Source organism: Dermacentor albipictus, chromosome 5 (genome assembly GCF_038994185.2).
Source record: "Dermacentor albipictus isolate Rhodes 1998 colony chromosome 5, USDA_Dalb.pri_finalv2, whole genome shotgun sequence".
In the NCBI taxonomy this organism is placed as follows: Eukaryota; Metazoa; Arthropoda; class Arachnida; order Ixodida; family Ixodidae; genus Dermacentor; species Dermacentor albipictus.
The window spans coordinates 12,835,237-13,947,058 of record NC_091825.1 but is presented as its reverse complement, the minus strand read 5'-3'; the positions used below and the strand labels follow the sequence as shown (position 1 = coordinate 13,947,058).

The 1,111,822-nt window shown below is 46.7% G+C and overlaps 9 protein-coding genes, 7 long non-coding RNA genes, 1 other non-coding gene and 4 pseudogenes across 23 annotated transcripts; 9 read left to right on the top strand and 12 right to left on the bottom strand.

The window, feature by feature from the left end:
• Positions 1-13,119: 13,119 nt before the first annotated feature.
• On the top strand, positions 13,120-15,581 carry LOC139060396 (uncharacterized). Its single transcript, XR_011514777.1, has 3 exons — positions 13,120-13,380; positions 14,347-14,484; positions 14,988-15,581. It is a non-coding gene; the product is annotated as an uncharacterized lncRNA (long non-coding RNA).
• An 8,213-nt stretch (positions 15,582-23,794) lies between these two features.
• LOC139060394 (uncharacterized) lies at positions 23,795-27,223 on the bottom strand. Its single transcript, XR_011514776.1, has 3 exons — positions 26,964-27,223; positions 25,582-25,710; positions 23,795-24,729 (listed from the first exon to the last, which is right to left on the bottom strand). It is a non-coding gene; the product is annotated as an uncharacterized lncRNA (long non-coding RNA).
• A 682-nt stretch (positions 27,224-27,905) lies between these two features.
• On the bottom strand, positions 27,906-29,928 carry LOC139060256 (uncharacterized; annotated as a pseudogene).
• Positions 29,929-37,061: 7,133 nt separating this feature from the next.
• Positions 37,062-185,759, bottom strand: LOC139059844 (formylglycine-generating enzyme). 2 transcript variants are annotated; one of them, XM_070538280.1, is made up of 9 exons: positions 185,647-185,759; positions 158,669-158,877; positions 147,566-147,640; positions 107,157-107,239; positions 89,322-89,444; positions 69,860-69,974; positions 56,089-56,202; positions 38,970-39,029; positions 37,062-37,821 (listed from the first exon to the last, which is right to left on the bottom strand). In XM_070538280.1, the coding sequence occupies exons 2-9, from the start codon at positions 158,840-158,842 to the stop codon at positions 37,690-37,692; spliced, it is 876 nt and encodes a 291-aa protein (XP_070394381.1). In that variant the 5' UTR covers positions 158,843-158,877; positions 185,647-185,759; the 3' UTR covers positions 37,062-37,689. The 2 variants fall into 2 exon arrangements, with proteins under 2 accessions (XP_070394381.1, XP_070394380.1); XM_070538279.1 differs by having other exon boundaries at positions 185,187-185,744.
• LOC139059979 (uncharacterized) lies at positions 82,268-84,342 on the bottom strand. The gene is made up of 2 exons (XM_070538642.1): positions 83,453-84,342; positions 82,268-82,323 (listed from the first exon to the last, which is right to left on the bottom strand). The coding sequence occupies exons 1-2, from the start codon at positions 84,093-84,095 to the stop codon at positions 82,268-82,270; spliced, it is 699 nt and encodes a 232-aa protein (XP_070394743.1). The 5' UTR covers positions 84,096-84,342.
• On the top strand, positions 131,186-135,441 carry LOC139059978 (uncharacterized; annotated as a pseudogene).
• Positions 185,760-214,479: 28,720 nt separating the features above from the next.
• Positions 214,480-217,540, bottom strand: LOC139060393 (uncharacterized). The gene is made up of 2 exons (XR_011514775.1): positions 217,392-217,540; positions 214,480-214,598 (listed from the first exon to the last, which is right to left on the bottom strand). It is a non-coding gene; the product is annotated as an uncharacterized lncRNA (long non-coding RNA).
• Positions 217,541-346,334: 128,794 nt separating this feature from the next.
• On the top strand, positions 346,335-349,449 carry LOC135918037 (uncharacterized). The gene is made up of 6 exons (XM_065451706.1): positions 346,335-347,006; positions 347,065-347,138; positions 347,363-347,595; positions 347,722-348,071; positions 348,208-349,017; positions 349,183-349,449. The coding sequence occupies exons 1-6, from the start codon at positions 346,335-346,337 to the stop codon at positions 349,447-349,449; spliced, it is 2,406 nt and encodes an 801-aa protein (XP_065307778.1).
• A 549-nt stretch (positions 349,450-349,998) lies between these two features.
• On the top strand, positions 349,999-350,574 carry LOC139060255 (mucin-7-like). Its single transcript, XM_070539350.1, has one exon. It carries the CDS (start codon positions 349,999-350,001, stop codon positions 350,572-350,574), a length of 576 nt encoding a protein of 191 aa, XP_070395451.1.
• Positions 350,575-357,201: 6,627 nt separating this feature from the next.
• LOC135918040 (U8 snoRNA-decapping enzyme-like) lies at positions 357,202-395,363 on the bottom strand. Its single transcript, XM_065451708.1, has 2 exons — positions 395,010-395,363; positions 357,202-357,843 (listed from the first exon to the last, which is right to left on the bottom strand). Exons 1-2 carry the CDS (start codon positions 395,205-395,207, stop codon positions 357,379-357,381), a joined length of 663 nt encoding a protein of 220 aa, XP_065307780.1. The 5' UTR covers positions 395,208-395,363; the 3' UTR covers positions 357,202-357,378.
• Positions 359,612-359,685, top strand: TRNAS-GGA (transfer RNA serine (anticodon GGA)). The gene has a single exon. It is a non-coding gene; the product is annotated as a tRNA-Ser (tRNA).
• Positions 365,279-366,391, bottom strand: LOC135918033 (uncharacterized). Its single transcript, XM_065451701.2, has one exon. The coding sequence runs from the start codon at positions 366,284-366,286 to the stop codon at positions 365,279-365,281; it is 1,008 nt and encodes a 335-aa protein (XP_065307773.1). The 5' UTR covers positions 366,287-366,391.
• Positions 395,364-403,660: 8,297 nt separating the features above from the next.
• Positions 403,661-408,438, bottom strand: LOC135918036 (uncharacterized). The gene is made up of 6 exons (XM_070539495.1): positions 408,029-408,438; positions 407,861-407,957; positions 407,140-407,265; positions 406,613-406,763; positions 405,498-405,611; positions 403,661-403,887 (listed from the first exon to the last, which is right to left on the bottom strand). The coding sequence occupies exons 2-6, from the start codon at positions 407,907-407,909 to the stop codon at positions 403,857-403,859; spliced, it is 471 nt and encodes a 156-aa protein (XP_070395596.1). The 5' UTR covers positions 407,910-407,957; positions 408,029-408,438; the 3' UTR covers positions 403,661-403,856.
• A 13,611-nt stretch (positions 408,439-422,049) lies between these two features.
• LOC135918035 (solute carrier family 41 member 1-like) lies at positions 422,050-1,062,065 on the top strand. 5 transcript variants are annotated; one of them, XM_070538277.1, is made up of 11 exons: positions 422,079-422,142; positions 481,293-481,669; positions 484,217-484,318; positions 612,024-612,817; positions 718,858-719,002; positions 848,460-848,606; positions 941,934-942,078; positions 944,097-944,170; positions 946,485-946,619; positions 998,547-998,695; positions 1,059,693-1,062,065. In XM_070538277.1, the coding sequence occupies exons 4-11, from the start codon at positions 612,068-612,070 to the stop codon at positions 1,059,927-1,059,929; spliced, it is 1,782 nt and encodes a 593-aa protein (XP_070394378.1). In that variant the 5' UTR covers positions 422,079-422,142; positions 481,293-481,669; positions 484,217-484,318; positions 612,024-612,067; the 3' UTR covers positions 1,059,930-1,062,065. The 5 variants fall into 5 exon arrangements, with proteins under 5 accessions (XP_065307776.2, XP_070394378.1, XP_070394376.1 ...); XM_070538275.1 differs by lacking the exons at positions 481,293-481,669; positions 484,217-484,318 and adding exons at positions 589,667-589,718; positions 590,327-590,433 and having other exon boundaries at positions 422,080-422,142; XM_065451704.2 differs by lacking the exons at positions 481,293-481,669; positions 484,217-484,318 and having other exon boundaries at positions 422,050-422,142.
• LOC135918028 (uncharacterized) lies at positions 633,932-636,416 on the bottom strand. Its single transcript, XR_010569512.2, has 3 exons — positions 636,361-636,416; positions 635,098-635,151; positions 633,932-634,036 (listed from the first exon to the last, which is right to left on the bottom strand). It is a non-coding gene; the product is annotated as an uncharacterized lncRNA (long non-coding RNA).
• Positions 742,417-749,423, top strand: LOC135918039 (uncharacterized). The gene is made up of 4 exons (XR_010569518.2): positions 742,417-742,673; positions 745,005-745,087; positions 745,699-745,918; positions 749,330-749,423. It is a non-coding gene; the product is annotated as an uncharacterized lncRNA (long non-coding RNA).
• LOC135918029 (uncharacterized) lies at positions 749,831-802,428 on the bottom strand. 2 transcript variants are annotated; one of them, XR_010569513.2, is made up of 6 exons: positions 802,081-802,428; positions 782,708-783,004; positions 773,835-774,077; positions 753,538-753,673; positions 752,110-752,299; positions 749,831-751,859 (listed from the first exon to the last, which is right to left on the bottom strand). It is a non-coding gene; the product is annotated as an uncharacterized lncRNA (long non-coding RNA). The 2 variants fall into 2 exon arrangements; XR_010569514.2 differs by lacking the exon at positions 782,708-783,004 and having other exon boundaries at positions 802,081-802,419.
• On the bottom strand, positions 812,434-820,049 carry LOC135918045 (uncharacterized). The gene is made up of 3 exons (XR_010569522.1): positions 819,627-820,049; positions 814,149-814,258; positions 812,434-813,716 (listed from the first exon to the last, which is right to left on the bottom strand). It is a non-coding gene; the product is annotated as an uncharacterized lncRNA (long non-coding RNA).
• LOC135918031 (uncharacterized) lies at positions 1,004,306-1,005,181 on the top strand (annotated as a pseudogene).
• On the top strand, positions 1,022,973-1,039,429 carry LOC135918030 (uncharacterized; annotated as a pseudogene).
• A 29,172-nt stretch (positions 1,062,066-1,091,237) lies between the features above and the next one.
• Positions 1,091,238-1,095,712, bottom strand: LOC135918049 (uncharacterized). Its single transcript, XM_065451715.1, has 3 exons — positions 1,095,592-1,095,712; positions 1,094,600-1,094,742; positions 1,091,238-1,092,077 (listed from the first exon to the last, which is right to left on the bottom strand). Exons 1-3 carry the CDS (start codon positions 1,095,602-1,095,604, stop codon positions 1,091,760-1,091,762), a joined length of 474 nt encoding a protein of 157 aa, XP_065307787.1. The 5' UTR covers positions 1,095,605-1,095,712; the 3' UTR covers positions 1,091,238-1,091,759.
• Between the last annotated feature and the right edge of the window lie 16,110 nt (positions 1,095,713-1,111,822).

The window sequence follows — 1,111,822 nt, the reverse complement described above, 5'->3', positions numbered from 1 at the left end:
GCCAGCGGACGTTCAAAATGGGATGTCCCATGGACATCCCGGTGGGATGTCCTTCGAACATCCAAACAGGATATGGACTTTTCATGTACGTCCCACGGACGTCCGTGTTGGATATCCGGATGGATGGACGTTGGGACTTATGGTGGACGTCCCACGGATATCCGTGGTTACTTGGGAAAGTATTCTAGTAAGTCCTCCACCCGATATGTGCAATAGTCTGATCGATTCTGTTTCAAGGGAAGGTGAGCATATCTTGTTTTTAATATCGTTGGATGTCTAGCTCAGTAGAAAGCTTGCAAAAAATTAAGCGATCCCAGTGCTTTAAGACGTGCTGCAGTGCAAGCTAGCTTTTCCGCGTAGTACGCGGCAGCATAACGGTGGTGCTGAAGATACGTACGCAGTGCAGCTGTGTGCGTAATTCACTTTTTGAACTCGTGACGCATTCACGGACAACTTTCTGTCGTTCTGTCGTCGAACATTACGGTGGCTTCAAGTTTCTAAAGAGCGCAGACGCGAATTTTACAACGTGTACAATGAAACTGTTGGGTACGTTGCGAACTCTATACACAATGCGATTTATAATAATCTCCTTGAAAAAGGCAGTTGGAGCGGCTATTTGACGCTATTTTAGAGAGCAGCGGACTACACGCTCCGACATTTTTTAGGTTCGGGGAGTCAACTTTTGGAGCCAAGTGACCGATCAAAGCCTTGTGACATGTCTGTCACTGTGTTAGCAAAAATCGTCAACTAGAGAAGCAGTTCGTCGCAACACAACAGCTGCCGTACTACTTACAACGCCGCACAACCGCCCACCGCGTAGCAGACGAACAGGTTATAAAAGCGCCACCTACGGCAGTCGGTTGAACGAAAGTGGGCGCAAGCTGCTCCCATAGAAGCCGGATATCTGTGCAGGTCTGGAGTTCCAGTAGGTCGTGGCCTCGTCTATGCATGGGAATGCCGGTATCATAGAGTTTCTCACTACATTACCTAGAGGGCAATCTGGCGCTGCTGCGCTGTGGTATGCATGGGAATGCCGGTATATTGTGGATTCGGATTGGCATTGTTCTCGTAGAGACAGGACACCTTGAAGACGCGCTTGGCAAGTACCATTCCGTCTGTCACAATGATTCATTTTCTACTAGAATAGCATGTGAAAAGCTGTTTTAGCTTTATTATTACGCGAAAGCATGTTTTGTTTAACTATGAGAACTTATTGTTGTGTGTACGACTACATGTTACGCAAAAAGTATCAGCGGGCCGCTAAAGTTGGAGAACAGACGACAAGGTTCGCGCTCGCTTTGAAACAGGTGGTCGTCTGTTCTTGCTTTTCTTCGCTTGGTCATGCATCGCGGGTGAGTAAAGATGTAATATGCGTGAATGGAAACCTTTTATGAAGATTTTACTTTGAAAACGCGTTATTTGCGTAGCCATATCCACGTTTTAGACGAAGCCTCTTACAACACCAGCCAACACGAGCCTCGCAGACACATATACCGTCATTCCCATGACGGCACGGTGCCCCCTTAAGAAACTCGCATAGGCGGTGGCGCCAGATTACCCTCTAGGTGTTATAGTGAGAAACTCTATGGCCGGTATATTGTGGATTCGGATTGGCATCGTTCTCGTAAAGACAGGACACCATGAAGACGCGCTTGGCAAGTACCGTTCCGTCTGTCACAATGATTCATTTTCTACTAGAATAGCACGTGAAAAGCTGTTTTAGCTTTATTATTACGCGAAAGCATGTTTTTGTTTAACTATGAGAACTTATTATTGTGTGTACGACTACATTACGCAACAAGTATCAGCGGGCCGCTAAAGTTGGCGAACAGACGACAAGGTTCGCGCTCGCTTTGAAACAGGTGGTCGTCTGTTCTTGCTTTTCTTCGCTTGGTCATGCATCGCGGGTGAGTAAAGATGTAATATGCGTGAATGGAAATATTTTGTGAAGATTTTACTTTGAAAACGCGTTATTTGCGTAGCCATATCCACGTTTTAGACGAAGCCTCTTACAACACCAGCCAACACGAGCCTCGCAGACACATATACCGTCATTCCCATGACGGCACGGTGCCCCCTTAAGAAACTCACATAGACGGTGGCGCCAGCTAGATTACCCTCTAGGTGTTATAGTGAGAAACTCTATGTTAAAGTACCGGGCCCCGTCACTGTAGTCGCTGCCTTTCGAAAATGTTTTACCGCCGTAGTATTCGAACGCCAACGGCCAGGAAACACATCGATACCAATAGGCTGTCGGCTGTCGGTGGTTAATCAAGTACAAAAACATTGACGCTATGACTAAAAAGCAGCTTCAACAATCAGATTAAAAAAAAATCAACTGCCTATTTGCCTGAGGTAAAAAAAAACATCCTTAGCCACCTCGATTGTTTATGTCAATGGTTTGTGTAAAGTAAAAATGGATGGAATGGATGGATGTTATGAGCGTCCCCTTTGGAACGGGACGGTGGGTTACGCCACCAAGCTCTTGCTACTATACTGCCTAATATTCTACCTAGGTTAAACAATGAAAAAAGACACAAAAAACACTATGAACTACCACGCTCAAATTTTCTGATCCCCTATTGCGAACTGTGCTTTTGTACGTCTTCGTCTTTTGTCGTTTCCCTACTTTTCTTCCACCAATCTTCCAGTCGCCTCTTACTAAAAAATTCAGCATGTTTAGCGCCCCTAACAGAGAAAGCACAAATTAAAGTATGTGGCCAAATTATAGTAGCCCTACTTACGCGCTTACGCTGAAACGCGCCTCGATTGATTTTTTGCCCTCTGTGGCCATTTGTTGAACTTGAGAGTGTGTGGGGCCTGGTGCGACCACATGGTGCGACTGTTTTCACAACAAATCTGTGCAGGGGCGGAGCCTCGCCTCGATGACGTATCACCATTTTCTTTTTTTTCCCTCTGTTTGGCGGCGCGGTTGGTGTGCGGCGCTTCAGTGGAGTGAAATGTCGGCCCGCGTACCATATTCGCGGCGCGCGTTTTAACGCGACAGCGTTAAGGAGCTCGTGTCGCAGAAAAGCCGGTGTCGTCGGCGTCGGTGTCGGCGGCGTTGGCCGTGAGCGATAAATCCCAGCAGGCCCTTCATGAATAAAAAACAACTTGCAAGATGGGCTGGGTGTACAGTGCACTAGAAAATATTGGGTAGTGGAAGAAGCGGCGGCCCGCGCGTGAGGAATGTTGCGTAGAAGCTCACCAGATGGCGCGCGCGCTCACATCCCGAGCACCGGCTGAGGGAGTATGCGGCAGAGAGCAGCAAGCGAGTGCGGCGGCACAGCGTTTCAGAATGCCGCGTTCATTTTTCCTCAAGCCAAACATGTAAATATGGTTTTATGTAAGCAACCATAGGATCTGTAGCATGGGATGGTAGGGCATGGCACCTACCTGCAATGCCTGTTATCGCGATTACGCACTTCGTCCCCCCCCCTCCCTGCAGCGGCAGAGTGCACTTCTAGCATTAAAATTTAACTTGCATTTTTTTTTACCCAGCTGCAGCAGTAACAAGTCTCGTTCGTAACATAGAAAATCTATTTGAGCTGAATGCATGCATACTGCTGCATTCTATCATGATGATTTAAGAAAGCGATGAACATGTGCATTTCAGAAGCATGAGCCTCCTGAAGAGTTTATTTCAGTCACTGTATCAGTGGATAGGGGGAGGCATTTTCAAGAAACATACTGCAACAGAAGAGTTCCACGGTAGGGAGCACACAATACCATTTCACATACTTATGTACAGCGGCTCAACTTCAGATATCTTGAGGTCTCCCGACTCTTACCTTTGGAACGGTTTAAAGACTTCACAAAAAAGTGCAGCCGTGTGGTAACATAAAAAGCTACAACCTTCACCGTCAATGATTCTGCATGGCTGGCGCACCCTATCCGGTCTTGGCGGTTTCTCTTAACAAGAGCAATAACATCCATAACACTTTCATGATGCAGCTCCTGTGTGCTGAATGTGGCTGTGAAAAGATTTTCTAATCTTCGAATAAACCTGAAAAGCCATCCGGTTGGGTACAGTAGGCCACCACTGTCTCGCAGCCTGGTGTACTGAGCGGCAGCAAGACGATGAACATCCTCCTTCTTTGTGAGAAGCAATTCGTGGCATTCATCACACTCCAATTTCAACAGAAACTTCCTGGCAACATAACCACAAATGTAAAAAATGAGCCGATCATCACTTTTTGCTTGAACGCATGAGAGATGGTCTGGTACAGGGCCCTGCTTTTGATGTTCTGCAGTGGGAATGTTATCATCATCAAGAAGGCTTTGGATTAGGTCCCTTTTGCCAGGTTTTGAGCCTTCCATCATGTCTGGCTCAAGTAGCGCTGTAAGAACACCAGGCTCAGCATTCCCATTAGCAACAGATCTGGCAAGCCCATAAAAACTTAGGCAAGATACAGTAATGAGAAACTGTTGGGGTGTTGGATGGGTATTGCAACCGCTTGACTGTCGTGCTATACCGAAGAGATTTTCAACTGGGTCCTGACTCAGTTTTGAGGTCATTAAGTATTTGTAGCTAACATTCTTTGTCAGGTAGGTCAGCAATGACAGAACACTTGCAACTGTCACTCTCAGGCCAACAGCAGTAGATGCGGACAGGAATCCACCTTGACCACCTGCATGCAGCTCCCATTCGGTTAGGTACGTCAAAAACGAAAGAAGCTTGTCCACAGAAGCAGATTCTGGCCGCAGAGCTTCGCTTGGAAATCTGGATGTCATTATTTCAATGAGGTCTCGGATCATTCTGCAACAGAAAATGCACCAATAATTTATTTTCTAATATCCAGTTTATGGGCAAATATGTAGTGCTGTGATTTTTTACAGTATTATATATTTGCATCTTAGAACTAGTGTTTTGCATAAACTTACCCAAAGAAGATGAGCACTGGTTGAATCTTTCCACAGTTGCTTTCGAGCTCTGTCTCATACAGCCGAAGGCCGTTCAGCACCTTGTCACTGAACAGTTGGAACGCGTAAGACACCCTCATTTTTTCAAAGTTGTTTGGGTTGGTGTGACGACTTGTTATTCCTGTCATGGCTTGAAGAGTTACATTCGAGCCGTCAAGCTCCAGTGCTTTACGCAGCGGACGCAGAGAGACCTGCGAAATACACACCCACAAAAAAAGACAAGCCGGTTCCACTTTACACTAATATACAATACTAGACACATAAACAAGACCTGCTTGCAACAGGTGAAAGGCAGTGAAAACAAATTGAGGTATGTTGTTACCTCGCCTGCTGGTGTGTTGAAGCTGCTCTTTAGGAGTCCATTCCTGAGGCACTTAATTAAGTGCGGAAAGTCAGACACAAAGTGAAGTGAACGGCTTGCGTCAACTGGGTGCTGCACTTTGCACTTTGTGAGTGAGGAAGTCGCTCCAATTTCCATCAGTGACCACATCTTCCTGTTCCACGTTGCACCGTCACTAGTAATGAAGTCCACAAATAATCCTGCATTTTCTGCCAGGATAACTGCCTCCGTCATAATTTTCGTTAGCAGGCTTCCTTTTACGTTTCCATGAGTGGCGAAAACGGCCAGTATCTGCGTCCACTTTCCGACAAACGGTACGAAACAAATCACCATCCCATGGTCACACACGGTTTGTTTGTCAGACTTCGGTGTGAAGGAGCCCAGATCAACGAATCCTTCAATAAATGCACCGGAAGTAACAGCAAGGTTTTCTGAAAGCTTCATCTCATCGACAAGCAGTCCGCCATGTCTTTTGAAATGATCCATCGTGCTTGTTTTTTCCTTAAGGACTCTAAAAATTTTGGCATTAAAGCCAAATCCAGTCCTATAAGACTTAAGGTAATTGCTCAGCGTTGATTTTGCTGGGAGTGCAAGAATATTTTGCTTGCGCATGTGCTCATAGAGTTTAGGTCCTTTCATTTTCATAATTATACACTCGAGGATCCAGCTCTTTGTGTACGTCATTCCCCGCATACCTTTACGTTTAGCTGCCGCAAACATATGAATAGCAGCCTCTTTTTGTTTCGGTGACAACGTTTCAAGTTTGCTCTTGAGGGCTTCTTCAGTGATTTTTGAATTTGCATTTTTCATTTCGCAAACCATCTGCTGAAGTGTTCTGGCACGTGTGGCCAGGCGCTTTGTCCTTTGCCGAGCCAGTTTCAAGTGCTTGGGAATGTTGGTCTTCAGAGGCTTTCTTGTCTTGAGCCGGGACTTCCTTGACTGTAGGCTCTTCCTTATATAGCGGCACGCTACACAGGTGGCCCCTAAAGCACACACACAAAAAAAAGAGTTGGGCTGGTTATTCTCATTTTCGGAGAAATGTTTATTCAACACATGTTGCAATATATAAAAATAAAAGGACACACAAGCCAAATTTTTATATGTTGCTTGTGGCTTGTGGCATTATTCTAGCAGCCAAAACACCCATTTCAGTTGTGTTTTTCTGTTCTGCGCTACTGTCACCTTTATTAATTTGTAATAATATGTTACATAGGGTGAATCCAAATGGATAGTTCCCTGCAGGTGCTGTAAACCGTTTGTGACGTCCTTTTTCAGTTAAGCGTTTAGTTTGCACTTGGATTGGAACGATGGTTTTACGATATCGTATTCTTCGGAATTGCTGAAACTTAGGAGCCTTGACAATGTCTCAAGTTTGTAGCTAGATGATATCACGTGCAAGCCAGTGTACAAGCAAAGTTGATTTTGCTTTTTTTTTTCATGTCTCAAAGGATGTTTTATCCCACATGAAAAAAAAATCTAATAGTACAGTGTTGCAGAAGAAGTGAGTGCTTACCTTCTTTGCTTACTATTCCCGAGCAAGATCTGCTGACAATAGTGCCTTGCACAATGTCAATATAGTGCTTGAGGTGGCATGTGATGTCCTGGCTGTAGTTGTTCTCAAACTCGGCTTGATCCATGGCACCCTTGCAAAGAATAGCACTATCCGAGTCTTCAAAAATCTCTTCCGCCTCCTTTATCGATCTTAATATAACTTGCTTGCTCTCTTTTCCGCGAAAGTATAGGCGGGCGGTAACTGTGTTTGCGCAGTCAGTGGTAAACATCAGTACTCTTTCATGAAAAAGAGCAAATGGATTTTTTCTCACACTTGTCGTGGCAAACAGGAATCCATCGAAGTCTACCGCATCAAGTCGTGTCCACCTCTTCGGTACGGTAACACTGTTTACGATCGTTTGAAGATCATGCCGAGGCACTGTCACATCCAGGCTGTCGTTGCCATCCGCACTGTCATCTTGGGGTGATGAATCATGAACGTCGCAACGAGACAAACGCACCTTCTTCGTACGTGCAGCTGGGCACACTGCAACGCGTTTTCTCTCTGGTCTTCTCTGACGCATTTCCTTTGAGAGGTAGGATGGCAAATCGGGCAGGAGCGTGGGCACCGCGTCATCGGTCAGCGCCGGTTTACCTCTAGGAATCTTTACTTCCTCACCGTTGATGAAATGAACATAGTCACGCAAAATAAAATGTGCTTCAAAGTGCCTCTCACACACACTTGAAGTCTCGGAGAGTGGCTTATCTTTGCGGTGAAGATTCCTCTCCCATTGTTTCCGTCGGACATTGTCTTTAGGCACTCCAAAAAGAGACAACGTGCGCCCATTTACTTTCCGAAAACCAGGATACCCGCTCTTGCATCCGGGCGCATAACAATGCGTATCGCTCTTTTTCTTCTTCTCTTCCATTATCCAAAAGGCAACAGGGCAGCATCGAACAGAGCAACGGTCACGCTCGGCACTCGCAGTAGCTTCGCTAGCAAAAATGCGAAAAGCACGCTGGCTTGTAGCACTTTTAGAATGACGCGGTAAAGCGCACGCGGGCAACGCGAGCTCCAACCGGCATGGTCTCCTCGGGAAGAGCACACCAGCGCCCCTAGCGGGAGTCTTCGCTCTTGGCTTCACGCTGCCTGTGCGCCCAGCCCTGCGCTCTTTCCACTACCCAATACTTCTAGTTCACTGTAGCTGGGTGGGAATCGAACCAGGGTCTCCGGAGTGTGAGACGGAGGCGCTACCACTGAGCCACGAGTTTTTTTTTTTTCTTTATTGCCGGTCTTCGACGTACACATACGGCATAAACAGATACACTTCATAATGGTAAAAGCAATGACCGTCTTGGGCCCTTGCGAATAGTTAAAAACACTTGATTACCGCTAGTTCATCCAATATATGCATCCATTCGGGTGGTTCTGTTCTCGTTCTATAGGCTTCACGCAGATATAGCACACTTTCAATGAAATGCTCTCTCGCAGGATGAATAGCAAGCCTCTCATGGCGCTCATCCATTCTTGTTTTCCACAGGCTATGTAAACATATTGCCATAAACATGTCACATGGCATATCTGCGTTCTCAGTTGGCAAGAAGCGGATGCCGTACGGTGTTATCGGTAATTCCTTTTTCAACGTTCTTTGTAGGATGTCCCACAAGAACATTGCATCTGAACAATCAAGAAAGATATGCTCAATCGTCTCTGGTTGCCTGCATCTTGAGCAGTTTACAGACCATGGCACAAAGATTCCCCTTTCTCTTAGCCATGGCTTCACTGGGAGCGTTCCACTGTGTAATTGGAAGAAAAAGGTTTTTGCGGATGACCGTATCGGCATCCGCTTCACTCGCTTGAGCACATTTCTTCCACTGGATTCAACGCGGTACATAGAACGATAGACAGGCACAGGCAATGATACATCAAGTAAATCTTTGTACAGTCTTTTCCGTTTAACAGATGCAAGGTAATTCAATGAAAAGCGCGTATGTAGGAAGTCAAAGGCTAATACGACTTCTCGCAGGAAGCCTCTGAGCCTAGGTCCTGTGGTGCAATCGGAGGACACAACGAATTGAGGCAACGCGTTGCTCAAACGTCTTTGAAGGACTGTGCACAAGAATGTATCTTTTTGATCACGTAGGAACAAAAATCTCGACACGACTTGTCTTAAAAAGAGATGAACCAACCCTAGGCCTCCACTTTTCACTGTTCTGAACAAATTAGTGCGACTAGAGCGCTCCCATACGGAACCCCAAATGAAGATGGCAAACTGCCGGTGTATTCTTTGTATGCTGACTCTTGATGCGCACAATGCTTGTAAAACATACCAAATTTTGGCCACCAAAAACACATTACACACTGTTGCTCTTGTGAATATTGATAGTTCTCTCCCACCCAGCCTTGCCGTTTTCGCCTTAATTTCTGCGACCTCTCCTTGCCAATAATCTTTGGTGTCCTGGTGGTGTTGCAGAGGTACCCCAAGATACTTGGTAGGCTTATTCGTCCACTGCATTTTTTCAAAAAGTGAAGGCGTGTCTTCCCATTGTCCATACCATATCCCTATCGACTTACCCCAATTAATCGCACTCCCCGTCATTTTACAATACTTTGTCACAACATTAACGGTATTGCTTACACTTTGCTTGTCATCACAAAATACAGCGACGTCATCCGCGTATGCTAACAGTTTTACCTCACTGTAACCGACCCTAAAACCCCGGACATGGCTCTCTTTTATTATCTTTAGACACAGTGGCTCGAGATATAGGGCAAACAGTAGAGGCGATAATCCACATCCCTGTCTTACGGAAGACCTGACGGCAATGCTGGGAGAGAGTGTTCCATTAACGATTACCTTTGTGGAAACGCCTGCATAGCACATTCTGATCCCTTCTGTTAAGATTGTTCCCACATTCACGTGCTCCAAAACATTGAAAAGAATTGTGTGTGTCACTCTATCGAACGCTTTCTCTAGGTCCAATTGTAACATGGCCACCCTACCAGAAAAGTCATCACAGTGCTCAAGTACTGTTCTTGCTACGTGTACGTTTGTAGTTATTGACCTCCCCTTAATGCCACATGTTTGATGTGGCCCTATCAATTGTGTTATTATACTCTGTAGCCTTCTGCCCAAAACTTTAGTGTATATCTTATAGTCTGAGTTTGTTAAGCTGATTGGTCGATAGGCTCGCACGGATAGGAGCGATGAGGGATCGGTAGTTTTGGGTATCAGGACAATATGACTCTCGCGAAATGACGGTGGCAGTACCCGCTTTTCATAGGCTTCTGTGATAACGTAATAAAGAGCTGCAGCTATATCTGTTTTGAAAGCTTTATAGAATGATCCACTCAGTCCATCAGGTCCTGGCGTTTTCCCAGGGCTCAGGTCATCTATAGCCTGCTCTATTTCCCTGATGCTTATTGGCATTTCTAATCTATTTCGTTGTTCATCATCTAGACTTGGCAAAAGGTGTAAGAAATCATTTTCGGACCCCTGTTCGCATTGCGTTTCATGTCCTAAGAGTTCGCTGTAATAATCTACAAAGGCAAGTTGGATGGTTTTCTTATCACGTACTATTTCATTACGGTATGTTATCGCATTTATCTCCTTTCGTGAGGCATAACTTTTTTCATCCGAAAACGAGCGCTTTGTAGGTTGTTCTCCGCACCATAGATGTTCTGCGCGTGCGCGAATGATTGCGCCCCGATATTTTTCCTTATCGACAAGTTCCAACTGTGCTTTCGTTCGCTGTATTTCTTTAGCGAAACAACCAGGACGGATGCTTTCCATGTTTAAATAAAAGTTGAGCTCACTTCGTAATTCTATTTCATTTCTTTTTTCTTGGTGGTGTAAAACGCTGGACCTTTCTATGGCTATTAACTTTGTTTCTTGCTTAAAACACTCCCACCTTTCCATGCAGTCACTGTGAACACCCGATAACAGCTCTTGAATGCTATCTTGAATTTTTTTAATAAATATTTCGTCCTGCAGCAATTTTTCATTGAATTTCCAAAGACCCCAGTTGAAGCTTGACGGCTTCTTTGGACCAAGCGAAAAACGGACCAAACTGTGGTCGCTAAAAAAAAACATGTTTGACTTCATAATCACTGCACAATGGCAACGCTTCCCCAGAAACATAGACACGATCCAGTCTGGCATGGCTGTCCCCTTGAAAATGAGTGAACCGAGGTGTATCATTATTGGCTAAAACGTCGCCTATGTCCTCTAAATTATGTTCTTCAACGAGTGCTGCCAAGAGGAGCGCACTGCCTTCGAGACGAGACAGATTACGGGCTCTGTCTTCCACTTTGCAGACACAGTTGAAATCTCCCATCATGACCATGGTTCTCTCACACCTCAAGTGACATTCCACGCTTTCAAAAAAAGCCTTGCGCTCGGCTATTCTATTCGGCGCGTAAACACAGATAGCGCGGAACTTGATATTGCAAAACATAAAATCGCACATTATAATACGCCCGGAACCATCACTAAATACATTTTCCACATTTATACCAATATTATTGCGTAGAAAGAGCACACAGCCCCCTGCTCTACCAACAGCATGAGAAACGCATACATAATATCTAGACATGAACGTTTGGACTAGGCGTTCGGTCCCTTCCTCAGTTTCTATTTTTGTCTCTTGTACAGCAATAATGTCCAGATTATTTTCGATGAACAGGCGATTAAGCTGGTACTGCTTCTTCTTTGCCGTAAGTCCCCGCACGTTAATCGTGCCTACGCGTAAGGGTGTTTCAATGCGTATCGCCATTTCTACGGTGAAGAGATCAAGCCCGATAGATACCAATAAATTTGCAGTCTCGTCAGTGACGAAGGATCACTCACATTACCGTGGCGAGTCTGCGTTCAGCCTGCACTGTTGACTGGTCTTCCATTGGCAGATCAGAAGTAGCAGCATTTTCCACCACCCCCGACCCTCCCCCCCCCCCCCCCCTCCCGGCACGGGCAAAAACACGCGAACGCACGACCAGTTAAGTCCGCTGCGTCGCCACCGCCTTTCTGTCCGGCGGTATGGTTGGCGTTGGTCTAAAGGTTGGCCTCCGACCAGTTGCTGTCTTCACAGGTGGTTCGCCCACACTTTGAGTGCTCGCGTTCTGCTCTTCGCCGGTACTTTCTTCGTGCGTTCTTTTGGCCGCTGCCGCTGCTTTGCTGGTTTCCGTAGTGTCCATTACGCTTGAATCGTCCTCACTCGTTGCTACGGAGGGTTGCTTGCTTGTACTTGCGTCATTACTTGTTTCAGCGTCCTTAGCTGATGTTGTCTTTCCAGATGTCGGTATGGCTTCACTCGCAACCTGATCTACATCTCGTTTCGTAGAATTTATGGCTGGGTCTTTCTTTGAAAGTGGCGCCAGAGATGGTCTCGACGCACTAGCACTTTCCTCTGCGTCGACTTCGTCCATGAGGTGCTCGTTGACGACTTCCTCACTTCTCGATGGTCCCGCAACGTTTGCATACGTGCGCACGCACTGACTTTCTTCGTGGCCGAAGCGTTGACACACAGAGCAACGTGGCACGCGGCACTCGCGCCTGATGTGCCCCGTACGGTTGCACCGAAGACACAGTGGAGCACGACCTGGCACGACCACTAGCGCCATTATGCCTGCTACTCGTAGCTGATGCGGTAGATCATCACGTGTCACACCTGGCTTCAGCTTGAGGGTCACTGTACGCATAGACGACCCTTTGTCCGTGATGCCTGGTACACGCCATTGCTCTTTCTGGACGTCGTTGACTTTCCCGTATGGAGCAAACGCCGCGTGTACGTCTTCGTCGTGCACATTGTGCAGCAACCAGTGGAGTTTAACCCGGACATCTCGGTTGTGTGGATCCACAACCAAACATCGTCGTTCCTTGACTTGAACTTCCGTATACTTCAGCATTTTCTTTGTCGCCTCTGCACTCTCGAACGTCACCGCCCAGACGTGGTTCATCTGGAAAGCCCCCAAGGCGACCACCTCGGGGAGCAATTTCAGATGAGCCAGCGTGTCGCGAAAATCTTCGACACGGAATGGTCTCGCTTTCACATCGCCGTAAAGAAAAACTGTGTTTAAAACACGCGAACCTGTAGGCAGTGGTGGCAAAACAACATGGTATTCCTGTTCAACGGACGCAGGCATCCTGTTTCCGCGGCTTGGCATAGCCGCAAACACCGCCCCTACGGAGCGCGACATTCGACGTCCGTACCGAACGGTAGCCGGAAGTAGAATCCACTGAGCCACGAGTTCCATGCTTCAAAGCGGTACAAACGCGCCTCTAGTGAATGCGGTGTTGCCTTAGAAACGAGCTCTTCTAAGGCTCAGGCGTGCGACGCTTGCCCAGGCGCACATTTCGTTGCCGCGCCGAACGCTGCGTTGCTCGACGCTCACCGCGTCCGATGCGGGGCGCGTAGTCGCTGCGCCGAAGCCCATTGTCTCACATCCCTTGGCGGGTCGACGGGAACGCTGTCGCGTTCCACTCTTGAAGGCGAAGCTTAAGCGTCCTCCAGTTTTTTGTTTCGCTGGTGAATGCGCGGAATGCAACGATGAGCGAGCCTCTCTCCCATGGCTACCTGAAGTCAGACGATAAGCTTTTTGAGAAGTCCTTGGCTGCCGTCAACGAGAGGTATGCTGTGCGGACATCAGGAGACCTGAACAGTATCGACTGCTTCTTAATGTTTCGCTCTGCGTGTAGATTTAACATTGTAAAACGCAGTAGTAATTTTAACCAGGGACTCAACCTGGCAGAACGACTTGTTTTCAGTTGCGGTTAGTGCGCAACACTAGACAATTGATTCATCTTGATTCGCCTTTTTGAAGATGGGGTTATATATTGTTCTGGTTACCCGTTCAGAGTTCCCCTAAGCACCTATTTAATTCTGTTGGAGTGGAGTATTGTTCTGGTTACCGCGACATGACCTGATCTTCAGAAATTCCAATAAATGTAAAATTAACAACTGTTATTTTTCGATTTTCAGTCATGATTACAACCGCGCACGCAAGGTAACCACAAATACAAAAAATGAGAGGTCTGCTCCTGTGCGCTTTACATATTTGATTTGAATTCAAGACAGAGCTGCGCTTGGGCGTTTCTTTTGTATGCATCTGCGCTTTTTTTTAATACTGAGAAAGCAATCGTGCGCAACACGGCACACGAATTTCGGTGGGGCTGTACTATGTGGCTAGAACGGCCACCATAGCTGTACTCCATGTCGTGACACGGCCGTCTGTGCCATCCGTGGTCCTAGCATAGGCCTGATATTGAACTCCGTATACGAGAAGCTGAAACGTCAGCGTCGAGCTTTTTTGTCGTGTTATATTAAAATCCTAAGGCCCAACCGAACTGCAATATGTTGGTTTTTTGGCGCTGCTTGCAAGTTGTTACTTAAGACCACACAAAAAAGTCTGGGTAATTAATAATATTAATCATTATTATTATGACTGAGGAGAGCCTGAATTTCTAGCCAGAGGCATGCAGAGCTTAAGGTTTATTTGCTGCCCATAAACAAAAACTAAAGCCAGATTCGATATTGCCTCTGCCATGCATAAAACTAGGCGCCGTCATTAAATCGTCTTTATTGTTTATTTTCAGCCAATGTCGTCTTCTCCACAATCCACTGGGGATGTCAAATCCCTCTGGGGAATGTGCCATTTCGAGTTGTGAAGGAAACAGTCAGTCTGCGAGTTCAGAATGGAATACTACAACAAGACTCAGGGAGAAAAAGGCCAGGTATGTTACATGGATGCGCTTGCAAACACTTCACTCTCGTGCAGATATCCAGCAGCCTTCCAACTCAAAGACTGTGTGCAAGCTGTGTAAAGAGGATACTTCGCGACAGCTCTTTTTAACTTATTTTCCCTTATACAATGCCCCTTTCAGGGCCCTCAGGTTGTTCCTAGCAAATGAATAGATTTAGGAAAAGACCATTATGGCTGTGTGCCAGGCACATAGCCAGTGGTTGGAGTGGCCCAGTCCCCCAAGAAATCTTCAGTTTTGCTGGGACGTCCTTTACCAGCTCTCCCACCTGTGGCGTTTTTCCCTCACCCCCACCCCCCCTCATTCAGTAGTTGCGAGCCAAACAAAATCCTGGCTACATGCCTGGTGTGAACTATGGAAGCATGTCACTGTTGTTGTTTGTACTTACCAAAGCCGCATGATGTTACAGTTGACCTGTGTGTCTTTAACATGCATGTAAAAACACCAGAAATAAATATACTTTATTTAATTTACAGGATTCAAGCACCACTGACCAGTGACTGGCCGAAGGAGGTCTACGAGAAAAAGTGGATGAACCTCCAAGGCGCAAAAAAGAGGGTTCATGAGACTTTTCCTCTTCCCGTAGAACGGCTATGTAGTACGCACCATACTAAAGACTGATGCGCCATACATCAGGTCGCATGTTTTCGTGACATGATGGGCAAAAACTAGACAGCTCAACATTGACTGTTTCGAGTTCCACGATACTAAAGTACATGTTGAGACTAATTGAAAAATACTAGCTGATAAATGCTAAGTTTAGACGATTGCCTATTTTCTTGTGCATTCCTGTTCCTTATGCAACCCCTTTTTATATCCCCATTCCCATAGAGTGCCATTAAAAAATGTTTTAAGTCTGGATAATGAAACAGCTCCCTCAAGTCACTAGTATCAGTATGTATACCTAAAACATTTCGCTGAAAGGGTAGTTCTCATAATTGCCCTCAAAAATGGCCAGTTTGCCCAGCCTCTAATTCCAGTCATAACTGTTGAAGTACTCTTGGCGAAATTGCTCTACTGTGTTGGTAACCATGCTTCACATTTTCAAAATAAACTCTTGGTGCACATTAGGCATTCTCTCAAATGTGCTTTATTCACAGTCGATGCATATTACAAGCACACTACTGAACTTTTCTTGAAGTAACCACCAGACAAAAATGTAATAACATGTTTTCATATACAATAGCTGCTATATTAAAATGTTAAAAGAAAAGTATAAAAGCAAGCACTTTCATGGAAGTACAGAAGGGATGCAACTTTACAAACAGTTTTATACACATACATTGAAAGCACAAGCCTAAAAACATAGTTTTATAGAATCAATGAATTGAGTCACCGACACGAAAAATTAAGGCAGTATTTCTACACATACACAGCCGTTGCCAATGCTACAATTACATGACTATAATGGAGTCTAGTATAAAACATAGCATATTAATCTTAAAAGCTCCAAACATTCTAAAGCATATTTACACATATTTAAAACACTCTGCTTAAGCTCAAGTTATGCATGGTAAAAATTGAGTTTTGTAAAGTTCGCAAATCCTTTAAAAAATGAAAAAAAAAACACTGAGTGGCAATCTCAAACGTTTTCCCCTGACCATTTCCTAGCAGCCCGAGCCAAAGCTCCTGTGAAGAATCAACGAATCAATGGCAGAGTGACAGCACACTATAGGCGCCTTCTCTTTGGAAGAGGCTTCAGAGATGAGCATCCCTTTGTCGGTGAGCCCCGAATGTGAAGGCTCTGTGGCACAGATTCAGCCAACTTACGGAAGGTGACTTGCAATAAGCCCCTAGCCTCCAACAGTGTTTGAACGTCGTGGCAGCAGTAAAGGAGGGAACTGCACTTTTCAAGTTCCTCGGTTATACATTTGCGCAACTCCGAGACTGAGGGGACTGCTGTCCCAGGAACCATAGCAACCACAGGCTGTAAAGGCACTTGACAAACGCTTGGGTCATTGGCAAAGGGAATGTCCGGCTCTGATACTGCTGTACCAAGAGCCTGTGAAGACACTTCAGAATGGCTAGGCTCATTGACAAGGGGAATCTCAGAACCTGTTTCTGATTCTAGACAGCTTCCAAATGTAATTTGCGGTCGACTGAGGTAACTCTGCAGAAGAGAGGAAAAGCGCCACCTGTCGCTGTACTTAAAAACAACACAAAAGTGTTTGCATGGGTACATGTGCGTTCTAAAGTCGGGGCAGGTACGCGATGGCTTGGTGAAGTCGACTGTGTACACATCATCATCACTTCTTTCAGAATGAACCGAGAACATGCCTTCAGTGGGCAGCTCTTTCATGTCTGTGTGGCTGTATTCCTCTGCGTTAACGAGCCGTCTCAGCATATGTTTAACAAACCCGTGAGGCCGGTTGTGCAGGTATGCAGGAATATTTTCGCTGTACTGTCTGTACACTGATGACTGCCTCCTTGCTGCCTCATGGAATTTCACTTCTTTGTCGGGAAGGTAGCCATGGACGACAGCTGTGATTAGGGATGTTAACGACCGTTTCCCACGTTTAACGACCGTTGACCACGTTTGTGGTTAAGGCAACATCTAACTCCAGCCTGTAAGACATGACCCACAGCTCCTTTACAGACAGCCACACTGCTTCAAAGTAACTGCGGAATTTTTCGTTTTTCCAATACTCTGAGGCAACAAGGACTTCAAATGCCTTGTCAAACTCATCCTGATTTTAAGCACTGGCTAAGCATTTCATGAGTCTCAGGGCATCATCCGGGTCGGATATACTGTTTTCCTTTCTGGGCAGCCACCTTTGCCATGCTTGTAGTCTATGGAAGTCACAGATGGAGATTTGACTCTCTTGGAACACTTGCTTGATGGCACTTATTTCTGCCTTGCTGTAATCTTCCATCCAGTACTGTGGGGACCAGTTATCACACCACTGCTTGAAAACGTCTAAAGCATCAGCGATACAGTGGGTCGTCTCAAACTGTACGATAAACACACCAGCTGGTATGTATCCCAACGGTGTTTTCACAACACGCAAGAAAAGTGGTAAGGCATAATCACTAGTCTTGTGTGTTGCGTCCAGGCAAACTACTGAGCCTCCACACTTCTTAAGCATGTTTCTCATGAACTTTGTCTGGAAGCAGAATAGCAACGTGTCTTCGCACTCGCTGGCAATGATCTCTTCCACGTTGTTCGAGTCGTTGCTACCCACGCAGCTGTGTGCTGCATATGGCCGATAGAAAATGGAGGATTCGGGTTGCTCACCCCTGATCTTTTCAATAAGGATGCTAGCATTTTCTTGATCGACTGTACTGAAGCGGTCTTTCTTAAGAACAGCTTGGATCTGGTTGCTGATATCACGATGTGTTGGGAAAAAGGCCCTGCAACTGCTATCAGGCTTTTCTTTGTTTGCAAAAAGTATGTCGTGCACATTGTTGTGCCATTACCACAAGCCCGAATTCCGAATCTACAAGATGCAGAATTTATTCTGCGAACGCCCTTTGGACAAACCCGGGGCTGCGCCGAAAGGCACAGCGCCCTAATTCTCCCTTGACAAGTCAAGATGTTGAGCTGTCAGGCAGCGGTGTCCTCAGGAGAAGCATCGGCGAGCGACATGTCCAAACGTGCAACCAAGTGCCAGACAGCCCGGCGCCGTACCTCCTTTTGCCTGGAGGTCACCGCGCGCGCCAGCTTTGAACCGGGTGGCCAGCGCGGTCGCTGGTTGGACCTCTCGGACGACCGTCGAGTGCTGGCTTTGTATTGGGCCGTTTGAGTGACAAGGGTTTCTCGGGGCATTATAAGGCCCGACGTCGCCGCCTGGAAAACCGGATCCGCCGACCCACTGGGAGCCTAGTGCCGCTCTCGTGTGGAGTGAGATGTTTGACATAAAACTGTTTACAGCGCAAACACATGCAACCACAAAGTAAGGGACAGGACACAAGCGCTGACTGTCAACTAACATTTATTAACGGAAGACGGGTGCCTTATATAAGGGGAAAGGCAGAAGCGAAAGGGGAAGGGAATGATACAATCGGGGAAAATGATGATGCGCATCGATAAACGAACATGCCAGCAGTCAACGCATTCAGGCGCGAAGAAACAAGAAAACGATGAAACTAGACAAACACTAACAAAAGACGAGGGATACTAAGATACAGTGAAATCAGAAAGCAGCCGCTTCCGAAAATTGAAGCTCTGCCGCAAAAAGCGATACAGAAGGGGTGCTTACGCACTTGCTGCCATATTTGTGTATGTAGAACGTTTCCAAACTGACGCGCGCCGTCTCGTCGGCACTCTTCCCGAGAATCTTCGTCTCTCCCAAACGAGCCTCGCAACCTGTGCATCCAATTACATGCGCGACCAAATGTGCGTACTTGTCCTTTAAGTTGCTTAAATTTCGGGCATGTTCCCCCAAGCGTTCATTAATGCAGCGGCCGGTTTGGCCGACATAAGCCTTTCCACACTTCAAGGGAATGGCGTAGACCACTCCTTTGGAACACTTGATGAACGGCTTCTCATGTTTTAGCTGGCAACCTCTTTTTTTAGAGTTGCAGATGCGTGGGCATAACTGCGCCAGCTTGTTGGGTGCCGAAAAAACAACGGAAACACCATGCCTGTTGGCTACCTTCTTAAGACTGTGCGAAGTCTTGTGCAGGTACGGCACAACCAAAGGCTTGTCGGTCTTCCGACGGTCATCTTTTACTCGTGTTCCCAGTTTTACTGGGAACACGAGTAACTGAAACGAGTAAACACGAGTAACACTGGAAACTGACGGCGCGCGTCAGTTTGGAAACGTTCTACATACACAAATATGGCAGCAAGTGCGTAAGCACCCCTTCTGTATCGCTTTTTGCGGCAGAGCTTCAATTTTTGGAAGCGGCTGCTTTCTGATTTCACTGTATCTTAGTATCCCTCGTATTTTGTTAGTGTTTGTCTAGTTTCATCGTTTTCTTGTTTCTTCGCGCCTGAATGCGTTGACTGCTGGCATGTTCGTTTATCGATGCGCATCATCATTTTCCCCGATTGTATCATTCCCTTCCCCTTTCGCTTCTGCCTTTCCCCTTATATAAGGCACCCGTCTTCCGTTAATAAATGTTAGTTGACAGTCAGCGCTTGTGTCCTGTCCCTTACTTTGTGGTTGCATGTGTTTGCGCTCTAAACAGTTTTATGTCAAATATGCACCAACTCGCCCAGAAAGAAGTTTTAATGGAGTGAGATGTGTCACGCGTTGCAGTCTCGCCGGACGTCGCCGTGCGGGAACAGTCGCGTTTGCTGTGAGCTCTCGGCCCCAGTGCCGATCCGATCATGTCCTGTATAATGACCTGTATATAGTGTATAAAGTCCCTTTTGTTATTCTCACCGACGCCTGACTCGGAGTCTTCGCTACCAACGCTCCGTCACGAAACGGGTGACGAGCGCTACGGGACCACCTCAAAGTCGTAACAGTGGTGTCAGTGGTGCAAAGTCGTAACAGTGGTGGCAGCGGTGGGATAGTCGTAATAGTGGATGGCAGCTACGGGATTGACTGGCACCGGCTACCTCGGCGCGGTGAGTGCCTGAAGTTTACCTCAAACACCAGACTTTCTCTGCCACATGTTATAGTAGCTTAGGGAAGGATTTGGTGCTGCATTGTGTTAACCTTGTGTGTTTCAAGCCTAGTGAGAGTGTTTTGAAAACCAGGGGATGCTGAGGGGGTAAACAGGGCAGTGTGTGAAATACTTGCGGATGTCTTACTAGTAGCGTTATAGTAGCGTACGGCAGGTATATTCAAAAAGGGTAAACAGCAGGACGACAGTGTGAACGATGGATAAGTACAAGGTCAAGGAACTTCTCCAAATTCGTGAGGAGTTGGGCATTGAGTTGGGCTCAACCAAAAGAAAGAATGCGATCCTTGAGGTCATGAGGACTGTGGACGTAACGGCTGAGGAAGCCGAAGAGGTCTGGGCGGATATCAATGAACGTCGGGAGCGGCAGGCAGAAAAGGAACGTCGCGAGGAGGAAAAGGAGGAAAGGAGAGAGAGTCGTGAGCACGAGCTTAAAATGAAAGAGTTGGAGACCCGAAATAGCGCGCCGGCGCCTAGTCTCACTTCTAACGTTCCAAGTATACGCGATCAACTTCCACCCTTTGTCGTCGGAGAGGATATGGCCAAATACCTCGTGAAATTTGAGCACGTGTGCGAACGGAATAGCATTGAGCGATCCCTCTGGGCACAGAATCTGTTAGCCTTGCTTCCTGGGGAGGCATCAGACGTAATAACTTGCTTATCGAAAGAGGCGTTTGAGAGCTACAGTGCTGTGAAGGAAGCGCTACTGCGGAAGTACAAATTGTCGCCCGAAGCTTTCCGGCAGAGGTCTCGGTATGCAAAAAAGGGCAGGGAGTCGAATGTTGACTTCGCGTTTCGTCTAAAAGCCGACCTGGTGGAATGGCTGAAGGGCGAAGAGGTTTACGACGACCGCGACAAAATCTACGGTGGTTGCTTGGGCTAGTTGGTAGTTCATGATCAAAAATACCGTACAGCGCAAAGGACAACGACAGCGATAGACGACATGTCGTCTATCGCTGTCCTTGTCCCTTGCGCTGTACGTTATTTTTGAGCGACAAAATCGTCGAATGCATCGCGTTGGAGCAGTTCTACCGTTGCATTGATGAGGATGTCAGGCTCTGGCTGCAAGATAGGCTAAAGGAGGTTAAGCTAAACAAGGCAGCAGAGTTAGCGGAAGAGTATTACACCCGCCGCAGCTTGCACAGCAAGGCAGTGCGCGTAGAAAAAGCTGATAGGAGAGATGGGTTTTCCGGGAAGCCCGACGAACGGAAGCAAATCATGCGTCGCGAGTTTCGGAAAGACGAGTCCCTTACCGAAGAAACTGTAAAGGAAGGACAGAATGCATCTCAGAGTGCTAACGATGGTCCCAAGCAGCGAAACGATACGACGCGTTCTTTTGAAAAACGGAAGCCGTTAACTGGCTACAATTGCAAGAAGCAAGGGCACATCGCTGCGAGCTGCCCAGAGAATATAGCTTTTGCAACAATACAGGAAACTAACAAAAACATACGACTATTGGAGCCATATATGCGGGAAATTAAGGTAAATGGCAAGAAGTGCCGAGCACTTCGGGACTCTGCAGCAACTATGGACGTTGTCCACCCGTCTTTCGTCTCCTCGAATGATTTTATGGGAGAGTGCGCTTGGATACGGCAAGTGGCCAAGGAGGAGAGTGTCTGTTTACCGATCGCAACGGTTATCATTGAAGGAGAGTTTGGGAAACTTAACACAGAAGCCGCTGTGTCTGCCGCCCTCCCGGAGCACTTTCCCTACCTCTTCTCAAATAGCTCGGAGCAGCTGCTGAAGGATCAGGGCAAATCATTCTTTGCCGACGTGGCGTACATGGCCCTCACGCGATCCAAAGCGCGCCCGCTGTCGAGGGAACTTGACTTTGCGTCGGTGAGCGAACAGCGGTGCGGCACACGGACCGATCAAGGTAACTTAAGTGGCGAGCAGGCACGGGAGAGGCAGAGCTCGGAGGCTGGCCTGGGCGAGCGTGTCCTGGAAGTGAGTGGGAGTGACACGTGCAGTGCTAGCCGCGATATGGACGCGACGCCGCAGTTAGGCGACGCGGGCTCCACACTCGCTCCGGTTTCCGCCAGCTGGCAGGAGCAGGCTGCAGTTGAAAGGGAAACTCTGATTCGCGAGCAACAGGAAGACTGTTCACTAGCCGATCTGAGGAAGAGCGTCAAACGGGGAGTGAAAAAAAAGAGGGTTTCATTTTACGAGGAATCTGGCTTATTGTACCGCCGCTACACGGATAAGCAGGGTCGCAAATATAAGCAGCTTCTGATTCGTCGAAAATATCATCGGAAAAAAAATGAATGACCTCATTTGCTTCCTCAGTAGTATGTTTTCGTTCCAAGTGATTTCAGGGGGACCATTCTATTTGTCATTATTATTGCTGATTATTAATTGTTCCTGATATTTTGGTGTGTTGTTAATTTGAAAACTGGTTGTTTGAGCCTTGTGTACCAGATCGTACACCTGCCTCTTGTTGCAGCGGGAGCAAAAAGAGGGATAGCAATTTAGTTAGGTTGATTTGGATTATGGCCTTGTCTGGTGTTTGACGGGAGACCGAGGGCACTTGTTCGTGTTGGGTGTTGCCTTTTGCCGGTCGGTTTTGCAAGCTGCAGAACGACCAACCGGGACCAGTGGCGAGAAGCAAGGGCCTATAGGAACGACCCGAGCGGAGCTGGTCGAGGTGCCTTGGCGACAACGCGGTGAGCAGAGCTCCTATCCTGGCGAGTGGGACCTGGCCACGTGAAGTTACCTGGCGTCCAGACACTGGACGGGAACTTGGACGAGCCTGACGAACGTGCGCGCCTGGCATCCGAGACACGTGGAGGCACCTCGTCTTCCCGGCGCCTTATCTGATGGCGGGGATGCTGTTGTGCCATTACCACAAGCCCGGATTCCGAATCTACAAGATGCAGAATTTATCCTGCGAACGCCCTTTGGACAAACCCGGGGCTGCGCCGAAAGGCACAGCGCCCTAATTATCCCTTGACAAGTCAAGATGCTGAGCTGTCAGGCAGCGATGTCCTCAGGAGAAGCATCGGCGAGCGACATGTCCAAACGTGCAACCAAGTGCCAGACAGCCCGGCGCCGTACCTCCTTTTGCCTGGAGGTCACCGCGCGCGCCAACTTTGAACCGGGTGGCCAGCGCGGTCGCTGGTTGGACCTCTCGGACGACCGTCGAGTGCTGGCTTTGTATTGGGCCGTTTGAGTGACAAGGGTTTCTCGGGGCATTATAAGGCCCGACGCCGCCGCCTGGAAAACCGGATCCGCCGACCCACTGGGAGCCCAGTGCCGCTCTCGTGTGGAGTGAGGTGTGTCACGCGTTGCAGTCTCGCCGGACGTCGCCGTGCGGGAACAGTCGCGTTTGCTGTGAGCTCTCGGCCCCAGTGCCGATCCGATCATGTCCTGTATAATGACCTGTATATAGTGTATAAAGTCCCTTTTGTTATTCTCACCGACGCCTGACTCGGAGTCTTCGCTACCAACGCTCCATCACGAAACGGGTGACGAGCGCTACGGCACCACCTCAAAGTCGTAACAATGGTGGCAGCGGTGGGATAGTCGTAACAACTGTGGGCTCACAGTACGTCTCCGCGCACGGCGTCGCCAAGTGGCCCCCGAGAAGTGGAGCCTCACGACGCGGCACGACGGCGCACGGCGATAGACCCACCGCAGGTTCGAGCACCGAGCCGAAAGACCTGGACGGCTCTGGCCGTACGCATGGGCGCTCTCCCAGGAACACACGGCGTCCAGGACAGTTAAGGCGTTTATTGATCACCAATGGCCAACATGTACCAGACTGCACACAAACACACGGAGTACACTCGGCGCCCGCGGTTCCCGATGGCGAGGAAGGCGGGTTACACGCCGCGTCGAACAATGGTTTACACGCGCGGGCCGAAATGCATTCGCAAACGCTACCTAGCGCTTCCCGTCACCGACAATGGTCTGCGACGGTTCGGACACGCAAAATGTGACGCACTGAGCGCCTGCGACTACCGCAAGGGCGGAACGCAAAGCCACTCAGCAAGTCACACTTACGCAAGCTGACAAAGCACGTGAACGTCCCCAGGCCGGGGCGTTGGGGACACAAATAGCTGGTCGTTCACGTACCTTGCAGCTTGCCTCTCGTGACCGGCGCTCGTCCCTCTCGCAGCACGACTCCCCCGCGCACCGCGATCGTCCCCAGTCGGGGCTTCTTCCCTACGTCACGCCCCACGACCCAATCGCAGGGCCGCGTAGCATGACGTCGCGGGACGCGGCCGCGGCGCCCGGGGAAAACGGCGCGCGGGTCGAGGGGCAGGCATTTGGGAGAGGTTTTCCTCGCAATGGCGAATAAGTCCGGAGCCTTAGGCACAGCAACGACTGCGCCCCGGTAGACCGAAGGAACTCCCACACAACGTAATAGTGCAGACACTTTTTCACATCCGATACTGATGCAATTCCTTCCCTTGCCAACATTTGAATTCGCTCAGCAATGTTCCTGTCCATGTTTTGGCTAAAAGCTTCCCTGTCCTCGAAACCATGGTTACGATGGGAACCGCAGTTGGCAATTTTAATGTATATCCGCATCTCTTTGGCCACAGTCTGCTGCTCTGCGTCAAGCACCTACTGCAGCTGCTTGGCCTTGTCTGCTTTCAGCCGACCTTCTTTTGTCTGGCCGCATGGCTGGGGAAGGTCCACCTAGAAAGTAGGCATTGTTACGTATATTGAGCATACTTTATGGTTTAAAACAGCGCGACAAGATGAGAAGAAAGTGAAGACGAGACAGAAGACAGCGCTGAACTACCAGCTGGAAATTTATATCCACTTGCCCATTATATATACACGTGAGAAATACCAAAATAAGCAGAGTGCGAAAGATAAAAGGAGTACAACACATACAGCTTCGGTTTGGATGCCGAGACTGTATGTGTTGTACTCTTTATCTTTCGCACTGTTTTTTTTTTTGCTATTTCCCACTTGTACTCGTATAATACTGGAAATAGTGGAAATAAACTTTCTGTTGTTAGTTCAGTGCTGTATTCTGTCTCGTCTTCAATTTGTCCTCATATTGGCACACTGTTTTTAACTATAATGATCATTGCTGCTTGAGCTAGTTAACCAACTAGCTCAAACAAACCTTTCATTGAGCATACGTCAACCAAGTCTAACGTGCCCCATCTTATGCCACGACGAATTTGCCTGCACTGCGCACCAAGAGCAACAGGAAAAGCCGATATTAGGGAGTTTTACCAGACCGTTCTTTAGCCCAGATAACGATACCATAACGATGCACAACGCGTGTTCAGGGCTGTCAGAGGGGAGAGAAGGCATCCTTATCGGATCCCTCTACTAAAACTCCCTACTATCACCAGAAGTAGAAGCAATGATAGTGGACGTCAGCTACAAATTTCTCACGAGCCACTGCAAGGACAATATAGTAATGTTTTAAAACTGCTTGTTTCGTGTCTGCTTGCAGACATAAATGCCATGATAAAGGTGCCCAGAAAATAACCTGCAAACAGTTTTTACTTGTGGTTGCACATTACGTACCTGGAAATCCGGGTACAATTCAATCCACTTCAAATTCATTGTTGCTGCACATCCTTTCTTCTTTGTGCCTTGGAGGCTCATTCGCTTCTTCTCGTACACTTCCTTCGGCTAGTCAGTGGTGCTTGAACCCTGTAAATGAGATCAAGAATATTTATTTCTGGTGTAAACCTAAAGTAACCTAACCTAAAGTAACATAAAGTAAATCCTCTTTACACTGCCTGTACACAATCTTTAAATTTGGAACGCTGCTGGATATCTGCACGAGACTGAAACGTTCGCAAGTGCATCATCATGTCTCTCGAGTCTTTTTGTAGTATTCCGTTCCAAATATGCAGACTTTGACGGTTTCTTTGACAACCACAAACGGTACATGGTCTAGAGAGATTCTGCACCCGGAGTGGATCGTGGAGAAGACGACATTGGCTGAAAATAAACAATAAAAACGATTTAATGAAGGTGTCTAGATTTATGCATGGCACAGGGCAATATCAAATCTAGTTTCAGTTTGTGTAATGTAATGGCAGCAAAGAGACTAAGATGCACTGCCTCTAGCAAGAAAATCTGGCTCTCCTCAACGAGAATAATTATCACTATTATTATTAATTACCCATACTTTTTGTATGGTTTTAAAAAGTGAGAACTTAAAAGCAGCACGAACATGCTACAGTCTGGTTGGGCCTTGGGATTTTAATATAATACGACAAAAAGCTCGACGCTGCAGCTTCAGCTCATATACAGAGTTCAACATCAGGCCTATGCCTTGCTCTAGACGTCCAATTAACACTTCCAACAGGACCACGGATGGCACACACGGCCGTGTCACGACATGGAGTACAGCCCCACCGCAAATAGTGTCTCGTGTTGCGCACGATTGCTTTTTCAGTGTTCAAAAAAAAAAGTGCAGATGCATACAAAACAAACGCCCAAGCGCAGCTCTGTCTTGAATTCAAATCAAATATGTAAAGAGCACAGGGGCAGACCTTTGATTTTTTGTATTCGTGGTTACCTTGCGCGCGCGGTTGTAATCATGACTGAAAACCGAAAAACAACAGTTGTTAATTTTATGTTTATCGGAATTTCTGAAAATCGGGTCATGTCGCGGTAACCAGAACAATACTCCACTCAAACCGAATTAAATAGGTGCTAGGGGAACTCTGAACCGGTAACCAGAACAATATATAACCCCATCTTCAAAAAGGCGAATCAAGATGAATTAATTGTCTAGTGTTGCGCACTAACCGCAACTGAAAACAAGTCGTTCTGCCAGGTTGAGTCCCTGGTTAAAATTACTACTGCGTTTTACAATGTTAAATCTACACGCAGAGCGAAACATTAAGAAGCAGTCGATACTGTTCAGGTCTCCTGATGTCCGCACAGCATACCTCTCGTTGACGGCAGCCAAGGACTTCTCAAAAAGCTTATCGTCTGACTTCAGGTAGCCATGGGAGAGAGGCTCGCTCATCGTTGCATTCCGCGCATTCACCAGCGAAACAAAACGCGCGCCGCGAATATGGTACGCGGGCCGACATTTCACTCCACTGAAGCGCCGCACACCAACCGCGCCGCCAAACAGAGGGAAAAAAAAAAGAAAATGGTGATACGTCATCGAGGCGAGGCTCCGCCCCTGCACAGATTTGTTGTGAAAACAGTCGCACCATGTGGTCGCACCAGGCCCCACACACTCTCAAGTTCAACAAATGGCCACAGAGGGCAAAAAATCAATCGAGGCGCAAATATGATAGGCGTAAATATGAGAGGCGCAAATCCGCAAATTTGATAGGCGCGCCAACTTCTCGCTCACGTGGAGTGAGTTGATGATGATGATGATGATGATGATGATATTGTGGCCATCCCTTTGTATCGGGTGGACGTGGCAACCACGCCCAAGCCAGAATGACGCTCTATTGCCTACCTATCGAGCAAAGCAGGCACAGGTAGGAAATGGAATGAACACCAAAAGAAAGAAGAGAAAAGGAGAGACAGCGCTGCACTGATAAGCAGTCATTGGGGTCCATCCGCAAGTGCCGCTCGCCAGCATTCAAGGCGCCTCTTTGTCTCTGCGACTACGGATATGGCCTCGAGCTCCACCACTGAAAAAGCTGGCGCCACCGTCGGCGTGACGTGCTAGGAGGGATCACGTGGACGTCACGGCCGCGTCGGCTGCTTCGTGCGCGCCGAAGCGAGCTGAAAACGAGTTTAAATTCCATCGAACGCTGCGCTCCTCATTCCTTTACAACGCTTAAAAGCACTACAATAGGTAGTGGCTGCCTTTGAAGGCGCGCAACATGGTAAGCTACTGCTCGGTGCCGCAACGCCGGACGTACTCAACGGACCCCGGTGTGAGCCTTACTCCCACGTAGCTGCAGGACAAGCTGCGGGAAGCTTGGCTCGCGAAACATAAAACCTGCAAACAGTCATCGGCTACAACTCGGGTATGCAGCAAGCAGAGACGCGAGGAAGATTTCTGCTACGCTGCGATCTTCGGAAAACGCGCACTGAGACGCTCGCCCGAGTCCGCTGCCCGACTAATGTCATGACGGTTTGGTCGATGAACTTGTCGATGCTATAGATACTGGCAAGTTCAGTGGAGTGGAAAGGCAGCGGTAAGAAGCACATTTAAAAAAAAGCATGGCATTTGGTCATGTTTGTGTTATGAATTAATGCACTGGATTACAAAAAAGGAGCAGAGGGAAATTGCACGCTGAGAGCACCGATAAACATGCAGTGCGACGCAACTCAAGAAATAGTATTTAAAGGTCAAAGAATTTAGAAGAAAAAAAGATTGAATCGTCGCGACGGCACATCACAGTCCCCGTAGGCGTCGAAGTCTCTACAATGAAATTATTTTTGAACAGCTCTGATAGCGCCCACGTAACAATGGTTGCTTGTATACTGCCAAATGTTCATATTCTGCGGCCTAAAGCTCATGGCACGGTGCGAAAACGCGCGCGCGGAGAAAGCGAAACAGTGCGCGGACAAGCATGCAGACGCGCAGTCGGTCGCTGCGAATCTGCGCGATCGCTGCATTGAGGCTTCGTTCTATTACACTCCATTTAGTTATACAAACACTATAAGAACATATTTCGCATAGTTTGCTCTCAGCGTTTACCTACCTTTCAGCAAGAAGCCGGTTCGGGAGGCTCGATCGCGGCGACCGCGCGCAGTGGCGTTCACTGTACGTATTCGGTAAAGAGATAGCGTCTGTAAACGATTGTGTGCTTTCAGTTTGCTCAAGATTTTTATTTAGACAATAAGAAACTTCTCTCGTTTCGAAAGTACTTACAGAAATGTCCGGGAGAGCTCGCGCGTGGTGTTTTCAGTGAGCGCTGACAGCAAAACCTATGAGGAGCGCGTCAAGTGATCCCTCATACTACGCCAGCGAGGCGCTTCCGATAGATGGCGACTCCGTAACTCCTCGCCGCCACCACATGCACCATCCGCTCTACTAGTCTGTTCGAAACCAAGGGCAGCCGCCAGAGATAAACCCTGCGCGGCAGATGGCCCGATGCCCTCACACCGTAGCACCACATGTTCAATATTTTCGTCCGCTTGCCCGCACGCCCGACACCCCGCATCACTCACATCACTGTTTATGCTTCGAAGGCGCACACGTGTACGGAGCGCACCAGCTCTTGCTTCAAAGAGCAACCTACTCCCGAGTGAATTGTAATACAGGTGCACCATGCCAATAGAGTTCTTATGACATCGGTACACTGCCAACGTCGACTTTGCTGCCATATTTCGTATCCAACGTGTTTCTTCTTCATCTTGTACTCGTTGCCGCGCCTGTTTTATCCAATCCGCCGGTGAGTTTGCACTGATAGGGGAGCGAAACAGGCCATACTTACTTTTAATGCGGTATAAGCGCCTCACCCACGGCGTGCGCATACATATCGCCGACAGGTAATCGAATACACGCCGCGCCCACCGCTCTCGAGGCATGTCGAGCAGGCGGCCAGGGTATGCGATCTTGCTGACCGCCTCCCGAGCCTCAAAGCTCGACCAGCCACCGCACCATGGCAGCCGAGAGCTATCCGGCCAACCTCTCGCTGGCGTCGCTCCAGCCACTCTCGCGTGGGCGCCGAGAGGCAAAGCACAGCATTCGCAAAGGTTAGCGCCGGTACATGGATGATTTTCCATAGGTCACGGACCATCACAAACCGGTTGCAGCCCCACAGACATCGGCGACGAAGGATGCACTGCGCCCGAAGTGCTTTCTGGCGGAGGATGTCCTCTTGGTGGCCCCAGAGCTCCAGTTCACTTGATATTAGGACTCCCAAGTATCTGTATTTCGAGCACACCATCAGCACCTCGTCTCCCAGCCTAATTTAGCCCTCATCCATGCCTGGGCCCGCGACGGGGACTAGTGCAGATTTATTGCAGTTAAAGCAGAGCCCAAGGCGATTTATCTCTGCCTGACAGATGTTAATGAGCGCCTGTAGGTCCTGCGGGCACTGTGCCATCAATACAAGATCGTCAGCAAAAGCGAGACCAGGTAGTCTACACCTCTCATCCATGCCCATTGTATTAAGTTTTAGCTGGAAACCGAGACCACTACTGAGAAGTTTGCGTTCTAGGTTGGCCACATACAGGATATATAGCAGTGGAGATAGAGGACATCCCTGGCGTAGTCCCTTCGTCACCTTGACAGGTGCAGATAGTGCATCCCCAAAGCGAGCAATGGCAATGTTGTTTCTCTACAGGCGCTGCACTATAGCTAGTAATGTAGCCGGGATTTCCATAGCAGACAGACAGTCAAAAAGTGCACCGTGTGGTACACTGTCATATGCCTTTTCTACATCTGGAAAGCAGCACAGGAGGGAGTGCTGCTCTTTCTTGGCAATCGCCACACACTCACTAAGCACAAACAAATTGTCCTCTAGTCGTCGACCTGGACGAAAACAATTCTGCATCTCCGTAAGCAAATGCCTTGCCTCTGCCCACCTGCTTATCCACTCTTTTAAGATTCCTGCAAATAGCCTGTAGAGCACGCTAGTAACTGTCAGTGAGCGGTAATCTTCAATAAGATCAACTTGACCTCCTTTCTTCGGTATAAACACTACACGGCCAAGCTGCCAGTCCCTTGGGATTGGCGCACCTTCAATGATCTCGGTGAACAGTCCAGCAACCTGTTCCTTCGTCTCCTTACCGAAACCTTTTAGCACTCCTGCTGGCAGGCCATCCAGTCCAGCTGCTGTACTGGCACTGACATGTTTCAATGCACGATCAACTTCACCTTCGCTGACTTGCCACCGCACACCCAAACCCTCGTCTGGCAACTCCCTTGCAAAAGTCTCGTGTTCAGGCACATGGGATGATTCTCCTCCAGCTGCGGCCACGCTTCCCTCTTCTTGGCCATAAAAGCAGCGCAAGTGGGAGGTGAGATGTTTTCCAAGCTCTGTAATTGGTTCTCCAGTGACCGAATTTCGAAACTGAACAGGGGGTCTATCAGTCCAATCCAAGGACTGGACATATTGCCAGAACTTCTGCCCTGCAGATTTACTTTCCGCTTTTAGAGAAGAAAATAGGTGAACATTATATTTGGCGATCTTTGACTGTATCAGCGTTTGCAGCTTGTGTTTGAGTTCAAGGTAGTGAGCCCAGGCAACCAAGCATGCCTCTTTGTCTCCCTTCTTGACAAGGGATCGATGTTGGCGGCTGACCTCGCGGCGAGCTTTCCACGCAGCTTTCACTTCTGCATCCCACCAAGGTTTGCGCACTACACTGTACCGTGCTTTTCCCACACCATATACCTTTGCATGACTGAGTGCAAGGCTGCCACAAAATCATCGTAAGTCTCAGCCCTAGTTCTCAGTGCACTCACCTCAAACTCATCCACGACATCTGGAGCAGCTCGGCTGGGCAAGTACTTGTCCCGTTTCTTTGGACACTGGGCACGAGGCACCAAGTTACTCGAGCAGCTGAACTCGAGTAGCAGTCTATTGTGGTCGCTGCCCAGACTGTATAAACCCTCCTCGTCAATGTCCGTCTGCCTAAGAAGGTTGTTAAGGCTTGTTGACACCAGTGCATAATCAATGGATGTGGAGCTGCCGCGGGCACACCAGGTTACCTGGCCACGACAGTGTGGTACGTCCCAGATCCGAACTGAAGCGCCGCACACCGACCGCGCTGCCAAACAGAGGGAAAAAAAAAAGAAAATGGTGATACGTCATCGATGCGAGGCTCCGCTCCTGCACGGATTGGTTGTGAAAACAGTCGCACCCAATTGTACACAATCGAGGTCGCCATTTTGACCTGTGTCATGGAAGGAGGCGTTGATCGCGTCGGCCGTATCGGTGTGCGGCATGATGTCATCGCGATGGCACCAAGCAGGAGATGCCACTACAGAGCCGCTTTCAAGCGAAAACTTGTGATAGCCGCAAAGGCATCGTCGAATCTTCAAGCCGGGCGGGACTTCGGCGTCGACGAGAAAAACGTCCGTCGTTGGAGGGGACAACGACAGCAGCTTTTTGCGTGCGCCGCAACGAGGATGGCATTTAGCGGACCAAAGAAAGGCTGTCACCACGAAGTGGAGACAGTTTTCGGCGAGAGCAGCTGCCCTTGCAGTGACAACAGAAGTGCTCCAAGCGAAAGCTAGGGAACATTAGAGGGAGCGCGGCCTAACGCCAAAGGATTTCAACGGGGGCTGGCTTCAGAAATTCATGAAGCGCTTCGGCTTCAGCCTTCGACGTCGCACTTCATTCAGAAGCTGCCAAGCGATTTCGAAGAAAAGCTGATAGCTTTTCAGCGCTACGTGCTGCGAAAGAGAGAAGAGGCAGGCTACAACCTTGGGCAAATCGGCAACGCCGACCGACGGCTGTGTATTTTGATATGCCAGTGGCGTACACCGTGAATGAAAAGGGTGCCAAGGAGGTGAAGGTGCGTTCTGCGGGCTACGAGAAGCAGCGCGCTACTGTGATGCTGTGCTGCACAGCAGCTGATGGACATAAACTCCCTCCTAATATGATATTTAAAAGGAAGACACTGCCTGCCCGAGAAACTTTCTCAAGAAATGTCATTGTGCGGGCAAATGAGAACGGGTGGATGACGGGTGCGATGGTGGAACTCTTTCCTTGTCGTCGACTCTTACCGTGGGCACTTGACTGACAACGTGAAGGCTGCGCTCGCCCAAGCGAACACGGACCTCGCTGTCATACCGGGCGGCATGATGGGCCAGTTGCAGCCACTTGACGTCTGCATTAACAAACCTTTCAAGGTTCGTCTGCGGAAATATTACGCTGACTGGTTGACTGACGAAGACCACATGCTAACGGCAACGGGCCGCATCAAACGTGCATCGCTATCGCAGCTGGCAGGCTGGGTAGCTGCAGCGTGTGACGACATCCCAGGTACTGTGATCGTGCGCGCCTTTAAATAGTGCAGCATATATAATGCGCTTGACGGTACTGAAGATAGTGTACTGTTTGAAGGTGACAGTGACAAGGAACACAGCGACGACGTTGAATGAGCTCTGCACATTCAGATTCAATAAATGCCGTTTGCATTTTGTGAACGCTGTCCTCGCTTTTTTTTGTTCGGCCTACATTCGAGTGCAGCTACTACTACTAATCAGTGCAGCATATCTAATGCGCTTGATGGTACCGAAGATAGTTTGAAGGTCACAGTGACAAGGAACACAGTGACGACGTTGAATGAGCTGTGCACATTCAAATTCAATAAATACTGTTTGCATTTTGTGAATGCTGTCCTCGCTTTTTTTGTTTGGCCTACATTCGAGGTAATATATCTTTTTTTTTTTGCTTTGGACTTTAGGGGGTCGGCTTAGAATCGGGGTCGGCCTAGATTCGAGTAAATACGGCATTTACAAGCATGGGCTTTCTCAGCAGTTGCACTTGTAGTAGACAGTGTGACCTTTGAGTGAATATTCTGTTCTTTTATGGGTGCTGGCAAACATGCTTAAAAGGTTAATGGAATAAATAAAAAGTGAGTTTTGCAAAAGGAAAATGGCCCATCTCAAACTTGCATAGTAGTGTGTTTATTGCAGCAATATGTGAACATACTTCAAAGCATTTCCGGCGAACTGTTTGTTTACCCATATTTTCCTCTGAGACCTTATTGGGTGAGACACGAAGTTCACTTTGTTGCTGCTAGGTTTTAGTGCATTAAGCTCTAATAAATGAGAGTCGAGAAATCAAAAGCATTTTGTGTACAGTTTTGTTAAATCGAGGTTTAGCTGTATTAAAAACAATGCGTCACTTGAGTGATGTATTCAGTGACGTATTCATAGTATTGCTTTTACATTCTATGAATATTGATACTCTGTTGCTCTCCACATGCGTGATAAAGGACACCAACTGGAAACGGTGCTTAAATGTGCGGCCGCAAATATTGGAAGCAGTTCAGGTAATATAACGCCACAATAACAAGCAAAACATTTTGCGTGATTTATCAAAAGGCATAAGAGAAGGCGGTCGGCCACGTGATAGCAGAGGAAGTGCGACGGTCGGGTCTTCCGCACCCCTCAGTAAAACAGCGGCGAGCACGTGACAGAGTTGAACAAGCGGCAGCCCATTGACGTTTAGTTGACGAGCAGCGTAACCTCGCCAGGGAAAGCCACACGACATGCTGGCACACATGGTGGGACACGCATGTGCACCGCCGCCACCAGAAGGCTACCTGCGGTAGCACATACAGTAACTCTAGTCTGGCACGTGCTTGCATAGTTTGTATACTTTTGCTCACGGATGTGCATTATGAAACAGTACTTAATGTCTCTATGAACGCATGAGAAAAATGAGCTAGTAATAGCCAATGATAACAACATATTGCCCAAATGTAATGAAAAAAAAAAACGGGGTATTCGCACAATAGTATTACATATGTGTGAATACCATACATGTAAGCTCTGATTCTGGCTTTTATCAAATGCTGGTTTGAATGTTGTCATGCTGAAGATGTGGTGCAGCATGTCTTTCTGATGTAAAATATTTGTTCTGTGTATTTATATCTTATTTGGTAATGATGCAATACAAAGTTGCAGTGTGCAGATTCAAAAAGCTATGCAGGATCCTTGAGTGATAGCTCTCATGACAGCCTCTGGATAAGCACAGCCAGAGCACAAAGTATTCTGTAATTTTACTTTTGATGAATGCCTTGAAACAAAAGTTGCAATAGGTGGGTGCCCTTTCGTCAGTCTCTGCCCCCTCAACAGAGTGTTGTTCTACGCAAACAAAATTATCTCTTCCACATGACAGAAATGGCTACCTTAAAATTAACACTGCAGTTGCAGTTCATATCTGTGAGCTAATTATAATGTCGCATTGGTAAGCACTCTGGTACTGGCACTGGTACTGGTACTGGCACTGGTAAGCACTTCAAGCAGTGATGCTACTGGCCCATGCAATTTTGGAGTAGCTTTTGGAGCAGACAAAAATGCATTTTGGAGCAGTCAAATATAGAATTGGAGCAAGTTTAGGAAAGCAATTGTGAACTATGTATATGGAGCTTTTCCTGTAGGCAAGCCATATGAAAGCAAACAATGGCCGCTGGTTCATAACCTCAGTTGAAATGGTCCGCATAATCGGGCGGTACAAATTCATAAACTTTCAGCAGTAAAATTAATTTCCTCGCTTTTTCCAACGCCAGAGGCATTTACCTCATTTTGCCATTTGGTGTACTTTATAACATACCTACACTCTAAGAACAGTTTACACCCTTTGGCTTGCCCCTTCTGCCACACAAAAATAATCGTCATCTGCCTTGATGCGTTTCCTTTCTTTATCGCTGCGAGCCCGGAACTTTCCAGTAACGAACGGCACGCGCGTTATCAGCATATAACAGTTTACACCCTTTGGAGTGCCTCTTCTGATAACGCGCGTGCCGTTCGTCACTAGAAAGTTCCGGGCTTGCAGCGATAAAGAAAGGAAACGCATCAAGGCAGATGACGATTATTTTTGGGTGGCAGAAGGGGCAAGCCAAAGGGTGTAAACTGTTCTTAGAGTGTATACCATCTACTTAAATAAACCGCGATGTTCAACACCAAGGGGCCATTTAAATAATTAAATTGAGGGGTTTTTACATGAAACCACGACATTGATAATGAGGCACCCCACAGGCGGGGATGGGGGGAGCTCTGCATTTTGCTCCTATCGAAATGTGGGCACCGTGGCCGGGATTTGATACCGCAACCTTGAGTTTAGCAGCGCAACGCCGTAGCCACTAAGCAACAATGGAGGGAGAGGGGCATTTCGCTCGTGCAGCTCACTGTGCGTCACACGCCATCTTTGCGATGGCCGTGCACGGCCTTTGACTGTGCAAACGCTGCCAGATTAGTCTGTGATGCGCAAATTCTGTTTGGAGCTTTATGACTGTACACGAGCTTTTGCCCTTACGTCCAGTAAGCACAAAAAACAAACTTCGTGAAAGCGTTCATGGTAATTGCCAGCATGTCCCAATCTTTTAGCCCGTGATCTCACACCAAATGACTGAGGCGGTTTCCACTGATGGCCACCCTTTGGCAACTGCCCATCAGCATGCTAGCTGGCAGCGAATTTTTGTCACAGTCGTACGATGCAGGTAGGACTAACCAGCGCCGCTTCCTCAGTATCCAGTGGTGAAAGTCGCTGTTTGGTGCATAGTCGACCAAAAGTAGCTGCTGTGCAACATTTTTAAAGCTGTGAAATTGCCTCGACAACGAAAGTCACCTGCCGTGGTGGCTTAGCGGCTATAGTGTTGGGCTGCTAGGCGTGAGATCATGGGATCGAATCCCAGCCCCGGCAGCTGCATTTCGATGAGGGCAAAATGCAAAAACGCCTGTGTCTTGTGCATTGTGAGCGTTAAAGATCCCTTGGTTGTAAAAATTAATCCGGAGTCCCCCACTATGGCATGCCTTATAATCAAATCATGGTTTTGGCAGACAAAATCCCAGAATTCATTTATTCATTGACAATGAAAGTGTAGGATGGGGGACAACTTTGTTCACGGCCCCACGTATACAACTTCGTGCGCATTATGTTCGAAAAATTGAGCAAGACACAGTACAGCAACCAAAACTTCGATCGCCATTTTACACTGGCCATTCAGGAGGGGAGTCCAGGTTCTGGCTGACATTCGCTGCCACATGAAAAGCGATGGAGTCCAATTGCCTACACAAAGAGGCAGCAGTGGCGCGAAAGGTATTGAAAGTAGTCAACAGCCCACGGAAGAAACAGCAGCATGACCCATACTTAATTGGAGAGGTTTGGCTAGGTGTGAACGCAGCCGCTAGTCCGCACCATGCCGCTTTCGATGGTGCGGACAAACGGTGTTTTGCAGACTTATTTCTGTCTTCAAAAGCCTGAGTAACCCTTTCGGTACAGTTTGGGCACAGATTTCTCATATTTTGCTGAAATGTAGCAGGATGTAGCAGAGGTTGGTCTTCTCAGCGCAGTTCGGCGCAATTGGCGCAGCGGTAGCATCACTGCCAAGGCTGTCGACCTTCGTCAGGCTACTCCGAAACAAAAGTGAGTCAACAAAACCTGAACGCTGTGCATGGTGCATTTATTCTTGTAGATCTATAAAACATGCTTATCATTAACATTTTAAGAAATGCAAGAGTAGTGCAGCATATTTTACACTTGAAAGCCAAGCCATGCTTAGTCAAGAACAAACTCATTGATGAAATAAGCACACAACCTTAGAAACTGCCTTAACCTTGCACAAGAAGTGGCTCATTACAGACCAGTTAGACAGCACATCCCACAAATGCAACAGAATGGCTTAGGAGTAGTACTTGACTTTTTCAGCACTCTCTAAGAGCAGCAGCAACTTTCGTGCAGCACACCACTCCAGGCGGTCTCTGATCTACTATTTTTCTGCTAATCCAGAAGTCGTCCTATTTAATAAAATGCATAAGATACATGACGAGAACCAACAGGGAGATGCTGTGGGGGCTGCTTTTTTTGGTGAAAATTTAGAACTTGCCACTTTTACCAAATGTTCAAACCAAGATCAACCAAAGCTCCATGTTTAACACTACCAATGATCAGCAAAGCAAGGACTCAAAGATTTCTTCCACACGAGTGGCTCCAAAGATGCGTGCAAATACTCCGCCCCATGAATGTATTAAGGATGCACACAATGGTGGTGGACTGCTTTGCCTCCGAAGCATCACAGCTCTTCCCTGTGAAGCACAGCGTCACTGGGCAACTTGTCGGCTCCACAGCGAATCCCCACATTGTAGGCACTTGTGTCGGGAGTGTTCTGGCTCCTTGCAGCGCAGCGGTAACGGTAGCAGTACGTCTGCACACACACGAGTTGAGACAATACAGCTATCAGGTACGTCATACTTGGGTGCCCCCCCCCCCCCCCCCCTTGAATTACGTGGCATAGGCATACCCTCCCCCATCTTCCACGCCATCACTCCTCACACACTTTCCTAAAGTGCCGCCAAATCAATCTTGAGACTTGACAGCTATTTGGCGGTTAACATTTTGCTGCCGTTTTCCCTCCTTTTGGATGACGGCAGTTATCGGCATCTCCTGGGATGTGAAGGCCAATTTTGTCATCGATTCGGTGCCCGCGCGATTAACTCGAGAACCGTTCAGTTGTCACCATCTATTGGAATGGTCATGTGCATCGCTATTGCTTCGTTAGTTTAATCTTCTTTGTTTAAACTGATTCAGGGACTAGGAAAGGGACTCGATATGTAGTGAGCTGGTGTTGTATGCTTGTGGAAAGAGTTGTCGCTGAAGAAAATGCCAGTTGCGTTTAACTTTTCCTTTTGCTTCCTTATTTCCTCAAGTGACAGCTTGCCGTGACGCTGGCAGGTCATCGGAATCATGTACCTATGATATGGGTTAGATATGCTGGAAAATAAAATCATGCCAAGTAGGGTCCATCATCAGACCCTGCAATAACTGTTAAACCCATAAACAATATGAATGTTACCCGTTACAACATCTGGTTTTTCCCTAATTGTACGGCACTTTTCATGCAAAATTGGCAACTGGAAACAAGAGTCGCAAGGAGTTGAGAAATTAAGTGATCTACTAAGGGAGAGAGCGGAGGCAGCAGCCAAACAGGAAGGAAAAGCAAAAATTAACAAATGAACCATTGTTTGTGAAAATTTTTATGGATCAACATGTTTTTCTTTAATAAGGAAGTAGAGGAAACGCCGCCGGAAATGGAGAATGATTCTGTGGTTTTAATGATGCTTCTACAGTTGTCAGTCAAGCCACCTGACGTAGCCACTTCTCTGCTGTGCTTTTGTGGGCGTTTTTCTAACCTTCCACGGAGGGCACAGCAAGTCTACAACCGCAGCGTCCTGTGCTCTACGTGGTTGTACGGGACTGGCACCCATGTATCGTTACGCAACTTCCCAAATAATACGAGTCAGTTTTACACTTGGTAGAGCATAAACGAGGGATCGAAATTGTCATCTAACTTGCCTTGTGGCACATGAAGGAGCCACCTTTCTTGACCTTGTCAGCACCACCTAGTGGCCCTTTCTGCAAGAAACGATGAGAAACATAATTTCAGTCTGAACTGCAAGGCCACAGACTTGAAGCACTGGGTGTACTATGTACACTACAGTTCAGTTAAACTCACTTTGGTTTAAATTATTTTCTTTTTGCCTGCAAACAATAAGGGAGGAGGAGGGGGACATTAAAAAAACTTATTTCTGTGGTTTTTGTGGGCCAAAACCATGATATGATTGTAAGGAATGCCATGGGGGTGGGGACTAATTTTAACCACATGTGCGAGGCTACAGCCACCACATCCAGTTGGGGAAGGGGCATCATTTCACGTAAGAAGGTGACATGAAGAACGGAACATGACTAGTACAGTTCTTGCGAAGAACAAAGTGTAAATAATAAAATAGTGCAAGATAATCTCAGGAGTGTAAATTAGAATGCGACAAGAAGAAGACAATGCTGTGGTGGGTTTAGGGGAAGAGCCTGTTTCGGAAGTTCAGGTAAGATAGTCAACTTTTTCTGGAATTATTTATGATTGGGCCATGAAACTGCTTTCATTTTCTGGAATGCTATTCCAGTGGGTTACTCCAGCCAGGAAGAATTAAATGCTCAATGCAGAGGTCCAGATGGTCCTAAGGAACAGCTGTGTTTTGAGCAGGAAGATGTTCACGAGTATGGTTTTGAGGGTAGAAAAACTAAAATGCCATGGTTGAATGCGGTTAGACCAAGTCTGTTGAGCGATAGCATAGTTTTGCTTGCTCTGGAAAAGGACACAAATGCCGCTTGGTACCGCCAGCAACTACCGCATCTACAAGTGCACCACAAGACAACACAGATGATGCTTGGCACAGCAGCAGCAGTGAGCGAATTGACCTTCGTGCTGTGTCTCGCTTCAACGCAAATCAAGTGTTGAAAGCACAGCATAGATGAAGCTACCAGCACTCAGCACACTTTGTGCACATCGCAGATTGCTTTGAAGATATAGGCGCCCATGCGGCAGATGGAGCAACTGCTGGTAGTGGCAGGCTAAGTTTCAGTTTGAACTTGGCCGAGCTTGAAGGTCAGATTTACAGAACCACACATTTACTGGGTTTGTACCTAGAATAGTACAGCTATTGCTATAAAAAGAAAGGAGTGGAGCAGGCAAAAACTATAAATGATGTGGCAGGAGGAAAAGCATGAGAAATTCAAGTGTACATGCCACTGGTATATGTCAGAAGCAAGTGACGAGCTGGTCATCATGGAATGTTACGGCTTGTAAGCTGATCATCATGGAATGGCACGTAGTGTAATGCGGTAACAAGGACACAAGGAGAAACAGAACACAGACACAAGCACTAACTTTGAAAAACGAAATTTTAGTTTTGGAATTGCTGTACTCATATGTAAACATTACCAGTGCACAGTAATAAAAGTGCCCTTCTCCTACACTACAAGTAAGCATGAAAAAGATTCTCAAAAACAAGATCAAAAGCAGAAAACCAGTGCAGTGCATTGCAGATGTAATCACCTCTCAAGGCATGTGCAAGCACTCAAATTCTCTGGCGGACAATGGCAATGAAAGTTGACTGACACATTGGTCAGCAGCAGAAAGGGTCTGCGCTCTATTTCTATGATTACAGTTTCACATTTACTTCTGCCTACAATAGCGGTGTCTTCGGAAACATTTTGCAGTGAAACAATAGCATCGGCAGCGAAGCTTGCACTCTCTTTTCACCCGGCAGCAGCTCGCTGGTCGAGCCAGATGCTGGGCCGTGCTTGTTCCTGCTTAGCTTTCTCCATTCTTTACCTCTATCATCGCACGCTATTGCTCGGCTGCCACTTCATTGTGACCTCACGTAGCAAGCAGCGGGGAGTCCGCCTCTTTCCCCCCCCTCTCATTTACAACGCTGTCAGGGCCGCATCAATTTGGTCACAGTAGTAATAGCGAGCTTGAACAATGTGATCGGCGCCTATAAGCAGGTGTGATCAGCCTGCATCCAAAAGAAGCCAGCATGCTCACTTCATGCTCGCCACAGAGGCGGCATCATTCTGGGCGATTGGTTTTTTAAGTAAAATTGTCCAGAATTCATTACGATACAGAAAGTAGCAGCGTCAGCTTTTTGGATGTCTGGAACCAGTTGTATGCTCAAATGACTGGTGATGAATATAAATTCACGTTGTAGTGACGGTCAAGAACAAAGTAGCAAAACTGTGAATGATGAAGCTAATTCTATATTGGGCAAACTTGTGCCCCTAAAGCAAATGACATTCAAATCACGATGATAGCAGGGAAGCTGAGGGAACACAAGCAGTACTCGTCGAAAATCTAATCTGTGGGTCAAGCACGTCAGCTTTTATGCATGACTCAACGAAGCTTCCAGCATAATGGCTAGTGCCCGCGTGCCTTCAAGAAAGTACTACACAATTCACATCGCACGTACAATCAGAATACAGAAGTGTTTAATGACAACAGACAGCGGATAGAACCATCGATAACATTAGAGAAACTTCTGATAAATTCAGGCATGTCCTGCACTGAGTGATAACATCTAACATTTGTTAGCGGGTGAAAGGCGGCCACTAAAGAAAGATAAACAAGTACACATGTCAATACCCCCCTCATAAAAAGCATCGTCCTGATGTTGAAAACACACACAAAATCAAAAAACGAAAGCACTCGTAGTAAAGAAAAGAAACAAAGTCTCAAAGTTTGTCAGCGGGCATAGAAAGGCTTAAGATGCACCACGTGAACCACTCAAGGTTGCGCGCACCACCGCCTGTGATTGCAAAATGCTGTCTGGCACGACCAATAGGTCCTCGTCGGCATATCAGGGTCCAAACCCAAACAAGGTCACCAGGTAGGTATTCCACGTAGCGTCGTCGAAGATTGTAGTGTCAGTTGTTTGTCCTTTGTTGGCTGTTGATACGCAGGCAGGCAAGTTGTGCTTCATCGGCATGCTGCAGGTAGGTGGTGACATTGAGATTTTCTTCATCAGTAGTGTGTGGCAGTATATCATCGAGAGTCATCGCCAGGTTCCTGCTGTAAACCAGCTTGAACGGCATGATCTGCATTGTTTCTTGCACCGCTGCGTAAGTGAAGGTTACATAGGGGAGGACCACATCCCAGGCCTTGTGTTCAACGTTGACATACATGGATAACATGTTTGTGAGAGTCTTATTCATGTGCTCTCTAAGGCCACTCATCTGCAGGTGTGTGGTAGTCAGTTGTCCTGCGGTGACATGTCTAGCTGTATTGCAGGATGGCTAGAGTAAGTTCCGCTGTAGAAAGCAGTTCCTCTGTCAGTGATCAAGACTTCTGAGAAACCGTGTCATAACAGGAAGTTCTCAATTAATTTTGAAATTTCGGCTGCGGTACCTTTGGGTGGTGCTTTCGTTTCGGCATGGGTAACATAGTCGGTGGCCATGACGATCCACTTATTCCCGGATGTTGACATCGGAAATGGCCCCAACAAGTCCAGATCTGCTGGAATGGCCGACAAGGTGGCTCAACAGACTGCAGAAATCCCGCTGGCCAATGGTTTGTGGTGTCTTTCATCGCTGGCAGTCTCGGGATGTCTTGACACAGAGGGCAACATTGGTGGTTAGGTGCAGCCAGTAATACATCTCTTGTATCCTCGATAGTGTACAGGAGTATCTGAGGTGCCCAGCGGTCAGATCATCATGTATTGGCATGTAGAACCTCTGGACACAATGCTGAGGGCACAACAAGAAGGTTGTTGTTGTTGGTGCGGACTGGTGAGAAGTTCTTCTTTATGAGGACGTCGTTTCGCAGGGAAGACCACGACAATCCTCACCTAATTGCCCTAGGGACAATGTCAGTGTTGTCTTCCAAGTATTCGGTGATACTTTTATGCTCCAGATTGGCACGTTGCTGTTCAGTGGTGCTTACTGTTCCCAGGAAGCCGTTGTCATCCTCGTCGTTTTGTGGCGGTGGGTCAATGGGGTGGTGTGATACAGTCGGCATCAGAATTCTTCCGTTCGGACTTGTAGATGACGGTAATGTCAAATTTTTGGAGTCTCAGACTCCATCTTGAGAGGGACCCTAAAGGGTTAATCTTTCAGTTTGCCAGCCAACACAAGGCATGGTGGTCGCTTACAACTTTGAAGAGCCTGCCATATAGGTAGTGGCAGAATTTCATGGTAGCCCAAATGATGACAAGGCATTCTTTTTCTGTCATAAAATAACTGGCATCCACTTTTAACAGTAATGAGCTAGCATACAAATAAAGACACTTTCAAATATGCGTTTCGTTTGGACTAGGACAGGGCCGTGGCTTAGGCTGCTTGCGTCAGTGTGGATTTCGGTGTTTGCGTGTTCATCGAAGTGGGTGAGTATTGGTAGTGACTACAGGCGTCGTTTAAGCTCTTTGAATGCTTTTATTTATGGCGTTTCCCACTTGAACTCAATGTTGGATTTTGTCACTGTCTCAGCGATGCGTGAAAAGTCTGACAAAGTGCCTTTAATAGGCGCACAGGCCAAGAAATCTTCACACCCCCTTCTTGTCGGCAGGCTGTGGAAAGTCAGCAATGGCAGATGTCTTCAGCGGATCAGGATGGATTCCAGATCTGCTGATGACGTGGTCCAGGAACAGAAGCTCATTGTAAGCGAAGCGACACTTTTCCAGCTTCAGGGTGAATCCTGATGACTTGATGGCCTCTAGTACTGTCCCAAGCCGCCTAAGGTGATCGTCGAAACTCCCAGAGAATTACAACATCGTCCAAGTGACGAGACAAGTCTGCCATTTTAACCCTGCTAACACTGTGTCCATCACGTGCTTAAACGTTGCAGGTTGTGAGCACAGTGCCAATGGCATGCCCTTGAACTCATAAAGGTCGCCGGGCATGATGAATGTGGTCTTGCGATCCCCATCATTGACCTTTATTTGCCACTAGCCAGTCTTGAGATCAATGAGAAATACTTAGCGTTGCAGAGCCAGTCCAATGCGTAAGTCTAGCCATGGGAGTGGGTATATGTCCTTCATAGTTCAGCGGATGATGATCCACGCAGAAACACAGGGTTCCGTCTTTTCAAAGCACTGTCCTTAGGTGCCCGTTCCTACGGCAAGCGTCGATGTAACCGAGTGAACAAGCACAGCAAAGGATGAAAGAGCGAATGCGGAGCACAGTGTGGGATGAAAGACGTGTGGAGAAATGTGGAGGAGGAGGGCATGGCAAAAGCGTGAGAAATGTAGTGCGGCGACGATGCTATGAGATGATGCCAGAGTAGCAGCGTGCATCGTCTGACATCTTGGAGGTCTGTCTGCGGTGGCTGCTGTGAATTGCGCTCATGCATCATTCACGTGCTGCCCCTTGCGATCTCCAGATTAGCGAGGCAGTCATGCCACACTTCGCTCCGTTTGCAATGTGCAGCACGAAAGAGATTGTCCACGCCAGGCACCATATCGTGAAATGAAAATGCGTAAAGAGCTGCGCTCAAATTTCGCATTAGGTAGTATCGTAATCGTCTGCGACTTTTTTCTTCACAAAGACTACAGGCTCTTTGAAGGCTAAATGATTTTGTTGTGTAGCATTTCATCGACTTGATGCTTGATAGCTTCTTGTTCCTGCATCAAAACTCAGTACGGGCTCTAGCAAAGGGGCAGAGCGCATGCTTCGGTTATTATGCGATGCTTAGCAACTGATCTTTGTTGAATCCTCGATGACATCGAAAAGCAGTCTTCATTTCATCGGAGAAGACTTTTAAGCTGTTTCTGCTTACTCATGGGGAGACTCAGATTCATGTGGAAGGCTGGTTCAGGAACTATGGCTGTTAATGTAGAAGCAGCAGAACCAGAGGAAAACACATTGCTGCTTTCTACAATTTCCTTGATGTATGCGATCGTCATGCCCTTGATTAGGTGTTTGTACTCCTGGTTGAACTTTGTTAGCGTTACTTTTGCTTTTCCTCCATGCAGTAGGGTGATTCCTCCAACGACGCAAATCACAGTCCAGCAGCAGATGTTGGTCGCCCTCAATGATGCCTTCTATGTCTCCCGGTGTATTGGTGCCGATGAAAATTATGATACTGGAGCGAGGCGGGACGCCAACTTGATCGTCAAGCCCACTCAAGGCATGGTGACTGCGAGAGCTCTCTGGCTACATCACATGGTCTTTGGATAGCATTTTCAACTTGGACTTAGGTCGATGATTGCGCCGTGCTGGCTTAGTAAGCATAGGCGTATCAACTGAGGGGGACTCTCAGAAATGGGGGCAGAATAGGCCATTTGGCTCCCCACCTTTGAAAGTTCGAAATACGCCACCTGGAGTTTTGACCAAGATCACTCAAGTCTACAGATAGTCACTTGAGGTCCTAATAATGGTGGTCTGGCCTTTCCACCGCCTGCATGCAGAGTATTGGTCACATTGGTTCTTCAGGGCATTTATCACTGGTATGTATATAGCACACAGGGTCTACTCGGTTCCAGCTGGTAAATCGCTCCACCCATACACGTCCGCAGTAATCTTTCAAGACTTGATCTAGGCTCAAAGTGTTCGCTTCTCACTGCCGGCGCCCTTCATCAAGCCAGCGTTGTGACAGTGAGTGCTCGTGGTCATTGAGTGAGATTGTTTATTTGCATGTGCGTGCGTGACACCATGCTTGCGTACCTGCGGGTGGGGAAAGCATATCCCTCCCCACACAGTCAGGAGTGAAAGAGCAAAGTAGGCCATCTGCGTCCCCCCTGCGCACGCACACACACACACACACACACACACACACACACACACACACACACACATGCATGCACTTGTGAAAGCGGGCACTGTTGGCTGCACACTGTCAAATCCAACAAAACAATTGGTGACAAGTTTTCTCTAACAGTTATGCCCACATAGGTATGATTTCTTTATTATGTATCCCTTGCTTGGGCAGCTAGGGTTTTATTTCAAGCCTCGCCACCATGTGCATTAGCAGATGACATTCCGCCAGCCACACTAAACAGTTTAGAGTAACCATACTTTACAGTGCAAGCTGCCTGCGGGACTGTGCCTTGCAAGCCTGCACTGCTGAGAAAGCTGTCACTGGGTAGTGCAATACAAGTTTAATTGATCATCCCTTGCATCATCCCGTGTTTGTGAGGCTATCTAACCTAATGGTCTTTGAAAACAATCAGATTTGCTTTTTATAATTTTAGCAATTTTGTTGATGGATTTAGTGACTTTTTTGTCTGTTTATGACAAAATTTTCTATTTAGCAATCAGTGACTTTTTCTAGTAACGTTAATGAACAAGTGGCAATGTTTTAATGAATTAGGAGTTTCAAAGGCTGCTTCAAAAATGGCCTTCTAGAAAGCATTTTAACATTCAAAGGCTACATGTAAGCGGCAGAAACTCTCTTCTCTGTATGACACATAGGTTCTGTGACCATGACGAACCAATGGTTGCCTTCACATACTGATTGTGCTTCACAGCACAGTGGTTAACACAGCCTTCACATTGCGCTCACTAAACTGATGTTTCTTTATTATCTGCAAAACCTATTTGAGTACGTTTAACCGCTGCGGGTTCAGCCATGTCACTAAATCCATTCGATTGAGGGACGTGTGTGCAAGCATGTCAGAGAGTTAATTTACGAAAACGAAATGGAAGAAATTTTGTGTTCAGATTTAGAACAGAGTCACAGCTGGTGATTAAGACATATTGGCTGCGTAAAAAGGCGTAAATATTGAAGCGGCTGGGCTCGTTCACGCATGTCTGATAAAATTGCTTGTTTCTCGAAACTTTTCGACCAACCAGTACTCCATGGCAGCTTTCAGGTAGATCAAGGACTAAAATGTGGTATTTGAGCTGTACAATGCTGGGGTAATTGTCCTCACCATGGCAATGTGCGGCCACGCGTGTTCCACAGAATCTTGTTTCTGCTACCATGAATGTCGAGAAGGACAAAATATTTAGGGATAATATGTACACTAAGTGGTTTTCTATGCTAGGAAAAATATGTTGCTTGTGTTCTTTTGAGTCATGCTGTATTTGTAACCTTCCAATCTGAAGATAATGAAAAACTTAGGCTGTCATAATCTGTTATGTCACTATTACAGGCAGGCGAATATTGACTTTTTCAAATACGAATAGTAAGTATCAAATATTGAATAGACAAATGCAGATGCGCATATTTACAGCAGCAATATTTATTTCGGTAAAATTAGGAGCACTCTTGTACTGAATAGACAGTCAACTATCACGGACAATTAGGATAATCTTAAACACAATATCACTACAACTATCATGAGAAGAATTGCACGAATAGCCGCTTGACACCTTCAGAGTCTAGTGGCAAACAAGCTTTACATGAACTACAGGCTGCTGTATGAACAGCTTTTCAAAAACGCTAAACAAATAGTTGTTGGAGAAATATCAGAAGCTATGGAAAAGGAAAACAACAAGCTAATAAAATATTTTTTGCCCTAGATACAGTAAAGGCCCTCTTACAAGGAAAATATCACTGCTGTAATGTAGAATATAAAGCTGCTACATGACTAGACTGCAAAAGACTAATTGGCAGGCCGGAAGCAAAAATAACTGGTTGTCATGCAATGGATGAAAGGAAGGTGAACCAAGGGACACAATTTTGCAAGGCCACCATTTTTGTAAGTATGCTTGCACATTTTTTAGTCACAATGATATGAAACCAACAGAGAATGTAGAAAAGGAAAGCATAGGCAAAATTATTATTAGTTTTTGACTGAAGTGTAAAAATGAGAAGCTAAAGGGAATGGCAGGAAAAAACAACTTGCTGATGGTGGGAGCCAAACCCACAGCCTCCGCATTATGTACACATCGCACTATGTATTGTGCTACTGTGACGGCAATTTCCACATCCATGCTTCCCTTGGTATGTATGTATGCTGTTGAGATCTAACCCAAGGAGTATTAACCAGCGCCACACATCCACCAAAAAACTGAAAACAAAAGTTTCCATTACCAGTTTTGTTTCCGCATAGCTTCAAAAGTTTTTTCGCTGTTTTGCTTCTGATAATTATAATTTTTGATACTTTGTTCAGCAGGTGGAGAACAGTAACCCATTTCAACAGTTAGTTCTTGCGAAATATTCGGGTGGTATCGATATTCGGAAATATTGAATACTAGATGTTCATTTTCAAATACAAATAAAATATTACACACCAACCAGTATTCATATTTGAAACTTTAAATATTTGCCCACCCTATAGGAAATACATTAGTAAAGTTAAAGCCCTCTTCTATGCCCTGCTGGTAAATCCACTGTTTTCTTTCAGTTGCATGGACATTAGACCAACTTGAAACGTCTAGGTAAATGATTTACTTTGCATTAGCTTATATTAGAGTCTCCCAAAACACACATGTTCTTCAAATCCATTTTGCAGTTCTAGTGAAAATTTTAGTGACTTTTTTGTCTCACTTCAGCAATACGCTTCAGAAAATAGACAATACTAGACATGGTTCATAATGTGTAATTGAATACCAGATCTGTCAATGACAAAGATAACCTTTGCTGAAGCATTTCTCAGCCTTTTTTATTGCAATGGTATAATCGGGTAATCAGCAAGTGAAGCAATCTTTATAGTACGTGCAACCTGGGCCTGCTCTGAGTATGCTCCGACCAGTCATAAACATGAACTTCTGCATAACCCCAATGAATATTTTACAATAAATCAATGTAAATCTACTTAACACCCTCCCACCCATGCTGCACGCCAGCTTGCTCCGCTGCCCTTGGCCCTCCATGTCAGGCTTTGGGGCAAAGCACACGAAAAACGAATGTGTACTGCAGGAGTGAAAGCGGAAATTATATACAGGTTTACAGCAACGGAGTTTCCGTTGTTGGTGCGGTGTCAGTGCCAACAGGGTAGCGGTGGCAGAGTGATTCCGGGCGACATGTACTGCAACGATCACTTTCGATCCGCAACCCTTGCAAACCTTCCCTCTTTTATATATATATATATATATATATATATATATATATATATATAAGAAAATATATGTATTTACAATATATACAGGTGCAGCTCGGTGACCAGAGTAACACCATCAACCGATCTTCGAGACACTTCAATCTCCTCTTCACCTGCCAACGTCAATTTGTCCACAGCCTCCTTAACCAAGGCAAGCATCTCAGAAGCGGTTTTGCCCAGGTGAAAGCAAAATTTAATTGCATACCGCTGCTCCAGCAAACGTTCAATTTTTGACGTTTGCTGCCGTGTAAAAAACTTGAAAATAGCTTTTGTGCCATTTCAGATCCTGGCTGCATCAGAGCTCGGACGCGATGGCTGCTTGGTGCGTTATTTAACTTAGAACCCCCACCACAAATCCCGCCTCTGGGTAGCGGGCGACTGGCGACTGCAGCGCCACGCGGCAGGCAGTCTCATTACTTTACAGACAAACTCTGTAGGTATGTGCGACTGGGAATGTGCCAGTCTACAATTACGAAAAGATCCCTTAAATTTCTCTGTTGCTATATGGAACCAAACTCATGTCACATGGGACAGCAACGCAGCCCGTTTAGCAGGCTGTGGCACAAATGCACTGGGTATGTGCTGCCCTTTAATGAACCTCTCCCTAACTTGGGTCACTGAGCATGTGCCACTGAGTGTGCGGAAAGCCACAGAACAATTCACAGCATCTGAAGCCACCAGCACGCCATGCTTCTTGTCTCGGAGGCCATGCGCATACTTCTCATCAGTGCCACCAGATGGTGCTGTGTCTCCAGAAAGAAGCGCGAGAGAGGAGCCTGGTTGCCGCATGATGCATTTCTCCGTGCTTCGAGGCACCAGTGTACCACGCTACTCATCTCGGAGGCTTTGCAGTGGTGCTGCCAGGTGACGCCAAGAGTTCTTAAAGAAGTGCAAAAGAGGAGCCTTGCTGCAGTACATGCCTCATACATAACTTGCTTTGAATGCAGCAATACGTTGGGTCACTATATCAATTCAATGCTGAAGCACTGCTGTTGGCAGTGATTGCAAGATGGTTCTGTTGCAATTAAAAAAAAGATCAGCTTTGCCATACACTGGATGCAAATGAAAAACATTTAAATTATGGGTGTCATTATGACAGTCATAAACGAGCTCTGAAAATCAGGCATACTACAATAAAGTCATAAAAGTTGCATCATTGTGAAATCCTTTAATTAACTGTTATCGTTGCAACTGCAGTGTTCACACAGGCAGAGGCAGTTTAATAGCAGTCTGTAATGGCATTCTCCCTGTGTTCCATTGCATGTTGAGTTTGTGTATGTCTTTATTTTGTGGATCAATCCTCAGAAACAGTGCAAGTCTAATGGAAAAATAAAGCTCTGCACTTGTCTGGCTGTATTAGCAACAATTTGGATTAAATCATGCGTGATTTATGGTTTCACATTACCTTTAATTGGAATGACGTGTTCAAAATAGCTATGATAAATAAACTTAAACACTTCCTGAACCACTCCTTGGACTTGGTGAAAGAACATTCTCCACATTCACTGCTTTGAACACTTCAGCTAAATTTTGCAGTCATGTGCAATGCGAAGTCACCTTTTTTTCAAACTCTTTTCTCTTTTTCCTTTCAACAGATCTCTTTTCAACAGAAGCCTTCTCCTCAAAATATTGGGCTGCTTTATTTCGTCATATCGCAGATTCCCATATGCGGCGACTATTGGCCAATGCAATAGCTGATATCAACCAAGGGTTTTGGATCAGTGCTGTTCTTTTTACTGTTACTGTATATATTTATTGATGCAGTTTATTAAACAGGTTCAAGTAAGCAAAAATATGCTTTTGAATTTTTTGTGATTACGTACTTCTGGAAGAAGTCGACTATTGTCTAGTCATGCTTGTTGGGGCTGCCCACCTAGGAATTAAAGTTTGACCACTCTGCTTATCGGTGTTGTAGTCACCAGGTCTCGCTAATTTCGACTAGTTTGAACACTCAACCACTGCGAATGCCACCATTACGCCTGGATCCCGTCTGGCACCACAGGTCAACCAAGCTGTTTGGACAGCAGTTTTAGATCAACTTGCTCAACTAACGTTGCTCATTCAGAATTGCCTGCATCATGGCTAATTCTCTGCAGTAGCTGTCACAGGATGGAATTCTACAGTGGAATTGTCGGGGCCTAAACTCCAAGTTAGGAGAAATTAAAACCAAGCTTCAGTACAATAAGCTACATGTATGGGCACTGCTTATTCAAGAGCATAATAAGCTATGCTCCCTGTCCAATTTTAATGGGTATCATAACCCATCTATTAGAGATAGACGTGCTACTACAATGGCTTCAGCTCCAGGAAAAGCTGCAGTTTATATATCATCGCATATTGCTCACACAGTGATTGATCTGGAGCCATGGTGTAGTGGTAATCAAGAAGTTGTCGGGGTCCTGACACGACCAGTGAAGACTCCTGTCATTCTAGTGTCATTCTACGCCAGACCGCAGCGCACACATTTGAACTTGGGGTGGATAGCCCATCTCCGGTCTGCGTACCCGGGAATTCCTATTCTTGTGGGTGGAGACTTCAATGCCCCACATACAGAATGGGGGTACAAGTACAACTCCCGAAGAGGATATCAAGTTAAAAACATCATGAGCGATGCCACTTTTACACTGCTGAACCATCACACTGTGGCTACCTGTGCTGTACCCACAGTATCTAGAACAAACGCTCCAGACCTCACGTGGTGGTTAGGTCCTGGAATGCCGCAGTGGCGGGTGGAACCAGATACATGCGGCAGTGATCATATGCCAATAATGATTGGTTTGCACAGAACGTGCATAAAGAAAATTCGATGACGAGTAACACTCACGCATTGGGATAAGTTTCGGGTATCATCGATTGATAAAGTACCCTCAGAGCCCTCAGAAATTCTTCCCGCTTTGCAAGAACTGCTACGGAGGAACACCACTGTAACCACAGTTGACGAGGAACAACCTTAACCGGACCTCACACTTTTGCAACTTTGGGCAAAGCGACGTCAGGCAGAATTGTATGCGTCGAGGAATCCCGATGCACCAGGTAGCCGTGCACGTGCTAGCCATATAGCGGCGAAGGCGCGTCAGCACGAAAAGCAACTTTCCCGACGACGATGGTATGAGTGGTGCGAGAATCTTGGATCGGGCATTGGAAACAGAGCACTTTGGCGTACATTCCGGTCAATGGAATGCGGTCATAAGCAACCTGACCCTGCAGCGAGCATTAGGTTAGTGATGCACAGTTCGCCACATCAATTTGCAGAACACGCTGCTAGAGTGTTCTTCCCGAAATACGATCAAGCGTCACCTATAAATTGCCCCAAAATTGATGAGTCTGACACAACTTCCAAATCCGAAATATCCAGCCCTTTCAGCATGGCCGAACTGATAGCGGCGATTGAAACTTCGAAGCAACGAATAACACCTGGTCCCGATGGTATTCCTTATGAGGTTTTCAAGAACATGGAAGGAGTAGCTCTCGACGCACTTCTTCAGGCTATTAATAAACTATGGGAGACTGGAAACGTTCCACCTGACTGGAAGCATTCAATTGTTGTCGCGATTCCGAAACCAGGAAAGTCTCCAAATAGCCTGCAGTCTTTACTCCCAATTTCACTAACCTCAGCTGTCTGCAAGCTCGCTGAAAAGATGCTGGCCACACGCGTTTCCTGGTGGCTTGAACACCACGATAAATATCATCCTGCTCAAATTGGATTCCGTTCTTACTTGGGAACTGAAGACGGACTTTCTATCTTATCAGACGATGTTTTACAGGTGTCACCACACAGTCGCGCTGTGCGCACGGTAGTAGCAACAGACATAATGAAAGCTTATGACAATATAGACCATGAAATCATTATAGCCAACCTCATCGACCTGGGACTTCCACCGCGGGTGATAAGATTCATCTACTTATTCCTTCAGAATCGCACATTTGCGATTAGAGTAGATGGAAGGCAAAAAGGATACTTCATATCGAACAGAGGAGTCCCACAAGGTTCGGTTTTGGCTCCTCTTCTCTTCAACGTTGCTCTAATGCCTCTAGCCTGGCAACTACATCGTATTCCAGATGTGAGGTTCTTAATCTATGCAGATGACGTCACTTTGTGGTCTGTGCATAAAGATATATCTAGACAAACTCAACAGCTTCAAGAAGCCCTTGATGTGCTGAACAACTACGCTCGGAAAGCAGGGTTGGACATTTCCGCCCAAAAATCAAGTTATGTTGTGGTGGCCAACAAGAAAGGACGCACAAGAATCACGCAGCACCCCTTTACATTTAGACTCGGCGCAGGGACAATCCCTGACGCTTCTGAGGTCCGCATACTGGGTCTCGATATTCACCACTCCGGCAGTGGTGCATACTGGCTCCGTAAAACCAGACAGAGTTCGACAAAAACACTTCACCTTATTCGTCGCATTGCAGCAAAAGCAGCTGGAGCTCGTACTGATGTAGCTCGACGGTTGGTGCATGCAGTCTCGCAGCCACGAATTTTATATCAAGCACAATTTCAACGGCTGACTTTAGCACAGCTGGCACAGTTGGAGACGATTAATCGCGATGCTATGAGCACAATCACAGCACTGCCCCGCATCACTCCGATACCAACCTTACAGGAACATGCCCAGCTCAACATAATTGCAGAGCTAATTTTGCAACGTGAAAAGCACGTGAAATAAAAAAGCAACTTATTCCGGCTGTCGCTGCGTTGCATGCTCATTTTCACCGCGGCTCTCGGATTGACAATCAGCCCTATCCAATGCCTCCCTGGGAATTCACCAGCATCACAACTAATAAGCCAACGAAGTTACGACGCAGCGATACAACAGGTATTATTGACGAACACAATATCGTCGATGCATCATGCGTTAACATCTGCAAAGTCTATACGGATGCTGCCATTCTCCCAGACGGCGGAAGGACATCATTCCTGAGTACTACGCATAATTTCATCAGCGGCCACCAGCGCTATTTATCTACGGGAGCCAGCGCTCTAGTAATGGAACTTCAAGCCATCCACGACGCTGTGCAAGATGCGACATCTAAGCTGCCTACCATCAAGCAACTAGATATCCTCACTGATTCTTTAGCGGCTATTCAGGAACTCAAGAAGGTTGATAAGGCAATGGAAATCTGTGAGACAATACACACTATGAATAGTAAGACAGCTACTTGCATCAAGGTACACTGGACTCAAGGCCATTCAGCAAACCCTCACAACATTGCTGCTGACCAGCAGGCACACTGCCCTCCTAATCCTGATCTTCCGCCTATTCCCCTCCCACCTGAACCCTTAACTCGCTCCGAGCCCGTAAAAACTTTCTCCGGCAGGACACACGCACTCTTATCCCACCGTGTGTCTGCTCCCTCCCCCTTCACCTTACTAGGGTGGAGGAAGTTGTGCTTAGGAAGCTTTGGGCCAGGGTGGCCCTTAAACCGGCTGTTATCTCGAGGTGGAACTGGTTGCATTTACCACTGGGTGCTACGTGTCCATACTGCTCCGTTCCTGTGATAGAAGCAGATGCATACCACCTAATATGGACATGTACTGGTTTAAAATCAGAATGCTCGCGTCTCCTACTGCAAGCCGGCCTTCGCTACAGTGTAACAACCAGCTATGACCACTGGATACATGACAACAGATTCCACAAAACACTGCTTCAATTCATACACAACACAGGCCTCACAGCACACATATAATACACATATACGCACCAAGAATTATGCCTTAAGAGCAAGTCTTTATCGCAATAAAAAAAAAAGAACACTCAACTAGTCTCGAACTATGCGACTCCTGGCTAGACACCTTGGCAGACTTCACTTCATATTGAGCTATTGATCGCACTTCAAAATGCACGAGTTGGATGTGGCTACTATCCGTCGGTCAAGCTGGTAGAGGACAAAGCCAGTCTGCACCATGTAGCATGGTCACGCTGGAGCATAGGAAACGGGAGCGCGAGCATGCACTCCAGCCCTGTTGTGCACAAAACAAACACTTGCATGTAGCTGTGGCCTGCCGTATTGCGTAGATACCATGGCCACCGTGGGGTGCCACAACGAGTCCGCTCACCAAGTGCACTGCGGCTCGACAACCGCATTTGCTATGCTGCAGGTGCCAAAATCGGAAACAGTGGTGTCTAAATCAACATACAAATTCAAATTTGAACTGCATGCCACGGTGATGATCTGTAGGCAGAGCATTGTGGGCACGCCTCACTCCACCGTAGCGTTCGCATTACAAGGCATTGAAGAAGGAGTGGGAGCACTGCAAGGGTGATCATAGGCGACCTTTGATTGCCAATCACTCCGTTTATGCTGAACATAGTGAAGTACTTTGTGCTGCAAGGTATTTCTGAAATGGTCTATTTTAACTGCAAATGCATATCCTGACTATAATAAAAATGGTTCGGGGTCCCTCTAAGTTTACCCAGTGCTTCTGAATTCTCAAAAAATGATTCATCATTTGAAAAGCTTAACTACTTTTCACACCTGATTAACCAAAGGTTCAGATTTGCCGTTGTACAAATTAAAAGAAAAATTTCATGGTCAGATAGGCAATCCTCCGCAGTAGCCACAGTGTTCAAAATTGGTTTTCTGTGGAGTGCACAATTCTGGCTGAAGATGAAGCTCCCAGTGCTTGTGTAAAGATTTATTTACGCTGAAATAGCTTTAAAATTATTTACTCATACAGTAAATAATTTATCGCCAGAAACACGATCACAGAAAAGGAAGAACAAAAAGACAGGATGAATGCTTTCCTATCTTCATGTGCTTCCTTTTCTGTGATCATGCTTTTGGCATTAAAATCTTCATTGTTCGACATGCACCAATTCGCCCAACAGCAAGCGCTGCTGTAGATCACACTCAATATTAATTTCAGAAGTTACACACTCCGATGTGTTAAACTGAACTCAACTTTAGCACCAAGCTGTAACATGGAGCCAGATAAATGCTTTGGTTAAATGAGAAAAATAAGCGCAAGGACAGCAATGCAGGGATAACAGCAGCTACTATAGTGTCATATTTTGCTGTAGCATCTTTGTAACTGAAAGCAAGCTTATATATGCACAAGGGATTTTGGACAGACTTGCACAACACAGCCATAAATGAAAGCAGGATGGAGCTGCAATGTGGCCCAAGGCCCGAAGGCTACAGAGAAGCCATCTTACCGGGTTATCCTGGGGCTCACTGGTATGGCGAGTGGTCCACCAGTCAGCAGTCCACTCCCACACATTGCCAATGATGTTCTTTAGACCAAACTTGGTTGCTGGAAAAGCGGTCACCTGGAGGAGGAACCAGTGTTGCCTTACTCTTGCACAGGTGCACTCAAAGACAAGGGTTACCCACAATGCAAAACACTGCTTTATGTTGCTCTAGTTCATGGCAAAACAAGATGGAAAAAGTAGAAAGCAGTGAAAACGAGGTGAAGATCAGATAAAAACACACAACAAGTACAGACGCCGACTACAATTTGCTTGTTCAGATTTGACGTCAGCATACACGCATGCATGCAGCCGATATGCAGACAAAACAATGCAACGTTTCTTGTGCATGAAGAGTTCTACACAAATGAAAATTGCTGGATGTTTTAAGTGTGGTGGTGGTGGTTGCATGCTCTATATGCCCCATATGTACAGGGACGTGCATTTTTCTCATGAAATCATAGATAAATGATTTTGTGCTTGCTTCCTCTGCGCTGTTACAGTGTACTAGAATATCTTACAGTGGCTCGAGCGGAGGCGCGTCCTATTGGGCGTCGCATACCTGCTTCGGAAGACAGTAGCGGTGGCGCTGTCGTCCTTCGCACCTGAAGCGAGTGTGCGCCGCTTCTGCTTCTGCACGTGGTTTGTCGTTGTCGTCGCGGAGCGTTGCTTTTTTCTTGCTTTTTCTGGCGTCAGTATGTACGATGCCGCCCAAGCGGCGGTTAAACCACTGTTACGTGCCAGGCTGCGCAACTGGCTATGCATATCACTGACTTCAGCAGAAGCTGCAGTCAGTGATATGCCTGAACAAGTACATAGCTACGATCTCCAAGGACGTGACTCAAGACTGGCATATTATGCGGTTTGTTACGTGGCAAGGAAGTGTGTTTTAAAGTCTAAGTGCCTTGTCTGCACAAATGAGCTATTACTTCCTGTCTCGGAAGGGAAGATGTTGAATGCAGCAGTGTTCACAAGAGCCTGTCACTTCGGTGGCTTGCTCTATCCCTCGGTGACACTGTTGAAGTTCATTAGTAGCCTCGAGGGCATATTTACAGGTTGTTTCAGCTCCAACAAGCTGCACCAAGACAGCATCATAGATTTGCTGGCTGTCATACATAGCAAAGACATCGCAGCTATTGGATGTAAGGAACACAGAAAAGCTCTGACAGCTAACATGATCGCATTTTGTATAGTAACCAGGATGCACTTTTATATTAAAGGGTTACACAAGTCTCGTGATGCAGCGCACAGAAAGTCGCACTATCACTTGAAACTGACGCATGTGAGGGTAATGAAACCAAGCCGTTCGACAGTAGTTAACTGAAAAGCGATCATATTGTGTCATTAAATGTGTGCTGGTGTGCTACACAACAACTTGGTTGTTGATTCTTTGTAACTCTGCCAGCCATCTGTGCATAACAAGATAGCAGTGTCAAATTCATTGCGATTTCTTTGGGATGCAAAAATCTAAAAACGAAGGTAATGAACGGTAATAAAAAATAATGAAATGTCACCAAGAAACCTAAAACATCCATACATTACAATGCAGTATATTCCAGCATGCTACGTTCCAAATCCAGCGCAAAAAGAAAACATTAGAACATTGGCATCACTCAGTGTAAATGCCGCAGCGATTTCTGAAGTTTGATACAGTGTCAGGAGCTAATATGAGTCACCAAGAACAAGCTTCAAACATCTCGACAAAGCATATTAAGAAAACAATTAACGTTAATCGTGATTGCATTTTATCTGCGGCAAACTTCCTTCTTTATGCATTCCTATCTCGGGGTAGGCGATTTCATGTTGAGCATAGACAGAAAATCATTTTTATGTTGTCATTAAAGGATCTTGAAAGCGACGAGACATGGCACGTAATTTGTGGGAAGTGCACCATCAGTGGGAAGAGATGTATCATACGAAGTGTATATATTGCAGCCCGCTATCCAACTCAGCTGCTCGCGAAAATCACGGTAAGCGTTTGCAAATACTCCTTTTACATTTTGCATCTTCAGGGAAAAAAACAGTGCAGTAGTAAGCCACAATGAACTGCAACGAATACAATCACGAGATGTGAAGTATTGCGGCTATGTCTCCGGCCAGACAATTCCACAACTACAGCGTGCGCAAGCAACACCATTTGAATTTTTCCACATTCATAACGATGCTGCAAAGAACAGAAACCGGAAGCGAAATATTTTGTCCCTTGTTAGCCTTGCATTACTTCATGCTGACAAACTTAAGCCGCCCAAAACGATGGACAAAGCGGTTGTCCTAGCTGCGTGACGGCCAGCCGATAGCCCAAAAGCTGACGCGCTTTCAAATGCGGTCGACTACAGCGCCGCCGCAACTTTCCTCCGCTTCAGGCCCTCTCCAGGGGAGGTGGTCGGGCCACTAGAAAGTATTCTAGTTTACTATAGCGCTGTTCTTACTGAACATTTGCAGAAAGATTGCATTCTACTGCCTGGATTCTTCAATGTAACACTTTGAACAGTTACCTGCCCGGTTTTTGAAGAAATGTAAGTTGCCTTTATATGTGGGGAAGCTAGCTGTTAAAAAGGCGGTGCTAGCATGAACTTGTGTTGCCACCTGTTGGCATCTGTTGAAAGCAGCCATCCCTGCAGGGTTGCCAGGGTATCTGCATGTTGCCTGAACAACCCTTCCAAAAAGGCTGCCTTCAACAGCTGGCCATATCGCCCCACATTGACAGTGGCTCCCCTCATCGATGGAGACAATCCAGCTGTTGTTCATGAGCCATTCGACCTCTGATAGGGTCTGGTGCCATCCAAGACTTGCCAGGCTGAGTCAGGTCAGACAATTGCAACTGTTTGCACTGGACGTTCTTGTACCACTTGTAGACCTATCGAATTGACATACAGTCTGTGCACTATTTTAGTTTAGTCTGATGAATATTCAATTAATTTACTTCTTCCAGGGCCAAAAGCCAAATTATTGCCTTGGATAATTCTCATGCCATTGTAATTTGGCACGTTGGTATTACACAAGAACTAAAGAAGCACCTGAGTGTGTTTGTGGGTGCCTTTTTTTTTAATCTCCGTGTCCAGTTCGTGCTCCTTTAGTCATCCTTATGCTGCATGAATGTTTGCCAGTGACTCACACATCATTCTAGGCACAGGATTACCAAAAAAAAAAGAAAGCTTTTCAGCAACACATGTCACAACGTGGCGCCACTTCAAGGTGCAATATGCATGCAACATTACATAGCTAAATTAACAAAATTTTAGGCTTTCAGATGCTGTATTCAGATGCTTTTATCCAGCCCAAATGAAATGCACCTTTCCAGCATGACTGAACAAAAAACAAGCAAGGCATATTGCACTATATACAAGTCGAACCTCAATATATCGAACAGTGCGGTGATCGCGAAATAGTTCGATATAGCCAGAATTCGATATATAAAGTTACATAAAAATGCATCAGAAACTTGTACAAATCAATTAATTTGGGCGCGATCGGGGATTCTTGTTTAGAGCGCACGTTCGGCTGGGCTGCGCGCCATTGGCCTAGGCCTGGGCACCATATGCGATTATTTTATTCTTAGCAAGCGCACTCCAACAATTGTAGTATCTGAATAATACTGGCGATAATTGAATACAGGGCGTCTACTGACCGGGAAAACCAGGAATTCTCAAGGATTTTAAGTAGTCTGGGAAAACTCTGGGAAAACTCAGGGAATTTGTGCCTCTATCAGGAAAAATTAGCTGTAAATTTATTGAAAGGGTCGAAAGTTGCGGTAATGCTGGCTCGAGTAACAGACAGGAATTGTTATGAATCGTCTTTGATGCCCTGTCATGGCTGGAGGAGTTGCCAGTCTACAGTCAACGACCGACTTTCCGGATGCCCGATAATTTGGACAGCTTCGCCGCACCACCATGTTTCCCATTGAGTCAATGTATCAGAACATCTGAAATTTCGGACGCAAGAACCCTTCTGTCCGATTTTCTGGACATTTTGCCATAACCGCAGGTCCAAAATGGCATTAATCAAAGCCATGACCGCTGCCATTTTGATTACCTCGCCGCCTCAAACCGGCGCTCTCGCACGCAGATCCGCTGGCAGCCATAGTCACCACTGCAGCAATGCTAGACCTAGCTGCTTCGACGTTCGCTATTAAGCTTCTTGCCATGGGGTACTGCGTTTATCATTGAAAGAATTTGCTGTTGTCAGCAATGGCATCGACTCTGCCTTTGTGGTCGTCGCGATTGGCTTAGAAGCTTGGAAAGCATGGTACGCTGCATAATTCCAGTTCCCGAAAGACAGCTTCGCCTCTGTACAGAAATGTCACTTGGTGAAGCATATGTAAACATACTGCAGTGAAGCATGACAAGCGTGGGAAGTGGCTATTGCCACAGGACACAGTATGTATTCTTTAATTTTACACGCATGCACCCGGTATTTCCTGTCAGAGTACGACCACCAATATGCCTAATACGTGTACCAACAGGCCTTCAGAGTGTTTTCGAATGTGCCTGTGGCGGTTTGAGCTCTTAAGGGCAGTAAATGACACACAGTTACTTTTTCCAACTGGCTGATTTTTCGGACATTTTTGCAGCCCCTAGGGAGTTCGAAAAATCGGATGTGGATTGTGCAACTAAACAAGAAGATGCTTCAAATGGTCCGTGGGACGAACGAGTGGCGGAAGGAGGACAAGACAAGTTGATAGAGGACAAGTTGATAGAGGACAAGTTGATAGAAATAGCTCATATTCGAAAATAATTGCTTCTGTATGCATCTCCTTTTTATTCGTATTTTAGAATGTCCAACTCGATTTGCAATTTTTTTCGAAGACATTTTAATTGCTGTGCATTTTACTAATCCCTCCCTTCTATTCTCTTTTTGAATAACATAAACACTACTCCTTAGTATTCAAATTGGATTAAGTCATTTTTTAAAAATGTTTTTCATATGCTTACTAGAGAGTGACAGCATAGGGAGATATGGTTTCAGCCAGTCTTGGCATAAAACATAGTTCTACATCACTCAGGGAATTTTGCAAAGGCACTCAGGGAAAACCTGGAAAACTCTGGAAATTTAGAAATGTCAACTTGGTAGAAACCCTGTAAATATTCTGAAAAAAATTGTATGTGAAATTTTTAGAAAGAAATAATACTTCAAATGAAGATTAATTTATTTTTCCACACGGTATTACAGTCAAACCTCACTATACCGAACATGGATATACCAAATTATTGTGTATATCGAACACTTTCTATATCACCTGAAAAAACACATGCATTCTAAATTTTTTAATTCAAATGGGGTCAGACGTAAAATGGCTATATCGAACTCCCCCACCCCAGACCACGTGCACTCTCTTGACAAGCGGCGAGCTTTCCTCTAATGCCCTCAAAGATAACGATGGCCATTTGAACGTAGTGGCGTACGCATGCTAGTTAGACAACTTCAACGATGCATTGCATTTGATGCACTGACTCCTCCTCGGTGCCGCGCTTTGTGCCTACCATGCCTCGCGAGGAATGGTGATTTACATCCACAAAGACTGGCGATGGTGCGTGCTCCCTGGGCTCACTCATAGACACCTTAGCAGACACCGCTTCATGCTTGGTGTATCATATCTCATGAAAGCGCATGTGCTATCTACATGCACGAATGCCACATGCCCCTCACTGTTACTAACCCTTTCCACCTTCAACTATAAGTAACGATGCAGAATAAAGGCGTGGGTGATTTCGCTTTTTGTCAACCCAGCTGTCCAGTCTGTTCATTGCACATGAGAACGAAACATGGTGTCAGAAGTGGGATGCAAGGCTACCAGCTCAAGCGAATGGTACCTGGGATAGGTGAACGTGAGAAGCAACGACATGGAGCACCTGAGGCAACCTGAACCGCTATGCCTGACAGTGGATGGCGGAAGAAACTGGAAGCGCTTTCGTCAGCAGTTCGAGTTTTTTCTGCAAACGACAGTATGCAAAGCCAATCCAAGGTCGGAAACGGCGAAGATGGCCCTGCTCCTCAGCGTGGCGGGAAAGGAAGCTTTGGACGTTTTCAACAATTTTGTGTTCAGCGGAGAAGAGAACAAGGAAGACTACAACACTGTGATTGCCAAGTTCGAAAAATACTGCACGGAGCAACAGAATGAAATCCACGAGCGATACGTTTTCCATTCTTATAGTCAAGGTGAGGCGGAGCCTTTTTAGCAGTTTCTACGCGAGTTGAAAAAACAAGCGCAGCACTGCAACTTTGGGACCAAGGCAGACAATATGGTACGAGACCAAATTGTCTTCGGAACAAACTCGCCAAGGCTTTGAGAAAAGATGCTCAGGGACAAAAACCTGACCTTGGAAAAGGTTGTCATCCTATGCAAGGTGGCTGAAACATCAACACACCAAAACGAATTCTGGCAGAAAACAAAGGAAGAACTCGATATGAACGTTGTCACAGCCAGCAAAAGCACTCCTAGAGGGTCCAGGCACGACCTAAAATGCAACCGCTGCAACCAAAGGCATGCCATGAGACGCTGCCCAGCTTACAGCAAAGTCTGTTACTCGTGTAATGGGCGAAATCACTTCGCATGTTGTTGCAGCGAGAAAGAGCGCGTTTTACAAAGTGCAGCATCAGAATGACGACTTTGAAGTACTGAATGTCGTCAGCAGCAGCGCAAGCAGAGAACGAGACTGGCATGTGAACGCATGCATTGATGGCAAGTACGTCTCCTTTAAGGTGGACACAGGATCGCAGGCAAACGTGATGCCACTTTCAATATTTCGCAAGTTCAAGATGAGCAATCTGATGCCCAGTTGCGCCGTTCTGAGATCCTATGGAGGCAAGATGATCAATCATGTCGGGAAGTTTTCAGCACCAGTCAAGATTGGTGACCGTGAGGTGTGCGCAAGTTTTTTTTGTGGTAAAGAAGGACCACAGCGCTATCTAAGGCATAGAAACCAGTGAGAAGCTAGGAATCATACAGTGCGCTGTTGACTGTGTGACGAGCAACACCAAAACAATTGTGAAGGAGTTCCCACGCCTTTTCCATGGAACAGGGCGTGCGCCACGAGAATACAAGATTGCGCTGCACAAGGATGCCAAGCCAGTCGTCCAGCCAGCAAGAAGAGTGCCCCTGTCCCTGCGAGAGCCTCTCCGTACTGAACTAGGCAGAATAGAAAGGGTTAGTAACAGTGAGCGGCGGGTATATGCACGTGGCAATCGTGCATGTAGATAGCACATGCGCTTTCATCAGATATGATACATCCTCTTTCCAAACAGTAATTACATGACGAAATTAATACCGCTGGCTCGTCTGCTAGAACTACTGGTCATAATCCAGATGCTCTGGCTGCCGTGTCTGTAGTCGGCTGCGTCGCAATGGTTGAGGTGACGGCTGTTGAGCTACCACGGGCGAGGCTGCAGTAGCAGTTGATGCCACACCTTGAAATGGTGTCTGGTTGTCGGTCATATCTTGGTCGTCTGATGAGCCAACCTCATGATTCCTTCATCGCCAGAAGATGCCGACGGTTGCGTCTCAGCACAATAGTGTGCTGAGACGCAACTGATGCTGTTATCAATAGGCTGAGTGAAATATTTTCAAGGTACGGCATCCCAGTCGAGGTTTGTACAGACAACGGCCCACAGTTTAGCTGCCAAGAGTTTATTATTTTTGCAAAGCGTTACGACTTCAAACATGTGACATCAAGCCCACAGTATTCTCAGTCAAACGGGCTTGCAGAGAAGGCCGTACAGGTGGTGAAATGTATTCTAAAGAAGCCACAAGCTGCAGAAGAGTGTTTTTGGCTGGGCTTGTTAAATTACAGGGCGAGTCCTGTTGAAGATGGCCTGTCCCCTCGGGAACTGCTGCAAGGAAGGCGGCTGCGCACACCATTGCCACACTTCAATCCAATGTCAGCGACTCTCGTCAAGAAACACCGGCAGAGAAGCCGTCATAGGCGCACCTTACGAGGCCTCGGCAACAATGACGCGGTACGCTTGAATGGAACATCATGGGCCAGGAAAGCCAAGGTGGTCGGATCGGCTGGCCCACGATCCTTCTATGTGCGCACAGAGAACAATACTGTGCTGAGATGCAACCGTTCGCATCTTCTGGCGACGAAGGAATCATATGAGGTTGGCTCATCAGACGACGAAGATATGACCGACAACCATACCCCATTTCAAGATGTGGCGTCACTACTACTGCAGCCTTGCCCGTGGTAGCTCAACAGCCGACGCCTCAACCATTGCGACGAAGCCAACGACAGACGTGGCAGCCAGAGCGTCTGGGTTATGACCAGCAGTTCCAGCAGACGAGCCAGCGGTATTCATTTTGTCATGTAATTACTGTTTGGAAAGAAGATGTATCATATCTGATGAAAGTGCATGTGCTATCTACATGCACTACTGCCACGTGCATATACCTGCCCCTCTCTGTTACTAACTCTTTCCACCTTCGACTATAAATAACGATGCAGAATAAAGGCGTGGGTGATATTGCTTCTTGACAACCCAGCTGTCCAGTCTGTTCGTTGCACACGAGAACGAAACACTTGGTAATGACAGTGTTTCAAAATGCTTCGATTGAAGGACATGGAGATAGCAGCGGAAGTAGCGGCCAAACTTGAAGACGCTGCAGAGGTTGATCCTTCAAGCATTGATGATGTCTCGTTTCCAACTTCAACTAAGGCTGTAGCTGCTTTGGCCCTTCTTCACTGCTACTGCGGCATAATAGAATGCACTTGCCTAGCGTTTGTGGATCGTTTAGACTATGTTGAGGACTTGTTGTTTAAGCACGCGGCTGCCAATAAGGAGGAGGCTACACCGCTGCACTACTTTCAGCCAAATAAATAAATACTTTATGTGAAGCTTCAAATGAGTATTTACTACGCCACAATTGGGGCGTGATCGGGGATCGCTATTTGGAGAGTGCGGTCGGTTGCACCACACGCCATTGGCCTAGGCCGCACCGACTTCGCGCAGCTGCAGGAAGACCGATGCCGCACCGACTTCGCACCCCTACAAGCTGCAGGAAGCACATTGCTACTTCCCATAAACTTGTGCAGCAACCTATCCAAGGGTACTTCTCATACCTTTGGCTGACGGCACTCCTGGCATTTTCAGTGCACTCTCACGATGCCAAACGATTGTGGTGGCACAGGTTCGGCTGGGGCGAGCACGAACACGAGTGCGCACTACTGTGCCACTGCAGAGCAATTGATGGTGGAGCACAGTGCAACCCTGTCATGCAGCATGTGCTAGCAGATGACCAAGCGAGCTGGCTATTCAGTTCAGCCATTCTGTAGCAGGCCGTTATGACAGAAGCCACGTTGTCACGATCCACCCGGGTTGGTGAAAAAGGGAGGGCTCGAGGCACCCTCCGATAGACGGACGCTCCACAGTGTGGTGGTGCTGAACGATGACTGACCGCCAGGCAGCCATGCTCGTCGGTGTTTATTGTGGTGCGGCAGTGACCAATGTAGCCTGCCGAGCTTGGCAGGCCACCGAGCCTGGCGGCAAACGAACATTATGCCTGAGGGGGCATCACATGCTTGCTACACCCCATTACCCCCAGTTTGTTTGTTAAATAAAAAACAAACATCCATGTTCAAAATACGAGGCTCTGCCTTCACCCTAGCTGGGTCGACAGTGCCTGCTATCCAGGCGAGTATGTCTGGTGGCATCCGTCATCGAGTACTCCGCCTGGGCACCGGTGTTGATGGGTTGGGTGTGGCAACGCCGGGTGCTGCCTGAGCCAGCCTCGTTCCATCCGGAGGGTCCATAGTGGTCGGCCTTGTGAGCGGTGCCGGGCTCGATACTGGTCCAACGGGTGCCGCACCACTGGCAACGGTTGCTGCCTCCGAGGTGGGTGGTGCTCCGCTGGAAGCAACTGGTGCTGCTGCTAGTCCTCCTGCGGGCTGAAACTCGGAAGCGGCAGTCGAGGGTGCTGACCAGGTCCCAAGGCGAGGCCTGACATGGTCAGCGTGTCTGTGCCACATGGCCCCATCTGGCACGCGGACGAGCAGCGATGAGGCGCTGGGGCCAGGACGGAAGTTCCCGGCAAAAACTGGAGCTCCCGACTCAGGCAAAAGCCCGGGACAGCACCCTTGGTCAGCAGCCAGCTTCTGCTTCAGCTGCTTCAAGAGCACTGTGGATCGGAGGTCAGGATGCAAGACATCCAAGGGTGTCTTGACCATCTGACTCAGCAGGAGCTCACAGGGGGCATGCCCAGTGACATCATGGGGCGTGGTCCGGTACTGAAATAGTATCCGGGCAATCTGCGTCTGGAAATCCCGTCTGGCTCTTCTTGAGCTTGTCTTTGACGGTTTGCACCACCCGCTCCGCTGCACCATTTATAGCAGGGTGGTAAGGCGGAACCATCATCCGACGGATTCCGTTCTTTGTCAGCCAGGTCAGGTACTTTGTGCTGGCGAAAACAGGACCATTGTCGGACACGATGACATCCGGCAACCCCTGGACGGCGAAGACCTGTCGTAGCACTGCAATGGTCGCGCCTGCTGATGGAGTGGTGACAGGTAGAACCTCCACCCACTTCGAAAAGGCGTCCACCACCACCAGGAAGTAATGGCCCTTAAAGGGTCCCCCAAAATCCACATGTAGGCGGGACCAGGGTCTCTGTGGGAAAGGCCAGGGGGTGCTTTCCACATGATGCGAGGCTCGCTGATGCTCCTGGCAGATTTGGCAGCTCTGCACTGCATGCAGGCTGGCTTCCGGGTCTGGCAGACGAATGCCCAGTGCATGAATCCAGTTTTGGCCCAGCAGTGTCGGCAACGACCCCTTCGTTATGTAAAGGGGAAGGGTTGCCTCCCTGTCCCCAAAATGAACGCTGACCTGTGCCTGACCCTGGACCTGGGACCTGTGCCTGACCCTGGACCTGGGAGAGTTGCCCGGAGGAGCTGCGTAGCATCACACCTGAAGCCTCGACGGACACGCCGGGGAAAGTACGCTTGAAGAGTTTCCCGGCCATTACTGACATGCTGGCCCCTGTGTCCAGCTCCATGGAAATAGGGTGCCCGCAGATTTTGATGGTCAGCATGTACGGCGACACAGACGATGGTACAAGGCCTGTGTGCCACGTTGTCGAAAATCGGCTGGTTCTCGGCCACAACGTGGAGCCTGGCTGCAGAAGAACTTGAGCTTGCTGTCGCACGCCTCCGCTGTGTACCCTTGCGACGGCTACCCTGGCCGCGGGCTTGGATCAGGCTGCTGTTGCTGTTTGCTGTTCATCCTCCCCCTTCGGCATACACGTGCGAGGTGCCCAGTTTTCCCGCACGTAAAGCATTGTGCTCGAGAAAACTGGCACTGTGAGGGGGAGTGGGCACCACCACAGCGACCGCAGGTACTGCCCTTTGTCGCCAATTCGTTGACCGTGGCTTTCGCTGACGGTGCGCCAGTCACATGGGAAATCTCGCCGGCCTCCTTGGCAGCAGCTTCCATTGCCAATGCTGCCTTTACGGCGTCGTCCAGCGAGGGGTCGGGAAGCTCCAGGAGTCGCGTCTGCATGGCGGGGTTGTTTATTCCGCAGACGAAATGGTCCCGGAGCAGTGAGTCCAGTTGGTCCCCGAAAACGCAGGCACTCGCTCACCCTCGTAGTGCAGCAACGAGCTGCCCGAGGGTCTCTCCTTCCCGATGGCTCCGGCTGTTGAAGCGGAAACGCTCCATTAGTGTGGACGGTGCTGGGTTGAAATGTGAACGCAATATGGCGAGCAGCTCACCCAGCGTCTTAACGTGCGGTGTGGCTGGCTCGAGAAGGTCGAGCAGGGGGCTGAAGACCCGCTGTTTGTCCCGGTGTTTGGCCTCGGGTGTGTCGTTTGCCCGGAAGAACACGTGGACTTGCTCCTCGTAAATTTGTCAGGCGGACCCATCTCCCTCCAACGGCTCAAGCCTTCCGTACAGCGGCAGCAACGGGGGGCGGTGTTTCGCTGCTCGCGTCGGCGTGGGACGATCCATGGGTACTCGTCGCCATCCTCGTCGCCAGTGTCACGATCCACCCGGGTTTGTGAACAAGGGAGGGCTCGAGGCACCCTCCGATAGACGGACGCTTCGCAACGTGGTGGTGCTGAACGATGACTGCCCGCCGAGCAGCCGTGCTCGTCGGTGTTTATTGCGGTGCGATGACCAATGTTGCCTGCCGAGTTTGGCAGGCCACCGAGACTGGCGGCAAATGAAGATTATGCCTGAGCGGGTATCACATGCTTGCTGCACACATCTCACACAAAGCTACTTTTTCTGCTAGAATCCAACAGCTCCTCATATAGTGAAGATGACGCATTTGATCATCGCTGCTATCCAGGAGCACCTACAAGAGCATCCATCGAAGGTGGACATTTTATCACCGATGTTGTGGCACCTCACGACGATGAGAAGGTATGAAGCTGCAGCATCAGGTTCTGTGTCTGATACTGCAACTTTTGTTCCTGTTGTTCCTTTTCCATTTCAAAGGCACTTCAAACTACGTTCAGGCACTTTGGGTTATGTATTCACAGTATATGCAAGGTGCTCACAGTGCAGCTCTCAGCCTCGTCCCTGTACCTCAAGAATCATTCAATAGTTTCCGTTCCAAACATTGACCATCAATAAAAAGTGTGACATCCATGCTGCTGTGAATTGTGGTGAGTGCAAATGACAACTACCCATAGTAAATTCTCATCTGCTAAACTTGGAATTTCAAGCGTCTCTTGCAGAAGGTGCTACACTTGCAGGCTGCATGCTTGGCGGCTCATGTTTGGCAGGTAGCTAATCTGAAACTCTGGCAGTGTGTTATGCAATGTACGCTGCACTGCCAGGAGAGCTCAGCCAAGTGTTGTTGCCTGTACTGACGAAACAACTTGTTCACTAAATGAATAGCAATAACACAGTATGTATTGTGTTCTAGTTATACAGTATTGCTCTTTCAAATAATATAAACTGCCACTTCGGTGTAACATTAATATTGTCACGCGGTAGTGACGGCGAAGAAAGAAGCAGTACGGTGGAATACAAAACTAGCTTTTATTGGGCGAACCTGTGCCCACAAAACAGGCTACACTTATAGCACAACGAAAGCGGCGAACACACTCGGCGATCGTCGAAAATCTGATCTGCGGGTCAAGCGCGTCGGCTTTTATACAGCAGTAGTCGAATGTTCCAGTCTAATCGTTCGGACCCCGCGTGCCTTCCACAAAGTTCTACACCATTCGCGTCACGCGATGAAATCAGATAATACAAGGTTCGGCGACAACAGACAGCGGATAGACGCATCGATAACTTTCCAGAAACTTCGGATACATGCAAGCGCGTCCCGCGCTGTGCGATAAGATTTGTTAGGCGGTGAAACCTGGTCGCCCGATAAATATAAATACACGTGTCAATATGTTACTTGACTAACATACTCTGCATACATGTGTCATCATTTTTTTTCCATTACTACTGTCACTGCCTTGATGTGCAACCAGGTTTGAGACCGGGCTAGTTGGTGTGCCATGTTACTGTGACATTACATGAGGACAGTGCTTGTGCATTGTAACTCCCAGTAACTGCCTTCATCCATGCAACCCTGGTGATATTTCACTTTTCTCATTTCTGTTGAACGGGCTAGAAAAGGTGTTGCATCTGTTGAAAGACATCCAATCAATTTCGTTGTCGGTTCTCCTCTCTCCACATGTCTTTAAAACATATTTAGATTTACCACAAAAATAAATTCTGTATTTACAAGAAAGGCACTGACAAACTAATGCACTACAAACTAATGTAGTACCAAGGAAAATGTGCTCACAGGTGCTGTGCCAGGATAGCCATCCTCGGCTGTGTTTGTGACTGGAAACTTGCCCTCCCAGATGTTGGCACGAGTTTCACCTTTGGGAGCCCAGTTGTTGCCCCATGGGAACAGCCTACAAGAAAAAAAAAAGACAGGTTGGGACTCCCACAAAAGCTACGTCGTTTTGTATTTTGAATCTATACCAACATCAAAACGCTGAAAAGATCAAAAATAATTCATGGAAAGTAAGCCAACCAGGAAAAGCAACAGCATGATGTTCTCATATGTGTACTTGCCATCAGAAATCTTGCATGTGTAACATGTCTTGCTAGATGCTCATTTATGTGTCGCTGCACTCCTTCCCACAATGTGATTTTTAAATACAGCAGTTTTGAAAACATAATTAGAATGTGGCCTCCATCTCCAGATCATCGACTGTCTCAAATATACATACTCAGGCTTAGCTAGTGCTCCTCAATCAGCTACAGTGTCCTTGAGTGGCATTATTTTCTCTGTTCATTTCTTTGAAACAGCACCACAGAAAAACGCAAACATGGAATGACACTACAAACACACAATTTACTTCCATGTCAGCAACATCAACTGATGGCCACTGATGTGCAATTCCCATAACTGAAGTCCTTTGTACAGCAGTACTGACTCTTTAAACCACACTTTCGAAACCCAGCCCAACTAGCTGTAAGTATCTGAACACACTGCACGTCCACCACAGATCATGCAAAAGGGGATACGCAATACTCTTTTTTATACAAGGACATTTTGTTAAACGTCATCAGCCTAAATGTAATGATACATTCATTTTTGCATGCATATTCTTTTGGCTGCAGGAATAACTCCTAATCAAGTATGGGGAATTCTTGCTTAGAACTTTTGACCAACGAAAACAAGTCAATGCCACTATTTCTTTTTTACTTTAAATTTGTGACAAGATCTTCGCAAGATGTATGCTAACTTCAGTTTGCCTCCTCTTCTTAAAAATCCAAAATCAAGAAGGGGGCCGACAGATGGAGAACCACACTGTGGTATGAGAAGTTACATATACAAGGATAAAGTGCCTTGGAAAGGCTGGCTTACGTTTCAATAGGTTAACCTATCCTTGTCTTCTGCGACGGATGGTCTTGATCGTGCCCATGAGACAACTGCCTAAGCCAGCATGTGGTGGAAAGTTCCTGCCGCTAATCCCACGCATTTCACTATGCAGGCGCCGAGGCAGTGCTTTCAGCGGTCACCATTCCAAGCCGTCGGTATCGTCCCTTGAGGACGACAGATCGACACGTGCATCTGCTTGCAGTGACAAGTGGAAGTGGGCCCTGACGTGGCGCTGCCATCGACGCTGCCATTGACACTACTTAAGCGGGACCGCACTCATCACTCTGCACTTCAGTTGGCAGCAGCGGCAACAAGTTTCTGCCGCTAATCCCACGCATTTCACTACGCATGTTAGTTTTCATTCAATTGAATCTTTCCACCCAATTCATATTGCCACACCTGCTGCTGCCAACCTTGTGTATCTTTGTGAACAATGGTTACGAATGCAGAATTATCTCGCGAGGTTGACATACTTCGACGAGAAGTGGCTGAAATGTGCCAAAGCCTAGAGATGTTTAACTCCCTGCACGAAAAAATGAAACAAGATTAGGAAGCACTAGCATTGGACAACAAAGCTTTAAAGCAAGAAAACGAGCACTTAGCCAAAAGGCTTGCTGATTTGGAGCAGTACTCTCGAATCAACAACGTCGAGATTAAGGGTATATCGTGCACGCAAGGAGAGGACTGCAATGCTATTTTGCAAAAAATCAGAGACAAGATTGGGTGTCCAGTGACTTCTGCAGATATTGACGTCATTCACCGGGTAACCGCCAAGAAAGACAAGAACACAATAGCCCGATTTTGCCTGAGAACAAAGAAGGCTGATTTTATCAGCAAAGCTAGAAAGGCTAGATTAACTATGACAGACCTTGATCTGTCTCAGACCCCAGCCACTCCAGTCTGTATCAATGAACACTTGACAGCCGACAATAAGCGTCTATTTCTCCAGGCATTGGCTCTGAAGAGAGAAAAAGAATGGACGTTTCTTTGGACCGATGGTTGCCGCATCAAGGCGAGGGAAACGGAAATTAGTTGGGTGTGTGTCATTGGAAGCACAAGGGACCTGTCTAAAATTTGCTAATTGGAACTAACCATGCTTCACTTGGCTTAATAATGGGCTATGTTCCATCCGAAATAAAACCATTAGTGTCAGTTAAAAAGCCGGAACTGACGTTTTTTCATCAAAATGTTTGATCACTTCCAAATCAAATAGACGACTTGACCTTGCTAATCGACACTTTCGGAGTACCGTTTACAGCAATAATGTTAGCTGAAATTTGGTTGACGCCCACATCGCACATGTTTCAGCCTCCTGGCTATCAATCACTTTTCCGAAGTCGTCAGGTTAAGCATGGGGGCGGTGTCACGCTTTTGCTCAGGGACGATATTGTGGCTAAGCCCGTAGATGAATTCACTGATATAACTTCCGACTACGAGGTGTTAACAATGCAGAGTCATAGTAATATGTTTTCTGTTGTGTACAGACCCCCATCAGGCGACGCAACCCGATTTCTTGTGTTTCTTGAAAAAATTTTCAGTTATACATTAGAAGAGAAGATCAATCTGATCTTAGGTGGTGATGTTAATATAAACATGCTTTCGTCTTCCCCGCTACAAAAAGATTTTCAATCTCTTATTACTACCTATGGTTTTTCAAACACAATATCTAGTGCAACGCGCATGGCTATTGAAGGTGCATCTCTATTAGATGTATTCATTTCAAACATTAATATTGATTCATTAGAGGCCGAAGTTGTGTACATTGATATCAGTGATCATCTGGGTATTATATTAATAGTAAATTGAACTCACTGCATTGCTAGTAAAACTAAAAAACCAATCTTTAATCAATACATTACTTCATCAAATCTTGAAGCATTTCGCCAGGCTATTACTCAAGTAGCTTGGAATAGCGTTTATCGAGCAGAAGATGGTGACACGGTTTATACTGCTTTTATGAGCACTTTCAAAACTGTTTACCATGAACATTTCCCCATGAAAAAAATGACACGGCCATCCAAAGTACGAAAACCTTGGCCAACACCCAAGCTTCTTGGTATAGTTAAACACAAACAGGACATGTACGCTCGATTTGTGAAACCTAGAGGTCCTGCCCTGCTCAGAGAGCTAAGAAATACAGAAGTAATCTCACAAATCAGCTTAGGGCTGCTAGGGATACTTATTACGGGGGAATTTTTAGTGACCCAGCCAATCAAAAAAGTGATGTTCTCTGGCGCAAATTGAATTCTTTGCTGAAGCCCAATTCAATTTCAGCTATTCCAGATGTTTTGTGCCATAACGGGCAGAAACTTTCCGGAAATGCTATACCAAACGCGTTTAACGAAATCTTCACATTAAAACCACAGTTAAATGACGTTGATGGTCTCAACAACTATACTCAGTTCCCACCCGTAAATGCGTTTAGTAACACTATTTCTTGCACCAACTTGCCCCTCAGAAGTCTTTTCTTGCATCAGTGATATACGTAACAGCCGGTCCCTGGACGCCAATGGCATCCAGATTCGCCCCATAAAGTATGTGCTTGATATTATATGCCCTGTTCTTACCCATATTTATCACTTAATATTAACTACAGGCATATTTCCAAAACAAATGCAGACTTCACGCGTTGTTCCAGTCTTCAAGCATGGTGATAAAGGGCACTAAACAACTATCGACCCATATTGATAATTCCAGTGCTTTCTAAAAGTATTGAGAAATTAATGCATATCAGATTGCTATCATTCTTTAATCACCACAATTTGTTGAAAGACTTTCAACATGAGTTTAGGAAGCATCGCTCTACCGAAACAGCCCTCTTGATTCAAAAAGAAATAATTATAGATGCATTCAGTCGCAATCAAATGGCATTAGGCATAAACGTCGATTTTTCCAAGGCATATGACTTAATTGATCATACCATCCTTCTTAGTAAATTAGAAAACTACGATGTGCGTGGAACAGCGCATGCCCTTTTAGAATCCTATCTTTCAAACAGGACACAATTCGCAGATACAAACAATGTAACATCTGCAAGGAAGCCAGTCGTTGTTGGTGTGCCACAGGGAAGCATTCTAGGGCCACTCCTATTTTTGATTTACATAAATGATATTGTACACTGCCCAGACAACGCAACATCCGTCTCATATGCTAGTGACATGACAGTTTTTATTACAGGGAACTTCGAAACAGAGATAGAAACGATGGCTAACAAAACACTGTCTAGCCTAGATGCCTGGGCCATGGTGAATTCTTTAAAAATAAACCCTTCAAAAACACAAGTTATTTTGTACACGCCTAAAGGAAAAACGCTGACAAAGAAGTTGAATTTATTTTTGGGCTCTCAGCAGTTAGAGTTGGTGGATTCTGTTAATACCCTTGGAATACATTTTTCAAAGCACCTTGCATGGAATGTGCATGTCGAAAACCTCCATTCAAAGATGTCGTCTGCCATTGGTGTCCTTGCACGTACACGATGTATTCTTCCTACAAAGGTGAAGATTATCATCTACAATGTGTTGGTGTCTTCTATGTTGCAGTACTGCAGCATAGTGTGGTGTACTACTGGCGTAACAAATTTGAGCAAGCTGTATTTGCTGCAGAAAAGAGCCATACAACATATTGCTGCTGTACATTATGCTTCTTCTACAAAACTTCTTTTTACAAAGTATGAAATTCTTCCAGTGTTCTGTTTATATAATTGTAGGCTGATGCTGTGCTATAAAGCTTTTGTTAGGTATGGTACCAATACCATAATTAATCTTGCTAAGTTAAAAGCAAACACAAGTGTTCGTTCTACCAGGCCCAAAGAAATGTGGACTGTACCCACCCCTAGAGCTTCTTATGATGAACAATCTTTGTCTTATAAGCTACCTTCCCTTCTGAACCTATTAAACCAAGGAGATTTTGATCCTTCGTGTAATCAAAATTCTCTCATTAAGCATTTCACCCAGTTCATTTATTTTCAGGAATAGTACATCAGGGTGTCTACCAAGTTGACATTTCCAAATTCTTTGAGTTTTTCAGGTTTTCCCTGAGTGCCCTTGCGAAATTCCCTTAGTGATGCAGAACTATGTTTTATGTCAAGACGGGCTGGAACTATATCGCCCGATGTTGTCACTCTTTAGTAAGCATATGAAACAAATTTTTTTAAAAGAATCTACTTAATCAAAAAAGAATAGAAGGGAGAGGTTAGTAAGATGCACAACAAATAAAATGTCTTCGAAAGAAATTGCAAATTGAGTCAGACATTCTCAAACACAAATAAAAAGGAGATGCATACAGAAGCAAATATTTTAGAATATGAGCTATTTATACCAACTGATCGCAAGCTCAGTGGTATGAGGCCTGAATTTTGTCACAATTGAGAGTCTCTCTCAACATCTTGTAAGTCAACCTCAACTGTCCTGACATACTCTCAGCACGCGCACGACCCCTCAGTGTTGTGTTTCACTGCTTTAAAGAGTTTATTTTGGTTTGTATGAGGGACACTTGCATCTCGGCGTCAGCCAAGAGTGTTTCTTGAGCTCAGGCTCCTTCAAAGAAGCGCTCGCACACTTCATTCACCGTTCATTCCTCAATGCGTCGGTCCTTTCTGTTCGCGTGCTCGTTTTGTCGCGCGTTCGCACTATGGACCATTTGAAGCATACTCTTGGTCAGTTTACAGTCAACGTCCAATTTTTTGGACCCCCTAGGGGCCGCGAAAACTTCCGAAAGATCAGGCAGTCCGAAAAAATAAATGCACGTCTTTTACTGCTCTTAAGGGCTCAGATCAACACAGGCACGTCTGTAAAAGCTCTGGATGCCTGTCAGTACACTTATCAGGCATAGCGGTGCTCCTACTGTGACAGGAGAGGGCGGGTGCACGCGTGTAAAATGAAGGAATACATACTGTGACCCGTGACAATTGCCCCTTCCTATGCTTGTTAAGCTTCACCGCGTCACACAACTGTACTGAGCCGAAACAAACTTTTAGAAACCAGCATTATGGAATGCGCCATGCTTTCCGAGCTTCGAAGCCAAAATTATTGCTGACAGTGGAGAAATGAAGAAACATGGCACCGAACGGCAAGAAGCTTAACAGCAAACGTCGAAGCAGCTAGGCGTAGCGTTGCCGCAGTGGTCGCTACGGCTGCTAGCGGATCTGCGTGCGATAGCGCCGGTTCGAGGCGGCGAGGTAATCAAAATGGCAGCGGTGGTGGCTTTGATTAATGCCGTTTCGGACCTGTGGTCATGCAGAACGTCTGGAAAATCTGACGGTAAAGAGTTCTTGCGTCCGAAATTTCAGACGTTCTGATACGTTGACTCTATGGGGAGTCAATGTATCAGTGCCGCAAAGCCGTCCAAATTATTGAGAATCCGGAAAGTCGGTCGTTGACTCTACACTGGCAACTCCTCCAGCCAACGACAGAGCGTCAAAGACGATTCGTTACGATGCATGTCTGTTACTCGAGCCAGCATTACCGCGACTTTCGACCCTTTCAATAAAATGACAGCTAAATTTCCCTGATAGAGGCACAAATTCCCTGAATTTTCCCTGAGCTTTTCCAGACTACTAAAAATCCCTGAGAATTTCCGGTATTCCCGGTTTTCCCGGTTGGTAGACAGACTATACATCCTTTCGAATTCTTTTCCCTCTACCTGTCGATCGCTGTTTTTTATGTTCATGCCATTTCAAGTCTATGCAATTGGGTTGCATTGTTCTTGCACTTTGTTACAAAACTTTTTTTGTTGCTCGATGTTATGTAATATTAATTGATTTATTTGAACTCTTTGTGCATGACTGACCGTCATCCTGCAGTTTTGCCAACTCGTTTTGACCTCGTCAAGCTGCTCAAGCTTTTAGTCCCGAACTCCTCCTATTCCAAGGAAATAAAGCTGACTGTTTCATTGATTGATTGAAATCAAGCAAATAGGCAGTCTACCAATAGCCTTTGACACCAACTTCGAAGACGTTTATCTACCCAACATTTTGCACTGGCAGCCACCAACAGTCATATCATCATAGGAATAAATTAGAAACTCACTGACAGTCAGGGAGGCACCCTGTTGCTTGTGACCATCATCAAATCTTGCAATGTTTTTTTTTGTCAAATTGATTGTTACCTAACTCAGCAACTTGTGAATACTCATCTTAAAGCATGTGCTCGCCCGGACAACAGGCTCCTTTTATCTTACCTACGCTGCTGTTGTGCACAAGCTTTTGCCAATCATGTCACATTAGCACAGTTGCACCACACTTGCCCGCTCCATGTTTTAGCTGGGTTAGTTGGTCTTGCATTCTAACTGAGGCATATATGCTACAATATGTTGGACAAAAGGGACGAGTATTAACTGTTCAATAATACAAGACATTTACTACTCAAAGTGAATGCACCCCATCACATTTTCACATCACTGTGCAATAACCATGACATAAGAACTGCACAAAGGTGGCACTCCTGAATTCAAACTCGGAAATGTCCAGGCTTGTTGTGAATGCCTCACTGATACAGATAGAGATGCTCTTCCTGATGAAAATCCCGAAGCTAACCCAGCTGTTGTTCCTCTTTTATTTATTTATTTATCAGATACCTGCATCGCCTATGCGGGCATTACAGCAGGGGGGATTACATTTTAAAGGAAGAAACGGCTAAAGTGCCTTGCCTATAATCCTGAAGTCATGCCTGAGGTCAACATGCAGTAAAATGCATGACCAAATTTTCAGGAGCAAGCTCCCTAATGCAGACATTTAAGCTGCATTTTTCTTTCCTACTTATATTAATTAGTAATTAGATATATTAGTATTATTAGTAAACTAAGCAGCCATGTGCGGTCTGATTCTTGCTTCTAATGGTGACTAATGAAAGTGCGTAACATAAGTGTGTGCCTTTGTATTCGAGGCAAATATATGTCTTTCAGCAAATATGAACTAGGCTTAAAAAGCATACTGCAAATAAGGGGTAAGGCATGAAGACACGGACACAAGAGAAGTGGACAACACGAACGCCGACTGTTAAGTGAAGGAAGCACTGAGGCGAAAAAAGAAGGAAGACACAGTGCTTCCTTCAGTTGATAGTCAGCGTTGATAGTCAGCGTGTTGTCCACTTCTCTTGTGTCCGTGTCTGAACACCTTACCCCCTCTTTGCATTAAGATTCCTTACCAACTAGCTCAGCTTTCTCTCGTTCTAAGCCAAAAAGCAGTTCTCTTGAAATTATTGTGCAGCATGTGGAGATAGCATGAAAATCATAGTTTCTATCTTTTGTTAGCACAAATTTGTTAACACAAACCAAGGGCCCCAAAGACCGAAATAGGTGCAGGAGAAAGGTAAAAGCGATGAGCTTGGTGGCATCTGATGGCAAAATTGGTGAGCATCGGTGGTCGCCACCTCATTTCAAAGGGGAAAATCATAATATCCATCCATGCATCAATCCTCAAAATTCAGGATGGTAGCCAAAAAAATGTCAAAAAGAAAAGGCAGTAACAAAATCAGCGCAGTATAATCGAGCTTTATTTAACGCTGTGCCTCCTAAATCACACCACAACCTATCAACAGAACAAGGTGTGCGGCCTGTACTCAGTGGCGTAGCTAGGTCGCCGGCACCCGGGGCCCATAGGTCATCTGTCTCCTCCACCCCCCCCGCCCCCCCCCCCCCCTCCGCGTGTAGTCGAGGAAGGCGAGGATATCTCGACGATTTCCCGGTTTCAGCACCAGTACAGCCGCGCTGGATACCGCGCACCTCCCCCGGTCCCCTTCTCCTTCGCTTTCTTTCCCAGAGATCGCGAATGCAGCAGGTATACACGCTGTTTTTCTGCGCCAAATAACACAGGGTGCTGAGCTGATAACTTGTGATAAGCGCATGTGCACATCTTCTGTCAGACTGTAAGGCTTGGCAGCGAATACAAATGCGGCATCATGGAAAATATGGCTCATGTCACAAGTAACAAAAAATATCTTTATAACGTTTTAATTACCAACTTTAGCGGCAATATTGCATTTGAAAAATTGAAGCCCGACATTCATATGTTGCCCAACAACAACTTCACAAAAATCGTCGTAGGTACTATGGCGCACAGTATTTTGGCTGTGGACAGCCCTGAACGAAAATGAAAATTAAATTGTGTGTCAGTGACGCTGATCTCCCCATCCTATTAGAAAACGCCACCTGCCTCCCTGCGCCAATGCTACGACAATTATGAGTTCTCTTCATTCTGATCAATAAAGCCTTGTTTTTATTTGCTGCTATACGGACAAACGTGATTATCCGAGCTGCAGTACCACCACGAGATTGGGAACAGAATAGAGCATGCTTCGCGTCGATTCTTGGCGTGAGCGCCAGGCGCGCTCGTTGAACGCCCTCTTACTGCTGTCTTTGTTCGTCTTCGCTGCACGTTCTGAATGGAAGAGGGACCCAAGATCCTCAACGCCTTACAACGCCTGACTGTATGTTTAGCAACGCCTGCTCCCAGCATGAATGCACGGCACGAGCGCACCCCACATAAAATGTTCCGCTAAGGCGAGTAGTTTAGCGACCATTTTGCGAATGAAATTTTTTAGCCCGAACATTCGTGCAATTATTTCGTGGGGCGTTGATACAGCTGCAGCCGACAATTCGGCGGTGCAACGCATCGGGTACATGAGCTCAGGCTAATACCGGAGCATTCTTTGGCGTTTGCGCCCAGAAAAGCCGGCGGAAAGAGGGGTGTCTTGAGGCCTATATGACACTCCCCCCCTACTGGCCCCTTGCACCCGGGGCCCACAGCCCCCTGGCCCCCGCTGTTGCTACGCCACTGCCTGTACTACTACGATATTAAGGTGCCAACAAGCACTGGCCTCATTACATGTCCTGCCCATGTCCATGCCCAAGAAATGGGCATGGGCAGGACATGTAATGAGGAGGGAAGATAACCGATGGTCATTAAGGGTTACGGACTGGATACCAAGGGAAGGGAAGCGTAGCAGGGGGTGGCAGAAAGTTAGGTGGGCTGAAGAGATTAGGAAGTTTGCAGGGACAACATGGCCACAATTAGCACATGACCGGGGTAGGTGGAAAAGTATGGGAGAGGCCTTTGCCCTGCAGTGGGCGTAGCCAGGCTGCTGATCATGAAGTGCTGGCCGTGGAGCCTGACATACTCGGGAAGCATCAAGCATGTTGGAGGTTCCACAACCTTTAAGTGAGCCTGTGGCATCTCCCTTGTCGGTGGCCACAGAGTCTGATGGTGCCATGCGACTGCCAAGCATGGCACCATCGTGTGAAACCAATTTGGTTATAGGATGGATCAGGATGGTCGTTCGGTAGTTATAAAGAATTGGAAATGCTCAGGTCATAGTTTCTAAACCAATACCCCAGAGGGAAATTTGGTGCTAGTGTCTACGCGCGTTCTCCTGAGTGTTGCCTCAACCTACATGGGAATGATGGGAAGTATCGGCTTCGAATTGACTTCGATTTTTAGACTAGCGGCGTTTGCTTGCGGCGCAGTAAACAAAGCTATACTCAAATATTATCGCTTTTACGGTAATATTTCATTTCAATTTTATTTCTGCAGTGTCTTATTTAATGCGCAACACGTTACATAAACTTTGTATGACTTTGAGATTGAAGCACGGTTTACTATGGTTTACACCAGGACACACCAGGGTACGCATTCTTGTGCAATTCTGTTCCCGATTTAACGCCAGAGAATATTTATTTATTTATTTTTACAACAACAATAACATCCATGTATGTACTAATATTGTTATGGAAGGATGAAAGAAGAGAGAGGAAGAAGAAGATCGGAGACACTGGCTGCTGCGTGCTGCGTGTTTGAACCTTGGGTTGTGCAACCCAAGGATCCTGGAACTTTCTGCGGGACCGATGGTGCCAACGTTGAAGAATGGGTGGCCATGTACGAATGCGTGAGTGGAATAAACAGACGAGACCCTACACTTATGCTAGCTAACCTGTTGTTCTACCTAAGAGGCATGGCGAAGGTGTGGTACGAAAACCACGATGAGGAGCTAACCAGCTGGGACCAACGCAAAGAGAAGGTGCCAGAGTTGTTTGGCAAACCAGCCGGCCGTAAAATTGGCGCAAAGCAGGAACTGGCCTCCTGTGCGTAATCCCCCACGGAGTCCTATGTCTCGTATATTCAGGATGTGCTGGTACTTTGTCGTAAAGCCGATCACGACATGACCGGAGCTGAAAAGGTTGGGCACATGCTTAAGGGCATTGCTGACGATGCCTTTAATCTGCTCATGTGCAAAAGCTGCTCTACAGTTGCTGGTATCATTAAAGAATGCCGACAATTAAAGCAGGCCAAAACCCTTGCACCCATTTGCCAGACTTCCCAATACTGCCGCAACGTCGACGTGTGAAGATCAACCTGCACAGCAGCATGCATCGCCATCAGAGGACGTGGTGCGAATCGTTCGATGTGAACTGGATGCGATGGCGCCTGCAGCTTTCTGTTCATGTAGCCCTGATGCTACTACTTTTTCCCTTCCTCTTGTACAAGCCATCGTTCGCCAGGAACCTGAAAACATTGGTATACATTCGATGTGCTATCGCCCATCACAGAGCTAACGAACGCCCTTCTACTATTTTCGCTCCATCCCGATGCTTCTCTTCACGTTATTGCAATCCGAATGAGTGGAGAACTCTGCATGACCAGCCGATCTGTTTCATCTGCCACTGCATTGGTCATGTCGCCCGGTACTGTCGCAACTCGTGGGCCTCAACACCTCGCACGCCGACCAACCTGAGCCGTTTTGATGCAAATGCGCAATGTATTGCCCACCGCCGAGTCTCACAGTGCCGAGAACTCTGCTAGGAACACATGGTACAGTCGCTCACCATTGCTGCGTGGGCACCAGTCTCATTCACCACAAACACGTCGTCCATCTACCCATTCGCCGCAGCCATGTCGCCTTTCGTTTTTATAGCGACTGAAACATGCGTCACACTGGCTCGACCATTTCCATGTGCTGCCCTTGCGCAACAGTTGGTGGAGAGGTTCTAGCACATTTGCTAGGTCAGGCAAAAATTTAGCGTAGTAGTTTACTAGGCCCAAAAATGCCTTTAGCTGAGTCACATTACTTGGTTTTGACGCTTCTCGAATCGCCTTTACTTTTTCCGCTGCTGGGTGTACGCCATGCTTGTCTAGCTCGTGCCCCAAGTAACAAAAATTTTCTTGGAAAAATTTGCATTTCCCTCCGTTTACATGAATGCCGTGCTTACTAAGTGCTTGTAGCACTTGCTGGGAACGGTGATAGCACTCTGTCAGGTTTTTACCTGCTATTAACACATCGTCCAGGTAACAGGCTGTCCCAGGTATGTTTTGTAAAACCTGGTCCATCACGGCCTGAAACATTGCGGGTGCGCTTGCCACTCCATACGGCAATCGCCGGAACCTGAAAAGTCCCATGTGCGTATTCACCGTGAGCAGTTGCTGTGCCTGCTCATCCAGCTCGAGCTGTAGGTAAGCCTTCGACAAATCTAGTAAGGTGAATACGGTCCCTCCAACCAGTGACGCGAATATGTCTTCTGGCAGAGGCAGTGGGTAGTGGTCAAGTTCAATATCCCGATTGACCGTGACTCTGTAATCCCCACATATCCTAATTTCTTTTCCTGTTTTCTTTGGCACGATAACTAACGGTGTAGCCCAATCACTGTGCCCGACTCTGTACACCACACCAGCTTTCTCAAGGTCACGCAATTCATTCTCCACTTGTTCGCGCAAGGCATATGGTACTGGTCTCGCCTTACAAAAAGTTGGATGCACATCGGTTTTCATTCGTATACTACCAGTGAATCCTTTGATAGAACCATAGCCTGGCTCAAACATATCACCGTACAACTGTTTCAACTTCTTTTCAGCTTCCGCTGCTACCATCTGCCTGCCCTCCTGTAGGTTATCCACGTCACGTTGCAACTGCTGAACAGCATTTTGCAGGTCAACTTTTAGTGTAGTCATCCAATCTTGACCTAAAAGCGTCGGCATGCGGGCTTCATTTTCTTGCTTTGCGACTATCAGAGGCAGATCGTAGCTTCGGTTCTGATAAGACACATTGACCTTTGCTACGCCTTTCACTTCGAGTGCAGTGCCATTATACACTCCTAGACGCACGTCGTCTTTGGAACATGGGTAATTTGGAAAATTTTCATCAAAGTCTCTTTCAGACATTATGGTCACAGCTGCTCCCGTGTCTAGTTCCATCGGAATCTCCTTGCCGTTTACTTTTACTTTAAGCACAATAGGCGGAGAGCTATGAACTTGGTTAGTCGTACTAACAGTCAGCAAGTCTGTTGATGGCAAGGTCTCCTCAACTTTGTGCACGACCTTAGTTTTGCACATTTTTGCAACATGCCCTGGCTTCGAGCATTTGAAGCAGGTACTTTTGAGAAAAGGACAACTCACTGGCGCGTGCAGTCCGCCGCATCTATGACAGGCGCGAACAATGACTTTCCCACGTAGCTTCCTTGGACCGTTTTGGGGGGCACGCTGCTCGCTGCTAGCGGTCTTCGTCGTGTGTCGCCTGCCTTGCGTGGTGGGCTCCCGATGCCAGTAAACGTCGGCAGGACTGGCGGTTGATCCCTCCGGTAGCATTTCTCGGGTGTCTTTCTGGGCCGTTTCCAAGGCGGTGGCAATTTTGCATACTCGCTCCCAGGTGACTTCGTCGTCTGACAAGGCAAGAAGACGGCATCGAATCGAATCCGTCCTGAGTCCAGCAATCAGTCGATCCCGGAGCGCTTCTTCCAAAAAGCTTCCAAACGAGCACGTTGCAGCCAGTCTTTTCAGCTCGACGATGAACTGTTTTAGGCTTTGGTCCGGCTCTTGCTTTCGCTGGTAGAAGCGATACCGTTCGGTAACCCCTGACCGTTTTGGAGCATAGTGGTTTCGGAGAGCTTCTGTAGCTTCTTCGTACTTGACTTCCGTTGGTTTCTTCGGCAGCAGCAGGCTACGCAGAGTCATGTAAGCCTTTTCACCCAGGATTGTTAAGAAGACTTGCAACTTCTTACTTGAGTCTATTCCATTGGCGATTGCATACAGGTCGAACCTTTCCAGGTAGACTTCGATATTGCCAGAGTCTGGGCAGAACTCGGCCAAAGATCCCAGGGTGTTCGTCATCACTGATGTCCTCGCTTGCCGTGGCGTCGTTGCCGTTTCCTCAGGCTTGGTCATTGCCTCTGCCCGAACGATCCCATCCTCGTCGCCATGTAGACCAGACGCCGTGAAGTCAAGTATTTATTCGGACAGCAACATGAACATAACAGACAGCAACGATTCAGTGGCTTCGCCTTATAAAGGGAGCATGGGTGCAGCCGAGGCATGCGATTGGCTAGCGATACAATAGCACATGTGAACAATGACCGCGTGCATCAGATACGCGGCGCACAGTAACAAGAGAATACGCTTGATAAACGTTGCACAGATACAACAGTCCCCTGTGCATTTGGCCCTACCCTCTTGGTAAACTAAGAAATGCAGCCTTTGGAGGTGGTGCTGCATTGCCTACTACCACAGCATATCCTTTGTCTGTGCCCACAAGGAGAAGTCCAAAAACAAGAAAGGGGCTGGCAGATGGAATGGCACACTGTGGTATAAACTTTTTTAAACAGGGTTGAAGTACCTCAGACAGGCTGGCCAACGTTTCGATAGGTGGACCTATCTTTGACGAAGATAGGTCCACCTATCGAAACGTTGGCCAGCCTGTCTGAGGTACTTCAACCCTGTTTAAAAAAGTTTATACCACACAAGGAGAAGAGTAATAGACGTTAAAATAGACGGCGTACCTGTCCAAGCACTCGTCGACACTGGAGCCCACGTATCTGTGATGAGTGCTAGCCTACATAGACGTTTAAAAAAGGTCCTCACCCTAGCAGCTGCCCAAGTGCTTCGTGTGGCCGGTGGCGGCGTGCTGGTTGTTCTTGGAATGTGTACTGCGCATTTAATTATAGCCGGCCACCCTACTTCTGTTCTCTTTGCTGTGATCGACAACTGCGCTCACGACGTTATCCTTGGATTGGAGCTTTTATCCACTCATTCTGCTCTCATCGAAAGCGCGACTGGCGTTCTTCAGTTGGAAGTGCAGCAACTCACCAATGCTCCGAGCACCACCCCACCGCACTTGTGCTCGCTTCAGGATGTGTATCTGTCACCCGAGGCAGTCATTTATGTCATTTTGACCGCCCAGCCACAGGTTCCTGATGGTGAATATGTGCTTCGCCTCATCATCAATGTGCTTTTGAACTGGAATGTTGCTGTTCCGCATACGTTGGTCACGGTTACTAATAATGACGTCGTTTCACCGCTTCCGAATTTCAGCCTGTGCCCTCAAGTGATTCCAGCCGGCATGTTCTTGGTTAGCGTTTCTAGTGGTTCCGAATTTGACGTTGAGAGTCTGAATGCCGAGAGTGGCTTATTAGCGCCAATTGCAGTTCACAGCTCTGGTTCCTTAACAGATGACTTCGCGAAAATGATTGCACCTGACTTCACCTATGCACAGGCCACAGACATACGTCTCCTGCTTCAATCGTACAGTGACATCTTTGATTTCGGCGACAGACCTTTAGGCCAAACATCTATTCACCACCGTGTAAACACTGGAGACACGAATCCTATTCGTCGGCGTCCCTATCGGGTATCGCATGCTGAACGTCGAGTCATCCAACCAGAAGTGGATGAAATGCTCTGCAAAGGGGTCATCGAACCATCAGCCAGCCCTTGGGCTTCGCCTGTCATCCTTGTGAAAAAGAAAGATGGTACCTGGCATTTGTGCATCGATTATTGCCACTTAGACAAGATCATGCGAAAAGATGTCTACCCACTACCACGCATCGGACTGCTTACACGGAGCTAAATACTTCTCGTCCATCGATCTCCAATCCGGCTACTGGCTGATTTCAGTTGATGAATGGACCGCAAGAAGATGCCCTTCATCATGCCGGATGGCTTATATCAGTTCAAAGTCATGCCCTTTGGCCTATGCAATGCTCCTGCGACATTTGAATGTATGATGGACTTATCTGCGAAGCTACAAATGAACCACCTGTCTTTGTTATCTTGACATTATTGTTTTTTCTCCCACGTTTGGCAGCCACCTTACCCGACTCGCTGCAATTCTTGCGGTTTTCCGTAGAACCGGCCTTCAAATGAACTCCACGATGTGTCAGTTCGGGTGCCGTCAGATTACCGTGTTGGGACACCTCGTAGATGCATCCGGTGTCCAACCAGACCCAGAAAAAGTTTGCAGTTTTCCTGTACGCAGTTTCCCTGTGCCACGTTCTGCTTCTGATGTGCGCTGCTTTGTTGGCCTAGGTTCTTACTTTCGCCGTTACATCAAAAACTTTCCCAACATTGCTTGGCCTTTGACAGATCCTCTAAAGAAGAACACGCCATTCTCATGGGGCCCGGACCAGGCTCACGCATTCGCCGCTCTCATCAAATTTCTGACCACCTCTCCCATACTTGCCCACTTTGATCCATCTGCACCGACCGAAGTCCACACTGACACAAGCGGTCATGGCATCGGTGCTGTTCTTGCCCAACAACAGAATGGTACCGAGTGCGTGATAGCTTATGCCAGCAGCCTGCTGTCACCTGCCAAGAGAAATTACTCCATCACTAAGCGGGAGTGCTTGGCTTTAGTTTGGGCTGTGGCCAAGTTCCGGTTGTACGGTCGTGCGTTTTCGGTCATCACAGACCATCACGCACTCTGCTGGCTGTCTTCCCTTCGGGACCCGACTGGATGGCTTGGTCGCTGGGCTTTGCAGCTCCAGGAATTTTCAGTTGGTGTCCATTACAAGACTGGACGCCTCCACAAGTACGCTGGCTGCCTTTCGCGCCACCCTGTGGATCCTCCCGATCCTGTTGCGCATGATCCGGTGACCTGCGTGATGGCTTTGACTGACATGAACGACATGCGCGCTAAACAACAACGGGACGCATCCTTACAGTCCAGCCGCACCAACGGCGCGTGCCGCATGTTTGTGCTTCATGACGGCATCCTCTACTGCCGCAATATCAACCCTGACGGCCGAGTTGCTCTTTGTTCTTCCTTGTCATCTGTGGTCCATCGTTCTCGAACAAATTCATAATGCACCGACGGCGGGACACCTTGGAGTTTTGCGTACATACGAACGCGTATGACGCCGGTTCTTCTGGTCGGGTCTCTACCGCACTGTGCATCGTTATGTCACAACTTGCGAATTGTGTCAGCGCCGGAAGAAAGCTCCCCTGGCACCTGTCGGACGACTCCATCCTATTGAAGTACCCTCTGAACCATTGTTTCGCGTAGGCCTTGACCTGCTTGGCCTTTTTTCGACGACTAGAGGGAATAAGTGTGTCGCTGTTGCTACTGATTGCATGACACGCTACGCGATAACACAGGCGTTGCCGACTAGTTGTGCAAGAGACGTCACCAATTTTCTTCTCCACGACGTCATTCTTCATCACGGTGCACCTCGACAGCTACTTACAGACCGTGGCTGCTCGTTCTCATCTCGAGTTGTCGACGACCTCCTGTGCCACTGAGCACAAGCTGTTCACCGCCTATCACCACAAACAAACAGTCTTACGGAACGTCTCAACCGAACAATCACAGAGATGCTGTTGATGTAAGTCTCCAATGACCACAGCGACAGAGTGTCACAACCGCTGCCATCGCAGTGCTAAGTTCGTGCCAGGTGCTTGGGTGCTCCTCTGGTCACCATGTCGTCGGGTTGGCGTCTCCCAGAAGATTCTCTCTGGCTACACAGGGCCTTATGAAGTCCTACGCCAAGTTAGCAACGTAAATTACCAGATTTCGCCACTACACTTTGATGCGTCGGACACCTCTTGACGTCGTGCACGTTTCGTGGCTGAAGCCATACTTCGCTTGCAATTCTTCGCCTACCATGCGTCGAGACGGTGCTTCGCCACCCGGGGGTCCTTTTACGGAAGGATGAAAGAAGAGAGAGGAAGATCGGAGGCGCTAGCTGCTGCATGTTGTTGGTGGGCAGCCATCTTAACTACTCTGACTCATCCTGTATGTATGCATGTATGTATATATATATATACATAGATTGTAAATATAGTCTTTCTATACTCGCAACATCCCCGTAACGATATAAAAATACTCATCAAGTATTTACGGAAATAAGAATTTGGTATTGTGAGAAAGTGTGGCGCCCTTGAGAGGAATGCTACAAGTGTCGTCTGCTACGACGCCTGTTCGCTGCGAATGCGAGACTTTTCTCGCAGACGACAGGCACTTGCAAACTCTTTCGCTCTTTCGAAAGGCTGCGTTGGCTGTCACGGTTGCTGAACATCTTCAAGTACTTTTAAGCACATCTGCTGCACTGCTAGCAGGGATGCTTGAGGCCTCCTACGAGTATGCTTCATTTTATTTTATGTTGACGTACTGCTTCCGAAGCATTACAGCATGGCTTTGCACTTACCCACTTTGCGACACTAGGCTACAGCCAGGAAGCAGCAACCTTTCCTACCACAAGTAAGTTTGTGTTCTCAAAGTCCTAAAACACGCGTTTCAATGAGCACATAAAGGAGCAATGCATAATGAAGCCCTAAAAAAAGTTTTAATGTCAAGCCACTAGAAGTACAACTGTCTATGTCTTGTATCAGTAGCACCTTCTTTTTCCTATTCTGAAGTTTCATAAAGCATGCAACACTACAGCGCCAACCGAACACACTTAACAAACCAAGGTCCATACGGTCAAAACATGTTCTTTTGACGTTTACGATGCCGTCACTTTCTCGTCAGGGCTTCGACACCACACCGCAACACAAACATCTTCCCAGCCGCTGGCCCAGCGTGCTATCGCCACTTCGAGCAACAGAACAAAGGCAGCGCGTTGCACTGTCCCACTGCAGGTGCACTGCAATTGTGCTTTGAGCGAAACCAAAACTGCCAAAAAATACTTCTAGACTAGTTTGCCAGTCAACAGAATGCCAATTCCTAGCTTGTACTTCCCATCATTCTCATGATGATTGAATGATCGCAGCGCCAGATTTTCCTCTAGTTATACTAATATGAAACTCTATGGATCAGGTAATGGGAGGAGGTGCTTGCATGGCTGGGGGTGCTTGGTCAATATGTTACAGTAATGGTGGGTTATTAAACAGCTGATAGCAGCACTTGTCCATGTCTGTTTTGCTTTTGTGTCTGTCCAACATTTTGAGCTGACATACCCTAGTTCAAAGGCCTGCTTCACGAATGATCATATTACCACACAAGATGTCTCCTTTCCAGTAGCAGCGTGTGTATCATGTTGGCAGAACATGTATTGTGCCTGGCAACCAGGCACGGGTATATGGGAGGTGGGCAGAATAAGTGCCTCCTTTTCTTTCATATCAATCCTGTGCAGTGTATGTCTCGATACAGCATGTACAAAAGAGGTGAGTCTGTACCTGTTTTTGAGACCTGTCCGGCAGGCATATTCCCACTCTGCTTCAGTGAGGAGACGCTTTCCAGACCACTTGCAGAAGGCGACAGCATCATTCCATGAGACATGCACCACGGGATGATCCATGCTGTAGGAAGAATGTAAGACAATACAATAAAACGACACCATTCCACAAGGAGCAATGAACGATGAATGCAAAGGATTGGCTTATTGATATGTACGTGTGTGAGAAGCTGGATCTGAAACACCAAAATACAGTTAAACCTCGTTAAACTGTACCTGTTTAAAGAGCAGTTCCGTTTTAAAAGTACCGTAAAAACCGGAATATAGGTCGAACTGTTTTTCAAAAAACCATCGCGAAAAGTCGACCCTCGGCTTATATACCGGACGTAGGCGGAAAAACTACGGAAGTCTTGCAACAATGGGCGGATGAAGTAAACAGCCGCCATCGCCATCAACGTTCTTAGACATACTTCAGTTTCGCAGCTCTGCTTGGGAGATGGCCGAAGTGGTGGTCACGCGAACTAGCGGCGCTGCGATCGCGTCTTTCGTCACTTTTTGTTTCGTTTTTGATAGAAGTTGCTCCATTTCTGGTAGATTTCCGGTTTCAATATTGAGAAGTAGTTATTTCACAGTTCTTAATTTTGAACCTCGTTGTGAAAATTTGTCATATCTGAGCTAGGTATTGTAAATGCGTTTCTGGTAATGAACTTGAAACATGACTTCTGCTTTCACTTCTGGTTTCATGTTGGTTGCGCTGCATCGTCTGTCGTTATCCTTCTCCGTTTTGTAGGTGTTGTGTGATGCGTCGTGATTTGTTCTCTTGAAAAGCTTCTTGAAGAAGCGTTTCGGCCTCTCATGACAGCAAGAAGTTCCCTATGCCGTGCTGTTTTGCCCCCGGCTGCACCAGCAGCCTAAGACACGATGCCGCTGGTCACCATGTTTTCGACCCACCGCAAGACGCTGGAGAGTTTAAAAGTTGGGAACGCATGCTACAGCGAAAAGACAAACGCCTCACAAACAAATCAAAAGTGTGTGAACTCCACTTTGATGACGATGACATTTTGAAATACTACAAGCATGTTATGGGTAACAAAGAAATAGTGATTCCTCGCGGGAAATGGATGCTTGTTCCCGGCCCACTTCTTCGGCTCTTTCCTGGGCTGCCTGAGCACATCTCAAAGCCAAAAAATGTGAAGCGAAAGCGACGTCCACCAAAAGAACGAGCACAAGTGCTGGCAAGTACATTGGGCGAAGCTTGTAGTGATAGCGCTTCAACTTAATCCAAACCTGCTGTTGGGCTTGGAAGAAGGAAGTTGAGAAATGTGTGCTACACACTTGGTGCTCAACGAGCTCACGAACATGACACTGCCTTCTACGCTCTGGAAGTTCGAAATTGTTGAGGACGACGCAACACAGAAGCGATGCGGAATATTTTATATGAGGCAACTGGTAGCCCGGCATCTGTGAGTAATGAAAACTGTTGTACTTGAAGAGGATGGTACTTGCTGCATAAACGGCTACAGCAAAATTTACAAGAGGCTATTTCGAGCTGCGACTAGCATTGCAAATGTGGAAAGAATCCTGAGAGAAGCAGAGAGCTTGAACATGTGTGCGGGCGTGAAAGCAGGCAGCGTGACACGGTGACATCAGATAATATGTACCACAAGCAGTGCAATGTACTTACTAAGCAACTAGTCTGCGCGCGTTGTCTCCATCTACAGAGGAAACTTCGACTGAGCATTGAGGCTCCGAGCGCAATGCTCAAGCAATATCAGAAACTACGCAATGTGAAGAAGAGGCTGCTTAGGGCGGCTGCTGCGCATCAAAAGCAAAATAATGAAATTTTGCCTCTGAAGAAGGCTTTCTGAAATGCCCGATAACAGAATCGAGGAAGCGTTGGCCGAACTTCCTTGCATTTATGACATCGTTTAAACTGTTGAAAGCAAAGTCTCCGTGTGGCGCTCGGTACAATGCGGACTGGCTTCTAAGCCCTCGAGCATGAATATGCTGCCCTTGCCCTCCGTGAGCCGTCTCATACAAATTCTGAAAGGAATACCATGCAAGTATGGTTTCAATCCTCTCTGCATGGAAGCTGTTGGAAAACAGCTGGGCAACAGAGCAGATGGGAAGAAATTCAGCACACTGATTTTGGATGAAATTAAGTCACGCCAGGTGTACAATTTCAACAAGTCAACCTTCAAACTTAATGGTTTTGTGGACTATGGTGGCATTTCAAATGAAGGAACTGACCAACTTGCAGATCATGCGCTCGTGCTGATGTTCGTACCACTTCTGGAGAGCTGGGTGCAACCGATTGCCACCTAGCTTTGCCACGAAAGGTGCTGCGCCTGGCAGTATTTTAGCAGAGCTGGTGTTGCAAGATGTAATGCAATTGCATAAACATGGTGCTATATATGGTGATCGCCGTAGTCAGTGACGGAGCTGGGAACAATTGCTCGGTGTGGCAGCAGATGGGAATCAGCGGCAGCGTAACCTCACCTTCTCACAAGATTCCACATACATGCCTGCCTGAGCGCGTGTACCTTTATTTCCTGTGTGATGTGCCACATGCCCTGAAGTGTGTACGCAACCATTTGCTCAAGCACAAATATGGACAGGTGAGCTAGCGTAGGTTATTTCATATATAACCTGTGCTGATTGGCGTCGATAACTCGCTGACAGAGCAGGTGCAAGCAGCCAGAAAGAGGGCAAAATTGCTTTGAGCAAAAGTAGCTCAAAATTACTTTTTTGTGCACAAAGTAAATAAAAAGTGTCACTGTGTTTGTTGTTTGTTTTGTTCATCAAAAAGAAAATGAATTAAGCTTTGACATAAATATGTTCATAGTATTTATAACTTCGTCTTTTTCACTGCTCACAGATCACTTCCAACTCATTTACACGTCCCATAATATCCGCGGACAACTATAAAAAATACATGTGTCAATTAAATTTATTAGGCGAAGAAGCGTTGACGGGGGTGGATCAATTCACCACAGCGTTGTCTCAAGCGACTGCTCGGCGTGATGCGTTAATGTCCCTACGTCTGCACAGGCGCTCGCCGTCTTTAATGAATACACATCTTAAGAATAAGCAGCAAAAAACAAAGCCCCCGCTGAAGGGAGCACCGTGGCGCTTTTATAGGGAAAAAGTTGGTTGAAAAGTGGAATCGCAGTGCACGACCTCTCATTTGCGGTGTAGTTGCAGCTTCTAAAGACTAGCTAGACATGTCATTCAAAGGTCCTTGGCATAAAATATTGTTCAGGCAGCCAAAACACAGTCGTCAAAGAGCAAACGGCACAGGCCAGTTGGGGAAAATGACCCACCACAGAGATGACATTGCAGGAGTAGACGATGCGCGCTGCGTGAGAGATATGTCACTGCAGCGCCGATAGTGCACAGACACCGTGAAGGCCCCGTTACTTACGCGCGGCAGGTTTGTCACAAAACTCAGACTGTGTATCTAAACTACATTTACCGACGGATAAGTGTTTACAGGCCTGTTGGTGCAAACGACGCGTCGCAGCAGGAGCAGACGACGCGCGGCGCATGACGAAAGACGCGACTGCAGCGCCGGTAGTTTCAGTGACACCCGTTTCGGCCACGTCGGCCAATGGGCTCGCATAGGGAGCTGCGAAACTGAAGTATGTCTAAGAACTTTGATCGCCATCAGCAGCAGCGCGGCGTCTATGGCGGCGTGGCGACGTTATGGCACCGGCATTTTGCGTTTCTATTGTCGCAAAATTACATTAATTAAAGTCTGCATTTTCATTTTGTTTCAAAATGAGCGGAAGCCGACGTCAATTCACCGTCGCCTTCAAGAAAAAGGCGATTGAGTACGTGGAAGCCCATGGCAACCTGGCGGCACAGCGCGAACTTGAAGCATCGGAAAAGAGCATTCGGTACTGGCGGAGGCAAAAGCAACGTATTACAACTTGCAGCAACCAAAAGAAAACGTCATTTCGTGCTGGATCGCAGCGGACTGAAGAACTGGAAGGCAAGGTTGCGGAGTCCGTCCGAGAGCTGTGTGTAAGATCGCTGCCTGTGACTGCCGAATGCATCCGTTTGAAAGCGGTAGAGATCGCACGCGCCTATGGACTGGGTAGTGAGAAGCACTCGTCATCCGACTCTCATCAAAGGCGTTGCTCTGATTCGGAGTAGCGCTTGCGCACTTCGTGCCCTTCTGTGTACTGTACACCCGACGAATTTTTAACAGTATCGTGCGACCATCGACCCGCGTGTTTGTCACCACCTTGTCATCACGGCACAGAGCGGCGAAATAGCGAAAGTAAGGGCATGTGTACACATGCGCGTATCTCGTTTGTTTCGCTGCTCAGCGCCGTTAATAAGGTGCTGACAAGCACGCGGGTCGATGGTCGCGCGATACTGCTAAAAACTTGGCCAGGTGCACATGCGAGCAGCATTTAAATAAATACTGTCACCATTGTGCAACCCCCTGAGTCGTATTTGTTTCACGGTAAGGGTGTCATGTCTTTCGGTACTTTTGCCATTGAAAAATATATATTTTTTTTCATTTTGAGAATTCGTTAGTTGGGGGATCGACCTATATTCCGATCCGACCTATAGTCCGGTTTTTACGGTAGTAAAGTGATATCCCTGAATCAGCAGCCATTGAACATAATGCGTTTTGTATCCGCATAAACTGTACCAGCTTCTTACGTGCGTATCGGTTAATGCGTAGTGTTTCCACTTTTCGTCACGCAATCACGGCGGTGCGTCGTCCCCATCAGGTGGCCCCATCAGAACAAGACTCAGAGATCAGAACAACAGGCTCCAAGCGCCCTGTGCGTTCGCGTGTGAAGCCACATCAATATCATTCTGGTGTTGTGCAAGCAAGGACTCACATCATGCCGAAGCTCGGGGAAAAAAAAAAAGCACCAGGTGCTCTAAGAAGAAAAATTAGACATTGTTCGTGCTATCGAATGTGGCACGAAGAAGTCTGCGCTGGCACACAACAGGCATCTACTCTTGACTATGGTGTGTGGCATTTGGAATGCGAAGAAGTTGCTTGGCAGCGCTGCTGCAACAGCAACAAGATGTCGGCCACGAGGTCCAGCTTTTTGCCATCGTTACCTCTGTTGTTGCCAGTGTCACCTAAGGACAGTGATGGGGATGACATGGAAAGTGACAGCATGAGCGATTCAGGCCCGGCACTAGCAGAAGCTGCACGTTACGTAAGCGTCATGAATGCAATTGTCCCGACAAGAACAGTACCTTGCAATGAAAAAACATGCAACTTCTGCAGCGCTGTTGCGCCTGCACACAGAGAATATGCAATGCCAATGAGGAATCTGCAATGTGAGTGTTTGCCGAGGAGCGGGGGCTGGCTGAAAAGGTGAATAGCAGCTTCAGCAAGTTTGACGCCGCTGTCGTTGCTGCAAGGCCGCCACGGCATCAAACGAAAAGGAAAATAGCAGAGTTTTGTTGCACGAAGTGAATAAATACTGTATGTTTTTGCCTTTTCATTGCACTCTCTCCGACTTCCGTTTTTGACAGGTAAGTGGGCGATCTCATGCTATTTCGGTTAAGCAGTACTACCGTTTAGTACCTACTTTTTGCAAGCTCTGGCCAACTATGGTTTAATGAGGTTTCACTGTAGTTTGGTCAAGATGGAGGGGAGTTAACCCGTGATTGCTTGCTTGGGAAGGTAAAACACACAGCAATTGCAATGCAATGAAATCACATATATCCTTGAGAAAGACGAAGAGTGCATCATGGTGGGGAGGGGGTCTACCGGGTAGGTTGCTTATAGGAGTGTGAAAATATTCAATATTTTCCAACATTGGATCAAATATTATGCTATTCAATATTCACTTCGGTTCGAATTTCAGTATTCTAAGTATTCAGAACGAATATACATATTTTCTTGCATATAAGCTACACCCCCTAATTATAACATACCAAAAAGAAAGAAAGAGAAAAGTCCACACATATTACTTGTAGATCTAACAGCACACAGTGCCTGAATCTTTGCAAAAGTCTTCACTGACGGATGCACAAATTGTTCCCATCATATCTTCAGTCAACTGATCTGTTTCCCACCTCCTTGGCAATGCTGATATCAGAAAACTCAAAGCATCAAAATGTCAAGTCATCTCATTCAGCTGCAAACATAACAATTCTAGTTATACATACCATATTCAATATGACTTACTGTCTCATGTCTCCCATTACATATATCTCGGTGTTAACCTTTCATCAGATCTTTCATGGTCATTTCATATCACATCCATATGCGCCATCGCCTCTAAGTCTTTAGGGTACTACGCCGTAACCTCAGAAGTCCCCCTGCTAATATTCGAAAACTAGCCTACCTTACTTTTGTTCACCCACAACTTGAGTTTGCTTCCTCCATTTCGTCTCCTTATCATAACAACATGGTCACCACTTTAGACTCCATCCAAAGCAGTGCCGCACGATTCATCTCAAGGAACTATAACTACCATTCAAGCGTCACTCAGATTAAAGCTGATCTTTTTCTTCAATCTTTAGGCACAGGCCGTGACATTGCTCTACTAACAGCATTTCACAAGTATGTACACTCCAATAGATCGTGTTCCTTTCACCTCGATGTCCCATCCAGCACGTCCAAAAGGTTGCACAATCATTTGAGTCTTACACAACATAAATCTATAGTGACATTTTAGCTTTTAATTCATCAGCACTTCCACGAGCCATCAGATTATGGAATAATCTACAAGACAGCATCGCATCTCTGTCTAATCCTGATACATTCCATCACCAACTTACACATTTCACTGAAGCTGACGTTTAGCATGTTACATATTCATGTTTCAACTCGTGTTTATTCACGTTTCATATTCATGTTTCAGTTCGTATTTTGAAGTTAAGCATTTCGTCCCCCCCCCCCTCATTTTTTACATTTGCGATAACACGCTTGATAAATTGCAGACTTATTCATGCGCCACACGCTTTTTATGTTATTGTTTGCTTTAAACTATGTACCATATTTCCGCTCGTTGTTTCTGCATTGCTTAGCCTCCTCTTCGTTACTGCTATTATGTGCACAAATTTCATTTACCATGTATTGTACTTCTTTCTTTTTCATCTGGTAGTGTATGCACTGTTGGGATTTTTCACCCCCCTTACACAATGCCCTACGGGCCTGTAAAGTACTTGAAATAAATAAATAAACTTTGCCCTAAAGATAGTTTCATGGATACTGCGAAACCACACCTCGAAATGAAAGTTGCACTGCCATGAAGCCGCACCTAAAATCATAATTAGTGCATAACACGCACCCCCACTTTACTGTCAAATTCTAAACATTATTTTTTGTCAGTGCAGTTGCACAACAGAATGTGCTAAGCTTGCGTTTAGATGGAAAGCATCAAGCTGAATTTGGGCAATACTACATAAACTGCCGGTGTTGCGAAGTCAAGGCTGCCCTTCACAGCACTGCAACTATGTACAACAGGCAAACGCAGAACACTCCTGCAGCCTCAACCAGAGCAAAATTTTTAGACTGAAGCGTAACAGTGAGCAAGAGCCTGTAAACAAATTTTCTGTGCAGCTGCAGCTGCAAGAAATTTCAAACTTGCATTTTTGCATGAGAATATCTGAAACCGGCACTTTGAATATAAGCTGACTCCTGAGACCAACCTATTTCTTGTTTTGCAAGCAAATGACCAACTTAGATTTGTCAACATATGGCTCCTATGTCAAGGCCTTACGCAAATCCCACAACTGTTTGAACCATTCATTTTGAAATTATTCGACACTAATTAATATTCACTTGGACTTTGCTTCCACCCAAAAAAATTTATATCCACTCAAGCCTAGTTATTTGCGTCCTTTTTCCTTGGCAAACTTTTTCAGTATATGCATATATACTGCAAATATGCATGTACGCATAGTGTGAAGATGGGTTAATGCAAGGCTCACCCTATAAGCAATGGTAACAAGAGTGAGCGAGGAAAAAGAGCCTGTCTATTGCGGCAAGGAAGGCTCAGTGGTTCAGGGTTCTCCGAGGTGGTGATCACAGACAGGCCTATGGGAACTATGGGAAGCATAGTTTGCGGGGGAACGTGGTCCGGCATATAATCCATGTTGTCACCAGGGCAGCAGTTCGCGGAATTCGAGTTGGCAAACAGCCGCCATCAAGCTGGGGATGAGATGTGGGAAGGCACCTTGATACTCACTATGTCCCTTCACTTACCTATTTTCTTGATCATCAACGGAGAAACAAAAATAGAAAGAAGGAAGTGCTACAAAAGGTCCATTACCCATTGCCAGGCTGTGCAAGTTCAATTGAAGGCTTTATAGCAGCATGAAAGCTTTTCTTTGTGTGTATGCCCCGTAATCATGCAGGCCAAGTTGTTGAGAGTGGGCACAAGCCACCGCCAGCTAGCTGAATGGATGATGAATATTGACACTCACTTTGTATAAGCTGCTGCCCGTAAGGCATGAGAGCACAAATCTTGGTGGCTTAATCGCGACAAAGTGACAATTGGTCTCACACATCTACAATGAAACGTTCGAACTTTTTGACATAATTGCTATTGCAGAAGGTGTTTTGTTATGTCTCGTATAGCAGACGATAGAACACTGGACTTTTGTTGACGGGGGTTAATTGGGTTTATTAAACATGGGGTGCGCCGGAATGGGTGTGGTTACATGGAGGCGTAGAGTCATTAGAGACGAGGCGGCTGACAAGCAAGAGAAGTGCAGGAGAGCCGAATGCAACTTGATACGAGTTCATAGAGGAGGAGGGCTGCCACGACAGAGGGAGTGGAGGTTTCAGAAGGGGCGTGTGGCGAGTGTGTAACGCTGCACGTACAGGATGGTGGCGCCATCTCTTGAGCCTTCTTATAACATTCTTCCTTTTTTAGGAGATAACCCTTCAACCGATGACAAAATCCTCAAGCCTCTCAGGAAGTTTGGTGCTTCTTGAAGGTCTGAAAGGAGTGCTGTTTGTCTGATTTGTCGTGCCAGTATCCTCTTCTTGTTTTATTGTTGTGTTAGGCTGTTTGTGTCAGCTTTTAGTGGCAGTCACAGAAGGTGTTGATCTTATAAATACCCGGTTCCTTCATGGCACGCTATCACATAGTTCAACTTCATATGATCTTTTGTCAATTCTTCTTGTTACTGTCCCTCTGACCCATGTCCCGCCTTTCAATGGTTGAACTGTGACGCTATGACCTTTGCTTAGGTTCAGCAAATGCTTGGCTTGTCTGTTGTAATAAAACATTGCTTTCTGCCTTTACTTTTTTTACTCCTGTCGACTGTTTTGGGCTTCAATAGCTCTGATGCTGTTGGCAGAGTCGTTCTAGTGTGGCAACCCATAAGCAAATGTGCTGGTATAGTGTTCAGTTCTTGCAGCTGAGTGTTTCCGTAGCCAAGAAACGCCATTTGTGGGTCTGAGTGGCTGTCTTCTGCTTTGGTGAGCACCATTTTTGCTGTCTTTACGGCTGGTTCAGCCATTCCATCAGAACACGGATATCCTGGGCTAGGCATTTTATTTTCGACGTTACAGCTTTTTGAAATGTTGAGTTCTTTGCTGCTGAATTGTGGTCTATTGTTGGTTATCAGAATTCTTGGTATTCCATGTCCTGCAAAGTGAGACTTTAGTTTTAAGTATTACTTGAGTGGAGGTCACTGAATTCAGTTGGTCCACGCCCCAAATGTTGCTGTAGTAGTCCACTGTGATGATCAAGAAGTTCTTGCCTTTGAATTCAAAAATTTCGCATTCAACACGCTCCCATAGATAGCTTGGTTCTGCATGAGGAGGGAGAGTTTCTCATTGCTGAGAGTGCATGCTTTTTACAAGCTTCGCACCCTGCAATGAAGTCTTTTAATTCAGCATTCATTCCTGGCCAAAAGACACATTCACGAGCTCGTTGTAGACAGCTCTCAATACCAAGATGTGATGAGTGGAAAGTTGCTTTGATCTCACCTTGCATAGACATTAGGACGATTAGGTGTAAGCCTTTAGGATGAGGTTGTCTTCAACTGTAAGCTCGTCTCTGTATGTGAAGCATACACATCTTGGGGTAGTTGATACTTATTTTGTGGCCAACTTGACAAGATGATTGCTTTTAACCTTTGAAGTGATTCATCACTCTTAGTCACAGACTGAATCTTCTCCAGGGTTTCTTTTCTCAGAGGAAGGTAGTGTAAGACAAGTTCTCGTTCACTGCTTTCGTTGGGAAGGAATGCACAAAATATTGTATCAGCCAAAAGTAATTCTTTGCCTGGTCTGTGCTCAATGACAATGTTGTATTTTTGCGTCTGAAGAATCATGCCTTGTAGTGGGGTCTTTGAACTTGGTCTTGCACGGCAGCTTTCTTGTGCCGTGGGATGGATCGCTCTTGGAACGATTCCTCATGGCTTTCTGAGGTGGCAAGTGAGCCCCAAACACCGGAGACCAATGAGAGCGGCCCCTTCAGTGATGTGTGTGCGGGAAACTGATTTCATGCAGACCTGCCCCACTCAATTCATAGCCATATGTGGTACCAGCCGGCGTGCTCATTTTGTACTATCGTCTGCTTGAGTCAGCTCTCGCTCGTGCTTGTTTTGGTCTCATTCACACTTGTTTTGATTGTCATGGTTTGCGATTGTTTTTTACAATGATGAGTCTAAACCGACACGTCCTGATGGAAAGGTTTATCGGAGACAGTGCTCCATATCCGATTCTGTAGGAGAAAGACCTCGAATACACCCCATACCTTATTCTCCTTTTCTTTCGAACGCGGCGATGCTGCAACAGAAGGGACTGCACCAACATGATCATGATTAGTGACAATGACGTTGTCATCTTCATAAGACATAACTCATGCCAAGGACGAAGAACGTAAACAGAGCGTCGTTCTGTCAGCAGAAGAAGGAAAGAGCATGTAACGTCTCGCACCTAGAAGCAGAGTGAAAAAGAGAAAGTGAGATTTTCATGCTGTCACATGACTGCCTCGCTGCCAGTTGGTGTGGCCACTATGCTGCAGCTGCGTTTTGCTGGAAGCGGCATGCTGCGCATGTTTTTCCGCTAGTGTTTATGTGCCTTTACGGTTTTATTTATACCTTTTTTTTTCCAGGCTCACCAATGTTTGTTCTAATTGCAGTTTAATGCTGACAGGCACTCTGCAATTTGTTATTGCTTTTGGAAGAGTATCTGGCTTAGTCACAAAGTGTACTTTTCCCGAGAGTGTTCCCAGAGTGTCTCTAAAAAACCTGCATATTTTTTCACAATGTGATGAGTGAAACTTTCTTCTGGAATTGCATCGATTCCAGCCAAAAGGTTGTAGTCTATCGTTACCAGACCCATTTTCTCGGCTGTCGTTCTCCCAATCAGTGAAGTGAGGTCATATTTAACCACTAAAAATTCTACAGAATGTCTGTCTACTTGTGGTTGTAACTTTTGTTGCGCCTTGCCTGAATAGTGAACCTTGCTTCCATTCCACGTTCATAGTGTTGTTGTGCATGGCTGTATTGCCGTAGCTTGACCTGTCCAGCTGGGATGACATTAATAGCTGGATTGCTGTCCATCTGAAATTTTACTTGTGTTCTGTTCACTCTTAGAAACATGTGGACTGAGCTTAGTTTGTGACTTTGAACTGCCAATATGGTTTCATCCCCACTATATACTTCCAGGCCAGCAACTACCTTGCTGCTTTTACAAACTGCTGCAAAGTGATTTTGTTTTTTTACACTTGCTGCACGTCTGTTTCCAAGCTGGGCATGCTTCTCTTCTGCGCACGTGGCTAACACCGCAATACCTGCATTTTAGTACATTAGAATGTTGTATCTTTCCTACTGCGCTTTTCGAGTTGGCATTGGTGCTATGGACGAATTTCTTTACTGCGTGCACAGTCCCGCTGCTTGATGGAGTACCCTCTTTAAATGCTTTCATTTGAATTTTCCTTGCCTTGTGTGCTTGACACACTTTTTCAATTTTCTCTAGGGTTGGACCTTCTAGCTTGAGAATGTCTGCATGGGAATTATCATCATAGATGCCACAGACGATCTGGTCATGGATCATTTCTTCTCTTTCGTTTTCAAATACAGAATCGCGTGTTTTGAGCTCGAAACCTGTTACAAAGCTGTCGAACTACTCTTCCTTCCATTGCATGCGAGTTTGGAAGAGGTATCACGAGCACAGCTCATTGTGCTTCAGTAAGAAATGTGCATAGAGGAGGCTGATGAGATAACAATAGTTTTTTTTTTTAATGCGAGGATAAATGCCTCAGGGCATACAAGGGTATGGGATGGGGGTGAATAAGGATGATTAAATGAATGAAAAAAGATTTGCTGACTTAATGAAGTCCAAGAGGGATCGATAATGCGGTCCCTGCGTCCAAGCAGTGCAGTGGCTCAGATTATGCGGCGAGAGTCCCGCTGCTGCGAGGTGCCGGAGCCTCGTCGGTTTTAGTGCAGGGCAAACCCACAGCAGGTGGTGGATGTCGGCTTCAACATTTCGCGACTTGCAGAGTGGACACTCAGGACGAGGATAAAGCGGGCGGAAGTGCGGCCACTTCCTAGTCACGGCAGGAGTGAGGGCTACCCCGACCCGGATCCTCCGCAGCGCAACCTCCTCGGCACGGGTAAGACCGCGGGGGAGGTTTACCGCACACGGAGGTATGAGAGCACGTGTGCGGCGCCGGAGGTGCTCCTTTCTTGTTAAAAGGAGGGTGGCATCATCTAGGTGAAAGAGTTGAGGCAGTGACGATGGAGAGGTCGCTAGCAGGTCGCAGAATCCGCACGGCTTTGGAAGCCTAGAAGGTCGCGTGGGATCCACTCGACAGATATTGGCTGCGGTATGCGTGCCGCCAGAAGATGGATCTGTTGGCATATGTCAGGGCTGCGACTGACGCGTCGCAGAAGCCGCGTCGCCTGGAGGGCATCAGTGCGGATGACGATGCGGGCCGTGGGGACCATGGGAAAGGTGGCCACAGAGCACAACGCTTTTCGGACAGCAAGGAGCTCAGCACAAAAGGAGGAAGGAGGTTCTTGGACTTGAAACCGGGTCGTCTTATTAAGGGCAGGTGCGCATGGGCAATAAATTGCAGTGGTTGTTTCACAGCCCTTAATGCTTGCATCAACGTAAAGGACGATGGAGCCAAGCGGCAGGTGGGCATCTTGAGCTACAATTCGGTCACGAAGTGACGCCGCCGCGTGAGTTGATGTCGGGCGATGTATATCAGTTGGCTTGTTATCACTCAGCTGTACAAAACTCCAGGGAGGAAGAACTGGCGATGGTGGTGGTAGAAGCGAGTTCGAGAAAGTGTAAGCCCTGAGAGCACACGGTGCGTGTGAAAGGCTGGTCTTAAGCTTGCGAGCATCACGTCGCTGCTGCACCAGCTCATCTAGTGTGTTGAGCTGTGCATTTTCTTGGAGAGCCACGATCGGGGTGATGCGGGGAAGGCAAGTGATGACCCTCATTGCCTCGCGATTAACAGCCTCAAGGCGATCCCATTGTGCCCTCGTCAAATGCTGGAATTGGGCTTGATAAATAAAGCGTGGTTGCACTACCGCCTTCACTAATTGTCGCACAACATATGAGCAGGCGCCGCCCATTTTAGGAGCAATGCGCCTAATCAGACCCAACGTTTGAATTGCCTGCTTTTTAGCGCTGGAGGGCCAAGCAGTTCCGGTTCCCGACTCGTGTACCATCAGACCCAGAATTTTTATAGTTGAACATTGTTGAAGAGGGGTTCCGGATAGATGAAGACGAATGGGTGTTGCAGAGAGTTTACGCCGGCCCCAGCGATTGGCGACTGACATGTAAGCAGATTTGCTGACGGAAAGCCTAAGGCCTACCGAAGAGGCGTAAGTCGCCGTGATATCTAAAGCTGATTGCGGGGCAGCGGCTTGAGTCTGCAGGTCGTAATGAGTGCTCCATACTGTGATGTCATCAGCGTACAACAAGAACTTTATGTCGGGTACATCGTGCAAGCGCCATGCAAGCGGGATGAAAGCAATATTGAATAATGTGGGTGATAATACAGATCCCTGGGGTACGCCACGAAGAGGGACAAATGAGCCGACGGCGTCACCACTGAGGCGAATTGCAAAATGTCGGTCTTCAAGGAAAGATTTGACAAAATTCTGTACTCTAGGAGGCAAATGCAGCATGTCAATTGAAGCCAAGATGGCAGCATGACTGATGTTATCATACGCCTTTTCGACGTCCATAGCGAGGACAGTACGGACACTGTGGCTACGAGTTGACAATAAGACTGAGGATGCCAAGACAGCCAGCCCATCTTCAGTACCTATGGATGGACGGAAGCCGATTTGAGCAGGGTGGTAGAAACCGTGGTACTCTAGCCACCACGACATTCGTGTGGCTAGCATTGTCTCAGCAAGCTTGCACAACGTTGACGTTAGGGAAATGGGTCGGAAGTTGCCAAGGTCAGTCGGCGGCTTGCTTGGTTTCGGAATCGGGATCACAATAGCTGACTTCCAGCCTGAAGGGACAACGCCATCTAGCCATACCTTGTTAATGGTGTCGAGGAGTTGAGGCAGCACAGCGGAACTCAGGTTCTTGTAGGCCTCATAAGTAATAGAGTCTGGACCTGGTGCTGTCTTGCGACTGGTACCATCTATCGCTGCAAGCAACTCAGGCATGGTGAAAGAGCTTGCAATCCCCTCGGAGTCTGCTGTAGATGGTAACCTGTCGACATGTGTCGGAATGCCTGCCAAGGGAGCACCATTGGCTGTTGGAGGCAACACGTCCTACTGCGGGAAAAACTTCCGGGCTGCTTCTCTGGCAAAATGATCTGGCGACAAGCCAGCAGCGAAGCAGGCTGTGGCTGCCGCGTCTGGACGGCGGCCACCGTGTTCTATGGCACGAAAGGTCCGCCAGAGAGAAGCATTCGATGTCTTGGATGAAAACCGCTCACACCACGTATGCCAGTGTCTCCGCGAGAGGTCGCGTTCATATCTGCGGGCCTTAGCAGTAAGGAAATTCAGTCTTGTACGTGCTTGTGCAGAAGTGCGGTCTCGGGATGCTGCCAGTTCAGCTTGTCTGCAAGCAGCCCACAAGTTGAGCAGGCCGATATCCGGTGCCGGTCGATCGACGTCTACCCAGCTGATGGTTGTAGCTTCATTGAGCGCGCTTTGTATGCGGTCAACAAGTAGTGGTGACGAGTCCACAGAGGTATCTTGGAGAACGGTGCGAAATTTGTCCCAGTTGACCACAGAACACTTGCGGTGCAATCGGCGGGCCTGCGACGGATGAAGGCCGATGATGATAGGGTTAAATTCTGGTTTGGTCTTTCCTTATTTGGTTCCCCGAAGTCCAAAGTGTTGGGGAGATATCAAGCAGTGAAGAACCACCGATGGTCAAAAGAAGTGCTACTTGCCAGTCAGATGGTGTTTTCGCTGTGTTAGTTGCTTGGAGGTACAGCGTAAAGCTCTGCTTGAAAGCGTGCCATTGTTCTGCAGTGTTTCCTCTGGAGTCGAATTTCACAGGTGCAGGAATCTTCTTCATTGCTGGTGTGCTGATGTTAGAAGTAGTTCACTGCTAACACCACATTTCGTTATCTCTTGTATAGTGGACGATAGAACACTGGACTTCTGCTAATGGGGGTTAGCTGGGTTTATTAAAGGAGTATTGACACAAAGTTTTGAAGTTGAATTAACTTGTGAGATCAATTTATGTGAACACACACACATCGTCTACAAAATATCAATGGCAAACATAGCTTAGAACATATTTAAAATCCATTCTAAACTATGTGCGTGCAGCAAACTGCAAAGCGCAGCACTTCACAACATTGACATCAAGCGCATAGGTTTACAAACAACCAAGAAAATGCTACGTCACAAGTTAGCCCTGCCGTCGGGGCAGGTCCGGTGAGCAAGTTGCTCCAATCGCCCTGGTGCTCTTTTCTTTACAGCGAAGCTGAGGGGTACTTGGCCCACTATTGTGTCTGCGCATAGAAAAAAAGTACCATTATCAGCATTGCCTCCAGCGTCATTTTTTTCCGCAGCTGGCTCGTTTGTGCCCCTTGGCACTACTGCGCAAATGCGCTTGTGCCACCACTGCTTCTGTGTTTGCCGTCATCATTAATTAATTAAGAAACACAAGGATGTAATCAATAATTGAAAAATACTTTGATGAACCATCGGGATTCACCCAGTAATAAACGCTGGGGCTGCATGTTTCAGCTTCGCTGGTTATAAGCATCTGTACGGAGTGCTTGCGTTGGCAGTTTTTTTTTCTCCCTGGTTGCGACGTTGACTTCTTCCACCGCTGAAGGCGGCATAAAAATGGGCTAAAATTTGTTTCTGACACGAAATAACTCATAGAGTAAAGTGACCTCGGAAGTGTACATGTTATAGAACGATGTGCGAAACAGCACATCGTTGGCGCGATCTCCTCTTAGGCGATGTCAGCAGTGGATGCTACGCAGGATCCAAGGAAGAAAAACAAGTACTACATTCTGCCAGACTAAGCACGTGAAGAAGCATGTGGAATGCGCTAGTTCAGTGGTTTACCAAATCCCACTGGATTGTGGGAAAGTGTACAGTGGGCAAATCGCGCGCTTGTGTCTCGTCCTTGATACTTTGTGGTTGCATGTGTTTACGCTGTTGCAATTTTTATGTCAAATCGGGCGCTGTCTAAACAACAAATTATGGGAGCACAAATACATGTGCCAGCTCCTGACAGTGCCTAGCAACTTGACTGCGCACTGCAAAACAGTGCAAATGCCCTCCACCACTAGAAAGCGCCATAGGCATTGGCACATCAAAAGCAAAAACTTAGCGAGAAATATGGGAAGCACTTGCATTAGCAAAAGAAAAAGTGAAGTACGTAAGCACTCCATCCGTCATGCTAATCAAAACTGAGATCGAGTTTTCCAGGGCAAACGGGTGCAAGTGAACAATGTTTTTCTGGCTCACCAAATCATCACATGTTGTCACATTGTCATATCTTTCTATATCTCCCCCCCTCCCCCCCCACATCACCTTGTATAAAAGCTTGTTCTTTAACAGTATTACACAAGTTGGTAGTCTGCACCATGTACGTGCACATTTTGTTTCTTGTTTGTCCATTAGTTCCGTCAGTGTAACACTAAGTGCAATACAATCATGACAGTCATTCCAACTTTGTCATCAGACCCTTGTCATGCCATCATCATCACACAGTCATCATGCATTCATTGTCACACCAATGCCTTGATGCCGTCGTAGTCATTCCATTGTCTCCTCTCCAGTTTTGTCATCCGACTCTCATCATGCTATCGTCATCATACCATCACGTCGTCATTGTCACGCTGTCATTTTCCCATCGTCATGACTTCAGTAAAATCATGTCGTCATAATCATACCGCCTTTGTCGTTTCATCAACTTTAGTCCTTCTTTGTCATTCTATCATAATCATGCTGTCGTCATTCAATTGTGATTATGCCACCATTGCCACACTGTCATTATCAGAAAGTCAGTATCATGCATCCGTTGTCAGAATATTTGTCATCGACGCGAGAAACCCATTGACCGACTGCCTAACCGTCCCACACCAAACACTGGGGAGACAGTTGCTTTAAAATAATTATAGCATTCATAGTCTGAAATGTTAGCTTTGTGTGATGTTTTATGAAATCAAGAGTCTGGCAAAATCTCGGCTGCTCAGGAAGAATCACGGTGAAAAACAAAACAGATGTCGACCCAGGTGAAAATTGATATTCTGGCCCCTACACGGGAGTCTTGTTCACAACAAAGCTGGATTACATGCACATAGCTTTATTGTGAACAAGGATACTATGTTGGGGCCAAAATGCCAAGCCTTATCAATCATTTTTCACCTTGGTTGGCACCTGTTTTCTTTTTCTACTTGCATGGTGTCTGTGCTATACACACCGATCATGAATGTGGCTGTCTGGCCCTTCAGGGTGTCTCCAGTCAGCTCCTTTGACAGGCAGCCACCATGGAGCAGCAGCCACCTGGAATAAGGCAGTGCAAAGGTCTCAGCACAATAAGAGCACCACTGCTAAGGCCGTCAGTTTATAGTGGCTTCTCTGCCCATCATGTTCTCAATAAGCCATATCTAGAGACACTGCACTGACAAAGAAAAAGTATTTGGGTGGTCTTGAGATCCCATGTCTAAGATCTAATGCCCGCTGACAGTGCTATGGCATCTTTAGGCACAAATTAATTTTGTCTCTCAAAGATTTCGTTTTGCCATATTTATTGCACTTGCAGTATCATTTTAAAGTCCTATTTGCCATCAGAAGCAATTATTTCAGTGAGTTTTGTTGTATCCGCAAATGTGAATATCACAAATGATTCAGTCGCTATTAAGGTCGCTACAATAAATTAATCTGTAGAACACTCAGCTGTGTGAGAAATTTGTCTGACACACATATATCATCATCATCAGCAGCATATGTTTATGCACGCTGCAGGGTGAAGACCTTTCCCAGTGATCTCCAATTACCCCTGTTTAGCATCAGCTGACCACATCCTGTGACGGCTAATTTCCTAATTTCATCACACCACCTAATTCCTTGTTATCCTCAACTGCGCTTCCATTTATTTTGCACTAATTCTGTAATGCCAGAATCACACTGGGCACTTTCTGTTGTGGGTGTGTCACAAATATAGACCCAAGGGCGGATGCTCGGCACCTTCGATCCTCAACAAACAAGTGTCGTCCCTTTATTCAATGGTAACTATATACAGGGAATCCAGCACTCAGTGGGAGCCATGGACTGGTGACAAATAACTAAACAGTGGCGATTTCAAGACATAGGTCTTGAAATGAAAAAAAAAAGATCACAAAAGAGTATATTTTTGGAAAAGTGCATTATTGCTATGTTTATACATTCAAGAATTTCTCCACAAAAGCTAGAAGATAAATTGAATAGGAAAATAATAAAAAATCATGCTCATATAGGCCAGGGTAGCTGCGAAATTAACTAAAATTGGCCAAAAATGTTCTAACTTTGTACCATTGCCATTTGCAAACATGGTGGCCTGTGACCGCCATTTTAGGCTTGTTTGGAAGTAGTTTTCTTTGTGCACATTTTATGCCAGTTCAGAATGGTGTTTGTGAGGGTAAACCATGGAGAAAGGAAAAATAGGAGGGAGCGTACCACAACACGATTGAAGCCAAACCATACGGACCAACATGTGATCGCACGTCAAAGTGGGCAGTTAGTTTTAGTGTTCCTGCTCTACAGGCAGAGCCACGGCAGGGCAGCTGAACAAGTGCACAGAGAATAGAAACTACTGGCATAGCTATTGGCATGGAGGCACGAAAAGTAAGGACGGAGCATTACATCATGCAGCCAGCCTTGGCAAGTGAATGCTCCGTGAAGCCACAGTGTGGCCCAACACGTGACCTCATGTGTCGACATCACAGAGCAAGAATTGAGACTTACTAAGACGCTTGGTTTCTGTAGCGATGCCAGTAGATTTTATTCAGTGTGCACTTGTTCAGCAGCCCTGCCGTGGCTCTGCCTGCAGAGCAGGAACACCAACTGCACACTTTAACATGTGATCATCACCAGGCCTCCCTGGTGAAATCACGTTGTGGTATGCTCCCTCCTATACTTTCCCTTCCTCCATGGGGAAACCTACACTATCGTGTCATTTCTGAAGCATGTGCCCATGCTGCTGGTTGGCGTGCATACCCCCGCACACCTTGCTCCTATTGGTCTGGCACTGTTTGGCATGTGCTGGCCTGCCCTTGCTTTTCGGTGCATTTGCTTCTCTATCACTGTGGTTTTATTGCACTGCCGTTTACATTTGTTCAGCCATTTGCTTCTTGACGTTTGATAAGGTGCTCGAATGGCTGGAGAAGATAGTCGTCTCAAGGTTACTACGCGTCAAGCGTTTGGCAAGCTGTGAAAGCAGCCATGGAATGCGCGATGGAAGGCAGCTAGGCCTTTCATGCCCCCGGAGTTACGGTCTGCCTGGAGATTCTGCTGGATAGGGCTCCGAGCTGCAATGCGGAAAACATAGTGTCAACACTTTGTCCCCCCCACACCTCGTGTGTTGGCACAGATTGTGCAGACATTGTTTTCTTCACGACTGAAGGAAGTAGCGAGCGTACAGTGACCCCCGGTAACATGAAAATGTGCCTGGCGTTGCTGTCTGCAATGGAGTGAAAGTTCGAGCTGCTGGGCTCCGGCACGAAAGAGATATCAACAACAGCGGAACTGAGTTTGCAATCATAGATTTATCTGTGAAACAAGAGTTTCTTGGACTCATGCTGTCTCCCAGATGCAGCAAGAAAGTGATGATGCTTTCAAAGGATCCTGCGAAGGAATATGGGCTCTGAGCAAGGTTCTGACTGGCATAGTAGAAGTTGCAGGGTACTTTCTACATCGCGAAGTGCTTTTTACGTTTTAAAGTTAGACAGGATTTTTTTTTACAACTACTGCTCTAGGAGGGCACATGTAACCGACAAATGGAGGCCTCAGGTGAGCACCTGAGATTGTAATAACGCTGCAACTAAATGTACGTCAAATGAGTAGTGCTGGGTTTAGTGTCACAGGATGGGGGCGCCACACTGCCCCACTTTTTCTCCTGGATTGGATTGGCATGGTTTGCTACGTGCTTGCACTCGTGTTTCCGAGCACAGATTGCACTGTGCTTTCGACTAGAGTGTACTAGAATACCCTTGACTGGGACGTGCGGTCAGAGTAGTGCGTGCTTTGCAGTGAGGCACACTACGATGAAACATTCTGTGGCAATGCTGTGATCAAAATGGATTGGGCCGCATCAAGGTCGTGCCGTTGGAAATTGCTGGTAATTTTGCTCTGCAAGGCCGTTTGTACTGCTTCATGCACTGCTGTTTATGATCAGATTGCTCAAATGGCGTTTCTAATTGCATAAGACATGTATTCATGTCTTAAGAATAAATTCCTTTCTGTGTTTTTACGTTGCGTAATGACTGCGCCTGCATTGCAGCCACAGTGTTGGCTTTCATTCTGCTATGTTATGGTAGTTTTTTGTTTGTTTTTTTGCTCTTTGTTTGCCATGCGACATAACGTCACAATGCAGGCACGTTTGGTGGAGATACTGCAACAGTGACTTGTAAAATGTGTCGTCCATAGTCCATCATTCATAGTTTTCAGCTGGATTGCTGTTCAATTTTACACTCTTCAGCACACTTTCACGCATTGTCTTTGTCGCAGGGCATGTCCAAAGTAGGTGGCGGGCATCCACTGCAGATGCAGGAGCAGAGAGCACTTAGGACACTGGACAATGCGCTCGTGTGGTTGACCCCAAGCCCAAGTGATGGCTGATGTAAGGACCACCCTGGCCTGAAGTCTCTGGAGAGAGACTTCCTCCACCGGAGAAAGTTTGTGGGGAAGGGAGCAGACATGCGTGGGGGGGATAAGGGCACGCGTGTCATGCTGGAGGATAGATTTTTCGGCAATGAAAACAGAGCGGGGGTCAGAGGGATGCTAAAAGATGCTAAAAGAAGCTAAATTTAGAAGAAATTATAATTCAAGAAATTTTCATTTAGGACACAATATTTCATTGATGTGCTTTTATTAGTACTATTAATTTGACCGAAATTAGGCACTATACAGAATTATGGTTCAACTTGTGCTGAAAAGCTGCAATGCCGCAGTTTTGGCTGAGACAATTGGAAGCCTGAATTCAAAATCACAACACATACTTTGCCAATAAAGCAAAGAGAAACGCTGTACGAGACTTGTGAATTCTGCTATCTTTCCCTGCTGGTAGCGTCGATAAGGTCCACATAATTTTCAAACTGTACCATAGTCTAAGGATGCATAACTCAAACATTAGCAGCTATGATCATTTGTTATGGTAATACACTATAATCACAGTGATGAACTGCGAATAAAGGAAGAAATTTATACGTACTATTTTCGCACTTACCTACAAAATTTTCACCTAGCGCCAACTGCATGACTTCAACAAAAGTTATGAATTGGAAAGTTTATCTGAATGTGGCGGGCCATAACATTTTACCTCGGGAACAAACGTGTTAGACTATTTTGCCGAGGGATACCTAGGTGTTTCATAATGCATCTCAATCATCCCGAACCACTCCCCGAGGCATGGTCGAGACTGCGAGACATGCTGTTGTTCCCTACTTTTGCTGGGCTAGTATGTGCATAGCATCGATGGCGAAAGCATGTGTCAGCCAAGCATGAGAAGAGCCGCCTGCGCGGCTGAAGAGGAGAGGAGGCCTTGGTCGTGGGGCACTAAAATTCCTCCGTGAAGCTTCTACTCAGTCGACCTTGCAGGTGGCATGATTACAGTAGCACAATAGAGGAATTTTTCCCTTTCCCTTTTTCCTCGAGTGATGCAATGTACTGAAATGGAGTTGTATTACTGAAACGTTTATAGTGATGGAGATGACTCGACAGATAATTTGCATTGTAAGTCGCGCTAGAGGATCGCTGAGCGTACTCGACAATCAAATAAACATTCACCCTTATGTGTTTGTCCCTCTTATATCAGCTTCCCTTTGCCCTGTCTTTGTATGCCGAATTTCTGTCACAGCCACAGATAATTGACGATCAGGCATTGATGAACACATTCCAGTACCTCTGTTCGTACTCCACAGAGGGTAAGTAAAGCTGTAACATTTACTGGGTTCCATGGAAATAATGAGATAATGAATGTGCTGCCATGATGAGGAAAGGCGCATGCAGCAGCACTCAACGTAAGATGAGAGGCTAGAGAACAAAATTCACCCATTCAAGTCACATAGCATCAACAATTTGCCTAGTAGTTTTTATTTGTTGAGCATGCGTAGTGATTAACCATGGGAGAACCTAGTGTAGGCAGCCTTGCATATTGCCGCCAGCATTGCGAGAAGAAACAGACGATCGACATATCTTAACTGCGTTTCAAAGAGCCGCCACACCGCGAGCGACAAGCAAAGCACCACAAGGCAACGCTGGGCCGGTGCTGACAGACCGGCGGCTCGTGCGCGAGGATCGGATGATTGGCACGCGACAGGAGGCGACGAAGAGGAGAACGACGTTCGAAGAAGAAGAGCTCAAGGGACGTTTTTTGTTGTTGTTGTGTATTCAGTCAGTTTTTGTTGACGGGCACAGGTTCGCACAGAATAAATTAGTTTTCGTAGAAACGGTTGTCGCAACCGTTGGTTACATATCTGGTGGAGGTGCTGGGTATGATTCCAAGCCCCACACGCGTCAGGGAAGGTAGCCCAGATCCCCTAAGTTTGGAGCCAACGGAATTGACACCTGTGCACCAACACACGAGCCGCCGCATACGAGGTGAGGCCCCCGAGTTTGGTCCTCTCGCCGATTCACCAAGGGCAGCGGCGGCAGTCAGCCTAGGTACCAGTGCGATGGCTACTCAACTAACTCCTCCTCACGTCGTCGTTGACTCACCCCGGATGCCAGAATCCTTTCAAGGAGACACATTCGAGGATGCCGAGGACTGGCTCGAAAACTTCCAGCGTGTCACCAGGTGTAATGGCTGGGACGAGACAAAGAAACTCCAATATGTGTACTTCGCGCTGGAGGAATTTGCACGCACGTGGTTTCAAAACCACAAAGCGTTATTAACATCGTGGAATGACTTCCGACGAGAGCTGCTTGCTACGTACCCGAGCACGGACCGCAGAGAGTGGGCAGAAGCCGCTCTTCAGGCGAGGAACCAGCGAAACAACGAAAATGTGACTATGTACATTGAAGACATGACCCACCTCTTCCGCCGAGCCGACCCAAACATGGCTGAGGACAAGAAATTGCGGCACCTAATGCGTGGTGTGAAACAGAAACTCTTTGCCGGCCTGGTTCGTAATCCGCACCGCACTGTAGCCGAATTTCGATCAGAGGCAACGACGATAGAGAAGACGCTGCAGCAGCGTGCGAGGCAGTACAACAGAGATGTAAGCCTCGCATCATTTGACGTTGGGTCAGGAGCCCTCCCCAACAACATGGACATCCTACACGAAATGGTGAGGTCCGTCGTAAGGGAAGAGCTGCAGAAACTGCAGCTGGCCCAAAGCCCTCCTACGGTGTCCTCACTTGCTGATGTCATATGTGAAGAAGTCCGGCAAGTAATTTGTGATCCAGAGCCTCAGGTACGGCCCCGCGCACAGCCAGGGCGTCAGCCACGAATATCGTACGCCCAAGCTTTACGTCAGGACCTAGGACGCACTGACTTTGGACAAATGGCCGCATTACCCCAGGTACTTCCTCGCAATTGGCCGCCCATGCCAGAAGGAAGTCCACGTAAAAGCGATGTATGGCGCACTGCAGACCGGTGTCCCCTCTGCTACCACTGTGGAGAGGCTGGTCACCTATACCGGGAATGCCAGCATCGCCGAGTAGGACTGCGTGGCTTCTCTGTGAATGCGCCTTGCCCTCGAAACGGTGAGCGGCCCTATGAAATTGAAGCTTTTTTATCTACGTGCCAAACTATTCGGAATCCCCAGCAACATGAACCTCGATCGGCAGCGCCTATGCGTCATAGGTCGCCCAGTCCGCGACCCTCTTCCATTTCACCGAGGCGTCGCTCACAAAGTCCGCAACGGGAAAACTAGAGCCAGCGACCTGTGGAGGCAAGGCCGCTGACGCCCGGAACACCGAAGGCCCTTTATCGCCAATCCGACAAGACGATGGCAGTGACGAAACGACAAACAAGTGCAGCGATGACACCGTTACTTCCGAGTTGTGCGTCATCATCGATGACTTTGAAGTGACTGCGTTGATAGACACTGGTGCGGACTATTCAGTTATTAGCAGTGTACTCGCCAGAAAATTGAAAAAGGTATTGACCCATTGGACCGTATCTCCAATACGCAAAGTGGGGGGACACTTAGTCGACCCTGTAGGAATGTGCCCCGCAAGAATCGGAATTAGAGGCTTTACATATGTCAGCAGCTTTATTGTTTTCCCTGAGTGTTTCCGTGATCTGATACTGGGCATGGACTTTTTGCAAACGAATGGCGCAATTATCGACTTGCAAGAATCAAGCGTGTTGTTTTCCACAGAAAATGCTGTTACCATTTTTGATACAGAAGAGCCACATATTCCCTCTCTCCGTATTGTGGATGAACACATGACGGTGCCGGCACGGTGCAGTGTGACTGTCGTTGTAAGGAGTGACTATGAGGGACTTGCAGACGGAAATATCGGGCTGCTACTGGAAAAGCAAATATGCGTGGCAAGAGCCCTAATTCACCTGCGTAATGGTTGTGCAGACGTCCTATTGACTAACTTTGGCAATGAGGCACAACACGTGGTGAAGGGAACAGCCTTAGCATCTCTTCATGACTATGCACAACTTGCGGATGTGTCAACCCTCGATGCAGCATCAACAGCTTCTGTCACTTTAGACAGTATCCTTACCTCTATCGACATTGACCGAAAGCTGTCATCACTACAAAGAGATAAGATTGTGAACTTGGTAAAAGAGTTTGCAGATTGCTTTTCGACTTCATTGAAAATCCGTCGTACTCCCGTCGCAAAACACAGCATTGCGGTCGAAGAACCTGCAAGACCAGTACGCCAACACCCATACCGAGTGGCTCCCAAAGAAAGAGAAGCGATAAGAAGTCAAGTACAGGAAATGCTCAAGGACGATGTAATATAGCCATCCAATAGCCCGTGGGCATCTCCGGTAGTCCTGGTCAAAAAGAAGGATAACACTCTACGATTTTGTGTTCATTACAGGAAACCCAACCTCGTCACGAAGCGGGATGTTTATCCACTCCCACGCATTGACGACACCTTGGACAAACTACACAATGCTTACTTCTTCTCCTCTTCGGATCTCAAAAGCGGATACTGGCAGATAGAAGTGGACGAGCAAGATCGCGAAAAAATGGCATTTGTGACACCGGATAGTCTATACGAGTTCAAGGTGCTTCCATTTGGTTTGTGTTCTGCACCCGCCACATTCCAGCAGATGATGGACACTGTTCTCTCCGGAGTGAAATGGCAGTCGTGCCTCGTCTACCTTGGTGATGTGGTGGTCTTCTCCACTACATTCGAGCAGCACGTGCAGCGGCTGAGAGTAGTTCTGGATGCTATTCTTTCGGCGGGATTGACCATGAAACCAGAAAAATGCCACTTCGGCTTTCGCAAGCTCCGCTTTCTCGGACACATTATCAGTGCTGAAGGCCTGCGCCACGATCCTGAGAAGACCACTGAAGTAGAAATGTTCCCGAAGCCACGAGACAAAAAAGCCATTAGACGTTTCCTGGACTGTGTGCCTACTGTAGGCGTTTCGTAGAAAACTTTTCTAAAATTGCCGAACCACTCACGCGACTGAGAAATGTACCATTTGTGTGGGAGAAAGAACAAGAAGACGCCTTCTCTGAGCTACGATGGCCTATACTTGCCCATTTTCATGAAAATGCTGAAACGGACATCCACACCGACGCGAGTAACGTTGGTCTCGGTGCCATACATATTCATTGGCAGAATGGAGAAGAAAAAGTTATTGCATACGCAAGCCGTGCCTTATCAAAAGCTGAGACAAATTACTCAGCTACAAAAAAGGAATGCCTGGTGGTTATATGGGCCATCAGTAAGTTCCGTGCATCATAGTTCGAGACCGTTTCGAGCCATCAGCGACAATCATTCATAGTGCTGGCTGGCGAGCCTCCAGGACCCTTCTGGAAGACTCGCTAGATGGAGTTTGCGTCTACAGGAGTGTGACATCATGGTCGTTTACAAGTCCGGTCTCAAGCACAATGATGCTGATTGCTTATCACGCGCACCAATCGAAGCTACGTCGCCTGAATACGAACAAGATTTCCCATTTTTTGGGGCTGTGAATACGACGGAAATGGCTCATCATCAGCGTACTGATGCGGAATTACTCCTGCTCATCGAGTACCTGGAGGGTCGACAAGTGAAAGTGCCTCAAGTTTTCGCCCGCGGATCGTGTTCATATGTCCTCCGGAACAACGTCCTCTACAAACGCAACTTCGAGCACAGTGTTGAGACGTTTCTACTTCTCGTACCATCATCTTTGCAAGCTGAGATCTTAGAAGCTTGCTATGATGACCCTGCAGCTGGCCACTTAGGCATTAGTAGGACTCTGGCGAGAATCCGCCAGAAATATTACTGGCCGAAGTTGATGAATTGAGTGCAGCACTATGTCAAATTGTGCCGACATTGTCAAAGACGCAAAGCACCGCCACTCAAACCAGCAGGTTTTCTGCAACCGATACAGCCACCAGCAACGCCATTTGAACAAATAGGAATGGATTTACTTGGACCATTTCCCGTTCCAACCTCAGGAAAGCGCTGGATTGTGGTAGCAACCGATTATCTGACCCGGTATGCTGAGACCTCTTCTCTTACAAAAGGAACCGCCATTGAAGTGGCTAAGTTTTTTGTCACACACATAGTGTTACGACATGGCACACCTAAGGTACTCATAACAGACAAAGGAACAGCTTTTGTGACCCGTTTGATGCAGTCTGTTATGAAACTAACACATACTGCTCATAGAAAAACCACAGTGTACCATCCGCAAACAAGCGGCCTGACTGAACGGCTCAATAGAACGCTCGCTGACATGATCTCAAGGTACGTGGACGTCGAGCATTGGACATGGGGCAGTATTGTACCATATGCCACCTTTGCGTATAATACTGCAGTACAAAAGGCAACACATTTCAGGCCATTTGAACTTGTCTGCGGTCGGACAGTAACAACATTACTAGATGTGATGTTACCTGTAAACAACAGCACCGACGACGACCATAACGTTAGTGAGTACATAGAAAGGGCAGAAGCACAGCAGTTAGCAAGGCACCATATCGTACAACAGCAATACGTCGACGCGAACCAGTACAACCTAGGGCGACGCGAGGTACAGTACAACCCTGGAGACAAAGTGTGGGTATGGACGCCTATCCGTACGCCCGGTCTTTCGGAGAAATTACTGCGCCGTTACCTTGGCCCCTACAGAGTACTTCGCCGGTTAAGTCCCTTAAATTACGAGGTAACTCCTGAAGGTCAAGTCTGCTCCACACGAAGCAGGACTCGCCCAGAGGTCGTACACGTAGTACGACTGAAACCATACCATGAAAGGCATTAACAGAAGTTGCACAAACGATCAAGCCTAGCACCGGCCATCATCTGACCGCTCTCCTTTCAAAGTAGTTGGCCTCTCTAGGCATTTTCTCCACATCGGGGCGATGCTTCTTCGGAGGGGGCTAATGCCGCCAGCATTGCGAGAAGAAACAGACGATCGACACATCCTAACTGCGTTTCAAAGAGCCGCCACACCGCGAGTGTCAAACAAAGCACCACAAGGCAACGCTGGGCCGGTGCTGACAGACCGGCGGCTCGTGCGCGAGGATCAGATGATTGGCACGCGACAGGAGGCGACGAAGAGGAGAACGACATTCAAAGAAGAAGAGCTCGAGGGACGTTTTTTGTTGTTGTGCATTCAGTCGGTTTTTGTTGACGGGCACAGGTTCGCCAAGAATAAGTTAGTTTTCATAGAAATGGTTGTCGTAACTGTTGGTTACAATATATTGTGCCGAGTTTGTTCAAGCCACGGGAAACCGCAAGGAAAGTGCTTCACGAAAAAGGAAGAGAGCCATCGCCGTAACTCGCCGAACGCAGGCTGCAACTGCGTTTTCACACCACTCAAGATAAGACCCTTTTTATTACTGAGGTTTGTAAATACCATAGTAGCAGACAGTCGATGAGTCAAAGGAAAGCAGAAAGAAAAAAAAAAAAGAAAGCTTGCTCTGTCTGTGTTGGAGTTGTTGGTCTGCTTTTTAGTATTTCTAAACTCTTGCCTGTTTGGTTAAAGGTGTCAATGCATAATTAACTGTTTTTCCTCAAAACTGTCATATTGTAATCTTGTATGGGGTACACCCGCCGTGGTTGCTCAGTGGCTATGGTGTTGGGCTGCTGAGCACGAGGTCGCGGGATCGAATCCCGGCCACGGCGGCCGCATTTCGATCGGGGCGAAATGCGAAAACACCCGTGTGCTTAGATTTAGGTGCACGTTAAAGAACCCCAGGTGGTCAAAATTTCCGGAGTCCTCCACTACGGCGTGCCTCATAATCAGAAAGTGGTTTTGGCACGTAAAACCCCAAATATTATTATTATGTATGGGGTACGACTATGTCTTCAATCTTCAAGTTACCATAAACTACTACTGCTACAAAAAAGAGCCTTGCGTGCTATTGAGGGCTATTACGGTGCACCACAGAAATTATACACACAACCCTTGTTTGTTGAACATCGCATACTACAAGCTGACCAAGTGTATCATCTATGGCTGTTGCAATACATTTATCGAAACCGTTTGTACTCTGTTACTGACAGTACTATAAATTACAACCTTCGTGAGGTAAAACTACGAGTTCTGTGAACGCACACGAATTATGGTAGACAAAAGCTCAATTTTCACATACCCAACGCCCTCAACAAATTTCCCTTTACTGATTATTTCTTTTTATCTGAAGATGTGTTCACGAAAAACACAAAACAATGTTTGATTGAAGGCGAAATTCAAACGTATAACAATGTAATCCACCGTTTGTTTATACATATGTTTCTCTCTATCTATCTTTGTTGCGGACAAGTACTGTAGCCGCATTTTCCGTGTCTTAATTCACCAGTTATGTATGCATTGTATTTGTACGTGTATGACATTGAGTGCTTGCACATGTTTGTCTTTTTCCCTAATTTAAGTTTCACTGTGCGTATTGTAGCGTTGTTTTGACATATTTGTCGCACCTTCTATGTATATTCTTTTTGGCCTTTATATTATTACTGCCAACTCTATGGGTACCGGAGCCTCATCAGGCCTTACCGCCATTTGTCTAAGTCCCCTCTTTTCCTTGAAAAGAAGAATAAACTTCACTTCACTCTTTGGTTTACATGTCTTGCAAGTAACACGAGAAAGATGATGACTGATTCAAGAGATTGGTGTGCAAATTTTTTGCCTTGCATATGACTACTTGTTTGTATGTGTTATTTTGTGCCGTCAGATTTATTGACAATGTCGTATATATTTAGACAAGAAATGCATGCATATGAAGTTATTTATTTGAAAAGGTTCCCCCACCTGCTGCCTGACCAGCCAACAAGCACAATATGCTTAGGCAGGTCAGAATTTATGTATATATATATGCTGTACAGACAAATAAACTTTGAAACGTAATCGTGATGAAGGAAGGTAAAAAAATTACATAAAATAAGCCTGTAATTCTGTCTATGACCAGCTCATCCATGCAAGCAGGTTTTTAGCATGCATGGTAAGGTAATGTGTTTTGATGGGCTATGAGGTACCCCTTATTTTCTCGTTATTTTGGGCTTTGTATCAATGCGTAGGCAGTTTGCATCAGCCAACAGATGTACATCGGCTATGGCAGCGCTGTTGAAACCACATATGTGAGTTTTGTGCTAGCGCATAGACTGCACATGGCAGCAGGGGGAATAAATGAATTTTGTCAATTGTTGGTTGAATTATCCAAATGCATGATGAAGTAAAACGAATACCGTTTAAATTTTTCAGGAAGGAAGGATTGCAGGAGAGCAGTAGTGAGCAACAGCAAAGTACAGCCTGCGTTCTGTCTTTGGAAGATGGATGTACTACCACAGAGGACGGTACAACGGTAGAATACTGGGATGGTTTTGGCATTGATGAAGAGCCTCTGCTGAACGAGAGTCTTCTATCAAGATACGCGTCAACTCAGCTAGAGGAGCCGAGCATCTCCAGGAGAATTGTGTCACTGTGTCATTTTGTAGATGCTGTTTGTAGTCTCGATAACCACACGCACCCCAATTTGACCGGTCGCTTTGTATTTGTGAAGGAACGCAAAGTGGGGCTGTGGTCAGAGCTTAGGTTTGCCTGCAATGAATGCGGGAAAATCAAGAAGTTGATGAATGACCCCGTCGCAGAAGCAACGTCCCTCACCGGCAAAGCAATATTAGGGATCAACAATGCTGCCATGTGGGCTTTCAGGAGCACTGGATCTGGTCACTCACAGTTCGAGGAAGTGATGTCAATCATGGAAGTTCCTGCTATGAGCAAAGGTGCTTTTCTGTGTCGAGAGGAGTTTCTCGGAAAAGTAAAGTTGTTCACAAACACACTTTTCCGTTTTTATGCAACAGTGGAGGACTAAGGGTGTATTCTTTAAAATAGAATTAAGGCGAGGTTGCAGCTGTGCTAAGCAAGTCATCTTGAAGAGAAATATGACACAGTGCATATCCCCTATTCCATTTATCATTCAGTCTAAATGTTTCCAATGTAATATCAGAATTGCCACTATGGCAGCAAACCTGCAGTTTATATATGCTCATCTACAGCATGCAGGGGTTGTGTCACAAAGTTTAACACTTGCAATGTGAAATGTTTTGAATTTGTAGTCTGATGCAATCTTTATTTTGTTGCAGTGCTGGAAAGCCAACCTTCTGGGCCAGATAATAAAAGCTGCAAAAGGAAGAGAAAAAGTTTGCAGAAACAGCGTGGTTTTTTTTAGAAGGTGGCATAACCCCCCCATCACTGCGATTATCGATGGCGATTTGTCACACTGCAGTCACAGACACTGGTATTCTGCCAATTCTGGTGTCGCTGTTGTTATACGAAAGGAGAGAGAGCAATAAATGAAATGCGAAAGGCAGGGACGGTAACCAGAAGATATACATCCAGTTTACTACCCTGCACTGGGGGAAAGACGTAAGGTGAGACAGAAAGATAAAGAAGAAAGGCACACACATAGAAAGACAGGGAGATAACGAAAACAAACACCAACTATCATGAGCCAAGAAAGAAAGAAAGCCAAGAAGAAGAAAAAGCGGAAGCTTTTGTTCCCGAAGGACTAGTCAGTAAGACGAGCAACTATTTACAGGTTATGCTTACAACAGCAGTTGCAGTGCTGACTGGTTAGATTCACAGCGTGAGCCCAGTTTGTTCTTCCTGTTCTTTTCTTGAGTGATGGCGCCCACGCGCCTCGTTTAAACAAGCAAATATCACACGCGTGTAGCATAATCTCCTGGCAGCAGAAGCGGCGTCCCGGAGCATCTAAATGTCATCACTGGGAGGGTGATACTGCTTCAGTCGTGTAATGTGCACAATATCACTGGACTGGGAAGCAGATGGGGCATCAGGGGCGGTCTCGTAGGTAACGAGAGTCACGGCACAAAGCACTTGGTATGGGCCTGTGTAACGAGACAGCAGTTTTTCTGAAAGTTCGACCTGACATGATGGAGACCATAGAAGCACCAAAGAACCAGGCGGGAAGTGCATGTCTCGGTGTTGCTGGTCGTAAAAACGCATTTGACTGTCTTGGGATTTCAGAAGGCGGTCACGGGCAATTTCCCTTGCATGGGCACAGCGGGCGATGGCATCAAGTGCATATTCATTGGTCGGTGCCGCGTGAACAGGGAGGGTTGTGTCGAGGAGCAGCGCTGGTTCTCGGCCGAACAGAAGGAAAAATGGGGAATAACTGGCTGTGTCGTGGCGCGAGGAATTATAAGCAAATGTCACAAACTGTAGAGTGAGGTCCCAGTTAGTGTGGTCTAAAGAGACATTTCGCGAGCATGTCTGTGAGAGTGTGATTGAGAGGCTCCATGAGGCCATTTGTTTGCGGATGGTATGACGTGGATAGCTTGTGCCTCATGGCACAGGACTGCAGGATGTCCGCGAACGTCCGGTCACGGTCAGTGAGAAGTTGTCGCGGAGCTCCATGTAATAAAATCACGTCACATAGAACAAAATCGGCGACATCTGTGGCGCAGCTTGTAGGAAGCACTTGAGTGATGGCGCAGTGCGTGGCCTAAACCGTGGCCACAGCGATCCACCTGTTCCCTGAGGTAGAAAAAGGAAAAGGGTCAAGTAAGTCCAAACCAAACTGAAAGAATGGTTCCGCAGAAATGTAGAGTGGTTGAAGGTACCCAGCAGGGAGCGTCGATGGTGTCTTGCATGGCTGGCACTTCTCACACGCAGCTACGTAACTTCGAACGGAGCGAGCAAGCCCTGACCAAAAGAAGCGTCGGCGGCTCCGTTCGTAGGTACGTGACACACCTAGGTGGTCGGCAGTGGGGAGGTTGTGAAGTTCGTGGCGAACAGCCGAGTGAAGGTGTTTAGGGATCACAAGGAGTAATGCGGGCCGTCAGGGTGAACATTCTGGCGGTAGAGTACGCCATCTTCAAGTGTGAATAAGCGAAGGGAACTGTCGGCGAGTGACGATTGCAGGCGGTCAATGATGACACGTGAGGACGGGTATCGGCGCTGCTCGTCGGCGACATGGAGCAGTGGAGAAACAGAGAGAACACAGGCGTCGGTGTCAGTATCAGACGTAGAGGTCGCGTCTTCGACTGGGTAGCGAGAGGCAATCTGCATCCTGGTGTTGGCGTCCGGACTTGTAAGTCACTGTGTAGGGATATTCTTGTAGTCGGAGAGCCCAACGACCGAGCCGGCCAGTAGGATCCTTGAGCGACGAAAGCCAACAGAGTGCATGATGGTCTGTGATTACTGAGAAGGGCTTTAAATATAAATATGGGCGCAACTTTGAAACAGCCCAGACGAGAGAAAGACATTCGCGCTCGGTAATGGAACAGTTGCGCTCTGCAGTTGTCAGGAGCCGGCTAGCATAGGCTATAACGCAGTTGTGTCCATGTTGGCATGGCGATAAGACGGCGCTGATCTCATAACCACTGGCATCGGTTCGGACCTCTGTAGGTGCGGATGGGTCAAAGTGGGCCAAGACCGGTTAATTGGTGAGAATCGTGATAAGGCGTGAAAATGCGGCAGCCTGAGGGGAACCCCATGTAAAATGCACGTCTTTCTTCAGAAGTTCAGTGAGTGGTCGAGTGACTGCTGAGAAATCTTTCACGAACCATCGTAAATAAGAACAGAGCCCCACAATACTCCGGATGCCTTTGACAGACTGAGGTACAGGAAAAGCCGTTACCACTCGAACCTTCTCCGGGTCGGTTTGTATTCCGGAAGCATCGATGAGATGGCCTAGCACTGTAATCTGTTGGCGCCCTAATGGGCACTTTGATGAGTTTAATTGGAGCCCAGCCTTGTGAAAGACGTCAACGATAGCTGCGACACGCTGAAGGTGCGTCTCAAATGTAGGAAAGAATACAAGGACGTTGTCGAGGTAACAAAGACAAGTTGACCATTTGAAACCTTGAAGCAGAGAGTCAATCATCCGTTCGAACATGGCGGCAGCATTGCATAAACCGAGCAACATAACCTTGAATTGGTAGAGGCCATCTGGAGTGACGAAAGCAGTCTTTTCTTGGTCTTGCTCATCGACGAAAATCTGCCAATAACCAGATGGAAGGTCGAGGGACGAAAAGTATTTGGCACCGTGAAGACAATCAAGAGTGTCGTTGATTCGTGGTAAAGGGTAAACGTCCTTTTTAGTAATTCGGTTTAGGTGGCGGTAATCAATGCAGAAACGCCACGTGCCATCTTTCTTTTTGACGAGCACGACCGGCGACGCCCAAGGACTCAACAAGGGTTCAACGATGCCTCTGGCGAGCATCTTGTTGAATTCCTGCTGAATAACTTGCCGCTTTGCCGTGGACATGCGATACAATCAGCGGTGAATGCGAACAGCACCACCAGTGTTTATCCAATGCTCAACAAGGGACATCTGACCAAGTGGTCGATTGTCAGTGTGAAATATGTTGTGGTAAGAAAGCAAAAGGCGATATAGGGTGGCTGCTTGGTCAGGTGCGAGGTCCGGAGCGACCATGGGACGTAATGGGCCGTCGAGGTTCAAGGCATCCTGCGGGTAATCAGGAGGATCTGGAGATGCACTGGCTACAAAAGCAGTGACGTGGTCGTCTGTCACTGACTGGAGCGTGGCCACTGCTATGCCTTCAGGTAACACTTGCTTTGTCAGGCCAAAATTAATAACGGGGAAACACATCCGATTAGCGGCAAGGGTTACGATGGAGTGTGGAACAGAGATGTTGTGCGCCAGGAGGACATCACGAATAGGTGCAACGACATAGTCGCCATCAGGCACGGTTGCTGTTGAGGCCAATTCGATGAAGGTTAGGGCTTTTGGAGGTAAGCGAACAAACGCTGTAGTGCAGAGGGTGTTCGGTTGTTCGGGGCGAATGTCTGAAAGAAGAGGAAGCTCTAGGCGCAGCGTACCGGTGGCACAGTCGATGAGGGCAGAATGCGTCATCAGAAAGTCGAGCCCGAAGATTAGGCCATGAGGGCAACTGGTCAGCACGGTGAAGAGGGCTGGAACTTGGTGGTCAGCAATTCCTATGCGAGCAGTGCACATACCCCTGACGGCAACAGTGGCACCATTGGCGACGCGTACGGCTCGTGTGATGGCAGGTGTAAGAACTTTTTTTGAGGCGATGACATAGGTTGGTGCTCATTATGGACACTTGGGCGCCAGTATCAATTAATGCCATCAACGGAAAACTATCTATGTCTACTTCAATTAGGTTCGTGTTGGTGAGGAGCATCAATGGAGGATTTGGACAGGACGAACGTGATGTAGCACTACCTCCAAGAGCCGTGTGGCCTAGTTTTCCATCCGTCGGTTTGGCGAGGAAAAGCGGCAAGGCTGGGGTGACCGGGAGCGACTAGGGAGCGACTAGTGACGGGAGAAACTAGTATCCTTACGGCCTCAGCCGTAAGGATACGTTTCCGGATGCCGTACGTCAGATTCCGAGAAATATGGACCGACGGCTGCATAGGACACCCCGTCGTGTGTTTTCGATGCGTCCGTGTAGAACTCCGTAAAGGAGTGTTTGTACTGGAGTTCCCGGAAATGCATTTGGATTTCAATCTCTGGAGCGTGTTTTGTAACTTGCATGAAAGATATATCACATTGTATCAGCTGCCACTCCCAAGGAGGTAGCAGCTTGGCTGGATGCATTAGGCGAAGCTCGAGAAGTGGGACATGCATTTCATGACTAAGCTCCCTCACACGCAGCGAGAAAAGCTGTCTTATGGAGGGACGATTACGAAACAGTGTAGCATATCTCATATCGTTCATGGTATTAAAACACGGATGTTGAGGATTAGGGTGGACTTTCAGAAAATATGTTTGACTGATGTATGTTCTCTGCAGATGAAGTGACCACTCATTTGATTCTACATATAAACTTTGTATGGGACTTGTTCTGAAAGCGCCAGTAGCCAGTCGGATTCCTAGATGGTGGACTGGGTGGTGGACATCTATAGCGCGCTCGGGGAGGAAGAGTGATAAATTACGGCACCATAGTCTAATCGTGATCGAATGAGGCTTTTATAGAGATTCATTAAACACTTCCTGTCACTACCCCATGTAGTCTGGGATAGACTTCTTTCTTTAAGATGTTTAATGTGGGGAACGAAAGTGGAGTCTGTAGTCAAGTATAACACCTAAGAATTCGTGCTCTTTGTTTATAAGTATCTGTTGTCCACACAGTTCTAAGCAGAGATCTGGGATCAGTCCTCTCTTTCTTGTAAAACGAACACAAGAGCTTTTGTTAGGATTGATCTTAAATCCATTCTTGTCTGCTCACATTGAGACTTTGTTCAGGCCATGCTGTACCTGTCTCGCACACTGTGAGGTTACAGGATTTGAAAGCTATTTGTATGTCGTTCACGGAGACAGAATAAAAGATGGCTGGTGGTAATGAAGCGGGAAGCGTGTTCATCTTCACGATTAAGAGCGTGCAGCTGAGCACGCCTCCTTGGGGAACACCCGTTTCTAGCGTAAAAGGACGTGAAAGTACATTGCCGACTTTTACCTGGAAGGTACGATTGGACAGATAGCTTTCTATTAGGTTTAGCATATTCCCATGGATGCCCATTTCTGACAAGTCTCTTAAGAATCCGTAACGCCATGTTGTATCGTACATCTTCTCCATATCGAGGAATACGGATAAGAAAAACTATTTGCGGAAAAATGCGTCCCGGATATTTGCTTCTACACGTACAGGATGGTCAGTTTTGGAGCGCCCTTCTCTGAAACCGCACTGATAAGGATCAAGCATTTTGCTCAGTTCAAGGAAATGAATGAGTCGCCGATTATACATTTTTTCAAATACTTTACAAAGGCAACTTGTCAGGGCTATCAGGCGGTAACTTGCCACTGAGGAAGGATCTTTGCCTTGTTTCAAAACAGGGATCACAATGGCTTCTTTCCATGCGGTTGGAAGGTATCCTGCAGCCCAAATGGTGTTGAAAATTGTAAGTAGTGTAACTTGGGTGTATTTGTGTAAGTTTTTGATCATTTCATACATGATTCTGTCAGATCCCGGTGCAGAGCTCTTGCATGCGCTCAAGGCAGCTCTCAACTCGGCAATACTAAAAGGACAGTTGTATGGTTCATTCTGTCGACATTTTCTTATGAGTGGCTTACATTGTTCTATTTGTTTATATTTCAGAAAGGATTGCGAGTAATAGTTGGGACTTGACACGCTCTCAAAATGCTCCCCAAGTGAGTCTGCCTGATCTTGCAGTGTTCCGCCCTGTGTATTTACCAGAGGGAGTGAATATGTTTGTCGCCCTCTAATTCTATTTACCCTGTTCCAGACTTTTGCCTCATCTGTAAATGAGTTAATACTCGTTAAAAACTTCTGCCAACTTTCTCTTCTGGCCTGTCGGCGGGTTCTCCTGCCTTGGGACTTTACTTTTTTAAAGTTGACAAGATTATCTGCAGTGGGCGAAGCGCGTAGCAACCCCCACGCTTTGTTCTGATTCCTATGTGCGATTCTACATTCACCGTTCCACCACGGGACATGCCGTTTGCATGCCGAGCCACTTACTTCACGTATGCATTTACATGCGGCATCTATTATGAAGGCTGTAAAATACTCCACAGCAGCATCAATTTCTAAGGAGGACATGTCATCCCATGATATACTAGTTAAGGTTCGGAATTTCTCCCAGTCTGCTGCGTCAATCTTCCACCTAGGAGCCTGTGGTGGATATTCGTTTTCTTTAAGTGTTCTTAATAGTATGGGGAAGTGGTCGCTTCTGTAAGGATTGTTCGTAACTTCCTATTCGAGTTCAGGCAGTATGGACAGGGAAACTATGCTCACATCGATTGAAGAAAAGGTATTGTTTGCAAGACAGTAATATGTGGGTTTCTTCTTATTCAGAAGGCACGCACCAGAAGAAAAACGGAACTGTTCAACAAGACGACCTCGCGCATCTATACGAGAGTCGCCCCACAGGGAGCTGTGCGCATTGAAATCGCCAAGAACAACATAAGGTTCTGGCAATTGATCTATAAAGGATTGGAATTCATGTTTTGTTAATTTGTGATGTGGGGGTATGTAAAGAGAGCTAATGGTGAAGAGTTTGTTTAGGAGAACAGCTCGAACCGCCACTGCTTCAAGAGGCGTTTGCAGCTGTAAAAGCTGACACGCAATGCTCTTATGGTTAACAATGGCGACACCGCCTGATGATGCTGTCGCATCATCGTGATCTTTGCGAAAAGTTATATACTGTCGGAGAAAATTTGTGTGTTTGTATTTTAAGTGTGTTTCCTGGAAACACAGCACTTTTGGATTGTGTTTTTGGATGAGTTCCTGCACATCATCAAGGTTTCTAAGAAGACCTCTGACATTCCATTGAATTACTTGTGTATCCATATTGGAAGTCAATAGGTGCTGTGTGTACGGAAACGGAAGTTATGCCTTAGATTACAGAGCTCTTTCGAGGCCCTGTAATCAAGGTTTTGCCCTTTCTGGAGCATTCGAGGGAGCCTCGCCGCTCCTTAGGCGCTTGGTGCGCCGTGAGGACAGGTGTAGTGTCCATTGCCTCTTGTGAGGCGTCGGACACATGCTCTTGCGAGCGAGAATTTACCAGTGACGGTCCCGCCTTGGAGGCCAAGACCCCTGCGCCCACCAGCCCGGAGGTCGATGGGGCTCCCTGAGGGATTTGGCTGCGCCGGCTGTTGCCAGCGCTGGAAGGGGCCGGGGAGGTTGGGGCAGCCTCGGCTGCGCCCACCTTTGAGGTCGGTGGCCCTGTCTGCTGGGTTGACGGAGCAGCGCTAGCTGCAACCGCCGCAGGGGCAGATGGCGTAACTGCCGACTCGCTGGTTGTGGGTTGGACAGCTGCCGGTTGCCGTTGTGTCACTGCCCCCTGACGCGTCACATCGGCAAAACGTTTCTTGGGCAGGTATGAAACCCACCTGCGTGCCTCCTTGACCGATATATTTTCTTTCACTTTGATCGTGACAATTTCCTTTTTTTTTTCCAAGACGGGCACGACCGCGAGTACGCGGCGTGCTCTCCATCACAGTTTACACAATGCAAAGAGTTCTCGCAAGCTTCAGACGTGTTCATGGGCACTGCATTTCATACATGTTTGGCGGCCTCGGCAGTTCTGCGAGCTGTGGCCAAAACGTTGGCATTTGAAACATCTCAGGGGATTTGGCACATAAGGCCTTACACAGAGCTTGATGTACCCGGCCTCGATTGACTAGGGCAGGACAATTGAAGGTGTTTTAGGCGTTTGGCCGCAATTTCTTTACCATCTCGCCTCACCTCGATTCTTTTGACATTTATAACATTCTGTTCACTGAAGCCCTCCAAGACCTCAGCCTCAGTGAGCTCCAGCAAATCATCGTCCGAGACAACACCGCGAGAGGTATTCAGCGTGCGGTGGGGGGTTACTACTACTTGGGTCTCCTTAAATGATACTAGTTTAGGCAGTTTCTCAAATTGCTTCTGATCGCGGCGCTCCAAGAAGAGGTCACCGCTAGCCATCCTCTTGTCGCCTTATATCCTGGACCAAAAACTTCGGTAAGAGACTTCGATACAAGGAACGGTGAGATTGTTCGCACTGGTTTAGCTGGTTTTTCTGAGTGGATCACGTGAAAACGAGGAAAACTGTGGACTTGGCGTCCAAAAACTGAAAGACCTCTCCGGTGCACCCTCGTTTCTGAGGGCGATCAGGGAGTTTAGGAAAAGCGTTTTCCATAAGTACAGTTGGGTTTTCGGCCGCGATGCCGACCACTCACCATGGAGCCCAACAGGGGGACGTGGCAGAAGTTCCTGCTAGAGAAACCCTGCCAACGCCAGCCGTACATCGCTGCTATAACCAAATACAGCATAACCAAGGCTGGCTAGCCACACAAGGTTAACCCTTGCCGCCAGAAAACTAGGAAGTGAGGAGAAGTGATGAGAAGACAGGAAAGATGAAAAAGGCGAGAGAGAAAGATGAAGATTGGAGAGGAGGACAGGAAAAGGCGACTGCCGATTTCCCCCGGGTGGGTCAGTCCGGGGGTGCCATCTACGTGAAGCAGAGGCCAAAGAGGTGCGTTGACTCCGCCGGGGGGCCTTAAAGGTCCGAACACCCGGCATCGGTTCAACCCCCAGGATCCCCCTTTCCCCGGACACGGCTAAGCCACGCACGGCTACACGCGGGCGGGTCGAACCCTCGTGTGCTCGGGTACGTGGTGTCGCAACACACCAAACGCCTGCTGACACAGACGCCCCTGTGGGGGGCCGCTTTGGAGCTCCGTGGCGAGAACGGGGCACGTTCCACCTCCACCACAATGTTACGCGAAGGCCGAGTCAGTAAGATGAGCAAATATTTACAGGTTATATTTACAACAGTGGTTGCAGCGCTGACCGGTTAGATTCACAGTGCGAGCCAGAGGACAACAAAGCATGAGGAGGCTGTGGAAGAATTAAAGAAGAAAGAAGTGAGAAAATAAGAAGGTGTCCAAATAAAAAAAATTGAATACATGAAAGATGAAGAAGCGCAAAAATGTATGTAGAGATACGTGGCCAATGGGGCAAAAGGACACATAGCAGAGGAGAGCAGCTCAGCTATGCTCTGGGACGACGGACAGGAGAAGGAGATGGAGGCCAAACGAAGTGAAGGGATCATGGAGACAGTGGAAACCCAGTGGAAGTTGTGCTTCAGCTGCCATGGCTGCGACCCATAAGTTGAGCAGGTGCCCCACCGGAGACTGCAGCTACAGGCTGATGGTGCTGTTTCCAAGACTCCCTGTGGCTATGATTCGTAGGCTAGTGGAGTTGGCCGGGTGATCCAGGTGCCTAGGTCGCCCCACTGTCCTGACCACTGGATAAGGGCAACTGTGGATGTTCAGTCCACAGTTGCCCCTACCCACAAAAACAACTTGCCACAGTTGGGGAACGATCTCACGACCTTTGCATTGTTCGTTGTTTTTTCATCCACTTTCATTTCTATTAATTTATAATTTTTTTATTTCATTTATTAGGCACAAGTAATTTCCCATATGGTGTCCTTGGTGTCAGTGTTTGTTGGCTTCTTCTAATATGACTAATAAATATTGGGCCCCTCGCTTAACCCCCTTTCTTCCCGCTTATTACATAACGAGGGTCTTGAAACCGGCAACACTGATGCCTTCAGGTAGCATGTGTGGGTTTATTGACCGGTAGCCTTCACCCAAAAAAGATCACATTCTCGTGACGCCTGCAGCAGAAAGAATGTTCTACATCCGCCGCCAAGGTCTGTGGGTGGTGGCACTGGCTAACACTTCCAGGGTTCTACTAGGAAACATGAATATCCAAGAAAGTGGATGGGGAATCGGCGCCGTGGTAGCTCAATTGGTAGAGAATCGCACGCGAAATGCGAAGGTCGTGGGATCATTCCCAACCTGTGGCAAGTTGTTTTTTCATCCACTTTCATTTCCATTAATTTATCGTTTCTTTATTTCATTTATTAAGCACAAGTAATTTCCCCTGTGTTGTCCTTGGTGTCAGTGTTTGTTGGCTTCTTGTGATCTGTATGCTACATCGTAATGATGTCACGCCAGCTTATGGCAACAGTTATCGCCACTGTTCCTCCTCCTCACACTCCTTCTCTAACCGTCTCGCAGAACCCCCATATTAACAAGCATCAAAGCAATAAACGTTGTCTTGGCCCAGCCACTGCCGTGTATGGTGCGGATTCTTCAGTGGCGACGAGGATAGGGTGACAACGGGCCGCCCTCTTAGTATGCCGCAACCTTTGCCACCATGGGAGGATGTGACAGCCCACCGCAGTTTGACGAGATGAGCGACAAGTGGCCAGCTTACCAAGTTCAACAGGAGGCTTTCTTTGAAGGCAATGGTGCCACAGACGACAAGAAGAAGTGGGCCCTGTTGTTTGCAGCACTGACGACCCCCACCCATGGATTTACTTAGTGGTCGATGCGCGCCAGACAAGGTCAAGGAACGAGCTTTGTTGCAGCAGCACTTTTTGCCACAACTAAACGAAATAGCACAGCCTTACAAGTTCTTTACACGCAACCAGCTCACAAGCGAACCGGTCAAAGATTTCATAGTTGCCATTTGTCAAATAGAGGATGCGTGCAATTTTGGCGCAACGTTGGAACGAATGCTGCGAGATAGCATCGTTTGTGGGCTGCAACGCACAGGAGTGCATCAGCAGTTGCTTGCGAAGCCGCAGCTGACGAGGAGTGAAGCAGAGGAAATCGTGCGCTCAGCCGAAATGGCAGAAGCGAGCGTGCAGCAGATAAGGAGCCACGCCGCTAAAGGAAGCGTACATGCGATGCGAGGACAGTCTTATCACCCAAGAAACCGGCCACAGATTATTTTGTGCAACCGCTGCGGAGCGAGAGGTCACGAACCAAAGGATTGCCGGTTCCGTTCGGCAACACGCTTCAAGTGCCAACAGCGGGGTCATATCGCCCGAGCCTGTTTCTGTCGAGAGAGAGAGTTCATTGAAGGGCCACCAGGGCTGTCGAATCAGGTAAACACCCTATTATCTCAGGAGGAGAGCACCTCTGTGGGCACGGACGGTATATTTGCGTTGCGAGCAGCAGACAGTCATATCAGCCACATTGGCATTACGCAACCCATTGTACGGGGGCGTTCCAGTGGACATACAGGTCGATACAGGGTCACCAGTGTCGGTCATCGCATGGCCCACCTATGAGCAAAACAACGCAGTGTGGTCCAAGATGAGTGATTTGCCACTGAAACTGACTTGCTTCCTGGGAAGGCTTCTCATTCTGGGACAACTCAAGCTCAAGGTTTCGTGCGAAAACTGGTCGACGGATGGTTCCCCGACAGCCCTCAGGTGCTCCGGCCCCAACCTGTGCAGACGCGAACTGATCCAGATGTTCAACATGATGGAGGCACCAGTAATGAACGTGAACATGACAGGTGAGCGCATGCCTTGCGTCGAGACAGATGATGTTAATGTGCACCGTTTGGTAACAGAATTCGCTTACGTGTTCGCACCAGGCCTAGGTCCCATCAGGGATCTGCCGGTACACTTTGAGATGTGAGACAATGTGGTACCGAAATTCTGGAAAGCCTGCAAAGCATCGTGCGCCTTTCGTCCAAGGGTAGACGCTGAACTTGAGCGCCTTTTGGTCACAGGCATTACTGTCCCTGTGCCTCATTCTAATGTTGAATTCCAGTGGCGGAGTCGGAGCAGCCGACAGACTCCGCGAGCAAGCACTCGACTCTGGCGCAGAGCAACGCCTCCAGATCCGTGAATGGAACACAACCTGTGCCGCCGGAACAAGGCGGAAGCGGAAGTTCTATCATCTAGTCACCCAGGATGCCTTGCGTGTTGTCATTTCCTTCCGCTGTTTGCTCCCAGCACCGCCGCACCGGTCACTTGTCTCTTCAGCGCTGTTCACCTGCTTTTTTTTAAAAGTGCGGAATGGATATCTCGCCAAGCGTGCAGCAGCTTTTGCTTCCTCGCGAGTTGTGACCAGTGGCGCCTCCCAGCAGACAAACGTGGTAAAGGAAATACGTCACGTAGAGTTCCGGTCCACTCCGCCGATTTTGGTGGAGTATCTTTTTCTGCTCCACGGAGTGACTCCTGCTCTGAATCCCCTCCCGACTCTCTCATTGGAACATCTTACTCCCGCTCTCACTCTGCCATTGGAACAAACTTGCTCCGAAACTAGGAGAAAAACTTGCTCTGACTCCGCCATTGAAATTCAACATAAGTGGGCCGCACCGGTGGTGCCGGTAGTAAAGCGTAACGGCCCCATCCGCCTCTGCGGTGATTTCAAACTCACGGTAAACAAAGCTTGTCACCCTGAGCAGTATCCCTGAGTAGAAGATATCCTGACAACATTGAACGGTGGTCAGGTTTTCACCACGATTAACTAGCGGGAGGCTTACAATCAGCTACTGTTGGACGAGGAAGCCATGCTACTTATGACCATAAACACACATAAGGGAGTGTTTAGCTTCACTCGCCTGCCATTTAGAGTGGCTTCTGCACTGGCAGTGTTCCAACTCCGTATGGAGACCATCTTGCAAGGTCTTCCTGAGGGTCAGGTCTACTTAGACGACGTCATCAGCACAGAGAAACACAATGACTGCACCACACTGCACTAAGTATAGCAGCGGTTTCGGGAAAATGGCGTTCGCTTAAATGCAGACAAGTGCAAGTTCCATCGAGCACAGGTGAATTTTCTGGGACATCAAATTAATGCTCCGGGACAGCAACCAAAGTGGGAAAACATGGAGGCCATTCTTCAGATGCAGGTGCCGTAGAACCTCACAGAATAAAGGTCGTATCTAGGCATGGTAACATACTACCACAAGTTTCTTCCCAATGTATCTACGGCTATGGCGCCACTGTATCAACTGCTCCACAAGGAAGCTAAGTGGGAGTGGGGTCCCAGTCAAAAACACGCATTCAGTAAGGTGAAGGACCTCCTCAAGTGCGCTGATTTCCTGGCACATTTTGACCCATGCAAGCCTCTCGTCCTGGAATGCGATGCCTCCCCAGATAGGATCAGTGCAGTGCTTTCTTGCGATGTCGGGGACTGGGTGTGTCGGCCCATAGGCTTTCGTTCTCGGGTACTGACTGAAGCCAAGTGAAATTATTCACAGCTGGAGCGTGAAGCTCTGGCTCTAGTTTCTGGGGTCTCGAAATTCCGACAGTACGTACTCGGTAAGCCATTCACACTGTTGACTGACCATAAGCCGCTTGTGGGACTTTTTCATCCAGATCGGGCTGTACCAGTGATGGCCGTCGCCCGAATCCAGCGATGGGCCCCGCTGCTGAGTGCATACGACTACGTCATCATCACACACCAACCGGGAAAGGACAACGTTCCAGCAGATGCCCTCAGCCGACTCCCGATGTCCGCAACGTCTCAGCCAGAGACCCTGGAAGAAACCGGGAATGGCGAGTATGTGTTGCTTACGGAAAACCTCAATGACGGTGTTATGTCCGTGAAACAACTGGTCGCTCACACCTCGCACGATGACGACTTAGCAAATGTGCAAAAATGGGTGCGGGAAGGATGGCCAAGAAACTTGAGGCCCAAGGACCTGCATTTGTGACCGTGCTTCAACCGGAAGGCTGAGATAACATGGAGTCATGGGCTTCTATACTGGGGCCATCACATAATCGTGTCTAACAGCACAAGAGCAGGAATGTTATGCCAACTGCATCATACCCATCAAGGTATTTGCTAAATGAAGTGGCTAGGCTGTTCCCTGCTTTGGTATCCTGGGACTGATAACGAGATTGAGAACATGGTTGTGTCCCAGATGTGTACAAGCAGCGCCTATGCCCCCCAAGAAAACCCCGGTAGCATGGCCAGAAATGGGCGAGCATTCATCCAGGCTGCATATTGACTTTGCGGGGCCGATCGATGGGCACATGCTACTGATCGTTATGGATTCACGTAGTAAATGGATCGAAGCAGTACCCCTGAAAAGCACCATAGCTCACGCCACCACAGAAGCCCTGCGCACCTTGTTTGACATGTTCGGATTGCCTTGGACGCTGGTTTCTGATAATGGCCTGCAATTTACAAGTGCTGAATTTCGGGAGTTTATGAAGCTGAACAACATGACACATCTCCAGACAGCACCGTATCATCCGCAGTCCGACGGGCTCGCGGAATGCGCCGTGTGAACTTTTGAAGAGTTTTGAAGAAGAATGTCCATGGATCTTTGAAAACACGCTTGGCAAGGATTCTGCACAGGTACCGAAGGATGCCATAGGCGGGGGCAGTACCCCAGCGAAACTCCTTATGGGCTACGAGCTCTGTTCCAGACTGAACAACGCACTAGCACCACCTGGGCCTCTTGCCCCACTGTCTCCAGTTGACCGCCATGTTCCTGGTGTGTTGCAGCCGGGAGAACCTGTCTGGGTAAAGAACTTTGGGCAAGGCGGGCCATGGATCCTAGCCCGAATCACGTCGTCAGACGGCACTCGCATGGTGAAAGCCGATGGTTCAGAGGGGGAGAACATTCATCGACACAGCGACCAGATCCAGCCATGAGTGAGGGAGCATGACCTGGATGATGGAGCCTGAGCCCCTGAGGGCCAACAAGGAACTGCCAGTCCCCCAAGTAGTTGGGACACCAGGGCAGGGGCCAGGAATACACGAGGCTGCCCCGAGCACCCCGGTGCCAGCGCTGCGCCGGTCGGGCTGGACACGAAAACCCCCAGACCGCTATGTACCGTAGGGTGAACGAGATGCTACATCGTAATGATGTCACGCCAGCTTACGGCAACAGTTATCGCCGCTGTTCTTCCTCCTCACACTCCTTCTCTAACTGTCTCGCACAATGCCTATATTAAAACGTATTGACACGTGTATTTATATTTATCGGGCGACCAGGTTTCACCGCCTAACAAATCTTATCGCACAGCGCGGGACGCGCTTGCATGTATCCGAAGTTTCTGGAAAGTTATCGATGCTTCTATCCGCAGTCTGTTGTTGCCGAACCTTGTGTTATCTGATTTATTCGCCTGACGCGAAAGATGTAGAACTTTATGGAAGGCACGCGGGTCCCAACGATTAGTCTGGAACATTCGACGATTGTGTATAAAAGCCGACGCGCTTGAACCGCTGATCAGATTTTTCGACGATCGCCGACCGTGTTCGCCGCTATCGTTGTGCTATAAGTGTAGCCTGTTTTGTGGGCACAGGTTCGCCCAATAAAAGTTAGTTTTGTCTTTCACAGTATTGCTACTGTGTTCTTCACGTCACCACCATGTGACATCTGGTGGAGGTGCTTTTCGTTCATGTACCGGACGCCCCCGACAAGCCGTGATCCAAGCCCGGAACGCAAAGACAACACCAACGCAGTCCCGGACCATCGAGCAAGCCGCCGTCTTCAACAACTGCCCCCGGAGCACAGACTTTTGCCCGAGACGACCAGAAAGATTGCCACCAAGTCCACCCCAATGGCAGCCCCAGCATCTCCCGTCGTGCTGCAGCAGCCCAGGGAGCCCCCCACGTTCCGCGGTTCAACATTCGAGGACCCGGAAACCTGGCTCGAGACGTACGAGAGGGTCGCTGCATTTAACAGCTGGAACAGCGACGACAAACTGCGACATGTCTTCTTCGCATTCGAAGACGCTGCCACGACGTGGTTCGAGAACAGAGAAGCCACGTTAACGACCTGGGACCTTTTCCGAAGCGGCTTCCTGAAGACATTCACAAGCGTCGTACGACGAGAACGAGCCCAAGCACTACTGGAAACCCGAGTGCAGCTGCCCAACGAGACCACCACGATTTTTACAGAAGAAATGCGCCGCCTATTCCGCCACGCCGACCCGGAAATGTCCGAGGAAAAGAAAGTCCGGCTACTAATGCGTGGTGTTAAGGAGGAACTTTTCGCCGGTATGGTACGAAACCCACCGAAGACTGTCGACGAGTTTCTTCACGAGGCCACTAGCATCGAGAAGACACTCGAGATGCGAAACCGGCAATTCGACCGCCGCACCAACGCTACAAACTATGCCGGAGTTCAATCACTGGCCTCCGAAGACCTGCGCGAGGCTATCAGGGCAGTCGTATGAGAGGAGCTTCAGAAGATCTTCCCTTCGTCGCAGCCTCAAGTGGCCTCGATCGCTGACATCGTCAAAGATGAGGTTCAGCGGTCGCTTGGAGTTCCGGAGGTGCAACCTCAATTACCGCAACCCCAACCCGAAGCGATGACCTACGCCGCCGTCGTACGCCGTCAAGGCCCTCCTCAGCGACCGCGCCAGGGCCCTGTAACGCCGCAATTCCGTCGACCACCGCCGCCGCCGCCGACAGCACGCCCACTCGTCGCCCAGCGGGTGACGGGTGGGCGCGCTGTCGGCGCACTATACTTTCGAGATTGCTGATATTACCCTGCTTATCTTTCAGTGCATACATGCATCCATCTTGGTTTATCGTATGCTAAGTTTCCTTCTCACTCATTTCAGGCTATATCCACTTTTTACGGCTTCCTCAGTCTTTCTCACATTATAATTTCGAATAACCCTTATTTTCACCTTGTTGATTAGTTTTGATAGTTCCACCAATTCTATCTTATCTCTTCAGTTGGACACTTTCATTTTTTGTCGCTTATTTATTAGGTCCTTTGTTACTTGGGAGAGCTTGCCTACTGGTTGCCTTGGTGCCTTGCCTCTCACTTCAATAGCTGCCTCTGAAGCTAGCCTAGTTACGGTTTCATTCATTACCTCTATGTCATCTTCATCTCTTTGTTCTAAGGCTGCATATTTGTTTGCAAATACCAGCCTAAATTTGTCTATGTGTGCCCTTACTACATCTAGTTTTGGCCTGTCTCTTCTTGACCACTTTTAGCCTTTCTCTATTCAAATTGAGCTGAATTCTAGCCCTCACTAAGCTATGATCACAGCACTTTACCCTACTTAACACTTCTACATCCTGAACTATGCTGGGATGGCAGAAAGTATGAAATCAATTTAATTTCTTATTTCATCATTAGGGCTTTTCCAGGTCCACTTCTTGTTGCTACGCTTCTTGAAAAAGGTGTTCATTATCTGCGGCTTATTCCCTCTTAGCGAATTCTGCCAGCATCTCTCCTCTAGCATTCCTAGAATCGACGATGTGGTTGCCAATTGCTTGTTCACTAGCCTGCTTTTTCCCCACTTCTGCATTGAAGTCGCCCATCACTACAATATACAGAGTTTGCACTTTTCTCATCACTAATTCAACACCTCCATAAAACTGATCTACTTCATCATCATGGTGAGTGGATGTTGGAGCGTAAGCTTGTACTACCTTGAATCTATACCTCTTATTAAGTTTGATTACGACTGTAGCTACCCTCTCATTATTGCTGTAGAATTCGTCAATGTTGCCCGCTATGTCCTTATGGATTAGGAATCCTACCCCGTATTGCTTCTTATCTAGGAGACCTCTATAGCAGAGGACATGTCTCTTATTCAGCAATGTTTAAGCCTCTCCAGTTCTTCTAATCTCACTAAGGCCGATGATATACCAAACGTCTTATAGTTCCTCAAAGAGTCTTGCTAATCTAACCTCACTGACAGAGTTTGGGTGTTAGAGGTCGACAGGGTCAGTTTCCATTGGCGGCCTGTCAGGACTCAGAGGTTCTTAGCACCCTGTGCTGTGTTACAGGTCTGACCGCTGCCTTGGTCAGGTGCTCCACAGCTGTTGTGGACTGAGGGCCATGGGTTAATTGTAGGAATCATGAGGGAGGTAGTATCCGAATACTGAACCAGGGAAGCCAATTCCTGTTCTGGTGAGGGGATGTCTTTGTTGAAGCTTAGAGGGCCTTCCTAATTTGGTTGCACCTGCATTAGTATAGCCCCACTTGCTCTCAGCATATTTTGCCGGTGTCAAGCGCCACTCCAAGCCTGGAAATGTAGTGCAATGGAGGAAGTGAAAGTCGAGCTTATCATCCTCAAAAAAAAAAAAAAAAATCGTACGAGGATTTGAACTTCTGACTATGGCAACCAAGCATACGACATAGGTCAGTCAGATAATACCATGGGCGGCGAGGCTACCTTATCGCGGAGAAGTCCAGTCCAGAGGGCCTTTCATGCCTAAGAGAGCCCTTGATTTATCTGCCATAGGCAGGTTTAGGTTTAGATCCATAGGTTGCATAATATAGCGTCAATTCTCAGTGGTCCAAACATCGAGGTTCCGGAATCTCAAGCACGCATGCAGCCATGAACGCACCTAGGTACGTTATATATTTTCTGCCAATTTAAACAGCACTTAAGACGTGGGTGAAAAAAAGGAAGAAAAATGAAAAGGCTTCAGCGCTTACCAAAAAGCCCCGAGCCACATATACGCGGAGATGCACCCGTCCGCTTACTGTCATGTCTGCCTGCTGCTGGCCGTCGTTTGCATATAGAGTCAAACCCACTTATAACGATACCAGTTTTAACAATATATCGGTCATAACAATGAGAAGCTGCTGCACCGTCAACTTTTGTATGTTTTGCATGGTGAAATAACCCGCGTACTACAATGCCCCGATGCCGCATTATCGGTCATAACAATGAAGTCTGGCTGCTCAGTGTCCGAGCCGAAAGGTAGTGAAATGCTTGAAAAGAAAAAAAGAAAACGAGAAATTTGAGCCGCTGCAAAGTGGCCCGCTGCTCGAACGACCACCGCATGCTCATTTTCCAGCCTTCTCTACGTGCCTCTCTCCTGTAGCCCTTCTACCTCTCCGTACACGAATGGACCGAGCCACCTGCGCTGCTCGCATCTTGCTCGCTGGCTTTTCATTCAACGCAGTTCTGCAAACAGCGTAGTCACCCGTGTTTGCCTTTGTTGGTTGCGTCGAAATCGTTCCTGGCCACGTGGTTTCTCAGCTTCTTTTGACTCACCGCTCAAACGGAAGATGACTGACTTGCCCGCTGATAAATGGCAATGCACGACTTTACCGGTAAAAAAAAAAAAAACGCACGGCTATAGATTTGGAAACTAAGTGCTTCTAACCGATGAGGCGATCGTCGTGAACATGCTTGCATCGGATAGTGACAGCTAGGACGGCAGTGATGACGTGGTAGGGCAGGCTGCCTCAACGGTGTCCTCACAGGAGGCCCCAGCAGATGGTTTAGTCCCCTCCGGGACTTCGTTTTCGTGAAGAACCTTCCACTGCACAACGTGGAGCACCTGGATACTTTGGAGAAGGATGTTGGCAGGGCTGACAGACATAGGGTTTTCTCGTGCAATGCAGTGCAACATATGTGGCGGGACGCTTGTGGCGATCTCACCTCAGCATTTCTTCTGGATTTCTCAAGCTGACAGACTGCTGCGGCAAGCTCCTCGGATATATTAAAAGGCCCCTTTTGCGACCACCAAAGCGCTGCCTCGCCGGTGCTCGTATATCGCTTGCCACCCGTGACCCCTCTTTGCAGTTATAGCAGTGCCATTCTTTAATGCCGACAGCCGTGGCCTGTTACACGTGATTGGAGCGCCCAGGAAGCAGTTAAACGAGTGAGCACAATCAGCAGCCGGATGGAGGAAGGTGGTGGGGGAGGGGAACTAGCCTCCCCACCATTGTAGTTTGCTAAGATCAGCTCTGCCATCTATTTTGATTTTTTCGTGCAACCCGGTTTTTACAATTATCGGTTATAACAACGGAATTTTCGTGGCATTTGAATATTGTTATAAGTGGGCTCAACTGTATGCTGACACTTTTGCTCCTGAGTAAATACTAAGAGTGGCAGAACAATATGGTTCTGAGCCGCGCCTAAAGCAGACGACCTTGACAGCACCTAGGTGTCTTCGACCTTTCTACACGTTTGGACATTGCTTATACCAGAGCTAACGAGAAGAAATGGGGGAACCGACCCCTTAGCTTACTGGAGCATTTCAGACCCATACACTAGGAAGCCAGGAATACTATGCCTCATTTAAGCTACCCCAATGTCGTCTGCGATGAGTCAGACGTAGTATGTACACTTTGCACAAGGATGCAATTGACAATCCTGTTTCCTCCGCACTTGCAATACAATTCCTGGGAACACAAACAGAAATACGCAAGAGCAAGTAAGTGCAAATGTAGACGAAAGGAATGGATGCAAATACGACCATTCTAACGTGATGACAATCTGTGTGTTAACTTTACAAGTGGTGTCACTACGTGCTTTCACCTTGTTCTTTGCGTGAATACTGCAAGGCCTTCTCGTCACTTTTCTCTGTTCCACTGTGCAAAAATTTTGCATCATCAAAAAAAGCCAGTTTCTGCAGCGCGCCTTGTAAGTTGCCACAGATAAATTATTGTGTTTGTAGTGTTAGGAGTATACAGTACTAACATCTACTTGCACATTTGATTCTGCAAATACATTTGCAAGATCTGTATAAGCAAATTTCGATGTATGTAAACTTACAAAGAGAAAATCTCATCCATTTTTTTTTACATCACCGTGACATGTACAGATGTTAGGAATTTGTATGCGTTATATTTTCTAGTGTCGCCACTAGAAATTATGCATAAGGTATGTCAGTAGTGTATGTCTAAGCCCTTTTCGTTAATCTTCCGCCGTCGACAGGTTTTGCTGATCACCATAGGTTGCATAATATAGCGTCAATTCTCAATGGTCCTAATGTCGAGGTTCCGGAATCTCACACACGCATGCGGCCATGAACGCTCCTAGGTACACTATATATTTTCTGCAAATTTGAAACAGCCCTTAAAACGTGTGTGAAAAGAAAAAAGGAAGAAATCGGCAATTACATGCTGTTTATCATTGAAGACTTTGCTTGATTCGTCGTCATAATGTAATAAATCCCGTAAGCGCCACACTTCCTTTTTAACAATTTTTACGAAGTGCGGCCCTTACACGGGACCAAACTCTTGGTCAGAATGGTGCCAGTGCAACCGGCAACTTGTGCACACCCAGTGTGTACCTGCAGTGCACACGAGAGAGGGAGACAATTGTTCCAGTGCTGGAGCTCAATCTCAACTGATCTTTTTTTATATATATTTTTGGTCCCCAGCGCCAGCTAAGCTCCCACGCCACTCCCACATCACTTGACCTCGTCTTCTTTCCAAGAGCGATCACGTCCACGCCGCTGGCGCTACACAGCTCCCCCTCTAGAGAGCAGCATGCTCTGCAAACGATATCAGCAGCTCCATGAAACTCGGCAGACTGAAGTAGCATAAGCACTGACCAGAAACGAGATATTCGGGGCTGAATTGAGGGATGCGACTGTGGGAGTCGCCTCGCAGTAGGCTGGCTTCAGCCAGTCAAGTGCGATGGTGTCAGTTTAGCCACGAATGTCCACGATGTATGTGGACTCTCGCCTCTTCAGTATGGAAAAGGGTTCGAGGTAATGTGGGTGGAGAGCAGGTCAAAGACGTGGATTGCATTGGCAAGGCCAGTTGAAATGGAAGGCGTACGTGCTGGAACAGGACGCATCAGTGTCGCTGGGACTACATATTGTTGCATTCAAGGTCGATACGCAGCTCTCGCCACATAGTAGTGGCATGCGGAAGTGTATGCAGCGCATGGAAATTCGCCGATGTGCGGGCACGGCAGTGTGGCACCGAACACAATTGCTTCTCCCCTGAAATGCTTTTGTTTTTCCATGTTTTGTGCTAAGTTGGGGGTGCGGCCCTTATACGAGTCTATATGGTACGCCTTTACAAGTCCCTGCACTAACAGAACATAACGGCCGCAAAAACAAAGATAATTTATCATTCTGTTAAATATACTCTACCCCGACGAAGTCATGCTAAGTGCTTTCGAACTGTGCAACAAACAAAAGAGCAGGAGTTTATTTTATTTATTATTTATTTTATTTATTTATATATACTACAATCCCTGGTCGGGATTTTAGTAGGGTGGCAAATGAACGATACATGATCTGATGAAATAATATTCGCGGACAAGAGAGACAGAGAAAAAGAAAAAAAAAAAGAAAAAAATGTATACAATGCAATCTATATACTCATAGATATACACACATATACACAATATATCCGATACGACATATCCATAAACACGTACTACGCACACACATACATACAGTATACACGCCCTCGGTTCACCTAGAGCAATACATTTACAATGCAGGTTAGCGAAGCACAAAAGCAAAATATATATAAAGAACGAGATTTATATGCACAAGCTTGAGAGAAACTAAGCCAAGGAGGGCTGTAACACTTAGTCATTTCTCAATAAATTCTAATCACGAACCGTTCTTGAGAAAAATGAATATTCAAAACAATTATTATGTGTTTGGTATGGTGTTATTGTTCGATCATGCCGTTGTCTGGTTATAACCAGACAACCAGGTGTTATACCCTGAGAAAAATCGAATAACTGTAGATGCATCAGCCATAACATGTCCCGCTAGTATTTGATATAGAAATTTTAAACCTGGATGATGGTTTCTCATGGCTAGAGGTTTTAAATTAGCTCTGGTTAACAAGTCTGTTACAGATGTGCAGTCATAACGATTGTATATAAAGCGAACTGCTCTTTTCTGAATCATTTCCAGCTTTTCAATATTTATTTTTGTGAATGGATCCCAGATAACAAAGGTGCAATCTAACCTAGGCAGAATGAACAAGAAGAAAGGGGGTTAACCAAGGGGCCCAATTTTTATTAGTCATATCATGAGAAGCTAACAAACACTGACACCAAAGACAACATAGGGGAAATTACTTTGTGCTTAATAAATGAAATAAAGAAATGATAAATTAATGGAAATTAAAGTTGACGAAAAAACAACTTACCGCAGGTGGGAACCGTACCCACAACCTTCGCATTTTGCGTGCGATTCTCTACCAATTGAGCTACCACGGCACTGCGATGCACGAAATGCAAAGGTTGTGGGTTCGGTTCCCATCTGCGGCAAGTTGTTTTTTCATCCACTTTAATTTCCATTAGTTTATCATTTCTTTATTTCATTTATTAGGCACAAAGTAATTTCCCTTATGTTGTCTTTGGTGTCAGTGTGTGTTGGCTTCTCATGATATGACTAATAAAAATTGAGCCCCTCGGTTAACCCTCTTTCTTCTCGTTTATTACATAACGAGGGTCTCAAATCCGGCAACATTGATGCCTTCAGGTAGCATATGTGGGTTTATTGACCAGGTGCCTTCACCCAAAAAGATCACGTTCTTGTGACGCCTGCGGCAAGAAGGACGTTCCACGTCCGCCACCAAGGTCTGTGAGTGGTGGCACTGGCTAACACTGCCAAGGTTAGTTCTAGTAGTAACACAAGAAACTGGATGAGGAAACCCCGCCGCGGTAGCTCAATTGGTAGAGCATCGCACGCGAAATGTGAAGGTTGTGGGTTCGGTTCCCATCTGCGGCAAGTTGTTTTTTCATCCACTTTAATTTCCATTAGTTTATCATTTCTTTATTTCATTTATTAAGCACAAAGTAATTTCCCGTATGTTGTCTTTGGTGTCAGTGTTTGTTGGCTTCTCATGACTAGGCAGAATGAAATATTTGTACGCAAGAAGACGGACTTTTGGAGTGGACAGTTTCAGAGCCCTGCAAAGGAAAAGTTGTTTGTGTTGTGTGTTTGCTGTGACTTGATCGATGTGTATAATTCATCTAAGACCACTTGTTATGAGGAGACCTAAGTACTTGTACTCTGTAACTTCGGTAAGAAAATTGTTGTTGATGCCGTATTGATAAGTGAGGGGTAGTTTTGTGTGAGTAATTGTCATTGCTACTGTTTTTTCAAGATTGAGGGACATTTGTCAATTTTCACACCATGACACAACCTTTTGAAACGCTTGATTTAGGAGTAGCTGGTCATATGTTCTTTTAATCTCAGAGTACAAAACACAGTCATCTGCATATAGTTTAATTTTAACTGGGATGTTGTCAACAATGCCGTTTATAAAGATGACAAAAAAGAGGGGTCCCAGCACCGAGCCCTGAGGGACACCAGATGACACTGAAACTTTACCTGAGCAATGCTGGTTAAAACATACAAATTGTTGGCGGTCAGTAATGTAAGATGAAATCCAGGATATTAGCTTAGAGTTTTGTAGTACCAAGTTTAATTTATAAAGCAGTTTATTGTGAGAAACAGTATCAAACGCTTTATGAAAGTCTAAAAAAATTGTGTCAGTTTGATTTCCATTATTTATAGAAACCGCGAAATCATGTAGAGTTTCTATTAATTGAGTTTGTGTAGAAAAGCCCCTGCGAAACACATGTTGTTCTTTCGTGAAGAAGTTTTCCTCCTTTCGAAATACTGAAATGTGCTTATGTGTTATGTGCTCCATCAATTTGCAAGTGGTTGAGATTAATGATATGGGATGGGAATATTTTACACAGCAGCTACTTAATATTTGCTTTTCTAACACATTCAATGTTAAGATCACACCACAAAAATTTAAGTAATGCATATGCCTTGTTCAATTGCTTGGATGCAGTGAAATGTCATTACCGTGTAGAAAGCCTTTAAAATTGCTTGCATGGTACATTGTGCCATTATTTAATCAATTCATGAAATGAATGAACTTCTTGGGTTTAACTTACCAGACTTCGATCCGTTTGGCACACTGCAGCAGGGGTAACCAGATTAATTGTGACCCCCTGGGGATTCTTTAACATGCACCCGATGCACGGTACACGGGTGTTTTTGCATTACAACCCCATCAGAATGCGGCCACTGCAATTGAGCCCGATAACTCGAGCTCAGCAGTGCAAGGTCACAGCCGCTAGATTACTGCTGCAGCGAGTCAGCACCAATGTTTCTGAGCGAGACAAGCATAAAGGTAAAAATGATTATTTCCATGTATATGCATCTATAAAAAGAAAAAAAGAAAGCCGCTCAGCTTGACAGGAAGGTTATTAATGTGCTTCATAATGAAATGAAACAAACAGCACTTGTTTTTGTTTCATACGTTTTAAAGTAGGGTAGCTTCTGTTGCATTCAATTAGTGCATGCCTTAACTCGATGTTGCGGAAAATCTTGTTGCTGATGAGTGAAACACACTTCATATGGACCTTATGTCCACATTTTGATCAATGCTGTAAATGAGAGGCACAGCGGACGCTCGCCTTTCTTGATGTTCTTGCTGTGATAATGGTATTCTGCCTTGGAAAGTTTTGGCAAAATGGCACTGGCGTCTGCACACTGCTGCATCTGAAGCAATTCACGTGCCACTGCTCAAAATACACTGCAAGCGGGATGAGCAACAAGACTGAGACCACGTAAAAAAATGGTGACAAAGTGCCACTGCAACCGCTGAGGTGAACTATTCCACCAAGGGGGTGCTTTTAGCAACGTGCAGCAGCACCTTGTTGTGGTCCTTAGCATCTCCCCAAGTTCACTTGTTAAAGAGCCCCTCACTAGGTCACATAGTAAATTTTGGTTATATGCTGGAAGTTGTTACGTGCCCTCTAAGGAGCGTTCTACTGCAAGAATTTTTCAAATTGGTTCATTAATAGCTGAGATAGAAATATTTTAGTGCTGCGAACTCATGATTTCAGGAGGGGAGTGTCACCGCAAACATAACGCTCTCTCTACTTGCACCCGTCTAGCCTCCGCCAGCGAAATTCCTTCCCTGCATTCTCCCATACCCGAGCTGGAGGATCGCATGATGCATATGTCACGAGCCCCACCTCCATTTTTTTTTTCCTCGCTTTTTTTGCTCTGTGGTGCACTTCCGCTGGCAGTCTCTTGTGTGAGCTATTGTGTTTGTTTTGTTTTGTGCAGCGCACAATTTTGTGCACTGTGCATGAGAACACCTGACTACCAGTATAAGCCAGTGTTACACAAAGACTGATGCACATAGATGCAAGCGGATCAGAGCATAATCTCAAGCTGGGACATGGTAGAGAACGACATAGTTTTACTCTCTGCGTGCGCTACTGCACGAGATGGGAACAAGCAGACCAAACGGAAGTACATCTTTCTTGCAACGGCACAAAGTAAAACAAAGACATGCAGACATGCAGTTTGTATGTCTTATTATTTCTCTAAACATTAATTCGTCTATCTTAAGCAATAGATCAAACAAATAACTGCTGTTGCCTCGAATAATTCCCAAAATCACGTGCCACTATTAGCGACATTATAGCACTGCCATGCATGTAGGCACACCTGTGCGATATACGTCGACTCACCAGCTGGGAGCATGGAAATCATGAAAAAATGGCACTTGGTTTGAAATTTAAGCTCTTTCTGCGGTGCACAGGGATGAAGTACTATGCAGACTAGCGTGCAGTGCATGCACTGTGCTTATCGGCTCAAAATGGTCAGACCTGGTGAGGGGCCTTTTAACCTCCGAATTTCTATGGCCACATGTTCATCTTCCAAGTCTTTTCTCCAACACATTTTGCTCATTTACTAATTAGCTTTATAGTCTACGTCTAATCATAGGTGTCTCAAAATGTGTGAGGCATTATTTAAACATTAATATGTTTATTAGTAATTCCAATCATAAACATCATCTTGGTGTACACAGTTTCCCACACAGTGCTTGAAAGAGATATGCACTTATGCCAGTGCAACATTCCCCTATTTGAGACAGTAAAAGCAACCTATTGGCATACTTGTGGAAAATAAAGAACACACCATTATGCATCATTATGCAACAACAGTTCATTAAAATTACAAACCACTGTAATGGGCATGTATCACTAAACTTTGACAAAATAAATAACTGCTAAGAGTGCATGTAATTGTTCACAAGGATGCTTACTGCCTGAGTGATTCCTTTCTTGGTTTCCTCGCTGATGGCACTGTCAAGCACAAAAGAATCTCCAAAGGTTTCTGCCTGAAAAAAAAAAAAAACTTTCCTCAAATAAGATGTCAGTAAACAACATAAAGATACATTCATGGTGGATTGGAAGTGCAAATGCACAGAATGAAGAAGAATGAGACACAACGAGCGTAGACTGGAACTAAATTTTATTCACACATGGAATAAATGAGAAAAACATGGATGAACAAAAAAAAGGGGGAAATTACACTGATCCCCGTTTCTTTTTTGTTTCCTCCTCTCCATGTTTTCCGCATGTATTTATTCTGTGTATGAATAAAATTTAGTTCCAGTCTGCGCTCGTTGTGTCTCATTCTTCTTCGTTGTGTGTGCTGCTTCCAATCAATTATGAATCTTGAAAGGGAAAACTGCTATAGCTATAGCTGCCCAGGCATGGCAGATTGCCCCCCGTCGCCTTTCTGAGTAGCAGGCAAGACATAAGTCTCTTTATGACAACCGTCATTGTGATGTCCAGTTCTTTGCCGGTGACCTTGTCCTCCTTTGGACTCCTTCACGGCGTGTGGGCCTATAGAAAATACTGCTCTCCCAATACTCTGGCCCTTACCGCATTGTCTGAAAGCTCAGTGATGTGATTTATGAAGTAGCCCCAGCCAATGCTTCCCTGTCGTCCACGTCAACTGATATCATCCGCGTGGGTCGTCTCAAGCCATATCATGCGGTTGCCATCTAGAAAGCGCTGGGCTGGCGCTTTCGCCACCGGGGGTTATGTCATAGTGCCACGAGAGGGACAGTGACGACGATCACCAACAAGACGAAAGAGACGACGTAGTGGGGCTAACCTAACGTTCAGCCATACTGGTTGTACCGGCCTATCATCTGCGGAGTAAACACGGTCCCATTTAACCTTATATCTCTGCCCGTTTCCATATCTCTTATACCACTCAACAAGATGCTGCATTCTTCAGGTATGAACCATTACAACGCGCCACTTAAGGCTTTTGCCTTAAGTGGGAGGCAGTGTGTAGGGGTAGCTGCCGCACCCACAATTTAGGCCGGCCAGCCATGTTACAAGCAACAGAACACGGTACACAGCCATGGTCCACAAATAGAACATGCCCTAGCATGTTCTGTTCTCGCACTACATGCTCGTGAGCCGTCTTCTTCACCGGCTCTGGAGGCAATAGTCACGCTGTTACAGGTCCCCCCTCCTAGTGCAAAGCATGACTGAAATATAGGCAAAAGGTGCGCATTGTTTTATACTTTGCAACTCGGCAAGCTGAGTTGAGGCATATTGGCCTGTTTTTGGCACGTGCGAGAGTTCAGGCAGTTGAGGGGAACAACGGAGAAGATGGTGTCGTCAAACGGCTTGCAGCGGTGGCAGTGGCGTTGGTAGTGGCAGTCATGGTAGTGTTGAGTTCCACAATCCGAGAGATATGTACCAGGCAGCACTGCCAGTGTAGGTTGTGAGCAAGTGATGCTGTAGTGCGAAAGCACGACCTGCTGTTGGTTGTCGTGGAAGCCCGGGCCTGTAGAAGTCGGAGCTCTGAAAGAAGACTACCTGGCAGCTCCCGACTTGCATGGAGATAGTGAAAGTGTTGGTCACTTGCATTGTTGACGTAGAAGTGGTTCTCAAGCTGAAGAAACTAGATGGCACAGCTGCTACTGTAAAACAGTGGTAGGCTATGCGTCCACGGAAGGTGTGAGCACAGAACATCGGAAGGCTTGCCTGCAGCTGCTTGCGGTGAAATCTCAAATGCCGATAGCATCAGGGATGCAGTGGTCACTGAAGGAATCACAAAGGTTGTGCTTGTGGCATCGCCCTGCCTGCGAGAGTGAAATTTGTGCCTAGTGAAGCTGATGGGAGAGCCTCTGTATCAGTGTTCAGTGAGGTGCCCCCGAATGAAAAGCGCACAGCCTGTAAAAACGTCCAAGGAATGAGAGCAACGAGCTGTGCAGTAGCCGAGAGCGCTCGCATTTGGCTGAGCGAATTCCTTGGAAAGAGCTGTCACACAGCTGCCTTTGAGCTGGGGAGTAGGCTTGCAGATCAAGTAGAGGCTTGATGCTAAGACCGGTGCAGCCGATGTGTAACGACAAGATGCAGAATAATGTGATGGTTCAGGTGGCGAGAGCTGTTGTGACCGAGTGCTCGAGGTGACGTAGTGAGCAAGGACGGCTGTCTGCAAGTCCCCGTAGAAGGCGGGGCCAGGGGGCGGCAGCCGAAGCCTGGAATTCAGCCGGAGCCTGGAACCTTGTTGAGACGGAAGTGGCTGCCCAGCTGGATGAACCAGATGTCCGGCATGTCGATGTAGAAATCCCGGACACCCTAGAACCACGGGGCATCTGCCAGATTGTGTGAGGCTGCGTCACTCACACCTTGGTAGAGTCGGTGCATTAATGCTGTCATGGTTGGGTTCACTCATTCGGGTCAACAATTTGTGGGAGGTGGCACAAGGACATAGTCGCCGTGGCCACGGTTTATTCAGGCCGGCCAGCGATGGTGTCACAGGATCTCGGGAGTGGCCGATACCGCGGCTGCTCAGGTAGAGTGCGCTAGCACGTTCTATTCTCGCACTACATGCTAGTGAGCCATTTTTTTCTTCACCGGCTCTGGAACCGATAGTTGTGCGGCTACATATATACAGTAGAACCTCGTTCATACATTTTGAAAAAAACCAGAAGAAAAAACGTACTTGGTGGGAAAACATACAATCCGAAGTAACCAAAAAATTTGATAGACTCAATTATTGTTGACATCTACGTACTGCAGAGCGTCACGGGTATTGTTACATCACGAGACTTCGATGCGCGTTGAGCTGGTGGTGCTCTGGCAGCAAGAGATGCATTTTGTTGTTTTCCTATTGCGCGGTGTTTTAAGAGGGCGACGGGAAACCGAAACGAAATCAAGCTATTGGGCGATGCTGGATGCCACCTTGCCCCGACTACCGCGGTGCGCGGTGCGCGTTCGGTTGGCTCTGGAAGAGAAATGTGATACCCACATTGCGCCGCCTGCAGCAGGGGATGGCGGCACATTTGGATAATCACCTACTAAAAGCGTGCAGTATGCTACCAATCACACTACGTGCCACGTACTGTGAAACAGATAGGTGAAGGTGCTTATCACAATAGGTTTGGCAGCGATAGTGTGAATTCGGTGTTTTATGGCCCAGGCAGAGATTTGCTGGTATTGGAATGAGAAACTGCATGCACTGTCATTTTCACGTGAGACAGGCAGCTATATACTGTTCTTGATCGTGCACGCCTCATGCCTTTCCTTGTTCACATGGGATCTAGTGGGCAGAAAACGTACAAGATCACAGTCTGCAGCAGGGAAGGGCGGCACATTTCGGTTATCGCCTATTAAAAGCATGTGCTATGCTTCCTATGGCACCAGGCGCTGTGAAACAGATAGGCGAAGATGTTTATCGCAATAGGATTGGTGGTGATAGCTGTGAATGCCATGTGCAATGACCCTGAAGATTTGCTGGTACCGAAATGAGAAACTGACTGTGCACCAGCGTTTTCACATGAGACAGGCGGGCAAGTATTGTGGTGAAGCTGCAGCAGTGGGCAGCTACATACAGTCGAACCCACTTATAACAATATTCAAGTGCCACGAAAATTTCATTGTTAGAACCAATAATTGTTATAACCGGGTTGCATGAAAAAAAAATATCACAATAGGGGATGGCGTAGCTGTTCTGAGAAAGCTATAATGGTGGGGAGGTCAGTTCTCCTCCCCACCACCTTCTGATTGTGTTGAGTCATTTAACTGTTTAACTCTGCTTCCTGCATGCTCTGATTGCATGATGTTAACAAGCCGTGGCTGTCGGTGTTCAAGAATGGCACTGCTAAACAACTGCAAAGAAGGGTCTTGTTGCAACTGGGTCGCAAGCCCCAAGGGTAGCGTTGGCCTGGCGGCCTGGGGCACAACTGGAAGCATCCAAAGGTCCTGGCAAAGCATGAGTCGACTGCTAACAGAACAACTTGTTTATTCTGGCATCACAAAAGAGTGACCGGTCAGGTCGACCGAAGTGGAGAGACGGGAGAGCACGCTACTCGACGGAAGAATTCGGAGCCTCTCTCTTGGCGTCCGGGGGCAGCTGCTTTTATACTCTCGGAGGTGAGGGCAAGAAGGAACGTCTCGGGATGAGGCCATGTGACGGCGGGGCACGGACATGCTGAGAGACAGGTTGAGACAAGAAGGTGACGCATCCGCCAGGCCGGCGCCGGTCAGACCTCCTCGCTTCACACTTGGAGAGCTCCTCTCCCCGGCTGCCGCGCTTTGACAAGCGTGGGCACCAACATGCACACACACACACACACGCACACTTGAAGACACGTGACATTGAAACATGCCTGGACGCGCTTGGTGGGGAGGCGTTGCGGCGGCGCTGAACGGGCCAAAATGTCCGCCGCTTTGAACGAAGCTCGGCGTCCATTGCATCCGCGCCGGCTATACCGCGCGTCGTAGGCGAAACGTAACAGTCTCGGGTGGCAAGTGACATACGAGCTCTGCCAAGGCATCGCTTTGGTGGCCTCAAGAGATGCCTTTTAAAAAATGCGGGAACGTTGCCGCGGCAGCATCTCAGCTTGAGAAATCCAGAAGAAATGCTGGAGCGAGATAACCACAAGCATCTCACCAAGCACTTCCCACTGGCTTGCACGAGAAAACCGCATGTTCGTCAGCCTTGCTTGCTTTACGCAAAGCTTGCAGACATCCTTCTCCCAGGTGTCCAGGTGCTCCACGTAGTGAAGCAGAATGTCCCTTGCGAAAACAAGCCCATGAGGGACTGAATCATCTACAGGACCTCCCTTGGGGACAATGCTGAGGCAGCCTGCCCCACCACATCAGCGCTGCTATCGTGGCCATCACAGTCACTATCCGATGCAAGCAAGTTTGCAACGATTGCCTCATCAGTTAGAAGCACTTAGTTTCCAAATCTATAGCAGTGTGCTTTTTTTTCACTGGCAACGTCGTGCACTGCTGATGATCAGCAGGCGGATCACCCATCTTCTGTTTTGGCGGCAAGTCAAATGAGGCTGAGAAACAACGTGGCCAGGAATGACTTCGATGCAACGAACAAAGTCAAGCATGAGTGATCTAAGCCATTAGCAAAATTGTGCAGAATGAGGGCCAGAGAATAAAGGACCAACTGTGAGGGCCGAGCGAGCAGTCTGGGAGCACTGCCGGCAGCGCTGTCAGCGCAGTTGGTGCAGTCAGTTTGTGCTTCGGAAGGTGGCGAGGCGCAGAGCTATGGGCACAGCGCATCTGTGTTCAGAGGGATGGAAGGGTGACAGGAGGGATGCGCATGAGGCTGGCGTGCATTTCGCATGCAGAGAAGTGTGCGGCAGCAGTTGGGGCGGTGGACGGTCATGCAGAGGCTCGCATTCCACTTTTCTTTTCTCTTTTCAAAGATTTCGCATTCCATTACCTTTCGGCAGACACCCAGCAGCCAAACTTCATCGTTACAACTGATAATGTGCCATGGGGACATTGCAGTAAGCGGGTTATTTCCCCATGATAAACATACAGAAGTTGACGGTGCAGCAGGTTTTCATTGTTATCACCGATGTATTGTTAAGGCTGATGTCGTTGTAAGTGGGTTTGACTGCATTGCTCTCGATCGCGTGCACCTTGTGCATTTTCTTGTTTACAGGTGGTCTAGTGGCCAGAAAACGTATTATACGATCACAGTTTGGCGATGTACTGACTGTTGGTGCCAAAAAATCGTGTCTTCCGGGAACATCTGAACCGGCAAAAATGAGCGTAACTCTATCGGGCAATTTTTTGTGTTCTTGGTGGCGAATGCTGGCACCAAGAAAACGCACGTAATGGGAACATATCAATGAGGCTCTATTGTATACAAATAGTAATGACTTCTTTGTAGTCTTCGGCACTGACTTAGTTTTTTCTTTGGTAGCCCCCTGTGACAACATATATATATATATATATATATATATATATATACACAGTCGAACACGGATATATCGAACTCGAAGGGGATCGCGAATTAATTCGATATATCCAAAATTCGATATAAAAAATACAGGCCCAGAGACTTTACCTGTGGCGGACGATGACCTACCGATCGGCGCATCCAAGAATGACAACTATTTCCGCACACACGACGCAACGTAATGCTTTATTTCGGTGAAAAAAAATCGCTTATGTTGGTCTGCTTCTTCGCCTTGCAAATGAAATTAAAGACGCCAACCTCGATCTTATCGAGGCTGTTCAGGTGTGAAAGCCCGGTTCCTTCCATGTCGCCGCAACAACGGCGAATCGAGCTGAACGCTGCCGCCACTTCAGCGGCGGAGTACGAGCGTGTAGCCGCGTCCTCGTCCGGACGATCTTTGTCGCCACTCGAGCTGTCAGCCTGGGTCCCTCCGACTGCAGCTACAATATCCTCGTCGGCGAGGCTCGCAACAGCCTGAACATTGCTGTCAACGTTCACATAATCGTCAGCAGACACTTCGGCTGGAACGGCAGCCGGGAAAAGGGATGACAACTCGCGAAACGCGTCGTCCATGCACTCGTTGTCGCCGTCTTCGCAGGTTTCAGGAAGTTTGGCTGTCACGAGGCCTGCCTTCCGGAAGCAGTTGGCCACAGTATCCTGCTTCACGTCTCTCCAGGCGCCCGTCATCATTTGAATGGCCCCCAGCAGGTCAACCTTAGGCTCGGTGCCCATGCGGAGGTTCACCAAAAGCCTATCAATGAGTTGCCTCCTGTAGCCGACTTTGAACGACTTAATGATGCCCTGGTCGAGCGGCTGCAACTTTGCTGTCGTGTTCGCCGGCAGAAACTTGAGCGCGATGTTTCCGAGCTTGCAAGTGGTGTGATGGGCCGAGCAGTTATCGACGAGGAGGCAAGCGTGACGCCCCGATTTGCCCAGTTCGGCGTCCCACGCTTGCAGCCATTCTGTGAACAGCTGACGCGTCATCCACGCCTTCTTATTGAAGGCGTAGCGAACGGGCAGCTGCTTACAGTTTTTGAAGCAGCGCGGTGCCCTTGCTTTGCCAATCACAAAGGGCTGGAGCTTTTGAGAGCCATCCATGTTAGCAGCGAGCAGAACGCTTACGCGGACTTTGCTCATCTTGCCCCCGTGACACGTGCTGCCCCGGACGTCGAGCGTCTTGCTGGGCAGCATCTGCCGAAACAACCCGGTCTCGTCGGCGTTGAAGATTTCCGCGGATGAAAACTTCGCGCAAATTTCCGGCCATTCCTTCGAAATCCACTGCTGGATGTCCTGGCTGATGACGGCTCCGCTTTCCCCAGAAATGGTTTTGCCAACTATCTTATGGCGGTTCTTAAACCTCTGCAGCCACCCTGTGTTGTCGGCGAAGTTGTCATCACCGAGTGCAGCGGCAAACCATTTGGCTTTAGCCATTAGCATTGGACCATCCACAGGAATGTTCTTAGCCCGCACCTCTAAAAACCACGCGTAGAGGGCCTTTTCAACTTTCTCGTGGGCAGGAGCACGCACACGACAAGCTCCCGACGTTCGTAACTCCGCCGCTTTCGACTTTATGTCCGCCTTGTTTTTTAACAAGGTGCTTAGAGTGCTCCGAGGAATCCCGAAGTCGTCTGCCACCGTCGCACTTTTCTCGCCCGCCTCAACACGCTGAATGGCTTTCAGCTTTGTCGCAAAGTCCAGGTTCTTGCGCTTCTTGATGCTGCTTGTGATTGCTGCGGCCATAGCTTCCGCGTCAGCTCACCACGCTCCGGTCACACGTGTCGCGAGACGCACGCAAAACAATAATGAACACAAAACACAAGAACGCGCACAAAACACGAATTCACGTGCGCAGCCACCGCCAACAAAGCGCTCGTGATGGCCACCTCCGAGGGCGACAGCGACGTACGAAAGGCACGAGGTGTGGTCGTGTGGTTGGCTAAGCAAAACTCATGAAAAAGCAACAAGAAAAAAAAAAGGCAAAAGGAGGAGGCCACCGCCGCCTTCGTTCCTGGCTACCTTTTCCGAGCCGATCACTATGGTTACGCAGGGGAAGGATGAGAGACATTGGGAGAGAGAAAAAGAAAAGCAGTTCCGCAAGCAGGGCGTTGCCGCAAGTCGGAGAGCGTGCGCAGCGGGAGTACCGTCCGAGCCTCCCTCCCTCTCGCTCTCACATTTCCCGAGCCTTTCGGGGGAGGCGCGGAGCACGCGGGTGCAGCGAGTGCCGAGATCGCGCGGCGTTCTATATATCCAATGGCGGGTAAAATTATCGTTCGATATAAACGTACGAATTTCTATACTTTTACACAGAATTTTTAAGGGGATAATTTACGAGTTCGATACAGACAATAATTCGATATATGTGGGTTCGATATATCCGTGTTCGACTGTATATATATATATATATATATATATATATATATATATATATATATATATATATATATATATATATATACACTGTAAGATAATTGGAAATGGACAGTGCAAGACTGTCAGTAACCCTTCAATGTGTGTTTACGCAGCATTATGAAGGGTGATGAAAAGGCCTTGTTGAACAAAAGGCCAATATTTCGATGAAGATTCAGTTCAATGCCAGTGCCATATGTACATGTGTGCCTCGCTTTGTCCCCTTTTCATGCACTGCAGGTTATTGGTGAGAAGCAAGCCAGTGATTACGATTACACAATGTTGTCTCTGCACTTTTTATTGTAAACTAAACTCCCTCTTTACAAAAGAAGGAAAGTCAATCTTTAGTAGTTTTATAATTTATATTTAAAGTATGTCTATTGATGAAACATATTTATACTCTGATATACTGCAGTTTGAATGCATTTATCTCTCACGCATGGACACCCGAATGGCTGCAGATGCTAGAGCTCTGCGGAGGCGCAGTCAAGTTGGTGGTTAGGCACCAGCTTATGGGGGCACCAGTATCCATACACATCAGACATTTTTACTACACTCCTAAAATATAGTGGCATACGATTTTTGAGGCCAAATCGAATGCGAATCAAATACGAATTGAATAGTGCCACAAGCGAATAAAACAAAATTGAATATTGAATAGTTTTTGAATAATGAACAGCCATTATCGAAGTTAATATAAAACAATGTTCGTGTCCTAGTATTTTTAAGGTTAACAAGTCTCAGTCGTTACATAGTACATTATCAGGCGTTGTATATTAAAAAGTCGCAATTTTGCCTGAAACGCGAAGCGCCGATTGTGATAGCAAATTAGCAGTTCGCTATACTAAGTAAGGATAGTAATTTTATCCATCGTATAAACTTGTAAACATTAACTTACTAACTGAATTTACAGAGAAGGTGTCACACCTGCACAGGTAAACAGGAACCAATCTCGCTTGAAGACCGCGGAAACTCACTGTCGAAATTCTGGAGTGAGGAATCGCAGCAGTAGCAGCGAGCTAATTGACCTTCGTGCATATCTTGCTTTAACGTGAACGAAACGTCGAGAGCTTAGTGCATACGAAGCTGCCGGCACTATGCGCTCTCTGCACACATTGCGGATCGCTTTCAAGATACAGCAGCCACCGGTCAAGAATGCACCCTCCCCCCCCTGACTCGCCTCCGTGCCTTGCACGCGACACGAGAGGGCACACTTGCGGCCTGAATGTGGCTCAATCACGAGATTGAGCCACATTCACTGGCTCACCCTCACACACTGAATACGGCATGCTGCGACAGTTTTATTGCCCTTGAACTTTATACGGAACGACACAGCGGTGGCAGAAATGCCCTTGGAGTGTCCATATAATTGCTATCATAATAAAAGCACAAATGGAGCATTAGGAGCAAACAAGTAGTTTTTTCACATACACAGGAATGTTCAGGGAGAGCATGAATGATTGTTGTATGGCCTGTAAAGTATGGCTACCTAAGAGACATAGCCTGCTCCACTATGCAATTTATTAAAGTGAAGCTTTCTTTGCCTCTTCCTTCGACTTTCCCACTGCTGCTGTCGCGCACACTGCCTTGGGGGCGTGTTCAGAGCGTGTTATGACAGGCGCGAGTCAGACAGGAAAGGCGACAGGGGAAACTCGTTTTCATTCCACCGCATCAAATGTGCTCAATGCCCTCTGAAGCTCCCTGGGGGTCGCCACTTTAGTTGCTTGACAGCTGTAATTATCCCTGACCCCCCCCAGAAGCATTGTAGAAACTGCAGCACTTCCCTTTCTACTAATGTGCGAGGCCAGAGGGAACACAGAAAGAACTGTAGAGAGGAGGAGAAGGAGAGGGAGGAGAAGAGGCCGTTCCCATACAAGAGAGGGGGGGGAGGTGACATGAGTAGGCAGGCAAACCCCACTACTATACGACAGCGGTTGCAGGGAAACGGCTGCCCCGGAGAGCTGCCCCGGAAAGGCGGTGGTCCCGGGTTCGAGTCCCGGACCAGGACGAATTTTTCTTCAACTATGAGGCTTTTCTTTCGAGGAACCCGTATGGGTTTCCTTTGTAGCAATTGCTACGAATGGGTGGATGTCTGATTTTCCCTTTATTCATTACTTCTCTTCACCTTGCGGGTTTCCGCAGAACTACTACGTCAAGCTCTATATGTGTTTTCATTTCATGACATATTGAGGCAAATAATTTGAGAGAGACATGTAGCAGAGTCAGAAATCATTGAACCTCTGATCTGCAGGTCAAGCACATCGGTTTTTATATGATTCGTCAAAGGCTCCAGTGTAACCGCTGGTGCTGCTTGGTTTCCAGTAAATAGTACTATACAATTAGCACCGCGCATACAATTAGATTACAAAACAATCGCAAACCATGACAATCAAAACAAGTGCGAACGACAGGTGATGCGAACAGACGAAATGAGCTCCAGCTAAAACCAGATATAAGTATGCATTCAGTGGGTCCACATGAAACCAGTTTCCCTTATGCACGTCACTGAAGGGGCTGTTTTGAATGGTCTCCGCCGTTAGTGGCTCGTGTCTTTCATTTGCCACTCCGTGTTCGCTCATTTATCTTTTGCTGTTGTGCTCGTTCGCTCCGTTACTCTGCCGCCACTCGCTGGTCATTAAGGGTTGCGCTGCGCTCTAAAAGGAACTGTTTGCCCCTATCATTGGACTATCCATATCTCCAAAATTTGCCTAGGACTTACCTCAGTTCTGTGACCGGTGGCCTTAACGAAACGCTCGAACTCAGCATTGCTGACCTCATGCACGTCGATGTAGAAGTCATCAACACGAACTGGCCTTGCAGGATTTTCACCATCAGCTACAAAGATGGGCTTGTCTGTCCCCATCACGAACTCACCGCCCCGCACAAACACCATCTGGTTGGTTCTCGGGTGCTCTGTGCTGCTCCAACCTGGACAGAAGTCCCAACATGGAAGTCGCTTTCAAAAGTGCCTCTTGTGCAAGTTTTATCACTGATAACACATTTGCAGCAATTCTCTGGGTATACAAAAGAGCACATCTAAACATTTTGCTAACCCACACCAGCTCCTGTTACAAGTCAGACAGCTACTATAAAAAGCCTCACAGCCTTTATTTATATATTCAATGAGTACTATGTCAAACATATGTGATTTTCAATAGGACTGGTATGACTACACTTCAGTCAAGGTAAGTCTTGTTTTGGAGGAAGAAACATAACAGACAAGAACACTGCAGAGCTATGCCTGGAGGCAAAAAACACTACACACATATATGTACTTCTTCTCTATACATATACACACACACATATATAATGTAACATATATGGAAACTGACCCTTGCAACGTACCCGAAACCTCTCGAGTGAGGCTAGCTTAGCAGGACTCTGAAGAACTATCAGACATTGTTTGGGATATGATCGGCTTTAGTGAGATTACAGCTGATGAGGCTTATAGATTGGTGAATAACGGACATGTCCTCTGCTACAGAGGTTTCCTAGATAAGAAGCAATACGGGGTAGGATTCCTAATCCATAACGACATAGCGGGCAACATTGACAAATTCTACAGCATTAATGAGAGGTTAGCTGTAGTTGTAATCAAACTTAACAAGAGGTATAGATTAAAGGTAGTACAAGCCTATGCTCCAACATCAAGTCACGATGATGGGGAAGTAGATCAGCTTTATGGAGATGTTGAATATGCGATGAGAAAAGAGCAAACACAGTACACTGCAGTAATGGGCGACTTCAATGCAAAAGTGGGGAAAAGCAGGCTGGTGAACGAGCAATTGGCAACTACGGCGTCGATTCTAGGAGCACTAGAGGAGAGATGCTGGTATAATTCGCAGAGAGGAATAAGCTTTGAATAATGAATACCTTTTTCAGGAAGCGTAGCAACAGAAAGTGGACCTGGAAAAGCCCTAATGGTGAACAAGAAATGAAATTGACTTCATACTTTCTGCTGATCCCAGCATAGTGCAGGATGTAGACGTGTTAGGCAGGGTAAAGTGCAGTGATCATAGGTTAAAGAGGGCTAAGATTCACCTGAATTTGAAGGGAGAAAGAGCCAAATTAGTCAAGAAGAAAGAGGTCAACCTAGAGGTAGTAAGGGTAAAAGCAGACAAATTCAGGCTGGTACTTGCAAACAAATATGCAGCCTTAGAACAGAGAGATGATGATGACATAGAGCTAATGAATGAAACCGTAACTACGCTAGCTTCAGAGGCCGCAAGTGAAGTGGGAGGCAAGACACCAAAGCAACCAGTAGGCAAGCTCTCCCAAGTAACAAAGGACCTAATAAAGAAATGACAAAGAATGAAAGTGTCCTTCTCAAGAGATAAGATAGAATAAGATAAGATAGGCCTCTCTATATAGCTTTCATAGATTACGAAGAGGCATTTGATTCAGTAGAGATACCAGCATTTGTAAAGGCATTGTGTAATCAAGGAGTACAGACTGCTTACGTAAATACCCTGGAAAATATCTACAGAGATTCCACAGCCACCTTGATTCTTCACAAGAAAAGTAGGAAGATACCTATAAAGAAAGGGGTGAGACAAAGAGACACAATCTCTCCAATGCTATTCGCTGCGTGCTTGGAAGAAGTATTCAAGCTATTGAACTGGGGAGGCTTAGGAGTAAGGATCGACGGCAAATATCTCGGCAACGTTCGGTTTGCCAATGACATTGTTCTACTCAGCAACAATGCAGATGAGTTACAAATGATTGAGGACCTTAACAGAGGGAGTGTGAGGGTGGGGTTGAAGATTAATATGCAGAAGAAAAAGATAATGATGAATTGGGCAATGGAACAAGAGCTCAGAATCGCCAGTCAGCCTCTAGAGTCTGTGAAGGAGTACATTTACCTGGGTCAATTAATCACAGGGAACTCTGATCATGAGAAGAAAATTCATAGAAGAATAAAAATGGGTTGGATAGCATATGTCAGACATTGTCAGCTCCTGACTGGAAGCTTAACATTATCATTGAAAAGGAAGGTGTACAATCAGTGCATTTTACCAGTGCTGACTTTTGGGGCAGAGACTTGGAGACTGACAAAGAAGCTTGAGAACAAGTTACAGAAACAGAGCACCTTGGATAGGAGAGCAAATAGGTATAGATGATATTCTAATTGACATGAAGAGGAAAAAACTGGAGCTGGGCAGGTCATGTAATACGCCGGTTAGATAACTGTTGGACCATTAGGGTAAGAGAATAGGCACCAAGAGAAGAGAAACGCAGTCGAGAACAGCAGAAGACTAGGTGGAGCGATGAAATTAAGAAATTCACGAGGCTAGTTGAAATCGGTTGGCGCAGGACAGGGGTAATTGGAGATTGCAGGGAGGGGCATTCGTCCTGCAGTGGACATAAAACAGGCGGATGATGATGATATATGTACACATAGATGTGCTCCTTCTGAACAAATGTTTCGTATTAACAGTGCTATAAACCTCAAGTCAATGATAGAACCTTGTTCTTTTCAAAGCTGAACATGTAGCCTCTACACTTCGTGTGACATACAGTGGTAAACTGTTGGTCTCCAGTGCACACTTACTCAAAATGCTGGCCTTATAAGATAGTCACTGTTAAGGAGCGTAGCCGAAATTTTTTCGCGCTGTCATGCACTACAGACCAAAACAACCTCCGGCACTGCAAATAATTCTGGATTTTGTCTAGAATGTCATTTTCACACTCAAAAAGACATAATTCAGCGCGAACATTGCGAACTCGGGCTTGATTACGTGACAGCGCCGATGCACTTAGAGTCACATAAGACAAGGAACGCTACCCAAGCACGAAGTTTCAAGGGCGTTTTGATGGCGAGCAGGCTTGTTGCGGCATCTCGCGGAGGCCGCGGAATCTACGGAGTGCGTGGATTTCAATTCTGAAACTTAATGGGTATAAAATTCCCCAACTTTTGGTTTAAAAGGTGCATTGACATCCACAAGGCCGTGCTTTAGATTTTAAATTCCATAACATTGGGGGTTTCAAGTTATAAACGTTTCATGCGAAATGTGCATCGAGTTTTCTAAAGTTGTCCATAATACCATGCGAAAGAAGCGAAATCAACGCACTATCACACAGGTTGACAGTGAACGCAGTGAGGTCCGATTAGACGAAGTGTTGTGGTGGTTTATTTGTGTCGTCATGTCACAGAAAAGAATATCAAAATTTTTTTCACGTGCACCAAAGCATCCCTGTCAAGACACTAAGCCAGCAGAGGTAACTACGTAGTTATTTTTTTTTAGTTTGACTTTTATTCGTGAGGACCCATTGAGCTTTAATTTTCTTGTTCTTGCTACCCGCGGGCTGCCAGAGCCAGCCAGAGCGCATACATTCTTTTCATGTTGCCCCGACTACCATGCGGGCACTTTGGTGTGCGTTCATTTTTGTCTGGCCGAGTAGATTTTCACCTGGCAGAGTTTTAGATGCTTTCCTCCAAGCAGATGAGAAAAAGAAACAATGGTCGCTCGCTGCCATCACTGTGGGGACTCGACAGATTGCAACGTACTCACTTGAGCGCAACCTCTCCAGAAAGCCTTGTCTCAGCAGTGTAGGATACCGAGCAGTATGCATATGATTCTCTGTGGACCAAACGTCTCTCATTTTCTTCGGCATTCCCTCGGTAATCACATTAGGTGCCCAAAGTAGTCATTTGATTGTGACCAACCTGCTTGCCTTCGGGTTTTTCATTTCGGTGCCCCTGCCCCACTAAAGAAAAAGAAAGACATTGTTGTGCGCAGCGAATTTTCGAGTGGTGAAAGTTCAATTTTGTTACTTTTTTTGCGGAAGGAGACGATCCGCGGGACGCTTCAGTTGCCGGATACTCTTAATATACTATTGCAATAGCAATTATATGGACACTTAAGCGAAGTTCCCGCTGTCGCCACCACCCTAATGTTCCATATGAGGTCCAGGGGCGATAACATCAAGATTGCACGCTGCATGCTGCATGAGCGAGTGAAAGCGTAGGTGGTGGCATAGGTGAGCCGACAATGGTGCATTAGTCATCCATGCAGAATGTAGAAAAGCGGGGAGGAAGTGCGCCGCCTTCCATTGTGCACGATACATCGGGGTGAGGGGCCTTAGGATTCTGTGAATCTGTGAACGCGCAACATGTTTATTCACCTTGTTTGACGCATTATATACTGTGACTTTTTCTTATCTATGTAAATTTATTGGAAACTTATATGCATATTTATATATCTTATTGCGAGGTTTTGTGCATACGTGCAGTGAACTTTGTTTCCAGTGACACTTATTTGCCCTAAATCAAGCTGCATCTTCGCATTTGTATTTTCCATTGTATCTTCACCTTTCTAATGTACGAGGGCGAGCCAAATGAAGGTGAGCCTACTCTTCCCATGCAATAATGGTTGGGTTCATTATCTGCGAGGCATGCGCGCAGCACACAGGCATCTCTCATTTACAAAAGTGACAGGCAGGTGTGAGGATAAACGTTCTTTATTGCTCCCATACACTGTGTTGAACAGGGCTGTGTGACATAATAGACGCTCCAAAAGTTGAACAGTGTGGTGTCATGAGGTTTTTGACAGCTGAAGGTGTTTCCCAAAATGAAATCAGTTGCCGTATGCCTGCCGTGTATGTTGAACATTGTATTTCATTGGCCACTGTGAAGCATTGGAGCAAACGGTTCAAAGAAGGATGTGAAAGTTGCAAATACGATCCAAGACCGTCCCAAAACCACCATGCAATCACCCCCAACACATTGCAAAGGTTACTGAGCTGATTAGACAAGAACGGAGGACAAGCATCGATGAACTGGCAGAGCATGCGAACATCAGCCACAGTTGGGTTCACACCATAATTCATGAAAATCTTGGTTATCGCCTTTGTGTGTGCAATGTATGCCCAAGATTTTGAACCACTGCTAGAAGACGGAGAGGTTCGACGCTGCCTTGGCTCATGTGATCCGGTATCACAATGAGGGCGACGACTTCTTGTCTGCAATTGTGACCGAGGACGAATCATGTTGCCACTACTACGAACCTGAAACATGACGGAAAAGGTTACAGTGGAAACCACTCCAAAGAATGCAACGGCCGTAATTTCTGCCGGAAAGGTGTTGTTGACTTTTTTTTCTATCATAACATAACAAACGACATGGAAATTTGACGAATGGGGTCATCTTGCTCTACAACAATGCCCGTCCCTACGTCGCTGATATAGCTAACAGAAAACTGGCAAAGTTGAACTGGGAAACGCTGCAACATCCACCGTACAGCCCAAACCTGTAGCCTTGCGACTTCCACATTTTGGGGCAATTGGAAAAAAAAAAAAGCAGCTCAAGGGAACCAGGTTCGTGTCGGACAATGACGTGAAAAAGTCAGTTACAGACTTTTTGAAGCAGCAACCCAAGGAGTTCTATAAGACATGAATCACACGACTCGTTAGTCAGTGGGACAAATGTCTAAATGGTCATGGAGACTACTTTTAAATAAAGTACACCGTTTGTCATACATTCGCATCGGCTCGCTTTTATTTGACTCGCTCTCGTACATTTTGCAGAACTCCTGCTTTTTATATGTGCTCTCTGTTCCGACTATAATTTCGGCGCAATTACTCAAAATACACGACCGGTGACAGCTGCTCCTGCGCAATACATTGGAACAAAGAACAGCGTCATTGAGATTTTCCTCTGGCCATTGCATTTGTACAAAAATGTAAACAAGGTTCTTGAATGACAAAGTTTCATTTAAAAAATTTGTCCTCAACTTGTTTATTTCATGACCTTTACATTTTTCATATAAGCGGCATGCACTGCTTTGCTGGTTTCGAACTGATATAATTCTAAAGTTCATGTGCTGTTTCCTTTAGTTATTAAACAGGCAAGAAACATCGAACCAATATCAGTTATTTTGGGTACAACTTTTGGGACATACGAGTATATTCTTTCATGAAAAAATACACATTTTACTTGTCTTCACAGTATGTAGCATTGAAATTCGTTTGCAGCATATTTGGCAATGGCAATGCGGTTATTATTCATGTATTTGATCCTTCAACAAATTCCATAACAGAGAAGCTGAGCTGCAACGTCAGCCCCCCAAACGAATTTCTGGTTATGCCACTGTCACTGTTCACTCGCTTATTTTTCACTAATTACCATGGAATACATCTAAGAAGCCCAGTAAAAGGAAAATGACGAGTTGATGTTAAAAAATGTTCGAAGTCTCACTCGTGTTTAGAAGAGAGCCTTTTTAAGCAATAAGATTATGTAAATTTGCACAGAACAAGAAAAGGGCACTCTGCTGCGAATGCCAGCCCGATATAGTGTGTTGTACCCTTTACAAGAGGTGAGTAGTCATTTACTGATAATACAGAGATAATTATGTTGCACTTCATCATCAGACAGTAGCTTGGCTAATTTAGCTGATTTTCCTTTCTTCTTTTTTTGCACAAGAACACATTGGCAAACTATTGGTGGTATGCCATAGAAGTATTACACAGAACTATTACATCAAAACTTTGCCTCTGCTTAGAGTTGCTGATAAATTCGACTTCACCCTGCCATCTGCTAGCCGCCTGGTTAGCTCAGATGGTAGAGTGGCTGCCCGGAAAGGCAGTGGTCCCCGGGCTCGAGTCCCGGACCAGGAAAAATTTTTCTTCAACTGCAAGGCTGCTCTTTTGAGGAACCCATATGGGTTTCCTTTGTAGCACTTAGCTCCGTTTGTGTGGATGTCTCATTTTTCCTTTATTAATTATGCCATAGTGTTGTGCCTGCTCTGCATGGGCTCAAGGCAGGTGGTAGTGCCTATAATCTGCAATATCATTTATTTTTGCATAAAGAGCCCCAGCAGCGGAATATGCATATAAGCCAGTTATGTTCAGGGATGTCTAGTAATTTATTCCACTCTTCCACTGCAGTAAATAAACATGATTGATTAAAAGCATTAGTCGAACCATGTAGGCACTAGACAGCACAAGAGTTGAAAAGGGGGCGTAATGTGCAGGCTGGAGGAGCCAGTATTTTTCTACGTAGGTGTGAGGAATTACTGCATAATCTATGAAACAAACAATCAAGTGATCGTGCAATGATTTAATACTGCTATTGCTGTGATGGAAAGCCATGTTACTCTGCGATGTGACGAAATGGACTAGATGATTTGTAACGGCTTCTGCTGCCACTAAACTAGGCTTGGTCAGGCAGTGCAACATTTCTGCGCTCAAGGAAGCAAAGTGTGTCACAATACACTGTCAGTGATTTCCAGCTCTCTCTTGGTTTGTCCCTTGGCTATCCCCATTTCACTATTTTCTATTAAAACATAGCACCACTGATGGTGAAAAGGTGGTAGATGGTGCACAAACATCTCATGACATATGCCCACTCATTTTTCACCAACAATTATATAGCACAAGAGTGTGCTACCTCCAGTAATCGCTTCCTTTGCAACTAAGACAACTTGTACAAAACAAAAAAAAGTGTGATTTTCGGTACGGCAATTCAACACTGTTGACTGATGCAGTGCTTGCTTCCAGCACCCCTTTAAGCAGCCAGAATCTGTACGTGAAAGCAGCCATTTTTAAAAAGCTGACAGTCCACAATCCTTGAGCAGCCGTGTGGCCAATTAGGCTTGTTGGTACACATCTTAACCTGATAGTGACAGCACTGAGACGAGAGGTGTTTGTCTCCTCTCATCACTCACCTGTCCCTAGAGCCGTTACCATCAAGTCCAGAATTCTTTATAGCTGAACTACAATATATCAAACATATAAACATATAAGAATATAATGAATTCTCAGATATAACAAACTATATCTAATATATCTCTTGCCAATATTAGCATGTAACAGAATATGCTTATTATGAATATCTGGTATAACAGACATACTTAAGAGCCCACTATAACTGGGTTTGGATGTAGTTTTAAAAACTCCTCCACTAGAAAAATTTTGTTTTTCTTAAGTAAAAATGTATGCAAGACACTCACTGCAAACATAACTAGACGATTGCAGATTTGTACCATGATGCAATAATTCTCGCATGCAAAGACTGTGCACAATAGCCAAGCCATACTGCAACATGAGATAAGCAGGTGATGCTTGGGTAGCAAGAAAAATACAAATTTTTGCTGCACTATAAACGTGACAGAAATGCAGGCAGTTAGCTCCGACCCAATACTGAGTAGCAGTTGTGGCCACATGCTCAAGCGAGATGAAATTTGTGTAGCCACCATGTATAGATGCACTTTCCCTCTTCTGAAATTTTGGAACGACCAAAAGCTGAGCTAGTTGGTAAGGATTCATTATGCAAAAAGAGGTGAGGCATGCAGACAGGACACAAGAAAAGAGAAGTGGACAACACGAACGCCAAACTGAAGGGAGCACTGAGGCGAAAAAAGGAAAGAAGACACAAAACTCATTTGTGCAAAATGGTATCACCACGTGTCAGTTGGGTACATGTGCTTGTCTACATGCGAGATAACTGTTAAGGCACTTAATCTCTTGCTTATGTAAAGTAATCGACGGCTGACTCACGCACGCACTTCCACCATTATAGATATGCCATGCCTCTACCATAAGATGTGTATTTTCATTCTTATACCTGTACAATATTGCACATTCATCCAACTCTGGTGTGCAGTTACAATCTTGGCAATGCAGCAAAGATTCTCTTTTATAGTGTCTTGTCTGCACGCCTCACCTCTTTTTGCATAATGAAATTTTGATTTCATTCATTCACAAAACTTTATTAGTGTCCTGAACCCCGGTCTTTTCATACCGAGGCGGGCCGCGTCCACGTCGGCACCACCAGGCCGAGCCTTATGGCGTCATCGTGGACCCTGTGGACAGCCCGTAGTTCATCTTGATAAGAAGAGCTTGATATCATCTTGTGCCAGTAAAGCCATTTTTCTTCGGGGTCGGCGAGTCGCGGGACAGCCCACCAGCATGTGTCTGATGTCAATGATGCCATCGCACATGTTACATTCTTTCCTAATTTCTCTTTCGGGGTGAATTTTATTTATTAAATACGGAGTGGGGTACATCCCGGTTTGCAGTAAACGTAGCATGACTGCCTGAGCCCTGTTCAATCTTACGTGTGGCAGTGGGAATTGCCTACGCCCCAAGTAGTAATATTTAGTGATGTCGTTGTAAGTTAGTGATCTTTATGCTCCCTGGAATGGTAGTGGGCGTTGGTTCAGTTCTGACCAGCATGGCAAGCAAGTCCTCGTGCCAGGTCGTTTGTAAACTCGTTGAGGTTGGGCCGAGTGTCGTCCACTTGTCCCATATGTGCAGGAAACCATCGGATTTCAGTTTTGATAGCTTCGACCTTGTAGATAATTTTAGCCGCAGTCCCAGCTACATAGCCTATGTCAAAGCTCTTAATTGCTGCTTTGGAATCGCTATAGATAAAAGACCATTTACGGTTCCTGATGGCTAGAGCGATTGCGGCTTGCTCCGCCACCGTGGAATCCTTAGTGAAGATGGTGACGGCGTCCCGTACCTCGCCCCGGCTGTTGACCACCACAGCGGTGTAGGCCTCTTTGCCTTTGACCCAGGCAGCGTCTACAAGGGCCGCCTGTTGTTCTAGCTGTTCAATTTCTTTCAACAAAGCTTTCGCTCTCGCTTTTCTCCTGCTAACATTGTGTTCCGGGTGCATATTTCCCGGGAGGGGGGTGGTTCTGATCGCGTCTCTAAGGTTCACGCTCAATTCTACCTCGGATTCCTTCGGGTTCATCGATCTATTGGGGTCTGTACCTATCGCTTTGAGTATAAGCCTGCCCGCTCGCGTTTTCGTCAGTCTTTCCTGCTGCGCTATCTGTTGCGCTTCAGCCATCTCTTCTATCGTATTGTGCATGCCTAGGTTCATGAGCTTCATGTTCGAGGTGCTGATGGGTATACCTAGGGTAGCCTTCACTAACTTTCTGATCATAGTGTTTAGCTTGTTCAGCTCGGCCTGCGACCATTTAAATAGACCTGCCTCGTAGGTGAAGTGACAGACAGCGAAGGCGTGCACTAGCCTAGAGCGCTGTCCTCACCCAGGCCTCTGTGTCTGTTGCTGATTCTCCTTAGTAACTTGATGACTTGGTCCGTCTTGTTTGAAATGTGTTGAATGGCATTGAGGTAGGTACCTTCCGCTGCTATGTGGAAGCCTAAAACTCTAATCTTTTCCACCTGCTTTGCTTCGACATTTATTAAAAAAACTTGGCTCTGTGACTTGCTTTTTGCTGAGAGGAAAACAGAAAGGATGCATTCATTTGAAACGTGCCTCTTGTTAACAAATATAGAAAACAATGCAACACTTGCAGTCGGAAAACACATCAAAATCATGAGTACAACACAACCTAATGATAAACTGGGTAGGAACAGGACACATGCATCTGTCTGTGCACAGCCGTGCAATCAAATATGCCAGCGCCTTGCATTGTCAATACAGCTGCTTGTCCTTATGCAGTGAGCCACAAAGTAGTTGAACAGTAAAAGGAAAGAATGGGAACCACTTCATCTCAATTTAGGGCATCACCCAGAAGTACGCTACGAAATCTTGGCAGGTCACCCAAAGCTGTACACTCAATGTGCAGGTGCGTGTGCACTGTGCAAGAGAACAATGGTCAAACAGAGGCCGTCTCTGGAGTCCTTACTTGGAAGAGCCAGCCCCCTCGCTATCACAACTGCCATACTTTCCAGGCTATAAGTTGTGATTACCCCCCAAAAAATTTTCGGTGGTGCATCTTATAGTTACATAAAATCATGCACACTGGTATGACCAATATGAGCGTTTCTTTTTTTTTTTCGTGAGTGCACCCCTTTGCAGAAGCAATGCCAGCAACGTGCCTACACTGCCTCATAAATGTTACTTAGAGGCCGACAATGGTGATTCAGCGATGCTGCCGACCCAAGCAGCTGAACTTTTTGACAGCATTGGAGAACAAGGGCTTTGAGAGAAGTGAAAAAAGAAAAAAACATTCATTTTCTGGGCTAAAATAAAGTTAAAATGTTCTTTCTATATACCAATTTTTTTCTTTGAAAAGTGCGGGGTGCAACTTACACAAAGGTGCAATTTATAGTCCAGAAAATACAGTAACATATTTCTACTTTGCTCTATGCACTCCTTTATTCTCAACTCCGATTGGGGGAGACTTGTATAAATGCTGTCAAGGAAAGCAATTGTTGCCCTGGTGATCACAAGTGCCCTTGGTGGAAATAACGGCTCCAGAGATGTTGCTTCTTCACCCACTGTTGATGCCTTCTACTCTCCATCTTTTAATGTCTTCATTGGGTGCAAGCAAAATTAAGGTAGATTAGTTAAAAGTACAAATGCATGCACCATGCTTTTGGGACACACAGCATTCCCTGTTTTGAGAAGTAGAAGTGCAAACACAGCTTTCATATGGCACCGACCCAAAAAAAGACTGAACCCATGCTCACCCCATGGTGATGAGCTCAACATGGCATGCTCATTTAGTGGACTGTATGTGAAATACTGCAGTAGGCTCAATTTAGATATCGTTTAATACAACAGAGGAAAGACACTCATCAATTATGCAAATATGCACTCTCACCCACAACACTGCCCATCAGTTCACAGTCTCACATGCACACATCTGCATGCATAAAAAGCAAGTCTCTGAAAGCCACAATTGAATAACGGGTGTGTATTTTATATGTCCATGAAAGTACATTTACAGGCGTAAGGGGTGGGCATGGTGGAAATAAAACTATGTGACAGCAGCTTGACTGGCCCCATTTCACCTTGGAATCAGGTAACAACATGGCAACATACGTTAAACACAAAATGTGGTATCACAGAATATAATCATAAACTCTAACTTCGAAAATTCACAAAAGAAGTCAAACAAAGGAAAAAAAAAACAGTGCACTTACAAGAACATAAGCAAAGCATTTTTTTATACATGGCATAAATCTCGATGTGTTATTTACATTCATTAAGTAATTGAAATACAGTAAGCCAATGTTTCAAATCCATATTTGGAATGCAGGTATTGAATAAACCAGTATTCAGGGTGTTTGTTGACACGAGATGTGGTATCATCACGTAAATTAGCAAGATTTTGTTGAAAAGTATACTTTATAAGTACTTTGTTTTTAAAAGAGATTAGGAGTTGGTACTCATTCATGCTATTGACTCGTAAAGCCTTGTACTTGGCAAACCAATACAATGTATGCGCAGTTATATAAGATTGACCTGAAATTGAACGAAGGGCATCTTTCTGTAAAACATAAATTACTTAACAATGTTTTGAGCAAAACGAGAACAAAGTGAAAGCAGGAGCCAACATTTCAACAAGTGGACTTGTCTTCTTTAAGGCGACCTATGCTTTCCTCGCCACAGTACATATAGGTGGGGTTCCTCTAAAGGGGAGAGGGTGTAAGGCGGGTGGGTGCGGCAACAAGGGAAGGTGTGTTAGCGTGTCGCAATGAGAATAAAGGAATGCCGTGCACAAGGCCAAGGCCCCCCCCCCCCCTGCCACCGTCATTTAGGTGGTGGACATAATCGTGGTTTTCGCTGCAGATTCTGCAGCGAAGACCACGATTATATCCACCACCTAAATGACCTTAAAACAACACTAGAAGAAAGGAACTATCCCCAAGTTGCTCTTGATTTTTGTCGGACAAGCGAAACGAATAAGAAGAATCTGCAGCGAAGATGACGATTACATCCACCACATAAATGACCTTAAAACAACGCTAGAAGAAAAAAAACTATCCCCAAGTTGCTCTCGATAGAGCTTACGATGCCGCGTCAAGATTCGAGAGACAGTCAGAATTGGCGAAGAAACAGCCCACACTAGAATCTGACAGACCGCCGGCCTTTATAACAAAATATTCTAATGCACTCCCAAACATAAACAACATCCTACGAATATACCACTGAATATTATCAAGTAACGAGCATCTGGGAAAAGCGTTCCTGGATGTACCTAGGGTTACCTATCGCCGAAACAGGAACTTCAAAGACATGTTAGTGCACGCAAAAGTCAGACAACAGCATTCCCCTGCAATAAAAGCATGTTGTCGCCCCAGGTGCAAAACCTGCAGGCACCTTCAAAGTTACATTAAAATTAAAAGCACCGCAAACAGTTATACATATGAAGTCAAATCTAGCTTCACTTGCACAAGTTCGGATGTGATTTATATGCCTGAATGCTCCTTTTGTAGGAAACAATATTGACACGTGTACTTGTCTTCATCGGGCAACACGTTTCACCACCTAACAAATGTTATCGCATAGCACAGGACGCGCTTGCATGTGTGGGAAGCTTCTGGAATGTTATCGATGGATCCATCCAGTGTCTGTGACCGAACCTTGTGTAATCTGATTTCATGTGTGTGCGACATGAATAATGTAGAACTTTGTGGAAGGCACGCGGGTCCCAGCAATGAGTCTGGAACATTCGAAGACTGATGTATAAAAGCAGATGCGCTTGACCCGTTGATCAGATTTTTGCCGATCACCGACTGTGTTTGCCGCTGTCGCCATCCTTTGAGTGTAGCCTGTTTTTGAGGGCACGAGTTCGTCCAATAAAAAGCTAGTTTCGCTTTTTCAGTTTGGCAGCTTTCTTCACAGTCACTACCACGTGACATCTGGTGGAGGTGCTTGTGCGTTCATGTACCGAATGCCCCCGCAAAGCCGCGATCTAAGCCTGAAGCCCGAGGTGCCCAAGACCAGTGTGCTAGCCGCAGACTGCAAGGACTGCCCCCAGAGCACGGACTTCTACCTGAGATGACAAAGAAGATTGTGGCCAAGACAACCCCAATGGCTGCTCCAGCGTCCCCCGTTATCCTGCAACAACTTCGAGACCCACCGACCTTCCATGGAGCAGCTACTGAAGACCCAGAATCCTGGCTGGAGACCCACGAACGAATCATGACTTTCAACAACTGGGACTCCGACGACAAGCTGCGGCATGTATACTGCTTTAGAAGACGCCGCCAGATTGTGGTTTGAGAACCGGGAGTCGACCATGACAACATGAGACCTGTTCCGTAGCGGCTTCCTGCACACCTTTATGAGCGTCGTGCTCAAGGAAAGGGCCAAAGCCATGCTGGACGCCTGAGTGCAGCTACCTAACGGGAATGTTGCCATATTCACGGAAGAAATGAACCGTCTGTTCCGCCACGCCGACCCGGATATGCCAGAGGAGAAGAAAGTCCGCCTTCTCATGCGTGGTGTGAAGGAAGAACTTTTCGGTGCAATGATAAGAAGCCCACTGAAGACCGTAGAAGAGTTTCTTCGCAAGGCCACCAGCATCGAGAAGACACTCGAAATGCGGAACCGGCAATTCAACCGCCACACGAACTCTACCAACTACATAGGAATTCAATCTCTGGCCACCGACGATCAGCGCGAAACTATCAGAGCAGTCGTACGGGAACAGCTGCAGAAGTTGTGCCCTAGGTTGCAGCCTCAAGTAGCCTCAATCGCCGAATTCGTGAAAAATGAGCTTGAGCGATCCCTTGGAGTTCCTGAGGTGCAACCAGAATCACCGCAGCCCCAGCCGGAGGCGGTGACATATGCTGCCGTTGCCCGCCGCCAAAGCCCCCCTGCACGACCACGCCAGGGACCTCTAACACCACAATTCCGTCGCCCACCGCCGCCGCCGCCAGCACGCCCGTCCGTCGCCCAGCGCAGCTGCACGAGGAAGATGGACATTTGGCGTGCTCCTGACCACCGCCCGCTCTGCTACCACTGCGGAGAAGCGAGTCACGTCTACCGCCAATGCCCATACCGGGAATTGGGACTGCGAGAGTTCGTCATTAATGCGCCACGACCACAGCGTGGCGAACGACTTCGCGATATCGCCGATTACCTCGCCGCCACTCAGTGGAGCGCTCGACGACCGTCTCGTTCGCCGTCACCAGGCTGCTACCTGTCGCCCAGCGCCGACCATACACTGGCGCAGCCCGGGGCCGGTCTGCGAGCCTATATCCGGAAAACTAAAAGCAGCAACCGATGGAGGTGTGGTTGCTGTTCGTCAAACTGACGAAGATCCTCCACCGCCGACGAAGATGGCGAAGAAACCATCTCGACGACATAATAACGACATGCCGCTGTCCCGACGAAGTCCGGAAGCCAAGACTACACCGACAAAAGACGACTTGACGAAGCGACGTACCAGCTTCAGTTCAACACGACGCAGCCGTGATCAAATGCCAAGACCTAACTGCAACGCCAGACAAAGAACCACCGACCTCGACGTGCTTCTCGACGGCCATGCAGTTAACGCCTTAGTGGACACAAGAGCTGATTACTCCGTAATGAGTGGACACATCGCCGCCCAGTTGAAGAAAGTTAAAACTGCATGGGAAGGCCCTCAAATTCGGACTGCTGGAGGACACGCCATCACGCCGACTGGAATCTGCACGGCAAGAATTACCGTTCATGGCCGGACTTACCCTGCCACCTTTGTTATCCTCCAACAGTGTTCACGAGACGTCATTCTCGGCATGGACTTCCTGAACCAACACGGCGCAATCATCGACCTGAAGTCGAAGTTGATAACGCTGTCGGGAGATCGAGCGATACCACCGGAGAGCTCTCGTAGTCACCATGCCTTAAGCTTGCTTGAAAGTCAAGTCAGCATCCCGCCTTGCTCCAGCATTGTCATTTCCGTTGGCACCAAAACACCTGCCGACGTAGAAGGCGTCATTGGGGGTGACCAACGTCTACAGCTAGACCGTGAAATTTGCGTCACAAGAGGGATCGCTTGACTGCATGGAGGGAAAACTGAAGTGTTGCCGACAAACTTCAGCCAGGAGTTCAAGCACATCAACAAGGGCACGACGATTGCGTACATCGAGGAAATTCTGGAAACCAGTAATGCGTTTGTTCTCTCGGATTCCGCTGCATCTACACCAACAACCATGGTTCCAAGTCTCGCCGTGATTAAGCAACAGCACCTCAGAAATCTGCTCCGACGATAAAAAGGCTGCTTTTCGACGTCATCAAGAATTTGACAAACACGAGTCGCCAAGCATCGCATAGTCACCGAGGAGTGCGCTCGAACACTCCGCCAGAGCCCTTACCGAGTTTTGCCGCGAGAACGTGAAGCTATAAGAGAACAAGTCGACGAAATGCTGCACGACGACATCATCCAGCAGTCAAAAGCCCGTGGGCATCCCCTGTTGTCGTGGCGAAGAAAAAGAATGGAACCTTACATTTCTGCGTCGATTATCATCGACTGAACAAGATCACAAAGAAGGATGTATACCCCCAACCACGGATAGACGACGCATTAGATCGGCTCTGCAATGCAAAACACTTCTCGTCGATGGATCTCAAGTCTGGCTACTGGCAAATAGAAGTCGACGAGAGAGATCGTGGAAAGACCGCCTTCATCACGCCAGACAGCCTCTACAAGTTCAAGGACATGCCATTCGGACTGTGCTTGGCGCCTGCAACATTCCAGCACGTCATGGACACGATGTTAGCAGGATTGAAGTGGCAGACCCGTCTTGTTTACTTGGAGTAAACAAGACAGGTCTGAAATGTGACTGGAGGCCATCAAGTCATCAGGGCTCACTCTGAAGCCAGAAAAGTGCCGCTTTGCTTACAATGAGCTTCTGTTCCTAGGCCATGTCATCAGCGAGTCTGGAGTCCGCCCCGACCCGCAGAAGACAGCTGCCATCGCAAAGTTCCCGCAGCCCATCGACAAGAAAGCAGTGCGTAGATTGGCATGTGTGCCTACTACAGGCGATTTGTCAAGGACTTTTCCCGCATCGCTGAGCCGCTGACACAGCTAACTAAACGTGACGTCGAGTTCAAGTGGGAAAGGCCGAAGGCCGACGCATTTCAAGAACTCAACGACGCATGCAGTCGCCGCCCGTACTTGCACACTTCGACGAGCACGCCGATACCGAAATCCACACTGACGCCAGCAGCCTAGGCCTCGGTGCCGTCCTAGTCCAGAGAAAAGATGGCCATGAACACGTGATAGCTTACGCTAGCCGGTCGTTGTCAAAAGCGGAAGGAAATTATTCTACAACCGAAAAGGAATGCCTCGCCATCGTTTGGGCTACAGCGAAATTTCGCCCTTACCTATATGGCAGGCCATTCAAAGTCATCAGCGACCATCACGCCTTGTGTTGGCTAGCGAACGTAAAGGATCCTTCAGGATGGCTGGTGCGGTGGAGCCTAAGACTGCAAGAATATGATATCACTGTAACCTATAAGTCCGGACGAAAACACTCTGATGCCGATTGCCTATCACACGCCCGCATTGACTCGCTGCCGCAAGATGACGAAGATGACGACGCCTTCCTTGGCATTTTAAGCGCGGAAGACTTGGCTGAACAGCTGCGAGCAGACCCGGAGTGGAAAAACCTCGTCAAGTATTTGGAAGGGCATACCGACGTTGTCCCTAGGGCATTTAAGCGAGGATTGTCTTCGTTCTCAGTTCAAAACCACATACTCGTAAAGAAGAACTTCTCACCAGGGCGCGCCAACTACCTTCTTGTTGTCCCGTCAGGAGTGCGACCAGAAGTATTGCACGCTCTACATGACGATCGGACCGTTGGACAGCTTGGATTTCCCCAGACACTATTGAGGATACAGGAAAAGTATTATTGCCCGCACCTGACCGTCGATGTCGCCCGTTATGTCAGAACATACCGAGACTGTCAGCGACGCAACGCACCACCGACAAGGCCAGCAGGATTACTACAGCCAATCGAGCCTCCTTGCTGACCATTCCAGCAGATTGGAATGGACTTGTTGGGACCCCTTCCGACGTCAACAACCGGAAAAAAATGGATCGTTGTGGCGACGGACTACCTCACCTGCTGCGCTGAAACTAAAGCACTGCCAAAAGGTAGCGCAGCCGAAGTGGCGATATTCTTTGTCGAAAAGATCCTGCTGCGACATGACACCTTACGATACAACAAAGTCCTCGTCACCGACAGAGGAACAGCCTTTACAGCGGAGCTCACCCAAGCCATTCTGCAATACAGTCAGACAATTAAGGCACAGGAGGACAACGGCCTACTACCCACAGACGAATGGTCTTACGGAGCGGCTGAATAAGACCCTTGCCGACATGCTAGCAATGTACATCGACGTGGTACACAAGACCTGGGATGCCGTCCTGCGGTACGTAACATTCGTTTACAACACGGCGGTGCAAGAAACAACACAGATCACGCCGTTCAAGCTGGTTTACGGCAGGAACCAGACGACGACGCTCGATGCCATGCTGCCGCACGTCACTGACGAGGAGAATCTTGACGTCGCTACCTATCTCCAGCGCGCCGAAGAAGCCCGACAGCTCGCCCTGCGAATCAAGAGCCAGCAGAGGACCGACAGCCGACACTACAACCTCCGGCGATGCTTCATCGAGTACCAGCCCGGCGACCGTGTTTAGGTATGGACCCCGATACGCCGACGAGGACTCAGTGAGAAACTACTGCGATGCTATTTCAGACCCTACAAGGTCATCTGATGTATTGGCGCACTGAGGCATGACGTCGTGCCAGACGGCATTTCGCATTCACAGCGGCGCCACGCACGATCTGAAGTGGTCCACATGGTGCGTCTTAAACCCTTTTACGGACGCTGACGAACTTCCTACTTCCTTATTTTGTTGTTTTCGTTGCTATGAGTCCTTTTCTTTATTACTTTCCTTTGCTGCATCGGGTCGATGCTTTTTTAAGAGGGGGGTATTGACATGTGTACTTGTCTTTATCAGGCAACATGTTTAACCGCCTAACAAATGTTATCGCACAGCGCAGCACGCGCTTGCATGTGTGGGAAGTTTCTGGAATGTTATCGACGGTTCTATCCGGTGTCTGTGACCGAACCTCGTGTAATCTGATTTCATGTACGTGCGACGCGAATAATGTAGAACTTTGTGGAAGGCTCGTGGGTCCCAGTGATTAGTCTGGAACACGCGACGATTGATGTATAAAAGCCGACACGCTTGACCCGTTGATGAGATTTTCGCCGATCGCCGACTGCGTTCACCGCTGTCGCCGTTCTTTGAGTGTAGCCTGTTTTTTAGGGCACAAGTTCGCCCAATAAAACGCTAATTTCGTCTTTCTCAGTTTGGTTGCTTTCTTCACAGTCACTACCACGTGACAATATAGCGGTGAAACGGGACAATCAATGAACGTCAGATTAAACGGACATCGTGTGGACACAGCTAAAAAGATTCCCAAAGCTGTCGCCAAGCATTTCAACCAACCAGGTCATAACTTTGATGAACTTAAACTCTACAACTTACAGTCAAATTTCCTTTCTGAATGAGAAAGAAAATACAGAGAATCATACCTTATCCATAAGTTCAAGACATTGGAACCAATAGGCATAAATGTTTTAAAGGGAGCTTTAGAACCTATTTGCTATGCAAAATTTCAAGCTATAGGCAACAACACTTAGTTTGGTTTCTTGGCTTATCCTTTCTTTCCCTTTCCTTTCCTCTCTTTTCTTTTTTCAGCCGGCGTGTCAGACGCCGTTGACACGCCTGGTAACACCCGTGCGTTGACAAGCGGTTGACAGACGGGCCGTGTGGGGGGGGGGGGGGTATCCCACTTTGTGCCCGACTGCATTTTTTATATTGATAAATGTTCTTACTGTGCACACGATTAGCTCCTGTGTTTTTATCATGCCCTACCGTTGTGCATCTTTGAAACACTGCCAACTGTTCCTGTGCCTAGAATCCGCATATCTCTGGTTTAGTTTCTTTTCTTTTTACTGCTGTCATTGTGATTTGTATACCTTATAGTTCTTGTGTGCAGTGTTGCCATATGTATAATGCCAACCAAAATTTTTTTTTCATGTTAACCTTTTTCCGGCCCAACCTTATATTCGGTCGTCATACCACATTATCATCGATTCTTCTCCATTTCCTTGTGTTAAATTGCAAATTTGAGCCGTATGTTTGCATACTGACGAGTTACATTACACTTTTATTACGCCCTTACTCAATTCCCTGTCAAGGGGCCTGTAAGGTATCTTCAATAAATAAATAAATAAATAAAATACACCACACAAGATTGAGTAGCACAGAGGGGAAGCAAAGAGTGCATTCAACATACAATAGTTTTCACGGCATAGGCAATAACTTCTGACATTTCCTTAACATACCTTTACATAGTTAAATTTGTAAGTAGACTGTATGGTGGTCCCAAAGCATAAATTTGCGGAACACAACTTCTAGAGTGTTTGTGTTAGAAGAAAGCTTAACTTCGTTTTTATTTATGCTGAAAGAATAATTCATATTTCATGGTGCAGATTTTGCACAGAAAAGAACAGCCTGCATTTCAGAACAGAGCTTTAAAGAACTCTTTAGCGACGAGCAAAATGTTTTGCATATTATCTCATTAGCTGATTTCATAAGTGTGTTATGGTATTTATCTGTAAAAGATATACTTGTATCTTCTGCACATACATCATATGTACATTAATCAATGCCAACAATGTTGGTAATATATCTAATAAACAGCAGGAGTCTTAATATACTTCCTTTTAGAACACCATGTCTTCAACATTTTAAGAAAAGGATAAAGTTCCACTTGCTGATACACACTGCTATCAGTCTTATAAATAGCTCTTCATTACATCTAGCACAACGCCTCATATTTCCTATTACAGCATTTTTGTAACACTGTTTCGTGATGTATTCTGTCAAATGATTTGAAGAAGTATAGTCCAGTGCAAGTTTCCTTGCCTTTACGTAACCTCAAATTAATTCTTTTTTTTTTTTTAAGAGGAGGACTTTGTCTAGAAACTTGGCCTGTATCCATACTGTGATAACGTAAGAAGAGAATGTTTATCAAAGAATGGGGACATTAGAATACCAGTGTCACATGGGCACTTCGATGCTCTTTCGACTGATCGTCTTTTGACTGACTGGTGAATTGGGTGCTGCTACTTGGGAAGTTTGGACGGCCACCAAGTCAAAAGTCAGTAGAGTCTACAAAGTCTCATGGAAGGACCTAGAAAGTCATAAAAGCCCTCTAGTGGTAGTTGCGTGCCTTCTCTTAGCAGCGTTTTTGAACCAACACAAAAAAAGAAATGTCTGCCGCAAAAAACCTCCTCCAAAAAAATATTACCAAACACCATCAGCATGGACTTAAATATAATTTAAATATGCATGGATAATGCTACAAATTATCAATTTAAGAATAATTAAATATGCACAAATAGTGCTACAAATAATCAGTTCTTTTCTTGTTTTTTGTGTGACTGTTATGCCAACCATTGTGCATCTTCTTCAAAGTGTGAAACAAGTGAAACTCTTCCTGGCCATTGAGAACTGCCCTGTGGCAGCAACACGACTCGTTCGAATTGGACAGTCTCAAAAGCCCTCGACTCAAGGGCTTTTGAAATGTGCCCAGATCACTCAGGTATAAAAATTTTGTTCTAATGCTTTCAAAAACAAATTGCATGCCTCGCAACCCAAGCGGATGACACACACCACGGAGTGTACTGCTTCCCCAAATTCTCATGCAAAGTACTAAAATTTTAGCTAGTTCACAAGAAACGTCACAAAACAAAACATGACAAAGAAAATCTGTGGATCCCACGCAGTGTGAGAATCAATGTAAACAAAGCTCTCCATGCTGTTTGCTTTGATTGCCGATAATTAGTGGTGATGTTGATAGCAAACGTTCAATTTCTTCAACATTTAGTGCAACACGAGAGTGCTCAGTTGATGTTAGATGTTACCTTGCATGCATCACTGCTGTTTGCCTGTGTAGTACACAGAACACACAAGGGGAAGTGCTTGCTTCAGGCATTGTGCATCATTGTTCATTATCGCTGAAAGGGTTGAGCCTATACTTTGCCCCACATGGCATCGTGGCAGAAGTGTTAAACTTGAATTGTGGGACTGTACATGCCAAAGCAGAATCAGATTTTGAAGCTTGCCATAGAGGCGGACTCTGGATTAATTTTGACAATAAGTTGTTTAACGCTTCTCTAAATATAAGTGCATAAGCATTTTTCCTTTCAGCCCCATCACAATGTGGCTGCAGCGGCCAGGATCAAACCTGCGACCTTGAGCAATACCATGGCTGCAAAGGTACTGCACACAAGTGTTGATTTTATGTGCAACCACTTCCTTAGTGTTGCCTAGACCCTTCGGTGCACTTTAATATGGCTCTGCTTCTGCACGCCCGAAGCAAGTTGTTTGTTTCACAAATTTGCATGGTGTTTACTTTTCATAAATGGCAGAAACGCATCATACTTTGAACTTATATTTATTCTGTTTGCCCCCAACCGCTGCCACCTTTCCCCCATCCCCCTCTTCCCCTTGTATGGCAGCTGCGAGTGAAGAGTAGCAAGGTTCACAAGAAACGTCACAAAACAAAACATGACAAAGAAAATCTGTGGATCCCACCCAGTGTGAGAATCAATGTAAACAAAGCTCTCCGTGCTGTTTGCTTTGATTGCCGATAACTAGTGGTGATGTTGATCGCAAACGTTCAATTTCTTCAACCCTTGTAACCATGAAAGAAACTTGTAACCATAAAGACAATGCGAACATCAGACCTAGAATCAGGAACATTTTAGACAACAGGAGTATAGACAAAGCTATTCAGAACACAAACTGGAATGCTATATTACCTCTGGATCACATGAGGCTATATACTATATTTCTCTATAAGTTCCACCTCATATACGAGACGTCCTTCAAAGCTATAAAAATGAAGCAAAGAAAACCGGACAACAATAGGATAATGCAGGATATCATGGAATTGTGTTACTTAAAGGATAAAGCTTGGCAGAACTGTAGAAAGGACCCCGAAAATGTAGCACTTAGGCAGGAATTTCGCAGATTGCGAAATCTTGTAACAGCCAAAACGCGACAGGCAAAAAGAAGATACCTATCCCAGCAGTTTGCGCTAAACAGGAATGATGGAAGAAAAACATGGAAATTGGCAAACAGTTTAATGGGCCGCGTCAAACAGGCAACGATTGAGGAGGTCATCGACAAAAACTTTCCAAAAGAAGCAACACAGTCATTGTGCGAACTGTTTAACGAGACTTTCATTCACGCGACAGACAAGCTGCGCATTGCTCATGGTACGAATCATCTCGAATATCAGCCAATACTTTCATGCACACAGACAGCGTACCTTCCTGAGATAACAGAAACTGAGCTATGGAATATAATAGGTAAAATGAAGATGTTCAAACCACCAGGTTTTGATAAGATCTGCGTAAGAGATCTGTACTACAACTTTAACAAACTAAAAGATGTGATTCTCAAAATATTAAACGAAATATTAGAAACCGGAATCATGCCCAAAGAATTGAAAATTTCGATAGTGAGGCCTGTGTACAAAAGTGGAAAGAAAAGTGACTGCGCAAAATATAGACCAATTTCTATTATACCTGCCCTGGCTCATATTTTGGAAAAGCACGTGGCTTCCGTTATGCAGTCTTTCTGCGATAAATATTCATTAAACAACCCGGCACAATATGGGTTCACAAAGGACCGGAACACAACCACGCTCTTAGAAGAATTCTCGGATTACATTAACACTGCGATAGAAAACAATCGTCTTATGCTAGCATTATTTTTAGACCTATCAAAGGCATTTGATACTATTGATCACGCCTTATTGTTGCAAAAGTTGGACAACCTAGGTTTCAGGGGCCGATTTCATCAATTCCTTGAGGGATATTTCACAGACAGATCACAGTGTGTAAGAATTGAAAACAAATACAATGAATTTAAATCAATAAAATTCGGTGTACCGCAAGGAAGTACTCTGGCCCCATTACTATTTATTATCTACATCTCTGAACTCGGTTTTTTGAATTTGAGATCAAGAATCTTCCAATATGCAGATGACACAGCATTAGCACTAGAACTCCCTGATCTAGATATTGGGTGCAAAGTGTTTCAACAGGATGTGTGGAGGGTAACAGACTGGCTGACGTAAAATTCAATATATTTAAATTGGCAAAAAACAAAGGTTATCTGTTTTAGAAACCCACACAAACGAATGCTCCTAAGGGAGTCTCTCTTTTTACATAACTCTCATTGCACAACGTGCACATGTAATGCTATACCATTTGAACATGCAATAAGGTATCTCGGAATAATATTTGATGAGCATATAACATGGAATGATCATGTGCAGTATATATGTAACAGGCTTAGAGCTGTGTCTGCGATGATGTACAACCTAAGAGGTAAAACTTCAATGCACTTGAGGCGCACCATATACATGGCGCCGGATGAATCTATTATAACCTACGGTATTACACTGTATGGAACTTGTTCTGATCACAAAATGGAAGCCATAAACCGCATAATTAAAAGAATAGTAAACAGTGTAACCTACGGAACTATGCTGCAACAGGCTGACAAGGAGGAACAATAGAATAGGCTTGGCATACTGGAAATGCGTGAACTATTTTATTACACTGTGCTCACACGTCATTACTATGCAAAGGATTTCAAAGTACCTGTCAAGAAAAACGTTGCCCTAAGAAAGACAGAAACATACATTAAGCCACGATGCTTTACACATTACGGGAAAAAAGTAAGGGGATATTACGTGCCACAGATATTTAATGAACTTGGAGAAGTGCTTGGAAATTTAAAAACTAAACGAAAAATGACTAAATCAATAAGGAAATGGTGCTCATCATTGCAGATAAATCACTGATGGCTTCTTGCATGTGGAAGGTTGCTTTCCTAGATTTGCTCCTTAGATATTCTGTGAGTTGTCGTATGGCTTTGTCAAGCTATTATGATGTCCTTTATTTATTTATTTACTTAGTTTTAATTTTGCTTGAGTTGCAGTCATTATGTCTCCATAATTTTGTATAATATGGTTAGTATGTACTAGTATGCCCTACTTCATTGTTTTGTGGTACACGTTTGATGATTCACTGTGCTGCCTGAACAACCAACAAGCACGCTGTGCTTAGGTTGGACAGGAAATGAAAACTTATGTACCAAATGAAGATGAATAAAATTTTGATTTTATTTTATTTGAAGGTTGTTTTTCACTCATTTCGCAACTGCATTGGTTCTACCCATTCTCTGCCTCCTCTTCCTCCTCCTATCTACCATTCTATCTAGCTTCCCCCTGGACATGCACGTTAGTAGAAAGGTAAGCACTGCAATTTCTGCAATGCTTTTGCGGGGAGTCCCGGATAATTACAGCCGTCATGAGGCTGATGTGACAGCCAGGGATCTCAAGAGAGCATTGTGCATATTCGATGCAATACAAACGCCCAAACGAGTTTTTCGCGCCGCATTTCTCACTGCCGAGTTCCTGTGATGTACAGGGTCCTGAATATCTTGCTGCACGTGTTCAAAAAAAGATTTGCGCTGACCACTGCACTGTTCTTGCTCAAATTTTGCAGAACAATCGCATTTTACTGTCACCTTCGTTTAGCATAACACTTGGCACCATTAGTAGCTTGCTCTTTAATACAAAAAATTGGCAGTGGCTTAGCTTGGCTATGCCAGGATATATGTAGTGAAAGCTAAGGCATAGCATGGTTACCCTTGTTAATCTTGATAGCAAGTCCAGGTTAGTCTGGTTGACTAGCTATCTTGTGGCGTTTAGCCAGTCGTTCGGCGCGCTGTTCGCGTTTCCTGGGCGATTCGTTTCCTCTTCATCTCGTTCCGATGTCGATTCCAGCTCTCCTCCTGCTTATCAGAATTGTCGCCGTCGATACTGCCGCCTAACTGTGGTTGCGGCGCACGCGAGCTCTCCTTTTCAATCCTCCGGCAAGTTATCAGGCATGCGACGCAGCTGGCGAAGCGAGCGGAGGCGAACGCAACGACGAGGAACGCGGTGTGACGTCATGTGCCTCCTCGGAGAACGGCCACGGCGAAATCGCAAGTTCGCGGCCAGTAAAGATTTCGCTTTAAAATGTGAGACTGTTTTCGGCTATGGGAAAGATGGCGTTTGAAAAACCAGCCCTGGCACACACTTGTGCTAGGGCCGGCTTTTCAGACGCCATTTTTCCCATAGGCATAAACTGTTTCTCATTTTTGTGTTAAAGAAACAGGCGACTAATTGTGCCAAGTGTTATGCTAAACGAAGTCAACAAAATGCGATCGTTCTGCAAAATTTGAGCAAGAACAGTGCAGCGGTGAGCGCAAAATCTTTCTTTGAACACGCGCAGCCAAATATTCAGGTCCCTGTATACACGCGCTATGAACCCCCCTCCTCCCAATGCGGTGCAGCAGCAGCAGAAGCAGTGGGAAAGTCGAAGAAAGAGAAGCAGTAAGGATGACCGAACTCGCGCATCCGGCCGGTGCCTATGCAAGGAAGTGACCCACCATTGCTTTCAAATGTAGCATGGCTTGGCTCCGAGCTTTCAGAATCCACTTCGGCCCTCGACTCTTCGTCGTCATCGCTGCTTTCGCCAACAGACTTGCTCGGATTGTCACGACTCAGGGCGCTACAACCACAAGACACCGAACCACCGCCGTACGTACTCTGGCCGGTGTTGCCGTCATCGGGCTCATTAACGGCGCTCTCCGAAAATTTGTCCACGACCTTCGACGAGGAGCCGGAACACTGCGATAGATCTGAAGGAGAATTCGAAGACTCGTCATCTCCAAGCACTGCAGTAGCCAGCGACGATAACGCCAATACAACGACAACAGCCCGCAGCAAAGCCATCCTGGTCACTGATCCGCCGCGAGCCCCAGCCTACGCGTCCGGCCCCACAGGGCTACAGGTGCTGTCACACACGCGCTTTCAAACACAAAAAACAAGCGCAGGAAAGTGTCATACTTAAAGCCGCTTTCCAGCAGCTGGCACGGGCCGGTGTAATCACCCATCGCTTCGGTAACGGCCGACGCTTGCGTAAACGAACAAGAGCTCTCTAAAGAGCCCAGCGGCCGAATTGACTGTAGCGCACCAAGCGGATGGGATTAACTTTTTCCGGTTTCGGTTTTGGGCGCGCGTGTTTTGAACTCTAGCTGGCACGCGCTACGCCGACTGCGCTACTCGGTCTTTTTTTTTTTTTTGCTTCTAGTGCTTCATTGCGCGCAGACTTAGTGCGGAATCGTTTATTTAATGAAATTGATTGCGAACGATCTTTACAAGCCTTCATTGAACCTGTGTGCCGTGCAGTTTCATAAAGTAGACGCAAAACGCCTTGAAAATGAAGAAATTTGTACGCTTGTTCCGGGATTTTTGTGCGTTCATCCGACGTTGTGGCACCAGGTAAGAAGCAGCAGTTCCCTTACGGAGCTCCACCGGACGGCATCAGCTGCAAAAGAAAGTATATTACAAGCATATTTAGACTTTATAGGAGTACTAGCTGCGTGTAGAAGGAAAGTGTGCGAAAGTGCTGAATGGACGACAATACAATACATGCATACATGGCGTCGGAAATACCAGACTCATTCCAAGCCGTACTATAAATTATGAAGAAAACATCCGATATCCAGGCATTGCCCCCTTCCCGGGCATTATTTCCTACACTTTAAGAGCACAAATGCCCAAGCGACTGCGCGTTTCAAAAAACAAAAACAAAAGAAAACATAGCCTTAGGTGACGCGACGGACGTCAGACTCTGGAGTTTTGCACGGCCGGCGCTGGGTGCACGCACGTGGCAGCAGACGACCCCAAGTGGAGTCCGCTGCTGCCACGCATGATGACGTCACAAAAAGAAAACTTAGAAAAAAATACATGAAATGCTAACGTTATCGTTTTGTTGTTAAATACACTACGCCTAAATAAATAAAGCATTTATTTTGTGCAGCGTTTTAAAATCGAAAATGACTGTCGGCGCCTACACGCGTGCACGCAGTGGGAGGACCGTTGCGATTCCTTGTGGCTGTGTGGTGTGTACAAATCACTGTGTAATATCGGCGAGTACGAATAACGTTGCCGTTACGAAGCTACAGAAGCTTCGAACGAACTGTGCTGCATCCACGAAACAGCACGACATGTCGCATCATTTGGACTGTTGGTTTCGAAGAGTCGTGGTAGCACAGCGCCGACTGCATATTGGGTCACTGTGTAATATCGGCGAGTACGAATAACGCTGCCGTTACGAAGCTACAGAAGCTTCGAACGAACTGTGCTGCATCCACGAAACAGCACGACATGTCGCCTCATTTGGACTGTCGGTTTCGAAGAGTCGTGGTAGCACAGCGCCGACTGCATATGGTGCCGACACGGATCATGCATATTGCAGGGTGTGTCGTATGTAGCGATTCTTTAACTTGTGTGTACGCCTTCTGGCAAAGTCGGATGCCTATTTGGCCTTGGACACCACGTCGACACACTGCTCTCGAGCTCGAAAACGCAGAAGTGGTGCGCGTCGGCATTGACGTCGATGTAGGGTGCATACACATTTCCAAATCGCTGTGCAAAGTAAGGGCGCCTTTTGTCGATGAGCAAAGTGCGTTCAAACATTTCGCGTTGCCTTACGCACGCAGAAGCCTAGTAACGAAAGCCTGGACGTGAAACGTGAATCTAACAGAAAGGCCTGTTCCCGCCTGAAGGCAATGTCAGCAAGTGTCCGTGACGAGTGTCAAGTGACTCACACGAGGCTGGGCGTTGAAAAGTGTCTCTCGAGTGCCGCTGCTTCAGTCTGGCCAGGGCCCAACCCGCGTTCATGAACCATTTGAAATGCCCAGTGTATTAGTTGCTATAGATTGTGGTGCAGCGAGACAGCCATTCCATAGCAGCCATGAAAATTACCTGTGGAAGTAATAGTAATGCGATAGGCTTTCGTGGTGATTGTCATTATGTATCACATGCATCGGAGTGCGATCATTTACACCCTGTGCTTGTGTTTAGATGAATGCTTTATCTTCTGAAGATACGGTACAGCACCTGGATCTTGAGTGGATCTTTCACTGTGCAGGCTATACCAAAACCTCTCTACCTTTGTGTGCTTCATTTTTGCCAACTGTCTTTGCTCCACAAAGAAGGCAAAGTTTCTTTCACTGAGTTTCACTCACTAAGGGAACAGGCTTGTGCGACTTGCAATCAACAGGGGTCTTTAGTTGTACAATATTCAATTGGGTGCCATTGTACATGCACCCCTAGGAAATCATTTGCTATGGCAAATACTAACGTAGTGGCATTTCTTTTTAAAATTTGTATGCCTTAATAATATTGTTAAAATATAGAAGTATGTCTGCAAATTTAATAAATTTGGAGATCCTGACGTAATTCCTAATGCATGTTGGTACATTATATTATTCCCAATGGACTCCTCAGTATCGCTGTTATTTCTCAGCATTCTCCCACAACAGGTATTCTTTCATCTCTGAAACAAACGAAAGTCCTCCCGCTTTTCAAATCTGGTGACTAAGGCATTTGTAGCTATATATAGATTGATCTTCTTAGCACCTTATTCAAGTAAAATGTTAGAATACATAGGTTATAAGCATACTGTTGAATTCATTGAATCGCATAATGCCCATGTAAGTTCTAACATGGTTTTTTGCATGGATTTAGTATGATGTCGCAGTTAACTCACGACGTCACTCATGCTTGTGTTTTCTAGCAATGTCAATCATGATTAATAGTTTGCACTTCATTTGCTTGCTTTTTTTCACATTGCATGGTGTGTGCATATTATTCTTGTATGTATACCTGAATAAAAAATTCAGTTGCAAGTCAGTGCTCCTGTTGCGTTTTCACTGTCCTTCATACTTTGTGCACTGTTTCTACTCTTTCAAAAACGCACTAACTCGTCCAGCTCTCAGTATGGAAGCTTAAAGTCAGCTGTTAAAATGAGAATCCAATAAACATGGAAACTGTCTGTAGGACAATAGCAATGATTTTGCTGTTTGCAACATGCAGTTTGTACATGTTGGTACAAGAAGATTTCAGAGAGATATACAGAGTGTTACAGTGCGTAAGCTTGAATGGTCCCGTCCCTGCCATGAATACTGCAATATCATCATAAGTGTGCACAGGTCTTGCACTGCAAGCCAGAGACTTGCTCCAGGGCTTTCTTATTTTATTAAGTGTCAGCTGCTTGCATTGATAATGTGGTTGGTAAATTTCTTACCTATTTCCCACCTAAGTTCTCTGCATTTCATTCTGCTGTATTTATCGAATTGTTTTCAGCACTGTTCTTTCAATGACATCAAGGGTTACATTCATTTTGTGTCAAGGTGTTTTCTAATGCACCAAGATTAAAGATTCTGACAAGTTTTCAAAGCTGACACAATGGCAAAAATATTCTCAGCCATAAAGTGTGCTCATTGAGACACCAGGCACCCTGTCCCACAAAACATCAATCAATTCTATTTTTAGATAAAAGCACATCAGTTTCTTATTTGTCAAGCTACATCTCTAGGCACCACATGGTCTTTCCAAAAAGAAGGTTGCACAAGTATTTAAATGCACTGTTTAAAAGTTTACTGTTAAGACTTGTGTTTCCTTCATTTCAGTTGCAGTATGTGAAGTAGGTAGCAAGAGTGTTCAGCTTTAGTGCATCTGCTGTTGACAGAGCTAAGCTTACATGAAGGTGAAAGGGCATCCCTGCATATATCAACCCAATGTAAAGGTATGGCTTGATAAAGACATGTTGTGCTGGAAAGGTTAATTAAAGGTCAGCAGGATTCTCTGGTAATGTGGCATGCACAATACAGCTGGGATACAATATGCAGATCACTTTGCAATTACTCATTCGCTTCCTGCTTTCTTTCTGCAGCATAAGTCTGCATGCTATGGTGTTATTTATCTTCATAACATCATAAAAAAAATTGCAATTCATTGCTCCACCAAAGGCACCATCAGCCAGCTAAGCAATTCTTGACATAAAGCTTCTCAGCCTGGTCTCTACATATGTTAGCTTTGAGAATGTCTTTTCACACAAACTTATCACAGGAACTCTGGAAAGGAGGTCAAGAACGTAACATAAATCTTTGGAAACTGATTTGTCCAGCCCAGTATCATTTTACAGTCCTGGCTTTCTTGATGCCAGTTTCGAACTTAAGAAGCTGCAGCTTAGCATGCAAGGTGTCGAATTATATATATTTCAGAGGAGCTAGATTTGAAAAGCCATTTTATTATCCCCCACATAAAGGTCCAAAAGGCTCTACATGAAAACTATGAGATAAACTTGCGTAAATCCCACGCAATGTGAAAATTGATGTTATGTGAAGTATTTTACAGGTAGTTGGCTATGCCAAGGTGAGGTATTGCTATCGGTGATTCGAAATGAACACTCGTGTGAAACTTCCTTTTGAATTTCAAATGGAGGTGACCAACAACGGGTGGGTGTGCTGCTGCTGAGACACCTGAATCTTTTCATGTGAGCCATCTGGTTCCAACGCAGGTAGCGTGAGAGTCGCATGGCAAAGCTGGAATGACGACAACGCAGCGAACACGATGGCATCACAAACATAACACATCCACACATCTAGTGGCACAAGCTATTATACAACTTGGGCTACTGGGTTGGCATAAAAACATGTAAGAGTAACAACCCCATTATTGAAATCTTTCAATACAAACTATAACAAAAAATTTTGTGCTTTGTTGCACCTATAAAACTACATCAAAAAAACGTATACTAACATAAGCAAATACACAATAAACAGTCCATTACAGCAAAAGCAATATTGTATTACTTATGCGTATTACTTTATTGATGAGGCCATGAAAGTAGAAATGCCAGGTGATAACACTTGCCAAAGCTCAAGCAAATGTCTCGTTTAGTCCACTTCCTGTTTGGCGGACTTTAATTTGCTGGTCATTGATGCTTGTACACGTTGACATAGCTCCTGCCAGTCATGGCAAAAGCTGATATTATTGTGATTATGGCATGCAGTTTTTAAACTCCAAGCCCAGCTGCTGCTCTTTTTTTTAAGCATAGCTTCCTTCAGCTGCAGCAATAATATAAAATTAATATGTGCTGGGCCAATGTACAGATATTTCTGTACTCTTGCATGTCATCCTATCTTTTTACTTCTCCCATTTCTGCCCAGAATGATGCAGTTGATTCGATTTCCAAGGTTGCTTTTGCATTGCTTGTAATTAAGCTTGGAAGGCAGCATTCTCCACTCTTTTTCTGTCCTTGCTGGATTAAGCAACAAGCGAGAATACTGCTTCATGTGGCCCAGTGGTTGCTTTATTTTGTCCTCCAGTGTAATAGCAGTTGCTACGAACTTAGCAAGAACCTGGTCCAGATGCCAGCAATCCTTTCTGCACCTTCGTCAGAGATGTCTGACAATGCAAATTATTGGCAGAAAATTTGCAGATCATGCACTTCAACTTGCTCACCAGCTTCAATGCATGTTGCTATGCAACGCTTGCAGCAGTTTGTGCAGTTAACATATTCCACTGCCAAAAAAACTTGTGTGTCTGTATCAGCATCACTCTTTTCTCTGGTGTTTGGTCGGATGAAGTTCTGCAAGAGAAGAATCTGCCAGTCATCGCACGAATTCTTGGGTATACATTAACCAAAATATTAATTGAATTGGTTTAAGCAATGTAGGTAGTTGGGCGAGTTGGTTCAGCATTGCAGGCTTGTAAATGTATATAAGATACAAGAACAATTAAAAGAAAGCACAAGAATCAGTAGTGCATGTGCTACATGTGTGTTGTCCTTTCTTTTGTACTTGTATTTTAGGTGCATTTACATGTCTGAAATTGTTTAAGCATGTCACATCTTAGTTTCAATAGGTATGGCTGACTAGATATTGTGTGGTTTTTGGTTTTTCTGCATGGGGTTTACATCTGAGAGAGAAAGAAAGGAACAAGGAAGGCCGGGTAAGTTAACCAGACGTACATCCAGTTGGCTACCCTGCATGGGGGTGAGGGTATGAGGGTTTAAAAGAAAAAAAGGAGGCAAGTCGAGACAGTTCACTCGCACAAAAGACAGATGGTGTCTATAAGTATCTTTTCAGATTCGTTTATTTTAGAAAGTCATAAGAGCATGTATGCATAGCTTTCTTCATTAATATGGCCAAGCACCCAGGATCCTAGCCTCTGTGAAAGGTCGACTATCCAGTTGTGTGGGTAAACTCTAAAAGGGCTGACATTGGATATCAAAGACTGACAGGGGAGGTGTTCAATGGTCTTTTTGCAGTTACAGTGGTCACATTTAATAACGAAGGACAGTGAATTTGTAAAGGCACTTGATCAAGTATGCCTCTAATTACCAGGGGTTACAAAGAAGGCCCAGATGTCATAAACAGTTCTAATAGAGCTTTCTCTCACCCCGAAGGAGAAATGGTGATGTTGCAGCACGTGCAAACATCTTTGAAAGTGGAGGCTAGTGAGTAACAATGGTTCTTGAAAATGTAGCCTGAGAGCTCACCACTTTCAAGCAAACGAGATGGTACTCAAGCAAGATGGTGGAATGTTGAATATGTGCTCTGAGCCCTTTAGTATGTATAGCTATATAGGCCGAGATTAGGCCTCTCTGCTGATTGCAATTGTAACGATTCAACTGTCAACAATCGTGAGTGTGTTTTACACGCAGTAGAATCAAGAAAATGCTACCTCGAGACGCACCATGGCTGTATCACCAATTTAACCACTTCAGAGCTAAACTTGCATTTCAAAATGCTAAAGGTCTCGTTAACGGCCATGTGCTCAAGAGGGATTTATTTAGAATTATTTGTCTAGCATATGCCATACATGTACCCCTCTGTTGTGTTAACTAGGACAGGGACCATTGATTTATATTTGCAGAGGCTTTGTAACAGTGAGGGCTGTCTTTAGGAATTCAGTAGCCACACAATACACGATTTGTGGTGCAACCAAAAATATATGTGAGCTGTGCTCCACAAAGGCAATGAGAAAATCACTTTTGCGATAGTGCATTTCGCACGGATGTAAGTGTAAGTCAGTGTGCTTTTTTTCTTTTTTTGCTCACTTCCTTTCTTTAGTCCCTTGCCGTCTAACATGGAGAATAGTTTTCCAAGCCTGGGGCTTCTCTAGATGCAATTAAATTTTATCTTGAAAGAGAGAGAAGAGCTAGACGTTGAAGATTTCACAGCCACTGACAGTCCACAGTACACTCTAAAAAAGTTTACATCCTTTAGGGCTTGTCTTGTCCTACAGCGATAATCGTCATATCTGCCTTACTTGCATATTTCCTTTCTTGAAAACTCAGTGCTCGATACTTTACTGTTGAGACTGCTGTGTCAAGCTGATTACGCACAAGCCGTTCGTGACTAGGAAGTACCGGCTTCGCAGCATTAAAGAAAGGAAGTGTGGGCAACATAAATGACGATTATTGTTTGGGGACAAAATACAACCCACAGGGGCAAACTTGACCGCAACATAGACATCTTGTGGGCTAAATTGTACAAAATGCAGTGCAGAGGAGCATATGTGCTAATATATATATATATATATATATATATATATATACACACACACACACACACACACACACACACACACACACACACACACACACACCTACACGTGGGCAAAGGTCTTGTATGTGTTTCTTAATGGTTGTTTTTTTGCTTTATCTTCACCACAATACAGACAAGTTATGTGGTGAGTTATACAAACTAACTGCATTGCTGTGAAGCATACTGAGATTGAAAGGGGGCTCAGTTCAACTCTCACGGGGACTATAATAAGAGTCCCTAATTACACACGTGCGTACACGTCGTCTCCGGTCACAGTATGAGCACAGAACCATCTTATATGTGTACCGACATGCATTCAGAGGTGTTTCTGGTGTGGTGTTTTAAACCGTTTTTTTGCCCTCAGGATTCCTCTCTGTTTGCGCCCTCTTTACACAACCGCTCGCGAACAACAATAAAGCCAACTAATAAACCCAGCTATTCGCTGCAATGCATAATTGTTGTCTGCAAATGGGCTTTGCAGCAGCATTAAGTATTATGCAGTGAAGCGCTATCGTAAAAATTTTTAACTCCGGTAAACACATTGCGCTTCATCATGTTTTCGCAATGTTCAGTGTCTCGCAGGTAGCCAGTCTCGCAGGCAGCCAGTGTATATATATATATATATATATATATATATATATATATATATATATATATAGTTCATCGCAGCCACTGCAACTGCTGAGAACATATCGTAAAAACTTGATTTGCACACACACACACACACACACACACACACACACACACACACACACACACACATACATACATACATACATATATATATATATATATATATATATATATATATATATATATATATATATATATATATATATATATATATAAGTGTGTGTGTGTGTGTGTGCAAATCAAGTTTTTACGATATGTTCTCAGCAGTTGCAGTGGCTGCGACGAACTAGCTTTTACACCAAAATCTATCGGCTTCATCGCATAAAATTTTTGCTGCAGTAAAAATGTATTCGACGTGTACCATACATATCCGACTGCACTGGTACAATAAACCATCCACAAAATTAAGCCAATAGCTGTTTAGCTTGAATTTCGTTTAATGTCTTCGTGCGAGTGAGATGTTTCCAACTTTCTAGTTTTTTGTCAGTGAGGTTCATTATTACGTTGTACTGCAAAGAAGCTGCATGTCAGAAGCACATATTCTTTACTCGTTGCACAGTGACTAACAAATTAGTGGTTCTTGCCATGAACTGCTGTCCATATTCACAATGGTCACAGTGATCTCACAGTTCCTGCAAATCAGTACTCATTCAGCTCATACTACGTGTCTTTTGGTGCGCGCTACCAATCAGTGATTCATTCTGTCTGCTGTTTGCAGTCGTCCATTAAAGCTGTATGTGTTAGTACTTAGAAACTGGGACAATATGCAATGATTTACTCATTTTTATGTGTTGTATTTACATTTTTTAATTTTTTCCTTTCTTATTTCCATTGCAATACAAGGCATTGTGCAGGCTAACGATGTGGTACTTGTAAATTTATTAAGATAGCTCTGTTTTTTGAACACTCTAAACATGCATGGTTTTGAATTTGTCTTCGGTTATATGTGTAAACGGCAGGAACTCCTTTCTGGTATAATGTTCTTGGTTGCAGTGAAGCATGTATAAATATAGCTGATTTCGTAATAGCTTCACGATTTTTTTGCGCCGCAGTTCTTTGATAGCGCACTACCAATACATACAGAATACACTATAAAAATGTCTTTCCACACTACACATTAGAATTTTTGGCGAGGTGTTTGCACCTGTGAAATTCAGGAGCCGTTGTGTTGTGGCTGCCCAATTTACGTGTCCGACATTTGTGGCACGTTCGCTAGTATAGGAAACAAAGGTGGCAGTCAGGAACTGCTCTGCTTCCTTTTTGCCCAATCATGTTGGTGTTCTGATGGTCTATCTTTTAGGTAGTCAGGGTTGTCAGTTGATAGTTCTGTATCTACTGTCATCGAAAGCTTCATAGTTAGCCTTTGCAAAACATGAAATAGATTATCATATCTTGGAGGTGAAGCAGTGCACTGACAAGGACAAGGCGAAGACACCTAAGAATTTATGACACTAGCTGCAAGGTATGATGATTAATCAGCAACTAGCCCAGCTTTCCACATTAATGAAATATATCATTTACTTGTAGCGTGAAAGAATGACGCAATAGAAATGTCAGCTTTTCATATGAAAGTATGCATGCACGTGATTCATGCATGTGTGCATTTTTGATCCAGCGATTCCACAAAGGCAGCCCTGTCAGAATAATTTATTCTTATGTGAGAATAAACCAAAGTTATTGTTGAAATGTTCTTTCCCATACTCACTTGAATGACTGAGATGCCCTTGTACTTAACTAGGGATAGCTAGTTGGTCAGCACACTTGGTCAGGCAATGGCCTGGCCAACTAAGGTACCACTTTGCCAGAAATTAATGGTGGTTTTAAATTACACCTTATTGTGCAAGGTTTTGTGTAGAGAAAGTAGATCACCACACAATAAGTTAAATTACTGACAGTCACTGAACAAAAGAATCTTCTGCCTGGAGTCAATGTTTGGACAAAGGGACTTGCCTTATTAAAAACTGATTTCCACATAGCTCATCGCTCGCAAGGGTCGAGGAGGATATCAGGTGCGTAAGAGTAAAATGAAGGCTGTGGAAAGGGGAAGTGGAAGGCTTTGAAGGCAAGGATTAGTTTGCAATAGTAAAAGGGGTGTGCTAAGTGTTCTTCCAAGTGGAGTGACGAAAACAACCCACAAAACTTCAAATGAACCATTACATACAAGTAGGCGTCAACCTACTGTGGCAGCCTTTTAGGGAAGGTAGTGACTACAGTGACGGGGCCCGGTACTTTAACATCCACACTACGGTGACGGGGCCCGTCGCTTTAACAACAACACTACACCGACGGGGCCGTCACTATAAAGATGTCGGTATTGGGGGCGAGGACCATAGAGTTTCCTACAAAATTCTTGTAGCAAAATGGCGAGGACGACTTACGGAGTCGCCATCTGTCGGAAGCGCCTCACATGCATCGGCGTTAAATAAAGGCTAAATAAACATACTACGCGGCAGCCCTCCTGAACAATGTAGCAAGTACTCTCAAAATGGCAGTATTTTACCTTTAAAATAATCATGTTGGACAAACAGAAAGCACAGAATTGTTTACAAACGCTATCTCTTTGCCTACTACGTACAGTAAGCTGGGACACTGCAAGCGGTCGCCGCAATCGATTCCACCGAACCGGTTTGCGTGAAGCGTAAGCAATCGCTGAGAAAACTATGTGAAATATGTTCTTATAGTGGGATGGCTGTCTGTGCAACTAAATATAGCATAACAGAATGAAGCTGCAATGCAGCGATCGCACGGGTTCGCGGTGACCGACTTCGCGTCTGCATGCATGTCGATTGCTTTCGCTCCGAGCACGTTTTCGCACCGTACCGTGAGCTTTATGCCGCAGCATATGAACATTTGACAGTACGCAAGCAACCATTGTTGCATGGACACTGTCGGAGCTGTTCAAAAATAATTTCGTTATAGCTAGGGTCTTCGACTCCTACAGCGACTTGAGATATGTTCCGTCGCGATGATTCAATCTTAATTTTCTTTTTCTTTTCTTCTAAAGTCTTGGAAGCTTCAATATCATTATTTCTCAAATTTCATCGAACTGCATGTTTATCGGTCTTCTAAGCGAGCAATTACCCGCTGCTTCTTTTTCTTAATTCAGTAGAATATTCATTGTCTGGTGCTACACAAGCAGAAACATGTGCCGTGCCTTTTTTAATGTGTTTTTACCGTTCCCCTTCCATTAGAGTGAACTTTCTTTCTTTATTATAATCATCATAGGTGTTACAGTGCATACGCAAAAGATTGCACATTCATGGACAAGTACCCATTGCGGTCGTTCGATCCGTATGTGTGCAATCTATGTATTCCATTACTGCACGGAAGTTGCTGACATCGTGAAATTCACGTGGTGTTGTGGACAGTACTGGAATAAAATACCACGGTCCGTGAAGTGCTTGGCATCCCCATAGGCGCCAGCACCGAGAAGCTCATGCAGCTGGGGGTCCACAACACCTTCGATGAGCTTGGGTCACAGAAGTTAGTCCAGGTTGTCAGGCTCGCTTCCTCGCCTGCGGGGAGGCGGATCCTGGAGGCGCTGGACTTTAACCCGTCAGGGAAAGAGGTGCGTGCTCGACGCGTGGTCGCGGGAGGCCGTCACGGTCTCGCCGTTCCCGCGCAACGTGCACGCGCAACGCAATGTAGGCACACGCCGGGCCCGAGCGGCCGCACTCCTCGGATCCGTCGCCGACGATCTACGATCGGTCGCGTTCGTCGACGTCGCCCGGTTCGTCCGACCGGTTTGCGGCGGCCGTGGTGGATCACAGGGGCAACCTAACGCCGCGTCCGTGCGGGGCAGGTGTCCGGATTGCGGAGATCCATTCTGCACTTTAGAACACATGCTCTGGCGGTGTCCCTCGTTAAGGGACCACGGTCATCTCACCACGGAAGAAGAGTGGGAGGAGGCGGTCAGGCACGGCCTGCCCGTCCCAACGTCGGAACGGCTCGCGGCCCCCTACCTCTTAAGGGGGTTTCGGAGTCGCTCCTTAGGACCTTAATAAAGTTCACTGCCTGCCGTGAAGTGCTCGAAGTTGTTTGCATAGAATGTTTGAAAGAAGTGCGGCCATTGGTGCCGGTCCTGTCTGTGGTTAAGGAGACGGGCCCCGTCACTGCAGGGCTGAGGCATATGGCTGAGGTTAAAGCGCCGGGCCCCGTCACTGTAGTGAATATGTTAAAGTGCCGGGCCCCGTCACTGTAGTGCATATGTTAAAGTACCGGGCCCCGTCACTGTAGTACAGATGTTAAAGTGCCGGGCCCCGTCACTGTAGTCACTACCTTTTTGGCAATCACTCTGTTGTGGCAATCTAAATGTACTGACAACCATCATCTTGCACTCATTTCTCTCCTTCCAAGTTGAAAAAGAAACACAAAAGAAAGAACCATGGTCACTAAGAAAAATGTTTTGCCTTTAATGTACTTATCTGACTAAACCTGTATTCCATACATACTAATACAACTAGGAAGACGTTACAGCATGGAGCCCCTCTGGTTGCTTGAAAGTTCGGAGATTCATGCAGCTCTAATTAATATCAATATAAGTGACCTTTCCTCTGCATATGTTCCAAGTAGTACTTAATGAACAGGATTGTGGAAGTATATGCCTAATGCTGATGCTATTAAGCCAATTTGTCAAAAGACATTGCTACCTGATTTGTGTGAAGCCTGTCTGCAGCTCCTTTTTATAAGTTTAGGTGTATAAAAAAGGGTAATATTATAAACCTGATGATAAAGCAGTCATTGTAGAGAGAATCTGGTTCATATTTTAATGTCTGGAACAGGAGCCAGAAATATCACCTATCTCATATCTGCCATTGTTAATGATGTGTGGGCATGTCCTACACACATCATTCTTAATCTGCTTCTGAGCCCCCCACCCGGGCCGGGCCCCTTGCTTTAAATCATTGTCCAAACAAAAAGAGCATGTAGGTGGCTGTGCTAAGACTTGTTCTTCATTATTGCCTTTCACTGAAAGCCATATGACCCCAAGCTCTTAACAGTATTCCTTTGTCTAAGCAATGCAAATTTGTGTCATCAAGCTTATTAAAAAGAACTGGTCTGCCAAAGGCATTTTCATAGTAGCCTAATAATTTACCCGCAGTTTCTTTGCAAAAGCTACCCAACATCTTTCACCGCATGCCTTGCATTCTTAGACTTTTGTCCTTGCTGTCTAGTTTTGGAATTGCTGACGTGCATCATTTCAGGCGTGCTTTCTAGCAAGATTGGGAGACTTAGCTTTCCGTCAATTGTACAAGCAATACTTGCCAGGTGTGCAGCTTGTGTTCCCCTACTTGATTCTGAAATGAAATACTTGTACACATAGTGGTATGTTTAACATTTTCCGTGCCTTCGACGAGCTAGGCTCGTCCGTGGCTTTTTGCTAAAAACGGCCAAAAACAAGCTCAGCTCATAAACAGTATTTCGCATTCTCTAGCATTGCCATGGACAAGCCAAGATGTGTCTCAATGCTTAGTCAGGCTTTTGATCGAAGGCAATGCATAATCCATGGGACAGCACAAGAAGCAAATTTATTCTTTCTGAGCAGGTAAAACACGTTGTCAACTGAGGTTTTAAAAATACATTAGCCACTTCTCATCAGAATGAAATGAATTATGGGGTTTTACATGCCAAAACCATGATATGATTATGAGGCACAACGTAGTGGGGGATTCCGCATTAATTATGACCATCTGGGTTTCCTTAATATGCGCCAAATGCACAATACATGGGTGCCTTTTCATTTCGCCTCCATCGGGGTAACAGTGCGACATGGAAGGGGATAAAAAAGCGCTTGGTAGTACATACTGCACGAGTGTGCTTAACTGAGCTGGTTAGTGCACGTTTATAATTGAATTTACCAGTGCTGAAGAGTGGCGGAGAGAAGACGACAGACAGCGTTTGAGGGGTGAAGCCTCAAAACACCGTAAATAATTCAATATAGTAGCTTCTTTACAGCCACTTTTGTTTTCCAGGAGGATACTATGCCTTGATGTCAGGACACAGTATATGGTCATGTGGGAGCAAGACATTACGATGTTATGACACTCGCTCTAGCTCATTCAGTCGTCCACTGTGCTGCTACATTGACCTTCAAAATTTGCAGTGCACAAGTCGACTGAGCTAGCCGGAGGCCTCAAGAGAGTGTCAAAACATTGCAATGTCCTTTTCTCACATGACCACATACTGTGTTGTGATGTCACTACATAGTATCCTCCCAGAAAACAAAACTGAAACCGGCTCCAGGAAAGCTATTATACTAAATCACGCCACTCCAAGGCTTGTTATTATATTTTTGGAGCTCTGAAGCCTTAATTTAATGAGAGAAAAAAAGGAATAATTGAAGATATCATGTCAGTACCTCTTCAAATGGAACTTTGCAGACAATGTTCGGCCTAAAGTGTATTGGGTGCTTTGAATAAGCATTTATGGTCTTAGGATGTGTTGTAAATGCCAAAGAAAAGTCGAAGGGGGACAGCCCCCGGGCATAGTTTTGTTGGTAAAGTACTTTATTTAAAAAACCTGAAGGAGCTAAGTAACATCTTTTTGGTGCAAATATTGGCTTGCATAGCTGTAACTGACACAATTGTTGAAGCTTGAAGCAGCATCGACTGTGTCACGGGCACTCAAGCAGTGGGCATTCCTTCTCTGGACAAAGACCTAGAGTGAGGGGGCAGGGTAGAATGGAAAAATATTGCCGTCCATTATGAATGCAAGGACATACTTTATGTTATGCACAACATACGGTATCTGTCAACAATAAACTTGCGCACAGTCATAAAATACAGATATGCCTTCTCGTGGATAGACATACATGGCTGCCTTATACATGACATTTAGCATGACAGCTATTTGGCTTTGCCAAAGTATGCAGTAGTCTAACAGCCATGCAAGACTGTATGGCAAAATCTATGCAAATTAAAGGGCAGGCTATTGCTTCATGTCAAGATAACTTGATTCAGTACAATACCAGTGCAATTTATATCTCGGTATATCTGCCCAAAATAGACCCTATTTACACATTGCACTTCTGCCCACGTTAACTCTCACACTACTGCACACAAATGTTAATGTTCTTTTCTTTCCCATTGCCGAACTCCTATTTTGTTCACCACTATAGAAGTTTGACTAATTAATAACCTTTCTGCTAAGCAAAAACTGCACACATTCAGCTTATGCAAGCCACAATCCCGATTTGCTCACAAGGAACAAATTCTATTCCATCTATTTCAGGCTGAGTTTGCACAGTTATGCAATTTTGAAGCTGTGTATAATGTTTGATGTATCGTACAGTGGGGCAGTGTTATATTAATATTGTGTTCAAAAGGAAATCCTTTTTCTTTAACATAACATATTATTTTCACTCTTTTCTTGCATTCGGGTGCTTGAGTTGTTTCCCGCAATTTTTCTGCATTTAATTGCGTGACTGTCTTTCCAAGCTGCCAAGTGCCTTTGCTTCATCCTTGTGCTCCTCTTGACGCCTTCAGTATGATGCCTGTCCGTTTGATCACACACGAAAGTGCAAAAACTCTCCTTTGACTTATCGTTCTGGTTCTGATCATGACTGCCACACCTTATCTCAAAGAATCCTTGTCTCGTTTTTCTGCAAGCTTCACCCCCCCCCTCCCTCTTGCTTTGTTTTGCGTTATTGTCTTTAGGATAAATGTTTAACATTACTTTAGCAGTGGGGCTAGATGGGCTATCAGTCCCAGTTAAAGGTAAGCTGTCGCCGTCTTCGGGGCAGACACAGCACCCATTGACCGACACAGCATAGCAGACCTGCTGACAGAGAACAGAATGGCTTTTGTGGCACAAATTCAGAATCGCCTCCGAGTTTCTGTGCTTCTGGAGCTATGACTGTAGCTTCCGCAACGCATTTATTTGCTGTGAGAATATCGCTACTCAAGTAGTGTTAAATTCTTGCAGCATTCTTTAGACCGAGTTACTTAGCTTTATCAATGGGCATCCTCTAGTCATGTGAACAAACCCAGCTCTATGGCCTGCTTATTAAAATCCCTGTTGGCTTGGCGGATGTGTAACGCGCTTTTTTGTCTAATTTGGTCAATCGGACCTCGAGCTTCACTTTACTGCAGCAGATGTCCAATTCAAAGTATTCACAAGCCTCTACGTCACTCTCGTTGAAAGCAAACTAAGTTGAACTTAACAACTATTTGTGACATAGATGTAAGTATTCTATTACTTTTCTTTGATGTCAGTGTGCAAGAATATTCCCATAATTCTCAGCCACTCAATGTCCCATATTTCAGTCTTTTAGGTCCCTAGGGCACTTGTGAGTGCACAGACAAGGATGCTACATAATTGTTAGTAAACACTAGTGATCCTTGCAGTTCCTCCCATCTTTAATACTGCCATGGTGGTACTGGATGCTTGAAGGGCAAAGCTTCCAAATTTCAGATGGGATGACCTCAGCATTCCAGCCTTGCAGACCTTGGAGAGCCCATCACGATGAAGGCACAGATTATTGGCAGACACACAGCTGGTGGTTTCAAGGGCTAGGCCTGCACGATCAGCCTTCCGATGAGACTTGCTATCCCAGCCTTGTGAGCTATGGAGCAGTCATCGTTATGGTGGCAAGATAAGTCTGCACTCTATGCGCCATTCACTTCAAGGACTAGGCCGTCAAGATGGATGTCACTGAAGAAATTTATCGTCCCAGCCTTGTAAGCTTTGCAGTTGTCATTGCAGTTGTCCTTCGCATCGATAGGCAGGTCAGTGGCTGCTCCACGGGCTGGGCTGACAGGTTGTGTCATTCACCTCCGGGGGCATCCTGGCTTTGTGAACTTTAGACTGTTGTGCTGAAGGGCAAGGTCAGACAGGAGCTGAAGCAAGCAGAAGGTGCTCCCACCTCCCAAACTTACAGATGACGCCTGCAGCCACAGTACGAGTCCTGGGTATTATGGCACAAAATGTAAAGAATCGAGACAGATGCCATGGATACCCTGATCTTGCTTCTTTAATGGAACTCTAATGTGAACGATCATGATAGAAGAGTGGTGCTATCTTCCTTTTCTGTTTGCAATAGGTATGAGGGCATTCAAGGCAAGAAAACAGGAAAATTAAAGGACCTATTTGTACATATTAAGTAAGGGACTAATCACTGCGGACCATGAAGCCCCGGGTGACAAAAATGAAGGGAATAGCTGGAACATGGATGAAAGCCACATAGGAAGGTTGCCCCATGGATTGTGCTGAAGACATGCAGTCAAGACTTCACTGGACCAGGGCAACCAGTCAAAACCTGGCCAACACATCGCTACAAGAGTACGGTTTGTAACTTCACCAGGCTACAGAATTCTAACACAAGGCCTGTGAGCTCCCGCTTCTGTGGCCAGAACACAAGCTTCTCGATATGGTTCCCGCTTCTTTGGCCAAGTGTGGACATTATGTTCGAGATGTCTTGGACCCTTCGGTCAAGCCTGTAGTTGCTGGGGTGAGTGCAGGGCTGCTTCCCTCTTCTCACCTTGCAGCAACAGTGAAATGTTTTTATTGGCTGAACAATACTTTTTTCATTCGCTTTGTTTTGTGCCACTGCTTTATTTGTTGTAGTCTGCTGTTCACGTCGAAATACCATCTTACTCTCAGCTTCTAACTTAAAAATCTTTACGATTTACTTCCCCTTCCATGGGTGCATTAAACTTTTATTGCATGTATGCGATGGATTTTTTTTTTGAGGGGAGGGGGGGGGGGGTACTACGAGGTTTTTGGAAAGTCACCAATTCCAAATATAAATAACCGACATGATATCTACTGATTATTGGTAGCCATGTGGAAACCGGCAAACGCAATGAATATGTAATGGCTAAAAAATCACTCCACATAGTTAGATGGTCTGTTGAGATTTTTAGGCCTGCCAAAGTTATAAGAACACGACAGTGCAAGCCATAAAGTACTTAAATTTAGAATATACAAAATAGTATTCGGTTATTCACTATGTTGACTGTTTATTAAATAAAGACTGGCAGATTTTATTCCGTAATGATGCTGCGAACAGCCATGCAGCTCAGTATAGTTTCAGCCGCAATGGGTCTGTGCTGCGCAGAAATGTAAATGAAGTTTATTAATTAAATATTCACATAACATCTGACGAGAACTTAGTTGCCATATACATGCAGCCGTGCAGGTAGGTCTCCATGATCAATGAGCGCAAAAACAATTAGGCCATAAAAATAGCTGGGTGGCTTGTTTTATTCGAAATTGATTTTGCCCAAACTACACACAAATGAAAAATCATCACATAATATCTATCTCAATAAGACAAACATAAATGAGGGGGGAAATGGTACGACGAGGAGGACAACAAAGCCAGAAAAATTGGGCTTGGTTCGAAACCTGACAGCAGCTTCAAAGCATGGCCAGAAGGTTGGCCCAGGATGCTAGAAAATATATGTATGTTGGGAAGAGTTCGAGGGCATTGTGGTCAGCTTCATGCTTGATCCATAGTACTATCTGCAATGCGTGTCAATAATTGGCCTCCTGAAAGTTGTTTCCTATGTAAGCATGGCTGTATGTTTCAGCTCAAGAACAGGACCTGCTTCTGTGCCTGAATTGACAGGTGAGCACGCTTAATAAACCAGAGCGTGTCAATAGTGTACTGAGCAGGCGTATGTTAGCAGGCTAGGATTTTATTTGTCTTTAGTTATATTTCTCATCATTTTACCTGTTGCACAATGCAGACCAATGAAGGCCCAAGCACAAGAGGGAAGATGAAAAAGTGAATGCATACATGACTTTCTTTAATGACAAAATGAATGTTTTCTGCATCAATGTCATAATAAATACCTGCCAACTTTTTCAATTTCATCACAACAAGTCAGATTTTTAGAGGTTGCTTATAATTCTTCTATTGACACAAATAATTATAATGTGGGCATTTCTTAGGCACTTCATCATCTGCACATGACCATCATCACATCGTGTTCTTCATCTCTTGTGGGGACCCAGCTTAAGATTGAACTGCGCCTTCAGTGTGATCGGTCCACCATGTCTTCGGGACGTATTAAAGGTCATGCTAAATGCTACATCACAGTAACATTTTTTCATTTGCATCTTAGTAAAGGCAAAAACTGATCTTAACGGAATGCAAATATTATCAATGGGCAATTTTCAGAGCCAGACTACTCAGACCCACTCAGGTATTCAGGCTTACTGGCAGCAGTGCCACAATAAAACGGCAGGTAATATTTTGGCTGACGTTACATGAATATTTTGCGAATAAACATCACAAACATTTCTTTTTCTATGACGCAGATTATGTTTGCTGCGAATATAGAGCAGCGTGCCTTTTCCTAGAGCCTCTACAGAATGAAGCCATGTAAGGTTCCCAGAAATGTTGCATAATTCAGTTTCCTAAAATCAGCTTTGCCACAATACGGTCTTGTTATGCAGTGAAGCATATGCAATGTACGACGGCGAAGCATATTATAAAAGTGGAAAGGGGCCACTGTCAGGGACATATAATGTGTTCCTTAAAGTGACAATAAAGAGAAAAATTATTTCTTCTGCATTAGTAAATTACCTTTCTACAACACCAAAAACACCACTCTTACCAGTATAAGATGCTTGGTAGACCAGAAAAAGTGCAAAAACAAAAGACGGGTGGCGACGCCTCCTTGAAGTTCCCAGACCTGGTCGCTGTGACGTCATGGATTTGGATGGTATCTTCTAGGGCCTACTTAAGTACCTAGCGGTACAGACTGTCTACATTGTGTTCTAAAGGAACCAAATATGAAGTTTCTGGAATTTTTACTCAGCCAACGCTGCCCAAATGCAAAAATATACTTTGAAATCCCTGACGTCACACTGACGCAGCTGTGTCGAGGTTTTGGCGTGAATTTCAAATACTGATACTTCGAACTTCATTTTCACATCTAATAACCAAACTATTGTTTTAAAATCACTGCCTGAAGGGTTCTAAAACAATGCTTTATTAGTCTAAACTGATTTATTGTTTTGCTTTAGTGTCCCCTTAATGATACGTCTGTGCACCCTCCGTCTCCTGTCAGTAAAAGCACCAATACACCTATTTATTGTACTAGCAGGCCATCAGAGCTACTTTGGACATGGCTGGGGCAATGTGAGCTGTTATTTCAACTACCTTGCAAGGATGTAGCTATTATTCTAGAAATATTAAACACTTAAAAAACATGAACACTATAAACTTTGGCTTGATAAACAAAACGTTACTTTCTTACAGCTAGGGCCGCACTTTTCACCCCAGAACATGGGCCTTAAATCTCCACACAAACAGCTTTGAATGGCTGCCAGTAGTTATTACATGTGTCGGTATTTGTAGTATGACAGGAGACAGCAGGTGCGTGCATGTGTAATTAAGGAACACGCATGTCCTGTGACAACAGCCTCTTTTCATTTTTGACATGCTTCACCGCGTAACACAGCTGTATTACGGAAAATCTGACTTTAGGAAACCGACTTCCACAACATTTTTGGACCCTTGCCCAAAGTCAACCGAATTTCTTATGCAGAAAACAATTCCCAGAATTTTTTACCATATTTTAGTATTTTATGTCTGCAATGGTAGTACTTTTTGGATTTAAAGTTGAAGAGTCTGTAATACAAATGGTTTGTTTGTGTGTAAAATGTCTATCGGGGTATCTTAAGCACATGTGTAAGCACATGTGGTGCGCACGTCTGTAATTAAGGAACACACATGTCCTGTGACTACAGCTGTATTACGGAAAATCTGACTTTAGGAAACCGACTTACACAACATTTTTGGACCCTTGCCCAAAGTCAACCGAATTTCTTGTGCAGAAAACAATTCCCAGAATTTTTTACCATATTTTAGTATTTTATGTCTGCAATGGTAGTACTTTTTGGATTTAAAGTTGAAGAGTCTGTAATACAAATGGTTTGTTTGTGCGTAAATTGTCTATTAAGCACCAAGTAGAACACAAAAGCGAGATGACATACAACACAGAAAAGCTTAAATTTGGCCTGACAGCACAAGATAGCACGAATTTTAGTTCTTGTGTAAATGTCTTTTGACCATAAGTTGAAAAACCCTGTTCACTTAATGTTGAAGATAAAAGCTATAAGGAAAAGTACACAAATTCTTAAGGAATGAAAATGCACAAGGTAGGCTCATCAGAAAGTATAAGCTTTGCCTTTTAGTGAGAGTTTCTTGCAAATTTAAATGTGGTTTGTAATGAGAGCTAATTTTGAATGCTGATAATTGTAAAAATTCTATCACATTGAAGTCGTTTAATAAGGATCTAGCTTCGCTTTTTCCTCCAAGTTTGGCGTCGGCATCTAACCAAGTAGACGTAGCAGGATACAGCTGTACAATGGACAGGGAAAACGTGAATATTTACAGGACAAAAGACTCCTGCCAGATAGACTTAGCGGAAGGGCTCTGCACTTGTGTGATGGGTGTATTTAATAGCTCATGCAATTCAGAGATGCTCAAACAGTAAACATGTTTAGTACCTCGTAGCGGCATGACTGTCACCTCTAACGCAGGCGAAAAAGATGAGCTCACATGCAGGTAGTGCGAGAATAGATCACGCTAGCGCACTTGACCAAAGCGGCCGCGGTGTCAGCCTGCCCCCAGATCCCGTGGCACCATGGCTGGCTTAAACAAACAGTGGCTACGGCAGCTACTTCTTCGCTCTGCCTCCCTCAAAGTGATGACACAGCTGACCGAGCCCAGCCTTCCCACAACTTGGTGACCAGGACGACTGAGCCCTGCCATGCCAGCATCAGCGCACCGACTTTACCAAGGCAAATAGTGATGTGACCTCGCACGGTTTGGCAGAAGTCTTGCGATTGTAGGGGGCATGGGAATTCTACATTGACATGCTGGACATCTGGTTCATCCCGCTAAACAACCATTTCCTTCTTAACAAGGTTCCAGGCTCCGGCTCTCAGCCCCTGCTCTGACTTGTACAAGGACTTGTGGGCAGCCGTCCTTGCTCACTATGTCACCTCGAGCACTCACTCTCCTCCAGCTGGTGCTCCATCACAACAGCTCTCGCCATCTATCGTGTCATTCTGAATATGGTCGTCCCACATCACCTGCTTCCACCCGTGCCGGTCGTCGGCATGCGCCGACCCCAGCATCAAACCTCTACGTGGTCCATGAGCTTCCTCCCCCAGCTCAAAGGCAGCTGCTCGACGATTCTTTCCAAGAAATACACTGGGCTAAACGCAAGCGCCTTCGGCTACTTTACAGCTCGTCGCTGTTCTTCCTTAGACGTCCCCACAAGCTGCCCGCTTTCCACTCGGGGCAACTCACTCATCGCCAATTCAGAGGCTCAGCCACCGACTCAACAAGGTGCAAATTTCACTCTCGCTGGCTTGGCATTGCCACAAGCACAACCTTCGTGATGCATTGAGTGACCACTGCAACCCTGATGCTATCGGCATTCGAGATTCCACTGAAAGCAGCAGCAGGCAAGCTTTCCGATGTTGTGCTCACATCTTCCGCAGATGCATGGCCTACCGAAATTTTGCAGGAGCAACTTTGCCATCTGGTTTCTTCAGCTCGAGAATCACTTCTAAGTCAACAACATGAGTGACCAACAATTGCGCTATCTCTACGCAAGTCCCAAGCTGCCAGATGGTCTACTTTTGGAGCTCCGACTTCTACAGGCCCATGCATCTACGAGTGCCTGTGCCAGGTTGCGATTTCTCACTTTGGTATCATATGTGGCTGCGCTTCACTCACAACCTATGCTGCCGGTGCTGCCTGGTGTATATCTCTCAGATTGCGAGAACCCGACACTACCAATGACGACACCGTCTGCACACTTTACCTGGGAGCTTTACCATTGGACTTTATTTCAATTGCACTTCGCACTAGGAGATGGGCTCTGTAGCCGCACGGCTATCACTTCCAACATAGGCAAAGAAGATGGGCTCACGCACAGGCAGAGCAAGAATAGAACATGCTAGTGCACGCGACCTGAACGGCTGCTCCCAAGATCCCGTGACACCATGGCTGGCTGGCTTGAATAAGCCTAGTTACCTCTTCATGCTGCCTCCCATAAATTGGTGACCAGGACGACCAAACCTAGCCTTCGCACAACTTCTTTGTACATACACCTCTGCTCACAGTGCTTCCGTCGCAAGTCTGAAAACACTGCCTTAGCCTGCAAGTCATTATTGCATTCATGTAATTAACAATGAGGACTTGTTAATTTGAATTCCAGCAAAAGGGTTAAACAACTACACAAGTCGGAAATCAAAATGGAGCGACTCCCATGCATTATGGGAACCAATGTTATGGTAACATTTTGCTGGTAACCCAACATTGTTATGATTAACGTGAAGTGTTGCTAGGCGGACCAACATGTTTGTGTAAAATGAACTATGTGTGTAACAAAAGCAAAAAGACGTCAGTGACTATGATTGTGTGGCACTGACAGCATGATTTCTACTCCGGCCATTTGAAGTCAGCTTACAACATGCAGACTGTTGCGTTCTACATGTGTACTGGTCGAGCATATGAAAGAGAAGCATGGATTGTCAAGTTATCAGTGATTATGTGTTATACAATCGTACGTACCTATGGCTATGTCATGTGATGTATGTTAAAACAATGATGGCTTCATAGGTTTCTCAGCCCAAAGCAGTTTTTTAAAAACCATAAGGGATTTCTTCGAAAAAAAAAAGCTTCATAGCTGAAAAAAAATTTTCTCCAGGTCCTGGGATGGAACCCAGGACATTGTGCTAAAGTCAGGTTGATGAGAATTTTCCTTTTCGTGAACCCTCCTTGATTTTGCGGGCTTCCACAGAACTGATTTGCCACTAATCGGTCTTAGGAGCAGGCAAATGGTCGACGGCCCTAACTTTGACCGCCTATATGCCTTGGGGTAGCATACAACAGTTTATTGGCTACTAGCCTGCTTCTAAGGTCACATGCAATTAAAATGAATTATATTAACTAACACATGCAGGATTGTTTTAATAACATATGCCTCCATGAACTTATGCACTGCCCAAGATCATAACACGCAAAAGGCACAGTTCACATTAGTAGGCCTTCCAAAGCGTGCCAAGATGCACACCATGAAATTTATTTGAATTGTTTGAGTGCTTCCTATTATGGCCATTTAATGGGACACTAAAGGCAAATACTAAGTAGATGTTGCCTATTAAAGTAGCATTCCATAAACCTCACAGTGCTTCTTCCATGCCAAGAAGAGATAGTTTACGAGAAAATTGCATCTGAAGGGTTCGCATACCTAGAGAGCAATTCAATTCGCCTGCTCCTGAGGACAGAGTGGCGACGTTGTGCTATCACTGCCCTTCACTTCCATTGGTGAGTAAAACAGTACCCTACAGACGGTGCTACAGTTTTCTGTGCAAAATGCGTAAGCCCGGCCATGTAGCAACCGAGCCAAGACAGAACGTTGGACTCGCCGCTGCAACTGCTCTTGATCAAGTAGCACGGACTGTTTGGGAATCCCGCAACATCACATAAACATCGAATTCTCTGTAACTTGCAGTTTGTGCGAGTTTCGCGAGCCAGAAAATCCAGCTCAGCACTATGTGATAACGAAACTACTAAAACATGTAAGCGTGGGCGATGCTTTCAAGGGTAACCTCAATGGGTTCTTTTTTCTAAATATCAAATAGAACTAGACGAATAGCATTTTCTTTCATCTTATAATGCAATGCAGCAACCTTTTTATTACTAGTAGATAAGTCCTAGCGACAGAACTTTAATGAGGAGTGCCTTCATCATCGGGCTGGTACTTTAATGTGCTGGGGCAGCCTCTAATTGTGTATTGCAGTTACTTCCGTTCATCAATTACTGAAGCTCTGTTCGCAATAACAGTGATGCCTTCGACATTCTCGAGCACTAATCTATTACTTTAGCTTGACTTAATAATTGCCTTTAGTGTCCCTTTAGACACTAGTCCCTCTGACCTGCATAGGACTTGCCACAGCAGAGAGGTATTGCGCTGATAACCCCCACAGCACAACACACAAAGTGCTTGGCATGGTTCTTTGTACATCCTTGTCTCTCAGTACTCGTGTTACAAAGACACAATTGGGCTAATCACTTCGGTGCGGGAGAAACCATTGGGGCACCATATCTACTAGTCAAGTTTTTCAATTTGTGGCTAATTCTGAGCACATATGGCACGAAGTCATATCTAGTGATATCTGTTCTTATGTCCGATGGTGTGTCCTAGTGAGGAACGCTTCACCTTTCAAAGAACAGATTTGGTAACGGCATGTACAACCAATTGAGTAAGTAGGATTTCAAATGCCTGTTCATTTGATCAAATCACATCAACAGGCCACTTGCCCCAATTGGGCAAATGGCCAATAAACCATCATACCCTGTCTTAGGGCATCAAGGGGCAGCCGAAGTCAGAGCCCTTGAACAGTTGCCTGCTGATGTATTTTATGATGCCTGCAGTTAAGACGTCTGCTGCTGTGGCTGTGAGTGGTAGTGGCTTATGCCAAGGGGATGGGAGGGTGAGTGCCACAGTAGCTGAATTGGTAAGGCACTACATGCCTAATGAAGGTGGTGTGGATTCAGCTCCTACCTACAGCAAACTACCTTTTCGTCCACTTTCATTTCCCTTATCCATACTATTTATAAATTCCAAAAATGCATATTTAATTTACCCTATGCTTTCTCCGAGTTCATTACCTATTTTCATCATCTGGTCAAATAATTATGGCTCAGCTCGATAAAGGCTAATTCAGCTTGGAAGATAAGAACATCCGAGGAGGCCAAAGGAAGTGACTTGGTCGGCAATTGTGGATACTGTTCAGAATCAGCTTTAAAAACATAGAAGGTTTTCAGCTAAGCGCATAGCAAAGACAGTCAACTTGTCATAAAGGTGCTTAGACACTAAACACAAAGGTGCACTAAACATGAAAGTTTTAGCTAAGTGTGCCCAAATTGCTGACAAGAAATGCGGAAATAAGGTTACTTGTCAATCAAGTATATGCTCCTGACAAAGCACCTTGGTGGCGAGCGTCGCAACACCCGTCACAGCAGAAGCGCAACTAGCGAACAGGTGGGGGAATTAGGTCATGCGTGCCATGGCCGAATTCATTTCCCAAAAGCTGAAGAGCAGCTCGACAAGGACTTGCTAATCAAATGTAAGCGGAACAGACGCCACTAGGCCTGAGGTGTACAAATTGTACACCTCATGTACAAATATGCGCACAAATTTACCCACAGCTTCAAGAACATGCCTGCTAGATACAATGTCCCATTTGTTCCTTTATACGCCTGTCAAATTAGCCCAATTGTGTTCTCGTACCTAAAGACAAGGGTGTATGAAAAATCACGCCAACCATATTGAGCATTGTGCTGTGGTTTGGTCATAAGATATCTCTCAGCTGTGGCAAGTTCTACGTGGACCAAACGGCCCAATGCCTGAATGACTATCTGAGGGAGCATTCAAACAATTTAAATAAACCGGATGGTGCAGCACACATTGCAAGGCCTGCTCATATGAGCCGTGCTTTCGCACATTATGATCCTGTGCAGGAGTAGCAACAAAACATCGCATGAGCTCACGAAGGTATATTTTATCAGAGAGTGCACATGTTAGTAGCACTTCAATTGCCTTAATTCCCCAGAGGTGCACTTGCTTAATGGCTATTTGTAGCATTAAAAGACAAACTAGCACTGTCACAACATTCACCTCTTGCCTGTGCACAAAATTTGTACACTATGTTTCATCCTTTGAATCATTAAATCAGTTAGTAGTTCGCACTTTCATGTGTCCTTCCTCTGTAAATAGATTTTCTCACACAAAAACAATGTGCAGCAGACTTCACCAATTTGCCCAAGACGAAGTCCTAGTCAGACTCAAAAATCTCCTTCAGAGATTTTCTTACTGTGATGAGAATTTCTGTCACTGCATGGCACTCTGTTCGAACAAGGCCTTCACTGATAAGATGGGAGAAAAAAAAGGTTACAGAGGCAAAAATTGTCACATTGGCACTCAGATATATTCCCTAATGCAATGCCTAAAAGATTTTTTTTTGTTGGACAAGAGGATCAGGGTAAGGCTCATGACTAATGAGCATTCTATTGCACAGATGAAGGGATTAACCAAACAAGCCCTGCGAAGTCAAGGAAGATTCATACAATGGAAACTTGGCATTTGCTTGAGAGTGGCATGCAGGGACCCGCAAACCCACACCGGTCATATTAGCGTGCATCTCACATCTATAACCTAATGCAGGTTCCTGCAATGAACCTACATCATGTTTGTAAACAAGTTGCGAGGAACATTTGCGCAAACCTGGTACCTCGCATAGCGCCATCACAAGAAGCAATACTAAATAGCAGCTTAGCAAACTAGCTGGAAGAAATTTAAGAAAATTTCTTGGTCTTCAAGACAGCCAAGCTTTAGAACAAAATTGAGCCAAAGTAGAACTATGAGCGGCTGGGCCACGTTCTGCAATATTTGTCTTCATAGTTTACATTGGGGTTGCTCAACATGTTCCTTTAGAACTGTGGCGAGCAGGTGCTTAAGCAAGTCGCGATTCGCTAGCCGCCAAAATCCGATAAACAAGGGAACAGTATGAACATGCAAGACAAGAAACAGTACAGGTAAATGCGACATCGAGTGCCATATAAAAATTGCAACAGCTCACTTACTTAGGCAATATCTGCAACAGCAATCCTACGAAGGATGAAACTTTTTTTTTTTTTTCGCGATCGATGCACAACACTAAGCGGCAACTGCAGCAACAAGCATTTGGAACGAGTTTAAACGTTTTTTACCATAAGAGCAAAAAGTTCTGCCAAACTGAGAGCCCACATATGCTCCATTCACATCAGTAAATTCAACAAACAAGAGCAACAGCACTGAAAAACGTAACAGGAGCTGCACAAGACCACACTACCAACCATAAACGCACTCCAAGGCATAAAGAAACGAGCTGCTCCAGCGTTGCGCCCAAGTGTGGCTCGAGATCGCAAGCTCGAACACCCTCCGGTTCTTCCAGCGCAACTAACTAGAACAACATTCTATCACACAACACAGTAAGAAACCGTAAAATTCTGTTTTAGCTAAGCTGAAAAGCTGAAGCAGCTCCAGCAGCGCGCGCAAAACTATAAACCGGAACACGCCATACTTGTTTAAACAACGTCATCATAACTGTGACGTCACTTCCGTGCGTGGCAGCAGCGTTTTAGTATGGCATTTCGCTCCTACCACGTGCGTGTCAGCAGTTTACGCCTTTTGCATGGAACGTTTTGCAAGACGCGTAGCGCCACCTGCCGGTGCGAAGAGGCAGTATTTGAGTAGTGCGAAGCCCGACTTCCTTGCCGAATTGCCTATGCAGCTAGCGACTGCGAAACAACGATTTAACTAGATTTTGGTCCATATTGCGAGTGTTTTGCGCATTTAACACCGAAACAGAGAGCTATGAATTTCTACGCTAGTCGGACGCGCCGCCTAACTGCCATTAAGCGCTTGCTCAAATTTCTACAAGAGCGGACACTCCCATAGAGCCCAGCACACCAAGTGGATGTTGTTGACTCTTTCCGGTTTCGGTTTTGGGCGGTTTTCATCGGGAGCAGTTAGCTCCGAGCCTCCTTCACTGCGTCGGCGCTCGCGGGCGTTCGCTGGCCGGGGGCCCCCACTTGCCTGCCGCTGCCGACACAACAGTCTGCTGAAATGATGAAATGTTTATTTTGCTCTAAATAAATGCTCGTTCCGGGATTCTGCATTCATCCGAAGCACCAGATAAGCAGCAGTCGTTGCAGTACGATGCTCCACCGGATGTCATTAGCTGAAAGAAAGTAAATTACAAGCATGTATCATTTCGGTATATTGACCTAACAGGAGTATTGCGTGTAGAGGCGAAACGTGCGTAAGTGGTGAATGAGCGGGATTACAGATAAATTCACTTTTACGTACATTTCGCAGCAAAGACTCCTCCCAAACAATGCCATAAAATCTGAAAATCCGATTTTCAAGCACCCCTCCTTTCCCGGGCATCATTTCCTGCACTTTAAGTGCACAAATACACGGGTAACTGCGCGTTTCCAAAACAACTTGGCCTCAGTCGACTCGATGGTACGCCAAGTACACAAAGGTGGCTACAACACAGGCTCAGCCAGACCATGTTACACGCTCGCAGAATGCCTTCTAGTCGCACTCAGGACAGATTCGTGGGTGCAAAGACTGTTTTCAGTCGCTCAGACTACATAAATGTCATGTTCTTGAGCTCCTCCGTGTCATCTTTTACGCGTCTTGCCAGCGCATGCAACACTCCCGTGTTATCACTCTCGGCAATCGCTCGTCGCGTTTTCGACAAGCGTGAGTACCGAAATAAGGCATATGTTGTTGCAGGGCTATAAAATGCGTCACAAACTTGTCCCACTAAAATACAGTACACGCAAAACTAACTCGCTATGGCCGGCTGGCTTTTTGGCTAACAGCTTCACAACCCCAGGCGCAGCGAGCAAGCCTCAAGATATCCCAAAAAGTTACTAAATAAATTGCAATACTTTTTCGAGTCAGAGAATGCGTCAGGAACATCTACCAGCAAGATTCAGTACGCGCGAAACTAACTGCGGAACACAGCCGAGCTGCTTTTCGCTAACTGCGTCAATAAGCCGGGCGCGGCAACCGTGCTTCTAAACTACCCCAAATATAACGACGTTAGTTACAATAATGTTGGGGACACAGAATGCGCGAAAACTTGTCTGTCTTAGGCGCTACGACGTAGTACACGCATGTACTATCGGCCAAAAAAGTAAACGGACCACGGCACAGGTGGCCGGAGCGGCTGCGGGGCCACACCGGGGCGCTGCTATCTCGCTCCGCGCGCTGACGGCGAGAGTGCCCCGAGTGACGCTAGACTTCGCCCTCACTCTCGCGCGGGGCCTTGTCACGCTTGATAAATTTCTAGTGCGCCGTTCGGTTGCTCTGCTGCTGACGGTCGCGACAAAGGGGACTGCGCATCGCCGGTAGTTTAGCACATGGCGCTGTCGAACTGTAGTGGACGGCCGCGGGGCATCAAACCGCGCCACTGAGAAGGAACGAAGACTCATTCTTAAGGTTGTTTTGCTTATATTCACCATACATCTCATATTAGTGCATTTCGCTGGCGTCCACCGCTGCTCGATTTTAGGCAACACAACGCAAGGAGCCGCAACGGCGGCTACGGTGACGCGCGTTTGCAGGTGCCAAGCTTTACTGCCGGCGCGGGTGCTCTGTCGAGATTACTTTACCGGCATTGTCTCCAGCAGTGGGTTTATTAACTATAGCAGTGCGCCTCCCCACACTGCTTTAATTCGCTACCACAATACACAGTCCGTTATAAAACGTTCTTTACAAAAGTACCGTCAGAAAGAGATGATTGGAAAGACTAATCGGAAAAACAAGTCGCTCGTGAAAGTTTATTCACGGAAGAAGATAAAAAATGGGGTTCCATGTGTTGAAGAGGTCTTCAATGGGATGGAAATTCGCCGTCGACCGCGATGACTCGGCCTACTCGTCTTGGCATCGAGTCATAGAGCGCGGCCACTAGCTACGGACGTCCGCGTAGAGCTTCCCACTCATCCTTCACGGCATGCCAAAGCTGATCTGCTTTTATCTGCTTCCGTGAATAAGCTTTCACGCGCGACTAGTTTTTTCCGATTCGCTTTTCCAATCGTCTCTTTCTGACGGTATTTTTGTAACGAAAGTTTCATAACGGGCTGCGTATTGTAGTATCGAAATAAAGCAGTTTTGAGAGGCGTCGTTGCCATAGCTATTACACCTACTGCTGGAGACAATGCCGGAAAAGTAATATCGACAGAAAACCCGCACCGGCAGCAAAGCTTGGCGCCTGTAAGTTATCGCGCCGGCGTGAAAGAGCGCGCATGGAGCGGCATTCGCCGTAGCCGCCGTTGCGGCTCCTTGCGTTGTGTTGCCTAAAATCGAGCAGTGGTGGACGCCAGCGAAATGCACTAATATGAGATGTATGGTGAATATAAGCAAAACAACGTTAAGAACGAGTCTTCGTTCCTTCTCAGTGGCGCGGTTTGATGCCCCGCGGCCGTCCACTACAGTTCGACAGCGCCATGTGCTAAACTACCGGCGATGCGCAGTCCCCTTTGTCGCGACCGTCAGCAGCAGAGCAACCGAACGGCGCACTAGAAATTTATCAAGCGTGACAAGGCCCCGCGCGAGAGTGAGGGCGAAGTCTAGCGTCACTCGGGGCACTCTCGCCGTCAGCGCGCGGAGCGAGATAGCAGCGCCCCGGTGTGGCCCCGCAGCCGCTCCGGCCACCTGTGCCGTGGTCCGTTTACTTTTTTGGCCGATAGTACTACACGCGTAAATGCGTCACACGGCCGAGCCGGTTTTCGCTTACTGCGTCAATAAGCCGGGCGCGGCAAGCGTGCCCAAAAACTACCGAAATAAGTTACAGTAACGTTGGGGCTCATAGAAAGCGTCGCAAACATCTCCCAGGACGAGGCATTAACTCAAATTAACTGCGCCAGGACGGCGGAGCTGTTTTTCGCTAACTGCGCCACTCGAACTAAGCCTAAATGTGCTTAAAATGCGCCGCACACTGTCGAACACAATTTCTCACCTTGCCGTAGTCCAGTAGTGCAGTGGTGCCGTGTGGAAATGCAGACGACACGCAAGAGAAGCATAGAGAAGGCCGGGAGCCCCCAAAAATGGGCTATATCCAAAACAGACGGGTCGCTGAGCACGCGAGTTTCGCACGTACGACCTGCCTCGCTCATTCCTGCGGCTTGTCTGGCGCATGACGTATGCACGCGTGTCTGGCGTGCCGCTAGCTTGTTGCTAGGCAACGCAACAAAAAGTTGCAAAGTATAAGTTCATTTACACGCAAAACGTTTTCGCTTATAGTGTGAAGGAATATAAAAAATAAAACATTGTCTCGAAGTTTATTTCACATTCTTTTTTTCTGATGCTCGCGTCAACTAACGGATGGTGTTGAAACTAGGCGTGACGTGTTTCCTGTTGCCAGTTTTTGAAGTGTGTCCCCTCTTGTTGAATTTCTTTCTGTATGGCTAGCTGGCTCGCTCTTCAGTCTGATGGCGGAAACGACGGCAACCGCGATAGCTCTGCGCGCTACGAAGAAACGCCACAATCGATGCTACTGTTGTGTTGTAAAGTGCCATGAACGTGAAGGACGGAATAATAACGTTCAGCTTTGCCGATTTCTATCGCAATCGTATGTAGGGGAAAGGCGAAAGCGCTGCATACGGGCCGTTCAACCTGTTGCGTAATCGGATTACTTACATTCCCCACAACACAGCGGCTCGCATGAGAAAGTGCGACAGTTTTGTTCTTCTGTAATTGTGTTGCGTAGCCCTGATGGAGGACCGTGGTGACCAAGCGAAAACTCAAGAATCTGCAGCCGCCACTTCGTTGGTAACAGAAAAAACGTTGCAAACCATCCTGCCTAAGTGCCATCGATATCTCCACCTTTTAACAGACGTCCGCCTCCGCTTGACTCAACAAGTGGAACGGAGAGATTTGGCAGGTCAGCTTAACCAAACATTTTGGTTCGTTTACCAATTCAAAATCCTGTTCTAGAGCATCGTTGTATCACGAGCTCATTTCTACTTTCGGTATTTTGTATGTCCTGTGCCGATACAACAAGCACGCTTCGCAATGTGCTGAGCCTGCTCGAGTGCGTTTTTCAAATGTGAGCAATAAAGTTGCTGTAGGAGCACTGGATGAGTAATTGCGAAGTAACGCACGTGTGCAAAGAAAACAAATGTCGTGTTTATTTACATTTATTCGTGCGCGCTTGTTGCTCGAAGCGTATGCGAAAAGTTCACATTCAGGTACTGAGCGATGCTGTAGCTCCTGCGAGAAAGATGCAGCGCGTAGACATTGTAGGAAGCTTGCTTTCGTTATGATCGCACGCTGTTTGCTGCCTTGGAAAAGGTTTTCTGTTTGCTGCCCTGAAAAGCTAGGCTATGAAAGGATTTACTCTCTGTAAATAATGCGAGACAAAACATTACGATAGAATACATAAACATATAGGAGATACTTAAATCTTGTGTTCAGGACATATTCAATGTGAACCAATTTGAAATGCTTAGATTTTTATGCTGATATGCCTAGACAATCCTGATGCTCTCTGTACTTGCGAGTTACAGCACGCCGAAATGACACTTGAGGCTTTATTTTATATTGCACACGTACTTCGCTCTGCTGAGCTTCCTTTCCGAAGCGTGAATGGGCGGAAGAAGCTTTCCAGGTCCTTGATTTTTAGGAAACCGTGCCTCAACACAACCGAAAGAGAAGGGTCCATTCTGGCCTATGGACCTCCGCTTGCGGACAGCTCTCCTTGCACTACTCAGCTCGCGCCAAGGCTCCGACGGGGGCGCTGGTGACTGGTTTTTCCAGGTTTATTCTCTCATACAAACAGGCGGGTACAGTAATAGAGGAGCAACTCCCAGGTTTATTTTATGCGGACGACATTGTGTTGCTAGCTCACAAGCAAAGTGATTTGCAACGTCTGGCTAATATCTGTGGACAGGAAGGCAACGATTTAGGTTTGAAGTTTAGTGTTAGAAAATCAGGTGTTATGGTATTCAATGAAAACGGTGAACAGACAGTGGAGATACAGGGCCAAGAAATACCTCGGGTAACAGAATATAAATACCTTGGTATATGGATAAACGAAGGCAATGGATATATGGAAACACAGGAAAAAACCATAACAGTAAAGGGGAAGAGAAATGCAGCCACAATGAAGCACAGAGCGCTATGGGGATACAATAGGTACGAGGTCCTCCGAGGTATGTGGAAAGGTGTAATGGTTCCAGGACTTACTTTTGGAAATGCGGTTGTTTGCTATAAATCAGGGGTACAATCAGGACTCGACGGGAACCAAAGGTCAGTGGGTCGCCTCGCATTGGGCGCTCACGGGAAGACTACATATGAAGCTGTGCAGGGTGATATGGGCTGGACAAGTTTTGAAGTGAGGGAAGCTCGCAGTAAAATTGAGTGTGAAGAACGGCTGAGGAATATGGAAGAAAGTAAATGGGCTGGGAGAGTGTTCAGGTATCTGTACAGGAAAAACATTGATTCACAGTGGAGGAAAAGAACTAGGAAGCTTACCAGCAAGTATGCGGCCTGTAGGGTGGACAACACAACAAAAAAGGTCAAGCGGAAAGTCAGAGAAGCTGAATTAATCTCATGGGTGGCGGCAATGGAAGAGAAACCTGCCATGAGTAACTACTTAAGAGGAAAAAACGAAATCAGGAAAGAAACCATTTGTGATAACTCAAAGGGAAGCTCATTACTTTTCGAAGCGAGATCAGGATGCCTTAGAACACGCACCTATAAAGCGAGATATAAAAAGGAAGAAGAGGCATGTGCTTGCTGTGGTAAAGCTAGGGAAACTACTGAGCATGTTTTATAAGAATGTGAAGACGTCTACCCAGCGGTCGATTTAGGCACCACTGGCCTCCTTGAAGCCTTGGGTTCAGAGGGAGCAGTGGTAAAGCAAACACGTCCGCAAAAGACATTAGTAAGAGTCGACTGGAGGATTGGTGGAAGAAAAGTAGGGAAACGACAAAAGACGGAGACGTACAAAAGCATAGTTCGCAATAGGGGATCAGAAAATTTGGGCGTGGTAGTTCACAGTGTTTTTTATGTGTCTTTTTTCATCGTTTAACCTAGGTAGAATATCAGGCAGTATAGTAGCAAGAGCTTGGTGGCGCAACCCACCGCCCCGTTCCAAAGGGGACGCTCATAACATCCATCCATCCATCCGCAGCGCCGCATGGGCAGTGTCTGAGCTACATACGCAGAGGTGGCCACAACAGAGGCCTTATGCCAGACCATGATAGACGCTCGCAGAATGCCTTCTACTCGTATTCAAGAGAAATGCGTGGGTGCAAAGCCTGTTTTCAGTTGTTCAGAAGAAATAATTTTCGAATTCTGGGTTTTTGAGCTCCCCGCAGGGTTACTTTTAGCGCGCTCTGCCGGCGCAAGCAACACACTCTAGTGTGATAAACGAGAAGAGAGGGAGTTAACCGAAAGTCCGCCGCAAAGGTCTCTGAGTGGTGGCGCTGGCTAACACTCCCAGGGTTCTACACTCTAAGAACAGTTTACACCCTTTGGCTTGCCCCTTCTGCCACACAAAAATAATCGTCATCTGCCTTGATGCGTTTCCTTTCTTTATCGCTGCGAGCCCGGAACTTTCCAGTAACGAACGGCACGCGCGTTATCAGCGTAGAACAGCTTACACCCTTTGGAGTGCCTCTTCTGATAACGCGCGTGCCGTTCGTCACTGGAAAGTTCCGGGCTCGCAGCGATAAAGAAAGGAAACGCATCAAGGCAGATGACGATTATTTTTATGTGGCAGAAGGGGCAAGCCAAAGGGTGTAAACTGTTCTTAGAGTGTACTATACACTCTAAGAACAGTTTACACCCTTGGCTTGCCCATTCTGCCACACAAAAATAATCGTCATCTGCCTTGATGCGTTTCCTTTCTTTATCGCTGCGAGCCCGGAACTTTCCAGTAACAAACGGCACGCGCGTTATCAGAAGAGGCACTCCAAAGGGTGTAAACTGTTCTATGCTGGTAACGCGCGTGCCGTTCGTTACTGGAAAGTTCCGGGCTCGCAGCGATAAAGAAAGGAAACGCATCAAGGCAGATGACGATTATTTTTGTGTGGCAGAAGGGGCAAGCCAAAGGGTGTAAACTGTTCTTAGAGTGTATGTTGTTCTTGGTGTCAGTGCTTGTTGGCTTCTTATGACACTCTAGTGTTATCGCTCTTAGCAATCGCTCGTCGCGTCTTCGACAAACGCGAAAAGCACGTGAACGACCTGGAGGGGCGCTGCGAGCAGCGCTCACGTGACGTCAGGGCACGGACTCGCGCCTGTCGTCTGCTGCAGTTCGGGTGCTGCCTGGGCGCCTTCTGCAGTGTTTCCGTTTGTTAGCTCTCGTTCTCTATGCTTGTATACTTATGACGGACCTCTCAAATATATCTTTACAAAGTCTTCATTCGCGAAAATATAATGAAGAAGCTTATTTCCTAGACAACAACATAATTCTCAAAGGCAACGCTATTAGCGGCGAGAATTAGGAGTGGCGCCCTCTCGCGAGCGACGTCACGGCTAGGACGCCGCTCGCTCCGCCTCGCACGACTGCCGCGCGTGCTCGTTCCCTTCGTGTATGCTTGGGGTATGGGTGGCTCGAGCCTTACGTATTGAAGGATACGTCGGCTTTTTCCAGCTGCCATGGCTTAACCACAGTTTCTTCTTCAAAAGCGCGTGAGTCGAGAAAATTTGCGGCTTGGATATCACAAGCTATATGTTAAAGGGGTCTACTAGATTTGCAATGCGCATATGCGCCGTGTCTATCCGTAAATTTTGCGTAAAAATAATGTCTGCAAATTCAACACGCGAAATTTTGTATGATGCCTCGCTAAACATTTAACATTCCCTTAGTATTTAGTTATGAGACACATTGCATTTTACATGGAAGAAAAATCCTGGTAATTGGCGTCAGCATGTTATCCGACGTTAGATCACTGCCCAGCGAAGCTGTCATCATGATTCTTATTACTCTGGTGTGTTGTTCAATTCAAATATCATCATCAGCAGCAGCAGCCTGGTTACGCCCACTGCAGGGCAAAGGCCTCTCCCATACTTTTCCAACTGCCCCGGTCATGTACTAATTGTGACCATGTTGTCCCTGCAAACTTCTTAATCTCATGCGCCCACCTAACTTTCTGCCGCCCTATGCTACGCTTCCCTTCCCTTGGAATCCAGTCCGTTACCCTTAACGACCATCGGTTATCTTCCCTCCTCATTACATGTCCTGCCCATGCCCATTTCTTTTTCTTGATTTCAACTAAGATATCATTAACTCGCGTTTGTTCCCTCACCCAATCTGCTCTTTTCTTATCCCTCAACGTCACACCTATCATTCTTCTTTTCATAGCTCGTTGCGTCGTTCTCAATTTCAGTTGAACCCATTTCGTAGGCCTCCAGGTTTCTGCCCCGTACGTGAGTACTGGTAAGACACAGCGGTTATATACTTTTCTCTTGAGGCATAATGGCAACCTGCTGTTCATGGTCTGAGAATGCCTGCCAAACGCACCCCAGCCCATTCTTATTCTTCTGATTATTTCAGTCTCATGATCCGGATCCGTGGTCACTACCTGCCCTAAGTAGATGTATTCCCTTACAACTTTCAGTGCCTCGCTACCTATCATAAACTGCTGTCTCTTCCAAGACTGTTAAACATTACTTTAGTTTTCTGCAGATGAATTTTTAGACCCACCCTTCTGCTTTGCCTCTCCAGGTCAGTGAGCATGCATTGCAGTTGGTCCCCTGAGTTACTAAGCAAGGCATTATTATCAGCGAATCGCAAGTTACTAAGGTATTCTCCATTAACTTTTATCTCCAATTCTTCCCAATCCAGGTTTCTGAATCCTGTAAACACGCTGTGAATAGCATTGGAGAAATCGTATCTCCCTGCCTGACGCCTTTCTTTATTGGGATTTTGTTGCTTTCTTTATGGAGGACTACGGCGGCTGTGGAGCCGATATAGATATCTTTCAGTGTTTTTACATACGGCTCGTGTACACCTGGTTCCACAATGGCTCCATGACTGCTGAGGTTTCGACAGAATCAAACGGTTTCTCGTAATCAATGAAAGCTATATATAAGGGTTGGTTATATACCGCACATTTCTCTATCACATGAGTGATAGTGTGAATATGGTCTATTGTTGAGTAGCCTTTACGGAATCCTGCCTGGTCCTTTGGTTGACGGAAGTCTAAGGTGTTCCTGATTCTATTTGCAATTACCTTAGTAAATATTTTGTACGCAACGGACAGTAAGCTGATCCCTCTATAATTTTTCAAGTCTTTGGCGTCCCCTTATTTATGGATTAGGATTATGTTAGCGTTCTTTCAAGATTCCGGTACGCTCGAGGTCATGAGGCATTACGTATACAGGGTGGCCAGTTTCTCTAGAACAATTTGCTCACCATCCTTCAACAAATCTGCTGTTACCTGATCCTCCCCAGCTGCCTTCCCCCTTTGCATATCTCCCAAGGCTTTCTTTACTGCTTCCGGCGTTACCTGTGGGATTTCGAATTCCTCTAGACTATTTTCTCTTCCATTATCGTCGTTGGTGCCACTAGTACTGTATAAATATCTATAGGACTCCTCAGCCACTTGAACTATCTCATCCATATTAGTAATGATATTGCCGGCTTTGTCTCTTAACGCATACATCTGATTCTTGCTAATTCCTAGTTTCTTCTTCACTGTTTTTAGGCTTCCTCCGTTCCTGAGAGCATGTTCAATTCTATCCATATTATACTTCTCTATGTCAGCTGTCTTACGCTTGTTGATTAACTTCGAAAGTCCTGCCAGTTATATTCTAGCTGTAGGGTTAGAGGCTTTCATACATTGGCGTTTCTTGATCAGATCTTTCGTCTCCCGCGATAGCTTGCTGGTATTCTGCCTAACGGAGTTACCACCGACTTCTATTGCAGACTCCTTAATGGTGCCCATAAGATTTTCGTTCATTGCTTCAATACTAAGGAGCTCTTGCTGTGTTAAAGCCGAATATCTGTTCTGTAGCTTGATCCGGAATTCCTCTATTTTCCCTCTTACCGCTACTATTCATATATGGCCATTCATTAATGAGTAAAAAAAATAGGCGTGCATTCCTTATGAAAAAGTTTGCAGCTACGTTCATCTTCCTGTGAAACAGGCCTCCAAAAAACGAATTGCCCATGGCTGCTAACACGACGGCGCGTCATGTAGAGTATTTACATAGTTAATTCACAAACACCATAGTAGCAATCAACTAAGAGAAAAGTGTCGTTGTTAAGATCGAGAGCGAATCAATTGAAGGTGATGAGAGAGAGAGAGAGACAAAAGGGAAGGAAAGACAGGGAGGTTAGCCAGTGTAAATACCGGCTGGCTACCCTGTGCTGGGGAGAGGGGTAAGGGGAATAAAAGGAGAAGGAAGAGAGAAAAAAATAAAGAAAAAAGAGAAAAAATGCACACAGTAACGCGATGTTACGCGCAACAATAGTCAAAAGCGTTCGCACAATTCACATCTCCTTAAGAACTTGAGCAAAGCCCTTAAGGCCTTGAGTGCCGAAACCCGTATGGACCAGTGTCCTAGAACTTTCTCTTCTGTAGCAATCGTCTGTCGGTATGGCGAGGCACGCTATGTTCGCGAAACCCATCAGTTCACTACAACTTCGAATTGAAACCATAAAGAATTTTTTTTTACAGCGCCAACTGGAATGGCTAAAGTATTCTGGAGGTACTACAGCGCAGCAGAGATTTCCTAGAAAAGGAAAATTCAAGCACCTTCTGTCTCACCATGTCTCGATCAGGCGTTATTTAATTATAAAAACGGATAACTATTCGCTTCGTCGGTACGTAAAAAAGAACCTTGCCCAACTGCAGGCTAAATAAAGTTTGCTCCAATGCAATCGCAAACATTCATAAAGAAAGCACCACAAGCCTTGCATATACTTTCACTTGATTTCTGACGCTCCACCGGGGAATTTCGATATCTTCAATATGTCCAATACTACTAATGATTGACGCTTCGACTTCTTTCTGGCTGCAGCCATGCGGCCCAACAGGCATACTTCACTAAAAAAATTGGGCCGAGCAGCCTGTGTCAGTTCGTCAAACAGATTCGTCATGTATATTCCTCAAGCAACAAGCACCAGTAAATTTCTCAAGTGAGTTTAACGTGTATCACGGAAAAGGAAATATATATTGGTACATTCCTATTTGTATTCTGTAAATAGCTGTAAGCCTTCATTAACTTTACTTCAAATTTCCGGCGCTTAAAATAAACACGGGAAGAACCGCCTAATCTTGACAAGCAGTTAAAGAAGCAAGTGGTGCTTGTAGAATCTAAACTCCAGTATTAGTTAAGTCCCCCTGTTACTGCCGAGCGTTTCTGTGAAGAAATAAAAAAATTCGATGTTATACCATGAACTATCGTGATGAGCAAACCTGTTTTAGCAGATTAAAATCAACGTAACTGTTGTTGAAGTCATATATAGCCAGCGTTTGTGACATACTTGTTGCACCGCGGCAGGTATGGTATCATAACTGGATTCCTGTATGCTGTGTTTTTGCGATTGTCCATCCGCATATGAAAAACCCGGAATGGGCTCTTTTGCGCTTCTCCGGCTGGCACTGTAGCGTTGCCTTTGAGTGCTGCATTGTTGTATAAGAAATTAGCTCTTTGAATAAATGTTCGCAAAGGAAGACGTCGTAAAAGTATATTTGAGACGACCACCATAAGTATACAAGCGGAGAGAACGAGGGCGAACAAACGAAAACACCGCAGAAAGCGCCCGGACAACGTCCGAACTGTAGCAGACGACAGGCGCGAGTCCTTGCCCTGACGTCAAGGAAGCGGCGCTCGCAGCGCCCCTGTAGTTCGCTCTCGGGGCTAATAGTGCCATTCACCCGCCGTGGTTGCTCAGTGGTTATGGTGTTGGGCTGCTGGGCACGAGGTCAAGGGATCGAATCCCGGCCACGGCAGCTGCATTTCGATGGAGGCGAGAACACCCATGTACTTAGATTTAGGTACACGCTAAGGAACCCCAGGTGGGCAAAATTTCCGGAGTCTTCCACTACGGTGTGCCTCATCATCAGAAAGTGGTTTTGGCACGTAAAACCCCATAGAGAGAGAGAGAAAATAATGCAGAGAAAGGCAGGGAGGTTAACCAGAGGTAGTTCCGGTTGGCTACCCTGCGCAGGGGGAAGGGTTAAGAGGGATAAAAAGAGAAACAGAGTAGAAGGGGGAAATAGAAAGAAAGAGAGACAAGCACGAACAGAGCGCGTACACTACAGAGCGGTAGGGGGCGGCATTCTTAGAGTCTGTCGTGAAGACCCGTGGACCGCAAGAACCTTACTAGCGCGAGTAAGGCCTTCAACGCGGATGTTCTTTCGGAGCATTGGTCTAAAGCTTTTAGTTCTGAAAGTGGACGATTGTCCAACTGGTCCAGTACTCTGCACATTACTTGTCTCTCAGCACTGTATCGCGGGCAGACACAGATGATGTGGGCGAGCGTCTCGTCGATGTTACATGTGTCGCACGTGGGGCTGTTGGCCATTCCTATGAGGAAAGCATAGGCGTTTGTAAAGGCAACGCCTAGCCACAGACGGTAGAGCATGGTTTGTTCACGTCGGGGTAATCCAGGCGGGAGGTGCATCCGTATGTCCGGAGACAACGAACGCAACCGACACATTGTGGAAACATTCTAGTCCCACGGGGGCAGAGTACACTCACGGGACATCAATCGCAGCTCAGCCGCAGCGTCTGTTCGCGAAAGCGGAATGAAGACTCGTTGACCACTTTCATGTGCAGATCGGGCGGCTTCGTCGGCGTGGTCATTCCCGCTGATGTTACAATGTCCTGGAAGCCACTGAAAGATTATGTTGTGTCCCTTGTCATAGCTTTGATGATATATGTGCCGAATTTCTGAGGCCAGTTGTTCATTGGGTCCGTGGCGCATTGGGCTTCGTATGCACTGAAGGGCTGCCTTGGAGTCACTAAAGACTGTCCATTGTTGCGGTGGCTTCTGCTTAATGAAATCAAGTGCAGCACGGAGCGCCGCGAGTTCTGCACCCGTTGATGTGGTCACACATGAAGTTCTTAATTTGATTTCCTCAGATTGTGCCGGGAATATGACTGCAGCAGCAGAGCTGTTGAGTTTTACTGAACCATCTGTGTACACATGGTGGCGGAATCTGTGCACGTTGTGAATGTGCTCCAAAGTTGCTTGTTTCAAAGCTTGCAATGGCGCTCCAGCTTTCTTTCTGATTCCTGGAATTGTCAGTTCAACTTGCGGCCGGTGCAGACACCACAATGGATCTGACAATCGTGTAGCGGGCGTAAATTCTGATGGCAAGTACGACTGATGTCTTACAATAGTTTTAGCAAAAGTTGAAAGTGGCCTCTGTGCTGGCAAGCAAGCAAGATGGTGTGAGGGAATCCGAGTCAGGTGTCGGATGTGCGCTCGCAGGACATCTGTATCAATGTATACTGTCAAAGGAGCGTCTTTGGCTATGGCCACTGTTGCAATCGATGACGTAGTTTTGGGAAGACCGAGACAAGTCCTGAGTGCTTGGGCTTGCACGCTCTGGAGCTTGCGAATATTCGTGGTGCAAGTATTTCCTATTACAGGTAAGCTGTACCGCAGGAAGCCCAAAAACAGTGCTTTATATAGTTGCAACATTGATGGTACTGTTGCGCCCCAGGACTTGCCGCCGAGAAACGCAAGAAGGTCCACAATCGCGGCCAAACGCTTTGTCATGTACGAGATGTGAGGGCTCCAAGACAAGTCTCTATCAATGATGACGCCAAGAAATCAGTGCGTTCATCTATATGGTATAATTTGGTCATTAATCCGCAAAGCATACGGGGCCATCGATTTGCGAGCAAAAGCAACGAGTGCACATTTCTCAGCGGAAAGCTCCAGGCCTTGTCTTCTTAGGTATCTTGACACAACCGTTGAGGCTTTCTGAAGTCGTGCGCGAACTTGTACTCGTGTCACGCCTGAAGCACATATGCAAATGTCGTCTGCATATACGGAGAGTTGTACGGTTTGCGGTAACGAATTAGCGAGACTAACGAGCACCAGGTTGAAAAGGGTAGGGCTGAGTACTCCGCCTTGCGGTACACCACGACTGGTATAGCTAGATGGCGTTGGTCCATCTTCAGTCAAAATAAAGATCTTCCATTCAGATAGTTGCATATCCAGCAAAAGGTGCGTCCACCAATCCCTACAGCTTCTAAGGCGTCCAGTATTGCATGATGATCTACATTGTCGTACGCACCTTTAACATCAAGGAATAGGGCCGCAGTGATTCGTTTCAGATGTTTCTGGTGTTCTACGTATGTTACCAGGTCGATAACGCTATCTATTGACGAGCGGCCACGTCGAAAACCAGCCATTACCTCTGGATAGACGTTGTAAAATTCCAGGTACCATTCTAACCGTGTAAGGATCATTCTCTCCATTACCTTGCCGACACAGCTGGCCAGTGCTATTGGACGGTAAGATGACAATTCCAACGGGGATTTGCCAGCCTTGAGGAGAGGAACAAGCCGACTGGATTTCCACGTTGTAGGGACCAGGCCATCACGCCATGATGCGTTGTATAGGCGAAGAAGGGCATCTCTGGCCTCCTGACCAAGGTTTGCAAGCGCAGAGTATGTGATGCCATCGCGTCCTGGTGACGAAGATCGCCTGCACCCAGCAAGTGCGGCCTCCAGTTCTTCGATGGAGAAAGCAGCGTCCATACGAGGATCTCGGGAGCAAGGGGGCACAATGGGAATAGGTGCGCAAGGTGAATGCGTGAGTGCCGGACCCGCGATCCTTGCGCAGTAATCTTCGGCTACCTCGACTTCTCGGCATCCTTGATGTAGGGCTAGAGACTTAAATGGACGACGCTGTTGAGGAGCTGATCGAAGTCCACGGATTGTTCTCCAGACAACCGACAGAGGTTTACGCGGGTCGAGAGACTCACAAAACGATTTCCAGCGTTGATTTTGCAGTGCAGCAAGGCGACGCTGAATTTTCTTTTGAATGCGTCTGGCCTCTCTAAGGTTGTATAATGATTTAGTCCGTCTGTACCGTCGTTCCGCTCGCCGGCCGATTGCACGGAGGCTCTGTATTTCCGAATCAAAATCTGTGTATTTCTCTAATGGCCGATATGAGCGCATAGCATCCTGCATAGCCTTGGCAATCTCAAATTCTAGTGTGGACGAAATGCCTTCGTGGCATGCGTCTTCCATAAGTGATTTAAACACGGGCCAATCTATTGTTTGTTTAAAGTTTGATGGAACGGATTTGGTGAGGCCTTTTATCTTCAGGTAGGTAGGAATGTGGTCGCTTCCGTGGGTTTCTATATCTGCGAACCAATGGACGCAGTGAGTGAGGCACCGCGAAACAAATGCTAAGTCTAAACAACTACTGTATGTCCGTCCGCGCAGAAACGTGGGACTGCCATCATTTAGACAACAAAGTTCATGGTCGCAAGCAAAGGACACGAGGCTTCTTCCTTTGGAATTGATCTTGCTGCTTCCCCAAAGTGAATGATGCGCGTTGAAGTCCCCAACAACAATCCATGGACCAGGTGTCGCATCTATAATGTCACTCAGTCTCTGCCTATCGAAACGACTTGATGGAGAAAGGTAAGCGCCCACTAAAGTAAACGCAAGTTTTTGTTTTTTCACGATCAAACACACATACTGATTAGTGTCATGTGGCCGCACTGGATGAACAACATAAGTCAGTTCACACCGTATGTAGATGGTCACTTTGCTAATGTCAGTACAAGTCGATGACACATGAGGTTCGTAGCCTGAGATCCGGACGGGTTTCTGTAGCTTCGGTTCACAGATGACAACAATGGGGAATCGATTGGTGAAAACGTAATGGCGAAAATCACTGCGGGATTTCAGGCCGCGGGCATTCCATTGCATAATAGATGCTTTCTTAACTTGTCTGAAGAACGGCTGACGCGGTAGAGCCATTGTGCTTGCTACTCGAGGCTCGCAAGAACCGGATCCAGGCCGTCCAGCACTTGTAGTGCACCTCGAGCAGATGGCGTCTGTATGTCGTTTATCAACACGCGAATGACTTTCATTAGAGATTTTATTAAGGCGATTACTTGTTTGTCTTGACCTCGCACGGGATCTGTGCCCTCATTGGTTCGTCGGTAGTCCACCGTTGACCTTTGTTGGGCTGGAGGACTTAATCTCGGAAGTGCAGGCCAGTCGTTTGCAGTAGAGGTATTCACTGCGTCATCAGACAGCGTGTTGTTAGTGTGGGTGAGCGCCTTGGGAGCACCAGCCTCAGGAAGTATCGTCTGTCTTGCGGCGGTATCAGTATTTCTATACGAGGATCATCTACGGTGACGGCGGACACTACGCCGTCGTACTTTGGCGGCGGCCTCTCTGTGAGTTGAGTTGTCTCTCACCATTTGTTTTAGGACTTTCCGCTCTGTCTTGTGTCTCGGGCAGTCTTTCGACGATGCTTCATGGGGACCGGAGCAATTGGCACATTTGAAGTGAGTCGCACGGCAAGCATCTGCGCTGTGCTGCTCAGAGCATCTTGCGCACACGGTCTAATTTTTGCATATGCCGCTGACATGCCCGATCTTCAAACAATTGCGACATTGAAGTGGCCTTGGAACAAACGGTCGCACTGGATGACGAAAAAATCCAACTTTCACGTGGGACGGCAAGCTACCTCCCTTGAAAGTTATCCTCACACAGCGTGAATCTCCTAGGCGATGGATTTCAATAATAGGTACATACATTTGCTGTGGCGGGCTTGACCAAAATAGGCAGATCGTTGTCGTCGATTGACTCATCGACATCATAAATCACACCTGATATAGTATTGCTGTCCTGTGGTATTATATGGTGCGAACATTTATCTTGCCCAGCATTTTCACTGTACTCAAGATATCCAATGCTGCTCTGTTCTTTACGTCAACCGCGAGAATGTTCTTACGGGTGTTAATTCTCATATCCGTGATCTCATTTGGAACAAGAGCCTCTAGTGTTACAGATACGGCTTGCCTGTTTAGCCGATTCAGGTTGTCGGTCGGCGTCTCGGGTAAGAAGAGGATGGTATGAGCCGCGTCATGGGCCTTTGCTGCCGCCGTCGTCCTTGTTGAAGACGAGGAGGCAGTGACGATTCTCCTCTTTCCTTTCTGCCTCACAACTGTCAAGTAGTCGCCGTCATCCGACAGATCCTCTTCTGAAGCAGAGTAGTACAGCAAGGTGTCCTCGCTGCCTGTGTCGCTCATCAGGTGATTGCGCTTCCTCGGAGCGCTCGACGCTGTGACGTCGGTCTCCTCCGGACGTCTAGCTGACTCCGCTTCCATCGCCGAAGGTCTCGGGAGCGGCGCCTCCCGAAAACACGCAAAAATACTTGCAAAATGAGAGCAGTAGAAAACGGGGTTCCACACAAGAGCCACTTCTTCGTCCTAAAGCCCCATAATTTTTATAGTGCCACTGAGGGAGCTCCGACCAGTCCATTACGAATTTTTCATGCGCGGATCTACACTTTGCATCGGTAGCTCACGTGAATAATAAAAGCATAGAAGCAAAAGCACAGCACATAAGTATCTAGTTAGGATTCCATACCCACCATAGTGCAACATGCTTGTCACAACCAAACGCTAGCTATATATGACTTGTACAACATTTATCTTGATTTTAACCCACTAAATAATGTTTGCTGACGACGAGTAGTTCATGGTATAGTATCGAATTGCTCTATTTCTTCACAGAAACGCTCGGCAATAACACGAGGACTTAACTAATACTGAAGTTTAGATTCTGCCAGCGCCACTTGCGTTTTTAACTGCTTCTCAAAAGGCTGTTCTGCACCGGTTAAACTTAAGCGGGGGTAATATGAAGCAAAGCTGATTGAGGCTCTCTGCAGCACACGGAAAGGAATGTACCAATATTTATTCCCTTTCCATGGTGCACGTTCAGCTCACTTGAGCAATTTACTGGTGCTTATTGCTTGAGAAACAGACAACCTCTTTGGAGAACTGAAACCAGTTGCTCGGGCCAAATATTTAAGTGAAATATTTGTTTTGTACCGTTTCGCTGCAGCCATTAAGAAGCCGAAGCCTAATTCATTAGTTGTGTGGCACATATATCATTGTTCCCCAGTGGAGGTCAAAAGTCAAGTGAATTCGAGTGAGTATGAGGCGTGTATGCGAGGTTTTCTTTTACGTACTGACGCAGCGAGTAGTTTTCAGTTTGTGCAATCAAACAACGCAGGATCGAGACATGGTGAGGCAGAATGTGTGAATTTTCCATTTCAAGGGAGCCTAGCTGCGCTGTAGTGCCTCGAGTATGCTACAGGCATTGTAATTGGCTCTGTAAAGAGCTACTTCATGGTTGCAATTGAAAGTTGTAGTGAATGGCTCGGTTTCGCGAACAGTGCTTGCCTCGCCATAACGACAGTCGGTTGCTTCCGTTGCGGGAGGGGTGTGCCATGTCGTCGATAAACGCTAGCGAGGGCCACTATGACACAATTCATCGCTTCCAGTTGATTGGTTCTCGATCTTAACCACGAAATGTTCTTTCAGGTGATTGCTGTTATGATAGTCGTTAAGTATATATATATACATATATATATATATATATATATATACATATATATATATATATATATATATATATATATATATATATATATATATATATATATATATATATATACTTAATCACTGACGACTTCACAACTACCGAACGACTGGAAAATTGCAAAGGTAATACCTATCCATAAATCAGGCGACACAGCAGAAATTTCAAATTTTAGACCCATTTCATTAACTAGTACATCCTGTAAGCTTCTAGAGCACATAATCTTAAAGCACATAACGGTTTTTCTGGAGAGCATTGGCTTCTTGTCTCCCTACCAACATGGTTTTCGCAGTGGTTTATCAACAGTAACCCAACTAACAGAACTAGTCCACGATCTTGCATATACTATAATCACCGCGGCCAGACTGACATGATTTTACTTGATCTATCTAAGGCATTTGATTGTGTGTGCCATAACAAATTAATCGCTAAAGTTGAAAGTGTTGTTGGGAAAGGGCTCCTTTCAGCCTGGATAAAAGAATTTCTAGCCAATCGTTCACAATTTGTAACCTACGGAAAAATGCTATCTAACACTGTCACCGTTACTTCCGGAGTTCCCCAAGGCTCAGTCCTTGGGCCATTACTCTTCCTAATTTATATTAATGACATCACAGCTAACATTGGTTGTAATATAAAACTGTTCGCCGATGACTGCGTCATCTATAGGGAAATCACTAATTATAACGATAACATCGCACTTAATACATCCCTCAACACTCTAGCTATTTGGTGCTCTAATTGGAAGATGTCAATTAACGTAAAAAAGTCTGTCGTCATGACCGTAACAAGGAAAACAAGACCATCTAACTTTACATATGAGATTAACGGCATACCACTAACTAAAGTTGAACAACATAAATACCTGGGAGTTACATTAACCTCAGACCTCAGGTGGGATAAACACATTTCGAATGTCACGGCAGGAGCATTACGCAAATTATTCTTCCTCAAAAGAAGCCTTGCGCTCTCTACAACATCAACGAAGCTACTGGCCTACACAACGTTCGTTAGGCCGGTTCTCGAATATGCAAACACAGTCTGGTTTCCTCATACAACAACTAACATAACAAAATTAGAGGCAGTACAAAGAAAGGCTATAAGGTTCATTCACAATAAATATAAACGCACTGACTCACCGACTAATCTTCTAACGCAGTCTGGATTGCAAATGCTATCTACCAGGGCAAAACACGCTCGCCTGAAGTTCTTGTTTCAGCTTCTAAAAAATAACTATAAGATAGATGCGTCCAGGTACATTTCATTTTCTGAGGCTCGAAAAACACGTAACAAACATGCGCACACTTTAACAGAATACACATGCAACACTGACACGTTTAAGTATTCATTCTTCCCCCTTACAATTGCTGAATGGAACCGCCTTGATCCTACTATAACCGCCATCGAATCGTTGTCCGAATTTACTTCACAAGTGGAAGCTGCAGTGCGTAAATAAAACAGTTTATCATCGCACGGGTCCTCGTCACAAATTTTGCATTGTGTTGCTTTTGACTTCCCACTTTTCTTTTTCCATTTTGGTTTAATTGTCGTTATGTGGACATATGGTACACTGTGTTCCCAAAATAAATTGTCATTACTGTACCTACTGCTAGTCCTAAGATAATTGTTGTAACTGCCATTACCTGCTGATTGCTTGCCTAGATTGTTCTTTTTTTCCATTTCATGTCTTCTCGCTCTCGAAGTGTATGTTTTAAGCGCATCCCCTCACACAATTTAAATATTCTTCACGCGTTAAGTGTTATCTTTCAGTTCGCTCCTATTTTTTGTATAACTAATTACTTACGTGTTCTTAACTGCCAGTATCATGTTAATTAACTGTCATGTGCAAACTTGCATTTTTGTTTCCAAACTCAGCTTCTTTCTTATATTACCATACTTGGGCAATTGCTTTTCTTTTTTCTTCCTTTTTTTCAATTATTGTTCTGCCTTAATGCGTATTCATATACATGCCTACTGTATCGCCCTACTGCCACGCTCTCAAATGAGAGTAGCAGTATTGTAAATAAAATATATATATATATATATATATATATATATATATATATATATATATATATATATATATATACATATATATATATATATGTATATATATATATGTCATCATCATCAGCCTGGTTACGCCCACTGCAGGGCAAAGGCCTCTCCCATACTTCTCCAACTACCCCGGTCATGTACTACTTGTGGCCATGTTGTCCCTGCAGACTTCTTAATCTCATCCGCCCACCTAACTTTCTGCCGCCCTCTGCGACACTTCCCTTCCCTTGGAATCCAGTCCGTAACCCTTAATGACCATCGGTTATCTTCCCTCCTCATCGCATGTCCTGCCCATGTCCATTTCTTTTTCTTGATTTCAACTAAGATGTCATTAACTCGCATTTGTTCCCTCACCCAATCTGCTCTTTTCTTATCCCTCAACGTCACACCTATCATTCTTCTTTCCATAGCTCGTTGCCTCGTCCTCAATTTAAGTAGAACCATTTTCGTAAGCCTCCAGGTTTCTGCCCCGTACGTGAGTACTGGTAAGACACAGCTGTTATATACTTTTCTCTTGAGGGATAATGGCAACCTGCTGTTCATGGTCTGAGAATGCCTGCCAAACGCACCCCAGCCCATTCTTATTCTTCTGATTATTTCAGTCTCATGATCCGGATCGGTGGTCACTACCTGCCCTAAGTAGATGTATTCCCTTACAACTTCCAGTGCCTCGCTACCTATCGTAAACTGCTGTCTCTTCCAAGACTGTTAAACATTACTTTAGTTTTCTGCAGATGAATTTTTAGACCCACCCTTCTGCTTTGCCTCTCCAGGTCAGTGAGCATGCATTGCAGTTGGTCCCCTGAGTTACTAAGCAAGGCATTATTATCAGCGAATCGCAAGTTACTAAGGTATTCTCCATTAACTCTTATCCCCAATTCTTCCCAAACCAGGTTTCTGAATACCTCCTGTAAACACGCTGTGAATAGCATTGGAGAAATCGTATCTCCCTGCCTGACGCCTTTCTTTATTGGGATTTTGTTGCTTTCCTTATGGACGACTACGGTGGCTGTGGAGCCGCTATAGATATCTTTCAGTATTTTTACATACGGCTCGCCTACACCGATTCCGCAATGCCTCCATGACTGCTGAGGTTTCGACGGAATCAAACGCTTTCTCGTAATCAATCAAAGCTATGTATAAGGGTTGGTTATATTCCGCACATTTCTCTATCACCTGATTGATAGTGTGAATATGGTCTATTGTTGAGTAGCCTTTACGGAATCCTGCCTGGTCCTTCGGTTGACGGAAGTCTAAGGTGTCCCTGATTCTATTTGCAATTACCTTGGTAAATATTTTGTAGGCAACGGACCAGGTCTATAATCGGTCTATAATTTTTCAAGTCTTTGGCGCCCCCTTTCTTATGGATTAGGATTATGTTAGCGTTTTTCCAAGATTCCGGTACGCTCGAGGTTATGAGGCACTGCGTATACAGGGTGGACAGTTTTTCTAGAACAATCTGCCCACCATCCCTCAACAAATCTGCTGTTTTGTGGTCCTCCCCAGCTGCCTTCCCCCTTTGCATAACTCGGAAGGCTTTCTTTACTTCTTCCGGCGTTACTTGTTGGATTTCAAATTCCTCAAGACTATTCTCTCTTCCATTGTCGTCGTGGGCGTCACGGGTACTGTATAAATCTCTATAGAACTCCTCAGCCACTTGAACGATCTCATCCATATTAGTAATGATATTGCCGGCTTTGTCTCTTAACGCATACATCTGATTCTTGCCTATTCCTAGTTTCTTCTTCACTGCTTTTAGGCTTCCTCCGTTCCTGAGAGCATGTTCAATTCTATCCATATTATACTTCCTTATGTCAGCTGTCTTACGCTTGTTCATTTCCTTCGAAAGTTCTGCCAGTTCTATTCTAGCTGTAAGGTTAGAGGCTTTCATACATTGGCGTTGCTTGATCAGATCTTTCGTCTCCTGCGATAGCTTACTGGTATCCTGTCTAACGGAGTTGCCACCGACTTCTATTGCAGACTCCTTAATGATGCCCATAAGATTGTCGTTCATTGCTTCAACACGGAAGTTCCTCTTCCTGAGTTAGAGCCGAATACCTGTTCTGTAGCTTGATCTGGAATTCCTCTATTTTCTCTCTTACCGCTAACTCATTGATCGGCTTCTTATGTGCCAGTTTCTTCCGTTACCTTCTCACGTCTAGGCTAATTCGAGTTCTTACCATCCTATGGTCACTGCATCGCACCTTGCTGAGCACGTACACATCTTGTATGATGCCAGGGTTCGCGCAGAGTATGAAGTCGATTTCATTTCTAGTCTCGGCATTAGGGCTTCTCTACGTCCACTTTCGTTTATCCCGCTTGCGGAAGAAGGTATTCATTGTCCGCAAATTATTCCGTTCTGCAAACTCTACTAATAACTCTCCCCTACTATTCCTAGAACCTTCGCCATATTCCCCCACTGACTTTTCTCCAGCCTGCTTCTTGCCTTCCCTGGCATTGAAGTCGGCCATCAGTGTAGTGTATTTTGTTTTGACTTTACCTATCGCCAATTCCACGTCTTCATAGAAGCTTTCGACTTTCTGGTAATCATGACTGGATGTAGGGGGCGTAGACCTGTACAACCTTCATTTTGTATCTCTTAAGTTTCACAACAAGACCAGCCACCCTCTCGTTAATGCTATAGAATTCCTCTATGTTACCAGCTATATTCTTATTAATCAGGAATCCGACTCCTAGTTCTCGTCTCTCCGCTAAGCCCCGGTAGCACAGTACGTGCCCGCTTTTTAGCACTGTATATGCTTCTTTTGTCCTCCTAACCTCACTGAGCCCTATTATATCCCATTTACTACCCTCTAATTCCTCCAATAACACTGCTAGATTCGCCTCACTAGATAACGTTCTAACGTTAAACGTTGCCAGGTTCAGATTCCAATGGCGGCCTGTCCGGAGCCAGGTATTCTTAGCACCCTCTGCAGCGTCACAGATCTGACCGCCGCCGTGGTCAGTTGCTTCGCGGCTGCTGGGGACTCAGGGACGGGGTTTGATTGTTGTGTTGATATAAGAGGTTGTGGCAAAGTACTGCACCAGGGTGGCCAATCCTGCTCTGGTGAGGGAGTGCGTTACCGGTTCTGGTCACCGGGGTCAGGCCACACTCCAGGCCTGTTTATGCAATGTTATCAACACGCGGTAACTCAGGGGACCAACTGCAATGCATGCTCACTGACCTGGAGAGGCAAAGCAGAAGGGTGTGTTTAAAAATTAATCTGCAGAAAACTAAAGTAATGTTTAACAGTCTCGGAAGAGAACAGCAATTTACAATAGGTAGCGAGGCACGGGAAGTGATGAGGGAATACATCTACTTAGGGCAGGTAGTGACTACGGATCCGGATCATGAGACTGAAATAATCAGAAGAATAAGAATGGGCTGGGGTGCGTTTGGCAGGCATTCTCAGATCATGAACAGCAGGTTGCCATTATCCCTCAAGAGAAAAGTGTATAATAGCCTCTTCAATCTGCGTCTTTCCACACGTAACATTCTGGTGGAGGTCGGCGATCCCCGTCCTCACCACGGAACTCCGAAGTGGTCGGTACATCGAGCTTGTCACCATGCCTCCCGGTGACGAGACCGCCTCTGCAACGGCTTCGGCTTGTCCGACTGCTCCAATTATCACGGTTGCCTATCACGGTTGCCCAACATCGCGACCCTGGTGTTTTCTCTGGCCTGGAGAGAGAGGACGTTGACGAATGGATCAAGCTCTATGAACACGCCAGTGCTAATAACAGGTGGCACCCAACGATCATGCTCGCCAATGTCATCTTTTATCTCGGCGGCTGATGCTCCTGCCCCGAACCTTCGCTACAGCCGCTCGCCCTCACCTCGACGCCATCAGTCTCGTTCGCCCCAACCCCGTCGCTTCTCTCCGTCGCTTATTGCCTCCCGGATCCAGCCGGAAGACTAGGCACTGCAGCTTATGGAGGTGAAGCTGCGTTGTCCACCCTGCCCTCAAATCCTCTGCTCACATTACACACGAACCAAAACCTCCTTGACGTTGACGTTGATGGCTATCCTGTCACGGCACTCATCGGTACAGGTGCGCATCTTTCTATTATGAGTGCTGCCTTCCGACGACGACTGAACAGGCTCTTCACCCCAGCGTCGGCACGTGTTGTCCGCGTTGCGGATGGCGGTACTGTGCCTATCATCGGAATGTGTACGGCACGTGTCAGTATCGCCGGCCGCCACACTCCTGTGCTCTTCACCGTGATTGCTCATTGCCCCCACGACCTCATTCTCGGCCTCGATTTTCTCTCCGCGCATTCTGCTCTTATTGACTGCTCTGCCAGTACCCTTCGCCTTGAGTTGCCGATTCTCACAGAACCTTCTGACACACCCCAGTGCCGCCTACGCCCCACCGGCTTTATTCGCCTGCCGCCAAAATTAATAGCCTATATTGAACTCTTGTCTTCCCCACCAGTCCCTGATGGCGGGTACCTCGTCACTCCTCTGCCCGACATTCCACTACAGTATGACGTTACCGTGCCTCACAGCATACTTACTATTACTGCGAACCGCACTTTCATGCCTATCTTTAACTTTGGATTGGCAAAGCAAATTCTACTGCAAGTTATTTGCCTTGCCAACGTTGATTGTTTCGGCGACCATCACGTGGCAACTTTATCGATCGATGCTTCTTGCGAGCTTAGCAGGCCCATGGTGCGAGCCTCGGCCGCCGACCCCAAGATACAGAAAATGGTTGCGATGGACCTGTCTTCTGCGCAGGCTGAAGAGCTTTGTCAGGTATTATCGTCCTACCGAGATATGTTCGACATCGACGATCGCCCTTTAGACCAGACGCCCGCGGTCAAGCATCGGATTCTTACTGGCGATGCTACCCCTATTCACCGACGACCATATCGAGTTTCTGCGTCGGAACGCCGAGTAATTCAAAGTGAAGTCAACAAAATGCTAGACAAAAGCATCATTGAACCATCTTCGAGTCCCTGGGTTTCACCTGTAGTGTTGGTTAAGAAAAATGATGGCACGTGCCACTTCTGTGTAGACTACCGCCATCTGAACATTACTAAGAAGGAACGCTACCCGCTCCCACGTATAGACGACGCTCTTGACTGCCTCCGCGGTTCCAGCTATTTCTCTTCCGTTGATCTTCGTTCTGGATACTGGTAGATTGCTGTTGACGATATGGACAGAAAAAAAACCGCATTCATCACACCTGATGGCCTATACCAATTTAAAGTAATGCCGTTTGGATTATGCAACGCCCCTGCCACCTTCGAGCGTATGATGGACTCCTTGCTCCGTGGTTTCAAATGGTCCACCTGTCTCTGCTACTTCGACGACGCCATCGTCTTCTTGACCACGTTCGACACTCACCTTGAACGTCTCACAACTATACTTGATGTATTTCGAAAGGAGAAGCTGCAACTTAACTCATCCAAATGTCGTTTCGGCCGCCGCCAAATTACTGTTCTGGGCCACCTCGTTGACGCTTCCGGAGTACAGCCTGATCCCGAGAAAACTCGCGCTGTCCGAGACTTTCAGGTTCCGAAGACAGCCGCAGACGTTCGAAGTTTTGTCGGGCTATGCTCGTACTTTCGTCGTTTTGTTCAAGATTCTGCGGCAATTGCTAGACCCCTCACTAATCTTTTGAAGGCGTACAATTCTCGTGGGGTACTTCAGAAGCCGCCGCCTTCACTCGTCTCGTAACTCTTCTAACCTTACCACCCATTCTCGCCCACTTCGACCCTGATGCCCCTACAGAATTGCGTACAGATGTCCGCGGTCATGGCGTAGGTGCCGTCTTAGCCCAGCGTCAGCGTGGCCAGGATCGCGTTATTGCTTATGCGAGCCGCCTCCTCGCACCATTGGAGCGCAACTGTTCCATTACGGAACGAGAATTCCTTGCTGTAGTCTGGGCGGTTGCGAAGTTCCGTCCTTACCTTTACGGTCGCCCTTTTTCCGTAGTCACTGACCATCATGCTCTCTGCTGGCTCTCATCGCTAAAGGATCCTACAGGCCGGCTTGGTCGATGGGCTTTGAGGCAACAAGAATTTTCATATTCCGTGGTCTGCAGTCTGGCAGCCTGCACCAAGACGCTGACAGCTTGTCGCGTTACCCTGTTGACGACCCTGACTCCTCCAATACTACCAGTGCTGCTTGCGTATTCTCTGTATCCCAGCTGCTTCATTTCGCCGACGAGCAATGCCGTGACGCCTACATCAGAGCACTCATCGACCGTTTTAAACACTCTCCGGCCGATGCTACTCTACGCCTCTTCGTCCTCCGCGACGGTACTCTGTACCGTCGTAACCTTCATCCAGACGGCTCTGAGTTTCTGCTTGTAGTACCTAAACACCTCCGCTCCACCGTTCTAGAAGAGCTTCACGACGCACCAACGGCAGGACACCTCGGCGTATCTCGAACCTATGACCGCGTACGTCGCTGTTTTTTCTGGCCGGGCCTTGCCCGTTCCGTACGACGTTACGTTGCCGTTTGTGCACTTTGCCAACGACGCAAGAAGCCTTCCCGGCCCCCGCTGGTTACCTGCAGCCGCTCGACATCCCTGCCGAGCCCTTCCATCGTGTCGGCTTAGACCTTCTCGGCCCATTTCCGGAATCTACATCAGGAAACAAGTGGGTTGCAGTCGCGGCGGACTACGCGACCCGCTACGCCGTAGCCCGCGCTCCTCCGACCAGTTGCGCAACTGATGTTGCGGACTTCCTCCTGTATGATATCATCTTGATTCATGGTGCTCCGCGTCAATTGCTAACAGACCGTGGCCGTACGTTCTTAGCCAAAGTCATTGACGACATCATGCGAGCCTGCTCAATACAGCATAAATTTACCACCTCCTACCACTATCAAATGAACGGCCTCACTGAGCGTTTGAACCGCACCCTTACAGACATGCTATCTAAATACGTTTCAGGCGACCACCGTGACTGGGACCAGGCTCTACCTTACATTACATTTGCGTATAACTCCTCCCGTCTCGAAACTGCTGGCTTTTCGCCTTTTTACCTCTTGTATGGCCGTGAACCGACGCTACCACTGGACACTGTGCTTCCGTCCACCACAGCTTCAACTAGCACTTATGCCCGTGATGCTATCGCCCATGCTGACCATGCTCGCCAACTTGCGCGCACTCATCTACCAGTCTCTCAAGGCAAACAAAAGCAACGCTACGACCTCCGTCACCGTGATGTCCATTTTGTGCCCGGCACCCTCGTGTTGCTTTGGTCACCATCGCGTAAAGTTGGCCTTTGTGAAAAACTGCTTTCCTGCTACACAGGCCCATATCACGTGCTTCGCCAAGTAACCGATGTCACCTACGAAATCGCTCTAGCCACGCCCACTACGTCCTCCGCTGTGACAACCAGTGACATTGTCCACGTCACCCTACTGAAACCCTACAACTCTTCACGTGCCTTGGATATTTAACAGCACCGTGACGGCGCTTTTGCCGCCGGGGGGTAGTATTACGATATCATCGAGTGATGCTCAAGGGACGAGCCGCCGCGAGAACGACGACAAAGTGCGTCTGTGCCCTTGGCGCGAGCGAGTGTCAGCCTGGTGGTCTGGCTCCAGTGTAAATAGCCTGTATAAAGCCTCTTCAATCTGCATCTTTCCACACGTAACAATATATAGCGGTACAGATTGACTACATTGTGTTCTAAAGGAAACAAATATTAAACATGGCAAGTTCCTGGAACCTTTACACAGCCAACGTGGCCCAAATGCGATAACATACTTTGGAATCCCTGACGTCACGCTGACGTACCGGCGCTGGGGTTTCGGCGCGAAATTATAAAGTGGTCGCTGCCTAGATTTTGTCGTGTGACCACTTTATAATTTCGCGCAGAAATACCAGCGCCGGTACGTCAGCGTGACGTCAGGGATTCCAAAGTATGTTTTCGCATTAGGGCCACGCTGGCTGTGTAAAGGTTCCAGAAACTTGCCATGTTTAATATTTGGTTCCTTTAGAACACCATGTAGTCAATCTGTACCACTTTATTATTTCGCTCACGCTAGGAAAAGGCGTCAAAACACGGCTCATCAAACAACCGAAATTAACGGAGTGGGATAAATTCAGAGAGATAAGAAAGGAGGCCTCACTGCCGGACGATATCTACAATATCGACGAGTGGACACACCTCCTTAAAACGCGTATAGGGGAAGCGACTACAACTATAGAGGATGAGAACGCACCCCCAGCACTAGACAGCAAACTGCTGAACATGTGAGCAGAAAGAGTAACCTGGAGAAAAGAGTCAAGGCACAAAGATGGAACAGGAATATCCGGCGCGAACTAGCCAGACTCAACAATGAAATAGAAACATATGCGATTAAGCTCAACGAGCAGAATTGGTACAGTAAGTGCTATGAGATGGAAGCCAATATGAGTCTCTCCAAAACATGGAGCCTTCTCAGACATCAAAAATGCAAGCTAGTACAAACCAGGTGAGAGCGAGGCATGGCTTTGTTGGCACAGATGACGAGCTCGTTAGCGAGCTCCAAGAGACATATCTTGGAAAAGCAGAGAGCGAGGTGTTTAGGGACTACGAGGGACCTCCCAATCCTGATCTCGATGCTCCCATCACCACGACAGAGGTTAGAGCAGAGATTAATAACCTCAGAAAGAGATCGGCCCCCGGTCCGGACGGGATAACAAACACAGCTCTTAGGAATCTAGACGATGAGTCCATCATTGCATTATCCAAATTCATGAACCAGGTGTGGGAGAAAGGAGAACTCCCAAAAACATGGAAACAGGCGGACGTAGTCGTTATTCCCAAGCCAGGCAAAGTACCCGGCTTGAACAACATGCGACCAATCTCCCTCACCTCGTGTGTAGGGAAATTGCTGGAGCATGTTGTTCAAACGAGACTGACCAGGTAAATGGAGGAGAATGATCTCTGGCCGCATGAAATGGTTGGATTCAGGCCAGGGCTCAGTACACAAGATGTCATGCTCAGACTTAAGCATGATATCCTAGACCGATACAACTCAACTGACACCAGGGCGATCCTAGGTCTCGACCTCACCAAGGCATTTGACAACGTTAGCCATAAGGCTATCTTGGTAGGCCTCGAAGGGGTAGGTGTGGGACACAGGGTATATGCATACGTCAAAGACTTTCTGCCACAGAGGGAGGCGAACATAAAACTTCTGGATGTAAAATCCCCTCCCATCACACTTGGGAGCAAGGGAACCCCGCAAAAGCCGGTGCTCTCACCCTTCCTATTCAACATAGCGATGAGGGGTCTCCCGGCGGAACTCAATAAGATTAAATCGATAAAATTTAGCATGTATGCGGATGATATCAACATATGGGTTAACAGTGGGAGTGACACAGCCACCGAACTTAAACTACAGATAGCGGCGAATATGGTGGAAGGGTATGCGGCCTGCAAGGCTTGGCGTGCTCGCCACAGAAGTCGGAGCTGTTAATCATTGAGCCAAAACCTGAAAGGAGACACGCTGGAAGCAGCAGACCCATCCCTGTTTTCGTAAACGGAAATGAGTATCCCAAGGTGGAGGAAATCAGAATTCTGGGCATGTATATCCAGAAAAAATGGATGCAACCTCACGACAATCAAAAAGCTAGAAGGATACGTGGCGCAGGTCACGGGGATCTTTAGGAGAATTTCACTCAAAGGCAGGGGCCTCAAAGAGAACAGCCTCCTCAGACTCATGCAAGCCTTCATTACCAGCCGTATAGCGTATGCCACACCGTATCTTGTGTTTAAACGAGAAGAAAAGGATAAAATAGATGCGATCATTAGAAAGAGCGTTAAGAGAGCCCTAGGGCTCCCAGACTCGACCTCGACAGACCTCCTCCTCAAAATGGAGGTTCACAACACGCTAGTTGAACTCACTGAGGCAGTACGAGTGTCTCAGTTGGAAAGATTAGGCCAGTCTAAAACAGGGAGAAAAATAATGGAATGGGTGGGAATTCAATGCGACAGGGGTGTCCCGACTGACAAAAAAGACATTCCGTTGGACGTGCGTAAACGCTTCCGAATCGCCCCCCTACCTAGAAATATGCATCCTATCTACAACAAAGAGAGGAGAGCTCACAGGGCTAAGGCTCTAGTAAATAAACTTAAAAACACGCCGGCGCATAACGTAGCGTACGTGGACGCCGCTTGCGGCAGAGACGGGGCTGCGGTATCGACGGTGGTTGATGGCGACGGGTGCGTTAAGATAGCGTGCTCCAAGTGCACGAGGGGCGCCTGTACAGTCGAGGAGGTTGCAGTAGCGCTAGCTTGTGCGGGTACAAAAGCGGGAGTAATATTATGCGATAACAAATTAGCTATACGAAATTTTAACAAAGGGAGAATCTCGGAAGAAGCCCTCCACATTCTACTCAAAAACCCTCCCAGGGTGGACATAACTTTTATTTGGGTACCGGCCCATGAAGAAGTCGCAGGCAACGAAGCCGCTCACGAGCTCGCCCGAGTACTCTACCACCGGGCAACTCTAGAGAAGCCAGTTCCAGGGATAAAAGATGGCATGATCACGTACAGGGAAATTGTCGATCACTACAAAGCCGAAAGAAGAATCTTTCCGCCTCCCCATCGGTCTCACTCTCTGGAGGACGCTCGCATTTGGCGACGCCTCCAGGGAAACAATTATGCCTCACCACATTGGATCTACTTAACACAGACGAGGGACTATAACGACGCCCTCTGCAAAATTTGTAAGCAAAAAGGTACGCTAGACCATATAATATGGGAGTGTGGTGGCTCCCCAGGGGCCAAGGAAAACACTGACAGTAGAGAAGCCCGGGAGGCCTTGCTCCAGAGCGAGGCTGAAGACGACCAGCGTCGAGCAATCCGCCTGGCCGTTGAGGCCGTGAACACTCACCGTCCTCAACGCGCGGGGACTGCTTCGTCCTCCCCCCCCCCCCCCCTACCTACGTGTAGGTTAAGAGGCGGGCACGCCAGCTCGGTGGAACAATAAAGTTTTCAATCAATCAATCAATCAGCGCGAAATTGACATACTGATACTTGGACCTTCATTTTCTCATCTAATAATCAAACTATTTTTTTGAAATGACTACCTGCAGGGTTCTCAAACAATGCTTCATTAGTCTAAACTGATTTATGGCAGTCGGCGGCAAGTGCTCGGCACACGCGTACGCGTGTCTTTGGTGCAACCGTTGCTGGGAGCATCTGTCCGAGTTGTGGGCGGCGTGGAACGTGCTTCAACCATCCTGGAGGCCCTAGCCTAGCTTCTGTCGTCGGGAGCGAATCACTGGCTGCAAGATGGCGCACTAGTCGGGACGCCTGCGCCTGCGCATCTGCATCGTCCAGGAGGATAAAGTCTCGTCCGCGCGGCAGCTTCTTCGCAGTCGGCGGCAAGCGCTCGGCACACGCTTACGCCTGTCTTTGGTGCAGGTGAGGCGCAGTATTCATTTTTTGTTTTTCACAATAGTTTCATGCTTGCCGCCGACTACTGCCTTTCTGATTTGTGTGATGACAATGGAACCGAACTGTGGTTTATGTAGGAAACTGCTGCCGGCTGAGGGCAAATTTCTAACCTGCGTAGAATGCCAACAGGGTTTTCACTTTGGAAAAAAATGTGCTGGCGTCACTGAGAGTGTCATGTCGGGCAAGGGAGCAGATAAGCGAGACAGTTGGCGATGCCGTGCTTGTCTAGCGGACAACCAGGCATCGACGGAAGATGAATTAGTGCCTGTTTCGGCATCAGTATCTGAATTAGCAGCAAAGATAGAAGCCTTACTTCCGCTGAAGACGCCATCAGCTCCCTTGTCCTAAAGGTAGACGAGCTTCTCGCTCTGAGAACTACGGTGGATGCACTTCACAAATCGGTGCAGAACGTCGAATCTTCCATTGCTTTCCTGTCGGAAGGGTATGAAGGGGTGCGCGCCTCGGACGCAAAGCGCCAGGTCACCATTGAAAAATTGGAGACAGAAGTAGCAACACTGCGCTCTGTTGCCTCTAAACAGTCAGAGGAAATTGTACAACTGCGAAAGGAGGCGAATGAGGTAGAGCAGTACAGCAGGTTGCCGAATTTGGAAATTCATGGTTTACCGCAGAAACCCAGGGAAGTACTTTTTTCCCTAATTGGTGACTTGGCACAAAAGCTGGAAATGCCTTTTGATGATTCTGATGTGGAAGCCATCCATCGAATGCCAGCAAAGCGTGAACGGGCACCTGTCGTGCTAGTTAGGTTTGTAAGTAGAATTTTAAAAGAGAAATGGATGAGTTCACGTGCGAAATTACGGTCCCTAGTTGAAAGCAAAGATATCCCTCCCTTGTTTTTCTGCGACAATCTAACGGGCTTTAACAAACAGTTGTTTTGGGCTGCGCGACAAAAGGGAAAAGAAATGGAGTACAAATTTGTGGGGTCAAGAAATGGAAAAATTTTTGTCAGAAGATCAGAAGGCACACCTCTAATACGTATCAATGGTTTTGCCGACCTTGATAGGCTTGTTCGGCAATGAACACTGTCTTTCACGAGTGCAATGATTTAGCTTCCTTCTGCAGCCTATCGCTTCAAGGGGACAGAGCTTTTTCGGTTGTACACATGAACATTCGTAGCATTCGTCGTCACTGGAACGAGTTTCTTGCTCTTTTCCATAACACTGACCACATACTAGATGTAATCGTCCTAACGGAAATCAACATCCATGCCGATTTGGTTCCCCTATTTCCGCTTAAGCAATATTCCAGCTATTCTTTCACACGACAGATAGGGAGAGGAGGTGGCATCATGGTGTTTGTGCATGAAAAGTTAAGTTTTATCGTTCGCCACAAAATTCATCTCCGCCCAGTGTGTTGCGCTAAAGATTGTAGTGCCTGATGCTGATATCAGCCTAGTTTCTATTTACAGGCCTCCTTCAGAAAATGCAAATTTGTTTTTAACAGAATTAAATGATCTTCTTCACTCGTTATCACCAAATAGTCTACTTTGTCTGATTGGGGACATCAATATTGACACTCTATCGCCATCAAGGCCAGTGGTTTGCGAGTACCTTAACATTCTGTCAAAATGGGGAGTCAGTCCAACCATTAGTGCCTACACGCGAGAGGAATACATTGGAAGCAAAATGGTGTCATCTTGCCTTGACCATGTGAATGTAAGAGCCCCATTGGCTAGCACTGTTTCAGCGGTAGTAAAGTGTAAACTGGCCGATCATTATATTGTAGGCTGTCATCTTGCGTTTCAAGTTCCCTTTAGATCCCGCCCTAACCTTCAACGCCTAAACATCCTTGATATCGCTAAATTTGACAGTCTTGTGGCCAATTATGACTGGACCAAATTTTTACGTAATGTCACGACGTCCACCGCTTATACGCATTTTGTTGATGTAATCCGTTCTTTAAAAATTACCGCCCAGAAAACAATCACCGTGAAACAACGCAACCCCAAACTTCCATGGCTAACGTGCGATATACTGACGGCTATTAAAGAAAAAGATGCCCTTTGGTCACGTTGTAAGCGTTGCCCGAACAATACCCACCTTAGAGATCTGTACAGATCGCTCCGGAACAGGGTAAACGCCATGATTCGGTCGGCAAGGCGTCAGTATTACACCAAGATCTTTTATGAAAGCAAACACTCCCCCCAAAAGACATGGTCAGCTATTAATGAAGTATTCGGACGAAACACCAATCAACCTTTAGAAGAAGTATTCGCAAAGCATTTCAGCAACCTTACGTCAGCCGTTCAAGAATTTAATTACTCTTTTTCTGTAGTGTCTTCACATCTTCAGCCTTTTGCTCCAGATGCGTCTAGCGCTGTTCCTAATACTGTACGATCGGCATTCTTGCCACCGGTTACTGCAGCAGACTTGCACAGCATCTTATTTAGCTTTAGACCTAAGAAACCACCTGGTATAGACGGTATCTCCATTCATGATATTCAACGTAATTTTTCTGTGCTTGAATCCGTCCTTCTCTTCATTATTAATGGGTATATAGATCATTGCGTTATTCCCGACGATTTAAAAGTGGCTGTGGTTAAGCCGCTCTATAAGAGTGGTTCTCATAGCAAAGTAGAGAACTACAGACCGATTTCCATTCTTCCTGCAATCAGTCAAATAATTGAAAAACACCTGCTCGTAACGATGACCAATTTCCTAAATAAAAATAATGTTCTGTCACAAGCACAGTTTAGTTTCATCCAGGGAAAAAGCACTATTTCACTACTAGAAGAATTTACGGACGCTATCTACTCAGCTTTTGATAATAATGAATTCGTATGCGCTCTTTTTTTAGATGCAAGTAAGGCTTTCGATTCCGTTATTCACACATTACTTCTTGATAAGCTAGAAAGAATTGGCTTCAGGGGCCCATTTATAAAGTTATTGTCTAGTTATTTTAGCAATCGCTCTCAGGTGGTGCGCATAGGTGACTATTCCAGTACAAAAATAATGTTAAAATCGGGTGTTCCCCAGGGGTCTGTTTTGTCTTCACTTTTATTTAACCTATACGTCAATGATTTGCCTCAAATTGTATCAAAATGCTGCATATTCCAGTACGCCGACGACACTGTCCTTCTATCAACTCATGCATCATTTAATACATGCGTTTATAACCTTCAAGCAGATACCATGTCTGTAATGGATTGGTGTACAAGTAACGGGATTGGAATTAATAGACAAAAGACTAAACTAGTTTGCTTTCATAATCCCCATAAAAAAATTGATCGTCCTGTGCCATTTTTTGTTCACAACTCTAATTGTATAAACTGCAAATGCATACCATTAGAGTTCGCAACTAATGTAAAATATTTAGGCATCATGTTTGATTCTCATATGACATGGAACACTCATTTTACAGGTATTAGCAAAAAGTTACGTTCAGTATCCTGTCTTCTGTATAACTCTAGATACCTGTTCCCGTTTTCTGTCCGGAAAGTCATTGTTCACGCACTTGTGTACAGCTATCTTAGATACGGAATTACCATATTTTATCACTGTTCATTTACATGGCGCGCAAAATTGAATTCTATTCTGAAATCTGTTCTTCGCAACGTTGCATACAATGAGACCATTCCTCCTAATACTAACCTACTTTCCTTTTTGCAGTTACCCTCATTTGAAGCATTATTTTTCCAAACTGTAGTGATAAAACATTTTTGGAACAGTGATTTTCTTTTTCCGTTGATTCCTGCCAGACCACTAAGGCACCATAATACGTTCACTACCCCGCGGTGTTATACCCGTTTTGGTCGTTTTACCAGAAAATATTATGTTCCTAACGTTTTTAATTCTTTACCCACTGAACTGTACTCTATCTCATCAAAACGGACACTCAAGCTGTACCTCAAAACTAATTATTCTTCTGTTTAGTTGTCATTCACTAGAGCCTGTCCTATAGTTTCGATTAGTCTCGTTTGGTCTAGATTAGTGTGTATCCTTGACTGTTTCACTTTGTATCTTTTCTAGCTTGCGTTTGCTCGTAGCTAACGTTTTGTTTGTGGTACTTTGCTTTTGTGTTGTAGCCTCCTTTTTTGTTGTAGTTTGCTTTTTGTAAATTTCTTCAGTTTATGGCTTGCTAACCATGCTTTATTTCGTTTCTTTTAGTACTTGTCGCTGACTGCCGAGTACAGCCCGACAAGCCTCCATGGCTTGGGCTGACCGGTTTTTTGAATGTGTACTATTTTCATGAAATAAAGGATATTATTATTATATTATTATTATTATTATTGTTTCGCTTTAGTGTCCCTTTAACGAACCACATTATTTTATTTTCTAACTTCGTCATTGTATCAAACGTGCATCGCAGCTCGGACGCTGCCGCATCGCTGTTATCGCTAGCATCACCGCTCACTGCTGCGCATAAAAGAGAATACAAAATGAAAGTGAGCGTAGCAAATGGGCAGCAGCTGTTCATGGCTGAGAGGCTGCCGTCACTCGTTCATGCGGCTAACAGTGACATAACTAAATGCGAAGAGAATAAGCCGTTAACAACGCGCAAAAGAACTTTCTGTGGCCTTACCATGAAACGGCGACGAAGTAGACGCTGGCAGATGAATCCAACAACGACGCTCAGGTGCATTTTACAGATAGAGCCCGGCGGAGTGGTCGGAGAAGGCTTCGCATACGTTGGGTCGTGCCCAGTGGTCGTGCAGCCTGTCAAGCTGCTAGCCGCAGCCACAGCCGCATTTTTCTTGATAGGCACTGCCTTCTAGCGGAATCGGCGAAGCTCCATAGCTCGGCCAAGGTCGATCCAAATAGGTCGCGAAGCTTCGGGTAGCATAGTAAACGACAAGAGCGGACACTTGAGCCGTTTCGCGGCCGAGCCAAGGTAAATATACCTGGTAGCGAAGCTGCCGCAGGAGCCCATACGTTCAAAACATGGCGGTCCATCGCCGGTTCATGGGGCTTAGCGCCATCTGTATGTGGTGGGAACACTTCCGGCGGAAGAAAAAATAACGTGACGCCATGTCCGTTAAAAGCAGAAGTGACGTCATTTTGTTTTCGAAGGCGCGAAATTTGTTTTGTTGTTCTTTCTTTGGAGCTATATATTCAAATGCCCCGCCATTCGACTTGATGGGCGTTTCGAGCTTTCAGCGTGGAAAGCGATGCAGGAAAAGGCCAGCCGTACAGTTGTCGAAATCGCATCCTTGCACAGAACATACTTTCTTTGGAGGCCGACAAAAGCTTTAGGTGTAGAGTGCTGATCCCATTGTCGGATGCCAAGCCCATCGGCAAGCGCAGTCGCACGAAAACAACTACACAATTATCTGGCTGTCGTAACTCACTACTTTTGACTGAACAGATTAAGAAGCAATGAAGCTACCCGCGTCACCAAACTCAGACAAACTTCGACAAGCAAGAAAGCACAAATTGTGAGGGGGGCGTATTTCAACAGGTGATACGAGTGCGCCTTTCTGTTCATTTCAAGACGTGCATTGCACTGCGAGCGATAGTGGCATCAACGCCCCCTGTAGCGATGGGCGCTGAAAAGAAATGCATTTATTAATAATGATAAAATTAAACGTATTTTCTTAACTCATCGCGAATATATAAAATTGACTAGGAATTTTATTTTCGTTGAATGAATCTAACTGTGTCTCGTTTGAATTAAAAGACGCGTTTTTCTTTCCCAATGTTTGTTCCCTCCAAACATAGTCGCGCTTCAATCGCTGCTCCCATAACCCCCCATGCTGATGTCGGTGACAATCTGTACTGAACCGCTTTTCGCCCGAAGCTTCGCGACCTATTTGGATCGACCTTGGCCGAGCTATGGAGCTTCGCCGATTCCGCTAGAAGGCAGTGCCTATCAAGAAAAATGCGGCTGTGGCTGCGGCTAGCAGCTTGACAGGCTGCACGACCACTGGGCACGACCCAACGTATGCGAAGCCTTGTCCGACCACTCCGCCGGGCTCTATCTGTAAAATGCACCTGAGCGTCGTTGTTGGATTCATCTGCCAGCGTCTACTTCGTCGCCGTTTCATGGTAAGGCCACAGAAAGTTCTTTTGCGCGTTGTTAACGGCTTATTCTCTTCGCATTTAGTTATGTCACTGTTAGCCGCATGAACGAGTGACGGCAGCCTCTCAGCCATGAACAGCTGCTGCCCATTTGCTACGCTCACTTTCATTTTGTATTCTCTTTTATGCGCAGCAGTGAGCGGTGATGCTAGCGATAACAGCGATGCGGCAGCGTCCGAGCTGCGATGCACGTTTGATACAATGACGAAGTTAGAAAATAAAATAATGTGGTTCGTTAAAGGGACACTAAAGCGAAACAATAAATCAGTTTAGACTAATGAAGCATTGTCTGAGAACCCTGCAGGTAGTCATTTCAAAAAGATAGTTTGATTATTAGATGAGAAAATGAAGGTCCAAGTATCAGTATGTCAATTTCGCGCCGATTGATTGATTGATTGAAAACTTTATTGTTCCACCGAGCTGCCGTGCCCGCCTCTTAACCTACACGTAGGTAGGGGGGGGGGGGGGGGGGGAGGACGAAGCAGTCCCCGCGCGTTGAGGACGGTGAGTGTTCACGGCCTCAACGGCCAGGCGGATTGCTCGACGCTGGTCGTCTTCAGCCTCGCTCTGGAGCAAGGCCTCCCGGGCTTCTCTACTGTCAGTGTTTTCCTTGGCCCCTGGGGAGCCAGCACACTCCCATATTATATGGTCTAGCGTACCTTTTTGCTTACAAATTTTGCAGAGGGCGTCGTTATAGTCCCTCGTCTGTGTTAAGTAGATCCAATGTGGTGAGGCATAATTGTTTCCCTGGAGGCGTCGCCAAATGCGAGCGTCCTCCAGAGAGAGAGACCGATGGGGAGGCGGAAAGATTCTTCTTTCGGCTTTGTAGTGATCGACAATTTCCCTGTACGTGATCATGCCATCTTTTATCCCTGGAACTGGCTTCTCTAGAGTTGCCCGGTGGTAGAGTACTCGGGCGAGCTCGTGAGCGGCTTCGTTGCCTGCGACTTCTTCATGGGCCGGTACCCAAATAAAAGTTATGTCCACCCTGGGAGGGTTTTTGAGTAGAATGTGGAGGGCTTCTTCCGAGATTCTCCCTTTGTTAAAATTTCGTATAGCTAATTTGTTATCGCATAATATTACTCCCGCTTTTGTACCCGCACAAGCGAGCGCTACTGCAACCTCCTCGGCTGTACAGGCGTCCCTCGTGCACTTGGAGCACGCTATCTTAACGCACCCGTCGCCATCAACCACCGTCGATACCGCAGCCCCGTCTCTGCCGCAAGCGGCGTCCACGTACGCTACGTTATGCGCCGGCGTGTTTTTAAGTTTATTTACTAGAGCCTTAGCCCTGTGAGCTCTCCTCTCTTTGTTGTAGATAGGATGCATATTTCTAGGTAGGGGGGCGATTCGGAAGCGTTTACGCACGTCCAACGGAATGTCTTTTTTGTCAGTCGGGACACCCCTGTCGCATTGAATTCCTACCCATTCCATTATTTTTCTCCCTGTTTTAGACTGGCCTAATCTTTCCAACTGAGACACTCGTACTGCCTCAGTGAGTTCAACTAGCGTGTTGTGAACCCCCATTTTGAGGAGGAGGTCTGTCGAGGTCGAGTCTGGGAGCCCTAGGGCTCTCTTAACGCTCTTTCTAATGATCGCATCTATTTTATCCTTTTCTTCTCGTTTAAACACAAGATAGGGTGTGGCATACGCTATACGGCTGGTAATGAAGGCTTGCATGAGTCTGAGGAGGCTGTTCTCTTTGAGGCCCCTGCCTTTGAGTGAAATTCTCCTAAAGATCCCCGTGACCTGCGCCACGTATCCTTCTAGCTTTTTGATTGTCGTGAGGTTGCATCCATTTTTTCTGGATATACATGCCCAGAATTCTGATTTCCTCCACCTTGGGATACTCATTTCCGTTTACGAAAACAGGGATGGGTCTGCTGCTTCCAGCGTGTCTCCTTTCAGGTTTTGGCTCAATGATTAACAGCTCCGACTTCTGTGGCGAGCACGCCAAGCCTTGCAGGCCGCATACCCTTCCACCATATTCGCCGCTATCTGTAGTTTAAGTTCGATGGCTGTGTCACTCCCACTGTTAACCCATATGTTGATATCATCCGCATACATGCTAAATTTTATCGATTTAATCTTATTGAGTTCCGCCGGGAGACCCCTCATCGCTATGTTGAATAGGAAGAGTGAGAGCACCGGCTTTTGCGGGGTTCCCTTGCCCCAAGTGTGATGGGAGGGGATTTTACATCCAGAAGTTTTATGTTCGCCTCCCTCTGTGGCAGAAAGTCTTTGACGTATGCATATACCCTGTGTCCCACACCTACCCCTTCGAGGCCTACCAAGATAGCCTTATGGCTAACGTTGTCAAATGCCTTGGTGAGGTCGAGACCTAGGATCGCCCTGGTGTCAGTTGAGTTGGATCGGTCTAGGATATCATGCTTAAGTCTGAGCATGACATCTTGTGTACTGAGCCCTGGCCTGAATCCAACCATTTCATGCGGCCAGAGATCATTCTCCTCCATTTACCTGGTCAGTCTCGTTTGAACAACATGCTCCAGCAATTTCCCTACACACGACGAGGTGAGGGAGATCGGTCGCATGTTGTTCAAGCCGGGTACTTTGCCTGGCTTGGGAATAACGACTACGTCCGCCTGTTTCCATGTTTTTGGGAGTTCTCCTTTCTCCCACACCTGGTTCATGAATTTGGATAATGCAATGATGGACTCATCGTCTAGATTCCTAAGAGCTGTGTTTGTTATCCCGTCCGGACCGGGGGCCGATCTCTTTCTGAGGTTATTAATCTCTGCTCTAACCTCTGTCGTGGTGATGGGAGCATCGAGATCAGGATTGGGAGGTCCCTCGTAGTCCCTAAACACCTCGCTCTCTGCTTTTCCAAGATATGTCTCTTGGAGCTTGCTAACGAGCTCGTCATCTGTGCCAACAAAGCCATGCCTCGCTCTCGCCTGGTTTGTACTAGCTTGCATTTTTGATGTCTGAGAAGGCTCCATGTTTTGGAGACTCATATTGGCTTCCATCTCATCGCACTTACTGTACCAATTCTGCTCGTTGAGCTTAATCGCATATGTTTCTATTTCATTGTTGAGTCTGGCTAGTTCGCGCCGGATATTCCTGTTCCATCTTTGTGCCTTGACTCTTTTCTCCAGGTTACTCTTTCTGCTCACATGTTCAGCAGTTTGCTGTCTAGTGCTGGGGGTGCGTTCTCATCCTCTATAGTTGTAGTCGCTTCCCCTATACGCGTTTTAAGGAGGTGTGTCCACTCGTCGATATTGTAGATATCGTCCGGCAGTGAGGCCTCCTTTCTTATCTCTCTGAATTTATCCCACTCCGTTAATTTCGGTTGTTTGATGAGCCGTGTTTTGACGCCTTTTCCTAGCGTGAGCGAAATAATAAAGTGGTACAGATTGACTACATGGTGTTCTAAAGGAACCAAATATTAAACATGGCAAGTTTCTGGAACCTTTACACAGCCAGCGTGGCCCTAATGCGAAAACATACTTTGGAATCCCTGACGTCACGCTGACGTACCGGCGCTGGTATTTCTGCGCGAAATTATAAAGTGGTCACACGACAAAATCTAGGCAGCGACCACTTTATAATTTCGCGCCGAAACCCCAGCGCCGGTACGTCAGCGTGACGTCAGGGATTCCAAAGTATGTTATCGCATTTGGGCCACGTTGGCTGTGTAAAGGTTCCAGAAACTTGCCATGTTTAATATTTGGTTCCTTTAGAACACAATGTAGTCAATCTGTACCGCTATATATTGTTACGTGTGGAAAGATGCAGATTGAAGAGGCTTTATACAGGCTATTTACACTGGAGCCAGACCACCAGGCTAACACTCGCTCGCGCCAAGGGCACAGACGCACTTTGTCGTCGTTCTCGCGGCGGCTCGTCCCTTGAGCATCACTCGATGATATCGTAATACTAGCCCCCGGCGGCAAAAGCGCCGTCACGGTGCTGTTAAATATCCAAGGCACGTGAAGAGTTGTAGGGTTTCAGTAGGGTGACGTGGACAATGTCAGTGGTTGTCACAGCGGAGGACGTAGTGGGCGTGGCTAGAGCGATTTCGTAGGTGACATCGGTTACTTGGCGAAGCACGTGATATGGGCCTGTGTAGCAGGAAAGCAGTTTTTCACAAAGGCCAACTTTACGCGATGGTGACCAAAGCAACACGAGGGTGCCGGGCACAAAATGGACATCACGGTGACGGAGGTCGTAGCGTTGCTTTTGTTTGCCTTGAGAGACTGGTAGATGAGTGCGCGCAAGTTGGCGAGCATGGTCAGCATGGGCGATAGCATCACGGGCATAAGTGCTAGTTGAAGCTGTGGTGGACGGAAGCACAGTGTCCAGTGGTAGCGTCGGTTCACGGCCATACAAGAGGTAAAAAGGCGAAAAGCCAGCAGTTTCGAGACGGGAGGAGTTATACGCAAATGTAATGTAAGGTAGAGCCTGGTCCCAGTCACGGTGGTCGCCTGAAACGTATTTAGATAGCATGTCTGTAAGGGTGCGGTCCAAACGCTCAGTGAGGCCGTTCATTTGAGAGTGGTAGGAGGTGGTAAATTTATGCTGTATTGAGCAGGCTCGCATGATGTCGTCAATGACTTTGGCTAAGAACGTACGGCCACGGTCTGTTAGCAATTGACGCGGAGCACCATGAATCAAGATTATATCATACAGGAGGAAGTCCGCAACATCAGTTGCGCAACTGGTCGGAAGAGCGCGGGCTACGGCGTAGCGGGTCGCGTAGTCCGCCGCGACTGCAACCCACTTGTTTCCTGATGTAGATTCCGGAAATGGGCCGAGAAGGTCTAAGCCGACACGATGGAAGGGCTCGGCAGGGATGTCGAGCGGCTGCAGGTAACCAGCGGGGGCCGGGAAGGCTTCTTGCGTCGTTGGCAAAGTTCACAAACGGCAACGTAACGTCGTACGGAACGGGCAAGGCCCGGCCAGAAAAAACAGCGACGTACGCGGTCATAGGTTCGAGATACGCCGAGGTGTCCTGCCGTTGGTGCGTCGTGAAGCTCTTCTAGAACGGTGGAGCGGAGGTGTTTAGGTACTACAAGCAGAAACTCAGAGCCGTCTGGATGAAGGTTACGACGGTACAGAGTACCGTCGCGGAGGACGAAGAGGCGTAGAGTAGCATCGGCCGGAGAGTGTTTAAAACGGTCGATGAGTGCTCTGATGTAGGCGTCACGGCATTGCTCGTCGGCGAAATGAAGCAGCTGGGATACAGAGAATACGCAAGCAGCACTGGTAGTATTGGAGGAGTCAGGGTCGTCAACAGGGTAACGCGACAAGCTGTCAGCGTCTTGGTGCAGGCTGCCAGACTGTAGACCACGGAATATGAAAATTCTTGTTGCCTCAAAGCCCATCGACCAAGCCGGCCTGTAGGATCTTTTAGCGATGAGAGCCAGCAGAGAGCATGATGGTCAGTGACTACGGAAAAGGGCGACCGTAAAGGTAAGGACGGAACTTCGCAACCGCCCAGACTACAGCAAGGAATTCTCGTTCCGTAATGGAACAGTTGCGCTCCAATGGTGCGAGGAGGCGGCTCGCATAAGCAATAACGCGATCCTGGCCACGCTGACGCTGGGCTAAGACGGCACCTACGCCATGACCGCGGACATCTGTACGCAATTCTGTAGGGGCATCGGGGTCGAAGTGGGCGAGAATGGGTGGTAAGGTTAGAAGAGTTACGAGACGAGTGAAGGCGGCGGCTTCTGAAGTACCCCACGAGAATTGTACGCCTTCAAAAGATTAGTGAGGGGTCTAGCAATTGCCGCAGAATCTTGAACAAAACGACGAAAGTACGAGCATAGCCCGACAAAACTTCGAACGTCTGCGGCTGTCTTCGGAACCTGAAAGTCTCGGACAGCGCGAGTTTTCTCGGGATCAGGCTGTACTCCGGAAGCGTCAACGAGGTGGCCCAGAACAGTAATTTGGCGGCGGCCGAAACGACATTTGGATGAGTTAAGTTGCAGCTTCTCCTTTCGAAATACATCAAGTATAGTTGTGAGACGTTCAAGGTGAGTGTCGAACGTGGTCAAGAAGACGATGGCGTCGTCGAAGTAGCAGAGACAGGTGGACCATTTGAAACCACGGAGCAAGGAGTCCATCATACGCTCGAAGGTGGCAGGGGCGTTGCATAATCCAAACGGCATTACTTTAAATTGGTATAGGCCATCAGGTGTGATGAATGCGGTTTTTTTTCTGTCCATATCGTCAACAGCAATCTACCAGTATCCAGAACGAAGATCAACGGAAGAGAAATAGCTGGAACCGCGGAGGCAGTCAAGAGCGTCGTCTATACGTGGGAGCGGGTAGCGTTCCTTCTTAGTAATGTTCAGATGGCGGTAGTCTACACAGAAGTGGCACGTGCCATCATTTTTCTTAACCAACACTACAGGTGAAACCCAGGGACTCGAAGATGGTTCAATGATGCTTTTGTCTAGCATTTTGTTGACTTCACTTTGAATTACTCGGCGTTCCGACGCAGAAACTCGATATGGTCGTCGGTGAATAGGGGTAGCATCGCCAGTAAGAATCCGATGCTTGACCGCGGGCGTCTGGTCTAAAGGGCGATCGTCGATGTCGAACATATCTCGGTAGGACGATAATACCTGACAAAGCTCTTCAGCCTGCGCAGAAGACAGGTCCATCGCAACCATTTTCTGTATCTTGGGGTCGGCGGCCGAGGCTCGCACCATGGGCCTGCTAAGCTCGCAAGAAGCATCGATCGATAAAGTTGCCACGTGATGGTCGCCGAAACAATCAACGTTGGCAAGGCAAATACCTTGCAGTAGAATTTGCTTTGCCAATCCAAAGTTAAAGATAGGCATGAAAGTGCGGTTCGCAGTAATAGTAAGTATGCTGTGAGGCACGGTAACGTCATACTGACGACTGCGACATTCAATGCAGCCCAGCGTACCACTCGAGGCGACGCCTGTACAAGAACTGCCTTGTGAAGCCCCACCAGCCCCAACAGCGGCTTGTGGTCCGGGACTGCCTCGAACTTCCGGCCCCATAGATACCGATGGAAGCGTTCGACACCGAACATGAGAGCCAAACCTTCCTTGTCCACCTGGCTGGAACGTTGCTCTGCAGCATGAAGCCGTCGAGAAGCAAACGACACAGGATGTTCCTGGCCACCTTTGTCTCGGTGTGCCAGGATGGCTCCCACATGGAACGGTGGCGCATCTACGGTAAGGACAACAGGCTTAGCAGGATCGAAGTGCACCAGCACTGGAGCCTTGGTGATTAGCTCCTTGCTGTGCTGGAACGCCCGGTCCTGCTCCTTCTTCCAGACCCATTGTTGACCATATCGAAGAAGATGGAGCGGCTGTAGACGCTGCGACAGGTTCGGCAGAAAACTCATGTAGAAGTTGATTAGGCCCAGGTAGCTCTGAAGCTCCTTCTTGTTCTGGAGCTTAGGTGCCTTGAGCACAGCATCAACTTTGCGGGGAGCCGGGGCTAGGCCTTCCTGGGAAATGACATGTCCCAAGTACTCAACGCTGGCGGCTAGGAAAACGCAATTTTCCAGCTTGAGCTTGAGGCCGGCGTCCTGCAGTCGTGCCAGGACGTTGTGCAGCTTCTGCAGGTGCTCCCCGTCGTCGCTGCCAGTAACCAGGATGTCATCCAAGTATACCGCCACGTGCCTCATGCCCCTGAAGAAGTTGTCCATCTCCCTCTGGAATATGGCTGGTGCCGAGGCCACACCAAACGGTAAGCGCGTGTACTGAAAGAGCCCCAAAGTTGTCGACATTGTGACATACTTCCGGGAGGCATCCTGGAGCACCAGCTGCTGGTAAGCATCTCTGAGGTCGAGCTTGGTAAACTTCTGTCCACCGGACAATGCTGACCAGAGATCTTTAATCAGGTCAGCGAGTACTTGTCGACGGTAGCGACGGGAGCAGCCAATTCAGATGTCTTGACAGGTACCAGGACGCCCTCACACTGTAACCGTTGCAGCTCCTGGGTGACCCCGTCCTTCAGGGCGAACGGCAGTGGGCGAGGCTTGAAAAAACGTGGCCGGGCTGCCTCAGGTGCATAGATGCCAGCCGTCGTGCCGGCAAATGTGCCCACCCCTGGCTGGAAGAGAGACTTGAACTCTGTCAGGAGTCTGGGGACGTCTTGCACCACATTTAGGCTGGCTTCCTGGTACTCTGGCAGACGAACGCCCAGTGCATGAATCCAGTTTCGGCCCAGCAGCGTCGGCGATGACCCCTTCGTTAAGTAAAGTGGAAGGGTTGCCTCCCTGTCGCCAAAACAAACGCTGACCTGTGCCTGACCCTGGACCTGGGGGAGTTTCCCGGAGTAGCTGCGCAGCATCGCGCCCGATGCCTCGACGGACACGCCGGGCAAAGTACGCTTGAAAAGTTTCCCGGCCATTACTGTCACACTGGCACCTGTGTCCAGCTCCATGGAAATGGGGTACCCGCATATTTCGACGGTCAACATGTATGGTGGCACAGACGACGGTACAAGGCCTGTGTGCCACATGTAGAAAATCGGCGGGTTCTCGGCCACGACATGGAGCCTGGCCGCGGAAGGACTTGAGCCTGCTGCCGCACGCCCCCGCCGCATACCCTTGCGATGGCTACCCTGGCCGCGGGCTTGTGTGGGACCTGGGCTTGAATCAGGCTGCTGCCGCTGTTGGCTGGTCGTCCTCCCCCTTCGGCATACAAGTGCCAGGTGCCCAGTTTCCCCGTACGTAAAGCATTGTGCTTGAGAGAACTGGCACTGTGAGGGAGAGTGGGCACCACCACAGCGACCACAAGTACTGCCCTTTGTCGCCAACTCGTTGACCGCCGCTTCCGCCGACGGTGAGCCAGTCGCACGGGCAATCTCGCCGGCGTTTTTGACGGCAGCTTTCATTGCCAGCGCTGCCTTCACGGCGTCGTCCAGCGAGGGGTCGGGAAGCTCCAGGAGTCGCGTCAGCATGGCGGGGTTGTTGATTCCGCAGAAGACACGGTCCCGTAGCAGCGAGTCCAGTTGGTCCCCGAAGGAGCAGGCACTCGCTAACTCTTACAGCGCAATGGGTGTAAACAGTTCTTAGAGTGCAGTGTATATTGTTTACTGTTGTTGATATTGTAGTAATGTGGAGTTTTCCTCTTTATAAGGGCACAAAAAGAAAAAAAATGTTACACATAGTAGCTAAGCGCAAAGTTAGCGCCGGGCTTGGAAGCGTTCTCGTTTGTAGTTGCCTGAACAGCACGGCCTGCAACCTGCTCAGCCATTTGCAGTGCGGCGGGAGAACTCTGCGCGCCAGCCGAAAGCCTTGGTGAGTTCGTTATAGCTGGTCATCCGCTGTTTGGCGCTTAACCACAGTGGGCAGCCATTGCCTTGGGCGCGGTCGGTTAGTCCTCGCGCTCGGGCGTGTGCCGTTTCGTTGCGATTGGCATGCTTCTCCGACGGTTGTCCTGCGTGTGCCTGGAACCACTTGATTCGAGTCCTCTTGTCGCAGTCTGCCTGTCGGATCAGGACGCGTGCCACCGTTGCGGCAATTCTTCCTTTGGCGTTGTTCCTCACCGCCTGTCTGGAGTTGCTGAGGACCATGTGGCATTCTCGGTCTACGATGGCCAGGGCGATGGCTATTTCTTCTGCTTCCTCCACTTGCTTGCTCGATGGGCTGGCGGTCGCCCGCACGTTGCCTCCGGAGTCGACCACCGCGATGGCGCATCCGTTGCGGCCCGCATATTCGGCTGCATCCACGTATATGGCGCCGGTGTCTTCCGCATGCAGGTCCGTCAGTTTCTTGGCTCTAGCGAGTCTTCTGCCTGCGTTGAATTCTGGGTGCATGTTCCTCGGCAAGGGGTCAACCCGCACGTTCTGCCGTACGTGGTCGGGGATGAGGCATTTTGGTCCCTGCTGTTCGTGATAACCGATGCCTAGACTGCACAGGATCTTTCTGCCGGCCTTTGTTGATGACAGTCTTTCCAACTGAGCGGCTCTTGGTGCTTCGGCGATCTCGTTGAGCGTGTTGTGTATGCCGAGCTGGAGGAGACGTTTCGTGTTGGTAGTTTCGGGTTTGATTGTTGTGTGCATATAGGAGGTTGTGGCCAAGTACTGCACCAGGGTGGCCAATCCTGCTCTGGTGAGGGAGTGCGTCACCGGTTCTGGTCACCGGGATAAGGCCACACTCCAGGCCTGCTTATGCAATTTTATCAACACGCGGATTTCTTTTCTTTTCATTAATTCGGCGGAAAATTGCGCGGCACCGGGATTCGTTCCACGGACCTCTTCCACGCGATGCGGGTGTTCTACCTCTACGCCACCACTGCATCCGTGTAGATCGAGGAGTGTATTGTAAGCCCTCCACATTAGGATGTCTAGCTTGTTCTTTTTGTTTTTCATCCGCTTGGGGAACGCTGCCGCGTACACTATGTGGCAGAGTACGAATGAGTGTATAAGTCTGATGAAGTTTTCCTCCTTCATGACTCCCTTCTTGGTGGTAACGTGCTTGAGCAGACTGGTGGCGTTGGCTGCCTTACCCGTTATGCGGGTGACGGTGTCTCCGTTCCTGCCGAGCGCTTCGATCGTCATGCCCAGGACTCGGATCTTGCTGACCGTCGGTACTGTGTTACCATCCCTGGTGCGGATCTTGGTCTTTTCGTGTTTCCTTTGCTCCTTGATTCTGTGCGTTTTGATCGGTTGGTAAAGCAGGAGCTCCGACTTACTTGGGGAGGAACGCAGTCCCGTACATTCCAGGCTTTCTTCGATCGTGTTGACGGCCGTCTGTAGTGTGGATTTTATGCGGGCATCACTGCCCCATCCACCCACAGCGTAATGTCGTCCGCGTAAATCGTGTGCTTCAGTCCTTCAAGCTGGCATAGTCTTTTGGCAACTTGAATCATGACAAGGTTAAATAGCATGGGTGAGATAACGGAGCTTTGGGGAGTGCCCTGGATCTCTAATGTCTTCTCGTCCGTCTTCAAGTCGCCGGCTCTGAGCTCTGCCGTTCTGCCGGTGAGGAAGCCTGTCAATATTCGTACGACCTCTCGCCTAGGTTTAGATGAGAATAAAAGAGAAAAAACGCCTCAGTCGTCAATGTCATCGCCTCAAATTTTGTCAAGATGGCACCGCCACCATCGGCACGGCTCCTTGCGCAGCTACCAAGCTGTTCACTTGTCTCGCTTTGTTTCTTTCCGAACTTTGGGAGCTGCCGCTCCCGTGTTGTGGCAATGGACGAAGAAGCCCTCGAAGACCTTCCTGGAGCCAAGCCATCACGTGCGGTCGCGTCCAGGAAACGTGGAAATGCGTCAAGTGACACGGACAGCGAGGCAACCGAGTTGTACTCGGACAGCGTCGACTCGTCGGACGACGATTTCACGCTTGTCATGAGCCGAACCACAAAAAGAAGACTGCTACGGAGGTCATCGTCGCCAAGTGTCTCCACCGTGAAGACAACACCTCAGCGCTGGCCGCACACCATGCTCTTCATGCCTGTGGACCCAGTGTCCAATCTTCGACTTCTAAACAGGCAAGTCCTTTCTGCGTTTCTTGAGGGAATCGCGCCAAACGAGGTAAAGAACGTGAGATTAAATGCACGGAAGAATGTCCTTGCAGTCGATGTTCTACACCGTAGTGCACTGCAAAGCCTGCGGCACGTAACGGAGATCGACAAAGTACAGGTGCGATCCATGATACCTACTGGCTGCAATGGGACTATCGGCGTCATTTATGATGTCGATATTTCTATACCAACCGACGACTTCCCAATATTAATAAAGCCAACTACAGAAGGCACTCTTATCACGCACATCACAAGACTTGGCAACACCCGTTGCCTGAAGCTGTGGTTTGATGGAGACAGCCTTCCCTCACATGTCAAAGTTGGCCACGTCCGCCATCCAGTCCGCCCATACATACCGAAGCCCCGGCAATGCTACAAATGCTGCAAGATGGGACACGTAAAAGGTGTCTGTAGGAATAACCTCGTGTGCCCACGGTGCGCCGAATCTCATTCCGCAGACGCCTGCCGCGCAACTGTGTTAAAGTGCCCTAACTGCCATGGTACTCATGAGGCCTCATCCAATGATTGCCCGCGGGTGAGGAACGAGCGAGCAGTACTCAAACGTATGGTACGGGACCATTCGACACACAAAGAGGCTGCCGCTACTCTCAGGCGACGACGACATCGGCCCCGAAGAGCAGCACGAAGAGTTACGTCTACTGAAAGATATACACCATCTTCCGGCAAAGCGGTTACCGTATCAACGCCGACTTCCACAAAAACAGATACTGCGAAAACGAAGACTGCGGCAACACGCTCACCTCCTGAAGAGTGGCCTACACTTCCAAGAGCACAACCTGCTTCGGGGTCACACCAAAGTGCGCCGCCCAGAATGACTTCACGAACCGCGGATGGGACGACGACTGAGGATCGCCAAGTCATAGTGATGCTGAAGTCACTTATGGACGCCATTCGCATTCTACTGAGCAGCATGAAAACCCCGTCGGCACAGAGCGCACTGCAGGTGCTGGACACCTTGAGTCCGGTGCTTGCGGCTCTAGGGTAAAACCATGGCCCGAGCGATGCCGTCGTTTCAAGAGGAAGTCAAGCATGCATCTGTCTTGCAGTGGAACGCCAGAGGGCTTAAGTCACGCATGTCCGACTTTAGACAGTTTGTTTTTACGCGCCAGTTTCCCATTATCGTGATTTGCGAGCCCCACCTGTCAGCTCCCATCCGACTGTCCGGGTATGAGTGCTTTATGTCCTCTACCCACGGAGAATGCAGCAAGGTTGTTGTGTTTATACGCCGTGACTTGACTTATGTACATCACCCAGTGCCTCCTGACCAAGCAAATCAATACGTTTGCTTAACAGTGAAGAAGAAAAAGCTCACGTTTACAATTCTTGGAGCCTATTTATCTCCAGCAAGCCGTCTAGATTGTGAGCGCCTACGGGGAATTTTAACATCTACTCCAGAGCCGTGGGTGCTCACTGGTGACTTTAACGCCCACCATTACCTATGGGGAAGCTCCAAAGTTAACTCTAGAGGCAGAACGTTGGTGTCCTTTGCCTCTGAACGGGAATTGTGCTTATCAAATGATGGTAGCCCTACTTATCTGCGTGGATCAGCGTATGGCAGCTGCTTAGACCTAACCCTCGTGTCACGGTCGCTTTCGAGAAGAGTCCACTGGTTTTCCGATTTAGAAACACGGGGTAGCGACCACATCCCAACCTATTTGAAGATCGAAGGTTTGGCTAGTTCCAAGTCTTCCAAAACCATCCAGTGCACCGATTGGCCTAAATACAAAATAATAATGGAAGACTGTTGTCGTGACGGCACCTCTTATAACCTACAGGGCGCGATAAAGGATGCCATACAAACAACCACGCATCCGCTTTCGAGGAGTTCTTCCCGCACCGATTTCGACATTGAACTAGCAAAACTTCGAGCCATTCGCCGTCGTGCGGAGCGAAGATATAGACGCACGAAGTCAAATCATGATTTGAGATTGGCTAGACGAACACAAAAGAAAATACAGCGTCACATGAACAAGCTGGCTTCGCGACAATGGGCATCCTTTTGCGAGTCCCTGGATCCGCGAAAACCTTTGTCGCTTATATGGAGGACTGTTCGTGGCCTTCGCACAACCTCTAGTCAGCGCCACCCGTTTAAATCATTGGCACTTTATCTACAATGTAGAGAAATTGACGTCGCTGAATCTTTCTGCAGAAAGATTGCTGGCGAGGCAAATTCCGATGGAACGGGTACGGGAACCCTCGACCACCCACCGTTCTCACGCGATCCCCGCATGGAATGCCCTTTTTCTATGGAAGAACTAGAAGCTGCGCTGGCTTTGTGCAGGCGTTCTTCAGCGCCAGGACCTGACGGCATTACATACCGTGCCCTGTGTAACCTAGGAGACCAAGCTCGGAAGGCACTCTTGCTGCTGTACAACGACTCCTGGCAGACGGGTACGGTTTCGCAAGAGTGGAAGTCAACTCGCCTCATTCCACTTCTCAAAGCTGGCAAGTCGCCTTTGGACATTTCCTCATACCGTCCGATCGCACTTGCCAGCTGTGTCGGAAAAACAATGGAACGAATGGTTTTAACCCGTCTGGAATGGTACTCAGAGTACTATGAAATCTATCCACAAGCTATGGCCGGATTCAGATGGGGCCGTTCGTCAACAGATAGCGTTGTTGACTTGATAACCTTTGTGCAACACCAAAAGGCCTGTAAGCGTCTATCTGCTGCTCTGTTTCTAGGCGTTAAAGGAGCATATGATAATGTCACCCATGACGTCATCCTTAGCACGTTAGAAGCCGTCGGACTTGGTGGTAAGATGTATATGTGGGTGTGCAACTACTTACAGAGGAGATCATTCTACATGCACACAGAAAATGGCCCGACGTCCGAGCATTACGGTAGCCGAGGAATCCCTCAAGGAGGAGTGCTTAGCCCGACTCTTTTCAATCTCACCCTCAGTGGATTAGTTTACAACCTGCCGAGCACCGTACGACTTTCCATCTATGCGGACGACATCTGCATTTGGGCATCAGGTGTGACACGACTTCAGCTTCGTGCTCGGCTTCAGAAGGCAGCCACAAAGGCATCTTGCTACCTTCGTCAACAAGGACTTGAACTTTCATGCGGAAAGTGCGCAATGGTGGCATTCACGAGGAAGCCAATGTCTGGTTACGGCGTATCTATTGACGGACAACTTATACCATACAGCAGAAGTCACAGGTTCTTGGGAGTCGTAATTGACAGAGACCTGTCTTGGACTCCGCACGTTAATTACGTGAAAAAGCGGCTGACTGCTATCCGTCACCTGTTCAGGTTCCTTGCAGGAAAAAGTTGGGGAGCATCTATACATGCTGTGTTACAGTTGTACATGGCGTTGTTCGTTGGATTCCTGCGATACAGCCTGCCTGCAATATCCAACACCTGCAAGACTAACCTGCGTACGATTCAGAGTATTCAAGCCCAAGCCCTTAAGATATGTCTTGGCTTACCACGCAGTGCATCAACGGCTGAAACCATTGCCCTAGCGCAGGATTACCCGATCACGACGCACATTGCCGTTGAGACAATGCGTATGCATCTCAGGCATTATGCTAGGACGCCTTCCCACCACTTGGCGAGCCTCACTGCTGCAAGGCCCTGCTCGACATTTAGCGGTATTGTCAGTACACATCGTGCGTCGTTTACCTCAGGGTACGCACCTGCGGCCAAGCCAGCGTTTCCTCCGTGGTGTTTGACCCGTCCACAAGTTGAGATAATGATTCCTGGACTACAGAAGAAGACAGATCTACCGGCCCCTGCTCTAAAACAGCTGAGCTTACTTCTTCTGCATGAAAGGTACAGCAACCACGTGCACATCTATACCGACGGATCGACTGCGTCGTGCAGTTCTGGTGGTGCCGTGGTTATACCAACGCGAGGAATGACACTGCGGTTCAAGACATCGCATGTCACGACCTCGACGGCGGCAGAACTAACGGCCCTGCGTCGAGCACTGGAATTCATTGATTCGGAAAGACCCAGAAAATGCGCTGTGTTCTGTGATTCAAAACCGGCTTTACAGTGCACGCAGTCAGTTCTCCGACACGGGTGTCATGACCAATTGACCTACGAAGTCGTGAAACTTCACCATGACGTCCAACAAAAAGGCCACGAAGTCGTTTTTCAGTGGGTACCTGGCCACTGTGGAATCAGTGGCAATGATTCCGCCGATAACGCTGCTCGCACAGCTCATCAAGAAGAGCACAGCGTTCCGATTCCGCTTTCGAGGACTGACGCTGCAAGGCAGCTTCGACACCTGGCACGTAACCTCACAGTGACCGAGTGGAACTCGCAAAACTTACGACTGACACGACTACATCGACTAAACCCCTCCCTGCAGCTCCGACCTCCACCCGGACTTCCTCGACGTGAAGCTACGCTTCTCTGTCACCTTTGGTTAGGCATGGCCTTCACAAAGGCATACTCTACATTAATTGGAGTGACTGACAGTGCAGCATGCGAGGTCTGTGGCACCGAAGAAAACATCGACCACCTGCTGTGCCACTGTCCAAGATATGCCCTAGAGAGACAAGCACTTGCCAAAGCTTTCCAAAAACTGGACAATCGGCCGCTTTCTGTGCAGGTGCTGCTGGAACACCGCCCCCATCGCCCGTCGGCCCATAAAGCGGTGAAGGCACTTTTGTGTTTCTTAAGGACGACGGGTTTGTGCGACCACCTGTGACTATTAAGGCAATTTCTGTAAAACCACACGCGTCAGCGAACTTGCCGCAATTTCCTTCTTTCCTTCCCTCCTCTCTCTCCCTGTGATCTTTGCTTTCCCCTTTCCCATTCCCCCGGTGTAGGGTAGCCAACCGGACGTTATTCTGGTTAACCTCCCTGCCTTCTTCTTTTCTCTTTCCTCCTCCTTCCTTCCCTCGGCGGCAGCACATTGTCTTGATGCCAGCGACGCGCTAAATGTGCACCATCATTCCGTCATGCATCGCTTCTGCGACCAAGCAAACTTTCGGCGGCACACGTTCACTCCCGTATTGACACTAAAACTTCAAAATGCTTTCCTTCAAGAAAGCAGCATGAATAAAAATGGAACGCGACTATGTGGCCATGGGGAACACGTTTATGGGGCCATACTATTGACGACAGGATCACAAAAGGCTAGATGTGGTCAGGTTGACTTTACAGGTTTGGAAGGAATGACTGACAGGCTAGTTGTTTCATTATCACATTAAGAACAGCGCTTAAAGTTAGCGCAGTTTGTGTGTGGTTCCTCCTTTGTGTCCCGTCGTGAAGTGCTATTCTTTCTGTGACTTTTCAGATGTTCTTTTACTAGCATCAGTTACGTCTTCCAAGAGTGTTTACTTGGAAAATTTTGGTTCGCATGGCTCTTACAGAACCATGTTTAGTCGAATTTTTTTTCGCTTGGCTGCATAATCTCGAGGACGGGCTCCAAACTGCTCATTTTCTTTAGCTACGTAAGAACCATTACTGAAAACTTAATTAACGTAGCTTTGCTAATTACGCAAACCACTTCTCAACTTACTCCGCATTTAGAGGTTACCAATCTGAACAATCGAATTATAAAATGATGTTAACATTGTTTGTGTCGTTTCAATAGTTTTGTTTCGTGCAGTTAAAAGCAACCGGCATATTGGTGGTGCTGTAGACTTCTTATAAAGTAAGTGTGAAAGCTTGGACAGGTTATCTTGGCAGAAATCTACTTCATGAGCTTAACGACACGGCCCAACCTTGCACGTCTGTCTTTACAACCGATTCTCATATATTATACAAGAAGCACCTCGGCGCTACGGTACATCCCACAAGGTGTGCGAGAACATTGTGCGCGCTCCCGATTAGGTTTCTGAGCGTTGGTGGCATCAGGCTCGGTTTCCTGGCATCATAAGGAATAAAAACAGCTTCCTGGAGGAAAGCATTGGGTACATTTTCAGTACTTTGTAACATATGGATCAGCACGGATATTTACGTTAGAACGAAACTAAGGTGAGGGTTTCGCTGGATGTATTTTAGCTGTCTAATGATAAGATCTAAAGAAAAAAATACTGTGATTTTGTGACATTAATGCTGACATGAAATATGAGCTCCGACACAGCACCCGTGGTGGAACTGGCCCCTGGACTACAGGGCTACATTGAACCACGATATGCGGGTTTGATAAATACCAGTAATTGGAAAGTGGTTCGCTCTTGAATTTCCTTTATGTCGGCGCCGCTGTGCAGTGCTGGGCGCCCTTTTTAAACCACAAGCACTATGTTGCAACTAATATTGAAAGCAGCTGTATTTTTTTTGGGGGGGGGGGGGGGGGCTTCTTTAGCCTCTAACCACAGTTGCGAAGTTATCAGTTAGCTCACGGTGTACCTGCATGTGTTTCTAATATCCAGTATGTTGTCACGGATTCAATAGTGGAAGAGCGTTATCTTATCAGATTGCGCGCGTGAAGCGAATACTGGCGTACATTCTCCATCACATTAGACGACCTTAGATTGCGCTGCAATGTACAAGCATTCCAATCTGATGAACCGACGCCTTGATCCGTAGATCGGAATCAGAGGAAGCACTTTGCGCGCAGCCATCGTTATGTTTGAGTGTTATATTCTTTTCCAGCGCAAGCTCATCTTATAATGAGTAACATTCGTGACTGACTCTTTTGGAAGTGTTTTGTTCTTGACATTACTACAACGTGAGAGTATAGATGTGCTCCATCTTCATTGAGTGAATACTGGGAAACGGACTAGGCCTTTTCTTGCGCCTGCGTTTACACATTTACCACACCAATTTATTTTTCATAACTTACTTTTATGCGAAGCACACTAGCCGCACAACCACGCTCTTCCTTGCTGCGCCGCGCGCGGCCGCGTAGCTACCATATGACGTCATAACAGCTGCAAAGCGAACGCTTAAGCTTCGCCTTCAAGAGTGGAACGCGGCAGCGTTCCCTACGACCCGCCAAGGGGTGTAAGACAATGGGCTACGGCGCAGCGACTACGCGCCCCGCATCGGACGCGGTGAGCGTCGAGCACCGTAGCGTTCGGCGCGACAACGAAATGTGCGCCTGAGCAAGCGACGCACGCCTGAGCCTTAGAAACAGCTCGTTTCTAAGGCAACACCGCGTTCACTAGAGGCGCTTTTGTACCGCTTTGAAGCATCGAGTCTCCGTCTCACACTCCGGAGACCCTGGTTCGATTCCCACCCAGCCCATCTTGCAAGTTGTTTTTTATTCATGAAGTGCCTGCTGGGATTTATCGCTCACGGCCAACGCCGCAAACGCCGACGACACCGGCTTTTCTGTGACACGAGCTCCTTAACGCTGTCGCGTTAACATAATGGCTAGTATGCTTCGCATCCTGGGCTTAACCTTAGCTAAGCCACAGCCATTTTTTTTTAATTTAGGGGGCTGTAAAGCACACCAACCTTTTATTAAAAGGATGTTTTAATAACACAAAATATAAATGCTTATTAGTCGGATTTCACCTCATGGTAAGGAATTTCAAAAAAGATATGCTTATGCTAATTAAAAGCCTATCCGTTTGACAACGTTTCATCTGAGTACCCTTTGCAAGGTGATACAGACATGCAGGTGGTTCGTATCGGGTACCCTCGACATATGTCCAACTGCCGAACAGAGGGTTATTCCGAATGTTTCATTTCAGGAAGGCGTCTTACCCTCCTGTCTTTCATTCCCGTTCGCAAGCACGCATAAGACGAAAGTGCTGTGTGAAGAGTCCAAACCAACGAGCTACCGTAACTCACCTCGGCTATATCGCTGTCATTTAGGCTTAGATAAGAAATATATATATTTGATATCGACGCATCACGAATCCAAAAAAAGCTGCCCGCGACCAGCCCAGCCAGGTTTCTTTCATTTCGTACTTCGTCGTAGCGGCTAATAGTAGCTCACGAAGCAGAGTACTGAGTGTGGATATGGCAGAGAAGGTGTTCTATATACTGTCTCGTCACCCACCGAAAATTGCCCGCCATGCTACTGGCCATTCCCAGAAAATTGTATATGTGACGCCCAGCCATTTCCAGCACAGCAACTTTGTTTTGCGATGGGAGAGTCCAGGTGAGAGACAGGGTGGTTATGGAGATAAAGACACGCTATTTTCTGCAGTAACTTAGGAATGAAACAATGAATGCCTTCATTTATTGAGAAAAAGGAGCAGCAAGCATCAGTGAAAGCACGTCTCGGCACATTGGGAAAGAAGTGAGGCAAAAAAAGAGGAAAAACTGGAGCCCGAGTGGCAGGCGAAGTCGCAGCTTAGGGGCGAGAGAATGCAAGCAAGAGTTGGCGAAACCGGTTGAATTCCAGAATAGATGTGTGATGTGCCGAGTAAATGATTGGAGTCACCGTCCAGCATTCGTCCTTTGCGGCAGTATAAGCTCCCGCCGTTCTTGGTAACAAACCTTTACTGAAAAGCAATCTTCGCAATTACTCATTCATCAGCCAAGCCTAGCCACGTATTCCTTAGTGGTAGGGTCTGTGAATTACAACTACGCTGTCCCGACAAGTTACGACCATAACGTGACGCTTGCCGTCACAGATGCCATACTCGTGATTCTTACTATACTACTACTATACTGCGCGAATACTATAAACATTGGTTTACTGCCCAAGTTAGTGAACAGACATTTTAGAACCGAGTTTTTCGCCTTACATACGCTCAACGCAAGCACCATTGCTGCATATTACGGTGCGCGTCGCTTCAAGACAGAGACGCGAACGCAAGCATAAGAACGCGTTAGAAGACAGGGTCTTGGGCCTCGTGCCAAACATATCCAAGCCAACAATATGTTATCATGCCGTCGTTTCTATGCAAAGAGGTTATGTATTTAAACATCTGGAGTGACAGTCCAATCCGCCACCTACGGGAGCGCGTGAAGCCGCCAGAGGCCACATTGTCAGAAGAGGGGCGCGGCCACAGTACGTGACCGCGGTATACGCGCGACGCAACCTGTGCTTGCGGTTCTGCGATGAAAAAATAAAATGAAACCCCTTTGGGAAGTATATCAGTCCGGCACTGTGTGTCGCTGTTGTCAAAAATAAAATGTCATGGTGGTGGGTGCCTTGTGTTCTGTGTACAATATGTTGCGAGAACTGAAAAACCGTCGTTTCCTGTTTTCTTCATTCAGTAACCTTCCGCGTGCATCGGCACTGTGATGCCCTTTCGTCGATACGTGGTGTCGGCCCGTATTGACACAACGACAGGACTTCGAAATATAGTATCCTTACGCCATTTCTTTAAAAAATCACTATTTGTGTATATGAGCGTTTTTGGTTTAGACCTAGAAAACAAGAAAAAAATATTTAACGGTAGGTCTCATTTTTGCCCGGTGTTTCAGTTCTAGCTGAAAAGAGTCGGTGAAAGCAAATTTACAATAAAGCTAAGGCGACCCACAATCTGCACGCAGCCGCAAGCCCACATGCGCTCCAATGAAAATAACCTGCCAAAGTTAAGGTCATGTTTCAGCTGGCGGCTCAAGCAATCTTTACTTTTTTTTCGTTTATGCATCCGTTCTGCCTGCGTCTGCGGCAAAAACGTGAAGTGGGAAGGCAGATTAACAGAAATTGGTGGAGGCAGGTGGTAGCGTAACGGTTAGCGTGCCCATCTCCCAAATGCAAGATGGTGCATTTGGGAGATGGGCTCGAATCCCGGTGGTTTGTTTGTGAAGACAGCTTTCTGTGCTCTCTGGTGACTGCAAAGCTCAGAATGAGGCGCCAGCCTGACAACAGTCGCCGTCAACGTAACAAAATAAGCGGGCGTGCGAGGTCACACCTAAAGCCGAAAGCACATTCAGAGGAAATACACTATGCTCTTGTCGACAAAAAAAACGTGATGAGTAACGAGCAGTGTTGTTGAGCGAGGCTGTAGACGGATAATGTCACCATAGACAGGACCTCGCTCCAATCCCGGCGCTCTGCGGAAATATACATCGACAGCATGTCAACTAGCTTGTAATTGATACTTCATTAATGTCGTTGCGTGTTTGTGTTGTGTCTAGTAGGAGCGAGTAGTGTAAGAGATGACACTAGAGAGAAGGTGGTGAGCAAAGTCTGCGAAAAGTAATTGAGGATAGCTATATTGATCGTCGACGCCATGTTGAGCAAAGCCTGCGACATAAGTTGCACAGCCGCCAGAAAGGTTTGAGTGGTAGCATACCGCTGGGCGTATTTGGTAACCACAGCGATAAACACACACTTTGTGGAAGTAAACAGAGGAAAGGGACGTAGTTAGTTGGCCGCCCTTTCCGATCTCTGGCATAGTTTGAAAAATGAATGTGGCGAAGTATGACGCACAAAATTGTTTATGTCAACCCACATGAATCAGCGTGGTCATACTTGCGCGACACGCCATGGTGGCCTGCCACCAGGACATCATGAAGTTGCAGCGATCAGAGTTTTCATCGGGTACTAATCGGGTAATAAAAACGAGCACACCATAGACGTCCGAGGGACATTTCTAGGGTAGAAGAGCACATCGCCCCCCCCCCCCCCCCAAAGAATATCACGAATATAAGATTACGAATAGGGACATCATAAGATTGAACTCTACGGCGCTTGTTGATCTTGTTTAGGATGACGTCAGCATTTCATTCAGCGTTTATTTCTGAGAAAATGAGTTGAAGTTCCGTTTATTTGCATCACAATGGCAGGCGTAATCAGGCAAACAATGACAGCATTTCATTAGAGAGTGCCTGTCTACTCTGTGGAGATTACGTATGACAATCGCAACAAACACATATTCGCACATACATGGGATCCGCATAATTTTTGACTGTCAATTCAAATGCTTAAGAATGGCGCTCATTAACGCAATATTTCCATTCACAGTCAGCAAAAGCGGCTGTCGTATCCATAGTAGAACTGATTTAAATGGCTTTAATCCCATGGACATCATATCATTGCCAACTTCCGTGGGATTGGAGTCGTCAAAATGGGATACAGTTGACAGGGAAATCAGGAGGTTGATGAACGGCAAAAAGGCAGAAGCTTGCACAAGACCTCAGTGATATAAAATGACTTTTTGAGCAGCTTGGTCAGGGGGCCACGCAATGGTTTCCACGTCTATTAAAAATCCTCCAATATGTGAACAGAGGCCGACAAAAATGCGGGCATTTTGGGTAAGGTGAAACCGCTGGAAATTTCAGGGCAGCATTAGCCTAAATATAAAAAATGACTTAAAAAATATGAAACCATAACGTTGACAGGGTGGCCAGATTTTCGCACAAACAAATTGGCTGTTGAAGCAGTTCAGCTGAAACGCAATGGTGCGAAATGAGGCGAGAATGTCGGAAAGTGTTGAACGAAGGTCAAGTAGGTCCTGTGGCCGACGCCAGTGCTTGGCAGCTGTCAAGCGACTGCACGTATTAGCCAGATGCCTGGTCGTCAGTAGTTACAGTATGATTCGGGTCTGAAATATTGGACGCGGACTCCATCACATTGAATACGGTGCATTCTACGGCGTCATTCTTCGACAGATGGTGCCGATTCTCGCGCAATGAGGTTGGGAACAAATTGTCTCACGTGCCGGCTGTCGCCTTCCTCCTACTGCCAACATTCCTTCCCCTCCGTAGTTGCTTAGCTTTTATTGGGTTCGGCTGCTAATAGGTCTCGCGATCGAATCCCAACCACGGCAGCCGTATTTCAATGCGTGTGAAATGCGAAAAACCGCGTACTTAGGGTTAGGCGCAGGGTAAAAAATCCCAAGTAGTCTAAATTATTCCCGAATCCTCCACTACGGCGTGCCTGCTAATGAAGTCGTAGTTTTGGCAAGTAAAACCTCATAATGTGTTATGTAACATTCGTTAAAGTCGCACAACTCTTGAATACAATTAAGTGTCAGGAGTTGTTCGCGAGGTCTTTGAGTATGTGGATAGCGTTTATGGCGTTCGATAGCTGCTAGTCTACATTACAGCTATATAATAAAGGCGGAACGGCAACATGGTAGAGAATGTGGAGAACATACAAATCCCGCATGTATTAATGCACAATAATTTTAAATAGCGTTCTTGCTTCACGCACGTGGATGACCGCCATAGGAGACTACTTTGCAAACTAACTGCAAGTACTGTATATGTGGTACCCAAGAGTGCACCTCGCCTGGTGGCCAGTAAATGTGACGTAATATTGCGAGCAGCTTCGGCCATAGCATGCTAATGGACGACGACACAGACTGAAGTGACTAGCGCAAAAGTGGACAGGGGACACTAAAGAGGCTACAAGGACAAGCGCTTGCAGTTGGAAGTTTGCGCTTATCCTGTCGCCTCTTTAGTGCCCCATGTCCACTCTTGCGCTAGTCACTTTAGCATGGAACACCAACTAGCCCGGTCTCACACCCTGCGACGACACAGGGACAGTTTGCTCAACTCTTGTGTCGTGACTTTTGTGTCAAGGTGAAAAACCAATATATCCATGTATATGTCTTAATACTTAAGCACATCTAGATTTGCAGCTGCGGCGGTAGCCCATAAGTGTGCATTGCAAAGTCGCTAGTGAAATAATTGTGTGCACCTTAAAGGGACCCTGAAACGATTTTGGCGATTTTCTACAAACGTACTCAGTCGTTAGAGTAGGTCCTTCTGATCATTAATTGACACATCTAAGTGCTCTGCGTAAAGCGTGTAATTTATTATAAGGTTTTAAAAATGCACATCGCTGTCGATCGCAGCACATTGCTCGGCGGAATTTTAAGCCGCCCCTACCCATATGATGCAAATAACCCATATGACGTCACATGGGCGAGCTATCTGATTGGCTGACCAGGGCGCGTGGTCGATAATTTTTCCAACTTTATGGTGAACAAATGATGCTCGTAATAGTTGGAATGTTAGTTACTTTGTATTTGTAAAAAGAAAATAACTTAAAGAGAATACACAAGAATAGTTTTTTAGTACACTTGAGCACATCCGGCACACAGCAAGTGTCGTCTGCTTGTGTTACAACGTGCGCAGTCTTTGACGAGAGCTCCGCCGTCAGTGTCGATCAGTCTTTTCGTGAGCACGATGAATCACCCTTGTTGCTTTGTGGGCTGCAGACGTAGCGACTGGAAAGATGTGAAGTTGCGAAATCGTGTCCCTCTGCAAGGCAGCATACGAGCGAACTGGCTGCTGCGCATCGGACTGCGGCTATCCGATAGGCGCCAGGATTTGCGCGTTTGTGGCCGTCACTTTACAGCGGCAGATTACTAACGCAATAGCGTTTCGCAAGTCCGGTATTAGGGCAAACACAGGCGCAAGGGGACAGGGTCTGGCCGCTTGACTGTGCCGGGATGAGCCATGAGATGAGCAGAAAAGTAAATGTGAATGGTCTGCACGGTGCAGCCACCTGGTGGCACAGAGCTCAACCATACACAGTAGCAGCAACGAAGTGCATTCTTCTTTGCTGCTGGTGTGTATTTTTCGCAGGAGTGTAATCATCAACACGTTGTTCTTATAAATGTTTAAAATGTTTTACACTTGGTTAGAGCAATATTAGCGCTTCGTTTGACTGGTTAAGCGCTGCGCCAACAAGTGTCTGGACCGTGCAGACCGATCAGGCTGCTCACGTACGTCTACTCTGAAGTTCCTTCATCAGCTTGAGTTTATGCCTCCAGTCATCTGCCGAAATGACCAGCTTGCCTGTGGTTACCGGAATACCGGCCACCTTCGGCGCTACGACAGAATGCTCGCAACGCACGCTGCTTCGATGGCTCTCGGTCGACGGCCAAGCGGCCAGCGGAGAGGTCTTGCGCGGGAGGAGGCGTGCTCCAACAACCGGAAGTGGACGATGTGACGTCGCATCGTGACGCGGGACCAGTGAAGGCGGAGCGTAGCGCCGCTTGCTCGGCGAGCGAGTTGAGGAGGAAAGGCATGGCTGGGGAGGAGGGTAACTTCTAATCGCTTGTAACTCCATTAATACGTAACGCTTCACTTAAATTGTTGTGCGAATGTTCTACTTAAGCTGTACCCTATGCGCCTACAAAATTTGTCCGAACCGTTTCAGGGGCGCTTTAACGAATTCCGATAGGGGAAAATCAAAATCAGTCCACGACGGCGTCTCTAGAAGACGCTGTGCGATGATCGCACATTAACAATGCGTGCCGACTGAAGAAAGGCTGCCCCAAAGTGCTTCTGATGGTTAGGCTAGCTTCTTTGCTCCGTAGAATGAAAAAAAGAAAAACAAAAGGAAAAGAAAAAAAACAGCAAAAAAATACAACCGCATCAAAAGCCCAGAATCAACCATTGCTCGTCGCGACTAAACGGTCTTAGGATGACGACTAATTCCCAGGCGACGAGCGAATACGCTTGATCAAGAACACTGATAACGCCGGCGGGACAAGTATTATGGCGAAGTTCAATGCGCAGGGATAGCTTTTATTTTATTTTATTTTTTATTGACATCATCACGCGTCACCGCGGGAAGTTTGAAAAGTTGAAGGTCAGTACGCCACGTGGTGGTACTCACGCGAACTAAACCCTTGTGTCCAGAAGAGCTGGATACGAAATACTGTTCCGTAGCAATATTCATGTTACACACTCTTAGCCAAAGTTACACCTTTTGGCTTGCCCCTTCTGCTACACAACAATAATCGTTGTCTGCCTTGATGCGTTTCCTTTCTTTAACGCTGCGAGCCCGGAACTTTCTAGTAACGAACGGCACGGGCGTTATCAGAAGGGGCACTCCAAAGGGTGTAAACTCTTCTACGCTGATAACGCGCGTGCCGTTCGTTAATGGAAAGTACCGGGCTCGCAGCGTTAAAGAAAGGAAACGCATCAAGGCAGATAACGATTATTGTTGTGTGGCAGAAGGGGCAAGCCAAAGGGTGTAACTTTGCCTAAGAGTGCAGTTCATATTTTGAAGTTAAGCATTTCGTTCCCCCTCTTCTTGCTTTCTTTTTCTGTTTTACATTTGCTATAAAACGCTTGATGGCGCAATTATTCATGCGACATGCGCGTTTTATTTTATCGTGCGCTTTCAAACTGTGTACCATATTTCTTCTCGTTATTACCGCATTGCTTAATCCAGGGCGACCACACGTTAGACATGCTACGTGATCAACTGTTGGTGTCGCTTAGCAAAACGGCAGCAGATACTTAGGCTGATTTCACTTGTGCATTTGGCGAGCTTTTTATGTATAAGGCAACATTGTTCGGTGTCTCAAGTATCCCAAAAATCGGAAGCATATACGTCAATCGGCGACCACCGAAGCTTTCTTTTGTGTTTGCCGAAACGTCCTCACTTTTCCTCCTTCCTCGCTTTTACGAAGTCCTTCATTGTTCGCTCTACGCGCATTCATTTTCCCTTCACAACTTCCTCCTCGATCGACTGCTTCTCGGTCATTTGTGTGACTCGGTCATTTGTGTGCTGCCGGCTTCGCCACATTGGGAAGGGTCTGAGGGAGATTTCTCGCCTTCTCCAAAGAACAGATAGTCTCAGGGCTAGGAAGAGTGGAGAGGCTTTGCTAAGAAGACATTGATTACAGGGAAAAGTTGAATATGAAAGTGAGTCAGGCGCCAGTGGCTGTACCAAGAGGTGGTTGTCACGAAGGCGATCCGTCCCTCCAAGCACATACACGAAATGTCGCATCAAGAATGAATGGGAGAAGCTTGCGTCCGCTTGTGGAAAAACACTATTTTTGGTGGTTCATGTAACATAGAGGAAAATTCTACTGGCTGCGCAGCCGAGATGGGCCAGCAAAGGAGGAGGGGGGGGGGTGCAGTAAGGAGGGAATACATTAAGAAAAAAACACAGTGGGGTGAAAACAAGTGAAGAGGGACTATCTCTAATAAAATTATAGATATCGTTCCATTCTCTAATTCTAATAATTCTAATAATAATTCTAATAATAATTCTAATAATAATAATAATAATAATAATAATAATAATAATAATAATAATAATAATAATAATAATAATAATAATAATAATAATAATAATTCTAATTCTAATAATTCTCATTCTAATAAATAATTTTGCGTACTATTCTTTTCAATAAAGTTTACTTTGTTCTTCTATCGTAGGGCCGCTTTTTTAGGCAACGGAGCACCATCATAAACCCAGGCGGTTCTCGGAATGGCCAAGAGCGAGCACTGAGGTGATGATGATCGTCCTACTTAATGGCCCGTACCCACCAATGAGGAAGGATCTGACGGAGTGCGACGGTTGCTCTATGAGCCACCTTAGCCCGCTCTGCGGCATCCACCCCAGCTGTCCCCCCACCTTCCGCATTTCGTGCAGGGTCATTCCGCTGCCCTTGACGGGGACCCTCCGTGTCAGGCATTCTGGTGAAGAAAATTGACTCGATGAGGATAGCAGTAGGGGCTTGTTGGTACGGCATATCTTATTTTGTTATAGCGCAAGCTTGACAAGGACAAAAGAAGGCACATCTGACACACACAGCGCACAGCGCTGTGTGTGTCAGATGTGCCTTTTTTTGTCCTTGTCAAGCTTGCGCTATAACAAAATAAAATTGACTCGCCCTCCCGGCCCTGTGAAAATATATGTCCAGCGAAGCTGCTGAAAACCTACACCTGCTGAGGGGGTATGCGTTGCTTTATTGCTTTACAGTAGTGGTAGTAATTGGAATTTAGAGTAATAGGAGTAGTGGTAACTTTCACAGCACACCGCCGCTGGTCGTATTGCCGTTTCTTTTTCCCTTTGCGCCTCCTCGTATTCACGCTGCTCCTCGGGAGTCCTAACTAGGCGTTGCACGCCCATAGCGGTGCTGCAACAGCACTGAAATCAGTTGCTAGGCTGGTTCTTTTATATACAAAAGGCTATTAACGTCGCAAGCTGCCGTCGCTGCGGCATTTTGCGCAATAATAATCTTTACTGGGAAGCGTATGTGGAGAGCGCTACGTGCTTCGCATTATCAAGAGCGCCCTATTATCATCAGTTATGCGGACATTGAGACAACTGCTTTCCTGTATGTTGTATGCGTTTTTCACTTCACTTTGCCGAGTGCTTGAACCCTCCGCCGCGGATCGGGCCCGTATTACACTACCTCCCGGATCGGCCCACATTTTTTCCATGAATATGGACACGAAAATGCCCATCCACGAGAGTCTAACGGCTTCGCTGTAATATACGAAAAAATTCAAGATGGCGAAGGCTTAGGAGTGAGGATCGACGGCGAACATGTCAGCGACTTTCGGTTTCCAGATGACATTATCCTGTTCACCAACACTGGAGACGAATTGGAACAAATGATTGCGGACTTTAACCGAGAAGCTGCAAGAACGGGGCTGGAAAATAACATGCAGAAGAGAAAGATAATTTCCAACAGCCTAGCGAGGAAACAAGAGTTCATGATCGCCAGGAAGCCTTAAGTGTCTGTGCACGAGTACATTTATGTAGGTCTATTGCTCACAGGGCACTCGGACAATGAGAAGAAAATATAGAAGAACAAAAATGAGTTGGAGTGCATACGGCAGACATTACCAAATCCTGGCTGGGAGCTTACCACTGCCGTTGAAAAGAAACGTGTATCATGATTCCATTCTAGTGGTGGTAACATATGGGGCAGAAGCTTGGAGGTTATCAAAGAAGCTCTATCCACGTTAAAGAGCGCGCAAAGAGCGATCGAACGAAAAATGTTAGTGGTCATGTTAAGAGACACGAAGGGAGCAGTGTGGATCAGAGAGCAAACGGGGATAGCCGATGTTCTAGTTGACATTAAGAGAAAAAACGGAGCTGTGCATGTCATGCAATGCGTACGGTAGCTAACAAGGAACGATGAGAGTTGCAGAAGGAGTGCCAAGGAAAGGGAAGTGCAGTCGAGGATGGCAGAAAATTAGGTAAGCTGAAGAAATTAGGAAATTTGTAGGCGCAAGTTGGAAACGGCGTGCGCAAAACGGTAATTGGAGATCGCAGGGAAAGGCCTTCGCCCTGCTGGGGATACGGTGTGCATGTGCGCGCGGAGAGGGAACGGGCAGGTTGGTGAAGGAGATAGATCTTGTATTTATCTCGGGCAGAGTGGTAACGACCGGCAAAGAACACCCCCCTCCCCTCCGTCCCTGAAATAGATATTTAGCTACGTCACTGTAAGACGTACAACAGGAGTATATTTGAGTGCTCTCATGCAAAAAAAAAAGCGACTCAGTGCATTCCATTGCAACGACCGCAAACAGTGACCGTGTACTCAATTCTGTGAAGATGTGGAAAGAGTCATTTTGCCCAGGGCGGCCATCTTGAAGGAGTGTTATCCCTCTTGCCTCATCCGCGGCGTGGCCCCATAAGAGGGCGCCACCGTACGTCCTCGCTCAGTTATCGCGCAGAAGTGAAGCACAAGTGCAAATAAACACAAAATATTTTAGCTTCGAACTATAATTAGAAAACATACATATTAAATTGGAATGCCAGCTCTAGTGCAGTTGTATTTCAAGTTAAAAATCTCACTTCTGCGATTTCGACTTTGTTAGAATCCCTTCAAGCTTCATCACAGCGGGATCACACACATCTATAGTCGTTAGAACTTAACAGCGTTGCACAAAGAAGACTAATGGAAAAGATGTAATACTTGCAACACCCCACAAAATACTGCCGTAATACTCAAGTGGTTGAGTTGTCCACAAGTATTCTTACTTCCAAACAATGGTGCATGCAAACTACGGGGTACTTGCCAAGAAGCAGGCGCTTTTACAAATGTTTTTTTATTGAGATTGTAGCCAAAATAACATATGAGATCGTGGGTGAAAGAAAAAATGAATGTAGAACCGTGAAGAAAGCTATGAAAATTGTGAGATAAAATTCCTCACATATCTCAAGTGTGGATGTGATACAGTTACTGCATATTACAGCGAAGCTGTTATCCTCTCGTTGGTCGGCATTTTTTGTGCCCGTGTCCGTGGGCAAAAATGTGGGCCGATGCCGGAGGCAGTGCAATACCAGGCCAACTCGTGACGGAGGTGAATCAGGCTTCAAACACTCGGCAAAGTGAAGCGAAAAGTGCGCACATTCTTTATCACGTATACGACATGCAGAACAGCATTCTTTTCAATAACCACGTAATTGATGATAATAAGGCGCACCTGGTAACAATGCGAAGCACGCACCGCGCCCTGCATAGGTCTTTCAATAAAGATTACTGTTGCGCAAGCTCCCTCAGCGACGGTAGCCTGCGACGTGGGAAGCGACATCACCAGGCTTTCGTATATGAAAGAACCGGCCTAGCAACGCATTTCATTGTTGTTGCAGCGCCGCTATGGGTAGACAACGCATATTTAGGACTCCCGAGGAGCAGCATGAATACCAGGAAGTGAAGAAAAAACGGCAATATGACCAACGGCGGCGTGCTGTCAAAATTTCCAATGCTCTCATCACTAACATTACTCTAAATTATCATTACTGCCAATACGCTAAAGCAATAAAGCATTGCATACTGTTCTCGGGAGTTGTAGTCATGGTTTTCAGCAGCATCGCTCAACATTTAATTTTGCAGGACCGGGATGGCGAGTAATTTTTTTTTCCTTTCTATATACCCACTTCCTCCTCCTTCAGGGGTGTCACTTGCAGCCTGAAATGCCTTCACGTTGGCTCGATGGATATAGCCATACGAATTCGGTCTGCTAACTTTATTGTGCAGTTGACAAGAATTCACAGAAACTTTTCGGGGATGACATGTGTGCGGCAGTTTGACGTAAGTTGTCGACACCCATGGGACAGTGCACGGTAGGTGAAGCGTAAATGTGTGGCTCGACGATTAACTGCGCAAAGATGCACAGAGTTTTGTTCGTGTGGGATCGTTGCATTTTGAGAAAACGTCGCAATTGTTTCCAGCAACATCATAAACTACAATTTGGATGATGAAGTTGAAGTATATTTTACTCATGCAGAATTTTATTGCCCAGAGGACTGCTTGTCTTGCTCGTCGTCGCCGCGAGCACGGCACAAACGTAACACCCAGGACGGCAAGGACCTAGCAATAATAGCTAAACCTACATACACCGAGCCTGCACAAGCAGCACAGGCTAGTGTAATATCATAATAATCTCGCAGAGATTTTAGTTATTGGCCTAGATATCGAGGAACAGATGCGGCCGCTTCTTCGGTGTTTTTGCCTTGCACATTTGTGTGTTTTGACAGCACTGCGTTTTTCTTTACAATATTATGCAGCGCTTTGTTTTAACGCGAAGCATTCATTGCGAACTTCGGGTGCTTTGAGTGAATCTATCTAGCCGCCTACGTCGGGCTCGCTTCGCAATCGTTTCTTCCACTAGACATGAATCAAAATAAGCATGAGGGGTGGGGGGCGGGATATGCATGCATACATAACATGGATGACGTGCCATGACATCAATGTCATTACAGAAATGATAATAATTACATGACACCGTCGTGGTCGTTTCTTAACCTCGATATACGTAATTTATCCCACATAACGTGTCCCAATACACGCAAAATCGCCACTCGACTGGTCGGTGGAGGCATTTTGCCTGTATTAGCGGGCTTCTTTCACGCTCAGAAAAACACTTTTACGTAGCACGTGTTGATCAACAGAAAGCTGTATCGGGAGTTTTTCATGTTGCTATACAGTTTTCTCATTGACACATGGGCAGGACACGTAATGAAAAGGGAACATAACCGATGGCCATTAAGGGTTACGGACTGGATTCTAAGGGAAGGGAAGCGTAGCAGGGGGCGGCAGAAAGTTAGGTGGCCGGATGAGATTAAGTTTGCAGGTACAACATGGCCACAATTAGTACATGACCGGGGTAGTTGGAGAAGTATGGGAGATGCCTTTGCCCGTCAGTGGGCGTAACCAGGCTGATTATTATTATTATTATTATTATTATTATTATTATTATTATTATTATTATTATTATTATTATTATTCGGAAGTCAGCAGCGATACATTGGCTTGTTAAACTGACCGCCTGTACTTCCACAGATCCCCTGGCCTGCTGAAGGTTTTCCCGCTCGATTGGCAGAGGTGCACCCATCGACGCCTACCGACACTGCTCGGCTGATTTCATCGCCTGGATCCTGCTCTTCTGGCAACGCTGACCCTGCGTTTCAGCATAAAACGCCCACTCAACCCAGACCGCTTCGCAGTCGGCAGCGATACATTGGCCTGTTAAACTGATCGCCTGTACTTCCACAGGTATAATTTCCTTTGTAATCTTTTGCTTCTCATTGTATGTGAAGTGCTGCCGACTGCCAAGCGTTGCTCTTATAACGTGTCGCGATGTCCGAAGACAGACTTTGTATTGCCTGTCAAAAAAGTCTGCCTAGTGATGGGCGTATTATGGCGTGTTGTGAATGCAAATATTCATATCATCTTGGACAGACTTGCTCGGGAACTGCCCCTAATACCTTTAACACTATGGGACAGGCGAAACGGGAGGGTTGGGTATGCAAGACCTGCAGAGCGAACAAAAAGCAATCTTCTTCATCCCAGTCGGATTCAGCGCAGGCGGCAGGCAATAACGACGCTATTTTAGCTCTTGTTGCGGAAATAAAGGACGTAAAAAAAAGCTTAGAAGTGCTACCGGCACTGCATTCTAAGGTTGACTCGCTGTTGCTTCTGAAAGCCGAATTCTTAACGCTGTCGAAGACCAGCTCTGACCTTGAAGACGCCGTCACTTTTTTGTCAAAGCAGTACGAGACTACACGTGAACAGCTCAAGCTGTCTGAAGATGCAGCAAGGACCAGAGACAGAGAAATTCAGAAGTTAAATGAGACTGTCCGTGTTCAGGCTGAGATTTTCCAACGATTGCAGCATGATCAAAATGAATCTGAACAGCACAGCAGAAAGACAAATTTGGAAATCGGTGGTTTGCCGGTTGCCAATAAGGAAGATTTGAAAAAAAAAATACTGCATGATCTGGCTGACAAAATTGATTTACCCGAATTTTCTGTTGATGCTGACGTCGTTGCAGTCCACTGACTTTCTGGCAAAACAGACACTGTCCCTACAGTCTTGGTTCGTTTCTCAACGGCAAACATGAAAGAAAACTGGATGAGGGCTCGTGGAAAGCTTCGACAGCTCTGTGAATCCAAAGTACTTCCGAAGCTCTACTTTAATGACAATCTAACCAAGGCAAATCGGCATCTGTTCGGCCTAGCCCGGGCCGCAGGCAAGCAACACAAGTACAAGTTCGTGTGGATGAGAGCAGGCAAAATCTTCGCTAAGAAGGACGAAGTCTCTCCACTCATTCGCATTACCAATGAAATGGATGTTGAAAAAATCCAATAAATATGTATCCGTCTGTTTTGCTTGATTTTCCGAGCTTTCGAGCTTTTAAGGACAGCTTCGGTCCGAATTCTGAATCAGACTTTACTTTGGTCAATATAAGTATTCGCAGTCTACGTAAATACTGGGATGACTTTAAACATATTGCAGAAGATGCCAGAAATTTTGTAGATGTATTTGTGCTAACCGAAATAAATATTCCCGAATCAAGCACACAGTTTTTTGCCATCTAAGGTTACGGTGCAAAATTTATCACTCGTTTACACCGCCGAGGGGGTGGAATTGCAGTTTTTGTGAATGAAAAGTACACAGTATCATGCATTGATGTATATCTGGCTCATGCTGAATGCCTGTGTTTAAATGTAAGCTTTCTTCAGACCGCTCTTACTTTGTTAGCGATCTATCGGCCTCCTGAAAACAGCGTTAGTCGTTTTATAATAGAATTAGAGACTGTTTTGAAGCGTTTCAGTTATGAGAAGGTGTTTTGCCTCACCGGTGATTTAAATATTGACGTATTATGCCCAGGCAAAGCTCAAGTGTCAGACTATTTATCTGCCCTTTCTGCTTTGGGCCTCGAAAGCATGGTCACCACCTTCACACGTGAAGAAATTGTGAATGGCCGAATAACGAATTCTTGTTTAGACCACATCGCCGCACGGGTGCCTAATCATGATCTGCATTCATGCGTGATTACGCAACGCTTAGCAGACCACTATTTCACTGTCTGTCGTTTTAGCTTGAGGCGCCTTTTTAACACACCTCAACGTTGGAAAGTACATAGCTCAGATAGGCGGACGCGCGTTGTCTTTGTTGGTCAACGCAAATTGGATGACATGATTGGCAGGTTCGAGTGGTCTTCACTGATTGTTTCCGGAGTGCCAGTGTTTATTTATGAGCAATTTTGTTCGAAAATACGCAGCTTTCAAGAAGCCTGCACTTGAATTGTTCTAACTAAACAGAGAAGAAATCATAACTGGCTTATCGTGGATATAATGAATGCAATCGCCTACCGAGACTTGCTGTGGAAACGGCTTAAACAAACTCCTAACAATGCTGAGCTTCGCGCTAGCTACAGAATCGCAAGGAATAAAGCGTCGTCCTTATACGATGCGCAAAATGACGCTACTTTCAACGTCAGTTTCAATTATCTGTTCGAAATCCGGCGAAGACGTGGTCACTGATAAACCACCTACGCGGGAAAGACACTAATAATTCAAAGCTAGATGACGCTTTCCCATGTGATTTTGCACAGACAGCCGCAATCTTCAATCAACATTTCGCGCGCGTTTCGGGAGCAACTTCAATGGTACCAGCTGGCCGCTCTGGAAAAGAAAAACTCATATCGGCTTCCGCGTTCTTACCGACGATAACATTCGACACACTCGCAAGAATAGTTGCTGGGCTTAGGCGACATCAGCCAGCTGGTATAGACGGTATATCGGTATCTTTGCTCCAACGAAACTTCAACGCACTATCGCGTATTCTTCTTGTCATACTTAAAGGATTCCTAGAGATGGCTTCAATGCCGGCGGAATTAAAAAAGGCTATTGTATCTCCATTATTTAAAGGAGGAAAGAAAGGTATTGTGGACAGTTAGCGACCTATTTTGATCTTGCCTATCATGTCACAAATAATAGAAAAATTTCTCTTAGAAACTATGACGTCATTTCTAGATAAGTTTTCAGTTATATCGAGTCGTCAGTTCGGCTTTGTCGCGGGACGGGGCACCATTGCTCTGCTCGAGGAATTTTCAGGCGAATTAAACACAGCTTTAGAACAAAACATGTTTGCATGCGCATTGTTTCTCGATACTTCTAAAGCCTTCGATACTGTGAACCACGAACTATGCCTGCTCAGTTTCAGGGGGCCATTTTACCAGTTCCTAAAAAACTATTTGTCCGGCCGCTCGCAGGTGATATCTTTAGACAACGAGTTATTCATCAATAACAAGCTACATTTGAAAGCTGGAGTGCCTCAGGGCTCTATATTGTCTCCTCTTCTTTTTAACATATTTATAAATTACTTTTCTTCAGCTGTATCGAAGTGTATGATATTTCAGTATGCAGATGACACTGTCCTTTTAACTAAACATATCTGTTACCCAAAAGCAATTGCGTTACTTCAAGAGAGTGTGTACGATGCAGTGACCTGGTTTGCTAACAACTGTTTGTCAATAAACAAAGAAAAAACAAAAATGTTCTGTTTTAGAAATCCACCTAAAGCAACGGTTACAAATTTACCCTTGTTTTTACACTGTCGTGCTTGCCAGTCGTGTCAGTGTGCCCCTGTAGAATATGTTAACTCCATTAAATACCTTGGCGTTTTCTTTGACACTGACCTCTCATGGAATGATCACATGACATATCTTTGCGGCAGGCTCAGAAGTGTTTCCTCGCTGCTTTTTAACTATAAATCCATTGTTCCGATGCCTGTAAAAATCGCTATCATGCACGCCTTAGCATACAGTGTGTTACGTTATGGCATTACAATGTTCCGGTTTTGCTCATCTCGATGGCTCTGTCGAATTGACAGAATTCTAAAAGATATGTTGAAGTCCATTGTTTATAACTATTCCTCGGCCAACAATGTGAACCTATTTATACATCTGGGTCTTCCGTCATTTAAAGCTTTGTTCACTCAAACGGTTGTGGTAAGACATTTTTGGAACCCTGATTTCAAACAAGAATATGTTGCTCCCCGTGCACTGCGGAAAACATTGCGTTTTGTAGTACCGCACTGCAACACAAGATTTGGTAAGGCTAGTAGGTATGCTTATGTCCCAGGAATATTCAATGACCTTCCTGATCATATATTTACCGCAACTTCGAAACGAAACTTGCAAAAAATGTTGAAGGCACTGTATGATATTGACACGTGTATTTATATTTATCGGGCGACCAGGTTTCACCGCCTAACAAATCTTATCGCACAGCGCGGGACGCGCTTGCATGTATCCGAAGTTTCTGGAAAGTTATCGATGCGTCTATCCGCTGTCTGTTGTCGCCGAACCTTGTATTATCTGATTTCATCGCGTGACGCGAATGGTGTAGAACTTTGTGGAAGGCACGCGGGGTCCGAACGATTAGACTGGAACATTCGACTACTGCTGTATAAAAGCCGACGCGCTTGACCCGCAGATCAGATTTTCGACGATCGCCGACTGTGTTCGCCGCTTTCGTTGTGCTATAAGTGTAGCCTGTTTTGTGGGCACAGGTTCGCCCAATAAAAGCTAGTTTTGTATTCCACCGTACTGCTTCTTTCTTCGCCGTCACTACCACGTGACATCTGGTGGAGGTGCTTTTCGTTCATGTACCGGACGCCCCCGACAAGCCGTGATCCAAGCCCGGAGCACAAAGAGAACGCCAACGTAGTCTCGGAGCATCGAGCAAGCCGCCGTCTTCAACAGCTGCCCCCGGAGCACGGACTTCTACCTGAGAAGACCAAGAAGATTGTGGACAAGGCAACCCCAATGGCAGCCCCAGCATCCCCCATCGTGCTGCAGCAGCCCAGGGAACCTCCGACGTTCCGCGGATCAACATTCGAGGACCCGGAAACCTGGCTCGAAACGTATGAGAGGGTCGCTAAGTTTAACAGTTGGGACAGCGACGACAAGCTGCGGCATGTCTATTTCGCACTGGAAGACGCCGCCAGGACCTGGTTCGAAAATCGAGAAGCCACTTTAACGACATGGGACCTGTTCCGAAGCGGCTTCTTACAAACGTTTACAAGCGTCGTAAGAAAAGAGCGAGCCCAAGCACTACTGGAAACCAGAGTGCAGCTGCCAAACGAGACGATAGCGATCTTCACGGAGGAGATGGCCCGTCTTTTCCGGCACGCCGACCCGGAAATGTCAGAGGAGAAAAAAGTCCGCTTCCTGATGCGGGGCGTCAAGCAAGACCTTTTCGCCGGACTTATTCGTAACCCACCGAAGACTGTGGCTGAGTTTTCTGCAGAGGCATCGACGATCGAGAAAACTCTGGAGATGCGCACCCGGCAATATAACCGCCAGGGGCTCACGCCGCAGTACGCCATCCAAGGACTGGATTCCGACAACCTTCAGGAGACCATCAGGGCCAGTGTGCGCGAAGAACTGCGCAAGGTCCTGCCTTCGTCGCAACCTCAAGTGGCCTCTATCGCCGACATCGTGAAGGAAGAGGTGCACCGATCCCCTGGAGTTCCTGAGGTGCAACCAGAACCACCGCAGCCGGAAGCAATGACCTACGCCGCCGCCGTCGCCCGCCGTCAAGGCCCCCCTGCGCGACCGCGCCAAGGTCCTGCAACACCGCAATTCCGTCGTCCACCGCCGCCGCCGCCAGCGCGCCCACCCGTCGCCCAGCGCACCTATACGAGGAAGACGGACATTTGGCGAGCCCCCGACCACCGCCCGCTCTGCTATCACTGCGGAGAAGACGGCCATGTGTACCGCCGATGCCCATACCGCGACATGGGACTGAGAGGGTTCGCCGTCAACGCGCCGCGTCCACAGCTTGGGGAGCGCCCACGTGACATTGCCGATTACCTAGCCGCCACTCAGTGGAACTCTCGACGACCGTCCCGTTCGCCGTCACCAGGCCGCTACCTGTCGCCGCAGCGCCGTCCATACACCGGCCCAGCCCGGGGCCGCTCTGCGAGCCCATACCCCGAAAACTAAAAGCAGCAACCGATGGAGGTGCGGTTGCTGTTCGTCGAACTGACGAAGATCCTCCGCCGCCGACGAAGACGACGAAGAGACCATCTCGACGACATAAAGACACGCCGCCGTCCCGACGAAGTCTGGAAGCCAAAACTACACCGACGAAAGACGACTTGACGACGCGACGTTCGGACCTCAGTTAAACACGACGAAGCCGTGATCCAACGCCAAGACCGAACTGCAATGCCAGACAAAGAACAACCGACCTCGACGTGCTTCTCGACGGCAACGCATTCACTGCCTTAGTCGACACAGGGGCCGATTACTCCGTAATGAGTGGACACATCGCCGCCCAGTTGAAGAAAGTTAAGACCGCATGGGAAGGCCCTCAGATTCGCACCGCTGGAGGACACCTCATCACGCCGACTGGGATCTGCACGGCAAGAATAACCATTCATGACCGGACTTACCCTGCCACCTTCGTTATCCTCCAACAGTGTTCACGAGACGTCATTCTCGGTATGGACTTCCTGGACCAGCACGGCGCAATCATCAACCTGAAGTCGAAGTCAGTAACACTGTCGGAAGATAAAGCAATGCCGCCGGAGAGCCCTCGTAGTCACCACGCCTTCAGTGTGCTCGAAGATCAAGTGAGCGTCCCACCTCGCTGCAGCATCGTTATTTCGGTCAGCACCGAAACACCCACTGACGTAGAAGGCGTCATTGAAGGCGACCAACGTCTACTGCTAGACCATGAAATTTGCGTCGCAAGGGGGATCGCTCGACTGCATAGAGGGAAAACTGAAATGTTGCTGACAAACTTCAGCCAGGAGTTCAAGCACATCAACAAGGGCACGACGATCGCGTACATCGAGGAAATTCTGGAAACAAGTAATGCGTTTGTCCTCTCGGATTCCGCCGCATCTACCCCGACGACCATGGTTCCCGAACCAGACTACGACATTAATCCAAATCTCCCTATGATTAAGCAACAGCAGCTCAGAAGTCTGCTCCAACGATACAAAGGCTGCTTTTCGACGTCATCGAGGATTCGACAAACACCAGTCGCCAAGCATCGCATAATCACCGAGGAATGCGCTCGCCCGCTCCGTCAGAGCCCTTACCGAGTTTCGGCGCGAGAACGTGAAGCTATAAGAGAACAAGTCGAAGAAATGCTGCGCGACGACATCATCCAGCCGTCGAAAAGCCCGTGGGCATCCCCTGTTGTTCTGGTAAAGAAAAAGGACGGAACCCTACGTTTCTGCGTCGATTATCGTCGTCTGAACAAGATCACGAAGAAGGACGTATACCCCCTCCCACGGATAGACGACGCATTGGATCGGCTCTGCAACGCTAAATACTTCTCGTCCATGGACCTAAAGTCTGGCTATTGGCAAATAGAAGTCGACGAAAGAGATCCCGAAAAGACCGCCTTCATCACCCCAGACGGCCTCTACGAGTTCAAGGTTATGCCATTCGGACTGTGCTCGGCGCCTGCAACGTTCCAGCGCGTGATGGACACGGTTTTAGCAGGATTGAAGTGGCAGACCTGTCTCGTATACTTGGATGACGTCGTCGTCTTCGCCGGAAATTTCGACGTTCACCTTAGGCGGCTGGCAACAGTACTAGAGGCCATCAGGTCATCAGGACTTACTCTGAAGCCGGAAAAGTGCCGCTTCGCTTACGAGGAGCTTCTATTTTTAGGCCACGTCATCAGCAAATCTGGAGTCCGCCCCGACCCGCAGAAGACAGCTGCCATAGCAAAGTTCCCACAGCCCATCGACAAGAAGGCAGTGCGTAGATTTCTTGGCATGTGTGCCTACTACAGACGATTTGTCAAGAACTTTTCACGCATCGCTGAGCCGCTGACGCAGCTAACTAAATGTGACGTCGAGTTCAAGTGGGAAACGCCGCAGGCCGAGGCATTTCAAGAACTCAAACGACGCATGCAGTCGCCGCCCGTACTTGCGCACTTCGACGATCACGCCGATACCGAAATCCACACTGACGCCAGTAGCCTAGGCCTCGGCGCCGTCCTGGTCCAGAGAAAAGATGGACATGAACACGTGATAGCTTACGCTAGCCGGTCGTTGTCAAAAGCGGAAGGCAATTATTCTACAACCGAAAAGGAATGCCTCGCCATCGTTTGGGCTACAGCGAAATTTCGCCCTTACCTATATGGCAGGCCATTCAAAGTCGTCAGCGACCATCACGCCTTGTGTTGGCTAGCGAATTTAAAGGATCCCTCAGGACGGCTGGCACGGTGGAGCCTCAGACTACAAGAATCGTCATATCATACAGTGCCTTCAACATTTTTTGCAAGTTTCGTTTCGAAGTTGCGGTAAATATATGATCAGGAAGGTCATTGAATATTCTTGGGACATAAGCATACCTACTAGCCTTACCAAATCTTGTGTTGCAGTGCGGTACTACAAAACGCAATGTTTTCCGCAGTGCACGGGGAGCAACATATTCTTGTTTGAAATCAGGGTTCCAAAAATGTCTTACCACAACCGTTTGAGTGAACAAAGCTTTAAATGACGGAAGACCCAGATGTATAAATAGGTTCACATTGTTGGCCGAGGAATAGTTATAAACAATGGACTTCAACATATCTTTTAGAATTCTGTCAATTCGACAGAGCCATCGAGATGAGCAAAACCGGAACAATGTAATGCCATAACGTAACACACTGTATGCTAAGGCGTGCATGATAGCGATTTTTACAGGCATCGGAACAATGGATTTATAGTTAAAAAGCAGCGAGGAAACACTTCTGAGCCTGCCGCAAAGATATGTCATGTGATCATTCCATGAGAGGTCAGTGTCAAAGAAAACGCCAAGGTATTTAATGGAGTTAACATATTCTACAGGGGCACACTGACACGACTGGCAAGCACGACAGTGTAAAAACAAGGGTAAATTTGTAACCGTTGCTTTAAGTGGATTTCTAAAACAGAACATTTTTGTTTTTTCTTTGTTTATTGACAAACAGTTGTTAGCAAACCAGGTCACTGCATCGTACACACTCTCTTGAAGTAACGCAATTGCTTTTGGGTAACAGATATGTTTAGTTAAAAGGACAGTGTCATCTGCATACTGAAATATCATACACTTCGATACAGCTGAAGAAAAGTAATTTATAAATATGTTAAAAAGAAGAGGAGACAATATAGAGCCCTGAGGCACTCCAGCTTTCAAATGTAGCTTGTTATTGATGAATAACTCGTTGTCTAAAGATATCACCTGCGAGCGGCCGGACAAATAGTTTTTTAGGAACTGGTAAAATGGCCCCCTGAAACTGAGCAGGCATAGTTCGTGGTTCACAGTATCGAAGGCTTTAGAAGTATCGAGAAACAATGCGCATGCAAACATGTTTTGTTCTAAAGCTGTGTTTAATTCGCCTGAAAATTCCTCGAGCAGAGCAATGGTGCCCCGTCCCGCGACAAAGCCGAACTGACGACTCGATATAACTGAAAACTTATCTAGAAATGACGTCATAGTTTCTAAGAGAAATTTTTCTATTATTTGTGACATGATAGGCAAGATCAAAATAGGTCGCTAACTGTCCACAATACCTTTCTTTCCTCCTTTAAATAATGGAGATACAATAGCCTTTTTTAATTCCGCCGGCATTGAAGCCATCTCTAGGAATCCTTTAAGTATGACAAGAAGAATACGCGATAGTGCGTTGAAGTTTCGTTGGAGCAAAGATACCGATATACCGTCTATACCAGCTGGCTGATGTCGCCTAAGCCCAGCAACTATTCTTGCGAGTGTGTCGAATGTTATCGTCGGTAAGAACGCGGAAGCCGATATGAGTTTTTCTTTTCCAGAGCGGCCAGCTGGTACCATTGAAGTTGCTCCCGAAACGCGCGCGAAATGTTGATTGAAGATTGCGGCTGTCTGTGCAAAATCACATGGGAAAGCGTCATCTAGCTTTGAATTATTAGTGTCTTTCCCGCGTAGGTGGTTTATCAGTGACCACGTCTTCGCCGGATTTCGAACAGATAATTGAAACTGACGTTGAAAGTAGCGTCATTTTGCGCATCGTATAAGGACGACGCTTTATTCCTTGCGATTCTGTAGCTAGCGCGAAGCTCAGCATTGTTAGGAGTTTGTTTAAGCCGTTTCCACAGCAAGTCTCGGTAGGCGATTGCATTCATTATATCCACGATAAGCCAGTTATGATTTCTTCTCTGTTTAGTTAGAACAATTCAAGTGCAGGCTTCTTGAAAGCTGCGTATTTTCGAACAAAATTGCTCATAAATAAACACTGGCACTCCGGAAACAATCAGTGAAGACCACTCGAACCTGCCAATCATGTCATCCAATTTGCGTTGACCAACAAAGACAACGCGCGTCCGCCTATCTGAGCTATGTACTTTCCAACGTTGAGGTGTGTTAAAAAGGCGCCTCAAGCTAAAACGACAGACAGTGAAATAGTGGTCTGCTAAGCGTTGCGTAATCACGCATGAATGCAGATCATGATTAGGCACCCGTGCGGCGATGTGGTCTAAACAAGAATTCGTTATTCGGCCATTCACAATTTCTTCACGTGTGAAGGTGGTGACCATGCTTTCGAGGCCCAAAGCAGAAAGGGCAGATAAATAGTCTGACACTTGAGCTTTGCCTGGGCATAATACGTCAATATTTAAATCACCGGTGAGGCAAAACACCTCCTCATAACTGAAACGCTTCAAAACAGTCTCTAATTCTATTATAAAACGACTAACGCTGTTTTCAGGAGGCCGATAGATCGCTAACAAAGTAAGAGCGGTCTGAAGAAAGCTTACATTTAAACACAGGCATTCAGCATGAGCCAGATATACATCAATGCATGATACTGTGTACTTTTCATTCACAAAAACTGCAATTCCACCCCCTCGGCGGTGTAAACGAGTGATAAATTTTGCACCGTAACCTTAGATGGCAAAAAACTGTGTGCTTGATTCGGGAATATTTATTTCGGTTAGCACAAATACATCTACAAAATTTCTGGCATCTTCTGCAATATGTTTAAAGTCATCCCAGTATTTACGTAGACTGCGAATACTTATATTGACCAAAGTAAAGTCTGATTCAGAATTCGGACCGAAGCTGTCCTTAAAAGCTCGAAAGCTCGGAAAATCAAGCAAAACAGACGGATACATATTTATTGGATTTTTTCAACATCCATTTCATTGGTAATGCGAATGAGTGGAGAGACTTCGTCCTTCTTAGCGAAGATTTTGCCTGCTCTCATCCACACGAACTTGTACTTGTGTTGCTTGCCTGCGGCCCGGGCTAGGCCGAACAGATGCCGATTTGCCTTGGTTAGATTGTCATTAAAGTAGAGCTTCGGAAGTACTTTGGATTCACAGAGCTGTCGAAGCTTTCCACGAGCCCTCATCCAGTTTTCTTTCATGTTTGCCGTTGAGAAACGAACCAAGACTGTAGGGACAGTGTCTGTTTTGCCAGAAAGTCAGTGGACTGCAACGACGTCAGCATCAACAGAAAATTCGGGTAAATCAATTTTGTCAGCCAGATCATGCAGTATTTTTTTTTTCAAATCTTCCTTATTGGCAACCGGCAAACCACCGATTTCCAAATTTGTCTTTCTGCTGTGCTGTTTAGATTCATTTTGATCATGCTGCAATCGTTGGAAAATCTCAGCCTGAACACGGACAGTCTCATTTAACTTCTGAATTTCTCTGTCTCTGGTCCTTGCTGCATCTTCAGACAGCTTGAGCTGTTCACGTGTAGTCTCGTACTGCTTTGACAAAAAAGTGACGGCGTCTTCAAGGTCAGAGCTGGTCTTCGACAGCGTTAAGAATTCGGCTTTCAGAAGCAACAGCGAGTCAACCTTAGAATGCAGTGCCGGTAGCACTTCTAAGCTTTTTTTTACGTCCTTTATTTCCGCAACAAGAGCTAAAATAGCGTCGTTATTGCCTGCCGCCTGCGCTGAATCCGACTGGGATGAAGAAGATTGCTTTTTGTTCGCTCTGCAGGTCTTGCATACCCAACCCTCCCGTTTCGCCTGTCCCATAGTGTTAAAGGTATTAGGGGCAGTTCCCGAGCAAGTCTGTCCAAGATGATATGAATATTTGCATTCACAACACGCCATAATACGCCCATCACTAGGCAGACTTTTTTGACAGGCAATACAAAGTCTGTCTTCGGACATCGCGACACGTTATAAGAGCAACGCTTGGCAGTCGGCAGCACTTCACATACAATGAGAAGCAAAAGATTACAAAGGAAATTATACCTGTGGAAGTACAGGCGATCAGTTTAACAGGCCAATGTATCGCTGCCGACTGCGAAGCGGTCTGGGTTGAGTGGGCGTTTTATGCTGAAACGCAGGGTCAGCGTTGCCAGAAGAGCAGGATCCAGGCGATGAAATCAGCCGAGCAGTGTCGGTAGGCGTCGATGGGTGCACCTCTGCCAATCGAGCGGGAAAACCTTCAGCAGGCCAGGGGATCTGTGGAAGTACAGGCGGTCAGTTTAACAAGCCAATGTATCGCTGCTGACTTCCGAATAATAATAATAATAATAATAATAATAATAATAATAATAATAATAATAATAATAATAATAATAATAATAATAATAATAATAATAATAATAATAATAATCAGCCTGGTTACGCCCACTGACGGGCAAAGGCATCTCCCATACTTCTCCAACTACCCCGGTCATGTACTAATTGTGGCCATGTTGTACCTGCAAACTTAATCTCATCCGGCCACCTAACTTTCTGCCGCCCCCTGCTACGCTTCCCTTCCCTTAGAATCCAGTCCGTAACCCTTAATGGCCATCGGTTATGTTCCCTTTTCATTACGTGTCCTGCCCATGTGTCAATGAGAAAACTGTATAGCAACATGAAAAACTCCCGATACAGCTTTCTGTTGATCAACACGTGCTACGTAAAAGTGTTTTTCTGAGCGTGAAAGAAGCCCGCTAATACAGGCAAAATGCCTCCACCGACCAGTCGAGTGGCGATTTTGCGTGTATTGGGACACGTTATGTGGGATAAATTACGTATATCGAGGTTAAGAAACGACCACGACGGTGTCATGTAATTATTATCATTTCTGTAATGACATTGATGTCATGGCACGTCATCCATGTTATGTATGCATGCATATCCCGCCCCCCACCCCTCATGCTTATTTTGATTCATGTCTAGTGGAAGAAACGATTGCGAAGCGAGCCCGACGTAGGCGGCTAGATAGATTCACTCAAAGCACCCGAAGTTCGCAATGAATGCTTCGCGTTAAAACAAAGCGCTGCATAATATTGTAAAGAAAAACGCAGTGCTGTCAAAACACACAAATGTGCAAGGCAAAAACACCGAAGAAGCGGCCGCATCTGTTCCTCGATATCTAGGCCAATAACTAAAATCTCTGCGAGATTATTATGATATTACACTAGCCTGTGCTGCTTGTGCAGGCTCGGTGTATGTAGGTTTAGCTATTATTGCTAGGTCCTTGCCGTCCTGGGTGTTACGTTTGTGCCGTGCTCGCGGCGACGACGAGCAAGACAAGCAGTCCTCTGGGCAATAAAATTCTGCATGAGTAAAATATACTTCAACTTCATCATCCAAATTGTAGTTTATGATGTTGCTGGAAACAATTGCGACGTTTTCTCAAAATGCAACGATCCCACACGAACAAAACTCTGTGCATCTTTGCGCAGTTAATCGTCGAGCCACACATTTACGCTTCACCTACCGTGCACTGTCCCATGGGTGTCGACAACTTACGTCAAACTGCCGCACACATGTCATCCCCGAAAAGTTTCTGTGAATTCTTGTCAACTGCACAATAAAGTTAGCAGACCGAATTCGTATGGCTATATCCATCGAGCCAACGTGAAGGCATTTCAGGCTGCAAGTGACACCCCTGAAGGAGGAGGAAGTGGGTATATAGAAAGGAAAAAAAAATTACTCGCCATCCCGGTCCTGCAAAATTAAATGTTGAGCGATGCTGCTGAAAACCATGACTACAACTCCCGAGAACAGTATGCAATGCTTTATTGCTTTAGCGTATTGGCAGTAATGATAATTTAGAGTAATGTTAGTGATGAGAGCATTGGAAATTTTGACAGCACGCCGCCGTTGGTCATATTGCCGTTTTTTCTTCACTTCCTGGTATTCATGCTGCTCCTCGGGAGTCCTAAATATGCGTTGTCTACCCATAGCGGCGCTGCAACAACAATGAAATGCGTTGCTAGGCCGGTTCTTTCATATACGAAAGCCTGGTGATGTCGCTTCCCACGTCGCAGGCTACCGTCGCTGAGGGAGCTTGCGCAACAGTAATCTTTATTGAAAGACCTATGCAGGGCGCGGTGCGTGCTTCGCATTGTTACCAGGTGCGCCTTATTATCATCAATTACGTGGTTATTGAAAAGAATGCTGTTCTGCATGTCGTATACGTGATAAAGAATGTGCGCACTTTTCGCTTCACTTTGCCGAGTGTTTGAAGCCTGATTCACCTCCGTCACGAGTTGGCCTGGTATTGCACTGCCTCCGGCATCGGCCCACATTTTTGCCCACGGACACGGGCACAAAAAATGCCGACCAACGAGAGGATAACAGCTTCGCTGTAATATGCAGTAACTGTATCACATCCACACTTGAGATATGTGAGGAATTTTATCTCACAATTTTCATAGCTTTCTTCACGGTTCTACATTCATTTTTTCTTTCACCCACGATCTCATATGTTATTTTGGCTACAATCTCAATAAAAAAACATTTGTAAAAGCGCCTGCTTCTTGGCAAGTACCCCGTAGTTTGCATGCACCATTGTTTGGAAGTAAGAATACTTGTGGACAACTCAACCACTTGAGTATTACGGCAGTATTTTGTGGGGTGTTGCAAGTATTACATCTTTTCCATTAGTCTTCTTTGTGCAACGCTGTTAAGTTCTAACGACTATAGATGTGTGTGATCCCGCTGTGATGAAGCTTGAAGGGATTCTAACAAAGTCGAAATCGCAGAAGTGAGATTTTTAACTTGAAATACAACTGCACTAGAGCTGGCATTCCAATTTAATATGTATGTTTTCTAATTATAGTTCGAAGCTAAAATATTTTGTGTTTATTTGCACTTGTGCTTCACTTCTGCGCGATAACTGAGCGAGGACGTACGGTGGCGCCCTCTTATGGGGCCACGCCGCGGATGAGGCAAGAGGGATAACACTCCTTCAAGATGGCCGCCCTGGGCAAAATGACTCTTTCCACATCTTCACAGAATTGAGTACACGGTCACTGTTTGCGGTCGTTGCAATGGAATGCACTGAGTCGCTTTTTTTTTTGCATGAGAGCACTCAAATATACTCCTGTTGTACGTCTTACAGTGACGTAGCTAAATATCTATTTCAGGGACGGAGGGGAGGGGGGTGTTCTTTGCCGGTCGTTACCACTCTGCCCGAGATAAATACAAGATCTATCTCCTTCACCAACCTGCCCGTTCCCTCTCCGCGCGCACATGCACACCGTATCCCCAGCAGGGCGAAGGCCTTTCCCTGCGATCTCCAATTACCGTTTTGCGCACGCCGTTTCCAACTTGCGCCTACAAATTTCCTAATTTCTTCAGCTTACCTAATTTTCTGCCATCCTCGACTGCACTTCCCTTTCCTTGGCACTCCTTCTGCAACTCTCATCGTTCCTTGTTAGCTACCGTACGCATTGCATGACATGCACAGCTCCGTTTTTTCTCTTAATGTCAACTAGAACATCGGCTATCCCCGTTTGCTCTCTGATCCACACTGCTCCCTTCGTGTCTCTTAACATGACCACTAACATTTTTCGTTCGATCGCTCTTTGCGCGCTCTTTAACGTGGATAGAGCTTCTTTGATAACCTCCAAGCTTCTGCCCCATATGTTACCACCACTAGAATGGAATCATGATACACGTTTCTTTTCAACGGCAGTGGTAAGCTCCCAGCCAGGATTTGGTAATGTCTGCCGTATGCACTCCAACTCATTTTTGTTCTTCTATATTTTCTTCTCATTGTCCGAGTGCCCTGTGAGCAATAGACCTACATAAATGTACTCGTGCACAGACACTTAAGGCTTCCTGGCGATCATGAACTCTTGTTTCCTCGCTAGGCTGTTGGAAATTATCTTTCTCTTCTGCATGTTATTTTCCAGCCCCGTTCTTGCAGCTTCTCGGTTAAAGTCCGCAATCATTTGTTCCAATTCGTCTCCAGTGTTGGTGAACAGGATAATGTCATCTGGAAACCGAAAGTCGCTGACATGTTCGCCGTCGATCCTCACTCCTAAGCCTTCGCCATCTTGAATTTCTTCGTATATTACAGCGAAGCCGTTAGACTCTCGTGGATGGGCATTTTCGTGTCCATATTCATGGAAAAAATGTGGGCCGATCCGGGAGGTAGTGTAATACGGGCCCGATCCGCGGCGGAGGGTTCAAGCACTCGGCAAAGTGAAGTGAAAAACGCATACAACATACAGGAAAGCAGTTGTCTCAATGTCCGCATAACTGATGATAATAGGGCGCTCTTGATAATGCGAAGCACGTAGCGCTCTCCACATACGCTTCCCAGTAAAGATTATTATTGCGCAAAATGCCGCAGCGACGGCAGCTTGCGACGTTAATAGCCTTTTGTATATAAAAGAACCAGCCTAGCAACTGATTTCAGTGCTGTTGCAGCACCGCTATGGGCGTGCAACGCCTAGTTAGGACTCCCGAGGAGCAGCGTGAATACGAGGAGGCGCAAAGGGAAAAAGAAACGGCAATACGACCAGCGGCGGCGTGCTGTGAAAGTTACCACTACTCCTATTACTCTAAATTCCAATTACTACCACTACTGTAAAGCAATAAAGCAACGCATACCCCCTCAGCAGGTGTAGGTTTTCAGCAGCTTCGCTGGACATATATTTTCACAGGGCCGGGAGGGCGAGTCAATTTTATTTTGTTATAGCGCAAGCTTGACAAGGACAAAAAAAGGCACATCTGACACACACAGCGCTGTGCGCTGTGTGTGTCAGATGTGCCTTCTTTTGTCCTTGTCAAGCTTGCGCTATAACAAAATAAGATATGCCGTACCAACAAGCCCCTACTGCTATCCTCATCGAGTCAATTTTCTTCACCAGAATGCCTGACACGGAGGGTCCCCGTCAAGGGCAGCGGAATGACCCTGCACGAAATGCGGAAGGTGGGGGGACAGCTGGGGTGGATGCCGCAGAGCGGGCTAAGGTGGCTCATAGAGCAACCGTCGCACTCCGTCAGATCCTTCCTCATTGGTGGGTACGGGCCATTAAGTAGGACGATCATCATCACCTCAGTGCTCGCTCTTGGCCATTCCGAGAACCGCCTGGGTTTATGATGGTGCTCCGTTGCCTAAAAAAGCGGCCCTACGATAGAAGAACAAAGTAAACTTTATTGAAAAGAATAGTACGCAAAATTATTTATTAAAGAGAATGGAACGATATCTATAATTTTATTAGAGATAGTCCCTCTTCACTTGTTTTCACCCCACTGTGTTTTTTTCTTAATGTATTCCCTCCTTACTGCACCCCCCCCCCCTCCTCCTTTGCTGGCCCATCTCGGCTGCGCAGCCAGTAGAATTTTCCTCTATGTTACATGAACCACCAAAAATAGTGTTTTTCCACAAGCGGACGCAAGCTTCTCCCATTCATTCTTGATGCGACATTTCGTGTATGTGCTTGGAGGGACGGATCGCCTTCGTGACAACCACCTCTTGGTACAGCCACTGGCGCCTGACTCACTTTCATATTCAACTTTTCCCTGTAATCAATGTCTTCTTAGCAAAGCCTCTCCACTCTTCCTAGCCCTGAGACTATCTGTTCTTTGGAGAAGGCGAGAAATCTCCCTCAGACCCTTCCCAATGTGGCGAAGCCGGCAGCACACAAATGACCGAGAAGCAGTCGATCGAGGAGGAAGTTGTGAAGGGAAAATGAATGCGCGTAGAGCGAACAATGAAGGACTTCGTAAAAGCGAGGAAGGAGGAAAAGTGAGGACGTTTCGGCAAACACAAAAGAAAGCTTCGGTGGTCGCCGATTGACGTATATGCTTCCGATTTTTGGGATACTTGAGACACCGAACAATGTTGCCTTATACATAAAAAGCTCGCCAAATGCACAAGTGAAATCAGCCTAAGTATCTGCTGCCGTTTTGCTAAGCGACACCAACAGTTGATCACGTAGCATGTCTAACGTGTGGTCGCCCTGGATTAAGCAATGCGGTAATAACGAGAAGAAATATGGTACACAGTTTGAAAGCGCACGATAAAATAAAACGCGCATGTCGCATGAATAATTGCGCCATCAAGCGTTTTATAGCAAATGTAAAACAGAAAAAGAAAGCAAGAAGAGGGGGAACGAAATGCTTAACTTCAAAATATGAACTGCACTCTTAAGCAAAGTTACACCCTTTGGCTTGCCCCTTCTGCCACACAACAATAATCGTTATCTGCCTTGATGCGTTTCCTTTCTTTAACGCTGCGAGCCCGGTACTTTCCATTAACGAACGGCACGCGCGTTATCAGCGTAGAAGAGTTTACACCCTTTGGAGTGCCCCTTCTGATAACGCCCGTGCCGTTCGTTACTAGAAAGTTCCGGGCTCGCAGCGTTAAAGAAAGGAAACGCATCAAGGCAGACAACGATTATTGTTGTGTAGCAGAAGGGGCAAGCCAAAAGGTGTAACTTTGGCTAAGAGTGTGTAACATGAATATTGCTACGGAACAGTATTTCGTATCCAGCTCTTCTGGACACAAGGGTTTAGTTCGCGTGAGTACCACCACGTGGCGTACTGACCTTCAACTTTTCAAACTTCCCGCGGTGACGCGTGATGATGTCAATAAAAAATAAAATAAAATAAAAGCTATCCCTGCGCATTGAACTTCGCCATAATACTTGTCCCGCCGGCGTTATCAGTGTTCTTGATCAAGCGTATTCGCTCGTCGCCTGGGAATTAGTCGTCATCCTAAGACCGTTTAGTCGCGACGAGCAATGGTTGATTCTGGGCTTTTGATGCGGTTGTATTTTTTGCTGTTTTTTTTCTTTTCCTTTTGTTTTTCTTTTTTTCATTCTACGGAGCAAAGAAGCTAGCCTAACCATCAGAAGCACTTTGGGGCAGCCTTTCTTCAGTCGGCACGCATTGTTAATGTGCGATCATCGCACAGCGTCTTCTAGAGACGCCGTCGTGGACTGATTTTGATTTTCCCCTATCGGAATTCGTTAAAGCGCCCCTGAAACGGTTCGGACAAATTTTGTAGGCGCATAGGGTACAGCTTAAGTAGAACATTCGCACAACAATTTAAGTGAAGCGTTACGTATTAATGGAGTTACAAGCGATTAGAAGTTACCCTCCTCCCTAGCCATGCCTTTCCTCCTCAACTCGCTCGCCGAGCAAGCGGCGCTAAGCTCCGCCTTCACTGGTCCCGCGTCACGATGCGACGTCACATCGTCCACTTCCGGTTGTTGGAGCACGCCTCCTCCCGCGCAAGACCTCTCCGCTGGCCGCTTGGCCGTCGACCGAGAGCCATCGAAGCAGCGTGCGTTGCGAGCATTCTGTCGTAGCGCCGAAGGTGGCCGGTTTTCCGGTAACCACAGGCAAGCTGGTCATTTCGGCAGATGACTGGAGGCATAAACTCAAGCTGATGAAGGAACTTCAGAGTAGACGTACGTGAGCAGCCTGATCGGTCTGCACGGTCCAGACACTTGTTGGCGCAGCGCTTAACCAGTCAAACGAAGCGCTAATATTGCTCTAACCAAGTGTAAAACATTTTAAACATTTATAAGAACAACGTGTTGATGATTACACTCCTGCGAAAAATACACACCAGCAGCAAAGAAGAATGCACTTCGTTGCTGCTACTGTGTATGGTTGAGCTCTGTGCCACCAGGTGGCTGCACCGTGCAGACCATTCACATTTACTTTTCTGCTCATCTCATGGCTCATCCCGGCACAGTCAAGCGGCCAGACCCTGTCCCCTTGCGCCTGTGTTTGCCCTAATACCGGACTTGCGAAACGCTATTGCGTTAGTAATCTGCCGCTGTAAAGTGACGGCCACAAACGCGCAAATCCTGGCGCCTATCGGATAGCCGCAGTCCGATGCGCAGCAGCCAGTTCGCTCGTATGCTGCCTTGCAGAGGGACACGATTTCGCAACTTCACATCTTTCCAGTCGCTACGTCTGCAGCCCACAAAGCAACAAGGGTGATTCATCGTGCTCACGAAAAGACTGATCGACACTGACGGCGGAGCTCTCGTCAAAGACTGCGCACGTTGTAACACAAGCACACGACACTTGCTGTGTGCCGGATGTGCTCAAGTGTACTAAAAAACTATTCTTGTGTATTCTCTTTAAGTTATTTTCTTTTTACAAATACAAAGTAACTAACATTCCAACTATTACGAGCATCATTTGTTCACCATAAAGTTGGAAAAATTATCGACCACGCGCCCTGGTCAGCCAATCAGATAGCTCGCCCATGTGACGTCATATGGGTTATTTGCATCATATGGGTAGGGGCGGCTTAAAATTCCGCCGAGCAGTGTGCTGCGATCGACAGCGATGTGCATTTTTAAAACCTTATAATAAATTACACGCTTTACGCAGAGCACTTAGATGTGTCAATTAATGATCAGAAGGACCTACTCTAACGACTGAGTACGTTTGTAGAAAATCGCCAAAATCGTTTCAGGGTCCCTTTAAGGTGCACACAATTATTTCACTAGCGACTTTGCAATGCACACTTATGGGCTACCGCCGCAGCTGCAAATCTAGATGTGCTTAAGTATTAAGACATATACATGGATATATTGGTTTTTCACCTTGACACAAAAGTCACGGCACAAGAGTTGAGCAAACTGTCCCTGTGTCGTCGCAGGGTGTGAGAGCGGGCTAGTTGGTGTTCCATGCTAAAGTGACTAGCGCAAGAGTGGACATGGGGCACTAAAGAGGCGACAGGATAAGCGCAAACTTCCAACTGCAAGCGCTTGTCCTTGTAGCCTCTTTAGTGTCCCCTGTCCACTTTTGCGCTAGTCACTTCAGTCTGTGTTGTCGTCCATTAGCATGCTATGGCCGAAGCTGCTCGCAATATTACGTCACATTTACTGGCCACCAGGCGAGGTGCACTCTTGGGTACGACATATACAGTACTTGCAGTTAGTTTGCAAAGTAGTCTCCTATGGCGGTCATCCACGTGCGTGAAGCAAGAACGCTATTTAAAATTATTGTGCATTAATACATGCGGGATTTGTATGTTCTCCACATTCTCTACCATGTTGCCGTTCCGCCTTTATTATATAGCTGTAATGTAGACTAGCAGCTATCGAACGCCATAAACGCTATCCACATACTCAAAGACCTCGCGAACAACTCCTGACACTTAATTGTATTCAAGAGTTGTGCGACTTTAACGAATGTTACATAACACATTATGAGGTTTTACTTGCCAAAACTACGACTTCATTAGCAGGCACGCCGTAGTGGAGGATTCGGGAATAATTTAGACTACTTGGGATTTTTTACCCTGCGCCTAACCCTAAGTACGCGGTTTTTCGCATTTCACACGCATTGAAATACGGCTGCCGTGGTTGGGATTCGATCGCGAGACCTATTAGCAGCCGAACCCAATAAAAGCTAAGCAACTACGGAGGGGAAGGAATGTTGGCAGTAGGAGGAAGGCGACAGCCGGCACGTGAGACAATTTGTTCCCAACCTCATTGCGCGAGAATCGGCACCATCTGTCGAAGAATGACGCCGTAGAATGCACCGTATTCAATGTGATGGAGTCCGCGTCCAATATTTCAGACCCGAATCATACTGTAACTACTGACGACCAGGCATCTGGCTAATACGTGCAGTCGCTTGACAGCTGCCAAGCACTGGCGTCGGCCACAGGACCTACTTGACCTTCGTTCAACACTTTCCGACATTCTCGCCTCATTTCGCACCATTGCGTTTCAGCTGAACTGCTTCAACAGCCAATTTGTTTGTGCCAAAATCTGGCCACCCTGTCAACGTTATGGTTTCATATTTTTTAAGTCATTTTTTATATTTAGGCTAATGCTGCCCTGAAATTTCCAGCGGTTTCACCTTACCCAAAATGCCCGCATTTTTGTCGGCCTCTGTTCACATATTGGAGGATTTTTAATAGACGTGGAAACCATTGCGTGGCCCCCTGACCAAGCTGCTCAAAAAGTCATTTTATATCACTGAGGTCTTGTGCAAGCTTCTGCCTTTTTGCCGTTCATCAACCTCCTGATTTCCCTGTCAACTGTATCCCATTTTGACGACTCCAATCCCACGGAAGTTGGCAATGATATGATGTCCATGGGATTAAAGCCATTTAAATCAGTTCTACTATGGATACGACAGCCGCTTTTGCTGACTGTGAATGGAAATATTGCGTTAATGAGCGCCATTCTTAAGCATTTGAATTGACAGTCAAAAATTATGCGGATCCCATGTATGTGCGAATCTGTGTTTGTTGCGATTGTCATACGTAATCTCCACAGAGTAGACAGGCACTCTCTAATGAAATGCTGTCATTGTTTGCCTGATTACGCCTGCCATTGTGATGCAAATAAACGGAACTTCAACTCATTTTCTCAGAAATAAACGCTGAATGAAATGCTGACGTCATCCTAAACAAGATCAACAAGCGCCGTAGAGTTCAATCTTATGATGTCCCTATTCGTAATCTTATATTCGTGATATTCTTTGGGGGGGGGGGGGCGATGTGCTCTTCTACCCTAGAAATGTCCCTCGGACGTCTATGGTGTGCTCGTTTTTATTACCCGATTAGTACCCGATGAAAACTCTGATCGCTGCAACTTCATGATGTCCTGGTGGCAGGCCACCATGGCGTGTCGCGCAAGTATGACCACGCTGATTCATGTGGGTTGACATAAACAATTTTGTGCGTCATACTTCGCCACATTCATTTTTCAAACTATGCCAGAGATCGGAAAGGGCGGCCAACTAACTACGTCCCTTTCCTCTGTTTACTTCCACAAAGTGTGTGTTTATCGCTGTGGTTACCAAATACGCCCAGCGGTATGCTACCACTCAAACCTTTCTGGCGGCTGTGCAACTTATGTCGCAGGCTTTGCTCAACATGGCGTCGACGATCAATATAGCTATCCTCAATTACTTTTCGCAGACTTTGCTCACCACCTTCTCTCTAGTGTCATCTCTTACACTACTCGCTCCTACTAGACACAACACAAACACGCAACGACCTTAATGAAGTATCAATTACAAGCTAGTTGACATGCTGTCGATGTATATTTCCGCAGAGCGCCGGGATTGGAGCGAGGTCCTGTCTATGGTGACATTATCCGTCTACAGCCTCGCTCAACAACACTGCTCGTTACTCATCACGTTTTTTTGTCGACAAGAGCATAGTGTATTTCCTCTGAATGTGCTTTCGGCTTTAGGTGTGACCTCGCACGCCCGCTTATTTTGTTACGTTGACGGCGACTGTTGTCAGGCTGGCGCCTCATTCTGAGCTTTGCAGTCACCAGAGAGCACAGAAAGCTGTCTTCACAAACAAACCACCGGGATTCGAGCTCATCTCCCAAATGCACCATCTTGCATTTGGGAGATGGGCACGCTAACCGTTACGCTACCACCTGCCTCCACCAATTTCTGTTAATCTGCCTTCCCACTTCACGTTTTTGCCGCAGACGCAGGCAGAACGGATGCATAAACGAAAAAAAAGTAAAGATTGCTTGAGCCGCCAGCTGAAACATGACCTTAACTTTGGCAGGTTATTTTCATTGGAGCGCATGTGGGCTTGCGGCTGCGTGCAGATTGTGGGTCGCCTTAGCTTTATTGTAAATTTGCTTTCACCGACTCTTTTCAGCTAGAACTGAAACACCGGGCAAAAATGAGACCTACCGTTAAATATTTTTTTCTTGTTTTCTAGGTCTAAACCAAAAACGCTCATATACACAAATAGTGATTTTTTAAAGAAATGGCGTAAGGATACTATATTTCGAAGTCCTGTCGTTGTGTCAATACGGGCCGACACCACGTATCGACGAAAGGGCATCACAGTGCCGATGCACGCGGAAGGTTACTGAATGAAGAAAACAGGAAACGACGGTTTTTCAGTTCTCGCAACATATTGTACACAGAACACAAGGCACCCACCACCATGACATTTTATTTTTGACAACAGCGACACACAGTGCCGGACTGATATACTTCCCAAAGGGGTTTCATTTTATTTTTTCATCGCAGAACCGCAAGCACAGGTTGCGTCGCGCGTATACCGCAGTCACGTACTGTGGCCGCGCCCCTCTTCTGACAATGTGGCCTCTGGCGGCTTCACGCGCTCCCGTAGGTGGCGGATTGGACTGTCACTCCAGATGTTTAAATACATAACCTCTTTGCATAGAAACGACGGCATGATAACATATTGTTGGCTTGGATATGTTTGGCACGAGGCCCAAGACCCTGTCTTCTAACGCGTTCTTATGCTTGCGTTCGCGTCTCTGTCTTGAAGCGACGCGCACCGTAATATGCAGCAATGGTGCTTGCGTTGAGCGTATGTAAGGCGAAAAACTCGGTTCTAAAATGTCTGTTCACTAACTTGGGCAGTAAACCAATGTTTATAGTATTCGCGCAGTATAGTAGTAGTATAGTAAGAATCACGAGTATGGCATCTGTGACGGCAAGCGTCACGTTATGGTCGTAACTTGTCGGGACAGCGTAGTTGTAATTCACAGACCCTACCACTAAGGAATACGTGGCTAGGCTTGGCTGATGAATGAGTAATTGCGAAGATTGCTTTTCAGTAAAGGTTTGTTACCAAGAACGGCGGGAGCTTATACTGCCGCAAAGGACGAATGCTGGACGGTGACTCCAATCATTTACTCGGCACATCACACATCTATTCTGGAATTCAACCGGTTTCGCCAACTCTTGCTTGCATTCTCTCGCCCCTAAGCTGCGACTTCGCCTGCCACTCGGGCTCCAGTTTTTCCTCTTTTTTTGCCTCACTTCTTTCCCAATGTGCCGAGACGTGCTTTCACTGATGCTTGCTGCTCCTTTTTCTCAATAAATGAAGGCATTCATTGTTTCATTCCTAAGTTACTGCAGAAAATAGCGTGTCTTTATCTCCATAACCACCCTGTCTCTCACCTGGACTCTCCCATCGCAAAACAAAGTTGCTGTGCTGGAAATGGCTGGGCGTCACATATACAATTTTCTGGGAATGGCCAGTAGCATGGCGGGCAATTTTCGGTGGGTGACGAGACAGTATATAGAACACCTTCTCTGCCATATCCACACTCAGTACTCTGCTTCGTGAGCTACTATTAGCCGCTACGACGAAGTACGAAATGAAAGAAACCTGGCTGGGCTGGTCGCGGGCAGCTTTTTTTGGATTCGTGATGCGTCGATATCAAATATATATATTTCTTATCTAAGCCTAAATGACAGCGATATAGCCGAGGTGAGTTACGGTAGCTCGTTGGTTTGGACTCTTCACACAGCACTTTCGTCTTATGCGTGCTTGCGAACGGGAATGAAAGACAGGAGGGTAAGACGCCTTCCTGAAATGAAACATTCGGAATAACCCTCTGTTCGGCAGTTGGACATATGTCGAGGGTACCCGATACGAACCACCTGCATGTCTGTATCACCTTGCAAAGGGTACTCAGATGAAACGTTGTCAAACGGATAGGCTTTTAATTAGCATAAGCATATCTTTTTTGAAATTCCTTACCATGAGGTGAAATCCGACTAATAAGCATTTATATTTTGTGTTAAAACATCCTTTTAATAAAAGGTTGGTGTGCTTTACAGCCCCCTAAATTAAAAAAAATGGCTGTGGCTTAGCTAAGGTTAAGCCCAGGATGCGAAGCATACTAGCCATTATGTTAACGCGACAGCGTTAAGGAGCTCGTGTCACAGAAAAGCCGGTGTCGTCGGCGTTTGCGGCGTTGGCCGTGAGCGATAAATCCCAGCAGGCACTTCATGAATAAAAAACAACTTGCAAGATGGGCTGGGTGGGAATCGAACCAGGGTCTCCGGAGTGTGAGACGGAGACTCGATGCTTCAAAGCGGTACAAAAGCGCCTCTAGTGAACGCGGTGTTGCCTTTGAAACGAGCTGTTTCTAAGGCTCAGGCGTGCGTCGCTTGCTCAGGCGCACATTTCGTTGTCGCGCCGAACGCTACGGTGCTCGACGCTCACCGCGTCCGATGCGGGGCGCGTAGTCGCTGCGCCGTAGCCCATTGTCTTACACCCCTTGGCGGGTCGTAGGGAACGCTGCCGCGTTCCACTCTTGAAGGCGAAGCTTAAGCGTTCGCTTTGCAGCTGTTATGACGTCATATGGTAGCTACGCGGCCGCGCGCGGCGCAGCAAGGAAGAGCGTGGTTGTGCGGCTAGTGTGCTTCGCATAAAAGTAAGTTATGAAAAATAAATTGGTGTGGTAAATGTGTAAACGCAGGCGCAAGAAAAGGCCTAGTCCGTTTCCCAGTATTCACTCAATGAAGATGGAGCACATCTATACTCTCACGTTGTAGTAATGTCAAGAACAAAACACTTCCAAAAGAGTCAGTCACGAATGTTACTCATTATAAGATGAGCTTGCGCTGGAAAAGAATATAACACTCAAACATAACGATGGCTGCGCGCAAAGTGCTTCCTCTGATTCCGATCTACGGATCAAGGCGTCGGTTCATCAGATTGGAATGCTTGTACATTGCAGCGCAATCTAAGGTCGTCTAATGTGATGGAGAATGTACGCCAGTATTCGCTTCACGCGCGCAATCTGATAAGATAACGCTCTTCCACTATTGAATCCGTGACAACATACTGGATATTAGAAACACATGCAGGTACACCGTGAGCTAACTGATAACTTCGCAACTGTGGTTAGAGGCTAAAGAAGCCCCCCCCCCCCCCCCCCAAAAAAAATACAGCTGCTTTCAATATTAGTTGCAACATAGTGCTTGTGGTTTAAAAAGGGCGCCCAGCACTGCACAGCGGCGCCGACATAAAGGAAATTCAAGAGCGAACCACTTTCCAATTACTGGTATTTATCAAACCCGCATATCGTGGTTCAATGTAGCCCTGTAGTCCAGGGGCCAGTTCCACCACGGGTGCTGTGTCGGAGCTCATATTTCATGTCAGCATTAATGTCACAAAATCACAGTATTTTTTTCTTTAGATCTTATCATTAGACAGCTAAAATACATCCAGCGAAACCCTCACCTTAGTTTCGTTCTAACGTAAATATCCGTGCTGATCCATATGTTACAAAGTACTGAAAATGTACCCAATGCTTTCCTCCAGGAAGCTGTTTTTATTCCTTATGATGCCAGGAAACCGAGCCTGATGCCACCAACGCTCAGAAACCTAATCGGGAGCGCGCACAATGTTCTCGCACACCTTGTGGGATGTACCGTAGCGCCGAGGTGCTTCTTGTATAATATATGAGAATCGGTTGTAAAGACAGACGTGCAAGGTTGGGCCGTGTGGTTAAGCTCATGAAGTAGATTTCTGCCAAGATAACCTGTCCAAGCTTTCACACTTACTTTATAAGAAGTCTACAGCACCACCAATATGCCGGTTGCTTTTAACTGCACGAAACAAAACTATTGAAACGACACAAACAATGTTAACATCATTTTATAATTCGATTGTTCAGATTGGTAACCTCTAAATGCGGAGTAAGTTGAGAAGTGGTTTGCGTAATTAGCAAAGCTACGTTAATTAAGTTTTCAGTAATGGTTCTTACGTAGCTAAAGAAAATGAGCAGTTTGGAGCCCGTCCTCGAGATTATGCAGCCAAGCGAAAAAAAATTCGACTAAACATGGTTCTGTAAGAGCCATGCGAACCAAAATTTTCCAAGTAAACACTCTTGGAAGACGTAACTGATGCTAGTAAAAGAACATCTGAAAAGTCACAGAAAGAATAGCACTTCACGACGGGACACAAAGGAGGAACCACACACAAACTGCGCTAACTTTAAGCGCTGTTCTTAATGTGATAATGAAACAACTAGCCTGTCAGTCATTCCTTCCAAACCTGTAAAGTCAACCTGACCACATCTAGCATTTTGTGATCCTGTCGTCAATAGTATGGCCCCATAAACGTGTTCCCCATGGCCACATAGTCGCGTTCCATTTTTATTCATGCTGCTTTCTTGAAGGAAAGCATTTTGAAGTTTTAGTGTCAATACGGGAGTGAACGTGTGCCGCCGAAAGTTTGCTTGGTCGCAGAAGCGATGCATGACGGAATGATGGTGCACATTTAGCGCGTCGCTGGCATCAAGACAATGTGCTGCCGCCGAGGGAAGGAAGGAGGAGGAAAGAGAAAAGAAGAAGGCAGGGAGGTTAACCAGAATAACGTCCGGTTGGCTACCCTACACCGGGGGAATGGGAAAGGGGAAAGCTAAGATCACAGGGAGAGAGAGGAGGGAAGGAAAGAAGGAAATTGCGGCAAGTTCGCTGACGCGTGTGGTTTTACAGAAATTGCCTTAATAGTCACAGGTGGTCGCACAAACCCGTCGTCCTTAAGAAACACAAAAGTGCCTTCACCGCTTTATGGGCCGACGGGCGATGGGGGCGGTGTTCCAGCAGCACCTGCACAGAAAGCGGCCGATTGTCCAGTTTTTGGAAAGCTTTGGCAAGTGCTTGTCTCTCTAGGGCATATCTTGGACAGTGGCACAGCAGGTGGTCGATGTTTTCTTCGGTGCCACAGACCTCGCATGCTGCACTGTCAGTCACTCCAATTAATGTAGAGTATGCCTTTGTGAAGGCCATGCCTAACCAAAGGTGACAGAGAAGCGTAGCTTCACGTCGAGGAAGTCCGGGTGGAGGTCGGAGCTGCAGGGAGGGGTTTAGTCGATGTAGTCGTGTCAGTCGTAAGTTTTGCGAGTTCCACTCGGTCACTGTGAGGTTACGTGCCAGGTGTCGAAGCTGCCTTGCAGCGTCAGTCCTCGAAAGCGGAATCGGAACGCTGTGCTCTTCTTGATGAGCTGTGCGAGCAGCGTTATCGGCGGAATCATTGCCACTGATTCCACAGTGGCCAGGTACCCACTGAAAAACGACTTCGTGGCCTTTTTGTTGGACGTCATGGTGAAGTTTCACGACTTCGTATGTCAATTGGTCATGACACCCGTGTCGGAGAACTGACTGCATGCACTGTAAAGCCGGTTTTGAATCACAGAACACAGCGCATTTTCTGGGTCTTTCCGAATCAATGAATTCCAGTGCTCGACGCAGGGCCGTTAGTTCTGCCGCCGTCGAGGTCGTGACATGCGATGTCTTGAACCGCAGTGTCATTCCTCGCGTTGGTATAACCACGGCACCACCAGAACTGCACGACGCAGTCGATCCGTCGGTATAGATGTGCACGTGGTTGCTGTACCTTTCATGCAGAAGAAGTAAGCTCAGCTGTTTTAGAGCAGGGGCCGGTAGATCTGTCTTCTTCTGTAGTCCAGGAATCATTATCTCAACTTGTGGACGGGTCAAACACCACGGAGGAAACGCTGGCTTGGCCGCAGGTGCGTACCCTGAGGTAAACGACGCACGATGTGTACTGACAATACCGCTAAATGTCGAGCAGGGCCTTGCAGCAGTGAGGCTCGCCAAGTGGTGGGAAGGCGTCCTAGCATAATGCCTGAGATGCATACGCATTGTCTCAGCGGCAATGTGCGTCGTGATCGGGTAATCCTGCGCTAGGGCAATGGTTTCAGCCGTTGATGCACTGCGTGGTAAGCCAAGACATAGCTTAAGGGCTTGGGCTTGAATACTCTGAATCGTACGCAGGTTAGTCTTGCAGGTGTTGGATATTGCAGGCAGGCTGTATCGCAGGAATCCAACGAACAACGCCATGTACAACTGTAACACAGCATGTATAGATGCTCCCCAACTTTTTCCTGCAAGGAACCTGAACAGGTGACAGATAGCAGTCAGCCGCTTTTTCACGTAATTGACGTGCGGAGTCCAAGACAGGTCTCTGTCAATTACGACTCCCAAGAACCTGTGACTTCTGCTGTATGGTATAAGTTGTCCGTCAATAGATACGCCGTAACCAGACATTGGCTTCCTCGTGAATGCCACCATTGCGCACTTTCCGCATGAAAGTTCAAGTCCTTGTTGACGAAGGTAGCAAGATGCCTTTGTGGCTGCCTTCTGAAGCCGAGCACGAAGCTGAAGTCGTGTCACACCTGATGCCCAAATGCAGATGTCGTCCGCATAGATGGAAAGTCGTACGGTGCTCGGCAGGTTGTAAACTAATCCACTGAGGGTGAGATTGAAAAGAGTCGGGCTAAGCACTCCTCCTTGAGGGATTCCTCGGCTACCGTAATGCTCGGACGTCGGGCCATTTTCTGTGTGCATGTAGAATGATCTCCTCTGTAAGTAGTTGCACACCCACATATACATCTTACCACCAAGTCCGACGGCTTCTAACGTGCTAAGGATGACGTCATGGGTGACATTATCATATGCTCCTTTAACGTCTAGAAACAGAGCAGCAGATAGACGCTTACAGGCCTTTTGGTGTTGCACAAAGGTTATCAAGTCAACAACGCTATCTGTTGACGAACGGCCCCATCTGAATCCGGCCATAGCTTGTGGATAGATTTCATAGTACTCTGAGTACCATTCCAGACGGGTTAAAACCATTCGTTCCATTGTTTTTCCGACACAGCTGGCAAGTGCGATCGGACGGTATGAGGAAATGTCCAAAGGCGACTTGCCAGCTTTGAGAAGTGGAATGAGGCGAGTTGACTTCCACTCTTGCGAAACCGTACCCGTCTGCCAGGAGTCGTTGTACAGCAGCAAGAGTGCCTTCCGAGCTTGGTCTCCTAGGTTACACAGGGCACGGTATGTAATGCCGTCAGGTCCTGGCGCTGAAGAACGCCTGCACAAAGCCAGCGCAGCTTCTAGTTCTTCCATAGAAAAAGGGCATTCCATGCGGGGATCGCGTGAGAACGGTGGGTGGTCGAGGGTTCCCGTACCCGTTCCATCGGAATTTGCCTCGCCAGCAATCTTTCTGCAGAAAGATTCAGCGACGTCAATTTCTCTACATTGTAGATAAAGTGCCAATGATTTAAACGGGTGGCGCTGACTAGAGGTTGTGCGAAGGCCACGAACAGTCCTCCATATAAGCGACAAAGGTTTTCGCGGATCCAGGGACTCGCAAAAGGATGCCCATTGTCGCGAAGCCAGCTTGTTCATGTGACGCTGTATTTTCTTTTGTGTTCGTCTAGCCAATCTCAAATCATGATTTGACTTCGTGCGTCTATATCTTCGCTCCGCACGACGGCGAATGGCTCGAAGTTTTGCTAGTTCAATGTCGAAATCGGTGCGGGAAGAACTCCTCGAAAGCGGATGCGTGGTTGTTTGTATGGCATCCTTTATCGCGCCCTGTAGGTTATAAGAGGTGCCGTCACGACAACAGTCTTCCATTATTATTTTGTATTTAGGCCAATCGGTGCACTGGATGGTTTTGGAAGACTTGGAACTAGCCAAACCTTCGATCTTCAAATAGGTTGGGATGTGGTCGCTACCCCGTGTTTCTAAATCGGAAAACCAGTGGACTCTTCTCGAAAGCGACCGTGACACGAGGGTTAGGTCTAAGCAGCTGCCATACGCTGATCCACGCAGATAAGTAGGGCTACCATCATTTGATAAGCACAATTCCCGTTCAGAGGCAAAGGACACCAACGTTCTGCCTCTAGAGTTAACTTTGGAGCTTCCCCATAGGTAATGGTGGGCGTTAAAGTCACCAGTGAGCACCCACGGCTCTGGAGTAGATGTTAAAATTCCCCGTAGGCGCTCACAATCTAGACGGCTTGCTGGAGATAAATAGGCTCCAAGAATTGTAAACGTGAGCTTTTTCTTCTTCACTGTTAAGCAAACGTATTGATTTGCTTGGTCAGGAGGCACTGGGTGATGTACATAAGTCAAGTCACGGCGTGTAAACACAACAACCTTGCTGCATTCTCCGTGGGTAGAGGACATAAAGCACTCATACCCGGACAGTCGGATGGGAGCTGACAGGTGGGGCTCGCAAATCACGATAATGGGAAACTGGCGCGTAAAAACAAACTGTCTAAAGTCGGACATGCGTGACTAAAGCCCTCTGGCGTTCCACTGCAAGACAGATGCATGCTTGACTTCCTCTTGAAACGACGGCATCGCTCGGGCCATGGTTTTACCCTAGAGCCGCAAGCACCGGACTCAAGGTGTCCAGCACCTGCAGTGCGCTCTGTGCCGACGGGGTTTTCATGCTGCTCAGTAGAATGCGAATGGCGTCCATAAGTGACTTCAGCATCACTATGACTTGGCGATCCTCAGTCGTCGTCCCATCCGCGGTTCGTGAAGTCATTGTGGGCGGCGCACTTTGGTGTGACCCCGAATCAGGTTGTGCTCTTGGAAGTGTAGGCCACTCTTCAGGAGGTGAGCGTGTTGCCGCAGTCTTCGTTTTCGCAGTATCTGTTTTTGTGGAAGTCGGCGTTGATACGGTAACCGCTTTGCCGGAAGATGGTCTATATCTTTCAGTAGACGTAACTCTTCGTGCTGCTCTTCGGGGCCGATGTCGTCATCGCCTGAGAGTAGCGGCAGCCTCTTTGTGTGTCGAATGGTCCCGTACCATACGTTTGAGTACTGCTCGCTCGTTCCTCACCCGCGGGCAATCATTGGATGAGGCCTCATGAGTACCATGGCAGTTAGGGCACTTTAACACAGTTGCGCGGCAGGCGTCTGCGGAATGAGATTCGGCGCACCGTGGGCACACGAGGTTATTCCTACAGACACCTTTTACGTGTCCCATCTTGCAGCATTTGTAGCATTGCCGGGGCTTCGGTATGTATGGGCGGACTGGATGGCGGACGTGGCCAACTTTGACATGTGAGGGAAGGCTGTCTCCATCAAACCACAGCTTCAGGCAACGGGTGTTGCCAAGTCTTGTGATGTGCGTGATAAGAGTGCCTTCTGTAGTTGGCTTTATTAATATTGGGAAGTCGTCGGTTGGTATAGAAATATCGACATCATAAATGACGCCGATAGTCCCATTGCAGCCAGTAGGTATCATGGATCGCACCTGTACTTTGTCGATCTCCGTTACGTGCCGCAGGCTTTGCAGTGCACTACGGTGTAGAACATCGACTGCAAGGACATTCTTCCGTGCATTTAATCTCACGTTCTTTACCTCGTTTGGCGCGATTCCCTCAAGAAACGCAGAAAGGACTTGCCTGTTTAGAAGTCGAAGATTGGACACTGGGTCCACAGGCATGAAGAGCATGGTGTGCGGCCAGCGCTGAGGTGTTGTCTTCACGGTGGAGACACTTGGCGACGATGACCTCCGTAGCAGTCTTCTTTTTGTGGTTCGGCTCATGACAAGCGTGAAATCGTCGTCCGACGAGTCGACGCTGTCCGAGTACAACTCGGTTGCCTCGCTGTCCGTGTCACTTGACGCATTTCCACGTTTCCTGGACGCGACCGCACGTGATGGCTTGGCTCCAGGAAGGTCTTCGAGGGCTTCTTCGTCCATTGCCACAACACGGGAGCGGCAGCTCCCAAAGTTCGGAAAGAAACAAAGCGAGACAAGTGAACAGCTTGGTAGCTGCGCAAGGAGCCGTGCCGATGGTGGCGGTGCCATCTTGACAAAATTTGAGGCGATGACATTGACGACTGAGGCGTTTTTTCTCTTTTATTCTCATCTAAACCTAGGCGAGAGGTCGTACGAATATTGAAAGGCTTCCTCACCGGCAGAACGGCAGAGCTCAGAGCCGGCGACTTGAAGACGGACGAGAAGACATTAGAGATCCAGGGCACTCCCCAAAGCTCCGTTATCTCACCCATGCTATTTAACCTTGTTATGATTCAAGTTGCCAAAAGACTATGCCAGCTTGAAGGACTGAAGCACACGATTTACGCGGACGACATTACGCTGTGGGTGGATGGGGCAGTGATGCCCGCATAAAATCCACACTACAGACGGCCGTCAACACGATCGAAGAAAGCCTGGAATGTACGGGACTGCGTTCCTCCCCAAGTAAGTCGGAGCTCCTGCTTTACCAACCGATCAAAACGCACAGAATCAAGGAGCAAAGGAAACACGAAAAGACCAAGATCCGCACCAGGGATGGTAACACAATACCGACGGTCAGCAAGATCCGAGTCCTGGGCATGACGATCGAAGCGCTCGGCAGGAACGGAGACACCGTCACCCGCATAACGGGTAAGGCAGCCAACGCCACCAGTCTGCTCAAGCACGTTACCACCAAGAAGGGAGTCATGAAGGAGGAAAACTTCATCAGACTTATACACTCATTCGTACTCTGCCACATAGTGTGCGCGGCAGCGTTCCCCAAGCGGATGAAAAACAAAAAGAACAAGCTAGACATCCTAATGTGGAGGGCTTACAATACACTCCTCGATCTACACGGATGCAGTGGTGGCGTAGAGGTAGAACACCCGCATCGCGTGGAAGAGGTCCGTGGAACGAATCCCGGTGCCGCGCAATTTTCCGCCGAATTAATGAAAAGAAAAGAAATCCGCGTGTTGATAAAATTGCATAAACAGGCCTGGAGTGTGGCCTTATCCCGGTGACCAGAACCGGTGACGCACTCCCTCACCAGAGCAGGATTGGCCACCCTGGTGCAGTACTTGGCCACAACCTCCTATATGCACACAACAATCAAACCCGAAACTACCAACACGAAACGTCTCCTCCAGCTCGGCATACACAACACGCTCAACGAGATCGCCGAAGCACCAAGAGCCGCTCAGTTGGAAAGACTGTCATCAACAAAGGCCGGCAGAAAGATCCTGTGCAGTCTAGGCATCGGTTATCACGAACAGCAGGGACCAAAATGCCTCATCCCCGACCACGTACGGCAGAACGTGCGGGTTGACCCCTTGCCGAGGAACATGCACCCAGAATTCAACGCAGGCAGAAGACTCGCTAGAGCCAAGAAACTGACGGACCTGCATGCGGAAGACACCGGCGCCATATACGTGGATGCAGCCGAATATGCGGGCCGCAACGGATGCGCCATCGCGGTGGTGGACTCCGGAGGCAACGTGCGGGCGACCGCCAGCCCATCGAGCAAGCAAGTGGAGGAAGCAGAAGAAATAGCCATCGCCCTGGCCATCGTAGACCGAGAATGCCACATGGTCCTCAGCAACTCCAGACAGGCGGTGAGGAACAACGCCAAAGGAAGAATTGCCGCAACGGTGGCACGCGTCCTGATCCGACAGGCAGACTGCGACAAGAGGACTCGAATCAAGTGGTTCCAGGCACACGCAGGACAACCGTCGGAGAAGCATGCCAATCGCAACGAAACGGCACACGCCCGAGCGCGAGGACTAACCGACCGCGCCCAAGGCAATGGCTGCCCACTGTGGTTGAGCGCCAAACAGCGGATGACCAGCTATAACGAACTCACCAAGGCTTTCGGCTGGCGCGCAGAGTTCTCCCGCCGCACTGCAAATGGCTGAGCAGGTTGCAGGCCGTGCTGTTCAGGCAACTACAAACGAGAACGCTTCCAAGCCCGGCGCTAACTTTGCGCTTAGCTACTATGTGTAATATTTTTTTCTTTTTGTGCCCTTATAAAGAGGAAAACTCCACATTACTACAATATCAACAACAGTAAACAATATACACTGCACTCTAAGAACTGTTTACACCCATTGCGCTGTAAGAGTTAGCGAGTGCCTGCTCCTTCGGGGACCAACTGGACTCGCTGCTACGGGACCGTGTCTTCTGCGGAATCAACAACCCCGCCATGCTGACGCGACTCCTGGAGCTTCCCGACCCCTCGCTGGACGACGCCGTGAAGGCAGCGCTGCCAATGAAAGCTGCCGTCAAAAACGCCGGCGAGATTGCCCGTGCGACTAGCTCACCGTCGGCGGAAGCGGCGGTCAACGAGTTGGCGACAAAGGGCAGTACTTGTGGTCGCTGTGGTGGTGCCCACTCTCCCTCACAGTGCCAGTTCTCTCAAGCACAATGCTTTACGTACGGGGAAACTGGGCACCTGGCACTTGTATGCCGAAGGGGGAGGACGACCAGCCAACAGCGGCAGCAGCCTGATTCAAGCCCAGGTCCCACACAAGCCCGCGGCCAGGGTAGCCATCGCAAGGGTATGCGGCGGGGGCGTGCGGCAGCAGGCTCAAGTCCTTCCGCGGCCAGGCTCCATGTCGTGGCCGAGAACCCGCCGATTTTCTACATGTGGCACACAGGCCTTGTACCGTCGTCTGTGCCACCATACATGTTGACCGTCGAAATATGGGGGTACCCCATTTCCATGGAGCTGGACACAGGTGCCAGTTTGACAGTAATGGCCGGGAAACTTTTCAAGCGTACTTTCCCCGGCGTGTCCGTCGAGGCATCGGGCGCGATGCTGCGCAGCTACTCCGGGAAACTCCCCCAGGTCCAGGGTCAGGCACAGGTCAGCGTTTGTTTTGGCGACAGGGAGGCAACCCTTCCACTTTACTTAACGAAGGGGTCATCGCCGACGCTGCTGGGCCGAAACTGGATTCATGCACTGGGCGTTCGTCTGCCAGAGTACCAGGAAGCCAGCCTAAATGTGGTGCAAGACGTCCCCAGACTCCTGACAGAGTTCAAGTCTCTCTTCCAGCCAGGGGTGGGCACATTTGCCGGCACGACGGCTGGCATCTATGCACCTGAGGCAGCCCGGCCACGTTTTTTCAAGCCTCGCCCACTGCCGTTCGCCCTGAAGGACGGGGTCACCCAGGAGCTGCAACGGTTACAGTGTGAGGGCGTCCTGGTACCTGTCAAGACATCTGAATGGGCTGCTCCCGTCGCTACCGTCGACAAGTACTTGCTGACCTGATTAAAGATCTCTGGTCAGCATTGTCCGGTGGACAGAAGTTTACCAAGCTCGACCTCAGAGATGCTTACCAGCAGCTGGTGCTCCAGGATGCCTCCCGGAAGTATGTCACAATGTCGACAACTTTGGGGCTCTTTCAGTATACGCGCTTACCGTTTGGTGTGGCCTCGGCACCAGCCATATTCCAGAGGGAGATGGACAACTTCTTCAGGGGCATGAGGCACGTGGCGGTATACTTGGATGACATCCTGGTTACTGGCAGCGACGACGGGGAGCACCTGCAGAAGCTGCACAACGTCCTGGCACGACTGCAGGACGCCGGCCTCAAGCTCAAGCTGGAAAATTGCGTTTTCCTAGCCGCCAGCGTTGAGTACTTGGGACATGTCATTTCCCAGGAAGGCCTAGCCCCGGCTCCCCGCAAAGTTGATGCTGTGCTCAAGGCACCTAAGCTCCAGAACAAGAAGGAGCTTCAGAGCTACCTGGGCCTAATCAACTTCTACATGAGTTTTCTGCCGAACCTGTCGCAGCGTCTACAGCCGCTCCATCTTCTTCGATATGGTCAACAACGGGTCTGGAAGAAGGAGCAGGACCGGGCGTTCTAGCACAGCAAGGAGCTAATCACCAAGGCTCTAGTGCTGGTGCACTTCGATCCTGCTAAGCCTGTTGTCCTTACCGTAGATGCGCCACCGTTCGATGTGGGAGCCATCCTGGCACACCGAGACAAAGGTGGCCAGGAACATCCTGTGTCGTTTGCTTCTCGACGGCTTCATGCTGCAGAGCAACGTTCCAGCCAGGTGGACAAGGAAGGTTTGGCTCTCATGTTCGGTGTCGAACGCTTCCATCAGTATCTATGGGGCCGGAAGTTCGAGGCAGTCCCGGACCACAAGCCGCTGTTGGGGCTGGTGGGGCTTGACAAGGCAGTTCTTGTACAGGCGTCGCCTCGAGTGGTACGCTGGGCTGCATTGAATGTCGCAGTCGTCACGATGAGAGCACTCCTGTGACAATATAAGCTCAGTGGGCTGGGAACGATCGAGTGGTAGCTCATCTTGAGGGGTATTAGGTAACAATTATTGATATACGTATTTGGCGACGATGAAAAATATGCAGAAAAACCACTGGTGTTGTCTAACTATTCGTAAACAGGCCCCAAATTTCAATTGGCCCACCCCAAACATTAAGTAGGCCCGCCCCCAAATTTCAAGTTGGTACACCCTCAACTTTAAATGGGCCCACCCCCAAATTTAAAGTCGGCCATGCCCGATTTTTTTTTCGCCCAGCCTTAAACTTCAAGTTGGCCCAATCCCCCATTTCAATTGGGCCACCCCTAATTTTCAAGTTGGTCCACGCACGAATTTCCATAAATCGTCCTCCAAACTTCGATTCGACACACCCCAAAATTTAGGTTGGCCCACCCCCATATCGCCCCCAAATTCAGATTGGCCGTCCCCGAGATTGCTCCCACATTTAGGTAGGACCAACCCGATACCAGCCTCAAATACAGATTGGCCCGCCTCCACAACACTACCAAATTTAGGTTGGCCCACTCCAATACCACCTACAAATCGAGGTTAGCCCATTCCCATATCCGTCCCAAACTAACGGTGGGCTACCCCTCGATCCCCTCAAATTTAGGATGGCCCACCGCAAATCACCCACCAATTAAGGTTTGTCCACCCATATATCGCCTCCCAATTCAGCTTGGCCCTGCCGCAAATCACCCCACCTTAGTTAGGTTAGCCCGTCCTTATGTCACCCCCAAATTTAGGTTGGCCCACCCCATATCAGCCCCAAACTTAGCCTGGCCCACCCCTCTATCACCTCAAATTTAGGATGACCCACCGCAAATCACTTCCACATTTAGGTTAGCCCATCCCCTATCACCCCCATTCAGTTTCGCCCAGCCCCATATCACCCTCATGGTTAGGGTGGCCCATCCCCCATATCTCCCCCAAATTTGGATTCTCCCACTCCCGTATCATCCCCAAATCCAGGCTGGCTAAGCCCCCATATTTCCGAAAACTTAGGCTTACCCACTCCTGTATCACCTCAAATTTTGGTTGGGCCACCCCCATACCAGTCTCAAATTCAGCTTGGCTCATTACCATTTCACCCCAAATTTAGGTTGGGCCACTACCATGTCACTACCAAATTCAACTTGGCCCATCCCTGTATCACGCCCAAATTTATGCTGATGCCACTTCCAATCTCAAGTTGGCCACCACAACCCTTTTTATAAAGACCTATGTATTCATATGGGAAATGCGTCAAGTTTTTTTGCGTTACAGACACGATTTTACACGATTTTGCTACCAAATTGCTGGGGTACTCGCGAAAGAATGCTGCACATTAAAAGCAACTGCACCGAACGAGCGACGCCATAAGTTGATCCTAAATACCGACGACTAGCCACGCTAGCTTCTCTGTAGAGCGACCGGGGCAGACACAGCACGGTACATTTATTCAACTGGTTTTTTTTTATGGCCACACCTGCGGATTTATACCACTTGGCTGTAGAGAACACATTAGCAGTAGCTATTAATCCACACGCTGCACATCTCCTAGTTGGCGCATTTCTTATTTGGATGAATCTTTAAAAATAATTAACGTTCGGGCAGCGATTCAGCTTAGCAGACCCTTTGTTCCGCACGAATGTTGCATAGGAATGGCACTGGCCACCGGTTGCATTGTGGCCCAGGTGGACCTGATTAGCTCGGAGTATGTGCCATTAAGGACAGGCGAAAGTCGAAGAAAACGGACCTTCCAGAAGACGCAATAAGAATAGCCATTTCGTTCTCCCTGGTTCCACGCTACAAAGCACGATAGTTTTTTTTTTGCATAACACAGAGCTATGCGCAAGCTTCTAGTTATGATGTCCATTGAATAAAATCTTCATAAATGCGATGACTTAACAAATGAACACGACACTACTATGTTTTAGGGAGGAAAAATAGAAAACAACATTTCAAGAGAACCACTGGAAAACCAGAACCGAAAGCAAATCATGAGTTTTGTGTTCCTGCCATCTGGTGGGAGACTACAAAACTATGTCTTATGCGGCTTTAAAAAAAAGTGCGAAGCGGGAATCGAACCGCGGCCACCGCGACGCGGGACTAGGTGCGCGCGATTCTACCACTCGGCCACGGCTTTCGAGGGTTCGCCCAGTGGTACGCTCATGTTTTTTTGGATACCACGTGAATTTTCACGACAGCGTTACAAAAAAGGCTTTTCTGACCAGTGTTACGACATGTGTGGAGAGTCGAGATAGGCATCAATCGAAAGCTGAGCCTCCGGACTACATACGCTGCACTGGGTATTACGATAGACGCCGTAGTTTATTCACAGGCACCGTTCTCGCCTAGAAAATCGAGTACAAGTTTTCGTCGTTTCCATAGGCTTCCATTGATAATTCTTTAACCGCTGTGGGAACAAAATTCTTACGTCCCATAGAGTGATCACTGCATTTGGCTCGTGTGGATTGTCTTCCAGAACACGTCTATCACCTGCCTTTTTCGATAATCGACCTGCAGCTTTTGTTATTCGCGAAAAACCCGCTCGTTCCATTGAAAACGCGCTGGCTTCGTGCCGGGGCCGCTTGGGGCGCTAGTTGGTACGTGTCTACTAAAGCTGGATATGTGCGATAACGAAGAAGCGAGCAGTGTGAAGACGATGACGATTGGAGGCTAGCGCGGGCTGGTGCCTCTTGGCCAAATGCGGCGTATTTCCTTCTAAATATACTTGTATAGAGCTTTTCGTCAGCGTCTTCTTACGTAACATATCTGGTTAAGGTGGATGTTCCTTGTACCTCTTCACGGGGCTTCGCGGTGGACGGTACGTCGAGCTTTCCTTCATGGATCCCGGCGACGACAACTCCGCTCCGCCGGCTCCGACACCTGCTGCCATTTAGACGACCTATATCGCTCTCCCGGCTCCCCGTGATCCTGGCGTATTCTCGGGCAAAGATGAAGAAGACGTCGAGGACTGGATCAGCCTGTACGAACACGTCAGGCGCAATAACCAGCAGGACCCTACTATCATGGTCGCCAACGTAGTCCTTTACTTCGGTGGCACACCTCGAGTTTGTTTTCGGACGCACGAAGATGAGCTCACCAGTTGGGATTCGCTTAAGCAAAAGCTCCGAGACTTGTTCGGCAACCCCTACGGTAACCAACTTGCCGCGCAGAAGGCGTTATACGGCCATGTGCAGAAGTCAGCAGTGCCCTACGTCACGCACATTCAGGACGTCTTGGCTCTGTGCCGCAAAGTTGACGCACACATGCCTTAGTCAGACAAGGTTTCCCACATCCTTATATGCATTGACGATGACGCCTTCAATTTGCTCGTTTTCAACAACGTGGCGACGGTGGATGCAGTTATAAAAAAGTGCCGCAGCCTGGAACTCGCTAAAAGACGACGTATCGACCAGCAGTTTGCCCGTCTGCCACCCAACACCCCAGCGACATCTTCCTGTGCCGACGCTCCTCGTCCCAACAACACTGGCGATGTTACCAGGATTGTCCGGCGTGAGCTCAAGGCCGCTTATCCGGCTGCCTTCGACTCCAGATCCTCCAACGCATCTGCAATTATGGTTTCCCTGATCCAGGCAGCTGTCCGCCAGGAGTTCGCAAACATGGGTCTTCACACCATCTGCTCAACCCATCGCCCTGATACCCACCCGGCTTCTTCGAATCCGCCCCGTTCAGCATCTTCTCACCCACCACGTTTCCGCAAACCATGTGAATGGCGCACTGCTGACGACAAGCCCATGTTTTTACTGGCATCGAACCAGGCACATTTCTCGGCACTGTCACAGTCGCTGGAGTTCCCCGACCCGGTCTACTTATACTGCTTACTCTCGCCCCCAGGTGGCCCTTCTCGTCCCTATGCCGCAGGCTCAGATAATGCCACCACTGATTCTCCTGCGCCGAGCCACCCCTATTCTCGTTCGCCTTCGCCGCAGCGACAACAATCTCGCTCTCCCCAGCCCCGTCGCTCCTATTCGCCGGCTCCCTTCGGACGTCCCTCCCAGCCGGAAAACTAGACGATGCAGCGTCTCGAGGTGACGCTGCATTGCTTCCTACACCGCCAAATCCTCTACTGACATTGCCCACTCATCTGAACCTTCTTGACATACAAGTCGACGGTGTGTGTCTGCTCTTATAGACACTGGGGCGCATTTGTCGGTAATGGGCGCTGACCTTCGTAACCGGCTGGAGAAAATAATCACGCCCGCCACGACGCCTGTTCTCCGTGCCGTCAATGGCGGAACAGCCCCCGTAATTGGTATGTGTGCCGCCCCCGTCTCCTTCGCCGATCGCTCCACTATCGTGCTATTCACAGTCATCGCCCACTTTCCCCACGACATCATCCTAGCTTATACTTCCTCTCCACACATTCTGCTCTCATCGATTGTTCCGCCAGTACTCTCCGCCTTCACCTGCCTGTTCTGCATCCCGCTGAACCACACCCTAGTCGCCTCAGTTCCGTCGATTTCGTTCGCTTGCCACCTTCGGCACTGACTTACGTTGACTTCGTGTCATCGCCACTAGTCCCCGACGGTCACTACATCGCGGTTCCTATGCAAGACGTCCTCCTTACGCACGGGATCACAGTACCTCATACAGTTTTATCTATTACGGCGAATTGCTTCTGCCTGTCATTGGTCAATTTTGGCTTGGCGACACAAGTGCTGCCACGCGGGATGTCTCTGGCCCAGCTTTGCTCATTCGTAGATAATTCAGTAGCATCTATTGCAGTAGACGACAATTCAGCCGATCCTCCTCTACAATCGCAGTCGGCAACTTGTACCATCACCGACTTACAGAAAATGATTGCGCCCGACATGCCGTCCGAGCACGCTCGTGAGCTCTACCGCGTTCTGTTTTCCTACCACGATATTTTTGACTTTAACGATCATCTTTTGGCGCAAAATACAGCTGCTAAACATCGCATTAATACCGGCGATACCCCTCCTATTCATCGCCGCCCGTATCGTCACCAGCTGAGCGTCCAGTTATTGATGCAGAAGTTCGCAAAATGCTTGCCGAGAACATTATTGAACCGTCATGTAGACCATGGGCGTCACCTGTTGTACTGGTAAAAAAAAGAAGGATGGCTCATAGCGCTTTTGCGTGGATTATCGGCACCTACTTAGGGCAGGTAGTGACGGCGGATCCGGATCATGAGACGGAAATAATCAGAAGAATAAGAATGGGCTGGGGTGCGTTTGGCAGGCATTCTCAGATCATGAACAGCAGGTTGCCATTATCCCTCAAGAGAAAAGTATATAATAGCTGTGTCTTACCAGTACTCACCTACGGGGCAGAAACCTGGAGGCTTACGAAAAGGGTTCTACTCAAATTGAGGACGACGCAACGAGCTATGGAAAGAAGAATGATAGGTGTAACGTTAAGGGATAAGAAAAGAGCAGATTGGGTGAGGGAACAAACGCGAGTTAATGACATCTTAGTTGAAATCAAGAAAAAGAAATGGGCATGGGCAGGACATGTAATGAGGAGGGAAGATAACCGATGGTCATTAAGGGTTACGGAATGGATTCCAAGGGAAGGGAAGCGTAACAGAGGGCGGCAGAAAGTTAGGTGGGCGGATGAGATGAAGAAGTTTGCAGGCACGGCATGGCAACAATTAGTACATGACCGGGGTTGTTGGAGAAGTATGGGAGAGGCCTTTGCCCTGCAGTGGGCGTAACCAGGCTGATGATGATGATGATGATGATCGGCACCTTAACAGTGTTACCAAAAAGGACGTGTGAGGAATTTATGGGAGGGTTTGAGGTGAAAAAAAAAACAACTAAACTTTATTTCGATAGTGATGCCCATTGCCGAGCGAGTTCGGAGGAGCACAGGGTTGCCCGTTGACGAAAAGAATGAGGATAAAGTGGAGTTTCTTCATACTCCCCCCGGAATGAGCTTCTGGTCATTTGTGCATGTATTCCATGGGGTACAACAGTTGAATCAGTCTTCTCAATGTGGTTCCATTAGGCATGCGCACCATGCGAGCTCTGAGTCTTCCATCTCGTCCGAGAAGCACTTCTGCCACTTGTCCAGTTTTTCACAGTTGCCTCGGTAGATAGTGTTGATGGACTAAAACGAGAGTTCCTTTCGTCAGTGCGCTTGACGAATTTGGAACAGCGAAATGTGCTGATCGGAGACTCGTCAGGTACTCCTTTTGCCAGCAACGCCAAAACTGGTCGACCATCGTTTGTTGGTAGTTCCAGCGACGAGTGAGTTGACCAGGGGGCTGAGCCACCTCTGTAGTGGAACCACTGTCAGGAAAAGTGGTCAGTCGCTTTCCCCCTAGAAAGTGCGATGGTGCCAGAGGTTCGGGTTCGCTTGCCTCCGTGTAGACGTAAGTGTAGGGTCTAGAGCTGACGACAGCTTCGATTTTAGTTAGGATTGTCGTGAGCTCCGCAATGTTGGAGTAGCTGTTAACCAAGACCTTCTTGAACGATGTTTTCACGGACCGAACCATCCTTTCCCAGAATCCTCCCGAACAAGCAGCTTTCTTAGCTATAAATTTTCTGCGGATCTGGTGGCTTATGAAGAAGTTATGAATTTCTTCTCCTGTTATTGTTGTCCATAGTCGCCTTAGATCCCTACAAGCGCGCTGGAATGTCCTGGCGTTGTCAGAGCAGATCATTCGACAAACTCCTCCTCTCGAGATAAATCTTCGGAATGGCATCAGGAAGTTTGAGGTGAACATGTCGGCCACCAATTCAAGGTGTATTGCCCGAGTCACTGCACACGTGAAAATAACGATGTAAGACTTCCGGTTATTTCCTTGATCCTTTGTGTTCAGTGGGACAGCAAAATCTACACCGGTAACATCAAAGGGTGGAGCTTGTCACCGTCTCACGAGGCAGAGGAGCGACTGGCGCAGTAGCAGCTCGGCTGTTGAAACATTGCAAGTCACACATTTCTTAAGCACCCTTTTCACCATTTGTCTTCCCCGCACGATCCAGTACATTTCCCTCAGTTCGGTAAGAGTCTCCAGTGCGCCGGCATGCAGGAGCCGGCGGTGCGCTGCGCTGATCGTTAGCTCTGTGAAGGGATGCCTCGACGGTAGGATGACAGGATGCTTCACGTTGTAGGACAACTCGGCTGCACTGAGCCTTCCTCCCTCTCTCAGCACTCCATCGTCGGCGTAGATGACGCTGAGATAACGTATCGGAGAATCGCTTGGCATGCGTGTCGAGCGGCGAAGACACTGGAGTTCCTCTTAGAAGGCCTCGAATTTTACTTGAAGAATGAAACAAGTATGTGCCTTTTGAACTTCCTCTGTCGTAATAGGTCCCTCGTATTTTTGGCCGGGGTGCTTGGCGTTGTGGAAAAATCGTAAAACATAAGCTGTCACTCGAACCAGTCTAGAGAGGGATCTATATTTCCAGAGAGGCAAGACAGATTCCTTTACAGTCACGTTGTGAACGCGAAGGGTTCTTCTTTCCACCTCTGCGAGGATCATGTCAGCGGTGCCTTCATGCCTTGGCCGGCAAGTAGATGACTGCGGAAGCCAAGCAGGTCCATTCCATCAAAGTGAGCTCGACTTGAGTGCCTGAGGTGTGACTCCCCTTGTGAAAAGGTCGGCGACATTTTCGATCCCAGAACAGTGATTCGAGATGTCTGGATCCGATCGCGTCTGAATTTGCAGAACTCTGTTGGCGACAAAGAGTTTCCATTGTAGTGCGGGACCTCGCACCCAATGCAGCGCAATAGGTGAATCAGTCCACAGTCCACAATCGCCAAATAGTCCATTTGTCTATTGGAAGGCTCCGTGACCACTGCAAGTATTCCCCCAGTCGAGCACCTATCACCATGCCCATCAATTCCAGTCTTGGAAGAGAAATTCTCTTAATTGGTGCTACTCGGGACTTTGAGAGGACCAGAGTAACCTTTGCTTCCTTGACCCCGGAGATGCGCAAATATGCAACTGCGCCGTAAGCTTTTGGGCTGGCATCTGTGAAGACATGTACTTCATTCTAGCTATCGTTGGGTAAGTTACCATATGGCCTTGGCACTGTTACGTCCGTTAAATGGTGCAGCTGGGTGTGCCACTGCGTCCAAGCTGCTTTGAATTCGTCAGGGAGAGGGGCGTCCCACTCAATACCCAATTCGCACTGTTTGAAACATCGACTTGCTTGTAACTGTGACCGGAGAAATGAGACCAAGTGCATGATATATACGAGCGGATGCCTGAAGAATGAATCCTTTGGTGTTGCTCTTTCGGTCTAGGAAATCTAAAATGGCCTCCATGGAAAATGCTAGGTGATCTCTGTCCTTATGCCATACAAGTCCGACGAGCAGTGAGACACTTGTTGGACATTGCACGTAGCCAAGGGCGCATCCGGTTCCTTCTTCGTTGAACAACAGTTGCAGCTTCTTGGAATTTGAGTTCCACTTACCTAGTGTCATGCTTGCTCGATTCATTACATCTAGTGCCCCTCGGTAGACATCTGTAATCCCCTCCGCTGTGTTCGTTCCTGTTATGAGGTCGTCCACGTAAAGGTTCTCGCTGATGGTTTTTCTTATTTCTGGATAACCTGCTGTCGTGGACAGATGATGGCGCACGGCAGCTGTGAGGAGGAATGGAATACTTGTCAGGCCAAAAGGGCACGAGTCATTCTCCAGACCTCAATAGGAGGCAGTGGGTTTTCCTTCGTTGGAAGATGTGCATACCAGAGAAATCGGAGGGCATCGCGATCCACCAGTTGCACCGAAATTTGCAGAAACTCTTTTTCAATGTCTGCACCTAATCCAATACGGTGAATTCTGAAGTTCAGCAACACCTTAAACGAATCTGGATTCAAGCTTGGTCCTGGTTCTAAGGTTTCGTTCAAAGATATAAAGATATACATCCTGCATCGTGAGAAGATGCGTCAAATACGACTCTAATCTTGTTCGAAAGGCTGTCAGGTCTGAAAACTGCACGATGAGGCATGCAGTACAACCTGCTTACATCGCTGTTGGTTTCTTGCGATGGAAGTCGTTCTGCGAGCTCTTGTTCCAGGTACTGACGGATAGCCTCGTCATACTTGATCAGTGTCGTCTTATCTTTCGATAACTTCTTCGTGAGATTAGTCAAGCACTTTTTTGCAACAGCTTTGTTGTCGGTGAGTTGCATGTTCAGGGGTTTCCAGGGCAGTGCTACCTCATTGCGCTTGTCTATTTTTTCTACCAATGCCGAAAATGTACTCATGACTTCTCTGCGTTTTTCGTTCGTTTGGGCACAAGAGTCAATCATTCCAATGCTCTCAAGTTCCCAAAACGATTTAAGCTCTTTGGACAAGCTGGTTCTGTCGGCGAACACTCCGGCACGAAGCAATGCCATGGTTGAGCATAGGCAGCTGAGCTACTGCTGGCTGGGCTCTACAAGGAGCGGTAGAGTCCAGCCAAATTCGGTTTTTACCGCAACTAGTGGGCCTTGCACCTTCTTGACTTCACCACACACCAAAGTCCAGTAATAGTCAGCACCGATAAGAATGCCAATCCCGCTTCCCAGCGAATTGGCTGGTGCAACAGTCACATCTGCCAGTTCATCCATGTCCGCTTGGACCTCTTTCGATATGTCCTCAGGAACGTGAAGCCGATCAGAGCAGATCTCCGGTATTTCCAGAGCTTCGATAGAGTGCTCTTTACGGTTTATTGACTTCTTAGCCAAATTTTTACTCTTCTGCGCTTTTCTTTTATAATGTTTTCTGCTCCTCCGAATGTGTAGATTGTAATGTCCTCTTCACCTGCGACCTCCAGTTGCAGATCACGCGAAAGGTTTTTAATGACAAAGCTTCGTTGGCTACCTCCGTCAAAGAGCAGATGAGTGAGCGCTCGTCTTCGTCCCTCTGCCCATACTTGAGCGGTTTGGAGCAGCACAGTTGGTACCTTTTCAGATTTCTTTTCTGTCCAAGAGTGCAACTCAGCGGCTTTGTTCTCTGGTGGCTTCCATGTCGGGTCACACATCTCAGTCAGATGTCTTCTGCCACATTCCTTGCATTTTATTCGTTTGTTGCGGCATTCTCTTGAAGTGTGCTCTTATAGGCAGCATTGCAAGCACCGGCCACCTGCAGTGAGCCTTCTCTTCGTTTCATCCAATGAGATATTCTCCTGACAGTCGTGAGTCGTATGATCTTTTGCAGCGCTGAATGCACACGGATTGGACTGCTTCGAAGCACCCGCAAAAAAAAAGAAGAGAAGCTGCTGACCCTTTTTGAGGTTTGCTCTTTGTCTCGATGTGTTGATTCTCTGGCCGCGAGATCACCAGGTTGCAGTGCCTTTTCCCGGCTCTCTACTTCTATTTTAAGAAAAGCTTGCAAACTCTTGATACGAATCCCGTCATCCTTGCTTGCAGCGGAAAGTCCTTTGTGATATCCGACAACAAGATCGGTTGGCAGCATTTGCAGGAGTACGGAGGAGAGCAGGGCGCCGTAACTGTATGTTTTGACTCCGAGCGCCGTGAGACCCGCGATATTGCTTGCAGGTGGTCATAGAGGCGAAGTAGGTCGATCTGCTCCTTTTCGTTCTGTACCGGTGGCAAATCGAGTAACTGAGTCACGTGTTCTTGAATCAGCACGTCTCGTCGACCGAAGCGCTCTTTCAGAAGTTCGATGACAGTGGTGTAATTTGCCCCAGTCACTTGAATGCCGGCAATGGCCGCTGCGGCTTTTCCCGAAAGCACCGATCGCAAGTATAGAAACTTCCCTGCGTTGGAGAGGCCGTCGTTTCCGTGCACCGCTTGCTCGAACTGCTCCCAGAAGGACTACCACTCCGTGGCGGCGCCGCTAAATCGTTGTAACTCAAGCTTCGGCAGTTTCACTTTGCACTTTGTCCCCGCCTGAGGGCTGTCGGTCTGCGCCCGCGTCGCCGCCATTTCTGCTTTTGTTCGCAGGTCTTTTTCTGCTTCTTGGCGGAGCTTTGCCATATGTGCGACGATACGGTCGTTGTATTCTATGATGCACGCATAATTTTGCTCTGCGTCTTGGTCTTGCACTAAAAGCTCGATGGCTGCGTCCTCCTAGTTTAGCTGTATTTGGAGGGCGCTAAGCCTCGCAGACAATGTACTAAAAGCTCCTTTCTGCATGACTCTCCAAGAATAAGTACGCTTCAGATGTAAGTTTAGTCACTAGAGTTCTCAATGCACTTCTTTCCAGTGTGAGCCGTTCACAGTTCGCTTACCGCGATGGGGCTTCAGTCATGGTGTCTGTTTCGGTTGGGTGTGGCGTCCGTAGGCCTTGTTGTTGTAGGCGCGGCTCGTCGACCGTTTTCTGCCCGAGGATCGTTACTGGTTTTCTCCGAGCTCGTTGTGCTGTCGACGTCTGTTGACCTCGTTGCCTCAATGGTAAGTTCGATCGTTTCTCCCGGGTTTCGGCACCAAATATTGAGGAAATTATGGTAGGTCAAAAAAGAACCGACTGCTTCGTTTGAGAAGAACAAAACAACTAAACTTTATTTCGATAGTGATACCCGTTGCCGAGCGAGTTCGGAGGAGTACAGGGTTGCCCGTTGACGAAAAGAATGAGGCTAAAGTTGGTAGTTTCTTCAACGTGTATCCCCTACCTCGGATTGATGACGCCCTTCACTGCCTCCACGGTGCTCGCTATTTCTCCTCCATTGACCTTCGCTCCGGCTACTGGCAGATTGCCGTGGACTATCTCGACCGCGAGAAGGCTGTAGCACCCGACGGTCTTTATCAATTCAAAGTGATGCCATTGGGTCCATGTAACGCTCCTGCCACTTTTGAACGCATGATGGACTCCCTTTTTCACCGTTTGAAATGGTTCACGTGCCTGTGCTACTTGGACGTTATAGTATTCTCCCCAACGTTCGCTACGCAACTCGAGCGCCTCTCAGCAGTCCTGGACGTTTTTCGTCGAGCCGGTCTGCAACTCAACGCATCGAAGTGTCAATTCGGCCATCGCCAGATTACCGTCCTTGGACATCTCGTTGACGCGAACGGAGTGCAATCGGATCCAGGCAAGATCCATGCTGTTGCGCGCTTCCCTGTTTCGAAGTGTGTCAAGGATGTGCGCAGCTTCATCGGCCTTTGTTCGTACTTCCGCCGTTTCGTGAGAAATTTCGCCGCCATAGCATGACCACTAACCGAGCTTTTGAAAAAAGACGCCCCTTTCCAGTGAGGCGCTAACGAGGCCTCTGCATTCTCACATCTAATCGACAATCTCACAACGCCTCTCGTTCTGGCCCATTTCGATCCTTCTGTGCCTACCGAAGTCCGTACTGATGCCAGCGGTCACGAAATTGGCGCAGTACTGGCACAACGCCAGCGAGGCCACGACCGTGTTATCGCTTACGCAAACTGGCTCCTCTCACCCGCGGAGCGCAACTATTCCATCAATGAGCGTGAGTGTCTGGCCCTAGTTTGGGAGGTTGCGAAATTCCGCCCATACTTATATGGCCGACCCTTTTCCGTTGTCACAGACCATCACGCGCTTTGGTGGTTATGCTCACTGAAACATCCTACAGAAAGACTTGGTCGCTGGGCCTTACGCCTCCAAGAATGTTCGTATACTGTCACCTATAAATCTGGCCGACTACACAAGGACGCTGACTGCCTGTCTCGCTACCCGGTCGACGAGGCTGACGATCGACGCCGACAGTAGTAGCGCCATTGGCATTTTCGCTGTGTCTGCCTTCGCTAACATCGTACAGAGATCTATCGCTGCGAGCACTTATCGAGCGTCTGCGCTCTACACCTACCGACGCATCCGTTCGCCGATATGTCTGTCCTCCAGGGCGGCATTCTGTATCAAAGGAATTTCCTCCCTGACGGCTCTGATCTTCTTGTCGTGCCAAAACAGCTACGACAGACTGTGCTCTTTGAGATGCATGACGCACCCACTGCAGGACATCTTGGGGTAACCCGCACGTACGGCCGCGTCCGCCGCCGCTTCTATTGGCGTGGTCTCGCTCGCTCCGTACGACGGTATGTTGGTGCCTGTGATCCCTGCCAGCGTCGGAAAACACCTCAGATGGTACCTGCCGGTCATCTCCAGCCTTTCGCCGTCCCTGTGGAACCGTTCTTTCGTGTTGGATTAGACCTCCTCGGTCTCTTTCCCACGTCATCCTCTGGGAACAAATGGGTAGCCGTCGCAAGTGATTACGCCACCCGATACGCTATCAGGCAGGCTCTCCCTACTAGTTGCGCCACTGACGTCGTGGACTTTCTCTTGCGTGACATTATCTTGCTTCATGGCGCCCCGCGACAGCTGCTTACTGACCGTGGTCATAACTTCCTCTCGAAAGTTATCGCCGACATTGTGCATTCCTCCTCCATTCAACGCAAGCTGACTACCTCATACCATCCTCAAACCAATGGCCTGACAGAGCGGTTAAACCGTACTCTTAACGATATGCTGTCCAAGTACGTTTCCAAGGACCACCACGACTGGGACATTGCCCTTCCTTACGTCACATTAGCGCATAATTCTTCCCGGCACGAGACCGCCGAATTTTCTCGATTTTATCTACTGTACGGTCACGAACCGACCTTGCCCCTTGACACAGCACTTCCTCTTACTGCAATCTCCACAAGCGAGTATGTGCGCGACGCCATCGCCCTCGCCGACCATGCACGCCAGCTTGCCCGTACTCGACTGTCGGCCTCGAAAACCACTCAGCAGCGTCAGTACAACGCCCGCCACCATGACACACACTTTTCGCCTGGTGCGCTCGTGCTCCTATGGTCGCCCTCTCGTCACGTCGGACTTTCAGAGAAGCTCTTTTCGCGATACACAGGGTCCTACCGCGTGCTGCGCCAGGTGACGCCTGTGACGTACGAAACTGCTCCTGTGATTTTAACCTCGTCCTCTACTCTAGCATCTAGTGATGTCGTGCACGTCTGTAGGCTCAAGGCCTACTACACTGCTTCGAGTACGGCCTTTAGTCGCTTCGGGACGGTGCTTTTGCCACCGGGGGTAGTGCTACGGAAAAGTATTTACGATGACGAAGAGGCGAGCAGTGTGAAGACGACGACGACGATTGGAAGCTAGCACGGGCTGCTGCCTCTTGGCCAAGTACATCGTACTTCTTTGTGTATAAGCTTGTACACAGCTTTTCGTCTGCGTCTTCCTACGTAACAATATGAAACATGCTAAACGACGGCTTCAGTGAAATGTGTAATTAGTTAGCAATGGTATGTACCAAGATTAGACAGAGATGCGATGCTGTAGGGTAGAATATTCCATAATCTAATGGATCGTGGCAGTGCTGATGAATTATAAGCTAAAGTGTAACCATAGATCCGTATAAGACTAAAATAATTATGCAATCTTTCCGACGTGCGGGATGGGACATCCAGTTGAAAGGAACATTATCTATTGGAGTGTAAATACTTGCGAAATGCTGTTAGTAGAGCGATGTTACGGCGTGTGCCTAAAGATTGGAGAAAAAGATCAGCTTTAATCTGAGTGACGCTTGAATGGTAGTTATAGTTTCTTGAGATTAATCGTGAGGCCCTATATTGGATAGATTCTAAAGTGGTGACCTTGTTGTTATGATAAGGAGACGAAATTGAGGAAGCAAACTCAAGTTGTGGGCGAACAATAGTAAGGCAGCCTAGTTTACGAATATTGGTAGCGGAACTTCTGAGGTTATGGCATAGGTACCCTAAAGACTTAGATGCGACGGCGCATATGGATGTGATATGAAATGACTATGAAAGCTCTGGTTAAAAGTTAAAACCGAGATATTTGTAATGGGAGACGTGAGAGAGTAAGTCATTTCGAATCTGATATGTATAACTAGAATTATGTTGATGGATGAATGATATGACTTTACATTTAGATACGTTAAGGGTCATTAACCATGTTTTGCACCACTCTTTCATAAGATGAAGTTTGGATTGGAGTGTCAGGTCGCCACTAGCAGATTTCATGGGGCAGTAGATGATACAATCACCCGCGATAATTCGCATACAGCAAAAAAATGTTATTAGGTAAATCATTTATATAAATAACAAATAACACTGAATGAGCACGAATCACCGAAAACACCGAACAGCGAAAAGCACCGAGTGAGCACGGATACTGATCAATTTTTTTTTGATCGCATAGCTCGTGCTGTCGAAAACCGGATTCGTAAACGCAGGGTGTGAGCATGGGCTGCGTCAGGCCTATCTGCTGATACCTCCGGCTGTCTGGCCTGCTGGTTTCATCGGACGAAATACGTGGGAAGAATGTATACCACGTGCACTGCAATAGGACCACCTGACCAGCATGGTGACCTCGACGGATACATCATGGCACTCGGATAAAAGCAGCAGCCTTTTCGACATACCCTTCAGTGGACTTGGAAGCACCGAATGAGCACGGATGCCGATCGAATTTTTTTCTGATCGCACAGATCGTGCTGTCGTGGACCAAATTGGTCAACGCAGGGTCTCAGCATGCGCTGCATTAGTACTATCAGCTGCTACCTCCGGCTGTCTGCCCCGCTGGCTTCATCGGACGAAACACGTCGCAAGAATCTATACCACGTGCACTGCACTGGGACCATCTGACCAGCACAGTGACGTCGACGGAGACATCATGACACTCGTATAAAAGCAGGAGCCTTTTCGACATACCCTTCAGTGTACTTGGAAGCACCGAACGAGCACGGACACTAACAATTTTTTATGATGGCACAGGTTAGTGACAAGCATTTAGTCTCTTCAGTTAGAAACAACGACATAACATTGAGGGTGCTCCCAAGTCCACAATGCTGCATTGCTATTTTGCGGCATTGTTTTAATGCTGTCCGCGTAATGTTACTAACATCCCGAGACGTGGAACAAAATCCAGGCCCTGACTCTGATTCGGATTAATGCTCGCAGCGGGAACTAATGAAGCGCATTCTAAGAGAACAAAGGGAAACGAACAAAACACTGAAACAACTGTCTTCGAATATCAAGCACGCGGAGACAATAGTTGCACATTTGCAAGAAAGAATGACAGTTATTGAGAAAGAAAAGGGATTATGGAAATTATGCGAAGACAAGGTTGTACACTGCGAGCAATCGTGTAAATCTACCATGACAAAAATAGAATTTCTGGCATCGAAGGTCGAGGATTTAGAAAATAGAAGTAGGCAGAATAACCTAGTAATTTATGGATTAAGTGAGAGCTCTGATGAAGATGTTAAAACACTTGAAGAAGTGCGAGACGGTATATTTAAGAAGATTCTAGGAATAGAAATTAACTCAATAAAACGAGTTCACAGAATCGGTACGAAGCAAAGTCAAAGGACACGCAACGTTATTATCAGGCTATTCAACTTCGCTGAGAAAAACAAAATATTATCAAGCTGCTTCAAGCTGAAAAACACCCAGATTTCAATCTCCGAAGATTTCTCGCAGAAAGTACGCGACACATGTGCTAAATTATGGCGTTCAGCAGTAAGTGACAAGGCGAAAGGGGCAAAGGTATGGCTGGCATTTGATAAACTAAATATAGATCAGAAAACCTTTACATGGAATGAGTATGAGGACCCATAAATTGAACTATCTAAATCGATAACTTCTGCACACGCTGGCCCAGCAGCTCGTGATGGCACGTGACAACAACGTACGAAATGTATCGGAGTGTTATCGCTGAATGCGCGCAGCGTAGTCAATAAGTTCAGCCTACTTGAAAGCACAGCTGCAGCCCATCAACCGCACATCATAGTAATCACGGAACATCATAGTAAACCTGCCTCACGAAGGCGTCCAGGATTCCAAAGTGTTTCCACCTTCTTATCGGCTCATACGCAAAGTCAAAGAACCGTGGGGAGCGGTGTAACTGTCGCCCAATTACATCTAACATAAAATTAGTTTTAAACAGCATACCTAACCATGAAAGCGTATGGGGTAAACTTATATTTAACGGAAAAAGCTTATTTATGGGTGGCGTGTACCGACCTCCGAATGCGCCCCCTGAATATCGAGACGCTATGCATGATTACATTGCACAACACACTAACTCCCGTTCCAGTATTTCATCACAGGCGATTTCAATTTACCAAGAGTCAATTGGACTAATCTTTCGCACAACAGCTCTGACGCGAAAAGTGCTGAATCACTATTGTTTATTTCATTAAAATTTTCTCTAGACCAGCTAGTTTCTGAACCTACTAAAATAGCTGGTCCGTCATGTTCTGTGCTTGATCTGATGTTCGTAAGCAGCCTATTTCAAAATAGCACATTAAACGTTGAAAATGGCATTTCTTAAAATGATTGTATTCTCCTGCCAAATTTTAGGAAACCGTGAACGCGTTAAGCCATCGGTTGCTGTTATCAGGGATTACTCAAGAGCGGATGAGAATGCTATCTCAGAATATTTGAACGTCTGTTTTCTACAGTTTTTATTACTTCTTGACGTAAATGAATTATGGTTACGCTTTAAGAATATTGTACATTTTAGTGAAGAAAACTACATTCCCTCCAGAAAGAAACGAGTGGACAGAGAACATCCTCGGGTATCGCGCGATATAATACATGTAAAACGAAACAATTAAAAGGAAGCGCGGAAAGAAAACCATACGTGATCTTCAAGATCTCGTACACTTGCTACAAGATAAGATCTAAACGGCCAAGGAGCGTTTTGCCACTGTTACTCTGCCTTCTTACATGAATGAATAAACCACAAAATTTCTGGCGCTACCTATCGAGGGAGCGGCACACCGTAGTGCATATTATAGTATCGTTTCAAACGAGACTGTTGTTCAGCCTAACGTCATAGCAAGCAAATTTAATTAATTTTTTCAATCGGTATTTAACAGAACTGCCTTTAACGGCCCCTCTCCACGGTATCAGTTCGACGATCCAATGCCTGAAATAGATATCGACCAAGAAGGAATTTTTCCTCTTGCAAAAACTGGATGTAAAAAAGAACCCTGTGCCCGTGATCGTATATGAAACGCATTTTTGCAAGAACATGCAATTTCGATGTCAAAATACTTGTACGTAATTTACAGGCCATCCTTGGGAACTTCAGTGATACCTGACGACTGGCGAATGGCCAAAGTAGTGCATGTGCACAAATCTGGCTCTAAACTCGACGTAAGTAACTATAGGCCTGTTTCATTAAAATGTACATGCAGTAGATTGTTCGATCATATTATTTATAAGGCAATAATATTGCACTCAGAGAATAATAACCTACTATACAGCCGGCAACATAGATTCCGTTCAGGTATAAGTACTATTACTCAGTTAGCTGAGATAACCCTTGATATAGCTACCTAAATAAATAACAGAAGCGAAATAGATGCAATTTTCTTAGATTTTTCAAAGGCCTTTGATGTTGTTCCTCATCCATATCTTATTACTAAACTAACTGCCATTTGTATACACGAGAAAACAGTATCATGGATCGAGAACTATCTCGAAAAGAAAAAGCAATGCGTAGCTGTGAATGATATTGTGTCTGATTACATCAACGTTTTTTCTGGTGTACCACAAGGCGCGGTTTTTGCGCGCCTCCTATTTCTGGTCTACATCAATGATATTAGTTCATGCGTTCAGCCGCCTATTCAAATGCGCCTATTCGCCGAAGATTGCGTAGTGTACATAACAGTGAATACCAGAGAGGATCAGATAAAACTAAACGATTCGTTAGCTGTAATACAAAGTTGGTACAACAAATGGGGCATGAAACTGAATGCAACAAAAACTACCAGTATCTCCTTCACACACAAGAAAAACGCGCTTCAGTTTACAAACACAATAAACAATATACGACTAAGAACATTCAATGAAGTCACACAGCTTGGAGTCACTCTTACAGCGAAATTAAATTAGGAAGCTCATATAATTAACAAATATGACAAGGCGCTAGGTAAACAAATTTTTTTTTAGAAGAAAACTTAGAAACAGACCTCCTAGCGTAAAACTGAATGCATACAGAACCCTCATTAGACACGCTTTAGAGTATGCTGACATTCTTTGTGCCCCGCACCAGAGGTATTTAACCGACAAACTAGAACGCCTACAGAACTTAGCATTGAGATTTATATATTCATAATATTCGCGTCAAACAAGCATTACGAACCTGCGCGTCAAGGGTAACGTTCAACCACGGGCTCAACATTAAAATTTCTATACTTGCTTTGTCACAGCTCCTATCGAATACCACAAGTAACATACATTCAAGCGCCATTCAGACTTTCTGCCCGAACGAATAATATTAAATCAATACGGCACCATCCCAGCCATAATAAGACTCTCAAGTACTCTTTATTCACACACGCCATTTCCCATTGGAACATGCTACCCTCTAGAGCCGTAAACTGCCCATCTGCCGACGCATTTATTGACAGTATTGAGAATCTGGAATTTGAATGGTGATAAGTAACTGCAGTGACCTGTGCCTCAGATGCAGCGTCTTGTCGAGGCATACTTATGGTAAACGTTGTTTTTCCTGCTTCACGAACCGCTCATTTAAACAGGGTGTATGTATTTGAGTATGTTCATTTTTGTGCGTGCTAATGCTTTTTGTTTTGGATACTGTAGTTTCACTTTTTCTTTTCTTTGTACTGTATTCCATATTGTAACCACTCCTGCATGCGCCCGACGAGGGCCTGCAATATTGTGAAAAAAGATAAATAAATATAAATAAATAAACAAACAAATAAATAAATAAATAAATAATGGACCGACTACGCTGCCCTGCAGCACACCGGAGGTAACTGGGGAATGATTTGAGGACAGATTATTGGCAAGTATGAACTGCTGGCGATGCGAAAGCACGTTAAGAAGCCATGATAAAGTTAACGAGTCTAACGGAGTGATGATAATTTTGAAATCACGGGGCAGTGAGCAACCGCGGTCGAAGGCTTTGGCGAAGTCAGAAATATACAATCAGTTTGTAGGTTGTCATTCATATTGTAATGGGGTGTACTGAACAGTTCAGATGGTAGCGCCTGTTCGTAACCGAGAAGGCAGGTGACGCAGAGCAGGAACAGCTTGTTGCCCGAACGGCTCACACTCGTGCTAAGCACTGGTGATCCGACTGGCCCACAGGTTGCACCGCAGGCATGGAACAAACGATCTGGCTGGCCTTGTTCTTGTGCTCTTCTTCTTCATTACAATTACCCCCGGTGCAAAAGCGGAGCCATCCTGGTGACTTACGACGTGGAGACGAGCGGGTCATAGAATTGCTTCAGGCGGTGAACGTGAACAACATCCTGTGCACGGCGGCGCTTGTCGAATGTCGGCGTAAGCGGCTCTATGACATAGTTGACCGGAGAGGTGCGTTCAACGATGCGGTATGGTCCATAATACTGCGAGAGAAGTTTTGTCGAAATTCCAGGCGCGGTAGAAGGCACGGACAGCAACACAAGTGTGCCGGGAGCGAAGTTACGATTCGTAGCGTCGCCATCACGATTGCCTTTTTGTCGTTGTTGGTCGGCGGAGGTGGACTTTCGGGCTAATTGACGGCACTCCTCGGCATATCGGGCGACGGCTGAAAAGGGAGCACACTCTGACGTGTCTGGTGCATAAGGAAAACGTATCGATGGCATGGGAAGGATCGCGACCGTAGAAAAGAAAGTACGGAGAAAATCCTGTAGTACTTTGTGTAGCCGTATTATATGCGTACGTGACAAATGGGTGGATGATGTCCCGTTTGTATGCTCCGACGAAACGTACATGACGAGCATATCACCGAGAGTGAGATTGAAACACTCCGTAAGTCCGTTAGTTTGAGGATCGTACGCCGTGGTGGTCCGGTGCACTATGCGGCATTGAGCAAGCAGAGCTTCAATCACCTGCGACAGAAACACACGGCCTCTATCACTCAGCAGCTCCCGAGGTTGGCCTTGAGGAAGAATGAAACGATGGAGCAGAAAGGAGGCAACGTCACTGGCGGTCGCTGCAGGTAGAGCAGCGGTTTCAGCATAGCATGTACGGTGATCAAATGCGACAATAATCCATCGTTTTCCAGCGTGTGTTAGCGGTAGCGGCCCGTACAGGTCAATTCCCACACGGTCGAAGGCACGACCAGGGCATGGAAGCGGCTGTAATAAACCGTGGGCCGGATGAGGCGGAGATTTGCGGCGTTGGCATTGAGGGCACGAGCGGACAAACTTTTGGACAAAAGTAAACATTCCTCGCCAGTAGTAACGTTGCCGCAGGCGCTCATACGTCTTCAAAACGCCTCCGTGTGCACATTGTCGGTCAGTACGGAAAGACGCACACACGTCGGAACGCAAAGCCCTAGGGTTGACCTGGAGCCACTTGCGACCACCGGGCTGGTAGTTGCGTCGATACACGAGGTTATCCTGGGCAGCAAAATGGACAGCCTGGCGACGCAGGGAGCGGGAGATGGGAGATGCAGGCGAGCCAGAAAGGAGATCCAAAAGAGAGGGCACCCAAGTGTCCTTGCGCTGTTCTGATGCGAGGTGTCGATGTCGACCGAGGATAGCGCCCTAATGATGGAGAGGAAGGCCGTGTCGGCTGGTAGCGGAGAGCGGGACAGAGCGTCAGCGTCAGTGTCCTTGCGACTTGAGCGGTATATGACGTACTTCGTACTCTTGAATGCGCAGAGCCCAGCGGGCAAGGCGTCCAGACGGGTCTTTTAAAGAGCATAACCAACAAAGGGCGTGATGGTCAGTAACCACATTGAAAGGCCTGCCGCATAAACAAGGGCGAAACTTCCCTAGTGCCCAAAGGATGGCCAGCCATTCCTTATCTGTGACGCTGTAATCGCCTTCCGCTTTGGTTAGCGCACGAGTGGCGTAAGCAACGACGTACTCGGAGTAGCCATGCTTGCGCTGCGCAAGGACAGCGCCAAGGCCAATACCACTGGCATCGGTATGCCCTTCAGTTGGGGCGGTGGGGTCGTAGTGTCGCAGTATAGGCGGAGACGTCAGTAGACGGCGTAAGGTCCCGAATGTGGTGTCGCATGCAGGAGACCAGGAGGATCGGTCGTTGGCGCCACTTAAGAGTTGTGTCAGAGGTGATATAAACGAGGCAAAATTGCGAACAAAGCGTCTGAAGTAAGAACAAAGGCCGACGAAGGCGCGGAGTTGAGTGTCTTAGGTTTCGGAAACTCGGCCACAGCGCGAAGTTTTGATGGGTCGGGGCAAATGCCGTCTTGTGATACGACGTGACCTAGAATCATGAGCTTGCGCGCGGCGAAGTGGCACTTTTTCAGGTTAAGTTGCAGGCTTGCGTTGGCCAAGGACGTCGACACCTGCCTAATGCGAAGAGGATGCGTGCTGAAATCAGAGGCGAACACAACGATGTCGTCGAGGTAGCACAAGCACGTGCTCCATTTTAGGCCGCGCAAGATATTGTCGATCATTCGTTCAAACCTAGCAGGCGCATTGCATAGGCCAAATGGCATCACATTAAATTCGTATAAACCATCTGGAGTAATGAATGCAGTTTTAGGGCGATCAACTGCTGACATCGGGACCTGCTTGTAGCCCGAGCGTAAATCCAACGAAGAGAAAAATTCAGCGTTTTGCAAGCTGTCCAGAGCGGCGTCAATGCGCGGTAGAGAGTAGACGTCTTTTCGCCATATCTTATTAAGAAGGCGATAATCGACGCAGAACCGAATGGAACCATCTTTTTGTGACGAGAACCACCGGTGATGCCCACGGGCTATTGGAAGGTCGAATGACGCCGCGCTGAAGCATGTCGTCCACGTGCTCACCGATCACCTGACGCTCCATGTCGGATACGCGGTACAGGCGCTGCCGCAAAGGCACGTTGCAGCCAGTGTCGATGTGGTCGCTGACGGTTGACGTGCGACCCAGAGTAGGCTGAGCGACATCAAAAGAAGAGCGGAACTGGGCAAGCAAGTGAAGAAGCTGGGAGCGCCGCTTGGAAGTAAGGTTATCGGCAATGAAAGGTGTGAACAAGTCGGGTGATGGCGGAGCAGAAGTGGAAAGTGCACAGAAGTCAGTGAGCTCTGCATACGAAGTAGCCGGTACGTCGGTTATAAACATGTCATCAAGAGGCTGAACATGGCCAAGTGCTTGGCCGCAAAGAGCCGTCAGGGCTGTAGGAAGCGGATTGCAGACAATGATGGCACTGAAACGGGCTGAAATGTCAAGCGTGGAGAGAGGGAGGGGAACGCCTTTGCGGGTTATGAAGAGTTCCGAAGGAGTCAAGAGGACAGCGCCTTCAGAGACAGCGCCACAGAAGACAGGAACAACGGCAAAGAAATTCGGCGGTATGGCGATGTCTTCTTGAAGAACTAGCTTAGCGGGAAGAGAAGTGACGCTGACGAGGGGTACGTTATACAAATGCGATAATTCCACTTCAGCACGTGCACAATTGATGACGGCGTTATTTCGCGAAAGAAAGTCCCATCCAAGTATCACGTCGTGAGAACAGGACTGCAGGACCACAAATTCCACAATATAGAGAACGCCCTGAATAACAACTCTAGGTGTGCATGCTGCTGAAGGCTGAACTGGCTGGGCGCTTGCTGTGCGAAGAGAAAACCTAGATAGTGGCTGTAGCAAGCATGTGACGCCCCCTCAGGCATAATGTTCGTTCGTCGCCAGGCTCGGTGGCCTGCTAAAGCTCGGCAGGCTACATTGGTCACCGCACCGCAATAAACGCCGACGAGCACGGCTGCTCGGCGGTCAGTCATCGTTCAGCACCACCACGCTGCGGAGCGTCCAACGGAGGGTGGCCCGAGCCCTCCCTTGTTCACGAGTCCGGGTGGATCGTGACACTGGCGACAAGGATGGGATCCTCGTGACACTGGCGACGAGTACCCACGGATCTTCCCACGCCACCGAAAGAGAAGAAACACCGCCCTCCGTTGCTGTCGCCATGCCGCTGTACGGAAGGCTCCAGCCATTCGAGGGAGATGGATCCGCCTGGCAAATTTACGAGGAGCAAGTCCACGTGTTCTTCCGGGCAAACAGCACACCCGAGCCCAAACAGCGGCACATTTTCCTGACCAGCTGCGGGACCCGCGTCTTCAGACCCGCGTCTGCTCGACCTTCTCAAGCCAGCCAACCGCACGTTAAGACGCTGGGTGAGCTGCTCGCCACACTTCGCTCGCATTTCAGGCCTGCACCGTCCGCACTATTGGAGCGTTTCCGCTTCTACAACCGGAACCGCCGGGAAGGGAAGACCCTCAGGCAAGGCGTTGCTGCGCGGCGAGAGTTAGCGAGTGCCTGCGCCTTCGGGGACCAACTGGACTCGCTGCTACGGGACCGTGTCTTCTGCGGAATCAACAACCCCGCCATGCAGACGCGACTCCTGGAGCTTCCCGACCCCTCGCTGGACGACGCCGTGAAGGCAGCGCTGGTAATGAAAGCCTCCGCTAAGGACGCCGGCGAGATTGCCCGTGCGACTGGCTCACCGTCGGCGGAAGCGGCGGTCAACGAGTTGGCGACAAAGGGCAGTACCTGTGGTCGCTGTGGTGTTGCCCTCACAGTGCCACAGTGCCACTCACAGTGCCAGTTCTCACAGTGCCCCTCACAGTGCCCCCTCACAGTGCCAGTTCTCTCAAGCACTATGCTTGGCACCTGGCACTTGTTTGCCGAAGGGGTAGGGTGAGCAGCAGCAGCAGCAGCAGCAGCAGCAGCAGCAGCAGCAGCAGCAGCAGCAGCAGCAGCAGCAGCAGCAGCAGCAGCAGCAGCAGCAGCAGCAGCAGCAGCAGCAGCAGCAGCAGCAGCAGCAGCAGCGGCAGCGGCAGCAGCAGCGGCAGCGGCAGCGGCGGCGGCAGCGGCGGCGGCGGCGGCGGCGGCGGCGCCGCCGCCGGCCGCCGCCTGATTCAAGCCCAGGTCCCACACAAGCCCGCGGCCAGGGTAGCCATCGCAAGGGTATGCAGTGGGGGCGTGCGGGAGCAGGTTCTATGTCGTGGCCGACAACCCGCCGATTTTCTACATGTGGCACACAGGCCTTGTACCGTCGTCTGTGCCACCGTACATGCTGACCGTCGAAATATGCGGGTACCCCATTTCCATGGAGCTGGACACAGATAATGGCCGGGAAACTTTTCAAGCGTACTTTCCACGGCGTGTCCGTCGAGGCTTCGGCGTGATGCTGCGCAGCTACTCCGGGAAATTCTCCCAGGTCCAGGGTCAGGCACAGGTCAGCGTTCTTTTTGGCGGCAGGGAGGCAACCCTTCCACTTTACTTAACGAAGGGGTCGTCGCCGACGCTGCTGGGCCGAAACTGGATTGATGCACTGGGCGTTCGTCTGCCAGAGTACCAGGAAGCCAGCCTAAATGTGGTGCAAGACGTCCGCAGCTTCCTGACAGAGTTCAAATCTCTATTCCAGCCAGGGGTGGGCACATTTGCCGGCACGACGGCTGGCATCTATGTATCTGACGCAGCCCGGCCACGTTTTTTCAAGACTCACCCACTGCCGTTCGCCCTGAAGGACGGGGTCACCCAGGAGCTGCTACGGCTACAGCGTGAGGGCGTCCTGGTGCCTGTCAAGACATCTGAATGGGCCACTGCCATCGTACCTGTCATCAAGCGAGACAGCAGTGTCAGGATCTGCGGGGATATTAAGGTTACCATCAACCCCGTTGCTACCGTCGAGAAGTACCTGGTCAGTTCTCTGGTCAGCATTGTCCGGTGGACAGAAGTTTACCAAGCTCGACCTCAGAGATGCTTGCCCGCAGCTGGTACTCCAGGATGTCTCCCGGAAATATGTCACAATATTGGCAACGGTGGGGCTCTTTCAGTACACGCGCTTACCGTTTGGCATGGCCTCGGCCACAGCCAAATTCCAGAGGGAGATGGACAACCTCTTCAGGGGCATGAGGCACGTGGCGGTATACTTGGATGACATCCTGGTTGCTGGCAGCGACGACGGGGACCACCTACAGAAGCTGCGCAACATCCTGGCACGACTGCATGACGCCAGCCTCAAGCTCAAGGTGGAAAAGTGCGTTTTCCTAGCCCCCAGCGTTGAGTACTTGGGACATATCATTTCCAAGGCAGGCATAGCCCCGCCTCGCCGCAAAGTTGATGCTGTGCTCAAGGCACCTAAGCCCCAGAACAGGAAGGAGCTTCAGAGTTACCTGGGCCTAATCAATTTCTACAGGAGTTTTCTGCCGAACCTGTCGCAGCATTTACAGCCGCTCCATCTGCTGCTTCGAGATGGTCAACAACGGGTATGGAAGCAGGAGCAGAACCAGGCCTTCCAGCACAGCAAGGACGTAATCGCCAAGGCTCCAGTGCTGGTGCACTTCGATCCTGCTAAGCCTGTTGTCCTTACCGTAGATGCGTCGCCGTATGGTGTGGGAGCCGTTCTGGCACTCCGAGACAAAGATGGCCAGGAACATCCTGTGTCGTTTGCTTCTCGACGGCTTCATGCTGCAGAGCAACGTTACAGCCAGCTGGAGAAGGAAGGTTTGGCCCTCATGTTCGGTGTCGAATGCTTCCATCAGTATCTGTGGGGCCCGAAGTTAGAGGCAGTCACGGACCACAAGCCGCTGTTGGGGCTGCTGGGGCCTGACAAGGCAGTTCCTGTACAGGCGTCGCCTCGAGTGGTACGCAGGGCCTTGAGGCTGGCAGCTCATAGTTAGCAGCTAGTTTACCGTCCGGGAAAGGACCTGGGACCTGCTGATGCCCTGAGCCACCTGCCTCTGCCAGAGGTGCCTGACGCTGTGCCAGAACCTGCTGAAGTGTTCATGCTATAACACGCGTGCCCGGAGGTGCTCTCCAGATCTGCGGTATCTCAAGCGACCAGCCGGGACCCAGTCCTGTCTCAAGTGGTCAAGGCGGTGTCCCGTGGAGAGGAATTGGCACAGCAGGCCTATAACCACAAGGCCGCTGAGCTGAGCTTGCAGCAGGGCTGCCTGCTGTGGGGTTCTAGGCTGGTTATCCCACAAAGTCTCCGGTCCAGGGTCCTGCAGTTGCTGCACGCGGGTCATCCTGGCATAGAAAAGACCAAGATGGTGGCCCGGTCCCATGTTTGGTAGCCTGGCCTGGACCAGGACATCGCTCACTTGGTGCAGGGCTGCCAAATCTGCGTGGAGCATCAGCGAGCCTCGGGTCGTGTGGAAATCACCCCCTGGTTGTTCCCACAGAGACCCTGGTCCCACCTATATGTGAATTTTGGGGGACCCTTCAAAGGCCATTACTTCCTGGTGGTGGTGGACGCCTTTTCGAAGTGGGTGGAGGTTCTACCTGTCACCACTCCATCAGCAGGCGCGACCATTGCAGCGGTACGACAGGTCTTCGCCGCCCAAGGGTTGCCGGATGTGATTGTGTCCGACAATGGTCCTGCTTTCGCCAGCACAGAATACCTGGATTGGCTGACGAAGAACGGAATCCGCTGGATGATGGTTCCGCCGTACCACCCTGCTTCAAATGATGGAGCCGAGCGGGTGGTGCAAACCATCAAAGATAAGCTCAAGAAGAGCCAGACTGGGGATTTCCGGACGCAGATTGCCCGGATACTATTTCAGTACCGGACCACGCCCCATGATGTCACTGGCCGTGCCCCCTGTGAGCTCCTGCTGAGTCGGATGGTCAAGACACCCTTGGACGTCTTGCATCCGCACCTCCGATCCACGGTGATCTTCAAGCAGCTGAAGCAGAAGCTGGCTGCTGACCAAGGCTGCCGTCCCGGGCCTTTGCCAGAATCGCGAGCTCCAGTTTTCGCGAGGAACTTCCATCCCGGCCCACCCTGGTCTGCCGGACAGGTGGTGTCTCCTGCCAGCGCCTCATCGCTGCTCGTGCACATGCCAGACGGGGCCATGTGGCACAGACACGCCGACCCTGTAAAGCCTCGCCTCGGTACCTTGCCAGCACCATCGACTACCACTTCTGAGTTCCAGCGCGCAGGAGGACTAGCGGCAGCACCAGTCAATTCCAGCGGAGCACCGCCCACTTCGTATGCGGCAACCGTAGCCAGTGGTGTGGCACCCGTTGGACCGGTGTTGAGCCCGGCACCACTCACAAGGCCGACCACTACGGACCCTCCGGATGGAGCGAGGCTGGCTCAGGCAGCACCCGGCGTTGCCACACCCAACCCATCAACACCGGTGCCCAAGCAGAGAACTCGACGGCGGAGGCCACCGGACCGTTACTCGCCTGGATAGCAGGCACCGTCGAACCAGCTAGGGTGGAGGCAGAGCCTCGCATTTTGTATGCGGACGTTTGTTTTTTATTTAACAAACAAACTGGGGGTAAGGGCGTGTAGCAAGCATGTGCCAGAATGTCCAGCATGTGCGAGCATGTCCCTCAGGCATAACGTTCGTTTGCCGCCAGGCTCGGTGGCCTGCTAAAGCTCGGCAGGCAACATTGGTCACCGTACCGCAATAAAAGCCGACGAACACGGCTGCTCGGCGGTCAGTCATCGTTCATCACCACCACGCAGTGGAGCGTCCGACTAACGGAGGGTGCCTCGAGCCGTCCCTTGTTCCCGAACCCGGGTGGATCGTGACAGTGGCGTCGTAACTTTTCGTAAAGCGCGAGAGAGGCGTTCGTTTAGGACAAACACGGCTGCTCCAGTATCAACTAGCGCAACGGTAGGGGCGCCGTCAACAGTAAGGTCGACAACGTTCGAAGGCGACAATGGAGGACTTGTACAGATCGATTGCGACGGAGGTCCTGCCTCCTGAACTGCGGCGCTTAGTTTTCCTCTTGCGTGGGTGAAGGGCGCCGACGCATGGGGGACAACGAGTGGCGGCGCGGGGAAGGTGAACGACGTGCAGGACCGGGCGCTCGCTTGGTGGCCTGTTCGACTGCCGACTAAAATAAGTGTCGTGGAAAGGCTGCACGTCGGCGTAGGGAGGCGACTGCACAAACCCATCAGGGTGCAGCATGCGGCGGCGGCGGCGGCGGCAGAGTCATGCAACATGGCCGGCAATACCGCAGGCATAATATATCTTGCGTGCGCCAAGGATTAGTAAAGGCAGAAGCAGGTCCATGAACGGGATGATGAACGGGTGACAGCGGGCGAGGATGTAGCGCAAAGAGTGGTTGACGAGGAGGCTGCGCGACGACGGATGCGTAAGTAAGTGGCGCGGCCACAGGGTACTACTGATGCTGCATTGGTGGAGCCTCAGCAACATGGTCGTCAATAACCCGCCGGAGCCTAGGGGCGAGCTGTGTAGGAGGCTGTTGCGGCCGCGGCTGCTGTTGGGCTAGCTCAGCGAAGGGTAGTAGAGAAAGCTGACGTGCAACTTCCTCCCGCACGAAAGCTTGGATTTGTATGAGCAAGGGGAAGCGATCAGAGAAGGCTGTCATGGAAGAGATAGCCTCGTCAGCCACTGAGGGGCGCCTGGTCAACTCGCGCTGCCTCCTCAACTCGTCGTAGCTTTGGCACAAGTTTATGAGCTCTGCTACGGTGCGCGAACTCTTGGCCATCAACATTTGGAAAATGTTATCGGCGATGCCCTTCACAATATGCTTCAATTCGTCATTATTGGGTATAGAAGCATCCACACGTTTGCATAGGTCGAGAACCTCTTCGATAGAGCAGGTGAATGCTTCACGGCGTTGCGCTCGCTCTCGTAACCGCTACTCGGCGCGCAACTTGTGGACGGCGGGGCGACCGAAAACTGCAGCGAAACTGGTCTTGAACGCGGACCAGGACTGAAAGTCGGCTTCGTGACTTTCAAACCAAAGGTGAGCCACTCCCCCAAAGTATCATATGACCGCATTTAACTTGGCAGTATCATTCCATCGATTGTGCAAGCTCACCCGTTCGTAGGTAGACAACTATAGTCATTGACGTCCTGTTCATCCGTACCGCTGAAAACCGCTGGATGGCGTCGCAGGACAGCGCCAGAGCAGGCGACGGGGCGAGGTGGCGACGTCGGCTGGGGAGAGTCAGGCATGACGGGAGGCAGAGTCCGAGACCGGAGTTCGAGGGTGCAGATGTTCTTGAATACCCCGCACCTTCCGCCAATTGTAATAGGGTGTACTGAACAGTTCAGATGGTAGCGTCTGTTCGTAATCGAGAAGGCAGGTGACGCAGAGCCGGAACAGCTGGTTTCTCAGCCGCATCACCTACATCACCCCGTACCTCTGCCTCAAAGCGGCTGAGAGAGAGAAAATAGAGGGGATTATCCGGAGAGCCTATAAACAGGCTCTTGGGCTACCTATAAGAACGGCCAACGCTAAATTGCTAGCCCTAGGTGTGCACAACACCCTCGATGAACTAGTAGAAGCGCACCTTATATCTCAATACGAAAGGCTAGCTCAGAGTGCCGCCGGGCGAAACATCCTCCAGAATCTCGGCATCAACTACGAGTCGATGCAAAGCATTAAAGTAGACATTTCTCACGATCAGAGGCGCCATCTCAAAATTAATCCACTCCCTAAAAACATGCACCCCGAATTCCACAAGGAAAGGAGGGCCGAGCGGTCCAAAGCCCTACATCAGAAATTCCACGCCTTCAAAGACGTAGTCTATGTCGACGCAGCAGAATACATAGAACGCAACTGTATGTCCCTTGCAGTGGTGGACTCCTCAGGTCAAATACGCGCTGGTGGTTCAATTCGCACCAGAAGCTCCGAAACAGCGGAAGAGGCGGCTATCGCTCTGGCAATAGCCTCCACACATTGTCATTACATTATTAGCGATTCCAGAGCAGCAGTACGCAATTTTGCGAAAGGTCGGGTCTCGGCTCCCGTAAAACACATAATAGACACAAACCAACACCCACGACCAATCCACATCATTTGGGCACCAGCACACTCCTCCCTACCCGGCAACGATGCCGCCCACACCACCGCTCGAGGACTCGCCAACCGAGCACCCGGACGGCTCACGCTAGGATCAGGGAGTGATCGCATGGTCAGTTACCAGGAAATAACTCAGCACTACAGGTTAGCCAGGACAGTGTACCCGTCAGCACACAAATCGCTTAACAAGCGACAAGAAGTAGCTTGGAGACGACTTCAGACGAACACCTACCCCAACCCCGTAGCCTTTCACTATTACTACCCGGACCAATACCCTAATACATGTAAGCATTGTCAGCAAAAAGCGGATCTATTCCATATTATGTGGTCGTGCCCAGCCGAAAATCATACAAATCACGAAATAAGTAATACTGAGCAGTGGGAGGCCGTGTTGCTCAGCTCCGACCCTGACCTGCAGGCCAAGATCATCGAGAGAGCTGAAGAAGCCGCCCGGGCCCAGGGGCTCGTGGCTGCCTAACAACAAGGTCATCCGTCAATACCTTGTTTTCAAATAAAGTCTTTACTCACTCACTCAGCTGGTTGCCCGAACGGCTCACACTCATGCTAAGCACTGGCGATCCGGCTGGCCCACTGGTTGCACAACAGGCATGGAACAGACGAACTGGCTGGCCTTGTTCTTGTGCTCATCTTCATTACAATATTAAAATGCAAATCAGTCGTTAGTTCGAATAATTGTATCGCAGCAATGATTCTTTCTAAACCCATGTTGATTAGCGTAAAAAAGTTATTGTGGTCAATATGACTGAAAACATTAGATGCGCTTATACGTCCTAGCGGTCTGCAGCAAATGCATGTAAGAGATATAGGACGGTAATTTTCAGCTGAGGTTGTTTCCAGTTTTAAATATGGGTATTACTTTAGCTATCTTCCAGTCAGAGGGTAGTGTTCCAGTAGGTAAAGATTGCTCAAAAATGTGAAATATAAATTTACTAGACACTCAAATAGTATTTATAAATATTTTGGAACTTATTCCATCAATACTGGCTGAAGTAGACACCTTACGGTTATTTATGAGGCACTTGATGCCTTCTTCAGTTATTTCAATGCGTGTCATGCGGTAATCAAGATCGCGAACTTCAGGAAGATCAGAGTGAACTTCTGAACTGAACACAGATGAGAAGATGTTGAATATTTCGGAGCACTCACTGTCTGAGATGGAAGTGTTGTTACTTTGTAGGGGAATGAAACTAGTGTCACGATCAGGGCATATTTGCTTCCAAAACTTTTTAGGGTTAGTTTTAATAATAAAAGATCATGTGCAAAGTATTTTTCTTTCGCAGCGGATAAGGCAGAGCAATAGAATTTTAGACAGACATTGTATCTATCCCAAGCTGAACGGGTACCCGCACGCTCGGGAGTCTGGTATAACCGCTTTTTTTATTCCTTAGTGACTTAAGCTTACTTGTGAACCAACGGTTAGATTTATCTTTAGTTATTGTGATTAGAGAGATGTACTGGCTGACCAAAGATGAAACCCTATCTCTAAAGAGTGTCTAGTTTTCATCAATGCCTCGGCTGTTAAATGAAGGTAGAAATTCATGGTAAAAGAAGCTTTCAAGTTCTGTGTTTATATCTGTGAAATCAGCTTTATTGTAATCGTAAATTATTTTAGTCACATAGCCCATAAATGGAACTGGAATGTCTAAATTTAGCTGAAGTAAATTATGATCGCTGAATCCACCCAAGTGTGTTATATTTTTATCGTTTGGGGTGCTGTTGTATTAGACGTACCTAAAAGGAAAGTTGAGTTAATATGGACACCGGCAAACTCTGGGCTGGAGGGCAACGAACTTGCCCACCAGTTCGCCAGAGAGATGGAACACCTGTTTGAGGAAGGTGAGGTTTGAGAAGGTCCATACTTAGTTACAGAGACATTACGAACTATTATAAGACGGAGAGGCGCCGTTACCCCGATCCTCACAAATCGCTTAGCAGAGAACAGCAAGCGATCTACAGGCAAATACAGGCAGGATCCTTCCCGCACCCTTACCTTCAAAACAAGATGTACTCGGAAAGGTTCGAGGAGGATTGTAACTTCTGCAAAACTCAGTTAGGCATGCTCCAACACGTCATTGGAGTATGCGATTTCATCAAGGCGATCCCCCCACCTCTTAACTGCCCCGCTACCCTACCCCATCCCTCATCCACCCTTACCGAGCGATGGGAGACCTTGCTAACCAGCACCGCCCTGGAAGACCAGCTCGTCCTGATCTCCAGGGGCCAGGCGGCTAAGGAAGCATATGGGTCCCGTGAAGAGGGAACCACTTCCATCGACGGCGTCTAAGAAGATGTCGAGCTCGGCTCCATAAAGTTGTTTCTCTCTCTCTCTGTATTAGACTTAATATATTGGTCTCACGGGTGGGTTGGTTAATGACTTGGGTCAGGTTGTAATCAAGTGTCAAATTATAAAATTTCGTTGAAATGTGACAAGATGATGATAGTTGAGCCCAGTTGATTAGGGGTTAATTAAAATCTCCCATGAGATAGATGATATCGTTAGGAGATAGCTCAGTAGCCTTAGTAATACTGATGCGCAGCTCATTAACCAACGAATGAGGAGAATCTGGCGGACGGTAACAAGCGCCTATCACAAGCAATTCTCTGCGTTATCGCCCTTGGATGTTGTTAATGAAAGCTGTTGCGAAACCGAACAAAGAGGATGTTCGGGTGAGCCGACAGAAGATATTAAACAGGATACCCAGACAATTTCGAGATTTGGATCGGTGTTAACTGAGTATGCCGTCATAGCCCTGTTTCTTCCTAGAACGCCACCGCCTCTTTTATCAATACGATCACGCCTGTATATGTTGTATGAATGTGCATCGGGAAGAATTTCATCGTCTGTAATGTTGGGGTTCAGCCATGTTTCTGGAAGAATGACGATGTTCGATTCACTAACGTATAGGACCGAAGGTAGTATATCGCGTTTTCGCACGAGACTGCGGGTGTTTGCATATGATAGTGAATAATGACCTGCACTCGACTCGTTGGAATAATTTGCACATTTACTCTGGCCTAGCTATCTGCTTGTCGGCACAACACTATCTGCTATGTGAAGTTTATCAAAGGCAACCTGAAACGCTTGTTTTGCGCCTTCGCAAACGATTAAAGTTTCTTTATTATTCTTCGCATTTCGAGCGCGAGATCTTCCCTGATGGAAAAGGAAGTACGCTTCAGGTTACGTGCACATGAAATAATATGCACTTTGTCCTTGAAACACGTTAATTTCGCTATAATTGGTCTACGTTTCTTATCATCATACTTCACTAGTCTGTAAACTCACACAAACTGTAGGCTTGTTGTAGTTACGCAGAGCTTCTCTCAACAAAATTGGACGATTTTTTGCTCAGATGCTGCCCAGTCTTCGTTACGATCGTCCACCATTCCAAAGAAAAGAAGAATGCATCATCACAAGCAATTCTCTGCGTTATCTCCCCTGGATATTATTAATGAAAGCTGTCGCGAAACCGAACAAAGAGGATGTTCGGGTGCGCCGACATCGCCAGAAGGTTCATTGGCGATATCATGTATATATAACATAAAATGCATAAGCACCCACCGTGGTGGCGTAGTGACTTTGGTGTTGCGCTGGTAAGCCCCAAGTTGGGGGATCGAATCCCGGCCGCTGCAGCCGCATTTCGATGGATATGAACGAACACACGTGTACTGTGCATTGCGTGCTCGTTAAGGAAACCGAGGTGGTCCAAATTAACCCGGGGTCTCCCACTACGGCGTGCGTCATAACCATATCGTGGTTTCGGCACGCAACACCCCAGAATTTATTACATAAGTAAGCATTCTTCACGCACACCATTCAAACGTAAAAGCTTGCGCAACGCTAAAAGGTACTACATAGAACAAGCATTCAATTTGTATGGATTTGACTGATCGACCCGTTTTCATCATGGCTTACAAACCGCACAAATAGGCCAATATACGGCCCACGTTGGGCATCAGCGTGGGAAGATTAGTTCCCGCCCGTGGTCCTCTAGAAAGACAGACACACACACGTGTATATATTAACAAGCGTGCGTAATATTCGTTCGTTCGCGCGCCAGCTACAAAGAAGGCAGGCCCGCACGGCAATCAAGCCAGACAGGCTAAACTTGATCATCGCTGTCCATAACTGCACCGGCACCCGAATCGCTGCACAGTGGAAATCCGGCGGAGCCCATTCGTTTCCGCGAGTGCTACCTGCTCTTGGCCAACGCGGTCTCGCTCTGGCCGAGGGCGGTGCGCGCCGCGGCCTCGTCCAGCAAGCCGAGCCTGACGGCCGCGTAGAGCAGCTGCTCGCGCGCGGTTCCGGCGAAGCGCTGCGCGAGGAACACCGGCAGGCCCCGCACTCCGTCGGCCATGGTGTAGAGGGGCACCCGCAAGATGCCCAGCGTCTCGTGTCCGTGCTCCCGGCTGCCGATGGCGGCGCGCTCGGTGGCCAGCAGCTCGTCGGCCGACACGCGCAGTGCGTAGAAGTGGCACGCGAAGCGGCGCTCCTGCTGCCGGAAGCTGATCACGTGGTCGCCCTCGGTGGCCCAGAACCTAGAGGTGTCCGCGTTCAGCTCTTCGCGCAGCTCCCGGTTCACGGCTTGCGCTGGGCTCTCGCCCGGGTCCACCAGGCCTCCAGGGAAGCCAAGGTAACCGTCGAAGCGCACCACCGCCTGCGCAACACTTAAGCACCTCGCATATATGCCTCACAAATGAGCTTCCCAGTTAAATACAACCCCTAGGAATATTCGCTAAATTTATCAGGCAGTTGTTAACCGATAAAAAGGGCAAGGAGTAGGCGTCACCAGTTTTTCGTCTCGCACAAGTACAGCAGCAGTTTGTATAGTTAAGATGCGGAGGAACTAAAAAGGACAAGAAAACAATGCACATAATCAGGCAGTGCGAAAAAAGAAATTTAAATGAAAAAGGAAATATTCGAACACCACTATCAGCCCGGAAGGTTTGGATAATATCTCATTGATCCCTTTTTGCGAAGAGCAACCATGCATGCATGCGTGACGTGGGCGACTCGCAGTGCAGTTCAAGGTTAGGCAGTGCAGCGTTGTACGCCGCGAGACCTCTGTGTGCAGTGTCCATCATACGATGCAAAAGTGCAGCATCAATGCACCATACTGTGAATGGTGGTGAATGGCAGAGAAAGGCCACTTTGAACGACGCGGATACATGCAATCATAGGGTCAATGATTGCTTGTTCATAAAAGTTTCGTTGAAGCAACTGAACCTGACGGACACAGCCTAGGCAGATCCCACTGTTCACTCGCGCAAAACCCGCCATGCGTGCATAGCCTCACCAAGCCACCACACCCTCCTGGCAGAATGCGCTGACCTTGGCAACTGCGTCCAAGTTGGCTACTAGTTAGCTTGGCACATCTGGAGCAGGCTACAAGCACCTAGCGCTGTGTCAAGCTATTGTTTACATGTTTTCAAAATGCTATCACTTGGTGTGTTTAAGCTACACGAAATAGCAATTGTGAAGATGTTTAGTTCGAAAAAATATGTAAAATATAGAGTGAAGGGGGGAGGAGTCGAGTCGATAAATTTTGTAAGCGCGCTAGTCAACGGCATGTTTCTGAAAATGTTTGGGGATACCTGCATTGAGCCCATTAGCCTACTCCCAGTATTATATAAAATATCAAGATAATCCCCAATAGAATAAGGGCAACACTGGACTTTAGTCAACCAAGGGAACAGGCTGGCTTCAGGAAGGGATATTCTACAATGGATCACATCCATATCAATAATCAGGTTATCGAGAAATCCGCAGAGTACAATAAGCCTCTATATATGGCTTTCATAGAATACAAAAAAGCATTTCATTCAGTAGAGATCCACGCAGTCATAGAGGCACTGCGTAATCAAGGAGTACAGACCGCTTACGTAAATACCGTGGAAAATATGTACAGAGATTCCACAGCCACCTTAATTGTACACAAGAAAAGTAGGACGATACCTATGAAGAAAGGGGTCAGACAAGGAGACACAATCTCTCCAATGCTATTCACTGCGTGCGTGGAAGAAGTTTTAAAGGTATTAAACTGGGAAGGTTTACGAGCAAGGATCTGTGAATACTTCAGTAACCTTCGGTTTGCCGATGGCATTGTTCTATTCAGCAACAATGCAGACGAGTTGCAACAAATGATTGAGGACCTTAGAAGGGAGAGTGAAAGAGTAGGGTTCCGGGACCTTTCCCGGACCACCGCCCAGAAAGGCGGTGGTCTCGGGTTCGAGTCCCGGACCAGGACGAATTTTTCTTCAACTGCGAAGTTTTGTAGCATTTGCTACGACTGGGTGGATGTCTCATTTTCCCTTTATTAATTACTTCCCTCCGCCTTGCGGGCTTCCGCGGAACTATTACGTCAAACCCTTGCCTTTGCTTCAGAGTTGTTGATGAGTTCGACTTCGCCCTGCCATCTGCTAGCCGCCTGGTTAGCTCAGATGGTAGAGCGGCTGCCCCGGAAAGGCGGTGGTCCCGGGTTCGAGTCCCGGACCAGGCCGAATTTTTCTTCAACTGCGAAGCTTTTCTTTCGAGCAAATCATATGGGTTTCCTTTGTAGCGTTTGCTACGATTGGGTGGATAATATGCAGAAGAACAAAGATAATGATGAATAGCCGGCCAAGGCAACAAGAGTTCAAGATCGCAAGTCAGCCTCTAGAGTCTGTGAAGGAGTACGTTTACCTAGGTCAACTAATCACAGGGAAACCTAACCACGAGAAGGAAATTCATAGAAAAATAAAAAAGGGTTGGATCGCATACGGCAGACATCGTGAGCTCCTGACTGAGAGCTCACCGTTATCATTGAAAATGAAAATATACAATGTGTGCACTTTACCGGTGCTGAAATAAGGGGCAGAGACTTGGAGACTGACAAAGAAGCTTGAGAACAAGTTAAGGACCGCGAAAAGAGCGATGGAATGAAGAATGCTAGGCATAACTTTAAGAGGAAGAAAGAGAGCGGTTTGGATCAGAGAGCAAGCGGGTAGAGACGATATTCTATTAGACATTAAGAGAAATAAATGGCGCTGGGCAGGTCATGTAATGCGCAGATTCGATAACCGTTGGACCATTAGGGCGACAGAATGGGTACCAAGAGAATGGAAGCGCAGTAGAGGATGGCAGAAGACTAGGTGATGCGAGGAAATTAGGAAATTTGCGGGTGCTGGTTGTAATCGGTTGGCGCAGGACAGAGGTAATTGGAGATCGCAGGGAGAGGCCTTCGTCCTGCAGCGGACTTAAAATGGGCTGCTGCTGCCACCGCCGCCGCCGCCGCCGCCGCGTTGAAACGCGTAGCATAATCAGCACGTGTTCCCGCGATGGAGCGCGCCGAAAAGCATTCTTCGTAGGCAATTTCGAAGCGCGCACCTCCACCGTTTCGAATGGTGTGCCCCATTGTTGCCAGGTGCGACATCGACTTGCAGTCCGCGAAAGGTAAGAGCAATTTAAAATGTGCAATGAGTAAGAAAAATAAAATATTTGTTCTGCATTAAAGTTGACTATATGTAAGCATGATAAAATGTCACGTTGCCTTTTCAAGCCACAGTGCCGGCTGCCCAGGTGGAGCCACATGCAACGGTTTCTCCTGGCATGTTATTTTCTTGGCGATACTGAACCTTTGGCCAGCAGTAGCGGTGGTTTGTTGGTGCTGTTACTTGCATAAAGTGATACGAGTTTTCGAGTGGAGAACTTATGATCATGTTTGCAAGAACGGCAGCAACTACACCGCTTTGTTCGGTTCTGTTAGTGATTTTATGACATCATTGAAGGTTTCCAACTGAAAATCATGTTGCACTATTTGAACGGCGCGAACGTCAGTTAACGTAGCCTGTTTCAGATAGCAAGTGTTTTTAGGTTTGTTAGCAGCCTTCTTTTTCCTTTTGGCTCTTTGCAACTTGAATAAGGCGCTAGCTTTGAGACTACGATGGGAGCTGTGTAATTTTGTTGCCGACTCAATATGCGGTTGCGATATTACATTCATCATCATGCATGCACTGTATTAAAACATGATCGCGTAAATAACACTCGCAGGTTGCGACTACAGACGAAAAATAAGCGAAACCACAAAAATATCGCATGAAATGTGCCTCAACACTGTTCGCTGACCTCCGAAATTGAGGAAAAGATGACCCCACATTGGAAGTGTGTCGAACACACTCTTAGGCGTGGAGGCAATGAAAATAATACCAATGGCACATCAAGTGCGGTCGCCGAAGGTAGCGGCCGCCCGCTCTCTTGTACAATGACGACAGTAAAGAACCGGAGATTGCGATTCCGTCAAAAGAGAAGCAACAATGGAGTAAACATCATAAGCAGCTGATGAGCTTAAATACAAAACATGGCAGGAATATTGAACGTTTATTGTGGTTTAAAAATCTGACGGCCACTGCATGCTATTTCGAGCGCAAGAAAAATATCACCTTTACACACAGCTAAATGAAACTTGCAATTTCAAATTTAAGAAATTTAGTGCTGTGAAGCTCGTTTTCAGTATTCGTTTGTGAAATGTAAAAACCCACGCGCAAATCATGGTGAACTTTCAATATCTTTTACGTGTATTGTTTTGGATCAGTACGTTTAATTTATTTAAAAAATATGTTTAAGTGCGATACCTTAACGATAATTTGGCCCTTATTCTGTGTTTTACTGAAATATTTCAGCACAGAACTATCCTATGTGACTGTTAAGACAGTTGTGTCGCTTGCAGTGTTCTCACAGAGTAGTGTGCAGTCAAGTTAGTCTGCATCTTTTTCCATTTTTGTTGTTCCGAGCATATGAATTTTTTTTTGCGGAACCCCTGTCTTTACTCGGAGGTATCATTTGAATTTCTTTGCAAGCTATCGCTGTTCATACCACAATTCTGCCTTTCTCCCTGCAAGAGGAAAACCTAGGATGAAGCGATTCATAGCTGTCATTGAATGTGACGTTGAAGTAGTGCAGTTAATTTGGCCGCTGAGAGAAAGCAACGACAATAAATTTGTGACAGGAAAGAAGGCTAATATAAAGTGCATTTTCTTTGCTGAAAAGTCAGCGATCACATTTAAACTGTTTCCCTTACATAAACTAGTGCAGCTTAAGGCTGTTAAAGGGAAGCTGAAGAGTCTGTCGAATTCAAAAAGACGCTCATATACGGATGCGCGAACCTTATAAACCTTGAAGGTAAAATTTTTTTGGGGGGGGATTTTCAACTTAGGAGTGACGCAATAGTCGGTTAAAATTGCGCTGTAGCTCCGCCCCCGTCGAGCGCCGCGCGCTGCTGCTAACGCTGACGATGCGAGTGTAGACAGGAAACCGCGGCTTAGTGACGTCAACACTGGTGTTCCGCTCCTTAACAGTCTCCGCGACCGTGCCTGACCGGGCTTATTTCTGCGTGCGTGCCGTTCTAATCTGCTTCGCTCGACCCTACATTCCTTTATTTGTGTGTATATAGGAGTGGTTGTTGACGTGCGCAGCATCAATTGAACTTGTAGGCCGATCATGCCGGCGTTCTGTGCAGCCTACGCTTGCACGAAAACCCGCGGCCGCGACGATGTTCCGATGTTCCATTAGTTCCTGCAAGACAAGAAGCTTTTAGCTAAGTGGGAGGCTGCTCTGAAGCGAAACAACTTCAAGCGCTCAAGAACAAGTGTTGTGCTCTAACCTCTTCTGTGACGATTACTACCGGAGTTTATCAATAATGTGTGCTTTGGGTTCTCCTAAAAAAAATATTTAGCACGCTGAACGGAAGGTGCATGTTTATCGCCCACCCTTGACGCAGGTTTTATCGCCAAGCGCCGCGAATTTTCTATTCGCTCGTGTGTTGTGAAACAGCCTGCACGCAGCTACCATAACGCAGTGCAAACGTAAAATTTGCATGTGTTGGAAAGCCTGCTCACACCAAGACGCTGCGCTCCCCCTTCTCTCGCACACATAAGAAACCGACCATCTCACGTAGCCGACGGAATTCGCCGGTTACGAGTAGCGTGCGGATGGCGCGCTGATGAAGGTTCTTTACTACACGTGCTACAACAGCCGGTAAACTTTTCCCGCGTTTAAACCGTCTGTGTAGATTGCCGACAGCTTTGGGGCAGCGGACAAATGCTGAAGATCGTATCACCGCTTACGTTCTACGAGGAGGCATGCAGGAACATAACACTACAGTTGTTTGCCCGGAAACGTACTCACTGGAACGCTGAATGCAGCTTAGCAAAAAACATACTCGCCAAAGAACATTTCCAACACAAGGAGATGCTAACACTTCGACTTCGTTCGCGTGGAAAGCAGTGCTTGCACCAGCATTTTTTGCTTCTTGAGAGGCCGGCTCGTCGCAATCGGCTCGTACACGTAGTATGTACAAGTATGTACGTACGTGTAGTATGTAGAAGTATGAACCCCTTACAAGTGATCTTGCATGCGACAGCGACAGCGCTAAGCGAGGCGATGGCTGTCGCGTTCACTCGTCGTCTGCAAGCCGAACTCCACGCGAGCGACGGCTTTGAGCGACGACTTCCCGGTATGAGGGCAGCAATATACGCGCCGAAACTAGCGTGACGCATGCTTTATCAATTTGAGTTGATGTGTTTTACTGATGAAGGAGCATAACATATTTCTGAAGGTCTTGCACTAGGTTCTTAGTCTTGCACGTGTAAAATTCAATAGTTGGCTCGTTCCATGCGACAAACAGCAGTATTTGAGTTATGTACATCCAGTTTCGGCTTCGAACAATTGGCTAGTCGCTCATAGCATTTCCGGGCGACGAGCGACGAGTTCCAGATTTCTAGAAACACGCGACCGAGCGACAACGCCGAGCGATTTGTTCAAGCGACGGCCCGTTTTGTCGCTCGAAGCCGTCGCCCGTCACCGTCGCGCGCAAAATCGCTCTCGTAGAGTTTGGACGTAGCGCCGAACTCCTAGAGAAACGCAAGCTCTCGAAAATTTCCATGACCGTCTCAGCAAAATACCACCAAACTACTTTGCACCGTGCTTCGTGTGTAGCGGCAGCAGTCGGTCCGGACGAACACCATTGTTGACGTCACGATGCGCCCGACCAATCACAGGCGGAAACGAGGCGCGCGAGCTGGGCGTGCCTGCTGCTGCAGCACTTTTCGTCGAAATAAAATATGTTTGCGCTTTCTTTCGCTCAATTTTGATGCGATATTTGAATTCAGAGGGTTGAATACCACGGCGTACTGCTCTTCACTCATTTTTTCTGGAAAAGCTTTCAGCTTCCCTTTAATAGCCAATGTTAATTTAAGTAGTCGTTTGTGGTGCATGCATAAGCTGATAAAGGGTTGCTGAATTTCGGAGGCAACTAGGAACGACTCAACGTCAGGTAATATGTTGTCACACTATAATTAAAACAGTGGCACACCTGGCGAAATAAACTACTGCTTCAGCGTCACCTGGGACTCAAACGTAAATGTGATGCATTTTATAACTTTAATTATAAAAAATTATTCCTGTTTTCGGCCATATGTGAAAGTGAGCTATGCTTGCATTTAATGGTAGGGACCTTCCAGGTTTTTCTTTTAGCCAGAAGTATAAGTCTGAACTCCAGCTCCCCAAATTGCAATGTTTAAACGCTGTCAGCATCAGGAAAGGGAACCTTATGTTGTGATATTTCTCAGTAAGGAAACTGGCCTTTGCCCTTTGAAATTTAGCATATTGCCACGTGCATTTATTTCGGCTTTACCGCTCACGCGTATCATCACTTTTCTTTGTAGGCGCAGTGACGTTCGCGGCGTTGCTGGACGCGTCTCGCAATATTGCGGGACGCAAGGTGGGGACGACCGCTGGCCGAGTCCGACGAACGCGCTGTTTTTAACGCGACAGCGTTAAGGAGCTCGTGTCGCAGAAAAGCCGGTGTCGTCGGCGTCGGCGGCGTTGGCCGTGAGCGATAAATCCCAGCAGGCACTTCATGAATAAAAAACAACTTGCAAGATAGGCTGGGTGGGAATCGAACCAGGGTCTCCGGAGTGTGAGACGGAGACTCTACCACTCAGCCACGAGTTTTTTTTTCTTTATTACCGACATGACAACAAGGCTACAAAACAAGACATTTTAACAATAGACAACGGTCACGACAACATCTCTGCCATTGGTTGGCAGTCACAGGGCTAAAAACGCTTGAAATTCGCTAGCTCAGTCATCACACTGAGCCACGTTGGTTTTTCTTTTTGCAAATTATATATTTCCTTAATACGACATATGCTTTCAATGAAGTATTCTCTAACAGGCCGGGCATTTACTTCGGCATGTCGCACGGCCATTGTAGTTTTCCATAAACTATGTAAGGACACCAGCATGAACATGTCATAGGGTACATTGTCTTCATTTAGAGTAGGCAAGAAACGAATCCCATATGGTGTAATCGGCAAGTCCTTCTTTAGTGTTCTCTGTAAGATGTCCCAATGGAACACAGCATCCCAACAGTCAAGAAAAATGTGTTCTATTGTTTCGGGTTTCCGGCATAGTAAACAGTTGACGCTCCAAGGCACGGAAAGACCTTTTTCATCTAGCCACGGTTTGACAGGTAAAGTATTGGTGTGGAGCTGGGAAAAGAAGGACTTTACCGACGGGCGAACTGGCATTCGTTTTACTCTTTTTAGTACGTCCTTTTCAGGTCCAATGCAGAACATCGAGCGATACAATGGCACCGGCAGCATTGTGTCTACCAGGTCCTTATATAAGCGCTTTCGTGGTACCCTACTTAGGTATTCCATGGAGAACCGAACCTTTAACAGCTGAAAAGCCAAGACTACCTCTTTTAGGAAACCACGCGCTCTGCCTCGACTGCACCGATGTGACGATACAATAAACTCGGGTATAGCTTCGCTCAGCCTTGTTTGAAACATAGTTAATAAAAATGGGTCATTTTGGTCCCGTAAGAAAACAAACCTCGACACAATCTGCCTAATGAACAAATGTGCCAGACCTAATCCTCCATTTTTAACCGAGCGAAAGAGATTAGTGCGACTGGTGCGCTCCCAGCTTGAACCCCATACAAACACTGCGAGTACTCTGTGTAAACGTTGTATGTTAGCCCTTGACATGCACAACGCTTGGAGCACGTAAAAAATTTTGGCAACGGCAAACAGGTTGCACACTGTCGCACGAGCAAACATAGAGAAATTGTGGCCTCCCCATTTAAGTGTACGTTCACGAACCCTTTCAGTTTCGGCATTCCAGTAATCAACGGCGTCACGGTAGTGCTCAAGCGGCACCCCCAGGTACTTTGCCGGCGTGACTGTCCAGCGGATATTTGCAAACGTACTCGGGTGTCTTCCCAGTTGCCGATCCATAACCCTAGGGATTTATCAAAGTTGATAGCACTGCCTGTCATTCTGCAGTATGATAAAGCCTCTGCGACCGCGATTTCGATGCTTTCTTTATCCCGGCAAAACAACGCGATGTCATCCGCGTATGCCAGCACTTTCACTTCCGCGGACTGCACTCTGAAACTCGATATTCTATTGTCATTCTTGATTTTCCTACAAAGCGGCTCTAGGTAAATTGCGAATAAAAGAGGCGACAAACCACACCCTTGGCGCACAGATGACCGGACACTAAAGGTTTTGGTAACCTCCTTGTTTATAATGAGGCTGGCAGTACAGTCTTGATAGCACATCTTTACCCCATCTAAGATCAAATCCCCTACCTTTATGTGTTCTAGAATACTGAAAAGAATTTTATGGGCCACACGGTCGAAAGCATTCTGCATATCTAACTGTAACATGGCACAGTGTTCACCTAGGTCATTACAGTATTCTAAAATGCTTCTGGCAATATGAACACTCAGCCACGAGTTCGATGCTTCAAAGCATTACAAAAGCGCCTCTAGTGAACGCGGTGTTGCCTTAGAAACGAGTTGTTTCTAAGGCTCAGGCGTGCGTCGCTTGCTCAGGCGCACATTTCGTTGCCGCGCCGAACGCTGCGTTGCTCGACGCTCACCGCGTCCGATGCGGGGCGCGTAGTCGCTGCGCCGTAGCCCATTGCCTCACACCCCTTGGCGGGTCGACGGGAACGCTGTCGCGTTCCACTCTTGAAGGCGAAGCTTAAGCGTCCTCCAATTTTTGCCGTCGTTCGCTTGCTTTCGGGTTCGTCCGACAAGCTCTCCTTACAGTTCACTGCAGAGGTCGTGCCTCTGTCTGTCTGCGTGTCAGCCAGCTCGCCGTCACCTATATGACATTATTCAGTGCGAATTGGACCTAAAGGCAATGATTATCGAGTTGCTTGTTGAGTATGGAGAGAGGGTACTTAGTTATTCTAGGACTATGCCACAAAACGTTTGTCTCGTTTTATCATTAATTTAATTAATTAAGCCAATTAAGCCATTAATTAAGCCAATTTGGCGCAAAGTAGCCAAATCTGGCAACCCTCCCGCCAGTTTGGTTGAACCAAACTGGCGGGAGCACGATCGAGGCGCAGCAGCCAGAAACCCAGTAAAGCCACAGAACACCTGGTAAAGCGGCAATACTGTTTCCGGATGGATGGATGGATGTTATGAGCGTCCCCTTTGGAACGGGGCGGTGGGTTGCGCCACCAAGCTCTTGCTACTATACTGCCTAATATACTACCTAGGTTAAACAATGAAAAAAGACACAAAAAAAACACCATGAACTACCACGCCCAAATTTTCTGATCCCCTATTGCGAACTGTGCTTTTGTACGTCTCCGTCTTTTGTCGTTTCCCTACTTTTCTTCCACCAATCCTCCAGTCGCCTCTTACTAATGTCTATTGCGGACATGTTTGCTTTACCACTGCTCTCGCTGAATCCAAGGGCTTCAAGTAGGACAGCAGCGCCTCAATCGACCACTGGGTGGACGTCTTCCCATTCTAATAAAATACGCTCCGTCGTTTCCCTAGCTTTGTCGCAGCAAGCACATGCTTCTTCTTCCTTCTTATATCTCGCTTTATAGGTGCGTGTTCTAAGGCATGCCGATCTCGCTTCTAGAAGTGATGAGCTTCCCTTTGAGTTATCATAAATGGTTTCTTTGCTGATTTTGTTTTTTCCTCTTAAGTAGTTACTCAGGGCAGGTTTCTTTTCCATTGCCGCCACCAATGAGATTATTTCAGCCTTTCTGACTTTCCGCTATACCTTGATTGTTGCTGTGTTGCCCACCATACAGGCCGCATACTTGCTGGTACGTTTCCTAGTTCTTTTCCTCCACTGTGAATCAATGTTTTTCCTGTGAGATACCTGAACACTCTGCCAGCCCATTTACTTTCTTCCATATTCCTCAGCTGTTTTTCATACTCAATCTTACTGCGAGCTTCCCTCACTTCAAAACTAGTCCAGCCCATATCACCCTGCACAGCTTCATTTGTAGTGTTCCCGTGAGCGCCCAATGCGAGGCGACCCACTGACATTTGGTTCCCGTCGAGTACTGATTGTACCCCTGATTTAAAGCAAACAACTGCATTTCCAAAAGTAAGTCTTGGAACCATTACACCTTTCCAGATTCCTCGGAGGGCCTCGTACCTATTGTATCCCCATAGCGCTCTGTGCTTCATTATGGCACAGAGCGCTGTGGGGATACAATAGGTACGAGATCCTCCGAACACGGCTGTCACGAGCGGCCTCTGCATGGTTAGATACGAGAAGCAGACGAACAAACAACGCAGCCCTATAGCGCGGATTGAGACGCCGGTTTGTGGTGGTTTTGATTGTGTTATTTTCTTAAAAAGGCCGGCTAGTCGTGTTGGTTTTGTGCACAAATTGCTTCACTAGCAAATGGAGCACGAGTTTTATTTCGTTTTCCGTCCGAGAAGAGCTATCTGGCGAAGAAAGCAGCATGGATAAGCGACGGCCGGAGATGCCGTCACAGCACACAACTTTCTCGCTCCTCGGAGAGCCGGTTCTCATCGCGCTACTTGCGGACACTGAATGGTCATATGCCAGCGGCACGAGGTTATTTCGGCCTGCAAGCTTCGAGACGCCCTTAAACGCAGCCGCACTTCACCTGAACGTGGAAAGCTCAAGAAGGACGAAGAGGGACAGCGCTTGCGCAGTGGTGTCACTAAGTTGTCGGTGACATGTAATTATAATAAATATTACGAAGTGTTGTCAGAAGTGCGCCTTATATACCAATCAGCGCCAGGTACTACGCCACTGAAGTGATCGAACAACACCATCCGAGGCCAGTTGGTGTCGCCGACAGGCACGCGCAGCGACTACCGAGCGACGGAGTTCTTTCCTCCGACGGTGTACAGATATCCAAATGTATTTTTCATTTAGCCTCTTAATATTAATGCATGCGTTAAAGAGTTCGGAACAAACTGCGTTCCATTGCTAGCAGAAACTTCTTCGTAACCGGTAATACCCACGGCAAGCGCGCAAGGCCTACCGTCTTCATCGCGGGCAGTTACAGTCCAGAGAACGGTGCGCCCGTTTGAGACTTTCCCGTATTTGCCGTACGCGAAAAAGCACCGTCCTAGTAAGACAAACAGCTCTGTGAAACTTTGCTTTGTTGCAGATGGGCCGTATTAGTGCAGTAAACTTTCCCAAGCGGAGCATCACGCTCGGCGCACTGACCTTGCGGCAGCCGCCGATCGCTCGAGCCGGTAGGCTACAGCTCCCGGTTGTCGAAGCAGCAGCCGATGGCACTTGCAATGAACGCCGCGAGTCATAAAACGTTTATTTTCGTGAGCATTTTAGCGTCTGGACAATTGTGTCACGGTTACATGAACGTAGAGTTCGCACTCTCTATTCTCGGTCGGCAGCAAATAGCAAGTAAGCGAGCCGCCTTGCACGCGGCCAGTCTGCGACACCAAGTGTGGACACTCGGCGACACATCGTCAGTGTATTCGACGACGTACACTCCGTTCTTTGTTAAAGGAGTGCACGTCGCTCACATAAGCCCAGTGCTGCCATACCAGCAGCCTCCGAATATACGATATTAAGGCGAAGCTTTCTTTGCTTCTTCGACTTTCCCACTATTGCTGCTGCCGCGCACACCGCGTCGGCGGGTGGTTCAGAGCGTGTACATATATGACAGGCGCGAGTAAAAGCCCAACCACTGGCACGCGTCGGCAAGTTTCGGCACGCGCCGATAAGCGAACGCTTTGCTTCGCGATGGTCGCGGGAAGAGGGCAGGCAAGTATGGGACACAAGCTCTGACGCGGCGCCGAAGCTCGCTCCTCGGCTGCGGCGCACTGTTGCTGGACTATTCCGTCTTCATCCATGACAATCCGGCGTGAACCAGCCTGCTGTAAACTAAGCTAGAAACAATAAGTTGGTGATTTGTATAGACCTTACGATATAAAGAAAACACGTTTGATTAATGAATGTAGGCCTGTCGCAACAGTTTCCTTTTATCTTTGAAGTAACAGTGCACAAAATATCGACATCAGCGCTTGCGCTCGCGCGTCCCCCCCCATCTGTCTACAAGATCGCTTTGCAAACACCTGCACGACGATTCCATATCATATCAAAAGCTGTTGTACAGCTCATTGCACAGCTAACGATGTAAGAATTGGGCGTGCAAAGCCTAATTGAAAATATATGTGCTCGAAATATTGTCGCGTAGTACTGACGGTGAAAAATTATGCAGACTCAATCGCAGCAATAGCGGCGAGCAATGTCGGCGATCGTAGAAAATCTCGTCTGCGGGTCAAGCGCGACGGTTTTCATGCATCGGTCGTCGAAAGTTCTAGTGTATTCGATGATGCCCGGGCGCCTTCCAGAAGCTACTACACAATTCGTGTCGCGTATGCAATCAGATTATACAAGGTTCGTCGACAACATACAACCGATAGAACAATCAATAACATTTGCGAAACTTTCCACACGTGCAGGCGTATCCTGCGCTGACCGATAATGTTTAACATCTTTTAGCCGGTGAAATACGGTCACCGGATACTGACAAAGTATCCGTGTCAATGTAATTATGCTTGTTGGTGCATGAAATAAACGTGAAAAAGTGGGTTATGAGAAAATCAGCAATAAGCTTTTAAACACCTGCCGCACTCACACTCACACACACAAAAAAAAACATCCAGAAAAACAAAAAAATTACGTAATTCGTAGCTTGTCTCCTCCCGATTCTTGATTCTGTCAAATATTGCCCATGGAGCACCTCATTTATTATTCTAAGTTGTCTTGATGAATCAACACCGCATCGGGAGGCTTTCATGTTGAATGTATTGCTTGAAAAATTTTCACAGTGTAAAGGTCATGTTCTATTGTAACTGGTTTCAACATGTCAAGTTTGTCTTTCTGAACGTTAATGAAATGACATACCGTCAGATAATACAAGCTTCAGAATCCGAGGGTTTTAATTGGTATACTTCGTTGCCCTTTGCCTAGTCGTACTATTGAAGCGCTCATTCGAATGTATAGGGGCAGCTCATTTGCATAATATAAGAAATATATTGTCACGTGGTAGGGACGGTCAGGGACACAGCAGCAAAACTGTGAATGGCGAAACTAACTTTATTCGGCGAACCTGTGCCCACAAAAACAGGCTACACTCATAGCTCAACGAAAGCAGCAGACACAGTCGGCGATCTGCGGATCAAGCGCGTCGGCATTGATACACCGGTCGGCGAATGTTCCAGAGTTATGGCTGGAGCCCGCGCTTCTTCCAGAAAGTTCTGCATCATTCGCCTCGCGCGTATATGAAATCAGATTACTCAAGGTTCGGTGACACCAAGCAGTAAATAGAACCATCGATAGCATTCGAGAAACTTCCGATACATGCAGGCGCGTCCTACGCTGTGGGATAACATTTGCTAGACGGTGAAAGGCGGTCACCCAGAAAAAACAAACAAGTGCATGTGTCAATTCCCTTTCTCAAAGAGCATCGCCCCGTTGCTGTAAACCAAACAGGAGAGCTGAAAACAATAAGGACACTTATTAAACTAAACCAACAAAACAAGAAAGAAGAAAAGGCCACAGTAACAAAGTCCAAAAAACAAAAGGTATAAAGTTCAGCTACGTAAAGTGTCAAAGTTCATTAGCGCTGGTAGAACGGCTTAAGCCGCACACATGGACTATTTTAGGTCGTGAGCGGCGTCGCTCTGATAGCGAAATGCCGTCTGGCACGACCTCATAGTCGAGTGAGCTCACGCACCGGATGATCTTGTAGGGTCCGAAATAGCGGCGTAATAGTTCCTCACGGAGTCCTCGTCGGCGTATTGGGGTCCAAACCCAAACACGGTCTCCGGGTTGCTACTCCTCGACATAGCGTCGTCGAAGCTTGTAGTGTCGGTTGTCGGTCCTCCGCTGGTTCTTGATGCGCAGGCGGGCGAGCTGTCGGGCTTCTTCGGCGCGCTCTAGATATGTGGCGACATTGATTCTCTTCGTCGGTGACTTACGGCAGCATGGCGTCAAGAGTCGTCGTCAGATTCGTGCCGTAGACCAGCTTGAACGGCGTGATCTGTGTTTCTTGCATCGCGTGTTGTAAGCAAAGGTTACGTAGAGCAGGACCGCGTCCCATGTCTTGTGCTCGACGTCGACGTACGTCACTAGCATGTCGGCGAAGGTCTTGTTCCGGCAATCCGTGAGACCATTCGTCTGCGGGTGGCAGGAAGTTGTCCTACTGTGGCTTGTCTGGCTGTATTTCCGTTAAGTCTTGGCGTCGGATCACGGCTACAACGTGTTGAACTGAAGCTGGAACGTCGCGTCGTCAGGTCGTCTTTCATCGGCGCATTCTTGACTTTCAGGCTTCGTCGGCATGGCGTCGTCTCATTCATACTTCGTCGAAAAAGTCTTTTCGGTGTCTTCGTTGGTGGTGGAGGATCTTCGTCAGTTCGACGAACAGCAACCGGACCTCCATTGGTTGCTGCCTATAGATTTCCGGATATGGGCTGATGGTCCGGCCTCGGGCTGGGCCAGCTTATGGACGGCGCTGCGGCAACAGGTAGCGGCCTGGTGACGGGACGGACGTCGAGGGCTCCACTGTGTGGCAGTGAAATAGTTGGCAATGTCACGTGGGCGTTTACCTTGCTGTGGGCGCGGTGCGTTGATCGCGAACCCTCGCAGGCCTATCACGCGGTAAGGGCATCGACGGTAGGTGTGCTTGGCTTGTCCCCAGTGATAGCAAAGTGGACGGTGGTCGGGGGCGCGCCAAACGTCAGTCTTCCTTGGAATGCTGCGTAGGGCGATGGGTTGGCGTGCTGGCGGTGGTGGTGGACGACGGAACGGTGGCGTCACTGGGCCCTGCCATGGGCGCGAAGGGGGAACGTGACGGCGGGCTACAGCGGCGTACGTCATCGTTTCCGGCTGGGGCTGTGGCGACGAGGGTTTCACTTCAGTAACCCCAAGTGATCGCTGAACCTCCTCTTTGACGATGTCAGCGATTGAGGCAGCTTGAGGCTGCGACCTAGGGAGGGACTTTTGCAGTTCCTCGCGAACGACCGCTCTTGTGGTCTCTCGCATGTCTTCACTGCCGAGTGATTGAACATCGGTGTAGTATCGGTAATTATACTGCCTTGTCCGCATATCGAGCGTCTTCTCAATGGTTGTTACTTCGGAAACGAATTCAATAAGAGTCCTGGGCGGGCTGCCTATCTAGCCGGCGAAGAGCTCCTGTTTTAGCCCACGCATGAGGAACCGAATTTTCGTCTCCTCAGGCATATCCGGGTCGGCGTGGCGGGACAGGAACGCCATCTCCTCAGTGAAGATCGCTATGGTCTCGTTGGGTAATTGTAGTCGGGCTTCTAGCGTAGCGTCGGCCCTTGCGCACCATACTCGTAAAATTCTGCAGGAATAAGCCACTACAGAATAGATCCCATGTTGTCAGGATCGACTCGCCGTTCTCAAACCACATTCTGGCGGCGTCTTCTAAGGCGAAGTATACGTCCTGCCGCTTGTCTTCGGAGTCCCAGTAAAAGACACGATTAGCTCGTAGGTCTCTAGTCTTGATTCTGGGTCTTCAGTCGATGATCTATGAATGAATGAATGACGCACGTTGTTCTGCCGAGATTCCACTCCACAGCCGGAATCAAAGTGACACCGTGTCGAACAGCCTATGAAAGGATGGTGTGTCCCAAGGTTGTTGCAGCAGAATGAGGTACGCTGGGGCAGCCATTGGTGTTGTCTTGGCCACGCTCTTCTTGGTTTTCTCAGGTAGAAGTCCGTGCTCTGAGGGCAGCAGTTGCAGTCGGCGGCTTACTCAATATTCTGGGACGATGTTGGTGCTGTCTTTGCGGTCCGGGCTTGCATCACGGCTTGTCGGGGGCGTCGGGTACATGAACAAATCAGCACCCCTACCAGATGTCACGTGGTAGTGACGGTCGAGGACACATGAACCAAACTGTGAATGGCAAAACTAACTTCATTGGGCGAACCTGTGCCACAAAAACAGGCCACACTTCAAAGCTCAACGAAAGCTGCAAACACAGTCGGCGATCGGCGAAAATTTGATGTGCTGATCAAGCGCGTCGGCTTTTATACATCAGTGGGCGAAGATTACAGAATAATCGCTGATGCTCACGCGTCTTCCAGAAAGTTCTGCACCATTCGCGTCGCGCATACATGAAATGAGATTGCACAAGATTCGGTGGCACCAAACAGCAAAAAGAACCATCGATAACATTCGAGACACTTCCGATACGTGCAGGCGCGTCCTGCGCTGTGCGATAACATTTGTTAGACGGTGAAGAGCGGTCACTCAGAAAAGACTAGTACACGTGTCAGTGTATATATAAACAGGTTATTTTGACAATTTATACGCTTCGTCACCACATACACAGAAAATAGTTTATTGTTTTCAGCCTGCTATGATGTTTTGACTGAGAAAGACATTTTACTTGTTCTGTGAGGTAGGCAATATTTGCTGTGGCATAATATTTTATTGCAAAATACTGAATACAGTAGCCAATCATTATTCAAACTCAGAAAAAATAAATAGCATAATGCACATATCAGGCACGCAGAATTTTATTGCATTTCTTAATTCATGCCTTTTTTTAATTGCACAAAAGCTACTGCACTGACATAATATACTAGTACACACTCAAAAAGCGCGATTTTATGCTAGAATCATAATCAAACAATCCAATGTTTATTACAATGCCCAGGAACAGCTAGATAGCCTTCTTATTGGTGCACTTAAAGAGCAATACGTGAGACAAAATGTGCAGAAAACACGACTGTGGTAAACAAAAAAATGCGAGATAGAGAAGCGAATAGGGAAAAAGGAAAACGAGGAAGAGTAAAAGGGAGTTAACCACACATGATTATCTACAAATACAAAGAAGACACAGGAAATGAACTTTGATGTGCGTCAATACAGGCACAGTTCTTATGTGTTTTGGTGTCGAGTCATATATAGCAAAGTCTTGCAACAAGGCCAGGCAAAGAATATGGAATGCTGCCTGGTATACTGTTGCAGCACGAACAAATGCATAAGATCAAGAAGCTTTGGCGAATGTATAATGTCATGGACTACTTTACAGAGGAGCAAAAGGTCTGATTGATTATGTCTTGAATCTAGAGGTGCGAGTTGAGGTGTATTTTAGAAGACTCAACTGTCGCCACAAGAATGGCAAAAGTAGTGCTTGAAGACAGATAGCAATTCATTACGGACCCGTTCAATGTGGTCAGAATTAGATTTTGCCCGTTGCACACCCTCCTGCAGAGGCATACTCTAGTAGTGGAAGGCTCACAACAGAATACAATTTCTGAAACAACACAGGTGAGTGAAAATCATGCACTATACGGCATGCAATTCCAAGACGGTGAGGCGCATGTTGCATGATTACCTGTGTGAAGAGAAGCTCTGCATTTTGTCGAAGTACACACCAAGATCTTTCATTTCATTGACCTTGGGCAGTGGAACATCCCGTGGGGTGTAAGAAAATTGCACACGGTGTTTTTTCCGCACATAACTTAATGCCATAGTATTGGAAGCACTTAAGAGTACCTTATTGTTTCTGCATCAGTTTGAGAGTGAAAAAAAATGCCTTTTTGGAGGTCGATGCAGTGGTGAACACTGTCGACAGTCTCAAATAGCTTGAAGACGTCGACACACAAAGTCATGCTGTTCATTTATTAAATTGCTATAAGCACTAACAGAAAGCAAAGAATGCAATAGCGATTCAAATACTTTTGACGCACTGTAGAGGATAGATATAGGCTGGCAGTTAGTAACTGCACATCTAGCACTCAATTTGTGCACAGGCAATGCCCATTATACCTTTCGAGTGCTAGAAAATGTACTAGACTTTAGGGAACTATTGACGGTACTTGTAAGAACAGGGAACAAGTATGCTTCCATACGTCTTAACCATTTCAGACACCACTTTATCCCGTTGATTAAAAACTTGCTTTCACCACATCTCTTGCATCTTCAGAATCATAGAAAGTGTACTGCTCAGAAAAGATTACGAATTTTCACTTGCTTAGCGAGTTTTGTCAAGCCTACAAAATTTCGACTCCATGCAAAAACTCGCCACAGGAACATCGAATATGAGAACGTATACTACTTTGTGTTTTGAAGAGCTTGAAAAGCACTTATCCAGCCACTTGAAAATCATGCCTGGTGCATGACATTGTTAAAAACGGTGACAGAAGTGAACCCGCTACATAGAACATTCTGACACAAAGTAAGGACACCCGGCCGTCTATCTACCATTCATTTCGCTAAAACATTGTGGACGTTATTCAATATTGCAGCTCAGTTCCAATAGTAAGTGTTTGAAGATGTATGACACAAATTTTAAATATCATTCCTTTCATCAGTGCTTTTGCTATTGATGCACTATACTGTTGTGCACAATTGTATAGACAGCGTCTCAAAGGGTTAAGCACTGCGGAATAAATACCATCAGCACCACAAAAAAGGGAAGGTTTGAGGCGCTTCATATACTTGAAAACAAGGTTTTCATTGACCGACAGCACACAGACCGAGCCAGACTGAGAAGGAAGGTTATTTGAAGCATATTTCACACCATGTAGCCAACTAAAATGTTCTGCAAAGGCATCAACAGTGTTCTAGACATCACCATTTTCATCAAGAAGACATACATCCTTAGCACTCTTTCTCGAAGGGTGAGAGCGCACGAAGTTCCAGAAATAGATTTTTTTCATGCGTCACGCTAGCTTCAACGCAACCAATGTGGTCATAGTGATTACAACAACAACAACAACAACAACAACAACAACAACAACAACAACAACAACAGTGGTAACATGGCACTCTAGAGTAAATAAAAGGCTAATGCCTTCACGCTAGAGCGTCTGATAGCCAGCCATCTAGACAGGAATTTGCAGTATACACAAGATACCCCCTCCTCTCCACGCGTGCACGCACACACACACTTGCTCAATCACACGGCATACTCACACGCACTCAGTTCAATGGATGCATAACACATAGGTGTGCCAATTCAGTCCGGTTGCAAGGAAGGGCAATCCAAATTGCCAGGAGGGTGGAGAGAAAGCCCTGTATGCCACATATAATCATGGAGTTCTGGTGTCGGGCCATACAGACGTGGTGAGGCTTAGGCGGTACTGACCACTTGTTCAGACGAGCTGAAGAAGAAAAATGAGTGCTGTCCAGAGAGCCCTGAAGCAACCTGCAGAATAGACGGACTAGTGCAATGTTGCGCTGGTATTTCAGCGTGTGCTACTTCACGGCTTTGAGAGAATCCTCGTAGGCTGGCATGGGCTTGCCACAACCAAAAAGACGGAAACAGAGGGTGCGTGTTGTCCGGCGCTGAACAAGCTCAAGTTTGTTAGCGACGCGAGTTTGGTACGCGGACTATACTGATGAGCAATACTAAAATCGTGGCAGAATCATGTAAGTGCAGAGTGCTCGGAAAACCTCAGGTCATCAGGGAAGGGACACGCTGGACACAAACCCAAAAATGGCCCGATCCTTAGATGCAGTGCTGGTGACATGCGCAAAACTTGAGAGATGAGCTGAATGTTACACCCAGAATGGGAAGGGCCCCAACAGTCTTTATAGGTGTGCCTCCAAGGAAGTAGGTTGGAGACACAGCAGTTTTGTTGTGGCTGATACATATGGTAGCACTTTTTGCAGTGCTACTAGAAAGTTTGTTATTGTGGGCCCAGTCGTTCACCTTTACAGAATGTATTTATTTCAAGAACATATGCTGTACATCTGCAGAATGTTGCAGTGGAGGTGTTGACTTGGTAATAAAACACATTCTGCGAAGATGCATTAGGAACATGGTTTCGTGTTGATCATTTTCCGGACTACAGTTTATAGTAACACAGCAAGAAACATTCTATTAGAAGCTGAAGAGATTTGGGCAGTTTAAGCATACCGACTTCACAAAGCACTGATGATACATTTTCACCTTCCCAAGAATGCACTCACACCATCTGCACTTTCCATAAACAAAAACTGAGAGAAAAAATGAATTACAGCTTCATTGACTCAGTGATTGCTGCTTCTGAAGCAGTCATCGAAGATATCCTGGTATACGGTGCTACATGCATAGGTCTTGTATGATGCAGTTTTGCTATGCACTGCACAAGTTGCAAATAGATTTCTTTTTGCAGTGCTCAAGTATAAAGACACACTGACTCAAACATGACCGCGCTGCATCACATATCCTTCAGTGCGTCAGCGTTCTTGAGTGCGGCACGAGCGATTTATCACTAACTAGCCCAAAAGACGCATGTACTTGAAAGAAGTGAGTGAAGGAGTACAGTGAACTTGTACTGAACTGCATTCACATGCCGAATAGAACAGCGCACTGTCAGCTGAAACGGACGGCATGGCTGTTGATGTACACGTACTTCCCATTGTTCGGCTACTAGTGTCTTTCGCTTTCGAACGTTATCTTTGCCACTGGAAACAGCACAGAGATCGCCCGTCAAACTTGAGTCACCTGAAACCACACGAAAAACGCCACGGCTCAGACAGTTCATTCTCGACATCACTCACCACACGAAGCCAAAAGGCTGCAGCGCCAAACGGAACTGAGAATTCATTTACTTTGACAAAATTTCTCAGCTGGGCTCGTTCAGATTCTCCACCTACGAACTCGATGGACGCGCTAGGCATAGGCGTAACGTAAACAACATGGGCGAAAGGTGAGTGACGATTATCCAGACTTCTGAGTTTGGAAGCATGTTTCCATTAGCTTCGGGCACAACAAAATACACAGATACCAAGCACAGACGTTGCGGCAATCATGATTTGGTTGGATGTTTTAACAGACGATCACACTGAGACCGGCGGAATTCAGTGAGCAGCAGGTTGGATTTTTCGGCGTCATATCCAGGTCGGTTCGTATTCAGGTCGCACTGCCACAACCCACTGTCGTCGGTCGTGTCGTCTGCCCGCTAATACAACACTCTCATTTTGTAACACTGTCACGCGCGTCTTGCGTACAAAGATCGCAGACGATCATTGGTGGATTTCATCCCAATCGCGGCCGCATTTCGACGAGGACGAAATAGGAAACGCATGTGCCCTTCGATTTTGGGACATGTTAAAGAACATTATGGTGTCAAAGTTAATCCCGAGTCCGCCACTACGGCTTGCCTCATAATCCGATTATGGTTTTGACGCCTACATCCCCACAATCCAATTCAAGTTTAATAATTCTGCCACAGTGTGATGTGCCATGTGAGCCAATGACTATGCTCAACCCTCTCAGAGGTTATGAAATATGGCGCACATCAACACCTCAAGTAAACACCTCTCCCTGTTGTTACGAACGGCCTGTTAGGGTATCGACCTACAAAATTTTCCCAGCCAGCCGCAGCAGCGAGGGTGGCGAGCTTCACAGAAGCGATCATAGAAGCCTTCCCCATCTGCTGCGGCGACTCGTTTTGCAGGGACGACAGTGGGCCTCATCAACACCCCCTCGGCGCCCCTATGGCTAAACGCGGTCGGCGGACCAAGTATTGTTCGTGGATTCGCCGTGGCCGCCACGGCTTCTTAGAAGCGGTGGAACTCCTGGGAGAAGTCTGGCGGCCGTCTCACGGGGCATAGGAATCATGGACAGACGCGGTGGCCATTTTCTGCGGAGTCAACACTGGGATGCGAGAACCCACTCACCTCGGCGTCGTCAGTGAAACCTGTGCGGAAGTGTGCGTAAACTCTCCCCCTCAATGGCGGGTCAGCTACGATGACTTTGAACGCTTCGAATTGATAGCAGGTTGAACGGCCGTTTTCCCTCACCTAGGGATCCAGGGAGGACTATGTGTATTTACGGAGCCGTTGGCGGCTCCTCAGTGCACATTACTCTTTCAGTCATGTTAGACTGATGAACTGTAACGTTCTCATGTAGATACTAGAAATAAATCCCATATTCCTCGCTCTCGATGAGAAGCAGTCTTTCGCTTCAACCACCTCCTCAGCGTGCATAAGTTAGACGACGGCATGGGCCAGCTACCATCTATTTCATGCCCTACTCCAACCATCACAACTGGTAGCAGCGGTGGGATGGACTTTGCGACGTGGTGCTGCGTCTGCGGTGAGTGCTTGGTTCTTGCTTTGACTCTAGGCTTCATTTTGTGGTTGTTCTGTTTAGACCAGTAGGGAAGCTAGATTTTGATTGTTAGCTAGGTTGTGTTTTCCTGGGTAGCTTTAACGAGCAGGACCAAGGCAGTAAAGCCGCAATCGTGGAGTTAAGGACACTGCTGAGAGATGAATTGTTGATTGTTGGTGAGAACCTGGGGCTAGAGGTACGCCAGGAAATGCTAAAATCGGAATTATTCCAGCTAATTTCCGAACAGGCCAGTGAGGAAGACATTGAATTGGGGTTGGAACTTCTTAAAAAAGAGAGAAACGGGCAAAGAGAGAGAAGAACGGGACAGAGAGAGAGAGGAAGGCGAGAAAGATTGTGAGTTAAGGAAAATGCAACTAGTGCTTGAAAGCAAACGTTTAGAGTTGTCTCAAGGAAGTGAAGGGGTTCGGGGACGATCAAGTGAGGCAGAATCATACCGCATGGACAGGCTGTTAAAGCCATATGTGGTCGGGAACGACATAGGCTTGTTCCTAGGGAATTTTGAAAGGACTTCCGAGAAGATGAACTTCGGTACGAGCACATGGCCACAACGGTTACTGTCTATGTTGCCGTGTGAAGCTGCGGAAGTAATCGCCGGACTCAAAGCACAGGATGCATATGATTATGCGAAAGTTAAGGCTAGTCTTCTGAAGAAATACCGCCTTTCAGCCGATGCTTTTCGGCAAAGGTTTAGAAGCACAGGCAAGAAGGATAGCGAGGGGTATCCGGAGTTTGCATACGGCTCAAAGGCCAACCTAGTCGAGTGGCTGAAAAGCGCGGAAGCGTACGAGAGCAGAGGCAGGATCATTGAATGCATGTGTCTAGAGCAGTTTAACAAAAGTATCCCACCATCTGTGAAACTGTGGGTGCAAGAGAGAAGAAATGTAAACACTGTGGAAAGGGTGGCTGAATTAGCCGAAGAGTACGCAACGCGTAGGAAAGCTGAACGCCGAGGACGGAAATTGGGACGGTGGAAATGGACCACAGAAACCATTTCTGTTCAAAAAGGGTTCGCAGACTAGACGACCGGAACCTATAGACGTGGTGGAAAAGCCCTCAGAAAAGAGCGAGGAGAAGTCTAACGCGGAAATCATACAAAAAGAGCAGAAAAGAAAATTCGAATCTTTTAGACCAATTCGCTGCTATAGGTGCCACAAAGTGGGACATATCGCTGTAAACTGTGGGAAGCCTAGCGCAGTTTTCTCCTACGTGGATGAAAAAGACATGAATATCGAACTTTTAAGCCCATATCTTCACGACCTGCAAGTTAATGGTAAACCATGCCGGGTGCTTCGAGACAGTGACGCCCCGATGGACATTGTCCATCCGTCTTACGTGACGGTAGATGACTTCACTGGAGAAATAGCATGGATTAAACAGGTTGTAGAAGAACACAGCGTGTGTCTGCCCACAGCCAAAGTCAAAATCAGTGGACTGTTCGAGGAGCTAGTGACCGAGGCTCCTGTTTACAAATTTTTGTTGCTGAAGTACCCTTACTTTTTTCGAATCGTTCGGATCAGTTACAACGTGACAAAGGGCTTAAACTGGGAGTGGGTGTAGTACAGGCGTCGACGCGAGGGCAAGCTCGTAAAATTGCGTCGCTTTCGGCTGAAAATGCAAAAGCTTCTCCAGCGGAAGTAGCAAAAGAGGTAACTTCAGAAACCGAATCCGAGCTATGTTTGAGGGAAGGAAAAATGGTTGAGGAAATCCTGCCAGCTGACCAGCTCAATGAGAGCGGATTACTACGGTGTCAAAGTTCAAGGCAGCCGGAGGAGTCATCTGACGCACCTGCAAGCGAGATAGGGTCGTTACGGTCACAAGCCTCAAAGAACTTTGAACAGCTCTAACGTGCGAACAGAGAGTCACTGGCAGCCGAGCAAAAGAAGGACGACAGCTTAGCTAAATTGCATCACACAGTTAAAGAAGCCATTGCTAGGCGCAACGTGACAATACAAGAGATAGGATTGTTGTATCGGCACTGCAGAGACCGAAAGGGTAGGATTCTAGATCATTTAGTCGTACCTACTAGTACAGGGAGGACTTCTGAGTCTCCGTCATGAAAATGGGCGGTCTGGCCACCCAGGCATAAACAAATCAAAGGAAAGATTGGTTATGGAATACTACTGGCCTGGCTGTTTCAAAGACGTAGAAATATTTGTAAGATCACGCGACGCCGGCCAGCACTCTGGTAAACCAGGGCAAACATGGAAAGCTCCACTAAAGGTAGTGCCCTTAATATCAAAACCTTTCAGAGGACTTGTGATAGACACGGTAGGGCCCCTACCAAAGACAATGTCGGGTTACAGGTACTTGTTTACCATACTGTGTCCGGCTACAAATTTTCCAGAAGCAATCCATTTGAAAGAGCTCAGCTCCACGAAGTAGTAGATACGCTTTTGACACTATTCGCACGAGTTTCGTTCCCAGCCGAAATTCAGGCGGATCAAGGGTCAGTATTCACCAGCGAACTGACTTCCACGTTCTTGCAAAAGTGCGGGGTAAAGTTGACACACAGTTCTGTCTATCACCCTCAGTCAAATAGTGTAGAGAGGTGGCATTCAGTGCTTAAGCGAGTTTTGCGGGCGCTCTGCCACGAACACAAGGAGGACTGGGAGAATTGTCTTCCGGCCACTTTGTTTGGATTGCGAACGGTTCCTCATGAGGGTACAGGGCTCTCGCCAGCAGAAGTAGTGTATGGGCGGACACTCCGTTCTCCACTGAGAATGTTATGAGAGATGTGGGAGGAAACAGGAGAGAGTCCAACAGTGGTTGAATACGTGCTACATTTACTGGAACGGCTAAGCCAACCCAAGAACTAGTCGGAAAGAACATGGCAATAGCTCAAAAGAACGCCAAATTCTATTACGACAAGAATGCGAGGCTTCGTACGTTTAACGCCGGAGACCAGGTAATGATCCTCAAACCTTCAATGAAGAACAAGCTTGAAGTTCACTGGGACGGGCCATTAAAGTGCTGCGCAAACCTTCAGATACTAACTATGCTCTGAAAATGCCCGGTCGCAGGAAGGAGGGGAGGATATACCACTGAAATAGGATGAATCCGTACGTAGAGCGGAGCGGAGCCAAATGTACCGTCAAGGAGCAGGATGACAGTTTAACGAGTATAAGGGGACCTCCTGCTCTGAAATTAGCCTTGAAGAAGTAGTAAAACATTCGGTAAGCTCGCACACTCTTAGACCCGAGAAGCTAGATGAGCCAAAAGGGATGTTAGGAGAATATCTCGATAGATTCAGCAATCCGCCAGGTAGAACAGAACTAATAACGCATGAAATAGAGCTGACATCAACCGAACCCGTAAGATAAAAGCCTTACACGGTGTCTCACGAAAGGACAAAAATTATGGAGGCAGAGATACAGCGCATGCTATAGTTGCGAGTTATTGAGCCCGCTGAGAGGGACTACGCGTCGCCACTAATACTTGTAGAAACCCTTAATAAGAACCCTCGTCCGTGTGCTGACTACAGAAAGTTAAATGCCATCACTAGGGATCAGTTGCACCCGATACCCAACATTGAGGAACAAATTGAAAGAGGTAGCGCTGCTAGATACATTTCAACTATAGATCTCGTGTGGGGATACTGGCAAGTTCAGCTTTCAGGAAGTACCAGCGGCTATGCCGCATTTATCTCACCTGTAGACACTTTTCGCCCTCTCGCACTCAGCTTCGGGCTGAAGAACGCGCCGTTTAGCTTCTCTAAGTTAATGAATATTGGCCTAAAAGACGTGCAGGAGTTCGCCTTGCCATATCTTCATGATGTAGCAATTTTTTCGGACAGCTGGATACAGCACGTATCGCACCTCAAACAGGTGTTCTCACGGTTGAGGGAAGCAGGCTTAACGATGAAGACAGAAAAGTGTAGGTTTGGCTGCTCGCAGGTTACTTATGTGGGCCATGTTGTCGGTCACGGCACGAGCATCAACTCACCACTCTCGTGTCGGCTTAAACGTTGAAGATATTAGGCTTTAGCCATCAAAATCACCATAAATTATCGTCAATCAAAACATCAAGCACGGAAAGCTTCGCTTACATCGATTCCCACAGTGCGTGGGGTCTGCATACATTTTGTCTAAGTACCCCATAATGAATTTCTCCTTGCTGCATCGATTGATTTTAAAGGGAAGTAAAAATTTTGCCGGACAATTTTATTTAAATTGTTCATGTCTTGTTTTCACTGGTGAAGGATACCCGAAACCATCGAGCCCGCCAATGCCTGTGTAATCTGCTGCCTCTTTCCCTGAAGTGGCACGATGAAGGAAGTTCCGTAGCTGTGATTTGATCAACCGACTTTCTTCATGGAAGTCCCAGTTGTCAGCAGAAAATTGCAACAAAATATTCCACGGTGGAAATCAAGCATTCTGGGTAAGCACAAATGGTCGGCCTCCTAATCACAACATGGCTCTAGGGCCTTGAACGAAGTCTTTGTGGTAGGCCAGCCACAGTTCAGTTGTATTCCACTTGGTAACTTTTGAAACTATAACAAATCAGTGCGTGTGTTGTGTGACAATGTGTCAAAGATTGTTGTCAAAGTGCTCACACTCTCCGATCCGGAGGGGATGGGGCGATAATAAAAGCACCCCACGTTCGTTTACGGATGGTTCGATTGCTGACCGGCCATAAGGTCTACGCCTGATCGACCGTGGACCAGAGGCGCGAGACGGGAGGCGACATGAAAACACACGCTTAATTTAATGAAATAAAAAAATAATCAAACTCTAAACAGATGATCCCAAGCTTCGCGGAAGGCGTGCGGGTGACACACAACACTTACCCTAACGCGACGCGCGACACAAAGCCCATCACATGGGAACTACTAATCATCATCATCAGCCTAGTTACGCCCACTCCAGGGCAAAGGCCTCTCCCATACTTCTCCAACTACCCCAGTCATGTACTAATCGTGGCCATGTTGTTCCTGCAAACGTCTTAATGTCATCCGCCCACCTAACTTTCTGCCGCCCCCTGCTATGCTTCCCTTCCCTTGGAATCCAGTCCGTAACCCTTAGCGACCATCTGTTATCTTCCCTCCTCATTACATGTCCAGCCCATGTCCATTTCTTTTTCTTGATTTCAACTAAGATGTCGTTTACCCGCGTTTGTTGCCTCACCCAATCTGCTCTTTTCTTATCCCTTAACGTTACACCCATCATTCTTCTTTCCATAGCTCGTTGCGTCGTCCTCAATTTCAGCAGAACCCTCTTCGTAAGCCTCCAGGTTTCTGCCCCATATGTGAGTACTGGTAACACACAGCTGTTATACACTTTCCTTTTGAGGGATAGTGGCAACCTGCTGTTCATGATTCGAGAATGCCTGCCAAACGCACCCCAGCCCATTCTTATTCTTCTGGTTATTTCAGTCTCATGATCCGGATCCGTGGTCACTACCTGCCCTAAGTAGATGTATTCCCTTACCACTTCCACTGCTTCGCTACCTATCGTAAACTGCTGTTCTCTTCCGAGACTGTTAAACAATACTATAGTTTTCTGCAGATTAATTTTCAGACCCACCCTTCTGCTTTGCCTCTCCAGGTCAGTGAGCATGCATTGCAATTGGTCTCCTGAGTTATTAAGCAAGGCAATATCATCAGCGAATCGCAAGTTGCTAAGGTATTCTCCATCAACTTTTATCCCCAATTCTCCCCACTCCAGGCCTCTGAATACCTCCTGTAAACATGCTGTGAATAGCATTGGAGAGATCGTATCTCCCTGTCTGACGCCTTTCTTTATAGGGACTTTGTTTCTTTCTTTGTGGAGGACTACGGTGGCTGTGGAGCCGCTATAGATATCTTCCAGTATTTTTACATATGGCTCATCTACACCCTGATTCCGTAATGTCTCCATGACTGCTGAGGTTTCGACTGAATCAAACGCTTTCTCGTAATCAATGAGAGCTATATATAAGGGTTGGTTATATTCTGCACATTTCTCTATCACTTAATTGATAGTGTGAATATGGTCTATTGTTGAGTAGCCATTACGGAATCCTGCCTGGTCCTTTGGTTGACAGAAGTCTAAGGTGTTCCTGATTCTATTTGCGATTACCTTAGTAAATACTTTGTAGGCAACGGACAGTAAGTTGATCGGTCTATAATTTTTCAAGTCTTTGGCGTCCCCTTTCTTATGGATTAGGATTATGTTAGCGTTCTTCCAAGATTCCGGTACGCTCGAGGTTATGAGGCATTGCGTATACAGGGTGGCCAGTTTCTCTAGAACAATCTGACCACCATCCTTCAACAAATCTGCTGTTACCTGATCCTCCCCAGCTGCCTTCCCCTTTTTTCATGGCTCCCAAGGCTTTCTTTACTTCTTCCGGCGTTACTTGTGGGATTTAGAATTCCTCTACACCACTCTCTCTTTCATTATCGTCGTGGGTGCCACTGGTACTGTATAAATCTCTATAGAACTCCTCAGACACTTGAACTATCTCATCCATATTAGTAATGATATTGCCGGCTTTGTCTATTAACGCATACATCTGTTTCTTGCCAATTCTTATTTTCTTTTTCACTACTTTCAGGCTTCCTCCGTTTCTGAGAGCCTGTTCAATTCTATCCATATTATAGTTCCTGATGTCCGCTGTCTTACGCTTGTTGATTAACTTAGAAAGTTCTGCCAGTTCTATTCTAGCTGTAGGGTTAGAGGCTTTCATACATTGGCGTTTCTTGATCAGATCTTTCGTCTCCTGCGATAGCTTACTGGTTTCCTGTCTAAAGGCTTTACCACCGACTTCTACTGCGCACTCCTTAATGATGCCCATGAGATTGTCGTTCATTGCTTCAACACTAAGATCCTCTTCCTGAGTTAAAGCCGAATACCTGTTCTGTAGCTTGATCCGGAATTCCTCTAGTTTCCCTCTTACCGCTAACTCATTGATTGGCTTCTTGTGTACCAGTTTCTTCCGTTCCCTCCTCAAGTCTAGGCTAATTCGAGTTCTTACCATCCTATGGTCACTGCAGCGTACCTTGCCGAGCAAGTCTACATCTTGTATGATGCCAGGGTTCGCGCAGAGTATGAAGTCGATTTCATTTCTAGTCTCACCATTCGGGCTCCTCCACGTCCACTTTCGACTAACCCGCTTGCGGAAAAAGGTATTCATTATCCGCATATTATTCTGTTCTGGAAACTCTACTAATAACTCTCCTCTGCTATTCCTAGAGCCTATGCCATATTCCCCCACTGACTTGTCTCCAGCCTGCTTCTTGCCTACCCTGGCATCGAAGTCGCCCATCAGTATAGTGTATTTTGTTTTGATTTTACCCATCGCCGATTCCACGTCTTCATAAAAACTTTCGACTTCCTGGTCATCATGATGTTGGGCTGCTGAGCACGAGGTCGCGGGATCGAATCCCGGCCACGGCGGCCGCATTTCGATGGGGGCGAAATGCGAAAACACCCGTGTGCTTAGATTTAGGTGCACGTTAAAGAACCCCAGGTGGTCAAAATTTCCGGAGTCCTCCACTACGGCGTGCCTCATAATCAGAAAGTGGTTTTGGCACGTAAAACCCCAAATATTATTATTACTGGTCATCATGACTGCATGCAGGGGCATAGACTTGTACCACCTTGAATTTGTACCTCTTATTAAGTTTCACAACAAGACCTGCCACCCTCTCGTTAATGCTATAGAATTCCTGTATGTTACCAGCTATTTCTTTATTAATCAGGAATCCGACTCCTAGTTCTCGTCTCTCCGCTAAGCCCCGGTAGCACAGTACGTGCCCGCTTTTTAGCACTGTATATGCTTCTTTTGTCCTCCTAACCTCCCTGAGCCCTATTATATCCCATTTACTACCCTCTAATTCCTCCAATAACACTGCTAGACTCGCCTAACTAGATAACGTTCTAACGTTAAACGTTGCCAAGTTCAGATTCCAATGGCGGCCTGTCCGGAGCCAGGTATTCTTAGCACCCTCTGCAGCGTCACAGATCTTACCGCCGCCGTGGTCAGTTGCTTCGAAGCTGCTGGGGACTGAGGGCCGGGGTTTGATTGTTGTATTCATATAGGAGGTTGTGGCTAAGTACTGCACCAGGGTGGCCAATCCTGCTCTGGTGAGAGATTGCGTTACCGGTTCTGTCACCGGGATCAGGCCGCACTCCAGGCCTGTCTGTGCAATTTTCTCAACACACGGTTTTTTTATTTTCCGGTGGAGAATTGCGCGGCACCGGGGTTTGAACCACGGTCCTCTTGCACGGGAGACGGGTCCTCTACCGTCCCCGCAGGAGTTAAATAAAAAGAAATTATCGGGTTTTACGTGACAAAACCACTTTCTGATTATGAGGCACACCGTAGTGGAGGACTCCGGGAATTTCGACCACCTGGGGTTCTTTAACGTGCACCTAATTCTAAGTACACGGGTGTTTTCGCATAGCCACTGAGCAACCACGGCGGGTCCCTCAGGAGTTGTACGCCTCATTTAACCTACAGTGGTGCCCTATTTGATCAGTCAAGGTTGACCAATCTGAGCTCGGTTATACCGCACGGATGGCACTCGGCTAGAGAACCTGGTATTTATGACCTGCACATGTGTCGCCATACCTAATTGAGGATGTATATATTTTTTAGGAGGGTTCCCGTACTGTGATAAAATAAAGGAAAAGACATTAAAAAAAGAAAAAAAGAAAAGAAGGGAGAAACACAAAGTAACATGATAGGTGATTTGAACTCGTGACCATTGGATGTTGCCCGGAAAGATAGCTCAGTCGGTTGGTTCGTCAGGCCCCAGGTTACTTTCAAGCGCCATAGCTCCTGCTCCGAGCCTCATACTTATGTTGAAAGGGACTAATGTTGTCCGCGATAGTAAAAAAAAATGGAAAAATGGCCGCCCGAGGAGAAGAGGGAACTCGAGCGGCTTTAGATACTAGGAAAACTGCCTTAAAATATTTAGACTTGAGGGGAAAGCTTCGTTAACAAACTATAACACGGCAATCAGCACTCGAATCCGACGAGAGAAATTATTGAGACATGGAAAATTCCCTTGAAATAAATATGGTTTGCGAGACAAATGCTTGTAAGTATTGAACCTCTTAAAAGATGAGGGGGGAATTATGCACTCACCGAGAGGGCATCGTCCGCACGAGACCACCACCAGGCACCTTACTGAGACGTGGAAAGCTCTGCGGCCGGAACAAAGCCTCCCTTCTCCGCCGGCCAAGAGGGGAAAACGCGCTTTCCGATCGCTCAAGGTTGCGCGGACATAGTATAACTCTAGCGTCTAGGAAAGGCCTAAACAGGTGCGAGGGCGGCACGCATAGCGTGGGAAGCTAGCCGCCAGAATAACTATCTCAAGGACTGCTGCTGACGAGGGCGAAATACCTTCGTGTACCTATAATTATAATTATTAGGTTTGAGGATAAATGCTTTTTTAATGCTCTCAAACACTAAGTCGAACATGGTTGCGTTACGTAGCGGACGCTCTGAAAGTTGAACAGCGTGGTGTCGTGAGGTTTTTGACAACTGAATGTGTTTCCAAAAGGAAATTAGTAGCCATATGGCTGCCTTGACGTGAAAGTTGCAAAGATGATCGAAGACCGGACGAAAGCAACCGTGCAATCACCCCCAACAATTGCAAAGGTTGATGAGCTGATTAGACAAGAACAGCTGATAAGCATCGATGAACTTGCAGAGCGTGTGAACATCAGTAACGGTTCCGTTCACACCATTATTCATGAACGTCTCGGTTATCGGCTCTTGTGTTGTTGCACAAAATGTTGCACGACATTTTGAACCACCGCAAGAAGATGGAGAGGCTCGGCGCTGCCTTGACTCATCTGATCCGATAACACAATGATGGTGACGACTTCTTGTCTGAAGTTGTGACCGGGGACGAATCACTGCGCCGCTACTGCGAGCCTGAAGCACGGTGGCAAGGCTTACAATAGAGACATTCGAATTCACCACCCTCAAAGAAAGCAAAGTACATCATTTCACCAGAAAGGTATTGTTGACTTCTTTTTCGATCGTTAGGGGCCATTACTAATCGAATATGCTAAACGTGGAGAGACTATCAATCGTTTCCGGTACTGTGAAACGCCGGATAGGCTGCCTGTCGCAATCGAGAACAAACAACGTGGAAAACTGACGAATGGGTTCATCTTGCTTCAAGAAAATGCCCTGCCCCACGTCGCGGATGCGGTTAACAGAAAACTGGCAAAGTTCAAGTGGGAAACGCTGCAACATCCGCCGTGCAGCCCAGACCTGTCGCCTTGGGACTTCCACATTTTGGGCCGATTGAAGAAAAACAGCTCAAGGGAAGCTGATTCGTCTCGGATAATGACGTGAGAGAGTCACTTAGACCTTTAAAGCTGCAATCCAAGGATTTTTATGAGACGGGAATCATGCGACTCGTTAGTCAGTGGGACAAATGTCTAAATGCTCATGGAGGATACTTTATTTTTAAATAATGTACCCGTTTGTTATATATTCGCATTGGCTCACTTTCATTTACCTCGCCCTCGTATATTTCGCAGAACTTCGGCTTTCTATATTTGTTCTCTGTTAAGACTACTTTCGCTGCAATTATTCACAATACACGACCAGTGGCAGCTGCTCCTGCGCAATACACGGGAACAAAGGACAGCGTCAATGAGATTTTTCCTTGACCATTGCATAAGTACACAAATGCAAACAAAGTTCTTGAATGACAAAGATGCATTAAAATATGTTTCCTCAACTTGTTCATTTCATGACCTTTATATTTTTCATATCAGCAGCATGCTCTGCTTTGCTGGTTTTGAACTGATATATTTCATCTGTATACAAAAATAGCAAAGCATTGAAGCATTGATACCAGTTATTTCGAGCACACTTTATGGGAAATATGAGAATATCCTTTTATAAAAAATAGATATTTTACTTGTGTTCACAGTGAGCAGCGTTCAAGAATTCGTCTGCAGCATTTCTGGCAATGGAAATATAGTTATTCATGTAAGTGATCCCTCGACAAATTCTATAAGCAGGAGGCCGAGCTGCATAGGCATTCAGACCGCTTGAGTGGTGTTCATAATTGCATATGACATGCATTTGTGCCTTAAGAATGATGTCTTTCTTTCTTTTTATTTCGTTGTATTATTGTTTTTTTTCGTGCCGTTCAGTGACTGCGCGTGGATTGCGGGAGCAGCGTCGACTTTCATTCTGCTATGGTATTGTACTGTTACGGTTGGAGAACAAATATTTTTCTTGTTCTTCAAGCAGCAGGGATCTCTAGTGCACATTTCTGCGCATATAATTTTTCGTGAGCAGTTCTTGGGAAACGCTGACGGAAAAACATACGTAAGCTTCCTACCTCCCTCCTCTAGCCACTTTAAATAAATAAAACACATCTGGCCCACCCGGTGCCCTGTACTCAAATTTACGCGATCTATTCTTATAGGAAAAGAAAAAGAAAACTGCAGCGCCAAATTACATTCATGTTTCCATCTTCCTCGCGTAACAGAATACGGAGTTATTGGTACGGGTTCTCTTATTGCGGTCGGATATCTGGCGCCACAAACAGTTTTAGGTAGCCATTATATATGCTAACATTTAGTCCCTAAGCCATGTTAAACTATTCGTCCAGTCCATGCCTGAAAAAAATTTGGAGCATGCTTAAGCATTGTCTTTAAGACTGGAACGCGATAGCATTCAACGATCCCTGACAGCTTCACGGGCTTCCCGGCAACTGCAGAATGTAACCGCAATGTTTGCCGGGAAGCGCTGGCGGCGAACGCAATGCACGAAGGCGAGCTTTCTGGCCGAGAAGCGGTCTCTTTCGTGGGCCATCGGGGTGTCGCAAGGAGCCGAGCTGGAACGCCGGAAGGAGGGTTTATGTTTCAGTTTGCACGTAACAAAATCGTGTTTTCTCGTATATTTCAATTGCAGTCGGACACTATCATGTTTGTAGGTTGTGTGTAGGTCGTACTGTACAATTATCTCTTTTTTTGCGCATTTTACTTTCAGAAATCGAATCAATTTAGTAACGTCTTGGCGTTAGACGGAAGGCCTGTGTGGCTGGGTATGCATGGTACGCAATAATTTTTTTCAGCCAAGGACGGTTGACGCTGGACGCAGAACACCGATGCCGGATTTCCGACAAGGGGCCCTTAATGCTCTCGCGTAAAATAAATAAATAAATAAATAAATAAATAAATAAATAAATAAATAAATAAATAAATAAATAAATAAATAAGAAACAGCAACAACAAGCGGCGCGGCGCGGTAGCTTAATTAGTGGCTATATAGCGCATATGGCGTTCCGCTGCTAAACTCGAGCTCATGTGCTCAGACCGGGTCGCGGGATTCGATAGGAACGAAACGGAATTGCACTCGTGTACACTTCTGCTTAGGTGCACGAGAAAGAAGCCCAGGTGGTGAGAACTGAACAGCGTGCCTCATAACCACTTCGGCAGATGCCGAACGTCATATTTTGTTTCATAAAAAAATAGAAGGTAGCTGCGTCCTTGGGCTTTTTGCTTGGGGTATGAACGCAAGAAATAATTTTCGAGTCCGATTTCTGAGAAAAATTATTTACGCTCATCTTATATATTTATAACTCAATGTAACGCCGTTCCCAACTGAAGGTACGCTCAACAAAGCAGCTTCTGTATTACAAACGGTTGCTTTTCGTTATCCGGACCGGTGCACTATCATAAGGACAATAATGAAGCAATTAAAGCAACGGCATGCATTAAATACACGTAGAAATATTTGTAGATCTGCTGTATTCGTTGAAGAAGATAAATGTGGTAACCCATTGGGCACCCACTTTTGATGTGGTGGTGAGGCTGTCAAAAAAATATTTCCCTTTTCTTAACCCAGTTAGCAGATTTACAGGCTGCCCCAAAACGGGAGCTTTATAGTGAATGACAGCTAGGAACTTATTAAGCAGAACCAATTAGAACCTGTCCTTTAATTCTCCGGATCTGGTGCGCCTCTGCGCGACAACCAGTACTCTTCAGCGGCACAATCATTCGGAATAAGAGTCCTCACTTGCATCGGCCCCTCAACTTCGAGACTTCGAAATTGCTGTTATGCGTCACATTCAAACGCAAAAGGCTATTTGGTAATTTTTGATAGTGAATTCTGAAGTCGAATACCATCTGAATAGCAAATACCATTCGATTAGACTATATACTTAATACTTCAATCCGCCTGCTGGCACGGTGAAGGAGATCGCCAGACAAGCCACGGAGATTACATTGGTAAAAACTTCCAGGTCTCCCCAATTCAGTCTCTGTACAAAGCAAAATCTTTACGCTGACACTGTTGTGCATATTGACGTCTAATATTTTACCTTGATTCATTATCTGGGAAAGTCGATTGCTTCACCTATGGCTGGTGCAGCCTTTAAAAGAAACACGTTTATCCATTTCGGGAGTTTTCACTTTTTCAATCAGTACATTTACAATATTTGATTATTTTTCTCTTACATAGAAGTCGTTCATATATATGTCTATGTACCCTTAGACTTACCTAGAAGTGCATTGATCATCTGCATCTCTTCGCGCGACGCAGTTAATAAACCTGGTATATTTCACTGTAATACTGCTTTCCTTGATCATTGTCCCTGATCAATATTCTACCAACAAGAACGCGGGTAAAATGACACGGTATCCATAGTATTTTCTTGCATAGCTTCGTGTTGCCGATAGGCGGCTTCTGTGGCAAACATTACGTGGTACTCTTAGAAAACGGTCTTAAAAAGAGCAGTTCATCTGCTTAAAACTACAATTGGTACCGGCCAATAATAACCGCGAGCACAGTAAAGCAAGGTAAACCATAGAAAATTGTATTGCACAGACTTTCTGCGAAAGAAACTGGGCGTCCGCCAGCTTCTGAGCAACGAACGCGCGCTCGCTAGCAGACGACACATTAGACGACGACGGCAAAATGGAAGACGTCATGTTGTATAACTCATGTCTAAAATATGTACATGTGCGAAAAGGTGTCAAAATTTTGCTGTTGAAACAAAGCACCATTATAAGAGCGTGCGCGGACTCGGTTTCAGCGCCCGCCAGGAAATTACGTTGAATATGCGGCGAAGCGCGTCTCCACCCCAATGCAGTTCGCTCACAGCGCCCTCTCGCAATTTTTCCACACGCGGCGCGTCCGCAGCAGAGCGCCGTCCGGCCATGCCACCAATTGTGCAGTACACTTAAATTGGAACTCTGAAACTGAAGCATGTGCAGAACTTTGGGCGATAGGGCGTGGAATAGGACGCCACCATGTAAGCGCAGGCTAGCATTTTTTCTGGGCTAATGTGCTCTTCGTTTAGGGGTGTTCGGGTTGAGTTGAATCATGATATAAAATCGAGTAAATCAGCACGCAGGCGCACACAGCCGATGACATTCTTGTCTTCAGGGAATTTAAATGCGACGCGCTGCCACAGAAACCGAAAGTGGCCAGATCATGGCACTCACCAGGATTGTTGCTTTCTGCTGGTAGCGCTGCATAACGAGCACGTCGGCAGGAGCCCAAAGCATGGCGTGCGCTGCGTTCCGGTATCCCGTGGCCAGGGCCTCAGACAGGCCGCACGCCTCGAAACCGTTCTGGTTCAGGTTCAGGTTCCGTACGATGCTCAGATCCAGCGGGTGCTTCTCCGGCTCAGCTTTGTCCATGGCTTCGCACTGCGTCGTCGCCGTCGGTGGGATTCCCCGTATAGCTGCAGCGTTCGCAAATTGGAGAGGATCCAGCGCAGCGATATTGTTTCAGCCGGCCGGTGGAGCCTATGTGTCACTAGAGTGTACCAGACAACGGTTGAATGGGTACACGGTGGTCTCCCGGTGAGGCGAGCCGTGTGGAAAATCTGTGCGAGGGCGCTGCGAGCGAACCGGATTGTTGCGTAGACGCGCTTCGCCGCTTTTCTAACGTAATTTCGCTGCGGGCGCTGAGACCGATTGCGTGCGTACGCTGTTATAATGGTGCTTTATTTCAACGGCAAAGTTATATTGAAACCTTTCTGCTACATGTAGATGTTTCAGGCACGGGTGATGTCTGCAATTTTGGTGTCGCCAAGTGCGTCGTCTGCTAGCGAGCGCGCGTTCGTTGCGTGGTAGCTGGGGTACGCCCAGTCTTTTTCGCAGAAAGCATGTGCAGTACAATTTTCTATGGTTGTATTTGCTTTGGTGCGCCCACGATTCTTATCGGCCAGTACCAAATGTAGTTTTAGCCAGGTGAACTGCTCTCTTTAACACCGTTTTCTAAAAGTAACACGTAATTTTGCCACAGAAGCCACGTAGCAACATGAAGCTACGTAAGTAAATTTTATTATTACCGTGTCATTTTACGCACGTTTCTTGTTGGTGGAATATTGGTATATGATCAAAGACACCAATATTATAGTGAAATAAACCAGGTTTATTAACTGCGCCGCGGGAAGAGAGGCAGATGCCCAATACACTTCAATGTAAATCTACGGGTACATAGACATATGAAAGCGAAACATTATCACATATTCTAAATGCAATGATTGAAAAAGTGAAAACTGCCGCCCGCCCGCAATGAGCGTGTTTCTTTTAATAGCTGAACCAGCCGCAGGTGAACCAATAAACTTTCCGAGAAAAGAAATCAAGGCGAGAGAGAAAGGGAGAGAGAGAGCCCTCTTTATTAGAAAAACAGAGAATTTTGCCGGCGCGTATATAACCGCTGGCATGCTACTCTGTATAGGGATGGGGAATGGGATTAAAAGATTCCAGAAAAGAGTGGGAGAAAAAAAGGATGAAAATAAATATGAAATGTCCGAGTTGACCTGATACTAATTTCTACACGTAACATGGCGGGTAAATTTAGGCTTTTGTATAGGAAGGATGTAATCTTTAAAGCTTTCCTATTTGACCAATTTCTGTCAGGTATTTGAACAATAAATCCAAAACCCGTCGTTGTTTTGAAGGGCCGGGCATTGGACCTAAGATGCTCGGTAACGTTAACGGTTCGTGGCAAATCATGTCCCTTTGATGCTCAAAAAATTCTCTCGTCGCGGTACGCGGGGCATTCTAGTAATATATGCTCAATTGTCTCTAAGTTGCGACAGTTATCACAGTATGGGTTAGTGGTAAGTCCTATGCGGTACAGATAATTGTTCGTGTATGCCACGTTCAGTCGAAGACAATGGTGCAATGTCTCTAAGTGTCGAGAAAGTGGTCGTGCAACTTCCGGTCTCATTTCTGGGTCAATGTAACGTAGGAAGTTATCTTGGTGAAGCGGCACATTCAAGATGTGGTCTTTTTCTTGATAGGCATATTTTTTTGCCATGGTTGAAGCGTCGGCTTTTGTAAAATATGTTCTTCTGAACTTGCGGTATTGGAGTCCATTTCTGGCAGCTTCGTCCGCTCTTTCATTTCCCGAAATGCCGGCATGGCCAGGTATCCACTGGAATTTTAGGCAATGTCCAGCAATCTTAGCCCTGTGGTGAAGAAAAGCAATGTCAAATGCTGCTGGTTGATTATTGCAACGCTTGTGCCTGTTCCACATACTTTGTAGGGCTGCTTTTGAGTCTGTGAAAATCACCCATGTCTTTGGCGGCTGCTGTCGAAGTACATACACACGGGCCTCCTTAATGCCATACAGCTCCGCTGATGTAGATGATGTCGCTCGCTCAAGACGAAACGAGAATCGTTGCCCTGTAGAGGGAACAAAAAGTCCGCATGATGAACGATGTGGAGTTGTAGAGCCATCTGTGAAAATGCGCGTTGCGGCTGCGTATTCTTTGTGCATATATTCTAAAGCTATCTGTTAAGTCGCTGCTTGAGGCATTTTCTTTTTCGCACTGATTCCAGCTATGTATGGCAAGATTTCCAGTGGGGACAGTGTACATGGTGAAATGTGTCGCGGCATAATTTGTGACGCCTAAGCAGGAATCGAAATCGACATGCTTCCGACGGCCTGCCCAAAGCTAGATGTAGCACGGGTTCTGAAAATATCCTTTAAAAAGTGAGTCTTCGTATGAATGACGTGGCGGAGGTGTATCCGAAGTGTCTCCTGCGAACATAGCACTTCCAGAGGCAGGCATCCAGCTTCTACTACAGTCCCTGAGCGGGACGAACCCTTCGGAAGGCCAAGACATACGCGAAGGCAGTTGTTTCGTGCTGCCTCGAGTTTTCTCTTGCTTGCGGGAGATATTTTGTGCAGGATCGGGAGGTAATATCGTAGTGTTCCGTCCACGTAGGACTTATGGAGGAGCACCATTGATCGACAGGTGCTGCCTCACTGTGATCCGGCTAAAAATCGGAATGCCGTGCGACGCCGAGGAAATCTTCTCACTCAATTTTTTCACTTGGGGCGACCATGTGAGGTTCCTATCGATTGTCACTCCAAGAAACCTCTGCGTCTTGACGTATGGAAGGGCGCGACCACCCAACACTAGTGGGTATTTTCCCATACACCTCCGCGTGAAAGCTATGGCAACGCTTTTGTCGGTGGACAATTTCATAACCCTCGGATTTAGGTAGGCCGATATATTTGCTAGCGCTCTCTGGAGGCGTTGTTGGGTGGTATTGCGGGAACGCGCCCCACTCCAAATGCAGATGTCGTCCGCATACAGTGTGATTTTGACGCCAGGGGGCAGGTTTCTGTTCAGATGGATGAGGACTAAATTAAATAATACCGGGCTCAACACAGCTCCTTGTGGCACTCCCTTCTCGACGGCATAAAGCGCCGTGGGGCCATCCGGGGTACACATGAAAAGCTAGCGTCCTTGAAGATAGTCTGCAATCCACGCGTAGAGCCGTCCTCCAAGACCAAGGGTTTCCAAAGCGTCAAGTATTGCTTTATGAAAGACCGATTCATATGCTGCCTTAATGTCTAAAAATGATGCAGTAGGTATGTTTCCAGAGACCAATCCCTCTTCAATTGATGAGACCAAGGCAATGACATTATCAATTGCGGATCTATTTTGCCGGAAGCCATTCATTTCCTCCGGGTAAACTTTTGCAGTTTCCAGGAACCAATTTATTCGTTTGTAGATAATTTTTTCGTATAGCTTCTCTACGCAGCTAAGCAGAGATATGGGTCTGAAGGAGGCGTTATTTGTTGGCTGCTTCGATGGTTTCAATATAGGAATGACTTTCGCAAGCTTCCATTCCGTAGGAACCTCCCCAGTTATCCATGAGGCGTTGTAGTGCTCCAGAAGGCGTAGGCGAGATGTGTGACATAGATTTGCGAGCGTTTCATAGCTCACGCCGTCATGGCCAGGTGATGATCGCTTGTTTACGTCGCTGATTGCTGCCGTGAGCTCTTCGATGGTGAATGGTAATTCTAAGTCAGGAAGGGTAGCTCGAGGTGGACTAGGCTGACGAGTTGCAATTTGCCGCAAAGGTTGTGCCCCGTTGGATGCGCGCTCAAGTAAGGGATGCGCGCTCATGTAATGAGAGGGCGATAAAACGATGAAGCTGTTGCGGCTCTTCGCGAATGCCTCTGACGACTCGCCAGATTTTGCTCAGCGGTTGTCGTATGTCCAGTGCCCCACAAAATTCCCTCCACCTTTTTCGGTCCAGTTTGGTGAGGTAACGTCGTATACGTCTTTGTGCCCGTCGACAAGTTCTGAGGTCTTCGATATTCTTAGTACGTAGAGCCTTCCTTTCGGCACGCCTTCGAATGGCACATAACCTTTCAAATTCCTCGTCGTTTGTTGGTACATTACAATGCTTAGTGGCAGAGCGGGTACTTTGTTTGAGGCAATGAGCTATTGTCGGTATTATTTCTGTATTCGTAGTCGAGGCTGTGATTGCTTTGTCTACGGCTGCTGTGTAAGCTTCCCAGTCTACCGACTTCAGTTTCACTTCTCTGGGCGACGTCCGAAAATGAAGGGCAGATATTAGGATCGGGTAGTGATCACTACCTCGAGTCTCAAAATCTGTACACCATCCGAACATAGGGGCCACTTGACTTGATACGAATGTGACGTCAATGCAGCGAACAGTCGTCGGATTTTTCAGGTATGTTATGCTGCCATCGTTCAAGTATTTTGCAAAAAGCTTCGCCAGCTTGGCACCCCGAGCACATGTATGTGAACTGCCCCAGATCTCGTTATGTGCGTTGAAATCGCCACAAATAATATGTGGAGACTGAGTGTTTGTCAACAAGTTTTCCAATCTGGTCACGTCGAAAGGTGATCCTGGTTCCAAGTAGACGCCGATCAGGGTAAACACTTTGGATGCAATCACTGGGGTTGCGCAAATATATTCGTTCTTGTCATGTGGTGTTACGTCAAGCGCAGAGGCAGGTATGTCGTTGCGAAATCCAACGAGCCGTCGTCTAATTCCATTTTGTCACCTTGAATGATGAAAATAATACCCCTTTATCCTAAAGTGCTCGTCGACGCGAGACTCAGAAATGACTAAAAAAGGGAATCGGTACACTCGCGTAAGATGCTTAAAGTCTGCTAACTTCGAGCGCAATCCGCGAGCGTTCCACTGGAATATAGTACATGTGCGGAAGTGTTTGTTGGTGGACACCGCTTGTGAGACGATTGTTGGCGAAGCCATCGTTGCTACTGCGAAGAATCACGGCTTTGCGCCGTGAAAGAAGACGGCACTAGCGGTTCCAAAGGCAGGACGGCCTCTACTTCAGGGATGCTCTTAAACGATGGGCTGGCACGCAGAATAGCCTTGATTGCGGCGAACATCATGGGAATCAGAGTACTTGATATCTCATTTGCAGTGCTACCATCTAACAACCTTTCTTGGTACTTCCTGTTCTTCTGCTGCGACCTTGAGGACACTTGTTGCTGTCGTGGGGTTGAGGTTAAATCACTTGAGGGCTTTGGTGGATTCGTTGTAGTTGAAGGCCTTTGCTGGTTTTCTTTCACGACTGAGGCGCAGGACTTTTTCAAAGCCGTGTCGCTGCGCTGCACCGTGTCGTGTTGATTTTGGTTTGTAGATGTATACATCACATCCGGATTCGGTGGTGGTTCTCGTCGTTTCCGTACTTTTCCTTGGATTTGCTCCATCGTCAGTGGCTGATTTCTTTTTATGACACCCTCCGTATGATGCAGCATGCTCAGCTCCACAGTTTGCACACCGAGGCTGGGAACGTGACGTACACTCCTTATGCGTATGTGGACCAGCGCATATCTTGCAGCGGATGGGGCCTTTACAATATTTCGCTATATGTCCGTGTCTTTGACATCTGAAACATTAAGTAGCGGACCCCATGTATTCCGTCACGGGATAACTGCAGAATCCAAGCGACACTCGGTTTGGTAAAGGGGCATCCTTAGAGAATTCCAGGATGACCGAGCGTCTTCGGGTTTCCGTTACTACGCCATCTTCGTTAGGGACGCAGAAAACTTGCCTTTTAGCAGATATAACTCCTTGTTCGCTCAAATACTCCTTGAGGTCGTCATCTGAGTACTCGACAGGAACGTCCTGTATCCTCCCGTACGTGGCAGAGTAGGTGTATGGAACTCGAGCTTCTACAGGAATGCCCGATAGATCTGTCACTGTGAGGAGACGATTGGCTGCGGGAAGTGTAGACACTGCCACCATGAAGCTTCCATTCTTGCTGATACGGTGGCTGAGTATCTTTTCTTGGGCTGTTGTCACGACCGCAGAAGCCAGAAGATTTGGGTTTACTTTCCATAAGCTGCTGTCAGGCTGAGTTGGCTTGAATATAACAGGAACACCTGCGGCTCTTTTCTTTTTGTAAGAGCCAACAGTGAAGGCTGTCTGACCCATCTCTTCGTTGTCTCCTGCAGATTCTCTTGTGTCGATGTCATCTTCACGCAGCCTTTTCCTTGCTTGCTCTTCTTCTCTGTGGTCTACAGAAGCAACGTGCTGACCTGGTTGCTGATTGCTTGCGACGGATGCCATCAGAGCATCACGAAGGGCGGCCGACGGCGTTGACGAGGACGGTGACCCCCAGACCGGCGTTCGGTGAAAGAGAGGCACAAAGAGTAAAAATGAGCTCTACACTTGCTAAAAAAGACTTAAAATTACAGACGGGCGTTCGGAAGTGAGCCTATCGCTCGTCGTCTTCGTCTTCTTCCCCAGAAATCAAGGCAACTATTAGACGTTAATATGAGCAACAGTGTTACGGAAAATATTTTGACTATGTACAAAGACTGAATCAGGGAGGCCTGGAAGTCTTCACCATTGTAATCTCCGTGGCTGGTCTGGCGATCAACTTCAGCGTGCCAGCAGGCGGATTGAAGTATTAAGTATATAGTCTAATCGAATGGTATTTGCTATTCAGATGGTATTCGACTTCAGAATTCACTATCAAAAATTACCAAATAGCCTTTTGCGTTTGAATGTGACGCATAACAGCAATTTCGAAGTCTCGAAGTTGAGGGGCCGATGCAAGTGAGGACTCTTATTCCGAATGATTGTGCCGCTGAAGAGTACTGGTTGTCGCGCAGAGGCGCACCAGATCCGGAGAATTAAAGGACAGGTTCTAATTGGTTCTGCTTAATAAGTTCCTAGCTGTCATTTACTATAAACCTCCCGTTTTGGGGCAGCCTGTAAATCTGCTAACTGGGTTAAGGAAAGGGAAATATTTTTTTGACAGCCTCACCATCACATTAAAACTGGGTGCCCAATGGGTTACCACATTTATCTTCTTCAACGAATACAGCAGATCTACAAATATTTCTACGTGTATTTAATGCATGCCGTTGCTTTAATTGCTTCATTATTGTCCTTATGATAGTGCACCAGATAACGAAAAGCAACCGTTTGTAATGCAGAAGCTGCTTTGTTGAGCGTACGTTCAGTTGGGAACGGCATTACATTGAGTCATGAAATATATAAGATGAGCGTAAATTCTTTTTCTCAGAAATCAGACCGGAGAATAATTTTGTTCGTTTACACCCCTAGAAAAATGCCGAAGGACGCAGCTACCGACTTCTCTTGAATTAAACAAATTCTGTCGTTTTCGCTCTGAAAATGTGGTTATGAGGTACGCTGTACAGTTCTCACCACCTGGGCTTCATTATCGTGGACCTAAACAGAAGTATACACGAGTCTAATTCCGTTTCGTTTCTATCGAATCCCGCAACCTGATTTGAACCCGGGAGCTTGAGCGTAGCAGCGTAACACCCTATCCGCTATATAGCTCCTAATTAGGCTACCACGCCGTTTTTTCTTTCTTATTCTTGTTGTTACTAGGCCATGATTTGAGCAAAAATTTTGCACAGCTTAAAGGCTAAAGATTAGCATATATAAAGGCTACCTAAAACTGTTTTCTGCATCCGAGGTCCGACCGCAATAAAAGAGCCCGTACCGATTACTCCCTATTGTGCTATGCGAAAAAGACGGAACCATGAATGTAATGTTGCAATGCAGTTATTTTTTTCTTTTTCGATAAGAATGCTTCCCGTAAATCTGACTAAAAAGCACCGGATGGGGCTGATATGTTTTATATTTTTGGAGCGGCAAGCAGGAAGTTTACATCTGCTTTTCCGCCTGCATTCCCCAACACCTACTGAGGGAATACTATATCAGCAAAAATATGCACGAGATAAACATGCTGCTTGAGCAAAAGGAAAAATAATGGTACTCCAAATGGAACCGTGCAATAACACAGTAGAATGAAAGCCGGCACTGCTGTCGCAATGCAGGCGCAATCACCGAGCGGTACTAAAAAAATAAAATGAAATTAGGAAGAGAAAGAAAGACATCTATCCCTAAGGCATAAATACATGACCTATCCAATTGTGAACGCCTCTGAACTGATATACCAGCGCGCGAAGTATTACGAATGACCCTTCCGAGTAGTATCGCCAGCAGTATATCCACCGGCGCAGCCTTGATGCGGCCACTCAGATCGCAGCGCTGCCACGGTGCCGCCCCAGCCGCTCGTCTCGCTCGCCCGTTTTCGAGGCGTGTGGCGCCAACTTGTGACACCAAGCTTACCCGCGGGGCTGCAAAGTCATCTCCAGATCTGGTGTCCGCCTGTGGAAACCAGTACAGTTTGCGCGAGCGATGTGCCAACACTACGTGGTAGGATTCGCAGTCATACTGAGGCACGTGCGCGCTTGTATGTAATTAGGGAACGCGGGTCCCTGATTTTCGTTGCGATCTTGCATGCAAGATCACAACGAAAAGACCTCAGATTACCACAGCTACGTCCGAAATACCACTGAAAGCCTGTCAGCGCATTTATTAACCGCGTGTTTGCCGTGTGACAGGAGACGTGGTGGCGAGCGCTGCAGTTATCACCGGTGGCAGTAGCCCCTTTACACTCTTCGGATGCTTCACCGCAGCACATTGCGTACGCTGCATCGCATACCATTGATGCACTGCGACGAAGCTGACAATAGGGAACCGGCATCATGCAGCTCTTGAGCCTTCTTCTCCGTGACTGCGCATAGAAAACATATACACGTTCAGGAACTTTTCGTCGATCTTTGCACCCCTTTAAGAAGTGAACGGGTACGCCAAGTGCCGCAACGTTATCCACTTACTGAACGTAAATAACAAAGCAATCCTTGTTTGGAAATGAAAATGTTCATCAATGTGCCTTTTTTTTCTTCTTTTTTTCCCAAAGAAGGGAAGATGTACTGGAGCGCAATATCGTGCCTGGATGTCAACCAGTGCGCATGTCCAACACGCCCCCCTACTCCACACGACACAACCGTTTGCATGAGCCGCCTCTTTTCATCCTGCCAGACCTGGAATATGCATAAAATGCATTTATTGACACGTATTCCTTTGAATATGAAAGGCAGGCCATGTATACCACGTTATGAAATGTACATCTCAGTTAGTGTGCAGTTTGTATGATATTGACCATTTTTTTCAGCATGCAACACCCAAGCACCAACAGATTGTGGTCATCTCAATTTGTGTAATACAGAAATTCCATTCCCTCGTTCACTGCTGGAACCAATAACTTGCTTTGCAAGCGATGGTACGATCTCTCGCTGAAGCAGGCTACGCCTGTATTCTTCAGAAAACGCAAGGGCTGCGCTACGCTGCAGCCGGTGCAAAAAATCGCAGCAGCCAGTGTAATGTCGCCCACGGCACGCTTCCCTTTCTTCTGCTGACTGTGCCAGATGTTGACATGCTTTTCCTGGCATATCACAGAAACAGTGAAAAGAGAACCTTTCACCTGCAAGTAGGATAATACAGCGCATAGTGTATTTGGAGAACCCTACACTGCATTATTGAAAAGCATGTCATCTGTTGTCACATGAGTGAACATTGGGAACAGGCATACATGCAGGGGGGCTGCAAACTAGCTCCAATTAAACGCACATGGGTCGAAGAAACAAGTAATTCAGGACAGTGTCATTCCTAGGGAGTCTCTCACCAAGTACTGATCGAGACAAATGCTACTGAGCTTATGCTATCTCACGACAGCCAGTGCATTCGTGCAACCTTACATAGTGGCAAACTAGCTCTGCACAGTCACTTTATTTTAGTTACGAGGAAACCTTTTATGTGTTCATATATATAGTTTCTGCCGAAGGCACCGGGTACATTTTTCTGATCGAATGATTAACACCTCTGTCTAATACGTTTGCTGCCATTGTATTGGTAGTGACAGTGGATTTACAACAGTAGAATGGATGCAGGAAAGTCTGCAACAAGACGGTGTGCTGAAAATTTGCATTCCTAGTTCCATCCCCCCCTCCCTTTTTAACGTAGGCAACACCATAATTTTCGCTATGACGGACATGCCACTAGAATAGGGGACAACACTCGAAGCTGGAGCTTCCCTGTAGGTACTCTAAATGACACTATTAGTCCTGTTCGAAGAGGAAAAAAGGCAGAGATTACATGCCACTACTTAGGTAATCTTGAGACTTTTGGAACCTGCACACACCTATCTAAACAAACTTGCTGGGTCCGTCATTGTATGCGTCTGCATTTTTTTTTAGCTATTAGCATTGTGTCATGAAGACACACCACAGTATCTGCAATGCTGTTAATAATTACACCATTTATTTGTGAGAGAAAGAGACGCACACCTGTAGTGAAGGTTCAGCAGGGAAGCCACAAGTCTTGCAAGTTTGGAATACCTGCAGCAGGCATTCCTCGTACACAATGATCTTCCTAGCTGCAAGAGGTTCACCTGAGGATCTGTTAAGAAGAATATTGATTGGAGCATATGTAAACACTGTTCTTTAATGAACTGGCACAATTGTGGATATACTTATATTGCTGCTAGAAGTAGCTTTCATTATGATGCAACCGCCATGCACTGCAACGACAGCCCACAACGAGGAATTGGTGAGGCTATAATTGCACAAATTGTGAAGTACATGAAATTTCACTGCATGAACATGACGCACACACATACACACAGATGAAAAAGAAAGGCATGAGGAAATGAGAGATTCGATGCTATAGGTACAGCGATAAACTGCTCGCCAAAAACAACATGGCAATATAGAAGCTAACCTTTAGGGCATTACAAGCCCATTTGCCCTGCACACTTACCTGAACACATAATGAGGAAGTGCACAACTGGTACCTTATAATTACAGTTTTCACATTACTATAGAGAGGAGCATGTCCATGATTAAATGAAAAGTAAATTGTTTGGTTTTACAAATGCCAGAACCACAATATGATTATGCGGCACGACGTAATGGGGTACTCCTAATTAATTTCAACTACCTGGGTTTCTTTGACGCGCACCCAATGCACAGTTCACAGGCATTTTTGCAATTTGCCCCCATCAAAATGCGACCGCTGTGGCTTCATCGCACAACTTCATGCTTAGCAGCACAAAGCCATAGCCCCTAAGTCACCACGGCACTTGCATGCCTACGATGCTGGAAGTTGCAAACAGGATGATGGTCACCGTCCCTGGACTTCATGTGACTGCCACAACCAGTACATGGTCAAGCAAGTACAGCGGCAGGCAGAGACCATTCCCCTGAACCTTTTCTCCCTCGTGCACATTTAATGCCCCTTGATTGAAGCTCAGACAGTGCAGCTACTGAACTCCTTGGATTGTTGTGGCATAGAGCAAACATGAAGTTATGTTGAACGATATACTTCAAGGCCACTGACATTCGTGCGTTTTCTACTGCAGGCTCAAAAAAAAAACAAAACCAAAATGTCATGTCACTTACGCCACTGAGCTGTTCAATGTAGGCTCACATGTCTTGTCATAAGTGTTGTCTTCATGGGTCATGGATGGCTCTGAACATAAAGGTGTAGAACACCGCTGACGCATTTCCTCCATCAACAGGATGTCCGGCAATTCCAAATCAGTCTGGCATGCTGGAAGTGCAATGAGGCATGAATTTGCTACCCATTGGGATCAGCACATAAAGGGTTCCATAATAGCTTCAAGTTTATTAAATTAAATTATGGGGTCTAACGTGCCAAAACCACTTTCTGATTATGAGGCACGCCGTAGTGGAGGACTCCGGAAATTTCGACCACCTGGGGTTCTTTAACGTGCACCTAAATTTAAGTACACGAGTGTTTTCGCATTTCGCTCCCATCGAAATGCGGCAGCCGTGGCCGGGATTCGATCCCGCGACCTTGTGCTCAGCAGCCCAACACCATAGCCACTGAGCAACCACGGCGGGTAGCTTCAAGTTTCAAGGCCACCAATACAAGTACATACTACAATGGCGTGACAGGCACTCACCCACTTCCTTGACAGTTCGGCTTGCTTGCACCTTTGCAGATTTTGTTGTAGCCTTCAGAGCCACATGAGTGGCCTTGGAACAAACTTCAACGAAGCACTGGGATGGTGCAGCCAGCTTTACTTCACCTGTGAAGAAAAGTAGTCAGCTGTCTGCCTCAAATCAAATTTTTATTTATGTTATTTTGCCATTATATCTTGACTTTTAAAAATACATAGTAGCTGCTGTTTGCTGTATGTGCTTCACGATTTTTATATATCTTGCCTCCGGTAGTCTCCAGGGCGTTTTCTTGCTTTTAAACTGCCAAATGTATTGGACAGAAATGTATTCGGCAGTTCTACACTTATTGCACTTCATCAAAGATAAAAGCACATGTGCAGCGTTACAGAAATACGGAGCCGTATAAAGAGTGGGCGCAGTAGAATGTCTACTGAAATGGCAAGAACTTTCATATTTTTCTTGTATTTCTGTGTCCTAACCTTGGTGTAATATCACCTATTTCTATCGCGATGCTCGTTTACGCGATCGAGGGGCGCGGCCTAGCCTTTCACTGAGGAAAAGTCAAACATATCTCAATTTTTGTAAACGTGACTTGATTTGCCGTTCGCACGGTCATTGGTCAGTAAGTACATCGCGCACAGCACCAAGAAGCAACGTTTAGCAACCGCCAAAACGGTAATCTACGCTTATGACGAGTCATTGCACGGTGAACTAAACACACACCTGATGCATTTGCGGCCTCGTTTATCTCGTAGTCAGCGTTGAGGTCCATCGACCCGGGATGGGGGGCAGCTGGCTCACGCTCCGTGTACGAGCACGACTGCGCAATATCAGGCATCATCAGATATGACGCTATCCTCATGCGTACGCACCGCTGCAAGTAGTACAAACCTGTCGTTGAGGACACTTGGGCAATGGAGCAGGACACAAGGCGGCGTAAATAGTCGGCACAGCACCAGGCCTGAGGGCACATCGTCTTGGTGGAAAATCGGACTGCGTAAAGTCCAGCGGGTTTTCTTTATAGCATGCACGCTCGAAATGAAGGGAGCAGATAAGGCTGCTTTTCAGCGGGGTCAACTCCAAGCGTCCAGAGGCGCGCACGAACTCGGTCCACTTCTGCCAGTGAAGGGTATCGCGGGGAAAACCCTGAATATGTTCCGCAGAAGTCAACGCAGCAGTATGTAGGCGGAATGGGGCTGTACTCGCAATTCGTGCGTGGTCAGTGCAGTGGAGTCAAGCTGATAGTGTGGGAAATATCCCGACGGACACGACAAAAACTGCAGTTGCACCGACACGGCGAGCGTCCCACTACAACAGCTAGAACAAGCAACAACAGAGGAGAAGAGCACGTGTAAAGCCGCATGGCAGCCAACGAAAATTCGTGACGTAGCCACATGACGTAGCGTTTTTTTGGCTACTTACAATACCGGGTGATGTCAATGTCGTGAGGTGCTCTGTTTTGTGGTTGGCTGCGCGCACGTACTTTAAAATTGATTTTAAATATGTTCTGAGCGATATTCGCCGCTGATATCTTATAGACGATGTGTGTGTGACCCACTAAATCGATCTCACAAGTTATCTCAACTTCAAAGTTTTGTGTGAGTACTCCTTTAATAAAAGCATATAGTCAGATTACATTGATGTCACCATGGCTGCCATGTTGAGGTCTTGGCACATTCATATTTTGCATAATGAAATTCGACAGCATGACAGACAACCTCATGCAATGTTTATTTACTACATCACTTGCTAGCTTCATTACAATGTACGCATCAAAACACGTGGATGCATAGTGGGAGACGTCCATGCAGCAATCTCACAAAAGGTGAGGCTCCATGCATGCCGAGGAAGAAAGGCGATGACGGGCACAGTGCAGTATTACCCATATGCAAGAGTGCTGCACCTCGTGTGTCACAGTCGAGTGTAGTCATTCTAAAGGATTGGTAAGGAATAAGCACATACCGATGGCCTCAAAATCATACAAAATCTGACCAAAACATATTTTGTTTTTTCATCTTTTGGAGGGCTATTGTAGCGCTATTTCATTTATTCGCTTGTAGTGCTGTTGTATGTGTGTACTGATAGAGCTTTAATGTGATTAGCATTCAAACAATGTAGTGACATGTGGTTTCACCAGCATCATGTCGCTTTCCTGGATAGGGGCCGTCGAGCTCACAAATGAGGCCATTTGCACACATCACGGCTTGATACACGAGGGCATGCAAACGCTTGTGTCCAGAAAAATATTGTCGTTGGTGCTCAGATAGTCTGCAGATAGGCCGTGCAGTCCCATCAGTAGATGCCCAACAGTTTGGAAAAGCAGCTCCTTTGCTGTACACTGTCTGACACCAAAAAAAACTCAATAATTATAGTAAATGTAACAGTTCGTAAAAGCCTGAAATGTCATGAGAAGTTATTCTGCTTTCCATCAACCACAGAGTTTTCTCATCCATATGCTTCTATGCCGCATCTATTTATATGTGTAGGAGCTTCTCGGTGAGCTCAAATGAGGTGTATTAAATAGACCTCTCGGGTATTCATACACTCGTGGTGTCACCAGGAGTCGTCTAGACTATGGCACTCGGCAAAGAAAATTTTTGACAGATGGCGTCACTTATGCTGGTGACTGTAATCACTGATATAGCAGTGCACCCGAATGATAGTCACGTGAAATATAGATAAAGAAAAAGCATGCACATGTATTTTGCTATATTTTTTATATATTATGTCCTGCGTTACCAAGTCGTAATAACCACGTTCGTGCAGCCTTTCAACAATTATACTTGCACAATCTCGAGTGACATCTGTACCGTAATACCATCACCGTCGCAAGACGTGTGCGCAAGTATTTCCATTTTCGTAACACAAGAGTCACCTCGTACTTCGCTGTATGCATCAGGCTGTTGGAAGCTCCTTGCAGCTAGCCATTCGCCACAGCGCCGATAAAAAGGCATGCCGGCGTTAAACTTATCTTTTTCATTATTTCTTCGCGAGGATACAAAACATTTCTCCGGTTTCAGTTGGTTTACCTGAGAAAGCTTGTTCAAGTGGTTAAGTGAGAGCCACTCGTGCTTGGTGAGGTCATCTAAAAGCTGGCCGAACGTAGTGCCTATGTGATCAAACACTTTGTTGGTTATACTGGAAAACCAGCTGTAATGACAGCCGAAGAAAGGCCGCAGGCAAAAAAGTCGGTTTGGGCACGCCAGCCGCTTCAAACAAATACACAACGCTTCCAAACCACGAACGTGAACACCTTGAGCGCTCGTTACTACCTCGGAAATTTTCAGCGCCAACTGAAAAACACAGAAGTCTGCTTTATCAAGGCGAAAGTGTCATCTAAAAACGTCGTGTGTCATTTTCTCAACGTTCAATAAGCCATGCTGCGAGACGTAAATCCTGGGGATGCGCCTCTGATGTTCTTGTCATAAGCGCTTCGGTATCAACCCATACAAGCGCTGCAAGATATTACCTGTCCCACAACAGAGACGATGACATCGTTCATCACAGAATGTACTCACAGGACAAATACTTCAGGACAAATAAGTCAAAGTCAACGCCACAATATAAAGAACCAGCTCTGAACGCCACGCGCGGTTACGCCATAGAGAAGGGAATACAACAAGAGCGGACACTCTCACCGAGCCCTGCGGCCCAATTGACTGCAGCGCACCAAGCCGTGGATGTTAAAACCTGAAGCACACTTCCGCTTTCGGTTTTGAGCGCGCGCGTTTTGAATTCTATAGCTGGTACGCGTCACGCCGGCTCCGTTTTAACGCGACAGCGTTAAGGAGCTCGTGTCGCAGAAAAGCCGGTGTCGTCGGCGTCGGTGTCGGCATCGTTGGCGTTGGCCGTGAGCGATAAATCCCAGCAGGCACTTCATGAATAAAAAACAACTTGCAAGATGGGCTGGGTGGGAATCGAACCAGGGTCTCCGGAGTGTGAGACGGAGGCGCTACCACTCAGCCACGAGTTTTTTTTCTTTCTTTATTGCCTGCTATGCATACAACAGAAGCAGATACAGTGCATTGTCACTTGTAAGAGTGCTGTCACATCACCTTCAGCACGTAAGGGGTTAAAAACGCAGTTGTTTCATCATAGAGAGTTCCCCTAAAAGGGGGTACCACTCAGGCTTTTCAGTTTGAACTGTGTACACTTCTCTCAAGTATTCTACACTCTCAATGAAATACTCTCGTGCCGGTCGCGAATTCAAGTCCTCGTTGCGCACGGCCATCCGCGTCCTCCACACGCTGTGGAGTACTAGTGCCATGAACATGTCGTAGGGCACACCCCCTACGTTCTTGACAGGCAGAAAACGGATGCCGTACGGGGTAAACTCAGCCACGAGTTCGATGCTTCAAAGCGGTACAAAAGCGTCTCTAGTGAATGCGGTGTTGCCTTAGAAACGAGCTGTTTCTAAGGCTCAGGCGTGCGTCGCTTGCTCAGACGCACATTTCGTTGCCGCGCCGAACGCGGCACTGCTCGACGCTCACCGCGTCCGATGCGGGGCGCGTAGTCGCTGCGCCGTAGCCCACTGTCTTACACCCCTTGGCGGGTCGACGGGAACGCTGTCGCGTTCCACTCTTGAAGGCGAAGCTTAAGCGTCCTCCAATTTTCTTTTTTTGCTTTTACAGCTCGATCGTGCGCGGTCTTCACGTGAAATCATTTTATTATTAAGAAAAATTGATTGTGAACGATCTTCACAAGCCTCCACCGATAATGTGTCACGTGTAATTTCATAAAGACGCAAGACACCTTGCGAAATTAGGAAATGTTTATCTTATTCTTCATAAATGCTCGTCGCGGGTTTTTTGTGGATTCGTCGAACGTAGTGGCACCAGGTAAGCAGCAGTAGTTACCGCAGGAAGCTCCACCAGACGACGTGAGCTGAAAAAATTGCAAGCAAGTGTTATTTTGGTATTAACATGTAAGAATAATGCGTGTAGAGGCGAAGCGTGCGAATGCGGTTAATGGGCGGCATTACAAACAAAAGCAGTTCGTATTTACACAAATGGCGTAGAAAATACCCGACTCATCCGAAACAATGCCGTGCATACCACAAAGACATCCTAATTCCAAGCAAATCCCCCTTTCCAGGGACTTATTTCCTGCACTTTATTAGCACGAATGCGCGGGCTACGGTGCGTTTCGCGAACTTGGCTACAACCGACGCGATAGTACGCTACGAATACACAGAGGTGGCCACAACACAGGCTCTCAACCAGACCATGCTGGACGCTCGCACAATTCCGTCTACTCGCACTCAAGACAAATGCGTGGGTGTCGTTCAGAAGACAGAATTTTCGAGTTACTAGTTCCTGGCGTTCGAGCTCCTTGGCTTATCTCTTGCGCGTTCTGCCGGTGCAAGCAACGCACGCCCGTGTTATCACTCTCGACGATTGCACGTTGCGGTTTCGACAAGCGTGGGTATCGAAAGAAGGCTTAAATTGTTGCGGAGATATAAAAATTGCCACAAACTTGTCGCAGTAATATTCAGTACGCGCCAAACTAACTTCGTCACCACGGCCAAGCTGCTTTTCACTGCGTCACGACAGGCGCGGCGAGCGGGCCTCACAGGTGACATAAAAGTACGAGGACGCTTAAGCTTCGCCTTCAAGAGTGGAACGCGACAGCGTTCCCGTCGTCCCGCCAAGGGGTGTAAGACAATGGGCTACGATGCAGCGACTACGCACCCCGCATTGGACGCGGTGTCGAGCAACGCAGCGTTCGGCGCGGCAACGAAATGTGCGCCTGAGCAAGCGACGCACGCCTGAGCCTTAGAAACAGCTCGTTTCTAAGGCAACACTGCATTCACTAGAGACGCTTTTGTAGCGCTTTGAAGCATCGAACTTGTGGCTGAGTGGTAGCGCCTCCGTCTCACACTCCGGAGACCCTGGTTCAATTCCCACCCAGCCCACCTTGCAAGTTGTTTTTTATTCATGAAGTGCCTGCTGGGATTTATCGCTCACGGCCAAAGCCACTGACGCCGACACCGACGACACCGGCTTTTGTGCGACACGAGCTCCTTAACGCTGTCGCGTTAAAAGTACCGAAAATAGTTTTCAACAATGTTGGGCGTCAGAGAAAGCGCCATGAAGTTGTCAGTGCATTAAAGAGCGAAACCGCGCACCACGGCCGAGCTGGTTTTCGCCAACCGCGTCGCAGCGCCAGGTGCGCCCACTGCGCTCGAAAGGTACCCCAAAAAGTAATGAAATTAGATTGAAAAATGTTGGCAGTCAGAGAAAGCGCCAAAACTTGTCACATAAAAATTCAGTACACGCGAAACTGTGTCACAGCAGCCTGTGCGACTAGCGTGCCCAAAAACTACCGAAATTAGTTAAAATAATATTGGGGCTCACAGAAAGCGTCGCAAACATCTCCCAGTACGATTCATTAATTCAAATTAACTGCTCTACGACGGCCACGCTGTTTTTCGTTAACTGCGTCACAAGTCTAGCCTAGTTGCCGGGCAGTAAGCCTAATTGCTTGAAGTGCGTCGCAGACTGTCGAACAAAGTTTCTCACCTTGCCGTAGTCCAATAGTGCAGTGGTGCCATGTCGAAGTTCCGAAGGAACGCGAGAACTCGCCTGAAGGCCACTAAACCTGGCTAAATCTCAAAATAGAAAAACAGGCAGACGGGTGCCCGAACAGTCGAACGCTCAGATGCGCGGCCGGTCTCTCTCGCTTCGGCGGTGTGTCTGACGAACGACGCAAGCATCTGGCTCGTCATTCGCCGGTTCACCTGTCGCTAGGCGACGGAAGTAAGCCGCAAAGTTTAATTTAATTTATACGCACATATTTTTACTACTGCCGGAAAGAATAAAAAATACAAAATAATTTCTGTTAATCTCATTTCAGATATTTTTTTTTCATGCTCGCGGCCCCAAATGGTTGGCGTTAAAACTATAGCGTGACGTGTTTCTTGTTTCCAATTTGCGCCGAGTGTCCGCTCTTGTTATATTCCTTTCTCTATGGTTACGCAGGTTCTTCCCGAGGCTCGGTTGTTGATTTAAACGGCTAGTTTTGCTGTCGCACCGCTGCTTGCTGCTTTGACTACTGTTAACTTGATGGCGAGCCAATGAGCTTTGGAGGTTTCACGACTCGCACCTAGATGGCGCGGTGAAGTTTCGTGCTTTGCGGCGCATTACGTTTTTTACGCTATAATAAAGATCTAGCGAATAGCGTGCCCCAAAGCTTTAGCGTGCTTCGCATGCTAACGCTAACGCAAGCATTTTACTATGCACTAAAGCTCTCTATTGAGACGGCGATAGCCAACCCAGAACCAAATGGAACCATCTTTTTTGTGACGAGAGCCACCGGTGATGCCCAAGGACCAATCGAAGGTCGAACGACGCCGCACTGAAGCATGTCGTCTACGTGCTCACAGATGACAGGTCCCGAACACTCTCAAGTTCAATGCATGGCCAGAGAGGGCGAGAAAATCGACGGCGGGCGCTGCTAAAAAATAGGCATAGTGCAACAATTAAAAAGGTTCCCCCGTGAGCGCATTATCTCCCGCTAGAGGCAACGTAGTAAGCGCAATTTTAGCCTATAAACGTTCTTCAACAATAAACGAAGCGTCTTTATTACATGACAAAGAGTACAAAATTATCATTCCTGATTTTATGTTGTACTTTTGATTACCAACTTTGTTGTTTTTTGCCATTTTTAACCCAAAATAGCGTTCAGCAATATGGACCTCCCAAGTAACCTAGATTTAAGATTTTTACCGGTATGTTCGCGTGCACAGCAGGTAAGGATTCTTTGATTTCATACATCGGTTGGTACATTTAGTGCTAAAACCAGTTTATTGCGCCTCGATATCTCGCGTTATTTAACTTGGGTTGTCAACCCTAAAGCTAGATTTCAGTCGTGAGCCATGTCGAACACGTCTGCATCGAAATTGAAGCCGTATCCTGCTGCGACTGGGTTTAACATCGCTGCTTCAATCGCTATTTAAAGGGCCCCTGAAACGGTTCGGACAAATTTTGTAGGCGCGTAGGGTACAGCTTAAGTAGAACATTCGCACCACAATTTAAGTGAAATGTTACGTATTAATGGAGCTGCAAGCGATTAGAAGTTACCCTCCTCCCTAGCTATGCTTTTCCTCCTCAACTCGCTCGCCGAGCGAGCGGCTCTAAGCTCCGCCTTCACTGGTTCAGCGTCACGATGCGACGTCACATCGCTCACTTCCGGTTGTTTAGGAGCACGCCCCCTCCCGCGCGAGACCTCTCCGCTAGCCGCTTGGCCGTCGACCGAGAGCTATCGAAGCAGCGTGCGTTGCGAGCATTCTGTCGTAGCGCCGAACGTGTCCGGTACTCCGCTAAAAATAGGCAAGCTGGTCATTTCGGCAAATGACTGGAGGCACAAACTCAAGCTGATGAAGGAACTTTAGCGTAGACGTACGTGAGCAGCCTGATCGGTCTGCACGGTCCAGACACTTGCTGGCGCAGCGCTTAACCAGTCAAACAAAGCGCTAATATTGCTCTAACCAAGTGTAAAGCATTTTAAACATTTATAAATCAACGTGTTGATGATTACACTCCTGCGAAAAATACACACCAGCAGCAATGAAGAATACACTTCGTTGCTGCTACTATGTATGGTTGAGCTCTGTGCCACCAGGTGGCTGCACCGTGCAGACCATTCGTATTTGCCCTTCTGCTCATCTCGTGACTCATCCCGGCACAGTCAAGCGGCCAGACCCTGTCCCCTTGCGCTTGCGTTTGCCCTAATACTGGACTCGCGAAACGGTATTGCGTTAGGAATCTTCCGGTGCAAAGTGACGGCCGCAAACGCGTGGCGCCGATCGGATACCGGCGGTCCCATGCGCAGCAGCCAGTTCGCTTGTATACTGCCTTGCAGAGGGACACGATGTCGCAGCTTGACATATTGCCAGTCGCTAGGTTTGCAGTCCACAAGGCAACAAAGTCGAATCATAGTGCTCGCGAAAAGACTGAGACCGACTCTGACCGCGGAGCTCTCGTCAAAATGGAGTACGTTGTAACACAAGCAGACGACACTTGCTGTGTGCCGGAAGTGCTGAAGTGTACTGAAAAATTGTTCTTGTGCATTCTCTTTATGTTCCTTTCTTTTTATAAAAACAAATGAACTAACATTCCAACTATTACGAAGATTATTTGTTTACCATACAGTTGGAAAAATTATCGACCACGCGCCCTGGTCAGCCAATCAGATAGCTCGCCCACGTGACGTCATATGGGTTATTTGCATCATATGGGTAGGGGCGGCTTAAAACTCCGCCGAGCAGTGCGCTACGATCGGCAGCGATGTGTATTTTTAAAACCTTATAATAAATTACCCGCTTTACGCAGAGCACTTACATGCATCAATTAATGATCAGAAGGACCTACTCTAATGACTCAGTACGTTTGTAGAAAATCGCCAAAATCGTTTCAGGGTCCCTTTAATATATTCATCTCGTTAACATATAGGCGGAGGCAAGTTAACGAACTAGATGCTGCATTACATATGGGCAATCAGGACCCTCCGTTGCTGCTCCCGAAATAAAGTTTCACTTGCGAGGCCCTAATTATACACACATTCACGAAAGAGAAAGCGATATCGGAACGCGCGTCACATTTCTCATCTCGTAGCCATAGCCATGGGTGACTGAGTAGCCTTATCAATATATATATCTTTCTTTTTCGAGTCCGCCGGCAGCTTCGTCCACAGAACCGGACAACCCTTTGATAAACTGAAGCTAAATACTGAATCTAATGTATTAAACAGCTTCAGGCATGCGATTTCACCCATATTTCGCACCTGTTGGTTCCAAATGTTCTTTCTGTTCAGTTTGGTTTACCTCAGGACATTTACTTTTGCAATAGTGAAGCGGCGCACAACGTTCATGCAGAAAAAGAATGCATTATTCCTAATAGCTTCATTCTTTGATCTATTTGCTTGTGAAACCAGCAGTGTGATCGCTTCTAGTGTGTAAACGAGCGCACAAATGTTCTCATTTGTGATCTTAATAATACTTAAGCTCTTTACATGCATTGTAGTTAGGCAGACATCAATTTTACGGAGAGTAACAATACTGATTTACCATGCTGCTTAAGCACTTTAGAACAAACAGTGTACATTTGCATGGTTCTGTAGTCACAAACCATTACAATGTATATGTCACACCTTTTCGCATCGTATATTGCAAAATTGTGCTTATTCAATTTCTGATGCAGTCTGAGTCTGTTCCAAACATGCAGTAATGAGGACGGCACCAGTATAAAGGAACACACTTCATGTATTAAAAAGAAGCTGCTGCCTGCTACAAGGTCATTGTGTGGACTTTGGCTGCTACTACAAGGTAAACAGCACCTGGTCCAGAAATAAATATGCTTGATATATGCTGTATTGGCTTGGTAGTCTTGAGATACAAGTCATTTGCTTGTAGCAGATGATATGAATGTGAGTTCATGTTTACAGTTCAGCATAATTGGTTCGAACATAAAAGAAAACACTACATGTGTTTGAATAATCTCTGCTGTATCTCATGTGTCACTGTTCTACCCCAACAGAGTGTGTGCCAAGTACATCTTGGTCATCACGGGAGCCCCCATCTACTTCAACAGGGAGGGGCTGGAGCCGAATTCGCAAGGCTTTACACCACGAACAAAGACGCCATTCCAGAATTCTTTGAATGAGATATGAAGTCTACGGACGACTGTGTCAAGAATGAAAAGAGCCTTCGCCGTCATTCCACCAGCACGGGTATTGGCCGACTCATCCAGGTACCTCAACAGCAAAAATTCTGTGTCTTCAGATGAACCTGCAACCTCTGAACAAGCACAGACGACACTGGCCAAAAGAGCTCCATCAGCTTGCCCTTCCTTAGTGAGCTTCCTGGCCTTGCCAAATTCCATTTGTGCCAAGTATATTTTTTTTTCAATGAACGCAATCTTTTACATCCCACATTCTTGTTAGAGATCATTCCTCTTCCTCATCCAAACATTAAAGGTCGACCGATTCTTTGCTCTTACTGAATACCAGTCACTGTTTAGAAGCATAGCATTTATGTAGCAGTATTTTCTTGTGTACGTTGCCATGTGTAATTCCTCTCTTGAAATAGCTGATGCGGCATTGTTGGATGTGTCTTGCATTAGCCTTTACACTGTCTGCTATGTATCATTTAACTTTTCTTAATATTTTTGGCTTTCAGTGCTTGCAAGATGGAGTGGCTTCGTTCTTGAATGCAAGCTTTCTCATTCCCATATTCAATTCCTAGTCTCATTCAGGATTGCTATTCTTGCTCGACAGCCTGTGTTTTTGCGCAAGCTACATTGAAGTGATTGATTGCAGAATCTGGTTTCACTGCTGTCCGAATCGGTACTTGTCACCATGTTACGTTTCTCGTATGTCGGAGCCTGGTCAGTTTCACTGGGAAACAGTCTCTCGAGGCAAGCACCTGCTCCAATATTCCGCACATTGACATAGACAGCGAATTGACGCACACCATGGTTGGTGCTCCCCGTTCCGTTCTTTCCTGCTGCGGCCGTGTGCAAAATTTGCGTGTGGCCTTCCTCGGCCCTGATTTGGCGTCAACGGGGGCTATCATACGTGATTACATGGTCCGAAGTGTATGAGGTTGATATCCACATGGGTGGAAAGGCCTGCAAAATGGCGATTCCCACAAAACAGACCATGTCCATATTGAGAGCAGGTGGGGCCTCAAGTGTGAGCGACAAATTAGCGGCCACGGAAAGAACGAAAAGAAACATGCAGGTATGAAAGGAGGTAAAGCTAAAATGCCGGGTAGTTGATGTCGCTGCGTTAGCTATGGCAGCAGGTGCCTGCGTCACCCGATTGATTCGCAATGCAAGTTACAGTGAGTGTCAATGCAAACAGGTGGGGCACTGTCCAATCTTCTTGCGCTGCTGCTTGTCACTCGTTACTAGACCGCCATGCGCGACGTAGGCCAGCAATGTGCCTGAGGTCAGATAGCTGAATGTGCTGTAAGCTTCCTGTAGTGTGTGAATGCCCACTGTTGTCATGTGGGTCTTAGCCAATGTACAGTGTATTTCTGAACGTTATGCGGTGATTGAATGCCGACTCTCATTTGATAATGGCCGCCGTGTTATGTTTCTTGGATGTGGCGACCTGGTCAGCTGCGTGGGCAACAGTCTCTCGAGGTAATCATCGGACCCTGCAGTCTACACACCGACAAAGACTCCCAATTTATGTGCACCGTGATTGGCGCTCTCCCCGTTCGACTTTTCCAGCTGCAGCCGCGGGCAAATTATACTTGTGGGCCTTCATTGGCCGTGATGTGATGTGAATGGAGACCAGCACGCGTAATTACATGGTCCGAAGTGTATGAAGTTAATAGGCACTTGGTCGGAAAGGCCTGCAAAAGTCGCTGCAAAATGGTGATGCCCATGTTGAGAATGTGGGGCTCCAAGTATGAGTTACACATTAGCGGCCCCGAAAGAACAAAAAAAAACGTGCAGGTTAGAAAGGAGGTAACGCTAAAATGCTGGGTAATCCATGTCGCTGTATCGGCCGCGGCAGCACAGATGCCCGAGTCGCTCGATTGTTTCGTAATACAAGTTGCTAATGTTCAGCGGCGACTGCTGGTGTAAACAGGTGGGACACTGTCCAATGTGTTTGCGCTACTGGTTGTCGCACATTACCAGGCCGTTATGCGCAACGCCGAAAGGGAGCAGTTTGTGAGTTCGCATTAATGGTTTCAGTGTATATCAAAATGCAAATTTTGTTTCTGCTCTTGTACGAGAAGGTGCACTGCTTTTCTTCTGCCAATAAAGTCACACGTCCCGTTCACTCACTTCTGGCTTGTTTGTATGGGCGTCAGTAGAAGCTGTTTAGTCTCCTGGCCACTAAAACGTAACCGCTGAGGCATGCCGCAAAGCCAGCAAGACGAACATGGCGCGTATCAAGCGTACGCCACCGGTAAAAAGTGCCCATGTTGAATATTGCAGTAAAAAAAACGCATTTCCACTTCTTGTTTAAGTAGCGCCGTCTGTCGGGCCCCCCGCCAAGTTCCATGCGCTGCCGCTTCTTATTGTCGAACCGCTGTGGAAGGTACAGCTTCCCTTGTCTAAAGTTGGTTCTTTATTCGATGCACATGACCTAACGCTATTTGGCTGAGACACGGTACAGACGCTGCCACAATGGCGCGTTGGAGCCAGTGTCGATGTGATGGCTGGTGGTCGATGTGCAGCCCAGAGTAGGCTGAGCTACGTCAAAAAGAAGTACGAAACTGGGCAAGCAGGTGAAGAATCTGGGAGCGTTGCTAACAGGTAAGGTCATTGGCAATGAAAGGAGCGAACCCATCAGGTGATTGCAGAGCACGGAGGGAAAATGGACAAAAGTCAGTGAGCGCTGCATCCGAAGCATCCGGCGCGTCGATAATAATCGTGCCGTCAAGGGGCTGAACACGGCCAAGTGCTTCGCCACAGAGAGCTGTCAGGGTGTAAGAAGCGGATTGCAGACAACTATGGAGCTGAGGCCAACTGAAACGTGAAGCGCGGCGAAAGGGAGGGGAATATCTTTGCACTTTAGGAAGAGGTCCGAAGGAGTGAAGAAGACAGAGCCTTCAGAGAGAGCGGCGCAGAAAACGCGAACAACGGCAGACGAGTATACGGTGGTATTGCGATGTCTTCCCGAAGGACCAACCTAGCGGGAAGTGGCGCCGACACATCACCGAGAGGCAGTATAGTTCGACTTCAGCACAGTGAATCACGTCATTACTTCGCGAGAGAAAGTCCCAACCAAGTATAACATCGTGAGAGCAAGACGGCAGCACCACAAACTCGACAATGTAGAGAACGCCCTGAATAAAAACGCTTCCTGTGCATGCTGCTGAAGGCTGAACTGGTTGGGCGCTTGCTGTGTGGAGAGGAAATCCAGAAAGTGCCGTCGTCACGCTTCGAAGAGTGCGAAAGAGGCGTTCATTTAGTAGAGACACGGATATTCCAGTATCAATTGGCGCAACGGTTGGTACGCCGTCAACAGTAAGGACAACAACGTTCGAAGGCCACAACGGAGGACTTGGACAGATGAATGGCGATGCACTTCCTACCTCCTGAACTGTGGTACCTTGTTTTCCTCTTGAGTGGGTGAAGGACGCCGACGCATGGAAGACAACAAGCGGCGATGCATGGTAGGTGAGCGACTTGCAAGTAACAGGGGCTCGGCATGTGGCCTGCTGCATCTGTATGTATGTATGTATGTATGTATGTATGTATGTATGTATGTATGTATGTATGTATGTATGTATGTATGTATGTATGTATGTATGTATGTATGTATGTATGTATGTATGTATGTATGTATGTATGTATGTATGTATGTATGTATGTATGTATGTGTGTGTGTGTGTATGTGTGTGTGTGTATGTATGTATGTATGTATGTATGTATGTATGTATGTATGTATGTATGTATGTATGTATGTATGTATGTATGTATGTATGTATGTATGTATGTATGTATGTATGTATGTATGTATGTATGTATGTATGTATGTATGTTCCCTGCATTGCGTGATTCTTTAATGCATCCTTTCTCTATATGCATTTGTGTATGTTTCTTTTTCATTTATTTGTAACTATCATTATTGCATTACTTACGAATTGTGTAGTTATTCCACGTGCTGGTGCCTACCCACCCTGCCATGGCCATAAGGATAATAGTATAAGCAAATAAAAGAAAGGAGACACTCAAATTGCTGGAAGTTTTCAAAGAAGGCTTCGCGTCAATATAGCGCTCCACGCCTGCCTCTGGACCCTGGAGGCACCGCGGAAACATCGCGCCCGTTGCTCACTGCCCGAATTCAGTGGCCATTTCGAAAAGTGGCGCGCCCACAGCCGGCTGTGCCACGGAAGGATATCCGCTTTCCATGCGGCGCTGGCTGCAGGCAAAACGATCGCGCCGCCCTCGAGCTTATCTCCGTTATCCGCGCACTGGCGACGGGGCACTCGAAGCTGCCCGTCCACGGCCGTCCGGGCTGCAACAACACGGCGTCTCCAGGTGAGCCCGAATTCTGTGCTACGACGCCCAACTGGCGCCGCGCAAGGGGTACTTTCCGTGAGGCGCTACCCATTATTCATTGACAAAAGCCATAAGTATGTTGTTGGCGGCGACCGTGTTCATAGTTCACAGTAAATGAAGACACAAATAGAGACTCAACTGTTGGGCCTTACGGGCAGAAATAGCGCGACTGAACGTTGAACACTCTCAAGTACTATAGCGGGTGTTTCAGTGAACATTAAAAAAAATTGCCTGTGGCAGATATCAAATTCTGATCCATCAGCTGGTCTGCTCGAAGCGGTGGACATTACAAAAAACGAAATGCATAATCGACTGATTAATAAAAAAAAAATATTTCATGTCGTTTTTAACTGAATAACTTATGGCACATATCGCAATTTATAAACTCTAGCCGGGAATTTAGCTAGGTGGATCCACTTAGAAGAAATTCTCAGGATGACGCCAGTTTTGAGATATTACTTCCCGAACTTTCCGGAGAATGCATTGGCGTTCCAGTTACATTTGTGCTTCAGTGCATAAAGGATGTTTTGTCGAAAAGCATGTATAACGGGAGTGCATTTTTACCGCAAGTTTGACAGGGCATATCTCGTAAATGGTCTCATCGGTACCTTTCTTTTTCAGTGGCGATTGCCTTGCAGTCTCAACCACTAGAATTTGTAAATTGCAATATGCGCTATAAGGTAATAACTTAAAAACTTCATTACTGATTTTTTAATTAGCTGATTATTAATTTCAATGCGTTGTTCAAGTAATGTCCGGCTCTTCGAGTACAACAGCTTATGGGCTGGAATTGTACTATCTGCCGCTCGCGATTTCAAAAAAAAAAATTTGTAAGTGTTCGCTGAAGCACCCTGTATATATTCTGCTCCAAAATGTCACGGAAGCATTGACGTCAACATGGTCTCCCTCTCTGTGTGCCTCGCTTAAGCTTTAAGGTAAACGTAAAACTTCAACCTGAAACTATTCCAAACTTTCGTATTCCACTTTTGCAATCAGCTCTCCACGACTGGTCGAAAACTTTTTGTGCCACCTCCACTTCACCTGTCTGTCACGCGACGTCACCAAAACCGCGATACCTCCCCATCTGATGTGGCGTGTGCACACTGATTTTGCATGATTGGGCCGAACAAAGACAAACAGTTATTTATGATTCGACGCCTTTTCGCCTTTAGCCTTCTGCTATTGGTAAAACATTTACGGGCTGCGCCCACTTCACCTGCCTGTCACGCCACTTCACAAAACCGCGAGAACTCACGCGTCAAAGCGACGTGTATGCGTTAAAGATGCATTAATATGCCGAACAAAACTTAAATTTCTTCTCAATGGCCACAAGCTGCCCCGTTTCAGAAGGAATAAAACATGGCTCCTGTCGATCGCTCAGGCACTGGTTATTCGCACCCACTGGAGAGCTTGGGTTTATTTGCGTGTAATAAAACATCTTGCATGGCCGTGTAGCGTTTTAGATCACTTTCGGCACGTTTACGACCTCGCTATGCCAACTTCTTTGCTAGGGATCCGCTTTAGCGGCATTCTTAACCTCCTGTTGCATGGCACCGCGATTTTCCACCAGCCGCCGCAAGCTAAGTAAGGCAAGGCGGACAAATCATAGACGCCGACACTGCCCTCTTCAACCGGTTATCTATGTTCACTGCACTGGCTCGGCCCCATCGAACCCTCTCCACTTGAGGATGCTCCTCGCCTCCTGGCCGCCAAATACAAACGATAAACCGCTGAATCTATCCAATATTATTCATTTTGAAAGTAAAGTGACCTCCTATAAACGAGGAGAGTGTTTGATTAGGCTGTTCAGGCAACGCTACTGCCACCGCCCGATGCTTACGCCGGTGGTTACACAAATTTGATCTCAGGAGGTTGGAGTAAATACATATTGGAATAGTTTTACGTTCTAGGGCCCCAAATGTGCATTTCAGTAATCTAGGAAAATAACCAGTTCTTAACAAGTTGAAATCACTGGGCTCGAGACAACTTTCCGAATAGGAAAACCGTCGAGCAATCGACCGTGACTTGGCGCTGGCGAGTTAGCTCATCTGAAGACGCTCTCACTCATAACATAGCGCCTTCGAATCGCGGCTTCTGTCGACGGTACTGGAACTGTCTATAGACGAATTTTACATGCTAAGCGATAATATATGCGGCTGTCAACGTCTAAGGCTTGCGCAAGCAGTATTTACAGACTAATTTCGTGTGGAATGTACAAGTGAACGTGCCGGTACTATGCTTGTCTGCAAAGAAATATAACTGGTAATCTGCCGTGTTTGTTGGCTCAACGATATACACAGCGGTTTACCGCAATGGACGAGCTGTTTGCGGATGAACCAATGGGCCAATCGCTCGTTTCGATACGAGAATAAGGACGGGCATTAAGTCAATCCCGCACGACAATAATTCTATTGAAGAGCTCTTAAGTTGTATTCCGAGCGTTTCTCATAACACGTTTAGTCACATTACCATGATTTAGCTACGATATTCTAACAGGTTCTACTACTACGTTTGGCAAAAACTTTGACGTGCGGCTTTGTATCACTGCTATTCGTGTTCTTTTTTCTTATTTCTTAATTATAAAACGCATCACTTATAATGTCAATACTCAACTGTAATCACAATATCTGGCTTATTGGGGCTCAACTATATCAATAATATCAATATCAATAATTGCAGTATTTTCTAAGGGTATTGAGAAAATAATGCATGCGCGATTACTCTCATTCTTTAACCGTCACCATTTGATTGCAGACTTTCAACATGGTTTTAGAAAGCACCGCTCTACGGAAACAGCCCTCCTGAGCCAAAAAGAAATAATTTTAGATGCATTCAGCCGGAAGCATATGGCACTAGGCATATACATAGATTTCTCTAAGGCTTTTGATTTAATTAATCATTCCATCCTTCTTAACAAATTAGAAATGTATGGTGTACGTGGAACCGCCCACTCGCTTATGACATCTTATCTGTCCCACAGATCACAGTTCGTAGATGCTAGTAACACAATATCTTCAAGGAAGCCAGTTATCACTGGTGTGCCGCAAGGCAGCATTTTGGGCCCACTTTTATTTTTGATTTATATAAACGACATAGTACGCTGTACAGATAACGCTACATTCGTTTCGTATGCCGACGACACAACCGTTTTTATTACAGGCAACGTGGAAACAGATATAGAAATAAAGGCTAATAAGACGCTGTCTGACTTAGAGCGGTGGTCCGTGATAAACTGCTTAAAAATCAACCCTAAGAAAACAAAAGTTATCTTGTACGAGCCTAGAGGAAAGTTGTTGACAACTAATATGAATTTGTGTCTGGGCAGTGAGCAGTTAGAGATAGTGGATTGCGTTAATATCCTTGGGGTGCGTTTTACAAAGCACCTAACCTGGAATGAGCATGTTGATCATCTGCAATCTAAATTGTCATCTGCCATTGGTGTTATTGCTCGTCTGCGTCGCTTACTCCCGACCAAGGTAAAAATTATGCTGTACAATGCTCTGGTGGTATCTGTCATGCAGTACTGCGTCATGGTGTGGGGTACAACTGGTGTGACAAACTTGCACAAACTACATTTGCTACAAAAAAGAGTTGTGCGTTACATAGCTGATGTCCATTATACGCACTCCACAAAATCACTTTTTTCTAAATATGAAATTCTTCCTGTATTTTGTTTTTACAATTATAGGTTGATGTTGTGCTACAAAGATTTCGTAAAATTTGGCATTGATGATACAATTCATCTGGCAAAACTTCGGGAAAATACAAATATTCTACAGACCCGACATAAAGAAATGTGGTTCGTACCTACCCCAAGAACCTCTTATGATGAGCAATCTTTATCCTATACATTACCTTCGCTTTTAAACCTATTAGACCGACAAAATTTTGATCCCTCCAGAAACCGAAACTCTCGCATTAAACGTTTTTGTCAACTTATTTATTTGCAAGACTAGACATTGCCTTCTCCTAATTTTGTTTTCCACTGTTATTTATGAGTGTTGATTATTTCTTGCCGTCTTGTTTCACTCTGTATTACCCGTTACATTGTGATGTTTTTTTTTTTCATTTCTTGTGTATGACTGGCTGTCATCTTGCTGTTATGCCAACTTACAAGGGGTCGGGACCTCGTCAAGCTGTACAAGCTTTTAGTCCTGTACTCCTCCTTCTTTAAGGAAATAAAATGATTGATTGATTGATTGATAACTATTTTTGCGGTAATATTTCGACGTGTTTATAGAAAAATTTATTAATGCGGAGGACTTGACAGCACCTATTCGTAATTCATGACTGAAGAAGCCCGAGCTTAGGCAATGAGAAAACGAGAACAAGGCGAAAGCGGGAGCCAGCGTTTCGACAAGTGGACTTGTCTTTTTCAAGGCGACATATGCTTTCCTCGGCACAGTCTATATAGACCTTTGCACCGGAAGCCTCGAACCAGGTAGTCGGAAACGGATATGAGGCCCCCGGAAGCAAGAATACCTAGCGTCTCATAGTTGCCCTCTCCTGCTGGACTGTAACGCGCGCAGTTGCCGCATTGACTGCAGGCTGTTTTCGCGATCTTTAGCTTATCCGCACAGGCTATGCGAACGTCAGGGCCGCTATTTTGTAGCGATGCCTTATGCCTTATTCTATGGTATTCTTATCATCCATCACACACGGCCGCCTGATCCCGTTGATAACGTGGGCAGACCTTCGCTCTGACCACTGGCCAAGCGCGAAAAGCCAGGAAAAGCATAGAATCGGAAAAGATATCGCTACAAAATACCGGCCCCGGGCGGCACTGCGCTGTATAAGGTTGTTCGAACAACCAGAAGGAGCGCAGTGCAGCAAGTGCAGTGCAGCACGCACAATGTTCTGCAAGAGGACTGCGGCTTAAACATGGGCATGTTGTATCGGTTTCCTGCTGACGCGGTGCTAAAACATCGCCGGATTAGCGCTGTAAATCGTAAGGGGTCGTAAGGGGTTCGTCCCTACGGAGTCGTCGCGCGTCTGATCGATTCATCTTATCGACGGGAAGCGGACATGTGAGAATCCAGAGCCGATGCTTCAGCTCCGATACGCGAGGAAGGTAAGATGCGCTGTTTCGCAGCCACGGGCGCTCAAAACAGGAAAGTATTCGCCTTAATGCGTAAAGAGACACCGCTCAACACTGGTGATACTTGCACTAAAGGTCCAAAACGACGCTGAGGAGAATTAAGCCACGGAGAATCATCGGTGAAAGCAGCTGCAGCGCTGAGCTGACGCTTGCCGGCGCCATTCGGCAGTCGCGCGCAGTCGTACGGCCGCTGCCAGCAGGAAAGTTTCCGTCTCGATGCGTAGCCGATGCGCCTGGACACCGTGAGAATAGCACGAAAGTGGCAAGACGACTCTGTGAAGGCCGAAGATACGGAGAAACACAGATGTAGATAGCAACCAACGTTTTTAGATCTGTTTGTTGATAGCAACAGCAGCGCTGAGCCGGCTGAGACTGAGCAACGACAGTCCAGCATGGCATCGCCGCCAAGCAAGCGCTAGTCCAAATATGGTGGCGCCCGCTCAGTGCAAAGGTCTTAGAGGGGAGAGGAGGTGGGTGCGGCAACGAGCGAAGGTGCGTTAGCGGCGAGGGTGTCGAATTGAGAGCAAAGGAGTGCTGTGCAGATGGCCGGTGACGTGGTCGTGTGTAAGTCGGCGTGTAAATGGCGTGCACAACACCCCTCTATTACCTGATTCGCTGGCGGTCGCGGCCTATCGTGTCTCTGAATCAGATAATAGAAGTTCCGGCAGAAACCGGTGCTCGTGAAAAAGAATCTGAAAGGAAATACTGAAATGGAATAAATAAATAAAAGAAAAAATACGCAAAGAAATAAAAAAAATGAAAAAAACTCTAAGCAACCAAACTATGTGTTGTTGCCTATAGCTTTAAATGCAGCTAGCGAATGGATTCTAAAGCTTTATTTGAAACGTTTATGTCTATTGGTTGCAACGAACTTATCGATAAGATAAGGTACGATTCTTTGTTTGTTCTTTCTCGTTCAGAACGGAAGTTTCACTGTAAGATGTAGAGTTTAAGTTCATCAAAGTTATGACCTGGTTGGTTGAATTGCTCGGCGACGGCTTTGGGAAGCTTTTTAGCTGTGTCCGCGCGATGTACGTTTAATCTGACGTTCATTGATTGTCCTGTTTCACCGATGTATTGTTTCTCACAGAAGGAACATTCAAGCATATAAATCACATCCGAACTTCTAGAAGTGAAGCTAGATTTGACTTCGTGTGTATAACTATTGGCGGTGCTTTTAATTTTAATGCCAGTTTGAAGGTGCCTGCAGGTTTTGCACCTGGGGCGAAACCATGCTTTTATTACGGGGAATGATGTTGGTTGACTTTTGCGCGCACTAACATGTCTTTAAGGTTTCTTTTGCAGCAATAGGTAGCCCTTGGTACATCGTGGAACGTTTTTCTCGTACGCTCGGTACTTGATAATATGGGGTGGTATTTTCATAGGATGTTGGAGGGCGTTCGAATATTTTGTTATAGAGGCTGGCGGCCTGACAGGTTCGGGTGTAGGCTGTTCCTTAGCTAATTATGACTGTCTCTCCAACCTTGACGCTACATCATAAACGCTATCGAGAACAACTTTTGGATAGTTTCTTTCTGCTAGCGTTTCTTTTAAGGTCATTTAGGTGGTGGATGTAATCGTTGTCTCCGCTGCAGATTCTTTTTATTCGTTTCACTTGTCCGACAAAAATTCCCCACTTGAAGTGTCGCGGGTGATGAATGTTGTGGTGTAATTATTGCTGGCTATCCGTTGGCTTCCGGTAAAGTGTCGTTTTCATTTTTCTATGTAGACCGTCGTGTCAAGGAAGTGTATTTGACTAGGAGAGTGGAGAGCACTAAATTAATTGCTCGGTTGAAAGCGATTGAAGTGGAAAATTAAGGCGTTAGCGCGCTTGTGCCGTGTTCCCATATTATAGCTACGTCGTCGATATAACGAAGATAGGCGTGGGCTTTTAGAGGGTAGGATTTCAGAAGGTCTGCTTGAAGCTGTCCCATGAAAATGTTCGCATATGTGGGAGCGAATGGTGTTCTCATGCTAGTGTCCAAACGTTTGCAGGCTGTGAATAGAATCAAATTCGAAATAGTTGCGCGTGAGAACTAACCTAAAGAGTGACACGTAAACTTCAGGAGCGTGCGCTTGGAGATTGATTGCGAGGGATTTCGATACGGCTTCAATTCCTTCACTCACGGGAATGTTGGTGTAGAGGGCAAAAGCATCCAAAGTGACGAGAATAGCGCGCTCGGAAAGGATTTGGTTGGCGTTGGTGCGATCGATAATTCGCAGGAACAGCGGCGTGTCTTGAACAAAAGACAGGAGGGCGGTGGGGATGTTTGAGAGGTGGTGATTTAAGAATTTAGACCATGACTCAGCAGGTGTGTTGTTATTAGACACAATAAGCTGACCTGGCATAACTGCTGTAAATATTGCTTCGACCGGAAGAAGATAAAAGCGGCCTGGGTCTTTGTTATTGGGCATCATGAAGCGATATTCAGATTGCGTAATTAGTTGCCTGGACAGGAGCTCTGCTATCGAGCTTTGCACAGTATTGCTGTAGTCTGAAGTTGGGTTAGAGTCGAGTTTTCTGTAATGGGTGTGGTTGTTAAAATGTTTGGAGGCCTCATTCTTGTACTTTTCTATGGGACAGATTACGATACTGCCGCTTTTGTTTGCTGGTTTTATCACAATATCACTTCTTTCCGCGAGTTCTTTAAGGATTTGGTGCTAAGCGGAGACAAATTTTTGCATTTACGGCAATGCCACGTTGACTGTGGAATTTCTTTTGAGATTAACTTTATGTAGAAATCCAGGCCTGGGCACTTCGGCTTCCGGTGCCCACGTGCTAGGTGGTCTAAGCGAGTCTCTGTGCCGTTTTCCTAGGTCTGGCCTATCAAAAAAGAACTCCTTGTTGTTATACCTTTATGTAGTTCCTATTCGTTTACTGCGTTGTTCTTCGGATAAAACTTTATAGTACGTTTCAAATCAACTTCATCGGGGTTTAAGACTCCGGTATATGTCTCCTACGTAGCTGCAGTGCTCTGGATGCTCGATTGTAGCAGTATCGGTTGAGTTATGTGCAGTATGTGTTACATTAGTTTTCTTAGGTGAATCTGCAGCTTTAATACTTTTGTGCTGGTATTTATCTAGTAATTTTTGCTCCCTACATTGGACGAATTGTTTTCTTTTTTACGGTTCGGATAAATTCATGCTGTCAATTTGATCAGCAGTTATCTTAACTTGTTCCTTTCAGTGTTCTTCTAGAATATCAATTAAGAAGAGTGATGCATTTTCTAAAACAGCATTCCGCTTCAATATTAGCCTGGAGAGCAAAGAACCGATGGCACATCTGACCTTAATTCTGAGACCTTTTGGCCTTTTCCTCTGTTTAATGCATGTAGTGAAGATTTTAGATGAAACATCTAATTTGTCTGTTTGGCGGCGAATTTGCGGTATTGGGGGAAATGGCGAGATTTGTTATTTCGTGTGCTCTACGTAGTGCGTCTGAGTCATTTCTGTTTCGTTCGGCAGACCTCCGGGACGAAACATGTACAGCTGGTTTCTTTTTACACTTTATTTTCTTGTCGAGACCTGCATCGATGTCTCTCTATCTGTCTGCTTATTAGTCTATGTAGCTGTTTGCGTGAAGGCTTCGCGGGTAGTTGTGGGCTTCTGTATGAGCGGGTGTTGTTCAGGTGGTGTTGGTTCCGCGTCAGCCTTCTGTGCAGATGCTTCGTGGGTTCTAGCTCTATTGGAACGCGCGTGCGAGCTGGTGTTGAAAATTTCAGGCCTGTGTTCCTGTGTTGAAGCTAACTGGGAGGCAGGATTTACTGGTGTTGGTTGCGTCAATTTAAAAGAGTTTCTGAGCTTATATTTGATGTTGGTCATTAGCTTGACGCCATAATACTTGTGGTGTAGTCCGTCCCGGGTGAGCAGAATATCGGAGTCCTGGTGTATTTCAGCGTGGTGGATGATATGGACGCTTTTGTGTTGGTTTCCAATGTCCAGAAGAAAATCATTGAGCTTCTGAATCCCCAGTGCTTGAGCTGGGTGTATCTCTGGTTGTTGAGTAAGTGGCCTGTGTTTGTTAGCGAACTTGGGAATACTGTTGTCAGGGTGCTTTCTGCGCTTGGTCTGTTGGTGTGCAAATCGTCTATGAGCGTTTTCATGTCCTTAAAGGGACACTAAAGTGAAAAGTGATTTCTTCTGCACCAGTAAATCACCGTTCTACAACACCGAAAACACCATTCTTACAACGATAAGACGTTTGGTAAGCCAGAAAAAGCGCAAGAGCGAAATGCGGGTGGCGACGCTTACTTGAGTTCCCGCACCTGGGGGCTGTGACGTCTTGGATTTCAATGGCATCTTCTAGGGCCTACTAATTGTATATAGCGGTACAGATTGACTACATTGTGTTCTAAAGGAACCAAATATTAAACATGCCAAGTTTCGGGAACCTTTATTCAGCCAACGCGGCCCAAATGCGAAAACAAACTTTGGAATCCCTGACGTCAGGCTGACGTACCGGCGCTGGCGTTTCGGCGCGAAATTCAAATACTGATACTTGGACCTTCATTTTCTCATCTAATACTCAAACTATTTTCTTGAAATGACTGCCTGCAGGTTTCTCAAACAATGCTTTATTAGTCTAAACTGATTTATTGTTTCCCTTTAGTGTCCCTTTAACTATGTCGTGGTTATGGTCATCAGTCCCGCAGTGAATGACGAAATGTGTCATGTGACGTAGTGCTGCGGCAACGAGGTCTCGGATGGTGTGTTTTGTGGTGCCACTCTTAATGCTAGTGTGTTATGAGTGTTGGCCTGGCGGGAAGTGTTCGTGAATGTACTTGAAGTGACTGTGTCCAATTAGTGCTACTTGTGACAAAGAAAGCAGAGGGCTCAGAGCTTGTTCCTTCTTTTTCCGTCGGTAAAAATCCAGGGAAAACGGAGGGCGGGGATGGAAATTCAAGACGATGAGCAAAACGCCAACAAGGTGAAAGCGGGAACCAGCGTTTCAACAAGTTCTTTTTCAGGGCGACGTACCCGTACAAAAAAAAAATTCTTGAGAAGGCATTGAAATATTGTTGGTCAATGTTGAGTTTTTTATTGAGGAATTATTGAGAGTATGTTGGAGAATTGTTGGGTTGAGTGTTGAGCACTCTTGAATATTGGTCACTGGAATCGAATTGAAACACCATTGGGGACCTCAATGTTGAATAATTGTTAAGTTACCCTTGAAAGTCCATTGTGCTTAGACGGCCCGTTGTGTTCGTTTTGTTGAATGGTTGTTGAGTTACCATTGATACTGCGTTGAACTAACGTTGTGGTAGTTCTGTTGACCTGTTGTTGCGTTATTATTGCCACAGCATTGAAAAGCATATCGTGCCACAGTTGAGATGCCATTGAGATTTCAGAAGTCGCCATTGAAATATGATTGACGTTTCGTTGGGCTAGTGTATTTTTATTCATATATTGAAATTGCTTCGCTGTTCACACTTGCATGTCCCGGTGCCTGCTCATAACTTTCCCAAACACAAACAAAATCAAAGGAGAGAGTGATCAACTTGAAGTACCTTTATTTACACTAAATATGTGTGCACGTGAAACATTATTACAGTACATAAGGCACCACTACATCGAACCTGGAGACACAGGCAGTACCTACAGCACTCTAGCAGTGTAAATACATCTGAAAAAACCTATACATATGAATCCAATCAAAACGATCATTGTGCTCTTCACTTTCGACTTAAGTTTATGACTAGAAGGCAAAGCGACTCAAAAGGTAGGGCTTAAGCATACCCTTGCAACAACTAACTTTGAACACATGAACACTTGGAGCTGCTTGCATGTGAATACACAAAAGACATCTGAATATGTTACATTAAAATGTTGCGCACACTAACACATCACAGGAAGAGCTACGGCTGACTGTGAGAAGGCAAAATAACCAACTTGAAACGAATGACTTCACGTAAATATATACAACCTTTAGCACACGTCTTTCACCGTGATTAAAATTTAATGAAGTACCAAAGTAGACTTGCCTGAGCTTTGTCTTCGAGATATATATATTTTCATGTTGCCCAATTATTTTATAAAATAACATCACTCAACTTAGCTATTATTTGACGAGACATCATTTAGAAAGTTGTCGGGCATGATGAACACCTGAATCGTGTTTCTGACAAGCCAGGATTGCTTTCTTCAGAAATAAACTTGTAAAGCTTTTGTGTAATGAAAGCAGCTTATCTCCCTGGTACAAGTCAAGAACAAACAGTACGCCATTTGATTATGTTAATTTGGGGTACAGAGGAGTTCGTTAGTGGCATTTCCTCAATTTAGTGAGCTCATTTTCAGGTAATATTTCTGGACTTGCACAAAGCTAATTAAAGCACCTTTCTGGGGCCTTTTTTCCTATACCCAGCAACTAAGTGCTATCTCAGTCAATAAAGAGATAAGGAAAGGCTAATACCTTGAACGATAAGAGAAAAAATAACTATTTAGCACAGAAAATTGGTAGTAACACATGGCTAACACAATTCCAAACAGCCAAATAAATGGTCACCTGCACTTTCAGTATCAAGCACCCCAGAAATAGTCTTACAGTATGAGAAAAGGTTCCAATGACTCGACAGCCCGATTGCTGAGACAGTGAAAAACGCAAATAAACCATATACGAAACACCAATTACCTCAATTTCACAGATAAAATGTTATTAAAATAGCACCAGAATTTTGCTGCATAGAATATATGAAGGTTGCATAAAAATTGGGACAAAGCAGTAACTGAAAGACAGAGGGAGCTACAGCGCACCCATGTTGAAAAAGATTACAAGGAAAATGATATATATGCATATTTAAGTTTACAATTTTCGCTCCAACACATAGAAAAAGATCGCATGCACTTAGAGCATAAAAATGTTCATGTGCCTGGAGAATGCAGCGCAGTACAAAGAAGCGTCATGAGAGCCGAAAAACAGATCTTACTACGAATGCTTGCAACCTACAATCAGGCATGTGCCATGTCATGCCTTGAATGGATGAAATTCATAAATCTTACACACAAAGGAAGTTACCATCACTCTTATTGGCTTTCTGAGGGGACTCCTTGAAATTGAACTAGAAAAATGTACTCAGTGTCAAAAACAAAGAGAAGATAAGACCCTATAGCGTTCTTCCTGAAATGAACAGCGCAAATAACTTCATGTATCAATTCTATGGACACTTCGCCAATTCGGTGTAGATTTATATTTCACAACCACCCAAACAGAGACGAGAAGGATGAATTAAGGTAGGAACACACATGAACGCTGACTCAAGTAGAAGTTTATTCGTGAAGACGAAGATTTTAAACACGCTGGCCAACTTCACAAAAAAAAAAGCCATGGATGCGCAGCATACACAGCCCGGCACAACAAAAAAGGACCGAAATACGTCCTGTAGAATAAACATGTGCGCCAAAAACTAACAAAAACATGAAAACTGAAAGGTTTCTCCTGTAAGCGATAGTAACGAGAAGTACTGTATAGCAACTCTTTCCCACTAAGGGTCACAGAAATCTTGTTTATGAATATTTCTTCGTGATTAATAAATAATGCTTCCGTAAATCCTTTCGTATTCTGGTCTCTGTGATGAAAGAATCGTTCTTTCTGCTCTATACCGCAACACCAGAGGAGTTCCAGAAGCAATATTTATTGATCACAAACGAAACAATTGCGTAACCAAGTTATCTGTTGCCCTTAGTGGGAAAAAGTTGTTCTCAAATCAGTATTTCCCGTTGGGTAGTATCACTTATCGGACAAATCTTTCGCTTTTTCAATAGATTTAACCGATAGTTCTCGTTTTTCACGCACGTTTATTCTACATGACATGGCTTTTTCATATTTTTTTCTTGTCGCACGTGGCTGTTTCTGCCACGCACGCACGGATTTTTACCTTTGCCAAGTTGACCAGTGTGTTTAATACCTTTGTCATCAAAAGCAAACATTTAGTAGAGCTTGCGCTCGTGTGTGCTCCTACCTATTTCGTCGTCCGCCTCTGTTCGTGCTGCTGTTTACAGTACCCACGTATCACTTGGTTAGGCTGGTAAAATTCTCACAAACAAAAGTAAATGCCTCCCCTCAAAAGGTAGCCCATCCTTTACTACTAAACGCCAGAGCAAATCGAAAGTAAGCCTTCACAGCGTCCATGCAGCAGCTGGTACACCACAGAGTAACACAAAAAATAGTTGAAAATCCCACCTGATGCGAGCTTGCTAGTGAATCAGCCACATATAAACGGGTGTCTCTTGCACGACGCCAAGGTGCTTTTGGCGTAGAACACTTTAGCATCTGGGAATATACTGCATACGTAACCTGTGAGAAGGGAATGTGGACAGAAAATGAGATTGCGCGGATTAAGAATCTGCCACGCACTGCACATAACTACGCACGAAATAGAAGTACACACTATACTGACAAGTAAAAATTTGGGACTCTTTACGAGTGCCATCGAGAAAAGGAAGGAATGGGTTGCTACGGTAAATGTTAGCTAAAACACGCACAGCGATGTTTCACAGTGGGGAAAATATTCCCGGCTCTCTCGCAGGGCCAAAGACCACGCGACAGTGCATAACCCATACCAAACAGATATCGAATCTTTTGGTAGAAGTCCAGTAGAAGGAATGACCTAAACATACGCCGAGAACGATGCGAGCGTGAGCGTGCCTGTACGAGTGAGAACATGTACCGCTTCTTTGAAGCTAGCCGCGCTCCGGCGGGGCTCCGATCATCCCGCGCGATTTGTGTGCAGAACCTCGCGTACACGCCCTTGCGTTGCGCGGCAGCGTCCGCGCAGTGAGCTAGCTTCATGCACGCGTCATTCTTCACCGCGCAAACGGTGCTCGAGTGCGACGCTTAGCTCGAGGCGACAACGCGCCGATTGGCGCTCCTTTCGCTTCTGGAAACAACCCATATTCGGATCGGTCCAACTCAAAGAGGCAGCAGAGAACGGTGGCATGTTTCGGTTATCGCTTATTAAAATTGTACAGTACGTCTGCAACGGCAAACCGCCGCGCTAGATAAAGATGCTTACTGCGGTAGTTTTGGCGGTGATAGACGATAAGGTGAGCCCGTCGGCGGCTGTGTTCTTTGACCACGTCACCACACCTCTGTTCATTTGCGCTGTGTATCCATGTACAGTCACCGCGCGGAAGCTGTGACTAATCAGTTGGCCGTTCTCCGAAAATCCCAGAGAGGCGAAATATATTTCGCGGTGCGCCGCATCATTAGACGCAACCTAAATCGAGGCGCGCTTAACCGCTACGGCACAAAAGGTGATCACACTAACCGTATGGTATACGATGAGCCAGTGCGGAAAAAAAATTCTGATGTTCTACGTGCCAAACCAACGATCTGATTATGAGGCACGTCGTAGTTGGGGGCTCCGTATTAATTTTGACTTCCTGGAAATTTTTACGTGCATACAATGCACAATGCACGAGCGTTTTTGCATTCCGCTCCTTTGGAATGCGGCCGCTGCAGGGATCGTATCCACGACCTCGATCCCTAAATTGCCACGGAGGCCGCCATAGTTACGAAATGCGTAGGCGTGAAGCGCAACACTGCCTTCCGGTACGAGTGTGGTACAAGCGTAGCACAGCTGCACACCTGCTGCACGATTATTTGTCGCGGTTCTCCTAAACTCGTAGTGCCTGCCTAAATACCTTGAAAGGCAGCGCGCCTCTCACGTATCGGAACGCGATAACAAGCGCTTAGACGGCATACGTGAGCCCCCATGAAAAATGACGTGGCCACAGTACAAAATTATCACTGCGCAGAGAATCCGATCCTTATGTTCCAATTGTGTTCTCTCATACAAATGAAGGAAACCTTATTAGACAGGAACAAATGAAGCAATGCAATTTTACGCACATGGGGCGCCGCTGCCTCTTCGCCTACCATTGTTTCTGTTTCAAACGAAATGACGGCGGCAGCGAGAGTTAGTATCGCGCGCATTTGCTCCGGGGCATGCGGTTTGCTTCAAGAAAGTGAACGGTGTGCTTATCATGTCACGCTCGTCAATGTCAAAATAGAAAAGAAGGCTACGTGACCAAGAAAACGAGATTACTTACCTATCTTCAGAAGTGCGGCTGCGGCTGTTTCGGTGTGCCTTCTCTCCAACAGGCATCATGGCCTCTGCCGCGCAACTCATCAAAACCGTCAGGCTCGCACATCAGTAGAAGACTAGTTGTTGGGTGAGCCAACCACTTCACCGGATAAACGTCCCACTTATCGTCGTTAAAGCATTCCACTAAAATGTGCGTTATGATGTCCGAAAAGAAAATACTTTCGTCAAGAAGCACGAGGCGTAAACCACCGCACAACTGCAACCGAATAACTTAGTCCGAAAGCCGTTCACAGCTTCACATGGTTTCACTATCGTATTCAGTTATAAAAACCTTTCAAACACAAAATAACGGCACTTAAGAACCACTAATTAATTATCAATAATTTTTTATCAACTAACCTTCATAAATTATTAAGAACTACCTAATTTATAGCGTAAACAATAAATACTACGACCAAAAAATGCGACTACGAAACTAGCGGTAACCATGTGTACTGTTGCAAAAGTGTGCGCAAAACGAAGCTCGGTTGCGCCCGTTTGCGCGCACACATACACACCCAAACGCTACCTTAACGTTTGTCGCGCCACCTAGAAATAAAAATTACTACTAGTTTTGCTACTTTTACAAAAATAAAGCTTTTAAAATAGTTTGTAGCGTTTTTGCAGATGATGAGGTAACAAGTAAGGTACAATAAGAGTCCGTTACCTGTATTTCTTTCATTTCCCTTTGGTTTTCTTAACTGAACATACGAACCCTGCAGGCTTGGGAGAGGACGACCGTTCGGCGAGGCTCAAATAAATTGCGTGCTGCTTGCAAGGCGAGAAACGGGAGCAGCCGCAGATACAGCGATTAGCTGTGATACTGTTGCAGCTGCTGCTGAATCTGAAGCTCTTTGAAGTCAATGGTTATAGCGGCTGCGCGCTGCGATCTCAAAGCGCGTTCATTCTTTGATCTCTAGTACCACGGACATTGGACAAAAACTATATTTGCTTTACGGACAGAGGGTACGTCGCAGGAAATTCGAAGACCTCACCCGTGTATGTTTGTAGCGTGTGCGCGCTTGCATCCTACGGTTCCCACAGTGCGTCCGATGCTCGAAGGTAGCGTCGTCGCCTGTCGGCACCTGTCTTATCGCCGGCCGCGCTGCCGCCGTGTCTACTTTTGGGGAACTCCACATGCGCGTAGTCACCGTGTTGGCAAGTGAGTTTCGCATTCTTCTGCTCCCCAAAACGTGCTCATTTCGGATCGTACCAATGGTTATGTCATCTAGTGTATGTTAAAACGACGATGACATTTGTACACCGGCGAAGAAATAAATCGTTATGAACTTGGGCGGTCATGAATCTAGTCTAACGTTGCAGTTTTTACGTAGCGAAAATGGCTACGTAAGTGGGGCGGTCCCGGGGATAGGCGCTTCAAAGCGCCAGCTGTAGCGACAGCACCAGGAAGTGGCACGCGGCGCACACGCCAAGCATTTCAGAGCTCACTGGCTTTCGAATGAGAGGAGTATGCGCGCGCTCGTGGCCTATTGGTTAGAGTACCGGGCTCGACGGCCGACGTTCGGTTCCACCCCATCGGTCACACATAATTTTCTATTAATGAAAGCGAGGCGAAAGAAGAACGTACCTGCCGCAAAGTGACAGGAATGAGGTTGGAACGCATCGCAAAACATGTTTGGAATGTCTTCATATGCGAGTCCTAATTATTGTATACTGGACTCAACTGCTACACAGCAAAAGAACAACTAAAAAAATCAACACAAATTACCCAATAAATTGTTTGTTGAGAACACTCAACGGTAATATTGTTGTGCAAGGATTGAGTGAACTCAATTGCTCTTGAAAATTTGTTGAAGTCAGTTGTTTCAACAATTCCCCAACAATATATCAATGGTTAATCAACACTCATTTTTGTACGGGCGAAAGTGGTTCTAGGGCGCACTATCTGCCGGATCAGCCTACGAAAGAGGTCATTGACTTAACTATCTCCGGGATCGGCCCACTAATAAGATTTTAGGCTGCACTATCTCCGGAATCGGCCCTGGAAAGAGGTTCTAGGCTGCAGAATCTCTGGGATCGGCCACGAAAGATGTTTTAGTGTATACTATCTCCGGGATTGGAATACAAAGGGGCTCTTGGGCTGCACAATCTCGGGGATGGGCGGGGATAGCATAGTAACAAGACATAGGCATATGCGATACGGAAAAGTTGTGTTAAGGCGCTAAGAAAGAGTTTGTATTTAATAAATAAACATAAATTTAATTCTCCGATTGCAGGATTCGAACAGAGGACGCCTAGCACAACTGCTCGATGCTCTAACCGTGAGGCCACGGGCGCATGCTACTAAAGGGAATAGAACAGCCTTAATAATTTCCTGCTTGCAAGGAAGTGCGTTCAGAGTCCAGACGCATGGCGCGTTGTGAACACTCCATGCGATGTTTTGCCCTCAATGATAATTGCACATATAAATACTGATTCGTTTGGTTTAATATGTCTTCTGAAGAACAAAACTCCCATCAAGCGTACGGTTTTCCTTTTCGTCAGAGCTTGAATGCCAGATGACGAGAGATGTCTAGGTGTGTTCGCATTCCATACGCAGAGACTGATGCACAAAAGTTGTATTGTAAGACCTCAAGTTCGACAACTTTGCTTGCTGGAACGAATTGTGAAGCAGCCTGCGCAGACGAGACACACCATGAGGACCCTGTCGGCTTGTGCCATCGTTTTCCCACACGTAGTAGCCATGGTACGGGAACAGTACTTGCACGTCCGTGGTTTCAGAACCGAAGCAGCGTATCATCGCGCAGTCATGGCCCTCGTGTTGTCAGCCTAGCAGCTTCAGCTGAACGCTAACGGCAGCGAAGCAAGGACGTCCCGCGTGCGCGCAAAACCTCCGTTCAGGCGCAAAACTAGAAAGCTTGAGATTAGGGCACGCAAGCGGCTTGCGTACGCAGGAACTAGGGGCCACGGCACAGCGCATCGCAGACCCCTACGTGCCGGTCTGCGCATGCGCAGTGCCGTCATCCCTAGTTCTTGCGTACGCAAGCCGCTTGCGTGCCCTAATCTCAAGCTCGCTAATTTGCTACTGCATGTGGGGCACGCTGCAGATCAACGCTGGAGTCACGGCTACGACGGCGGGTATACTCGCGAGGTAAACGAGCATTACGTCACGAGCACCCATTTTATCCTGGTATTTGGTAGGCCAAACTTCCGCAAGAAAAAGCAAAAAAGAAAGTGAAGCATGCTGCCACAGCAACAGTTTTGTTGATGCGCGAAGGGGAAGCGTCCTGCTCGCCGCCTGCTATGCGCTCGACGAGCACAACGTCTTTTTCTGCTGGCGCCAACGGAAACCAGCACCGCTACAGTTTCTTTTCCCCATTGTTTTCGTCTTTCAGATCTTGTTTTCGCCACGCTTCGGATTCTATTTTTTCTTTTCATACTCAGAGCATGTGTACAATGCATTCTGTTCAACATGCGCGAGCCAGTACGCCATGGCGCGCGGCTAGTTTGTTTCGGCAAAACATTAGTAGGCAGAAAATTTTGGTTTATTCACTGCTTTTAATACCAACATATGGCATTCAAACAGAGCACAATGTAAAGCTGAGTATCTCATTATTCATAACAAATGAGCGTACGATTATAATTACAAAGACAGATTCCTACAATTTCTTATATATAGAAAATTTCTACAGAGGCCATGTTTGTTTGCTGAGCGCAACACAACTCTACCGAAGTAATTTTTGTCGCTACAGTTCTTGGTGAATAATGAATAGATTATCAAGAGAAGCAGATCCACATCTTTCGCATACGAGTAAAAACAACTTCCTGCCTATTCCATTCAACGGGTATACATGCTAGTCCAAAACAAAGCTATACTAGTACATTTTCTGCATAGTTCTGCTTATGCTAATGCGCCGCTAAATATTTAGCCCATTATACGGAATATGCATATACCGTTTTCATATTTGTTTTTGTTTCGCGCTACAACATGCAAGACCAGCAGAGCTTGATTCAGAGCTGTAAAATTGCTAACACGGTACCATTACGAATTTCTTCACGAGCATGTTGCTGATCTGTCTTACTATTTGTAATGCACTTTGTTTTATCATCTAGAAACGAATGGCACATTTGAGACAAATAACAAATAGCTCCAAGTTTCTTTTTCGATAAAGAGTAAATGCAGAAGTATGCGTCAATCGGCAGCTGGAGCGTGAGTTGAGGTTGGGGAAAGGACAGAGTAATGCACAAAGGGCGCGTAGCGTCAGGACATCAAGAAATATTTTTTAACAGTAACTCAAAGTGGCAGCATTCAATTAATCACGGCAACCTGCCCAGTACAATTGCCTTTTGAATGGTTCTCAAGACTTTCCTCTAAAACGCTGAACGTACATTATGCACTTTCTTTCACAGAGCCCTTATGCTCAGTTTCGTGCGACATGTTTCAAGCATAGGGCAGGTTTCGGAGCTCTATCAGTTTAGTCACTGGCCGGAGGTCATCCGTCATGAGAATTTGGATGTCGACAAAATACGGAGGCCAAATCATTTCAACTTTTCTAGAACACTCGTTTCTGGCACAGCATGCTTTCTTTGCTTATTAGGATTATTCGTGGCATTGCTGAAAGGAGCTCCCCCCTCCCCCACTCTTGACCGAAAGTAAGCAGCCTTGAGCCACATTAGTCCTTGCACACCTTTACCGAAGTACGTTCCAGAAGGTTCTAGCATCCCAAGATCCGTGTATGGAAGCTGTGCAATAATTTTGAAAGAGGAAGGTACAAGTGCGGGACCAGTCATGGCTTGCACAAAACCAACACGCTGCGCGATGCTTATGCAAATATCGAAAGGCGCCGAAATATATTATAAAGATACGGTAATCCACAGATCATCTTAAGAGCTGTCAGAATTACAAGAAATTGGCCTACGATTACGCTTCTTGGTAATGCGACCTTTGAGCGCTGCGGTCGCCTCATTTCAACAAAACACAACCACATACAGAACACGCAGTGCCGAACTCTGCGTTTAGGGTTCGGCAGCACACACCGCGATCCGCCGCTATCGAGCCCGCGCTCGGGCGACGTGCCATCGCGCCATCTCATAGCAGGTCACCGCCGCGGAGAGGATTAGCAATTATTGTTTAATGTTTCTTCAAAGGTGGGATAGAGGACAGGTGGAGAATAGGGGTATTGGGTAGAGGTCACACACTCATTCACTCACACACAGGCCTCAGTGTGGCCGCACAAGGTTGCGGTGGGAAGTAGAAGTAAGATGACGAAACGCTATAACCGTCTTTCGATTCGCCGCAATGGCACTGCGCCAGGTAAGGGGAGGTATAGGGCGATAGCGGAGGCGGGAGAAGGACAGCCAGGCGTAAGCGCTGCCAGAAGCGACCATGACCATGACAAATGCCACTGATAGGCGCCCCGCAAACGGGGAAGCGAAAGACACGGCTGAGAGCCGTACAGCCACGCGACGCGGAGACGGAGGAGCGCAGAGCCGTGGATCACGCGCGAGGGGGCAAGGAGTGCCCGCCGCCGGCACCGAGGCAGTGCCGCGACAGCGGGAGAAGCAACGGCGAGGTGGACGGTAGCGGCGAGAGTCACTACAGCGCTGCTGCGCGGAGGATGGAGTTGAGGGGATAGGCTAGAACACGTGGCCCGGGTTTGGAGGAGGAGCAAAGAGAGCAAGGCTCGCGCCATGCGCGCGAGAGAGAGAGAAAGAGAGAAAACATTTATTCGGACCATCGAGGGGGTTGCTTTTGAGGTCGAGTGGGTGATGTCCTCATTCCAAGACTCCACTGGCCATGGCTGCTCGACGTATTTGCTGGACGAGAGCTTCTTGTCCCGCCAGGGTATCGCCGGTCTGCTGTACCTGCTAAGAAGTGCTAGCTGAATGCGCTATTGTTCATCGTAAATGCACTGCCCCACAGACTAACGGTACCACAAAACGCTTTAATCGAACTCTTCGTGACATGCTCGCCATGTATATCTCACCTGATCACTCTAACTGGGACCTCCTAGTTCTTCCGTTTGTCACCTACGCGTACAACACCGCGACTCAGGCCACTACCGGATTCTCACCCTTTTACCTTCCTTACGGCCGTCATCCTTCGCATACAAGCGACATTATTCTGTCCTTTGTCAGCTTCCTCGTCCATCCTGTCACCGTTCACCATCACTGACATGCTGACAGAGCAGCGCAAGGACCCAACCCTTGCAATGTTACTTGATTACGTTGCTGCTCCGTCTGGTGTCCCTTCGACACGAGCACTGCGTCGCCAAGCAGCCCGCTTTTCTGTGAGGGACAACATTCTATATCGCCGCAACTACATGCCCTACGGACGCAAATGGCTCCTCGCTATACCTCGTCATATGCGCTCTGACGCCTGCGCGTCTTTTCACGCTGATCCCCTAAGCGATCATGCCGGCGTCCTCAAAACTTACACAAGGTTGCGTCAGCGCGATTATTCGAGAGGCATGTACAACTTTGTGCAAACGTCTTGCACTACGTGCCAACAAGGCAAGACACCTACCCAGGGTTTCACAGTACCGTTGCAGCCGCTACCATGCCCGTCTCGTCCGTTCGATCGTGTCGGCATTGACCTCTACGGCCCGTTTCTATGCAGCGGACGCGGAAATCGGTGGAATATTGTCGGCGTAGATCACGCTACTCGCTACGCTGAGACTGCAGCTCTGCCAGCAGCGACCACCCGTGACGCTGGTTTTTTCATCCTTCACAATTTTGTTCATCGCCACGGTGCTCCCCGAGAATTACTGAGTGATAAGAGCCGTGTCTTGCTGTCAGGCATCAAACAAAACAAAACAGATTTATTTGTAGTTTGCGATTGAGTTTACTTCAAAGTTAATTAGTTGAAGGAAACGTCGAAAGACTGTAGTGGGGCGGTCCGTTTCCCTCCTGTAGAGGCCCGTGTCTTTATAACAGACGAGAATGCCACAATATTTTCGACTTCACTGTGAACTACGTAATCATGAAAAGCAAGTGAAACTCAGCGCAATCTTAGACTCGTCTTAGTGGCTAATTTTCATATAACTTTTTATGTAATTTTCATTAAGCAAGAGTTACGGCCGTTCTCTTTAACCGTTCTCCCTCCGAGATGTCCATGTATTGACAGTAGACGGGAATTCTGTAACGTTCACAACTTCACTGTGAACTAACTCATTACCACAAGTAAATGAAACTCGGCGTAATGACAGAGTGGTCCTAGCGGCCAATTTCAGTATGATTTTTTCATGATACCTGCATTAGGTGAGAGCTACGGAGCATTCGCGAGAAAGTTGGCTTTGCCGCAAGGCGCTTTTTGTTCGCTGCCACGATTTTCCAGGGGAGTAACCATAAACAGCTTTGCTGTAAAACTTTCATCCACCAAGAAAAAAAGCTAAAACATTGATACCTAGTATTCTCCGCTAGATATTTAGAAACCAGCAATCTTTAACATTTCGCATGAATATATAACAGCACTAAAAGTAAGAACTTTGCTTATTAAATATTCGAGGCATATGTTTAGTTGAGATCCTACAAATAAATATGATCAGAACTGGCTTGCATGGATTGAAATAGCTATTTTGTTAGCATTGCGTGATTTTTGCTACTCCGAGACATTCAGTGCACATGCATGGAGTGCTTTTCTTTTGTGGGCGAAGTGGAATGAATAAAAACAAGAAGAGTCAAAAGATTAAATTCGCTTATTTAAAGATGGAGAAAAAGTTGCGAATATAGTGGTTCAATGTAGAAAGAAGCACTAACCAGCCTTTGTTTCAAGAAAGATGAGCATTTTTAATACTTCATCAGCAGTTTACATATGTGGGTCTGCCTTCGACTCCCGTAACCTGCCCATTTACTGCAAAAAAAAAAAGAAGTTTTACACCGCTTGTCTGTATGCATGTTGGTACTGTTGGATGCCCTGTGAGCAAATATGAATACTTGGCACTCCGCATTCTGCCTTTTTGGAGTATCCATACAAGAGACCAGTTCGCCGTGCTTCTACGTTGCTTGGACCATCTGGCCCTGCTGCAGACGCCGGTGTGGACGTGCGTTTGGCGTCTTCGGAAGCATTCGGCCAGCAAAGACAACGTAAGTACACCAGTTCTGATGATGGTTTTTCATGGATCTCTTAATCCTGTTAGCTATATTTTCTCTTTAGCATAAAACAGAGGCTTCTCTCTCCTGTTTCATAAATAATATTAGGCTATTATTTGCAGGCAAACTCGTCCTGCGACGTCGCATGTCCTATATGGAATAGCTACATATATGGGTGATATATATGTGTGTTTGTTTTCGTCGGTATCGTCGTCGTCGTCGACGCCGTCGTCGGGGTGTCGCAGCGGAGGATCCTTCGAAGTGCGTTGCACAGCGGCCACACCCCCGGAGGTTGCTGTTCTTAGTTTCCCCGACTTGGGCTCGTGGGCCGGTTGCCCACGGAAGCGGAGAACGTAGTGTAGCGGCTAGGTGACGCCGATCGTTAAGGATGTGGTGATCGTGACTGGCGCCTCTGCGGAGACGGAGATCGGGTCGCTGCCAGGGATTGTTCAACCGGTGGGCACTGCACGTACGGCGACGTAGGTTGACTGGCCAGATATTGCTGGATTTCTCTCGGGCGCTCTCCCTCACGTGGGCGACGAGCGCCGGGGTCATAGCCCTGGAGTCCTATTCTTCGGTAGTAGCAGCCACGGTACAAGTGGACCGCTTCGCCACAGTGGAAGCCGAGTGGCTGATGGTCAGGTGTGCGCCACAAGTCTGACTTTCGAGTATTGATTCGGGGGCTCGTGGACCCGTACATATTTGTGCGTGAAGCTTGGCCCTGGAAGTGGCACAGCGGTTCTTCAGAAGAAGGTGGGTTGCGGTGCTTCCCGGGTTGCGCAGGTAGCCTCATTGCTTGCGCATAAGTCAGTACAGGCGCGAGAGATGGCGCCAGGAGCGCGTGCAGCTAGAGCAGCGCGCTGGCCCCGCCTACGGAGCTGGTTGCGGCGAGGCGCAACGGTGGGGCCGACGGCGACGCAAAACGCAGGAACGGCCGTCAAAGAGCTGCGCTCTAAATAGACTAAAATATCAGTATTGAAGTGTTTCATAATTTCCAAGGTACTGGAGCTTTCTTTTTGTAGCGGACTTTCTCTCACGCTGTTTTTTTTAGATCCAGATCGACGTCATTTCTTTGTAGCATGAGCCATGCATCGCAGAACTGCTGAAACAGGTCTATGAGACGCTTATTGGAGCAAAATATTTCTTATAGAAGACGGACGGTAACTTAAATTTCAGTGCAGTTGTCGGACCGCACAAGTGCGCGACCACGCCAACGTGCTTCACGAAACATTTCTCCGTGTCCTTCCTCTAGCGATATAGCAGTGCCACCTGCCTCCCCAAGAGTTGGTGGAACTCTAGGCTCACGTGATACAACTTCGCTATTATTTCCCCCGTGGTACTCTTTCTGCAGCACTTTAACTTTTCGGACTTGGGATAACTTCCTGTATCATTGCTCAGTCGTTTGATGACGCCTGCGCTCTCTGGCGTGTATATTTGCCGCTTTTGGCGTAGCTGCGGCCATATAGGACCTGTAATGACAAATAGACCTTTAGAACATCTTGATGAGCAAGTTGGCAAATTTTCGCCATATTATAGGCTGTGTAAACGAAAACTGCACACATGTGCAAAGGACAAGTGCAGCCTCCTGTCTATTATTGAGTTGCATGTTCCACTGTAAAGCGAATTCCACTGGCGACAAAAGCGTGTCATATGACGTCGCGTCACATTAACGGAAACGCGACATGAAAAGCCTTTTCATTATCAAATTCCTGGTCCACATGACAAAAAACGCTCTTAATATGCTGTCCAGGCGCCTCTTAGACCTTTATGCTTAGCTAGATGTGGGTAACGGTTACATTACCAAAGTCAGTATGGATATAGAGAGAACTTCATGCTATGGCCCCTCTTTATCAGAAGTAGCATGAGAAGTTCACTGTTTGCCGATGGAATATTTTCACTCATTGTTCGCACGTTACGTCACCCACATGTGTAGCTATTCCACGTGGTACATGCGACGTCGTAGGATGAGTTTGTCTGCAAACAATAGCCTAATATTATTTATAAAACAGGAGAAAGAAGCCTCTGTTTTATGCTACAAGAAAATATAGCTAACAGGATTAAGAGATCCATGAAAAACCATCTTCAGAACTGGTGTACTTACGTGGTCTTTGCTGGCCGAATGCTTCCGAAGACGCCAAACCCATATCCACACCGGCGTCTGCAGCAAGGCCAGAGGGTACGACCAACGTAGAAGCACGGCGAACTGGATTCGGTCTGGATACTCCAAGAAGGCAGAATGCGGAGTGCCAAGTATTCATATTTGCTCACAGGGCATCCAACAGTACCAACATGCATTCAGACAAGCGGTGTAAAACTTCTTTTTTTTTTTTGCAGTAAATGGGCAGGTTACGGGAGTCGAAGGCAGACCCAGTTATGTAAACTGCTGAAGTATTAAAACTTTTCCTCTTTCTTGAAACAAAGGCTGGTTAGAGCTTCTTTCTGCGCTGAACCACTATATTCGCAACCTTTTCTCCGTCAATAAATAAGCGAATGTAATCTTTTGACTCTTCTTGTTTTTATTCATTCCACTTCGCCCACAAAAAAAAAGCACTCCATGCATGTTCACTGAATGTATCTGAGTAGCAAAAATCACGCAATGCTAACAAAATAGCACTTTAAATCCATGCAGGCCAGTTCTGATTATATTTACTTGTAGGCTCTGAACTAAAAATATGCCTCAAAAATTTAATAAGCAATGTTCCTACTTTTAGTGTTGTTACATATTCATGCAAAATGATAAAAATTGCTGGTTTCTAAATATCTGGCGGAGAATACTAGGTATCAGATTTTTAGCTAGTTTTCTTGGTCGATGAAAGTTTTACAGCAAAGCTGTTTATGGTTACTCCCCGGGAAAATCGTGGCAGCGAACAGAAAACGCCTTGCGGCACAGCCAGCTTTCTCGCGAATGCTCCGTAGCTCTCACTTAATGTAGGTATCATGAAGAAATCATACTGAAATTGGCCGCTAAGAGCACTCTGTCATTACGCCGAGTCTCATTTACTTGTGGTAATGAGTTAGTTCACAGTGAAGTTGTGAACGTTACAGAATTCCCGTCTACTGTCAATACATGGACATCTCGGAGGGAGTACGCTTACAGAGAACGGCCGTAACTCTTGTTTTAGGAAAAGTATCTAAAAAAGTTATATGAAAATTAGCCACTAAGACGAGTCTAAGATTGCGCTGAGTTTCACTTGCTTTTCATGATTACGTAGTTCACAGTGAAGTCGTAAATATTGTGGCATTCTCGTCTGTTATAAAGACACGTACGGGCCTCTACAGGAGGGAAACGGACAGCCCCACTATAGTCTTTCGACGTTTCCTTCAACTAATTAACTAAGAAGTAGACTCAATCGCAAAGTAAAAATAAACATGTTTTGTTTCTGCACTCCTTTGGACTGCGCCCCGGTCAGCGCATATCGTCGCTCGCATGGAGGCTCGGTTTAACGGCCACCTGAGCCTAAACAGCGCTGCGACGCAGCTGCGCCAAAACTTTCGTCTTTAGAACGGTGTCATAAAAGCCCTTAGGCCTCAGCTCTGTGTATGTTTGACGTAGTGCTCGACGTAGCGCGCCAAATATTTCTATTTCGCATAAATGACATATACATAATTATATCTATAGTTACGTAACAACAAAACTCTATACATATATGATTTATGCTACATAGCAGCTTCGCTGGTCAACCACCTTTAAGGGGCGGAACAGATCCTCATGTTTTTATTCATATTACTAAAGATTAGGTAATTGAGTGTTTTATGTATGTTGGCTTTATTTTACTCTAAAAAGGCATATCAGAGGAAAACTGACTTCGAATGGTTTAAACCTGCTGGGAAACTAAGCATTGCAATTCCTGCTGCAAAGCGGTAACCATAGCAGAACACGGCGGCAGCACGGCAACTAATTTCACCGTATCGCATGCTGGAGCGCCAAACGTGGCGCGACTTTTTACGAAGGTCAACTCGCTCCTTGTCAGCGAAAACTACTGGTTTTGAGTGTAGCACATAATCGGGAAGATGGGGCACCGCAGCTGAGCACGCGTTTGCCCCGCGTTTTCTTGGCGCACGCGGGGCAGAGTTCTCACGTCACATGTGACCCGGCACCGCTGCAGCCGACGTGGAAAAGACAGTGCTCGCCATGCTTAAGCAGTTGCGCCATGCCCTGTCAGTTGGTTTTTGAACGAAAATAATGAACTATAGAAGCACAGATTCGAAAATACTATTAGCTTGTTTTCCTTGCCTTCATTGACCAGGGACTGCTCTTCCACTCCAACAGTCGGCGCAACCGACCCCAACAATCTCGTTTTAGCCGGCCCGGCGTAGACTGTTCTTGTCAAGTGGTCCGAGTAGAGGCGGTGGCCGTTGCACATCTGCTCCCATGTCGAGCCTGCCAGGATTCCCCATTTGGTGCTATTGCGCCATGTGTCACAACTGAAATATGGGCGAAATGGTACGTGGTCATGGGCAAAGAACACCTAAATGGGAAACTAAAGTTGAGAGTACCAAGAAGGTAGCAACAAATTTGTCCTTTTAGACACAGGTCTCCAGGATAACCAATTTTTGCAGCTAGCTATAATATACCTTCGATAAATATAAATTGCAATTTTTCTGCTCATGGATAAATTGAAGAGCAACCGTTAACATATACCCAAGCGAAATTTCCGTCTGCGCGTCAGCTAGCATCTATCCGCTCATGAGCAACTGTCAACAAGTAGCTTCAGTTTCTTACAACACCACAGAAAACTGCGCCTCGCAAAAAAATTGTCTGAAAGCACCTGTGAAGACCTTTTGTTTCGTGATATAGCTGTTTTGATAAAGATAGCACTTGTTTCTTCATACCGACTTCAGAAAAAAAATTCAGTGTCATTATACTCTGTGAAGGTGGAATACCAGCTAAGCCGTGTATGCGGGCCCCTTAATGGTACCACTGTCCGTTGCTGTGCGTCAAACGGCGTATGCACATGAATGTAAGGCGAGGTGCGACTAGTGGCTCCTCCACGATGTTGAGCCTCGGAAGACGATGAGGCGGCAGAGCGTATAGATACGCGTGTATTTTTGCAAAACGCGGTACGACACCTCTTACTGGTGGAACGAGCTGGTGGCGTTCTTGCATGGATAAACAGTGTCTTGAAAGCTGAATGTTTGCACTTCATAATTGTATAACTTCAAATTGTATTGTATTACTTGTATTAATTGTATCGCAATTGTAATTGTATTAATTGTATAACTTCAAATTGTATAACATAATTTGTATAACGATGTCTGAATATGGGATGAGTTTTATCTTTTTGTATGTATGGATTTCAGTGAGTGCTGATTGTAACTCACATATATTTTTTATGATTTGCTGACTGCTACGTGAAGTTGCCAGTGCGGGGGCCTGCGGCCTTGTCAAGCTGCAATGCGACAGCTTTTTCTGCAGGCCTCCGGCATCGTATATTTCGGATGCAAATAAAGTTATTATTATTATTAATATTATTATTATTATTATTATTATTATTATTATAACTAACGAATCGCGGCACGAAGGACAAACACGCACGTCACTGCACTCCGAGAGCACGCGCTGTTTTGCCTTAAGCCAAGGTGATCGTGCGTTGCTCGACGTCCCGCAGTGATGTGATGGCTGGCAGTTTGCCCCTAGATGTGTGGAGTTTACTCGAAAACCGCAAGCGATCACACGCAACACAAGCCACGCAAAATTGATTCCCTGCAAACTCCTTCTGAAACCTGGCAGTTGCTCCGGTGAAAGGTTTCAAGTTTGCGGGATCGGGGCCACATGGACGGTTCGCATTTCTTTCGGCCTCGCGATCCTGGCGGGCAGCACGACTTAGGGGAACGCCACCACGGGAGGGAGCGAGGAAGGAAAGAAGACACGCAAGTGCTTCGAACGCCCACAAAGAGAAGGCGGCGCAAACGTAGACATGGCCGCGTGGGTTGAAATCTAGTATCTGTTCATATCGGCTTGATATCTGAAAGAAATATGCATTGAACCTATTTTTTCAATTTGGCGGAATGCGTAAAGCCTACTTCCGCCGCGGGTTGGCCTGGTATTGCACGTATTGGGAAACATTCTCGATCTACACGGCTCGCTAGGCGCGCATGCAATTTATTCTAGAACCTAATCATGTGGGACTGTGCCAGGTTCCCGACAGTAGCTACCTCCAGGACTTACCCGCACGAACTTCAAGGTGCACTGCAGTCTGCAGACAAGGACTCACAACTATGGGCCGTCCAGCAGGCCCGGGGTGCGCTCGAAAAGCACAAGCCTCATTACCCACAACAAATGGGCCCAACTGGGCTAGTGCAGAGTAGTGTATAACCCCGGGTCGACGCTTGGCCAGCGTCACGACGCGTTAAACTGTCGTTTGCCGGCACTTTATTAAAGTTATCGCTATCCCGTCCTAGCCATAAACAGCTTCACTGCAAAAGTCTCCTTACCTCTCGTCCACTGGGAAAAGGAAAAATTTACCCGCCGTGGTTTCTAAGTGGCTATGGTGTTGGGCTGCTGAGCACAAGGTCGCGGGATCGAATTCCGGCCACGGGGCCCGCATTTCGATGGAGGCGAAATGCGGAAACGCCGGTGTACTTAGATTTAGGTGCACGTTGAAGAACCCCAGGTGGTCAAATTTCCGGAGTCTCCCACTACGGAGTGCCACATAATCAGAAAGTGGTCTTGGCACGTAAAACCCCATAATTTATAGTTTAATTTAATTTTAAAAGGAAAAATTTCGCCCTTGTGTTCCTCACTGAGTTGGTACACCGCAGAGACGCCTTTTGCCCTTCTCTTGGTTTTTCGAACATAGCCGCAACGTTCGCAAGCAGGGATATTTCCAACTGCAGAGCATAGGAAAAAACGTGCACAGAAAGCGGCACGCGCACACGAACCGAATGGCAGCCGAAGCGACAAAAGCGAAAAAGCGTTGGTGCAGCAAATGAAGCGACTAAATAAAGATATACGACGTTGAGAAAGAGAACAGCCGGAAACACATTTTATTTATACGCATAATTGCATCCCTTTATTACTATGTAGGTTGAAAAGAAAGAAAAACCCACATAGTTACTGAACTTTCAATTGGCTACCAGTGACATGACGAGGCTTTATTGCCAATACAAAGGTTAGCCTCACCTACTGCCAGAGTGGCCTGACGTGACGCTGCAGGAGCAGAAGGCCGAGGCTTAGCGACTACGTCGACAAAGCCCTGCAGTTCGAAAGCGCCAAGCCGGCGCACACACCGCGGACGCGTACGCCAGCAGACGGCCCTTTAGTTCTAACCGGTGCGGCCTGCGGTCATTGAGTGCACTCTTTTCATGCGTCTACACGTGCCACACCGCGCGTGTTTGCTTGGTAAGCCTAACTTTCCTGCATTTCATACTGGCACTAAAGCCACGAGCCTTGCAATTAGTGCAACATTCTAACATGTTGCTATCGCATTCCTTAATTCGGTCTTACGGCAAAAGTGCGATTTCTTTTCCTTTGTCAATGCCTACCGCTTTTTATTGCATGGATTTAAGCATTCCAGCTACTTTTTTGGGTGCAGATAACGCTGTGTCAGGCTCGCATCTTGCAGCCACATTCTTTTGCCGCGAGGCATGCGTTGTGTCGGGCTTTCCTTTTTCTGTTACCCAATGGAGCTTCTTTGGCAACGGAAAGGTTGCCCTGTCACCCGCTGAAGTAAAGTGTGACTCGGCTACAATTTTGTATGGTTGCCGTAGCCTGCAGATATCAACCAAACTTGAACTTGCTTTGCAAAATTTTCGTAAAGAGCGTAGGCGCATGATCATGAAATGACTCACCGGAGGTAAGACGTCACGATGTCATTCTTTGCAATTTTAGAGCTGCTGGAAACAGAATTCAGGAGTGGTTTCGCCAATCAAGAAGAATAAATTCAGCACCCATGTTCATTGAGTCACCTTAACGTTCCGTCTAAAAAGTGAAATTCATTATTCTCCTGTACGTCTGGTGTATGAGGCAAAGTGAAGCCACTTTCTGCAGCCAGTTTTAAAACATCAGTCGTTCGATGGCAGAGATCTTCCCTTTCCACATTTAGTAAAAATATCAGCATGCCTAAAGATTTTATATTTCTAAGTCATTTACGTTTAGAAGTATACATCTGTCTACTCTGGAGAGAAAAATGCTGTGCATTCTTGCGCCTACAATTTCCCTCGTTCGAATGCGTTAAAATACAACAAATAACTTTTTTTTCTTACGGTATCCGTTTGTCGTATGAAAGCTATAAATTTCATATGACAAACGGAGGTCGAGCGAGTTATGCACAGACATTTTTATGTACATGCACATTTTCCGGAGTGCCCGACAGTGAGATCAAAGATTACACTCTAAGAAACCTTTACACCCTTTGAGACGTATTTTGCCACACAACGCTAAACGTCATCTGTCTTGTCCGCATTTCCTTCCTTTAATGCTCTGAGCACGGTGTTGGATACGGACCCTTTTCCTGGCATCACCCCGACCACATCCAATCGCCGTCGCATGGCATGCCGTCTACCCCGTTACGGGACCCGTCAGACAGGTTGGTGACCTCATGCGCCGCACGTCGAGCCCACTGCTTGACTCTTCCCGAAAGTGCACAACGGGAGGCTGGCACGCTTTCAGGTAGTTGATCTTGGTCCCAAGCAGAGCTGTTTTGCGGCTCTGTAAGGTCGCTCGAGAATAACCCCTATCCTCCAGCTGAGCGCTTCTAGGCGAGGAGGCTACGCCAGAGGCAAGTCAACCCTCGGACAATCGAACCCTGGGAGCATCCCTATTGGCCGAATCTGACGTCACTTGCACGGGCGCCTACAATTGGAGGAAAATGACTACACCGGAGCTGGCTCGATGATTGGCCGAAAATGAAGTGACCCCGAGAGACCGAAGGGGTTAAAAGCGAGAGACAGGTAGAACAGTTTTTTCGTCCTTCTTGCCACGGGCCGCAGCGTCCAATTTGCTGCCGGCCGTCGATGACTTTATAACTGTTCATTACTTTGTGTTATTACTATAAATAATGTAAATAAACCTTGAGTTCTCAAAATCCTCCTCAACGTCGGCCAACTCCCGCCCTCAACGGCAAGATCTAAAGCTGGTGGCAGCGGTAAGGAAGAACCTTCGTCCAAAAAACTCCTGAGAAACTGGGAACAGCGAAAAAGAAAGAGCCTTCGACCGAGGGAGTCCTGTGGAACCGGGAACAGCGGACCGATGAACCAGATGGCGTGGTGATTCATCCGTGAGTGAGCGCTTGGTTTTTTTCCTTTTTATTCGACAGACTTCAGATTTTGGGTGTTTATTTTGATGGTTCTAGAAATCTGGAATTTGTTGCATATTTTGTGTTTGCACAAATTATTTAAGGAAAACAGTTTTAACCACCAGTCGAGTCAGCTGCCAGGAATCTAAGATGGTTGACGAGGTCAGACTTGTGCGATTGTGCGACTAGTTGGCAGTTGAGGCGGACGAAAAGATGAAAAAGCCAGATATTCAAAAGGCGATTCAAAATAGCGGCAATGATTTAAAGAAATTATTAAATTATGGGACTTTACGTGCCAAAACCACTTTCTGATTATGAGGCACGCAGTTGTGGAGGTCTCCGGAAATTTTGACCACCTGGGATTCTATAACGTGCATCTAAATCTAAGCGCACGGGTGTTTTCGCATTTCGCTTCCATCGAAATGCGGCCGCCGCGGCCGGGATTTGGTCCCGCGACCTCGTGCTCAGCAGCCCAACACGATAGCCACTGAGCAACCACGGCGGGTTAGCGGCAATGATGACGAAAGCATGAAGACTGCTTGGGAGGTGATACAAGAAATACGGGAGCGTGAGCGTCAAGAGCGTGACAGTCAGCGTGAGTGTAAGCAAGAACGGGAACAGCACGAGAAAGAGATGGCTGACCTACAGGTTGAACTTCAGAAATCGCGTACAGTGGCGGACAGTAAAGGGGACAACCGTAGCAGATGAAGCAAGGCCGAGTTATGTCGGATAGACCAGTGGATGAAACCTTACAAGGTTGGAAAGGACATTGCCTTATTCTTTGTTGATTTCGAGAGAACTTGTGAAAGGTGTAATTTCGCTCAGGGCAACTGGTCACAGCGGTTGGAGAATTTGTTGCCTTGGGAGACAGCGAACGTAGTCGCAAGATTAACGGCGAATGACGCGGAAGACTACGGGATAGTAAAGGCAGCGCTGTTTAGTAGGTACCGCATTTCCCCGGAAGCATTTAGGCAGCGATTCAGAGAAGCGAGCAAAAAGAGTGACGATGGCTACTTAGAGTTTGCGTACGGTTTGAAAGCAAACCTTGTTGAGTGGCTTAAGGGTGTCGAAGTCTACGAAAGTCGAAATAAAATCATAGGGTGCATTTGTCTCGAACAATTTTACCGCAGCATTCCACAGTCAGTGAGGCTTCGGGTGCAGGATAGAGATGCCGTAGACACGGTAGATCAGGCGGCTAGGCTAGCTGATCAGTACGTGATGCGACAAAAACTCACTACCGACGACGAGCCTTCAAGTGGAAGGGATAATCTGACAAGGTATATTTACCACAGTAAAGAGACAGAGGTAGAAGCTACCGAGAGGGACGAGTCGGTGAAAAAAACTCGAAAAGGGAACAACGATAAAGAAGCTAGCAGCCCTCTGCAGGAGGGGACAAAGAAGGTTGATACGCGAGAGTTCGAGAAGAGGCGACCGCTCCGATGTTATCAGTGCGAGGGCCTAGGTCACTATGCCTCGGATTACAAAAGAAAGCCAATAGTGCTTTCCTGCGTGAGCGGAAGCGACGAAAGCTTGGAGCTTCTCCGTCCATACCTCAAGGGGCTACAAATTAGCGGAAAAACTGGTAAGGTATCAAGGAACAATGGAGCAACAATGGACCTAATTCACCCTTCTTTTGTAAACGCCAAGGACTGTACATGGAAGGTAACTTGGACCAAGTAAGTACTAGAGGAACACAGCGTGTGTGTGCCAATAGCACGAATGACAATTTCAGATCCTTTCGGAGAACTAGAGACAGAGGCAGGTGTTTCGAAGGCGCTGCCAACGGACTACCCGTATTTCTCTTCTAACTATTCGGAGCGTTTGTTACGGCAACGCGGCGTGGAGTTCGAAGAAGGAAGGGTGCAGGCATTAACCCGCTCGCGAGCCCGCCAAATCGCCGCTCAGCTGACCGAGCGCCCCAGCGCAGCGGTGGCTGAACGCAATTCTCTAGTATAACCTGATACAACGGACGAGAAAGAAGAAAACAGTGTGACAGCAGAGGTGCCAATTAAAATGATCCCCGTAGAAAACTCGCGTAGCGAAGAAAGGTCGTCAGTGGAAATAACAAAAAAGGAGAGCAGCTCTGTACTTTCACCTGCCTCTGGGGGCTTTGGCAGGCTTCTCCAGGTGGACAGAGTCGCTCAGCGCGGAGCAACTGAGGGATCAGACTGACACATTTACACTACAAGGCGAAAGAGGGCATAGATAGGTGCAACCTTACCATCAACGAAAAGAGAGGACTTCTGTATAGACACTACCGAGATCATACGGGCCGTATCCTCGATCAGTTAGTTAATCGTTCCGGAGAGGTATCGGGCGGATATCCTGACTTTGTGTCACGGAAATGGCTGGTCAGGCAATATAGGAATCAACAAAACGAATGAGAGGCTCTTGATAGAATATTACTGGCCAGGACGCTTTAAGGATGTGGAAAATTATGTAAGGTCCTGTGACACGTGTCAGCGAAGTGGGAAGCCGGGAGATAAACGCAAGGCACCATTAAAGTTGGTTCTCTTAATCACGGAGCCATTCCGTCGGCTGGTGATCGACACAGTCGGGCCTTTGGCGCAGAGTCGATCAGGGTGCAAGTATCTTTTGAACATACTCTATCCCGCGACAAAGCTTCCTGAAGCGATTCCTTTGAAGAAACTGAGCTCCACCGAAATAGTCGACGCTTTGTTGTTCGCATTGGCGCGAATCGGTTTTCCTGCAGAGATTCAGGCCGACCAAGGGACGGTATTTACAAGTGCTTTAACCACGACGTTCCTAGCAAGGTGTGGTGTGCTGCTGATACACAGCTCCGTGTGCCATCCAAAGTAAAACAGCGTTGAGAAGATGCATTCGGTGCTTAAGAGAGTGTTACGTGCATGGTGCCATGAACACAAAGCAGACTGGGAGGACTGTTTAACCGCAACCCTGTTCGCGTTGAGAACGGTCCCACAGAAGGCAACGGGGTTCTCTCCTTCCGAGCTAGTGTACGGTTGGACGATCCACCTCCCCCCCCCCCCCCCCCACAATGTTAAGAGAAATGTGGGAAGGAAGAGGTGAAAGCCAGATGGTGGTGAGTTACGTTTTCCAACTGCTGGATCGCTTAAGTGTCTCGCGAGAACTGGTAGAAGAAAAACCTAAAAGAGGCCCAGGAGTACGCGAAGGCGTATTATGACAGAAATGCGTGTAGGCGAACATTTAAGGTAGGCGACAGGGTCATGATCCTAAGGCCTCCACGAAAAGACAAACTTGAGGTACTGTGGGACTGACCCGTAAAGGTTACACAGAAGATATCGGGGACTAACCACACCCTAGAAGTTCCCGGAAAAAGGAATAAAGTATCATTTATCACTGCAATTTAATGAAACCTTATTGTGGAAGGGAATATGCAGTGAACATGGGGGTAAACGCGTCGGAAGAAGTAGCGGTCGAACTTCCAGTTTTATCGACAGAGACAGATGCGGAACGCTCCATGGAGGACAACCTGAATCTGTCTGTAAACCGACTGGTTCTCGAGGCCGATCAAGTAAGCGACCTCCGGAAACCCTTTGAGGAATTTCGCCAGTGCTTCAGTAGCCGGCCGGGAAGAACGACGCTTATTACTCGTGAGATGGAGTTGACATCAGACGAGCCCGTCCAATCCAAACCATACCGTGTCTAACTTCGTCAGCGAGAAATAATGAAAGTAGAGATCAAACGAATGCTTGAGTTGGGAATCATTGAGCCAGCAGACAATGATTACACTTCCCCGATGATTCTCGTAGAGGCGAGCGGGAAAGAGCCGCGTTCAAGTGTGGACTATAGGAAATTCAATACGATTACATGTGACCAACTTTACCCTATACCTAACGTAGAAGAACGAGATGAACGGGTGGACGGAGCCCAGTACATTTCAACAATCGACTTAGTTAGGGGGTACTGGCAGGTGCCCATGCCAGAAAGCTCAAGTAACTACGCAGCATTCACTTCCCCGCTTGGCACATTTGGACCACTAATGTTAGGTGTAGGGCTTAAGAACGCCACGTTTAACTTTTCCAAGCTGATGGATATTGTTTTGAAAGACGTACAAGTTTACGCGGTCCCCTACTTAGATTAAGTGGCCATCTTTTCTAACAGCTGGAATGATCACATGGAGCCCTTAAGGAAGGTGCTGGCACGTGTACAAGACGCAGATCTCACAGTAAAGGCTGAAAAGTGCAACTTCGGGTGTTCGGAAGTTACCTACCTAGGGCATGTCGTGGGACAAGGAACGCGGCGGCCCTCCGAACTAAAGGTAGGGCCTATCAATAACTTTCCTGAACTGCGAACTAAGACGGATATCAGAACTTTTCTGGGGCTCGTGGGATACTATCAGCGGTACATACCAAATTTCACACAGCTGGCAAGCACCCTGACAGACACCGTCCGAAAGGGAGAGTCCGAAAAAGTTCGATGGAACAAGGCCGAAGAAATCGCATTTCAGCACATGAAAGAGGTTTTGAGCTCAGGACCAGTGCTTCGAACCCCTCATTATTCTGAGGAATTTATTCTGCAGTGTGACGCTAGTGACAGAGTGTTGAAAGTCGTCCTCAGTCAGGTGGGCGAAGACGCGGAGGAGCATCAGGTACTCTATGCAACCCGAAAATTAACGTGCAGAGAGGAGAGGAGGCGTACAGGACTTCTAAAAAAGAATGCGCCTGCTTAGTTTGGGCCGTCCAGAAATTATCTTGTTATCTGTACGGAGCGAAATTCACTTTCAATACCGACCACTGTCATCTGACCTGGCTCAGACACATGTCCCCTAAGAACGGACGCTTGCTCAAATGGAGTCTAATTCTCGAGGAATATAACTTCACCGTCCGTTACAAAAGGGGCCAGTTAAATGGGCACGCGGATGGTTTGAGCTGGTTGCTTCGCTAAACCGACTTATTACCTTCATTACTTTGATTAACGAGGTAGGAAGTGTTATTGTGTTAAAGTTATTAGTGACTACTGTCCTCTGACCTGGCTCAGACACATGTCCCCTAAGAACGGACGCTTGCTCAAATGGAGTCTAATTCTCCAGGAATATAACTTCACCGTCCGTTACAAAAGGGGCAAGTTAAATGGGAACGCGGATGGTTTGAGACGGTTGTTTCGGTAAACCGACTTATTACCTTCCCTCCTTTGACTAACGAGGTAGGAAGTGTTATTATGGGCTGGAAGTCATACTTGTAGTTTCAAAACTTTGCTTTTGCATAGTTAGAAAAGCTGTTTTCATTAATTGTTTAATTTTCTCCCGTTTCTTTCGCAACAACAGTGTCACTCTGGCCTTCTCGGCACTCGGGGAGATATGGAAAGCTGTTTAAAAAGGTAGTTGAAACTGCTTTATGAAAACTGGTAAACAGAAAAAAAAACAGGGTTGATTTGGACATAGTAATAGCCTGGCGAGTCAGGGGTGAAGAGCCTGCGCTTGAACGTGGTGCAGCGCTATGTCGTTTCGTTTGTTTTACGTAGATTCTCCAGGGTCTAGGATCCAGAAATTCGTCACACGAGGCTCGTCACCAGCACACTACGTGTTCCATCAGCGTTCCTAATGACCAGCGAATTGAGTTCACCGGCCATTCCGAACGTCTGGGGGAGGAGGAGCTGTTGGATACGGTCCCTATTCCTGGCATCACTCAAGTACCCCGACCACATCTAATCACTACCGCACTACAATTATGGTATGCCGGGGGGCGTCTACCCCGTTACCGCAGCCGTTAGACAGGTTGGCGACCCCCACCTCATGCGCGGCACCACGAGCTATTGTCTCCCCCGCCCTCCTTGGCTCTTCCCGAAAGTGCAACGGGAGGCTGGCATGGTTCCAGATAGTTGGTGTTGGTCCCCAGCAAAGCTGTTTTGCGGCTATGAAAGGCCGTTCGACAACAACCCGTCTCATCCAGCTGAGCGCTTGCAGCAGAGGAGGCCACGCCGGAGGCAAGTCAACCCTCGGGCAATGGAGCCCTTGTAGCGTCCCCATTGGCCGAATGTGACGGTACTTACACGGGCACCTACCATTGAAGGAAAACGACGACATCGAGCTGGCTCGACGATTAGCCGAAAATGACGTAACCCCGAGAGACCGAAGGGGTTAAAAGCGATAGACAGGAAGATGAGTTTTTTCGTTCTTCTTGCTACGGGCCGTAGCGAACGTCCGATTTGCTGCCCGCCGTCGATGACTTTATGAGTGTTCATTACTTTATGCTATTACTGTAAATAAAGTAAATAAACCTTCAGTGCTCAATGTCCTCCTCACCGTCGGACAACTCCCACACTCATCGGGAAGACCTAATAGCGGTGCTTCCCAGTAACGAACGGCATGCGCATTATCAGCATGACATGGCATTGCCGACAGGAAAGTAGCGGGCGCGGCGTGCGGCGTTTTCAAGGCAGGATACGCAGGCAAGGCAGATGAAGATTATTGTTGTGTGGCAGATATATACCCTAAACTGGTGTAAATGCTTTTCAGAGTGTACAAGCGGATGCATTCTAGAGGGTCGCGCGCACGAGGGAGTTCATACGGTGAGCAGTCGCCAGGGCCGCTGCAGTGCTGTTCTCGATAAAGTCAGTCATGCCAATACTTTTACCATTCTCTGTCTTTTAGGGGCATGGTAACGCAGCGCTGCGGCATGGCTGTTCAACGCAGGCGCTTCACTGAGGCTATTAAGGCCGCCGCTGTACCCACTAAAAGGACACTCTATCAGCATAGAGAAATTCAAAAAGAGGGTACACTCGCGCGAGAACTGGCAACAGGAAACACGTCACGCCTAGTGTTAATCCCATCCGTTAGTTTACGAGAGAATCTGCAAAAAAAAGAATGTAAAATGAACTTACAGACAACGTTTTATTTCTTTTGTTTTTCCAGCTAAAACTAAAACGTTTTGAGTATAACTGAACATATATTTCGCGACCCATTTTTCTTGCGTCACCTAGCTACAAGCTATCGGCACGACAGACGCGCCATATGATGTGTCATGCCCCGGATGTGCCACCGATGCTAGCGAGGTCGGCTGCGCATGTGAAGCTCGTCTGTTCGGCGACCTTTTGAATGTAGCCCTTTTGTTTGGCTCCCGGCGTTTTCTTGCATTCTTCGCACCACTGCACTATTGGACTACGGCCAGGTGAGAAATTTCGTTTGACAGTCTGCGACGCATTTCAAGCAAATTTCGGCTTATGGCATGCACAAAACCGAGACTAGTGATGCAGTTAGGGAAAAACAGCACGGCCGTTCTGGCGCAGTCAATTTCAGTTAGTTACTCGTACTGAGAAATGTTTGCGACGCTTTCTATGAGCCCCAACGTTATTGTAAGTTATTTCGGTAGTTTTTTGGACACGATTGCCGCAACTGGCCATGTGACGCAGTTAGGGAAATGCAGCTTAACCGTGGTGACGGTTTCGCGTGTACTGAATCTTACTGGAACAGGTTAGTGACGCTTTCCCTGACCTCCAACGTTCTTGTATTTTGTGACTTTTTGGGATACTTCTGGGGTACGTGCGCCGATCCTGGCGTTCCGCCACAGTTAGCGCAAAGCCGCAGTGTCGCGTGTGCTGAATGTTGCGGGGACAAGATTGTGACGGGTTCTCTGACCCCCAAATTTATTGTATATAATTTCGTAAATTGTTGGGATACTTTTGAGGCATGCTCGCTGCACTTGGGGTTGTGAAGCAGTTAGGCAACAAACAAGCAAGCCGGCCATGGTGACAGTTTGGCGCGTACTGAATTTTAATGGGAGAAGTTTGTGACGCTTTTTATGGCTCTGCAACAACGTATACCTTCTTTCGGTACTCATGCTTGTCGAAAACGCGACGAGGGATTGGCAAGAGTGATGACACGGGAGTGTGTGGTTTGCGCCTGCGGGACGCGTAAAAGATAACGCTGAGGAGCTCAAGAACTTCACAATTCTGTCTTCTGCAGAGCATTCACGAATTGGTCTGGAGTGCGACTAGATGGCATTCTGCGAGCGTGTAACATGGTCTGGCTGAGACTCTGTGTTTTGGCCACCTTTGTCTGCTTGGCGTACCATTGCATCGGCTTAGGCCAAGTTGTTTAGAAACGCGCGGTCCACGTGTATTTGTGCTGTTAAAGTGCTCGAAATAATTCTCGGGAAGGGAGGGATGCTTGAAAATAAGATGTTTTCTTCATATTTTATGGCATTGTTTGGGAGGAATCTATTTGCTGTAATACGTATGTAAAAGTGATTTTAACTTTATTGCCGCCCATTCGCCACTACGCACGTTTCGCCTTTACACGCAGTATTCTTCTTAATTCAATATGCCAAAATGATACATGCTGGTAAATAACTTTTTTTTCCAGCTAATGGTGTCCGGTGGAGCTTCTTACGGTTACGACTGTTGCTTACCAGGTGCCACAACTTTGGATGAATGCACAAAAAGCACGGAATGATCATTCATATAGAGCAAAATAAACATTTCATCATTTGAGAAAGCGTCTTGCATTTACTGTATGAAATTGCACGTGGCAAAGATTCAGTGGAGGCTTGTAAAAATCGTTTGCAACCATTTTTACGAAGTAATAAAGCGATTCCGAGCCAAGGCCGCGCGTGGTTCAGCAGTAGAAGAGCAAACAACAACAACAACAAAAAAAAAAGATACCGTGCCGATGAGCGTAGCGGTGTGGCTTGTGCCAGCTGACGTTCAAAACGCGCGCGCCCGAAACCGAAACCGGAAGGTGTTAATCCCATCCGCTTGGTGCGCTACAGTCAATTCGGCCGCTAGGCTCTGTGGGAGTGTTCGCTCTTGAATTTTTTCTTTCTGCTATCAATGTAGACGGGAGCCATGGCTGTCTCATAGGTGTCCTGTGCTGACGCTGCAAAACGGTGCTACAGTACAAGCACATTCTAACGGTACGTGTTCGAGGGCCCGTAGTGACGCACTACATTGAAAATGTACCAGCATATCTGTGTGCGCGAAACCTCAGCGATGCACTGCCAACAATAGCATGCTGTGCAGCGACACCATTCATCGCTTGTCAACGCTTGCCCAGTGAAGGTGCCTTTGTGTGTATGCACGTATGCAGTTTTTGAGTTTGCTGTGCACAACAAGGTGCTTGCGGATACCCTCCGCTAGAGCTAACAGCGATCGCAGATGGATATGGTAACGACACCGCAGCAATCGCATTTTTCCAGGTGAGGGCTCTTGTGCGCAGTTATGAAATTAGACTTCGAACGGAGGAAGGTGTTGCGATTGTTTAGTGTGCAGTACTTGTGAGGAAGAAATGCAATCGCACTGGATCTAGAAAAGCGATGGATTCTCGACGCTGACCGTGTTTGCGACACTGCGACTCCGATACATCACCGACGATAGAGCATCCACTTCATATGACAGCTGCGATATGTTCATTGCAGAACATTACGCACTCCTCAGCACCGTCCTCCAACTCGACGCGTCGACGCCTTGCAAGCAGCTACAGTGACCTGCCGATAATCATTATCTGCGCGTCGCCACAATGCAGGCAACGAAACCCATGAGACCGCGTTGTGGGGCCACGGCACCCCAACAGGACATTTGTATAAGCCAGCGACAGTCGACACTTTCTTTTTGATAGTGGTAATCAGTACATCACCGATGACAGTGCGTTGTGCGTGTTTTATTTCGGCAGTCAAGTTTGTTTATGTCTCTCAGTCCAGCCGTGCGTCGCTGTTGCTGAAAAATAAGTTGGGCATCGCCCAACCGTGGTCAGAGCGCGCACAAGAGTTACATGCCTCGGGCCGGGAGTGACCTGTGGTTTTGATTGACAGGCGAGCTCGTGCCAAACTCGTACTATCGCGAAAGCTGAACTCGTTGAGTTGAACTCGGGAATACGGCAGCGACAGCACGAACCTGTGTCGTCGCATCCAAAGGCAGCAAGCGTCAATACGACTGTCTGGACCCGTTTACCTACATGACCGACGCAGTTTCAGCGTCATTTTCGCCTTTATAAGACGGCTGTGTGACGAGTTAGGCAAGCCTCTCGCCTGCAGAGACTGCGTGACGGGTAAATCACGCTTTCCGAGCACAGATTGGTGCCACTGAGCTGTGGAGGAAGAGTTCGTGCGATCGCTTCGGCACGCTCCGGCTTTATGCGCTGTTCGTCCACAGCGCCCCAGAGCCAGGTCCGGCAGCGTGAGTGGAGTACTGGGGCACCTGTAAGGAACTGGGGTTCCGGACCAACCAACCTGCGAAGGCGATGAGGTCACATTATAAAGGAAGACTCAGAATGGACACCGGGCTGCTTTCCTGCGCCACAGGTGCCGAACGCAGTTGTCGCAGTTACACGGTACCGCTACACTGCGCGGGCAAGTAGTCGAAGTAAGTTGCTTCGCGGACCGCTTCGGCTGTCCGAACGCCTCCTCTCCAGGCGGCAAGTGATTTGGCTCATCTACTGCGTGATCAACAGAGGAAACTGACGGAGATGACCGGCGACTCGTTTCCTCTGTTCGAGCACGGCATCACTGATTGGAGGAATTGCGCCCGTGTGGTCGTTAAGAATAAGCTGCTGGTGCGACCTTTGTTATACAATACAAAACAATGCCTTTATTTCCATAAACATACTATTTATGGGGATTTAAGGGAAAGGTTGCTCGCAGCAACTTGACGGGCCTTAAACCCGGTCTGAGGGCAGCAGGATCAGGCACAGGCACTGGTTCCTGACCGACAAAAACAATACATAAGCAAAAAAAAATGACAGGTTGGCTTATACATTACGCCAGCAAACAGAAATGCAATCCAGATTACGTAATCCACAGAGTACACTAGAGCAACAAAAGCAGTGACTGAACTATTAAGCAAGTAAACATTGTGAGGAGAGAATAAGACATGATTCAGCCGTTCACAAAGGCTAATATCAAACGGAGATGTGTAACGACGGTCTACCTCCGAAACAGTAACAAAGTACAAATTAAGTCGCGTTCTAAAATCACTGAAATACTCATATAAACGCGACCTAGGACAAGAGGTGACATCTATGTTATTGCCTTTAGGCATGTTTAATATGCCTGGTAAGCGAAGGTGTAAAATCTGAAGAGCATAGTTAGTGCGAGGATGCGGCACGTACCCGTGTTCAGGTGACCGTGTACTGTATTCCTTTGTGTTTCTAATTAATTGCGCTAACGACGTGATGTATGACTGGCTTTGTTTTACTTCTTTACGATACGCTAGTAACAGCTTGAACTCTAGCAAATTGAGTGTGAGTAATTTAAATTGTTTGAATAGAGGTGCAGTGTGAGCGTCTGCTGGAGCATTACAGACGCTACGTATTACCTTTTTTTTAAGCAAGAATAACCGGTTTATGTTTGTAGGAGACGTCGTACTTTACACGAGACAGCAGTAGTGTATGTGACTCAAGAAGACAGCGTCGTACAGAATAAGTTTGACCTTACGTGGCGGCGGTCTTAAACTGAAGAGCACCCCAGCGACTTGCGCAAGTTTACCTCCAAGGAAGTCGATGTGAGAAGTCCATACCATGTGGCTATCAAAACACTCACCTAGCGTCTTCGCAGACCGAACAAGCTCAATTCTTGCAGAACCTATTATAATGTCGGCCTCTCACTTCACACCTTTGCTTTTTGGTTGAAATAATATAGCTTTTGTTTTATCAGTGTTAATTTTTAAACCATTATCCTGTGACCATCTCTGTATTTTTGCAAGAACATAGTTTGCGCTTTCGATTGAGATGGCTGTCCGTTGCGTGGCGCCTCCCTGTGAAGGCGGAAAAAATAAAGAACACGGGTTCAGTTGCAATTGCGATCCCGAGTGGAAAGTCGTGCTGCAGTGCATGTCGTCGGTTTGGGCTCTTCGGGAGTGACCGCTGACGCCAGCCGCAGAGTCGATCCGCCTCTCGGAACTTCTCGGCCACTCGTGACAAGTGCGGACGAAGGAAATGGTACTGATGTTTCTCAGTCAGGTTCCTTCAAGTGCGTCGCCCTTCCACGCGCGCCTCTATGCACATAATTTCGTCGTTCGTCCAGTGAATTCGACGCAACAGAATTTCGTCGCGGCGGTGTTTGGCAACCTCGAAACATTCGACGGAGGAGACGGAGATGCGTGGCCCTGCTACGGTGAACGCCTTGAAGCTTTCTTCATCGTCAATGACATCGCAGCAGAATAGAAGTCAGTCTTCTTTAGTTGCTGTGGGCAGAAGGCGTATGCACTCTTGCGGGATCTCGTTAAACCCGCCGAGCCGCAAGAAAGAACCTTGCTAGGAGTTCTTTCCGTTTTGGGTGTCCATTACTGCCCCAAACCATCTGCTGTTGTTCAGCGGTTTATGTTCAATGCGTCTGTTCGCGCGGAGGGCGAGTGCATCAGTAAATTCGTGGTCTCACTCAAAAGTCTCTCGGAATATTGCAAATTTCGAATTGAGCTTGGCTATATAGCGAGGGAGCGTATCGCCTGCGGCATCAAGTACACAGCCGGTCAGAAGAGGCTGCTCGACAAAGATGACATTACGTACAAATGCGCAGTGAAAACTGCACTTACCCAGGAAGCTGCGGAGAAAGATGCCGGGAGATAGCCAGTCCCAGCGAAAGTTCACTTCCTGCGCATAAGGTTGTGGCATCAAAAGGGCGTGTACCATGCTACCACTGCGCGGACCTCGTTACCCCGTCCAAGAACATCAGCACTACGTGTCGCTACGGGTGAAAACAAGGACACTTTGCTCGACTGTGCAGCTCATAGAGAAAGCACGCTTCATCTCGGAAGGGAAGTCTACAAAGTTGAAGTTCGACAAGTGTCACTGTTTCGTACCAGAGGTGGAGTACCTCATCATCATCATCATCATAATTATCATGGTTACGCGCAGTGCAGGGTAAAGGCCTCTCCCATAGTTCTCCAGCAACACCGGTTATGTACTAATTGGGGCCATGTCGTCCCTGCAAACTTCTCAATCTTATCCACCCACCTAACTTTCTCCGCCCCTGCTACGCTTCCCTTCCCTTGGAATCCAACCCGTAACCCTTAATGACAATCGGTTGTCTTCCCTCCTCGTTACGTGTCTTGCCCATGCCCATTTCTTTTTCTTGATTTCAACTAAGATGTCATTAACTCGTGTTTGTGCCCTCACCCAATCTGCTCTTTTCTTATCCCTTAACGTTACACCCATAATTCTTCTTTCCATAGCTCGTTGCATCGTCTTCAATTTAAGTAGAACCCTTTGCGTAAGCCTCCAGGTTTCTGCCTCGTTGGTGAGTACTGGTAAGACACAGCTATTATACACTTTTCTTTTGAGGGATAATGGCAACCTGCTGTTCATGATCTGAGAATGCCTGCCAAACGCACCCCAGCCCATTCTTATTCTTCTGATTATTTCCGTCCCATGATCCGGATCCGCCGTCACTGCCTGCCCAAAGTAGATGTATTCCCTTAGCACTTATAGTGTCTCGCTACCTATTTCAAATTGCTGTTCTCTTCCGAGACAGTTAAACATTACTTTAGTTTTCTGCAGATTAATTTTTACACGCACTCTTCTGCTTTGTCTCTTCAGGTCAGTGAGCATTCATTGCAATTGGTCTTCTGGTCAGTGAACAAGGCAATATTATCAGCGAATCGCAAGTTACTAAGGTATTCTCCATTACCTCTTATCCCCAATTCTCCCCAGTCCAGGTCTCTGAATACCTCCTGTAAACACGCTGTGGATAGCATTGGAGAGATCGTATCTCCCTACCTGACGCCTTTCTTCATTGGGATTTTGTTGCTTTTTTATGCAGGACTACGGTGGCTGTGGAGCCGCTATAGATATCTTTCAGAATTTTTACGTACGGCTTGTCTACACCCTGATTCTGCAATGCCTCCATGACTGCTGAGGTTTCGACAGAATCAAACGCTTTCTCGTAATCAATGAAAGGTATATATAAGGGTTGGTTATATTCCGCACATTTATCTGTCACCTGATTGACAGTGTGAATATGGTCTATTGTTTAGTAGCCTTTACGGAATCCTGCCTGGTCTTTTGCTTGACAGAAGTCTAAGGTGTTCCTAATTCTATTTGCGATTACCTTAGTAAATATCTTGTAGGCAAGTGACAGTAAGGCGATCGCTCTATAATTTATCAAGTCTTTGGTGTCCCCTTTCTTGTGGATTAGGATTATGTTAGCATTCGTCCAAGATTCCGGCATGCTCGAGGTTATGAGGCATTGCGTATACAGGGTGGCCAGTTTGTCTAGAACAATCTGCCCACCATCCTTCTACAAATCTGCTGTTACCTGATCCTCCCCAGCTGCCTTCCCCTTTTTTCATGGCTCCCAAGGCTTTCTTTACTTCTTCCGGCGTTACTTGTGGGATTTAGAATTCCTCTACACCACTCTCTCTTTCATTATCGTCGTGGGTGCCACTGGTACTGTATAAATATCTATAGAACTCCTCAGACACTTGAACTATCTCATCCATATTAGTAATGATATTGCCGGCTTTGTCTATTAACGCATACATCTGTTTCTTGCCAATTCTTATTTTCTTTTTCACTACTTTCAGGCTTCCTCCGTTCCTGAGAGCATGTTAAATTCTATCCATATTATACTTCCTTTTGTGAGGCGTCTTACGCTTGTTGATTAACTTCAAAAGTTCTGCCAGTTATATTCTAGCTGTAGGGTTAGAGCCTTTCATACATTGCGTTTCTCGATCAGATCTTTCGTCTCCTGCGATAGCTTACTGGTATCCTGTCTAACGGAGTTACCACCGACTTCTACTGCGCACTCCTTAATGATGCCCACAATATTGTCGTTCATTGCTTCAACACTATGGTCCTCTTCCTGAGTTAAAGCCGAATACCTGTTCTGTAGCCTGATCTGAAATTCCTCTATTTTTCCTCTTACCTCTAACTCATTGATCGGCTTCTTATGTACCAGTTTTTTCCGTTCCCTCCTCAGGTCTAGGCTAATTCGGGTTCTTATCATCCAATGGTCACTGCAGCGCACCTTGCCGAGCACGTCCACATCTTGTATGATGCCAGGGTTAGCGCAGAGCAGGAAGTCTATTTCATTTTTAGTCTCACCGTTTGGGCTCCTCCACGTCCACTTTAGGCTATCCCGCTTGCGGAAGAAGGTATTCATTATCCGCATATTATTCTGTTCCGCAAACTCTACTAGGTGGAGTACCTAGGGCACATCATAAACAAGGAAGGGCTATCTCCAAGCTGCAACAATGTATCCGCAATCTTTCATTCACTTGTAACCCGTGATGTCAAGGCACTCCAAAGCATTTTAGGGCTTGTCAAATTTTACAGGCAGTTTTTTCCAAACATTTCTGAACGCGTCCGCCCTCCGCATTCGCGTCTCATGAACTAGAAAAAACATGGGTGCCTGGAAAAAGAGCAAGAAGATGTATTCACTACAGTGAAGCAGTTGGTAACATCAGCTCCTGTCCTAGTACATTTCGATCCAGAGAAACCACCGTCTCTCAGTTCTCATGCATCTCTGTATGGGATTCGCGCATTTTTGGCACATCTAGAAGCTGATGGTCGAGAACTGCCCATTGCCTTTGCGTCCAGACGATTGTCCCGGGCAGAGCAAAACTACAGTCAAATTGACAAAGAAGCACTAGCCTTCGTATTCGGCATTTAAAAGTTCGACCAGTACCTGTGGGGCATTCTTTTCACTGCTTACACGGATCAACTGCTCGGATTGTTGAATACTGATAGGCCCGTTCCTGGCAAGCTTCACCACTACTAGTCGGATAGGGGCTGAAACTTTCTGCTTTCAAGTACAAGCTCGTCTACAAGCCTGGATTAACATAGGCCATGCTGATGGCCTGAGTAGGTTACCGCTGCCAACAAAGAGCGTTGGTCTGCCTGTACCTTCTGAAATCTTCATGCTATCAACAACCAGGGACTGTTGTCACCAGCTATCGTAGCACAGGCTATAAGAAATGATGCACGCCTGAGTCACGTAAATCTTGCTTTCTTGCGAGGAGAAGTGCTTCCAATCGGACCAGAGGGCAATTCAGTCACGGCAAGGAGCAGTGAACTCACCCTCCATAAACACTGCTTGCTGTGCGGTTCCAGAGTTGTTATCCCACGATCTCTGCAAAGGAAAATCCCAATTTTTCTTCATGCTGGGCATTCTGGCACTGAGAAAAGTAAGTCCATTGCCAGAAACCATGTCTGGTGGCCGGAAATTGATCGTGACATCGCTAACAGCGTAAGGGGTCGTGCTACATGCCAAGCTTACCAAGCGTACACCTTAACACATTCAGCACAAACCATGGCCATCTCGACGGAGGCTTTGGTCAACGCTTCACGTTGGATAATCGGGGACCCGTTCTTTGGTCATACACTTCTTGTCGTTGTTGACGCCTATTCAAAATGGGTCAGTCAGTCCAATGGCATCAACACCAGCCTATGCTGTCATCACAGCATTGCGGAAAGCATTTGTGCAGCATATAGTGCCGGATGTCACCGTGTCCGATAATGGACCCGCCTTTGAAAGTTAGGAATATTTGGAATTCCTGACGCGGAATGGGATACGTGGCATGCTTGCAGCACCCTACCATCTAGCTTCAAACGGTGTGGCAGAGCGTGTTATACAAACTGTCACGAAGAAGATCAAGAAGAGGGGTTGGGAATCATTCCAAACGCAAATTTCAATGTACTTGTTATATTATACAACCAGACCACATGAGAAAAGACGCGGAATGCGGGAGATGGCAATTCAAGACGATGAGCAAAATGTGAACAAGGTGAATGCAGGAGCCAACGTTTTGACAAGTGGACTTGTCTTCTTCAAGGCATGAGGTCACTGAGGTCACTGGCAGAGCACCATGTGGAATGCTCATGAGAAGGATGTTCAAGATAATTTTGGATGTTCCTTGTCCAAGTTTAAGCTGCATGCTGACACAGGGTGCGTTCTTCTCCATTGCCGAATGTGGGCGACAACGTACTTGCAAAGAACTTCCGTCAAGGCCCACCGTGGGTACCTGCACGTGTCGTGAGGTCAGTTAGCAGCTACTGTCTGTGTCTGTGATGGCACTGCCTGGCAGGGCTCGGCGACCGCCTACGTCCTCAACGCGAAGAAGTCTCCACGACAACTGCAGGACCATTGGAGCCTGAACCCCGTACAATACCAGGCATCAATAACAGTCAAACTGTGTGCGGTACTCATCCGACTGTTTTTATAAACTCGGAGCCAGCCATGAACATGCCTGGTGGCACAGAAGAGACTGCTGTGAACTTTCCCAACTCAGTATGCAGCCCGCTTCAGTTGTGAAAAAAGACCAGAAGCCGCAAGCGAGTACAGCGATACTCCCCATAATGCTTTTATTGAATGATTTAAGAGCGAAGGACTGTTACGCTTTCGTTTGAGATGGCTGTCCGTTGCGTGGCGCCACTTGCGCCACCCTGTAGAGGTGAAGAAAATAACACGGGGGCAATTGCAAGCGCGATCCCGAGTGTATGGTCGTTCTGCAGTACAAGTCGTCGGTTTCTGTTCATTGGGCGCAACCACTGACGGCGACCGCCTCTCGGAACTGCTCGGTCATACTCGTAACAGCCTCCACTCGGTGGCCCCGGGAAGATAGCGCAAATTTACGAAACCCCTGAGCAGTGCTCAGCGTATGCCCATAAGACCAGCGCTCGGCTGTCCGGCTGGCGGAGGACGCCGCTAGCTACGGTTGTGTCTGACAGAAAAGGCCAGTGTACGGGACTAGCCTCCCGACCCCTCCGTTCCCCTTTCGAACCCAGCCATGAACTTTCAAATAAATATGTTTTATCTCTCTCTCCCTTTCTCTTGACGAGTGGCTTTTCCGGTAAGCAAAAGTACAATCGAAGCCACCTGCTGATAGGCGACAAAGTTCCACCGAGTCGCCAAAACCAGCGATGTCGCAGATTGTGCTCCATGAATATTCAGCAAGGTCTGCGCGACTATAGGGCACATGCGACGTTTCAATCTCGACCAACTAGATGGGGTGACGCAAGGCCCCATAGCTGCAGCCAAAGTTCAACCGGGAATCATTATTCACAGTGACCGCATTAACTGTATTCCAGATTTTCTGGATGCTAGCGGGGCGAGCCTCAAGCTGCATAGGGAGACAGGCAACCACAGCGTGAACTTTGTGAACCCCGACATGAACGCTCACATGGAAAAAGTAGAAGTTATTGCCAAAAATGAAGCGCCACCTAGTCAGCGGCGGGTACAGGCGGGCAACGGCGCCGCTACTGGAGTTCCACCTGCCATGGATGTGGTGGCAGTGAACTAACGGCCACGTGCGCTGCAAGGACCCTTGCGTTTGTTCGAAGCCATCGATCGGCTACCCAGCTAGTATGAAGACTCTTTCCTACAGTTAGAAGCCATTGCTAGGCGCTACCGCGCATGAAGGTGCATCGCAATGTAAACGAAAAAAATCCATGGGCACTTTGCTGAGCTAAACTGCGACAGGCGAAAGCCTATCTATCACTGCCTCTGTTTCTGTTGTCTTAACTGTTCTGCGAACGGATGCCGCCGTGGCCGCGAGCATGGGATGCAATCACAGCCATATGGCTGCAAGGTTGGTTACCCGATGTGCGCGCATTCCCACGCCATTTTCCGCACTCTTCCACGCGCCCACTCGCAGGGCGCTACTGTCATGTCGCCTCCTCTCTTAGCTCCCCTTGCCGGTGACGCCGCCTCTTCTTCCTCCCCTCGCCGGTGACCAGCGCTTTTCTGCGTCCACCACCGACTTCGCCCGGACACTCATTAACCAGTAAAGGCTTAAAGGGCCGTTTATAGTCCGACGTAACGCGCACGCTCACGCAGGCTACGTTACGTGGTCGAAAACAACTCCTTCTATAGTCCGACGCACTGCAGTGCCGGCGTAACCGGCGGCTGCCAGCGCGCCCCGACGGGCCCGGCGCAGGTTTGGCTCCTGCTCGATTCGCACGCCGGCGCCGCCGACTGCGTCGACCCACAATGCATTGCGCGTGAAGAGAAAGGCGCCAACACAACTCCGCAGACGGCTTTTGCGGACGGCGCGCGACTTGGCGAAAGTTCTGCGCATGCTCCGAAGATAGCAGGTTGCGTTAACGCTGCGTTGCTCGACGCTCACCGCGTCCGATGCGGGGGGCGACACAGCGAGCGACGGCGCGAGTTGGAGCCCCGTTTCTCCTCTGTCGTGACGTCACGGTGTCACGTGGTATTGAAGGCGACACCGCCGCGCCTGAGGAGCTGGGTTGAGCTCTCGAGCGACGGCGTGAGTTGGAGCCCCGTTTCTCCTCTGTCATGACGTCACGGTGTCACGTGGTATTGAAGGCGACACCGCCGCGCCTGAGGAGCTGGGTTGAGCTGTAGTAATATGCTTCGCATAAAAACACAAACACAATGAAAACAATAAAATCGGCAAAACCCATCCCACGATGAGCGTCAAGGGTATTGCGTTCAGCATTAAATCAGCAAAGCGAAAAAACATATTGCTACCGTCGAAAGGAGTTATTCATGAGGCGTGTACTTCACGCGTTTCGCTAAGAACATTCGGCGCCATCAAGCGGAGCGTGCGTAATGCGCGGCACATCGGCGAGTGCCGAGTCCGGCGACAACCGGGATCCTCTCTCGCGCTTCTTTCCGGACACGCTGCGCCATGCAGTGGCGTAGCTGAGAAGTCCGCGCATGACCTCCAAGACAAGAAGCCTGGCGTGCCTGCGAACGCTGAGAATGGTTCCCTAGCTTGCCACCCACGCAGTGGCATACTCAGCAATTCAAGTTGACAAGATGTTCACTGAAGAGCGGCATATAACCAGTCCATTAAAGCGATGAAAAGCATTTGTGGCGCAGCCTGCGAAAGAGTCGTGTGACTGCGCTTGAGGAATCCTTATGAAGTGGGTTCAGTTCCGCTGAGCAATAGTGAAACTAAAAGGATCGTCATTATAGTGCGGCGCATTTCGAGTGGCACATACCTAGCTACCCAAGTGGGCGTCGAAGAACTTCATCGAAGGCTAGCAGTGGCACACACGCGCAGTGCTCCAAATCGGCTCGAAATAGTTCCTTGGAATAGCGGCACCTACCGATTGGCTTGAGGTGCACCACAAGCGAGCACGCATGCAAGACGACAGAAGGAAACGAAGAAAGAGCACTAATAACAACTGATTGTTTATTGCGCAAGGAAAGAGGATAACAAAGCCACACGTATACACTATCATATATATGTATTGAGTATGCGCAATAAACAATCGGTTGTTATGTGTCTTCGTTTCTTTCTGTCGTCCTACGTGTGCTTTATCTTGCAAAGTAAAGCAGCAACTAGCCCAGCAATACATTCTTTTGAGCTCCCGCCTCTGAAGTGACGCACGTCAGGGTGAAAGAGGTTGGTTCAAGAGCGACGCCTACGTGCACATTGCCACATACTCAGTGACCCAAGTTGGTCCAATGGCTGGTTTCAACTCTTCCCTCGACACATGCCCGATGCGTTTACCCCTTTAACCATTTTACCCAGTGACCCAGGAAGGTGGGAAGACGGTTAGATACGAACATAGATACATAGAAACATGCATAGACAGATAATCCCATCAAAGCGCGTCAAGTACCCTATCAATGGTGACGCCCGAAAAATAGCGATAGCCGAGTACAAAATGGGCATGGTAAAAATTTATTGAAGGAAATTTATCGATTTGCATATAATCTCGCGCACCTTTAAAATATTCGTGCTGTAGTTGCAATTGATTTATTAGTAATACATATGTACAAACAACCCAACAACAGGTCACATACAAAGGAAAGCACATGAAAGCGCTCTCACCAAAACGAGCAGAAATTTACAGGTACAGTGTACAGTGGTCCTGAAGGAACTCTGTCAAAATAAATGTGGCCGCGGGTAGTGTTACGTGGGAAACCCTTCAACAGCTGTTGACAAATGTAAGTTCGAAAACGTGGAATCAATGGCAGCCCGTTACGTACTGAGTGCATCAGGCAGGGACACTCAATTTAGTGCGATAATGTCGGAAGCGAGGCTTGGGTGGCAGTCGCTAGAGCAACAAAGAATTGGACTTCGTTTAATGTTGTTACATCGAGCATAACATTCACATGCCCGTAATCCGCCTCACGCATTTCAACCATGCATTCAATATAGGACAAAACAAATGCAGAGCTACAGTTTCCAGTGGTACTTTCTTTCCTAATTATGTCCGCCAATGCAATTGCAATCGATTGCTTTTCCACCATAGCAGACATTCATACGTTGTATTATTGTTTGAAAATAGCAGGAACCTCTTACGTCTAAAAACGCACGCAATTTACAAGGTCCCTTTCTCGCATTACTGACGCCGTACATTTTTTAAGCACCCCGTGTGGCAAAAAATCCGACGTCGGCGTCGGACTTCGCTTGAAGAAAAATCATTGCGAACCGCTGGCCCTCCGCATGGCGCAGAGGCATTACGGAATGAATTGAATTCCTCAAGTTGAAATTCTTTAAAAATACGTCCAAAAATAGTAAAGTACGACATAAACGCCCCAGACATGATAGCATCTGAGTATAATTTGAATATACCAGAAAACATAATTCTGCTACGCGGAAACTCGAACACACGCCCCTTGCAAGGCGATCGCGTTCGGCTCCGCGAATCTGCAAGAAAGCTGCTGCTGCCAGGAAGCGTGACACGCAGTCAGGCATCTTTGAAGTTTAACGCGTTTCACTGTAAAAGGCGAAGCTTAAGGGTCCTCCAAATTCGTAAGAATCTATTTTACCATGCATAAATCATGCGTAGATGACTATTGCTAAGATATCTTCCCATATTTCTTCATGGACGGGCTTACCAGCTATTTATCCTACCTAATTTACTTTTTACGTGGTTTCAGTTACTGGTTGTATCCTCGGGCACCTACTGAATAGTTCAACTGCTTATATATTGAAACGGGCAGGGATATAAGGTTGAATGGGACCGTGTTTACTCTGCAGAAGATATGGCTGGTACAACCAGTACGACCGAGGTTAAGGTTAGCCCCACTATGTCGCTTTTTTCGTCTTGTTAGTGATCGTTGTCTTTGTCGCTCTCGTCGCACCGTGACATAATCTCCGGCGGCGAAAGCGCCGACTCGGCGCCTTCTAGATGGCGGCCGCATGATATGTCTTGAGATGACTCACGGGGACGATATCACTTTAAGTGGACGACGGGAAAGCATTGGCTGGAGTTACTTCATAAGTCACCTCACTGAGCTGTAGGAGGATGCGGTAAGAGCCAGAGTTCCGGGAGAGCATGCTTTCCGATAGGCCCACATGCCGTGAAGGAGTCCAAAGGAGGACGATATAGCCGGCAGAGAACTGGACGTCACGGTGACGGTTGTCATAAAGAAACTTTAACCTTGCCTTGATGATATTGCTTTGCTTAGTAACTCAGGGGACCAACTGCAATTGAAGCTCACTGACCTGGAGAGGTAAAGCCGGAGGGTGGGTCTAAAAATTAATCTGCAGAAAACTAAAGTAATGTTTAACAGTCTCGGAAGAGAACAGCAGTTTACGATAGGTAGTGAGGCACTGGAAGTGGTAAGGGAAGACATCTACTTAGAACAGGTAGTGACTGCGGATACGGCTCATGAAACTGAAATAATCAGAAGAATAATACCCCTGTTACATGGGCACTTTAACGGCCGTTAAGGAAAACGGCAGTTGGCCTTAACGGCCGTTAGGCGGAGTTACACGGCAGCGCGAGCGCCGTTGGAAATCCAACGGCGATTGAAATCAACGGAGCTCGCCGGTCTCCGTTGCGCCGCCGCATCCGTCCGTTTCGTCGTGCAGTAGACAAGATGGCAGCCCCTAGCAGCAACGTGTCCGCGCTGCAGGTGAGCGCGCCGGCGCAAAAGCGCTTTGCTCGTAGTGCGCAACCAGGAGAAGCAAATCGGGTGGACAATCACGGTCGCAATCATAAGGTGGCCGGCTAACCGCCATTCCGCGGCTGTTTTGGGGTGCGCGTCGCAAAGTCGTACCACGTTCAACACTGCACCTGCTGAATCGCGCAGACGGTCACTCGCGGTACGAAAGAACAAAGGATATGCACAGTGAAGCTGCGGTTAGTACAAGCGATGAAACGTGAAATGGGGCTCTATTCTGGACACGCATGGCGGCTGCACGGCCGCCATTATCCGCCATGTTTACTCTCTGATTGGCTGTCGAGAGGTCACGTGTTTTGAAATTTGTGCCGGGAAGCGGAAGTTTTGCGAAATGTCATTTTGCGTTTTCATCAAGATGACGAAACGTGACGTGGAGCTGCAAATTTTATGGACTAATACATTTTTTTGCTCCTTGGCAGATATATGGTGATGTTAGCGCTTCAAAAAGAATGTGAGCGGTAGCGTGCAAAAGCCAGTGCAATGCATCTGCAATTGCGCGAATATGTGGTGGCGATTCAAGATATGCGCCATGCCAGCTTGCTGATTGGCTGAAGGAATATCTCGTAGGGAGCGTCACAGGAAGGGCTGTTTCGTAAACGTCATTTTGACGATGCGTGACGTTGCGCAGGGCCGCCATTGCTGAGATTTTCCGCCATAATTTTTGCTGCGGCGAGCCGCGCGAATTATGCTAATGGGCAGCCATATGCAATAGCAGCCAAGAGGAATGCGTATCGCCACATTTTCCCCGTCGTTTGGCACCACGAAAATCTTTTGTTCATAACGCGTGCTCATTGTATTTGCATCGCTCTCGGGTGGTGCTGGCATTTGTGTTTTGGGCCATCGTTTTTTAAAAGAACGCGTTTATACGAAATAATATTGGTTGAATATAGCAAACTTTCAGCAATGTTGTCCACTTTTCACTGCTGCATTTGTATTGTAATCGAGATTAATGCCTTTTCGCACAATCAAAAGTTATGACAACGGCCTCTTTCTAATTTATAAAAAGAAATGTACGCAAGGTGGCGTCTTGAAGTTTCCTCCTGCGGTGCGAGTAACCAGCGAAATGAACAAGAGATGGCAGCGCCGGCGCTTGCGTCGCTCTAGTGGATATCTCTGGCGCGCGCAACGCTATCGGTGATATTAGGCCGTTTCTCATCCAGCCGAGTCGGGCTGAGTCACTTGCGTTTCACGAAATAGCGATAACGTGGCCTAGAACGTGCGCGCATCACCACTGGTAGGTCGCGTATGTTGTCTCAAGAAAGAAAACAAGCGCGTTGGCTCCAACATGCGATGACTCATTCCATTTTCCAGGGACACGCATCCGAGCTACTGAAGCAGACGACGGCTTGTACGCAGCAGACGACGGAAGCGAGAGCCGTTTTCGACAGAATAATCATACGCTTTGAGATAGCTGCTTTATTTTTACTGCGGAGGAAAACTGTTTTGCTTTACCGATAACGCTATATTCAGTGCCTTCATTTCAGTTTCTTAGGCAAAACGTCAAGTTGGCGTCACGTTACGTAAGCAAAACTGGGCCACCAGCGCCATTTTGTTTGCGTCGCGCCTACGTCACGCACCGAAGAAAATGGCGGAATGTCCAGAATAGCGCCCATGGGACGCTTCACCACGTTGAAACCATAACAAACGCAGCCATTTTGCAACGCCATGGATCGGATTGGATCGGCTAATTGAGCTTCTTCGCTAGTTTTGCAAACAATTTTTGCAAATAGTTAAACAAACACATTGTACAGCATGTAGCACAGAAAATAATTGGAGAAACAAAATTTTTTTAGAGTTGGCGAGGTAAAAAGTTCAAGAGTCACGTGATCAATCGTCGAAACGGAAGTGAACCGACTGAGCATGGAAAGTGCCGTGTGAGCGCTGCCACCACCGTTCCGTTCCCACTGCCGTTACGGCGTTCAACTGCCGTTTGCGTTAACGGCCGTTGCAAGTGCCCGTGTAACAGGGGTATAACAATGGGCTGAGGGGCGTTTGGCAGCCATTCTCAAATCATGAACAGCAGGTTGCCACTATCCCTCAAGAGAAAAGTGTATAACAGCTGTGTCTTACCAGAATCACGTATGGGGCAGAAACCTGGAGGCTTACGAAAAGGGTTTTGCTGAAATTAAGGACGACGCAACGAGCTATGGAAAGAAGAATGATGGGTGTAACTTTAAGGGATAAGAAAAGAGCAGATTGGGTGAGGGACCAAACGCGGGTAAATGACATCTTAGTTGAAATCAAGAAAAACAAATGGGCATGGGCCGGGCATGTAACGAGGAGGGAAGATAACCGATGGTCATTAAGACTTACGAACTGGCTTATAAGGGAAGGGAAGCGTAGCAGGGGGCGGCAGAAAGTTAGGTGGGCGGATGAGATTAAGAAGTTTGCAGGGACAACATGGCCACAATTAGTAGATGACCGGGGTAGTTGGAGAAATATAGGAGAGGCCTTTGCCCTGCAGTGGGCGTAACCAGGCTGATGATGATGTCAATCATGATGATGATGATGATGATGATGATGACCTTGCCTGCAACTCGGAAAGGTGACGGTGGGCAACCTGACGTGCCTGGGTGGATGTAGCTATAGCGTCGCGAGCGTACTCAGACGGGGACTCGAGAGCAGTAGGCAGGAGAGTGTCGAAAGGCAATGTGGGGTCACGACCAAAGAGCAAATAGAAGGGGGAGTAGAGAACGGTGCCGAGACGTGACGAGTTGTACGCGAGCGTCACAAATAGAAGCGCGGCGTACCAGTGACATTGGTCTGAGGAGACATACATCGAGAGCATATCTATAAGTGTTTGATTCTGGTGTTCAGTGAGGCCGTTCGTTTGGGGGTGGTATGCTGTCATGAACATGTGTTTCGTGGCACAAGAACGAAGTATATTTTCAATAATCCGAGATAAAACGTAGCGGACCCTGTCTGTGAGAGGGTGGCGAGAAGCTCCGTGGTGTAAGATAACGTCTTGGAGCAGGAACTCTGCGACGTCAGTAGCACAACTGGTCTGGATGGTTTATGTGACGTCATAGCGGGTTGAATATTCTGTTGCAACGGCGACGTAGCTATTTCCGACTCTGGAAGTAGGGAAAAGGCCCAGCAGGTCGAGGCCAACACGATAAAGCGGTTCGGTGGGTATATCAATTGGCTCGAGGGTTCGAGCCCGAAGCAAAGCAGGCTTCTTACGACGTTGGCATGGTTGGCAAGCAGCGACATAACGTCGCACGAAATGGTAGAGTCCAGGCTAGAAAGCCGTCGCCGGACACGGTCGTAGGTCCTGAAAACACCCAGGTGGCCAGCGGCGGGGACATCATGGGGTTGCGCGAGTACAGTAGCCCGGAGATGAGAACGAACGACTATCAGGAGTTCATGTCCTTCTGTGCGCGTATTTCGGCGGTATAAGATGTCGTCCAAAACGAGGAACAAGCCAAGCGAGTGGTCTAACGGATCAGAACGGATGCGGCTGGTGAGGTCGCGCAAGGTTGTATCACGTGCTTGCTTCTCGCCGGTGTAGTGGAAGGCGGAGAGCGTCAATATTCCGGCAGTTGCATCACTGAAGTCAGCAGCATCGACGGGGTACTTAGACAGACAGTCGGCATTCTGATGTATCCTACCGGATTTGTACACCACTGTGTAGGTGAATTTTCGAAGATGTAGTGCCCAGCGACCTAGACGACCCAATGGATCCTGAAGTGTATAGTTTATACAGTCAACAATACTATAATGTACAAGTTTTCTTTATTACATAAAATAATTATGCGGCGTGTGCCACGAAGCCTGGCCACACGCAAACCTGGGCGTTGCTCCAGTCGAATTTTTCGAATCAAAATCATGTGAAATGGGTCCTCTAAAAATTGCATTGCCACGTGTGTGACTGGATTGACTTTTGTTGTTCCCGCCGCAGCATGTGAAACAGTCGTAAGTCGGAGGCAGCCGAGCTGGGAGAGGGAAGCAAGCACCGGAGGAGGAGGAGTGCGCCTGGAGGTGGAGAAGTGGAGCGCGCGCCGGGGAAAGCGTGGGAGAGTGCCACTTGGAGGGGGTCGGGAAGAAGGAAGCGGAGCGCTGCGGAGTAGGCCGAGTCGCGCTGGGTTCACCTTCTCTGGCAGTCGCTACGGGCTCTATGTGCGCTATGGATGTACCGGGTTCGTCTGGCGATGGAGAGGCCGAGCACGAGTCATCGGAAAGCGCCCGGCAGGAGCTCAACAAGACCATCAAAAGGCATGGGCTAGGCGTGTGCAGGGTGCTCCCGAAGAACGTGCTGGGCGGATTACGACGATGCTGGTGTGTCACGTAAAGCGGCATAGTTTAGAAACTCCGCAACAGCATTCCTACGTTTACGCATGACCCGCGTTCATGAAGTGAAACGTCCCTACAATTTTTCGTTTCGCCAATGTTTGTGTAGTGTATAGCTCTATAACGTAGGCATCGTGCTAAGATTCGACGCCTTGTAGGCGTTGGTTTCCTGCGAAAGCAGAGCTTACACATTGACCTTGCTAAGTGTCATCTGTTCTTACAACTTGCCTACCTTGGACTTGAGTCCTCTACAGTTGCACTGAAGGACAGCTGCGTTCGAACACACCGGGCAAGCCGACGTTTTGGAGTAGCAACTTGAGGAATTTAACCTCTAGGTAGGAGGAGAAGTACTTCCACATTTAGTAACACCGAAGAACCATGAGAAGCACTCCGGCAGAAAAGCTCACAAGGAAAGCACAAATTGAACAAACGACTCACTATACCATAAAAAGCGCCCGTCTACATGCTCGGGCGTTTCTAACTCGGGGAGCGTTTGTCAGTTCCAATCATAGTGACAGATGTGGGACACGCAGTTGACCGACGGCGCCATGTATTATATCTTCATGAGCAGGCAGCTAACCAAACATCGTGTGTCACCAGAAGGCATCAAATCTGCCGGATTGGAGACCCTCGCTATGAAATGAAGGAGAAGGTCCAGATTTCCTTTAGTCATAACCATGTGAAGCGGCGTCATGTGCTGGAAGTGGGTTAGGATTAAGCTGGCGGCAGGTAGTTCTTTCGTCCACATTCAGTTGCCTTTACGCTAAATGTTCTGCATTTTCAAATAGAACAAATCACCTACCATATGCTTTCATCTCTTCAATATATGCTACGGCTTCATATGATTCTCAAGAGCAAAAACACAGCCCTTCGGTTCACCGTCTTGTCGACAGTCATCTACAAGTTCAAAAACAGGCTTGAACCATTGGTGTGGACAAATGATTGAAAAAGTTGCCAAGCAGGTATAGAAAGGGCGTGTACAAAAAACTAACCAAAATACACTCGAAGTACTCTCGCCCACGGAACACAACTGTAACAGAACAGAAAAAGGTGATATTCCCGACTAACTTCACATGTCTTGAGCCCTGATCAGTGTTACAGCATTATTTGCACACCGTTTCAAATACTGCCCTAGAGTAATTATTGACCAATAATAGTGAGTTCATGAGTGATTCTCAAACTAACGCTGATGCCAAGCGGCCCTACAAAGACATTGCAATAAGAACATACAGGTTGCTCTGTCTCTAAAAAATGGCTCATGTTTCTTAAACCATATTGCATATTAAATTATATCAGTACAAGATATAAACATGTACAGTTTTGCATGCCTTAATTTTCTACTTGAGTCTAGCCAGCGACATCTCGGCAAAGTTACAAACCTAAAGGCGGGTTGTGATGCCAGCAGGGCATCTGTGCATTAGAGGTACAAACAGTTAACCCTTAGAGTGGACGTACCTCAGCCGCCAGACAATGCTCGTCTTCTGTACGGTCACGTGGACGGAGTGAGCGACTGTCCGCGGCGCCCATGCCTGACGGGTGCGTCCTAAACCGCGCGTGGGCGACTTAGAACGACCACGGGAAATAAAAGGACTTCTATCTGTTTTTAAGGCCTTCGATCGACGTTTCTATTTTCGGTGCTTGCAGAAGCCATGGTGGGCAGCAGAGGTCGGAGTGCCAAAAAAGTGATCATGGGAGTCGTTATGTATGCTCTTGAAACAAGGCGTGTACTTGTGCGCCCGGATGGTTCTCTATCAGAGAGAGAAGGGGGTGTGCAGAATGCTGAGTAGAAATTCTGAAGAAATGTTGGCATGTTTGCAGGCTCCGAATCACCGTGAAATGCGGTTCCCGCGCTTCTGCAATAGTGAGGTGACTGAACGTAGCTTGTGCGACTGCTAGGCACACTCGTAAACTCCGAGCCTATAATAGCTGCAGCCGATGGAGGGATGTCGCAGATAATTTGTGCAATATAGGGGCGGAGTGAGCAATTCTCTGACGCACAAGTGCTGAGTGGACGTGAAGCAGGGATGCAGTTGTTCCACCCCACTTTGTGCCTGCGATTCTGCGGAGAACATTTATAACACAACTAATTTGGTGCTCCAGGGTGGTCAAATGATGAGTCCATCGAAGCTGGTGGTCTAAAATCACGCCGAGAAAACGATGTTTCCGAACCAGCTCGATCACATGGCCACCTGTTGAAAGACCAAAATTTCTAACCGTTTTTCTTGTGAAAGGCAGAACCGCTGATTTGGCATAAGATATATTCATGCCCCGTTCTCTCAAATAATCGCGTATTGCGTTCAAAGCTTCCTGCAACCGATGCTTGACAACTTCTAGAGACGTGTTCGATGGCCATATGCAAATGTAATCAGCATACATAGATATGTTTATGTCAGCTGGAAGTACTGCTGGTAAACCTGCTATTGCTGCATTGAAGAGAAGTGGACTTAATACACTTCCTTGCGGAACTCCTTTATTTATGGTGTATTCGTCGCTTTGGCCGTCATTTGTATTTATATATATCTTTGTGTCTTTCAGGATGTTAGCGATCCATTTGAGGACTCTACCATGCACTCCGAGAGTTGCGAGTCCAAGCAGAACGTGAAGGTGGCTAACCGAGTCCAAGGCCTTCTTAATATTGTAAGCACTATTAACGTACTTCGTCGTTTTCATTTGTACATAGCCATCATCATCATCCCTGCTCTTCGACTTCTTCGCGCGTGAGCTGGGGGCGTTGCCTTTTGTGGAATAAACAGCGCTGGACAACTTGATCGGTCTCGGTATTATAAAGTGGTGGAGGTACGTCAAGATCCCGACGTCCTCTCGCGTTCCCGTCCTCCCTGGAGCTCCGTTCCGGTCGCCGCCTGCACCCAGCTACCCCTACAACAATGGACCTTTCCAACCCCGGCCCTTCCGGCGCCTCAAACACTACCACACAGACGACCCCACCTGCGGCGCCCTCTTGGACTGTGACGAGCCCTCAGCGCGATCCCCCTGTCTTTGCGGGACTCCGCGGTGATGACGTAGACGATTGGATCGACCACTACGACCGCGTGAGTTCTTGCAACAAGTGGAATGACACCCAGATATTGAGGCACGTCGCCTTCTACTTGACCGGTGTTGCAAAGACGTGGTATTTCAACCACGAATCCGACATCGCGGATTGGTCCACGTTTACCTCGAAGCTGCGGCAAATCTTCGCTTCCTCGTCTGGCCGTGCAGAAGTCGCCAAACAGAAGCTGGGAACGCGCCGCCAACTTCCCCAAGAGTCTTACACGTCATACATAGAGGATGTCTTGGTTCTGTGCCGCCGTGCGAATCCTAGCATGACGGAAGCCGAACGCGTTCGCCACATCTTAAAAGGCATTGGGCCTGTCGCGTTCAACGCCTTAATCGTGCAAAATCCGGCTTCTGTCCAAGACATCACTTCAACGTGTCAACGCCTCGACGAGCTGCAGTCTATTCGTCTTCCACATGACAGCAGCGATCCTCAGGTTCCTTATTCTCCAGATCCACGTGCTCTTATCCGCACTATCATCCGCGAGGAGCTTCAACTACAGGACCTACAGCGTCCCCCTGCTGCCTGCGCACCCACCCCCACCTTCGACTTGCGCGAGGTCGTAAAGCAGGAGTTGACAGCGATGACTACACCCACGACGCATCTTGCTCCGGTACCGCGCTCCACACCTACCTACGCAGATGTTGTTTCGCTACCCACCCCTACCGTGACTTCCGTGCCTACTGGCGTTTCCTATGACCATTTGGCTTCGATGGGAAGCAGAGCACTTGCTGCGCCATCGTACCCTCAGTGGCGTCCACCTCGTCCGGTTTGTTTTTACTGTGGTATACGCAGCCATATATCTCGCTTCTGCCGCCGGCGCCAGCAGGGTGAAAGTCGAGGCTATGCTGAGCGCGTAAGAGACCGCACTCGCCGATCAGACGACTACTATCCCGGACCGCACTCGTTCGCTCAACAGCGTTCGCCGTCTCCACCAGCTGCTCCCAATCTGCCTCATAGTTCCCGTTCGGCCAGACGTCGTTCTCCATCCCCTTACCGGCGCTCTACATCACCGCTTCGTCCCACTTCCCATTTTGTCGACCAGCACTCGGAAAACTAACTGTTGCAGTTTTTGGAGGGGAAACTGCTCCTTATCGGTCTTCAAAAATTCCTCCTGTTCGCCCGGCCAACATGCTTTCTGTGACTGTCGAAGGTGTTCCCGCGTCAGCTCTCATCGATACCAGTGCCGCCGTTTCTGTTCTTCGGAGTGATCTGTGTTCCCGGCTCCGTAAAGTAAAAACGCCTTATCTTGGACCTATTTTGCGTGGTGCTAATAATGCATTCATTCACCCTGACGGACAGTGTACTGCTCGTGTTCTCATCGACGGCATACGCCACCACATCGAGTTTATCATCCTTCCAACGTGTATCTATGAACTTATACTTGGTTGGGACTTCCTACATTCTGCTTCAGCCGTCATTTCATGTAGAGAGGAAGTTGTCCACATCACGGATACAGAGCTTGAACCTGTTGCGGACTCTTCACTTTTATGCGTGAACTTGGCCATCGCTGCAGACTACGTCCTGCGTCCTGGTCACGAAGACGTTGTAGCCGTAACATCCAGTGAGATCGCCGTCGGAGACGCCCTAGTCGCCCCTTCTTCCCGCTGTACTTCTCGCGGAATTCTCATTGCCACCTGTCTCGTCCGGTTTTCACGCGGTCGCGCCCTTCTGTCTGCTTGCAACACGACCCCGGATCCTGTGATGCTGCCCAAAGGGATGACTGTGGCAACCCTCGCCGACACTCAACCTATCTCTCTTGTCACGCTTTGCCCTTCTTCATCGCCAGCACCAACCTCTGGTTTGGATGATTCTTTCCCTCCTCCAGCCGTTCTTGGTTCTGACCTAACAGCCGCGCAGTCCGAAGCCTTAATGGTGGTGTTGGCAAAACACAAAGCCTGTTTCGATAGCTGTTCCCCTGTGTTGAGCCAAACTCCTGCGGCTACACACCGCATCGAAACCGATGTTTCCGTTATAATACGACGACGCCCCTATCGTGTATCGCCGTCCGAACGAAAGGTCATTGAACAACAGGTCGCTGACATTCTTGCGCGGAAGATAATACGACCTTCATCCAGCCCATGGGCGTCTCCCGTGGTCCTGGTAAAGAAAAAAGGTGTCTCAGTTCGCTTTTGCGTGGATTATCGAGCGCTCAATAAGATCACACGCAAGGACGTATATCCAATACCTCGAATTGACGACGCTTTGGACACACTACAAAAGGCGGAGTATTTCTCCAGCCTTGATCTTCGATCAGGATATTGGCAAATTCCAATGAACGAGACTGACAAAGAAAAGACCGCATTCGCTACACCGGATGGCCTTTATGAATTTAACGTGATGCCTTTTGGCCTTTGTAATGCTCCTGCCACATTTGAGCGCATGATAGACAACGTACTTCGTGGTCTAAAATGGAAGACATGTCTCTGTTATCTGGACGATATTGTCATCTTTTCGTCTGACTTCAGCCAACATCTTCATCGATTAGACGATGTTCTCAAGTGCCTTGCGAATGCTGCTCTCCAGATCAATACGAAAAAATGCAAATTTGCAAGCAAAACAATAAAAGTATTGGGTCACGTCGTCTCAAAAGATGGCATCCAGCCTGACCCCGAAAAGATTAGTGCCGCTCTTCAGTTTCCTCGTCCCCAGCAACAGAAAGGTCTACGTAGCTTCCTCGGCTTGGCGTCATGGTTTATACGCAACTTCACAGCAATAGCAGCTCCTCTAGACAAGCTACTGGTTACCGGTGCCTCTTTCACGTGGACTAGCGACTGCGAGTCGGCTTTTCAAGCTCTTAAGCGGCATCTTACTTCCGGACCAGTGCTTCGCCACTTCGATAATCGTGCCCCCACCATACTCCATACTGACGCAAGCGCACAAGGTATTGGCGCAGTACTTCTGCAACGGAATACAGCATCTAAAGAGCAAGTCATAACATATGCCAGCCGAACACTTTCTCCAGCTGAGCGGAACTACACCATTACAGAGCAAGAGTGCCTGGCTATCGTTTGGTCGATTCAGAAATTTCGCCCATACATTTACGGCCGCCACTTCACCATGGTCACCGACCATCATGCTCTGTGTTGGCTGTCATCAATGAAAAACATGTCAGGACGCTTAGGACGCTGCATACTCCGCTTGCAGGAATATGACTTCGCTATAACGTACAAGTCTGGAAAACGCCATCATGATGCAGACGCATTGTCTCGCTGCCCACTCTCACTCTCTCCAGGTAACGCGCCGTCGTCTTCCCAACCACGTCGTTCCGATGCTACGCCTGCCTCTCACCAACTCTCGATAACGCCCCTGGACAAAGTTACGCTTTCATCACGCTTTGATTTCGTCTCGCTTCAGCGGGCCGACTCCTACTGTCGAGCTCTCATGGATCGCCTTAGTGGGTTCGCCGAACCACCCAACAGCCGCTTGCGACGCCAACTTCGACAATTCCGCCTTCAAGGTGGCGTGCTACACCGCTACGTTTACCACCCAACAGGTCACCGGTGGGTACCAGTTCTACCTCGCTGCCTTCGTTTGCGGGTATTAGAGGCACTTCACGACGATGTATCGGCTGGCCACTTAGGCTTCCACAAGACTTACGACCGCATAAAGACCCGCTGCTTCTGGCCTGGCCTATCCTCAACGGTGGCCAAATACATTGCCTCTTGTGCTTCATGTCAGCACCGCAAATGCTCGACATCCCCTCCCGCCGGTTTACTACAACCCCTCCCTTGCCCGGACGCACCTTTTGAATTTGTTGGCGTTGATTTATATGGTCCCTTGCCGTTGACACCCTCCGGTCACCGGTGGATTGTCACTTCGGTCGACCATTTAACAAGATATTGACACGTGTACTTGTCTTTATCGGGCGACAAGTTTTGTCGCCTAACAAATGTTATCACACAGCGCGGGACGCGCCTGCATGTATCCGAAGTTTCTGGAAAGTTATCGATGCTTCTATCCGCTGTCTGTTGTCGCCGAACGTTGTGTTACCTGATTTCATCGCTTGACACGAACGGTGTAGAACATTTTAGAAGGCATGCGGGTCCCAACGTTTAATCTGGAACATTCGATGATTGCTGTATAAAAGCCGACGCGCTTGAGCCGCTGATCAGATTTTCGACGATCGCCGACTGTGTTCGCCGCTTTCGTTGTGCTATAAGTGTAGCCTGTTTTGTGGGCACAGGTTCGTCCAATAAAAGCTAGTTTTGTATTCCACCGTACTGCTTCTTTCTTCGCCGTCACTACCACGTGACATCTGGTGGAGGCGCTTTACGTCCATGTACCGGACGCCCCCGACAAGCCGTAATACAAGCCCGGACCGCAAAGACAACACCAGCGCCGTCCCGGAACATCGAGCAAGCCGCCGTCTTCAACAGCTGCCCCCGGAGCACGGACTTCTACCTGAGAAGACCAAGAAGATTGTGGACAAGGCAACCCCAATGGCAGCCCCAGCATCCCCCATCGTGCTGCAGCAGCCCAGGGAACCTCCGACGTTCCGCGGATCAACATTCGAGGACCCGGAAACCTGGCTCGAAACGTATGAGAGGGTCGCTAAGTTTAACAGTTGGGACAGCGACGACAAGCTGCGGCATGTCTATTTCGCATTGGAAGACGCCGCCAGGACGTGGTTAGAGAATCGGGAAGCCACCTTAACGACGTGGGACCTTTTCCGAAGCGGCTTCTTGCACACGTTTACAAGCGTCGTGCGAAAAGAGCGAGCCCAAGCTCTACTAGAAACCAGAGTGCAGCTGCCAAACGAGACGATCGCAATCTTCACGGAGGAGATGGCCCGTCTTTTCCGGCACGCCGACCCGGAAATGTCGGAGGAGAAAAAAGTTCGCTTCCTGATGCGCGGCGTCAAGCAAGACCTTTTCGCCGGACTTATTCGTAACCCACCGAAGACTGTGGCTGAGTTTTCTGCAGAGGCATCGACGATCGAGAAAACTCTGGAGATGCGCACCCGGCAATATAACCGCCAGGGGCACACGCCGCCGTATGCCATCCAAGGACTAGGTTCGGACGACCTTCAAGAGACCATCAGGGCCATTGTGCGCGAAGAACTGCGCAAGGTCCTGCTTTCGTCGCAGCCTCAAGTGGCCTCTATCGCCGACATCGTGAAGGAAGAGGTGTACCGATCCCTTGGAGTTCCTGAGGTGCAACCAGAACCACCGCAGCCGGAAGCAATGACCTACGCCGCCGCCGTCGCCCGCCGTCAAGGCCCCCCTGCGCGACCGCGCCAAGCTCCTGCAACACCGCAATTCCGTCGTCCACCGCCGCCGCCGCCAGCGCGCCCACCCGTCGCCCAGCGCACCTATACGAGGAAGACGGACATTTGGCGAGCCCCCGACCACCGCCCGCTCTGCTATCACTGCGGAGAAGCCGGCCATGTGTACCGCCGATGCCCATACCGCGACATGGGACTCAGAGGGTTCGCCGTCAATGCGCCGCGTCCACAGCTTGGGGAGCGCCCACGTGACATTGCCGATTACCTAGCCGCCACTCAGTGGAACTCTCGACGACCGTCCCGTTCGCCGTCACCAGGCTGCTACCTGTCGCCGCAGCGCCGTCCATACACTGGCCCAGCCCGGGGCCGCTCTGCGAGCCCATACCCGGAAAACTAAAAGCAGCAACCGATGGAGGTGCGGTTGCTGTTCGTCGACCTGACGAAGATCCTCCGCCGCCGACGAAGACGACGAAGAGACCATCTCGACGACATAACGACACGCCGCCGTCCCGACGAAGTCTGGAAGCCAAAACTACACCGACGAAAGACGACTTGACGACGCGACGTTCCAACCTCAGTTCAACACGACGCAGCCGTGATCCAACGCCAAGACCTAACTGCAATGCCAGACAAAGACCAACCGACCTCGACGTGCTTCTCGACGGCCACGCAGTCACTGCCTTAGTCGACACAGGGGCCGATTACTCCGTAATGAGTGGACACATCGCCGCCCAGTTGAAGAAATTTAAGACCGCATGGGAAGGCCCTCAGATTCGCACCGCTGGAGGACACCTCATCACGCCGACTGGGATCTGCACGGCAAGAATAACCATTCATGACCGGACTTACCCTGCCACCTTCGTTATCCTCCAACAGTGTTCACGAGGCGTCATTCTCGGTATGGACTTCCTGGACCAACACGGCGCAATCATCAACCTGAAGTCGAAGTCAGTAACACTGTCGGAAGATAAAGCAATGCCGCCGGAGAGCCCTCGTAGTCACCACGCCTTGAGTGTGCTCGAAGATCAAGTGAGCGTCCCGCCTCGCTGCAGCATCGTTATTTCGGTCAGCGCCGAAACACCCGCTGACGTAGAAGGCGTCATTGAAGGCGACCAACGTCTACTGCTAGACCATGAAATTTGCGTCGCAAGAGGGATCGCTCGACTGCATGGAGGGAAAACTCAAGTGTTGCTGACAAACTTCAGCCAGGAGTTCAAGCACATCAACAAGGGCACGACGATCGCGTACATCGAGGAAATTCTGGAAACAAGTAATGCGTTTGTCCTCTCGGATTCCGCCGCATCTACCCCGACGACCATGGTTCCCGAACCAGACTACGACATTAATCCAAATCTCCCTATGATTAAGCAACAGCAGCTCAGAAGTCTGCTCCGACGATACAAAGGCTGCTTTTCGACGTCATCGAGGATTCGACAAACACCAGTCGCCAAGCATCGCATAATCACCGAGGAATGCGCTCGCCCACTCCGTCAGAGCCGTTACCGAGTTTCGGCGCGAGAAAGTGAAGCTATAAGAGAACAAGTCGACGAAATGCTGCGCGACGACATCATCCAGCCGTCGAAAAGCCCGTGGGCATCCCCTGTTGTTCTGGTAAAGAAAAAGGACGGAACCCTACGTTTCTGCGTCGATTATCGTCGTCTGAACAAGATCACGAAGAAGGACGTATACCCCCTCCCACGGATAGACGAGGCATTGGATCGGCTCTGCAACGCTAAATACTTCTCGTCCATGGACCTAAAGTCTGGCTATTGGCAAATAGATGTCGACGAAAGAGATCGCGAAAAGACCGCCTTCATCACCCCAGACGGCCTCTACGAGTTCAAGGTTATGCCATTCGGACTGTGCTCGGCGCCTGCAACGTTCCAGCGCGTGATGGACACAGTTTTAGCAGGATTGAAGTGGCAGACCTGCCTCGTATACTTGGATGACGTCGTCGTCTTCGCCGGAAATTTCGACGTTCACCTTAGGCGGCTGGCAACAGTACTAGAGGCCATCAGGTCATCAGGACTTACTCTGAAGCCGGAAAAGTGCCGCTTCGCTTACGAGGAGCTTCTATTTTTAGGCCATGTCATCAGCAAATCTGGAGTCCGCCCCGACCCGCAGAAGACAGCTGCCATAGCAAAGTTCCCACAGCCCATCGACAAGAAGGCAGTGCGTAGATTTCTTGGCATGTGTGCCTACTACAGGCGATTTGTCAAGAACTTTTCACGCATCGCTGAGCCGCTGACGCAGCTAACTAAATGCGACGTCGAGTTCAAGTGGGAAACGCCGCAGGCAGAGGCATTTCAAGAACTCAAACGACGCATGCTGTCGCCGCCCGTACTTGCGCACTTCGACAATCACGCCGATACCGAAATCCACACTGACGCCAGTAGCCTAGGCGTCGGCGCCGTCCTGGTCCAGAGAAAAGATGGACATGAACACGTGATAGCTTACGCTAGCCGGTCGTTGTCAAAAGCGGAAGGCAATTATTCTACAACCGAAAAGGAATGCCTCGCCATCGTTTGGGCTACAGTGAAATTTCGCCCTTACTTATATGGCAGGCCATTGAAAGTCGTCAGCGACCATCACGCCTTGTGTTGGCTAGCGAATTTAAAGGATCCCTCAGGACGGCTGGCACGGTGGAGCCTCAGACTACAAGAATACGACATTACTGTAACATACAAGTCCGGACGAAAACACTCAGACGCCGATTGCCTATCCCGCGCCCCCATTGACCCGCCGCCGCAAGATGACGAGGATGACGACGCCTTCCTTGGATTAATAAGCGCGGAAGACTTCGCCGAACAACAACGAGCGGACCCGGAACTTAAAGGCCTCGTCGATTATTTGGAAGGGCACACCGACGTTGTCCCCAGGGCATTTAAGCGCGGATTATCTTCCTTCACGCTTCAAGACAGTCTACTTATGAAGAAGAACTTCTCGCCAGTCCGCGCCAATTACCTTCTTGTTGTCCCGTCAGGACTTCGTCCAGAAGTATTGCATGCCCTACATGACGATGCGACCGCTGGACACCTCGGATTTTCCCGGACACTATCGAGGAACAAGAAAAGTATTATTGGCCGCGCCTGACCGCCGACGTCGCCCGTTATGTCAGAACATGCCGAGACTGTCAGCGACGCAAGACACCGCCGACAAGGCCAGCCGGATTACTACAGCCAATCGAGCCTCCTTGCCGACCATTCCAGCAGATCGGGATGGACTTGCTGGGACCCTTTCCGACGTCAATAACCGGAAATAAGTGGATCGTCGTGGCGACGGACTACCTCACCCGCTTCGCTGAAACAAAAGCACTGCCGAAAGGTAGCGCAGCCGAAGTGGCGAAATTCTTTGTCGAAAACATCCTGCTGCGACATGGCGCCCCAGAAGTCCTCATCACCGACCGAGGAACGGCCTTTACAGCGGAGCTCACCCAAGCCATTCTGAAATACAGTCAGACAAGGCACAGGAGGACAACGGCTTACCACCCGCAGACGAATGGTCTTACGGAGCGGCTGAATAAGACCCTCGCCGACATGCTAGCGATGTACGTCGACGTCGAACACAAGACCTGGGATGCCGTCCTGCCGTACGTAACATTCGCTTATAACACGGCGGTGCAAGAAACAACACAGATCCCGCCGTTCAAGTTGGTTTACGGCAGGAACCCGACGACGACGCTCGACGCCATGCTGCCGCACGTAACGGACGAAGAGAATCTTGACGTCGCTACCTATCTCCAGCGCGCCGAAGAAGCCCGACAGCTCGCCCGCCTGCGGATCAAGAGCCAGCAGAGGACCGACAGCCGACACTACAACCTCCGACGACGCTTCGTCGAGTACCAGCCTGGCGACCGTGTTTGGTTCTGGACCCCGATACGCCGACGAGGACTCAGTGAGAAACTACTCCGACGATATTTCGGACCCTACAAGGTCATCCGACGTATTGGCGCACTGGACTATGAGGTCGTGCCAGACGGCATTTCGCATTCACAGCGGCGCCGCGCACGATCTGACGTGGTCCACGTGGTGCGCCTTAAACCCTTTTACGGACGCTGACGAACTTCGTTATTTTTGTTTTCTTTGCTACGAGTGCTTTTGTTTATTAACTTCGTTTGTTTGCAGCATCGGGTCGATGCTTTTTGAGAGGGGGGTATTGACACGTGTACTTGTCTTTATCGGGCGACAAGTTTTGTCGCCTAACAAATGTTATCACACAGCGCGGGACGCGCCTGCATGTATCCGAAGTTTCTGGAAAGTTATCGATGCTTCTATCCGCTGTCTGTTGTTGCCGAACGTTGTGTTACCTGATTTCATCGCTTGACACGAACGGTGTAGAACATTTTAGAAGGCATGCGGGTCCCAACGTTTAATCTGGAACATTCGATGATTGCTGTATAAAAGCCGACGCGCTTGACCCGCTGATCAGATTTTCGACGATCGCCGACTGTGTTCGCCGCTTTCGTTGTGCTATAAGTGTAGCCTGTTTTGTGGGCACAGGTTCGCCCAATAAAAGCTAGTTTTGTATTCCACCGTACTGCTTCTTTCTTCGCCGTCACTACCACGTGACAATATGCCGAGACTGCCCCTCTGCGATCCGGCACCGCTTCTGAGGTCGCCGACTTTTTATTTCACGCCATCGTATTGCGCCATGGGGCTCCTCGCGTTCTTCTCAGTGACCGTGGCAAGGCGTTCATTTCGCAAGTTCTCGAGGAAGTTCTTCGAGCCACTAATACCGTCCACAAATCTACTGCTACTTATCATCCGCAAACCAATGGCCTTACCGAGCGCTTCCACCGTACGCTGTCTGACATGATTTCCATGTACATCCGTCCTGACCACACTGACTGGGATAAAATTCTTCCTTTTGTGACATTCGCATATAATACTGCTATTCAACGGACTACCGGCTACAGCCCTTTCTTCCTTATGTATGGACGATCTCCTTCCACCATATTCGACAGAGAACTATTTCTCGCACCTTCTTCGCCTAACGCGTCACTTCCAGAATATTTTGCTGCCAGAGTTGCCCATTGCCGTCAAATCGCCCGGCAAAGCACAGAAGCTACCCAAGCTGAGCGCAAGCGTTACTGCGACAACAAACGCCGTGACCTACGTTTTCACCCTGGAGACCAAGTCCTGCTTTGGACTCCAGTCAGCACCCCAGGCCTCTGTGAGAAGTTCCGTCCACGCTACATTGGCCCATACACCGTTGTGCAGCAAACATCTGCAGTGAACTATCTCGTCCGCCCAGTACACTCCGTCACTGACCAGCGCCGCCGGAATGCCGAAATTGTTCACGTCTCGCGGATGAAGCGCTTCACTCCACGTTTAGATAATCTCTAATCTGCGGCCAGGCTGGCCGCTTCCATGACGGGGGGAAGTTAGTGTAAGCACTATTACCGTACTTCGTCGTTTTCATTTGTACATAGGCATCATCATCTTCCCTGTTCTTCGACTTCTTCGCGCGTGAGCTGGGGGCGTTGCCTTTTGTGGAATAAACAGCGCTGGACAACTTGATCGGTCTCGGTATTATAATATCAATAAACACAGCAGCAGCAATGTTCCCACAGCTAATGTCGTGGTCAACGAACGTTACCAAGTCAAAGATGCAGTCCATTGTGCATTTGCGTTTTCTGAAGCCGGCCATTTGATCTGGTAGACAACTGCTGGATTCTATCCACCATTGCTGTCTAATATCGATCATCTTTTCCATCACCTTTGAAACACAGCTCGTTAAACTAACAGGATGGATGGAGTCAAAAGACAGTGGCGTTTTGCCAGGTTTTAGCAATGGGACTACGTTAGCGATCCTCCAAATCACAGGTATATCTACTTCCTCCCACATCTTGTTTAACACGTGTAGGAGAGTGGACGTGCCTGTTGAGCCAATGTTTTTCAAGGTACAATAAGAGATGTTGTCAGGACCAGTCGCTGTACTTTGGCGTGTCTTCGAGAGAGCGTGCTGCAGTTCTTTTAGAGAGAACAAAGTATCCAACTAGGTATGAGGTATATTGCAAGCATTATCAATTTGTTGTTGCAACGAAAAGTTAGATTGATCTTGAATTGATACAGTATTTGCAAAAATTTACTAGGGTTGCGCCGAACTTGTTTCCAATTTCGCGTTCAGATACGCCAAGAGCTGTAGCAAGGCTTTTGAAGGGATTACATTGTGATACCGGATGACCATCGGCAAGGAAGTGAAGGCGGTAAGCAACGTACAGAACTCACGCCACCGTTGCTGTTCCAGTTTTTGCATGTCTCGGTTAGATTTTCTGTGTGCAGCTTGACTTTCTTGATAATCTTCAAACCGTCCAGAACGACGAAACCGACGCTCAGCTCTCCGTCTAATGGCTCGGAGTCGTTCATAGTCTGGGTCGACACTGTTTTGTCCCTCCGGAACATTTGTGTATCGCGTAGCCCTAGAGTAATTTCTTAGTACCGACGACATGAATGTGTCTAGGTCATTTACATGGTTCGGTACCGCAGGATTATATTCTCAAAATAGTTGCCAATTAGTAAGTTTAGTTACTCTGGGAGATCTTGCCGGATGCATAAGGGGGTGCGCTATGAGAATTGGGTAGTGGTCACTACCCCGTGTATCATAATCTGTCCACCATTTAATACCACGCGTAAGGTCAAGGGAGGCTATAGTATTATCAAGACAACTAGCGTAATTGTAGCCTCTTAAAAAGGTAATCGATCCATCATTGAGCACAAGACCACATGAGTCTATAGCCTTTTCTAAAGACCTGCCTCTTGCATCAGTGTGGCTACTGCCCCAGGTAACGTTATGAGCATTGAAGTCCCCGCAGAATAGGACTGGTCCTTGAATCCTTCGAAAGAAATGCATGAAAGTTGACTCAGTAATTCGCGATACTGGTTGCATGTAAACGCAAACAATGGTCACAAGTAGCTTTTTAAATTGAACTTTACAGGCAACGAACTCAAGGACATCAGAATCCGAGGAAAAGAGAAGAGAGGAAGGTAGATCGTGTCTGACGCATAACATAGTTTGGCTAGGGTTCGGAGTTCGTGAAGACGAGTATATTACGTAGTTCGAAAGACGGAAATTACGGTCTACACCGGCTACGTTAAGACACACAACGGGGAACTTGTATTGCGAAACAAGCTTCCTGAAGTCTGCACTCTTAGATCGAATGCCATTTGCATTCCATTTGAATGCGGTTGTGTTTCGAAAGCAGTTATCCATCTGGCCAGCCATTGTGCTATGTTGTAAGCTACTTTTGTAGTACCAGTGGTTCTAACGAAAGAACTGCGCTCACCTCTGGAAGGTTGTTTCCAATAGGAAATTCCCACAGAATTGCTTTCAACGCAACAAAGAGCATAGTCACCACCATATGCTGCTGAGATGGGGCCCTATAAGCATTCTTGATGATTGTTGGTCTGTGTTCTTACTTCTGTTATGTGGTGATGTGGAAACGAATCCCGGTCCTCGCGGTGATAATGAACCAACACTTAGCACAATCTTGGCAGAATTAAAGAGTCTGAAACTTGCCGATTCAAAGCGCGACGCTACTCTTACTGAAATTAACGAAAAGCTGTCCAAACTAGACGAAGTTCTCGCGATATCCAAGGCAAACGAAGAAAAGATACTTAAGCTCGAGGAAACAGTACAGCACTTACAGAATGTTGTGGCTGCACAGGGAAAACAACTGATAGATTTTGAGGACCGCAGCCGTAGGAATAACTTAGTAGTCTTCGGAATAAAGGAAGATGCTAGTGAAACCCGGTCCGATCTTGAAAGAAAGCTTCTTCAAGACATTTGCAGGGACAAGCTAGGAGTGAATATTGATTCTCTGGAAGGTATACACAGAATTGGCAAAAAACGCTATAATCAACCAAGGCCTGTTATTCTTCGGCTCTACAATTACAACGAAAAAATAGCCGTACTTACAAATGGCCACAAACTGAAAGATTCCGGAGTGTCAATATCTGAAGACTACTCGCAGGCAACTGCAAAAATAAGGAAACTGCTTTGGCAATCCTATAAGAGCGAAAAACGCCCCGGTGATAAAATAAAGCTCGTCTACAACAAACTGCATGTAAATGGTAACATTTATGCGTGGGACGAGCAGAACAACAGCAGGGTATTGCTGCGCAAAGCAGCCCACACGTCCCAAGATTGACGAACAGATACCACCGCACGCGTTGTGGAAAAATCACTTCGACTAATATGTTTGAATGCGCAAAGTTTGTGCAACAAGCAAGACCGGCTCGAACAGTTATTACTCTCCTATGATCCACACGTGGCGATTATATCTGAAACTTGGCTTCATGCCGACATTCCTGATAGCTGCGCCGTACCGCCTTCATACACATGCTACAGAAAGGACCGCACCACGAGGGGCGGCGGAATTGCCATTCTCGTTAAGGCTGGATTGTCTTCTGTCCTTTTGCCCGATGTTTCCACCTTTCATGAATGCGTTTCCTGTAGGCTGATGTTCTCAGGTAACCAAATAACTATTGTTGGTATCTATAGGCCTCCTGGGGCGGGACCAGTATATTTACTGGAATTATATGATTACCTAGAAAAGTACTTACATCAGAATATTATAATTGCAGGTGACTTTAATCTTCCCCACATTGATTGGGGCACCATGAAGTTTAGTCCCCCCGATGCGCATAGCTCAGAAGTATTACTTGATATATTGTTAGCGTATAATCTAGTCCAGACTGTACACTCTCCTACACGCGTAACTAGTTCAGCTTCCTCAATTCCAGACCTCATTTTATGTTCCGCAGGCATAAAAAATTGCATTACTGAAGTTTACGAGGGCATTTCTGATCACAAACTGGTCTACTTTAACTGCATGCTCCCTCGCCAACTGGGAACGTCCTCGCCAAAATTACAAACTGTAAAGCATTTTGACGCAGCAGACAACCCACGCATTATGCATTTTCTGCAAGATGCCCTCTTATCGTTTTGTGAGGACGACGTAAATGCGTTGTGGGCGAGGTTTAAATACCTCTGCGACTACTGCATAAGAAACTTTGTACCGGAAAAAGTAAAGAAACTAGGGAGAACAAACCCTTGGTTAACCCGAGAACTAATACAATTAAAACGGAAGATCAAGCGTTGCAGGAAGAAAAAGAATAAAAATGCGTCACTAATTACAGAATTAAACGCCTCCCTCAAGCTCGGACTGCAAAAAGCAAGAGACCGGTATTTTTCGGAGACACTTGGTCGTTTTGCAACGGAAAATCCTCGAAAATTCTGGCAGTACCTCTCGAATAAGGACAATAAAAAGTTAGACCAAGTAACGGTCGATGGGGAAGCTGTCACGGACAAAAAGGAAATGGCAGACAGGTTCAACCTCCATTTCCAAAGCGTATTTTCCAGACCTGATGCAAGGATTGATAACACGTCAGTTAGTGATGGCGCAAGCACCATTACCATCTCTTTGGAAGGTGTTACCGAACTTCTATTGCGATTGGATCAAAAAAAATCAGCCGGTCCTGATAACATTCCCGCAGCATTCTTAAAAAGGTATGCAGAAATTCTGGCCAGATTTCTTGTCGTAATCTTTCAAAAATCTGTAGAGTCAGGCGCCGTACCCCATGACTGGCGTGTTGCTCGTGTTGTGCCCGTATTAAAGAGAGGAAATCCATCGGAAATCAATAATTACCGCCCTATATCTCTCACCTCTATTCCTTGCAAACTAATAGAGCATATTATACTCAAATACCTTAACAGCTTTTTAGACGCGAATAAAATAATTAGCAACAGGCAACATGGCTTCCGGCAACGTTTTTCCACTACTACACAACTAATTGATACCGTACATAATCTAACAAAAACTCTCGACAGTGGTGGTCAGGTAGATATAATTTTTATGGATTTCTCCAAGGCGTTTGATAGGGTTGCTCACTCCAAATTAATAACCAAAATGAAAGAAATGGGTATCCCTTCCTGTATCATCGCTTGGGTTATGTTATATTTACAAAATAGAAAACAATATGTGGAAATTGATGGCAACTGCTCCCGCTTTTTAGATGTTCACTCTGGTGTTCCTGAGGGCTCAGTCTTGGGGCCTGTTTTATTTAATATATATATTAACGACCTGTTAGGTATTCTGGAACTAAGCACGTCGGCCAGGTTATTCGCTGATGACTGCATTATCTTCAAAAGGATTCATTCTGTATCCGATCAACTTGTCCTAAATTCGAACTTACAGCTCCTTGCAGACTGGTGTAACAAGTGGGATATGACAATTAATTACGATAAAACCGTTTATTTATCTGCTACGAATAAGATCAACAAAATGAAATTTACGTATGGCATTGGGGACAACATAATTAGTCAAGTGGAAGAATACAGATACCTGGGCGTGACTTTAACATGTGATCTTAAATGGTCATCCCATATCTCCAACATCTGCTCCGCTGCAAGGAAAAAGCTAGGTTTCTTAAAATATAAATTAGGCAATTCTTCAAGCGCACTTAGACTTCAAGCTTACAAATCAATTGTTAGACCTACTCTTGAATACGCCAGCATAGTATGGGACCCACACACCACAATCAACATAGATAAACTAGAAAAAATCCAGAGATTAGCAGTAAGGTTGATATATAACCGCTATAAGCGAAGGGACTCTCCGTCCGCCATGTTACATCAGGCAGCCCTTGAGCCTTTGGCTGAAAGAAGAAAGGCTGCCCGGCTGCGCTTTTTTCACTCTTTGTACTTTCAAAAACTAGGCATTCAGCCACAGGATTACTTCGAAAGGGACACAACCAGACCCTCACGACACAAACATAGCCATAACATCAAGCCAATATTTGCCCGCACGAATTTCTTCAAACATTCATTTTTCCCTAAAACAATATCCGACTGGAATTCCCTGCCTCTTGACTCACCTCTCCTTTCTTCAACTTCTTGAGAGCCTGTATATAAGTATCTATGTGTATGGCTAGAAATGATGATTACTTATTAACTGTGCGTAGTGTGCTTTTTTGTCTATGTACCTGTGTTTGGGGCACGCACTCTCACAAATTGTATTTGCTTTGTAACCCTGTTAGTTTTGTTATTATATTTTTTGTGTAAATCCCCATTGTTGCTGATCCTAAGGCATAGTGCTTACTAACAAATGTATGTACCCTCTCCTGCTTGGACCGATCCGGTCTGCAGTATTTTGTAAATAAATAAATAAATAAATAAATAAAACTATTCCAATATGTTTCTATTCCAATTTCCTGACGTCAAATTTGCGTAACCACCGACGCAAGCACCGGGCGGTCACCCGCAAGGTTGTCTGAACGGACCAATCAAACGCTCTGCTCGTTCATAGTAGGTCACTTTTGTTTGCTTGAACAACGAATAACATTGCCTACACTGAGCGGCTTGTCGTATCTAATTGGCTGACAAGAGGCGAGGAGAACGCTCAAATGCAGAGGGATTCACTGGGGCAGAGCCAGTGCACTGAAAATCGATAACCGGATGAAGAGGGTGGTGCCGGCGCCTGCGATTGGTCGACTTTCCCTTACTTAGCTTGTGGTGGCTGGTCGAAAATCGCGGCGGCATGCAACGGAAGCTTAAGAATGACGCTAAAACTGACCCTCACCAAAGAAGAGTTGGCAGAATGAGGTGGTAAACGTGCCGAAAAGGCTCGAAAACGTTACACGGCCACGCAAGAAGTTTTATTATACGCAAAGACACCCATGCTCTCTGGCAGGTGCGAGTAGCCAGCGTCTCAGCGATCGGCGGCAGCCATCTTTTATTCCTTTCGGAACGGGGCAGCCTTCGGCTATTCCGAAGAAAATACAGTTTTGTTCGGCATATTAATGCATCTTTATCGCATTCACGTCACTTTGACGCGGCGAGTTTGTGCGGTTTTGTGACGTCGCGTGAAGGGCAGGTGAAGTGGGTGCAGCCCGAAAACTTTTTACCAATAGCCGAGGGTTAATGGCGAAAAGGGGTCGAATCAGAAATAACTGTTTTGTTTTTTTCTGTCAGATCATGCACAATCAGTGTGTACACATCATATCAGATGGGGAGGTGTTGCGGTTTTCGTGACGTCGCGTGACAGACAGGTGAAGTGGGGATGGTTGAAAAAAGTTTTCGACCAATCGCGGAGGACTGATAGCAGAATTGGAATAGATAAGGTTGGAATAGTTTTACGTTATAGCGCCCATGGTTCCGCTTCACGTGAGACATACGCAGGTGTTTGTATTCTCAAAGGGATGAATGCCTGCTGAGACTCACGTTGGCGGTAGACAACACTTGACGATGTCTTTTCTTGGCTCTCTGTCCTGCTTGGTCTGCCGTTCATCTTCTGTAAACCACAAGCCACCATCGCATACGTTTTCTTGCGCTCTGCTCATTGTAACGGAGGAGCTGCTTTCACTGGGTTGACAGCATCTAAGCTCGGAGGAGGCGAGCCTTGCTTCGAAGTCCGACCATGTAATATTTCTTGTCGCCTGAGTAATGAAGCCGCTTGATGCTTGGGACATCTGGCGTATGAAGCTGTGTGGTCTCCGTTGCAGTTGGTACACTTGGGTTGATTTCTAGTGGTGCAGGCTTTATAATCATGCGCTCCCGCACAGATCTTGCGTCGCTATTGGCCATGGCAGGACTTAGCAACATGGCGAAATGTAAATATTCTAAATAAATATTTTCTAAATATTCTTCGACTGGATGACTCATGAATCCAAGTACGACGCGTTTTGGCAATGGCTTGTCAGGCAAGAATTGCAGGATGACGCTCCGAAGTGCATGTGGCCCACTGTTCCTTCTTCTCGCCGGAGCCATCTGGTCTGCCTCTTAACGGAAATGACGCCGCTATCTTGTAGGTACTCAAGTACCTACATTCCACATTCCACATTAGCAGCAAAACAATTAACGTTACACCACCTATTTGAGAATACCAGGAATCCATTCACGTCTACACGGATGGTTCTGTAGTCAAAGAAAGTGCGACTGCAGCTTACGCTATACCATCCTTAGAGGTAGAGTACGCTTGCCGACTAGGACACACATTGTCACCAACAATAGCGGAATTAGTGGAAATTCTCCAAGCCACTCAATTTATCAAAAGATATGAGACACCAACAAAGTGGGTAATTTGCACGGACTCCTTATCAGCTTTAGCATGTCTTGAAAATATTGATGACAGCCAACCACACGCACGAATAACATACGCAATACTGAACAGCTTAACACAGGCTAATGAAAGGAAACATGAAGTGATAATACAGTGGGTCCCGGGCCACGCTGGTATAGCAGACAACGAACTAGCGGACTCATTCGCGAAATCAGCGCATAAAGATGCAGAAATTCAACTCATCCCTTTATCACCAATGGACACAAAATGGATATTGAGAGTACTAAAGAAAGACTTGTGTATGTCAACATGGTTTAATGAAAACACTAAGGAATCAATACTTTACAAAGTAAACCGTCACCTCGAATACCAGCAAGATGTACAACTTTTCAAAAGTACCGAGACACTAATTCACTCACTGCGCCTTGGGACAGCTTACACCAAACATTTCCTGCATCGCACCAAACGGGCTCCTTCCCCGGCTCGCTCCTGCGGCTACAACGATGAGGACGTTCGCCGTCTACTCCTTGAATGACCCATATACGAGATGCAAAGACAGCAGCTAGAACAAGAGCTGCACTCCATCCATCCTCCCTGGCCTTTCTCACTCGCAAAATTGCTCGGCCCATGGACATCGAAAATAGCACAGCGAAAAGCACTGAACGCAATTGGACATTTTTATGAACACACAGGCATCCTCAACAAATACTAGGTAGTGCATTGAATAATCACACGATGTCACTAAAACATTCTTCTATTATTTGTAATTATTAGTGTTTGTATATTACGTGTAACACATTTCTTTGTTGTTGTGCGTGAAAATATTTTAACACTGTAATTCCTCCTCTGTTTATATGCTCATCGAAGTCTACATCATGGCCGTTTGTATGTGTTGGTGACTGTTTACGAACTCATTGTGGTGCAACTTGCATTTGACATTTACACTGTGATGTTCATAGGCTTGTAGGACGGTGCTGTGGCTTTCTCACCCTATGAAGTGATTTTTTTCATTTCTTTTTTCATTTTCCTGCATATTTTTTATATTGTTGTTTCTGCTATGAGAAAAGGAGTAGCCGTCACCATTATGAGGTGACTACATCTCTTTCTTTTATTTTCATTTCAATAAAAAAATAAAAAGATACTTCTATCTGGTTCTCCAGTGGGCGGCAAACTACCGTTAATGAATCAAATATTCTATTCGGAGCCGTTTTCTTGCCCCAATAGCTGCTTGTAAACTTCTTTCCGTTGACACTAATCCTTTGTCGTTGAAGTTATAGTTTGATGTAGCTTCAGACAGTTTCGGTGTGTTATTGCGTAATGAGCTGCACGGTTCCTTTTCCGTCTGCGTGAATAAGTGGCAAATGTCTATGTACGCTGGAGCCGCCCATTGTCGGCAGCCGCATAACGCGCGTCTGACCGTGCGAGAGACTGCACATGTCGAAAACTAGCGCACAAATTTCGGTTTACACGTGCGGGCACAGTGTAAGCAAAGATGTGTGCACAAATGTTCGACATGTGCAATTTTTCGCATGAGCGGGCAGTGCAGCTTGCGGCGATGGGCGGCTCGAGCGTACATAGACCTTTGCCGAACTCACCACAACCAAAAAGCGGATTGCCGACCGCATCCGGTAGTGCTGGGGTTAGTGATCGTGTTTTGAGCGGCTGCGCGACAGGTACTTGACGCGCATTGTAAGGCAACTAGCAGACAGAAAATTGTAGGCTCGAACTGATCGGCACGTCATTCCTCTTAGCACCGAATTTCAGGACAACTAAACACACGTCTCATTGTTACAATGATGGGTATGCCCCAGCCTTTGACAACTCTGGCTATAATATGGGGGGGGGGGGAATCGTTGCACGCGTAAGATTGTCGAGGCAGCAGCAGCAATGAAGGGTGTCGAGTATGTTTGGGTGAGTGCAGCTTCAGTTCCTCTGGCTAAAACAGAAATTAATTTTCTCGGTGGCTGTTGGTTATACATCCATATTTGTTGGCGGTGCACATGTGATAGCTCTAAAGCTTGTGATTGGTTGGCTTCTTTTTTATATGGTGTTACTCTGTGTATTTATTCAATCTGGCCTTAAACTTTACTTGCGCGGAAGCGCTCGTGCCTTTTGCTTTGTGTGTTTAGTCACTGACATAAAATTGTAACGCGGAACACAGACAGCCGATGCATGCATTTTATATTGCTTTGGAAGTTATATGCGTAAGCGATACGTCTTCTTATTAGTTTAGCCATGAGTTGAGGTTCTTGCGGGGCATACTGCAGCATCGTAGTCGTTTCGCATATATTTAGCCGGTGTTTTTTTATATATTTCCTTTGTGCTGCTTCATTGCGCGTGTGCTGTGATACGCATAAATTTACGACTCTCAATCAAATAAAACTTTATTGGAAAGATTGTGCTTGTCCAAGTCCCTATTCTCTCGTGCTTGTCGCCTTCGTGCGCAGTTTCTTTTTCTTCAGATTGTGAACTAACTTGCCGAGCATCGAAATTTATTGAACCTGACTTAGAATAATACTTAACAACACCAAGACACTCACGTAGCGCCCACGTTTCTAACAGAGACATTGGTTGTAAATTATAATTTGGAGAGCAAGAAATCAATATACAGAATCGAATTCCAGAGTGAGACTTACATAGGTGCCACTAATGTAAAGAGGACTATCCATCCGGACGCCAGCCGTTAGGCGCCCGGGTTGACCCCCACAAGCATCAAGATGGCCAGGCGAGATGAGGTGCTCTCGAACTGCAGGAGTTTCACTACGCGGAGAGCCTCCCTGCAGCAATACCTACGCAGCCACGACGCCAAGCCCCATGTAATCCTACTACAAGAAACTCTAACACACACCGCCACGTTCACCGGTCACCAGTGGTTACCAGGCCTCGCGGAAGGACGTGGTACCGCCACGCTGGTCTCTAAAAAGCTCACCTATCTCGCGCATGACCTCGGCACGTCCGAGGTTGACTACGTCATGACGGAGATTCTCCCAACCAACGCGTCCCGACAAAGTGTGTACATACTCAACGTGTACAGCAGCCCCATACAAAAGAGTCACCGTTTCCGACGCCTCTTCCAGAGAGCCATCCGTCTTGCAGGCTCAAACCCGCTCGTGATAGCTGGCGACTTCAATGCTGCGCATCACACCTAGGGTTACGTACATGACACCCCCAAGGGTACCGCGCTGGGGCAGCATGCGAACGAGCTCGATCTCACCCTAGTGACAGACAAGACGTTCCCTACCCGCATCGGCACGGGCACGCACAGAGACACCACTCCAGATCTCTGCTTCGTGAAGAACACAGCCGATGCCCGCTGGTTCAATCTTGCGGACGATCTTGGCAGCGACCATCTCCTACTGGCCGTGCACTTACCCAGCATCGTCAGGAAGCCCAAATCCTACAGGTGGGTCAACGGGGACCTCTTTCGCAAGACTCGCGCCTCGCGACTCCCCTCAGACACTGCCCCGAACCTCGATACATGGGCGGCTCAGCTCAAGGCCGACGTCAGTAAGGCCATGAACCATACAGCACGGATATGCCAACCAAGAAGATGGACAGCCGCTTCGACCCCTTGCTCGAAGCCAAACTGTCCCTATTGACACGATGGAAGAGCCAGCGTCTCAACCGCAGGCTCCACAAATGCATTGCAGAACTGAACCAGACTATAATGGAACACTGCAGCACCCTATCCAAACAGCAATGGGACGATGTGTAACTCAGTCGACGGACAGGTCCACAACGGGAAGATGTGGGACCTCCTCAAACACCTGCTCGACGACACCAACACCTGCACGAACCAGCGCCACCCACTCACCAAAGACCTTCAGCAGGCCAAAGGCACTGCTTCGCCAGATGACATCGTCAAGACACTTGTGCACAAGTACCTGCCGATACCCACAGGCCCGCCGACCCTACATCCCTATTACACAGGTACCGACAACACCCTCCTCGACGCCGAATTTTCCGTCGAAGAGATACGCCCGGCTCTCCACGAACTAAACGGCCGTTCCGCCCCGGTCCCCGATGGATAAGCAACAAGCTCTTGCGGAACTTAGACGCCCCCTCGGTCGTGTATCTCACGTGTGGGGGCGGGGCGAGTTACCTGATGCCTGGACACTCGCCCAGACGATCCTCATTCCGAAACCGGGCAAGGCGCCTGGCGTCGATAACCTTCGCCCCATCTCGCTCACATCGTGCCTGGTGGTCGAGCATGTCTTACTCAATAGAGTTGGCCAGTATTTCGAAGTCCAGGACTGTTTCACTCACCACATGATCGGCTTCCGACCCGGGCTCTCGACGCAGGATACGATGCTTGTTCTGAAACACCAGATCATAGACGCCGTGGCTACTTGGGGCACCCGCGGCATACTCAGCCTTGACCTGGAGAAGGCTTTCGATAACATCCAGCACTCGGCAATAATTCAGGCGATCGTGGACTTACGGCTCGGGCGCCGGTTCTACGAGTTTGTCCGCTCCTTCCTAACCTGTCGCAAGGTGGTGCTCCATGCCGGAGACCTCACGTCGGAAGAAGTCAAGCTCGGACAGCGTGGCACCCCCCAGGGCTCCGTCCTCTCGCCGACGCTGTCAAACCTGGTGATGATTGGGCTCTCCGAACGCCTCTCGAAGATACAAGGCCTCAACCATACGGTATACGTGGACGACATCACCATCTGGTGCTCCACGGGGTCGGACGGCTTTATCGAATCCGCTCTGCAGGAGGCAGTCGAAACTGCCGAATCCTATCTCGACCACACGGGCCTCAAGTGCTCTTCCGCCAAATCGGAGCTGTTGTTGTAGAGTCCAAAACGACAAGGCAAAAGGCCTAAGGGATGGAAACCACGGACCGAGCGCAACATCACCAGCCGCACCGGAGACGTTCGCCCAAACCCCAGGGTCGGCTCCATCCGAGCACTGGGAATGGTTATCGAGGCGCGCGGATCAAGCATCCAGACGGTCCACAAGCTGACGACAAAGACGGACAACGCAATACGACTCGTACGCAGGCTTGTCAACCGCCACCACAGCCTCAAAGAAGACAATCTGCTGCGCCTCGTACACGCGTTCGTCCTATGTCACTTTACCTGCGTCGCAGCAATGCATAAGTGGAAACAATCGCAGCGTGACAAGCTCAACACATTTATCCGAAAGGTAGTGAAGCGGGTCCTTGGGCTCCCGATCATGACGCCGACGTATCGACTGAGATCGCTGAGGCTTAGGAGAGAGCGCAGATGATACGACTGACGCTGACGAAGACCGGCCGCGACATCTTGCGCGAGCTCGGGTACTTCCCACCGAACAAACACCCAGGATCCACCGGAGTTTATGCCGGTTCCCCGCGAGCTCCGCGACCTGATCACGATCGCACCCATTCCGCGAAACGTCCATCCGGAACACAATCGAGGCAGGCGCCTAGCCCGAGCCTTGATTCGTTTGAAGAATGCTGTAGCATTCCTCAAACGAATAAACAAGAAAGCGGACGACGTCGCTTTCGTGGACGCCGCCGCCTACCGATGAAACCGAGCCTTCGCCGCGGTAGCGGTCTCGTCCTCGCAACGGACATTAAACGCTGCCACGGTACGCACACGTGACCCCGAGGTGGCGGAGCAAGTGGCCATAGCCCTGGCAATGCTCGACGATAAGCGAACGACAATATTCAGCGACTCGAGACCGGCCATCAAAACGGTCGAGAGAGGAGTCGTCTCCGACAAGGCGTTACGCGTCCTCTGCGGCGCTGATCCGAGCACCCTCAAGCACCACAGCGTCATCTGGTTTCCCTCCCACCTGGGTCGGATCCCGGGCGCCCTGCCCCACCTCAGTGAGACATCCCACGACGTTGCGCGCGCACTTAACGACCGCGCCGGCACCCCCGGGCCAGCATGCCTCGATGAGTTGGAGGCGAACAGGGACACCCCAGTAACCAACAATTAAATCACCAAACAGTTTTACTTGCGACGACGTCTCTTTCTGCCCCCGCCCACCAAACTAAACAGGCCGCAGGCGCTAACGCTACGCTTATTACAGACAGATACCTATCCAAACCCCGCTAGCTTACACATCATCTACCCGGACGTCTACCCAAACGATGCGTGTCCTTCGTGCGGGGTCACGGCGACACTCACACACGTGCTCTGGGAGTGCACAAACGCTCCGCCTCACTCTACCTGCTACAAGTGGGAGAAGACCATACGAAGCCCGCTACTAGAAGACCAGCAATGGGCCGTTCAGCAGGCTCGCGCAGCGGCCGCCAGGTACTCCCTGTCGGTCCCTGCGTGGGAGATGCCCACTGCGCACTGACGTGCGTCCTGCAGGAGTTTTATTAAAGTTTTCCCAATCCAATCCATCCTGCGCATACCGAACTTCCTGTTGCCTTTTTTCTTCAACCTTAAGCAATTTCCGCTGTCTTTACAATGTTGTTTTATGTGGACGCCAATCTAGGCCATAGTCATAAATTTCACCTAAGCATCTGATATCGCCTACCTGCGGAATCAATTCATTTTGACACACAAGTGATAGCGAAACTGATCGATGTGATTGATGCCAATCGATACAAACAGGAAACTTTCGTTGGTGTTAAAGGCCAACCGCAAATTCTACAGCCAGAACACTCGCCAATTATGGCAAAAGATGTGGATATTTTTACCAGCAGCAACGAAGGCAATATTATTTTCATAAATGAAACTACGACACCTTCTCAATTTGGACTATCGTAGGGCAGTGCATTAAACATCCATTGGGAAACACTGTGTGCTGAGGTACGCCTCTGGTCTGCGTGGACAATCAGAACGATCTATCTAGAAAAAACTTCTTCCGTGCAAGAATTTTGTGATTCAAGCAATGACATAGAATTAAGGGCGACCCACTTATTCAACAGAATGTTATGCTGTATACTGTCATCGTGTGTTCTATATGCTTTATACTGTGAACGTGTGAAGCATCGAAGGCCACAAGTTCTGCACTTGTGTTAGCTATCCATATTTTGCTTTCTAAATTAAATTCCCGGTCAAAATGTAACAGCTACAATGAACGCAAATGTGAGTAGTGCTTCAGTCATCAATTGCACAATGTGTTGAGTTTCCTGTACATGAACGCCTCTTTTCATCAATTTCGCCATGTCAAGAATCACAAATATTAGCCGAATGTTCTTCAATTTGAAGATTTTCGATGTGTATTTTAAAAGCAAGTTATTTGAGCCATGTTGCACTCGTTAGGAAGCCATGAGTTTCTCTTTTTTTCTTTTTTAAGGAGAAGGTTCGCAATTTTCATCACCTTTCCTGCAACTTCACGTGCCAAGAATGCTGCAGCATGCTAATGAATACGCTACCGCGGAGACGACTACATCTCGTACAAACTACCACAGAGCTTCGTAGAGTTGGCCTCTTCAAAGTTTTTGCACGGTGAAGGCATTCTGAACGCAGCTGAGCAATGTGCATAAAACCACATTGAAAGGCCGCGTGCTGAGCGTTCAATCTTAGTTTTAGCTTCCACTGACGCCAAGACGCCGAAGCGAGAAATATGCTCACTGACAAATTCTTGTTGTGCTCCACGAATCTGTGACGGGCTTTCCAATTTTTCTGATCAAATGCGTAAGCGGCTACATAATCTCAGCTTTCGCATTTGTCTGCCCACATGGAGCAGCTAAAAGTTGTAGTTGACCAAACTTAGTGGGTTCGCATTATGAAAAAACCTCTTTTCTGCAGCTTTCTAATGGGATACGCCATTTGATGTCCTTCCGTTCACCAAGGAGAACTTTTTGCTTGATTTCTAGTCGAAACATGTACGTAATGGAGCTGGACTTGTCTGGTGCGCCATCGAACACAATGAACCACGCGTGCGCATAGTTATCAGCCGTGGTGTGCACTCTTATGCGCTGCTTCCATCGACAAAATTCATGGGTTTGTCACTCACTGTCGGCGGCAAAAACAGAATTGAAAAAAAAATGTAATTTCCATGACAACACGCTTACTCAAACAATTTTTTCGGACGTTAACTTTGGCCAGAAAAACTCGCCACGTTTGCCCGAGCTACACCGAGTGATATGCTCTGAATTCAAGTCGCCGAAATTGACGACCTGGTGAGGTTTTTTTTTTTAACGAACCATAAAAATAATTTGTTCAACGGGTACAGGTTGGAAAGTAAGCGTTAGTTTACAGCGGTACCATTGGGAAGAACGACTAGGAGAGAAGTTCTGAAAAGAACAAAATCATTAACCAATAGTTCACAGGCCGGTGACAATACTTTTCAAAGTTCCACTTCTTCTTCCTATTACATATATGGCTACTATCGCCGAGTTGTAAGAAGGGAGCAAGGAACACTACTCCTCGGCGTCTTTTCCCATTCCACAAGGGAAAAAAAATTGTTGGAGATTCATGTTGCGCTCTACGAAACGTCTAACTTTGTGCAAAGGTGGCACAAAATATCGATGTTCTTCTTTATTTATATAACATGCCTAGCTAAACCTACCCACAGGCACATTAAGCAGTGAATAGAGCTACTCTTGCGGCCCCTTCCCATATATATTCAGACCCGCCGTGGTTGCTCAGTGGCTATGGTGTTGGGCTGCTGAGCACGAGGTCGCGGGATCGAATCCCGGCCACGGCGGCCGCATTTCGATGGGGGCGAAATGCGAAAACACCCGTGTACTTAGATTTAGGTGCACGTTAAAGAACCCCAGGGGGTCAAAATTTCCGGAGTCCTCCACTACGGCGTGCCTCATAATCAGAAAGTGGTTTTGGCACGTGAAACCCCATAATTTAATTTTTTAATATATATTCAGGCGGGAACAGCGCTAGAGATACGTTCACAGGTGAAAGCACCTGCGCATAGAAGTGTAGTGCAGCTGCGTTCGTACATAGCGGCGTACAAAAACGTTTCTAACGTAAGCAATTAGCACGTGTCACAAATACTCGCTTGCGCTTGCAGTGCAATGTAAAGGGGCTTCAGCGGTTCGTTGTAGAAGTCGCGCAAGAAACGTCACTGCTGATATATATTTGCCCGAGTAATATAGCACCTAGCGCTAATTGGCTTCGACACTTGAAGGTGAATTCCAATTGCTGTGCATGTTATACGCCCCAATCAGAGCTGGACTCGAAAAGCGGATGCGCCAAGGGCTGCCGCGGTGAACCAGTTCGCGCGGAAACGCAGCTGCGCTGCCGGGCCTCGCGAGCCCAGAAGAACTCGTGTGGCGCCGGCAGGAAGCGTCGCTCTGCCAAGGACGGAGGCCATATTCTGTCCAATGGTGTGCGGGGAAGTGTTCCTAGTGGGATCGATTATTACAAGAATGGTGAGGTCCGGCTGCGAACAGATCGTGGGAAGGCCGAAAGGAAACCCGCGAATCGCGTGTTTCGAATACGAATCGAATACATATATTAGGTGTCCAATGCATCAAATCGGATGTCGATTAGTAAAACACAGACAGATGTATTCAAAACATCATTTATTTGGTATAATCAAGTACCGCGTCTGTGCTGAGTGGCGAAAAAAGAAGCAGTTGTCACAGAAAATATTTCGTCTTACTTAAACACCACATCGTAACTGCCATTAGAAAACTGCATAACCCACATGTCAACATCTTTAGAGTCTGGTTGCAAGCAAGGTTTCCAAGAACAAACAGCTGCTGATGACTACTTTCCAAATAACGCTAAACTATCAGTTGCCGGAAAAAGTTCAGATGTGGAAAACGAAAATAAACAGAGGCTGCTGAAGGACTTTTGTGCCTCACACGCATGTAAAAGTAACTGTTGCAAAGAAAGAACACTGATCCTTGCATAAAAAGTAAGACTGCTACATGATCAGACGACACTAAATGGTCGACAAGCGAGAGTAACAGGTTATCAATGCAAGCTTCAACCGCGAAACCGTCAACAAAAAAGAAAACCTTGCATTATTCATTTTGTTTCTGCACTACTTGGATTTTTTACATTGTTTCACTTGGGTTAATTTGCAATACATCGTTTACAGACGGAGAACTGACCAGACACCACGGTCATTAACATTACTTTTTCTATATGTCGTTATCAACCTGCCGCAGTAGCTCATTGGCTATTCATTCTGCTGCTGACACCGGGTTGCGAATTTTGTCTCACGGCGGCCTCCTACTGATAGGTACGGAAAGTAACAAAGCTCGTGAACTACTTACGTTCAAGTGGGTGTTAGGGTTTCCCAGGTTCTGGAGTTGCGCATGAACTACGGCGCATCTCATGGCCAGTGGCTAATTTAGAACGTAGAGCGCTCAACGTAATTGCATCGTTTTTTACCCTCTGGCGTTTTTTAAATGTAAGTCGTAAGGTGATGACGCCAGTAACGGCGGCAGGATGCCTGAAAGATGCGCGTGGCAGCTGCATGGTGGTGTGGCTTCATCGCTCAGGACACCAGCCTACGCTCCGCTACGTTCAGGATGGCTGCCATCACGCTTGTTCATGCAGGCCGAATTAGAGTTGTCCCCCCCACCCCCTTTTTTTTGTGGGTGCATGAGCATGAATTACGGCTTAAGAAAAGCGCGGCTGTCCGGGTTGGTCGTTTAACCATCGCTTAAGCAGAGAGAAGAAAAAAAAAACATTCTTGCTACGCACTTCGTAGGAAGAAAGAAGGTGGCAGGACAGCACCTTGCCATGTCGCCTTCTTCCTTTCTTCCTTCCTTCCTTCCTTCCTTCCTTACTTCCTCCCTTCCTTCCTTCCTTCCTTCCTTCCTTCCTTCCTTCCTTCCTTCCTTCCTTCCTTCCTTCCTTCCTTCCTTCCTTCCTTCCTTCCTTCCATTGAATTGCGCACTGGAAATATTTTTTTCCAGGGCAGTCGAAGCCAGAGGGTTCCTGGACTAAGGAGCCTTCTCACCTTAGGGTGATACCCGTCCTCGCTGGGGACACTGTTTCGTATAATAAACGTTTCTTTCTCTCTCTTCCTTCTTTTAACAATGGCCTAAAAGTGGTTTAGCACTTGCATTACATTACCTATGAATTGAACATATATCCCTTTTGTGCCTTTGTGCTTCCTTTAACCTGAAAATGCCTTTCAGGGTGCTCTTCAATAAACATACCGTTACTTCTTTCCACGAGATTTTGCAGACGTCATTGCTAATGAACGCACCTGAAAATGTGACGTAGCAAGTAAGCTTCTGCGTTGTCAACGCCAGCGAAGCCTCTCGCAAGCTGGCACTCGTGCGCAACGCCCGAGGAAAGGCGTACCGAAAGCCTGCTTCTTCGGCAGTGGACACGCAAGCTCAATGTTGCATTGAAGCTTCCGGGGATTTCGAGAAAAGTATGCTGCAGACTGTGGATTGCAAAGACTGCGCTGCACGTTTGTTAGGCAAATCCTGCAGAGTGCGCTGAAAGCACTGCACCGTTACGCGGTGCCCTGTTGCGGCGCCTTTTGTGGTTGTGCAGGCACACCAACCAATGCTGGCTCACCCGTTGATGATGTATATTTGCTGCAATCTGGATATTAATATCACATTCGTTTTATCGCTGAGTAAATCTGTAGAAAATATGGCCGGCAGCTTATAAGGGGAATAAAAATGTCAGTAATTTAAAGCGTCTTGCCTCTGTCGGCATCCACGTGCGGCGATGCTTTTGCGTGCGTGATCCCGGAGCAACCATCATCGCTCAGTGGCGCTACGGCGGCCCACCTTTGAACATTTGTACGGGTGCGCGATGACACCAGAGCTCTAGCGAAGCAGTTAGCCTAATGAATAAAATACTCTGCACATTCATGGACTTGTGTTTGTCAATGTGCAACGAAGCGGCCCACTGCTTGTTAGAGTATGCGTTTCCTTTCCGTGTTATGACCAATTGCTCTGAAAGAGGGATCAACTATATTTAGCGTATATCTGTATACTCTTCCACTTGAACGTGTAATAAAAAGAGGAAACACTTTGCGCAGACGATAGTAATATTGATACGCAAGAAGGTGTGGCCACTTTACGGAACAAGCTTTATTGTTTCAGTTCGAAAGTTACAACTTTGGCTCCTTCGTAAAAAGCTCATATAAATGGGAATCTTGTGAGTATTTACTGCATGTTGTTGGTGTTCGCATAACGAGAGTACGTCGAAAATCAAGTTTGGAGAAAAACAACACTGTAGTTTTGAAAAAATATGTTCCCGCACGAAATTCCGATATGCCTGCAGGCAAAACTCCCAGGCGGGTTCATTTGCGTTTACAGTGTAAACTGCGCCACGCTAATAGCTGAGGCTCTCCTTTCACCCGCCGTGGTTGCTCAGTGGCTATGGTGTTGAGCTGCTGAGCACGAGGTCGCGGGATCGAATCCCGGCCACGGCGGCCGCATTTCGATGTGGGTGAAATGCGAAAACACCCCTATGCTTAGATTTAGGTGCACGTTAAAGAACCCCAGGTGGTCAAAATTTCCGGAGTCCTCCACTACGGCGTGCCTCATAATCAGAAAGTAGTTTTGGCACGTAAAACCCATAATTTAAAGGCTCTCCTTTGAGACGACACGGCCTCATTTCGAACAACTTCCCTGTAGCCTTTATATTGTGCTCTCTGTTGAGTCCCCTAAAAGTTGATCTGCCGCCTTCCTTTAATGTCGTGTTCCCGAATATTACATGCACATCTTCTTTTGGCTGAAAATATTGCCATGAGCCGAAAGGTACTGCAATTTTCTGCTATACTTTGTTTTATTCATGCCCCGAAGACCTGGGTGCATTACATGATTACATAGTTTAGAAATTCACAGTTTCGAGCTTCAAAAGACAAAAATACAAAAATGTACTGTTCACCTCTGTCGACGTCGAGCGCTCGTTTCAAGCCTACGATATTATTGTGAATGAGAAGAATCCCTATCTAGAACTCTAAAACAAGATCACGCGTAACTATTCTTGTAACTTTTGCGAGCATTCGTAAATGTACACTTTTCAGCACTTCTTTTCTTGCTAGAGTATTTGTAGACTTGAAATCATTACGCATATATTTTACATTTATGATTAGCCGTTTATGAGCTTTCATCCTGTTTTGTTTTTTCTGACTGCACCACTTCATCGCAATTGTATGGCGGAAAGTTCGGCTGCAATACATACACAGCGTTAGAGAAAAGCATGCTGGTTACACGCATGATGCGCATTGACAGAACAGCGGCCTATGGTGTGGCCTGCGAAAGCGACGGCTTCCACAAAATGTTTGCTTCTTTGTAAGCGAACGCTACGTCAGCCTATTATCATGAAAATTGGCTACGCCCAGTGAACACATACAACAGGCTGGAGTTTTTGGAACAGTTTATGATAGCTACTTCGATTTATATCGTGCCTAAAATGAGGTTTAACGCCACACTTTCAAGTGCCTAAACGCCGCATTTCTAGTGCGTAAAAATGTGACCTCCACCAGCATCATATATATCGCGCGATATAAAAAATCTGCATGACCCACGGAGTGCGAAGCCGCGAGCATGCGAAAAGGCCTTCAGTATAGAGCACCATGTGGCCCTCTGAAAGCTCGAAAATTAGACAGATTGCTTGGTCCAAGCGACAGTCTCACTGCGATGTACGAACCATATGCGGCTTACCATATCGAACAAAGCTGGTGTTCCTTTGCAGATTGAATCCCCACAAGAGAGGGCTACATAAAATCAATTTTGAGCAAATCGGAAAAGAGCCAAAAAGTGATGCAGATCCAACGCACTGTGGGAATGGATTTAAGCGAAGCTTTGTGGAGCTGTTTGATTTGATTGACGATTATTAGCGGTGATGTTGACGACGAATGCTTAACTTCTTCAATGTTTTGTCCAACACGAGAGAGGTGAGTTGATGTTAAACGTTACCGTATATGCACCATTGCTGTTTGTCTACGTAGTACACGAAACACAAAGGTGTTTGCATGAGGCGTTCTTGTGCGCCATATTTCGTAACCTCTGAGAGGGTTGAGCATTGGCATTGCCTCACGTATCGGGGAACTTGAATTGGATTATGGGGCTCTATGTGCCAAAACCACAATCGGATTATGAGGCAGGCCGTAGTGGCGCACTCCGGAATAAATTTGGCACCGTGCTGTTGTCCGCAAATCCAAGTTGATGAGCGTTTTTTATTTCGCCCCCATCAAAATACGGCTGCCTCGGTGAAATCCGCGACCTCAGGCAATGCCATAGCCGCAAAGCTATCGCGGCGGGCACAGAAGTGTTGATTTGACGGTCGACCGCTTCCGTTGGGTCGCCTGCGGTGAGCTTTAATTGATGTGGGTTTGCTTCTGCGTGCCCTGCGTATGTTGTCCGCTAGATATATTTGCATGGTTTTATTTTTCAGAAGTAGCAAAAACGAACCGTACCATACCTTGATCATAAGTTTATCTAGCATTTTCTTGCCTTCTCACGTCACCTTTTCTTATGCCATCCACCCCATGTATTTGCATGGGCACTGCGGGCAAAGAGTGGCAAGGCTTTCATTCACTCGTTTCGCGGCTACGTCGGTTCTACCCATTCCCTGCCGCCTCTCCCGCTCTTCTCTTCCATTCTATCTTGCTTTTTTCTGGACTTGCACTTTGGTAGATAGGTATGCGCTTGCTGGAAGTCACGAATAATTGCAGCTCTCAAGAGGCTGAAGTGACGACGACCCGGGAGCTACAGAGGGCATTGTGCACATTCAACGCGGTGCGGCAGAAACGAGTTCCTCGCGTCTCTTTTCTTTTTGCCACGCTTCTATGTATATACACACTCTGAACCACCCCCCGAGGCGGTGTGCCGGACAGGAGCTCCACCGCAGCAGCAGCAGGTGGAAAGTCGAAGGAAAATTCAAAGAAACTTCGCTTTAAAAGAAAGGCTATATGAATTTTATTAACCGAACATTCCTTGATGAAACTAGTGCATGCGTACACTGTGTCATTCTCGTTTTACCCCTGTTTATATCAACACCCCGATCGGTGTACACGCTCGGGGTGGACGCAACGCTTGCTTCATCCCGCGTCATCTTGGCCAGTGCCACTGCTGCCCGAGCACGGGAGGCGCGCCCTGCGAGTGCTCCCCTGCTCACCCGGCGGCGGCCACTGCGGCCTGCGTGCGAGCAGCTGCGCCCTTCGGTTCAGCCGGAACGCATGTGTGCACCCTACGCCTGGCAGTGCCCCACGAAGTCGCGCGCAGTACACGACAGCATCGCAGCTGCCAACGAGAGGTTCGCAGCTGCCGCTCTTCCGGACCTGTGTCCCAGCCCCATGAGTGCCGCGTCCCCCTCCTCACCCAGCGGCAGAGCAGCGGCGCTTGTGATCCGACCTTCAGCTTGGACCGTGGGACGGGCCCAGGCTTTGCAACTCACGGTACTTCTCGATGTGCTTCTTTTCCGTTGGTTCCTCGCCCTACCTAGCGTCGTTCGGTGGTGTGCTCGAGGAGTTGTGACACAGTGCAATGCGAAGCAATGTTTCAAAAATGCGCGGGATACTTTCTTTCTTCTGGCAACCTGATGAAGTGGTGCCGACATAAGCGCGCTAATTTGCACACATAAAGCGTTAGCCTGTTTTCCTGTGAGAGACAGCCGTCACTCGGTGCATGTATAGCGCACGGCATGTCGCGCTCAATACGGGGTCGGACTACAAAATGGGGCATGGCCTGTCCAACGAAGAGCATTCGCGCAGGACATGCAATGAAAGTGTTAGCTTTAACGAAGCTAATTTCGCTTCACAAGATAACGTTTTAACAGGAGGCTTTAGCGTTGAGAGAACTCAGTTGCCCTGCACGTGACTACTTTCAATAAAAAAAAACCTACTTCAATGAAGTTTGTTGCATTTAAGAAAATACGCGGGGTGCGCCTAGAGCGTCATGTTTTTTTACGAATATCACCAAACACCTGTTGTAAGGAAACTGACGCACGAAGTGAGTAGCTCATCTACGCCCAATATATCGCTGTTCTGTGAGGTGCATATGCTAGACCGTCTGAACGGGATATCACGCTGCCGCTTACGGGAACGTGTTCCAGTGTTTAGGACAGTTTCGCGACATTTCTGCTTCCAAATCCGTGGTATATTAGATTTTTCTCTTGCTCAACCTATTATGAGCCCTACCCGTCGCTCCGCTACCACGGCAAATATCCTTGATCTGTCCTAACAAATAACCCGGACGTTCTTTCTGATCTACTGTATTTAAATGGTTTATCCGATCACGACAGTATCACCGGGTGCATCACGCATCCATTTACTGAAAAGAAAACTACCATTAAGCGAATTCTTGCTACAATCGCGCGAATTTTGAGATGATTAACTCGGAACTACACACCTTCTCTGAGAACTTCCTGGCTCAGTATTGATCACGCACAAATGAACTAAACTGGCGGTCGTTCAAAACCACCTTGTCTCCACTTGTTGATAAGTATGTGCCAATCATCACCATCCGACATCATAAAAATTCACCTTGGTTCACACATCGTCTTCGTCATCTTAATAATAAGAAAGAACGTTTATACCGCCAAGCAATGACCACACGTCTCCTGTCATCATGGAACAAGTACAAGAATTGCGATAAAGAATATCAATCCCTGCTTAGAACAACCCGTCGTAATTTCTTCAGTCACGACCTGTCTACTATGTTAACCAATTATTCTCATAGATTCTGGCGCATTATCAATCCGAGCTCCTATCCTGATATAGTACTAGTTAATGCTGACGGACAACCAGTCACTGAAACTGAGTGTTCGCAGCTTCTGAACGATGCATTTTCATCAGTGTTCACCAATGAAGATACAACTTCTTCGCCAATATTAGACCCTTTGCTTAACTTTTCCCGAACAGAAATTGTCATCAGAGAATCTGGAATTCTTGTCCTGTTGAATAACTTCAAAACTACTACCAGCTCTGATAACCTTGGTTTCAATAATAATATACTTAAAAACGCTTCTTTAAACACTTTTCAAGTGTTATCAGCGCTGTTTTCACAATCATTATCATCTGGCATTATTCCTCATGACTAGCGAATAGCCAAAGTAATACCAATATTTCAATCGGGTGATCACTCTGTCTCACTTAACTATCGTCCTATCTCATTAGCTAGCAACATATGCAAACTTCTCGAGCACGTCATGCATACACAAGTCATCAATTACCTAGAAAACCATGATATCATCTTCAAGTACCAACGCGGTTTTCGCAGGGGTTATTCATGCGATACTCAGCTAGCCGGATTTACTAACGATATATTTTCCGCATTTAACGAAGGATTCCATGTTGACGCAGTGTTTCTTGACTTCTCTAAAGCTTTTGATCGCGTCTTTAATCACAGGCTTCTAATCGAATTAACACACTTAAATATTCACCCAAAGGTTTTTGCATGGATTAAACATTTCCTCTCCAACAGACAACATTTCACCTGGGCTCTGGGGTCCCCCAGGGCAGCGCACTCGGTCCCCTACTTTTCTTCATTTTTATTAATGATCTACTGAAATGTGTTTCATCTCGCATTCGATTATTCGCAGATGATTGTGTTATATATTGTAATACTAGTAATGACGCTGACCGACTTTGCTTACAAACTGATCTTGATACGGTGACTGCTTGGTGCTCCTCGTGGTTAATGTCTTTAAATACGTCTAAAACCAAGCTAATGTCATTTACCAACCATTCCACTCGACTTCCTACCACCTACTTTCTCACTAATGCTAGAGTAGAACTTGTGCCAACTTGCAAGTATCTTGGCCTTCATCGTCAGTCTGACTTAACTTGGCATTGCCATATTAACATCGTCTTAGCATCAACTAACCGAGCACTCGGTCTTCTTAAGCGTAACCTCAAGTACGCACCTTCACACTTAAAAAAACTTGCTTATATCACGCTGAACCGCCCAAAAATTGAATTTTCTTCTGCCATATGGGATCCCGATCAAGCATACATATTCAACAACATTGAATCTTTTCAAAACAGTGCTGTTCGCTTCATCTTTTCCGATTATTCACACTTCAACCGCGTCACATCGTTAAAACAACGTGCCGAGTTGGAATCACTATCACGTCGACGCCAGTTTGCTCGCCTAACCTTATTTCAATAATTTTATCACCATTCCACGCTTCACGACGACTTCTTTCCACCACACCCTGCAGTTTTCCCGCGCTGTGACCACGCTAACAAAGTGAAATGCGTAATGTGCCGCTCATCGCTCTACGCAAAACCATTTATTCTTCCCACAATAATAGAATGGAATAACCTACGATCACGCATAGCCACTGAAGTTAACTTGCCATCTTTCCAAGCCTTGTTGCAAGAAAACGGTTAGTGGTAGCATATTAGTTATTACTTATTGTTATATGCACATATTAACATATTATGTAAAATGTTCTTGTGTTTTCATGACTAAGTGCCTATACCCCTTGTTCATATCTGTTTACTTTATCTTGCTTGTGTGTGGGGGTGTTTATTTCATGCAGTTTTGTTTCTTGTGTATATTTCATGTCCGTACCCCCCTATATAATACCCTCGCGTGAGGGCCCTTAGGGGTAATGTAAATAAATAAATAAATAAATAAATAAATAAATGAATCAATCCATCAATAAATAATTATCTCAGAGTGGTCTATAAAACACCAATCTTGTTCAACTTAAGTTTATACAATAATAATAATAATAATAATATTTGGGGTTTTACGTGCCAAAACCACTTTCTGATTATGAGGCACGCCGTAGTGGTGGACTCCGGAAATTTTGACCACCTGGGGTTCTTTAACGTGCACCTAAATCTAAGCACACGGGTGTTTTCGCATTTCGCCCCCATCGAAATGCGGCCGCCGTGGAAGTTTATACAATAGGCCCACTTTGCACAATTGTAATATTGTCTTCTTTATTTCTGAGCTACAGAATATTAGGCGGGACTCCTGAGCTTCTTCCTTATATTGAAATTTCAAATAAATCTTATAAAACATATATCCCCTTAAAAAAGCTGCTCTGAAGAGTTGGTACATTTTAACTTTTACCTTAAAGTTTAACCATGTCTTTCAAATTAGGTGAATGTTCCACGGATCATTTCTCTGTTATGTAATTATACAGGAGCTCTTTAACGCGTCAAAGTTTGAAAATTTGTTGACAAGCACTCAATCTTCACCTGTTATTCGGGACAATGTTACCGCACAGAACGAAGTCTGGGGCAGTTCAGGTACATGCGCTCGTGGTGCTAAGCTGGCGAAGCATCTTGCAAGATACAACATAGAGCCCTTGAACGATGGCGGCATACCATACCTGAAAAACGCAAAGACTGTTTGCTAGCTTGACGTCACATTTGCATCAAGTCAAGTTGTCCCTATGTTCAGCTGGTGTACAGAATATGAGATTCGAGGTAGCCATCACTGCCCGATCCTAATTTCTGTCCTTCATTTCTGGATGTCGCCCAGACAAGTGAAACTGAAGTCGGTAGACTGGGCAGCTTACACAGCAGCCAAAGACCGGCATCACAGCCTCGACTACGAATGTAGAATTATTCCCGCAATAGCTCACTGCCTCAACAAAGTACCCGCTTTGCCACTAAGCATTGTAATGCACCTACTAACGAAGAAGAATTCGAAAGGTCATGTGCCATTCGAAGGCGTGCTGAAACGAATGCTGTGCGTACAAAGAATATCAAATACGTGAGAACTCGTCGACGGGCACAAAGACACATGCGGCGTTAGCTCAGCAAACTGAGCCGAAATTGTGGAGGGACGTTTGTGGGACACTGGACCTACGAAACCCGCTGAGCAAAATCTGGCCAATTGTCAGAGGCATTCGCAAAGAGCCGCGGCAGTTTTACCGTTTTATCGCGCTGTCACTACATGAGCGCCCATCGCTGAAAGAGCTGGCAGAGCAGTACTGTAGGCTCCATTCCAGTGAGGGAAAATAATCTCTAAAAATTGCAAGTCGTAGCCTAGCCCACCTCCGACTACCCTTCGTGACTTAGAATTACCATTTACAATTGAAAAAAAAAATTATGTGTTTCTACGCTCCCCAACCACGATCTGTTTATGAGGCATGCCATAGTGGGGGACTCCGGAAACTTGGACTACCTGGGGTTTTTTAATGTACACCTAAATCTAAGCACACAGGTGCTTTTCGAATTTCGCCCTCAACGAAATGCGGCCGCCATGGCCGGGATTGGATCCCGCGACCTCGTGCTTAGCAGCCCGACACCATAGCCACCAAGCAACGACGGTGGGTTATAATTTACAATTGCAGAGCTCACGGCAGCAATCGACGACATAAACATGCGATCATCAACTCGCCACGACGGTGTGAGTTATGAATCCCTCGCAGACCTTTGCCGCACATCTCGCCTAGGTCTTCTGGAGTACTACAACGCGTCATGAATAAATGGGGAAATTCCTACGGAATGGAAGCTTGCGAAAGTTGTTGCTTTACTGAAGCCACAACAGCCAACAAATTACGCCTTCTTCAGACCCATATCTCTGCTTAGTTGCGTAAGGAAGCTATTCCAAAAATAATTCACAAACGAATAAAGTGGTATTTTTAAACTACGAAAGTTTACTCGGAGGAAATGAATGGCTTTCGTCAAAATAGGTCTGCAATTGATAATGTCATTGCCTTGCTCTGATCAGTTGAAGAAGAATCGGTTTGAGGAAACACACGTACTGCATTGTTTTTGGACATTAAGGCAGCCTTTGAGGCCATTTACCATAAAGCCATACTGGACGCTTTCGAAACCCTTGGTCATGGAGAACAGCTTTACGCATGGATTGCAGACTATCTTCAAGGATGCCAACTTTTCATGTGATCGCCCCATGGCGTATTATGCCGTCGAGAAGAGAGCCACAAGGAGCTGTGTTAAGTCCGATATTGCTAAGCTTAATCCTCATCAATTTCAAAACAGCCCCGTGACGTCAGCATCACACTGTATGGCAATGACAGCTGCATTTGGAGCGTGGCGCGTTACCGCAGTAACACCCAACGTCCCCAGAGAGTGCTGGCAAATATGTCGACCAGCCTAAATTCAAGGGCTCTGAAATTTCCCCCTCACAAAAGCGTTGCTAGGGCTTTCACGCGGAGACGCCTGTAAAATACCCACTAGCGCCGGTTAATCACACCCTTCCATACATCAAGACATAAAGGTTTCTTGGAGTGACTATCGATAAGAATTTCACATGGTTGCCTGATCTTTTGTCTCCTGCGCAGGAGACGACAGATCTGACCAAGAAACGCCAATGTATGAAAGCCTCTAAATTACAGCTAGAATAGAACTGGCAGAACTTTCGAAGTTATTCAACAAGCGTAAGACAGCTGACATAAGGAAATATAATATGGATAGAATTGAACATGCTCTCAGGAACGGAGGAAGCCTAAAAACAGTGAAGAAGAAACTAGGAATTGGCAAGAATCAGATGTATGCGTTAAGAGACAAAGCCGGCAATATCATTACTAATATGGATGAGATAGTTCAAGTGGCTGAGGAGTTCTATAGAGATTTATACAGTACCAGTGGCACCCACGATGACAATGGAAGAGAAAATAGTCTAGAGGAATTCGAAATCCCACAGGTAACGCCGGGAGAAGTAAAGAAAGCCTTGGAAGATATGCAAAGGGGGAAGGCAGCTGGGGAGGATCAGGTAACAGCAGATTTGTTGAAGGATGGTGGGCAAATTGTTCTAGAGAAACTGGCCACCCTGTATACGCAATGCCTCATAACGTCGAGCGTACCGGAATCTTGGAAAAACGCTAACATAATCTTAATCCATAAGAAAGGGGATGCCAAAGACTTGAAAAATTATAGACCGATCAGCTTACTGTCCGTTGCCTACAAACTATTTACTAAGGTAATGGCAAATAGAATCAGGAACACCTTAGACTTCTGACACGCAAAGGACCAGGCAGGATTCCGTAAAGGCTACTCAACAATAGATCATATTCACACTATCAATCAGGTGATAGAGAAATGTGCAGAATATAATCAACCCTTATATATAGCTTTCATTGATTACGAGAAAGCATTTGATTCTGCCGAAACCTCAGCAGTCATGAAGGCATTACGGAATCAGGGTGTCGACGAGCCGCATGTAAAAATACTGAAAGATATCTATAGCGGCTCCACAGCCACCGTAGTGCTCCATAAAGAAAGCAACAAAATCCCTAATAAGAAAGGCGTCAGGCAGGTAGATACGATCTCTCCAATGCTATTCACAGCGTGTTTACAAGAGGTATTCAGAGACCTGGATTCGGAAGAAATGGGGATAAAAGTTAATGGAGAATACCTTAGTAACTTGCGATTCGCTGATGATATTGCCTTGCTTAGTAACTCAGGAGACCAACTGCAATGCATGCTCACTGACCTGGAGAGGCAAAGCAGAAGAGTGGGTCTAAAAATTAATCTACAGAAAACTAAAGTAATGTTTAACAGTCTCGGAAGAGAACAGCAATTTACAATAGGCAGCGAGGCACTGGAAGTCATAAGGGAATACATCTACTTAGGGCCGGTAGTCACTGCGGATCCGGATCATGAGACGGAAAAAATCAGAAGAATAAGAATGGGCTGGGGTGTGTTTGGCCGGCATTCTCAGATCATGAAAAGCAGGTTGCCATTATCCCTCAAGAGAAAAGTGTATAATAGCTGTGTCTTACCAGTACTCACCTACGGGGCAGAAACCTGGAGGCTTACGAAAAGGGTTCTACTCAAATTGAGGATGACGCAACGAGCTATGGAAAGAAGAATGATAGGTGTAACGTTAAGGGATAAGAAAAGAGCAGATTGGGTGAGGGAACAAACACGAGTTAATGACATCTTAGTTGAAATCAAGAAAAAGAAATGGGCATGGGCAGGACATGTAATGAGGAGGGAAGATAACGGATGGTCATTAAGGGTCACGGACTAGATTCCAAGGGAAGGGAAGCGTAGCAGGGGGCGGCAGAAAGTTAGGTGGGCGGATGAGATTAAGAAGTTTGCAGGGACGGCATGGCCACGATTAGTACATGACCGGGGTTGTTGGAGAAATATGGGAGATGCTACCTTGTTCGCAGAGTGCGTAACCAGGCTGATGATGATGATGATGCCTAAAGTAAAAAAAGTGTCAGAAGATTTCTTCGGCGTTGCACGCATTCCGATATTTAGCTGGATCACGTTGGGGCAGCAACTGCCCATCGTTTGGTGCTCTTCCATAACGCCTATATGTCGGCGGAACCGTAAGCTATCGCCTACCGATCCTGCACAAAATGTATCCGACAAGCAAGACAAAACGAGGCAGCACGAAACAACTGTCCTCGAGTATGTCTTAGCCTTCCAAAGGTGTCGTCTCGCTCAGTCACTGTAGCTGAAGCTAGATGCCTATCTCTTGAAGTGCCAGCTTGGCAGGACACCCCTGATTCACCTGAGACACGTAGTTCATACGAAGAACCAGTTTTTAAAGAATTTTTCAATCATCCATGCTACATCTAGCTTTTGGGCAGGCCGTCGGAAGCATATCTATTTCGATTCCTGCTCCGACGTCACAAGTTATGCCGTGATACATATCACCCTGTACACTGTCACCACCGGAAATGGTGCCATATATGCCCGGAATCAATGCGAAAAAGAAAACGCCTCAAGCCGTGACCCATCAGGCAGCTTTGGAATATATGCAGAATACGTCACCACTACGCACATTTTCACAGATGGCTCTACAACTCAACGCCGCTCATCGCACGGAGTTTTCGTGCCCTCTGCATTCTCATTTCCTCTTGAGCGGGCGACATCATCTGCGTCAGCTGAGCTATGTGGCATTAGGGAGGCCCTTGTGTATGTACTTCGAGAGCAGCCGCAAAAGGCTGTGGGGATGCGTGACTCAAACGCCTCCCCTGAGATCTAGTTTTCCCGCATAGCTCGTCTCCGACCGCCGCGTGGCCTGGCGCCCGCGGCGGTCGGAGTGGTTGAAGCGCAGTGCGAGAGATGGCGCGAGTGTTGCGCTGCTAACGCCGCCGACAGGCGAGGTTACTTGGGCGCCGAAAGGAAGGCGCTTGCTCTCTCTGGTTCGAGATCGTCCAGCGGCACGGACGTGCCGCGCGTGCGCCGACCCATGCTTCTGCGAGACCCTTTCGCGTGGCCGCCTTGGAATGCGCCACCGTTCGCGTGACAGTACTCGCGAACGACCAGGCGTTGGGATCCAGCATGGGACGAACATATTCGCTCGCTATGCGGTCGCGGTGAGTCGGACTTCTAGATTTGTCGCGCGCCCATCGGCATGTTTTGTGGATAGCAACTCGGCTAGCAGGCATTGATCTATGAAGGGTGCAATAAATGCCCTTGTGATCGTTTGCACTACTGTGTTGTCGTTCCTTTGTCCCAAGAGCACGAAGGAGAACCCCACAAGACATAGGTGATATTCGTGGATTCTAAAGCAGCCCTACAAAGTATTGGAACAGGCACAACCGTTGTAATAACCAACCTGCAGCATTTGACATTTCCTATCTTCACCACAAGGCTAAGATTGCTGGGCACTGCACCACGTTCCAGTGGATACATGGCAATGCCGGTATTTTGGGAAACGAAAAAGAAGGTGAAGGTGCCCGAAATAGACTTGAATACCGCAATTTCAAAATAATACTTTCCCAAAACCAACGCTTCGAACATGGCAAAAAAAATATTCCTATCAAGAAAAAGACACCCTCTGGAAGCTGCCGCTTGACCAAGATAGTTTTCTTCATTATATTGATCCAGGAGTTAAAATTAAAAATTAAATTATGGGGTTTTACGTGCCAAAACCACTTTCTGATTATGAGGCACGCCGTAGTGGAGGACTCCGGAAATTTCGACCACCTGGGGTTCTTTAACGTGCACCTAAATCTAAGTACACGGGTGTTTTCGCATTTCGCCCCCATCGAAATGCGGCCGCCGTGGCCGGGATTCGATCCCGCGACCTTGTGCTCAGCAGCCTAACACCATAGCCACTGAGCAACCACGGCGGGTACGATCCAGAAGTGAGATAGAAAATACCACGACCATTTGCTCGAAACTTGTACGGAATTGTACCACCGAAAGGAATTGTACCACCGTCTTCGACTAAACGTGGTATACACGAACAATTATCTCTACCGCATAGGACCCACCACCTATCCCTACTGTGTTAACTCTGGCAGCTTTGAGACAGGGGAGCCCATACTACTTGAATGTCCCGCGTACAGCGACGCGAGCCCATTTTTTGAGCGAAAAATGGAAATTATTTGCCACGATCCGTTAACGCTACCCAGCATCTTAGACCCAATGCTCGGCCCTTCAAAACAGTGGCGGGTTTGGGATTTGCTGTTCGAAGGCTTGTCGGAAATTGGACTAATCGGAAAACTTTAACGATTCAACACTTCATGCAGGAAAGCCTAAGTCTACCCGCCATCTCACCTGTAAATATTAGTATCAGGCCCACTTGCGCAGTTAATATTTACTTTTCTTCTTTTTTAATATTTTTCCCACTCTCCCCTGGAATCATTTAATCCCTTTCCCCATTCATATGCAGAGTAGCATGCCAGCGGTTGTGTACACGCCGGCAATAGTCTCTGTATTTTTAATAAAGGGCCTCTCTCTCTCTCTATGTCTTTCCATGAGGAGCATAGACTAATACCTGAAATGAAATAAAAAGTTCCACGCTATTGCGATATAGTATTTCATAACTCAGTCTACATTTTCTTCTTTTCATTGGAAAATACAACGAAGTTTCTTGGCCGATACTTGTGTGATTAGATACTGGGAAGCGTGTGTATAGCAGTGCGGGTTCTGCGTAGCCATGCTGCATTCTATTATGCAGTATCGACGTGCTTGCGCGCAGTCCTTGCTGGTAGTAATCATGAAATGGCGTCTCAAAGTATATGCACTGTATGATGGTCGCCAAGGCATCAGCAACACTACAGAGGCAACTAGAGACAGCAGCAGTTCGGCGAATCGTCAACAGCTCGAAAGGAGAAGACTCGTACGAAGCGCCGCTTTACACGCGCCGTTACCACTGGTTAACAAATGTACAGTGCTCAGCGATCGAAACGTGATACTAGCACAACATGGCGGCCGGTACATTCTTGTGCCACCGGTGAGTGCTGGTGGCACTGAGATGATGTATGTTTATGTCACATGAAAGCGAGAATCTTTTTCATGCTTCACGACTGCATTCGGCCACACAGCGATCACCCGTGGCGCCAAAATCGCCGGCCGCCATGCTCTCCGAGTATTGCGTTTCGATCGCTGAGCACTGTACCTCTGAGAAATGAGGGTCTTGTACGCATTTGTTTATCCAGTATGGTAATCGTCGATAATATGCCAATTACCTCGTGGGTTCGACAGACTTTGTGTTACGATATATACGATTGCTTTCTTGAATACTCGATGGTCACTTTTCATCTAATATTCATTGTAACTATATATCTAAACCAAGTTTAGGAAGCTAAAGAATAATGGCGAATTCTCGGCAGCATTTTGCAAATAATTTATCCTTCGCGAATAAATGAAGACAGGCTGCTGACCATGTCATAGGCGGTACTGTACTTGAAAGTCTTCAAGTAATCACAATATCAGGTAATTGAAAGAGAAACAGGACCTAAATACTATTGAGAATGGCGTTGGGCCCGCAGCCATGCGCGGACCACGCTTCGGTGAGGTAAAGGTTTTAGGCAGAATCAGACCGTGCGAGAGGTAATGGAAGCGTTCCACCAGGGCGTGTAGCCGCAGTAGGCATTCGCTTGTGGCTAATATGCTTTACTTTGCGTTTTTTCATTTCTGTGCCACCACCCCACAAAAGGAAAAAAAAAAGATTGTTGCGGCGCAGCGAATTGTCGCGCGGTGAAAGTTCGATTTTGTTGCTTCTTCTTTTGCGGAAAGTAATGGGCCACGGGACCGTTTGGTTGCCGGAAACACTTATTATATTGTTGTATAATATATGTATGTTGTATTTTATTGTTGTATATTATATGGACACTCCAGGAGCATTCCTGCCGACGCCCTCATGGTGTGTAAAAAGTTCAAGGCCGATAACGTCGTGGCCGCGCGCCGCATGCTGTATGTGCGAGTGAAAGCCTAGATGGGAGCTCGCATGGGTGAGCTGACGATGGTGGCTCAGTCTTGTGTCCACAAGGGAGAAAAGCGCGGAGGAAGCGCGCCGCCTTCCGTAGCGCGCGATACATCAGGGGTAGCGGGGGGAGGGGAGGAGGAGGGGGGCAAGCCTTAGGATTCTGTGATCTTTGAATTTCTGCGGTGGTGGTGGTGGTGTTGAAGCAGGCGGGGTTAGCCTGGCATACATAGCCGGCAATCGTTCCGCCTGATCCTCTTTCGAGTTGAGATCAGGGGTGTGTCACCAGGTGTCGATGAGCCCCGTGTCTCGCAGGAAGGCTATCAGCAGTCGTTGCGCTCTCTTCCTGAATGCCGCGGGCCCTCCGGGGAAAACGTGTTCAAAGGTCCTGTGCGTAAAACCGCTCTTTTGTAGGTTGTCGACCATCGCTTTTCTTTCTGTATCAACCTGCGGGCATAGCCAAATGAAATGTTCGATGTCGCCAATGTCATCACAGAAAACACAGAGTGGGGAAGCGCGAAGCCCAGTCTTCAATAACCAAGCTGGGATGTACGCGGAGTCGGTCCTGATGCGGTATAGAAGCGTCGCTTGTTCGCATGTAAATCCATGAGTCACACAGGATTCATGTGGATTCTCGTGCATCTCTCTAAAGTGAAGGCGGATTGCACATTAGGGTTTTGAAAAGCTTTTGGAGCTTTCATTTTTGTGACAGATGTCAGCGCTAGGCGTGCAAGGGCGTCAGCTTCCTCGTTTCCATCAATTCCTACGTGTGATGGAATCCACTGAAACCTTATGTTAAATCCTTTGTTCGTTAGGTCGTCGATCTGTGCCAGAGACTGCCTTGTAAATTTCTCTAGAGGTAGTCCCCGATGTAATCATTGTAATGCTGATTTGTTTGCCTTGTTTGACGCATTATAGACAGTGACGTTTTCTTAGATACGTAGATTTATTGGAAACATACGTATATTTATATATCTTGTTGCGAGGTTTTGTATATCGTGCAGTAAACTTTGTTTTCGTCACACTTTTTTGCCCTATATAAAGCTGTATCTCCGCATTTGCATATTGCATTGTGTCTTCGCATGTCTAATGTGCGAGCGCGAGTCAAATGAAAACGAGCCAACCAACCCCGCGCAATTATGGTTCGGTTAATTATCTGCAAGGTCTGAGCGTAGCACACAGGCATCTCTCATTTACAAATGTCACATGCAGGCGTGAGTATAAATGTTCTTTAGCACTCTCATACACTGTGTTGAACATGGTTACGCGACATAGTGAACGCTCAAAAAGTTAAACAGCGTGGTGTGGTGAGGTTTTCGACAGGGGAAGGTGTTTCCAAAAAATGGCTGTGGCTTAGCTAAGGTTAAGCCTAGGATGCGGAGCATACTAGCCTTTATTTTAACGCGACAGCGTTAAGGAGCTCGTGTCGCAGAAAAGCCGGTGTCGTCGGCGTCGGCTCAGGGTTGCGGCGCTTGCTAAGGCGCACATTTCGTTGTCGCGCCGAACGCTGCGTTGCTCGACGCTCACCGCGTCCGATGCGGGGGGCGACGCCGCGAGCGACGGCGCGAGTTGGAGCCCCGTTTATCCTCTGTCGTGACGTCACGGTGTCACGTGGTATTGAAGGCGACACCGCCGCGCCTGAGGAGCTGGGTTGAGCTCTCGTAATATGCTTCGCATAAAAAGAAATCAGTCGCCGTATGGCTGCCGTGCACGTTGAACATTGAATTTCATTGGCCACTGTGAAGCGTTGGAGCAAACAGTTCAAGAAATGACGTGAAAGTTGCAAAGATGATCGAAGACCGGACCAAAGCCACCGTGTAATCACGACCGCCGCAATGGCAAAAGTTCACGAGCTGAATAAACAAGAAGGGAGGATAACCATTGATGAACTGGCCGAGCGTGCACTCTAAAAATTTTAACACCCTTAAGGGTGTAAATGGCTTGTCCCATGGGTGACACCCTTTTTGGGTGTATTGCTACACCCCAAGCAAAGGGTGCACATTAACACCCCACAAAAGAAGGGGTGTTAATATGACGTCACCTCACCTATGGGTGTAAAGCAAACAACACCCCTTCTATATGGGGTGTAACACAGACAACCACCCTTTCAATATGGGTGTAGCATGTGACAACACCCTTCCAAAAGGGTGTTATCCCTGCAAGTATTTTAGCGTTCACTACAGCCATGTAATTAATGGGCAGACTAGCTGTTGTGAATGCTGCCTAGCCTTAGCTATGGTACTACCTTGTTCAGTATGAGCCAGAATCTGTGAGGCGTCGTCATATTGCGCTTCTGGTCCGTCATGTGGTAGCATAACGTGCGGCCCTTTCAGGCAAACAATTTAAGGTTTCGCCATTGCAGCAAGGCACACACGCCATGCTTTCGTAATCTTCCTCTGCAGTGATAGTACACTGCCGGCAGGATGCAGAGCGCAATAACAATGCGCGCTGCACTAAGGACACAGGATCTCCCGCACCTTGGTGCACCAGTACTTATAACTCCGTGGAAACAGCACACAGCCAAAAGCATAGTTACATGCATTTCAGAAATGATTAAAAACCTCCACTTTTCATGGTCAAAAATTTTCGCAACACCAGCTCGACCAGGAGGGAAAGACACCACAGCTCGCTGCTGTAGCTCATATTGAATGCAATAGAGCGCAAGCAATGCATGTATTGGCGACGGTAACAAGTTCAGTACTACAGAAGCATACGTTTGCCTGTCAAGCAGTTTTTTGCCGTTTTAAGCACATATTTTATACCTCTATTCATCAAAGTTGTCATTTATCTCCACGGGATGCTTCTACTAGTACCTTCACATACATGACTTAAAGGTAGCACTGAAAGCCCAAGAACAAAGTGCTTCCACGTCGAATAATCTTTCAGCATTTACGAACAAAACAGCATGTGTAGCTGTGCATGCTGTCCAATATGTAAGCATGCACTATTTTCTGAAATATACGTATGCTCCATTTACTGACAGTGACGTGCTTATACCCAATAACTTAGTGTATTTTTCACCATGTGCTTGCATTGAATATTCTACAGGCATTGTAAGTTAAGCTACCAGAATAACAATCAGGTAGTCTAAGGTTACCTAATTGAACAAAATCATTGTAAAATTTGTGACGAAATGTCAAGTATTTATTTCATTCAAGAGAAATGGTTACATAATAATGTTTGCACATTTTAAAAGTAAAAAGGAAGATGAGTAAAACGATACCAATACAAAGACATAAGCACCGAATAATGGCACAGGCTTGCTCAATTAAATTTTAAGCAGAACAGTTTTTTTAAATAACCTCACTACGAACTATCACATGTTTTCATTTGAAAAGCACTGCATCGTATTATAAAGCACAAAAATAACCGGTCACATAAGTAAGAACAAGTCTGAGTGTGTCTTTAACACAAGGATAAAAAGTTGGGCAAGTTGGTACAGTCACCTGACCTTGGATTGTAGCGCGAAGTGACACGGACACAGACTAGCAGCAGACAGGATGAGCGCTAACTCTCAACTAAATTTTTATTGAAACGAAGAATATATATATATATATATATATATATATATATATATATATATATATATATATATATATATATATATATATATATATAATGTGTGTGTGTGTGACTGCAAAAAACCGCAGCACATGTAAATGAATATTGAATACATAGTAGTAACATGAAGACGACAAACAAAAGCTATCAGCCATCAACTGCGTGGCAAATCTGAGTGCAAGCTATTCTCTTATCAAGTATACCTGTAGGCATTGCGACCTATGTGCTCCCAATATGTATGAGGCATTAGTCATTGCAGAGTTGTAAGGACATGACAATCCTAGGATGATTATGTTCTTGAGGCTTTTTTCCCCACTTTCCATCTTTTGAAACATGTGTACTTTAGTCTTGAAAACAAAAATGCTACAACTGGCGTGTGATAAGTTTTGCATCTTATTTCCTAGCAGCTCACTGAAAAGAGCCACGATGACAAGTTTAAATGCTGTTACCTCATCAGACATTCAAATTTCTTAAACACAAACAAAACCAGATAGGCATTAGAGTGAGCATCACTTAAATACATTACACTGGTTTAAAGTTATTGCACCACTTTGGGCCAGGTAAAAACGTTAGAAACATCAAAAATGTTAAGATTCTACGGCTAACCATGAAAACTAAATAAAAAAAATCATTAAGCTGTCCCAAACGGGTACAGGAGCTTTACAACTGGCCATCTTGGTGATGGACACGCAGATAGATGAGCAGCCATTCCACTGAGACGAGAATGTTGAGGGCTTCGCATGGAAGTCTGTGAGACACTGCAGAGTAGTTCTTGGTCCACATGAGGGAGGTTGCTTGCATACACGTCTGGGCCACCATACTGAATGCAGTGTTACCGGAACCTTTTTCCCCCTGCATTGTGGTAAAAAAGCATGGTTAAGTTTATACGATATTTAATATGCAAAAAAAGAGGTGAGGCATGCAGACAGGACACGGACAGGAGTAGAGAAGTGAACACAAACGCGAAAAACATGAAAATTTTCATTAAATTGTTTTATTAGATAAAATTTTTATACTGTGTGTCATTCATTATGAGGGTTCATAACCGCAACACATTTATTATATAAGCAGGTAGAATTATCAGCTTGGTCAGTTTGTACAAGCTCGTTTGAGGCAAGAAATCGAGTTTCACAAACACAACCTCAACATTCTTGATTGAAAAAGGAACACCTTAGATGACATGCAGTCCTGTGAGTGGGAATTGCACAGTTCAAGAAAAACAAATTAGAACTCACAGACCGATCCTGAAAAAGGAATAAGCACCTGCTACTGCAAAAAGCGAATTAATTGGTAGGTTTTAGTAGCACAAGGGCATCTTTGGCCAATGAGCGCCAAGTCTATATTGCAAAAGATAAAGTTAGTGCATCTTTACAAAGCAAATATATAAAGATGACTAATGCCTCTCTGCACTAGTTGATTTGCTCTAGCGTGAAGTCATTTTAATGCATGCACACGTACGTACACATGCTACACCCAAGTGTAACAGCTGCAGAATTAAAATTGGGCAGCAACAAAGTCGCAACCTTTAACCATTGATCACAAGCTGTACTAGTGACTGGAGGTAGTACCAATATCGCCAATGACTAGTTGCACTCTTTCTGCCCGACGTTATGCTGCTCTTGTTGTCAAAGATGAGTTACAGTCGGCATTGAGGGAAAGCTGCCCTCAAGAGCAGCTCTTATTTTTGTGTTATTTCTAACCAGAGACCAATGAAGTACTATAATTTTGGAAAGAAAATGACACCGAAAATTGAGTACGTAAAACATTTGGTACATTTTCCGGAATTAACTTGGGGGTTAACAGCCAAAGCGGCAATCCAGACACTAGAACATGTTTTGACATGTTTGCTACCAGTGAATGCTGGAAAATATGTTGGCATTCTGTAGTTTTGTCCAACAATGCAAAAGGGATTCTTAATAACTGAGGAAATAAATGAAAAAGTATCATGAAGTATATTTCGTGAATGTAATGCAGAATCACTCAACTTCTGTTGCTATATAATCTCCACTTGATTAACCTGCACTTTCTGAACTAGTTCAGGAGGTACTGCATTTCACTACTCATCCCACCAGTTCAACGTGGTAGCAACTGCACGTTGTGATTTGTTTTACTTAGTGCAGGCTATGTACATGGCGAGTTCACAGCATTCGCTGCACTCGGCCGAAAGGTAGTGCATGTTTACGCAGCAGGTGTGGTGCCGCTTCTGCACGAGCGAGGCGCAGAAATCAGAGTTTCATACAATAATTACTAGAGGGAACTCTGACGTTAGTGTCCACAGGAGATCAAACAAGAACGGTTGTACCAGCATGGAAATTATGGGAAGTACATGGATTTGCCTAAACTTCGTCTGTTCGGCTTCAAACGGCTTTGTGACTTTGTATTCTAGTCATTTTCAACAATATACTGTGTAATAAATAAATAAACATTAAAATCGTCCGACGACAGGATTCAAACACAGGAACTCTAGAATAGAAGTCTGATATTGAAACCATTAAGCAACGGAGGCATGTAACGACAAGCGAGTGCAACGCCCTGATGAATTTATCGCGGGCATACTAGTGCCTTGAGACGCTTGGTGCCCTTCGATTTGGCTACCTGGACAAGCTCAATCGTTGCAATTATTAGCAATTGTGCGTGTTGGCGCCGTCTTCTGCACTTCGAAGAGTATAGACCGCGCTGAAATTTACGACAATAAGATTTATATAGCGTATAATATACGAAGCCACAAGAACGTCTGAATTCACAAGCACGAATATCATACAAATCCATGTGCTTCCCATCGTTCCCATGGTGGTACGACTGCAGCGCCAGAGTTCTCTCTAGTAATTACTCTAAGAAACTCTATGGCAGAAATAACCGAAGTGCCTCGCATTTTGTTCTGGAGTAATAAACTAAGTTTTGCTGGTCCCATAAATCTTACTGGTCATTAATTCCAAGTTTTAGTGCAGTCACATGTCTAGTAGGCAATTGTATTTTGCATAAACATTGCAAAGCCAACTGTGATGAAAGTTCACTCTGGTAAATTGTTTATGATCGAGTAGCATAGACTACTGAAGCAATCTCTGGAAGGCAAGTGAAGTAATTTTCTTATTAGCAGCCTTTAAACAGCATTCGAGCATATGACACATGCACTTCAGATATGCAGATAATGTTTCCTTGACTAAGCAAGAAGCGATGCTTCATGTTCCACGAGGCTACTTCTATCAAAGCAGTATTGGTGCTCTCTAAAAACAATGCCAATGCAGATGATCCAAATATTTTTCAGGGGCAACAGCTGTGCCTGAAATCATGCTAGATTAGTTTTTTTTAAACACATGCTCAGACCATGTTAGAAGTGCTTCTTAAAATCCTCCTATTCATTAGACTAGTCATATATCTGTACACAAAGGCTACTAATTAGGTCCCATGCTATATCATCTTAACAAAAACTTCACTTAGTAATACACATGCTGTGATAAGATTTGAGACCACATTGAGATGCTGAACAAGGTGAATTCATTATTTTTAAAATGAAGCTCCTGTTCTTCCAAACGAGAAGAACGGATACTGAGGGTCAAAATTTTTCTTAATCACAGCTGGAAGATGCCAGGGAAGGCACGTGGAAACTTATTTGTAATTTTCTATTTAAATGTAGAAATGATAAAAGGAAATGAAAATGGTAAAAAAAAACAGGCATGGGGGGAGAACGAACCTACAGCCTTTGCATTAGGCATGCGATGCACTAACCACTGTGCCACCGAGGCAGCATTCAACCGTCCACAATGGCCAATCTCAATCCACACCAATCCAATCCACACTGGCCACAATGGCCATTCAACCGTCCGTAATACCAATCTCCATTGGTATTACGCATGCAAGGCCCATTCTAGGATCGTTTCAATAAAAAGAAGTGGCAGTTTCATCCGAGAGGCAAAGCATTCATTGCGGTAGCAAATTAGTAGAAAGCTAAAAGAAGTAAGAATGGTAGTTCTATAGGCCGTATAAACTTGCAAACACTCACTTACTGAGTGCATTAATAAGCATGCTGTCAGCGGGCACAAGCAAACATGAACACATCACACTCGATGAGCGTGGACACTCGCTGCAAAACACTGGACGCTGGCGCGAGCGAGCGCAGCAGCAGCAGCGAGCGAAGTGACGTTCGTGCGGTCGATCACTTCAACGCAAGAGCGGCGAGAACACCTTGCACACAAAGCTATATGAGCCGTCTTCAGATCCCTTTCAAGGTACGGCGCACGCGACCGTGCAAAGTACGCATTTGGTGGCGGAATCTAAGCCGCCCAATCCCCCCCCCCCCCCCTCCCTCGCACGCAGCCCCCGCTTTCCTCCATGTGGGGGTGTACTTACAGAGTCGCCATCTGTCGGAAGCACCTCACTTGCGTTGTATCAGGGAAACGCGGTGCGCTCCTCATAGGTTTGGCTGCCAGCACTCAATAAGAACACCACGCGGGGGCGTGGTGTTTTTACTCCTGGGTGTTTATGTAAGTACTCTCGAAACGAAGGAAGTTCTTTAGTGCCAAAATAATAATTTTGGGCGAACAGAAAGCACAGAATGGCTTGCAGGCATGCTATCTCTTTACCGAATACGTACAGTCACCACCCATGGCACGCGCTCGCCGCGATCGAGTCCCCTGAACCGGTTTATCGAGTGAAAGGTCGTCAGTGGCTGAGAGCAGACCATGTGAAATGTGTTCTTATAGTGGGCTGTCTCTACAACCAAATGGATCATAGCAGAATGAAGCCTCAGTGCAGCGATCGCACGGGTTCGCAGCGACCGACTGTGTGTCTGCATGCATGTCCATGCACAATGTTTCGCTTTCGCTGCGAGCATGTTTTCGTACCGTGTCGTGAGCTTTAGGCCGCAGCATATGAACATTTGAAAATTGACAGTACACAAGCGACCACTGCTGCGTGGACACTATCGGAATGGCTCCAAAATAATGTCGTTACAGCTAGGAATTTCGACGCCTACGGCGACTTGTGATGTGCCGTCGTGACGATCCAGTATTCTTGTATCGTATTTTTTTCTTTTCTTCCAAAATTTTGGACGTTTCAATATCATTGGGCGCGTACAGTTAGCGCGCTCCGAACTCCAAAGGAGCGCGCTCGAGTGCGACGCCTTCGGAGCTTAACGACCATTTTCGCCGACTGTTTTCGGGTGAATTAACGAACGCGCGCCGTCTGGCCAATGTTATGTCGCTTCCGCATCCGCTATCGCACTTTGCGCGCTTTTCGGAAATGGCCTCGCCGACCGTACTCCTGCAGTTCATGTTAGACCATGAAAAGGTAGAAGAACTTGACGCGCGGCGATGTAGGCAGCAGCAGCGGCTTACGTAAACGATGCAAGCTCAACGTTCGCGCCAAGCTCAAGGCGCGCCAACACGTCCCCTATGCCGCCTGAGAGCAGCATCAGACGCCCGGCTGCGCGGTGACGGGAGGAACGAGTGGGCAAGGAGACATCAGTGGAAAGAGTAGGAAACACGTCATCTTTCCGGAAGCCGTAGCAGGCGCGCGCTCTCGCGCACCGTTCCAGGATGGGGCGCGTAGAGCGCGCTCCGCGATCACGCACCAGAAGTCGCTTTTTAGCCGTTAAGTTTAAAAGAGCGCAACTCCGCTGGTAGAGCGCGCTCGAGCGCCTTAACTTATAGCGCCCATAATTTCTCAAGTTGCGTCGCACTGTATGTTTATTGGTCTTCTCAGCGAGCGATTACCCTCTGCTCCTTTTTCTCTCCAGTACATTATTCAGTGTTTGGTGCTACGTCACAAGCATGAGCATATGGAATGCCTCCTTCCTTAATTTGCTTCTTATCATTCCATTTCCATTCCAATAAACTATAGTCGGATACAACTTTAGAAAAAAGGGGGCGTTTACTCCTCCGACGCGGATGCACACGAACATCCACCAATGGGCGCGCACTCTGGACTGACGTCATGCGCCAGACGGCTGGTGACCCCGCCGTCGGAGAAGATGGCCGCCCGGGCTTCGAACTGGGCCAAGTCGCGTCAGCTGTGCGCGTCGACGCCTCGTCACAGTGAATTCCCAAACTGTTTGTGATTGTCTATCATGCCGGAAATATTACTGCGAGTTTACGATGTGGCATTTGTGCCGCGTGCGTTTATTCCAAGCCATGATCCAGCGAAGAAACATTGAAGCGAGCATCGCTGACGCTGCACTACGCTTTGCCTGAAAACAGGATCCCACGGTGACCGCTGCAAACACACATCCTGCCTGTTTGTTCCATGTCTGTTTTATTTCGCTCCCAAGTGAAGTTACCACGAGAAAAGTTTGAAAAACTCTGGTGCCTACTATCAGCCGCGGATGTGTTCGTGAACTGTGTCGCTGCGTTTCTCGTCGGACATGGTGAAGTGATGGAGCAAAACCATTCTCAGGAAAAATGGGAAAAGCGTGCGCGCGTGAAACAAACCTACGAGCGTCTCTACAGAAAATATTTGCAAAAGAAGCCTCCAACGCAAAGATTGGTCGCCGTCGACTTAGCGTGAACGATCGTTTTCAGTAGTGAGATGGCCGAGCATCTAATGGCCGTGCTCGTGCGTTGTGTGGCACCGTCGATTGATTGCTTTCCACCAGTGCTCACCGCACGCGCAAGCTGCAGAATGCGTGGTGTGGCACAGTCACGCATAAGTTGTGTTGCCAGCGCTCGACATGGTTTCCCACAACATAGCTTCGCGCTGTTTTTCAATTATTGTGATATGTTGCAATTAAAAATTCCCAAGACAGTGTTAAGAGAACGGTTGAAAAAAAAAAAACATACGAGAAGGTAGGCACAGCAGCTTGTGAACCCGCTCCTATAATACCTCTACCCAGGTCTGTTTGTAAATGTGTGTATGTTTTCTTGCGTTTGTCAATTTTTTTTTATTTCGCACATTTCGTTATATTTGAGTTTTTCTTAGTTTTCGCGTTTGTGTGCCTGATTCCATGCATGTTTGCGCATACTCTTATTTCTGTCCTTTTATTTTATATTAGCATTTGTTTTTGCTAGTTTTCTTTCAGCAACGTCTTTACACATTTTCATTAACGAATCTCATTCAAAGCACTAACTCCTGTACACTGCAGGGCTGGCCTCTTCCATCTCATTAAAACCTTTCTCACTGGTCTACCTCGTCTTCTCAATCAGCCTATTTGCTGTGTTTTCTGTCCTTCCTTCTTGTGTTGTTGCTTCAATGTAATTAACCAACTTGCTCAAAACAAATTTTGATCGCCTATGAAAACAGAAAGCTTTAGAGATACATTTTCGTAAAAGCGTCATGTGGGTTGCACAGCAACTTTGCCTCTTACCTCTGTTCATGTTTATGCATCAGTACATGTGGCAGCTCGCCAGAAGTGCACATGAAAGGCTGCATATTGCAAAGCAACATCTTTCTATGCTGTTGCATTTTCATGCATTCAGTCTTAGTAAACAGACGGTTTCGCTGCCCATCACATATGATGGTAAAAGTTTTCAACACGAATAACATTGTGCAGTGGGGAATCATTTCCTGTGTGACGCTTTCGTCGTTGCAAAGGCATTTTTCTGTGAATGGAGCCCAGCGAGCAGGGCACTGAGAGCTTCTGCAACTTTCACCAGTCATTACTTCACAAATGTCATTGTCTGAACCTGGCTGTCCATCAGTATGCCGAGGGCTTGTGAATTAAATAATTGCCTCAATAAAACACATTCAACTTCACTCAGCATATTTCAGTACTAACAATGCTAGCAGAGCTATTCAGGGTGAATAATTGTGCTTACATTGGTGTTACTTGCCCGGTCAGATAAACAAATACAACAATGGCTGTGGCATGACTGTGATTTGATGTGCAGACTGCAAACAGTGCCATTCAAGCGTGCCCTCGACTACTGCTATTAATAGTTACCCGAATGAGTATGTTGGGCCTCACTAAGCTAATGATGCTTGATAATTGTTGTCTTATTCGCATTACTTGCCTGGGTCAAATAACCAGGTTAAACAATGCCACCACATGAACGTGCTTTTTCATGCAAGCTGCCAACAGTGGCTGTCATTTTCGTATTGAGTGCTGCCACTTCACCAACAGTGGCGACGACATGACTGCGCTTTGACGTGCAGACTGCTAATGGTGCCTTCCAAGCGTGCCCTCGACTACTGCTATTAATAGTTACCCGAATGAGTATGTTGGGCCTCACTAAGCTAATGATGCTTGATAATTGTTGTCTTATTCGCATTACTTGCCTGGGTCAGATAACCAGGTTAAACAATGCCACCACATGAACGTGCTTTTTCATGCAAGCTGCCAACAGTGGCTGTCATTTTCGTATTGATTGCTGCCGCTTCACCAACAGTGGTGACAGCATGACTGCGCTTTGACGTGCACACTGCTAATGGTGCCTTCCAAGCGTGCCCTCCACTACTGCTATTAATAGTTACCCGAATGAGTATGTTGGGCCTCACTAAGCTAATGATGCTTGGTAATTGTTGTCTTATTCGCATTACTTGCCTGGGTCATTAACCAGGTTAAACAATGGCTGTGGCATGACTGTGATTTGATGTGCAGACTGCAAACAGTGCCATTCAAGCGTGCCCTCGACTACTGCTATTAATGGTTACCCGAATGAGTATGTTGGGCCTCACTAAGCTAATGATGCTTGATAATTGTTGTCTTATTCGCATTACTTGCCTGGGTCAGATAACCAGGTTAAACAATGGCTGTGGCATGACTGTGATTTGATGTGCAGACTGCAAACAGTGCCATTCAAGCGTGCCCTCGACTACTGCTATTAATAGTTACCCGAATGAGTATGTTGGGCCTCACTAAGCTAATGATGCTTGATAATTGTTGTCTTATTCGCATTACTTGCCTGGGTCAGATAACCAGGTTAAACAATGCCACCACATGAACGTGCTTTTTCATGCAAGCTGCCAACAGTGGCTGTCATTTTCGTATTGATTGCTGCCACTTCACCAACAGTGGCGACGACATGACTGCGCTTTGACGTGCAGACTGCTAATGGTGCCTTCCAAGCGTGCCCTCGACTACTGCTATTAATAGTTACCCGAATGAGTATGTTGGGCCTCACTAAGCTAATGATGCTTGGTAATTGTTGTCTTATTCGCATTACTTGCCTGGGTCAGATAACCAGGTTAAACAATGTCACCACATGAACGTGCTTTTTCATGCAAGCTGCCAACAGTGGCTGTAATTTTCGCGTTGGTTGCTGCCGCTTCACCAACAGTGGTGACAGCATGACTGCGCTTTGACGTGCAGACTGCTAATGGTGCGTTTCAAGCGTGCCCTCGACTACTGCTATTAATAGTTACCCGAATGAGTATGTTGGGCCTCACTAAGCTAATGATGCTTGGTAATTGTCTTATTCGCATTACTTGCCTGGGTCAGATAACCAGGTTAAACAATGCCACCACATGAACGTGCTTTTTCATGCAATCTGCCAACAGTGGCTGTCATTTTCGTATTGATTGCTGCCGCTTCACCAACAGTGGCGACGACATGACTGCGCTTTGACGTGCAGACTGCTAATGGTGCCTTCCAAGCGTGCCCTCGACTACTGCTATTAATAGTTACCCGAATGAGTATGTTGGGCCTCACTAAGCTAATGATGCTTGGTAATTGTCTTATTCGCATTACTTGCCTGGGTCAGATAACCAGGTTAAACAATGCCACCACATGAACGTGCTTTTTCATGCAAGCTGCCAACAGTGGCTGTCATTTTGTATTGATTGCTGCCGCTTCACCAACAGTGGCGACGACATGACTGCGCTTTGACGTGCAGACTGCTAATGGTGCGTTTCAAGCGTGCCCTCGACTACACTCTAAGAAAAGCTTACACCCTTTGGAGTGCCCCTTCTGCCACACAACAATAATCGTCATCTGCTTTAATGCGTTTCCTTTCTTTAACGCTGCGAGCCCGGTACTTTCCAGTAACGAACGGCATGCGCGTTATCAGCATGATAGCATTCCTGACAGGAAAGTAGCGGGCGCGGCATTTTCAAGAAAGGAAACGCATCAAGGCAGATGACGATTATCGTTGTGTGGCAGAAGGGGCACTCCGAAGGGTGTGAACTTTTCTTAGAGTTTACTCTATGAATGTCTACCTGAATGAATATTTGGGGCCTCACTAAGCTAATGATGCTTGATAATTGTTGTCTTCGCGTTACTTGCCTGGGCCAGATAACTAAAATAAACAATGCAAACACATGAATGTGCTTTCGAGTGCAGGCTGCTAAGAGTGGCTGTCAATTTCACGTTGATTACTGCTCTTTCGTGTGAAGCTGGATAATGGCTGCCCGAACGAGCATTTTGGGCCCCACATACTTATTCAGGGTTAGTAATTGTATTTGCATTCAGATTTTCCAGCATTTCAGCACGTTTCCATGCCAATACTTATATTGAGCACGATCTGTGCAGTACATTGCTTTTTCAGAATTGAGCTTCCGTTAAAAGGAATGTGTCACCAAATGAACTGCTTATTTATTTGAGAGGTTACGGGAGAACGCTTGGCTGCTGCGAACCCACTGGCAAAATTTGGGTAGCCCTAATAAGGGCTGTTCTATCGTTAATAAGAAGCTGTTATTCTTCATTGAGTGGCTCAATGCCGGACAGCTCGCAGTCGGAGTCGCTTTCTTCACTGTCATCTTCACCCAGCTGGATGATGATGGGTTGAATATGGTCACTCCCAGATGTATCAAGCCTGAACTTTGCCTCCAGATCCATCACGTGGTGAATGTTCTTCTTCCAGTCTTCCGCCGTTACACGCTTGATTTTTTCCCTCAAGACGTCTTCGACCGTAGACAGCTTGAAATCTCTGTTGTCCGCAGCGATGCCATTTTTCACCAAGCTCAATGGGATTAAATTCGCAGTGGTATGGTGGGAGCCTGAGTACAATGCAACCGGCCCTTGCAGCTGCATTGTCTACGATGTAGCTCAGAAAGCGTTGCCTTACAGATGCTACCAACTCAAGCAGCTGCTTTTTAACCATCCTTTCGTTGTAGGTGATGTTTTTGCTTTTGAGCCACTCCTGTATTTTTTCCTTCTTCCAAGCTGTCGTCGGTAATTTCTCTTCTCGCCGGGAATGATAAGGTGCATTGTCCAAAACAATGACGCTACCAGCAGGCAACTTCTGCAGAACGTTATTGAACCATCCCTCGAAGCGATTGCCGTCCATTTCTTCGTGGTAGTCGCCCATTTTTTGGCCTCGGAATATATTTAAGCACCCGTCGACGAAGCCATCCTCGCTGCCGATGTGCGTCACAATCAGGCGCTGGCCTTTCCCAGAAGGTTGTTTCAAACCCGTCGACAGACCATTTGCTCGCGCATATAGGCGTCCGCGCTTCTGCACCACGGTGTCTGTCCACACGATCGACCGAGTGTGTCCCGCCGTCACCCACGTCTCGTCCAGGAAAAAGATCTTTCGGCCTTCCGCCCGGTAGCGCTCCACGTCACGAAGGTAGCAATTCCGCCATTCAGCGATGTCATCGCGGTCGATAAGCAGTAAATTGCGGCTCCTCTTCTCGTGCTTGAATCCGATCTCGACAAGCAGACGACGCACAGTACACCACTTCAGTGATGGGAGATTCATACGCTTCGAGAACTCGTTCGTTATCTTCTCGACTGTCGGTATCTCGTTGCGGCGAAAGAAATCGTGCACACGACCTCAGCGCACACAACGTGAAGCTGTCATACTTCGTGCTGCATCTTCTTTGCTCCGCATTTCGTGGGCGCTTTCGCGAGGGCGTCGACAGTTTGCCACCCGAAATATGCGATGCTTTGTCCTCCCTCCTCACCTTGAACACGGTGCTTTTGCTGACACCGAGCATCTCGGCGACAAACTTGGTCGTGGCCTCAACGCTGTCTTCAGGCTCCCTGTTACGCCAATACGTGTAGCAGTGGAGGATCATATTCCGTGAATCGATGTTGAGGGTGTGGCCACTCTTGTTCTTGTCGAGGTTCCTTGGTGGTGTGGACATCGAGGCGACACAAGGCTCGTTTGGCAACAAAGAATCGCATTCCGATGTCACCTCGTTGGGCTCCATGTCGGAAAGCTCGCACGGAATGCCTTGCGCGAACTGGCGAGATTTCAGGCTCGCAAAAAAAAAAGAGAAAAAAAAACAAGGTAAAAAATTTGTGAAACACAAAAACAAAAAATATAAATTTTATGCAATTTAACACCATTAGTGTTTATTTAATACGATAAATGAAGCATTTTCGTACCTTTCCTGCCTCGAGTATTCACGCCCCAGGTTTGTAATGGTTGCGATAAATGCATTGTTTTATATAAGTACTTGTCCAATAGCAACTCATTCACTTTAAGCTAGGAAAAAGAGTAGTAAATGTGCCGTGTACATGTAAACAAGCGCAAAATCCATGCAGAGCTGTTCTTTCTACTTTTGTCACTTGCAATGAAGCGAAAGAGCAGACGACAGGAAGTATTGTGGAAGGCACGGGGTTATTTTTTTGTCGTGATCCGGCATGTGCTGTAGCACATGAGAGCTCTACTAAACCAGTCATCAAAATACTAAAGTATTTGTTTATTACGAGAATTGCGCGTTTCAGAAGACAGATTTCTTTAGCGGGATTATTTTAGTCGCGGAGGCAATCGGCTGTCGCGCTTCGGTCGTCTGGGCGGGGCCTCCCCTTTTTTCTAAAGTTGTATCCGACTATAGCTGGTATCTAGCGTGCACAAGTTCATAGACCAAAACTTCATGAATCATGACTTGAGACGGGCAGCGCGCGCGGGCCGAAAGTGCCGGTGCGCGCTTTGTGCTGCTCACCCGGAACGTCGCAGCTTCGACGTCGTATTAGAAATATTGCTACGGGGTAGTATTCCCAATGACCAAGAGCCGAGCAGGAAGAAGACGACGATTGGAAGCTAGCGCGGGCTGTTGCCTCTTGGTCAACTGCGGCGTATAGCCTTGTAAATATACTTGTAAATAGCTTTTCGTCGGTGTCTTCCTACGTAACATATTTGGTGGAGGTGGACGTTCCCTGTACCTCGTCACGGAGCTTAGCAGTGGACGGTACGTCGAGCCTACCTTCATGGCTCCCGGCGACGCCAACCCGACACCACCGGCTCCGACACCTGCTGCCACTTCGACGACCTACATCACCCTCTCCGCTCCCCGTGATCCTGGCGTATTCTCGGCAAAAGATGGGGAAGACGTCGAGGACTGGATCAGCCTTTACGAACACGTCAGCCGCAATAACCGGTGGGACCCAACTATCATGCTCGCCAACGTCGTCTTTTACCTCGGTGGCACACCTCGAGTTTGGTATCGGACGCACGAAGATGAGCTGACCAGTTGGGATTCGCTTAAGCAAAAGCTTCGAGACTTGTTCGGCAACCCCTACGGTCACCAACTTGCCGCGCAGAAGGCGCTTTCCGGTCGTGTGCAGACGTCAACGGAGCCCTACGTCACGTACATTCAGGACGTCTTGGCTCTATGCCGCAATGTTGACGCACACATGACTGAGTCCGACAAGGTCTCCCACATCATCAAAGGCATTGCCGATGACGCCTTCAACTTGCTCGTATTTAACAACGTCGCGACGGTGGATGCAGTTACAAAAGAGTGCCGCCGCCTGGAATTTGCTAAAAGCCGACGTATCGACCAACAGTTTGCCCGTCTGCCCAACACCCCTGCGACATCTTCCTGTGCCGACGCTCCTCGTCCCAACAACACTGGCGATGTTACCAGGATTGTCCGGCGTGAGCTCGAGGCCGCCTATCCGGCTGCGTTCGACTCCGGCCCCTCCAATGCACCTGCAGTCACTGTTTCCCTGATCCAGGCAGTTGTCCGCCAGGAGTTCGCCAACATGGGTATTCACACAATCTGCTCGGCCCATCGCCCTGATCCCCACCCGGCATCTTCGATTCCACCCCGTCCCGCACCTTCTTACCCACCACGTTTCCGCAACCCCTCTGAATGGCGCACTGCAGACGACAAGCCAATTTGTTTTCACTGCCATCGAATTGGGCACATTTCTCGGCACTGCCGCAGTCGCTGGAGTTCCCTGAACCAGTCTACATCTACTGCCTACTCTCGCCCCCCAGATGGCCTTTCTCGTCGCTATGCTGCCCGCTCAGATAATGCCGCCACCGATTCTCCTGCGCCGAACCGCCCCTATTCTCGTTCACCTTCGCCCCAACGACGACAATCTCGCTCTCCCCAGCCCCGTCGTTCCTATTCGCCGACTTCCTTCGGACGCCGCTCCCAGCCGGAAAACTAGACGATGCAGCGCCTCGAGGTGACGCTGCATTGCTCCCTACGCCGCCAAATCCTCTCCTGACGTTGCCCACTCATCTGAACCTTCTTTACGTGCAAGTCGACGGTGTTCCTGTATCAGCTCTCATAGACACTGGGGCGCATTTGTCGGTAATGAGCGCGGATCTTCGTACCCGGCTGAGGAAAATAATCACGCCCGCCACGACGCCTGTTGTCCGTGTCGCCGATGGCGGAACAGCCCCCGTCATTGGTATGTGCGCCGCCCGCGTCTCCTTCGCCGATCGCTCCACTACCGTGCTATTCACAGTCATCGCTCACTGTCCCCACGACATCATCCTCGGCCTCGACTTCCTCTCCGCACATTCTGATCTCATCGATTGCTCCGCCAGTACTCTCCGCCTCGACCTGCCTGTTCTGGATCCCGCTGAAGAACACCTTCCTCGCCTCAGTTCCGTCGACTTCGTTCGCTTGCCACCTTCGGCACTGACTTACGTTGACTTCGTGTCATCCCCGCCAGTGCCCGACGGTCACTACATCGCGGCTCCTATGCAAGACGTCCTCCTCACACACGGGATCACACTACCTCATACTATTTTATCTATTACGGCGAATTGCGTCTGCCTGCCAGTGGTCAATTTTGCCTTGACGACACAAGTGCTGCCACGCGGGATGTCTCTGGCCCAACTTTGCTCATTCGAGGATCACTCTGTAGCATCGATTTCAGTAGACGACAATTCAACCGATCCTCCTCTACCATCGCAGTCGGCAACTTGTACCATCGCCAACTTACAGAAAATGATTGCACCCGACATGCCGTCCGAGCACGCTCGTGCGCTCTACCACGTTCTGATGTCCTACCAAGATATTTTTGACTTTAACGATCGTCCTTTGGCCCAAACAACAGCTGTTAAACATCGCATTAATACCGGAGATGCCCCTCCTATTCATCGCCGCCCGTATCGAGTATCACCGGCTGAGCGTCGAGTGATTCACACCGAAGTTCGCAAAATGCTTGCCAAGAACATTATTGAACCGTCATGTAGTCCATGGGCGTCACCGGTTGTGCTGGTAAAAAAGAAGGATGGCTCATGGCGCTTTTGCGTGGATTATCGGCACCTTAACAGGGTTACCAAAAAGGACGTGTATCCCCTACCACGGATTGATGACGCCCTTGACTGCCTCCACGGTGCTCGCTATTTCTCCTCTATTGACCTTCGCTCCGGCTATTGGCAGATTGCCGTGGACGATCTCGACCGCGAGAAGACTGCCTTTGTGACACCCGACGGTCTTTATCAATTCAAGGTGATGCCGTTCGGCCTATGTAATGCTCCTGCCACTTTTGAACGCATGATGGACTCCCTTCTTCACGGTTTCAAATGGTCCACATGCCTGTGCTACTTGGACGACGTTATAGTATTCTCCCCAACATTCGCTACGCACCTCGAGCGCCTCTCAGCAGTCCTGGACGTTTTTCGGCGAGCCGGTCTGCAACTCAACGCATCGAAGTGCCAATTCGGCCGTCGCCAGATTACTGTCCTTGGACATCTCGTTGACGCGAACGGAGTGCAACCGGACCCAGGCAAGATCCATGCTGTTACGCACTTCCCTGTTCCGATGTGTGTCAAGGATGTGCGCAGCTTCATCGGCCTTTGCTCGTACTTCCGCCGTTTCGTCAAAAATTTCGCGGCCATAGCACGACCACTAACCGAGCTTTTGAAAAAAGACGCCCCTTTCCAGTGGGGCGATAACGAGGCCTCTGCATTCTCGCTTCTCATCGATCTTCTCACAACGCCTCCCGTTCTGGCCCATTTCGATCCTTCTGCGCCTACCGAAGTCCGTACTGATGCCAGCGGTCACGGTATTGGCGCAGTACTGGCACAACGCCAGCGCGGCCACGACCGTGTTATTGCTTACGCCAGCAGGCTCCTCTCACCCGCGGAGCGCAACTATTCCATCACTGAGCGTGAGTGTCTGGCCCTAGTTTGGGCCGTTGCGAAGTTCCGCCCATACTTATATGGCCGACCCTTTTCCGTCATCACAGACCATCACGCGCTTTGTTGGTTATGCTCATTGAAAGACCCTTCAGGAAGACTTGGTCGCTGGGCCTTACGCCTCCAAGAATATTCGTTCTCTGTCACCTACAAATCTGGTCGACTACACAAGGACGCTGACTGCCTGTCTCGCTACCCGGTAGACGAGCCTGACGACGCCGACAGTAGTACCGCCGACGGCATTTTCTCTGTGTCTGCCTTCGCTAACATCGCCGATGAGCAGTACCGAGACCCATCGCTGCGAGTACTCATCGAGCGTCTGCGCTCCACACCTACCGACGCATCCGTTCGCCGATATGTCCTCCAGGGCGGCATTCTGTACCGAAGGAGCTTCCTCCCTGATGGCCCTGATCTTCTTCTTGTCGTGCCAAAACATCTACGACAGACTGTGCTCTTTCAGATGCATGACGCACCCACTGCAGGACATCTTGGCGTAACCCGCACGTACGACCGCGTCCGCCGCCGCTTCTATTGGCATGGTCTTGCTCGCTCCGTCCGACGCTATGTTGCTGCCTGTGATCCCTGCCAGCGTCGGAAAACGCCTCAGGTGCTACCTTCCGGTCATCTCCAGCCGATCCCCATCCCTGTGGAACCGTTTTTTCGTGTTGGATTAGACCTCCTCGGTCCCTTTCCCACGTCATCCTCTGAGAACAAATGGGTAGCCGTCGCAACTGATTACGCCACCCGATACGCTATCACGCGGGCTCTTCCTACCAGTTGCGCCACTGACGTCGCGGACTTTCTCTTGCGTGACATTATCTTAGTGCATGGCGCCCCGCGACAGCTGCTTACTGACCGTGGTCGTAACTTCCTCTCGAAAGTTATCGCCGACATTGTGCGTTCCTGCTCTATTCAACACAAGCTGACTACCTCATACCATCCTCAAACCAATGGCCTGACAGAGCGCTTAAACCGTACTCTTACCGACATGCTGTCCAAGTACGTTTCGAAGGACCACCACGACTGGGACGTTGCCCTTCCTTACGTCACCTTTGCTTACAATTCTTCCCGGCACGACACCGCCGGATTTTCTCCATTTTATCTACTCTACGGTCGCGAACCGACCTTGCCCCTTGACACGGTACTTCCTCCTGCTGCGACCTCAACAACCGAGTATGCGCGCGACGCCATCGCCCTCGCCGATCATGCACGCCAGCTTGCCCGTGCTCGACTGACGGACTCGCAAACCACGCAGCAGCGTCAGTACAACGCCCGCCACCGTGACGTACAGTTTTCGCCTGGTGCACTCGTGCTCCTGTGGTCGCCCTGTCGTCACGTTGGACTTTCCGAAAAGCTCCTTTCGCGATACACAGGGCCCTACCGCGTGCTGCGCCAGGTGACGCCTGTGACTTATGAAATTGCTCCTGTGAGCTCAACCTCGTCATCTACTCTGGCGTCTAGTGATGTCGTGCACGTCAGTAGGCTCAAGAGCTACTACACTGCTTCAGAGTCCAGCCTTTAGTCGCTCCGGGACGGCGCTTTTGCCGCCGGGGGTAGTGCTACGGGGTAGTATTCCCAATGACCAAGAGCCGAGCAGGAAGAAGAAGAAGACGACGATTGGAAGCTAGCGCGGGCTGTTGCCTCTTGGTCAACTGCGGCGTATAGCCTTGTAAATATACTTGTAAATAGCTTTTCGTCGGTGTCTTCCTACGTAACAATATTCCTCGCGGAAGTGCTTGATGCACACCCGAGTTGAATCCGATGGCTGCTTGCAGGTTCCAGGGCCCAAACAATGAAACGTTACTTCGAGCGCTTCCTAACCTTACGCGAGGCCTCCTTACAGCGGAGGACCGATGGGGGAAGCAAGCGTACTCTGAAGGCTTCCTTCGCCCGTCCTCACGTAAGGAGTGGTTGTCGCATGCCTGGGTTCGAGATGATCTCTTAAGAGCGTTACGCGAACACCATTATTCAATAAAAAATGTTGTATCGTCACACAGTTTTTAAATTGAAGAGCCAATATAGAGATGCGTGGGTGTTTTTTTTTCTAGTTTTATTCACTAAACGTAAAAAAGTACCATATTACAATGCAAAACTTGATATGCTCCAGCAACGCTGGCACGCGGCGTCGTGCAACGCCTAGCAACGTTTTCATGCCGCACGCGTGACTGAAACGAACATGCCTGGCAAGAGGTACCGTGCTCGCGCTTCTCCGCAGGTGGATGACAGTGCGCATGCGCAAGGAAACGTCACGTGGCTATGCGTTGAGGTGAAGCGTTCGTTCAGGGCCAGGAGCGGCGTAAGGACGCATGAAAGTAGCTTCGGAGCTACTTTACGCTGAGGAAGCACCAAGGAAGCCTTCACCGAGGCCCCCTCAGTAAGGAAGCTTTCAGAGTGAAATAAGGTGGCCTCACCGCAATGAAGGCTTCCTTACTGAGGTAAGGAAAATGTCATTGTTTGGCCCTAAGTTTCGCGATCCAACCTTCACACAGCTTCTTGTCCTGCGGGCACGTGTGAAGGCTGACACCAGGCTCCGTTGCCTACGTCCGGGACTGCGGCACCGAACAATATAGTCTAGCATGCTGGACGCGTTCAAAGGTAGCCACTATCTATTATATTGTTTTCAGGTGCTATCAAGCAAACACCCGAAGTGGGAAAACCTCCCCACTTAAAGGGACCCTGAAACGATTTTGACGATTTTCTACAAACGTGCTGAGTCGTTAGAGTAGGTCCTTCTGATCATTAATTGATGCATCTAAGTGCTCCGCGTAAAGCGTGTAGTTTATTATAAGGTTTTAATAAGGCACATCACTGCTGATCGCAGCACACTGCTCGCCGGAAGTTTAAGCCGCCCTACCCATATGACGTAAATCACCCAATTGACGTCAGTGGGGTGAGCTATCTGATCGGCTGCCCAGGGCGCGTGATCGATAATTTTTCCAACTTTATGGTAAACAAATAAGGTTCGTAATAGTTTTGCCTGTTACAAGCTAGACAGCTCCGAGAAGACAGACATGTATCGAATAGAGAAAGTCAATTTGCGTATTCACGCTTACGGGTGATCGTTGTCGCCGTCCGGGCCGTCAGGGGAATTCGGTGAGTCTGGTGGTGGCGAATCGTTGCTGCCGTCGTCAGCGTGGAGCGGATTACGAAAAGCTGTGTGGCTACGTGGGTCGAAACCCATCTCCTCGCTCATCCGGTGCAACCGCTCCTCAAGCTCCGGGTCCATGACGCGAATGACCATCAACAGAACGATTGCAACGCGCGCTGCTTGGATAGCTCTCGCTGATGATCGACGGCCAAACGGCTAGCGGAGAGGTTTCGCTCGGCCGGGGGCGAGCTCCAAAAACAACCATTAGTAGACGATGTGACGTCGCATCGTGACGCAGAAACAGTGAAGGCGGAGCTTATCCCCGATCTCTTGGCGAACGAGTTGAGGAGAAAAAACATGGCTAGGGAGGAGAGTATCTTGTAATCGCTTGTAGCTCCCTTAATTCAGAAGGCTTCACTTAAATTGTGGTGTGAATGTTCTACTTAAGCTGTGCCCTACGCGCCTACAAAATTAGTCCGAGCCGTTTCAGGAACCCTTTAATCAGGACCGCAGCACAGGTGAGACTTTAGACTTTCGTTTTCAGCTCGCTTGGGCGATTCCGAAGCAACCGACGCGGCCGCTGTGTGATTATTGAGAAAGAAATTTCAACAAGAGCCGACACTCCCATAGAGCCAAGCGGCCGAATCGACTGTAGCACACCAAGCGGATGGTATTAACTCCTACCGGTTTCGGTTTTGGGCGCGCGCGTTCTGAAAACCAGTTGGTACACGCCGCGCCCGCTCCACTGCTCGGCGCGGCATTTATTTATTTTTTTTTCGCTTCTACTGAACCCCGCGTGGCCTCGGCGTGGAATCATTCCATTATTTAGTAGAAATGATTGCGAACGACCGTTACAAGACTCCGACGTATCCGTCAGGTGCAATTTCATAAAGAATACGAAAGACGTCTTCTGAAATGATGAAAGGTTTATATTGCTCTATATAAATGCTCGTTCCGGGCTTCTGCATTCATCCAAAGTTGTGGCACCAGGTAAGCAGCAGTCATTGCCGTACGAAGCTCCACCGGATGCCATCAGCTGAAAGCAAATTACAAGCATGTATCATTTGGGCATTTTGACCTAACAGGAGTATTGCGTGTAGAGGCGAAACGTGCGTAAGTGATGAATGAACGGCATTACAGATAAATTCAATTAGTTCACCTAGGTAAACGTACTCCTTCACAGACTCTAGATGCCAGATCATGAACTCTTGTTCCCTTGCCCGGTTATTCATCGTTATCTTTGTCTTCTGCCTAATAATTTTCAACCCCACACTTACTCTCTCCCTGTTAAGGTGCACAATAATTTGTTCTGACTCGTCTGCAGTGTTGCTGAATAGAACCATGTCATCGGCAAACCGAAGGTTCCTGGAGTATTCGCCATCGATCCTTACTCCTAAGCCTTTCCAGTTTAATAGCTTCAATACTCTTCCAAGCATGCAGTGAATAGCATTGGAGGGATTCTGTCTCCTTGTCTGACCCTTTCTTTATCAATATGTTCCTGTGTTTCTTGTGGTGAATAAAGGTGGCTGTTGAAGCTCTGTAGATATTTTGCGGGGTATTTACGTAAGCGGCCTGTACTCCTTGATTACATAATGCCTCTATGACTGCTGGTATCTCTACTGAATCAAGTGCTTTTTCGTTATCTGTGAAAGCCATATAGAGAGGCTTATTGTAATCGGCGGATTTCTCAGTAACCTCATTAATGACATGGATCTGATCCATTGCAGAGTATCCCTTCCTGAAGCCAGCCTGTTTCCTTGGTTGACTAACACTGAATCTACTGGAAGAAGGGCAACACTGGACCTTGGTTCAGTGTAACCCTTATTATATTATATAAAATATTTACCAAAATAATATCTAATACTGGGAATGAGCTAATGAGCCTATTACTTGCAGTTCTTTAACGTCTCCTTTTTTATGGATTAGTATATTGTTTGCATTCTTCCAGTTTTCTGGGACCCTTGCTGTCAATAGACAATTCATATAGAGAGCTGCCAGTTTTTTATAGCATTGTCTCCTCCATCTTTCATTAAATCGTTAAATACACTATCATTCCATCTTCTCCTGCCACTTTTCCCCCTTTCATTTCTTGCAAGGCCCTTCTGACCTCATCTCTAGTTATAGGAGGAGTCTGTGCAACCTGTTCATTACTGCTTCGAGTAGAGGTTTCGTGGCTCCTCTGGGTACTGCACAGGTCAGTATAGAATTGTCCCGCTGCTTTTATTATACCTTTGAGACTGCTGATGAAATTATCCTGCCTATCTTTGAGTGCATACATCTTGGTTTGTCCTATGCCAAGTTTCCTACTCACTGATTTCAGGTTGCGTTCATTTTCTTACGGCATCTTCAGTATTTCTTGCGGTTATAACATCGAATATTATTATTTTATCCTTGTTCATCAGTTTTGAGAGTGCCATGAATTATACCTTATCTCCTGAGTTGGACACTTTCATTCTTTGTCGTTTCATTATTAGGTCCTTTCTTACGTGGGACTTGTTACTTGCCTACTACTTGCCTTGGTGCCTTGCCTTTCACTTCAGTTGCTGCCTCTGAAGCCAACCTCGTTACCATTTCATTCGTTACCTCTATGTCATCTTCATCATCTCTCTGTTCTAAGGCTGCATTTTGTTCGCAAGTACCAGCCTAAATTTGTCTGCTTGTACCTTTGTTGTCTCTAAGTTGACCTATTTTTTCTTCACGAGTTTTACTCTTTCTTTGTTCAAATTGAGGTGAATCCTAGCCCTCCCTAACCTATGATCATGGTACTTTACCCTACCTATCGCTTCTACATCATGCACTATGCTGGTATCAGCAGACAGTATGAAATCGATTTCATTTCTTGTTTCACTATTAGGGCTTCTCCAGGTCCACTTTCCGTTGCTACGTTCCTTGAGAGAGGTGTTCATTATTCTCAGTTTATTCCTTTATGTGAATTCTACCAGCATGTCTCCTCTACCGTTTCTAGAATCGACGCCGTAGTTGCCAATTGCCTGTTCACCCACCTGGTTTTTTCCTACTTTTGCATTCATGTCACCCATCCCTACTGTATACCGAGTTTGCATTTTCCTCATCGCTAATTCAGCATCTCCATAAAACTGCTCTACTTCCTGATCGTCGTGGCTGCATGTTGTAGCGTAGGCTTGCACCATATTAATCTATACGTCTTATTTAGTTTATTTACGACTACGGCTGCCCTATCAATAATGCTGTGGAAATAGTCAATGTTGCCCGCTATGTCCTTATGGATTAGGAATCTTATCCCGTATTGATTCTTATCAGGAAGTCCTCTATCGCAGAGTACATGGCCGTTCTTTAGCAATGTATAAGCTTCACCGGTTCTTCTAATCTCGCCAAGGCCAATAATATCCCAAGCAAAGTCTGATAGTTCTTCAAAAAGTCCTGCTAAGCTAGCCTCACTCGACAGAGTTCGGCTGTTAAAGGTTGACAGGATAAGTCTGCATTGGCTGCCTGTCGAAACCCAGAGATTCTTAGCACCCCCTGCTGCGTTACAGGCCAGGTGCTCCGCAGCTGCTGGGGACTGAGAGCCGTGAGGTAATTGTAGATATCATCAGGGAGGTTGTGGCCGAATACTGAACCAGGGAGGTCAATTCCTGTTCTCCTGAGAGCGTGTCCTTGTTCAAGCTTTGTGGGCATTCCTAATTTCGTTGTACCTGGATTAGTATGGCCCCACTCGCTCTCGGCATCTTTCACCGGTGTCAGACGTCGCTACCAGCCTGCGGATGCAGTGCACTGGAGAATGTTAAGTTCAGATACACCATCGCCCCCCCAAAAAAAACGGGGGGGGGGAGATTTGAACTTCCTACTACCGCAACGGAGCATTCGACGTAGCTCAATAAGATGACCCCACAGGTGGCTAGGCTACCTTGTCGCCGAAAAGTGCGACCCAAAGGGTCCTACATGCCTTACAGATTTGCGGATTCATCCACCCTCTGCGTCATAGGTTGCACGATATAGTGTCAATTCTCCGCGATCCTAACCTCTTGTTTCCCGAATCTCACGCATTCACCCGGTCTTGAACGCGGCTAGGTGCACGACATATTTTCGCTGAATTTTAACAGCAGTTAGCACTTCTGTGTAAAACTAAAGAAATTAAAAGTTTTCAGCGCTTACCGAGCGGTCCTGAGTCGCGTATCATCCACTTGATGCTACTCATTATGCGTTCGCGTCCGAAAACTAGCGCTCCCAGTTAGCTATTCAGAACGGCGATAGTGCCGCCGTGTCAATACCGCTCTGAGCTTCGCGCAAAGCGGGCTACCATCAGAGCTCCCAGTGGTGTCTTCGGCCTTTCTACAGTTTTCGACAGCGATTATACTAGAGCTAATGAGAAGGAGAATAGTGCAGCGGTGGCATAGAGGTACAACACCCGCCTCGCGTGTAAGAGGTCCGTGGTTCGCATCCCGGTGCCGGCAATCTTCCACTGGATTAAAAAAAATCCGCGTGCTGATAAAATTGCACAAACAGGCCTGGAGTGTGGCCTGATCCCGGTGACCAGAACCGGTAACGCACTCCCTCACCAGAGCAGGATTGGCCACCCTTGTGCAGTACTTGGCCACAACCTCCTATATGAAGACAACAATCAAACCCCCGCCCTCAGTCCCCAGCACCTGCGAAGCAACTGACCACGGCGGTGGTCAGACCTGCGACGCAGCAGAGGGTGCTAAGAATCACTGGCTCCGCACAGGCCGCCATTGGAATATGAACCTGGAAATGTTTAACGCTAGAACGTTATCTAGTGAGGCGAGTCTAGCAGTGCTATTGGAGGAATTAGAGGGCAGTAAATGAGATATATTAGGGCTTATTGAAGTTAGGGGGCCAAAAGAAGCATATACAGTGCTAAAAAGCGGGCACATCCTGCGCTACCGGGGCTTAGCGGAGAGAAGAGAACTAGGAGTCGCATTCCTGATTAATAAGAATATAGCTGGTAACATACAGGAATTCTATAGCAATAACGAGAGGGTGGCAGGTCTTGTTGTAAAACTTAATAAGAGGTACAAAATGAAGATTGTACAGGTCTACGCCCCTCCTACCAGTCATGATGACCAGGAAGTCGAAAGCTTCTATGAAGACGTGGAATCGGCGATGGGTAGAGTGAAAACTAAATACACTATACTAATGGGCGACTTTAATGCCAAGGTAGGCAAGAAGCAGGCTGGAGACAAGGCAGTGGGGGAATATAGCATAGGCACTGGGAATAGCAGGGGAGAGCTATTAGTAGAGTTTGCGGAACAGAATAACATGAGGATAATGAATACCTTCTTCCGCAAGCGGGATAGCCGAAAGTGGACGTGGAGGAGCCCGAATGGTGAGACTAGAAATGAAATAGACTTCATACTCTTCGCTAATCCTGGCATCATACAAGATGTGGACGTGCTCGGCAAGGTGCGCTGCAGTGACCACAGGATGGTAAGAACTCGAATTAGCATAGGCCTGAGGAGAGAACGGAAGAAACTGGTATATAAGAAGCCGAATAATGAGTTAGCGGTAAGAGGGAAAATAGAGGAATTCCAGATCAAGCTACAGAACAGGTATTCGGCTCTAACTCAGGAAGAGGAACTTCCGTGTTGAAGCAATGAACGACAATCTTATGGGCATCATTAAGGAGTCTGCAATAGAAGTCGGTGGCAACTCCGTTAGACAGGATACCAGTAAGCTATCGCAGGAGACGAAAGATCTGATCAAGCAACGCCAACGTATGAAAGCCTCTAACCTTACAGCTAGAATAGAACTGGCAGAACTTTCGAAGGAAATGAACAAGCGTAAGACAGCTGACATAAGGAAGTATAATATGGATAGAATTGAACATGCTCTCAGGAACGGAGGAAGCCTAAAAACAGTGAAGAAGAAACTAGGAATTGGCAAAAATCAGATGTATGCGTTAAGAGACAAAGTCGGCAATATCATTACTAATATGGATGAGATAGTTCAAGTGGCTGAGGAGTTCTATAGAGATTTATACAGCACCAGTGGCACCCACAACGATAATGGAAGAGAAAATAGTCTGGAAGAATTCGAAATCCTAAAGGTAACGCCGGAAGAAGTAAAGAAAGCCTTGGGAGATATGCAAAGGGGGAAGGCAGCTGGGGAGGATCAGGTAACAGCAGATTAGTTGAAGGATGGTGGACAGATTATTCTAGAGAAACTGGCCACCCTGTATACGCAATGCCTCATGACCTCGAGCGTACCTGAATCTTGGAAGAATGCTAACATAATCCTAATCCATAAGAAAGGGCCGCCCAAGACTTGAAAAAATATAGACCGATCAGCTTACTGTCCGTTACCCGCAAACTATTTACTAATGTAATCGCAAATAGTATCAGGAACACCTTAGACTTCTGTCAAGCAAAGGACCAGGCAGAATTCCGTAAAGGCTACTCATCAATAGATCATATTCACACTATCAATCAGGTGATAGAGAAATGTGCGGAATATAACCAACCCTTATATATAGCTTTTATTGATTACAAGAAAGCGTTTGATTCTGTCGAAACCTCAGCAGTCATGGAGGTATTACGGAATCAGGGTGTAGACGAGCCGTATGTAAAAATACTGAAAGATATCTATAGCCGCTCCACAGCCACCGTAGTCCTCCACAAAGCAAGCAACAAAATCCCAGTAAAGGAAGGCGTCAGGCAGGGAGATACGATCTCCCCAATGCTATTCACAGCGTGTTTACCGGAGGTATTCAGAGATCTGTATTGGGAAGAATTGGGGATAAGAGATAATGGAGAATACCTCAGTAACTTGCGATTCGCTGATGATATTGCCTTGCTCACTGACCAGAAGACCAATTGCAATGAATGCTCACTGACCTGAAGAGGCAAAGCAGAAGAGTGGGTGTAAAAATTATTCTGCAGAAAACTAAAGTAATGTTTAACTGTCTCGGAAGAGAACAGCAATTTGAAATAGGCAGCGAGGCACTGGAAATGCTAACGGAATACATCTGCTTAGGGGAGGCAGTGACGGCGGATCCGGATCATGAGACGGAAATAATCAGAAGAATAAGAATGGGCTGGGGTGCGTTTGGCAGGCATTCTCAGATCATGAACTGCAGGTAGCCATTATCCCTCAAGAGAAAAGTATATAATAGCTGTGTCCTACCAGTACTCACCTACGGGGCAGAAACCTGGAGGCTTACGAAAAGGGTTCTACTCAAATTGAGGACGACGCAACGAGCTATGGAAAGAAGAATGATAGGTGTAACGTTAAGGGATAAGAAAAGAGCAGATTGGGTGAGGGAACAAACGCGAGTCAATGACATCTTAGTTAAATTCAAGAAAAAGAAATGGGCATGGGCAGGACATGTAATGAGGAGGGAACATAACCCATGGTCATTAAGGGTTGCGGAATAGATTCCAAGGGAAGGGAAGCGTAACAGCGGGCGGCAGAAAGTTAGGTGGGCGGATGAGATTAAGAAGTTTGCAGGGACGGCATGGCCACAATTAGTACATGACCGGGGTTGTTGGAGAAGTATGGGAGAGGTCTTTGCCCTGCAGTGGGCGTCACCAGGCTGTTGATGATGATGATGATAAATGATAAGGAGGAAATTGGGGGAGGGGCGGCAACTGACCCCACAGTTTTTCTGGGAACGCTGTGGGCCTAAACGCTAGGCAGTGTGGAATTGTATGCCTCATTTAACCTAAAATGGTGCCTTCTTCGATCAGTCAGACATGGGTTCAACATTTCGCGCTTGTAAGCAATTGATGGCTCTGCTACCGCCGCGGTCGCAACACAATTGCCGGGAATACAAACGAAAATAAGCGAGAAAGAATAACTGCAGATGAAGACGAAAAAATGGACGAATATACGATCGTTCGGATGTGCTGAATATCTGTGTGTTAACTTTACAGCTAGGTGTTATTGCTCAGTGGTTTTCGCTAATCTTTGTGTGAATACTGTAAACAAAAACCTTCCCGTCCTTTCTCTCTGTTGCTTTTTTGAGGAAATTTCGCATCCTCAAGGAAAGCCCGCTTTGGCAGCGCGCCTCTTAAGTTGTGGCGGATAAGCTCTTGAACAATTGTAGTTTTACGGAGTTTGTGGTGCCAAAACCTACTCGCGTATTAGCTTCCCCGAATACGTTTTCAAGATCTATATGAGCTAGCTTCTGTGTATGGTGGGCTTAAAGAGACGGGATCCCGGCAGGTGCAGATGTTCGGAATTTGTCTGCGTTGTATTTTCTAGAGTTTCACTAGAAAGTATGTGCAAGGTATGTCAGTAGTGTAATTGCAAAGCCCTTTTCGTAAAGATTTCGTGTTGCACGATATAGTGTCGATTCTCCGTGGTCCTAAACACTTGTTTCCATAATCTCACGCATGCAGGCGGTCTTGAACGCGCCTAGGTACACGATATCTTTTCGCTATATTTGAACAGCCCTTAACACTTGGGCACTAGATCACCTACCTTAAATGAAAGATAGCAATGCTTCCAGTTATACTGAGACTTCCGCTGGGCCTTACTCTGCCTTGCTCTATAGAGAGCCCGACAATGCCTATCCTGAAGCGCTGAAGCATAAGCAGAATAGTCTGCTGGTGCCTCCCCGTCACAGAACTGGCACTGAATAACACCGGTCACTGAATTTGTCAACTCCCTTCCAAAATTGGAAAAAACGGGAGGGAAACTATTCAAGCGGTTCTAGGTGGTTTGGATTGGGAATGCGAGTTCACTCAAACGGTCTGCCCAATCCTTTTGACTTTCGGCAAAGGCCGCCAACATTGGTTTAAGAGTTCTATTGAGTCTTTCCATCAAGCTGGATTGGGGACGGAAGTGATGCAGTGATTGAAAAGATGATGCAGCGAAGCCATCACTGCCAATGCCAAGCAGCCCAGCAGCGACGTCATCACTAGCAGTACTGTGAAGACCGACATACCGCTCTCGCATCTTGAAACTTGCAACAAACAATGGTTTTCAAGAATACACTTATGTGAAGGGTATTGGCAAGTACCTTTAAAGAAAGATACAAAGAAATTCAAAACAATAGCTACACCGTTTGAAAGTCCCTTCTGGTGTGCCTCAAGGGGTTGTATTAGGCTTTTATCTTTCCTTCCTCATATTCACGACATCGTTAACACAGTTATTCCTGGCGTATAGATTCGTTTGCTTGCGGATGGTTGCGTGCTGTATCGTGACATTACATGTTCTAATCACCACAATGACCTACATAACTTTTTAACTAACATCCCAGCATGGTGTTAGGAATGGGGTGGGGTTCTAAAAAAGACAAAACGAACTTCCTTCGCGTATAAGGCAAAAAACTTCCTTTCGATCACAGGTATCACCTTGGACAATCACCCTTACATGAAGTCTGCAGTTTTCAATTCATAGGTGTAACAATAACTAACAATTTCTCCTGGAATTCACATGTTGAAAATATCTGCTTGTCTGCCTTTTGAAAAATATATCTTTTATGGAATAAACTTTCGACAGCCCCCACTCAGGTTAAACTATTGGCTTATATTTCATAAATCAGGCCTAAGGTCGAGTATGCATGCATGTTGTGGGATCCATATACTAAACCAATATTAAAAAATTGAAAGAATTCAAAGGAACGCCGTAAGGTTTATTTATTCAAAATTTTCACCGTACGATTCACCGTCTGAGATAATGAAAAATAACAGTATCCAACTCCTTGAAACAAGAAGAAAAAGTATGCGTCGAGAATATCTTTACTTGCTAATAATAAAAAATTGGCCCTCGATCCTGCACCCTATGTATCGTTTCTAACCACAGGCCACACGAGCCACGATCAACCCGGTTCACTAACTCCTTACTTTGCTCTCACTGACACATTGAAATTTTTTTCGCCGTGTAGCATTAGAGAGTGGAATTCGACGACACAATAATTGACAATGCATTGTGATGCTGCGTGTTTTGTTGTTTTCACTTGCTACATTTGAACCTATGTTATTAATCTCTGTATTTGATTTGCTTGGATCTGTAACATAATCGCCGGTCCGAAATAAATAAGAATAAAATAGAAAAAGATACGAATATATATACGAATATACGAATATACGAATAGATACGAATACGGCTCCCGTTCGGATGCAAAAACTCGGGCGCATGGTTTCAGAAGCTGATGAATGGTGTACTGGAGGATTTCCTTGGGAAGTTCTGCCATCTATACGTCGACTTCCCCTTCCCTTACGCAGAGTAGCAGGCCAAATGCTCCATTTTCCGGCCAACCTCTCCGCATTTTCCAGTCATTAAACTACTTCTTCTCTCTCTATACGTGGACAACCTTCTAGTTTATTTAATGACCAGAAACAACCACGTGACTCACCTGCCACTCAGGGATGTACATCTGAAAATAAACGTCAGGAAAAGCGAATTCTTTGTCAGGCCGTTGTATTTCACGACAGATGCTTTGATGGAAAAAGCCAAGCGTACCAAGTAGCAAGGTTTCCTGCAGATCAGGTCTCTTTCAAAGCCTCACGACATTCATTACCTGCGGCTATTTTTAGGCCTCGTTGGTCAATTTGGAGCATACATCAAGAACTATACCAAGAAGACAAATTGCCTAACAGCCTTAACTCAGAAAGGCACTTCATTCGTGTGGTCTGACGAATGCGTGCCCCCTGATTGGGAACTAGTTACCATCGTCTCAACTGGCCCTGTACTAACACTTTCAGATCACTTTACCTTTTCAGCTATACACTAACGCTTCACACTACGAAACTCGGTCTGGTCTTCACCAGAGAGATGCCACGGAACCTGCGACCAGACAACTACCAGGAATAGAATGTTTCAGAGTGAAAGCACTGCTTGGCTCATTGGGCGTGTTGCCGGTGTCAGGGGGTACTGGTACATTCAATATTAAGAAGGCTAAAATGTAGGTATAGTATGTATGACAGCGATGTAGGGTATAGAACAAGATCATATTATATCGAAGGCCGTTGTGTAGTTATCATATCAAGGTTTTCTGGACACGTGCCAACTAGCGCCCCAAGCGGCCGCAGCACGAAGCTAGCACATTTTCAATAAACGAGCAGGTTTTCCGGGAATAACAAAAGCTGCAGGTCGATTATTGAAAAAGGCAGGTGACAGACATATTCTAGAAGGCAATCTGCACGAGCCAAACGCAGTGATCGCTTTCTGGCAAGCAGGAGTATTGTTCAACAGAGTGGTGAAAGATTCAGCAATGAAAGCCTATGGAAACAACGAAAATTTGTATTCGATTTTCGAGACAAAAACGGTAGCTCTGAAAAAACTACGGCGTCAATCGTAAACGTCGTTGCAGCCTATAGTTCGGAGACTCAGCAGTCGATCGATGCCTATCTCGACTCTCTACAAATGGAGTCACACTATTCCCAAAAGCGATTTTTGACACACTGTCGTGCAAGTTTACGTGAATCCCTCGCACCTACCGTTCCGCGTCATACTGGCAGTGGTTTGACGCAGTGTTACATGATGCCTTTTTTTTCATGCGCCACGCAGGACTGAATTCAACAGTGTTCCACCAGATTGCTTTAGGGGATTTACAGCCGAACATTTTATTGCGTCCCACCCGAAATTCTGAATACTGGCACATCCTCCAAACACGAACGAATTACGGACTCCAAATGTTAAAATTCATCGTTCCACACGTACTCAATCTGTTCAAGCTTACAGAAGATAACTTACGTGTCCTTTCAGGAAGGAAGCTACTCAACATATTCACATGATCCGCTTCAAGCCTAGAAAAATTCTACTGAAGCACAGCACTCTTTTCTGTTTAGAGTATGCCTTAGTGTTATGTTACCCTGCAATAATTTTCTTGTCTGTCCTTGGTTTCGCTCAATTGTGCGTTAATGATTGATGTACTTATTGTCACCCAAGGGCGCATATAATTATGTGTACTTGACAATTGTCGTACAAGATTTATTTGTTCGATATTTTACTTTATTTTATTTTATTTATTATTTTTAAATAAAATATTATTTAAGTTTATTACAATAATATTGTATTTATTTATTTCGTTTATTTTATTTTTAATATTTTAATTATTTCACAATTATCGTACAAGATTTATTTATTTATTTTCGTTATTTTTCTTTTATTTATTTATTTTTATTTTAATTGTGTTATACGTTAACACTGTAGCACTGTTTGCTGTACTGTCGTTGTGATGCCGTGTACGGATGGATGGTGGGGCTAGTCAAGCTGCATCAGCGCAGTGTTTTTCCCGTGCTTTACAACCGCATGTACCCCGGTGCATACTCACCACTCTGCAAAGCCTGCAAAGCCCGCGCCGACCTCAATCATATTATTTGGCAATGCCCCAAAGCCTCACCCACCAACACCTCCCGCACTAACACACGCATCATTAGTACGGCCGAGCAGTGGGAGACATTGCTGCTCAGCTTGGACCCAGAGGAGCAGCTCTGGGCCGTCCGGATGGCCGAAGACGCCGCCAGAAAGCAAGAACTGGCCGCCGTCTGAGGAAGGGGGGGATTGGGGGTTAGTCTCCCGACCCCCGCCACCCCTTAACCCCATCAAGGACACAATAAAGTTTTATCTCTCTCTCTCCCACTTTCCCCGTCACAACTGTTCTGTGTAAAATACACTGTACTGTTGCTGGTGAGAATAAAGTTCAACTTCAAATTCATACGAGAATAAAAATGGCTTGTATCGCATACGGCATACATTGTCAGCTCCTGACTGGAAGCTTACCATTATCATTGAAAAAGAAGGTGTACAATCAGTGCATTTTACCACTGCTGGCATATGGGGCGGAGACTTGAAGACTGACAAAGAAGCTTCAGAACAAGTTAAGGACCGCGCAAAGAGCGATGGAACGAACATTCCTAGGAATAATGTTAAGAGATAGAAAGAGAGCGGTTTGGATCAGAGAGCAAACGGGTATAGACGATATTCAAATTCAAGCCAAGTCATGTCAAGATATTCAAGACAAGAGAAAAAAAATGGAATCGGGCAGGTCATATAATGCCTCGGTTAGGTAACCGTTCGACCATCAGGGTTACAGAATGGATACAATGAGAGGGGAAACGCAGTTGAGGAAGGCAGAAGACTAGGTGGAGCGATGAAATTAGGAAATTCGCGGGCGCTAGATGGAATCGGCTGGTGGAGAACACGGGTGATTGGAGAGGCCTTCGTCTTAAAGTGGACATAAAACAGTCTGATGATGATTATGATGATGATTGAATAAACCACATATTGTGTTACTTGACATGCCGGAATTTCTTTTAAAATCTCAGGGTGATATGTTCTTGCAAGTAGCATGGTATTTCATTGCTTTTAAAGGTAGTAATCGCAGCTGATATGGTTATATGGTTTTACATTCTAATATATATGATCAAAAACTTATTAGAAATATGTAAGGCATGCATGTTTCTGTACACTTGATCAACTGTGAACGTGCAAGAACCGTTTGTACTTAAAGGAGTCAAAGTTTGACAGGAAGGGATGGAACTGGCTGACATCACTGCACAGTTTTGATTGATTTTTCTTTAACGTGTCGTTTTCTACTGTGTTATCGCCACAAGAACAGCCTGTTTGCCTGCTTTTCGCATTGTTGCACGAGTTTTACATGACGGTGCGCGGCAGTGCGTTGTCAGTGTGCCGCTATATATAGCAAGCGAATAATTTACCTCATTTCCCAACTGTAGAGGTAATTACCGTTCTAAGCAAGTGTTAATACCGGTGCAGTAAGGGTACAAAGTCTGCAACATATTCAATGTTTATTGGTTTCTCTGCAAGGAAAGAAATTCTCCAGAGAAGAGATGCAACTTGACGTGCATGAAATATTCGAAAAGAAATTAACGGCGCTCTTTATTCAAGCCACGTAGTTAATGCTATCGTAACAAGTTCTTTACGATAGCCTACACGTTTGTTCTGTCAAATTTAATAAGTAAGTGAGGTAAGATAACCTTTCAAGATACATCGGGAAATTCACGCTTGAAAACCGACACGAAAATGCAACTGAACGGTGCCGCGTTCAGCACAAGTTTGAAACTATGGGTATATTGCTGGCTTGCCATTTGCCCTTGCAAAGGTTGAAATTATTTAAGCTGCTCCGTACGCGCGATTTCTCTATGCTATTCAACAAAAGAAAACTGTGAGGACCCAAAAAAGCCATGTCGTCTCGTGGCACCTTGCAAAGGTGTACGAAGCAAACGTGAAAATGCACTTCATTTGCGTGTCAAGGAACGCGTAGAATTGGGAGAATGGAATCTGCGGGACATTTTTTTTTTTATTCTCAATTCGCGCACGTACCAAATTCAGCAATCCACGTCTCCGCGCATTGCACTTGTTGAGCGAGACGCCTTTCGAGCAATTTCGATGGAAAATCGCAGCGATCGCTGCGATGGTTCGACTGTGCGACCAACCGGTTGGTCGCAGTAGAAAATCGGGGGGTCGGCACTGCGACTGCGATTTTCGTCGCGAATGACGGAAGTCGCACTTCCGGTGTGACGAAAACCGCATCATGTGAAACAGGCTAAAGTCAGCACGCCAAGCGTGACTCAGGTGAGTTGAGCGTCCTAATACGGCCCATCTGCAACAAAGCAAAGTTTCACGGAGCTGTTTGTCCTATTACGACGGTCTTTTTTCGCGTACGTAAATACGGCAAGTCTCAGACGGGCGTGCCGTTCTCTCGACTGTATGGACAAACTGCCCCCGATGAGGACGGTACATAGGCCTTGCTCGCTGGCCGTGGGTGTCGCCGGTTACGGAGAAGCTTCTGCTAGCACTTGAATGCATAGTTTCTTGCGAACTCTTTAACGCCTGCATCAATATTAAGAGGCTAAATGAAAGACTCATTTGGATATATGCACACCGTCGGCAGGAAAGGGAGCTTCAGTGTCGTAGTGCTGGTTGCTGATTGTCATATGAGGTGCGCTTTTGATATCACTTTATAATATTTATTGTAATTACATGTCACCGACAACTGAGTGACACCACTGCGCAAGCGCTGTCCCTCCTCGTCCTTCTTCAGCTTTCCACGTTCCGGCAAAATGCGGCTGCGTTTAAGGGCGCCTCGAAGCTTGCAGGCCGAAAAAACCTCGCGGCGCTTGCATACGACAATTCGGTAGCTGAAACTAGCGCGATGAGAACCGGCTCTGCGAGGAGCCAGCAAGTTGTGTGCTGTGAGGGCATCCCTGGCCGTCGCTTATCCATGCTGCTTTCCTCGCCGGATAGCTCTTCTCGGACGGAAAACGAAATGAATTCCTGCTGCGTTTGCTAATGAAGCAATCTGTGCAGAATAAGCAACACAACTATCCGGTCTTTTCACGAAAATGTCGCTGTCAAAACCACCACAAACCGGCGTCTCAAGACACACTAGGTCTGCGTTGTTTGTTCGTTCGTCTGCTTCTCGTATCTAACATTGTAGAGGGCGCTCATGACAGCCGTGTAGTTGGTTTGAATTTTGTGGCGAATGGACGTGTTTTTCGGGGCTCCGTGGCGACGACGAAATTATAAGTTTTTGTGCATGCTATGAGCTTGCTTCTGTTGTTATTTGCTGTTGTTTTACATTTAAATAGTAATTGGGGTTTTTTCCGTTTCTTTCCCTTTTTTATTTGTCTCTCGTATTTCGGGTGCGCGGGTGTGCTTCGTGTGCGTTTGTTTTGCAGGATGATTAGAGCGTCCTTTCGTGCCACGTGTTCCAACATGTGCAGCCTAGTGGGACGTTGAGTGTTTGTAGTCTTTAAGTAGTAGCTTGGAAGTGGCAAGAGAAATAGCTATTAGTGGTTTTACTGTGCGTGTTTGGTAGAAAAGTGAGAGCGTGACCACGTGGTTGAGCGTGTCATACCTTAGGTCTCCGCGGCATTGATTGTTTTTGAAACAGTGGTGAGAGTTGCTTTGCGGCATTTTGAGGATTTGGATCCTGTGCCTATCGGATTTTTCTAGAAGGCACGTGCTCTGCATTGATATAGTATTCTAGTATTTGCAATAAGCCGTGCAATACATGGCGAGAAAGCCGGTAAAGCAGGCAGTACGGGGGGCGACCCTCAAGGCAGATGAGGAGACGGGTGAGAATGGAGAGGACGTCGAATCAAATGGCACAAAATGTGATGTCGATACTAGGCTGCCGAAAATGGAGAGTTTCCAGGAAGAGCTTCTCAAACAGGTGCAAGAGCTCAAAAATGAGCTAAACACGGAGCGTGAGGCACGAAAGGTAGTTGAAAAGAGACTGGAAGCAGCAGAGGAAAAGCTGAACAGCGCCGCCATTGTGACCGAGAATGTGCGTGACAATGGAACGCAGACCCCCGAGGCGACAGGCGCGGGAGGGTCAGAGAAATACATGGAACGCAGGCAGGGTGATAATGGGTTAGCTGGAAAGAGCAGCACCTACCTTGAGGGCGCTACGCGGAAAAAGCAGGAGCCGAGGGGACAATGCCCCTTGTCGAGTCCGAATCACGCGGAAAATGACAAAGGGAAGCAGGGAGAGGTAGGAGAGAGTGAAAGGGTGATTATTGCAGGCGATTCAAACCTGGCTTGGTGCTCAAAAGCAATTGTGGAGAGGGTGAAAGGCGACAAAAGAGTTGCGGTAGGGACATTTCCAGGGCGCACACTGGGTTCTGTCATGGAGCGAGCAAAAGAAAAGCTCGCTAAAAATGCCCACGTGCTCAACCTCGTCATAGTAGCAGGTGGGCTAAATGACGCCCTAAACAGGAAAGGGCAAGGACTAGCCCAGCGCTTGGCGAAGGGGGTGGACGACTTGCGTGAGCTATCCCCTCAGGTGCAGATCGTGGTGTGCACGGTGCCGGAGGTGCCTGTGCGTGACAGTCATGTACAAAGAGCCGTAGTGGCAGCTAATGAGGCAATATGGAAAATGAACCGAGAGAAAGGCTTCGAGGTTGTCGAAGTAAACAGGGAAGTGAGAAGTTGCGGTGGTTTTAAACGAGACGGGATCCACTTCAATTACAGGTTAGCACGAGAAGTGGGCTGGCGACTTGGTGGTCGCGCTGTTGCTTTTTTAGGGGGCCCGCGGGCGCTCAGGAGGTCAGAGTAGATAGTAATGAAGAAGGTCCCCTAGGGGAACATCAGAAGAGCATCGCCGTCGATAATAGAAAAAGGAGGAAAACAAGAAAAAGAGCTCGCCATGCAATATGTTACATAAACATGCAGGGCGGCAGAAGAAAGCAAAAATGGGGAGAGATTCAGGAGCAGTTACACAGAGAACAAATAGGGGTGTATGCGGTTACAGAAACGCACCTTAGAGACTCAGAAGAGCCACCAGTTATTGACAATTATGTTTGGGAAGGGTGCAACAGAACTAAGTCGGAAAGAAAGGGAGGGGGAGTCGGAACGCTCATCCATCAGGGAGCCAAATGGAAAAGAGTAAATTCACAATGTCAAGAGCATCTTTGGTTATCAGGTTCCATGAGTGGGAAAGAAACTTGGCTGGGCGTTACGTATTTGTGGACCGGAAAAAATTGCACAGAGAAGAATAAAGAGTTAGTGGAATGCATAAGCGCTGATATTAAGGGTTTCGGGAGTGGTGCTGAAATTGTCCTATTAGGTGACATAAATGCCCACATACAGGATTTAGATGGCTTTCCCGACAATAACGGGAAGTCAATGCTGGAACTTTGTGGTGAGCAAAATAACCTCGTGATCGTGAATACAGGGCCTAAGTGTGAAGGAGAGATAACGTGGGAAGTGGGAAACCGGCAATCGACCATTGATTACTGTCTGATGACAGAATGAATGCATGATAAGTTAAGAGAAATGGTCATCGATGAGGAAGGGTTTCACAGCATAGGGAGTGACCATAAACGCATCATATTGAAAATGGGATATGTAGTTGGGAAAGAGAGCAAGGAGAGCAAAATGGCCAGTCCAAATTTGAACGCTGAACAAATAGCAAATACAGTCACTAGAGTTGAGGCAGAACTTGGCAAATGGCCAAGTAAAGAGTAGGAATATGGTGAGCTTATAAGTGTAATAAAGACAGAAATACGGAAAGAGAACCAACATGTTCGTTGGAAAGGAAAAAAGAAACCGAAAAGCTTGTCACCCACGGCCAGCGAGCAAGGCCTATGTACCGTCCTCATCGGGGGCAGTTTGTCCATACAGTCGAGAGAACGGCACGCCCGTCTGAGACTTGCCGTATTTACGTACGCGAAAAAAGACCGTCGTAATAGGACAAACAGCTCCGTGAAACTTTGCTTTGTTGCAGATGGGCCGTATTAGGACGCTCAACTCACCTGAGTCACGCTTGGCGTGCTGACTTTAGCCTGTTTCACATGATGCGGTTTTCGTCACACCGGAAGTGCGACTTCCGTCATTCGCGACGAAAATCGCAGTCGCAGTGCCGACCCCCCGATTTTCTACTGCGACCAACCGGTTGGTCGCGCAGTCGAACCATCGCAGCGATCGCTGCGATTTTCCATCGAAATTGCTCGAAAGGCGTCTCGCTCAACAAGTGCAATGCGCGGAGACGTGGATTGCTGAATTTGGTACGTGCGCGAATTGAGAATAAAAAAAAATGTCCCGCAGATTCCATTCTCCCAATTCTACGCGTTCCTTGACACGCAAATGAAGTGCATTTTCACGTTTGCTTCGTACACCTTTGCAAGGTGCCACGAGACGACATGGCTTTTTTGGGTCCTCACAGTTTTCTTTTGTTGAATAGCATAGAGAAATCGCGCGTACGGAGCAGCTTAAATAATTTCAACCTTTGCAAGGGCAAATGGCAAGCCAGCAATATACCCATAGTTTCAAACTTGTGCTGAACGCGGCACCGTTCAGTTGCATTTTCGTGTCGGTTTTCAAGCGTGAATTTCCCGATGTATCTTGAAAGGTTATCTTACCTCACTTACTTATTAAATTTGACAGAACAAACGTGTAGGCTATCGTAAAGAACTTGTTACGATAGCATTAACTACGTGGCTTGAATAAAGAGCGCCGTTAATTTCTTTTCGAATATTTCATGCACGTCAAGTTGCATCTCTTCTCTGGAGAATTTCTTTCCTTGCAGAGAAACCAATAAACATTGAATATGTTGCAGACTTTGTACCCTTACTGCACCGGTATTAACACTTGCTTAGAACGGTAATTACCTCTACAGTTGGGAAATGAGGTAAATTATTCGCTTGCTATATATAGCGGCACACTGACAACGCACTGCCGCGCACCGTCATGTAAAACTCGTGCAACAATGCGAAAAGCAGGCAAACAGGCTGTTCTTGTGGCGATAACACAGTAGAAAACGACACGTTAAAGAAAAATCAATCAAAACTGTGCAGTGATGTCAGCCAGTTCCATCCCTTCCTGTCAAACTTTGACTCCTTTAAGTACAAACGGTTCTTGCACGTTCACAGTTGATCAAGTGTACAGAAACATGCATGCCTTACATATTTCTAATAAGTTTTTGATCATATATATTAGAATGTAAAACCATATAACCATATCAGCTGCGATTACTACCTTTAAAAGCAATGAAATACCATGCTACTTGCAAGAACATATCACCCTGAGATTTTAAAAGAAATTCCGGCATGTCAAGTAACACAATATGTGGTTTATTCAATCATCATCATAATCATCATCAGACTGTTTTATGTCCACTTTAAGACGAAGGCCTCTCCAATCACCCGTGTTCTCCACCAGCCGATTCCATCTAGCGCCCGCGAATTTCCTAATTTCATCGCTCCACCTAGTCTTCTGCCTTCCTCAACTGCGTTTCCCCTCTCATTGTATCCATTCTGTAACCCTGATGGTCGAACGGTTACCTAACCGAGGCATTATATGACCTGCCCGATTCCATTTTTTTTCTCTTGTCTTGAATATCTTGACATGACTTGGCTTGAATTTGAATATCGTCTATACCCGTTTGCTCTCTGATCCAAACCGCTCTCTTTCTATCTCTTAACATTATTCCTAGGAATGTTCGTTCCATCGCTCTTTGCGCGGTCCTTAACTTGTTCTGAAGCTTCTTTGTCAGTCTTCAAGTCTCCGCCCCATATGCCAGCAGTGGTAAAATGCACTGATTGTACACCTTCTTTTTCAATGATAATGGTAAGCTTCCAGTCAGGAGCTGACAATGTATGCCGTATGCGATACAAGCCATTTTTATTCTCGTATGAATTTGAAGTTGAACTTTATTCTCACCAGCAACAGTACAGTGTATTTTACACAGAACAGTTGTGACGGGGAAAGTGGGAGAGAGAGAGATAAAACTTTATTGTGTCCTTGATGGGGTTAAGGGGTGGCGGGGGTCGGGAGACTAACCCCCAATCCCCCCCTTCCTCAGACGGCGGCCAGTTCTTGCTTTCTGGCGGCGTCTTCGGCCATCCGGACGGCCCAGAGCTGCTCCTCTGGGTCCAAGCTGAGCAGCAATGTCTCCCACTGCTCGGCCGTACTAATGATGCGTGTGTTAGTGCGGGAGGTGTTGGTGGGTGAGGCTTTGGGGCATTGCCAAATAATATGATTGAGGTCGGCGCGGGCTTTGCAGGCTTTGCAGAGTGGTGAGTATGCACCGGGGTACATGCGGTTGTAAAGCACGGGAAAAACACTGCGCTGATGCAGCTTGACTAGCCCCACCATCCATCCGTACACGGCATCACAACGACAGTACAGCAAACAGTGCTACAGTGTTAACGTATAACACAATTAAAATAAAAATAAATAAATAAAAGAAAAATAACGAAAATAAATAAATAAATCTTGTACGATAATTGTGAAATAATTAAAATATTAAAAATAAAATAAACGAAATAAATAAATACAATATTATTGTAATAAACTTAAATAATATTTTATTTAAAAATAATAAATAAAATAAAATAAAGTAAAATATCGAACAAATAAATCTTGTACGACAATTGTCAAGTACACATAATTATATGCGCCCTTGGGTGACAATAAGTACATCAATCATTAACGCACAATTGAGCGAAACCAAGGACAGACAAGAAAATTATTGCAGGGTAACATAACACTAAGGCATACTCTAAACAGAAAAGAGTGCTGTGCTTCAGTAGAATTTTTCTAGGCTTGAAGCGGATCATGTGAATATGTTGAGTAGCTTCCTTCCTGAAAGGACACGTAAGTTATCTTCTGTAAGCTTGAACAGATTGAGTACGTGTGGAACGATGAATTTTAACATTTGGAGTCCGTAATTCGTTCGTGTTTGGAGGATGTGCCAGTATTCAGAATTTCGGGTGGGACGCAATAAAATGTTCGGCTGTAAATCCCCTAAAGCAATCTGGTGGAACACTGTTGAATTCAGTCCTGCGTGGCGCATGAAAAAAAAGGCATCATGTAACACTGCGTCAAACCACTGCCAGTATGACGCGGAACGGTAGGTGCGAGGGATTCACGTAAACTTGCACGACAGTGTGTCAAAAATCGCTTTTGGGAATAGTGTGACTCCATTTGTAGAGAGTCGAGATAGGCATCGATCGACTGCTGAGTCTCCGAACTACATAGGCTGCAACGACGTTTACGATTGACGCCGTAGTTTTTTCAGAGCTACCGTTTTTGTCTCGAAAATCGAATACAAATTTTCGTTGTTTCCATAGGCTTTCATTGCTGAATCTTTCACCACTCTGTTGAACAATACTCCTGCTTGCCAGAAAGCGATCACTGCGTTTGGCTCGTGCGGATTGCCTTCTAGAATATGTCTGTCACCTGCCTTTTTCAATAATCGACCTGCAGCTTTTGTTATTCCCGGAAAACCTGCTCGTTTATTGAAAATGTGCTAGCTTCGTGCTGCGGCCGCTTGGGGCGCTAGTTGGCACGTGTCCAGAAAACCTTGATATGATAACTACACAACGGCCTTCGATATAATATGATCTTGTTCTATACCCTACATCGCTGTCATACATACTATACCTACATTTTAGCCTTCTTAATATTGAATGTACCAGTACCCCCTGACACCGGCAACACGCCCAATGAGCCAAGCAGTGCTTTCACTCTGAAACATTCTATTCCTGGTAGTTGTCTGGTCGCAGGTTCCGTGGCATCTCTCTGGTGAAGACCAGACCGAGTTTCGTAGTGTGAAGCGTTAGTGTATAGCTGAAAAGGTAAAGTGATCTGAAAGTGTTAGTACAGGGCCAGTTGAGACGATGGTAACTAGTTCCCAATCAGGGGGCACGCATTCGTCAGACCACACGAATGAAGTGCCTTTCTGAGTTAAGGCTGTTAGGCAATTTGTCTTCTTGGTATAGTTCTTGATGTATGCTCCAAATTGACCAACGAGGCCTAAAAATAGCCGCAGGTAATGAATGTCGTGAGGCTTTGAAAGAGACCTGATCTGCAGCAAACCTTGCTACTTGGTACGCTTGGCTTTTTCCATCAAAGCATCTGTCGTGAAATACAACGGCCTGACAAAGAATTCGCTTTTCCTGACGTTTATTTTCAGATGTACATCCCTGAGTGGCAGGTGAGTCACGTGGTTGTTTCTGGTCATTAAATAAACTAGAAGGTTGTCCACGTATAGAGAGAGAAGAAGTAGTTTAATGACTGGAAAATGTGGAGAGGTTGGCCGGAAAATGGAGCATTTGGCCTGCTACTCTGCGTAAGGGAAGGGGAAGTCGACGTATAGATGGCAGAACTTCCCAAGGAAATCCTCCAGTACACCATTCATCAGCTTCTGAAACCATGCGCCCGAGTTTTTGCATCCGAACGGGAGCCGTATTCGTATCTATTCGTATATTCGTATATTCGTATATATATTCGTATCTTTTTCTATTTTATTCTTATTTATTTCGGACCGGCGATTATGTTACAGATCCAAGCAAATCAAATACAGAGATTAATAACATAGGTTCAAATGTAGCAAGTGAAAACAACAAAACACGCAGCATCACAATGCATTGTCAATTATTGTGTCGTCGAATTCCACTCTCTAATGCTACACGGCGAAAAAAATTTCAATGTGTCAGTGAGAGCAAAGTAAGGAGTTAGTGAACCGGGTTGATCGTGGCTCGTGTGGCCTGTGGTTAGAAACGATACATAGGGTGCAGGATCGAGGGCCAATTTTTTATTATAAGCAAGTAAAGATATTCTCGACGCATACTTTTTCTTCTTGTTTCAAGGAGTTGGATACTGTTATTTTTCATTATCTCAGACGGTGAATCGTACGGTGAAAATTTTGAATAAATAAACCTTACGGCGTTCCTTTGAATTCTTTCAATTTTTTAATATTGGTTTAGTATATGGATCCCACAACATGCATGCATACTCGACCTTAGGCCTGATTTATGAAATATAAGCCAATAGTTTAACCTGAGTGGGGGCTGTCGAAAGTTTATTCCATAAAAGATATATTTTTCAAAAGGCAGACAAGCAGATATTTTCAACATGTGAATTCCAGGAGAAATTGTTAGTTATTGTTACACCTATGAATTGAAAACTGCAGACTTCATGTAAGGGTGATTGTCCAAGGTGATACCTGTGATCGAAAGGAAGTTTTTTGCCTTATACGCGAAGGAAGTTCGTTTTGTCTTTTTTAGAACCCCACCCCATTCCTAACACCATGCTGGGATGTTAGTTAAAAAGTTATGTAGGTCATTGTGGTGATTAGAACATGTAATGTCACGATACAGCACGCAACCATCCGCAAGCAAACGAATCTATACGCCAGGAATAACTGTGTTAACGATGTCGTGAATATGAGGAAGGAAAGATAAAAGCCTAATACAACCCCTTGAGGCACACCAGAAGGGACTTTCAAACGGTGTAGCTATTGTTTTGAATTTCTTTGTATCTTTCTTTAAAGGTACTTGCCAATACCCTTCACATAAGTGTATTCTTGAAAACCATTGTTTGTTGCAAGTTTCAAGATGCGAGAGCGGTATGTCGGTCTTCACAGTACTGCTAGTGATGACGTCGCTGCTGGGCTGCTTGGCATTGGCAGTGATGGCTTCGCTGCATCATCTTTTCAATCACTGCATCACTTCCGTCCCCAATCCAGCTTGATGGAAAGACTCAATAGAACTCTTAAACCAATGTTGGCGGCCTTTGCCGAAAGTCAAAAGGATTGGGCAGACCGTTTGAGTGAACTCGCATTCCCAATCCAAACCACCTAGAACCGCTTGAATAGTTTCCCTCCCGTTTTTTCCAATTTTGGAAGGGAGTTGACAAATTCAGTGACCGGTGTTATTCAGTGCCAGTTCTGTGACGGGGAGGCACCAGCAGACTATTCTGCTTATGCTTCAGCGCTTCAGGATAGGCATTGTCGGGCTCTCTATAGAGCAAGGCAGAGTAAGGCCCAGCGGAAGTCTCAGTATAACTGGAAGCATTGCTATCTTTCATTTAAGGTAGGTGATCTAGTGCCCAAGTGTTAAGGGCTGTTCAAATATAGCGAAAAGATATCGTGTACCTAGGCGCGTTCAAGACCGCCTGCATGCGTGAGATTATGGAAACAAGTGTTTAGGACCACGGAGAATCGACACTATATCGTGCAACACGAAATCTTTACGAAAAGGGCTTTGCAATTACACTACTGACATACCTTGCACATACTTTCTAGTGAAACTCTAGAAAATACAACGCAGACAAATTCCGAACATCTGCACCTGCCGGGATCCCGTCTCTTTAAGCCCACCATACACAGAAGCTAGCTCATATAGATCTTGAAAACGTATTCGGGGAAGCTAATACGCGAGTAGGTTTTGGCACCACAAACTCCGTAAAACTACAATTGTTCAAGAGCTTATCCGCCACAACTTAAGAGGCGCGCTGCCAAAGCGGGCTTTCCTTGAGGATGCGAAATTTCCTCAAAAAAGCAACAGAGAGAAAGGACGGGAAGGTTTTTGTTTACAGTATTCACACAAAGATTAGCGAAAACCACTGAGCAATAACACCTAGCTGTAAAGTTAACACACAGATATTCAGCACATCCGAACGATCGTATATTCGTCCATTTTTTCGTCTTCATCTGCAGTTATTCTTTCTCGCTTATTTTCGTTTGTATTCCCGGCAATTGTGTTGCGACCGCGGCGGTAGCAGAGCCATCAATTGCTTACAAGCGCGAAATGTTGAAACCATGTCTGACTGATCGAAGAAGGCACCATTTTAGGTTAAATGAGGCATACAATTCCACACTGCCTAGCGTTTAGGCCCACAGCGTTCCCAGAAAAACTGTGGGGTCAGTTGCCGCCCCTCCCCCAATTTCCTCCTTATCATTTATCATCATCATCATCAACAGCCTGGTGACGCCCACTGCAGGGCAAAGACCTCTCCCATACTTCTCCAACAACCCCGGTCATGTACTAATTGTGGCCATGCCGTCCCTGCAAACTTCTTAATCTCATCCGCCCACCTAACTTTCTGCCGCCCGCTGTTACGCTTCCCTTCCCTTGGAATCTATTCCGCAACCCTTAATGACCATGGGTTATGTTCCCTCCTCATTACATGTCCTGCCCATGCCCATTTCTTTTTCTTGAATTTAACTAAGATGTCATTGACTCGCGTTTGTTCCCTCACCCAATCTGCTCTTTTCTTATCCCTTAACGTTACACCTATCATTCTTCTTTCCATAGCTCGTTGCGTCGTCCTCAATTTGAGTAGAACCCTTTTCGTAAGCCTCCAGGTTTCTGCCCCGTAGGTGAGTACTGGTAGGACACAGCTATTATATACTTTTCTCTTGAGGGATAATGGCTACCTGCAGTTCATGATCTGAGAATGCCTGCCAAACGCACCCCAGCCCATTCTTATTCTTCTGATTATTTCCGTCTCATGATCCGGATCCGCCGTCACTGCCTCCCCTAAGCAGATGTATTCCGTTAGCATTTCCAGTGCCTCGCTGCCTATTTCAAATTGCTGTTCTCTTCCGAGACAGTTAAACATTACTTTAGTTTTCTGCAGAATAATTTTTACACCCACTCTTCTGCTTTGCCTCTTCAGGTCAGTGAGCATTCATTGCAATTGGTCTTCTGGTCAGTGAGCACGGCAATATCATCAGCGAATCGCAAGTTACTGAGGTATTCTCCATTATCTCTTATCCCCAATTCTTCCCAATACAGATCTCTGAATACCTCCGGTAAACACGCTGTGAATAGCATTGGAGAGATCGTATCTCCCTGCCTGACGCCTTCCTTTACTGGGATTTTGTTGCTTGCTTTGTGGAGGACTACGGTGGCTGTGGAGCGGCTATAGATATCTTTCAGTATTTTTACATACGGCTCGTCTACACCCTGATTCCGTAATACCTCCATGACTGCTGAGGTTTCGACAGAATCAAACGCTTTCTTGTAATCAATAAAAGCTATATATAAGGGTTGGTTATATTCCGCACATTTCTCTATCACCTGATTGATAGTGTGAATATGATCTATTGATGAGTAGCCTTTACGGAATTCTGCCTGGTCCTTTGCTTGACAGAAGTCTAAGGTGTTCCTGATACTATTTGCGATTACATTAGTAAATAGTTTGCGGGTAACGGACAGTAAGCTGATCGGTCTATATTTTTTCAAGTCTTGGGCGGCCCTTTCTTATGGATTAGGATTATGTTAGCATTCTTCCAAGATTCAGGTACGCTCGAGGTCATGAGGCATTGCGTATACAGGGTGGCCAGTTTCTCTAGAATAATCTGTCCACCATCCTTCAACTAATCTGCTGTTACCTGATCCTCCCCAGCTGCCTTCCCCCTTTGCATATCTCCCAAGGCTTTCTTTACTTCTTCCGGCGTTACCTTTAGGATTTCGAATTCTTCCAGACTATTTTCTCTTCCATTATCGTTGTGGGTGCCACTGGTGCTGTATAAATCTCTATAGAACTCCTCAGCCACTTGAACTATCTCATCCATATTAGTAATGATATTGCCGACTTTGTCTCTTAACGCATACATCTGATTCTTTCCAATTCCTAGTTTCTTCTTCACTGTTTTTAGGCTTCCTCCGTTCCTGAGAGCATGTTCAATTCTATCCATATTATACTTCCTTACGCCAGCTGTCTTACGCTTGTTGATTACCTTCGAAAGTTCTGCCAGTTCTATTCTAGCTGTAGGGTAAGAGACTTTCATACATTGGCGTTTCTTGTTCAGATCTTTCGTCTCCTGCGATAATTTGCTGGTATCCTGCCTAACGGAGTTACCACCGACTTCCATTGCACACTCCTTAATGATGCCCACAACACTGTCGTTCATTGCTTCAACACTAGGGTCCTCTTCCTGAGTTAAAGCCGAATACCTGTTCTGTAGCTTGATCTGGAATTCCTCTATTTTCCCTCTTACCGCTAACTCATTATTCGGCTTCTTATGTACCAGTTTCTTCCGTTCTCTCCTCAGGCCTATGCTAATTCGAGTTCTTACCATCCTGTGGTCACTGCAGCGCACCTTGCCGAGCACGTCCACATCTTGTATGATGCCAGGATTAGCGAAGAGTATGAAGTCTATTTCATTTCTAGTCTCACCATTCGGGCTCCTCCACGTCCACTTTCGGCTATCCCGCTTGCGGAAGAAGGTATTCATTATCCTCATGTTATTCTGTTCCGCAAACTCTACTAATAGCTCTCCCCTGCTATTCCCAGTGCCTATGCTATATTCCCCCACTGCCTTGTCTCCAGCCTGCTTCTTGCCTACCTTGGCATTAAAGTCGCCCATTAGTATAGTGTATTTAGTTTTCACTCTACCCATCGCCGATTCCACGTCTTCATAGAAGCTTTCGACTTCCTGGTCATCATGACTGGTAGGAGGGGCGTAGACCTGTACAATCTTCATTTTGTACCTCTTATTAAGTTTTACAACAAGACCTGCCACCCTCTCGTTATTGCTATAGAATTCCTGTATGTTACCAGCTATATTCTTATTAATCAGGAATGCGACTCCTAGTTCTCTTCTCTCCGCTAAGCCCCGGTAGCGCAGGATGTGCCCGCTTTTTAGCACTGTATATGCTTCTTTTGGCCCCCTAACTTCAATAAGCCCTAATATATCTCATTTACTGCCCTCTAATTCCTCCAATAGCACTGCTAGACTCGCCTCACTAGATAACGTTCTAGCGTTAAACATTTCCAGGTTCATATTCCAATGGCGGCCTGTGCGGAGCCAGTGATTCTTAGCACCCTCTGCTGCGTCGCAGGTCTGACCACCGCCGTGGTCAGTTGCTTCGCAGGTGCTGGGGACTGAGGGCGGGGGTTTGATTGTTGTCTTCATATAGGAGGTTGTGGCCAAGTACTGCACAAGGGTGGCCAATCCTGCTCTGGTGAGGGAGTGCGTTACCGGTTCTGGTCACCGGGATCAGGCCACACTCCAGGCCTGTTTGTGCAATTTTATCAGCACGCGGATTTTTTTTTAATCCAGTAGAAGATTGCCGGCACCGGGATGCGAACCACGGACCTCTTACACGCGAGGCGGGTGTTGTACCTCTATGCCACCGCTGCACTATTCTCCTTCTCATTAGCTCTAGTATAATCGCTGTCGAAAACTGTAGAAAGGCCGAAGACACCACTGGGAGCTCTGATGGTAGCCCGCTTTGCGCGAAGCTCAGAGCGGTATTGACACGGCGGCACTATCGCCGTTCTGAATAGCTAACTGGGAGCGCTAGTTTTCGGACGCGAACGCATAATGAGTAGCATCAAGTGGATGATACGCGACTCAGGACCGCTCGGTAAGCGCTGAAAACTTTTAATTTCTTTAGTTTTACACAGAAGTGCTAACTGCTGTTAAAATTCAGCGAAAATATGTCGTGCACCTAGCCGCGTTCAAGACCGGGTGAATGCGTGAGATTCGGGAAACAAGAGGTTAGGATCGCGGAGAATTGACACTATATCGTGCAACCTATGACGCAGAGGGTGGATGAATCCGCAAATCTGTAAGGCATGTAGGACCCTTTGGGTCGCACTTTTCGGCGACAAGGTAGCCTAGCCACCTGTGGGGTCATCTTATTGAGCTACGTCGAATGCTCCGTTGCGGTAGTAGGAAGTTCAAATCTCCCCCCCCCCGTTTTTTTTGGGGGGGCGATGGTGTATCTGAACTTAACATTCTCCAGTGCACTGCATCCGCAGGCTGGTAGCGACGTCTGACACCGGTGAAAGATGCCGAGAGCGAGTGGGGCCATACTAATCCAGGTACAACGAAATTAGGAATGCCCACAAAGCTTGAACAAGGACACGCTCTCAGGAGAACAGGAATTGACCTCCCTGGTTCAGTATTCGGCCACAACCTCCCTGATGATATCTACAATTACCTCACGGCTCTCAGTCCCCAGCAGCTGCGGAGCACCTGGCCTGAAACGCAGCAGGGGGTGCTAAGAATCTCTGGGTTTCGACAGGCAGCCAATGCAGACTTATCCTGTCAACCTTTAACAGCCGAACTCTGTCGAGTGAGGCTAGCTTAGCAGGACTTTTTGAAGAACTATCAGACTTTGCTTGGGATATTATTGGCCTTGGCGAGATTAGAAGAACCGGTGAAGCTTATACATTGCTAAAGAACGGCCATGTACTCTGCGATAGAGGACTTCCTGATAAGAATCAATACGGGATAAGATTCCTAATCCATAAGGACATAGCGGGCAACATTGACTATTTCCACAGCATTATTGATAGGGCAGCCGTAGTCGTAAATAAACTAAATAAGACGTATAGATTAATATGGTGCAAGCCTACGCTACAACATGCAGCCACGACGATCAGGAAGTAGAGCAGTTTTATGGAGATGCTGAATTAGCGATGAGGAAAATGCAAACTCGGTATACAGTAGGGATGGGTGACATGAATGCAAAAGTAGGAAAAAACCAGGTGGGTGAACAGGCAATTGGCAACTACGGCGTCGATTCTAGAAACGGTAGAGGAGACATGCTGGTAGAATTCACATAAAGGAATAAACTGAGAATAATGAACACCTCTCTCAAGGAACGTAGCAACGGAAAGTGGACCTGGAGAAGCCCTAATAGTGAAACAAGAAATGAAATTGATTTCATACTGTCTGCTGATACCAGCATAGTGCATGATGTAGAAGCGATAGGTAGGGTAAAGTACCATGATCATAGGTTAGGGAGGGCTAGGATTCACCTCAATTTGAACAAAGAAAGAGTAAAACTCGTGAAGAAAAAATAGGTCAACTTAGAGACAACAAAGGTACAAGCAGACAAATTTAGGCTGGTACTTGCGAACAAAATGCAGCCTTAGAACAGAGAGATGATGAAGATGACATAGAGGTAACGAATGAAATGGTAACGAGGTTGGCTTCAGAGGCAGCAACTGAAGTGAAAGGCAAGGCACCAAGGCAAGTAGTAGGCAAGTAACAAGTCCCACGTAAGAAAGGACCTAATAATGAAACGACAAAGAATGAAAGTGTCCAACTCAGGAGATAAGGTATAATTCATGGCACTCTCAAAACTGATGAACAAGGATAAAATAATAATATTCGATGTTATAACCGCAAGAAATACTGAAGATGCCGTAAGAAAATGAACGCAACCTGAAATCAGTGAGTAGGAAACTTGGCATAGGACAAACCAAGATGTATGCACTCAAAGATAGGCAGGATAATTTCATCAGCAGTCTCAAAGGTATAATAAAAGCAGCGGGACAATTCTATACTGACCTGTGCAGTACCCAGAGGAGCCACGAAACCTCTACTCGAAGCAGTAATGAACAGGTTGCACAGACTCCTCCTATAACTAGAGATGAGGTCAGAAGGGCCTTGCAAGAAATGAAAGGGGGAAAAGTGGCAGGAGAAGATGGAATGATAGTGTATTTAACTATTTAATGAAAGATGGAGGAGACAATGCTATAAAAAACTGGCAGCTCTCTATATGAATTGTCTATTGACAGCAAGGGTCCCAGAAAACTGGAAGAATGCAAACAATATACTAATCCATAAAAAAGGAGACGTTAAAGAACTGCAAGTAATAGGCTCATTAGCTCATTCCCAGTATTAGATATTATTTTGGTAAATATTTTATATAATATAATAAGGGTTACACTGAACCAAGGTCCAGTGTTGCCCTTCTTCCAGTACATTCAGTGTTAGTCAACCAAGGAAACAGGCTGGCTTCAGGAAGGGATACTCTGCAATGGATCAGATCCATGTCATTAATGAGGTTACTGAGAAATCCGCCGATTACAATAAGCCTCTCTATATGGCTTTCACAGATAACGAAAAAGCACTTGATTCAGTAGAGATACCAGCAGTCATAGAGGCATTATGTAATCAAGGAGTACAGGCCGCTTACGTAAATACCCCGCAAAATATCTACAGAGCTTCAACAGCCACCTTTATTCACCACAAGAAACACAGGAACATATTGATAAAGAAAGGGTCAGACAAGGAGACAGAATCCCTCCAATGCTATTCACTGCATGCTTGGAAGAGTATTGAAGCTATTAAACTGGAAAGGCTTAGGAGTAAGGATCGATGGCGAATACTCCAGGAACCTTCGGTTTGCCGATGACATGGTTCTATTCAGCAACACTGCAGACGAGTCAGAACAAATTATTGTGCACCTTAACAGGGAGAGAGTAAGTGTGGGGTTGAAAATTATTAGGCAGAAGACAAAGATAACGATGAATAACCGGGCAAGGGAACAAGAGTTCATGATCTGGCATCTAGAGTCTGTGAAGGAGTACGTTTACCTAGGTGAACTAATCCGAGGGAACCCTGACTATGAGAATGAAATTCACAGAAGAATAAAAATGCGTTGGATCGCATACGGCAGACATAGGGAGCTCCTGACTGGAAACTTGCCGTTATCATTGGAAAAGGAAAGTATACAATCAGTGGGTTTTACCGGTGCTGACATATGGGGCAGAGACTTTGAGACGGTAAAAGAAGCGTGACAAGTTAAGGACAGCGCAAAGAGCGATGGAACGAAGAACGCTGGGCATAATTTTAAGAGACAGAAAGAGACAGTTTGGATGAGAGAGCAAATGGGCATAGATATTCTAATTGACATTAAGAGAAAAAAAATGGCACTGGGCAGGTTATGTAATGCGCAGATTAGATAACCGTTGGACCATTAGGGTGAAAGAATGGGTACAAAAACAAGGGAAGCGCTATAGAGGACGGCAGAAGACTAGGCGGTGCGACGAAATTAAGAAGTGTGCAGGTGCTGGTAGGAATCGGTTGGTGGAGGACAGGGATAATTGGAGATCACAGGGAGAAGCCTTCGTCCTGCAGTGGACATAACATAGAATGATGATGATGATGAGCGATCGCTTCGATGCGACCAGACGTATTTATTTGTTTATTCATTATACCCTCAGGGTTAGCAGACCGAGTCATCTCTTTCGGCGCAGCAACGAAGTTCTCACCGTCCATCCTGCGATGGCAGTCTCGCTGGGTGAGGTAGCAGGTTACCCACATCTACGGTGTAGGATTCCTAATCCACAAGGACGTAGTGGGCAACATCGACTAAGTTTGCAGCTATAATGATAGGGCAGCAGTAGTAAATAAACTAATAAGAGGCATAGATTTATATGGTACAAGCTCATCATACGGGGTAGGATTCGTAATCCATAAGGACATAGCGGGCAGCATTGACTAATTCTACAGCATTATTGGGGGCATGGAGTATTTTCAAGCTACACTTGCAGCTTTTCTTCCCTGTCTCTCCCAATCCGTTGGAAATAAAGATATATAGTCTGATTACTGTCATCGGCTGTGCCAAACATAAAGTACACGCGAAAACTCTCTATTAAAAGCCTTTTATTAGGACTTGTTGATCATGATGATGATGGCCTGATACCATGGCTCATACCCACAATGGGAGGTTGGCCAAGAATAGTGTGCTGAAACTTTTACCTAATCTTTTGAAGTATTACATATTCGATAAAAAAGAAGACAAAAAGCAAAAGCAAAATGCAAAAATAAACACAAATAAAAAAGAACATGCAACAACTTCCTCGTTTATTTGGTTGTGTGAAACTGCAAGGGCGTCAATCACGTCCCCGCGCCTAAAACCTATAAGTGAAGAAAAAAAATGGTATTGTCTCTGATGATAAGATTAACCCTAATTAACAAGGGGAATTTCTAGGAGGCCTTCTCCTAATTTTTACCGGTGAAATAAAAAAAATAGTGATCTAGGGATTCTGTTTCTTGGCATTTGGACACAGAGGCGAAAACGCCAAAGTCCCGTTTAAATATAAGTCTAAAGGAGGACACAGCAGCGTAATCTCGTTATCACTACTTCGATTGTCTTGATGGCCACCACTGAAATTTCCACAGAAATTTAAGGTGCTAAAATTCTGTCCATGTAGTTATTAATAAAATGACATCTCTACGAGTGCAATATTTTTTATATCTAACCCCTTTCATGTGTGCCGCTACTGTAAGAACCGACATTATCGGCCAATTCAGGGATGCTCGCGCTAACGAATCTTTCATATAATTTAAATGAAATCCCAGAAAACGTAATAAAACACAAAACAAAAAAATACTATTCCAGGTAATTTGAACCATGAGGAGCTGAATATCTAAATTTCTGCCATCTTCAGTTTTTTACTTGCATTTCTTGCATACTGTTTTCTCCCAAATCTACTTGGCCTGGTTTCTTCAACCACGAAGAGCTGAATAGATAAACTTTTGCCATCTTCAGTCTGGCATCGATTTTTATATGAATTTGACGGAACGTTAACTCTACTTGTCCGTGTACCTTGAACCATAAAGAGCCCAGTAACAAGATGTGTGCCATCTTGAGTTATTCGCTTCAACTGAAGTATCAGTTTCGGCCAAGTCTTCTTGCTCTAATAATTTATTTGCAAGCTTCAATCTTTTATTTGCATCAACTTGCGCATCAGTTTCTGCCAAATGTACTACTTCTACTATGATAACGCATAGGGAGCATAATAGTAAAATCTACGACATCTTCAATCTTTTACTCGCGTGCACTTACCGACTGGTTTCTGCGGAATCTACCTGCCCTCCTAACTTGAACCACAAAGAGCTGAATAGCTAAGCTTTTGCCATCGTCACTCCTTTTCTCTTATTACTTTCCAGATCGGTTTCTTCCCAATATTTTTCTCCAAGTAATTTGAGCTCTAAACAGGAGAATAGCCTACTTTTTGCCATCTTCAGTCATTTACTTGCATTAACTTGCATACTGTTGTCTGGGAAATCTACTTGTCCTTGTAACTTGAACCATACGAAGCTGGATAGCTAAATTTGTGCCATCTTTAGTCATTTAACCCCATCAACTTGCATGCCAGCTGCTTCCAAATCTACATCTCTAAGAAACTTGAACCATAGGAAGCTGAATAGCTCAACTTTATACCATCCTCACTCTTTTCCTTGCATTAACTTTCATATCGTTTAATGCCAAATCTACTTGTACTAGTACATTGAACTATAGGGAGCTGAATAGGTACATTTTTGCCATCTTCATTTTTATGCTTGCATTATCTTGCATACTGCCTTCTGCGAAATCTACTTGTCCTAGAAGGTTGAGCCGTATGAAGCTGAATAGCTAAATTTTTGCCATCTTTAGTTATATAACGCCATCAACTTGCATGCCAGCTGCTCCCAAATATACATCTCTTAGAAATTTGAACCATAGGAAGCTGAATAGCTCAACTTTATACCATCCTCACTCTTTTCCATGCGTTAACTTTCATACCGTTTCATGCCAAATCTACTTCCGCTAGTAACTTGAACTACAGTGAGCTGAATAGGTACATTTTTGCTATGTTCAGTCTTATACTTGCATTAAATTGCATACTGTTTTCTGGGAAATCTACTGGACCTAGTCATTTGAACCATAGGAAGCTGAATAGCAAAAGTTTTGCCATCTTTATTCATTTAACCCCATCAACTTGCATGCCAGCTGCTTCCAAATCTATTCCCTTAGAAATTTGAACCATAGGGAGCTGAATAGCTCAACATAATACTATCCTCACTATTTTCCTTTCGTTAACTTTCATACCGTTTCATGCCAAATCTACTTCCGCTAGTAGCTTTCCCCATAGGGAGCTGAATAGGTACATTTTTGTCATCTTCAGTGTTTTACTCGCACCAGCTTGCATACCGATTTCTGCCAAATCTAATTGTCCGAGCGTATCGAAGCATAAGGAACTGCAAAGCTAAATTTTTGCGAAATGCAGTCTTTTATTTATTTATCAATACTGTAGGTCTTCTGCAGACCTATGCAGGGAGCGGGCTTACATCATCATAGGCATGTGATAAGGCACAACAAGTTCCCAAAAAGACATCAGGAAAACATGAGGTAGATCGGAACACTTTTCAACAAGTGCATCAATATGATATTACCTACATGGTTATGCTTCGCGTAAACTAGAAGAGAAAACCTAGCATTGTAGATCGTATGCTATACATGAGAAAAATGTACAAACGAAAACAATACAACACTACAAGATACTTTATGCCGTTTTACAACAGGAAAAGCAGTTATACAGGGTTCATTAGCTGCTCCACTAGAGAACAAAACTTATCTAAATTTGGAATATTTGCAGCTTTGCTTGGTAGCGCATTCCAAGCGTTCACAGCGCGAGGGAAGTAGGAAAACTTAAACGTATTGCAATGCGTATTAAATGGCCGGACGCACTTATCGTGTTTTGTGCTACTAGACCGACGGCCAGGCGTATGATTATAGTCGTCTTTTTTGATTTTGGTGCGTCCATTAAAGAGGAGATGAAAAAACTTCATAGATGCAACATGACGCCGGCAGGTAAGAGTTGCCAAATGCGCTTGATTGCGCATGTCCGTCGCACTGTCGTGCCAAGAATACTTTGAACAGATAAAACTAAGAGCCCTATTCTGTAATCTGTAAAGTTTATCGCGAAGGTACTTTTCATGAGGGTCCGACACTATGCTTCCGTATTCTAACATATGTCGGACCAGAGTTTTATAGGCAGTTAATTGTACGGCCTGAGGTGCTTTACTCAGTCTTCTGCCTAGAAACCCTGATTGCTTGAATGCCTTGGCGCATGTATCGATGATGTGCTTATCCCATTTTAAGTTTTGCAAGAATGTGACACCCAAATATTTTACTTTGTCGACTTGCGTAATATTCAAGCTTTCAAGATTGTACGTAAATGATAAAAGTCATTTTTTTCTTGGTTAGGCTGTTGAACGCTGCTTTAGCGACATTTATTTCTATCCCCGACGTATTGCTCCATTGGGCAATATTTTGTAAAGAAGAATTAAGCCTTAGTTGGTCGTCAGTACTACAAATTGCAGTATAAATGACACAATACTCTGCGAAAAGTCGCAATGTTACATCTGGTTCTGCACAAGAAGAGATGTCGTTAACGTACATAAGAAACAATGTTGGCCCTAAAACATACCCTAAAACAGGGTACCCCGGACAAAACGCTTAGGCACTCAGAATCTACATTGTTTAATCTTACATACTGGGTCCGATTTGTAAGGTAAGCCGAAACCCATCCTATTACATTGCTATTAATGCCAATCGATTCAAGCTTGGCTATTAATTTCGAATGAGGTACGCGACCGAATGCTTTCGCAAAGTCTATGAGTATTGCGTCAGCTTGAAGTTTTGAATCAATTATGCCAGCGAAGTCATGAGTTATTTCCGCAAGTTGCGTTACCATGTACAGCCCTCTACGGAAGCCGTGCTGTTTAGGGTACAGTATATTGTTAGACTCTAGGTAGTCCATGATGGCTTTGTTGAGGATATGCTCGATCAATTTGCAACAACAAGTAGTTAGTGATATGAGTCGATACGTTACCACAGAAAGTTTGTTACCACTTTTATCAATTGGGATTATTATAGTGCGAAGCCAGTCTGTCGGAACTGCACCATTCTTCAGTGAAAGCGTGAATATTTTATGCAGAAAGGGGGTAAGTTGTTCTGCATAACGCCTAAGAAAAGCATTTGGGATTTTATCTGGGCCCAGGGATTTTTTAACATCTAATTGTAGAAGCAGGTTCAAGATACCTCGTTCGCTTATCTCGATTTCCAGCATAACTGATTCACGTTGAACAAGCGGTACTTGGACTGGGCATGCTTGGGTGAATACGGATTGAAAAAAAAAAGAATTGAATGAGTTAACTATTGTGTGCGTATTTTCAGTAACGGTGCTGTTGATTTCCATCTTACGGATTGGACTGTCTGGATTAGCAAGGTAACGCCAAAATTTTTTCTGTTGCTTTGTCATAAAATCTGTTAAAGTGTGTGAAAAAAAAGTTATTTCCTGCTTGCCGTAACAAACTTTTAAATTCGTGGTAATTGATCGCATTTGTGCTTCCGGATTCTTTTCAGCCTCCGTTTCATATGAATAATTTCTCGCGTTAACCAAGCATTTCTTCATCTTGTCCGCTTACGTTTCGTAGGAATATAAGTTGTTTCACAGTGAAAAATTGCCGCTTTAAATTTCTGCCATAACTTCTCGACATCATCGGAAGGTTAAGCGTAAAAATCGTCTAAATTAATTTCCAGGTAATCAATAGGGCTTTCATCGTCTGCCTTGCAATAATCTTTCATAAATATATGTGAATTTTCAGTGTTACTTTTGCCAGGCTAAGATTGCGAAAATGAATTAGAATCAATTTATGGTCAGATATTACATCTTCCACTTTAACTTCAGTATCTACTGTGCAGGAAATCAAAGCAAGGTCTAAAATATTAGGAACAAGCCCTTGGACACGTGTCGCTTACATTACACGTTGGGATAAAGAAAAACTTAGCATGGTATCAAAAAGTCGTTCGCAGCTGTTTACTTTCCTGTTGCAGGCGGTCAGGTTATCCCAGTCAATTCCTGCCAAGTTGAAGTCGCCAACAAGTACTAGCTTCGTCCGATCATGCATTTTCTCGAGGAGGTAGTTGTGTAATTCCGTAAGGTAAGTTTCAGGTGCCCCAGGGCGTCTGTATACTCCACCTATTAGTAGAGGTGTGGTTCGAAATGTGACAGTGCACCAGAGACTCTCGTGGTTAGGTATACCTTATTCCTCTCGGACCATTGGACCATAGCGATGGCAGTCTTTTACTGCAGTCTTTTACTTCTTTAAACTTGCATTCCGTTTTCCGCCAATTTTACTTGTTCTTGTAATTTGAACCATATGGGACTGAAGAGCTGAAATTTTGCCATCATCAATATTTTACTCCTATTAAAGGAGTACTGACACAAAAATTTGAAGTCGAGATAACTTGTGAGATCGATTTAGTGGGTCACGCACACATAGTGTGTAAAATATTAGCGGCGAATATCGCTTAGAACATATTTAAAATCAAATTTAAAGTACGTGCGCGCAGCCAACCGTAAAACAGAGCACCTCGCGACATTGACATCAACCGGGTCTGTAAATAGCCAAGAAAACGCTACGTCATGTGGCTACGTCACGAATTTTCGTTGGCTGCCACGCGGCTTTACACGTGCTCTTTAAGCGGGAGACACACGGTCAGATTCGGTGTCCGGTCCGGCGTCCGACGCGCCGGAACGGCAGCCGGAATCGAGGCGTTTTGCCGTGCCGAAGCGCCGGATCGGACGTCCGGCGTGCGACAAACCGGGCAGATTTTCATCGTCCGACGCGTCCGTGGACGCGTCCGACAACCGCACCGTCGTCTGGCCGCAGCCAATGACAGTGCGGCTGGCATGTGACGTTCCCTCCACGGAGGCGGCGCTGGCTGGCTGGTTTCTCTCAGCGTTTTTTTTTTTCCTTGCCTGCTGCAGTTTGTTTCCGACTTGCGTGGAAGAATACGTCGGGGAAAGAGGCCTTGAGTGCTCCACGGAGAAATCCGAGCTTCTGAGAATTACACGGGGCAAGAAAAGCAAAGAAAGCCTTAACATATGGCTAAAGGGGCAGCCGATACCGGAAAGCCAACAAATCAGGGTCCTTGGAATGTGGGTGCAATCCAACCAGCGCTGCACCCACACGCTGAAAACACTCAAGCAGTCAACAACCCAAATAGCACGCATGATCACGCGGGTGTCACAAAAGAGATATGGGATGAAAGAAGGAGACACACTTAAGCTGGTTGGCAACCTGGTGGTCAGCAGGGTCGCATACTCACTCCCGTACTTCAACTGCACCAAACAGGAAATACAAGAAGCGGACACAATTTTACGCAAAGCGTACGAAACAGCACTTCACCTGCCGAACAATACATCGACAGAGAAACTAATGGCACTTGGTTTAAGCAACACCTTCGAAGAACTAAAAGAAGCCCAAAGTATCGCACAGCTCATGAGACTCCAGCAGACCAAAACGGGAAGGGAACTGCTAATAAGGCTAGGCTTCGCGGAATCAATCAAAGAAACCCAAAGAATGGAGGGGATTCCTGATGAATATCGCAAAACATTCACTGTTAGCCCCCTACCCAAAAACATGGACCCAAACCTCCACACGGCGTGAAGGGACGCAAGGGCGAAATACGTCGAAAAGTACCTGGCCACAAAAAACACAACAGTATACACAGATGCTGCAGTATACGCCAAGCAAAGAGGCACAAACATAGTAAAGACAGCTGCGATAGTAATAAGCCAGGACTACAAAGAGATCAGCAGCGCGTCAATGAAGGACTGCTCGGTAACGGAAGCTGAGGAAATAGCCGTAGCTCTAGCGGCAGTGGAGGGCTACCGATCCGAAAGGTCCTTAACAATACTCACCGACTCGCAAACTACGTGTCGGAATTACATGAACGGCAGAATAGGACGCAGAGCGCTTCACATCCTCCGCTCCTGCAGGGCTAACAACAAAGTCAGGCATACAATTTTCTGGGTACCGGGACACGCTGGAATAGAAGGGAACCTAAGGGCGGACAAGGCAGCTCGAGAGCACACAAACCGAGCGGCCACAAGCACCGACCCTGAGCAATCCATACCAGTCAACCCAAGCTACTCAGACATATTGAATTACTGTAAGGGGGTCCGAATCAAATACCCTCCACCCCACAACAGCCTAAATCAGCATGAAGCAACCTCTTGAAGGAGGCTGCAAACAGGAACATATCCAAACCTAAACACACTAAGCAAAATGTTTCCCACCCAGTATAGAGACATTTGCCCCTGGTGCGGCGCCAAGCCCACCTTATATCACGTTACATGGGAATGCGTTCAGAATCAGCAATTCCTTCAAATAAAAGACCCGAGTGCGGAGCAGTGGGAGAGGGTGCTCTCCAGCAGCGACCCGAAAGTCCAGCATGGACTAGTAAGGCACGCTCGCCGAGTAGCCACCCTCAGTGGTGCCCTGGAATAGGGGCGTCGACCCTGCGCAGATGGGGAAGAAGACCGTGAAGATGGCCGACCACATCTGCCACCGCTAATTTCTACACCATTAGAGCAAATCAAGTTTTTCCTCCTCCTCCTTCCGACACGAAATAGTTACCAGTTCAGTAAAATTATCTCGACGTGTGCCTGTTATTCAAAGCAACGCCTATCACACTAGGACTAAGCTACCGGCGATATCGGGAGCCGCGACGCGAGGGCATTTCGCGGGCAGACAGCACATACCGACTGTCTGAGCGAGGCTGCTCGCTTCGCTTGCATGTTTGCTCTTCGCAACGACTTCGTCGAGTAAACCAATTGTATTTAATTACGGGCGACCTAAGTGTAAAGTGTTAATTATTTTGGCAAACATAAGCGCTCTTCGACGAGCTCGGGTTGGATCGTAAGCGCCGTCGGCCGCGGCGTCTGCCTAGCTAGGCCTACCGGCCCTATCGCTGGCTGTTAGTGGAGTCGTCAGTGGACGACGCGCCGTCGTGAAGTGTTCTGTCACTCGCAGGGGCATAACGTTATTGACAGTGTTCGCGTAAAGCGACGCAGTGTTGTGCAGAGTTCTTTATATTGCGTTTCTCGACGTGGCTCTGAAGTCAAGCTGGAGGGCTGGATCTGGGTGGAGCTTACGCGCCGCTCAATCTTTCGGATGCACGCACCGTGTGTCCCGAATCGTCGTATGCCGCATGCCGGAGCATGCGGCGCCGCACGTCGGATCGGACGCCGAATCGTACCGTGTGTCTCCTGCTTTACACGTGCTCGCCGTCGCCGGCCGCAATATCCGAGTCGCTGCTCTCCAGTGGGTCAAATTGAAAGTGATTGGCCACGTACGTCTAAGACGGTGGCGACTCCCACATGCAGGAAATCGTCGCCGCTGGACAACGAAAACGAGGAAGACGACGACGATGATGGCGAGGACATGGCAAACCACGTGCAGGCGTAGCAGACGACTAGCAACACGAAGCTCGCGTGCCGGTGTAGGGGTTGGAGGACGGACTCCGGGATGAAAACCCAAAACTTGGGAGGATTTATTCTACATTATATACAGAGAGATGAGCGTCCAGTAACAGTAGTACTGTCATTACGGGCCGGCAGCAACTCGGACGCTGCGGCCCGCGGCAAGAAGTTCGAGAGAGGTGAATCAGGGAATCAGGGCATGTCCCAGAATCTCTGGAAGGCTTCTTATAAGCCCTTCGAGCACTGTAAGTCACGTCATGTTTGACCAATGGGAGAGTCCGCTCCAATGACGCCACTTTCAGCCAATGGTAGGCGCCCGTGTCGCGATGTCACACCTGGCGGCTCTCTGCGGTCTTGCCTCGCAGACTGGCAATGCACTTCTTCTAACGAGGAGAAGGGGAGGGCTGCTCATGCTCCATTGTCCAAGGCCCCCTTCTAATCCCGGCGGCGTACGAACTTGTTGGCACGTGAACTTGTTGCCTTCAACTTGTTTGCTCGGCCGCTCCTCTGGAATGTGCTTTCTTGCATCTGCATTCCTCAATTAGCTGCGCTGCGTTTCGAAGTGGTTTGGGGAACTCGAAGTAGCCTCAGGAAACGGCGCCATATCTAACAGCTCGTCCTCGCCCCGGTAGTTCTGAATGGCCGGTGAACTCAATTCGCTGGCCATGAGGAACGCTGATAGAAGCTGCAGGGTACTGGGGTCGAGCCACGTTTGACGAACTTCGGGATCCTTGGCCCTGGAGAACATACGTCAAACAAACCAAACAATTAACACAGCGCTGCACCACGCGTAAGCGCAGGCTCTTCACCCCTCACTCGCCAGGCTATTACTGAGTCAAAACCAACCCTGATCTTTTAGTTCCCCAATTTTGACAAAACAGTTGTAACCACCGCTCCAAACAGCCATCCATTTTTCCTCGAATGCCGACAAGACCAGAGTACTATTGTTGTTGCAAAACAAAAGGGTCGTTGACGATGCAAACAACAAATGAAAACAGCCGAACATAACTTAAGTGGCCTAACTACACGAACAGCATGTTTCCAATCTATCGCAGTGGCGTACTTATCGCACGTATTGGCGCCACTGAACAATCTGGTCAACCTCACAAGTACGTAATCACAAGCGCACTAGCCTTGTGGTCACTATCCAGAACGCATACTTGTGTCGTAGGCAAACTCTTCATTACGCTTACTCACGTTTCTTCCCTGAAAGTCCTACAGGACACGTGGCATAAACGAACAATTAAACTTGCGGGACTTACACACTCCGCAGAACTCTTAAAATAATGCGTCTTCTAATAACTCGTTCCACGCGTACTTATCAGAGAAGTCAGAATACGGCTGCCCTCTACACACACTAGCAACCCAGTCATAAAGTCTGCTTCCTTCCGTCCACACAGGACACGTGCTAATGGAACTAAGAACGCTTCTCCGTGCAAATCATGCACTCACTGAAAATCTACGCGCTTAACCTTAGAAATTTCAGCAACACTTCATTTGGGCCTAGTTGGTACATACTTCTGAACTAAACGTAACAGCGCAAACATTTAAGACGAGCCACACAAAGAGAAAGACACGACACACACTGGCGCTGACTAACAACTTCTTTTTTCCTTCCATCGTCGATGCATTTATATACCTAGGCCACATAATCGCGCAGGCGCACAGAATGCATTACTGACGTCAGCCATCTTATCATATACGCAAACGTATGAAATCAAATTCTGATTGGTGCAGGGACAACGATGTGTCACTAATGCAATTATTTCCTTGACTTTTTATGTGATAGGCCTCTAAGGCAAGCCGCGCATGTTCATTCTTGCTTTTTCCAAGGATAATTGTCCGATCAAGTCGCGCCTCACAATTGCTGCAAGAGTTTATATGCGCAACCAGGTGCGCTCCTTTATCTACATTTTTGTTTACTTTTTGCGCATGTTCCCTGAGTCGCTCATTGACGCAACGCCCTGTCTGGCCAACGTAAGTCTTACCACAAGAGAGTGGAATGCCATAAACCACACCGATAGCGCACGACACGTATGAGGCATCATGCCGGATTTGGCATCCTCCTCTGTTCTCTCCGCAGGTGCGGGAACATAGCTTTGAAAGCTTGTATGGCGCAGAAATTGCCAAAGGTACGCCATGCCTGCAAGCAACTTTCTTGAGTTGATGGGTCACCTTATGTATATAAGGGACCACCGCAGGCCTACGCGTTTCACGTTCGGCGGCCGGCCTTCTTGTGGTTTTATTTTTCTGGATCAGAGTTTCAACCACTGCAGTTAAGAGCGACATAGGGAACCCAGCTGCCAAAAGTCGGCTGATCTGATTGTCAAAACTTTCTTGCATCTTGTGTACACACGACCTCTTAAGTGCCAATTCTATACATGACGACGCAATACCTCTTTTCACAATCTTCGAGTGCGCAGACCTGAAGGACAACAGTTCCTTTTTCGCACGGGGTTGATAGGCCCAACACACATGGCGTTCACAGAATTCAAGCTTCAGTTCCAAGAACTGCAATACACTGTTTTGTGGACTCTCGTGGGTAAACGTAAGACCTTGTCCATGTATCTTAAAATCTTCTAAAACATTATTGATCGTATCCTGGTAGGACGAGTCAAGCGCTAAAAATACCAAAAAATCATCGACATATCTAAAAACTTTTAAAACCTTCCGCTCAATAAAAGCATGGTCTAAAGAATGATCCACACTAGACAAAAAAATATCTACAAGGACAGGAGCAACACATGATCCAATACAAATACCATTCCGTTGTAAATACGGTTGGTCATTAAAAACAATAAAAGTAGCTCTAAGGTAATATTCTAAAAGACTTAAAAAATTTCCCACTGAAAGTCCGACATGATTCTGGAACGAGATCGTACCACTATACTCAATACATTCATGTACCGAAGACAGGAGTTGACGCTGTGGAACTGAATAAAATAAATCTTCAACATCAACAGAAAAACCATAACCTACATCCTTATTCCCAAGCAAGAACTGCACCACGTCATTCGAATTCTTTGTTCGGAAAGGGTCTTTCACTGTTAGAAACTTTAGGTTCTTTTGCAGGGATTGGCTCACATTCTTCTGCCAACAACCAGATTCACTAATAATGGTCCTAAATGGTGAATCTGCCTTGTGGGTCTTAGCCTTAAAAAATACCGATAGGCACCTGCCTCTACTTTTCTCTATGCTTTTTGCAAGCGGCATCAATTCCAGTTTTTTACAAAAGTCAACAAACTTTGTTTTTATACTAACTGCACTTTTCTTAATAGGAGCAAAGTTTTTTAGCACAGCCTGCAACGCTTTCTCGTTAAAGATGCCCTTCTCAACAACAACAAACCCACCTTCTTTATCTGCTTCCAAAAGCCTCAGTTCGTTATCTTTTAAGAAAGATAACGTTCGTCGAACACATACATCGGAACAGCGCGAAGGTCCTTCAGGTACTACCTTTTCCAAACGCTCGACACCTTCAGGAAGGCAGCGATCGCGGTCGTCTTGATTCGCCTTGGAAGCAACATTTCTATTAATAGCTATGAGTTCATGAGCATGGACACTAGAAGGAACACAGAACTTAGGGCCTTTCACTAGCAAACGGTTAACGTCATCAGGTAGAACAGCGTTAGCAAGCACCTTAACACTTTTTGTTTCATCTAGGGTAATTTTTGCACCAGATCTACACAAGCTCTTTACCATGCAATTCCAACTTGCTTCCGTGAGCTGAGCCGCAAGGCGAATATAAGAACGGTAATTCCTAAGAGCTATCCACTCGGGGTCATTAGCATGGCAAACAGACCAAAGCCAGTCCTTGAAAAGTCGGATTTGCCGCCACAGTTCCGAGCGTAGAAGTTTACACAGTCTCTTGACATGGCTCCATGATGGAGACACAGGACTGAACAAAGCACTCACATCTGTCGGCACAAGTCCTTTGCGTAGGGAGAACCCGTAAAGTCTTGCACGGCAAGTCGCAGTGATAATGTGGCTGATCAATGCATTGACGACATTAGAAGTTGAAGAACATGAAGACACACAAAAAGAGGGACCCACTGCACTAGAAAGGAATTTCAGCAACACTTCATTTGGGCCTAGTTGGTACATACTTCTGAACTAAACGTAACAGCGCAAACATATAAGACGAGCCACAAAAAGACACGACACACACTGGCGCTGACTAACAACTTCTTTTTTCCTTCCATCGTCGATGCATTTATATACCTAGGCCACATAATCGCGCAGGCGCACAGAATGCATTACTGACGTCAGCCATCTTATCATATACGCAAACGTATGAAATCAAATTCTGATTGGTGCAGGGACAACGATGTGTCACTAATGCAATTATTTCCTTGACTTTTTATGTGATAGGCCTCTAAGGCAAGCCGCGCATGTTCATTCTTGCTTTTTCCAAGGATAATTGTCCGATCAAGTCGCGCCTCACAATTGCTGCAAGAGTTTATATGCGCAACCAGGTGCGCTCCTTTATCTACATTTTTGTTTACTTTTTGCGCATGTTCCCTGAGTCGCTCATTGACGCAACGCCCTGTCTGGCCAACGTAAGTCTTACCACAAGAGAGTGGAATGCCATAAACCACACCGACAGCGCACGACACGTATGAGGCATCATGCCGGATTTGGCATCCTCCTCTGTTCTCTCCGCAGGTGCGGGAACATAGCTTTGAAAGCTTGTTTGGCGCAGAAATTGCCAAAGGTACGCCATGCCTGCAAGCAACTTTCTTGAGTTGATGGGTCACCTTATGTATATAAGGGACCACCGCAGGCCTACGCGTTTCACGTTCGGCGGCCGGCCTTCTTGTGGTTTTATTTTTCTGGATCAGAGTTTCAACCACTGCAGTCAAGAGCGACATAGGGAACCCTGCTGCCAAAAGTCGGCTGATCTTATTGTCAAAACTTTCTTGCATCTTGTGTACACACTTGGTCTGTTTGCCATGCTAATGACCCCGAGTGGATAGCTCTTAGGAATTACCGTTCTTATATTCGCCTTGCGGCTCAGCTCACGGAAGCAAGTTGGAATTGCATGGTAAAGAGCTTGTGTAGATCTGGTGCAAAAATTACCCTAGATGAAACAAAAAGTGTTAAGGTGCTTGGTAACGCTGTTCTACCTGATGACGTTAACCGTTTGCTAGTGAAAGGCCCTAAGTTCTGTGTTCCTTCTAGTGTCCATGCTCATGAACTCATAGCTATTAATAGAAATGTTGCTTCCAAGGCGAATCAAGACGACCGCGATCGCTGCCTTCTTGAAGGTGTCGAGCGTTTGGAAAAGGTAGTACCTGAAGGACCTTCGCGCTGTTCCGATGTGTGTGTTCGACGAACGTTATCTTTCTTAAAAGATAACGAACTGAGGCTTTTGGAAGCAGATAAAGAAGGTGGGTTTGTTGTTGTTGAGAAGGGCATCTTTAACGAGAAAGCGTTGCAGGCTGTGCTAAAAAACTTTGCTCCTATTAAGAAAAGTGCAGTTAGGATAAAAACAAAGTTTGTTGACTTTTGTAAAAAACTGGAATTGATGCCGCTTGCAAAAAGCATAGAGAAAAGTAGAGGCAGGTGCCTATCGGTATTTTTTAAGGCTAAGACCCACAAGGCAGATTCACCATTTAGGACCATTATTAGTGAATCTGGTTGTTGGCAGAAGAATGTGAGCCAATTCCTGCAAAATAACTTAAAGTTTCTAACAGTGAAAGACCCTTTCCGAACAAAGAATTCGAATGACGTGGTGCAGTTCTTGCTTGGGAATAAGGATGTAGGTTATGGTTTTTCTGTTGACGTTGAAGATTTATTTTATTCAGTTCCACAGCTTCAACTCCTGTCTTCGGTACATGAATGTATTGAGTATAGTGGTACGATCTCGTTCCAGAATCATGTCGGACTTTCAGTGGGAAATTTTTTAAGTCTTTTAGAATATTACCTTAGAGCTACTTTTATTGTTTTTAATGACCAACCGTATTTACAACGGAATGGTATTTGTATTGGATCATGTGTTGCTCCCGTCCTTGTAGATATTTTTTTGTCTAGTGTGGATCATTCTTTAGACCATGCTTTTATTGAGCGGAAGGTTTTAAAAGTTTTTAGATATGTCGATTTTTTGGTATTTTTAGCGCTTGACTCGTCCTACCAGGATACGATCAATAATGTTTTAGAAGATTTTAAGATACATGGACAAGGTCTTACGTTTACCCACGAGAGTCCACAAAACAGTGTATTGCAGTTCTTGGAACTGAAGCTTGAATTCTGTGAACGCCATGTGTGTTGGGCCTATCAACCCCGTGCGAAAAAGGAACTGTTGTCCTTCAGGTCTGCGCACTCGAAGATTGTGAAAAGAGGTATTGCGTCGTCATGTATAGAATTGGCACTTAAGAGGTCGTGTGTACACAAGATGCAAGAAAGTTTTGACAATCAGATCAGCCGACTTCTGGCAGCTGGGTTCCCTATGTCGCTCTTGACTGCAGTGGTTGAAACTCTGATCCAGAAAAATAAAACCACAAGAAGGCCGGCCGCCGAACGTGAAACGCGTAGGCCTGCGGTGGTCCCTTATATACATAAGGTGACCCATCAACTCAAGAAAGTTGCTTGCAGGCATGGCGTACCTTTGGCAATTTCTGCGCCAAACAAGCTTTCAAAGCTATGTTCCCGCACCTGCGGAGAGAACAGAGGAGGATGCCAAATCCGGCATGATGCCTCATACGTGTCGTGCGCTGTCGGTGTGGTTTATGGCATTCCACTCTCTTGTGGTAAGACTTACGTTGGCCAGACAGGGCGTTGCGTCAATGAGCGACTCAGGGAACATGCGCAAAAAGTAAACAAAAATGTAGATAAAGGAGCGCACCTGGTTGCGCATATAAACTCTTGCAGCAATTGTGAGGCGCGACTTGATCGGACAATTATCCTTGGAAAAAGCAAGAATGAACATGCGCGGCTTGCCTTAGAGGCCTATCACATAAAAAGTCAAGGAAATAATTGCATTAGTGACACATCGTTGTCCCTGCACCAATCAGAATTTGATTTCATACGTTTGCGTATATGATAAGATGGCTGACGTCAGTAATGCATTCTGTGCGCCTGCGCGATTATGTGGCCTAGGTATATAAATGCATTGACGATGGAAGGAAAAAAGAAGTTGTTAGTCAGCGCCAGTGTGTGTCGTGTCTTTTTGTGGCTCGTCTTATATGTTTGCGCTGTTACGTTTAGTTCAGAAGTTAACCTTAGAAAATTCAACACTTAAAAAGAAAGAAGGTTAAATAAAACACACGCGCGCTACGATAGGCCTCTCACGATAACCTTGACCCTCAGGTTACTCACACACACACACAAAAAAAGCCTATCTACTTATTAATGAGCATCTCGCGAGGCTACATGTTTACACAAACGCGTCTTTCCAATCTCGGAGCTTCTCAAACGAAAACATAAACAAAGCTCAAACCTTACATATTGAAAGAAATCTCAGTCTCAAATCGCGAAATTTTCCGATGCTCAAAAATAAAACCAAATAACACGTTTTGCTTCTACGGAAGCTCTCTTGGCTTCCCGTTCCCGATTGCTTACGACTGACTCATACTTTCAGCCTGACCCGAGGTGGGCGAAGTTTCAAAGCTACTCTGGCTGCCGAGAGACAACAAAAGGGCTGATTCACTATCAGCTCCCCCAAGACGTTACGGTCTCCTGCCAATTTGCGTCCCGGCGCCCCGCTTTCAACACGAACTCGACTGACCGCGTCGCCACTCCCCACCTGGCCTCGTCCTGCCACCTTGCGTTTCTTCGAACTGCACGCTGAGCTATGAAAAGAACTGCGGAACGACGAGGAGTTTAACAGCCTCGTGCCCTTTGTCCGCGTCCGTGCAGAACATGCTTCGCGGTCCCCCTTGGACCGGTGGTTTGAACATTTTGGCTGCGTCAACATCGTCCGTGACGACCGCACCTTCTTCCTCGCGCCCTGCCCATTTGGGTTTCTCGCCATCTTTGGCGGCGCCTCATTAGTTACCGACTTTCGGTCTTTACCACGCTTCCTTTTACGGCGCTTTCTCTTTGCACTCGCCTTCATGTCGTGTTCTCGTGCCTCGTGCTGGCCGGTACACGTTTCGTCGGCCCGGATCGGCCTCTTACCCGCACAGTCTGAGTGATTTACATTTAAATCAACACTCTCTCTGCCTCGACTGGCGGACAGCCCAACCGACTCTGGCACAATGCAGCAGGCTTTACTCGAGTTAGACAACTCGCACTCTTGCGAACTGCCCTCTACTACATTGCCCAGCGCACGCTGTGCATCGGCACACAGCCCGTCGGTATCGATCGCTGTCTCACGCGCACAGTCCGAATGATTAACAACTGAACCATCCCTCTCTAGGCTATCTAGACTGGCGGAGAGCCGCACCGATCCCTGAACAATGCAGTTGTATTCTCTTAAACTACGCAGCTCGCAATCCTGAGAATTACCCTCAACTGCACCGCTCAGCTCGCACTTCACTTCTGCACGCACATCTGGCTCGACATGCGTGCTCGCGTCCGTCGGGCCAGGAGTACCCTTTTCTTCGCTAGCAACCTCGCTAACATTACCAGCGACGCACACCCTCGGTAACTGTGCCAATCTGTTCGCAGCTGGCCTAGCTGTCTCTACAGTCATCTGTTGGCACAGCACCTCGTCGCTCTCCTTGCGGCATTTAACGGCCTCTGTTGCCACTAAGGCATCGTTAGCAGCTAGCCTTTTCCCTTCACTTATCAATCGGCAGCCAATCTCACAGGCACTACTCTTCTCGTCGGCTTTTGGCGAAAGTCTGCTAGATGCTTCCTCATTCTTTCGCTCTGTACTACCTACAGAATTCTCAGACAGCCGTTGTCTCTGTGCCAATAACTGATCACAATGCTGTATCTCTTTGATCAGTGCTGGCTTCTCTCTCTCATACTTTTGCTCACGCTCAAGCTTACGTTGATTCTCACGGTCGTGAAGCTCACACCTAAGAGTAAGTTCTTGAAGCTCATGCTTCCGTTCATTCTCGCGTTCTTCACGCTTACTCACACTCTTAAGTTGACGATGCTCTCGCACACGTAGACGACGCTCGCGCTCCAATGGCTCCTGTATCACCTCCCAAGCAAGCTCAATGCTTTTCTCATCATTGCCACTATCGTTAATCGCCTTTATGATAGCTGGCGTTTCCATCCGTTCGTCTGCCTCAACTCCCAAATCGTCGCACACCAACAACAAGTCTAACCTCGTCAACCTTCTAAGATCCATGGCAGCTGCCCCGACAGGTGGTTAAAACTGTTTTCCTTAATTAATTTGTGCAAACACACAATGCATCAAACTCCCGAGTCCCAGAACTATCAAAATTGAACACACAACCTTTGAGTCTGGCGAATCATAAGAAAAAAAACCACGCGCTCACTTACGGTTGCAGCACCCTGCCATCCGGTTCATTTGTCCGCTGTTCCCGGTTCCTCCGGACTCCCTGGGTCGAAGGCTCGCTCCTTCTTCGCTACTCCCAGTTTCTTCGGACCTCTTTCGACGAAGGCTCTCTCTTCTTCGCTCTTCCCGGTTCCTTACGATCTCTCTGGACGAAGGTTGATCTGTAGCGCTGCCACCAGCTGGTGCATTCGGAGGCGATCCTACCGCTGCCAACCAGATGTAGGGGTTGGAGGACGGACTCCGGGATGAAAACCCAAAACTTGGGAGGATTTATTCTACATTATATACAGAGAGGTGAGCGTCCAGTAACAGTAGTACTGTCATTACGGGCCGGCAGCAACTCGGACGCTGCGGCCCGCGGCAAGAAGTTAGAGAGAGGTGAATCAGGGAATCAGGGCATGTCCCAGAATCTCTGGAAGGCTTCTTATAAGCCCTTCGAGCACTGTAAGTCACGTCGTGTTTGACCAATGGGAGAGTCCGCTCCGATGACGCCACTTTCAGCCAATGGTAGGCGCCCGTGTCGCGGTGTCACACCTGGCGGCTCTCTGCGGTCTTGCCTCGCACACTGGCAATGCACTTCTTCTAACGAGGAGAAGGGGAGGGCTGCTCATGCTCCATTGTCCAAGGCCCCCTTCTAATCCCGGCGGCCTACGAACTTGTTGGCACGTGAACTTGTTGCCTTCAACTTGTTTGCTCGGCCGCTCCTCTGGAATGTGCTTTCCTGCTTCTGCATTCCTCAATTAGCTGCGCTGCGTTTCGAAGTGGTTTGGGGAACTCGAAGTAGCCTCAGGAAACGGCGCCATATCTAACACCGGCGCGCCGCACGCTGGCTGCGCGGCAGAGCATACGTCATGGCTTTTTGCGAACACGTGACCACTTTGTTTACACTCCCGGTGGACCGTTTCGTTGCTCTCTGAAACCGAAACTTGGACTGGTCGCTACAAAAAAGACTGCAGATAATTACCTGTCGCGCTCTGAAGTAAATGAGGTCTCGTGCCGTGATTACTGGGTCATTAACAACTTATTAAAGCAGAAAAAACCACATGGATTTTTTTTGTGCCAGTACTCCTTTAACTTTCATAACGTTTTATGCCAAATCTACTTGTCCTATTAACCGGAACCATGGGGAGCTGAATAGTTACATTTTTGCAATCTGCAGTTTTTTACTTGCATTAACTTGAATACCGTTTTCTGCAAATCTACTTGTTTTAGTAATTGGAACCATAGGGAGCCGAATGCCTAAATTCTTGCCGTCTTCAGTGTTTTACTTGCATAAACTTACATATCGTTGTCTTCCAGATTTACTCGTCTTAGTAATTTGAGCCATAATCTGCTGAATAGCCAAATTGTTGCCATCTTCTCTTTTTTACTCCTATTAACTTGGAAATCGGCTTATCCCGGATTTACATGTCCTAGGAATTTGAACCATAAAGATTGACCAGCCAAATTTCTTGCTATCTTGAGTCTTTTACTCGCATTAAGTTGCGTACTTTCACGAAAATATTGAAATTCAATTTCAATCCTGGAATGGCTTGTACTTGCTTATTCTCCTTTCACAATAAAAAAATTTATACCGAAAGGTGTTATTAGGAAACAGACATATTAACCCATAACAGCGCCATTGCTGATGAAGACAAGACGAGTAACAGGACGGGTGCTGTTAAAATATCTTCCAGCTAGCCTAGACAGCCACACTCATGAAGGGACATTAATAAACTTCAACTTCAACTCTATAAGAATTCTACGTTCCAGCTTCTGCGCAGTTGTCCTGTTCCCAACACAAACTACCCGAGACGGCGAGCTTAAGTAGAATGCCATCGTTGCAAATGAGCGTACTTCTTTACTTTCAATAGCAAGAGACTAGATATGCTGCCACGAAATGCAGTTTCTTTTGTGGCGTTGCCGACAGAAAAGAAAGCTGTGACTTTGCATTTCAAGAACCAACTACATTTTTTCTACTCGTGCGCTTGCTCCACTCGCGCTGCCTTGGCGCCCTTCGTCTTCGTGGGCACGTCAGCAGATCGGTTCCGCGACAGAGCCTCCCGCCACAGAATCACGGGGTGAGGGCGGCAGCGCCGCCGTAAATACGGGCATACAGGTTTCATCATCATCATCGCCATCATCGTCATCGTCGTCGTCATCACCATCATCGGCCTCTTTATGTCCACTGCAGAACGAAGGCCTCTCACTGCGATCTCCAATTACCCCTGGCCTGTGCCAACCGATTCCAACTAGAACCCGCAAATTTCCTAATTTCGTCGCAAAACCTAGTCCTCTGGCGTCCTCTACTACGCTTCCCTTCTCTTGGTAGCTGTCACCGTAATGGCCCAACGGTTATCTAACCAGCGCCTTACATGACCTGTCCAGCGCCATTCGTTTCCTCTTGATGTTTATTAGAATATCATCTATACCCATCTTCTGTCTGATCCAAACCACTCTCTTTCTGTCTCTTAAAGTTATGTCTAGCATTCTTCATTCCATCGCTCTCTGTGCGGTCCTTAATTTGTTCTGAAGCTTCTTTGTCGGTCTCCAAGTCTCTGCCTCATATGTCAGCACCGGTAAAATTCACTGATTGTACATTTTCCTTTTCAATTATAGCGGTAAGCTGTCAGTCAGGAGCTCCCGATATCTGCCGTATGCGATCCAACCCATTTTTATTCTTTTGGGAATTTCCTTCTCATGGTCAGGGTTCCCTGTGACTAGTTGACTTAGGTAAACATACTCCTTTACAGATTCTAGAGGCTTGCTATCTTGAACTCTTGTTCCCTTTCCCAGTTATTTGTCATTATCTTTGTCTTCTGCATATTAATCTTCAGCCCGACCCTTACACTCTCCCTGTTAAGGTCCTCGATCATTTGTTGTACTGATCCTCGGTGTAGCTTAATAGAACAATGTGATCGGCAAACCGAATGTTGCTGAGGTATTCGGCATCGATCCTGACTCGTAAACCTACCCTGTTTAACAGCTTCAACACTTCTATGGACGCCATGAATAGCATGGGAGAGATTGTGTCTTCTTGTCTGACCCCTTTCTTTATAGTTATCTTCCTACTTTTCTTGTGTAGAATTAAGGTGGCTGTGGAATCTGTGTAGATATTTTCCAGTGTATTTACGTAAGCGAAAAACAAAGAAAAAGCGTTGCAGGAGTCGACAGACGGTGGCTGTAACATGTGGCTGTGGGCGACACGAACAGAGCAGCGAGGTGATCGCAAACATGGATGCTGCGCCTGCACGAGACGGGAAGTGGGCGGCGCGTTCTTGTACGTTCGCGCGCGCGTTCGTATGTGTCGAAATCGGGGCTACTTGCCCGTTAAAACCAGGCGGTGAACGAAGCTTTGGCGAAATCAGGATGCCCTGGAAATACTCTTGACACGGTGAGACAGCGAGTCGGCGCATCTGACACGCACAGCGTTGATAGGGGCACCATGGGGAAGGAGACGTTCTGCGCTGATAAAATTTTGGTCAGCTGTGAATCTATAGGCGTCATAGTGCTAAACCCTGCAGAAGGGGCCTTGAGCGATGCGGCTGGCAGAGATGAAGTAGTTGCATCGGCAGGGCGTAGGTGGCGACCAGGTTGTACGGCAGCAAGAAAGTTAGGGGGAAGTGCCATTCTTGTTAGGCCTAACGCGAACTGCCGAAGCGCGTCATATGATTGTAGACCAGGAGGCAGGACATCGTAGCACAGAACTGGGAGGTATTCTGTAAGAGTACACCTAGCGAACATGTCCATTTCGCCTGCTGTGGAAGTTCTGATTGGCGGAGCTCTGCTGCGCGTTCGCAGCAATCAGGTGCCACAGCCAATCAGAACTTCAGCAGCATAAGCAACGGACCTGTCCACAAAGTAGACCCTTACAAAATACCGCCACTGAAGGCAGCATGGCTAACCCTACGTAATATTTGCCCTGTTTCGAAGTGGTGCTTTGGAGGTAGAAACACGCCTCCAGTTAGAAAAGTTGGAGAGTAGGGTTACCAGGCCAGAACTCGGAGCACTTCGGTGCTTGCAGGATGCAGCGCACGGAGGTTTCTTCCGGCGGAAACACCGTAATATTAGATGGCACCAGGGTTTTGGCTCAGTCGATGCTAGTTGGGTGCCAGGTGGAATCTTCTGGAACGCGTTTTTCCATGTTCCGGTGTCACCACTGTGGCGATGCACGAAAAACATGCGGCCACGTTGAAATGCAAGAACCAAAGACTTTATCGTCTAACCTCACGTGCTCGGTCCGCTCGTGCTGTCTTGACGCACTTCGTCGTCGTTGGCACGTCGGCACATCGATGCCACCTCACTTTCATTCGCAAGCACGGAAGCTTTGACCCAATAATTTTTATATAAAGATGATACCACTTGCTCTAGAAGTGTATTGGAAACGACGCTTCCTTAATTGTAATTCATTTCTCATTCTTCTTTTCTACCACCAACGTACGCGTCAAACGCTTTCGAAACTGATTCCTTTGTCGATTTAAAATAAGTCGGCATTCGCGTATTGGGTTCTCTATACAACGCCTTGAAGCCTCTCCTCCGTTTGTATCTCCACACCTACCACTTCATACTTCAGCTAGCGGGCGGACACCTTGGCTACATTGACTCTACATGTTTTCAGAACATATGCGAGTGTCTTATTCCCTCAAGGGACATAGGGAATGGCGGTGCGATTTCGAGGGCGTGTGGCATGAGATGCGCAGGAGTGTCTAGGTGATATTCTACGGAACGAATGCAAATTCCGAATTATACGCACTCGTTCGTACTCTCGGGAGGTCAAATCCAGATCTCGTCCTGCTTAAAGCAAATCTTGAGCCTGGAAAACTTGCTTTAATAGGAACGCTCAGAGTACGCCGGCAGCTTTCCGATGCGGATACTCCAAAGGTTTCATTATTTCCGTGAAAAATTGCTCTTCGAAGCCAGCGACATCACATGCAGTGCGCACTAGAGCTCGAACCGCCATTGCTTATGTCCCTTTAGTGAAGGAGGCCTCAGCACCTGTTCCGAAAACCTACAAAGACAACCGGGCCAATGTTGCTTCCTAGAGTTTATAACGTGGACTGGTACATGTGAAGTACAGGCTGTAGAAGGAATGGATTGTAGGTATTGTGTACATATTACACTGCGCCAAAAGAAACTAGGTTTACAAAACAAAATACGTAATTTGAAAGGTAAGGCCAGTGTTACAATCTTGTAATACAAGAAGGCGAAAGTCTGCTGCACATCTGGTAATACATGAAGTTATGCAATCGGGGTTACATTGCTTTGTAAGAAATATTGGTAATGCATTAAATTATACAATTGGGGCTAGACTTTTTGGAAGACATAACGAGCCGCAATGTGAAGTACACGTGTGGAACTATGGCGACCTCCTCACTGAGGCGCAGAGGCATGCGCTTCTTCCACAATGACGTACTTGCGCTGCCATCCCCACGAGCTGCAAGAGCGTGCACGCTCTCCCATTTCTCGCCGCCGACAACCACCGCCACCGCCGCTCCCACTGTGACGTCAATGCGCAAGGCGCGCGGGCCCGTGTTTCTGCGCAACAACACCTTGCGCGACATCAATTCCTAAACTTAGAATTCGGCAGACACTTAAGACTGCTTACGTGTGGGAGTACCAAAGGACTATACTGTTTGCAGGCCTCGAAACGCCATCAACGCGCTCCATTTATACACCCATCTCGTGGCGCCACCTCCTCGGCACCACCGCGTGCGCCCTCCCCAATGACGCACGCAATGGTCACCGAGATGGCTACGCTGAGGCGTGTGCAATCAGGCACGCACTAGGCCCAACTTTAGTCAACCAGAACCATGGAGCCGCCATGGCGTCGGGGGAAGTGTGCTCGTCCCGCTCCCCGGCGGCCTGGGCTCGATTCCCACCTAGACGGAAACGTATATATATATATATATATATATATATATATATATATATGTATTTGAAAGCTCTCATTACTTTCTTAACAGAAAACTTTATAAAAAATGTGACGTCAATTCGAGCATTTATTGACGTGTTTTACTCTTTGCAGCGTCGGTCATTTTCCGTCACGGAGCAGTTTCGCCGAAGTCACCGTCCACATACACACCAAGGACTTTCGCCTTAAAAAACTGGTAGAACGAACTATTGTATTAGTCCAAATGAAAAATATAGCTTGTGACGCACTTGCGAAGCACGCGGCAGCCTCGTGATCTCGTGGAACAAGGCTTCACTATCACCAGGAAAGAAACTGTATTTCACGGCCTTATGTGGAGTGGCTTGTTATCCAGACAAAAAAAAAAAAGTCCATTCGCGATGATCGCATCCTTCCGCCGACATGCGCAAGAGGCCGCGTCCTAAAATGCGCTCAACTCGCCGTTTCGAACATTTACTGTTTGTGAATAAACCTTCCGTACAGGTGGGTGAGAGCTCTCATCAGTCAAAAAAAGTTGGCAGATCGCAAGCTCTGTGGTAATCGATGTTATGCGAAGCAGTGTGCGGGGAGCCTACCAAGTTAACGAAATGACCATGAGAGCACCAAGACGTAGGTGGCTGTTTCACGACCTATGATTGTCATGACATATGTCATGTCATGACCTATGCTTCATGTTCGTCATACACTCTTGTCATACTGTGCCAATTTTTGCACAAACCAAGTTAACGAAACGATCATGAGAGCTCCAAGACGTAGGCGGATATTTCTAGACATGCATGACACGCATGTCATGACATTCATGTCATGACCTATAATTTATGTTCATCATACACTATTCTCATACTATGCCAATTTTGGTACATGCCAAGGTGTAGGCGGCTGTTTCACGACATCCACGACACGCATGTCATGATATTCATGTCATGACATACCATTTGTGTTCGCCATACACTCTTGTCGTACTATGCCAATTTTGGTACATAGCAAGTTACCGAAACGACCATGGGCGCACGAGGATAAAGGCGGCTAGATAGATAGATAGATAGATAGATAGATAGATAGATAGATAGATAGATAGATAGATAGATAGATAGATAGATAGATAGATAGATAGATAGATAGATAGATAGATAGATAGATAGATAGATACTGTCCAAGTGGCAAATGTTCCCCAGGAAACGCTTCGCCTTTAGTACCATATTGTAGAAATTTTTTTCTTACCTTCGAAATACCGGTGCCCGATATGAAGCCTGTCAGAATACGTCAAGTACGCAGCACGTTGCATTACACGCAAGCTAAACTTTCTCTGGGTGAGTCAGCCTGTGTCAAATAAAGCGCGAGGCTGAGTGAAGTGATCAATAGGATCAAAAGAGGGCGAGTTGGAACATATGCCTTCTTGGGTAACACACACACAGAAATGAAACACGACAAAGAAGACAGGACAAGCGCTGGTTGAACGCTTGGGCCAGCGTTTGTCTTGTTTTGTCATGTTCCGTTTGTGTGTGCGCTGCCCAATTTAGGAAACTGATCAACGTGTGATTACAGACACTGATCCCTTCACTGATAACAAATAATGCAAAGCAATATTTACTCCTTGAACTTAGTGTTCTTGTCGTTATACCTAGAGATTGGCATTCAATGTCTGCTTGTGAACTGCGACAAAGTATCACAGTCCATCCAAACTCTGTTCAATATGCACAAATTTTATGTTTACATTATTCTTTGATTATAAGATAAGCTCCGAAATATGCAAATCTTTCTTGTGTTTAGACCGAGTGTTTATGCCTTCCCAGCCGGGATTTTGTGCAGCGGTAACCTAAACGCATTACTCGCTGAGCTTGCCAGGTATGTGCCGTTTTATTTTTGAAGAGGGAGGGTGTATGCAAAGTGGACAAAGCGTTGAACCGTTGCAGTTAAAAAAATTAAGGGGTTTTACGTGTTAAAACCACGATCTGATAATGAGGCACGCTGTAGTGGGGGACTCCGGTCTACCTGCGGTTCTTAACGCGCACCTCAATCTAAGCGCACGAGTGTGTTCGCATTTCGCCCCATTGAAATTCGGCCCCCGTGGCCGGGATTTGATTCCGCGACCTCGGGCGTAGCAGTCCAACACTATAGCCACTAAGCAACCACGGCGAGTCCGTTGCAGTTAGCACCACCGTTAGTTCCAACGTTTTTCTCAAAGTAGGAGGCAGCCCACTTGCACATCAAAATATTAGCAGCCAGGCGGATACCATACCTTTGGCTTAGAGTGCGGTCAGGTTCTCGTGGCATCACGATGTCGACGTCTCAGTGTGCATGAACTGCTTTTTGTCTTTCGGCATAGCTTCCGACACACAAAAATTGCATGTGATTAAGTTTGGAACCTGTACGGTGCGTAAACATAAATGATGTTTGAGATTAGACGTTGCATACGATGACATTGCGTGCATTGCGTTTAGTATTGCAGCATTTATTTTATTACCAGATTAAAAATATCTCGTTTGAGTTTTATCTGGACATGCGTAATATCCATAAGATGGATATTACCATTTTTATCACAAACGTGCACAATTTCTTGCGCATAGTGTGCTCTAAATAGCACACAATCAACTTGTTACTTGGGAAGCGCAGCGTCTTCTTATTGCCTAGAAGACAATGAGTATCGCAATAGCAAAACTTCGTCGCCTCCGTACGACTCCAACACGTGAGCGCTGCGAGGCGGCGACCAATCGAGTGGCGCCACCATTTCTTCATGCCGTTGCGCATCAATCAACGCCGCACTCGAGACGGTGCGTGGAAACGGCGGCCGCCCCGTTCATTCGCAGGACGCCCCATCGTGAGGACGCGCGTGCTTCGTTGCCGGTACGCGTTCATTGTCTAACGGGGAGCGTTTGTCATCGCAGCCCCGGGGCATTGTTAGGTTGTACAGCCGGGGCGAGCAGAGAAAACAGTTCCATGTAGTTTTTTTTCTTTGCTGCAGGAATCCGGGAGGCTGACCGAGGTGGGAGCGCAGTGAATGCAGAGATGAATACTGATATTCGGAATGGTGTCTACGTCAAGGCGGACTACAAACTCGAATCTCGAAGGTTGTCGCATGACTTCGACACCGATGGTGAGAACTTCAGTGGCCCTTTCTGCAACAGCCATAACGCGAGCAGAAAGAATCGAGCGGCCTGCCCCGAAGCTGCGAAGCCGCGTAACCAACTACAAAATGGTCACGTCTTTAGCAACGTAGGCGTCATCTCGTGCAACGATCGCGACTACGCAGCGGACGATGACCGTGCCTCGAGAAGAGCAAGTGTCGACTACTACAGGAATGTAGAAGAGTTCCGTAAAGACAGTATCATCTGTTACTCGGACAACTGCGCAGCCGTAACCGACGAGAACTTGAATGAGCCTACCACGTTGCGTCTGAAACCGAGCACTGTCGGAGACGACAATGAACACTCAGCTTCCTCAAGCAGTAGGCAAAAGCACATCTTTGGGACGTCTCACGAAGAATCGCTGCTGAGTATCTTCAAGCAGGCGGTAGTGCCTTTCTTCCTTGGCGGACTCGGCACGGTGTTCGCGGGCCTCATTCTTGACACGGTTCAGTTCTGGCCGCCGTTCCAGCAAGTCACCGAGCTGTTCATCGTGGTACCTCCACTTCTAGGCCTCAAGGGCAATCTGGAGATGACGCTAGCTGCCAGGCTGTCGACGCAAGCCAACCTGGGGAACATGGACACGCCGAGGCAGGTGTGGGACATTGCACTCGGAAACATGGCTCTCGTTCAGGTGAGCACACGCCCGCACAGCAATGCTGCCGTCGCTCTGCTCGATGCTCTAGCGTCTACTCGTCGACTTTGCACAATGACGCGAAGCGGTTAATAGCGGCACGTGCTTAACGCAAAACGAGGCGCAATATACACACGGCTGCCATATTACGGTTTGCGCTAATTATGTCCTATTGTGAACACTGGAGTCGATATATTCCGCCTGAAAATAAACTGGACCCCTCTTGTCCCGGAACTCGAGTGGTGATTACTACTCTGGAGACGGTTAAATTCTACTATGCTGCCAATTGGGAGAGAGCTCCTTAAACCAATCAGAGCATACGAGGAGGCTAATTTGGTGGCATCTTCCAGTCTGCAAAATAAAACCACATACGTTCGGCAATCGGACTGCCGGCTGCGTCGCCACACCAGCGTCGCCTAGCAGTAGCTGCTGTGTGCCTGAGTGCGTTGCATGCGGCACGGCCCCATTCCGTGTCAGTGCGACGAGGAGAGTGGAACACAACTTTCCTTACTAAAGCTTTCATCGTCCTTGCAGCCTGCAGACTTGAACCGACTCACCGAGCAACATACTGTACTGCACATGTCCGCATATGCTCTTGAACGATGGTGAGCACACCTGCATATTCACATTGCTCGCTACATGTGCCGGGACCCGCCGTGGTCGCTCAGTGGCTATGGTGTTAGGCTGCTGAGCACGAGGTCGCGGGATCGAATCCCGGCCACGGCGGCCGCATTTTGATGGGGGCGAAGTGCGAAAACACCCGTGTGCTTAGATTTAGGTGCACGTTAAAGAACCCCAGGTGGTCGAAATTTCCGGAGTCTCCCACTACGGCGTGCCTCATAATCAGACAGTGGTTTTGGCACGTAAAACCTCATAATTTAATTTAATTTTTACATGTGCCGGGGGATCACGATTACCGGCAACTGTTTCCGATGAGCAAGGGTGATCGCACGCAGCTAACGCTTCCACTGCACAAACGCGAATGATACGAAATATGAAAAGACAGATAATCAGCGCGAAGTCAAATGATCCCTTCTTATTCAAGTAGCAAATATAACCTTCGGCACAATCCAAAGAAAAAAATAACAAAAAACGATTACAAAGCACGCGAGAAAACCGCTTTAACCAATGCGCCGCGCGCCACAATGCATGCACGATGGCGCCATCTTCATATGAGCTGTTCGACGCTAGTTTTGCAAAACGATTTGTTGTGCTTACTAGAGATACGCACGGCTGCAGTTTGCGGTTGTTTGCCGTGTGGCAAAGTTTAGTTCCCATGACTGCGAAAATTATTCTGAGACGTGCTGAAGTGGTTTAACTCGACATGTCCAGTGCGTCTGCTGCTGGGGAGGCAGTGCAATTGCGTGCACGCGTGCTTAAACCGACCATCGTCAGTCTCGGAGATGAGATTCATAAACGTTTGTTTTGAACGTGTCCATGTTAGATAGCTTTAGATTAGCAAAGGCAAACACCATTCAAGCGTTGGGCGACCCAGCCCCACATTGTGGGGCTGGGTCGCCCAACGCGCTGTGCCCATCGCTGCGCTGTGCCCAACGCTCTGCGCCCATCGCGCTGTGCTCGCTTTGGATACGTTAACCGCTTTGCATCGCCTAATCTAAAGATGCCTAATGCAGCTCAGTAGTTGACCCTAGTCAGCAGCAATATGTCAAAAAACGTACGAGACAGCGTAAAATTGTGGATGTGTGTTGCGCTGTTTACTTTGACAAGCCTTCTAATATATATTTATACATTGCGCAAAGAGTTAAGTTTCAGGCGATCATCGCCCTCGAATAAAACAGTTTTGTTCAGTAATTCCAGCAGGCCAAACAAGCCGCAAGGTGGTTAAATTAACTTTTTCGGGTTTTGCTTGACCCTTTCTCTTCCACACACTCACCTGTTTTCTTGAAACCACGTCCTCAAAAGAGCCATCGTATTCTGCTTATTTATCCACCACTGCTTTAGAAGGCAACGAGCAGGTGCCGATACGTTATGTACCCTGTCCGCTTACCAACTGTAGCCCTCACCATTTTAGGTTTCCAAATCTGTTATTTTCCCATACAAAAATGCATACTTACTTTCTTTAGACTTCTTTCCAATTTTCTATCAACTTTATTAACATACTATGTACTTTTACTTCCTATCGACGCTTGTTACAAGAAAGTTGGTGGGCTTTGTATTTCCTTTCGTTTGAAGAAAGTTTGATAAAAGAATGTTTAAAGGAAGTTGGTAGGCTCTGTTCTTACTTTCGTTTGAATAAAGTCTGTTAAAAGAAAGGTTTAAAAAGTTGGTAGGCTCTGTTTCTACTTTCGTTTAAAAAATTATACCAACTGTACTTGTTTAATTCATTTGTCCATTCAAAACTGCGATAAAGAAGCATAATATGCAAATTGGTAATATAATAATTAGTACGAATGCCAGTGTGTCATAGTGATAATTCCCTTCTGCAGTTCAAAAGAAGGAGACAGAATAATGTTTGCTGCGTATGGACATATAATCAGCAGAAGCAAAGGTAAAATATATTGGCCTACACCGGCGAAATTGTCTATTTATTACGTTTCTTCTACTCTAAAAAACACTTTTTATGCTTTTGGAGTCTCTTTACGTCTCCGTGTGAGGCGGAGACACTACTTTTGCTCCATCTAAAACAGTGGCAGTGTTGGACTTCTTTACGTATTGTGAGCCTGTTTACGTTTGTTCGAGATGCTTTTTTGCCTTTTTCTTTTTTCTGACCTCGGCTTGTTAACAAACCTTTCTTTGCTATTCTATACAAACTATACACAGAACTCGGCTCTCTCAGAAATACATTATCTGCGCTTCTGTTAGAAGTGCCTTTCTTTTATTAACTGCGTGAAGTAGTAAAGGCAAGGCGCAGAAGACCAGGACTTAGGAAGAACACAAACGACAAGACCGGTGCCAAGACAAGACCACCCAAGACAAGACAAGACCACCAAAGCTTTCGCACCGATCCTGCCATTTTGTGGCGCCGGTCTTGTCGTTTGTGTTCTTCTTCCTAAGTCCTGGTCTTCTGCGCCTTGCCTTTACTACTTCAAGCATGAACCAACTAGCCCAAGCAAGTGTTTTACTTAATAACTGCGGCTGATCGCTCTGTTGAGACTGGCGTTGAAGATAAGTATGGCACCACGAATCCCGTAAATGGTTGCTTGGGCGCCCAACTGAATAATTTTAAATTGTCAGTTGACTGCGTAGTGAAAGTTGTGCACCAAACACCGCCGTATCTGTTTGTTTACGCGTGCGGCGTGCACACATTACGCTTGTTTCACTTCGGCCGAACCTCCAGCTGCTTTTGCGTCAGCCATTGCCACGTTTTGTCGTCGTTACTTGTGACGCTAAGAGGAAATATGGTCTCACCAATTCAATATGAGGGCACATATTCTCGAAAACACGACGCCTACCCTATTGCAAAAACCAGCGTCTTCCAGTGCCTTCCAATGTGAAACCAGCAAGGCTTTTGGCACTGGATCGCACTGGGTACGCTGACGCTCGCTGGCACTCACTGGGAGATCAGTGAGAACGCTGGATAAGAGCTGCGTCACGCTGGAACACACACTGGTTGCAGTGCCATGACGCTGGGGCGCACTGGTTTGCGCTGTGCAGGCGCTGGTTCCAGTACGCCAGGACCAGCGCTGCTGAATAATAAATGCTTTATACAATTTCATCGCTTTATACTAGTCTCTTATCCTAAATAACGCTATATCTTGGGGTCATAAAACTCAATTTCGTGTCGCAGCTTGGAATAAAGGTGCGTGGGCTGCCTTGTTTATTCATGCACATTTGACACTGAAGATCGTTCATTTTTTGCCTTTTTCCTTTTGTCAGAGCGGATAGCTAAATTCTGGAACGAAATCACGCAAACGCAGAGGATACCACGTTTTTAGTAGTTCGCACTTATGATGTGACTGGGAGTTGTCGCCGTTGTCGCAGTGTTGCGGAGTGGACATGAAATCCAGAAGTCGTTCAGACGCGCTCGAACGGACCCCGATTTCGAAGCCTACCGCGGATTGATATTATCGCACCGATAACAAATATGAGGCGATTCGTGCGCTTCAACTACCCCTATTGTACTAAACAGGGTTCTGAGGCTCAAATAGGCACGTTTTAGCTTTCGCCAGTTACCCGCGCCGAGGTTGGTCCCACTGAAGCTTAGGCATAGCGTATCCTTCCGAGTCAGTCTGCACGCTATCGGCGCGTCTAGGCTCAGGAATCAAGAAGTCTAACAAGAATAAATCACTTTATGTTTCAGATTTCGCATCGGTGTTCCTAAATAAACCATTTTTTGATGTTTACAGTGCCAGCACAAGAAGCGATGAGCGCCGTTGTGACGCGTCTTAAACACAGGCGTATATGTGCTGTCGCCGAAGGCTCCCAGTACTAGCCTGCGCTTCTCTGACGAAAATATATGACTAGACAGACGTGTAGACTGAAAGGCATGTTGAATATGGACAGCAGATTTGTCTTTGAGATACAGGTGTCTGTTTTAGTTGCCGGGCGATAGCGCATCTGCCATGTCTGTGCGAGACGTACACTTTAAACAGCTTTGACCCTTTTCGGGTGTTTTGGCCTCGTTGCATAACTCAAGCCCTTAAGGGAGGACAATATACTCCATTCGACCCTTGTGTTTGGCCGTTGTATGGGGAATTATGTGAGTTTCTCAATTCTCCTTTGAAGACCAGCCCCTGAGTGGTCGCAGGAGTCTTGGTGAGGAACATTGGGAGTTTTTTATTCCTCTTTTGAAAATCAGCACTATGGAAGTTTTATGAGGAGCTTTGAGAGCTTCTACAAGTTCACATGGGTATATTATTTTACTTCTTATGGGAATTTATAGGAGAAGCGATGGGAGTTCTTACGTACATATTTTCGGAAACGTTTGGCTTCATAAGAAAGTTTTGAAGACTTTCGGGAAATTATTTTGCTTCGTTGTAGGAGTGCTTAGGTGTACGCCTGGGAGCAACTGTCCCCATATTTCGGGAGCTTTGATTAAGGGAGCACTTATGGATAGTTTTGGGAGTTACATTTTTGCTTTTCATGGGAATATATAGGCGAATGTTTGGGTGTAAAGTTTTACAGCTTTAGGGAGCTGTTTTTTAAGGGAGTTTTAAACAGATGCTTTGGGAGTGCATGTTAGCTCTTTATTAGTGCTTTTACAGGCAGGTCTGGGAGTTTATTATGCTCCTTCTGGAAATTTTACGAGGTAGAAGGGAGCTTTTTTGTGTGTGTATAGTAGATTGTGTCTAACGAGGTGCAAAAACCATGACAAAGCAATAAAATGTCTGGAAATTTATTGGAGTTCCAGAGTCAAATGTGCCAGCATGACAGTACGGTCAATGACTATTAGCATAATGAAAGTGTAATAATTCACTAAATTGGATAGGAACAAGCAAACCAGTTTGACAGGAAATTCATGCACTTTGCAAGCTTCAGTACAGTTGAAAATCCACAAGCGCAGCCAAAACTGAAATTGAGTGGCTCAAAACATCGAGTTATTGGGCAGCCCTTGCATGCATTAGAAAAGATCACATTATCTTTTGCGTGTCAACGAGCTTGCTGCAAACAATGATTCAAAGGGGGCCAGACAGCACCAATGGCCTAGAACATAATGATAGTACCTTTGAATACCTCAATGCTATTTCTAATCGACATCTACATACAACTTATTTTCTAATATAACACACAGCTGCAAAGAAAAAGAAGCCAAGGTAGTACCACCCACTCTGAAACCATTTCCTTAGCACTGTGCAGTACCTCAAATTCAAGCTTGCCAGCTAGAGAACATGACAAGTTCACAGTAAAGTGGGCATAATGTGCCAACAGTAGTCAAACAGGTGATACCTCAGGATGAAGTTAATTCAACGAGGAGACTAGTCGTCGTCAGGGAAAGAAAATCCAAGCAGACAATTCCAGTTCACACTTACATGCATACACAGATGTCACTACGTAGGCTCATGCTGTGACACTTCATGACCTAAGTGAGCATCAAAGGGGTTCAATAAAGAGTGGCACAAACGCAGTGGCACACACGCAGTGTACATACGCAAGTTTGTGTCAAAAGGTTCATTGAAGCGCAGCATATACCCAGTGGCCCCGTGATTAAAAAAATGGTCGTGAATAAAAACATGAAGCCCGTTTTCCTTCTCCTCATTCGTTCATGCGTGGGTCTGAAACCTCATAGCCTTGATGCCTTAGGTAGCATGCGTGGATTTATTAGCCACATGCCTGCTCTTTTCAGTTAAGGTGTCACGCGACACCATCGTGCAAAAAAAGGTTGTTCCACATATGCCCACCATTGTTCTAAGTGGCGCTTGCTAACACTCCCAGGGCCACGTATACCACACATAAATACCCAAGTTAGCATATTTGGTAGTGCATCGCGTGTGTACTGCAATGGTTGTGGGTTGAGTCACCACCAGAGACAAGGTCTTTTCGTCTGCTTTCATTACTTTCGTCCAATATTTTCTACATTTCATTTTCAACCACAGCTAATTACACCAATGCATTTCTTGGCCTTATTGCCTGCGACCTGTATATAGTCAGCAAAAATAAGGTAACCAGAAAATGAAAAGAAATAAGTGGAGGACACGGTCATCGGTGTTCAAAGAAGCACCTTCCTTTTTGTATCTTTAACCAACATGTGCGCCCAGTAGGTAACTCCTCTGCCTGCTTATCAAATGACAATGCAAGAGATGCAGCTGCATCATCATCAGCAGCAGCAGCAGCCTAGTTACGCCCACTGCAGGGCAAAGGCCCCTCCCATACTTCTCCAACTACCCCGGTCATGTACTAATTGTGGCCATGTTGTCCCTGCAAACGTCTTAATGTCATCCGCCCACCTAACTTTCTGCCGCCCCCTGCTACGCTTCCCTTCTCTTGGAATCCAGTCCGTAACCCTTAATGACCATCGGTTATCTCCCCTCCTCATTACATGTCCGGCCCATGTCCAATTCTTTTTCTTTATTTCAACTAAGATGTCATTTACCCGCGTTTGTTGCCTCACCCAATCTGCTCTTTTCTTATCCCTTAACGTTACACCGATCATTCTTCTTTCCAAAGCTCGTTGCGTCGTCCTCAATTTCAGCAGAACACTTTTCGTAAGCCTCCAGGTTTCTGCCCCATATGTGAGTACTGGTAACACACAGCTGTTATACACTTTCCTTTTGAGGGATAGTGGCAACCTGCTGTTCATGATTTGAGAATGCCTGCCAAACGCACCCCAGCCCATTCTTATTCTTCTGGTTATTTCAGTCTCATGATCCGGATCCGTGGTCACTACCTGCCCTAAGTAGATGTATACCCTTACCACTTCCAGTGCCTCACTACCTATCGTAAACTGCTGTTCTCTTCCGAGAATGTTAAACATTACTTTAGTTTTCTGCAGATTAATTTTCAGACCCACCCTTCTGCTTTGCCTCTCCAGGTCAGTGAGCATGCATTGCAATTGGTCTCCTGAGTTACTAAGCAAGGCAATATCATCAGCGAATCGCAAGTTGCTAAGGTATTCTCCATCAACTTTTATCCCCCACTCTTCCTACTCCAGGTCTCTCAATACCTCCTGTAAGCATGCGGTAAATAGCATTGGAGAGATCGTATGTCTCTGTCTGACGCCTTTCTTTATGGGGATTTTGTTGCTTTCCTTGTGGAGGACTACGGTGGCTGTCGAGCCGCTATAGATATCTTCCAGTATTTTTACATATGGCTTATCTACACCCCGATTCCGTAATGCCTCCATGACTGCTGAGGTTTCGACTGAATCAAACACTTTCTCGTAATCAATGAAAGCTATATATAAGGGTTGGTTATATTCTGCACATTTTTCTATCACATGATTGATAGTGTGAATATGGTCTATTGTTGAGTAGTCTTTACGGAATCCTGCCTGGTCCTTTGGCTGACAGAAGTCTAAGGTGTTCCTGATTCTATTTGCGATTACCTTAGTAAATACTTTGTAGGCGACCGACAGTAAGCTGATCGGTCTATAATTTTTCAAGTCTTTGGCGTCCCCTTTCTTATGAATTAGGATTATGTTAGCGTTCTTCCAAGATTCCGGTACGCTCGAGGTTATGAGGCATTGCGTACACAGGGTGGCCAGTTTCTCTAGAACAATCTGACCACCATCTTTCAACAAATCTGCTGTTACCTGATCCTCCCCAGCTGCCTTCCCCCTTTGCATAGCTCATAAGGCTTTCTTTACTTCTTCTGGCGTTACCTGCGGGATTTCGAATTCCTCCAGGCTATTTTCTCTTCCACGATCGTCTTGGTTGCCACTGGTACTATATAAATCTCTGTAGAACTCCTCAGCCACTTGAACTATCTCATCCATATTAGCAACGATATTGCCGGCTTTGTCTCTCAACGCACACATCTGATTCTTGCCTATTCCGAGTTTCTTCTTCACTGTTTTTAGGCTTCCTCCGTTCCTGAGAGCCTGTTCAATTCTATCCATATTATAGTTCCTGATGTCCGCTGTCTTACGCTTGTTGATTAACTTAGAAAGTTCTGCCAGTTCTATTCTAGCTGTAGGGTTAGAGGTTTTCATACATTGGCGTTTCTTGATCAGATCTTTTGTCTCCTGCGATAGCTTACTGGTTTCCTGTCTAACGGCGTTACCACCGACTTCTATGGCGCACTCCTTAATGATGCCCATGAGATTGTCGTTCATTGCTTGAACACTAAGGTCCTCTTCGTGAGTTGAAGCCGAATACCTGTTCTGTAGCTTGACGCGGAATTCCTCTAGTTGCCCTCTTACCACTAACTCATTGATTCGCTTCTTGTGTACCAGTTTCTTCCGTTGCATCCCCAAGTCTAGGCTAATTCGAGTTTTTACCATCCTATGGTCACTGCAGCGTACCTTGCCGAGCATGTCTACATCTTGTATGATGCCAGGGTTCGCGCAGAGTATGAAGTCGATTTCATTTCTAGTCTCACCATTCGGGCTCCTCCACGTCCACTTTCGACTAACCCGCTTGCGGAAAAAGGTATTCATTATCCGCATATTATTCTGTTCTGCAAACTCTACTATAACTCTCCTCTGCTATTCCTAGAGCTTATGCCATATTCCCCCACTGACTTGTCTCCAGCCTGCTTCTTGCCTACCCTGGCATTGAAGTCGCCCATCAGTATAGTGTATTTTGTTTTGACTTTACCTATCGCCAATTTCACGTCTTCATAAAAGCTTTCGACTTCCTGGTCATCATGACTGCATGAAGGGGCATAGACTTGTACCACCTTCAATTTGTACCTCTTATTAAGTTTCACAACAAGACCTGCCACCCTCTCGTTAATGCTATAAATTCCTATATGTTACCAGCTATTTCCTTATTAATCAGGAATCCGACTCCTAGTTCTCGTCTCTCAGCTAAGCCCCGGTAGCACAGTACGTGCCCGCTTTTTAACACTGTATATGCTTCTTTTGTCCTCCTAACCTCACTGAGCCCCACTATATCCCATTTACTACCCTCTAATTCCTCCAATAACACTGCTAGACCCGCCTCACAATATAACGTTCTAACGTTAAACGTCGCCAGGTTCAGATTCCAATGGCGGCCTGTCCGGAGCCAGGTATTCTTAGCACCCTCTGCAGCGTCACAGATCTGACCGCCGCCGTGGTCAGTGTCTTCGCGGCTGCTGGGGACTGAGGGCCGGGGTTTGATTGTTGTATTCATATGGGAGGTTGTGGCCAAGTACTGCACCAGGGTGGCCAATCCTGCTCTGGTGAGAGAGCGCGTTACCGTTCTGGTCGCCGGGATCAGGCCGCACTCCAGGCCTGTTTGTGCAATATTCTCAACACACGGTTTTTTTTGTATTTTCCGGTGGAGAATAGCGCGTCACCGGGATTTGAACCACGGTCCTCTTGCACGGGAGACAGATACTCTACCGTCCCCGCAGTAGTTAAATTAAAAAATTAAATTATGGGGTTTTACGTGACAAAACCACTTTCTGATTATACGGCACGCCGTAGTGGGGGACTCCGGAAATTTCGACCACCGGGGGTTGTTTAACGTGCACCTAATTCTAAGTACACGGGTGTTTTCGCATTTCGCCCCCATCGAAATGCGGCCGCCGTAGCCGGGATCCGATCCCGCGCCCTCATGCTCAGTAGTCTAACACCATAGCCACTGAGCAACCAAGGCGGGTCCCGCAGGAGTTGTACGCCTCATTTAACCTACAGTGGTGCCCTATTTGATCAGTCAAGGTTGACCAATCTGAGATTAGTTATACCGCACGGATGGCACTCGACTAGAGAACCTGGTATTTATGACTTGCACATGTGTCTTCATACCTAATTGAGGATGTATATATATATATATATATATATATATATATATATATATTTAAGAGGGTTCCCGTACAGTCATAAAATAAAGGAAAAGACATTAAAAAAAGAAAAAAAAATAGAAAAAAGGAACATGACAGGTGATTTGAACTCATGACCTTTGGATGTTGCCCGGAAAGATAGCTCAGTCGGTTGGTTCGTCAGGCCCCAGGTTACTTTCAAGCGCCATAACTCCTGCTCCGAGCCTCATGCTTACGTGGAAAGGGACTGATACTGTCTTGGGAAAAAAAGGGGGGGGGGAAAGATGAGGGGGGAAACATGCGCTCACCGAGAGAGCATCGTCAGCACGAGATCACCACCAGGCACCTTAGTGAGATGTGGGGGGAAACTTCGCGGCCTGAACGAAGCCTCCCTTCTCCACCGGCCAAGAGGGGGAAACGCGCTTTCCGATCGCTCAAGGTTGCACGGACACAATAGTATAGCTCTAGCGTCTAGGAAAAGCTTAAAAATGTGCGAGGGCGGCACGCATGGCGTGGGGAGCTAGCCGCCAGAATAGCTATCTCAAGGACTGCTGCTGACGAGGGCGAAATACGTTCGTGTAATTATAATAACCCTAATAGGACTACTTTAGAAAGAACAAAAAAGAAAGGAAACGGCCCAGAAGGCTATACTACGAGAGCTATGGCTGATAATTTTCTATATGTATGTATTCATCTCATCTATGGGGTCGCATGCGCGCGTTGTTGCTTTGTCTCTGCGTGTATTAGTGAAGAGGGCCAGTTTAAGGGCGGAGAAGAATCAAGGAAAGGAAAGCAAAATTGCAGCGCCGTGGTTTTAAAGCGCACCCGTGGTAGAGAAACGGAAGGCGATATAAGCGTGCGTGGTTATGATACGCACACGAAAAAACTGCCTCAAAATAGTTAGACTTGAGGGAAATCTTCGTTAACAAACGATAGCACAGCAATCAGCATTCGAATATAATTATAACCCTAATATAATTGTAAATATTCATCTCATCTATGGGATCTAATGCGCGCGCTGTTGTTTTGTCTCTGCGTGTAATAGTTAAAAGAGCCAGTTTAAGGCGATATAATCGTGCGTGGCCATGATACGCACACGACAAACTACCTTAAAATATTTAGACTTGAAGGGAAAGCTTCGGTAACAAACTATAACACGGCAATCAGCACTCGAATACGACGAGAGAAATTATTGAGACATGGAAAATTCCCATGAAATAAATATGGTTTGCGAGACAAATGCTTGTAAGTATTGAACCTCTTAAAAGATGAGGGGGGAAATATGCGCTCACCGAGAGAGCATCGTCAGCACGAGACCACCACCAGGCACCTTACTGAGATGTGGGGGGAAAATTCGCGGCCATGCAGCTGCAACCCATAGTCAAATATACGTACAGCACACCAATGCATCTCCTCCGAAGGTAGTGAAGAGCACAGGTGGCTGTAGAGTTGCGTGCCACGGTTCCTTTTGCCAACCCATGGAAAGGAGCACAAGTGATGCTGTAGAGCTTCCCACTTCAAGCAGCGTTCAGGTAGCCATTCATAATCCTGCACGTAGTATCCAATGTATTGTAGATATTGTCACGTGGTAGTGACGGTGAAGAAAGCAGCAAAACTGTGATCAATGAAACTAGCGTTTTATTGGGCGAACTTGTGCCCTAAAAAGCAGGCGATACTCAAAGAATGATAGCGGCGAATACATTCGGCGATCGTGGAAAACCTGATCGGTGGTTCAAGCGCGTCGGCTTTTATACATCCGTCGTCGAATGTTCCAGAGTAATCGCTGGAACCCGCGTGCTTTCCACAAAGTTCTACATTCTTCGCGTCACGCACACATGCAATCAGATTACAACAAGCTTCTGTCACAGACAGCGGATGGAAACATCGATAACATTCCAGAAACTTCCGATACATGCCGGCGCGTCCTGCGCTGTGCGATAACGTTTGTTGGGCGGTGAGACGTGTCGCCCGATAAAGACAAGTACACGTGTCAATATCAAGGCAGCTTCCGTCCTGCAGCAAATAAAGTGATCAGTTCTAACCAAAATTTTGAGATGTAGGCACTTTGGCGGACCGATGTTTACATGTTGAAGTTTCCGGGATACCAGTGATAATTTCATTAAACATTATACACACTAAGAAAAAAAAAGAGTATCCCTTACTCTTTTCGAAGAGTCTGGACTCGTCACGTATACGACTCACTTTGTGGGAAACACCCGAACTCTCTTTTGGCAGAGAGTCCCGAGACTATCTGTGCTCAATACAAGGTGTTCGCGTGACTCTGCACACAATAGTCATGCATACTCTGTTGTAATAGTCGCGTATACCCTCTCAAAAGGGTTACAAGACTAGTGCTGAGGGAGTCCGTTAACAATTCTAAATGAGTCGAACGACTCAAGATAAAGTGTCACGTGAACAGTGCAAGAATGATTCAGGTAACTATTCTAGATGAGTCTGATGACTCCACCATGTGTGTCAAGTTACCCTTAGTGCGTGGTGCCGGCCTCTTGCAAATGCTAGCGGCAAATGCGGCCTCTTGCAAGTCGTTTCACTCTTGGATGGCAGTGTCGAGCCGCTTTTCAAAATGTGTCAACAACTCTTGCTGTAAGTACACACGACTACGGCTAGTTCTCAAGAAGACTACTATGAAAAGATAACATAGGATAACAAAGAATCCACAGTAAACTTGACAAAAAGCACATGGCAGGTTAGCAAGAAAAAGTTAATATTTCATCAATCTTTGTTACTGTCTTCTGGAAAATTCAAATGTTTAAGTCAGCACAGAATCACTATGAAAGCAAGACAGTTCTCTTTACCATTAAACTGGAATCAATAGCCAACTAAGCAAAACAGTCTTAAATAAATATCCAATATGTAGCTTGCAGCTGCATATGCATGACACTGCAATGCCACTCAGAACCATAATGAGACCCCAAAATATTATGTAACTCATGTAGAAGGTTAATTCACCACCGCACAAGTCTCTTATAATATGTCAAAATATTCATAAGTTCAACCTATTTCCCTGTTCTAAAAGACTTAACTTACGACTTAACATTCTAAGCAAGTAAGCTACACATAACAAATAAGAGAGGCTGCACTTATGTACAAAGGAGACCCATATAATGAAGTGCAATAAAAACAATATTTCAACTTAGATTACATTATCTATGCATTATGCTATGCTTGCTGAAAACAACTGGTTGGCAATTGATAATCCAGTCTAATAGTAAAAACAGCTGTCTTACCTTATGGTACTCTTGTTGGCACTTTTTCCCAAACAATTTGTGCATGTTAGCGTGATGAAAATTGATCTGAAAAACACCACATTAAAAAGTTGTGCATCAATTTTATTCTGTCATACAACATGCAACAGTGCATAAAAACCTCATAACTGACAAAATTACAAAAATAAATACAGCAACACTCACACTGATCATTTATTTATGTTGAGAAGCATACTTTTCTAAGACTAAGTAAAATAGCTGACACAGACAATTTCACAGGTAGAAATAACTGCTAATACAAAACTTTCCATAATGCAAACATGTTGACAAAATAAGTAGTACAGGCAGCTGTATTTCGTTACGGCAAAGATAGCGCATGAATGATGAGTACAAGAGAGGAAGCAGAACACATAAACAAACTATACCCAGCTGCATGCACACAGCTGTAACAATACACATAGTGCACAAAGATCCAAAAGAAACAAAGAGGAAGATGTGAGGAAGGCTTCTTTTACTCATCACAGGTCATCCTGTAAGAGCACATTATGCACTGGCTGTAATCTATCCTCAGGACATACATGAATAAGTTACTTTAGGTGCCACATTTATAAATCACTCATACAATGTTCTTGTGATTTTCCTTATTCCAATCTTTAGCTTAGCAAGCATGACTGAGTTACGTAAAGCCTCCCTACGGCTTGGCACATATACACAAAGAAGTGTTTCTATAAACACTGGAGGTCACGGACGGATGACGGACACATACCTCTTTTAATTCTTTTGCATTTGTCATTATGATTACCTACCATAGTAGTCTTTTGTAGAGTGAAACACATCCAAATAACACACTGTGGGCAACCAAGTGTGAATACCTGTTCTCGATTTCTACCTTTTTCTGGTGTCCCGCTAAGGTAACAATGGCGCAAAGGATTGTCTTCCCAATGTATGCATTCCCATACAACAGGAGCAGATGATAAACCACATTAATGGTGCGTGAAATAAAGCATCTGTGCTTGACTTCCCACTGCCGCTCCAATCTGGAGTGATCTTTTTTTTTGCTTTGTATACACTAGTACAGGTGCTACGTAGTCCCCTTGGAACCCAAAGCAATTCTCACACCACAGCAGGATGTCAATTTTTTAAAAATTCTAAGCAGAACTCTCGTTATGGGGGACAATTGCGAACTTATATTTTTGCTTTGTATCTTAATTATGTTGTTGACCTTTAAATTTAGCCACTTTACTACTTTTCTGCAGACAGGCCATTGCACCAATGCTAGGTTTTGAAAACACCAGAGCAGGGTAGAAAGCAAGAAGAGATATTTATAATTTGGGTGCCCTCTCTGCATTACATGGATATGTTTCAATGAACGATAAGACTACTTGGTAGATAAACATATAAAAGATAAGAGAATTAAGCTCAAAGCCTACCAAATTAGTAACTGGGAATTTCATATGCAAATTAAATTTCCTGATTCCCAGTGATGAAACAGTTTTGAGAATATGTGCGAAGGCAACCAAGTGACTCATTCTCACAAAGAAAACAAAATAAAAACAAGCAAGATTACAAGAACTTCGAACTTGCAACCTAAAGTAAGACACCTGACATGACTGATTTATGTATTTACTGAGCATAAATTACAGCTAGCGCATAATCTGCTTGAACAAGATGACAAACAATGAGTTACTGTTGCTTTCTCTCTGGGGCATTTGGCTCTTCTGAACACATGCACATTGTATGGCACAGCTGCGTGGATGTAGCTGGGCATAGTTATGAGTCAGCATCACTCTGTTATTATGGTCCTTCACTATTATCGTTATAATTTATATTTGGCAAGCAGCCTAACTATCGGGTTGATCAGCTGTATTTTAAACAAAACATACTGACAGATTTCCGTTTCTAGCTAACATAAGGAGGCGGGTACATCCTTTCAGATTTCGAGAAACAGCTGTGCAACAGAAAGTCTACGATGACCAGTACCTTTATTATTAAGTGCCATGTACTAGATCTTTCTGCAATGAATACCTCTATTACCAAAAATTGTAGTCTGAAAAGCTAATTGGAAAATGTTTACAAAAGTGACAGATACTAGAACTGAATTACAATTGCAAATGTTTTCGTAAACAAGATCACAATAATTGAAGTTTTATTAATTTCAGCAAAATGGCTGACATCCTATTATTGAGGCTAGTCAGTGCTGAAGGTATTGTTTGTAGGAGTCCTCAGACTGACAGCTCTGAAATATTTATCGCCATACTTGGTGGAACATGCTTTGCTGTTGCAGATATTACTTAGCCACAAAACATTTTGTAAGCTTTATGGGACAATTCTGTGTGGAAGATAAACCTATCTGATCATGTCTTTTTGGGTTGTGTATCTCGGAACTGGTGCTAGTCTGAGTTCTTACAAACTAGACGTTATTGAGTACGGTAATTATAATGACTGCCACTGCTATAAATTTCTGTTAGCGAAAATTGTCGCATTGTCATGAAGCAGTTATGTTCAATTTTTAGCGGCAGTCACTGCTGAAACGCTCAGTACAAAGCACAAAACAAAGATATGGAGTCAAAATGCAAATGTCGAACAAAGTTAAAATGTAAATGTCGAACAAAGTTGTAGTCAATTCTTCATTTCACAGAACTGTCTTTTTTCTGTTAGTTTGCCAATACCAATTGCACATACACAAACATTTGAGTATTGCACTTCTGGTAAATGCAGGAAATTTCAGTGTTTAACAGAAGCCCTTGGGAAGACAGCCCAGAGTCGCTTCAACAAAAAGACTTGCGTTCAATTTGTGTTTCTATGTTGTACGTCACTATAGCAAGGGGCATGTTTTGCAGATTGAACATTACTCGAAACAGTCTTATTATTCGTGCTAGAGGCTTGAAAAGAGAGCAAATTGTAGAGTTCTTCATGCAGATGTCATATATGTCGTTAGTATTTCTTTAGCTGCTTTTTGAGTTATGTCCTACACAATGGGAAAATACACTGACCTTTGCGGGCACTTTCTTGTGTAAATTTTCACAAAAAGCAGTGTGCTGTAGCTACCTCAGCTCTTTGTAGACTGCAAAGTGCCGATATCTATTCAAAGAGCATGTAAAGTTACTAGAAGTATGCAAAATTAGTAGGCAGGCAGAGAGGCCTGCCTACTAATCTTGCATACTTCTCATGCTATTGTGAAAAAAAAACTATTGAATATACTTCAAAAACATTTTCTCACAATAGCATGAGAATAACCTTATGCACTTATACTTGTCCTATACTTCGAAATTTGGCATACGTACTCTTCAAGATATGCAGAATGCTGATATCTAATTGAAATTGCAATCTGTAAAATTATTTAATGTGCCCTAATATATTTTTGCATAGTTACAGTAATTGTACAAGCCGTTTGGATAGGTATCACCACTTTGCAGTATACGAGTAGCTAAATAAGTTACAGCATGAAGCTATTTCTGAAAATTTTATACACAGGAAAGTGCCCACAAAAATATTTTGCCACTGTGTAGCACATAACTGAAAAACAGCAGCTACACAAAAATAAATGACAATTCAAATCTAATAAAACACTTTATGAATGACAGTATATTCAAATCTCTAGTACAAATATATAAAAGAGTTGTTTCGAAGAGTTAATAAGGGGGTGTCAGTGTATTCTACCAAAGTGTTAGAAAATGCCTTCAGACATACCATGGGGAGCTTTATAAATTGCACACGCACGCATCTGCCTAAAAAGCCCCATGCCCTGCTTGAATTCATTAGTCATTTTTGCATTCTGTTGTATGTCACCATTTGCATCCCTTAACATAGAGTGCACGAAACCAAAAACAGCCTATTACCGTATTTACTCGCATAATGACTGCGCTCGCGTAATGATCGCACTCCTAAATTTTGTCGTCAAAATTCGATTTTTTTTTAATTTCCCATGTAACGATTTCACCCCGAACTTGCCGCAGCGATGTGTCATGTGCCAAATCTAGCTAATAATGATCGCGCTTACCATCTGTCGACTGCTATGCGAACGACCCTTCAAGACAAACCAAGCAGACTGCATGCAAAAAACTTTCTTAAGCAGATGCCCCATTTCATTCCTTTCATCACTTTCTGCACTTCTACGACAAAAAAAAAGCTACAACCAAACTTTCCTTTATTATGTGTAGGCTTTATAATGGTTGTGGTCAACAAAAACAACAAAAAAAAGGCGTCTTTCGATTCTTCTCATCTGCACTTGTGGGCACGCAACAAATCGCGAGCGGCAATGATAGCAGCCACGTTTACAGTGATACGTTAGAAGTGTACCCTATTCATTCGCCGACGTTTGTAACGCAGCTAAGATATTCGCCCACCCTTAGCGGAAACGTGCCACACTAGGATAGTGGTGAAGACAAATGCCGCAGTTTCCGCAGCATGCCCACCATGTGTTCCTATGCCACTGGCAGAGCTAAGCGTGCCCATCTCTGTCCCCTCAAAGTGGGCATGGCTATGTTATTGCCGCAAACTTGCCGATGTTATTCATTACTAATATGGAAAAAACTGTTTGAATGCACTGTAATGTACTCACGAGAAGAAAAACGCATTCAGCGCGTTCGGCTTGCTCTGCCGGCCACCATTTTTTTTCGTGTCCTGCACTACATACAGCAGCAGCCGCCTATTTGTTGACCTGTTGTCATCCCGTAGTAAATGCCAGATAATATATTTTTTTCTTTTTGCGGGAAATTTAACCAGCGTAATGATCGCACCCCTGAATTTGAGTCAATTTTTTTTACAAAAAAGTGCGATCATTATGCGAGTAAATAGGGTAACACACTGAATTTTTAGCCTGTAAAGGGGTTGTATACAAATGGGGGCAGCCAACTCTAGTGTGACAATAAACAAATATTTGTTCTCACAATATTGAAACCAGTCATAAAATATATCCTCACAAATTTGGAAATGAATAACCAAAGAACCTTGCTGATTGTCTAATTGGTGTCCTAAACAAGATCTTTTGATGTTTATAATTCCTAGTTTAATTCACTTTCTCTAGTAAATGGGCTCTGACTTAGACTACTCAGTGTAGGAGACTAACCCAGACCTGGAAGCCCATATTTAAATCTGAAATAAAGACATTCATCCCACGAACACGTCACTGCTATGTCATCAGAAGCGTGCATCCATGGACATATAGTCTGTAAAATAATTTTTACACGATCTGCACTGTTACTCTTGCACTAATAAATTAGGAAATGCACTTGCTATTTAAAGCACTGCTGTAAACCTTTGTGTTTGAGAAATGCAATACACAAAAGTGTAAGACAACCAATGTGTGCATGAAACCTACGATGCCTTTGACATTCGTCAGTGTGGCAAAGAGGCACTGAGAAATGCCAAGGGCATCATAGCTTTCTTGTTTGAAACCTTGTATGTGAGTACATTACTGGTATCTTTGCAGTGAAAGGAAGTCGCATTATTATCAGACTTATGAGGGGAACTCATGTTTCTCTAGTTTAATATTTTCTTTTTTGTGCCCCTATATTTTTGACTTTTCCAAGAATAATGGGTGTTTGAAATAAGTACTCTATATTGCTCTTAAATTTTTCCTGCACGAGAACCCATGTTAGGTTACATTTCTTGAACACTTTGCAGTGCTGTAGATTATCAAAAGAAAGAAAAAAAAATGCTGTAAGTTTGCATTTCAGCCTTCTGTATAACAAGTATGAACCTATCAATTACATACACAAGTACGAAACAACTACGAGAAACTGGGCATAAAGACATACATTATAATACCAGGAATCGATGGTGAGAATTCTAATAGAAAGGAACCATTAAAAACTAGGCACTAAAAACACATATTAATTATAATAACACAAGTATTTGCTAAGAATTTGAAGAGACAAATAGAATGTCTCTTCAAATCACTCCACCCCAACATTCATCCATGGTTCGATGAGTGACCACAGTTGGTGATGCTGTTTGGATAAGTTGCAGCTGAGGTGCAGCTGTGAAATAGGTGGAACATGTAGAGGGGTCACCAAAGGTTGCATGCTGGTTGCACAGCAGGTTGCCTTGATCTCCAGACTCACTCGACACTCATGCGTTGAGCTTGGTTATACGCCGTTTGCAAAAAGGCCTGGCCCGAGTGTGTGGTACGGCTTTGGTAAAATTTCGAGGCAACCTGAAAAACATAGATCGATATCTATAAGCACCACAATATTCTTCACCATAGGGCAAACCTGAAGTTTACCATCGGCACATAACAGATAATGAAAACAGACACAAGCCACCAGACTTCAGGTATAAAAATGTGCAAAAGTGTAAATGAGTGTGAAGAGCTGCTTATAGGATGGAATGTTTCATTTTGTCTTTTGTAGATTAATAATAGTATCTTAACATAAAGTCAAGTTTACTTCGCCCGCCCTAAAAAAACTTAAAATTATGGGGTTTTACTTGCTAAAACCACTTTCTGATCATGAGGCACGCCGTAGTGGAGGACTCCGGAAAGTTCGACCACCTGGGGTTCTTTAATGTGCACCTAAATCTAAGTACACGGGTGTTTTCGCATTTCAACCCTATCGAAATGCGGCCGCCGTGGCCGGGGTTTGATCACGCGACCTCGTGCTCAGCAGCCCAACACCATAGCCACTGAGCAACCACGGAGGGCATGACCCTCCCTATTTGTGTATGTAGGCTATTCCATGCGAGCTGTGCCAACCTGGCACACGACCACTTGAAATTTTTTTTTGAAAAACTGGAGGCCCTTCAATATAGCGCAAATGTTAATTTCAAGAAATACTTAACCTAAAAAGTTTTTTTACTAGCGCAAGCACTAAGTGAGATTTTGTGTAATGCACCAATCTATGCATCATAAAAGGTATAGCAGAAAAATTGGTTCCTTCATTAGGGGGCCAAATTTTTCAGGACAATAAAGAGAGGCCTTACACCAAAAATTGAACTGCTTATTAGCCACTGCTCAGCTTATTATGGGTCATTAAAAATGGACAAAATGGCCCATTAACTTTATTTTCATGAATCTGGCTTACAGCAAAAGCTGCAAATTTATGTAATCCACATATTTAGGAGTTGTGCTGCATGCAAAAACTGGTTTCAGGAACATAAATTATGCAGCAGTGCACAGAGATGAGGATGAACTAGCAAAAAAAGTCAGTTTTGGTGTGTTTATCGGCATACTTACTATTGAGGCAGTCCTAGTAAATTTATGCCCACTACCATGTATGAGTGTACACTGTATTGTTTTTAGATTGCTAAAGCTTTATCAGAGCAGTTTTTTGTTAAGCAAGGAAAAAAATTGTACAAGTGGCCTCCTACTGGTTTCAAAATTTGCAGCGCATTTCGTGTAATCCACATAGCCTTTTGGCGGCTAAAGCAAACTGCGTGGACTTGAGCATCCCTGCACAGATAGCAGGGAGTCTAAACTGCTTTGAAGTTCTCTTTCATTGCTGAGTGGCTACAAGCCACTTCACTCAAAAAGTTGCCACTTAATCACATGTATTTACCTTAATCTTTCTGCCGGCTTCCAGCCTGCTTGGCATCATCACGAAGGCTGCCAACTCCCTAGTGGACATAGTCGGGACATGGTGGCGGCAGGACGCAGTGGCAGGAGCCGCCAAAGGCTTCGAACTCTCTAGTGGACGTAGTCAGGACACAGTGGTGGTAGGATGCAGGGGCGGGAGCCACCAGAGTGTACCTGCAGCAAATTTGCACAAATGCTCTTAGTCCTACCATGTCACAATTTACAAGAAAAATTCAGCTGTCTGTGTAACATGGATACCAATACAAATAAATGTAAACAGTTAGGTCCTACAACACAACTAGAACATCGACAAAGAAGAAATGGTACTTATGCTTATGAAAATCCAAGCAATGAAAAAAAAGAATGTGCATCCGATTTGTGCATGGAAGCTCAGTGGAAACCCGAGCTCATACCATCAAATGATCTGCTAGTCAACTGCAAGCCTCTTAAAATGTCATTGTATATTTTTTACACGCACTATGTTAAGCTGCATTAAAACAAGTTCAGCATCTCTAAATATAAGTAATCACGAAGCAATTCAATTAATGAATTCCAGTGGTCGATAATGCAACAAAGTGCATGCTCTGATGAAGCTGGCCAAACTGGGTAGTGACAAATAACAATGTGGTTCTCTACATCTTGTTTTTCTGGCTTTCACTATAGCATTAAAATACACAAGAAATTTCACATTCCTGACATTTAACCCTGCTAATTTTTATTCCATAATGCATAATACTGCAGCAAGAGCAATAATGCTGTCTTTTAATCATAAATAGTGATAGAACAAGACATTTTACTGGAGCTAATGTTTTGACAAGAAAACTTATCTCCTTCTCTTTGTCGAAACATTGGCTCCAGCGATGCTCCTTGTTCTACAGCTCTTCATCATTTCAAGTCTCTGTCTTCCTGTGCACCTCTGTACTTTCAATGTTGTATCAATGAAATTGTAATAACGGAGAATTAGTAAATGTAGCTGATGAAGAACTTGGGCTTGTTGGTAGACAATGACAGAGTAACTGCGCAACATAGAGATACGGACAAAGGAGGCTTATGTGTTCCGTCTCCTCCAGCCATGTTTCTCCTTTGGACAATTACTCTATCTCGATGTAAAAGTATTACCCTTTGCACAATAATGCTGAAATGAATAAAGGCCAGGAAAGTGGACACAAAAATTACAACAAATAGCATCATATGCTAATGAGATATGCGAAAGTGCCTGCTACGATCTGTCTCACCCATAACGTGCTGGATAAGATGGCGTCTTCTGGATGTTGGAATTTCTTGAATACCTAAAATAAAGTGCATTTCAAAATTACAAAAATACACAGAACAGCAGTAGCAGAGGAGATAACGCATTGTTTAGTAAAAGAAAGTAAACTAATCTCTGATGCAGTGCAGACGAAATTTCCTTTATTAAATTAGTAGAATAATACACCACACTTCATTTCATTCAATGCTGTGAGCGTTTCTTGGTACAAGAAAGAAAGGTATTTCTGCATGAAAACAGTAAAATAATCATAGCCTTCTACTTTTACAAATTATGCGACAGCGACTAAGCCAACTACAGCAGTATATACTTAAAATTGTTATATGCACATTACAATAGCCAAGACAGGATAAACTTGGGTTTATATGCAGATCACCAGGAGGTACCACTTTGCAATCAATTCATTTCTGCTTGCCAAATATCTGCACTAACATAAGACTACTAATAAAAAGACCCTCTTTTTCATAAAACACCGGACTCAAAATAGAAAATCCAGTAGGAATACCACAACTTCTGTGCATAACACAGCCAGGTTTTGAACGCCTTGTAGGATTTACTATATAAAGGTTGCAGCAAATTCATGCTTTTAAATATTTACCACTATGAAAATAAAGATTACATAAAAAATAATAACATTATACATCGGCTTAGATTGTCAGCTAACGTGTTTTGTGTTTTCTACTTACAGCCAAATGCACATAAATTTTTTTCTGTTTCAGCGCTTGTAAAGCGCTGTGTCTGTTCGCTTGTGCATGCAGCCGCTTTACCGCTCGTAAGATATCTGTGCTGCCACATCGCCTGACACTGCCATACAGCGTTGCAGCGCTTTTATTATTCGCGGTAATATACCTAAAGCGCTAGTAAATCTTCAGAATACACAAGCTGTCTTTTCGACTACCTGTCTTCGCCAGCGAAAGTCACACTGGTGCTAGTACTGTATCTACACTTCAAGTTACGCAGTACTTGATATTATACGGATTTTTCGATGCGACAGGCCACTCGTCACCGGAGTCGTTAAGAACGGTGTTTCTCCTGGCAGTACAGCTTCGCAATAATTTCAGATGCTCTCCTGAGGCTTCCGTCTGCCAGTAGTATTTTCGCATACATACGCGCACGCATGCCCAAGAAACGTCTGGGAACTGCCAAGAGAAACGTGGCGCAAAATGTAGCCATACCGGAAGGGCCGAGTCCGCGCCGTTTGTAAACTCGGAACAAAAGCTGATATGCTTACCTGAGACGTTAAGAGAAATATGGCACAGGTCACAGGTCCCCGCTGGTAGTGGTTCGTATGCATCTGGTCGTCTCTGTCCGTTGAGATCTCCCATATCACAATGAAAGATGCAGTGCAAACCGAAAGACGAAATCGGCGATACGCTGCTGTTGGCGGCGGTCCCCTCGTCGCAATCACACAGCACGGACAGAAGCTCCCACCGTAACTTGCCGCAACGCTTGGTTGCAGTCGCCCCTAACGCAGCGATTTCAGAACCACTCAACGACAACGCACTCGCGCGTGATACAGCGCAACTTTAAAATGGCGTCATGCTATTGACGGCTTCGGCTTTGGATCATTTTGTATCTGCACAACTGAGCAAAGCAGTTGCGCTAGTTTCGGTTTTGTTTCCTCGCGTTGAAATGAAAACTGTTTTGCTCACTGATAATTTTATGTCACTTAAGTAATGTTCACGAATGAAACAGCCATGAATTTAACACGCGTGTTGAAATGCCCGCTACGTTCACTTGGCAGAAGCAAAATTTGCCCGTCCGAGCGTGGTTACGTTTGAAATATCTATCGGGGGGCTATCGGAGCATGCTCGAAGTGTGGAGACGCGGCGTAATGGTCCTTAATTTGCTTAGCTATAACGGTGCGGCTGCCCTTTATTTCTGTCGAGTGCAGTTTGCTCTGATGTGAGGTAGAACTACAAAGCCGCCCATGTTACTGAATGATCTAGTGCACCTGAAGCTGCCAGAACTCCGGTATTTCCTCCACAAGTTCTTGCGACTGTGTGCCGTTGTCACCAAATGCGAGCGTAGTCATTTGGCGGAGATTTAGCAACACATTTTCTAGAACTATCGTTCACCGCTCTCTCACGACATGGAGAAGCAGCGTGGTTGGTCCTTAGTGAAAATTTCTATTTATTGCGAATTTTGCGATAGCAATTATATGGACACAACCGTCGAAACATATCTGTCGGTGTTACCGTGAGCTTTCGTATAAAGTCAAGTGCGATAAGATCTTATCCCGCGCCATTGGCTGTGCGCGTTAAAGGAAGTGTTTGAGGCTGAGCCGGGCTCGATGGGCGCCCCAAGTATCTATAGGAGGTCACGTGATAAAACGCGCGCAAGCCGGGAGAGGGATGCGCTAGTTTAGCGCCCTTCTCCTCCTCTAGCCGTTGCTCTAGCCCGGTCTTGCGCCACCCTCGCTCTGTTTTGGTGATAATTTCCGATGGACGCAAAGCTGGGGGGAGGGGGGGAGGGGGGCGCTCAGATAACGCAATTTTGCGGAGACGCTTTGACGGAAGAGGCAGCAGAAGCGTTTGGTCGCGCCCTTCGTCACGCCAACGCTGTGACAGCGAGTGTTCGCCGTCATTGAGTGAGATCTGTTGTTTGCACGTACGCGCGTGAGCCAGTGCTTCCTAATTTAAGGAGTAAGCGAATGTTTACTGCAGTTTATTCAGCCGATGAAACAACGAACCTTGGTTCGAGCAATGGTTCGTGCAGTGGTTCATGCAGCATTGGGGCGAAACTGCTGTATTTTTGTTTTTATATTTCTAGGGGGTTCCAAAGCAGTGTTGCGTACGCTAATATTTGTTTCTGGCCGCGGAACGCAACGCACTGCGGTAGCCCAGTGGCTTTGGTGTTGCGCTGCTGAGCTCGAGGTGACGGGTCCAATCACAACCGCGGCAGTCACATTCCAACGGGGGCAGAATGCGAAAACGCGCGTAACCGTGCATTCCGTACACGTTAAATAACCCGAGCTGCTGAAAATAAATCTGCAGCTTTCCATTACCGTGCGCCTCATAACAAGATATTGATTTTGGAACTTAAGTCTTCAAAATTTAGTTTAAGTCGCGGAATTACATTTACAATCGACACTGTTGACTGCACCTACTGAACTTATCTCTTTGCTGTGCTCTCTTTAGTAGCCAATACTTTTTTTTCGATTTACTTATGGTCAGAATCCAGTGTGACAAATCCAAGTTTTCCTTATCATGGGAATCCAGCTATCGCTTAAGCGTGTGAGGTATCAACAAATATGGTCAAGGAAAATCAATATATAGAGTTCGAAGTAATTGCAGAACATGACAAGGATGAAAGAATGATACACGGCATTACAACCAGGACAGGAACCCGAGGGCCTGCCTAAAACAGAAGAGTTTATCTGGTATTTCTTCTCCTGCATTAAAATCTTTCTCTCGCCAGACTCATCTCGAATATCAGAGGAATGGCGATCTTCCATGACTCTTAGCGTGCTATTGAGAGTCAAACGACCCATGCGGGAATGTTGACTCTTCTTTCTGACTCTACTCGCGCAAAAGTGGGTCTTCAGAAGAAAAAAGAGAGTCAAGTTGCCGTGACTCACTTTTTACTCTCTTTTTTCTTAGAGTGTATGGGCCACTCATACAGGAATGGAAGCAGTCAAAGAAGTTTTGGAGCAGCTCTGGGATCAGCAAATTTGACACACTGGAGCATGAATTGCCCGTTTTGGAGTAGTAAATACATGTTTACGTGAGTAGCTTCGTAAAGGTCAACGAGAGAAATACAGGCATATGAAGAAAAGGTGTTCCTTATTATGCTTTAGGGAGTGAATTTGATTATGGCAGATCAGTTCTGCGGAAGCCTGCAAGACAAGTAAAATTCATGACAGGAAAACTTTTCGCCCACCCTACTTTAGCATGAAGCTATGAAGGAAACCTGTACAAGTTTCTCAGAAACCACCAGTAAATTACATGCTGGATGTAACAACTAACTGTGGCCAAGAAAAAAATTAATGAGAGCTTTCCGTGTACATCGCCAACTCTATGTTCGTAGGCTTATGTTAGTTAGTGCTACTGAATGTTTTTTCCGTTGTGAACAAGCTAATAATATGTAATTGTATTGAATGTTCATTTCCTTGCTTATACAATACGGTGCCAATGCAAAAGTTGTGGAATACGCTAAGAAATGACTGATAACAGCGTTAACAACCTAGGTCAAGTGTGGTCTTTTGTTTTCGACAAAAGAAGAATAGAAAACGCAAATTTTTCTTTAAGAATTCGCGTGAGAACGTGCCCCGCATCAGTAATATAAGCGGTCTCAGATGGAAACATTGTCATCAGTGCAATGCATGCATTACGAATGTGCAAACCTGGGGCGCAGCCTTGTATTGGTTCGCAAAGCGAACTGTTACCAAGATCGCGCTACTTCGCGTTTGGTAGGGACTGTACTTGCACGCCAAAAACTGCTGACATGTCGCGAAAGCACTGCAGCTGCGCATTCCCAGTGCCCCTAATTGACAGTTTGCGTAAAGATTGGTGTAATATTTGGTGCGCAGAAGCGTTGTCATGGTCAGGGCCGTTTATTCTCACTTCTTATTTTCTTCACGGGCTTTTTTTCTCGGTAAGGGAAGTCTTCGCAAATCCTTGGCTGTTTTAAATGCTGCTACCAGTCCTTTGTAACCATCATACAAAACTTTTTCACTGACATCTCATCAATTAAGTAAATTAAAAAATTTAGCTAAATAAACATATTCATGCCCAATGAATGAGAAATATTCGCAGTGGCTGCCATGAAGAACGCTCTTCAAGGTACAGTGAACACCATTCGAGTAGTGCCCTCTGGTAATTTTTAATTCTTGGCAACCTGCAGTTGAGATAGCAGAATATCGCAGAATAAATGGGAAGTGACGTACGGGTCATTGCATGTTTTCCAGTATTTTACACACTTTTTGACACACTGGTTGGAAAAAAGACATGAACGGGCATGTTGATTGCACTTGAGCTGTGGTATACAAGTTTCCCTTGTCGTGCAACGGCATCTACTTTAGACAGACAGGAAGGGGTATCAATTATTGCTTGGGCGAGCATAGTTACACCTTCATAAAAGTTCATGAAGTAGGTCCCTTGCCATGCAGTGCAAAACTTGTGCATGCAAACTAGTTTTTTTAAAGAATGTGTCATCATATGATGCAGTCACACTCAACTGATGCGCGACATTATTGGGGCTAATGCCATTGCCAAATACGTTAGGGTGTGCGTGAGTACACCCTCCTTATCTTTATCAGGCAAGGAACTTTACTTTCTAAGTAGGTGGGCACGTTTTCAGTGGACTGCAGCCATGTGCTTCTTGTAAGGCTGTTGTTTCAATTGTTTTTGTCATCTGTGCTATGAGCGGCACATATAATGCGCAGTAGGGTCGTGCAATAAAACCAGTTGCAAGATAGCACTCATCCTTTGACCTGTACTTTTTCTTTCATACTCAAACTGAGTTATGCTAAAGCAAGACAAGAATCCATTCAGTCGGTTTGTGCCTTCGAACCAGTTCAGTGTCCACAGTGCACAATGATGCTATTATAAAGGGACATTGAAAATATTGTTTATTTTCTTTGAATAAATAAAGTTTAGCATTAAGTTTCACACTACATTTTGCAAGTTTTAATTACCCAAGTATAAATTTGTATTCTAGAATGTGAAGGACGAAAACAAGCATTTCCAACCTTGCACATTTCCAGTGACATGTAATCATTAAAACTTAGAGGAAAGGTGCTACGATCTCAAATAGCCGCCGCTTATTTCCGCGGTTGTTGTATATGAATGCATTACGCACCGAGAAAATATGGTCAAATCTCACAGTTAAAACTAAGGTAAAGGCTTGTAACAACACGCTTAAACAAGGGAGAACATTTCAAGACACATAGTGCAAAGGTAAAAAAATAAATCATGGAGTTTTACCTCCGAAAACCACGATCTGATTATGAGGCACGCCATAATGTGGGGACTCCGAAATACTTTTGACCACCTAAATCATTTATTTTGATCATGTAATTTTAACGTGCACCAAAATCAAAGTATACGGGTGGTTCCGCATTCCTCCCCCATCAGAACGCGGCCGCCGTGGCCGTATTCGATCCCACGACCTCGCGTTTAGCAGCCCAATACCATAGTCCCTAAGCAACCATGGCGGGTACAGTGCAGACCTGTGAAAATGTTTCCTTTACCAGAAATAAATTTTTGGCCAGGGGCTCAAGAACCGGGGCTAGTCGCGCCCTGTCTGGCGCTGTTCACAGTGCCACCTCGGCAAACCGGGACATTTGCACGCGAGAACGAGAGCACCAAGTCCGGCCATGGCTAGTAAACCATATGAAGATACATTAACAAAATATGCAGTAACTAAACAAAAGGACGAGTACAAACGAGACGTGTCCTTTTCACTTAGGTGACATATTATCTACTTGTCATTTCCCCCCTGTACGATATAGAGGTTACACAGTTCTGCTTATTCCATATCAGTAGTATCGTATTACATCATGAATGCGCACTGAGCACATCAATACGTTCTGGATATCGCAGAAGCCGTTGTTCACGGCGTGAGACTCACGATAGCGAAGTCAAATACGCTCCTATTAGAAATAAAAAATTATTTGCCTGCGACAAACTTTGCAAAGAAGAAATAAAATACAAGCTTACCAAAATGCCTCGTCCAGGCTGCTGGTGGCACGCAGTTCGATGGCGTTCACAGTTGCGCATTACGCTGTGTTGTTAACCACGCCACCCTCGCTTGTAGGTGTGACAAGAGCATCAAAGTATTATTATTTTCTGTCAAATACTGCTGCCTCGTAAGTACAAATAGAAAATTTTGAGCTGTCAAGCCTACCCTGGCATACCAGTACACAGCAGCTTACCGCGCTCAAATCTCGCCGTGGATTTGAATTCGCGCTGCGTGCATTTCGATGAGCTGTTGTGGCGCCACCTAGAAGAGTTTGAATATGGACAAAACAAAACAAAGTGCTAACATATGTCCGTCTAGATCTTTATATTTATTTATTAAGAAATAAGGCACATGCTGCTGAGAAAATACTCACGGCAAACAATGTTTTAGTTTAGATTCTTTGGCCCCTCGGCCCCTCCGATTTATGTCCATCCTCAGCTGGCCTGCGGCCTTTAAACAGTATTCCTTACATATTGTGGCTCAGTGATGAGGACATTGATCCTGGTTGAATGGGATTTAAATGAAGGGACAATATTTCGCTTTGTAGAGCATTGCTGCTGGGGATGGAGCGAGTATTAGGCTGCTCCTCATCGGCAAAAGGAACCGGCCACGCAAGTGGCGAAATGCAAGAAAACGAACGGCTTGCATGACTACTAGTACAGTCTCGCTTGGCTCACCAGTGAGAAACAGCATAATTAACAACATAACAAATACAATGGACAGCCGCCAAATCGTTGGTCAATCAGACATGTTAATGATGAATCAGACTCTGCTGATTCTTTCGTGTTTGTCCGTTTGTAAACACGTGTTGTGCAAAGATTCGTTTATTTGATGTTCTGCCACATTTTCACCAGAAAAAATAAATAAAGAAAAGCGCCGTGGTTCTGCTGACGCGGCACGCGCAAGTGAAAAGGATTTACGGGCAAGCCACGTGTGTCACGTTCACACATCGCTCAATAAAGAACTCCGGCGGTATCGACGTACCGGCCGCACAACTGGTGGCAGCGCTAGTGATACCGGTGGTAAGGGGAGCCAAAAGGACCGAGAACCTCAGGGCAATACAAGAATATATTTCATGGTTTCACACGTGCTTACTGCAGAAGTGTACAAAGTACGCGCATCTTTGGTATAGCACAGTACTCATAATTAAAAAATGAACGAAATAAAATTAGCTGGAAAACTAAGAAACCAAGGCGAACCTTCAATCATTCAATAACAGGTAAGTTCACACTAAACTGACTCGTGAAACAGGATGCTAGCTGTGTCAAGAATCTTAATTTGTCGAGCAACTGAGTGTGGTGACTGTCATGTGCAATGCCTTGGGAAAATGCATGCAGAAGTAGGACAATTGCTGTTGACCTGTTTTTGCTCATGCCTTATCAAATGATTATATAATATTATTTATTTATTTTTATTTTCACATACTGCAGCCCAATTGGGCATCACAGGAGTGGCTTTGTACATTGCATATAACAAAATATTATTAGAACTTGAGACTGACTCCAACCAAATAACTGAATTTTATTAGCCCGACGTTTCGGAGCCCATTCGGCTCCTTCTTCAGGGGGTTGTTCTTCGGGGGGTGGCGGTGTGCCGCTTTTAAAGCGTCTTTTTTGAAGAAAGGAGGGGGGGGAACACGGGAGGTGGGGAGACACTCCACAGACGGAAAGATGGGGGGGAACAAAAGGAAAGGGGGGGTTGTGTTGTTGACCGCTTCCAAGGTGCTGCGATGACCGGTGCTGGGTGGAGTGCTCACGAGGGTGCCCTTGATGGGCCGCGGGGGGGGGGGGAGGGTTACAGGGTCGCGCCGACGTTCTGTGTTGGTGAAACGAGCGGGAGTCTATCTGGATAGACTCCAGATAGGGAGTCTAAAGGCAGGGAGTCCCTGCCTTTAGACCCAGGGACCTAGTTTCGCCTGGGAGTAAGTTCCATTTTTCAATTGTATGAGGAAAGAAGCTATACTCAAATAGCTTAGTACGCGGTTGAAATGATTCAAGCTTAAGTTAATAGCTATTCCTAGTAGGTTTCAATTTATCAGGAGACAGTTGTTCGTTAGTGAGTAGCGTGGGGTGTCAATTAAATTATGCAACAATTTAAGACATTTACAATCATGCCGCTCGGACAGAGGTTGTAAACTGAGTTGTTATTTATTTAAGTCATTATTCCGAAAATTGGAGGCTTGGAATTTCCCCTCACAAGGCACTACTGGGAAAAAAATCGCCTACAGTGCTTGTCGAATCGGTGCCGCAGTGCTACAGTTGACCTGCAAAGGCAGGGCCGAACCCCTGCTTAGAAAATGGAAGAGAGGCCGGACTCTCTCGAGCCCGGGCTAACTTTGAGCACTGACTGCGTTGATCTGTATACTATATATTGTACTACCACACAGTACAAGGATGTATATTAATGATTAATACAGTGATAATAAAATATATAATAACGATAATGATTCAGATCTGCTACCACATCTGCATCTCCTTCCTTCATGCCACAGAAAATGTCTAAGGAATTCTTGCTGTGAAATCAATAAAAATACTTCCGAGCATTATCGCGTTGTCGTGAGAGTGTAGAATAAGACTCCGGCAACACCACTTCAAAGCATTAACTCTCTATTGCTCAAACCTGTCCCCAAAGAACATGTGGCACTCAAAGCACAACCTAGCGGCGAACATGGTGTGTCAAGCGCGTCACTTGTCACTTGACTCGTATAAGCTCGTAACGTAATCGCTTGTGCTACACACACACACACACACACACACACACACACACACACACACACATATATATATATATATGCCTTCCGCAATGTACAACACTATTTGCATCTCGCGTTAACTGATATCTTTCAGCTGTAAGCAGGTGAAATGCAACCCAGGGAAAAAGGATAAGCAATTGTATGCATATGTGTCAGTATAATCACGCACTATCAGGCTGGGCATCAACCAATCAGATTCTTAATATCTGTAACTGTTTGTATACATGGTATTTTAACACACAGCATAAAATATTTTATATACTTTTTAAATATTTTATATTTTATATTAATTATATACCAACTATGCATGTAGAAGAATTTACAATATTGTAAATTCTTCTACATGTATAGTTGGTATATAATTGGGAATCAACATAACACTGAAGCCTACAGAGGTGAAAATTTATTGTGCCTACCAGGGCGTCACTTAACATATTTAAGAGGTGAAGCATTTTTCTTTGTTCACATGTGCATTGGGCTAGCTCCCACATCAGATTATAAGTCATCAATTCGCACACTTGGCACAGTAGGAACTCGCAAGACAAATTTTAGCACAGTGCCTTGTTTAAACTTTTTTCATTGCTGCATGCAAAAGATAACACTACAACTTCCGCTGAAGATACTGTGCTTGTTGTACAGGCCATGTTTTAATGCTAATGGATGGCACCTGTAAAGTATTGAAAGACTTTTGTGAATATATTGGCACAGCAGCACATTCTGTTATTTTGTATGTATATTTCAAAACAGCATCACATACAAGCAGATGTATCTTATGCTGTAGACAAAACACGTGGCCACTTAGTTTGGCAGCTCTAGATGGGCACAACGCACCTAGTCATTTCTCACCCCACTTTAACATTTACATTTCACAAATGGGCAAAGGACAATGTTGGATTACGTAAAATATCCAATTTCAAATGCACTACGGATGACTGACTTTTGAAAGACCAATGAATTCATGCCTGGAAACCTGTGCACAAACTTTGTTCCCATATTAGTTACTAATGCCTCACAATGTGTTTTAACATTCGTCATCTGATGCGCCTAAATTTGGTGTGAGAGTGGAGAGGAGTGCAGTAGTTGGAATTTACACACAAAATGCTTCACAACACTGTTACATTAAAGGCAACGTCTTTGTATCCTGCAAAACCATTCTAAAATGCATGTCTAAAAGGCATCAAAAGAGGATTAGGGTTGGGCTGGGCTAAAGCATGGCTTGCTCTCCCACACATTTCATGAGCACTTTAATAATGTTCTTTGAATCATATCTGACCGGGCAGCTCAGCAGCAGGAAAGTCACTTTTCCAGCCCTTTGCCTCCCATCACTGCAGATGCTTCTGTTCTGTTAATCTGCTGTTCTGTGCAGGTATATTTATTTGATCTTGAGGCTGCATAATTCCTATACCGACATACCAACATTATCATAAGCAATATTAAAATATATGAATTGAAGTGCATTGAGTACCTTCATTAGTGGACACCCCCTGCACAAAAAGAAAAGGAAAGGAAGACATTGATAAAGCATATGTCTTTTTCCCTAAGCACATCAGATGGCGTGCAACGTGCCTGGGTATGCTGAAATCAAAAAGAAAACCCTACATCTTTAGTAAATTGAACATTTCATTACTATCATCAATGTGAACTTGACCTCTACTTCATAAAAGCTCAATGCATGCAAAATGCAAAATTAAAAAAAGAGACAAAGAGATAAAAAGTACACAATGGATGCTTACATCTGCATCGCCACCATTTCTTTCGTACTATAATGGTGTTGGCATAGCAGCTAGTGAGGGAATGGGATGTTATAACCTAATATATGCCATCTAGTAATAAACTTCAAAGCTTGCTGCTTGAAACATGGCTGATTGCTTGCCCTAAACATCAGTAAGCTGTATACCTTGTACTTGAGAAAACATACAATTTACCTGCTGCATGTAGAACAGCATAGCTCACTTATGTAAGTCCCTTGCTGGTATATCATCTTATAAGGGCCTTACGTCAAGTGATGTTTGATTAAAAAACTAAAGCTGTGAGCGCAAAATTCATGTTTCATTCATGCTTCTCAAGCGGGAACCCTAATTTGTCAAGAAAGCAGCAAGTTTTTATGCGTCATGTTCAAATCTTGCAGCCGAGCTCTCTTTAAAAAGTTCCATAAAAAAGTTAAGATACATCCGGTTTGTGTTTACCAATGGCCCAAATAAACATTAAAAAAGCTTTCTTGAGCATTTTCCTAAGTTGACTGAGGACTGCCTTGTGCAAATAAATCCATAAATTTAGGCATCAGAGTTACTAAAGATAATCCTGAAGGTTTTCGTAATATACAAAGTAACAAATACCATATGATATGCCCTTGAGCTTGGGCCATCCAACACAAAGTTAGTCTCTTGTAAAAGTTCTGTGTTGACTCAAGATGGCCCTTAGAGCTGCCGCATTCAAACTACAATTGAATAGGGGCGTCACAATTAAGTAAAATATTAACGTTCATTCAAACAAATTTAAAGCTTTTGGTCTGCTGCTTTCAGTGCACTTTGATGCTCGGTAAATAAAACCAGGATTTCCATCAGGTTGATACATTTAGCGTTCTATGATAAAGCTATACACAACCAGAACAGCTGCTGAACAGATGCTCACGATTGTCTAGCTATTCAGAAACAGAATGTAAGAAATCATAAAAATTGCAAAACGAAAGTTATGCACAAATCACAATCGAATGTTGAAAATATGCATGCCCGCATAAACTATGGTATTAATAAAGGTATTTATTAGTAACTCACAAAAACAACTAAACAAGAATGTAATAAAAAAGGCAACTAAATAAGAGTGCTTAGCCCGTCGTAAAATTTCACAGTGTCAGATTCTGTGGCAATATCAGAGGGAAATCAGTTCCATTCAGTGATGGTGCAGGGTATAAGAGAGCATGCATATTGTAACGCGCGACATGGTATGCGCTTGAATTTGAGATGGTTATCCCGGCATGAAAAGACGACAGGCGGTGATTGAAAGAAATCACTGGGAAGAGAAGTATGATATTAAAGTTTGTCAAGCAGGCAAAGACGCACTGATTTGCGGCGAAGGGATAGTGCTTGTAAATCAGTACATGATTTTAATGATGAGACGCAAGTGTAAGATGAATAGTCTGAAAATATGAAGGCGAACAGCCCAGTGTTGAACAAATGCAATCTCGTCAACAATGTATACCCCGCAGGTGAAGTGCATGGGAAAGTAGCCCATTCTTACGACGCGGGGTTCGATATATTTATTTATTTATTTAAAATACTTTCAGGGCCCAAAGGCACTACAGAAAGGAGTGGGAAAGAAATGGCAAGACGTGCAGCAAACAAAAAAACAGAAGTATTACAAGGCGTCTTGTAAAGCGATCTTGAACTGGTGGTCATCAGCAATGCTGGCGATTGTGGAGGGAAGGTGGTGCCATGCGACACTTGTTCTAGGAACAATAGAGTCATTACACAATTTTGTGCGACAAGAAGGTAGCCCCACCTTGAAGCGATGATCGGTCCTTGAAGAAATGTAATAAGGTGGATGAAACAAAACGTCCTTCATCTCGTTGTTATAATAATATATTTTATGAAAAAGGCTGAGGCGAGATGACTTTCGACGCAACGAAAGGTCAGGCAAGTTTAGGGTTTTCTTCATGGATGTGACACTGGAATGACGTGAATAATTCGACAAGATAAAACGTGCGCCACGATTCTGAATGGCTTCAAGAGTTTGAATGAGTGTAGTTTGAGTAGGATCCCATATGGCGGATGCGTACTCTAATTTAGAACGTACCAAGGTTTTGTAAAGTGTTAACTTCAGGGATGATAGGGCATCAAAAAAGTTTCGACGCAGATAACCAAGCATGCGATTGGCGTTGTTAGTTACATATTCTACATGCGTATTCCATGATAGATTAGAAGAAATGTGAACACCAAGGTATTTATAGCTGTCAACAGATGGTAATAACATATTATTGAGGTGGTAAGTACGCGGACAATGATTAGTGCTGTGGCGAGAAACCTGCATACTTTTACATTTAGTTGTATTAAGTGTCATGAGCCATTGACTGCACCATTCAAATACCCTATCTAGATCACGTTGCAAATTGAGATAATCGTCATGGTTAGTAATTTTCTGGTAAACCACGCAGTCATCTGCAAACAGTCGGACAGTTGAGGAAGAAAGGCAAGTAGGAAGATCATTAATATAAATCAAGAAGAGCAGAGGGCCCAAAACGGACCCTTGCGGGACACCAGATGTTACGGCAGAATTACGTGAAGAGAAGTCGTTAGCCGTCACATACTGACTACGGTTAGAGAGAAATTCCTTAATCCATGCAAGTACATTGGGGTCTATGTTAAGTTGATTAAGCTGGAAGATAAGTAGATCGTGTGAAACGGAGTCAAATGCCCTAGCAAAGTCTAAATATATGCAATCGGTATCAAAGTCATGATCCGCGTTAATAAACAAGTCGTTAGTAAAACATAACAATTGCGTTTCACACGAAACTGCTTTACGGAATCCATGCTGATAAATGCTGAAGAAGGAATTGGACTCAAGGAATTCAATGAGGTGCGAGTATATTATATGCTCTAGGATTTTTACTGGAATGGATGTTAATGATATGGGGCGGTAATTATTTGGAGAATGTACATCACCAGATTTATGCACTGGGACCACCTTCCCTATCTTCCAATCAGAGGGTAGTGTAGACATCTGTAATGACTGTTGAAAAAGCTTTGACAATATCAGTGCAGAATAAACTTGTGTACACTTCAGCATTTTTGATGAAATACAATCTGGACCGGCCGACGAAGACACTTTTAAGTTGACAATCAGCCTTTCGACACCAACTGCATCAATAGCGATATAATCCATTGGGAAGAAGTTTGTTTTTGGTATATGCGGTAATACTGTGGGAGTGCTCTTATGAAAATGAGTAGCAAACGCATTGTTCAGAACATTGCAGCACTCGCTTTGAATTACTGGGACATCAGATTGGATTAACTGAATGTGTGTCCTTTTAGTACCGTTAATATTGCTCCAAAATTTACGGGGATTAGAACGAAGTAGCAAAGGAAGAGTTTTATCAAAGAATTCCTTCTTGGCTTTTGAGAGTGCGGTACAGAATTCTCTGTTAAATTTTTGATAGCAGGACCAGTGGTCTATTCTGGCTGTGAATTTTGCGCGTCGAAATATCCGCTTCTTTTTGTTGCGCATGCCCTTTAACATGTTATTGAACCATGGTGAGCGAGTACATGATGAAACTTTTCTTTTAGGTACAAAACGATCAATAAGAGACAAGAGTTTGTTTTTATAAAGCAACCAGTTGTCCTCAACCGACCGCTGCTCAAAACCGGCGAAAAACTGATCAGCAAAGACCTGTAATTCCGCATTCATTCCGGTTACGTCTGCTTTGCCGTAGTCTCGGATGACCCGAGTTTTTTTCTTCTTAGAAATCTTTGTCCGTAGAGTGAAGTGAATTATCGAGTGATCGCTAATTCCCGGTGAATGAGTTAAGCCGGTAGCTAGGTCGGGTGTAGTGGTAAGTATTAAGTCTAGAATATTAGCGGAAGTGGAAGTTATGCGAGTGGGAAAGTGAACGAGCTGAGTTAAGTTGAAGTCGTGACAAAAAGTTAAAAATTCTTTGCTTTCAGCTGAGTTGTGTTTTAAGGAAACCAAGTCTCGTTCCCATCTGATGTCAGGAAAATTGAAGTCGCCAAGTAAGAAGAGGGGCGATTTTGGGTATCTGACGAACAGCTGATTGACAACATCGTGCAGTTCATTACAGAATGATAATGATGCAGTTGGTGGCCGATAACAGACACAAAAAATTATTTCGCGAGAATCAATGAGCACGCGCGCGCACACAAGCTCAAGCGAGGATACAATTGGAATAACATGGGAAGCAAGACTATCAGTAACCGCCAGCAGAACACCACCACCAGACCGGTAATCACGATCACATCGGTAAAATTTGTAGCACTTTTCACAGTCCAAAATTTCTTCATCTTTAACTTTTGCAGAAAGCCAAGTCTCCGTTAGACCAACAATATCAGCAGAGCAGGAGTCAATAGCGGAAGACAATTCCACGCGTTTATTCAGAATACTCCGTATATTGGAAAGAAAAATAGAGGCGTCTTTTGCGCAGGATCTGGGCGGGCATAGCTATGATGCACTGGAAGTGCCAGCACGTGCAGTTACAGTACCAGCGCTATCTTGCGTATCCACTGATCGTGCTGAAGCAATTTCGCGTACGCTGTCACTGACTGAGCAGTACACGTACGTTTTTTTGTCCATGATCAGTTTATTCATGCGAAGAGAGTACGTCTTCCCGGCTACCTTTGCAAATTCTGTTAGCTTCCTCCTTGAGTTTCGCGTAGCTCTGCAATAATCTTTGCTAGCTGATACACCAGTCCCCTTGAGCTTATATTTCTGCGCCCAGACTGCATCCCTGACTTTAGACGACGAAAACTTGATGATAATTGGCCGAGTCATCTTATCTGTGTAGGATCCTAATCTGTGTGCTCCGGAAAATTCCGAGTCAGAAATTTGTATTTTAAGGTGACGAGACAAAACGTCTTGAACAAGGCCTTCTGACTGAGCCCATGTCTCAGTCGGGCAGTCCGGTATTCCAAAGAACAATAGGTTATCTCGTCTGGACCTATCTTCAAGATCGTCCAGTCGAGAATTGAGTGCCTGGCCTTCCATTCTGACAGCTTCGGTGATTAGACGTGGTGCGTCATTAAGAGCTGCAGAACCGTCGCATGATTCGACAAAGGATTCAACCGCGCATAATCTTACTGATAGGTTAGCGACGGTCTGTACTAAGACCTCCTGCTTTGTCTTTAAGTCGTCGAGAGCTGCCTTGAGCTCAACGTGACGGTGGTCAACGTTTTCAGAAAGTTTAGTGATAGCATCAAGTATTTCTTTGTTAGTAGGACCAGGGTTGAGTTCAACGTCACCGCAACACATTAGGAGCTTCGTAACAAATACGCATTCGCACAAGCACTGAAAGAGCACACTTGGGCACGGTAGGAGCAGCAGGCAGACGTTGCTAGTCCGCTTACAATAGAGAGAGGGGGGTTTACTAACCTGCACAAAAAGCAAGATCGGGATTTTGAGCGACTGCATGGCTGCCGCTCCACCGTGCCCACTGAAGGGGCGTAGGATTTCCAGTGCTCTTATATCCTCCTGCGTCGCTGCAGTCGCTAGCAGTGTTGTCCACCCGCTTACCATGGAAGGGATGTGCCCGGTAAAGTAGAACTGATGACATGAGGACGCATTATTGAAGATCGGGACCGTCAGCAACGCTGGTGATGGACAGCCGGTGATCGCTGGACCCGAAGGTTGTAGCCACGTGCCAGACCGAGCGATAAACTGCACAAAAAGCAAGATCGGGATTTTGAGCGACTGCATGGCTGCCGCTCCACCGTGCCCACTGAAGGGGCGTAGGATTTCCAGTGCTCTTATATCCTACTGCGTCGCTGCAGTCGCTAGCAGTGTTGTCCACCCGCTGACCATGGAAGGGATGTGCCCGGTAAAGTAGAACTGATGACATGAGGACGCATTATTGAAGATCGGGACCGTCAGCAACGCTGGTGATGGACAGCCGGTGATCGCTGGACCCGAAGGTTGTAGCCACGTGCCAGACCGAGCGATAAACTGCACAAAAAGCAAGATCGGGATTTTGAGCGACTGCATGGCTGCCGCTCCACCGTGCCCACTATGACCTATGATTAGCCCGAGGGTTCTTAGATTAACTGCGTAGAAGTTGCGCGGTCCAATGCTTCGCGCTGCCCGATTGTAGATGGTGGATATTGTAAATTTGTCGTCGAAATGAACATATTTGAATTTCGCTTGCGTTACGCTCGCGCAAGAACTTTCAACGACTCGCTGACTACCCGGCCGTCACCAATGAATGTTCCCCGGCCAGACACTCCAAGGTCCAAGCCCGGCAATGGCCAGAGTAAGCACTTGCTTGCCCACCCCGAGCGTCCTTGGACCGAGTTTGGCATATGCGGCCGACAAAGCATTCTGTCAGGCCAGTGCTAGTCGTAAAATCATGTTTTGTCAACAGTTAAGTTAGCGTGCTCACGGTACGTGAAACGTCGGTCGCTTCCGTATCGCAGCTCTGTCGGCATTCGCTTTTTTTTCTTTTTGTGTCCCACAGTAGGTGCGAATGCGATCACTTTATTCCTATGGTTATGCTTAAAGCCAATATATATAATTTTTCCTGTGACGTCGTCGGCCATAGAGCAAGCAAGCCGGATCGAGGTGCCGTACTCGCTAGGGCCTTTCCTATCACCGATAGGTGATAGGAAAGCCCTAGCGAGTACGGCACCTCGATCGCTATCGAGTACGCTATCACCGATAGGTCGAGTTAATTCCCTTTCCCTTTGTCCTCTCGTAGCTTCAACGGTAGTCAAGGAGGGAAGGTGTTGAAGGTCCGAAATCGGCGCCCCTCGATGATTCGAATGCACGGTGGCAGCGCGAAGGAAGAGCCGTTGTCCGACGAAGTGACGTTTTATTCAAACGCCGAAGCGTCTGTCCGGGTCCAAGCCCGAAGCTCCGCTCTTTACCACACAACAAAATATGACTTTTTAGGCCCTCAGTTGTACAAAGGATTCGCAAACCAGCCACTCACACATGCGATTTCACATCATTGTAACCAATAACACAACCACTTTTGTGCCGCACACGACATTGGTGGAAACAGTGACACTCTTTAGAACGCGCCAGGGGATAGGATTTCTCAAAGACACGTGCCACCTCCCTCTCCCCTACGTTGGGCTGTGAGTATCGGCCCCTGATGTCTTCCCTCTTTTCACCTGCAACCGGCCGCCATACAAGCGGCCGAGAATGTTCCGTGAAATCGCGGAATATTAACTCCATATCCGCCGGACAGCGGGCTACCCAGCCAGTACTGAGAAGTCTGTCTCCCATGCAGCTGTGTGCCGGTTCGCTTGAAATACAAACACCATAATTGGAACGCGGTGGCAATAGCACGTAAAAGCATACCTCGGCTAAGTGGTAAAGTGGTAAGTGGTAAAGCTAGAACGAAAAAACCAGTCAGAAACACAAAGGACAAGAGGAGAAGTTCACATCACAACGACTGGACTATCAACTGAGGTTTATTAGAATCGGTGTAGTCCCAGCAAGGCCAGCAGAGCATGCGCAACCGCATCATCACTTATCACATAGCATGAAAAGACAAGCACCGTTTCTATCGGGACCGACTTAGAAATTCAAATTCCCTGGGATCAGATAACGGTGCAAACTTGCCTCGCCATTGCAATGAGTGTGGTTGTTATCCTTTGTTTAGCAATGTGACGATTCTTGGTAGGGGCAAGGGCAAAGAAGGGCGTGAAATCTTGGAAGCGTACTTCATCAGTTTATTAGTGATGACTGCGTTAGTACAACCTCGGTGCGCTTACATGAAAAAGAATTTGAATTTCTAAGTCGGTCCCGATAGAAACGGTGCTTGTCTTTTCATGCTATATGATAAGTGATGATGCGGTTGCGCATGCTCTGCTGGCCTTGCTGGGACTACACCGATTCTAATAAACCTCAGTTGATAGTCCAGTCGTTGTGATGTGAACATCTCCTCTTGCCCTTTTTGTTTTTGACTGGTTTTTTCGTTCAAGTATGTGCCAACTGGCCCAGATTTCTACCCTTCTGGTAAAGCTACCGCCATTTTCACGGGAATCCTTAGCAGTGGCGGTGACCTCAAGCACCCCCCTTCTTTCATCTTCACGCTCGTTTCCCCGAACGGTCCCCTTCAGCTCGGCCCTTGTACCCTTTTGTTCCGAGCGGGGGTGCCGGTCTAGTGCCTTTTCTACGGTGCAGCCACTAATCCGCTTGCTCTTCACGCGTGAGTGCTGCCCGCGTCCCCTCTTCGCGAAACCCATATGCGTGCCTCATTTCTGGTTATTGGCCGATGCAGCAGGTGTGGGCTTGTCCTACGCTTTGCTGTAGTCGCCTAAACTGGGCCACAAAATAACAGCGAGGTCAAGTCCCTAATCTCAAGCTGACTCCTCCCCCCTCAAGAGTGTTACTGGACACTCGATGTCCATGTAACATGATAAAAACATATAACGAAAAACGTGCACAAGAATTTAATCAACCCTTCCGCATACAAGACCAATCTCCATTTCATAAACAAAAGGATAACCTCGTGTAGTAATAGCGAAGAGGAACACATGACAATGCTTCCAATACAGTAGACCTCACACTCGCATCAGTAAACAAAAATTTCGCCGTTCTGCCAACGCAAAAACAATTATGAGACACTCCGCGCTGCAGTCAACATCAATAAGTTCGCGTAGGTTTGACTCCTCTAACACAAGGCACATGAACAGTACGGAGTCCCAATCGGCCTGTTGTATAGTGTCCGTCGCGGTCACCAGTCCGCACCATGATTGTCCCAACACATGAGACCCACTCTGTGCACCCCGAGGTCCCCCAGAGCGCACTCAGCGGAAGCGACTGGATCAGTGTCAGCTATACCCTCAGCTCAATCAGTCGCACCCGCAAATGAGTGACTATTTGACACGTCACTCAAGACATTTCGACATTATACACAAAAATATTCAGCTTTTAGAGTTGCCTCAAAACGACATTAAACACTTGTTTTCGAACATGCAAAACCAATCCTGCACGCTGATTCGATATACGCACTAATTCATGGATAAAGTTCAAGTACTATACGCGCCTGAGTCAAACATAACAGCCTATTGACTCAACAAAAATATAACACATCCCGAATGTTCATCCGAGACGCGAAAGTGCACCAGCAGCCTTGTTCAGCGCACCTTTGATGTGAACAATTTCTATGTCGTACTTTTGGATCGCCAATGCTCAACCCGTCAGCCTAGCACTGGAGGGAGCCGCGCGTGTCAGGAAAGTCAGCGGATCATGGTCAATCATTATTTTGAGATTTGTGCCGAATAGCCATGTACCAAAAGACTCTGGCACCCACACAATTGCAAACGCCTCCCGCTGAATTGTGGACCACTTTTGTTGCGACGGGCTCAACTTCTTACTAAGAAATATAATTGGTCGCTCGGTTTCACCTACTTTTTGGGAGAGGCAAGCGCCAACTGCCCTTTCCGATGCATCCGTGGCCAAACAAAAACCTTTGCTGGGGTCTGGTGCTGTCAACCCAGGAATAGACGCGAGGGCGTTTTTAACTGAGTCGAACGCAACTTGCGCCTCCGAGTTCCACGGCAGTGTGTTTGGAGCCCTTTTATTTGTCAGCCCTGTCAGTGGCAAGACGAGTCTGGAATAGTTAGGCACATAGTCTCGATAGTAGTTGAGAAGCCCGAGAACACTCCTCAGTTCACGTTTTGTCTTGGGCGGTCTCAGCTGCAGGATAGCGCGCACTTTCTCAGGGTCTGGAGCATGTACACCTGATCCCACTACGTGTCCGAGATACTTGACCCGCGGCTGGGCAAATTTGCATTTTACCGGGTTTACCGTGAGGCCAGCATCCTGAATTGCTCGTAATACTGCTCGCAAGTGGTGCATGTGGTCTTCCCATGTCTCTGAAAATATGGCTACGTCGTCAATGTATGCACAAGCATACTGACCATGACTGCTGAGTAACTCGTTGACTACTCGCTGGAATGTTGCCGCAGAATTGCGTAGTCCATAAGACATAACTTTCCATGCGTACAAGCCGCTGGGTGTTGCGAACGCTGTCAGCCTTTGCGATTCTTGATCAAGCGGTATTTGCCAATACCCGCGGGTCATGTCTCGAACTGATATGTACTTTGCTTTAGCTACAGGCTACAAGAGCTCGGTCACATTTCCCATGGGAAATTGGTCAGGTTCTGTGACGGCGTTTAAGTTCCTGTAATCTACACGATTCTGATGGATCCGTCCTGTTTGGCCGCACACACCACAGGATGGGCAAACACGCTCTGTACTGGGTAGATAAAGTCCCAGGCCAGTAACTCCTGCATTTGCCTTTCCACTTCCGCCCTCAAGGCCATTGGTACCCTATACATATGTGGACGTGTCTGCTTAGTACAGGGTGATAATATTATTTTATGCTCACCAAACTTACTTCGACCAGGCCGGTCCGACATCACCCCTCTATACTCATCCAGAATCACGCTGAGTTCCTGCTGCAGACTACGACTTAGGTCATTTGTCTGTGCAGCTACATGAATTTTGCCACACGGCTTGGTAGCGTGCGGTGTCATCTCGAAGTTCCCAAACTCTGCGTCGGCCTCGAATACCACACCCACATTACTAGCTCGCGCGTAATACTGTCGAAGTTTATTAGCATGGACTAGTCTCTCAGCGCCCGCAGTATCGACTACAACGTAAGTGTCGGTCCGCGTCCTTTCTTTCACGACTACAGGTCCTTGCCACTTCGGTTGCAGTTTGCTGACGCCCTCACTTTGCATGACGAGGACCTGATCCCCGGCCGAAAACTCTTTCCGGGTGGAGCGCAGGCGCAGGTTATACCTCTGTGCATATAGTTTTTGCATTTCGCTGCTACGCTCATTTACAACTTTTGAAGCCTTGGTAATCTGTTCTCGGAGCTCATTTAGATACACAGCTGCTGGTTTGCTTAGCCCTATCGGAGGGGTCCACTCACCAGCCCACGATTTACGAAGAATGCTGAGTGGCCCATGTGGTGCGCGACCATGCATTAGTTCGAATGGTGACTTTCCAGTGATTTCAAGCGCCACTTCGCGATACGCCCACAGCAAGCAAGGTACGTAGCGGTCCCAATCTCTTCCGTGCGTTCCTGTTACGTGACGCAGCATACCTTTGAAAGTACCGTTTCAGCGTTCAACGATACTGTTACTTTGCGGGTGGTCAGGCGTCGCGAACCTCATCTTTGCACCTAATCTATCCATCAGCTCCGTGGTTAATTTAGCGGTGAAATTTGTCCCTTGGTCGCTACATATTAGTTCTGGCGTTCCGCATCAACTAAATACGTCTATTAAAGATTGACACGTTGCCTTGGCTGTTAAAGCTCGCAGTGGAATCACTTCTGCCCATCGAGTACAAAGATCCACTAACTTAAGGCATATTCATGACCCCGTGACGAAGCTGGCTCTAGGGGGCCTATTCAGTCAAGGTAAATTACCTCAAAAGGTGTATGCGGTCTTTTCAGGGGCGTTATGGACACCCGATGAGTATTTAGCTTACGCGCATGAACCTGACACCCATGACAACTTTGACAGTGGCGCTTCACATCAGACGCCAATGATGGCCAAAAGAAGGCCCCTTTAATGCGCTGTTTTGTCTTTTTTTCTGAGAAGTGACCACCACAAGGACTGTCATGCGCTAACTCTAACACCTCGGTTCGGCGCGACTTTGGGACTACCAATTGGAGGCACTGTTTCCCATCTCATTTCTCCCTGTGATAAAGCAATGGACCATCGATTACCATGCCGTGCGACCCCTCTTTCGCCTGGCGCCAAGCGTCGGCCAGTGGCTCATCTTTTTCCTGCTCTTTCACAAAAGAGTTTTCAGTGATTGGCCGAAGTTGCTTGCTGTCGCCTATATTATCCATCCCTACAGCATCTCGACTATCCGACTGCTGCTGTTCCTCCATTGACTTGGGATTAGTAGCTCGCGGCTCCAATGCATGTGCGCCCTCTTCTGTCTCTCCTTCATCTCCTAACGAGGTGTTTGCCCCACCTTTAGTGTTAGTCGCCTGGAGCTCATTGCTCGATGGTTCCCCAAATGCGTGCTGCCCCGCGTTAGCGTTACGGGTAGAGCACAGAGTCACCTGTTCTTGCTCTCTCATCGGAGAATGCTTTTCCGATCCTAATTCCTTTGCTTTAAAGTCTACGCACCAACCACATTCCTTCAGATCATTCTGTAGCTCTTGCCGGCAGCGACGAAGGCATTCGTAATCTCCCGGAGTGAGTAAAACTGCAGCGCTGGTCGTTAACTGATCAGTTACTCCGACAAGCAATGGCACACGCTGAGTAGTGCTCCCCGACGAGCGCGAACGAGCGAGAGGCACATACATCAAGTGCACGGTGACACCGTGTCCAAAAGCACCAGTAAGCTTTATTCTGCTGCTGCTCTGACCCAAAATCTCAGCCGATACCTCATTCGCTCTTATAACCGTGATATCCCCACCTGAATCAATGCGCGCGATGCAGGGTTTGTCTCCCACTAAAATCTCTATTCTCGGATCACCCTTCAGTGGGTTGTTTCCAAAGGCGGTGTGTCGCGGGGGTGTGACAACGCTCGCGACACACCCCCGCGACATGTCTAATGTCGCGAGGGTGTGTGGGGTACTTTCAAAGGTATGCTGCGTCACGTAATAGGAACGCACGGAAGGGGGGTGTCTCATTCTGGGGAGCTACGTGCAAAACTTCTGCTTTCATGGCAGTAGTGTTATGTGAAGAGTCACAATCTCTTTTAATGTGACCCCGTAGTCCACACCCAAAACACACGACAGAATTAGGGCTAAAGCTCCGCCTAGCGGCTTGTTTAGCTTGCGACCTATAATTATCATTTCCTAATGCAGTACCGCGATAATTGCCTTGCCTGCTAATGTCAAGACTTTCTTGGAAATTTGCGGCTAACTCTGCTATGTCTTTGTCTTTCAACCAGCCATTTACTTCCTGCTGGATGACCAGTGAGCGGAGATCACATGGCAGTAACTGCTTTAGCCTGTCAGCTATCAGCAAGTCCTGCAGACTCCCAAACGACAGCACCTCTCTACTTCTGAGGTAGTACGTGAACATTCTCTCCAGGCGTGCCGCAACTTGGCACCAAGACTCATCTGCTTCCCTCTTGACTTCGAGAAACATTCTGCGGTACTCACTTGGAGTCATCCGCACTTCTTTCAACACTTTAGATTTTAGGTCTGTGTAAGCCACTACACCAGCCTCCGATTGATTGGCAACGAATGTTCGCATCTTCTCATTTAAGAATGGTATATATAATAGTGCCCTGTATTTCCTCAGGTACACTTAATGCCGCAAAAAGAGCGTCCACGTTCGTGAACCAGGCGGGAATCATTGGCTCATTAATGGGCATGGGGGAAGGACTGCTTTCAACTCTTTCGCGTATCGTGCCATTCCGGTGTGTCGGTTCCTGTTCTCCGGTTCCTCTGATGAGGCATGCGACGACCTCATCTTTTCCAGCTCTAGCTTGAGCTTTAACGCTTCTATCTCTAGCATCAACTCGCGGGTGCGATGCGATTCATTCACACTATCACCTTCCGTTGCGTTTCCATCTGAATCCGCCATCTTCCAGAGTGTGCCTGAACGCAAGTGCATTCAGTGAATGGTACCTCGAGAGAGCACAAAATGATCCTAACCTTGTCGTAGTGCGTCGCCCGGTGCTGCTGTCAGCTGCGTCAGTCTTGGCTCCCAGGTGCGTCGTGACGTAGTCCTTCGGTGCTCCCAGTGCTCCACCGGACCACCCCTGGCCTTGCCTTGCTCAGTCGCGTCGACGTTCCCTGCTGCCTTGCTCCTGATGCAGAACACAGCACCTCCTTTGTCGCTCAACGAAGTCCTTCGGGTCTGCCCTCGTTCCTTAACGCGCAGCAGCTCTCGTCCCGCTCAACTCCTGTCGAGAAAATGTCGTCTGGCAGGCTCGTACGGGATGCCAGTACTGCTTCTCACAGCGTACCAGCAGGTCCAAGTTGCAGCGAGCGTCCAGTCAGCTTCACTGGACTTAAGCACCTTCCTTGCTGCGGGCTGTCCGATCCTAGGGTCGACTGCGCCAGTTAATTTCCTTTCCCTTTGTCCTCTCGTAGCTTCAACGGTAGTCAAGGAGGGTAGGTGCTGAAGGTCCGAAGTCGGCGCACCTCGATGATTCGAGTGCACGGTGGCAGTGCGAAGGAAGAGCCGTTGTCCGACGAAGTGACGTTTTATTCAAACGCCGAAGCGTCTGTCGGGGTCCAAGCCCGAAGCTCCGCTCTTTACCACACAACAAAACATGACTTTTTAAGCCCTCAGTTGTACAAAGGATTCGCAAACCAGCCACTCACACATGCGATTTCACATCATTGTAACCAATAACACAACCACTTTCGTGCCGCACACGACATTGGTGGAAACAGTGGCACTCTTTAGAACACGCCAGGGGATAGGATCTCTCAGACACGTGCCACCTACCTCTCCCATACGTTGGGCTGCGAGTATCGGCCCCTGAGGTCTTCCCTCTTTTCACCTGAAACCGGCCGCCATACAAGCTTATTTATTTATTTATTTATTTAGTACCCACAGCGCCCACTCAGGCACAACAGTGGGGGGGGGGGGGAGGGTACAGATGAAAAACAAGCATCGAAATTGCAGGTTTGCATAAATTTGTGTAAGTCAACAACACATTGTTATAGGCCAATAAAAAAAAGAAAGAAAAGCACACAGCTAAGTTGCACACAGCCATATCGGAAACAGACACGTTGCAGATGTCACATGTCACATTTGAAAAAAAAAGAGAGTACCTAAAGCACAGTGATTACAGAGACTCATAATGAAAAAGCAAAAAAACAAATCGAATAATAAGTTGAAAAAAAAAGAAACAATTCAGTGGTTAAGATACAGTGCGACAAGGTGAAAAAAAGCACTAAAAGAAAATGTCATTTGCAGCTGGGATTATTTATAGTTCATGATGATTGCTAGACGTACACGGGATATTGAGCAAGCCTTAGGGATCAAAAGATTCTATTGCTTTTAATGCAGAAAAGAACTTGTTAGACAAGAAATTCCTACAATTGAGGAAGGAAGTCGGTTCCACTCACTGATGGTCCTTGGGAAAAACGAGCTGCTAAAGGCCGATGTATTACATTTGTATTCTCTTATCTTCTGTTCATGATCTTTGCGTGCTGATGTGTAGTGAGGCTGGTTTATGTACACGTCACGCGGAATTCGAGTATGAGAGTGATATATGCTGCGCAAAAGCTTTAGTCGAAACGACGCTCTTCGGTGCTGAAGAGATTGCCTGTTTAGCATTGCCTTAGATTTAGTTGCACTAAACTGCCTGTCATACATTGCTATATCTAGTACATATCTTGCCGCCATGGACTGAAGTTTTTCTAGTTTTTCTTTGTTGGTTACTGACGAAGGATCCCACACAGGGCATGCGTATTCGAGCGCAGATCTTACATATGATTTATATAGTAGCTCCCTGGTTTGTTGTGGAAACGCGCGTGTATTTCATCGTAAAAATCCCAAGCTCCGACAAGCTTTGCCTGCGGTATAATCCACATGCCGATTCCATGATAAAGCTGCCGAGAATGTTCCGTGAAATCGCAGAATATTAACTCCATATCCACCGGACAGTGGGCTACCCAGCCAGTACTGAGAAATCTGTCTCCCGTGCAAATGTGTGCCGGTTCGCTTGAAATACAAACACCATAATAGGGACACGGTGGCACTAGCACGTAAAAGCATTCCTCGGCCGTAGCCAGCTAAGCGGTAAAGCTACCGCCATTTTCACGGGAATCCTTAGCAGTGGCGGTGACCTCAAGCACCCCCCTTCTTTCATCTTCACGCTCGTCTCCCCGAACGGTCCCCTTCAGCTTGGCCCTTGTACCCTTTTGTTCCGAGTGGGGGTGCCGTTCTAGTGCCTTTTCTAAGGTGCAGCCACTAATCCGCTTTCTCTTCACGCGTGAGCTGGCCGGGTCCCCTCTTCGCGGAACCCACTTGCGTGCCTCATTTCTGGTTATTGGCCGATACAGCAGGTGTGGGCTCGTCCTACGCTTTGCTGTAGTCGACTAAACTGGGCCACAAAATAACAGCGAGGAAAAGTCCCTTATCTCAAACTGACTGGTCGTTTATATGAATGGTAGGTAATTATAATAAAAGTAAGCCCCGCGAAAGAGATCCATGTGACATACTGGCCTTGTAGATAGATTCATGTTTGCCGTATCGCATCGTATGTATGACTCGGTTGAATTGGCACGTACATTTGAGAGGCTCTCATCAGATATGCTCGCCGACGACATGCCGATGAAATGATATTTAGTATTTTCTCGCACACAACTATAAACGAACGTCCTATTAGCGTGTAGACGAATGATGAGCGCGGCATATATGTACAGTACCGTACATATTTGCCTGAAGAGGAACATTACAAATGTTCACATGGTATTCACATTTTGTTATTTAATGATGAATGATGATATATGTGGGCTGTATGGACCTTTAGCTTGTAGTATATATGCAGTGCAGGAATGGAGTATTAGGAACACAACAGCAAAATTTCTTGTGAAATGACCAACTGAGTAAAATCTCTTAGCAAGTGCTGGTGGGCGATCTGGTAATGCATGATTACAACGAAGGTGCCAAATAAAACAACGGATGAAGGAAGGAGACACTAGACAACCACGTAGGTGCACTAACAACTGAGCATTTTATTTCTTGACACAGGAATAAGTACCTGCTGTCAAGGATCAAAACAACAAGAAGAAACAGGGCCGTCATCTGCATCGCACAAGGAAACCACAATACACAATACACAACATTCTAAGTACCACTAAAAAGATACGCCAGTTCCTTTGTCTAAAGGGAAACTGAGGCTTCACTGATGCAATCATCACCTCGCTTTTCGATCTCAAGGGCTTCCAATATCTCCCTTGTCAGTTGATCATCAGCTCTGTGGAAAACACAAGTTCTATAAAAATCTGGAATGCACTTGTAAGCCTTGCAATGAGCATTTATGTGACTGGAGAGCTGGTTTTCCATCTTATACAAGGATCATCATCATCAACATCATCATCAGCAGCAGCAGCATCATCATTTCTTATTCCCTGAAGGGCTCCATGTGGGGTATTGCATAAGGGGGAGCCAAAACAATAATACAAGCATCGAAGGAATCATCATCATCATCATCAGCCTAGTTACGCCCACTGCAGGGCAAAGGCCTCTCCCATACTTCTCCAACTACCCCGGTCATGTACTAATTGTGGCCATGTTGTCCCTGCAAACGTCTTAATGTCATCCGCCCACCTAACTTTCTGCCGCCCCCTGCTACGCTTCCCTTCCCTTGGAATCCAGTCCGTAACCCTTAATGACCATAGGTTATATCCCCTCCTTATTACATGTCCGGCCCATGTCCATTTCTTTTTCTTTATTTCAACTAAGATGTCATTTACCCGCGTTTGTTGCCTCACCCAATCTGCTCTTTTCTTATCCCTTAACGTTACCCCGATCATTCTTCTTTCCATAGCTCGTTGCGTCGTCCTCAATTTCAGCAGAACCCTTTTCGTAAGCCTCCAGGTTTCTGCCCCATATGTGAGTACTGGTAACACACAGCTGTTAGACACTTTGCTTTTGAGGGATAGTGGCAACCTGCTGTTCATGATTTGAGAATGCCTGCCAAACGCACCCCAGCCCATTCTTATTCTTCTAGTTATTTCAGTCTCATGATCCGGATCCGTGGTCACTACCTGCCCTAAGTAGATGTATTCCCTTACCACTTCCAGTGCCTAGCTACCTATCGTAAACTGCTGTTCTCTTCCGAGACTGTTAAACATTACTTTAGTTTTCTGCAGATTAATTTTCAGACCGACCCTTCTGCTTTGCCTCTCCAGGTCAGTGAGCATGCATTGCAATTGGTCTCCTGAGTTACTAAGCTAGGCAATATCATCAGCGAATCGCAAGTTGCTAAGGTATTCTCCATCAACTTTTATCCCCCATTCTTCCCACTCCAGGTCTCTGAATACCTCCTGTAAACATGCGGTGAATAGCATTGGAGAGATCGTATCTCCCTGTCTGACGCCTTTCTTTATTGGGATTTTGTTGCTTTCTTTGTGGAGGACTACGGTGGCTGTCGAGCCTCTATAGATATCCTCCAGTATTTTTACATATGGCTCATCTACACCCTGATTCCGTAATGCCTCCATGACTGCTGAGGTTTCGACTGAATCAAACGCTTTCTCGTAATCAATGAAAGCTATATATAAGGGTTGGTTGTATTCTGCACATTTTTCTATCACCTGATTGATAGTGTGAATATGGTCTATTGTTGTGTAGCCTTTACGGAATCCTGCCTGGTCCTTTGGTTGACAGAAGTCTAAGGTGTTCCTGATTCTATTTGCGATTACCTTAGTTAATACTTTGTAGGCGACGGACAGTAAGCTGATCGGTCTATAATTTTTCAAGTCTTTGGCGTCCCCTTTCTTATGAATTAAGATTATGTTAGCGTTCTTCCAAGATTCCGGTACGCTCGAGGTTATGAGGCATTGCGTATACAGGATGGCCAGTTTCTCTAGAACAATCTGACCACCATCCTTCAACAAATCTGCTGTTACCTGATCCTCCCCAGCTGTCTTCCCCCTTTGCATAGCTCCTAAGGATTTCTTTACTTCTTCTGGCGTTACCTGCGGGATTTCGAAGTCCTCTAGGCTATTTTCTCTTCCACGATCGTCGTGGGTGCCACTGGTACTATATAAATCTCTGTAGAACTCCTCAGCCACTTGAACTATCTCATCCATATTAGTAACGATATTGCCGGCTTTGTCTCTCAACGCACACATCTGATTCTTGCCTATTCCTAGTTTCTTCTTCACTGTTTTTAGGTTTCCTCCGTTCCTGAGAGCCTGTTCAATTCTATCCATATTATAGGTCCTGATGTCCGCTGTCTTACGTTTGTTGATTAACTTAGAACGTTCTGCCAGTTCTATTCTAGCTGTAGGGTTAGAGGCTTTCATACATTGGCGTTTCTTGATCAGATCTTTTGTCTCCTGCGATAGCTTACTGGTTTCCTGTCTAACGGCGTTACCACCGACTTCTATTGCGCACTCCTTAATGATACCCATGAGATTGTCGTTCATTGCTTCAACACTAAGGTCCTGTTCCTGAGTTAAAGCCGAATACCTGTTCTGTAGCTTGATGCGGAATTCCTCTAGTTGCCCTCTTACCGCTAACTCATTGATTTGCTTCTCGTGTAGTAGTTTCTTCCGTTCCCTCCTCAAGTCTAGGCTAATTCGAGTTCTTACCATCCTATGGTCACTGCAGCGTAGCTTGCCGAGCACGTCTACATCTTATATGATGCCAGGGTTCACGCAGAGTATGAAGTCGATTTCATTTCTAGTCTCACCATTCAGGCTCCTCCACGTCCACTTACTTGAGCCCTAACGCTCAGCCACGTCCCTCTTTACCCTTCCCCCTTTCAATAAAGTTTATCACCACCACAACCACCACGTCCACTTTCGATAACCCGCCTTCGGAAAAAGGTATTCATTATCCGCATATTATTCTTTTCTGCAAACTCTACTAATAACTGTCCTCTGATATTCCTAGAGCCTATGCCATATTCCCCCACTGACTTGTCTCCAGCCTGCTTCTTGCCTACCCTGGCGTTGAAGTCGCCCATCAGTATAGTGTATTTTGTTTTGACTTTACCCATCGCCAATCGACTTCCTGGTCATCATGACTGCATGCAGGGGCATAGACTTGTACCACCTTCAATTTGTACCTCTTATCAAGTTTCACAACAAGACCTGTCACCCTCTCGATAATGCTATAGAATTCCTGTATGTTACCAGCTATTTCCTTATTAATCAGGAATCCGACTCCTAGTTCTCGTTTCTCAGCTAAGCCCAGGTAGCACAGTACGTGCCCGCTTTTTAACACTGTATATGCTTCTTTTGTCCTCCCAACCTCACTGAGCCCCACTATATCCCATTTACTACCCTCTAATTCCTCCAATAACACTGCTAGACTCGCCTCACTAGATAACGTTCTAACGTTAAACGTTGCCAGGTTCAGATTCCAATGGCGGCCTGTCCGGAGCCAGGTATTCTTAGCACCCTCTGCAGCGTCACAGATCTGACCGCCGCCGTGGTCAGTTGCTCCGCGGCTGCTGGGGACTGAGGGCCGGGGTTTGATTGTTGTATTCATATGGGAGGTTGTGCCAAGTACTGCACCAGGGTGGCCAATCCTGCTCTGGTGAGAGAGTGCGTTGCCGGTTCTGGTCGCCGGGATGAGGCCGCACTCCAGGCCTGTTTGTGCAATTTTCTCAACACACGTTTTTTTGTATTTTCCGGTGGAGAATAGCGCGGCACCGGGATTTGAACCACGGTGCTCTTGCACGGGACAGATACTCTACCGTCCCCGCAGTAGTTAAATTTAAAAATAAATTATGGGGTTTTACGTGACAAAACCACTTTCTGATTATACGGCACGCCGTAGTGGGGGACTCCGGAAATTTCGACCACCGGGGGTTCTTTAACGTGCACCTAATTCTAAGTAGACGGGTGTTTTCGCATTTCGCCCCCATCGAAATGCGGCCGCCGTGGCCGGGATCCGATCCTGCGCCCTCGTGCTCAGTAGTCTAACACCATAGCCACTGAGCAACCACGGCGGGTCCCGTAGGAGTTGTACGCCTCATTTAACCTACAGTGGCGCCCTATTTCATCAGTCAAGGTTGACCAATCTGAGATTGGTTATACCGCACGGATGGCACTCGACTAGAGAACCTGGTATTTATGACTTACTTGCACATGTGTCGTCATACATAATTGAGGATGTATATATATATATATATATATATATATATATATATATATATATATATATATATATTTTTAAGAGGGTTCCCGCACAGTCATAAAATAAAGGAATAGATATTAAAAAGAAAGAAAAAAATATAAAACAAAGGGGGAAAAAGGAACATGACAGGTGATTTGAACTCATGTCCCTTGGATGTTGCCCGGAAAGATTGCTCAATCGGTTGGTTCGTCAGGCCCCAGGTTACTTTCAAGCGCCATAACTCCTGCTCCGAGCCTCATACTTATGCGGAAAGTGACTGATGTTGTCCGCGACAACATCAGTCAACATACTTTCTTGGGAAAAAGGGGGGGGGGAGATGAGGGGGGAAATATGCGCTCACCGAGAGAGCATCGTCAGCACGAGACCACCACCAGGCACCTTACTGAGATGTGGGGGGGACTTCGCGGCCGGAACGAAGCCTCCCTTCTCCGCCGGCCAAGAGGGGGAAACGCGCTTTCCGATTGCTCAAGGTTGCGCGGACACGATAGTATAGCTCTAGCGTCTAGGAAAAGCTTAAAAAAGGTGCGGGGGCGGCACGCATAGCGTGGGGAGCTAGCCGCCAGAATAGCTATCTCAAGGACTGCTGCTGACGAGGGCGAAATACCTTCGTGTAATTATAATAACCCTAATAGGACTACTTTCGAAAGAACAAAAAAAGTAAGGAAACGGTGCAGAATGCTATACTACGAGAGCTATGGCTGATAATTTTCTATATATATATATATGTATGTATTCATCTCATCTAGGGGATCGCATGCGCGCGTTGTTGCTTTGTCTCTGCGTGTATTAGTGAAGAGGGCCAGTTTAAGGGCGGAGAAGAATCAAGGAAAGGAAAGCAAAATTGCAGCGCCGTGGTTTTAAAGCGCACCCGTGGTAGAGAAACGGAAGGCGATATAAGCGTGCGTGGCTATGATACGCACACGAAAAAACTGCCTCAAAATAGTTAGACTTGAGGGAAATCTTCGTTAACAAACGATAGCACAGCAATCAGCATTCGAATATAATTATAACCCTAATAATAATTGTAAATATTCATCTCATCTATGGGATCTAATGCGTGCGTTGTTGCTTTGTCTCTGCGTGTAGTAGTTACAAGAGCCAGTTTAAGGCGATATAAGCGTGCGTGGCCATGATACGCACACGACAAACTGCCTTAAAATATTTAGACTTGAGGGGAAAGCTTCGGTAACAAACTATAACACGGCAATCAGCACTCGAATACGACGAGAGAAATTATTGAGACATGGAAAATTCCCTTGAAATAAATATGGTTTGCGAGACAAATGCTTGTAAGTATTCAACCTCTTAAAAGATGAGGGGGGAAATATGCGCTCACCGAGAGAGCATTGTCAGCACGAGACCACCACCAGGCACCTTAGTCATGTAGTCATGTGCAAAGCAAAAAAAAGGCAACAACTGAAAAGACACTAAAAAGAACAGGTTTTTGCATAATTAGTTGCAAATATGGGTGGTTAGTCACTCTCGAAATTTCGAAGGGTTTCGCTCTACAACAATGGATTCCGGGAGCGAGTTCCAGTGTTCTATTGCAGAGGGAAGGAAAGATTTGTTTAAAGCGTTTGTAGAACCATGAAGGCGTTGGATACATAATGAATTGAATAGACGATGTGATTAGCGAATGGGTGGAAATAAAAGTGAGGAACGAAGGTCAGAAAAGTTATAGTACAACTTATGGAATAGGCAGAGTTGCGAAATTATGCATCTGGATGCTAAAAGGGGTAGACCAATAGATAACTTCAAGTTAGTAATGCTGATAGTGTTGTCATAATTCGATAAGATAAAGCGGAAGGCACGATTTTGAGTAGCTTCTAAAGTGTCAATCAAGTACTTTTGATGCGGATTCCAAATTGTAGATGCGTATTCTAATTTGGTACGGATGAAAATTTCATATGCTAGTTTACGAATCGACGGAGGAGACAAGAATAGGAATCTTTTAATATAATTAAGGGATCTTGAGGCATCGGCTGTTATTTGAATCTATCATTCAGACATCTGCCCGTTTGGCCTACATATGATGAAATACACGACAAGGGAACCGAATTAGCTACTTTCTTTACACATCCGACATGCTTCTGCCCATGTTTTTTTCTCGCACACCTGTTTATTTTCCCGATGTCCTGCATTCACCTTGGCACACATCAAACCAAGGCATTTCAGAGTGGAAAATAAAACCCGAATATCAGTTCGTTTGCCTACTTTCTTCAGATAGTGAGATATGCCGTGAACATATGGAATGATAGCACATCTGGTTTCAGAAGGGTTTCTTCGACCCTGGCTTAGGGTAGAACAGGTTTAGGAGCCTAACGTTCTAAACCAGGGTCGAACAGGCCCTTCTGAAACGAGGTGTGCTCTCATTCCATATGTTCACGGCATATCTCACAATCTGAAAAAAGTAGGCAAAGGAGCTGGTGTTCGGGTTATATTTTCCGCTTCGAAACGTCTTGGTTTGATGTGTGCCAAGGTGAACGCAGGACACGGGGAAAAGAAACATGTGTGCGCAAAAAAACATGGGCAGAAGCTTGTCGGATGCGTAAAGAAAGTAGTTTATTCGGTTCCCTTGTCGTTTGGTTCATGATATGTAGGCCAAAGGGGCAGATGTCTGAATGATAGATTGCATGAGCATCAATATAAGATGGAAAACCAGCTCTCCGGTCACATAAGTGCGCATTATAAGGCTCGCAAGTGCATTCCAGATTTTGATGGAACCTGTGTTTTGAACAGAGCTGATGATCAACTGACAAGGGAAATATTAGAAGCGCTTGAGGTCAAAAAGCGTGGTGATGATTGCATCAGTGAAGCCTCAGTTTCCCTTTCGACAAAAGAACTGGCGTATCTTGGGAGCGGCCCTTAGAAGGCGTTCTGTATTGTGGTTTCCTTGTGCGATTCAGATGATGGTCCTGTTTCTTCTTGTTGTTTAGATCCTTGACAACAGGTATTTATTCCTGTGTCCAGAAATAAAACGCTCAGTTGTTAAAGCGCCTACGTGGTTGTCACGTGTCTCCTTCCTACGTCCGTTGTTTTATGAGGCGCATTTGTTGTATTCATGAGTAAAATCTGCTTTTCAAATGAAAAAAAAAATACCCCACTTTCAACTGAGCTACCGCATCTTTAGTCACATACAGCTATAGTCGGATACAACTTTAGAAAAAAGGGGGCGTTTACTCCTCCGAGGCGGATCCACCAATGGGCGCGCACTCTGGACCAACGTCATGCGCCGGACGGCCAGTGACTTCGCCGCTTCGGTCATCTGGGCGGGGCCTCCCCTTTTTTCTAAAGTTGTATCCGACTATAGGGTATGCAATCCAATTTTAGAACATGGCTTAATTTACAAAAAGCTTGCATAATCTTGAATACGGTCACAATGCATTAGAGGTGCAGCCTTAGTTACTGTAAACATTGTACATTGCATAATCCGCACACTGCAGAGCATGTTGCATAAACTGTTTTGTACTTGCTTCATGCATGTGGCTGCAAGTCAGTTTTCAAGAGTGCACCTAAGAAGGAAAGTGTTTGTATTCTGTTTGGATGCTGCATTTTGGTGGCCAAGAGAAGAAACATGGAAATTATAATATTTTTTTATTAGGATAGCTGCATTAGACCAGCAGGACCTACCTTTCATACAATGATTAGGGCAAGGCAGATGGCATCTGACAAAACCCAGAAAATGTATCACCCACTCTAAGTAATTGGTGAGCAAGCTTCAATACCCTGAGGGGCCAGTGTGCCTTGCCTTCCGCATGACAGGAACACCCTTGAAAATACCAAACATATGTGCATTAAGGACAGGAGTTAGCTCTGTCTGAAATCCTCTGATGTCTTCATTATAAACGTAGGCCGCAGTGCTTGTGTCATGCCCTGCTGCTTAATTTTAGAGAGACTAAGCGATGAATGAAAGGCATACATAGAAACATCGAGACAAGCATTATTTATGTTGTTTTGCAATATCATCGTGCGCTTACCACAAATTATAAACACTGCATTAAACACTGCAATAGCTGTCTCTAGCTTGCTTATTTTAACAACGGTTCGATTCACAGCCTCAACTGAACAGCATTACACAACATGTTAACTTATTGTGCTACAGTCTGAAAGTGTGTCGGTTAGGCATGCATTTATATACTGGATGAGTGAGAGGCATATGAACACACTCAGTGCTGCTTTCCGACTCAGATTATTCAACCCATTGAGCAACCTAGCTGTAAACCTTCGCAGGTGACTGTTCAAATCAATGCCCATACATTTGCCCACATCTACTGTTTGTTCTATGTTTATTTTTTTTCACGAGTAATCACGGTGGATTATACGAGATATTACAATTAAATATTGAAGGCCATAATAATGGAAATAATATGGCCCTTGAAAATAAAAAGCATAGACAGGCCATCAAAATGACAACAAAAATAAATAAAAATCGTTTGTTTACAAAAAAGCCTAATAAACTCGCAATCGAGCATGGAGGAGATACTACCTGTCGTGTCCGCAATTTAGCTAGTGGGGAGGCCTGAATGGTCGGCTCAGCAAAGAATGCCACTGGTCAAGCATTTTGGAGGCTATACCGCACAAAACTACCACCTTTTCACAGCTGTACTGATGATGAAATGCTTGTACACAGTCTTAATGTGGCAATTCTATGTGTCTGAGAAAATCCATGACTAAATCACCCATGAAGTGTCTCTTGGCTCTTCGAAGTTGAGCTCTAAAACTGGTATGCTGTGTATATCACTGCCAGTAAGCACAAGACTAGCAATACCAGAGTAACAGGGGAATCACCCATTGCAATCACTCTTGAAAACTTAGTCAATGAAGTTAGAGAGCTCTTCTGAATCACCTTTCTAACAGCAGAGTAACACCGTACCATTTCTGAACAATACATTTGTGTTTCTTTGACATAACCCAAATACCTCAAATGGATCCCGGCACATAAGGGAGAAGTAACCATGAATAGCCCTCCCAACCTCAACGAGAAAGTCCACCGAGCCGGGTGAGACCTAACCCACTGCGGCTCGGACACTGACGGCCCAACACCCCGCAACCCCCGGGGAAAGGGGAAGGACTGCGGGGAGGCGACAATAACGAAGTAGTGATACGACCCAACAGGGACAGACTGGTCACGGAGCACGACATACTGACACACTATGCGAAACACAGAAAAACGTACCCACAACCCCACAAACAACTCGACAGGTCTCAAGAAACAGATTGGAGAAGGTTGCAAACCAAAACGTTCCGAAAGCCAGTGCATTTAAGCAGAGTAAATTCAACACAATACCCAGACGCGAGCTGCAAGCTCTGCAAGCACGAACACGCAGACATGGCACACATCTTATGGAAGTGCACACAGATCAGATCAATATATGCAGAGAACAAGATAGAACCAGACCTTCTCGAGGAGCGATGGCTAAGCGCTCTGACTAGCTTGGTACTACACTACCAACTATGGGATATCCAGTGGGCCCGGTCAGCGGTGGAAAGGCTATTCCTCACCGCACATAATGCCCGGGTGACCTGAGCCCAGGCTAGCAAGCTTGCAGATCCTTTTCTCATTAAGGTTTTTTTCCGTACGTCCCTCCCTGGTTAAAAAAATTTGCCTTCCTAGATACCATGTCCATATTTAGAGGCATGACTTATACAGATACAGCGGCAATTTAATCTCTCCACCATGGATGCTAAAACGTTTCAAACGGCAAAATGCTACTCGCTGATAGATGCTTCATTTCAAAGAACATTTGCCCTTTTTACACACGATGCTTTGTTTAAGGTCACATTCAGAGCAAGTGAAAAGCACAATAAGGCCTATAATTCCCTGCCTGTAATGATCCTTTGTACAAGCTTGCTGCGAAACAGTATTGCAAGAAGCCACACTGACTCTCTACAATTGTAGATTACTCTCTTCACTCAGGCAGCATGTGACATTTCTTTCCATTCATATTAAGTCAAAATGCTGGTGCTCACATTATTAAAATTAAATATTTCCTGATATGATAAATTGCAGTAAAGAATACTGCGTCCTTATTTATTTATTTATTACATACTGCCAGCCTGGATGTCAGGCTTTAGGCAGGAGTGGGGTACATAACAATACAGCATGTAGGAATACAATGTACATTTGGTCGAGCAAGTACGGCATGAGAAGAACCCACATAAGCCATACAAAGCGGAGTACAAACAATATGCCACGACAATGTGAAGTAACGTTAGCTATTGCGGAATGCGCTCAAGAAAGAAGACACCGTCGAACACTCAACCACATTGGCAGGTAGGTTATTCCATGTACGAATTGTGCTCGGGAAAAATGAGGCTTTGAATGTATTTGTTCTGCACAAGAACTCGCTCACCTTCTTTGAATGGAAGGAACGGGTTTGTCGCTGGGTAATTGAATGAAAATAGGCATTTTTATTTATTCCAAGTTGGTTATGGTAAATTAAGTAGAAAATTTTTAGTTTGTCCTGGTGTCGTCTTACCTGTAGGGCCTCTAAATTGGCTGTTTGCAAAAGGGCTGATGGGGATTTTTTCCAACTATAACAATTATATATGAACCTGACGCATTTGCGTTGGACATTTTCAAGTTTGGTAATATTGCACTTTGTGTGTGGATCCCAAACGATTGCTGCATATTCTAGAATTGATCTAATGAAAGTTTTGTACGCGAGTAGTCTAATTTCTGTGGAGGATTTACTAAGGGTTCTTCTTAAATATCCAAGTTGTTTCATTGCCTTATTTACGGTGTACGTTATGTGGTCATTCCATTTCAAATCTGATGTAATTATTACTCCTAAGTATTTGTATTTTGTAACCTGAGACAAGGCGTTGTTATCGATGGTGTAGCGGAACTTCAAAGGATTAACTTTACGTGTCACAGTCATAGCTACTGTTTTTTTATAATTAATGCACATTTGCCAAGTTGAGCACCAGGCTTGAATTTTACGTAAAGACATATTTAACAATTCCTGATCGTCGTTGCACAAAATCTCATGGTAAAGTATACAATCATCGGCAAACAGACGTATTTTAACTGATATATTGGCTGCAATATCATTTATAAATACCAAGAAGAGTAATGGTCCCAGGACGGAGCCCTGAGGAACACCGGACTCTACAGGGGCAGGGTCCGAACTGATTCCATCGATATATACTGTTTGATGCCTGAAAGATAAGTATGCTGCTATCCATGCCAGCAATGTATCATTTTTCAGAATAGGTTTAAGTTTCAAAAGCAGTTTTTGGTGGCACACTCTATCGAAAGCTTTCTCAAAATCCAAAAATATCATGTCTATTTGGCTGCCCCTATCTAATGCTGCTGCGAGGTCATGGACAATCTCTAGTAACTGCGTTACCGTGGAATGTTTGCGACGGAAACCATGCTGTCGGCTATCAATAATGCAGTTTTCCTCAGCAAAAGTGGAAATATGCGCGAAAATGATGTGCTCAAGTACCTTCGCACATGTACATAATAAGGAAATAGGCCTGTAGGAAGAAACAAGAGACCGGTCGCTGGTTTTGGGTATTGGTGTGATTTTAGCATGTTTCCAATCGTTGGGAAGTTCAGCACAGGACAATGATTTATCAAATATCAAGCATAAGTACTTTGCGCACCATTCAGCGTAACGGAAGAGAAAAGAAGCAGGAATGCCGTCAATTCCCGGCGACTTTCTGATATCTAGATTGAGCAGAATTTTCAGTACACCCTCTTCACTAAAAGATAGATTATTTATTGCAGGAATTCCGTCAAAAGCATTGAATTGTGGAATTACGTCATCATCTCTGGTGAACACGGAACAGAAGTAAAGGTTTAGTGCATTGGCTATGTCCCCTCGATCTGTTACAGCAGTGCCATTTATGATAAGGTTTGAAACCGATTGCTTCTTTGGCGACAAGTGACGCCAAAATTTTGCTGGCGACGCAACAAGAAACTCTTTTAAACGTACACTCTGATAATGGTCTTTACTTTTTTTTATAGCATTCTTGAGAAGCAGTTGCAGTTCAGATAACTGGTGTGCGCCCTCAGGTGAAGGTCGTTGTAGAAACCGTTTCCTTGCTTTTTTTACTTTACGGCCTGCCCTGGCTATTTCTTTAGTCATCCATGGCTTGCAAGTACGTTTTACAACCTTTTTGTGTGGAATGAAACATTTTGTGCAGTGCATCACTAAATCTTTGAATTGCAGCCATAACATATCAACGGATATGCCATTGCATTCATATTGGGAAACAAAGGAAGAGAATGAATTGTCCAATGCATCGAGTACATCCACATCACTGGCGCGAGAAAAATCGAGTAGAAAGGTCTCCGTCTGTTGCAGTTTCGAAACTTTCTTCAATTCCATGACAAAGGACACTATTTTGTGGTCTGAAATCCCTTCAAACATGTGCACGCTTGGATTCATACGAATAATTTTGTCATTTGCGAGGAATAAATCTAAAGTTGACGCACTTCCACCGTGAACACGAGTAGGCAGTTTCACTAATTGCGTTAAATTGTGTAGCAGAACTATGTCAACAAAGGGCTCCGCAGTAGGAGAACGCGCATTTGGGAACTCATTATCCCAATCGACATCTAGAACGTTAAAATCACCCGCCAACAAAATGCTATAAGATTGGTTCCTATATTCGCATAGAAATTCATTCAGGTTTTCAAAAAACGCTGGGCTGCAATTTGGAGGGCGATAAAATCCCGCAATCAGAAGACGGAAATCTTCAAGAACAACCTTTACAACAACGCTTTCCATTCCAACAGGGTCAGGTAGTCTGGACACATTCAAGCACTCCTTAAAAAGCACGGCTACGCCACCACCTCGGGAATCTCTGTCGTTACGGTAAATTCCATACCCTGCTGGAGTGATTTCGACATCGTCGATACCTCGATGTAACCAAGTTTCAGTAACAATTATGATCTGCGGGCTATGGACCATAACAATACTTTCCAGATCTGCTGTTTTGTTAACTACACTACGCGCGTTCACGTTGAGACAACAAAATGTGCTTTTAACAGGAGAGTCGGGTCATGTCATCTGAGACGCGAGTGAACGTGCAACGATGGGCACTATTTTCGTTTGGGTAGTGTCCCATTGAAACATTTCATTATCAATACGAACTTTGTCGTATATCAACTTGACCTTTCCTCCCTGCCTTCTAATATCAGCCGTATTGTCCCACAAGTATTTTCTTACTTGCCTCGTGGCTGCCGAGAAGTCTTCACCAACAGATATGTTCTTTTCTTTTTTTAGCTTGAAGCAGTTTTGAAGAACGTTCACTTTTTCACGGTGATCAATAAGTTTAAGAATGACTGGTCTTGGTTTATCTGCTTTCTTCCTGCCAATTCTATGTATCCTTTCTACGGAAGATACCTGTACGCCTAGTGTAGTTTTGAACAAGCCATCAACCACATCTTCCATAAGTGACGTAGACGTTTCGTCGCGCCGCTCAGGAATGCCAAACACAATTAGGTTGTTTCTCCGACTCCTGTCTTCAATGTCGACTAACTTTCTTTCCAGAGTTTTAATTGTTCTTTCCATATCAGCTATCCTCGTGCCTACCTCCTTTACTATTGCTGCTGATTCCTCCACCTGCTTAAGCTTTGCCTCGATTGCGTCCAGTCTTTCCTGCATACTCTTCTGACCACCCAGAAGTTGCAGTAGCAGCTCCTCAGTGTTCGGCCCGGGATTAACCTCGACATCACCACATAGCATCAGTAATGAAACCAAAATATCCTGTACACATAGGTACACGGCACAGGCACTTTTGGGGCACGCCAGCAGGACCAGGCAACGGTTGCTAGTTTTTACTGAGGAAGAATTATTACTGACCTGCGCAAAAAGCAGGAACGGGTTTGACATGGTGTTGACCGGTGGCCCGCTGACATGCCCACTGAAGTGATCAGCGTACGACGAGCTTCTTATATAGGTCGTGGTTGTGGAACTTGGGGGCGGTGCCGTCCAAGCGTCGACGTAATGCAGCAGTCTTGGCGCGCAGACTCCGTAAAGTCTGGCAGTGGTGACACGTGTTGATCCATCGGGTATGCCTGCCGGAACAGTCAAGCTGAGTACAATCTGCGCAAAAAGCAGGAACGGGTTTGACATGGTGTTGACCGGTGGCCCGCTGACATGCCCACTCAGTGACAGTGCTGGCAAAATTTATGCAGCAAAGGCTGTCAAATTTGAGCGTAAAAGCATGTGTCGCATCAGAGCAAACGTTTCGGGGTAGAAAGAAGGTAAGGGAGCCTGGCACAAGAGGTGCCGGTAGATAGATGTTCTTGATGTTGTTGTGGGCTTTGTTAACTGCCATGGCATTGAAAAGGCCAAAGATGTGTCCCTGTACCTAGTGTAAGCAGGCACTAAAAGTGAGTAGTTGTGGAGCTTGCGTACCTTCTCACACTTTACTGCCTTCCTTCAGCTATTAAATGGCACTCAAGGAATTGGTGTGTGTCTCTATTTGGGTGATGTTTGATAAAAATGAGGCTGCCTCATTGGTGCCATGTTTGACTTTACGGTGTACCAGCCCTGTTCTGCAGACTCTTGTTATGTATGGTATGAAGCTCAAGTAGAGTAGCAGACATCCACTGTATAGTCCTTATTTGAATAAAAAGGGAAGTACTCATGGCTGAATCATACTACGCTTCCATCTCCTGTAATAGCAGTGTCTGTACAAAACACATTGGTCCAAAGGAACATCAGTGTACAGCCGTACGACGGCCTTAAGTCTGTTCTTGCACCCAAGCAATTAGAAGTGACTGCAACATGCAACCTCTTTATTTCACATGCTCATTCACGTTCAATTAACAATGCTGACATGATGTTCACCTGGGCATGTTCTTGAGCGAAGAGAGGGAGAGCAGCTATTGCCCTCATCATGTTTGTTTGTTTATTTATTTATTTATTTATTTATTTATTTAAAATACCCTACAGGCCCATTTAAGGGCATTGGGCAAGGGGGGACACAAAGCGTTTCAACAGGAGTAAACAATATAAATATCAATACAGGCATTCACAAGATAAGTAAAGCAAAGTTCAATAAATGTTTGTCTAGGCTAAGCTTTAGAGAGCGTAAACACAGTAATATACTCACGCACACAAAAATACAAAAATACAAGTGTGAGAAACAGGGAAGGAAAGCAGGTCAATAACTCCTTATACAATGTTTCTACAGGAAGCTTTGCAATTCTTCGCGAAAAGCATCACAATCTGTTATGCTCGCAATGTTATCAGGAAGACTGTTCCATACGGTTATGGATAATGCTAACGTGTTATGAATAATGATCTCAATCTGGTCCCTCTGCTTCGGTGAGAGCCAGTAAAACTGAGCCTGATAAATAATACGTGGCTGGAGTACAGACCAAACAACATTACCGGCTACTTCGGTAGATGCTCCTCCACATTTAGAAGCAGTTCTTTATATCAGGTGGAAGGTTGACATTGGTGTACTCTTTATTTTACCTAGCCAATGTGATCTTGTTCCGGATTGGCGAACATCGAGACCAAGGATCTGTACTTCTATTTCGTGCAACAAGGACCAGTGCCGTAGCCAGGAATACTTTGGTGCATGTGTTGGGGGGAGGGGAGAGGAGGGCAGGGGGCAGCTGAGCATTGTCTGCACATCGTCTTATGCAAGGTTCACAGAACTTTTGGGCTCGGGGGCAAGGAGTTACGTTTCCGGTGTCGAGCAAGCTGCAAGAAATGCCAGTCTAGTCGCGTGTGGTTAGAAATGCCTCTCTCAAGCTATAGTCGGATACAACTTTAGAAAAAAGGGGAGGCCCCGCCGAGGCCCCACCCAGATGACCGAAGCGCGACGTCCGATTGCCTCCGCGTCTAAAATAATCCCTCTCAAAATATCGTGCTTCTGAAACGCGCAATTCTCGGTATAAATAAAGACTTGTATTTTGATGACTGGTTTAGTAGAGCTCTCATGTGCTACAGCACATGCCGGATCGCGACAAAAAAACAACCCCGTGCCTTCCACAGCGCTGCCCTTCGTCTGCTCTTTAGCTTCATTGCAAGTGACGAAAGTAGGAAAAGCAGCTCTGCATGGCTTTTGCGCTTGTTTAGATGTACACGGCAAATATACTCCTCGTGTTCCGAGCTTGAAATTAATCAGTTGATATTGAACAAGTACTTATATAAAACAATGCATTTATTACAACTATTACAATCTCAAGATGCGCGGTGTCAGCGAAAGCACAGTGTTCGAGGCGAGTAGGGAGGTGAGAGCTTCGCATATTTCGGGTGGCAAACTGTCGACGCCGTCGCGAAAGCGCCCACGAAATGCGGAGAAAAGAAGACGCATTACGAAGCATTACACATTGTGCGCGCCGAGGTCGTGTGCACGATTTCTTTCGCCGCAACAAGATACCAACGGTCGTGAAGATCACTAACGAGTTCTCGAAGCGTATATGGTGTTATGTTTGGGCTCTGGGATTTGCCTGACGGAAGGCCTGTGCTATGGTGTGTCTACCGTGGAGGCAGCATTCATCCCCGCATGGTACCTGCTTCGGGCACACGACTTCGTGCACGGCTCAGGTTTCCTCGCGGCTGCGCGGCGTCCACGACTGAAGCGGCCACCGGGTCACGGAGTGCTATTCGGCCCCTTCCCGTGCCGGCAGCAATGCAACCCCCCCTCCTTTGTTCGGCGGCGCCCGCACCACGAACAACTCCCGCTGTGTTTGGGACGGTTTCCAAAGGAGGGCTGGGTTTCGACCCCGTGCCTTGAAGTTGGTTCCCTTTGTCCTATGCGGGCTATAAAACTTCCCCGGAACACCATTCTGACCGACCGCCAGATCGGCCCGACGCCGCAGCGCGGTTCGAGGAAGCACCGGCCACCGAGAGCGGCGTTAGGACCCCGGAGGCTGCCCGGACCCTTTCTCCTGACCTTGTTTCGTCCTTAGGTGCTGTCTGGGGAATCTGGGCACTGAGGGGTGTTATTTAAGCAGCTTGCAGCTGCTCTGTTGGTCTCTGTCCTGATAACGACCACAACATGTAAACATTGTTTAAAGAATTCTTCGCCGAGAAAGCTCTCCTCGTCTCTGACTCTGCGTGAAGTGGGGTCCAGACCTCCTGTCGGCCGCACATACCCCGGCACACGCAAAAATGGACCTCCCATCACTGAAGCGGTGAACTGTGCGTCGCCTGCTTGTCGAGATCCGATTCAAGCATGTGAAGAGGAGCCGCAATTCGATGCTTATCGACCGGGATGACATCGCTGAATGGTGGAATCACTACATTCTTGACGTGGAGCGCTACAGGCAGAAGGCTAAAAGATCTTTTTCCTGGACGAGTTATGGGTGACGGCGGGACACATAGGGTCGATCGTGTGGACAGACATCGTGGTGCAGAAGCGCGGACGCCTATTAGGTAAATTCCGTGGCCAAAAAACAGACAACTACCACAATTAAATGGACGGCAATCCCTTCGAGGGATGGTTTAATGACGTTCTGCAGAAGTTGCCTGCTGGTAGCGTCATTGTTTTGGACAATGCACCTTACCATTCCCGGAGAGAAGAGAAAATGCCGATGACAGCTTGGAAGAAGGAAAAAATACAGGAGTGGCGGAAAAGCAAAATCATCACCTACAGCAAAAGGATGGTTAGAAAGCAGCTGCTTGAGTTGGCCACGCTTTCTGAGCTACATCGTAGACAATGCAGCTGAAAGGGCTGGATGCATTGTACTCAGGCTGCCACCGTACCACTGCGAATTTAATCCTATCGAGCTCGTGTGGGCAAAGGTGAAAAATGGCATCGCTGCGAACCACGGAGACTTCAAGCAGTCCACAGCCGATGACGTCTTGAGAGACCAAATCAAGCACGTAACGGCGGAAGACTGGAGGAAGAACATTCACCACGTGACGGACGTGGAGGCAAAGTTCGGGCTTGATACGTCTGGAAGTGACCACATCCAACCCATCGTCATCCAACTAGGTGAAGATGACAGTGAAGAAAGCGACTCCGACTGCGAGCTGTCCGGCATTGAGCCACTCGATGAAGCATAACAGCTTTTTATTAACTAAAGAACAGTCCTTATTAGGGCTACCGAAATTTTCCCGGTGGGTTCGCAGCAGCCAAGCGTTCTCCCGTGACCTCTCAAATAAATGAGCAGTTCATTTGGTGACATATTTTTTTTTAATGGAAGGGAAGCCCAATTCTGAAAAAGCATCGTCCTGCACAGATCGTGCTCAATATAAGATTTGGCATGGAAACGTGCAGAAATGCCGGAAAATCTTAATGCTAGTACAGTTATTAACCCTGAATAACTATGTGGGGCCCAAAATGCTCATTCGGGCAGCCACTGTCCAGCTTCACATGAAAAAGCAGTAGTCAACGTAAAAGTGACAGCCACTCTTAGCAGCCAGCATGCCAAAGCATATTGTGCTTTGCGTGCAGTTGTGCTGCCCCTTTTATTTTTTCCAGCCCGTTGAGATGAATAATGCCAATGTCAGAAGGCCGAAAATACTCTAATGGGCAGCCACCTACGAGCATGACGGGCCCTGTGATGAAATAACAGTCGTCGGGGCACGCTTGAAAGGCACCCTTAGTATCTGCACTTCAAAGTGCAGCCATGTCGTAGCCATTGTAGGTGAAACAGCAGTAGTCAATGTGAAATTGGCAACCACTTTTATCAGTTTGCATGCAAAAGCACATTCATGTGGTCGCATTCATTTTGGTTACCTGGCCCAGGCAAGTTTTGCGAATAAGAACAATTATCAACCATGATTAGCTTAGTTAGGCCCAGAAAACTAATTTGGGTAGCTATTAATAGCAGTAGTCGGGGGCACGCTTGAAAGCCACGATTAGCAGTCTGCACGTCAAAGCGCAGTCAAGCTGTTGCCACTGTTGGTGAAACAGCAGCAATCAATGCGAAAATGACAGCCACTGTTGGAAGCTTGCATGCAAAAACACATTCATGTGGTGGCATTGCTTATTTTGGTTACCTGGACCAAGGAAAGTTTTGCGAATAAGAACAATTATCAAACATCATTAGCTTAGTGACGCCCAAAATACTCATTCGGGTAACTATTAATAGCAGTAGTCGAGGGCACACTTGAAAGCCACCATTGGCAGTCTGCACGTCAAAGCGCAGTCAAGCTGTCGCCACTGTTGGTGAAACAGCAGCAATCAACGCCAAAATGACAGCCACTGTTGGCAGCTTGCATGCGAAAACACATTCATGCGTTCGCATTGCTTATTTTGGTTACCTGGCCCAGGCAAATTTTGCGAATAAGAAAAGTTATCAAACATCATTAGCTTAGTCAGGCCCAAAACACTCATTCAGGTAACTATTAATAGCAGTAGTCGAGGGCACGCTTCAAAGGCGCCATTAGCAGTCTGCACGTCAAACCGCAGTCAAGCTGTCGCCACTGTTAGTGGAACAGCAGCAATCAACGCGAAAATGACAGCCACTGTTGTAAGCTTGCTTGTGAAAACACATTCATGCGGTGGCATTGCTTATTTTGGTTACCTGGCCCAGGCAAATTTTGCGAATAAGAAGAGTTATCAAACATCATTAGCTTAGTTAGGCCCAAAATACTAATTCTGGTAACTATTAATAGCAGTAGTAGAGGGCACGCTTGAAAGCCACCATTAGCAGTCTGCACGTCAAAGCACAGTCAAGCTGTCGCCACTGTTGGTGAGACAGCAGCAATCAACGCGAAAATGACAGCCACTGTTGGCAGCTTGCATGCGAAAACACATTCATGCGGTGGCATTGCTTATTTTGGTTACCTGGCCCAGGCAAGTTTTGCGAATAAGAACAATTATCAAACATCATTAGCTTAGTTAGGCCCAATATACTCATTCGGGTAACCATTAATAGCAGTAGTCGAGGGCACGCTTGAAAGGCACCGTTCGCAGTCTGCACATCAAATCACAGTCATGCCGCAGCCATTGTTGTATTTGTTTATCTGACCGGGCAAGTAAAATAATGTAAGCACAATTATTCACCCTGAATAGCTCTGCTAGCATTGTTTGTACTAAAATATGCTGAGTGATGTTGAATGTGTTTTATTGAGGCAATTATTTCATTCACAAGCCATCGTCCTAGTGATGGACAGCCAGGTTCAGACAATTACATTTGTGAAGTAATAAATGGTGAAAGTTGCAAAAGCTCTCAGTGCACTGCTCCGCAGGGCTCCATTCACAGAAAAATGTCTTTGCAACGATGGAAGCGTCAGGCAGGAAACGACTCCCCACTGCACAATGTTATTCGTGTTGAAAAGTTTTACCATCATATGTGATGGGCAGCGAAACCATCTGTTTACTAAGACTGAATGCATGAGGTAAGAGGCAAAGTTGCTGTGCAACCCACATGACGCTTTTAAGAAAATGTATCTCTAAACCTTTCTGTTTTCATAGGCGATCAAAATTTCAAAAGTTGTTTAATCACATTGAGGCAACAACACGAGAAGCACGGACAGAAAACACAGCGAGTAGGCAGATTGAGAAGACGAGGTAGACCAGTGAGAAAGGTTTTAATGAGATGGAAGAGGCCAGCCCTGCAGTGTACAGGAGTTAGCGCTTTGAATAAGATTCGTTAATGAAAATGTGTAAAGACTTTGCTGAAAGAAAACTAGCAATACAAATGCTAATATAAAATAAGAGGACAGAAATAAGAGTATGCGCGAACATGCATGCAATCAGGCACACAAACGCGAAAACTAAGAAAAACTCAAATATAAAGAAATGTGGGAAATAAAGAAATTGACAAACGCAAGAAAACATACATACATTTACAAACAGATCTGGGTAGAGGTATTATAGGAGCGGGTTCACAAGCTGCTGTGCCTACCTTCTCGTATGTTTTCTTTAACCGTTTTCTTAACACTGTCTTGGGAATTTTTAATTGCAACATATTACAAGAATCGAAAAGCAGCGCGAAGCTATGTTGTGGGAAACCATATCGAGCGCTGGCAACACAACCTTTGCATGACTGTGCCACAGCACGCATTCTACAGCTTGCGCGTGCGGTGAGCACTGGTGGAATGCAATCAACCGACGGTGCCACACAACGCACGAGCACCGCCGTTAGACGCTCGGCCATCTCACTGCTGAAAACGATTGTTCACGCTAAGTTGACGGCGACAAATCTTTGCGTTGGAGGCTTCTTTTGGAAATATTTTCTGTAGAGACGCTCGTAGGTTTGTTTCACGCGCGCACGCTTTTCCCATTTTTCCTGAGAATGGTTTTGCTCCATCACTTCACCACGTCCGACGAGAAACGCAGCGACACAGTTCACGAACACATCCGCAGCTGATAGTAGGCACCAGAGTTTTTCAAACTTTTCTCGTGGTAACTTCACTTGGGAGCAAAATAAAACAGACATGGAACAAACAGGCAGGATGTGTGTTTGCAGCGGTCACCGTGGGATCCTGTTTTCAGGCAAAGCGTATACCCTTACAAAAATGACTTTAGACTTTCTATAAAAAGTCTATAGACTTTTCATAGACGACCTTTCCTTTCTATAGATTTGGACTTTTGTTGATACAAAGCCTATAGACTGTCTATAGACGAAAGTCGATAAAGTTTCTATTTCTTTTTGTCTATTCGCTGTCTGTAGACGGTCTATAGAAAAAAGTCGATAAGGTGTTTGTTTCAATTTTGCCTACTTCCCCTCTATGGACTACCTATAGACGAAAGTGGATACAGTCTCTATTTTTGTCCATGCTTTGTCTATAGACTTTCTATAGACGAAAGTTGATAGGGTTTCTATTTCTTTTTGTCTACTCGCCGTCTATAGACGGCCTATAGAAAAAAGTCGATAAGGTGTTTGTTTCTTTTTTGCATACTTCCCCTCTTGAGACTACCTATAGACGAAAGTGGATACAGTCTCTATCTATTTTTGTCCATACTTTGTCTATAGACTTTCTATAAACGAAAGTCGATAGGGTTTCTATTTCTTTTTGTCCACTCGCAGTCTATAGACGGTCTATAGAAAAAAGTCGATAAGGTGTTTAAATTTTGTTTTTTTTTGTCTATTTCCCCTCTATGGACTACTTTTAGACGAAAGTCGATACAGTGTCGATTTATTTTTGTCCATATACTTTGTATATAGACTTTCTATAGACGAAAGTCGATAAGGTTTCTATTTCTTTTTGTCTACTCGCAGTCTATAGACGTTCTATAGAAAAAAGTCGATAAGGTGTTTGTTTCTTCTTTGTCTACTTCCCCTCTATATGGACTACCTGTAGACGAAAGCCGATACAGTTTCTATTTATTTTTGTCCATACTTTGTCTATAGACTCTCTATATTATGGACAATAGTCGACAAGGTATCTATTTTTTTCTCTACTCCCGGCGTATTGAATGTCTATAGAAGAAATTCGATAATATGTAATTCCGAGTTCCCATACCCCCCGCCCTCTGCGAACGCAATCATATGGCACTGGTTCATGCACGACGGCACCGCAACCCCGGCGCGGCGGGCAAACCATGCAGACTGCTAGTCTGCGTTCGCTGCAGCTGCACCGAACGAGGATCGCGGCGGAGCAGGCACCCTCCGAGTCACCAAGGTCTTCCAGGCACCTGAAGGCCCTAAACCTGGCTGCTTCCCGGACGTACACTTCGCGAAGACCAGGTGGTGAAGGTCAGATGTTGATGATGTGGCAAAGGTGGAGAATAAGTCGCGAAAGCCGGCAGACCAGGTGGTGAATCCACCACCTCTGAGTTGTCGTGGTCTTGCATGTTTATAGATTAACAATAGACAAACTATTTAATCTGGGCCCAACCCGTGTACGCTGTAACCAAGCGCAGGTACCGGTGGATAATACGTAGCTGCGTTTGATATAAGCCACTGAAGTTGTATACTGCTGAGATTGCTGTAGAGCCTATTTGTAGAATTTAGTATACACATAGCGTATACCTCCGCATTTGTTGACCACACATGATCTACGTAGTCGCTCTCGGCAATCTCAAGACAGTCTTCACAGTTGTCGCATCACTTTTGCGGCAGTAGAATAACGAAAGCAAAACGCCGATCCAATTGTTATAATGGATGTTATGAACGCCAGCTTCAGATACAAGTGGATTCCAAACAGGCATCAAGCTAACAGCAAAGACATAGGTAATGTTTGTAGCTGACAACGCGGACTTTGTGAATGTGCGATGAACCGATGTCGCGCATGTGGTGTTCGCGTTGTGTGTCGTCCGATTCTCGGATACTTTTCACATTGTCTTCATATCCCGGCTGCGTCACTAACATCGGACGGTTTTTTGTTGCCTGATATCCTGCACTATAAACTCATCAAAGTTTCTCATTCACTTAAAATAGGTGCCAAATTCTCTGAGCCCACCCAGTATTTCGCCGGCGGTATGCCTGCGCAGCCACGCATATGAGTACCTCAATGCTGTACTGATTGCTTTGACCTATCATCGGAACAGAAAATTAGCACTAACATACGTGCGGGCATCACATTTGACGGTACGCTGGAAGATATGCTACAAATACGCTGTATTACTCATCGACGCTGGCAATAATACGTCTGAAACGTCTAAAGGGCCCTGTAACGGCTTTTACAAACAGCGCATTCATGTTAGCGTTCCAGTCTCACACGATGGCCCACAGCGTTTGTCATACAACCTGCCAGCGCATATCCTTCGTCCACGAAAAAAATGAATATTGGAAAAGAAAAGCCACCCGTTCCGGCGCGCATGGCGCGCAGAGAGAAAGAGACAAAGAAAAAAATGAAGGAGGAAAAGACGCTCACACTCCGAGCACGCACGCCCTTCCGCGCGGAGCTCCTGCGCATGCTCGGAACTCTTGCGCATGCGCGCGGTGCGCCGTCTCAACCAGTGCGCCAGGCACGTAAACAGCTGTACCGGCGTGCGGTGTCTCCCTGAACGTTGGTGTCTATGTATGCGTGCCATCTTTGTGCCATCACACGTCAACTACACTGAACGGTAAGCTTCAGCAAAGATGTTTTGCGTCAATAGTTCATGATTATGTGAGCGTATTTCGTAGCGCGAACCGGCTGCATGTAGCGCAGGCGACTCGGGTATTAGCCCCGAGGACGAACACGAGCGGCGCTGCGAGCGCCGCTCGCGTGACGTGAGGGCACGGACTCGCGCCTGTCGTCTGCTACAGTTCGTGCGTTGTACGGGCGCTTTCTGCGGTGTTTTCGTTTGTTCGCCCTCGTTCTCTCTGCTTGTATACTTATGGTGGTCGTCTCAAATATATTTTTATGACGTTTTCCTTTGTGAACATTTATTCAAAGAAGGAATTTCTTAGACAACAATGCAGCTCTCGAAGGCAACGCTACAGTGCCAGCCGAAGCGACGCAGACTAGCCCACTGCGGGTTTTTCATACGCGGATAGACAATCGCAAAAGCATAGCCTATAGGAATCCAGTTATGATACCATACCTGCCGCGGTGCAACAAGTATGTCACAAAGCTGGCTATATATGACTTCTACAGCAGTTACGTTGATTTTATTGCGCTAAAACAGGTTTGCTCACGACGAGTAGTTCATGGTATAATATCGAATTTTTGCATTTCCTCACAGAAACGCTCGGCAGTAGCACGGTGACTTAACTAATACTGGAGCTTAGATTCTACACGCCTCACTTGCTTCTTTAACTGCTTGTCAACATTAGGCGGTTCTTCACGTGTTTATTTTTTTTAAGCGGCGGAAATTTGAAGTAAAGTTAATGAAGGCTTTCAGCTACTTACAGAGTACAAATAGGAATGTACCAATATATATTCCCTTTTCCGGGCTACACGTTCAACTCACCTTTTTAGAGCGCGTTTGTTAATGATTAATAATGCATGTTATGTTCCTCTTTTTTTGTCTATGTTACCAAGTGTATATCATTTATTTATTTCAATGCCGCAGTGTGTTTTGCATTGTTATCGTGGAAATATTTCACTGTGCTTTCATATTTATTTATTGTATTTATTTATTGTACAACTGCAATGTTTTATGGCCACTATATAGATGTAATTTATATGGCGCTTGATGTGTTACCCCATGCAGCCATATTGTACCTAAGAGGGTGAGATTACCTCAAGCCGCGTCTGTGCGGCTTTTTTCCCTCATCCACCTCCATTTACCACTCCTCTGTACATGTGTGTGGGTAAATGGTAATTAATAAATCAAATCAAATCAAACTCACTTGAGAAATTTACTGGTGCTTGTTGCTTGAGGAATACACATGACGAATCTGTTTGGCAAACTGACACAGGCTGCTCGGCCCAATTTTTTTAGTGAAGTATGCCTGCTGGACCACATAGCTGCAGCCAGAAAGCAGTCGAAGCGTCAATGACTAGTATTATGGGACATATTGAAGATATCGAAATTCCCCCTGTGGAGGGTCAGAAATCAAGTGAAAGTATATGCAAGGCTTGTGGTGCTTTCTTTATAAATGTTTGCGATTGGATTGGAGCAAACTTAAATTAGCCTGCAAGGTTCTCTTTTAAGTACCGATGAAGCGAATAGTTATCCGTTTGTATAATTAAATAACGCTGGATCGAGACATGGTGAGACAAAAGGTGCTTGAATTTTCCTTTTGTAGGCAATCTAAGCTGCGTAGTAGTAGCTCGAGAATACTTTAGCCATTACAGTTGGCACTGTAAAAAAATGCTTTATGGTTTTAATTCGAAGTTGAAGTGAACTGATGGGTTTCGCGAACATAGCGTGCCTCGCCATACGGACAGTCGATTGCTACCGTTACGTGATCAGGGGTGTGCCATATTGTCGATAAAGGCTACTGAGGGCCACTATGATACATTTCATCACTTTCAATTGAGTGGCTGTCGATCTAAACAACGAAACTTTTCTCTCATGTGATTGCTACTATGGTGTTTGTGAATTAACTATGTAAATACTCTACATGACACGCCGTCGTGTTAGCAGCCATGAGCAATTCGTTTTTTGGAGGCCTGTTTCAGAGGGGGATGAAAGTAGCAGCAAACATTTTCATAAGAAATGCGCGCCTAACTATTTTTTACGCATTAATGAATGGCCATATTTGAATAGAACAACACACCAAAGTTATAGGAATCATGACGACAGCTTCGCTAGGCAGTGTCTTTCTAACATCGGATAACATGTTGACGCCAATTACCAAATTTTTCTTCCGCGTAAAATGCAATACCTCTCATAGCTAAATACTAAACGAATGTTGAGTGTTTAGCGAAGCATCATACACAACTTCGCGCGTTGAATTTGGAGATATTCTTTGTTTAGTCAAAATTTACCGATAGACACGGCACATATATGCATTGCAAAAACTTGTAGACCCCTTTAACGCTACTTAGCTTGCGATATCCAAGTCGCAAAGTTTCTCGACTCACACGGTTTTGAAGAAGAAACTGTGGTTAAGGTATTGCAGCTGAAAGAAGCCGACTTATTCTTCAATACGTACGGCTCGAGCCACCTATACCCCAAGAATACACGAAGGGAACGAGCGCGCGCGGCAGCCGAGCGAGCCGGAGCGAGCGGCGTCCTGGCCGTGACGTCACTCGCGAGAGGGCGCCATTCCTCTTTCTCGGGGCTAATAGTGTCGGTTTGTGTTGACATGTTTGATAACGCGCTCTTGTTGCCGCTTCTCTATACGGAATGTTTTACGGCGAGTGATCGCTCGGGCTCGTTGATTTTAGCATTATAGTGTAGGTGCGTAAACAAGGAAGTACGCCATGTTTTAACTTGATACTGAGCTACCACTAAGCGGATTGTGTGTGTTGGGCAGCCAGTGTGGTAGATCTCATTTCGTGGCGCTTGATCCGGCCGCGATGAATGCTGCGCCGCATGTGTAGTGAAATTCTCGTGACACGCTTTACGTATATATCTCGAAATTGTTTTAGCATCAAGAATTTTCAAACAGACAGGCATAGTTGAATAACTGCTCACGTACTCGGATGAAAGGCCGTGTTTGCGAAGCATGCAGAAGCATTGTGTGCGCTGCCGTTTTCGCATAGTTTAAAAGTAGCAATATTTTTAAGATTCCTGGCAACCAATGTAAATAATTTTGGGAAGTTACAGCAAGCAAAACACGAGACTTCAAGAAATATCTAGCAGAAATCTCTAGATTCACCCAATCTATTTATATGCAACCACAAACGCTTTTGGAGCATGAAACCTGCGATAAGCTCAGTCACTCGCAGCTTCGCAACTTAGGCGAAAAAATTGGAGAATAATAAATTAGTCGCTCCGGGAAGCACCTTTACACGTTTCAAACTGAAGGCATTGCGTTTGACGGTAGTTAAAAGATTTGTTTTTTGTCTCTTTTTTAAACAGTTTAGCAGCAGAAGTTATCTTTCGAGCTATATCAAAAGCGTTAAGCGCCTTCCGATGCTTCGGCGTTATGCAGTTTACGTGCTCTTAATCACAAGGCAGCTGCTGGCGCAGATTCGCATTGTGCCAGTCGTGCATGGTATGAAGCCATTGTCGTGCGTAATAAGTGTTCCAGTTTTCATTACTGTTGCATGTGGTGCCGTCGTCTTGGACAGACTGCATACAATATGCGCTGTACAAAAGAAAAAAGAGCCAGATTATCAATTCGGTGGTCTTTTCTTAGTAGATAACGCACAGATTATTCAAATAATTCAGTGGACATTGCATTTGTTCTACCCTTATCAACGCACCTAAGAAATCGTAACATGTTTTAGTTGATAAGTAACCTGATCAGTACGCCCCCATTCATGTGCATTCTACTGAAAGTGTGGCAAACGTATTCATCTCGAAGTATGAGAAAAGAGACATTGCAGACTGTTCTAAGCGGAAATAAATTGCAAATCGTAACGTGATTGTTCAAAACTGAAGTCAGTGTGCTGAGCATGTTCGTTCGGCATGGGCATATCGCATTAGCACCTGAAAAATGTGCACAGTCCAGCCGGGTATCTTTGTTTCAACAAGTATTATTATAGGAATCGTTTGGGATTCTCGCATTTCTTTTATTTTTATAAGTACACTGTGTGTCACATGAACCTGTCTTGAAACGAAACGTACCGTTGCTGGCACCGGCGGTGTCTAACTGCTTATCATACTGTAGTATAACGAAACATCATAATGGTACTGATTAATATTGCCATGTAGTCTTTAGTCAGAGGTAAACAAAGTTAACTAGAGGCATAAGTGATGAGAGCAAATTGTATTGAAAACTACTATTGAACCGTAAAAATAACTCATTTTATAGTTTTCCCTCACATTGTTGCATTTGCTTTACGTGTGTCTCTGTGTCTTCCGTACTGTACTCGTGTGGCCATCATTTACGAACTTGCCGAAGCCCTTGTCAGCTTTATTAAACAAGGGATTCAAGTCAGTTGAATCTAATACTGCATGTCAAGTGACTGACGTGTTATTCGTTTTATCTAAATATTATGGACTGGCACTACGTGGCAAGCATTAAACCATAATATTTTTTTATTCCACTTAAGCTGCAGGCGTCATAGATTGCCAGAAAATTTTCATGAAGACAGCCAGGAAAGGCTTGGAAAAAGATCGGGAAATTTTAATATGGCCACATAGGTATGCTGTCTTGTTACATGTCAAAGTTTCCAGAGAATCTCTGCGTAAATATATTTTTAAAACGTTTCACTTCATAAAAATTGAGGGAAATTGGTTCTACTTATTGAAAAAAAAAAGAAAGTCAAGCAGACTGACAAGGCATTTTTTACTCAATATGTTTTTTTGCGTTAACTAAACGTCCTGAACATCGATAGCCTAGAAAAAATTTTCATCTTTCAAAGCACCTTAAATAATTTACTGTGATAGAATTCATTCGAACTATACTATCAGTTCTATTTCCTAGGAGGTGCATATCTGTCGTGCCATGACACAAAGTGCTCGTGTGGTATTTCGGGTGCTCATGCGGTATACCTACCTTGGAAACCTGTTAGCATGCCCAAGAGGCCTCATTACCTGCAAGAAATTAAGGTACCATATCAATACAATCGACCCATATGCCATCTGTTGAAGTTATGACCAATGACCCATTCATTTAAAAGTATGAGAAAGACATTTAAATGTGTACTAAGCAAAATAAATTACAATCTTAGGCATGATACTGTGAATATTGCAGTCACGTCATCTGAAAATATCCCTCTGCACGGGCATACTTAAGTACCAGCCAAAAAAACTGTACAGACAGCCCAACTGGGTAACGTTTCCGCAATAAATATAGAGACCATTTGGGATAAGTACATTAATGCATCATATATGAACTTGTCATAAAAGGGAACATACTGTTGCTGACACGAGCAGCAGTTGTGACTGTTTAATTGTTCACCATACCATGCAATAGAACATTGCATAAAGGTACGGATTTGTATTGACAAGCAGCCATTAGTCATAGTTAAACCGCATTAAGTATTGGCTTAGATGGTTTGAGTAAATATATTAAGCTGCTTAATGAACATACGAAGAGTACACATCTGTTATTTTTGCCTCATATTGCTGCATCTACTTACTTGCAGCATACACCTGCAGCACCTTTGGGACTAATGACACAAAGTTCAAGGCCAGCCTGGCGACCATGCTTGCCTAGGAGTAGTGTAAATATTTAATCTGTTTCCATAATAGCATAAGACATGAATTTAAGGAATTCATCTATTATATCGAGCAAAAAAAGGTGGTTAATGCATTGCCGGTGCATTTTTTTAATTTTTTTTCACTGCATGATTCAGCACTATATAAATTCTTTCTGTTTATGCAACATATCTGAAAGTACAGCTGGTTCAGGAGCTTTATTAATCTACTAACGGTAACGGATAAGTGCAGATGAAAAGGAACAGGGGCACATGCATAATATCTGCATTCCATGCATTTCCATGCATTTCATATCTATAAAATGAAATGAAATACATTCAAAACGTTTTGCTACCGCATGTAAAGAAAAATAAACTAACTTGTAGATAGCCGCTATCGAGATATGGCCTTGTACACTCTTTGTAATTCTCTATAAAATGTCTGTGTCTATATAGTGTCTATAGATTAATGAAAATGCATGTTTGTTGACAAGTGTATGCAGAATGTGATAGAAAAAAAGTGTATTGGATTACAAAGTTCTGTTTTTGTAGACTGAAGTCTATAGAATGTCTATAGTATAGCTATATACATTTGTCTGTAGACATTCCATAGACTTCAGTCTACAAAAGTAGAACTGTACACCTATACACTTGTCCATAGACATTCTGCAGACAACTGTACAAACATAAATTTTAATTAATCCATAGACACTCTATACACTCAGACTTTTTATAGACTAGTCCATAAGAAGTGTATGGCCATAAGTCTATGGACGGTCTATAGACATTATATAGACTCAGACTTTTTATAGACTAGTCTATAAAAAGTGTATGGCCATAAGTCTGTAGACACTCTACAGACAGCCTATAGACTCAGACTTTTTATAGACTAGTCTATAAAAAGTTATGGCCATAAGTCTATAGACTGTCTATAGACAGTCTATAGACTCAGACTTTTTATAGACTAGTCTATAAAAAGTGTGCGGCCGTAAGTCTACAGACTGTCTATAGACTAGTCTAAAGAAATGTCTATAGACAGTCTATAAACTCAGACTTTTTATAGACCAGTCTATAAAAAGTGTATGGCCATAAATCTATAGACTTATGGCCATACACTTTTTATAGACTGGTCTATAAAAAGTCTGAGTTTATAGACTGTCTATAGACTGTCTATAGACCAGTCTAAAGAAATGTCTATAGACAGTCTATAGACTTCATAGACAAATGTCTATGGACTGTCTATGGACTTTCTACAAATTTTTTGTAAGGGTAGTGCAGCGTCAGTGATGCTCGCTGCAATGTTTGTTCGCCGGATCACGGCTTGGAATAAACGCACGCGGCACAAATGCCGCATCGTAAGCTCGCAGTACTATTTCCGGCATGATAGACAATCACAAACAGTTTGGGAATTCACTGTGACGAGGCGTTGACGCGCACAGCTGACGCGACTTGGCCCAGTTCGAAGCCCGGGCGGCGGTCTTCTCCGACGGCGGGGTCACCAGCCGTCCGGCGCGTGACGTCGGTCCAGAGTGCGCGCCCATTGGTGGATGTTCGTGTGCATCCGCCTCGGAGGAGTAAACGCCCCCTTTGTTCTAAAGTTGTATCCGTCTATAACTGCCAAGAATTGTTAGAAAGCTACATTGCGGCTCCTTTTCCTTGCGTCAAGGTGTGTATTCTCCAATATGAGTGGTGCGCGAATGATGGATGTCGTTGCACCTATGGCTACCTGCAAATGTGAACCACCATTCAGGAGCACAGCAGTACTGGGCGGTAGTGCTAGTAAATTCACATAATTAGCAAGGCTTCATTATGCGTACACTGCAGTTAAATGTCGTTTTCAAACAAAATGGCTGTGACATACGAGTAGGCTTTGTTTTTTGTGGCTATTATGTGGTTTTCGTGCACCCCCTGGATGGTCTGTATTATTCTTGCATCCCTCTGACAATAAACATTTGCGTGTGAGTACGTCTTGCTACCTTTATTATTGATTTTTTTTTCTTGGTACTCAGATACCCGTCTTTGCAATGTGGCCTCTGGCTGTTTAAGTTCTTAGGAATGCAGACTTGTATGATGTTAACATGTCTAAAAAGAAGCAGTATACACACTGAATAATATAATTGTAGAAAGCCACTGCTGTAAAATTAATGGTCAATCTCAGAAAAGGTCAGCTGAATTGGCCACAATGAATAATTTACTGAGGCGATAAAAGCGCCTTTTCCGAATAAGTTTTCCTAGACAAATACAGCAATATGTGTGTCATGTTTGACAAGAATTCACTATTATTTGAAATGTATTTGCTTTAAGAATTTGTCTCAGGTGCCACAAGCACACCTAATGCAGAAATTTGAAAGCAACACAATGAGAGCCACACACCTTTACCACTTGGAATAAAAAAAAATCCCAGATGGTGGCACACTACTCACCGATTAAAAAAACTAACCCATGTTGCCATTTATTTATATTGCTCTTTATTTTTAAAAGTTCAATCCAGAACAAGTTACTGCAGAGTGCATTAATGTTTACGTCGGTTTCCATATTACATGCCCCTCTGTGGCAACAAACTGTTGCACATGCCCTCCTACAAAGAGTGCATTTTCTGTATGGAAACTGAGTGAAGCAAGTGACAAGTGGCTCATTGGTATTGAAGGTAAACATGATGGCTAATAGCACTAAGGTCAAGTAGTAGTAGTATAGACTTTATTTCTCTTAGTGATTTCGGCGATCGGTTCGTCCCTTAGTCCAGGGCTCCACTGGTCTCTGTGGTTTGCTGGGCTTGATCGAGAACCGCTCTCTGGCTCTGTACATCTTCACTAGCAAGCCAAACATCCCAGTGCCTGTTACGTGGCACTTGCGCCGTAAGGGGCCAATTGGAATTAGGAGACTGTAGTTTATATGTTCATGTTACGTCGGCAAGAGTTGTCAGCTCCCCGCACCAAGAACACGTACTTCAATGCAGGGTGTATCTTACTGAGCATTTGTAGGTGTAGATGCGTGGCTAGTCTGTACGGAGCGCCAATCCATGGCCTGTTCTACCATAAAGTTGGGGTGCGGGCAGCTGTATTTTTGTCTCTCTCTTTCATGGTTTTCAAAGGTTTCGAGAGGGTCAATGGGGGTTCCTTGAAAGGACCGACTAGTGCTCGGATTCTTATTGCTCCAGCAGTTCGGTCCGCCCTCTCATTTCCCTCTAGTCCAGTATGCACCGGGCTCCAAATTACCACCTGGTGCAATTCTGTGAATTTTGTGTGGGACAGTACCCCAGGTGGCACGTCAGGTTGGGCCAACGTTGGAAACATATTGGCACATCTTGGCTCAATGACGGCCTAAGATTAACAGCGTGGTTCCAATATTGGCAGTGCCATTCTGGTTCCTGGCCCAATGTTGGCCTAAGGTTAACAGCGTGGCGCCAATATTGGCTGTGCCATTCTGATAGAGATCCAACGTTGGCCCACATTACACAGTCAGTAAACAATATTGGCTGTGCCATTCTGATAGAGATCCAATGTTGGCCCACTTTACACAGTCAGTAAACAATATTGGCTGTGCCATTCTGATAGAGATCCAATGTCGGCCCACTTTACACAGTAAGTAAACAATATTGGCTGTGCCATTCTCATAGAGATCCAATGTTGGCCCACTTTACACAGTCAGTAAACAATATTGGCAATGCCGTTCAACAAGGCTGGAATTATTGGACCGACTTTCGTATGGATTTGCCAATATGGGTTACTAGTTTGCTTTCTTTGGAGGACATTGGCCCGTAATAAGCTAATTTTCGCCTTGTCGGTTTTAGTGCTCTACGACTTGCTCAGATTGAACAACGTGTTTTGAAAACTAACGCACTGATCACAGGCACACTGCACAGGAACCAAAAATATGTTCTCCCATGTCAACTCCATGAATGGTACACCTCCATTATTGCACTTCTCCTTTACCGAAATGTGTCCCCTAAAGAGAAAAGCCAGTGTACCACGTAGCAAACAGGGGAAGTGGCATAAATTTAGCCGCTGCTTTATTGATTGTGAGTAAGAACTTGAGCTTTCCATAAGAAGCAACGGTATTGCAAATTTGCCTGCGCATTGTATTTTTTGCATGTACGCTCCGTGGCTTTAGTGGGTCAGGATTCTGAGGAGAATCGAGAATTACAGTGCCTCAGAGCTGATGGAACCGTTTTATATTTCATAGAGATGGAGCGCATATGCATTAGTGAAACTATTGTTTGTTTGTTTAGCATGCATGGCATGTTGCGGCGACATCATGCTGCTATTCTAATATATTTGTTTGTTCGTGCATGTGTAGTAAGCTCCTTGTATGAATGCCCCTGACAGAAAAAAAAATTAATTGCTCGTTTTGGCATTTGCGTGTCAACAACCTCTTGTCTTTGCCTTTAGTTGGCACGGCGCATTCCGGATTTTTTTTTCGGCCTAGCTTTCCGTCCTTCAGCCCCCCCTTGCCTCTCCCCCACGCACCCAGGTGAGCCTGGTCAATGCTATCAGTCAAGCGTTCAGACAGCCATAAGCTGCTGTGTCGAATTGGGTGCTCTCGGAAGCATGGGGGAAAGCGGCGGTGTCACTATTGTCCTCCTTGTCGCCCTCCATCGCTGCCACCCCAAAACCCGTTCGGGCTAGGTCCAGCGGGGGAAAGTGGCGTTTACGCCGTATTCTTCGTTCACCCTTTCCTTTCACTCTTTCCTTCTATGCGTCGCTAGCATGCCGACTGGGTGCAACACCGCCTGAGTGCTTGCCGTCCGTTCTTGCCAGCGCACTCCTCTCGTGAAAAATGCTCGCTTGCGGTCGTAATTCCTACTGAGAAGCTTACATCTTGAAATACGCAGCAATGTGGCCACGAATTTCTGTGAGTGTTGGAATAAATATAGGCGAAACAACAATTAGAAAAAAAGTCGGCACTCGTGGCCACCGTCTTCGATGTGGGATGAACTCGGATACAAAGAAGCATGGATCATACAATGGTGAGTGCATTTGTTTTGCGCATGTTATAAGTTTTATCAGAAGCAATATCACCCAAACTATATCACCCAAGCAATATCACGCGGTATATATATTACTGAAACAGGCCTGGCTAATGTAGAGCGCCTATAATTAAAGAGCTCTTTTTATTTGCAGCCTTTGAATAGTGCCTGTAGTAGAACCACGTGTAAATCTCTGTGAATTTCACCCAAATTCCAGGACTATGATTTTATCAAGCCACGCGTGCGGCCTGATCCTGCTAGTGATGCCGAGGAACCACGCTTCTTCTCACTGGTATAGGTCAAGCATCATTTCCAGCTGACAGTATTTCATTTCGTATAATAAATGCTTCTTTTACTAGTGTTTCTTGACGGAACTTCTCGGTTTCCACATTAAAAATTTCGCACGAAGGCCGCATTGTGTCTACACAGTCTGAAACTAGGCTTTTTGTGCTGCAGCAGGTTTTGCTGCAATTTTTAATTTTAAAGTGCTACGCTGACTAGGTGTGAGCTGTAAACAAAGCGGACGGATCCTGCGCATTTTATGTCTGTTCTAAATATTACGTTACACCTTGTACAAGGTATGCCATATATGTCGAAATATTAAGAAGTGTTACTTGACAAATCTCTTGCAAGAAAGTTTCTTGATTCACCCCTTCGAACTCTCTGCTCAGACTTATAATATTGTTGCAGTATGGCGATTTTTCAAATGAAAACTCTCCCACATACATTTGTCATACCAGCATCTCTGACAATGTTTCTTTTCATTTTACAGTGCAAACATTTCCTCCAAGTAATGGTGAAGTCGCTATGGGATATGGTGGCAATATCAACGAAACCACCGCGTTATCGTGGTCCTCGGGGGCCTGATAAGCCCGCTGTCATCCAAGCAGTGACAAACCTGCCTACCGACGTCAGCTCCCTGCCCTGAAACCCCTGGCCAGCCCACCGTCCTCGGCACCTTGCCCAATTCCTATCCGGAGGGCAGTGCCTGTAAATAAACTGTTTGAAGATAACCGAGCGTCACCCATCTAGGTCCACGGAAAATGCCTGTTTGTGAAAATTTATTCGCAAATAAACTGTCATAAACGTCAATTTCAGTATTCATTTATTCTTATTTGCAATCGTATATGACTTCTGCTTCTTGACATCTTTTTGTCGAGCTTTCATAGCTACTATTGAGGAAGACGGTAAGGGGACAATTGCTACAAAAAATGCCGCTGGCAAAATGTTTGCGGTAAGAATATGTGCGTGCTCTAAAGCCAGCATATCTAGAATATTCGTCATGCAAAGGGCATTGGCTCAAAGCTGGCATTATTAATGGCAACAATATGGCTCAACACTGGTCCTACGCTGGCAGCACGATGGCTGCTGCATTGGCATAACATTGGCCCAATCTTGGCTTTAACGCTGGTCCTACGATGGCTGCTGCATTGGCATAACATTGGTCCAATCTTGGCTTTAACGCTGGTCCTACGCTGGCAGCACGATGGCTGCTGCATTGGCATAACATTGGCCCAATCTTGGCTTTAACGCTGGTCCTACGATGGCTGCTGCATTGGCATAACATTGGTCCAATCTTGGCTTTAACGCTGGTCCTATGCTGGCAGCACAATGGCTGCTGCATTGGCATAACATTGGTCCAATCTTGGCTTTAACGCTGGGCCAGCATTGGATTGGGTTGCACTTTGCCAATATGCCAACATTGGTCCAACATTGGTACCAATTTTTGCCAGCATTGGGAAACGGTTGGACCAATGCTGGTGTGCTGACTGGGTACCCGTCATGAACGAATATCATGCTACCTTAGAGTCCATCATGGCCAATGCAGATGCATCTGCATTTGCTTCTGCATCTCGAAAGGCCAGTGCTATAGCTGCTACCTCCACGGTGCACGTTGAAGGGTTCCGAATAGAGGTTGCTATCACTGTGGACCGATGGAAGGCCACTATTGTGATTTTGTCTGTGGCCACTCTACACGCATCCGTGTAATATATGTCTGGATTTCTTTCATACTTCTTTCATATTTCATAGCCTTTGATTGCGCTTTTCTTCTGTTTTGGTGGTGTTCCATGCTCATATTCTTTATAATCGGTGAAACTAGAATTTTCTCTCTTGTTTGTCTGGGTAGCAAAACTGTTTTACCCAGCCATACTGCGCTCTCAGGGGTATCCCACCTTTTGCAACATGGCCTTTTCTTGTTTTGTCGAATTCAGATGTTCTCTCTGTGGCGTAACCTCTGCCGTGGCATGTTCTTCATATGTGTTGTGAATACCAAGAGTCTCCAGCTTTTTGGCGCTTGTGTTTTTGGGAGCCCTAGCTGCCCTGATGATGGAGGTCACTTTAGACATTTCGGCCTTATTTAATTTTCGAAAGGCGAGGCTATAGGTCACTCTCCTAATAATGAATGCTTACACAAGTCTGAGTGCCTCCGCTTCTTTGAAGGCTTCTTGAAGGCTTCTTTGAAGCCTTTTCTGGTGTGTTGTGACTCTGTGGATCATTTGTGCCACATTCCTTGTTCTTTGTTTCAATTTTTCTAGCATGTGTGATGCCCTGCCGTTGTCTTGGCATAAAAACTCGGAATACATTCAGATATGTGGACACCAAGGGCAAGAAACAAGAAAAAGAATTGAGATTGGCTAGGTGTTTTCTTTTGATGCAGTGAAACGGGCTTTGCCTTCAGTTTCACTTTTAGTTGATGGGAAAACAAACAGAAGCGAGGACATTCCGCAGCCGAAGCCGTCGAAGTTTTGCATGGTCCCCCTTCCGAAGACAGGTCATCACGTGCCAACCCGGGGTTCTGGCAGTGCGATAGGACATTGTGGTCGACGAGACGAACTGATATGACCTAGTGACCACAAAGCAAGAACAATTTATTCGCAAGCGCATACATTTTATAGGCAGATGTGACGTCACACATCAGGTAGTACCAGTGCCATTTCCATGCGCCGCAGGTTATCACAATAAAAAATTGTCTATTATATCGCCTCTGAATAAGTTGGCTTGCACTCTGGAAAATAATAAATCTGCAGAAATAAAAAAACAAAGAATAAGAACCACTTGGACAATATATCTTTGCTTTCTCGTTTCCTTCTCACAGATGTGCAAAGTAAAATAAAATAACACATAAAATAAGAAACAGAACGCCGCTTACGCTAAAGGGAGGCCTCTAGCTTTTAAACTCCCTCTTAAAGAAGAATGTAGAATTGAGGGTCTTTCTCCTTCTTTTATCCCCATTTTGCGATGGAGCAAAATGGAGGACGCTGAACATTTCTACACCACTGTAAGGGGGCACGGTTTTCAGGCACGCAGTCTCAAGGGAGGTAATATCCCTTAAGATGCCCTTTTCGGCTCATTTCCGTTTACGGTCATCTCTGTAAAACTAAAACTGCTCCTCAATTTGAACCTGACAAATTACCCTTCTACGTTCAACTCCTGATGTGGTGCAGCGGTAAATTACCGGGCTTGGGATCTGTAGGTCCGAAGATTGAATCCTTGTCAAAGCATTTGCACTTGTGCGCTTTTTTTTCTTTTTTGGTTGCACTCAAACGCTCTATTTGCTTTCTGCATTCAGAATAATATATGCGGTGTCCAGGCACCGCGTATTTAACGCGCTAGACCTGCTGTTTGCACCAGTAGCCAGCGCCTCCCAGTAAGCCGCGCCTGCACAGCGCCCCCGCATCCAGCGCACGGCACTGGGCCAATAATCCGGCGCTGCACTGTACACTGGATGCAGGGCATAGGAAATGCGTATATGGGCGGTGATCATGAATGTGCGCTCGGTAGGAGTCAAGGCAGCCAGTACCCCGCAGTGGCGTCTGCGTCAGCAGGCGTTTGGTGCGTTGCGACACCACGTACCCGAGCACACGAGGGTTGGACCCTCCCGCGTGTAGCCGTGCGCGGCTTAGCCGTGTCTGGGGAAAGGGGGATCCTGGGGGTTGAGCTGATGCTGGGTGTTTGGACCTTTAAGACCCCCCGGCGGAGGCAACACACCCCTTTGGCCTCTGCTTCACATAGACGGCACCCCCGGACTGACGCACCCGGGGGTAATCGATACTTGCCTTTTCATGTCTCTCTCTCCCTCCAGCCTTCGCCTTTCTCTCACTTTTCTTCTTTCCTGTCTTCTTCCTTCCGCTTACTTCCAAATTTTCCAGGCAGCATGGGTTAACCTTGTGTGATTAGCCAACCTAGGTTATTTCATATTTGGTTATAGTGATAACGTACAGCTGGCGTTTACAGCACCTGTTCTTACAGTCCCTGTAGCGTCCCCTTGTAGGACTCCATGGTGGGTGGCTGGCGTTATTGCCGAAAATTCAAATCCTTTATGGCAACATCCTTCCCTCCGCTTCCTGATCGCCCTCAGAAAAGAGGGCGCACCGATGAAGTATTCCAGTTTTTTGGAGGGCAAAAAGAATCTTTCCCTCGTTTTCACGTGATCCACTCTGAAAACCCAGATAAACCAGTAAGAACTCTCTCACCCTTCCTTGTTTCGAAGTCATTGACTGAGGTCTTTGGTCCTGGATATAGGGCGTCGAGGATGGCAGGCGGTGATGTCCTCTTGGAGCTCCGTGATTAAAAACAATACGAAAAATTGTCAACACTAATTTCATTTGGGGAAACCTGCATACCTTCCTAAGGCCAGCTTCGCCGAAGTGGCGCGTCAGGGGGCAGCGTCACAACAGCCTCCGGCGGCTGTCCGACCCACAAGCCGTGAGTCGGCAGTTACGCCATCTGCCCCCGCGGCGGTTGCAGCTATCGCTGCTCCGTCAACCGAGGAGAGGGGACCATCGACCCCGAAGGTGGGCGCAGCCGAGGCTGCCTCAACCTCCCAGGTCCCTTCCAGCGCTGGCAACGGCCGGCGCAACCAAATCCCCCCGGGAGCCTCATCGACCTCCGGGCTGGTGGGCGCAGGGGTCTTGCCTTCCAAGGCGGGACTCTCCCTGGTAATTTCTCGCTCGCAAGAGCACGTGTCCGGCGCCTCACAAGAGGCAATGGACACAACACCTATCCCCACGGCGCGCCAAGAGCCTAAGGAGCGGCGAGGCTCCCTCGAACGCTCCGAAAAGAGCAGAACTCCCGTTACAGGGCCTCGAAAGAGCTCTGTAACCTAAGGCATCACCTCCGTTTCCGTAAACACAGCACCAACTTTTCTTTAAATATGGATGCACAAATCATTCAATGGAATGTCAGAGGTCTTCTTAGGAATCTCGATGATGTGCAAGAACTTATCCATAAACACAATCCAAAAGTGCTGTGTACAGGAAACACACTTAAAACTTTCTTCGACAGTATGTTACATTTCGCAGAGATCGCGATGGTGCTCTCGCATCATCGGGCGGTGTTGCCATTGTTATTCAGAAAGGCATAGCGTGTCAACGTTTGCAGATACAAACGCCCCTTGAAGCAGTGGTGGTTCGTGCTGTTCTCCTCAACAAACGTATCACTGTCTGCTCGCTCTACATACCCCTTCATTACAAATTAACTAAACATGAGTTTCAGTCTTTCATAGATGAATTGCCAGAACCTTACGTTGTGCTTGGGGATTTTAATGCGCACAACTGCCTGTGGGGCGACTCTCGTATAGATGCGCGAGGTCGCCTTGTTGAACAGTTCCTTCTCTCTTCTGGTGCGTGTCTGCTGAATAAGAAGGGACCTACATATTATTCTCTCGCAAACAGAACATTTTCTTCAATTGACCTCAGCCTAGTTTCCCCGTGTATACTGCCCGAACTCGAATGGGAAGTTATCAACAATCCTTACGGAAGTGACCACTTTCCTATACTGCTAAGAACACCTTGACCAAGATTGACCCAGCTGACTGGGAGAAATTCCGAACCCTAACTAGTATATCATGGGATGATATGTCCTCGCTAGGAATTGATGCTGCTGTTGAGTATCTTACAGCCTTTATAATAGATGCCGCATCAAAATGCATATCTGAAGTAAATGGCCTATCATGCAAACGGCGTGTCCCCTGGTGGAATGACGATTGTAGGAACGCTCGTAAAAAACAGAACAAAGCGTGGGGGTTGCTACGCGCCTCTCCCACTGCGGAGAATCTTCTTAACTTTAAGAAAATAAAGTCCCAAGGCAGGAGAATCCGCCGACAGGCTAGAAGAGAAAGTTGGGAGAAGTTTTTATCGAATATAAATTCCTATACAGATGAGGCCAATGTCTGGAACAAGGTTAATAGGATAAGAGGGCGACAAACATATTCACTACCTCTGGTAAACACACAGGGCGATACACTGAAAGACCAGGCAGACTCACTTGGGGAGCACTTTGAGCGAGTGTCGAGCTCAACGCACTATTCCCAATCCTTTCTTAAACATAAAGAAATAGGAGAGCATAAGCCAATCATACGGAAATCCAGGCAGAATGAACCGTATAACCGGCCTTTCGCTATTGCCGAGTTCAGAGCTGCCTTGAACACAGGCAAAAGCACTGCACCGGGACCTGACAGAGTCATGTATAACATGATCAGAAACCTACATACTGACGCACAAGTTACACTTCTTACACTATTCGACACTATCTGGGCTTCAGGATACCTCCCATCCACATGGAAAGAAGCGATTGTGGTTCCTGTTCTAAAGCCGGGAGAAGACCCTCCCTTCGCTACAAGTTATCGTCCGATAGCTCTAACAAATTGTATGTGCAAGATTTTTGAAAAAATGATAAAGCGCAGACTTATGCATTTCCTTGAGCTCTACAATGTGCTCGATCCTTATCAGTGTGGCTTCAGAGAAGGGCGGTCGACAACCGATCATCTGGTGCGCATTGAAGGAAATATCCGCGATGCATTTATACATGGACAGTATTTCCTATCGATATTTATTGACATGGAAAAAGCGTATGACACGGCATGGCGTTACGGGATCTTGCGAGATCTGTCGGAGATGGGAATCCGTGGAAATATGCTGAACATAATTGAAAGCTATTTGTAGGATCGTAGCTTCCGCGTGAAAATCGGCAATGTATTGTCGCGACCTTTTATTCAAGAAACAGGTGTACCCCAGGGAGGAGTACTCAGTTGCACTCTCTTTATCGTTAAAATGAACACACTTCGTCCTTCACTGCCACCCGCCATTTTTTATTGCGTCTACGTAGATGATATACAGCTAGGCTTCAAATCTTGCAACCTTACAGTGTGTGAATGACAACTACAGCAGGGCTTAAACAAGGTATCCAAGTGGGCAGACCAAAATGGATTTAAAATCAACCCGCACAAAAGCTCTTGTGTTCTCTTCACAAGAGAGGCCTGGTACCTGATCCCTGTGTAGAACTTGGTGGACAACAAATTCCTTTCAAGAAAGAGCACAAATTTCTAGGTGTCATTCTCGACTCTAGGCTCACTTTCATTTCACACATAAAATATCTTAAAGAAAAATGTCGAAAAACGATGAACTGAAAGTTCTATACCACACTACATGGGGTAGCGACAGGAGGTGCCTGTTGAATCTCTACAGAAGCCTAGTTAGATCACGGTTAGATTATGGTGCCGTAGTATATCACTCTGCTGCACCAAGTGCGCTAAAAATGTTAGACCCCGTTCATCATCTAGGTATCCGCCTGGCCACTGGCGCGTTTAGAACAAGCCCGGTGGAAAGTCTATATGCAGAGTCCGACGAGTGGTCATTACATTTTCAGAGAGCGTACATCAGCTTTACCTATTTTCTCAATGTGCACTCCAATAAAGAACATCCGTGTTTCAAAACTGTTAAGGACATAACGTGTCAAACACTGTTTCATAATAAACCCTCCATGAGACTCCCTTTCTCACTGCATGCAAGAAAACTTAGCACGGAAATGGATGTCCCTGTTCTCGAACATCGACTAATGCCTCCAACTAAGCTATTACCGCCCTGGGAGTGGCAGGTGATAGAGTGTAACGTATGCTTTGTAGAGGTCACAAAATACGCACCTGACATCGAAATCGCTATGCATTTCCGCGAACTTCAATCGAAGTACAGCTGCTCTGAATTCTGCACAGACGCGTCTAAATCACATGCTGGTGTATCTTATGCTGCTGTTGGATCTCTCTTTCTATATCTGACTTACTGAATCCGCAAACAAGTATCTTCACTGCAGAAGCTTATGCAGTACTGTCTGCAGTAAGACATATACAGAAATTAAAGCTCGACAGAGCAATTGTATACACAGACTCGCTAAGTCTCGGAAAAGCGTTAATTTCATTACAAAAGCTTAAAAATCCTGTATTCATTGAACTTTACTCCCTCTTATGCAGTATTTATATATCACATATGCATGTAGTAATATGCTGGGTACCTGGCCACAGAGGTATCGAGGGTAATGTACCGGCTGATAAAATGGCCACATCACTCACATCACTAAACATGTCTTCTGCAGCTGCTGTCCCGGTCACAGATCTGAAGCCTTTCTTGCGTAAGAAACTGCGACAACACTGGCAACGCATGTGGAATGCAGAAATAAACAATAAACTGCACGTTATAAAGCCACAGCTAGGTTTTTGGCCCTTCCCATCAAAATCATGGCGAACAGATGTTCTATTCTGCCACCTCAGAATAGGGCACACATTTCATACACACAATTTTCTTCTTACTGGAAATGAACCGCCAACCTGTGGTCGATGTGGTGAGAGGCTGACTGTCCTCCACGTCCTCTTGGAGTGTCGCGAAGCCGAACCTGAGCGAAAGAAGCATCTTCCTCTTGCATATCGTCATTGCATGCCTCTTCACCCAGCTATGTTTCTTGATAAGGAACCGCTTTTTAACACCAAGGCAGTCCTCGACTTCTTAAAGGATGTAGTTCTACACGTTATAAGCCCATTAAATTCGTAGAGCATCCTCGCTCCAGAGGATGCCGCTGCGATAATTGTTTTGAATAGCACATGCCTCCAGGCCCTTGAGTTTCAAGAGCGCTAAGGAGGGAGTAGTGCTCTAGCATATCTTATATAACCTGATATATTTTTTAGACATCATATATATCTTTTTAAATGCGTCTTATTGTTGATAGCACACGCCATTAGTCATCGCCATTCTTTTATGATACAGATTTTACGCAGTTTAGCGCGACCATTTTTAAGGCCCCTCTACAGCCACGTCACACCAACTTCATAAAACTCATGATTTCACTGCAAACTCATTAACACGGACGCTCTTTGGCCACACCTGCCCCAAGCGCCATTAAACACCATCATCATCAAGGCAGGCCGGCCACCATTGCAAGCAGATGGACCTGCACGGACGGCGCGCTGATAGCCTCATGTTCAACGACTAAAGTTCGCTCATGGTTCGGCTTGAGTCCCTGCATATGCTTTATAAATAAGGAAGCCTATCCAGATACTTTAAGCCCACCGATTGGGGCCTAAATGCCTGCCCTCCTCCCAGCTGCGGCTTCCTTTGAGTAACAAAATCAGACCTCGAAGGCGGTGCTTTTGAAAACTTCATGGGCCTAAAGCGGATGGGAGACTTGGAAGCAATACCCACATTTTTTTTCTGATATACATTTCCTTAAACTTCGCATTATAAAGTGCATACTTTTACAAAGTTACACAATGTTTAAACCAACCAAATTCGTTAAAGGGCCCCTACCGATTCTTATCAGGAACAAACACGCAGTTTTCTAATTTACAATACATTTTTCTAAGAACCGCAGTATGGCGCTACTGCAGCATTTGTTTGGGCCACAGAGCACGTTGGTTGTTAGTGCTCGTTGCTGTAAGGCGGTTGAGGAAATATGTTTTAGAAGTGCGTAGACAAAATGTGCTTCTTGTCGTGTGCATTAACCATCGCAAAACCTTCCGGACTCGCGTGACGCCATTAGTTCGCCGTGTGTTTTGTGCGATCCACCAGTGTCGAGTGTCCTACTATAGCGCCCGTCCGAGGTGCATTTGTTCTGCCGAGCTGCCTGCCCGCGCCCTCGCGGTAAGTCTGGTACTGGGGCTATGAATCATAGTTTATGGAAAACTTTGTTGGAGGTTGTGATTTTGTGGAGCTGGAGTTCATGGAAAGTTCTACCGTGCTTGAGCCAGAAAAACGTCGGTGCCGCGGTACGTGTGAGACGAAGGAGCGTTTGCTGACTACGTCTTGAATGGTAAGCAAATTTGGCACTTGCGCGCATTGTTGATGCTTATGGTTCATGTAATGAGCGGCGCGTAACTAGCCAGAGCAGAGCGCTTTCTGATCGTAGGTTAGCCATGTTGCTGTGTTCATTTAGCAAACATTATTACGAAAGCTTCGTCTGATGTTGCAGCGTACTAGTATTCTTCTGTGAAGTATATGCTACCCACCTTGATTGCTATGACTGAATGGGCACGCAATTATGAAAACTCTGGAAGTTGCTGTTTGCTCGGTAGTTTCCTGGCAAGAAATTCTGCGTTATATCTGGATTCCCGCAATTATAGTAGATGTGTAATGTATACGTCGATGTGTCATGGGCTTCGCGCTTTCGCACACGATTGCTAAGTTTGACGATTCAGCAGGTATAGCCTTGTATGAAGCTTTCGCAAATTTGTCTGTGATCTAGAGCAGATATAGGCCGATATTACAATAACAAGGTTTCTTTTTAATCGAGAGATTTCAATGAGACGCTGGTCTTTAATATATATATATATATATATATATATATATATATATATATATATATATATATATATATATTAAGAACTGGATGTCAGCTCTTGCGAGCGTAGGTTAGGGCTAGTGCGTAATAAAATAAGGACGGTGATTTTGTATTGATACTTCCCGCTCGATTCTATGCCACTCTTGTCACCCACCGCTAACGGCCGGCCAACACTGACCGGGGCGTCGGTCAGACCACTAACGAATAGCGAAAACAATAGCGTCGCTACGGAATCGCGGCCCTGCTTTCAAAATGCTTTTCATGTGCTCAATATTTTTTTTTAATCCAATGCTCTGTATTTTACTATATATTTGAGTTTTGTTGATGATCGTACTGGTAGTCTGTTGTTGCTGCTGATTTCGTTCCTTCCTGAAGTTTCACTTGTCACAAAATAGCAGTGTAAACCTGCTGAGATATAACGAAGAGAGATTCGTACAACCAGACACCGATTGATGTAGCTGGCTATGCGAGGCACTCTTTGCAGTTCCACATGACACTGGTAAATCACAAATTTCTACTTTCACAGTACAATAAACAAACATTTGTTACGGTTTAAGGCTATGCGAATCCTGGAGGCATCCCTACACGCCGCAGGAACCTGCTGCACTGCTGTAAGCTGGGCCGCACAACGATAAAGCACCTGTTCTGCATGCTTTCACAAAGGTGCGTACAAAACTGTCGCTACCTTGTGAGTTGTAGGGCGCGTTTGTGTAATGTGCAATCATTTTACTGTATGTGCTATTTTCGGGATTTCTATAGTGGCATATCACTTGAATTTTATTTTTTGGTGATCTGGAATACCCTTAGTTTTATCAACTTACCAAAGTAGCCTCCTCTGAGTTACATATAATTGGGGGGGAGGGGGGTCTTAAGTGATTATGCATGACATACTCCGTACCGGCCCTATAATTATCTAGCGAAATTGTCTTTTTAAGAACCTCTTTCAGATGCATGAGGTGTCCAGACGTGTATCATTTTTATCTTTTCATTATTCACTCTTACGGGAGTACATTCTCACACTATTGCCTTTGTGCCTATATTCTTCCCTCTAATCGGTCACACTTATGTATTGCATGCCATACTTCACCTCCTAAAAGCATTTGCATAAAACAATATGTTTTCTTCCTTTATTAGACAGCTGCTGAATTTGTGGTCAGTACGAGTTAAGTTCCTCAAACTTAAAACCAATTATTAACCTTTTAATGTTGGAAGCTCACTATGAATACCAAGTGCATGTTCGTTTCAGGCTGGAAGCTGGTCTCCTTTATACATTACAGACATTTAAGTTGGTAACGTGGTATAGGAAACTGCTGAATCACATAACATCCAGCCCAGTGCAGTAGTTGCAAGGCATACCATTACAGCACAGCTCAATGCTGACAATTCACTGTTACATTGCCATAACTTTTCTCCATTCTTTGCCCTTTTTAGTTGGCATAAGATAAAGCTTCTTCTTTGGAATTATGTGCAATGCGAAGAATATATTTATCTTTCCCTCGGATTCACCAAGATGTCGCAAGGAGGCTTGCTTCAAGCTAAACCTACCCTGCACTTAATATTTGAACTAATTACTTTTCGAAATAGCGTAATAATTTGTTGCCCTTAGCAAATTGAGGTTTCATACAGCGAACAATGCGCTCTAGAGCACTTAGAAAAATGTTTTCTGCCACCCAAATGCATGGTTTAGGCAAAAAGTACCTTCGCACAAAAGTTCCATCATCGAGAGTTTGGTGGAAGCTTGTCTGGTCGGGAGGAAGCATGACAAAGAATGACATAGACTAATCAAATAAAACTTTAAAAGCTAGACAGTTTGGTTTCCATTCGAAAGCATTATTCTCAATGGGGCAAAGAAGTAGAATTGCCTATTTAAGTAGGTTTTAGCTTGTGACGGAAGCATCGCGTATAACACGGAGAGGTTTCCTCCGTTTCAATAAGCGTGTGTCCTGTTGATTGTATCTCTGGGACCCCACAGGTACAGGTGTGGCTTCCAGTTTCTTTCCTGGCCAATTGCACTAGAGTTAATGCAGTCACTGTTGTGCTTAATCATTGCTGCGTGCTCTACCAAAGCATTTGATGCCACGAGTTGCCATTTGCTTCAGGCAAAGTCTTTTTCAGCCGCATATCTGCCAAAGTTCGATCTGGCCGAGAAAATACAAATTTACATGCACATTATACTTTTGAGTACAGGGCAAGTAATTGTAGAACCTTGCTGTAAATGTACATGTAAATTTGTTTCATGGTGCATTCTGTGCATTTAATTTTCTCAATGTACAATCAAGAAGATATAGAATTTCGCAATTACTGTTCTTTAAATTTGTTCATAACTGTATTCAATATGAAGCATTTCTTACAAATACTTGTTCAGCAGTAATCTATCAAATAGAATGTAGAATACCCTATGTACGACACTATGGTTATAGACATTCGTTAGCTGATGAGTATGCAAGGGTGGGTTTCTTGCCTCTTGTTTTTACGAGCCTAGAAGCAAAAAAAAAAAACTCATTTTGCATACTGACCTCATTCAAAGGTAAGGAAGTGAGGTATTGTCAATTTGTGCTTCAAAAACGCCCTTGTCAAGTCCAGCCCGCACTTGGTTCAGAGAAGTTTTCAGTACGAAGTCTCACATTTGTTGGATGCAGGTTACCCGTTGCATGTATTGACCACCGTGGCAGGCATCATTCGCTATGCTACTGACCAGGTGACACAAGTAAAGAAGAAAATAATCGTCTTGCCCTACCTACATGAGATTAGTGACGATCTGAAAAAGTTCGCGAAATGTGTCGGTGTCGATATCAGTTTTCCTGCTCCTTCGGAGCTGTCTAGTTTGTGCATAAGGGTAAATGCGGTTACGCGCAGGCCACTTGGGTGCAACAGGACCCACCGAAAACCATTTGTTTCTTGTGTTGAAGGGGTGGTTTACTGCATCCCGTTGGACTGTGGCAAAGAGTATGTGGGAGAGACAAGTAGTTGCATCAACAAGCGATTACCTGAGCACGGGAACAACGTTGGAAAACTAGCCCTATCAGGCCACTTTGCAGGACATTGCGCATGATGCAGATGCAAGCCTCTGTTTTATTGCATCCAATCGCTGGCCAGACACCCTGACCATTCCACCAGAGAAATAGTAGAAGCTGCAGAGATTAGGAATAGGGATTGTGTTAGTTGCCCATCAGTCTCCTTATTGGCGAAACAAATGTTTTTGACACATCAGCTGCCTGTGTCAGTTCATCTTGCTGGGTTGATTTGTTTGTGTCTTCCTTCCTTTTTTTGTGCAGTGATATATATATATATATATATATATATATATATATATATGTATATATATGCATGCTCTCGTGCAATAGACACTCAGTTGATAGCACTGTGTCCCGTTTTTTTTTTCTGTCATCTATGTGCTTCTGCGCTACTGTGTAAATGACGTGTGTCAGCAATTGTATATGTGGAAGGGGGCGTTTCAGCAGTAATCAGTAGGAACAGCATCACCAGTAAGTGAATCGCGTTAAGAATTGGCTGGCGTAGTCAGATTAACATGTGCACCTTCAACCAAGGTACAATTTACTTTTTCACAGTTTGGATTTCTTTTTTACAGACTCCTCAAGGATGGTAAGGCAGTTGAAACACATCCGTGATAAAACAAGTGGTGCTGAGCCCGTCGCAGTTGTGCCAGCACCAAAACTAAGAAGCTGGTATCAATCGTCACTTACAGCGCATACATAGACGGAGGACAAAAAAGGACGACGTAGACAAGCGCTGACTTCCAACTGATTTTTATTTTCAGAAACAAACGTATATACCCTAAACACCAATACAAAAGTGCCCTCTACAAGCAGCAACCCGACATGAGAATGCATTCAGAATTTGTTACCTAAGATGTACGAGAGCGCATATGTGACCTCAGGAAAACGAGTTTCAGTGCGCAGATAGCTCGGTTGAGGACCGCAGGGTACCCGAGCAACCTTCTGGTCTCAGTTTCGGAAAGCCTGCGCAATAAGTTTAGTACCGTTCCTCACAGCTTTGAGTCTCAGGTACATGAACGAAGTAAAAAAAAACAGCTGTTATCCCGTACATCCATGGAATATCGCACAAACTTAAGAAAATAGGACAAAGAGCAGGTATCGACGTTGTTTTCTCTGCTCCAAAAGAACTTGCCCAGCTTTGTGTCAGAACCAATCCTGCTGCTAAGAAACGTAGTATGTGCAACATTAATCATAAGAACATGTTTACAGCTTGTTCGAAAGGTGTAGTGTTTAAGATACCCCTGAAATGCGGTAGGTCTTATATAGGACAGACTGGTAGATGTCTTAACGTTAGGTTACAAGAACACACCAATAAAGTGCGCAAAGGGCGGGAAGGCTTCCTAGGGGTTCACTGCGCACAATGCGGCTGCGCCCCAATTTTTGAGGAGACGACTATCTTAGCTAGGCATTCCAATGAACATACCAGAATTATCATTGAACCAGCAGCGATTGCCGATGGCGACTCGGTTAGTAAGCCATCAATCGCATTAACAGACAAAGAACTCGTTTATCTGAGTTCGCACATGCACTCTCGTACATCTTAGGTAACAAATTCTGAATGTATTCTCATGTCGGGTTGCTGCTTGTAGAGGGCGCTTTTGTCTTGGTGTTTAGGGTATATACGTTTGTTTCTGAAAATAAAAATCAGTTGGAAGTCAGCGCTTGTCTACGTCGTTCTTTTTTGTCCTCCGTCTATGTATGCGCTGTAAGTGACGATTGGTACCATGGAATACCAACTAGCCCGTACTCAAGCCTTGGTTCAGTAAGAAGCTGGTGCGATTTCTTGCGACAGACTGTTGTGTGTGTGGGGGGGGGGGGTAATTGACCCGTGGAAATTACGATATAGCAAAAGTTTAAAAGGTCAACCAATTTCTTTTTTCTATACAGCCAAGCACAGCATATATTAGCTGTCTTGGTCATTTTATCTTATGCGAACTATTCTTATGTAGTAGAAAATGCACAAAACTTAGCTTTTTATTTATTAGGAAAGCCTTCTGCATGGAGCAGCTACTGCCAACTCTCAGATGTACTCTTAAGTGTAGTGCTAGAGTGGATGTGGAACATTCCTGTAAAATACACATAGCCTTCATTTGTAATGCACCATGTGCATTTAATTCCTGTCTGCCTTTTTTCTTCCCCATTGTAGTGTAGCAAATTGAATAGCTGTCTTCTAGTTAACCTCCCTGCCTTTCGCATCTCATTTCACTCTATCCAGTATACTAGTCAGAAAATATAGAAGTTGGCAAAATTTCTTGAAATTTGTTTTTGACTTTATTCAATATGAAGACATCGTTCTAAGGACCTGTTCAGAAGTTATCTAAAAAATTAAGTGCAGTAAACCATTTGTAAGACACTATTAAGATGGATATTCTATAGCCGAGGAGCCCACGCAGCTAGGTCTAGTGCGAATCATATCAATTTTGTTAGATGTAAAATCATTCTAACAAAAAGGACTATTTGAAGGCTCTTTCAAGTTTGCCTTTAGAGGTGGGCGTAAAGCTTAAGTGATGTCAACACATTTATTGGCAGTTAGTGTTGCTCTGATTCTCCTAAACTTCGAATATTCCTACTGCAATTTATTTATGGCTACCTTGCTTCTTTTAGGTCAGTTATCACAACTGTACAATTCCTACATATAACAGTTCACATTCTGTGTAGCAGTACTACTTCAACAATTCCATTACATTGATTGCAGATGCATTTAATCCTTCTTCTATGAAAAAATGGAGCTACTTCATTTCTCAATCAAGCAGCACGACTTTCAGAAGCTCCTGGCCCACCTCACAAAACGGACACTAAATGGAAACATTAAAACATCTTATTCATATAAGGTATTCCTTCAGAACTCTTTTCTTCATTTATTTGGTAGCAAAACGTTGGTTAAAGAAAATGAAACCAAACATCTGTGTTCTGAACTTCACAACCCATTATAACCATGGTAAGGAGAGCATGTAATATACCAGGCTCGGCTTCGTTTTTGCATGTTTTGGTTGCTTACTCTGCAGATGAAGGGTCCTGTTTTTGCTAGGTCGACTACTGTTTTTTAAGACAATGTAACTCTCCTATATTGATCAACAGCTCAGTGCATGTGGCTAACCGCAGTAAAAGTTGGTGACATCGCCACACAGTTTATGTTCCCTTTCGTTTAACAAGCTTTATCGTATGACACAAATTGCTTATTTCATATATGGAGAGACAAACATGATGCTCTGTCATAATTTAGTACTTCTCCTTAGTATGTCAAGGCATATGCCGAAAGCCATTGTGTTCAAAGCACTTGTCAAATTGTGCTTCAACAACCCAACGCACAGGCTTATTTGGTATGTAGGCATTCACGTCTGAAAAGCGCATGTGCTCTATTACATACCAATCACCAACTTGTAAGGCTAATCTGCCCATAGCAGCACTGCATACACACATGCAAGTTTGGCTGTTGCCAACCATCTGAGTGTGCCATGTGAACTAGCTAGTCTGCACGACCCTAGAAAATTTCTGACGTGATTGCAAGTAGATGCTTCACATGCAGAAAAACACTGATATGTGGATGAAATGCTGTTGGCACTAGCCAGTGCGGAGCAATATGTTGTTGCAGAGATCTTGTATAGTCCTGAATGATGTTCAGCTAGTCAAGTTCAACGCCTTTATTTCAAAGGCTGTCAGATACTTTTAGCCTGGCACTCCATCTGGCACACGCTTCTGACACCATACTCATCCAAGCCACATAATATGGTGAGCTATCTCTGATGGTTATGCTGTAAGGACCAATGCGCGATCTGCTGCAGCAGCGCGTGATTGGGAGAGCAAAAAACGTATGAGCAAATGGGCGGAAGCCCGGAGCAGGAGTTCTTATTTTAATGCCTGTGGCTCAAAGAGTTGGAGTGCCCCAAATGAAAAACGGCTAATTAGGACGAAAGAAGAGTTGATGGCAAAGCTTACATAGTTGCTGGAATTCGCTGCTGAGGTGACATAAGATAAAGTCAAAACATGAAACACTCTTCACTTCTGTAGAGCGATATGGGGCAGCAATTGTTGCAAGTTTTACGTGAACTGGAAAGGCTAGATGCAGCAATGCCGAATGAAGCCATCGCATTTCTATTGCATCCTGACTCACTGGAAGTGTTTGAGAGACGTATAGATATAAACAGCAGCTTTTGTTGCAGTCACCTATGCTACGGTATAATAGCACGACTTCCTACAATAGACCATCTAAGTAAGAGATTATCATTTGTCGAATATTACAGCAGTGGAAAGACAAATGTTTTTTGAAAGACCAAGGAATCCTCCTTGGTGAGGCCACGCTGGCACGACTGTGGCTAGACGCAAAAAACTCAGGCTCAAGATTTGCACTAGGCCTCCTGAAGATTCTTTTCAGCCCAGAGAGTTAGAGCACAAGCCTCTATTTGGGCGGCGTTACAATGACCACAAGGATGCCGCCCAAAAAGAGGCTTTGAACCCAAGGAGTGTGAACGCCATTCTGAGTATGTGTGACAGCGAAGACAACTAAAATGTTGGCTTTAATTGGTAATTTGAAGTTAAAATATTGTGGATGACTCCTTTGTGCTGTCCTGCCCAGATGCATTAACAGAGACATAAGACTAAACTAACTCGTTTTACTTTTTCTCTTCCCTTAGGATACACAGCAAGGCACTACGACGCTGCGACAGGGCATATCAAAAACACGTTGTCATTGATGCTCGCACGCGGGTTTTGAAATGTGCTAAATAAATGTTAGTTTTCGAAATGATTGGTGTGTTTTGTTCATAGACAAATACATTTATTTATACTACCTATGTTGAAGGTTACACTGGAACAGTGCCAGAATATATTTCAAAAATGCCAGCGAAATTCGCTTAAATGTCACCAGCACATTTAAAGCATACTAAAATAGTTTCTAGAATGTTTCTAGGGTGAGCAACAGTAAGTTGGTAGAATGTTACTAGGTCCTTTCTAGGTCGAGTTACAGAAAGTTGCTAGGATGTTTCTAGATCAAGCAACAGAAAGTTAGCAGAACGTTACTAAAACGTTTCTATATCGAGCAAGAGAAAGTTAGTAGAATGTTACTAAAATGTTTCTGAGAAGTATGAAAATGGTCAGGAAATCCTCCTTTTAGTGTCCAAAGCATGATCATTTTTCGCCTAAAGAAAATTTGTGAAAAAAAGGTTTCAATTCAATATCGGTGGCCAATAGTCGATAGGATGTTGGTATGAAGTATATAAGAAGTTTGAAAACGGTATAAAAACTGTAATAGACTGTTGGTAGGTTCTAGTAACATTTCTCTAAAAACGTTTATTGGAAGTTACTGAAATTTTTCGTAAGGGTTCAATGCGAAGCAGAAATAAAAAGAAGTTTTGTTCGCTATTTTGTACCACTCCATCGGCTTCACTGAAAGCGCCCAACGTAGATTGTAGATTTGAAATGCGGGAAAGCGATACCAGTGGCCAATGCAAGTGTGGTCACAACTGGCGCTCAGATTTTTCGGGGTCCCATTGAGTTGGCTTCAGTGTTATGTTTCAATGCCCGCGCCATGCAATCGAAGAGCCCGTACATTTTCTTATTTTTAATTGGCCCTGGTTGGCGCTTGCAATCCACAAATGCTGGTGCTCTTCTTCGACCAACGCAGCCAAAATAGTTCGCAACCGCGCACACTCCGTGACTGGTGACGCACGTCGCATGTTTGATAACGGTTATCGCAACCAAAGGCAACTCAATGGTTCAGACGCCCTCGTAAGAGCGAAGTAATTAGTTCACGGCGAAGTGATCTCAACATCCACGCGATGACAACCCCTTCAAGCAGCACCGAGCGCAGGCAGGCCGTTGCCAGACCTTTTCTCCTCGCCCGAAGGCACAAGCGTCGCCGCCGCCGCCGTTGTACGCCACGAGTGGCCGCATGCCCCCTGGTGGCGCTCGTAGTAGCCGACAAATGCTTGAACTGGCAGCTGCGCTCGTTGAAATTTCTTGAGAGGCCCCGCCAGCATCTACCGGTAGGTGACACTGGTGCCAGCCGGGTCACTCAGTCACGCGTGCGATTCACGCCTCACTGTCTCTGCAAACGCCGGGACGCAAGCTCTCAGTACTGTTAGAGATGCGTAACGACAGCGCGATCAAGTTCTGCACTTGAAGAATGTCACATGGCGAGACTACTTTGCGCGCATCTGTTCATACCGCGCAGGAACGCGTGTTTTGTTGCGACAGGAAATTCATTCTCCGCAGTGTCCGCTTCAGTTGTGCATTCAACTCTCTCTAAAAGCTTCGTGGACTGCGTGGGCTCGAGTAGATGAACTGCACGACTTGCGCACGCGTTTCATACTTATCTGAGTGTTAATAAATCTATTATATGGGCAGACCTTAATAGTTCAAATACCAACAAAATAAAAGTAACGCTATTCTGGTGTAAAGCTTGTGCAGAAAGCTCATTTTTATGTTTTTCTAGTGGGTAGCCGATATCACATTCAGATGCTGATTCCTTCACACCACGCACAAGCAACGACTGCAATCAGCTTCCTCCTTCCATTGCTACAAATACTGGTGTTGTCGCCTTCCAGAAGGCCACGTTCGAAAATATATCTGTGTAAAAAATAATAATAAATAAAGAAATAAGCCGATTTCTCTGTCTAAAGCCTTCGGCCCTTTAGATTGCAAAACGACAACATAAAAAAAGCTACGAAAGAAACAACAAAGGAATACCACAACTCTCTTGGACGTTTTCTGGACAGATGCACACAAACTTAAGTAGGATGTGAAGCCTTATTTAGCCCGAGCACCAGTTTGCTTCAGAGGGTCCTGAGCCCAAAAAAGAACAGTGTACATTCACTACCGGTACTGCACTAAACAAATTCGGCAGCCAGGACAAATTTAATGACCAAGCGCGTACACTTGGCGAGGAGCATTTGGGAAGCAACACGCTCGCAATGGCGAACCAGCGAGCCAAACGCGATTGATTCTTTCGCTGTAGCACCCTAGCGTAAGAGCAGCACGCTACACGTTAATACGGCCGCGCCATTACTGCACGAGTGCCAGGATGCGCCAATGCCTCGCCGCGCAGCGACTCGGACCGTATAGCCAGGCAGTCCCATGTTCATGCTTACAAAGCTTAAGATAGTACAGTCTACCACAAAATTTCACCGACCACGGGATCCGTGAAAAGGATTAATATATCCGCAATATCGGAACGCAGCCTGGTGTTGGAATATAGTCGATGAGAATGCACAGTACACTGCCTACAATCAAAAACTAATCCCAAATTCAACATTTTGCCAAATGCCGTGGTCCATAAGATTTTGTGGTTGATTGTACATCAATATTCCTAGAAAGCTGTCGGCCTATAGGCTGAAAGGCTCAGTACCTACAGCCACATCCTGCTTCAATCAGGTTCCGTCGTTGTTGAATACTGCGCTGGCGCCTTCAAACGTTTTCTCAAGATATAACACTTTAATTTTACCTGCGCAAGACTCTACTGCTCAATAATGAACCATTCAACGCGAGTGTGCTCAATTTCAGGTCAAGTCGGTAATGACACGTCACCGCAACGGTCACGTGAGGCAGACCAAACTCACAAGTACTGAAAGCTCGACGAGTTATTCCATGCTGACGAAGAATAGCGCTGAGGAGGAGACTGCTAGACGGCGCTGGTGTCGTGTCTCTTCCTCGTCCCTTGTCTTGCGCGCTATTCTTCGTGAGTCACTGAACTGGAAACGCGAGCCGAAATCCTTGGAGCCTTGCCGATGCACCTTAGTGGGCACACCCCAATGTGTACAATGTTCGCGCAGTGCCAGGCGTGCGTGCTTTCCCTGCTGTCCTCGGTGTTCGCGATCGTCATGGGCCTGGCCTCCGACGACGCCTTCCGGCTCGACCAAGCGCTGTTCGTGGCAGCGTCCAGCATGGCTACCGCCGCCGTCGCCAGCTTCCTACTAGGTGCGTCACTTCCCGCTGCTTTCTGTTCCAAAGCTCCATCGCGCTCGATGCGTGAGTGCGAGCGAGTTTATATGTGGGGTACATTATTTTGGACGTGTTCGCAAGGTATGCCTGTCCCAGCGCGTGCGTACAGTTTCCCAGCAACGCCGCTCACAAGAAGGTGTGCGCGGCAGTGTTGGTGAAACGGCTGGAATACCGGCCGCCTAAAAGTAACGAAAAGACACAATGGCAAAGACATCAGCCGAAACGATTACTTATCGTACTGTAGAAACATTCAAGTGTCCGACCACGCGAACTAGCCCTATCAGGCAGAAAATATGAGCCTTAAAAATAGAAAAATAACGACCTAGGCAGTACGCCAGCAATGGTCGAAGCATAGCCCAATGCTGGCAGAAATTGGTACCAATATTAGACCAATGTTGGCATATTGGCAAACTACAACCCAATGCAATGCTGGCCCAGCGTTAAAGCAAGATTGGACCAATGTTACGCCAATGCAGCAGCCATTGTGCTGTCAGCGTAGGACCAGCGTTGAGCCATATCATTGCCATTATTATTGCCAGCTTTGAGCCGATACCCTTTGCATGACAAATATTTTAAATACGCTGGCTCTAGGGCACACAGCCATTGTTACCGCAAACCTTTTGCGAGCGGCATTTTTATAGCAGTTGTCTCCATACCGTCTGCCTGAATAGCAGCTAGGAAAGCTCGACAACAAGATATTATATCAAGATGAAGAAGTCTTCTATACTTGCAAGTAATAATAAAATAATTCTGAAATTGACATTTATGACAGTTTACTTGCGAATAAATTTGCACAAACAGGCATTTTCCGTGGACCTAGATGGGTGACGCTCGGTTATCTTCAAACGGTTTATTTACGGGCACTGCCATCAGGATAGAAATTGGGCAAGGTGCCGAGGTCGGTAGGCTGGCCAGGGGTTTCAGGGCAGGGAACTGACGTCGGTAGGCAGGTTGGTCAGTGCATGGAAGACGGCGGGCTGGTCAGACCCCCGAGGAACACGATAACGTGGTGGTTTCGTTGAACTGGCTACCACTTCTCAGAGACTTTACCTTTACTTGGAGGAGATGCTTGCACTGTAAAATAAAAATAAATATTCTCAGAGATGTTGGTATGACAAATGTATGTGGCAGTGTTCTCATTTGAAAAATCGCCAAACCGCAAGAATAATATAACTTTAAGCAGAGAGTTCGAAGGGGTGAATGAAGAAACTTTCTTGCAAGAGACCTGTCAGGTAACACTTTTTTAATATTTCGACATATATGGCACATTTCGTAGAAGGCGTAACAGAGAATATTTAGAACACAAACATAATATGCGCATGATCCGTCCGCCTTGTTTACACCCCACACCTGCTCAGGGTAGCGCTTTATAATTAAAAATTGTAGCAAAACCTGCTGCAGCACAAAAAGCCTAGTTTGGGACCTTCGTGCAAAATTTTTAATGTGGAATTCCAGTAGTTCCGTCAGGAAACACTAGCAAAAGAAGCATTCACTATACGAAAAGAAAGAAATACTGCCGGCTGGAAATTATGCTTGACCTATAACAGTGAGAAGAAGCGCGGTTCCTCAGTATGACTAGCAAAGTCAGGCAGCGCGCATGGCTCAATAAAATCAGTCCTGGAATTTGGGTGAAATTCACAAACAGAGATTTACACTCGTTCCACTCCGGGCACTATTCAAACGCTGCGAATATAAAGAGGTATGTAATTACAGGCACTCTACATTAGCCAGGGCTGTTTCAGTAATATATATACCGCGTGATATTGCTTGGGTTGGCAGCAGTTTATAACACTCATCCTAAAACATCACAAAAGGATGGTCGATTCGGCTCACAGCGTTTCTGCTCAGTAAAAGTTGATGGCTCTACACGAGCAATTTATCAGCACCTAGATTTCCGCAGGCAAGAAATGAATAAAATAAAAAAGCATATTTCAGTGATTCTTTTGGCTGTGTGCTAACTTGCTGCGATAGCAGCGTTCTCCAGCTGTGAAGACCACCATTTCATTTTAGCTTTGAGATACCTTGACGAGACGGCTTGGCTTTTTAATGCATTCATACGCACACAATAAAACGCATCCCACGCACGACAAGCATAGTCCAAAACTGGTAAAACATGTTTTACACGCTACTTGTCATACCCAGGAATTCTGGACACATTCTGTGGTACTTCTAAGCAATACACAAACGTAACTGAATAGGTCAAATAAAAAATTATATATATATATATATATATATATATCATCAGCCTAGTTACGCCCACTGCAGGGCAAAGGCCTCTCCTGTACTTCTCCAACTACCCCGGTCATGTACTAATTGTGGCCATGTTGTCCCTGCAAACGTCTTAATGTCATCCGCCCACCTAACTTTCTGCCGCCCCCTGCTACACTTCCCTTCCCTTGAAATCCAGTCCGTTACCCTTAATGACCAACGGTTATCTTCCCTCCTCATTACATGTCAGGCCCATGCCCATTTCTTTTTCTGGATTTCAACTAAGATGTCACTTACCCGCGTTTGTTGCCTCACCCAATCTCCTCTTTTCTTATCCCTTAACGTTACACCCATCATTCTTCTTTCCATAGCTCGTTGCGTCTTCCTCAATTTCAGCAGAACCCTTTTCGTAAGCCTCCAGGTTTCTGCCCCATATGTGAGTACTGGTAACACACAGCTGTTATACACTTTCCTTTTGAGGGATAGTGGCAGCCTGCTGTTCATGATTTGAGAATCCCTGCCAAACGCACCCCAGCCCATTCTTATTCTTCTGGTTATTTCAGTCTCATGATCCGGATCCGTGGTCACTACCTGCCCTAAGTAGATGTATTCCCTTACCACTTCCAGTGCCTCGCTGCCTATTGTAAATTGCTGTTCTCTTCCGAGACTGTTAAACATTACTTTAGTTTTCTGCAGATTAATCTTTAGACCCACTCTTCTGCTTTGCCTCTCCAGGTCAGTGAGCATGCATTGCAGTTTGTCCCCTGAGTTACTAGGCAAGGCAATATCATCAGCGAATCGCAAGTTACTAAGGTATTCTCCATTAACTTTTATCCCCATTTCTTCCCAATCCAGGTCTCTGAATACCTCCTGTAAACATGCTGTGAATAGCATTGGAGAGATCGTATCTCCCTGTCTGACGCCTTTCTTCATTGAGATTTTGTTGCTTTCTTTGTGGAGGACTACGGTGGCTGTGGAGCCGCTATAGATATCTTCCAGTATTTTTACATATGGCTCATCTATACCCTGATTCCGTAATGCCTCCATGACTGCTGAGGTTTCGACTGAATCAAACGCTTTCTCGTAATCAATGAAAGCTATATATAAGGGTTGCTTACATTCTGCACATTTCTCTATCACTTGATTGATAGTGTGAATATGGTCTATTGTTGAGTAGCCTTTACGGAATCCTGCCTGGTCATTTGGTTGACAGAAGTCTAAGGTGTTCCTGATTCTAATTGCGATTACCTTAGTAAATACTTTGTAGGCAACGGACAGTAAGCTGACCGGTCTATAATTTTTCAAGTCCTTGGCGTCCCCTTTCTTATGGATTAGGATTATGATAGCGTTCTTCCAAGATTCCGGTACGCTCGCAGGGGCGTCTGCGTCAGCAGGCGTTTGGTGTGTTGCGACACCACGTACCCGAGCACACGAGGGTTGGACCCTCCCGCGCGTAGCCGTGCGCGGCTTAGCCGTGTCCGGGGAAAAGGGGATCCTGGGGGTTGAGCCAATGCCGGGTGTTTGGACCTTTAGGGCCCCTCGGCGGCGGCAACACACCCCTTTGGCCTCTGCTTCATGTAGACGGCACCCCCGGACTGACCCACCCGGGGGAAATCGGTAGTTGCCTTTTCCTGTCCTCCTCTCCATTCTGCGTCTTTTTCTCTTCCATTCAATCTTTCCTGTCTTCTCGTCTCTTCTATTTACTTCCAACTTTCCTGGCAGCGAGGGTTAACCTTGTGTGGGTGGCCAACCTTGGGTACTCCAGATTGGGTTATAGTGGCACCGTACAACTGGCGAGGGCTTGTCTTACTCGTAAGACCTGCTCCGTCCCCATGTTGGGCTCGGTGGTGGGCGGTTGGCGCTGATGCCGAACTCATTACCTCTACATGGCTTCTAGTAAAACACTTTCCCTTGATCGCCCTCTAAAAAGAGGACGCACCGATGCAACCTTTCAGTTCTTTTTGAAAAACAATGAAGAAAATTTCCCAAAGTACCATGTAATCCATAGTGAAAGCAACACGAGCGTACGCAAATTCTCCCCCTTCTTGGTGGCGAAATGCCTTCGCAACACGATAGGACCTGGCTACAAAGCCACAAAAATGTCTAATGGAGATCTGCTTCTTGAACTGAAAGATAAATCCCAATATGAGAAAATGAATGACTTGAAATGCATAGGCGATATAGCGGTCACTGTGTCCGCACATCGAACCATGAACACGAGCCGTGGAGTAATCTCCGAAGACGACTTCATGGACCTTACTAACGAAGAGCTGCTTGAAGGTTTTCAGAACCAAAATGTCATCAAGGTAGAACGAATTCTAATCCGCAGGAATAACGAACAACTTCGAACAAAGCACATTGTACTAACCTTTGGTACCAGTCTGTTGCCTAGTACAGTGGATGCAGGCTATGTGAAAGTACGTGTAAGGCCGTACATTCCAAATCCTCGACGGTGCTTTAAGTGCCAGAGGTATGGGCACGGTTCGCAGACATGCCGAGGACGGCAGACTTGCGCGAAATGCAGCTCGAACGATCATGCATCAGACACTTGCGACTCATCTCCACATTGCGTGAACTGTGATGGAAGCCATCCAGCTTACTCTAGAACGTGCCCTAAATGGAAAAGAAAAAAAGAAATCATTACATTAAAGGTCAAATAAAATATAACATTTCACGAAGCAAGAAAACGTCTTTCATACTTGAATCACACGAGCTTTTCCGAGGTGGCGCGACGGGGGGCAGCGTCACAAATCCCTCGGGAGTCTACCGCGGTCACTGACAGTGGCCCGGTAATCACTCCGCCTGCCCCCCTGGTGGCTGCAGCAAGTGCTGCTCCATCAACATCGAAAGTGGACCTGCCGACTCCAGTCCCGCAGGTCCCAAAGCTAATCCGAACTCCACGGCCTGGGACGCGAGTTTCAGCGCCTAGTTCACGATCCTCCAGCACCTCGGAAAAGGTTATGGAGGTCGATCAAAAATCCCCGGCGTCATCGACGCCGAAAGATCAGCGCTCTCAGGAGCGCGCTAGGAGAGAGAAAATTCCTGTAACTGCTCAAAGAAAGGGACCGGTAACCTAAACGGTTACCGCCCTAGTATACATATCCATCTATCTTTACCACGTGCTCTTGAACACAGGCAACCAAAATCTTCCTCGATATGGCTACACAAATAATTCAATGGAATGCTAGGGGCCTATTTCGCAATCTAGATGATATCAAAGATCTACTAGCGGAATATCAGCCACGACTGTTCTGTGTTCAAGAAACACATTTAAACTCTACACACCAGAACTTCTTAAAACAGTACATAGTCTTCCGTAAAGATAGAAATAATGGTAATTCTTCTTCAGGTAGTGTGGCAATCATAGTCCAAAAGTCAGTTGCATGCCAGCATGTATCACTCCAGAGTTCATTTGAAGCAGTGGCTGTTCGGGCTATATCGTTCAATCATCTTATAACGATTTGCTCCATATATATACAGCCTGATGAACGGTTTGACACAGCAGAATTTGAAAAACTGATTGACCAACTTCCCGAACCCTATATAGTAATCGGAGACTTCAATGCTCACAGCACATTCTGGGGTGACTCAAGATGTGATGCGAGAGGACGGGCAATAGAAAACTTCCTTCTTTCTTCTGGAGCCTGTATATTTAACAAGGCAGATCCAACCTTTTACAGTTCCACACACAACACGTATTCATGCATAGATTTAGCAATAGGGTCAGCGTCACTTCTCCCACGCCTGGAATGGAGAGTTATCACTAATCCATATGGGAGCGATCATTTCCCGACACTCCTAGAAACAACAAAGTGGCACGATGGACCAGCTTACCCCAAAATTGGAGACTTCATGCAGCAGACTGGTCAAAATTTAGAAACATAACTAAACTGTGCCTAGAAGAAGTGGACCATCTAGGTGTAGAAGAACTAGCTAGCTACATCTCTGAACACATCCTCTGTTCCGCTCCAAACTGCATACCTCAATCCTGCGCAGATAAAGTAAATCCAAAACCGTGGTGGAACAAAGAGTGTGAAACTGCAAAGAAACTCCAAAACAAAGCGTGGAGTAGATTCTCACGCTACCCAACCACAGAAAATCTAATAGAATTTAAGCGGTGCAAGGCAAATGGCCGCCGTATTCGCCGAGTATCGAAAAGAGAAAGCTGGACACGCTACGTATCCTCCATAAACTCGTACACGGATGTTAGCAAGGTATATAACAGGGTACGTAAACTAAAAGGACAACGTCCAAATCCTTTTCCTCTCGTCAGTGGCTCTGGTGAGTCAATAGAAGGTCAAGCAAACACTCTTGGTGAGCACTTTGAGAGAGTATCAAGTTCGGAAAATTATTCCGAAATTTTCTTAAAGCATAAAAGAATAGCTGAAAATATTCCTCCACATCCAAAAAAGACATCAGAAGGGTACAATAGACCATTAACGTTCCATGAACTCAAGCTTGCCCTAGGCTCTAGTGGCAACTCGGCTGCAGGTTCTGACACAATAACATATGAAATAATCAAGAATCTGCCTTATGAGACCCTAAACTGCATCTTAGGTCTTTACAATAAGATTTTTGCAACTGGTCATATACCTTCATCTTGGAAAGAAGCAATAGTACTACGAATACTAAAACAAGGCAAAGACCCTTCCTTAGTTAATAGCTATAGACCAATTGCACTCACCAGCTGTCTACTTAAGGTATTTGAAAAAATTATTAACCGTCGCCTTGTGTTCGTTTTCGAATATAACGGTATATTCGACCCTCACCAATCTGGCTTCCGAAGAGCGAGGTTGACAACCGACAATCTTGTTCTGCTTGAGTCATATATACGTGATGCATTTGTACACAGCCAATACTGTTTATCTGTATTCTTTGACCTTGAAAAGGCATACGATACTGCCTGGCGATATGGTATTCTGCAAGACCTGTCATCCTATGGAATTTGTGGTAGCATGCTGAGCATTTTGCAAGATTACTTATCTCAAAGGAAGTTCCGCGTAAGAATTGGCAATGCATTATCACGCACTTTTATTCAAGAAAACGGTGTACCACAGGGAGGTATGCTAAGTTGCACACTTTTTATAATCAAAATGAACTCTCTCCGCTCTGTTATACCACCAGTGGTGTCTTATTCTGTCTATGTGGACGACATCCAAATCAGCTTTAAATCCTGCAATCTGTCCATATGTGAACGCCAGATCCAGTTGACTGTTAATCGGCTCACGAAATGGGCCGACGAAAACGGATTTAGATTCAGTGCAGAAAAGAATTCCTGTGTGCTGTTTTCCAGACGTAGAGGGGTACGTCCTGACCCTTGTATTACGATGCATAGGAAAAACCTCATAAATAGAAAAGAACAAAAATTTCTAGGTGTAATCTTCGATAGTAAGCTAACCTTCATGCAGCATGTAAAACAGTTGAAGCTGAAATGTCTTAAAACTATGAACCTTTTAAAGATTTTATCCCACCAGTCTTGGGGAACAGATAGGTATTGCCTCCTATCTCTCTTTAAATGTCTTGTGTTATCACGCATAGACTATGGATGCATTGTATACCAGTCGGGTTCAAAGACAACACTTAAGGTACTCGATCCTGTATATCACTTAGGTATCCGTCTAGCACTTGGTGCCTTTCGGACGAGCCCCGTCCAAAGTCTATATGCAGAATCGGATCAGTGGCGGCTGAATTATCGACGTACATATCTGGGAGTCGCCTATGCAATAAGAATCATGTCACTAAAACAACATCCATGCAAAGCACTCATAAGTGATCAGTCCACAAATCAGCTGTACTTAAACAGGCCTTCACACGCCCCGCCGTTCCCGCTAGCAGTAAATTCTGTTGCAGAAAAACTCGGAGTAGATTTCACAGAGTTGCAGGAAAGCGACTACTTTGAACCCATCCCACCTTGGGATGAATGTACAGTGACCTGTGATTTGTCCTTTACAGAACTTAACAAAAAGAGCTGTCCAAATGCCCTCATTCAACAACATGTCTTGGCGCTTGAAGACAAGTATAAATCATTGGCATTTTTCACTGATGCTTCAAAGTCTGTAACTTCGGTATCATGTGCAGCCCATGGCCCAAACTTCTCCAACTTGCATAAACCTTGCATAAAAATAGCAGCATCTTTACAGCAGAAGCATACGGTATTCTGATAACTGTTGAGCATATAGTACAGCACAAAATACAGAAGTCTATAATATACACAGATTCTTTAAGCGTTGTTACAGCCCTGTCCTGTGGCAAAGCAAGCCGAAACCCTGTTTTAAACATGCTCCCTAAACACATTCACGTAGCGTATAAACAAAACCTAGCTCTTGTTGTATGCTGGGTGCCAGGCCACTCTGGGATCGCAGGCAATGAAATGGCGGATAAAAATGCCGGACAAGCGGCTCATAGGAATACCGTTGATGTAAGCAGAATGCCTGGTGTGGACATGAAACCTGTGGTACGAAAAGCGCTCCGTATTCATTGGCAAGCTGAATGAGACAAGGAAGTTGAAAATAAGCTCCACCTGCTTAAACCACAGTTAACCAAACCTTTCCCACTGAAGCTTGATAGACACACCGAAGTCACACTGGCACGACTCAGAATAGGACACACTTATGGCACACACAAACACCTCTTGACTGCAACTGACCCACCGACGTGCACACGCTGCGGCGAGAACTTAACTGTCTTACATGCCCTCATACAATGTCCTGAACTTCACCGAGAGCGAGTGGCTCATTTCAGGGAACTTTACTCAAATCATATGCCCCCCCATCCATCAATGTTTTTATCAGAGGATGCATTTTTTAACTTTAAGAGAGTGCTTAAATATCTTGCAGAAGTTAATTTTCTAGAATTAATCTCATATCATCCCAACCATCAGATTGTGCCTCACAGGTCAGGAACGGTCTGATGTACAAAGTATGTCTGAGCTCTCTTGCACTTCTTGCGTAAGCAAGAATTGTACAGCAACGGATTCGGGCTATCGGCAATAATTTACTATGTGTGCCTATAACCAAGCATTCGAGGCTTTATATTTATCTTAATAATAATTTTAACATTCATTTACTAATATTTATACATTTGTCTTACGTGTAGGCCTCTATACAGCCTCTATTTTAAGCCATAGAACTAAACACACAATCTACTAAACCTAACCACATGTCCTGGCGCTCTTTGGCCTTGATGCCCTTGCGCCACTAAACCTCAATCATCATCGTCATTCCGGTACGGTCGAGCTTATGAGGCATTGCGTATACAGGGTGGCCAGTTTGTCTACAACAATGTGACCACTATCCTTCAACAAATCTGCTGTCAGCTGGTCCTCCCCAGGTGCCTTCCCCCTTTGCATAGCTCCTAAGGCTTTCTTTACTTCTTCCGGCGTTACTTGCGGGATTTAGAATTCCTCTAGACCATTCTCTCTTTCATTATCGGCGTGGGTGCCACTGGTACTGTATAAATCTCTATAGAACTCCTCAGCCACTTGAAGTATCTCATCCATATTAGTAACGATATTGCCAGCTTTGTCTCTTAACGCACACATCTGATTCTTGCCTATTCCTAGTTTCTTCACTGTTTTGAGGCTTCCTCCGTTCCTGAGAGCCTGTTTAATTCTATCCGTATATATATATATATATATATTACGCAATTTCGGCAGAGAATCACCAAGTTTCCACTGACTAGGCCGAGAGATTAGCCCCTTCTAGCAAGCTATGCTAATCAACCAGCGTCCGAGAATAAACAAACTCGACCCCACACCGCAATGCCGGAACGCCTAGGGACACACACCTACAACACGCGCTAAGAAACCTCCTCCGTAGTGCCTAGGCAGAGTAATTTATTCAAGGAGCAAAAGCGCACACATTTCCTCTCTTGTGCCCGCTCTTATTAGCGCCTGCACACGGACGCTGGGGATTCCTCAAATGAACGTCTCGTTCCCGCAACGCATCCCTACGGCTTCCGCAAAAAGCGTCTACTCCAGCGTCCGCGATTCGTGTGGCCAGCGCCGTAGCAGACACTGCGGCTTTCGGCACTCTGTACGGAGCGGCGGGCGAGGAGGAGGACGCTGGAGAAAAAGGCCTCGCTCGCGCCCGACAGGCGAGGCATCCAGGCCGCGTTCCTCGTTCGCGCAAGTGAGATTGAAGCGCGTTCGCCGGCTCAGCCTCGCACTCGTACCGAACCTCACGGCGACGGCAGAAATGCGCCTGGAGTGTCCATGCATTTGCTCTCGCAATAAAATAACCCTATTAAGTTCAAGAGCCAGCAAATTGAAGCCATAAGGCTATTTATTATAGCTGGCGTGGGAAAGGTAATTGCAGAGCAAGTGACATTCCGTTTGTTTGCACGCCCGGGGGTTTGAGAGGCAGCACGGAGGAAGAGGGATTGCATATGCGTATGCACGTCATGCGCGTGCGTGTGTGTGTGAGCACGTGCTTGTCTCCATATTTGAATCTGCGTGCTCACGAGTGAGTTTACGCGTCTATGAGCATACGCACGTTTGTACATGTGCGCATTTTAGTGTGCGGTGTGCGTACGTTTTCGTGCGTGTATACGTGCATGGGCGTACGTAAATGTGTAGGGGGTGAACGTGTGCTATATTTTCATCTGTGTGTGTGAGTGAGAGAGAGAGAGGTGTATCTGTGTTTGTGTTTGTATGTGTATGAGCAAGCGAGCATTTCCTTGCTTGCACCTACTCTCGGAGACAAATGGGATAGAGTTTCAAATTATCAGGTTTTTACGTGCAAAAAGCACGATCTGATTATGAGGCAAGCCGTAGTGGGGGACTGCGAAATAATTTCGACCACCTGGGGTTCTTTAACGTGCACCTAAACCTAATTACACGAGTGTTTTCGTATTCTGCCGCCATCAAAATGCGCCCGCCGCGGCCGGGATTTTGATCACCCTCCTTCGCGTTTAACAGCCCAACTCAATAGCCACTAAATCACCACGGCGCGAACATAGAATTTATTTGAAACCAAATTTATATCCACAGAGAGGAGAAACGAATGACACTGCATTTACAGCATTATATCGTTTCGCAAGCGAAACCGGAGCAAAAAACTGGAACCGTTTCCCTCTGTGAAGGTGGATGAGTAGCTAAGCTGTAGCACGTCACACAGGGCTAGAGAAGTGATAAGAAGCCAACAAAAACTGACACGAAGAACAACATAAGGAAAAAAAACTTGTGCTTAATAAATGAAATAAAGAAATGATAAATTATTGGAAATGAAAGTGGATGAAAAAGCAACTTGCCGCAGGTGGGAAACGATCCCGTCACATTCGTGAAATAAAGAAACGATAAATTATTGGAAATAAAAGTGGATGGAAAAAACAACTTGCCTCAGGTGGGGAACGATCCCACAACCTGCATGAAAAAAAAAACTTGCCTCATGTTCTTTTTCCATCCACTTTCATTGCCAACAGCATATCGTTTCTTTATTTCATTTATTAAGTTCAAGTAATTTCCCCTATATTGTCCTTGGTGTCAGTGTTTGTTGACTTTTTCAGATATGACTAATAAAAATCGGACCACTCCGTTAACCCCCTTACTTCAGGGTTAGACAAGGGGCATATATACATTTCTTCATTTTAATCATTCGGTAATTGTAGTGACGACAGTTTCGCGATTACTGTGATGTACGCGGATTGGTTCGGTAACAACCTTAGACAGTATCTTGGCCAAATTTCAATCTACACGCGACCATTGTTGCTTCCATAAGTGACTTGGATTGGTGTGGCACTTCAAACCCAACGCTTCTTGCACAAACTCAGTGAACGACATCTTCTACGGTTTTGGAATGCCTACATTGAAGTCTTCAATGGTGATCACAGGGGTAGTGTCTTGACGGTATCGTCATGCGTGGTCATGAACTTCTCGCTATAGGCAGGTTGCGAACGTAGTTCCCGCGCCTACTAGGGCGCCCCTCGCGGCGGCGAGCGCGGAACCGGCAGGATACGACCGGCCCGCTTGCGTTCGGAAAGCCTGTATGTGCACTGTTTCGCGCCTAGCTGCTGCCTTTTCTGAGCAATACCGAAGTGCAACGCGAGCTGTTGAGTAGTGGGCTGCAACAGCACGTACACCAACTCACGAGGAACAAAGTTTTACAGGTTTCCAAGCCGACCATATGAAGCAGAACGGCGTCAACACTGGACAGCGCTCGTCAGACGGCATAAGCTGTTTTATGTTCCGGCGTTATGTCAAGTGCGTTATAACGCTGAATTCTTTGCTTTTACAGCAATGATGGCAGCAACGGGACACCTGCAGTCAGTGGCGTAGCTAGGTCGTCTGGCACCCAGGGCCCATGGGTCTTCTGTCCCCTCCCCCCCCCCTCCCCCGGGTTTATTCGAGGAAGGTGAGGTTATCAACAATTTCCGTGTGTCTCCAGACGTATATGACACCCCCACACAGGCCCCTAGGACCCGGGGCCCACGCACCCCCCCCCCCCCCCCCCGTTGCTACGCCACTGCCTGCAGTGCGTACCAGGATATGCAGCAAACAAAGTAGTTTGTTCCCTCACTGTACTGCAGTAAAACTGTGGAACTCATTCCCAATCCTCTCCCATTCAAACAGCGCTAGGGCTAGGGCTGAGAGATTTGAGGAGGGGTTGCAGCCGGCTGAGCTGGCACACGCCCTTCTGCGCTCAGCATATTATCAACGAAGGGGCAGTTGAGATAACCAAAATTTTTGACAACGTGGTTTATTGGAACCTCCTTTGCACGCACTGAAAAAATCGCAACATAAGAGTACCGCACTTCCAGTAACTTGGGCGAAAATATTTTCCCAGCGTAGTCTAACACTACTGGTAAGTTCATCCCCTTTTTTCTGTGTTTGGGGAGAGCAACGTTAGAATACCTCTGGTAGGTCTTACGAGTCGCTCGTACGCTCCACGTTCCTGGATGAGATGCTTTGGATTCGTATTTGCCGTCCTGTATGTACAGGGAAACTACCGCGGCGTCCTTGCACTTCGCTGCGATGCCAGCACGGCAATCGCGGCTCCCCGCTAGGATTTGTCTGCTGTCGCCAATCTTCAAGAATCAATGTCGCCTATAATTTCATGCGTCCACACCGTAGATAAAGAAGTAACTTACGCTGAGCTTCACGCATCTCGCTGGTGCATTATTTTTCGTTTGCGGAATAAACCTAGCAGTCACTTCCGATTAGTGCGAGTTCAACACTTCCCTCACGTCGTAGACGTGGCCCACTTCAAATAGACGACTTCCTTTCTCTAAATTCTTTTCACGAAAAAAGCTATGAAGATCTTGTAATTCCCGAAACCCGGTTAAAATTAATATCGGCACGCTGTTTAGCGCCATCGCTACCGTTTGGCAGGACGCCAAACACGCAGCGCGGGCTGCTGACGCCGTGAGTTATCCTACCACATTCGCGCAACTATTCGTCAGATGGCGCTAGGGGTCGGAAAGACAGGGCGCCGCCTATGCACTTGCAACCTGCCCATTACACTTAGGTGTGCTTGGAGATATTACACAGTGGATAACCAAATTCCGTCTTACTTTGGTACGACACACACCCACATTTTCAATTCAATTCAATTCAATTCAATTTTATTTCCCAGAAACATCTGGACGGCTTCCTGGCTAAAAGCTGCTAGAGCAGCTTGACAAAAGGCGCAGGAAGCCGTTACAAGGCATAGCGGACAAGTCACATAAAAAACAACAGGTATAATCGCAAGTAATGGAATCAAACACGATCTCAGTTTAAGAAATCAGTTTTGCAAGATACGTCAAAGAACAGCAAATTAAGTATTGAAAGAAAGAAACAAAGTTGAGAACAGGTAATGAAAAGATACAAAGTTGAAGTTCATTCTCAAATAACAATTTCAAAATGCACTATAAGCAATCAGTAGGCATGAAAACACAAAATGAAAAAAAACAATATGTCTTACAACACGATACATAAGCAATCGCAAACACTCTGTACATAACAATACACAATAGGCCAAAAACACGATATCAAACCAAATGGTCATTCACAATACGCTGGATCTTTTATTTAGTTACAGTTGTACAACATATGTTCGAAGCTGCCTTCTACTATATCCAGCAATATTTTGGTGCTTGTTAAGTGTTAGGGGAACATTGTGAGCAAGTGACTGAAGTTTGTAATTCGTACGAAAATGTGGTATCGCCCACATATCAGTGCAGCGCGTTTTAACAGTCGACAAGTAACGTTGTAACGATGCCAGAGAAGAGAGGTAATTAACGATTTTAGTTGATGAAAAATTAAACAACTGCAATAACCGAAATTCATACATTTTATCCGCGCGAACTAAATTATGATTTAGAAATGCTTCTTTCGTGGTATCTGTGCGTTCAAGATTTGAAATTTGCCGTATAATTTTTTTTTGTATGGTGACAATCTTATTTATATTAGTTTTTGTTGTGGTAGCCCAAACCAGGTTGTAGTAGTTTATGTGTGAGTAAAACAGAGCGTAGTAAATTTGAAGCTTTGCTTGTAGTGGAAGAATACTACGACAGCGCGATAGTACCCCTGTAACTGCAGATAACTTTCGACAAAGAAATGCGATGTGAGTATCCCATTTCAAAGTTGAAGAAAAATATATTCCTAGAGTTTTGTGGTCACTGACAATAGCAACAGGCTGGTGTTCATAACTAAGCTGATGGAACGAGGAAACCTTTTTGTTCTTTGCACAGAATATGATCGCCTTCGTTTTAGTTGCATTAATCCTGAGACTATTCTTTTTTGACCATAAAGACACCTTATTGAGAACTTCGTTGCATTTCATAATTGTTTGATCTAAATTAGAACCGCAGACAGTAAAAGTGGTATCATCAGCGTATATCATAAATTTAATTTCGGTGTCTATCAGGACAATGTCATTAATATAAATATTAAATAAAAGTGGACCCAGTACGCTACCCTGAGGCACTCCGTGCGTGACGGGTAAAAAAGATGATTTGTTACTGTTAATAAAAACACATTGCTGTCGGTCACGCAGGTATGACTCAAGCAAGGCCAAAGGTTTCCCCGCGAATCCCGTATTGAGTAAGCTTTGCCGTAAGAACGTCGTGGCCAATGGAATCAAAAGCCTTACTAAAATCGGTGACATTATCCTTTTGCGAGCCTAGGGTATATGGTCCTACATACATTTTCTCATCTGCATATATGGCAATGCCTCCTGTTCGTGAGTCTATGTGCTGTTCACACAGTTATAGCATATACCCATCGACTTGAAACAATGTATCTTGATTTCTTCTTATTCTTCCAAACGAGAAAAAAGGGAACAGAGGGTTCCAATTTTTCTTAATCACAGCTGGAAGAAGCCAGGGAAGGCACGTTGAAACCTATTTGTAATATTATATTGCAAATGTAGAAATGATAAAGGGAAATGAAAATAGTAAAAAAAACATGCAGCCATGGGTGGATAACGAACCTACAAGCTTTACATTAGGCATGCGATGCACAAACTACTTTGCTACCAAGGCAGCATTTAACCGTCCACAACGGCCGCTCAGATTGTTGACGCTAGAACGCGGCCGTTGTACCACAGTGATTAAGATATCACATGCGTAATGTGAACATTATGGGTTCCTTCCGCACCCACAGGTGGATGTCTTTTCATCCACTTTCATTTCCCTTGAATTTATCATTTGTATACTCTATATAAACTTAAAACACGTTCCTGTATGCTTTCCTTGGCCTCATTACCTGCTGGCTTCTTCCAGTTCTGTTACTTCCAACACATACATATTCTCATCTGGTAAGCAAGCAGCTTTTGCAAGATTCTGGAATGCAGTATGAAACATTATTGCAGGGCCGTGTAACGTAAAAAGCCTTACATTGACCAAGCAACCTGTAATAATGTCAATCTGAAAAAAAGCAATTCCCACTCTAGACAGCACTGATGTGTACTGCTGTGTGCAAAAGGGTCTAAAGAAAACAACTAGTTCAGAAATAAAGCCATCATACAACGAGGAAATATGAAAACCAGACGACAACTTGTGCAGTTGCATGTTGAAAATTTAGCACAGCAACAGATGAAGACATAATGAAGGAAGTGCGAGGATGGTTTATTTTGGAAACATGAGGCAATATGCTTTTGAGAAGCATATGAGCTTACATGCACAGAAATATGGTTTATGTAGCAGCTCAACTACGAACAGGCCTAGAACGCACTAATACAATGTATCGAGCAGTAAATCTCATCGTGGTTAAGTCAAAGAAACGTGGCTCTTTCTCATGATTCACTACACATGGCTGGTTCACACAACGTAGCCGCTTCTGTACATACCAGGTGGACTGTGGGACTTCTGAAAGCTTTAAATATGTACAAGGGCCACGTAACTGGACAGAACCGAGGTAATGTCGTTTGCCATCGTTTCAAGCAAGTGAAACCAATTTTTGCATTTTGACTAATTAGGTAATTAGTTATTATGATTACTTAACTGCTCAAGTATTATAGTCAAAGGACCATATTGCCACGACAAACTTGGTGACATTCAAGTTGCGCGCCCTTTGCATTGGGCACTGTGCACGCCTTACAGTGGCGCTGTTCGGCAACAACACGCAGCGATCTTCGTGGCACCGGCAGCCAGTTGGACCCGGCTCGCATGCGCCACGCGCACGAGGTGTCACGCGAGGAGAAGAGGAAGACGGTTCGAGCCCAGCTTGAGAACGCGACTGCCGCGGTTTTCTGCACGACCTCAGTGACTTTTACTTGTGGGCACAAGTTCGCCTTTAATAAATATCCTTGTTTTACTAACATCGTTACATTTCTGGTGGAGGTGCGGGGTATGAGTCGAAGCCCCACGAACGAAAGCCAGCGTGGCCCGGACAACCCGCGAGTCCATCCCGTGGAACTGACGCCTGTACATCAGCGGACCAGCCACCGTCTTCGAGGTGACTCGCCCGAATTCGGCCCTCTTCTCTTCTTGCCAAGAGAAGCTCCCACAACGGACGCCGCCACAATGACTACCCAGGTAACGCCGGCACAGCTAGTCGTAAGCCAACCTCGCAAGCCGCCAACATTCCATGGTGACTCGTTCGAAGACGTGGAAGATTGGTTGGAACTGTTCGAGAGAGTGGCGAGCTTTAATGAATGGAATGAAAGACAGAAGCTCCGTAACGTATATTTCGCGTTGGAAGACTTCGCAAAAACGTGGTATGAAAACCACGAACCCTCTTTGATCTCTTGGGAGGAATTTCGACGACAACTGCTAGCAACGTACGCGAGCACGGATCGTAAAGAAAAGGCGGAAATCGCACTACAAGCCAGGAACCAGCTCACAAACGAGAACGTGGCGATGTACATCGAGGACATGTCCCGCCTGTTCAAGCGTGCTGATCCCACCATGAGTGAAGATAAGAAGCTGCGCCATCTCATGCGTGGAGTAAAGCAGGAACTCTTCGCAGTTCTCGTCCGCAACCCACCGCGCACGGTCCCCGAGTTCAGATGTGAAGCAACGACCATCGAAAAGACACTGGAACAGCGGGCTCGGCAATACAACCGTGAGGCAAGCTGCGCACCTGTCCATGTCTTCCCTGGAGGCCTGCCAAACGACCTGGAAGCCCTGCGGGAGCTTGTCCGGTCAGTGATCAGGGAAGAGCTCAACAAGTTGCAGATACCTCAGGCTCCAGCTGCGCTATCTATCGTCGACGTTGTCCGGGACGAACTCAGGAACGTCATACGGGATCCAGAGCGTGAGCCACAGCCGAGGCGGCGCACCCCAACGTACGCCGACGTACTCAGGCAACCCGCGGTACACAGTAGTGGAGCAGTTGCGACGACCGTTCCCTACGCGTCGACAGTACCCAGTGTACCTCGTCTACTGGAACCATCGGCTGCCTATCAGCCTTTAGCACGTAGTGCACCTCGTTTTGCGGAACAAAGGCCCCGCAAAAGTGACGTCTGGCGTGACCACGAGCGCAGGCCTCTGTGTTTCCACTGCGGAGAAGCGGGTCACCTGTATAGGTTCTGCCCGTACCGTCAAGTTGGGTTAAGGGGTTTTCCCTTACGCGCACCATGTCCCCGAAACGGTGAACGGCCAGCGGAGATCGAAGAATACTTGTCGACGCGCCAAAGCCCCGTTACTCCTCACCAACATCAACCACGGGCACCGTCGCCCATACACTACCGATCGCCTAGCCCACGCGCGCCTCCAAGATCGCCTAGGCGTCGTTCACCAAGCCCACACCAGGAAAACTGAAGCAAGCGACCTGTGGAGGTGAGGCCGCTGATAACCAGAGTTACGAAGATCCTCCAACGCGATTCCAGTGCGGTGACGAGATAATTCCAGTCAACAGGTGCAGGAACGAAACGATTACGTCAGATTTGCGGTTGATGATAGACGGATGCGAGCTGAATGCCTTAGTCGACACCGGTGCTGATTATTCAGTAGTAAGCTTCAAGATGGCGAAGCACCTTAAAAAAGTTGTGACGAAGTGGACTGGTCCGCGGATACGCACGGCAGGCGGCCATCTTATTACGCCCCTTGGCCGATGCACCGCAAGACTTACGATAAAAGGCTTCACATACGTTTCTGACTTTCTTGTACTGCCAGAATGTTCACGGGAACTTATATGGGGAATGGATTTTCTACAAGCTAACAGCGCCATAATTAACCTACGTAGATCCAGTGTATCTTTCTCGACAAAACAAGCTATACCTGTGGAAGAATCGGAGGAGCGACGTCTCGCTGCACTGCGCGTCGTTGACAATGACGTAACTGTGCCGCCACGCTGCAGTATAATGGTTCTTGTGGATAATGAAAGATTTTCTGACCGCGAAGGCATAGCCGATGGAAACATAGAGCTCCTTTTCAACAAAGGTATTTGCGTGGCTCGGGGCCTTGTTCATTTAAGCGATGGCCGTGCAAATGTCGCACTTACTAATTTCGGTAATTAATTCCAACACATTGCACAAGGAACAGCTATTGCCTATTTCCACGAGTTCTGTGAAGCGACCGAATTATGCAGCCTAACTACGTCAACTGCCCTGCCAGGAACCTGCAGTGTCGACAGATCAATTACTGTCAACCCGAGACTCCCTGAAGCCCAAAAGAAACAGATATATGCCCTGATAAAGGATTTTTCTGACTGCTTCTCCACGTCCTCGAAGGTACGGCGCACGTCTGTTGCGAAGCACAGAATCATAACAGAGGACGCCACAAGACCGGTATGCCAGCACCCGTATCGAGTGTCACCAAAAGAAAGGGAGATCATCAAGAAGCAAGTAGAGGAGATGCTTTCAGATGACGTTATTCAGCCTTCCAGCAGTCCATGGGCGTCTCCGGTAGTGCTGGTTAAGAAAAAAGATAACACGCTTCGATTCTGCGTCGACTGCCGTAAACTGAACAGCGTAACCAAGCGGGATGTGTACCCCCTTCCGCGTATCGACGATACGTTAGATCGGCTCCGATGTGCAAAGTTTTTCTCCTCCCTGGATCTCAAGAGTGGATATTGGCAAACAGAGGTGGATGAACGGGACCGTGAAAAGACAGCATTCGTAACCCCTGATGGCCTCTACGAATTTAAAGCACTTCCATTCGGCCTCTGTTCCGCACCCGCAACGTTCCAGCGAATGATGGACTCTGTGCTTGCAGGATTGAAATGGCAGTCATGCTTAGTGTATTTGGATGATGTGGTCGTATTTTCCACCACATTTGACCAACATCTAGAGCGCCTGCGACTAGTGTTAGAAGCTATTCGCGCAGCAGACTTAACAATTAAGCCAGAAAAATGTCAATTCGGCTTCGATGAACTTCGGTTTCTCGGACTAGTCATCAGTGCTGAAGGCGTTCGGCCAGATCCCGAAAAGACAGCAGCTGTTGCGAGGTTCCCGACACCCACAGACAAAAAGTCAGTGCGACGTTTCTTGGGTTTATGCGCATACTACAGAAGATTTGTGGAAAACTTTTCAAACATTGCTGAGCCCCTTACAATACTGACAAGAGAAGATCAACCTTTCATGTGGGAAAGCGAACAACAAGACGCCTTTGAGGAGTTAAGGAAACGCCTGCAAGCTTCTCCAATCCTTGCCCATTTTGATGAGACAGCCGACACTGAAGTTCATACCGATGCGAGCAACGTCGGCCTCGGTGCCATACTAGTGCAGTGGAACAACGGCCAGGAGAAAGTAATTGCTTATGCCAGCCGTAAGCTCTCGAAAGCAGAGGCCAACTACTCCGCAACCGAGAAAGAGTGCCTTGCAGTCATTTGGGCAATATGTAAATTTCGGCCCTACCTCTATGGTAGACCATTCCGAGCAGTCAGCGATCACCATTCGCTTTGCTGGCTGGCGAATCTCAAGGATCCATCCGGACGACTAGCAAGATGGAGCCTTAGGCTTCAAGAGTATGACATTACTGTCGTATGCCGATCCGGGAGGAAACACAGCGATGCCGACTGCTTGTCACGCGCACCCGTCGAGACAACTGTGTCAGAAGAAGAGGATTTCCCGTTCCTTGGCATTGTTGACGCGTCACAAATTGCTCAACAACAACGAGATGACCCGGAATTGCTTCCACTTATACGGCGCCTGGAGGGACTCGACGTTCAGCTGCCGCGTATTTTCTCTAGGGGGCTATCCTCGTTCTGCCTACGAGGAAGTGTGCTCTACAAGAGAAACTTCGAGAACAGCGAGACAAAGTTTTTACTTGTCGTACCCACTTCTATTCGAGAAGAAATTTTCAATGCCTGTCACGATGAGCCGACGTCTGGACACATGGGCGTGAGCCGTACAGTCGCCAGGATTCGTCTGAAATACTACTGGCCCAAGTTATTAGCATCGGTGCAGCACTACGTCAAGACTTGTCGCGAGTGTCAAAGGCGCAAGACTCCATCCGTAAAGCCGGCCGGCCTCCTCCAGCCAATAGAGCCACCAAAAGCCCCATTCCAACAAGTCGGTATGGACCTCCTTGGACCCTTCCCAACATCATCTTTCGGCAATAAGTGGATAGTTGTGGCCACGGACTATCTGACCCGTTACGCAGAAACTGATTCCCTGTACAATGCAACGGCTGTCGAAGTTGCAAAATTCTTTGTCCACAATATCGTGCTCAGGCATGGCGCTCCCACAGTTGTTATTACCGATCGTGGAACGGCCTTTACTGCGGACCTAATGAAATTCTTGTTGCGAATGACACATACTGATCATAGGAAAACTACGGCGTACCACCCTCAGACAAACGGTTTAACTGAACGCCTTAACTGAACGCCTTAACAGAACACTGACCGACATGCTTTCGATGTATGTCGACGTTGAACATAGGCTGTGGGATGAAATTTTGCCATACCCCTTACAAAAATGGTTCTTGAATTTCCATTGTTGATCTGTTGTACTATCATTGATTCCATAGAAACTCCACAAAATTACAACATTCATTGAGCCAGCACCATGGTTGTTCAATAAAATTTTTATTGACAACTACACAGTAATTTTTTTATTGATGAAATAATGTTCAAATTCCATTGTGTAATGCCAACAACTGGACCGAGTTAAACAGGCGACATACAATTTACACGAAACAATAACCATTAGTTTAGGTTCCTTAGTTAATTAGTTTCTTAGTTCCTTAGTTTAGGCTACAACATGAAATGGCGTAATTAATCTGGCCAGAGCTTCAACCAATTATTAAAAAAATTGTTGCACAGGCAGTTGTACGTTCAAGTGCAGAATAAAGGCCACTGCAAGATAATGTACTAATGCATTATTAATGCAAAATAATGCTGTATTGAGCCGCTGCAGCGCCAAATGCACAATCTCCGGATAGGTTCAACTTATTTTAATCACTGCGGATATTGCAATGTGCGCTATAACTGCAATGGGAGACCTGAAAAAGATTGAGTGTAGGTGATGCAGTGTAAAGCTTGAACATTGTGCTACCAAGGAGAGAAGAGGTTCATCCCACTGGGCAGCGTACAGGGTACTTTTTTTTTGCTGCACCAAATTTTTAAAATTGCAAAATATAAATCGCGGTAATGTTATGTTTACCATAAGAGTGTACAGATTGGCGGCCTCTAGATACAGAACAATTGCCGCACTTGCGTGCGTAATTAGCAAATTTACGCTAATTAACGTTCTAATTATCAGCAATAGGTGGCTACAGAAAATGAGTACTTTGGTGCCCGTGCTCGACACTACCTATCCCAATGATCAAATTTTGAATAGTGGATTTTATGTGGGAGCTTCGCGAACAATTAGTTCCCCTTGGCAGGCTCCTTGAAATCGAAACTGGCTGGACAAAGAGCGCCTTTGTCGTCGGCGTAGCTTCATGTCTTCCTCAATGCATGCAGAAGCATCCAGAACACTGAGAGGTAACCGGTTTTTGAACTTTTGTTTTGTTGAACTATCGGTACGTCGATGTACGGATCCTACTGGACCTTAGCAAAATTTATATCACGTGGCATCACAAGCTACCACAACAATACAGAGCCTGCGGAAAGGCGACCTCGCGTAAATTTACACTATTACATTACGGCAAAATATGCAACAAAATTCAGTGTAAGCGCGCCCACACGCCGATTGGCAGAGGTCACGCGACCAACTAAAATGATGATGATGATGATAATTATCAGCACCAAAAACTTTTGAAACAGGGCGGAGACAAATAGTCTCCTAGTCTGCTTGATTTATTCAAGTTTTACATCTATATATAGCGACCGAGACGCGACTCATACAGACTCATGTTCGCATCAGCAAGCGCGACCTGCCGTCGTCAGAAGAAAACATTTGTCGATTGATGCCGTTCACTTCTCGCGCCATCGTTGCCGCGTAACGTAACCTTCAGCGCATTGGTTAAGCAGCACAGCTTTGCCGCTGCATTCGCGCGGCTGAAACAACGAGCACTTAGGGAATGAGCCAAACCAGTGGTGAATCACCACCATTTGCAACTAATCGCTTCGTGACAACTTGATGGATTTGTAGCCTTCGAGATCAGAACGATGTGTCGTCACAGAGGAAATCTCGGAGGTTATGCTTCAACATTGCCATTGATACTAAATCATTGTTTCAACGCAGACAATTGCTATTTGCGCAGCAACATAATTTATTTTATTACACTTTGTGTATAACTGACAGCTTTGCAAAGAAATTATAGAAGTTCTTCCCGAACGAAATATTTTTGAAAGTTTTTTTTACCAAACTTAGCGAAATATACGAAAGTTAACAAGCAACATTGAAATTTTTTTTTTGCGTGTTTGCTTGTTTGGCAGTTGTGTTCGTAGTTGTTTTCGTCGCCATTTTGCTTTCTTTCGTGGTCTCCGTGTGCGCGTTGTGTGCGTCGTGAGCTGTAAGCATGCGTGTGTGTTGTGATCTGCTGTTGCGCGACAAGAGACATTTTTGCCAAGAGCGTCGGAGACGAAAAGCTGAATGTACCCGTCCGTCCACTGGCTGACGCGGAGGTATGCCACCGACTGGGCTGCGTGGAAGCGTGCATGAAGAATGGAGCGCCGGCTGACCCGACGGTAAGTACGTTTCTTGTATTGTGTGTATAACTGATCGGCAACGTTCTGACTGGTGTCGTAGAAGTCGCGGGGTGCTTTTTTTGTTGCTGGATGTACGTCGGGCTGACTTGCGCCTGTGGCGCTGGTGCTGTGTCAGTCAACCACTCCGAGCTGTGTCTGATTCACGCGTGGTGCACGGCATCGGTGTTTCAAAACATTTCGTGCCGGGCCGGTCCCGGGTGCATGTGTAGCGTGTTGCATGCTCATTCGGTCCATCGAGCGCCAAGGTGGGGTCATGTCGTCTGTTTAAGCTGTGTATTTAGCAGCCTGGCCTATTCGTCTGTACTACACGGTAGCCAAGTTTATCGCGAACTGAAATGCACGGAACCACTTAAAACAAGGGCGCCTGTTCCTGTGTTGTCATGCTCGTCCCCACCCGTTGCGGTAGCTTAGTGTTGCGCCACTGACCTTGAGGCCGCAGGTGCAACTCCGGCTGCGGCAGCCGGATTTAGATGGAGCGAAATGCAAAAAACGCTCGTGCTTGGGTATGGGTGCTTGTTAAAGATTCAAATTTAATTCAGTCGTACGCTGCTACGTGCCTTGTAATGAGATCGTGGCTTTGGATAGTAAAATCACAAAATTTGAATGTTTAACTTGCATGACCCTGTTTCAAGTATTACCGTTGCAGCAGGACCCATGCCACAGCCGTTTATGTGAACATCAAATTGGCGGACCGTCTTTTCCTTGTATTGTCATCAAATAATCATGCAGAAGTGTCGTGGCCGATATCGTGAGATGTGTAATAAACGCGGATCGTCCTATAAAACAGGCTGCTTGATCATTCGCGAATCGAATGCCACCGTGTTGTAACGTCGAAAAAGAATGCCTAAAGCGCATTTGATTGACGCCACCAGTTTCTCTCCCAGCCCTGGGTATCTTTTTCATGTTGCAAAAGCATTTCTACGAAATTGTTTGTGTACTCTGGATATGTTAAAGAACAAGATTTTGCTCAAAGCTGTAGTGTATCACAGAATAAGACTTGTTAATCCGGAGTTACTATAAATATAGTCAATCTTCTTTCTTTTCTGGCAAAAAAAAAGAAAGAAGATTATGAAAGCATGCAAGCCTCTGAATACGTGAGAAAAGATGCAACCTTTAGACCAAATCTGGGATATTTTTTCCTTCGGAGGACTGACCCAAATTCCTACTTTTATGTTCACACAGAAAAGTGCCTTGTCATAAAGATGTCGTAATATCAGACACTTTCTTTTGAAAGTTCCTCTTAAACGCCCTGTGAAAAACTGTTGGTAAAAGAATTTGGTTCTTGCTATTTCAGTATTCCTAAAACATATGCAGTGAACAATAAAAATATTCAACTAATTCATTCAGTCACACAAATAAAATACATTGCTAACACAGCAGCTGGTAGCAAGAAACACTTGGTTACGTAAGCATCAAGCACTTATATACATTTTTTATTATTGATGGCATTTCACTGTGTAGCTGTTATGTAATACTGCATTTATAAAATACTTTAAATAGTGGCATCCACAGCATCTGGAGAAGAGTGCAGGGCACATTGTGTCTGATGCTATTGCAAACTTGCATGACACATCAAAAGCAGGCAACAATCTTACACCATCTGGTTAATGCTTTCTGTGAATATAAAAAAGGATCTTTAAGGCCCTTCCCTGCATGTGCGAATCTACTTTGCCACACTGGATAAACAGTGCTAACATAACAAGAACCAGTTGAACATGCCCTTCCACATCAAAAGCTCCTGTGTACGTGCCCTGTAATATTTATGGAAGTATAGGTGTCGAGGCCCTCTAGTCGGTTTTTGTAAGGAACTCCATGACTCGAGACAAAAAGCACACTGCAGCAGTGTTTGGGTCTGATAGTATTCAATCCGTACTAGAATTTATGAGGAATATTGAATACTGAAGCATCTTTAAAAAAACTAAAATGTATTGATCGTACTGATTTTTCCCTTTTGCTGCTTGAAAGAAATACCCATTAATTTTTTGTATTAATTTTGTGGATAAACATGCCTATTCTTAAATTCAAAACTATCTGTGCAGCATGTGTGAAAACCTGCAACACTTTAACGGAAGGCTTTTCGCTTCACTCGACTATCACGAAGTGTCATGCACCCGACTCATGTTAAATGCCAGGCTCGCCAAATCACGCATCAGTGACTGATCCACAAAAAGAACCAAAGTGTCGCAAAATTCATTATTAAGTGTGAGATATTTCGCTGCATAAAGAAGTAGCATTTGGTGCTTTATTGCTGAAATGGTTGAAGTACATATTACTTTTATTCAGTGGTTGTATTGCTTTCTCATTATGCAGAAGCTGGCAAGAGAGTGAAGAGGCTACGAAAAATCCTCAACATCGAGAACAAGCCAGAAGAACCAGTAATTGCTTGCACAGAGGTACGCTTATTGTGTGCTGCCAGTTGTTCTCCCTTCTTTCTTTTACTTTCTTTTTTGGCAATATAGTGCATTTGAAGTGATTCCGTGAACAAAGCAAGATTAAATCAGTGTTTCCCAACTTCTGGCCCCTGGAATCACTTCAGATAGCGAAAGGGATCTGTATGGATCATTTAAAGATTTGCAGTTGATCTTGCAATGTATGACTATGACTAAAATTTATATCTGGCCAGCATAGTGGCAGGTAGCAAGCCGTTGCAGGAAAGTTACTGGTGCTGTATGCTATTTAGAAATCATTAACAATGATCGTGTTCGAGATCACACTCACTGACGACAGCTTGTGTATCTGTGGGCAACCAGCCGGCAACTACTAAGTCCACCTCTGAACAACTTATATTTGTTCGCACACGTGCACATGTGCTGCAGTGTCAGTAACTGCAAGTAACTGTCAATGAAATGCCTCTGCAATGCAAACCATGCAACGATGCTGCAAGACACTTGTTTTTCTTCTGCTGTCATTTACGGCTTGTCCATTTGATGATAAATTGTTCACCTTTATGCTCTGTGTGATCAAAAGTGAGCTTTTAAAGTGTCGCTTAATTTTCTGTGTACAGGTTGACATTGGTGGCGGGACGCTGATAAGAACATCCTCGATCAGCTGAGCCAGGCCTGTGACATTATCAGTGGCCGTGGAAAATTCGTCAGGGCACTTTTGCACCACGTCTTTACTGATGGTGGGCTCCACGGCAAGCCACTGTTTGTGGGCAAGAGCTGCCTACGTGGCCAGACGGTTCAGGAGGAGGCCCTCGACACCGTATGCGTAGAGACCGATAGGTGTGTACGCTATTTTAGTAGTCATTTAGTCTTAAATAATGAAATCAGAACATGCATATAAGTTGAAGAAAGGCTATTTATACAAACTGTACTGTTAGCAACTGGATAAAGTATAGTAAGTGTTCCTAATATTTCATGTAAAAAAAACAAATAGTTCCCTTCTTTCATTATTTGCATTATGGCCACGAAGTTATGCACAAATTTTAGAGGCCCGATAAAAGAAATAATTGGTCGAGCTATGGATTGATCACAGCTGCTTAAAAGATACTGATGGGCTAGTTGGTATATTGATGGGCTAGTTGGTATCATATTGAAGCAGCACACTTGGATCTGACACATACGCATCACATAGAAAGGACATACGCAGGCGCTGGACTGCACATTCTGCATTATTGTTTAAGAACGACCCGTCTTTTGTAGTGCCACTTGAGAAGCACACATGCTCTGATGGCAGTGAGGTGTGACAAGAGCGAGGGTAAAACACAAATATAGGTGACATTTTCGGATTCCCACTCTGAATAATCAAAGTCTAAATAGCGGCACGCCTTTTCAGAGAATGATACCAAGGGGCAACTGATAGACCTATCTTTCCATTTGTCAGTTTCTGTAGCTATGTTTGTTGTGTTTCCTGCGCAAAACTTCCGTATCTTTCAGGACGGGTTTGCAGCCCCAATCCTTGCAATGAAAGGCTAAATGACATGTATCTTTAGCTGTGCAGTGATAAATGTGTTCATTTAGCCTTGTATATTCAAGCACCTGCATGTCTGCCAAGTGTATGCCTTGTTACAGGACTATAAAACACTCCGTCTGCACAATTGACGTTGGGCTTTCGATGGTTGATTACACAGGGACTACACAGGGAATTTTTTTGTGCCATTCACCTTTTTGCACAGGCTCGACAACCGCACAGGTGCGGAAAACACTGCATAAACGCCGGCCATTTGACCTATCTTTTGCAGATTGTGGGAAATTGTGTGTACATAAGGTATGACTGCGTTGCCTTGACAGTCCTTGTGACTGCGAGTGGATCCGCTCACTTTTTTGTGTTTAGTAACCTGAAACATATCAAGAGCTTCGATGGATACCTAGAGCTCCTGAGGCAGGTTACCTTGTTTGTGAAGCTGGTTTCACATTTGTGATGACATGATTTTTGCAGTGCGTTAAGAAAGCAAGAGTGGATGATGATGATGATGATGAAGCAACATTTGCTGGGCCCGAAATAAATCGGTGGTGCACGCAGGCACCAGACGGGGTGGTTCCCTAGTTACGGGACCCATATGTTTCCAGCAGCTCCTGGCCCCTGTCCGTCAGTGCGAGCTGAATCGGTAGGGCGGGGCTGGATAACAAAGTCTCCCATCGCTCAAGGGGTTGGGGATTGGGGATTGGGGGTGTTGGTGGCAATTGCCCTCTTCACAAGCTTTGAATGTGCCGATTGGTAGGGAAGGGCAGATTTGTTGTTCCTTGGTTCATAAGACCAACATACACACCAATGCAGTGTTTTATAAATGCCTCAGGTCATTGTTACTAACACATAAGCTACTTATCAGCAGTTTTATTAGGTTTTTAGAGCTTGGTGCATATGTATCCTCCCATCAAATCTGTTGGTCTTATGAGCCAAAGAGCAACAAAGCTGTCTTTCCCTACCACTCGGCCCATTCAAAGCTTGTGAAAAGGGTGACTGTCCGCTCTTGCTTTCTTAACACACTGCAAAAAACATGTCATCACAAATGTGAAACAAGCTTAACAAACCAGGTAACCTGCCTCAAGAGCTCTGGGTGTTCATCGAAGCTCTTGATATCAGTTGCAGAATGCTTACTAAAGAAGACAGAAATAGTGAGCAGATCCACGCACAGACACAAGGCATTACAAGCTGGTCATGCCTTATGTACACACAATTTCCCAAATCTGCTAAAGATATGTCGCAGGGCTTGCATTGATGTGGTGTTTTGCGCGCCTCTGTGATTGTCGAGCGTATGCAAAAAGGTGAATGGCGCAAAAAAAGGAACAAGTGCCTGTGCAATCAATCACTGAAAGCCCTATGTGAATTGTTCAGAGAAAGTGGTTTATAAGGTCCCTCTGTCCTGTAACAAGGTATACATTTGGCAGACGGGCAGGTCCTTGAATATGAGGCTAACTGAGCACAATTATCACTACATGGCTAAAGATTCAGATCATTTAGCGTTTCATTGCAAGGATTGTGCTGCAAACCATATTGAAAGATACGGAAGTTGTGCGCAGAGAACATAAAAAACAAACGGGAAATTCTTGAAGCAATAGAAATTGACAAATGGAAAGATAGGTGTATCAGTTGCCCCTCGGTATCATTCTCTGAAGAAGCACGCTGTTATCTTGGACTTTGGTTATTCATAGAGTGGAAATCCAAAAATTTCATCTTTATTTGTGTCTTTTATGCATTTTATTCTGGCTCTCGCCATACCATACTGCCATCAGGGCATGTACGCTTCACAAGAGACACTACAGAAGATGGGTCTTTGAGCAATAAAGCAGTAGTTGCAGTCCGGCGCCTGTGTACGCCCTTTCTAAGTGTACGTGTCAGATGTAAGTGTGCTGCTTCAAGATCATAGCTGGCCAGATAGCACACATATATTCCTAGGTTGACTTCTGCACCAGCTATTTGTGATGGCACATTTTAATATATGCTCGGCGATTTGCTATGTGCTAGCTATCTTGTAGCTTTGTTTCTTTACTAAGAAAAGCCTGCACTATTTTTCAGGACTTCTTGGGTTAACTTAGCGCTTATTGTTATTATAAAGTGTCAAATATATATGTTGCATGAAAGGTTCACTCTAGCAGGAACTTAGTGAATGCAGAGAGGAAGAGCCCCACACATTCGTGTGACAGTCACGTTGAGCACGGAGCTAATTTAGTTCATTTGCCGCATGTCTGACCACCACTGCTGTGATGTGTAACCAGCAGGCTGCACCTACTTTAAGAATGCTGAATGTTTTCTCTTAAACCAATTAAAGTGTGACAGAAAGTAGTGAATTCCAGTTGCAATGTTTTCATATGCTATGTTCAAGCTTTTCATTGCCATAGTGACCATCAGATAATATAAAGCATAATGCTATTTGTAATAACATTTAATCAACGATAAAACAAAAATATTGCAGGATTTTTCAGGCAGATAATTCAAGCATAAAGCTAGTTTAAACTGCATAGAAGCTCACTTGTATACTTTTTGTCTAGCAGCTTCTACAAAGCTCTTGCCACATTTACCATGACTCCTTATACTGTTATTATAGCTCCTTATACAGAACATCAGTAGTACATGGATTAAACATGAAAGCTTCTAGCAGATATTTATTTCTTAGTTTTGTTGCATAATCACTATTGCCTGCTGATTTAATTTGCCAGAGCTGCACATTGTTTCATCTACTCATATGTTTCCAGGATACACCTGCTCAGTTTCCGGGAGCCAGTGTTCCATACATCAAGAAGAGCCTATCCTTGCTTTCGTGATAAATAAAATGAAGTAAGACCATGCCTTTTTATATGCCTTCTTGTTTGTTACTGCTGGCTGCACCTCATATTCAGCCTCAGTAAGCATCTTACATGAAGTCATTGCATTGAGGACTAAATGCAATGACAACTTCATGAAGATACTGCGCAATACAATGACAACCCAGTGGAAGAACAGTACAATGAAAATCCAGTGAAGATCCCATGAAAAAACAACACAATAAAAATACCATGGAGACCCCATGGAAATACCACACCATAATACTCCCATGGAAATACAATGGATTCACGGTGGCCACTTTTCCATGATCTCTCAACAAATCCTCCATGAAATGCCAATGGAATTTCCACAATTTTTCTGTTGATGGTACAATAATATATCGATGGAAAATCAGTGGATTTCCAACAACATTTTTTGTAAGGGACATCACCTTCGCATATAATACGGCCGTTCAGGAAACAACACGAGTCACCCCGTTTGAACTTGTATTCGGCCGAGCAGTATCCACAACTTTGGATGCTATGTTGCCGTTAGATGAAGAAACCCATAACTCATCTGACCTGGATGATTTCTTGCAACGAGCCGAGGAGGCACGACAGCTAGCAAGGTACCGAATACGCCGCCAACAACGCATCGACTCCAGCCGGTACAACCAGCGCCGCCGTGAAGCTCATTACCAGCCCGGTGACAAGGTGTGGGTATGGACCCCAGTGCGACACCGTGGACTGTCTGAAAAGCTTCTGTGCAGATACTTCGGCCCTTACGAAATACTTCGTCGTATAAGCGACGTCACTTACGAAGTGAAATCCGCTGGACACGAGAGCCCAAGACGGCGCAACTCCACGGAAGTTGTGCATGTTGTCCGCATGAAACCCTACCAGGAGAGGTCATGAACAACAGTAACAACAACAAAAAAAGTGAGCGCCCACAGGAACCCCTACTTCCTCTCACGCATCGGGCCGATGCGGTAAGGAGGGGGATAATGCCACGACAAACTTGGTGACATTCAAGTTGCGCGCCCTTTGCATTGGGCACTGTGCATGCCTTACAGTGGCGCTGTTCGGCAACAACAGGCAGCGATCTTCGTGGCACGGGCAGCCAGTTGGACCCGGCTCGCATGCGCCACGCGCACGAGGTGTTACGCGAGGAGAAGAGGAAGACGGTTCGAGCCCAGCTTGAGAACGCGACTGCCGCGGTTTTCTGCACGACCTCAGTGACTTTTACTTGTGGGCACAAGTTCGCGTTTAATAAATATCCTTTTTTACTAACATCGTTACAATATGACGAACGAAATACTGGCAATCTTGGATCAAGGTGGGTAGGTAGACATTCTTTTTTTAGATTTCGAGAAAGCCTTCGATCGGATTTCACACAAAAAATGATGATACAGCTAAACAGCATCATACGCAACGAACAAATTTTGCGTTGCCTTGATTCGTACTTGACGCATCGAAAACAATTTGTCAGCATAGGTGCTTCGAATTCATCGCTTGCCTCTGTACTTTCGGGCGTTCCACAGGGCTCGGTTTTAGGGCCACTTCTTTTTCTTATCTACCTAAATGACCTGGCTTGCAAATTTTCCGTGCGGTGCCGCTTTTTTGTGGACGATTGTATTCTTTATTCGAGCATTCAATCTGTGGATGACCAATCTAGCTTAACTGACTATCTAATAGCAATACACGACTGGTGTATCCAGTGGCACATGACCCTAAACATCTCGAAATGCGCGCACATGGTTATTACACGTAAAAAAAATCCGCTAAGTTGCACTTACATGGTAAATAATATGGACATTAAACAGGTAGAGGAATTCACATATCTTGGAATTACAATTGATTCCAAGATGAGCTATGCCCCTCACGTTAGGTATGTTTCCGTGGCAGTAATGAAAAGTTATGGTTATTGAAGCACCGTTTAAAAAACTGCACTAGTGCTACCAAATTAACCGCATATAAGACAATTATTAGGCCAACACTCGAGTATGCCGATATAGTCTGGGACCCTCACACAAAGACTGGTATAGACATTATCGAAAGAGTACAAAAAAAGCTCTTAGATTTATCTACAATGCTTAAAATTGGCACATTTCAGTCACCTCTTTAAGGTTGCGATCTGGGCTCCAGACACTAGAAACTCGTCGCAAAATGCACCGTCTACAAGCAATGTATAACATAGTTAACAACCACACTAAAATGAGATTTGACAACTACATGCAATTTAACAAATCGCGACTGAGCAGAGATAAGCACAATCAAACAATATTATTGCCGCGTGCTTGAACAAACGCATATCTTTATTCCTTCCTGCCCAAGACAATCCGCGAATGGAACGCTCTTCCGCAAAGCGTGGTCAACTCAGCCACTCCAGATTCCTTCTTATCTGCAGTACAGACGTGCTTGTAATGTCATGCATTCATTGTACCTTTGCTTGCTACATATTCTGATGACTCTTTTATTACGCCTACCCGCTGTGGTTGCTCAGTGGCTATGGTGTTGGGCTGCTGAGCACGAGGTCGCGGGATCGAATCCCGGCCACAGCGGCCGCATTTCGATGGGGGCGAAATGCGAAAACACCCGTGTGCTTAGATTTAGGTGCACGTTAAAGAACCCCAGGTGGTCTAAATTTCCGGAGTCCTCCACTACGGCGTGCCTCATAATCAGAAAGTGGTTTTGGCACGTAAAACCCCAAATATTATTATTATTTATTACGCCTTTCCTATTGGCAGCAATGTGACGGCATCATCGTATTTCTTTTGTGTATTTGCATATGTTTACTTTGGCTATCAGGCTTTTTTATTTTATTTTTTATTATTATTTTTTATCCCCTTGAGGAAAAAGTTTGAAATCACTTGATGTTTGTACCACACCTGCCTGGTTTTCCAAATGGAAGCCGGCAGTATTCTGAAAATAAATAAATAAATAAAACTGTCATTGCGAAAATTGTAGAGCCCCCTGAAAAATTCCCAATCCAGCTTTCTACTGCTCAATAGGTGCAATACAAATTTTTTTCAAGCTTGAAAGAAGCCCGTGAACACATGCAATAAGTGCCGCGGAACTAACCGCTCGTGCACCTGAACACCATTTGGCTCCTTCTTTCAGGCTTGAAAAAAAAACACTTTTTGAGAATAATATTTTATAAATTGATTATTGTTATTTACTATGTTTTAGGCAAAATGCATGAAATAATGTGGCTGCCACCTTCATTTGGGGCGACCTGAATCGACCCCATTTTCATGTCCAAATCCTGCTATACATGGTGCGCGTTTTGAGCTGGTTGTGTAATTTAGGGCGGTTTTGACTAATTGAAGCTTCGCAACCTAATTATGGAGTCGACAGTCTAAAAGAAATTGATACATAAACGGTCGCTGTCAGTAGTCCATACTCCTTTAGCCTAGTGCTAAGTGCTTGTGAGCCATGAAGTTGGCAGTTCTAAGCAGTATTTCTCATCCTGACCTGGTGTTATAGCCCAGTTACTATGGTGCCATGCTGGTCACAGCTGCAATCTAGGCCATGACAGCTGCCCTCCCTTGGGGGTAAAACGCCATAACGCTTATGGGCACTTAGATTCAGGTGCACATTAAAGAAGCAAGGTGGCCAAAACTTCAGGTTGTGACTTTGGCATATAAAACCAGAGAATTTAATTTTAAAATCTAAAGATGCTTTATTGGGAGCAGGACAGCATCATGAGCTGTTACTGCACTGCCATTGCACCAAGAAGCTCCGAGTAAATAACAACAATTTCTTAGACAATGTCCATATCTTGCAAACAATTACAAACGCTTCTCTGCATGCACCTCTGTTGCTGTTATATTTAGTTCCATTGCCAAGGCGGATTAGGATGCTAGAACATCTTTCAAATCTGTTTTTTTTACTGCTTTAAAGTTTTTGGTTATGTTACATCGCTGTGTGCGCCAAATGCACATTTCAGTGCAACTATTTGCTCAGAAAGTGCACTCCTCTTTATTCATTTGTGCATGCAAAACGGGTTCAGAAGAACTGCTTTCTCAAGATCTGTATAACAAGCAAAAATTCTATGTAGGCTGCACAAATAGAAAGGATTGATTTTGTAAATATGCTATTTAGTTCTTCAAAAAAGGCAGCTGTTAGTATTCTCTTCCAAAAGGGAAAATTGGCCCTACCGGCTCTGCTTCATTTTCTGATGTTGATGGTCTATTTGGGAGCACTCAACTGAGAGGCTGCACTTTGCCTATGTCAAGCGTGCTGCCACCAGGCCCAAGGTGGATCGACATCCTCGCCAAAAGTCGAGTCCAAACTCTATAAAAGAAACATCTCATCATTTTGCTATCAGTTTTGTCATCTTGCGTGCTTCATACACGGCCGTCAGTGAAATATTCCGTCACTTGGATACTGAAAAAATTCTAGCATTTTCTGGCAGCCAAGCTGAACACACAATAAAGGCAGAAGATTAACGAGCAAATACAGTTGTCACATGAGGTTAATCAAGTATAGCAGAAATTGAAATAAATCAGGGATACTGTGTGCGTTGGCTTTGAATACAAGAAACGTATAAAGGAGAAACTAGCAGGCACGCCCCTTTTAATTTCCCGTGTTTGCTATACCTCACAACACGTTTGGCATTGTCCGAAACTCGGAGCTAGTAATCTCTTAAAAATAAGATGAACGAGTGTCAGCATAAGTTAACAGGACACTTAACCTGGCAATATTTGCGCATAGAACGACTCACGTAGCGAAGCTACTGTGAGACACCCGATGACGGATCTGCCAGGGGCGGTGCGGTTTGGACGAACAATTTAAAAAGGAAGGCGAGTTTCACTTGTCTCACGGCTACTAAGCTCACATAGAATTTGCGGTAACCCATGAAAACGACAAGCAAGCTATTTCCTTCAGTGTGCATGTGCGCACTCTTTCTGTCCACCTTCCCTCTCCCATTATCTTTATATTTCCGAGCGTGAATAAACCCGACGTTCTTCGGCTGGAACGACTGTCCCGTTCACTACGGGAGGGGCGTCGCCTCCACCCGTCAACCATCGCAACAGAATTTGAGTTTCCTAGTAAACTATGCTGGATATTTGATGATATTTACGCTCCGAATAAAACGCTGGAAATTTTGTTACGCCACATTGCATATGTATGAAAGTGAGGAAATTGCTTTTATTTTATTCTGCCCAGGTGGCACGTAGCAGCTACCACCCCATGCAACAAAACATGAAAGTGGTACTCGCGGCAAGGAAAACAAACAGATACAGCCATAACGCTACGCCCTTTGAAGTTGGAACTAAGCACCATCAAGCCAATTAATTTTCTAGTCTTCATAACGCCATGAACATGACCAAACATCGAGCGAAGCAACTGTCTGCTCTCTAAAATTATTACCGCTCCCCATTTACATACCTATCGCTGCCACAAGCAAACGTCAGTGGGCTAGCTGTCCACAAGCCGCAGGTTAGACTGGCAGCAAATATCTTACGGCGACGTAAATCAATTTGTGCGCTAAGTGCCGCAGTTCTCGTTTGCTGCTCGAAATTGATACCATGATGATGGGCTATGCATCTTTCACATCACATATTGCACCCTTTGCCCCGGAGCTGAATAGGAGGGCGAAACGCATCTGCATGCCGAAAACCCAACGACGCTTCCGAGGACGAGGCACACCGCCATAACACCCGTACCGCCGCTTCACTTGGACGTGAGGCACTTCTATCAAACATTGCACATGCGACGTGTCTCACACCGATTTTGCGGACACGACAAAATGACGTAGGCCGCAATGCGACGCCGTGCAGCCATGCATCCACGCGATGAGCTGAGCGCGCGGACTTGCAGTAAAACAAGAAGATAGGCGTTAAAAGATGGCGGCTCTCGTTGTGGAGACGAAGGAATGGTGTAGCGGAAAAGCGCGAAAGAATGTTGCCAACTGTTGCTCCCGCGTTATGCCGGCGGTGGTGGTTTAGTGGAGTGTGTTGCGGCTGTCTATTTCTTCATTTTTCTTTATTTGCTTTCCCCAAACAGTATGGTTAAGATCAGTTCTTTGTTTACATTTTTACTGTGTCGCTTGGCATTATCTTTTCGTGTTTTTATGCTATTAAGCGGTCAATTATGGCCTCCGAGATTCGCGCGCAAATCTCAGAGGCCATGAGACAACGCGTTGGGAAACGCCGTTCTTGTCGTTGTTAGCGTTTCATAATCGTTTCTTCAACTCGAATAGAGGCGTAGTGTCCCTTTTCCCGGGGATGGGGAGGGGGTGACCAAGAGGGCATCGCTCAGCGGGGGGCGGGGGAGTAGGTTGGTGTTGGTTGTTATCGCGAAATTCGCGGGCCCTTTGATTCTTTTTATTACGTAAGCATTTCCATACTTACCTAACAAGAAAAACCTTCCGTCTGTCAGTCAGTACCATACGATATCTTTCAATATAGAGCACGCAGCAGCGAGTGCTTCGTGCTAGCTCTCGCTCCCAACGTGACTGAAGCGGCGAGAACACAGCACTCGCGAAGCTCTCAGCACATGCCGCACTGTGCCCTTTCCGCAGATCAAGATAGGTAATCAGAAAATGTTTCGTGTGAGGGGGGGTCCCAAATGGACCGTGGAGGGGGAAGGAGCTGGGCCAGTGCCATAGTAGCAAAAATGTTACATTTAGTAAGCGTTACAAGTGCCCGGTGTGCCCCCCTTGGCTACGCCGCGACTCACTCCCACCCGCAATAGAAGCAATCGAGCTATCAGAACGTGCATGACACGCATACATGACATAACATGAATGACATGCTACGAAGCTGTGGCTATGGTGTTGGGCTGCTGAGCGCGAGGTCGTGGGATCGAATCTCGGCCACGGCGGCCGCATTTCGATGGGGGGCGAAATGCGAAAACACCCGTGTGCTTAGATTTAGGTGCACGTTAAAGACCCCCAGGTGGTCGAAATTTCCGGAGGCCTCCACTACGGCGTGCCTCATAATCAATCAGAAAGTGGTTTTGGCGCGTAAAACCCCATAATTATTTAATGCCAGGAAGCTGGCATGAATATCGTGACATCATCATCAGCCCATTTTGATGTCCATCACAGGGCGAAAGCTTCTCCAGCCAACTCCAATACCTTTGTCTTGTGCTAACTGGTTACACGTGTCTTCAAATTTTCTAATTCCATCACACCCACCTTATTCTCTGCCTTCCTCAACTGTGCTTCCCTCCCCTTAGCAGCCATTCTGCAACTCCAATAGACCAGCGGTCCTCTCCCTTACGCACTGCATGGTCTGTCCAGCACGACTTCTTCCTGTTAATGTCAACCAGAATATCAGCTACCCCCGTTCGCTCTCTAATTAACATCGCTGTCTTCCCGCCTACTATCGTCACGCCTAACATTTTTTCATTGCATCGCTCGTTGCGTGGTCCTCAACGTCTTCCCAAGCTTCTTTGGCAAACTCCAAGTTTCGGCTCCATATGTTAGTAACGGTAGAAAGCAATGATTAGCAGTAAGCTCCATGGTCATGGTTTAGTACAGCTCTCCAACAATTTTTTTTATTTTTGTAAATTTGCTTGATCAGAGGCCCCTGCGAGCAATTAACCTATATAAACGTATTTCTGCGCAGGTTATAGAGGCTGACTTCCAATCATGACATTTGGTTCTCTCGCCAGGCTGTGGATCATTACCTTTTCTCTTCTGCATACTAACCTTCAATCAGACTCTTACACTTTCTTCGCTATGGTCCTCGAACGTTTGTTGCAAATAGTCTGCAGCGTTGCTGAGTATGCCACTGTGATCTACAAAGCGCAAGTTGGTGGGCTATTTACCGTTAGCCCTCACTCCTGACAATTCCCAGTCTAACTGGTTGCACACCTTTAAGTATTCAGGGGTAGCATTGTAAAAATTTTGTCAATTATTGTGCGAGACCTTTTGCACATATCTGGCTGCAAACTCGGCGCGTTAGTGTCATCCGTTCGAAATCAACACTTGTGGGAAACTTCATTTTTGACCCCTGTTCGGAGTCACTGCGCAGTTGCCTAGATGCCCCGATCTAATTATTCCAGCTACCTGATTCAAGCGCAGGTAGCGCGCATTTCATGTATAGCCAGGCACGTACCCAGGGGGGGGCCCGGGGGGGCCTGCCCCCCCCCCCCCGAAATCAAGTGGCATACACCCCCCCCACCACCACCACTCCTCACACATTCCTAAAGGGCCGCCAGATCAATGTTGAGGCTTGGCAGCTGTTCATCGGTCAGCATTATGCTGCCTTTTTCACTCCTTTTAGAAGGCGGTAGTTATCGGCATCTCTTGTAATGTGAAGGACAGTTTTCTCATAGATTCCGCACCCGCGCGATTAACTCGAGATGCGTTCAGTTGTCACCATCTGTTCAACCGTCACGCGCATAGCTGTTGCTTTTGTTAGTTCAACCTTCTTTGTTTAGGCTGTGACTGGGACCAGGAGCGGGAAGCGGCTGTTATACTCAGCTGGTCTGTACTCTCATTAAACGAGTTGCGGCCGGAGAAAACGCCAATTGCGGTTAACTTTTGCCTTTGCTTCATTATTTCCTTGAATTGCGGCTCGCCGCGACGCTGGCAGATGCCCGGAACCATATACACGTGATATGGGTTAGATAAGGTGGGAAATAAAATAATGTGAAAGAGCGTCCATCATGAAACCCTGCAATAACCCTTAAACCCGTAAGCAAGATGACTGTCGCCCGTTACGTCGTCTGTTTTTCCCCTAATATAGCACTTTTCGCGCAGAAATGGCAACTGGAAACAAAAATCGCAAGGAGTTTAGAAAGTAAGCGATCTACTAAGGGAGAGAGCCGAGGCAACAACCAAACTGCAAGCAAAAGCGAATGATAAAGAAGTTAACCGTTGTTTATGAGAATATTTATGGATCAACATCTTTTCATTTAAAAACGAAGTAGAGAAAACGCCGTCGGAAGTGGAGAGCAATTACTAGTTTTGAATGACGCTTCTACAGTTTTCGGTCGAACCGCCTCAAGTAGCCACTTCTCTGATGTGCTTATGTGGGTGTTTTTCTAAACTTTCGCGGTGAGCGCAGTACGTCTAGAATCGCAGAGTCCTGCGTTCTACGCGGTTGTGTGGGATTGGCGGCCGCACAGCGTTACGCAATTCGCGGAACTGTCAAAACTGATCCACAAGGCAAAAATAACTGATATTCGGAACTATAACATGAGAAAGACTGAAGAAGCCGTAAAAAAATGAACGCAGCCTGAAATCAGTAAAAAAGAAACCTGGCATAGGTCAAACCATGATGTATGCACTAAAGGATAAAAAGGATAATATCATAAGCAATCTCGAAGATATAGTAAAAGCAGCTGAAAAATTCTAAGCTGACCTGTATACAGTACACAGAGGAGTCACGATACCTCACTTAGAAACAGTAATGAACAGGATACAGAAACTCCCCTAAGGTCAGAAGGGCCCTGCAAGACATGAAATGATGAAAAGCGGGAGGAGAAGGTGGAATAACAGTCGATTTAATCAAAGATGGAGGAGACATATTGCTTGGAAAACTGGCGGCTCTTTATACGAAGTGTCTATCGACTGCAAGGGTCCCAGAAAACTGGAAGAATGCAGACATTATACTTATCCACAAAAAAGGAGACGTTAAAGAATTGAAAAATTATAGGACCATTAGCTTGCTCCCAGTATAATATAAAATATTTACCAAAATAATCTCCAATAGAATAAGGGCAACACTCGATTTTGTCAACCAAGGGAACAGGCTGGCTTCAGGAAGAGATACTTTACAATGGATCACATCCATGTCATCAATCAGGTTATCGCGAAATCTGCAGAGTACAATAAACCTCTCTATGTGGCTTATATATATTACGAAAGTGCATTTGATTCAGTAGAGATACCAGCAGTCATAGAGGCACTACGTAATCAAGGACTACAGAACGCTTACGTAAAAAGCTTGAAAAATATTGCTACATGCGTGTGGTATTTGTTTGTTTGAACGAGGTGCGTGGGCGCCATCACTCCAGAAAAGAGGAGGAAGAACGAACTGGGCTCGCGATGTGAATCTAACTGGTCAGCGCTGCAACCGTTGTTGTAAATATAATCTGTAAATAGTTTCTCGTCTTACTGACTCGTCCTTCGCGTAAGAATATCTACGGAGGTTCTACAGCTACCTTAATTCTACACAAGAAAAAGCAGGGAGATACCTATAGGGAAAGGGGTCATTAAGGGAGAGTGAGTGAGTGAGTGAGTGAGTAGAAAAAAGCAGGGAGATACCTATAGGGAAAGGGGTCAGACAGGGAGAGTGAGTGAGTGAGTGAGTGAGTGAGTGAGTGAGTGAAACAACTTTATTTTGTCCACTATAGGCGTAAGTAAACTCCACGCCACCTGGCTAGGCCCACTCGGGGACCATCAGGGCCGTCAGACAGGGAGACACAATTTCTCCAAAGCTATTCACTGCAGCGGTGGCGTAGCGGTAGCGGTGCAGCTGCAGCGGTGGCAAAGCTGCAGCGGTGGCGTAGAGGTAGAACACCCGCCTCGCGTGCAAGAGATCCGTGGTTCGAATCCCGGTGCCGGCAATTTTCCACCGGATTAAAAAAAAGAAAAAAATACGCGTGTTGATAAAATTGCATAAACAGGCCTGGAGTGTGGCCTGATCCCGGTGACCAGAACCGGTAACGCACTCCCTCACCAGAGCAGGATTGGCCACCCTGGTGCAGTACTTGGCCACAACCTCCTATATGAACAACACAACCAAACCCCGGCCCTCAGTCCCCAGCAGATGCGAAGCAACTGACCACGGCGGCGGTCAGACCTGCGACGCTGCAGAGGGTGCTAAGAATCACTGGCTCCGGACAGGCCGCCATTGGAATATGAACCTGGCAACGTTTAACGCTAGAACGTTATCTAGTGAGGCGAGTCTAGCAGTGCTATTGGAGGAATTAGAGGGCAGTAAATGGGATATAATAGGGCTCAGCGAAGTTAGGAGGCCAAAAGAAGCATATACAGTGCTAAAAAGCGGGCACGTCCTGTGCTACCGGGGAATAGCAGAGAGAAGGGAACCAGGCGTCGGATTCCTGATTAATAAGAATATAGCTGGTAACATACAGGAATTCTATAGCATTAACGAGAGGGTGGCAGGTCTTGTTGTGAAACTTAATAAGAGGTACAAAATGAAAATTGTACAGGTCTACGCCCCTACATCCAGTCATGATGACCAGGAAGTCGAAAGCTTCTATGAAGACGTGGAATCGGCGATGGGTAGAGTGAAAACTAAATACACTATACTAATGGGTGACTTTAATGCCAAGGTAGGCAAAAAGCAGGCTGGAGACAAGGCAGTAGGGGAATATGGCATAGACACTAGGAATATCAGGGGGGAGTTATTGGTAGAGTTTGCGGAACAGAATAATATGAGGATAATGAATACCTTCTTCCGCAAACGGGATAGCCGAAAGTGGACGTGGAGGGGCCCGAACGGCGAGACTAGAAATGAAATAGACCTCATACTCTGCGCTAACCCTGGCATCATAAAAGATGTGGACGTGCTCGGCAAGGTGCGCTGCAGTGACCACAGGATGGTAAGAACTCGAATTAGCCTAGACCTGAGAAGGGAACGGAAGAAACTGGTACATAAAAAGCCGATCAATGAGTTAGCGGTTAGGTGGAAAATAGAGCAATTCCAGATCAAGCTACAGAACAGGTATTCGGCTTTAACTCAGGAAGAGGACCTTAGTGTTGAAGCAATGAACGGCAATCTTGTGGACATCATTAAGGAGTGTGCAATGGAAGTCGGTGGTAACTCCGTTAGGCAGGATACCAGTAAACTATCGCAGGAGACGAAAGATCTCATCAAGAAACGCCAATGTATGAAAGCCTCTAACCCTACAGCTAGAATAGAACTGGCAGAACTTTCGAAGATAATCAACAAGAGTAAGACAGCTGACATAAGGAAGTATAATATGGACAGAATTGAACATGCTCTCAGGAACGGAGGAAGCCTAAAAGCAGTGAAGAAACTAGGAATTGGCAAGAATCAGATGTATGCGTTAAGAGACAAAGCCGGCAATATCATTACTAATATGGATGAAATAGTACAAGTGGCTGAGGAGATCTATAGAGATTTGTACAGTACCAGTGCCACCCACGACGATAATGGAAGAGAAAATAGTCTAGAGGAATTCGAAATCCCACAGGTAACGCCGGAAGAAGTAAAGAAAGCCTTGGGAGATATGCAAAGGGGGAAGGCATCTGGGGAGGATCAGGTAACAGCAGATTTGTTGAAGGATGGTGGGCAGATTGTTCTAGAGAAACTGGCCACCCTGTATACGCAATGCCTCATAACGTCGAGCGTACCGGAATCTTGGAAAAATGCTAACATAATCCTAATTCATAAGAAAGGGGACGCCAAAGACTTGAAAAATTATAGACCAATCAGCTTACTGTCCGTTGCCTACACACTATTTACTAAGGTAATCGCAAATAGAATCAGGAACACCTTAGATTTCTGTCAAGCAAAGGACCAGGCAGGATTCCGTAAAGGCTACTCAACAATAGATCATATTCACACTATCAATCAGGTGATAGAGAAATGTGCGGAATATAACCAACCATTATATATAGCTTTCATTGATTACGAGAAAGCATTTGATTCTGTCGAAACCTCAGCAGTCATGGAGGCATTACGGAATCAGGGTGTAGACGAGCCATATGTAAAAATACTAAAAAATATCTATAGTGGCTCCACAGCCACCATAGTCCACCATAAGGAAAGCAACAAAATCCCAATAAAGAAAGGCGTCAGGCAGGGACATACGATCTCTCCAATGCTATTCACAGCGTGTTTACAGGAGGTATTCAGAGACCTGGATTGGGAAGAAATGGGGATAAAAGTTAATGGAGAATACCTTAGTAACTTGCGATTCGCTGATGATATTGCCTTGCTTAGTAACTCAGGGGACCAACTGCAATGCATGCTCACTGACCTGGAGAGGCAAAGCAGAAGAGTGGGTCTAAAAATTAATCTGCAGAAAACTAAAGTAATGTTTAACAGTCTCGGAAGAGAACAGCAGTTTACAATAGGCAGCGAGGCACTGGAAGTCGTGAGGGAATACATCTACTTAGGGCAGGTAGTGACTGCGGATCCGGATCACGAGACAGAAATAATCAGAAGAATAAGAATGGGTTGGGGTGCGTTTGGCAGGCATTCTCAGATCATGAACAGCAGGTTGCCATTATCCCTCAAGAGAAAAGTGTATAATAGCTGTGTCTTACCAGTACTCACCTACGGGGCAGAAACCTGGAGGCTTACGAAAAGGGTTCTACTCAAATTGAGGACGACACAACGAGCTATGGAAAGAAGAATGATAGGTGTAACGTTAAGGGATAAGAAAAGAGCAGATTGGGTCAGGGAACAAACGCGAGTTAATGACATCTTAGTTGAAATCAAGAAAAAGAAATGGGCATGGGCAGGGCATGTAATGAGGAGGGAAGATAACCGATGGTCATTAAGGGTTACGGACTGGATTCCAAGGGAAGGGAAGCGTAGCAGGGGACGACAGAAAGTTAGGTGGGCGGATGAGATTAAGAAGTTTGCAGGGACGGCATGGCCGCAATTTGTACATGACCGGGGTTGTTGGAGAAATATGGGAGAGGCCTTTGCCCTGCAGTGGGCGTAACCAGGCTGATGATGATGATGATTCACTGCGTGCTTAGAAGAATTCAAGCTATTAAACTGGGAAGGCTTAGGACTAAAGATCGACGGCAAATATATCAGCAACCTTCGGTTTGCCGATGACATTGTTCTATTCAACAACAATGCAGACGAGTTACAACAAATGATTGGAGACCTTAACAGAGAGAGTGTAAGAGTGGGGTTGAATATTAATATGCAGAAGACGAAGATAATGATAAATAGCCGGGCAAAGGAACAAGAGTTCAGGATCGCCAGTTGGCCACTCGAGACTGTGAAGGAGTTCGTTTACCTAGGTCAATAATTCACAGGGAACCCTGATCATGAGAAGGAAATTCACAGAAGAATAAAAATAGGTTGGATCGCATACGGCAGACATTGCAAGCTCCTGACTGGAAGCTTACTATTATTACTGAAATGTAAGGTGTGCAATCAGTGCATTTTGCCAGTGCTGACATATGGGGCAGAGACTTGAGAAGAAGTTAAGGACCGCGCAAAGAGCGATCGAACGAAGATTGCTAGACATAACGTTAAGAGAGTGAAAGGGAGCGGTTTGGATCAGAGAACGAACGGGTATAGACGATATTCAAATTGACATCAAGAGGAAAAAATGTAGCTGGGCAGGTCATGTAATGCGCCGGTTAGATAACCGTTGGACCATTAGGGTTACAGAATGGGTACCAAGAGAAGGAAAACGCAATCGAGGACGACAAAACACTAAGTGGGGCGACGACATTAGGAAATTCGCGGGCACTAGTTGGAATCAGTTGGCGCAGGACAGGGGTAAATGGAGATCGCAGGGAGAGGCCTTCGTCCTGCAGTGGACATAAAACATGATGATGATGATGATGATGACGATGATGATGATGATGATGATGATAGAGATGGCGGGCCCCCCCCCCCCCGAAAAAAAATCCTGGGTACGTGCCTGTGTATAGCCAATATCAAAACGTAAACTGCCAATGTTCATTTATCATACACTGTAAGCTTGTTCCCTTACTCCCGTAAAATTAGGGTTAAATTAGAAAGACTGGGGTTTTCCAAGGGGGTTTTCTCATTGAACACCCTTCTCCGTTAAAAACGGGTGTTGCAAAGGTGTTTAGAAGGGTGAGAAGATAAATACACCCGCATTACTCTCATAAGGGGTGTTTCCTTATTGAACACCCTTTTTCATTAAAAAGGGTGTTGCAAGGGTGTTTACAAGGTGAAAGATAAATGGACCCGCATTACACCCATAAGGGTGCGAAAAATTTAAGAGTGTAGTATGAACACGCGCATTCATTTAGGTTGGCATATACTATTTTGTGCGTCATACTTCGTGGCATTCATTTTTCAAACTAGGCCAGAGTCTGAAAAGGCCGTCCATCTAACCTGATTCTCTAGTTCAGTCTCTTGATATACGATAAGAGTGCTGCCATTTAGTTATTTTTCAGCTCACGCGGCCCTTTTCTACTGTTTATTTCCGCAAAGTGTGTGTCTATCGCTGTGGTTACCGAATGCGCCCAACGGTATGCTACCACTCAAACCTTTCTGGGAACCTAAGCAACTGAAGTCACAGTTTTCCTCAACATGGCGTTGACGTTCAATATGGCTATCTGAAGTACTTTTTGTGGACTTCGCCCACCGCTTTCTCTCTAGTATCATCGCTTACACTACTCGCTCGTACTAGACACAACACAAACACGCAACGACGTTACTGAAGTATCAATTACACGCTAGTTGACATATGTACATTTCTCATGTAGATTGCTGATGTACATGGCCTTAACTTTGGCAGGCTACTCTCATTGTAGCGCATATGCGCTTACGGCTGCGTGCAGATTGTCGCCTTAACTCTATGGTGAATTTGGTTTCACCGACTCTTTTTGGTTAAAACTTAAACGCCGGACAAAAATAAGACCTACCGTTGCATTGTATCCTTGTTTTCTAGGTTTCAACCAAAAACGCTCATCCCTTTTGGCAGATTTCGGTGAACGCTTTCTCAGCAGAGCGTCAATTTTTCACCTATGGCATTCGTGAACACACTACCATTAGATATAAAAAACAGTTAAAAGTCAAGGATTCAAGTAACCACTAAAACATTATATTCCGTCCGATACTGATGCATAGTGCATACACACAACCATTCTTTCAGGGTGCCTTCCTTTTATCTTAGTTGACATACCATTATGTTTCTGTTTCCGCCTTATATATATATATATATATATATATATATATATATATATATATATATATATATATATATATATATATATATATATATATATATATTCGAGTTAGAAAATTGTACTGCGTCATCACGTCACTTACGCTGTTACTTTGTTAGTTGTCAACGAGATTGTTACATTGCTTCTTTTCATGACATTCATGCACATATAATTATTCAATAATGCTATTCATACTAAAAACTCTAGTTGTTCAATGTTTCCGATTTGTTAAAACTGCTGTAATTTGTGTTTTATTACACTTACATTGTCATTGTCATTGTCCGACTGAAGGGAACCTGTGGCTTTCAGAAAACCGAAAAGCGCCCATTAGGATGGCAGATTTGGCCGTCTAGAAACATTTCGTGCAGGCGATGGTCTTCATCAGCTCATGTGCTATGCTCCCTTTGCTCAGTCTTCACTTCTGTGGCACTTCACCGGGAAGCTTGTACCAACTCAATTTGCTGTTGTAATATGTGGACATATGCTAAGATTTCAACGCACACTGAAATGATTATCTGTCCCTTGTCTCAGTGCCACTGTTTGCATCTCATACTAGTCCATTGGTACCAAAGTAAAAATAGGTGAATAAGATGTAACTTCTCTTTATTGAAATAACATAGCATGTACAACATGGCTGTTGTCAATACAGCCCCTTCTCAGCACTAGTACATTCAGCACTTCAGTTTTGCGGAGCTGCAGCTGTTGAACTCCTTGAAAAGTAAGTGCTAGCAGCTGTCCTGCATGATAGATCAGGTTGACATAATTTGCTGTTATTAGTTCAACTTTATTTCTGCCTAAATATACTTAAATATTCAGCTACTTCCTCTTCTCGGCTGCTTCATACGGTGTTCTCGGCAGCTGTTGCAGATGTTTGAAATATGAATAATGCATATACTGCAGCAGTGGTTTATCTACAACACTCTAACACCCGAAATGTCCAACCATGTCTGACTGATCGAAGAAGGCGCGACTGTAGGTTAAAGGAGGCATACAACTCCCAACTTTCTAGCACTTGGGGCCGCAGCGTTCCCCGAAAAACTACGGGGTCAGTATCCCCCCCCCCCATTATCTCCTTCTCATTAGCTCTATTGTAAGCGCTGTCCAAAGCTGAAGAAAGTGTGGAGACGCAGTTGGGAGCTTTCAAGGTCGCTCCCTTTGCGCGAGACTCGGAGAGGTAACGACACGGCGGCAGGACTAAACATTCTGGATACCCGGCAGTGCTAGCTTTTAGACGCCAACATACACGCAGACGCAATGAACGAATGATACCCGGGACCTCCTAGTAAATTACTGAAAACCTTTCCCTTTTTATTTTTACACGCAAGTGTTAAGTGCTGTTCAATTTCAGTGAAAATATATCGTGTACGTAGGCACGTTCAAGAACTGCGTGCGTACGTGAGATTCGGGAAACAAGATGTTAGGACCAGGAAGAATTGATACCATATTGTGCAACCCGCATAGGGCGGACAAATCAGCGAATCTCTTAGGCACCCTATGGGCCGCACTTCTCGACGACATGGTAGACTAGCCGACGGCGGGATTGTCTTACTGAGCTACGTCGAATGTTCGGTTGCGGTAGTCGGAAGTTTAAATCCCCCCCCCCCGTTTTATTTAATCTACGATGGGGTATCTGCGTATGAAATCCTCCAGTGCATTACATCTGTAGGCTTGGATTGGCGCCTGCCACCAGCGAAAGATGCCGAGAGCGAGTGGGCCATACTAATCCATGTACCGCCCAATTAGTAAGGCCCACTAAGCTTGAACAAAGACACTCCCTCACAAGAACAGGAATTGGCCTCCCTGGTGCAGTATTCGGCCGCAACTTCCTCAATAATATCTACAATACCCTCACGGCCCTCCGTCCCCAGCAGCTGCGGAGCACCTGTCCATGGCGGCGGCCAGACCTGTAACGCAACAGAGCGTGCTAAGAATCTCTGTGTCCGGACAGGCCGCCAATGGAAACTGACCCTGTCAATCTTTAATTGCTGAGCTCTGCCGAGTGAGGCTAGCTTAGCAGTACTGTTCGAGGAAATATCAGAGATTGTTTGGGATATCATCGGCCTTAGTGAGATTAGAAGAACTGGTGAGGCTTATACGTTGCTGAATAACAGCCATGTCCTCTGCTATAGAGGCCTCCTTGATAAGGAGCAATACGGAGTAGGATTCTTAATCCATAAGGACATAGCGAGCAACATTGACAAATTCTACAGCATCAGTGAGATGGTACCCGTAGTCGTAACCAAACATAATAAGAAGTATAGATTAAAGGTAGTACAAGCCTGCGCTCCAACATCCAGCCATGACAATTAGGAAGTAGATCAGTTTTATGAAGACGTTGAATTAGCGATGAGAAAAGTGCAAACTCGTATACAGTAGTAGTGGGCGACATCAATGGAAAAGTGGGAAAAAAGCAGGCGAGTGAACAGGCAATTGGCAACTATGGCATCGATTCTAGAAACGCTAGGGGAGAGGTGCTGGTAGAATTCACAGAAAAAAATAAGCTGAGAATAATGAACGCCTTTTTCAGGAAGTGTAGCAACAGAAAGTGGACCTGGAAAAGCCCCAATGGTGAAACAAGGAATTAAATTGATTTTATTCTTCGTGCCGATCCCTGCATAGTGCAGGATGTAGAAGTGATAGGTAGGGTAAAGTGCAGTGATCATAGGTTAGGGAGAGCTAGGATTCACCTCAATTTGAAGAGAGAAAGAGCAATATTGGTCAAGTAGAAACGGGTCAACTTAGAGGCAGTAAAGGTAAAAGCAGGCAAATTTAGGCTGGTACATGCAAACAAATATGCAGCCTTAGGACAGAGAGATGATGATGATCATTATCACATAGAGCTAATGAATGAAAGCGTAACGTGGCTGGCTTGAGAGGCAGCAATTGAAGTGGGAGGCAAGGCACCAAGGCAACAAGTAGGCAAGCTCTCCCAAATAACAAAGGACCTAATAAGGAAACGACAAAGAATGAAAGTGTCCAACTCAAGAGATAAGATGGAATTCGCGGATCTGCCAAAACTGATCAACAAGGCGAAAATAAGTGATATTTGAAATTATAAGGTGAGAAAGACTGGGGAAGCCATAAAAAATGGTCGCAGCCTGAAATCAGTGAGAAGGAAACTTGGCCTAGGACATACCAAGATGTATGCACTGAAAGATAAGAAGGGTAATAGAATCAGCAATCTGGAAGGTATAATAAATGCAGCGGAGGAATTCCATACTGACCTGTACAGTCCCCACAGGACTCAGAACTCCATTGGGAAGGATAATGAACAGGATACAGAAACTCCTCCTATAACTAGAGATGAGGTGAGAAGGGCTTCGGAAGACATGAAACAGGGAAAAGCAGCAGGCGAAGATGGAATAACGGTCGATTTATTCAAAGATGGAGGAGGCATAATGCTTGAAAAACTGGCGGCTCTATATACTAAATGTATATCAACTGCAAGGGTCGCAGAAAATGGAAGAATGCAAACATTATACTAATGCACAAAAAGGGAGGCATTAAAGAACTGAAAAATTATAAGCCTATTAGCTTACTCCCAGTATTAATAAAATATTTAGCAAAATTTTCTCCAATAGGATAAGGACAACACTGGACTTTAGTCAACCAAGGGAACAGGTAGGCTTCAGGAAGGGATTCTATACCATAGATCACATCCATGTCATTTATCAGGTTATCTAGAAATCCGCAGAGTACAATAATGATCTTTATATGGCTTTCATAGATTACGAAAAAGCATTTGATTCAGTAGAGATACCAGCAGTCATAGAGGCATTGCGTAATCAAGGAGTACTGACCGCTTACGTAAATACCTGGGACAATGTATACAGAGATTTCACAGCAACCTTAATTCTTCAGAAGAAAAGTAGGAAGATACCTATAAAGAAAGGAGTCAGACAAGAACCCACAGTCTCTCCAATGCTAATCACTGCGTGCTTGGAAGAAATATTCAACGTGCTAACCTGGGATGGTTTGGGAGTAAGGATTCACGGTGAATACCTCAGCAACCTTCGGGTTACCGATTAAATTGTTCTAACACTGCAGACGAGTTACAACAAATGACTGAGAACCTTAACAGAGAAAGTGTAAGTGTGGGGCTGAAGGTTAATATGCAGAAGACAAAGATAATGATGAATAACCGGGCAAGGTAACGAGAATTCAGCATCGCCAGTCAGCCTCTAGAGTCTGTGAAGGAGTATATTTACCTAGGTCAACTAATTACAGGGAACCCTGAGAATCAGATGAAAATTCACAGAATAAAAATGGGTTGGATGACATATCAATCAATCAATCAATCAATCAATCATCTTATTTCCTTAAAAACGGAGGAGTACAGGACTAAAAGCTTGGACAGCTTGACGAGGTCCCGACCTCTTGTAAGTTGGCATAACAGCAACATGACAGCCAGTCATACACAAGAAATGAAAAAAAGCATTACAAAGCAACGGGTAATACAGAGTGAAACAAGATGGCGAGAAATAATCAACATACATAAACAACAGTGGGGAACAAAATTAGGAGAATAAGAGGCATGGTCTAGTCTTGCAAATAAATAAGTGGACGAAAACTTTTAATGCGAGAGTTTCGGTTTCTGGAGGGATCAAAATTTTTGCGGTCTAATAAGTTTAATAGCGAAGGTAATGTATAGGATAAAGATTGCTCATCATAGGAGGTCCTAGGGGTGGTTACGAACCACATTTCTTTCGGTCGGGTCTGACGAATATTTGTATTGTCTCGAAGTTTTGCCAGATGAATTGTATCATCAAGCCAAAGTTTACGAAACCTTTTAGCACAACATCAACCTGCAATTGTAAAAACACACAGGAAGAATTTCATATTTAGAAAGACGTGGTTCTGCGGCGTGCATATAATGGACATCAGCTGTGTAACACACAACTCTTTTTTCTAGCAAATGTAGTTTGTGCAACTTTGTCACACGAGTTGTGCCCCACACCATGACGCAGTACTGCATGACAGATACCACCAGAGCATTGTATAGCATTATTTTTACCTTGGTCGGGAGTAAGCGACGCAGACGAGCAATAACACCAATTGCAGATGACAATTTTGATTGAAGATGATCAACATGCTCATTCCAGGTAAGGTGCTTTGTAAAACGCACCTCAAGGATATTAACGGAATCCACTATTTCTAACTGCTCACTGGCCAGACATCAATTCAGATTAGTTGTCAACAACTTTCCTCTAGGTGCGTACAAGATTACTTTTGTTTTCTTAGGGTTGATTTTTAAGCAGTTTATTGCGGTCCAGCGTACTAAGTCAGACAGCGTCTTATTAGCCTTTATTTCTATATCTGATTCCACGTTGCGTGTAATAAAAATGGTTGTGCCATCGGCATACGAAACGAGTGCAGCGTTATCTGTACAGCGTACAATGTCGTTTATGTAAATCAAAAATAAAAGTGTGCCCAAAATTCTTCCTTGTGGCACACCAGTGATAGCTGGCTTCCTTGAAGAAATTGCGTTACTGGCATCTACGAACTGTGATCTGTGGCACAGATAATATGTCATAACCCAGTGTGCGGTTCCACGTACACCATACATTTCTAATTTGTTAAGAAGGATGGAATGATTAATTAAATCAAAAGCCTTAGAGAAATCTTTCTATATGCCTAGTGCCATGTGCTTCCGGCTAAATGCATCTCAAATTATTTCTTTTTGGCTCAGGAGGGCTTTTTCCGTAGAGCGGTGCTTTTTAAAACGATGTTGAAAGTCTGCAATCAAATGGTGACAGTAAAAGAATGAGAGTAATCACACATGCATTATTTTCTCAATGCCTTTAGAAAATACTGGAATTATTGATAGAGGCAGATAATTATTTAAGGCTGTTTTATCACCGCGCTTGAAGACGGGAACAATGCGCGTTATTTGCATTCTCTTAGCAAATGCACCTGTTGATAAAATTTTGTTATAAACATGGGCTAGAATAGGGCTTATAATACCGTGCACATACCTTACAGGGCGAATCTGGATACCGTCGGCGTCTAGTTACTTGCTGTTGCTTGTAGCTCTGATACACGAAAAAAACTTGAGAAGTAGTTGGAGCAAGCAAAAGCGATGCTCCATTCCTGTTTACCGGAAGAAACTGAGCGTAGTTATTGAGGCTGTGTTTTACGTCCTGTTGCGGTGCTAGAGTAAAGAATTCATTAAATGCATTTGGTAATTCATCTTCAGTAATTTGCTGCCCATCATATTCCAATATATAAGGAATAGCTGAGTAAGAGTTAGGCTGACACAAGGCATTCAATTTGCGCCAAAGTACATCACTTCGTTGATTAGCAGGGTCACTAAATATTCCTAAAATATAAGCATCTTTGGCAGCTCTAAGTTTATTTGTTAAACTGTTCCTGTACTTCTTAAACTTCTTAAGCAAGTCTTCATCCCTAGATTTCAGAAATTTGGCATATAAAACATGTTTTTACTTAGTCATGTCAAGAAGCTCAGGGGTCAACCAAGGTTTGCGCGCTTTAGGTGGCCTCCTTTTTTTTTTGCATGGAAAGTGCGTATCATATAATGGTTTAAAAATAATAATAAAAGCAGATTATGCAGAGTTGCTGTCGTGTGCACAATAAACACTATCCCAAGTTTGCTGAGCAATGGCATGGCGAAAAGCCTCCATATTTGATGGCGTAATTGTTTGAATATAAACTGGTTCCTCAGTTTTCTGAGTCATACGATTGATTTTACTCACTAGTAGAATGATGCCTAGATGGTCACTGATATCAGTGTCAATGAATGAATATTTATATTTGATATGAACACATCTAATAAGGAGGCGCTGTCAACAGTTATGCGTGTTGCTGTAGAAATTGTATTTGAAAAACGGCAAGTTGTAATTAGGGTCTGGAAATCATTTTGCAGCGGAGAAGATGACAGCATATCTATATGGACGTCACCTCCTAAAACAAGATTCATTTTTTCTTCTGTTGCATAACTGAAAAGCTTTTCAACGAAAGCAAGCGCGTGGCATCGCCTGATGGTGGCCCGTACACAACAGAGAACAAGTTTGTATGATTTTGTAGTGTTAGTACCTCATAATCAGAAGTTATACCAGTGAAATCGTCCACTGGTTCAGCAAAAATATTATCTGATCAAAAGCGCTACACCACCCCCTCGCTTATCCTGTCGACTACAGAAGAACGACTGATAACCGGATAGCTAGAGCAATTGTGATGTGGGCGTTAACCGCGTTTCGCTTAACATAATGACTGTTATTGGTATTCCGAAGCTATGTATCAACATGGTAAGTTCATCTGTCATATTTGCGAGCGATCGAACGTTCTGATGAAAAAATTTCATTGCTGGTTGTTTATCTGATATAAAATCATTTACCTCGGACAGTACATAACCCATGGTTTAAATAATTAATTATGGGGTATTACGTGCCAAAACCACTTTCTGATTATGAGGCACGCCGTAGTGGAGGACTCCGGAAATTTCGACCACCTGGGGTTCTTTAACGTGCACCTAAATCTAAGTACACGGGTGTTTTCGCATTTCACCCCCTTCGAAATGCGGCTGCCGTGGCCGGGATTCGATCCCGTGACCTCGTGCTCAGCAGCCTGACACCATAGCCCCTGAGCAACCACGGCGGGTATATTTTAAATAAGGAGCAACCAGAAAAAACTGAACTCGACTCAACTCAACTCAACTCAACTCAACTCAACTCTTGTTCCTACGTCATTTTCTGCAAGTCATCATGATGGCAAATGGGGACAATGGAGCTGCCGTGTGATTTCCGGGCGATAATCTTGCCATTACGATACCATGCATATTTCCAGCCGAGTTCTTTTTTTTTGCTGTTGACCGCTCCAAACAAGCGTTTCATGGGAGGAGATAAGTGTTCATTGATGTAAATTGGTGTGCTTGGGCTCCAGCTGTATATCTTCCGTTGTCAGCTGTTTTTTTCTTGCTTTCTCAAGGAAACAACCGCGCTTGGCCCTGTGTGTGAACTGCACCACAATATTAGGGCAATTAGCGTTACCGCTTGTCCTAACTCGGTGGCAAACTTCAACATCAGAATCCTCGAAAGGTACATCAAGTGCACCTGCAAGTTTTCTGGTTATATCCAGGGTGTTTTCTTTTGGCTTCATTGGTACACCTCTGATTTCTATGTTGAAACACCTGGTATGCTGGTCATTTTGCATGAGCCTTGCTTCATGATCCTTGAGTTTTGCGAGCAGGGCATCTCGGTCCTTTTCCAGGCGCTCCACTGTGTTCCTTAGATCAGAGTTTTCATTTTTCAGCTCACTCACAGATGTTTTCATTTCCTCATAGTTCTTGTTCGCAAATTCATTTCTCTAATTTCTTTCCTTAAGTCTCTTTCCAGGCATTCGCGCAGTTCTCTAAATTCATTCTTCAACTCGCGTTTAAGTTCTTCGAAAAGTTTAGATAGCTCTTGCTTGCCTGTCATTGCTACCAGAGCGCGGGACAAAACGGAGATAAGCGAACAAGAACGCGAGATAAATAACGGAAATAAAAGTAACAGGAATGTGGCAGCAATGTGGCACGAACAGGAATGTGGCAGCAGCAGCTACGGCCGAATGTGCATCCCACTATTTAGGAGGGGCATAAAAATCACCAACCTGCACAGGCGGAAAGAAGTGGTTCAGTATGCGTGCACGTAGCCGTAACCGCTGCTGCCAACTGATGCGAACGTGCTTCTTGCAGGGCTTTTAAACCAAGGGGCTTGGGGTCCCGCGCAGGCGCGCTGCGGTAGACGGTAGGCGGCAGACACGGCCACTGTCAAGATGCTTTTTCTTGGGGCGATAAGTGGCGCAGCCTGGGTAGATGAAGTCTTCTTGCCGGCAGTTCCTTGCAGTTGTGATCTGTACAGGCGGAAAGAAGCTGTTCAGTGTGCGTGCACGTAGCCATAACCACTGCTACCAACTGGCAGACATCGTGAGCTCCTGATTGGAAGCTTACCGTTATCATTGAAAAAGAAGGTATACAGTCAGTGCATATTACCGGTGCTGACATATGGGGCAGAGACTTGGAGACTGACAAAGAAACTTGAGAACAAATTAAGGACTGCGCAAAGAGCGATGGAACGAAGAATGCTAGGCATAACTTTAAGACACAGAAAGAATGCGATTTGAATCAGAAAGCAAACGGGTATAGACGACATTCTAATTGACATGAAGAGAAAAAATGGCGAGGGGCAGGTCATGTAATGCATAGAGTAGATAACCGTTGGACCATTAGGGAGACAGAATGGGCACCAAGAGAAGGGAAATGCAGTAGTGGACGGCAGAAGACTAGGTCATGCGACGAAATTGAAAAATTTGCGGGTGCTAGTTGGAATCGACTGGTGCAGGACAGGGCTGATTGGAGATTGCTGGAAGAGGCCTTCGTCCTGCAGTGGACATAACATAGGCTGATTATGAAGATGATGACGACTGCACCTTCAATATGCCAGCTGCTTTTAGCTGCACCAAACTATTAAACTAATACAAGCATTGGTGACATCATTTCTTCATTGTAGTGTACAGATTGGTGACCTCTGGATGCAGAGTAAGTTGAGAAGTTATGTGCGTAATTAAGAAAGCTACGTTAAATAAATTTCCAGTAATGGATCATTCGTGGCTAAAGAAAATTAGCAGTGTGGAGCCTGTCCTCGAGAATATTCAGCCTAGCGAAGGAATTTCGATTAAACATGCTTCTGTAAGAGCCATGAGAACAAACATTTTCCAAGTAAACGCACTTCGAAGGCGTATCTGACACAGAAAAGGAACATCTGTAAAGTCACAGAAAGAACCGCGCTTCAAGACGAGGCACAAAGAATGAACTACACACACACACTGCGCTAACCACTTGAAGCGCTGTTCTTTCTGTGATAATGAACCAACTGGCCCGTCAGTCAATCCTTGCAAACCTGTTACGTCACCCTAACCGCACCGAGCGTTTTGCGATGTTGTCACGAATAGTATGGCCACGTGAGCACGTTCCTTGTGACCAATCCGCTTTCGATTTTTATTCACGCTCTTTTTTGAAGGCAAGCAGTTTAAAGTTTTACCCCCGTATTCAGGAATGCATCTTAATTTGATGCCCATGCTTGACTTGATTTAAACGACGCCTGTCGTCCACGCACCTAAAGAAACGCAATGAGCATCTTCGACGCGTTCGCACCAGGCGTCATTTATATCAAGTCGAGCATGAGCTTCAAGTTAAGTTGCATTTCTGAATACGGATGTTAGTGTCAATGTAGCAGCGACTGTGTGCCGCCAAAAGCTTTCTCGGTTGCAGAAGCGATGCATGACGCAATGCTGGTGGAGATTTAGCTGGCACCAAGACAATGTGCTGCCGCAGAGGGAAGGAAGATAACGAAAGTGAACAGGTTGGTAGCTTCTCAGGGAGCCGTGCCGATGGTGACGGTACGATCATGACGAAATCTGGGGCGGAGATATTTGACGGCTAAGGCGGGCTTTTTCTTTTTCTTTCTTTGTTTTTTTCGTCGAAGCTGTTAAGGGCTACTTTCTCCACTATTGTTAAAATTAAATTATGATGTTTTCTCTCTTTTCTTAATTATGAGGTTTTCATCCTTTTTACTCCCTTTTCTTATTGAATGAATAAATTCAGTCACTCAATCATTTATTTATTTCGGTGGAAAATAGCACCTCTTCATCTCCATAATCACCCTCTCAATCATCTGGACGCGGCCATCGTAAAATTATGTTGTGTTGCATAGGGCTGCGCATTGCATTTCCAAATTCTTTGGAATCGCCAACAGCGTGCCATGCAATAGGGTGACGAGACACTAGAGCATGTTCTGTGCCACTTCCACACTCAATGCTCTGCTCCGTGAGCCGCTTCGACGGTAGACCCCTCTCGGAAGAAAATATCCTGGAAACTCGGCCAATGCGCGTGGACGCAATAGACCTAAAGTACTTCCCGAAAGTGACTGTACTGTGTGAACGAATTCTTGTGTGAGCGGCCATTCCTCCGCAAATGTGTTCACTCTCCTACCTCTCCATTATCTTTCTTATACTACTTTTCTTTATATATTCGTTCTCCTATTCTAGCGCTAGCATGAATGAACGTCAAATTGGAAAAAAACACATGTGTATGGAGTGTCTCACGTCACGTGGTAGAGTACGAGAGATCTGAGCTTAGGAGAGCATGTATGCACACACACACACACACACACACACACACACACACACACACACACACACACACACACACACACACACACTGTGGTAAATGTGGTTCTAACCATGGATCTGGGATCTAAACGAGGTGCGACGAAATGCCTGCCGCATTTATCTCTCATTTAGCGCTAAATTTTCATTAAATTTCTCCCTTCCCATTTGTAGGGTAGGCAACCAGGCGCGTCCATGGTTAACCCTCCCTCCCTTTTCTCTTGCATTCTCTGTTCTTTTCGCTATGATGTCGTGCTTTGTTTTTTTCAGCGACCTGCTTCATCTCTCCCAGGGCGAAGTACGAAGAAATCTAGTTGGGCTGGTCGCAGGCATCTCTTTTCGCTTTCGCGATAAGTCAACTTAAATTCCACATTTCCAATCTAGCCCTAAATGACAGTGAGGTGACAGGCGAGATCAGTTAGGGTAGCTCGTGCATTTGGACTAACAACGCTCTTCGCACAGCACTTTAGTATTTTGCGTGGTTCTGAACCGGAGTGAAGGGCAAGAGGGTGACACGCCTTCGCGAAATATAAAACAGTCGGAAGAACCCTTTGTTCGACGGTTAGACATCTCTCGAAGCCCCACGATACGAACCACCGCCAAGTCGGTATCGGATTGCATAGGGGGAACGTTTTCAAGCGGACAGAGAGGGATAGGGAGGAATGAAAGAGAAGAAAGGTTAGCCACATCCGATTTGCTACACTGCACGGGGGGAAGGCGTACGGGGATTGAAAGAGAGAGGTGAGGTAGAAAGAGCCCGGAGAGCTTCAGCTCGACGTCGTTCTGAGGACATAGGCATAGGATATGTTCAATTGTTTAGATAGTTCCACAACAGTCGCAGATGGGCTTGACCCCCATTCCATCGTGTAACGGGTAGGCCTTTGTAAATGCCACCCCGAGCCAGATGGGCTTTTATTTAACATAGCCATGATTTTATTCAAATTTTCTACCCTGCCATCAGGTGAAAGCTGAGTAATAAGTATTTAAGTTTTCTTTGTTCTTGAGATCTCCTGTTAATGTCCGGGTTGCTGTCTTTTACAACCTCCTAGATCAAACTGTCAGTTCTGAATAGTAAATGATTTCGCTAAAAGAATGAACGCAAACACAAGAAAAGTACTAGATCATTTTCCAGTATTCACTCAAGGAAAATGCAGCACGTCTATACTGTCACGTTGTAGTGATGTGAAGAACAAGGCAGTTTCAAGAGGGTGTCTCGAATCCAACTCATTATAAAAAAAAATCAACACTCAAAGCACAACGATGGGCGCGCACAGAGTCGTCCTTCATAGGCATCTGATCTACGGATAAAGACATCAGTTCATCATATTTGAATGCTTGCACAGTGCAGCGCAATCATGGTCGCTCGAATGTGTTCGAAAATCTACGCAGTATTCGCTTCACGCGCCCAGTATGATTAGATACCGCGTTTTCGCTATGGTTATGTAACAACATTCAGGATATTTGAAATACGTGAGGCACTTCTTGAGCTGAGCAATAACTTTTAACACTCGTTAGACTTCAAAGAAAACTCGCCCAAAAAAGAAAAAAAAATATACAGTTGCTTTAACTGCTAGCTGAAGCTCAGTGCTCGTGGTAGAAGGGGCCCCCAAGAGTGCACAAAGGTGATGAAACATGAAAACTTCAAGAGCTAAACACTTACCAAATACTGGTATTTATTAAAGCAGCATTTCATGTGTCAGTGTAGCTCTGTAGTCCAGGGGCCAGTTCCATCAGTGACACTGTGGCAGAGCTCACATTTCACTTGACTGTACATACGTAAGCATCAATTGTCACACGATCGAAGAATTTCGTTCGTTTTGCCTTAATATTAGACCGCCAAAACATATATCACAAAGCACTCATCCTAAAACTTGAGTACATTTCCCTGCAATGCACACGTCCACGCTGCTCCACTTGTTACAAAGTACTAAAGAATTTATCCAATGCTTTCTGCCACCTAGCTGTCTCTATTCTTAATGACGCCAAGAAACCAAGCCTGATGTCACCAACACTCAGAAGTTGAATCGGGAGCGCATACAATGTTCTCCCACACCTTCTGCGATATACCGTAGCGCTGAGGTGCTTCTTGTATGATGTAGGAAAATCCACTATAAAAGCAGAAGTGCACGGTTGTGCACATGCACGGTTGTGCTAGGTATGTGCTCGTGAACTTAATTTGCACGCAAAAACATGTCAAGTCTTTCACACTTGCTTTATGAGAAGCCTACTGCACCATCAGTATGCCGAATGTTTTTAACTGCATGAAATAAAAATAGAAAATGAATATAAATCTTGGTAACATCATTTTATCATTCGTGTTTTCTGATTGGTAATATCTAGATACGGAGGAAATTGAGTAGTTGTGTGGGTAATTAACGAATCAACGTTAATCAACTCAGCAATAATTGATCGTAGGTGGTGAAAGCAAATTAGTAGTTTGAAGCCAGTCCTCGAGATCACCTAGCCAAGCAAACATTTTTATTAAACATTCATCTGTAAAAGCTTTGTGAACAAGTATTTTGCAATTAAACGGTCTCTTAAAGTGTAACTGGCACAAAAAATAACGTTCGTAAGGCTTATCTGATCGCGCCTAGCCATTTATGAGATTGTGCTCAATGGTGTTGCTCCCCTAAGCGCGTTGCTTACGGCTCGTCCGATCGTGATTTTTCTTCGCATTGTTTCCTTTTGAAAGCTTGCTTGGCCGCAGACACCAAGCACGACTAAATGATGGTCCAGATTCAGCGCGTCACTGCCCATCGCACTGCCACTGAGGTAGGGAGGATAGACGAGCCCTGCCATTGGTGCCACCGTGACTGTGGGGCCCATACTGACTTCTCAGGTGCTTTCTTTACGTCGGTTTCGCTTTCAGAAAAAAAGGTAACGCTATTATTTTAGTGTCATCCATTCTTGTCTTGTTGATATATATATGGGTTTAAAGAACTGCATCCCATTGGTCTCCTCGTAAGCAAAGTAATGCTCGCTCGCTCACATACACACACAAGCATACACAGATACGAGTTCACCCGCATACACATTTACACATGTCCATGCATGTACACACGCACAAAAAGTACGCATGCACACTGAAATGCAAAAATACACAAATGTGCGTATGCTTTCCACGGGAGCTTTTCTAGAAATTCTTTCAATGTACTTGAAGTCGACACTAATTGGGTGGAGAGATGGCGTTTTTCTGCAGAAATCAGGCATTTGTATTGGCTCAAAGGTTACCCTATTCTTAGCAACATTTACCTGAGTAAGGTTGACAACTGGTTGACAACAAAAGCCTTAGGTGATAGCGTTATCAAGATATTTCGTTACGTTGATGATTACCTGATTTTCTCCAATAGGGAAGAATTCGATTCCGCTGCTACCTCAGTAAGTGAGCAAAGTAAACTTTATGGGGGAGGATTCAAGTTTACCAAGGAATTTCCTCAGCGACGCGTAATTCAGTTTCTTGACATTTCCTTGAGCTTCGAACAAAATCATGTTTGTTGGCAGTACTCCCCAAGATCTTCGAAGCCGTTGCTAAACTTTCAATCCAAGCATTGTAAATTAGTAAAAAACCAATTGCCATGTCGTGCCTTAAGTCTTCCCTCACCAGATCCTGCATGCACAAAATGAGCGCCAGTTTTGATGCGCAGGTCCGGCGCCCATTAGAAGCAGGTTATACCAGTGTAGCAGTGGCCACTGTGGCTGAGCGCATAATGAAGTCGGTTTCGAGAGGGACGGACGTGATTACAGAAAGTAGTAATGGTAAAAAAAAATAGTGGCTATTCCGTATATTCATTCAGTGTCGCACAGGCGTAAAAAAGTTGCAACTAGATATGATGTTAATGTTGCTTTCACTGCTCCCAATAAGCTAGGTAAGATATGCGCTGGCGTACAGAAAAAGGAGCGGGTAAAAGGCAAGAAACGAACAGATATTTGTCCAGTGAAGCACAATAAGAACAACAGTTTTACTGACTGTCTGTGGTTTATAATATTCCCCTTAGCTGTGGCCAGTTCTACGTAGGGCAAACGGTACGGTGTATCAATCAGAGGATAATGGAACATAAAAGGTCGTTAACCGGTGGATCCGCTTCTAATCTTTCGCTAGATTGCCGAGAATGTAACCGCACGCCAGAGTTAGTTGAATGCGCGATATTTTACAGGCATAAGAATGAAGATACGCGTCTTATGGTAGAGGCATGGCATATCTATAATGGTGGAAGTGCGTGCGTGAGTCAGCCTTCGATTACTTTACATAAGGAAGGAGATAAGGAAGGAACAGTTATCTCTCACGTAGACCAGCACGTGTACCCGACTGACACGTGGTGTTACCGTTCCTGAGCATGCGCAGATGAGTTTTGTGTCTTCTTTCTTTTTCGCCTCAGTGCTGCCTTCAGTTGATAGTCGGCGGTCGTGTTGTCCACTTCTATACTCTTGTGTCCTGTCTGCACGCCTCACTTCTTTTTTGCATAATGAATCCTTACCAAGTAGCTCAGCTTTCTGTCGTTCCAAGTTTAATTTTTATTTCTCACGCCTCCTCTATCTCGTATCGCTGCCTAGGCCTGTAACGGACCTGCTCGTATCAATCTTTTCTCTGCCTTTTTTCTACTGATACTCAAACGCCTCTTGCTCATCCCGATGGCTGACCGGTTGATGCTTAAGTCCACTTTAAATGCAAGCGCTTCTGCAAAGTGTATGTTACGTATGGGTCTCACTGCGTGAATTCTTTCGCATTCCATAAGGATGTGCAGAGTGTTCTCGGGGTTTTGGCTGCAACATACACACGCCTCATCTTGTTCCGAATATTTCCTCCGCTATGATTTTGTCCTTAGGCAACCCGCTTGAGCCTGTTGCGTAATCCAGGGTAGCGTATCCTACTTTTGCCGAGAAGTAGCGACGCCTGCCTATCGAAGCTCGACCGACGTTACTTATTGAGTAGCGTGGCGCTGTCGGCGGGCTGCAGGCATCCGGTACACCATGGCGACCAAGCAAGAGCGAGACGATTTCTGGTGCGAAACTTGCACGGTTTATTCAAAGGTAGAGCAAAAGATGAGGTCGCCAGTGGGAAAACCAACACGAGTGCAAACTATTTCTAATGGTGAGTCAGTGGGGATAGTGAAGGAAGGGATAGCAGAGCTCACGGCAATCAGCACCTCCGCCCGTACGGAAATCGCGATCGTACCTGTAAAAGTTATATGTTTTTTGACAGTCTAGTATTTCACTATCTTTAATTTTTGCTGAAAGCCATGTTTCGGTGAGCACAACTATATCAGCTGAGCATGCGTCGATATGTGATGACAGTGATGTGCGTTTGTTGGCGATACTTTGGACATTTGTAAAAAGAAGTGATAAGGAGTTTGCTTGCTTTGGAACACGAGATAGCTATGCTGCACCCAAATGTGAAGATTGTGGACCCGATGGTTTGTTGTTTGTTGGGGTAATCGCGCTCCTAGCTGGTCAAATCTCGCATACTTCATCTGTAGCTGCGCAATAAACGTAACATTTTTACCTATGATTAGTTTGTTATGTCGCAAAGAAAAAGACTGGCCGCTGGCCTTGCCAAAGTCATTTAGTGCTTTCCGTGATTGACGAGTGGCTTTGCAAAAGTCTTCGCCGACTGAAATACCATCGGCTTTAAACTTCGCTTTTTGCGACAGTATATGGTCTCTGATTTTGGAAGACACAAACTTAGCTATAACAGGCCGTGTCTTGCCGACAACGTATGTGCCTAGCCTATGAGCCCTATGGATAGCGACTTCCGAGGGAGTCATGTTGAGACAGTTTCTAAGAAAGTTATGGATCTGGGCTTCTGATTGAGCCCACGTTTCTGATACGTTGTCTGAGATACCATAGAAGATCAAGTTGTCGCGTCTTGAATGGTCCTCCAGAACGTCTAGTCTTGACGCGAGCGAAGCGCTTTCATTTGAAACTGCCTCATGGACTGCGGTAGTAATATCACTTCCTGAAGGCATATTTTCAAAAGACTCAACCGCAGCTTCCACAGCAGTCACTCTATTGGAAAGGTCTGAAACGGTCTCAGTAAGGTTTTCTTGGTTAGCCTTTAGTTCAGCTATGGCATTCATCATCTCGGCATGTCGCGTGTCAAATTTTAACGACAAAGCAGCTATGGCCGCCATAACTTCATTGTGCTTATGCTGAGCTTCAGTATGGGGACCAGGGTTTAATTCTACATCCCCGGAAAGTAAGAGCAACATAGCAACAGAGACACAATCACTCAGAGTGGCAGCCAGCACTTGTGGGCAAGGGAAGAGCAGCAAACCAACATTCTTTGTACGTTTACAAAAAAGCGATTCGGACTGACTAACCTGCACAAGAAAGCAGAAAGGAGAGCTTAGCAGCTACCGCATGGCAGCTGCTCTCCCGTGCCCACTGGAAGCGCCTTGCTGATGCCAGTTGCTTAAATCTGAGCGCTGCAGTGGTGCCGCTGGCGGCAGTGTCCGTGTCCCGCTTGAGACCGGCGTGAAGATGATGACGTCTTCGATGCTCAGATAATCAAGGCTTTTGTGAGCTGCTTGTGGCGGTGGATCCAGCAGGAAATTCGATTGAGATGTAGACGTAGCACACGTGCTAGACGGTGACGACGATGAGCCGAAAACAGCAATCTGCACAAGAAAGCAGAAAGGAGAGCTGAGCAGCGACCGCATGGTAGCTGCTCTCCCGTGCCCACTCACGGGAGACTCCCCGTGACCACTCACGCCACTGGAATTCTGCGCCGTCTGCGCAACAAAACGAAAGGTATTTTTCGTCGCGCCAAAGCAACTAATCTTCCCGAACGCTGGGCAGCATATCATTGCATTCACGCAGAATATACTATCGCTATTACAAATGCAAAAAAGATTTTTTTCGATAACACCCTCCCATCACTTTTGCAGTCTAATCCACGTAAATTCTGGAATATTGTTGGTGGCAAAGAAAGCAAAACAATCCAACTAACCCGTTCTGACGATGTCGCGATCCCTCCGAACCAGTGCTGTTCCGTTTTGAATGATGTATTTGCTTCTGTCTTTCACAAATGTGCTCCTGCCACTCTACCGTCGGTAACTAAACCCTCCTATTTACCAATGAACTCCATTTATATAGATTGGGTCGGCATACAAAAGTTGATTGAAAACCTGAAAATATCTTCTTCATCAGGTGAAGACTCAATTAACTGTAAAATGCTTAAAATTACTGAACCATATTCTTCCATTATGCTTTCGATGCTCTTTTCCCAGTCTCTCGGTTCCTCAGTTCTTCCAAGCGATTGGAGGGTTGGCAAGGTTGTTCCGGTCCTTAAATCAGGTAACACTCATTCCCCCGATAACTATCGTCCTATATCACTGACAAGTATACCATGCAAAATATTGGAGCATACTATACATTCTCATCTGATTGATTTCCTTGAGTCTAATTCCTTCTTTTTGACTGAACAACACGGTTTCAGGAAAATATTTTCATGTGAAACACAACTCATATGTTTTACTAATGACCTATTTACCCATACTGATATGGGCTTCGATGTAGACTGCGTGTTTTTGGACTATGCAAAAGCTTTCCACACTGTTTCACATGATCTTCTCATTCTTAAACTTAGCATGCTTAACATTGACCCTAATGTACTAAACTGGATTAAAAGCTTTCTGTCTAATCGAACTCAGTACGTTTCAGCTAATGAATGTTCATCCTCTCGCACTTCCGTACCATCGGGTGTACCACAGGGATCGGTGCTGGGACCCCTCCTTTTCCTCATTTACATAAACGACCTTCCTAAATGCATTTCCCATTCATCTATCAGGCTTTTCGCAGATGACTGCATCATTTATCGCAAAATAACTAACCACACTGATACTGATAAGCTTCAAGACGATCTTAGAAGCAGATCCAACTGGTGCGATAAATGGCTCATGCGACTAAGCGTTAATAAATGTAAAACAATGCATGTATCAAGCCGCACTAACACTGACAATACGCGTGTTTACTTACTTCACGATACCTCTCTTGAATCCGTCAACTCGTACAAATACCTAGGTGTCCATATTTCACGTAACTTATCATGGCATACGCACATCAAACACGTCACTAATAACGCTAACCGGGTTCTTGGATACTTGCGTCGAAATTTCTCTGCTGCGCCTATGCCGATAAAGCTTACCCTCTACAAAACATTAGTGCGACCAAAGCAAGAATATGCATCCACCGTATGGGATCCCCATCAACTCACAGTGATAAACACTCTAGAATCCATTCAGAATCGCGCAGCACGTTTCATCTTATCTAACTATTCCCGTTACGCCAGCATTACTTCCATGAAAAACACACTTACATTACCGGAGCTTTCATTGCGCCGTAAATGTTTTAGACTGTGTCTTTTCCACAGGCTGTATCACCACAACCCACTATTAAAGGATCATCTTATTACTCGCCCTTCATACATTTCATCCCGTTTCGATCACATGTTTAATGTTGGTGTTCCATATTTTAGAACAAAGATGTGTCATGGTTCTTTTATTCCTAAAACCAGTGCCGACTGGAACGACCTTCCTCCCTCCATCGCTGCCATTTCTGACGTTGGCAACTTCAAAACTGCTGTATTTTCTGCCGTTTTGTAATACCTATTATTGTATAATTATGTACTTTTTTGTTCACTTACCACTCCTTTCTGTAATGCCTTCGGGCCAGGAAAGTATCCGAAATAAATAAATAAATAAATAAATAGATGAAAGAAAATGATAAGAGCATGAAGTGATTAAAAGTACATTTCGGAGCCCCTTAAATAGGCTCTCTACAGTCGTGGAGGGGATCTTGCTTCCGTCGACTTCACGTGACCGGCACAGAAAGAGGGCCCATCCTCCTCTGGTTATACCGAGCTTGCTGAAAGGAAGAGGTCGTCCCGCCTTCTGGAATTGTAGACGCCTGTCCGCCTCTTCGGCACGTTGCGTGTTCATGGAAGTTCTCCTCTAGGTCCAATTCGAGAAAAGGGTCTCTCTAAACTCGCACACCCGCACACACAAACACACAAAAGAGGCCTGTGCACTGCGGAGCTTTCGGTAGACCGGCAGACATTCGAAACGGTCATGGCGAATTAGAAAGTCACGTTTCATTTCGACGAGGCCTGGTGGAAGCAGGTCGGGTGAGAGAAAGTTCTTTCTGCACGTGGAGCGGGACGCCAACAATAACAGGCGAAGTCATGCCTCATTTCGACGATGCAGGGTGAGATGGTCGGTTGAAATTCCTGTCAAGACGTGGTGCCAGACGCCAACCCTAGGAAGCCTCAAATAGCAATGCACTGCCTTGTGTGTAATCATATAGATTTTCCCTTCTAATTTTTTTCTTCCCATTCTTCTAAGTCTCCATATTCCTTATGTTTCCATTCCTTGCATCCAATTCGTTGTCTTTCTTTCTCTAACTTCTTTTCTGATTACTCCCGGTTTTCTATTTACACTTTCAGTCACCCCGTTCTTGGATGCCAACTTTCTCCACCTAATGCTCCATTCTGTGACCACGCTTTTGAGGTACAGATATTTGTGCACTTTAGCCGCCCATTTATTTTGATCAATGTTGATGTATCTCTCTTCAAAACCAATTTTAATCGGCGCCTATTTAACTTCAGAAGAGCCCCAACCCATGTCACCCTCCGCTACATCATTTGTGGTTTTACCTTCGACCCACAAAAGCCAACCGGCTTACCGATCTTTGGTTAACGTTTAGCCCCAATAAGATATATGATGTTAAGTGGAGAATGTAATTTGCGAAGGTTATATGTGGCACCATTACTCCTTCCCTGATTCCAAGCACCAACTCATACTTATTGTGGCCTAAATGTGATCCGTGATTCACTATTGCTGCATTCCGCTTCCCCTTTATTTTCGATTATCTTGGTGTGTGCTTGACTAAATCTTTCATTCGTTTATATATACGCACAGGTATTTGTATTGTTAAACTATGGGTATAACTTGCTGTTGAATTGACACCACGTAATTGCTCATTTTTTTCAATAAAGATCATAATTCTCGATTTCTCTGCGTAAACGTAAGGCCTAGATTTGTCACTGCATTGTCACAAACTTTCACCAGTGTCTGTAAATCTCTTACACTGTCCGCCAATACGATAATGTCGTCCGCATACAACCTTTTTTTGCGCCATTCGTCTACTATACGCGTAGGGTAAAGCAAGCTTTCATTCACTGTGCCCGGTGCACCCGACGACAGTGCCACTGCAAGGGGATCGCTCACCCCGACAAGCTTCCCTGGAAGCCGGTTTTCACACCTCCTGGTTCTAGCCACGCATTGACATTGTGCTGCTAAACCCGAGGGGGCGGGATCGAATGCCGGCCGCATTTCAATGAGCGCGAAATGCAAGAACGCACGCGTACCGCGCACTGTGTGGAAGTTAAAAGAACCCCTAGGTAGTCAAAATAAATTGGGAGCCTCCACCACAACGTGCCTCATAATCATATTTGGGTTTTTCTCGTGTAACCTAAAAAGTTACAATTAACCGTAAACAATCAATATGCCACATTGTACTCATCCTAAAATTTTGTATTTTCCGCCCCAACTCAAATCTAATCGGGCAGCAGTGCCCGATCTCTTAAGATATACTGAAGAAATTATGCAATGCTTTCCCCGAGGCAACTGGTATTAAGGCGAAAAGCATTATTTCCCTATACATCAGCTATATTCAGAATCGATCTATTTATCTATATACCTACCCATTTATGAATAATCTTACGCCGACCCAGTGCACAAAGTAGTGCACCGCCTTAGGATACTAGGTATGTGCTCCTTTCAGTCCTAATGACGTCAGCAAAGCAAGCCTGATGCCACTAACGGTCAAAAATCTAATCGGGAGCGCAGACAGCGTTCCCGAACACGTTTTGTGATGTACCCTGGCGCTTAGGTGTTTCTTGTATAGCGTAGGAGAGTCCATTGTGAAGGCAGAGGTGCACGGTTGGGCACATGCGTTCTTAGTTCATGAACTTGAATTTCGTCAAGAAAACCTATCCAAGCATTCCCACCTGCTTTATCAGAAAGGTACTACAATGTGAACATACCAGCGGTATTTTTAACGGCACCAAATTTTAAGAAATAGACCAAAAAATGGCTGTGGCTTAGCTGAGGTTAAGCCCAGGATGCGAAGCATACTAGCCGTTATTTTAACGCGACAGCGTTAAGGAGCTCGTGTCGCAGAAAAGCCGGTGTCGTCGGCGTCGGCTCAAGCGTGCGGCGCTTGCTCAGGCACACATTTCCTTGTCGCGCCGAACGCTGCGTTGCTCGACGCCCACCGCGTCCTATGCGGGGCGCGTAGTCGCTGCGCCGTAGCAAAGCCACCTAGAAACAGTCTCTGTAGCACGCCGCAACCTTCGCTTCTCATTCCAACGAGCAGCTCTGTCTCCAGGAGGCATCTCACCTCGTGAGTATCTAGCAGAGGCAAGCGCAGCTGCTCATATACCGCCGCGCCGCCGCGAGCGACGGCGCGAGTTGGAGCCCCGTTTCTCCTCTGTCGTGACGTCATGGTGTCACGTGGTCAGCCTTGAAGGTGACGCCGCGAGCGATGGCGCGAGTTAGAGCCCCGTTTCTCCTCTGTCGTGACGTCACGGTGTCACGCGGTATTGAAGGCGACACCGCCGCGACTGAGGAGCTGGGTTGAGCTCTAGTAATATGCTTCGCATAAAAATTGGAGGACGCTTAAGCTTCGCCTTCAATAGTGGAACGCGAAAGCGTTCCCGTCGACCCGCCAAGGGGTGTAAGACAATGGGCTACGGCACAGCGACTACGCGCCCCGCATCGGACGCGGCGAGCAACGAGCAACGCAGCGTTCGGCGCGGCAACGAAAGGTGCGCCTGAGCAAGCAACGCACGCCTGAACCTTAGAAACAACTCGTTTCTAAGGCAACACCGCATTCACTAGAGGCGCTTTTGTACCGCTTTGAAGCATCGAGCTCGTGGCTGAGTTTAAAAATGTCCGTCATCCATTCCTTCTCGCAGTTAATCGAGCACGTCTTGCGTCACACCTCCCTTTTCTTTTTGTCACGACAAACGTTGCTCAAGAACTACCGTTATGGGGCTTCTTAAAGGAACTTGTCGACACTATTTCTTTCTTAAAAGCCAGATTCAACCTTGAATATTTGTTTACCGTTAATCGCACGTCGCTAAATGCAGCACTTATAGATAACCTTTTCCCTGAACCGCTGTACCGAAAGCCGTATCTGTCTCTATTTGGTCAAGATGTTCTTTGCCGTGTCCGTAGAATGTGCATTGCGCCAGCAGCAAAAACGTTTTTCTTTAAGCTGCACACCTCCACACTGCCAGTTAAAACGTGGCTTCAGGAAAAAGGACTCTATGTACCCTGGAATACAAATTGTAGGCTTTGCAATCAACCCGAGACAATAGAACATTGCTTTATACTTTGTCGTGACGCATTCCTTTTTTGAGACATTTTACAAAGAACTATCAAAAAAGACTTTCCTCTCACATGTTATGGTATCCGGTTCCTTCCTTTCAAAAAGACAGCCAGTAATACACCATATGATTTGTTTATGTTATTAGGACTTTATTCATTATGGAGAAGTCGAATGATCGACAGACATGCCGAGCTACCTCGCTCGACAAGGTCTATCTTCCGTGAAGAGACTGCTCAAGCCCGGAGTGTGGTGCTTACATATGATCCCGTCCCTGAATGGATTTCACACCTGGACGCTTGTGTTTGTTTGCCAGAATTTTGAACTGTCATTGGACTGTATACTTTCTGTGAATTTGTTTCTCTTGTATGATCATATGTGATGTAACTGTAGCGGTTTGACAGTAACGATAATCCCATGCAATAAAGAAAAAAAAAGAGCTCGTGGCTGAGTGGTAGTGTCTCGGTCTCACACTCCGGAGACCCTGGTTCGATTCCCACCCAGTCCATCATGCAAGTTGTTTTTTATTAATGAAATGCCTGCTGGGATTTATCGCGCACGGCCAACGCCGCCGACACCAACACCGACGACACCGGCATTTCTGTGACACGAGCTCCTTAACGCTATCGCGTTAATATTAATCTTCCTCATATTATTATCATTCGAATATTCAGATGGTAACCTGCGGATACGGAGCAAGTTGAGCAGTTGTGGGCGTAATTCGCGAAGCTACGGTAATTGCCTTAAATATGCTTGGTGGCTAAAGCAAATTAGTAGTTTGAAGCCCGTCCTCGTGATCGCCTAGCTTAGCAAAAAACCTTTATTAAACATGCTCCTGCAATACCTGAGAACAAATTTTTTTCCAATTAGGTGTTTTCTAAACGCGTGAATTACTCGGGAAAAGATTGTTGGTCCTGAGCGTTCCCAGACTTTTCTGGCATTTTCATCAAAGGTTGGGCTCTGTGAGCATGTTCCTTACAGCCAGATGGCTCTCATTTTTATGCACATTGTTTTTCTAATGGCAAGCCGTTTAACGTTTCAGTATACACGTAGCAGCGAACGTGTTCTGTCCAAAGCTTGCTTGGTCACAGAAACGGTACACGATGCAGTGATGTTGCAGATTTAGAGCGTCATTGCTCTCAAGACATTGCGCTGCTGCCGGCGGAGGCAAAGTAGCGAAAGTGAACTGCTTAGCAGGTTCTCCCGCGGCCGTGCCCATCAAGGGTGGCAAAGCTGAAATCACAGACGCTTTTTTTTTTGTCGGCTTCGCTTTCCGAAAGAGATGTGGTTGAGGAAAAACCAGAACGACGCTGGTTCCTGGCGTCCACAAATTATATTTTAGCATATCCCGCTCAATCAGGTTTGATTCCGCCGATTCCACGGCTCGCGTGGTGCCGGGCGTGTCGTCCTCGTCTCACGTAGTGTTGCGCTACAGAGCCGCCCTCCTAACGAGGAAGCCGTGGGCAGGATGAATGGCGAAGATCGGATGGTGCTGGTACAAAGCGCACGCGGCGAGTAGGACTGGTCATGACTGGAAGAAATGTGAAAGCAGAAGTGGCTAAAGCGTCAGAGTGCAAGTAGAAAGGCTTCAGACGGTAGACGGATAGCGTATCTTCCAGGCCGTCGATGAGCAATAGAAAGTTTCCAGGTGCACGCTTGAGTACCTTGAATGGACCATCATACGGAGCCCGTAATAAAGGACGCACAGCGTCGGGGCGCACAAAGACGCGCACAAAGGCCAGCATTGACGTATACACTGCACGAAGAACGTAGTTGTCAGGGGAAACGACAGTGCACATAGGGGTATACGTAGATTGTAGGTGTAGTTGGAAACGTCAGCCGGTAAGGTTGGCGAGTCGTCACAGAATCCACCAGGAACTCGAAGAGTGGTACCGAACACATGCTAGGCAGCGCTGGAGGAAGAGTCACTACGAAGAGCGGTGCTGATGCCAAGCATAACGAAAGGAAGGCGCTCGATCCATGATGAAAGACAAGTTGAAGCCATGAGTGAAGCCTTCATTTCGTGGTAAAACATTTTGAGGATCCTATTGGGGTATCGGGTTGTAAAAGGTAGTCTTGATGTGATTGTTGCCGAGGAGCAGATTTGCTTGGTTAACAATGTTGAGTCGAATTGACGACCACGGTCAGTCGTAATGATGGATGGGACACCGTAGCGGCTAATCGAGAGTGTGACGAGTGCTCGAGCTATCGACTCCACGGTTATGTCCAGAAGGGGCACCGCTTCAGGCCATCATCAGGCCATCTGGAGTATGCGGTTGTGCAGTGGGGACGCTTGTTTCTGTGCTCTTCGGATTACGCGTGGTGACCGGGACCGGACGGGCGGACGACTGCAAGAGCGCCGTGACTACGACAAATAGATGAGTTCTTTCCTTCAATATTGCTACGGGATAGTATTTCCAATGACGAAGAGCCAAGCAGTAAGAAGACGATGATTGGAAGCTAGCGCGGGCTGTTGCCTCTTGGCCAACTGCGCCGTATTGCCTTGTAATTATACTTGTAAATAGCTTTTCGTCGGTGTCTTCCTACGTAACAATATTTTGAGAATTTAGATTTAGGCTAGTTTTTAGATCTAGGCTAGTCAGGTGAAGTGCTCGAGAAAGAGCAGGTCAGTGACCTAACGGCTGGGTCTTCTCCGGCCGGGAGCTATAGATTTGCAGGGCTCATTAGCGAGTCAACTACTTTAGAAAGGCAGTTAGTATTTCTTTTCTAGGTGATCGGCTTTTTGCGGTAGGCAAAATTTTATTCGAGCATGTGATTCCAAGCGGTTTTTTTCTAGATTTTTGTGGTAGTGATGACAGAGCGCTGCTAAGATGTTCAAGCAACTGAATGGTAAATGTAAGGAGAGTGAGGTGTAGGTGAATTGGAGGAAACATGGTTCGAATGTGTAGAGCAGGGCGAAGGCACGGATTTTATGTGCAAATGCTACGCATTAAATGCACGCCTGGACAGGGCTGACGAAGCAAACACCAGCCTAGCGTTAGGTATGGATGCTCTAGAAAAGGAGCGACATGTAGAGAGGGCAGAGGAGCGCAAATTCCAAAAGCAGCTTAGCGAATCATTCGACGAAGAAATGGCTGACACCACCATGCGAAGTCACATTGGCGGGCTTTCCAGCGCCAGCCACGTAGATGGGGCATGCACTGGCATGGACAGCGATAGGAAAGATGCTCAGGCAGGTACAGACAGGAATAGCTATGCACAGGCGGCAACTAGGAAGTCAGGAGGCGATGGAGAGGAGGGTAACAAGCTAACCCCAAGGAATGAGGTTGCCATCAATGATAAGAGGCAGCATAATCTGGAAGTTAGGAGGGACGAAGGGAATACCCTAGTGCTTATCGGTGGTGAGTCAAATATGGGTAGGTGCAAGATAACTACAATGGAGCGTGTAAAGGGTGATAAGCGGGTAGCAGTCGGGGCATTCCCAGGCAGGACAATGGACGCAGTACTGAGAGAGACAAAAAGCGAACTTTCTACTGTTGCAGAGCGCAATTTGGTAGTGGTAGGGGCGGGCCTAAATGATGTACTGAATAATGAAGCTGCAAAAGTGCGCAAAGATTAGCGGAGGGAGTTGATTTAAGGGTGATAGCTCTGCAAGTCCAGATCGTGGTGTGCAGTGCCGGAGGTGAAAGGACGGAACGGAGAAATTACCAAGGATGTTGCGGCTGTTAAGCGGGAGATAAGAAAGCTAAGCCAGTAGAAACGATTTGAAGTGGATTAAACAGAGAAGTGCATAGAGCAGGATTTAGCGGAGGCTTTATACGAGATGGCATCCACTTTAATGGAAGGCTAGTAGCCGAGACCGGCTGGCGCCTGGCAGGCCGGTCAATAGCTTTTTTAGGGGGTCCACTGCGGCTCACGGCGTAGGGGTAGGTAGAAACAATGTAGAAATGCAACAATAGAGGCTGACGCCAATAAAATGACCATTAGAAGGTCCAGGAAAAAAAACTACACAAAAGAAATTTAACACCAGGATCAGGTACATGCAAGGCCGTAGAAAGAGAGCGAAGTGGTTTGAAATAGAACAGCAGTTAAAGGACGAAGAAGTAGCTGTATACGGGCTACGCGAAACACATCTCGGGGATCTAGGAGACCCACCGTTTATTGAGGGCTACGTCTGGGAAAGGAGCAACAGAACAACAATGGATACATCAAGGAACAAAGTGGCAAAGAATAAAGTAAACTTGCAACGAACATGTCTGTAACTGTAGAACTCGTACAGCGCAGCATACAAAGGAAGAAACAAGCCGAGCCGGCCAGTCCTTTGTATGTTGCGCTGTACCAGTTTTAGAATCCAATAACAACTCGCCCAATCCTCAACCCTAGTGAAAATGTGTGGGTATCAGGTACAATTGCCGGTAAAAACACATGGCCAGGAGTAGTTTATTTAGGGACAGGGGACAAATGCAGGCAAGAGAACAAGGATCTAGTGAAGTGTCTCAATGACGATGTAAAGCAGTTCGGAGAAGGTGCCGATATTGTTCTGCTGGGTGACATGAATGGCCACATCGAGGATCTGGATGGATACACCGATCGTATCGGGAAGTTGATACTAGACTTCTGTGAGCGACAGAACCTAGTTATAGTAAATATAGAAAATAAGTGTGAGGAACAAATCACGTGGAAATCCCTTGACAGGCAAACGACCATTGCTTAATGTCGCGGGGGATGTACAGCAACTCGCAATAATGTGAATAGACGAAGAGGGGAAGTATAGCCTCGGAAGTCATCACAAGCGTATTAGTCTACAGCTGGGAGCACGGCTCAACAAAGAAATGCAGGGAAATCGAAAAGAATACGCAAAATAAATGACGAACAAATAGCGCAAATAGCGGCTGCCATAGAGGAAGCAATAGAAAAACATCACATGGAAAAGAGGGATTATAATCAGTTAGAACTACACATTACTACAAAAATAAAAAGTAACTGGAGTAAACCGCTGGAGAGGAAAGAGGAAGCCACGAAGTTGCAGGAATAAGGAAATTAGGGAGGCCATCGAACAACAACGATTGGCATCACAGGTACACAGAGAGGCAAAGAGGGCGCAGTTATCCGAAGAAGAAATAGGCCAAAAATGGGAATCTTATTGACAAAAGAAATAAGTTCAGGTCCTCGTCCAGGCTAAAATAAAGCAGCCCTCTGATCGCTGGCTGGCTGAAGTTCACGATGCAACTAAAGGGGGGTCAAGAAAATTCTGGAACCATATAATCTGGCTGGGTAAAGCGAATCACAGAAAGGAGGAACAGATTCACGATGCCGAGTGAAAATGTTTATTGGGAGATGACGCTGAGAACTACATTGGTTCAGTTATAGCTGAGTCATTTAGGAAAGACGATAGGGTAATCGCCCCAAATGTGGGAGCAACACAGGATAGCACAATAGTAAACAGCTTAGAACTGGCCAATCTTAACTGGAAAAAGGCGGGAGCAAACGTTCCAAAATGCACGTCCGCAGGGATAGACGAAATTCAAATCAAGTTAATTAATCAACTTGGCCCAAGAAGCAAGGAAATAGTGATAAAAGCATTGGAGGCACTCATAACAAATAAGCAAATTCCGCACAGCTGGAAACAGAGTAAAATGAATTTGATTTATAAAGGAAAATGCGATAAGACGAACATAATGTCCTTCCGACCAATTACGATAACATCAGTTATATATAGGCTGGCGACGCAAGCCTGAAATTAAAAATGCAGTCATGGGTAGAAAGTAATAGAATACTCGGAGAACTTCAGAACTGGTTCAGAAGTGGTAGGCCCTCAGATGATAGCCTGTTCGTGCTTAGCCAGTGCATAGAAATAGGTAAGGCGGAAAATAGACCTCTTTTTAGCCTTCCGGGACATAAGCGGTGCATGCGACAACGGGAACAGGGAACTCGTGAGGAACATATTAAAGGATGAAGATATCGGTCATGAGGCAATTGATTTCCTACAGGAAATATATCGAGAAAATAATGTTGAAATAACATGGGAAGCAATTAGGAGTACGACAATTGTCGAGGTACACAAAACATTAAGGCAAGGTTGTCCTCTATCACCGCTGCTGTTAATGCTTTATGTGATAAGTATGGAAAGAAGGCTACAAGGAATCAATCTAGGGTATAATCCGTCGTACTTATTAGGCGGAAAGGTTGTTGAACAACGACTACCGGGTTTAATGTATGCGGGCGAAAGCAGAAAGGTGACAGAAGGTTAAAAGTTTCGGGAGACGTATTTAAAGAAAACGGCGAATTTTAATAACTTACAACACAGTTAAACAAAGATAAAAAGCTGAGCATGGTGGCAACTGCCATCACCCCGTTTAAAGGCGACGCTCCTAGCTTCCATCCATCCATCCATTGTGAACCTCTCAATGCAGGTAAACAGGTACCTAGGATTTCCGCAGGGAGAGAAGCGGGCCAATATATAGACCTGCAGATGACTGAAGCTGGCGTCCGGGGAACCGATTATGCCAAGAGGACTCGCAGTGTGGCGATGCACTTTAGACTGTTGGCAGTTGAGGCACGTGTGTGACGAGCGACGAATGTGTACGTTAATACAGAAGGATAGACAGTTGGGCGAGTTGGTATGGTAACATGATTTTGGCTTCTAGCGCGAAGTGAAACACGGACACAGAAAGCAGCAGACAGGATGAGCGCTAACTCTCAACTAAATTTTAATTAAAACGAAGAACATATATATATAGGTGATTGCAACAACCATAGCATAATAACATGACAAGGTAAAAAGCATCAGTTAAACATATCAGGGGGCATGGAAGTCAAAGAACAAAAAAATTACTTCAGATTAGTACACGTATTGCGAAGGTACTGAAATTCGCAATCTAACAGAGACAACGAAGGATGACTAACGCAAGTGTCTCCTAATCTTTTTATGTGGAATGCCTCGATAATTTCCCGCGTGGTTTGGCATCTGTGTCTAGAAAGAATTTTTGTGTATTCAAAGAAAGGTTTGCAACCACAATCGAAACATTGTGCCACTAAATGTGATGCATTAGGGTTGTTTAGTGAATGTTTGTGTTCCTTTAGTCTAATGTTAGTGCACCTGCCGCTCTGTCCAATGTAAGCTTACCCGCACTCGAGTGGAATCTGATAAGCTATACCCGTGTTGCAAGGCACTAAAGGCGACACATGTTTAACTCCGCAATCATCTTTTCTTTTTTTCCCGTCCTGTTCAAGTCTCCTATTTATCAAAGGGCACATGTGTCCTTTGATGGCCGGAGTTTATTCCTGCATCACCACTGCACCGATCGGTCGAGTTACTGACGATACATGCCCGCGTCTTGGTTGCGCCGGCATTGCTGAAGCAGGAATGATTACTAATACTTTCAACTTCCGCCTCTTGAGCACTGTTAAAAAATGGCCAAGCTATTTACATTGCTGCCATTGCTCGAAAGGCCGTGGTACTGAGCGCGTGCACGTATATTTCTTCACTGTGTGTGCTACCGTAATAAGCAGCGACAAGACGCACCAAGATGTGCGCGCAACGTGCTCGGTCTTTATTGGACTCGATAGGAAAACAAAACACTCAACAATGGTAATTATTGGGGTCGAGCACGATGAAACAACAAACGGATACGATTAAAGGAACGTTTTAGGTTAAGACAATGAGCTGGAAGTGATTTTTCTCGGCAATCTTCCACTACACCAGACAGACCCTGCCCGCCGGCGGGGAAATGGACACGTCACGCTCCGAACTTCGGTTAGTATCTCGTCATGCCCACAGTGGCAGCGATGACAGCGCTCATCCTCGAAGGCTGTGAAGTGTAGAGTGACTTGATCAGGGATGTGTTCATTCGCAGCACGTCTCAGTCGCTGACGATGTTGGATCCAAGCCTATTCTCGGGCGACTGAGAGAGGGGATGGTGCGCCAGCGATACTTTCAACGAGCCCCAGACATCTTAAATGATGTTGGCCCCCGGGGATTGAGGCAGCCACTTTAAGAGAGTGACAGCGTGCTCTTCCAGCAGTTATTGCACAACACGAGCAGTGTGGATCGGCGGCCTATCGTGTTAGAATATATAGTCACCTTCCAGGAACGGGCCGTCAAGAATCTATGGAAAACAGTACGTCGTCTATGACTGCCCTGCACCTTTCAGCGATGAACTTACCTTCGAGGCGTATCAGTGGGTGTCGCACAACGCTTAGTAAAAAATATCGGCTCATTTCACGCAGTAACGATGAGATCGGCGCACTGCAACTGACAGTAGAACGCTTCCCGACAATGCGGCCAGAGTGCGCCGCCGTAGGAGACGACGCCGTTCAAGACCCCGCCCCTCCAGCACCCGCTCCTGCGCGAGCTGCTGCCGCCACCTGACTCAAGCGCTCGCCGCATCGAGATGCAATGCGCTCCAAGTTTTCGCCTAGGTGTGAAACAGACTGTACATCTTCCTTCGAATAAAACGTCCACGCACACACACGTAGGCACACACATGTAGGCACACACCACGCGCGGTACGAAACGTGCCCAAACACGCGCAGTGCAAGAGGCAACCAAGGCGGTGGGAAGGAAAGGTGGGAGAGGCGTACCACCCGCTAGTTGAATTTTGCCCCGCATGCGGCGCTCTCAACGCCGGCGCAGTAGCGCCGCTAGCGGTGCCGTTCTTGCCTATGTGCAAGCAAGCATGTAAACATTTGTTCGCACGCGTGCATGCTGAAACACGAACACAGACGTTGACATCCGTACCATAGAGTAATACAGTAGACGGAAAGAGTGGACACTCCCGTAGGCGCCTGGGGCCGACTTTGGCTCTCAGCGCATGCAGCAGAATCGGAGACACCCATCAGCTTCCAAGATGGTCGCCGCACGCCGCCTAATCTCGGAGGTCATATTTTCAGTTTCGTTTCTTTTTTTCCTTTTGTGACCCATACAGTTGCTTTAATCGAGTGGCCTTATGCAGGAGCTTGTGCCGCTGTTTATATGCTGCGACGACGAGCGCGCAAAGGTGTTTCAGTTTACGTTACTTTTATTTAAATTTATATTTGCTGTTTCAAGCTGTAACTTAGCGTAGCAATCATGCCAACTGCTTAGGAAGTAACCCGCCGTGGTTGCTCAGTGGCTATGGTGTTCGGCTGCCGAGCACGAGGTCACGTGATCGAATCCCGGCCACGGCGGCAGGGGGGGGGGGGACACTCCGTATAGATCCCATTGGCCGTTTTCGAGCAGACGCTCTTTCGACGCTAGCGCCAAGGTCCCCTTCAGTTACGGCCCTAACCAATGGGCGACGCATTAAGCAAAATGGCGGCGCACATGATTGTTTACGTTGTCATGGCAACAGCAACAGCAGCCGCGCGGCACCTCCTCTCCCAAACGTTTTTCTTTCCTTTTTGTTTTTATTATGCCGACCTGCTCCACTCCCTTTCCCCATGCAGCGCGCGCCGCTCACTTTTTTTTTTTTACCCGTAAGCGCCGAGTTTTTTTCTTTTTTATAGCGCGCTTGTTACCGCACGCCACGCGCCAGCTCGCAAGCAATGCGCGCGCTACGCCGCGCATTGGCATTGCTTGCGAGCTGGCGCGTGGTGCGCCGTGGGCTATGCGTTCGCACGCACGGAGTCTTGCCCATACTTATATTATACCAGCATGTGCCGGGACATAAAAAAATTCCACTTCCAACACAACAGATGTTTAGTCTCGCTTTATTGACTTCGTTTCCGAAAAGAGATTTTTCTTACAAGGTGGTGTGATACACGCTCAAAAAATGAGCAAAAGTGAGAAGTGCATGACATATACAAGAGTACTAAAGACAAAAGTTCACAGATGGTGAAATAACAAAAGAAAGTGCTAGAAAACGCGAAGGCCATTTCATGTACACACATATAAAAACAAGATTTTTATATAACGTCCTCAAGACGTAAATGTAGACGAGCTCCTGATATGTGCACTAAGATATTGCACAAAATGGGACGACTTGTATGACATACTCATGACAACTATAAAAAGTGAAAAGTCACTGGTAATGGCAAAAACAATGACACGCAAAATACCTGAAAGATAGAATAAAATGCTAACATTGTTTGATTAAGAACCATACCAAAAGAAAGCTTACTTATAAATCTGCACGAAAGTATATGAAATGCTTGACATGTTCATTACTGCTGAACAAATTGAAAAAAACCTGGCAGAAAAAAATAACATTGTACTAAAAACTGAAACACACATCACATTATTTTTCACAACTTGAGTAACGGTGGCAAGGGGAAGAGATGGTAGTCGGCTTTTGCAGCAGCACATAGAAAAGATTCGCAGAAAGGCTTATTCCTCAATCAAAGACCAGGTAAAACAAGCCAACACGACTTTTCTCTTTACCCGAATGCAATGCTTAGCAATAAAATTACGTCACTTAAGGCACTAAGTCGTACCTACTGGGCTCTCCCTTGTATAATAAACACGAACTGCAAAAATCTGCACGTAGGACACTTGCAATGCTCATGCTTTTCAGAGGGAAAAAAAGCGTATCATGCCTACACATGAAGGTTGTTCGCGCGGTTTTCCCATTGGGGGTTACTGAGATAGTACGCAAACACTAACAGTAATTTTTCAGCTGTTAGTTGGTTTGTCGAACGTGATACACAGAAAAAGCACTGAGGGCGGTATGGAAAGCTGGGCAAGTTACTGAAGTTGCAGAATGAGACTTGGCACAGAAAAACACAAGTCACAGACCAGGTGACAATGAGGAGGAACATCTATTTGTCAGCTTTCTCTACCGGGAAGAGGCAAGTGTAGCACAATCAAGGCGCAACGACGTCCGGAGCCTCACGGAGTACACAAATGGACAGGGCTCTGTTCGTGTACATGCGCCTTCTGATGTCCTTGGGTCTGAGCGCTCACCTGTTGTCTTTAGGCACTCGGAACAACCTTGCAGGACTTGTTTTTGAGGTATTTGTGCACCACTGCACGATGCACGAGCGGTACGAGTCGTGAAATGGGTGAAACATCGCGGAGCACAAGCACACAGCTACCGAGGACCACAGAACTGACGAAACTAGCCACGTCGGTCAACGCACAGCAGCGCACGCATCTCGATGACAGTAGATAACAAAAATAAAGCGTTACGTAGCCGACTAAGCAGCAGCCGGGCTGGCGGGGATGGCACGGCGGCGCGGGCGCGTAGACAGTCGAAGGTGAGGGAGTTGAGAGGGTATTACGAGAGAGGGAGTAGGGAGAGGAGTTGAGCGGGGGGAAGGGCTTGGCCACCTGGATCGGCGCGCGTGCGTGCGACGATCAACGAGGCCATGCAAGGGAAACGGATTTTCGCGTCGCCCATTACAGAGATGGCGCCAATTTCCTGTGCCACGGGAACCGGGGAGTGTCCTCCCCCCCCCCCCCCGACGGCGGCCCCATTACTATGGGGGCGAAAACATCCGTGTACTTAGATGTAGGTGCACGTTACAGACCGCAGCTGATGGAAATTTCCGAAATCCTCCACTACGGCGTGCCTCATAATAAGAAAGTGGTTTTGGCACGTAAAACCCCATAACGTAATTTTCTTTTTAGGAAGTGGGACTTTTTCACTTGTGATATTGCACGTCTAGTAACTCACGCCAAAAGGAGCACGGCCGCTGGTTAAAAAAAAAAAGAACAGTTGCGGCCTGCCGCGTGCATTGAAAACGCTGTCATCCGCGGCGGCACTGCCAGTCGGGGACTGTTGTCTCGGCACAGAAAGTGCTTGCGGAACGCCGTCGCCCGTGGAAACCGACGCGTCCCGTCCCGGAAAACTCGCATCTCATGTTTATTTTTTTTTATCCAGTGGCCGTGAAAGGGGTATCGTGAATAAATGTGCCATGTTCCTTAAATGTAAATTCACGTGCTGCACAGGTAAGAACACGAAAATAGCGGACAACAATTTATTGCAGCAAGATTGCAAGGGGCAGATACGAAAACGGGAAGAGACTGCGGAATGCAAGTAATACGGGTGTCACACGGCCCACTTGAAATCGCAATCAAGCCTGATGCGATTTGAATTTATCGGTCGCGATTGGTTCTTTTGCGCAAGCTGCGCGATGGAGCTAATCGCAGTTGAGAATTTAGAACCGGAAAGGGCTTGATCGCGATCGAAAATGCTCGTGTAACACCGGCATAATCGACAATACTCGGAAATTAATGGCCTGGTGGCAATAACTTTACACAAGAAAAACACATACAAGACGTGTTGCCAACTGCCCAGATAATAAAAAACTGCACAGACCCACCAGCAATTAATTTGCTCAAAATGGCATTGTTCTAGAAGGAAAAAATGTGACGCTTTTTCTTGTACTTCCAAAAAGGAGGGTGAATTAAGGTAGCAAAATTATGTGAATGGTTGCCTGTCAGAGTAAAATTGCTACAAAAATATTTCGGCACGCACCAACATCCTCATCTGGATTGTGTGAGCCAGTGCGTCCGTCATTAAACAGCTACAATAACCACTTTGTGGTGGTGGTTGTCACCTGCGATCTTGGAAGCCTTGCAATCGTCGTCTGATACTTGGAAATTTGCCGTTGAGCATGTATGATGTCCTTTGGCTGCGGAACGTATTTTGAGGAAATAGTGGAGATTCCTGCAGTACGTAGAATGACAAGCAGAAGGTAAGCAATACTGGAAGCTTCAAAACTATTGAATGTAGACGCTACGTCCCTTCGTGTAAGCAACACTGGAGCCTTCAAAGCTTTAGAATGGAGATGCTGCGTTCCTTCGTGTGATGCATATTTTTCTGATCTAAGGTCAATGAAGTACTGTTATAAATGCTAAGAAACAAGGAACTTTCTACGGTAAGGACTCAATACAGAAGTAAAACATGAAAATACGTATCTTCAGTCCAATGCAAAACGGTCAACAACGCCCCAGCGCACATAGCCTGCTACAGAAGTTGAGAGAGAGCGCGCGCATTATTGCTATACTGCAAATATTGCACGTTTACCGCTTTAGACATAGCTACATTTCTTTTGCAAAAGTATAGCACCATACTTTTTCAGCCGTCGCTCAGTGTAACACAAAGATCTCTGCACCAAACGGCATGTTTTCAGAGGCCGCATTTCGTAACAAATACATTTTCTTTTCTAACTTCGTCATTGTATCGAACATGCCTCGCAGGCCGGACGCTGCCGCGTCGCTGTTATCGCTAGCATCACCGCTCATTGCTGCACATAAAAAAAAGAAGAATGCGAAATCGATTTCAGCGTAGCATATGGGCAGCAGCTGTTTATGGCTTCAAAGCCGCCGTCACTCGTTAATGCGGCTAACAGTGACATAACGAAATACGAAAAAAATAAGACTTTAACAACGTGCCCAAAGAACATCATGTGGCCTTACCATGAAACGGCGATAAAGCAGTAATGCCAGACGCTGGCAGAAGAAACGAATAACGATCCTCCGGCGTATTTTGCAGAAAGAGTCCAGCAACGGGGCCTGACTAGTCTTCGCATGTGTTGGGTCGTGCCATCTGGCAAGCTGCTAGCCGCAGCCACATTTTTCTTGATGTGCTCTGCCACGTAGCGGAATCGGCGAAGCTCCATAGCTCGCCCGCGAAACGGCTCGAGTGTCCACTCGTGTCCTTTACTATGTAACTCTATGCACTTATTGTCGTGAGCAATATGAGCGGCAACACGCGACCGCGAGGCTAATAGCCTCGAAACCGAGTTAGCGCGTTACGCGGGTGGCGCTGTCGAAAACAGAGAGGAAAAGTGGCGCTCTTTTTTGCACTCCCGCCTCGGTAGCGTTGCCACGAAGCTGATTGCGCTTCGGCGATGATAAGGTGGCTATGGCACGCAGAGGGTGGCAATGTGCTGCTTGCAGTTCTGCGCAAAATACCCCCCCCCCCTCTCTCTCTCTCTATGACACACGCGGAGCGTCTGGCAGTGATACCGGCGTGATACTATAGCGCGTGTAATAGCCTTCACGCGAAGGGAAAAGCAGTATTGTTTTTTATGCCTGCTTTGCTGCATCCTGGTTCATGCGAACGGAGAGAAGTTTCACGCAGCAGTCAGTTGAAAAGCTTTTATTGGGCGCTTGCGACATGGTAACAAATTTTGAATGCACAAAAAAGATGCACCCCATTATATCAGCATTAGCATACCGTTGCGCGTTTGGTGGGCTAATAACGGGTGATGCTACGCCGGTTTGAATAACGGCCTCCATTCTTTCTGGCATAGACCGTAGAGAGCCGCGACGAAGACTGCGCCAGTTCGAAGACGTTTTTACAGTTCTTGTACAGTTCCCTACAGTTCATCAGCGGTCGCCAAGTCCAAGGAGAGCGTGGAAAGGTTAGCTTTCATACGCGCCGAAACGTGCTCATGTCAGCACCATTCGCGAACAACTCAAGGTACATTACCCATCGTTCATCTAAAAGATGTGCCACGACCTTTGCTGCATGCGCAGGAGACATGTTGGAATAGATAATACCCATCCGGGTGTCTGGGCCCGAAGTTCACCAAGGAAGAGTGGGACGCGCTCCTGCGAAGTCCCGTATTTGAGGACCAAATCCTGGCCGTCCAGGGCGCCCGCGATCGGACTGGCAGACTAGATCTGTCAGTACCGTCGTGGGATTAGCTGGGTGCGCGTTTTATCGCGTCTTGCTGGGCCAAGTAAAAGTGTATTCACTCACTCATCCAGGTGTGGACCATTAAATGCATATGCGACCATATCGTGCCCCAGCAATGTGCAGTACGCAGCACTCGCAAACCTCCCATAGATGCTTACAAGGGAGCCGCCATGCGAAATAGCCGCCCGCACGTTTAGTGGCGTGCGTCCGCTTGCCGCCACCTCCTTGGTGTTGTGTTCTCCAAGCGCCACACTCTCTTCTGTTGGTCCCAACGAGAAAGTACATTCGTAAGAGAAGATGATGCGCACCCTCCAGCTGCAGTGATCGACAGCGAACTTCAGGCGAGCAGCTTTGTTGGCAGCTGCGAGAAGGAGCCTCTGAGCGCCGATGTCACTTCGGAGTACAGCTTCCCTTAACCTTCACCGTACCGAGCGGTCATTACATTTGCCAAGTCGAGAGTACTGCAGATATATGCAGTACTCTCTGCAGAGAGACTGCAGCGACAATTCGTAGGTCTTGCTCCATCCACGGGGTGCCGGGTCACCTCTTGCGTGGTGCATCCTTAATGCGTCCTTCATCTCGGTATGTTCCAACTATCCTGTGGACGGTCTTCACCTGGCAGCCTGTCAAGCAAGCAATATTGCGCTCCGGGTAACCTTTCTTTCAGAATTCCACGACTTCTTGGCGCTTATGCAAAGGCACTCGCAACATCGTTAGGCGCTGGAACACAGATGTCTGCTAGGCACGGACAACCGTGGTCTACCTTATAAGCATATTCCAAAAAAAAAAACACGCGTATCAGTGCTCAGCCAATATCTCCTAGGTATAAGGAAATCGCGTGTATCCCGGCACGCTATATCGCAGCCGATCCCTCAGTAGTTACGTAGTAGTCTGATAGGTCATTCGATGTGGCTGCGCGCGCTGATCTGAACTCATATCATCGCTAGCGCCTGGTGACACGCAATCCGCTGCTGTTTCGTAGCAACGCTAGCGAGGCGGCAGTGCTAACAGCGGAACCGCGGCGCCCTTTCCACTGCGTTTCCGGCAGCGGCGAATCGCCCTACGTCGGGTTCGAAGCTATTTGCCACACCTTCGCGTGCTCCCTCTCATATTGCTCATGATAGTACACATTCACACGCCCCCACGCATGCACTGCAAGTGCACGCAGATGTGCATTAACACGCGCACGCCCAAACGCATACACGCCACGAACGCTCACACACGCATACACTCACTCGCACACATGCAAACGCAAATACCGATACATGCGCACAACGATACGCAGCCACGCTCAAGACGTGTACACGCACAATCACTATCTCGGCTGCCTCTCAAAAACCTGTGCGTGCAACCAGACGGCATACACTCGCTCTATCGTTATCGTTCGAACACCAGCTGTAATAGCTCGCTCTACGGTTTAAATATGGCGATTATTGAAATGACTGCGCCCTCTGCGGGGAGGGTGAGAAATGATTTGCTCTTGTCGTGCGATTTCACCGCAAATTCCTGACAAAAACTCCTTCAACGCGCCACCATTGTTGCGATTACAAGTGCCGTAAATGCATATGTTGTTAGAAGGGACGACCATCTCGTTCTAGTCATTTGAAACTTTAGATCTTCGACCGATATACTGAAATATATTTATTTTTCCCCTTGAATTACAGTCGTGCATTACGGTGAAGTTCCGAAGTAGAATGGAAGGTAAATATACCTGGTAGTGAAGCTTCCATAGGAGCCCATACGTTCATAACATGGCGCTGGATGGATGGATAACATGGATGGATGGATGTTATGAGCATCCCCTTTGGAACGGGGCAGTGGTTTGCGCCACCAAGCTCTTGCAATTATACTGCTTTGTGTCCTACCTAGGCTATAAAAGCGAAAATGAAAAAAAAAAACCTATGAACTCGCCCAACCACATTTTCTGATCCTCTATTGCGAACTTTGCTTTGTACGTCTCCGTTTTTTGTCGTTTGCCTACTTTACTTCCACCAATCTTCCAATCGCTCGTTACTAATGTCTATTGCCATGTTTACTTTTCCACTGCTCTCGCTGAACCCAAGGGCTTCAAGGAGGCCAGTGGTACCTAAATCGACCGCTGGGCAGACGCCTTCACATTCTAATAAAACATGCTCCATAGTTTCCCTAGCTCTACCGCAGCAAGCACATGCTTCTTCTTCAATTCTTAAATCTTGCTTTATAGGTGCGTGTTCTAAGGCATCCTGATCTCGCATCGAAAAGTAATGAGCTCCCCTTTGAGTTATCATAAATTGTTTCTTTCCTGATTTCGTTTTTCCCTCCTCAGTAGTTACTCATGGCATGTTTTTTTTTTTCCGTGGCCACCACCCATGAGTTTATTTCAGCCTCTCTGACTTTCTGCTTGTCATTTTTTTCTTCCTGGGTTGCTCACCCAACAGGCCGCATACGGGCTGGTAAGCTTCCTAGTCCTTTTCCTCCACTATCAATCAATATTTTTCCTGTACAGATACTTCAACACTCTCCCAGCCCATTTACTTTCTTCCATATTCCTCAGTCGTTCATCATACTCAATTTTACTGCGACCTTCCCTTACTTCGAAACCAGTCCAGCCCACATCACCCTGCACAGCTTCATTTGTAGTCTTGCCGTGAGCGCCCAATGCGAGGCGACCCACTGACCTTTGGTTCCCATCGAGTCCTGATTGTACCCCTGATTGAAAGTAAACAACCGCATTTCCAAAAGTAAGTCCTGGAACCATTACACCTTTCCACATGCCTCGGAGCACCTTGCACCTATTGTATCCCCATAGCGCTCCGTGCTTCATTATGGCAGCATTTCTATTCCCCTTCACTGTTATTGTTTTTCCTGTGCTGTGTTCATTGTACCTGATTGACAACATGGGTTATCTGGAGACAACGCGGCCAGCGTTCTTAAAGCATAAAATTATAAAAATAGAATATTTCTACACGTGTCGCATTCTAAATTCATTTTATTTCACAAATACTGCCTTCAAAATTTTTTAGTGTCTACTGAATCTTTGGCACCAAAATTCAATTCTTCCAATACAAGAAATAGTGATACATGGTATGACCCGTGCTTTCGTAATAAATATAGCGTACAGTCATTAAAACATAACCTACCACATATTTTAAATAAATACAAAGGCACATATACCTCTTCATCGATTGAACTGCGAATACATTTTGTAAACATGTGATCAGTCATTGTTTATCGTTCTTTCAGAGACAACTGTACGTGTTACTGATTTTGTAAGCTATACACATGTATTTCTATCTTCTGGTGTATCGAATGTATTTTTCATTTTTTAGTCTGTATTATCTACTCTCTATATCAGAGCGACTTGTATTAGTTTTGTTAGTAACCCTTACACACATACCTCCATTTTTCTGATGTATCAATTACGTTATTTCTCTTAGTCTTTATATTATCTTCGGTCTTGTTATTGTGCATTTATGTAATTAATTGATTCTGAGTGTCTAACAATGTTACAATTTTGATGCAACCACCACGTATGCCTTGTAATGGACCATCGGCCTAGTCAAGCTGTTTTCCAACAGCTTTTAGCCTTTGGTATCCACCAGAACACTTGTAATTCTGCAAATAAATTGAATTGAATTAAATTGAATACATTGCCTTCGTTTATCCACATACCAAGGTATTTAAGTTCTGTTACCCGAGATATTTCCTGGCCTTGTATCGCCCCTGTCCGTTCACTGTTTTCATTGAATACCATAATACCTGATTTTCTAACACTGTATTTCAAACCTAAATTGTTGCCTTCCTGTCCACAGATATTAGCCAGACGTTGCAAATCACTTTGCTCATTAGCTAGCAACATTATATCGTCCGCATAAAATAAACCTGGAAGCTGCTGCTCTACTACTGTACCTGCCTGTTTGTATGATAGATTAAACCCGATATTACTTCCCTCTAGCGCCCTCTCCATCTTCACCATGTACATCATAAACAGCAGTGGGGAAAAAGGGCTCCCCTGCCTCAGCCCCTTGTTGATATCAACTTTCTCCTTGCTCCTCATCCCTTCCCATTCAACGCAAGCAATATTTTCTAGGTAAATTTCTCTCAAAAGCTGTAGAAAATCGTCACCTAAGCCTTCCCCTTTCAGAATATCCCACAATATGTTGCGGTCTACGTTGTCATAGGCTCATGTAATGTCTAAAAAGGTCACATATAACAGTCTGCTTTCTACTTTTGATATTTGAATACTCTGAGTGAGAACAAAGAAGTTACCATGTAAACGCCTACATATTCTGAAGTCATTCTGAACTTCTCCCAAAATGTCATTATTCTCTGCCCATGCTTGAAGCTTTAATTTGTTGGCCTGCATTGCTAGCTTGTATGTTACCAATGTAATGGTCAACGGTCAATACGAGGGAATTCTATCTTTCTCCCCCTTACCTTTATAAGTTAAATTCATTCTACTTTGCCACAACTATCTGGTATTCGTCTATCTTTTAAAGTTTTTTCCACTGCTTTCACCAGAGCTTACTTTCTTTTTAGTCCTAGTTCATTAATGAGCCCGACGAAGCCCTTGTTCAGCCCTGTGGCTGTGCGCTTTGGAATTTTCTCTTCTGTTTTCTTCAAGTTGAAATTTGTCAGCACCAGCTCCTTTTCCACCTGGGTCTCTTTCATGCTCTTTTTTTCTTCTAGTACAACCTCGTCATTGCCTTGGAAAGATTCGGCTGTTATTTTTCGGATGTAATTTATTGCCGCTTCTCCTTCCCGTCTGTTTTCATCTTCGTCCAGTATATGTCGTTGTATTGTTGTTTACTTCCTGCTTAGTAATTTTATGTGGTTCCAAAATATTCTAGGTGCGGCCTTCTTTTTCTCACGTATTTATGACGACCAACGTTCACTTCCACCTTTTAATTTTGCTTGCACCAGTAATTGAACCATATACTTTTTCTCCCGGTATATTTCTCATGTACTAGTTGCTTCATCCGGCGGGAACTGCGTCTTCTTTGCCGGCCTGTGCTCTCCTGATGCTTTCTGTTGTTTGGCGATCGCTTCTCGTACCTCCGTCTTCCACCAGCTTTTCCGTTTCTTTGTTCCTCTTCAATGAACGTGTTGTTTCTCTTTCCATGTTTTTGTCGTTATTACACTTAGAAGCTCACTATATCCCACTCCTTAGTAGGCCGTTTCCCAAGTCCTTCCTCGACTCTAGTGGCTATATTTGTTATTTGTTCGCCGTTCAAATTCGAACTGGCCATTTTGCACTTCTTGTTCTCTTTCCCAACTACATATCTCATTTTCAAAATGATGCGTTTATGGTCACTCTCTATGCTGCTATACCCTTCCTCATGAATGACCATTTCTCTCAACTTATCATGAATTCCTTCTGACATCAGACAGTAATCATTGGTCGATTGCCGGTTTCCCACTTCCCACGAGATCAGCCCTTCACACTTGGGCCCTGTATTCACGATAACGAGTGTATGTTGCTCACAAAGGTCTAGCATTGGCTTCCCGTTGTTTTCGGTATAGCCATCTAAATCCTGTATGTGTGCATTCATGCCGCCTAATAGGATAATTTCAGCACCATTCCCGAAACCCTTAATATCAGCGCTTATGCATTCCACTGCCTCTTTATTCTTCTCTGTGCAATTATTTCCGGTCCCCAAATACGTAACGCCCAGCCAAGTGCTTTTCCCACTCATTGTACCTGATGACCAAAGATGCTCTTGACATTTTGAATTTACTGTTTTCCATTTGGCTCCCTGATGGATGAGCATTGCGACTCCCCCTCCCTTTCTTTATGACTTATAGTTCTGTCGCACCCTTCCCAAGCATAATTCTCAATCACTGGTGGCTCTTCCGAGGCTCTAAGGTGCGTTTCTGTAACCGCATACACCCCTATTTGTTCTCTATTTAACTGCTCCTGAATCTCGGCCCACCTTTTCTTTCTTCTGCCGCCCTACATGTTTATGTAGCCTCTTGCATGGAGAGCTCTCTTTCTTGCTTCCATCCTTTTCCTGTTATCGACGGCGATGCTCTTCGGAGGTTTCCCTAGGGGACCTTCTTCATTACTACCTACTCTGTCCTCCTGAGCACCCGTGGGCCACCTGAAAAAGCATCAGCGTGACGACCAAGTCGCCCGCCCACTTCTCGTGTCAGTCTGTAATTGAAGTGGATCCCGTCTCATTTAAAACCACCACACCTTCTCACCTCCCTGTTTACTTCGACAAACCTGAAACCTTTCTCTCGACTCATTTTGCATCTCGCCTAATTAGCAGCCAATACGGCTCTTTGAACGTGACTGTCACGTACAGCCACCTGCGGTACCGTGCGCACCACGATCTGCACCTGAGGGGATAGCTCATGCAAGTCGTCCACCCCCTTTGCCATGCGCTGCGCTAGTCCTGTCCCTTTCCTGTTTAAGACGTCATTTAGCCCACCGTCTACCACGACAAGTTTGCGCACGTGGGCATTTTCCGCAAGCTTTTCTTTTGCTCACTCCATGACAGAACCCAGTATCCGCTCTGGAAATGCCCCTACCACCACTCTTTTATCGCTTTTCACCCTCTCCACAATTGCTTCTGAGCACCTAGCCAGGTTTGAGTCACCAGCGATAATCCCCCTTTCAGTCTCTCCTACCTCTCCCTGCTTCCCTTTGTCCTTTTCCGTGTGATTAGGACTGGACTAGTGGCACTGTGCCCTGTGCTCCTGCATTTTCTGCGTGGCGGCCTCAAGATTGGTGCCCCTCATTCCAGCTAACGCTTCACTACGTTGCACGCATTCCACGTACTTTGCTAGCACTCCCTGTCCTGTCACGTCGCGGGACTACTTTCCATTGTCACAACCATTCTCGTTCACAATAACGGCCCTGATTAGCTTTTCCTCGGCTGCTTGAAGTCCTTCTTCCCCTAACTTCCGTGCAGCACGCTCCATATTTAGCTCATTTTTTAGCTTTTTGGACTGTGAAAAAATCATCCTCGAGATCCTTCATTTTCTTCAGCCTACCATCGACATCACAGCGTCGGTCAATTGATTCCATTCCTTCTCCATTCTCATCTGCCCCCTTGTCAGCCTTGAAGGACCCCCGCCCACTGCACACTTTTCCGGCTTTCTTGCCATGTATTTTGTGGCTTTTTGTGATGCAAATACTATAAAATTATAATACTATAATAATGCAGACCACGTACCTTTTAGCAAAAACCGATACACAGAGGATCCAAATCCTAAAAATGTGGCAAAGCAACTTTCACCACTATTTCAAAAGCAATCAATGCCGCGGAAACCTAAGGTATGACCCACTTTCGCACGCGCTTAACCACGCGGCCGTGCCCTCACTTTCCTACCAAAACACGCACAGTAAAACCACTAATAGCTATTATCGTGCCACCTCCAAGCTACCATTTAAAGGCTACAAACACTCAACGTCCCACTCGGCTGCACATGTGGAAGCACGTGGCGCGAAAGGACGCTCTAACCATTCTGCAAAAGCAAATGTGCACGAAACACACCCGCGCACACGAAATACGATAGAGGAATAAAGAAAACCACCCAATTACTATTTAGAGGGAAAAAATCAGCAAATCAAAAACAGAAGCAAGCCCAAAGCATGCGCAAAAATTATGATTTTGTCACCGCCACAGAGCCTCGAAAAACACGTCCATTCGGCACAATATTTCATGGGGCTTAGCGCCATCTGTATGTGGAGGGAAGACTTCCGGCGAAAGAAAAAATAATGTGACGCCACATCCGTTAAAAACAGAAGTGTCGTCATTTTGTTTCCGAAGGCGCGAAATTTATTTTGTTGGCCTGCCTGTAGAGCTATATATTCAAATGTCCAAACATTCGACTTGATGGGCGTTTCGAGCTTTCGGCGTGGAAAGCGATGCAGAAAAAAGGCTATCCGTATGGTTGTCGAAATCGCACCCCTGCACAGAATATACTTTCTTTGGAGGCTGACGAAAGCTTTGGGGGTAGAGTGCTGGTCCTATCGTCGGATGCCAAGCCCGTCATCCAGCGCAGTCGTATGAAAACAACTACACAATTATCTGGCGGTCATAACTCACTACTTTCGACTGAAGAGATTAAGAAGCGATGAAGCTACCCACGTCACCAAATTCAGACAAAATTCAACAAGCAAAAAAGCACAACGTGTGAGAGGGGCGTATTTCAACAGGTGAACTTTACGAACCCCCTTTCTGCACACTTCAAGAGGTGCATTGCATTGCGAGTGATAGCGGCGTCAACACCCCCTGTAACGATGGGCTCTGAAAAGAAATGTATTTAATAATAATAATAAAATTAAATGAACTTCTATTTTCTTAACTCGTCAGCAATATAGAAAATTTCCCAGGAATTTTATTTTGATTGATTGATTGATTGATTCTTTATTGGTTTATCACATATACATGTGATGGGAGGCGAAGGGAAAAGCCATTCAAGGATGGCTTTTTCTTTCCCAATGTTTGCTCCCTCAAAAATAGCCGCGCTTCAATCGCTGCTCCCATAACCCCCCTTGCTGATTTAAGTGATAATTTGTACTGAACCGCTTTTCGCACGAAGTTTCGCGACCCATCTGGATCGACCTTGTTGAATGTCCGAAATTCCTGGACGTGGATGGGGGCGAAATGCAAAAACTCCCGTGTCCCGGGCACTGGGGCAGGTTGAAGAACCCCTGATGGCCAAAATTAATCCGCCATCCCCAACTACAGCGTGCCTCGTAATCAAATCTTCGTTTTTTTTTCCAAGTAAAACCTCAGAATTCAATTCACGTGAATAACTAAAAAAGCACCCTTTACCCTTCACTTATGATGTATCACCTCAACCCTCATGCGAAGTCGAGGAATAAGCCCTCACAAAAGTGATTTCATACTTGCTGCAGAAATTTTAGAGTCCATGAGTCACCTGGATGCAGAATATCTGAAGACAGGTGACATACTTTCTGTCACGCCCTGTCACCTACGAACGGGTAAATGGTACACCCTTTCCGCAGAAAATCTGCTCAGACTGTAGCCGTAGGATGCAGCATTACTGCAGAATGTTTGTCGAAATTGTGGACACAGGATGCAGCATTAAGCAGAGATTTGTGAGAATTTGCGTAGCCTAGCTACTGGGAAGTGGCATGCACGTATACAATGAAATCACAGACGCAGTAGTGTTCTTTGCACTCTTTATTTGTCTGTGATTTCTTCACGGCTGCCTAGTCCGAAACAATAATATCTCTTACATGGAATGAAGTAGTGAATAAGGAAACTATGCAAAGCTTAAAAAAAGCTGTAGTTAGTATAGCCTCATCGTTTGTTGCGGTTTGACACACAAATTTAGGGGAAACTAGAACACACAAGTGAAGCGCGAACTGTCAGCCGAGTTTAGTGAATAAGAAGGATTTATGCCCATAGCTGCTAGGTATCGACTGAAAGTTACATGCACAAAAAAAAGCGGAGAAAAGAAACTCGGAATGAGTCAGAACCGAAAAGACGACTCACTTGATCAGCTAGGGGCACAGACAGCTCACTCATGTAGGCTTCAACACCATCAGCAACCTCACACAATGATTCCCATATCTCTCTCGTCACTTGTGACCATGTGATACCGCATCTCATGCGGTGCGGAGCCAAGTTGTCTGGTGCATTTAATAGGCCGAGGACGTATACGTGTTCCCATTCAAGCGCCAGCCCATTTATTCAAAGTAAGCATAGTTGCTGGTGAGCAGTACTTGTAAACGACTGCCTCTTCGTACATGACGAATATGCGCACGTCGGATAAAAGAGGGACTCATTTACAAGGTACAGCTCACATGCAACTGCGCATACATTCGGCAAATGTGCCGGTACTGGAATCAGAGGCTCAGGGATCACGGATATGCTGTCAGCCTAGTAAATGCACCGGACAACTTGGATGCGCACTGCACGATATGGGGTTGCTCACAATCTTTTGACAGCGCGGAAATCCTGCTCAGAAGCAAGCATAAAATTACGAGAGATGTGGGAGCATTCTGCAACGTTGTGGCTGGTGCTCAAGCCTGCGTGAGTGACCGTGTGTCACAACTCATCATCGAGCACAGTTTCTAACATACCGCCTACATATGATTCAAGTTGGTCACCTTGTCAGTTCTGATTCATTCCGATTATCTTTTCTGCTCTTTTACCACATGTAACCTGCAGCTGGTGATAGCAGCTACGGGTATAAATTATTCCTTCTTGTTCATCAAACTCAGCAGATAGTTTGCGCTTCACTTGTGTGCCTTTTTTTCTCGTTAACTTCGCGTGTCACACTGCCTGTGACCGCACATCGGACGATGAAGCAGTGAGCACGAATCTTTATTCGCCACTTCATTCTTTGGAAGAAGAGTCGCCTTTGGGCCCCATTTTCTCCAGCATGGAACCTGGGCTCCTCTTCGATTCGAGGTCCGCGCACTACAACTTGCTGCATGTATATGCTGTAAAAGGATGAAACTGAATTTTAGAGACATATTTTGGGAAGTACAACCCTGAAACAATATGACGAACAGTGTCTTGCAATATATTGGCAAAATACTAGGGTCATGCAGTTTGAGCAATTTCATGAATTTTGGTCAGTCGAACGAGATGACCTGGAATCGAGATGAACACTGGAATCCAGTGTGCTGTATTACAGTCAATATAATTCTGGGCAGTGCGGTAACACTTGCTAGCGCTTCTTGTTACCCTAAGCATCGTCCTACTGAAAAATCCCATTTCTTTTCAAACGTGTCCCATCACATAGGATTGTTTAGTCGGCCAGACAGGCCAATGATTGCAAACTTCACGAAAATTCAGGAGAGTTGCCAGGTATGAGTTATGCTAACGAAACCCACAGCTCATGTAAGTGGCAGTGACCATGTTGTACAAACCTTGTTGCAGCATGCAGATCAGGTGCTTTGACGGGATTTTCAGGCTGCAGGAGTGTCGCAGGTTCCCAGGTGGTGTAGAGATGCCTCTGGCTCACAATATTGTGCCATCCCTAAACAAGAAGAAATGTTCAGTTTACTGCAGACCCTCTTGAAACTGCAGACTTGTGATTAAGGAAGATCATGCTACATTGTAACAAGACACGTACATACAGCTGCACGAAGATGCATCTGGTTGTATGAATACCCGATTGCTACAACAGAAGCGCTTATTTAACATGCAAATGAAACAGCAGCAAACATGACTCTACTATCAAAAGCTTCACATATACCCATATATGTGCTAAGTCAAATGTGAATTTTCTAATGCAGAAATTTCCTTAACACACTATAAACATTCTAAAATGTAATTTCCATATGCTGTGCAACAAACCACTGCCCCGGAGGACGATGCACTGAAAAAGAACAGACTCCCTCTTTTTTCAGGAGAGGAAACAATATTTTTTTCAGTGAAAACGAAACACTGCTGTTGAAAACTCGCCTGCTTTGTAAAATCAGAATCCTTTACAAAACACGACACCCAACACAAGAAATACAGGCTGTCTGAAAACACTCTATAAATAAAAGAATTTGCATAGACGCTAAAATCTGGTCACGCTTCTGATACAGCAATCGTGTGCTATCTCGTGCAGCCATTACCTGTGAAGACGACAGATCCACGTACCTGTGTAGATGAGAACTTTCCCTGCGTGAATTTTTACGCCGATTCATATCAAACACTCCTCGGCGCAAGCATACTTCATAGTGTAGCGGCAGCAGCATCGGCGTCGCACGAGAGATGGCGTAGATGCTCGCGTCTACACGAGGCTCGAGCGGCTGGCACGCTCCGGCACGGGCTAGCGTTCCGAAGGAGATTATTAAAAGAATTCTAGGCTAAGAGGTGGAGTGTCGGTTCTTCCTCTCCTGCGAGAGCCCGAGACTTTACCGGTATACGTGGTCGCTCGTCGCTACAGTTTGGTGACCCCGGACGTGATACTGCTATACGCTCCTGTGGTAGAGATGACGATGGACCAGACCAACGCTACGAGAGCTCAAGGCCAAAACCCTTCCGAGCAACGCGGTGAGCCCTCCTGTTCCGCCATCGCTGTCCACCTCCCACAGTATTGGGACCAGCATCCTTCGGCGTGTTTTCTTCAGGCCGAAGCGCAATTTTAAGTCACCGTCGCAGCGCCCTCACCCGCCGCCATTGACGAAGTAGCAGATTTGTTGAACTCCCCATTGTCTGCCGCCACCTACGACGATCTCAAGGCAGTACTGCTACAGCACACAGCTTCACAGCGTTCTCGCATCCAGCAGCTTCTGTCCGCTGAAGAACTCGGCGACCGACGCCCTAGTCAACTTCTTCGCCGAATGAGCCAGCTGCTTGGAAAGAACGCGAGATCCATCGACGACACGCTGTTACGCGAATTGTTTTTGCAAAGACTCCCGGCTAACGTGCAGGTGGTCCTGGCGACAGCCTCTACCATGGAGCTTACCGGACTTGCCGCTTTGGCCTACAAAGTTACGAAAGTAGCCACCCGAACCATCGCAGCTACGGCACCGTCTCCGAGTGACAATACAACCGCTCTGCAAACACTTCCTTCCTCTTCCGCAGGGCAATCTCCGCTCGAATCCTTTTGCGAGCGCCTGGAACGCATCATCTCTGGAGTGGAACATCGCCGCACATCTCGTCGCCCATGCAGCCGTAGTTCCAACAGATCAAGACACACGGGCACCCGCAATGGAACCTCAACTACAACGCCTGGCGTTTGCTACTACCACCGCCGATTTGGAAACGATGCTCGTCACTGTCGGCGTCCCTGCGCTTGGCAGAGAAACAGGCCGGCCGACCTCTAACGGCGATGAGTGGTCCGGCCCAACACACAAGTCGCCTTTTCTATGTGACGGACAGAGTTACGGGACAACGATTCTTAGTCGACACAGGTGCTGACGTCAGCAGTCTCTCCGGCCAGCACTCCGAACGAAAAGCGACACCTGTGTCGTTTTTGCAAGCCGTCAACGGCACGAAGATTCCAATTTTCTCGTCACGCTCCATCATGCTAAGCCTTGGCCTTCGACGAGCGTTCCGCTAGATTTTCCTGGTTGCAGACGTCCATCGTGCAGTCATTGGAGCAGACTTCTTGCATAACTACGGACTCCTTGTGGACATCCAACGACGCCGTCTCATCGACTCCCTGGCCCAGCTATCCGTTCCCGGCGTCCCATCATCAGGCACATCGCCCATAGCGCCTATTTCTGCCATGTTGGACGAACCTTTCGCCGCGCTCCTACACGAGTTTCCAACTTTGACGCGCCTGCCGGACTGGACACAACTGTGCAACATGACGTGTGCCATAACATCGTCACCTCCGGCCCACCGGTCTATTTCCGACCCCGGCGTTTGTCCCCGGAGAAACTCAAGATCGCTCGCGCGGAGTTTGAACACATGCTGCAACTTGGCATCATCCGCCCTTTCTCCAGTAACTGGGCATCACCACTTCACATGGTGCCTAAGAAGACGGGCGACTGGCGCCCATGCGGCGATCACCGGGCACTAAACAACGTCACAGTTCCTGATCGCTACCCTCTATGGAATATTCAGGACTTCACAGTAGCGTTGCACGGTGCGACGCTCTTTTCTAAGGTAGATCTCGTTCGCGCCTACCATCAACTACCAGTCGCTTAAGAAGACATTCCCAAGACCGCCATTACCACACCCTTCGGTCTTTTCAAATTTCTCCGCATGCCTTTCGGTTTATGGAACGCAGGCCAATCCTTTCAGCGTTTTATGGATTCCGTCACCCAAGGTTTGCCTTTCGTGTTTGCATACATTGACGACCTTCTCGTCGTAAGCTCTTCAGCAGAAGACCATCTTGACCACTTGCGGTTGTTCTCTTCACACCTTGCCAGTAAAGGAATTGTCATCAACGCCGCCAAGAGTGAATTCGGTCAACGCGAACTCGAGTTCCTCGGAAATATTCGTCGACGCTAATGGCATTCGACCTCTGCCGTCCAAGATTCGCGTCATCGAAAATCTTCCCCGACCGACCACACTCACCAAGCTTCACCAATTTCTCGGATTTGTCAATTTCTACCGCCGATTCATTCCCGAGTGCGCACGACTTATGGCTCCGCTAGACGCTCTCCTGGTAAACAAACGCAAACAAGTGCTTCAGTGGACTGAAGAGGCCACCGATGCTTTCACAAGAGCGAAGTCTGCCCTCGCCGACGCCACGCTGCTCAGACACCCAAAGCCAGACGCACCCACTGCCATCATAAGCGACGCTTCGAACACCGCCGTTGGTGCCGTTCTGCAGCAATTCATGGACAATGCGTGGCATCCACTCGCTTTTTTCTCCAAGAAACTGAAGCCTGCGCAGTCCCGTTACAGCGTGTTCGGCCGTGAATTATTCGCTGTTTACCTGGCTATCAAGCATTTTCGCCGTTTCCTCGAAGGCCGTGCATTCACTGCCTTGACTGACCACAAGCCCCTTGTGCACGCATCGAATCGTTCGCCGTCCTGTTACTCGCCCCACGAGATTCCACACCTTTCCTACATCTCCGAGTTTACAACAACGTTCCGCCATATCAAGGGCACCGACAACGTTCCAGCCGACGTTCTGAGTCGTGTCGATGTCGTTTCCACGCTGACATCGGAAACTTTCATCATTGAGGCTGACTTACTCGCCAGTCAATGGCGTGACGACACTGAACTTCGTGCACTCCGGAATTCATCAACGTCCCTGAAATTGGAAAACGTCGTTGTGACCCCAGTTGGAACGTCCGTCGTCTGCGACACTTCTACCCACAAACCTAGACCATACAGTCCGGCATCCCTCCGAATACGTCTATTCGAAACCGTGCACAACCTGTCGCACCCTGGCATACGCGCGACACAGACGCTCCTTTCCAGTCATTTCGTTTGGCCTCGGCTAAACGCGCAAGTTCGCGATTGGGTTCGCTGCTGTTTGTCGTGTCAACGCTCGATGACCCAGGTCACGCCATTCCGCCTGCCAAGCCTTTTCTTCCACCGGATGCTCGTTTTGACACCGTACACCTGGATCTCGTCGGCCCTCTCCCACCTTCGAAAGGTTACTGCTACATACTGACATGCATCGACCGTTATACACGGTGGCCAGAAGCTACACCCATATCTGACATCTCAGCGCCAACTGTTCCAGCAACTTTCGTGTCTACGTGGATCGCAAGGTTCGGCTGCCCATCCACAATAATCAGCGATCGCGGTCGGCAGTTTGACTCAGCACTCTTCAACGAGCTACTCAAACTACTTGGAACGACACGTTTTCGCACAACTGCTTACCACCCGCAGTCCAATAGACTAGTTGAATGTTTTCACCGGCATCTCAAGGCCTCCCTTATGGCACATGAATCGCCGGAGAAGTGGGTCCTCCATCTGCCTCTCGTCTTACTTGGCATCAGAGCCGCACTCAAGAGCGGCTCTGAGTGCGGCTCTGATGCCAAGACCTAAGTTGCTCGTGTGCTGAGCTAGTTTACGGCACTCACCTGCGCCTTCCGTGCGATTTTTTTTGTCGCCAACCCCAAAACGCCCATGCCATCACCTGCTGAATACGTCACCGAACTTCAAGCCTTCTTCAGCCAGATACGCCCCGTGCCTACACGTTCACAAGAAGCAAGGTCCCCGTACGTTTCTCCCGCACTCACCTCTGCTACCCACGTTTTCGTGCGTAACTGTGCCGTGCGGAAGCCTTTGCAGTCGAACTACTCCGGGCCATATTGTGTTCTACAGCGTCGTCCGACGACATTTGTTGTGAATGTCAACGGCCGATCAGACACAATTGCCCTGGAACGTCTCAAACCTGCCTACGTCGAAGCACCTGCGCCCTCAGCTCCACCAGTATGCGACGCGACCCTGCTCCATCCTTCGCCGCCGCCTGCGCACGTGACACCCAAGACCAACGCCAAGACACGCCGCGTCACGTGCACTTTCCATCGTTCGTCGAACTTTCCTCCTCTCTAGCGGGGGAGCCCTCTGTAGCGGCAGCAGCATCGGCGTCGCACGAGAGATGACGCAAACGCTCGCGTCTACACGAGGCTCGAGCGGCTGGCACGCTCCCGCACGGGCTGGCGTTGCGAAGGAGATTATTAAAAGAATGCTACGCTAAGAGGCGGATTTGCGGTTCTTGCTCCCCTGCGAAAGCCCGAGACTTTAACGGTCTACGTGGTCGCTCGTCGCCACAATAGCAGAAAGCAAATAATGGATAGGTAGAGCTTTTAAAAACATCAACACGTTTCAGGGCAATTTTCATCAAACAGTTCACTAAATGTACACAGCGACAAGAACGAACATTCAAAAAGCACATTTATAATTTCCGTCGCTTTACTAATCATCTGGTTATCACTACAGCAACGCACACTTCACGGAAAATAGAATACAAGAATACGGGAACGTGCCGGACTCACCTTTCTAGGCGTACTCGGCAAACTCTCCTTCGTGACACAGGTGCCGTGGCATCCCAAGAGTACCGCGGCAAAGACAGTCGGTGTAAGGTGCTTCCGGCGTAAACACTGTAGAATTGCAGATGAACTATAGCACGGCATAGCACAAATTTCTGCAAATTCTTTCGTGCACGGGGATCCAATGCGAGCGTAGCGAGAGTACCAGCGGCTTTTCATGCGCCGGTAGCAAAGAAAGCGCGAACGGGCCATAACTACAATAATTGACATCGGCGCACCACACGAAAGATAATACGAGCTACGTTAAGCAGTCCCAGTGGTATCGGATCATTTTACAGACAAAAAGCACCACAACTTCTCTCGGCACTGCGTACACACGATTAAACCACAACATCGGTCGGCGTCAGTGCAGCGTGCACGCACAGTGACAGCCGCTACAGCAAACGACGGGAAAATAATCTCAACCGTAATTTTACCGGCGCAGGATGGATGGATGTATGGATGGATGGATGGATGTTGTGAGCGTCCCCTTTGGAGCGGGTTGGTGGGTTGCGTCACTGAGCTCTTGCCATTATTCTGCGTAATCTCCTACCTAGGTTAAAAAAAAGAGAAGAAGCCACGCTGACTTCCCGCAAGCAAATTTTCTGACCCCCTATTGTGAACTTTGCTTTTGTAGGTCTCCGTTTTTTGTCGTATCCCTACTTTTCTTCCGCCAATCTTCCGATCCCCTCTTACTAATGTCTATTGCGGACATCTTTACCTGTTCCCTACTCTCGCTGAACTGAAGGGCTTCAAGGAGGCCAGTGGTCCCTAAATCGACCGCTGGGCAGATGTCTTCACACTCTAACAAAACATGCTGCATCGTTTCCCTCACTTTACCACAGCAAGCGCATGCTTCTTCTTCCTTCTTATATCTCTCTTTCTAGGTGCGTGTTCTAAGGCATCCCGATCTCGCTTGGAAAAGTAAGGAGCCTTCCTTTGAGTTATCTTAAATTGTTTGTTTCCTGATTTCCTTTTTTCCTCTTATGTAGTAACTCATGCCCGGTTTCTTTTCTACTGTCGCCACCCACGAGATTATTTGAGCCTCTCTGACTTTCCGCTTGACGTTCTTTGTTGCTGTATTGCCCACCCTACAGGGCGCATACTTGCTGGTAAGCTTCCTAGTTCTTTCCTCCACTGTGAATCAACGTTCTTCCTGTACAGATGCCTCAACACTATCCCAACCCATTTACTTTCTTTCATATTGCTCAGTCGTTCTTCATATTCAATCTAATTGTGAGCTCCCCTCACTTCAAAAATAGTCCAGCCCATATCACCCTGCACAGCTTCACTTGTAGTCTTCCCGTAAGCGCACAGTTCGAGGCGTCCCACTAACTTTTGGTTCCCATCGAGTCCTGCGTGTACCCTGATTTCAAGCAAACAACCGCATTACCAAAAGTAAGTTCTGGAACCATTGCAATTTTCCACATACCCCGGAGCACCTCGTACCTATTGTATTCCTATAGGGCACTGCGCTTCATTGTAGCTGAATTGATCTTCACTTTTACTGTTATTCTTTCGTCCTGTGTTTCCATATACCTATTGCCTTCGTTTATCCATATACCAACATATTTTTTGTTCTTTTACCCGAGGCATTTCCTGGCCCTGTATTGTCATTGCCTGCTCACTGTTTTCATTGAATACCATAACACTTCATTTTCTAACGCTAAATTTCTAGCCTAAATTCTTACCTTCCTGTCCACAGATATTAGCCACACGTTGCAAATGACTTCGCTCATTAGCTAGCAACACATTTTCGTCGGCATAAAATAAACCTGGGAGCTGATCCTCTACTACTGTACCCACCTGTTTGTATGAGAGATTAAACCCGATATTACTTACTTCTAGCGCCCTCTCCTTCCTCACCATGTGCGTCATAAACAGCAGTGGGAATAAAGGGCACCTCTGCCTCAATACCTTGTTGACATCAACTTTCTCCTCGCCCCTCATCCCTTCCCATTTAATGCAAACGATATTTTCTAGTTGAATCTCTCTCAAAAGCTGTAGACAATAGTCGCCTAGGCCTTCCCGTTCCAGAATATCCCACAAAATGTTGCTGTCTAGAACGACAGAAAGTTCAGCTAGTTGGTAAGCATTCATTATGCAATAAAGAAGTGAGGCGTGCAGACAGCACACAAGTCCGCACATAGTCGCCGTTCGTGTGGACAACACGAACGCCGAATATCAACTCAAGGGAGCACAGAGGCGAAAACAAAAGAAGACACAAAACTCATCTGCGCATGCTCAGGAATGGTAACACCACGTGTCAGTCGGGTACACGTGCCGGTCTACGTGAGAGATAACTGTTAAGGCACTTAATCTCTTCCTTATGTAAGGTAATCAAAGGCTGATTCACGTACGCACTTCGAGCATTATAGATATGCCATGCCTCTACTATAAGACGCGTATCTTCATTCTTATGCCTATACAATATCGCGCATTCATCGAACTCTGGCATGCAGTTACAATATCGGCAATGTTGCGAAAGATTAGAAGGCGATCCACCGGTTAACGAGCTTTTATGTTCCATTAGCCTCTGATTGATACACCGTCCCGCTTGCCCTACGTAGAACTGGCCACAGTTACCTACAGAACTGCTTAGCTTCACTAGTTTTTCCAGAACCCTTTTGCTTACGTAATTCTCAGGCACTAGTTCAGTATTTGAGAGAGGAAAATCCTGGTGATCGTTCAGCTTTTAGTATGGATATTTTTGTCTGTAGATTTTTTTCTTGCCTGTATGTAAGTAAAATTTGGAATTTTTTATTGCGAAAAAAAAAAACAGTTTGTGGTGCTTTATTGAATAACCCACATATTGTGTATAGTTGAAATGTAGAAGTTTGTTCTAAAATCCTCGGGTGATATGTTCTTGCAAGTAGCATGGTATTTCATTACTTATAAAGAGCAATCACAGCGGATATCGTTATATGGGCTTAAACACTAATATATGTGATCACAAATGTATTAGAAACCTAATAAAAACATGTAAGGCATGAATATTTCTGCACACTTGATCAACTGTGAACGTGGAAGAACTGCTTGTTCAAAGTTTGAAAGTTTCACAGGAAGGGATGCAAGTGGCTGACTTCACTGCATAGTTTTGATTTACTTTTCTTTAGCGTGTCGATTGCACGAGTTTTACATGACGGTGCAGGAGGGTACGTTGTCGCTGTGCCACTATAGCCAGCGAATATACTTAATTGACTAGCTGTAGAGTTAATTACCTTTCAAAGCAAATGTTATTACAGGTGAAGTAAGGATACAAAATCCGCAGCATAGTCAATGTTTACTGGTTTCTGTGCAAGAGAAAAAATTCCTCCTGAGAACAGGTGCAACTTAACGTACAAGTAGTATTCGAAAAGAAATTAACGACGCTGTTTATTCAATCTACGGATTTACTGTTATCGTAGAAAATTCATTACGATAGCCTACACTTTTCCTCTGTCGAATTTAATAAGTGAGGTAAGATAACCTTGCAGTGTGCATCGGGAAATTCACGCTTGAAAACCGACAAGTACATGCAACTGAACGGTACCACGCTCAGCACAACGTTGAAACTTCGGGTATTTTGCTGCCTTGTCATTTGCCCCTGCCGAGGTTGAAATAATTCAAGCTGCTCCGTTAGCGCGATTTTTGCATGCTACTCAACAAAAGAAAATTGTGACGACCTCGTCGTCTGGTGGGGATTGAACATCTACTAGTACTGACAACTCGCAAAGGCATACGAACTCGAAGATGCACTTCATGTGTTGCGTAGCATGTCAACAAACGCATAAAAATCGGAGAATGGAATCTGTGGTTCAATTTTATTATCCTTCGTTCGCGTACGTACCGAATTTGGCAATCCAGGTCTCCGCGCATTGCACTTGTTGTGCGAGACGCCATCTTCCAAAAAATGCGGCGAAATAGCTGCATGTTAGCTCTCCGCACAATTCCGACGGAAGATCGCAGCAATCGCTGCGACGGCGCGACTGTGGGACCAACCGGCTGGTCGCAGCTGAAAATTAGGGGGCTAAGCACTGTGACTGCGAATTTCGTCGCAAACGACGAAAATCGCACTACCGGTGCGACGGAAATCGCATCATGTGAAACAGGCTTAACAAATGTTATCGCACCGCGCAGGACGCGCCTGCATGTATAGAAAGCTTCTGGAATGTTATAGATGGTTCCATGTGCTGTCTCTCACCGAACCTTGTGTAATCTGATTGCATGTTATGCGCGACGCGAATGGTGTAGAACTTTGTGGAAGACACGCGGGTCCCAGTGATAACTCTGGAACATTCGGCCACTAATGTATAAAAGCGACACGCTTGACCCGCTGATCAGATTTTCGCCGATCGCCGACTGTGTCCGCCGCTGTCGCCGTTCCTTGAGTGTAGCCTATTTTTGAGCCAGAAAGCTTGCCCAATACAACGCCAGTTTCGCTATTCCCGGTTTTAGTGCTTTCATCACCGTCACTACTACGTGACAATATATACATATTGTAGCGAAGAGAGACGCTAGTGGGTCGAGCGTTCCTGCTCAGCAACGGCTCTCGTGTTTGGAAGCTGTGACTGCCCTGCCCGTCGACGTTGCGCTGCTTCGAGCTCTGCCAAATAAACACCTTTGGAATTGGTGGAGATGCGGGGTACGCTCAGACGATCATCCTGGAACTCCGGTCCCGTACCCTACCATCTACCATGCCCCAAGACGCCTCCCAGCATGCGCCTCCTCCTGCACCCACTGCGTGTCCCGGGGTGCCTCGTCATCGCGACCCTCCTATCTACACTGGAGCGGACGACACTGGCGTGGACGAATTGCTCACGGCGTACGAAAGGGTGGGCAACCATAACAAGTTGGACGAAGCGGCTAAACTGAGCCACGTTCTGTTCTACCTCACTGGAGTGGCCAACCTGTGGTATAACAACCATCAAGCAGAGCTTCAGACACGGTCGGAATTTAAGACTTCCCTCGGCGATGTATCTGGTCGCCCTGCTGTTCGCAAGCTGCGTGCCGAGCAACGTTTACGAGAACGAGCTCAGCAGCCAGGCGAAACATTCACCAGTTGTATCGAATATGTCCTGGACCTATGCAGGAAAGTCTATTGGACCATGGTGGAATCTGATCGAATCCGAAACATCCTGAAGGGCATAGAACACGACGCCTTTAACGTGTTGCTGGCCAAAAGTCATCACTCTGTGGCTGAAATTGTCACACTGTGCCAGAGCTATGACGAACTCCGCAGGCAGCGGTCACTGACCCGTCGATCTTTACCGCGTGACGAACACCTCGCTGGTTTGGCTGCCATGTTCAACCAGGCAGCGTTTCTCGCAGAAATGGAGGCGTTCGTCCGCGAGGAATTTGCCCGGCAACTCTCGTTGATGGATTTTGCACAGCCGCAGTCGGTACACGCACCTACGCCAAGTTTCGCGCCTTCGCTTCGCCGCGTCATAGCGCAAGAACTGCCCGAGGTTTTGCCTGAGCAGCACCAGCGTGTTCCTGCGGCTGCGCCTCACACCTACGCGGAAGTCGCCATCCAACCTAAGCGACTCCCTCAGTGGGGACCTCTCACGTACGACGAAGTCCTCGCTATGCCCCAACAACAGCCTGCTATGCAAACACTTCGCCAGCCGCCACGTCCAACGCGTCCTTCCACATGGATTGGACCTGCCGCAACGACTCGGTGACGTACAGCGGACAATCGACCGATATGTTTTGCGTGCGGCTATGCAGGCCACGTCGCACGCCACTGTAGTCACGTGCAGTCGCCTAGCGCTACACCATATGTGCCAAGTTCTATGGCGGGTTCTCCGTGCCCTTATTCCGACGACGAACTTCAGGCTGCTTCACCACCATTCCGCCGGTCCGCCAACATCCGCCGCTCAACTTCTCCACGCCGACGCTCCCCATCACCGATGCGGCCTCGTCCCGAAGCTCGGGATGAGGAAAACTAATCGTCGCAGTCCATGAGGCAAGGGCTGCGTCGCCGTCGAAACGAGGAAGTCCTCAACGTAGCCCGACCAATGTGTTCGTTGTTAGTTGTAGACGTGTTAGTTAGTAGACGTGTTAGTTGACGGTGTGCGCACATATGTCATCGTGGATACCGGAGCCGCTGTATCAGTTGGGGCCGCAAAGCTTTGTGGCTTCCTTCGAAAGGTTACGACGCCCATTGCTGGATTCGCCCTCCGCACAGCAGGCGCACAGCGTATTCACCCGATTGCGGCGTGCACCGCTGGTGTTCTCATCGGGGATGTTGTATACGCCGTCGAATTTATTGTGATTTCCTCGTGCTCCCACGAAGTTATCCTGGAGTGGGACTTTCTCGCCCGCCACGATGCCGTCATTCATTGCGCACGGGCCGAACTAGATCTGTCGCCGATCTCAGATATGACGCTTGCGGATAATGCTTCTTTTGCGAACAAACTACTCGTCAGGCACGACACCAACGTTCCTCCCAACTCGTCAGTGCTTTTATCAATGCATTGCAGCAGCCTCTCTGATGCCATCGCACTACTTTCGCCGTCGGCCTGCTTTTATAGTCGAATAGGTCTGCTGCTGCCTTTTGTGACTGTGAACGTCAAACAGGGCTCCACAGCTATTTTTGTCTGTAACCCTTTCTCATACCCTGTGATGCTGCTTCAAGGCGAATGTCTTGGCCACGTGGAAGTGATCGACGCCGTACAAATTACGGATGTTCCCGAAGACACGTCCTGCGCCAGTTACAACACGCTCGGTTCTCTCTCTACGTCCGACCCTTTGCCCACAGGTGTGCTCGATTCATCTATTGTCGATGGCCTCACCCCACCTCAGCGTTCGCTGATTCTGCGCATCTTGGAAGAATTTCGTTCTTCTTTTGATGTCGGGCAACCTTCCCTGGGCCGGGCATCTGCTGTCACGCACCATAATGACACTGGCTCCCAACCACCATTGCGGCAACGACCATATTGCGTCTCTGCCACAGAACGTCGTCTGATTAATGAGCAAGTGGACGATATGCTTCGCCGCGAAGTGATCCGACCCTCGAACAGTCCATGCGCATCCCCTGTCGTCCTTGTTACGAAAAAAAGACGGCTCGGTACGGTTCTGTGTAGACTATCGGCGCCTGAACAAGATCACTCGCAAAGATGTATACCCGCTGCCGCGAATCTATGACGCCATCGATAGCCTACAAGGAGCAGAATTCTTTTCATCTCTAGATTTACGCCCCGGTATTGACAAGTACCCATGGCTGACGTCGATAGGCCGAAGACGGTCTTTGTCACACCTGACGGCTTATACGAATTTAACGTCATGCCGTTTAGACTTTGTAATGCGCCAGCAACCTTTGAACGCATGATGGACACAGTTCTCCGCAGTTTGAAGCGGCACACGTGCTTATGTTATATCGACGACGTTGTTGTTTTTGCCTCTGACTTCACCACGCACCTTCAAAGCCTACGGCGTGTTTTGACGTGCTTAGCAAATGCTGACCTCCAACTGAACCTAAAGTGCCGATTTGCAGCGCGGCAGCTCACGATACTAGGTTACGTCATGTCGAAGGATGGAATCATGTCCAATCCAGACAAACTTCGTGCCGTAGCTGAATTTCCTAAGCCGACATCCGTCAAAGAACTGCGCAGTTTTGTAGGTTTCTGTTTCTACTTCAGGCACTTCATTCGCAATTTCGCTGCCGTCATATCGCCCCTGACGAAGCTCCTTGGCAGCAACGGACCTCTCCATTCGTGGTCGTCCGAGTGTGACGAGGCGTTCACTGAGCTCCGTCGTTTGCTGACGTCTCCTCCCATTTTGCGCCACTACAACCCAACGGCACCTATTGAGGTACACACAGATGCCAGCGGTGTTGGCCTCGGCGCTGTCCTAGCGCAGCGCAAAGAAGGATTTCCTGAATATGTTGTGGCATATGCAAGCCGTATGCTTACTAAAGCCGAGACCAATTACACCGTCACGGAAAAAGAATGCCTGGCGATCATCTGGGCGCTTACCAAGTTCCGGTCCTCTTTGTATGGTCTCCAATTTGAGGTCGTCACGGACCACCATGCACTATGCTGGCTGTCGTCATTGAGACATCCTGCAGGCCGTCTCGCCCGCCGGGCGTTTCGCTTACAGAATTACGATATCTGCGTACTGTACCGCAACGGACGCCAGCATGCTGATGCTGACACCCTCTCACGTTCTCCCTTGCCAGACAACAATGCCTGCTGCACTATATCCCAGCTGGACGTTTGTTCCGTTGACATTGGGACAGTCGCTTCTGAGCAGCGCAAGGACCCCTGGATTGCCTCCATCATAAACTGCCTTGCTGATCCGTCATCGCACCCAACCACTCGTTCATTGCGCCGTCAAGCTCGCCATTTCGCCATTCGCGACGACCTGCTTCACCGACGCAATTACACCTCTGACGGCCGCCAGTAATCATTAGTTGTACCTCGAAGCCTGTGTTCCGAAATCTGCGCATCGTTCCACTCAGATCCATAGTGTGCTGTCAGGATTGGGGGCTCAATCCCATCGTCCGTGGTCCTTTGCCAAGATTGGAGTACGGCATGAATTCGAAGGTAGCTGGCCCATGCCGTCGTCCAACTTATTTACGCTGAGATCGTTGATGAAGTGAAGAACTATTTCTCATCGAGAACGAGGAAAAGGGTTTATTTACAGAAATTAAATCAGTCTAACATGACTGCTTGAGAAAAAGAGTATCAGTCCAACATGACTGCATGAGAGAAGTGATTCAGTCTAACATGACTGCTCAAGAGAAGTGTCCTCAGCATTCGCACAACCACAGTTTTTATACACTCGATCCGCCGGCCATACGAGGCGGCGACTGTTCGTTTACTCATCACCAACTCGCCGCTGCTCTGCAGATCAGTTTACAGACACAAAGGCACACACATTCCGAAGCCCAAACGACGGCGTTGGCGGGGTGCCGTTCCGGGAACTATCGGTGCCGATCGAGGGTCGCTCGTTGTTTTGCGTCATGCAGAACCGTGAGAAGCCCCAAAATACGTCGTTCCCGCGGCAGCTTGTCCATGCGTGTCAAATCAGCTCCGCGTCGGGGAACTCCGGAAACATTGTTCAAACACCGAACTCGTTCCGTCACAATGTCGATGGGGCGGGTGGAAGGCGGCGGATTCCCGCGCAAAGGCCGCTTCTTCGAACGCCTCCCAGCTGCAGCGACGGAGAGGGGGAGGTACGCGTCGTGTCGCCCTGTCGTAACTGTGTGGCAATCATGTTTAGCAGCTCGCCATTCTTAACAACGCCTCCATGGCCCGGAAAGTCTCGACTGTCTAGCGCTGACAACCGCTAGGCAGGAAGAGAACGGCTGCTGGTCAGGGGGGGATTGATGTCTTGGCTCGCAGCGACCACTTGTGCATTGATGTCACCGCCCCAAAACATCCAACAAGGACAGGCAACTGCAAAATGAACCCCACAACACGGCTCTGCGCCGAGATGACGTGCATTGGCTCCCACCTTAGACTCGCTAGGCTTCAAAAAAGAACAACATAAGTACAGAAACAAGAAAAAAATGCTGCATTTCGTTATGCCAATTTCGGTAGCAAATTCCTGCTGACACATTCAGCAATCATGGAGGGAATCCTGCTAAATGAGAGGGGATCTTCTTCGCTTAATAAAAGTTAACACTAGTAACCCTAAAATTTAGGCGGGACCCTCAAACGCAGAATTCAAATTAGCCTGCTCAAACCATCCGCATTGCTATGCAACTTTCCCTTCTTATATCTAACGGAGAAGTTGTACTCTTGGAGAGTGAGGCTCCATCGGAGCAAGCGGCCATTTTTGTGTGACATTTGATTGAGCCACGTCAGAGGACAGTGGTCGGTCTCGAAGATGAACTTCGCTCCGTACAAGTAACACGACAACTTCTGGGCGGCCCAAACCAAACCAGCGCATTCCTTCTCTGAAGCGCTGTAGGCTTCCTCTCTTACATTTAGTTTACGGCTGGCGTAGAGGATAGGATGCTCCTCGTTATCGTCGCCGACCTGACTAAGTACCACGCCCATACCTCTGTCGCTTGCGTCACATTGAACTATGAATTCCTTTGTGTAGTCTGGCGCGCGAAGCACAGGGCGAGAAACCAATAGCGTTTTCAAACTTTGGAAAGCGTTCTCTTTGTCCTTATCCCAGTGTACGTTACTCGGTGCTCCCTTTCGAAGGGCGTCTGTTAATGGACTTGCCAATTGCGAGTAATTCGGAATGTACCGTCGATAGTAACCCACAAGTCCCAAAAATGAACGAAGGTCCGTTTTCGGGCGCGGCTGAGAAAATTCTCCAATCGTAGCTATTTTCAGCTCAGCCGGCCGTCTCATGCCCTGACCGACAACATGGCCCGGATAAGTAACCTGCGAACAACCAAACCTACACTTTTCCGCTTTCATCGTTAAGTCGACTTTAAACGTACGAAGCCTCGCATTCTTGTCGTAATAGAATTTGGCGCTCCTTTGAGCTATTTCCATGTTATTTCCGACTAGTTCTCGGGTTGCGCTTAGCCGTTCCAGTAAATTTAGCACGTATTCAACCACGGTTGCACTCTCCCCTCTTTCCTCCCACATCTCTCTTAACATTCTCAGTGGAGACCGGAGTGTCCTCCCATACACTAGTTCTGCTGGTGAGAACCCTGTCGCCTCATGTGGAACCGTTCGCAAAGCAAACAAAGTTGCCGGCAGACAGTTCTCCCAGTCCTCCTTGTGCTCGTAACATAGCGCACGCAAAACTCGCTTAAGCACCGAATGCCACCTCTCTACACTGTTTGACTGAGGGTGATAGACAGAACTGTGTATTAACTTTACCCCGCACTTTTGCAAGAATGTGGAAGTCAGTGCGCTCGTGAACACTGACCCTTGATCTGCCTGAATTTCGGCTGGAAACCCAACTCGTGCAAACACTGTCAAAAGCGCGTCTACTACTTCGGTGGAGCTGAGCTCTTTCAAAGGGATTGCTTCTGGAAACTTGGTAGCCGGACACAGCATAGTAAACAAGTACCTCTAGCCTGATTTTGTTTTTGGAAGAGGCCCCACCGTGTCTATTACAAGTCGTCTGAAAGGCTCTGTTATTAAGGGCACCACCTTCAGTGGAGCTTTCCAACTCTCCTGGTTTACCAGAACGCTGGCAGGCGTCGCATGATCTTACAAAGTTTTCTAAATCTTTGAAACAGCCAGGCCAGTAGTATTCCATAAGCAATCTTTCCTTTGATTTGTTTATGCCTAGGTGGCCGGACCACCCATTTCCATGACAAAGACTCAAAAGGTCCTCCCTATACTTAGTAGGTATGACTAACTGATCTAAAATCCTACCCTTTCGATCTCTGTAATGCCGATACAACAATCCTCCTCTCTCATGTATCGTTACGTTGCGCCTAGCAATGCCTTCTTTAGCTGTGTCACGTAATTTAGCTAAGCTCTCATCATTCTTTTGCTCAGCTGCCAGTGACTCTCTATCCACGCGTAAGAGTTGATCAAAGTTCTTTGAGGCCGGTGATAATAACGACCCTGTCTCGCTTGTGAGCGCGTCTGCTTGCTCTTCCTGCAAGCTAGAACTCTGACACTCTAGTGCTACGCTCTCATTGAGCTGGTCAGCTGGCAGGCTCTCCTCAACTGTTCTTTTGTCCCTCGGGCCTAGCTCGGATTCGGGTATTGAAGTTATTCCCTTTTCTGCTTCCGCTGGAGGAGCTTGAGCATTTTCAGCCGAAAGCGCCGCGATCTTACGAGCTTGGCCTCGGGTCAATGCCTGTACTATGCCCTCTCCCAGTTTGAGCCCTCTGTCACGCAGTAACTGATTCGAACGATTCGAAAAGATGTAGGGATACTGCAGTGACAAAAATTTGGAAACTGCAGCCTCAGTCTCTAGCTCCCCGAATGGTCTCTAGCTCCCCGATTTTGACTTTGGCCATGGGCAGACACACGCTGTGTTCTTCTACAACCTGTTTTATCCATGCTACTTCTCCGGTGAAGTCATCTACCATCACGTAAGACGGATGGACAATGTCCAGCGTGGCGGCACTGTCTCTTAGCACTCGGCATGGTTTTCCATTAACTTGCAGGTTGTGGAGATATGGACTTAAAAGTTCCATATTCTCATCTTTTTCCTCCACGTAGGAAAAAACTACGCTAGACTTCTCGCAGTTTACAGCTTTATGTCCCAGTTTGTGGCATTTGTAACAGCGAATCGGTCTAACAGATTCGAATTTTCTTTTCTGCTCTTTTTGTGCGGTTTCTTCGTTAAGTTTCTCCTCGCTCTTTTCTGCGGGCTTTTCCGCCATGTCTACAGGCTCGGATCGTCTAGTTTGCGCACCCTTTTTGAACGGAAATGGTTTCCGCGGTCCATTTCGACCGTCCCAGTTTCCCTCCTCGGCGTTCAACTTTCTACGGGTTGCGTACTCTTCGGCTAATTCAGCCGCCCTTTCCACAGTGTTTACATTACCTCTGTCTTGCTCCCACAGTTTCACAGCTTGGGGGATGGTTTTGTAAAACTGCACTAGACACATGCATTCAATGATCATGTCTCTGCTGTCGTACGCTTCCGCGCTTTTAAGCCACTCGACTAGGTTGGCCTTTAAGCTATATGCAAACTCCGGATAGCCCTCGCTATCTTTCTTGCCTGTGCTCCTAAACCTTTGCCGAAAAGCTTCGGCTGAAAGGCGGTATTTCTTCAGGAGACTAGCCTTAACTTTTGCATAATCATATGCATCCTGCACACTCAGTCTGGCGATTACTTCCGCCGCCTCACACGGCAACACAGACAGCAACCGCTGTGGCCATGTACTCGGGCCGAAGTTCATCTTTTCGCAAGTCCTTTCAAAATTGCTTAGGAACAAGCCTATGTCGGTCCCGACCTCAAATGGCTTTAATAGCCTGTCCATGCGGTATGATTCTGCCTCACTTGATCGTCCCAGAGCGCCTTCACTTCCTTGAGACAACTCCAAACGTTTGCTTTCAAGTTCAAGTTGCATTTTTCTTAACTCGCGATCTTTATCGCGTTCCTCCCTTTCTTTTCTCTCTCGTTCTTCTCTCTTTTTCAGAAGTTCAAACCCCAGTTCAACTTCTTCCTCACTGGCCTGTTCGGAAATGATATGCAATAATTCTGATTTTAGCATTTCCTTGCGTACATCTAGGCCCAGTTCCTCACCAACAATCAACAACTCGTCTCTCAGCAGTGTCCTTAACTCCATGACTGCTGCTTTACTGCCTTGATTCTGCTCTCTAAATCTAGGTAGGAAAACACAACCTAGCTAACACACAACAATCTAGCTTCCCTACTGTTCTAAACAGAACAACCACAATATTTATTTCTTTATTTAACAATACTGTAGGCCTTTGCACAGGCCAAAACAGGAAGTGGATTGTACAATATACACACACGAGCATGGGAAAAACAGGAAAAAAGAAAAAAAAACATATAAAGCAAAAAAAATGCCATACAACAGCACTGGTATACAACGCAAGACACCCTTTTTTGTTTCACATGAATCAGGGAAAAGGTACTCAAAACAATTGCAATATTTGTCGTATAATATTCTTGTAGTTATTGTGGATCTATATAACACCACTACTCAGCACATTGCAATATTTACATCTGAAATGCAATCACACGTGCACTAGTGTCCAGTCAATCAACCAACGCATTACCTTTAAACTATGCGCTAAACTACTTTCATGAACAGCCAAATTATGACTCCTAATATGAAGCCTAGAGAGTCAAAGCAAAAACCAAGCACTCACCGCAGATACAGCACCATGTCGCAAAGTCCATCTCACCGCTGTCAGCCAGTTGTCAGGATTGGGGGCTCAATCCCATCGTCCGTGGTCCTTTGCCAAGATTGGAGTATGGCATGAATTCGAAGGTAGCTGGCCCATGCCGTCGTCCAACTTATTTACGCTGAGATCGTTGATGAAGTGCAGAACTATTTCTCATCGAGAACGAGGAAAAGGGTTTATTTACAGAAATTAAATCAGTCTAACATGACTGCTTGAGAAAAAGAGTATCAGTCCAACATGACTGCATGAGAGAAGTGACTCAGTCTAACATGACTGCTCAATAGAAGTGTCCTCAGCATTCGCACAACCACAGTTTTTATACACTCGATCCGCCGGCCATACGAGGCGGCGACTGTTCGTTTACTCATCACCAACTCGCCGCTGCTCTGCAGATCAGTTTACAGACACAAAGGCACACACATTCCGAAGCCCAAACGACGGCGTTGGCGGGGTGCCGTTCCAGGAACTATCGGTGCCGATCGAGGGTCGCTCGTTGTTTTGCGTCATGCAGAACCGTGAGAAGCCCCAAAATACGTCGTTCCCGCGGCAGCTTGTCCATGCGTGTCAAATCAGCTCCGCGTTGGGGAACTCCGGAAACATTGTTCAAACACCGAACTCGTTCCGTCACAATGTCGATGGGGCGGGTGGAAGGCGGCGGATTCCAGCGCAAAGGCCGCTTCTTCGAACGCCTCCCAGCTGCAGCGACGGAGAGGGGGAGGTGCGCGTCGTGTCGCCCTGTCGTAACTGTGTGGCAATCTTGTTTCGCAGCTCGCCATTCTAAACAGTGCTCACTCGGGACTTTTCAAAACCTACCAGTGCCTCCGATGACGCTACTACTGGCGAGGAATATACAACTACATTGAAAAGTCCGTTCGCTCATGCCCCGACTGCCAGCGCCGAAAATATTCACCCCACCTCTCGCCAGCTGGTCTGCAGCCTCTACCCTGCCCTACCCGGCCGTTCGGGTGCGTTGGCATCGATTTGTATGGGCCACTTCCCCTGACATCGGCTGGTAACCACTGGGTCATTGTGGCAGTAGATCACCTTACACGATACGCCAGCAGCTACAGAGCGCGATGTTGCATCATTCCTGCTTCGCCGATTCATCCTGCGGCATGGTCCACCTCAAGAACTGCTCAGCGATCGCGGGCGCGTCTTCCAGTCGGGAGTAGTTCAAGCGATTCTGAAATAGTGCCACGTTGCTCATCGTACGACTACGGCGTACCACCCTCAAACGAATGGCCTCACAGAACGCTTCAACCGTACGCTCGGCGACATGCTTTCAATGTACGTTGCCTCCGAACACACGAACTGGGACGCCATTCTGTCATTCGTCACCTACGCGTATAATACCGCTACGCAGAGCACCACTGGATTTTCACCCTATTTCTTGCTGTATGGTCGACACCCTTCGCACACCATCGACACCATTCTTCCGTACGGGCCGGATGCATCCGAGTGCGTGCCTATTTCTGCCACGGTCAGACATGCAGAAGAGTGCCGCGACCTCACACGGGCCTTTACTTCCGCTGATCAAGAGCTCCAGAGGAGTACTCACAGTGACGCCACTGCCAAGGTCACTTTCGATCCGGGAGCGCTCGTGTGGCTCTCAGTCCCTTCAACTGCCCCTGGCCTCTCATCAAAACTAGTCCCTAAGTATGAAGGCCCTTATCATGTTCTCGAACGCGCATCTCCTGTGAACTATGTCATAGAACCAGTTGACCCATCTTCAGACATGCGCCGCCGTGGACGAGACATTGTTCATGTCGACCGTTTAAAGCGTTACTACGAACCGCTCATCGTGACGAGCTGTTACGTCACCGGACGGCTCCCTTCTCGCTCCCGGGGGGTGATTGTAGCGAAGAGAGACGCTAGTGGGTTCAGTGCTACTGGCTCTAAACGCTAGTGCATCGAGCGCTCCTGCTCAGCAACGGCTCTCGTGTTTGGAAGCTGTGACTGACCTGCCCGTCGACGTTGCGCTGCTCCGAGCTCTGCCGCATAAACACCTGTAGAATATATATATATATATATATATATATATATATATATATATATATATATATATATATATATATATATATATATATACACTATATATATTGCTAAGAGGATTCCATTCGCAACGGGCGCAGGCGAATGGGTAGCAGTCAAAAGCATTCGGCAAGGACAGCAACCAGTAGCTCATACCGATAGCAACGGTGCTGTGGCGCAGGCAGGCTGCTATTCTTTGTTGCTATCGCCCTCCGCAGAACAAGGCGCCATCCTGGTGGCTTAAGGCGAAGAGCCTACTATTGGGTGGTAGTACGGCTTAATGCGAAAGACGTAGACAAGTTCGCAGCCGCGATGGCGTAGGTGCGTCGATGGCGTAAGGGGATCTACGATGTAATTGACGGAGGACGTTTCCTCCAAGGCGCGGTAGGGTCCTAGGTATATTGCGACAAGTTTTGCGGAAAGGCCGAGTGTGGTAGCGGGTACCCGAAGCCATACAAGAGAACCAGGAGAAAAAGTTGGTGCAGAATGGTCGGCAGGTTGACGGGATTGCTGCTGCCACTGGTCCTCGGTGGAAACAGAGCGGGCAAGCTGGCGGCATTCCTCGTCATGAGCAGCAGCTTCAGATAGCGGAGTAGTTTCGGACGCGTCAGGTGTATATGAAAGAATGGTATCGAGCGTAGTAGAAGGTTCTCGTCCATGTAGGAGAAAGTAAGGGGGAAATCCAGTAGTTATTTGGGTATTGTACGCATACGTCACGAAAGGGAGAACTTGGTCCCAGTTTGAATGATCCGAGGAGATGTACATCGAGAGCATATCGCCAAGAGTATGGTTGAAGCGGTCGGTCATGCCATTAGTTTGCGGATGGTACGCTGTACTGCTGCGGTGGACAATTCGACATTCGTTGAGTAGCGCCTTCAAAGCACCGGAAAGATAAGCGTGGCCTCTATAACTGAGAAGTTCGCCAGGAGCACCGTGGCGAAGAACGAAATGTCGTAACAGAAACGATGCAACGTTGCGGGCGGTGGCACTCGGCAGAGCGGCTGTTTCAGCATAGCGGTTCAAGTGATCCACTGCAACAATAATCCAGCTGTTGCCTGCTGGAGTGGAGGGTAGCGGTCCGTATATGTCTATACCAACACGATCAAAGGGCCGACTAGGGCAGGGAAGGGGTTGTGACGGGTATAATTGTTCGGGAGGTAACTTTCGGCGTTGGCACTGAGCAAAAAATCGAATGAACTTTCGGACGTAGTTATACATGTCGCGCCAATAAAATCGGATGCGTAGTCGAGCATAGGTCTTGAAGAGGCCGGCATGCGCGCACTGGAGGTCTGCGTGGAAAGCGTCGCAGATAAGGCCACGGAGATTTCGGGGTATCACAAGAAGCCACTTGCGACCGTCAGAAAGGTAATTACGATGATAAAGAAGGCCGCGAATGCAGAAGTGGGTAGCCTGGCGGGAAAGAGCGCGAGATGGTGAAGAGGTGGATGGATCAGAAAGGATGCTCATGAGAGAACTGATTTTGGCTTCTAGCGCGAGAGAACTGATCCAGGGCTCCTTGAGCTGCTCCGGTGGCATGTTGTCCAGTGCATGAGATGTAAGTGTGGGTTGAAGGGCGGATAGGCAAGCGCATTCGGCGGAGACCGGTCAGCGAGAAAGGGCGTCAGCGTCGGTGTGTTTGCGGCCGGAACGGTAGAGAACGCGGATGGCGTACTCCCGTAGCTTAAGGGCCCAGCGAGCAAGTCGGCCAGATGGGTCCTTAAGGGTAGACAGACAACAAAGCGCGTGATGGTCAGTGACGACATCGAAAAGGTGACCGTACAAATAAGGACGGATTATTCCAAAGGCCCGAATAATGGCTAAACATTCTTTCTCTTTAACGGAGTAATTAGCCTCGGCCTTTGTTAGAGTTCGGCTCGCATAAGCAACGACATATTCATCGAATCCCGCTTTCCGTGGCGCGAGTACGGCGCTGAGTCCGTGGCCGCTGGCATCAGTGTGGACTTCTGTGTGGACTGCAGGGCCAAAGTGGCGGAGTATAGGTGGCGAGGTTAGCAGGTGGCGTTATTTCGTGAAGGCGTAATCACAGGCGGGTGACCAAGCGAAAAGTTCTTTGTCGCCACTCAGAAGGGGCTGTCAGGGGTGCAGCTATGGAAGCGAAATTTTGAATAAAACGTCGGAAATAGAAGCATAAATCAAGGAAACTTTGAAGCTCGATCCTTCAACTTCTTGGTTGTGGAAAGTCGGCGACAGCGCGGTGTTTGGCTGGATCCGGAAGGACGCCGGCTCGCGATACAACATGGCCAATAACAGTGAGCTTTCGGGCACCGAAACGACATTTCTTTAAGTTGAGTTGATATCCCGCGTCAGTAACGCATTTCAGAACGTGCTCGAGACTGCTGAGATGTGTTCGGAAAGCAGCGGAAAAGACAACTTCATTATCCAGGTAGCATAGGCATGTGTTCCATTTGAGGTCGCGTAATATATTATCCATCATTTTCTCAAAAGTGGCTGGAGCCTTACACAGGCTGAAAGGCATTACGATGAATTCGTACAATCCGTCGGGTGTTACAAATGCTGTTTTAGGTCGGTCAGATGGTGCCAAGGGGACGTGCCAGTATCCGGAACGTAAATCCAGCGAAGAAACGAATTCCGCTGCCTGCAAACAGTCGAGGGCGTCTTCGATGCACGGTAACGGGTAAACGTCCTTGCGCGTTATCTTGTTCAGACGTCGGTAGTCGACGCGGAATCGAATAGAGCCATCCTTTTTCTTAACGACAACCACCGGTGATGCCCAGGGACTGTTGGCAGGCTGCACGACGCCACGGTTGAGCATGTCAGCAACCTGGTGGTCAATGACATGGCGCTCAGAGGCGGATACTTGGTAAGGGCGCCGCCGTAAAGGTGCATGACTGCCGGTATCTATCTGGCAAAAAACGGTTGATGTGCGGCCCAAACCGGAAGCATAGCTGTCGAAAGAAGCGCTGATAAGCTGGCTTCGTTCTGAAGATACGTTCCATCGTCGATGGGACAGTGGAAAGCTTCGAGGAGTAACTGATCAACCGCAGCGTCACACGTAACTGCGCCAAGGTCCGCAGAAGTAGAAACAGCAAGAGCGTCAAAGATGCAAAAGGTGTCGACTGGTTGAACGAGGCCGTCGGCATTCATCGTGAAATAAATGTAATGGGCAGGCCGTGGGACTGTCGACGACTATTTTTGTGACGCCACTGTGAAGAGTAAGGAGAACAAAAGGCAGCGGAGAACATCGTCGGCGAATGAATAGCTCATAAGGCGTAAAGAGAACTCTGCCATCAGAAATAGCGGCGCATGATACAAGCACAAGCAGGGAAGAGCGTGGAGGGACGGCATGGTCATCGGACACAAGCAGTTTAGCACTATAAGGGCCGTTTTCCATAGTCTCAAGGTCGGGAAGTGCAGAAAGTTCGAGTTCGGCGTGGCAACAGTCAATAACGGCGTTATTATTTGCAAGGGAGTCCCAGCCTAATACATATTCATGGGGACACGAGGGCAGCACGACGAAGTCAACGTTATACAATAGACCTTGAATGGACACGCGAGCAGTACAGGCAGCGAGAGGCGTTATATATTGAGCGTTTGCGGTTCGAAGGGAGAAGTCGGAGAGAAGCGTCCAAACCCTTCGTAGTGTGCGGCAGAGTTCAGCGGAAATTACGGATACGGCGGCTTCTGTATCTACAAGTGCAAGGACGGCGATTCCTTCGACAGACACTTCAATTACGTTGGCTGGAGAGGGACGAGGACTTGGGCATTGGGACGTGGACGCAATTCGTGCCTCGGGAATTGCGGCCATCAGTTTTCCTGCTTGGTGGCCACGGGACGGCGCCGCATCGGAGAAAGCGAGTGACGACGCGGAGATGGTGAAAGGCGGGTAGACGCGGTTGGGCGGTCTTGGGAAAGGAAGAGGTAGGAAGGCTGGAAGGCGAAGAGGAACCACAGGGTCACTTATGGGAACACGAGGGCAGCAATATTGACATAACTGTAAAATTTATCGTGTATGCCGATGACACTAATCTTCTCATTTCTGGTCCGAATTCCCAAGAATAAATGAAAAAAATGTAACTATCTACTCACTAAGCTCTCTGAATGGTCAGTCGCTAATTGCCAAAAAATTAAACACTACGACAACTAAAGTAACGTTATACCGCGCAAAAAGTAAAGTTATTACTAGTACTCGAACTTTAGTGTGTGCTGGCAAAGAACTGCAAATGGTGGATGAACCTAAAATATTAGGCGTCACTTTTTCTTCGCACCTTACTTGGTATCAACATATTGAAAATATCTGCAAAAGAATGTTTGCTATCACTGGCGTTCTGTCTCGATGTCGGCGTCTTCTTCCAACCACAGTAAAACTTAGCATTTATTTTGCCTTATTTTTTTATTTAAAAAACTGTAGCTTAGTGTGGGCGACTAAAGGAAGACAAATGTTATGAAAATCCTTTCTTTGCAAAAGAAAATGATTTGGCACATTGACAACATGGGTTATCTGGAGACAACGCGGCCTGCGTTCTTAAAGCATAAAATTACAAAAATTGAATATTTCTAGACTTTCTGCCTTCTAAATTCATTTTATTTCCCAAATACTGCCTTCAAAAATTTCCTAGTGTCTAGTGCATCTTTGACACCAAAATTCAATTCTTGCAATACAAGAAATAGTGATACGTGGTACGTTCCGTGGTTTCGTAATCAATATAGCCTACAGTCATTAAAACATAATCTTCCACATATTTTAAATAAAAATAAAGGTACATATACTTCTTCATCCAAGGAACTGCGAATGCATTTTGTTAACATATGATCAGTGATTGTTTATCGTTCTTCAGAGACCAGTGTACGTGTTACTGATTTTGTAACCCAAACACATGTATTTCTATTTTCTGATGTATCGAATGTTTCTTCATTTTTTGAGTCTGCATTATCTAGTCTCTATATCAGAGCGAATTGTATTAGCTTTGTTAGTAAGCCTTACACACATACTTCCATATTTCTGGAGTATCAAATGTGTTTTTTGTTTCTTAGTCTCTATATTATTTTTGGTTTTGTTATCGTGCATTTATGTAATTAATTTATTCTGAGTGTCTAACAATGCTACCATTTTGATGCAACCACCATGTATGCCTTGTAACGGACCATCGGCCTGATCAAGCTGTTTCCCAACAGCTTTTAACCTTTGGTATCCACCAGAACACTTATAATTCTTATAATTCTGGAAATAAAGTGGATTGAACAAGACGGGGCTGGGAAATGTGGCGCTCACCGGATGTTCCGAAGAGGAAGCATGCATCGACGGGAACGGCACGCCACGGGACCAGCACCACCACAAGCAAAACATATTGGGCGGCCATCGAAGGTGCGCCACTGGTGGGGGTATGGCCTGAGTCGTGGTTGAGGAGTCGGAAAATGCTGTCGGTCGGGTAGCCGCATAGCACGAAAATGCCGTCAGTCGTGAAGTGGCATAGATGGCGGCAAAAATGTCGCTGGTCGATGCATAGAGGCCGGCAAGAGCGTTTGTGGACGAGATCGGGAAACTGCTTCAGCGTAAGTGAGAGGTGCAGTGACTGGTGTCTCTTCATCGTCTGGAGGAACGGCTTGAGGTACTTGCTCTTCCTCGCGGATCGCCGGAGGCAAAGCGGGTGGTGGTTCCTGGACAGAAGATATCAAAGATAGCTGGCAGGCGACCTCTGCGCCAACGAATTCCTGAATTTTCATGAACAGATCAGCATGGTTGTCGTCGACTCCAAGGCTTGACAGAGAGTCGGCAGGCGGAGTGGGACGCCGGGTGTGAAACCATTGCCTGCGCAACTCGTCGTAACTCTGGCACAATTCTATCACTTCAGCGATGGTGTGAGGACTCTTCGATAATAACATTTGAAACGCGTCGTCCTGAATACCCTTCAATATATGTTTCATCTTCTCCTCCTCTGACATCGACGCGTTCACCCGTTTGCAAATGTCAACAATGTCTTCATTGTAGCTCGTGAAGTTCTCTCCGGCCTCTTGGAATCGTGTGCGCAAACGTTGTTCTGCACGAAGCTTTCGTACTGCTGGCCGACCGAAAACTTGGTTAAAGTTGGTCTTGAAGCCCAACCACGAAGTGAGGCTGGCTCCATGGTTTAGAAACCATAGCTTCGCAACGTCCGTAAGATAGAATGCGACGTTTCCCATCTTGGTACCAGTGGTTCCCTCGATAGCGTCCGCAAGAAACCGAGGTGCCCAGCGGTCGGATCATCCTGTAGGGCGTGCAGTACTTCAGGACGCAGAGCCGACGGAACAACAAGAACGTAGTTGGCGCGGACTGGTGAGTTCTTCTTCACGACTAGGCTGCTTTGAAGCGTGAACGAAGACAATCCACGGAAGGGCACACGTCGGTGTGCCCTTCCAAATACTCGACTAGGGCTTTTAGCTCCGGGTACCCTCGTTGTTGGGCGAAGTCTTCCACGCTTATTTTCCCAAGGAAGGCGTTGTCATCCTCGTCATCTTGCGGCGGCGGGTCAATGGGGGCGCGTGATAGGCAATCAGCATCTGACTGTTTTCGTCCGGACATGTATGTCACAGTGATGTCCTATTCTTGTAGTCTGAGGCTCCACAATGCCAGCCGTCCTGAAGGGTCCTTTAAGTTAGCTAGCCAACACAACGCGTGATGGTCGCTCAACACTTTGAATGGCCTGCCATAGAGGTAAGGCCGAAATTTCGCTGTAGCCCAAACGATGGCGAGGCATTCCTTTTCGGTTGTAGAATAATTGCCTTCCGCTTTTGACAACGACCGGCTAACGTAAGCTATCACGTGTTCATGTCCATCTTTTCTCTGGACTAGGATGGCACCGAGGCCTAGGCTACTGGCGTCAGTGTGTATTTCGGTATCGGCGTGCTCGTCGAAGTGCGCAAGTACGGGCGGCGACTGCATGCCTTGTTTGAGTTCTTGAAATGCGTCGGCCTGCGGCGTTTCCCACTTGAACTCGACGTCACGTTTAGTTAGCTTTGTCAGCGGCTCAGCGGTGCGTGAAAAATTGGAGGACGCTTAAGCTTCGCCTTCAAGAGTGGGACGCGACAGCGTTCCCGTCGACCCGCCAAGGGGTATAAGACGATGCGCTACGGCACATGCGCCCCGCATCGGACTTAGCGCCCACCTATCACGCGGTGAGCGTCGAGCAACGAAGCGTTCGGCGCGGCAACGAAACGTGCGCCTGAGCGAACGAAACGAACCAAAGAACTCGGTGTCTCGGAGGGGAAACAATCTACGCCAGCCAAACGTCGTGATCGGCACGGGCAGAGAGATAGATAGTAATCTAAACCGGGAGCACGGCGAAGCGTCGTCAGGGGAGAGGGAGTCCCGCGACGCGCCTGGCAGCGGTCCCAACGCGCGCGCGGCGCGCCTCCTGTCGGGGCAGCGCCGTACATTGAGAGGAGGGGGTCTTCTGTGTTTGCCGCAAGATGGCTCTGCGTGTGCGGAAAGCGCAGAAGAAATGCAGCGGAAACGCACTTCGCAACTCGTGTAATTGTGACTTCTGTACGTTACATGTTCATAATTACCGATATACACCGCAGTATAACTTTCCACGGCTCGTTTCGAAGGCAACACCGCATTCACTAGAGGCGCGTTTGCACCGCTTGGAAGCATCGAACTCGTGGCTGAGTGGTAGCGTCTCCGTCTCACACTCCGGAGACCCGGGTTCGATTCCCACCGGGCCAATCTTGGAAGTTGCTTTTTATTTATGAAGCGCCTGCCGTGATTTATCGCTCACGGTCAACGCCGCCGACGCCGACACCCGACACCGACGCCGACGACACCGGCTTTTCTGCGACACGAGCTCCTTAACGCTATCGCGTTAAAAGTCCTTCACAAATCACATGTAGTAGGCACACATGCCAAGAAATCTACGCACTGCCTTCTTGTCGATGGGCTGCTGTACCATTGCGATGGCAGCTGTCTTCTGCGGGTCGGGGCAGACTCCAGACTTCTGATGACGTGGCCTAGGAACAGAAGCTCATCGTAAGCGAAGCGGCACTTTTCTGGCTTCAGAGTAAGCCCTGATGAATTGATGGCCTCTAGTACTGTTGCAAGCCGCCTAAGGTGATCGTCGAACTTTCTGGCGAAGACAACGACGTCATCGAAGTAAACGAGACAGGTCTGCCACTTCAATTCTGCTAAAACCATGCCCATCATGCGCTGGAACGTTCCAGGCGCCGAGCACAGTCCAAATCGCATAACCTTGAACTCGTAGAGGCCGTCTGGGGTGATGAAGGCGGTGTTTTAACGATCTCTTTCGTCGACTTCTATTTGCCAATAGCCAGACTTGAGGTCCATCGACGAGAAGTATTTACCGTTGCAGAGCCGATCCAATGCGTCGTCTATCCGTGCGAGGCGGTATACGTCCTTCTTCTTTACCAGGACAACAGGGGATGCCCACGGGCTTTTCGACGGCTGGATGAAGTCGACGCACAGCATTTCGTCGACTTGTTCTCTTATTGCTTCACGTTCTCGTGGCGAAACTCCGTAAGGGCTCTGGCGGAGTGGCCGATCACACTCATCGGTGATTATGCGATGCTTGGCTACTGGTGTTTGTCGAATCTTCGATGACGTCGTAAAGCAGCCTTTGTATCGTCCGAGCAGACTTCTGAGCTGCTGTTGCTTAATCACGAGGAGATTTGGATTAATATCGTAGTCTGCTTCGGGAATCATGGTCGTCAGGGTAGATGCCCCTGATGCGTTGGTCACCCTCGATGACGCATTCTACCTCAGCGGGTGTTTCGGTGCCGATGGAAATAATAACGCTGGAGCGCGGCCGGATGCTCACTTGATCTTCGAGCATGCTGAAGGCATGCTGACTACGAGTGCTCTCCTGTAGTATCGCTTGATCTTCAGACAGGGCTATTGACTTCGACTTCAGATGCATGATTGCGCCGTGTTGGTCCAGGAACTCCATACCGAGAATGACGTCTCGTGAACACTGTTGGAGTATAAAGAAGGTGGCAGGGTAAGTCCTGTCGTGAATGGTTATTCTTGCCGTGCAGATTCCAGTCGGCGTGATGAGGTGTTCTCCAGCGGTCCGAATTTGAGGGCATTCCCATGCAGTTTTAACTTTCTTCAACTGCGCGGCGATGGGACCACACATGGCGAAGTAATCGGCTCCTGTGTCCACTAAAGCGGTGACTGCATGGCCGTCCAGAAGCACGTCGAGGTCGGTGGTTCTTTGTCTGGCATTGCAATTAGGTCTTGGCTTCGGATCACGGCTGCGTCGTGTTGAACTGAAGCTGGAACGTCGCGTCGTCAAGTCGTCTTTCGTCGGTGTATTCTTTGCTTTCACACTTCGTCGGGATGGCGGCGCGTCGTTATGTCGTCGAGGTAGTTTCTTCGGCGTCTTCGTCGGCGGCGGAGGATCTTCGTCAGTTCAACGAACAGCAACCGCACCTCCATCGGTTGCTGCTTTAAGTTTTCCGGATATGGGCTCGCTGACCGGGCGCGGGCTGGGCCAGTGTATGGTCGGCGCTGCGGCGACAGGTAGCGGCGTGGTGACGGCGAACGGGATGGTCGTCGAGGGCTCCACTGAGTAGCGGCGAGGTAGTCGGCGATGTCACGAGGGCGTTCACCTTCCCGAGGGCGCGGTGCATCGACGGCAAACCCTCGCAATCCCAGGTCGCGGTATGGACATCGGCAGTACACATGGCCGGCTTCGCTGCAGTGGTAGCAGAGTGCGCGGTGGTCGGGGGCTCGCCAAATGTCCGTCTTCCTCGCGTAGCTGGGCTGCGCGAAGGGTGGGCGTGCTGGCGGCGGTGGCGGTGGACGGCGGAATGGCGGCGTTACAAGGCTCTGGCGTTGTCGCGGAGGGGGACCTTGACGGCGGGCGACGGCGGCGTAGGTCATCGCTTCCGGCTGAGATTGCGGTGATCGTGGTTGCACCTCAGGGACTTCATGCGATCGCTGAACCTCTTCTTTGACGATTTCAGCGATTGGATCCACTTGGGACTGCGTCCTTGGTAGAACTTCTGCAGCTCCTCCCATACGACCACTCTGATAGTCTCGCGTAAGTAGTCGGTAGGCAGTGATTGATCCCCGGCGTAGTTTGTAGAGTTCGTGCGGCGATCGAATTGCCGGCTTCGGATCTCGAGCGTCTTCTCAATGTTCGTCGCCTCACGAAGAAACTCTTCGGCGGTCTTCGGTGGGCTTCCGGCGAAAAGTTCCTCCTTTACACCACGCATCAGTTGGCGGACTTTCTTCTCCTCTGCCAAATACGGGTCGGCGTGGCGGAACAAACGGCTCATTTCTTCCGTAAAGATGGCAACGTTCTCGTTTGGTAGCTGGTCGACTCCCTGTTCTCAAACCACGTTCTGGCGACGTCTTCTAAGGCGAAGTAGACATGCCGCAGCTTATCGTCGGAGTCCCAGTTATTGAATGTCGCGATTCCGCCAGCGATGATTCCGGGTTTTCAGTCGCTGCTCCATGGAAGGTTGGCGGGTCCCGAGGTTGTTGTAGGATAACGGGGGACGCTGGGGCAGCCATTGGGGTTGTCTTGACCACGATCTTCTTTGTCGTCTCAGGTAGAAGTCCGTGTTCTGGGGGCAGTCCTTGCAGTCTGCGGCTAGCACGCTGGTCTTGGGCGATGTTGGTTCTGTCCTCGGGCTTCGGGCTTGGATCGCGGCTTTGCGGGGGCGTTCGGTACATGAAAGCACAAGCACCTCCACCAGATGTCACGTTGTAGTGACGGTGAAGAAAGCAGCAATAGGGTGGAATACAAAACTAGCTTTTATTGGGCGAACCTGTGCCCACAAAAACAGGCTACACTTATAGCACAACGATAGCGACGAACACGGTCGGCGATCGTCGGAAATCGGATCAGCGGGTCAAGCGCGTCGGCTTTTATAGAGCAGTCGTCGAATGTTCCAGACTAATCGTTCGGACCCGCGTGCCTTCCACAAAGTTCTACACCATTCACGTCAGGTGATGAAATCAGATAACATAAGGCTCGGCGACAACAGACAGTAGATAGAAGCATCGATAACTTTCCAGAAACTTCTGATACATGCAGACGCGTCCCGCGATGTGCGATTACATTTGTTAGGTGGTCAAACGCGGTTGCCCGATAAAGATATATACACGTGTCAATATTGTAGAGTTTCAGTGTAGTTCAGTAGTTCAGTGGTTCTGTCGGTGCGTCGTCTGGGTTGGACAGCTCTTCCAATGGCTCCCGGTTAGAGAGCTCTCGGGCTACCGCATTAGCGCATTCATTACCATTGAGAGAGGCGTGTTCAGGTGTCCAGACGATACGCATCCTGTGTAACGCTGTGGGGTCTAATGATGTAAGCATGCGGTGTGTGTAGGATGTCACCCTCCCTTGTGCCAAATTCCTGCAGGCGGTCTGAGAATCAGTGACCACTGTCATAGGTCCATCCGGCACCGGCATGGTTGAAGCGTGTACGATGGCTAGGGCAATAGCAGCCTCTTCCGCCGTGCCACTGTCCACAGTGTTGAGCGTGCCCGAAGCTCTCAGAATGTCTGCACTATCTAGTTCGGCTAGACATAAGGCACGTTTCTGTGGGTAGTGGGCCACGTCACTGTATAGGACTGGAGTGTTTGATTTGTCATCGCCAAATAGGCGAGCCAGGGCTTGTGCTCTTGGCTTTTGTCGGCCTTTATGACGGTCAGGGTGCATATTCCAGGGAATTGGGGTCACGTGAATTTTGTTGCGAATGCTAAGCGGAAGAAGTGTGTGGTTTTCCTGTTGTGGTTTTCTTGGTATGTGGTACCCTAGGCGGGGTAGAATGTGGCACCCTTGCATTGTTCGTTGCAAACGTTGCAATTGGCTGTTAAAATGACCTTCAACTAGTTCGCGGATGGTGTTGTGCACCCCCAGTTGTAGTAGGAGCTGCGTAGACGCATGTTGGGGTAGTCCCAGTGCTGCCTTTAGTGCCATACGGAGGAGGGTGTCCATCTGGTGCATCTCTGTCTGAGTCAGATTATGATAGGGGAGGTGGTAGGTTAATCGGCTAATTATGAGGGCTTGCACGATTCGGAGTACGTCTGTTTCTTTCAGTCCTTGTCGGTGGTTTGTAATGCGCTTTATCATGTGCGTTATTTGGGTAAGTTGTTGGCGGAGCACGTGTAGGGTATGTGTGGCCTTCCTGTTGTGTTGTATGTGAGGTCCTAGTACTCCTTCGGGAGCATGTACAATTTACCAGCCACAGGACAGAGCAGTACCACTGACCGAACGGTTTCTTCATCCATATTTTTCTCTTTTAGTAGTGCCATAAGCGTATCCTTCAAACTACCCTTAAAGTTACCGGTTAAGTCATCCGGAAGTGCTTCGTAGAAAGTGGCATCCGTGGCAAGAAAGTGGCACCAGACAACTCTCGAATGAAGGAGGCTCATCAGGTGGAAGAGTCACAACGCTCCGGATGGTCGGGGGTTCGAGCTCCAGCATTTCTACAACTGCGAAGTTTTCTTTCTTAGGGCTTCCTTCATACTGTGCTTGGGTGGATGACGCGTTTCCTATTAAAAAAAAGACAGCAACCCCATTCTCTTATGAAAAGCCACTGAAAACAGTTTTCCTAAAAAGTTGCCACTGTGACCCATGGCACTCAGCCTGCAAAGCGCCAATTGCAGGGTTTTTCGCCGCAGCGGCCGGAGCCCAACCACTGCAAGTGCACGTTAAAGGACCTGGCTTGTGGTTCCTACGTCATCCCCGTCATGAAGCCTCTGGACGTCAAACCCAATGAGTTCATCTTTCTTAGGGGACTTCCAGCGAAAGAAATAAAGGTTGTCACGAAATATTGCTATCGTAAAATGTTTTGTAATCTGGCGCTGTTGCTGCCGGTACAGAAAATGAATCGCGATTTGCAGATGCGCATGTGCAGCCCCTAGGATTGCCAAGTAAATGCTGCCCCATAAGATGTATAATATTCTGCCTAAGAAGCTTTGTTCGCTTTATGCGCAGCGGGCAGTTCGGGTCTATGAAAAAATGGTCACCTGGTCACACCCTGAGTGGAGTAGCTGCAGCATGCAGTTAAGTACTCGATTTGATTCATGTACTCGTTGACGCAGGAACGGTGATGGTTCTGGTGGTTGCGTATTCCGGCCGCTGCCGCATCAATCCGGACAATGTGGCCACATCGGTGGTGGACGCACTTGGTGACATGACCACATTGGCCATCTTGGCTGGTTTCTCTACACTCCTACATGGACAAATAGGTGAGTATCTACATTTTGCCATTACAGCAAATGCTCGCTATAACTAAATTATCAAGGTGGGAAATTCCCCTCATTATGAGCAATATATCGTTAAAGCCAAAATGCTGCTAAACATTCTTAGTAAAGCTGATGGCCACCCGAGTCCAACGGAACAGATTTCATACCCGTGAACGTCACCAGATATTGTCCTATCCGGACCGTATGTTTATGCACAGTATGCCTAAATTAATTAATTGAATATAAATCAGCAAACAAATGAATGTCATACCGACACGCGGCAGAAGTACCTACGCAGGGCTCTTATGCCTGGTAGGATGAAACGAAAGTGCTATCTGGGTCATGTGATTCCGTACTGATTTCGCGTTTCGTACTAAGTTCGGAGTCTGGGGCTACTGCATTTCGAGTAATCCGGCCTAACATGCAGTAAATGCGACCTAGACCACGAAAAACTTGGAATAAAACGATACTTCAAATTAGGTCACTTCGGTATAAAGCGGGTTTAGTATCCATGGTGCCGAGCTAAAAAGTGTTCGAGTTGCCGATTAAAAATAGTTGGCCTCGTTCTATCAACCGATAGCTTCCGGCAGGATGACCTGCTGCAGGGATCGCCATTGTCTTGCGATGATGACAAGCTTGCGCTGCTGGTCCAAGAGACAATTTTGTTGAGCCTTCACGTCAATAACCCGAGCTGGTTTAATCTGTAACCCTCTTTCTAGAACACCTTTTAGTGCTTGACAATTTACTGTCTTAAATATGTCTGGCAATCTGCGGCTGCCTGTTGAACTGAAACGTCGATATTCCTTTATATATACGCTTCTGTCTAAATACTATCTCCACGGTCTCGTGCGAGATCTTTATCCCCACTGGCCCGCATTGCCGCCCTGTTCAGCTAGGAGGCCTCGCGGCTTATGACCTTTCAGTGCACGTGCGAAAAACCACGTAAAAATATTGTCCACAAATACTTTCTGGACTTTTTCTAGCGACAACCGAAATCCACACGCGTAGCGATTATTCCTAAGATATAACAGGTACTCCGCTAGCCCCGCCCTCACAGCTCACCAGAATTTGCGTATTCTACACCTTCAAAATCCAAGCTGTTGCGAATACACCTGCTGCGGCGTAAGACTGATGGCTATTGTCAGGTGAAAGCTAAGAAATAACCACTACAATTGTTCGATGTTTCAACATTTCTAGCGATGATGCCCCCGCAGCTCTGAACGAGTTCGGTAGAATGCGACGCATGGCTCTCGACATGCCTCCGATCAGCGCAATCTTTCGTCCTATACTACTCTGCTTCTCAGCGGTTCAGCTGGAGCTTTATTGGCGCCGGATAATGAACATCATAATGATGCTGCTTTGTAATCACATCCCCTTTGAAGTTGGGTTTGGGGTGGCGGGCGACAAATAGTGACCTAGCCTGCTTGAGCTAATAAATCAATAGAATGTTTACATATCCAGCTTTTCTGGACACGTACCAACTAGCGCCCCAAGCAGCCTTGGCACGAAGCTAGCCCGTTTTCAATGGAACGAGTGGGGCTTTCACCAATAACAAAAGCTGCAGGTCGATTATTGAGAAAGGCAGTTCACAGACATGTTCTAGAAGACAATCCACACGAGCCAAATGCAGTGATCACTCTCTCCCAAGCAAGAATTTTGTTCCCAGAGTGGTTAAAAGATTCAGCGATGGAGGCCCATGGAAACGACGAAAATTTGTACTCGATTTTCAAAACAAAAATGGTAGCTGTGATAAAATTACGGCGTCTATCGTAAAAGTCGCAACAGCGTATGTAGTCCGGAGACTCAGCTTTCGATTGATGCCTATTTCGACTCTCTACACATGGCGTAACACTGTTCCCAAAAGCAATTTTTGACGCACAGTAGTGCAAGTTGACGTGGTATATATAAAAACCCGAGCGTACCATTCGCGAAAACTTTGAAAGCCGTGGCCTTGTGGTTTATTCGCTCGCACCTTACGCGTTATGCTGGCAGTGGTTCGATGCCGTGCCGCGTGGTGCTCTTTTTTTTTACGCCACGTAGTACTGAGTACGACAGTCTTCCACCAGATGGCCGAAATACAAAAGTCAGGATCAGGTTTCTGTTTGGTTTCTTCAGGAGGGCCCTTCAAATATTTTTTTTTCTAGTTTTGCTTCCGAAAATGTAGGAATGGGTTGCTTATTTGTTAAGTCACAGATTTTATTATCAGATTTTATTCCTTGGACAACATAACGACAAGCATGCGTATATCTTTGTGTTACGTTAAAATATATACTATCGTGCCTTGTAGCAGGGATATAATCAGACATTCGGGAGATTGCACCTTCACCATCTCGTAGAACTTCACGGCAATGCACATTCGCAACTGAATGGAGAAATTTTTAAGCAGTTTTATTTGAATGAATGCTTTATTTTGAACAGACCTAATACAAAGCCTGCTAGAGGGGCAGTGGCTAAAAGCTTAAAATGCCTGACAAACGCCTCTGACCCTTTACAGTTTGGCAAGCGGTTTTAGGCAAAGATAAGTCATGCTTTCATCACAAACAAATTAACAAAAAAACATGAAAAAACACAGAATATAACCAATTTACATTTGTATAAGAACAGTATCTATGTCTATGCATGTCTGTATTACATACATAATGTATGAAGTACATACATACATTGAACATACATTTCACGTGCGTGTTTTTTTTATTATGCAACTATATTCATACAACATACGAACATGTTTGTATACACACATACATATCGCATGCCTTTGCATATTTACGCTCACCAAAAGAACTCAAATAGTAAGTAAGGGGAGAAACAACCACAGCGAGCATTATTTCTGAGAGTAGGTTAATTCTCAAATCATTATTACATTTTTTATGTTATTTTTGAAAATATTTGTAGTGGTACTAAAATCCAATCTCTTTGACCTTATTTAATACATCAGCTACCTGATATTCCGTTTTCTGTCGTCCGTATTCAGTTCGAATTTTAGGAGTGCGTCGTTTTTGGAATCTTAGGCAATAGCTAGGAATTTTTTCATCTTTTGTGTCGAGTTTGTTTTGTGTATTAATTACAATAGCTTCAAATAGTATAACTGGTCTGCCCGCAGTATACCATGTTTTATAAATAAGGGAGCCGTTCTTAAATCTTCCATTTTATCACAATAATTTTCAAGAAACCGTAAAATCCTTTTTTGGAGTATAACAAGCTTGTTGTAATTTGTTTTTGTGGTGGTAGCCCAGACAAGTAAACCATATGTAAGTGTGGAATAGAAAGAATGATAAGGCGTTCGCTTTAGCCAGAGTGGTATAAGGTGGGTTATCCAGTACAAACATCCAACTGTTCGTGCTAAATCTAAAATGAGATAATTTATATGTGTAGTTCAACTTAGTTTGTCTTGAAACCATACCCCGAGAATTTTGTTGTTTTTTAACATGTTTAATTACGCTTTCTTCAAATTTTAGCATTAAGTTTCTGTACAATGGTTTGTTAGCAGGATGAAATATCATGTATGTAGTTTCGGAGGCATTTATAGTCAGCTAGTTCCGTTTTAGCCATCTGGATATATGAAAAAGATATGAATTGGCATTACGTTCAACTGTTGCAAGGTTATGCGAAGAAAAAGATATATTTGTGTCGTCTGCATACATGATGACGCCAGAGGTACCAGGAATAGAAACAATATCATTTATAAAGATGACGAATAATAGTGGCCCAAGTATGGAGCCCTGAGGGACGCCTTGTCTTATTCTCATTTCCGTTGAAAATGCTCCGTTATTCTTTACAAGTTGAAAACGATCTGATAAGTAGCTTCTGGGAAGATCAAGAGCAACGTCTCGGACTCTTTACCTGGAGAATTTGTTTAGTAATAAATCGAATTCTATAGAGTCAAAGGCTTTCCTGAGGTCTAGAAACAGACCAAGCGTATATATCCCCTATTTTCCATATTTTCGGTTATTTTGTCTTTGATATTTACTAGGGCCTGCTCAGTTGACTTGTGCTTGCGAAAACGCCATTGATTTTCTGCTATTATTTGATGTTTGTCAAGGAATACCAGCAGTCCTTCATAAATAACGGCTTCAATAATTTTTGATATTGTGGGAAGTACAGATATGGGACGATAGTTCGAAGTTGGACGAAGTTGGACGACGATAGGACGACGATAGGACGAAGTTGGACGACGATAGGACGAAGTTGTTAACACCACCCCCTCTATAGATCGCAGTAACTTTCGCCATCTTTAACTGCGTCGGAAAAATGCCTTTTTCCAGAGAAAGATTAACTATGTTACTAAGTACCCCAGAAATTAGCTGCGCAATCAATTTTATTTCAGCTGGGCATATTTCATTGATCCCTGGCGCTACATTATTCTTTAATTGTTTTATTATATTTGATATTTCTACCGGGTCAGTAGGCTGCATGTAGATAGACTGAAAGATTGTATTTACATTGAGAGCGCCATATTCGCATTCTGTTTCACCAGAAGATACATAGGAACCGGCGTTAATAAAGTGAGTATTCATGGCATCAGCCAATCTTTCCCCGCGCAGCGTTTCTCCATCTATGGTAAGCTCCTCACAGGCATTAGTAACTTCTGTCCTAGATGTGAGCGAGTTCACCACGACCCATATCTTTTTTTGGTCGTTGTAAATTCTTTTAAACGTTTTCTCGTAGTTTTGGTGCTTTGCTTTTTTCAGATCAGACGTGAGGGCGTTCCGGTATTTTTTGTATAGTTCGAATTTATCAGGCGCCCGCGTGCTCACAAAATCATAATATAACTTATTCTTTACTTTGGTACGATAATATAAATCTCAGGTGACCCATGGCTTCCTTTGCTTTTTTTATTTCTAGAAGACATCTTTACTGGGAACGCAGCAACATAGCAAGCGCGAAGCAACTGTGTGAACGTATCATACGCATCGTTTACATTTTCTTTGCAATAGACATCGTGCCAATCAACTTCTTTACCTATATGCAAAAACGTTTCCCTCGTTTCGTCATTTCTTAGTCGCTCAGTTGTCAGCTCTTTAATTGGTTGGCTGTTTTTTTTTCCGGAGCAAATGAAGCAAAAAATACAGGGAGGTGATCACTTAAGTCATAGGATAGAATCCCAGTTTTTTATTTGCATGGGTTTACGTTCGAAGCACATATATCTAGTACTGTTGCACTGTGCGTAGTAATCCTGGTTGGTTTTGTGATGTAGTTTATTAAACCGTAAGTGGAAAAAACAAGGTCTAACGTTTTCGCATATGGGTCATCTGAAATGAGATCTATGTTGGTGTCCCCCATAACGACACAAGGAGTATTAGCAAAAGTAGTGGTCTCAAGTAATGTGCCAAGAAATTCTAAGAATTTATTTTTATGCCCCTGGGGTAGACGATAAAGCACAATACTCAACACTTTGCTAATGCGCATGCTTAGACACTCAGTGTCTGCGGTTGTAACTGATACGTGTTCAAGGATCTCATGAGACAAAGTAACCCTGAAATAAATGGCTATTCCACCATCTTTTTTTCCATCACGACAGATGTATTCTGAACAGTAGCCTGAAAAGTGCGGTGCGTGTGCTTTATCTGTTATCCAAGTTTCCGTAAAGATTAAAACGTCAATATCAGAAGATATGGATGATAGCAATGCTGCTATATTACCTGCTTTTCTCTTTATGCGTCTGCAATTTATATGTATTATTGTAAGCCCTTTTTCTTTTGTGGATAACGCGCTATTAAATTCATAGACAGTTTAATATCTGCAGTTGTCGATCAGTTCAGCCATACGAGTTCTGTATAATAGCTGAGTATCAACAAGTTTCAACTGTCTGCGCCAAGAGGTGAGTCTTTTGCAGCAACATACGCATTTATGGCACCTAGTCGGAACATCGGTGGTGCGCTAAAGCCATGTTTTGGCCGGAGATGAGCGGTTATGTCGTTATGTCACACGACAGGAGCAAACGGTCTTGCCCCCTCTCAGTATAGGGCACACTGACTTCAAGAAGCGCGAAATTTACGCAGTAAAGTGATTTATTACCGCTTGAGTTTTGAACGGTAATTGGAGAGCGAGTGTCGCTCAGTCTGTTTGCACGCGCATTTATTTGTGAGGCAGAAGGGAAGAAGAGGGAGTGTGCATGCGTGTACACACCTTGAGCGTGCCTGCGTGTGTACTTGTATTTGCGTGTGCGCGCGTGTTTTTGCCTCAGTATTTGAATATACATGCGCACAAGGGCGCGTATGCGTGTGCAAGCATACGCGTGCTTGTGTGTGCATCTGTGTGCGTAGGTTTTTCTGCGTAGGTGCATGCGTGGCGAGTCCGAATGTGAATGCGGACGAGCATGTGTCGTATCAGTGTGTGTGGGTGTGTGCATTTATGTGAGTGTGCGAACGGGCATGTGTGCGTGCGAGCGTAAATTTTTGTGCGTGGGTGCATGCGTGGGCGCGTGTAAATGTGAATTCGAGCGAGCTGTGTCCTATCCCAGGGTTAAGAATGAATCAAGTTTTCCCAGCACAGCATTTCTATAGCTTAGTAAGGTTTCGAATTTATATATGTCACGAACTCTGATTATTCTGTTTTGTTAGAAAAGCTCTTGCGTATGTTCGAAAAAAGAAACGTTCGCTATTGCGCGAATCGCTTTCTTTTGAAGTATTTCTAGCATTTGAATATATTGCGCTGTAATGTTACCCCATATAAGTGAACAGTAACTGAGATGTGAATGGAAAAGAGCATGGTACATGAGACGCTTACCGTTAAAAGGTAATGCGCTTCGATTCCTATTTAACACACCTAAAACTTTTCGTACCTTTGAGCAAGCATGACTAACGTGTTCATTCTAGGAAATCTGCGGTGTGAATATTACGCGTAGGCTTTTATGGATGACGTAATGTTAATTTTATAGGGACTCAAAACAATATTTCGTGGCAATGTAGTAGCACTTCCCGGAGCATGAAAAATAACGCATTTTGTTTTGGTTTCGTTGAGGGTGAGGCCGTTTGTCTAAGACCATGCTCGAAGTCCATAACAAACGGAGCTTGCTATAGGCGTTATTTCTTTTAAACCTTTACCTGTAAAGAAAACAGAGCAGTCATCAGCATACGCGACAAATTTACACATATCGCTTACTTGTACAATATCAATTATGCAATAGAGGGAAAGTGTCGGGCCAAGGATGCTACGTTGGGGCACAACCGCTGTCAAAGGTTTTATCGGCAATCTGTTCTCATTAATTTCAAGAAACTGATGTCGGCTTTCCATATAGGATCTGATATCATCATCATCATCATCATCATCATCAGCCTGGTTACGCCCACTGCAGGGAAAAGGCCTCTCCCATACTTCTCCAACTACCCCGGTCATGTACTAATTGTGGCCATGCCGTCCCTGCAAACTTCTTAAGCTCATCCGCCCACCTAACTTTCTGCCGCCCCCTGCTACGCTTTTCTTCCCTTGGATTCCAGTCCGTAACCCTTAATGACCATCGGTTATCTTCTCTCCTCATTACATGTCCTGCCCGTGCCCATTTCTTTTTCTTGATTTCAACTAAGATGTCATTAACTCGCGTTTCTTCCAGCGAGGCACTGGAAGTGGTAAGGGAATATATGTACTTAGGGCAGGTAGTGATGGCGGATCCGGATCATGAGACGGAAATAATCAGAAGGATAAGAATGGGCTGGGGTGCGTTTGGCAGGCATTCTCAGATCATGAACAGCAGGTTGCCATTATCCCTCAAGAGAAAAGTGTATAATAGCTGTGTCTTACCAGTACTCACCTACGGGGCAGAAACCTGGCGGCTTACGAAAAGGGTTCTGCTCGAATTGAGGACGACGCAACGAGCTATGGAAAGAAGAATGATAGGTGTAACATTAAGGGATAAGAAAAGATCGGATAAGTTCAAGTGTTATTCTTCGGAAGCCATATTTTCCCAGTTTTATCAGCAGAAGATTATGGTTGACTTTATCAAAGGCTTTGTTGAAGTCCAAGTATAACCCTGAAGTCAGAATTTTTTTTCAATGTTCTCTAGAATAAGCTCCTTCTGTATACTTAAAGCAGTCTCGAAAGACCGCTTTTTCTTAAACCCGTCTTGACAATCCGTTAGCAAGCCATGTTTTTGCGAAAAATTATCAATATGGAAGTTAACAATTTTTTAGAGTTCCTTCGATAGCACAGGAAGTATAGATATTGGTCGATAATTGCCAATATTGACACGTGTACTTATCTTTATCTAGCGACCACGTTTCGCCGCCTAACAAATGTTATCGCACAGCGCAGGACGCACCTGCATGTAAAAGAAGTCTCTGGAATGTTATCGATGGTTCCGTCCACTGTCGTTCACCGCAACTTGTGTAATCTGATTGCATGTATGCATGACGGGAACAGTGTAGAACTTTGTGGAAGACACGCGGGTCCCAGTGGATAATCTGGAACATTCGATGACTGATCTATAAAAGCCTACGCGCTTGACCCGCTGATGAGACCTTCGACGATCGTCGACCGTCTTCGCCGCTATCGTTGTGCTATAAGTGTAGCCTGTTTTTGTGGGCACAGGTTCGCCCAATAAAAGTTAGTTTTGTCTTTCACAGTATTGATACTGTGTTCTTCAACGTCACCACCACGTGACATCTGGTGGAGGTGCTTTTCGCTCACGTACTGGACGCCCCCGACAAGCCAAGCTGTGATCCAAGCCCGGACCGCAAAGAGAACACCAACGTAGTCCCGGACCACCGAGCAAGCCGCCGTCTTCAACAACTGCCCCCGGAGCACAGCCTTTTGCCTGAGACGACCAGGAAGATCACCACAAAGTCCACCCCAATGGCAGCCCAATGGCAGCCCCAGCGTCCACCATCGTGCTGCAGCAGCACAGAGAGCCTCCCACGTTCCGCGGTTCAACGTTCGAGGACCCGGAAAGCTGGCTTGAGACATACGAGAGCGTCGCTGCTTTTAACAACTGGAGCAGCGACGACAAACTGCGACTTGTCTTCTTCGCATTGGAAGACGCTGCCAGGGCGTGGTTCGAGAACAGAGAAGCCACCTTACCGACCTGGGACCTTTTCCGAAGCGCCTTCCTACAGACATTCACAAGCGTCGTAAGCCGAGAACGAACCCAAGCACAACTACAAACCCGAGTGCAGCTGCCTAATGAGACAACCGCAATTTTTACAGTAGAAATGAGCCGCCTATTCCGCCACGGCGACCCAGAAATGTCCAAGGAAAAGAAAGTCCAGCTACTTATGCGTTGTGTAGAGGAGGAACTTTTCGCCGGAATGTTACGAAGCCCACCGAAGACCGTCGACAAGTTTCTTCACGAGGCCACTAGCATCGAGAAGACACTGGAAATGCGGAAGCGGCAATTCAACCGCTGCACGAACTCGACAAACTACGCCGGAGTTGCGTCACTGGCAACCGACGACCTGCCCGACACCATCCGAGTGGTCGTGCGGGAGGAACTACAGAAGCTGTTGCCTTCATCACAGCCTCAAGTGGCTTCGATTGCCGACACCGTCCGGGAGGAGCTCCAACAACATCTCGGAGTAAGCCCTGAATCGCCACAGCCTCAGCCCCAAGCGATGACTTACGCCGCTGTAGCCCGCCGTCACGTTCCCCCTCCGCGCCCACGGCAGGGCCCAGTGATGACACAATTCCGTCGGGCACCACCACCGCCGCCGCCAGCACGCCAAGCCGTCACCCCACGCGGCGTTCTAAGGAAGACTGACGTTTGGCGCACCCCCGACCACCGCCCGCTTTGCTATAACTGCGGAGAAGCCGGGCACACCTACCACCGATGCCCATACCGGGAGATGGTACTCCGAGGGTTCGCCGTTAACGCGCCGTGACCACAGATTGGCGAACGACCTCGCGATATCGCCGACTACCTGGCCGCCACTCAATGAAGCACTCGGCGACCGCCCCATTCGCCGTCACCAGGCCGCTACCTGTCGCCGCAGCGCCGACCATACACCGGCCTAGCCCGGGGCCGCTCTGCAAGCCCATATCCGGAAAACTAAAAGCAGCAACCGATGGAGGTGCGGTTGCTGTTCGTCGAACTCACGAAGATCCTCCGCCGCTGATGAAGACGACAAAGAGACCATCTCGGCGACATAATGACACACCGCCGTCCCGACGAAGTCAGGAAGCCAAAACTGCACCGACGAAAGACGACTTGGCCACGCGACATTCCAGCTTCAGTTCAGCACGACGCAGCCATGATCCGATGCCAAGACCTAACTGCAACGTCACACAAAGAACCACCGACCTCGACGTGCTTCTCGACGGCCACGCAGTTACCGCCTTAGTGGACACAGGGGCTGAATACTCCGTCATGAGTGGACACACCGCCACCCAGTTGAAGAAAGTTAACACCGCATGGGAAGGCCCTCAAATTCGGACCGCTGGAGGACAACTCATCACGCCGACTGGAATCTGCACGGCAAGAATAACCATTCATGACAGGACTTACCCTGCCACCTTCGCTATCCTGCAACAGTGTTCACGAGACGTGATTCTCGGTATGGACTTCCTGAACCAATACGGCGAAATCATCGACCTGAAGTCGAAGTCAATAACGCTGTCGGAAGATAAACCGATACCGCCTAGAGCCCTCATAGTTACCACGCCTTGAGTGTGCTCGAAGATCAAGTGAGCATCCCGCCTCGCTCCAGCATTGTTATTTCGGTCGGCACGGAAACACCCGCTGACATAGAAGGCGTCATCGAAGGCGACCAATGTCTACTGCTAGACCGTGAAATTTGCGTCGCAAGAGGGATCGCTCGACTGCATGGAGGGAAAACTGAAGTGTTGCTGACAAACTTCAGCCAGGAGTTCAAGCACATAACAAGGGCACGACGACCGCGTACATCGAATAAATTCTGGAAAAAAGTAATGCGTTTGTCCTCTCGAATTCCGCCGCATCTACCCTGATGACCATGGTTCCCGAACCAGACTACGATATTAATCCAAATCTCCTCGTGATTAAGCAACAGCAGCTCAGAAGTCTGCTCCGACGATACAAAGGCTGCTTTTCGACTTCATCAAGGATTCGACAAACACCAGTAGCCAAGCATCGCATAATTACCGAGGAGTGCGCTCGGCCACTCCGCCAGAGCCCTTACCGACTTTCGCCGGGAGAACGTGAAGCTATAAGAGAACAAGTCGACGAAATGCTGCGCGACGACATCATCCAGCCGTCGAAAAGCCCGTGGGCATCCCTTGTTGTCCTGGTAAAGAAGAAGGACGGATACCGCCTCCCACGGATAGACGACGCATTGGATCGGCTCTGCAACGCTAAATACTTCTCGTCGATGGACCTCAGGTCTGGCTATTGGCAAATAGAAGTCGACGAGAGAGATCGTGAAAACACCGCCTTCATCATCCCAGACGGCCTCTACGAGTTCAAGGTTATGCCATTTAGACTGTGCTCGGCGCCTGCAACGTTCCAGCGCGTGATGAACATGGTTTTAGCAGGATTGAAGTGACAGACCTGTCTCGTTTACTTGGATGACGTCGTTGTCTTCGCCGGAAATTTCGGCGATCCCCTTAGGCGGCTTGCAACAGTACTCGAGACCACCAAGTCATCAGGGCTCACCCTGAAGCCAGAAAAGTGCCGCTTCGCTTAGCATGAGCTTCTGTTCCTAGGCCACGTCATCAGCAAGTCTGGAGTCCGCCCCGACCCCCAGAAGACAGCTGCCATCGCAAAGTTGCCGCAGCCCATCGACAAGAAGGCAGTGCGTAGATTTCTTGGCATGTGTGCCTACTACAGGCAATCTGTCAAGGACGTTTCACCCACCGCTGAGCCGCTGACACAGCTAAATAAATGTGATGTCGAGTTCAAGTTGGAAACGCCGCAAGCCGACGCATTTCAAGAACTCAAATGACGCATGCAGTCGCCTCCCGTACTTGCGCACTTCGACGAGCACGCCGATACCGATATCCACACTGACGCCAGTAGCCTAGGCCTCGGTGCCGTCCTAGTGCAGAGGAAAGACGGACATGAACACGTGATAGCTTACGCTAGCCGGTCATTGTCAAAAGCGGAAGGCAATTCTTATACAATCGAAAAGGAATGCCTCGCCATCGTTTGGGCTACAGCGAAATTTCGCCTTTACCTATATGGCAGGCCATTCAAAGTCCTCAGCGACCACCACGCCTTGTGTTGGCTAGTGAAATTAAAGGACGCTTCAGGACGGCTGGAACGGTGGAGCCTCAGACTACAAGAATACGACATCACTGTAACATACAAGTCTGGACGAAAGCACTCAGATGCTGATTGCCTATCACGCGCCCCCATTGACCCGCCGCCGCAAGATGACGACGATGACGACGCCTTCCTTGGAATAATAAGCGCGGAAGACTTCGCCGAACAACAACGGGGAGACCCGGAGCTAAAAGCCCTAGTCGAGTATTTGGAAGGGCACACCGACATTGTCCCTAAGGCATTTAAGCGTGGATTGCCTTCGTTCACGCTTCAAAACAACCTACTCGTGAAGAAGAACTCACCAGTCCGCGCCAACTATGTTCTTGTTGTTCCGTCGGCTCTGCGTCCTGAAGTACTGCACGCCCTACAGGATGATCCGACCGCTGGGCACCTCGGTTTCTCCCGGACGCTATCGAGGATACAAGACAGGTATTACTGGCCGCACCTAACCGCTGATGTCGCCCGTTACGTCAGGACATGCCGAGATTGTTAGCGACGCAAGACACCACCGACAAGGCCAGCGGGATTACTACAGCCGATCAAACCTCCTTACCGACCTTTTCAGCAGATCGGTACGGACTTGTTGGGACCGTTTCCGACATCAACTTCCGGAAACAAGTGGATCGTCGTGGTTACGGTCTACCTCACCCGCTTCGCTGAAACTAAAGCTCTACCGAAAGGCAGCGCAGCCGAAGTGGCGAAATCTTTAGTCGAGAACATCCTGCTGCGACATGGTGCTCCAGAAGTCCTCATCACCGACAGAAGAACGGCTTTACAGCAGAGCTCACCCAAGCCATTCTGCAGTGCAGCCATACTAGCCACACGAGGACAACGGCCTACCATCCGCAGACGAATGTCTCACGGAGTGCCTGAACAAGACCCTTGCCGACATGCTAGCAATGTACGTAGACGTCGAGCACAAGACGTGGGATGCGGTCCTGCATTACGTAACATTCGCTGACAACACGGCGGTGCAAGAAACAACACAGATCACGCCATTTAAGCTGGTTTACGGCAGGAACCCAACGACGACGCTCGACGCCATGCTGCCGCACGTCATTGACGAGGAAAATCTTGACGTCGCTACCTATATCCAGAGCGCCGAAGAAGCCCGACAGCTGGCCCGCCTGCGGATCAAGAACCAGCAGAGGACCGACAGCCGACGCTACGACCTCCGACGACGCTTCGTCAAGTACCAGCCCGGCGACCGTGTTTGGGTATGGACCCCGATACGCCGACGAGGACTCAGTGAGCAACTACTTCGACGCTATTTCAGACCCTACAAGATTACCCGACGTATTCGCGCTCTGGACTATGAGGTCGTGCCAGGCGGCATTCACGCGCTTGACCCGCTGATGAGATCTTCGACGATCGCCGACCGTGTTCGCCGCTATCGTTGTGCTATAAGTGCAGCCTGTTTTTGTGGGCACAGGTTCGCCCAATGAAAGTTAGTTTTGTCTTTCACAGTATTGCTACTGTGTTCTTTAACGTCACCCCCACGTGACAATATTATTTGCGTCACCTCCTTTGTGAATAACTGTTACTCTAACTACCTGCATATTACGCGGGAAAACTCCGGTTGACTGGGAAATATTAAAAATGTGCATTGCTAAAAAAATGCGGGGTTTTATGTGCCCAAACCACTTTCTGATTAGGATGCACGCCGTATTGGAGGACTCTGGATATTTCGACCAACCGAGTTTCTTTAACGTGCACCTAAATCTAAGTACACGGGTGTTTTCTTATTTCGCCCCCATAAATCTGCATTATTGCTGGTGCAAGTAAGTCTATGACGGACTTAATTGGTCTAATTTCCATATCATCTAAGTCTCAACTGTGGCTATTTTTCAAGGATGATAATGTCCATCCATCCATCCATCCATCCATCCATCCATCCATCCATCCATCCATCCATCCATCCATCCATCCATCCATCCATCCATCCATCCACCCACCTATGACCCCTTAAACTTCGTGAAGTAGCGACATTCTCCTCCTCGTTTCTCCTCTCGTTTAGGCTCCCTCTTCTACCATGGCGCAACCTACACCACTCGAGTGTAGCAGACGACCTTTCGCAGAGAAAATGCACGCATAGTAAGGCCATGCGCTTTTAGCGTTCGTGTTGGTTTCCTAAGCTCCGAGTAATTTCGTATACAGCATAGACTTTCCATACGAACGGTTATACAAATTCAGTGACGGCAGCTTTTTTTCTGTTTCGACAACTATTAAAAAATTATCTGAACGAGCGCCAACGGCCATAACGACTCCGAATGCATGGCGCGCACAATAATTAGTTAAGCAACCTTCGTCAAGTGCGTGTCACAAGACCTTGTTTTATATACAACCATTCGCAACATGTACGATCGAATGCCAACATCCTGACTCCCAGCTAGCCCTCAGTAGCCTAAATAATCCGCACCGTCCGTATGATGTGAATTCGCAGCGCGTATAAGCTATGACGTACAATGACTGACAGAGGTCACTAACGATCGCTGCTCTGAAGGTTCGAAAGAGTGCTACAAACTACAGTGCTGCCAACATACGTGCTTGCCAATCTTCTAAGCGCTCAAAAGGCTAATAGGTGGGCGCTGGTGCCATCATCTTTCTTGTGTCTCTAAGTCGACAGAAATACCGTGACCGATCATCGCGTCAGGACTCTGCGTACACAGAAAATTAAAAAAACAGTTTTTTTAGCATTCGTTACCGAAGTGGGAATGCGATAAAAGCGCTTCACACAGTCTCAAACAAGAACATAGTGGGCTTGAGTAAATTTTTCTCTCGTTAGTGACTTATCACGAATAACATTTCATTGTGTCTTCATTAGGTGACCTACTTGTCGCGAACCGAGTTGCATTAAAGTGCATGCAATGAGAACGGTTTCGCACGCTCCGAAGTAGCATTTGTGAGATCTGACTTTAGTGAAGTGATGACCGCGCAAAGAATTCCCGTGCTATGACGCGGCCGCAATTGTGGTGAGTGAAATGGTGTTTTATGGAGGGCAAAATTATGTGAAACAGCATTCGAGTATCAAGTTCATAGTTTATTTTCAGCATAGATGCATTACAGCTTTGCCTTTGGAGTCACAAGTCACAGCAGGTGCGCCTCAGAAACATCGTGGAACTTATAGCGGCATGAACGAGCAAGCGAATGACTAAACAAGCGGGCGAACTAAACGAACAAGCAAGCGACTGAACGAGCTCGAACGGCGGCTAAACCTTCCAGGGAACGAGCGGGCGACCGCATGTTTTCTTTGCTAGTGCTCCACCGGCGCATGTTAACCTTTGCACACTTTAAAGCTCACGTGAATTAGCATATACGTCTCAATGACTGAAGATGCTGACGCTCGGCTACGAAAGCACCGTGTAGCTCGGTTTCGGGAGAACACGCACGCTTTGCATCTGTGCCTTTGCATCGCAAATCCACCGGGCGACCACCAACGACGACCACAAACAAATCAGGCAAACAAAGCTATTCTACCTAAAGAAGCCTAGTAAGCAACCACAAAAGGCATATAGTTGCTTCCCTAACAGGAGATTTCATGATCGAGCCTGAAATTGTGTCAAAATGCTGTGCTGAACCTTAAAAAGTGTAGTAATCAGGTTATCGCTCCCAGCCTCGCGTGCCCGCGAATTTAACCTTGTTGGCGCACAAAATGATTAAGCGCACCAAATACGACTACCAAGACCACGTATTGCTTATATAAACAAAGTACACGTCGCGTAGGAATTGTGTTAAAACATGCAGACTAATCGCAACATGCTCAGTGAACTGTGCAATACGTTAAGGCCCGTAACAAATTACGCGAGCATGACGCAAACTGTACTGTGGGAGACTCACAAGTTACCTGGCATAGTCGTGAGGAGGGTGTTGGTCTGAAGTTCTCCCTTCCGATTCAGTGAAGCCATGTCATCATCAGCCTGGTGACGCCCACTGCAGGGCAAAGGCCTCTCCCATACTTCTCCAACAACCCCGGTCATGTACTAATTGTGGCCATGTCGTCCCTGGAAACTTCTTAATCTCATCCGCCCACCTAACTTTCTGCCGTTCTCTGCTACGCTTCCCTTCCCTTGGAATCCATTCCGTAACCCTTAATGACCATCGGTTATCTTCCCTCCTTATTACATGTCCTGCCCATGCCCATTTCTTTTTCTTGATTTCAACTAAGATGTCATTAACTCGCGTTTGTTCCCTCACCCAATCTGCTCTTTTCTTATCCCTTAACGTTACACCTATCATTCTTCTTTCCATAGCTCGTTGCGTCGTCCTCAATTTGAGTAGAACCCTTTTCGTAAGCCTCAAGGTTTCTGCCCCGTAGGTGAGTACTGGTAAGACACAGCTATTATATACTTTTCTCTTGAGGGATAATGGCAACCTGCTGTTCATGATCTGAGAATGCCTGCCAAACGCACCCCAGCCCATTCTTATTCTTCTGATTATTTCCGTCTCATGATCCAGATCCGCCGTCACTACCTGCCCTAAGTAGATGTATTCCCTTACGATTTCCAGTGCCTCGCTGCCTATTGTAAATTGCTGCTGTCTTCCGAGACTGTTAAACATTACTTTAGTTTTCTGCAGATTAATTTTTAGACCCACTCTTCTGCTTCGCCTCTCCAGGTCAGTGAGCATGCATTGCAATTGGTCCCCTGAGTTACTAAGCAAGGCAATATCATCAGCGAATCTCAAGCTACTAAGGTATTCTCCATTAACTTTTATCCCCAATTCTTCCCAATCCAGGTCTCTGAATACCTCCTGTAAACACGCTGTGAATAGCATTGGAGATATCGTATCTCCCTGCCTGACGCCTTTCCTTATTGGGATTTTATTGCTTGCTTTATGGAGGACTACGGTGGCTGTGGAGCCGCTATAGATATCCTTCAGTATTTTTACATACGGATCGTCTACACCCTGATTCCGTAATGCCTCCATGACTGCTGAGGTTTCGACAGAATCAAACGCTTTCTCGTAATCAATGAAAGCTATATATAAGGGTTGGTTATATTCCGCACATTTCTCTATCACCTGATTGATAGTGTGAATATGATCTATTGTTGAGTAGCCTTTACGGAATCCTGCCTGGTCCTTTGCTTGACAGAAGTCTAAGGTGTTCCTGATTCTATTTGCGATTAGCTTAGTAAATAGTTTGTAGGCAACGGACAGTAAGCTGATTAGTCTATAATTTTTCAAGTCTTTGGCGTCCCCTTTCTTATGGATTAGGATTATGTTAGCGTTCTTCCAAGATTCCGGTACGCTCGAGGTCATGAGGCTTTGCGTATACAGGGTGGCCAGTTTCTCTAGAACAATCTGTCCACCATCCTTCAACAAATCTGCTGTTACCTGATCCTCCCCAGCTGCCTTCCCCCTTTGCATATCTCCCAAGGCTTTCTTTACTTCTTCCGGCGTTACCTTTGGGATTTCGAATACCTCTACATTATTCTCTCTTCCAGTATCGTCGTGGGTGCCACTGGTACTGTATAAATCTCTATAGAACTCCTCAGCCACTTGAACTATCTGATCCATATTAGTAATAATATTGCCGGCTTTGTCTCTTAACGCATACATCTGATTCTTACCAATCCCTAGTTTTTTCACTGCTTTTAGGCTTCCTCCGTTCCTGAGAGCATGTTCAATTCTATCCATATTATACTTCCTTATGTCAGCTGTCTTACGTTTGTTGATTAACTTGGAAAGTTCTGCCAGTTCTATTCTAGCTGTAGGGTTAGAGGCTTTGATACATTGGCGTTTCTTGATCAGATCTTTCGTCTCCTGTGATAGTTTGCTGGTATCTTGCCTAACGGAGTTACCACCGACTTCCATTGCGCACTCCTTAATGATGCCCACAAGACTGTCGTTCATTGCTTCAACACTAAGGTCCTCTTCCTCAATTAAAGCCGAATACCTGTTCTGTAGCTTGATCTGGAATTCCTCTATTTTCCCTCTTACCGCTAACTCATTAATCGGCTTCTTATGTACCGGTTTCTTCCGTTCCCTCTTCAGGTCTAGGCTAATTCGAGTTCTTACCATCCTGTGGTCACTGCAGCGCACCTTGCCGAGCACGTCCACATCTTGTATGATACCAGGGTTAGGGCAGAGTATGAAGTCTATTTCATTTCTAGTCTCGCCGTTCGGGCTCCTCCACGTCCACTTTCGGCTATCCCGCTTGCGGAAGAAGGTACTCATTATCCTCATATTATTCTGTTCCGCAAACTCTACTAATAACTCTCCTCTGATATTCCTAGTGCCTATGCCATATTCCCCCACTGCCTTGTCTCCAGCCTGTTTCTTACCTACCTTGGCATTAAAGTAGCCCATTAGTATAGTGTATTTAGTTTTCACTCTACCCATCGCCGATTCCACGTCTTCATAGAAGCTTTCGACTTCGTGGTCATCATGACTGGATGTAGGCGCGTAGACCTGTACAATCTTCATTTTGTACCTCTTATTAAGTTTCACAACAAGACCTGCCACCCTCTCGTTAATGCTATAGAATTCCTGTATATCACCAGCTATATTCTTATTAATCAGGAATCCGACTCCTAGTTCTCTTCTCTCCGCTAAGCCCCGGTAGCACAGGACGTGCCCGCTTTTTAGCACTGTATATGCTTCCTTTGGCCTCCTAACTTCACTGAGCCCTATTATATCCCATTTACTGCCCTCTAATTCCTCCAATAGCACTGCTAGACTCGCCTCACTAGATAACGTTCTAGCGTTAAACGCTGCCAGGTTGATATTCCAATGGCGGCCTGTCCGGAGCCAGTGATTCTTAGCACCCTCTGCTGCGTCGCAGGTCTGACCGCCGCCGTGGTCAGTTGCTTCACAGCTGCTGGGGAGTGAGGGCCGGGGTTTGATTGTTGTGTTCATATAGGAGGTTGTGGCCAAGTACTGCACCAGGGTGGCCAATCCTGCTCTGGTGAGGGAGTGCGTTACCGGTTCTGGTCACCGGGATCAGGCCACACTCCAGGCCTGTTTGTGCAATTTTATCAACACGCGGATTCTTTGTTCTTTTTTTTTAATCCGTTGGAAAATTGCCGGCACCGGTATTCGAACCACGGACCTCTTGCACGCGAGGCGGGTGTTCTACATCTACGCCACCGCTGCAATGTGCCATGTGCCATGTGAAGCCATGTGTTTCTTCTTAACCCGTCGCGCTTACCGGACGGTATCGAGAATTGTTTTTTAGCCTTTGTTAAACTATTCTGGCATCTGAAGGCGCAGCAGATCATGGTCATGGAAAATGCCGCGAAGCGACGTCGCACTTACCACAATATTTACTTGAAGGCGCTCGCAAATCAAAACAACACAGAAGAGCAACGGTGCCAACATGAGCTCCTCGCCCTTCCGCAGACACTTCTCAAACGAAAATGGCGCTGAAGCGCGACTGTAAACAAACAAAGTCAGCGCCAAATCCCACGTGATTCTGTTGGGCCGATAGCGACGCGGCGTCGGCTTCGGCCAGAGCGCGTGAGGAGGCGGCATTCTTGGAAGCGTGGCGCTACTTTACGAAGTTTAAGGGGTTTTATGCAAACCGTCCACTACCCCTGTCCAGCGCCAACCGACTCAAACTAGAGCAGCGAATTTCCTTATTTCATCGCCCCCATCTAGTCTTCTGCCGTCATCGACTGCCTTTCCCTTCTCTTGGCACCCATTCTGTAACTCTAATGGCCCACCGGTTATCTAATTTGCGCATTACATGACCTGCCCAGCTCCATTTTCTTTTCTTAATGTCAATTAGAATATCGGCTATATCGTTTGCTCTCTGATCTGAACAGCTCTCTTTCCGTCTCTTAACGTTATGCCTAGAGTTCATCGTTCCATCCCGCTTGGCGCGGTCCTTAACTTGTTTTCCAGTTTCTTTGTCAGTCTCAAAGTTTCTGAACCATATGGCAGCACCGGTAGAATGCATTGATTGTACACCTTTCTTTTTATGGAAATGGTAAGCTTCCAGTCAGGATCTGATAATGTCTGCCGAATGCGATCCAACCCGTTCTTATTCTTCCGTAAATTTCCTTTTCAAGATCAAGGTCCACTATGAGTAATTGACCTGGGTAAATGCACTCCATCACATACTTTAGAGACTGACGGTCGATCCTGACCTCTTGTTCCTTAGCCCCCCTATTGATCATTATATTTGTCTTCTGCCTATTATTCTTCAACCCTACTCTTATGCTCAGTCTGTTAAGGTCCTCAATCATTTGTTGTCACTCGTCCCCAGTGTTACTGAAAGGACAATGTCAACTGCAAACGGAAGCTTGCTGAGATATTCGTCGTCGATCCCTATCTCTAAGACTTCCCAATTCAATAGCTTCAAAACCTCTTCCAAGCACGCAGTGAATAACATTCGAGATATTGTGTCTCCTTGTCTGACCACTTTCTTTATAGGCTCTTCCTAATTTTCTTGTGGGGAATTAGGGTAGCAGTGAAATTTTTGTAGATATTTTCCAAGATATTTACGTAAGCCTCCTCTACTCCTTTATTACGTAATGCTTCTATGACTGCTGCTATCTCTACTGAATCAGATGCCTTTTCGTAATCTATGAAAGCCATATAGAGAGGCTGATTGTACTCTGCGGATTTCTTGGCCTGTAATGTTTCAATTATTAAGCGTTTCCCTTTTTGTGGATTAGCATAACGTTGGCATTCTTTCAGTTCTCTGAGACTCTTGAAGTCGATAGACAATTCGTATAACGGGCTGCTAGTTTTTCAAGCATTATGTCTCGTCCATTCTTTATTAAGTCGACTGCTAGTCCGTCTTCCCCTGCTGCTTTTCCCGTTGCATGTCTTAAATTTAAATTAAATTATGGGGCTTTTTCGTGCCAAAACCACTTCCTGATTATGAGGCATAGCGTAGTGGAGGGCTTCGGAAATTTCTACCACCTGGGGTTCCTTAACCTGCACCTAAATCTAAGTACACGGGTCTTTTCGCATTTTGCCCCTTCCGAAATGCCGCCGCCGTGGCCGGGATTCGATGCCGCGACCTCGGGCTCAGCAGCCCAACACCATAGCCACTGAGCAACCACGGTGGGTGTTTCATGTCTTGCAAGGTCTTGCAACTTCATCGCTAGTTGTAGAAGCAGCCTCTGTAACTTGTTCATTTAGACTTCGAATCGACGCGTCTGGCTACTTTCGGTACTGTAAGGGTCAGTAACGAATGTTTCCGCTGCTTTTACTGTATCTTCGAGATTACTGATGATATTACTTTTCTTATCTTTCAGCACATAAATCTTGGTTTGTCTGATGCCAAGTTTCCTTCTCATTGATTTCAGGCTACGTCCAATTTCTACTGTTGCCCCAATTTTTCACGTTGTAATTTCGAATGTCCCTTATTTTCTCCTTGTTGATGAGCTTTAACAGTTCCGCGAAATCTATCCGATCTCTTGAGTTGGACACCTCTATTCTTTGTCGTTTCTTTATTAGGCCTCTTGTTATTTGGCAGAATTTACCTATTGGCTGACTTGGTGCTTACCTCACACTTATATTGCTGGCTAGTTACGGTTTGATTCATTGCCTCTATGTCAAATCAAATCAAATCAAATCAGACTTTATTTCAAATACATTTGTTGACAGATTTTGTTTGCTGGTCAATCTAAGCACATCGTGCTTGTTAGAAGACCAAGCAGCAGGTGGTACAGCTTTCAATAAATATATGATACATACAACTACCGTTCAAAATTATACAACTTCAAAATAAAATATTCTAACACACAAAGAATAAATACTACGTTTTCCAGTCACGCAAGAATCCCAATAAGAAATCACATATTACAATAAGCAGTCGAATACCACTTCCTCACATTTTTCATCATTTTACCTTTTGAATTGATATCATACAGTGTTGCATGAAGTTCGTTGAAGGTATCAGGGACATAATACTTTCTTGTTTTCTTTCCATAGTTTGTTAACACCCTTGGCTTAAAATACCTTTCTGTTTTTCGTAACGCAACATCTTTTTTTACCAATACTTTAAAATAATTTGAATAATAATAGCGTGTTACAACCACATACTTAAATAGCTCCTGTACTGGAAGTATTCCTAGAATGTTGTACTTTTCTGTCTGATTGTTCTAGTCCGGTTCCATAAGTTATGCTGTTGACAATTCGCTTGACTACGCGATCAATCGCTTGCTTTTTATAGTCAGAACATGTACCATATAACGTTATACCATATGTAATTACCGATTCTGCTAATGCCTTGTATATTGTAACTCTTAGGTTAATAGGCGCTTTTCCGCGCAGACTATACATCATGGCCGCGACAGCTCTTAGCTTTCCACCAACGTGTATGACATGGTTATTCCAGGTTAGATGCTGATAAAAAAAATTCCTAAATACTTGACCACACGCTCAAACTGTAATGGTCGACAAATACATGCGTTGCAATGTGGAGCGTGCAAATATACATTCATGTTAAATGAAAGCACCTTATGTGGATTCCTGAAGCAGATTAGTTTAGATTTTTGACGATTTATAAAAATTCAATTATGTGCGAACCATTCTACGATTACTGATATGTCTCTTTGGAAGATTTGACATTCCGATTTATAGTCACTCATTTGTAGCGCTATCGCAGTGTCATCAGCGTACTGAAAAAGTTTTGATTTCAGTGGTAGGAGGCCGAGATCTGAGACATATATATTAAAGAGTATTGGACCTAGCGTGCTTACTTGGGGCACACCACACGTTATTAATTTGAAATTGCTGTAGCTATCATCTAGTTTAACGCATTGTAGTCGATCAGAAAATAATTTAGAAAAAAATGATAGAAGTGACCTCTGAATCCTAGATTCTTTAGCTTGTTAAGTAATATCTTATGTACTACTGTGTCAAAAGCCTTTGATAGGTCTAAAAATAGGGCTAACACTACATTATTGTTTTCTATTGATGTACTAATATAGTCAGAGAATTCTTCAAGCAGATTAATTGTGTTTTTATACTTTGTGAAACCAAACTATGCCATGTTATTCAGAGAATACTTTTCACAGAATGACTGCATTACGGAGACCACATATTTTTCCATTATATGCGCTATTGTGGACAATATTGCTATCGGTCTGTAATTTGCGCAATCACTTCTCTTTCCGTTTTTGTAGACAGGTCTTACGATTGAAATTTTTAGTTCTTTGGGCATTATGCCCGTTTCGAAAATTCCGTTTAGAATCTTTAAAAGTACTTGTTTTAGTCTCTGAAAGTGGAAGTACAAATCTCGACTGCGGATTTTATCAAACCCCGGTGGTTTGAAGTTTGCCATTCCTTGAATTATCGTCCAAAGATCAACTTCGGTCATCGCTGGAAGATAAACTGAATGCGCGCATGTGCGCTTCGGCTCGTATTCTAAATGTTGGTCACTCTCCGTTTTTTTCAGCTTCTCTGCTGCAGAAATAAAAGTTTCATTAAATTTATTGCATAGCATCTGTATGTTTTCATTTGGGAAATTTGTTTTTACGGTATCATCGACGCTAGCTCGTTTAGATCTGCCCATTAATTCGTTTGCCGCAGTCCAAGTCTTTTTCACGTCCTTTTTGCATTCCGAAAATCGGCGCATCAAATATTTTCTTTTTCCAGGCGTAACTTAGCTGTCACCGCGTTTCTTAAAGTTCGAAATTCCACTCTGTGTTGTTCGTTGCCTGGTTCTTTTCTGCACCTTTGCCATGCTTTGTCTTTTTGAAAGCATAACTCAATAATATCCCTCGTAATCCATTTTGTATTAGGATTTCTTTGCTTGATTGTTATGATTTTAGAAGACTTTACGTATATCATCCTGAAAGTTTCAACAAATTTGGCATATACACTGGCTTGGTCTAAATGCAAAAGTGAAATCCAATCTGTGTCCTTTATGTACATGTCAACTTTTGCGTTGTCTATAATTAGTTTTTTTGTTCTTACTTCGCAATGTGCTGCATCGTTGTCAGACATGACTACAAGTGATATGAAGTAATGATCTGCTAGTTTGACTTTAATTACGCCGCTTGCATAGCGCTGTTGTCCGAGCCGAACGACAATATGATCAATGCAGGTTTTTGTTACTCTTGAACCCAAATATTCCTCTCTAGTGTATTCATTAATTACATTCACCAGTCCATATTCTGCTAATAAATTAAGATAATCTGTCACCGCTTTCCTAGACACTTGCATTACGTAGATATTCAAATCCCCTACCAGTATAAGCGGCTTCTCATTCATATATTTCTTCAACAGAGAGTTTAGCTCCTCTAGAAATAAATCTGTGTTCATGTTCGGAGGCCTGTATATCGCACATACGGTGTAGGTTACATCTACTTTACTTAGGGTGACAATAACAACTTCTGCATAATCAAAAGCTACTTCGAGCCTATCAAAACCCAGTTATCTTTCACAAATACAAGAACTCCTCCTCCTTTTCGATTTTCTCGGCATAAAGCAATCTGTGAGTAACTCCTGAGCGTGTATTTACCTTGTTCCCTTGCGTTCAGATTAATCTCGGTGATCACAATTAAATCGATGTTAAAGAGTCTCGTGTGTAAGTATGCGCATATTTGATCCCAATTTTTCTTTATGCTGCGCACATTTATGTGTACTAAGCCAAGTTCTCGTTTTGTTTTGTTGTCAGCTAGGGTATTTGTAACGTGAAGGTCCCAATCATGAAAAGAACTGAACGAGGCCATCAAGGACATTTTTGCAAGATCATTCTCAGTGGTAATGCTTATCATACTCGCGCCTTCAGCCTTTCGAACTAGAATCTTGCCGTTTCGTGTTCACACAAACTTATAGTCGAGCTCTTTGGCAAGTTTTCTGCATTTCCAAGAAAAGTTCTTTCTGCGTTTTCGTTAAGTTTTCATTGATGAAAATTTTGTTTTTTCGGAGGACGTTTTTTTTTGACAGCCACAAGTCTCGCGTTGCTTGTTCTGTAAACCTGACGATTATAGGAGCGATTTTGTCCTTCTGTCCCTTCAATCTGTGTACCCCTTCCAAAGAGTGCCTTTCAGGCAAGGGGACATCAAGCTTGCCGCTAAGATCCACCAAGACCTGGTACAGATCCTGACCTGTGTCCGGAACACCGCGTATTGCGACATTTTTCCTTCTTGAGTACTACTCAGCACTTTCAACACATTCTCTAAGATGTGAGATGTCATTGTCTTTCTTTTTTAAATTTTTTCCAGATCTTCATCTCTCTGTTTTAGGGCTGCATATTTGTTTGCAAGTGCCAACCTGAATTGGTCTCCTTTTACCCTTACTGCGTCTAGGCTGGCCTGTTTCTTCTTGACCAAGTTTACTCTTTCTCTCTTCAAATTGAGGTGAATTAAGTAACCCTAAGTAACCTATGATCACTTCACTTTACCCTACCTAACACACCTACCTCTTGTGCTGGGATTGGCAGATAGTGTGAGATGAACTTCACTCCTTCTTTCACCATTACGGCTTTTTCAGCTCCACTTTTTCTTCCAACTCTTCCTGAAGAAGGTGTTCATTATACGCAGCTTATTCCTTTCCGCGAATTCTACCAGCATCTGTCCTCGAGTGTTCCTAAAATCCTCACCATAGTTGCCAATTTCTTGTTCACCAGCCTGCTTTTTCCCCACTTTTGCATTGATGTCGCCTATGACTGCAGTATACTGCGTTTGGACTTTTCTCATCGCAAATTCTACATCTTCCCAAAACTGATATATTTCATGATCGTAATGACTGCAGGATGGAGCGTAGGCTTGTACTACCTTTAATGTATACCTCTTATTTAGTTTCATTACAACTACTGCTATCCTCTCATTAACGCTGTATAATTCATCAATGTTGCCCGCTATGTCCTTACAAGTTGGTTGTTGAAGTTGAAGATTATTCAAAATAGGAAACGTACACAGGAAATAGTGTAAAGCACTTCTGAATCCCTACCTCAAGGCTAGTTGGGATCCATGCTAGATATAACTAACAGTCATAACGGCAATATGAGAAAGCATAAATTAATCATATATACATAAATATTCATTTATAAACACAAGGCAGGATACGTGTAATAGCTAGGAGAAACCTACAGAAAGCAATCTGTATGTGGTAAATTATACACTGCAGGTGAAAAAGGAAAACAGATATGTACAATGGCGAGATGAAAACCCTATGCAGACAAGAGTAGTGAGTCATAATGGGATTTCACTGATATTGAAAAACAGTTTGCTTGTTTTACTTCCCATGGTAAGCTGTCCCACAGGAGTTCTCCAGTGCTGTTTAACTTTCGCCTTCCATATACATTATGCATTTTTGGCAAGAGAAAATTTACCTTAAGTGTGCTGCGTCTATTCTGGACTGTAAAAAATTTGGTAAACTCAAAGGGCAGTTAGTGGTTATGCTATTATGAGTATGTAATGTAGTTTTAAAATTCAGTAATAAATTAAAAGGCAGTATATTTAAACTTTGAAAGAGCGGCATTGATTTGGCATTGTATTCTCAAAAAGTCATAAATCGCAAGGTCCTTTTCTGAAGTACACTAGATTCTACATATGAAACGTACGTGTTACCCCAAGATGAAATACAGTAGAATAGATGGCTATGGAATATGCTAAAGTCAACTGCTCTCAGAGTGGCTGTGTCGAAGCAATAACGGCATTCGTACAGCATAAAACAAGCCTTGCTCAACTTTCTACACAGCAGTGCAATGTGTGGCTACCAATGGATGCTCATCTAGTGTGACACCCAAGTATTGAAATGAACTTACCCGCTCAAGGTTTAGCGAAAGCGAATGACAATCGCTTAGAAGTGCTTTCCACGAAGAAGTAAAGAGAATATATTTAGTTTCCTTGGTATTCAGAGTTAGCTTATTTGACACGAACCACTGGTTAACACTTGGAAGTTCATCATTCGCCACTTGAAACATTTTGTCCAAGGAGTCTAGCGCACAAAGTAAAACAGTGTCGTCTGCATACATCACAGCAGAGACGGAAGATCGTTTACAAATAAAGAAAAAAATATTGGCCCCAGTACTCAGCCTTGTGGGACCTCTGTAACAATGCCAGAAACGTCGGATTTGGTACCTGCAATGGCTACTGGATGTTTTCTGTTATTGAGATACCTGCGGGAAAAAATTAAGAGTTAGACCTCAAAAACCATAGCATTCGAATTTATTTAGCAGTATGACATCATCTACAGTGTCAAACGCTTTTCGCACATCTAGAAATATGTTAGGACACCTTTGTTGTTGGCCAAGTGAGAATTTATTTAGCCAGACAAAGCTAATACTGATGTGTTTGTCGATCTTTTAGCTCGAGAACCATGCTGGCAATAAGAGAAAATGTATTAAAGTTCAAGAAATTAAGTGATTCGTTGGGCGATAAGTATTCTATGACAGTGTTTCCTACTCCATACTGTTTCTTATCTGGAAGTCCTCTATAGCAGAAGACGTCGCCATTTGTCAGCAATGTATAAGCCTCCCCATTTCTTCTAACCTCACTAAGGCCAATGATATCCGAAACAATGCCTGACAGTTCCTCAAAAACTCCTGCTTAGCCAGCCTCACTCGAGAGAGTTCGGGTGTTAAAGGTTGCCAGGATCAGTTTTCATTGGTGGCTTGTCTGGGTCCAGAGATTCTTAGAACCTTCTGCTGCGTTACAGGTGGGACCGCCGCCTTGGTCAGCTGCTCCTCAGCTGCTGGGGACAGAGGGTCATTGGTTAATTTAATGAGTCATTTGGAGGGAGTGGCCGAATACTACACCGGCGAGGCCAATCCTTGTTCTGGTGAGGGAGACTCTTCTTGAAGCTTAGCGGGTCTTCCTAATTTGGTTGGCACCTGGATTAGTATAGCTCCACTTGGTGTAGCAACCACAAAGCGACACTCGCGCACTTAACACACGAATGCGCCGACCGTCCGGGCGACGCAATTTCGCCACGAGTCACAACACACACCCTGACTACGTGGTCTTGGGAGGCGACACTCTCCGAACTGGACCTGGGTAGCCAACTGGCGACTCTCGACCGGGCCCGGCGAACCGCGATCGCCAGTGGAGCCCTGTCAGAGGGAACCATCCAGGAATAAACCACGCAACAGTTTCTGCAATAATAAAGTTCCTCCTCCTCCTCCTCCTCCACTTGCTCTCGGCGTTTTGGCCGGTGTCGGGCGCCACTCCAAGCCTGGAGATGTAGTGTACTGGGGGAGGCGAGGGGAGGTAAAGCTTCCCAACTTCAGAAAAAAATAAAAAGAAAAAGCAAGAAGAAAAAAGTATAATAAAAACACAAAATTATAACAAAACACTAACGTGTGGATTCGAACTTCTCACTGCGGCAACCGAGCATCCAAGCTAGCTTAGTCAGATAACGCAGCGGGCTGTCAGGTGACCTTACGTTTTTTTTTCTGTATTTCCAGACAATCGGCAAACACATCAATGCACACTGCTGCCACCATCTGACAATATTCACTTTCCCACCACTGCGCTTGGAGCTTGCGGTTGAGATTACAAAGCTCATTTTGGCAAAGGCATCCATCAATAACAACGGTTCATCGTCATACGCTAATTTCTGAAACACTTCCCGTAGTTTACTCATATTGTTGCAGGAAGAAAGCAGGTCCACAAGTGTAAAATAATGTATATTTACAAATGGTGTAGATGGCCAGGCTTCGTCTTCCTCTAGTCCAGTTCAACTTCTTCCTTCACTTCACCGTAACATCACCCTCCCGGCGGGGTAGCTCAGTCCCGGTGCAAGTTATACAGCCTCACTTAATGGGGGGACATAGGGCTTGAGCATGGCGACGTGAACAACATCGCTGGTTACGTTAGGAAGCACTGAAGGCTGACCGACTGGAGCGATCTCGTACATCACATCGGACAGTTAGCGCAATATCTGGTACGGACCAGAATAACGGTAAAGTAGTTTTTCCGACAAGCCGACGCCACGTGAAGGCATCCAGAGACGAACAAGGGAACCTGGTGAAAAATGGTGGTCTCGGTGCCGAAGGTCATAGCGTCGCTTTTGAGATGTTTGCGAGACTGCGAGGCGATGACGGGCGACATCTCGGCCCTGGGCGGCTAAGTCAATGTCATCGCGAGCGTAACCAGTCCTGGGTGATTGTACTGCGGAAGGTAGCAACGTGTCAAAGGGCAAGGTGGGGTCGCGGCCATACACAACGTAATATGGTGAAAATCCAGCAGTGTCTTGACGGGACGAGTTGTATGCGAATGTGATGTACGGTAAAGGGACGTCCCAGTCGCGGTGATCATCGGAAACATACAAGGCGAGCATTTCGGTTAGTGTGCGGTTGAGTCGCTCGGTGAGGCCGTTTGTTTGAGGGTGGTACGCGGTAGCAATCTGGTGTTCTGTGGAAGTGGAGTGGAGCAGATCATCGACGAGCTTCGATGGAAAGTAGCGGCAGCCATCCGACAGCAACTGGCGAGGGGCGCCATGGTGCAGGATGATGACGTATAGTAAGAAGTCGACGACATCTGTAGCGCAGCTGGTTAGCAGCGCTCGTGCGATGGCATATCTCGTGGCATAATCGAGTGCTACAGCAATCCATTTGTTTCCTTTGATGGAAAGTGGAAAGGGGCCAAGGACGTCTAGGCCCACACAGAAGAAGGGCTCTGTAGGTATATCAATTGGTTGCAGCATACCAGCGGGAGGCATAGCAGGCATCTTCCGGCGCTGACACAGGTCGCAAGAAGCGACATAACGGCGCACACAGCGATAAATGCAGGGCCAAAAGAAGCGGCGCCGCAAGTGGTCGCAACTACGAGTGATGCCCAGATGTCCAGCAGTAGGAGCGTCGTGAAGTTCCTGGAGCACGGCGAGTCGAATGTGCTTGGGAACGGCTAGGAGGAGCTCCGGGCCGTCAGGACGAACGCTGCGATGGTATAAAGTTCCATCGCGCAAGGTGAACATATGAAGGGACGGGTCATTGCGCGAGGAGCTTAGGCGTTCCATAAGTGTTCGAAGAATAGGATCTTTGCGCTGCTCATCGCCAATATGGAGGAAGCCGGAGAGGGATAGAACACTGATGTCCAGGTCTTCATCGCTATCGTCCGGTTGATCTACGGAATTGCGGGACAGACAGTAAGCGTCTTTTTGCGGGCACCCTAACTTATACATAATAGAAAATGTATATTCTTGTAGACGCAATGCCCAACGTGCAAGTCGTCCAGTTGGGTCCTTCAAAGAGGAGAGCCAGCAGAGGGCGTGATGATCGGCTACGACGCAGAAGCTCCGACCAAAAAGGTACGGTCGAAATTTCGCAACCGCCCATACGAGCGCGATACATTCTCTCTCAGTAATGGAGTGATTTCACTCGGACGTGGAAAGGCGGCGGCTAGCGTAAGCGATGACACGGTCTTGGCCCTGTTGACATTGGGCGAGGGCAGCACCGATCGATGCCATGGCCACTCGCGTCACTTCGTACTGCAGTGGGCGCAGAAGGGTCAAAGTGTGACAGAATCGGGGATGTTGTAAGCCGCACAATCAGGGTAGAGAAGGCTTTCTCTTGCAGTGGTCCGCAAGAGAAAGAGACGTGTTTCTTCAGAAGGTCAGTGAGAGGGTGAGCGATGTCGGCAAAATTTTTCACAAACCGCTGGAAATAAGAGCATAAGCTGAGAAAACTATGGACATCGTTTGTTGAACAAGGTACAGGAAAATTTTGCACGGCCTGAACTTTCTGTGGATCAGGTTGGATTTCGGCGGCGTTTACGAGATGGCTGAGCATGTTAATTTCACGATGAGCGAAATGGCACTTGGAGGAGTTTAGCTCAAGGCCAGCGCTGCGAAACACGGAGAGTATGGTTGTGAGGCGCCGTAGGTGGCTCTCGAAGTTCGGCGAAAAGATAATCTCATCGTCGAGGTAACAGAGGCATGTAGACCACTTCAGGCCGCGCAAGAGAGAGTCCATGATGCGCTTGAATGTAGCTGGCGCATTACATAATCCAAAGGGCATGACTTTAAATTGGTACAGACCGTCCGGTGTGACGAAGGCGCTAATCGACGCTAATCTGCCAATAGCCGGACCGGAGGTCAATTGATGAAAAGTATTGGGATCCGTGAAGGCAGTCAAGAGCGTCATCAATGCGAGGCAGGGAATAAACATCCTTCTTTGTTATCCTGTTGAGGTGACGGTAGTCAACGCAGAAGCGCCACGAGTTGTCTTTTTTTTTTACTAAGACAGCCGGTGATGCCCACGGGCTACTGGAAGGTTCAATGATGTCCTTGTCCATCATCCTGTCTACCTCTTTCTGTATGGTGGCCCTCTGTGTTGCGGAGACACGATATGATATGACCGCCGATGAATAGGGCATGCGTCACCGGTGTTGATGCGATGCGTGACAACAAATATCTGGCGAAGTGGACGGTAGTCCAAATCAAAGATGTCCCGATAAGATGACAGGAGGTGACGAAGAGCTGTAGTTTGCTCGGAAGGAAGGTCAGGGGCGATCACCTTAGAAACATCGTCCGCAGGCGTCGAGTACGAAGGAGTGGGTGACAAAGGTTCGTTGGTACTGAGGAAGGATTCAGAGGTCAAAGAAGAAATCTCAAATTCTTCCAAAGCAGTGATATGCGCTATGGCGATACCGTGTGGCAGCACATGCGACGAAAATCCGAAATTGAGGATGGGCATGCGAGCGCAGTTTTCGCGGATCCGGATTATGGTACTCGGTAGGGCATTACTGCGCGACAAAACCACGTCAGTGTGACAGGGTGTCAGGGACAGGGTGTCATGTCAGGAGGGCATTTGTAGCTGCCTTTGGAGACAGCCTTGCAAACTCAGCAGAATATAAGCGGTGTGAAGCACAAGGGGTTGCGTTGGCAGGAAGCAGCAGATCCAACTGCACAACACCTGCGGAGCAGTCAATTTGGGCAGAGTGTTTAGAAAGGAAGTCGAGGCCGAGAATTAGATCGTGTGGACAGTGTTCAAGGACGATAAATAGAACAACGGTATAATGGCCCCCAATGGTCACACGTGCTGTACACATTCCAAGGACAGGTGAAGTGCTCTCATCGGCGACTCGCACACTGCACGGTATGGCAGGTGTCAGAACCTTTTTGAGCCTTCGGCGGAGAGCAGCGGTCATAACTGAAAGCCTGCGCTCCTGTATCAACGAGAGATCTAACAGGAACGCCATCAACTTCCATGTCCAGTAGGTTTCCACATGTAGGCAGGGTCAACAGAGGATTTGTGCGCCGGGTCGGAGTTGCAGATTCACGTCCGGGAGCTGCACCGCCTAGTTTCCCGAAGCGAAGTTGAAGTTGAAGTTGAAATTTATTTGCATCACCACAATGCGGGAATGCTCGGGCAAAAAGTGAAAATCAATTCACTTGAGAAGCACCCGAGCCCCCAATATACAAGGCATACAAAAAGGGCGACAATTAACAAGGCATTTTAACAGCTTACCATTGCAGGTTAACCTATAGTGTTATACAATGTAATGTAATACGAACAACTTGAGAGTAATTATACATACATAAAAATACTAACAGCAGTGGAAAAAGAGTACTGACATCATGGAATGAAGAATTCTCGTATGTTACGTATGCTGCACATTTCTACATGAATATCCTGGAAAATTAGTTTGTTCAACAGAACTGCAAGTGCATGACGTAACATTTGCCGCCCAAGCTCAGTACGACAAAATGGCACGTGCCAATATTCTTTACTACGGAATGGATATACAATGGTGTTCGTTTTCAACGATGATATGCTAAGAAATGCATGCTCGCTGTTATATACATATTTTTTGTATCTTATGCATAGAAAATACTCGTAAAGTTTGGGCACGGGAACAATTTTAAACTGACGATGCAGTTCAGCAGTGTGTGCATTGTAATCAGCACTAGCGATATGACGTAATGCCTTCTTTTGCAGCACATGCAGTTTGCTAGTGTTAGACGATGTGGTATTTCCCCAAACCAGGAAACAATAGCTAAGATGGGATAAAAAGAGTGTGTTATAAATTAACAATTTTACGGATACGGGAAGGTATGAGCGAAATTTTGCTAGAACACCAACACACCTATTTAGGCGAGACATAACTGAGCTAACGTTAGGATCCCAGCTCATGTTTTTATTGAAAAGTATTCCTAGCGTTTTTACAGTATCAACTATTTCAATGTTGAAGTTGTTGAACTTTATCACTGGTTTTACAATAAGCGAATTTTGACGCGCATGACACAACGCAGCTTTTTTTTTGAAATTTTTAACAGGCAATTTGCAGCACTCCATCTACTAAGCTTTTCCATAGTTTCGTTAATAAGCAAGATCAGGTGCTGCACGTCGCGGCTTTTAAATAGGAGGCTTGTGTCATCTGCATACAAAATATAACTTGGGTCGTTGCTAATAGTTGTTATATCATTAATATATAGCAGAAACAATAATGGGCCCAGGATAGTACCCTGAGGGACTCCTGTGGTGATATTCTGGTAAGTAGACACGTAGTTTCCTATCGCCACGCCCTGTCATCGATATTGTAGGTAAGATTTTAGGAGGAGCGTTGCGATTCCACGAATACCGTATAATTCCAGTTTTTCCAAAAGTATTTCATGGTTGGTCCGATCGAACGCCTTCGAGTATTCTATAAATACACCGATGCACAATTCTTTGTTTTCAATGGACTCAAGAATTATTTCTTTTTGCTTTAGAAGAGCTGTTTCTGTGGACCTGTTTGGTAGTAAGCCATACTGAGATGAAGTAATCAAGTTAAATTTCACGCAAAACTTCATTAGTCGTTTATAAATTATCTTCTACAAGCCCTCGGAAAAAATGGGCAGAATCGAAATTGGCCTATAGTTTAGCCATGTCATTTCTCTCACCACTTTTAAAAAGCATACTAACTTTAGCTACTTGCATCAGTTTTCGAAAGCAACCTGAATATATTGATAAGTTATATACATAAGCGAATACTGGGGCGATTATTTCAACCACGTGTTTAACTGGAGCTATCTCTATACCATCAGTATCATGTGCTTTGCTGTTTTTAAATGAGTTAAATATGGCACATATTTAGGCCTCATTAGTTGGTTCGAGATGCATGCTGATAGGGTTGCTATTTGCGGACCTGACACAGCATCTTTGAGAAACGTATTAAATTGTTCAGCAGGCTCGAAGCCTTCAATACGACGGCCATGATAGTTTAGCTCCGTGACTTGCCCAGACTTGTGTGCGATTTAACAGACTGTTGAGCTTATTCCACATCTGCGCACTTTCTCTACATTGCTCTTTACTAAACTGATCGTGCATAAAAGAGCGCTTTTCGTTTTTTAGAAAGGCGTTAAGCTTATTACGCCATTTTTTATAAATATCGAGATCCTCTGGTGATCTGGTCTTAAGAAACTTTTGGAACAATCTTGCCTTCTTTTTTATTCTGCGCAGGCACTCACGGTTAATCGACGTTTTTTTTTGTTACATTTCCGTAATACTTTTTCCTTAAAATGTTCGAAATAAATACGTTTGAAAGCAGAAATGAAAGCCTCGTATGCGGCGTCGGCCGTTCAAGAATGGTAAACGTCAGTCCAAGTTTCCCTTTCAAGGCACGCGTAGAAGGCGTTTAAAGTTGTGGGAACGATATTTTGTACCGTCTTTACATCGTTCATTTGCGCATATGTAAGCTTATCTTCAGCCCTGATAAACAAATAAATCGGCAAGTGGTCGCTGATATCACAATTCAGGACACCAGTTGTCAAACTTTCGGTATGTATATTTGTAATAAAGAGGTCGATGAGTGTCTCTGTGTGGGATGTAACACGCGTTGCAGTATCTGTTAAGATAGCGTGACCAGATGACTCTACTGCTGAAAAGAGTGTTTCTTTAATGCAGGAAGATTTTAAGATATCAATGTTTAGGTCTCCGCCAAGAATTAGTTTCGCGTTTTTCGAATTAACATAATTTAGAAGTTTTTCATGTATCCAATGGAATGTTGGATTTGTGCCTTCGGTGGCCGATACATGACAGTGAAAATATATTCGCGCGATAATAATGTCAAACATTCTGTGTCCTCGGATATAATAGAAAACTGGGCATCTATTCCACATTCTAGATCACGTTTCACGAGAACTTCTAAACCGCCACCTTGCTTATGTTGCCTATTAAGAAAGAAGCTTTGATAACCTTCGCGGTTGAAAATTTCAGTATTTGCAAAACACCATGTCTCTGTAAACATAATCACATCGAAATCGAAAACAAATTCATCTAAGTAAACTGACAGTTCTTCCTCCTTCTTTCTCAGGGACGGCAAATTCAGGTAAAAGCAGGTAAAATGGTTTTTAGAATAGTGAAATGCATTATTAACGTATTCTGGGGACACAGCCATTGCAAAAGCATTGAATAACAGAAAAAATATGTGCAGTCGACGCAAACTAGTTATTCCTTTCTAGATCACGCTCACTGCGGATGTGCACAATCGGTGACGTTTCATCTTTCCTGGCCAAAATCTTGCCGCTGCTTGACCAAACAAATCGCCTGTTTTTCAATCTCTTTTGCGCAAGCGCCATGCTGAGAAGATGCTTCAGCGTTGGACAAAGGTGCTCGTTAACATACAGTGGTGAACCAGGGGAAAAACCCAGTTCCTGAGTTGACAGGCGTGACTTTGTTGCTTTCTGTAGGATTGAATCACGCTTGGTACAACTCTTAAACTGCACAATTATGTTTGGGGTGGCATCAGCATTCCTTGTAGGCACACGATGGCACACTTCAATGTCTGTTTCCACGATAGGTTCATTCAAGACCACACCGATTTTGTGCGAAATCTTAGGAAGGCTTTCACTTTCAGTCAAGGGTACACCTTTTATCTCGAGATTGCGGTTTCTTGAGTACTGCTTAGACACAGTAACATGGTTCTCGAGTTGACCGACTTGCTTTGATAGCGTTGAGCAATCGCTTGCAAGTTTTGTGTTAATTGCCTTGAGCTCCTTGTTTTCTTTCGCGATTTCATTTTTTTCATGCTTGACCTTTTCGAGTTCGGCATGACAGAAGTCAAGACTTGCCTTCAGCTCTCTCAGTTCTTTTCTGACTTCGCGTTCCAACTTAGATTTGAAATCTGACATTTCCTTCCTGAGGTCCTCTCGAAATTCGGCGGAATCAGCAATAACATTCGCAATACAAGAGAACACACAAGCACAGGTATCGGCAGCAGTTAAGGCAGAAATTAGAGTGTTTTCTGTACTAATTGTGAAAAATAATTCTAACCTGCAAATATACAACGTAGCTTCAGAAGGTTGCCCGAGCTGCCCCCGCTGCTGCCAAGTGGTTGCGGATCGGAGATGCAGGCCTTTATGTAGCTTGTTCTTCCACCTGGTGGGCGTGACATCGCTGGCAGTCACACGTATCCACTGCAGGTGAGCCTTGCACTTGCTGATATCACGGCGTGCCGTAAGCAGCTGTTGAAACAGTGGTCCAAGCTGCAAATATACAAAGTAGCTTCAGAAGGTTGTCGAGCTGCCTCCGCTGCTGCCTGTTGCACCTGTTGCGACCTGTTGCAGAAGGGGATGAAGAGCGATGAAGAAGAGGCGAACGGGACCTTACGACCTTGTGGAGACGGGGAGCGGCTGGAGCTTGGTGAAGCACTGTCAGCGTCGATGCTCTTAGTCGGCGTATAGTGCGAGAAAGTATGATTGTCTGGTACTTGGCGGTAGTGACTAGGAGACGAGGAGGCGACGTACAGTGGTTGCGGCAATGACGGGCGATGTGTCCAATACCGGAACAATTAAAACAGATTGGTTTATCATCCGCTGTGCGCCAGTCAGCTAGGTTGGGATGGCGTGGCGGAAAGCTTTGCGTCTGGGAGCGAGCGGCCAGAGAAATGTGGTAGGTGTTCGTATCGCGGACCGAGCAGAGAGATGGAATGCCCAAACTTGCTATTTCCTCCCGAACGACCGCTTGTATATAAAAGATAGCGGGCACGCTTTCCCGACAGTCCCAACGAACTGGAGCCGGGGCCATGGCCTCAAGCTCACTGCGAACGATGCGCGTTATTTCGTCCTTCGAACACTCTAGGGAAACGTGTTCTATAGTTTCTGGTTTCTTGCAAATCAAACAGTTAGCCCCGCATGGTAAATAGTCCCCTCTTTCTTCTAGCCATGTTATCGCATGCAAAGCATTAATATGTAGTTTAAAAAAGAATGCTTTCACTCCCCCTGGTACAATAATTCGTTTCACACGTTTTAGCACATCCTTCCCCTGGCCTTCGCGGTACAATAATTGATATAATGGTTCTGGGAACATAATGCCTATTAAATTCGAGCTTATCCGCTTACGTGTCACTGTGGCCAAATATTCCATGCAAAAATGATCGTTTAACACTCTAAATGCTACGACCACCTCACATAAAAATTTACTCGTTGCGTAACACCCACCCTCCCTCAACGAGACAGCAAAGCTACGTAAGACATTGCTCAATCGGACTTGAATAACTGTTCGCAGGAAAGGATTTGTCGCGTCTCGTAAGAACAAAAATCTAGAAACCAGTTGTTTTGTGTATTATTCGGTAATAACAAGCCCCCCTGACCCAACTTGCGAAACAAGTTTTTCCTGCTTTTTCGTTCATGTTTAGACTGCCACACAAAAACAGCGAATGCTCTATGAAATTTCTTAAAATTGAATCGGGAACAGCTCAGGACTTGCAAGAGATACCACAGCTTGCTCACCAAGAAGATTCTGCAAATAGACGCACGTGCGAATATGGAGAGGTCACGCCAGGCCCACTTATCAGTTTTAGCTTTTAATTACTGCACTTTGCCATTCCATACATTTTTGGCGTCTCGATGCGTGCCTAATGGTACACGAAGATAAATCCCAGGCGTGAGCTTCCATAGCATACTCTAAAAAACACGCGGCGTTGTTTGCCACCAGCCCATGCCACAAGCCTACACTCCTACTGAGCTTTATATTGTTTTTCGTCATGCCACATAACTCACATATTTCATTTCATTTTATTTATTTACTCTCAGAGCCGTTCGGCGTTACAGAGAGGAGTGGGTATACAAAATTGCAAATGGCTATACACGAATACATTCTCAGTAGGCAGGTTAATGAAGATGATCGTACACAGCAGACTTGAAGACTTCGGGTACTGCGATGGACACGACGGAGGCAGGAAGGTGGTTCCAGTCCGCGCTTGTCTTCGGAACAAACGAATCAAAATACAGATTAGTCCTGCAGCTTGGCACGCCAACTTTGAACCGGTGGTCCATGCGGTATGAAAAGTAAGTAGGAGTAATAAAGAGTGATGGCTTAAGAGTGTCAGTGGTGAAATATATTTTGTGGCAGAGACATAATCGAGAAATACGACGGCGTAAGGAAAGGTCAGGAAGAGCTAATGTTTTCTTCATTAGCGTTACACTGGCTGAACGAGAATAATTAGAGAGTATAAAACGAACAGAACGATTTTGGATGGATTCGAGGGCTTGTATGAGTGATTTAGTGTGAGGTTCCCAAACGGAAGAAGCATATTGTAGTTTCGGGTGCATAATTGTCACACACATAATTCGCACACTTAATAGTCATGGCCACTCGAACACTCTCCTTATCAGCGCAGAAAACAACATCATCAGCGTAAGCTAATAAACGCACCTCACACCCTTCTAGGCTGAATCCACGCACATCTGGACTATCAATAATTTTTTTACAGAGAGCCTCTATATATATTGCGAGCAAATGAGGTGACTAGGGGGCGTCCCTGACAAACAGAGGAACGCACTTCAATCCCTTCAGTTAGCTTATGGTTGATAATGAGGTTAGTTGTACAATTATTGTATACCATTCTAACTACCTCTGTTATCCGTGATCCACCATCGACGTAACCAAGAATTGTAAACAGGAGATTGTGACCTATTCTGTCGAATGCATTTCCTAGATCAATTTGTAACATAGCGACTTTCCTAAAATCTGCATCACAAGTTTCAAGAATGCTGCGAGCCACATGGATATTAGTAAAGATAGACCTCCCTCTTATCCCGCAATTCTGATGCGGTCCTACTAAAGCACCACTAACCCCCTGTAGACTCCGCGCAAATGTCTTCGTTAATGCTTTATAATCTACGTTTTCAGCGTAATTGGCCTGTAGGCTGTTACTTAGTTAAGTTTATTCACGTCATCGCTTTTTGGTATCGAGACTGCATAAGCCCTTTTAAAGGACGGTGGCAGACGACCTTCTTGATACGCCTCCACAAAAACACGTTTAATACAATGGCTATCTTCGAGCAAAAGGCTTTGTAAAAAAACAGCTTTTAAGCCGTCAGGTCCTGGCGATTTTCCAGGGTTTATGTCTTCAATGTCCATTTCGATCTCCTTTGCTGTGATATCTTCTAACAATTTTTCTGTTTCTTCGGCGTCTAACCTAGGCAGAGAGGTTCGAAAATGGCTTTCATACCTAGTCTTGCTCAATATTCTACACTTGAACAGCTCCCTGTAATACTCCGTAAACGCATGATTGATTTCTTCGGCATCTCTAGATATTTTCCCTTTGTATTCAATCTCAACAGTGTGGTTTCTCCTCGCATACTTTTTCTCAGTTCCCAAAGCATGCTTTGTTGGCATTTCATCAGCCGAGATATTTCCCATTCGTGCGCGAATAAGTGCGCAACGGTATTTTTCTTTGTTGATAGCCTCAATTTTATTCTCTGTTTCCCTTAATTCTTCCATATAGGTGCCTGGTGTTGCAGTTTCAGCATTCACCAATTCTTGAAGCATTTTTTAAGGTTATTTTCCTCTTGGCGCTCTTGAAAACGTATTTGTACTTATCGCTCTATGGCGTTCATTTTTACTTCTTTAAATCGCTCCAATCGCTCACCCCACCCAGAAATTGGTCGTGATTCAGGAGTATCGCGTTCACTTTCCATGTTTCCCATTTCATTCTAGGTTGTGCGGTGATGTTTTTCCTTAACGTGAAGGTTACTAAAGAATGATCGCTAAAGGCTATGTTCAGCACCTTGTAATCATCACACACTATGGTGATTTCTTGCGAAATATAAGCTCTGTCTAACCTTGCGTGGCTATTTTGCCTTGAAAATGAGTATAATGCCAATTATTGCCTCCATTCACGTAATGTGCAATGTCCTCCTACAGAGCTCTTCCAATGGCCCCCCTGAGAAAGACAACGCTCTTATTAGCCCAGTATCCATCACTTGAACGATCATCCGAGCTCAAAACGCAATTGAAATCTCCTAACACTATGAAACATTTGTCTGTTTTCAGATATTGCGATATTTCTTGAAATAAACTTAGCCGGTCATTCACTTTCGTTGGTGCGTACACACATAGTATTCGTAATTTTATGTTGCAATATACAAAATTGCACAGCACGAACCGTCCACTCTGACAACTTATAATTGTTTCTTCAACTATCGCCAAACTTTTCTTAATAAACATGCAGCAACGGGCCGTTGAGCCAACAGCATGGCTAACGCATACAGTATAGCCGTAACTAAACTGTGCAACCCTACCGTCAGTCTGATTATCACTCTCTATTTTAGTATATTGAATCGCCAATATATCTAAACCTTCTTCCAACATTACGCATCGGAGCTGACGCTGCCGCCGTCTCGCCCTGAGGCCTCTTACATCGCGCGTTCCCACACGCAACGGAGCTAACGACATAGCCATTTCAGTCAGCAAGAGTAAAACTACGGTAAGGCTCCCAGCAAATAGCAACATTCAAAAACCGAGCGTCCCTGTCGGCCCGACAGCTTAAACGGGGCACCCGCGACGCCAGTCGCGTTGGTCACTGCGTCGCCTGCCGTTCTCGAGTGAGCGACGCTAACCTTTGCGCGGGGGCGTACTTCCGTTTCTTGGCCTGGGTCGACCGGACCACCATCCACTGCGGCCGCAGGCGTTGAACATTGTCCGTCGGCGCCTCCTCATCTGGAGCATCACTTCGGTACCGCTTGGAAGGCATGGCCGGCTCCTCAGTGGCCGTCTCATCCGGCGTCTCATATGGCGTCTCTGGCTCCACGTCCTCAGTTCCACGTTAAACCCGTCGCCCCTCCCCCCCCCCCCCATGGTCCGTTTCTTTGGGTGCAAACTGCGTCCTCTCTTCTTTGTTCATTCTTCTTTCTCTATGCTTTCTTCCTGCTGCGGCGTCCTGTGTCGAGGCGGATGGCGTTGCCACCTTCTTCGCGACTCTTCCCACGTGTTCGACAGGCGTTTCCGAGGACGCTGTCAGTTTTTCCGTTACCTTCTCTTCCATCAATTCGAGACCTTCGTTCTCAGGTTGCGTGCTGCCAGTAACTCTTGCATACGTACGCACGCAATCATATGCTTCAAGGCCGAATTCCTGGCTCTCAGAACACCTTGGCACTCTGCAGTCTCTTCTAATGTGTCCTTTGCGTCGACATCGAAGGCAAACTGGAGCTCTTCCAGGAACGACGACCAACACTGTGCCACCAAATATCTTGAACGAATGGGGCAGAGCATCCTGTGTCAAGTTCTCTCGGAGAGACATCCGCACAATACGCGTGGTAGACTCGGCTTGCTCGAAACCCCTCACCTTCCGATCCTATTGTCGTACTTCTGTCACTTCGCCATAGGGATCGAAAACCCTCTTCAATGCTTCCCGGGTAACGTGGAATGGAACCCAGTGCATTTTGAGTTCAAGTCTTGCTGCACTGGGTCAATGACGGCGCAAGAGTGCCCTGTTACCTCCAGGCCACCCGCTTTAATCCGCAATTCCTTCAGCTCTGGAGTGCGTAGCTTGATGAGCCACACATGCGTCATTTGGAAGGGCCCAATACCGGCCACGTCTTTCATTGCACCGAGTTCTTGCAGCGGGTCACGGAAACCTTCGAGGCGGTATGGTGTCCCGGCAACGTCACAGTGTAAGAACAGACACTCCTTCATAGTTCCACCTGATAGCGAAGTCGGTAATAGATACGGATAGACAGGTGGAGCGACAAAAGACCTGTTACCACGGCGAGACGCGGCTGCTGAAACCACTCTTGCAGAGCTCGACATATTTCGTCCGAATGCGTCCATGTCCAGAGGCAGAGTGAGGCCACCTTACGTCGAAGAATTCCTTCCCAGAGGATCCTACATGCTTGAAAATATGCTTCAATTATCCGCGACATACGGGTATTGCTAATCACGAGAGGTGGCACAACAACAACAACATCATCATCATCATCATCATCATCATCATCATCAGCCTGGTCACGCCCACTGCAGGGCAAAGGCCTCTCCCATATTTCTCCAACAACCCCGGTCATGTACTAATTGTGGCCATGCCGTCCCTGCAAACTTCTTAATCTCATCCGCCCACCTAACGTTCTGCCGCCCCCTGCTACGCTTCCCTTCCCTTGGAATCCAGTCCGTAACCCTTAATGACCATCGGTTATCTTCCCTCCTCATTACATGTCCTGGTGCAGTCTCAATGGTTCTAACATCGTGGTTTCGGAGTCACCCGTGCGCATGCGGCCATGAACGCGGCTAGGTATAGACGGTATATTTTCGGCGAACTTGAAGAGCACTTAAAACGAGTGTGAAAAAGACACATCATGCGGAAAAGGAGTGTAAGAGAGCAATGGATCCGTAGTAACTATAGAGGTATGCCTTGCATACCATAGTGCCGAGGGAGTAGATGAAGCGACTTGCCGACGGAGTACAAGAGAAGCAGCCCACGGCCGAAGAACAGCGGCCCGCCGAGCGAACGGCCGCGGAACAAGCCGCCGAGACCAAGCGGCACCGATTGAAGGACCGCCAATTGCGAGACGCCGTCGCGCAGTTTCGAAAGACCTTGGTCAAAGACGAATTTGGTTCCGCACGTAGCGTCGACGACCACCTCTGTTTCCGATCATACGACGTCAGAGTGTGGCGGTCCTCGTGTGAGCTTTCCGCGGGAGCACGTCAGCTCGTTCGGGCTTTAGCCCACCTAAAGGGAAGAAATACTTCAATCTACGAGGGCGGTTTTGCTTCAATTTCGGGCAGGCCCTCGAGGAAGCATCACCGGACCGAAGGAAACTAGGGCATTTGAGAACTGTGGCTGCAAAGGCTCTGCGCTCCCGTGTCCTAGCCTCACGAAATTGCGGCACTAGAGTGGGTTTGAGATAAGTGGTTGAACAAGGTGTCTAAAGTGGCCCACCTTGACGTGTGAAGGGAGCACGAGACTCCCCCTTGAACGTTATCTTCATGCAGTGGGATGTGCGGAAGTGGGACACATGAGTTATGGTGAGGCCATAAAGAGCTAGCTTCTCTAGAATAGGCAAGTCAACGCGGCAGACAGAGCCGTCCACATTGTAAATGACCACAGAAGTGGAACCACTGTCTAGAGGCATATACGACGCGCCTTTATGCTACCAAGTACCGTACGTCTGCTTAAAGTGCTCAGTGTAGTCTCATGTACAACGTCTAGCACATGACCTTTGTGCGGTGACTCTGAAATGGGTAACTTCATTTGGGAAAGTGCCGAACCGTTTGGCCGATGGTTGAGTCTCTTATTAAGCGGGCGACGGCGTGCTCACGTTTGTTGGAATATGCACCAAATTACACTAGATGACGCTGGGCACAACGGCGGTAAGCAATGCACTGGCGGTTTCTCTTGAAGCAGTCAGATCCCGACTGGGTGGTGCCGGTTTTGGGATCGCGAAGGTGTGTCTTCTGCGACTAGAACAGCTGAAGGTGTTGGTTCCAAGTGCTGTTGCGGGCAGGTCGCGGTGCTTCAGTGCAAGATTTCTTCGTTTATGTTATAATTGAATGCGAGCTACTGTACTGTCGGTTTGTGCTGCACTTTGTTGGTCTGCAGCTGTGGGATACATCTGGCTTTCCGGCAGCGATTGCGATCGCAACTGCGGCGTGTGGTCGGTAAGTAGAGCACTGTCACCGATTGTGGTTGAACCCCTTGCGTCGGAGCGCAGCTTCGTCCACCGCCTGTCGTGCTAGCCGCTTTCAACCAGTTGCTGGTGCGCTCCACCGCAGATGCTGCACTGTTCACCAAACTCTCGGGACGTAGTGGGCGACTTGGTACCGGATGCAAAACGTTGGCTGCAAAAAGCGCTACAAGAGCGCATGACAGCGTCGGGGCACACGTCAATTCCATGCTTAAACACTACTGGCTCAGTCTTTTTTGCGGGCACAGTCGATAAATGGTTGAAAAGCAGATGCTACGCCTCTGCCCAAGCCGGAGAAACAAAAGAATGTGGCGCCCTTGAATCTCGAGTTATCGCGCACAGCGTTCTCTGAGAGCAGTAGAGGGACGCCATGTCCCACGCCCGCGTATTCCTGTGATCCTTGGGCTGGTAGATGTACACAGAGTGCGGTTGGCCTTGGAGGGGCGTTTTGTCGGCGTTTCGAAGTTTCCTCGCGGCGGAGGCTCGATACGTGTCTGAAAGGCCTGAACTCAAATGGGCCTAACCTGCTTCTCAAGACTTGTGTTGTTCGAGTGAGCTGCAAACTCAGCGGGGGAAATTGATAACAGGTTTAGGGTATCCATGAGTTGAGCAAAAAAATCCGAGGTCACCTTAGCACTTCTTATGAGTGGTGAATGCGAACGCATCAATGTCCAGTGCAACGCAGCTGAGCGGTCCCCCGAGTTTCGCGCTGCGAGTAATCTACCATAACGGTACGTGCAGCCCGAGCCAGCAAGCAGCTGAAGTCTGCGGTGCCAACGCCGCAGGCCACCGATGTCCCGCGCGTCGACAGTTGACTAATGCCCCAACCACTGGCACGCGCCGGAAAGCTTCGGCGCGCGCCGAAGGATCAAATGCGTCAAAGCGTCGGTCGGAAACGCGGCGAAGCGGAACGTCGCGCAGCGATTATGTCTACTGCCGATGCTAGAAGTTTGCCGACGCGCGGCGAAGCTGCGCCGGCGTGCACCAATGAGAGGCTGCGACGAGTCGCAGGCGTCAACCAATCGGAGGCTCCGGCTGCTAGGCCTACGATGGCCGCCCGTACCACGACTGACTGGCCCGTACGAAGGCGCCGGCACCAACGATCGTCCGAGTTCCTTCGGCGTACGACGCGCGCGACAGTGTTCCTGAAAGACAGTGTTTGTAATAGTATGCCGACGACGACACGACCGACGACCGTGGGTTGTGGCTGTGCGACGTGGATCCGAAGCGACTTCGAACGACGCCGACTAATCCAACCTGCCCACTGCGTTCCGCCGGGCTCGGTGCGATCGTCTGCTAAAACAGCCACCCTAATCACGATTACCGCAACGTCTGTGCTTGTTGTGTGTGTATTTTGTTCTGCTCAAAACGGATGGAAACATGTTTACGAGTTCCGAAGTCTCGATAATCAGCACTCGCCTATCGCCGATGTTGTTTACGTTACGCGTAGGCCTAGCGGGTCCATCGAGTTCGTAACTGGCGAGTGAACGAGGCCATCTAAGAAACTCTGTCGAAGGAAGTGAATTTTCAGGTCCGTTCGCTGCTGCAGTGATTTAAAATATGGCACTCCTGACTTTGTGTGATGTGTGATGGGGTGAATGAACCGTGTGGAAGTTGGGTTGGTCAACTGCGGCGTGTTTCGTGTGGTGTCGGTTGACTCAAGTTTCACGGGCAAGCTCTGCGCTGTTTCCAATGGTAAAGATAACTTCCGAAAGCGAAAAACACTACTAGCCGAACTATTGGAAGTACTTACATAATCAGCCGTGTCGCCTGTTTCAGCTGACGCTGCGCTCTTCTATTCGGCATGTGATACCAGTTCAGTACAAGTTCACTGTACTCATTCACTCACTTCTTTCAAGTGCATCCGTCTTTTGGGCTAGTTGGGGATAATTCGCTCGTGCAGCATTTAAGAACACTGACGCACTGAAGCATACGTGACAACGCAGTCATGTTTGAGTCAGTGTGTCCTTATAGTTGAGCACTGCAAAAAGAAATTATCTGTTGGCAACTTGTGCCCTGTGTGCACTGCATAGCAGGACCTGCATCATGCAAGACCTATGCATGTAGCAGCGTATACCACGATTGCTTCGATGCCCGCTTCAGAAGCAGCAAGTACTGAGTCAATGAAACTGTAATTGATTTGTTATCTCACTTTTTGCTTATGGAAAGTGTAGATGGTGTGAGTGCATTGTGGGGAAGGTGAAAAGGTGTCATCAGTGTTTTGTGCAGTCGGTATGCTTAGACTGCTGGAATCTCTTCAGCTTCTACTAAAATGTTTCTGGCTGCGATACTATAAATTGTAGTCAGGACAAAGATCTACTCAAAACCAAGTTACTGATGCATCTGCACAGAATGTGTTTCATTAACAAGTTAACACTTCCACAACAACAATATGCCGATGCACAGCACATGTGCTTACAATAAATACATTCTGTAAAGGTGAACGACTGGGTTTACAATATCAGACTTTGTAGTAGCACCGTAAAAGGTGCTGCCATGCGTATAAGCCAAAACGAAACTGTTGCACGTCCAACCTTCTTCCTTGGAGGCACCTCTATAAAGACTGTTCAGGCCCTTCCCATTCTGGATGTAACATTTAGCTCTTCTCTCAACTTTTCCGCATATGTCACCAGCACTGTATGTAAGCACCGGTCCATTCTTGGGTTTGTGTCCCGTGTCTCCCTTCCCTGATGACCTAAGGTTTTCTGAGCACTCTACACTTCTATCATTCTGTCACGACTTGAGTACTGCTTATCAATATAGTTCCCGTACCAAACTCGCGACGCTAACAAACTTAAGCTTGTTCAGCGCCGGACAATACGCACCCTTTACTCCCGTCTTTTCGGTTGTCACAAGCTCATGCCAGCCTTCGAGGATTGCCTCAAACCCCTCAAGTAGCACACCCTGCAATACCAGTGCAACATTGCACTAGTCTATACTGCAGGGTGCTTGACGACTCTCTGGACAGCACTAATATTTCTTCAGCTCGTCTGAACAAGTGGTCAGCACAGCCTGAGCCCTCATCGCGCCTCTATGGCCCGACACCACAACTCCATGATTATATCTGGCACGCAGAGCTTTCTCTCCACCCCCCTGGCTATTTGGATTCTCCTTCCATGGAACCAGACTGAAATAGCACTCCTGTGTGTTGTGCAGCTGTCGAATGTGCGCGTGTGCTGTGCTGTGTTATTGAGCAAGTGTGTGTGCATGTGGAGGGGAAGGAAGTGTCTTCTGCATCCTGCAAATTCCTGCTCTAGATGGGTGGTTATCAGATGCTCTAACATACAGGCATCAGCCTTCTCTTTGGTCTAGTGTGCCAAGTTACCACTAAGATTATTATTATTATTATTATTATTATTATTATTAGAATTCTCACTTTGACCACATTGAGTGTGTTGAAGCCAGCGTGACACATAATTCAAGATATTTCTGGAGCTTTGTGGGCTCTCTCTTCTAAAAAGAGTGCCAAAGATGTGCGTCTTCTTCATGAAAATAGTGGTGTTGTCTCGAACACTGCTGCTGCCTTTGCAGAACATTTCTGTTTGCTATATGGTGTGAAATATGCTTCAAGTAACCTTCCTTCTCAGTCTGGCGCACTGTATGCTAACAGTCAGAAAACCTCGTTTCCAAGTATATGGAGTGCCTTAAACTTTGCCTTAAACTTTCCCTTTCTTGTGCTGTTGATGGTATTTCCTCCACAGAGCTTAACCCTTTGAGACGCTGTCGACACAATTGGGCCCAGCAGGACTGTGCGTCAATAGCAAAAGCACTGATGAAAGTAATGGTATTTAAAATGTGTTTCATACAACTTGAAACACTTATTATTGGAACTGTGCTGCAATTTTGAATAACGTGCAGAATGTTTTAACAAGATGAGTGGGAAGGTAGACGGCTGGGTGTTGTTACTCTGTGTCAGTGTGTTCTATGTAGCGGGTTCACTTCTTTCATTATTTTTTACAATGTCATGCACCAGGCATAATTGCCAAGTGGCTGGATAAGTGCTTCTCAAACTTTTCAAAACACGAAATAGCACATGTTCTCATATTTTGTGTTCCTGTTGTGAGTTTTCGCATGGAGTCGAAATTTTGTAAACTAGACAAAACTCGCTAGACAATTTAAAATTCTTAATATTTGCTGCAGCTGTATACTTTCTACGATTCTGAGAATGCAAGAGATGCGGTGAAAGCAACTTTTCAATCAACGGGATAAAGTGGTGTCTGAAAGGGATAAGACGTATGGAAGCATACTTGTTCGCACAAGCATCTTCAATAGTTCTTTAAAGTCTAGTACCTTTTCTAGCACTCGGAAGGTAGCATGAGCATTGCCCATGCACAAATCAGGTGCTAGATGTGCAGTTACTAACTGCCGACCTATATCTATCCTCTTCAGTGCGTCAGGTGTTTGAATCAATATGGGATTCCTCGCTTTCTGTTAGTGCTAAGAGCATTTTAATAAATGAACAGCATGACTTTGTGTGCCGACAACTTAAAACTATTTCAGACTGTCAACAGTTTTCACCACTGCATCGACTTCCAAAAAGACATTTTTTCACTCTCAAGCTGGTGCAGAAACAATAAGTACTCTTAAATGCTTCCTACACTATGGCATTAAGTTATACGCACAAAACGCACCATGTGAAATTTCGATACAACCTACGTGATGCTCCACTCCTTAGGGTCGATGAAATGAAAGATCTTGGTGTGTACTTCGACAAAATGCTAAGCTTCGCTTCACATAGGTAATTACACAAGATGCCCTTCACGCTCTTCGAATTGCATGCCGTATATTGCATGATTTCCACTCACCTGTTGTGTTTCTGAATTTCTGCTGTGTGCCTCCAACTACTAGAGTATGCCTCTGTAGGAGGGGGGTGCAATGAGCAAGTCTAATTTTGACCTCATTGAACGCATCCAGAATAAATTGATGTCTATCTTCAAGAACCACTTTTGCCATTCTGGCGACCACAGTTGAGCCTTCTCAAATATACTCCAACTCACACCTCTAGATACAAGTCTTAATTAATCGCACCTTTTGTTCCTGTATAAGGTGGTCCATGACATTATACATTCCTTAAAGCTTCTTGATCATATGCATTTGCTTGTGCCGCAACAGTATACCAGGTAGCATTCCACATTCGTTGCCCGGGCTTGTTACAAGATTGTGCTAATTAGACTCGACCCCAAAACATACTTCAGAGTTCATTTCCTGTGTTTTGTGTATCTGTAAATAATCACGTAGGATTACCTTCCTCTTGCTTTTCCGCATTTCCTTTTTTTCCCTATTTGTTTCTCTATCTTCCATTTTTTTGTCTACTACATTCATGTTTTCTCTACATTTTGTCTCACATAGTGCTCGTTAAGTGCACCAGTTTAAAGGCTCTCTAGCTGTTCCTGGGCACTACAATAAAAATTTTAATGATTGATTATTATCGTAGTATAAAATTGTGCTTTTTAAATATGTACTAGTATACTATTTTACTGCAGTAGCTTTTGTGCAATTAAAAAAAGGGCATGACTTAAGAAGAGAAGAGAAAATCATAAATGAAAGGTAGGGAGGTTAACCAGGACTGAGCCCGGTTGGCTACCCTACACTGGGGAAAGGGAAAGGGGGACGGGAAGATTAAAATAAGAGAAAGTCCACTGGGGATATCAGTCGGTCACTCAGTCCGGATCACAGACGCTGACTCAATCCGGTATCTTTCAAGTATCGCAGCAGCGCTTTTGTGGCTTTTTGTAGCTGCGATATGTGAGGCCATGGTCCCAAGATCTTGTTCAAGGTGTTCAAGAAAGTGCAATAATATGCTATGAGCCTGATCATATGCATTGTGCTATTAATTTCTTCTGAGTTTTAATAATGGCTGGCTTCTGTATGCAGTGTTGTGCAATAAAATAATATGCCACAGCAATTATTGCGTGCCTCGCAGAACAAATTGAATATATCTTTCTCAGTCAAAACATCATAGCAGGCTGAAAACAATAAACTGCAATTTTTCTTTTTGTGGTGACGAAGTGTATAAATTGTGAAAATAACCTGTTTATCTATTTCTTATACTATGCAAATGAGCTGCTCCCATACATTCGAATAAGTGCTTCAATAGTACGACTTGGCAAAGGGCAACGAAAGACTCCTATTAAAACCCTCTAATTCTCAAGCTTGTATTATCTGACGGTACGTCATTTCATTATTGTAAAGAAAGGCAAACTTATGTGGAAACCAGTTAGAATAGAACATGGCCCTTACACTGTGAAAATTTTTTGTAGCAATACATTCAATGTGAAGGCCTCCGGATGCGGTGTTGATGCATCAAAACAACCTAGAATAATAGAGGTGCTCCATGGCCCAGATTTGTCAGAATCAAGAATTGGGGGGAGACAAGATAGGAATTACATACGTTTTAGCTATTCTAGTTTTTTTTTTTTGTGAGTGCTACAGGTGTTTCAATTACGTTTTGCTGATTTTCTCAGAACCCACTTTTTCACGTTTCTCTCGTGCACCAACAAGCATAATTATATTGACACGGATGCTTTATCTGTATCCGGTTACCGTATTTCACCGGCTAAAATATGTTAAACGTTATCGCTCGGTGCAGGATGCGCCCGAACGTATCGGAAGTTTCGCGAATGTTATCGATGGTTCTGACTGTTGTCGAAGAACCTTGCTAATCTGATTGCATACGCGACACGAATTGTGTTGTAGTTTCTGGAAGGCGCGCGGGCACCAGCGAATAGACTGTAACTTTCGACGACTGACGTATGCAAACCGACGCGCTTGACCCGCAGATGAGATTTTCTACGATTGCCGACATTGCTCGCCGCTATCGTTGCGATTGAGCCGGCGCTATTTATTTACCGTCACTACTACGTGGCAATATTTCCAACACAGATTTTTTTCAGTTATGCATTACACGCCTAATTCTTACATAGTTGGCTGTGCAATAAGCTACCAAAAAATGAAATGGTGCAACAGTTTTTGATATATGCCATCGTCGTGCAGGTGTTTGCAAAGCGATCTTGCAGACAGACGACGTGCGAGCGCTGATGTCGATATTTTGTACTCTATTGTTACTTCGAAAATAAAAACAGACTGTTGCGGCAGGTGTATATTCATTATTTAAACGTGTTTTTTAAATCTAGAAGCACATACAGATCACTAACTTATTGTTTCAAGGTTAGTTTACAGGAGGCTGTTTTAGGCCGAACTTTGACGGATGAAGACGGAATAGTCCAGCAACAGTGCGCCGCAGCCGAGGAGCGAGCTTCGGCGCGCGTCTCCAGTGGTTGCGCGCCCTTTCCCTCCAGCCGAAGCGAAGCGACGCGTTCGCTTGCCAGCGCGCGCCGAAGCTTTCGGCGCGTGCCAGTGGTTGGGGCATAAGGAAGCAGCAGCAGCCACCAAGGCCGGCAGGCACGGTGGGGCTGGGAGAAATGGAGCAGTGCACAGGCTTCCGAGAGTGAGGGTGTCCTGGCGTCGCAACGATGCCCTCTCCGCAACACTTGCGCGCTATCGTAGCAGCAGGTCTCTCCTTTCGACAGCTCTGCTCGTGACGTCACGTCGCAGTCAGTGGGAATTCACCTGTCGTTTCGCTGCTACAGCAGACAGACACCGGCTTTCTCGCTCAATGGGCCATTTGACCAGTTCGCATGAATAATTGTTGTCATGGCAGATTCTCCAGGTGCCAAGGGCGCAGTTCTCCAGAAGGCTGACTCGTCGGTAAAGTCTTCGCATTGTGCCAGATGCTCATGTCCAGTGGGGTTAGTGCAGCGACAGGCGGCTTCGCCAGAGTTTGGAGGGGGGCTATAGCACAGACAAAGAAACTCAACAAGAGAGGACACTCCCGCCCGGTGGCCGAATTTACTGTAGCGCACCAAGCGGATGGGATTAGCACCTTCCGGTTTTGGGCGCACGCGTTTGTACGCCCGCTGGCACACGTCACGCCGGCTCCGCTGATCGGCGCCTTTTTTTTTGCTTCTTTTGCTTAACAACGAGCGGCCTTGGGGCGGAATCGTTTAATAATTCAGTAAAAATGCTTGCGAACGATCTTTACAAGCCTCTATCAAACCTGTGCCACGTGCGATTTCATAAAGTAAACGCAAGACGTCTTCTGAAAGTCTGAAATATTTTTTTTCCTCTTTATAAGTGCTCGTTCCGGGCCTTTTGCGTTTTCATCCGAAGTTGTGGCACCAGGTAAGCAGGAGTACTAGCCGTTCGAAACTCCACCGGACGCGATCAGCTGAAAAAAGGAGAATTACAAGCATGTATCATTTTGGTATACAGACCTAACAGGAATAGTGCGTTTAGACGCGAAACGTGCTAAATGGTGAATTGGCGGCATTATAGATCAATTCACATTTAAATAGATGTCGTAGCAAATAGACTCCTCCCAAACAACGCCACCAAATCTGAATAAAACATTTGATTTTCAAGCATCCCGCCATTCGCGGGCTATATTTTCTGCACTTTCAGAGCACAAATACACGAGTGACTACGCGTTTCCAAAACAAGTTGGCGTCCGTCGACTCGATGGTACGCCAAGCACACAGAGGTGGCCAGAACACAGCCTCTCAGCCAGACCATGTTACACACTCGCTGAATTCCTTCTGCTTGCACTCAAGGCAAATGCGTGGGTTTAAAGCTTGTTTTCAGTCGCTCACAAGACAGAATTTTCAAGTTCTTGGTTTTTGAGCTCCTACGCGTTATCTGTTGCGCGTCCTGCCGGCGCAAGCGAGTGAATGCTAAGAATAATGACACTCCCGTGTCATTATTCTTAGCATTCACTCGTCGCGCTTTCGACAAGCGTGAGTACCAAAAGAAGGTATCTGTTGCGGGGCCACACAAAGCGTCGCAAACTTGTCCCCCTAACGTTCAGTACACGCAAAACTAGCTGCCTCACTAGGGACAAGCAGCTTTTCCCTAACTGCGGCACAACGCCAGGCTCGGCGCGCGTACCTCAGAAGTACCCTAAAAAAGTTACGAAATACAATAATGTTGGCGGTCAAGGAAAGCGTATCGAACTTGCACCACGAAGATTCAGCACACGCGGAACCACCGCTATGGTCGAGCAGCTTTTCGCCGCATTACAAATCCGAGTGCGCAAAGCGTGCCCGCAAACTACCGAAATAAGTTGCAGTAATGCGGGGGCGGCCGCGATGGCGTAGAGGTAGAGCATTCGCCTCGCGTGCAGAAGGACCATGGTTCAAATTCCGGTGCCGCGCACTTTTCCACCAGATTAAAAAAAAGAAAATATTCACGTGCTCATAAAATTGCCTAAACAGGCCTACCCGCCGTGATTGCTCAGTGGCTATGGTGTTGGGCTGCTGAGCACGAGGTCGCGGGATCGAATCCCGGCCACGGCGGCCGCATTTCGATGGGGGCGAAAACACCCGTGTACTTAGATTTAGGTGCACGTTAAAGAACTCCAGGTGGTCGAAATTTCAGGAGTCCTCCACTAGGGCGGCGCCTCATAATCAGAAAGTGGTTTTGGCACGTAAAACCCCATAATTTATTTTTTTTAAACAGGCCTGAAGTGCGGCCTGATCCCCTTGACCAGAACCAATAACGCACTCCCTCACCAAAGCAGGATTGGCCGCCCTGGTGCAGTACTTGGCCACAACCTCCTATATGAATACAACAATCAAGCCCCAGCCCTCAGTCCCCTGCAGCTACTAAGCAACTGACCACGGCGGCGGTCAGACCTGTGACGCAGTAGAGGGTGCTAAGAATCTCTGGATCCGGACAGGCTGCCATTGGAATCTGAACCTGGCAATGTTTAACACTAGAATGTTATCTAATGAGGCGAGTCTAGCAGTGCTTTTGAGGAATTAGTGGAGCATTAAATGGGATAGAATACGATTCAGTGACGTTAGGAGGATCAATTAAGCATATACAGTGCTAAAAAGCGGGCACGTCCTATGCTACGGGGCTTAGCGGAGAGACGAGAACTAGGAGTCGGATTCCTGATTAATAAGAATATAGCTGGTAACATACAGGAAATCTGTAGCACTAACGAGAGGGTGGCAGGTCTTCTTGTGAAACTTAATAAGAGGTACAAAATGAAGGTTGTACAGGTCTACGCCCCTACATCCAGTCATGATGACCAGTAAGTCGAAAGCTTCTATGAAGACGTGGAATCGGCGATGGGTAAAGTCAAGAAAAAATAGACTATACTGATAGGCGACCTCAATGCCAGGGTAGGGAAGAAGCAGGCTGGAGACAAGTTCTATGAATAGCAGGGGAGAGTTATTGGTAGAGTTTGCAGAACGGAATAATTTGCTGATAATTAATACCTTCTTCCGCAAGCAGGGTCACCGAAAGTGGACGGGGTGGAGCCCGAATGGCGAGTCTAGATATGAAATAGACTTCATACTCTGTGCTAACCCTGGCATTATACATTATACATGGCATGGCATTATACATGGCAGTATGGCATTATACATGATGCGGACGTGCTCGCCAAGGTGCGCTACAGTGACCATAGGACGGTGTGATATCAAATTAGCCTAGACTTGAGGAGGGAACGGAAGAAACTGGTACATAAGAAGCCGATCGATGAGTTAGCGGTAAGAGGGAAAATAGAGGAATTCCAGATCAAGCTACAGAGCAGGTATTCGGCTTTAACTCACGAAGAGGACCTTGGTGTTGAAACAATGAACGAGAATCTTACGGGCATCGTCAAGGAGTGTGCAAAGAAATCGGTGGTAACTTCGTTAGACAGGATACCGGTAAGCTATCGCAGGAGACGACAGATTCCTATTGGAAAAACACACATGATGGGCATTACGGAATTCAGCATCCATCATAATAGTGGATAAATGTAGTGGGGAACATGCTGAGTGGATGGTGGGCAGCAGGCATGCGGGTTGGATTGGTGGGCAGCTAGCATGGTGGGTGGATGGTGGGCGGGTTGTATCGTGGATGGATGGTGGGGGAGAGTAGATGGTGGGCGGTGGCAAGGATGGCAAATCATCTCTTAAACCGACGCGGACGGCACACGGCACACTTTAGGCAGAGAAAACGTTATGCTTCGCGTCTGGACAGTATCGCATTTGAGCGTTAGGCTTGCACCCCTAAATATGAGCTGCATAATTTCTGAACTCCTTACGGCCTGCTGTAAATTGGTTATCAGTGGCGCAGGTGAATGGAACAGACCTATAATGTTGATGTTTACCATGTATAATTTCAGAGCGAAGAAAGATGAAACAAGAAAAGCAGCTTGCCCATGGAGAAAAAAGAAGTCAGGTCAAACATGTGTATTAGGCCTAACACGCGCTATAACACCATGCTTGACATAGGTGGTGCAACACCCTTACTTAGTGAATCTATTTATTGACCATCAGCATGTTTTGGTGCTGTGCGCACCCTCTTGCCTTGCCTGCAGATTCAGTAAAAGAAGTGCGCAGGTACCTTCTCACTGCATTATTTTGATGTTGCTTAGGTGGCTGTAGTGCAGGATGTAACTCGAGGTACTTTGCGAGGTAGTCTGAAAAATATTGCCGAAGGGACGAGTAAAGTTTCGTTCGGTTTCTGTTGTCCTCGCTTCTCCATTGGAACTTGAAGCTTCTTGGACGATGATCGGCACTTGTTGATCAAATGCAGACAGGAAGCGATGGAGATCAGATGTACAAGAAATATTTATAGTTGAACTTCACTATATACATCGCCGGTAAAACAAATACATTACAAGCTTGAACAATTGAGAAACAAAGTCTCACTCTTCGACTGTCTCAATGACTGTTAGAGCCCAGACTCGTTTTAACGTACATAGTATGGAGGCTCACTGATCTATCAGCAATTCTGATCTCAGCCAAGTCTAACTTACATAGTACGGAGCCTCACTGATCTATCAGTAATCCTGATTTCAGCCAAGTCTGAGGGACCATATGTCGTCCCGATTTTTATAGCTCAAATATTCAAAGAAAACAAGGCGGTAGTGCCGTTGGCCCGTCCCAGAAGTTCAGTTGCCAATCAGAGTCAACCGTTTGTTAAGCCACAACCCAAGGGGATGGGATTACTCTTAAAAATAAACATATTGGAAAACAACGCTTTTTTCCTTCTTCCCTAAAACTCCGTTGCCCTCTCATTTCTACGTAGTCAATGACGGCCTCAGGAAACCACGCCAGGTTCGTACAAGTTATTGCTAGGCCACCTTAAAGCCCGATGGCGTCTCTAGGCCGCAAACGTCTCGGAAGTAGGGGCATCGACACCTCGTACTGCAGCTGCACTCAAGGTTTGTCCGCGTGAGAGACTGACGACTGTCCTTGTCCTTCAAACTTATTGTGTACAGGATAAAGTTCTCCGAGTGCGTGTTTACAAGACGCCGCCGTCCAAATGCACTCCTCGCGTGCGCACCGCATCTCTACAGCGTAAACTGTAAGCTGGCCTTCAACACGATACAGGCAATCGCACCCAACATCCAAAGCTGCCGATTGCCATCCGGACGCGTAGAAGAATAGATCCCCGCTCCGTATATACGGCACGTGGTCAAGGTTGCTAATCCCTTCTTAACCTCGGCGGCGCCTCCAATTAGTCAGGTATTCGGGAGCGAGAACCACAATACCGCGTACAGCGGTCCCTTTCGAGGCTGGTCTTTGTGGACTCGTGTGACTGTCGGCGGACTGCCAACACCGTGCGCACAATACCGACTTCCCGGAATCGGCACTCGCCCTCCTGGCGCCTGCCGCGATGCATGCTGTGACCCCTCGTAACACAGAAACGGTTGCCCCGCTGACATAGGGGGGGAAGGGGGAAGTGAAGCCCCTCTCTATGCACAAAGCACGTGGCTGATTCGCGACACTTACGAACACGAACAATCAGAGCGACCTTACAGGACGCTCAGTGGCATCCACTTACACAACATAAGGGGAGAGAAGTGTACGGTTCAATGAAGTTTCATTTATGTCAAGGACATAGATTGAGGACATTTAAGTGAAGGCAATAGGTTTTACTGTATGCTGCTTCTTTTGCACAATATGTCTACCTGTGCACAAAACGTTGCCGAAGAAAGGTGCAGCTATCATATTCTGTGTAATGCTAGGTAATGTAATTTAGTAGCGTGCTTTGATAATCTATACCACTAGACTCCGACTGATCTCTGGCCACGCACTGCATCCAGCCCACATATCTTCGCTAGGTGTGCGTGGCACTGCTTTCTCTCATTAGACTGTACTGCGGAGAAAATTTTCGCGCTAATGTTATTGAAAAAAAGATGCACATTAAATTCAGACAAATAGTGTATAATTCATTGCAAACTCTTTTCCCTTCTTAAAATGCCTACATGGAGGCCATAAATGGTGTATTTGGAGGAAGATATCTTCAATGCATTCACTGTCCCTTAACAACACCAAGACAAATGCAGCAGCTATTGGACACCTTTTGGGGGGCTGACATGCATGCCAGCTAATTATGATTACCTAAATTTGCATTATGTAGCGAAGGCCAACTTCAGATAGAAATAATGCATTTGAGCCAATGGAAATGTATGAACGCCAGCTGGAGATTTCAGAACAGGATCGAATTAACCGGCTTAGTTAACGGAAATATATATCATTATCATTCCATGGGCAGCCAGCCAATGTCGCAACCCTATTTGAGTTGTTATAGTAGTTCCGCTGAGGTGAGTTTTCTATCACTTGAGTCAAATATATGCGTTTTCGGTTCCACAGACTTATTTGAGTAGACCGATTGATTAAATGATGTGAATTAACATAGCAAAAAGTAGCTGAGCTACAAGAAATGCTGTAGTGGAGGGCTCCCAACTTTTATGACCACTTTGGATTCTTCAGAAATGTTCTTGAATTACTCCCGTATTGGAAGTGGGTGGGAGTCAAGCTTGTAGCCTTCATGGTCAGCAGCATAACACCATAGCCGCTGCAGTGCAATATGTGTAATAGTGAGCAAGAAATGTCTGCTGTAGGATATACTTACTCTTTACCATTTCAACCTTCTCTAGTGTGGCCGGCAGTTTTGTTGCGTTGGTGGCCATTCTGAGGCAAGCCTGGCCTGTAAGACTGCGTGCGTCGGCCTCAGAGGGTACCCAAAAATGATTTGCTAGTTCCAAACAGCACTTCGCATCCGATATGTTCTTCATGACAAACAGCCATTTGTCAAGAGGCATGAAGACGTTTTCTCCAACTTTTACCTGCATAACGATAGTGATGAAAAATGACAATAATTTTTTTTCTCAAATATAATCACCTATAAAGTTGGAGTCAAGCAGATATTGCTCAAGAAAAGAAAAAAGAATTCGCTGCCCAGTAATGTAAAACAGTCATCATCAAAATAAACTTGCACACACCACAGCTTCAGGAGGAATGCAAAGACGTAGGATCGTTCCCCAACTGTGGCAAGTTGTTTCTTTTTTTCATTTAATTTATCATTTCTTTAATTCAAAATAAGCACAAGTAATTTTCCCTATGTTTTCTTTGGTGTCTTTGTTTGTTGGCTTCTCATGATATGATTAATAAACATTGGGCCCCTCAGTTAACCCCCTTTCTTCTCGTTCTTACATAACGAGGATCTCGAATCCGGCAACATTGATGCCTTTATGTAGCACGTGCGGGTTTACTGACTAGTTGCTTTCACCCAGAAAGATCACGCACTCATGACGCCTGCGGCAGAAAAGATGCTCCGCATCCGCTGCCAACGTTTGTGAGTGGTGGCGCTAGCCAACACCCCCAAGGTTAGTTCTAGTAGTAACACAAGAAACTGGATGCGGAAACCCCGACGCGGTAGCTCAATTGGTTAGAGCATTGCATGCGTAATGCAAAGGCGTGGAATCGTTCCCCACCTGTGGCAAATTGTTTTTCATCCACTTTCATCCACTTTCAATTTCTCATTTCTTTAATTAAATTAGTAAGTACAAGGAATATCCCTTATGTTTTCATTGGTGCGTTTGTTTGTTCGCTTTTCGTGATATGATTAACAAGAATCGGGCTGCTCAGTTAAGCCCTTTTCTACTTAGCCTCAGGAGAAGGTATACGGACACCAATCCTCATAATAATAATATTTGGGGTTTTACGTGCCAAAACCACTTTCTGATTATGAGGCACGCCGTAGTGGAGGACTCCGGAAATTTTGACCACCTGGGGTTCTTTAACGTGCACCTAAATCTAAGCACACGGGTGTATTTCGATTCGCCGCATTTCGATGGGGGCGAAATGCGGCCGCCGTGGCCGGGATTCAATCCCGCGACCTCGTGCTCAGCAGCCCAACACCATAGCCACTGAGCAACCACGGCGGGTCACCAATCCTCATCAAAAACAAAATTTTTTGCTTTAAAAGGGTGCTCTCACTCCCTGTATGCCATATGTTGCACCTTTAAGATTTGACTTCTGCAGTTGCTTGATATGAAATACTAAAGCAAAACGGAATTGTAGCAGTCTGCTCTTTTTCTGTTGCTAAATTGATTCTAGAAATCATTACCCACAGAAATATATCATAATGGACAGATTCAAATGGCAGTGTCATTTAATGCCGCAGCAATCTTTAAATGTCTAGTGTACACAAAAAGAATGTGCCCCTACAATATTCTTTGAGCAAAGTCTCGTCACGTAACCCTAGTTCACGGTACTACTGTGCACTATGCCCACATGTAAGCAAGTGCATAAAGAGCTTGCTTTGGTTTTGTCTACTTTGATGTGTACTAAATTTTCACCGCTATGTATACAACACCGAACTCCCACAACTCTGAAATATCATTAAACCAGACCAAATAAGCTAAACAACAAATACTGGACGGTATTTACAATATGCAGTTATTCCTTCACAAAAGAAAGTTTAACTGTCCGCACTAATTACAATCTCAATAAATCATAAGCAATGTCACCTGGCCATTTACATCTTCGAACAAGCCTGCTGGTGCCTGGCTTGCGCTCGTGAAGCATGGGGGCGCTGCAAGTGTAGACTTGTTTCTCTGCAAAATTGGTAGCATTACATTAAAATAAATAGTCGCCATCGTACGTGCTTCATCAGCTCAAGTGCAATGCTAAAGGACACTGTGTGGTAGCATTATGCCCTTAGAACCAAATATAGTTGAACCCACTCATAGCACATTGCATATCCATACATAGTAAAAAAATGCAATTACAATAAAACCTCGTTAAACCGCACCTGCCTAAACAGTAGTTTAGTTTTAAAAGCAGTAAAATCGGATCCGCGGCCATTAAGCACAACTGGTTTTGTGTGCGCACAGCTTATTGCGTACGTATCGGTTACCGCGTAGTGACTTTTCGTCGCGCAATCACGGCGGTGCGTCGTCCTCGTTGGGCGGTTCGTTAGAACAACAAGCGTCAGATATCAGGAAAACGGCCTCCAAGCGCCGTGTGCGTTTGCTCGTGAAGCCACATCAACATCGTCCCGGCATCGCGCAAGCTCGGACTCGCGTCATGCCGAAGCTCAGATAAAAAATACTGGGTGCTCAGCGTAGAAAAAAAATTGGACATCGTTCGTGCTATCAAACGTGGCATGAAGTCGGCACTGGCACGTGACAGGAATCTACTGTTGACTACGGTATGTGGCATTTGTAATGCAAAAGAAGTTGCAAAGGGATGTCGGCTACGAGGTTCAGCTTTTTGCCATCGTTGCCGAAGTTTCGCCTAAGACCAGTGATGAGGACGACACCTAAAGCGACAGCACGAGCGATTCAGGCCTGACAGTAGCAGAAGTTGCACGTTATGTCAGCGTCATGAATGTAGTCGTACCGACAAGTACAGTGTCCATCACACTTGTCTAGAGTGGCCCGAAGGCTGCTCCGCACTGCGCCTGCGACGCCTAGCGACAAGCACCGGGTTCGAGATGTGTTGGCTGATAGCGCCACGCGCGTGGACGCTGCGGCATTCGCGGGCGGCCAAGATACAGGCCCGCGTGATTTGCGGGTTGCGAGCACCAGCTTTTTATCACTGGACGAGCACTGCCAGCTGAGCTGCAAGCGTGACACGGCTAGAATGCTGCGGCCTGTATCTTGGCTGCCCGCGAATGCCGCAGCGTCCACGCGCGTGGCGCTATCGGCCAACACACCTCGAACCCAGGGCTTGTCGCTAGGCGTCGCAGGCGCAGTGCGGAGCAGCCTTCGGGCCACTCTAGACAAGTGTGATCGACACTGTACAGCACTCGCAATGAAGAAGATGGCCCGCGACTTCTGCAGCACTGCCATGCGCGTGCATGGAGAATATGCAGCGCCAACGAGGAATCTGCCATGTGAGTGTTTGCCGAGAAGAGGAGGCTGGCTGAATAGGTGGCTCACAGCTTCAGCAAGTTTGAGGCGGCTAGGCTAGGCTGCTAAGCCGCCACGTCATCAAACGAAAATGAAAATAGCAGACTTTCGACGTGCGAAGCGAATAAATACTGCATGTTTTTGTCCTTCCATCGCAGTCTCTCTGAGTTCCGTTTTTGACAGCTAAGTGGGCAATCTCATGCTAGTTTTGTTAAGCAGTGCTACCGTTCAGTACATACTTTTCCCACGCTCCGACCAACTATGGTTTAATGAGATTTCACTGTGAAAGCGTAGCCCAATTGTGGCATTATGCTGAACTCTATTAGTCAGCAAATTTCATGTATTCCCCCTCTTTTTTATGTGCTTGTGCGCATATAGTGCTTCATTTGAATGCAACTATATGCATTAACTAGCTTTTCCACATCCCAGCTTCCTGAAAGTCGTTGAGAGAACTCTGCTAAGGTGTGACCGCATTGATGCACGCATTAAAATTGTACAGAACATAATAAATGGGATGTTCCCAAGCTTAGATGACAACGTTATCGTAGTTTGCACAAGGCACTGGGAAGATGAAAACAGCTGTTACACAAGAAATGATACGTGTCTTATGCTTCATTGTAGCTAATTTTTCAGAGCAGCTGCCACATTTAGTTTGTGTGGTTAAGAGTATTTCTGACGAAATGATGTGGCCCTCGCAAGCTCTATGAGCACGTGGCACTTCTGCTGCGGATTCACGTAAAAGAGTACCGAAAACAATTGCGGATCCGATTTTTCTTTCTTTATGAGACAGATAAAAAATTTGAACTTTTCAGGTTTTACGTGAGAATTTTAGATCACCATCGGATTATGAGGCACGCTATAGTGACAGAGTCTGCATTAATCTGGACCATCTGGGGTTCTTTATTTTGCACCTAAATTAAGGTACCACATGGGTGTTCTTGCATTTCACCCCCATCAAAACGCGGCCGCCGCGACCAAATCCTGGCCGCCATGGCCACGATTTGCTTCCGGGAGCTCGTGCTTAGCAGCACCAGACCATGGGTACTAAGCAACCACGGCTGGTTCATCAGACAGCTGTCAACTCATGCAAACAAATTATGGGCGGCATAATTTCTTGAATAAGCTAAATATCACCCTTCATACCTTCTTTAGGATGACCATTTCAATATGTGCACCAAATAGAGGGCAGTTTCTTGTCAAAGAAGGTCTGTTTACAAACCATCTTTGCATGTCGTGAAATTAAGAGACGGTGGTTCACATGTTCATCAGTCAAGTCCACTGGTTGCAAGCTACACAATGACCATGTATTTGAGAAAGCTTAAGTGCCGAAAATACAACTGTCCTCTTTCAGTCTGCGCTTCCCGGCTTTCAACAAGGAATGATGAGCTTGGCCCCCTATTGTTGATTTCGCCAAAATGCACAGCGCCGTTTATCCTTCGTCCCTTTCTCTCCTATTATACTGTTTGAAGGTTTTCACAAGGTGATCACAATGCAGCTGCTACTACTGCATCAGTGGTACCTTGTGACCACGCCCAATGTTCATGACATACAAAGGTCCCTTGTAAACTAACCCTTCGGCAAAACATTTGTTGCGTTTTTTTTAATTCATCCCATTAAAATATGTAATTCATGAGTTGTTCATTTAAGGAACTGTGTCACACCCACTCATTACACAGTTGGTGGTTACGACAAAAACTTTTTGTGTCAGTTACCCTGTAAGTATTCATGCAACAAAACGACACTGCATTAAAGCCTCTAACCCTACAGCTAGAATTGAAATGACAGAACTTTCCAAGTTAATCAACAAGCGTAAGACAGCTGACATAAGGAAGTCTAATCTGGACAGAATTGAGCATGCTCTCAGGAACGGAGGAAGTCTAACAGCAGTGAAGAAGAAACTAGGAATAGGCAAGAAACAGATGTATGCGTCAAGACACAAAGCCGGCAATATCATTACTAATAAGGATGAGATAGTTAAAGTGGCTGAAGAGTTCTATAGAAATTTACACAGCACCAGTGGCACCCACGAAGATAATGGAAGAGGGGATAGTTTAGGGGAATTTGACATCCCACAAGTAGTAAAGTAGTCCCGGAAGTAGTCAAGAAAGCCTTGGGGGCTATATAAAGGGGGAAGGCAGCTAGAGAGGATCACTTAACAGCATATTTGTTGAAGGATGATGGGCAGATTGTTCTAGCAAAATTGGCCACCCTGTATGCTCACTTCCGCGTGACCTCAAGCATAGTGGTATCTTGGAAGAACGCCAACATTATCTTAATCCATAAAAAAGGGGACGCCAAGGACTTGAAAAATTATTGACCGATCAGCTTACTGCCCGTTGCCTACAAGATTTCTGAAGTGAAGGCGCTAAAATGACGGAGGACAAAGAAGAAACACACACACACACAGGGCGCCTTTTTTTCAAATTATGTGACATGCAGTGTATGTAAGGTATGACAGCAACTTTTTCTTTTTCGCGGGGTGACTCCTGGTCCGGTTGGCGGATTCGCGACTTCTTCAGGATTGTTTCCGCTACGGACACTAAAACAGGTTGCGGGTAGCCTGCCTCTTCCAGGCGGTCAATCTGCTTAATAAAACTCGCCTCAGCTCGATGTGGACAGGACTTCTTAAAAACATTCAGCAGGCACATGTTGGCAATGCTGCGTTTAACAAGCTTAGAATGAGAGGAACTAAAAGGCAGCAGAGGTTTAGTAGCGCGAGGTTCATACTGCCAACAGACGTGGTTACTTGCTAAAAACAATCTAAGATCTAAAAACCTGATGGAGGAATCTACCGAAAGTTCGTGGGTCACTTCAATGGGGAATAAAGTCTGCCTAAAGGTTGTCAATGTTTGACTAACGACCAAGTCGGCGTCACTGCAATTTTTATCTACCAAAATTAGGAAGTCGTCAACAAATCTAAAAACTTTGACTACGCTACTACCCTCGAGACTGCTAGAAATGGTTCTGCCAGCACGAGCTAAAAATAAGTCACTCAGGATCGGAGCTAAACACGACCCTATGCAGACGCCGTTCTTTTGCAGGTACCAACGACTGTCCCATTCAATATAGGTGGAAGCCAGGTAATGTTCTAGCATAGCCAAGAATTTGTCTTCCGGAATACCAGTTTCGTTCTGAAAAGCCTCCGTCATTTTAGCGCATTCACTTCAGAAATCATGCTTAACCAACACGCCCAACTATCCATCCTAACGTTGCCTACAAAGTATTCACTAAGGGAATCGCAAACAGAATCTGGAACACCTTAGACTTCTGTTAACTAAAGGACCAGGCAATATTTTGTAAAGGCTACTCAACAATATACCATATTCACACTATCAACCAGGTGATAGAGAAATGCGCGGAATATAACAAACCCTTATATGTAGCTTTCATTGATTACGAGAAAGCGTTTGATTCAGTCGAAACCTCAGCAGCCATGGACCCATAACGGAATCAGGGTGTTGACGAGCCGTATGTAAACATCCTGAAAGATATCTGTAGCGGCTCTACAGCCACCATAGTCCTCCATAAGGAAAGCAACAAAATCTTAATAAAGAAGGGCGTCAGGTAGGGAGATACGATCTCTCCAATGCAATTCACAGCGTGTTTACAGGAGGTATTCAGAGAGCTGGATTGAGAAGAATTCGGGATAAAAGTTAATGAAGAATACCTTAGTAACTTGCGATTCCCTGATGATATTGCTTTGCTTTGTAACTCAGGGGACCAATTCCAATGCATGCTCACTGACCTGGATAGGCAAAGCAGACGGGTGGGTCTAAAATGAATCTACAGAAAACTAAAGTACTGTTTAACAGTCTCGAAAGAGAAGAGCAGTTTACGAAAGTTAGCGAGGCACTGGAAGTGGTAAGGGCATACATCTACTTAGGGCAGGTAGTAAACGCGGATCTGGATCATGAGACTGAAATAATCAGAAGAATAAGGATGAGCTGGGGTGCGTATGGCAGGCATTCTCAGATCATCCACAGCATGTTGCCATTATCCCTCAAGAGAAAAAATGTATAACAGCTGCGTCTTACGAGTACTCCCCTACGGGGCAGAAACGTAGAGGCTTACGAAACGGGTTCTACTTAAATCGAGGACGACGCAACAAGCTATGGAAAGAAGAATGATGGATGTAACCTTATGGGATAAGAACAGAGCAGATTGGGTGAGGAAACAAAGGCGAGTTAATGACATCTTAGTTGAAATCAAGAAAAATAAATCGGTATGGGCAGGACATGTAATGAAGAGGGAAGATAATTGATGGCCATTAAGGGTTACGGACTGGATTCCAAGAGAAGGAAAGCGTAGCAAGGCGCGGCAGAAAGTTAGGGTTTCAGCATGAGATTAAGAAGTTTTCAGGGACAACATCACCATAATTAGCACCTGACCGGGGTAGTTGGAGAGGTATGGGAAAGGCCTTTGGCCTGCAGTGGGCGTAGCCACACTGGTCCTGATGATGATCATGAATGCTGGTGCTCATAGAAAGCTTCGCAAACATCTCCCAGGATTGGCCATTAACTCAAATTAATTACGCCGGGACGGCCGAGCTGTTTTTCGCTAACTGCATCACTAGTCTTGGTTTTGTGCCGTATGCCTAAATTTTCTTTAAATGCGTCGCAGACTGTCAAACAAGATTTATCGCCTTGCTGTAGTCCAATAGTGCAGTGGTGCCTTGTCGAATTGTTGAAGGAACGCAAGAAAAGGCCGGGATACCAACAAACAGGCTACATCCAAAATAGACGAGTCACCGAATAGGCGAACTTCACATGCGCAGTCGGCCTCGCTCACTTCAGTGGCACGTCTGGCACATGACGAACCATATGACGTGTCTGGCGTGCCGCTAGCTTGTTGCTAAGTGACGCAGGAAAAATAGGTCGCGAAGTATAAGTTCCTTTATACGCAAAACATCTTAGTTTTAGCGGGAAAGAATATAAAGGATAAACCGTCTGTAAATTTATTTCCCATTCTTTCTTTTTCTATGCTCGCGTCCACTAACGGATGAGATTAGCACTAGACATGACGTGCCTCCGTTGCCATTGTTCACCGAGTGTCTCCCTTTGTTGAATTTCGTTATCTACGACTATAGTGTCACTATAGAACGGTGCTGAACACAGCAACAAATCTGTGAATGACGAAAGTGACTTTTTATTTGGTGAACCTGTAACCACAAAAGCAAGCTACAATCATTCAACAACGATAGTGGGGAGCATGGTCGGCGATCGCTGAAATCTGATCTACCAGTCAAGCGCATCATCAAGACGATGATTCATACATGAGTCATCGCAGGTTCCCGAGTAATCGCTGGTGCCCGTGTGTCTTCCAGAAAGTACTGCACAATTCGTGTCGCATATACAATCAGATTACACAAGGTTCATTGACAATAGACAGCGGATAGAACCATCTATAACACTCGAGACACTTCCTATACATGCACGCGCGTCCTGCCCTGCTGAGCACTAACCTTTAACATGTGTTAGCCGGCGAAAAGCGGTCACCCGATAAAAAATAAACAAGTACACGTGTCAATGCTCTTCAAAAGCGTTGTCCCTCCGCTACAAACATCACAGCAGAGCGAAAAACGAAGGGGCACTTCGTAAAAAAAAGTAATAAAGCAGCGAAGAAACGAAATCCCACAGTTCTTTAGCGGGCGTAGAAAGGCTTTGCATGCACAACGTGGACGACTTCAGGTCGTGCGCGGTGCTGCTATGATAGCGGAATTCCGCCTGGCACGACGTTAGAGTGGTCTTGCAAGGTCCGAAATTTTCCCCGCAAAAGATCCTCACTAAGTCCTCGTCGGCGTGTCAGGGGCCAAATTCAAACACGATTGCGGGGCTGGTATTCTAAGTAGCGTCGTGAGAGATTGTAGTGGCTGCTCATGCAGTGCATGCGCAGGTGGGTGAATCGTCGGGCTTCTTCGGCGCAATGTAGGTAAGCGGTGACGTCGAGATTTTCTTCGTCAGTGACGTGCGGCAGCATGGCGTCGAGAGTTGTGGTCGGGGTTCTTCCATAAACGAGATTTAACGTCGAGATTTAACGTGTCTACGAGAACAAGAACAAACAAGAACAAATGACGTGGAAAATTGACCGATGGGATCATCTTGCTCCGCAATGCCCGTGCCCACGTCGCTGATGTCGTTATTACAACACTGGCAAAGTTCAAGCGGGAAAGGCTCATCATCCGCCATACAGCCCATACCTGTCGCCGTGCGACTTTCTCATTCCGGGGCAATTGAAAAAAACAGTCAAGGAAGCTAGATTCGTGTTGGACGATGACGTGAAACGGTCAGTTACGGAATTTTTTATGCAGCAACCAAAGGATGTTTATGCAAGGGGAATCGCGCGGCTGGTTAGTCAGTGGGACAACTGTCTAAATGCTCATGGAAGGTGCTTTTAAATAAAGTACCCCGGTCGGGATATATTCGCATCGGCTCACTTTCATTTCAATCGCCCTCGCATATTTTGCAGAACTCCTACTTCTTATATCTGCTACCTGTTGCCACAGTAATTTCGGTGCAATTACAATACACGACAGGTGACCACTGCCCCTGCAGAATACATTGGAACAAACGACAGTGTCATTGGGATTTCTTCCCTGGCCATTGCATACTCGTATGTACAAAAATGTCAAGAAGTTTCTTGACTGACAAAGTTTCATTAACATATTTGTCCTCAGCTTGTTCATTTTATTGTTTTTACATTTTTCATATGAGCGATATCCACTGCTTTGCTGGTTTCCAACTGATATAGTTCTAACGTTCTTTAGTTATTAAATAGACAAAAAACATGGAAGCACTGATATCAGTTATTTCGGACACAATTTTTTGTAGGTACGAGTATATTCTGTTATGAAAAAATACACATTTTATGTGTCTTGACAGTGCGCAGCGTTCAAGAATTCGTTTGCAGCATCTTTGGCAATGACAATTCATTTATTCTTCGTGTATTTGATCCCTCGAATGCCGTGCATTTAGTTTGAGTGGTCGCGAAATTTTGAACATAGTTGTTTGGACCTGCATTTTAGGTCATCATAGACAACCATGCACTATGCTGGTTGTCCTCCCTTAAAAACCCCATTGGATGACTTCGTCGCTGGGCGTTAAAGGTTCAGGAGTATACCTTTGATGTCAATTAAAAGCTCGCGTGTATGCAGTAGGATGCCGACTGCCTCTCCCGTCGTCCTGTGGATCCTCTATGCTCACGATGCCGGCGCGTGTGCCCTCTGTGACTTTAGCGATGTCCAGGAGGCATAGCTAAATGATGCACTATTGCGCTCCATAATCTACCAGCTGCACCTCTCACCAATCGGATCCATTTGTCCACGTGTATGTGCTCCGTAATGGTATTCTCGACTGACGCAATACTAATCCGACAGCTCAGACTTTCTGCTTGTACTTACAGCATCTCTCCGTTCCACTGTGCTCCAATAGCTACACGATGCCACAACCAATGGACAAGTCGGAGTGTCCCGTACGTACGACCAGGTGCGGCGTCGGTTTTTCTGACCAGACATTTACCCTTCTGGGTATGTGGCTGCTATTGAGTCCTGCCAGTGCCGGCAGCGCCCATCCTTGTTGCCCACCGGTCCGCTTCAGCATATCGAGAACCCAACTGTCCCGTTCTACCGCATGGGCCGAGATCTGGTTAGACCATTTCCGACTTCTTTTACGGGGAACAAGTCAATTGCCGTGGCCACTGACTACACCACACGCTATGCCATCACCCGGGCACAGCCGACAAGCTGTGCCACTGACTTAATCGCACGCTGACCATGATGTTCTCTATGTAGGTTTCCGCGGATCGTCGTGATCGGGACAGCACTCTGCCTTTTGCGACAGTGGCGTGCAACTGCTCCCGCCGCGACACAGCCGGCTTTTCTCCTTTCTACCTGTTCTTTGGCCACCACCCAACGCAGCCCTTTGAGACTCTCCTACGTTCCTCCAGAGTACGTCCGCGATGCTCCTGCGCGGGCTTGATCAGCTCGCCTGATTGCACAAGATCATCACTGTGTATCGCAGACATCTCAAAAAGGCCCGCTGTTACAGGCCCCACAGACCCGTTCACTTCTACTCTTTGGTCCTTCTTTGGACGCCGTCCCGCCACGTGGGCCTTTCTTCGAAGCTTCTGTCTCGCTACTCTGGCCCTTATAAGGTTCCGCGCCAGCACAGTCAGGTCACATACGAAAGGTCCCGGGATCGATACCTCGCGCTTCCACCAAAAATGTGGCGGGGATAAGACTAGGCAAAACAAAAGGGAAAATGTATTTAGGTAATGTATGCGGAGAGAAGCCGAGATGGCGCAACAACAACCACACCAGGGCTTTTTCGATGCTGGTCTTCATTCCCTTGCTTGCGCCTTCTCCAATGTACGGGAAGGGCTTCTAACAATATCTTCAACTACGCACCAACCATAAGATCGATTGCTAATAGCATTAGGCTCACCAATCATCTCTAAAGGATAGATGCACCACCAATATTATTTTCTGTCTTGTCTACCAGCGAAGTTTAGAATTGGGCTAGTTTGTGAAGTTTCATATTTTCTTGCGCTAGAGCGAGTAAATATCTTGAACAAGGACGAACACAAGCAAACGAGACTAATCAAGGGATGTGCAAACCTGGTAATACACTTCACCTGTTCAGTCTAGTTCAGTCTAGCGCAATAAGAGATTCGATATATTCGGCCCCCAGCCTATGTAGCTCTTCTTGCCCCAGTGTCGCGACTCCAATCGCACCTACTTGTCTGTGTGGAGACGGTGGCTGGCTCACAGCCGCCGTGACCTTGGCGTCCCCTTGAACCGCGCGCCACTGCGCAACTTCCCGTTCAGGCCGTGACTCCGATATTGGCCGTTTCCACCCGGCGACAAGACAAACCAACGCTGCTTCTGTTCTGTACGGCAGACACGTTCTCCTTTGACGCGCGCCGCCTATCAAGTTGACTTTCGTGGTCGTAAGTAGCAAAAAAATGGCCAGGCTTAGCTTGGTTAAGCCAAGAATGCGTTGCATATTGCGCGAGTTGGGGCCCAGCTTTTCCTCCGACTGTCGTGACGTCACGTCACGTGGTTGCGCTAAAGGTCAATGGTGGCTGCCCGGCCACGCCCAAGGGCTGAACTGAGTGATTGCAATATGCAACGCATAAAAATTGAGCCCCTCGGTCGCGCTTGTGCGCGTCATGGTGGCTGCGTTATGTCCTACTATCTCGTTCACTCTCGGGACCACCAGAAACGTAGCCGACGTAGCTGCACTACAGTTGTAGTTCTTTGAGACAGCGCTAGTTGTTAATCCATGATGTGCACAGCGCGACAGCAGACCAAGGACGGAAGCGCACGGTGGGGCCGCTGACTTGCAAATGAATCTCATTTGCGTGAATACACTTTAAAGGGACACTAAAGCAGTGGCGTAGCTAGGGCGTCTGGCACCCGGGGCCCATAGGTATTCGGTCACACCCCCCCGGGTGTAGCCGGCAGAAAGAGGGGTGTCTTCAGACGTATATGACACCCCCCCCCCCCCCCCCCCGTCACTGGCCCCTGCACCCGGGGCCCACGGACTCCCGGCCCCCTCTGTTGCTACGCCACTGCACTAAAGCAAAACAATAAATCAGTTTAGACTAATGAAGCATTGCTTGAGAACCCTGCATGCACTCAGTTAAAAGAGATAGTTTTATTATTAGATGAGAAAGTGAAGGTCCAAGTATCAGTATTTTAATTTCGCGCCGAAACCCCAGCACCGGTACGTCAGCGTGACGTCAGGGATTCCAAAGTATGTTTTCGCATTTGGGCCGCGTTGGCTAAATAAAGGTTCCCGAAACTTGCCATGTTTATTATTTGGTTCCTTTAGAACACAATGTAGTAAATCTGTAACACTATATATAATTAGTAGGCCCTAGAAGTTGCCATCAAAATCCAAGACGTCACAGCCCCCAGGGGTGGGAACTTGAGTAGGCGTCGCCACCCATATTTCGTTCTCACGCTTTTTCTGGCTTACCAAACGTCTTATCGTTGTAAGAGTGGTGTTTTTGGTGTTGTAGAACGGTAACCTACTGATGCAGAAGAAATCATTTTTCACTTTAGTGTCCCTTTAAAAGTATGCATATGTCATGTGGCTGGACCAAACAAAGGTGATGCTGTTTGCTGTCACTTGGATACACTCAAATTACGTTTTGATTCCGCCTAATTCGGTAATTACTCGTAATTAAGTGATCAATTTCTCGAATATCATAATTAGATAAAAAAATAGTGAATGAGGGCATTGTAGAGCAACAGGAAAAACGTATGGAGCAACAGAAATCTGTATTGGGAGTTTTTAATGTCGCTATACAATTTCCTCCCTGGAACTTTTCATGTAATTATATTGTTTGAAAAGTTGATTAATTAAGACTAATTATCTAGATAGGCGGAATTCAAAAAAGAATCTGAGTACCTCCAAGTTACGGCAAACTACGTCACCTTTGTTCTGTCCAGCTAGGAGGCATTTGCATGTCTTTAATGTTTGGCTCAAGTTAGCTGGGAAACCTTATTTAAGGAGCACATGTACAGGTGCATTATAGAAAAAATATCTATAATTCCCAGAAATATCATACCAATTCTTTACACTCCAATGGTTCATTCACATATTATTGTCTCCGAATATGGGGCGCCACTACTGCTTCCAATATAGAAAACATTTTCATAGCACAAAAAAAGTGGATTGGAGCTCTAAGCGGGCTTAAAACATTGCGAAGGCATGCAGTCTTTCCAAGACTGCCACGCATTTTAAGGGTAGACCAGCTTTACAAACGCAAGCTTGCGACCTACATATATACAGAAACAAAGAAGACCATCAAAGCTTCGAACTATCGTTCATGTTAATGAATCTAAATTTTCATATTATAACAATAGGATGCAGAGTGCCATAACTGCGAACAAAGTATACATTATCAAATAACTTTTGAACGAGAATAAATACGTTATTGAAATAATGGAACGACACTCATCAGTAGCTGCTTATAAGGGTGCTTTGACCGAAGCAATGCTTCTGTAAGTTTATTGAGTGTTGTGTTTTAAACATGTTCTTTTCTTTTTCTTTCTTTGCGACAGGTCTGTGTTTTGGATTCATTTTTCTTTGTTCCTCAAGTGCAGTTGTACCTCTGTGTCGCGAGATAATATATAAGGAATCTTGTATAAGGAAAGTAACAAAAAATGAATATATGAAATATACAAAGGTTCACGAGATCACAAAAACAGCTTCCGAACTATGATTGGCAAAACATGGAGAACATTTCTAATCTCTACGTAGACAGGCGTGGTCGCCTCTAGCCAGGTAAAGAGAGAGAGAGAGAGAGACGTTTAATAAACGAAACAGTGTCCCGAGCGAGGCCGGGTATCACCCTAAGGTGGGAGGGCTCCTTATTCCAGGAACCCTCTGGCTTCGACTGCCCTCTTGGCCCTGGCGACGAGTTGTCGCTGGTCTTCCAGGTCCCCGAGAGTTAGCTTGGCCTCCCACGTTTCGAATAGGTCGTTTGCTTCTATTGCTCGTTTTGCGTGCGTTTCTGGTTGCATTTCGCTGCCTTCCTACCATGAGCATTCCAGGAGCAAGTGTGCCAGAGTGTCGGGTACGTTGCAAAGTGGGCAGAGGTAGCCGTGGAGCGTCGGGTAGAGGCGATGCATTATCGTTCCGTGCGTGTACGTATTACTTTGCAGGCGTCTAAGGATTAGGCTTTCTTCTCTGTCGAGTTTAGGGTGCGGTGGAGGGTACACTGGACGCTCGAGCCTGTAATGTTGCAATATGGCCGAATAGTTGGTGGATACGGCCTCCGGCTCTTCTGTCACGGGTCCGAGAGCGCGTGGGGAGAGGGAAACACATTTCTTTTTTGAAGACAGAAGGTGGATGGATGGATGGATGGAGTAACTTTATAGAAAGGTCCTGCGAGCTACGGGGCGCAAGGTCCCGTAGAGCGGGCTACTCCCACGTTGGGACCGGGAGTTGTAACTCCCTGGCCGCATCGTGGGCTCGCTGGACAGCCCAGAGCTGCTCCGCCAGGTCCGTGCTGCGTAACGCTTCTTGTAGCCTGGCGGAGTCTTGATCCTTGTTTGCGTGGGTCCGACCACACGTACGTCTAGTGTGCTATGGCAATTTTCGCAATATGATGTTTTGTATAGGTCAGGCATGTAGTGATGTAGTCTGTTCTGCGTGGGGTACGTGTTTGAAGCATTCTGAACGTCAGGGCTTGAGGCCTGGTGAGCTTACTGTGAGGTGTGCTGTATATTCTGCGGTCTAGACAAAAGTGCTTTATGATCTCGTTATATGTGGAGGGAGGGTCCCGATTCTCGCTGGGATGGTCACGACCAGAATAGGTGGCGTCGCGGAAGGTTAGGTCTCGCGCGCTCCTGTGAGCCATCTCATTGAGATTGCGAGGGGCGTCCTCGATCTCTCCGAGGTGTGCCGGGAACCAGCAGATGGTGTGATGCTGCAGCGGGGCGGATCTATTGATTATTTGTAGTGCTTGTCTTGCAACTGCTCCTTTCTGAAAGGCTTTGACGGCCGAGCGTGAATCGCTGTAGACGTGGGTGGTGGTCGGGTCTGTGAGCGCGAGTGCGATAGCAACCTGTTCTGCTATCTCGGACTTGTGGGTCTTGACTGTGAGAGCGTTTCTCACTTGACCTTGCTTATTGATCGTGGTGGCAACGAAGGCCTTCCTGGTTGGGTACTGTGCCGCGTCAACGAAACAGGCTAGGATCTTCTTATCACGTATTTCGCGCAGGATGAACGATCCGCGTGCCAGCCTTCTGGGTTGATGGTGCGCGGGGTTCATGTTCCGCGGCAGTGGGCGAACCGTGTAGGAGTTGCGTGTGTCCGTCGGAACGCTTTGATATAGATTCTCGATTACTGTGGTGTCATGACCGAGTTTGGCTAGAATTTCTCTACCCGGTTTGGTTCCAGAGAGTCTTGTCCATTGAGCCCGTTCTTGAGCTTCGGCGATTTCTTCAAGTGTGTTGTGTACCCCCAGTTGCAGCAGGAGCTCTGTCTCGGTGTTTTTGGCGATTCCCAGCGCTAGTTTGACTAGCTTTCTCAGTTGTACATTGAGTTCCTCCTTCTCCGCTACCTTCCATCTGTGCATGGCCGCCTCGTAGGTGAAGTGGCAGAGCGCAAAGGCGTGTGTTAGCTTGAGGAGATTTTCTTCCTTAAGACCGTGTTGTCTGTTGGCTACGCGTCGTATGAGATTCAAGGCATTATTCGACTTTGTCACGATCTTCTCCACTGTAGCGGCGTTAGAGCCGTTGCTCTCAATGAACATCCCAAGGACTCTGATTTTGCTGACGTGTGGAATGGTTCCTCCGTCTTTTGTTCTGAGAGTAATGACGTGTGTGTCTGATTTCGTTCTTTGGTTTGGGACCGCTCCTCGATGGTTTGTAGACGAGGAGCTCCGACTTCGCAGGCGAACATCGCAGGCCGGTGGGAGCGAGGTATTCCTCGATCACGTCGATCGCTTCCTGCAGAACGCTTTCAATTGATCTCAGGCTACCTCCGGGGACCCAGAGCGTTACGTCATCGGCGTATATCGTGTATTTGACGTTCTCGATTTGATCTACTTTCTTGCCTAGGCCGGCTAGCGCAAGGTTAAAAAGCGTCGGAGAGATGACAGAACTTTGCGGGGTGCCCCTGCCTCCGAGTTTGTATTTCTGGGACTTGATTTCTCCTAGACGGAGGGTGGCCGTTCTGTCGCTCAGGAACGATTTTGTATAAGCGTAGAGCCTCGTGCCGAGGTCGAGGTTGGAGATTGTGTCGAGTATGTAGTCATGTGACAAATTATCGAATGCCTTTTCGAGGTCTAGCCCTAGGATTACTCTCGCGTCTCTCGTGTCTGCGTCAATGATCTGATGCTTGAGGAGCTTCATGGCGTCTTGGGTGGATAGCCCGGGTCTAAAGCCGATCATTGCTGCGGGGTAGACATCTTTATCTTCGAGATGTTTCGAGAGCCTGTTTAGGACCGCGTGCTCGGCTACCTTGCCGACGCACGACGTCAGCGAGATAGGTCTGAGGTTATTGATGTTGGGCACCTTGCCAGGCTTTGGTATGAGCACGATAAGGGCCGTTTTCCAGTCTTCTGGTAGTGCTCCATTCCTCCAGATTTTGTTGATTTCCTCTGTGAGGGTTTCGATTGAGGTTTCGTCGAGGTTTCTAAGTGCCTTGCTACTTACGCCATCCGGCCCCGGCGCTGACTTGCTGTTTACGTACTGAAGCGCCGTGCGTATCTCTTCGGTTGAGAAGTCCCGATGAAGCTCTGGGTCGGCTTTGCCGCGATATGCATCGGCGGTCGTGCCTCTAGCATTTTTGGCCAGCGGGAGGTACTTGTCGGCGAGACGGTCAATGAGCTGATTTTCCGTAGTAATTTTGAGTTCCTCGTGCATGATCTTGTTCAGCGTAAGACAGAAGGTTTACCCGCAGCAATAGCCGTGGCTTCAACATGGTGCTGTCACTTGTGTGCTTAGCAGTTACTTCCACAGTGGGATTGAGCAAAGCCGCATTTGCTGCAGTGTATAGCGAAAAATGCCTCTCTCCCTTTTTGGACCTTTATATTGTGCTCATGAAATCTTCCATTAAGGCCTGTCCGTATCTTATGCCACAGGAGTGAAGGATGTCACTGTGCAATCAACAAACCTATCCCTACTATTACACGAGTGCGATTACTTACTACAGGGCATGTCTTGCCACGCACCTGAGATAGTTTATGCCCTGGTGTAAGATTTGGGAACACAATCCAACGGTGCAAGTACTGAGATAAATCGCGCTTTACATCGTAGCCAATGTGGCTGCGCTCCGCTCTCGGAAAAAAACCTCTGTAGGAGTCGGATTCCTTATTAATAGGAATATAGCTGGTAACATAGAGGAATTCCATAGCATTAACAAAAGGGTGGCAGATCTTGTTGTGAAACTTCATAAGAGGTACAAATTGAAGGACGTACAGGCCTACCCCCTACATCCAGTCATGATGACCAGGAAGTCGAAAGCTTCAGTGAAGACGTCGAATCGGCGATGGATAAAGTCAAAACAATTTACACTATTCTGATGCGCGACTTTAATGTCAAGGTAGGCAAGAAGCAGGCTGGAGACAAGGCAGTGGGGGAATATGGCATAGGCACTAGGAATAGCAGGGGAGAGTTATTAGTAGAGTTTGCGGAACAGAATAATATGAGGATAATGAATACCTTCTTCCGCAAGCGGGATAGCCGAAAGTGGACGTGGAGTAGCCCGAACGGCGAGTCTAGAAATGAAATAGACTTCATACTTTGCGCTAACCCTGGCATCATACAAGATGTGGACGTGCTCGGCAAGGTGCGCTGCAGTGACCACAGGATGGTAAGAACTCGAATTAGTCTAGACCTGAGGAGGGAACAGAAGAAACTGGTACATAAGAAGGCGATTAATGAGTTAGCGGTAAGAGGGAAAATAGAGGAATTCCAGATCAAGCTACAGAACAGGTATTCGGCTTTAACTCACGAAGAGGACCTTAGTGTTGAAACAATGAACGACAATCTTATGGGCATCATTAAGGAGTGTGCAGTGGAAGTCGGTGGTAACTCCGTTAGGCAGGATACCAGCAAACTATCGCAGGAGACGAAAGATCTGATCAAGAAACGCCAATGCATGAAAGCATCTAACCCTACAGCTAGAATAAAACTGGCAGAACTTTCGAAGTTAATCAACAAGCGTAAGACAGCTGACATAAGGAAGTATAATATGGATAGAATTGAACATGCTCTCAGGAACGGAGGAAGCCTAAAAACAGTGAAGAAACTAGGAATTGGCAAGAATCAGATGTATGCGTTAAGAGACAAAGCCAGCAATATCATTACTAATATGGATGAGATAGTTCAAGTGGCTGAGGAGTCCTATAGATATTTATACAGTACCAGTGGCACCAACGACGATAATGGAAGAGAAAACAGTCTAGAGGAATTCGAAATCCCACTGGTAACGCCGGAAGAAGTAAAGGAAGCCTTGGGAGATATGCAAAGGGTGAAGGCAGCTGGGGAGGATCAGGTAACAGCAGATTTGTTGAAGGATGGTGAGCAGATTGTTCTAGAAAAACTGGCCAGCCTGTATACGCAATGCCTCCTGACCCCGAGCAGACGGGATTCTTGGAAGCAAGCCAACACAATCCTAATCCATAAGAAAGGGGACGCCAGGGACTTGAAAAATTATAGACCGATCAGCTTACTGTCCGTTGCCTCCAAGGTATTTACTAAGGTAACCGCAAATAGAACCAGGAACTCCTAAGGTTTCTGTCAACCAAAGCACCAGGCAGGATTTCGTAAAGGCTACTCAACAATCAACCATATTCACACTATCTATCAGGTGATAGAGCAATGTGCGGAATATAACCAATCCTTATACAGTAAAAGCTCGTTAATTCGAACCGCAAGGAGAAGCCGCTTCAGTTCGAATTAACGAAAGTTCGAACTAACGAAAGTGAAGGAGAGCAACAGTACACTGCGATTTGGAAGCAGTAGGGCATCTCAGAAATTTTGCGAGTCGAAAAGTGATGGCGTGTGCCGCGGGCACACGCCATCTTCGAGTCGAAGCTCTGGGTCCGACTGTGCCACATCATCGATGTCCAATGAAACGAACGTTAGCCGAGGCTTAACACCATCACAATGAATCGCGACGGCCGATGCCTCCTAAGCTGAAAACAGAGGTGCACAACCGATGAAGACTGCCGAGAGAAAGACGCTGAACATGTGAAGGTGGCGAAGGCCCTGATTCGTGGGTTCTTGATTGCAAGCGCAGCTGCGACGTACATGATTCGCTGTGTATTGGCGCTTGCCGTGCCATCTCCGCACACACAGCATTAGCAGCTGTACAAGATTTGCGAAGCCTCCGAGATTCGTAGCCGGCAAGAAGTCTCGGGGGTAACGTAGAATGGAGAGGCGGCAGCCGCCGCTGCCTTCTGGGTGACCCCGCGCCAGTTAGATTTTTTTCCGATTTTGCCTTCTCTTGCCGTTCTCTCCGTTTCAGAGGCAATACAGCCTTGTGTGTAGGCAGTCGGCGCGTTTCTCTGGCCGTGTGCCAGGCGAGCGTAGTTCGAATTATCGGTGAGGGAACCTTCTCGTGTTCGAATTAACGGACTTCTTTATACATAGACCTCTGTGGAGCTTGGCCGGACCAAATCGTACAGTTCGAATTATCCATAAATTCGAATTATTGAAGTTCGAATTAACGAGCTTTCACTGTATATAGCTTTCATTGATTACGAGAAAGCGTTTGATTCAGTCGAAGCCTCAGCAGTCATGGAGGCATTACGGAATCAGGGTGTAGACGAGCCGTATATAAAAATACTGAAAGCTATATATAGAGGCTCCACAGCCACCGTATAGTCCTCCATAAAGAAAGCAACAAAATCCCAATAAAGAAAGGCGTCAGGCAGAGAGATGCGATCTCTCCAATGCTATTCACAGCGTGTTTAAAGAAGGTATTCAGAGACCTTGATTGGAAAGAATTGGAAATAAGAGTTAAGGGAGAATGCCTTAGTAACTTGCGATTCGCTGACGATATTGCCTTGCTTAGTAACTCAGGGGCAATTGCAATGCATGCTCACTGACCTGGAGAGGCAAAGCAGTAGGGTGGGTCTAAAAATTAATCTGCAGAAAACTAAAGTAATGTTTATTAGTCTCGGGAAAAGAACAGCAGTTTACAACGAGGTGTGGAAAGAACAATGATGGGTGTAATGTTAAGGGATAAGAGCAGATTGGTGGAGGGAACAAACGTGACTTAATGACATCTTAGTTGAAATCAAGAAAAAGAAATGGGCATGGGCAGCAAATGTAATCAGGAAGGAAGATAACCGATGGTCATTAAGGGTTACGGACTCGATTCTTATGGAAGAGAAGCGTAGCAGGGGGCGGCAGACAGTTAGCTGGGCAGATGAGAAGTTTGCAGGGATAACATGGCCACAATTAGTACATGACCGGGGTAGTTGGAGAAGTATGGGAGAGGCCTTTGCACTACAGTGGGCGTCACCAGGATGATGATGATGATGATGATGGATTGCCGAGCATGTGAGCGATAGCAACAGGTTGATAATTGAAGCCGCGGTTATTGCCAAAAGCAAATGTGTCCGCAAAGCTTGTGTAGCATTATTCGAAAGGTAACTTGTTTACCTGGAATGCGCCGTAACTGACCATGCTCTCTATGTAGGCAGTAGAGATGCTTCTTTTTTTGCGAAGCATGGTTCAGCAGTTATGTGTGTGATCACGTGGGCCTTTGTGTATACTGTGTGTCCCAGCCAGCTAACTATAAACAAGGTGTTTAAAAAAGAAAATACGAAAATACGGTGCGAGATACGATTATAGGACCCACGGTCTACGGTAATCACACTTATGACGACTTAGCATCGTAGGCCTTATAATCATATATTGCGCTGTGCGTTACAATCTTTTAATGCGAAAGCATTAGATGGTTCATGAGACCGAAAATCCGGCGTTGGCAGCGTGACCACCCGATAGCACAAAACGGTTACAAGCCCTCCACGATTGGTAGGGGTCGAACGCACGACCTTTGGTGTTAATTTAGGCGAACTTAGGGCACAGTGGATTAAGGTAGAGGTAGTTAAGGCACTTGAATCCTCGACATTTGGTGGGAGTTGAACCCCTGAACTTTTGGTGTTAAGGTGAAGTTAATTAAGGCACAGTGAATTAAGGCAGAGTTAAAGCGCTCGAATCCACGACCTTTCGTAGCAGTCGAGCCCACCACATTCAGTGCTTATGCGAAGTTAATTAAGGCACGGTGAATTAAGATAGAGTTAAGGCACTCGAACCTCCGACCTTTGGTAGGAATCAAACCCACGACCTTCGGTGCTACTTAAAGCGAAGTTATGGCACAGTTCACTCTGATAGTGTTAATTAAGGCACTCGAGCCCATGACGCTCGGTAGCAGCGGAACCCACGACCTTTGGTGTTAAGGTGAAGTTAATTAGGGCACAGTGAATTAAAGTAGAGTTAGTTAGGACTTACCCACGACCTTAGGTAGGAGTTGAGCCCACCACGTTCAGTGTAAAGGCGAAGTTAATTAAGGCATAGGGAATTAAGGTAAAGTTAAGGCACTCGAACCCCCGACCTTTAGTAGGAGTCGAACCCACGACCCTCGGTGCTAATTACGGCGAACTTAAGGCAGAGTTAACTCTGATAGAGTTAATTCAGGCACTCGAACCCTTGATGCTAGGCAGGAGCGAAACCAACCACCTTTGGTGTTGAGGTGAAGTTAATTAACGCACAGTAGATTAAGGTAGAGTTAGTTAAAGCACTCGAACCCACGACCTTTTGTAGGAGTCGAGCCCACCACCTTCAGTTCAAGGCAAAGTTACTTAAGACACACTGAATTCAGGTAGAGTTAAGCAACTCGAACCCCCGATCTTTGGTAGGAGTCGAACAAACGATCTTTGGTGCTAATAAAGGCGAGGTTAGGGCAGAGTTAACTCAGATAGAGTTAATTAAGGCACTCGAGCCTATGATGCATGGTAGGAGCGGAACACGACCTTTGGTGTTATGGGGAATTAATTAAGGCACAGCGAATTAACGCAGAATTAAAGCACTCGAACAAACGACCTTTGGTAGGAGTCGTGCCCACCACTTTCAGTGTTAAGGCGAAGTTAATTAGGGCACAGTAAATTACGGTAGAGTTAAGGCACTCGAACCCCCGGTCTTTGATAGGAGTTGAACCTACGACCTTCGGTTCTAATTAAGGCGAATTTAGGGCACAGTTAACTCAGATAGAGTTAATTAACGCACTTGCGCCCATGACGCTTGGCAGGAGCGGAACCCACGATTTTGGTCTTAACGTGAAGTTAATTAGGGCACATTGAATTAAGGTAGAGTAAGGAAAGCACTTGAACTCACGACCATTGCTAGGAGACCATCCCAAGACCTCCAGAGTTAAGGCCAATGTAATTAAGGCATAGGGAATTAAGGTAACGTTAAGGCACTCGACCCCCCGATCTTTGGTAGGTGTCGAACCCGCGACATTCAGTGCTAATTAAGGCGGAGTTAGTTTGGGCAGAGCTAACTCAGATATACTTAATTAACGCACTCACACGCATGACGCTTTGTAGGAGCTGAACCCACAACCTTTGGTGTTAATGGGAAGTTAATTAAGGTACATTGAATTAAGGCTAAGTTAGGCAAAGTACTCCAATCCACGACCATTAGTAGGAGTCGAGCCCACAACATTCGGTGCTAATTAAGGTGGAGTTAGTTTGGGGAGAAGTAACTCAGATTCCGTTAATTAACGCACTCGCACCTATGACACATGGTAGGAGTGGCACCCACGAGCTTTGGTGTTAACGTGAAGGTATTTAAGGCACAGTGGATTAAGGTAGAGTTAGTTAAACACTTGAACCCATGACCTTTCGTAAGAGTCGAGCCCACCACTATAGGGCAGAGTTAACCTAGATAGAGTTAGTATAAACACTCGAACCAACGACCTTTGGTACGAGTCGAGCCCACCACCTTCAGTGTTAAGGCGAAGTTAATTAAGGCGTAGTGAATTAAGCGCCTGCAGCGGTGGCGTAGAGGTAGAACACCCGCCTCGCGTGCAAGAGGTCCGTGGTTCGAATCCCGGTGCCGGCAATTTTCCACCGGATTAAAAAAAATCCACGTGTTGATGAAATTGCACAAACAGGACTGGAGTGTGGCCTGATCCCGGTGACCAGAACCGGTAACGCACTCCCTCACCAGAGCAGGTTTGGCCACCCTGGTGCAGTACTTGGCCACAACCTCCTATATGAACACAACAATCAAACCCCGGCCCTCAGTCCCCAGCAGCTGCGAAGCAACTGACCACGGCGGCGGTCAGACCTGCGGCGCAGCAGAGGGTGCTAAGAATCACTGGCTCCGGACAGGCCGCCATTGGAATATGAACCTGGCAACGTTTAACGCTAAAACGGTATCTAGTGAGGCGAGTCTAGCAGTGCTATTGGAGGAATTAGAGGGCAGTAAATGGGATACAATAGAGCTCAGTGAAGTTAGGAGGCCAAAAGAAGCATATACAGTGCTAAAAAGCGGGCACGTCCTGTGCTACCGGGGCTTAGCGGAGAGAAGAGAACTAGGAGTCGGATTCCTCATTAATAAGAATATAGCTGGCAACATACAGGAACTCTATAGCAATAACGAGAGGGTGGCAGGTCTTGTTGTGAACTTAATAAGAGGAACAAAATGAAGATTGTACAGGTCTACGCCCCTACATCCAGACATGATGACCAGGAAGTCGAAAGCTTCTATGAAGACGTGGAATCGGCGATGGGCAGAGTGAAAACTAAATACACCATACTAACGGGCCGCTTTAATGTCAAGGTAGGCAAGAAGCAGGCTGGAGACAAGGCAGTGGGGGAATATGGCATAGGCACTAGGAATAGCAGGGGAGAGTTATTAGTAGAGTTTGCGGAACAGAATAATATGAGGATAATGAATACCTTCTTCCGCAAGCGGGATAGCCGAAAATGGACGTGGAGTAGCCCGAACGGCGAGTCTAGAAATGAAATAGACTTCATACTTTGCGCTAACCCTGGCATCATACAAGATGTGGACGTGCTCGGCAAGGTGCGCTGCAGTGACCACAGGATGCTAAGAACTCGAATTAGTCTAGACCTGAGGAGGGAACAGAAGAAACTGGTACATAAGAAGCCGATTAATGAGTTAGCGGTAAGAGGGAAAATAGAGGAATTCCAGATCAAACTACAGAACAGGTATTCGGCTTTAACTCACGAAGAGGACCTTAGTGTTGAAACAATGAACGACAATCTTATGGGCATCATTAAGGAGTGTGCAGTGGAAGTCGGTGGTAACTCCGTTAGGCAGGATACCAGCAAACTACCGCAGGAGAGGAAAGATCTGATCAAGAAACGCCAATGCATGAAAGCATCTAACCCTACAGCTAGAATAAAACTGGCAGAACTTTCGAAGTTAATCAACAAGCGTAAGACAGCTGACATAAGGAAGTATAATATGGATAGAATTGAACATGCTCTCAGGAACGGAGGAAGCCTAAAAACAGTGAAGCAGAAACTAGGAATTGGCAAGAATCAGATGTATGCGTTTAGAGACAAAGCCGGCAATATCATTACTAATATGGATGAGATAGTTCAAGTGGCTGAGGAGTTCTATAGAGATTTATACAGTACCAGTGGCACCCACGACGATAATGGAAGAGAAAATAGTCTAGACGAATTCGAAATCCCAAAGGTAACCCCGGAAGAAGTAAAGAAAGCCTTGGGAGATATGCAAAGGGAGAAGGCAGCCGGGGAGGATCAGGTAACAGCAGATTTGTTGAAGGATGGCGGACAGATTGTTCTAGAGAAACTGGCCACCCTGTATACGCAATGCCTCATGACCTCGAGCGTACTTGAATCTTGGAAGAACGCTAACATAATCCTAATCCATAAGAAAGGGGACGCCAAAGACTTGAAAAATTATAGACCGATCAGCTTACTGTCCGTTGCCTACAAATTATTTACTAAGGTAATCGCAAATAGAATCAGGAGCGCCTTAGACTTCTGTCAAGCAAAGGACCAGGCAGGATTCCGTAAAGGCTACTCAACAATAGATCATATTCACACTATCAATCAGGTGATAGAGAAATGTGCGGAATATAACCAACCCTTATATATACCTTTCATTGATTACGAGAAAGCGTTCGATTCTGTCGAAACCTCAGCAGTAATGGAGGCATTACGGAATCAGGGTGTAGACGAGCCGTATGTAAAAATACTGAAAGATATCTATAACGGCTCCACAGCCACCGTAGTCCTCCATAAAGCAAGCAACAAAATCCCAATAAAGAAAGGCGTCAGGCAGGGAGATACGATATCTCCAATGCTATTCACAGCGTGCTTACAGGAGGTATTCTGAGACCTGGATTGGGAAGAATTGGGGATAAAAGTTAATGGAGAATACCTTAGTAACTTGCGATTTGCGGATGATATTGCCTTGCTTATTAACTCAGGGGACCAATTGCAATGCATGCTCACTGACCTGGAGAGGCAAAGCAGAAGAGTGGGTCTAAAAATTAATCTGCAGAAAACTAAAGTAATGCTTAACAGTCTCGGTAGAGAACAGCAATTTACAATAGGCAGCGGGGCACTGGAAGTCGTAAGGGAATACATCTACTTAGGGCAGGTAGTGACGGCGGATCCGGATCATGAGAAGGAAATAATCAGAAGAATAAGAATGGGCTGGGGAGCATTTGGCAGGCATTCTCAGATCATGAACAGCAGGTTGCCATTATCCCTCAAGAGAAAAGTATATAATAGCTGTGTCTTACCAGTACTCACCTACGGGGCAGAAACCTGGAGGCTTACGAAAAGGGTTCTACTCAAATTGAGGACGACGCAACGAGCTATGGAAAGAAGAATGATAGGTGTAACGTTAAGGGATAAGAAAAGAGCAGATTGAGGGAGGGAACAAACGCGAGTTAATGACATCTTAGTTGAAATCAAGAAAAAGGAATGGGCATGGGCAGGACATGTAATGAGGAGGGAAGATAACCGATGGTCATTAAGGGTTACGGACTGGATCCCAAGGGAAGGGAAGCGTAGCAGGGGGCGACAGAAAGTTAGGTGGGCGGATGATATTAAGAAGTTTGCAGGCACGGCATGGCCACAATCAGTACATGACCGGGGTTGTTGGAGAAGTATGGGAGAGGCCTTTGCCCTGCAGTGGGCGTAACCAGGCTGATGATGATGATGACGATGATGATGATGAGGAGGATGAATTAAGCTAGAGTTAAGGCACTGGAACCCCAGACTTTTGGTAGTAGTCGAACCGACGCCTCTTGGTGGTAATTAAGGCGAAGTTAGCTAGGGCACATTTAACTCAGATAGAGTTGAGGCATTCGAACCTACGACACTTGGTAGGAGTGGAACCCACCACCTTTACTGTTAAGGGGAAGCTAATTAACGCACAGCGAATTAAGGTACAGGTTGTTAAGGCACTCGGACCCATAATCTTTGGTAGTAGTCGATTCCACCGCCTTTAGTTTTAATGTTAATTAAGGCACAGCGAATTAAGGTAGAGTTAAGGCACTCGATCCCACGACGTTTGCTGGGAGTCGAGCCCTCGACCTTGCGTTGTGTCATAATGTTTAAGCACTGCGCGGTAGTCGCAATATTTTTGCATTCATCCATGTAGGGATAACCAAGTGTCTCTTGAATTTTTTTCTTCGGACAGCTTGTCTAGCATTAATTGGAATACACGGCATATGTGATTCACCCAAATAAAATTTACATGGAAGCCGCTGCTTGTTTTTGTCGTACCTTTCCGTTAAACAGGACAGATTGGAACCTACCTGCTACAACTTCAACTCACTGCGCCATATCCTGGCATAAAAAACGACAAACATCTGTTGGCTGACTAAGTGCTACCAAGGAACCGTCACAGAAAACCCGGCGTCGTTGTGGGTGAGAAAATCATCCCGGGACCACGCATCCCGAAACACGCAGGCGCAGGCATTACTGAAATAACTGAATTTCTCGAAGTAAAATGTGTCAGAAAAGTCGCAAAGTACACCTTACACACAACCTACAAACATGATAGCGTCCCATTGTAATTTGAATATACAAGAAAATGTAATTTTGTTACGCGGAAACTCAAACAAAAATCCCGTTTCCAGCTGCTGTTTGAGGCCTGTCTTAAGGTACGGCCTCACTTGCGGAAATAAGCGTGCACAAGACGGTGCGCTTAAAACACGCGCCGCGTTTCGAAGGCCACACCACTGCAAATTCGCGGTCGTGGAAAGCAGCGGGCAGGCGAGAGTTCTCGCCTTCTCTCGGGTGCCTCGGGAATCACCGCGCGGGAATGATGCCTGCCGAGAAAACACGCGCGCTGGTCGGGCTGCGTATTTGGAATATCCAGAAGGTACAACGCATGGCAACCGCAGCACCACGCTATTGGCTTACGAGCCTGCGGGACGCCGTGATGTCACTCCTAGCAACGGCGCCAAGCGATAACTCTCGTTCCCGGTGCTCTCCGTACAAAAATCCCTCACGTGACCTGATAATAGGTGCCTAGGGACAGGATTGTTTACGGTTTTTGAGAAGGCATGATGGTGGCGCCGAGCGACGCCGTGGCGTGTTCGTTCTCGGCATGTTCGTTCTCCGGCTCGCGCGGACCGTGCGTTGTTCGACGTTGCTTATGTGATCGTGCTTGCGTTGCTTGTGTGTTGGTGGTAGGTTCTGTGTTACTTGGCGGAAAGCCGCGAGTAGTGGTGGTGCGGCAGTGCGACTTTCGCCTCGGTGAGCTCTGGCAGTACAGAATCTGCGTTGTGACCCGTGCTTCTAGCGCCTCGGCAGCGAAGTTCTGCGAACCGCGATGTGGCGTCGCCGTGTCCGACTTTGCTTAACGGACATTGAGGGATGTGCTGCTCGCTACAAGTCATGTAAATGCGACTGCGTCGATCGCCCATGCACTGTTCAGCGCTGATTGTGTACACAATTAAGTGTGCTGTGCTTGAAACGAGTGGTGCAGCCGTGCAGCGGGGGGTGGTGGAGGAGCAGAGTGGCTTAGGGGTCTCCATTTGCACGTTCACAGATATGTGCTCCCGTTTTGGTCTCATTAGCGGCTGTCGCGGGATTGTGGTGTGCTCCTTGCCTAGTATGAAGTTTACGATGCTAACACACAGCATGTTCGCGTTTTTCCGTGCTATGTGTCATTTGCATGATGACCGAGTTGAAAACAAGGCATATGTCTGTGTTGTTTGCATTTGTGTGTTGTAAATTACTTCCTATTGTGGAAGTTCTGGCAGTCTTAAACATAAACGTAAACATATAAACATATTTCTGTGTGTCTGAAATTTTGAATTTCCCATAATAGCCTTTACGACTGATAAGCGGGCTACACAGCCTGTGTGAATCAGCTACCTTTTGTTGCGACCCTCTTCCATGTGGTAGACTGATGCATGGTGCGCGTTTATTTCTGTACTGTTGTAAAAACCATTTGTTTATTCACCCATGGAGTACAAATGTACTGCTTCTTCGCCGCAGTACATTTTAGTTGCGCGCTGAAGGATACTAAAAGTGGGAGGGGACCGCTATCACCCAGCATAGTATGTCCACTCAGGCGACCTGAGAGGCGGCGGTTGCGCGAGTGTATAATTAAAGAACTCTTTTTATGTCCAGTGACAGTGGCCCCTTTCCCCTTTAGTATGCTTCACCGCAGTACATAGGAGTATTGCAAAAAAGGTAATCTTAAAAAGCTCAATTATGCAACGTTTCTTTCGTAGCTTGCTACACCGCAATACAGGGGTGTAGCATCGTGCAGTAAAGCATAATAAGAGTGGAAAGGGTACATAGGTTTACTCATTATTTTCAATTGTGATATAATTTGCAAGTGCATCTGTGCTCTTGGTAAGCTTTATTGACAATTCTTTGTACATTACAAATTCATATTGCCAGGAAGCTTACTAAGGCACATTCGCCATATTGTAATGCATTATTCACCTTCAATGCAGGAGCACAATGCGGATTCATGCCTATGCCTCTGGCTGGACTGCACGTGCTCTTTGAGAACTGATTCGTTGTTCATAAGTGCACTGGTACTTACTCTAAACTGGAGGGCTGAAGTTGATACGGAAGCACAATCTTTATTAAGAGGACAAGATGTTGCCAAGATGGTTGTAGCACAGTTTTTTTTTTCTTCGAGGTACCTTTTCTACTAGAAGCTTCCATTGCAGTGTTTCGAGCCTCTTTGAGCCAGCACATAGTCTATATAAACATCGGACACCGATTGGGAACATCACCTGTGCTCTCTGCAGTAAGCTGCGCACAGGATAAGTTCATGCCTATCTATAGAAAAAAATGTAGCATGACCAGACTAAAAGGGGGTGGGCTGCAGCAATACTAAGTGTTAAATGTTGCCTTATCCTTTCTGTTGAGTTTTCTGTTTTGTGCTTTTTATTATGGATCCTCCACAATAACCATTAGAGTGCCGAACGTGAGCTTGTTGGTCTCAGATCTCATGGTTGTTACTAACAAAACAGTGTGATAAACAAACAAGGGCTTGGAGGCATCCTGTCACCTTGCTTATCTCATGGTGTTGCTTCATGAGCACCGTAGGCCTCCAGACCAACTAGGAAGGGAAATTTGTTGCAATCACTTCAGAACTGTATTGCAACCAAACGAACAGTGCTCTCAATGACAACATTTTGACAGTAGAGTGCTTGCACCCAGCAAAGTCTAAGAAGGAAGCATTCAGGATGTGCAAGTGGGCCTTTTGAAGCTGGCATCATTGTTGAAGGGGCTTTGCCTGCTACCCTCTTTATGGATACACAAAGATGATTTCCTCTTTGAGAGGGATTGTTTCAGATGTCGTTACATGGCAACAATGCTGGGTGTATAGTAGCAGAGAAGCTTGTCTTTGCCCACTGTCAATAATATGTTCCTTTTCCAGTTCCTGTGGAAGTGCCTACTTTTTGTACACAAAGTGCTCTCCATGCATGCATGCATTTTTAGCTTGTAAAGATGTCTATTACCCTTTGCCTCAAGCTGGTCCTTGTTGATGTCACCCAAGAAGGCATTGTGGAGTATTGCGATGCGCACTTACAAATCAGTGTTGATGCCAGTGAAACCAGATTAATGGAGCTGCCATTTATTTCTGTCCACTCCATCTTCATCCAGTTACAATGAGCAGTTCTTTGTCCAAACAGAAGGCATATGTAGTTGGTCATGCATAGCCTACGCACTAAGACTTGTTGGCGTGCCTGAGAACCTTAGCAGTGTCTATATGCAAAAACATTCTGATGTGTTGATGACTTCCTTCTCTTTATCACCCTTTGCCTGATGAAGCCAGCAACTTGGTCACCCGCCGTGGTTGCTCAGTGGCATGGTGTTGGGCTGCTGAGCACGAGGTCACGGGATCGAATCCCAGCCACGGTGGCCGCATTTCGATGGGGGCGAAATGCGAAAACACCCGTGTACTTAGATTTAGGTGCACGTTAAAGAACCCCAGGTGGTGGAAATTTCCGGAGTCCTCCACTACGGCGTGCCTCATAATCAGAAAGTGGTTTTGGCACGTAAAACCCCATAATTCAGCAACTTGGTCAATTAGATGTACAACAGGCTTCCCATTAGTTTTCTCAGCGTCTCCTTTACCAGGGTGCTGCTCATAGATATCTGTTTTCTTGACCTTGCACTGCACTTAAACCATGGCCACACCTGCTGAACCTATAGTATGCGATCAGAAAAGTGCTATACATCACGTTGCTCCAAACTCATGACATGCGCTACAAGGCCTTGTGGAACACCCTCATTAATTTCCGCCCTCATCATACTGTATGAAGTTTCACATGACAAGTGCGACAATTAACATCTGCTGGTTTTTCAGTGCTATTCCTGTCCAGCTTGCTGAAAGCTGTCCCGAGTGTTTCAAAAGCAAGACTGCTGTCGGACAAGAAGTGCATAAAGCAAGGGTAGCAATAACCATATATGTCACACAAAATGAAGGTCACTGAGTGTACAGGCGATTTAATTCTTATCCAACAAGCTTGGTTCTCCCTTCGCAAGTGAGTAAACCCAACTTGCCCCAAAGACATGGCCTGTGACAAACTATGTGCCAGATGCTGTGTCCCCTGCAAAGCCGAAGATGTGTACAACATCCTGACACCCGTAGTGGCTTCTACACTGGGCAAACAGGCTACTACAAGAATGACCGCCTCTAATAATATGCTAATAACATGAAAACGTGCAGAGATTTGGCTATTCATTGGGTCCAACTGCAGGTGCAAGCCACTCTTCCACCAGATTTGTGTTGTTCACAGGAATTGGAGCTATACAAATGCAGACAAAAACAGTGATGTTTGAAAGTAGTTGAGTTCAACTATATTCTGCACAAACAGTGCTACTTACAGCGCCGGTACCTTGTAGCTACATTTCATGGCTGTCCCGCCATTCAAAGGCACTATTCTTGAATTATTAACTTCTATTTATACTTATGGTGGCCACATATTGCAAGTACATATCTACATTTGTGCAATATGGTTAAATGATGTCAACTATGATAGCCATTCCTAATCTGAGATGCAACAAAAGAACTAATATAGACAACAAATTGCAATTCAAGAAGACAACCCGTGCACAGGATAAGTGATAGACTTCCTTTTATTGAACAAAAGTCACATGTGTCACACGTCACCAGCAGTGGGTAGCAAACTTGCAAGCTTGGGTGACAGAGGCAAAACTTAGCAAAATGCTACACTCATACTCAAATGTATAATGGCCTATGACACAATAAACTACATTATAATGTACTGAATGAAAGGGCAAGACTCCATCCAAGAACACATTACGGCACAACATAATTGACATGGTGTAAAAGATGTTAACACGCCTTCCCCATAAAAAAAGAAACACTGAAAACATGCCTTAAAGGGCAATGTGCAGTGTCTGAAAGCAAGGAAAAACAACCCAAAAAAGGTTTCGCTAAGTCTTTCAATGATTAAAATTGTCAAACTGTCTTGTCACTTCTTAATGGATCTGCATTGTGTACTAGGGTGTTCTGATAAGGCAGTTTCAGCACGTGTATTGGAAAGCAGTGTTCCCAGTCTGTGCCCAATATTTCGAATTTAAAGAGGGTCAGGCTGCCTTTCAAAGATGTACATTTTAATTTATAAAACAGAAAAAGGCAAGCAAAATTGCTGTGCTTTAGAAATTCACTTAAAGCAGTGCTAGTAAATTAAAGTATTAGTTTTCACTTATACAGCTTTCCACCTCTAACATTGTTTATCCCAGTTGTAAAAAGATGGGAATTTCTTTTTGAACAGAACTTTTTAAACTATATTTAACAGGCGAACCAAATACATCATAAAAGTGGCATTTCGCATCTGCAACAACTTCAATGTACTTGAAATTCAGCATATTGGGACATGGAGGAAGCCATAAAAATGCAATAACGGCCCGAGAGAGTTCTCTGCAATTAGGTGAAGAAATTGGCACATACCTGCAACATTTATTGATATCTAGGGTGAACTTTAACATCCAATGCAATATAGGCTCTTTCGGGACTGTTTATAACGTTTTGTGCCAGCGCACATACGTTAAAACACTATTTAGTGCTTGCACGCCGTGTCGATGTATGCCGAATTGCATTAACAGGACGTGAGCAGCACAGTAATCGCAAGGGCGTTTTGTTTCCTCTTGAGGGCATCGCGCTGCGTATCATTAGTAGTAGTGGTGGAATACGACTGCATCTCACAGGTTCCGATCTTGTCAGCATGGTTTTCGCCCAGCGATCCTCGCAGCGTAAACTGTCGCACCGGCGTAGATCCCGATTCCTATCAATCGGTTGTCGGCATGGGTTTCGCCCAGCGATCCTCGCAGCGTAAATTGTCGCACCAGCGTAGATCGCGATTCCTATCAATCGGCAGGGCGGAGACGGCGCTTCGATGGATGGGACGGAAAGTCGCGTCACCCTCGGCTCGCGACCGCGCCAGCACACAGTTACGCCAGTTTCACGTAGCCGCGTGTGCGTGCCAGCCACGACAAAACGTTGGCCACGGCGTTGGCCACGACACGCAACAAGCTACGCGAAACCGCTGGTGATGAGAGTACGTTGTTAGGCATGACGCCACGGCGCGTCCCCGCAGGCGGCAGCCAATAGCGTGGCGCTGCGGTTGCCATGCGTTGTCCCTTCTGGATTTTCCAAATACGCGGTCGGGCTTGCTGGTGACAGCATTGACCGCCCACGCGACGACTTCGGCGCCTGTGATTGGCGCGCTCGGGTTTGCGGAAAGGCGGCGCCGCGAAAGAATGGGTTCGAGACCCATCCTCGCGCGGGCAGAGAAATGCTGCCGCGATAGCACCTTACGCGGCGCGCGTTTTTAGGCGCGTGGCTTTGCGCGCGCTTATTTCCGCAACTGAGGCCGTACCTTTAGTAGGAGTCGCACGGCACGCTCGCTTCCTTGCAACATCATCCAAAAAAAAAAACATAAAGCTCACTTGTGTGCGCAGCGTTCGCCGCCAGCGTTTCCTGCAAAACATTGCCGTTAAATAAACTGCAGTTGCCGGGAAGCGTGATAAGTCAGTGATCTTTGAATGATATCGCGTTCTGGTCTTAAAGATGAAGCTTAAGCGCCCTCCCAACTTTTTTTCACCTTTTCTTGATCACTGAGCGCAACTTCATTATTTCCACTGACCAGACGAATTTTCGACGAGCCCTACAATTATTAGCTGATTCGGTTAAACTGGTAGCCGCTGGCTCCAGTGAGTTCAATTGATATGCAAGCCTGAGCAAACCGAAGCCGAAAGAGCCGAGGTAAACCACGGTGGCCTCAGTCTGTGCAAGTCGTGGGTTGTTGAAATGATCATGACTGTGGGTCAGAGGGAGTACCAGTGAATGAAAGTCTGAGTGTATTGAAGCAAGTCTGAATGACATGTGAAGAGATTGTTTTTTAAATCCACGAGTTCGATGTGAGGTTTGAAGCTTTACAGTTTGACAGTAACTCTGTCTTGTCTTCATGTCAATCCAACTGTATATGGTACCGAGTGTGTCTGTGTATGGGCAATCACGATGTTTTGCCTATATTAATCAGTATCTTAGTGTATCGAGTAACATCGACTGAATCGAATTAGCCCGAACGAGCTGCGCCAAGTCTGATTGCCGGTGAGTCTGAGAGCGCCAGGCCGGGTCTTATATTATGAGTTCTGTTGCGAAGTGAGCCGTGTTGAGCACATTCTTGGTGAGTATGAGCTTGAGCAAAGCTTGGGTAAAGCTAGGATATGAGCCAAGGTAAAAGTTTCGAATAATCGCAGAAACCAAGGCGCTACGAAGTTTTAGTAACAACCATGTTAACCTGACAAACAGCGATGCTTAAGAAATTATAGGAGCAATAAGTCTTCATGTATATTTGAAATATCAAAATAAGGAAAGATTAAATGAAATTGGAAGAAAGGACATCTTCTCGCCACTGGTAAACGAATCCATAACGTCCGCGTGACACGCGCGATGCCTCACTGTCCAGCTCCTGTCCACTTTCGCCGGTATTTTTGTGTGTGTCCCCATTGTTTCTACATTTCAGTCAAACGTTCAAAAACGGTTTCCGCGAAACATTTCTACGTTTTATTGTCTACTGGCTAAGTCTTATGTCTGTATTGCGACCTTCAAGAGGTCATTCTCTTTCGTGACACGAAGCGGCCATTTCGCGCATTACAGCGCTGATGCCCTGCTTCGCGTCATCCTTCTCTTGCTTTTGTCAGTAAACACCTCTCTTTTTCGCAGCACGGCCCTGGATAGCCAGTGTATTCGGCGCTGCTTTGGTGGTCGTTTGCCCCGCGTGGGTGTGCCTGGCGCGTAGCCACCCGACCTCTAGGAAGGTGCTGGCCGTCGGCTGGTGGCCAATCATCGTCGCCATGATCATCTCCAGGTGCTGCTAGTTTCGTCATTTTTTTCTCTTTCCTTGCCCCCTATTGTATGAAGCTCTTAATAGCATCTGACATAGCAAATACTGCACACTAGACAAGGCACTAAAGCGTGTGAAAAAAACTGTAGTCGGGGGTATCACTTCTCCGCAGCTGAGTACATATCACACAAACGAGGGCGGCACCCGAGCATGCGCCACAAAAGCACGCACCGTAGCCTCGACAGCGTTCTGAATGTCTCGTGCGGCCTCTAAACCCAATGCACCACGTGATCACCGTATTAAAGATATCCAACGTCACATCTGCATGCCAACGAAAAAAAAAGGAGCATAAGCAATGAAAGAAGAGCCGGCCGGCAACACTGGTGAAGTCAAGTGCGATTTATGAGGCGGAGGAATTGTATACTGTTTGCTGTACAAGGCTGATTTGAACTTGTTCCCCGCATCAAGCTCAGATCAGATTTGGATTGTAAATACGCCGCCTGCTCAGAAGCTTGTCCGAATTCATTTTGGCCAACCTTTCAGGGATTTCCTGATCTCAAGAAGGTCACGAAGGACGAAGGGTCCAAGGTAGGGCACCCACGTCCGGTGGTCACACCACGTGTTCACACCATGTCACACATAGAAAACTTTGCACGACGCGTCGGCATGACAGTAACAGAGAGTTTTAGAATTGGGGACACAAGCGACTCGGGGACGTGTAGAACCCAAGCCAGTCACATCTGAAGAGATTGCTTTTTGAATGCACGAGATTTGGGTGAAGTTGGAAGGTTTACATTTTGACAGTAACTCTGTCTTCTTGTTTTCGTGTCAATGACTTCACATGGTACAGAGTGCGCCTGTGTATCGGCAATCACGATGGTCAGCTTCTTGCGTTCACGTTTACGCAAGACACAAAAATAGAAAACTAGCGTGGGGGCCCAAGTCGCCTGGGGTCACCCTGACGGGTGACGAGAAACCGCGACACAGCCAAGAGCAGCATACGAGCCGTAGCCATCCAAATTTCGTATCGCTCGGAAAAATTCGTTGCAGAGCAGACTTGCTGTGACTCGGGGTACTTTTCGCCATTTTTGGAGGCAAGACACACAGGGCAACCCTAACGCTGGCAGAGCTCAGCCAGACGTCATTTGACCACCCTTGGCTTTGGAAACATAACTCACATAATCTCTTGTGGGAGCTATTGAAACGATGCGCAAGCATTTTGTACTAATCACCTGCAGTTTCGTCGTCCTATGGCGCTGTGTTTGGTATAACTGTGAGAAACACCATGAGAGGATCGAGAAGCGGAGTAGCGCAGTTGCAACACCCAAATCTTAACTTAGGCCAGCATGAGACGACAAGGAAGAGGCGAGAAGCAGCAATATTCGCTTATGTTATAGATAATTCCTAGAGGATGTAGATTTGGTATGAAATGACGAGAGAGATTTTGCAAGTGAAGCAAATATATACAACATTTATTATGTACACTACCTCTGCTTCTTGCTGCGTTTCTTCTTTATCGTCAAATTGGTTGTCAGTGCGTTTGGATGATGCCGCTGATTCGTGGAAGATGAGCACTAACCGACGTGTGCTGTAGTACATTACGTAATTGGACAGTGTCACGTTTGGTAGACCTGGTACGTAGACGTGGTCGATGACGCTGGCTCCTCTCGATGCGAACCATTATCACCAGTGATCAGCCGTGCCCCGGCGGCGCTTGCATATGGCGCTGCCGCACGGGGCCTACCATGAAGCGATTTGCGGTGCGGACAGAGCGCACCGAGTTCTGATAGCTTCGCGCGCGCTGTGTTCTCACAGCTTAGTCCATGTTGAAGCGAGAGGCAGCAAAATGTCAATTCGCTCGCTGCTGCGGGCCTTGCTTTGAAAGCGATCGCCTTACGTGACGGACGGATAGACAGACGGGTTTCCTCGTTGGGTAGGCATACACATTCTTACGCATTAAAAATGTTTCCCCGTAATTCAACAGAGTCTCAGCATACTTCTATATCGCGCTCCCTTTCGCTTTTTTTGTTGTTTTTATCTAGCATTGGTGGCTACATTCTCGACCTGGCCGTCACCCACTTCAGCGGACTGGTCGTGTTTCAACCCGTCATCAACGGTGAGCACGCCACTATTCTCTCCACCAGTGGGGTGAAGTGTGTAGTGGTACACGGCATTCTCGCAACAAGCATTCCGCAAAACAAACTTTGACATTAGTAGAGTGTAGAGGATACACCGGCAGTTCTTGGTGGCTGGAGTATCGACCGTTCACTGAGCGGCCTGACTGAGTTGCTGCGCTTGGGGACAGAATCGACGAGAGCTGCGTTTGATGCAAAGTCACACAGCGGAGGCTCTTTGAGGAGTGGCGTGTGAGGAGCACAAAGGAATCAGCGGCACAGTTAGCGGCTGAAATCCGGAGGCAGTTCGAAGAACGAGGCGCGGTGCAGGTCTGCAACAATCCGTGGCGGCGTGACATTCCGGAAAGATAGTCCGCTGCTTGCGCGCTTTGTAGGCGGTTGCCGCATATCGGTGCCATTTGTAAATTCATGGTATTTTAAGGCGCGAATTCTCTAGCGATGTTCTAAAAAAACTCTGGTTTCTACTTGTTTAATTTGGGGTTTTATCGCCATGCTTGTATGTTGTTTCTATGCAAATAATGGAGAAGGGCAGCGGATCGGGCGTGTTGGTGTTCCAAGGTAACAATAAAATTCAAACAGTGGTAATTAAATTAAATTGTGGGGTTTTACGTGCCAAAACCACTTTCTGATTATGAGGCACGCCGTAGTGGAGGACTCCAAAAATTTCGACCACCTGGGGTTCTTTAACGTGCACCTAAATCTAAGTACACGGGTGTTTTCGCATTTCGCCCCGATCGAAATGCGGCCGCCGTGGCCGGGATTCGATCCCGCGACCTCGTGTTCAGCAGCCTAACACCATAGCCACTGAGCAACCACGGCGGATACAAACAGCGCTAGACGACAGGACCAGAAATAGGAGGAGACAAACACGGCACTGAACTTGCAACCGATTTATTTGAAGTAAGCAGTCAACATTTACACGCACAAAACTGGGCACGCGTGCGCCCGGTCATACATCGATGATCAGACACAAACTCCGGACAGCCAACATTCGCACGCGATGCACCTGCCTTGCAATCTACCCTTTATGCAGCAATGCCATTTATTTCGCTGACAAGATTAAAGACGTTTTGCTAACGCAGCTATTAGATTTTCTGATGATATGGAATGCTTCAGCCACTTCTCTGGTAATCTTGTCACTATGAAAAAATAACAATTGTGTATCGTCATTGAAAGGCACGCATTAACAAATACTGCAATGCTTTGCCAGGTTAGTGTCTTTTTTGTCCAATGAATTGGCATGCTCCATTAGACTAATATTGATGCAACGGCCGGTCTGGCCTATGTGAGTTTGACCACAAGATAAAGGAATTTGGTAGACAGCGCCCTTCTTGCAACTGATGTACTTATTGACATGATTTACCTTGCATGCTGTATTCCCTTTAAAGCCTTCCTGCTTCCTCTGAACTGCTGCCCCTAAAACGACCCTCACACCATACTTGGCCCCTACCCTCTTAAAACGATTTGACAACGCGTGCTCATAAGGCATGACAAGAACTTTTTTCCCCGCAACATTTTCTTTGGGGTGCTCCGAATATTTCAGCGCTTTTATAATCTCATTAGCACCAGCCACAATAACAGAATCTGGAAAACCGGCATCTCTGCATCTCTGGTCTGGGACCATCAGGCTACTGGACATTTGATGTCCAGTAGCCTGATGCTACTGGTTTGTATGATACTGGTCAGTTTGTATCTGATCATCGACGTATTACCGGGCGCATGCGTGCCCAGTTTTGTACGTATAAGTTGACTTCTTACTTCAAATAAATCAGTGGTAAGTTCAGTGCCGTGTTTGTCTCCTATTCTTTCTGGTCCTGTCGTCTAGCGCTGTTTGAATTTTATTGCTAATAATGGAGTTTACAGTAATGGTGTTTCTATAATGTAATTGCATTCTTTTACTTACTTCTAGTTGCTGTTGCATGCACGTGCCATGTGTTATTTGTACATGCAGTATATGCCACGTAATGTGTGCTATTTGTACGCTACCTGTAGTTTCTTATTGCCTTTTGTATTTTGTGTGCGTACTTTTTTCATGAATGCAAACACAAACCCCGTAAGAGCCCCAAAGGACTCACAGTGTTGTAAATAAATAAGCAAGCAAGCTGATACATAAACGAAATATGTAAACAAACGTTCTGCCATGCTAATCCGCCTAATCTTGCGTTGCATCATCATGGCGGTGTGCATTTGTTTGTTACTAAAGTGATGTTTGAGTTCGCCTGTGCGCAAGCCATAGTGAAGGGGGAAGCGCCCGTCTCGCACGCTCCCCCGGCTCACTGTCCAACCCGGCCGCAGGGGTCAGCGGCAACTTGGCGGCCATTCACGCCAGCCGGCTGTCGACGCTCTTCGCGCAGCGCTCCGAGCTCGGCTGGCATCCGGAGGACGACAAGCGCCACTGCGTCGACCCGCTCACGGGACTCTGCGGACGCAGTGAGTACGCTCTCAGCATTCGTGCGGCCAAGATTTGTTAGGGCCTGATATGTGGCTCATGTGGAGGAAAGTCCGGCGTTGCTGCCGTGACTGCACTGTGGTCCAAAACAGGCTGCGAACCCACGACTTTTGGTGTTAATAAAGGAAAAGTTATTAGGGCGCAGTTAATTAGGGCGCTCGAACCTTTTGGTGGGGCTCGAACCCACGATCATAATTTGTGCGCACCTTGTGACGACGCCGTTGGTCACGCCGCAGCACTTCGGCTGACGTGGCCGCAAGGCTTTCGCGTTCATCCACGTAGCGATAACTGAGAGCCCCTTCAATTTTTTTTTATTTAGCACATACTGCAGACTCCAGTGAGGGCCAGCAGGATGAGCGTAAGTTGCATATAACTATAAAGAAAGAACATACATAAATGCAAAATGTGAACGATAAGTTTCATCAGGAAGGTAAGACACAGCCAAGAAAATTAAATTACAGATGAATAAACACTGAGCCAGATTAAATACAACCAAGGTACCCATCAAAAACATAAACCAAACTTAGCTACATATTTTCTCAATTGCGACAGTGCTACATAAATTCCCTTTTTCTAGAAAGGAAATCAAAAGGAAATGCGGGCCTTCCACTGTAAACAGGAATGAATATCTAGGACCTTCTAATAATACACTCTTTAGTGCTGTTTCAGTAATTTCACTTTAGGTAAAGATAATATTGACACGTGTACTTATCTTTATCGGGCGACCACGTTTCGCAGCTTAACAAAGGTAATCACACAGCGACGGACGCGCCTGCATGTATCCGACGTTTCTAGAAAGTTATCGATGCTTCTATCCGCTGTCTGTTGTCGCCGAACCTTGTTTTATCTGATTTCATCGCTTGACACGAATGGTGTAGAACTTTGTAGAAGGCATGCGGGTCCCAACGATAAATCTGGAACATTAAATTAAATTATGGGGTTTTACGTGCCAAAACCACTTTCTGATTATGAGGCACGCCGTAGTGGAGGACTCCGGAAATTTCGACCACCTGGGGTTCTTTAACGTGCACCTAAATCTAAGTACAATCTGGAACATTCGATGACTGCTGTATAAAAACCAACGCGCTTCACCCGCTGATCAGATTTTCGACGGTCGCCGAGCGTGTTCGCCGCTATCGTTGTGCTATAAGTGTAGCCTGTTTTGTGGGCACAGGTTCGCCCAATAAAAGTTAGTTTTGTCGTTCACAGTATTGCTACTGTGTTAGTCAACGTCGCAGCGGTGGCGTAGAGGTAGAACACCCGCCTCGCGTGCAAGAGGTCCGTGGTTCGAATCCCGGTGCCAGCAATTTTTCACCGGATTTAAAAAAAAAATCCGCGTGTAAGCCCCGCTACGGGCGGCTGCAAAACAAACCCAAACGGATGGCGCGGGCCATCTGGGCAGGGGGCATGCGTCTTGACGAGATTCTGTCCACACTTGAGTAATGGCTGTCAACGGTTGACCCAGAGCGGGGCCTTGCAAGCAAGCAGAGTGCCCACGCCGTCGGCACCCAGGGCTGCCGCACAGTTCGGGGAGCGGAGAAGACCATCAGCGCCACATTAGCGGTCGCGCATCACAGTAAAAAAGGGAGCTTCGGACCCCCGTCGCATTGTGCTTCCTGGGAATCCCCACAGGCGTTTCCCTTGCGCGCGGCCGGCTGGCGGGGGTAAACTCCTTCCCAGCTGGGGTCTCCCCGACTGGGCGTCAAACGCCGTAACGGGCGGGCGCGTCTGACTTCCGTGGTGCTCTTATCGGCACCCTTGAAGAATGCTTGGTTCGGGTCTGGCCGCGGGCAACGGAGATAGCGCGGCCCCAAGCAGGCGCGCCAGCCTCATTGCCTTTTATGGCTTTGCACCGCGCGCTGACCGGCGTAGGGATTCTTTGAGCCGCAAAAGAGCCTGCGGTTTTGTCTCGGTTCCGAGGCGCCGTGGGAACGTCTTCTTCGGCTTACGGCCCGAACACGAGGCCGACCTCGGCGGGTGGACAATTATCCCAGGCTCCTCTGTGACAGTTTGGCTTGCAAACAATTGCTTGTTTATGGCGCCGCATGGCCTGCGGGTTCTTGGAATCCGGTCGCGTCGCGCACGTGTTCGAGCACTGGAAAACATGGTCCCGACGTTCCCAGGCTTTTGGGTTTTGTGAATGTATTTTGTTGGTCAGTGCTTGTTGCGCCGGCTGTGCTCGAGAGCCGTTGCTCGGAACTTGCGATGTGTACAGCTGGCATGACCCTCACCCCTTTGTTGTTGTATATTGTGTATTTCGGGTGAGGATTCTACCCCGTTAACTGTACTAAAAAAAGATGTTCTTTGACTTTTGGTTGTTCGGCTGGCCAATCCCGCACGCAAGTTCTGCTGAACGCAATGATTGGTGAATGGATTGTCCAGTTGTGACGCAACCCGGCGGCAATTCGCCAGCAAAGATTGTGGGCGGAGCGTTGCATCTACAAAATGCGGCCGCGGCGCTCCGAAGGGAAGTTCTGGACCTGGCTTCGGTGCTAAGCACCATTGGCTCTGCCGAAATAGGGTCACCCTATGTGGTCCAAACCAGTGTAGCTATTTGTAACCGATGTACTGTTGAAGCTATGCAATCTTGTAACCGAACTTTGTAATTTTATCTGTAAATACAAGTTGTTGTTCGTTCGTTACTGCAGCGGCTTTGTCCTTCGAACCTAAGTCACCCATTGAGCCACCTGTGCAGACCGTCTCTGACGGTGCGTCTCGGACGCCGACGGTGGGGGGTGAATTTCAACGAACCAATCGATCGATCGTTTTGGCATCGAATTCTTACTCCGCGTGTTGATAAAATTGCATAAACAGGCCTGGAGTGTGGCCTGATCCCGGTGACCAGAACCGGTAATGCACTCCCTCACCAGAGCAGGATTGGCCACCCTGGTGCAGTACTTGGCCACAACCTCCTATATGAACAACGCAATCAAACCCCGGCCCGCAGTCCCCAGCAGCTGCGAAGCAACTGACCACGGCGGCGGTCAGACCTGCGACGCTGCAGAGGGTGCTAAGAATCACTGGCTCCGGGCAGGCCGCCATTGGAATATGAGCCTGGCAACGTTTAACGCTAGAACGTTATCTAGTGAGGCGAGTCTAGCAGTGCTATTGGAGGAATTACAGGGCAGTAAATGGGATATAATAGGGCTCAGTGAAGTTAGGAGGCCAAAAGAAGCATATACAGTGCTAAAAAGTGGGCACGTCCTGTGCTACCGGGGAATAGCAGAGAGAAGGGAACTAGGCGTCGGATTCCTGATTAATAACAATATAGCTGGTAACATACAGGAATTCTATAGCATTAACGAGAGGGTGGCAGGTCTTGTTGTGAAACTTAATAAGAGGTACAAAATGAAAATTGTACAGGTCTACGCCCCTACATCCAGTCATGATGACCAGGAAGTCGAAAGCTTCTATGAAGACGTGGAATCGGCGATGGGTAGATTGAAAACTAAATACACAATACTAATGGGTGACTTTAATGCCAAGGTAGGCAAAAAGCAGGCCGGAGACAAGGCAGTGGGGGAATATGGCATAGGCACTAGGAATATTAGGGGGGAGGTATTAGTAGAGTTTGCGGAACAGAATAATATGAGGATAATGAATACCTTCTTCCGCAAGCGGGATAGCCGAAAGTGGACGTGGAGGGGCCCGAACGGCGAGACTAGAAATGAAATAGACTTCATACTCTGCGCTAACCCTGGCATCATACAAGATGTGGACGTGCTCGGCAAGGTGCGCTGCAGTGACCACAGGATGGTAAGAACTCGAATTAGCCTAGACCTGAGAAGAGAACGGAAGAAACTGGTACATAAGAAGCCGATCAATGAGTTAGCGGTAAGAGGGAAAATAGAGGAATTCCAGATCAAGCTTCAGAACAGGTATTCGGCTTTAACTCAGGAAGAGGACCTTAGTGTTGAAGCAATGAACGACAATCTTGTGGACATCATTAAGGAGTGTGCAATGGAAGTCGGCGGTAACTCCGTTAGGCAGGATACCAGTAAACTATCGCAGGAGACGAAAGATCTCATCAAGAAACGCCAATGTATGAAAGCCTCTAACCCTACAGCTAGAATAGAACTGGCAGAACTTTCGAAGTTAATCAACAAGCGTAAGACAGCTGACATAAGGAAGTATAATATGGATAGAATTGAACATGCTCTCAGGAACGGAGGAAGCCTAAAAACAGTGAAGAAGAAACTAGGAATTGGCAAGAATCAGATGTATGCGTTAAGAGACAAAGCCGGCAATATCATTACTAATATGGATGAGATAGTACAAGTGGTTGAGGAGTTCTATAGAGATTTATACAGTACCAGTGCCACCCATGACAATAATGATAGAGAAAATAGTCTAGAGGAATTCGAAATCCCACAGGTAACGCCGGAAGAAGTAAAGAAAGCCTTGGGAGATATGCAAAGGGGGAAGGCAGCTGGGGAGGATCAGGTAACAGCAGATTTACTGAAGGATGGTGGGCAGATTGTTCTAGAGAAACTGGCCACCCTGTATACGCAATGCCTCATGACCTCGAGAGTACCGGAATCTTGGAAGAACGCTAACATAATCCTAATCCATAAGAAAGGGGACGCCAAAGACTTGAAAAATTATAGACCGATCAGCTTGCTGTCCGTTGCCTACAAACTATTTACTAAGGTAATCGCAAATAGAATCAGGAACACCTTAGACTTCTGTCAAGCAAAGGACCAGGCAGGATTCCGTTAAGGCTACTCAACAATAGATCATATTCACACTATCAATCAGGTGATAGAGAAATGTGCGGAATACAACCAACCCTTATATACAGCTTTCATTGATTACGAGAAAGCATTTGATTCTGTCGAAACCTCAGCAGTCATGGAGGCATTACGGAATCAGGGTGTAGACGAGCCATATGTAAAAATACTGAAAAATATCTATAGCGGCTCCACAGCCACCGTAGTCCTCCATAAAGAAAGCAACAAAATCCCAATGAAGAAAGGCGTCAGGCAGGGAGATACGATCTCTCCAATGCTATTCACAGCGTGTTTACAAGAGGTATTCAGAGACCTGGATTGGGAAGAAATGGGGATAAAAGGTAATGGAGAATACCTTAGTAACTTGCGATTCGCTGATGATATTGCCTTGCTTAGTAACTCAGGGGACCAACTGCAATGCATGATCACTGACCTGGAGAGGCAAAGCAGAAGAGTGGGTCTAAAAATTAATCTGCAGAAAACTAAAGTAATGTTTAACAGTCTCGGAAGAGAACAGCAGTTTACAATAGGCAGCGAGGCACTGGAAGTCGTAAGGGAACACATCTACTTAGGGCAGGTAGTGACTGCGGATCCGGATCATGAGACAGAAATTATAAGAAGAATAAGAATGGGCTGGGGTGCGTTTGGCAGGCATTCTCAGATCATGAACAGCAGGTTGCCATTATCCCTCAAAAGAAAAGTGTTTAATAGCTCTGTCTTACCAGTACTCACCTACGGGGCTGAAACCTGGAGGCTTACGAAAAGGGTTCTACTCAAATTGAGGACGTCGCAACGAGCTATGGAAAGAAGAATGATAGGTGTAACGTTAAGGGATAAGAAAAGAGCAGATTGGGTGAGGGAACAAACGCGAGTTAATGACATCTTAGTTGAAATCAAGAAAAAGAAATGGGCATGGGCAGGACATGTAATGAGGAGGGAAGATAACCGATGGTCATTAAGGGTTACGGACTGGATTCCAAGGGAAGGGAAGCGTAGCAGGGGACGGCAGAAAGTTAGGTGGGTGGATGAGATTAAGAAATTTGCAGGGACGACATGGCCACAATTAGTACATGACCGGGGTTGTTGGAGAAATATGGGAGAGGCCTTTGCCCTGCAGTGGGCGTAACCAGGTTGATGATGATGATGATGATGATGATGATGATAGTCAACGTCACCACCACGTGACATCTGGTGGAGGTGCTTTGCGTTGATGCACCGGACGCCCCCACAAAGCCGTGACCCAAGCCCTCACTCGGAAGACACCAACGTCGACAAGAACCAGCGAGGTAGCCGCAGGCTGGAAGGACTGCCCCCGGAGCACGGACTTTTGCCCGAGACGACTAGGAGGATGGCCACCAAGTCCACCCCAATGGCAGCCCCAGTGTCACCCGTCGTGCTGCAGCAGCCCAGGGAGCCTCCGACGTTCCGCGGTTCAACTTTCGAGGACCCGGAAAGCTCGCTTGAGACGTACGAGAGAGTCGCTACCTTTAACAACTAGAACAGCGACGACAAACTGCGATATGTGTTCTTCGCTTTGGAAGACGCGGCCAGGATGTGGTTCGAGAACCGAGAAGCCACCTTAACGACCTGGGAACTTTTCCGAAGCGGCTTCCTGCAGACATTCGCAAGCGTCGTACGCCGAGAACGAGCCCAAGCGCTACTAGAAACCCGGGTGCAGCTACCTAATGAGACGACCGCGATCTACACGGAAGAAATGAGCCGTCTCTTCCGCCACGCCGACCCTGAAATGCCCGAGGAGAAGAAAGTCCGCCTGCTGATGCGTGGTGTGCAGGAGGAACTCTTTGCCGGAATGGTACGAAGCCCACCGCAGACCGTCGACGAGTTTCTTCGCGAGGCCACCAGCATCGAGAAGACACTCGAGATGTGAAACCGGCAATTGGGCCGCCGCACGAACTCGACAAATTACGCCGGAGTTCAATCATTGGCCACCGACGACCTGCGCGAGGCTATCCGGGCGGTCGTGCGGGAGGAGCTCCAACAACAACTTGGAGTAGCCCCTGTATCGCCCCAGCCTGAGCCGCAAGCGATGACCTACGCCGCCGTCGTACGCCGTCAAGGTCCCCCTCCGCGACCGCGCCAGGGCCCTGTCACGCCGCAGTTCCGTCGCCCACCGCCTCCACCGCCAGCACGACCACCCGTCGCCCAGCGCACCTACGCGAGGAAGACGGACATTTGGCGCGCTCCTGACCACCGCCCGCTCTGCTACCACTGCGCAGAAGCGGGTCATGTCTACCGACGATGTCCATACCGGGAGATGGGACTGCGAGGTTTCGCCGTGAACGTTCCGCGCCCGCAGCAAGGTGAACGCCCCCGCGATATCGCCAACTACCTCGCCGCTACTCAGTGGAGCTCTCGACGACAATCGCGTTCGCCATCACCAGGCCCCTACCTGTCGCCGCAGCGCCGACCATACACTGGCCCAGCCCGGGGCCGGTCAGCGAGCCCATATCCGGAAAACTAAAAGCAGCAACCGATGGAGGTGCGGTTGCTGTTTGTTGAACTGACGAAGATCCTCCGCCGCCGACGAAGACACCGAAGAAACTACCGCGACGACATAACGACACGCCGCCGTCCCGACGAAATCGGGAAGCGAAGACTACACCGATGAAAGACGACTTGACGACGCCACGTTCCAACTTCAGTTCAACATGACGCAGCCGTGATCCGACGCCAAGACCTAACTGTAACGCAAGACAAAGAACCACCGACCTCGACGTGCTTCTCGACGGCCACACAGTCACCGCCTTAGTAGACACAGGAGCCGATTACTCCGTCATGAGTGGACCCATCGCCGCCCAGTTGAGGAAAGTTAAGACTGCATGGGAAGGCCCTCAAATTGGGACCGCTGGAGGACACCTGATTACGCCGACAGGGATCTGCACGGCAAGAATTACCGTTCTTGACCGGGCTTACCCTGCCACCTTCGTTGTCCTCCAACAGTGTTCACGAGACGTCATTCTCGGCATGTACTTCTTGAATCAACATGGCGCAGTCATCGACCTGAAGTCGAAATCGATAACGCTGTCACAAGGTCAAGCGATACTGCCGGAGACCTGTCGTAGCCACCACGCCTTCAGTGTGCCCGAAGATCAAGTGAGCATCCCGCCGCAGTCCAGCATTATTATTTCCGTCGGCACTGAAACACCCGCTGACGTAGAAGGCGTCATCGAGGGCGACCAACATCTATTGCTCGACCGTGAAATTTGCGTCGCAAGAGGGATCGCTCGACTCCACGGAGGGCAAGTGGAAGTTATGCTAACCAACTTCAGCCAAGAGTTCAAGCACATCAACAAGGGCACGACAATCGCATATATTGAGGAAATTGTGGAAACCAGCAATGCCTTTGTCCTCTCGGATTCAGCCGCATCTACCCCGATGAGCATAGTCCCCAAACCAGACTTCGACGTGAATCCAAGTCTTCCTATGAGTAAGCTGCAACAGATCAGAAGTCTTCTCCGATGATACAAAGACTGCTTTTCGACGTCATCGAGGATTCGACAAACACCAGTTGCAAAGCATCGAATATTAACCGAAGAGAGCGCTCGACCACTCCGCCAGAGCCCTTACCGAGTTTCGACGCGAGTACGTGAAGCTATTAGGCAACAAGTCGACGAAATGCTGCGCGACGACATCACCCAGCCGTCGAAAAGCCCGTGGGCCTCTCCTATAGTCCTGGTAAAGAAAAAGGATAGAACCCTACGCTTCTGCGTCGATTATCGTCGACTGAACAAGATTACGAAGGAGGATGTGTACCCCCTTCCACGGATAGACGACGCATTGGATCGGCTCTGCAACGCTAAATACTTCTCGTCGATGGACCTGAAGTCTGGCTACTGGCAAATAGAAGTCGACGAGAGAGATCGCGAAAAGACTGCCTTCATCACGCCAGACGGCCTCTCCGAGTTCAAGGTCATGCCATTTGGACTGTGCTGGGCGCCTGCAACGTTTCAGCGCGTCATGGACACGGTATTAGCCGGACTGAAGTGGCAGACGTGCCTTGTTTACCTGGATAACGTCGTTGTCTTCGCCGGAAATTTCGACGATCACCTTAGGCGGCTTGCCACAGTGTTAGAAGTCATTAAGTCATCAGGGCTCACTCTGAAGCCAGAAAAGTGCCGTTTCGCTTACGATGAGCTTTTGTTCCTAGGCCACGTGATCAGCAAATCAGGAGTACGCCCCGACCCACAGAAGACAGCTGCCATCGCAAAGTTCCCGCAGCCAACCGACAAGAAGGCAGTGCGCAGATTCCTTGGCATGTGTGCCTACTATAGGCGCTTTGTCACGGACTTTTCACGCATCGCGGAATCGCTAACACATCCAACAAAATGTGATGTCGCGTTCAAGTGGGAAACGCCGCAGGCCAAGGCATTTCAAGAACTCAAACGACGCATGCAGACGCCGCCTGTACTTGCACACTTCGACGAGGACGCCGATACCGAAATCCACACTGACGCCAGTAGCCTAGGCCTCGGTGCCGTCCTAGTCCAGAGGAAAGAAGGACTTGAAAGGGTGATATCGTATGCTAGCCGGTCGCTGTCAAAAGCGGAAAGCAACTGTTCTACGACTGAAAAGGAATGCCTCGCCATCATTTGGGCTACAGCTAAATTCTGCCCTTACCTCTATGGCAGGCCATTCAAAGTCGTCAGTGACCATCACGCATTGCGTTGGCTAGCTAACTTAAAGGACCCTTCAGGACGGCTGGCGCGGTGGAGCCTCAGACTACAAGAATATGACGTCACGGTAGTATACAAGTCCGGAAGTAAACACTCCGACGCCGACTGCTTATCGCGCGCCCCCATCGATCCCCCGCCGCAAGACGGGGGATCATAAGCGCGGGGGATCATAAGTGGGACGGGGGATCATAAGTGGGATAATAAGCGCGGAAGACTTCACTAAACAGCAACGAGCCGACCCGGAGCTAAAAGGCCTCGTCGGGTATTTGGAAGGGAACACTGACGTTGTCCCTAGGGCATTTAAGCGCGGGTTATCTTCGTTCACGCTACAAAACACGCCGCGCCACGCCAGCTACCTTCTTGTTGTAGCGTCAGCGCTGCATCCAGAAATACTGCACGCCCTACACGACGATCCAACCGCTGGGCACCTCGGATTCTCCCAGACGCTGTCGAGAATACAGGAAAGGTATTACTGGCCGCGTCTGACCGCCAACGTCGCCCGTTACGTCAAGATATCCCGAGACTGTCAACGACGCAAGACACCACCGACAAGGCCAGCAGGATTACTACAACCGATCGAACCTCCTCGCCGACCATTCCAGCAGATTGGGATGGATTTGTTGGGGCCGTTTCCGATATCAACATCCGGGAATAGGTGGATCGTCGTGCCGACGGACTATCTCACCCGTGTTGCTGAAACTAAAGCTCTACCAAAAGGCAGCGCAGCCGAAGTGGCGAAATTTTTCGTCGAGAACATCCTGCTGCGACATGGTGCCCCAGAAGTCCTCATCACCGACAGAGGAACGGCTTTTACAGCAGAGCTCACCCAAGCCATTCTGCAGTACAGCCAGACAAGCCACAGGAGGACAACTGCCTACCATCCGCAGACGAATGGTCTCACGGAGCGCCTGAACAAGACGCTTGCCGACATGCTAGCAATGTACGTCGACGTCGAACACAAGACGTGGGACGCAGTCCTGCCGTACGTAGCCTTTGCGTACAACACGGCGGTGCAAGAAACAACACAGATCACGCCGTTTAAGCTGGTTTACGGCAGGAACCCGACGACGACGCTTGACGCCATGCTGCCGCACGTAACTGACGAAGAGAATGTTGACGTCGCTAGCTATCTCCAGCGCGCCGAAGAATCCCGACAGCTCGCCCGCTTGCGAATCAAGAGCCAGCAGAGGACCGACAGCCGACACTACAACCTCCGACGACGCTTCGTCGAGTACCAGCCTGGCGACCGTGTTTGGGTCTGGACCCCGATACGCAGACGAGGACTCAGTGAGAAACTACTGCGACGCTATTTCGGACCCTACAAGGTCATCCGACGTATTGGCGCTCTGCACTATGAGGTAGTGCCAGACGGCATTTCGCATTCACAGCAGCGCCGCAAACGATCTGAAGCGGTCCACGTGGTGCGCCTTAAACCTTTTTACGGACGCTGACGAACTTCGTCATTTTCGTTCTTTTCTTTGCTACGAGTGCTTTTGTTTATTACCTTCGTTTGTTTGCAGCATCGGGTCGATGCTTTTTAGGAGGGGGGTATTGACACGTGTACTTATCTTTATCGGGCGACCACATTTTGCCGCTTAACAAATGTAATCACACAGCGAGGGACGCGCCTGCATGTATCCGACGCTTCTGGAAAGTTATCGATGCTTCTATCCGCTGTCTGTTGTCGCCGAACCTTGTGCTATCTGATATCATCGCTTGACACGAATGGTGTAGAACTTTGTAGAAGGCACGCGGGTCCCAACGATTAATCTGGAACATTCGATGACTGCTGCATAAAAGCCGACGCGCTTCACCCGCTGATCAGATTTTCGACGATCGCCGAGCGTGTTCGCCGCTATCGTTGTGCTATAAGTGTAGCCGGTTTTGTGGGCACAGGTTCGCCTAATAAAAGTTAGTTTTGTCGTTCACAGTATTGCTACTGTGTTCTTCAACGTCACCACCACGTGACAATATCGTACCATTGTTTACAGTGTAATTACAGAAAACGCTCTATCCAATGTGGTATTGAAATATTCTAGGTTATTTTGTGATTTTCTTACAGTTTTCTCATCAAACAAATATACGAAAACTGCATTCATTTAGTGGTACTACTTGTCGAGGCACGTCCTATAACATTCTAGGTAAAGAAATCGGATGCCTATGTGTGGCTTGGAAACGTGCTTGTGACCTGTATAATCACTCCATTGTTGAAAGTTTTGCGCACACTGAATGAATTAGGACGAGGAAAGGGCACAAAGACCAGCGCAGACTGACAGCTCAACTTCTATTCCTAAAAATGGCACATATATACCCTCCATACAAATCACATGATCACCACGCATGGGCAACTGAGCCTCCGTTTTCCATAATAACAACACTCATTCGAAATTTTTGAGGAATACTGCTGTCTACTCCTCTATAATTTTTATGTACCTATCACCCAATTTATTGAGTGCTAAACTTTGCCCGAAGACTGGAAGGTGGGGAAGGTGGTCCCTCTGTTGAAATCAGGTAACCCGCATTCTCCTCTCAATTACAGACCCATTTCACTTACCAGCACAAAATCCTTGAACACGTCAGATTTTCCAATCTTGTCTCATTTCTGGAATCCAACTCTTTCTTCACTTTGTTTCAGCATGGGTTTAGCAAAACCTACTCCTTCGAAACACAACTAATATCGTTTATACAAAACATTTCTTCCTCTTTAGACAATAGCCAAATCATTGACTGTATCTTTCTAGATTTTGCGAAAGCGCTTGACAAGGTGTCTCATCACTTACTGCTCCTTAAACTTAGTACTCTTAATATTGACCCTAATATTCTGAAATGGATACAATGTTTTCTAAACAACCGTGCCCAGTTTGTAACAGCTAACGATTCTGCATCCCCGCACTACGCGTGAAATCAGGGGTTCCTCAAGGCTCTGTACTGGGATCGTTCCTATACCTAATTTATATAAACGACTGACCTCCCGTAGTTAATAGTTCTATTAAACTTTTTGCCGACGATTCTGTTTTATACCATGAAATAACTAATCAGCATGATAACTTTATGCTTCAGCCAGACCTGGATAACATATCAAGGTGGTGCTCACAATGGCTAATGTTCTTAAATCCGACTAAATACAAAATTATGTCTGTCTCGCGTCGCTCAAGCTCACCAAGTCCTTTCGGCTATATTATCAATGAAACTAACCTTGAGCACGTGACTTCCTACAAATATCTTGGAATCCAGCTAAACAGTAACCTGTCGTGGCATGCGCACATCCAACATATCACGAACAAACAGATCTCTTTGCTACATTCGCATGAATTTTTCTAAAGCCCCACCACATTTGAATTTACTGCTCTACACAACACAAATTAGACCGATGCTTGAGTATGCATCATCTGTCTGGGACCCTGGGCAAAAAACATTAGCGGACACCATTGAGTCAGTTCAAAACAGGTCAGCACGTTTCATCCTTTCAAATTATTCCCGCACAGGTAGCGTTTTTAATGAAGTCAAACCTTGGACATAATAATTTGCGGCTGCGAAGAAAAGCGTCCCGTCTCTGCCTTTTTCAAAAAATATGTTGCCAAAATACCTCGCTTAAACAAGGCTTCATTTCAGAGCCTTCGTACATGTCGTCGCGTCTTGATCATCGGTTTTAAGTGTTCATTCCTTTCTGTCACACATATGTTTTCTCCGATTCATTTCTGCCAAAAATCAGTGCCGAGTGGAACCGCCTTCCCCCCTCCATCGCTTGCATCGAGGAGGCATCATCTTTCAAGATTGCAATAACTAAATATATTATTAAGATATTATCGGTAGATACTCGAGAGACGAGCCGCCGTGAGAACGACGACGAAGTGAGTCAGTGCCCTTGGCGCGAGTGAATGTCGGCCTGGCGCTCTGGCTCCAGTCTAGTGTAAATAGTCTGTAAATAGCCTCTTTTGTCTGTGTCTTTCTACACGTAACAATATTTTGAGTTTATCACTCTCAATACCAATAATTGTTTGAAAGTGTATTTTCTTTTTGTCATTGTACCCACCCCTTCAGTAGCGCCCTTCTGGGCCCTGAGGGTGCTGTAAATAAATAAATAAATAAATAAATAAATAAATAAATAAATAAATAAATAAATAAATAAAATGCATCATATTCGACACCCACTATCGCCTAATATTGAGTAAGTTAATTTCACCATCATACAGAGCGACACACGGATGTCTAACACACGCTCCCTGTAGTCTAGACATGTGCCAAGCTTCTACGATATCTCTTTTTGTCTGATTAGAACGAACATGCAAAATAGCGGTTTGGTCAAACAGCAGTTTACACATGCTCAATGAATATTGCGCACAGTGCACTGTAAAATGCGCTTGGGGCCTTCCCTTCAAGCAGGCCAAGTGCTCTCTTAACCTTGCATTTATGCATCGGTCAGTCTGACCGACATAGTGCTGCCCACACTTGAAAGGAGTTTTATATACCACATTTCTTTTACATTCTAAAAGCTGGTGCACATGACGCATGCGGCACTTATTAGCAAGACTGTTAACCTTGTTATCATACATACTATTTGTCGCAGAGCTAAACACCTCCCCCCCCCCCAACCACTTTGTCTCTTGCCGAAAAAAAATGTATATTCACGTCACATTTGGCAGCAACTTTCTAGAGTTTATGCAATCAGCCATGCACATAGGGGCAGTGGTGCAGCCAGAGATTTCGTTCGGAGGGGGCTCACGTTGCAGCTCGGCCTCCTCCTTACAGAATTTGTCGAGGGATCAAATACGTGAATGATAACTGCATTGCCATAACCAAAGATGCTGCAAACGAATTCTTGAACACTACGCACTGTGAAGACAAGAAAATGTGTATTTTTTCATAAAAGAATATACTCGTATGTCCCAAAAATTATTCCCGGAATAACTGATGCCAATGCTTCCATTTTTATTGACTAATTAATAAGTAAAGAAAATATCACACTAATTTAGAATCAATTCGAAACAAACAAAGCAGTGCATGTCGCTGATCTGAAATATGTAAAGGCCATGCAAGGAACAAGTTGAGGACAAATTTGGCGGCAGCAGTTGCGGCGGCATGTCCTCCTTCTAAGAAAATTCTTCTTGCCAACAGGTTGATCAGTGGCCTGTGTTCCTGCTCGTCCGTGGATCCTGCGTCGTCTGTGACCACCGTGGTTTGTTTTCCACGTGCGCTTTCACTCGCTGCGAGTGCTTTCAAGCGTCTGAGCCCTGTACTGCCTGCTGAGTCTGCGCGGACTGCTCGTGATTTCAACGAGGACTATATAAGGACGCACACAACGGCACTGATTCAATTTGGCGGCAGCAGTTGCGGCGGCATGTCCTCCTTCTAAGAAAATTCTTCTTGCCAACAGGTTGATCAGTGGCCTGTGTTCCTGCTCGTCCGTGGATCTGGATCCTGCGTTGTCTGTGGCCACCGTGGTTTGTTTTCCACGTGCGCTTTCACTCGCTGCGAGTGCTTTCAAGCGTCTGAGGCCTGTACTGCCTGCTGAGTCTACGCGGACTGCACGTGACTTCAACGAGGACCATATAAGGACGCACACAACGGCACTGATTCAATTTGGCGGCAGCAGTTGCGGCGGCATGTCCTCCTTCTAAGAAAATTCTTCTTGCCAACAGGTTGGTTTATTACTTCTGTACACTATCTAAAAATTAATTCTGCCGCAACTGCTGCCAAAAGTTCTTGTTTTACTGTTCGTAGTGTATATGCTTCACTATGCCTACCAGAGCGGAACTGGCGAAAAAAATTGCATCTCTTGAAGCAGTGCTGAACGAGAAGTTGGATACACTGATCGATGATTTAGTATGACAAATTAACATCAAGCTACAGAATGTAGGACTAGGTGAGCACGCTTCCCTCTGTGAAAGTGTTCAGTTCATGAACAAGGAACTAGACACAATAAAACTAAAACAGGAAGAACTCGTAACCTCAAACAAGGCGCTCTTATCGCGTAACGAAGCGCTTGAAAGAAAAGTGGCTGATTTAGAGCAATATTCGAGAATGATTAATGTGGAAATTAAGGGAATCCCTACATCGCAGGGTAAAGACTGCGGAGTCATTCTGAAGCGAATTGGCGATGCTATCGAGTACCATCTCTTACCCGCTGATATCGATATGGCTCACCGTGTTGCCTCTAAATCAAATGAGAAGAACATCATTGCTCGCTTCTGCTCACGGGATAAGAAAAACGAGTTCATCAGGAAGGCAAGAAGAGCTAGGCTTCGCACAGACCACATTGGTTTCACAGGTGGCACTAGCACGCCTGTCTATGTAAATGACCACTTGACCATTGATAACAAGAAGATGTTCTCGAAGGCGCTGGCACTCAAAAAAGAAAATAAGTGGAAATACTTATGGACAGAAAACTGCCAGATAAAAGCCCGCGAAACTGATGATAGCAGGGTCTATCGCATTTTCACTGAGTCCGACCTTCGAATCTTCACGTGATTCACTGTAAATATTTTTTTCCCATTTTTTTTCCATGGCCTTCCTCTACCCCGTTGACGTAAAATCTTGTCTTACCGCAAATAAACGATCACTCATTCACTTCAATGCTCCTAGCCTTCGTAAGAACATAGATGGAATTAATAACTTCATTGCCTCACTTGACCATGTCTTCACTTTTATCTGCATATCGGAGACTTGGCTTTCTGATTCCGACAACAACATGAGCGGTTTTCCGTCTTATCAACCCGAGTATTGTCATCGTCCAACTAACAGTCAGGTGGCGCCGCCATTTTTGTTTCACAAGCTGTTACCTACGCTCGCAGATTTGATCTGGCAGTTACCGTGAATCATTGTGAGTCAGTGTGGATAGAAGTCGACCGGTCATTCCTTAGTGCTAACAAGAACTTGATCCTTGGTTGCATTTATCGCTCACCGTCGTCTTCCCTTAACGATTTCTTGCTTTCTCTTGATGCAGTATTGTCCAAGCTAGCTTTTGAAAATAAGGATGTGGTGATTGTAGGTGATATTAATATTAACTTACTTGACACTGAAGCTACCTCGTACACAACTTACACAGATTGTTTTGCTGGATTCGGTTTTGAATCGCTCAGTGACTGTCCAACTAGGGTAGCCCCTCATGGGAGCAGTACACTTATTGATCACGTGTTATCTAAATATCACCATCGCCTTGCTCCGGGGTTATTAATACTGACATAACCGATCATTTTCCTGTTTTTCTTACATTTAACAATGAAATACATGAGAACGATAACAGCTACTTTACTTCCGTATTTAGTGCAGATACCTTTATTGAAGCCCTCAGTGAAACTGACTGGTCGCCAATTAATTCTATGTCTGATCCCGAAGAAGCACTAAAGAAATTCTGCACTTTATTTTTATTGGCCGTTTCGACTAACACACGCACTGTAAAATGTGGGAAAAAGTATAAATATCCTCGCAACCCATGGATGACGGACGGTCTTCTAGAAAGTTTAAGAAAAAAGGAAAACATGTACAAGAAAGCTAAACGTCAGCCCTTTAATACTAGACTAGCTAGACGCTATAGTAGATACTGTAAATTACTGAATGTTTTACTAAAACAGGCGAAAAAAAAGTACTACGAAAATGAATTTGATCAGAATAAACATAACCCCAAAAAGCAATGGCAGTTATTGAACACTTTTCTTAACAAATCGCCTATTAATGCCTCTATAACCAAAATAAATTACAAAGGTCTCACTCTTTCTGACCCCAAAGAAATTGCTAATGCTTTTTCGGACTACTTTTCTTCTGTTTACACTAATAACAACATACATGCGCAGTTGCATAATACTTTGAGCCGTACGACACAATCATTCTTCTTGTTACCAGCTACACCAAATGAAGTGCGCTCCACGATTGCTAACCTTAAAAATACAGGGCCTAGCTTAGACAATATTTGTGTCAGGCATTTAAAACTGGTTGCGCATTTAGTTTGCGACACGCTCTGTAACATTATTAACCTTATGTTCAAAGAAGGTGCATTTCCTTCATTTTTAAAATATGCCAAGGTTATTCCTCTTTTTTTTAAAAAAAGGCGACAAACACACAGTTAATAATTACCGACCAATTGCAATTCTATCCGGCCTTAGTAAACTCATTGAGTAATTATTTGTTAAACGTCTTAATAACTACTTAACAAAGTTTAAGTTGCTAAAGAACAATCAATTTGGTTTCCGCCCAGGAAGTTCCACTAATCTAGCTGTTCTATCTCTAACTGACTACATAAAAAAATGTATTGATTCGGGAAACTTAGTCGGATCTGTATTTTTAGACTTCAGTAAAGCTTATGACACGGTTAACCATCAAGTCCTGTTTAATAAACTTGACTCTTATGGTATAACCGGTCCTGCGCTAACATTCTTAAAAAATTATTAACTTGACCGGCCGTACACAGTACATGCAGCAAATACTTTCTCAGTAACAAAATGTATTAACCAAGGTGTACCACAGGGATCAGTTCTGGGTCCTTTGCTTTTCCTTTTATATAATATTGATCTTCCGGATTCTCTTAACTCCACCAACTGCGTTCATTGCATTTTCTATGCAGATGACACAACCATATCTTCATCTGACGAATCTGTTACTACTCTTACTTCTAAATTAAATATTGCATTAAGTAACATTATAAAATGGTGTAGCAACAATTACTTAGTTCTTAATCCTTTAAAAACTAAATTTATGTTATTCAAAAGTGCTCAAAGGGCCTTAACTTTTATTCCTGAAGTAAAGCTTGGAATTCATTCAATTCCCGTTAGCACCGATGTAACTTTCCTTGGCATACATCTTGACCCTAACCGTACATTTCGCTCTCACTTCCAACATCTCAAGTACAAGACTGCGTTTGGTATACGTGCATTAATCAAAGCTCGCCCTTTTTTTTCTCGTGAGGCTCTGCTAACGTTGTATTATGCGTTCATTCATAGTCACATTAATTACGGCATTGTTTCATGGGGCGACACGTACGCTTGTCACTTATCATCAATTCAACATATCCAAAATCAGTCAATACGCGTTATCACTTCTAGCTCCATGCAATCTAGTGCCTCTTTGTTACTTCGAACGTATAATATCTTGCCTATTATTAATTTGTTCCAGTTTAACATACTCGTCTTACTCCACAGGTTGCTTCATAATAACCTTACGTTTCCGTTCATTGCAACTGACCTTTTGCAGAATAAAAATATGACCAGATTTGCGGCTAACAACAATTTCTTATTACCCATGGTTCATACCACTTACGGCAAAAAAAACATCTTCCTTCGCTGCAATTTCTCTTTGGAATGAATTACCATCAACGATAAAATCCTGCACTTCTCTTGCAATTTTTTAGAATCACCTTAAGCATCATTTCCTGCGATAACTTAACTACGATCTGGCGGTGTACCTTTGACTTGTGTCTCTCATGTGATTTCTTGTATTTCACCCATGCTTTTTTCCGACTTTCTTTTATAACGTGCTTTTCCTGTTTGATTGTAAATGACATGTCTAATGATGTATTTGATCTGTAGATGTTGTTTTATAATACGCTAATTTGCTGTCTATTGATATCACCATCAATGTTGTTATTATTAACCGAGGGTCCCACTACACTTCTTTGACTTTGGGACCCTCGTCTGTATATTCGTCATGTAATTTCTTCTGTTTTTGGAACCAATAAATCTGAATCTCAATCTGAAATATTTTATTGAAAGTTGGTCAGCCAGAAACTTTGTTTCCGTTTTTGTACATATGCAATGGCCAGGGAAAAATCTCAATGACGCTGTCATTTGTTCCAATGTTTTGCGCAGGAGCAGCTGTCAGCGATCGTGTATTGTGAATAATTACACCCAAATAATAGTCGCAGCAGAGAGCACATATAGAAAGCAGGAGTTCTGCAAAATATACGGGGGTGAGTCAAATGCACGTCACCCAATGCGAATATACGACAGAGTGCTTTATTTAAAAGTAGTCTCCACGAGCATTTAGACATTTGTCCCACTGACTAACGAGTCGGGTGACTCCCGTCCCATAAGACTCTTTGAGTTGCTGCTTCAAAACGTCTGGAACTGACTTTCTCACGTGATCGTCCGACGCGAAGATGGTTCCCTTCAGCTGTTTTTTTTTTCTATTCCACCAACGTGAGGAAGTCGCAAGGCGACAGGTCTGGGCTGTATGGCGGATGTTGCAGCGTTTCCCACTTGAACTTTGCCAGTTTTGTATTAAACATATCGACGACGTGGGCACGGGCCGAGGTCATCTTTTCGTGGAGCAAGATGACCCCATTCGTCAATTTTCCACCTCGTTTGTTCTTGATTGCGACACGCAGCCGATCCGGCATTTCTCAATATCGGAAACGATTGTTAGTCTCTCCAGGTTCAGAAAATTCTATGAGCAATGGCTCCTGACGACAAAAAAAAAAGCCAGCCACACCTCTCCGGTGGAAATGACGTCCTTTGCTTTCTTTTGGGGTGGTGAATTCGAATGTTTTCACTGTGAGCTTTGCCGTCGTGTTTCATGCTCGTAGTAGTAGCACCATGATCCGTCCCCGATCACAATTGTAGACAAGAAGTCGTCGCCCTCCTTGTGATACCGGATCAGATTAGTCAAGGCAGCGCCGAACTTCTCCGTCTTCTGACGGTGGTTCAAGCTCTTGGGCCGCCATTGTCTTTCTTCTTCTTTCTTCTTTATTGATACTGTCAGCCCGTTCTTTGAAGCCATTACATGAGTAGAGAAAAAAAAAATAAATCAAGCAATGTCAACACATCTGGTTCAGCCAGGACGTACAATACATGTGAATACAACGTTCAAAAAAGAAATTGTATTGCACATACATTGTAATACAGCTAGCCTAAAAAACCAATCGATCTACCTTGAGGCATGTAAAATAAGAACAACATACACAGATAATAAAAAAATCATCAAATCAGGCGATTCAGAAAGTCGGATAATTAACGCACCACGCTCTCGGAATAAATAATGGCGTTGAAATTACTCGAACAATTATTTAAAGAGGCATACTGAACTACGAAATCGGGAAGCATGTTCCACTCTTTTATCGTTCAGGGAAAGAAGCTATATTTAAATGTGTCATTACGGGTTACAGGAGGGGGAATATACATGCTGTGGCGATGTCTAGAAGATTTGTTAGTAGAAATTTCAAAATAGTTCATCCTATTAATTTTTATTTCATTAAGGATAATAAGGAACAGGAACTTCAGCCTATCATACTTAGTCGTTAATTCTAAATCGGGAAGACTTGCAAGCTGACATAGATTTGAAGGGGAGTGAAGCCGACCATATTTGTTGAAGATGAATCGAGAAGCTAACCTCTCAATCCTTTCCAGTTTCTTACGGTTTTTCTCTTTGTAGGAATCCCAGATAATTTTCGCGGACTCAATGATTGGTCTGACCAGTGTTCTATAGGCCAAGTTTTTAACTTCAGAGGTTGCTTTGTGTGAATTTCGTCTTAGGCGCCAAAGCGCATTATTCGCCTTCTTACTTCCTCTTCATGCCTATTCCAGCTTAAGTCACTTCTAAATAATAATCCCAAATATTTGTGCTCCTCTATCTTTTTAAGCTTGGTGCCATGTATACGATAAGCGAATTGCAGGATCTGCTTTTTTCTTATTGATTTAGTTGGGTTTATAACCATTTGCCAGTCAGAACACCATTTCGTAATGTTATCAAGGTTGCATTGCAATTTCATTTGGTCACTGAAAGATTCTATATTCTGAAAGATTCTATATCATTATAAACAACACAATCGTCAGCGAATAGTCTTATTGGAATAGAAATGTGGTGCGTCAGGTCATTAATGAAAATGAGAAATAGAAGGGGTCCTATGGGACACTTCCCCGGGGTACTCCAGACAACACCGGTTCAAGACTGGAACTATGCGCGTTTACTTGGACGTACTGCTGACGTCACTGTAAGTACAATGTAAACCACTTCGTGAGGTTAGGATTCTTAAACAGTATTATTTTGAAGAAAAGTTTGGAGTGGGAAACTTTATCGAGTGCTTTGGCAAAATACAAATAAATGAGGTCCATCTGTGCACGGGAATTTATTGTTTGTGAAGTGTCATGAACCAATTCAACTAATTGAGTGATCGTAGATCGTCCTTTACGGAATCCATGCTGCACAGGTGATAACAAGCTATACATTTCAAGGTATTGTGACAAGTGTTTGTATATGATATGTTCCAGAAGTTTAGAGCGTGTACTTGTAAGGAGAATTTGTCGGTAATTGCTAATGTCTGAAGTGTTCCCGGTTTTATGAACTGGTACTATTCTCGCTAGTTTCCATGCCGTAGGGAAAGAACCATTTAATGCTGAGGAATTAAATGTTTTTGTAAGGAACTTAGACACCCATTCAGCATACCTCACTAACAATTCATTAGGAATATCGTCTGGTCAAGTCGTCCGGTCTAGTCTGGCACACAAGGGACGATAATCGAGATGATTAATGGTATGACCATGACTGGTGTTGACACTCTCTGCCAGTTCATCGATGCTTATCCTCTGTTCTTGTCTAATCAGCTCATCAACCTTTGCTTTTGTATGTCCCCGAAGAATAAAAATTAATTAAAATGGGGAAGCACGCACCACTAGAAAGGTACTGCAGGCAGAAAGGCGAATTAAAAATAAATGAAAAGGGCCTGCAGAGGCAACCCAAGATGAATTTAGAGAAAACGATATTATATAAAAAATAAGGCGGAGGTAAGCTTGGAAACGTCAGAAATTAATAGTTAAACGAACAGGTTAGTGGGTAGAACACGCATTTTCAGAAGACTATCTGAAAACTGCATCCGGAAAGGAAGAAATTACCGTCTGCAAGGAGCGCCCCCACCCAGGCCGTCCGCCAGGGCCACCCGTCCGCGCAGGGACCCGCAAAGCTTCCTTGCTTTATTGCACCACTTCACATGCGCCAGTGCATCCTTCCCCTCTGCCGGACTCCTGCCACCTCGATGCCAGTAATCTGGTAGGCAGGGCAATGAGGTGACCATGAGGCCCATCAGGGTGGTGCTCTGCAAAGTTCTGACACAATTATGGGTGACACAAGGAGATTGATAACAGAGGTGAAGAGGAAGCGGAGAATAATAAAAATGAAGCATGCGGTTAGAGCCATCCAGCACGGGGAAGCCCTGCCATAGTTGACTTATACAGTGTGGATGGCGGAGAACAGTCATGTAAAAGTAATATGAAACACTGAGACATTATTGAAACGGAGGAGTGGGCTAGTGCCCATCGGGATCAGCGGAAGAGGCAGCAGCGGAAAAGGAAGTACCAGAAAGAGGGGTGAGGTTTTGCAGGAGCAGGGCGCGGAAACATTTTGATTGTATCAAGGCGGGATAAACGTGAGGCGAAATATTTTCGAGGCGCAAGAGAGTTCGCAATTCTGACGCAATGTGCGCGGTACGCGTGCTGGAGGTGGGCCTCGTGCACACAAAAAGCGCACCGATCAGAGGTGCTCAGATGAAAGCGATGAAGGTAGTACGTCCATGCCCAGTGAAGAAACGGGTTAAAACACGGGTCGGAGGGAACCATTGCGGAATCGCGTACACACTACGGACACATTTATGATGATGATGACAAAATGTATTTATTAAGGGATGGCGCGAAGGCTTATAATGGGGAATAGGAAGAGGAGGGGGGAGGCGTATTCAGAGCCGTCCTAGAAGCTGCGCGTCCTTGGCGAAAGCCTAGAGCGAGTCCAGAATGGCCCTGTCGGAATCCATCGAACCAGTTGCCGTTCTAATCTACTCCTCGTAGGACGACACTCGCACCGCCCTCAGGTGGTGGTCCCGCTGTTGAGCGCGTCGCTGGCACTCCCAAAACAGATGGGCTGCGGATGGCCGCGTAGCCATGTCGCAGTCAGGGCACCTGTGTGGCGTCTGGAGCGCCTGTTGGTCCGCGGAGGCTGTGGGATGGCCGGGTTCCTGCGATGGAAGGGAGTTGGGAGACGGAGATGGAGGGCCTCTTTCCCTGCGTGGCTGGCACTGTCGCCACCGCTCCAGCACATCCGGTGTGAGGACGAAGCCGGAACGGAGCCTATGCAGCAGCACCTGCCCCGACCTGGGAAGACCCGATGGAAGTGGGTCTGGGTCTGAGGGCACACTCGCACGGAGTTCCCTCTTGCGTCGGTTGGCTGAGCCCCGTATGACCCAGAGCTCTGTCTGGGTCATACGGGGCTCCATTTGTCGTGTTGCTTGTGCTGGTTGTGAGGGCTGCTGAAGGATCCCGGGAGACGACGCGGTTGGAAAGAAGTGTGCGTGCCGCCTCATGGGCTCTCTCATTTCCTTCAATGCCCTGGTAATTAGGGATCCAATGAAGTGTTGCAGTGACCCCGTGGGCCTTCGCACGCCTGAAGGCCTGCTTGACGAGAAGTACTTCCGATGATGATGTGTGGCGCGACTTGCAGGCATGCAGCGCATACTGAGAGTCGGTGTATATATCGATGTGTTTTGCTTGTGTGGTGCTTGAAACTCTATCTAATGCCCAGACTATTGCGCGGAGTTCAAGTTCCGTTGTGTCGTCAGCATTAGCAGTTGTAAAGGCAGAGTGCGTCTCACAAGAACCCACTACGTGGTAGGCGACTGCTCCCTCGCTGGTGCGTGGGTCGAAAGCTGCGTCCGTGTACACATGTTCATGGCTTGGCGGTGCGTCTGCCAATGTCTGCACATGACGCGCAGCGAATGCTGCCCGGCGGTGCGCATGTTGGGCACCCATGTTTCGGGGCGTTGGTGTAGTGTCGACGACAGCAATGTCATCCCACGGTGAGATGTCGGATGGCAGTTGTGGCAAAGTTGATAGATCCTTTCCCATGTAGGCCAGTAGAGTCCTGCCTTGTCTGGTGTGCTTCAGGCGCTCCCCGTGTCCTGCCTTCGATGCTTTATAAAGACTAGTGTCGGTGCCCTCGCGCTGCCAGTAGCAGTGCCAGTGATGTTGAGGCGTTTTAAATAGTCGAGTCCGGACCGATCGCACGGAATCAAGACACGAGCGAACGAGGCCGGCGGCTGCCGCAGTCTGCCACCTCGTTATACCCGCCATGCCCCGGTGGCCAGGACGGGGTAGAGAAGGACTCGGCGACCTGCGAGTTCCTGTGAACGCAGGATTCTTGCCATATGCGCTCATCCGTGACAGAAAGGAGCGAAAGCGCCATCAGAATGGACAGGCAATCAGTATAGATGTGCACCGCAACCTTCCGGCGTAATTTCGCGATCAAGTCTAGAGCCTCTGCAAAAAGCGATGATCTCAGCAATGTGCGCGCTTGTGGCGTTCTCCACCCTGAACTTCCGCACTGCGAGGAGCCGGCCGCGCGGGTCGAATGCACCCGCCGCGACACCCGTGAAGGCGCCGTCGGTGCACAGGTGGTACGCAGGCGATGTCCATATAATGGCAGCCTGGCCGGACGTCAAGCGCTCTAACGACAAGCGACAAGCAGCGTGAGGATGATGCGATCATTGGTCAAAAAGACTCGCGATGGAGTTCGGATAAAATGCGTCCTGGCCATAATGACTTACTTGGTGCAGCGCAAAGATTAAAATTCAGCCGCCAACCAATCCAGCTCCACATTCAGCGGTGGACGGTTCGCCAGAAAATGCAGTGCCGTGGTGCGCGTGGTATCATACGCACCGGTCAAAGCCACTAGAATGGAGTGCTGCACAGATAACGCGCGGGTGGTCAAGTAAGACGATGGAAAAACCGACCACCACACCTGAGACGCGTATGCAATCGCAGGAAGCAGAACCTGTCTATACAGACACCGTATAAGCACGGGGCGCAGGTAGAAGTGCATGCGTAGAAACTTGAGGGATCGCGCAACCAATACCTCGGCTTTGGTATTAATAAAGTCAACATGGGCATGGAAATTAAGTTTGTAGTCAGAGACCACGCCGCTAATTTTAATATGGTCTTTTTGTTTTAGGTAAGCGCCATTAAATCTAATGGACCGATGTCGCCTAGAGGTGTCAATGTGCCCATTGTTGAAGAAGACGAAATAAGACTTTTGATGACTAATTTCGACTGTGTTTTTCCGGGCCTAATTGCAAACCAAGGTGAGCATAGATTCTGCCAGAGCCTCTAGTTGCAAGCGCGAGGAACTGGAGCACGTACGATGGTGTCGTCTGCGTACGCCTGGATGTGAACCCCTTGTGGAAGTGGGAGGTCTAGCATGGAATGAATGACCAAATTGCACAAGGGGCTGATCGGCGATCCCTGGGCACTTCCAGCGGACAGACGCGCCGATGCGTCTCCCCCATTTGCACGAAACACGACCCGGCGGCCCGTCACGAATGACTGGAGGAGATGGTACAGATTCGCAGGGCACCGGTGCTAAAAAAAACGGAAAAAACGCAGAAAAAACAGGACCGAATAGTGCCGCACGCTGTGCAACGCGCTGGCGAAGTCGAGCGAAATTAACCCCGTCGTGAAGCCGAATTGATGTGCGTGAAGTAGGTTGTATGAATTAGAAGAAAGACGGTAATTTAGTTGGCGTTCCAATATTTTGCCGAAAAGAGAATTCATGACTTAGGGGCGGTCGGCGGAAGGTAGGTCAGCGGGACGGCCGGGTTTAGAAATAAAAATTATTCGACCGACCTTCCACGCAGAGGAGAAATGGCCCAACCTAACGGCGGCATTAAAGATGACAAAAACGAAACGAGGATGCAAGCGGTATAAATTACGCACGAACAGGGCGGTGATCCCATCGAACTCTGGTGCCGACGGCGGTTTCGCCCGGCACACCGCGCGCTCGATCTTGGCCGTGGTAGAGGGGAAGTCGTCCCGTACCCCAGGACACCGCACTACAGCCCAAATTCGACGGTGGTATTTGCTGTCGGCTGTAGGGTCATCCTGTAGGGTTATTCCAATTCCGCAATCAGCCCACCGCGATTGGTCAAAAACTTTTTCGAACCACCCCCACTTCACCTGTCTGTTACATGACGTCACGGAAACCGCGATAGCTCCCCATCTGATATGATGTGTACAGACTGATTATGCATAATTTGACCGAACAAAACAAAAATACTTATTTCTGATTCGACGCATTTTGTCATTAGCCCTCGCCTATTGGTCAAAAGTTTTCGGTCTGCACCCACTTCACCTGCCTCTCACACGACGTCACAAAACCGCAAAAACTTACCGCGTCAAAGTGACGCGTACGCGTTAAAGATGCATTAATATGCGGAACAAAAGTGAATTTTCTTCTCAATAGCAGCAGGGTGCCCCGTTCCGAAAGGAATAAAAGATGGCTGCCACCGATCGCTCCGGCACTTGCTACTCGCCCCTGCGGGAGAGAATGGTTTATTTGCGTGTAATAAAACCTTCTGCGTAGTCGTGTAACGTTCTCGAGAACTTTCGGCACGTTTCCGACCTCGTTCTGCCTACTCTTCTTTGCTGAGGATCCGTTTTAGCACCACTCTTAAGCTTCCGTTGCATGCCGCTGCAATTGTCGACGAGCCACCGCAAGCTAAGTAAAAAAAAGCGGAACAATCGCAGATTCTGGCACCACCCGCTTCATCCGGTTATCAATATTCAGTGCAGCGGCTCGGCCCCGTCGAATCCCTCTCCACTTGAGCATGCTCCTCAGCTCTTGTGAGCCAATTAGATAAGACAAGCCGCTCAGTGCAGGCAATGTTATTCGTTTTTCAAGGGAACAAAAGTGACCTCCTATGAACGAGGAGAGCATTTGATTGGTTTGTTCAGACAACCCTGCGGGTGACTACCCGATGCTTGCGTCGGCGGGTACGCAAATTTGACGTCAGGAGTATGAATGAAAACATATACGAATAGTTTTACGTTATACGGCCCCTGGTAACCAGTTGCTAGGTGTATGAGAGGCAATACGAAGTGCTGAAGGCGGGGACTAATGCGCCCGCCCACGACGACCACGTGCGCTGTCTCTCGCGCGCTCATAGGCCGCCGACCGCAGCGGAGCCGCCGCGCTGTGTCAGAGGGAGCGTGGGACCGAGGCTATCCATAATCCCTGCGCGCACGCAGACGGCCTATCCTGCCAAGCAGGAGGGCACCCCCTGCCACCCATCGGGTGCGCGATCGGTCGCCCCGCCCTATACGGCACTCGCTGCAGCACAGCGTCGCATCACCCATGCGCACGGTGCACCACTCGCCCAGGTGCTGTCCCGCGCAGCGCATGCAAACTGCGATCGGGCTGCTCCCGCAAAGGACATGCGCGCCGTCGGTGGCCGTACGTGGCACAGAACGTGCACGTAGGGACGTTAAGGTGCTGCACCACGGTGGTGGACGTCCACCCCACTGTGACGCCACCGCGACTCATGAGAGCGCGGATCGCCGCGGGGCTCACTGCGAGGACATGTGTAAAGTTGCTTCAGGGGCGTTCTCTGAATGAAACACGGACCTCGCATGTCGAGGGGTGGAGGTTGAGGTCGGCATTAAGCGACTTGACCTGCGCGATTAGGTTGAGCGCCGGCACATCAGGGTCGACGCCAATAATTTTGCCATGTGGTTTGCGTCGTTCGACGAGCCGTACCGACGAGCCGTACCCTATTGTCGTTTTCGTTAAAGAGTTCTCTTCAATCACCGTTTTCAGCCTCTGAACCGACGCGAAATCGTTCGAAAGAACGATAAGACCGCTGGACGTCTGGTGTATGGTGATGTCCCCAATCTGTTCTTTAGCGGGGTCAGTTCTGGTTTTAAGAAGTTTGGACAGGTCTTGTGCAGCAGTAGTGGTAGGAGCGAGAGGCGAGAAAAACATGACATGGGCATGCTCTCGCCTCGGCAAGGCGTGCTCCGAGGCGGCGGCATCAATGGATGGAAGCGCCGGTCCAGAGGCAGCAGAAGCCGGCAAGACAGGCACTCCCACAGTCGGCACTGGACCCCCAGCACGGTCCACAGCGGCATAAGACCGCACCAGAGCCGCCGATGGAGCAGCGGCCGGGCCCAGCACAGGACCAGACGCCCACGCCAGCTGGTCTCATCGGCCCTGCCACGCCGCGACCGCACGCAACAACAGTAAACCCAAGATCGTGGATCTATGGTTAGTCGTTACTTTACAATTATTAGCAAACACAATATCTGTGATGTACTTCCGTCCACGGCTTGGTGAAAAGAGGCCGAGAGGGTGGCGTCAACGACCCCAAGCTCGTAACCCGACCCCGCAGTCACGTGCCCCCCCACCCGGCCGGAGATCAGCGGGCACCGGTCCACCGTTCTCACGCGGGCCGAGGTGAACATCCGCCAGTAGACGATCGTCATCCACCGAAAAAACGGAGTCGTCGGACCGCGGGGAGCTGCCTACCGAATCAGAACAATTCCCGGCCGGTATGTCAGCAGTGCGGACGACACTTTACTCCATTTCCCGCTAGTGCGTATTGTAGGGGTTGAGGACGGACTTCGGGATGAAAACAAACTTGGGAGGGTTTATTGTACATTATATACAGAGAGGTGAGAGTCAAGTAACAGTCGTACAGTCATTATGGGCCGGCAGCAACTCGGACGCTGCGGCCCGCGGCAAGATGTTCGAGAGAGGTCAATCAGGGAATGCTCTGGTCTCTGGCATCCTCTTTTAAACCCTTCGAGGACTGGAAGGCGCGTCATGTTCGGCCCATGGGAGAGTCCGCTCAGATGACGCCATTTTCGGCCAATGGTAGGCATCCGTGCGGCGGTGTCACACCCGGCGGCTCCTTGCGGTCTTGCCTTGCTGACTTGCAATGCGCTCTTCAAAGGCGGACAAGGGGGACGCTTGGGCTCCATTGTCCGAGGGCCCACCTACTCCCGGCGGTACGGCTCCGCTGGCTTGCAAATGACTTCTTCAAAGGCGACCGGTGCGACGCTGCCAGGCCTTCCCGGTACATCACAGCCGTCTGGCTTCAGGACTCACGTTACCTGGAACAGTGCCGGGCTATCCCCTCGCTTTCTGGAAGAGCCAAGCATTGAATAGCTCCACCTGCGGCGCACGAAGTGGGGGCCTTCAACTTGTTTGCTCGAGCGCTCCTCTGGAATGTGCTTTCCGCGTTTCTGCGCTTCTCAATTAGTTGTTCTGCGATTCGATCTGGTCTTGGGAACTCGAAGTAGGCGCAGGAAACAGCACCATATCTAACAGTATGAGCCATAACAGCGCGAACGCCGGCAGCCAGCGTCGGCGAAAGGTCGAAAAATAGAAAAATGAACCCCGTTTAGCGCAAACCAATGCGCCGAATGATGTCTCTAGACGTTCAAAAGCAACCCCAGGTAAAAATTTGGAACCGAGAATAAAAAACGCTGTCGCGTTCCACTCTTGAAGGCGAAGCTTAAGCGTCTGCTTTGCAGCTGTTACGACGTCATATGGTAGCTACGCGGCCGTGCGCGGCGCAGCAAGGAAGAGCGTGGTTGTGCGGCTAGTATGCTTCGCATAAAATAACTGACCTTTCCCCGAAAACATAATAGGCCGACGGACACAGGCAGCCGAGCACTTGGGCGAGTGCTCGCGCGAGTACTTTTGCAGTTGCGTTGGGGGTGATTGCACGGTGGCTTTGGCCCTGTCTTGGATCTTCTTTGCAGAATCGCTTTGCGCATAATCGGAGCCCGCCTGTTCGACTTGGGAACTCTTGGTTCAAAACACGCGAGAGCGCTTGGTCAGATACAATGACATCACCAAGCACTACCAGCTAGGCAGGCAGTTATTGCCCCCACTTCACCCCAAACTGACACGTCGCCAGGCAGTCATCTGGTGACAACTGCAGACACAACCCTTCTCCAGTCCGGTGCGATTGCGGCACATTTTCCCCGCGCAATACCCGCGTGCTCTTTGCAAGTTATGTCAGGAAACTAGAGCGACACTCTCACATATGTTGCAGGGATGTCGTGTTATATCAGCTACAATGGCAGTAGCTCTGGAGTGTCTTGCGTCAAAGTGGGCCGCCGCTCTGCGCAGCTCAAACCTTAAGATGCAAGAGTGGGCTGTCCAGCAGGCCTGACAGGCGGCGACGAGGCAAGGCCTTGAAGTCCCCTCTGGGAGACCTGAGCCCGGGTCGTTAAACACTGACGGATTTAGAATAAACTTCTTTCCATTCATCCAATTTTCGCGTCCTTCGTTTAACCGTTTTCTCTAGCGCTCCCCAGTGGCCACTGAAATGCAATGTTCAACGTACACGGAAGCCACATGGCGACTAATTTGTCTTTGCAAAACACCTTCAGCTGTCAAAGACCTCACGACACCAGGCTGTTCCACTTTCTGAGCGTCCATTAAGCCACGCAACCATGTTCGACCCAGTGTATGAGAGCATTAAAAAACATTTATCCTGACAGCTGCGTGCCACTTTTGTAAATGGCAGATGCCTGTGTGCTGCGCGCATACCTCGCAGATAATGAACAGAACCATTATTGCGCGTGGTTACTTGGCTATTTTTGTTAGTTATTTTCATTTGACTCGCCCTCGTTCATCAGAAATGCGAAGATACAATGGAATATACAAATGCGAAAGTACAGCTTGATAAAGGGCAAAAAAGTGTCGCTGGAAACACTTCACTGCACGTACCCAAACCCTCGCACTAAGATATTTAAATAACACATCGAAGGAAAAGTGACGGTATATAATGCCTCAAACAAGGCAAATAAACAAGTTGCGCAATCACAGATTCACAGAATCCTAACGCCTTTCCGCGCTCCACACCTTCCGATGTATCGCGCGCGAAGGAAGGCAGCGCGTTTCCTCCTCACCTTTCTCCTTTGCTTACACAAGACTGCGCCACCATCATCTTCTCACCCATGCCACCCCTGCTTTCACTCGCACATACAGCATGCAGCGCGCGGTCGCGATGTTATCGCCCTTAGGGCCGATTTACGCTCAAACAGCCCATCGCCGCACACCGCACCGCATGCAGGCGGTTCGGAAAAAACGGGCGGTCGTCGCGATTGGTCACAAAATTGCATTTACGCTGAAACCACACTATGCGGTGCGGTTCGCATGCGCCCTCTGGTTGTACGAATCGGTAACCAGCTACTGGCAACATACATCAGCGAGTTGGCAGTCCCGTGTGCTGGTGAGCAGCAAAATTTCGCGTCGTGCCAGGATATTGTTGTTACATTTGCTCTCTAATTAGTTATTTTTTATAATTAGCTCGAGTGGTTCGCATGCGCCGGCATCCGCACTTGGTTTGGGCAGGCGACGTCTGTCAACTGGGCCAACGTTCGGCAGTGCGCAGAGCAACGCTGTTCGAAGTCGGCAACGATCGCCAAGAGCAGACGACACTTGCATATTTTTGTCGATGTGGGTTGAAGCTTCCGCGTCATGGTGAAAACGCGACTCTTGCACTGTCACATTCTGTGCTACATGTGTGGCGTTGACGTGGTGACCCACCTTTGGAACACGGTGCAGTCGTCTTACTTGTGCCGCTTTTTAAGATTTTTTTATTGCTACCGCATAATGTTGCGACAATATACGTCACCGTGTGCTTGGTTGTGTGCGGCGCGAAGGCGCACTTTTTGTAGCTGTCCTAGCGAAAGCTTGTGTTGTGTCCAAGCGACGCGCCGCCCCTCCTCGGCTGGACAAAGCACCAGTTCAGACGAAACAGGAAGTGACCCCACCCCGAGTCAAATTCCAAGAATTCTCCATCAACCCCAGCGTCTCGGCCACTAGACAGCGACCGAGAGTTTGCCCCCTCGAACATATGCGGCTCTCGTCTGCGTCTCTTGTAGAAAGTAAACTCAGTCTGGTTCCTGCCACCAACTAATGCGCATTCCTTTCATGGATGGGGCCAGACCCTGTACGCAACAGCTTGCAAGAACGCGCATACGCGAACACAAAGGTGTATCTAAGCCAATGAGCAAGCGATATATCGCAACAACAGTGTAGCACGCTGAAGCGCCACAGCATTACCTATTAACATACTCCTATACAGATGGTTCTATTATCACGGAATACAGTTGTGTTGATTGACAAGTCACTTCATCACTGAGCATGCGTGTGAGTCATCAACAGTGGCTTGTTGATTTAGTTGCACTTTGCTGCTGAGGTCTCTAGTAGCTCTCAAGTTAATAGTGAGTCTACAATTGATTACATGATGTAATATGGCATCGCACTTCTGAACAATGATGTAACACTGAATGAACGTAGAGGAGTGCACATACCTAGTAATTGTTCATTCTATGTTTCGTCATTATTTCAAAGTGCACTGCCATGTTAACTCATGACTAACCAACTAGCCATCAGTCCATCTTGAGCAATTGATTACAATTATGACAGACATAAAAGTGATATGTACACATCACAGTTACTTCTTCAGGCAGAGATGCTTGTCAGATATGTTTTCAAGAGAAGAATGTATGCAAACAAATATCAATTCATATTGCTGAAAAGACACTCCATATAGGCGTGAATTCACGTAATGTTTCCATTTCTTGTTGGTGCTAAAGATGTCCCTGCGCATAGAAGTAGTGTTATGTCATTCATGTGTTAAGCAATGACAGAGGTTTACGGGGCACACAAGGCAGCAATGCCCATGTATAAAGGCCTGGGTGGCCAGTCTGCTACCCCTTCACTATTTATCCATACCTCTAACAGCATTTAAACAATGTACAGCCTGTGGTCAAAGTGAATACAGGCATGCTTGCTCTCTGAGCAATGGCGACAATCAAGGATGATTGCCTTGAGACCGTTTGCTGCTGTCAACATCATTTATGCATGCATTCTTTTTTTATTCTTTTTCCTAGATAAAAAAAGAAGCATGTGCAGTCGGTGAGCTGTAGCAAAGTAATGTTATTTGATTGCGTTGGGCATAGTCCAAATGTTATTAATGTAGTGACAACATAGCTAGCTAATTCACAGCCACATTAAAAAGAAAAACAAGTGCGTAGGCTAACAAACAGGTGCACAGTACGTGTACTTCATCTCAAAGCAAACTAAGATCATCAAGCGACTATAGAGATCTAAATCGTTCAGGCCCCCTAGTACTTGGAGCTTCAACGGTTGCATCCCCCTGATCTAAAACTCTCTAATCATCTTTGCAATGGCTGCAGCGATCTTGCATGCGAAATGGTTGACATAGTAAGTCGTTTTATATTTGCCTTTCTAAATCAGTAACAGCTTAAACTGGTACAAGACAATGAAATAAAATGCTGGCTCATATTGTGCGCAAGACACAAGTAGGGGAGCACATTTGCCATGCCTGCTGTAACACCAATTCTAACATGCGGTAGCTTGTAGGCAACGAATGCATGTTCATTGTATCAGTGTACCTTGCACCTACCTCTAAGGAAAGCACAGAATGTCTGCATTGTAGACCTTAGCACCGTGTGCGGGGCAGCACAAGAAAATAAGGGAATGTTTGTTGTAATTTTTATTTTTATAACCAACAGACAGTTTCTTGAGTGGAGCTTTGTGATGAATTCATATGTACTGTCTAAATCTGCAATGTGGGCATGTTCTATTATCCAATCACTTCATACGTAGTCAAATGAATGCAGATAGCCCCATAAACACTGTGAAACAGAACGCAGAAATTTGCAGTTAAGAAGCCATAGTGACTCACACTCTGTGCTGAACATAAAATAGAAAAAATGCGCAGTAGGAAACTGGGTGCACATTCTCGTGCCATACAAATCCATATATTACAAGTAATTTTTCACTCGTTCTCGTATTGCGCACAGTTGCACGAACCTTACTGCAGCATCCTCTGTGTAGTAAAATAATCTTGCAAATCACAGCTACTTGTTGACTCTATTAAACTATATTAGCACCCAGGCTCTCCTGTTTTCCTTCACGCATGCTACAATAGAATGGCTGTGCTCAATCACCTCTTTCCATTCCACTGAAATTAAGATAGCATATATTTGTTACCAAAATATGCTCTAAAGCATAATTGTTTATCATTCTTTAAGCCTCTGAGAAGTAAGGATGGACGTTCAGCCTTGCTGTTGCGGCATTTCATAGGTTCTAATCCACCGTCATATTTCTAAACAAGCAATGATGAAATTATATAATCAAGCCATACCATTAGTACAACTGAGGTACTGCTTCGCCTGGGAGTCTCACTACCACCTCCCCAATTTCGTAAATACTTAGACATATTGACAACCTAGACATGTTGAATTTAACTTCACAGCCTGTGTCTTATTACGACAAATAAACCAGATTAACCCAACAGCACAAGGAATTATAGTCATAATATATTCTGTTTGTATGTTTGTTGAATTGCACAAATCATTTTTGTCGCCCTTACAGCCTAGCTGGTGCTGCCTTTCTTTATAACAATTAAGCAACAACCTTACTTTGTGCATTGCTGTGAGAACTATAACTAGCTTCACAGTAGCACTGCATATGTACCCTCAGACCACAGCGTAGACATGCTTTTGTGCATACTAGAGGCTGGCCCCAATCAGCATAATTTTGAAATCTAGATGAACAGTGTTCGAATTCATCTGTATCAAATAAATGCCTGTTCCATTGAGAGGCTGTGTATTTGTGTGCGATATAGTTATCAATTCACTATACTTATGGCAGAAGAACAGAATACACAGAACAACAAAATCAAGTTCTCTCTGAAAAGCTACTTTTTGCCACTATTATATGCAGCAAAGTAAGACTTCAGAAAGCACAAATGTGGCTTGGGCGCATCTTTGTGCATTGTGAGATGGGTGAATCTTAATTTCATTCAAACCGAAATTGAACAAAAATAGTAAGTGTCAAATATTGAATAGTAACACGACGACGTGAGTACTTGTAGTAGCAATATTTATTTCCATATATTTAGGTACCACATCTTGACCAACTAGTGCAAAAGAGAGCTAAATATTGGGAACAAAGGATGATATTTAAATGCAAGACTACTAAATGTTATATAAAAAACTACTTGAATGGTGTATCAACAACTTTACAGCCTCATTGCAAAGAAGATATCCGAGAAATAATGGCTGCTTTATGAAGAGCTTCCAAAAATGCACAATAAATTGTTTCCAAAAAACATGAAAGTTGTAGAAAAAATCTACATACTGAAGGACCAATGTTTTGCGGACACATGTAAAAGGACTTGTTGCAAGAAAAACAGCACAGACTTGTCAGATAAAAGAAAAATATGCTAGATTGAGATGTATGGTTGGCCTTAGGCAAAAAAAAAACCTTTTTGTGCCAATATGGCTAAAAGATACATTCGTTACCGTGCTTGCCTTTGGGGGGCTGCATACGCTTGTTGACATGCAAGTACTTGTCACATATTCGTTGTTAAAAAACTTCGAATTTATATACTGACACCAAAGCCTCCTCTGATCCCGGAAAAAGAACAGAATTGTGTTATAGTATACATAACATTTAGAACATCAGGGTACTATTTTTCACATTACGGAAATACTAATAAAAGACAAAACTGCAAGAAACAACATAACACTTCGGCATAATCTGTAACTGATTATATCAACGAGTTTCCCATTTCAAGCGCCAAAGTTGCATAGGGCAGATGGGATATGATATCTGTGATTCAGAGATGCGTTACTGCATTTGGGCACAAGTATTATACAACTGGTCATTTTTTGAATAAAGAAATAACAGGCATTGATTACCAGTATGTCATCATGTCACTTCTATCTGAAAAGGGACTGTCATTTCAAGTCAAACTTGCATTGAGTAGCATATGTTTATGTGCCCATATATGTGTATCCCATGAACCGTTGCTGTAAGTTGTGACCAGTGTCATGTCATTCCTGTATGTAATTGCGGCTTTGCACAATACACCTATAAAATTTTTGATCAGCATTCTAGTACATTTCCTTGTATCTGCACCACAGGCTTTCTGTCGCAACGCCCTCTTCGCACCAATGATAAATGCTGCAGTCAGTAAAATAGAGCTTTAGATTATTTCCTAAACTGCTTTCATTCCAGCCAGTAGATGCCGAACAGAGGCTGTGCCGCAAGTGAACATTTATCAGGGCATTCATCCTAGCTGCTTGTTAAGGTGGCTGTAAGGTAAATGGAGGGAATGTGTACAGGTGAAGCGAAGCTCCGCTGTCGCATGCACGTAAACAAAGCTTATAGTTATTGCATCAAAACATTTTTTGCGTCAATCCTCCAACCATGGAGCATGTAGGGACAGTGTGGAAAGCAGACACCGAGAAGATGGTGCGGCTAATGAACACATCTCGAGGGACAATCAGCCTCCCTATTAGCACTAATGTAAGTGCAGCCCAGCAGCTTCCCCAGTGCTGCAAGGAACTACTGAGGTGGAGTACAGCTCACAGAACAGATTGTTAGCGTGAAAGGTTGGTGTCGTGTTCCAGGGCTTCCGTTACTGAACTTGAAACATGTTTTATTGCATGGGCAGCAACTTAACGGGGCAGAATGACAGACAAGGAATTTAAGGACAAAAAACGCACCACAGTTTGGCGGCCAGCGATTATATACACATAGTGGGCGAAGGTGATGTGATTACGATATGGCCCGCGTGACGGAAAGGGAAACGCTACCACACATGTACACGTGTACAGATATGCCACAGTTGGGCAGTGGCAGAGTAGGTGCTTTGCTGCTTCGGCACATGCGCAAAAAGTTGCATAAGGAACTTTGCATAGTTTACATTACAGCAGATGACACCTAGCACAAAATGAATAATTGCAATACGTAGAGCAGTGATACAACTTCTAAGCCATTCCCTGGCCTCCCCTCTTCATAAAGTGTAAAATATGCAGAGACAGCTCTGGAATCAAACATGTACAAAGCAAGGAATGTGCTTTGATACAATACCTATATTGAGATGCATAAGAACATGAGCGACCAGCGATGCTTCGGCAAAGTTTATTACTTCAGAGCACATGCAACTGACAGGAAAACATCACAGACGATTGCGACATTCCCTAATACGAAATTTGAGTGCAGCTCTACACGTGTTGTCATTTCGCTGGCGTGGCCAATCGGCCTCCTTTGGCATGTTGCAAACAGAGCGAAATGTGGCGCCACTGCCTTGCTAATCTGGACGTCGCACGAGCCAGCGCGTGGGTGACGCGTGGGCATGATTCACAAAAGCCACCGCCAAGAAACCTCCCAGACATTGCTTGCTACTCCGGCACCATCTCGTAGCTACCGTCACTTCACTTCGCTTTTATTCACACGCTTTCGACATACACTCCTCTGCTTACTGCCTCGTGGTTCTGCTGCACCTTCCACTCCGCTTTCCTCCTCGTGCCTCTTCTCACTTGCCACTTTTTTTATCTCCCACTGCATGCTGTGTTCGCTCTCATCATTTGCTGAACTCGTTCGCGCGGTTAAATGAGCGAAAGAGTGGTCCTTACAGCACGACAAAAGCTAAAGGGAAACCGGCGATAGGAATACCCTGAATGCATGCGCTATAAACCACGTTAAAGGATTGATTGATAGCACGATAGACGTGGTCTACAAGGTACAGTTGACACATGGGGCTGATTATGTGGGTCAAACAGACAGGAGCGTAAATGATTGACTGTGCGAACATCGACACAACTGCAGTCTGATACAAGCATCTTGAGACCTTGCCATATATTGCGCTTCATGCCATATCTTCCACAGGATGGGGATCTGATCTTGCTGAAATGGAGGAACTAAATAAAAAGAAATCATGGTAGCCTACAACATCAAGATGACCCCATGTGCTATCTATATCACTCAGGAAAGAAATTAGCTTAATGACTGACCATAGATGGCGTGCGTTGACTGGAAAGAGCATCCCTGCACATGCGAGTAGGCTATATGGTCTGATTTTCCGAAAAATAAAGCAGTTGTGAATTTGCACTCAGGTGTTATGCATTGTTTTTCTCTCTTAAGTCCTGTCCCTTCGTCCCTTTGAGCAACATCGTTATGTCAAACCAACTATTCACTGTGAAATGTTCTTTAATTATATGTTTTTGCTCTGCATTCCGGCGTCCCACAAGGCTCCGTCCTCGGGCCTCTTGTTTTTCTAATCTACATCAACGACTTACCTTCTTCTGTTTCCTCTCATACCCATTTATTTGCGGATGACTGAGTAATCTTCAGAGAAATAACAAGCACTGACGCTGTAACCACTCTTCAGACTGACCTGAACGCTATTTCATTGTGGTGTAAAACATGGCTAATGGAACTTAACATCACAAAATGTAAATATCTTCGTGTATCAAGATCTTGCAACAGTATCCCCACTTACTCCTTAGATCATGTCCTCTTAGAATCGGTAGGCTCATACAAGTACCTTAGTGTACACATCACTTCCACTCTCACTTGGTCTGCACATATCACATACATAATTAACAATGCTAATCGTATGCTTGGTTACATCCGCCGCAACTTTTCTAAAGCGCCCTCATCCCTCAAACTGCTGTTGTACAAAACATTAATACGTCCGAAACTAGAGTACGCCGCATCCATCTGGCACCCTCATCATGAAAACCTAATACATTCTCTAGAAATGGTCCAAAATAACTCGGTTCGCTTCATTCTTTCCAACTATAACAGGAGCGCTAGCATATCTTCAATGAAATCAAGCCTTAATCTACCATCCCTAGCCTCACGTCGCAAAGCGTTTCGTATCTGTCTGTTCCATAAGATGTTTCATCATCCACACCTGCGTAGCGAATTAATCCCTCCCCCACGTCACCTATCATCTCGATTAGATCATGCCTACAAGGTCGGTGTCCCATTTTGTAGAACTAACGCTTTCTTCCAGTCATTTTTACTTCGTACAGCAGCAGAGTGGAATCACCTTCCCGCACTGACAGCCACCATCAAAGATTACCAGCTTTTCAAGAACACCTTAGCTAATGTTGTATGAGTAGACACACTTGTTAACTTTTATTGAAATGCTCCTATTCCTTGTATCACATTTCCTATTTTTTCTTGTTGTGTATGCCTGTAACCACTCCCCTCTCCAATGCCAATGGCCCAGAGGGTACATGAAATAAATAAATAAATGAGCGAGATGGTCATGTTGTCATTCGTATGGGGGCAGTGAGAACTTGGAGCCATAGCATAGAGTTCGCGATGGATGACCTGCGTCAAGTTTGGCGTTGTGGGCGGATGTGACGCCAGAGGGTCGTTGCAGGAGGAAGTGGCAGCCGTATTTGTAAGTCGGTCGAATCGTTGTACGGTGCGTTTGCTCTTCGCTTGCTCAAAACTACGGCATTCCTTAATGATAGACTCAACCGTTGAACAGTTCCTGCAAAGCAGAAGGTTGAATGCAAAGTCCGCGATGCCCTTCAAGATGTGCCCAACCTTATCGTCGTCCAGCATGTCCGCATCCGCTTTACGGCAGAGAGCCATAATGTCTTGAATATACGCGACGTACGATTCGGTTGATGTCTGGGCACGAGACGCTAGCTCTTGCTTGGCCTCCATTTTACGTCCCCCAGGTCTTCCGAAACGATCCCGTAGCTTTTCCTTGCAGGAGTCCAAGCTTCTAATGTCGCCTTCATGCGTCTCGAGCCATACCTTCGCGGTTCCTCGCAAGTAAAAGATCACGTCGGCCAGCAAAGGTGTGGCATCCTACTTGTTGTGCTTACCGATGCGTTCGTACCACGTCAGACAGTTTTCGACGTCGACCTTGCCAGTACCGATGAAGATTTCCGGGTGACGTAGCTGGGTTAGCACTGCTTCCGCTAGTGTCTGAGCGGCGGAGGCAACGTCAGCGGCTGAGGCAACGGCGGTAGCCATAACAGCGGAACCGACGCGACGTCCACTGCGAAGATCCAGGGCCGGCTTGTTGCTAGAGTACCTCACACGTCCCCCTCCTCTTCATCTCAGAACGTCCTTTTGTCCACAGCGGCGAAAACTCGTACGTGACAATATTGTGTAATTCCCGTCTGCTGTCAATACATGGGCATCTACGGGTAGGAGACGGATAGTCCCACCTTTGTCCGCTAGAATAAAACTCAAGTCTTTGCAAGTTTCATTCAGCTAATTAACTATGAAGTATGCTAAACAGAAGTTACAAACAAATGTGTTTTGTTTCGTGCACTCATTTGACTGCGCCCCGGTCAACGCATATCGTCGCTCCCGTGGAGGCTCGGTTTAAGGGCCACCTGCGTCCTGTACCAAATCAAATCAAATAATTTTACTTCCCAGAAAGGAAATATTCTGGAGAGGTTCATTGCCTAAAAGGTGTTACGGGCAGCTTGACTAGGCCAAAGAACCCTTTACAAGGCAGTTGGGTCTACAACAAGAGTAACTAAATCTATAATACATAATATCGTAAAATAAAATAATGAAATGTGTTCTAATATTCCCTAATAATGGTACACTAACTAAATGAAATAAGAATTACTTATGTCATTACATCATATGCAATTACACGTCTGAAAAAAAAACAAATAAAGACCAGAAAGTACCAAGTGAAAGGTGAGATAGACCTATAAAACGTACCATGTTTGGAAAGAACCAAATATCGCAGAAATAATATACTTATATATTGTCGATTTTCTTGCTGTGTGTTTTGTGTTGTACGAAGTATAATACAGTCAGAAAGGTAGGTACAAGCAGAAGAAAAATACACATAGTTACCACCAGTGGGCGTTTTTTGTTGTGGTTACGTCATAATCGCCTAGGCGACCTTATAATAATAATAATAATAATAATAATAATAATAATAATAATAATAATAATAATAATAATAATAATAATAATTATTATTATTATTATTATTATTATTATTATTATTATTATTATTATTATACCTATAGTCGGATACAACTTTAGAAAAAAGGGGAGGCCCCGCCCAGATGACCGAAGCGGCGAAGTCACCGGCCGTCCGGCGCATGACGTTGGTCCAGAGTGCACGCTCATTGGTGGCTGTCGTGTGCATCCGCCTCGGAGGAGTAAACGCCCCCTTTTTTCTAAAGTTGTATCCGACTGTATATATACATAGACACGTCCATTGATGTAAAAGAAACCAGAGCTTCGCTGCTCGTCCTTCTTCACAGAGTACAAGGGCTGATTAATTTTTAGAGCGCAGCTCTTTGGCCCTCGTTCCTGCGTTTCGCGTCGCCGTTGTCCCTCGCCGTAACCAGCTCCGCAGCCGTGGCCAGCGCGCTTCTCTAGCTGCGCGCGCTCGAGGCTCCATCTCTTGCACACAGCGCGAGCCTTGCTCTCTTCACTCCTCCTCCACTGCCCCCAGTGCGGCGGCAATCAGAGCGCCGGCTCAGGCGCGGCTGATCTCCGTGATGTGCTGCTGCCCAAGCCGAAACGCCTAGCAGCCGCCGTTCGCCACTGCGTGTAACCCTCCCCCCCCCCACCCCCTCCTGGGTGGCCGCGACCGGATACCGAAGCGTCGGCTCGGTATCAGCGGATCACGCTGCGCGCTTCCCAAGCCGAAACGCAGAGCCGCCTTCAGTTGACTCGCTAGCAGCATAGAGAACGGAATATAACAAGAGCGGACACTCGGCGAAAATTGGAAACAGGAAACACGTCGCGCTATAGTATTAACGCCGACCATTTGGGGCCGCGAGCATCGAAAAAAAAAGAAGCGGAAATGAGATTAACAGAAATTGTTTTATTTTTTTTTATTCTTTCCCGGCAGAGCTAAAGATAACTGTGTAAAAATTAAACTTTCCGGCTTAATTCCGTCGCCTAGCGACCGGCGAACCGGTGAATGACGAGCCAGATGCTTGCGTCATTCGTCAGACACACCATAAAGTAATTCAACAAGACGGGACACTCTTCAAAAACTGGCAACAGGAAACACGTCACGCCTGGTTTCAACTCAATCCGTTAGTTGACGCGAGCATCAGAAAAAAAGACTGTGAAATAAACTTCCAGACAGCGTTTTATCTTTTTTTTATTCTTTCCCACTAAAAGTAAAAAAGTTTTGCGTGTAAATGAACTTGCATGTTGCAACTTATTTTTGTTGCGTTGCCTAGCAACAAGCTATAGCGGCACGCCAGACGCGCGTGCATACGTCATGCGCCAGACAAGCCACAGGAGTGAGCGAGGCCGGCTGCGCATGCGAAGCTCGCGTGCTCGCCCACCCATCTGTTTTTTTAGGCTCCCGGCGTCCTCTTGTGCTCCGTCTGCATTTCGACACGGCACCGCTGACTACAGCAAGGTGAGGAATTTTGTTCGACAGTCGGCGACGCACTTCAAGCACATTTAGGCTATACTGCACAAAACTGAACCTATATAGTGACGCACTTATCGAAAACAGCTCCGCGGTCCAAGCCTAGTTAGTATGAGTTAATTACTCGTACTGGGAGATGTTTGCGACGCTTTCTATGACCCCAAGCATAATTGTAACTTATTTCGGTAGTTTTTGGGCACGCTCGCCGCACCTGGCTTTCGCCCGAAAAGCACGTTGGCCGTGTGAGGCAGGTTCGCGTGTACTGAATCTTACCGGGCCGAGTTTTGGCGCTTTCTCTGACCCCAGACATTATTTTAACTAATTGCACTACTTTTTGGGGTACTCTTCAAGCAAAGCGACCGCGCTCGGTGTAGTGGCGCAGTTAGCGAAACGCAGCTCGGCTGTGTGCCGCAGTTAGTTTCGCGTGTACTGAATCTTACTGCTTACTGGTAGAAGTTCGGGACGCATTCTCTGACCCGAAAAAGTATTGCAATTTATTTAGTAACTTTTTGGGATATCTTGAGGCTTGCTCGCCGCGCCTGGGGTTGTGAAGCTGTTAGCCAAAAAGACAGCCGGCCATAGTGAGTTAGTTTTGCGTGTACTGAATTTTAGTGGAACAAGTTTGTGACGCATTTTATAGGCCTGCAACAACATATACCTTACTTCGGTACTCACGCTTCTCGAAAACGCGACGAGCGATTGCCGAGAGTGATAACACAGTAGTGTTGCATGCGCTAGCAGGACGCGTAAAAGATAACACGGAGGAGCTCAAGAACATGACATTTATGTATTCTGAGCGACTGAAAACAGGCTTTGCACGCACGAATCTGTCTTGAGTGCGTCTAGAAGGCATTCTGCGAGCGTGTAACATGGTCTGGCTGAGCCTGTGTTGTAGCCACCTCTGTGTACTTGGCGTACCATCGCGTCGACTGAGGCCAAGTTGTTTTGGAAACGCGCAGTCACCCGTGTATTTGTGCACTTAAAGTGCAGGAAATAATGCCCGAGAAGGGAGTGGTGCTTGAAAATCGCATGTTTTGTTCAGATTTTATGGCATTGTTTGGGTAGAGTCATTGCTGCGAAATGTACGTAAAAGTGAATTTATCTGTAATGCCGCTCATTCATCACTTACGCACGTTTCGCCTCTACACGCAATACTCCTGTTAGGTCAAAATACCCAAATGATACATGCTTGTAATTTGCTTTCAGCTGATGGCATCCGGTGGAGCTTCGTACGGCAACGACTGCTGCTTACCTGGTGCCACAACTTTGGATGAATGTCGAAGAAGCCCGGAACGAGTATTTATATAGAGCAAAATAAACATTTCATCATTTCAGAAGACGTCTTGCTTTTTCTTTATTAAATTGCACCTGACGGATACGTCGGGGTCTTGTAAAGGTCGTTCACAATCACTTTTACTAAATAATGAAACGATTCCACGCCAAGGCCACGCGGGGTTCAGCAGAAGCGAAAAAAACATAAATGCCGCGCCGAGCAGCAGAGCCGGCGCGGCGTGTACCAACTTGTGCTCAAAACGCGCGCGCCCAAAACCGAAACCGGAAAGAGTTAATACCATCCGGTTGGTGTGCTACAGTCAATTCGGCCGCTGGGCTCTATGGGAGGGTCCGCTCTTGTTGAAATTTCATTCTCTGTGGACACACCGCCGAAGCGAAACAGAGCGGCTGCGCATCTGAGCGATGGACTGTTCGGGCACCCGTCTGCCTGTTTTTCTATTTTGGGCTTTAGCCTGGTTTAGTGGCCTCCCGGCGAATTATTGCGTTTCTTCGGAACTTCGACATGGCACCACTGCACTATTTGACTACGGCAAGGTGAGGAACTTTGTTCGACAGTCTGCGACGCACTTCAAGCAATTAGGCTTACTGCCCGGCACCTATAGGTACGTCACAAGTCTAGCCTATAGCTAGACTTGTGACGCAGTTAACGAAAAACAGCGTGGCCGTCGTAGAGCAGTTAATTTGAATTAATGAATCGTACTGGGAGATGTTTGCGACGCTTTCTGTGAGCCCCAATGTTATTTTAACTAATTTCGGTAGTTTTTGGGCACGCTAGTCGCACAGGCTGCTGTGACGCAGTTTCGCGTGTACTGAATTTTTCTGCGACAAGTTTTGGTGCTTTCTCTGACTGCCAACATTATTAAAGCTAATTTCATTGCTTTTTGGGCTACCTTTCGAGCGCAGTGGGCGCACCTGGCGCTGTAACGCGGTTGGCGAAAAGCAGCTCGGCCGTGGTGCGCGGTTTCGCGCTTTAATGCACTGACAAGTTCATGGCGCTTTCTCTGACGCCCAACATTGTTAAAAATTATTTTCGGTACGTTTATCTTACCTATGAGGCCCACTCACCGCGCCTGTCGTGACGCAGCGAAAAGCAGCTCGGCCGTGGTGACAAAATTAGTTTGGCGCGTACTGAATCTTACTACAAGTTTGTGGCAATTTTTATATCTCCGCAACAATTTAAGCCTTCTTTCGATACCCACGCTTGTCGAAATCGCGACGTGCAATTGTCGAGAGTGATAACACTGGAGTGCGTTGCTTGCGCCGGCAGAACGCGCAAGAGATAAGCCAAGGAGCTCGAACGCCAGGAACTAGTAACTCGAAAATTCTGTCTTCTGAACAACACCCACGCATTTGTCTTGAGTGCGAGTAGACGTAATTGTGCGAGCGTCCAGCATGGTCTGGTTGAGAGCCTGTGTTGTGGCCACCTCTGTGTATTCGTAGCGTACTATCGTGTCGGTTGTAGCCAAGTTCGCAAAACGCACCGTAGCCCGCGCATTCGTGCTAATAAAGTGCAGGAAATAAGTCCTGGGAAGAGGGGAATGCTTGGAATTGGAATGTCTTTGTGGTATGCACGGCATTGTTTCGGATGAGTCGGGTATTTTCTACGCCGTGTGTGTAAATAAGAATTGCTTTTGTTTGTAATGCCGCCCATTAACCACTTTCGCACGCTTCGCCTCTGCACGCATTATTAATTCTTACTTGTTAATACCAAAATAACACTTGCTTGTAATTTTTTCAGCTCACGTCGTCTGGTGGAGCTTCCTGCGGAAACTAGTGTTGCTTACCTGGTGCCACAACGTTGGACTAATGCGCAAAAAGCCCGTGACGAGCATTTATAAAGAATAAAATAAACATTTCCTCATTTCACCAGGTGTCTTGTGTCTTTATGAAGTTGCACGTGGCACATTAACGGTGGAGGCTTGTGACGATCGTTCGGAATCAATTTTACTTAATAATAAAATGATTTCGCGTGAAGACCACGCGCGATTGAGCTGTAAAAGCAAAAAAAAAAGAAAAACCAACGGAACCGGCGCGACGCGTACCAGCTAATATTCAAAACGCGCGCGCACAGAACCGAAACCGGAAGTGCGCTTCAGGTATTAACGCCGACGGCTTGGTGCGCTGCAGTCAATTCGGCCGCTGGGCTCTGTGGGAGTGTCCGCTCTTGTATTCCTTTCTCTATCATCATCATCAGCGTGGTTACGCCCACTGCAGGGCAAAGGCCTCTCCCATATTTCTCCAACAACCCCGGTCATGTACTAATTGTGGCCATGCCGTCCCTGCAAACTTCTTATTCTCATCCGCCCACCTAACTTTCTGCCGCCCTCTGCTACGCTTCCCTTCCCTTGGAATCCATTCTGTAACTCTTAATGACCATCGGTTATCTTCCCTCCTCATTACGTGTCCTGCCCATGCCCATTTCTTTTTCTTGATTTCAACTAAGATATCATTACCTCGCGTTTGTTCCCTCACCCAATCTGCTCTTTTCTTATCCCTTAACGTTACACCTATCATTCTTCTTTCCATAGCTCGTTGCGTCGTCCTTAATTTAAGTAGAACCCTTTTCGTAAGCCTCCAGGTTTCTGCCCCGTAGGTGAGTACTGGTAAGACACAGCTATTATACACTTTTCTCTTGAGGGATAATGGCAACCTGCTGTACATGATCTGAGAATGCCTGCCAAACGCACCCCAGCCCACTCTTATTCTTCTGATTATTTCCGTCTCATGATCCGGATCCGCAGTCACTACCTGCCCTAAGTAGATGTATTCCCTTACGACTTCCACTGCCTCGTTGCCTATTGTAAATTGCTGTTCTCTTCCGAGAATGTTAAACATTACTTTAGTTTTCTGCAGATTAATTTTTAGACCCACGCTTCTGCTTTGCCTCTCCAGGTCAGTGAGCATGCATTGCAGTTGGTCACCTGAGTTACTAAGCAAGGCAATATCATCAGCGAATCGCAAGTTACTAAGGTATTCTCCATTAACTTTTATCCCCATTTCTTCCCAATCCAGCTCTCTCAATACCTTCTGTAAACACGCTGTGAATAGCATTGGAGAGATCGTATCCCCCTGCCTGACGCCTTTCTTTATTGGGATTTTGTTACTTTCTTTATGGAGGACTACGGTGGCTGTGGAGCCGCTATAGATATCTTTCAGTATTTTTACATACGGCTCTTCTACACCCTGATTCCGTAATGCCTCCATGACTGCTGAGGTTTCGACAGAATCAAATGCTTTCTCGTAATCAATGAAAGCTATATATAAGGGTTGGTTATATTCTGCACATTTCTCTATCACCTGATTGATAGTGTGAATATGATCTATTGTTGAGTAGCCTTTACGGAATCCTGCTTGGTCCTTTGCTTGAGAGAAGTCTAAGGTGTTCCTGATTCTATTTGCGATTACCTTAGTAAATAGTTTGTAGGCAACGGACAGTAAGCTGATCGGTCTATAATTTTTCAAGTCTTTGGCGTCCCCTTTCTTATGGATTAGGATTATGTTAGCGTTTTTCCAAGATTCCGGTACGCTCGACGTTATGAGGCATTGCGTATACAGGGTGGCCAGTTTCTCTAGAACAATCTGCCCACCATCCTTCAACAGATCTGCTGTTACCTGATCCTCCCCAGCTGCTTTCCCTCTTTGCATATCTCCCAAGGCTTTCTTTACTTCTTCCGGCGTTACCTGTGGGATTTCGAATTTCTCTAGACTATTTTCTATTAGATTATCGTCGTGGGTGCCACTGGTACTGTATAGATCTCTGTAGAACTCCTCAGCCACTTGAACTATCTCATCCATAATAGTAATGATATTGCCGGCTTTGTCTCTGAACGCATACATCTGATTCTTGCCAATTACTAGTTTCTTCTTCACTGTTTTTAGGCTTCCTCCGTTCCTGAGAGCATGTTCAATTCTATCCATATTATACTTCCTTATGTCAGCTGTCTTACGCTTGTTGATTAACTTCGAAAGTTCTGCCAGTTTTATTCTAGCTGTAGGGTTAGATGCATTCATGCATTGGCGTTTCTTGATCAGATCTTTCGTCTCCTGCGATAGTTTGCTGGTATCCTGCCTAACGGAGTTACCACCGACTTCCACTGCACACTCCTTAATGATGCCCATAAGATTGTCGTTCATTGTTTCAACACTAAGGTCCTCTTCGTGAGTTAAAGCCTAATACCTGTTCTGTAGCTTGATCTGGAATTCCTCTATTTTCCCTCTTACCGCTAACTCATTGATCGGCTTCTTATGTACCAGTTTCTTCCTTTCCCTCCTCAAGTTTAGGCTAATTCGAGTTCTTACCATCCTGTGGTCACTGTAGCGCACCTTGCCGAGCACGTCCACATCTTGTATGATGCAAGGGTTAGCGCAGAGTATAAAGTCTATTTCATTTCTAGTCTCCCCGTTCGGGCTCCTCCACGTCCACTTTCGGCTATCCCACTTGCGGAAGAAGGTATTCATTATCCTCATATTATTCTGTTCCGCAAACTCTACTAATAACTCTCCCCTGATATTCCTAGTGCATATGCCATATTCCCCCACTGCCTTGTCTCCAGCCTGCTTCTTGCCTACCTTGGCATTAAAGTCGCCCATTAGCATGGTGTATTTAGTTTTCACTCTACCCATCGCCGATTCCACGTCTTCATAGAAGCTTTTGACTTCCTGGTCATCATGACTAGATGTAGGGGCGTAGACCTGTACAATCTTCATTTTGTACCACTTATTAAGTTTCACAACAAGACCTGCCACCCTCTCATTAATGCTATAGAATTCCTGTATGCTACCAGCTATTTTCTTATTAATCAGGAATCCGACGCCTAGTTCTCTTCTCTCCGCTAAGCCCGGTAGCACAGGACGTGTCCGCTTTTTAGCACTGTATATGCTTCTTTTGGCCTCCTAACTTCACTGAGCCCTATTATATCCCATTTCCTGCCCTCTAATTCCTCCAATAGCACTGCTAGAGTCGCCTCACTAGATAACGTTCTAGCGTTAAACGTTGCCAGGTTCATATTCCAATGGCGGCCTGTCCGGAGCCAGTGATTCTTAGCACCCTCTGCTGCGTCGCAGGTCTGACCGCCGCCGTGGTCAGTTCCTTCACAGCTGCTGGGGACTGAGGGCCGGGGTATGATTATGTTGTTCATATAGGAGGTTGTGGCCAAGTACTGCACCAGGGTGGCCAATCCTCCTCTGGTGAGGGAGTGCGTTACCGGTTCTGGTCACCGGGATCAGCCCACACTCCAGGCCTGTTTATGCAATTTTATCAACACGCGGATTTTTTTTTTATCCGGTGGAAAATTGCCGGCACCGGGATTCGAACCACGGACCTCTTGCACGCGAGGCGGGTGTTCTACCTCTACGCCACCGCTGCAAGTCCCTTCTCTATGCTAGCAGCGTAAGGGCCAATTTACGCTCGAGCCGCCCGTCGCCGCAAGCCGCGGCGCACGCTTGCGGTCGCGCGAAAAATTGCACGTATCCAGCACTTGCGCACAAATTACCATTTACACTGTGTGCACAGTGCATACCTTACACATTGTAAACCGAAATTTGTGCACAAGTGTTTGATACGTGCAATCTTTCGCGCGACCGCACGCATGCGGCGATGGGCGGCTCGAGCGTGAATCGGGGCGTCAGTCAATCGCGGCCGTCTCATCGCCGCGCAACGTTCCTCGGCGCCCATGCGCGGCGTCCCCCGAGAAGCGAGGCGCCCAAAGCCCCTCGATAAGAAAGCGGCGCGGGCATGGAGGGGCTTTAGTTGCGCCAGGCTACGCTCCGTTTGCGGCGGCTGGTGCGATATGTTCCGCACAAGACGGATGGTCCGAAGCTCACAGACGGTTTATATTTTAATATAACTTCTCCGTGGCGTCCAAAGGTGCGAGCAAAGACACAATGCAAAATACAACAGCTGTACGTTGCTCCGCTGCGAATTTAACCACCGTTATGTCTAGATCTGGTTATACAACATCCCTTGCGCTTAAGACATGCCATCTAAGGGGGCCTCATCAGTTGCCGAGCTAAAAGAACTGGTCGCTTATGTGTGCCATTGGTAACGAACCCAAACCTCTGGGAATCTTAGAATTCGCACTACAGAATGTAAATAAAGGTGTTTTCAGCAGCACAGCATGTCGCTACATTGCCTGAATGCTAATCCTATGAACATCAACAGTCCTCTTGAGACGGATTCCGCCACGTTTTTTCTGCTATTCTTGGCGGCGATCACCTCGAACGCATTGCCGTGGTTGTCCATCGAGTTTGGCACCACTAGAACACAGCCCATATCTAAAGCGCAAGGCAAAACAATCATGTTTGATGGAACTAAAAAGCGCTCCAGTCGATTAGTGACTGGTTCTGTCTAAGATGGGGCGCCACATAAGATTCGCCTATCCCGTCTTTCTTTCCGCATTGTTTCAACAGTTCGTGTCCAAAAGAAGAAAGAGGTTCACAGGAGGCTCGAAGCGATGAATTCAGCTGCTTCCCTGACGAAGGCTAGCCTCTTGTCGAAACGAAGTTTGCCTGAAGCGACATTCCGATTTCTGCAACTGATAATGAACAACAGTTGAAACATAGTTCTAAGGCTCGTTAGGACACTATCAAAACTATGTCACGGACATACGCTGCGCCGAAGATTCAATTTTTTTATATCGGCATTCAGTACTTCAATCTTTAGAATAAGATTGTAATATATAGCCCAAACCAGTTCTTTCGAAATTCTTGGTCACTTGTCAATCACCTCAGTAAAAGATTGACAGTAGCGAGCGACTCAGTGCGCCAAGAGAAAAAAAAATTAGTAGACGAAGCACGTAGCAACACACGATGCTCTAGCCTCAGCGACCCGCTACAATTTCCCGCAAGCAGCGCTGCAAATCTATGTATAGCAACGAAAAAACACTAAAGGGGACCCATAATGGGGATGCAATAGGTACGAGGTGCTCTGGGGTATGTGGAAAGGTTCCAGGTCTTTGGAAACACGGTTGTTTGCTTGAAATCAGTGGTACAATCAGGAGTCGATGGCAACCAGTGGGGCGCCTCGCACTCACGGGAAGCTGTGCAGGGTGATATAGGCTGGACTAGTTTTGAAGTGAGGGCAGCTCACAGTAAAATTGATTATGAAGAACGACTGGGAAATGCGAAATAAAGTAAATGGGCTGGGAGAGTGTTCAGGTATTTGTACAGGAAAAACATTGATTCACTATGGAGGAAAAGAAGTAGGAAGCTTACGAACAAGTATGCGGCCTAGAGCGCGAGCAACACTGCAACAAAGAACGTCAAGCGGAAAGTCAGAGGGGCTGCAATAATCTCATGGGTGGCGGCAAAGGAAAAGAAACCTGCCATGAGTGACTACTTAAGAGGAAAAAACGAAATCGCGAAAGAAAGAATTTATGATAACTCAAAGGGAAGCTCCTTACTTTTCGAAGCGGGGTTGGGATACTAAGTAAAACTTTTGCTTGGGCTAGTTGCTTCATGCTTGAATTAATAAAGGGAAGGCGCAGAAGAACAGGACTGAAGAAGAACACACACAAGAAGAGCAAGGCACCGGTCCTGTTGAGTGAGTTCTTCTTGAGTCCTGTTCTTCTGCGCCTTGCCTTTACTAATTCAAGCATAGGATGCCTAATTAGAACGCGCACCTATAAAGCGAGATATAAGAAGGAAGAAGAAGCATGTGCTTGCTGCGGTGAAGCTAGGGAAACGACGGAGCATGTTTTATTAGAATGTGAAGACGTCTACCCAGCGGTCGATTTAGGCACCACTGGCCTCCTTGAAGCCCTTGGGTTCAGCGGGAGCAGTAGTAAAGCAAACATGTCTGCAATAGAGATTAGTAAGAGGCGATGCGAAGATTGGTGGAAGAAAAGTAGGGAAACGACAAAAAAGGAAGACGTACAAAAGCAAAGCTCACAATTGAGGGTCACAAAATTTCGGTGTGGGAGTTCATCGTGGGTTTTTCATCTTTTTCTTTCTTTTAACCTAGCTAGGAGATTAGGCAGTATAATAGCAAGAGCTTGGTGGTGCAACCCACTGTCCCGTTCCAGAGGGGATGCTCATAACATCCATGCATCCATAGTATACTAGGCCCCTTGCATGGACCCAACATATATAAGTGACTGCAGAGAACCATCGTGTTGGTGTTGCGCGCGTGGCAGACCTCACGTGATCCTCCGTTCGGAGCTTGCCACGAGAGCGGGTGCACACTATAGCGCATCATTGCATCTCCCACAGATCGGCAAGCGCGGGTGTCCCAGCTCCTCCTGCTGCTCTCCATCCCAGGTCACGTGCTGTTCGTGCTGCTCATCTTCGCGATCAGCGACGCCCACGTCCGCCTCACCGCAGGGCTGGTGCTTTCCTACCTGGTGGCCTCCGTCGTGCTGGTGCGTACGGTGAATTAACGAATTTCCTATTCAGCAATGGAGGAGGGTGAGGAAATGGCCGCGAGGAAAGATGCTTAAAGTACCTTCAGCTCCGTTCACAACATACGACACCGAGGCAGGGCGCAAAAGCATACACATGTAATAAAAAAATAACGAAAGTGACAATGGAGGCGTAAATTAAGGTGCGGTATATCACCACACATAGGATGTACTGCATGTACTTCAGTACATGCACCACACATAGGACACATGTACTGAAGGAATGCTTTAACTGGTAAGGTATACTGTGCATAGTTATCAGCGAGATCCGAGCAAGTGGCAGCAAGATAGGGTTACAAGGGTGATAAATGCTTTTGACACGTCAATGTCAGAACTTATCAAGATGTCAACATAAGACATTTAGATATTGCAATGAAAATATTTGTACAAACATGAAGCAATTACTTAATAAATTGTGCCTGCAAAATCCAAAATTCAGCAGGAAACTATCGATAATCTGTCACAGGAAAGACGATGACAAGTGGCTCGCGCACGAAATCCGGTTGCTATAGAAGAGTGCATAGTTGAGCGATTCTTTCGGCTCTGAACTCACTCACTGCGACAACAGCATTCTCACGCAGTGAGGACCAGCGTTTTACTTTTGCCTGCTTGTTTTTACTCAGCATGATACCCAAGGACGTTCCACAAGTAAGTTTCGTCATTTATTTTCACACGGAAACCTTATTGCCAAAAAAGTACACCAGGGCATCATGGACTATACGCCTTGCAGTATTTTTCCACACCGTCGCCACCGACATTGATGCATTTTTCGCATCGTGCAATCAATAAATCACTCTGGTGAGACTCGGTGTCCTGCAATGCACGGCCTGAGACATGACCTCTTCACCGTACACGATCTGTAGGCGTTCATGGATGACAGCTAGTCCCACGCGCCCATTCATACCAGATAACAGCAGCCACTTCCACTGGCGACCACGTTGTCTGCACACATCTGTCGGCCATCGTGATCAGTGCTCGACTAACCTCGGACACGCCGGTCTGCTGCTACTTTCTCTTCTTCTGCACTCTGCGTACGCTTCATTCCTCCTCCGTTGACGCTCCTTCCATCGCTACACCAGCAACGGACGTGGATTCTTATGGGGATTGTTTGTTTCACCTGGTGTACCATCTTCTCTTTCAGGAAAATAACGAAACTTACTTTAGGAACGTGCCTCGCACTTCCCACCTGCCACGTGCGAATGGACAGAAGTTGGAGTACAAAACATGTAATGAACCGAAAACTTCACCGGCTATAACGATACTCCCTAATGCGAATTTCGAGCGCAGCTGTTTAGGCGTTTTGAATCCGCGATATATTATGGCAAAAAATTTGATTGTGAAGGTCAAGGGTTCTCTCAGCTGCGGCGCGGAGCCTCTGCTCAGCAGCGACAGACTCAGCAACTCCACCAGTAGCGTCGCTCACAGTCGTGAAAGAAAGAGAGAGCGCGTGGCTCCTGCATTCCCCAGCGGCGGCGGCACCGCAGGCGAACTAGCACATGCGCAGTGGGTCCGAAGAACACGCCAGCGCATTGTTTCTGCGCTGGCCGCATGCCTGGTCGTGCCGGCACTCCGCTTCGCTCATCACCCTTTTCGCCATACCCTCCTCTGCCTTCTGGTTGCGCTGCACCCTCCTCTCCGCTTTCGTATTCACGTCTTTCATCCCCCCCTACGCTCCGCGTTCGTTTTCATCTTTCGCTGTGCTGCTTCGTTCGGTTACGCCGACGCTCGCCGTAGGAACGGGCGCCTAAGGGCTGCGCACTCAAAAAAAAAAATCATGAGCCATTCCACTCTGCGAAGATAGATGACCATTGAAGCCGTTTAGCATACGGCGCATAGGTGACACAACATTTTGAACACAGATACGGACTCATTCACCGTGATGTTTATATACATTCGCGTGGACGATGGGGCCACCGCCCCGCGAATTCGGAGGAAACACGCGTGACGCTTCGACGGGACCGCCACCGCGGGCGAGCGGAAGGAAAGGAATCGCTAGCGCTTGGAACGCCGAGCGCCGAACGGTGAACGCCGAACGCCGAGAAAGAGAGGGCAGTGCGAACGTAGAAATGGCCGACACGGGTCAAAGTATAGTAGGTTTAATTTTTCAGGCGGGACTACCGGAAAATATTACGCATCCGAATTCTAATATGGGCCGAACATACGTTTTATAGATCATCAGTAAGATATCCCTGCGTAGTCCAGAGCGTCGGCGGCTGAGCCGGCAGAGCATAGCTACGGCTCGTTCTGCCTTTGTTTTAATATGTTCTATGTGACTGCGCCAGGTGAGTTTGCCATCGTGAATGACACCAAGGTACTTGAAGTCCAAAATCAAGAATTTCTGTCTTGGTGTCGGCCTTACTGTCGGCCCCTTTCTTTCTTTTTTTCTTTGTGCCTTTCTTTCTTTTCTTTTCTCCCCGCGCTAACACTCTTCGGCTCTTGTCCCCCCTCCTTGGGAACGAAGCTCACAGACGTCGGACGACAGCGCTCGTATCCTCTGAAGTCTCTCCCTTTAAAACCAGCCCCCAGCGACAACACCAGCACGTGACGTCACTGCACTAACCGTTTAAAACTAACATGCCGAGGATGGCGAGGCCGCCTTTGACGAAGATAGGCCCTCCTATCGAAACGTTGGCCAGCCTTTCAGAGACACCTTATCCCTGTTTACAAACTTTATACCACAAGGTACTTGATTTCGTCAACTTGAGGAGTGATTTCCTGTCGATATTGTAAAGATGTATGTACCTGTGCAGTTAATGGGAATACTAATACCGCACTTTTGCTAATATTTAACGACATACTTAACCCCTCTAGCCTTGTCTCCAGCATTCCTAAGTAATTCTGCAACGACTGTTTTAGTGAACGTATATTATTTGCGGACGTAAAAAATTCGATATCGTCCGCGTAAACATAAACATGTACTTCCGGACACAAAGGAATTGTGCTGAGCAAAATGTTAAATAATATAGGGGAAGGAACGGAACCCTATGGTACGCCTCTTGTCTGCTTGTGTTTGGACGTCGAAATACCGTGTTGGTAACAATAAAACTCTCTATCTCTTATAAATTCATAGATCCAAGGGGTTATATATTTTGGGAAATTCGTAGACTGAAGTTTATCGTATAAAATACAATGTTCTACAGAGTCGTATGCTTTGGTACATCTAGCGTCACCGAAGCTGCGTACTCTCGTTTGCGGCGAGCAAGTTTAACGCGGCTCTCTAAATTTACATGGGCACACCATATGGAGTGGCCGGGACGAAATCCAATCTGACAAGGACTGAGAAGGGTGTCATCCTGCATAAAATTTGTTATACGGCCGTGAAGAAATCTTTCAATTAATTTGACAATATTGGAAGTAAGAGCAATTGGTCTTATGTTGTCTAAGTCAAGTCCACCTGATTTTTTCTTTAATGGTGGAATAATTTTAGCAACTCTCCACTCTCTTAGAACCCGTGCATTCTTGAGAGAGAATTTTATTATGTTTAGGAGGTCCTGAGGCGCATAATCAAATAAAACTTGTAGCATTCCTGTTGTAATTCCATCTGGAGCGGGGGCTGACGCTGGCAACGAACTAATAACGCTTTCAATCTCTGTCGCTGTTACTGTTTCAAAGTCGTCTGCCAAGGGAGGTTTCTTTAGGCCTAAGGGCAATTTATGTTTCAAACGTGGCGCAAGTCCTTGAGCAATTTCCTCAAGTGATACCGATACTTCTTTTGTTGATACAACGACGGAATCGACATTCACTGTCGCCGGTACAACTTTACGAGATCGAAAAAATTTAAACAGGGCCTTTTTATTGCAAGACTTCGAAAGGTATGTGTAGTGCTTGAAATCATGATCCTCCTTAGCTTTTCAGACGGTTTGCTTAAATGTAGTAGCTATATATGTATATACAGCCCAATTAACAGGACTTTGGTTGAATAAATGTTTCTTCCATGCTGCTTTTCTACGTCTAAAATCTCGCTCGCAGTCAGAATTCCACAAGGGTCAATATGATCCACCCTTAGTAGATTGCACAACAAACTGAGCTTTTTTTGATGACTGTTTTAGAATGGAACATAGGCTCATTGCTCTAATATCCCTCTCCATGCCCTCCTGAGCGTGTAAAGCTGATTTAATGCCATTATTAAATTTTTCGTAATTAACAAAAGTGTGCACATTACTATCTAAACTAGTTTACGGAGTAAGCAGTTCAAAAATTATAGGGAGGTGATCACTGTTAGTTCCGGAGTCTACAGTCTTCCAGGAGGTGACAGACATGCTCGAGGTAGCAAACGTAAGATCTAGGGAAGATCGCGACTGACCCCGAACGAAAGTGTGTGCTCTCGAATTTAAGCAAGAGAACTGATTCGTTAAGACCCAATCCCACAAGCGTTTGCCACAAGTGTCCGTTCGGAAACCCCATGATACATGATAAAAATTAAAATCTCCCACCAGTATGATGTTCTGACAGCGTGCAATTGAGGTATCCAGATAGTGGGCATCTTGCACTCCAGTGGGGAAGTACATGTTAATTATAGAAAAAGGTGTGCAGCCAGGGAGTATTATATCCATGGCTAAGATTTCACAGTCTGGAGACATTATCTGGTATGTTATAGTAGCTCTATGACATATTTTTGATAAGACAAGCAAAACTAAACCACCGCCTCGGGATAGGTGATCCAATAAAAAACATGGGAAATTTTTTAGATGAAATCTGACCAGCAACAAGCCAAGTTTTCTGTAAAATAATAATGTATGGAGAATATTTAAAAATAACATATAATAAATCTTGCAGCGGAAAGTATGGAACAACAGCTCTACTGAATTACTGTTAAAGTTCCTATGGTGAAGAAATCCGAGCAGCAGAAATTGCTTTGTCTAAAACACTTTCTTTTAAGAATACTGTGGTATAAAGTTTGTAAACAGGGATAAGGTGCCTCATACAGGCTGGCCAACGTTTCGATAGGAGGACCCATCTTCGTCTAAGGCGGCCTCGTCATCCTCGGCGTGTTAGTTTTAAAGGGTTAGTGCAGTGACGTCACGTGCGGGTGTTGTCGCTGGCGGCTGGTTTTAAAGAGAGAGATTACCAGAGGAACCAAGCGCTGTCGTCCGACGTCTGTGAGCTTCATTCCCAAGACGAGAGGACAAGAGTGTGCCCGTGGGGAGAAAAGAAAAGAAATAGAAGCAGAAAAAAAGGAAAAAAAGAAAAAAAGGGGGGTGGGGGAAGCCAGGGCGGCACCAAGACAGACAAAAGAAGGGGGAGAGTGAAAGAAAAATTGGAGGACGCTTAACCTTCGCCTTCAAGAGTGGAACGCGATAGCGTTCCCGTCGACCCGCCAAGGGGTGTAAGACAATGGGCTACGCCGCAGCGACTACGCGCCCCGCATCGGACGCGGTGAGCGTCGAGCAACGCCGCGTTCGGCGCGGCAACGAAATGTGCGCCTGAGCAAGCGACGAACGCCTGAGCCTTAGAAACAGCTCGTTTCTAAGGCAACACCGCATTCACTAGAGGCGTTTTTGTACCGCTTTGAAGCATCGAACTCGTGGCTGAGTCACTTCCTCTTCAGCCACCGAGGTGAGCGGACGCGGAATGTCGGGCTCTTCGCGAGCGGCTTCAGCGGCCCTTTTGGGCCGCGGTATCAGGTCAACTGAAAAACCAGGTCAGGACTACCAAATGATTTTACCAACGCTGCCAACAGGTGCGTCCGTTCTGCATACGGTTTTTTTACATGGTGACGTTAAGGCGAGGCCTTACAGAGTGGAACATTTTCGAGACGCTCTTACACAGCTGTCTCTTATGCCGGAAGTGGTCGCGCTGGGTGCATATCAAATGAACCATCTGTGGGCGGTGACTTTCAAGGACGAAGAAGGGAAAAAGCGGATTATGGCTGCAGACGCGTTTGATGTCAAGGACCACCGCTGTGTGGTCGTCGACCCGTGTGACAGAGGCGTCCGTATCAAGCTCTACTGGCTCCTTCACGGTGTACCTGACGACGACGTTCGCACTGCCTTGTCGCCTTTTGGAAAGGTGACTGAGATCACCAGGGACAGGTGGCGGGTACAAGGATGCGTTGACAAAGGGTCAACCACCCGTACTGTCACTATTAAGCTGAAGGCAGGCGTCACCGCTGAAGACTTGCCCCACCAGCTGCGAGTGGCGGAAGATGTTGCACTCGTGCACGTCCCTGGCAGAGCTCCCCTCTTCCTCTGATGCCGTGGCATCGGGCACATACGACGCGAGTGCCATGTACCACGCTGTGGGCTTTGTCGTCGTTTCGGCCACGACGAGACCCAGTGCGTCCGAACCTATGCCACAGTGACAGGCCCGTCATTGAAGGAAGATGTCACAGATCACTTGATGGACGTGGTCGACGCAGTGGAAGCCGCAGGCGAAGGGAAAGAGGCCCAGCCCTCGGTGTTAACGCCCCTGAAGAAGGCAACGACTGTTAATGAAGACAAGCCATAGGACGGCTGGAAAGACCCATGGGATGACACGGTGGAACCCACTAATTCAACAGAGGTCGAGGTAAAAGAGGCCAAGGAAACGTGCACATCCCCAGAAGTGACGACCGGCGAACAGCATGACACTGACGACACCGTGATGCCAACGTCAAGGTTATTCTGTAAGAGTCCACCTAGTGGACTGTCCATTTCGGCCGCTGCTGATTGGATGCAGCTGTACGAGCGAGGCGGAGACGAGCGCCCCCAGCCAATCAGCAGCGGCCGAAATGGACAGTCCACTAGGTGGACTCCTACAGAATACCACCACTGCTAAGAGGCTTCATGAAGAGACGGATGAGCTAGAGGAAAAGGATCAAGAGACTGGGAATGACGAGCCTCCTCCGAAGGCTACCCCGGGACGCCGACCGGCGTTCAAGCCCAAGCCCGGCGTTCCAGCCAAACGCCGTTCTACAACCCAGACACCTCTGCGTTAGCGGAGGCGTTCCTGGATCAGAAATATTGTTGTTGGGGTCTGGGGACTGGGGTTTGTGGGCAGTATGTGCATCGGCCGTCATCATTGGGCTATGAAGTCCAGAAAACCATGGCCCGCCTCCCTAGACCATCGAGTCATCGTAGCAGATGTGAGACGGACGATGTGCGGTAATTGGTTTTGATTTCCTCCTGGTAAATGGTTGCTAATTTTTCGACTGGTCTTTGTGTCGCGACGTTGAACGTGCGTGGACTTAGCGGGCGCAGAAGGCAATGCCAAGTTAACCGTATTCTTATTGAAAATAATATTGACTTATTGGCCATTCAAGAAACAAAAATTGCAACTGATGAATGCACGGAGCAAATGGTTAACGTTTTCCGCCCTAGATATACCGTAAGTGTATGTCATGCGGCGGGTAGGTCTGGAGGCTGCCTTATTCTTTTACGTAGCAGTATTGCAATAGTTGAAGCCGTCACGTCATCCGAGGATGGTAGAATGGTCCTCTGCGATTTTACTTTCTCAGAGATGCCTTGGAGGGCTTTATGTGTTTATGCTCCGAACGTAGCACGGGAGCGGGTAGCCTTTTTTGGTGATATTCAGCAGTACTTGAATTGTGAAAGACATGTCATATTACTGGGTGATTTTAATTGTGTTTGCTTTCCAGAAGATAAATCTAAGTTGACTAGTGTTTGTGATAAAAGTGCGTTGCTTTTAAGTTCGATTGTAAGGCAACAAGAGCTCGAAGACATTGGTTATGTGTTGTCAAGCGAAAGTCATACCATGTATACGCACTATCAAGGTCAGTGTCATGGCAGGCTAGACAGAATTTACGCTCCGTTAACCTTTGTACCGTTATTTTCAAGTTATCAAGTGCTACATGTTAGTTTCAGCGATCATTGCCTCGTTATGTCAACCATAGGAAAGAAACAAAAACCATCGAAATTCAGCTGGGACTTATGGAAGCTAAATGATAAGCTTTTGCAAGACGACGTTTTTCAAAAGGCAGTTCAAGAAAAGCTCGAAAATTTACTCGGCATAACTACATCAGCGTTCTTCATTGCAGAATGGGAACTCTTCAAAAGAGACGTTAAATTAACCGTGATTGAAAGAGCATGCGTAGTCCATCACAAAGAAAAAGAGCGTGAGAAGGAATTACACCTTAGGCTAAAATACATGCTCAGTGCCGAAAGCTCTTCGCCTGGCTTATTTTCGAAAGAAATCAAAGAAGTTAAGTCTGAACTTGAAGTCATGGATGAAGAAAAGTACAGGGGTGCGGTATTAAGGGCAAGGGCGGAGAGTTTATGGATGGGGGAGACGCTTACCAAGCGAGCAATAAGTGACGAGAAGAAACACGCGGTTTCCAAAGAAATAACAGAAATAACTTATCAAGGGGAAGTCACTAGTGATGTTGGAATGATTGAGCACGCTTTTGAGTCTTATTATGAAAGTTTGATGGGGAAAAAGACATGCGATATCGAAAGGTATAGAACTGACTTCTTGCCATTAATGCCAACCTTATCAGACGAGGTCTGTGAAGCGCTCGACCGACCAATAAGCCTTTCAGAAGTTGAGGATGCGATTGACGAACTTAGTCCCAGCAAATCACCGGGGCCTGATGGTCTGGGAGGGGCTTTCTATAAGCGCTTTAAAAGTGAACTAGCTGTAGCATTACATCGCGTGATAAGGGAGATGTACGAGAATAAGGAAGCACCTCCTTCTTTTCGGACATCGCACGGTATTTTAATTCCTAAAGCAAAAGATCCTGCACGACTTATGGCGGTTGAAGCCTACAGACCAATAAGCTTGACGAATACGGACTATAAGGTTTACACTAAAGTACTGGTGCGACGATTGCAGACCGTTATAAAAGAACTTGTGGGCCCCCATCAGACATGTGGTATCAAAGGCAGATCGATCTTTTCGAATATACATACTGCAAGGACCATACTGGAATGCTGCGATGAAAGAGAGGATAGAGTCGCTATGATACAAATTGACCTTGAAAAGGCTTTTGACAGAGTCGTCCATGATGTCATATTTTTGCTCTTAGAACATGTTAAAGCCCGTGCAGTGATAACAGATGGAGTAAGAATGGTGTACAAAGATTGCACTGCAAAGTTAGTAATTAATAGGAAATTAGGCGCCAGTATAAAAGTGGAGTCATCAGTAAAACAAGGATGCTGTTTGTCACCTCTTTTATTTGCCTTGTATTTGGAGCCTTTCTGTTTGAAAATAATTAGGAGCCAATCTATTCGTCGGTTTATCTATGCAGGAATTGAGACTAGAGTTCTGGCTTATGCAGATGACGTAGCAATTTTTTGCCGTGATACAGAAAGCGTGAATAACACTATGAAAGAGGTTGTTTCTTTTTGCGCTGCAACTGGAAGTGTTGTCAGCTGGACTAAGTGCCTAGGTTTATGGCACGGCAGCTGGACACAGGTACCCGAGTATTTTTGCAATATGAACTGGAGCGTTACCCCTGGAAAGTATCTTGGGGTGCCATTACAACATTATCGTGACAGTGCTGCGTATTGGATCGAAGAAGTAAAAGAGTTAAAGATGAGACAGAAAAGTGGGGCGGGCATAATTTTTCGATGTTTTCAAAAGCTAGTGTTTGCAATTTGTTTTTAGTTACAAAGGTGTATTATGTACTACAAGTGTTATGCATGGCAAGGATTTCGGTGCAGAAACTTCACAGAGTGTTTGCGGTATATATATGGGGATCCACTTGGGAGAGAACTAGCCGGTGTAACTTGTTTCATTCGGTGAAGAATGGAGGACTAGGATTAACACATTTGTTTTTGAAACAGATTGTTAGTAGGTTCTTTTTCTTAAGGGACCAAAGTGATATATTTCTGCCTACTGTTATTCAAGTGAGACTGAGTTCTTCTTTGCCTGAGTGGGTTGTCTCATCAACAAATGAACGCACTCGAACACCAATAGGCTTTCTGAGGGAAGTTGTCATGTCCTTTTCTTTATTGAAAGCGCATTTTTCGAATGAATTTTTTACTTCAGTGACACGTAAGAAACTTTATAGTGATCTGGTTGATGTTTTCTTGCCGCATCCTGTTTACCGTACGAAGTATAACTTAGGACCTGAACGCAATGTACTGAAACGCGTAAGAAAAATGCCGGTTAGATCTTCAGCGAAAACCTTCTTTTTTCAATTGCATTCGGGCACTCTCCTTGTGAAGCCATGGCTGCAAAGCAAGGGCTTCTTTGTTCCATGGTCTGTTAACTGCATCATATGTAAGAAACCTGAAACTATTGACCACATCTTCTTGGATTGCCATGACTCAGTTTTCTTGTGGGATGTTCTCAAACGGACTCTGAAGAAAGACCTGCCGTTAAGTCCTTTCGGTATTCGGTTCTTACCGTGTGCAGACACAGGGGGAGTGCCGGCTGACTTGATGATGCGTTTGTGTATGAGCAGCGTGTGGAAAACGCGTATGGATGTCAGGAATGCCCGCGTAGAAGAAAGGTCTCCGAGGGAACACCTAAATGAAAGTCTTACATACACGCGTGATGCCCTCAAGCACATGATTGAACCCCCAGAGTGGTTTCAGGAGCTTGACACTCTGGTGTCTGTGATATCCTCTTTGAGTGCCCTTTAAATATGTAGTCTCTCGAAGTGATGTAATATTATTTTTCTGCACCAAGTGACCTACTTTGTACGCGTTTGATATTTGATTGGTGTTGAAATCAAGGTAATAAAGAAAAAAAAACTCGTGGCTGAGTGGTAGAGTCTCCATCTCACACTCCGGAGACCCCGGTTCGATTCCCACCCAGCCCATCTTGGAAGTTGTTTTCTATTCATGAAGTGCATGCTAGGATTTATCGCTCACGGCCAACGCCGCTGACGCCGATGCCGACACCGACGCCGACGACACCGGCTTTTCTGCGACACGAGCTCCTTAACGCTGTCGCGTTAAAAGGAAAGAGAAAAATGACATTTTTGAGAAACACGGGGGCTTGGGAGCGTGTTGGGGATGCGAAAGGTTAGGAGGTATTCAGGGGGAGTCGTTGGCGGCATGTTTTTGAGGCATTAGAACGGCCGGTCAAGCGGTCAGTGCGCAAGTAACACAAAAGACAAAAAAAGACCATGCCGCTGCCTTTCAGTCACCCCATACATTGCACCGCAGACTCCTCGTCGCCATCTTAACCATTCCAAAATTACTCGACGTATTGCCACTATGCTACTCAACTCACTTTCAACTCATGTTTTTTTGTGTGTCTGGGTTTTTTTCTTTTTTTGTCTTTTGTGTTAATTGCGCACTGACCGCTTGACCGGCCGTTCTAATGCCTCAAAAACATGCCGCCAACGACTCCCCCTGAATACCTCCTAACCTTTCGCATCCCCAACACACTCCCAAGCCCCCGTGTTTCTTAAAAATTTCATTTTTCTCTTTCTTTTTCTTTCACTCTCCCCCCTTTTTTTGTCTGTCTTGGTGCCGCCCTGGCTTCCCCCACCCCCCTTTTTTTCCTTTTTTCTTTTTTTCTGCTTCTATTTCTTTTCTTTTTTCCCCGCGTGCCCACTCTGATGCTCTTGTCCCCTCGTCTTGAGAAAGAAGCTCACAGACGTCGGACGACAGCGCTTGGTTCCTCTGGTAATCTCTCTCTTTAAAACCAGCCGCCAGCGACAACACCCGCACGTGACGTCACTGCACTAACCCTTTAAAACTAACACGCCGAGGATGACGAGGCCGCCTTTGACGAAGATAGGTCCTTCTATCAAAACGTTAGCCAGCCTGTCTGAGGCACCTTATCCCTGTTTACAAACTTTATACCACAGTGTGCTATTCCATCTGTCAGCCCCTTTCTTGTTTTTGGATCTCTTTTAAGAAGTCTTTCTTAGTAGGAATCTCTCTAACGTACTTTTTTGCTTTGGAGTTGGTGGGAGAGCTAGGTTTTTTCTATGTCGGTGACCTTGTTCGTTTAAGAGATCGGGGGCCCAAATCAACATTTTGATTTTCCATTCCATCTGTGTCGGAAAGGCAGATTTGGTCGATTTTCTCAGAAGATGATGGCTTTGATGACTCCTTATTTGTGAATGTATGCGCGGTCGATATTTCAATTGGTGGACTCCGCGGTAGATCCCACACCGGATCCTCAATATTGGCTTTATTAGTTAGTTGAAGCAACGGAGCTAGTTGTGAGGACAGCACCTTAACAAGGGAGTTGGTGAGAGTTGCCGTGATGCGCTCCCTTGCTTTCTTCAGCGCCTTTTCTACGGAAGCTGCCACAGCCTCAGAGATTGAGTTTTCCATACACATTGTTTGACGGGCCGTTATACCAGCATACCCCTGAGTCCTGCTCTGAATTTCTCCAATGGCCTCACGATGAGAGCATCGACGTCTATCAATTATTTTAAGTATTTGAACTTCTTTCGACCTTGCAGGGCAAGTAGGCTCATCTGCGGGGTGGGACCACTGCAAAGGCAGCAGGACTCATTTCGGGAAGAACAGTCATTTGAGTGATGGCCTTCTCCACAAATTTGGCATCGTGTGTTGGATCTGCAGCCTTTCATGGAGTGCCCGAACCGCCAGCAGTTTAGACACTGAAGGACACGATGTGATAGAGGCTCAACTCGGTATATCAGTGGCCATGCTTTGATTTCCGATGGGCGGTTCATTCCAGCGAAAGTAGCGATGACTGTTTCAGTGGGCATGCGCTCATTAACGACACGGCTGCAACGATACACAGAAATCATGCCTGCCGCTGAAAATATTTCCCAAATTTCTGCCGGACATAGACTTACGTCGACACCGCAGACTAGGCCTTTGGTACATGCAAGCTGATGAGGAATGAAACTGCTCACCGGATGTGTCGCGAAAACATCGCACTTCAGTAAATCTTGTACACAAGCCTGGTCTGACGAGCAGCAAAGAATCCCCCCTCGGTCGAACTGTTGAACCTCGGTGATTTGTTGAAAATTGGCCGAGGCCATCCGGAGTTCGGTTTAAATTGCTTTGGGATTTTTCATGCGAATCACTCCGCCGTCACTCGGAATCAAAGCCACAGGTACGCTGCTCGTCCCACTGCGTAAGAAAAGCTCCACCGGCAAATCAGAGTTAGGAACAGAAGCCGACCAGGAGGAAGCCTCCTGGGCTGGCGCTGACAGTGACATTGCACAGAAACAGGAAATTACTCTGGAAGGTTAACAGATATTGAAACAAAAGGTCAAAAACAAATACGTAAAAGACACAGATTAAAAGAAAACCGCCAGCTACTTGACCAGAACCATTGTTCGGGAGCTCAAGAACCAGGCCACGTCAGCGCGCTGCCAGCGTTCGCTTCTTCTGTGTGTGTGAAGTGATTTTAGTAAAGGAAACGGAAGAGATGAGTGCAGCGCCGTAAATGTCTCTCACAGGAGGACATCTAAACAGCACTGCACGGGGAAGGGGGAAATGGAAAGAAAAAGATGAAGGAGAGAAAGACAGGACGAACGTGGCAAGGGGGGAAAAATGTGAGAGTGGGGCTCAGAGCCGCGCTCTCAAGTGCGTCGCATTGCAGTAGTCTAGCAGTGCCGAAAGAGCGTGCTTCACTTCACGATGGACGAGTGGACTGCAGGGAATAGCAGCGCGGTCGCCGTATCGCAAGTCTGTCCCAGTCGCCGATAGACTGTACACAAGTCTGTGCGCTCCACATCGAAGGCAGGGCAGTGAAGTAGCAAGTGGTCGAGCATCTCCAAATCGGCGCAGTTGCTGCACGCGGGGTCGCCAATTCCCTGCAGCCTGTGTGTTCTAGCAGCCGTGTTGTAGCAGCCGACGCGCAGGCGAAGCAGGAAAGAGCGGTCCGCCCGGGAGAAGCCCACGTGGGGCAGGAGTCGAAGTGACGTACCTGCGGCGACGCGGTGGTCCGGGTGCTGCGCACGGAGCGTTCGCAGAATGGTTGTTTTGGCCACGCCGAAGCCGCTGACCGAGGTGGCGAGGAGGAAGCGCAGGGAGTGAGCCTCCTTTGCGAGAGCGTCGGCGGCTTCGTTCCCTTGCAGGCCGATGTGCGCTGGAACCCATTGCAACTCCAAATCGCAGCCCTGGCTGACGAGATGGCGGAGGGCTGCGATTTGTCGTTGTGCTGGCGCGTTCATACGATTGCAGCCAATCTTCAACGTCTTTCTCATCGATGCCGCTGAAGATATCAGGATCCCGCTGACGCTGGGCACCGGCGCAGTAACCGGTGGGGATGTCGGGCTGGGGTCGTCTGGCATGACGGATAGCAGAGTTCGGGTGCGTAATTCCAGGTTGGCGGAAAACCGCAGCGCCTCCACCAGAATCTAATATGAATACGGACCAAGAGAGCAGCAGGCAGCGTGTCTTAACCAGAGCAGCATAGGTAATCTCGAGCTCGCGCCTCCCGGACGACTGGCGAGATGTCTGCAGCGCCGAGCATCCCTCTTCACTACAATTTATTTATCTTGAATGCCCTAAAGGCCCCAAAATGCATTACTTAGGCGGGGATACAATTCACACATGATATGTCAACACAATAAAGACAACTGAAGACAACAATCAAGCACAGATTTCGGTAAAATATACAGTTTGTAAAGAAAAAAAGAAAGAAAACGAAAAGTAATTAGGGTGAAAGTACATGGCATAATTCACATTTGATATATATGGCACACTTCAACAAGGCACACGCGGCAGGTGGGCGTTGGAAAAACACACATTAAAAAATTTATGTAAATATAAAACAGGCGAGGCAAGAAGTGGCAGCTGAACATTTTATACATTTAAATATGTGCGCAGTGCAGATCCCAAGGCAGATGAGTCAGTGATGGTTACAATATCTTGGGGTAGGGCGTTCCATTCTTTCACTGATAACACCATAAGGGAATTTCGGAATTTTTTTGGTCCTAGCAAATATGGGAGACACTTTGCATACATGGTCATTGCGGTTGGACAGATAATAGGCGGGAAAGATGGGAGCAGATAAAAAGATGAAGTGCAATAGTAAAGGTAGTGAAAGAAAGACGAAAATATTTCCGTCGTGTGCCAAGATCCGGAAGACTAAGGGTCTGCTTTAACGCAGACACACTTTGTTATGGGGAGTAGGAGTGCAAAATAAAGCGGGCAGCCTTATTTTGAATGGACTCAATGCAATCAGAAAGGTTAGCTGTGTGAGGGCTCCAAATAATGGAGGCGTAATCGAGGGTTGCTATGATAAGGGAAATGTATGCACGAAGCCTTGTGTCACTGTTTGCGAGCTACAGATGGCGCTTTAAAAAGCCAAGTTTGTTTAGTGCCTTGTTAATAATATGCTGAACATTCATGGCCCAGCTTAGACCAGATGTAAGAATAACGCCGAGATATTTAAAAGAAGAGGTTCGTTTGAGTATGCAGTTGCGTAGAGTGTGTACGTTGGACGAAAGCTTAACTTGCAAGGAAATGTCATGACCTTAGTTCTAGCTGCAATAATTCCCATCTTCCATACGCGAGACCACTTAGCTAATGTGGTTAAATCTTTTTGTAATATGGCAACATCGTCAGGGGTGGTTATCTGTCTATACATTACACGATCATCGGCAAAAAGCAGTATTGTTGAAGTTATATTCATAGCTATATCATTAATATATACAGTAAAAGCTCGTTAATTCGAACCGCAAGGGGAAGCCGCTTCAGTTCGAATTAACGAAAGTTCGAACTAACGAAAGTGAAGGAGGGCAACAGTACACTGCGATTTGGAAGCAGTAGGGCATGTCAGAAATTTGGCGTGTCAGAAAGTGATGGCGTGTGCCGCGGGCACACGCCATCTTCAAGTCGAAGCTCTGGGTCCGACTATGCCACACCACCGATGTCCACCAAAACGAACGTTAGCCGAGGCTTAACACCATCACAATGAATCGCGACGGCCGATACCTCCTAAGCTGAAAACAGAGGTGCACAACCGATGAAGACTGCCGAGACAAAGACGCTGAACATGTGAAGGTGGCGAAGGCCCTGATTCGTTGGTTCTTGATTGCAAGCGCAGCTGCTACGTACTTGATTCGCTGTGTTTTGGAGCTTGCCGTGCCATCTCCGCACAACATTAGCAGCTGTGCAAGATTTGCAAAGCCTCCGAGATTCGCAACGGGCAAGAAGTCTCCGAGGTTACGTAGAACGGAGAGGCGGCAGCCGCCGCTGCCTTCTGGCTGACCCCGCGTCGGTTAGATTTTTGTCCGATTTTGCCTTCTCTCGCCGTTCTCTCCGTTTCGGAGGCAATACAGCCTTGTTTGTAGGCAGTAGGCGCGCTTCTCTGGCCGTGTGCCAGGCGAGCGTAGTTCGAATTATCCGTGAGGGAACCTTCTCGCGTTCGAATTAACGGACTTTTTTATACATAGACTTCTATGGAGCTTGGCCGGACCAAATTGTACAGTTCGAATTATCCATAAATTCGAATTATTGAAGTTCGAATTAACGAGCTTTCACTGTATTAGGAATAATAAGGGGCCTAACACTGGTCCTTGAGGCGCCCCTGACCTAACGCGGCAGAAAGTAGATTGGTTGTTATTAATGGTTACTGATTGAGAGCGACCAGATAAGAACTCAATAATCCATTGGGTAATTTCATCTGCACCAGGTCGTAGTCTCTTTGTCGTCTCTTGCACTGCAGTAATACACGAAAAGGTAGCATATGGCAGAATGCTGTCCCATGTCCGATGCTCCATGTCCACGTACATTGACATCATGTCAGCGAGCGTTCTATTGAGCCGTTCAGTCAGGCCGTTTGTTTGCGGATGGTACGCTGTGGTTTTTCTACGAGCAATATGTGTTAGTTTCATAACAGACTGCATCAAACGGGCCACTAGAGCTGTTCCTTTGTCTGTTATGAGTACCTTAGGTGCGCCATGTAGTAACACTATGTGTGTGACAAAAAACTGAGCCACTTCAATGGCGGTTCCTTTTGTAAGAGAAGATGTCTCAGCATACCGAGTCAGATTGTGGTTGCTACCACAATCCACCGCTTTCCTGAGGTTGAAACGGGAAATGGTCCAAGAAAATCCACTCCTATTTGTTCAAATGGTGCTGCTGGTGGCTTTATCGGTTGCAGGAATCCTGCTGGTTTGAGTGGCGGTGTTTTGCATCTTTGACAATCTCGGCAAGATTTGACATAGTGATGCACTGAATTCATCAACTTCGGCCAGTAATATTTCTGGCGGATTCTCACAAGAGTCCTCCTAACGCCTAAGTGGCCAGCTGCAGGATCATCATGGCAAGCTTCTAAGATCTCAGCTCGCAGCGATGATGGTACGAGAAGTAGAAACGTCTCACCAATGTGCTCGAAGTTTCGTTTGTAGAGGACGTTGGTCTGGAGGACATACGAACACAATCCGCGGACGAAACCCGGAGGCACTTTCACTTGTCGACCCTCCAGGTACTCGATGAGCAGGAGTAATTTCGGATCAGTACGCTGATGATGAGCCATTTTCGTCGTATTCACAGCCCCAATAAATGGGAAATCTTGCTCATATTCAGGCGACGTAGCTTCGATTGATGCGCGTGATAAGCAATCAGCATCATTGTGCTTGAGACCGGACTTGTAAACGACCATGATGTCACACTCCTGTAGACGCAAACTCCATCTAGCGAGTCTTCCAGAAGGGTCCTGGAGGCTCGCCAGCCAGCACTATGAATGATTGTCGCTGATGGCTCGAAACGGTCTCGAACTATGATGCACGGAACTTACTGATGGCCCATATAACCACCAGGCATTCCTTTTTTGTAGCTGAGTAATTTGTCTCAGCTTTTGATAAGGCACGGCTTGCGTATGCGATAACTTTTTCTTCTCCATTCTGCCAATGAATATGTATGGCACCGAGACCAACGTTACTCGCGTCGGTGTGGATGTCCGTTTCAGCATTTTCATGAAAATGGGCAAGTATAGGCCATCGTAGCTCAGAGAAGGCGTCTTCTTGTTCTTTCTCCCACACAAATGGTACATTTTTCAGTCGCGTGAGTGGTTCGGCAATTTTAGAAAAGTTTTCTACGAAACGCCTACAGTAGGCACACAGTCCAGGAAACGTCTAATGGCTTTTTTGTCTCGTGGCTTCGGGAACATTTCTACTTCAGTGGTCTTCTCAGGATCGTGGCGCAGGCCTTCAGCACTGATAATGTGTCCGAGAAAGCGGAGCTTGCGAAAGCCGAAGTGGCATTTTTCTGGTTTCATGGTCAATCCCGCCGAAAGAATAGCATCCAGAACTACTCTCAGCCGCTGCACGTGCTGCTCGAATGTAGTGGAGAAGACCACCACATCGTCAAGGTAGACGAGGCACGACTGCTATTTCAGCCCGGAGAGAACAGTGTCCATCATTCGCTGGAAGATGGCAGGCACAGAGCACACACCAAATTGAAGCGCCTTAAACTCGTATAGACCATCCGGTGTCACAAATGCCGTTTTTTTTTTCGCAATCTCGCTCATCCGCTTCTATCTGCCAGTATCCGCTTTAGAGATTCAAAGAAGAGAAGAAGTAAGAATTGCGTAGTTTTTCCAAAGTTTCATCAATGCGTGGGAGTGGATAAACCTCTCGCTTCGTGACGAGGTTTAGTTTCCTGCAATCAACACGAAATCTTAGGGTGTTATCCTTCTTTTTGACCAGGATGTCCCGGGGCTATTGGATGGCTGTATTACATCGTTCTTGAGCAATTCCCGCACTTGACTACTTCTCGCTTCTCTTTCTTTTGGAGCTACTCGGTAGGGGTGTTGGCGCACTGGTCTTGCATGTTCCTCAACCACAATGCGGTGTTTTGCGACGGGAGTACGACGGGCTTTCGATGAATGAGAAAAGCATTCGGCAAACTTTGTGACCAAGCTCACAATCTTATCCCTTTGTGGTGATGACAGCTCTCGGTCAATGCCGATGGAGGTAAGGACACTGTCTACAGTGAGAGAAGCTGGTGATGCTGCATCGAGGGTTCACACATCCGCTAGTTGTGTATAGTCATGTAGAGACGCTATGGTTGTTCCCTTTGCCACGCGTTGTGCCTCATTGCCAAAGTTAGTCGACAGGACATCCGCACATCCCTTATGCAGGTGAACTAGACCTCTTGCCACGCATATTTGCTTTTCCAGCAGCAGCCCGATATTTCTGTCTGCAAGTCCATCATAGTCATGAAATACGTCGCTCCTTACAACGAAAGTCACACTGCACCATGCCGGCACCGTCACGTGTTCATCCACAATATGGAGAGAGGAAATATGTGGCTGTTCTGTATCAGAAATGGTAACAGCATTTTCTGTAGAAAACAACACGCGTGATTGTTGCAAGTCGATAATTGCGCAATTGGTTTGCAAAAAGCCCAAGCCCAGTATCAGCTCAAGGGAACACTCAGAGATAACAATAAAGCTACTGACGTATGTAAAGCCTCTAATTCCGATTCACGCTGTGCACATTCCTATGGAGTCGACTAAGTGTCTCCCAACGGTACGTATTGGAGATCCGATCCAATGGCTCAATACCTTTTTTAAATTTTCTGGCGAGTACACTGCTAATTGAGTTGTCCGCACCAGTGTCTATCAACGCAGTCACTTCAAAGTCGTCGATGATGACGCGCAACTCAGAAGTAATGGCATCATCACTGCACTTGTTCGTCGTTTCGTCACTGCCGTCGTCTGGTCGTATTGGCTATGGAGGGCCTTCGGTGTTCCGGGCGTCAGCAGCCTTGCCTCCACAGGTCGCTGGCTCTAGTTTTCCCGTCGCGGACTTTGTGAGCGACGCCTCGGTGAAATGGAAGAGGGACGCGGACTGGGTGACCTATGACGCATGGGCGCTGCCGATCGAGGTTGATGTTGCTGGGGGTTCCGAATAGTATGGCGCGTATACAAAAATGCTTCAATTTCATCAGGGCGCTCACCGTTTTGAGGGCAAGGCGCATTCACGCAGTCCTACTCGGCGGTGCTGGCATTCCCGGTACAGGTGACTAGCCTCTCCACAGTGGTTGCAGAGGGGACGCCGGTCTGCAGCGCGCCATACATCGCTTTTGCGTGGTCTTCCTTCTGCCATGGGCGGTACATTGCGAGGAAGTACCTGGGGTATTGCGGCCGTTCGTCCAAAGTCGGTGCGTCGTAGGTCCTGACGTAAAACTTGGGCGTACGATATCCGCAGCTGACGCCCTGGTTGTGCGCGGGGCCGTTCCTGGCGCTCTGGCTCACAAATTACTTGCCGGGCTTCTTCGCGTATGACATCAGCAAGTGAGGACACCGTAGGAGGGCTTTGAGCCAGCTGCAGTGTCTGCAACTCTTCCCTTACGACGGACCTCATCATTTCGCGTAGGATGTCCATGTTCTTGGGGAGAGCTCCTGACCCAACGCCAAATGATGCCACGCTTACATCTCTGTTGTACTGCCTCGCACGCTGCTGCAGCGTCTTCTCCATCGTCGTCGCCTCTGATCGAAATTCGGCTACAGTGCGGGGCGGATTACGAACGAGGCCGGCAAACAGCTCCTGTTTCACACCGCGCATTAGGTGCCGAAATTTCTTGTCCTCAGCCATGTCTGGGTCAGCTCGGCGGAAGAGGTGGGTCATGTCTTCAATGTACATGGTCACACTTTCGTTGTTTCGCTGGTGCCTCGCCTGAAAAGCGGCTTCTGCCCTGTCTCTGCGGTCCGTGCTCGGGTACGTAGCAAGCAGCTCTCGTCGGAAGTCGTTCCACGATGATAACGACGCTTCGTGGTTTCGAAACCACGTGCATGCACATTTCTTCAGCGTGGAGTACACACACCGGAGTTTCTGTGTTTCGTCCAAACCGTTACGTCTGGCGACTCGCTCGAAGTTTTCGAGCCAGTCCTCGGCATCCTCGAATGTGTCTCCGTGAAAGGATTTTGGTGTCCGGGGTGAGTCAACGACAACGTGAGGAGGGGTTATTTGAGTAGCCATCGCACTGGTACCTAGGCTGATTGCCGCCGCTGCCCTTGGTGAATCGGCGAGAGGAGCAAATTCGGGCGCCTCACCTCGTATGCGGCGGGTCGTGCGTTGGTAGACAGGCGTTAATTGCGTTGGCTCCAAGCTTCGGGGATCCGGTCTACCTTCCCTGGCGTGTGTGGGGCTTGGAATCATAACCAGCACCTCCACCAAACATGTAACCAACACTTGCGACAGTCGTTTCTATGAAGACTGATTTATTCTGGGCGAACCTGTGCTCGTCAACAAAAACCGACTGTGCACTCAACCAAAACGTCCCTCGAGCCTCGCTTCTTCAACCGTCGTTCTCCTCTTTGTCGCCTCCTGTCACGGGCCAGTCCGATTCTCGCGCACGAGCAGCCGGTCTGTCAGCACCGGCCCAGGGTTGCCTTGCGGTGCTTTGCTTGACGCTTGCAGTGTGGTGGCTCTTTGAAACGCAGTTGTGATGTGGCGGTCGTCTTTTTTTTTTCTTGCAATGCTGGCGGAAATATTACACTTTATCATTTAGTGAAAGTTGTCGCTTTCAAATTCCTAACTTGTGCTTAAGTTTAGGGCTACAGTTAAACCAGTCCATAAGTATAGTGGTGGGTAGTATCAAGAAAATAACTTCAGGCACCATCAATCGTTAATTTTGTTGCTGTGTTGTGAAGTGGATCGACTAAGGCTGGCCGATTTCTCAGCCAGCTAAAACTCAAAACAACTAAAAGTTGAACGTTTCTGTTTTTATTTACACATTCTATACTGCAAGAAGACTGACCTACACGCATTGCGAAAGTGTCAATCTACAGAAGCAATTTTCATTCACAACTGAAATTTGTACATGATAAGCGAACATAGTTTCCAGAAGATCCAAACCAAAGCGAAAACTAACCATCGCGGGATGGTCACATGGAACTTTTCTATCACGTATGTTATGGCGGCGACACATTTTGTGGATCCCTGAAAGAAGGTAGAGTACAATACCTGTATTTCACTGACAGTATGAGAAGTAAGGACCTACGTAATTTTAAACTGGTTACATACATCTGCATGAACAACAAGTAGCCTATAATTGCTCTCAATGTTTGAAGTACATGCCAAATGAGGGAGCATACTTCTATAGCGCTCACATACTTTACGTTATATTCATATATACAGAAAAGCACGGCGAGTATTAGGACACTATTCGGCACAGCAGCAACGCGAGCAACTAACTATTCATGAAAAACTTAATAGCACTCTTCATCACAAGGGGGATTACCAGTTCGTACTTAATTAGAATTAAATACTCTATACTTGTATTACTGGTGTTATTACCGACATTTTGCTGACACAACAAATAACATAGCGCCTCGTCTATATTAAAGGCGCTCAAAAACATTCGCACAATGAAGCTGAGCCTAAGCAATGTAACTGAGCGTATGGTACAATGTAGGATCGAAAATTCCGATAAAATAGAGAGTTTCAACCTTCTTCAGTACGACATCTGAGTAGTGGTGGATGAAAACGCAACAATAAATTACGTGCGTGCATACTTTTGCCGTCATTGCTCTTAAAATTTCATAAAACATAACGGCTGTGTCTTTTTTTTTAGCCTTGGATGTATGTGTAGACAAAAAGTGCACGAAATGTATAACCCAACAAACACACACTCGAGCCCTGCAGTACAAGTATTTCACCGACAGCAGGTGGCCTGCCGTCATAATGAATGGGCCGAGAGACACCGCTCCCATGTTAGTCCACTCAGGCTTGCATAGAAGAGAAGTACTTGTACTTACCTCCTGTGGTTAGGAAACCTGAAAAACTGTTGAACTGGAATTTCCGGTGTTAAAGCACCACGGAGCCGCGCAACAAATGTGATGCCTCGATTTAGCCATCTTCGTCTAATGCTTGGTCGACCTGCTTTCCTGTGTCTTCCGTCCATTGCACGCCCGATCAGGCTTCTCTGTCGAATCTTTTCCATCTTCATACTTGGGACGATGACCGAAGCAGATGACCAAGCGCTTTTGATATCGCTGAGCGAGGGGCAAGGGTGAACGGAGGCAAGCTCGACGGACGCGCGAAGACAATCACTTCCCGCGCTTCGCCCGATTCACCAAAAGAGAAATAAAAAATGAGTTAGGATGTCCGGCAACCACTTGGAGCGCGCATGTTCTTTGAAACCAAAACTAGCACTCGCCTTTCGGGGACTGGAATAGCGCTGAGACACTTGGACGCTCAGCGCAGGAATGGGCGCCCAAAGCTGCGCTCTAAAATAGGGAATTGATTGATTACGTTAGAAGCAATATTAATGAGTTGAAGAAAATAGAGCAGGTGATATTAGTTGGAGATATGAACGCGCACATGGATGATTTAGAAGGATATACTGATTACAACGGTTCTCTGGGGCTGAATCTGTGAGATGAACAGAACCTTATAGTAGCTAACAGAGAGAATCAGTGTCGTGGACAGATAACGTGACAGTGCGGAAATAGGCAGTCATGTATCAATTACGCCTTAGTCTCAGGAACGGTCTACGAACGACTAGACCAAATTATGGGAAAACACGAGGAATGCGGGAGATGGAAATTCAAGACGGGGAGCAAAACGTGAACAAGGGGAATGCAGGAGCCAACGTTTAGACAAGTGGACTTGTCTTCTTCAAGGCGACGTACGCTTGCGACGACGTAAGCGTACGTCGGCTTGAAGGAGACAAGTCCACTTGTCGAAACGTTGGCTCCTGCATTCACCTCGTTCGCGTTTTGCTCATAGACCAAATTATGTTAGATCAATACTGAGAAGATAGCCTGGGTAGCGACCATACACGTTTAGCCTTAAAATTTGCGAGAGATGCTAACGCAAAACACTTCACTTTATTACCTTAAAACCCCATTGGAGGGGTATTACGTAAGGAGTGGTTAATAAAATAAATATTGGAAACATATGGTTATTTTTGAATATGGGCTGCAATAGCTTCGGTAAAGGCATATGGGCTTGTGATGGCTGCGTTGGCGTGTGGACCGCCATTCTAGTCCCTTGCTGCTCGAATAAAAAATGATGCTTGAGAAGTGGTGGTCCGGGCACGTGCGCGTGCAACTTAAAGAGGGTGACTGGTGCTAAATGTACCAAGGAGGCACGATGTCCGGTGGGTGATTAAGGGAAGAGAGGGTGCCAACCTGTCCATGCAAAGGAAGCGTTGCTAAGCCAGATTTCGCTTTCAACCATGAAATGCTTACGTGCTATCCCTGCGCACTGAAGCACGCATCCTGGGGAGCATGGACGAATGCGTCAGAAAGTCGGTGAAGACGTTGATCAGAGAAGTGCTCGTGTTGTTCTGCCTTCAGCCTGCAGCCATCTCTGTCTGTACATATTTTGTAAATACAATTTCGTATCCAGTTCGGCTACCGTCATCCCCGTGGCATTTTGGTGAAAGGTACGGGGTGCCCACACGTTACAACGGAGCTCCGCAGCGGCCTACGTTTGGCTTTCTCCACGATGGCGGAAGAGGGGCCGGCGCCCAACGAGGCGACTGCAACGACAACGGTCGTCCTCGCTCAGCTAAAAGACCCAGGTACATTCTGCGGGGCCAACAACGTCGACATCGCTGACTGGCTGCCCCCATACGAGTGTGCAGGTAAGAACAATCACTGGGAGGAGACGATCATGTTGGCAAACATTATTTTACCTTAACGGAACAGCGAAGGTGTGGTTTGAGAATAACGAAGACGAAATCGGGAGTTGGGATGCTTGTAAGGAGAAGATGCGTTCCCTGTTCGGCAAGTCTGCAGGTAGAAAGGCAGCAGCAAAGAAGGAGCTGGTATCTCGTGCGCAGACAGTGACAGAATCATACCTGACCTATATACGGGACGTGCTTGCCCTTTGGCGCAAAGCCGACGACGGCATGACGGAGTCTTAGAAAATGAGCCACGTGTTTAAAGGCATAGCAGATGATGCCTTCAATCTGCTAATCTGCAAAGACAGCGGCATTGTCGATCCCATCATCCAAGACTACAAGCGTTTTGAGGCCGCCAAAAGTCGGCGCATTGCCCATCATTTCGCTCGACTTCCGAACATGGCATCAACGTGGTCGTGCGAAGACGTACCAGAGCCGTCGCCCCGACGTCAACATGATGCTGCGTCTCCTGCTTTTTAGTGCGCCCGTACCTCTGACCACAGCTCCCACGTGGTACCACTAGTTCAAGCTCTCGTTCATCAGGAGCTCTCCTATGCTGGCCTGGATTCTTTGTGGGCCGCAGCTCGTTACCACCCAATCGACCGCCTTTCCACACTTCCGCACGCCCAAGGTCAAAAGCCCCCGTTCCGTACTCGCAATCCAGCCGAGTGGATGACTGCTGATGGCCGTCCCATTTGCTTCAACTGCCGTCATATGCGACACGTGGCCCGTAATTGTAAATGCCGGTGGTATTAGTATCAGGCGCCCTATGGACACAACTGTCACCCTGACAGGAATTATGGCCGATTTCAGCCCTACCGCGAGCCTCCCCAAACCACTGGCGACGACGCTCCTTCCGTGCCGTATCGTGGTACACCATGCCCACGTGGTCACCAGTCCCATTCACTGTTGTCTCGTCGCCGGTCATCTAGCTCGCCCCAATCCCGCAGCCCTACGTCGCCGATTGAACGACTCCCTCGGGAAAACGAGATGATGCAGCTCCCAGAGGTGATCCTGCATCGACAACTTGCCTGCCAAATCATCTGATCACACTGCGGACCAGAAGGAACCTGACAGACGTTAGACTGCATGACGCACATGTTGTTGCTCTAGTGGATACTGTGGTTCAGATATCAGTAATGCATTCGGTGCTTCGTCGCCTCCTTCATCATCATCATCATCATCATCATCATCAGCCTCGTTACTCCCACTGCAGTGCGAAGGCCTCTCCCATACTTCTGCAACTACCCCGGTCATATATTAATTGTGGCCATGTTGTCCCTGCAAAATTCTCAATCTCATCCCCCCACCTAACTTTCTGCCGCCCCCTGCTACCCTTCCCTTCATTTGCAATCCAGTCCGTAACCCTTAATGATTATCGGTTATCTTCCCTCCTAATTACATGTCCTGCCCACGCCCATTTCTTTTTCTTGATTTCAACTAAGATGTCAGTATGTCGCGTTTGTTCCCTCACCCAATCTGCTCTTTTCTTATCCCTTAGCGTTACACCCATCATTCTTCTTTCCATAGCTTGTTGCCTCGTCCTCAATTTAAGTAGAACCCTTTTCGTACGCCTCCAGGTTTCTGCCCCGTACGTGAGTACTGGTAAGACGTAGTTCTTATACACTTTTTTCTTGGGGGATAATGGCAACCTGCTGTTCGTGATCTGAGAATGCCTGCCAAACGCACCCCAACCCATTCTTATTCTTCTGATTATTTCTGTCTCATGATCCGGATGCGCGGTAACTACCTGCCCTAAGTAGATGTATTCCCTTACCAGTTCCAGTGCCTGGCTAACTATCGTAAACTGCTGTTCTCTTCCGAGACTATTAAACATTACTTTAGTTTTCTGCAGATTAATTTTTAAACCCACCCTTCTGCTTTACCTCTCCAGGTCAGTGAGCATGGATTGCAATTGGTCCCCTGAGTTACGTCGCCGCCTTAAGAAGGTCATAACACCACCTACACTACCGTCCATTCGTGTCGCCGATGGTGGAACGTCTCCCCTGCTAGGGATGTGCTTCGCTCGATTAAGTGTTGCTTACCACTCCACAAGCGTACTACTTACCATGCTCAAGAAATGCTCCCATGAACACATCGTCGGTATGGATTTTCTGTCTGCCTATTCTGCCCTTATTGACTGTGGAACCGGCTTGCTTCAGCTAGAGCTACCGTGCTACCGTGACGCTCCTACTCTACACTAACCGCGCTTGTGCTCAGTGGATTACGTTCGTCTACCTCCTCAAGCAGTTACATATGTGAACTTGCGGTCTTTCTCTCCCATTCCCTATGGCGACTATATCTTCATCCCGATCGTTGACGTCTCATTCGCCAAAGACGTCACTCTTCCTCAAACTCTTATTAGAGTTACGGATAATCAAACGTCTATAGCAATAAACTTTAGCTGGTGCATGCAACTTATACCAGGCGGCATGGCTCTAGCCCACATATCTTCTATCGATGAGTGTACCGTTTCTGCATTCATCACCGACGCTTTTTTGTCCTCTGCCCCTTCCCCTTCCTCGCGAAATCTCGTCGACGGTGATACTGACATGATGATAGCGTCTGACTTCTTTCCTGCTAAAACAGCCGATATGAGGCGCATATTGAAGTCCTACCACGACATCTTTGATATTATTGACCGTACTTTGGGACAAAGATCTGTGGTCACTCATAAGATCAATACTGGGGGCGCCAGCCCAATCAAACGACGTCCTCATTGCGTGTCCTATGCCGAGCGAGAAGGGATACATCGTGAAGTCGAAAAGATGATCACCAAGAACGTCATTGAACCTTCGTGCAGTCCATGGGCATCACCGGTCATCCTAGTCAAGAAGAAAGATGGCAGCTGGCGCTTTTGCGTAGACTACCGCCACTTAAACTAAGTAAGGGGGAAAGGACGTCCACGCTCTACCGCGGATTGATGATTCTTTCGACGGCTCTGACTATTTCTCTTCTATCGACCTGAGGTCAAGATACTGGCAGATATCCGTCAATGATCGAGACCGTGAAAAGAACGCAGTTGTTACGACCGATGGAATTTACCAGTTTAAGGTCTGTTGGACTGTTTAATGCCCCAGCCACATCTTAAAGGATGATGGACTCCCTCCTTCGTGGATACAAGTGGTCAACACGCCTCTGTTACCTTGACGATGTCATTGTCTTCTCACCGACAAATGAAAGCCACCTTAGCCGCTTGTCGGCAATTCTTGAAGTTTTCCTGCAAGCAGGCCTTGAGCTCAACTCTGCCAAATGCCGTTTTGGCCAGCACGAAATCACTGCTTGGCCACCTTGTGAGTGCTGAAGGCCTGCAACCTGACGCAGAAAAAATGCGCGTTGTCAAAGACCTACCTATGTCACGTTCCACTAAAGACGTGCGGACCTTTGTCGGCTTATGCTCTTATTTTCGACGTTTTGTCAAGAGCTTCGCCGACGTACCCCGTCCACTCATGCAACTCTTGAAAAAGGAAACGTCATTTTCTTGGGGCCCTGAACAGGCCACTGCGTTTCGCACGATCACGACTTTACTTACATCAACGCCCATCTTGGCCCATTTTGACCCGTCAGCCCCCGCTGAACTTCGCACGGATACCAGTGGGCATGGCATCGGCGCTGTTCTCGGCCAGCAGCAAAAAGGACGAGACCGCGTCATCGTCTATGCCAGTCGCCTTATTTCCTCTTCAGAGTGCAAATGTTCGATCACTGAGCGCTAGTGCCTCGCACTAGTTTGGGCTGTCGGCAAGTTTCGACCATACTTGTTCGGCCGCACCTTTTTGGTCATCACATACCACCATGCGCTTTGCTGATTGTCTTCCCTCAAAGATCTGACTGAAGGACTTCGCCACTGGGCACTGACATTGCACAATACAGCTTTGACGTCACTTACAAGTCTCGCAGACTGCACCAAGATGCGGTCTGCCTATCCCGCCATTCAGTGGATCCTCCCGACTTGTCAGCGCACGATTCAGATGCCTGTCCTCGCTATAACCGATATAACCGAAATACGCAGCGAACAGCTCCACGATGCCAATTTGCAGTCAATTATCCACCTTCGACACTCTCATCACTCTGTCTCGTCCCTACAATTATTCGTGCTTCGTGACGAAATTTTATACAGACGCAACACCAGCTCCGATGGCCCAGAGCTTCTGCTGGTTGTTTCCGAAACGCTCCGTTCTACTGTACTCGAACAGCTTCATGATGCCCCGACCACTGGACATCTCGGAGCAACTCGCACGCACGATCGCATTCGGCGTCGGTTCTTCTGGCCAGGCCTCCGCCACTCTGTGCGCCGATACGTTGCCACTTGTGAGTCCTGCTAGCACCACAAGCACCCATCCTTGTCGCCAGTCGGTCCTCTTCAGCCCATAGATATTCCCGGTGTCCCGTTTTACCGCGTCGGCCATGATCTCATCAGGCTGTCCCCAACATCTCTGACTGCGAACAAATTAATTACCGCAGCTATGGACTACGCGACACGATACGCTATCGCGCAAGCACTGCTGCAAAGCTGTTCCACTGACGTAGCGGAATTAATCCTTTACGACGTTGTACTTCAACACGGCGCTCCTCGACAACTGCTGACCGACCATGGTCGCTCATTTCCTTCTCAAGTCATCGACGACATTCTTTGTTCACGTTCCCTACGTCACCAGCTAACTACTACGTACCATCCGCAAGCCAATGGGCTTACCGAGCGCCTCAACCGCCCGCTGACCATAGTGCTCCCCATATACGTTTCCTTAGACCAGCGTGATGGAGACAGCACCTTGCCTTATGTGACGTTTGCCTACAACTCGTCACACCATGACACCGCTGGCTTTTCCCCCTTTTATCTCTTGTTTGGCCGCCATCCCACATTGCCCTTCGAGCCCTTTACCATCACCTGTGAACCCAGTTCAGACTACACCCGCGATGCAGCTTCTCGGGCTGAAACGGCGCACCAGATTGCAAGGGATCGTCTTTTTGCCTCCCAGCTGTCCCAGAATGCCCGTTACGATCACCATCGCAGAGTCGTTAATTACTCTCTGGGCTCTTTGGTCCTCTTCTGGACGCCTTGCCGCCACGTTGCTTGTTGTCACAGCTTCTTTCCCGCTACTCCGGACATTACAAGGTCCTACGCCAGATCACTGACATCACATACGAGATCGCTCAAGTGGACAGTCGATCATGTGCCGCGTCCGCCACTGATATCGTGCATGTCTCCCGAGTTAAGCCTTATGTTGCCGGTGTCAGAGTTGTCGGACGATCCTACCGCTGTCAACCAGATGTAGGAGTCGTCGGACTATCTCGCCGCTGCCACCATTTGAAGGAGTTGAAGGTCGTAGAGAGGAACTCGGCGAACAGGATTTTTTTACATATTTTACATTTTAAGCAATATACATTAGCAGTCTAGTGCGACTCCCATATGGAGCCCGCAAAACAAACATACAGCAAACAGTTTACGAGCACACAGCTCACTACTACATTTCGGGCATGACAACGAGCACTCAGCTCCCGACGACGAGCACGACACGAGCACGCTCTAGCAGCCGCACACGCTGCTTATAAGCTCTCCGCTTGACGTCATAGTTCGACGTCATCGTTCGGCGTCACTCTTCGAGGTCCACGTGGACGGAAACGTTCGTCCAGTCATTGTAAACTTGCCGCAGCCCCGCAGAACAGTTTACGCACACATAGGCACACAGATTCCTATCTCCGGCGCCGACGACAGAGGGCTTCGTGGAAGTCTGCTCCATCCCCGGTGGCGCTTAGCTCTCGGTGCCGCATAGCTCTCGGTGCCGACGTCAGAGGGCTTTGTAGAACTCTGCTTTGTCCCGGGTGGCGCGGCGGAGTACCACATTCCTGAGCTGACCGCGCGCCACGTGGCTGCCGGTCAACCGCACTTCTCTGAAGGGCGCCCCGTCTGGGGGGCTTGGAACACGTGCAGCGGGCTGAAAGCTGGCACGTTGCCACCCCGTACGGCCATTCCTAACACCGGACACGATCCTACTTCTTAAGCGCCGGGACGGCGCTCTCACCGGCGGGGTTTCTATTTTCCACGCTATTTCCGCGCACAGAAATGCGCATCCTGCCGAGCATAGAATGCGCCAAAAAGACGATGAAGACGACGATCACAGTAGCGCTCGTATTGTTGTTTTGACATCTAGCCTGCAGCCGTCTCTCTGCATATATTTTATGAATACAATTTCCTGTCAATTGTGGCTATTCTCATCTACGTGGCAATATGAATATGATGAGTGAATAAACCTAGTAGCACGATTTTGTAGTGACTCGAGGGCATTTATGATATAAGGTTGATGCAGGTTCCAGATGGGAGATGCATGCTCAAGTTTCGATCTTACAAATGATTGATAGGCTAACATCTTTACTTGTTGTGGAGTATGACGCTGATGTCTCCTAAGAAATGCCAGTGATTTATTACCAGCTGAGATGATGTTAGTCGTGTGCGAATTCCTGGACGGATCACAAGAGAGAGTGACACCGAGGCATTTGAATGATTGGACTGATTCTACCGGGAAGTTAGGGACGAAATAGATCAATCTGAGGGATTTATGGGCAGCGAGTGGAAGACACAAGTTTGCGTTTGTTAGGATTTAGGTTCATTAGCCAGCGGTTACACCATTGTTGTGCATTATTTTGGTCGTTCTGGATGAATGTGTGGTCAAGTGTGTTTGTAATGTGTTTGTGTTTGTTCGTGTGTTTGTAAACATACCAATGTTGCCTGATATATATGTTGGTAGATCGTTATTATATATTGAACACAGAAGTGGTCCTAAGTGTTGTGTCAGCTGGCGCTCATGTTGATAAGAGTACTCTGCGAAGTGCGCATGCGCCACTAAGTGTTAAAAGCAGTGTACCGCTTGCTAGCGGTTCTCTTTCCTTGCCCGAGCGTCAACCCACAAGCATGGGTTAATAAACGTCGTTCACCCGGGACTTGTCTGATCCTTTCGGCACGCCTGGCGCAAAACGTAACACGTGGCGACAAAGATGGGATTTTGAAGAGTCGCGCAGCGTCAAGGAAGTCAAGAGTTCTCGACATTCAGCCTCTGTTCAGTATCGACGATTGAAGAGTGCTGCTTTTTCTCTCCTTCGCTGACTGATATCATGAACGAAGAAGCCAGTGCAGGTTCGATGTAGTTTGCTGCTCAACTGGGCCAGATCGAACCATTCGACGTTTCCACGAATGACTGGGCGTCGTACGAAGAACGGCTGACGTCGTTTCTTATCGTTAACCGCGTTCCCGAAGGTGACAGAGTACATGCATTCCTGAGCATCATAGGCCCCAGTACCTACAGTCTTCTGAAATCGCTGGCTGCCCCGGAGCTGCCTTCAGCCAAGAGTTTCGAGGTACTAAAGAAGACCCTGGAAGACCATCTGTCGCCGAAACCATCGGTCATTGGCGAGCGAGCAAAGTTCTACAAGAGGCAGCAAGTCGAAGGCTAGTCCATTTCTGATTACGTTGCCGAGCTACGGAAGCTAGCACGAACCTGTGATTTTGGAAGCGCGTTAGATGAATCCCTCCGGGATCGCTTCGTGTGCGGCTTGTTAAGAGAGAATATACAGCGAGTGCTGTTCACTGAGGATAGCAAGCTTACGCTTTGGAGAGCGGTAGAGCGCGCTGCGGCTATGGAGGCGGCAACGAAAAGCACTGCGGAAGCCCGTACATGTGTGTCTGCAGCCAACCCCATGCATAAGGTACAGGCGACTTCAAGTGTGCAGTCGCAGGAATGTTTTCGCTGCGGGTCGCCGAAACATTCCGGCAAAGCGTGTCCCCACGTAAATGACAAATACTATAAGTGCAACAAAAGGGGGCACCTGCTACGAGTTTGCTGCGTAGCGCCTCTGGCACGTCGCGTGGGAACCTCCCCATCAAGGACACTGTAAAAACGTTATCGGTGGTATCCCACTCGGAAGTGCTAGCCGTAAAGGGTGTATCTGCTCCCAGTATTGAGCCTATCGTGGTACCGATGAAAGTAAATGATGTGACAGTCCCTATGGAGCTAGATACAGGTGCCGCCATCACAGTCATGCCTTTCAATTACTGCCAATTTTTTTCATCCGCCAGGCTCAACCCGACAGAAGTCGAGCTCCGCACCTATACAGGAGCCCTGGTGATCCGAAAAGGCGTCCTACAAGTCAAGGTGTCGCACGGTGGCAACACGGCGAGCCTTCCTCTATACGTCGTCGACCAGGAGGGGCCGCCATTGCTGGGCCAGGAATGGGTTCATGCGATTAGGCTGGAGTGGAGCAAAATCTGAAACGTCCACCATCTGCCAAGGTCACAGCTGCCCTTGTCGTTTAGAGGAAAGGCTGCACGCTTTGATCGTAAAGTACGACTCTCTATTTAAAGATGAGTTAGGCATGATTACAGAAGAAAGGGCCGAGCTGCATTTCAAGCCTAATCAGGCACCGAAGTTTCTCAAAGCAAGAAACATGCCGTTCGCACTGCAAAAGGCGGTTGAGGTTGAACTTTCGAAGATGGAAAAAATGCGCATCATAACGGCCATTGCCACATCATATTACGCAACGCCAGTGATACCCGTTATCAAGAAAGACGGTGGCATACGCCGCTGTGGCGATTATAAGGTGACAGTGAATCCGTGTCTTGACGTCACACGTTACCCGTTGCCAAAGGTCGATGGCTTATTCGCGGCTCTGTCTGGAGGCACACATTTTTCACGATCGACCTGAACCGCGCTTATCAGCAACCATGTCTGGTGCCTCAAAGCAATATCTAACCTTGAACACGCACAAGGGAGTGTTTGTCTTCAACCGATTGTCTTTTGGAATCGCTTCCGCACCGAGGATTTTCCAAAAGATAATAGACACGATGTTGAAGGACCTCAAGGGTGTTTGCTGCTACCTAGATATATTGGCAACTGGGGAAGCACTAGAAGACCCCTTAGCTAATCTAGAAGCGCTGCTGAAGCGTCTTCAAAGCCGAGGTGTCAGGGTAAAGAAAGAAGTGCTTGTTTTTTCAAAGCTAACTTCACTACCTTGGCGACAAAACCGGCCTTGGAGGCATTTCCCCATTGTAAGATAAAGTTGACGCACTTCTCCAGGCACCAGAGCCGAAATAAAAAGCAGCTTCAGTCCTTGTTGGGCGTTGCCAACTATTACAGCAAGCTCTTGCCCCAGTTAGCACCAATAGCTCAACCATTTTTCAGACTTCTGTAAAAAAAAGGTAGCGTGGCACTGGGACGAGCATGCTAGAAAAAGCGTTCAATCAAGTGAAAGCGCTATTGGCACAACCACCTACGCTCGCACACTACGACCCTGAGAGATAACTTAGGGTGTCATGCGACGCGTCGCAGTATGGTATTGGAGCAGTCCTATTTCATGTCTACGATGACGGAAGGGCACGGCCCATTGCTTATGCTTCAAGAACGCTGTATGAAGCGGAAAAAAGTACAGTCAACTGGAGAAGGAAGCGTTAGCAACCATTTTTGGTGTAAAGAAGTTCCACTTCTATCTTTATGGGCGCTCATTCAACTTGGCCACAGACCATAAGCCTCTTCAAACGATATTGGGCCCGACAATCGGGATTCCCACCATGGTGGCTGCTCGTTTGCAACGCTGGGCTATTACGTTGGCAACCTACTCATACAATCTTATATTCAAGAAATCGAGCGAGAACGCGAAGCCGATTTCTGCTCGCGTCTGCCGCTTCCAGATCTTCAAGCGGAAACCAAAGAAACAGAAAAAGCATTCTATTCGTTGCGATTGGACTCGTTCGCTGTTTCTAGTCGAGATATCGCGCCTACCACATGTAAAGACCGAATTCTTTGCCAAGTGAAGGAATTCACAAATGTGGGATAGCCCGCGTCGATCAAAGATGAGCAGCTGGAGCCTTTTTTTTCGCAGGTGCAACGAACCGACAATGCATGACGGACGCGTCATGATGGGCGCAACAGTAGTCGTGCCTGCAAAGCTGCAAGGGTTCGTTCTGGACGAACTCCATGACGGCCATCCCGGCATCATGCTCAGCAAAGAACTAGCACGCAGCTACGTGTGGTGGCCATCTCTTGAGGTGGACTTCGAACTTCGTACCAGAAGCTGCGCTAGTTGTCAAGGGCAACGTAACGCTCCAATCAACGAACCTCCTTACCCGTGGTCATGGCCGACTTCAACGTGGCGGCGTGTTCACGTAGACTTTGCGGGACCTTTTCAAAATACCATGCTTTTAGTGGTGGTCGACGCACATTCTAAATGACCAGAGCTTTTCGAAATGAGATCGACAACTGCAGAAAGCACGATTCGTTGCTTGACCGAGCTCTTCGCACGTTTTGGTTTCCCTGAAACAATTGTTTCCGATAATGGACCTCAGTTTGTTTCGCAGGAGTTCAAGCACTTCGAGCAGGCAATGGGAGCGCGGCACGTCCTCACGGCTCTCTACTACCCCAGCACCAATGGGTTGGCAGAGCATTTCATCCAGGCCTTAAAGAATGCGCTGCGCAAAGACGGCACAGGAGGAACACTGCAGGTAAAGCTGCATAAATTTTTGCTGTCGTATCGCAATACACCACATGCGACGACTCGTGAATCATCAGCGGCATTGCTCCTAGGACGACGCTTACGCAGTCGGCTAGATGCCGTAAATCCTTCCGTGGGGGAAAGAGTCAGTGCACAGTCGTGTAACTGTGCACAGTTACACAGTCAGTGCACTCAGGCACTAAGTCGTCCGTGTCGCGAAGGTCACTTCTTGATAGGCGACAGCGTGTTAGCACGTAATTATTCTCGAAAACCAAAGTAGGATCCCACTGTTATTGTTGCTTAAACAGGGCCTGTCTCTTTCCAAGTACGTGCAACCACCCCGAGGGGCACATTCACCTTGCGTGGCCACCAGGATCAGCTGCTACAGAGGCCTGCAGAGGACGTTACCTCTTGGCATGGAACAGCTGGCGAAGTTGCGACCAGCGAGTTCCTGGTTTACGCTGAGACTGGCGGCGCACCAGTTCCTTCCAGTCCACAACCCTCCAGGGTAACTCCGGTTGCACAACAGGCAACACCAGCACCCGCCGAGGCAAGGCGCTACCCCATGCGAAATCGTCGCCGACCAGATAGATTCTAAGCTGGACTCTGAATGACTGTGTGCTTCATTAAAAGGGGAGGTGGTGTTGTCCCAGCTGGCGCTCATGTTGATAAGAACACTCTGCGAAATGCGCATACGCCACTAAGTGTTAAAAGCGGAGTGCCGCTTGCTAGCGGTTCTCTTTTCTTGCCCGAGCCTCAACCCACAAGCATGGGTTTATGAACTTCGTTCCCCAGGAACTTGTCTGATCCTCTCCGCACGCCTGGCGCAAAACGTAACACTAAGATGTCTCCTAGAATAATGGTTATTAACGAAGACAAACTAAAAGCGATTAGTCAAGAATGCTTCAATCCACATTACCACATTGGGGTGTAAATTTAAATGATACAATTTTATAGCAAACGTTGGTGAGGAACCGTGTTCGATGCTTTAGCGTGTTAGCGGAATCGGAAGCGAAGGCTAGCAACATAGAGGAGAGAAATGGTGGCCGCGAAGGAAGGCAGTCGTCAAGCTTTGTTGAACTCGTTTTTTTTCTTTTATTCATCTATTAAAGAGCGCCCTTTAAAATTTGTGTTTGCGAAGAAATTCCTAACATCCCAGAGGTGGAATACACCGAAACCTTCGTGGTGAAGCGATCGTGGAAGCCGATCTTGTTGGAGCCGACGTCGACAGTGATGCTCGCTGACTCTTCAATTAACGCTGCGTTGGTGCCGTCTTCGTAAGGTACTGACCGTAAAAGAGACCCTCTGCATTGCCTTGAAAAACCTGCGTGCGGACGCTCTGTGTCACGACTACGAGACGCAACGGTACCGTCTTCGTGATGTACCGACATCGAAAACTTGAGTTTTCGTGCCGCCTCAGAAACGTGTGTGCGCACTCTCTGTGATTTCGTAGGCCTAGACGCTCAGCTGGAGGCGAAAAACTGTGTACGCCTAGGGAGACGCCCAGAGAACCCCGAACATGGCAGACGGCGGCGGAACTCACGAAATCCAAATGACGCAAGCTCTGCTGGAGCAAAACCGGCGGTTACTTGAGCTCCTCGAGAGGAAACCTGAAGCGGTCCACGTTATGCCGGACCTAAATAAAGCTATCTATGATTTCGACGGCGAGGGCTTATCCCACGAAGCTAGGGCGTGGCTGAAAATATCGATTCCATGGCGGTCCTGCACGGCTGGCCGGACAGCTTCAGACTAGAAAACGCCAGGCTTCAAATGAAGGGACCTCCTTGATTTTGACTTCATGCCCGTGTCGATGACCTCACTACGTGGGAGCACTTCAAGACTGCCTTCAAAAAGACATTTGTGGGCAAGAAAAGCACGGCCGAAAAGTGTGGGCAAATGCAGGAACAAGTCCAGATGAGGGGAGAGTCCACCACGACGTACTTCCTCGAAAAGACCTTCTTATACAAGGGATTGGGCCTCGGTATACAAGATACCAAAGAGCAGTTTTTGGTGGGGCTGCGGTTTAGAGACGCATGTTCGCCATCAACGCGAGGATGAGGATGACTTGCTGGCAGACTTGCGAAGACTGGAGCGAATAAGCGAATCGAGAATGCAGAAGTCACCAGGTGCCAAGCCACAAGGTGGTGATCCAGGTGCCACGACACCTCGTGCCAAGCCTCCGACCTCAAGATCTTGGACTGTCGCGTGTCCACCTGAGCAAGTGATCACAACCCGCCGTGGTTGCTCAGTGGTTATGCAGTTGGGCTGCTGAGCACGAGATCGCGGGATCGAATCCCGGCCACGGCGGCCGCATTTCGATGGAGGTGAAATGCGAAAACACCCGTGTACTTAGATCTAGGTGCACGTTAAAGAACCTCAGGTGGTCTTAATTTCCGGAGTCCTACACTACGGCATGCCTCATAATCAGAGAGTGGTTTTGGCACGTGAAACCCCATACTTTAATTTTAAGTGATCGCAGATGCAAGTGTCACAGATCAAACAAGTGGTGGGACACCACCGAAGATAACACCACAGCCGCCCAAGCGTCATCAAGCGGAGCGAAAATGCTATAGCTACGGAAGTATGGGCACATAGTGAGAGACTGTCCAAAAACAAACCCTGTTGGTAACTTCGTACTGAATGAGAATCCAACCAGTCACAGTGGTCCATCAATGTTCCTGAAAACTGCTACCATCAATGAAACTCACCAGCTCTTGGTGACGATTGACCCGGGAAGCTCAGACTATATACTGCTTCGTCAAGCGGCTGAAAAGTGCACCCTACAAGTTGTGTGCAGGGCCGAATACTTTTATGGGTTTGGGAACAGCGACACATCTACAGTTCGATCTATCGGGACCGCACAGGTATACATATAAATCGATGACGTGGTATGCCGCAAGGTCAAGGTGATTGTCGTCGGTAACAGTGCCTTGCCCGTCGACATGCTGGTTGGCAGAACCTGGACGGAACAAGACGACATTGCATACCTACGCATAGGAGATGAAGACAGGATTGGCTACCGAGATGATCTTCCATTTTGTAACATCGACCTTACCCAGATGAAGCCTTCCAAGAAACCACTCCGTGTCAAGGAAACTATTGTACTGCCCAAAAGAACTGTGTGTTGGGTGACAGTGGAGACCGGTAAGAGTGAAGGAAATCTGATCTTACCTAGTGGGCCTGGTAAGGGAATGCTACTTCAATTCGAAAACGCAAGGGTTGAGATACCTATGTTAAGCGACAAGGATGAAGACCAACAGCTGATCAAGGGAAGTTTGTTGGCTCACGCTGAACTGCTTTCAGGGAGCGAAGTGTTCACCCCCGTGAGACCTGTGCTTCAGCCGAAGCCCATTGATCGTAGCATGCTAAATGTCGGGAAAGACGTCAATGAACAACAAGTGGATACACCGCTAAAGATGCTGAATGAATACAGAGACTGCTTTGCACTAAATTTGTCAGAGTTGGGGTGTTGTAACCAACGGTAAATGACTATCACAGGGTAATCCGGAAAAACTCAAGTCACCTGCAAACCGTACATGACTAATGCAGAGGAAAGAGAAGCAATCTAAGAAATTGTCAGAGTAGAAAGCGACTGGCATTGCAGCCCAAACATCTTCGCCATACGCTAGTCCAGTGCCACTCGAAAAGAAGAAAAATGGAGAAAATCGTCTACTCATAGACTATCGACGGCTAAATAGCCACATGGTGCCGGAACACTTTCCTTTGCCAAACATTGATGACCAGCCCCAACGACTGTCCGGAGCACGAATGTACTGTGTGTTAGACTGTGCAAAAGAATACCTTCCGCTTCCACTGAGGTAGGAATCGAAAGCCAAAAATGCATTCATCACGCCTGATGAGATTGGGCAGTTTGAACGTATGGTGTTCGGGTTGATAAACGGTCCTGCTGTATTTCAACGTCAAATGGACAAAGTCCTCGGATCTCTGCACAACTGTGTAGTGTGTTACATGGACGACTTGCTGATTCCAGCCAAGGACTGGGAAGACTTGCTGTTTCGGCTCAAACAAGTACTGGATGCTCTGCGAGCTGCTGGTCTAATCTTGAAGCTATCCAAGTGTGCGTTTAGAAGTGATGAACTCGACTAGTTAGGTTTCAAGATTGTGAAAGGCTACCTGCAGCCAGGTGAATTGAAGCAGCAAGCTATATTGGACGCTAGCACGCCAACTGATGTTTACAATGTCAAGAGATTTCTGGGCCTTACAGGATTTTTCAGACGGTTCATTCCCCATTATGCTCTGAAGGCAGAACCGCTTACTTCACTGACCAAGAAAGACACAAAGTTTATTTGGGGAGTGGAGCAACAGGAAGCTTTCGACCAGCTCCGAAGAGAACTGTCAGACCCTCCGGTTCTGAAGTTGTATGACCCTTAGGCTCAAACAGAACTCCACACGGACGCAAGTAAACATGGACTTGCGGGAAAAATTCTTTAAGAAGATGAGTCGGGATGCTGCAGGCACTTGGTGTTTTGTGTCAGTAAATGCGCCGTTGAGGCCGAGAAGAATAACCATGTGGGAAAACTGGAGCTGATGGCAATAGTCTGGAGTATGGAAGGACTTCTTTCATTCCTCCTAGGCATTCCGTTCACGCTGGCAAACGCACAAGACTCTTAAACCACAGGTAGCAAGGTGGTTCGACTTACTTCAAGAATATGACTTAGAGGTGAATCAGCACGCGGATGAGAAAATAGCAGACGTCACCGAACAGTGAAGAAAATCAAGGAACTTTATTGGTTTCCTCCGATGAAGCGCTATGTGGACCAGCACATCCATAAGTGTACCTGCTCACAAATATTTCAGGAGGGAACAAACCTGGACTTTTACACCCAATATTACCTACCTGAGAAGCGACCATTTCAAGTTGTACACGTGCACCATGTTGGTCCGTTTGTGAGAAGCTCCAAGAAAAACCAGTGGATCTTGGTGTTAGTGGACAATCTAACCAATTCTGTGCGTCTCTACCCCATGCGAGACACGCCAGCGAGAAATGTACCACGGTGCGTGCGGAGTTTTATAACCGAGTTCGGACTACCGGAGCGCATCATCTCACACCGTGGTTCCCGTTTCACGTCCCACGGCTTCGAAGCCTTCTGTCAGGAAAATGATGTGGCTCACACACTGGACTCTGCTCACCATCCAAGGGCTAACGGTCAGCTAGAGCGTGTGAATCGAACTCTAGTACCGTGTATTACGGCTACTATCAAGGACCTGACTCACAAGGACTGCGATCAGAACATCAAGGAGTTAGGGAGCTACCCAAACATTGCATACAATGTCTGAACAGGCACTATCCCTTTCAAGCTTCTGCATGGATATTAACCAAGGACGCAGGATGGTGTTCTAAGATGGCTAAACGCGTAGAATAACGAGTGGGTATGTCCGGAGCAACTTCAAGAGACGGCTCAAAAGGGAATAGTGAGTCAGCAAGAAAAGTCGAAGCAGTACTTCGACAAGCATCACTTCACAGCGGACAAGCTGAGTGTTGGAGACATAGTAGACATGTGCTACGTTCCAGAGCACACCGGCGCCCCAACAAAACCCAAAAGAAGTTCAGAGGTCCACTGACTGTGATCGAAATACTCCCAGCGGACACCTACAGGGTGACCGAGATGAACGGAAAGAAAAGGGTCTACTCGACTACCGCCCACATCAGCCAACTGAAGAGAGGGGTGGAAGATTCCAAGAACTGTCCGACCAATCAAGCACCGACGAGGAAGACAGCGTGCCGAGACGTAGCACGCGTGTGTCCAAAAAACCTCTGTATCTTCGGGACTATACTGTGTAAACTGAGGACAGTTCGCTGTCAGAGTGGCCGAGTGTCAGCGGAATTGGAAGCGAAGGCTGGCAACATAGGGGAGAGAGATGGCGGCCGCGAAGGAAGGCAGTTGTCACGCTGTCTTGAACTCTTTTTTTATCTATTAAAGAGCGCCCTTCTTTAAAATATGTGTGTCTGCGAAGAAATTCCTAACAAACGAAATCCAGGAATATGGCATCAGTTTGAAGGTTACTGTCGAGGTTAGCATGCAGTTCGGGAATGAAAATGGCCAGCAGCGTTTAGCAAGAACACCCTTTTCGAAGTCCACGTTGACAAGGGTTAAAAAAAAGCAGATTGAATCTAAAAAGTTCATGATATCCGAGTATATGACGTGTTCCATGGTTTTGTAAATGCCACTAGGTAAAAATATAGGACGATAATTTAATGGGTTGTCACTGTTACCTGATTTGAAGACTGGAACAACCTTGGCCACTTTCCAGTCGAATGGTAAGATGCCTGAGAAGAGTGACTGCGAAAACAACAATGTTAGGGACACGGCAGAGATGTGTTTATTATATATTTTTTAAAAGTTTGGAGTTAATACCATGCACACCTGCTGACAATGAAAGCTTTATGTTGTGAAGGATCGAGGTGACGCCGTCTGCCGAGAATATAAATGGTGACATACGCTTAGTTATGTTAGTAGATGTGGGTAAGTCTGCAGTTAAAGTCTCATTAGTAAATACAGAGAAAAAAGCCGCATTGAAAATTTCAGCGCACTCACTTCGCAGACCAATTCGCCATGTGTATTTAACACGCTGATCATGCGCGCCTCGTGAGGGTTTAATATTTGCCAAAATTGACAAGCACTGTGCGTAAGCATTTTAGGCAGTTCATCGTGGAAGAAGGGGAATGACAAATCCCTTCTTGTGCCGTTTACAAAATCACGGAACACGTCATATACACGCATATAATGAACTTTTTTAGATTCAATCTGCTTTTTAGCCCTGGTCAACATGGATTTCGAAAAGCGTATTCTTGCGAAGCGCAGCAGGCCATTTTCGTTCACGACCTCCATGTTAACTTCGACAGCAACCTTTAAACTGATGCCATATCCCTGGATTTCGCTAAAGCATTGAACACGGTTCCTCACCAACGTTTGCTACACTGTAAACGAAAATAAACCCAGCTGAGAGTTTTTAAGAGGTGATGTGCCCTAAAACCTCCCCTCCTCAAATATTTACTCCGATGTATGGGACCAAAACAGCGCCATTCCCTCGTTTCACTCCGCTGGCTAGCTGCGGGAGTATTAAGGCGACATGACGCGATTTTACTCCGCTTAAAGATCTTGTTCTCCCGTGAAACTCCGACAGGGAGTTTTAAAAAACTCCCCTCCGCCGATACAGGTTGGTCACGTGGCGCTTCCCATGCGGCTGTGCGCTTCGCCAGCGATCGGGCGCGTTCGGCGGAGCGGGCAGTGCTCATGGCTGACGGTTTGTTTACGCCTGTGAAGTGTAGTTCCGTGACAGCGTTTCGTCAATTTGTTTCCCGTATCTCCTTCCAGAAAGTGTTATAGGCATGCCTGAAGCTCACTGTATCTCACCTTCAAGTACATTAGCTGTGATCACTTTGCTGACAACGATGATTGCAAGAGTTACGTTTTCAAGTGCGGAAAAAGGCTTAGGTACACCTCGAAGCTGCTCACTGGCTCGTGATGTCGGCTCACGTTCTGGCTGTGTTTTCGTGCTGCGTCACCCTGTCTTGTGTTCTTCAGTACGTGAAATGTGACTTCTATGTCCTTTTGAGTACATGCTGACAACGTCCGGTGTAATGTTTGTAAGGACCGCGTAGCAATGGCAACAGCAGCCACTGTTCGAGCGACGACATCCGTGCTAGTCGCGCATGAACGGCGTAATCCAAGTTCGTTGCGGTGCTGTGTTGCCAGTGAGAAAGACCGGAGTGCAAGCAACTGTTTTTATTTATCTGTGGACGGATATCCTCGCCCGAAGAAAAACGGTAGGATATAAGCATGCGTGCTGAAAATAAGGCTTCTGATTGAGCGATGTGAATCGAATTGTTCGAATCGAATATAGGTTTTGGTCGCGTCGTTGCTTCCGATATTGCACTAACATTACGCTCTATCCGAGACACTGATTCAGACGCATGCCTGCTGGCTCCGAGTTTAGGGGTTCACTCGGCAGATCAGCGATGTAGCTCTTTTTCGCAACCGAGAGAGATTGCTTGGACGCAGAGCAAGCAGTGCGGTGTATAAAATGTATGTCTTGTTAAGAATGGCGAGCTGCAAGGCAAAATTGCCACCCAATAACGACAAGGGGGCAAGACGCGCATTCCGCACCCTCTCCGTCACTGCAGCTAGGAGGCGTTCGAAGAAGTGGCCTTTGTGCTGAAAACCGCCTCCTTCCACCAGCCCCATCGACATTGTGACGGAACGAGTTCGGTGTGTGAACAATGGTTCCGCAGTTCCCCAACGTGGACCTGATCTGACACGCATGGACAAGCTGCCGCGGGAAAGCCATATTTTGGTGCTTCTCATGCCTTGTCCGTGACGCAAGACAACGAGCTACCCACGATTGGCACCGATACTTCCCGGAACGGCACCCCTCCAACGCCGTCGTTTGGGCATCGGAATGTGTGTGCCTTTGTGTACGTAAACGGTTCCGCGGAGCGGCAGCAAGTTGACGATAAGTAAACGAACAGTCGCCGCCTCGTATGGCCGGCGGACCGAGTGTATAAAAACTGTCGTTGTGCGAATGCTGGATACACTTCTCTTGAGCAGTCATGTTAGACTGAGACACTTCTCTTGAGCAGTCATGTTAGACTGATTTACTTCTCTCATGCAGTCATGTTGGACTGACACTCTTCTTTTTCAAGCAGTCATGTTAGACTGATTTAATCTCTGTAAATAAACCCATATTCCTCGTTCTCGATGAGAAGCAGTTCTTCACTTCATCGACGTCCTCAGCGTAAATAAGATGGACGACGGCATGGGCCAGCTACCTTCGAATTCATGTCGTACTGCAATCTTGGCAAAGGACCACGAGCGATGGGATTGAGCCCCCAATCCTGACAACTGGCTGACAGCGGTGAGATGGACTTTGCGACATGGTGCTGTATCTGCGGTGAGTGCTTGGTTTTTGCTTTGACTCTCTAGGCTTCATTTTGGGGTTGTTCTGTTTAGAACAGTAGGGAAGCTAGATTGTTGTGTGTTAGCTAGGTTGTGTTTTCCTAGCAAGATTTAGAGAGCAGAATCAAGGCAGTAAAGAAGCAGTCATGGAGTTAAGGACACTGCTGAGAGACGAGTTGTTGATTGTTGGTGAGGAACTGGGCCTAGATGTACGCAAGGAAATGCTCAAATCGGAATTATTGGAGCTGATTTCCAATCAGGCCAGTGAGGAAGATATTGAAATGGGAATGGAACTTCTCAAAAAGAGAGAGAAACGGGAAAGAGAAAGAGAAGAACGGGACAGAGAAAGAGAAGAACGGGACAGAGAAAAGCGAGAGAAAGAGGAACGCGATAAAGATCGCGAGTTTCAGTTAAGAAAAATGCAACTTGAACTTGAAAGCAAACGTTTGGAGTTGTCTCAAGGAAGTGAAGGCGCTCTGGGACGAACAAGTGAGGCAGAATCGTCACCGCATGGACAGGCTAAAGCCATTTGAGGTCGGGACCGACATAGGCTTGTTCCTAAACAATTTTGAAAGGACCTGCGAGAAGATCAACTTCGGTCCGAGTACATGGCCACAGCGGTTGCTGTCTATGTTGCCGTGTGAGGCTGCGGAAGTAATCGCCCGATTGAGTGTGCAGGATGCATATGATTATGCAAAAGTTAAGGCTAGTCTCCTGAAGAAATACCGACTTTCAGCCGAAGCTTTTCGGCAAAGGTTTAGGAGCACAGGCAAGAAAGATAGCGAGCGCTATCCGGAGTTTGCATATAGCTTAAAGGCCAACCTAGTCGAGTGGCTTAAAAGCGCGGAAGCGTACGACAGCAGAGACATGATCATTGAATGCATGTGTCTAGAGCAGTTTTACAAAACCATCCCCCAAGCTGTGAAACTGTGGGTGCAAGACAGAGGTAATGTAAACACTGTGGAAAGGGCGGCTGAATTAGCCGAAGAGTACGCAACCCGAAGAAAGTTGAACGCCGAGGAGGGAAACTGGGACGGTCGAAATGGACCGCGGAAACCATTTCCGTTCAAAAAGGGTGCGCAAACTAGACGATCAGAGCCTGTAGACATGGCGGAAAAGCCCGCAGAAAAGAGCGAGGAGAAACTTAATGGAGAAACCGCACAAAAAGAACAGAAAAGAAAATTCGAATCTGTTAGACCAATTCGCTGTTACAAATGCCACAAACTGGGACATATAACTGTAAACTGCGAGAAGTCTAGCGTAGTTTTTTCCTACGTGGAGGAAAAAGATGAGAATATGGAACTTTTAAGTCCATATCTCCACGACCTGCAAGTTAATGGAAAACCATGCCGAGTGCTAAGAGACAGTGCCGCCACGCTGGACATTGTCCATCCGTCTTACGTGACGGTAGATGACTTCACCGGAGACGTAGCATGGATAAAACAGGTTGTAGAAGAACACAGCGTGTGTCTGCCCATCGCCAAAGTCAAAATCAGTGGACCATTCGGGGAGCTAGAGACTGAGGCTGCAGTTTCCAAATTTTTGTCACTACAGTATCCCTACATCTTTTCGAATCGTTCGAATCAGTTACTGCGTGACAGAGGGCTCAAACTGGGAGAGCGCATAGTACAGGCATTGACCCGAGGCCAAGCTCGTAAGATCGCGGCGCTTTCGGCTGAAAATGCTCAAGCTCCTCCAGCGGAAGCAGAAGACGGGATAACTTCAATACCTGAATCCGAGCTAGGCCCGAGGAACAAAAGAACAGTTGAGGAGAGCCTGCCAGCTGACCAGCTCAATGAGAGCGTAGCACTAGAGTGTCAGGGTTCTAGCCTGCAGGAAGAGCAAGTAGACGCGCTCACAAGCGAGACAGGGTCGTTATTATCACCGGCCTCAAAGAACTTTGATCAACTCTTACGCGTGGATAGAGAGTCACTGGCAGCTGAGCAAAAGAATGATGAGAGCTTAGCTAAATTACATGACACAGCTAAAGAAGGCATTGCTAGGCGCAACGTAACGATACATGAGAGAGGAGGATTGTTGTATCGGCATTACAGAGATCGAAAGGGTAGGATTTTAGATCAGTTAGTCATACCTACTAAGTATAGGGAGGACCTTTTGAGTCTTTGTCATGGAAATGGGTGGTCCGGCCACCTAGGCATAAACAAATCAAAGGAAAGATTGCTTATGGAATACTACTGACCTGGCTGTTTCAAAGATGTAGAAAACTTTGTAAGATCATGCGACACCTGCCAGCGTTCTGGTAAACCAGGAGAGACATGGAAAACTCCACTGAAGGTAGTGACCTTAATAACAGAGCCTTTCAGACGACTTGTAATAGACACGGTAGGGCCTCTTCCAAAAACAAAATCAGGCTACAGGTACTTGTTTACCATGCTGTGTCCGGCTACCAAGTTTCCAGAAGCAATCCCTTTGAAAGAGCTCAGCTCCACCGAAGTAGTAGACGCGCTTTTGACAGTGTTTGCACGAGTTGGGTTTCCAGCCGAAATTCAGGCAGATCAAGGGTCAGTATTCACGAGCGCACTGACTTCCACATTCTTGCAAAAGTGCGGGGTAAAGTTAATACACAGTTCTGTCTATCACCCTCAGTCAAACCGTGTAGAGAGGTGGCATTCGGTGCTTAAGCGAGTTTTGCGTGCGCTCTGTTACGAGCACAAGGAGGACTGGGAGAACTGTCTGCCGGCAACTTTGTTTGCTTTGCGAATGGTTCCACATGAAGCGACAGGATTCTCACCAGCAGAACTAGTGTATGGGAGGACACTCCGGTCTCCACTGAGAATGTTAAGAGAGATGTGGGAGAAAAGAGGGGAGAGTCGAACCGTGGTTGAATACATGCTAAATTTACTGGAACGGCTAAGCGCAACCCAAGAACTAGTCGGAAAGAACATGGCACTAGCTCAAAAGAACGCCAAATTCTATTACGACAAGAATGCGAGGCTTCGTACGTTTAACGCCGGAGACCAGGTAATGATCCTCAAACCTTCAAGAAAGAACAAGCTTGAAGTTCACTGGGACGGGCCGGTTAAAGTGTTGCACAAACTTTCAGATACTAACTATGATTTGAGAATGCCCGGTCGCAGGAAGGAAGCGAGGATATATCACTGTAATTTGATGAAGCCGTATGTAGAGCGGAGCGGAGTCGTTAACTATACCGTCAAAGAGCCGGATGGCACTAGTGCCAAGTTTAAGGAGTATAGGGCGACATCCAACTCTGAAATCGGCCTAGAAGAAGTAGTACAACACTCGGTAAGCTCGCACGCTCTAAGACCCGAGCAGCTAGATGAGCTAAAAGGGGTGTTAGGGGAATATATCGACAGATTCAGCGATCGGCCGGGTAGAACCGAGCTGATAACGCATGAAATTGAGCTGACATCAACCGAACCAGTAAGATCACAACCTTACAGGGTGTCTCCAAGACAGAGAGAGATTATGGATGCAGAGATACAGCGCATGCTAGAGTTGGGAGTTATTGAGCCCACTGAGAGTGACTACACGTCACCGCTAATACTCGTAGAAACCCCTAACAAGGACCCTCGTCCGTGTGTTGACTACAGGAAGTTAAATGCCCTCACTAGGGATCAGCTGTACCCGATACCCAACATTGAGGAACGAATTGAAAGAGTTAGCGCTGCTAAATACATTTCAACTATAGATCTCGTGCGGGGGTACTGGCAAGTTCCCCTTTCAGAAAGTGCCAGCCGCTATGCCGCATTCATCTCGCCTGTAGGCACTTTTCGCCCTCTCGCACTCAGCTTCGGGCTGAAGAACGCGCCGTTTAGCTTCTCTAAATTAATGGATATTGTCCTAAAAGACTTGCAGGAGTTCGCCTTGCCTTATCTTGATGATGTGGCCATTTTTTCGGACAGCTGGGAACAACACGTATCGCACCTCAAACAGGTGTTCTCACGGTTGAGGGAAGCCGGCTTAACGATGAAAGCGGAAAAGTGTAGGTTTGGTTGTTCGCAGGTTACTTATCTGGGCCATGTTGTCAGTCAGGGCATGAGACGGCCGGCTGAGCTGAAAAAAGCTACGATTGGAGAATTTTCTCAGCCGCGCACGAAAACGGACCTTCGTTCATTTTTGGGACTTGTGGGGTACTATAAACGGTACATTCCGAATTACTCGCAATTGGCAAGTCCATTAACAGACGCCCTCCGAAAGGGAGCACCGAGTAACGTACACTGGGATAAGGACAAAGAGAACGCTTTCCAAAGTTTGAAAACGCTATTGGTTTCTCGCCCTGTGCTTCGCGCGCCAGACTACACAAAGGAATTCATAGTTCAATGCGACGCAAGCGACAGAGGTATGGGCGTGGTACTTAGTCAGGTCGGCGACGATAACGAGGAGCATCCTATCCTCTATGCCAGCCGTAAACTAAATGTAAGGGAGGAAGCCTACAGCGCTTCGGAGAATGAATGCGCTTGTTTGGTTTGGGCCGCCCAGAAGTTGTCGTGTTACTTGTACGGAGCGAAGTTCATCTTCGAGACCGACCACTGTCCTCTGACGTGGCTCAATCAAATGTCACACAAAAACGGCCGCTTGGTCCGATGGAGCCTCACTCTCCAAGAGTACAACTTCTCCGTTAGATATAAGAAGGGAAAGTTGCATAGCAATGTGCATGGTTTGAGCAGGCTAATTTGAATTCTGCTTTTGGGGGTCCCGCCTAAATTTTAGGGTTACTAGTGTTAATTTTATTAAGCGAAGAAGATCCCCTCTCATTTAGCAGGATTCCCTCCATGATTGCTGAATGTGTCAGCAGGAATTTGCTTCAGAGATTGGCATAGCGAAATGGAGCATTTTTTTTGTTTCTGCGCTTATGTTGTTTTTTTTTTGAAGCCTAGCGAGTCTAAAGTGAGAGCCAATGCGAGTCATCTCGGCGCAGAGCCGTGTTGTGGGGTTCATTTTGCAGTTGCCTGTCCTTGTTGGATGTTTTGGGGCGGTGACATCAATGCAGAAGTGGTCGCTGCGAGCCAAGACATCAATCCCCCCCCCCCCCCCCTGACCACCAGCCGTTCTCTTCCTGCCTAGCGGTTGTCAGCGCTAGATAGTCGAGATTTTTCGGGCCATGGAGGCGCTGTTAAGAATGGCGAGATGCAAGGCAAAATTGCCACCCAATTACGACAAGGGGGCAAGACGCGCATTCCGCACCCTCTCCGTCACAGCAGCTAGGAGGCGTTCGAAGAAGCGGCCTTTGTGCTGAAAACCGCCTCCTTCCACCAGCCCCATCGACATTGTGACGGAACGACTTCGGTGTGTGAACAATGGTTCCGGAGTTCCCCAACGTGGACCTGATCTGACACGCATGGACAAGCTGCCGCGGGAAAGCCATATTTTGGTGCTTCTCATGCCTTGTCCGTGACGCAAGACAACGAGCTACCCACGATTGGCACCGATACTTCCCGGAACGGCACCCCTCCAACGCCGTCGTTTGGGCATCGGAATGTGTGTGCCTTTGTGTACGTAAACTGTTCCGCGGAGCGGCAGCAAGTTGCCGATAAGTAAACGAACAGTCGCCGCCTCGTATGGCCGGCGGACCGAGTGTATAAAAACTGTTGTTGTGCGAATGTTGGATACACTTCTCTTGAGCAGTCATGTTAGACTGAGACACTTCTCTTGAGCAGTCATGTTAGACTGATTTACTTTTCTCATGCAGTCATGTTGGACTGACACTCTTCTTTTTCAAGCAGTCATGTTAGACTGATTTAATCTTTGTAAATAAACCCATATTCCTCGTACTCGATGAGAAGCAGTTCTTCACTTCATCGACGTCCTCAGCGTAAATAAGTTGGACGACGGCATGGGCCAGCTACCTTCGAATTCATGTCGTACTCCAATCTTGGCAAAGGACCACGAGCGATGGGATTGAGCCCCCAATCCTGACAGTCTGCGCATTTTTCGGTGTTACGTCGGCTGCTGCGGGTCATGCTCACACGTAATAATTTCTTGCTGCGCTACCACTATATCGCTAAAATTTAATTTTGCTATGCAGCACATGCGCTTACATTTTTCCTGCTTACTGTAACTAACGCACTACTTTTTGGCCGCGAACGCCGGCAGTGTGCGAAGTCGCTTCAGCACACACAGAATGGCATGATAATTTTGAAAAATAACGCCATTAACTTTTTTCTCTCCCTATTTTGAATTAACAGTTTTGTGTTGATTAAGGTATTCTGTTAATTTCTAAGAGGCAGATCTCGTATGAACGAGCATGTGAGTCGTAATTCTGAAAACAGCACAGCTGCTCCCTAGGCGGTTTCGAGGCACACAGTATCGTGGCTATATATACTGGCACCGTTGCTTCTTGAGTATCGCGTGTACGTGGGATGTCTTTCAAATTTCTGCTTTGGGCGTTTCTGGAATGTTTATGTATGTCATGTTATATGTGCTTTCATTGACTTGTTTCGCCGAATTTGACGCGGTCTCGTGTGCATATTACGAAATTTGACCCGCAGCCTCTGCATGTAAACGTGTTCGCGCAAACTCACGCGATGCCTTTTTTCATACTCCCGTTGCACTTCGAAGAAACTCCGTCAATTGCAAAGCAAAAAATAAAGAAAAGACCGAAAAAAAAACTCCCATAACTCCACGCAAGAATTCCGCTCACACGGAGTAAAAATTCTACTCCGATCATACGGATCATAATAAACTCCGAACCGGGGGGTCGCTAGAGGACAAGCAGTATACTCCCACTTCGAAGTTATTTCCGTTTACAGTGTAGTAAAATTGTATCAGTTTACAAATTTACACCCCGATGTGGTAAAGTGGACTGAAGCATTCTTGATTAACCGGTCTTAGTTAGTCTTCGTTAATAAACATTATTCTAGCAGACTCCCCGTAACGTCAGGCGTCCCGCAGGGATCCGTCTTAGGACCGCTTCTTTTCTCAACATATATTAACGATCTACCATCGTATGTATCAGGTAACATTCGTGTGTATGCAGATCACTGTGCAATCTACCGCAAAGTTACAAACACACTTGACCACACATTCATCCAGAACGACCGCAATAATGCACAACAATGGCATAACCGCTGGCTCGTGAACCTAAATCCTAACAAACGCAAACTTGTGTCCTTTACTCGCTGCCGATAACCCCCTCAGATTGATCTATTTCGTCGCTAACGTCCCAGTGGAATCAGTCCAATAATTCAAATACCTCGGTGTCACTCTCTCTTGTCATCTGTCCCTGCGCTTGCCTACTACTAACATCATCTCAGCTGCTAATAAATCACTGCGATTTCTTAGAAGACATTTGCTCATACTCCACAAGTAAAAGTGTTAGCCTATCAATCATTTGCAAGATCGAAATTTGAGCATGCATCTCCCATCTGGAACCCGCATCAAACCTATATCATAAATGCACTCGAGTAACTACAAAGTCGTGCTACTAGGTTTATTCACTCATCATATTCATATTGCCACAGGGATGAGAATAGCAAAATAGATAGGAAATTGTATTTACAAAATATGTACAGAGAGAGACGGCTGCAGGCTAGGTGGCAGACCAACAACACGAGCGCTAGGGGGAAAGCTGTCACAAGGGCTGCGATCAACAGGCGCACGAATGCGCGCTGAAGCACCTGCATGATAGGAGTGAAAGTATTAGCGGTCTGCGTCTGTACACAGGCGGTGGATGAACGGGTGGATGTTATGAGCGTCCCCTTTGAAACGGGGCGGTGGCTTGTGCCACCACGCTCTTGCTGTTATACGGCCTAATGTCCTACCTAGTGTAAAGAAAGAAAAGAAAACAAAACGCTATGAACTCTCACAACCAAATTTTCTTATCCCCTATTGCGAACTTTGCTTTTCCACGTCTCAGTTTTTCATCGTTTCCCTACTCCCACCAATCTTCCTATAGCCTCTTACTAATCTCTATTGCGGACATGTTTACTTTTCCACTGCTCCCGCTGAACCCAAGGGCTTCAAGGAGCCCAGTGGTCCCTAAATCGATTGCTGGGCAGACGTCTTCACATTCTAATAAAACATGCTCCATCGTTTCTCTAGCTTTACCGCAGCAAGCACATGCTTCTTTTTCCTTCTTATATCTCACTTTATAGGCGCGTGTTCCAAGGCATCCCGATGTCGCTTCGAAAAGTAATGAGCTTCCGCACAATGCGTTGGCGGGCTAGTTGGCGCGGATCCGTAAATATTTGTTTATCGCGATACAATGGACACAAGAAAGGTGACTGGACAGAAGTTGATAGTAGTGCCTTGTCCTGTAGCCTTTCTTGTGTCCGTTGCATCGCGCTGAAAAAAGTATTTGTTGAGCTTCCCTTTAAGTTATCATGAAATGTTTTTCCCGATTTCATTTTTTCCTGTTAAGTATTTACTCATGGCAGGTTTCTTTTTCATTGCCGCCACCTATGCGATTATTCCAGCCTCTCTGACTTTTCGCTTGACGTTCTTTGTTGTTGTGCCACCCACCCTACAGGCCGCATACTGAATTGCTGGTAAGCTTCCTAGTTGTTTTCCTCCCATGTGACTCAGCGTTTTTCTGTACAGATGCCACTTTCCCAGCCCATTTAGTGTCTTCCATGCATATTGCTCAGTCATTCTTCATAAACAATTACACTGCGACCTTCCCTCACTTCAAAATTATTCCAGCCCTTATCACCCTGCACAGCTTCATCTATAAATAAATAAATAAATAAATAGATAAAATTTGTAGTCTCCCGTGAGCGCCATTGCGGGGTGGCCCACTGACCTTTGCTTCCCTTCGAGTCCTGATTGTACCCCTGATTTTTTTATTTAACATACTGTTAGTCCCACTGGGACTGTTACAGGAGTGGATTTATCAGCAAGATACAGGAATACAGTATACAGTACAGTACAGTAATACGCCAGTTACACATTAAGCGGGCAACAATACAAGCAGTATACAGTACAGTACAGTAATACGCCAGTTACACACCGAGTGGGCAACAACACAAAATCACTACAGTCTGAACATGATCATCAGGTCTGGATTGTTGACAAGACTGACGAGGCTGCGAGCTCAGCGAACTTTTTCAAGGAATCCTGCGCTGTTACAGATTTATCAGGCCGTTCCATTGTCTTATGGCTCGAGGGAAGAAGGAAAAGTAATATGCGTTGTTAGCACAAGAGTATTCATTAATCGTAAAGTCATGCTTGTGACGTGTTTCTCTAGAACGATTAAAACTAATGTAAGAAGCAGGATCCATGTTAAATGCGTTATGAATTAATTGATAAAGAAACTTGAGTCTATGGAGCGTGACGCGGCTTGATAAGGTGTCTAGGCTTGCGTAGGAAAGCAGCTCTGTGGGAGAATCAGTGCGCCGGTATCTATGGTAGATAAAACGAACAGCTTTTCGTTGAACTGATTCGAGCATGTGTACATCTTTTTGCATATATGGAAATGAGACGACGTTTGCATATTCTAAGATTGGACGGATAAGGACTTTATATGCGAGTAACTTGGTATCTGAAGCCGCAAAGCGCAAGGTGCGCTTAAGGAAGTATAAACTGTTCATTGCTTTTTTGGTAATGTTTTTTACTTTGGTTTTAGAGCTGAGATTATCAGAAATATTCACACCAAGGTATTTCTTTTCAGTTACTGTTCTGAGAACGCCGTTGTCAGTACCGTAAGGGAAATTAAGTTTTGTTTTCTTATTTGTGACAGACATCACTACAGTTTTTTTCATATTGATTGCCATTTGCCATGTATTGCACCACTTTATGACGTTGCCCAAAGCTGTGTTTAACCTTATTTGGTCTGCATAAGGGTTTATTTTTTGGTACAGCACGCAGTCATCCGCAAAGAGACGCACCTTCACATCAACGTGGTATGTTATGCCGTTTATGTATAAAATGAACAAGAATGGTGCTAGCACAGAGCCCTGCGGCTAGCCAGAAATGACCGGAACGATATCAGAAGCATGGTCATGGTATTGCACATATTGTCGGCGTTCCGATAAGTAGCTGGCTATCCACCTCATAACGGGACCATCGCCGAGTATTTTGTTTAGTTTGAAATTCAGTTTAGCATGTGCCACGCGATCAAAAGCCTTTGAGTAATCAAGGAAAATTATATCAGTTTGACTTTGATGATTGATTCCCTCTGCGAGGTCATGAAAGATTTCTGCCAGTTGGGTAACAGTGGACAACCCTGCTTTGAAGCCATGCTGGTTTTGGTGAATGATGTTTTTAGTCTCAGTATGTTCTTTAAGAAATGTTAATAAGATGTGCTCAAGAATTTTACAAGAGGTACATGTGAGGGATATAGGCCGGTAATTGGACGGGGATGTTGCGTCACCTGATTTGTGAATGGGCACAATTTTTGCTACCTTCCATTTAGCGGGCAGACAGCTGTCCTGAAGTGACTTAGAAAATATGAGGTAGAGATATTCACTGATTGGTTCGGCATAGCGCCTAAGAAAGCAGTTTGGAATTCCGTCAGGACCACAACTCTTTCTTTCATCAAGGTTCAACAGAGAAAGAATCCCAGGTACACTTATGACCGGCGCGCCAGAAAGTTGCGTAGACTCATTACTATAGCGCGCTAATGTTCCTAAAACACCGTTATCGGCGGTGAATATCGACTGGAAGTAATTGTTAAATTAGTCAGCTCGCTGCTCTCCACGTGTAGGCGAACTAGCAGTAACATTCTTTCTGTTTAAATACCGCCAGAGCAAACTTTAAAGCAAACAAGCGCATTTCCAAACGTTAGTCCTGGAACCTATGCACTTTACCGCATACGCTGCAGCACCTCGTACATATTGTATCGTCATAGCGCTCTGTGCTTCATTATGGCTGCATTTCTCTTCCCCTTCACGGTTATTGTTTTTCCCTGTGTTTCCATATAGCCGCCGAGCTCACAAAGCGCCGCCGTTAGTGCCTGCTCTTTCATAGTTGCCCGGAATGTTGCTATTGATGACAAGTTCTGCCACTCTGCGTCGAGGACCTCCGTCTCCGGTACCGGTCGCAGTGAAAACGCTGAACTGTCGCTCACGATGAAATCGAATGGCTTGAAGGGTGGTACAGTCTAAAATCCAGAGGCGCACACTACGGATGGATGACAGGCAGTCGTGTCATGCACACTTGGCCAAGCACAATGTAGCGGAGGGGTGCCGGGGAAGTTGGCACTAGGGATGCGAGCAACAGCGCAGGATTGTGAACTGATACAACTGCATGACAAGAGTGAAAGGTTTAACGGTCTGCGTCTGTGTACAGCCGCCGAGCCCGAAAAGTGCCACCGGTAGTGCCTGCTCTTCTATAGTTGCCCTGACTGTTGACGTGGATGACAGATTCTGCCACGCTGCATTGAGGACCACCGTCTGCGGTAGCGGTCGCAGTGAAAACGCAGAACTGTCGCTCCCGATTAACTACACTTTCTTGAAGGGTGGTACAGTTGAAAATCCAGAGGCGCACACTATGGATGGTTGACAGGCAGTCCTGTCATGTACACTTGGCCAAGCACGATATAGCGGAGGCGCTGTCGGGGGAGCTGTCACTAGGGATGCGAGCAACAGGGCAGGAATGCTACCTGATACACCTGCATGATAAGAGTGAAAGGATTAGCGGTCTGCGTCTGTGCGCAGCCGCCGAGCACACGAACACAAAACAATAGCGTCAGATTGTCTTAAAATGAACGAGGAGCTACTAACAGAGATCGCAAAAGAGGTAGAGAAGAAAATGGAGGCGTTTCCCACGACAGCCTAGAATCTAAGGACTTGGTAGGCGTTATGCAGAAGGAGTCGATGATATCTTAGTTGCAATCAAGAAAAAGAAGTGGGCATGAGCAGGACATGTAATGAGGAGGGAAGATAACCGATGGTCATTAAGGGTTACGGACAGGATTCTAAGAGGAGGGAAGCGTAGCAGGGGGCGGCAGAACGTTAGGTCGGCGGATGAGATTAAGAAGTTTGCAGGGAAAACATGGCCACAATTAGCATATGACCGGGGTAGTTGGAGAAGTATGGGAGATGCCTTTGCCCTGCAGTGGGCGTGGCCAGGCTGATGATGATGATGCAGAAGGAGATAAGACAAAACTGTTGGATTGGAACAAGGAAATCGCAAAAGGGATGGTACAAGGAAATAAAGCAAGGTATAGAAGAGCGTCAGCATTCATATTAGCATCATCGAGAAGGCAGAAAGTTAGGATTACACGAAGGTGTGCTCCTTTGGTGGTACAAATACTGAGAAAAGAAAAGGCTGGGGGATGAGCTCGTGCCAGAGAAAATTAAACAGACAAGTGAACGTTGGGTGCATAACATTTACAAAAGAGATTAAGCCGCACCAATAAGATTCCGGAACCATGTAGAAGTACTCGGAGCTCCAACTGCACATTTGCAGACTCCTCTAATGGTTGAAGGTGGTAACGTGTTCGAAGGAGACAGTGCGCTGCGGTACATCACAGACACTGTAAGGGCTAACGTCGGCGCAAAAGAAAGCATAGTTCCGACCCAAACAGATGCAGCTTCAGCAGAGTAGGTTGAGAGATTAAGAGTCACCATAAAAAGCATCTACTAAAAAAATGAGGAAAACGTACCTAATAACACCGCCACTGGACCCCATGAAATCCTAATATAGCTAATCAAGAACAACAGTCCAAAGCGCAAGGCACCGCTGTCTACCATCCATTCCATTGAGCAAGTGACTAAAGCTAAGAAAATTCCGGTTAAATAGCGTGGAAGTAAGATGAACTTCGTCTACAAAGGCAAAAGTGATATGCATAGGACGGGCTCGTACAGGCCAGTTACAGTAATGTCGATGCTATATTGTATGGCAATGCCAGCCGTAAAATTAAAACTGTGTAAAGGGGCGGAAACAAATTATGTACTTTGGGAGCTACAGAATGTTTTCAGACCAGACGCACGCTTAGAATGTATTTTTGTCCTAACCCAGCGCATAGAAATTTCAGGAGCTCTGAATAGACCTCTGTGGATAGCAATTCTGGATATTAAGGGAGCCTTCGACAACGTAAACAGGGAGCTGCTATGGGATATTCTAAAGCACGAAGACATAAATGACGATTTCGTGGAGCTGCTGAGGGAGATATACAAACGCAAGCAATTAAATATTGTATGGTACGGCCGAAATTGTAATGAAGCGGTGGAAATTAATCAAGGACCGAAGCACAGATTCCTACTGTCTACATTGTTGTTCGCACTTTATGTGAAGGGCATCAAAAGACAACTGGAAAACGGTCAATAGGAACTTGATTTAGCATACACGCGCAATAAACAAATGGCGCTACAGGAGGTCCCCACAATTGACGACATAGTGCTACTAGCGGACAATGCCACAGATTTACACACACTGTCCAATATGCGAAGTAAAGCAACGGCAATTCTGGTCCTGAAATTCAGCACAAAGAAATCGGGAATTATGATCCTTAATGAAGAGACGAGTAACTACGTAGTGTCTATTCAACAGTATGTCATACCCATAGTATAAGAATACATAAACAAGGGAAAGACTTATCCAAACATCCGCAAAGGTAATCTCAATATAAAAGGGCAGCGTAACGGAGCAATAATGAAACTTAGGGCACTAGGGATCACAATAAATGTGAGGTGGTGCGTGGAATCAGGAAAGGAGTCGTGGTACCAGCGTTGACGTCGGCAAGTGCCATTTTGTGCCTAAAATCGGACACATTGACAGCGTTGGAAGTTAACCAAACATCGGTGGCCCTGTTCGCTTTGGGAGCCCATGGCAACAGCATAAATGAGCCGGTGCAAGAGGAATGGGTTGCGCCTTGTTTGAAGTCAGAGAAGCGCAAAGCAAAACTAGTTTTGAAGAAATACTCCGGAACACGGATCAAAATAATTGGGCCACTAAGTGCACAAGTATCCGCACCAGAAAAAGCGTGGAGAAAGAATGAAGGATGAGGTCAAGAAAGTTTGCAACCAGGTAATTAAAAGTGTAGATATACAAGCAGGAGTAATCAGAGAGAATGTGAGAGAAACAGAGATAGCGAATTGGATGCAAGGAACGAAGCGAAACGAAAACTAGCATGGAGATTTACAAGACTAAGAAAAAAGAAATTGAAATGTAACATCTGTATGATAACACGAAGGGAAGTGCCTTGCTATTGACGCTCGAGCTGGTTGCCTAAGGATAAAAATATAGCAGAGAAAATATTCGCATTTAGATGAGGCATGTGCATGTTGCAGCAGAAATCCGTGGACCACTCAGCACATCTTAATAGAATGCAAAGGCCTTCCCCCAGCGACACTAGTATGTAGCGTACAACTTCCAGAAGCGCATGGTTTTAAAATAGACGGAAATATCAACCGGTCAGCAGTTTAGATAAGCAATATACTTTTAGAGTATTGGTGGAAAAAAGCAGCGAAGAGACAGACTAATACGACCGGATCCGTTACAGGCATAGGCAGCGGTACAAGATAAATAAAGAAGAATAAAGAGATGGGGGCATACAAGATTGCTAGAAGGAAAAGCATTGCTAGTATACCTGAGTAACTCAAGCAGGTTAGGTGACGATTTTTCACCAAAAGGGATGGTGAAAAATCACTAAAATTTTTCGCCAAGGGGAAGGGTTTCAAAGGGGATACCAATAAATCATGATCATCATCATCATCGTCACGTGTAAAGGAGGAGCTCATCGGCCTGAAGGAGGAAAACGGATTGTTGCTCCTTTCTAGCTCCCCTTCTTGTGCAACCGCTCACATCCAAAAACGGCTGCAGTTGCCCTTGGAGCATTATCTGCGATGCAGTTTGGGCGATCTCGCCGAATCACTAGGAAGTTGTTCTGCAGGTCCCGCTTGCTCCGTGACACTACAGTGTAAATGATGTTTCATAGCGCTCTCGTTTGAACTGCTACGCTCCACGCCGATGCTCGAGTTCTCGCTGGCCTTCTTAAGCATAGACTGGCGAAGCTGAAGGCTGTGTGATAACGACTAGAGAGACAAAAAGAGTACCTTGCTGAATTTCTAAAATTATCAATATTTTTTATTACTTGAGTACTTTATGTTAAGTTAGCTTATCTAAATTCTTAACACTATTTTCATTACACTTGTAAATTATGGTTATGTCGTCCCACGCTCCTAGTTTCGCTTTACTTCTAAGCATACGGAAAACCGCCTGCTTCTTGGTCAATCCCCCATAGTGGGTACGCGCCACTGTTGAGGATCCAAGACAAGACGATGGCACGGCTAAAATGTGACGAAAATTCTGAAATGATGACAGCGATATAACAATGACAGCGGGACGACCAAGGCATGGTGACAATGTTATAACGACAAGTGTATGACCCTATGACGACTATAGCGCAACGACGACTCGGCGTGACGAGAATCAGTTGACGAAGTTCGAATGACAACAATGGAACTACCACAGCAGCATTTTAACGACTTCGTGACAACGAGTGCATGACAGCGACTGTATAACAACGGCACGATGTTGAATTCGACACTAAGACAATGGTAGCGACAGTGTGACCACGGCGGCATGAAGACAATGGGAGGACACGAACGTATGACGACAATGACGTGACAATGACTGTGTGATGACGATGGCGTGACGAGAATCGGATAACGAAGCCGACCACGAAAGCATGACGACGACGGTATGACCACGGCACAATGACGATTCTGAAATAATGACAGCGTAACGACAACGACGTGGGGGAAAATTGGATTAACACAACGATATGATGACAATTGGATGACGATGAATGCATGACGATGATGATGTAATATAGAGTGACGACGACTGTATGATGACAATGGCGTGACGATGACGGCTAAATTAGGATCGCATGACGACGCTAGATTGGCACCAATGAATACGGGAATCGAAAGAGGCAGCTTGTATGACGACGACTATATACCGGCGATGGCCTCAGATGGCGTTACGACGACTGTGTGACGTGAACCGGATGTGGGCAACAACAGGACGACGCAGACGGCATGACAAAGGTCGGGTGACGAACGACGACGCAATGTCGGCGATGGCAGGACAACGGCGTCGTAATCGCAACTGAATGTCGACAACGTCACTAAGATATAACGACAAAAAAGGAATGGCGTCAATGGAACGATGACGGGCACAATACGTTGGTTTCGTGGAGGGCAACAATCTGGTGGAGGGAACCAAGCCTATGTCACATTACCCAAGACTCCTCTACCTAAGTACCAGGAGAACCTCCTGGTACATCTCGTACCTTTCTCGCTCACTCCTTTCGCTGCAGACGGCACCAACAGCGCGAAATTGAGCAACGAGCTGAGAAACGTTGAAGCTTTAAAACTACACGGTACGTAGAGGCTCTCGTCGTTCCCTCTGTAGCTTTTGTATAATTGTTGCATAATTTGTTGTATAATTCACTAGTTATGATTACAATTCCTGCATATACCGTCTGTAAGGTACTTCGAAATAATTCATGAATTATCGCACCTGCATATCGCAGTGTGGCCCTGCACCGCGCAAAGATGCATCGGACATCAGTTGTATATATCCTCGCATGCCGATAAAAGATTAAGAGAAAGAACTACTTCACTTTGCCATATCACTTTTGCCGATAATGTCTATGAAGGATACTTGTGGAGTGCTTACACAGGTATCGCATAACTGTGTATTCTTTTCAACTTCAAAAATTTTGCGTGTTAGGAAAATCCTGTCCTTGCTCAAAACAATGAATTGCTGAACACGGGAGAGCGTTCGCATGATTTACAGTGGACTACCAAGCACCCCAAAAGAGCGCGTTTGACATTGTAATCATGCTCCCGCTTTATATTGCTGTCTGTCCGACGGAAAGCTGTGCATCTCGTCTTCCTCGCGTTTTACCTATATAACCGTAAACCATCTAGCCCAACTTTCCGCCCACAGAATTTTTACTCCGACATCCGGTCATAGCATTTCACCTCGCTTAACACAAAATTTTTAGCAGCTGCGCATGTTATTCCTATTAGACATTTAGGTTGTTCAGTGCTTCTTGTTATTCAGCCGTATGAATCAACTCCAACACGGGGAATGAAATCCACAGCCTATTAGGTGAGGCGAGTTGAGAGTTGTATTTTTTTTATGCCAAACACTTTTCAACGATGAGGTTTATCGTTTGTCCAAAATATATTAGAGGCCTCGTATGGATGTAATTAGTTACCGTTTCAAAAAAACTTTTAGCATGAATGCGAAACTCTCGATGCATTGCAGCTGACCGTTCTGCTGTACCTGGCCCGCTGTGGCGCCTACTGGATGTGGCGGCGCAAGATCGACCCGGACAACGCCCTCATTCCGCTTCTGACGGGGTTCGGGGACCTGTGCGGCACCGGTTTCCTGCTGCTCGCGTTCCTCTTTCTCGAGAACATCCAAGACCCAAGCGTCGCTGGATTCGTCGGCCACCACGTATCGCCGCTGGCCTCCAACGACACCGCCCTGGCCGCCATATGAACTGCGGTGCCACTTGAGCGGATGTGCTTGCAACTGCTACGCGCACGTCTGCCTGGATGTCGCTGTCGTCCTGGTACCGCGGGAAGGGTCGACAGCACTTCTTTCGCGCCTCATGCGCGCATCCCGTTGGAACCGATAGGAGAGCGCAGTTGGCTCCTCGCCAACGGCGCCTGCGTTTCGACAGTGTCAGTCTCATACGGCTGTGCAACCACAACGCTACGTACACAAGCGGCAAAGGAACTGCAGTGGCAGTACCGTAACTCCAAGTGCACGCACCGAAGCTAATTCACGGTGCTGAACGAGACAGTGCCGCTACTTCCGCATTTCAAACCAAATTCTATGACAGAGCCTGTTTCCGCAGCCTTACAAATAACAGTTCTTTTTTTCATAACTTAACAATATGAAGGCGAGCTGCTCAAAGGGCCCCTCACCAGGCACCATAGCAAATTTTGGTTATACACTGTAAGTTGTTACGTGTCATCTAGGGAGCGTTCTGTCACAAAATTTTTGAAATCGGTTCATTAATAGCTGCGATAGGAATATTTCAGTGCCGCGAACCCATGATTTCAGAAGGCGAGCTCCACTGCATAGCGAGACACTCACTCCATTCGCCCCGTCTATCCACCGTAAGCGAAGTTCCTTCCCTGCGTCCTCCCATACCGGACCTCGAGGATCGCGTGACGCATATGTGACGGGCCCCGCATTCATTCTTTTATTCTCTTCGCTTTTTTTTTTCTTTTGCGGCGCTGCGCACGAGCTGTTGGGATTGGTTTCAAGCAGCGCACGATTTAGCGCGCTGTGCACAAGGGCACATGACTAGCGGTATAATTCAGTGCAACACGAATACTGAGGCGGAACAAGCGGATCGCAGAGCCTGATCACGCGCCTGAGCACGGTAGAAAATGGCACAGTTTCAGTACCTGCGCACGTGACTGCACGACCGTGGCAACAAGCAGACGAAGCGGAAGTACATCTCTTTTGCTTCGGTGCGAAGTAAAACAAAAAACACGCAGAGATTCCGTTTGCGTGTTCTATTGTTTCTCTGAAATTCAATTCGTCAATTCAAACACCAGATCACACAAATAAAAGATGTCGCCTAGAATAATTCTCAAAGTCACCTGTAACCACGAGCGACGTCACACTGCGGACACGACTACGTAGGCGCAGGGACGCGACTACGTCACCGTCCGGCTTGGAGCGCGGTCGCCGCAAAGGAAATAGAAAGCGGCGTTCGGATTCAAATTTCAGACCTTTCTACGGCGCGTAGCGATGTAACTCTTTGCAAACACGATCGCTAGCGCGCATTGTATGTTCTGCGCTTGTCAGCGCAATATGACCAGACCTGGTGAGGGGCCCTTCAAAAGAACGGGGGAAGATGGTGGTTGCTAAGGGCTGTGATGCGAACAGTGTCAATTTTTCATGCCCGAAATACGGTGTCATATGATGTGCTCGCTCAACTGGCGAGACTAAATGGCACACTCCAATTCTGAGACCGTGCCGTGGCGAGCACGTTGGCCGATGCAAAGCCGCGCAGACCATCTTGCACAGACAGCTTGCATGCTTTTAAACGTTGCGCAAGCTGCATCGTCCAGTCACCTCTAAGAAAAATATATGTACGGCAGCATATGGATTAAAAACCGGACTACATGACGTTAACTGTGATAGTAGGAAGACGACTCATTGGCAGTTTCGAACGGTGAGACCTATCTCAAAACGAAGAACGCGTCGTTATCTGTTGTTGGCCATTGTTAGTGGTCTCATAAAATATATACAGTAGCGATGACCGTGTGTTCAAGTGATAAAGGAGGATTTGGAATGTTGAAACACTTCAGCCTTGGTATCCTTCCATTTGTACCTGCACGTAGTAGCGTAGCATATATTTACAACATAAGAGCTGAAAGGTCACTGCGCACTCATACTTTAGGTTGCGCGCACGGACGAAGGAATCACTGGACGCCTTCACTTGAATCCCGTGCTTGACTTTATGAAAATGTCGCCTCACGTGAACGCGTCCAAAGAAACGGCCCCGCACGCCACGCGTCATCTGCGTCCCCAATCAACACAAAGCACTCGGTCCTGCATCCTTCTTTCAGTCCTGTGTCACGCTATAATAAATTTTCGTTGACAGACACCGTGCATTGGAGGGCAACGAATTAATTTCGGCCACCTGGAGTTCTTTAGCGTGCATGGTGCGCACTTTAAACTTGGTGCGCATTTCTATTGCAGTTTATACATGTGCACTGCTGAGGCTGTGGCCCTCGAGCAGAACGACCATCCAAAGGCCAAGCGCCACGCTGGGGGGTTTCATGTGCAGTTGTGGCTGTGGACCTCCACGAGTGTCGACAACACGCCTCGGCGCAACGCCACGCTTTGCCTCGAATGCGTTGTTTGTGCGCGCAGAGAACTTCAAGTCGAAAAGAAGTCGCCTTATGAAGAGAGATTTATCTCGGGGCCAACTCCAATTTTCTGCTTGAATACATGTAACATGCCGAAATGATTCGACAAGACTGCCGCTGAACCGATTTGAAATAAATTTGTTGGACTTGAGAGAGAAAGTTAAATTCTAAAGAAGCCAGGAAGCACAAATTTGATTTATGGCTTGCAAGTTTTACAAGAATTATCGAATATCCGTAAATTCAAGATTGAAGTACAAAGTATACAATGCGTAACTCAGCAGAAAAACGAATATCCCCGTTCTGCATGCTGCATCTGTGAGCAAATTTCAAGCCGTCAACTTTTATAAACAACTTACGGATGACGTCAAATTGTAATTGTTCTTACGAGGGCGTTGCAAATACTCTACTCACAAATTATTTATATATATTGGGCATCTATGTATGATACATCAATTTCGTTCGATTTACATGTTTTATTAAGCTATACTGTACATAATTGTGATATAATTATTTTGTGTGTTCGAGTTGAAAACTTGGTACTTAAGTGCTTTACGATTTTGCAATATTGATTTTTGTAAAATCTAATAATGACGGCCCATGAAGACTGTAGGCTTCCTATACATTCACATACTTCTAACATTTTATTAAACTGCAACAAACTTTATCAGAATGGGTACAATAGTCGCCGAATAAAAGAACATCACCTGTTTCACGCATTTAGCTAATGAGATAAAAACTTGCTTTTAATCACGCAGGGCATTGGGAGAAACATTTATTTGAACCGAGATGCTATTATTATGCAATTTTCAGACTGTTTCTTCGGGACGACAGATGTGAAAGCTGACTTCGATCTCAGCAACGTATGTTTGAAATATTTGCTCCTCGCTGCTGAAAGCTGCTGTTTTGGAGATTATGCGACCCCGCACGAGTACCAGAGGTTCGGCGATGCGTGTACCTGCAGCAGCCTAATAAAGGCTAAATGCGTCCCGTGAAAGGCGTCGTGGAAGCTTCGCGTGGATGCAGTGATGGGCATGTTCTCATCATACGAAAGCTGCTGAAAATCAGTTGATCGAAGGAAAGACTTGTGGCGACGAGCGACCACGTAGACCGGTCCCGGGCTCTCGCAGGAGAGAAAAAACCCGACACTCGATCTCTTAGCGTAGCATTCTTCTTTTAATCCTATTTTTGGAACGCTAGCCCCTGCCGACTGAGGGCCAGCCCCTCGTGCCTTGTGTAGACTCGAGCGTCTACGCAATTCTCATGCGACGCCGATGCCGCTACAGGGACAGAGAAACCGACTTACTCTCATAGAAAAAACATAAACAAGCAAAGTAAATGCGACGTAAAACACTTATGTCACACAGATACTTACACTGAAACATACTGCTCTCTATAGGCCATTAATACAAGTCTTTGTATAGATCAATAAGTAAGTGGTTTTACAAGGCTGGTCACCTAAAAACAGGTCAGAGAAATAATTACTACAGAATTTCAAACAAGATGGTTAATCAGCTTGCCATTTGGGATTTGTGCAACAGAAATGTTATTTGCGTTAAGAATGTTAAGGTACCTCGGTAAAATATAGGATAGAGACTGTTGGCGATATGTAGTGCAACAGAAAGGTTGGCACGATTAGACAGAATGTCGGGTATCGTAAGCTGGTATGGAACAGTTTAGTTTGAACAAGTACAAGATTCCGTCCTTATTTCCCAAACCGCGTTTTTGTACATGCAAAACAACTTGTAGCGTACAGCTCGGTGACTGAAAATATGAAAGTCACTGAAGTATGCGTTAGTGTTGGGTGTACCCTGGTACATTCGTCATTAGACGTATTGCTTGTTATTTAGCAACAATATTTTTGTTCATTTTACTTTTTCATTCTGCCCCATATAGTCAAACAGTACGAAATAATTGGTAATATATATGCATTATAAATCAAAATATTTGCCTTTTCAGGAAGTGATTGTCTAGGGCGATTTAGTATGCCCTTTATTCTCTTTATTCTTAACCTTACGCTATCTACATGCGCATCCCAACTGAGCGATTAGGTAAAACCCACGCCTAGGCTTTATACAGCTGGTAAGATCTCAATTTTACTATTCTCTAAAGTAAGATGAAAATTACAGTAATACATTCTGTCTTTCGGTGTAAACGGAATTCCTGTAGTTTCATTTGTATTTATATTTAAACAGTTCTTGAGTACCCCTTGCAGCAAATATTGCAGAAAATAATTGTCTGCAGCAAATATTGCAGAAAATAATTGTCTTTATTTGTTGAAAACCGGGAAGCGGAGTCAAAGTAAAGCACGTCTTGTTTATTTGCCGCTTGCAAAAACAACCCAAAAAATGAGGGCTGGCGCTTATGTCCCCGCTCGCTTCTTTTTCTTCTCTTTTTTTTCGGAGCACAATATTTAACAGCTCCCGGAGGACAAATTTCGGTGCGCTTCTTTCTTTTCAACGCGGAGCTTGTCCAGCAGATTCTAGGTGGTACATTTATCGTTTGTGGAGGATGCGTCTCTCGACTTGGATAGCAGTAGCTGAACTGTTGTGGCTTCCTTGAAGTCTCGTATCTGAAGGTAAAGCACGGCGCCGCAGGTAACTGGGCTAGCGTCACTAAAGGCGTGGATGGTAACCTGCACATTCTTGTCCTGAAGGGTTTGACCAAAATGTCTCTCAACTTCCAGCTGATTAACAGTTCTGAGGCCTTTAGTCCACGCTGTCCACTCTATATATATAAAGAGACTCATCAAGTGGCGCACCCCAGCTGTATTTCTCTAGCCACAGCCTTTGTATAAATAGCTTGACTGCCAGCACGAACGATGCTAAGAATCCAAAAGGATCGTACATGAGTGAGGCGAAGCTTAAAATCTATCTCTTCGTAACCTGTTGTTCGCTAAGTGATTCAAGCATCTTCGTTAGTGATAGCTTTAAGATGTCTTTGTCGGTATCCCAAACGAGACCAAGAATCTTCTTTTTGTTTTCTACATCTAACTGTACCTTTAAGTCTCTATTATTGTAAAGGTTTCGTAAGTGTCCATCATTTGCCGTCCACTTTGTTAGATGCATTCCTGACTCTTTCAAGGTACTGAAACAATCGCTAACAACTTGCTGCGCTTCTTCTTTGTTCTGTGCCCCGATAACCAAGTCATCTACGTAGAAATGATCTTTCAATAGTTTGGCAGTAGAAGGGTATTTGTCTTCTACCAGTTGGAAGTGGTGTCGCAGAGTTGGAGCAAGGATAACGGGACTGCTGCAGGCGCCAAAAGTAACCCTTGTCATGCGTAGTTCTTCAATATTGGAAGACCCTTCTTCAAGCCAGAAGTAACGGAACGAGTCTCGGTCTGTTCAGCCAGCGACACTTGAAGAAACACTTTATCGATGTCGGCGGAAATTCCAATCTTGAAGCTGCGAAACTTCAGGAGTAAGTCGAGTATGTTGGGGTTCAAATTCGGCCGTGTCTACAAGACGTCGTTAAGTAAAGGTGAGTCTGAAGCACGAGAAGAGGCGCCGAATACCAGCCGTACTTTAGTCGTAGTTCTGTCACGCCGCATTACTGCTTCAGTGTGGCATATAGTACGTGATATGTTTACTCGTACTGTCCGTTGTGACATTCTCAGCGAAGTCTTCCTTATAGTAGTTCCTAATGGCACAGTCTTTTTCTTTCTGAAACTCTGGTTCTCGATGTAGCATTCTCTGCAAGGACTCCAGCCTCTTTAACGCGACATCCCGGTTATTTTTAAGCTGAGAACAATTGCTGCACCACGGCAGTTCAACTTGACAGCAACCATTGTTTCTAATAGTTGATTGCACGAAGTGCTTCAGGACGTATTCGTCATCTTTGGAAACTCTCTTTTCGTTAGTAAGTCCCGGATGTTCTACTTCCCAGAAAGACCTCAGTTGCTGGGAAACATTGGCTTCCGTTAGCCATATGTTGAAGTTCCTTACGGTTTCCGGCTTGTAGAACTTAGGTGGACTTCTGGTATCTCCATGATGTGTCCATCCTATGATAAGTTCGATGGTGGTCGAGGAGTCGGCCAGTCGATGGATTTTTCCGCTGTCGAGCTACCAGTAATAGTCTGCACCTATAAGCACGCTTATTCCAGGCTCAAGTGAGACCTGAACAGCGTTGAGGTCAGCCAAACGTAAGTTCTTGCTTTTCAACTTTGTAAGTACATTTGTCTTCGTCAATGACAAGTCATTGCATACTTCGGGAACTTCTATAGCCTCTACTTCAAGGGAGTTTGAGTCGTACTGGCTATGCAGCGTGACTCGTACTCCCCTATAATATTTCCGCGGTGCTGAAACGTTTCCAAATCCCGAGATGGTGAGCTGCTCTTCGGCTAACACAGTGGCTTTCAGCTTCCTAGACAATTCTTCCGTGATGAAGCTGCGTTGACTGCCACCATCAATCAGCATTCTTATAAGTCATTTGCCTCCAGTGCCCAGAGCCCAAGCTTGGGCGGTCTGCTGAAGAGCTGTGAAGAGCGAGCCTGTTAACGAGCTGGAAACAGTTGTCTGCGTTTCTGTATTCTGCTTCCATTTTGGGTGACACATCGTGGTGATATGTCGCGCCTTGCATTTCGCACAGCTCAGGCCAACCTCTCTGTCTTTCTGTAAATAAATGTTTCTCTCTCTCTTAGTCTTTTCAAGCTTCGGTGTTCCTTAGCACTGTGAAATTGTCTAGCGCAGCAGAAACAGCATCCCAATTTGTATAGTTTCTCTTTTTTCTCGTCTAATGTTAGTTCCGTTGGGCAGACATCCAACGAGTGATCTTTGCCTCCGAATAGCATATAACTCTCTGGAGTCAGTTTCACGGTTAACATAGATGCTGAACTTTGGAAATACTCATTATATTGTCGTTTTGCGGTTGAGACTTGTTCTCTCTTGTCAGAAATCGTCATTGTAGCCTTTTCCCGGCTTCTTACTTCAAGACTCAAGAAGTCTAGAATAAGAGACATTTCGTTTAGCCTGTCACTAGTAACGCCTGTATTTGTCGAAGACAAGATGCGCTGAGTATAATGGAGTAAAATTTCTTGCGGAAGATTTTGTATTAGAGCAGCTTTCAGAAGCATTCCGTATTGTTTTTCTTCGACGACAAGTTTATGCAGGGATCTCACGTGAGTCTGCACTTCTTCATGCAACCTTTGAAACCCTTGGAAATCTTCGCAAGAACGAGCTTTAAAGGTTTAGAAGACGGCGCATGTGGTCGTTAACAATCAGCGACTTCTGACCGAATCTTTCTTTGAGAAGTTCTATAGCTGTGCTATAGCTCTCGTTAGTTGTCGACAGGCCGCTGATGACACCTTCCGCTTCTCCGATCAAGTAGCTCGGAAGATATTTCAATTTGTCTACAACTGTGATATACCGGTTCTGGTGAACGGTAGACTTAAATTGATTCAAAAATTCTGACCGTTTAATGGGGTCACCATGAAACTTCGGCTCATCGAGCTTAGGTAGCTTAACGTGTGCGCATGCTTGATGAAAGTCATCGTGAGATGCGTGCGTAGTCGTTATTTGCAGAGCGGATAAAGTGCATTCAGTGCGAGATTTCGCGAGGACGATATATTCTTGATACCGTCCGACGCTTTGAAGTTCATCTTCAAGGTTATAATCGGTAACATGCTCTTCTACTTGGTTATCAAGGTCCGTAAGCATAGTTTCCTGTCTCTTCAATAGAATAATTTGGTCGGTCAGCTCACCAGATGGTGTTGGTTCCTTCTGCAAAGAGTTGTCATGTCGTTGATGATCCTGGTGACGGCCGCTCGAACGGTAGCACGCTTTTGTCGCAATCTTTCCATGTCGTCACGTCGAGAATCGGAGGCATGACGATGTGGATCGTTCTTCGATTCTGTTGCAACGTCGTCGCGTTGATCGCGTCGGTCCGTCGTCCTCTTCAGGGAGTTCGCTTGATCGTCAGGGGTCTTCAACTGTAGATCTGAAATCCTGGTCACTGCACCATACTGTTGAAAACCAGGAAGTGGAGCCGAAGTAGAGAACGTCTTGTTTATTCGAAGCTTGCAAAAACAACTAAAAAAATGCAGGCGCGCGCTGGTGTTCACGCTCGCTCCTAACTTCATCTTCTTTTCTTTTTAGGAGCATAATATTTAACATTATTAAATACATTTCGTTCTGTTCTACCTGAGATTCGCATGGTTAGGTCATCGGCGTACGCTATGATAGTTACCGCCGTGCGGGCAAAAAAATATCAATAGTGTATGGAATGAAGAGGAGAAGCCCTAAAATGCTTCCCTGTGGTTCACCATACCCAATGGACGCTAGTCTAGAAAATGCGCGATTATGAACAACCATCTGTTTTCAGTGTTTCTGGTAGGATTTCAAGAATCTTAGACTATTTTCTCTTATGCCATAGTGCTCGAGGTTTTGCATTTGCGGGTCGTGATTCGGGAGATCAAATGCTTTTGAAAAATCTACATATATCCCGAGTACTAATTCTTTTGCTTCAAATCCGTCAATTATAATGTCCTTTCGCTTCATGAGTGCTACTTCTGTGGACATTTTTTGTCGGCAACAGAATCGACAATCAGACAAGACACCATGTTCATTAAGAACTTGTTAATTCTACCATATATCACTTTTTCTAGGCATTTTGATAACACTGGAAGAATTGAGATTGGTCGAAAGTTAGACAAGTTTAATGCGGCACCCCCTTTATGGATGATGTAACTTCCGCTACCTGCATTTCTTCTGGAAAAACTGCTGTGCATCAACACTGGAGCTAACAAATCGACAACGTACTTAGAAGGTTTGATTTGAAATACATCGCTGTCTTCAGCTTTATTTGTTCTAAGACTCGAAAACGCTGTAAATATATCACTTTTCGCTGTGGGAAACATAAAAGGTGAATGTGAAACGCCAGGGACGTGATGTACGCAATTTGTGGAGCAACACAGCGTTTCGGTAATGTTAAAGAAAAAATATTAAGTTCTTTAGAGAGGTCTTCTCCACTTAGTACAGGGCCATCCTTCGTAAGCGACGTGATAGTGTTTTTAGAAATGCACTTTAGTATCTTATTTAGATGGTCCCATTGGTTTTTCACACTGTTAGATGAATTTGAAAATGCCTTCTTACGATACTCTATTTTAGCTACTCTGAGTTCCCAGTTTAAAAGGATGCGATATTTTTTGTATGTCTGCAATTTTGAAAGTTCTCTAGATTTCAAAAGCTGAACGAACAGTTTACCTTCCGTTTTTATTTTGTGCGTTAGTTCGCACGTTATTCAAGCCTTGGTGGCTTTTGTTTTCGAGTGCGTCGTAATGGAAAGAATTTGTCATACATAGGTTTTATTTTTGTTATGAGTGCATTGTACGAATCATCTACGCTGTTCAAAGACAACACATCGCACCACTCAAGTGCAGTAACTGCAGTTCGTAAACGGTCTAAAGTAATTGTATCGATTCGCTGATATTGCAAAGGATTACTGGTAGACGGTTGATGAGGGCTGCACATGGAAAAAATATCACCGCCTCTTCTAGTACGTAAGATGGTCGAACAGCGAAGCTGTGTTAATTACACCGAGTGTTACAACAACAAGTCAAACTTCGCAGGCAGTCTATATCGTAGATTTTTTTTCACCCTTATTTCTCCTCGTTTTTGCTTTTGCGTGCTTCACGTGGTGACCATGCTTTAGGAGTGCTTCTTGTATTGCGGTTCTCCCAGCGTTGTTGTTTTTTGGGGCGTTTCACCGCTGACTCTTGCTGACGCTCGCGGTAGGCAGCTTCTTCCTCAGGAGTACGCACTCCTAGTGGTCTTCCCATAGTTGTAGCTCGAATGCACTGTGAGGAACCACTAATCCAACTCCTGTGGTGGGTGCAAGGCCCACCACTGGAGATTCGGACGGTGCAATCGTTTTGACGACTCGATGGATTGGCTCGACCATAGACATCGCTGCTGGCACTTCCTGCTGGCGCGAGAAGTGCCGGCAGCCACGCGCTTCTAGTATCACGTTTCAATCACGGGGCACTATTCGTTAGCCGCAAACTGCCAGTTTACTTGTTCATTTCGCGGCAGGGTAGAATGGTCGATAAATTCAATGCCGATAAATCAAATGGTCGATAAATTTGATGCCGATCTGGCTCGATCGTCGAAAATACACCGCGTGACAGCCGAACGAGATTCGCGCATAAGATAGCATTCTCACAGGGGCACAGGGGAAAAGGGGTCACACCGCTTTTCTCCGGTTGAGCTCTTCTATTTCTCACCCGCTAGGTCATGTGGCCCCTTTGTAGCGAAGCCAGACGACAACACCACAAGGTTTACATTAGCAGCTTCGCTGTAAAAAGTCAAGTACAGGAATATGATCACTGATGTCATAAAATATTGTACCGGAAGTCGTTTGGCCACCAGCATTAAGGCTCATTCACAACGGCGACTTGAGGAGGTCGCGCGACCATTTGCGACTCGCGACCAAAAAGCGACTGAAGGCGACTGACTTTCACACCGACAAGCCCGGCTGAGCGCGACCCGCAAGTCGCAATCCCGGAGATTATCGTCCTCAGAGAGAACTCTCGGAATCTACGCGGAATTTGCCGTGACGCGGCAGGAGGCCGGATGTAGACACATGAAAGATCACTCCCGGTGCGCCGCTGATTGGTTTATCAGCTTCGCGACCACGGTCGCGCGACTTCAAAAATCGAGCAGCAAGTGACTCGCCCAAAATGGTCGCTTTTCGAGAAAAGCGACCATTTGAGACCAACTTGGTCGCGCGACCACTGTCAGTCGCCGATGTGAATGAGCCTTTAGTGATAATAAGTATGGTTGTGAAACTGGAGCATGTAACACGCGTCGGGGCATCGATAAGATTAGAAAAACCGTAAGCATGCAACGATGATGCAAGCTCTTTTTCTCAGAGTGATACAACTTGTATGTCAGTGTTAATATCACCACAAAAGAATAAACGAAGCTGATTTTTTAAGACGTAATGTAGGAGACCCTCTAAAAGATTAAGCCATTTTTCTATGTCACCGTTCGGTCGGCAGTACAGCACAGAAAAACTATTGTGCGCATCTTCACCTTTTAACATTTCAATGTCTGGGCTGGACAATCAAAAGTTCTCGTTTACCGTAATCTTCCATCACAACCGAGTCTCACAAAACACAATAACGTCAAAATCGGTATTGAAGGCGTCAAAGAGGCACTCGTCAGTTTTATTGTACGCCGAGCGACAGTTCCTGTGAAAAATTTTTGAACTGTTTTCACCTGCTTTTAGCGCCCGTGTCGCAACAAGCTCGTGACAATTCGTCTTGAGTGTTTTAGGGTATTTTTGCCAAATAGGCTGTGTTTGAAATTTTTAATGCGCGGCTACTTTGATTTTTTCTCGCATAGTTTTGGCCTCCGCGAACCCAGACAAATTTCCCGTCTGCATCGCTTTTCTTGTTTATGGCTTGTGCAAACAAGCGTTTACGATCCGGACACAAATGCACATTTACGTATGCAGGCGCCTTTGTTGCAAACCCAAGTTCCTCGCATAAGAACCTATTGTTTCTGGCCTTATAGAGAGCTGCATTCCGCTTTTGCCGTTGAAAGAACTGAGCTATTATTTTCTTTGCTGACGCGTTGCCCGGGACAGTGATTCTATGGCATACTTCAATGTCTGCCACGGTAATATCTTCACCAATTGTCTTACCAATCTTTGACATTATCTCAGTCAAATTTTCGCCAACTTCCACTGGTATTCCTTTTACTTCAACATTGGCATTACGTAAGTATTGTTCACACTATAACAAATTCCCTTCATTTGTTATAACCTGAGCAGCAAGCATGTCCTATAGTTTCCTGAGACGTGTTTTTATCTTTCAGTTGTTTGTCTTCTGCATGCACTTTCTTTTGATTGGCCTGAAAAGTGCTAGTTCTTGTCAATTAAAAATAAACTGGATCTGAGTTCCGTGAGTTGATTGCGCATGTCGCGCTCAAAAGAATCCTTGAAAGTTTTGAATTCAGCTCTTATTTCCTTCTTCAAATCTTCAAGCACGGGAACTAGCTCTTTGCTTAATTTAGCCATGACACTTTGAAGCGTGCATCGATGTACCGCAAGTGTAATCAGGTACAGTACAGCAAAGAAAGATGTCACAGGCGCGTTTCCACAGTGGCAGCAGCGGCACGGCAATCCACCGAATACTAGTGCAAATCATAAAGCCGTAAAACCTGCATTGCATAGAGGAAGACCGGGCGAAATTGCGGCCGTGCCGTTCGCGCCACTGCTGCCGCGTGAACAAAGATGCGTGCACGTATTGATGCTCCGCTGCTTGTCGACGTGGCGAACTGCATGCCGGGTGCTCGATGCTATGCGCAGACTCCAAGGACGACGAAAACACTCCTTTCATCGCAGAAGCTGAATATCCAACAATGTTGGTGTAGAGCAGCAGTAGGGAATGTCCAAGTAGAATAGTCATTTGTTCAGTCTTGTACATCAGCACGATATAAGCTCAAAAAAGACAAATTTACGGCAAGTGTCCTGTGTCATGTATGCTACATGTATGTATTGATAGACCGGGGGGGTCTTCGCATGCTAGGTCGACTGCCCACGATAGGGGCAGTGGCGTGGCCAGAATTTTCCTTCGGGAGGGGGAGGGGGCACGTTGCAGTTCGGCCTCCTCGTTATGGAATTTGTTGAGGGATCCCATACATGAATATTAACTGCATTGCCATTGCCAAATACGCCTGCAAACAAATTTGATCGCTACGCACTGTAAGGGCAAGTACAATGTGTATTTTTTCATGCAAGAATATACTCGCATGTCCCAAAAATTGTACCTGAAATAACTGGTATCTATGCTTCAATGTTTTGGTCTATTTACCTAGTAAAGGAAATATCCCACGAACTTTAGAACTATATCTGTTCGAAACCAGCAAATCAGTGCATGCCGCTGATATGAAAAATGTAAAGGCCATAAAATGAACAAGTTGAGGACAAATATTTTAATGAAACTTTGTCATTCAAGAACCTTGTTTACATTTCTGTACATACGCAACGGCCAGGGAAAAATCTAAATGGCACTGTTCTTTGTTCCAATGTATTGCGTAGGAGCAGCTGTCACCGGTCGTGCATTGTGAGTAACTGCACCGAAATTGTAGTCGGAACAGAGCGCAGATATAAAAAGCAGGAGTTCTGCAAAGTGTACGAGGGCGAGTCAAATGAAAGTGAGCCGATGTGAATATATGACAAACGGTGTACTTGATTTAAAAGTCGTCTACATGACCATTTCGACATTTGTCCCACTGACTAACCAGTAGTGTGGTTAACGTCTTATAGAATTCCTTGGGTTGCTGCTTCAAAAAGTCTGCAACTGACTCCATCACGTCACCGTCCGACACGAACTTGGTTCCCTTGAGCTGTTCTTTTTTTCAATTGCTCCAAGATGTGGAAGTCGCAAGGCGACAGGTTTGGGCTGTATTGCGGATGTTGCAGCGTTTCCCACTTCAACTTTGACAGTTTTCTGTTAAGCACATCAGCGACGTAGGGACGGGCATTGTCGTGGAGCAATATGACCCCATTCGTCAAATGTCCACGTCGTTTGTTCTTGAATGCGACACGCAGCCCATCCGGCATTTCACAATGTCGGAAATGATTGATATACTCTCCAGGTCTAGCAAATTGTATCAGTAATGGCCGCTAAAAAAAAAGGTCAACAACACCTTTCCGGCGGAAATCTTTCTTTGGAGTGGTGAATTCGAATGTCTCCACTGTAATATTTGCCATGGGCGTCTTACGCTGGAGTTTGAGGTATAGTAGCGGCGCCTGGTGGCGGCGCGGGAAACGACATCTGGGTCGTACCTGCTTGGGTTGTATTGAACCCTGGCTGTGGCGAAGCACGTTTCTAGGCCGAGTTTTGCGTCGATTCGCACTTTTTTCTGCCCTGTTGCGAGCGCGAAAAGGCTCGTCACTTCTCACAGACCCCGCCGACCACGCTGCGAGCTCGCCGCAGCCTATAGTTTAACGAAAACGGACTCTCCGTGTGCCGTGGGACGTAATGCTAGGAGCAGAAGGAATCGGTGACGCCGATCCGGAGAGACCTAGCCCAGCCTCGAAAAGGCATCACCGTTATTACGTCTGCGTCGTGGGCTGCCATGAACAAGAAGGCCTGAATCCCAACATCAGATTCTACCGTTTCCTTTCAAGGCCTCACGAAGTGGAGCGTCGGGCGCGCTGCATAGCTGCAGTTCGTCGCGCTGAGTAAGCTATATAGAAACTTCGCGCCATGCTGAATGCTTCGCCTGTCTTGAAGCTTGCTTGATTATCTGCGTTCTAAAGTTCGGTCTTTTGCACCTACAGTCCCGACAGCAGACCGACATAGCAGCAGGCATGGCTCGTAATTCACGATTCGAGACCCGGCCACAGCGACAATTGACAATTCGACGGATGCGAAGTGGTGAAGTGACAAGGTGTGTGCAAATAAGCACAAATGGTCGGGCTCATTCGATGACAATTCATTACTCCCCTACGAGCAGCACAGGTTAAGAGAGTTAAATTCGCTCATCCTTGATCTCAAGCCAGCACGTTGAGGAAGCGCAGCAAGGCAGTATTGATTGCAGCACATCGATGTTCAAGCGCTATCATTAAAACCTACATCAAGCGAGCAGCGCACGAACTCGCGCTGCAGCGCGATTCGCACGTACGTTCGAGGTCATATGCATTGCATCAGTTATTACCAGTTATTAAAAGGAACAGATGGCCGCTACTACAACGCAGGCATAACTACTTGTTTAGCGGCACACAGTCAACAAAGATAGCAGGAGGCCCGCCGTTTCGCGGCATGTACTCGAAAGACCGCTGCCGTGGCGGCGCGTACGATCGTGCGCTCGAGCAGTTCGTACATCGCGGCGCGTACCGTCGAGTGCTCGAGCAGTTCCGTACACATGATGGCTGCTTGTCGCTGCTGTGGGTTCATTTATAGGACGCATTTCCTCGCGTTTGTGCGCCTGAATTTAGCAGCTAGCGTGCAAACGTTACCTGAAGTTCCACTTCGTACGCGACTCGCTTCACTTGCGATTGACACGGTGCTAAATCTTCGCCGCCTAATTCCTGAACGGCGTACACGTATTCGGCACTGCATAATTTCTTGCCTTTACGCAGCGTGCCACCCCTGAAAAAATCTTCGGTGCCCGATATTCGCTGCAGGCCGTGAAACAACGCAACGAAAAGTGGCGGGTCCATATTGTAAACGTGCTTTCCGAAGCAGAAGACCGAGCTTGGTACGACCCATTTTAGCACAGAGGGCGCAGCACCTTTTTCGCAGCGCCCTGGGCAATGCAAGAGTCCCATCGTGTTGCAGGCTCGTAGTAGTTGCGCTATGATTCGTCCACGGTCACACTTGCAGACAAGTCGCCGCCCTCATTGCCATACCGGAGCAGATGAGTCAAGGCAGCGCCGAACCTCTCAGTCTTCTGGCGGAGGTTCAAAATCTTAGGCATACGTTGCACACACAAGAGCCGATAACCGAGATTGTCATTAATTATGTTGTGAAACGAACCGTGGCTGATGGTCGCACGCTCTGCCAGTTCATCGATGCTTATCTTTCGTTCTTATCTAATCAGCTCACTAACTCCTTGCAATTGTGTTGGGTGTGATTGCAAGGCCGCTTTGGCCCGGTCTTCGATCGTATTTGCAACTTTCACGGCCTTCTTTTGAACCATTTGCTCCAACGCTTTGCGGTGGCCAATGAAATACGACGTTCAACGTACACGACAGCCGTATGGCAACTGATTTCTTTTTGGGAAACACGTTCAGCTGGCAAAAACCTCACGACACCATGCTCTTCAACTTTTGCAGCGTCCATTACGACACACAACCATATTCAACGCAGTGTATGGGAGCTTTAAAGAACATTTATCCTCACACCTGCCTGTCACTTTTGTATATGAGAGATGCCTGTGTGCTATGCGCATGCCTCGCAGATAATGAACCGAACCATTGCAAACAATGCAAATAAACATGCCGCCCAATCACAGATTACAGAATCTTAATATTCGCCCCCACCTCCCTCTACTCTCCCTGGCGCATGGCGCGCGACGGAAGGCGACGCGCATCCTCGCCGCTTTTCTACCTTGCGCACACAAGACCATCGGCCACCATCGACCACATGGCCACCATCGTCGGCTAAACCATGACACCCCCCCCCCACACACACACAACGCATTCACTCGCACATACAGCATGCGGCACGCGGTCTTGATGTTATCGTCCTTGGACTTCATACGGAACATGAGGGGGACGGCGACGGCCGGAACTTCGCCTGAGTATCCATATAATTGCTACCGCAATAATATATTAAGGGTATCCGTGAACTGAAGCGTACCGCCACTCATCGCCTTCCGAAGAAGAAGTAACAAAATCGAACTTTCACCACGCGACAATTCGCTGCGCGCAACAATGTCTATATTTTTTATTTGTTTTCTGGGGCGGGGGCACCGAAATGAAAATCCTGAAGGCAAGCATGTTGGTCACAATCGAATGCCTACTTTTAGCACCTAATGGGATTGCCGAGGGAATACCGAACAAAACGTGAGACGCTTCGTCACAGATAACCATACGAATACTGCTCGGTATACTACACCGCCGAGACAAGACTTTCCGGACAGGATGCGCTAAAGCGAGCACATTGCAATCTGTCGAGTCCCCACAGTGATGGCAGCGAGAGACCATTGTTTCTTTTTCTCATCTGCTAGCCGAAAAGCATCCAAAACTCGGCCAGGCTAAAATCTACTCGGCCAGACAAAAACGAACGCGCACCAAAGTGGCCACGCGGTAGTCGGGGCAACACTGAAGAACGTATGCGCTCTGGCTGGCTCTGGCAGCCCGCGGGTAGCGAGAACAAGCAATTTAAAGAAGCTCAATGTGTCCTCGCGAATAGAAGTCAAACTACAAAAAAATAAGAAGACCGTATACCTACTCTGTATTTAGTCACATCATAAAAAGCCAACAAACACTGACACAAAGGACAACATAGGGGTTATTACTTGTGCTTAATAAATGAAATAGAGAAAGGATAAGTTAATGGAAATTAAAGTGGATGAAAAAACAACTTGCTGCAGGTGGAAAGGGAACCCACAACCTTCATTTTCGCGTGCGATGCTCTACCGACTGAGCTACCGAGGCGCTGTTTCCCCACTCACTTTCTTGGGTATTTATGTGTCCTAGTAGAACCCTGGGAGTGTTAGCCAGCGCCACCCCTCACATACCTTGGCGGTGGACGTGGAACGTCCTTTTTGCCGCAGGCGTCACGAGAACGTGATCTTTTTGGGTGAAGGCTACTGGTCAATAAAACTACACATGCTACCTGAAGGCCGATTTTTATTAGTCATATCATAAGAAGCCAACAAACACTGACACCAAGGACAACATAGGGATAATTACTTGTGCTTAATAAATGAAATAGAGAAACGATAAATTAATGGAAATTAATAAACTAATAATGGCTAATAAAAATCGGGACCCTCGGTTAACCCCCTCTCTTCTCGTTTATTACATAACGAGGGTCTCGAATCCGGCAACATTGATGCTTTCAGGTAGCATGTGTGGGTTTGCTGACCAGTTGTCTTCACCCAAAAAGATGACGTTCTCGTGTCGCCTGCGGTAAAAAGGACGTGGTGCTGGCTAACACTCCCAGGGTTCTACTAGGACACATAAATACCCAAGAAAGTAGATGGAGAAACAGCGCCGCGGTAGCTAAATTGGTAGAGCATCGCACGCGAAATGCGAAGGTTCTGGGTTCGGTTCCAACCTGCGGCAAGTTGTTTTTTCATCCACTTTAATTCCCATTAATTTATCGTTTCTATATTTCATTTATTAAGCCCAAGTAGTTACCCCTATGTTGCCCTTGGTGTCAGTGTTGGTTGGCTTCTTATAATATGACTAATAAAAATCGGGACCCACAGTTAACCCCCTCTCTTCTCGTTTTTTGCTGTATTTAATGTCTTGACATGGATGCTATGGCGCACGTGCAAAGAATGTTGATATTCTTTTCTGTGACATGACTGTACAAATGAACCACCACAACGCTTCGTCTAATCGGACCTCGCTGCGTGCTTTGTCAACTTGTCTGATAATTTGTTGATTTGGCTTGTCTCATTGTATGGTCCTATGTGCGACTTTAGAAAACTCAATGCACCTTTGGCGTGAAACATTTATAACAACATTAAACCCACTAAAGCTCCAGCAATTGCAATTTAAAGCACGACTTTGGGAATGTCAATGCACCTTTTACATCAAAAGCTTATGATAACACTATACCCAATAAATTTCGGAGTCGAAATCCACGCACTCTGTAAATTTAGCGGCTTCCGCGAGATGCCGCGACGAGCCCGCTCGCCATCAAAACACCCTTGAAACATTGTGCTTTGATGGGGCTCCTTGCATTATGACTCCAAGCGCATGGGCGTTGCCACAAAATCTAGCCAAAGTTTGCAATGTTCGAGCTGAAACGTCCGTCTTCCCGAGCGTGCCGAAAACATTGCAGACAAAATCCAGAATGATTTCCGGCACCGTGGATTGTTTTGGTAAGCGGTGCATGATAGCAGAAAAAAGCCCGCCACCCCCCTCTGGACACGCCCCTGGATAGGGGATGACCGATCTTATACGTCACTGGCATGCAATGACCTCGGCGAGTCCCCAACCCACAACCGGTCCGTCTTGTTGTCCCCGTTGCCGCTCTGGTGTCCTGTAAGCGCCACCAAAGTATACTCAATATTCACACGCTTTTTACTTGCATTTACAGCTCGGCTTCCACACGATGCGAACAAAGAAGAGCCCCGCCGGCTACAACGCCCTACAAAGAATTGCTCCCCCATACTGCACCAAGCTATAGTCGGGTACAACTTTAGAAAAAAGGGGCGTTTCCTCCTCCAAGGCGAATGCACATGAGTTTCCACCGTACTCTAGGCTGACTGTCGTGAGCCAGACGGCCGGTGACCCCACCGATTGAGAAAAGTGCCGCCCGCGCTTCAAACTGGGCCGAGTCACGTCAGTCCTGTGCGTCTGCCCTCGTCAGAGTGAATCCCTAAACTGTCTGTGGTGGTCTATCATGCCGGAAATATCATTGCGACCTGACTATGCACCATTTGGGCCGCGTCCGTTTATTCTGAGCCGTCAAACGGCCTGACGTGACTGGCGTGACTCGGCCCAGTTCGACGAGTACCCACGGATCATCCCACGCCGCCAGGACGAAACATCGCCCCCCCCCCCCGTTGTTCCCGCCATGCCACTGTACGGGATGGTCGAGCCATACGAGGGAGATGGGTCCGCCTGGCCAATTTGCGAGGAACAAGTCCACGTGTTCTTCCGGGCAAACGTCACACCCGAGGCCTAACAGCGGGACATTATCCTGGCCAGCTCCGGGACCCGGGTCTTCAGCCTCTTGCTCGATCTTCTCAAGCCAGCCACGCCGCACGTTAAGACGCTGGGTGAGCTGCTCACCATACTGCGCTCGCATTTCAACCTAGCACCGTCCACACTAATGAAGCGTTTCCACTTACACAACCAGAGCCATCGGGAAGGAGAGACCCTCGGGCAGCTCGTTGCTGCACTACGAGGGTGAGCGAGTGCCTGCGTTTTCGGGGACCAGCTGGACTCGCTGCTCCGGGACCGTTTCGTCTGCGGCATCAACAACCCCGCCATGCAGACGTGACTCCTGGAGCGTCCCGACCCCTTGCTGGAAGACGCCGTGAAGGCCGCGCTGGCAATGGAAGCTGCCGCCAAGGGCGCCAGCAAGATACCCCGTGCGACTGGCTCACCGTCGGCGGAAGGGGCGATAAACAAGTTGGCGACAAAGTACAGTACCTACGGTCACTGTGTTGGTGTCCACTCCCCCTCACAGTGCCAGTTATCTCAAGCACAATGATTCACATGCAGGAAAACTGGGCACCTGGCACGTGTATGCCGAAGGGTGAGGACGAACAGCAAACAGCAGCAGCAGCCTGATTCAAGCCCAGGTACCGCACAAGCTCTCGGCCAGGGTAGCCGTCGCAAGGGTACGCGGCGGGGGCGTGCGGCAGCAGGCTCGAGTTCTTCCGCAGCCAGGCTCCACGTCGTGGCCGAGGACCTGCCGATTTTGGACATGTGACATACAGCCCTTGTGCCGTCGTCTGTGCCGCCGTACATGCTGACTGTCGAAATGTGCGGGCAACCCATTTCCATGGTGCTGGACACAGGGGCCAGCGTGTCAGTAATGGCCGGGAAACTCTTCAAGCGTACTTTGCCCGGCGTGTCCGCGGAAGCTTCGGGCGTGATGCTGCGAAGCTACTCTGGGCAGCTCTCCCAGGTCCAGGGTTAGGCACAGGTCAGCGTTCGCTTTGGCGACAGGGAGGCAATCCTTCCCGTCTACTTAACCAAGGGATCGTCGCCGACGCTGCTCAGCCGAAAGTATTTATCCACTGGGCGTTCGTCTGCCAGAGTACCAGGAAGCCACCCTGCATGTGGTGAAAGACGTCCCCAGCCTCCTAACCTAGTTCAAGTCCCTGTTCCAGCCAGGGGTGGGCACTTTCGCCGGCACGACGGCTGGCATCTATTAACCTGAGGGAGCCCAGCCACGTTTTTTCAAGCCTCGCCCACTGCCGTTCACCCTGAAGAACATAGTCACCCAGCAGCTGCAACGGTTACAGCGAGAGGGCATCCTGGTGCCCGTCAAGACGTCTGAATGGCCCGCGCCTATCCTACGGGTCCTCAAGCGAGACGGCAATGTCAGGATCTGCAGGGATCTCAAGGTTACCATCAACTCCGTCGCTACCGCCGAGAAGTACCCATTGTCCCGGATTGCAGATCTCTGGTCAGCATTGTCCGTTGGACAAAAGTTTACCAAGCTCGACCTCAGAGATGCTTACCAGCAACTGGTGCTCCAGGATGCCTCCAAAAAGTATGTCACAATATCGACAACTTTGGGGCTCTTCCAGTACACACGCTTACCATTTGGACTGGCCTCAGTCCCAGCCATATTTCAGAGGGAGATGGACAACCTCTTCAGGGGCATGAGGCACGTGGCGGTGTACTTGGACGATATCCTGGTTACTGGCAGCAACGACAGGGACCACGTGAAGAACCTGCACAACGTCCTGGCACGACTGCAGGATGCCGGTCTCAAGCTCAAACTGGAAAAGTGCGTTTTCCTGGCACCCAGTGTTGAGTACTTGGGACATGTCATTTCCCAGGCTGGCCTAGCCTCCGCTGCCCGCAAAGTTTATGCTGTGCTCAAGGCGCTTCAAAAATGAGATTCAGAGCTACCTCGGCCTCATCAAATTCTACTGGAGTTTCCGGCCGAACCTGTCGGAGCATCTACAGCCGCTCCATCTTCTGCTTCGAGATGGTGAGTAATAGGTCTGGAAGAACGAGCAGGACCGGGCCTTCCAGCGCAGCAAGGAGCTAATCACCAAGGCTCCACTGCATGTACACTTTGATCCTGCCAAGCCTGTCGTCCTGACCGTAGATGCGTCACCGAGCGTGGTGGGAGCCATGCTGGCGCAAAGGGACAAGGCTGGCCAGGAACGCCCTGTGTCGTTTGCTTCTCGTCAGCTTCACGCTGCAGAGCAACGCTACAGCCAGCTGAACAAGGAAGGCTTGGCCCTCATGTTCGGTGTCGAATGCTTCCACTATTATCTGTGGGGCCGGAAGTTAGAGGCGGTCACGAACCACAAGCCGCTGTTGGGTCTGCTAGGGCCTGATAAGGCAGCTCCTGTGCAGGCATCACCTCGAGTGGTACGCAGGGTCTTGAGGCTGGCAGCTTACTCTTACCAGCTGGTTTACCACCCGGGAGAGGACCTGGGACCTGCTGATGCCCTGAACCCCCTGCTCCTGCCAGAGGCGCCTGATGCTGTTCCAGAACCTGCTGAAGTGTTCATGTTGGAGCACGCGTACCCGGAGGTATTCTCCAGATCCTCGGTATCGCAAGCGACCAACCGCGACCCAGTCCTGTCTCAGGTGGTCGAGGCGGTGTCTAGTGGAGAGGAAATGGTTAAGCAGACCCACAAGGCCGCTGAGCTGAGCTTGCAGCAGGGTAGCCTACTGTGGGGTCCCAAAGTGGTGATCCCACAGTCTCCAGTCCAGGGTCCTACAGTTGCTGCATGTGGGTCATCCAGGCAAAAAAAAGACCAAGATGGTGGCCATCAACTTCCTTCCTGGCCCACCCTGGTCCGCCGGACAGGTGGTGTCTCCTGCCAGCGCCTCATCGCTGCTCGTCCGCATGCCAGACGGGGCCATGTGGCACAGACACGCCGACCATGTTAGGCCTCGCCTCGGGACCTGGCCAGGTCCATCGACTGCCAGTTCCGAGTTCCAGCCTGGAGGAGGACTAGCGGCCGCACCAGTCGCTTCCAGCGAAGCCCCACCCATCTTGGAGACGGCATGCGTTGCCAGTGGTGTGGCGCCGGTTGGGCCAGTGTCGAGCCGTCACCATTCGCAAGGCCGACCACAGCGAACCCTCCGGATGGAGCGAGGCCGTCTCAGGCAGCACCCGGCATTGCCACACTCGGCCCGTCAACACCGGTGCCCTAGCGGAGTACTCGACGGTGGAGGGCGCCGGACCTAAAGTTCCTTGATAATTTGAAAGTCGCGACACTCCTTGAACTCTGCCATCGCCGTACAACCTCCTCGCCTCCTCCTCGCCCCTTGCGCGTTCCCCCGCGGCAACCAGTTTTGCCCCCGTTTTCCTGCACCACGATTGGTCTCTCTGCCGTTGACCTTGGAAACGCGCGGATCTTGAGTTTTGCTTGTGTTTTTGTTTTTCGTTCGCGCCATTGTCCTCCTGAGCACGGCTAGCTCGGCGCTTTCGCTCGGCATAGCGAACGTTGTACGCTGTATTTCCTGCTCTATGTGCTACCACTATGCCGGGCTGTTGCGCAAATAACTGCAGCAAGAAGCCTGAAGAAAGTTATGCCGTTTTTATGGTACCACAAGGAAAGCGTGACGGCTTGCGCAGGAAGCAGTGGCTGCATGACATTGGCCGAAAGAACGTTGTTCCGACTAAGAACAGCACTGTTTGCGAGCGAGGCGTCTTTCTTATAGCTCGTAGCAAAGCATCCCGTAATGCTGCATTGTTTTTTCATTCTTCCGGCCTGCTTACCAGTGTTTCTGTTGCAGTTGTCCTCAGTATGCTTAATATTCTGGGGCGGCTCCATCACCTCGCACGTCGCTAACTGTTGTTATTCAGTGGGAAATGCATCATTATTTATATATATTTATTTATTTATTTATCTTGTGATACTGTCAATCCCATCAGGGATTTTTACAGGATTGGGTTAGAAGGGTCTGTAGACATAGTAGTACAGGCATTTACATAAGAATACAAAAGGGCACTTGGCAAGAGTAGAGTTTCATGGACCTATGTTAACAGCAATAAGTATGGCAAAAACATAACGCATGAAGAGCTTATTTCAATTACATATGATGTTTTGCAAAGAGACAAAAGGGAAGAAGGATAAGCATATGGTTATACAATTGATAGCATCATACATAATTTCACATCACACATTTCCAAAAACATTTGGTAATTAATACAATGATAAAGACAATGTTGATAACATCATTTAGTAGTGATTGACAGTACTGTTGCGCCAACGATTTGAACAAATTTGTCAACAGTAGGCTGTGCGACTAACGTCTGGGCTAAAGCATTCCAATCGCGAACTGCTCGCGGGAAGATCGAGAAGCTGAATGTATTGTTAGTGCAAGGATATTCTTGGTGTGTTAGGTGATGCTTGAGACGGGTTTCTCTGGATGTGTTAAAGGAAAAATAGGTTTTAGAATCCACACGTACCTTATTATGCAGGATGAGATACAAAATTTTGAGTCGGTACAGCATCGCACGACTGCTTAGTGTGTGAAGGCCGATTTCGGATAGCATCTGAGTAGGCGAGTCGGTGCGCCGAAATCGGTTACAGATAAACCACGCGGCTTTTCGCTGGACAGCCTCGAGAGTGGTGACTTGATTTTGGGCAAAGGGAAACCACGCCACGTTTGCATATTCTAAGATAGGACGTATGATTGCAACATAGGCCAAGAGCTTCCTTCGCCTCCTTCGTAGAGTATCGCAGAGTCCGTTTTAAGAACATAAGTTTTCGCATCGCTTTCCTTGCTATGTGTTCTACATGAGCTGACCATCCTAAGTCTGATGATATGATAACGCCCAAGTACTTGTACTGAGTGACAGTGTTAAGTATAGTATTATCACAGCCGTATGAAAAAGTAAGCTTCGATTTCTTTTTTGTTACTGACATTGAAACTGTTTTATCGAAGTTGATGGCCATTTGCCAGTCTTCACACCATTGTACTAGCAAAGAAAATCCTTGTTAAGACTAATTTGGTCTTGCTGGTTTAGTACTTCTCTATACAGGACGCAATCGTCTGCAAATAACCTAATTTTAGATTCAATCTGATTAGTTATGTCATTTATGAACAAAAGAAACAGGATAGGGGCCAAAACGGAACCCTGGGGTACACCAGAAAGTACTGGTACAGTTTAAGAAGCGTGGGAGCCTAACTGAACAAACTGGCGGTGGTCAGATATAAGTAATTGCTAATCTAATGAAAAATTGGCCCATCTCCTAGTATATGTTTAAGCTTTAGGAGTAGTTTAGCATGGCAGACAAGATCAAGGGCCTGTGAGAAGTCTAGGTAAATAACATCTATTTGTTTCTGGTCGTTAGTTGCTTTGGCGAAATCGTGTAATATCTCAACGAGTTGGGTAACTGTAGACAGACCAGTCCTGAAGCCATGTAGGCATGGATGGAGGACATTGTTTGCCTCAATGAACTGTGTAACGGATTTTAAGATAATATGTTCCAAGGTTTTACAGCATGTACATGTGAGAGATTATAGATTCTGCTTTGCGCCCCGAAAAAAATTCGTGGCAACTATACCCAGGGTATTGAAGGTGATGAGCGTTAGCTAGTCAACATTGAGTTCTTTTAGTTTTAAGGCGAAAGCCTTTAGATCTCTATGTTTCAAACTGGAAGTATCACGTGACCCAAGGAAGGCCAGAGGTAACCCAAAGCATGTCCACTATAATCGTCCTTAATGCACCTCAACGCACCTTCATATACACTAATTTACCTTCATCGACCTTAATTTAACCTAGTCCTCATTTACGCACCTTAATTAACCTTCACTCACCCTAATGCACCTTCATCGCCTTTAATCCACCTTAACCCTCCTTAATACACCCGAATTCATATTAATTAAACCACTAATCAATCATTACTTTGCTAAACAATAATCATCTCTTATACGCGGCTGCACATTTGATTCGCTTCCCGCCTTCCTTCGGTCTCGTGATATTTTCTGTAGCCCACAACGGGACCTTGAAACAACGGTCTAAGGCTTTCGCTTAATAAGGCACACACAAAGGTATGTGGCACAAGCAATACTAGATCAGACGCACGAAGTGAAGCATCGGATCATGTGGCAGAAAAATTGTCTAGACTATAGAACTCCCCTCAAAGCTCCCTTTACATCGGTATACCCCGTTCATACGGCTTTAAGGAAAAAAACCAACCTCCTCATAAGTGTTGCCTCCAGCGTTATCAATGCTGTTCTTAACATTGCTCAAAATTTTCAACCCCACTGGGGCGCGCAACTGGCCCAAAATAACACGCCTCCATAGAATCCTGCGGCCCGTCCGCGTGAGCCCAGGTGGAAAAACGCGCCGTGCGCACCCGGCGGGCGAGGAGAATCGAGGAGGAAAGCGCTGTGAGGAGGAGAGTGTCGCTACTTTCAAATTATCAAGGGGTTTTAGCCGGACCGTTACTCGCCTGAGTAGCAGGCACTGTCGACACGGCTGTGGCGGAGGCAGAGCCGCGTACTTTGAACTTGGACTTTTTTTTGTTGTTGTTGTCGTCAAACAAACTGGGGGGTAAGGGGTGTATCAAGCATGTTACGCCCCCTCAGGCATAATCTTCGTTGGTTGGCCAGGCTCGGTGGCGTGCCATGCTAGGTAGGCAACATTGGGCACCGCACCCAATAAACACCGACGAGCACAGCTGCTCGGTGGTCAGTCATTGTTCATCACCACTTCGTTGCGGAACGTCCGTCTAACGGGGGGTGCCTCGAGCCATCCCTTGTTCACGAACCCGGGCGGATCATGACAATTGCAGCAAGCATCACTGACGCTGTGCTACGCTTCGTCTGAAAAGAGGATCTCGCAGCGACACAGCACTACAAACTAACATCCTGAGTGCTTCTTTCATGGAGTGTTCTTTTGCTCCAAAGTGATCTTACGACGAGGAAAGTTTGCCAAAGTCTGGTGCCTACTGCTGCGGCGGATGTGTTCTGTACTGTGTTTTTCGTCGGATGGGGTCAAGTGATGGAGGAAAACCATTATCGGAAGAAATGAGAAAGCGTACGCGGATGGGGCAATCCTATGACTGTCTCAACAAAGATTTGTGAAAGCAGCTTGCAGCGCAAATATTCGTTGCTGCCAGCTATACTAGCGAGCGCGCAGAGTTGCAAAAAGAAGTGAGAACGAACAAAAAAAAACCTAGCGCATTCTCTAAAATGAGTTCTTGAAAATGCAAATACAAAAAATATAAATCTTATGCTATTTAAAAGATTTTCATTTGTAATGAATGAAGTATTTTTGTACCTTTCCTGCCTCGATCGTCATACATGCCAGGTTTGTAATGGTTGTGTTAAATGCATTGTTTTTTCATGTACTCATTAAATAGTACCTCACTTATTTTAAGCAGAGAAAACGAGATGTAAACGTGGTGTGTACATTTAAACCACTGCAATAGCCATGCTCTCTCTACTTTTGTCCCTTGCAATGAAGCTAAAAAGCAGAGTAGCGCAGCGTTGCAAAAGGCATGAGATTATTTTTCTCTCGAAATCTGGCCTGTGCTGTAGCATTTCAATCACGAGAGCTCTACCAAACTAGTCATCAAAATGCAAGAATCTTTGTTCATACCGAGACTTACGAGTTTTAGAAGCACGGTTTCTTCAGCGGGACTATTTTAACTGCGGGGCAATCGGCTGTCGCGCTTGGTCATCCGCGCGGGGCCGCCCCTTATTTCCAAAGTTGTACCCGACTATGGATGGTACTAGACGTATTGGGACAGTGGCCAAGAAGGGGGCCCCAACGCGAGGTGCTTAATTTGTGCCCGAGCAGTCGTATCGTGGCAATTTCTTTGTGAGAGAAAGGAAGCGATGAAATGCAGGGATGTTAACTAGTCATTGTTCAGTTTGCTTTCTTATAGATTGGAAGAGGGATGGGGAAGTGAAAGAAATAGAAAACACATGAGACTAACTCATTCACACACATTAGGCAAGGGGCCCCATCTCTACTGTCGGGCATTAAAGTCTGTCACCTTCTTGTGTCGCTTTCTGGTCTAATGAGCTATGAAGCCAGGCTTCCAAGGCATTTGCCTCTGTAAAAGGGCGATCATTCAGTCTACTCAAGGCAGCAGGAAAGTCCACAGTAAAAAAAACAATATTGGACATTTACAAATCTGTTTTTGTCACCGTTTGGAACTGCACTAGTTGTAAATTTCTACCAATTGGTTTCACGAACCAATTGACATGCATTCTCAAATGGTGGGGGAGACCCAATAGTAATGGTTCATGTTGTTGCCTCAAAACATGGCTCGTACCCACAGGGGTGGATTGGCCACACTAGGTTGATTGAAAAAATGCATCGAATAAAATGCAAAGAGGGTTTAAAGGCATACATTCAAAACGAAGCATTAGGCAACTAAATGCTAATAAAATTTTCTCTAGGGTCTATGCATCAATTTAGGATATATGAAAGTGCAGTAAAGCGTTCACAGTCGGTCCCCTAGTAGCGAATCCTTCCTGAAGCTTCAATGAACTTCTGTGTAGCAGTAATCATTGACCCATGGCTTGTGCCTAATCGACAGGCGCCAAAGGACAAGAAGTTTCGTGTAGCAAGCGCTAAACCCAGTTTACTAGTTGGAAATAAGAGGAACATTCTGCGGAGGGTGGAGAAGTGGCGGCAATAAATAAAGAAGTGGTCCATAGTTTCTGGTTCATTTCAAAAATGGTTCAAGTGGTTCTGCCATCCAGTGGGTCCATGAAACCAAATTGGGTTAAATCTACTTTAGGTCCATGTGCCAATTGATGCAAACAACTACATTTCACACAAGTACAATTCTTTATTGCAAACATTTTTTTCTTTATTGAAATAAGTTCAAAAGACATGACATGACAAGAAATTTATTTGAGTCCTGAGGGACTGAGATCTTGGGGAGCTAAAACCGAAGGCTCCTGAAGATCAAGTCGGTGGCGCCACCCACGATAGGACTGGAAGATGAAGTTTCGCCGCAATGTCGTGGGCCCTCTGGACAGCCTGGAGTTGCATGTGGAGATTGCTGCTCTTGCGCGATTCCTGCCATTGTTCTTTTATGATGGGTGGAGAGACGTTAAGGGCTGGGCACAGCCAGAGCATGTGTTCAAAAGAGCATGAGTCATGACCACATTTGGTGCGCGACTGTGAGTGGACAGGATCTATCCTGTTAAGAGACCGAGGAGTGGGATACGAACGGGTTTGCAGAAGTGTGAGTGTGCTAGCCTGAGGTTTGTTCAATTTAGGGTGAGGGGTGGAAATGTCCTCCTGCCCAGTCGATAATGGGAAACAATTTCGTGGAAATTACATAATGGATCTTTGTGGATGTTGACCTCGTTACGAGCCTGGCTACCCGCGACAGCGCGGTACGTGAAATCACGCGCTCTTCGGTGGGCCTGCTCGATAGCATTACATCCAAGCGGGTTAACTGAGCTATCTAGACGGGCTGGGAACCACGAGATGTGGTATCCTTCGCTGCTCGCTCTTGTCCTTTGAAGTGCTTTAAGCAAAATACTGTTCGCCTGTTCAAATACGAGAGCGGACGAGAAGGATCTAACCGCCGTGTGCGAGTCCGAGAAGATGATAGCGGGAACTTTTGAGCTGTGAAAAGCCAGAGCGATCGCTGCTTCCTCTGCCACATGGGCAAACTTTGTATAAACAGAGGCTGCATTGACAAGGTTGCCTGCCGCGTCTACCACCGAGACAGCGAACTTATCCCCACTGTCATATATGGCAGCATCGACAAAGAGGGCATCTAGTTTCTGCAGATTTATCTTTTTAAGGATGGACTTGGCTCTCGCTAATCTCCTACCCTCGTTATGCACTGGGTGGATGCTTCGCGGAACGGGCTCAACCATGATGCGAGTTCTGGTTTCCCGGGTCAAGCTAACTTTTGTCGCCGGTTCATGTTTTGGTTGGATTCCCGCTTCTTCTAAAATCTTGATCCCTGGCTTAGTGGATGAAAATCTCATTATTTGACCCGCTGTGTGAGCTTCTATTAGCTCATCGATGGTGTTATGGAGTCCTAGCTCCAGCAGCTTCTCAGTGCTTGTGGACCGCGGAAGGCCGAGCACGCGGTTGAGGCCGGTTCTGATTAGGGAGTCGAGCTTGGCCTTTTCCGCTTTACCCCAATTAAGGTACGGCGCGATGTAGATAACATGACTCAGGAAGAATGCTTGATAGGCTCTGAGCACATGGTCCTCTTTGAGACCGCCTCTTCGATTTGAGACGCGGGCTACAAGGACATTGCTAGCCTGTCCAGTGAGCCTGTTGAGGGCCGTCGAGTTACAGCCCTTGGCATCAATGAGAACTAGAATTTTGACCGAGTCCATCCTCGGTATAGGATGCCCAATTTTAGCTCGAACTTCTATATATATCGGCAGAGTTTCCAGAGGCGCAAGGTTTCTGACCCCCTGTCTGGACTGGCGGTATAACAATAGCTCTGGTTTAGCGGGGGCGAGTTCAAGGCCCGTGTTTGAAAGAAAGTCTTCAGTAGCCTCCAACGCGCTCTGTAACGAGTGTTCGAGCATGGCTAGCGATCCGCCCGGTGCCCAGATCGTGATATCATCCGCATAAATGGCGTGACCAACGTTTGGGATTGCAGCGAGGCGAGTGGATAGCTTGTGCATGGCTATATTAAATAAGAATGGGGACAGGACCAAGCCCTGCGGGGAGCCGCAGGTGGATAGTTCGTAGGGTCCTCCTGTGACCATGCATAATCAGAGGTGTGCCTTGCGATCCGCGAGGAAAGATCTGGTGTAATCATGAAACCGCTGGCCCAGGTTGAGAGACGAAATCTCCGTCAATATGTGTTTATGCGTGACCTCGTCGAAGGCCTTGGAGAGGCCCAGTGCGAGGATCCCTCTCACGTCGCGAGTAGGGTTATCAAAGATTGCTCTCTTAAGCAAAAGCATAGCATCCTGTGTGGACAACGCCTGTCTAAAGGCAATTAGGTTGTGTCTAAAGAGCTCCTTGTTTTCACTATGTTCAGTTATCCTGTTATGTATCGCGTGCTCCGCAACCTTGGCGATGCATGATGTAAGAGAAATAGGCGGCAGATTATTTATATGTGGGGGTTTTCCTGATTTCGGTATGAGTACCACTTTTGCGGTACGCCATTCTATCGGGACCTGTCCACTTTTCCATACCTCAAAAAACATTAAAATGTGGCGGTTTCAGGTGATAAAACCCCGATTTCTTTATGAACCACACCATAGTGGGGGACTCCGGAATAATTTGGACTACCAGGTGTTGTGAACAGCGTGGACAAGACTCCCGTATGGAAGCCGAAACATCTCGGTTTTTTTTCTTTTAAAGTTTTTGGTCGGCGTCCCTTTTAACCTTGACTGCTACTAGGGGTTCTTTAATGTACATATAAATCTATTGAAATAACTTCAACAAGTGACTTGTCACCACTATGAAGTTACATACAAATTCACATTTGGTAGCCGAAACCTGTAAAGAAGAGGAGCAATATTATCCATCTGATAGGAATACCTGAAAGAAGCACTCACTCCTAGAATCATACATACGCCATTGTGTTCTCATATTAATGCTGCAAACCAAGGTAAGAAAATGAGCTCCAATCTATATCAGCATAGCACCATGCTTGTGGTTGCAGAGCACGACTGCCCGAGATTTATTGATCAGTTGCTTTATACACTGAAATGGAGCAACGACCCTCAGATGACCATGCTACGATATTCAGAGAAGTGAGACGATGCCCCCTCAGATTATCATGCATAGCACACGTGTCAGACGCGATACGATACACCCTCTTTCGTTACTAGATATAAAATAAAATAAATAGCGCAATTATTTACAGATGTGGTATAGTGATTACTCCCGAGGTTACACATTTGTAACGAAAGTAAAACACAAATATTGACACAGCGTGTTCAGGAAATCTGTTTGAAGTTCTGATGATAATTCAGTCGTCGTGGTAGTCTCGCTTGCCTCAGGGACCTCCTTGGTGCTGGTGTAGACGGCGATCTGTACGAAATGTCCACAGTTGCTGTAACACTGGCTGGCGTGGGCGGTGCCCTGTGGAACATGTCCGCGGCTGACGTCACACAATTACTCGGCGATGTATCGTCGGTGCGATGAGCAGGTATCGAGCACTCGGGTTCCGCGTCGCTGAAGTCACGCTGCAAGACCTCCCCGTTCGGTAGTAAGTGTTTGCGATTGCGCCGTAAGGATCGCCCCTCCGGCGTGATGACATGGTACGACCTGGGGTACGTCGACTGTTTCAGAACCTGTGCTCTCGTAGCCCACGTGCCGGTCTAGACTCGCACGACATCGCCTTCGTGGAGTGGTGCTGGTGGCTGCGCGGAAGTTCGAAGCTGACGGTGCTTGATAACTTGGTGGGCTGGTCCACATTCGAAGGCAGGCAGTAGTGTTCGTAGTTGGCGACCTTGGAGGATCTCTGCTGGCGCCCGGCCATACTCCAAGGGAGAAATCCTGTAAGCCAAAAGTGCCAACCAGAAATGCTGTTCAGCTTTGGTCGTTTTCTTTAAGAGTCCCTTCAGTATCTGTGCCCTCTTTTCCGATAGCCCATTGGAACGTGGCAATGCCGGACTTGAGCCAATGTGTTTGAAGTCGTAAGTGCGCGAAAACGTGGCAAATTCTCTGCTCGAAAATTGGGGACCATTGTCAGAAAGAACCTCCATTGGAATGCCATAAGGTACAAATATAGTACTAGTCTCGTCAACGACGGTCCTGGCTGTAGTGTCTCGGAGGCATTCTACTTCGGGGAGGTTAGACAACGCGTCATAGACGCACAGGTAGGACTTGCCACGGTAGTGGAATATGTCGATTCCCACGCGATACTAAGGCTGGTCGGAACAGGACGCATGATAAGTGAGTCCTTCGGCTGGTTATACGCATACTTTTTGCATGCAGCACACCTCTGAGCGAACAATTCAATTTCCGAGTTCATGCCAGGCTAGATGACGAGCCGACGAGCCCTGCCTTTTCATTTGCCGATTCCTAGCTGACCCTCGAGAATTCTGTTCAGTGTTTCGCCTTATACTGCTTGGAATTACGACCTTGCGCCATTTGAATAGGACGACTTTAATATGAGAAAATATAAGAATAAGAATGGGCTGGGGTGCGTTTGGCAGGCATTCTCAGATCATGAACAGCAGGTTGCCATTATCCCACAAGAGAAAAGTGTATAGCAGCTGTGTCTTACCAGTACTCACGTACGGGACAGACACCTGGAGGCTTACGAAAAGGGTTCTATTTAAATTGAGGACGACGCAACGAGCTATGGAAAGAACAATGATGGATGTAACGTTAAGGGATAAGAAAAGAGCAGATTGGGTGAGAGAAAAAACGCGAGGTAATGACATCTTAGTTGAAATCAAGAAAAAGAAATGGGCATGGGCAGGACATGTAATGAGGAGGGAAGATAACCAATGGTCATTAAGGGTTACGGACTGGATTCCAAGAGAAAGGAAGCGTAGCAGGGGGCGGCAGAAAGTTAGGTAGGCGGATGAGTTTAAGAAGTTTGCAGTGACAACATGACCACAATTAGTTCATGACCGGGTTAGTTAGAGAATTATGGGAGAGGCCTTTTCCCTGCAGTGGGCGTAACCAGGCTAATGATGATGATGATGATGATGATGAGATAGCTGATGAAAAAGGCTTCAACGGACCATCTATTGCTCATTCGTTATTAAGTTTTGCAGCACCGCTTTCAGATAACTATCCTTGCCTGTTTCTGCTGCGATACGCTTCCACGTTTCGTCACTGATGAGTAAAGATACAGTATTCTCAGCGTGCACTTCTACGTCAGCGGTTCCAATCGCATCCGTGTCCCAATCACTGGGTGCTGGAAACAGCATGTCCACGAGCACGAGCTGTTTTCCTGGAACGAATTGCAGGTCGAAGTAGTATCTGAGAAATCGCACAAAGAAACGCTGTAGCCTGGGTGGCATGTCACCGATTGCTTCCTTACAGATAACAATGAAAGGGCGATGGTCGGTCTCAATAACGACCTATCGACCGTACACCAAGAGGTCAAATTTTTCGCAGCCATATGTAATGGCGAGCGTTTCTTTTTCGATTTGCGAATAGCGTCTTTCCGCTTCCGAGAGTGTCCTCGATCCATACGCGGCCGGTTTCCATGTGCCATTGTAGCTCTGCAAAACTGCGGCGCCTACGCCACTGCGCAATGCGTCACTCGAGAGGGTTTTTTTTTTTTGCTGGGTCTAACACTGACAGCAATGGTTGCCTACTTAAAGCGTGGCATATCTGACGCCGTTCTTCCGCGCGGATTGGCATCCAGTCAAACACAGCGTCTTTCTTGATTATGCTGCGTAAACTTCGTGCTTTCTGCCACTGTTGCAATAAACTTGCCGAAATAATTTACAACTCTGAGCGTTCTCTGCGCGGCTTGTTTGCCACGCGGCTGTGGAATTTGGAGCATAGGCCGAACAAGGGAAGAACTTGCCCTTGTGTCTTCTGCAGAAATTACGTCTCCTGGAAAGTCCATTTCGTTGACTCCAACAACGCATTTGTCAGGGTTGAATGTTAGCCCTGCTTTTTCTGCAGTCTTTAACCAACCTCAATCGTTCGTCATGCTCTTCCCTTGATGAGCCCCAAACTAATATGTCATCGACTTATACCTTCGTTCCTGGTACAGTCTCAAAAATGTCGTTTAGGTCCTTTTGGAACACTTCCGATGCTGACGATACGGCGAAAGGCAATCGGCGAAAACGGTAGGGATCGAAAGGCGTCGCTAAAGTGCAGATTCTCGACGTTTCGTCGTGGAGCGAAATCTCGCAGAAACCTGAATTAGCCTCTAGGCGCGTGAACATTCTGGCTCCTGCGAGCTCAATGTCCGCTCGCCTTGGCATTTCGAAGTGTTCGCGTTTAATGGCCTCATTTATCTTACGCGGGTCCATGAACACGCGTATTTCACCGCTTTTCTTGCGCACAATGACAGAAGGGCTCCCCCATTCAGTAGGCTCACTCACCTTCGTAATTATGCCTTCCCGCTCCATACGTTCCAGCTCGTCTCGAAGCTGCCCTGTCAGGGCCAGTGGTACTCGACGCGCCGGCTGGATGACTGGGAGTGTTCCGTCGCGCAGGACCATGCGATAGTGGCGCTGGAAACAGCCTATGCCAGAAAAAAGGTGGCAAAATTCATTCACAATTTTTTCTGAGCTGCTTTGCGACAGGCTGTGTACTTGTCTGGATACCAGCCCCATGGTCTCGCACGCCTGCAGACCGAGAATTGCTTGGCCCTCACTTGCGGACAATGAAAAAATCCTGAGTGAAAGTGCGGTCGCGCAGCGCCACTCTTTGCCTTACGGTTCCGAAATGCTTGATTTCGCTTCCCCCGTAGGATCGTGACACCACACTGCTGGGCTTTAATTGTGGCTTCGGGTTCATCTGTGCGTACAGAGCTAATAGTAGCAGATTGGCCTCTGATCTAGTATCTATTTTAAAATCAATCTGTTTTCCTACCACCTTCGCTTTCACCGCCCAGTCTCGTCAGCTGGTCTTATTTCCGATAGCGAGAATTTCAAAATCTTCTTCACTACCTTGCCACTCGCCTACTTGCGGTTTTGCTTTGAAACACATAGCGCAGTGGTTTTTTTCCTTGGCACGCACATCTTCGTCCGTAAGCTGGCATTTTCTTGGTGCGTGCGCCCTTGCACACTTTTGACATTTGTAACTTCTGCGCTGCTTAACTTGCGAAGCACGACTTGTCTTGTGCATTGCGTCGACTTGCTTTTGTTCTCGCATCCAAATTGCTTGGTTCGCTACTGCTGCTTCAGATGCCTTGCACTGTTCTTCTGCATTCGCAACGTCAACTGGCTGTTAGAAAGAAGCTTCTCTCGAATGTTAGCGTCGTTTGTGCCAAAAACAATCTCGTCTCTGATAACTGACTCTGCTAGCCCCCCAAAGTTACACGCTCGTGCTTTCGTCTTCAGATCTTTTAAGAAATGTTCAAAAGGCTCACCGGACTCTTGCATTCGGCTACGGAACAGGTAGCGCTGTTGTACCTCATTGACTTGAGAAGCGAAGTATTCGTCGAACTTTGCTTCATGCTGCGAAGGCAGTTGGCCAGCGAAGCTATGGTATCCCCTGATACGGTAGACCAATGTGACGCATCCTTGAACTACACTGTAAACAAAAGCTAGCCGACATTGGGGTTTTTGCGGCTCATGAGCTTTGAAGACTACCTTGCACCAGAAAATTACTCTGGCATGAAGCAGTAAAATGCGTTACATTACATCGTTTTAGTACCAGCTCTGAGAAACGTAGTAAAAGGATGTCATGAGCCGGCTTCACGACGTACGGAGTTTTAGATCACGTGACCAAAAACCATCTATTGAGAGTTCTAAACTACGTGATCTGGAACCAACCTGAAGGTCACGTGATTAAATACTACCACTATACTCCGCAATCATGCAAGCTCTGCCTGATCCAGTTAAGCCTATATATATATGCTCGGCGACGGGCACGGCCGCGGCAGAAATGGCAAATATAGATGCCGTGGCGGTGCATCCGCCAACGGAACCGCAGAACGTTGGAGACTTGGAACGTATGTACTGTGCGTCGCGTGAGGTGTCTCAAGTGGACGCGGCTTTATGCCGGCGCGCCGCCCGTTGCACGACCGACGAGCCAACCGACTGCTTTGCGTCAGTGCGAACTCATCGAAAAATAATGTTCCGATTCCGCTCTGCACGGCGAACCGGCGTGGCCATGTTCGCATTCAGCGACAAAAATCGCCTCAAGAATCGTTCCTGGACCGATCCTCTAAACGGCAGGGAAATATCTCGCTGTTCGCGAGGGATACCGCCATCGGCCGGCAGCCTACAAACGGCGAGTTGTCGCGTCTGCTGCTCCGGCTGGAAGCAAACGTGTAGGTCAGAGTTCATTACCAAGCACAAGCCCACCTTTTCATGCTTCTACGAGCGACAAAACGGCTGTCTATTGTCCACTTTGAAGCTATAAACGGAATCGTCACGGCCCACTGCAGCGCAAAAGAAACAAAACGTTGGTTAGTTGTAGCGACAGTCAATGGAAAGCCTCACGCACTAGAAATAGATGCGATCATGTCGAGCGCTAGTTCGTATTCCGAGTAGTGCAATGCTGGTGTCACACCGCGCACTCTTCATGGCGATCAAACCCGATCAGGATCGAATTTCTAGGTCGTGTGTGCCCTCCTTGAGCAAGCCGTGAGAGGAAGCCAATCATAATCGAGAATTTCGAACGGGATCAGGCTCGATCGCGATCGAAAGTGGCCGTGTGACAATGGTATAATAAAGAAAAAAAAACACCTTGGAACGCTCATTCTTCTACTCCAACAGGGGGTTCAAATTGTGGATGAGCAGATTTGTCCATATTTTTTTTTAATTGCTGCCACAGCAGATTTCACAAGGCTGTACCCATTATGTAAACAGCCATGCACACCAATGTTTTCAACATACTGCTTCACGGTCGCTATGCACATTGTATAATTGCTCCTCACCAAACAAATGTAACTCTATACATTCAGCTGAGGAGCTATAGAATTTGATTAGCATCAATGTTGGTTTACAGAACCTTTCCCTCAGTACAAACACCTTCTCAGACCCAAACGCATTCTACCAAGCAAAACAGTGGCCAATCGTCATATTACATAAAAGCAACCATCACTGATTTTAGTGTGAGCCACAATGGCACGGGCTCACGACTCAAACCATAGTGCTCTGAAATTACGTAGCACTTTGACTTCCCAGTGTAAACATAGGGTACACCTTAACACCCACATCTACTGATCAAGGAAGCACCGTTGATTGCTGTTGGCTGCCATCTATCGTCTGCAGTGGCAAAGGCTGTGTATTTGTGCGTTTTACGTGTTACTTTGACCATGATGTCGGGCATACAAAAGTTGATTTGATGTCACAAGTGGCTACAGCTGAATCTCCAAAAATGCATGCATGTAATTCAAACAGCTCAATCTCAACTCGGAACTCCTCCTGTTAAACTGCAAGTGTAACCGCGGCTCACCAACAGCAGAATTTCCTTGAATCCTGCCAGTTGTGCCAAATACCTTGAAATTCATGCCCTTGGCAATAGGGAGCTTTAAGTTTTGAGTGTGCAAAGAGAGGGCACAAACCGCAGGGCTTACAAAAGAGTGCCAGAAACGTATACAAGCCAATCCCAAAGCTGCACAAAATAACACAAGTGGGGTATGACGCTTTCCATATGCAAAGGTCTCTTTGAGAACCCAAACCACTTAGGTTACGCAAATTATAAAACTTCATATTAAGTTGTACACTAGGTGCTCTGTATAGACGACCGCACGCCAAGTTTCATCCTAGACGCCAGCGCTCGTTTCTCCCCTGGCGGCACGATTTCATCTCCAACGGTGGTTTCCATCGCCGCTTCCCTTCGCGGTCGCGCCCGCGTTCAGTTCGCGCTGCGCGCGAAACGTCTCATGTTTGCGACGGCGCCTCTTCGGATGACCGGAAATTATTATTGTGTTGTTAACTGTCACGACAGCAATGTAAACATGAAAAGGTTGATGCCACCAGTGAAATTCTGCCGATTCACAAGAAAATGGTACGAAAGAAGCAGACGACAGACATGGATTACTGCGGTGCGCCGAGCGAAGTAAACATCTGGCAAACGAAGCGAGCTCGTTCATTGATCACTCCTGAGTGTATGACGGTTTCTATATGTAACCCACGTGAAATTAATAATTACTCGGTACATAATCCTTTTATTCATATAAAAACTTTAAGTTCAACGAGCGCTTGTGCTGTCTTCTTTCTCGTGTTTCGTTTGTGTGTGCGCTGCCCAAGAATGGAAACCACGTCTGTTGTATGCGCTAGCAGTGGCCGAAGTTCACGCGTGCCGAGAAATTGAATATGTGCATGATGCATTGAACATGACCGGAGTTCATTCCCGCTTCACCACTGCACCGATCGATCGGGTTACTGGACGATACACACCCGCGTCTTGGTCGCGCCGGCATTGCTGAAGCAGGAATGATTAATAATACTTTCAACTTCCGTCTCTTGAGTACTGTTAAAAAATGGCCAAGCTGTCTACATAGCTGCCTCTATTCCATATTGTAGGAGACGTACTAGTTAAAGTTGTGTGCGCATGTCGTACTTGTGCTATGCAGCGATATATCTTGTTTATTTCCGCACAGTGTCGATAGAAATCCGTTGTCGCCATCAGATACAACACGGATTTGTAGCAAACATAATGTGAGAAACTGCAAAAATGACTTTAGCTCGTAGGTGCCGTATGTATGTGCCGCATCGTATGTGCTGACAATTTTTCCGGCGGCACATACGATGTCGTTTCCAATTACCTGCTCAGCGTCACTTACATGGTTAAGCAGACGCTGCCCTTTCGCCGCATTGCAGCCATCAAAATAATCGTCAAGCGTACCGATCTTCTTAAAGGCAAATATAGCGTGTGCAGTTTGTTTCACACTAAGGGGAAAACTCGGAACGTATTGCATCGCGATGCGGCAAGCAATGGAGTCGTGCGGCGGCAGCAGCTCGAACAGGCGCACACGCTTGAGGGGCGGTGTCGTGATCTGCGTCGTCTGCTACAGCGGCGGGCGCTGGCCGCATTTTCGGGAAGCGTGGTACTGTCAGGGGCAGTGCACCGATTTTATCGGTACTGCGGGAACTGAGCTGATATTCTTTACTAAACGTTGTGCGTCGCCAAACTCTGATCCTTCATTGGCGATAATGGAGTTCCACAAACTTCTTTTGACAGCATGGTTCATTTGTTCTTTCGAAAGGCCGGAGTACTGCGCGTGTGCACGTATATTTCTTCACTGTGTGTGCTACCGTAATGAGCAGCGACAAAACGCACCAAGATGTGCGCGCAACGTGCTCAGTCTTTGTTTGGCTCGAAAAGAAAACAGCACTCAACAATGGGAGTCGAACACGATGAAACAAACGGATACGATTAAATGAAAGTTTTAGGTTCAGACAATGAGCTGGAAGTGATTTTTCTCGATAATCATTCGCTACACCAGACAGACCCTGCCCGCCGGTGGGGAATTGGACACGTCACGCTCGGAACTTCAGTTAGTATCTCGTCATGTCCCCAGCGGCAGCGATGACAGCGCTCATCCTGGAAGGCAGTGAAGTGTAGAATGACTTGATCAGGGATGTGTTCATTCGCTGCACGTCTCAGTCACTGACGATGGTGGATCGAAGCCTATCCTCGGGCGACTGATAGAGGGGATGTTGCGCCAGCGATACTTTCAACGAGCCCCAGACATTTTAATTGATGTTGGCGCCCGGGGATTGAGGCGGCCGCTCCAAGAGAGTGACTGCGCGCTCTTCTAGCAGTTCTTGCACAGCACGAGCAGTGTGGATCGGCGTCCTATCGCGTTAGAATATATAGTCGCCTTCCAGAAACGGGCAGTCAAGAATGTATGGAATCAGTACGTCGTCTATGACTGCCATGCAGCGATGAACTTACATTCGAGGCGTATCAGTGGGCGTCGCGCAACGCTTAGCAAAGAATACCGGCTCCTTTCACGCAGTAACGATGTGATCAGCGCCCTGCACCTGACAGTAGAACGTTTCTCGACAATGCGGCCAGCGTGCGCCGCCGTAGCAGACGACGCCGTTCAAGATCCCGCCCCTCGAGCATCTGCGCGAGCTGCTGCGCTTCGAGTTATGTGAGAGAGACTGTACACCGCCCTTCGAAGGAAATGTCCACGTGCACACACCGCGCGCGGCGCGAAACGTGCCCAAACACGCGCAGTGCAGGAGGCAATCAAGGCGGCGCGAACGAGAGATGGGAGAGGGGTACCACCGCTAATAGAATTTTGCTCCGCATGCGGCGCTCTCAACGCCGGCGCAGCAGCGCCGCTCTCGGTGCCGTTCTTGTCTATGCTTCAAAGCATGTCCAGGAATTCTTTACTACAGGGCGATGGCACGTCTGCAGTAGAGTGATTCTTAAATTTAAGACGTGGCTGCCCAGTTATAAATAAATACCTGGCTACCAATAGGCAGTTTCGATAGACAAAATTCATGTTCATGACCTCGAATAGCTTGCCCAAACCAAAAATTAAGTTCTGCCAAGCTCATTACTTGCAATGGAATCTGTGCGGCGCTCACTGCAGGGGATAACTGGCCCCCTCTAATGTACAAAATATTAAGCCTTAACTGGGCTCAGAATAAGAGATAAGTTTGTGTAGGCATAAGGAGTCTGGCTCTTGCCCCCACATTTCAAATACACTTCCAGAGCCCCTAGCTCTAGCTAATATGACTCATGCTATTCTCAGCAAGGTCAGTTAAGTCAACTGGTGTCCCCTGATCAAGTACGTTGAACTAGTGAAGTATAAAATAGCACTCAACACTTTCACCTCAGAAGGCAACAGCAACACCAGTAGCAAGAATCTACAAGAAAGTAACATGTGCCATCACAGGCCTTCTTCACATCTGCCTTATCCCTCTATTGCAAGAAACTACACAAGTGAATAGACACACAAATATGTGACAGTATTCAATGGCAGCATAGTTTATTTTGAGCTTTATGGACTATACATATTTCACAATAAATGCCTTTTTTTTTAACCTAGGAAGCAGTGCATCCCATCATCATATAGAAACCAAACTGTGCAAGCAATTATCTAGTAAGTGAGAAAAGTACGAAAGCACCCACTTAGCCTGGGAGTGAGGAAAGAAGCAGCTGTCAATCACAAGATGACGGTTACCTGAGTGCATGCACATTATCTTCCAAGAAATATATTTGTCTTCTTGTCACACAGTACACGGAACAACAGAACAGTACATGAAGCTCATCAAGACAACCCCGGTGTTAATCTTGCTTCTAACATACATACCGTGGGTCGCATGATAACCACAAGGAAGAGAAATCAAAGCATGGATTATGCCTGTGTCATCGACGCTTTCATTTCTCGTTCGTGTGTTTATCATGACAGCCCACAGTGTGAATCAGTTCCAAGTCGCTCAGCTTTCAGTTTTTGCTTCCAACAAATAAGACTTCTTGCTAAAAAGCATGAGGCTCATTTCCTCTTTGCCTTGTTGCACAGCTTCACTATGTGAGAGGAAGTAATACTGCATTGGCTCTGGTCGTGGATAGCACTGACACTTGAAATCATACAAAGGTGGCAGGCAACGCATGAAGCAAGACACATGAGGTATCTCCAAGAGCTAGAAAAACTTGTTGGTACGTCCTACTACAATGACTGTTCATTTACATTGTGCTCACATCACCGTCCTGAGTATGCAGCTTTCTGCATGTTCAGGACTGTGATGCCAGCACAATATGAGCCAAAATACCACCACAAGTCAGTCTGCGGACTGGGATACAAATGACAACTCTCAAATGCACAAAGAAGGCACCCAAAGCTGTCCTACAAGAGTGAATTGCTGAAACAAGTTATGAAAAACACCTTCTAAACTGATACCTTAACACAAAGGCCTCTAGGTGAGCTTGCCAAATAGACATGAAGCACTGACATACGCTACCTGTTATAACCATAGTCTAAGCTAAGCCACTAAGCTTATGGCTTTAAAACACTGCAATCATGTATGATTCATTGCAGGGAAAAATCAATGCTGGTTGAGCGATGTGTTGCTTGGTCAGTCACTCAAGCCACCTCGTTGAGCGTGTTCTGAATGTTACTCTGCATACCCTTGAGTAGCTGTGCAGCAGCACTGCACCAAGGAGTGAGTTATGTCTGGCATGCACATTCCTGTGCTTGAAAATGACTGTCAATCAGTGCGCAATCATCCTTGAGGTCAATCTGCATCAATCTTAGCAAAATTGAACGTGTTGTGCTGAAACAGGTCTACAGGCATGACGACACACACAGTCCTACTTGTTTAAAACAGTCAACAGTAGCCTAATGTCACTTCGTTCTAAATGCGTTTCTGTTGTAACTGTAGAGAAAAAAATGCATTAAGGCCCATATGAATGTGTTTACTATGGCTGCATTGCTTTGCTCTTAATGGTTTTGCTATGCCTTTACATTTACTGTTTAAGCACAGCCAATTCAACATAACGTAACCTCACCTGCTTCATCTAGGAAAACCCCAGAATAAGTTCATTTGATTATATCAACTGGAGATTGGATTACTATGTGTTAGCTTAGATAAAATAAAACGGTATTAACAAAGCTGAGTTGGTCCAATCTTGCAAAGCTCAGGCTACATCGGCTAACAACAAAATCCAGAGATACAAGATTCCAAACTTAAACTCATGCCACTTAGTATATAACCAAAGGCCAGATTCGGGGCTGTTACTGAGGGACATACGTATCATTATCCTATCATCAACGTTGGTGTGATGCATGGTGATGACAGCCATCTTAATTTCACCATATTGTGCTCTATTAAAATTTGAAAATGTACTTGGAACTTGTGGCATTCCCTCTCGGTATACAGATTTGACAAAGGCTAAGCTAACATTATCAAATCCATTCAGAAATGTGCAGGGGGTTCTAATCCAAGTTGGCAGGAGCTATTGCAATGCTGGCCAAAGAGCCCTAACCCAGTGGTGTACAACAGGGGTGCTGCAAGACTGCTGTGAAATGCCAAAAAATAACATGCATCCCACAGGACCTGTGAGCGAGCATTGCAGCGAAGCAGTGATGGGCTCCCAAATCTCTGTTCTGATGTCTGTCGACCCTCCCTCAAAAGTTTCAATGCTCCTTCAGTGCTGCTTAGCAGGTGCATGTTTTTATCATAATTCTATCGTGATCATTGCATATTTTATTTGTCATTGATTCAGCTAGGTCGTTAAAACAAGATTGAGAGTCATATTAGGAATTCATGTATCAACCCGTCCACAGAATTGAAGCACGAATGGGACTGCCCTAATATTTGCCTCTCAAATGTGGTATACTTAAAGACAATTCAGATAATGCCTCGTGACAGTGGCCTAGTTAGGTTCATGTACATGCATCTACATTGGTGCTGAGTCTCTCTCTATATTCAGTTTTGACACCTTGTATGTGTATCTAGGCATGTACAGCATAGGCTTACCGTGTGTGTATACAAGATAGATTAACTCGAGAAATAGATGAAGCGTTCTACATCCACAAAAATGGCTCGAGTGTTAGCCACCCTTTGATAACAGTTAACTGTAATTCCCCAAAAGTTGTGTCTAGTATCAATTTGATACTACCTATCTGCCTTTTGTGCAGGCATACGAGCTCTGGCATGGTTTTCACTTTCATGTTCAGTTTTTTTTTCCTGAGGGTGCAGCAGTGTGATAAGCCATGATTTGATGTTTTGGTTTTTTGAGGGCACAAGAGCCATGATTTATTTGTGTTTATTGCTCTTATGTTATTGTGATGGTGGTCAAATAGGTGCTTTTCATCACGAATTAGCTTTAGTTTGAAGTTAGTGCTTTATTGTCATGTAGTTTTCTCTTGTGTGGTTGTGTGAATTCCTTGCACTATTAAGGCAAACATGCATTCATACTATTCTCGCATATTTGTGATCTCTGTCAAACTTTTCATATGCATACAAAAGCAGCAACTAACGAAGCTGTATTCTTCACAGCTGTTTTTAGAAGGTGTGCTCATAAGTGGGGTTTCAGCTTTTCAGTATCTTCTGCCAAAAGTACCCTCTGATATAACTTTTATTTCGCTTGGCTAAAACCAAAACATTCAAAATTTTCACGTTTAGTTTTTCCTTAGTATTACCGAACAATCAGAAAGCACATACTCAAAAGCCTTGCCAGCGCATCAGTCTTATTAGGTATCTAGAAACAATCACAAATGTTATAATTGGAAACATGAGATCTTTGTTTACTAAAGCTAATCATATACTGCTAGTGTCAACTACAAACTCATCTGATGTAAGGTGGGCTTCCTGAAGTTGCTATTAAAGCAGCCTCCATTGTTAGAGTTGAGCCTACTCTTTTCATGCTGTTTTGGTGTGATCTAACTGAAAGCAAAGACACAATTGCTGCCCTTCCTTATGAAAGCCCTACACATCACCGAATTCATTCAACAAGCATTTTGTCAGCCATGACTAGTAAGAGTAGTTCTCTTCGTTTTGCAACACCAAAAAACTCTTAAACAAGACCACTTTAGACAAAGTTTTTTTAATTGTACAAGAGATCTACTAGTTTTCACATTTCCTTTCTTCTCTAACACACATAAAAGAAAGCTTGTTACGTGGTGACTGCTATATAGAATCTGTTAACTAGAGCTCTATATATATATTTTTTTCTTTTTTTTTCAGATGTAGCACATAGCAGCATACTGGTATTTAACATCAGCTTGGAGAGCAGTTATTACGTTACTGGCCACTCTCTAATGCTGGCTCCCATTGGGAGATGACAGCAGAATGTATGCAGTTGAATTGTTAGAAGTTAGTACATATTACAGTATATGGGGGAGTTTGCTCATGTTGTATTGCAGCTAGAAATTATTATTCTGAATCCCTTCGTTTAAGCAAGACACAAGGGCTGACGGCAACAAATTCTTATTGGAAAATGGAATGGGCCATAAAATAGGTAAAAATTTGTCCCATTAGGAATAATTGCCAATAAATGTGGAATTCAAGGAGAAATGACTAATATGGGCTACACAGATGACCAAAAGTAAATAGACTATTCTGACTCCTATTTGTAGTTCCCATAGCCATAACGCCATGCAAGCATCTCTATGCATAAAGGACACTGTGATCAGGTGCCCATTATACAGCCTTATATTAATCAAACGGTATTGTAAACAAAACAACTTTATGAAAACTGCCTATATAGGCCCTAGTTCGCATGCTAATTTTTTTAAATCAATCATTCCAGTTTTCTTCAGTACCCGAGAAGACTAACAATGAATAACATACAGTTGTAAATTTAGATAAAATGTTGCATTTTTGCTGTATGTTTGTCCTCGAGGGAGTTTCGTGTGCGGGACTAATATGACATGGCACTACGCGCACGTGTCTATAGGCATGGGTGGAGGGTGAAGGGACGCTGGGGGAACTACAAGATTAGTTCCAGAAACAAAGGAGTTAGGGGACAATCTGTTCACATTGACACAGTGCATCGAAATAGCAGAAAAGGAATACATGCCCCTATGGCTGGAATTTCTGGATATAAAGGGAGCCTACAACAGTGTAATTCAAGAGGACTTGTGGCACAGACTGGGCACACTAGATGTGGAACATGGAGTAACTAATCTCTTAAAAGATATCTACAACAGTCTCAAGGGGATTATAATATGGGAAAAAAAGGTATCTGAGCCTATAGAGATACAACGGGGCTTAGACAGGGGCTGTCACCTTTGTTGTTCACACTGTACCTACAAGGATTAGAGGCTAAATTAGAGAGGAGCGGACTTGGCTTCAACCTTTCTTTGGTCAACCAGGGAGAATAGATTGAACAGTCATTACCAGGACTGATGTACGCGGATTATGTAGTACTAATGGCTGACAACAAGGAAGATTTGCAGGGATCGATGGACATCTGCAGTAAAGAAGGAGCTAGGTTAGGTTTAAACTTGAGTAATGAGAAATCAGCAATCATGATTTTTAATCAAAATAAAGGTGGCAAGCATAGGATAATACAGGAGCTACGTTACACTGGAGGTAGTGGATAAGCACAAATATTGTGGCATGTGGATAAACAATGGAGCTGAGTACATAACGGAACACGAAAGATAGGACCTAAAGTAGCAGGAATGCAGCTGTGGTAAAAAATAGGGCACTACAATAGGTGATAATTAATAGGTACAAGTAAATAATTACAATAGGTGCGAAGTGGTCGAGAGGGATTTGGAAAGGAGTGATGATTCCTAGTCCGACTTTTGGCAATGCAGTCCTGTGCGTGAGATCAGAGGTTTGAGAAAGGTTGGAAATTAAGCCATGTGGGGTAGGTAGGCTTGCTTTGGGAGCACATGGAAATACACCAAATAGAGGGTACAGGGAGACAGTGTGCTCACCATTTGAGAGCAGAGAAGCTAGCAGCAAGACATAGGAGCGATTGAGAGAAATGGGGGAAAAGCAGCTGGGCTAGGAAAGTTTTCTGCTACTTGTACATGAGGAATGTTGACACAAAATGGAGGAAGTGAACCAGAAAATTGTCGAGCAAATATCTGGACAGCAACAGGAGGCCAAGCCAAGAATCATCGGTTAAGGGCAAGGTCTAACAAACAGAGAGGGGTCTGTGGGAAATAGGCATGCAGACGAAATCAGCACTGGGAACATACATATTTTGCAAGCAGTAAATTGCCAAAGAAAATATCTACAATAATTCTAGGGGAAGATCTTTATTGTTTGAAGTCAGGACGGGACGGGAGTATTGCGGACTAAGACGTACCGAACCAACTATCAAGGGATAGACACGTTATACGGTGTGTGTGAAGAGGAAGAAACGGCTGAACACCTGATATTTTTTCTATAAAGGGTTTCACCCTACAGTTTAAAGCAACAGGGTGGATTTTTTCAAAGCATTGTGGTTTAGGGGCAGCGCAGACAAGGTAGAAATAACCAAACAGAGATTATCTGTTTGGTGGTTAAAGTTAAGACGAGTGAAATGTAACCCTCCACTAAGTACAACTACATGCATACTACTTATCTGCAGTCACACGTATTACTATAGTCACGGCTAGGTGGTGTGGGCCGCCGCCCGATCTAAATGGTTCAGCCATCCATCAATCCATGGTGAAATTATATGGTGAGATGCGGAATGACGCGATGACGCCTCTAGCAGACCACGGCCGGCGCCAGCCGAGACGGCATGTAGCCATGCGAGTGTGGCTTATTAAACAGTTGTTAAAATTAACACTTGCGTCTCGTCAATCTCGTCACATGCTCGGCAGACGACCACGACATGGTGGCAGCGGCAGGATGCTCGACAACGCCGTGAGAAACGCACCGTTGAAATAGAAGTCTGAAAACTCCCACAGCGCAGGGGCGCAGTGCCCCGGACACAAAACTTCACTACACATGGCTTCGCTTTCAATGCCTACAGCTCCGCTCCGGGTAAATTCCTTGTTGGCGTAACCTTCTCCTCGCACGGACGCGGTACGTCGGATGGACTTTTTCGCGGCTGCGGCGCTCGTGCTGTATCAGTCATGCCAGATTATACCTTTCTTGCGCCTTGCGGCGCTCTACCTTCAATATAACATAACTGATTTTTCCAGAGGAGCAGTAGGGGCCGTAGTAGAGACCGGGCCTGTTGCTCTCTTGTAGTAGTATCTTCGCTTGTGCCAGGCTTTTCGTATGCTGCTCTCCGTGACTTTCCAAAACATTTCAACTCAAAGTGAAGTTATATTGAAATTAGAGCGCCGCAAGGCGCAAGAAAAGTATAATCCGGCATGCAGCAGGAGCACCGCAGGCGCGAGAAAGTCTATCCGACGTACCGCGCCCGTGCGAGGAGAACGTTACCAACGAAGAATTTACCGCTCCGCTCAACCCGTTCGTAGTTGAACAGCCCAAAAAACCAGTTTCGGCGACCCGAAGAGTGGAAACGGTGGTTCACGAGATGGGTGCGCTATCTGAGGACTTGGGAAGCAAGCTGACGAGAAGCAGGTAAACGCCCTCGTCTATGCCATGGGTCGTGAAGCCGAAGATTACCTAGCTCCGCGACGCCAAGAAACTCGGCTACGACACAGAAACCCGAGCCATAGATGCCCGAGCGTTCGCGAAATATTTTGTGCCGCGGACGAACGTCATACACGACCGTGCGAAGTTCAACAGCCGGAAGCACGAAGCGCACGAGACAGTCGATACGTTCGCCGCCGAACTATTCAGACGAGCCGAAACCTGCGAGTATGGCGATCAGATGAACTGACTGATCCGAGATAGGCTCGTGGTTAAGCGAGAAGCTGCAACTTAACGCCGAGAAGCCGCCGCCACCCGTGCTCGCAACTCCAAGAGCAAAGGAAAGTCAAATCAGTAGGCTCAGAAAAACCAGCGCGAGCAGACTGCGCCGACGTGCAAGAGGTGTGGCTCAGCGACGCTCCCACCATCACACATTGTGTGCCCAGCGAACGGCAAAACGTGCAGTGCTTGTGACAAAAAGGGGCGTGTACACTTCGCCGCCGTGTGCTTATCCGCTTACAAAAGGCGTAACAGAGGTGCGACAGTCAACGGCTTGCCCATGAAGTTCGAGGTAAGCACTGGCGCGGATATAACCGCTATACCAACGAAGAAGTTATAGGCAACTTAAAGCAAGCAAAAAAAACAGCTACTTGGACTTAGCAGGACCAAAATAGTAACGATTGAACTGTTCAGTGCAAGCCTGTGCTGGAGTGGCCGGTTGTGTCAAGAATAAATTCGTGTGATCGACAGAGTCACGCACTTCTTGGACGTCTCGCGATCAATTACTTTAGATGTCCTACCAAGCGTTCTGGAGGTAAGAGTCAACCTGCTAGGTCAGCGACCCATCCAACAATCTATGCTACTTTCTATACCTGATACCTGTACAACATTCTATACCTGACTTCATGCCTGGGCCTAGTCAGGACAAAATGCAAGATGATGATATTCCTATGTGCTATTACGTACCTGAGGTGAGTACCTCTGCCCATGTTGCCCTATGCCAAACGTGAGTTAAGAGATTAGTGTGCTTGGGTCGCATCAGAAAGGTTGAAGAGGCCACAAAGTGGTGTGCAACTATGGCAGTTGCAAAAAAAAGGAGGCAAGCTTCAAATCTGCATTGACTTTGAGGGGTTGAAGAACATTCTGCGTGAACAAGTCTTAATGCCCACCATCGATAAATGCTTTGCCAAATTCTCTGGAGCTGCATGTTTAGCAAGCTCGACACAAGTTCCGGTTATTGGCAATTGGCTCCACTGGCAGCCGAGTCCCAGAGGTACACCACTTTCCTGATGCCATTTGGCCGTTTTCAGTTCCTTCGATTTCCACAGCACCTGAATTTTTCCAGAGGGAAATGCTAAAAGTGCTAGAAGGCCTGCACAGCCAAGCATGTCTGCAAGACGACATGATAGTGTTTGGCTGCATGAAGGAAGAACATGATGCATGATTCCACAGAGTACTTCTTAGCATCACCTTAAATTCAGCAAAGTGTGTACTACACCAGCAGTCGGTGAGATTTCTTAGGTACGTTGTATCAACAAACAGTATCAGTGCTGATGCTGAAAAGGTCAACGCGGTCTGTCATCTAGCAGAGCCAGCAGATGCAACAGAAGCGAGATCCTTCTTGCGATTGGCTAATCCCCTGACCAAATTTCTCCCAGGGCTCTCGCAGCTCACAAAACTGTTACGTGACCTACTTCACAGTGATGCTTAATGGTGCTGGGATACACAACTAGTAGAGAGCTTCAATGCTATTAAAAAAAAACACTGACGACGACACTGGTGCTCACCAACTACTACCCTTGCAGCCATCTCACTGTGTCTGCAGATGCATCACCGTACAGTCTTGGGGCAGTCCTCTTGCAAGAGACAGCAGGTCATAGGCTTCCAGTTGCCTCTTCCTCAAGATCCCTCTCTGACATGGAAACACAATATGCACTAATAGCCTTAGACCTGAAAATAGAAAAATGACAGCAAGCAATGGACGGATAATGGACCAATATGAATAATCAGTTAGGATTATCCAGAATGTGGATTTTGCTCAGGCACCTTTTGAATTCTGAGGAAAGTAAAGCTACGTACAGACAAAACATAAATACAATCTTGCATGCATATGACAAAACTGAAAAAGCTTTTATCGATGAGGTAACCACAAGGTACTTATCTTGGGCTAAGCCAACTCCTCACCTAGATTACACAGGCACCAAAAACAGACAATTAGACGAAGAGATTAGCAAAGCGGAATTGAGAGCAGTTCTACAAAAACTTAATACTACATCCGCGCTGGGACTAGACGGAATAACAAACAAGACGATCCGAAATCTCGATGATGCCTCTGTAGACCAACTTACCAAGTATATAAACAAATGCTGGCAATTCGGTGCAATACCATAACAATGGAAAATGGCCCAGATTATTCTAATACCAAAACCAGGCAAGCGGTTACAGTTGGAGAACCTGAGACCGATTTCACTCACGTCCTGTGTGGGCAAACTCATGGAGCATGTTGTCCTTATGAGACTGACCAACTATCTCGAGGACAACGACATTCTCCCCCCTGCAATGTTGGGCTTCCAGAGAAATTTGTCTACACGGGATGCAATGCTCCAACTTAAGCATCGAATTATAGATAACACAAGCCGGAAGACCAAAGCTATCCTAGGATTGGACCTAAAGAAAGCTTTTGACAGTGTTACCCACGGAACAATATTAAACAGAATAAATGAGCTAGGCCTAGCCCAACGAGTATATACTTACATACAAAACTTCCTTACTAACAGAAAAGCAAACATTAAGATAGAAGCCTTAACTCTGAAGAACTACAAATCGTAAGAGCAGGTACGCCCGAAAGTTCCGTAATATCACCGATGCTGTTTAATCTGGCTCTGATCGGATTACCGCCAAAGCTACAGGAAATCGATGGCAGCAATCATACCATCTACGCTCATGATATCACCCTCTGGGTGAGCGATGGCAACGATAGACACGTTGAAAACACATTACAACATGCAATAGAAGCAGTTGAACAATACCCAGCAGGAACCGGACTCGCGTGTTCAGCAGAGAAATCTGAGCTCCTCATTTATATACCATCGCGACATGGCCGAAAACCACGCAACTACGAGGAACGAAACAATCCGGAAATTTACCTAACTACGGCGGATGGTACGCCCACACCCAAGGTTGACAAGATCAGAGTATTGTGGCTCATCGTTGAAAGTAGCAGCTACAATGGAGACCATACGTAAATTAGACAATATAACATCTCAAATCATGCGGCTACTCAAACGAATAGCCAAAAAACATAGTGGAATTTATTTATTTATTTATAAATAAATAAATAATGAAAGAAGACAATCTGCTTAGACTAGTCCAAGCATTCGTACTGAGCAGAATAGTATATGTGGCATCGTACCTACGATGGTACTCGTCAGAATGATACAAATTAGGCTGCTTAATCAGAAAACTTTACAAGCAAGCTATCGGACTCTCCATTACCACCAACAACAATAGACTACTGCAGCTAGGTCTACACAATACACTGGGTGAGCTAATCAAGGCACAGCACACAGCACAGTATGAACGCCTGTCCAAACTAAAACAGATAGGCAAATATTGAGTCGCCTGGGTATAGGGTATCATATCCAACATGGCATCAAAGCAGATATACCCAGACACATCAGAGGCACGATAACC

Coding starts and splice junctions, on each gene's coding strand:
- LOC139059979 (XM_070538642.1), bottom strand. CDS start 84,095: ATGACCAAGCCTGAGGAAACGGCAACGACGCCACGGCAAGCGAGGACA. Junction 82,324..83,452: donor TCGGGAGCCCACCACGCAAG/GCAGGCGACACA, acceptor GGGACTTTTCAG/GTTCCGGCGATTGCCGTATG.
- LOC135918040 (XM_065451708.1), bottom strand. CDS start 395,207: ATGGACAAAGCTGAGCCGGAGAAGCACCCGCTGGATCTGAGCATCGTA. Junction 357,844..395,009: donor AGCAGAAAGCAACAATCCTG/GTGAGTGCCATG, acceptor AGTGTTGCGCAG/GCGGTGGTGCGCTTCGACGG.
- LOC139059844 (XM_070538279.1), bottom strand. CDS start 185,532: ATGGCTTTGCTGCGGGCTGTTGTCGTTGTATTGGCGTTATCGTCGCTG. Junction 158,878..185,186: donor TGCTACATTTGAAAGCAATG/GTGGGTCACTTC, acceptor ACTTCTGTCCAG/GTTGGAGCAGCACAGAGCAC. Junction 37,822..38,969: donor GCTCCTTCATGTGCCACAAG/GCAAGTTAGATG, acceptor GTGTGTGTGCAG/ACGTACTGCTACCGTTACCG.
- LOC135918033 (XM_065451701.2), bottom strand. CDS start 366,286: ATGTTTGCTCGTGCGACAGTGTGCAACCTGTTTGCCGTTGCCAAAATT.
- LOC139060255 (XM_070539350.1), top strand. CDS start 349,999: ATGGTCAAGACACCCTTGGACGTCTTGCATCCGCACCTCCGATCCACG.
- LOC135918035 (XM_065451704.2), top strand. CDS start 612,068: ATGAATACTGATATTCGGAATGGTGTCTACGTCAAGGCGGACTACAAA. Junction 848,607..941,933: donor ACTCCTACATGGACAAATAG/GTGAGTATCTAC, acceptor TCTTTTTCGCAG/CACGGCCCTGGATAGCCAGT. Junction 944,171..946,484: donor GTTTCAACCCGTCATCAACG/GTGAGCACGCCA, acceptor ACCCGGCCGCAG/GGGTCAGCGGCAACTTGGCG.
- LOC135918037 (XM_065451706.1), top strand. CDS start 346,335: ATGCCGCTGTACGGAAGGCTCCAGCCATTCGAGGGAGATGGATCCGCC. Junction 347,007..347,064: donor CCTCACAGTGCCCCCTCACA/GTGCCAGTTCTC, acceptor CCGAAGGGGTAG/GGTGAGCAGCAGCAGCAGCA. Junction 347,596..347,721: donor GAAATTCTCCCAGGTCCAGG/GTCAGGCACAGG, acceptor TTCGTCTGCCAG/AGTACCAGGAAGCCAGCCTA.
- LOC135918036 (XM_070539495.1), bottom strand. CDS start 407,909: ATGGACCTCAACGCTGACTACGAGATAAACGAGGCCGCAAATGCATCA. Junction 407,266..407,860: donor CGAGGCCGCAAATGCATCAG/GTGTGTGTTTAG, acceptor TTTTCTTCACAG/GTGAAGTAAAGCTGGCTGCA. Junction 406,764..407,139: donor CCGAACTGTCAAGGAAGTGG/GTGAGTGCCTGT, acceptor TTGCACTTCCAG/CATGCCAGACTGATTTGGAA.
- LOC135918049 (XM_065451715.1), bottom strand. Junction 1,092,078..1,094,599: donor GGGAAGGCATAATTACGAAG/GTGAGTGAGCCT, acceptor TTTGGCTTACAG/GATTTCTCCCTTGGAGTATG.